At 40.6% G+C, this 1,074,962-nt stretch overlaps 5 protein-coding genes, 3 non-coding genes and 1 pseudogene across 16 annotated transcripts; 6 read left to right on the top strand and 3 right to left on the bottom strand.

The window, feature by feature from the left end:
- The first annotated feature begins 31,709 nt into the window (after positions 1-31,709).
- Positions 31,710-341,314, top strand: Dclk1 (doublecortin like kinase 1). Of its 5 annotated transcripts, none has more exons than XM_029475006.2 (18): positions 31,719-31,923; positions 36,424-36,819; positions 45,304-45,650; positions 181,708-181,807; positions 254,104-254,220; positions 266,158-266,252; positions 281,089-281,221; positions 283,613-283,721; positions 290,543-290,600; positions 291,020-291,139; positions 292,937-293,083; positions 303,345-303,478; positions 305,198-305,275; positions 305,636-305,732; positions 308,988-309,068; positions 319,138-319,251; positions 324,149-324,222; positions 335,837-341,314. In XM_029475006.2, exons 2-18 carry the CDS (start codon positions 36,444-36,446, stop codon positions 335,892-335,894), a joined length of 2,238 nt encoding a protein of 745 aa, XP_029330866.1. In that variant the 5' UTR covers positions 31,719-31,923; positions 36,424-36,443; the 3' UTR covers positions 335,895-341,314. The 5 variants fall into 5 exon arrangements, with proteins under 5 accessions (XP_021013161.1, XP_029330866.1, XP_021013152.1 ...); XM_029475007.2 differs by having other exon boundaries at positions 31,720-31,923; positions 281,089-281,173; XM_021157493.3 differs by lacking the exon at positions 324,149-324,222.
- LOC115030665 (U6 spliceosomal RNA) lies at positions 99,012-99,118 on the top strand. The gene has a single exon (XR_003836271.1). It is a non-coding gene; the product is annotated as a U6 spliceosomal RNA (small nuclear RNA).
- Positions 202,726-204,050, bottom strand: LOC147005638 (uncharacterized). The gene has a single exon (XM_085835887.1). It carries the CDS (start codon positions 203,882-203,884, stop codon positions 202,781-202,783), a length of 1,104 nt encoding a protein of 367 aa, XP_085692013.1. The 5' UTR covers positions 203,885-204,050; the 3' UTR covers positions 202,726-202,780.
- A 9,322-nt stretch (positions 341,315-350,636) lies between the features above and the next one.
- Positions 350,637-350,743, top strand: LOC115030830 (U6 spliceosomal RNA). Its single transcript, XR_003836390.1, has one exon. It is a non-coding gene; the product is annotated as a U6 spliceosomal RNA (small nuclear RNA).
- Positions 350,744-427,255: 76,512 nt separating this feature from the next.
- Positions 427,256-966,322, bottom strand: Nbea (neurobeachin). 5 transcript variants are annotated; one of them, XM_021158784.3, is made up of 57 exons: positions 965,573-966,322; positions 875,311-875,542; positions 870,381-870,481; positions 869,956-870,051; positions 869,159-869,280; positions 868,242-868,368; positions 865,286-865,405; positions 862,762-862,908; positions 847,869-848,066; positions 847,186-847,319; positions 827,176-827,284; positions 821,029-821,181; positions 819,766-819,934; positions 818,234-818,313; positions 817,403-817,465; positions 817,214-817,311; positions 815,639-815,731; positions 810,256-810,364; positions 797,686-797,767; positions 797,348-797,471; positions 796,389-796,581; positions 792,665-793,681; positions 790,822-791,039; positions 788,589-788,742; positions 780,392-780,572; positions 779,094-779,224; positions 776,015-776,122; positions 773,665-773,833; positions 771,792-771,887; positions 758,913-759,351; positions 746,640-746,794; positions 744,336-744,462; positions 726,649-726,776; positions 691,800-691,861; positions 674,495-674,559; positions 659,297-659,405; positions 654,211-654,377; positions 620,712-620,836; positions 606,521-606,664; positions 586,393-586,529; positions 521,380-521,497; positions 520,985-521,087; positions 515,755-515,870; positions 509,064-509,176; positions 494,703-494,843; positions 489,085-489,204; positions 479,298-479,450; positions 463,989-464,156; positions 449,024-449,113; positions 446,574-446,766; positions 445,163-445,234; positions 442,903-443,058; positions 442,003-442,173; positions 434,097-434,198; positions 432,247-432,443; positions 430,531-430,682; positions 427,256-429,079 (listed from the first exon to the last, which is right to left on the bottom strand). In XM_021158784.3, the coding sequence occupies exons 1-57, from the start codon at positions 965,834-965,836 to the stop codon at positions 428,989-428,991; spliced, it is 8,802 nt and encodes a 2,933-aa protein (XP_021014443.1). In that variant the 5' UTR covers positions 965,837-966,322; the 3' UTR covers positions 427,256-428,988. The 5 variants fall into 5 exon arrangements, with proteins under 5 accessions (XP_021014443.1, XP_029331038.1, XP_085692009.1 ...); XM_029475178.2 differs by having other exon boundaries at positions 446,574-446,751; XM_085835883.1 differs by having other exon boundaries at positions 746,658-746,794.
- Positions 581,025-585,233, top strand: Mab21l1 (mab-21 like 1). The gene has a single exon (XM_021158782.3). It carries the CDS (start codon positions 582,947-582,949, stop codon positions 584,024-584,026), a length of 1,080 nt encoding a protein of 359 aa, XP_021014441.1. The 5' UTR covers positions 581,025-582,946; the 3' UTR covers positions 584,027-585,233.
- On the top strand, positions 648,047-649,014 carry LOC110291568 (protein SEC13 homolog pseudogene; annotated as a pseudogene).
- LOC115030711 (small nucleolar RNA SNORA69) lies at positions 748,080-748,211 on the bottom strand. The gene has a single exon (XR_003836309.1). It is a non-coding gene; the product is annotated as a small nucleolar RNA SNORA69 (small nucleolar RNA).
- LOC110291569 (ras-related protein Rab-5B) lies at positions 838,571-839,923 on the top strand. The gene has a single exon (XM_021158783.3). The coding sequence runs from the start codon at positions 838,707-838,709 to the stop codon at positions 839,352-839,354; it is 648 nt and encodes a 215-aa protein (XP_021014442.1). The 5' UTR covers positions 838,571-838,706; the 3' UTR covers positions 839,355-839,923.
- Positions 966,323-1,074,962: the final 108,640 nt, after the last annotated feature.

The following is a 1,074,962-nucleotide window of genomic DNA, read 5'->3' as shown; positions in this document are numbered from 1 at the left end:
CCTCTTACATGGATAATGAGGGTCAATAGTCCCAGCTGCAGTTGCTTTGCTATTGGAAGAGAAGTTGTTGAGATGTGTTGGATTCTGTAAGCAATGTTCCATCCTTGGCTGGCCTCTTTTACTGCTGGACATGCTGCTTGAATGGGGGGGGGGGTATTTCCGGGTCAATACCTGGATTCTGAGAGAGGCGATGGCCGGGGATTCCAGGAGAAAAGACTCACTGGGCATGACTCCAGGAGCCATTTTTCCGCTCATTGCTCTCTCCATCCCCATTTTCCTTGCAATGTGAACAGGAGCCTGCCCGACTCATACTTAAAGTCTTTTTATTCGAGGCTGTTGATGCTAAAATTCCATCCCTGGGGGAAACATGGGAACTACTTCTCCCAAGATCCCAACTACAGACAAAGGTGCAGGTCCCCAAAGTTCTCTCTGAGGAGCCAATGACTTCATTACGCTTCCTTACAAAGCACAGGTAAGAGATCATTTCAGGGGTGTTGGTGTCCCACCAGCAAAGGCTGTACCTAAAACTACTTTATTAGGGATGATGGCTGTCCTGTGGCTACCTATAGGGAGCACCCTTTCTCTGGTCTTCCTCAGCCTATATACTCTAGCCCCTCCGCAAAGCCATGTACGGTCAAGGCAGTGTTGAATTCCCAAGATGGCAGTTGCAGTCAGAGGATAGTCACATACAACAGCCAGTTCCAGACTCCTAAACTTCATGCAAGTGTCCAAAATCTTCTAGGTGAGAATTTTATTTTTAATAAATTATGCTCTTCCAGATAAGCTCATCTCTCAACCAAATCTTAGCCGGCCTCAGCCTGTAGGATTTTATTTTCATTTTGTGCATGGTTATATGTTATCTGTCTGTGGTGCATGCACGTGGATATGCAGGCACATATGCCTGTGTGCACACATGCAGAGGCCAGAGAAGGATGTCCGGTGTCATTCTCCATTGCGGTCTGCCTTATTGCCTTGAGCCAGGGCTGTTCATCGAACCCATAGCTTCTGGTTCATCTAGGCTGGCAGGCAGGCAGGCCAGCTCTTAGATTCCTTTTGTATCCACCCCTCTAAGCAGGTGTTACAGGCACACATAGTCGTGTTCAGTTTTGAACACTTATCCACTGATATCCCACCTCTCCCGCTCCAGGATTTTCTTTTAAAAACCAAGCTGGCAGGTCATGAGACAGTATGGTATTCTTTTCTTAATGAAAAAATGTACAAGGAGATTGCCTAGAGTAAACGATCGCTTCTAGGTTCCAGTTAGTGGTAGAATTAGCAAGATGTGGTAGATATCCAATGTGGAGGAGCAAAGGATGAAGGCAGACCCCTGTGCTTCCATCTTCTGTGGCTAGGAATGAAGTTCATTGAGAAACTAGGAAAGCTATACTTGGCAGAATGTCATGAAAGAGTAACAGCCCTAATTGTTATTTGCAGTGTGGCAGGTTGCTCTTGTGGATGCTACCTAATTGCATCCAGATACATACAGTATGGGCAGGAGACCTGAATGACAGATGATGTCAGCCTTTCCTGTTACTACACAATTCATCCCAAGGAGCCACTTGGTTGGGCTTCTCAGTGTTCTATGGCGACAGCTTCCCAGAGATTTCACGTATATGGGGTAAACCCCTCAAAGACAGCACAAGAGAGAGCAGTGGCTGCTGGGTTTTGTTATTGTTGTTGTTGTTGTTTTGGTTGTTTGAATCATGTGTGTCTAAATTTCTCCTTATTTCTAGCTTCTAGGAGTTTTTAAGCTTCGACAATGCCAGGTCTTTGTCTAGTAAACAAAGGAACAACTAGCTATCTGTTGCACCGTAAATAAACCTTTGAATGGGACTCGCTTCCCTTTGGTCACTCTCCCTTTGGTCACTCTCCCATGTGGTCTGCCTGATTCCTTGGGATGATATGCCTGGTCCATCAGGGATTCCAGTTTGATTTCTAAAAGATCGATAGTTCTCCTGTATGAGTAATCACTTATCCATAGTTGTGGGAGGGAGCTTGTTTGATCAACTTCCAGGCCACAACCTCCAGTGCTGGTACCTAGCACTCTGCACGGACAGATATATTTGTATATATCTGATTACCCCACCTCAACACTCCCTATACACCTAAATGGATGCAGATACCTGTAGCAGACATGGAAAATGAATAGGTAAGCAGTCATTTTTCATTGACCTCAAACCTAGAAACATTTATAGATTTATTAAAAAAACAAAACAAAACATTCTGACTCCACTAAAAGAGAGGAAGCTAGATTTAGGATCTATCGAGAGGGAGTAAAGACTGTAAAGAAGGTGTTATAGCTGTCTCCTGAGAGGCTCTGCCAGTGCCTGACAAATACAGAGGTGGATGCTCGCAGCCAACCATTGGACTGAGCACAGAGTCCCCAATGGAGGAGCTGGAGAAAGGACCCAAGGAGCTGAAGGAGCCTGCAGCCCTATAGGAGGAACAACAATATGAACCAACCAGTACCCCCAGAGCTCCTAGGGACTAAACCACCAACCAAAGAGTACACATGGAAGGACCCGTGACTCCAGCTGCATAGGTAGTAGAGGATGGCCTTGTAGGTCATCAATGGGAGGAGAGGGCCTTGGTCCTGTGAAGGCTCGATGCCCCAGTGTAAGGGAATGCCAGGACAGGGAAGTGGGAGTGGGTGGGTGGGTGAGCAGGGGGAGAGGGTATGGGATACGGGGTTTTCAGAGGGAAAATATTATTATTTCCCCAGGAAAGGGGATAACACTGAAATGTAGATAAAGAAATTATCTAATAAAAAATAAAGTAGACTACCATTGTAAAACAGTGAACACTGGAAACCCTGGCGGACTGATACCAGTCCAGAGCCTCTTGGCAGTTTTCTGTCGAGCTTGCAGGAGTACTGCTGGCCGCTGGCTCTCCTCCGCTTTGTGGGCTCCCTGGTATGTGGTATGAGGAAGCAAAGCAGGAACCATCGGATCACCTTTGTTAATCTGGTATCAAGAGCTGGCTTCATCACCATGGAAACACAGAACCCCCTGTGCAAGACTTGAGAAACTCCTTATCTCTGTTTTTCAAGGTTGGTTTTACATTCCAGGATAATCATCTTTCTGAAAACAATAAAATAATTGGAGAACACGGGCAGCTGTGATTGCTTTAACAACAGATCTTGTATGCTGCTAAGTGTTTCTCAAACTCCTATGAAGCTTTTTAAGAATGCTTTTCTCAACGCGAAGGTTACTAGGAAGCGGGTATACTGTGTGCTAAGTACGATTTCAGAGAAATGGGTTTCTAGAATGTCTAGTCAACTTGTTTTGAAAAGTGGTCTTTGCAAACAAACACTTCTTGCCAGTTTAATTTTTCTCTGAGATGGGCATGAGAGAAGAACTGATAGCATTCTATAAAACATTAAATTCTTATTCCATTTAGCTTGCCCTCAACATAAGAGCCTGATTTAAAAATTCAGGCTTAGGGCTTAGGCAAAACTGCACCATTTTAAAAACACCCGAAACAAGTTTCAACCTTGCAAGTGTTGCAAAGATTATTTTCCCCCACAGTCTCAACTCATGTTTGAACTAGGAACTACTGAAAAGTAAAATACTGAGAATCGGGGTCAGTGCACAGACAGAGCCAAGAAGGTAGTGATCTCTCTCCTGCTTTAGGCTCATCCTGGCACTCCCCTGTGCCATGTTAAAACCCATGTTCAGGAAACAGCAAGGAGTGAGAAGCCTGCTGGATTTAAACTCTGGAGGTCTATTTTATTTTATTTACTATATTCAAAAATGTCAAATTGACATGCTGATTTTATCTCCTAGTGGGATGCTATACTTGAACTATCTTTAATTACTAAATACTGACTTTTAAAAGGGTTTCTATGTGCCTTGCCTGCGTGTATGTATGCACCACTTTCTTATCTGGAGCCTGAAGATGCCAAAAGAGGGCACTGAATCCCCTGGGGCTGCAGGTACAGATCCTTGTGAGCAACCATGTGGGTTCTGGGAATTGAACCTGGGTCCTCTGCAGGAGCAACCCGTTCTCTTAGTCACAGAACCGTCTTCCAGCTCCCAAAATCCTGATTTCTGAACCCGTTGCTAGAAGGTGTTCTGTAACATTCCTTTCCCAATGCAGTAGTAAGCTCGTTTTCAGAGTGGCAGAAGTAAGTCAAATGCTGGGCAAAAATGCCCCAAAGCCTTTGACTGAATTCAAGGAAAGAGACAAGTGGGAGCCCCAAAAAGCTTTTTTATTTTTTAAGAAGCAAAAATATTATTGGGGGAAAAACTGTATACAAACAGATTGTCTTGGCATGACAAAGGGGCGCTTTAAAGGGTTAATGTCAACCCCATGCCTGGGAGAAATTCCTGCAGAATCTACTGAGCTCAAAATCCTTGCCAGTTATCTAGAGACTTGTGGGAAATTGAACATGGAGAAAGGAATTCCTTTCTTGGCCACCAGTTGCCTTCACCCTGTGAATCAAGATGGCTGGATTACAATGTAAATATTATTGCTGGCCACAAGACTTCCCAGAGCTTTTAAAAAACCTACCCTAGGATTTGTCTGGTAGAGAATGTGTTTATATGTTGTATCGCTGTCAATTCTGTCCGAAATGGAAAGTCTACAGATGCACAAAAATGGAGGGATTGTGTCAGCAGAGGGCAGATTCAGAGAGAGCATGCTAAGATATTTTCATATAGAAACTTGACCCTGGTCCAGTCAAGGCTGGAAAAGTATAACCAGTTCTCTACCCCTCCAGCAGTGTGGGTAGGAGTCCACTCTGTGACGAGGCACATCATGTCAAAGCCCTGACAGGCTCAGCAAAGGTGAACACCCATGTGTTTGTGTAAGTGGTCTGGTCACTGAGGACGTATTTAGCTTATGAAAAGATGCCTGGCCAGCAACTCAGTGCAGATTAAGCGCGTTAGAGAAATTGGGTTAAAATGTTAAATCTCTGCTACTAGAATTGGCTCTGTGTCATTTGGGTATTTTCTACAGCTGCTACTGAGAGCTCCGGAATACTAGTCACATCCACACCAGTTGTGGCAAACTTCCAGCTGAAAATTGCTTTTCACTGTCTGCATGACCGGTCTGCTCCCTCTTACACAAAAGCAGGGGAGCCGTCTGCAGTTGTTCCCCCATATCCAGGCCCCACCTCCCCAAGTCCCTAATACCACTCTTTCCCACTTTCCAGCCTCCCCTTCGTCATGAATACAGCCTGTTCTTTCTATCATCCAATAACTGATGCTTGTCTGCTGTTCAGACACACGAGCAAGCCTCTCACAAGAGGCAGCTACACGTCTTGGGAACATGTAGACACCAGAGCGGAAGTCACAATTACATCATAAACTTTATCGGGCCACTCTGAATCTGCCAGGTAACTTCCTTCCCTCCCTTTATTTCTTTCCTTTTACATTAATAACCATATTACTTTCCTTATTAATGTTCAAGATTGAGGCTACAGTTGTTAAGTTCCTGACACCTATCAGACCCTCACAGCACAAGGCATTTCTTGTATCGTCTGCCTGCTAGCAATCTGTGTGCCTTACTAAGACACTGTGCGAGATCTCAGTCCTTAAAGTCGCTTGTTCCTCTCCTCTCAGCTCCACAGGACTCTAAATAGCAAGGGCATTTGGTGGGTTCCATTGAGCCCTTAGGACTCTTTCCCTCTTGTTAAGTCTTAAACTCAGCAGCACTGAGGAGGCAGAAGCAGGAAGACCTTTGTGAGTTCATGGCCAGTCTGACCTACATAGCAAATTTCAGGCCAGCCAAAACTTCATAGTGATGCCCCGTCTCACAGAAACAAAACACACAGACAAACAACACTACAAAAGTAACCACTCATAACATACTGACATGTTTCCTTCTATATTATTACATGAACATGCAGGATGAAAATTATACACGTAGTGGCACATTTTGGTTTCTTACAAAATTGAAACCATGATTTTGCCTTTTTTAATTGCTGAAGAATTTAATTCTATTTTGAGTATCTAAAATAATATTTAGTTTTCCAATGATATGAATACGGTTCCTGGTTTTGTATGTTTTCGCAAACAATATAATAATAGTTAGGTGTTTACTGAATCTTTTTCATTTAGCAGTCAATTTTCTGGCCCCATCTCTCAATGGTCTAGCAGAAAATTCATGAAATGAACATAGCAGTAAATATAAAATGTCAGTTATCTGGCCGTGGATGCTCAGAGGTTACTCCTGAAGTCAAGTTCCAGGCTGTGGGATAGGGCATCATTGGGGCATGTTGAGGAGGAAGGGTTTGGGCACTGGTGGATCCAATAGGAGATCCGGGGGGGATTATAAATAAATGGCTGTAGATGTTAAATGTCTTTTCATTTATTTTTGAGCAGTCTTAAATACCCTAAAGAAAAAGGAAGCAGTGTTGGGGGAGGATGTTATTTGAGTTAGGGAAGTCAGAGGAGATGCTCTGATGAGGTGACATACAGAAAAACAAAACAAAACAAAACAAAAACAAACAAACAAAAAAACCTAATAGGAGACATCAAGCCAGGTAATGGCTCTGGGGAAGAACTTTTTAGATAAAAGAGCAGGGCCTGGAAAGGTTGTCACCTGGCAGTGCCCCTGTAGATGGAGGGAGATCTGCAGGGCTAGAGGGAGGGGGTGGAGATATGAGGACTCAGATGATGTTGGGCTCCAGGTGCCTCCGTCAGGACCTTGGTTTCTTACTAGACAGAAGCCAGTGGAGGAGGAGACGGATGTGATCTGACCGTTGGACAGAATGCAGACTTCAGGGAGCAAGAGCGGAATGATGGGTGAGAAGTTGTCAGTAGTCTGCAACCAGCCAATGCTGGTGCCAGTGTGAACAGTGATGTTGGGCTGGTGAAGTCACGGCCTGATTGGACTGGTTGAGAGACAAAGAGAAGAAATAGCATGCGTAGATATCCTTTACCTGGCACAAATCAGGAGATGCTAAAAAAAAAAATGGAGCATGTAGAGTTGGGATAAGGCGTTTTAGGAAACGAGAAACGTCTGAATGTCTCCCTACTTGTTTGGAATGATGGTGTGGTGAAGGAAGACTTTGGAGTGTAACAGAGGTTAACAGAGCCGTGTTCCTGAGTAGCCAGAGGCTGCTGAGAGACCTCTGAGGTAGTCTGCCCCTGGGGTACAGGAGGAGGCAGCAAACACCAGGTCAGATGCAGACTGGTGATATGAGTGCTGTGGATGGAAAAATTGTAGGAGAGAGAAGAACATCCCAGTTGTTTTGGAGGATTGTGGAACGGTGAATAAACTCTGGGAATGTGGCAGATCCTAGAAGCACGAGCGTGAAGTGAGGCTGCTCAGCTCATCTGCATGCGTTCCCCAGGAACTGAGGCCTGTGAAGTTGTGTAGATGGGTTTGATCAGGGCAGGCTTTTCCAGGAACTGTTGACTGGGAAGAAAACTCACAGGAAGTCAAGCAGAAGGACTTGATTCGGAGAAGCCAGGGGAGGCAAGCTTACAGGGTGGGGGAGGAAGGGCAGGGAGCACCATCAGCAGAGATGGCGCCGGCAGTCAGTCGTCAACAGGTTGAGGCTCATCCCTGTGTGCCTGCACGTTGTTGATATCAGGAGGCTGAGAAGATGACTCGTGGTATTTCCTGCTCTTTGAGAGCACCCAAGTTTGGTTCCGTCACGCATGTCAGATAGTTCACAGCCACCCTATAACTCCAGCTCCAGGATATCAGAAGCCCTCCTCTGGCCTCTGTGAAGACCTATAAACTCACAACACACACACACACGCATAACACACATGTAATACCTTGTTAAAAAAAAAAAACATTGACACCAAAGTGGATAGCAGAATGGAGGAAGAACAGGAGATGAAGGGAAAGCCGAGGGTGGAGGAAGAGCAAGGCCTGAGCAGCAGCAGCAGAAGGAGGAGCAGATGTAGCAGAAGAGCAGATGAATGGCTTGAAGAGTAAACCAGATCATAGTGATGGCTGTGTCATCACTAGGGATGTGTGAATGTTTTAGTTTCTTTGTGGTCACATGGAGAGAACTCATTCACACTGGCCTCTGATGTTGATATTTGTATAAACAGTTCAGAAGACAAATTGGAAAAGCATGGACTTAATTTTAGTGACTGTGATGGCCTTCTTTCTGGTAACCACTTTGCTTGAAGGTTCAGCCACATTACCATGGAGTAGCATGCATGGGCAGTGGAGAAAAACAAACAAACAAATAAACAAACAAGACAGGGAGAGGGCTGTGAGTTTTAAAGGAAGGATGTAACATTATATACAAAGGCCAGCCATTTCCAGGGACGTACAGAGTCTTCCCAGAGTAATCAATCTCCATTTTCACAACAAGTAGTGAGGGACCTAATTAATTATTTGCTGAGCATACATCCACCCCCAGTCAATATTGTCCAAGAAGGACATCAATGCGTTAAAGACCCAGAAGCATAGCAGGAAACTGGGATTGATGTAGTTTCAGACACAGATTTCAGAGCCCCGTGCAAGGGTGAGAATAAAGGGTTCAAGTCATTAGGTAGATGAAGTACAACTGGATCTCAAGGACCCTTGTCCCTCAAGTCAAATTATAAGCACTTTTTAAGACAGGGAGGATAATGTTGACATTTCTAGTATGCTAGGGGAAAGCAGGATAATCTAACCGGGACACTGGGGTCACTGGCTAGCCACTCAGAGGGGGAAAAATCAGGAATAAAGCTGTATTGCACTTTAGCAAAAAACATCAATCCACGATATATAATAGATGTTAGGAATTTAAAAATGAAGGTGTAACGCCCTTAAAACAGACATGCATTTTTATAAATATGAAGTGGCTACTCCTTTCAAAGGGTTACAATGACGCCTAAGTCTACATGTTTGCACATCCCCACCCATGCATGCACACATTTTCAATAAATATGACTGTCAAATGGCTTGTTTCCATAACATGCAAAGCACTCGTCATATTCATACAGCAAAGATAAGTGGCCAGAGAGAAAAATTGGCAGAGGTTGTAGCTAGCTTGCCCTTAAAGAGCAACATAAGGGAAAAATATTTGAAAAGATGTCAACAATGACTGTTGGCTAATGTCATCCCTGTTGGGTCCTGGGAACCTCTTGTTTCCCTGGCATCTGGGACTTTCTACCAGATTCCCCACCCACCACTGTTACATATTTCTGTTCAATTTCCTGATCCTTGTTACGTCTTTCCTGTCTCTTCCCATAGCTGATCCTGTCCCCCTTTTACCTCCCCCTCATCTTTCCCTCCCAGGTGCCTCCCTCCCTTTATCTCTCATGATCATTTTGCTCCCCATTCTAAGTAAAACTGAAACATCCACACTTTTGTCTTCCTTCTTCTTAAACTTCATATGGTCTGTGAATTGTATCATGGGTTTCCTGAGCTTTTGGGTTAATATCCACTTATCAATGAGTACATACCATGCATGTTCTTTTGTGTCTGGGTTACCACACTCAAGATGATATTTTCTAGTTCCATCCATTTGCCTGCAAATTTCATGAAGTCATTGTTTTCAATAGTTGAATAGAACTTCATTGTGTAACTGTACCACATTTTCTGTATCCGTTCTTCTATTGAACAACATCTGGGTTCTTTGCAGCTTTTGGCTATTATAAATAAGGCTGCTGTGAACATAGTGGAGCATGTGTCCTTGTTATATGTTGGAGCATCTTTTGGGTATATGCCCAGGAGTGGTATAGCTGGGTCTTCAGGTAGAACTATTTCCAATTTTCTGAGGATGATTTCCAGAGTGGTTATATCAGCTTGCAGTCCCACCAACAATGGAGGAGTGTTCCTCTTTCTCCACATCTTTCACCAGCATCTGCTGTCACCTGAGTGTTTTATCTTAAGCTTTTTTGATTGGTGTGAGGTAGAATCTCAGGGTCATTTTGATTTGCATTTCCCTGATGACTAAGGATGTCAAACATTTCTTTAGGTGCCTCTTGGCCATTCAAGATTCCTCAGTTGAGAATTTTGTTTAGCTTTGTACCTCATTTTTAAATAGTTATTTGGTTCTCTGGAGTCTAACATCTTGAGTTCTTTGTAAATATTGGATATTAGCCCTCTATCTGATGTAGGGTTGGTAGAGATCTTTTCTCAATCTGTAGGTTATCATTTTGTCCTATTGACAGTGTCCTTTGGCTTACAGGAGCTTTGCAATTTTATGAGGGCCCATTTGTCAATAGTTGATCTTAGAGCTTGAGCCATTGGTGTTCTGTTCAGGAAATGTCCCCCTGTGCCTATGAGTTTGAGGCTCTTTCCTTTTTTCTCTTCTATTAGTTTCAGTGTATCTGGTTTTATGTGAAGGTCCTAGATCCACCTACACTTGAGCTTTGTACAAGGAGATAAGAATAGACCAATTTGCATTATACACGCTGTCCACCAGTTGAACCAGCACCATTTGTTGAATGTACTGTTTTTTTTCCACTGGATGGTTTTAGTTCCTTTGTCAAAGATTAAGTGACCATAGGTATGTTTATTTCTGGGTCTTCAATTCTATTCCATTGACCTGCCTGTCTGTTTCTATACCAATACTATTCATTTTGTTTGCTTGTTGTTATCACTATTGCTCTGTAGTTTGTACAGCTTGGGTCAGGGATGGTGATTTCCCAAGAAGTTCTCTTATTGTTGATGGCGGGGGGGCGGGGGGGGATATGTGGAGGGGAAACCAGGAAGGAAGACGACATTTGAAATGTAAATAAGTAAAATAACAACAACAAAAAAAATAACAATTTAAAAAGAGAGATTGAGCAATTTTCACCTCTTTGACAGTTCATAGATAGAGATGCTGTCCAGGGAAGATGAAATGTTTACTACACATGGACAGGATTTCAGTTACCTTTCTGGTGGCCCTAATTCTGAATTCCATCCACATTTTCATCTCTAGGAATTTGTTGTATTTTGAGGTTCTCCTCCTCCTTCTCCAGAGACAGCCAGGGACTTTTCTATCCACATCATATCATGGTGTTCTCCACCACTGTCGGCTGTCCCCAAAGAGCTGTGACCGGAAATGATCACACAAAAGGCCAACATAACCAGTCCCATCACCATGCCACTTACCAAGCACTGCCCTCTCCACATTGTGGCTCTGTGACTCAGTTGTCCTCCTCTGCACTTCGCTTGAGGACCTTCTAACCACCTCTGTCTCACACTCTCCCAGGTACAAGGGAACACCCCCCCCCCCCAGCAGCTGTGCTATCCTGCTCCTGGATACCATAGGCTTGCTTTATGTAGGATAAGTCTTGCAGCCCAGCAGGTTTGAATCTCTTGTTAAAAGCAAAATAAACACCCTTAAATCCCCCACTTAGTAAATAAAACACAGCTCACTTGTAACACCAGCCTTTCTTTCCCTGAGATCAGCCCCTGGGAAGGGTTGCTTAACACTTGTTTCTTCTCCCATATCCTCCTCTGCATTTCTGCTCCAGTGCAATGACCTTGCTAGAAGTGGTGCATGTCCCAGGACTGTGCCTCTATGAGCTATCACAAAGCAAACACTGCGAGGCAACATCCAGGACAAGAAATCAACTGCTGTTCACAGTCTCCAGGACGGCTCATCCCTATGAAGCTAATGAGCTATTGCCTTGGCTACAGCCATGCTTATGGGAAATTGTCCTGGAGTGTGGTTGTCTTTCTTTCTGTGTGCTTTCTTTTGCTCAGCATTGGTTGTTACACCTAACAGGAGCCACTGGCGCCTAAGCACTTGTTCTTTCTCCTTTTCCTGAGGGAACAGAGGTTTTCACAGAGGAGTGCCAGGCTGTTTTTGACCCCTAGTTGCGACTTTGAGGGCAGACTGGGTTGGAGGATAAGAGTGAAGATGAAGGCCCAGAGGATGGGGACTGTGGTGGTAAATCCATGGTAGGATTGCACTTTCCAGCTTTAAAAAGAGAAGTTTTAGGTCAGTCCCTCAGAGGAGCTGAGTCAGAGCCACAATAAAGCAACCTCAGGCGTGGACCTGTGATAATTAGGTCAGCTGTCAGGATTTAGCCCAGGAAATAATTAACACCTCCACAACAAATATAGCTCTGGGAAACAACTGTAATTCTTAAAATGAGAATGGGATGCTTTACGGCGGAGAATAAACCGAAGCTTCCACGTTCTGAGTCTTTGGATGTTGGAATCAATACTTTTTCAAACACAGAAAGCTCACTCAAGGCCTGAAGACCAGAATAACTTCACTTATAATGGCAAGGACAGGTTGGTGATGACTAGGCTGATTGATCAGCCATGGGAAAAACATGAACCCTTTAGAGATGGTAATTAGGAATGCAGAGGCACAACCTGGCCAGGGCGGTTTGCATGGCTGTTGACAGCCACCTTTTATTTGTTTGAAATTTCATGTGCATGAGTGTTTTGCCCCTCTGTGTTTGTGCATCATATGTGTGCACTGCCCACAATGGCCACAAGAGGGTGGCAGAGCCCACTTGAACTGTAATTACAGACAATTGTGAGACACCATGCAGGGACCAAACCCAGGTTCTCTAGAAACCCTTGAGCCATCTCTCAGCCCCACAGCTCTGCATTCTTAACCCTGGAAACATCACAAAGTTTTTTTTTGGGGGGGGTGCCGAGGGGGGTTGGTGACAGGCGCCGTTACATGACTCACCCAAAGCCAAGTCTAGTTTTTATTTAGGACTGCATATTTTTTCTTGGTGTTGAGAATTCCAAGCTTTTGAAATGTCCATTTAGTATTCTTATTTAGCATTTAGCTTAGATATTGGTCTGTATATTTGAGTCTATGTTGTTTTCAAAGGACTCAGGAAAACTGGGCCCGTAAGTTGATCTACTTGAAATCTAAAACTTTGCCAATATTAGCACACCTTGCTTTGTCCAATTCCCTAACTCGCCCAGGGCAGTGGGACCAGTGGGTGTTTTTGTAGAGACAGCGAGCCACCTCTTAGCATGACAACATCCAAAGACTGATCTCAGGGCCAATGAGATGGCTCAGCAGGTAGAAACATTCCCTGCCCAACCTGGTAGCTTGAGTTCAGTCTCCGGGATCCATTTGTTGGAGGGAGAAAACCAATGCCTATGAGCTGTCGCCTGACATCCACGCATGCCATGGCATTCTGCCGAGATCACCCTTGATAGATTAATGTTTAGCTGATCCCCATGGGATTACTTCTCCTGGGTGACGGGATATAGAAAGTGTCTAGTTGCCTGAGATGGGACACCCACCAGGCCACAAAACCCAATGCTACCCAAGTCAAGCTGGGTGACCTAATGAATTCCATCAGATCACTTAGAGGATTTTGGATGCCTCTGACAGAAAAGCCCTACCCCAGAATGGGAGATGACTCAGGAAAGCCAAATTGCTGGGGCCTCAAACCATAATCAACTTTGTATCTCCCCACAAAAGCACATTAAGCTGGGGGTTGAGAAGGAGTGGTGGCTGGAACCTCGGATGGGAGTCTGATGACTCTCCGAGTCCAGGGCAAGGCAATAGCCATGATCTCATGAATGTCTCCTTCGTGTTGCTCTGACTGAAGTCATGTCATGGTCAGAGGATAGAGGCCCACTACAGTCTCAGAAATGATCTTGCTTATTTACTAACCACAGATCCATGGCTACTGCCTTCACCGGAGCACCCTGACCCACACTTTTGCATTAGCTTGTACACCCTCTAAAAAAGTGCTCTCCATTGGAGCAAGCATTTTCAAGGGGGTTATTTATACTCACCAAAACAGATTTTTGTCTCCACTGTGGTCCCGTCAAGGTAACCCAAGCCCTGCACATGGCTGTTGCTATGTCAACCATTCCGACGAGCTGTTTGCTTTATACCAACCGTCTGTAGAGAATTCCTTTGCCTTCTCTTCTGACTATGACAATAAAATCATTTAAATGAGAATTTTAACCAGGGTTGTACCAGAAGCCAATGGTCAAGAACTTTGGAACCCTACAAACCTAAGCTGGAGTCCAAGACAGGGTCACTTAGACCCCTATGCTCCACATCCTGTTCAGTTAAAACAGAATTAGGAGGACATTCTTGGCAGGGCTGTGGGCAGATTAGAGAATGGGCCAAGTGTGCAGAAACACCGTATGTGTCGGCTTCTGTTGTTATTGGTGTGGCTGATGTTGTCGTTGTTGATTCTATCTGAAGCCAATGAGAGCAAGGTTTGCACCAATGGCTTCCTCCCAGAACTGGTGAAGCAGCTGCTGGGCCAATTCCTGAGGGTTCCAGGCAGAAATCAAAACCTTTGATGATAACTATTGATTCTGGGTTTAGGAGGAGGGGGAGGAGGAGGAAAAGAGGGAGAAGGAGGAAAAAGAAGGGAGGAGGAGGAGGTGAGATAGAGGGAGGGGAGGAAGGGGAGGAGGGAGGATAGAGAGGAGAGGAGGGGGGACAAAACAGGAAAGGATGATGGGAGGAAAGTATTGACAGGTCTGAAAACCAGCAACCCCTGTGGGTAATGATAGAACTAAACCGACCATTGTCCTTCACAGGATGCTGACCTCAGTCTCTTTTCTGTGGGTTTACACAACTGAGTGCCTGGGGAGTTTTAGAGCTGTGGAGAACAAGAGTCTTTGAAACCCACAGCACTGGAGCCTTGAGCCCAGAAGAGGCTCTCTGTGAATGCTCTGGGCCTCTCCCTTTGGCCTGACTGACCCTCCTATGGGTACAGAGATTTCTTGCCTGAAGGGGCTTTGAAGTCTACTATCTTGTTAACAGTTCAGAATCTGCTTGGAAAACAGGAATTGTTGCTCAAGTAAAAATAAAAGGTGACTCTTGGTCTGATGTCGTATGCACAAGATTAAAAAAAAAAAAAGACCCCATTGAAAATACTGTTCAATCAAACATTTTCTGTCCACAGGAATGTGAACAGGATGCAGAAGGTCCATATTCAGTTAAAGGACATGGTGGCTATGGACTTAGGGCTAATTAACATACTGTGTGGGAAGACACTGGCTGGCTTAGAGGCCTTAGAGATAGAGATAAAAGCTGACCCCTTTGCTGTCTGTTCTGCCTTTGCCCTCCATTCCACTCACCAAAAGCAAGTCCATTGTTTGTAAGCCAGGAGGCTTTGGTTCATCCTTGGCTCTTTTTACTCTCCTTGTGATTGCCTGGCAGTCCCATCTTTTCACTTTTAAGCGTTGGATTGCTAAACATGGCAACTTCCTATCCACTCTGTTGTGACCAATGTGATCTAAGCCACAGTCAACGTAGCTGCTCTCACCCAGTCCCCCTGCTACTAAAAGTTTGCTTTTGTTCCCGTACCAGCCATCATGGTCTTTCGATATTTAAATCTGATTATCTATTTATTTAATTACTAGTCTGGCCTCAAAGTCACTGTTTGGGCATGACCTTGAACTTGGGAGTCTCTTGCTTCTAACGCCCAAGTAAGGAGATGACAGGCATGCCCTACCACTCTCAATTCTTGGGATACTGGAGATAGAACCCAAAGCCTCATGCAAGCGACGCAAGCAAGTATTCTGCCAAGTGAGCGATACCCCCAGCCTCCAAATACCCCATTCATCCTGTTGCAGTGGGGTCTCAACCCATTACCCATTCGCAGAAAAACAAAGTCCTGATCACAAGTTAGGAGACCTTTTACATTCCTGATCCTCCCAGGATCACTGTTTCTGGCAGCTTTCTTCCTCCTGTGCTGTGTGCTTCAGCTCCTGGACTTGGCCTACCCAGAGCCACTGTGCTCACAGTTCTCTCTCCGTGAGCCACTTACTTGGAGACATTGCATGGCTAACATTCTATTCAGGCCCTTGCTTAGAGGACTCACTGTGGTAGAAACCTCCCCCTTTGTATGTGTGTCTTCATTTCTGCAGCCAACTCCCACAAGCAAGTTGCAAGGTCAAATATGTTTCATTTCTAGAAGGGCCTAAAGGCTCAAATGGAAAGCTTATGTCTCAGAGACATAGTGAGGTAAATTTTCTTTGTCTGTTCTTCCTTATCTTCAACACATGGTTGCTTTTCCATTTTAAAGCATTTCTTATTTTAAAGAGCTGGTCACGTGAGGACTGTAGGAATTCAATCCAAGCACAAGCGTTAGTCTTTGTAACCATTGTTTTTCACGCTAGTACTGTTTGTCTGGTTGTGTTTCTTAGATCAGGGATTCTCAATTACAGAAAACTGCTCAGGGAAGCACAAAATCCAGCCACTTGTATCGAAGATGTAGCACACTGCAGACTAGTCCTATTGGCCAGGGGTGCAATATCCGCGGTTTCCCAAGCTTCCTCAGAACATAAGTAGGGCTGATGTCAGAGAGAATCTGGGAAGCCATGACTTACTTTGAGCATTCTACCCACAAAGCCATTTCTTTGTGAAGCCGGGTGTTTTACATTCCCTAATCCAGTCGCGCAATTCCTACGTGGAAATATTCATCCCCTTATTATGCGGCTTCAGACCTTGTGGGTCTCACGTGGCCTGAGCAGCTGGTGTGGGTCTAGCCTGGCTCTGAGAAGACTGACAGAGTCCTTAAGAGACTTGGCTGGGCAGGGTTACAGTAAGGAAGCAAGGGTAGGGATTGGGGGGGTGGGGGAGGGCGGGGGGATTGCTATTCGGGAACCAGGAGAATGCAGCGGCGCTTGCGGGCAATGAGCACCCAAGAGCTTCCAGACTGTGCTCTGCACATCCTACAGGCCTCACTGGGTCTGCCCACAACTGCACCTGTCGCCAGCCACTCCCTCCTGACTTCTGCCCTTTCGCTTGACAGCTGAGTGCCTAGGCTCACCCGCCTCTGCTGTCACTCCTAGGATGTAATTAGAGATTAGTCATCTTGATACCACCCACTGGGCGGAGCCTGGCTTAGCTCCCTAATGCTTCTGCATTTGAAATAGGATTGGATTGTGGGGTTCAGCTTTTCCCCTGGCTTGGAGACCACACTATGGCTCAAAAAAGCACTGTTCCCTGAGGAAAAACTGTTTTACCTCTGTCACACGTGTCTTTCAGTTCTTTCCCACTTTCCGACCAGAAAGACGTGTGACAGAATATGACTGTCGCAGCTGGCAATATAACCAGACTATGGGAGTGACCACTGACAGGTGCAAACTCGCGGCCCCCAGCTTCCTCAATTCTAAGATAAGCCTCTAAATTTAAGTGGCTTTCTGGTCATGTGTGGAATTCCAAAATACTCACCTTAATGCCAGTAAAAAAGCCTACCTGTTATTTCTACCACAGGGCAAGGGAAAATGAGCTTTGATTGAATTCCTGTGTACCGGCTTTGTTAACCTTTACTCCATCATGGTAAGGGATTACATCAGAGATCTCCAGGCCACTTCTGCTGAGACAGGGGAGGAAGCTTACAGACAACATGGAAGTGGCTTAAGCCGCCTTGAGCTCTTCATGAGCCCATGTTTAGTCCTCAGTGTCACTGCCTCTGTTCCTGCCCCAGGAGTTAAGCAGCCCTGTAACCATTTAGTACACGTTTGTGTGTGTAAGGGTTGTGTTTCCCCCAGAATTGATAGCCACGTGATAGAACATGGTCGTTTCTTTTATTGATCTGATGCTATTAAGTAAGACATGTTATTGTCATTTACTGCTTAATATTTATTTTAGCATGCTATGTGTGTATATTCAAGTACATGCAAATATATTTATATGTATGCTATTTGTATTTCTTGTGAGGATTGCAGATTCACAGCGTGCCTTATTCCTATAGTAATGTTTGAATTTGCATGATTGACTTTTACGCATGTGTTGATTTTCTTCTTTATAAGACCTACTTACTTTATGTGAGTGAATATTTTCCTGCTCATATGAAAGGTGGCTAGGAGGATGACTCAGATAGATATATTGTCAAAGTCACTGTAAATTTAAAAAAAAATATCAATTTCTGTGCACTAAAACAAGCAAACCAATAAACTGTCAGAGCATGTGAAAATGGCCTTTCTTATCTATAGAATCTTGACATATGGTAGACATAGCCCCTGGTAACAGTTCGGAAAGTGACACTCTTCCAAAGGTGTTCTGTGCATACTGGCTTACCATGGAGTAGAAAGGGGAAAAAAAACCCTATATCTTTATCCATACAAATATCTATCTAGAAAACTTGCCCACTTTGAAATTTAGTAGGACCAGCTCCTTGCAAATGCACAGGCCTTCTTTGGCAAGAAGGCATATGTCCAGAGGAAAGAGAGGTAGGTTTCCCAGTACACAGGAGGCAGAGGCAGGCAGATTTCTGAGTTCGAGACCAGCCTGGTCTACAGAGTGAGTTCCAGGACAGCCAGGGCTACACAGAGAAACCCTGTCTCGAAAAAAACAACAACAAAAAACAGTTAGGATTATATTCTGTTAGAGCCTTGCACCCCGGTAGAACATTTCTCTGTTTCTCAGTGTTCCTGTCTGCAGAATAACACATCAATGAAATCATCAAAATGGCAGCATTGTTTATGGGATAAATAACTCCAGAAGTAAATTAAGGGAAAAGCTTTAAGGGACCAAGTGAGAGTAGAATTAAATGGAAATCCGATAATAAACTTCCAGACAGGAAAACAGCAAAGAAAAGTAAAACAAGAGCAGAAAAGCAGGAAGGATCAGAGGGCAAAAGTGACGTAGCCGCAGCCAAGAAAAGACCAACACATACTAAGAGAGCTCCCCAAGAAACAGGTAACCCACAAAATAATGTTTAAAAAATATAACTGAAGAAATCATTCTACACATAAGAGGTTAACTAGGTCTCAGATGGGCAGGTTGACTGGGAACCTGCAAAGATCAACTCTGATGTATATCCTAAGAAAATGGAAAAGTTCTTTGGACCTCTAAGAAAAAAAAGAAAAAGAAGCCAAGTTACCTGTGTGAGATTCCGGCTGTTATAGTCCCTAAGTGCAACTTGCAGGGACAGTAAAGACAAAACAAGGCTTCCCAGAAACCCAGGGAAATAAAAGACAATGCCAGAATTCCTTAACATAGCTAAGGTGGCCAGCAATTACCGAAAGTATTTAAAAAAACAATTTGTGTGTGCAGTAACTCAAACAAAACCCTTTCTGGGATTTCTATGCAGCTTATTAACAGGCAACCGGGGGAAACTGCAGCACAAGATGGAAGATTAATATATTTGTGTGTAGAATAAATAACACAGAATGGAGAGAGTGGTGCAAAAATACTTGTTAAATAAGAAAAGAAGCTAAGAGTTCCTAAAAAATAGATCTGTAAATGACAAAAATATAAAACATTCACTAAAAATGAAAATCTTCCTGATGCATAAAATAACTCTTAAAGTATTTAAAAATTTTCACGACACATACATAAAGTGAGGTGGATACTCATACACATAAAATTAAAAGTACTTTTTTCATGGGTTGGAGAGATGTCTCAGTGGTTAACAGTGCTTGCTTCTCTTCTAGGGTCCACAGGTTCAAGTTCCCAGCACCCATTTTGGGCAGCTCACATCTGTTTATAACTCTACCTCTAAGGGAACCCGAATCTCTCTTCTTGTCTCTTGGACACTCACATGCACATGGCATATACACATAGACACATAAATAAAAACCAAAACGGAGAATTATTTGTGCACACTTGTGCATGGCACATCGGAGGAGAGAAGAGAGGGGGAAGAGAGAGAATATGTGGAGAATAAATGTGTGTGCACATAAAAGGTCAGAAAACCATCTTCCTCCTTGTTCAAGGCAGCATCTTTCTTGTTCCTTGCCCTCCAGCTTCCCAGACATCCTTTGGTCCCCACTTCCCATCTCCCATGGGAACTCTGGAATGTTTGCCTGTTTATTTATTTATTTGAGACAGGGTCCCACTAAGCAGTCTTGGCCAGTCTTGAACTTACTACATAGATCAGGCTGGCCTTTGAACTCTCAGAGATCTTCTTGCTTCTGCCTTGAGAGTGCTGGGATCAAAGCTGTGTGCTGCCACACCAAGCCTCATTTTCATGTTAGTCACAACGCTGTAATCCCAAACGGAGCTAAGTGCTCATCAGTGAATGAGTGCATGTAGCTGAGGCGCTATAAGTATCCAGCAAGGCCTTGCTTCCTCACAACAGAGAACAAAGTCCTGTCATTTATGGCAACATAGATTGAACTGAAGACCTTAGGCTTAGTGAAATAAGCCAGGCCCAGAAAGCACAAGCCACATGCTTTCACTGGGATGCTACTATGGGTTAGCTAAAACTTATATTTAAAAAAATAAAGGAACAAATTTTAAATTTACCCCCATGACAAAACCTGACCCTGTGCTATCGAAAAGGTGGTCAACTTGACTCACCTGGGAAGAGGACTCTCACTTGAGGACTGCCTGGTCAGATTGACCAGTGGGTACATCTGTGGGTCATTTCTTGGTTAATGACTGAGGCTGGAGGGCCCAGCTCACTGTGGGTGGCGCCACCCCTGGGCAGATGGCACTGGGCTATAAGAAAGCAAACTGAGTATAGCATAGGAAGCAAGCCAGTAAGCAGTGTTCTTCTTAACGGCCTGTGTTCTAGCTCCAGCCTTCAGGATCCTGCCATGAGCTCCCGTCCCCGCTTTTCCCCTTGATGTACTGTAAAGTGTACAGTGAAATAAACCCTTTCCTTCCCAAGTTGTTTCTGGCCATGGTGTTTACCACAGCAGCCGCTAGCAAAGCAGAAGGTGCCTAAAAGCATGGCTGCTTCACCTTGGGATGCAGAGTGTCCTGTGCAGACCCCCGCCTACGCTGCTTCCTCATCAGCTCGCCTGCGATGGGCTGCCAGGTCTCTGTGTATCAATCAGAGCGGAAGGAGTCTTCTGGAGTTTATCGCTGCATCTACTGTGAAGATTTAAGATACTATTTTCTCCCACAGGGCTCTTTTTATAGAGCCTCTTAGGAGAAATCCCTGCCTTGCTTTTATTTTAGAACTATTTCATGTCTTTGGGGTGCTTCGTTCATTTTTGTTCTACACTCAAGCATGTCAAAGAACAACAGAGAGGAGTATGGGAAGGGTCAAGAGCAAAGGGACCCATCCTTACAGTGCACCCACCCACTCAGACAGTCTGGCCTGCAATAGACATTAAGACAACAGCAACCCGAGGGCATATCTCTTTAAGGTTACAGCCCTATGCAGCTCCCTGGTCAGTGTGCCAAGCTACCCATGCTTCACCCTAAAACTGTGAGAGCTGAACCCCGGAGCCTTCGAATTAACCCCAATCCATCTTCTTTCCCATCTCTGTGTATGCTTGCTATTTGAACCGCACCTTCTGAATTAAAAACAACAAAAATTCCCATGATCCTATCAGGAGGCCTCCAATATTACTGGAACCAAGGATGGAATAACTTTTCAGGGTCCTTGTCACACGCATATGTGGGGCATTAGAATCTTGAAAGTGCCCAACAAGAGGAATGGAAGCTGGAAATTCGTTCTGCACCCAGCTCTCAGACCATCTCCTTTCCAGACTCCCAAAGCAGCAAGTCTTCACCGCCACAGGACACACTAGAAGGATGCACAAAGAAAAGGGCGACAACCTATCTCTCCCCGCCTCTCCAAGCAGCTGGGGTTGATAGCTTTAGCTGTATGCTCTTTATCTTTTTAATATTATAAACTCTCAGGATCATACACAAACAGACGCATCATGCAGGTTTTCTCCACTTTCATTGCTAAATAATGCTCACACCATATGCATTTCTGCTTCCCATAGACCAGAATAGCACACTCATTCCTGCAGTACATACAGCCTAACACATGCCCTCAGTTGCCGCATGATATCCTACAGCTCATTATATTCTGTAGCTCTGTAATCAGTCATTTCCCTATTTACAAATTGGGAAAATATAGAAATTAGCATTTTTGTACACGGCCTTCATAGATAGATGCTTTTAACTCTATAGGATGGGGTCTACTGAATCCAAGGCTGTTTACTTATAATTTACTTTCCACAGTGACTATCATGGTTGCACCAGGATCTCTGTTCTTCACATCTTCACCAGAGATTGTTAACAAATCGTTCCTGTAGATGCCAGGTTGATGAGAGAAAACACATTTTGTTTTGGTCTTGTTTACAATGACCTGAACTTTCAGTTAGGAATCAGAAACTTTTGTGGGTCCTATGGCTTTCAAATGTTTTCTCCCAGGCTGTCATTTGCCTTTTGCCTTTGTATCTGCCATGTGGAAAATGATAATCAGCTCTACTGAGCTATCATTTCCATGTGTTTAAAATGACAAATTTGGGGTGTGTAATGTGTTGAGTTTCATGGTAGCCAAAAACCAGTGATGAAGTAGAATATTTTCTTTATTCGTCTAATTTCGTGTGTGTCGTTTATAGTCAATCTTTCCCCAGCTATAGCTCCTGTCAGTACTGGTTTTTCAGTTGGGGCAGACTTCCTTCAATTAATACTTTACTATTCTGCTTTGAGATCTGTGGCATTGTATGCTTTAAGTTCCACTTTGCCCGATGTAAAACTAGCTGAATAGCGTTCATTGTGTGGCTATGTCACAATTTGTTTATCCATTCACTATTAGAGGGACATTTGGATACACTTTCGCTACCATGAATAAAACCTTCCATAATAATTTGCCTGCCAGCCTTTGTGTCCAGGAATGCACTGTTGAGTGACAGGGTCACACTGTTGAGTGACAGGGTGGGTGTATACATACGAAACCAGCAACTTACTTTTAACGTAGTTGTGTTCCTTTCTGTCTTGATGAGTAAGAGTGACAATGTCCAGCAGTGGCAACAGTTTTACCCGGGGGTTCTGTTGGCACTGTACTGGTGTCTCACTATGGCTTTGTTTTGCCTTCTCCTGGTGACTAACGATGTTGAACACTATTTTGTACTTTTGTGTGGTGTATTTATTAAAATATTCCCACTTTAATGTTTTTTATTGTTGACCTATAAGGTATCTTTATTCTGAAGCTGAGACTCTTTTCTCAACATGCTTTGAAAATAATTTCTACTTTGTAATAACCTTTTCTTTTTTCTTTTTTTTAAGAGTTGTATAGGTTTTAAAATTTTGTGGAAGGCAACTTAGTGACTTCTTTATGGTTCATAATTTGCATTTTCTTTAAACAACCTCTGTGGATCAAAGGTCACAAAGGGTTCATTTCCTTCATATTTCATTTGGGAGTTTTTATAGTATATGCCCTTCAGGTTAGATCCAACATGTTTACAGTTAATTACTAAATGAAGAAGAATGCTAAATATTATTATATTCACATTTCACATTTTATTTAAAATTATATTTTTGCTCTATGTACATGTGAAAGAAAATTCTTAGAAAAACATACACATGTTTTGAATATTTTTTAATTTAGAAGTTTATCAGCAGTGGAATTATAGCAAGTGTCCCATTACTTTTTCCCAGGACTGGAGTTTGGACACAGGGCCTTATGGGAGAGTTTTTCCACTGGGCTACATGCCTTTCTTCCTTATAAGATTATCTGATTGGAGGCACACAGACTGCATGTGCCCAGGGTAGGTATTACTGGGGCTCAACACAACACCGGAAAATGGCTTAGACATTATGTGATACTTTTTGAAACTCAACTAAAAAACTCTTGAGAATGAGTTCTCCATGGAGACATGATGCTTTGATGCATTAAGAATCGATTTCAAGGGCTAGAGGATGGCTTAACGGGTAGAGTGCTTGATGCACAAGCACAAGGACATGAGTTCAAATCCCTGGCATCCATGTAGAAATCTAGGTGTGGCAGCATTCTCTTGTACCTTCAGTGCTTGGGGATAGAGACAGGCAGATCTTGGAGACACACTGTCTGATCATGCCTCAAAAGCAAGGAGCAGAAATGATTGGAAACGATATCTTCCACATGTAGCTACACAGGCAAGTGCACCCACACACTAATGTGCTCAACACACACACACACACACACACACAAATCTACTTCTAAAAGTTGAAGTTATACTAAGCAAAATTAAATTTAATTACATTTTATATTTTACTAGACACCTTGGGATTTGTTAAAAATCTGCTCAAGGCTCTTTGACTTTTCTGATAAAGTCCTTCAGCTGGTAGACCTATCCAGTAAAAGGATTTCTGAGCCTCAGGTCCAAATTTCTGTGGTGTTTCTAGAGTGCTGCATTCCCAGAGAATTAACTCAACTTTTACGTCTTCTTCAGTATTATATTTGTGTTCTATAAGATCACCGAGAGTTCACAGGAAATGCTAATTAGCAAAGCAGAAGATTTAATATAAATGTCTTCATGAATACAGTAAGTGAGTTATTTGTCTTTTTAGTAAACTTTTGGCAGAATGTAGTTAAATCAAATTTCACTCAAGTTAGTTTTTATTTTTTTATTTTTAGATTAACGTTAGTATACTTAAATTCTTCATTACTTGAGGGGACCTCTCCTCAAGTAATGTGACTAGGGAGAAAGCGTTGTCAGTGTTCTGTTTTCTGTGTAGATGTGAAGATCAAAGCTCAATCCTTAGCCTCCGCATCCTTTAAAGGGGGGGGGGGCAGGAGTGGCCTCCATTTGTAACACTAACACTGGGACAGGCAGGATAGGCTGGCAAGGTGGCATAGCCTCACTAGTAAGCCCCAAGTTCCAGTGACAAATCCTTGTCTCATGAGACAAGGGACCCAGTATCTTGAGGAGCAACACCTGAGGCTGGCCTCCGGCTTCCACATGCATGCATGCACATAAACACACACAACGTGTACAAAATTAACTTTCAAAATATTTTTTTTCTGAAGCTGTTGCATTAAGAACAGCCTGTTGTCCCTGTCTGAAAGAATTACAGGGATGGAAATGGAGAGGAGCCTGAGGAAAAGAAGGTCCAGTGACAGGCCCAAAGTGGGATCCAGTTCAAGGGGGGTCCCAAGGCCTGACACTATTACTGAGGCTATGGAGTGCTCACAAAAAGGGATCTATCTCATGACTGCCCTCTGAAAGACCCAACAAGCAGCTGAAAGAGTCAGATACAGATATTTGCACCCAACCTATGGACAGAAGCAGCTGACCCCTGTTGTTGGATTAGGGAAGGCTGAAAGAAGATGAGGAGAAGGGCAATCCTGTAGGAGAACCAACAGTCTCAATTAATGTGGACCCCGAGATCTCTCACACACTGGACCACCAAACAGGCAGCATCCACCAGCTGATATGAGTCCCCCAACACATATACAGCAGAGGACTGCTGGTCTGTGTTCATTCAGAGATGATGCACCTAACCCTCAAGAGACTGGAGGCCCCATGGAGTTTAGAGGTCAGGTGGGGTGGGGAGTGGGGTCATCCACGTGGAGTCGGGGGTGGAGAGCAGGTATGGGATGTGGAACTGTTGAAGGGTGGACAGGGTGGGGAGGTAAAATATGGAGTGTAAAATAATAATAATAATAATAATAATAATAATAATAATAATAATAAAAACAGCCTGGAAACCTACATGCTAATAAGAGATGTCATTTTTAACCAATAAGTTTCCAAAGCTGTGTGGATCTGAATACACTTACAAGCTCAGCAGAGACATGACTAAAGGTCCCCTCCCCTCCTCCCTAACCATAGCCTGGACACTAAGATGGCTCCTACACTCTAATCCTTCTCTACTCTACTATAACACAGCCAGGAAAGCTAGCAGCACTTTCAAATGCACACATTGAATTGTAGCAGTTTTTCTACTTAAAATCCTTCAGTATCTTTTTTGTTTTGTAGGATAAAGCCCCTCCTTGCTTGAGTTCCCGAAGGCCCAGTGCCTGCCAGCCCTCTCAGCTGTCTCTCCCCAGTCTTCCTTTCCACCAGACCCCAAAGGCTTTTGTTCCTTCAGTATGCATACACCTTCCTATGAGAACCTTCCTTCACCTTCAGCGTCCTTCTGATGGGAAGAACAGGCTCCGCCTTATTGTGAAGCCAGCTTCAGGTCTTGTTTGTATGTTACTTCTTCATTGGGCAAAGGAAAATCAACCTCTTCTTGTTCTCCTCTTCACAGTAGAACTTAAATGATTATTTGTGTAAGTACAGGTTTAACATCACACTCCTTCTGAGTTCTGCCTCAGCAGGGCACCTATTTCTTATAACTCAGCCTCGTGATTGAGTGACTCTTGCCAAGTTACAGTGCATGGCGTGTTGGAAAGACACAGAACTTATTTATTGGATGGATGATTGCAGAAGCAGGTGCTCTGTAGATAGTCATAACCTCCACATTGAACCAAACATGTAATCCTAGGTGTATAAATGTGAGTTTTAGACACCATTGGCTCTCTCTGTATTTATTTGCAGCAGAAACCATGTCTAGCTATGTAATTACCCAGGTGTATTGCGAGAGTCATTGGGCATCAACCGTTTATCTGCAGAGAGATCATGGGCAATCCACTGTCAGAGCCTGCTGGGATTGTGTTCCTGCTGAAAGCTTTCATTAGCACCTGAGATGAGGGCCTTGGTGCACTGCCCATCAGTCTGATGGGCAGCTGAAGGCCTATTCAGGTGCAAGGTAATACGATCAGAGTCCGAAAGGATCTCACAGCACAGGTCAAGAAGAAGAGCAAAGAACAATGTGTAAGCCAAAGGAAATTTGAGAGAGAACCCTTAGCTCCTCTGAATGTACCCGAGAAGGTACGAAATGAGGAGTCTTAAGACCAACACCTGAATGGCATGAAGATTCTAACTCTCTAGCTGAGTCTCTTTCATGGCATGCTTGTCAGGGACATTGATGTGATGTTGGGGTCCATCAACAAAAACTGTGTCGATGCCTTTTGAAATCCCAGTTCTTCCCTGGGGGGGACCACCCTTGCTCTGTCACATCCAGTTCTCTAGAAACTCATGTGTGTAGGGAGATGGCAAGGGCCAAGTGGCTGCAGGGATTCCAAACTGTAATATGAGAATGTGCAGGAGGCTGAGGCTCCCCACATAACTATAGGGGATTTAGGAGGCTGTAGTGGTGGGGGGTGAGAAATATCACGTGCAAATGAGGGTTATCAGATTTGGTTCCTTTGGTATAAAGGGTGTGAAACACAGCGGGGGTTCCTCTCTGCCCCCCCTCGCACCCCCACCTCTGCGCCAGAATTAGGCACAAACCACACCCAAGCATCTGTTTTCACACAGAGAGAATCTTCATTAAGCATGGAAGAAAAGTTGACAGAAAAACAGCAGCCAGTGACCTTGCAGGGGTCACTTTTAAGAAGAGAAAAGGGTGGGGAGAGGTCTGTGTTAGAATGGGTGAGGATGTGGCGGTGTATTTTGATTGGGCGTGTTCATTGCATGAACCAAGAGGGAGGCTTTTGACTGCTGGACTTCAATATTTTGAGAGCTGGACCTAGTTTCTCTTAGGAAAAAAGCGGGGGGGGGGGGGGGGAGCTTGGGAAACTGAGTTACAGAGGGCTTACTAGTTCATAAGGGGTCCTGGGTTCTTATAAAGATCTAAAACCTTACGTAACCTGGGCCTTAGCATATTTGAACTGCTATACCAGAGATACATGAGTAGTTACAGTAATTATTTGGAAAGGTCTTGTGCGGGTTGGTTTTCTGTCAACTTACCTCAAGCTAGGGCCATCTGGGAAGAGGGAATCTCAACAGAGAAAATTATAGATTGCTTATAGGCAAGTCTGTGGGGGGTGGGGAGTGTTTCTCGATTGTTTATCAGTATATGAGGGCCCAGATCACTGTGTGATGCCAGTGTAGGCAGAGGGGCCTGGACTGTATATGAAAGCTATATTGCAGGTACTGGCTTTTAAAATAACCTTATTGTATGTGTATAGATGTTTTGCCTGCATGTATGTATGTGTACCACTTGTGTGGTTGGTACCCAGGAGGACAGAAGAAGGAACTGGAGCTCCTGTTACTAGGGTTACAAATGGCTGTGACCTGCCATGGAGGTGCTGGGATTCAAACTTGGATCCTCTGTGAGAGCAGTCAGTGCTCTAACCACAACCTCTTCAGCCCTGACAAACAATTTGACTTAAAGGCTGCATTTTCTAGAGGAGATTACACAACACGCTAGAATTCAGGGTTGCCTTATAAACATAATGACCAAGGCAGTGGTAAAACTGTCTTGAATTTTAAAACATGGGTAGTTTTAGAAAGTGGAGCTGGTCTTGGCATTTATTAATACAATAGACTGTATTTCTTGAAACTTTGAGTCAAGAAAAAATCTCCTTCCTTTTAGGTTCCACCTGTTATGTGTCTTGTCAGACTATATACATATACATATACATATACATATACATATACATATACATATACATATACATATACATATACATATACATATACATATACATATACATACATATGGATATAGATACAGATATACACACACAGAGTCAGTTTTTGGATCAATTCCTTCTTATAAAGGGGAATAGTGCCAATTTAAAACATGTTTTGAGCCAGACTTGGTGGCACAATTTGAGGGGTGGTGGTGTCAGGCAGATCTCTGAGTTTGAGGTCATCCTAGTCTGTATGTGAGTTTCAGGTCAGACAAGGTTACATAGTGAGACCCTGCATCAGATACACTTAACACATTTATCTCTCTAAGGCGTAGGAACCATTGATGAAGAGAGGGTAGATTGATGCCGAGAGCCAGAGGTGGTGCTATTACAGGGAAACCGTTCTCTGGACACAAAATGATGGCTGCCCGCATGAACTCACAGTGACCTGTGGGAGAATGCACACGACCCATGAAAAACTCAGGACAGACAAAATCCCAATACAGGGAGGTGGGCACACAAAACCATCCCACTCTGGCTGGGGATCTGGGGCGTCCTCTGCTGGAAAAGGGTCAGTGTTTGGTTTGTTGGTTGTTTAAACTGTGTGTGACCCTGGTAGGTAAATGACATTATAGGGCAGGCCCTAATCCCAAGAGTAGCTGGGTAACACAAAGTGGACTGGTGTTGTGTGACAAGACACCTTTGGGAGACACAACACCCACACCTACTTACCCCAGATTGGGAACCCACAGAAGACCAATGTATGGATACCCCAAAGTCTAACTTGGTGACCCACTGAGTTTTATTGGGTTACTTGCAGGAGTAGAAATGACTCAAAGACAGTTGCATCACCAAGGCTCACCCAGCATGGGTGAAGGCTCAGAAAGTGTAGGAAAACCGAAGTACCTTGCACAGCCTGCAGGCGGCTCAGCTGGGTAGACAATGTTCACTCCAAGTGCCCCTGACCTAAACCTCTTTCTGACAGGGGCTCTGGTCTCAGAGTCCTCTTTGCAGCTTGTCTCATCTGAGAAGGACTCTCAGCTGTTCTAGATTACCCTGGCAGGGAGAAGTTAGTAAATCTGGTTGGTTTCAGGGCTTTCTGCAGCTATTTTGGGTCACTTTACCTACTAGCTTCAGGAGCTTCCTGGAGGATGGGATGTTTCAATCTTGGAGGAAGACGTTACATAACAGCTGAGTGGATTTAAAAGAAAACATGAAGCTGAATAGTAGGGAGGTGAGGGCCAATTTAGAAGAAATTAGGGCAGGGGGCAAATATGATCAAAATACATTGTATGAAATTCTCAGAGAATAAAATATGAATTGTATCCTCTAAAGACTTAAGCTGCCTTGGGAGAACTTTGGACATTTGTCTAGTCAGGTTCCTGGTGCGGTTTACCCAGCATGCTTTTCTGCTATGATACGGCCGTAGCTCGGTGGCCATGGTATTGTTGAGGGCATTCATCCACTTACTTGTTACTTGTAGTTTGGGGAGAAGGTAAAATGTCTAGAGATATTGTTTCTTTTATCACATTATTTTCATTTTCCAAGTAAACACCCTAGTGTTGGGAATTCTCAAAAAACAAACAAACAAAAACCCAACTTGTTCTAAATACTGCCATTTTGTTTTTAGGCTCCCATTTAATCACAGGGGCAAACTAAATTCAAGGTTCTAGGCTCTAGGGGATCTGGGGACTTCCCAATAGCTGAACAGCTTCTATTGAAAGGATGCACTTGTCTGAATCCAAATATCTCAGGGACAACTTGTAAGGAGACAGTTGTCTGAATTCAGATATCTCAAGGACAACACCATCTTGCTATCTGGGTTAACCTAAGGTAATATTCCCAGGCCCAAGAGCCAACTCCTATACTAATTGGTGGAAAACTGTAATAATAACTTGGCGCAAGTGTTTATGAGATGTGAGCTTAAATATCCTGTGATATTCTGGCTCTTTGCTTCAGTTCAGCTCCTGAGTCTTTTCTGAGGTCCTGAACCAGTAACAACTTGATTACAATACATTTTTGTCATCTTCATTGACCTGGTGTTTGAGTTATGTTGGATTTAAGCAGACCCTATAACAATGGTAAGATACGGTTAAGTCATATGAAATGCTTAATAAATTACCTCAAGGAGGCTAGAGAGATGGCTCAGTGGTTGGAGCTCTTATTACATTTGCAGAGGACCTGGGTTCAGTTCCCAGCACCCACACAGCAGCTCACAACCACTTGCAACTCCAGCTCTAGGGGATACCACATTCTCTCCTGGTCTCCAGGAGCACTGCGCACATGTGCTATGCATACATACAGGCAGGCCAACATTCATACACATAAAATTGAGATAAATAAGTCATTTACAAAATGAAATGACCTTGACAGCATGTCCACTGGGGGGAGGTTCAAGGTAGGATCTCTATTAGTCATACACTTGGAAGAAATCACTGGGGATTCCTCACTGGCAAGATAAGCGGAGGTCTTGATTTCTGGTCTCAATGAAACAGACTTGTTTGGTGTCCATCTCTTGGCTTAGCTCCGAGCCTTACTTTTGCACTAGAATTTGAAGAAGCAGAGCATGGTGCTTTGCATCTAGTTAATTTGGTGAGTGCATTCTACACTCATCTCTGGCCTCTTGAGTAGCTCAGAAGTAGATATCTCATCATTTATTGAATATGTAATACATATCCCAGTTGGCTGCATTTTCTAACAAAGGGTAATCAGCATGAACAGAATACTTCGGGAGAGTATTTCAGAATAACTTTTAGTAACAATAAATAGTAAAATACATAACTGGATCCAGTGGGCAGAAAAAATTAATTTTGTGTTTTTTATTGAGCAGCCCAGAGTCAGTAAGACAAACAAATACATATATTGGCATTTGTTTACGTATTGTCTAATGACTTAAAAAATATTTAGGCTGCATACTGAGCCATGCAAATGTTTCAGAGATACCTGGGATGGGGTCCCAGACCCAAGAATTGTATCCAAAGGATACTTTTATCCAGTGGAAGCTGTGAACATCTGGGTTCTGAGAACATTCTTGTTCGGGGAGGGAAGGCTTGTGTAAGCTTATGGGACTTTCCACCCTGACAGACTGCCAGTCTTGCAGCCAAGAGGCCTCCAAGAGCAGTCTAAGTGTGGCCTTAAGTTATCAAAGGCTTATTGTGAAATAAAGCCCTAAGCAGGAGGCCACCATCTCAACAGTGACTCATGTCTTGGGGTCAATCGCGAATGACGAGTGGAACGTGGCCCTCCCCAAGTAGGGAGACGGAGGATTACTTTACAGTGCTTAGTTTGAAGGGTCCAGATCTGGTCTCCCAGGACAGTTCAGAAAAAGCAGTTTTGAGGGGCAATCCCACTGGCTTCCCTATTCCTGGGAAGGGCGTGTCAAACCACAATGCCAAATCAAAAGATGTAGGGGTGTGTGGGTAGGTGGGTGAGTTCCTCTGGTCTCCTTTGATGAAGGCGACCTCAATACTGGACCACCTCTCTGCCCAGCACATGACCTGCTTCAGATCCATCTCTATGGATATTCTTTCTCAGTTCCCCGAGCCACCAACCAATCTGCCCCCATCCTCTGGCAAGTCCTTCTAGGGACTGGGGAGGGTTGGGAGCGGAGGGGTGTCCAGGCAATCCAGATTACCAAGACCATTGCAACCAGAAGCCTGGCTAGAGGAGGGAGGACCCTGGACTCAGCCACGGTGGGCGCGCCCTGCCAAGGAGGGCGGAGGGCGGAGCAGGAGAAGGAGGGAGAAGGGAGGGCATGTGAGCGAGTGAGATACAAGAAAAGCTTGCGCGCCACCGCCCTCCTCGGGAGAGAGGCTGGAGTGAGACTGAGCGGAGAACCGCATTTCAATGAGGACCAGCTCCAGCGCATCGGTGCACTAGCGGTCGCAGCTTCCAGACGCTCGAGCTCGCAGCCCCAGCCGCGCCCAGCCCGGCGAGGACAGCTCCAGCAGCCGGCCACAGACAACCCAGCCTCCACCCGCGACCGGTGCGTGCTTTGCCTGGGCTGGGGAAGGTGCGGGCAGGCCCGGTGGTGCCGTCTGACCACAGCCCTGGAAGCCCTGGCCAGGATGGACCCCACTGGGCGGCAGCCGCCCCGCCCGCCGTTCCTCGAAAGACGGCTGCCCTGGGCTGGCTAGTTTAGTCCAGCCAGGAAGCGTTGTGTGCCCGCGGCCCCAGGGTTGCTGGCTCCTGCCTCTTTTGTCTGGTGCCACCGGCTTTAAATAGGGAGTCTGGAGGGTTGGGCCCTCCAAGGCTTTCCATCCCCTTGTTGTTGGAGATAGAGAGCCGCGGAGGAGCTGGGAGAGGCGCTTGTCATTGTCAGGATTGACTGTGGAGCTAGGACCAAGTGGGCAAGGAAGGAGTGGCTGGGCCTGGCCTCTTATTGTGTGTATGCTTTCCCGAGTGCCCAGGAGGGTGGCATGTGCCTGGTGATGGGGGCTGCAGTGTAGGCGTTGCAAGTACCTTTTTGCATGGTCTCAAGTTCCTCTGGGGACAGCCAGGAAGCCTTGTGTACGAATTAGTACCTGCAGTGCTAAAAGCATGCAGAGAGGAAAAGACATTTTCCTCCTAGGGGGAGCGCACACACAGCGCCGCAATGCCCTACAAAAGAGGCTGCTTTTGAAAATCAGGTTTCTGAGGCATCGCCACTGGATTTGGCAAGGAAATCCTTGTGGGTGAGAGAAGTAACAAGAAGATTTCATTCAAACAGGGCTCCCTCTCTGACTGCACCTGTGAATGTGTGCCCAGGTTACTGTGCACGCGCGCTCGGCTGCCACACTGCAGGGTGTTCCGAAGGGGGGGGGGTAGACCGTGTCATGACTGTTCCTAAATATATCGCCTTTCAATGGGAAAGGAAAGTAGGGCAGCATTTTAGGTATGGAATGTTTCATGAATGCAGGTTAGGAGGGATTTCAAGAGAGGTTATATGTAAGAAAATTTAAAAGATGTTCACACATCCTGTGATGTGCTGGCTTGGGTGGTGCATGCACTCCGGAGATACACATGCATGTCTTTTATTCCATGCCTCTCTATCCACCTGAATCCTAATCCAACTGCTAAAATGTGCCTTGGGATTTCTATGTGTGATGGCGTGGATTTATGCTAGATGTGTGTGTGTGTGTGTTTCTAAAATTGATGAAATGGGAGCTCATTCACAGAAAGGTGAATATAATATTCCTTAGAATGGTGAGAAACCCCACAACGAGCAACACTGCTTCTCTGGCTTTATAATATTTGTAGAGTATGATAAGAGTCCATGCTCTTCCCCACCCACAGTTTGTAGTCTCTGTGGCTGAGGGTTCTGAGCACCTTCTTGGTGCCCACACTTGTATCCAGAGACTTCTAGCCTCCCATGCTCTGCAAATGCTGGCCAAGTGTGTTCTAGCTAGCTTCCTGTATAGGAAGTGTGAAGCTGTGGAAGCCGGGAGAATTTTCTTCTAGAGTTCTTAGTTCACATGTGTGAGTAAGACTCTGAAAGCAGAGCCAGCAGAGGCGAGGGGAGGGCACCTGTTTTCATTCCACACATGATTCCCAGAAGACTGAAGTGTGCGCGGCGGGCCTTGGCTTTCAGTTAGTGGAAGCTGTGGCTTTGGCAGCTATTTCACTTCGAGCATAGCTCTGTCATGCTGGTCCCATCACTGCCTGCTCATGGGTGGGGAGCAGGGAATGTAATGCCTGCCCTGGATGAGCCTGTTACTAAAATGAGCAAACCCTTCTGTTTTAAATAGATTTTCTATCATTTAGTGTGGAATCTTGATCCTAAAAGCATTCCCAGTTTGAATCGCTGCCAAAACATTTTTATTTTTTATTTTTTTTGATTTTGCCAATTGTGAACCACTGAAGACCCTTGGAAGTTGATGTCTGCCATCTCTGGCCACATAACAGTGTCACTCTTTTGCTAGGTTCCTCTTTATTTCCTTTTGCATAAGTCAACTTGGGAGGAAGCCCCTAGGAATGGAAGGATGGCCAGTGCCTTTAAAAAGAAAACAAATGCAACCAAAAGTCACCTTGGCATTTACCATTAAAGTTCTGGTGAGCTTAGTGTGTGGGCATAGCTTTGCAATCTCCTCCATCCCCTTCCTCGATCAACCCACATACCTTTTTGAAGACTGACTACTTAACAAATATATGAACAAAGTAGGAGCAGATACCAATATCAGAGCAGAATTTGGGTTCTGTTATGCAGCTAATACCCAATGGGACTGGTCCCACTGGTGACTATTTTGAAGTTATTTACTTACAAACCCGACAAAACCACTCCATAGCTGGTATAGCTTTTATAAAGATGCAGAATTAGGCTACAATCGCTTATTTATGAGGCACGAGAGACGGTTTTTCTGCTTGAACTGAAGATACTCTGCACTCACACTAAGGGTTTTAATTCCTCTCAGTGGAGTTAACAACAGAAGAGAGATGTCCAGGATAAAGCCCAGACAAGTGTGGTGGCTTTAAAACCCACGTTTCCCATGGGAACAGAACCTAGTGTCACGGGGCTGGAGACCAAGAGCACTAACTTTGGAATCCCGATCAAAAGAACTTGAAAATCCAACTCCTCATTTGTAACTGGGAGACTCTGGGTCAACCCTGTTTCCCAGACCTAGCTTTGATGAGACTACATGCCTTGTTGGAGCTGTGTGAGTTTTAGAAGAGGGTTCTGTTTATGTCTCTTCTCTCATAGAACTGGTCACTGAATCGTCAAGTCATCAATATTGCTTTCTTTTACTTGATTCATTTTTTGGAATGATTTCTACAAATTCTCTCACTATGATTTCATTGTGAATTTTCTTATTACAAGTTTTAGATAATTAACGAGTAAGTATTAAATTAGAGCTTTTTGAGACAGGGTCTCCTGTAGCCCAGGTTGGCCTTGAACTTAGTATTTGTGGCCGAGGATGACCCATAATGCTCTGTTTATACACATTTTAAATTAAATGGACGTTTCAGCTGAGAAGTAAACTCTACTCTCTCTGAGCGGCTCAGGGGCTTCAGTTTGCTGAAGGTGAAGGACAAGTCACAAGAAGAAGCAGAAGTTTTGTTGAGTTTGGGTTGAACTTCACATCAGTGACTTGGGAAGTAGCAGGATCTTTTGTTCTTCCTTCGGAGTTCTACCTCACATATAGCCTATTTCAGTGTGCCTGAAATCTTGTCATGAGAGACGTATTCTTATGATGTAGGCTTTCCGACTTTCTAGATTGTTGTGTTGAAACACAGATATTCCTTCAAGGATGACAATTCTTTATCACTTTGCTTCTAGCAAGAGTGGATTTATCCAATAAGCAGATGCCTGCCTTGCAAACAGAGGTAGTAGATGGTTTTGTTTCCCCTGGTAATCTCTGTACCAAGGTCAGGAATAGAAGGCATGTTTTCCATCAATAAATCAGTACTCATCATATGCAAGATTTATAGGTTTTAACAGTGAATATGAATAATGAAGTAGATACTATTCCTACTCCTGTTTGCAACTGAGTCTTACAGGTGCCAACCAGGTAGATTTCTCAGGCTATACAGGTGGTATGAGGCCAAGTGTGTTCATCAGCCTGAAAGATGTCTTCCTGCCCTTAACCACATTTTCCCCCTCTTCTATCTTCTTTCCCTTTCTTTTTACATCTTACCCTTTCTCTCTCTCTCCTGACCATCTTTTTGTCATCTTCTCTTTTTTTTTTTTTTTTTTGGTTTTTCGAGACAGGGTTTCTCTTTATAGCTCTGGCTGTCCTGGAGCTCACTTTGTAGACCAGGCTGGCCTCGAACTCAGAAATCCGCCTGCCTCTGCCTCCCGAGTGCTGGGATTAACATCTTCTCTTTTTACCCCATTTTATCACTAAGCACAAGCAAAGGGTTGAGATGAAATCACATTTTAGCATATGGGATACATGTTTAAGTCTTTTTTAAAAGTGCATAGAACCTCTGGATTGGTTTAATTTCCTTTCCGCCTGGTCTTAGAAACGCACACGTATGATAGCTTCTACAGTCTGATCCCCCACTTCCCTTCCACCCCCTGCTTAGTACATGAAAGCTCTTCTTTTTTTAAAACCTGCTTCTGGGATTGGCACACTACCTGGGCACAGTTCACAGTGAGCATTATAGTCAGGCAAAGCTAGAGTGTGGGGGTGGGAGAGAGTGTTTTCTGTTGAAATATCTCTCAACTATATTACTTCGGGAAATTTAAGAGAAAATATTCCAGGCATCGGTTTCTCGACCTATAAATAGGGAGGGTGACACCTTGAGAGGATGTGACTGCAGCCTGAGGGATGATAGGCAGGCAATAATGGGGGTTGTTGAATATAACCAAACTGTGGTTGAGTAATAGGCCGTTACCAATGAGATGTGTTTTTTCCATTCCTTTCTTCTTCTTCTTCTCCTCCTCCTCCTCATTCTCTCCCACTCCACAACCCAAATACATCACCAGTGTTTAAGCTCAGCTGCTCTCAGAGTCTCTCAACCCACGATCTTCACATAACCAATCTGAATCTCTTTCTGGCGCTTGCAGGTTCCATAAGCAAGCCAGCCATGTCGTTCGGCAGAGATATGGAGTTGGAGCATTTTGATGAGCGGGACAAGGCGCAGAGGTACAGCAGGGGGTCCCGTGTGAATGGCCTGCCCAGCCCCACACACAGCGCCCACTGCAGCTTCTACCGCACCCGCACCCTGCAGACGCTCAGCTCCGAGAAGAAAGCCAAGAAGGTTCGATTCTACAGAAATGGTGACCGCTACTTCAAAGGAATTGTGTATGCCATCTCCCCAGACCGCTTCAGGTCTTTCGAGGCCCTGCTGGCTGATTTGACCCGAACTCTCTCGGATAATGTGAATTTGCCCCAGGGGGTGAGAACCATCTACACCATCGATGGACTCAAGAAGATCTCCAGCCTGGACCAGCTGGTGGAAGGTAAGCCTTAGAGAACCTCTGGGGACCCTGCTTGCAGCTAAGGGTCACTAAGGGTCACTTGTCTTTTAGCCCATGGCTAGGAGCTTCTACTGTTTAACATGCTTAAATTTCCTGTTCTTTTAAAAAATGAAAAGAAAGTGAATGGCATTCAGCCGGTAGCCCTTAATAATAGCAGGCAGAAGGAAAAGATATCAAATCCCAGAGCGGACTGTTTGCTTTCTCAAACCCACGTCCTTTTGTGTCTTCAGTTGTGTAGCTCAGCGTTCAGGGGTGTTTCTAGGCACCAACTGAGATTTTGGACCACGATGTTCAAAAGGTCCTGAACCAAGGATATGAAATTAATTTTAGAGTAGAGAGGGAATTTGGAGATATATATATATATATATATATATATATATATATATGCATACACATACACACACACACATATATATATGTATATATATATATACATACACATTCATTCATTCATTCATTCATCCATTCATTCATTTTATTACTAGGTACCTGAGACCAGAAAACTCAAATAATGTGTCTATGGTTATATGTTAAGTTAGTGGTGACCACTAAACCAAAAACGGGGTCATTTGACAATGCTTCCCACTGGGCGCCTCTTGGCAGGGTTATTGTCTTCCTGGGGCATTCGAGAACAGGAAGAAATTAGTCTGTTTGTATTATTTTAAAATCCAGTTCATGCTAACAGATAATCTGTTGTGGACATTTAATGTGAAACCAGCATAGTTTTGTTCCAGGGACAAGGCTTGGTTCCTTGTAAATGATACATTGCCCGCCTCTTGTTCATGTTTGCCTTGGCTCGTCATCCTTCGAACACAGCATGAAGTCTTTCACTGCCACAGGAATCATAACTATGTTAATGACTTTGGGTGCAATAACCGGTACTGAGCACCCCTGGGCTTCCGTTGGAAAAGTCTTCCTGAACTTGAGCCTTGAAGGCAAGGACAAAGTAGGTGGCATTCCATCAGAATGCATACAGCCTAATGTCACTCTGTGTTCATCTCTCTTCCTGCAGGATTTGGCCAGGCCCCACTATCCAGCTGTGTCCTGGGCTTGTATAGGTAGCAGGGAGCATCCTATCCTGCTACCTATTGAATTGGAGTCCAGGTTTGCAGTCGCAGGGCTGCACACAGGCAGAGCCCCCCCTGTCTTCCTCTATAGCTGGCTGGAGCTTGTGTGTGATTTCCCCCACCCCATGCTGTCCTCTGGTCCCTTGGCAGGAGTGCCAGTCCAGACACAGTAGGACTGGACTGTAGCTGGTGCCAAGCAGCCTGAGCTGTGTGTGTTTGCTTTTCGGGAATTCACATCTCTTTGGTGGCCTGTCGCCCTGCCAAGATGCCTGTAGCCTTGGCTCTTTTCCTTCTATTCAGAGGTCGGTACTTCCAGCAAATTAAAGAGAAAGAGTGACATGAAGCCTCTTTGTGTCAACTTTGATTTTTTTTTTTTGTGCCACGTCCTTTATACGACCTTGGTAAATACAAGGGAAAGTAAAACATTTGGTGGCATTTTCCAAGGGCTCTGTAGCAAGATCAGATGAGTCAGGTAATCTGACCAGTGAACAAGGCATCCTGTGTGGGGTAATGGTGTTGTAGAAAAGACGTGCTCAGATCACAGCATGTCCTCAGATACCTGGAGATTGATGCCTCATTCTATCCTAGAGTCACATGGGTGGCATCTTGAAGGGAGGGCTTCTTCTGCTTTTTCCACTCAAAATTGATCTGCTCTCGCCATTCCTATTGATCATTGGCCATGGTGAGAAGCTGATGGTGGTATTGCCTTCCTACCTATGGCTGCTCAGCACCACCGATCCTTGATCTCCTGATCATTTTACCATAACACGATGCCTTCTCCGAGCTATTGTTGGCTTGGTCGAAGACAGTTATGACGGCTGAAGTTACTGAGAGTGTGTTCAGCCCTCAGAGAGACCTCTTGAGTGTGATCCTTCTCAGTGCTCCTGGGAGGGCAAAAAAATCACACAGCAGGAAGCAGTAGAGGTAGCATTTGAACCCAGTGAGGCAGGGCTAAGATGCTTATGCTGTGAATTTAGCTCCGACAAATGGCACTTTTGTGCTTGTTTCAATCTGTTCTCTCTCTGCTGGGAAAGCAGACATTCTAATACAAAGTTATCTCAAAAACCACTATTTCCACACCTGGTAGTGAATCTCAATGAAATATTTTTGCTCTACTACTTCCTAAAAAGCAATGTTTTGGTGTTTTTTGTTTGTTTTTACAATTGTATTTATTATTCACTTAATTCTAAAAGTGGAAACTGCTGATCTCAGAAACACAGTCATCTCTTATAAAATATTTATTTTATAGGTATGAATGTTTTGCTTGCATGTATGTGTGTGTACCACGTGTTCAATGCCTGCGGAGGCCAGAAGTGGGTGTTGGATACCCCGAAACTGGAGTGAGAAATGGTGTGAGACACCATGTGGGTGCTGGAAACTGAACTTGGGTTCTCTGGAAGAGCATCTAATTTGAGAGCTAATTTTACAGCTCACAAAGTCATCTTTTGATTTTCTCTCAATACTGCTACCCCCCAACATAAAGTGATTGCTGGTGGAATATTCTCATGTTTGAAATTGTTTTAACTTTTTCTTTTTAATACACTTTTTTTCCCTAGTTGAATGATATCTTTGGTGCATGTGTGAGTCTACACTTTTTTTTTTTAATTTCCAGTTAAAACTTTTTTTTTCTATTTCATAATACAGACAATTACCATGCAGCTGCACTTAGTGTTTAAATAGCTGGAAATTCATTGATATTGGCTTTCTTGTCTATTACATTTTTGCTTATCCCTTTAAAATGCAAGATGTTGCTTCGTCCTCATTAGACACATATCCTTCACTTTACATACTAATTTATGCTAACATCAGTTCATGATATCAGCTTTCCATTTCCCCTCCCGGTACGACAGTGTTGGAGTTTTAATTTAAACCTCTTTAGTCAATGCAATGACAAGTGTGTTTGGCTTGCAATTATTTTTTAAAGTTTGTTCTTTCTCACTTGATCTCGGGCTAAAAATTCCAAGTAACTATGACAAATGTGGGCTTTATTTATAAATGCTTCGGGCACTTTCTGTTTTATTATTAGACTCTGATCATTATGCATAAGCATGCTTGAGGCACCCTGATAGAGCAGTTCTGAGCTCAAATTATATAACAAGTGAGTGTGTATTTGGGCAAACAAGTGAATATATGTCTGTATCGGCATGTATACATATGGTCATGCTAACACATGTGTACTTAAGAGTGTATTGAAGGTGAAATTCCCAAGGATTTGCTTTCAATATGGTCTTGGCAGGTTTTCATAAATCATGATGCTTGCTAAGGACAGCTGTACTGTAACTGTGTCTCTGCAGTGGCTCACCTGGGGTGTGGTCTCCTTCTCCAGTTTTGAGCCATTTCAGTTCTACTTTAGGGATGCAGCTGTTGTGGAGAAATTACAGTACCACACCCAGATCCTTCAAGCTCTTAGAGATGTAGCAGGATCCTGAGCAATGACTGGCCGAGTCCTCCCCTGCCCTCATATCTGTGAGGCGGGTCTTCTCGGGGTACAAATGACACAGATACCTAGTCCCAGGATATCAGTAAATGGGGTGTTTGTCAGGTCAGCTCTGTTAGAAGCGGTGGAATCCGCCTCTTCCTCCCTTCCCACTTGTGTCTTGGCCTCTCATTGGTCTCTTCAGAAGTTGCCTAACTCCAGAGCTATAGAAAGGCTCTGTCCAATGAACTGAATTTCACCCCACAGTTAAGTGATTTCTCGTCTGTCTTGGCTTCCGCTTGCCTGATTCTCAGCATGGATTTCTTTCTAACTTGGTGTCGCTTCTTCTCTTTCTGTAGCTCATTTACTTTCACTGGTGCTCTCTCTGTCTCTGACACGTCAAAAGTTTAAAAATTAATGTCTGTAAATCTCTAAAGCAGGCTTTCCATAAAAGCCCCAGAGGCAAGTTGTTCCTTGGTGTTGCCAAAATATTACAATCTACATGTAATCAACCCGGCATGGTAACTCTGTATGTGTCTGGTTCTGCAGCTTGCTGTCCATGTAACATTATTACCTGAGAGGCCCTTCCTTTCCTATGAGTAAATCCAGGCCAAAGTATGTTCTTTCTGTTTACTCCAGGGCACTCCTCATAGGAATATACCTTAATTCATTTAACCGGCCTGCTCTTGATGAGGTTGCAGGATGTGTGCCACCCCTTGCTGTTATAAATGGGCTTGCAGTGAGCACACTTGGATTTGTTGTCTATTCGTCGTGGTGGAGGTTATTTTCAGGAGGATATGCATAGGAAGTGGTTGGGTGAAGGTAGAAGAGTATTGAAGACTTCCAGGTCATCATGGTGGTTCCAGTTTATACCCCTGCCACCTTCAAGGAAACAATGCTATCATACAGCTTTCCATTGCCAACCCATCAAGAGAACACTTCTACCCTATTGTGGTTTTAGTTTCCATCATTTCATATGTTTAAGGGGCATTTATATATTTTCCTACGCCTTTTGCTTTGTACCTTATGTCTTTTACTGCCACATTGACGGCATCTTTATCGACATAGGATCTAGTTTAAGTATCATTCCTTTGTTTTAATGAATGAGTTTTTTTTTCTATATTCATCTTAACCTAGTAAGTTTGTTGATTATGTTTTTCATCGAGCAAATTTATAGAAAAATTCTGTCATCAAATATGACAGTTTTCAACTTATGACTTTATTTTCATGCCTGCTGGGTTCTATGTGCTGTGTGCTCTGTGGTCAGGAAGTCATTTCTCCTTACTTTCTTGTTATATTTTCATTAAAGCATTTTAATCGAAAGAATACTGACATAATACATGAATTAAGGACTAGATTTTACTTTTTAAAATCAAATCAAATATTTCATGTGGAAATTAACTTGGTCTCACAGAAGTATCACAAGATGGGTGTCTTGTTCTCCCCTTGACCAGCATCTGCCATGGAAGGTCTACAATCTAACACAGCATGCAGAGGACCAGGACACAGCAACACAGCAACTGAGTCCCCTCAGTTTCCCCACAGAGATTGGGGATTTTGTTGCTGTTATGCAACCAGACACTGCATTCAGCTGCCATGTTAGTTATGTCTGTCAAGCACTGGCAGTCCTTGAGAACTTGAATACTGTTCTAGTAGCTTGCAGAATGCCCGTCTGAAGCTCAGCTCGGTACTGAGTGTTTCTAATGCAGGGATTCCCCAGAAGTAACTTCACACCCGCCCAAGGATCTTACTTCAGAGAAATGTTGACACAAGTCTTTCCCAGAGTTGGCTACTTGAGATGATTCTTTATTGCAAAGTGACTGTCTTCCTTTGGGCAACGAGTGAGAGTTGTAGAAGGATCTTGAGTTCTTGTAGATGTATTGTCTCTCCTTGGCTGCTGCTATGTGTCTGGGCATTTATCAATAGATCTACGTAATCATTGCTGTGATACAAGAGTTATGAGTTTCTATTTTGCCTGCCACACTTTAGATATGCTGCCATCCCTCCATTTTCCTGTCTCTGGATCATTTTCTGTGATCTTTCTAGCTCCCATTAATTTAGGCCACTATTAAATAATGACCTGTCTCTTGAAGTCAGCCCTCTCCTTTGCACTCTTAACTGCCTGGGTGCACTCAGCTGAAATGAACACTCAGTGTTTCAAACTCACAAGGGCAAGTGGGGAATCCTCTTCGTCACTGTCTAGAATTTGTTTCTCTTCTCCTGTTAACAGATTTTACTGAATGGTGTCACCACCTGCTAGCTTACTAATATTTATGAATTCCCAAAAGTCCTATGTTGAAACTTAACCACTGACGGGATGGTGTTAAAAGACAGAAACCTTGGTGACTGGCTCATGGGATGGATTCATACATAGGAGCACATGCTAGGTGAAAGAGGCCTAAGAGAAGTGTCTTGCCCAGCCTGTCCCATGAAGACACAGGAGGATGGTACCATCTGCAAGGAAGGGGCCTCCCGAGTCCACAGAGTTTCAATCTGGGACTGCCCACTTTCTAAACCCCCAAAAGAAATGTCTGTATTTGTAAACCACCTGGTCCATCACAGCTTGAATGGAATAAGATGCATCTATTTTAATATCACCTGTGTCTTCTCCCCCTCTTATCTTTTGAAGCCAAAATGACACCAAACCTTGTTAGTTCTGTTTGGGGCATTTCTTCAATGTTTTCTCACCTTTCTTTTGCTACATGAAAAGTTCCAAGACTCCCATACTGTGGAGTAATAATTTCACCCTTATTTAGGAGTGAAAGAGAAATACATCTATAGTAAACATTATAGAAAATTTTGAACAATGGGAAATAAAAGCAAAACTGTCTTATCTTTCTAAACTTAGCTGCAATCCCTGTTTTCTTCTGTCCTGGATTGCTTTTCTGTTATAAACACTATGATAAAAAGCAAACTGAGGAAGAAAGGATTTATATCTGCTCACATCTTGTAGTCCACCATGGAGGGACATCGGGGCAGGAACTCAAGGAAGGAACCTGGAGGCAGGAACTGAGAGCAGAGGCCACAGAGGAGTGCTGCTTACTAGCTTGTTCCTATGGCTTGTTCAGTTTGCTTTCTAATATAACCCGGAGCACCTTCCCAGAGGTGATACCACCCACAGTATGCTGAGCCCTCTCATATCAATATCAATCAGAAAATCCCTCTACAAACTTGTTCATAGGCCACTCTGATGGAGGCATTTTCTCATTCCCAAACAACTCTCATTTGTGTTAGGGTGGAAAACAAACATCTAACAAAGATAGCTTCTTTTTGATCTCAGACTCAAGCAGGTTTCTATCTCAGAGGCACATGTAGATACATGGAATCATGGATAAGAGCACATGCTCTGGAGTCAGACCAATCACTGTTTGGATCTTGGTTTTATCCTTACTAGTCATGTGATCTTGAGCAAGCTACCTAGGTCATTACGCCTCAGTGTGCCCTTCAGAGAGAAGAGTGCTAGGATTGGACTCACAGGTTGTGGTGAGGATTGCAGGTAGATAGCATGCATCAGATGGCTTGTCTGCCATATGGCTGACTTACTGTTTTAAATTGGCTTTTCAAGCTTACTGCATAGTTGCGAGCAAAGTTGCCTCTGGCCACTTGTAGAGCAACTGCACATTTGAGATGCTTTCATCTCCACTGTCTATTGGGGAGATACTAGAGAACAAATCCAGGCCTGTGGGCTATGTACATGCTAGGAACATGTTCTCTCACCAGGCTGCATTTCCAGGCTTCCTAATTGACCTCCACAGGAACTCAAGAGACATTTCATTGAGTAAACCATTACATGGAATCTAAGGGACTGGTCCAAGGTCACAAGCTTACCTAACACAGTCTTGAGCCACATAGATCTTCCCACTGATATGTTCATTCATGATCCACAACAAACCTTGAAAACTACCCTGTTACAGCATCATATATGTATATGTATTTGTATGTATATATGCATATATATGTGATATTTACTTCAATCCTGGTGAAAATATACCTGGAATAAGTCAGACTCTGCTAATGTAAGGGGTTTAATATATTTAAGCTTTATGGTTTCTTATGGAGCATAAGTACATGTTTGAAAGAAGTGTTTAAACCTCTTAGCAAAATAAATGTTGGCACACATTTTGTGCTGGTTACTTTTATTTATTTATTTTTTGTCATTCTTGATACATCCAAGAGAAGGGATTAAGACATGTTTTTAGAATCAGTTATTTCATAATTTGCTGCCTCTCAGCACCTGTGTTGTAGTCTTTTGCATATAATCTATATATTTTCAGACCGAGTGTCTCATTAGCACACTCTCGAGTCATTTATTAATAAACATTTTGTGATATTACAGTGCATTTGTGACACTACAGATTATAGGCTGGTCATTCTCTTTTGTTTTTGCCAATCAGCAAGTTTGAACTGACTTCCTTATTCGCATGGCTTGGTCGGCATGATGTAGACAACAGAAAAGAAGGGTTATTATGTTGGCTGGCTTTCATAATTTTATCTGGTCAAACAGAATCTTTATAGTATACTCTCATTACACTTATATACTACCTATTTAAGAAGCTGTGTACTGATTCATTTTTAGTTTTCAAATTATCTCAGGCACCAAATGAATATGCTTCTAATTTTGAAGTTTGCTTAAAATTTAAATGCCCTTAAGTATCAAAAGATAATGTCAATTTTGAATTCCAGTTCTTTTTCTTTCGGAAACTGATTCACGTCTATCAGTATTTCTATCAGCAGCCAAAGGGAGAGACATATTTTTGTTTTTCCTTTTTTCCCTCTCCCAAGACGCCAGTCTGTATAAGAAGTGAGAAATAGTGGGTTTTGTTTTAACTCAGTCTCAATCATTTTTCCATTGATTTGAAAAGCACAGGCAATTCTTGCCTCTACGTAGAAAATGTGAAATAAATGACTGCATGGGGTGGGGGGGTGGGGGGTGGAAATGGGTTCCCATGGATGTAAATTTGAAATCCTCTTTCTCTTCCTCAGGTGAAAGCTATGTCTGCGGCTCCATCGAGCCCTTTAAGAAGCTGGAGTACACCAAGAATGTGAACCCCAACTGGTCAGTGAACGTCAAGACCACCTCAGCCTCCCGCGCAGTGTCTTCTTTGGCCACTGCCAAGGGTGGGCCTTCGGAGGTTCGGGAGAATAAGGATTTCATTCGACCCAAGCTGGTCACCATCATCAGAAGTGGGGTGAAGCCACGGAAGGCTGTCAGAATCCTGTTGAACAAGAAGACGGCTCATTCCTTCGAGCAGGTTCTCACTGACATTACCGACGCTATCAAGCTGGACTCCGGTGTGGTGAAGCGCCTGTACACCCTGGATGGGAAGCAGGTAAGAGTGTATGGGGCGTGAGGACTAGAATTTTATGGGCAAGAGCCAGGAAATTGGGAGTGGGGACTACACCTGGCACACAGTGTTTTGTTGGTTGTAGAAGTAACTGGGTCATCTACTCATCAACAAACACTTGTTGATCTGAGGCTAGCTGAATATTGATTGGTACAAGATTGAATTAATCATAATAATGAAAAAAACTCAGAGGGGGAACTGTCTTTCAAGATTAATCATTGTTTTTCATTATTCCAGTAGTTATTTGCTTAGCATAATAATACTGCTCTGTCTTCTGTTTTCAAATTTGTGCTCTGTACTTTAAGGCCTCTAAGAGTCTTAAAACCGACTAAGATGTAGAGAGAAAGGAGGGTAATGGGGGAAAAATAGAAATCATTTGTTGAGCTAAATCACAATTTATGATTCTATGTCTCAGAAATGCTCATTAGTCAGCTTCAATGGAATTATAGAGATTTTTTTTTTAAATCTAGCTAAGGAACAAACGGCACAATTCCACCTGGGCTACTTTAAGGTTTGTCAGGACACAGACGGGGAAGTGCAGGAACACCCCACACTGCTCATATGCATGGTGTGTTTGCTGCTCACTCGGAGTTGAATGGTGCCCGTTTGTTGATAGTGATCATTTTCAGTATTACTACCTTTGCTTGAAATGTATGTTTCTGCAATATATTTTAATCAGCATTTAAGAATTTCATGCAATATATTTTCATCATATTCATTCTCTACTACTTCCCTTAACGTCTACCAGACCCACCCCACCTCCTCACATCCTTCCAACTTCATGTGCCTTATTTATTTTTTTAATAACCCACTGGATCCAGTTTGTGCTGCTTATATATTTAAGGGTGTGGGATCACCCACTGTAGCATGGTCAACTTGCCTGTAAACCATCTCACTTCCCCAGAAACCATCCCTGAAAGGTAGTTTTTACTGTGGTTCTTTTTTTATAATTTGAAGGCAATTTGAAGGATTTGCATGATTTAGCTCATCTTAAAATCTAAGCTAGAGCCGGGCGTGGTGGCGCACGCCTTTAATCCCAGCACTCGGGAGGCAGAGGCAGGCGGATTTCTGAGTTCGAGGCCAGCCTGGTCTACAAAGTGAGTTCCAGGACAGCCAGGGCTACACAGAGAAACCCTGTCTCGAAAAACACACAAAAAAAAAAAAAAAAATCTAAGCTAGATTCATAATGAAGAGACCCGTTGTATTAAGTAGAACTCTCATGAAAGTTTCCAAAGGCTAACATAACCAAACTTTATGAATGAGAATAGATGCTAATACTATATAAAATGTGTCAGTCATGAAGAATTGCTACCCCAGGGATCCATTTAAATGTCCTAACTTATTAAAATTCATTAGGAACAAAGGAGCGTGCCGGTCATCTGTGAGTATTGACCGTCTTCTGCTTGTCTCATAAAACTTGCATGTAGATAAGGATGTGTGGGGTAGGTAATATTCTCCATCGTATAGATCCTAGAGGCTTGGATGTCATCTGTGCATCAGTAGCCAGCAAGTCCACCATGGGACTGTGAATTATCCCAAAGGACAGCAAAGAGATGAAGGACATACTTAGACATTTCAACCCATCCCAGGTTGTACAAACATCCCATAGTTCTTCCAATCCCAGGTTGTACAAACATCCCATAGTTCTGCATTTTTTTCTGGGATGATTTTATTTTTTCAAGATAGGCATTTACCTGTTTTCAGAAAAAAAAGTAAAATTCCAAGACAAAAAAAAAGAGACATGTATGTGAAGTGGAATGGGGGGCTACGTGGGTAGAGGAAGGGGACCAGCAATGCCAGGCACAGGGGACACAGGTGGGCAGAGGGGACAGGCATGAGAGAGCAATGAGGCTAGCTAAGAAAGTTGTAACGATGCCTCTTATTTTGTATGTTAATTAATTTAAAAGAATTTCCAATTATTTATGAGTGTCCCTTCCCCTTCCCCCTCCCCTCCACTCCCTCTCCTGCTTTTTCTCATTTACAATTTAGGGTATTCAAAATCGCTATATACTAAGTTACCAAGTCAGGTGCCACTGCTTCAGGTAATCCTTGTAGCACCTAGCCATGTACTTTCTCCTGAGCTGATAGAATGTTCTCAACTGTTTCTTCTTTCCTGGATTCCCCTACTGTCAACACAGTGGCTGTGTTTCCTATGGACGAATGTAAACAATCAGTGTGAATAATTCAGTACGATTGGAAGTAATCCGATGTTTAGCACTCAAAGACTGGGACTCAAATCTTGGTTTTGAACCAGATGATTCTGAAAACATGTGACTGGGCTTCATTATTTCATCAATAAGACGCGGTGATTATTACTCTTGTCTTGTCCAGCGCTTATGGTTGCAGCTCCTGACAGTATATGTGATAGAATTGCAGAAGTATAATTATAACAGGTTTATTGAGCATTGTTCTAAGCATGTGGCATGTACGAGCATGCTTAATCCCTGCAAAAGTTGTATTCTTGTTCTTGCTAAATAGAGAAGTGTACAAAGACGTATTTGTTAAACACGTTAAAAACATACTAAAAGACAACCATAGTGGAGGTGGATTTGAGCTGGTGATACTCAAGGACTTGTGCTGGTAATCATTATATCAGGGCAGGCCAGGTTAAAGCATGGAATAGCTGCAAGACTATTGAGAATGTTTAAATGGAACAGTGGCAGACAGCTTTCCATCATTCCAGGGAGAACTGTGATATCATTAACATAGAAAGAGAAAAGTATTTTGACCCACAGGTTTGCAGGTGTTAATGGCCAGGTTGTCTGTTCCTTTGGGCCAGTAGCACAGCAGGACTCTGTGGTAGGAACTCGGGCAGGTGAGCAAAAACATTCATCACAAATCCAGCAAGTGATGACAACAGAGATCATGAAAGGCCTGAAACCCTCTTCCAGAGTCTATATCTCCAATAACCTAAAGATTTCCAATGAAGGTCTACTTCTTAATGATTCAACCAACTGCCTGTGGGACAAGCCGTTAAGAAACAGGCCTATGGGGGATGTTCAAAATCTAAACTGTAATGGAAGCATTTTCCCAAGGAATCTCATTTGAACTTTTTCGGGATAGGGATGGATGGATGGATGGATGGATGGATGGATGCAGGACAGATAGGTAGACATTTAATCAAGATAGATGATGGTAAATCACCCCCACTGCAGCTATTGAAACTGACTACTGAAGTTGATTGTATTTTTGTGAAGCACAGTTTTCTGTGAAGAAATGACAGAGTCAAAGAGCATGAAGGATGTTTGAATTCCAAGTAGGAAAAAAAAAGTCCTTCATGGACCCCAGCTGTTTTTGAATCATTTTCTTTCTAAAAAGGGAATCTGCCCAATAAATAGTTTGTTCAAGTAGAATGGACAGTTCTGGCAGAGACTGAGGTTGGGTAAGCCTCTGAAAAGCAGCCAGTTTCTCTCAAGCCTTCCTATGCAGTGGCACTCAGTATACAGGAATGGCATCTTAACGCTGTGTCTCAGTTAGGTTTCTATTGCTGTGACGACCATGACCAAACGCAACTTGGGAGGAAAGGATTTATTTTACGTATGACTCAGTTGTCACACTCCACTGCTGAGGGAAGTCAGGGCAGAAACTCAAAGATGTAAGCTGGAGAAAGGGATTGAAGCAGAAGCCATGGAGGGATGCGGCTTACTGACTTGGTCCTTATGGTTCGATCATCTTGCTTTCTAATTCCGCCACTCCAGGACCACCTGCCCAGGGGTGCCACCATACACTGTGGGCTGGGACCTCTCACATCAATTATTAATCATGAAAATGCACTGCAGACTTGCTCACAGGACAGTCTGTTGGAAGAATATTCTCAGTGGAGTTTCCCTTTAAATGACTCTAGATTGTAACAAGTTGACATAAAGTTAGCCAGCACACTCAGTACATGATGGCATGGGTGCCATGTGCTGCCACCAGGAATTAACCTTTTGATGATTTGTGCTAAGTTTTATCAGCAGCACCATCCTCTAACCAACTAAATGACTTCTGCCACTCGTTTATCGATTTTTATTTGCTTAACTAAGGCCTGCATCAAATCCATAAACTGGATGGGAAAAAATTCAATTTGCAATAAAAACTAAAAGATAATACTTTTGTACTGAAGAAATAGAGCCGCTTACAAAATGAATGCTTGAGTGCTTTTGGTAGCTGTGTCGTGAGGAATGAGGGTGATGTACAAGCTGAAATGGTTTCAACATCACCTTCAGGCAGCACACAGATGTGTTATGGATGGAAACAGCTGATGCTGTGGTTTTAGCGGTAACAGTAAAAGCCGTGCCCACTGTTCACTGCTACTCAGAAGAACTGGGCACTGGAGGGCATGGTGCCCACACTGTTCTCACTACTTCTTGCCACCATGTGGCCTCCTAAATTTGCTGCCTCCTAGGGTTGCGTTAAAGCCAAAGCCTCAGAGTTCATTCATCCTCCGGCACTTGTTTCTGAGATATTTTTAGACTGCACTAAGAAAACGAATGTACTGTAAATGTTTCACTGCGTAAAGTATCCACAGGAAGCTGCAGCCGGTTAAGATGACCACAGCAGCTCATGAACACAGGAGTCCAGAATTGTGTGGCTAAAACACTTCTGTGCCCCCCACCCTCTGTACCCCACCAGCTTTCAGGATGATTCTGCCCATCATGGCACCAAGCTATCAACTTCCATGGTTGCCGAATCTGAATTCACACGAATATTTGCCAAGCTCTGTTTTCTGTGATGCTTCATTTTCTTTTCTTTTTTTTTAATATATTTTTATTACATATTTTCCTCAATTACATTTCCAATACTATCCCAAAAGTCCCCCATAGCGCCCCCCACTTCCCTACCCACCCATTCCCATTCTTTTGGCCCTGGCATTCCCCTATATTGGGGCATATAAAGTTGATGCTTCATTTTCTTTGCTCTTGATTTAGGGACTCTAGGAAAGCAAAGGGGACATGTGCAAATCGAAGTCACACCCCATCTCTGCACATCTTACAGAGGTTCTCAGAATCTGAGAGCCTGAGAGTCACTTCCTCTGGCATGTCCCAGTGTTGGCTAGTCTCTTACCCTGCCAAGCTGTCACTCTTGGAGGTCACTGTGTTAACACAAGCTACAGAGATACAAGATTTGATATAAGCATAGCATGTCTCCTGAATCCTTTTATGGAAATGTCAGTCTGGCTCTCTGCGGCTGGTAAATCTCCTAAATTCGTGGTTATTGACACTTCCTTAGAAATATAAAGAATAGAAAGTGCCCAAGGTTATTTGTACAGCGAAGATCATAGGCAAGGCATTTCCATATGACCCCCACCCCCTCTGAAACACAACAATGGTAAACCAGATGGTCTTTAAGTGGAAAACATAGGCACATCTGCATCTTGCCTATTCTTAAATATTGAAGATATAGCGTGCATGCTGTTGCACTACACTCAGAGAACACGGGGTGGGGTGGGGGGGGGCAGGGATGCTACATTGTTATCTGATAGACATTTCATATAAGCAGCACACATTGTAAAATCCATCAGCACTAGCACGCCGGCACGAGAAAACAATGATTGTTTATCCTATGTGAAAAATCTTGAGAGTCATTTGGCTAATGCACAGTATTCCCTCCCTACCAGTCATTTCACTTTTCCTCTTTCCATGACCCAAGAGGCCAGTCATGGCTGGAAAATGTCAAGTGGGAAAATTCTACCATTGCACAGGGAGAGAGAGAGAGGCGCCAATGCTTGCAACTCAATTTCAGAATGTTGTTGAAATTGTCCCACTTTACTGTTTGGTTGCCTAAAGAATTAGTGAAGTACATATCACAAGATGGTCTTTTCTTTTTTTCTCTGGGTTTGAGATATCTAATTTTAATCTGCGGTAGCTTAGGAGCTGGAGAGAGAGATGGCTCAGGCGTTAGGAGCACAAGCTGCTCTTGTAGCAGACCCATGTTTGGCTCACAGCACCCACTTGGTGGCTCACATCCATCTGTACGTCCCGTTCCAGGGGATCCAGTGTTCTCTTCTGGCTCTGTGGGCTCTGCACACATGAGGTGCACATATATACGTGCAGTCAAACAATTTTACATGTAATATAAACATGAATAAATAAAACACAAAGGATCTTTAAAAATAACTGTATTTATAGAATAAGCTACATCTTCCTCTTATTAGTGTAAGAAGAGATAAATGCCACTAAATATCTGATCTTGGTTATGATAGCAAACATTAAAAAATGTGAAAAATGAAAGTTTCCATATAAAAGGTAGGAAATAAAAATTCACTGGCTCTGAAGAGGATGGCTCCCATATCTGTTGATAATCCAGCCTTTCTCTCTTTTTTGAAGAAACTGAAGCTTTTTTTTGTGATAGCTCTTATTCCTATTGTATGTATAAACTTTTTATTCTCATCTATGTAATTTTTACTATTATTATTTATTAGCTATATTGGGAAAATGAACTTAGCCCTTTTCTCGCTTTGTTTGCAATTAGTATAAAAAATAGTTTTACTGTTACTTTAGTTCCCAGCCTCCATTTTAAATGCCAGATTTAAATTTTCAACAAAAGCTTAGAGCACATGTTCAACTCTCCTCCCAACTCACCGGATCTGGGAGTTGATGGAAATATTTTAGCCAATTTCAGTGAAAAGGGAGATTAAAAATAATTATGACATTTTCCTTGGAGAATTAAAGTGTTCAGAATAGGGTGTGCTATTTTAGCTGATGTGTGTTTGGTGGCTAATCAAGGCTTAGCTGCTACAAGTGTCCTCATGTAGATTTTAATTCCTCCAATTTGGGAAGAGTTATATCCTCTGCTGCTTGCTGTAGTCAGCTATGGGTGCCTGCAGTAGTGTGTGCTCTAGAAGTGGTGCTCTTTAACAAAAGTCAGTTTCCTAGGATAGGAAGTACAAGCTCCGAATGTTCTGAAGCAGGACTAAACCCCCATTTTCCAAAGGCCCCTCAGTAGAGTACAGAGGGAGCCTTGGCAGACTGTCTGGGATTGCCTCCTAGTGGTGACTTCTGCTTCACAAAGGCTGGGAGCACATGGCATCCATCACCCCTACTTGGGAACTTGGGGCCCTGTTGGAATGGTGGAAAGGCTCAGAGTCTAAAGTTAGCTGTGAATGGGCTTCATTTCAGTCGGAAAGGCTAGCTTGCAGTTTCTCCTTAAGCCTGAGAAATTGATTTAGATTCCCCACTTGGTTCAAATCTTGGATGTCCCTCTGGAATCTGTGTGTTAGAGGCTCGCTCCTCAAGCTGGAGGCTCTAAGAGGTGGGAACTGGGAACTAGTGCAGTGTCATTACATCATTAGGAAATAGTATCAGAGGGAGCTGTAGGAGTCAAGCCCGTCTTCTCCCCCCCCCACTCCCTCTCCTTCTCCCTCTCCCCCCACCTCTCTCTCTCTCTCTCTCTCTCTCTCTCTCTCTCTGTGTGTGTGTGTGTGTGTGTGTATGTTTGTCTTTATAAATATCTGCTTTGTTTTTGTTGTATGTATAGGTGTGCCCATGTGTGCTGGTGAGTGCACACAAATACAGTTAATTATGGAGGTCAGACATGTCAGATCCCCTGGAGCTGGAGGATGCTGTAAACTAAACTTGGTTTTACACAGATGAGTGCATACCCTTAGCCCCTGAAATACCCCTTCAGTCCCTGCCCAGTCCTTTGACCCCACAACCATGAAGAGGGTGGTTTACCATACCACACGCTTTCTGCCATGATATGCTGCTTTTCCACAGGCCCCAAAGCAATGTGGCCAGTGGGCCATGGATTGGAACTTCTAAAACCATAAACCAAAACAAACCTTCTCTCTTTCAAAACTGATTATTTTGAATATTTGTTAGAGCACCGAAAAGATGACTAATGTACTGGTGCCTTAGCCACTGTGCTATTGCTGTGAGGAGACACCATGCTCAAGGCAAGCTTTAAAAGACATAATTTAATGGGACACTGGCTTACAGTCCACGGTCATCATGGCAGGGAGCAGCGGGAAGCATGGCAGAAGGCAGGCAGGGCTCTCGGGCAATAGCTGAGAGTTTACATCCTCATCTACAGGCAGCAGGCAGAGCTAGAGCTAGAGCAATAGACAAACACATAGACACATAGACAGACAGATGATAAGTAGATAGATAGACTATAGTAGGTAGGTAGATAATAGATAGATAGATAGATTATAGATAGATAGATAGATAGATAGATAGATAGATAGATAGACTGACCCTGGTGTGGATTTTTGAAACCCCAAAGCCCACCACCAGTGATACAGCTCCTCCAACAATGCCACACCTCTGAATCCTTCCTAAACTGCCCACTAACTGGGAAAAAGCATGCAAATATATAAGCATAGGGCCCATTCTTATTCGAATCACCACAACCACCTTACTTATTTAAAAATTCAAAACCTGTATATTGAATTTGCTTAGGATAAGGGATTTTGGATGTATTGTAATTTAAATATAGGTAGGAACAGTTACACGACACAAAAAGAGATACACTGGTTTTGTAGACTGATAGATTTGGGTCAGAAGTCTGTCCTCTACCCAAGAGACAGTGAAAAGCTTCCTCCCAGTGGGAGCAATTAACTGTCGGATAATACTGTTTTATCCCTCTGTCATAAGGATAATAATACCTGCTTTATTGTCATAGTGTTATCCATGTGACATTCAGCATTATGACTGGCTCCTGTTCTAGGTTGTTTCTCTGTTGCTGTGATAAAACACTGACCAAAAGCAACTTGCAGAGGAAAAGGCCTGTTGGGCTTACTGCCCATCACCAAGAAAATGTCAAGCTAGGAACTGAAACCAGAGACCACAAAGGAGCTCTGCTCACAGGCTTGCTTTCCGTCCCTGGCTCAGCTAGCTTTCTCGAATAGACTAGCCCCACCTGCCTAAGGATGGTACAACCCACAGTGGGCTGGGTCCTCCAACACCAAATAATTAAGAGAATGCCCCATAGATGTGCCCACAGACCAATCTCATGGAAGCAACTTCTTAATTGAGATTCCTTTTTCTCAGGTATGAATAGGTTAGTATCAATTTAACTAACTAACTAACTAACTAACTAACTAAATAAATAAATAAATAAATAAATAAATAAAATGAACCATGAAGTTTCTAATTACTGACAGTTGTTACATTGAAATACTAAGAGCTTAGTTGTTTGGTTATTTTTGGTTTATGAAAAATCATGTTTGAAGTATACCATTGGAGCCAACTATTCAGCAATACCCCTTAATGATGACCAATCCCCCGTCTCTCTTTCTCTCATTGTAAATGTGTCTTTCCCCATTGTCTGAGTTAGGGTTTTACTGTTGTGAACAGATACAATGACCATGGCAAACTCTTATAAAGGACATTATTTAATTAGGACTGGCTTACAGGTTCTGAGGTTCAGTCCATTATCATCAAGGCAGGAAACACAACGCTTTCCAGGCAAGCATGGCATGAAGGCCAACAGGAGAAGACTGGCTCCCACGTAGCTAGGAGAAGGGTCTCAAAGCCCATTCCCACAGTGACACACTTCCTCTAACAAGGCCACACCTCCAGCTGACCTACTAAAATGTACTATCAGTGTTCTATCAGCACACTTGTCATTCAGTTGTAAATTCAGCTTGGGTGTTACTTACTTTGCTTGCTTCTTTGAGTGCACAGGACATTCCTTAAGGATATCTACATGTTGGTCATCTACTTAACCTTAAGGCTATGTTAATATTGTTAACATCATTTGTTCAATATCTTCTCATATTAGCCAGTCATTACTCATATTTATACTGAATATTATTACCATGATGATTCGACACATTTCTCTGAATTAGCAGCACTGTTGGGCTCCGCAAAGCAAAATCTCCCTCACTTCCCAAGATCATCTCATCTATAGATCATTTCCTTGTTTCTTGGGAGAACTCACAGTTCCATCTCTTGGTATCCATTCACTGCTATTGTACATAACCTTTAAGTCCTCATTATCTTTGTCTAATGCATGCCTGTTTCTTCTTTAAAATTTATGGCATGTGGCCAAGAAGGTATCCTGCTGGCCTCTGCATCTCCAAGGCCTGACTTTGTAAGAGCTTTGTTCAGTTAATGATTTGAAATCTCAGCAACTGGATGTTTTAGTTTGGGTTTCTATTGTCATGAAGAGACACCATGACCAGTCAATTCTTATAAAGGAAAATATTTAACTGGGGGCTGGCTTACAGTTCAGGGGTTTAAGTTCATTGTCATCATGGTGAGAAGCATGCAGGAAGACATGGTGCTGGAGAAGGAGCTGAGAGCATCTGGATTGGTGGGCAGCAGGAAGAAAGAGTAACACTGGGTCTGGCTTGAGCTTCTGAAACTTCAAAGCCCCACCCCCAGTAACACACTTTCTCCAACAAGACCACACCTACATTCACAAAGCCATACTTCCTAATAATGCCATTCCCTGTGAGCCTGTGGCGGGGGCATTTTTATTAAAACCACCATGCTTGACAACTCTCCAGTTTGTCCCAGACCATGCTTTTAAAATTAGCACATTGCTTCCACTGTCCAACAAAATGCACACCTATGGCCATGGAGGGTCAAAAGTCATATAGGTCATTGGTCACCTCAGGCTCCCGTGGTGTGGAGTGCTAAGCATATTTAATATTTCCCAGCAGTTTAACTAGACTTTGAGATGCCCATCTTGATCATTGCTTCCTGTCTTGAATGCCTACTTATGAAACACTCTTAAGATTATTTATAAAACAAAATTCATCTCCCAATTTGGGAGCACTCTTAGAGCTGCTAGATACAACTTAGTCCTGTGAGGGAGCAATAGATATTCTGTTAGAAAGATCTTATCACCTTAGTCAGACGACCTGACTTCGATCTTCTAGATGCTGCCTTGGTCACCCAGTGACTAAAGGAAGGACTGGCTGATAAGATTTAAAAACTGGTGAAGAATCTCCAGGAGGACTCTTCCCCAATTGTGAAGCTGCAGACCTCCAGAACTGAGGGCGTTAGTGGTGTCAGTAATATGCCGAGACAGATTTCTCCGATTAGCTTAAATTTCTGCAACCAAATTAAGCAAAATACAACAGTTTCAGAAATTAAATGGAACTTTTAAAAACCCAATTTTAAATCTGAACTATGTTGCAAACAGCTTGCCCTCAAAACAAAAGGACAGATGGAAGATTTAAGTTTTAATTGGTGTGTTTCATCACAGGTCATTATGTAATCAATGTAAAGAATTTCCATGTTAATGAGAAAATATTGAGATAAATTAGAATTACCCATCGTCTGATGGACAAGATGTGTCTCAGCCATGTTTTGGTCCATTTTCTTTGCTTTTTCTTTAATAGAAAAAACAGAGTTCTTTAAATAACTTTACTTTGTATAATCTGATTGCCTTTCATAGCTTTTGTCCTTTTTTTTTTGGTCAGGTCTAGGTATAGAACTGAGGGTCAGGTAGACAGTACTGGTCCACTCAGTACTAAACCAACTGAGTGCCATCGATGTCTTGTTTTTTGAGATTTTTCACTAAAGTGGTATAGGAGTTTTTTTAAAGCTACGTATGCAACAGAAACAAATTGCAAACAACTCTATATACTAAAACATGACGGTCTCATATTCTTAAAAGTCCTCTAAGGCAAGTGTCAGTAGACCACAGCAATTTCATCCACATTCCCTCAGTGCCACACTGCAAATCACATGGCAAGAGATAACTGTCAGCGGGGAAAGTCTCCAGGCCTTAATATGAAATGCGTTCCTGCTGAAATCTAGCCTTGATGGGAGATGGATGCTGTCTGATAAGAAGACTTAATGGAGATGAGGGGATGCAGGGAATGGTGAATGCACTGTGCAAATGCCAACATTGAAGACGAGATTGATGCTTGTCGTGACCAGCGAGAGTCCGCCCACACGAGTGCTGCTGGGTGCTGTCTGTCTTCCTCCATACCATACACAGATGAGTGTTTTCCTCATTCATCCTCTGGGCATCTTCAATGGGCATGAGTAAAAGTCAACAAAATTCCCATGAGCTGAATTTAGATCATCTATGGTTGCCAGGTATAGTTCTTACAAGTGAGAAAACTCTCAACATGGAAGATGCCCAAAACACAAGGGCGTCTTTTAATGTTTAATTTTAATGGGAAATGGAAGAGCAAATAACTTTGAAGGTAATTTCTGCCAAGGTGCCTAGGTATTTAGTGCCAAGGATTTCATACCTCACAGACTTGTTTGCTGAGAATAGTGGATGAGGTAAGCCTGTGGAAGTAACATCTTCAAGTGGTTTTCTTACAGTGTAGCCCAGGAAGCTAAAAGGCAAAGGAGGTGTCCCTACTTGGGGCATCTGTGGAATGGGATCGATTCCACAACAGTCAGGACACACAAAGCCAAACAAACACATTTAAAGGCCCAGTAACCCACTCAACATGACCTCTTTTGGATAGGAAAGTCAAAAATAATGACTTCTAGCATCAAGTCAGACCTCTGTGTGGAGAGCCATGTCATTGCCTCATTTCTCCTGCATGCTTGATGCTTTGCCCTGGGACAAATGGATTTGTCTCCATAATTCTCACCCCATTTCTGGACTCGGTGTCCTGTGAAAGAATTGCATGGGAAAATGATCGTGTTGCTTCTTGGCAACGTCACAGGTTTTTTGTTTCCTATAACAAAAGTTCCTTCTCTGTTTTATTTATATTTCATTTCAAATTGATCGCCCTGGTCACTTTATATTTAAAAATAAACACCCTTTTATTAAATTATCATAACATGCGGTGACCCTGATGAGATGGGTAAGAAAGGGAGACCAAAAAAAAAAATCATCTCTTTGACCTCTTTTAGTTGGAAGGAATCAAGCCTCAAATATTATTTCACCATGCAGAATGTTGACAGTGACCATGAGACAGACCTCTTCCCAAGTCAACTATGTGAGCCAACTGCTACAGACAACTCTGTAGTTTAGCCAAACTGGAGCAACAGTTTTATGTGGATTCTGTCAAGAAGATGACACCTTATTCTTTTTACCTAAATGTGTTTTCTTGCAGAGACTATGCCAGTTCTTGCAGCTTTCTTAGGTCAAAAAACACAATGCTGTCTGGGTCGGGCACAGCACAGACGCTGAGAATAGTTGCTCTCCAATGGCATCATCATTCAAGAGAAACCCCGTATCACATTTGCGTATCCTTGTAGGTAGCAGAGGATTGGTGAGAGTTAGTTTTACTTGGAAATGTCCCTGAAGTCTGGACAGTCTGGAAACACTTTTAGGCAAATTTTTGATAAGCACAAGAGTGGTTTTGTTAATGCATTCAGAACTTAAATAATACAAAATGCTTAGCTTTGTGTACCTATGTATCATTAAATGGCTTTTGTTAAAATTAGTCCCTGCTCATAGAGCCTGCGGCCAATTTTAAATGACTTGAGAACAGTTTGTAATTGTCCAGATTTCAGTGTCATTAGCCTCTGCTTTCCCATGAAGGCATGTTGGCAGTCAGAGCAGTGACATCAATTCACTTAAAACTTCCAGATCATCAAAACCAAAAGGTGTGTTTCTGGGGTTGTCACAAGCACATCCGCGGCAGGAGAAGAGAAGGTATAAAGTAGAGGGTCTCAACCTGTGGTTGTGACCCCTTTGACAAACTTCTATTTCCACAGATTTCTATGTTACAATTCATAACAGCAGCAAAAGTATAGTTATGAAGTAACAACAAACACATTTATGGCTGGGGATCACTAGAATGTGAGGAACTGTATTCAAGGTTTGCAGTGCTGGGAAGGTTGGGAGCCACTGGTCTAGAAGAACTGGAAGCTCATTGATAATCAACATTAAAGACACTTTTTCCCCCTCTTTTCTTTGAAACATTAGCCTTTATTTATTTTAAAAACTTTCCCGTTTTATTAAAAATATCCTTTTCTCATACATATACCCTGATTATTTCCCCTCCCTCTGCTCCTCCCAGTTCCTCCCCACCTCCTCTCCCCTTCAGATCCACCCCCTTTCTGTCTCTCACTAGAAACAAACAGGTTTCTAAGAGATGACAACCAAACGTGACAAGACAAAATAAAATAAGATCAAGCAAAAAAAAAAAAAATAGTCACATCAAAGTTAGACAAGGCAAACCAAGAGAAGGAAAAGAGACCCCCAAATCAGAGAGCCACTCGTTCTGTCCTCACACACTCGGGAGCCCCATAAGAACGCCAGATTGGAAGCCATAGTGCATACACAGAGGACCTGGTGCAGCCCTGTGCTTGCTGCTTCAGTCTCTGTGAGCTCATATGAGCTTTGCTCAATGGAATGTGAGGGCCTCCCTCTCCTGGGGTCCCCCATCCCCTCTGGCTCTTACAGTCTTTCTCCCTCCTTTTCCACAGGGTCCCCTGAGCTTTGAGGGGAGGCATTGGTGATGACATCCCATTTAGGGCTGAGTATTTGCTCTCGTTTGCTGCAGGAGGAAGCTTCTCTGATGATGACTGAATTCGGCACTGGTCTGAGTGTAGCTGCTATCACTAGAAGTTATCTTTATCGTTATTTTTTTTAAAGACCAGTTGGATTTGGTTTTACCTTAGACAAAGATAGTTTATTTTTAAGGTCTCAAAATGAGGTTGTTTTTGAAAAAGCAAGCCTTCCTTGTGGTTAGAGTACTCCTTTAAATTATTTAATCCCTTTCTTGGACTTCTTTCACTTGGACAGGCCAGGGAGGTGATCCTGCTGTGTGAGTTCTGTTTGAGCATCCTTTACTCTGTCCTCTTTTGCTATCAGCTGAAGGAGATCCAGACTTAGCAGCATCTGTGTGCCAGGGGATGACAGTAACTCAGTGTGGAATGAATCAACAGCTGAAAGAGATTTTGTTATGCCCAGCTGGCATCAACATGTCTGGTGGACTGGCCTCCCCAGAAAGCAAAGGCTCAGGGATACGTGTGTATTAGTTATGATTCTATGGCTGTGATGAAATACCATGGCCAAAAGCAACATAGTGTAGAACATTTATTTTGTCTTGAGGGTCTAGAGAGTTAAAGTCTATAATGGCCAGGGGAGCATGGCAGCAGGCAGCAGGCAGCAGGCAGCAGGAGCAGAAAGCTGAGAAATGTCATGTAGCTAGTGCATAGGAAGCAGAGGTGAACAGGATGAGGGCCAAGGATGTGGGGAACCCTTAAAGGTCCCTGACTGTGACTGCTCCCTCCAGCAAGGCTCCACCTCCCAAAGGCTCTAGAACCCTCACAAACAGCGCCACCTCACAGGGAACAAAATGTTTAAGTTCTTAGCCTAAAGGGGAAGGGCAGTTGCTTCCAAATCAGCACAAACTTCAGCAAATTAAACCAGATGAGAACAGACCTGCACCTATTCATTATCTGCATGCTTCCCTAGGCCAAGCATTCACAGTTACCATGCCAACCACACTGTGTGGTAGACACCATTGCTGTCTCCACTTCAGAGATGCTGAGACAGAGCAGACGTACGGACCCCTGTGATTCCTATCCAGGGGAGACAGACCCACCCTTGACCATGTCATATGTGATGCCTTGTGGTGGTTTCCAAAAGTTTTAACACATAAAATTTATGTGCATTGTTTTACTCTAGGTTTATTCATGTTTCATTGTGAAGCTGTATGAACCTTACCCCCGAGGGCATCAAAATAGGCTTTTCCCCCCTTAAATTATCAAGTTCTGTACTCTTTTAATATTTATCAAGTTTAAGCCCTTTTATATTTAAGCATGTGAACATGAATGTGCCACTTGATGGAATAGCTGAAATGCCTTTAAATGTTTTCTGCTAAGTATTTGCTGCTACTTTACTGACTTTTGGAGTTGTTATATGAAATCCATCCATTTGGAAAGAATAAAAAAAAAACAAACCCTTAATGATATTTTCTTTTTAGATTGCTGCAAAACTTTACTTTTTCCAATGATGGAAAATTACATTCTTTCTGCAAATGAACATTTATAATGTGAATATTCTCCTAAAACAGCCTCTTTTTTTTGGATCTGGAATATTGTTAAATTAAAAACATATCAGCTTTAAAAAACATAAAGGCTGATTGCAGATTTATTAAGGTATAATTTATGTGCCATACAATTTATGCCTTGTAGTTGTCTTAGACAATGGCCTTAATAAATTCGCAGTCACGCTCTCGGCAGCAGTGAGATGAGACAAAGACCTAGGGCCCTGTTCTCACTTCAGAAGCCCCACGAGTTCTCTGGAAGGAACTCTTGACTTTGCTGCAGAAAAGAATTTCAGGGAAGCAAGTATAATACACAGTAAAAGTGTGTGAGAAGAGGAGATTTTAGCAATGTAGAGAGACTCAGGGGAGATGAGGCATGCCCTTGTGTGGGTCTGGGCTTCTCTGGGAGTCATATTTAAAGGACTTAACAGAATCTGCAAATGACATTTTGAAGGTTTGGGACTTATATTGTTGAAAGGATGAGTTCAAGGCCAGCCTGGTCTACAGAGTGAGTTCCAGGACAGCCAGGGCTACACAGAGAAACCCTGTCTTGGAAAAAAAAAAAAAAAGGAAGAAAGAAAGAAAGAAAGAAAGAAAGAAAGAAAGAAAGAAAGAAAGAAAGAAAGAAAGAAAGAAAGAAAGAAATTATTTCTAAAACCACCCCTTTCCTCTGTTTTATTCTCATCCCCTGTTTCTGCAGATGAGATTATAGTGTGGCCCCTGAGGGACTTTGGGCAAGATTGTACCCTGATAATGCCAGTGAAGTTCTCAAGGTCACCCAAGGGGTGACAATGCACCTTTCTGTAAATGGGGGTGTCCTGGAAAATTCATGTGTACAGTCAGGAAAGGGAAGGGCTCTACCTGCAGGTCACATGTGCCTGCCTCTTACTCATGCTTCACTGTGTGTTAACGTTCTTATTGAGACATTGTCGCTGTGCAGGAGGCACAATCTAATCCTCATAGAAGTCTCTGGTAGTTGTATGGAGTTTTTGATTCTGGTGAGAGGCTTCAGCCAGACTTTGGAGTGTGGAGGTCCTTTCCCATCCTCCGAATGCTTTCTGCCCTAGTTTCCTGTAACTATTAATATACTGCAGAATTAGAAGACTAGCCGTCAGAGAGTCCCCTTATGCCTGTGCCCCATCCCTGCCCCCACCTCTAGCCTAGAAGCCACCAGTCTGCTCTTTACACCCCTCAACTCTTATGTGTTGGCTTCTGATCTAGTTTGCCTTGAGTTGATGTGCTAAACACCATGACTCAAAGCAACCTGGGGAGGGGGAAAGGGTTTTTTTTGGCTTACATGTCTAGGTCATGGAGAGAATTCAGGCAGAAATTCAAGTAGGCACCTGAAGGCCAGAACTGAACCTTCCATCTCGCACATGCTTCATGGAGGAATGCTGCTTACTGGCTTGCTCTCCACAGCTTGCTCAGCTACTTTTCTTATACAGCCCAGCCCACCTGCCTAGGGGTGGTAGAGCTCACAGTGGGTTGGGCCTTCCTATGTAAATTAGCAGTGTAAAATAATGCCCCATAGACACGCCCACATGCCAATCTCATAGAGGCAATGCTTCAATTAAGGTTTCTTCTTCCTGGGTGCTTCCAGTTTGTGTCAGGTTGACAAAGAGGACCTCATTTTCCCACTTGTAACCCCACCTTTTATCTATCATCATGTCGCATTTGCTAAAGTCGTTTCCTGTACTCCTCGCTGTGGCCTCTGCTGTAGGACAGCTTGGGTGGCACTGCCCAAGCACATTGGATGGTTTATAAGTTGTGTTGCATGGAAGATCATGCAGCCAGGTTCTCACTGTGAGCCGCTTACTGTCTTTGCGCCTGTGGTATGGCTGAGCTAAATATAAACTTGGGTATCTAAGAGTTGAAGCACTTGGTGTTAGTGATGGGGTAGCATCCGGATTGCTGTCCTCTGTCATGCTGGTGATGGTTGCCCGCAGGTCCATTTGTCACTCTACCTTCCCTGTCTCCTGTTGGTGAGACTTTATTTGTAACTATCTGAGATACCACCTGCAGGACATGGACATATTTCAAACCCTTTCTCTTTCTGCTTTTTCATGGTTGAAATAAGGCTGCTCTGTGCTTTACTGGATTTTTGAATGAATTCCAATTATTTCATAATGTCTTTTCTACCCTTGCCATTTCTTCCTGTTGCCCCCTATTCAAGATATTCCCCCACCACCACCACTGGGGATTCCTCTCAAGGAATGACACTTAACAGATAATTCTAGTATGTCTGTCCTGGTGCAGCTGTACCTGGGTGATTGTGTTTGTTGAACCACCAGAGAATGCCTTTGAAATTTAGTATCATGATGCTTTTGAATTTCAAAGAAGTTCACAGAATTTCATTCCCCTTTCTTGCCCAAGGTTATCTTTAACCAATGACTGTATTTCCCCAGTGAGGTCTCTCAGGTGGCAGAGAATATGAAGGTAGATTGCTTCCCTGGCATTTTTCACATTCTCTTTCAGTTCTTTACCTCTGAACATAGGACATTGGTGGTAGGCCGGTTATATACATGTGAGGAAATCGAGTAAGGAAGACTGTTCTCAAAGCCAGCAGAACCACTCATCACTAAGGAACTGTCTTTTTGGGTGGTCACATTGTATAGTTTTTATTTGATTCATTTATCACATTTATTGTATGAATTTATTATCATTTTTCTACAACTGACAACAGGGAACAATAACAAAGTGAAAAACAAAACAAACAAACAAACAAAAAAATCCCACTGGTTCCTTCCAATAGTTCAAATACATTAAATTTCTCCCTCCCCACTCGTTTGAGTTCGCCTGTGTGTGTGTGTGTGTGTGTGTCTGTGTGTCTGTGTGTCTGTCTGTCTGTCTGTCTCTGGGGGGTATGGGAGATGTGCTTTCCTGTGCAGACATGTGTAGTAGAGGCCTAAGGCGTTTGGGGGTATCTTCCTGTATCTCACTCTACCTTGTTTTCTGAGACGAGGACACTCACTGAATCTAGGCTTGCTACTTTACCCAGACTGTCTGTCCAGTAAGGCCTGGAATCCAGCTTTGTCTACAGTCTCACCAGCACTGGGATTATAGGCAAGCACCACGATGGCCAGCTTTCAAATGGGTGCTGGGGATCTGAACTCAATAACTCAGGTCCTCATGCCTGTGTTAGCAAGCACTAGATCCACTGAGCCATTACCCCGTCCACTCTGTTATTTATTTATTTATTTATTTATTTATTTATTTATTTATTTATTTATTTAGAAACAGTGTCTCCTTATATAGCCCAGGCAGACTACACACATGCAATTCTCCTGCTACTCAAGTTACTTTTTCTTGGGGGCAATGAGCCAAAGTCTATTCACCCAAGATAGCACACCAAAGACAGGACAACGAAATCACCCCACTCAAGCCCAACCTCAGGCATTTTTCCTGGGTGTGAGCGAGTGGGAAAACAGCTGAGCCACTGAAGAGTCCCGCTGAACTGTGCAAGGACCTCAGAGGAGCTCGATCACAGAGCCCCCTCCCGTACGTGTTAGCGCCTCCACAAGACTACACAGAGAAAAGGGGAAATTGAGAGTTGGGATCCCCACGGAGGGTCTGATGACTCTCCACCTCTCCTTTTAGGGGGAGTCAACAACAAGGTCCTCATCACTAAACTTCCGCACAACTAAGGCTGGGCTGTTCAGTGGGTCTCCACGGCAGTCTGTTCCGTGATGGTCATCAGAAATGCCAGTCCTGGGGAAAGTCACTCACTACCGCCACCGTATTTAGCTGAGATCTTGTTTTATCTATTAGTACCTCCTTAAATTGGCACTCATAATTGGCATAGACCTGACCACTGTGACCTTGTCCTTGGAAAGTTGCCTTTTCCTGGAGAGGTTTCATTGAATGCTTTCTCTTCTGTGCTTATCAATGCTCACACCTGATTCTCTTACCCCTTGGGGAGAATTCATATACACTTGATACTTAACATGTGACAGAAATATCATTTTAGATGATCTTTGATTCCTTTGCCTTTGGATGCTGAGCCTAGACATAAAACCAGGAAGAAAAAAATTAGCCTCCTGTGTAGATTCATGAGTTTCCAACAGAAAATTCTAGATCTTGGCAAAGGTCCTATTCATTCAGGAAGGATTCTGATCCATCAAGCATAGTTTCCTGCCTTTTAATACCTCAGACTCTTTTTTATTTTAAATTTTAACATCTTATATGTGTGTGTATGTGTGCAGATGTGTGTGTGTGTTCACATGTGTGCTGGAGGCCAGAGGTCAACCTTGGTAGTTGTTCCTCAGGAGCCAGCTTACTTGTTTTTCGAGATAGGATTCATTGGGACCCCCATCTTAATGATTCTGCTGCTGACTGGCCAGTGAGGCCGAGGGGTCCTCCTGTCTCCCCCTAAACTTCCAACTCCGGGGTAGCAGGTCTGTACCACCACCACATCAGGCATTAGTAAAAGTATTTATTTATTTTTATGTGAAGGCTGGGCTCAAACTCAGGTCCTAGTGCTTGTTCAACTAGCATTGCCAAAGCCTGCCCCACACTCTTGATCAAGACCAAAGGTCCATGCTTTGCTTGGCAGGTTAGAGAAGGACCATGACCAGTTTGTGTCTCAGCATTCCCACCTGTCTGTCTGTCTGTCTGTCTGTCTGTCTGTCTGTCTGTCTCCTCTTCTGAGTTTCTGATAAGTGTAAGACACTTCACTTTTTCTTCTCATATGTTTTTTCATTTAGAGGGACCACATTCCTGGCTTCAAGTCTCGCAATGGGTGCAGTTTCAAGCAATACATCTTTAAAATGATGAAGTACATCCAGTGTGTGGATACATTCCAGCAATGACATCTAATATCTCTTACACATTGCGGGTATAGTTATTGCTTGGGAATGGAGCCAAGTATCAATGTGTCACAGTTAATGGATTCAAGAGAGACTTGGTCATTTCCATCTTGATTTCTCTAACTTAGTGGAGCATCACACAATTCACAGGCACATGGAACTCCAGTTCCAGGGGACCTGACACCATCTACTGGCCGCTGTGGGAACTGCAGACACATCCGGAACATATGTATACTTGAAGTTCAAACATAAAATAAATAATTCTTTTAAAAACATCAACATTATTTAACATCTTCATAGAGTGTTCTAGATGTTTAATTGTATAAATAAATTAGTTCTAAGCAGAGAAAAAGGGTCTGGGGGACACAAGCACTTGGATTTCAGCGGGGTTACTGACTGATGGCATGTTTGGCTAATAGTTTGCTCTTATTTTGGCTTGGTAAATGCTGGTTTGTTAAAGTAATTTACATATGCTATTTGAGGCTTTGATTGCATGGTGGTTTTTTTTAGAGGTGGGTATTTAGAACTGGTGAGATGACTCAGCAGGTAATGGTGCTTGCTGCCAATCCTGCTGGCCAGACTTTGGTCTCTAGGACCCAAAAGGTAGAAGGCAAGAACCAGTTCCAACAGGTTTTCCTCTGCTCTTGAATGCATGGCATACTCTCGGCCTTTCCCCTGTGTGCATAAACACATGAATACTTGTAACTAAGGTTAAAAGTGGTTTCTTACAGAAAATATCACTTTCGGGTAAGTTATTGTTGATTGTAAAGTAGAAATTGGAAATTGTTCTCAGTTAAAGATGTTAGATTACAATCTTCAAATACTTATGAGTATGCTGTTTCTTTTCAGTATCAACTTGATTTAAATTAAGGCTTCTTTTTTTAATGGGATATTAATATTGTTATTTTTTGGTGGGAGAATATAAGTCTATCCTGGGAATACTTAAAAACTAAATTGGGTGCCTGTACTGGCTGGTTTTGTGTGTCAACTTGACAAAGGCTGGAGTTATCACAGAGAAAGGAGCCTCCCTTGAGGAAATGCCTCCATGAGCTCCAGCTGTAAGGCATTTTCTCAATTTGTGATCAAGGGGGAAGGGCCCATTGTGGGTGGTGCCATCCCTGGGCTGGTATTCTTGGGTTCTATAAGAGAGCAGGCTGAGCAAGCAGGGCAAGCAAGCCAGTAAGGAACATCCTTCCATGACCTCTGCATCAGCTCCTGCTTCCTGACCTGATTGAGTTCCAGTCCTGACTTCCTTTGGTGATGAACAGCAGTGAGGAAGTTTAAGCTGAATAAACCCTTCCCTCCCCAGTTTGCTTCTTTGTCATGATGTTTGTACAGGAATAGAAACCCTGACTAAGACAGGTGCCTGTCACCAGTGTTAGTGAGGACAAATTTGTATTAGCTTATTCTTCTCATGTTAGCTTTTAGCCACGTGTTTTCCCCTCCTCCTTTTTAATATTCTGTACTGATCCTTTGTGGGCCTCCGTCTGGTAGAGTGTTAGTGGGGGCATGTATAATGGGTAACATGACTACAGCCACCACAGGTGTAATTAACTGCTTGTAAAGTACAGCTCTTCAGGACAAATCTCAAAATAGATGAACTATTTCCAGATCTGGGCTTTTAGCCCCCACCCTTAGACTGCTGTTCTTTCTGTGCCTGTGCTGTCTGCTTAGGAATTCTTGAAGGAGGCCTTAAAAACAACCTTCAATTTTGTGTCTTGTCTCTTCTTTTTAGCCATTCCTTTTCAACATACTGTGAATAAACATTTTGGGAAATGGCCTTCAAGGTTTGAGCCCTAGGTGTCCAGTGATGTACAGTCATCATTTGAAAAATAAAACACACTCTGGCTGTCCCTGTGGTCCAGTTCCCTAACCCAGCATCATTAATGGTCTGCGGATAAGCAACAGGCAGAAAGCATCTCTAGCTACTGTCTGCTGGTGATTCTCAGATCCGGCCCTCCTTGCCCTTTCCTTCTGTCAGGCCCACTTTCAAAAATGTTTCCTGACATTTCTGCATCTGTTCTTGAAAGCCTCAGGAACTATCTGACTTATCCTCTCTGATATTCTAATCCCAAGTGTCTGTTTGCCCTAATCCTATTTAGCCAGAAAACAAATAAATTTAGTTTATTTTCCCTTCGATGAAACCAGTTGTCTGAGAAAGAGAAATCTCTGTTTCATCCATTTCTATTATTTTCCGGTCCATTTTAACTGTGTTACAAAAATAATGAAAGATCAGAGAGCAATCTCTCTGCTGACGAGATTTAATTCCGTGCTTAATAGAATAAGCACAGTGTAGTAGAGAACTGTCTTCCAGGACTGCCGCTAGGGAGAGATGGGGCTCTCCCAGACAGATGGTGCATCATGTCTCCCCTCTAAGTTGTTGTTCTATTGGGAAAAAAAAAGCCTATCTAAAACGATCTCAATGGGAAGCTCATTGTCTCAGGCATTCCATGGTCATTTACTTCCTACCACTATACACTCACTATAGACTACAGGAATACCAACCACACCATTGTGTTCTTCCTATGACTGACTCCATGTTTGATCCTACTGAATCTTCCTCTTAAGGCTTAGAGCATTGCATTAGCCAGTTTCCTGTTACTGTTATGAAGTACCCAAGGCACCTGAGGAGAAAAGTGGGGTTTTAATTGGCTCATAATTCTGGAATATCTACTGCACGGTCAAGTGTCCTGCTGTTTTGGGGTTTCCAATAATGTATAACTCATAAGGCAGGATGTACAGCCAAACAAACACTGATATCACCAACCACTCTGCAATAGGGAGGCAATAAAGATCTGGGCTCTCATGAAACACCTTAGAGGAGTGTCCAGTGAGGTAAGGACTTCCTGCCAGCCCCGCACCTAAAGGTTATATGGCTCACCGGAGTGCTACCCTGGGACCCAAACCTTGACACATTGGTTCTTGGAGAACACTGGTCCAAATATATATATATATATATATATATATCAAGTCTCCAAGTTTTGGTGGTTGCATGGACATCAGTAGACAGTTCACTCAACAAATGTTTTATTATGACCATTTAAATTTTATTCTTCATCATCTGGGCTAGCAATCGTCAGTCCATTTGTTGTATGGGCATTAGGCAGCAGCTGATGAAGACAGAGGCACCAGAAGTCTGTCCTTTCTATCTCAGCATTGATATTTTAGCTAGTACTTGGTCTCTCAGACTGAGAACTAAGGCTGAACTGACAAGGGACCTGGCAAAGCCTTAAACTAAAAGATGGAACTGTTACTATAGAGCCCTCAATGCAGGGGCAGCTATGACACGGAATTGTTAGCGAACTGAAGCAGAGGACTTTCTAGCCCTTTACGGTCCTGATGTGGGAATCAAAGCCTCTGATCAGAAATGAACTCCAGAGGCAGTGAGAGGACACTGTTGTGTTCCGTTAATGGCTTGGCATTTTCCTCTGTCAACAGAACACTTTCTTATGGTCTAATAATAACTAGACTCTTCACACCTCCTGACTACTTTCCCCTGAACAGTTTGTAATGGTGGATACACTGACACCAAGCAGGTAGCTGGAAAATTCAACTGAGATTTCGATTCGTATGCATAAAAGATACTGGAAGAAAGAGCTTGTGTAAAGAGAGCCCACTCCTTGTAACCATGGCTTTGACGCATCCGGAGTGGGTTTCTGAGGCAGCTGCTGCCTTTTTCTAAGGACAACCATCTGCTTCTCATATACTCCCTTGGGCCTCAGGGAACAGGGAGGGAGTGAAAGATAGAACAGGGTTTTGGAACCTGGTGCTCATCTTGCTCAGAGATGTGTCTAATTCAAGACAGGACTTCTCCTTTCTCCCTGACTCTCTCTTCCTCCCTTCTTCATTCTCTCTCTTCCTCCCAGACACTTTTCATTCTTCAAGTCAGTCTTAGAACATAATCCAAGCTAGCCTCAAACTCGGAATCGTCCTGTTCCAGCCTCTGTGCTGTTGGGATTATGCCCATGTTTTACCATCTCTCAAATGAAAGTAGCCACTCTTAGAGCATTCTGTGAATGTCATGTGCCTAGTATGGAGGGGCTTGGATCTGGGGCCCCCAGCTAGGGGCTGTGATGGTGGGCAGAAACTACAGACACAGAGACAAGCATAAGGTGAAGCTGGGGGTCTCATTCTCTAGTCTCCAGCAGCAAGCAATGTTGAACCTCAGAGTTCATTACATACAACACAGCAGGGCAGCACAGCAGGGGGGCTTAGCTAGTCTTGGTGGGAGGCCTCTGTAGAAGAGCACACAAGCTGTAAACACCTGGGAGCAGGAAGCTGCCTTTGCTGCTCTCTGCACAGGCCAATCAATGCCAGTTCACAAACACTTAGACTCCCCAGGAAAGCTTTGCCATCCCTTCTGAGTCAGGGACCCATGGAGAGAGTGACTTTGCCAATTTCCCATAGGCTAATTGGTTTTAGAGTCCTCACCTGGCCTTGCTCCTGTCAAAATGCACAGTCACTCAGGCGTCCTCGGGCCCTTATTCATGGACCTCAGTGAGGTTTTGGTGGGCTGGTGAAAGTGTTCATGTTTTACATCAGAATAGAAGGAAAGCAGGCTTCTTAGCACAAAGAGCCTGAGGTGGGCAAGGTGGTGTATGGGGTGGGCTGCAGGGTTCCATGTTAGACAGTCCTCATCTGTTAAGGTGTGTTGCCCGCGCTTTTGTGTGTCCCCCTGGTAAGAACACGCTCAGGGCAACAAGAATCTTCTGCAGTACAAACTTTATTGCTTACCCCATCAGGAGCCAGTGGAGAAAGGAGCCAGAGAGAGAGCGCCAGATGGCGGAGCCCCCTCCCTTTTATGGAGGACTGTCCTCCGCCTCGGAGTGTCACTCCCTGATTGGCTGCAGCCCATCAGCCAGAGTTGTCATCACGGGAAAGGCAGAGCACATGGGGTGGGAAACTACCCCAGCGCATGTGCAGATGGTTTGTTTACTACTTAGAACACAGGTGTCAGTGCCATCTTATAATGGCGAATGTGAGGACGGCTCCTTACATCTCCCCCTTTTCTTTTATTTAAGAGCAATAGGCCACCCATAATAATGAGAGTGGAGATAGAGGTCAAATCCCCAGTGTGCAGGTAAAGGAGCCGTACACAAAACCTCCTCCCAGGCTCATCACCCGGAGGGGTCCTGGTCTGGTCCCGTGTCGTTTTTCCTGGGGGAAGGACATTTGGACACTCAACCTTCTTGAAAGATGACATGTCTCCCTAGAATAGGCTCATAAATGCCACAGAGCCCTTCTACTGCAGTGCTTAGCCGTGCAACTCTCTCGGGCTGCTGAAGCACACTCACTCTATCCCGTGCAATGAGACTAGCCTCGTGGGGTGCAAGAGCTGAGTGGCCAGCGACCTATTGCTTAAGCATAGATAACCATATATCAGGGGAAGCACCATGTTCTAGTGCTGCAAGCGCCTGGGAAATAACCACCATGTCTCTCCTAATTTGGGCCTTAAGCTTACAGACCAATCAAAGAAGCAACACTAATCCACAGCAAAGAACAGCTCCAAATAATTCCACCCCCACCCATTCTTTAAAGAAGGAAAATGTTGAAAAGATAGTCCTTAGGTCAGGGACAGGTCCAAGTGCATGGGGCAAGTCTTAATTTTCAAAGGGTCTGTTCAAATTTAGCCGTCCAATTCTGTATCTCCCAACGCTGCTTTCCCTTTGTTGTTGTCGCACTGGACATCACCAAGACGAGGGACATCAGTATTCCCTTGGTCAGTCTGGATTTTTCGGGTGAGTCTTTCTGGTATGGGTTGTCTTCATTCTGTGGAAAAACACAAACAGCTCCCCTGGATCTTATCAAAATAGGATCCGGGCCTTTCCATTTGTTATTTAAAACATCTTTCCATTTAACCATCTCTTTGGGCCTATCTGGCTCTGAACAATGTCGTTCAGCCGAGGTATGGCCATGAGAATCAAGATTTAAAAAATTGAGTGTAAAAGTGCTGTAGACACAGACACTCTTGGTACTCGGGGTAGAGCCTCCTCTTTCTGTTTTATTAGATGGAAGTCCAGCCAGGTGGGTCACGTCCATCTGACGGCAGAACTGTTGGAATTTTTGAGATGTATAAGCTGGTCCATTATCAGTCTTAAGGAGTTTGGGTTTTCCCCAAGCACTCCATGCCTCAAGACAATGTTGAATCACATGTGAGGCCTTTTCTCCGGTTAAAGGAGAGGCAAACATGATGCCAGAGTATGTGTCAATGGACACATGGAGATATTGAAGTTTTCCAAAGGAAGAAACATGTGTAACATCCATTTGCCAGACCTGTAGAGGTCGAATACCGCGTGGGTTAATTCCCACCTGAGGAACTGGCAAGAACTCATAGCAGCTTTGACATTGAGTAACAATGTCACGGGCTTCTTTTCTCGTCAAGGAGAAACGGCGGCGTAATGTTTCAGCCGTCACATGAAAATTGTTATGAAAATTTCTTGCAGCCTCTATCGGGGATGTTAGGGCAGCAGCCACCACTTTAGTGGCTTTATCTGCCAGATCATTCCCCAGAGCCATGGGGCCAGGTAGGCCTGAATGGGCTCTAACATGAGTAATATAAACAGGAAATCTTCTAGATAACAAAACTAATTGTATCTGCTGAAAAATATTGGCAACTTTACTGGAAGGCTTAATCACTCCAGCCACTTCTAAAAAATTGAGGGGTTCTAAAAAGGTTTTTAAAACTTCTAAAACCACTAAACATTCTACCACTTGAGGTGAATTTTCATTATATTGTTTGGATACTACTTCACCATTAGCCACATAGGCACCTATGCCAGTTTTTGATCCATCAGTATATACCACAACCCCATTTTTAAGTGGGTTTCTTACTGTTATTTGTGGAAACACAACAGATTGATTTTGGGCGAACTGTAAAATTGGATGTTTTGGATAATGGTTATCTATTTGTCCTGAAAAGGAGGTAACTAAAACTGCCCAATCATTAGATGTGGCTGCCAAGGTCTGAACCTGTGCAGCGGTATAAGGTACAATTAAAAGATAGGGATTTCGTCCAAAATGGGTGATCGCTGCTTTTAGGCCTTTAAGGGCGAGCTGTGCAATTGCATCAGGATACCAATTTATTATTTTAGCTGGAGATACATTTGGATGGATCCACAACAATGGCCCATTCTGCCACAAAACTGCGGTTGGCAATTGTGCTGTCTTAAAGACACATAAACTAAAAGGCTGCGAATCCTCAATACGTTGTAATTGTGCATTCTGTAAGGCATCTTCCACCTTTTGTAAGGCCTGGCTAGCAGCTAGAGTAAGAGCCCTAGGGGAGGAGATATGAGAATCTCCTTCTAAAATATCAAACAAAGGCCTTAACTCAGCGGAAGGAATCTTCAAAAAAGGTCTGAGCCAGTTAATATCCCCTAACAGCTTCTGAAAATCATTTAAGGTATGGAGGTGATCTCTTCTTATCTCTACCTTTTGGGGCACAATTTTATTTGGGGACACCACAGAGCCCAAAAATTGTCCTGTATCAGAAATTTGGACCTTTTCTGTGGCTATCTGTAAACCCCACTGACTTAAAGTCTTAAGTAGAAAAGGATATGCCTTTTGTAGTATGGTAAGGTTTTTATGGCATAGAAGGATGTCATCCATGTAAAGAAGCAAAATTAAAGAGGGGAATTGTTCCCTCACTGGCAAAAGAGCTTCCTGCACATAAAGTTGGCACATTGTAGGACTATTGGACATTCCCTGTGGTAAGACCTTCCATTGATACCTCTTATCAGGTTCCATGTGATTAATAGAGGGGATGGTAAAGGCAAATCTGGGCCTATCCCTTGGACACAAAGGTATAGAAAAGAAACAATCTTTAATATCTATAATAATTAAATTCCAGCCACGTGGTAAGGCGGAAAGTACAGGGAGACCTCTCTGTACGGGGCCAAATAAGTTCATTTGCTCATTAATGGCTCTGAGGTCATGGAGCAGTCTCCACTTTCCTGACTTTTTCTTAATTACAAAAATTGGAGTATTCCAAGGTGAGGTAGATGGTTCAATATGGCCCAGTTTTAATTGTTCATTTCCTAACCCTTTTCCCTCTTTATAACCCATCTTTGCCATGATATTTCTTACTTTAACCGAACACCCTCCCGACGGGGCATTCTCATTGGACAAAACAAGGCCCAAATGCTGCATAATATCCCTCCCCCAGAGGTTAACCGGGAGTGGGAGCACATAAGGTATGAATTTCCCTCGCTGCCCCTCGGAAGATTCCCATGTCAAGGCAACAGAGCTTATAGTGGGACATGATTGATATCCTAGGCCCTGTAATGAATGAGATGACTCTGTGGTGGGCCATGCTTTGGGCCACCAATGTGTAGAGATTATACTTTTATCTGCTCCGGTATCAAGGATGCCTTCAAACTCTTTTCCGCTGATCTTAAGGCGGGGCTTAGGTCTATCATTCAAAGATACAGCCAAATAGGCAGAATCATTTTCAGAGGAGCCCATTTTCTTTGTCTCAGGTCCTGCAGATTTCTCCCTGGTATTATCAGGGAGGAGTAGCAGCTGAGCTATCCTATCTCCTTTACTAATAGAAAAAACGCCCTTAGGGCTTGAACACAGGACCTGTATTTCAGGGGAATGTTGACAATCCATAACTCCAGGGTGGACTACTAAGCCCTGCAAGGTGAGTGAACCCCGGCCGAGAATAAGGCCCATGGTTCCAGGGGGCAAAGATGGTATAGGCTCCACCGGCACCGGCTGAATACTCATTTGAGGCATTAGTAGGAAATCGGAGGTGGCGCGCAGGTCCACCCTTGTGGGTCTTCCTGGGTCGCCTCTCTGACTGCTTCCTGGGTCCTGACAAACCGGTTCCCATATCTTTGAGGGCCCTGGGACCGAGGGCCCGATAGCCCGTTTTTTTGACACATCAGCTGATTGATTATCAGGTGGGGGAAGGAATCTGCCCTTTATATCCCTCACAGAGCGACACTGGTCGGCTCTATGATAGCCCTTGCCACACTTAGAGCAAAGAGTGAGGGTCCCCCCCTTTTTGTCTGGAGCTCTACAATCTTTCTTAAAATGCCCAGGCCTCCCACAGTTAAAACATGTCCTCCAATCATTTCTGCCTATGAAGCGTTTTTGGGATTGGAGGATGGCAGCCGCTAAGCCTGCATTGGTGAGAGGTCCCCCGAGCTCTCGACAAACCCTGAGCCAATCCTGTAAGCCTTTATTCTTTCTTGGGGCTATGGCCGTTCGACACTCCTGTGTGGCTTGCTCATAAATGAGCTGTTCTATCAGAGGTGCGGCTTGCTCTGAATCTCCAAAAATACGCTCTGCTGCCTCTGTCATTCTGGCCACAAAGTCTGAGAAGGACTCCTGGGGTCCCTGGATGATCTTGGTTAATTGTCCAGTGGCTTCACCTGTTCGGGAGAGCGCCTTCCAGGCCTTAATAGCCGCGGAGGAAATTTGGGCATAAGCTCCCCAGTGATAATTTGTTTGATCAGCGGTATAAGCTCCCTGACCCGTTAACAGGTCAAAGGTCCAATCTCTCTGCTCTGGAGTCAAAGCGGCAGCATTTGCTCGGGCCTGAGTTTGTGCAGCCTCTTGCCATAGTGCTCTCCATTCCATATATTTGCCCATACTGGGGAGAGCGGCTTTTGCAATCATTTGCCAGTCGGCAGGAGTTAGTGCCATGCCAGCAAGCCTGTCTAACTGCACCAAGGTAAAATTAGCATTGGCTCCATATTTACGGACCGATTCGGCAAGCTCTTTAATCTGTGTATAGTCTACCGGAGCGTGAACACGCCCACCCTCGGCTCCTTCAAAGACCGGAAATGCCTGTTGCATCTTCCTTTGTTCCTCTCTTGGAATGAACGAGTCTGCGCACTGCCTCTCTGCGCAGGGCTGACGCACTACGCAGGGCGGGGGCTCCGCATAGGGCGGAGGTGCACTAAGACCCTGAAGCTGACTGCCCTGAGGCCAAGCAGCAAGCTGGCCTTTGCCAGTCGCTTTTGGCTTTTTTCTTGACCTATAAGCTCGCATTTCTCTCTCATAACAAGCTGCTTCCTCCTCCAAGTCTGTTTCCTCAGAAGGGCTAATTTCTTCATCTGATTCACAGCTATTAAGAACTGGCTCCTTAAACTCATCTCTTTTCTCCTCTTTCCTTCCAATCTCTCCCCAGGTATTCTTCCCTGACATTAACTTTTCCTCGGGTTCAAGACCCGTGGAAAGGCCTGTATACTTATTTGGCGCACCATGTTTCCTCTTTTTTTCTGCTCTCTCTCCCCGCTTTACTTCTGATAGACTGTCTTGAATTTCGTTCAGAATTCTCCACCCCATCTTAACTACTTGTTGACATATGAAAAGAAACAAAAAGGCTTTTAACACTAGAGAAAGTTCAAGACCAGACATACCTTGTAAAGCTGTAACACGCCGTCCCACAGCTGAAGAGTTCTGAACCTACACCGGGTCCTTCTCAACAGTCTGTTTCCGGGAAAACTTCATTAACCACAGTTCCCCAGCTGATGAGTTCTGAACCTACACCGGGTCCTTCTCAACAGTCTGTTTCCGGGAACACTTCATTAACCGCTCCTTCTCCGTGATGCAGTAGCTCGCGGGTTCCGGCACCATTTGTTGCCCGCGCTTTTGTGTGTCCCCCTGGTAAGAACACGCTCAGGGCAACAAGAATCTTCTGCAGTACAAACTTTATTGCTTACCCCATCAGGAGCCAGTGGAGAAAGGAGCCAGAGAGAGAGCGCCAGATGGCGGAGCCCCCTCCCTTTTATGGAGGACTGTCCTCCGCCTCGGAGTGTCACTCCCTGATTGGCTGCAGCCCATCAGCCAGAGTTGTCATCACGGGAAAGGCAGAGCACATGGGGTGGGAAACTACCCCAGCGCATGTGCAGATGGTTTGTTTACTACTTAGAACACAGGTGTCAGTGCCATCTTATAATGGCGAATGTGAGGACGGCTCCTTACAAAGGTGAGCCACTAAGAGGGTCTGCACGTGGGCCCTCCTCTATGGCGTGGGGTTTTGACTGTACAGCACTGGTACTGTGCAGATGTTTCACTGTTTGGGTGGGACAACCTTGTGTGGGATGCTGTTCAGAGAAGGCTTGCCTTGCTCATCAGTTCCTTCTCTGGTCTTTCACAGCCATCTCTTCCCTGTTGGAAGCTGTGCTTACACACACACACACACACATACTCATGCACTCATGAACTCACACACATTCACACACTAACACACTTAAACACACTTGCACACACACATTCACACAGTCATGCACACATACACTCACACACATACATACACACACTCACACAAACACACTCATGCACTCTTACACACACAAACTCACACACATACACACTCACTCATACACTAATACCTACTCACAAACACATTCACACATGCATACACATACTCACACATATTCCCTCATACACTCAAATATACACTCACATACACACTCCCACAAAACCTCACACATTAACACTCATACACATTATACACTCACACACTCATACACGCTCACACACACTTACACACATTCACGCACTCAGACTTATAGTGCACTCAGACACACATACTTTCTCACACACACACTTACACATATACACTCACACTCAGGCACTCATACTCACACAAACTCACACATGCATTCACACACATACACTCACATATATATTCATACACAGAGACTCACAATACAACTATACACACACATGCACACACGCACATACTCACAAACACTCACACACACTCATACATGACTGTAGGTAGTATTCTAGTTATTTCTAAGCCTGCAGCCCTCTTGCAATGCATCGAATAGACTAAGTTAAAAATGACAGTGAAGTCGGCTTCAAGTAAGGAGTAAGAACGCAGAGCACGGGAATGGCTGATGCTGCCCTTTGTATAGCACCGTAAGGACTTCCTGGGCAAGTGATGCAGGGAGGGTTGTGCTCAGGAGGTAGAAAAGGCAATTTCTAAGGCTGAGTACTAGCCTCAAAGGCTGCATTAGGCATGCCTTTTAAAGTGTAACTATTAAAATGCATTTCAGACCCACCGAAACTGCTCCTTTTCCTTTGAGCTGTGGGTGGTCTTCTTCTACAAGATCTAGCAGCTTATTTATTTCTTTAAAAAAATGTAACTTTGGATACATTTTCTGTTTCATTATATTTTATAATGTTTCTACAATCTGATTCGGTAATGCACCAAGCAAGAAGATTGTGTCCTTAAGACTTCCATAGCTTCTAGCCTTCGTGGTACCAGACGATATTTAACAATGTATAAGGAAAAGGGCAACTTAGGAGAAAATGTATTTAAATCACCTTGAATTCTTTTCCTTTTTCAAGAAAGGGTTTCTCTGTGTAGGGTTAGCTATTCTGAAACTCATTCTGTAGATCAGTCTGGCCTAGAACTCACAGAGATCTGCCTGCCTCTGTCTCCTGAGTGCTGGGATTAAAGTGTGTGCCACCACTGCCCGGCTTCACCTTGAATTCTTAATTTCATTGTGTTAAAAATTATCCAACTCTAATTGGTTTCTTTTAAAATTTGCTTTTGGTTTAGTCATTTAATGAATGTTGCATTAAGTTTGGTGTCCATTTAAATACTTGTTTTGTGATATGGGCAATGCAAAACTACCAACCTGTCTGTGTAACTGTATAAAGAGGCTTTTCTCCAGAACTACGTGTCAGTTTTCTTTTGGAAGCAAAAATCACCCCTGGTTGAGAACCCTTGATTTAAAATGAGCATTACTCCCCCACCACCTCTTTTGAAAAATAGGGGAAATGCATGTTGTGGGACTGGAAACTAGAAATAGTGGATATATATACCAACAAAACAGCTAACTATTAGATAAAGTAAGAAGCAAAAACCGTGGGTATTTCTGTACAGAATATTTTCAGACAGGATTAGTATAGCCAGTATGAGTAATGTCTGGGAAAGGTTAGAACATGGTTGACTTTCAGTCTCCTGCAGGAAACAGACCAATCCGCCCCACTCCTGTTGACCTTGATGAGTACTTCCTGAGGGTTTTATTAGCTCCAACCAGTGGAAGAGAACGGCAGATGTCCTGGAAGCTTTCTGCACAATCCCTAACTCCTGCTCTGATGCTTAGGCATGGCCAAATATCCCACCCGGCTTTATCTGTGCCTGGATCTACCATGGCATGGCTTGCATTGGTGCTTGTCCTGTTGCTTCGGCTCAGCCTTCTGCTTTCCTTTCTTCCATTCCTCCACTCTAGTCTTTCTTTCCCAGCAACTCTTCATCACGTTAAACATAAACCATCAGGTCTTCTTCTGCCGTAGCTCATTTCTTGGTAAAACTGACACTGGGTGAGGTGAAGCCTTTGAAGTCATTGTTCTCTCTCATTACTGCAGACATGTGTCTGTGATATTACAGGATTACCAATGGGCTGGCCATGGCCAGTGGTTTAGAGCACATTGTTAGGGACAAGCCACCTTTGATACATAGATTGCATTACTTATTTCTAAAATCTGAAAAAGTCAGGATTCCAATGCAGTTGGCTCTGCCATTACTTAGAGCAAGAACTCTTTTTTTTTTTTTTTTGAGACAGGTAGCCCTGGCTGTCCTGGAATTCACTCTGTAGACCAGGCTGGCCTCAAACTCAGAAATCCGCCTGCCTCTGCCTCCCAAGTGCTGGGATTAAAGGCGTGCGCCATCACTGCCTGGCAGAGCAAGAACTCTTAAAGATAGGACACGTTGTTGATTTCTTGAAACACTCAGGTGTGGCATATGTGTGACTCCCATGTTTAGCCAACCTCATCATTTCCCCCATTTCTGCACAACCATCTATTGCCTCCTCTGTGAGGAAAAATCTGCTGTTCAGAAAGATAGAGTGAAGCATTGTTAGGACCAGCGGAAACATGCTGGCAGAGAGGTCTTATTTTACATAGGAATGAAGAGCATAAAATTCTGTTTGGGATCTGGAAATAATTTTGTACCTTGTAGATGATTCTAAAAACACGTCACCTCCAAGAGCCATTTTTTTTAAACATACAAATACTTGATAGCTTTCATTTGAATCCTGAAAATGTCCACCAAGATGCTAAAGTCAGGGATCAAATGTGGCATGCTTTTAACAATGGTTTATCTCATTTAAACTTTAAAAATAAAACATTTTTACCGCTTTGCTGTCAGGTAGTCAGTAGTGATGATAAGAATAGCCACTTTCTGTGTCTAATGTTGCCTTTACAGTTGCTTTGTTTTATAGCTTTATAAATTGGGCTTTCTGGTTTCCTTGGAAACCCATTTGTGGACATCGGTTGCTAAGGAACAGCCTTTGCTGCACAAAGCTTTAAAAAACTGCATGTTGGCTGCGAGTGACTTCATTCTTGGCAGCGACAGGCAGCAGGAACCTGAGGTTCAGTCAAGGGAGGCCTCCATCTTGATTTTCAGCCTGAGGGAATCCTATAAATTCTGACCTTGTTCTCCTGGTGGTTATAAAAGCTATGGGTATCTGTAAGGATGGAGCCTTTCAGAGCATCTGGCTTTCAGCTCTACTTCATCAGGCACTTGATGGAAATGATTTATTCAACAAAGGGAATCTGTTGCTGTAGTGATGATATTTCAAGTAGACTGTACGATCTTATTCCTTAAATTAACATTGTAAAACAATGAGGAGGAGATCTCAGGGCTTGGGAGGTAAGGGCAGGAGAAAGTTTAGGAGTTGAGTTTAAGGTACACCTGGGAAATGACAAGCAGCAGTTGTGCGTATTTGCGTGGTTTGGAGGAGGGTGATGACCTTGGAGTACATCTGATCTGTATTTGATAATCATTTAGTTTGAAGAATTAAGAACTGTCTTTCATACAATACTATCACCAAGTGGTTACCCAATTAAGCAATTAAAAACTATAACCAATGTTTGCTACACTGGCACAAAAGGGAAATTATAGTTCTTAAAGAAATATATTTCTAACTTTGGCTATATAATGTTTTACAGTGGTCTCATACACTAACCTTGGGCATCAGCTGCAGAGGACATGCCAATCTGTCACTGTGTCCCTATGCTGTTTTTATGGATAAGTGTTGCTCCTTGACATTGAGATAGAAACATTGTCATTCTGGTCCCAAGGTCAAGTGTGTGCATCTTTCCATAGCTCATGTTTGAGCCAGATAAGCCATGTTCTTTGTGAGGGCTCACTTGTACGATGGTGAATGGGGTTGGAATTAAATCTAGTTGATGTACTATTCATCCTCTCTGCTTTGTTTTGGCTAATGGATTTCTGCACATTCCTTGTATTCTGTTCTGGAATTTCATGTGCTTTGATAGGTACGTTATTTTTGCAGATTAAGAATCCCTTGCTTGTCCTTGGACAGGTTGGATGACTTCTCTCCATCTCTTGTAATTGTCTAAAATACATGACTGATGGCTGTGTCCGTGTTAAGATAACATGTGTGAATGTCTGGTGAGGTAAACACTGAGGACCCTTGAACTGCATCAGCTTTCCAAAAGAGCCAAATCTGTAGTGATGAATCAGTAGCTGCCTGGGCTGCAGGTAGTAGCAGAGACTGATGACAAAAGGGGTTTAAAACTATATTGTCGGGCTGGCCATTCACTATTGGTATACTAAAACCCATTCAGCTGAATAATTCTACAGTATATAAATTATACTTCAATAAAGCTGTTTCTGAAAGTGTTTGCTATAGGCAGAAGTAGAATATTAAACCTTGCTTCTTATGTGCTTCCTAATGCCTTTAAAGATATATTTTTATTTTATGCATATGAATATTTTGCCTGCATGTATGACTTGGGCATCACATGTGTACAGTGACTCTAGGCTAGATGAGGTTGTCAAATCCCCTGGAATTGGAGTTTTAGACACTTGTGAGCCACCAGGTAGGTGCTAGGAACCAAACTGGGTCCTTTGGAAGGGCAGCCAGTGCTCTTAACCACTGAGCCATCTCTCCAGCCTATCTTGTGCTAGTTTTGAGGGACTGTTAGATCATTTTAGAAGATGCTATTTAAACCAAAATATCCTAGAACCCACATAGTGACAATTGTGAATTACACATATTTATATACATTATGATACAACAAAATAGTTATAATCATTATTGTCATAATATTATGTAATTTGGATGCGTATGGACAGCTCAACTTTAATGTCTGTGGGGATCGTACAATATTTGTTGTGTTTTGGTAGCTGATTCAGTGTAGGCTACTTTGAGAAAGTTAAGCCAGTCAACCATCAGTACTGTGGTCACTTGAGCATCTGACTGGGCCAACAGCTTTCTTGACTACTTTCTACATGTGAGAAGTGATTTTCCTAGATTTAGGGATAGATGTGTGAGAAATGTACAAGTTCAATATTGAGCACAATGAATTGAGATCTCCATTAGTCATGCAAGTAGAGATGCCACGAAGGGCCGTTGGGTACAGCTTGGAATTCAGCAGACAGGACTGGCCTGGAAGATACAGTTAGGAAGACACTGGTATACAGATTATAGAGGAAAGCCATAAACTAAATGAACTTGGCAAAGAAATTGAGTTATTAGATTCTACTGTGAATTCTCGGAGGGAGGCCCTGGAGAGATGACTCAGTGATAAACAGCACTGGCTTTTCTTCCAGAGGACCTAGGTTGGATTTCCCAGAACCTACATGGTGGCTCATATTATAACTCCAACTCCAGGGGCTCCAATATCTTCTGCCTTCTACAAGTGCTTCCCACACATAGTATACAGAGGTACCTACAAACAAAATACCCACACACATCAAATAAAAATATTTTTAAGAGAGAGAATGGGGAGAATAAGAACATTACTTTAGGGGACTGGGAAAGAGTGACTGGCTCCATGGGGAGAGCCAGCATGGGACATCATGGAAGGCAAGTGTACCCACAAGGACAGAGGGACACCAGGGACCTGCTGCTAATGGCTCAGGTAAGATGATCCTACGAAGAGACAATTAGATAATAAATACAGTCTACAGCCACTGCCAATCTGGGGCAATTTGAGTGAACAGAGGAGTCCAGAGCCTCAGTGTATAGGAGGGATAAGGCTTGTGGAGGTTGGGATGGTAGTTGCCTTGATTTGCTCATTGTTCGTGTGTCTTTGTATGATAGAGCCATCCTACTGTGCTCTGTAATTATGGCTGAGTACTACTTGTGCACTTACTCTATGTATCTAAACCTTATGAAGGCAGACAAGTGGGGCTTAGGAAAAACTAAGGGCGTTAGAACTAGACAAGACCAAACTGGTCTTTGGGGGAAGAATGGAGAAGAAATTTGGTGAATGAAGTATGAATTAAGGATGGCTATAATCTGATATTTGAGTGGATAAATATTCATATTTTTGCCTACCTGTGCTAATTTATATTTTAACATATTCATTATGCTTGGTTTGATCAGCATATAGTTACTGATATTCTTCAGGCATTTTTTATTTGTTTGTGTGGGATTTTGGTTTCTACCTTGTTTGTTTTTAAGATAGGGTCTATTTAGTCCTGCCTGGCCTGGAACTTGCTACATAGACCAAGCTGGCCTGGAACTCACGGTGCTCTGCCTGCTTCTTCCTCCTGAGTGCTGAGATTAAAGGTGTGCACCACCATGCTCTGCAATAGTTTTCAAGTTTTGACGTGTAAGTCTTAATGACAAAATTCAAGTTAAAGTATTTGTGGATGGATTAGTGCAACAAGCTCCCTACAACTACATACAATACAGCCTTATAGTGAAGACCACAGACTCTCTGTCATGCAAATCAAGATGCGACTGTCCTACTCCTGGTAACTACGTGCTGAGAACTTATTTAGATTTTCTTATCCTTAGTTCCTTCATCTATAAACCTGTGGTGGCAGTATTCTTGCCGTGTAGAGTTGGTACAGAGCTTAACTGAGGTGATGCATATAATGAAATAAACAAATGCATTGTATTTCATTTCATGAACTTCTGGCTAAAGACTAGCTGCTATTATAACTTTAATTTATATTTTAAGATGAAATAGCATAGAGAAAATAATCTGGCTTGGGAGTCAGCCATGCTTTGGTTTCCACTACCAGCCACCAGCATATGTTGCTTAATGTTGCAGGACTGTTTCATCATATTTGTAATGTCTGTAATAACAATCTTCTTGTTAAACATTGTAGCTATACAATGAGAGAATTACGGGATATTGTTGACAAAATGTATCATATCTTAAAAACTTCAATATCATATTTTAAGAACATCAATCTTATTTTTTAAAGTAACAATGCCTCTTTTGCATTGCATCTTTTCTTTAGACTTATATAATAAGAAAGAAGAAACCAAAGCTGGGTGTAGTGGTGCATGCCTTTCATCCCAGCACTTGAGAGATAGAAACAAGGGATTTCTGTGAGTTCGAGACCAGCCTGATCTATACAGTAAGTTCCAGGTCAGCCAGTGTGCTATATAATGAGATTTTGTTTTTAAAGAAAAATAAATAAACATGAAAAAGAAAGAAGAAATGATAATATCGTTTTGCAGTTTTAGCTGCTTAGCTGCCGTGAGAAGTCTGGGCTTTAAGTGTGGTGAAGCAATGCCATAGAGGGGAAAGGAAATACATTAGCAAGAATGTAAGAATCTGTCTTTGGGGGGAAATTTGGAGTGTTAAAATGCTCAAAGTAGGAAACAGGAAATGTGCACACTGTTGCACATAAATGAAATTATATAAATCTGATTTTCTACACAAGTGAACTCATTTTACCCTAAGTGAACTAGCCTTCTTGGAGGCAGCCTCTCCGCCTTTGATATCGCTGCCAGAATGCAATGCTCCTTACGTTTCTTTATAAAGTTGGAAAAATGATGTTTGACAGCTGGTAAAAACTGAAGATGAAAGAGAGTATGGTCAATCAACAGTGAACTCTTCCAAGCACAGAAAACAATGGGCTTATCCCGGCTGTGCTGGACGAACCCTGACCTGACGTCATGCAGTCTGGCCAAAACCTCAGTGGCTTGGGTCACTTCTGATCCCTCTTCTCCATTCACCAGAGCAGCAGAACAATAACTATTCATGTTGTCACTACTTAGTATACTTTATGGAGTAATAAATCTTTGCAAATGCTAGCATGATCTTAGGTACCCATGATTTTTAGAACTGCCAATGACTTTGAAACTAGCATTATGTCTGTTGTAGAAAAACAGCAATACTGTTCTCTTTGGAAGGTTGCTATACCCTGTGGGTCAGGGCTGGGTCTGACCATGGTAGGGAATTGTTGGACTAAAGAATTCCCTTAGGCATTATGAAATTATTGTGAATGGTCTCATCCCATCTCTTCCTTGGTTATGTGAAATTTTAGTTTCTTTACCAAATTAAAAACAAAACCATAGCACAAGCCTTTTGTTCTAGTTAGTTTTAACTGTCACCTTCACAGATTCTGCAGTCATCTGAGAAGGGAGTCTCAGTGGAGGGATTGCCCAGATCAGATTAACTCATGAGCATTTCTGTCCTACACCATCTTGATTGACAGGAGAGCCCAGCCTACTGTGGACAGCACCTTTCCCTAAGCAGGCAGTTCTGAGCTGTAAAAGAAGGCTAGCTAGGTCTGAGCCTGCGAGTGGATTAGCAAGCAGCATTCCGCCATGGTTTCTGCCTCAGGTTCCTGCCCCAACTTCTCTTAGCAATGCACTGTAACCAGAAAGTATAAACCAAATAAATGATTTGATCCTCTAAGTTACGTTTGGCTTGCCTTTTATTACAGCCACAGGAAGGTCATTAGAATATCTCTCAAACCAGAGATTACATCTAATCTCACTCTTTTGCTTTGTCACTATTCTATCGCTCTGGAGAGATAGCATGACCAAGGCAACTCTTATAAAAGAAAAATTTCAACGGGGGGGGGGCTTGCTTAGAGTTTCAGAGGCTTCATCCATTATCATCGTGGCAAACAGCAGGGTGGCAGGCAGGTGCGGTGCTGGAAAATTAGTGAAGAGTTATATCCTCGTATGTAAAGGAAGGGGCAGTGGAAGAACACACACACACACACACACACACACACAGAGAGAGAGAGAGAGAGAGAGAGAGAGAGAGAGAGAGAGAGAGAGAGAGAGAGAAACAGAGACAGAGAGAGAGAAACAGAGACAGAGAGAGAGACAGAGAGAGAGAGAGACAGGGAGAGAGAGAGAGAGAGAGAGAGAGAGAGAGAGAGAGAGAGAGAGACTGAGTAAGGGCCTTTGAAACCTTACAGCCCTCCCCTGCTGTGGCATACTTCTTCCAACAATGCCACACCTCCTAATCCCTGTCAAATAGTGCCGCTCCCAGGTGATTAAGGATTCAAATATGTGAGTTTATGGGGCCATTCTTATTTGAGCCACCACACTTCTTTTGTCACTAGATATAAGATGATGTTCAAAGACACCTCTGCTAAGCAGCCAGTGGCAGTGAAGGCAGCCTTGCATTGAAGTTCCTATGATAATTACAATTCCTTTTTACTGCTGACCAGAATGGTTGCTCTCCACTCATTTAATAGGAATGACACTAAAGTCACGGAACTTAAACATTTTAGATTATATGTAAATATACTGTGAAATACACATAAGCTCAATGTCACTTCTGTGAGAGCCAAAAAAAGGCACAAACTAAAGACAGTTGATGATCCAAATCACCACAAAATAGCTTGATGCCATGGCTCAGCCTGGTGGGTGCAAGCAAGGATCAGGGTGGGAAGAGGTTGGTGTGTCAGAGTTAGGTAGATGGACCTGGCTTCTTATGGGAGTCAAGTTTAACTTGTGCGAAAGACCATAGAATAAAGGGAGGTGAGGTGGAACTGAGAAAGAGAGGTACTGCCAACAAGGGGACTACAAATGCAGGCGCCATCCCCTGTCATTTCCTTGGTAATGGTGTCACCTTCTTAGCATTCCTGAATTCACATGGCCTAATCACAGAGCTTGAATCCACTGCAGTAAGTTAACTGCTGGTCTCAGCTGGAGAAAGAGCCCTGATTCCTGATGTGTGCTTTTCCCCTTGTTTCCTGATTTCATTTCTGTTTCATGCTGGCCATGTTGTCTTAACATTTGATGGATGAAAGTCGTGTTCTAAAAGATTCAATGTCCCCTGAAGCTTTCCTTCCAAATTAATTCTGCTCCAGGTAAGATTTTTCAAGCGCTCTTTGCTGGACTTTCCAAACAAAGCTGTCTTGCATCTATCAGAGCAGAATTCTTACTTCAGTTTCTTTTAGGAAAGGTAGAATGGGGCTCAGTATCACACAGAAGTGTTAAGACTCAGCTACTGAAGTGTCATGGGAACACTGTATGCACCAAGGATGCCTTAGGCTACTCCCAAAGTGATACCATACCATTAAATACAAAGCTCCCTCATTTTAATCCCTCTTCTGCATTTGGAAACACAAATAAAATTTTACCTTTTCTCTTTGTCTTGGATTTTTTTTTTTTTTTTTTTTTTTTTGGTTTTTTGAGACAGGGTTTCTCTGTATAGCCCTGGCTGACCTGGAACTCACTTTGTAGACCAGGCTGGCCTCGAACTCAGAACTCATTCAGATTATTTTAGTGTATTTTGAAAGACCATACCTTCTGTAGCTTCTACTGCTCATACTCTTCCCAGAGAGTTTTAAAACTTTGATAAAAGTGAACTATGGACACATCCCCAGCATCTTCTTAGTGTACTCCAGAAGCTGACCACTTAAGACCCGTTTAAATTGAATTCTTGTTCTAAATTATTGGATTCTGGGTCATGAGAAATTGATTAAGGGCTGTCTATGAGGGTCAGCTGAAACAGTCATTAATAAAAAGTGTGTTCTACCAAGATTCAGACAGAGAAAAACAGAGTAAGACTGAAATATGAGGGGGCTGGAGAGACGGCTCAGAGGCTGGGTCGGAGGGGCACTAGCTGCTCTTCCAGAGGACCTTTGAAGCACCCACAGGCTTATGATATGTCTGACAACTGTCAGTTCTAAGGGACCTGAGACCTAGTCTGAGTTCCACATGCCAGGCACACATGTGGTGCACATACATACTTGTAAGTCTTTATACACATAAAAAATAAATCTTAAAATCAGATTAAAAAAAAAACAGCAACAACAACAACGAAGAGTTTAATTTGGGAACTGTAGAAGCTACATTTTTGTGTTCTCCTAGTTCCCCAAAGCCGAGTTAAACTTATTTAGAGACCCAATACTCAAACTGTCTCCATTGTGGCTTTGTGTAAAGAGTTTAGGATTGATTTATATGACCTCTTGTTTAGAACTTGGCACCAAGTCACTGTGGCCGGCTAAGCTATGCACAGCACAGGGGTATTTCAACTAGACAGAGAAATTTATCACGGTTTCCCTGGGTGCAGTCAGCCAGATCATTTACTGCCGGGAAAGTAAGAACAGAATGCTCTTACAGGCTTAGCATATTTGGCTATTTTATAGCCATATATTTTTTTAAAGAATCAGAGTATAGAATTCTGATTTTTTTTCCTCCCAAGGTAGCGGTGTGTGTGTGTTTTATAGACTGTTCATTTGTTTTATTCTATCAACATATTTTTTCTCGATACTTATCCTTCCCTCATTTTAAGAACACACATTTTGTTTCATTTTTCTTTGTTTTATTCAAAACAGGACCTTGCTACTTAGCCCTGGCTAGCCAGGAACTCACTCTGCAGCCCAAATTTGCCTTCAACCTTTGATTCTGTATCCAGAGTGCTAAGATTATAGGCATACACCTCAAACCTGCCATGCAAAGACACACACTTTTATGTAGGTATGTTTCCTGCTTTATTTTTTTTTCCTTTCCCTACTTTACAAACTGGTAACTTTTCCTTTCCATGTAGAATACAGCCCATAATACCAAAGAGAATTCTCAGTCTATAGCACAAAGCAATCTTTTCTTCTCTGGAAAGCCTGTCATTGACGTTGGTGCTTTCAGGAGGGGTAGCAGAGAATTTTCCATGCCTATCATCTTTAGGACAGAGGGATGGAGCTCTGGAACCCTACTGGGGAAAACAGCTCCAGCAGCCTGGTTTGCTCTAGGACTGTCCGCAGGAAGGGCAGCTGCAGCTTGGTACAAAAGCTACCATCCTCCCATCATCCTTGTGCAGCATCATGTTTTCATCAGCCTGCTGTCAGCAGATGCCTTCCGACTCTGTGATGATGGAAGACGCATGTAGTTTGTTTACTTAGCATGATGAATTCTTATAAAAGCTCTGGGCATATCAGAATTAAGTCGAGGAGTGTGCTGCTGCTGGCCTCAATGTCCGGCACAGTGTACCTAATTTCTAATTGTGATGAGACCCGTTTGGGGAAGTGATGCCATGTAGGTGTTTCACAACCCAGGGACAGTTTTCCCAGTGACTCACCAGGTGGGTGTGCATATTTGGTGTCATCTATTCTTTATTTATAATACAGTGAAACTACTATTTTTTTTTTCATTTTCCAGTATAACTTCAGTGAGTGGGCTGTTTAGATTTCGGGAGCATTTTTAAACGTGTCATATTTTTAAATGAGTCTTGACAGTGTCAAATTGTCATGAGTTTTAGAGATGGCTTTTAGAAGCTGAGTCTTTTTCCCAAATATTTCTTCCTTTTCTAACTTCCTCTTCCCCTACACAGGAAGTAACACTGTTTTGTGAGTCACTGCATCAGCAGCCAGCGGTTCTTCTTTGTTTCCCATTAGATTGCTGTTGATGATGCTGATGCTGATAATGATGATGATGATGATGGTGGTGGTGATGGTTGGCTCAGTGCTCAGGATTATGCACATCACCTTGTGCATGGTAGGCACGCAGCCACATCTGCAGCCCTTGGTTTGGACATACGTCCTCACTGTCTAGCTCAGTCAGCCTTGAGCTTGGCTATGTAACCCACAATGCCCTCAAACATGTGATGTTTCAGTTTCATCCGGGATGCTATACTTGGCTGTTTCTCCACCCTGGTTATGAGACCTAATCCATGTAGCGCTCTGACACCTCTGGAGCTGAGAGATGTCAGTGTTGAGTGACAGGACATTTATGGTTACTAGTTCATTCACTGTATCTACTTCCTTCTGGCAATTGGCTCTGTGGTACTGTGTTCAGTGATGCCTAGTCTTTGTTTTCAAAGTAATAGATGAATCACTTTTTTCCTATTGGTTAGATCCAGTGAATGCCTTCACTCAGAGCAAGCACATGCTAAATGAATAGATTCATCAAATACTAAAAATTCTTGCCAAGGTCTTGTCTTCCTACTTAGCTTATTAGCGACTATTTATTAACACTATGACCAGGACAACTCATAAAAGAGTTTATTTGAGCTTCTTGTTTCAGAAGAATGAGTTCATGGTGCACACGCGAAGCAGGGCAGTGAGCAGAGGTTACGCTTGGGGGCGGGAGGGGGAGACTGAGGACTCATCTCACTGCAGGCACAAAGCAGAGGTAATTGGAAGTGGGGTGACACTTTAAACACTCCAAGGCCATCCCCATGATGTACTTCCTGAAGTGAGGCTCCATGGGCTAAACCTCCCTGAGCTGAGTGGTGCTACCGACTGAGGGCCAAATGTTCAAAGCATGTGCCTTTGTGGGGCATTTCTCGTTCAACTGGACACAGCTGGGTTTATCAGACTTTTATTACTCCCTGTTTTAACTGATGATTACAGACTAATTATATGTGCCAAATGCCCAAACCCACCCTGAAGAATTTGTTTTAAAATGAAATGATAGTTTCAATGGGTTGATGAAACACTTTCTGGAAATTCTTTATAACTTCTCATAAGTAGTTTATCCTTGCAAAACTACTATTGCCTTCATTTTAGATGCTCAGCTGTGTGCAAAGGACTTTATGCACACTCATGAGTAGGCTATTTAAAGCCACATGAGGATAAATTCCTAAGTAGTCACTCTCAAAGAAATGACATTATCACTCAACAAGATGTTGGTTGTATGTAGCTCCTTGTGTCTTTTACTCAAAAGAGATGCCAATCATCCTAAGGGACAAAGAAATAAGCTCTGCTACTCTGGGCCCTCCTCTCATTAGAAGGGGCATTCTGGCAGAATAAGTCACTGTGAATAGCGACTACTCCTGTCCTCGTCCTCAGTCCTCCAAAATCACTGACATGCACCCCCCCCCCAAATCAGGCTCTCCCTGTTATCGAGAAGAATTATGTGCAAAGCTTTTTCTTTGTATTTTGAAAATTATAAATCTAGCTGATGCTATGATGTAACACCTTAATGTCCTTGTGAGACGTGAAATCATTGAGAAGGAAAACAGTGTCAAATCCCTCTAGGTCTACAGCTCCTTCCCTTTCTATTCCTTGTAGTATCCCTGGGACTCTGGGAAGCACTAGAAGTACATCTTGAGAAGCGGCCATCCAGAATGTTCCAAGATCTCTAAAATTCAGCTCCTTGTAATGGCACCTTGTAATATGCGTCTGATGCTAGAGGAGCTATTCAAAAGTTATTGAGAGTTAATAATTATTATCATAGCTCAGATGTTGAAAATCATGATCAGTATCAAAACCGTTTCATTTTAGCAGACACGGGGTACTGTACTAGCTCCAGGAAAATCCAGTGAAATAGACACGGCCCTGTTCTCTTCTTACAAACACACAGCCAGAGGACATCAGAAGCAGTCATTGAGCACAAGGGCAGCAAGGCCTTACACGATCAGTGACCTCCTGAAGAAATGACTCATGTAGTTTGTAGGGAACAGTTAGGGTAGGATTGTTGACATCTTGACATTAGGAGACCCTCAGTGGCTAAACATATTTTCAGGTAGGAATATCAAACTGAAATTTTAGCTTCCATATTAGACTTTCACTTAAGGTAGATGAAGTCTAGTCTGGAAAAAGTTTCTACAACCTCTTTGTTTGTGGTCAGTTCTCTTTGTTTTTAAATTTACATCACAAGCAACTGCTTTTATTGTTAATCACTACCAACAGTGTTCTCATACCTATTATGTGGGCATATTTCTATGTGAGGCAGGCACTGTATATAGTTATATTTAACTCACAAAGATTTAGGTAGAGCAGAGCACCCGCTGCTTCTTAGGCTAGTGCACCACTCACGTTGGTCAGAGAAGCCTCTTTTTGACAGTGGGCAGTGATTGATGCAGACTCAGCCAATCAAAGAACTGACAGTGAATGACTTGAGTGCTTCCCCATCACTGGGCATCTTCCCCTCTCCCTTTTGCAGCTCAGGGAACACTGCAGAAAAGATTATGGTTAGGCTGGGAAAGTTAGATGACAGGGAGGAGTGCAGAGAAATACTGCTTTCTAGATGCAACATAGCTGCTGCAGTCATAAACACAGGACATCTGTGATCACTGGTGTACGACATGCACAAGGAGAGGGTAGAGAATGGGGAGAGACTAACTCAGAGAAAGAGGTCATCAGGAGAGATAGGGGGAGGAAGATCATGAAGTGGATATATCAAAGTTCACTGTATACAAGTATGAAATTGTCAAAAGTTGAAAAGTCAATAGAAAACTTTCTGCACCAGAGTACTATAACCTCCATTTTAAGAAGCACTCAACAGGTTTAAATTTGACGGGGACTATTGAATGGAAACCAAGACTCAAAAGAAGCTGTGGTGCCCAGACCCCAGGCTTATTTCTCTCTAGCACACAGGACTTCCTTGTGCTTCTTTCTTCTTTATAGTGCGCCCACTTATAGTGCGCCCCACTTGGCTTATGTTAGGATGAGAAACTTGATTGATTTGTTCTGTTGAGTGGGGACTGAGCTGTTAAAGAAATGAGCAGCGATTTCTTGGATTTTAGGTTTGGTCATAGATTGGTAACAATTGGTTACCCCCTCACTCCACATTCCAGGGGATCCCAAGCAACATCTCTTTAACTGTAGGAAGGACAGGGGAGAAGGGAACTATTCAGTCGCCTGAATCTGTCTATGGGGCTCTTCCTTGGTGACATTTATATAAATCTGCAATCCTGGGCTTGTCAGAGTTGTGCATAATGTTTCCAAAACCTCAAATCCACTGTGTAAGTAAATTCAGATGATCACATTTAAGAGTGACATTTAAAAATGACAGGAGCTCAACTGAAGAGTTCAGATGAATCTCAAGGAAGGTTCAACAGAATTATACCTGGCAGAAATGTTCCACATGTTGACAGCATCCCCAGAAGTCTGATTAACAGTCTGAAGAATAGGCTTTTGAGCTTTGAGGGGGTTGTGGTGACCCAAGTAGTACTTATGCTATGAAAGATGACACGTTGATGGTGGATATTGAAATTTATTGTGCTGTGACTTAGTGCCAGGAAATCTTCAGCTGCCAGTAACTTCTGAGTACATAGAACATTAAGTGTTTGGCTGTTTCAGAGTGTTGATTCGTTGGGCTCTCTGTCAGGAAACTGAGCCAAGCTACATTCACACACCTCACTTGCTGCTGTCCAATAGTCTTTAGACTGAAAACTCTGTCTTCAACCTTCCTTTCACCTGAGGATTGTCTTGATTGTTGCATGAGCTGGCATATACTTTTGGGATTGTTGGAGAATCACTCATTGGGCAGTAGGTAAAACAGAAGAGCCTAAATGGAAAACTGTAGACAATTGGAAAGTGTTTGTCAGCTGTTTTAGTATTCTCTCAGCCATCAGGAGTGAAGCCATCTATGCTCTGTGAACAAGCACATATCAAGTCTTCCCGTCTCAGAGAAAAGGTTTTATATGTCCCCCAAGAGACTTCTTACCTTTCTGTATTACAACAAAAAGGCATGTTAGCAGGCTGGTGCCTTTTTTGAATGCACTGGTGCTGATTTCCAGAAGAGAACATAGGACTGGCCTCAGAGTGGGAAGAAATCCCAGATCTCCCTTTAAAGTCAACAGGATGGGGCCAAGCTGTTGTTCTGAAGTCATAGTTCCTCTTTGTTAATTTCTGACTTATTATGAGTTTCATCTGACATCATCCATCCAACTCCTCCCCAAACACCATATCATTGTCATTGCACCTTCGCCACTGCCTGCACTTTCTCATTCTCTTCTTATAAGACTGTGGGCTCTCCATAATCTGAGATAAAACTACAGTCAGTGCTGTGTGCTTCTTCCTGTGTAAACTTGGGTAGATACAAGGCGTTCCTAGAGAGTTGTTTTATCCATCACTGCAGGCAATGACTGCTCGCAGGTGTTGACTGTGGGCCACTGCTGCAGATCTTGCAGCTGTTCAGTGCTGGGATTGGGATCATAGGACAAATACTCCATGAATTTCTTCTCTGTGTCCTTGCTGTGGCCACACCCACATAGTACTTTGATAGGCATTTTATCTACACTAGTTTAGATTACCATTTTTTCTTAAAATTATTGGTATGATTTAATTAAATTTATTTATTTTATAGAATGTGAATGAGTGTTCTCTCTTCTCTCTCTCTCTCTCTCTCTCTCTCTCTCTCTCTCTCTCTCTCTCTCTCTCTCTGTGTGTGTGCATATGTGCATGCATGCACCACATGCATGCCTGGTGCCTGCAGAGATCAGAAGAAGGCATCAGATCCTCTGAAACTAGAGCTATGTACAGTTGTGAGACACCCTGTGGGTCCTGGAAATGAACCTAGATCCTCTACAAGACTAACAAATGTTTTAGTCACCTAGCCCTCTCTCCTGCCCCTGCAATCTATTTTCTAACCAGGGATAATTTAAGCATCACATTAATAGCTATTTGTTGGTTATTTTACTGATGGAGATATTATATTTTAGTAGAAAATTTAATATGGAAGTTTTTAAAAATCTATGCTACTGCACACACACACACTACATACAGTGTACACGTATGTGTACACATACTATACACACATGTACCACATTACACACACATACTATACTGATATGCCAATCAAGGATAATGATTACACATTGGTCAGATAAATATAATAATGTATGTCATGTCTAGGTTTCATATGAATTATTTGCCCAAGGAGGATTGAATGATTGATTTTCTAATCATAAGGCATAAACAACAGGAACAGTATCAAGTATCATTCCAGCCATTATCCCATGGAAAATGAGAAATGGTGTGTAAGAAGGGAAGACAGTCATCCTGGTTAGCTATAATCAAGTAACCTGATAGAGTGCAGATCATGAATGGTCGAACGAGCTATTGATTAGTAGGCATTTATTACACTAATAAGATGGGATTTGATCACAAAACATGTTTGCATTTAGATTGAGTATTGAGATCTCATTTATAGAAATAATTTTTTAAATTACCCTCTTTACTATAGAAAATATCACATACTAATGTGGACATTTTGTCAGGCTACACTTTGGAAAAGAATACATTGGTTAGGATAATGTAACGGAAAGCATTTCTGTTATTCTGACTGGTTGGGGTTCGTGTATTGACCCTCCATTTTTGGTGTCTGGGATTATATTAACTCTGTTAGAGCCCACCACACACTCCTGTTGTCCAGGTCCTCCTTAGGGAAGAGTAAGGTTGTTGTCCTGAAGGGCTGGGGGTAAGTAAGGATATTGTTGCCCATAATACTGGCTGATGTTAACAATAGGAGGGAGATTGGTATGGAGAACTTCCTGATTGATTGATTGATTGATTGATTACTTGCTTTGTTGATTAACTGTAATTTACAAAGACAAAGTAATAATAATAATAACAGTATACAAAAAATTGCAACTATACCAGCTTTCTGATTTGATCACATTTCACATGTATGTCTGGGTCTGAGAGTTCTTATAACTCCTAGCAGTGACTCCAAAACAATGTAATTTATCTTTGAGGATTTGAAAGATATGTTTCTGTTTAAACATATATACATGTTTGCATATATTAATACATATATGTGACATATGTACATCTACGAGCATATACTTAATAAGCTTTGATGTCTAACAGTTAATTTGTGCCTTATGTTTTAATGTTTTGTGCTTTAAATTTTTATGCAATAAATAAGAACTATTTTAAACTAGAAATAAAATGCTCTGACCAATTTCAACCCAGAGGTATCTTGGAAATTCTGAAGAAAATAGATGTTTTAATAGACAGGCAGTTAATATGATGGATTAATGGAATCTGTGTTTATGGAAGTGTGGCAACTGAATTATTCCAGCAAATGTAAGTAGAAGAGACAAAGCCACACACCATGACACCATCACTATCCAGGAAGTCCTATAAAGTCAGTGTTGGGAAAGCACTGGAACTTTCGAACCTCTGATATCCCCAAGTTCCCCAAAACAAAGTTTGCCCTAAAGTCTGTTTTTTTTTTAAACCTACACATTAAATTCACACCTTAGTGTATGAAAAGACAGGAGCTGGATGATCAGGGACAACTCATGTGGGATGGTTCATTTCTCCAATTGGTTTGTCACTGAGATCAGAGCCTGGGATGCCACCAGAGGTGAAGTCGGGTGAGAGCTGCAGGAGAGCGCAGAGTCAACGCAGATGCTGTTCTCAAAGCCAAGGAAAACTTTCAAAGTATCTCAAAGCCATCAGGCTTGCTAGGTCAGAAACCAAGGCAGTATTTTTCCATTTGCACACTACCCACTCCAGCTGGGCCCCTCCTCTTGAGCGTACTGCCCCTGGCCATCACAGACTTGATCACACTGCCCCCAGCCCTCCAGCCTCACACACTTTTTTGCCTTTCTACTACAGTGGCCAGTTTTGAGAATTTGACTCATTCATCTGTGCCCCTCTCTTTGTTCTTCTGAAACACTGTGGCTTTCTTCTTTATTGCCATGTGGATAAGGAATGCATAGTGTATGCATATGTGGCTGTCAAAATCTCACTGCTGTATCTGTCAATTTCTGACTCATGTCCCCATGCCTGCTACTTATAGATGTGAACAAGCACTCTATTAGACAAATGTTTTCTATGCTTCTACTGCCTCATCTCCTGCACACATAATGGTTCCTCCCCTCTGCTGTTTTTCAGCATGGACCTCTTTGAGAAGTCTCACTTGCCCACTCTGTCTCAGAGTATCCATGCTACTCTGTCCCTTTAACATGCTTTAAGCATTTATGATCATTTAACATCCAATTTGCCAATATTCCATTGATGAATGTTGGAGATTCCCATGGAAGTGTATTGTAGTCACTGTTCTGTTGCTGTGAAGAGATACCTTGGCCAAGGCAACTCTTATAAAAGAAAGCAATTAACTGTGGCCTTACTTACAATGTCAGAGATTAGTCCCTTAGTCCATTATCATCATGGCAGGGATCATGGTGGCACACAGGCATACATGGTGCTGTAGCAGTAGCTTTACACCCTGATCCATAGGAAGAGGAGGGAGAGGGGGAAGTAAGGAGGGAAGGAGAGAGAGGGAAAGGGACAGAGACAAAGACAGACAGACAGAGACAGACAGTCAGACAGACAAACAGGGACAGAGGGATAGGAACAGAGGAGGATACAGGAAGAGAGACAGAGACTTGGCCTTGCATGGGCTTTTGAAACCTCAAAGCCCACCTCCAGTGACACACTTCCTTCAACAAGGCCATTACCTCTTTATCCTTCTAATCTTTTCAAAGAGTTCCACTCCGTGGTGACTAAGCATTCAAATATTGGAGCCTGTGGGGTCCATCCTTATTCAAACCACCATGAGATTGGATCTTCATCTTGCACTCCAATATTCAGAAAGGAGATTTGTATCCCAGATTCTTGAAGAACTCTTGGGCACATGAGGGGTATACTTTCTATATGTTGTCTGAATAAATAAATGCAATCTATAAGATCATGTGTCAAATGCCTATCCACAAAGTGTGAGCTGTCCTCTCTACCACCATTTTCACATCCCAAGTCTCTGTAATCCTTTAATATTATGAAAAAATATTCTGCTTAAAATCTATCACTTGTTTCCCACTGTAGCCATGTCCCACGTGCACCCTTTTTAGCATAGTGTTCTATTGCCCACAGGAAGAAGATTGTCTGATTTTTGTCTCACTTTACCAGATAACGACTTACATTAGAATAGCTCCATAGATTCAGGCCAAGGACATGGGTCTCCTGGGTCACACAAAGAATGTTCTTATGCACAGCTCAGGAAGCAGCATTTAGGATTACACCATTTCTTCTCACCAGGACTATGGGGGAGATGAGAAGAAGCCCATGGGAACCTGAGCTTCCAAGGGGGTGATGTTATCACTGAAAAATTCTACCTCAATCTTAAAAAGGGTCCACTACCTTGACCCTTCAAAGAGTGTATTTATTATCCTAAGAGGAAACAAACGCTCTCTGCATTCAAAAAAAAAAGCATTACCCTTGTATTCTAAAGCTGTTTGCTTCACATATATGCTTAAAAGAAAGAGAGGATAAGAACTGTCCATAGTCATACAGAAGTGTCAAATGCCATTCGGCTCAACTTTTCTATTATTATAATCTGTGATTAATTGCATCCTCTACTACAAAAGCTTTAGCATTGCCTGGCTAACTTTTTATTTCATAGCTTGTTCCTTTTAAGTTTACCTATCTGCCTCTTACTCTAAGATCTCCCAAGTGAAACTCAAGTTTAGCTTCAAGTGCCACCTCTCCCCACAAATATCTGTATATCTTGCTTTTCACTTTCTTAAGGGCAGACTTTCCTTGTCAGAGAGACCTTTCTATTCCTAAAATAGGACCCTAACCTCTTCCAGTAGCACTTTCCTTTTCCCAAAATTGCCCTGTGTTAAGTATGTATGTATATATATTGTCTATTTTATATATATATATACATATATATGATAGATAATTCTATCTATCTATCTATCTATCTATCTATCTATCTATCTATCTATCTTCTATTTACCAATCATTTAAGAGAGCTGTCTGTCTGTCTTATCCTGTCCTGTCCTGTCTGTCTGTCTGACATCTTCTAGCTACCTCTCATTTGTCCTTCCAATTAAGACTTTCAAAAATAAAAACTGGTGTTCGCTTCGGCAGCACATATACTAAAATTGGAATGATACAAAGAAGATTAGCATGGCCCCTGCCCAAGGATGACATGCAAATTCATGAAGCGTTCCATATTAAGGAAAACAAAAAACAAAAACAAACAAACAAACAAAAAAACCTGGTTGTTAATAGCCTGCTACTCAGGCTTCCAAATATCACCTGGCACACATCTCTTGAGTTCACTCTGTGTATTAATCTGTATTTTGCTTTTTCCACGGCTAGTTTCAGGTCTGGAAAGTGGAAAGTGATTTTGCCATCTGCTGAAACTTCATTGTATCCCGCTGTTCACTGTGGTGACAGTTCTGTCCAGCTTTCATTCTAGCTGTGGCTGTCTCCCCTCAGTAGACTGCAAGCTTCCTGAGATCTGAGCCTGTCTGCTATTCCTGCAGCTGCTTGGTGCCTCCCACCGTTCCCGTGCTACAGTGGCCCTTGTTAAAATTGTATTGCATTTCACTGTAAATGAATAGACCAGACACCCTGAACTATGGATTCCTTTTGATATTTACTTAGCTATGCATTTTGGGCAACTGGAATGCATTCTCTAACCAACTTTGGAGGAAGCAGCTGATATCAATTGTTATAAAATGAGGGAGACATACTTTAGCTGAGGGAAAGGAAAATCAACTAGATTTTATGAATGCAACGAGTGCCTGAATGGCATCAAGCTCCAGATCCCCAGAGAAAGTGTGTGAGCACCAGGCAGGAGCTGGTGAAATGCAGACTCCAGTGCAAAATGCGTGGGGAGAGTTCCCCCACATCCAGAGAATAGCAATGTTTTATTCTAAGGGACAATTAAACATTCAGGCATTGTTTTTTTCCCCTATGATATAGCTTTGGGTCTCTTTCTGAACAAATGCAATGTTTTTTGTTTATTTGGTTGTTTCTTTTTTTTTCTTTTTTATTAGATTTTATTTTATTTTTTTTATATTTCAAATGCTATCCCGAAAGTTCCCTATACCCTTCCCCTGCCCTGCTCCCCTACCCACCCACTCCCACTTCTTGGCCCTGGCATTCCCCTGTACTGGGGAATATAAAGTTTGCAAGACCAAGGGGCCTCTCTTCCCAATGATGGCCAACTAGGCCATCTTTTGATACATATGCAGCTAGAGTCAAGAGCTCTGGGGTACTGGTTAGTTCATATTGTTGTTCCACCTATAGGGTTGCAGATCCCTTTAGCTCCTTGGGTACTTTCTCTAGCTCCTCCATTGGGGGCCCTGTGTTCCATATAGCTGACTGTGAGCATCCACTTCTGTGTTTGCTAGGCCCCGGCATTGTCTCATACGAGACAGCCATATCAGGGTCTATTTGGTTGTTTCTTATTAGGATTTTGTGTGTGTGTGTGTGTGTGTGTGTGTGTGTGTGTGTGTATGACATATGAGTGTCTGGTCTGCATGTGTCTAAGTGCACTGTGTGTATCTGATGCCTGAGAAAGCCAGAAGACAGCATCAGATCTCCTGCATGCTACCTTCTGTAACTGCCCTGTGGGTGCTGGGAGTCCACCCAGGTCCTCTGCAAGAGTAGCTGGTGCTCTTAACTGCTGAGTGTCTCTCTATCCAGATTCATTAATTTTCAAGGTTTTAAAATAATTATCCCTAACAGCAAGCAGCTCACTTCGATGGCTATCTCTATAAGGAAAGCATTGAAATTCTGAAGCTGGTCTAAGACACGAGGGACTGTGCTAAGCAGCCCTTTGTTGTCTATCCCCAGCTTTGCTTTGGTTTTCCACTACCATAAAGCCAGTTCTTATTCTGATGAAATCAGGAAACTTCAGAGGGTGAACCATCATGTGTTGGATGAAGTTTAATGAATGAGGAAACAGAAATGAAAAGAGGGTTTCAAAAGTGTAGTGCCTCTCCACAAAGGAGATCACACAGGCAATTTGGGAAGAGAAGCTGAATGACAAACGCAGCGAAAACAAACATAGAGTTGTGTTCTTAAAGGGGAAAAAAAAGGTTTTCCCTTGTCATAAGGGCAAATGGTTCTTTACTATTTAAAGGTGTGAATGTGGTTAAGCAGGAAGGTTATTATTATGGGATGGCTGGGGAGGTTTGGTAATTGAGGAATTCCTGATGCTTTTCATTCTATAGGAAAGTACTGAAGATTCTCTAAATAAGTTTATGACGAGATGGCAAAGATGGAATCTTTAATGATTAGGCAGACATGAGTCGGAGGATTGGTGTTTGAAGAGAGGATGTTAGGGTGCTTTCGATGTGCTCCGAACTCTTCTACTTTAAAAATTCTTAAGTACCTTATTTATTTTATAATAAAATGTGTGGAAGGAAACAAGCTGTGTATCTCCCGTTTGTGATTTTGCTTTTAGCATCACCCATTGTTGTTGATTAAGCCTTAATCATTCCGGATGACTTGGTGGGGGAAGTCACAGAGCTTCCAAAGCCAACTTTAACTTTTCATGTTCTTTTATAGAACTTTCTGGCTCTCCTCACTCTAGCTGGCTCTGACCTGTTCCAGTGGACTATGGGAGAGGTCAAGGAATCCTTCAGGCTCTGTGACTGCTCAGTGCCTGACGTAATTCCTGGCCATTAGAAGACAGTGAGTGGAGAAATGAAGTGACTCACAGTAATCACGGGGGCCAGGGGTTGAGATGGTGTGCGCCAGAGCAAATCCCATCATTTGTGGGAAAACTCAGGTCTCAGGCCTAATAGAAGGAGGACTTAACTTAATCCTTAGCTATAATGGAAATCACATTCAACACAGAAATGACACATTAGGGCCTCATCCTCCTAATTCAGGACTGCCCCAGTGGGTAGATGCTGTGGCAGGATGTGGGAATTGGCATTGGGATTCATAAAGGATGCAACCAAATAATGACTTTGCCACCTTCCAGCCTTGCATGGTGTCTGATGATTTAGAAGCAGTGTTAAGATTAAAGCCAATTCCCAGACTTTCACTGCTGACCGTAATTTCTGCCCAGTACTCAGGGGAGTTACCATCAGATTAGAAAACCACATGTTGTAAGATTCCCACTAGATAATGTACCTGTTATTCAATTCACGTTTATTTTCTTCAGCATTTTATGTCTCGAGATATTTCAAGCTGATGAAGAAATATTGTTTTTCCTCATTTGCTAGCTAGTTCTAATTATTTAAGCAGTAATAAAGATGCTAAAGAACCAAATATGTATCGGTCCAAATTACCTAACGACGCTATGTGTTAACTCAGTTATAAGATATATTTTAACAGTGCTTTAGACAGAGCCGTTACTAAGCTTACAGTAACCACTTGCTTGCTTGAATTGGCTTCTGCATTTGCCATCACTTGTTAAATCAATGGATTTATTAGGAGTCTCCTTAAAAATGAAACTCAACAGTTGATATAAAGTGGGCTTCTTTTCACCCCAAAGCTAGTCTTTGGTTACTTATGAGCTAATAGGTGTGCTTTTTATTGAATGACTTCAAGCATAGTCTGTTAGAATATTTTAATTTATCATCATTGTTACTGGGGAATTTAGAGACCTCATATTGGGTACAATATATTATTGGAGCAAGTAGGGTTTCAGTCTTTTAGTTTTTACTCTTGTTAATGAAAGAATTTTTATTAAAATCTGAGAGGAAAACAATAGGGTAGACGAGCTGTAAATATTGGCAGATGCTTGAAGGTGGTGGATGGAGGAGACAGAAAGCCACGCCTTTTCAGTTAGGGTCTAAGGAAGCCTGCAGGTCTAGCAATGGAGTCTGGCAAGCAGGTACATGGTGGAAGGAGGAGGCTGGTCTCTGGGGAGCCAGTGAGAAAGCTCAGTGGCAGGGAAAGCACATCCAGGCTTTGAGCAGTATCTGATAGGAAAGCATAGGAGGAAAACATTATTCTTCAGCTTTTCTAACGTGGGCAGCCACACCCCCATGCCCAACTCCTACATAACAGAAGCCCTGCCAGCAGCTGCATTGAGGGAGGGGCATTTATAAAAGTGTGCTGGGGAGCTGGAGAGATGGCTCGATGGATAAGAGCATTGACTGCTCTTCCAGAGGTCCTGAGTTCAATTCCCAGCAACTACATGGTGGTTCACAACCATCTGTAATGAGATCTGATGCTTTCTTCTGGTGTGTCTGAAGACAGTGACAGTATACTCACATACATAAAATAAATAAATCTTTTTTAAAGGTGTGATAGATAATTAAGGTGGGGGCATACATTTTCATTTAAATTGTTAAAATTAGCAATCATAAAGGAGTCACCAAGATACCTGAGGAAGCTGGTTTGGAAGATGTGAAGCCTTAAAAAAATAAGATGGGCAAAGGCTTGGAAGATAATATTTTATTGGATCCATATAAATGTCTGCATGTTCACAGTGCAAGTGGTATGAGTGGTGTTTCCAGACAGACATCTACTCTTTGGGGTCATTAGCCTTTGGGGACAGATTGACAAGTTCATAGAACATGTGTTTCTTTTTTATTTTTATTATCGTTCTTTTTTCTTTCCTTATTTCTATTTCTCTTTCTTTCTTTTTTTAATTCTCTCATATATTACATTCCAACTGAGGTTTCCCCTCCCCCCTCTGAGGCCAGTCCTCCCCACACCTTCCCTCTCTCCCAGTTCCACTCCTCCATTTCCCTTCAGGAAAGTCTGGGAACCGTGCAAGTGTTTCTTAAGCTGCTGCCCTTACTTGGAACATTGAGAGATGGCGGCATCTGAAAAAATGCACAGGCCGTCCAGTGGCCGGGTGGCTTATCAGCAGCAGTCCAAACAGCAAAGCCCTCCTCTCTCAAAGAGTTGCCTTTCATTTTCTCAGGCTGGCTGTTGTCTTGGCAAAATCGTATGGGCGTGGCTAAGATGGAAAGTGATGAAAGGGATGAGATTGAATTCAAAGCGAGGACTGAAGAAACACGAGGAGATAGGTTTCAAGCTACACAGGAAATTATACATGAATCCGCTCCCAGACGCCTGCCCCCTCCACGTTCTCTTAAGCAAGCCCATAGAGCTCCACAGAGCCAGCTCTGTGTTCTGAGGAAGGGACAGAGAAATCAAGTCCCGAGGACTCTGAAGTGTGCTCGTATATTCTGAGACCTGGGCTCATAAAGTTTTGAGAACACAGTTGGCTTCTTGAATGCTCTGAGGGAGTTTGAGCGTCTCAGACAAAGACTGGCTTTCCCTAGAGCACACTACTCATTATGGGAAAGCTGGTGGCAAAGCCCTCATTTCCCAACTTAGGGATGTTTTACTGCCGTGTGCTTACAGTTCACTAAATAGAAGACACAACCTTGGTTTACATAAGTGGATTTCCCTGGAAATTGTAACTGAGCTAAGAGACAGTTGCTAGCTGGCTCAGACAGGCTCAGAATTTTACCACTGTAAAGAAAACACGAGTGAGAATATACCATCTTTATCAATCAATCTGATTTCAAAATTAAAACACCAAAACATAAATCTATTTATTATCAGCATGCCAAATACAATATGAATAGACTGACCCTGTGTATCAAAAGGATACCGTGTTGAAGAAAACATTAAGTTATTAGTTATTGATTTCTTAATTAATATAAAAATAAAACTGCATTAGTGTTAATTTATAGCTGTCCCTTGCTTGGGTTAAAGTTTAAATCAATATTAAGAACTTATTAGAAATGCTTTCAGTCTGATTATTGTCCCCAGTTTTATCCCACATACAGTTCTAAGCATCAATTGGTTTCAAGCAGGCACCCACAGATCACTTTTAGCATGATAAAAATTATATAATGTTGTAATAATCACCATGTTATTTTGATGTGTATAGGCTATGATATATTTGAGCCACTATTGATAGTTCAGTCAAGTTGACTAATTCCCATAGAAAACTTTTTAGGATTATTTTATTTGAGGTGAGTGAATGGTTTGTTTGTACACATGTCCATCTCTACACCATCTGGGAACCATGTTCTTAGAGGACAGAAAAGGGTGTTAGATCCCCTGGAACTAGAGTTACAGATAGTTGTGAGCCATAGGTGGGTAGGTGCTCAGAATCAACCTCAGGTTCTCTCAAGAGCAGTAGGTACTCTGAACTTCAAGCCGTCTCTCCAGTCCATTTTCCCACTTTTAATGGCAAGACCTATTATCTAGGCCATTTTTAGGTATATAATACACACTTACTTACAATCACTATGATGTACTTGGTGTGACTTCTCTAACTGAAGTTTTATACCTGTTAGCATATCTACCCAGTCTTTTCCTTACCCCAGTCCCTGAGAACAGCCATTCTATCCTCTGTGCTACTTTTAGTTTATTTAAGAGGGGAACCCACTGTGTAGACCTTTCTGGCCTTGAACTCAGAGATTCACCAGCCTCTGACTCCTGGGTACAGAACTAAAGACATACTTGAAATAGTGTGTGATTGTCCTGGGATACTTATCTTCAATCAGTACATAAAACTGGGTGAGGTAACAAGTGACCCTTGTCCTAGATGCTGCTGTCTCTTTGTAGGTCAAAGATCTAAGCCACAGAAGCAAAGCCTAGCTTCACACTCTGTTCTCAGCACTAACCTGCCCAGACCTCAGTTAGAATTGATCCAACAATAATAGAAAATGGAGTACCCCAGGCAGTATTTCCCTTGATTTTATGTTAAAATGTGGGAAAGATAAGAGGAGAAATAATTCAAATCCTTAGAGGCAGAGTCACCACTGGTAGGCTAACATATATTCTTCTATTCTTTCTGATGCCTGTTCACTAAAAAGTAGTGTATCTTCTCAGAAATTACAATGTGAAATATTACAACATTACATTTATGTAAGATTTGATTACATGAATGGTAATGGGTAGGCATGGTTCACATATGCATATATGTGAATGCACACTGTGAACAAACTCTTTGATTATAGAAATTAATTAAGCTTGGAGCTGAAAGTACTTCAGAATCTGGGGCAAAATGTAATTGCATTTTAAATATTCTGGCACCTGCGATGAAATGAGATAGAGTAATATGCTGGCTTCTGTTTCATCTTAAGGTACAATCTCACTGTATAAGTGATCTCACTGAATAACAAATTATGACACAAACGTTTTGAACCGGTGAAGGGATTTAAAGCTACTAAAGTCAGTAAAATGAAGACAAAGGGAGCTGTATATAACCGTGACCTACAGATGATAAATTATCTGCCATTGGGATGCAGATGGGATATCTGGATACTATTGCACGTGTCTAAGGGACCTGAATAGTTAGTAAATGCAGGCAGCAGGTTTCTCAATGCTGGGGTGAAGTTTCACAGATAAACATGACAGAGGTAAACATAATCCAACTGGTTTAAATTCAAGTGAGAGGCACTGGGTATGAACTCATATATAGTTCTGAGTAGGCACAGATGGCACATACAGAAATATTTATAGATGTGAGCAAATGCAAGGGTTAGAATACACACATATATTTTCTCTATCAGTTGAAAGGCATAGATGCAGTGACATGTTACCAGCAGCAAATGTGTCTGATAACTAGATCCCATTTTTAAAATATCATTCATGAATGAAAGCGGAGCAGGAATGGAGGTGTCATTAGAAGAGTGATTGGTCCTCGTCATGAGACAAGAAATGTACCAGATGACCCTAAACAATATTGCCATGCTGTAAAGTAAGCATCTAGAAGGAAATAAATCAACAAACCCACAACATGAGATATTTCAAAGGACACAGGTGTCACCTGAAGAAGCTCTCCTTGGCCATGTTGGAAGAAATTGAGAAACACGCTAAGTCCAGTGATCTTGGACTGTGATCCAAAGGATGGAATAAGTATCCCCGAGTCTATGACTAGGAAACAGACGGAGAAGAGACAAAGCGACGGCCCTTCAATCAGAAGAATCCTAGGTGCTTCCTGTGCATCTTCTGGTTTTTTTTTTTTAATTTATTTTTTATTAGGTATTTTCCTTGTTTACATTTTCAGTGCTATCCCAAAAGTCCCCCATACCCACCCACCCCCCAATCCCCTACCCACCCACTCCCCCTTTTTGGCCCTGGGGTTCCCCTGTACTGGGGCATATAAAGTTTGCAAGTCCAATGGGCCTCTCTTTGCAGTGATGGCCGACTAGGCCATCTTTTGATACATATGCAGCTAGAGACAAGAGCTCCGGGGTACTGGTTAGATCATCATGTTGTTCCAACGATAGGGTTGCAGATCCCTTTAGCTCCTTGGGTACTTTCTCTAGCTTCTCCATTGGGAGCCCTGTGATACATCCAATAGCTGACTGTGAGCATCCACTTCTGTGTTTACTAGGCCCCAGCATAGTCTCACAAGAGACAGCTATATCTGGGTCCTTTCAGCAAAATCTTGCTAGTGTATGCAATGGTGTCAGCGTTTGGAAGCTGATTATGGGATGGATCCCTGCACATGGCAATCACTAGATGGTCCATCCTTTCGTCACAGCTCCAAATTTTGTCTCTGTAACTCCTTCCATGGGTGTTTTGTTCCCATTTCTAAGAAGGGGCAAAGTGTCCACACTTTGGTCTTCGTTCTTCTTGAATTTCATGCGTTTAGCAAATTGTATCTTTTGTATCCTAAGTTTCTGGGCTAATATCCACTTATCAGTGAGTACATATTGTGTGAGTTCCTTTGTGATTGGGTTACCTCACTCAGGATGATGCCCTCCAGGTCCATCCATTTGCCTAGGAATTTCATAAATTCATTTTTTAAATAGCTGAGTAGTACTCCATTGTGTAAATGTACCACATTTTCTGTATCCTTTCCTCTGTTGAGGGGCATCTGGGTTCTTTCCAGCTTCTGGCTATTATAAATAAGGCTGCTATGAACATAGTGGAGCATGTGTCCTTCTTACCGGTTGGGACATCTTCTGGATATATGCCCAGGAGCATCTTCTGTTTTTGAAGTAGAGCACAACTCCCCACCATTTAAGCATGGGCTGCACATTGTGAGTTTTTCTGAGAGAATATCATGGGTCAAGAAGAGAAATCTCCTGTGCCCTCAAGAAGGCTGAGGAGCAATACCTTCCCACATGTCAAGGATGACTTGAGCAGAGATAAGTTACTGTGTTGGTGAGCTCTCCCCACAACGTGCACTTCCTGGGCTGAGAATTGTAAACATGCTACACCCCTACACCCCTACGGTCCTCCCCCCCCCCACTTAAAAACACTGTGCATTATGAAGAAGACATTAGGCATATACACCAGTGGAAGGCCACTCCACAAATATCTGAACTGAGCTCCTACAACTGCCAGTTGTCACCAAAAAAAAAAAAAAAAAACAAAGAAGCAATGTCTGAGATATAAAGCCAAAATGAACTCAAAGAGACATGTTAGTTAAATGGAATCGTCCAGCAGATATGATCTGATTATACTAAAGAGTACTTAGAATCCAGACAAAGGCTAAGAAAATGTGAATGAAGGATGGATTTTTAATTAATCATGATGCATCAAGATTTGTTCATTTTTTTCTAGTACTTCTACAAATTCAGGCCTTAAGTTTAAATCACTAATCAATTTTGAGTTGCTACATACCCAAAGCACTGTAACAAAGTTAAGAGATAATCTAAAAAGGGGGAAATACTTACAAATAATATATGTAATTAAAGGTTAATAAATAAAATGAATAAGAAACTCTACAATGAAAATAAACTGATTTTATAAACGGACATAGTGACTGAACAGACTTTTCTCTCAAGAAAATACACAAGTAGCCAAGAGGTACAAGGAAATCTGCTCAGTGCTACAACTTATCAAGGAAATCCAAATTCAAGCCTCAGCAACATACACCTTGCCCCTGTGAGGATGGCAGTTATCAAACAAGGATGTGTATCAGGGAGACTGTAGAGGGAGAGAACCTTGTCCACTGTGGAGAAGGAATTTAACTTAAAATGGCTGTTATGAAATAGAATAGAGGTTCCAACTATATCAAACAATTCTCCTAGGGCACACACACACACACACACACACACACACACACATATACATATACATATACACATATGCATAGTAAATAAAATCAGTATATCATGTCAAAGAGATAGCTATATGTATGTTCATTCTGACAGTGACAATTTCCAAGGTTCAGAATTAACCTGCTGCCAACAGATGAATGGATTTAAAAATGAGGTTTATGTTAACAATTGAAAGTTATTCCATCTTTAGCAATAAACAAATCCTGCTCTTGGTGACAATGTAGATTACCAAGAGAGTATTAAATAAAGTGATATAAGTCAGGTACTAGGAGACAATAACTGTGTGATTTGACATATGCATGAATTCTAAAAAGCTGAACTCATTAAACAGTACAGTGATGGGTTTGGGGAAATTTGGGTGGGTGGTGAGGAGCTGTTGGTCCAAGTGAGTATGCCAGTTAGTTTTGTCAACTTAACACAACCGCAATGGTCTAAGAGAAGCCCAACTGAGGAATCACCTCCATTAGTCTTGTCTTTGGACATGTCTATGGGGATGTTTTTTCATTGCTGATTGATGCAGAAGGGCTCAGTCCACCATGGGCAGTACCATCCCTTAGTTAGTGGACATGAACTATATTAAAAAAGCATGTTTCCTTGAAAATTTCCACAGGTAGGGATGATAGGTAGCTGTAGTAATGAATATGCGAATTATTTTGATTGGCTATCAATTCATAATGCATACAATGGTTGTAAGTATCAAGACAGCACAGTGCCTACCATAATTATATACATTCATTATTTGCCAACTCTATTTTAATAAAGATGAGGGAAAAGATTGCAAAGGAACATTGGTTCATTCAAATACAAACACAGTATCTAATAAAATATGATCGGGGACACAATCAATTGGGGGGACAAAAGAAATCTGTCCCAACTGTCCTGTAATTTTTTTCTGTAAATCTTCAAATCTTCTATAGTGATGCTTTTGAAAAAGGAGTTGATTTAAAAATATTAAACAATAATATCCACATTATAATTGCTACTTATAAAGATGTTAAAATGTAAAAAACAAAAAAAAAAATTACAGAGGAAATTCCACTTAGAAATTTACATTCTCAAAAGTGTGTAACTTTCCTGAGAGACTTTTAGGACATTCGATGTAGTTCTAAATATTCTTGTTTAACTGAACCTAGCTTCAAGAGGAGTCTGAGCTTTATAAAATTCACTTCTTTTGCCTTAATCTAATGGACATATTATATGTAAATAAAGGTTATTTATGTTATATTAATGTCTTATACAAAGTAGATTCATCTTAACTTTAAGCATATGCTAAATAACATATGCATTATATACATACTGAGTTCAGAACCATAATGTCACTAGACCTACCCCTTTATGCAGCAACAAATTTGTGTCTATCTTATTTCCTAACTTCACGCTTAAAATAGGTCTTTGCTTAGTTAATGCATAGATTTCTTGTTATCCTGTAGCTTAGTCCTATAATATGGAAGGGCAGTGTATTTGTGATGTGTGTGTATATGCACACATGCTAGCCCTCACTACTCACTGCCATAAACACAATATTTTACCAAGAAAATCGACAGCATTTCAAACTGAAAAGGACTTTTTAAAACATTCGTGCTTGCCTCCTTGGTTTGGGTTCAGAGGAAAGAGATGCTGAAGAGGAAAAAAAAATCAGGACGTTCGCACATTTTGAGGAGTGTGAATTTTATTCGCCAATTTGCTTTTTATACCATGGGCCAGCTGCTGCCTATGGAAGACTGGGACATCACAGCCACAGTCACACTGCAGCTCACTGTATCTCTCGTGGCAGAAGAAATCCTAAAAAATTATGTCCTTTGATTTTTTTCACAGATTTGGTTAGGGAGGCCTGACAAGGGGGCGCAGCTTCACGCTTCAGAAATGCACTGTGGCCAAGGGTTATTTCTGGAGCGCATCCTTTTAAAGTTTCATAAGCGTTGGAAAACCTGAGTTTCTGAATCCATTCTGTAGTTGCTCCTTACCCGAAATGAGATATTTATATCGCCTCTAAAAGTCACTTTTAAAGTAAAGTGAATAAATAAAACACATTTTCGATGAGAACAACAGCTATATGTGCGGATGGCTCTTTGTAAGTTGGTGCCTTTCACGGTGACTGCTTGGTCATGTCAGATGGTCTCACTGGTCACATATTCTAGTGATGAGAATCATAAGTCAGTAGACACTCTGCACATGATGATCACTTCTCAAAAAGAGTGACGGAGACAATGGGCTCTGGAATGAGAGGTCTCAAATCTTCCATCATTGAGGTCTTTAATCTCCCTGGCTACGTGAGCTTGGGCACTCATCTTTATTATGCCTTCCTTTTCTGTAGGTGGAAAGAATAGCACCCAATGAATAGGCACTGAGTTTACTATTAAACACGTAACTTTGGGGTTGCAGAGATGGTGGGTGCTTAGTGTTCTTCCAGAGAACTATTGTTTTGTTCTCAGCACCCATGATGAACAGCCCAAAACTATAGCTCCAGCCCTAGGGGATCCATAGCTCTTGTCTGGTCTTCATGAGAAGTGCATATATATGGCATATACATGCTTGACCACCCAGACACACCCTAAAGTATGACTATTTTAATTAAGACTTTATTATAAATGAATTGCAAATTAGAAAATATTCACACACCAAAATGAACCCAACCCAAAGTCTACACATCTCAATGAACCCCTGTATAATTAGAATAGCCATTCTAACACATCTCAGTGAACTGTCCAGTTAGAGTAGCCACTCCAAAGCTGCGGCACTTCACAGTATGTTTTACCAATTCTCTAGGGAAGACACAAACGGTAGAGATGCATAGCAGCTGACATCAGTAGGCAAGAGTGGGCGGTTGAGAATAGCAGGGCTTTGTGCTGTCCTTGACATCTGGCCAGTATTTTCATGGTCCCAGAGGATGGTTTCCGCAGTGGAGGAATTTGTGGTGGTCTGTTGGCTAGACAGCAGTCTATTGCCTAGATAACTGTTCCTTCCTGCTTCCCTAAGTGGTCCTCTCTTGTCTCCACCATCTTTCATTTTCTCCTTTCTCTCAAATGGTAAGAAATGGCTCATGTTGGAAGTTGCTTCTTACTTAATGGCATATACATAGATGTCTGTGAACCTGTTGTTTGCCTGGTATCAAGCACAGTAGGAGGATTTATAGCTTGGCAGTTATCAAACAAAATCGTTGGTTTCCTTCCATGGTGAGCAAGTTTGCCAGCATGCTTGCCTGGGTGGAATTTGCATGATCTTCTTTATGTTGTTTCTTTGTTCACTCATACTTGTGATTGATGTCACAGCTTTAATTGTTTCAAACATCGAGAATAGAATGGACTCCTGCCCTAACTGTAAAATTTAAAAGTATACATAAGGTCTAAACATCTCTGTGTGGGATGAACACTTCCAAGATTATAAATATAGCTGGGAAATGAAAACCCACATCTGTTATATTTTAATAAAAGATATATGAAAACTACATACAGAGATTTATCCATAGTTATACCAAACTCACAAATATCATTTTATTCAATAATATATTTAAAAATTCTGCATTCAGTTTAGGGTAGAAATGATTACAAAAAGTCCTTCTTACTTTTTATAAATTCATTTTGGTTATAATAATAAAATTATGCCTCCTTTTAGACAGGTGATTCATTTATGTAATGATTAAATTATCTCAACTTTTTTCTTTGTATTGGTGACTTCAATGATAAAATTCCAAGTTAGCTTTGAACTAACCCACTTGTTCATTGATGATGGGCCCTACCCCATGACTTCACTTTCTTTTGACTTCCTGTCCTTGATGTGTTGTCTCACAACCATTTACAGGACAGCCAATGACTCATTTATTCATTAAGCTCATCTTATTTTGGGAAACAGGCAACATGCTTTGTATTTGATGAAGACGTGTGGTTTGGAATGGTACTAATGTTTATTGAGTGCCAACTCTGGAACCGACTCTGGCTGGCACTGTGTCCTTCTGAAATCTCACAGCAATCTCTTTCAGTAGATTTGATGACTCCCTGTTCAGTACAGTTAGATCACTTGGCCAGGGTTACAATGATTAAGCACAAATGCCTTAAATTGCTTGATTCTAATGACTAATCTCTTTATGCCAGACCCTGAGGCCTCTTACAGTATGTGATTTTAATCTTCTCATTACTTCGTGAAAATGCTGAGTAGGATTTACTATTCTTTGACAGCTTAACTTTAAAACAAAACAAAACAGCTTAGGGGCAAGTGGGTGACACAGAATTAGGTAGCTAGGAAGGTCCTATGACTTATACCCCCAGAGTGCAATAACAACATTAAAATAAGGTCATTATATGGGTCTTTAGTGTTGAATTTCAGGAGGACATTATTTCAAGATAAGAGCATCTTCAGGATTGAATACAAGCCTCATATAAATGTCTTTACAGGGATGTAGCACAAGAAGAAGTTGCTGTCCAGCCACCAACCAAAAAGCATACATGGGCTGGTCCAAGGCCCATGCACATATGTAGCAGAGGCCTGCCCTGTCTGGCCTCAGTGGGAGAGGTTGTACCTAATCCTATAGAGACTGAATGTACAAGGATGATGGAATATGAGAGGAGCACCCTCTCAGAGAGGAAGGGGAGGAGGATGGGAGTGGAATTCTGTGAAGAGGAACAGGGAGGGAGGGCAACACTTGGGATGTAAATAAATAAAATTAGGAAGGAGGAGGAGGAGAAAGAAGAGGAGAGGAAGAAGGAGGAGGAGTTGCTGTTGATGTCTCTTCTTCTTTAAGTGTTTAGGTAATCAATCCTGTTGTTTCTGGAGAGGTCATTTCTCACCTTGGCCACTGTTTCTTCTGTTGTGTGGGAAAAGCACCTGCTGCCTAGTGTCTGTCAAAGGAAAGGCCTGACACGAAAGCTTCTTAGTAAAGTCAAAAATAACACTGAACCTAAGGAACTTTAGCCATCCACAGCCTATAGTTTGTATTTGCATAAAATGAAGTTAGAAAGTAGAGAAAACGTAAGATGATTGTGATAGGAGCCTTTGTAGAGAGGTGGCAGGTTAGGGTTCCATAGCAGGTTAGGTAACCATAGCAGATTAGGGTGTCATAGCAGATTAGGGTGTCATAGCAGGTTAGGGTGTCATAGCAGGTTAGGTTGCCATAGCAGGTTAGGGTGGCATAGTCATGCCCCACTGAGAAGCCCCTAGACCACTTCCCTTATATGAGGTATCTCAAAGGGCTATGGCTGAAGGGTGCTTTCCTCTTGGGGGACAGAAAGAGGACAAGCTCAGATCCATTCCTTTTTTCCAAAACTACCCGATGAAAGGAAGTGTTTCATTTGGAAATCAAAGGCCCAGCCGTGAGTCCCATAGTGTAAATCTTCAATCCCCTTCTTCACTGCTGCTGTTGAGAACAGACCTGTAGATATACCACACCAACTTTCCAGTGATCTGGCCACCTGCCATGAAGAATTTGAGCCAGGGAGTACAGTGTGTGTGTGTTTATGTGGGGGTGGGGGTGGGGGGTTGTGGACAACTGTTCCCACACACCACACACTTTCTGCTTCTGCTAAAACATTAGGCTGCACATGTAGCTGGTCTTCCCTTCCGACACCGTTAGTCTAGCAAGCAGGCCCTGGAGGGAGTGTTCTGGGATGTTCTGCCAGGTTTACGGAGCAAAGTAAGGGATTACAGCCTCAGATTCCACAATGAAAGATGACGAAGGGGTCCAAAAGATCATGCTAGATAATTTTTATATTAACAAGTTAACAGCAGCCCAACACTAAATCATCTAGTCATGTCACCAGGAAGAAGGTTCATTGTGACTCTGCTCATCTCTATGACTTAGAAAATGATCATTTTAACTGTCTAGTAACAATAAGACATCGTTGCATCCTCCAGTGTACTACCAGAAAATAACCTGGGGCTGACAGGCAGTAACATCCCAAAGAGACCCCATATTTCTTTCCCTTTCCTTTTCACTCCCCCTTTCACACTTTCTTCCTGGTGCTGGGAATCAAACTAGAGCTTCACACAAGTGCCAGGCAAGCACTTTACCACCAATTACATTCCCAGACTTTGAGAAAACAAATGGACTCCCGCTGGGGCGGGAGCAGTGTCTCAGCGGTCAAGACCAGTTGAGCCTGAAGAAGATCTGGGTTTGGTTCCTAGTACCCACAGGGCTGCTCAAATGGCTGCCTGGTTTTCCAATTTTAACAGCACCGACTGCTCTTCTGGAGGTCCTGAGTTCAATTCCCAGCAAACACATGGTGGCATATAACCATCTGTAATGGTATCTGATGCCCTCTTTTGGTGTGTCTGACAACTACAGACTACTTGTATAAATAAATAAATCTTTTTTAAAAAAAGAAAGAAAGAAGGAAGGGAGGGAGGGAGGGAGGGAGGGGGAGAGAGAGAGAGAGAGAGAGAGAGAGAGAGAGAGAGAGAGAGAACTCTCTCTGGCCTCCTGTGATTCTCTACCCACATGGAACACATATATTCCTGTAGGTACATCCATACGCATACAAAGGAGAACAGAAGAGCTCTGGCCACCTATTAACCCAAAATGTTTGCAAATGACCTTCTCTGGATATTGCATGAGTCACACAGGTACAGTCTCTAGGTCTGCACCAGATGCTGAGTCACAAGAGATACAGTTGTTGAAACTCTGTTTCATTCAGCGTTCTCCAGCTTCGGAGTGGGTAGTTGGTTTTGGAGGTAGGATATGTCTTACAACTCACTGCAGAGGGTTTCTGTTCTCTGTGTTTGTAGATCTGGGCCAGTGCTCTGGCTCCCTGCTGTGCCACTGTGTCTGTGTTGCCTTGAACAAGCTATCCAGTCTTTCTGAAATACACCAATAAAACTAGGCTAATCATTTTGTTTTTTGCCTACTGTGGTTGTTGGGAGGTTACATAAGACAATGATTCGAGCATGAGACAATTCTCGACCTGTTTCTACCCCATAGAAAATGGAATATAGTTATCACAAAAGATATCTGTGCCTAAAATTTTAAAGAGAGACCCAAATGCTATGAAATGTTTAAAAAGAACATTTTATTTGACGATTATTGTTTTCCCTTGTTCTGCCCCGTGCTGTGGAGATAACTTTTAATCCAGATACTAACTCCCAACAGCTGTCTCTCAATTCCCAGGCTTTTTCATTTCCTGTGATTATGTCTTAAAGGGAGGTGTTTGTTGCTATTGTTGTTGTTTCTTGTGTTCACTAGGATTCTATGTATATTTCTAATAAAATGTAATCTTCAGTGGCTTTAGTTAGTAGAGTCTAGTATTTACTGTTAAAAGTGAGTTGGGCTTACCCAGGCCATTGGTAACACAGACCTTGAGGTAACGGAGTGACGGCTGGTTCAAGCACTCATGTTTCCAATATTGCCTAAGGAGCTACAAGAACCCTGGGAAACGTGAGGGAGGGAATAAGACAGAGACGTGTAGGTAATGGTCACTCAGATGCATGTTAGAATAGAAAATACACTGTGACCAGGAAGGTCTGGGAATGGGAATCAGAGTCAAGAGCTGAAGAAAGAGAAGAGGCTAAAGGTCACCTAGAAAGTGTCAGCTAACATCCCCTGCAGATTCCGGTGTGTAAGCGAGGGTTTGAAGGAGGGAGAACAAGGGCCATAGAGGATCAGGAAGCTCAAGGGAAGAGAACCACGAAGAAGACTTCCAGCTGGGGAGGTTAGTAACTGGGAACCTGAAAGGTGCCCTGAGGACTGAGGGAAAGCCATTGCATGTTTAAGCCCGTAAGTGTTGTATTTGGCATAGAATGTGAAAAAAAAATGGCTCTGGGGCTTCATCAGAGCTGTTTGTAGATAATCATAGCAGAATATGTCATCACATTAATCAAAGATCAAATCATAACTTCACAATGTGTTTGGCTTCCAGAAAAAGCAAATCTTACCTGTATGTGGTACATCTTCTACCAACAACCACCAGTCTTCTATTTTTTTTTTTTTATAATCTGTGAATCTACAAGAGATGCAAATTATACATCATAATGACATGAGCAAAACTGAAAGACTAAAAATCCAGTTTTTTAAACGTCAGATTAATTAAGAAGTGAATGGGGGTTTGGAGGGATGGGTGGCTTATTGAATAAAAGCACTTGCTGCTCTCGCAAAGGGCCAAGTTTCAGTTCTAGTACCCATGTATCACAAATGAGAACCACCTGTAACTCCAGCTCCAGGGGATCTGAAACTCTCTTCTGAACTCCACAGATACTTCACTCACATCTGTGCGCACACACACACACACACACTAATCTATTAATAGATCTCCTAAAAAGAATAGGAATAAGTTGATTATCTCAACCAATGTTCTGAACTAGAAAGTAATTATATATATATATATATATATATAATATATATAATATATATACATGTATTTATATATATCTATATATACACATTGGTCGTACTTACCTTAACTCACCTTGCACCTCAGAACAGCAGTCATGATCTTAGAGGGCTGATGCTGTCCAACACAGGCACACATTGAGGCTGTCAGACTTACGCACCAAAAGTCAGTAATTATTCTAAAATTGTGGGCCAGTAAGGCATGGCTAACTTCATCGTGGTTCATGTTGTATAGAGAATAATCCTGCCATGAGAATCTCACTATGTGAGAATAGCTCAAAGCCCTCGATATTGGCCTTGTTATTTGAGTTGGATTTTCAAAGTGAGATTAGAAAACAAATTTTAAGATATCAGTATCTTTTCATTAATTTTCATCGGTAGAGCTAGATCCCTAAGATAGGATGTCTTCATGACAATATAGCTTCTTTTGGGCTGACAGAGGAAGCTAATATTTCACTCTAACACTATATTAATACACTATAATACAGTATATCATTTCTAATCATCAACTGCTTTATCTCCCTTCCTGAGAAGCCGTTGGCAAAAGATATTCCTGCTCAAATTGAATTTGAGGCAATTACATTTCCAGCGAAGCCAGTTCATTGAAAGGAGAAGACACCCCAGGCAGTGCAGAAATGCTGGCTGGAAACATTTAACCTCATTATGAAATGGGAATACTGAAGCCCTTGAAGATTTAATACAACGGACAAAAGCTTAGACTCTATGAAGAACTATTTAATTAATCCATCCTAAGAGGTATTGCAACAATGATTTCCGTGGTACTGAGATGATGGCTTGCTTTCAGCTGAAGGCTGATGTCTTAAATTTAGTGTGGGCCATCCAATGAAGACTTGACTAGATTTTTGCCATCACTGCTTACATATAATTGTATATAGATAGAAAAATCTTATTTGTCCCGAATCCGGGGCAATTATATCTGAATCAGCTTGTGTCTTGGGTTTTCTGCTGCTGTGAGGAAGCACTATGACCAAAAGCAGCTTGGGAAGAAAGGGGTTTATTTGGCTTACCATTTACAGTCCATCACTGAGGGAAACCAAGACTGGAATTTGGTGGCAGAAACTGAAGCAGAGACCACGGAGGAGTTCTGCTTACTGGCTTGGTCTTCCTGGCGCACTCAGTTTATTTTCTTAAACACCCCAGGACCACCTGTCCAGGGGTGGTACCGCACATGGAGAGCTGGGCCCTTCCACGTCAATCACTTCTTACATCAGTCACTAATTAAGAAAATATCCCACAAGCTCGCCTACAGGCCAGTCTTGTGGAAGCATTTTCTCACTGAAGTTACCTGCTCTCAGATGCCTCTAATTTGTGTCAAGTTGAAAAAACAAAACTAGACAAGTTATAAGTTGGTTTCCTGTTATCTGTGACAAAAATCTTTTCAAAGATCTTAATATATTTGGAGCCCATATTTGTGACATGGTCATTCACTCTTCATGGTTATAGGCATATTTGAACGACATAAAATCCTGTAGGTTATCTAAGAGACTTCATTATAATCATGCATATAAGGCCAGTAGATGTGTCAGGGGCATAAGTGTCCTTAATGTACATAAATAGCTAAATTCCCAAAGGGAATTGGTGGGAGTTCAGGAAAAAAAGAGAAAAAGACTACTGACTGATTCATTACCACTTTCTTTGCTCTCCTCCCACCCAAGTGGAAGCTAATGTTCTCCTACTTTGATTTTTAAATGGTTGCAGTTCCAACTATTTACAGTCACCCCACACACACACCTCCTCCCGCCACCCCCCACCTCAGTGTTACTGCTGAGCTGGAAACAGATTAGGCAATGGTGGTTTTCAAAATATAAAACAAAATACTTCAACTCAGTTTTTTTTTTTCTCAAAATACTAAGATCCTTACATGTGAGTTGAGCTGTCTCCCCCTCTGTCTGCCCCAACTCCCTTTGCTGGCCTTAGCAAAAAAAAAAAAAAAAAAAACTCTTTAACCAAGTGTATCTTATACTGTCATTGACTCTCAACATTTGAAGTAAATGGAATTAAATAATATGGTTGTTCGTTGTTCTCTTTATCTTTGAATCTAAAATGTGTCTCTTGCATATAACATATAATCGAATAATATTTTAACCTTTCTATCAATATCTGCCTTTTAAGTGTTTAATACATTTACTAATGTAGTTTCACATCAAGTAAATCTTATACCTGCCACTTTGCTACTTATTTTCTATATTTAAAACATCTGTGTTTCTATTAATGTATGACAAAGTTTCTTTTTTTATTAGATATTTTCTTTATTTACATTTCAAATGTTATCCCCTTTGTTGGTTTCCCCTCTGAAAATCCTCTATCCCCTTTCCCCTGCTCACCAACACACTCACTCCCACTTCCTGGCCCTGGCATTCCCCTATACTGGGGCGTAGAACCTTCACAGAACCAAGGGCCTCTCCTGCCATTGATGACCGACCGACTAGGCCATCCTCTGCTACATATGCAACTAGAGCCATGAGTCCTACAATGTGTTTTGTTGGTGGTTTAGTCCCAGGGAACTCTGGGGCTACTAGTTAGTTCATGTTGTTGTTCCTCCTAGGGGGCTGCAAACTCCTTCAGCTCCTTGGGTACTTTCTCTAACTCCTTCATTGGGGACCCCGTTTTCCAACCAATGGATGGCTGTGAGCATCCACTTCAGTATTTGTTAGGCATTGGCAGAGCTTCTCAGGAGACAGCTTTATCAGGCTCCTGTCAGCAAGCTCTTGTTGGCATCCACAATAGTGTCTGGGTTTGGTGGTTGTATATGGGGTGGATTCCCAGCAGTCTATGGATAGTCACTCCTTCAGTCTCTGTTCCACACTTTGTCTCTGTAACTCCTTCTATGGGTATTTTGTTCCCCCTTCTAAGTTTCTATTGAATCAATAGTTTTAAATTTATTATTTATTTATTTATTTACTTACTTACTTATTGTGTATGTGTTTATCTATATGTCAGTCTGTGCAGTATGTCTGTGTTTGGTGCCCATGGATGCCAGCAGAAGGCATTACATCCTCTGGAACTAGAGTTGCAGGTGTGAGCTACCATGTAGGTGCTGGGAACCAAATCTGGGTTTTTTAGAAGAGCAGTCAGTGTTCTTAACCTCTGAGCCATATGTTCAGCCTCATAAATACAAAATGTTAAACTAATTATTATTTCTCTTACTAGATATTTGGCTATTTTTATAATGACCATCCTGAGGACTACAATTCTCATTAAAAAAAAAAAAAAAAACAGTTCTGGTATCATGCTAACTTAATATCCGTTGTAACTCTTCAAATTATCCCAATACAACTATCTTATCTCTTTCTCCTTTTATGCTATTACTATCACACACTGTTTTTTATAAATTGATGCAATTATCATTGCTGTATGCTGTTGCATTATTAGTCAGGTGAAAGAAAGAAAGAAAATATTTCTATCTATCTATCTATCTATCTATCTATCTATCTATCTATCCATCTATCTATCTATCTATCTACCTTTGTACCTGGTGACCTCTGTCAGCACTCTCGATTTCTCTATGTGGACTACAGTTAAAGTCTAATTTCATCTTTAATTATATCCTGAAAGAATCTTGATATTGCATTTTAGGACATTACTGCTGGTAACCATTTTTCTGTATATCTCCTTTGGGTTTGATTTAAAAGATAGTTGAGCTGGGTATAAAATTTTTAGTTGATGTATTAAAGAGTTGAGTTGAAGCTGGATATAAAATATTGAGTTCATTGTAATGTCCAACAGCTTCAGTGTATGTCACTCCCTCTGGTTCTCATATTCAATGATAATTCTTATTCTACAATTAGGATATGTCATGTGTGGTAAATCATGTTCTCCTTATTGTTTTTATACTTTATAATTTACCCATGATGCATCCAGATAGTGAATCTTTTGTGATTATCTTCCTTGGGCTTCATCGTAGGCTTCTCATATATTCATGTCAAGGATGTTCATCATTTAGGAAAAACTGCAACCATTGTCTCCTCAAGTATTCATCTACCTTCTATTTGCCTGTTCCCTTTCAAAGTCCTGTATGTGTTTCTTTGTGTGTTCTCTGATATCTTGTAGGTCACTGACTCTTCTTCATTTTTTTCCCTCTGCTAATTTTCACTAACTGGGAAAGACATGATCAGGAATATGACAAAGAAAATGCCACAGAGCTCATAGAGGGAATCTGAGGTCAGATGTTTATTTAAATTCTCCCCAGATTGGTCTAAGCTTTTGATGGGCTCTCTGATTCCTAAAATTATCTATTCTAACCACTCTGTCCTTTTTTTTTCTTGGCTTTATGAAGGAAACATCCAAGAAGTATTTCTCCACTATGTGTTTACTTAAAACAAGGCCTCTTTTTATTGTTTCTCTCAACCCAGAGAGTATAGTCATCTCTTAGGAGTTATATATTATTCTTGAGATATTTGTTAGAAACTGAAAATGATGAGGAACATTAGACTAACTTTTGTGCAGCATAAAACAAGATATTAAATATATTAATTAACTTTGTGATTGCTATTGTATATCATCAACAACATTTGGAAGCATTGAATATGGGAGCTGTTGCAAAATAGACATGAAGTAAATCTTCAGCATAATAAAAAACCACTTCATAGATGAAATTTCATTAACAGTCTTTGGAAATGCCAAGTGTTTTGGCACATGAGTGTTTTAGATTTAAGAAGAAGAGGTGTCACATGGAAAGAAGTCACTCCAACATGTATTTAGTTACATAGTTACATATGTTAGTGGTACATATATACTGTATGGCAATAAAAGAAATAAAAAAATACCTTTGGTGAGATTTGGGATAAATAAATTTGTTAATCTGTCAGTTGCATTTCTTCACACTTGACATTTAAGACTAGACATTAGTACATTTAGGTAAAAAGACCTAAAACTTGAGATGATAGCAGCTAAGATATTTTTAAATCTCAAAAATAAAAAACTGGTAGTTCTGTTTTAAAATACCTGAGCTTAGATATTGGGACTATAGAACAGCATGGTTTTGATGATAGGAGCTATCACGTAGGTGCCAACAATAGCTAACTAACTAAATAAATGTCATCCTAACTAAAATGCTGGTGAAAATGACAATAAGAAATTAGTTCAGAAAATGTCTTTGACATTTATCGTGGAGGAAAGGCAACTCATCCTGGTAAAGTACGTAGAAGAAATAAAATGAGAATAAACTTGCATACTGTTTAGACACAAAGATTCCACATACAATTCATGATAATTTTAATCTCCTAACATCAGCAGTTGATTCCATGATGGTGTATAACATACAGCTATCAATATTTTTAGAGGAAGCAAGTATATTCAACTAAAGGCCATGGAAAGAACCAGCAGCAATTTCTAAATATTAAAATGAACGTGGAGAGGAATGTCCATACAAGTTTACTTACACCATGTATGACTTCTATGAAATCATATCAAATGTGAATTAAAGAAACATTCTGATGAGAAAGCATTAAAATGTGAAATATTTAAACATTTATAAAAATTGTTGATAATTTCCTTTTTTTCATCAAAAATTTATAGTAGCCTATAAATAATTTCACATGAGGACAACCTTTATTTATAGCTTTACAAAATGATAGTAGTAAATTAGCACATTTGAAATTAAACTTGTTAGGATCTGGCTGCACATAAAAGAAAAGTGTAAATTTTGATTCATGAAAATTGCTTGATTGAGCAGCCCTGGAAAGAAGAATTGCAAACATTTGGCAGAGTTGTTCTGAGGATGACTAAATGATGATTAAGGATTTTTTTACTACTCAAAAAATATTCTAACCTAATTTCTTAGGTTGAGATAATTATAAACTAGAGCCAGAAACTATAAGAAAATGAAATGATAAATTTTTTCTCATAGATCAAATGTGTTTCCCTTAAGAGAGATTCGTTTTAGTTATTTGATGGCAATATTTATTTATTTATTTATTTATTTATTTATGTGTATATATATACACTATATATATATATATATATATATATATATATAACTTATAGGAAGCTTGTGTTCAAAATTTGATATTTTGTATGACAATACAGGCCTGATCCTGAAATGTAGAAATCACCGGAGTATGGGTGTGGATGGGGAAGGTGGGTGTGTGGGTATATGCATATGAAGTAGGTGCTCACAGAGACCAAAGTGTAGAAAATCAGCTCCTCTGGAACTGTAATGGCAGCTACTGTGAACCATACAAGCTAGGTGCTGAGAATCAAGCTCAGTTCCTCTGCAAGAACAGCGCCTGCTCTAAACAGCAAAGCTGTCTCTTTGACTAGACATTCATCTCATGCAGTTTCTGGCATCTTTTCCCCTGAAAGTTGATGTTGCGGGAAATATTAATAAAACGAACTGTCTCATTCCCACTCTTGAGTCTTGAGGCATCCACAACAAGTTAAAAATAGAACAGCGTGTCTCACTCTGCTGGATTCTGACAAAAACCAACCAGCACATACCCTAGCCATGGGATCCGAATACTGAACTTATATCATCAGGTTTGGTGGCAAGCTCCTCTATCTATAGACCCACCCCTCCCACCCCTCCCACCCCTCCCACCCCTCCCACCCCTCCCACCCCTCCCACCCCTCCCACCCCTCCCACCCCTCCCACCCCTCCCACCCCTCCCACCCCTCCCACCCCTCCCACCCCTCCCACCCCTCCCACCCCTCCCACCCCTCCCACCCCTCCCACCCCAGGGTGTCCTTTTACAGAAGGTACCTTGCAACAGGGCTTTTCCACAGCAGGAACTGCTGGGCTTTTAACTGGTAGGCTTTGAGAATAACTATAATTCCCTATAATGTCACTGTGTCTCTCTAATACTGTGACACTGTGTCATTCTTCCCTGTTTCCTTTATATAGTTTCATATGTAGCTGTGGCTATTGGGTCCCTTTGTTTCAACTTCCATATCAAACCAAGGCTTTCTTCCATGGGATTTCTCAAAACTTTGTTCTTTTTTTTTCATCTTTCTCTCCCTACATTCCTACTTTCTTTTTGCCCTCGATCCTTTGTTCCTTATCCTCCTTCCCTCTCCCCTCCCTCCTTCCCTCTCTCTCCCTTCCACTTTATCTCCCTTACTCATTCCTCTCTCCTCATGATCTCTCCTTTCCCTCTATCATTCTCTCTCTCTCTCTCTCTCTCTCTCTCTCTCTCTGGATTGGAGATATAATTTTGTTCCTTCTAGGCAACAAAGTATAGATATCAGATCCTCTGGAGCTGTAAGGACAGCTGTTGTTAACCATACAATATAGGTGCTGGGAATGGGACTCAGGGCCTCTGCAAGAACAGTGCCTGCTCTAAAGAGCTAAGCTGTCTTTTTGGCTATACTTTTTTGGACAGTACTATGGAGTTCTGTCCCTATTTGAGCAAGGCTTTGGTTTCCCCAACCTTTTCTCTGTATCTCTGTGACCCGCCCCCCAACTCCCTTCCTTTCATTTTCTCCAATGAGAGCATCCTGGCGCTGGTGTAGTGCCCTGCTATTCTCTGCAATGCCCCTCAGATTCCAGCTTAGGCCACTACATGACATCATCATCACCATTAGCATGGTTTATCATTTCCTACATCCTTTTGTGACATTTTTCCATAGATACCTGCAAAGTACCAGTATCTATCATTAAATATTTTCTCCCGCCTTTAGAGGTTTTTAATTGCTTCTGCCTTGACTTAAGGTAGTGGAGGTCTGCAGTGTTCCTTTTATGATGAAAGAGTATGTATTAAATTTTGCATCTCTGAAACCCTCAGTCTCTTCATCTTCCTGCCTACAGCCAGGGAACAAAATGTGTGATAAAGGTTACAAAGGCTTTTCTTTCTGACATACATTTGTGTCTGTCATTCCTCATGTTGAGATTAGATACATGAATATCACCTATGCTTCCCAAATGCTCTCACTGGCCCCTTTAAATTATATTCTGTTTAAAAAAAAAAAAAAGACAGCCTGCACTAAAATCCCTTGTTCATCTTTTATGAAGCATGGGGCAGTTATCTGATTTTGTCTCTACATAAATATGGCTTTTGTAATTTATATTCTGCTCTCCTATTGAAAGAACCCTATATCATAATGTCTCACCCAAGTTCTTTTGTGTTTATCAGGTAGTTTTGTGCTAGGTATTCAAAATTGCAATTCCATTGTTGTAAAGATACCAATACTTTAAAAAGCTGTTGTGAACATTAAATTCAATAAAGGAGGAAGGCAGCTGCACTCAGAAGCAAGTAAATATTCTATAGACAGCGCCCAACATCATGACTAGTTTTTGACTTTTTGATTTGCAAAAGTGGATTCTCACTCCATGGAACCTGAAATTAGAATTTTGAGTTTGGTCCCTGTCTCCTCCATGCAAGACTGCACAGCCTTCTCCTATCTGGCCAGGCTGGGCAGCTGCAGTGACTCCCATGGGAACACCTGGTGCCCAATAGTCGGGCAGCTGAGCAGGAGGCTGGTGAGTATGGTTGAAGCCTTAACTTACAAGGGATATTTGAGCTTGTAGAAAGCACAGGGGCATTTGTGTTGTAGGTTTTAAATGAGCCTCTGTTTTCCTCTGAGGATGGTCCCTGGTCCCCCAAAGATCACTGGAAACTTGTTTTTTCTTGTGTATCCTTTCTTCATTTCCCATCTTCCTCTTATCCCCAATTCTTAGCTCTTGGTTCACTCAATACAGATTTCCTGAGTTCTTACTTCTTGCCATGTTCTCTTTAGGCTGTGGATATTGTGCAGTGAACTGTGAGTCTGTGAATCTTCTACCTTTGTGGAGCAATGTTCGAGAAGAGTGTCTAACCCTTGTTCTAGTCTGTTACTTGGTGTGATGATGGGACCCAGATCATTCACTGCTCTGACCCTTTATTCAAAGTCAAGAGCTATCCGATGTCCAGCCTGTGCAATTTAACTCTTAATAAGTTATCAGAAGGAAATAGTGGACATTTACTATGGGGTTAGAATTCATGGTCAAGATACTTTCATAAAATGGAAAAAAAATGAAAACGAACTATATAGCTACCCACAGGATATTGACAACACAAAGTGATATATATATATATATATATATATATATATATATATATATATATATATGATAAGGCCTACAAAACAATGGTAAAAATATTGATCAATAGTCCTATAGAACATATGAGGTAGAGAGTTTTCAGACAGGGGCTTATGAGATAGCCCAATGGTTCTGAGCTTGTTCTGTTCCAGCAGAGAATCAGGGTTTGATTTCCAGCGCCTACACCAGACAGTTCAAAACTATCTGTATCTCCATTTTGAGGGGATCTAATTCTGTGCCCAGCCTGCTCCCTTGTGCTTTCTCTCCCACCCTTTGGGAGGGGTATCTCCTCTTGGCCAAACCAGAGCACTGGCAGTAGTGGTGGCTGCTGTGGGTGGGTTTCTGGCTTACATGGCTCTCTATATGCCCTTGTTCATGCTAGACAGGTTACTGAGATCCACCCTCAGCCTGCAGATGTCAGGTTGGATGAATTACATGGACACACAGAAAGCAAATTAGAGATAAATTTTTCTCTTGTTAATGTGTGTGGGTGTTTTGCTTGTATGTATGTACATATGTATATATGTATGCTATCTGCAGTACCCATGTAGACCAGAAAAAGGCATGAGATCCCATGGGTCTGGAGCTGCAGATGGTCATGAGCTGCCATGTAGGTTCTGAGAACTGAACCTGGCTCCTCCACAAGAGCAGCCACTGCTCTCATCTGCTCAGCTGTCTCTCCAGGCTCAGAGATGTCGCTTTGATTCTTTCCACATGAGGATCTGGGGGCAAGTGAAAGTCTTCAAGGTCGTTTTCCCTTCTAGAGTCCAAGGTTCTCAGCCCATGTTTTCTCCAGCACCCAGCTGACTGTTATCTGCTTGGCATCAGAGGTTCATTCAGTAGCCGATACCGTTGGCTTTCCATAGTCAGATGAGAACAGATCTTCTCTAACATGTGAACCAAGAGCTGAGCTGAGGACCCAGAAATCACGGACCCTGGTCACATGTGCCAGAGGGGAAGAAGCAAAGGTCAAAGCAGAGCCCAACCTTAATGAACTTCCTCCAGCTCTTCGGGTGCAGTAAAAGCTTCCCCTACTTCAGGAACCCCCACTTACTTTGGTTCCTTTGGTTCTGTTAATTTCCTACAGATTGGTTATACAATCATTTTCATAGATGCCACAAGGATGCCTGTCACAAGTTGAAGTGAACAATAATCTGGAGAAACATGTTTTGTCAGACACACATCCATGCATGTACATGCATGTACATACTTGCAAATGAGCCATGAGGTGGTATTTTCTCATTGACCTCAGTATTCTGTAGTTTCCAATCCTCCAGCAACTATCATCTTACTTCTGTATACTAACAGAACTCTACTCCAACTTTTCTGTGCATGCACCTCAATGCTTTTTAAACCAAACTAAAAGTTTGAGTAAGCATCAGTGCTTTAGTATGTTTGGGACTCTACAAAAAAATTACTTTGTCTACAAGAATATATTTGTACTTCATCGTGGTAGATAACTTGAGAACATGTTTCATACTGGTTTTCTTTCTCCAGCGCATTATGTTAGCTAATATTTCTTGATAGTTTTACTGAAACAAACAAACAAACCCAAAAACTCTTCCAACCGATGTTGAATGACACCACACTAAAATTTGAAACTGCTTAAGAAACCAAGAGTTGCCTTCATTTTAATTTTATTACACTTCTTTTAGAGATATGTTTCCTTTCACTTGGCTAAACAAAGGGAAAATGTTAGAAAGAAAGAAAGAAAGAAAGAAAGAAAGAAAGAAAGAAAGAAAGAAAGAAAGAAAGAAAGGAAGGAAGGAAGGAAGGAAGGAAGAAAAAGAAAGAAAGAAAGAAAGAAAGAAAGAAAGAAAGAAAGAAAGAAAGAAAGAAAAAGAAAGAAAATGTTTGTGGATTTTGGTTCTTGCCTAAACCAAGCCTTAGTTGGCCGTTGCTATATCTGAAAACAGATATCACATCATACCTGACTCTATGAGTACAGTTGTTGTTTTTAAAGAGACTGACCCAAATCTCATTAGACTACCCCCCACTCCACAGAAAAATAAGATGGGTAACGAAAGCTAAACAGTCCTTTGTGTTAGAACCCAAAAGGCAAGAGCACATCTAACCCTCATCCAGCTGATACTGAAAGAGCCAAGCAAAGCTTCCAACGAACTTGATCTGTACAATGATGGCCTTTCATTCCCAGTTAATTAAGAGGCACTTGATAAGATACCATGGCTCTGACCTTTCATTTTGCAATAAGACAAAAAAAAAAATTGTTCCCGTCAATTAAAGAAAACAAAACTGAAAGCAAGCTTTGTTCAGAGATGCTCTGGGGTGATGAGTCATAAAGTTTTTATTTTGTGTTCCCAAAACAGTGCTAGTTTTGTGCCTCCTGGCTTGATCATATCTAGAGTCCACATCCTATTTCATGCCATCTATCCTTCTCATTTCAACCTCAAAACCAGCGAACTGGTCCCCAGTGAACTGGTCCCCAATGAACAAGGACTATGCTACTAGTGGTCCACACTAAAGGAGCCATGGCAACCTCAGATTGCTGGGGTTGGAAAGAAGCTGGCAGGACACCGGGCCCAGCCCCTTATTTTGCAGATGAGACTGAGATGCCAGGAAGGGAAATTATCTCCATGCAGTTACATAAACATTTTCTTTGCTCTCGCCCTCCTGATGCACAAACAGGTGCCTCTTCACATTGGACATGAAAAGAATTATCTAGTCAAAATGCACCAGTCTGCTTTTAGATGCTTCTCTAGATGGTTTGTCAATGTGCCTAAGGAGCCAGTTATGCGGATGTTTGATTATAGCAGCAGGTGTACAACAATGCTCATAATGTCTCCTCGCAGTGAGGATCAGGTACTGTGTGGAAGCTATGTGCTGCCTGTTGCCAGTATAAAATCAATTAGTAGGTGACTCTTAATATTGAAGGAAAGAGATAACACAGGTTTTTGTTGTTTTGCTGTTGTAGTTAATACATAATTCTTTGCGTATAATGTTCCTCAGAACATTGTACATACCTAATGAACTTTTAACAACTCTGATGTTTGGCTACTTCTAGTCACTTCAGTACTGTCATTTAATGACCTGTAAATGACATGCAAAGCAAGTTTATGCAATGATATTTAAGAGTAGATTTATTTTTAGGTAGAAAATTTGACTTCCTTGTCTTTAAGCTGATTTACAAGGTATAGCCAGGTATCTAATGAGAGTTATCCAAATAGAACCAAATAGAGCCGAATAGAGCCAAACCAAATAGAATTGCCATTGAGAAACCAGACTGACTCCATTTTGAGATGAAGAGCCATTTTGAGACTCCAGCTCAGTCAGGTTATCGTTTACTGTAAAACTTAAGTTTCTGTTGCCTGCTCTTGCTTCTGACACCACATTTGCTTGTAAAAGCCTCCATATTGTGTTTTTTTTTCCTGTAAAAGAGGTTTGAGAAATTGGCTCAGGGCTGCTCTCTCTAACTCTATCTTAGGGGAGACAGCTACTGGACTGGCCCAGCTATACACTGAGAATATACACACAAGAATAAAGCTTGATTTAATTTGGCCATAATTCGAGGCTGGTGGTCTCTACTCTCATTCAGTGGGATTAACACTATGAACAGGGACACATCAAAGTGGGCCCTCGGATCCCAAGGTACCTAACTTACTTCTTGTCTTATGTTATGAAACTTGAGAGCTCACGTGAGAAATAAAAGTCCAAAGGAGAATTAGTAATGAGGCCTGGGGGAGAAGGTGGAGCTGCTGAGGGGGAGGGGCATCGCTAAAGCCACCCAGAGCCTGGAGAGAAAGCAGGGGTATGGAGGGAAGAGGACCCACCAGCCAGGAGGAGGAGGTGATGTGAAGGCCAAGTGCAGGAGGGTTAGCTTGAGTTCATTTTCCAGCCATAGTTCAGTGTGATCCTCTTCTCAGCGTGACTGCCCCAGGTACAAGAGTTTTATACCACCAAGTTGAAAACAATAGAGGGCAGTCTGGAAGACTTCAGCCATTATTATTGTATTTCAGTAAAATCTGTAGTTCTGCAAACAGCAATCTGGGACTCAGTTCCAAGGAGAGGACCACAGACACAGACCATTGCCCTTTCAGATGCTCGATGCCAGGCTATTTACCCTTCCCCTAGTTCAGTATTAATTAGAATGTCATAAGACTCTGGATAACAGTAATCAGGGGAGAAAGTTAGTTTGTGTTCAATGCCATTGTGTTTAAATTGCAGTCTCCTTGTTGCTCTCACCAAGGCCAGGGGGAATGAAAGTGAGGGGCCTCCGTGTAGGTTCTGAAGGGAAGGCCTTGCTCTGCTAGGGAAGAAGCTATATTCTCCTGGACCTGAGCCTAAGGACAGGGCTTTTCTATTCTGGAATGTTCTAGAAGGGAAAGAAACTAAGAGAAGGGAAAAGGCTGAGGCTCCTAATGCCAGCACTTGTGTCTTCAGAATTTTAAGAGGCTTTGAGAACAAAGCACTCAGCCCACTCCAGATCTGAGTGTGACCAGCCTCAGCCTAGCCCACCAAACATCCACAAGAAGTTCTACTTCAGAGAGGAGGGATCTAATTTGGTGACTGTGATGATAGCTGCTCATGAAAATGCCTTTTCTCACACTTTCTCTTCAAAGATTACCATCCCATGTCCATATATTCTGGCATACATAGAACATAGTACATGTACATAGTACATAGAAATGAGACAATGTTTGCCGTGAGTTTTTTGTTATTGTTTTTTTTTTTTCTGAAAAGTTTAATGATCGAAGTTGTCATGAACTGCATCTCTCTGTGCAATGTACATTTTCCTTTTATCTGAAACTCTTTCTGGGTGTGTATTGAAACAATAAAGTCTCCTGGCATAACCACAGTGCCAGGCAGCAGACAGGTATGCAGTGGCCGTGAATTGAGGAAGTATTAGCTGGCTAGTGTTCTGTGAGAGATGCAAGCATACCCAAAAGGATGGGAAGCCATCAAGAAGGTTGTAGTCAGAGAACACATCAGAGTTGGCTGTTATATGTGATGATTCTATGTGGCTGAACTGAAGGGGAAATGGGGTGTACCGTGGGGATCCCTAATCTAGAAATCTGAAGTCTAAAGTGCACCTAAATCTGAAATATATGGATCCTGACATAATACAAATGGAAAATGCCACGCCATAAGCCTTCTGTTTCTTGTGAAGCTCATTAGAAACACTGTATAAAATTACCTGTAGCTGTGTGCACAAAGGCGCACATGAACCAGAGGAGAATGGTGTGGGCAAGTTAACAATCTCAGCCCGAGACACTCATTTTGCAAATGAAAATATTCCAAAACTTAAACGTATTCCTTTTTCTAAATACTTTCGGTAAAGGACATCTCTAGAGTTGAGGGGGCTGAAGGATGGTGATAGGAAGAGGTAAAACGTCACCAGTGTGGGGGAGAGGAAGTGAATGAAGCGGAAAGCAACCGTGAACTTAGGGTTGTCTAAATGCCTGTTAGAATGGGAAAAGCCAGACCTGCTCCTCAGCACCTTTTACTCCAACAATCATATTCTACTTTAACACTGCATATCAAATACTTTAATATTTTGTGATAGCAGGTGTGCATTGTGTAAGCTTCATCACAGGGGCCTCTTGTCCGTGATGTCTGTGTGGAGGGCTCATTCTTATGAGTTTCACATTAAAACTATTAACGGTTTCAGAGCAGCTTGAGGGCAGTCGAAGGGACAGGAAGTACAAAGAGTGCCAGTAACTGAACACCCAAGGCAGCCGGGAGAAGAATTTACGAGTAAACCAGCAGATCAATGGTCCACGTCAGCAGTTAGAACACAGCCAGCAGCTGAGTGTGCAAGAAGGCGGCCAGCCTGGCCGGATGTGAGATTAATTCTTAGTAATAAATTTTGAAACAACCATGATAAATGTCAGATCACTGCCCCCAAGCTAGCCAGAACCTTTCAGGGCCCGTGTGTTCTGATGTCTCGGAGTCTTTCCAAACAATGAAACCCATGGCCAGCTGCAATTAGCCCATGAGAACCTTATTTTAGTCTTCTGGGTTTTGTTTTGCTTAGTTTTTCTTAAGGAGAGTCTTCTTTTTTGAAAGACCATGTCTTTGCAAATCATGTGACCTACAACCTCAGTTAGAACTTTCTGGAAGGAAATTCCCCCAAAGTTTTTGTTGCTGGAAAAGGTCATTTTCAGTCTAGTCAAAAAACCTAATCAGGCCAACACCACCTCATGAGCACAGGCATTATAAGAAGTACTGATGGACAAGAGAGAACATGAGATCGGCTCTTTAACTCTTTCCATCATCAGAATGAAATCAACCCTTGAAATCAGAGCTAAGCTTGATTGGTTCACACAGGAAAGTGAACATGTTCTTTGACCTCAAAGCAAATTTCCCACTTTCTGCCCTACTACGGCTCCCCACACCCTCTGAAAACAGAAGATGGGAGGAGAGATTGGAGCTATTCTGACAGGGTAGCTTTCAGCTGGCTTGGAGCCTATCTTCATCAACAATACAGCTCACATTTCCCATCCTTTAGAAGACACGAGCTAGACAATGTGTGTTCGTGCTCAGGGATGAGGTCATCGGAGTGGGCGAGCCTTGCCTTTGCATCTGTGTGTGAACAAGTTTCGTTTTGGAATAAACATCACATCCCAGGATAGAACAGCCGCTCTGGAAACTGTTTGGCCTTTCCCACCCTACCTTAAGCCAGAGCTTCATCTCAGTCGAGGAGTAGACTACTCTCTTTCTCCCAAGTTCAGGGGACTGCTTATGTGGCTTCAAGGATTTACTTCTAACCCAAACAAACAGTACTAAACATGTTTAAAAGTTCTGAGTAAAGAACTATAACGTAACGCTCCATATTAAAGGTGCAAAGTGACCTTTGCTCCCCATATCTAGGTTTAGAGAATGATGCACACAATGGATGGGGAACTTCCAGAGGTCCATCGGGCAGGGTGGGTGTGCCAGGGAAACAGAACCAATAGAATGAATGTATATTGAAAAGTTTATTCTGGAGGATTAGCTCACGGGACTGTGGAAACCAGAGTCTTATACAATGAGGATGAACCAGGAGACCGAGAGCTGGAAGAACTGGCCTTGCCATGTCTGTGTCTGGGGCAATGTGGCTTCTTGCCTGGTTATGTTGGTCTTTGGTGGATTTAGTCCCTCAACTAATAGATAAAGCCCACCCACAATAGGGACAACAACCTGCATTATTCCAGCCACTGACTGAAGTGTTGGTATATTCTGACAAGGCCCTCATAGAAACATGCAGAACCATGCTTGACCACAAATCTGGACTGAATCAATACAAAAAATTAACTGTGTCACAGAGAGTGTTGGCCACAGTACCTTTCACAGCACTCCACATGTGGATAGATGCAGCTCAAATGGACAAATCACGAAGAAGAGAAACTGCTGTCTCTTCCCCCTACTTAACAAATTGCTAAATTTATTTAAAACCAAAATAGATTAAGACAACTTGTCCTTATGAAAAGTCTACCTAGACAGTATTTTGGATCAACTTTTAGTATGATTCACTTGCTTTGGGTTGCTCCCACAGACTAGCGTTGTAAAAGCAGGGTCTGGAGCAATGACTCAGCAGTTAAGAGCACTGGCTGCTCTTCTAGAGGACACAGGTTTGATTTTCAGCACTCACATGTTGACTCGTGACCACTGTAACTCCAGGGTATCTGATGCTCTCTCTTCTGACCACCATGGGCACTGCACACACATGGTACACAAACACAAGTAAGCAAAACACCCAAACATAAATTTTAAAAATAAATTTACATAAAAAGGCCAATGAGTCAACTAAGACTTACCAGTTAAACCGAGTGATTTCAGAAAGCTGATGTCTTTTCTGTTCTTTACCACAGTCTGCCACTAAAATAGGCAATTTTCTTCTTTTATTTCTACACCTGCGATTCAGCCAAAAAAGCCAATGGCTGCTAATGTGTGACTTAGAATAGAGAAAAACTTCATTCAGAATAATTTCCGGTTAATTGTTGGTGAAACTAAGCGCCTTCCAGATTGTCCCTCCACATTCAAATTATCCTCAATAAAAAACAAAGAAAATTACTTCATATAATAGTAAAAAAAATGTTCTTTTTCTTTACTAACAAGACTTCAGGATTGGTCTCTTTCTTATTAAGCTTGTAACTATGTCCACTGCATTTACTGTATTGGTGTAGCACTTTAACATTATGTTTAGGTTTTTTTTTTTTAAGTGAATTTAGCTCATTCAAATATTTCCCCTACTAAAGGCCTATAAACCCAGGCATTTAAATTGTGTCTTTCCAGTAGAGGAGATATAAGGCATCTTGTCAATGTGCTGTTAAAACAAACCCCTATGGCTATAATGACACATAGAAGCTTTTTCTATTTGCTTGGAGCAAAGGTTAAAAATAAAAATAAAAAAAGAAGGAACCCTATTATTATGAAGCAACCTTTGTGAGCACTCAGGGGTAAATTGCTCAGAAAATATGCTATTTGGTGAACATTCACAAATGGCTCCTCATAGCTTTCTGAATCTGCGCTAGCGTTACAACCTAGACGCTACTGAATGGATCTTAATGATAAGATGCTTATTTCTGCCATCCTCTGCTCCCTTCACCATTGATTTATATCAATTGCTGCCCTCAAATACATTGTGGTCTGTGGGCAGCGGATAAGACAGTAATGCAGTCACAAGCTGGCTACTTAATGGTACAATTGCTTGAAAGTTTAAAGCCCATAATAGCTGCAGGTCAGGTTCTGAAGCTTATGGACAATGCCAGACATTGGAAGACTGAGTCAGAGCTCGCATGCTACCAAAATCATGCCACACTCTTCAAGCCTCATTTTGGGGCAGAAGCTACTGGGAACCTCCGGTTCATCTAAGCCAATCATAAAAAAGTAAGCCCGTGAATTATATTTTCTAAATGAACAGCTAACCTCACGAGTAGCTAGCTGACTGCTGTTACCTTTAGTGTGGTTAAAAGAGACAAACTGCCTTACAAAATTGGTGTTGCTTGTTAGCTATATTCTCAAGAGCTGATGTGAAGACGCCTTATTAGGTAAGAGGTGTTTTGAGGTTAGATGGGCATTGTTGTTTGGGACCTGGGGGTTTCAGTGTGATCGAGTATGCTGTGGTGTGAGACACTTCTAGCAAGAAGAGCAGCACCAGAAGCGCTTCCTTGCTCTCATGCTTGCATTTTATCTGACTAACTCACATGACCCCTGCCACGAGCATCCATCAAATTCATCAGTCCAGCCTGGAGCTGATAATATATTCCAAAGTGGCCACACAGCGAATGCCTTTGACTTTTCCTTCCTTCCTTTCCTTTCTTCTTTTACATTTTGAGGCTGTGTGTGATTTCTCTGCCTTCTTCTTTTCAAAGGGCTTGCAACACTGGCTGCAGCATCACCAAAAGATGTTTTGCAGATGAAAGAAAGTTGTGTGAGACACCAGAAGGACCCAAAGCTTTAACTGGTCTCTTGTTCGTGCTCTCTCCCTTTTATGCTCCACAGACAGGTCTTAAAAGGCTTCTATAATGAAAGGGAGACATGAACATGTTATCTTCATGGATGATACATTCCCTAACTTCTTTACTTCATTATTCAATGAAAGCAATTCAATTCCAGCACTGTGGTGCCAACCTAGGAAGGCTCTATGTGGCAGATCTGAAATGAACCATGCCTTTTACTTTTTACTGCCTTTTTGAATTACACACACACACACACACACATATATATATATTGATTGTATGCGAATGAGTGTTGGCCTGCAGGTATGTATGTGCACTATATGCATGCAATGCCTGCCCACAGAGGCCAAAAGAGGGTGTCAGATGCCCTGGAATGAGGTTACAGGTGTGAGTTACCATGTGGGTGCTTTGAACACAACCTTAACCTTCTGCAAGAGCAATTCAGTGTTCTTAGTGTTGAGCCATCTCCCCAACCCTTCCCTTTACTTCTTATTGCTCCTTAACTGTGTGTACAAAACCCACAGATGCTTGTCTCTTACATAAAACAGTCGAGTGTTTGCCAGTCCAAATGCATATTCTTTCTCTGCTATTCAAAGCAGTGTGAGGTTCCCATAATATGAAAACTCTGGGAATGCCATGCATGTGTTGATGGTATTGTTCACAGACAGATGATAAGACAAAGTGTATCTCATGCAGGTTTCCTTGAATAGTTTTTATCTGGTTTTGGTTCACTCCATGGTTGTAGAGCCAACAGATAAAGCAGTCTGACTATAGGAGGGAAGCCTGCTGTTTTTGGCGAGCTCCAGGCATCCCTGGAGATATAGCAGATAAAAGGTGAGCTAAAGTGTCTGAACTGAACACTGGTCAAGCCTGAGAATGCCTGCTGCAGGAGTGCTTCAAGAGGGGTAACAAAAGGCAGGGGTGTTAGAGGAGGCATAAAGGGGAAATGAAGGCTTGAGTTTAGCCTTGAAGGAGGCTGGCTCTGCAGATAGAGCCTCTGGGGTACCCACAGACGAGCTGCAGATGAGCACAGTGGTGCACAAGGCAAAACCAACACATTTGCAGACCCACATGGTAGGTGAAAAAGTGACTGGAAAAGAGCCTGAAGACTCAGCACAAGGACCTCCACTTGAAAGATGTTAAAGGTCCAGACCTTCTCCATCAGATGAGAAGACAGTGAGTGTTAAAGCGGCAGCTTCACAGGTGTGATCAATTAGAGCTTTGATGATTCCCCAGACAAAATAGTGCTGCTGAGTTAGTGTCTTATAAAAATAGAAGAGTTGAAATAAAGGAATGGATGACAGGTAACACAAAGGGATCATCAATGGGACTTTGAGGGGACACTGTGCTCATATGACATCATTCATGCTGGGCCACCCCCAAGGCAAATGCTAAGCTGATCAGGAGAGCAAGCACAGAATGAGACTACCCCAAGCAGCCTGTGCATACAAGCACCCTGACAAAGAACATGAAAGGGTTGAGATTGGGGTGAATAAAGAATAAAATCTAGTGAGGACACATAGCTTGTGCCATTTGACTGTGGATGCCATAGTTTTCCAGAGAGGGACACAAGAAAATTGTCTGTCTGTAGTCGTGTCTTAACTTTCCCTCCTCTGTTGGCCCCAGACTTGAACATGTACTTTCTCTTGAGGGAAGCCAAGAAAGGAATGACAGGGACTCACTGGTAGAGCCAGTATACTGCACATATTAATTCTTCAGTTTGCAACCTTGTGTCTGGCTGGGTCATCAGGAGCTCATGTCCTTTTTGGAGGTTTGGCTTGTCGAAGGAAAGCCTTGCCCTTTCCCTCACATAAATGGAGCTGATTTGTCTCCTAAATTGGTTAGTACTGCCATAGCTTTCAAAACAGCAAAGCTAAATGTGGGCTGTGGAGCTGTTAGCGATTGGGATTTGCAGGAGGAGGAAGTGTGAACCAGAAAGGCAAAAGCGTGGGGACCAAGTTATTATCTGTGATCAAGCTATAGATCAGAAAAGATTTGCCCATTTCTCACCAATCGCCTAGAGACTTCTCAGAGAAGCAATTAAGCCAAAATAGTCTTGGGCCAGTGTAATCATAAAAACAATTTCCATGATTAAAAAAAAAATGTCATGGAAATTTCTACTTGACATTTTAGGTGATGTGTGTTGTCATTTCAAGGCATTTGAAAATAAGCTCCCTCAAAGCCTGCTTATCATCTGCCAAACACCTAAGCCATTTGTTATAAAGATAGAACAGAGCAGGCAGCTTACAGAGTGAACTCCAGCCAGACCTTAGCTTGCCAATGTAGAGGAAGAAGAATGTTTTCTGCTTCCAGTTCTAGGCTCATCCCTGAGGCTACTAAAACAGGGACAAGAACACCTTGACAACAAAACACAATTTTCTTTTATAGTTTTTCTATAACATGAGTGCCTCCGCAAGGAAATGAAGGCTCTGTGCATCACTTGGCCTTGTGTATCTCTCTACGAGGTTTGGTAAAGAAGAAATACCAAGAGGCGACAGTGATGTGCAGGTCATACTTTGCAAGGCCCATCTGTGGATTCTCCGGGGCATCTCTGTGACTTTGCCTCCCTTTCTGTCTCTTTTGTTTTTCAGTTTCTAATATGCCATTTTTTTTTAAATCTTGCTCGCACATATGTATGTGCACCGCATATGTCCAGTGCCCACAGAGGCCAGAAGAAGGTCCCAGGCCTTCTGGAAGTAGAGTTACAGACGGTTGTGAGCTGCCAGGTAGGCTCTGGGAATTGAACCCTGGTCCTCTGCAAAAGCAGGACTCTTAACTTCCAAGCCATCTCTCCAGACCCCAAGGTGCCATATTAGGAAGTAACCTGTATAAAAGCCATGGCCATGGAAAGCATGTGTCTTCTCATTCTGTCATGAATTAACCCCCAGGCAGGCCCAAGGAGATCATTAATTATGACAAAGTTTGCCGGGCGTGGTGGCGCACGCCTTTAATCCTAGCACTTGGGTGGCAGAGGCAGGCGGATTTCTGAGTTCGAGGCTAGCCTGGTCTACAGAGTGAGTTCCAGGACAGCCAGGGCTACACAGAGAAACCCTGTCTCGAAAAACAAAAACAAAACAAAACAAAAATTTAAGACAAAGTTTGAAAACGTTATCCTTCATAGTCAGTTTTAGAGTCTCCAGGGCCTGCTAGGTAAACACTATATGTAAGAGAATCCACTGGACTCTAAAAAAGCAAACAACCAAAACAACAAAAATTTCCAAAATTGAAATATCTGTTTAAAAACGCACAAGACCCAGTAGCAGTCCATACTATCTTCCTTGGATTTCACTGCTTAAAGACCGTCTTCTCTCAGCTCAGTCGGAGTGTTCCCAGAATGTATGCAGGCTTAGTGGTCTGGTGTCTGCTCAGCCACAGGCTCAGCCGCTTGGGAAAGCAGGATGTGGGAGTTTTGACTGCGCTTACCTCATGCCCTCACCAGGCCCGGTGTCAGGCTATAGGGCAGCCCCAGGAACACCCTTCAGAGGTGGCACAGCACAGAACAGCAGGAGCTGGCTCAGGGGTCCCCAGGCCTACAAGGAGGCTGGGGCCATCTGGTTCTCAGGCTCTTGGGCACCCAGTCACCACTGGATGCTGTGGAAGAGCTGAAAACAGAGAGGGAGCTCGTGGGCCGGATCTAGCCCGGGCTGAGGGGCAGAAGAGGGGAGTTCCAGCTGGATCCTGCAGGATGGAATGCTTGGCTTGTCAGTGGCTGGCTTGGGCGTGAGTTCTTCTACAGGATCTTAGACAACGGCTCTGTAGGTGAAGGCCTTTGTGTCTCCCCACAGCAGATCCTGATGAAAAGAGGCAGTCCATGGTTTTAAGGCATTTATTGTCATGACAGAAAGTGGATGAGTAAAACTGTACCCCACTTCTCAGGGAGGGCCTGCTGTTAAATACTTTTGCAGGGAAGAGTGTCTGGGAAGGCCAGTTTATTGGCTAAGCCTCCAGGTCTTTAAGTACCTCATTAAAATAGAGATCTGTCTTTGAGGCTATGTGACCACAGGTCACATCCTCTACCTGTGGAGGGCTTGGGTCATTGCCCTTAGGTGTCTGATGGCCACAGATCTATGGAGGGCTGCGGCCTGGTGCCAAGAGCCTGGTGTCCAGGAGCGAGGCAAAACGCCTTCTGTCCCTTTAGTGTCACTGGGGTTTCTAGCCTTAGCTCAACCAGGAACCAGGCTGCCTTTCGAGGTCCTACAAGTGTACACAATTTGGCCCTTATATTGTGAGGGCTTCTATGATTTCCCAGCCCAAGTTGAGGTAATGCATGCTGCATCTGTGGCCCAAGCACCAAGAGCCACTGTCTCCTCATACAAAGCAAGCTCCGAGGAGTGTTCAGAACCAGCACAGTACTGGGAGAACAGAGTCAGAGATTTAACCACAGAAGATGGAGTGAAGAGCCGATGGGACTCACGTCTGTTGCACCAGAGTGTCCCTTTCATAGGAGGATGTCTTCCAAGGCCCCAGTCATCAATGAGGGTATGCAGGATGCTGGTGACACTTCCATACTCACAGGATGACAAAGTTATTTTATCTCATAATAATTGCCTGCTTTAGCTTCCTGCCTGAAGCTGAGGTTTTCCAGAGAACTTTCAGTTGAGGATCTGTGGGTTCCGAGTCTGTGGATTCTACCTACCAGGATGAAAAAGTAGAAACTATAATATCTGTACCGATCTTACACATACACTCATCATTCTCCAAACAAGGACTTGCACGGCATTTATAGCATATGAAGTCCCAGTCGGTAACGTAGAGACGGTTTAAAGGACACCAGAGGATCCACGTGGATTCTCTTCAGTGATGGAGCATCTGTGGGTGCTGTTAGAATTAGAGGTTCTAGAACCAACAGTCAGGGATCACGGTGCTTTGGAATGTGTCGCTAAGTTTAAACTCCTTCCCTACCCAGACATGGTCCTGGCCTTTAACTTATTAACAGAGCAGCTGAGGTTTGAAGAAACCTTGGGCTGCCTTAAAAGCTGTGCAGCCTTTACGGTTCTTTAGGGCAGGATGGTGTATGGATTGCTTCAGACTGTAAATTGTGAGGACCAAAATACAGGTATCGAATAAAAGCCATATAAAGACTGCTTACCTGCACTGGTTGCTCTCAACATGCGCTGCCCAATGTTCAGGAAGATTGTATAGCTGATGTGCTTAGAGACAATGGACACATTTCTACAGAGGGAAGTGTGGTTGGGAGCCAGTGCCCAGGACTGTGAATGTGTACTCTATATTACAGTTTTCACAGCCATTTATGACGGAGTGTCATGAAGGCTCCCTACCCCTGGAGCTATGCCTTCTTAAAGAAAGTTACATCGACTTCTGGCTTACCTTTTATTTATTTATTTCTATCCTGGAGCAGGAAAAAAAAATGAAAGCCATTTTATTGGACTTTATTTTAAGTAGATGTTCCACAAAGTATGTTTATAAACTACATTAACACCCGTTTAGTAAATTGAGAAGACCTAAGCAATGCGCCGTGTTTCAGATTGTTTCGGGTTTTATTTTGAATTTTTACTTGCCTCTCTTTTTAAATGGCTGTACAAGGTACTAGGTTCCATCATGCTGTTTCCATACGTGATATGCTTTTATTGGTGCTCCTCTGCCCTCCTCTCCCTCATTCCCTGTCCCTTTGCTGCCTTCCATATTTAACCCTTCCCTTTCCACTGTCATAACACGTGTGTTCTACCATAGTCTCCTCTTCCTTTTTCCTCCTTCATGCTTTTTCCTGATCTACTGCCCTACAACCGGAATCACATTCCAGTATAAATGTCTGGGTGTGTCTGTGTGTGCCTGTGTATATCTCTATGTGTGTCTGTCTGCATGTATGTCTGTGTGTGTCTGTGTATGTGTCTGTGTGTCTCTGTGTGTGCCTATGTGTGTTTGTGTGTCTTTATGTGTGTGTGTAAGTCGGTGTGTATGTGTCTGTCTGTCTGTGTCTGTGTCAGTGTCTATGTGTCTGTGTGCCTGTGTATATCTCTGTGTCTTTGTCTGTCTGCGTGTATGTGTTTCTGTATTTGTGTCTGTGTCTGTATATGTGTGTGTGTCTGTGTCTCATTGTGTGTATGTGTGTGTGTGTGTGTGTATGTGCGTACATTACATATGAGAGAAAACTTAGTTCATTATGATTAAATAATTCTTAGGATTTTAAGATACTACAGTTTGGGTTTTTCTTTTCTAAAACACATTGTTTTTAAAAACCACCTTTCCATACGGTCATGGTTTTAAAATCTTTGTACCTCTTACAAAATGGAGCTCACTTGCTTTGGGGGTTATGCATGTATGGTCCCAGAGCTTGCTGGGTGTTGGTGTGAGGCCAGTCAACTCACAGAGGAACACTGCAGCAGGGTGAGGGACAGAAGGATTGTGCCAGGAATTCTTGGCTCTGTGACCCCCTCAATCTCAGGGGAACTTGAATTTTTTCCAAGTCCTCCTTTGTTGAGATTCTGTGTGCCAGAGACTCCCTGCAGGTGAGCTCCCGCCCACTTGTCTTTTCTGAGGGGTGTTTAAATCCTGGGGCAGCCTCCTTGTGGCCCGGGCTGAGCTGATGAAGCCCCCATGAGTGCTCCCAGGGCTGCTCTGATTCACTGATTCAGGTCTCCTGAAATGCTCCGGGTTACTGCCATTTCCTCTTAGCAAATGAATAATGAATGAAGTGTACGTGGAAGCTAATGGCTCGAGATAAAATCAGAAGCCTCTTTACAACACGGGTCTAACGTTCCTCGCCATCTCCATGGAAACGGCTGTTTATCAAGACCCACTAACATTTCAGAAGACTGTGAGGCCCAATCGGTTTCCAAAACTTCAGGTCAGCTGTTGAAAACAGATTTAAGGAGCACAGATTGAGACAGAATGAGTACAGGGAACACCATCTGCATGCAGTGCTGTGCGAGGCCATCCTTCAGAATTAAGACAAAAAAAGCTCATATATGGTGCCGTCAATACTCAGCCGTGAGGTTTGAATTGAAAATTGAATTAATATCCTGCCCACTACCACCATGGGCCCAAACTGTGACTGAGCGACTGCACTGTGAGGAATACAGCTTGCATATTTTCCAGGTGGCTTCCCTGAGGTGCCAGAAGAAGGCTGGCACTGATGCTAAGGAGAGCTGAGAGCAGCTGGCTGGTACAAAATAGGCACTCCAGCCCCACGCAAGCATCGGTGGCACAGCATGGCCAGCAGCCTGGGCATGTGTCCACCCTATAGGTGCCGATGTCAACATAGTAATACACTGGCCAGAACTGGGGATAGTGATGGGGAGAAGTGTGAGGGCCAGCTGTTTAACCCCACAAGACTGAGAATACCTGAAGAGGGACCATCCCCAGCCCAGCATTCTGGAGGCTGTGCTGGGACTGGAGGGTCCTATGCATGGGACATCCCTTGTCTTATTGAAGTAAATGTGGGCAGAAACATGGAAACCTGACAGTAAAACTCTGGAACCATGTAGACCTCAGAAATATATTAGCAAAATAATAGTGTCATCCCTTCATGCGTGTCTATGTCCCGTGTGCATGCCTGGTGCCCTTGGAGACCAGAAGAGGATGTTCAGATCCCTGGTACTACAGTTAAGAGAGTTGCACACTGCCATGTGGGTATGTAGAGCCAAACCTGTGTCTCTTGGAAGAGCAGCCATTGGTCTTAACCACGACACTTAAGCCCCATCTCCAGCCCCAGTTTCAGAGTTTTAATTTTGTTCAATTAGAAGGGAGGAAAAGGTAAGCCAGAAGCCACCTCTGCAGAGCCGAAGCTGTGCTGCAGTTTGGGTAACTGCACCCACAGGATGACCACATGCCCCGGGCTGTTGGCCATGCCGTATCACTGATGCTCGCGTGGGGCTGAAGTGCCCATTTTGTACCAGAGCTCATGGCTAGATCTCATTGCCACTGCAGTGTTGCTAGGGGACGGGATCTTCAGGAGATGAGGTTTATAAGACTTTCTTGTGCTTAATGAGTTAACATTACGGTAGGCATGGCTGCTACCCAGAGACAGGAGAGCTTGTTCTAAAAGCAGTCCCTTTCTGGCTTACTCTTTCCTTTGCTTCTGCTTCCACCATGGAATGACGCAGCAAGAAAGCCTTGGCTGGATGTTCAGTTGGACTTCCCAGGACCATGAGCCAGATTAACTTCTATTGTCTATGCACAGCCAGTTGCAGGTGTTGCACAACAGAAAAAGGAGGCAGGTGGAGCCCATGTTGCCATGCCACGGAAGGGGCAGATGCTGTGTTCTCACTCAGCCCCCCCCCCCCCCGTCATCAGACAGCTACGCCCCCAGGGGCATTTTGAATTTGCAGTGAAGAAAATATACGTAGAAGGAAAGAACATGGTTTCACCATCTATGTATCTCTTGAAGTGGCAATGCTGAGCAGGGTCACAGGAATCCTCTGAGCAGAGCAAGGGTCAATAGTGGCCCCTTTCGGCTTTGGCCAGGTGATGGCTCAGCAGGCAGGCTCTGTTCTCTTGGGTACCCCTGAGACTTTATGGGGATCATGACCCCAATGCAGGCCAAGGGAATAGGGAGGTCTGCATCCTTTGTGATCGTGGGACAGGCCATTTGTTATCTGTATAGGATGTCATCACTTCTGGGATGTCACCACCTTTGAGATGCCACCATCAGCATGCAAGTCTGAGCCAGTGGTCTCTGGCTCTGTCTAACACACTCCTTAACCCTTTCTCTACTCAATTAATGAGAACACTGGAAGAGAGGTTATCTTAATGTTTTTTCTACACAACCTATTTTTAGGAAAATGGAGTGTTTATAAGAACATTACTTAACCTCCCCTAGTACTGACAAGGTTGCCTCTTTAACACCATTGTCCATAGCTCTTATGGCAGCCAGGTTTATCATTCTCCAGTCTTGCCCCTTTTGTAGATGTGGCCTGCCCTCTGTGAATCATCTTCTGTGAATCATCTCTTGTGCTTGGCCTGCTAGCTCTCAGCCTTAAACCCCTAGGGGATGCACTCAGCTGGAAAATACAGCCCTGTGCTTAGGAAAGCATCTTAGGCTTGTCAGGATCCACAGTCCTCCCACGCCAGCCTCCACCCCCACCCCACCCCTTCAACGTCCTCTCTGTGAGATGTAGAAAGCTGACAGTGACCAGCACACACAGCCGGTGACAGACATAGCAAAGTGCTATGTGTGCTTGAAAGAGTCCCCGCCACCCTCTTCTCCTTTTCTACACAGTTTGGCTGGCTAGTCTAATCTGGTTTAAAATATGAGTGCAAAGCAAGTCAAAGATGCTCTGTGAGAAGACTAAGTGCTGTAGCTATGTAGGGTGGGGCTCCCAGGCAGTCAGCCACCTGCTGGGTGGATTCAGGACTGGACACTGCCTCCTGACCCTGCTTGCTTCCCTGGTCTTCTAAAAAGCTCTTGGAATCTTTTCTAGCCATTATGTGGAGTTTTGTTTTTGTTTTATGTGGTTGTTGGCTTTGTTCTGTTTTTGTTTTATCTATCCCAGGCTGGCCCCAGACTGGCTATACCTACCTTGAATACCTTGTAGCTAGCTAAAGTTAGGCAAATCATGAATTCCTGCTTGCCATTTTTTTTCCTGCTCCCTCCTGGGATTACAAGCATAAACCACCATGCCTGCTTTATATGGTATTAGGGATCCAACCCCAGCTTGTGCATGCCAGGGTCAACATTGGAGCCACATCCCGGCTCTGAGTATAGGCTTTCTAAGGAAGGGCAATCCTGTTGTACTATTATGGGTTGCTTGCTAAACTGTTTCTTCCTTGGAATATACTTAAATTTTTCTCTTTTCTTTTTGAGATTGTGATATCTCACAATTACAGAATTTTCCCCTTCCACTCCCTCTCTCTGAACTGTAAACCTTCCAATGTACCCTTCCTTGCTCTCCTTCAAATCCCATACCCTTTTAACTAGTTGTTATTACATGCATATATCTGCATATATTATGCATATATATTCCCAAATATAACCTGTACTGTCTGTATAACATTAATATATATACATACATATATATACATATTCATATACTCATTCCTAAATATAACCTGCACTGTCTGTATAACATTAATTTTTATTTTGAGGCAGGTATTTCTTGTAGAGTGAACACCTAACAGTCTGCCTGTCTACTAGTTAGCACTGTGTGCCTGCCAGAGGTGGGAAAAAGGAGGGTTGAGACCACAAAGACTCCAGGCCCCTTACAGCTGGTGTCTCTCTAGAACACAAGGCCAAAGCCCTCCCTTGCAGTGACATGAAAAAGGACCTGACAGGAAGTTACCAGTGGCCGGTGCCAGGGAGAGTTGTCCCTTTGAGTAACTTCACCTTTGCTAATTGCCAAACGAAGTTTCTACAGGTGGAAGAGGAGGCTTCTTCTGTCGCCCTGTGTGCTTCCCAGCCATTGATGCCTGGAACTCATTTGCCACTTCCTCAACACATGCTCTCTGGTTCACACTTACAGTGCTTCAGTTCTCCATATTTTGTTTTGCACAGAGCACAGGCACCAGTGTCAGCCTTTCTGAGGGCCTTGCCCATGTCACACCTGCTATTGTTGATCCTCCTAACCTGTGAGTCCCAGCTGAGGGCTAATCCCCTTAACAGGGACGCTGTTTCCAGGGAGAAGCTGCTATCTGGTTCTGCACACCTCTAAGAAGAACAGCAATGGAGTGGGATGATGGGAAAGGGAAGCCACTGTCAGCCGGGTGCTGCATATGCACAAAGATGCGCAGGTCTCCCTAATTGCTGTTTTTATTTGCAGAGTTTCTATTTTAAGCACACACACTCACATGTGGGTTGACAGGTACCAGCCAGTAATGGCTGTGTCTGTCTGTAGTGCCTGTGAATGCTTGTTTCCATGGTGACGAGAGGCACTGCAGAGACAGGATTATGGTGCTTCTGGGACCAGGGTGCTGCCACAGGAGGCCTTCTGGGTTCTGGTGTGTGTGTGTGTGTGTGTGTGTGTGTGTGTGTGTGTAGCTTGCAGCTGTAAAAACCAAAGGGACAGGGAATGGGGGAGGTAAGAGAGGAAGGCAAAGCTTGAATGTTAGAGAAGTCTAGGGAGGGAGGAGAGCTGGGTCAGGGTAATTCTAGAAAATAGAAGAAAAGAACTATGAATAGAAACGAGAAAGGCACACAACAAAACACCCTCCTCTCTGCCGGATGTCCCCCACCCTGGGACTCGAACGGCTTCTGGTGGCAGAACACAGATGACAAAGAAAGCGAATTTGGAAAGCAGAGGTAGTTGGACTTCCTAATTTTCTGGAATTCTAGGGTTAATACTGTGCCACCGCCTTGTCCCCCTCATCGTTGCGGCTGGAGAAGAGACAGAGTGTCTCCCATCCACCTCGAGATGCCGAGGTCTTAGGTCATGTGAGGCTCTTGATTATCCCCTGGGGCTCTGTTCAGCTCTGTCCCAGGATGAAGACCACCCAGAGCCGTCTCACAACCATGCCGTCTGGTCTGAGGGGATGACTAAGTGATGGCCCAGTTTCCGCTGCCAACGTCTTTCAGAGGCCGTGAGAGGACGCCAGCCCGGTTCGGTCTATGCTGTTCTTTGTCACACTCTTTGATGGCTAAAGATGTTTCTGAGCTAAAAGTCAGGCACCTCTCCAAGGCCCATGGACAAAGGGAACCTCCCAAGATGGCTCTGTAGTCACTAGTTACAAATGATGTTGGCTCCCTGGTTCCTGCCTGGCACTAGTGACACCCGGTCATTGCACATGGAGTTTTCACACGGAGTAGCTTGTCCTAATGGTGGTGATTGGTGACATTTTATAAACTCAAGGCCCAAGGATGTTGGACAGTAGAGGAGATCAAGTAGGCCAGATGGCTGGAGCCAATGCTGTCTTTTACAGCCCCTAAGTTTCCTCTTGAGTGCAAATCCTTCATCTGAACTCTGCCTGTAAAGAACTGTGAAATGCCCAGGAGGTGCAGCCTGTGTTTGGCTGTACTTGGTCCATGCAGAGCTCTAGTTTCCGGATATTCTGTCTTCTGGCATCCATGAGCACTGCAGACATGCGGTACACTTAGATCCGTATAGGCAAGCAAGCCTATGTGTAAAATAAAAATAAATATTTACCAATAAAAGATAAACCCACACTTTCTTGAGGCAGTGAACTCCCGCATTACACTCTAACAGTGGGTGCACGCCCTATGCTTATGCAGAGCCACAGAATATGCAGTGCTAAAAGAGAACCTGGTGGAAGCCATGGATCATGTGACAGCATGTGGTAATGACACGTCTGTGTGGGTTCTTCATGTGTAGCAAACACACAGCTCTGCTGGAAGTGTCGATAGGAGGCGAGGCTGTGTGTGTGTAGCGAGCATGGAATTGCAACTTCCACTCGAGGTTGCTACAAACGAAAGCTGTCCCAAACAACACAAGCTTACCAACAACAAGATAGTAATAAGATAAAAAAATGAAATTTCATCACAGGTTCCAAATGAATGAATCGTGAGGATATTATAGGAGGACAAGACCAATACTGTATGATTGGTTATGAGATGCCTGAAGCAGTCAAAGTCACAGAGAGAGAAGGTGGCCTGTGTCTGCTGAGGTCAGAGGAGGGAAAGGATGAGGAGGAAGTTGAGAGCTAGTTTCAGTTTCAAAAGATGAAGAAGAGTTCAAGAGATACAGTGGTGGTAGTTGTATAAATATGTCAGTAATAAAAATATTCATGATGGTAGCTTTTATGTGCTGACTCTTTTACCACACTATAAAAATAAACGGTTTTTCCAGCTGACCCCAGACTAGGAGATTCTATTATGTCTCTGATGGCAGACTTTAGGTTGGAACATTCTTTACTTGAGGTTAAAGAGGGGCCAGTGTGCTGGGATCCAGCAGGCCTGACGCCACTGCTGTGCAGAGAATCCTTCATATTTACTGCGAGAGGGACTCAGCGGCCTGCATGTGGTCCCCTCTGCAGAGACAGAGATCACTTTGAGCACTTACCGCATGGTAACACACTGAAAAGGCTTGCTACGCTCCAGCTTCCCAGACTTGAATGAGGTAAACGACCAGGGCTGGCCTGCGGCCACCGGGGTTTGTTCCCCATGAATCAACACCACTTGACATGGAGCCGACTCAGCATCTTTTTCAAAGAAAGAAGTATCCCTTTGGGCTGACATTGCAGTGAGCCAGTCCTTTGGCACTGGAGTTGGAAGCAGGGCGAGACAGGGCCTCAGATGAGGCAGAGCAGCACAGATCTGAGGACCATGCCTTATAGATGCTCTTTGCCTCTCAACCTTTCTGAGTGTTTGCTTTCTGTCTATCCTGACCCTGACTCCCTGAACGGGATGGGCTGGCTGATGTCTCTGTGTCAGGGCTCTGTCATCCATCACTTTATGGTTGTTAGGGAAGCCATTTGGCATCACTTTGCAGCCATTGGCCCCTGCCTCCGCCATGGTCTGACATTTTGAGCCCCCATTTGCCAGGCTTCATTGCTAAGCAGAGCCCTACAAAAGATTGGGGACAGGTTGGCCAGTGACTAAATTCTGGAGGGCTCATGTTCCTTGTCTTTAAAACAACACATATGGATTTCATTTAAGAAGAGAGCTTTTCTGAGGACCCAAGAACCAGAGGAGGCATGGGTGGGGCTTCAAAGTCTCTGGACTCAGCACATGGGGAGTTCTTACTCCGGTTAGATTTTAAGTTGTCAAGATTTAAGCTTATTTTATAACGCTTTAGAATACACACATGATTCCGCTAACAAGTGTCATTTTGCAGTATTTCTTTATGAAATTGAGCTTATAAAAGGTGGTGTGTGTGTGTGTGTGTGTGTGTGTGTGTGTGTGTGTGTGTGTGTGTGTAGAATTCAGCATAATTGCTGCAAGTCTAGCTTGACTTTTCTGGAGTTCTTCTGCCACCCTGTGGACAATTGTGGTATTACACGTTGTTTGTTCAAGCATCTACATTTTCTATTTTGTTATTAAAGTGGGAACGCATTCTACTATGTAGCTTTTCCTCTTAGTTATAATCTAATATTAAGGATTAATAATGAAAACCAGCGCATAATAAAATCATCACACATTGTTTTATCTAGGGTTTCCATTGCTATGAACATTTAATTGGGGCTGGCTTACAGGTTCACAGGTTCAGTCCATTATCATCAAGGTGGGAGCATGGCAGCGTCTAGGCAGGCATGGTGCAGGAGGAGCTGAGAGTTCTACGTCTTGTTCCGAAGGGAACTAGGAGAGACTGGCTTCCAGACAGCTAGGAGAAGGGACTTAAAGCCCACCCCCACAGTGACACACTTTTTCCAACAAGGCCACACCTACTTCAACACCTCCTAATAGTGCCACTCACTCCCTGGGACAAGCATATTCAAACCACCACACACATGGGCTTACTTGTTATATGGAAAAGGACAACGTAAATCATGGAAATTCATTGACATGTTCGAAATTGATGCCAATTTATAATAATTGTAGTAACGAGCCATTAAGGCCTCCTTTGAGGGACAAATGGCCATCCTGGTTCCTGTAATCTACACATCTGAACATGGTTTTGTGCTTGGGGTGTCAGTTGACAGCTCCTGATGGAGAACAGGGCCATCCTCTCACCAAGCACGGCTATAGGACTGCCTCTTCCCACCTTGCATCCACTTGTGGGAAAGAATTAAAAGTCCTTCTGCCACCAGTACACCTCTGAGGTGATATCTAAAGTTGGATCTCTTCCTTGAGAATGGCAGTATATTCCTGGACTTATTTATTGTACCCTTAGTCTCTGTGGTTCAAGCTGATATCACTGATCCGGAATATTCCAGCCCTAGTCATTCCTTGTCCTCAGTCTCCTTGAACAGTCCTAGTAAGGATACCCAGTGGGGTCAGACCAGTCAGAGCCTATGTTGTCAGAACTGATCAGAGGAGTCTGAGGACAAAAGGCGGTTGTTTGGGGCAAGCACCAGGTGGTTGGCACGCCTGTCCCTCTTACCACTCCCAGTAAAGAGGCTCAGATATGAAGGCTGTGAACTGATCATGGTGTCGGCTGCTCTCTGAGGAGCGTCACCCACACACAGGATTTGTGATGTTCATGGCTCTGTGCTTGGTTTCTGAAGGGTCTACTGAGGAATGGCTGACACAATGTGAGTGCATACATACCCAAACTACAGCATGCTATTTTGGCCATTTTATAAGATCTGGTGAGGGCTGTTGAATATTTCCAGTTTATTTCCCTAAATCTGGAGTCCATGAGGCGTAAACCTCCAGGTCACTTCTGAGGCTTTGCCTCTTAGAGCACAGGGTCTCTACCGATAAGCATCTCAGCCCTGCCCACCTGAGTCGCCTGCAAGTGTTACTATTGCTGTGCCCAGCCATGCCTCGCTTCCAACCTCAGAGCAGTTGAAGGCATGGGAGGGTCTTTCTCATGGCCAATGCACTGTTACTGCAGGAGATGCCAGTGATCTCCTGGGCTTCCAGTCTCCATATTTGTGAGAAGGGCTTAGTGTCTGCTGCTTACCACCCACACTTCCCATCTCCAGTACCACTTCCAATCTAGTGTCTATTAACTCTTCATTTGTACACAGATGAGTAAACTTTGTTGAACACCATCTATCTGTGTCTGGTTCTCTCTCTCTCTTCCCCTCCTCATACATGAATGCTCACACAGCTGAGCACTTAGTAGGCCATCAGTATCACATGTCAGGTTGATTGATTTGGCTAATTGAGAACCTACAAGAAGAAAGAATTTGCCAGAAGTGATTTGGAGACTAGATGAGATGAGGAAAGGGCAGTCAGAAGGAGAATAGGGCCAGGCTGTGGCAAGAGGTGTCATTAGACATGTACCGGTGAGAATCAGTTTGAGGTGTGTCTAGGAGAGCCATGGGGACAGCAATGGATGGAAAAGCTGTGGAGTGGAAAGAGGTGGACCTCGGAGTCAGGGGTCACTGCTCATAGCAGAGGATTTTAAGTCTGCAGTTGGAAAAGGAGACTCCCCGGGGCAGTGATGAATGCAGAGTGGGAAGAGCTTGATCAGGCAGAAGTCAGCTTTTCTATGAAGGACTCTCACTAGTGGGCAGCACAGGAGTTTGTCGCATGCTTCTTATCATTGTGCCCAGTGGACCCCAGAACCAGGAATGTAATTTCCCCAGGGTTCTCTTGGCAGCCTTTGGGTCCCAGGCATTGCCTTCAGTCTGGATCCTCGGTCAGATACCTCCTCATTCTCCAGGAACTGCCCTGAGCATCAGATGGACACGTTTTCTTTTAATCCTCTTTTCTCTGTTCCATTGAACTCAGCCATCCTTTTGTGCCCTGATGAGAGTCATAAGAAGGGCTCTGGGTATTCAGACAGGCAGTCCATTGGTCAGCTCTGCTTGGTGGTCTGACCTATGACCTGTGAGGCATTTCAGGCTGAGTTTGGTGTAGTCATGGGAATCATCTGCTCTTACCTAGCACGTGTGCTGCCTGACTGTGTGCAGCTTGTCTTTCTTACTCAGAAGCCATTTTCCTTCAGTGCTGCTCCTCTGCCCTTAGCTGGTCTCAGGCTGTCCTAGTTCCTCCTCTCCTACTGTCCAATGTGTAGGCCATCTCTGTGACTAACATCAAGGACCCTGAACTGAGGCTGTGCCTTCTGCTTCCCCACACTACCAATTCTCCCTCAGTCTGAATTTCAGAAAAGTCAGGGAACGTCATGAAAATACCAGGGTGTTAGATTAATACGTGTTAGTCAAAATAAAATAAAATTTAGATCTTAAAAATATGTGTGGAATTAACTTTAATTCTTTTGGACAAAATATTAGAAATCTGATTGTTAGGGATTTTTTTTTTCGAGACAGAGTTTCTCTGTATAGCCCTGGCTGTCCTGGAACTCACTTTGTAGAGCAGGCTGGCCTCGAACTCAGAAATCCGCCTGCCTCTGCCTCCCAAGTGCTGGGATTAAAGGTGTGCACCACCACTGCCCGGCAGTTAGGGAATTCTTATCATTCACAAAAATAGCATCAAAGCAAGAGAATTGTCTCCAACGTGGGAGAATATACCCTTTTAATCTGCAGGTATACACCAGAATGACTGCTGTCTGAGGAAATCTAGGATTGTCCTGGGAAAGTGGGGTGGCCTAGGCATAAAAAAAAAAAGCTCAAAAATCGTGGTTGTTAAAGGAGAGAGAAAGGTAACTAGAGCCAAAACCTCGAGCCTTAGTCAGAACAACATGTTAGAAGGAAACCCCTGTTCCAGGAGCTGGGTGGTTCATCAACAACAGAGGTGCAGAGCCCATGACTGGTCAAGACGATGGCAGACTCCCTGTCCAGTGAGGGCAATTCTGGATAGCTGGTGGAGGGTGTGGCACCTTCATGGTGTACCCTCACGTGCCATAAAATGCTTCTGTCTAGAGCTTCCTTCACAAGGGCACCAGCTCGTTCATGAGGGACCTATCTATATAATACCCTTCCCCCAATGCCTTATCTCTTATAAAGTGGGCTGAGGACTCAAATTACGCATGTAGGAGCTTGGGAGTACACATCACGCATTAAAGTCATGTTTGACACCTGAGTGTGTGTTGGGAGGGGCATGTGCTGGCCCTACAGTAGGGAGGGCTCCCGAGGAGGAAATGACTCATCCTGGAGAGCCTGCTGCCTGTATTCTCATGACTGCCATGGCAAAGTGCCACCCACTTGGCTGGAAACAACAGAGATATACTTGTGTTCAGTCGTGGGTCCCAGAAGACCCATGCTGGGGTGACGATAAGGGCCCACATCCTCCAGAGCCTTGGAGAGAAGTCTTCCTTCTCTTTTCTAGCTCCTAGTATTGACAGGTGATCGTGAACCGTAGCCACGTCAACATCATGTCAATATTTTTCTTCTGGGAACAACAAATTAGGTATGGACATGCCTAGAGGGGAGACTTGAACCTGAAGGCAGGGTGTAGAAGAGCTTTCGTTTTCTTTATTGGCGCTTATGCTTGAACAATTATTCAGAACATTCAAATATCTGAGCGATCTTTGAATAAAAGTAGATATGACAGAGTCCAGTTTTGTTTTTATGGGCCCCATATGGCAAGATGGAAATACTGGCAAGAATGTGTTGAGCTCTGAAGGAGAAGAAGGAGAGCGAGAGTGACCGTGGGTGGTTAGAGGGATTCAGTGTGGGTTGGTCCCCAGGAGTTTTCAGACGATTCTTCTTTTGGAAGAGGTGTCCTGGTGTGAGTCCAACCAGTGTCAACTGTCCAGCAAAGCAAAGGTTTCACTGTAAGGACTCCAAATTCGAAGTATCACATGGTCTTAGATAGACTCTCAATCCCTCTGAAACTTCACAAGCCAGGCCTGCACCGTCTGAACCTGCTCTGGGCACTGTCTTCCAAGCTCCCGAGAGGAAGTCCACTCAATGGCTTTCCTAGTCCAAAGTTGCAATGACACTGCAATCCTACCCAAAACACACGACCTGGCACCCATTTCTCTGTTAGTTAGGGTTTCTATCACTGCACTAAAACACCATGACCAAAAGCAAGTTGGGGAGGAGAGGACTTATTTCCCCTTATATCATGCAGGGAAGTCAGGGCTGGAAGTCGAGCAGAGGCCATAGAGGATCACTGCTTACTGGCTTGCTACCCCTGTGTCTCTCGGCCTGCTTTCTCATATACCCCAGAACCACCAGGCTAGGGGTAGCACTGCCCACATGGGTTGGTTTCTCCCACATCAATCACTAATTAACAAAATACCTCCAAGGCTTGCCCACAGGCCAGTCTGGTGGAAGCATCTTCTCAGTTGAGGTTCCCTCTTTCCAAATGACTCTAGCTTATGTCAGTTTGACATAAAACTAGCCAGCACGATGTGGCCTCTTGACTGTTCTCGTGGCTGTTAATGAGATTGCTTTGTGTGCATGATGGTGGTGGTGGCCCTCCAGGAGTAGGGTTTTCTGGTGTGCTTGGATAGAACAATGGATAAACTGAAATCCTTAAAGTAAATATTTTTAACTGTGGAAATGCTGTTTACAAAAATGTGAGTGAGACTTGGCTGAGAGAGAGCCCCGCTAACACTAAATGGAATGAAAGCCGTGTGTGTTCAGTACCAAACCGCTAGCAGTTCCTGTTAACTCTGTTAACTGTCAAAGAATCAGTGGAGCCATCCTTTATATCAACTGCTCACACACATACAGGTATCCAGGTATCTGTGCGTGCCCCAGTCTGGCTTATAGGCATTGTGTGTGTGTGTGTGTGTGTGTGTGTGTGTGTGTGTGTGTGTGTATGATTCATCTTCCTGGGGCTGAAGAGATATCTCAGTGATGAAGAGCACTGTTTATAATTCATGAGGACCTGAGTTCAATCCCCAGCATCTACCTGGAGGCTCAAAACCATCTGTAACTCTAGTCCTAGAAGCTCCAACACCATCTTCTGGACTCTTTGAGTACCTGCTATGCACATGGTACACAGAAATATATGCAGGCAAAATGCACATACACATAAAGAATTAAGTAAATAATGTAATAAATAAAATTAAAAAAAATCTAAAGGCAACAAGGCCAGATTTAGCCCACTAATCATTTATGAATTCCTGGGAAGTCATGGCTTTCAAGACATCTTTTGATGGTTTATTCTTTTTCATGCGAAGGAAAACTTGCGTACAAGCAAAATAAAAGGTATATTCTGAGAAGACGTTTGCAAAGATTAGAGTTGTTGGCATGCAAACCCATGTTTCCCCTGCATGCCTTGGCCTGACCTGGTCAGCTGATTAAAGGACCTTACCAAGGCAGAGACTCGGGTAGAAATGAGCCTGTCTAAAGGGAGGCAGGGTGGGAGTGTGTAGGCCTCTGTGCCGACTGTGATTGCTAAAATCATTCATTTGTGTGATCTGCATGTAATTTGCATATTAGGTCTTTTTTTATAAAATGTTTGCTTCTGGAATTCCTATAGTTTCATTGCTAATGGGGTTTTTCCCTACTGTTTTTCTGCCTCACAAGCCCGAATTATAAATTCTCAGTACCTGGCAAGTGCCAGGACATTCCAGCACATTCCTTTTCAATGCATCTAATTCTGTGGTTTTTAGACACCCACTTACCTTCTAAATTTAATTCATTTCTGCAGAGAAGCTAAGTTATAATAATTCTTGATTATCCTCAATTATTATAATTTGATGCAAAATGATCTTACTGCATCTTAAAGAATTTTATCAGGAAAAAGACTATCTTTCCAACATTTAACAGTAAAATTTCGCCAGTATTTCTTGGTGCTAAAGGTATTCTTTCATTGAAAAACACGTCTTTCTAAATTATTGTAATACTGTGGTAAAAGGTTAGCTATTTCACAGTTCTAGAAACAACGAGAACGTTGAAGTTCCATGCTATTAATTAGGACTTGCCTAAAATATCTGATGGAAAGCTTTAGATCTCACAGCATGAAATAAATTCTTGGCAATCTCAGTCTTCAAAGTTCAGGGACATGGCTAAGCTGAGCTGCTGACAGTTTCCTTCCCTCCCAGAATGTTCAAGAAGAGCAGTAACATCATGTGACACGGTGTCCATTAGCTTCTCTGGGTCCCCATGGTATTCACTCCGAAGCTCCACAGCAATGGAAGAAAGCTTCGTTTTCTGTCAGCCAGTGTCTGAGTGTAGGAAGCTAAGAAGCCCTTGCCTCCTAGCCTGCCCTTTGCACGTTCCCTTTGTAAACTGTGAGAGGAAAGCACTCTCCACTCAAGGCAGTCCTCACATCAGAGGAGATGGAACTGGAGTTCAGACGTTCTGGGAACTCTGCACTGGTCCAAAAAAGCCACATGAGGAGAATTGAGTTTTACTGCGTTCCATACTCCAGGGTCCTGTTTACACACACCAAGCCAGTGTGTGTGTGTGTGTGTGTGTATGTGTGTTGAGTTTATGTGCATTGCATGCATGCAAGAGTCTGAAGAGGCCAGAAGAGGGTATCAGATCATCTGTCATTGCAGAGGTTGTGAGCAACCTGACATGGGTGCTGGGATCCTGCAAGAGCAGTGATCGTTCTTAACTATGGAGCCATCTCTCCATCCCCAAGGGGTTGTCTCACAAAGGCTTATTTTCTTAGTTCACTATTCTGCTTATGCAATGGGGAACTGCTAATGAGAAACAATGCAGAGGAGCTAAAGGGGGAAAAGAGAACAAACAACCCTTACCTAGCAGAGGCATGGCTTATGTGGCACACACACACAGCAGATACAAACCATGCCACCTTCCCCTCAGGTCCGCAGAGCAGACAGTGTCTTGGCAGAATGTGCTGGGTTTTAGGGACTGTCTCTAGAACTCTCTAGAACATAAGGCCAATAGAAAAGTGAAGCCACTGCCTGCTGGTATTACGAAAACATCTAGATTTCAGGTGATCAACTCAACAAACCCTGAATCTTTCCTCCTACCATTTAGTCAAAGTGAGATAAGTGTCTTTTGAAGGAAACTTGTTTTTCTATATTTTGTATGCATGAGACACTGTTGGTTTGTCTAAACTACTGCAACAAAGTACTATGAGCTAGGCAGATTAAACAATGGGGATTTGTTGCACCATTTCTGAAAGCCTGAACTCTAAGCTCAAGGTTTTTGTAGGATTTGGTTCCTCTTGGAGGGTGAAAAGCACATTGCTATCCCTGGTACCTGGTGTTTGCTAGCAACTGCTGGTGTTCCTCGGCATCCACCTCTGTCTTCATTCTGTGTACCTGCCTAGGTCTGCCTTTCCTCATCTTGTATGGCCTCCAATCATACTGTATTAGGGGTCCACCCAACTCCCGAATTACTCAATGTTTAGCTACATCAGCAATGACCCCCGTTTCCAAGTACGGCCTGGTTCTTCTTAATTGAACCTCAAGAAAACCTGTTCACAAAGACGTTCGAAACAATGAGACAACCAACTATTTTGTTACCTGTAAAAGTTCACACAAAGCCATCTACTGGCTTCAAGACATTTTGTCAACATTTCATACATTTGTACCCTGAAGGCCATTGTGACAGGGGCAGAGTATGGCAGGGAAGAGCAGGTGGCTCTGTTCCTTCAGAAATGAAGTTATGGTGATTTGACATAATTGTATTTACAGACAGACATAGCTGTTGGGCCTGAGCATTTTAACCTAGCCGGGTTGACTAAGGTGGCATTAGACTCAGGGTTAAAGTCTGTGAATGACACATGTAAGTTGATCCATTGACAAACAGCACAGACCCTCAATTTCCAGTTCCACATTGAATGGACTGGCTTTCTCATGGTTTCAAAGCCTCAGATCGCTGCTCATCCAGTCGCTCCATGCCTTCAGGGAAGTTATGATTGGCATGACAAATGTTTTAGCCTAGAGGGTCTGTTCAGTCGCCTGCTTGTCAGACGCTTGAAAAGAATATGATTTTTCAGGGATCGTACGGCGAGAGCTTTCAGCAGCATAGTTGCTGCTCTGTGCTCATTGTGTGCGAAGGGAAGAGAGATCTTATGCAGGGGAGAGAATGCCATCTTTCATGTCGTGCTGATTGCAGTTCCTGCTCCTTGCAGTTGTCTGCAGTCTGGCAGCTGTTAGAACCATTTATACTGAAAAAAAAAAAAAAAAAAAAAAAACCAATACAATAGCAAGACAAACTGGATGCTGCAGGTTTATTCTGCCTTCTTGTCTCTTGACTCTCCAAGGATGAACCTGAAGGTCTGGGATTCACCAGTGGTAACTTAAGGACTGTTGTTGTCCTCTTCCTGCATATCTGCACGATGTCTGTTACATACCTGCAAATTATCTGATCAAATTCTGAATTCTTTCTATCACCCTAGGAGGGCAATTGCAATGGTTTGAATCGGAATGACCCTCCCCACAAAGACTGTTTGGATGTGTTTGGATGCTTGGCCCATAGGGAGTGGCACTATTAGGAGGTGTGGCCTTGTTGGAGGAAGTATGTCACTGTGGGGGCGGACTTTGAGGTCTCCTGCTCAAACATTGTGACACACAGTCTCCTTCTGCTGCCTGAGATCCAGATATAGAACTCTTAGCAGCTCTTCCAGCACCATGTCTGCCTGGATGCTGCCATGCTTCCCACCATGATGACAATGGACTAAACCTCAGAAACTGTAAGCCAACCCCTGTTAAATGGTTTCCTTTATGAGAGTTGCCATGGTCGTGGTGTGTCTTCACATCAATAGAAACCCTAAGACAGTAGTAACAGGTTGTCTACATGCATCCTGTAAAGAAATGGGCTTTTCTTAGCAGTGAGAAGATGGCCCACTGTACCCATTAATGGAGTTGAATCCAAGTCCTAGGTCAATGTATTGTTGATCACAAATCAGAACATTCACATAGATAAACAGACATGATTCCATCTAGATGTGAACAGCAGTTTTTTTTTTGTTGTTGTTTTTTTGTTTTTTTTCCTGTGAGATGGTTGTTCCTTGTAAAAACCACCTGGGACTCTGGGGACACGCCTAGCATAGCATAACATTGATAGAAGGCCATCAGTGATACAGGGTACTTTTGTGAGAAGTAATAACCTTTTTCACTTACCCCTGACATTTGAGATAACCAATAAATAAGAAACAACCATTAGACACTGTCTGGGTAGGTGGTTTTCTGTCCTCTCACTTTGAAGTCTTAGGCCCAAAGGCTACTTTTCCAAGCCACTGTGTTTCCAATTGCTCCCTTCTTCTCAGCTGGAGCTCATGTTTTGAATGGCTTTCAGTAGGCCTGCAGGGGTTTCCATACTTGAGCAGAGAAGATGGCCATGAGGGAAATTACTGCAGGTGACTGCTTTGTATGGTTAAAGACAGACTTTTTACTACAAAGTCGAAGATGAGAGCTTTGAAACGGTGGCCCATCACTGCAGTCAGAGTGCACTGGGATTCTGAGCTTTTATGGTGAAGGCTAACTATGTTCCATCTTTATTGCGCTGATAATGCTTACGTTGAAATTTTGTGGCAGAGAAAAGAGATGACGGGAGAAGCTAGGTAAAAGAAGAAAAGACACAGAAGACAGTTGTAGTTGACAAATTCACACCAGCATAAGCTTTTGTGGTTTATACATACCACACACATATGTACACATACATATATGCTCATATGTACACATACATACCATAAGCTTTTGTGACTATGCATACCACACACTCACATGTACACATACATATACACACATGAAACCTGACATTGTTTTTTTTAATGGGCTTGAATTTATCCTATTCTCCCTTTAGGAATTACAGCAGGGAGGGTCTGTGGGAAAGCCAGACAGTCTACCTCCAGCCATCTCATCAGCATTAGTGCCTAGTAGCCACAACCAATGATGAGAATGAAATCCCAGTTCCCAATATTGTTCTACAAGTCCATGAGTCCTCTCTAGGTCATAAGTGTGTTTGATTTGGAGTGTGAAATGGTGTGCATAAAAATACATTTGTTGCCTACATTAGAAAAAATCAGGTTTTCAGCCCAGTGAGATGGCTCAGTACAGGTACCTGCTTTCCAACCTGTAGACCTTAATTTGACCCCAGGGACCTCATGGGAGAGGAAGAAAAGAGACGCCTACAAGTTGTCCTCTGACCTTCATGAACACATCATAACACATGGACACATGTGCAAGTATGCACACACACACACACACACACAAGGGGGGGGCGCAGCCAATACAAGCAAAAAACCGATGACTTTGCTTTTCTTTTCTTTTCTTTTTTTTTTTAATTTTTAATATTTTTATTACATATTTTCCTCAGTTACATTTCCAATGCGATCCCAAAAGTCCCCCATAGCGCCCCCCACTTCCCTACCCACCCATTCCCATTCTTTTGGCCCTGGCATTCCCCTATATTGGGGCATATGAAGTTTGCAAGTCCAATGGGCCTCTCTTTCCAGTGATGGCCGACTAGGTCATCTTTCGATACATATGCAGCTAGAGACAAGAGCTCCGGGGTTCTGGTTAGTACATCATGTTGTTCCAACAATAGGGTTACAGATCCTTTTAGCTCCTTGGGTACTTTCTCTAGCTTCTCCATTGGGAGCCCTGTGATACATCCAATAGCTGACTGTGAACATCCACTCCTGTGTTTGCTAGGCCCCGGCATCGTCTCACAAGAGACAGCTATATTTGGGTCCTTTCAGCAAAATCTTGCTAGTGCATGCAATGGTGTCAGCGTTTAGAAGCTGCTTATGGGATGGATCCCTGGATACGGCAGTCTCTAAATGGTCCATCCTTTCATCACAGCTACAAACTTTGTCTCTGTAACTCCTTCCCTGGGTGTTTTGTTCCCAATTCTAAGAAGGTGCACAGTGTCCACACTTTGGTCTTCATTCTTCTTGAGTTTCATGCGTTTAGCAAATTGTATCTTATATCTTGGGTATCCTAAGTTTTGGGCTAATATCCACTTATCAGTGAATACATATTGTGTGAGTTCTTTTGTGATTGTGTTACTTCACTCAAGATGATGCCCTCCAGGTCCATCCATTTGGCTAGGAATTTCATAAATTCATTCTTTTTAATAGCTGAGTAGTACTCCATTGTGTAAATGTACCATAATTTCTGTATCCATTCCTCTGTTGAGGGACATCTGGGTTCTTTCCAGCTTCTGGCTATTATAAATAGGGCTGCTATGAACATAGTGGAGCATGTGTCCTTTTTACCAGTTGGGACATCTTCTGGATATATGCCCAGGAGAGGTATTGCTGGATCCTCCGGTAGTACTATGTCCAATTTTCTGAGGAACCGCCAGACTGATTTCCAGAGTGGTTGTACAAGCTTGCAATCCCACCAACAATGGAGGAGTGTTCCTCTTTCTCCACATCCTCGCCAGCATCTGCTGTCACCTGAATTTTTGATCTTAGCCATTCTGACTGGTGTGAGGTGGAATCTCAGGGTTGTTTTGATTTGCATTTCCCTGATGATTAAGGATGTTGAACCTTTTTTTCAGGTGCTTCTCTGCCATTCGGTATTCCTCAGGTGAGAATTCTTTGTTCAGTTCTGAGCCCCATTTTTAATGGGGTTATTTGACTTTCTGGAGTCCACCTTCTTGAGTTCTTTATATATATTGGATATTAGTCCCTTATCTGATTTAGGATAGGTGAAGATCCTTTCCCAATCTGTTGGTGGTTTTTTTGTCTTATTGATGGTGTCTTTAGCCTTGCAGAAGCTTTGTAGTTTCATGAGGTCCCACTTGTCAATTCTCGATCTTACAGCACAAGCCATTACTGTTCTATTCAGGAATTTTTCCCCTGTGCCCATATCTTCAAGGCTTTTCCCCACTTTCTCCTCTATAAGTTTCAGTGTCTCTGGTTTTATGTGAAGTTCCTTGATCCACTTAGACTTGACCTTAGTACAAGGAGATAGGAATGGATCGATTCGTATTCTTCTACATGTTAACAACCAGTTGTGCCAGCACCATTTGTTGAAAATGCTGTCTTTCTTCCACTGGATGTTTTTAGCTCCCTTGTCGAAGATCAGGTGACCGTAGGTGTGTGGGTTCATTTCTGGGTCTTCAATTCTATTCCATTGGTCTATTTGTCTGTCACTATACCAGTACCATGCAGTTTTTATCACAATTGCTCTGTAGTAGAGCTTTAGGTCCGGCATGGTGATTCCACCAGAGGTTCTTTTATCCTTGAGAAGAGTTTTTGCTATCCTAGGTTTTTTGTTATTCCAGATGAATTTGCAGATTGCACTTTCTAATTCGTTGAAGAATTCATTTGGAATTTTGATGGGGATTGCATTGAATCTGTAGATTGCTTTTGGCAAGATAGCCATTTTTACAATGTTGATCCTGCCAATCCATGAGCATGGGAGATCTTTCCATCTTCTGAGATCTTCTATAATTTCTTTCTTCAGAGACTTGAAGTTTTTATTATACAGATCTTTCACTTCCTTAGTTAGAGTCACGCCAAGATATTTTATATTGTTTGTGACTATTGAGAAGGGTGTTGTTTCCCTAATTTCTTTCTCAGCCTGTTTATTCTTTGTGTAGAGAAAGGCCATTGATTTGTTTGAGTTAATTTTATATCCAGCTACTTCACCGAAGCTGTTTATCAGGCTTAGGAGTTCTCTGGTGGAATTTTTAGGGTCACTTATATATACTATCATATCATCTGCAAAGAGTGATATTTTGAATTCATCTTTTCCAATTTGTATCCCTTTGATCTCCTTTTGTTGTCGAATTGCTCTGGCTAGGACTTCAAGTACAATGTTGAATAGGTATGGAGAAAGTGGACAGCCTTGTCTAGTCCCTGATTTTAGAGGGATTGCTTCAAGCTTCTCACCATTTACTTTGATGTTGGCTACTGGTTTGCTGTAGATTGCTTTTATCATGTTTAGGTATGGGCCTTGAATTCCTGATCTTTCCAAGACTTTTATCATGAATGGGTGTTGGATCTTGTCAAATGCTTTTTCCGCATCTAACGAGATGACCATGTGGTTTTTGTCTTTGAGTTTGTTTATATACTGGATTACGTTGATGGATTTCCGTATATTGAACCATCCCTGCATCCCTGGGATGAAACCTACTTGGTCAGGATGGATGATTGTTTTGATGTGTTCCTGGATTCGGTTAGCAAGAACTTTATTGAGGATTTTTGCATCAATATTCATAAGGGATATTGGTCTGAAGTTTTCTATCTTTGTTGGGTCTTTTTGTGGTTTAGGTATCAGAGTAATTGTGGCTTCATAGAATGAGTTGGGTAGAGTACCTTCTGTTTCTATTTTGTGGAATAGTTTGTGAAGAACTGGGATTAGATCTTCTTTGAAGGTCTGATAGAACTCTGCACTAAATCCATCTGGTCCTGGGCTTTTTTTAGTTGGGAGACTATTAATGACTGCTTCTATTTCTTTGGGGGATATAGGGCTGTTTAGATCATTAACCTGATCTTGATTCAACTTTGGTACCTGGTATCTGTCTAGGAACTTCTCCATTTCATCCAGGTTCTCCAGTTTTGTTGAGTATAGCCTTTGGTAGAAGGATCTGATGGTGTTTTGGATGTCTTCAGGATCTGTTGTTATGTCTCCTTTTTCATTTCTGATTTTGTTAATTAGGATGCTTTCCCTGTGCCCTCTAGTGAGTCTGGCTAAGGGTTTATCTATCTTGTTGATTTTCTCAAAGAACCAGCTCCTTGATTGGTTGATTCTTTGAATAGTTCTTCTTGTTTCCACTTGGTTGATTTCGCCCCTGAGTTTGATTATTTCCTGCTGTCTACGCCTCTTGGGTGAATTTGCTTCCTTTTGTTCTAGTGCTTTTAGGTATGTTGTCAAGCTGCTAATGTGTGCTCTCTCTAGTTTCCTTTTGGAGGCACTCAGAGCTATGAGTTTTCCTCTTAGAAATGCTTTCATTGCGTCCCATAAGTTTGGGTATGTTGTGGCTTCATTTTCATTGAACTCCAGAAAGTCCTTAATTTCTTTCTTTATTCCTTCCTTGACTAAGGTATCATTGAGAAGAGTGTTGTTCAGTTTCCACGTGAAGGTTGGCTTTCTATTATTTATTTTGTTATTGAAGATCAGCCTTAGTCCATGGTGATCTGATAGGATGCATGGGACAATTTCAATATTTTTGTATCTATTGAGGCCTGTTTTGTGACCAATTATGTGGTCAATTTTGGAGAAGGTACCATGAGGTGCTGAGAAGAAGGTATATCCTTTCGTTTTAGGATAGAATGTTCTGTAGATATCTGCCAGATCCATTTGATTCATAATTTCTCTTAGTTTCTCTGTGTCCCTGTTTAGTTTCTGTTTCCATGATCTGTCCATTGGTGAAAGTGGTGTGTTGAAGTCTCCCACTATTATTGTATGAGGTGCAATGTGTGCTTTGAGCTTTACTAAAGTTTCTTTAATGAATGTGGCTGCCTTTGTATTTGGAGCATAGATATTCAGGATTGATAGTTCCTCTTGGAGGATTTTACCTTTGATGAGTATGAAGTGTCCCTCCCTGTCTTTTTTAATGACTTTGGGTTGGAAGTCAATCTTATCAGATATTAGAATGGCTACTCCAGCTTGTTTCTTCATACCATTTGCTTGGAAAATTGTTTTCCAGCCTTTCATTCTGAGGTAGTGTCTATCTTTTTCTCTGAGATGAGTTTCCTGTAAGTAGCAAAATGTTGGGTCTTGTTTGTGTAGCCAGTTTGTTAGTCTATGTCTTTTTATCGGGGAGTTGAGTCCATTGATATTAAGAGATATTAAGGAAAAGTAATTGTTGTTTCCTGTTATTTTTGTTGTTAAAGTTGGCATTCTGTTCTTGTGGCTGTCTTCTTTTAGGTTTGTTGAGGGATTACCTTCTTGTTGTTTCTAGGGCGTGGTTCCTGTCCTTGTATTGGTTTTTTTCTGTTATTATCCTTTGAAGGGCTGGATTCGTGGAGAGATAATGTGTGAATTTGGTTTTTCGTGGAATACTTTGGTTTCTCCATCTATGTTAATTGAGAGTTTGGCTGGGTATAGTAGCCTGGGCTGGAATTTGTGTTCTTTTAGTGTCTGTATAACATCCGTCCAGGATCTTCTGGCTTTCATAGTTTCTGGTGAAAAATCTGGTGTAATTCTGATAGGCTTGCCTTTATATGTTACTTGGCCTTTTTCTCTTACTGCTTTTAGCATTCTATATTTATTTAGAGCATTTCTTGTTCTGATTATTATGTGTCGGGAGGTATTTCTTTTCTGGTCCAGTCTATTTGGAGTTCTGTAGGCTTCTTGTATGTTCATGGGCATCTCTTTCTTTAGATTTGGGAAGTTTTCTTCTATAATTTTGTTGAAGATGTTTGCTGGTCCTTTGAGTTGAAAATCTTCATTCTCATCCACTCCTATTATCCGTAGGTTTGGTCTTCTCATTGTGTCCTGTATTTCTTGGATGTTTTGAGTTAGGATCTTTTTGCATTTTACATTTTCCTTGATTGTTGTGCCGATGTTCTCTATGGAATCTTCTGCACCTGAGATTCTCTCTTCCATCTCTTGTATTCTGTTGCTGATGCTGATATCTATGGTTCCAGATTTCTTTCCTAGGGTTTCTATCTCCAGTGTTGCCTCATTTTGGGTTTTCTTTATTGTGTCTACTTCCCTTTTTAGGTCTAGTATGGTTTTGTTCATTTCCATCATCTGTTTGGATGTGTTTTCCTGTTTTTCTGTAAGGACTTCTACCTGTTTGATTAGGTTATCCTGTTTTTCTTTAAGGATTTGTAACTCTTTAGCAGTGTTCTCCTGCAATTCTTTAAGGGATTTTTGTGCTTCCTCTTTAGTGTCTTCTGCCTGTTTAGCAGTGTTCTCCTGTATTTCTTTAAGTGTGTTATTAAAGTCCTTCTTGAAGTCCTCTACCATCATCAGGAGATATGCTTTTAGATCCGTGTCTAGCTTTTCCGGTGTGTTGGGGTGCCCTGGACTGGGGGAAGTGGGAGTGCTGGGTTCTGATGATGGTGAGTGGTCTTGGTTTCTGTTAGTAAGATTATTACGTTTACCTTTCGCCATCTGGTAATCTCTGGGGTTAGTTGTTGTCGTTGTCACTGTTTAAAGATTGGAGCAGAAGCTGTGTTCCACTCACCAGCAGTCTCAAAATCCTGTGGCGGGGGTCGTGGGTAGCTGGCAGTACCCCGGTACTGGTCCAGCCGGAAGAGGCCTGTGGTCCTACTCAGGCCGGTTTTCTGCTTCCCTAACTAATGCAGTCTCAGGTCCCGCGCGCAATTGGATTGGAGCAGAAGCTGTGTTCCACTCTCCAGAAGTCTTAAGATCCTGTGGCGGGTGTTGTGGGTAGCTGGCGAGTGTCAGCCGACCCTGCGCCCTAGCTACCCCCGGTGCTTTTCTGACTGGAAGAGGCTTGTGGCCCTACGTAGGCCGGATTTCTGCCTCCCCAACCAAAGCAGTCTCACGTCCCGCGTGATTGGATTGGAGCAGAAGCTGTGTTCCACTCACCAGCAGTCTCAAAATCCTGTGGCGGGGGTCGTGGGTAGCTGGCGGGTGTCAGCCGACCCTGCGCTCTAGCTACCCCGGTGCTGATCCGGCCGGATGAGGCCTGTGGCCCTACTCAGGCCGGTTTCTGCTTCCCTAACTAATGCAGTCTCAGGTCCCGCGGGCAATTGGATTGGAGCAGAAGCTGTGTTCCACTCACCAGAAGTCTTAAGATCCTGTGGCGGGTGTTGTGGGTAGCTGGCGAGTGTCAGCCGACCCTGCGCCCTAGCTACCCCAGTGCTTTTCTGACCGGAAGAGTCTTGTGGCCCTATGTAGGCTGGATTTCTCCCTCCCCAATCAAAGCAGTCTCAGGTCCCGAGTGATTGGACTGGAGCAGAAGCTGTGTTACACTCACCAGCAGTCTCAAAATCCTGTGGCGGGGGTCGTGGGTAGCTGGCGGGTGTCAGCCGACCCTGCGCTCTAGCTACCCCGGTGCTGATCCGGTCGGATGAGGCCTGTGGCCCTACTCAGGCCGGTTTCTGCTTCCCTAACTAATGCAGTCTCAGGTCCCGCGGGCAATTGGATTGGAGCAGAAGCTGTGTTCCACTCACCAGCAGTCTCAAAATCCTGCGGCGGGGGTCGTGGGAAGCTGGCAGTACCCCGGTGCTGGTCCAGCCGGAAGAGGCCTGTGGTCCTACTCAGGCCGGTTTTCTGCTTCCCTAACTAATGCAGTCTCTGGTCCCGCATGCAATTGGATTGGAGCAGAAGCTGTGTTCCACTCACCAGAAGTCTTAAGATCCTGTGGCGGGTGTTGTGGGTAGCTGGCAAGTGTCAGTCGACCCTGCGCCCTAGCTACTCCGGTGCTTTTCTGACCGGAAGAGGCTTGTGGCCCTATGTAGGCCGGATTTCTCTCTCCCCAACCAGAGCAGTCTCAGGTCCCGCGTGATTGGCTGCTTTTCTTTTCTTTCTTTTTTTTTTTTTTTGTTTGTTTGTTTGTTTGTTTTGAGACAGGGTTTCTCTGTGTAGCCTTGGCTGTCCTGGAACTCACTTTGTAGACCAGACTGGCTTCGAACTCAGAAATCTGCCTGCCTCTGCCTCCCAAGTGCTGGGATTAAAGGCGTGCACCACCACACCCGGCCGACTTTGCTTTTCTTAATAAAACAATCAATCTGGGCTAGTTTGTTGCAGGCCAGGTCTTGAACCACCTTACTCAGATGGGCGAAGAGTGTCACAGTTTAGTGAAGTCCCCACCCATCTTCTATCTGTGTTAATGGCCACTGATCGGCTCACTGTCTGTGCTTGATTATGCCTGGCCCTCTTTACTGGGCATTTCACTCGGCAGGCTTCTGTAGGCAGGAAGTGTCTCTACTTCAATTCACACTGTGAGGACATGGGGACATGGTAGCCGGCAGCACTGTGTTATTCCTGCGACTTTGAGGTTTAGAGCAGACTCTCATATGCACAGCATAGGAATAGGACAAAAGAAATACTGACAAATTCACTTCGGTGTTTATGAACGTGTGTGTAAGTGTGCATTCACGTGGTGGCCAGAGGACAGTATCAGCTACGGTTCCTCGGAATCCACCCACCTTGCTTCTACCATGGGTTTCTCGCTGGCCTGGAATTCACCGATTATGCTAACTAGGCTGGTGGCCCTTGAGTCCTAGGTCGGCCTGTCTTTATCCCCCCAGAACTGGGCTTACAGGTCCATGTCACTGTGCCCAGCTTTTCACATGGGTTCTAGGGAATCACACACGGGTCCTCATGCATGTGCAGCCGGCACATTACTGACTGAGCCATCTCTTCATGTCTATAATGTTTGAATGCCATTGAGAAAGGATAGCTACAAGCCCGGGTTCATAACTGCACTCTAGATCAGCATTTACTGTAACATCGGAATGTCTTTAAGCCAACCTGTCATTCCAAGCTATTCCTGCTTTTTAAAAATCTTATTGTTGGCATCTCTTTCTCACCTTTTCATCAGCTCTCCTTAGATGCAAATGCAATCATGCAAAATAGCATCATTACTCAAACAAACAGTTCCAGAGAGTGTTTCCATTTGTAGTTTTAAAAGCTGATTGGCTTTTGGATATCTTTTAGTAGAATAAATATTTTTCAATAATATTTTCAGAGTCATATATATGTATATATATGTGTGTGTGTGTATAGATGGATATATGTATAGATGAATATATGTATAGATGTATATATGCCAGCTACACATGAATATAGGTTAAAAATATATAATTAATTTCTAATATCATTTTAGCTTCATTTTGTACTGGCTCCTACTCTGATGATTATGACCAGTTAGAGACTAATAAGTGCCAAGTGAGCAGAACACTAGCTGACTGCCACATAGAATACCCAAGAGACAAAAGGCTGTGCTCTCAGAGCACTGAACAAACGCAATACTGTGCTTCAAAAGTTCATGAGGTGGCTCATTGTATGTAATGATGGCAGTGGTGGTAGTGGTAATGACAGTGGGAGGGAGGTAGTCAGGCTGATAGTGAATGTGGTGGCTATCATACCAGAGGAGGGGATTATGGTATGTTGCGGGTGATAGGAGAGGTGGTGGTGGCAGGAATGATGGGGGAGACTATGGTAGTGTCTGTGGTGGTATAGGCAGTGACTATGATGGTAAGGTAGTGGTGGTGAGGATGGTTATAATGTGGCGGTGGTGATGGTGGTGGCTATGATGGTGGTGATGATAAGGGTTATAATGGTGGTGTGTGGCAGTGGGTGTGAATGTGGTGGTGATGGTGGTAGCTATGACAGTGGTGGCAGTGATAGCAGTGGCGGTGGTGGCTGTGATGATGGTGGTGGTGGCTTTAATAGTGATGATTGTGCTGGTGATGGTAGTGATGACTGTGACAGCAGTGAGGATGGAAATGGTGGTGATGATGGAGACAGTGATGATGGAGACAGTGATGATGGCGACGGTGATGATGGCGACGGTGATGATGGTGGTGGTGGGGATGGTAGCAGGGCTTTGGGGAGTGTTGCTGGTTGTGGGACTGTGAGGCTGGTGGTGATGGTGATGATGGTGGTGTTCACCATCTTTCTGGAAATATCAGCTTCATGGAATAATTGTCACTTGGAACTCATCACTTGAGAAAACTAATTTGAATCGCATAAAAATACCTCTTTTAGTGTCAAGCCATATACGCAGACAAGAAAGTTGGAAATACATATAGACATATTTAAAGCAGTCAGCTCCATGCTTTAATGTCAAGCAGCATTTATAAATATCCCTGGCCGGAACACAGATCTGTGGTTTGGAGGATGTTATTGTTTGAGACCTCAGACAGTAAATCAGTGCACAAACACATACAAGAAAAAAGTGATTATGTTTTTTATCCTTCACACATATATCAATATTTTAGATTATGATTTTCTTGTGAAGCTTTCTAAGAACCTGATTTTTACCTAAGAACATTTTCTGTTGGGCTTGGTGGCCTAACTAGCCTATATTATCAACTCTACAGGAGGCTACGCTCAGGAGACTCATGAGTTCAAGGCCTGCCTTGGCTACAGAGTGAGGCGATCATTGCCAACCATGACTACTCAGTGAAAGGGTGTCTCAAGATAAAACAAAAAGTACTAAAAGAAGTCTTGGAAGGTATCCCCATGGAAGAACACTGCCCAAAGCCCCAGAGGGAAGGGAACAACGGGTTAAAATGGAGGCAGTGGGAAGGGGAAAATGACCAGCGCAGGGTGATGTGCTCACTGCAAACCTGGCACTTGAAGCTGAGGTGAATAGAGTAGGATCATAAATTTCAGGTCAGCCTGGGCAGCATTCTGGGCAACATCATGTGTCAGCAGTTAAAGCAGAGAGACAGAACACACACACACACACACACACACACACAGGCACACACACATAATCTGATAACGCTACCTGAGGATATTGCCACACACAGATTTTGTGGTTAGGTTTTGTTCTCTGGGTCTGACACCTGACCCTTGTGTCCTTACTGTCATGACAAGATCACCAATGAGCACGTTATAATAGCGAACTGGTGACTCCTTTTCTGGGCTTCCTGTCCACTTGGCTCTGAGCCCGTGTGAGTAATGAAACCTTTGAGCTCCTTACGAACTTGTTCGGGTTATTTCAGAGCATCAGTTCTTTGTCCTCGCCTTGCCTTTTACAGGTGACAGCCTCACACCCACAGGATCATAAAACAAGCATTTATAAAAGAATAAACGTTTGAAACTCTCTTCTAAGGCGGTGCTATTTTTGAACTACAGATCAAACACGGCTTGGATGGAATCCAGGCCAGAAAAACCTTTGCATATGGATTTGCATGACTCTAAAGAGATATCTGCCTCATTTGAAGTCAGACCACTGTCTCAGCTACCTGTGCTCATGAATCATTTGAGAGATGTTCTCAGTGTGGGATTATAGATTTAATTCCTCCCTAGCCCTGACTGAATAATCTGAATTCAATCAGATTGTTCAAATATCTGATTGAACAATTCCTGGGTGTGGCTACCATTTTTGAACACCAGCCCTACACAAATGATAAGAGTTTGTTTCTGAGTTCAGATCAAAGATTGATTATGACTTCCCCCAAAAGAAATTGTGAAAGAAACTGTGAAATTGTTTCTACCTTCCTGGTTGTCTTTGTTAGGGTTACAGTTTCAGAGATTCAGTCCGTTATCATCATGGTAGAAGACAAGGCACCATGCAGGCAGACTTGATGATGCAGGAGCTGAGAGTTCTGCATGTTGATCCAAAGGCAGCCAGGAGGAGACTACTCATTCACACTGGGCAGAGCTTGAACACTAGGAGTCCTCAAAGATAGCCTACACAGTGGCACACTTCCTCCAACAAGGCCATGCCCATGCCGACAAGGCCGCCACTTCCCATGGGCCAAGTACATTCAAACCACCACCCTGGTCTATGAGTTATATACTATAATGAGTGTATGAGTCTATACTATAATGGTATAGTATAACCAACCTCTAACAATGTGGCAGACAGCACTAAAGGAGTAGGAGAAACCAAACATGGGAACAGTCTTTGACAAAAGTCAGACTGGAATGTTTTGAAGAGAACCCTAGTTCCTATTGCTTTCATTACTAGCTATTCAAGGGCAGATGATACTGTTCTTTTCTTAAACAATAGATCCCAGAATGATGCCCCAAAGAGATACCCGTCCATTGCTCTCTACTGATGCCAGTACCATGAACAGTAAATATGGTCATACTTTGGGTTCTCTGAAAGCCATTCAATGAGATAAAAGTATTCATTGTCTCATCACATCCCCCAAGAATATGATGGGTAGTTCCGTTTAAAATGCAAGAAAATAGGGCAGGCACGATGTCTCAGCTGGTAAAAGCTCCTGCCATGCAAGCATTGTACTGTGAGTTCTATCCCTGGATCCCACAGTGAAACCAGTTCCTAAAAGTTGTCCTGTGAAACCTGTGGATGCACACAAATACACACATACACAATAACAACATTTAAAATGTGAATTTAATACACGAAGAAAGCAGGGTCTGAAGGGATTAACTAGCCTCCCAGGATCAAGCCTACAGTAGCATCAGAGTCCAGTACTTGTTGCTGGAGGTCACTTTGCACAGTGCTTTAGCTTAGGGAACTCAGGAACTGGAATCCTGACCTCCAACTGAGGCAATGGTTGCGGAATGAAAGACCTTTGAGGGTGCTTATGACTGAGTTAGCATCTTTATACAGGGTCCTAGAGGAGGTGCTAATACCTTCCATCAGGTGAGGCTAATGTGAGGAGAATATACAGTCTGTAAGGAAATGGGGCTCATCAGACCCTGGGTCAGCTTGTACCTTGGTACCTTGTCAATGACACTTTGCTAACTAACCTACATGGACCAAGAAAGACACAAGAAAAGGAGAAATGCCAGTGTGGGTTCCCATTGAATCATGATGGGACTACATCCTGACAATCACATTAAAACCTAAAAGTATGTTAAACCAACCCCTAATACTGCATATGTAGTATACTAACACACCCCACCCCACAGCTTAGCCTGGCACATCTTGTGTGCTCAGGACACTTACACTAGCCTACCTTTGAGAAAAGCCATTTAACAGTCACAAAACCTATGCTATCATAAAGTGTTCAGCACCCCATGTAACTTAATGAATACCTTATTTATTAAAAGTTAAAATCATCAGTCCAACAGGTCTCTGCCATTATCTTGCATGCAGTCGGTGTATGAGTTTTGCATTAAGGCTGTGCAGCTTGGAAAACTGGATGTGACCAGCTCTACCTGATGTCTGCAGCAAGGGCAGCCTCTGAGGACACACTCGATGAATGAGTGAAGACACTTTCAATTCTACAATCCTTTTCTCTCTCTTGAAATTGTTGCCTTGTTGAAACAGGGATGGCGAGGGGACGTGGTCAGGTAGATATCCTTGCTTTACAAAGATGAGGACTTGGGCGAGGAACCTCAGCAGTCATGCAGAAGGCAAGGCAGGGCCCCCGCACATGCCTGGAACCCTCCTGCTACGGCAGGCAGAGACAAGGGGCTGCTCTGGGTTGCTGGCTGCCACCTAGGGTCAGTGAGAGACAGGATCAGGTGAGCAAGGCTAGAAGGGCTAGAACAAGCCATCCCTTCTTTGACCTCTGCCCTTACACACATAAGCACATACACAGTCACATGTAACACATACACACCACGTAACACACCACACATCACACACACAAACACACATACCACACAGCACACACACACTCACACACACCACATACCACACACAATACAAATACATATACACACAAACACACCATACAGCACACACAGAAACACACACCACACACCACATACACACACACACACACACAAACCACACACACACACCATATACACACCGCACACAGAAACACACACCACATACCACACACACTACATACACACTCACACACACCACATACCACACACACTACAAATACATACACACACACATCACACAGCACACACACAAACACACACATACCACACACCACACCACACACACATCATACACACATACACACCATAGACACACCACACCACATACACATATATACACCACACACACACACAACACACACACACACACCACACCACACCACACCACATACCATGCACATCACATAGACAAACAAACACCACTCACCACATACCATGCATACTACATACACACTTACACACACCACACCACACACACATCACACACATGCAGGCCATAGACACACACACCACACCACACCACATCACATACACATAGACATAACACACACACACAGACACACACACACACACACAGAACCACTCTCCACCTTATTTTACGAGCTCATTGAGTCAACTGGACAGACTAACAAAGCTTCAGTCTGCCTCCCCAGCTCTGGGATCCCAGGAGCACGAGAGGCTATGCTGATCTTACTATACACCAGTCCTAAGTTAGATTCCTTCAGGACCTCCTGTTTGTACAGCAAGCATTCTACCAACTGTGCCACCCCCAGTCCAGAAATGAAATGTTTAATTTTATTTTAAGTTGAAAGTTTTGTTAGGAAGAATTATTATAAAATTGTTGCCATTTGCACAAGGTTATCATCAAAGAAATGAGGAGAAAATAAAAATGCAATGATGATTTATTTTATGAAAATAACCTTATAAAGATTTTGTGTGAGTACAGAATGAATTGTAGACACATTTCATAACTGATTATAAAGAGAAAAGTTCATAATAGCTGATTTACAACACCATATTTTATAAGAACACTGAGTGTGAACACAGAATAGAGGCCAAGCGTGGGATGAAATGGAGAGAGACACCCTGGCTCTGTTTTGTTTTGGAGCCTGGAGAGCCTGTTTATGCCACATTTTAACTGACAGATGTATGTAATGGTCACATCATGAATTATGAATCCCTTTTGATGCAGCCTCTTAAGCCACAAGGAGAGAACATTTTTTAACTTCACAAAAAGTGTTTCTCTTCCCTAGTTAGAAGTTCATGTGAGCAGCAGCAGGGTCTGGAGAGATGGCGCAGCAGGTAACAGTGTCTGCAGAGGACTAGAGTTCAATTCCCAGCACCTATGTCAGGCAACTGAGAGCCACCTCAAGCTCCAGCTCCACAGACACTCATACACATCAATAAAACGAAAACAGATCTTTAAAACATGAGTATCAGAACTTTTATGTCGACTCTATCAGGAAACGTGAAAAGAAAGTTAAAGGGTTATACCGGAATCATTGAGTTCAGCAAATGGACTGAATGTCTTGGCTTTCATCTTTATACTGGTTTATGTTTTTATTTTATTTTATTTTACTTTATTTGCAATGATCTCTTACCATTTGAAGTGTCCTCTCCTCAGCATCCAGAAATGTCTAAGGGCTATCCTCCATTTGATGTGTAGAGGGCGCTCTTGTAAAGAAAATCTCCTCTCTAAGGCCCCCTGATAAGAATATAGGCCAGCTTCCTGCTGTCTTTGTTGCCATGGAGACCACACTCCAGTGAGGGGCAATGGATTCCGTGGTCCCGATTTAGAAATGTGTAACCAGCAGATGCCTTTACTGCCTTTGTTTCAATCTTTGCCCTTGCAGAGCGACTCAGGCCGGAAGCAGAGCCGAGGAAGTCTGTGCTTGCCTGCACGGTTTTGTTTCCTCTGTACAACATCTGTCTCCTAAGACGGATGCGCTGGCATGATGAGCCAATGGAGAAGACAAGACATGAATTCATAGCTAGAAAAAGAAATGGGCTCTCCTCCAGCCAAAGAAGCAATTCACATTAGTTTAAAGAAAAAAAATGTTCTTATTAGACACTTGCTTATACTGTTAATATACCATATATGTGATAACTACTTACATAACTGTTAAATCAACTGAAATGTCTGAGACATACATGCCAGGGTACAGGTTTCCGTAGATTTGAAAGGACTTATTTTGCTGTAGATTGGCAGTTAAGAGCCTGCATTTGAATTCTAACTGGATTCAAATTCCTTCTTGTCTTCTATTCCATCCTAGGCTGTCGGCTTCATTTACAAATTGGGGTTCATACCACCATAGTGTAATTTAGTGCTCTCATTACTGTGACTAACACATAATCAACCTCTATAGAGAAAAACGTTGATTTGGGTTCACACTTTGGGAGGATCCAATACATAGGTGATTGCTTTGGGATCTTTGACAAGGCTGGGGGTCAGTCACAGTGGGACCGAGGGAAAGCACGACTGTGACTAGGGACCCAAAGAGAAGATGGGAGGAGCTGAGGGTGCACTGTGCCCTGAGTAACCTAAGGATCTGCCACCAGGTAGCACCTGTACTAACTCCTAACAGCACCATGCTAGGAGAAGAGGGAACCTCAAATAAGTAAGGCTTCCACAAGAGCTACAGGCAAACCTGTAGGGCATTTTCTTATTTGGTGATTGATGTGGAAAGGCACAGTCCATTGTAAATGGTTCTACCCTTGGATTGGTGGTCCTGGGAAGGCACAGTCCATTGTAAATGGTTCTACCCTGGGTTGGTGGTCCTGGGAAGGCACAGTCCACTGTAATGGTTCTACCCCTGGGTTGGTGGTTCTGGGTTTTATAAGAAAGCAGGCTGAGCAAACCATGGGGAGGAAGCCAGTTAGCAACTCCCCTCCATGGCCTCTGCATCAGCTCCTGCCCTGCTCAAGTTCCTGCCTTTAGTACTTTGGATGATGAACTGTCATATGGAACTGTGAGTGAAGTACCCCACACCCCCAAGTTGCTTTTGGTCATGGTATTTCATCACAGCATTAGTAATCATAACTAGGAGAGAGGCAATTTCAGGTCAAGCAGCTATTCAGCACTTGTCAGTCTGTCTCCTTCACTGTGGGGAAGATCAAATGTGGAGCTGGGTGGGCACTTGCCTAACATGCAGGAGTCAGTGGGACAGCCCACAGCACTGTCCCAAACAGAAGCAAGGGCAATGACTCTTGATGTTTCAGCACACACACACACACACACACACACACACACACACACACACACACACACACACAATTATCAGGTACAACATGTTAAAAGCAATGCGGAAACTGATAAGACCATTTAATTAACACCTCCAAGTTTCTTATAGCAAGTGAGCTTAGAACATTGATTTACTTTCTGTTGCTATGGTGAAACACTGGCCAAAGCCAATTTGGAGAGGAAAGGGCTTATTTAATCTTACAAATCCTAGATCATAGTCTATCACCGAGGGAAGCAGAAGGTAGCACTGAAGCAAAGACTATGGAGGAATGACGTTCACTGGCTTGGCCTCATGGCTTGCTCAGCCAGCTCTCTTATACACCCTAGGGTCACCTGGGGCAATAACTACTGGATGCTGAACCCTCCCAACTGATCAATTATCAATCAAGAAAGTGTAGCCCAGACTTACCTACCATCAGACGGGCTAATCGAATGAAGATGTCTCCTTAATTGAGATTCATCTTCCTAGATAACGGTAAGCTGTGCCAAGTAACAAAAACAAACAGGAAATTGGATATTGTGATCCCCGGTCACTAGCTCTCATCAGCACACTCAATGGCTTTTTTCTTTTAACACATTTGACAATCAAGCACCTGTGCATTTGACAGACTTCTGTACTGTCCCGAGCACCATCCAAGAGAAATTCTCTCCATAAACAGGGGACTTTCTTTGGAGTTAAATTCCCATAGAATAACCAAAGCACCAGAAAAGAACCAGATATCCATGGACAGAACTTGAGCAGTGTGCCAGGAACAGATCACGTCCTCTCTGCCTGCATGAAATGCACATGGAATTTTGTTACTAATGAGGGCATTCCAATGGGTGTGCTTTTCTCAAAAGACTACAAATCTGCAGTTTCCACACGTCTGAGAGTTGGTGAAGACACTGGCACCCCTGAGCTTCTGCAACAATGGTTCATGCAACTCTTATTTTAGCCCCAGATGAGAGCAGATTTGTAAATGAGTTTTCAAAGGTTCAAACCAGGGAAGCCAAAGGGAAGTCCGAGCCAGGGTCCACACCCCATACTTGTGTGTAACTTCTAGAAGCTTTGCACTAATTACCCGACTCAAATCTAAAGTATGCTTTTCATCAAAATAGTAATCTTAAAATCCAATATGGTGGAGGCAGAGGCAAGCGGAGTTAGAGGCCAGCCTAGTCAACAGAGTGAGATCCTATTTCAAGACAAAACCAAAACCAAAATAAAACAACAAATGAAACAAAGACAAATTCTTGTTCCATTAGCAATAAGGAACATTCACTTGTTACACCTTGCTCAAATCTACTTCGAAAAGAAGTCTGCAGATGTGGATATCTTGGAGTATTATAACCGTGTTGGGTTCTGCTTTAAAAATTAATTCATTTGAAGTAGGTTTATATTTGATTCATACTTATTTTGAAAATAAAGACAACATTTTTGGCTCAAAATACCTAAAGTGAACTGAGAAGGTTCCTATTTGTGGTTATATTTGGTTTATATTCATGGTCATAAGATATTAAATCCTTAAAATGATTGATGTAATAAACTGAGGTGCAAAGAGGTTCACAGCTGAGTGGCAGATCTGGGTTGACACCTAACCCAGGGGGTCATCAGTGCTATGCTCTTGGGGAATATACCAGAGCATGCATGGATAGAGGGCCAAAGAAGGCACCACCCAGGAGATACTGTTATGCCCTGACTGGATTTGAAATCTTTATATATATATTAACTCATTTCTAGACAGATGAGAGATGGCAGACAAATCCAGACAGCTCCTCTCAGAGTTTGACAAAACTACTAGAAAAATTGTGTGGGTTACTTTGGGCAAGTTATTGATTCATAGCAAACAATGTTGGGAACTGTAGAGATTATAAGTCTATAGACTGGAGAAGAAGAGAGAAAAAACATGGACACATATTCTCCAGGCTATCAAAATAGGTGGTCAGTAAACATTTATTGAGTGATGCCAACAGCTTCAGAACAAGGGTGTGTCCCTTTGGGTTGGAGGGGTTGGAGAAGGTAGGGCTCGAACCTTCAACTGAGTCTTGGTCCACAGGAAGGACTTAGACCAAGTCTTGGTGAGAATCATAATAGGAGGATTTTTATAGAAAAGAAATCACACAAGCATCAAAGGTGTCAGAGAATAAAAACCAGTGGAAACATTTATTTTAGAGCATAATGTCTGTCCAGACATCACTATTTATCACTCATAGACACTGGGTCAACTGGAGACCTGGTAGGTCGAGTTGGAGACAGATGTGAGGGCATCTGGGAAACCAGCTCCGAAAGACAAACCTTAAGTCAATGGCTATAAGCCAGTGGTGATTTCTGAGCTACGGGAAGAGAATTTGAAATTTTAGTAGAGAATGGCAGACCGACAAGATTAAACAGCATGGAGTGCCGGGAAAGGGGCAGGGCTTCAGACTTCTACAAGAGCTAATGCCAAGGTCCCTGGAGGAGGATGGGCTCTGGGCAGACAGGATGATGACAGCTATGAGGAGGAGGGCTGGAGCTGCCTGGCATTTGAAGATGTTGCAGGGAATCAAGCCATAGCCAGAGTGAGGCTATGGATGAGAGGGTGCTTGGAGAGGAGTTATTCACAGGCTGAGTGTATCTTCTTTCTCAAACTTGGTGTTTCTCTTTACATCTGCCCTATGGTCGATGCTTCTGACAGCATCTGAGCAGAGGATTTTTGGTAGATGAGGACCATATTCATGGTCCCCTGTAGCATGGAGCACGTTCTTTACCCATAAACCTAACTTGTATTTTAGAGCTGGTAACCAAGCTGAGTTTTGAGTACATTAAGTTTTCAAATGATTAACACTTCATAGACAAAAGGTCGGAGTGTTATGCAAAACTCGTTTTACATTTCTCTACTTCCTATAACTCCTTGATGTCAAAATGTCCAGAAATACCTCAAGGAAAATTCCCACACCGCATTTTCCAAGAGAAAAATGGGGTAAAACTACCCCCGTTACTCTTTTCTGTTGGATGGACTACATTACAGTGACCTCTCAATTAGTAATAGAGTAAAAGAGTGTGGATAATAGAAACCTACCAATTTTGCCCTAACCTGTCTTTCATCTAAATCCCTTTTGTCCTCCACCCTTTTGTCAGAGCTTCTCACAAGGAATGGCATTTTTAATTTCATCTACAGAGCTTACTGCCATTTTTCAGTGGGCTGTTGTGGGAAGGCAAAGAGGCAAAACGATGCACAGCCGAAACCCCTGGCGCGTCAGACAGCTCAGGGCTTCCACTGATTCCACCCATCGAAGCTTGAGTGGTAAATGAGTACATGTAACTTGACATTGGAATGACTCCTTCCCTTGTCTTCTCTGCTGTGTGATGACAGACAATTTCTTTAGCAACCACTGTGTTCTTTTCATATTCTTGGAATCCTAGTGTTGGAAGGAACATCAAAAGTTCATCACGTTTCATCTCTCACTTGCCAACAGGATTACGCTTAAACTGTCCAAGATGGATCATTTGTTGTCTGCTGTGTTCTTTGAGCTGAGAGCTTGGAGAGCAGTCATCATCAGAATGGTGGGAGCCCATTGGCTACAACCTACTTAGAACACGTTGTGGTCCCGTTGGTTATCTACCCACTTAGCAAGAACATGCACACACGCATACACAGTTGAGTGTGGTTGAGTTGTCACGTGATATCCTGTAACGGAAACGGCAGAGCATGTAGAAAGGAAGATGTATCCCCTTTAGAAAACAACAGTTTTGATTTATATGAAATTTTGTGGATGCGCGTATGAGCATAGTTTGTGCATATTTGTACGCATACAGATACATGTACAGAGAGTAGCTTTGGGTATCATTTCTCTATCTTATTTCCAAGCTTATGAGTTAGGCTCTACATACCTCTGCTTACCCAACATTGGGATTATAAGTGTTCTACTGTAACTGTCCTTTAAACATGGGTCCTTGGCCTGTGGGCAAAACAATGAGGCATTTTCTTGACTGATAATGGGATTATAGGATCCAGCCCACTGTGGGAAGTGCTATCCTTAGGTGGGCCTGGGCTATCTATATAAGAAAGGTAGCCAATGTGAGCCTGGGAGCAGGCATGTAAGCAGTCTTCTTCCACAGTCTCGGTTTCAGTTCCTGCCCCAAGCTTCTGCCTTGCCTTGCCTTGCCTTGCCTTGCCTTGCCTTGCCTTGCCTTGCCTTGCCTTGCCTTGCCTTGCCTTGCCTTGCCTTGCCTTGCCTTGATGATGAGCCACAACCTGCAAGCTAAATAAAGCCTGTGTCCTTCGAGATGTATTTTACAGCTACAGAGAAGCAAACTCGGTTCTTATGATTCTCCCCCATGGTGAAAGGAAATTGGGAATGGATAGAATTCAGCAGCATTCCATCATTAGCATAACCCATATATGAAAAACATTGTAGGAGCGTCTTTAAGCTTGAAAATTAATCATGCTGGCCACAATTCACTGCGAAGAGACATCTACCTTAAAGTTCTCATTTGGCAATACACTGAGTCAAGTCCTTGTATTTGTTTTTGAGATAGAATGTCACTATGGTATTCAGACTGGCCTGGAAGTCAAACTGTTAGTCCTCCATACTCAGCCTCCCTGTGCTTAGAAGACACATGAAACCACATCTAGTTTAAATTTTTCTTTCACCTGACAATGAGAAGTTAAGAGGAAGAATGTCATGTTGGCCCCAGGCTATAATTTCAACACTGGGGAGGCTGAGGCAGGAGGATGGACTGTTCAAGGCTAGTTTGAGCTATATAGTGGAACTCTGGATCAAACAAACAAACAAGGGGCAGAGACATAACTTAGTGGCTGAGTGTTAGTCTAATATGTACACAGTCTTGTACTTGATCCCCAGTACTGAACAGGTGGGGTACTGAGAGATTTAGTGTTTGATACAGTATGACAGAAGAGCACAGAGTTTCTTTAGTGTTCGGATTCAACCCTCACCAAAACCTTTCCCAGCTCTTCCTCTTCTAAGGGTTTCAGTTTATTTCAACGAGAGATGGACTGGGCCTACAAGTTGTAATACTATACCGCTTTTCTCAGTGGTTGTTGTGAACACATAGTGCTGTTACTTACCAACAGCAGCACGTCTGCAGTTAAACCCGTGCACTGGCTCTCCTTGCTTTTGGGACTTACACTCAGAAGCTGGGGGGCTCTGGGGTCCGAGTAGCTGAATCCCCAATGTTATGGAAACAAAGAGCTCTTACCTCATAGCCTGTTGATGTTTCCAGTCATAAATGTGACAGTTACCCGCCCAGTCGCCTTCTCTGCCTTCCTGCAGACCTGAGACTAACTCGTTCCTTACTGATAACAGATGCACAGCCGAGCCTTTGAAATCCCCCTGTTGATTCCATTAGAGGAAAATGGCTTTATGGAGAAGTCTATGCAGGGGGGGGAGGTGGTGTTGTGATCGCTGTTGTGTGGACCCCTGGCTGAGAACTATGCTTTTCTCTTGTAGGTGATGTGCCTTCAGGACTTTTTTGGTGACGATGACATTTTTATTGCATGTGGACCAGAGAAGTTCCGTTACCAGGATGATTTCTTGCTAGATGAAAGTGGTAAGAAAAAAAAAAAAAGTTCAAAACCAGGGGAAATTTGAGGCAGCTTTCCAAAATGAACCGCACCAGGCCAAGATTATGTCAACTCCAAAGTCACCAAATCAGTTTCAGACCCTCTACTGCCTTGTCTCTCCTATATCTTGAATTTCTTTGATTTCTTTTAAATATAGAAAACAGATGAAATGATAATTGAAAAGGTTAATCCATTTGGAAGAATATATCCTAATGGCTAATTTATAGCTATTTAATAACTAAACTGATACTTTGCAGAGAGCCATGGTGTGGATTTCTACACTTTTTATTACATATTTTCTTTAAAAAAATTTATAATGGAAGGATTTGTAATTACAAACTCACTGAGCATGCTTCTAGACTCAGCTTTCATGTGGCTTCCACTGATTTCTGAGAAATGGTTTGGTACCCGTTCTCCCTGACGTAACGCTGGAATTTATGTGCCATAGACATCTCTGAAGTGTCAGGATGGGAGCGTCCTTCCACTAATGAACTAAATGTGACCCTTGGTGGTTGATAAGGAAGAGGGCTTAGTTGATAAAGAGGCAAGGTGCTTATAAATGGGGAAATTAATGTGAAAGTCTATGATTTTTCAGGATGATTTATTTTGGGGGTCCTGGGAATCATTTCAGAATTGCCTAGCATCTGAGGTAAAATAATTGCTAAGGACGTCCTGCTTGATAACTGTACTCTTAATCCAATTAGGGAACTGTTACATAGTCACTGACACCTAAAAGTCCATTTAATTGAAAATTTTGAAGTAAGAAGTGAATTTGTTGTTGCTACAGTAACAGTACTGAAGTGCTTAACATAATGGCAGGCATTACCCTGTCCTGGTCTTACCCTAGAGCCTCAGTTTCATACTCACATTGTGGTATAATGATGGACCACATAGAAACATTGTTTAATGATGGATCACAGCCCAGACACAATGGAGTCCCATGCCAGGGCAGTGCTCAGGCAAAGCCTAGCCACAGCATAGCAAACAGTTCTATTAACTAGATTATATAATGCTCCCACCACATTAACTCACCTAAGTGCGCCCTTTGCAAACCATTGAGCAGCACAGGAGCAGGATATATATATATAGATATATATATATATATAGATATATATATATATATGCATATATGTGTGTGTATGTATGGATATATATATATTTATTTATTTATTTATTTATATATCCATATATAAAAGCAATGATACATAATTAAACATTTACTAATTCATGATGTATGGAAAGAGGTCACCAATAACTGCCCTCCCTCATGAAAACTTACACGTTCAATGGAAGTACCTAGAGATGACATGAAGGGGCCATGTGACACGATTTACTTGGCACGAGGCCCTCACTGGAGGACTACTTTGGCATCTCTTTCCCTCCAAATAAGTTTTCTCCAAATATATTCCATCTTCATAACTGGTACACATGTCCTCTTGGGGCAAGGACTTATGTAAATGTATCACTCACAAGACATGCTCAGGGAAGAGAGATTCCAACCCTGTTTAAGAATAAAGCGGCTTTGCCACTGTGTGGAACAAGCAAATGTTTCCAAGTCAGAACACAGAGCTGACAGCACAAGTTTTGAGAAAAATAAATGGCCTTGACTTTCAATTTAAAGAAAATAGCTGTTTTTGATAGAATGGTCAGGGAAACCAGATGTGCTCTGAAATGAAGCCCACTTAAGGCTCTGATACGAAGAACAGCCTGTCGGGTTTGAACTGGAGTACAGCCTACTTTCTGCTGCTGGGTTTGCAAGGCCTCCGTTCCTTTTATCTGGTTGTCAGGCTGACTTCAGCCCCCTTCTCTCACCTTGCCCATCCTGGGAAGCCGCACAGCTGGCCAGTCTACTGCTGCTGCTTAACTGCTGCTGCTGTGGTAAGGAGATGCTCTCAGCCTTGAGGCTGCAGCCACCCACAGGCAGGTAGATTTTCTGTGAAGCACAATAGAAAGCTGCCATTAAACAACCTTACCAATTCCCCTGATTATCAGGAGACATGTGGGGGTGCAGCTCAGAAGCAGGGTTCTTCCTTAGTTTTAGCCCAGCTTTGCTAAAAAAAAAGACAAGTGGGGTCCGGAGAGGGGAGCCAGGGTTCAAATGCTCTGACTCCCTTTTCAGAGGTCCTGAAGTTTGGCTCCCAGAGTAACATCATAGCCCACTATCATCTGTAACTTCAGTTCCGGGGTTCCCAACACCTTTCTTTCCCTGTCCTCCTGGGGCAACAGGGACATACACAGTGTCTAGACATACATGCAGGCAAAATACCACTGTGCATAAAAAATGTAAGTAAATAAAAGTATTTTAAAAGAAAACACAAGTGTACATGTGCTCACACACATTCACACAGACAGGAACACACGTGTATGCGTGCCCTTACACAAGTGCACACACACTCACGTAGCCTAGCCATCTTTTGACCTGTGAAAGAGCTCTACCAACCACTTTGTTGAGCTCCCCAGTCGCCTTCTCCTGATAAATATACCCTATCCAGTTCTCTCTGTGAGATACGCTTACCGTGCAACCTGTTCTTCCCCATCCCAGGAGGAACACGCAGGCATGGGAGAGGGGAAAGAGAGTGGACTAAAGAAAAGTAAAGATCTAAATGAAGATTTCACTTCCTTAGATGAACTTACCCCGAGTCTAAATTCTCCCGTTGACAACTGCAAATTTCCTGGTGCTTGTACAGTGTGTTCTGGGGCTAATGTATTAAAATTTGAATCTTTCTTTCTTTCTTTTTTTTTTAATAAATGTGCAGAGTGTGATCTAACCCAGTTCATTTGTACTTACTAAATGGTATCTGAACATTGATGCTATATTTGGTCAGCTCTGCAGCCAACTTCCTGAAAGATGTGGGGTGATGGGTGTACACAGCTTCAGAATTATTTTCCTGGTGCAGAACCACGCTTGATTTAATGGCTATCAGGAAGTGGCTGTGCGATGCAAGGCGATGCTTTTACTTTATCTATGGAAATTAATCTAGCTACGAGTATACATGCAATTAGGAAGGATACATCCTCCAAGCACCACTCGCAAGCTCCCAAAGGCATTGCTCAAGGGCTTTCTAAGGACAACGGAGGCCAAAACACATATGTATTTCTCAGGGCCACACGAGAGCAGAATCAATATGAGAAGTGAATAGCCAGAGATGCTCTTTCTTCCCATCTTCACTATGTGGGGTGCTCTCCTGGTTCTGATTCAGAATGTAACCATTTTTAGCAGAGTGTGGTCCATCAAGGGAGCATCAGCAACTTCCAAATGGTGGCCAGAGTGCTATATAGAGAGGCCAGCAGAGGCCCGCAGATCCACCCTTGTGGCAGCTGCTCTCTGATTTAGAATGAGGACACACAGTGAGGGGACATGCCAAGGAAGCTCAACACAGTGTTGCTTAGACATTGATGACGACCCAGTGAGTGTGGCACTTGCTATTCAGAGTTGGCAAGAGTTTGACTCTGTGCTCTGTGATTCAAATGGAAGGGAAAGCTAGGAGAAGCCCGCCCCTTAAGCAGACTATTCCTGTCTGTTTTCTCTGTATTGACTGCAGAGTTAATGTCAGATGTGTGACTGGGTCCATTTCCTGTGTGCACCGTGGGTCTATATTTCACGTCTTCTTATTGAAGTAAGAGAGATGGAACAAAAATTAATTATATTTATGCATATGTGCATATAAATCTGTATACACATAAACAGTCTTAGAACTAAAGAATAGAACAAATATATATACTAATATATATACTACTGTTTTCAAGGCCGTGTAGTATTCTACTTGAAAAAAAAATGTGTATATGTGTTTTGTTGTCCTGAATGTCTGTGCACAACATGCGTGCAGTGCCTGTGGCGGCGGCGAGGAGAGAGCATCAGATCTCCAGGAACTGGAGTTAGAGGTAGTTGTCAGCTGCCTGGTGGGTGCTAAGAACTGAAGCTGTCCTCTTCAAGAGCAGTCAGTCCTCTTAACTGCTGAGCCACTTCTCTAGTCCTCTTAGATTCATCTTGAGACAGTATCTACTATGTAGGCCAGATTGGCCATCAGCTCGCTACGAAGCTCAAGATGGCCTTCAACTTGAGATTCTCATGCCTCAGCCTGTGATTATCTGGTACCAGGTCAGGCTATAAAAGTTGAAGTATTTTTCTAAGAACTCTATAGTGTGTGTGTGTGTGTGTGTGTGTGTGTGTGTGTGTGTGTGTCTGTATGTGTGTGCATACACATACATAGTCTCATATCAGCAGACCATCAGTCCAGCTTTCCCCCAGATATAACCATCTGGAATGCTGTATTTTTCCTGGGTAAGAGAATCTTTCTAGACAGGACATTTCCTTAGCTTCTCATCAAGACTCCCATGGAGTCCGGTACACCATGGCCTGTTGGTACATGTTCCTATAACTATTGCATCATGACCACCACTTTTATGGATTCATGACTGAATGAGATGATAGAAACTGCAATAGCTGACAGTCATCAGGGTGATCTCCATCACTTTTCACATCCCTGGGTGCTAACAGGGCTAAAACTGTCAATATCAGAAACAACATTTGGTTAGCCTCAGAAGGCATCGGTCTTGTCCAAGCTCCAGGTGTGGTGTTTTTGTCTCACATCCTCCTTCCTATGCTGTATCTCCCACCTCCTTCAGGGCTAAAATAAACATTAAATTAAATAATGCCAAAGCATCCCCAAACAGACTTCCCCATTGAAACAAACCCCTAGAATATTGCAGCCAGCAACACATATTTGTTTGTGGGAACTCATTGAATTCAGATGCTACCAAGATTGGCTTTTGTTGTCCTTTAGAACCAGAAGGTAGTTTCTATTCCCCTCTCCTCACTTGGTCCCATGCTAGATGTGAGGCGGGCCTCCGAGGAGCTCTATTGTTCGCTGCTTGGAATCTCTAAAATATTAAAACAAAGCACATTTAGAAAAAAACGGACTTTGAAAGCTAAGAGCCTTCAGGATTCCAGAGTTTGGGAGTAGTGTGTGTGTGTGTGTGTGTGTGTGTGTGTGTGTGTGTGTGTGTAGGTAGATGTGTTGGTTTGTGTTCAAGAGATTTCCAGTGGCCCTACTGCTCCATCCTAGACCTTATGATGACTGGAAATGACAGAGTCATTGAAAATACAGAGAAAAATGAAGTTTAGATAAAGATCAGGCTTCCCTGTAAAGTGACTTGAAGCTCCTGCTCTCAAAATTCACTATTATTTTTCATTCATTTATTCAGCAAACTATTCCATTTATAGATGGATTATGCAGCAGGAAGTGTGCCAGGAACAAATAACAGCAGGTAGTAAGCCGTCAGGCATGATGGCTCAGATTAACCTTGAACGTTGCTCACATTTAAAGGTACCAGAGGCTATTCAGCATTGAACTTTGACCCAGAATATTAAGGATTCCTGCTGCTTCTCCTGGGTTTTATTCCTTTGGGAGAATATAATGTTAAAATGACTAATGGCTCAGAGCAGACCAACGGTTCCTCATAGCTTTAATTGGGTTATGAGGCTGGTTTGCAACGAGTCTTGTGGGCAGATTTCTCCCAGATGTACAATTTTCTGTTTCAGAAGTTATTTCTAGGAATGAATAGGCTAACAAAAATTGTCTTCTTAGAGAAACATGTCAAATCTGGCATGCTCATTCTTCATTTCCCAATGCGTTGGCTTGTAGAATTCAGCTGGATATTTGAAGTGGAGGATTGGGTCATGTGAGTTCTGAATAGAAGACATGGCTGCTGCTGGGCTCTGTTCCCATTTGACTCAGCGATTAAGTTTATTTTATTTTATTTTTAATTAGTTTGTTTTGATTTTATGGGTTTTTTGTTCTCTTTTTTCTTCTTTCATTTTGTTTTTGAGGTATAAAGAGGAAGAAAGAAGGAACATTACATTGGGTGAGTAGAGAGGTAGGGAAGAGTCTGAAAAGAGATGGGGATGGGAAAATTTAATTAAAATATACTGTATAAAATGTTTAAATAAAAATTAAAAGAAAACAGCAAGGTGCTGAAACCTTTCTTGGTCACAGGTAGCTTTATTGTGAATAGAAACAAAAGGTTTCTTGGAGCTTGATGATATTGGGATTTAATTGAGTTCTATGCTGTCATTTGTAGACAGTATGGGATAGAGTGTTGTTCTGGAGACAGAATCTAGATCAGGCATCGACTAGTCCATTTGCTGCCATGAGAACAATTTCTACACCAGAAAACAGGTAACTAGGCAGAACCTGCCGTCACTTCTTTACACTTTTCATTTCTGTCCCCATGGTCGTCTTCTGACCGTATGTAGTAACTGAGAGATGCACTGTAAAGATGGAGAATCTGACAGAGCACAGTACCAAGCATGAAGCCATGAGGGTTGAGTCACCATGATCATCTCCCCCCAAACCTACCAGTGGTATCCCTCTGTGAATGACAGCCACATGTCATACAAGGCAATCAACCTCACTAGGCCCTAGAATAACCACTTCCTTCTTACTGGATGCAAATTGGTCTTTTCCAGCATAGACTCACTCTCCCAGATCCTGCCCTTCCAGGTAAGGACTGCCATGCCTGCCCTTATCCACAGGGATCTTTTCTCCCAGCCCATCAGGAGAATCAAAAGCACTCACTACAAAGTTCCATTCTTCTTTCCTTCATCCCTCCTCCCCACTCTTTCCTTGTCTTGTAGAGGGGAGCCATGACTACATGACTACTCTTCTCTTGTCCTCTGATGTTTTGAGTTCATCTTCCCAGCATCCCTGTCCCACTGGTCTAGTGGACTGGTTATGTCTCCTTTCTTCTGTCAGCCCACAACCATGCCCAGGTCCTCCTGCCCTGCAGGTGCCTTCTCTTCAAGTCATGGGGGCTGATTTCCTCTGTCAATCTGCTAAAAATAATCAATGGATTGTCACCCTCCAAGCTTTTCTCTGACTCACGTTTTCATAACTTTAGGCTACTGCCACAGTAAACACAAAAGATTATGGGATTGTTTGTATCTGCACTTCATTGACCTTTTAGATTTGCCGGCTTGCTCCTCAGATACTAAAAATGGTCTGGACTCTTCTAGCTCAGTGTACTGGATAATTCAGAACTGCAAACAGGTAATTTTGTATGACAAACCTTTACAGCAGAGCTTCTCCCATGTCTGCAGAATACTCAACACAGCAAATCCCTTCTTTGTGGGACAATGGTAGAGTCCATGATTTCTCTGCGTTCTACTTGCTGGCTCTTGCCATGTCTGCTCCCTCCTGTGCTGTGTGAGATGATGACTGGAACAGCCAAAGGGGAGGGACAGGTGCTATGGTTCCTAAAACCCCTAGGCCATCACTGCTCATTAAAAGCCAATTTCCTTTTTGATTGTCTTTAGGGTTTCTTGGGGGACTCACGCTGAGAGATTCCAGCCTTCTTTCCTGATGTGTGACATTAAGTATCTTCCAGCTTTGGTGGTCATTGCCTTAGTTTGTATTTTCTAAACCACTCCTTTCTACATTGGACTCTGATGGTACACAAGGGAAGAATCTAAATGAGCTCCATGCAGACTCAGATCTATCAAGTCACCCATCTGTCCCATGTCCCAACCAACAGGCCACCCAGTACAGCTACAAAATGTCCTTTACTACAAAATGTTCAAGGAAAAGTAAGTCATGTTAAAAAACAAAACAAAACAAACAAACAAAAAACCCCCACAAAACAAACAACAACAACAAAAAAAAAACCCACCCATCCACTTATACCATTACTGCAGTTCCTAGATAATTCCCATCTAGTGCTTTGTGTCTTCTGTGAAAGCCTTATAAGGATGCAGGAGGGGGTGGCCTCTGGTTTAGAATGATGGAGCTCCTGTCACAGCTGTCTGAGAACTTTCCCACATAGGAATAGGTACTAGAGCATTTCCCTAGCACGTGCAAGATTTCATTGCCCATATCACCATTTACATACATTCAAAAGTAAAGTCCTTCTTAAAGATCCTGTTCTCCCCAAGATCTTAAGCCTTTGGCATGCATAATGTGGATAATAAGCCAAAGCCCATATGTGTTGTATGGTACTTTGAAATTTCTGAAAGGTGATCCAATTTGGAGTTCATTCTGGAATCTGTTTTTTACTTTCTTGGAGTCTGAGCGAAACTCCCATTTTACTATTTTTTTCAATGTGTGTGTGTGCGTGTGCGTGTGCGTGTGCGTGTGCGTGTGTGTGTGTGTGTGTGTGTGAGCACATGCATGCAGGTCCCCACAGAGGCTAGAAGAAGATGTCAGATCTCTTGGAGCTGGACTTGCATACAGTTGTGAGCCCCTGACAAGGGTGCTGGAGACTGAACTCAGGTCCTCTGCACATGCACTTGCAATTGCACTTGTACTTGCAACAATGGCTTTGAACCCCTGGGCCATCTCTCCATCCCGGAAGCTTCCGTTTTGAATCTCATTACATTGTGATTGGCTCCCTCAGTCGCCACATAGATAATAATCCAGTAAGTAATGCTGCCTCAACCACTGTGTTGAATGTTCTTTTTTCTCCTTTATCATCCACTTCTTTGTAGCACATGCCATTTCTGACGATCTCCCTGCACACACACCTCCTTGAAATTCTGTCCCCTTGAACTTCGTGGTGTTCTGCAGCCTGGTCTTCTGTTCTCTTGCCTGCTTCTGGGATTCATTCAGCTTTGCTCTTTGCCATATATCCTTGTGACTGTTCCCTGAGACTCATTCTGCATTCCTTTTTTCTACTTAATTACTCTGCTCCTAGCCAAGTTCATCTACTTTAATGGCTTCGGCAATGATGGTGATGGCCCACAATGATGGTGACGAATGGCTGCCAGATGGGAAGCAATAAGCAGAAGCCTTTGAAGTATGTGTAATTTTCCCCATTTGACAATTAAGGAAATTAAGGCTTAGAGATGATAATTTGTCTGAGGCCACACAGCTAGCTAGTATAGAAGGCAGAGTTCAAACTCAAGTCTATCCACAATTGATCATGAATCCTTAGCCTCTAAATTCACCAACCACCTCTCAGTCTACATCTCTAGCCTTGATTCCTCCCAGCAGCAAAAAAACCCATATATCCAACTTTCTAGCTGGCCTCATCCATGATTATTCCACAGCCACAGAAACTTCAGTGCATCCCATGTGAGAGCTAACTACTGGGTGGAAGGCCTATCAGGTTATATCGTTCTCCTGGCTTCCTGGGCAAGTCCCTTGTATCAGAATTCTCTATAGCAAACGTTGAAGAACCAGATCAGGAACTTGGAGCCAACTGTCATTACCTCTGACACCCACTCAATAAAGCCAAGTCTTTGCCCAATCACTAATACACTGTCAGTCTCCTGCTTGGGTTGTTGCAAAGATGTATGAACGATCCCACACCTTATTTAGGCAGAATGACTCTCCTACGTAGTTTTTAAAGATTGCTGGACATCTAGACCTAGTGCTCTAGGGAAGGTGTTTTCTAATCCATCTGTTCTCCCCTGCCTGGCTGCCACCATCACTTTAGACCCCTCTGCTCTCCAGCCAAGGAATAATTGTTGGTATCCTCAGTACGGTCACTTCTCAACCCCTTCACCATAGGCCATATTGTCCCACAAACCTGGGACATTCCTCTCACCCCACCCAAATCCCTTTCATCCTCTGACAAAAGTCACATTCTTTATAAAGCCTTACCTTGTCTCTTTGGTTCATCTCATCCCCTGAGCTCTTATTCTTTGTCCACTTCCCTATGTTATAACGTTTTGATGATCCTGCCTCACATCACAGACCTTTCTAAAAATGGTGACCATGGTTTATATTTAGCACAGCCACTTCTAAGGAAAAAAAAAAACAAAGAAACTATAGTGTTGTTTTCTAAATAAGATCAGATGAGCTGATTGCATAAGGTCATTGCATTGGTGTACTCCAGATACCTAGTTGTCAATACCTTCCTAAGATTGTGTGTGTGTGTGTGTGTGAGAGAGAGAGAGAGAGAGAGAGACAGAGAGAGAGACAGAGAGAGAGAGAGACAGAGACAGAGAGAGAGACAGAGAGAGAGAGAGATTGAGGAGAAAGGGGAAGAAACATGGAGACTCAGGAAGAATTTGAGTGGCATGGTTCAGCCCAAGTGTGACCCCATGAGAACCTCACAGTTGTATAAAGCCCAACCCATGGGCAACAGCAGAGGAAAGGAGCCATATCAAGCTTGAGAGGGTAAGGGATGCATGGATGCTCCCATCCTCTTATTTACAATCTCAGTTCACATGGAGGCAGATAGATGGCTATATTGACTGAGTCCTTCTAAGCAAATAGCAGTCTCATCCAAAAACCCCTTCACATAACATTTACTCTGGATATCCCATGGTCCAGGTGAATTGGCAAAGAAAAAAAATAATAACCATTATGTTCACCTAACTAGTGGCTAACAGAACTGGTAAGAAAACTGGGGATCATAGTTTTCATTTGATTTCACTTAATTATGAGCACCTGCATGTTAGACACAGGCATCTTTAATCTCCATATCCCACCTCGCCTATAGAGTACAATGAATGTAATAAGAGCCTAAGACATGTTATTTAGATTGATGGATATAGAAGCTTGTTTCTCTTGTCATTCTTTCAGATGTCTGAGGATCGTAGTCCAACACTTCCCCAAAACTGGGCTTATTTTATTTTTTGAGATAAGGTCTTGCTATGTAGATCAGGCTGGCCTCAAACTTACAGAGACCCACCTGCCTGCCTCCTGAGTGCTGGATTAGAGGCAGCTATCACCATGAAAGCTGGTTTTTTGTTTTCTGTTTTTTTCAGCTTTAGGCAAACTTCTCATAGTTCCTTCTCTGAACGCCATCTTTCCATTCCTCTGTAAGCCCCTTTGTCAGAAATTATACTTCAAATGCTTTCCCTTCCAGAAATGGTATCCCAAACAGAGTGCATCCCACCATGGGAGCTTTAAACACACTGACAAGGGGCAAAAAACTTACTCTGATGCAGGGAAGACAGATTACATTTTCTTTTATCTGTATACAAATAATTCAGGCCTGTGGGGGAGCTGAGTTCTCTGGAGTTGTCTAATGTGACGTATCCGAATTCTACTTGCTTCAGTGCAGATTTGAACTTCCACCCAATGCTTCAACTGTATTTATACCAGAGAACATCTTGTCAATCTTGGTCTTAATTCTGTTCCTTTGTGGACTTTGGGCATTCACATTATGCCTGGGAATTCCTAACAGCAGAAAAAGGAGTTGAAATAAGATCCGAGTTTCAGGCCCCTTCCTGTATCCACTAAATTATATTTCCTAGAGCCTGTCTAGCTAAACATGGTGACAAGGTTGCTCAAAAGCTTCCAGACAGAAACAACAAGATTAAAAACTGCAGTAATCCTCACAGGTTTCCTGGTAGGCAGCAATGGCAGGTAACATTGAACCTAGAGACTGCCTTTGATTCTGACTCCATCTGAGCAACAAAGACTTATAAGATAAACTTGGTCAGGGTGAATTTTTAAGAAATAGTTTTGATCCAGGAGCAATTCATGAGTCGGACTGTAGCAAGCCAGAGGTGGTGTGGGTACCACAGAGGGACATGGGACTGAGGTGTGCTTTCATAAGGCTTTCCTGGGAGCAATGCGAAGAAAGATTTGACTAATGTGGAGGAATTACTTTATCTGTGTCAATCTGTTGGAAAGTCTCGGGTCAGAGGGTACCCATTTGTGATTAGCTTTAAGTTGTAGGATGTACTGGATATCAACATGCTAGGCAGTTGTCACTTGAATAGTGGTAACTCTGTGTCCCCATCACCTCCACCTTCCAACTCCTCCCAGGTCTGCCTCTCCTCCCAAATGCTCCTTCTCACATTCAAGAGCCGAAATATATAGACACTGAAAAGAATGAAATAAGACCCATAAACATCACCCTTACAAAAATCAACTACAATTTGCAGCTGGAGAGATGGCTCGGTGCCCAAGAGCACTAGCTGCTCTTGCAAAGGACTGAGCTTCAGATCCCAGAACCCACATGGTAGTTAACAGCCATCTGCACCTCCAGTTTCAGGGTATCCAATGTCCTCTTTTGACCTCCACAAGCTGGTGCATACACACACATGCAAGCAAACACTCATACATGTTAAAGTAAAACTAAATAAATCTTATTTAAAAAAAAATAAAACAACTCTGATAGACTTCTCAGCGTGAAGCCTGAAACGGAAGCTGATAGAAGAAAATCTTGGTAGTGCCCTATACAATGCAGATGCTTCTGACTAAAAACATATTTACTCAGGAATTTGTCTCAATAACTGACAAACAGGCGCTCAGACAACTAAAAGTTCCTGTGCAGCAGAGGAGGAAAGAATCTTTGCCAAATGTACATTGTATAGAATTGCTGTTTTGAGTACCTGTAGAGGAAGAAAACAGATCCCTTGCTGTACCTTGACCTGACCCATATATACTCCTGAATGCAGGGGTTGGGGTCGCTCACGCTATAATTCACAGTATCACTCTAAGGGTATATTAGCTTAGTCTTGGCTTCTTTGAAATATCAATTCAGTTCACCATGCCAGACACATGTTAAGAGCCCACTATCCATTGAACCTTTTGGAGACTTAAAATGATTTTTTTTTGAAGTGAAGTATTTAAACTGACAGGAAAGTGCAAACCAATGTGAACAGCACTTTGATTGTAGAAATGATTTTTAAAATTTACTTTCAAAAGTGGGTCATAATTTGGCCCGTGTAAATATGGTATATTTTCATTATTTTAAAGATCCAAATCACTTACACGTAACAAATACCAATTTTCTGTGACTGTTCACTGCCTTGGGCTAGATTTTCTCTCTCAACAAGCCTTGGAAGTGAACAAGTGGATTATCTTTTAGATAGAGCGTGCGTAAGTGACAAGCACATGTTTTCCAAGACTGAACGGAGTGATGGTGAAATTACAAGCCTGTGTTTTCTTGGAGACACAAAAAGATACAAGGAAGAGTTCTGCATTCTCCTAAGCCCTTGGGAGGAATCTGCACAGCTGTCAAAATCACTGGCTGCTCTTGCAGAGGACATGGGGTCAGTTCCCAGCACCAGCACCCACATGGTGGTTCATAACTACCTGTAACTCCCGTTCCCGGGGATCTCATGTCCTCTGTGGGCACTATACTCAAATGGGGCACATATGCACATGTAGGCACACACATACATAACAAAAAAATGACCTTTGACAGAATCTTTAGGTGTTATCACGGAGAAGAAAGCTGGTAAAGGTCAAAGGTCATCTCAGTGGTCACTTATGTATCAGAACCAACCAAGACAATGGCCACTCTATATTTACCTGTAGAGACTGCCTGGAAAGGATAGGTAGAAGATATCACTGATAGCTTCTAAATTGATCTTCTTTGGTGAAAACTTCCAGCTTAGCCAAATGTGTGTCCCAATACTATTATTTGTTTAACACTTGACACCCTGTCAATGGAATTATTCCAAGAATGTCACTCAAGGCAGATTTGCATATTAAGAAGAAAAGCTATGGAACAATGAGCAGTTTCACATTTTTTTCAAGTGAGATATAAAATATTAGCCACATGCATTGAAGTTCCCAAATATGAAACTAAGGGTCATATACATCTCTGTGCATATAAATATGTAACAGTCTGATTTACCTAACATTAAGTGAATGCATGTGGGCATCAGGCCAGTGTGATGAGTACTGGGAATATCACAGTGCCTACAGGAAGAGTCTCACCCATAGAAATCAAACATCTAATCAGAGATTCACTTAATACAAAAAAACCCTAAGTAGATTATATGCTGTGTCACAAATCAAGCTCTCCAAAGAAAAAAAGTAGGGACAGAGAAAAGGAATGTAGGAAGGGTGGGGGTACTTTAGACAGATATTTGAATTGCTTTAAGAGGGTAATGGAACTAATCATGAAGGTCTCTGAAGATGAATGTTCTAGAAGAAACAGTGGGAGTATCTGACATGTCCCCATGCAGAACCCTGATGCGGCAGGCAGGTTGAAGTGTTGTATTATGACTCTGAAGCTAAATACCCAGAGCCCACTCAGGCTTCCCAAGGTTAAGGGCAATGACTTCCAACAAGACTTTTCTCACTATTCCGTTCCAATTTGTGACTCACTGGCTATAAATTCAGGGGTTCCTGTGGACTTAATAAAATGCTGCATATTCACAGAACTCAGAAAAGGGCTATATTTGTGTTCTAAAGGCTACAAATCAGGGCTAGCCAAATGCCAAGACACATAGAACAGGACGATTTAAAGTATAAGAAAGGGTGTTCCACATGCAAAGCCTACTCTGCATATCAGGATATATCATCCTCCCTGCATGCTTCAGTGTTTATCATCCAGGTAGATCAACAAGCTTTGAAGTCCAGAATTTATATTGGGTTTCATTATGTAGCCATGGTTGATTAGCTCAAGGCCATGTGGTTGAACTCACCCTCTAGCTTTCCTTCATCCGTAGAGATTATCAGGCTGCTCACCACGTGTGGTGGTTTGAATATGTTTGGCCCTTGGGAAGGTACTATTTGGAGGTGTGGCCTTATGGGAAGAGCTGTTGCCTTATTAGAGGAAGAATGTCAATGTGGAGGCAGGACTTTGAGGCCTCACATATATGCTCAAGTTTGGCCAGTGTAATCCACACATTCCTCATGGCTGGCTGCAGAAGACAGTGTCCTTTGGATCAAGATGTAGAACTCTTGGCTTCTCCAGTACCATGTCTGCCTGAACACTACCTTGCATGATGATAATGGACTGAACCTCTGGAACTGTAAGCCCAATTAAATGCTATCCTTTAAAAGAATTGCCTAGGTTACTTCTCAGCAATAAAACCCTAACTAAGATACCATGTGACTCAAAGACCCAACCTTCCAATCCTATGGTTAATCTGTGAGAAGTCCATCCTTAGTCACTTCCTCCGTCCAAACTTGGGTGTGTTTCGGGGAAAAGATTGTTTATAGGAAAATTCAAATAGCATAGAAACTTCTTTGAAATGTCAGAACTTTGTTCTTTGTTTCTCTCATTATACACCATGGGCTCTGTCAAGATCTGAGGGAAAGCCTGAAAATTTTGTTACTCATAGTAATAATCAATGTAGCAAAAGCAATGAATGTATCAAAACTGTTGGATCTTGCCTTGTGGTGGCATATGCCTTAAATCACAGCATTCAGGAGATAGAGCAGGCAAATTTCTATGCATTCAAGGACAGTCTGGTCCAGCATCTGAGACAAGCATCTAACTAAGGCAAAGTGGGATAATCAGTCTTCTTTGACATGCTGGTCTCAAAATTTTGATTTCTGCATAAAGGGCCTATGTATGCCATTAGCTTTTAGCTCCCTGTGTAAACAGAGAGGTTTACAGTTGCACTCTCTGAAAATGGGGGTACTGCAGTGCCCTCTGGGGTTGTTGTAGAGCCTTATACTCTAAGCTCAGCTGTGCACCTCCCCACCCTTTAGATAGGGCAACTGTAAACTAGCTACATTTGCCCAACAGCATCGCTTACTGTTGGAGAATCTTAGAGCTGATGTACCTTCACCTATGAGTGAAGTACCTATGAGGCAGTCAGATACTAGGGGAGCTTGATGCTTGTCATACTCAGCTGGCAGGTTAATGTGAGAGCTGAGCCTCAAGGCTCTGACTTCCCGTCCAACCTTGCTTCCATCATTCAGTCAACCAAAGCATCATCACCAAAGGGAAACATAGTCTCAGGAAGTCCTAGAGATGGGTAGGGAGATGGTCATGGTGTGACGGCCCTTGATAAATTGCCCTCTCTGAGCTAATGTCCGCTGGTAAAATGAAGAAAATCCAGATCCAGTCTCCAAGTCTTGTCATGATGATTCTACCAGAGACGTGGGGCAAAATCCGTCCTAGAAGGCTGTAAAGTGATGGGCATATCTTAATGCTTGGCATTACTTCATTTCTTAGAGATACCTTGGTTACACTGAAACAGATTCTAGGTCCTTTCTTTGAGCCACTTAAGAAACATTTATCTGAACATGCTACAAAATGGGGGTAACACTGATGCAGGAGGAAAAATGGTTTCACAAACAACTCCCAGCAAGAGTCCATCCATGTTTGGCAACCCTGCTTAGCAAAGCCAGACTGGAAAGTGAAGCAAGAGTTGCATGGCAACCCAAAGAGGAGGGCCCAGAAATTCTAGCACATGACACACTGTTGAGTAGAATATGACTCATCATGGTCTTCCTGATGCTAAGATTAGAATTGCAAATGTAGCCATTCCACACCCTGCCCGTGCTCACAGCATCTGTATCTGTAGATCCAACCAACAATTGGGGGTGGGGGAGGAGGTGCTGAGTCTCTGACAAACACAATCAATTTTCTTGTCATGGTTTGTTGATCAATACCTCATAACTATTGGCTGTACCTTGGCTCTATATTATAAGCAATCTGGAGATGATTAGACGTATATAAAAGGGTATGTGTGGGGTTGTCCTTTTTTAAGGGATTTGAGCATGTATGGCCTTTGATATGGATAGGGGTCTTGGTACTGGTCCTCCAGGGATCCTGGGAGGGGACTGCATTCCTCCTCTCTACCTAAGAGGCAGTTATTTACATGCAAGTCTTACTCCCAGCTGCAGCAAGGTAGCTTAGCTCCACCATTAACTGCAAGGTCAGTTAAAGCAGGCCATTTTTACATTTCAAGCATGGGTAATCAGAGCAGGATGCAGCACAGGGCATATGTGTATATTGAATGCGCTCTGAAGTCCACATGTTTTCTGCATTGTGGATGTGGAGCTACAGTTCATGCACATGAACTCACCTTCCAATAAATAAGCCATATGAGAGTAATCCAAAATAACAGGGCATACTGTTAAATTAGTGTATGCTTGAAAATGTAAGCAAGCAACTTTAAATGTATTAAAATGGAGTAAAGTCATTTTGTTAACCTAGGTTGTAACACAAGGAAAAGAATGTATGTACTGTGACATACAAAACACACACACAAAACAAAGCAAAGCCAGCCTTCCACCTATCTGACCGATAGATAGCATTATTTTCAAATGCTCTCGGGTTGCTTCTCTATTTGGACAGACGTTGTGTGTTGAGGAGAGGACATCACATTGGTCTGCCACTTTGCTTTAACATGCTGAGAGCATTAGCATATTTCTAACTGTCTTTTAAGTGCACGACTGTTAATTATAACTGCTCATATTTGGCTTGGAGCCAGCAGCTACAAAGCCTATTTGAATTATTTAGAGCAATTCTATCGCCCAAGAACCTCTCTACCAGGCAATTTAAGAAGAAAGCCTGGTCCGGGGAGTCTCTTCACAGTCCTCACATCTTTCTCCCTCTCTCTCCACCCCTCCTTTATTCATGAAGGGTGGGATGAGAGTCAACCATAGCAGGTTGCCTAATCTATGAGTTCACCAACTGGAGCAGGAAAAAAAAATGTATTCTAAAATCATTTGGTCACTTTTAGATATTTCATAAATTATTGTCCAGCAATTGCTCAGCTATGCTGGATGGTTCGAAAAATAGCAAATTCAATTTGAGGTTAGCACTACTTTTCTGTAAGAAAAAAAGACAGTCGGATCTAGGCTTTATGATCTTCATGGCTACTCAGCTATGCTGTAGTGTGAATCAGCCTCAACCGCAGGTACATCCAGCTCTATTTACCAGAAGAGGCAATAGTCTTAGTGTGAGCTGCTGGTTGTAGTCTGATGAGCCCTATTTGGAATCATGGGTTCTGTTTTAGTCTCTGGAGAATATTCTTCTTCACAGTGGCTTAATAAAATGCAACTCAGTTCCAGAATTGAGAATCTTTCTGACAAATTGGCTCACAGTGTAGCTGCTTCATAATTCATACTGCATCCTTACATTTTGCATAGTTGAGAAATTATGTACTTTTGAACACATGTTTTTAGAGTTCTTATCCATAGCCTTAAGGGCTGTCCTGAAGGTCCCAGCATTTATCATTTTGCTGAGACATTAGCTACAACTTTGTCTCCTGGATTTGTGCTGTCTCTGATTATCATGGAGTCTATTAATGTTAACAGGGAGGATGTTCCTTGAAGGAGGACCATAAAATATGTACATTATTATGCAAACAAGCCTTACGCCCACAGTAGTCATTGACACTGGTGGAGTCCCACATCTGCTGGCCCTGACCCAGAGGCAGGAACCATGTCATTCTGTCCCTACAAAGGCCATTCTGGACCTGGCAATAAACTCTTGGTCTTGCAGGAGGTTTGCTTTTCAAGGTTCACTTAGTTTTATTTTATGTGTATGAATGTTAGGCCTGCATATGTGTAAGTTCATCACATGCGTTCAAGCCTGATACCTGTGGAAGCCAGAAGAGGGAATCAGATCTACTGGAATTGGAGTTACAGTTTTAGGCCTCCACGTGGGTGCTGGAAACTTGACAACTGGTTGGTGCAGCAAGAGCTAGCTTCTTTTGCTAATATTTTTAATCATGTGTGCAATGAAGGGCAGTTACCTTAGGTGCCTCCTATACTCACTGTGATTCCTGTCATTTTGTTTCCTGTTGCTGGGATAAAATATCCTAGCAAAAACAACTTAAGAATTTATTTTAGCTCATAATTTCAGGTTCAAGCCCATTGTAGCAGACAAGTCAAGACACCAAGAACATGAAACAGCTAGCCATATATCACAGTCAAGGGTAGTTTTTCTCCACTTCTAAACAGTTCAGGATCCTCTGCCTAGAGAATGATACTGCCCACCGTGAGAAGGCCTTCCTACTTTAATTAAAATAATCAAAAGAATTTCCAAAGACACGCCACCCTGATCCAGATGAATTCCCCATGGAGACTAGATTGTGTCAAATTGACAAAACTAATTATCACCACTCTTTAACCTATTTTTTGATAGATTCTCTCACCAAACCTAGAACTCAACAAATCCACTATACTTGTTGATGTAAGCTCCAAAGGTTTTCTTGTCTCTGATTCTCCAGGGCTGACATTGCAGACATATGGTGTCTTAGGGTTTTATCACTGTGAACACACACCATAACCAAGACAACACTTATAAAGGACAACATTTAATTGGGGTTGGCTTAAAGGATCAACGGTACAGTCCATTATCATCAAGGTGGAAGCATGGCAGTGTCCAGGTAGGCATGGTGCAAGAGGAACTGAGGGTTCTACATCTTCATCTGAAGGATATTAGGAGAAGACTGGTTTCTAGGCAGCTAGGATGAGGGTAATAAAGCCCACACCAACAATGACAGTTCTACTCCAACAGGCTCATCCTACTCCAGCAAGACCATACCTCCTAATAGTATACTCTCTGGATCAAGCATATACAAACCATCACATATGGCTTCTATACCTGGTGATTTTAACATGGGTTCTGGGGAGTAGATTCAAGTTCTCATGCTGGTAAGGGCAAGTATGGCACCAATTGACCTATCTCCCCAGCCTCTTCCCTCCTCTCTCTCTCTCTCTCTCTCTCTCTCTCTCTCTCTCTCTCTCTCTCTCTCTCTCTCTCTCTCTCTCTCCTTCTCTGGCAAAGTTTTACATTTTTCTCCTGAGTTGTCTGAGACAATTATTCTAGAAGGAATAAGAAAGAAAGGAAAGACTAAAGGGAGTGATGAGAAAAAGGAAAAGATAAAAGAGTTCTAACATTTTTCTCCTATCCAAATGACTCCAGACTTTAGATCTGCCATTAAGATGTGGAGATCTTAAGATAAAGGGACCGCACATATCAAGAGCCTTTAAGAACATGTTGGAAACCTAAAGACTAGTATTTGGAGAAGAAATTGAGGTCAGAGCAGTTCAGTTGTGACACATAAATAAAGAGTGGATGTTCCCAGTTGCTATCCTCACTTCCTTACCAGTTAGTTCTCTCAGACTTCCTCCACAGTTCCCTCTCCTTTGCTGGAACAGGTCATGCTAGGCCATGCATTTGTTCTGCCTTTGTCTCTCGGTTGTCTCAAGGGTGTTAGCATCGAAATACCATGGATTTGTTGTAATATCCCCAAAGAATCTTTTCTTCCTTCCTGGGCATTCTTCACAGAATTAGTCACTTTCCAGAACAGGAAGGAGGCTTACATCTAACACCTTGATTTCAGCAATCACAGTAGAAAGAAGTCCACAGCAAGAACATGTTGTTATTCTTATGAAGGTTGCTCTTGTCCTTTCTTGAACATCCACTATGTCCTGAAAACCAGCATGCGTTCCTGCATTTGATACAGAGCTAGCTTTCTCAAGGTGTAGTAAAAAGATAATGTGACCTCCCATATTGCATATGTTGCGCATGGCAGAACCAGAATGTGAACTTTGATCTGCTAGTGAGGCGCCACATTGTCTTTGGCTTGAAGCTGTCTCTTACTGGGGCCAATTATAGCCCCCGGTGATTGACAAATTGGCCAAGCTATATCTTACACGACTTTTAATTAATATGAAAGTTTGGCCTCTGTGTAACTGTTATTGCTGGTGATTGTTCTTTCTGTCGTTGATGGCAGAGGAGAACACAGAGGCTTTTTGGAAATTTATCTTACTGCCCTTTTCCAAAATACAATTGGGCTGTGCAGCCAGCTTACAGATGCTGAGTCACTGATGAATCAGCAGACTGAGCCAGCCTGTGCCCTTTATGTTTGGGCCACCAGCTTTGTCATTTTTCTTGTAGCATCTATACCCCTCACTGATGTCTCATGACATTTCAACACCCACAGGACCCAAGGTCTCCTGCTTCTGACTGCCCCTCCAGCCTAGGGCAGCCCACCAAAGCCCTGGCTTCTCCCTGGTGACTCAGACACCCTTTGCACAGTTTTAGGAACAGTGGCACAATAATGAGGCTGGTTATACCTGAGACTGTTCCAGAGTTCACTGGGTATCCAATTCCTTCTGAACCAGACCAAAATGTGACCTTAACAGGCCATTTTCAGGTATCCTGAAACCTTGAGTTCATTGTCACGGTGCCCTTGAGATAGAAGCAACAAAGCCGAGTCTTTTTCAGGTCTGTCTTCAATGAGATGGGCTCAAGGTTTTCCAGCCCAGCTTTGGCTGCTGCACAGTTCCCAGAAGGCAGCTGTAAAGTGTTTTGCTCACTCGGGTCTAAATGGATTTCCTCTGTTATTCTTACTGCATCTGGTGTTGTGGGGATTGATTCAGAATTATTCTTATCATAGGGTGCTGGGGACTGCTCATTGAGCTCTTGAGCCTTTCCCGTTCTTTGGGGCATCGTTGCTTATGCTCCCGCCATGCCAGCCTTATTGATGTTCCGCGGATCACCGAGTCCCAGCGTTGGTCCTTCAGCTCTTGCTTTTGCCTCAGCATCTGCTTCCTTGTCTCTTCCACTCTATAATAATCTTGAGCAAGTCGTTCTAATTTCTTCCATAACTTCTGGTTCTCTTTGTTGATGGCAGGGTTGAACTTAGACTCACTCTCCTTTGCTACCGACAACTCCCAGGCCTGGGTCTTCTCCGGGGCTGATTTTGGCTTTGTCTCTTCCATCGGCACCCTCGGCAGAACTTCTGGTTCATTTAACTCCATTTGCCCAATCAGTGTCTGCAGAGAATGTTCGGGGTCAATGTGGTCCATTTTGTCCAGGAACTGAAGGTCTTCCTTTATGTATCCTGAGGCTACACAGCCCTTCCTTGGCTTCTTATGTCGGTTATGGTTTTTTATTAGGCATCCTAGGAAGGATTTTTCAGCCTGAGCCAGTACCTTTGGCTCCTGAAGCTGCCTAGTGTCCTCCAGCTGCTCCAGGGCTACCTGAGTTTCTTTCACATTTTTACACAGCTTCTGGGTTGGCCCCACTTCTGACTTGTGGAAGTCCATGAACGTCTGTGACTGAGAATACTTATCTAGGCTAGTTGCATGTGGGGCCGATGGAAAGGAACGTCTACGGTCTTTAGTCATCGTGCTTCTTGAATATGAGCACTCACTACGGCCCCTCCGAAGTGGATGGGGAGCTACTGCTGAAGTATAAATGCTAGGGTTAAGATTTTTTCTCTTCCCAACAATGCTTTGAAGCTTCTGATGTTTAGATGTCTGGTAGTAATCATGAGTGAGGTCATCCCAGCTTGTCTGGTGTTCACTCAACCCTACCAAGCTATCTTGGAAGTTGCAAGGCACCTTAGTTCTGTCTGGGACAGCTAGAAGCCATTTCATTTTCTCCACCATCAAATAAGCACTTACAGCTGGACATACAACTTGGACTCCGGGTCTTTGGGAGTTCATAGTTGCTTCCTGAGTTGTGGAAGTCCTGCCCTCAGGATCTTGCCTCCTCTAATCGTCCTAGGACCATGGCTTTGCCCTTCCCAGAACTCATCCCACATAGGTCAGGTCCCACTGTTTGGCTATCTATTGTTTCTATTTGCATGTGTCCGGTACCCCTAACTTCGTAGCTGGCTCTCTCTAGATTCTGGTTTTTATCCTCTATCATCATTGCTGGAGGTTTGGAACCAAATTAATTCTTTGGAGTCATAATAATACTCTGGAATGATGGCCAGCCAACAATCCATTCTTTACTCTCTAGCCATGCCATCTCTATGGTGTGGTAGGTGTGGCCATCCTCTACTTCCTGTGTAATGATTTTAGACATGGTGTCATTTGGGAAATGCACCTTTGCACAGGTAATATGCATAGCAGGATAGAGACATGGCAACTCCAGCAACAGATGGCTAGTAAACAGAAAGCCAGAGGGAAGGGGATGGTAGTGTCCGGGACAGTGGCTTTCCAGATACCTTGCCGTACACAAAGTCTGAGACCCTAGCTGGAGTCTATTAGATGTGTCGTCTCACATGCTTAGTGCCACTAACCACATTGCACTGAGTTAGTTTTCTGACAAAGTTACACGATTCTTGATGGGCAGGGCTTTCATGTGAGCAGTGGTCCTCAATCTTCCTAATGCCCTGACCCTTTAATACAGTTCCTCATGGTGTGGTGACCCCCCAACCATAAAATTGTTTTCACGCCTACTTCATAACCGTAACTTTGCTACTGTTATGAATTTTAATATAAATGTATGAGTTTTCTGATGGTCTTGGGTGACCCCTGTGAAAAGATCATTTAACCTCCAAAGGGGTTGCCACCCACCAGTTGATAATCACTTATATACACTGTGTTAGGCTGCATGGCCTTCACAGAATTGGTTCAGTGAAAGAGATATAACACAAGTAAAGAAATGCTCTCGTGAGCCAATCTGTTGGTGTTCTCCTCGCAGTGACAGAACACCTGACATTAATGACCTGGAGGAGGGGAAGGGTTTCTTTTGGGTCTTTCTTAAAAGTCAGTACAGGAGTCAGGAGGGGACTAGCTTGGGTTCCTGTGACCAGAAAGCATAAAAAGAATACTGCCTCTGTGTGACTCTGTCTCCTTCATAGCACCCAAGCTAAAAAAAAAAAAACCTCCCAACTAACCCAAGAAAGACTGCAGAGACCAACAGCAAAGCCATGCCAACCTGCTCCAGAGTTGCAGGTCCAGTAGCAAGTTCTATGTCCTAGAACACAGCTTTGACTTCTCTTTTATTTAATTTCCTCCTGTTTATTTATTTTGCGCTTTTACAGTTTTAAATTTTATCGGTATGTATTCACGGTACATAGTGACGGATTTCATAAGGACACTTCTATTCAAGTATATGCCGAACTTCAGCCATATTTACTCCACTATCCCACCACCTCTCTTTCCTCTCCCTTTCCCCAGATTGTCATGCTTGTACATTCATGTTGTATGTTTGTGTGTGTGTGTCTGGGTGTATGTGTGCTACAATTAGAGAACAATACTTGTCTGGGTGGAGTTCATTTCACTTAATGTTTCCACTTCTATCCATTTTCTTGGAAAATGACATTAACCATTGTTTCACTCCTCTTTACAGCTGAATAAAACGCCTGTGTGTGTGTGTATTGTGTTTCTTTGTCCATTCATCTTTTGATAGACACGTAGACTATTTTCACAACTTAAATATAATAAATATCATGGTGATAAACATGCATGAGCAGCTGTCTCTGGTATTTACCTACATAGGTTCCTGTGGGTCTTTTCACCTGTGTGGTATAGACACGTTCCATGATAGTTCTCTGTTTAGTGGTTTTGAGGAATTCATCAGATTGATTTCCATAGTGTCTGAACTAATCCCCATTCCCTAATCGACATTCCCTTCAGCACCATAAGGGTTCCTTTCCTGGCTCTCACCCTTTCCAGCATTTGATATCAGCTTTTAGAAAAGTTCTTATTCATTTATTGAGAACTCTACAGGTTGTAATAGCTTTGGTCACATTTGCCCCTCTCCTAAGCCCTCCCAGATCCATATCCCTTCCATATCCACTCAACTTATTGTCTTCATTTTTAAAAAATACATCAAGTCCAATCTGTGCCATTTTTTCTTGATAGCTACTGGTGTAATGAATTTGTCTTACCCTGGACTTTTTTAGTTGGGAGACTAATTTCTTTATTACTATTTCAATTACATTGTTCATTGTAATCTATTGAAATTGTTTATATTCATTTGATTTAATTTTGTAGATAATATATGTCTGGAAACATACCTGTTTTATCTAGGTTTTAAACTCTTTTTTTTCTATATGAGTTTTCAAAGTATACCATAATGGCCCAAATCCCATGGCATCTGTTGTACTGTCTCCCTTTTCATCTCTAAGTTTATTACTTTGGGTCTTCTCTCTCTCTTCTGCTTGGTTGACTAAGGCTTTGTTGACCTTGTTCATCTTTTCAAAAACCCAAATGTTTCATTGGTTCTGTATTTTATTCTTTCCTGGGTTTTTCAGCATTAGGCATTGAACCCAGGACCTCTTGCATGCTAGGCAAAGACGCTCAATACTTACTTCTCCAGTCCTCCTCCTTCTCTCACTTAAAAACAGAGACAGTAAAAAACATCATTAATGAATTCCCCTGAAAGCTCGATAAGCTGGTCCTTTAACTCAGTATAGTATCCCAAGTACACAGTGACATCCACTGGATGTTGAATAAGAGCACAAATGTGACAAGTTATTTACCTATGCTAAAGTAGTGAATTTATGAATATGAGAAATTTAGAGTATAGCCTGGTGTCACTTAATATAAATTGTTACCATTATCATCTTCATTGTCTTTATTCCCAACCCACTGAACCACCCCAGTGTCCCCTGTCATAGTCTTCCCCAAGCTTAACATCCCTGTTTTATTAGACATACGGTATATCGTAGGATGTAGTTATTTAAATCTCTATCTGCCATCGAGCTATGTGCTGTACGTCAGATCTCATATCTTTGTTACCATGATTCAAAATCTCAGAGTTGTGCCTAACATACTAAGCAACCGTTAAATCTTAGTTAAACAAAAACAAGCAGTTGTAACAATATGAGATTAAAGGTATCCTGTGATGACAAGGTACCCTGTGATGACAATCAGCCTGAGGTCATTTACTCTAGTGCAGCTTGTCCCCTTGACATTCTATGACTTTGTTGAAGTGTCTAACAATTCCAAGCTAAGTTACTCATTAGGGTTACCATGAGGACTGGAAACACACACACACACACACACACAGCATCTGGCAGAGTCCTCTACTCAGATCACTCTACTAGTGAATATGCACTAGCATCCTGACTTCCTCCCTTTACATCCAGTGCTGAAATTCCAGTGCATTACAATTCAGGGTAGGGAGCTTGGGGGAATAAAGGGGGAGTGGGAAAAAAAAACACCCGCCAGAGTTCTGGTGCTCTGGGCCGGTGGATGCAGAAGGACTGCCACATGCTTTCCACATGGCTCTGGGTGGGTGTCTGGCTGTGTGAATCCACTGGCCCCAGCTCAGTGGGTAGTGAACAAGGGGCAGTCTCTAAGTACCATGTTCTCAGCCTCGGGCATCCCAGACATCTCTGAGAACAGAATGGGGACCCCTGGGGGCGGCTTGGTCAGCCCTGGGGCCAAAGGGAGGAGAGGGCAGGGGGAGAGGGAGGCACTGGGAGGTTCCCATGCAGAAGAGAGTCCTTGATCCAGTCCATGGCTGGAGCTTAGGAAGGCCTTCCCTCGGGAAGTTAGACATGGCTCATTAGGGGAAAGACTATCCCATTGTTCAAGCAGAGACAGTCTATGGTTTTAGAGCTTTATTGCAGAAAGGCAGGGAGAAAGAGAGAAGGTAGAAAGAGAGAGAGAGGCTGGCCATGATTACATGGAGGGGGTGAAGAGAGAGAGAGAAGGAGGACTAGAGATGAGAGTTTTTAAAAAGTGAGAGCTTAGAGAGTGAGGAGGGGCCAAGCAGCCCCTTTTATAGTGGGCTGGGCTATCAGGTTACTGTCAGGAGGAGCATGCCTGGCTATAGTCAGGAAATTGTGGGGGTGGAGTCTAGCCAGAATGCCAGATGCTTGGGACATTGTCTGAGTGACTTATAGTCACAGAATTATGGAGTTGGGGGCTCTGTGGTGTCATGCACCTGACTCTGGGAACATGGCTCACTTTTCTGTCCCTTGTAGAGTTTTCTACTGGGTCTTCAGAGCAAGCCTCATTCAACCAAAATAGGCTGTCTATCACAGCCCCACATAAGAATGAGGGGCAGTATGCAGTTGTGTTCTTTACCCGTTGAAAAGACCACCAACAGATTGGGAAAGGATCTTTACCTATCCCAAATCGGATAGGGGACTAATATCCTATATATAAAGAACTCAAGAAGGTGGACTCCAGAAAATCAAATAACCCCATTAAAAAATGGGGCTCAGAACTGAACAAAGAATTCTCACCTGAGGAATACCGAATGGCAGAGAAGCACCTGAAAAAATGTTCAACATCCTTAATCATCAGGGAAATGCAAATCAAAACAACCCTGAGATTCCACCTCACACCAGTCAGAATGGCTAAGATCAAAAATTCAGGTGACAGCAGATGCTGGCGAGGATGTGGAGAAAGAGGAACACTCCTCCATTGTTGGTGGGATTGCAAGCTTGTACAACCACTCTGGAAATCAGTCTGGTGGTTCCTCAGAAAATTGGACATAGTACTACCTGAGGATCCAGCAATACCTCTCCTGGGCATATATCCAGAAGATGTCCCAACCGGTAAGAAGGACACAATGCTCCACTATGTTCATAGCAGCCTTATTTATAATAGCCAGAAACTGGAAAGAACCCAGATGCCCCTCAACAGAGGAATGGATACAGAAAATGTGGTACATTTACACAATGGAGTACTACTCAGCTATTAAAAGGAATGAATTTATGAAATTCCTAGGCAAATGGATGGATCTGGAGGGCATCATTCTGAGTGAGGTAACATATTCACAAAGGAACTCTCACAATATGTACTCACTGATAAGTGGATATTAGCCCAGAAACTTAGGATACCCAAGATATAAGATACAATTTGCTAAACACATTAAACTCAAGAGAATGAAGACCAAAGTGTGGATACTTTGCCCCTTCTTAGAATAGGGAACAAAACACCCATGGAAGGAGTTACAGAGACAAAATTTGGAAGTGTGACAAAAGGATGGACCATCTAGTGATTGCCATATCCAGAGATCCATCCCATGATCAGCTTCCAAACGCTGGCACCATTGTATACACTAGCAAGATTTTGCTGAAAGGACCCAGATATAGCTGTCTCTTGTGAGACTATGCCAGGGCCTAGCAAACACAGAAGTGGATGCTCACAGTCAGCTATTGAATGGATCTCAGGGCCCCCAATGGAGGAGCTAGAGAAAGCACCCAAGGAACTAAAGGGAACTGCAACCCTATAGGTGGAACAACAATATGAACTAACCAGTACCCCAGAGCTCTTGTCTCTAGCTGCATATGTATCAAAAGATGGCCTAATAGGCCATCACTTGAAAGAGAGGCCCACTGGACTTGCAAACTTTATATGCCCCAGTACAGGGGAACACCAGGGCCAAAAAGGGGGAGTGGGTGGGTAGGGGAGTGGGGGGGTATGGGGGACTTTTGGTATAGCATTGGAAATGTAAATGAGCTAAATACCTAATAAAAAAATGAAAAAAAAAAAAAAGAAAAATGACTCTGTGTGTTGTTTCCCACAGTCTTCATGGCCACCTTGCACACAAAGACTTTTAGTTCTGTCGAACAATTGAAGAACAGACTCAGAATCAAGATCTGACCTTCAGCTAGTACATGCTTCTGTATCTATAAGATGGTCAATCAATCTCTAGCCACCACTTGCTGCCCGTTCTGCTCTAAGCTTGGTCCTGTGTGGTGATGTGGGCCCTTTCTTCAAGGTGTCTATGGGTTGAGGGAAGTGGTAGGCAGCAGAGGTCTGAAGCAAGTTGCTTTCACTCTGGAAAATGTCTAGCAGTTATTCACTGTGTCCAAGGCTGTCATATTATAGTACCTAATACTTATTTCATAAAGTGTGATTTATTCTTCCAGTCATTTTTTCTCATACTTATCTTAAGGGAAAATGTTTGAAATTAAAATAGATTCAGTACAAGTCATAATTTAAAGAACCATACCGTATTTGGGTATGTTTCAAGGAGTGAGCAAGTTTTCTGGCTTTGGTTAACTTTTTGGTTGTGCAGGACTCATCATCATCGTTGGTATAGGGAGCATTCTGACCCCTGTATGTCTCCGTCCATTTATACTTAAAATTTAAAAAGTATGTTTCTGGTACAACTATCTGCCTGTGCCTTTGGCAGATGCACTCCTGTTTTCTGGTTGCTTTTTACATTTATCAGTGCCAACTGTGGTTTCTCAAATGTCTCTGTAGGACCCCAACTCTGGGTCAGTGGTACTTACTTCGAGATGCCCCCAAGGGAGACACCTAGATGCAAATCGATGCAAAATCAAGAGGTTTATTTTCTGGTCAACCCTCAATCAGTCCCTTGAGGTGAGTGGTGAGAAGGCAACCCTGAATGGTTATTACAAGGAGTTTTAATACTTTTTAGGGGCACAGGTTACATCAGCAAGGTTACATTTCAAACTTATTGGCTTAGCATATTGACTTTTAAATCTATTGGCTAGCAAGCATGACACATAAATTTGATTGAACTCTATCTGAGACTTTCCAGAGGGTCAGGTGACTATTAGTACATTCTGAGAATATTTTTACTCAAGAATGCTGGAGAATGGAACTTGGCCTAGCCTTGACACCAGGTGGGAAGGGGAAACTGTAAGGAGAAGGATTTGGGACTGGAAAACCCCTCAGGGTCCCTCATCTTCCAGTCCTTCTTTTATTCTCTGAACTACAGGGGGCACTTAAGTGATCTTAATTCCGCTGTTGGTTCATTTTACAGATATTTGTTGAGCATCTACTCTGGCCAATGCCAACTGCTGCACATTTCATACAAAGTAGTCATGGTCATTGCCCGGTGGACCAACTATCAGCTCTAGTGTGAGATGCAGACATTGAAAAACAGCAGTGATCTAGGCCATGAAGAAAGAATTACAGGTGGTTGGGAGACCATGCACTGTGGCTATAAGGTGTGAATGTAGGAAAGGCTTCTCACAGGAAGCTGATTCTAAGCTATAAAACCTACAGGAACAGGAGGTGTTAACCAGGCCACTGAGGTGGGGCAGGATGACTTGGCATGTTTGTGAGTGTAGGTGTGGCATGGTGTCAGGATGGATGTGGGATAAAAGGAAGGTGATTTTAATGAAAGATACACATTCTTGAATACCAGACTGTGAAGGAACTGAGAGGAACCCAGAATGGATAAGGAAGAATGGCATCAAGAGAAGAAGGGAGGTACGGGGGAGGGGGTGGTGGTGGTGACAAGCTGCTATATAGACTTGGAATATCCTGGGGCTATGGGGAATGTTTGACATGATCCCATGAACATTTTTGAAAAGATGTCTTTGAAAAGAGAGCTAAGAATTGGTTGGAGGAACCCAAGGGGTGTGGAAGGTGGTAGTTGAAACTGTCATAGAGGTGCTGAGAACACTCTTTGGATAGCTGGCTGCAGGAGCAGATGTTGGTGAATAGAATTAAACCTTTGCAAGCAGAGATTAGTGTCATGGCGCCTTAGTGAATGTGGTATGGGCAGGGTAGCAATGCCTGAGGGATGACAGGCTGTCTCCTCGCTTGCCTTTCATTGGATGATACTGAAGTACACAAGGGGATCAGGAGGGGGTAGGAGGAAGTGGGAGCAAGATACAGTCAGCTTTTGTGTGGCTGTGGGTACTGGGTGGAGCCCCGGAGCAAATGTCCTGATGTCCCCCCTTCTGACTCTTCCTGTTCCAGTTCTTTCTAAAGCAGACACTAGAATCGCATTCAGGAAACTTTCAGTGAACTGGTGTTGCTTTCTCTGAATTCAGTCTTGTCTCTTACGAACCTTTCTGTAAAGGCCACAGGCTTTCTCCATCATCCCTATCCCAGATATAGAGATTATAGGCCTTTTCCCTCCCACTTCAAGCCTCCTTCCTCAGGAATTCTACCAGCTTTTCCTACTGGTTAATATATTTGTTCTTGCTACTCATGGTATAGTTGGAGCACACATGACTTGGGGTTGTGGGCAATTTCTTCTTTTAGGCATTTTGCCTGTCATATTTATATATTGTCTTAGTTGGGTCTCTGTTGCTGTGACAATGGGTTTATTTCATGTTGCAGGTTACACTCCATCCCTGAAAGATGTTAGGGCAGGAACACGGAGGTAGAAACTGAAACAGGGACCACCACAATGCTGCTTGCTGGCTTGCTCTTCATGGCTTGCGCAGCCTGCTTTCTTATACAACCTGGGACCACCTATCTAGAGATGGAATCGCCCACAGTTGGCTGGGCCCTCCCACATTAATCATCAATCAATAAAATGATCAATAGTCTTGCCTAAAGGACAATCTGATGGGGCATTATTTCAATTAAGGCTCCCCCTCCTCAGACAATTCTACTTTGTGCTAACTGGACAACAATCAACGCATATATCCTCACACACTTTATATAGTTGGTCTTTGTCTCATGCTCTATGCATAGTTATTTTGTATGACAAAAGCCTGGACATGTGACAGCAGGTTAGTGGGGTGCTAAACTCCACTGATGGGCTGGTGGAGTGTGGTGTCATCTGTATAGCTCTAAATATAGTTGCAGTGGTAGTTTGAATATGCTTGGTCTTGAGAGTGGCACTATTAGGAGGAGTGGCCTTGTTGGAGGAAATTTGTCACTGTGGGAGTGAGCTTTGAGAGACCTTCCTCCTAGCTGCCTAGAAGCCAGTCTTCTCCCATTTGCCTTTGGAACAAGATGTAGAACTCTCAGCTCCTCCAGAGCTATGCCTGCTTGCATGCTGCCATGTTTCCTGCCTTGATGATAATGAACTAAACCTCTGAAGCCAATTAAAGGTTATACTTTGTAAGAGATGCCTTGGTCATGGTCTTCACAGCAATGGAAACCCTAACCAAGACACAGACATAATGAAATAGCCACCCATACCCATACCTACAGTCATTCATCCATTACAGGATAAGTGATGTGTCATTTACTTGGCATATAATAGCAAATGTGTTATAAAGCTTGAAATGGGGCAAGGACATGTGGAATGCAATAGTTTATGAAAGCCAATCACATAAGGGTAGAAAAATATTGATGCTAATTAGTAAGTCTGTTCTGTACCTTCCAGGCTGTGTGCTAAGAACTTTCCTTGGGTAAAGTTATGAAGTCCCCACTATACACAGTGCAATGGTACATGAAGTCAGAAAGTGAGGTTGGAAGAAGGGCTTCTAGTGGAATCAAGATGGAAGTCTAGCCTGAGTGGCTCAAAGTAAAAATTCAACCATAGGAATGGAGTGGTTTTCAAAATGACTCAGGCTCCCTAGAGGTCAAACATGAGCTTCAGGGTATGCAACTGGAAAAGCAGCCCTTTCTATCTGTCAGAGCAACCAAATAGCATCTGTCTATGTATTTGGCTCTGAAGATGATTTGAACCAAGAATTCTCTACTTAAGAAAGAACTGAATTGCTAAATCCAAAGATTTTAACTGTGTGGGATGCTGAAGCTGTTAAAATTAGTGCCAGCTCTGTTGTAAATGTTGTGATCCTTCAGAAATCTGCCTAAGACAAAGACAGGGCTACAACTCAAGAGAGATAATTTACTTTTGTTATACATTATCTTAATATACAATATACTGTACATGTGTATGCTTGCATGAATTTATGTGCAGCACATACATGCAGTGCCCACAGATGCCAGCAGAGGGCACAAAGTCCCCTACAACTGGAACTACAGATGCAGTTACTATGACAGTACTGAGAACTGAACCCTGATCATCCCCAAGAGCAGTTAGTGCTCTTAACAGCTGAACCATCCCTCTAGTCCCCATGAGACATGCTCTGCCCTTTGACAAATTAGAAGTAAGCTAATTAGTAGAATGTGAGAATGTGTGGTAGGTTGTCACCATTTTAGAATGCTTTTGTGGATTTCTTCACAAAGCCTTGCAACTGCCTGTGAGAGAAGAAAGGCTTCTCATTGTTGACATTGTTCTCACAGTCTGTCATATGTCAGTCAGTCAGCATGGCAAAGTGTCTGGCTTTGTACTGCTGCCCTATCTTGCTCGGTGCTCTGTCTTCAGTGTCATGTTTACTGTCTCAGTTAAGGGTTTGTATTGCTACAAGGAGACACCATGACCAAGGCAATTCTTATGAAGGCAAACATTTAATTGGGGCTGACTTACAGATTCGGAGTCATGGCAATCCGTTGTCATGGCAGGATGCAGGTAGACGGTGCTAGAGAAGTGGCTAAGAGTTCTACATCTTGATCTAAAGGCAGTCAAAAGGAGGCTCTCTTCTGCAGGCATCCAGGAGGGGACTCTTTTCTGTACTGGGTGGAACTTGATCATAGGAGCCCTCAAAGCCCACCTACACACTTCCTCCAACAAGGCCACGCCTATTTTAACAAGGCCACACCTTCTAATAATACTACTTCACCTGGGCCAAGCATATTCAAACCACCACAGTTACCAAGCAAATATATGTTGATTAAATCAAAAAATTGAACTCAGGAAGTGAAAGCATCAGGATCTTAGCCCTTTAACACCAGGAATGGATTGCAACCCACTCTGCCTTTTTTTAATGACAAAAGAATGAGTTTATTGAAAGCCATTAGAACAAAGCCATTGGAAAATTAAGGTTTTGTGTTTGATCTGACTTCATGTTTGGATGGTTATTCTCCAAATTTCAGCTTTGAATCTATTTTTTAGATGGATTATCTGTTAGCTATTGCCTGTAATACCTGTAGATTCCTTTTATTGCAAACCATGATGCAAATATTTTTACTTACCTTCAACCATTTTGGTTTCCTGAGATAACATCTTGTTATGGGTCTCTTAGTGGCCACAAATTCTTCACCTGCTTGACTCAGCCTCTTGAGTGCTGGGTTAAAAGAGATGAGCCACCATATAGGGCCCTGGATACAAATGATGAATTATAACTTTTTTTTTAAAAGAATATATTTATTTCAAGTTTACTATATAATGCGTTTGCAAAAGAAGAAAAGGGGCCTGTGTTGTACATTAGTTAATGTGGAAATACACAGAATAGATTGTTGTTTTCTCTCCACTTGAAAGGTTCTACCTTCTGGTAAGCTTCTTAAAGGTTAAGCATATCAGTTGTCAGTAGCCATTAAGAGAAGAGAACATGGTTGGCTAGCAGGGGTTGACGACGGTCTCTGCCCATTCTCCCCACATTTGGCTCTTTCCCCTCACTATGCCTGTGTCACCCTCTTAGAACTTCCCTGAATTCTGAATCCAGCATGAGTGTTAGACCAATAGCTAGGTCTTTAGCAGCTGAAGATTGCCTACAATGATGTTTTGATCTCTACTCACACTTTCTCAGGATAAGTAGTGGTTTAAGGAATATCATGTTGTCATGGCATTACATTCATGCAGGTGTTGGCCGTGCAGCTGGGATTCAAATTAAGCCACTATCCAGCTATAAGCGCTCATTTTCTTTTTGTCCTCGAGACTTTTTTCTTCAATTAAAACAAACAATTTCATGACAAGAAAACCACCGAGTCTGCCCCAGGCTGAGCCTGAGTTGCTTTCTGTTTTGCATTGTTTCCCCTCAAAGCTGTGTTTTCCACTTTGTAAGTAAGTCCCCGCCAGGGTCATCTGAAAGCTTCTGCCTCGGGAGGGAACTCTGTGTGGTGCAGATCTGGGTAACAACTTCAACAGTGTCCTGACTGCAGAAAATAAAGATTCAGGGCCCTAACTCAACAGCAAACAACAACTCAAGTCCCATGTCCATCCCATGCAATCTTTTTGTTAATATACACAATTGTAAAGAAGAGAGAAGTTACCAGCCCCCACCCTCAATCCACAAAAGCGGCCTTTGTAGTAAAAGACGGGCTAACAAGAGAAACACAAATATATGCCTTCACATAAGGGCTGGGTGACTGGAGAGTTTTCAAAAAGAAATGAAGATACAAAGAAATGGTTAGACTTTTGTGATGGCTTGTTTGTTTGTTTGTTTTTACGTGAACTGGAGTTATCTAGGAAGAGGAATCTCAATGAAAAAAAAATCCCACTAGATGGCCCACAAGCCAATCAATAGTGTACTTTCTAGATTAATGATTGATGTGGGAGAAACCATCCAACGGGGGACAGTGGGGCATGCCATCCCTGGGTAAGCAGTCCTTGGTTGTACATGAAAGCAGGCTGGGGTGGGAGAGCCATGGGGAGCAGGCCAGAAAGGAGCATTTCTTCAGTTCCTGCCTCTGCATTTCTGCCTTGATTTCTGTCCTGACTTCCCTCAGTGATGGAGCATAACCTGTGAACTGTAAGACAAGACCAGTTCCCCTCCAAGCTTTCTCTTCTCTCTCTCTCTCTCTCTCTCTCTCTCTCTCTCTCTCTCTCTCTCTCTCTCTCTCTGCCCTCCCCCACCTATGAGAGAGAGAGAGAGAGAGAGGAGGCAGCATTTTGATACCACCAAGCCCACTTCCAGTGACACACTTTCTCTAACAAGGCCAGACCTCCTAACTCTTCTGGATTCAGAGACTCTATTGATTTTAGTTGTCGTGTTCAACACCATAGTAATGCATAAAGACAGCCACAGGAGGTACTGACCAGAATCATGTGACCTTCCTCCATTAGCCCTTACCTAGGAGTAGCTGTGACACCAGAGAAAAATCTCAAAGAATTCTACCACCTTCTCTCCAAGGACAGGTCTGCTGTTTGTCACATGTGTGCCCTGCAGTGGTGACATCCCTAAAGAGGCAGGGCCACTTGAGAGCAGATACTTCCTTCTGCGTACGAGTGTCCATTGCAGAAAAGGTAGCTGGTATAAAACTGAGAAGTCTCTACAGACCTAAGATTTGAAGCCACTGACCATTTTTCAGAGCTTTGTAAAATCCTATGTATTCTCACACCCTCTATCAGTCAGTTTTGACCCACATTTTCTCATGCAGGTGAGAGCGACAGATGCATTGCACAAGTGAGTGTGTTTGTGTGACACAGACACATCACCCTATGGAGTTCCCTTCATTCCCATATCTGCACAGTTTCTGAGCTGTCCTCTGGGTGTAAGCTGGTCTTTGTTTCCACTCCGCATCAGTAGAGTCCTGCTGCTGCTGTGGTCCCAGGAGCAGCTATGATGCTAGTTTCCTTAAATCTGAATTGGGCCTGAGGGGTTTGGAAGTCAGTTGACTTTTCAGAAAAAAACTCCTTTTTCATGGAACCCTTTGTTTTAAGAGAAGAAAGTGTGTGCTATCGTTCCCTATTTCCGTCACAGAAAGAATTTTTTTTTTCTTTTCTATTAGGCACAACTGAGTTTCTGACTCAACACAGGACTAAGTGTAAGATACGTCCCTGTTTTTCTCAAATTCGTTTGCCTTCACTGTTCTTTCATCTTCTACAATGAGGCCAGTCTGAGAATAACTCTTAGAAATGCAGCCATGTCCTTGCGGTCTCTGGGAGTAATAGTGGGCTGATGTGTTGGCTCTTAGAGCTTAGCCGCTGGCACCAACTGCGGATGGATTTCCTTTGGAAGTAGGTTATAGCTAAGAGAGCTGCAGGGTGTCAGGCCGGTGTTGTTTCCGTTGTTAATGAAGCTCTGTCAGAGGGACTGGAGAATGTGTGCTTGGGTTTATAATTCTAGCAGCCTTTGCTGGTCCTGATGCTCAGGAAATAGCACCCAGAGGAGACAAAGGAGCCGCACGTGGGTGCAGGCGCCTGTACCCCGCAGAGGAAACACAATGGCAGCTGCCGCAGGGGCTGTGGGGAGGGAGCAGAGGGCGTGGTGCTAGATGCTAGAAGCTTCTGACTGGGGTGCAGTAGGGGTAAGCAAGCTTGTTTCTTGTGGAAATAGCAGTCGCCATAACTCAGTTTACTCTGAGATGATTTTTTTTTTGACCCTACCTAGAAATGTAAAAGACCATTTCTTACTCCTGGTGCTCGCCTGCCCTCTAAATCTGCCTAAATTTCCTTCCTTCCTCACATTTGGCATTTAAAACCCTCATGGATAAATCTCTGTGAAGCCATTGGTGTCCTTTGTCTTGGTATTAGAAACAGAGCAACAGCAATGCAAGGCCAGTATTTATCAAGGGCTTGCCACATACAGAATCACATCCTGCGCACCCCAGGGAGGACCATCCAGTGCACTCCCAGGGAGGACCATCCTGCGCACCCCCAGGGAGGACCATCCAGTGCACCCCCAGGGAGGACCATCCAGTGCACCCCCAGGGAGGACCATCCCGTTCAGAAATGCAGACTTGACTGGCTAAGTGAGCAAAAAGTATGTAATTAGGAGCTGATGCTCCCCACAAAACTGCCTCCCTTCAGGACCACAACTTTAAAATAAGAAGGGATGGTGGAGGGACGCATAAAAAAGGGGGAAGGAGGGCTGGAAAGATGGCTCAGCAGTTATGAGCACTAAGTGCTCTTCCAGAGGTCCTGAGTTCAATTCCAACCACAATCATCTATAATGGGGTCTGATGCCCTCTTCTGGTGTGTGTCTGAAGACAGATACGTAATACTCATATAACTAAAGTAAATAAATAAATCTTTAAAAAGGGGTGGGGGGAGGGAGGAGAGGAGGAGACAGAGAGACAGAGAATAACAATGAATATACACCTGTGTCTTTATTATCTCGCTCTCTGTGTACCTGAGTCTGTGTATTTGAAGGGAGCCTTAATAGATCAGTCTATCTTTCTCTTTCTTTTCCCTTTGTTCCTTTTCTTCTTGTGATACCCAGTACCCCATGGCCAACACTAAATGAAAAATTATATCAGTAGTGAACACATCATTCCTGTATTCTCTGATGGAATCTGTGTCGGCCTATGTCAAAGGGAAGGTCAGTATAACCACACAATACCCAACACCCAACACCGGCTCACTCCTCAGTAGTAACTGCCCAGCTTTCAGCCCAACAGGCGTAGCATTGCAAGCCTATTTATTTAATGTAAGAGTGACTTCCAAAGCAGTTATGTTGACAATTTAAGTGTGGCATGTTTTTATAATTATTATATTTTATTATTAGTTATTATTAATGTCCTAGTAAACCTAACTGATAAACTTCATTGTACATAGGTATGTATAGGAAAAAGAAACATGGCCTATGTGAATATGAATGGGAATTTTGCACTATCTGTGTGGTCCTGGGCAGCCTCTGCAGTTTTGATAGGTATCTGCCTTGAAAGGGCTACTACTCTAGCCATGGAGTACACCCAGGAAGCCCCTCCTATGAGCTCAGTCATGGCCCCAGAACAACCTTGGCCAGCCTCTGGAAGCTCTCTTCTCGTCTTTCTGTCTTACTTCTTCTGCACCACAAAATAGCTGCTACCCATGATATTGGAATTGCTGAACCTAATGTAGTCTGACCCTTCTTAGGCCAGTCAGTGCTCAGAGCTGCTCAGGAGGCCCTGGCTTGAGACAGCGACAGAGAAACTTCTGGAAATATCTTTTCTGTTTCCTGCTACTTTTTTAGGAACATGTATTTTTTTTTTATCACCAAAAAGAAAAAGCTTTATGCTTTTTGCTCAAGACAGTCTGTACATCTGTACACTGTCTCTTTGGCACCGAGTTATGATAAAATTAAAACACAACAATAGGAGTTGATTACCTAACTCGTGTCCCTACAGATGACAGTGCCACAAAAAAGGGCCGAGCACAGAGACCATCTATGGTCTAAAGTAGTTCAGAATTAGCAAAAGCGACTTCCTCTGTTCGTTGTTCTGAAGCCAACATTTCCCACCATTTGATTTGATGAGCAGAATGGTTTGTGAGGAGGGGGCTGGAGAGATGGCTCGGGGTTTAAGCTCACTCGCTGCTGTCCCAGAAGACCCAGGGTTGATTCCCACCAATAATGAGGCAGCTCCCAGTTATCTGTTACTCAGTTCCAGGGAATCTGATGCCACCTTCTGACTTCCAGGGTCACATGGGGCATGGACATACATACACACAAAACACCTATGTACATAAAATGTAGAAAGTAAAATGGCCTTTATATTTGGAGGGGAAATTCTTTATTTGCTGTTGAGAAATGATACATAGCATTGGCTGAGATCTGGTTGCATTTCCAATGCCTATTCATATGCTTTGGATTTTTCAATTAATACCTATAATCAGTTTACATTTTCTTCCATAATTTAATTGTTCTTTATTACCTAACTTATTAAACCTCCTCAGGAGAAAGAGGGAAAAACGGTTATCCAAACCATTACTCCTACCCAAATAATATAATACCATCACAATAATTTTAAGATAAAACATATAGTCTAGACTAAAATCCCATAACAGTAGTAGAATCTAGAGGAAACAGTGTTTATAAAAAAATCTCACTTTTAAGCATAGTGATAATTTATAAAATCTTACTAACTACTTGTTCTGATGTCCCCTGCTTACATGCACGTGTGCTCTAGTCTCTTGTTTTACAGACAATCTTTTAATAAATAAAATATTTTTTCATCACAGTAACGACACTGGAGGTGTTGGGAAGGGTCCTAGGCTGACTCATGGCTCACCTGTTTAACTCACACTGAGCCTGGATCCCTGAGCCATGCCCTTGAATCTGGCTGGTAAGAGGAGATGTACTGATGACGGAGACACTGAAACTTTAATGATAGGGAGTAGCTCTCTTAAAAGTGTCCCAGCCTCTGATGTCACCATCACCTTTCTGTGCTGCTTTAGGTCCCAAGGGCTCCTCCCCACTGTTGTTAAACCAGTGCCAACCTGCCTTTCACACAGCCACGGTTGTGTCCCTCTCTGGATAAGGAATCTTATTTATTAATCTTGTTTATTCCTCAGAGACAACTGAGCAAGGACAGGATATCAGTATCTTTCCCCTGCAGTTTCCAGGTCACATTTTCATTCTTTATTGATAACTCCCCTTATCAGCGTCAAGACCAGTTTGAAGCAAACTGGCACTAGCTGACCTGGGTTGTTCTCAACCTTGGTCAGAGAAGCGTCATTTTAGCAGTGGACAGTTGTCAGTAGGAGAGATACATGACTGATCAAAGTGGGAGAAGAAGGCACTGAGGTCTCAGCCCTAAATGGGACATCTATATTTAACCCACCGCCCTACACCTCTAAGACTCAGGGAACAAGTACAGAAAGAATGAAAATGCTGGAGGATGGGGAGGAGCGCTTTCCTCTGGGCGCAATGAGTCTATCGCCGGCTTGGTTTCACATTGCCTATGGTAGCTAAGATTGAGTCAGCCAAAGCCAGGTGTAGCCAGTTTTGATGATCTCCAGGCCCCTCCCTGTACTGAGATGCTGCTGGCAGTGGACAGTGCAAGGGGTAGGGAGAATCATTCTTTACTAAGGAAGAACACTGGTAGCTTCACCATGCTCCAGTGGATGGCCTCACACCAGGCACATGTGTGCAGCACTAGCTAGGCTAAAGGACATGACATTGGGGGCTGGGAATTATGGGAGAATTGTGGAAGGAGATCAAGTGGGAAAATCGGGATAGGCAAGATTGTATTTCATTGTGTTCATGGATGAAATTTTCAGAAAGAAAAGAACACTTATTATTATTATTATTATTATTTATTATTATTACAAAATGTGCCACCTCACCTCCTCCACCTCGATGTTCATACTCTATTTCCCAGAACACACTTCCTGGCACTTCAAATCCCAGTTCTTTGTCTGACTCTTTTGTTCTGAGAGGCAGGAGGGATGGAAACAGAAGAGCTATAACCACAAGTCTCCACCCAGCCAGCGTTTAACCCTTTGCTAACCCAGCCCTTTCTCTTACCAGAACAACAAAGGCCAATCCTCAATAGAAGCCCCCCTCTTTTGAGACTTAGAAGGTTTCCCTACTAAAACCACTACTTCGTGAAGCCTTGCTGCTACTAAAAATGTCCTGTGGTATTTTGAGCCACTTGAAACGCTGTTTGATGTATATTTAGATTGGAGTATCCTTAGTGATGAAACCCTCTGTTCCTCTGTGGCCTGTATGCATTCAGCTTTGAGCTCCCGAGAAACAAATGAAACTGGGGGGTTTTGTAGGGATTTATACCTACCAGGGAACATATTAAGACATAAGACATATTAAGGCCCCTTTTGATGTCCAGACTAGAAAGAAACCAGCCACATGAATAAGTCCTAAGATCAAATACTCTATCAGATATAATTCACTAACTTTCACAGAACTGTCTGCCTATGAATTTGTGAGCTGTTTGGTTTGGGGCAAATAGATCAGTAATGGACTTATATTTTGAATAGAAATTATGTGTTCTGTGGTGTTTAGTAGTTTGTTATAAAGTACATTTCATTTTTTCTCCTGAGATCTTATTCTAAAACTGCTTTGTGAGGAGTAGAAAGTTTCCATTCTGAAGTCTCTGTGTGTGTGTGTGTGTGTGTGTGTGTGTGTGTGCACATGTGCAGAATGGTTGTTGTTTGTTTGTATGTGTAAATGTATATTATATATATATATATAGTATGTGTGTATGTATATATATAAAGAATGTGTGTTGGATACATGTTGGATGTATGTATATGTATGTGTAAGATCTGTATTGAGTTGTATTGCATGTGTATGTATGTATATGTGAGTTGTATATGTTGTATGTATGTATGTGTTTTTAGGGTGTGTATGTGTTGTGTGCATGTATATAATATGTGTATGAGTTGTATATGTTTGTGTATTGTGTGATATGTGGTATGTGTATGTGTATTTTGTGTGTAGGGTGATATGTGGATTATGTATTTGGTCTGTGTGTGTAACTTCCAGCATTTTAGGTTGAAATCAGTCTGACTGCATTCACTACAATATCCTGTTACTTAGAACATATTAACGACTGTTTGACTGACATGAGCCATATGGCACCAAAATGGCTCTTTATTATTAACTTAGACACTCATGAAGTAGATGGATGAAATAGGAGGAAATGGGGTAAAGATTTTTTAAGGGCCAAGAAGAAACCTATTAAATGCCAAATAACAGAGAAAACAACTGTTTGAGACTAGAGTATTCCCAGGCAAGTTTGCTATGCGGGTTCCTGCACTCAGCACCCCATCCCCTGCCCCCACCATGAGTGACATAGCCAGTGGTGTTCTGTTAAATTTACCACATGTGCCTGGCCTGACAGGATTAAACGAAGATCTTAGATGTGGTAAGAGGCCTCACATTGTTGATCTCACAGTGAAAGCGGCTTAAAACATCTTTTATTGATTAGACATTAAAGGGTTAATATTTCGTGAAATTGCTGTGAGTCTCACGGAGGAATCACTGAGTAAGACCCCCCCACACACACACACATGCGCACGTGTGTGCGCGCGCACACACACACACACACACTGCCCCGTGCACACTGAAATGAAACCAGGATTGGAACTGCGATGTTCATTATTTGGCTCTCATTTTAACTACAAGGTATTTTTGTCACCATGCACAATGATGCTCAGCAGCACCTTTCAAACAGGGCTTTAGCCCCGCCCTGTTCCTCTCTCCCACAAAACTGTTTGGGCAGCAACTTTTGGACATGGGCATGCCTTTAGAGTCAGAAGTCCCTTCCTGGCCTCTCTCTGAGCAGCCCCTGAAGATGTGGTGGCAGAAGCTCCTTGACCCATGTCTAGGGTCACAGTCTCTGAGCCATATATCTGCTTCAGCACCTGTCACAGGACCCTTATACTCAGGGGCGCATCCTTCCCTTGCTTCTAACATACCCAGTAGATGAGAGTGACACTGCTTCTGTCTGCGTGCCGTGGCTCTCTTCCTCCTGATCATTTGAGAGATGGCTGCCACAGAAGAGGAAAGATGACTCGGAGTGACCCCTTGGAGCCTTGTGTCAACTAGCAATGTCAGTTAGCTTTCTGTCACTATAACAAATACCAAAGACAGTCAACGTATAAAGACGAAAGGTTACACTGGCTTGTGATTCTTAAAGCACCTTTTTTTTTAGATTTATATATTTTATATGCATAGGTGTTTGCCTACATGTATGTATGTGTATTGCACGCATGCAGCATGCAGGGCAGAAGAGGCCCCTGGAACAGGAGGTGCAGACTGTATGTCTCCATATGGGCTACCTGAGAACTGAACCTGGCTCCTGTGGAAGAGCACACAGCACTCTTCTCCACTGAGCCATGGCTTCAGCCCATTGCTCAGGATTTTAGAGCAGTGTTTCTTAACCTAGGGATTGCAATATCTTTGGGGGAGGGGGGGAGTGTGTGTCAAATGACCCTTTCACAGAGGTCACGTGTCAGATATCCTGCATATCACATGAACAATACTATTCATAACAGCAGCAAAATTGACAGTTATGAAGTAGCAATGAAATAATTTTTCAGTTGGGGGGTCACCACAGCAGGAGGAACTGTATTAGACGGCCGCAGCATCAGGAAGGTTGAGAGCCACTGTTTTAGCCTCCTCGTTTGGGGTCTGTGGCAGCTGGGGTATATCGTGAAGCAACAGCACTTCCGCACAGAGAGTGGCAAGCAAGTGAGAGAGGAGATCTTAAAGGGGTGACTTCATCCCATCCACACGCAGGGGAAGGGTCCCTCATGGTGAAGCAAAGCGTCTACCTATCCTTTGCTTTACCATATGGCAAAAACCCCAGTGTGGCAGTCACCTCAGCCTCCCTTACCTGTTTCCACTCTCTATCTCCAGATCCCCCTGGAGAGAGGGAGCGAGCATCTGGCTGGGGATCTGGGTGCCAGGGTCGAGGGGGCTGGGTCCAGGGTCTGTGGCACAACACAGAGGAGGGATAGAAGCCTCACTTCTCCCCCAGTCTTCTATATTTCTGTCCCTGTGCCTCTGTGTTCTCCTCTCTGCTGTCTTGCCTGCTCAGTCTTTCCCACTTAGGCCTCCTCTGTTCTGTCTTTCAGTTTTTAATCTCTCTGTTTTGATCATATCATGGACCGAAGTGTATTTTTATAACCAGTTATTTGTGAAATTATGTCCCATGTTCTTCATTTTGTAAACAATACAGAACATGCCCTCTCTCCTTCTTTCTCACACTTTCAATGCCCACTTTTTTTTTTTAATGTCAGCCTTTATTTTGCTGTACATAACTTTCTGGGACCTAATAGTTCTTATCAGAGAAAATGTTCCCTGTGTCTAATACAGTTACTGGGCTTGTATTTCAGTGATGAATACATGGATTTTTGTTTCCAGGTTCTCTGATAATGCAGTCTGTCCCAACAGGGGAGCTTGTGGGTTTGCACGCCCAGGGTAACGGTAGAGACAGTTTTGTTTGAGGCTGCGGGCACTGACATGGAGGGGAGAGGTTGGAGAAACTGGGGCATATCCTTTGGTGACAATCCCCTCCACACTCAACAAGGAACAATCCAATTCCAAATATCAGCAGCATGACGCTGAGAACCCTGTCACAATGTAGGGACAACCCGCGTGTGTCGAAGTCACAGAACCTGAGAAACAATCTGGAGATTGTTTCTTTCAGTAAAGCTGACTCTTCTTTAAGCCACAGGAGTTGGCCTTAGCCTCTGAGCTCATCTCCACGGCCGGGACACTTCTGCCCTGTGTATTCAGTGATCCCTCCTTTCTTTAACGTTCCTTCACTACATTTTCATCCTGGTGACATATTTTCCCCCAAGGTATTGCATGATAATTAATAAAGAAGAAAACCAGAAATGCATTTGCCTCTACTCATTACTGAATAGGTGTGATTTTAGAGAAAGCTGGAATCATTTTTTTTAATTTATTTTACTTGTATTTCTAATCAACACCTTACCGCACATTCCTCAGAAATATAATTACACAATTTTCTAGCTGTCTGTTCTTCGAGAATTTGATAATGAAGTTTGCTAGTATGCCCATGTCTCCAAGCTGTCAATACATCTAAGGTAAATTTAATTTGCAAACAGCTTATAATACAGACCAACAAGCACATCTTCATTTATGTATTCCATTTTTGCAAAATGTATTATTCCTTTACATGGTCATTCTACTTCTTCCTTCCTTTGTCACCGTGGGCAGGGTAGAGGGGTGCTAAGCTGTGAGGACCCACTGTAGTGAGTGGAGTGCAGTGCTGTGTTTAGGGGGGTCAGAGAGAGAGCTCAGAAGTTAAAAAATACCAACCACTTTCCCACGGGATCTGGGCTCCCTTCCCAGCATCCCCAAGTCCGTCACTCTTTTTCCAGGGAAGCTAATGCCCTTCTCTGGCCTCTGGGGGCACCAGGCACATGATGGCACCCCGTCATTGGCAGGTGAGACACCCACACACATAATATAAAAATTTAAAGAACAATGTGCTCAGGTTCATCTGACACTCGCTCGAGGATTTGCATATTCATCACTGCACTGCATGTTAAGTAGTCATATGCTAAGCAGTGCTGAGAAATTCAGTTAGCTGTCCTTCTGCACAGCTGAATTAAACTTTTGCCGGCCCCTCCCGCTTGCTCAGGGAGTTCTCCAGCGCCTGCAGTCAGCATCAGTTTGGCAGTCTCCCTTGGAGAGCACTGTGTGCCCTGCTTTGTTTCCTCTTTCCAGCTTTTCTTAATTCCCTTCTTCCTCTCAACTACCCTGTTCACACGCACTTATACTGAGACATCCTTCAGCAGCCTTTCTTAGGATCCTGGGTAGGAACAATAGTTACAAATATAATAATAATCAGATAATACCAGTACCTTCTGTTTTCATCATCATTTTGAAATTCACAGTTAAAATTCTCACTGTTATTTTAGGAAAGGGAGGGCACAAACTAGCATCCAGGGATACAGTCCCTGTCAGCCCCACACCCCTGTAACCAGATCCTCATTTTCTGCCTATAATTTAAGGAGTTAAACCTAAGCTCGAGAACATGAAGCTGGGCCTGGGGAGACGACTTAGTGGGTAGGAGTGTTTGGTGGACAAGGCATGAAGACCTGAGTTTGAATCTCCAATACCCATCCATGTAAAAGCCAGGCAGGGATACATGTGCTGTGACCCAGCCCTGAGGAACAGGGAGTGGGCCCCAGCAGCTCACTGGACAGGGAGCCTAGCCAAACTACCAGCTCCAGGTCTGATGAAAGACCTTGTCTCAATGGAATGAAGTAGAAATGATATTCTCCTCTGGCCTCTGGCAGGACACATACATGTGGTCTCTCTCTCTCTCTCTCTCTCTCTCTCTCTCTCTCTCTCTCTCTCTCTGTGTGTGTGTTACTCAGTTTTTTTTCCCCACAAAATTAAGCCCTCAAAGGGTAGTCTTTGGCATACAAAAAAAGTATCACTAAATGTCATACCAGCCTTGGGCTTTGTTGTTGAGAACATGAGCATCTGAGGCTAGGGGGATGGCACAGGGTTCAGAGTATGCTGCTCGTCCAGCGGACCCATTTCAGTTTCCACCGCCCACATCGCGTGGCTCACCGGCCATTTGTAACTCCAGCGATAGGGTTACTCAGTACCCCTGACCTCCATGGATATCTGCATTCAACAGGCATATAAACAGATACATACACGCAATTAAAAACAACACAAAGAAAGCTTTAAAAAAGAAAATATGATTGACCATAGCCAAATTTGTTTTAATTTTTAAAATTAACACATAGTGTACCTCTTCATTGGGTACAGTACCATAATTTGTGGAGACTGTGTTTTAGTCAAATCGGGGTGATTAGATTTCCAAGCTCTTGTCCTTCCTTCCTTCTCAGCCTTCAAGTTCCTCTCTTCTGGTTCAATTCCAATTATTTGTAAGCACAGCCTTTGTCGTGTATGGAATGTCTCCTGCTCATGCTTGCTCTTACTCCAAAGAGCAAGGCTTCCAGATGTTTCTTTATACACTTACCCGAAAGATATAAGTAAATTTCTTCCCAAGGACATGTAACAATGAGAAACATACCTCATTTGTCTCCCACAGGCTTTCCTGGAAGAATGTGGCTGTGGCCAGTTTAGTGGTCGAGAATTCATATTGCAGCCCGATTTTCCAGGATAAGAGATTTATAGGTATTTCATAGTTCCACGAGCTCATCTAGTAGGTGTAATTGGGACATACTTAGGCTTTCATAGACTTAAGTGTGAGTTCAAAGTAGACCTTTGTGAACAGTGATGAAGGAAACCCATGAAAAATCTAAAGAAAGGCCTAATCAATAGCACATGCCCTCACTCACACACATCCTGTGTTCTAGTTTAGGTATTTATTGGTTTCACATAGACTTGAAGACCTCTTCCATACTGATATTTCCTGTGACTGTTATGAGTGTATGGCCCCTAAATTCCAAGGGAAGGTTTCTTGTTATAAATACAAAAATTAAGACAGAAATGAAAGTATATAAGAAACACTGATCTGATCTTTTAAGAGTATGCTGGTTACCCACAATGCATCGAGTTCTAGTTTCCAGGGTTTGATGTGTAACTTCCTATGGTATCTAATGAGTAAAGCTCACGGCTATTCTCGATTTTTGTTTTTGTAAGTGAATGACTTAGGTTTCTGGAGACTCCAACATTTCCTTACCATCACCACCAATAAAATCATTTGCAGCTAATGACAGAAGTTGATTGACGTACTGCATTGTCAGAGCGCCTATTTCTTATTCCACCTATGATTGAACAAATAACCTTTGGTAAAGAAAGAGGTATGGACTGTTTGTGACTGCTCACTCACTGTGACTGCTTGTCACAGCCAGACCAGTGTGGTCCAAGTGTCATTCTGCATATTAGTAGGTACACCCTTCAGTCTTCACTGAGCTTGTGAAGTGTCATCTTTAGCTAGCACATCCTATCTGCAACTGCATCCTTACTAGAATTATTGGATCAAGGCACTTTGCATTTCTCATCACGTGATGACCATCCCCTGGCTGCTTTCCTGCCAGGTGTTACACTTCAGTCTATCCTTCAAAGTGCTGCCAATTATTTTCTCTAATATACAATTCTGTTAGCATTATTCTCATTTTTCAAAAAAAAAATAGTAGATTCCATTGTCCACTCTAAAGAGTTTCAAAGACCCTGTCCTCTGGCTGGCTCTTGCCTGTCTGTCTCCACCTGGTAGGGTAAGGCTCTATACTGGGCTGCCTTCTCCCCTTCCCTCTCTTGACTATGCTGTTCTACATCCTGGCATGCTTTTACTTTCCTTAGTTTATGAGGCTGTAGTCTATGTCGCTCAGCTTTCCACTGCTATGCCCGAGAAAAGTCAACTCAAGGATGAGAGGTTTATTCGGCTCAAGTTTCAGCCCATGATCATTTGGCTTTGCCATTTCTGACTTGTAGTGATGAAGATCATCAGTGGGGCCTGTGATGGAGCAAAGGTGCTCACCTCAAAGTGAGAAAAGAGGGTGTGAGAGAGAGACAGACCAGGGGAACCTATACCTAAAAGCATGCTTCAATGACACACCTCTTAGTGAGAAACTTCTATTTACACCCTCTTCCTCCAGTTTCCATCACTCCCCATAAGCCACCAAGACCTGCACCTGTCAGTAATTGACCAGTTTGTGATGTCATTAGTGCCTCCATCATTCAATCACTTTCCAGAGGCTCTACTTCAGTACACTTCCACAGTTGGCACTATCCAAGCCTTCACTATCCAGCATTTGTGAGGCATTTCAGATCCAGATAAAAACATAGGGTTTGAGTTTGGCCTGCTACTGTAGCTTGCTCCATTGGCCTCCCCTGACTCACCTACACCCAGAGGAATGAGGTGTTTCTGGCTTCAGCTTCCACAGGGACCTCTGTATACCTCTTGTCTTCTATCACAGCACACCAACCACAGTGCTGACATGGTCCAAGGATGCATTCATTCTTCCCACACATCTAAAGGTTCACCTAAAGTAAGGACCATATCCTCTCCACCTTCATGTGCTGGTGCTGAGAACATGGCAGATGGGAGAGAGAAATACTTTGTTGAGCCTTGTCAGATTTCTCAACAAGAACACCCATCTCTCCTTTTCACTTTCAATGGAAACAGGTCATCTGCACTTGGCTTGTTCTACTTACCAAGTTGTAACAGCGGGTTTTAAAGGTTTCGCCTGCTCTGTTACTAGTGTGTACAGTCTAATCAAAATTTCTGAAATTTGTGTGCTCTGGGTGCACATTTTTTCTACCTTGTTTTGAAATAAATATTTTAAATATGCTTTCCCCTGGTTGGTGTGGGTGTGTTTGTGAACTTGACATTTTAGCTGAAGTCAAGGTAGATCACTCACCTTAAAGTCTTCTAAGAAACTTTGGGGAGGCACAGAGAAAATTTTGTTGATGAGAATGTTATGTTTATATCAATTAGAAAAAAGAATTCATAGGGACACCAGTGTGGTACTTGTCGACTTTTTTTTTTTTTTTTTTAGATATGTACTTGTGAGAGCAGACACAAGCCTTGTATTTTTCCCATTAAATGATTACTTTTGCTAAGTAATGATAATTATGAAAGTGAGTCTATCTTCAAGTTTATTTATTATGAGCAATTCCTGGTGGGCTTTTGTTTGTTTGTTTGCTTGCTTCCTTTGGGTTTTAAATTTGTCATATATACTGATCTATAAAGATTACTGGAACTTGCTTATGCTTTCACATGAATTGACCCTTTGTTCCTCTCTAAAATCTTGTCATAAAGTAACTCATGGTTTCCCATAGACCACAAGAACAGGAGCCTGACTAAGCAGCTCATTACCAATTAAGGAAGACAAATGGTTCAGACAAAGAGACTTAAGAATCATGTATGTGTAGGCTCCATGGAAGGTCCATCACACTGCGAAATAGACACAATGTAGAAAATATGGTTCTGGGGTTAGCTAGATGACTCAGAGGATAAGAGCACTGGCTGCTCTTGGAGAGGACCTGGGTTCAATTCCCAGCACCTACATGATAGCTCATAACTGGCTGTAACTCCAGTCCTAAGGGATCTGAGGCCCTCCTTTTGCTTCTGTGGGCACCAGACATGTGTTTTATGCATAGACATATATGCAAGCAAAACCCTCAAGCACATACAAAACAATGAAAATAATTTTTAATAAAAAAGAAAACACATCTTCTTAAACAGAACTGATCTAACACTAAGTGTTGTCCAGGAAGACAGTGTAAACTTCTAACCACAATTGGCCTCTTGTTGTTTGTTTTTATAAATGAGTGTTAAGAATGATTCTGAATGGGCAAAACATACTTAAAACTCAATCTGAGGAATTTTCATCTGAGGTTTCATTTCTTTCCTTTAAGAAAAATAGACATTTAAGAGGACTTAAGTATGGACTGCAAATGCTCTCCAATTTGGAGTCACTCTTTCTACTAACCCAAGCGTTTGAAAATGATGGTCATTGTCTATAAGAGTTTTGAGACAAACCTTGGTAAAATCTAAGTCCTTGCTCATCTTCTTCATCCTGTCTATACCTGGAGTTTACACAGCTACAGCAGGCTGGGGAGGAAGGAAGAAGGAAAGGAGGGATGGAGGGAAAGAGAGAGGGAGGGAGGGAGGGAGGGAGGGAGGGAGGGAGGGAGGAAGGGAGGAAGGGAGGGAGGGAGGGAGGGAGGGAGGGAGATTTGGGATGTGTATGTGCAGGGCTTGGCATGGCCTTCCTTCTGCTCTCCCTCTGAGTCCTCCTGGAACACTCTGAATACTTTTGTGGCCTTGTGCCTACTCCTAGATGTAGCTCAAGTAGGGGAAAGTATTATAGCATCATATGCTTAGAACATTCTAGCATTTCTTCCACACCCAGGCTGGAGCAACTCCCTCCTTTCTGTTGCAAAGTCCCTTCCCAGGGCAGCATGCCTAGCTCCACTCTAGGTCTGCCAGCAGAACATACTAAGTTCTAGTCTATCTCAGCCTCCAGAAAGCTCTGTTATCCCAGGTCAGTCATTGCCTTGAATTCTTCATCTTTAAAATGGAGTCACATTGGTGTCTGTCTACTGAGAACAGGAAATAAAATTCTGCATGTTAAAGAACTGGCACAGGGCCTGAAACAGACATATTATAGGGATGGTCGATATTGATGATTTTGCTGGAGTCGTTATCTGTCTGGCTTTCTTTTTTAAAGCTAGAGAGCAAGTAGTGTTTTGTTTTGTTTAATATGTAGTGTCTGGAAAACAACAGCTACTCAGGGAATGTTTGACAAATGGATGGAATAGAGTTGTGAATGAACAGTGGGGACACTTCACATCATTCTGGGAGATCTGCTTCTCTCACCACACACACATACACACACACACACACATACACACACACACACACTTCCCCCTTTTCCTTCACCTGTAGAGGCCCTGTGCCTCCTTTAGTCCAGAAACTGCTGCCATTTCTCATTTCTTCATTCACACTCATGGAGTATCTTAGTTAGGGTTTCCATTGCCATGAAGAGACACCATGACAAAGGCCACTCTTATAAAGGACAGCATTTAATTGGGGCTGGCTTACAAGTTCTGAGGTTCAGTCCATTATCATTATGATGACAGGCATATCAGTGTCTAGGCAGGCAGGGAGCTGGAGGAGCTGAGAGTTCTATATCCTGATTGGAAGGTAGCCAGGAGCAGATTGGCTTCTAGACAGCTAGGATGAGGATCTCAAAGCCCTCCCACACAGTGACATACTTCTTCCAACAAGGCCACACCCACTCCAACAAGGCCACACCCACTCCAACAAGGCCACACCCACTCCAACAAGGCCACACCTACTCCAACAAGGCCACACCCACTCCAACAAGGCCACACCCACTCCAACAAGGCCACACCCACTCCAACAAGGCCACACCCACTCCAACAAGGCCACACCCACTCCAACAAGGCCACACCCACTCCAACAAGGCCACACCCACTCCAACAAGGCCACACCCACTCTAACAAGGCCACACCCACTCCAACAAGGCCATACCTACTCCAACAAGGCCACATCCACTCCAACAAGGCCACACCCATTCCAACAAGGCCATTCCTCCTAATAGTGCCACTCCCTGGGCCAAGCATATTCAAACCACCACATGGAGCAAATAGTCCTGGGCTCCTCCTTCCATATTCAGGTGTAGCTTCCTGTGAAGGACATATCTGTCATTACACTGCTGGAAATAGACTGGGTGCTGAAATGCTACCATACAGGGAGATCTGTTTTTATTCCAGGTTTTAACATATTTCTTTTCTATTTATATACCTCTTTCTTTTCCGGGAAATCCAGACCTTGTGATTCTTCTTTCCAGCCTAAAAAATGTCCTTAAATTATTCAAGGATGTTTATTGGCTTGCTCACACCTGGAGGCAACCAGGTAGAGTGGCTGAGGCTGTTCTGCAGGAGGGGCTGCAGCCAGTCTCCTGCAATAAGACAGGATTGAAGCAGGCGCTGCCTGTGTTTGCATGCATGTTAGCTGCCCAGTGACCATGGAAAATCCCATGAGTGGATGAAAATCTTGTGAAGGTGAACTCTCTAAGGATAATACATCCTGGATCCCTTGCAGGGTTCTGCAGAATGGTCTAGAACATTTGTTTAATTGTCTGATCTTTGCATTTTGAATTTAAACTTGTATCTGACTCACATTGCCCAGAGTCTAAAACACAGAAGCAACTCAAAATATGAGAATTTAATGGATCAAAAAACTTGAACAGCTTTTCCCCAAATGTGTGTGTGAAGGATAGTTCCACTAAATTAAATTAATTATAAAGACATTTGTTCATTAGTGACTCATTTCAGATCTGCAGAGAGAAAATGGTGGGTTACCTTGACTTTGACACATTCTCTGGGAGTTGGGGATGTAGTGACTAATTTAGAAACAATTCAGGAATACCTATAGCTTGCCTTACATTTTAATAGAAGATCTCAAAAAAATAAAAAAATGTAGAAAGCACTACTAGTGAATAATTGGTGCAGGCAATTAGGAGAGAAGAGAACTGTTCTTAGAAATGGTGGTTACATAACACAGCCTGTCACGTATTCTTCGGTAACGTGAGGGCAGACCAAGTAGAAGGCAAGAATCTCTCATCATGACACACAGCTGATCCCAGCCACCATGCAGCCCTTGACTTCTCAGAGACCTTGGGTTGAATCCCACAGTGTAGCTGTTATAGACCATAGAGTGAAATCTTAAAATCTCAAAAATCAAGAATAGCAAACATATAAAAGGAGAGACTGAAAAATATTCCTCCATCAGTTTTGTCCTATACCCAGCCAAGAGAGTAGATGAATTTTAAAAGAGGGAATGGCAGTGGAGAATAGGCAGGGTGGAGACTGTCTCCAGGATAAAACCTCTGCAGCGATGTTTCTCAAGAGTTGTGTCCTGCCTGCCATCGAAAACACCTGGGGCAGCCCAGACACAGAGCAAAATGTACAGACCTTTACTTTTCAGTATCACAATTTATTTACAGTAGCTTTCCTGGGCGATGATTCATGCTCTGCATATTTCACAGAAAGTGAAGGCTTGGGTGGTTGTTAGTATAGTCAGAGGAGAGCATATCCATTACTGTGATCACCTCATAGCTCTTCCTCAGCTGAGAAATAAACCCCACACCTGCTGGGGGTGGCAAGAGTCATTTTGATTCAAACAAACAAACAAACAAACAAACAAAGAGACTAACCTTTTATTTTAAAGCACAATTTGATTCTACAGTTGTTTTAAATAAAAGTAGCTATGACTGGAGATTTTTGTTTTGGTTTTTTTTTTTTGTTTTTTTTTAAATAAACTCTCTGACTTATTCTCACAAGAAGACACCTTGGAAAAGTGAAAGTCTTCAGTATAACAACCCAGCCTGTCTCTGTGTCAATATTTCTGTTCTTTCTATAGGTGCATTTAAAACTTAGAGTCATGTGTTACTTCCTTACGGCAATTCTACGGCAACTCTACGGCAACAACCTCTGGAGTAGCACACATTACTGGCCATTTCTAGGACCATTTGTAATGCCACTCACATACTGAGAACAAGCCCTGAAAATGCGATGTGGCCTTTGTTCAAATGCCATGTGAGATGGTATCCTTACAGCAGTTAGTTCCCAGGACCTGTAAAAGGAAAGGTTAGCCAAAACAACTAAGTCTTTATGGGAAAACACTACAAGAAGTTAAACTTGAGGGCCAAGGAATCCGTCCTTATAAAGGGCTGAATTTCCCAACATACGAACAGTAACTAGTGAGAAGAGAAAAAAATAATGCTTGGAAGTGGCTGTGGGGTATTAAGAGACAGGATACAGGAGAGGGTACAGGTGGCTTATTAAATACACAGGGGAAGTTTTACGTTCACCTTGTAGGAAAGAAATGGGCGCAGACACAACAGTGAGCTCCCATCTCCACTTGAAAGATAAGAGGAAGTGTTTTGAAAACATGGGATCCTCATCCTGGCACTAAGCTGGTGAGATTAACAGTTCTAGACCCATCAGTCCCTAATCGCATCGTTTATTCAGCAACCCTGTCTGTAGAAGACAAGTATCTAGGGCGCAAGGGTACTGACATAGACCACGGGGTCTGCCGTGTTTTCTTAATACTCTCAAAACATGTAGAGAAAACATGTAAAAACCACTAACTGAAACTTGGCTAAACAGACTACAAAATAAATATTTTAAAAAATATATTGTCACCAATACACATTAGGTCAATTTAAATGAGCGAATGTGGTAAGTGGCCAAGTGAGGAACATGAATGAATCCTTTGCACACTGCCTCTTACGACAAGCTACCTAAGAAACTGCAATCGCTTGGTTCCCTGTGGTTGCTGAACTCTGAGTTGGAGGAATTTGGGGAAATGCAGGTTTTACTCTTGTAAGATATTTTCATTGAGACTTAAATCATTTTTAAAAGTTAACGCTATTTCACATTTTTTAAAAGCAGCTATTGCATATTATAGAGTATTGGAAATGTGTGAAGTGTAAAACGAAAGTCAAATTTCTCGGTGGGATGGGAATAGAGAAAAAAACCTGTGCCCAACACCCTTCAGCCATACCATGGATGTGTGCACCGTGTCTGCTCTGTGCATGCGCCGCCTGTCTACTCTGCCTTATAGCTTGCTTTTGTCATTATCAAAGATTGCATGGCATTAAATATCACTTCATAAGCTATAGCCATCTATTGGTGCATTTTCATTTTATTTCCCACTATGAACTGAAAGAAGGTTTGGGAGAGAGTAGAAATCAAAGTAGTTAGAGAGAGGCTTATAAAAGAAAAAGTGCACCAAAGATTTGGACCCTGGGAAAGACAGAGGAGATGCTATGTGACATAGCATGGCCTGGGCCCCAATCGTTATGTTGGTAATTGATCATTTTATCTCCTTAACTTTTTGCATATCTAAACTTCTATAATATCATGGATGCTCTTTATAAAAGTATTAAATCCACTGTGGAACTCTCTTCACTGGTCCTACCCCAGCCCCCACCCCCGCCAAGTGGGAGACCCTCCTAAATTGTTTCCATTCTGTGTAGATGAGTTAAAGTGTTTCCTAAGACCGGTCCTGTAGAACTCACTGGACTCCTGCTGAGCTAAGATCTTCAAGTATCCCACATCTCTCTTGACCTAAATGATGTTTCAGAGTTCTTTTTTTTTTTTTTTTTTGTAAGATACTTGATGTGCCAGGGTGAGACAAAATTGCTTCTTATTTCTTAAATAAGAGGGAAACAAAATTATTTCAATACACTTCAGTTAATATTTTTTTTGGAAAGAAAAGCCAACATTTCCTTTTGAAGTTGTGAACATGGCTTGACACTCTCTGGTTTGGAAATCAAAGACCAAATTTGCTTATTAGAATACAGACTGACCTTGGGATTTGCATACTACTGCAAATAACCCAGCAAATATTTGCAGATGCTAAGTCTGTTCCCAAAACAGGTTATCTACTGAACTCATCTTGTGAATCATTTTGCCAGAGACAACAGCCTTGCAGACTACAGTAATGACTCATTTATTTGGTGGCTGAAGGCCAAACATAAATTGAATATCATTTGATTTCAAGCAGTCTGGCCACAAGTCAACTCTAATGTCTCCCCTCTAGTCAGATTCTTCCACTGAAAGACCACAATCCCTCTCAAATCCTAGGTACAGCCCTTCAGATGGCTGCCATCACATGCTTACAGTATTTATTAGCCTTGAAAAGCTATAACCCAGGGCCTGCCTAAGTACTGCACAGGGAGTTCATTTCAAGCCACATTTGACCCCTGTGTAAAGGTGATCTTCAAGTGGATTTAAAGCAGATAAATCACATTTTCAACCTGAAGCCTGCTTTCTTCTAATAAAAAAGAGGCTTTAGATGTTTCTAACCTCTTCTTCTTTTCTTCACTTCTCAATCGAAGATTAATCACACGTACCCAGAGATGTAATTTCATGTCTGCCGTTTGGAATAGGAGGGGAAAGAGATCAATGGCTTATGAGAAGGCTTCCTTAAAATTAAACAGTACAACCAACCATCTTTTTGGGGCAGCCAGTGGTGAAGACTATGTCTCCTTACATGGAAAGTTAAGTCAAGGGGGCTGAGTATGAGGAGCAGAAAAATATACAGTACACACTGGGCAATAACAGAACACATAGAAAATGCTTAGTTTTCTGAGGAATACACAGAATTATGCCTAAGAATTAGCCTGCTCGTAATGTGCCTCCCTTGCATATACAATGTAAAATAAAGATAATTATTTATAAATCTGTTTTACTTCAGAACTTTGCCATGTATGCATTTAAATTCCACAAATGTGCTGACAGAGTTTCTTCTGAACATGTTTTTATAAGCATAGCTTTGTATTTTTAAAAACAACCTGCTCTCAGGAGTCTGAATGCTGAGATGGGAGACTGGCAAGTTTAAGGTTATCGTAGGTTTGATAATAAGATCCTGTTTCAAGAACAAACAAATAAAACAAACAAACAAACAAAAAATATCTCAAACCCCATGACATACATGAAATCACAGGTAACTGCCATCCTTGGTTTTCCGTTTTACAAAATGAAAACTATCAATTGTAGTGTTTAGAACATTCTTTTTACATTTATCCCCGCTCCCAGTATGTGTATGTGTGTGTGAGTGTGTGTGTGTGAGTGAGTGTGTGTGTGTGTGTGAGTGAGTGTGTATGTGAGTGTGTGTGTGTGTGACTGTGTGTGTGTGACTGTGTGTGTGTGAGTGAGTATGTGTGTGTGTGTATACATGCCATGCATGTAGAGGACAGATGACAACTTGTGGATACTGGCTCTCTCTTTCTACCATGTAAGTCCCAAGGATCAAACTGGGGACATGAGTCTTGGTGGAGGGTACCTACTGAGCCATCTTGCTAGCCCATTCTATCACTGTCTCTAAAGTGATAGAATGCACCTCTCCCCAAGGCAGAATTATAGCCTCCCTCTTCTCTTGTCATCCTCTTTGTACAGTCAGTGCCTCCTTGAAAGGCACTGAGACTCAAGGGCAGAGCTGAGTGGCAGGTTTGTGGCCCACTAGAACATCAGCCAGAAGCCCAGCAAACCAGCCGGTCAGCATCAAAGATGAGCTGGACATGTTACCTGATTGCAAACTGGCTTAAGGGGCTTACTGTGTACTGAGTACACAGTACGGGATTTCAATGAACAAGTCCAGCCTTGGACAGCACTTCAAAGGCCTATTTTGACTTGTTTCAGTCATTTTCAGCAGCTTGCCTAATTAAACTTGCCCCCCTCAACAAGTTTCCTGTGTAGCACTGGACCCCCTGAAATGTTCCCATGCAGACACTAGTCGGTATTTCACGCCAATGATTGCTCTCTGTTTCTCTCTCTCTGCCTCTATATCTCTGTCTGTTTCTGTCTCTGCGCGCGTGCGCACATGGGTGCGTGCATGCGTGCGTGCGTGCGTGCGTGCGTGCGTGCGTGCGTGCGTGCGTGCGTGCGTGCGTGTGTGTGTGTGTGTGTGTGTGTGTGTGTGTGTGTTTGAGTGCACCCATGTGCCATCTCTCCAGGCCCTCGTTTCTGCTTTGGGTTGCTGAGATTTTTTTAGTGCTTTTTATCCAACTTAATCTTTAGGTGAAATAGCTTAGCTTGCCACTCCCTCTGGGACAGAAGTATCTGCATAACTATCTACAGACTCCAAACGCTGCCCAGCCGTGTGGGCACTGTCTGCTTCCTGTACTGAGTTACAGAAAAAGCAAGACTCTCCTCCATCCCTGTTCCCTGAGGTCTTCCGTGCTGCTTCTTCACACAGTAGCCACTCCCGTGATCCCGCCCAGTCACAGAACCCTATTTATGTGCAGCATTCATTTCTCTGGTGGATCGCCCTGGGCCCACTCTCAGAAGTGAGGTTTGGTTTGTGCTTTAGCAACGAGGTTCTTTCACTAATAATCTTTTCTAGGCTTTATTGTTGGGGGTGGAGTATGTACTTCCTCAGCAGCCCTAAGAAGCTATTAATTCTACAGCTTGCTCCTGCTTAGAACAATACCTAGCCCATTGCAGGACCTTAGTTCAGTTCCCAACATGCACCTTAGATACATGACTCACATCTACCTCTAACTTCAGCACTGGGGGAATCTCACATGGGCACCCACACACATGTGCCATACATTCACACAGACACATACACATAAATAAAATTACTAAAACATAAATCTTTAAAAATACATAAACTTTAAAGAGATGCCCAAATTAGATCCTTTTTTTTTATTTTTAGTCTTCTGACAAATATATACATTTACATCATCCATTTCTCCGCAAAGAAAGACAGGTTAACTGGCCTGTTAGTTAAATGAAATTTTACTAAGTGAATTTTCACCAACTTTCACATCACTTGATCCTTTTTCATCGATGTAACAGACTTGTTATCCCTCGCCAATCCTAATGCTGTCTTCTTCCCAGCAATCCGAATGTTTATTCCTGGCTTTGTAGTTGGGGTTTTCATCTTGGCTTCTCAATTGTATTTTTGATGTTGGTGTAGGCTCAAAGACGATTTTAGCTGAAGGATTTTCTTCCCAAGCTTTGGTTTTGCCTTCAGGCAAGAGAGTGATGACCATAAACCCCTTGTTCCCCATTGGAAGTCCTTTGCCCCCTGGGAAGGCCAGGCTGACTTCTCATCAAATATCTTTGTTCTTAATCAAATTTAGTGTCTACTTTCCAGGACATTGAGATGGGGGTAAATTTATTTCTAGAAACTTCTTTAGCTACAAGCTCCTCTTATCATCAAGAACCTGTTCCTTCTGTTGAAATTGACTGGTGAAATCTGAGCAAGATCCTGCATGACACCCTACCTGACTAACCTGTGGAGTTATCTTTGAATGTGAACCTCCTAAATAAAAGGCATTTCCTCTAAACCTCCCTGATAATCTGAGCTCCCCATAGAATTATATAAAAGATAAATTTCCACACACCACAATATCAGAACAATACCTGGGGAGGGGCTTGGAAACTGGGTGTTCAAAATAGCCCAGAAGTGAATAGGTTATCAGAAGAGTGAAGTGAGGCTGTAAAACCCTGCTCTTTAAGTAAGACACAGGGGGGTTGGTGAGATGGCTCAGTGGGTAAGAGCACCCGACTGCTCTTCCAAAGGTCCAGAGTTCAAATCCCAGCAACCACATGGTGGCTTACAACCATCCGTAACGAGATCTGGCGCCCTCTTCTGGAGTGTCTGAAGACAGCTACAGTGTACTTAAATAAGACACAGTCTTTTCTAGAGCTGTAGATTTTTATTTATTGCCATCCATGGTCTAGCTTCTCAAATGATTGCTAGAGTACCAGACTCATGCTCAGTTTGGCTAATATCTTGTTTTTTCACAGGCATCCTCAAACCGTTCACACTGATATTTGGGGTCCACCTTTCCAAGGGCGTCTCTGTGTAGGTATAGATGATTACTTTCCAAGCTTTAATGTGATTGCGAAGGACCAGAAAGAGTGGGTTTTTACAAACATATAACTGTCTGGGATAGGACCTAGGATGTAGCAAGATTCCAGAAGGATCCAGGAGCTGTGAATCCACAGACCACAACAGCAGCAAGGTAGCCGATAGCATCCCAATCCCTGATGCCTTAGCTAATAGACAGCACAGAAAATGGAGTATGTAAATAGAAGACTAGGCCCTACCGATACCCACATATGACACTCCATAAACACACTGAGGGCACGAGGTAATTCAGCAATAGTTCCTTACCCTTTCTGAATGGCACAGGACTTGAGGATTATATATATTGTCACTGTGTGCTGCCCCAAAATCCAATTATGTCTCTATGCTTCCCAGAAAGCTCATCCAGGTCTCCAGATCCCTGACCCACTTGGGCATGAGTTCAAGGCCACCACACTCGGAATGTGCACTTATTTGAATGGGTGGTGCAATGCAAGGCATAAGAGCGCTTCACACAAGGAGAGAGGTGTTAAATTTGATTTCAGTTCACTCTTTCGTATGGTGTCTTTGCTCACAGTTTCCTTTGCTTCCTTTCCTCAAGGAGGGGGAGGTCTTTACTTTCCAGATTTCAGCTTTTAAGTCAGGTGTATCTGTGTGCTTCTCACTGCTCTCAGATCCTTCCCCCTTCAGGGCTAGTGAGAGCCAGGTGGTCATGAGCCACCAATGAGTAAGAAAGGCTGTCGTTCAGTCGTCTTCACTGAAGCCCGATCTCAGGGAGAGAAACGATTGACTTGGGTTGGGGTAGGGCCTGAAGTAGGACAGATATCAATTTTTAAAGACTGATTCATCTTGCTAATACATTTCCTTTTGACTTTGTTCCTTTTGTCTATAAAGCTGTATTATGTAATTATGTCTCATACTGAGCCTTGGGGTTTTCCTCTGTGCTCCTTTTACCCCTTGTACTAGAGGGAAAAAGAGGGCTTCCTGTTCCACGGCTACACATACTGGGCTCATTTGTGGTTTTAATCATAATGTTGCAAGCCTCACTTCCAGTGGTTCTAAAGCAAGAGGTTCAGAGAGAGGCAGGGTTGTGCATTTTCAAGGACTATCTTCTGCTTTTCTTTCTCCTGCAAGAGGGCTATGAGCAGTGATAGATGCTGAGTCTTTCTTGCATGTGGGCACAGGAAGCCTCTGTGCTGCGTATGCCCCACAGCAGGACACACCAGCACAGTGAGAGTGAGCATGTAAGCTAAGATTGTTATGTTGCAAGGCACTCCATTGTGCCCACAGCCCCTTCTCATCCTCTGTGGACTCCACCCTCCCCTTCACAGTCCATGCCCACCTCTCAGATTCATCCATTACTTCCACCCATGGCCAGACCTCCATCTTTCCTACTCACACACCTTTGGAGTCTCACAGCATCTGGATTATCCCTGTGGAGCGTGTGGAATAGTTCCTATCCCTGCCCTTATTTGAGCCTTTTCTTCTATAACTTTCCCTTCTGCTTAGATTAAAATGACCCCAACCTGACCTTCCCTATTGTGGCCTTACTGGCTCCCACTTTTCCCCCTTCCCTCCCACCTGCTCATGGCTGGCATATACCCGTGACCAAAATTCAATTCTTGTCTGTCCACACACCTTCTCTGACCACCAATGTAGAGGACCACCTATTTACTATCCCTTTCATTCTTGGCAAATCCTTTAAAACCCAGCATGTGGTGCTGCCTTTGACAGTTTACAGGTCATTTTTTCCCACTTGGTTCCAAGCAAACAGGTACCTTGTCAGCTAATCAGCAAATCACATCCCAGCACTTAAAATAGCAGAAAATATTTGTAGAATAGATTGAAGTTTAGTAGAGGTTACACAGGAGCAGTCCACAGTAGAGAGGACATGTTCTCTGCATGGGGACACCCAGAAACACTTTTTTTTTTTAAGCACACTTTAAAAACTAAAATCACACACTCAATAGAAATGGCAGTGCACTGAGGTAGGCAGGTTCCCTGGAGGTTATTTGAAGATCATTCTACGGGAGAATGAGGTCATCAAAGGGTTAACCTTTTTCCTGACAAATATTCTTTAAATGACTCTTACCAAAGTGACTTCATGCATATGATGGTAGATAACATAAAAAGCCACTGGAATTTGTAATCAGACACCAATGTGTAAATGTTACCTTATCTGGAAAAGGGGGGTCATTGCTTCTAAAAGTGACTTAAAGGTCTTGAGAGGGAGAGGGAAGATATTCAGAGCTGCACACAATCCATAAACATGGCCAAAGGAATCTAAGCTAAGGAGTGAGAACGTGAGATTCGCCAGGCCTAGGTACCCAGTGCCTTAGCCACGGCTCTGTGACAGCCATGTGTGTGGTAGAAATAGAAGAGGACCAACCGAGTGAGAAAGCTATTTATTATACTGAGCTCACTATAGCAGAGAGTGAGCCTCCACCATCTGCGTTTTGGCAGAAACTCAGAGTCAGGCAGGGGCACAGGAAGCTCTGTAGTGGGAGAAAGGAAAGGCTCAGGTATGCTGAGACATGGGGAGGTGTCTGTGTTGTGAAGCTGCAGGCAGGCTGTCTAGAAGTGGGACATCCTCTGGGAGTGGTCTAGGTAGGGGCGCCTGGGTAGGGCCTTTCAACAGTTAGCCCTAAATTGGAGGTAGCAACAACTTGAAGCTGTCAATTACTCCTGAAACAGCGGCCACTTTGGGCTGGTTGATTCGGAAGCCGCTGGCAGGCTCCCTGGGCTGTGACTACAGACAGTGGTCTGCCATTTTATCATTCGGAGTTCTTGTGTGCTGCCTTCCTGGCTGGTCAGCATGGGGACGAGGCGGGGGGGTGGATTCCTGGGCAGGTAGCTGCAAGTTTTCATATAATCCAGCTATTGTTCCGTGTCTACTCAATCTCAACATGGTCAGGCTTCTAAATGCACTAAGAGGGCATCACAGTTGGGCCAAATGATGTGGAAGCTGTGCCACTTAGGCGGAGGGCGGGGGGGGGGGGGGCGGGGCGGGGTGTGAGGTATCTGTGGGTTATCCTGGCGGCTCACTGAAGATTCTCAGGATGCTTTATAAAAAATAAATTTACAGTCATCAAGGGGGGGCTTCTTGATTTCAGGAACTGCAGCTGCAGTGCTTATTGACAATGATGATACCTGATTGGGGTTCCATGGGTCAGTGAGGAGGTGGCAGATTCTTTGTCACTAGCAGAGGACAGTCACAGATTCTTTTAGGTTTTCTTTTTGGATTGTATTCACTGTCAGTGGACATTGGGTTTCCAAGGGGGATACAGTGTTTATAGGCACATGATCATTGCACACTCAGAAAGGTGAGACCCTGACTTCATTTACAGCCAACGGGTGCCCTAATGTCAGGTCTAATGATTACGTTTACAAACAACCACATCACTGTGGGTAAGGAGAAAACTTTCCCCTTCGTGGAATCACCGACAGAGGCTCAGAACCTCTGCTTGGGAGTTCATTCTTCAAAGGACGATTGTAGATAACACATGCTATCTATCTGGCATGGAACTGTCTTCCTGAGAGTGTGGCTGATCCTGGGCTGTACTGCAAAACTCAGGCTTGCACTCTGCAGGATAGAGATTAAGTTTCTCTACCCTGTGCCTCTGACCTCCCTCACCTCCAAACTCTCAATGGGAAGCCATTAGGGCAAGGTAGCCCACCCAGTAGTAACAGGGCACTGAGAGAATTTGCCTTAGAATGAACTTGTCTTGCTACAGATGCCAGAAGAATACATAACGCACTGTTGAGGATCCAGGCAAGTGATGGTCAAGGCCTTTGTGAATCCCTTCAAGGAAGAACTAACTTAGGGCTGCACCAGAAAATGCTGCCTAATGGGGACAAGTAGTAATGGGTCCCAAACAGAGGGGACAGATTCCCTACCATGGGCTATTTGGCAGTGTGTGGAGATAGTTATGGTCATCACAGCTAGGAAGAAGTTATCTAGTGGTTAGAGGCTGAGGATGAACTGGTAGGTTTCCACTGTGATTGTCTCATGGAGGAAGAAAAGATAGCATCTGTTTCCAAAAATGAAGCTGTGGTGGGAGGAGTTACAGCTTTTCTTGGTGTTTTAAGGCCTTCTTTTCTTTCCTTTCCCACGGGTCTGAAATTGTGACACAGGGAGATGAGCCAGCCACAGGGACTGTGCAGATGAGAATACATGAAGAGATAGAAAAAAAGACTAGGAACCCGAGTTCCCAAGCAGTCTCCTGGAGCCAGATTGTCTCCTCCAGTTAGGACAGCACAACTCTGGACTGTTACACAAGAGAAATCCGCTTCTCTCGGTTGACTTTGAGGGAACAGGCAAGAATTTGGAAAAAGAGCTTCACTGCTGCTATTCAACACTAGATCTGAGTAGCGACTCGCAAAGCTAATGTAGAAAATGCCAGTGCCTTCCAGCCTCACACAGATGTTACATAATGTGTCACCAGGGCCTCTCAAAGTCTCGAGGGGTGCCAGCACGTGGGCACCGACTAAAGTGCTTAGCTGCTGTTCTGAAAACTGTGCAGCACCCTTAGATGCTTCAGCCACACGTGTCTGTATTTTTAGAAGACACTTTTAAGATCTCAGTTGCTGGATCTTTTACTCTCCTGTGAAACCACCAAACTGATGCCTTTGCCTCCACATCAGTTTGCTCCAGACACAGTTTATTAAATAGCAAATTTATGATTTTCTATTATTTTCTTTTCTCTGTGTTAGAATGTCTCAATCTTGATGCATTCACCTTAAACATGATGCATATGGAGCTTGGGGAGTTAGCCTTTGTTCCACCGCAGGCAGCAGTGATGGCGTCTCACTGAAGTGTCAGTGTGGACTCAGAAGCCAAGTGGGCAGAAACATGGGCAGGGACTGGAACATGCATCTGGGAAGATACACATAGCAAGCCCTTTCTTGCAAGGAGCATTCATTTGCCTTCAAAGCTGCCTTGAGGCATGGACATCATTACATTACCATAAGAAGTAAACTCTAGTTGTCCAGGATCCCTGTAATGCTCTGTTTGGCTCACCCACACAGGCAAGCTGTAGACTGAGGGTGGTCAGGCTTCAATATCCAGGAGGCAGACGTGGGTGAATCCTCTAGAGCTTGGGATTGCTGGACAGCCATTTTCAGCTATCTAAGGAGAGAATGTTCCTGAAACCACGGGTCAACTGAGTAATCACTGTTGCCCTTGATATTCGAAGAGGCTTTCTCCAACTCAGAGAACACAAACATCGCAGGGCAACTTTCTGAAGAGTTAGCAGGTAGCCTTGCCAGCTCGCTTTCTCTCTCTCCTCGTCAAGAGTTTATGCCACTTTTTAAAATAAAAATTGCTAGAACCAAATGTGCTTCCTGATTCTTTTGCATATAGGAACAGAGATGGATATTATTCCAGATGGAAGCTCTGTACCTTTGCCAAATGAAGAGGGATCTTGCTTTTGTCATCAGGATAGGGCACAAAGCATCCACTGCTCATAATGGATTCCATGAAATCGAATCATCTCAATAGCTCAGAAAGATGAGATGCAGATGAGATACATGGAGAGGCCTCTGTCCAAGAACGATTTTATTTTGGCTGGTTTTAAAATGAGATAATTGTAATAAAAATCTTTATTTAAAGGGTGCTTGCTCCCCAGGGTACAGCCCATCATCAGGGTTGTCTAGACAACCAGGGATGGTCAACTGTATCTTGGTCAAGATTCTGCAGCAGGTGCATGTGACCCCTTGATGTTGATTCTGTGTACTCACAGGTAAGCTGTTGGCACTGCTGTGCAATTCTGGAACCAGTTCTATCCTTCGGTACCTTCTGTAGCACTTCAGCCTACCTACCAACTGTTTCTGAGCACAGGGAGAGTCTGCCTAAGTGTAGACTCACTTGCCACCAGGAACACTGCCAAAGACTATGTTCCCCTCCCCCCTTACCTCTCTGCCATCTGTGCTGCCTCTCTAAATCTGCCCATTTCTTGATTGTCCTGACTGGATTGAGAGATCCTTTAACTTCTATCTACTCAAATCCTCAGGACATCCACAAAGTGAGTATCAATATGGAGCATGTAGACCACCTGGTGAATGGTGACTGAGGTAGAAACATTCCCAAAGCAGAGGTGATATCGCACCTCACCTGTGGACATATGGCCACCACAGTCCATGCATTCAATGTGATGTTCTATACCTATTAATCAGCTTTCTGTTTCTGTACAGAAGTGTCAGGGACAATTAGCTTAGAAAAGGTTTGGGCTTCTGCTTCTTTGGATTCCAAGGGAAAACTGGGCAAGGCTCTTGCTTTGGGCCTCTGACAAGAGTGGCCCAACAAACTGCTTACCTCTCAAGGCAAAAATGGACAGGAGTAGTGTCCCACATTCCCTTTTAATGGTCTGTCCCCAGTGATCCAAGGAGTTTCTCTAGGTCCCATCTCACAATGGTACCACCATCTCCCAGTAACATCATACTTAGAACCACACCTCAGCACTCTGGTCTTTGGGAGCACCCCTTCACAGCTCTACAGTTGACCTTCTAGATCACATGCTCCACCAAGCAAACCATGAGTTGTGTTTTTTTTTTGTTGTTGTTGTTTTTTTTTTGTTTGTTTGTTTTTAAGTTTCATCTTTGACTAGGGGTGGAGCACAGTTAGAAGGATGTAACCCAACTTTTGGTGACTTCACTGGGTTCTTCTTACCACCCATCCCACCCTTCTCCATTCCACTCCTCCCAACCTCCCAACTCTAGGTAGGTGAGAAAGAAAGTTAGAGGGGAAAGGGGGCATAGATCTTGTTAGACTTCTTTCTGCTGATTAGTGGTGTCGAGTTCTTTGGAGCAATGTTGACCTTCATCATTAGGGTATCCAATTTCTTCTTCATATCTTTCTGCTTATGACCACTTGACAAACCGTAACAGTAGGGGAAGCAACCACAGCCTCTCTGGCCTCTGCCATTTTTATACTAACTCAAGAGTCCTCAGAATTCCAAATGTAAACTCTCTCTAGCTGACAGAATCACACCCCTGCCAGAGCATGAGACAAATCATAGTTAGCTGCCGTGGTCAATCTGAAACAGCCCTATATCACACACCAGGGATTAAAACAAAATTATATTCTCATAACATAACTGGGTTTTTTAAGAAACCAATATTCTCACTACAGCAGGACACTTGTCTAGCATGTTTGCATTCCTTGGTTAAATCCCCAGTACCAGAAACTGAAAATCCATCTGTACTGTATTAGCCTTCCATGGCCATGACTAATGCTTCAGTGGAACAATTGAAAAGGGAATAATTTATGTTCCCTTGTTGTTTTCAGCCAATGATTACTTGACATCATTGCTCTGGGGCCTGAGGTAAAACAGAGCCCCCATGTGGGACACACGAGGCAGAGGAAAAGCTGACTCTTCACTTCACAGCATCCAGGAAGCAAAGTGAAAGAAGAATCCAAAACAAGATAAGCCCAGTAAAGTCACATCCACAGTAGCCTCTTTCTTGTGACCAGGCCCTACATCCTGATAGGCTATCCAGTATTAATGGATATACGCATTGATGAAGTCAGTGCCCTCAAGACCCAATGCCCTCTGAAAAGCACTGCCAACAGGAAACAAGCCATTGGAAACACAGCAGATCCTAACTGTATCGCAAGCTAAACATGTCCTACATTAGCTACTTTTCTGTTGCTGTGACAAAATATCATGGCCAAGGAAACTTATAGAGGAAAGAGATTTTGAGGCTTATGATTCAAGAGGGAGGTATGTTAGCCAGAACCAGGCATGAAGACAGGAGTGGGAAGCTGAGAGCTCACATCTCCAACCACAAGTAGGAAGCAGAGAGAGCAAAGTGGAAGCAAGGCAAGGTTATACACTCTCAAAGCTCACCCCAGTGAGATACTTCTTCTAGCAATGTCATACCTCCTAAACCCCAAACAGCACCACCAATGGAAAGCCAGCTCTGAAAACACCTGACCTTGTGGGGGACATTTTCATTCAAATGTTCGTGTCTGTTTCTCCATTGTTATTATTTAAATAATGGCATAGAGCTACAGTTTGCATTGTAGCTTATTAACCTACAGGTGATTTAAACTGTACATAGACTACAAGTTGGCCTTATTAAATATACCATTTCATAAGAGACTTCAGTGTTCATGGACTTTGGTATATATGGTGTGGGGCTGAAACCAAACCCCACTCATATCAAAGGACAACTGTGCATTCAGTAGACTGTGATATTTGATAGCAACTCTGGCCATTTCTTTTTTTTTTTTTTTTTTTTTTTGGTTTTTTTTCGAGACAGGGTTTCTCTGTGTAGCCCTGGCTGTCCTGGAGCTCACTTTGTAGACCAGGCTGGCCTCGAACTCAGAAATCCGCCTGCCTCTGCCTCCCGAGTGCTGGGATTAAAGGCGTGCGCCACCACGCCCGGCACTCTGGCCATTTCTTATGCGGTTTACAATCATATTTCACAATGTGTTTGAGGAGCATCAGAATTGTCCAGCATCTCCACAAAGGACACACAACCTCTTACAGAACTGATCAATAATGTCCAAAGATGTGATCCAATCACAATAAAAGATGTGATTGTTGAAGGGTGGGTGCCCCCATATATGAGGTACCAATTTCTTCCTTGCAGGAGACGGAGGCAATGTCCTTTTTGTGAACAGAAAGGCATTATATTTACTGGACATTTAGGTCAAATTGTTCCCCATGTTTCAAATTGTGGTTTTAAACTGACAAGGATTTTGACATTCTCTCTAAGGTAATTCATTTGTTTTTGTTTTTTCCCTCCTGACATTTTTTTTTACCATTATAAAATGTAATTCCAACTTAAAAATTAAATTTAAAAATTTAACTGGAAAGCTGTTGGAGGACTCTGTTCCTCGCTCGCTGCCACCTCCCCCAGCCCCAGCCCCACAACACTCTTCAACTGGGTTTATTTTGATGCTGGAGAGAGAACAAAAGAACCCGCTCCTATAATTTTGTGCTGTGTCTCTTTCTGTTGCTCAACCCAAGCCTTCAGAATCTGACAGATCTCCAGCATGGCTTCCCTGGGGGACAGGTGGCATGCCTGTGGTCATCTCTCAGACTCGACGGTCGGTCTTCACAGTGCTCCTTCCACACAGCTTGACATCTCAGAGTGAGCTCAGTCTTTGGACATGTCAGGAGAAAGTTGGGTTTAGTGTCTTGAGTTATTAAGTTGTTTCTTGCCACCGTTCCTACAATCCCCAGGTACTTACTCAGTCATCTTCCTCTGCTCCCCGTCACTGATACAAATTTCCCAGGATTTTGTAACAAATGGAGAAGGAGGATTAAAACCCAATGTCACACACAGAAATGGGGATAAAGTCATCAGTGTAGAGGCTCGGGTTCTGATGTGAGTCACATGTTTCTAGGAGATTCTGCTTCGCTCATTTGTAAAGGTAGCCAGTGGATCGGTTAGGTGAACACTTGGAGTTTACACAAGTTCTCATAGGACAAATGCCAAACCAGGTCTTATTTGCTGAGCAGCTACCCAGTGTTCTTTAGAAATCCACAGGCTAGTTAGCACTCAACAGAGTAACAGAATGAAGCAGAGTAATACATGGATAGATTTGACTGATTAATAATTTGGTATGGACTAAATTTACAAAACTTACCAACATGCCTTCATTTGCTCTGCACAGACCAGACTGTGTGAGTAAACTAGCTAGTATATTTCTATATACTATAAACTGTCTGCATAAACTATCTTGTAGCTGGAAGAATCCCAACTTACTGTGTCAAGACTGGTGCTGTGGTGCTGCTAGCCGGAGTCCCATCAAGAAATTCTGGTCCCCGTAACAAACAGCACAAGGAAAACCCTGAAACCAACATTTGAATTCATAGCTAAAGCTCAGAGATGGATATTATTAACACTGTGTGCCATCTGGTAACTTTCTGTTTTGAGCGCTCATTCCTGCTTAACTGAACTCCCAAAATAATTATTTTAAATTTATGCGGCCTCCAGAAGCCCATGACCTTAATGAAGAGCCTGGTCATCCTGACCTCATTACAGCCTTGATGTTGATTTAAAATTGGAAGAATTGAGAGACAGAGACAGAGAGAGAGAGAGAGAGAGAGAGAGAGAGAGAGGCTGTGCTGCCAGTTGGTGTTGCAAACTCCAGTTTTGTGTTGTTCATCACTCTGCCTGCAGCCCTCAGTGCCTGGCACATAGTGGGCACTTGATAAAAATGTAACTGGAGGCATGCCCATAGAGCAGCCACACTGTGCTGATTCAGTTTAACTGCTAATGTACTGCCAGAAGACAGGGCAGATGTCCAAAATCTAGGACAAACTCCAGAATACATTTTCAGTTGTGAGGACAGCTAATTTGAGGGTTTCTTCTCTGGTTCCAAGGCTTTGCTTTGTGAATTAAAACCTCTTGGGACACATACTAAGCCACTGCGGTCCCATGGCACGTGAATGAACTCACTGTTTCTGGCTGTATGTCAGTGTTACACTGCTAGGTTTTCTTGATCGTTCCTTTGGCTTTGTGTTGATAAGCCTACAGGAAGAGCTTGGTTTTTGGTTTTTGGTTTGTTTGTTTGTTTTTAATCTTCTTTCTTGTTTCTAGCCTTGTAGCATTGATGTTTCTGTTTCTCCTTTACTAGGCAATGGCGACCACCTTATTCAAAGCAGATAAGGGAAAAAACATAACTTAGAAAATGGTAAATTGCATGGATAGGGATGTATATTACCAACATGAAGCCAGGTACCAGTATTAGATCTGGTAGCGTTTAACTGTTAATTTAGAAGGTATAATGAAAAAATTAACAGATTAGAGGCATGACTGTGTGTGTGTGTGTCTGTGTGTGTGTGTGTGTGTGTGTGTGCTCTTCTGAGGATTAAATTCAAGACCTTGAGAGTACCAGGCATTCCCCAGACCCTTTCTTTAATTTTTAATACTGCACTTGAAGATTCAAGAGGTTAACATATTTCAACAACTGCCAACAAAGAGAAATATGTTACTAATATCATTTTATGCATGATAGACTAAAGAATAAAAGTTTAATATAAAACATGTATTCTTACAAGCCACCAATAAAAGAAAGGTTTACTCAACCTCAAGCCAGCAAAGCCCAGTAAGTAATAGGTCACTGGAAAAGAAGAAATATACATCCAATGGAGAAACTAGAGAAAGTACCCAAGGAGCTAAAGGGATCTGCAACCCTATAGTTGGAACAACATGATGAACTAACCAGTACCCCGGAGCTCTTGTCTCTAGCTGCATATGTATCGAAAGATGGCCTAGTCGGCCATCACTGGAAAGAGAGGCCCGTTGGACTTGCAAACTTTATATGCCCCAATATAGGGGAATGCCAGGGCCAAAAGAATGGGAATGGGTGGGTAGGGAAGTGGGGAGCGCTATGGGGGACTTTTGGGATAGCATTGGAAATGTAATTGAGGAAAATATGTAATGAAAAATATTAAAAATTAAAAAAAAATAAAACGTCTTACTTTAGCCCAGATATGCAACTCCACTGACTCCTCCTGTGAGATCATCAAACCCATCCGGAGCTGCCTCCTAATAAACCTGCCTTTATCTACCTTTAAAAAAAAAAAAAGAAATATACATAATGACTATGTGTGTAAGAAAACAAAAGCAAAAACAAAAACAAAAGCTGCAACATTGTTGGCAACAAACCCACTTCAGACCTTAAGCAATGATATCTTAATTTTGCTTAGAAAAATTCCAAAAATAAATTAGAACAATAATGCTAAAGCACAGAGATCAGGAAAAAAACGATCACATGCTAATGAAAGCATGATTTGAGTGAGACACCAAATAGAGGACAAGGGCTTTTTAAGGATTTATGGGAGCTGAAGGGATGGCTTAGCAGTTAATGGTTGAATTCCCAGCAGACCACATGGCAGATAACAACCGTTGGTCACTCCAGATCCAGGAGATCCAGTGCCCTCTTCTGGTCTCCATGGACACTGCATGCATGTGGTGGGCATACAGGCAAGCAGGTACTCATTCACAAACACATAATGGTAAATTTTTAAGAGATAATTTAAGGGGAGAATTCCTTATCTTCCAACCCACTCATTCAGCAAATATTTTGAGCACTGACAATGTATTCTTCTAGTTACTAAAATTTGAATTTCAAGTTCCAAGGACTAAATGCATATGAGGGAAATAACCAGGTGACTAAATGCTCATTTATGGGGATGCAATTGAGTTATTACCGTAACTAAATGCTGCAAGCAGTTTAAAGTTTAAATGCTTAAGTGAACTACAATTCTCCGTGTGGCAAAATGCTTGACAGCTACCAAATGCCAGTGTGTAAAGGCCCATGAGTTAGTTTGCTTTTCTGTTGCTGTGACAGAGACCATGCAACCTGGGGATCAAAGGTTTATTTGGAGTATTCATCCCCCAATGCCACTTCCATCACTGAGGGAAGCCAAGGGAATAACTCAAGTGGGGCAGAAACCTGGAGGCAGGAACTGAAGCTGAGACTGTGGAGGAGTGCTGGTCATTGATTTGTTCCTTGGGTTGTGCTCAGCTTGCTTTTTTTTATACCACCCAAAACCACCTTGTCCAGAGGTGGCACTAGCTATAGTGGGCTGGACTATACCACATCAATCATCAGTCAAGGAGATGTGCCACAGACATGCTCTCGGGCCAGTTCGAGGCAGGCATTTCTCAACTGAAGTTCCCTCTTCCCATATGATTCTAGCTTATGTCAAGTTGAGAAAAACAAATTTAACTAGCACTCCCAAGAGCTACTTGAAGCGAAAGAGGGCTAGCCACAGAACACTAGGTAGCTCAACTTCCTTGTTACTTAAAAATACAAATGATTAGAAAAATATTCTAGAACTTTAAAAGGAAGGCATAATTTGATCATGGGCTATCAGGGAATCTTAGTATACATATTTTCAATCTAATTGATTATCATTTCAAAAAATGTTTTCATTATAAACTATGGATTATTGGAAGCAAGACGTTATGCATTTTACATGTCATAATTAATCCAGACCTTTCACGAAGACAAAAATAGGGATTTTTTTTTATTATTTACAGTACTTAGCACTGAATTTAATGAACATGAGAACTGAGAGTTTAAGTATAGAGGAGACTGTTTTTCATCTTCACAGAAAGGCACTGTTATAGATGCAAAGCCAGCTTCCTTGCAGCTTCCTGATGGTATATTGAAGGTCACCATGTCCTTGTAAGCAGGACCATTACACCTGATTTCCAGTGTTACCCACCTCCAGCTCCCACATATCACACTGATGCAATTATCCCAATAAGGGCCCAGGACAATACACTGGGGCCTGTCAAAGTGGGCGGGATCTTCCCTCACATGTCTTTCTTTGTAAAGTTGAACGTTCTAACGTTTTATTTTGAAAAAGGAATTCATGGGTAAAGTCACAAGAACATAGATCATTGAAGGGGCCCATGGCTAGAAAGCCAACGAAAGTACCCCTCTATCAGCCTATTCCAAATTAATCGCAATACTATTGTAAAGTAATGTAAATTTGGAGGCTTGGGGTGTCCCCGACTTGGCTGTCCCCCAACCCTCATGTGTCTTCTCATTCTTTCCCCAGAATGTCGAGTGGTGAAGTCAACTTCTTACACCAAAATAGCATCAGCGTCCCGCAGAGGCACAACCAAGAGCCCAGGGCCTTCCCGGAGAAGCAAGTCCCCAGCCTCCACCAGCTCAGGTAAAGCCGCTAAGTAACCTCCCAAGCAACTGCCTGGTTTCTGACGCAGCCGCAGCCGAGGCTGTGTGGAGCTTAGAGCATGAGGTTCTCAAGCAGGCGTCGGTTCTGGTTTATAATTTTAGAATGTGTTCAAGCGGATGAACAGATTTGCCCAAGTCTAGCATGTTGGCTGTAGGGGGAAAAAATCAAACTTAGAAAAACACGCTTACTGAGACTCAGGAAATATGGAGTTGCTCCAAATGGAAGGCTTCACCAGCTGCTACACCTTGCACCTGGCTCATCTCTCTTTGGGTCTAGAAATTTCCACTGGGAAACTGATTCTACTTGGGGCTGGCTTACGGAGGGGTTCCAGTTTGTCTTTGCTGAATCTGATTTTCATTCTTGTGACACTGGCCTGGGTTACCTCATTTGGATGTGGGGCTAAAAGTAATGAGATGATGGGACCTGGGGAGGCCTGCCATTGCAAGACCTGGGCTAGGTTAGTTTCTGAATGGGCTCAGATGCTGCTGTTGGAAGTGTCTGCGTCCTGGGATAGAGAATATCTCAGCCTCATTAGCATCTCTTTTGATCTCTTTAATTAATTAACCTGTGTATCCATTTATGTTATTTTATATATTCATATATGCTGTTTTGCAGTTATCATAACTTTTTACTGTTGTTTATAGTACTATTCACCTATATATGAATTTAATTCATTTTCACTTCTCACTTTCTCCGGTCTTAAGATAAACACAAGTCAGTTACCAGATATTGACTTTTGATCTCAAGTATAAAATCTGTTTTGTTATGGTTAAAAGACATATATGTTGAGATAGAAATTATCAATGCTAAGCACAACAACATGGCTGTCACCTGATTTCATGATGAGGAGCTCTGCAAAATAGCTCAAAAGATCTTTGGATCTAAGGGAGGCTGTTCCTGGCTTCACACTAGCCCAGAGGAAGTTACATAAGGGACCTGACTTGGCTGCCTCCAAGGCATCATTAATGGGCTGGTTCTCTGTGACTCATCCCCCTTATGAGATTCTTCCTCTTCCTGCTTCTCCATGGTCAATCATCAGAGGCTCGACACTTACTCTAATGCTGAAAGAAGACGCTGCCCCTTTCCCACGTAGCCAGTCAGAACTGTGGGCTGGCCAAAACATGGCTGGCCCTTGAGACAAGCTCATAGTTCATTATTGCTGAGTTTAAGTATAAGCAGAGAGAGAGAGAGAGAGAGAGAGAGAGAGAGATCCTTGCTCGGCACCATACATGGAGAGAGGATAAAACATGAAATAAGACTTTGCTGAAGCTCAAGACTTGATGTTTACAGCTCATGAGAGTTGCTTGGGGAGAGGTAGTGTGCATGATGACCTCCATCCTCTCGGGTGCTAAGGCTAGGAATCTCTGCTTGAACAGTCTTTCAGGGGAGTTCGTTCAAAGAGTTGCTTGTCACAATTCAAGCAACAGTGCCAGAGTAGTTCTCAGCCTCTTCACCATCACCTGAGAACATGCCAGGCATATAAAGCCTTGAGCACCACTTCAGATCCACTGACTCAGAAACTCTGGAATGGGGCCACTCAGGCTGAAGTCTCTAGAACAACCCAGGTAATTCTGATGCACGCCTAAGTCTAAGTACCACTGGATTCTGGTAACGGAAAGGAAACAAGCAGAAAGAGCTCCTTTCACTCTGGTTAACTGGGGAGGAGAGACATGGTTTGCTGGTCTTTCTCTCTTGGCCTCACAGAGGTGGATTCCTGTCTTCATCTTTCTTGTCTACAAGCTGCTAGAACCATTCTTAGTCCTAGCTACCATATAGATAGATCTCTAAGTGACTCAATATATGGACAGCCTCTTGTCTGTTGTACAGCCTAATTATAGACATGGAAATGGCAGTGTGACTCGGAACCTGCTGTATTGCAAATTCCAATGGAAGAATTTAGCTTCTCCACTGTTTGGTGACAAGCACAAGGGCCTAAGTCTGAATACCTAGTACCCATATAATAAAGCCAGGCATACTCACAGATGCCTGTGATCCCAACATAAGGGACAGATATGAGCAGAATACCCAAGCCTGGTGGGTAACCAGCATTGTTGAAACAGACTAAGTTTAGGTTCAGTGAGAGTAAGACACCTAACAGTCTTCTGGTCTCAACATACCTGCACACACCATGCTCATTCACATGTACAACATACACACAGCATGTAAGCATGCACGCCTGCATACATATATGTAGCAGTGATTTACAGTATTCCACTTTAGTCTCCCAGTGGGTCCTGCTTCCAGCTACCTGCCCAGAGAATCTTTGGATCTGCAAATAAAAGACACATACACACACACACACACACACACACACACACACACACACACACATTAGCTCATTTTTAATATACCATCTAGCTCAAGTCTCCCAGTGGATCCTGCTTCCAGCTACCTGCCCAAAGAATCTTTGGATCTGAAAATAAAACACATACACACACACACACACACACACACACACACACTAGCTCATTTTTAATATGCCATCTAGCTCAATGGCTGGGTACTTCTAATCCTCTGCCTGCTACCCTAGGCCCAATCGGGGAACTGGCCAGTGGCCACAGCCAAAATCTTGCATGGCTGGTTGGATTTAACTTCTGCAGTTCCTATGTCCACCTGTATCCCACCACTTCATGGTGATTTCTCCTTCTCCTCCCCACTGTGTCCTAGCCCATACAACTCTAAGGGTCCCACCCTATCTCCATTTCCCAGCCATTAGCTGCTGGCATCTTTATTAATTGATCAAAAATCAATTGGGGACAAGGACCTTTAGCACTTGATTCCCAATTGAATCCAAACATTAGAACCAATCTCTAACACATATACATACATGCACACCATGCCCCCCCCCACACACACACAGAGGGGGGGGAGAGAGAGAGAGAGAGAGAGAGAGAGAGAGAGAGAGAGAGAGAGAGAGAGAGAGAGAGAGAGAGACTATAATATGAACTGAATGGATTTAAAGATCCAGAGAGTTTACTTTACCTTCATATTGTTTCATAATATGGAAGGTATGAGGAAACCAGAGTGGTCTAACTTAAAACTGGATTATTGCCATCTTCCTAAAACTTAGATATTTCAAAATGTAGGCCTTGCCTTGGATATCTTACAAGAACATTGGCACTAGGGCAGATTTGTTTTAGAGTTTCTATTCCATTGAAGCTGTGTAGACAACTTTTCGTCAAGTTACATCTTCTACTTTGAATCTCTGTCTTCATAGATTGTTATGGCAAACATACTTAACACCTCAAGTTAACAATGAAGGAATGCATCACCCCTACCTTCAGAAGCATATATTCTTAAGGACAGTTCTCTCTGTGTCTGTAGCTTCTCCATTGCCAGTTCAACCAACCATGGGTCAAAAGTACTCAGGAAAAAAAAATTGCATCTGTACAGAATATGTAGCTTATTTGGGGGTTGTTATTCCCTAAGTAATGAGATATAATCACTGTTTGTGTTGTATTTATGTTTTTACGGTTATTGTAGATAATCTAGAGATTACTACATAAGCATCTATGCATAGGTTATAGGGAGATACTATGCTAGTTTGCACAAGACTTGAATATTTGTAGATTGCAATGTTCACGGGAGGAAACAACCAACCACACAAGCCTATGGAGGGACAGCTACATTGTCTGTGATGGACAGAAACACTCGTGGCAACAAGTATTCAATTGTGAACAGAGACGTTCTGTGGAGGTTGGTGCTGAGAGCTAGAGATGTGGGGGAGAACATTCAGAAGAGAAAAGCCTTAGACCCTGACCTTCTCCTATGATTCAAACACTGTTCTGTATAGCCCAGGCATAAAACTTACTTATCTGTGACTCCAGAAATCTTGGTCTTTTTAATTTATGCTGTTTAAATTTTACATTTTTTACAGATATATACAATATTTTATGCAACATATGCAGATAAGAGCAGAATCAAAGCTGGAGAAGTGTAGAAAATTTTAATGAGCTCACTAGACTAATTTGGCATATTCTATTGATTTCTATCAGATACCTTCAAAGGCAAACTGCTAGCTATTAATCTTAGCTCCATCCTTTCTTTCAGTACAAAGACTCAGCTGTCTGTACTGTATGAAGGAATGTTTCTGCTTTGGGGCTCCAGCAGAATTATTGAAGATAAAATTCACCAAGAGCTTAGTGGTTCATCTCTTGTGTTTCCAATTTTTCAAGTATCTAAAACCTATTCCCACAACTATTTTCTCCTCACCCATTCAGCACTTGCTCCAAATGGGGTTCACAGCTCTGAACCATTATCATGGCGTAATATTTACTTGAGGACAGCATCTTGTACCAACTGACTTGTATAGCTCCTCATTGTTAATACCAGGTTAATTAGACACTTTCTGAGCATCTGCCTCATCCAGCATGCCTTAGGCCCCAAGAAGACAACAACAATTAAACCATGGTCCTTGCTGAGAAATTAATTTGTATTCTAGTTGAGGGGGGGAGCTACTAGTATGCTGTACTAAGTGTCATGATGGCCCTGAGGATGGAGAGAGCAAGCAAGCATCATTAACCCAGTCAGAGTAGCTTCCGGGAGATTAGGATTTATAAATGGGTCCTGGAAGAGTCTTGCTAGAATACTAGCAAGGGCCAGAAGGATACTATCTCCAATTTAAATGAAGGCATAAAGCATGAAAGTATAACGACTAGTTATCAGTACAGTAAGGAACTGAGCTTGGTTACACATGCCTATAATCCCAACACTCAAAAGGCTTGAGGAGTAGGAGTTTGCAGTGATCCTGGGCTTCACAATGAGAATCCCTGGAATGGAATTCTGGAAAGGTCTGGAAAACATGACATAGCTGAGTTACATGTCAGATTACACAGGACCACAAAGCCATGTTTCCTGTTATAGCTGTTAGAAGGTGAAAGAGGACTTTAGAATGGTTGTCAAGGGCTACTCCTGAGTCTCAGCAACAGGGCACCACCCTAGACAGAACAAATCTATGTGCAGGGAGGGATGCTCTGGGGGCTCCTATGGTCCCCCCTGGAAAGAAATTAGCAAGAGGGAACTGAAACCTTGTTGGAAATGGAGGAAAATTTCCAAGGGTTGTAAACCAATGGATTTAACCAAATATGAGGATGAGAGCAACAGAGATAGATTCTGTTTGTCCAGGGCAGGGGTAAGGGCAGTTCTTCCTTTAGGCATGAGAAACGTGTGGTGCCACAGAAAAGTCAGGAAACATAAGTGACTGTTTTAGTAAGGAGATTTGAGCTGACAGCATAGACCCTGGCAGAAAGTAATTTTTTTAAACAACATAAGTGTATGACTCCTCTGCCCTATCCAGAGATTTGCAAAGATGAAAATAGAACCCTCAGGGTTGTCTGCCTTTCTGAGAGCAGTTTAGAGGGATCTAGAAAACTGTGAGTGAGAAGTAATAGCCTCAAAAGCAAGAAGATGGAGGTGGTGGGAGAGACAGAGATACTTCATTCTGGAAGCCACAATGCAAGGAGTTCATAGAGCCACCAAAGTGAGAACGCAGCTAAGAAGTTCAAGCAGGCGAGACCCCATGGCTTTGGGGTCTTGCCTGGGAATGTTCTCCATGATTTCATGATTAGGTTGCCCCAGCCTGGCTCCCAGGCAGAGGTGGGAGAAGGATATGCTGTCTCAAATGGTGGGTAGAGGCTCAAAGGGGTTTCTTGCCCGTAGCTGTGCTGACCCATGATGCTTCTGCTCCTCACTATAACCACAGCCTTGAACCAACTGTTAGAAACTCGAAACTTCTGTCATTTAACCTATTTGGATCATGGTTCCTTCTGGGTGGTTGCTGACTGCATGAATGAACTGGAAAATACCAGGAAGTGTGTCTTTCTATCCTTTACCGCTGCTGTTGCTGGTGGCCACTCCTCTCCATCGCTCCCACCCAGCATATGGGCTCTTCAGAGTCATCAAAGCTCTAATATCAACCCACCAGATGCCCCCAGAGCTCCCAGGGACTAAGCCACCAACCAAAGAGTACACATGGAGGGATCCATGGCTCCAGCTGCATATGTAGCAGAGGATGGACACTGATGGTCTCATCAGTGGGAGGATAGGCCCTTGGTCTTGTAAAGGCTCGATGCCCCAGTGTAGGGGAATGCCAGGATGGGGAAGTTGGAGAGGGTGGATGGGTGGGGCAATATCCTCATAGAAGCAGGGGGAGGTGGGATGGGATAGGGGATTTTCAGAGAAGAAACCAAGAAAGGGGATAACATTTGAAATGTAAATAAAGAAAATATCTAATAAAGAAGAAAAAGAAAAAAAATTAGGAAAAAGAACCGTTCCCTTCACCTACTATGCTACCATCTTGTGTTCTTGTGGGTATTTTGTTTGTTTGTGTTGGTTTGGTTTTGCTGAGTCCATATGCTTTCTCATTCTCCTTCTACCTACATCATCCTGATAGTGTGGCAAGCCAAGAACACAGGGCTCTGAAAGAAATTCTAGGCCATTAACAGTCTCCTCTGTGTGTAGGAAATCAAGGGTAGTCTAAGGCAGGGTCCAGAGCCTCACCCTGGGACCTACAGATACACACACATTTGCCTCCACTTTCTTTCCTGGTCTTGTATATTTCAATGCCAAAGATAAACAAACTTTGCATGTTAGACAATGACAGGGAAATGGCAAGTGGATTTCATTCCAAAAAGTGACCATGTAACGCTTAATTAAATTTTAAAAATAATTTTAAAATAATTAAATTAAGAAATACAAAAAAAGGTAAAGGACAAATCAGAACTTTCAGTCATAGCAAGCAGCTTGGAACTTATACACGCAGTCCAAAAGAGTAAAGGAGACAATGACCACTGAAGATATCACTTGGACATTTATTTTTACTTATAAAAATTCTTTTGTAAAATCTAGACATGGGGGCTCATGCTATAGTCAGCCCTCAACAGGCTGAAAAGACCAAGATCACATTCCAGTCTAGCCTGAGATACTTAGCCAGACCTTGTCTCCAAAAACCAAAGTAATAGTAATAATTTGAATGTGTTCATTACAATTCATGAAATTATATTCTATGAATTATATTCTCAACCCTAAACATTTTCCTAGGCTTTTTTTTTTTTTGTAATATATTTCTTTTTGTATTCTGGTAGGATGTTGATAAAATTTCCTAATTGACTTTTTGTTTGAAGGTAAGACACAATTTACAAATGCAAATTCTTTGTAAAATCTCTTCCTTCCTTCCTTCCTTCCTTCCTTCCTTCCTTCCTTCCTTCCTTCCTTCCTTCCTTCCTTCCTTCCTTCCTTCCTTTTCTCTTCCTTCCTTTCTTCCTTTCTCTCTCTTTTTTTAACAAAAGTCCTGAAGGCCAAATGGAGTTCTGGGCTCTTTGCCTTTTATAGCACAAACATCCTCAGATGTGCAGAAAGCCTTGAGAAACCATGCAGCCATTTGCTCCTGAGGAAGCTTAGTTACTCAAGCAAGCAAGGGGTGGGGACTTCCAGCTGAGGTGGTAGTAAGTATGAAGCAGGCTTGGTGTGTAGCTTCTCTTAACATCTTTTACATCCTAGAGGCCCCACAGTGGTTCTCCTTCCTTCCTCTCTTTGTGTCTACCTTTTACAGCAGACTTTAGGTCTGTGCTTCCAGAAAAGGAAAAGACAGATCAAAAGTCCATGTGCATTTTGATTCTTTTACAAAGAACTGTCTGGGGTAAGATGGGGAACATCTAGCCATTGATGTTACCTCAAGAGACCTTTGTATTTTAAAATTGTCACAGGCAAGTCTGTCCATCCCTCTGTGCCCTGTTTCTCCCAGAAAGACACAGATACCCTTAATCGTTTCCTGAAGACATTTCCTGGCCATTTTTTTTTCACTTAGGAGAGCCCCTACTTCAGCAGAAGTTGTGGGTTTTTCTCTCCCTAATGCTCATTTTAATTCCTAGTGATATGCAAACTCTAGCATGGAGTGATTCTACCTGATTACCCACACACCCTTTTGCCTCCTCTGGGTCTTCTCATATGACCCAGAGTCCCTTGATATGATTGTGTATCCTGGGATGAATCAAATACTATCCCCCTATGTCCATTTCATGATTGCAAAAGTTGATAGACTTCTACCACCATACCTGACTTTCCAAAATTTTTATTTATTTGTCTATTTATTTTAGTCTTTAACAGTTTCGTGTATGTATATGATAAACTTTAGTCGTTTTCACCCCATTAGTCTCTGTCGTCCCCCTCCCTCTCTGCTAAAATTCTTACTCTCCCTAGTGCTTCCCACCTACTTTCCTATCTTTCTATGTCTGCACAACCCATTACATTAACTAGAGGTGTTTGCATGAGTGGAGATGAGAGGCTGTTTACAGAAGCATGGAAAATGTATCAAGGCTATGTGACTGGAGAAAGTGACACCCCTTTCCCTAGCAACCGTTAGTCGTCAGTAGACCTTCAGGAAGGCTGGGACTTCTTGCACGATGAAATGTTGATGGGTGTAATCTTGTGTAGGTTTTGTCTGTATAACAACAGATTAGGGGAGTTCATGGTTACAACGGCCATGTCATGCCCCAAAGATATCTTTCTTGGCTCTCCTTCCCATTCTCCATGTGTCTCCTCTTCCAGAATGTTCCTGAAGCTTGGCATTTTAACCAGTTATGAGTCTCTGCACTAAGTACTACCAGCCGAAATAAGTAGTTTCTCTGAGTAAGATTGATAGCATTGCCAATCTATGGATATAAACATGTCTACTTAGAATACGGTTTGGGCCATGTGTCCATGTAGCAAAATTATAGTAGTGGGTTCCCTGCATGGCCTACAGTTTCTTGGCCATCAGCTCTTGACCAGGTTAATGGTACAGGCATGAGTTCCTTCCTGAGATAAGGCCTCTATCCCATTAAAATAGTAGTTGGTTATCAACCATACATTCATGCCACTATTACACAGTATGTGCATCTTGCCAGGACTGATCTTCCTGTAGCTCAAAAGGTTCACAGCTAGGTGATAACTTTTCTTCCCCAGCATTCTGCATAGCACCTTCCAACACCTTGAAAACCAGTGTTATAGTTACTTTCCTATTGCTGTGAAAAGGCACTATGGCCAGTGCGGCATATAGAGATAGCATTTAATTGGGAACTTGCTCATAGTTTTAGAGGGTTAGTCCATGATCATCATGGCAAGAGGCATGGTGGTAGACAGGCAGGCATGGCACTGGAGCAGTAGCTGAAAGCACAACTACTTTAGAAAAATAGAGACAGCGGCGTGGAGATTGGGCCTGGGGCAGGCTTCTGAAACCTCACAGCCCAAACTCAGTGGCACGGTCCTTCCTTAATAGTTCACCAACCTGGAGCTAAAAGTTCAACTGCGTAAGCCTATGGAAACCACTCACACTCAAACCACTACAGCCTGCTGGAAAGAAGCTTCTAGATCTCCTCCGGCTTGATTTACCTTCATTCAGTGCCCATAGTGTGTGGCATCAGCAACAGGGTTGAGCATCAGTTCTGGTGGACAGCCAGGTCAATGGCAGTAAGCTGAATTCTTTCGGGCATCAGTGGCATTCCCTTGACCAACAGCTCCTGGGGAAGACTCTATCAGCAGTACTTTTGTAGCTTCTGGAAGGAGCACTCTCCCCTCCCATGACCTTTTAATCTTAGCTTGTTAAAAATTATATTTTAAATAACTTATAAAACAGGTTTCCATATGATTTTTTCACACGTCCTTAGCGATGTTTATCCCTCCCTGTAGGCTTTCTCAAATCCTTCCTCACTGTAAACTTTCTCCCTCTTGGATCCACTCCCCACCCCCTTTCGTGGTCTACTCCCTTCTTTCTTCCTTTAAACATAGTATCTGGTCATGTCAGGGACATAGTGAAATATTTACTCAGTGAAAATGAGAAGCACTTTATCTCTCAGTTAGTCTTGCTTTAAGATGTGTCTAGTATCTTTTCCAGCTTCACAGGTGAAAATATTTACATGGTACCTGGCATCTGAGATATATATATATATATATATATATATATATATATATATATATATACACACACACACACACACACACACACACATATATATATATATATATATATATATATATATATATGCATTCTTCATTGTGCATACAGAATCTAAGGTCATTTAGAAGCAATGAATTAGTGGGTGCTTTGATGATAATTTAATCAAAGGTGCCCTTTAGCCAACGACTAGGTGCAGCAACTCTTCCCTTGGTAGGTATGGATTCTGCATCTACAACAGTGCTGAAATCTTCTGTTTCCTAGTCTAGCCCTTCCCTTAGAGATCACTGGCTGGCAAGTCCAGTGCAGTAAGCCATGAACATGAGACCCATCAAATAAAGACAGTCCAGTAGCATGCAAGCAAATTAAAACGCTCAAAGCTTGCTGTTGTGCCACGCAAAAACAACAGTAAATAAGCCCCCTCCCAAGTTTTTAAAGAAATAGTTATCACTATACTTCAAAGGAAAAACTACCAATTAGTACAGTATGTGGCATTTTAAAGATCTTTGGAGTAGAGACAAAAAGTGTCAAGGAGCCTTCCCCTCCGCTGGCTCCTTACGTTTTTTTATGAAAAATAAAATCAACAAACACACAAACTTTTGTGTGTCCCTATCACCTGAAACTTGCCAGGCTTTGGGAGAGTTATTGTCATTTTGATTCTTGTGTGAGTCACTGAGTTGCCTGCCCCCAGAGGCGCTTCATTATGATTCAGTGCAAAGGGATTGAGCCGGCTGGGGCTTCCGGAGTGAGGAGTGAGTGTGTGTCTGGTGGGGGTTGCGGTGGCAACGCGTTGGCAGGAGGCTTAATTGACACCTTTGATGTAGCCTAAGACAGAACCCGCACCTCCCACTGCCGCTGGGAAGACGTCAGCCTTACGCAGGAAAAGGCATCTGCTGATGAATCCTGCATCTCATTCAGCCCGCTCCCCGAGCAGCCTTAGCCGTCCCTAGCTAATCCAACTGCTTCCCAGTCTGCGGGTGCTGGGCTTGGTGCTGAGAAGAGGCTCTGGCTCTTGGCTATTTTCAGGTCAAACACTAAGACTGTGTCCATGTTAGAGCTCATAGAAGGTAAGTGGAATGCACTGCCGTCTCTTTCCCCCCAGGGCACTTTCCAGAATGTATGTGTCTCCTGTCTGATTCTTCTCTCCCTGTGCATCTGCAACGTTGCCAAGTTAGAGGTGCAGGCAGCCTTTGATATCTTTATACAGTCCTGTCTTCGGGGGTATGTGTTCCCAAAGGTGGCACTAGCTAGAGAAAAGGATAGCCTGGCTCCGTGGTTTCATCTCAGCTTGCTGACAATGTTTTCCACAACTTGAGTGTTGGGTAGAATTCCAGAGTTTGAGACCTGTTGGCAGCTTTTTTTTTTTTATCAGTTCAATTGCAACAAAGACAAACTGTGTGGGGTTTCTCAGCATCTGCGGGCAATTATTTTGTCCTGTTTGAGGCAGACACATCAGAATCAGGCTGGGGGGGATAGACAGGACATAAATGAATGTAGAAATGTCTAGAAGTGAGTTATTAAATTATAAAAACACAATGGTCCATTTTTTTAAGTCTCTGGGAATGCCACCTGTGAGTGATTTCAACATTTTCTCCCACTGGGTAACTAAAGACACACACACACACACACACACACACACACATGCGTGTGTCTCAAGGCCTTGAACATACTCATGAAAATCTCTCTTGGCTTAAATAAAGCCACCAAAATAAATGAATAAATAAATAAATAATAAATAAATAAATAAAACTTGTGCAAAGTACATTTTTAAAAATTATATAACCTGCTGTTGTATTAAACACAAGATTGACAGAACAGTGAGTGTCTGAAGATGGCTATTCCCTAGGCTTTTCTGCCTGAGTCATATTATGGGGCTAATTTTTAGCTGATGTCCCTCCTCTGACTGTCTATTTCCTTGGGAAGATGAATTGCTACGAAAATTCTTTAATGTGCTGTTTTTCTCTCTGTGTGATTCCTCTTATTTCTAGTTAATGGAACCCCTGGTAGTCAGCTCTCTACTCCACGCTCGGGCAAGTCACCAAGTCCATCACCCACCAGCCCAGGAAGCCTGCGGAAGCAGAGGGTAAGGACAAAAGCAAGTCATCTATTGAAAAATCTGTCTAGGTTTTGTTGCAAAGTGGCATGGGTGTCAGCAAAAAGTGCTGCTTTTCTTGGGGAATGACCAAGCCAGGGCAAGGGTAACCTGCTGTGGATCACCCACCATTGCTATGGTCCAGCTATGACCCAGGTCTTTCAATTTTCACAAATATGGCCAGTCTTAATTCTGAATAGAATATGCAATTGCTGCTTCAGTTTTAAATACCCTCTTGTTTGTTCATAGTACACATACTTTATTATGTATGCAAGTGTCCTTAGTCATAATTGGTTTTATTTGAAACAGCCATGGATAGTCTCTCAAGGAGAAGGAAAAGCCAGTGGAGGTAGCATCCTGGTGGAGATTGCTCAGTGGTAAGCAGGGTGGTCCAGAGCAGCTGTGGAGCCCATGAGGCAGGCCATGGGAACATAGGATGCCAGTTTTGTCAATGGACCCACACTGAGCACATTCTCTTACATTTATTTTGAGTCTCTTGTATAACAGCAGAGAAATACACTGAGCTTAGAGACAGATGTGTCAAAGTTACTGGAAGCAGTGTCAGCTTCTCCAAAGCTAAGCAAGGGGGTGACTGTTAGCTCTTCATCTGGAAAGAAAAGACTTCTTAAATCCCCTCACTGCTTACACTGCTCATCCACTCCAGTTATACCAAGGCCAGAAGGGGAGAACTGGGGATGGGAAAAAGAAAAGGGCATGCTGGAAAACGAAGATGCCCCTCAGGGTGCTGATTTCAGAGAAGGGGGGATTATGCTTTCTTAAGTGACTTATCTGACGGTGCCTACTGAATAATTTAATCAACAGGGACTCCTCAGAGGCTATTGCATGTAAATATCAGAATGTCTAAGTTTAATTTCTTTTATTGTGCATTTAATTAACACTTCTAAAAATTGATGAATTAAGCTCATCAAGTATAAAGTCCCTCTAGGTCAAGCTTCCTCTTTCAAACTGGATCTTCAGGCTGCTAAAACCATCAATTGTTTTTTTAAGTGGGTAGCCAAAAAGAAATCAGTCAGTCTGCAGTTACTTTCAACCTCTTGCCCCAGATTTCTTTCTCTGCTGATTCGTCTAGTATTGAGTTGAGCTTGTTTTGTCTGTTAAAGCCTGTGATTTTGTATCTGTTTTTCTATTCGATGGTGGGATCGTTTTTATTAGAGAAGTCTGTTGTCGGTCTTCAGTGATTTTTAGGAATCATTAACGAGCTACAGAATTGGTCACATTCATTCACTCTCTTAAAGGATTATCCTCAGGTGAGGGAAGAGCTGGTGTGGCCATCCTGTACTCACAAATACTAGCCAGCAAAGGCTCCCCTCTGTAGAACAGCCAGAGATCTAGCACAGAGGATGTCTCCGGAGCATCCTTTCTCTTGAAGTGTAGATGTGCTTCAGAGCTAGTGCAGGAACAAAATTACCTTCTGATCCACTGAACTCAGTCTCAGACTTTGCAATATCTCATGTTAGCTGTTGAGACTAAATTTAGAATGACTGAGAATACAGGCCAGGTTCTCTCCCTAGGTGTTTCTGGTAGGGACTCCTCCATCTCCGGAGTATACAATTTTTCTCAGTTATCCTTTATTAACAGAGCAAAGCTAGAATTTGCATCCCTTTCTTCTCAGCTGCCATGGGATTTTTCGTTCAACTGAGGCAGAAAATTTTCATCCAGTATTGTAGTCATTGACTTACACAATTAACACTTTTTAGCCCTTTGGAAATTATTAACAGGTATGGCTCGCTGACAGGTTTTTCATCTTGCCATTTAAGCCACCAGTATAGCACTATCACTGAGGGAACCAAAATTTTTCTCATTTACTTTTAGAGGGACAAAGAGTTTAGCACCATCTGAAAACATTTATTAAACACATGTTGTAAGCAGGATACCGAATGCTTTCAAAGACGGGTTAGTCTCTAGGCTTTTGAGTTTGGCTACACATATTCAAAGATGGGTCTTTTCTCAAGCCTTTGAATTTATGAACACCCTCCATCTATGTACCATGGAGGCATTTCCAGCTGCTCTACCGAGAGAAGCTTTCATCCTTTTGTGTAGACAACTGCATCAAATAACCTCTCCCTGTTATAATAGGACCAGAATATCCCTCAAAATTGTCCCTGTTTCAAATTTGGTTAATATTCTTTCCAAACGGTTGGCTATACTTCTATGCAGGAAATATTGAAATAAGGGAAAGATGGTGTGTGCTAAAAGAAGACACTTCAAAGAATGAATTAATTCCTTTTATTGCAAATTAGAAAACAGTAGCCACTTCTATTTTTTCTGTGTTGCCTAGTAACATACCCAGAAAATGAGTTGGCAAACACACACACACAGTCACACGCACACTCACACACACACTCACACACACACACACACACACACACACACACACACATTCCCCTTAAGATATAGTAGGAGAAGGTAATTTTTAGAAGGAGTATTAAGATATATAACTGATTTTTTTACAAGTAAAAAAATCTGCATTTTACTTATGTTAACTATGATTTAATAAGCTGTTTGTCTCCCCTTAAGGTCAAGTTTCTAAATTACTTCCTTTGACATTTTAGAATAGTCATCTGAGAGACAAGTCTGCATGTCGGATTCATTTCTTCATTAAACACACTGGAGACAGTGAACCAAGTAGCTTCCCTATTTATACAAAGGACAATTGCTTAAGTGGCTTCTAGAAGCATCTTCCTGGCCTCAGAAGTCAAATTTTTAGGCCCTCTTCCTATCCATAAAGCTTTTTGGGGGGAGGTTCCATTTCTTAAAACATTAAGAAAAAAATGTGTTGTACTGAGTAGGTTGAATGAAGCCCCCCATTACACTCCCACGCCACTGACTTTTGTAGAATAACTGAGCCCTCAGATGACGTAGGAGTGGGCGGCACAAAACTGAAAATAAGCCAGCTGTAGACACTGGGTGGAAGTGAGCAGGCTGCTTGGCTACCAGCACTGAGAGATAGTAGCAGACAGGGTGGCAGAAAGAAGGGAAGAGATGGGTAAGAGGTGAGGAACTAGATGGAGATTTGGGATTGGATGTGGGCGTGCGTAACTGAGAATTTTTCAAGTCACCCAAGCATAAAACGGAAAGGGCAGTGTGTGTTTGGTTTACGCTGTGTGCAGCTGCACGCTGGAGTTACTGTCCCGAATATCCTGAGTGCCAGCTGCTGCATCTGACAAATTATTTTTGTGAGGTAAGCACATTCTTCTCCCCAGAATGGGAAGAAAATGTCCATGGAAGAGTTGCATAGACACTGAATAGCAGAGGTGGTCTTGGCAGGCAACAGGGGCCATAACTCACCTGGACTCAAAGGGAGGCAGGAGCCCATCATAGCCCAAGAAGCGTTTTCTTGCTGATGAAATGAAATCATCGCTTTGCCTGTTGTTATCTTTTCTCTTATGCAAAGTTGGTGCCTTGAGTAGTTGTAATGATGTTAGGAGCCAAGGACCCATCCCTTTCCAAGTTGCTCCACAGCGAGGAGCAGGGAACCCAAGAAAGGAAAGTAAACGAATCTGTCCTGCCCTTCATCTTACAGGACCTGTACCGCCCCCTCTCGTCGGATGATTTGGACTCAGTAGGAGACTCAGTGTAAAAGACACAATGGAGCGATGTGTATGGTTTGTGATGGGATCAAGGTTTCCCATTTCCTAAGCAAGCATCTAACAGCAAAATACACAAAAGAGTTTTGCATAAGTAATTAAGTTATACAAAAGCAAGGGTGCAGACATTTTCTACTCGCGATATTCTTTGAAAGAAAAAAAAATTTTTTAAAGTATCTCCTCCATTTGATGTAACCGAGGAGAGTTTGAATACAATATTTGTTAGTCGCTGAGGATTTTATGACTAAGGTCTTGTTCTAGATAAATTTCATATATGACTCCAATATTAACTACAAGAACCACCCTAATGGTCCAGCATTACAGAGTCACCATTTCTGTAAATGAGTCTTCTTTTTAATCAGTAAGTAGATAGATATATAAATACGATTTTTTTCTGTACTTAGTATAAGGGAAATTTAGTAAAGTAACAGACACGGTTTTTCTAAAAGGTGAAAATCTTCTACCTTTTTAGTTTAAAAGTTAAAAATAATCAGACAGCTGACTAGCTTTTTCATTGCAAAATAATACAAAAACTCTTGAGGGTTTTTTTTTTTTTTGAGAGACTATGTCTGGAAGGGAGTTGAGGGACTCCTGTAGGAGACGTCTCACAAAGACTAACATTAAACAGGAAGAACATTCTCTGGGGTTTTGTTTTTGCTGTTGTTGTCGCCATGCGGATTTTTTTCCAGATTATCTTTTGTAAAAATAATTTCAGCTACATAGAAACACGAACAACTTGACATTATTATTAATTGTATAATGTTTCCCTACAACAACAGTATACTTATTTTTTTCAAGTGTGTAAAGTTTTTGACCTAAAAAAAAAGTGGGATTCGTACTGTTTTTTAAAAAAAATAAACTCAGTTTGAGAATTGAAATTCTTCTAAACAGAGCTTGTACATTGATGGGCTCTCTGTTCTGATCATCCTGCATCTTGTTGTTTGGGATATCTTCATATGCAAAACTCCTTTTGTGTCAAACCTAGTGTGTCTATGATTATAACCCACTGTTAAAACATTAACCTACTAATTCTTCTCCTCTAGTCCTCTATTTTCAAAAGTGTAAGTCAGCTTTGCTTAAATGTAAAACAGTTATTTTTAAATCTAGATGTTAGAAATCAATGTGTATGATGTATTGTATTTAGACCATACCCGTGACCGTTTCTTTTTACTAGCTCAAACACTAACAATTTAAGACTTACAAAGCATGGATTTTATATTCTCTAGGCTTGACATATCTCAGTAGGGTGACAGATTTAAAATGTATGGTGCCATTTGGAGCCTTTTACTTGAGATTTCTTTCAAATTTCTCTTGAAAACATTTTGAAAATGCCTGATTCAAGATGGAGAGGAGTCCCCCTTGTCATATGGTTTCAAATGTTATTGATTCCTTTCTCTCAGTAGACTGTTCAACTCGCATATTTCCCCATCTGGTTTATAGTTACCTATGCTAGCATCTCACTTGACAAGTGAATAAAATATTCCAACTAAAAAAGAAAAATAAGACGTCCAGGCCTCCTACCAGCATTTGAAAAGTTAGCCAAGTGATAATTAGTGCCTCACTACCCTGCCTGTTAGAGAGGAGAGGGAACTCCTTTGGCGTGTTATTTGAGAACTGCAGACTGATCCCTCCATCTTGAAAGGACAGAAAATGATCATACCTGTTCCAGACTTCGGATTTTAAAACTGTTTCCAGTAGACATGAACAGAGACTCCTGCTGAGATCAAAGGGCTGCCTTGTCTTTAGCGGAAACAGTAAACATCTGTGAGGAGGCCGTGCTGGTGCTGTCTGTTGCGATGTTATGTCTTTGTAAAAATGCATTGCTTAATATAGGTCAGCCCATAAAAGATTAGTATGCATTTGACTAACCTGTCAAAAAGGCATCGAAAGCAGTGGGTCTGATGGTCCAGAACAAAACATAAATTCCAGTAATTTCAACTCCCCTGTGTCATCAATCTTATAGAAATCCAATAAATGCTATCTGCTCTGGGTAAGTAGCAGATATTGCCAATGGCTATAAAGATCGTGGCTTTGTTTAGACACAGCATAAAGAGAGTAGAGTTTTGGACTAATTGCCAGTAGGTATTGTGGCCAACTTTCCATTCAAGTAGTTCCAGAGAGATGCTATCCCATGGCATTTCATCTTTGAACATATGACTTTTATTAAAGGATTGTTCAAGGGCCATATATCTCATTGACTTTTGAAACTAAAGTTCCTCTTAGATTGAAATACACACTCTGAGATCTCTTCCTATGCAGGGGAATAACTCTGTTATCCAAAAGCAGAATTTTTTAAACATCCAAGCAGCACACCAGGTCATTGGTAAATACCCAATGGGTAATTAACAGCGACTTAAGACCTGGCTGCTTTTAGAATCCTTCTAACATCATTAGTTGCTGAATTTTAAAAAGGACCTTCTGAGAAGGGGAGAACTCCAGCCAACAAAAGCCACATACTTTTCTCTTGCTGATAAACCCCTAAACGTAGACTATGCTGTGTCCACCTTTTCAGGCTTTTGTATTTGTGGTTACATTTTTTTTTTTAGATATACCTAGAAAGAAAGATGTTACAAAGAGTCCCCTGCTTTCAGCATTTTATAAGCTAAAAACTTAGTGATACACAAAACGTGGTGTTTTGTGTAAACTCAGAAGCCATGTGGAAAAGTCATTGTCTTGATTCATCCTTTTAGCAGAAGGTCTATACTCTTCTAGGTTTCTAAACTGGAAGTTTGGGCTCTACCCATCTGTACACGTGCCTGCAATGCACATATGAGGTCACCTTAGCATTTCAAGATCCGATCCCATCGTCTGCAAACCCCAGAGCAGCTCTGGCACCTGCCCGTGCTCCCTACACTAAGCAGCAAGGGTGTTCACCTCCTCCTTTGCAGCCATACCTGACTGTACTTTTGTTTCTATTTAAAAACACTAAATTCCAAAAGCCTCATTTTAAAAAAAAGTAATTGTGAATGACAATACATAAGGATAATCCTAAAAGATAAATCCATATATTTTACCTGTTGAACTACTAGGGTTTTTTTTTTAATAGTGGCCATATATCTATACAGGTTGTGGGTGTTTATGTGCATTTGCAAGGCTCAGTGTGCATGTGGGTGTGCCTACATCAATATCTGTGTATGTATATAGAACATGAAGAATAAAGGATGATATTTGTGATGTGGTCTTATAAGTTACTGGCTCCCGTAGAATTAAATATAAAACTTTATGTGAAAGTTGTGACATATGTATTAGTTGGCACATATTTAAGCTCCAAACCAGTTTGCTGAATTAGCATGATGAAGCATTACCAAATATTCACATGTACTGATCTATCCAAGACCAATTGAAATCCAGACAAACAGAAAAAAAAAAAACTGAAGTCCAAGTAATCCAATCTTACATTGATTGAAAAATGTAAATACTCATTAATGTTTTTATTGTAAATTCTTGATTCTCAGTCAGTAATCTGATTGAATGCGGTGACATTTTCCTGTTGTGTGTGTATTGATGACACAGTGATTATCAATCAGTATTCACAAAACAAACTGATTTCTAGACTTGTGGGTACTGGAGTGTTATGCTGAAATAAAAGTAGAAAAATTCAAAGTAAATTTGATTTGAAGTTTTGTTATGAAGCCAGACAACATGTAAGGCCATGCTGTGTGTTCTTTTTATGCTTATAAACTGTTAAAATGTTTTGAATACAACTTACTGTGTGTGTGTTTATGTGTGTCTACATGAGTGTATACACACTTGAAAATGCTTATTGGCTGAAGTTTACTGTCTGTGTACATTTGTGCATTTGTGCCTATCTGCATTGGCCTTGCCAGCGCCTCTAATTGTGCATGTTAGTGACAAACATGTTTGGTTGAAAAAACACACAGAGAAATAGTGTGGAAATCAGAGATATGTCAAATTCATTATAGTGATTGCCTGATACAGCATATTAAACTGTCAGCTGAAAAACATTTGTAATTTTGTGCTTGTAACATGTGTAGGGAAAAAATGGGAAAAATCTGAGGCCCTCACTATAATTTTAAGGGTGCATGACATGTGCTGTCTTTAAAAATGTATCTTATTGTAATAAAAGGTGATGGATAAATTCTGAGATCGCGTAAGTGAAGCATGAAACACTAGGTGTTTGTATTATATATGGCCACACAATATTTTTGAAGCCAGGGTAGTAAATATTAGAAGGTTAATAGGCAAAGAATATGGAAGTTAATTTTACTGTGATGTGTTTTTGAGGTGTTTTTACACATTGCCAGACAAGGAACTTAGTTCCTTTTGTTTTTCTCCTGTGGACTCTTTGAAACACTATGAGTGTTATAAAGTCGAATTTTCTTTATAAAGGTTGCATACCATTTGCAGTTGGAGTTGCTTGGATGTATAGTCTTTCCTTTGGGGGGGAAAAAGCATTTGGTTTAAGCAGCAATATATTAGGAAATACATCATTCAAGGCAATCTGCAGAAACCTGTAGAGATGAGGGCTAATGAAATGTTATTGAACTACTGAGTTTGAAAGCTTCCATGCCCTTCTGCTGTCATTTCCTTGGAAAATGCTGTACCTTGTGTTTCACATGCAACCATGTTACCCTTTCCTGAACTTACCTTTGTGACACTTAGCAGCTTAGTCAAACCATGTAATAAACAGGAAGAACTGCCTACGTTGTTCAGTGAGTTTCTTTGGTTAGAGGCTGGAATTGAAATAACCGTGGGACAAGGGTTACCTTTATCGCCTTGGACACCGCCCTCTTGTGCTCAATGTATCAGTAGGTAATACTAGACAGGCTACAGAAAAGCAGACATTGCCTATGAAATACTGACAGGAGACACACAGCAAGATTATCTGATGGGAAACTCTGTTTCAGATGGCTCCATTGCATTGGAATATACCTCCCTCTCAGGGTTGCCTTAAGGGTGAATTTGCCAGACAAATTAGCAACTTGATGGGAAAAAATTAAAATGCATTTAAAAAAATCATATTATCTCCTGGGACTAATGGCCTTTTTCCTAAACTTGTTGAATTTTTCGTGAGATGTATGTGGGTATGTGGATATGTACACAGGCTACTTGGTTTTTGTTTTTAATACTAGACAAATATATTCAATAAATTATAATTAAATAATGATAATACCTTTCATACCTCAACTTTATCTTAGGAAAAATAATCTATTTCATTCACAGTACCATTTAGAGAATATAAAACTCCACCATTCAAGTTAGAAGAAATCCTATACATTAAGTTTATAAAAGACCATCATTACAGTTTTAAATCTAACATTTTTTTTCTGGGTTTCTGTTGACCTTTATATTAATTGGCTGTAATTTTCTTTCCTTCTTGTTTCCATGATAAATTCAATCAGTAACCATAACTATAATGATAAACCTAGAGGGAATTTCCCAAACTTATGATTCCAAAGTGCGTTCATACTTTCTTTATGTAGCAGCGATTAAATGAAGTAGGTTCCTGGGAGAGCCACAAGCTCTCCTTCTTAAAGACTAAAAACTTGGCCTAAGGAGTAACTTTCTAAAAGAATGACTCTAACCCTTGGGGTACAAAGTTGACTCCCTTAACCCCCTTCAAACTATGAGTTTGTATGAGTAGCTCCTGGACAGAGGCTTTGGCTGCACAGTGTAATGGGCTCTGGACAGGGGTAGAGATCTTTGCGTAAGCATTTTAAGCAGAGGCAAAGGAGATGATTTGGTGCATCCAAGATTGAACTGTAAACACATTCTTTCACTTTTGAAATCTTAGCTCCCATGGTCTTTCTAGCAAATATATAATCTAAGATCTACATTTTCATGTGTTCCTCCTATCAGCAGACCAATTCCCGAGTAATAATTCCCCAGCCTTTTAAACAACTTGACTGAATCTTTATGGATTTTAAAATATCCTTAGTCATTAATTTGATTGTGTATTTCATAGTTTATTTAAGCTGAACCCCACTATCAAGAATGTAGACCGAGCCTGTCTTATTTCCAAGAGTGTGCCACTATTAATCTTTGCCAATTGGTGCCTCAGCCTTCTCTCTTTAACCACTCAGGGAGTAAATAAATGCATGGTTTTTCTATATCTCATGAACTCATACTAGTCTCCAATGTCCCACATGGACAGTAATGTTTTAAACATCAATCCATTGGGTTGTCTTCAAATTCTCTGTAGACCTAACATCAAGACTCTCCAGACAGTGGTTAGTCTGTGAAGCATTTATTTCATATATTTCCTTTACAAAGATAATTCAGAAATCAAACAAGGGTGAGCACACTTGGTTTCTTGGTTCTATTTAGCCCCTTTCACATCAAAGAATCATAACTGTCCGTCAAGGCAGATTGTGGCGATGGTACCATTACCCAGCCAAAGCTTGGTTATGTGACAGATTTGTCTACACTGCTTGAGTCAATTGTATTGATTGGATATTTTCCAAATCTCGATGCAGTATGGACTCCAGCTGAGTGACAACATTCATTCAGATGGTATCAGTAACTCATAACATTTAAAAATGGACTGTTTCTTTGACCGCATGGCCGTCAGCTACATCTTGGTAAAATGTGGTCAGAGCTGTTAGCTCAGTTTTCTCACTTACTTCAAAAAGTATGCACCGTCTGTCCCCATCTGTTATGTGATCCCAGGCTAAATCACTGTGCATGCGGTGTGTTCTTGCTCTGCAGGGCAGTGCTTTTAGGAAGGTGTTCTGTAAAAGCCTCCAGGTGTCAGCAACCTGCCCAAATGGTTCCCATTAAATCTGCTGGGAGGTGACGACATCTCAAATGTCACGGCACCTCTCTGAGCAGCTAATTGTGTTAAATTCTAAAATAACCACGTGTTTGGCTCTTATAGGCCCAGATGCGTTCCAGTTAGCAAACTAACTGAAATCACCATAAAGTCTCACCAGTGTGGACCTTCTACAGAGATTTGTCTGCTTACAATGAAAATAGGCATAGCAACTTCATTTAGAAGCAATCTCATGAATGCCTGTCAGTCAGTATGAAGGACTGGCTGATCTCATTAGATCAGTTCTAAAGTGCTTGTTACTGTTTTCAAGCCAGACATGCAAATCAGAATCAAAATCTTCCAAGGGAGATTAAGTGTGTAAGTATACCTGATCAGGTTATAACAACTACCACAGGGACCCATGCTGATTACTGTAGTGTAACCAGCTTAAACTTACCCACCCCACCCCCACTAGCTTCTACTCTTCTAACTGCTGGCCTGGCTACCTCCTCACCAGTGTACCCCAGATACTTGCTGTTTCTCCTGGCCACATGTTCACGGTCTATCCTCCCTCATGGCTGCTTCCTCTTCTCCTCTCCTTCTTTCTTCTTCTCCTCCTGCCTTCTTTCCTCCCTTTTTTCTTTGTCTCTCTGTCTCTGTCTCTGTGTGTCTCTGTCTCTCTCTCTCTCTCTCTCTCTCTCTCTCTCTCTCTCTCTCTCTCTCTCTCTCTCTCCCTCCCTCTCTCCTACCAGGTAACTCAAAACCCACCTACCTCTAATCCCTCCAGTAATTGGCTGTAGCCAATTTTATCTAACCAATAGTATTAAATTAAGGAACAAGGTTTGCACAAACAAAAGCTTATAAAAGTGAGAACTCACTTGTAGGCCTAGGCCTTCTGGTAAAGGATTTAGCATTGCAATACACAGCAACAGACCAAACCTCAGCAAATTACTGGAGTAGAGGAAGCAAAAGAAAAGGAGTGGATAATCAAAATCCAAAAAGTAAGAGTATAGTAGAAAAATGAATATAAAATAAACAATACCATTGAGGATGGCATTTAACACAAAGAGTCAGTGTTTGGTTGATAAAAATCAACCTATCAAACAGGAAGACGGGTTAACCTCTCAGGCTGGTAAAAGGTTAAAACTTGGCACCGCAGAGAAGCCACTGTGATCTTGAAGTGAATCAATTCTTTACTGGGCACAAAGCAGGTTCAGAGCCGATCAGAACACACTCAGCCAGTTGACTTAGTTTTGAGTAACAGGGTTAAAGAGAAAGATTGACAGCTTAGCTGTATCCCCAGGAGGGGGAAGAATCCCAGATCTTTGTCACATAATGAACAAGAGAATATAGGCATGTGCAAATTGAGAAAGCAGACCCGTTTGTCTCCACAAACCTAAAGTTCTGTCTTGTGGCAATGGATTCCACTGGTTACCTACAGAGATGGGCAATAAGAACAGTGAATAGAAATGTCCAGAAACATGATTTAGACACAAAGAAAAGCCCTTGACTACTTTGCCTTGTTAACAATTAAGCTGGGGCCTAAGGGAGGGATGTGCTTTGTACTGGCTGCATTTGGACATGGGTCACCTGACCATCTCTCTGTAGTGGGGAGTCTGATATCTGAGTGGAAATGGGGTGGAAGAGGCATTTAAGGTCCAGTCCTGTTCCTGAAGTTCTTTGAGTCCGTGAAAGACCATTGCCTTTGAAAGGTGTGCAATGTTCGGCATCTTACGTCTTTGGGAAAAAAAGAAGAGATGGTGCCCTTAGAAGGCCAGTAGGTTTATTTTACCGCACGTGAGCACAATAAAGAAAACTATAACTTTCCATTTTCAGAGTACCCTATTGATACTTAAATAAGCTTTTCATTTAAAATCTTGGGTCATCTACTAGTCTTAACCAACAAAGAATCTGAAATGGCATGGGTTACATTTTCAAAACACAAACTTAAGAGTTGAAAAAAGCCAAAGCAATTGTATATATCAATACACTTGCATTGACCTTACTCTTTAAAGATGCGAAATAAACTGAGCTTAGAAACCCTAGGGGACTTTTATTTATGAGGTAAAGCCACACAGCTGGGGCACTGTGGCAGATGTTCATGGCAGCAGACATTTGCCGCTCTGCTGAAAATTCAAGTTATTAGTCAACAAGATAGTTTACTGGATAGCATACAGCAAGTTCATGGAATGCTACATTTTAAGAGATGTTACCATGCACTCGGGTCAAGGTTTCGGGGCAAAGCACCTGATGTTCTTATTAACAGAAGCATCTCTCTCTCTCTCTCTCTCTCTCTCTCTCTCTCTCTCTCTCTCTCTCTCTCTCTCTCTCTCTTTGTTTCTCTCTCTCTGTCTCTCTCTGTCTCTCACTGTCTCTCTGTCTCTGTCTCTCTCTCTCTCTCACACACACACACACTTGAGTATATAATCTGTGAGCATCTTTGCAAACACACTATTGTCTATTAACTTGAGTGCTTGATGAAAGAATGTCTTTGGATTGTAAACTATGGAATACAACATAAGGTAACACCTGCCACCTACAACCCATGACATATCTACACTATGCAACCCCATTTGCAATGCCAAGAGAAACAAACAAACAAACAACGACAAACCCCACAAAACCCAGGACTAGAAAGCCCAGAAGAGACGTCCTCCAGCTTACCCATTTTATTTAGTGCTTTTCTGTCTGGATTGCCATTGCACTTTGAACGATGCAGGAGACCAAGAATCTTGCTGTTCTGAAAAGTACACACCTCTTCCAGTGCAACCATGTTAAAGTTTATTTTCTCCAGCCTGTGATGTAATAAACCTGCCGTGGCCCAGCCTTCTGCACAGATATGATAAGTATAACATTTTCACAAACAGGAATTCTTGAGAGTCAGGCGAGTGTGACTTTGAAGCTGATACATTTACAGTGCCTCCGACATGGTGGGTTGTGATTCTGTACTGTAGTGCTTTTGAAAAGAAAAAGAAAAGGGAACCCTCTGTTTGGGAGTTAGGATCTTTGCTGTGGGATGTGACATACCTTTGTTCCTAGTCAGTCAGAGGCTAGATCAGAGCAGATGAGTTCAGGCCACCAGGCATATGGAGGGAATATTTTTGTGATATGTGGAGGCTCAGGGCACATTATGTAGACTGTATTACATTCGGGAGTATACAACAGTAACATCAAAACTTCTAGAATGTTCTATAAGAAAGAAGTATTGTTAATAGTATAATTTCCATTTTAATCTTGTAAACTGTCAACAGTAATGAACTCATCAATGGGATATATCCGTCTTTGTCCCTTCATCACTCAGGAAATGTTCTGTGGTGTTTGCCTCAGGTGGCCTTGGAGTGGTTACACGGTATATCTTCAACCACCACATAGATCTGTCTTAGGAAGACAAAGGTATTTGGGTTTTCTGTGCAGGAGGCTGTTGGGTATGAGCCACGTACAACTTCTCTGCCCTTTTTGTGCTCAGTTATAGCTGGATGGAGCGGGGTGGAGGTTGAATGGGAGACGGGTAAGCAGAGGAAATGTAGGTCAAGTTTGCTTCTCGTCACCACTTCGTGATAAATGCAACTACAGCCGCTCTCCCTTCTCTCTGCTCCACAGACAGCCAGCATCATGAGCCAATGCCGCCCCCTCACCGCCTCCTGCTCCCATCAGGCCAACCAAGTGGATAAACCCAGGGAACAGAAGGAAGAACTTTTAGGATGAGCTGTGTTCACTATTTAGAAATAGCATAACTGTGTGCAAAACTGTTTTCTCAAGAAGTAGGGGTGGAGACGGAAGCATTCCATTGTTAAATATTGTTCCCAGTCAGTTCTAATATTAAATATTTTCCCTCCCACTGTAATCAAAGCCCTGTTTGCTTACATGGGTCTTCAGTCAAAGCTGCCTGAATTGCAGGAGACTCTTCTCACCTAGGCTTTAATTTTGCCTTTCTCTCAGATGTATTAAGGAACATGTCAAGTTGGCCTCAGGTTTACTGTGTATCTTTATCTCAAAGCAGAGAGTGGCAAACCCACTCTTCTACTTTTCTCTTAAAGTTTTGCTAAAGCTGAGTTGTTTGCTGGGTTTTTGTTTTGTAGAATATTTATAACTAACTTAAGAGACATTTTTGATCTTGTAAAAATAATAATAATAAAAAAAAAGAGTAGATAAAGCCAGAATGGTACCACATTTGACTCTTAGGATAGACTAGAAGACAGAGTGAGACATCTAAAATCTGGCAAACGGGAGCTCAAGGGTGCTGATTTTGAGAAAAGCAGTCACGGGTGTCCAGTGTTCAAACGATTAGCCTCGCCTAGTTGCTCATCTTATTGGCTACTCGTGAGGGTGGGAATTGTGGCACTCATTAGATATTCTGAAGACCTCCTTTTCCAAGTTTAAAGACCAATTTCTCCCTGGGATGGGGCAACACTAGCTCCTGAGATTCCGGGCTGGGTATGGTGTGTCGAGGCTCCCTCATTCTGACCCAGGTTTTTTTTTTTCTTCTTCTGCTTCTGTTCCTTTCCAGATCTCTCAGCATGGCGGCTCCTCTACTTCACTTTCATCCACAAAAGTCTGCAGCTCAATGGATGAGAATGATGGCCCTGGGGAAGGTGATGAGCTTGGGAGAAGGCACAGCTTGCAGAGGGGATGGAGGAGGGGTTAGCTGAATTTACTTTGCAAACTATAATATCTGAAATACAAAGAGCAGTCAAGCCTCAGCAGCTCCCGTGGGACTGACTCTCACTGGGGACAGGAGTGGGTGATTCCTACAGGTGCTAGCACCCACTGTCTGGGAGTGGGAAGGAAGAGTTGGCCCAACTGAATCCTTTCACATCCTCTGTGGGTGTGTGATGCTTAAGAACACCAGCAATTGTCTGCCTTTGTGCTCCCCTGCTCTACTCACCTTCCATAAATGAAAAGACAACTGTGTCTTGGATGTGAGCACGCATAGGTGGGCTCCAACCTAAGGGAGTTTAATCCATCAAACTACATATACTTCTTTTCATTGCTGGTAACACCAAAGAAATACTATTTGGCCCTCCAACTAATTAGCATTAGAATTTCTCCATGACAGAAGAAAAGGACCTGGATTGCTGAGTTGACTTTTTGCTAACTTGCTGTGTGGTTTGGGATAAGCCTCTAGTTTTCCAGAGCGTAACTCCTTTTTAATAGAAATGCGGAATATTAATGTCATTATTCCCACCCCTGGGGATGGAAGCCCGTGCAAATCAATTAATGGGAGCCATTTGCAAAAGTAAAAGTGTGTGAGGGTTAACCACTGTTAAGAATAAGCCCCTCTTGCTTCGATAGGTATGACTTGATACTTTCCCAAAGATACATCCTGTGAGGGCTGCTCTTCCATTAAGCAAGACATGGGACTCATGTGTGACTTGTTTGCATGTGTCCAAGTTTATAGTTCAGCCATCTAGAAGCCTTTTTCACTCTAGTGTGCCACACTTACCCAGTGAATTGTGACAGTCCTGGACTAAACCTGAGTCCAAAGGGACCAGCTCCTTTATCAATAGTTAGTAGAAAAACCCCAGATGCTGTGCCTTGGATGGGTGTCTTGGTGAATGTCTCCACTGGAGGAGAAGACAGATGACCTCTCTCTATTCCCCATCTATAAGATCACAAATACCTGAAGAGCCACAGACAACTACTTTATTACACGTGAACAGAGTCTAAGACCCTGTTATCTGAGAGACGGTTTGCAAATTCAGATAAGCCAAAACCATGTCCTCACCTCCTCATAGAGAAGGTGAAAATCCCTAGGTCGAGTCTTTCAAACACAGGCAAAATCATGACTCTTTCCTGGATGGGCTAAGGGAGGGGCTTTGACAACATCCCTCACTTTATTCCAGGAAATGCCAAGGTAGCTTCCCGTGACCCAGGAGGGAAATGCCGTCCACAGTGTGGAGGCTGTGACGATGCATTGTGAACATAGTAGAGATAGTCACCCTGCATTTTCCCTACACTTTCTAGCAAAGCCACCCAGGCATGCAGTCTGAGCACTGTGAAGCAGCCCAAGAAACTGCAGATGAATTTCCATTCACTCCTTCCTAGTACCACATGTGAAATAGGAACCACAAAACTTACCAGAGCCACAACCCCCAAAACACCCAATTTTATTTTGAGGGGAAAAACTCAGTTTATGAGGACGTGCTATGAGAAGCACGCAGTTAGGAATCTTGCTAGGATCCTATCCCATTTTGCACACAGGTTGCCTGGGGGAGAGCTGGGATTTATAACTTTAAAGCTCACACATTTTACAGCCCAGCTTTAAAGGGCGTTTTATATCCTTGACATGGTAAAGGTGATGCATCATATTTATGTGACCCAAGCATGGCTTATTTAATTTTATAGCCTTGGATATTTAAGGTATTATTAGCCATTTGTAAAATATTCCAGAGTACATTTTCAGAGGTATAACATGTTATGTTATTATAAAAACTGTTCTGCCCACAGACATAATAGATATCAGGGTTTAAACTCGACATCTGTCATGCAGGTTGCTTGGTGAGAACATTTGTCTAAAATCTGCTCGCTGATACGAGGGAGCGGAGCAGCGGCACTTAGTGCAGAAAGAATTCTGCAGAGATTTCCATTTTAGGTTAGACTAAAACTCGGTGTCTAAACAACAGGACTTGTCCACACTTTTCTAATCTACAACTGCCCAGAATCTCTCCAGAACTGCCTTTTCCTCTGCTCCATACACAAAAAAGTCATTTCTCTGAACACAATGGTTATTCAGTGGGGGCTATTGATCAAATTATCATGAAGTTCAAATGCAGGATTTCCTCCTGAGTCCCTCTGAAGCAAAAACATACGTGGCAGTGATATGGGTCCAGGTGGACACAACAGGTTTTCTTTTAATTTATCGTTTGCCTTGGTAAAAACCATTGAGTCCGTCTGAGCCTGCCAGGGAGGGGGGCTGCCTGCCATACTTCTGAATCAGTTCTAATCTGCGAGAAGATGGTTAGAAATGTATCTTAAACACAACATCTGTGGCCCCTTCTCCATCAATAAAGACACACTCATGATTCTTTCAGAAGAGTCTGAGGAAGGCTTCCAGATTCCTGCCACAATAACAGAGAGATACAAAGTCGGGAGAACAATAGGAGACGGAAATTTTGCTGTTGTCAAGGAATGTATAGAGAGGTAAGTGGGGGCTTGTCCTCGTGGTAAGTTAAAGAAACATTTGTCTTTCATGCTTTCAGACAGAAACACATATGGCTTAACTTAATGTCTCAACCCCAGAGACAAAAGAGTAAAAAGTAATAAGAAAAAGCCACCTAAGGATAGACTTTAAAAATGGGATGATGTCTAAAAGACTTCATGTAAAGACTTTGATTTTTAGTTAGTGTATTTAGAAAAGCTTTCCAGTTCTGTCAGGATAAGGTTTTATATTATTTCCTGGAGAAGTCATTTTGAAGACCTCCTCATGCACATCTCTTTAGGAATGTTCATTTATAGGATCTGATCTCTAATATGTACCGTCATAAAACGTAGAGCACAATAACCTTGAGAGGTTTTAAAATGCATGTGTGCTGAGTCTACAGAACTGGTATTTGATCTGTGAAAATGTCTTCACGTGGATAAACTACAGACCCCGTGGGTTTAGCGTCAAGGTCATTTCAAGCTGTCCTCAGACTTGGTATCCTCCTCCTTCTCTCTGCCTTCTGAGTGTTAGGAATACAGACCTGCTCCATACCCCGTTTATCCACAAGTTCTTGATAACTGCTCAAGGATGGTAGCTGGTGGCTACCAAGAAGAAAAGTGACCACAAATACCATGCCAGCCCAAATGGAAGTGACCTCAAACCTCAGCTCAGTGTCAGACTCTGAGTTCTTTTCTGGGCAGTTGCTTATATTCAGAACTGGACAGCTGGCATCTTCTCATACCTGTGCTGGAGGCCTTTAGCTCTTTTGAGGGGATCCCTCTGGTTCTCTAAAGGCTGGACTGAATGAAGCATCTAGGTTTTACTGCTCCCAGTGGGTGGACCTTCCTCGAGTTTTTGCTGCCCGTATCTGTCCTATCTCATACCACTACCTGGAGAGGGCACCCCAGGTCAGGAGACAGATGAGGACACTGTGGCACAGAAGAGTCAGGCTTTGGTCTTCTCAAGAAGAATAGATCTGAGCCACTGAGAACTGGAAGCCTGCCTAGGGTGGCATGCATCACCAGGATTCTTAGTTGAACCAACATCCACTAAGTGCTCCCTGTACCCCAGCTCAGCTCATTCCATAGAGCAAAGCCTCCACTAAGTGTCCCTCATACAGCAGCTCTCAGATTTCACTCCTGTCATTATTCCAGCTGGGCTAGGATGCTCACAGCAGCATAGCAACCTACTGTTGCTATGTTACTCTGCATGAGGTAGGTAGAGTCATGAGTAATGGTGGCCTGAAAATCTCCCCTCCTCCCCCTTAGTCTGCAGCCCCTGTCCATGGAATATCACCTTCAATTGCCTGACTGCCAGACACAGAGAACATTCCATTATCATCTTGGGCTTCACCCTTCCTGAAGCAGGACTAACCAATGTTTACTGAACATCTATCTATTCATGGTCCTTAAATTATAGTATCCCACTGAATTACATTGATCCAATTGGGTCAATAATGCTACTCCCATTTTATAAAAATAGACTGAAGAAATTAAATATTGAAGTTCCCTCGTCTACTAAACATTTGGATCAGAGCTTTGCTTCCCAAAACACATCTAAGTCTGTCTACCCCTCTGCTTCTAATAAAGGATTCCCCACAAGATTCTAATAAGGAACTTACCTCTCCCAAAGTCACTATTTCACTGTAAAATAAAGCAGAAATTAAATCAGGAAAGGCATTCCTAAGGTGAAAGGCATATAATATAATATATATTACATATATATCCTACATGTATATAGGATACATAATATTTGTATGTATTGAATTACTTCCACATGTACATATCTACATATATATGCAGTTACACACACACATACATGCACACTCGCACGCATGCACACACACACACACACACACACACACACATACACACATCTTTCTACTAAGCAGAATGTCTCTTTTTTGGCAGACAGGCATGGCCTTTCTTTGTGAGCTTCCTAATTGTTTGCTATACTCATCATCTGTAGTCTGACCTAGTGATTAGCATTGTCATTAATATTTAATCTCAATCAGGGGCTTCTACCCCACTATTGATTATTCTGTTCCCAGATAAAAGACACAGGACCTTTACATTTATAAGAAGCCCCAATCAGCACTAGAGCTGGGCAGATATCTACCCTCTATGCAAATTAGAATTTACTTTCCCATCAGCAACCCCAAGTTATAAAGTTGTAACTTTTCATGTTTCATCTAGGTAGCTCTTAACTCCAATTGGCTAGCTCTCATGGCTATGGTTTTTTAAGATTCACCTACTCTGTGTCAGCTTCCTCCTCTCTCCACCATTTTGCTCCCTCCTTGTGATTCTCCCTCCGCCCAAGCCCAGGAACCCCACCACCCCACCTATGTCTCCTCTGCCCAACTATTAGTTGTTAGCATCTTTATTTAACCAAAAGTTTTAAATTAAGGAGCAAGGTCACATTGTACAGTGTGGATTCCCCGGGATCAACCAGGCTCCGAGGGCCAGTAGTTAACATTACAATACACTACATAGCAAAAGACCAAACCTCAACGGATCAGTTACTGTTTGCTCTAGCTGGTCCTGGACCAGGATGGTATTTCAGTCCTAGGATCCTAGCCTTCTCATGCCGGACAGTTCCTACTTCTCCATTCAGAATTCTCTTTTTCTTCTCTTCTCTTCTCTTCTCTTCTCTTCTCTTCTCTTCTCTTCTCTTCTCTTCTCTTCTCTTCTCTTCTCTTCTCTTCTCTTCTCTTCTCTTTTCCTTTCTATTCTTTTCTTTCTTTTGTTCCCTCCCTCCCTCCCTCCCTCCCTCCCTCCCTTCTTCCTTCCTTCCTTCCTTCCTTCCTTCCTTCCTTCCTTCCTTCCTTCCTTCCTTTCTTCCCTTCCTTTCTTTTTTCTCTCTTCTTTTCCTTCTCACTTGGCTTGTGTTCATTCTGCATGAGTTCACATCTTGGGCTCCCTGCGTGAAACTTCAGAGTCTAAATGCCAGATTGCTCTGAAAGTGTCAGCATCCAGCTCCCGCTGAGCAAGGACATATGGCTGCTGCCCTCTCTCCCCATAGATATTGGGAAACATTCTCTTAATATTTTACAGAGATCCAAGAAAATAAACGCAAGCTAAGGATGGCATGGATGGCACATGCTGCTTGTGGGTACAGTCTGCTTTGTTTTGGGAGATGAATGTGTATCAACAAGGGTAAAGATGTTCCTCTTCTATAATAATACACCACCACAGGCCAGTTTTCCACAGTGGGCACAGTCATTGATTGACATGGATCTTTTCTGAGTGCCTTCTAACATAGTCTTTGCTAGCATACCACTGTTTGAGCAATTGAAATTTTTTTAAATATTGTTATAAATTCTTTGATATTTCCACACATTGTTTTTGGTTATATTTCTTCTCTCCTGTGTCCTGCCAGATCCCTCTGACATCTAATGTGGTGTTCTCAATTTGTTTTTAAGTCCATTGAGTCCCATTAATGCCGTGTATTAACTCTTAGGTATGTGGCTATTCCCTGGACTGTGTTAGAGTTACCAGGAGCCACGCCCTTAAAGAAAACTCACTCTCCTTTTCTCAGAAGCTATCATTTACCAAAGCTCCTCAGCCAGGAGAGGAACATCCTGCACTTACCCCTTCTTTATGCTGGGATCTTGTCTGGCTTGAACTTGTGCAGATCTTGTGAGCACTTTCTCGGTTACTGTAAACTCATACTTCCTTCTGATCATTCACTGCCTCTGGCTCTTCCGGTCTTCCTAACGCCTCTTCCACAGTGATCCCTGGCCCTTGGGAGGAGAGAGTGATGTGTGATATCTCATTTAGGGCTGAGCATCTGATGTCACTCTGGACACCTTGACCAATGGTGGATCTCAGTATCAGTCACCTACAACAGTAAATATCTTCTCAGATCTTCAAATGTGCACTAATCTATAAGTATGATGAAAACCATTAGAAGTCAAGTTAATACTATTTAATACTCATTAACAGAATAATAGTGGCAGGTTCTCCCCTAGCTACTCTCTAGTCACATATTCTTGACCCTGAGAGCTGTCAGGAATAGGCTCCCATCTTGTGGAGTGGCTTTAATTACAATCAGAAAACTTGTACTTGGGCTTCAACCTGAGGGTGTATTTAATGGGAAGGTGCCCTTACCAATTTATTTGCCCTAGATGAGGACAAAGACAGAATTCGCTGGTACTGATGCTCTTGCTAGGGCCTAGAGAGTTCCATGAAAGGTCAAGAATGTAATGCCAGGAATAGACAAACAAATGGCCTGTGTTGTTACCAGCAAGCCAGACATCCATTGTTTTCCCAAATTTATATGCCTTAAATCAAGTTGGTTATTTTGGGTAAAGTATTCCTTGGCATTGCTATCATTATGTATTTAGTACTAATACATGCTTTGGGGTTCAGTTTTAAATACCAGCTACTCCTAGAAACACACACTGGAAGTAATTAATGGTTATTATTAAGTAACTACAGTTCTGCTTCTAAAAATCAAGAAAAATTGTTGAGATATTAAACTTAGTGGTCCTCTGTGTGTTTCTGATAGAAGATATGAGTAGATTTGGAAGAATATTTGACTGTGTTATAAAATGTTCTAGCTAGAGAGGTGACATACTTCTTAATAAACCCTGAGGCCACCCAACCCCCACTTACCTCAGTGGTAGACTTGGGACAGAATAGAAGATCCTGGCTTCCTGGGAGACAACCCTGTCTGCAGCTCAAGGATGTCTTCCTGCCTGTAGAGATAAATTCCACCTTCTCAGATTGCATACCAGCCATGGGTCTAGAAGACTTTAGCATTGCTCTTTTGAGAGCATCCTACAGCCAAGGAACCTACTTCTCACCAATATGGCAGTCTTTCCATTGTTTTATGGAAAGTGAGGTGGGGTGGGTACTCAGCCTTGGTGTTGGAGCCTTGCATAGCTCCATCCTTGCTACCTAACCCTAAACAAGATTGCTGTAAGTATGGAATCCATAGGTCCAAGACTAAATCTTGAAAGAAAGGAGATTTGCTCAGAGATTCGGGTCAGAGACATGTTTTATCTAAAGCTTTTAGTTTTCCTCTTGATGATCTATCTTCAAACTTACCAAGTCTTCAGCAGTTTCTCGAGGAGTCCTTTGAAAGGGTCTTGTGATCCTCCTCAACCAAAGCTCCTAAGGAATGGTCTATGTAGGTGGGAGAAGCACTTTATCACTCATGTTTGGGGCTGCCTCTTCACTGTCTAATGCCAAGTAGCCTGCCTTACACCTTTCCAAGATATGTCCTCTCTGTCTCAACCATGCATCGTTGCTGATGGTCTGGGGTTTCTCTGGGGACACAGAGCATCCAAATCCTACATTTCCCGGAGATGTGATTTGCTCCTCCCCCATCCTGGCATACTGTAAGAGTCAGTAATGCAGTGCAAGAAAGAAGGGAACCTTTAGACTTCTGCATCCATGTTCTCACAGAGTGAAGGCAGTGTGGATTCCCCTGAGCACCCACATTTCAACAGGACAAGCACCTTGAAACAAAGAGGCTTACCTCACCCCATCCAAAGATCAAAGTTCTAGTAAAGACAGGAGCTTCAGAGGCCTTACCTTCTTTTGGTTTCACTCCCCAGACTTAACCATACAATGTAAGGTTTATTGAGTGTTTCCAGTGCTGGGGCCTGCAAGTAACAGAAGCAGTTTTTGAAATAATATGTTACTAATTTCTAAAATGCCCATGAAAGAGTTTTTTTTTAATACTTGGTCTCTTAATTTGTCTATTAAAAAAATCATCTTTTTGCTCTTTGACTTTAAAATTCCCTTTTTTAAATGTGTCCTTCATCCGACTCATTCCAACCACAACCATTTGGATCCAGATAGGTGACTTTATCTGTAAGTAAAAGGCTAGGCCCTATTAGTACCAGAAAGGAAAGCTTGTATCTTCAGAAGTCATGGTTTAGTGCAATCTCCTATGTGCTGTGTCGTCTGACAATAGCCATGCCCTTAGTTTTAGTGCTAGAATTTCATCTTAGATAAACTGGTCCATATTAGCACATGTTACAGGGTGACAGCTCTCCCACACCCATCAGGGCAGAAGATACCATTTGGCTGGGCTGTATGGGAAGCTCAGGCTCCGAGAAACAAGATATGATCCTTGCCATGTGGCTATGGGAAAGTGAGTTGACATTAAGCAGCCCTTCCATTTTCCCCTGAGTGACAGCCACAAAGTGACTTCCAGGAAGCTCCAGAAACAGTTTCATCCTTCTCTGTCCTCTGTGAGCCTCCTCACTCTTGGGTTCTTCAGCAATTCACTCTCAGGCTCTGACACTGAACGGGCATCTACAACTTCCCAGGAGTCTTCAGGGTGACCGTAAGAGCTGTTCAGACTACTGTCGTAGCCTCCCTAGTGGAGAGAGAACCCCAGGGAAAACCGAGGTGCTGGACACAACAGATCACACTTATATTCCCAACACTTGGGTAGTGGATGCAGGAGGATTACCAGTTTGAGACCTGCCTGGGCTATGTAGGGAGATCCTGTGTGTGGCGGAGGTGAGGGGAATAAGTAAATAAGTGGCAAGGAGGATGAAAGCAGGCATGTGATGTGAATCCAGCACAGCAGCTTAGCACGGCTTAAGGAGCCACAATGGTTGTGTTTTCTGTATAATATGGCTGCATAACTCTAGGTCGGTCTGTGCTAACACATCCTTTGCCCTTAGATGGGGTAAGCCCATAACCATCCATGTATGTCTGTACAGAAAGAAAGGAGCCCTTTCAAAAATAGAAACACTGAAACCTACAAGCAAGAAAATAACTCCCAGTCAAAGAAATTAATTGATTCAAAATTGGTTTTGTTTTTGTTTTTTAAAAAAAGCAAAACTTCTTTTTTGCAGGTCGACTGCTCGGGAATATGCCCTGAAAATCATCAAGAAAAGCAAATGCCGAGGCAAAGTGCGTACCAAGTTTACTCTTGTGATGCTTGCGTCCCAAGGGTAGATAAACAGAAACCGGTTTCTTAACACAGTGCAGCTCAAGAGGCACATTTTGATAGAACAAAATGTAACAAGTTTAGAAGAATATATAATTTTATAGCTATTCCTGGATTCAATGTAATGGGGATGATTTGATTCCCTCCCCCTTATCTTTGCTTGCTTTATTGTCTTCTCTTATTTTTGTTATCTGAGATTCATTCTGTCATTTTCCTAGGAAATTTTAGTTATCATAGCGGATCTGGAGTTAAATATCTTAGGGTTTTCAGAATACTGTCACATTTCACCAAAATATAGCTCCCTGTCTTCAGGTTGTTGCCCTCTCTTGAGTTAGTCCCTCGGAAACTTGTTGTCTACCGAAATGATCTCTCCCCTGAACAGGAGCACATGATCCAGAACGAGGTCTCCATCCTAAGGAGGGTGAAGCATCCCAACATTGTCCTCCTGATTGAAGAGATGGATGTGCCGACTGAACTGTATCTTGTAATGGAATTAGTGAAGGTGTGGAGTTCATTTTTCTTTTCTTTTTTTTTTTCCCAAAGAAAAACTACTGTTGTCATATTTGAGGCTAGGGATGACTGAACAAGTCAATGAATGTTGTTGTGGTCAAAACTGTTAAACTATCATTCTATCAAAGAGAAGTCCTTTAATTTGTTCCAATTTTTATATACACATTTTATTATAAAAATCACTATTTTAATCCCTTGGTAAATTATGTTGTCTCTAGCTCACAGAATAGAATTTCACCATGGCATTGCTCTTTAAACCAACAGCTTCAGTGCCTTCCTGTTGCCCTGCTGTGCGCTATTAAAAATATGATTAATCCCCGTATTTTCATTGGACAATTCCCCATAGGCTGATTTTTGTGGGGAAGGTGTGAATAAGTTAAATTTAGGAATGGGAAACAGGCATTTGGTGACGGATCTCAGTCTGATTGTCAACTGTATGCTGATCAGATGACTACACAAAGTCGTCATCTCACTGAGTAGCCTCCGAGAATTCTCTATGTATAACTAAAATGTCTCAACTACGGGAGAGAGTGAGTGTCATGTCTGAGCCAGAAAGAACTGACCTGAGGCCTGAGCCCACAGGACCAGGACACCACCCAGGTCTTGTCTTGCTGTATAACTAAGGGGGGGGGGGTCCAGGAGACCACAGATAATATTCCACCTCCTCCTGTGACTCAGAAACAAACTTCATACCTGGTGTGACACCCTGGTCTTTGAGAAAAACAGGAAAGAGAGGAGAAAACATTTTGTTTAAGTTTGTTTGTGGAGGAACCATTGCTTATCCGATAGTGAGAGAAGTTTTCAGGGAGGAAATTGCACAGGGGAACAGAGACCCAGCACGATTTGGGAAACCAGAAACCTGACAGCCTACAGGACTATGTTTTGAAAGGGGAAATTAAGTTGGTCACTATATAGTGACATAGGAATGCATTTGGGCTCTGGGCTCAACTGTCGCTTGGTCAGTATTCAAGAAAGATGCTTTTAGTAAAGCACACCCAAGCTCTGCAAGGACTTCAAATGCAAACGTAGAAGTTGAGCCCCAAATCACTGTTTGATCAAGTAGTAATAAGTTATAAAGAAACCAGGGAAACAGAAGATCAGAGGAGTAATAGACTCAGAAGACTGTCTTTGGCATTCTCTGCCATCATCCCCTTCCTCTCTCCCTGTCTCTCTTGTCTTTAGAATGAGTTGTGGGTCCCGTTTTTCCATTTCTTACAGAGAAATACATTATTGAAAAAGAAAGCTGAACACCCACTTCAAGGTAGCTAAATGTAGCAAATCAAAGAGAGAGAGAGAGAGAGAGAGAGAGAGAGAGTGTTCCACACATGTCTTACTAATTTCACAGGCACGAGAACATTCTGTTAAAGATGGGAACGCAGCGTTACCTGAGGGGGTTTTAGGACTATGAATTTGCATCTCAGCTAGCAGTTGGTGTGTGGCAGGTAGCACATGTCACCCGTATCCCCCACAGGAGGCTTCTCAGCTGGGGCACTGATCCACCTCCTCTTCCCTGAAAAGGGGGCCATGGAGAGAAGCACATGTCTGCTGTCAGGTCCCGTTGCTCTGCTCTTTTTTAAGCTCAGGAGAAAAATGTCAATAGCTTTCATACTGAAGAGAGAAATCACCAACAAGTCTTTTGGTCTTTTGAAAGATAGTAGCAGAAAAAAGTCCTTAGAAAGCCCCAAATTCTGATCCACTCTTTATAGCCTCTCTGGTTTGTCAGTCCCCTCCATGGGCAGCCTACAGGTCCATCTGTCACTATCCCACTCACCCAGCTGCTCTCTTCCAGGGTGGAGACCTTTTTGATGCCATCACCTCCACTAGCAAATACACAGAGAGAGATGCCAGCGGGATGCTGTACAACCTGGCCAGCGCCATCAAATACCTGCACAGCCTGAACATCGTCCACCGTGACATCAAGCCAGAGAATCTGCTGGTAAGAGGAAAGCCATCCTCAGGCACCTTAACTCCCAAGCCCTCCCTAATGAATGAACATTATGAACATTTCTGCCCTTTTTCTTTTCTTTTCTTTTCTTTTCTTTTCTTTTCTTTTCTTTTCTTTTCTTTTCTTTTCTTTTCTTTCCCTTTCTTCTCCTCCCTTCCTTCCATCCTCTCTCTCTCTCTCTCTCTCTCTCTTTCTCTCTCTCTCTCTTCCTTCCTCTCCTCTCCTTCCTCCCTCCCTCCCTTCTTTCTTTCTTTCTTTCTTTCTTTCTTTCTTTCTTTCTTTCTTTCTTTCTTTCTTTCTCTTTCTTCTTTCTTTCTCTCTCTCTCTTTCTTCCTCTCCTCTCCTCCCTCCCTCCCTCCCTCCCTCCCTCCCTCCCTCCCTCCCTCCCTTCTTTCTTTCTTTCTTTCTTTCTTTCTTTCTTTCTTTCTTTCTTTCAACTGTTTGCCTTTCGGGCTCATTTCTGCTATTCTCAGATCTCTTTAAGGTGATCTATGATAGTTTCCATACCCTCAAGAACACTAGACTTCTTAGCAAATACATTACAGGCACAGGAATGGGAACAAAGTTCTGAAAAGCAATCAAAAGCTGGCTAGTGACTTCCACAGCTGCACTTTTATTCTTCTTCTATAAGAGAAGGAGACCCTTATAGAGAGGGGAGGAGGGTGCTCATGTGTATGCCCACACGTGTGAACAGACATGGGTGTGTTTGAACAATGACCTGAGGTCCAGATATTGAAAGATATTGAGGTCCATTCTAGTGGTACATCCAGTGTCTTCCTTTCTAGATTCCACCTTACTTTTTGTGGCAGTCTCTCAATGAAACCAGAACCCACCTTTACCAATTCATCAAGTCTAGTTGAGCTACCAGCAGCAAATCCCAGGTATCTGCCTGTCTTTGCCTCCCCTGTTCTGGGATTGCAGGCATGTTCAACCATCCCTAGGTTTCATGTAGGTGCTGAAGACCCAGGAAGTAAAGGGCACAGCAAGCCATGACCTCATCCACCAGTATTTCTTTTACTATCCTAATTTTGCATGTTAATGATACTATCTAAAACCAAAGGGAACTGAACCAGAAGAAATAGATGTTATCACATCAGCACAAAAGCAATCATGGAAAAGCCAGATCTTAGAAACTAGCTAGTGACTGGCCCATGGCTCAGTTAGTAAAGTATTTGCCTAGCATTCATGAATTCAAGAGTTCTGGTCCAGCCTTGCATAAAACTTACATAAAATTCTTGGCACAAGCCAGTAACAACAGCACTTGGTAGATAGAAAAACAAGACAACCAGATATTGAAAGACATCCTTGGCTACACGAGGAGTTCAAGGCCAGCCTGGGCTACTTGATCCTGTCTAAACAAAACCAAGCAGAGAAAAGCCCTAAAGTCCTGGTGTCTTTCTTTTCTTTAAACCTATTTGCTTTGCCGTCTGGGTTTTCCATGCCAACAAATGAGGGTCCTTCCCAGGCCTACTTGCTGTACAGGTAGTCCACATAGAAGCAGAAACGAGGCAAGAGGAGCTATTCTGGGAAACACAGAGTAGCCTACATTTTACTGATTCTTCAGGCTAGAAACTTAATTATAAATAAAAATGATTTTTCTCCTATCTACCCCAAAATGGTCTTTTTTCTCTTTTTTGTTTTTCGTTTCTGGGAATATTTAAAACCCAGATTTCTGGGCCTTAATGTATCAGAAATTGCTGTCTGGTGGCCAGATACTGAAATCCATACCACAGGACAGCCAGCTGCCTGGGGCAATCAGAATGAATGTGAGTGCCAGACAGATAACCCACACCTTTAATGCCAGCACTGGGGAGCAGAGGCAGGGGCAGGTGGATCTCTGTGGGTTGGAGGCCAGCCTGGTCTACTTTGTGAGTTCCAGGACAGCCAAGGAAATATAGTGAGACCCTGTCTCAAAAAAAATGTTTAAATAAAATAAAATATCTTAGCTCCCACTTCACAAATAAAAGGTGGTGAGGCCTGCTACTGTAGAGAATCACTTACACATTCAGCCTCACATGCGGGGCCTTTAAAAATACCCAGTATCCTGTTTAAAACCCACTGCCATCATATGGAGTGAATTCCTTAACTCCTCCAATTGATTGGTCAAGACACTGGGTACCTAGAATTTAAATGACTTGCCCAAGGTTATAAAATACTATACATGTAGAAAACTCCGGCTCTCCACTGAGTTCCAACTCACAATGCCCCTAGACTTCAGTGGGCTCTGAGTTAGGGGGAGACTAATCAAGAGCCACTGTGGGTCAGGTCCCATGCCAGGGAACTAGACACATTCCTTCATGGAGTTGACATTCAATCATCAAAGACGGGCATTCAAGAAGTAAATACGCACACAATTAGCTCACTGCAATTACATTGGTAATCTTGTAGCCGCTGAGGTCAAATGGCAGGGGTCTGACTTAATTGCACCTCAAATTCCAAATCTCTGTAGCAGCCTAAACATTCTCTTCTGCGTAGCTGCCTCCGTGAACTGCAGCAATTTTCCGTCATCCACAGTCATTACTCCTGTATCCTGCTTCATGTAGCAGTGCCTCATGGGAACAGGTTTACAAGTGGGTCTTTGTTAAGTAACTTCTCTATGCTCCAAACCTCAGTGATTAGACAATAAGGCTTCATTTTCCTTCCCTGTACACTTTTGAGGCATCCATTGTTTATCGGTTCTACACCAGACCATTATCTAGTTCTGTAAATAACTTCTATGTTATAACTGTATACAGCAGTGTGCTTTCTTTCAAAGCTATAATTTGTAGGATATTTTAAAACACCCTGCTCATTGGAACATACTTTAACTTAAATGAAACAGAATATATATATATATATATATATATATATATATATATATATATATATATTCTCTCCTCTTTTTCTCCCCCTTTTCTGATTTGATTTGAAGTATATAAAACTATTGCAGCCATTCATAATAGTTTTTTTTTACATCTACACAAGAAACTAATATATTCGCTTCCCTATTGTGATGTTTGTGAGTCGGTACATTTATGAGGGATAAACCTGTTGCAGAATAAATATAAAAACAGAACACATTTAGCAGGATGAAGGTGACATTTCTAATTACCCAAAAGATCCCTCTTGATTGGAAATGCTATTGAGTTTTCCATAGGCATAGGAAAGACCATTATAGGGGCACAACTTTATCTGCACTCTACAGGGTCCTGATGCTGTCTCATTTTGTAAACTTGAACAGCTCTTTAATTTCCCCAAGCCTCCTCCACAGGAATTTCACGAAGACGAAGAGATACATAACTGTCAAGCCCTTTGCTTTTTATATCCCTTTTACATGTAGCCAAAAAATTAAAACCACCTCACAGTAACATTATACACAGGAAAATGCCGTATTTTCTTATCTTTTATTGTCGATGTTTTAACATTTTTACTAATCACACAGATACTTTTTTTTTCTGCTTTTTGACAAAACATAGATCTATGAGATTTTAGAAAAGTGTCTCAGTAAAGTTAGTATAACATTTTGAATGTGTTAACTCGCTACAAGGAAACTTAACAAATTCATACAAATGCCTCCTTCTCCATTCCGCTCTCCTCTTTCACAGAGAGCCCTCCAATCTGTCTGAATTGTTACATTGCTAACAAGGCCTTGGCTGGTTAAATGTTCGATTGAGAGTTTTTAGTTAGCACGGTGATGTTTTTGTTTTTCTATAAATGTCAAATACAGACTTCATTCTATGTAGTCTAACTGGGTATACAGAATTCTGGGTCTACTTTACTTTTAAGTCTCACAGCACAAACATTAAAATGTAGCATCGCTTTAAAGATCTGTACTGATTATGCAAATGACTCGTTTAACTGTGTCTGATAAGGTCACAGTATTTTAATGAGAAAACATGGCCTCCCCTGTTGCAGTGGGTTCTGATACACTTTAGGTGAGAACTGACAGCTGCCGACTTATAGATTTATTTTTCATCAACTTTAACATTTTTCCCTCTATGTCCTTCATGTGTTGGTTTGCTTTACTTGGCATCAAACCCTGTGCCTAATCATCAAGTGGATGGGTACAGAGTGGGCGAGACAAGCGTGAGAATGTGCGGTGCTTCATTAAAGTACGGAGGACAGAGGGGCTCAGGCCATTTCTCAACCCCTCAGTTACATGGTTTGCTCCAGTACAAATTTGTCTGAGAGGAGAGAAGGTACAATAATTCCCCAACCTCACTCCTGCATCAAGACTAGTATGCATGCATGCTGCAAGACAGATTGTGACTAAAGGGACTATTTTAAAATCCAAAGCTATGAAACCTATTTGTTGGACTTGGTAAGTAGGGCCATTGCATGCCTGCACATACAGTGGCTGGGACTCTATGCGCAAGATCTGCACCTGACCAAGCCAGCCAAAATCCCAGCATGCAATGGGCTCCTGAAATCTCACCCCTACCTGAGGAGATTTTGGCGGTTGATGACCGCTGGAGTAGGCAGTCAGTTTTATTCAGTGATGCAGGTCCTGGGAAGCCAAACGCACCAATACATTATACCCTATACCCATGCAGGTATCAGCAAGTGAACTCAGTAGCTTTTCTGAAAAGAACACATGGAGTTGGCAGGGGAAAGTAGGGGTTAGGTAGGGGAAGAACTTAAAGGAGAGATAATAGGAGGTAGGCTTGATCAAAACACATCTTGTACATTGCATGAAATCGTCAAACAATTAAAAAAAATAACATTTTTAAATGGCAAAGAACCTAATGCATGAAGTTCTTAGAGGAGACCAGCAGATGGCAAAATACCGCGGCAACAGAGCACATCGTCACACCTACTGCTTCTTCCAGACCTGATGGGTCTTTAAAAAAAACTACATACAGACAAAATTTAGTCTTTATTGGCAAAAATATAACTAAGTCAATGTTTTTATTAGGCTATAAAGTAAACAGATTGTTTTCATTTTTATTTTTAAAATGTATATGCTTAGACCATTTTTTTCTCCCTAACTCCAGAGTACCCTGAAGATAAAGATAGTTTTCCTGAGACTCTAACTCTCTTGGTGGGGAACTCTCTCTCTCAGAAGCCCCTGCCCAAACGCTTGCTTTCACAGCTTCACATTGTTCTGTCTTGCAGCATGTGTGTGCCCTTCTCATTGTTCTCAGTAGATGGCTCACCCTCCGTCAGGGTCCTTTTGTATTAGGTGACCCCATAGTTTCCATGCAAGACAGCACTAGACTCAAGAGATAAGGGATGTCCTTCTGTCTCAAACCCAAGACTCCCAACCCCCAGATAAATCCATTTAGGTGTGAGATCAGTAGCATTGCTAGAGACAGTGAATACAGTGAGAGACACTCTAGAGGCCATGGATAGAAGGACACCAGGTGCAATGTATTTGGTCCCCAGGCAACACACATAAGAAGTAGAAGAAAAGCCAGAAAGCTCTGGAAGTCTATAACCCATACTGTTTACAACAGTCATCTCCGCATGAGGACTCTAGATGGGTTCAATTCCTTTTCATTCGTAGTAATCTGACTTTCCTAATATTTTTTTCCCTGCAATATATGAGCTATTAATTGTGTGACCAAAACGTAATGAAAATTTTTTAGAATTGCTGTAATATTAAGTTCCCTTGGTCTGGGCAAAAATCCTATTCCTAGGATGTGGAATGTGCCGCTGCAGCTGCATGGACGCTGTGTCAGATAACTTCATGACGATTTTAAATTGGGAGTAAGAATCAGGTTTCCTGGGGTTTCCGTTCACATCTTTCTCTTCCTGGGTATCACCCGTGACATGCTTGGACAAGAGATTTTATTTCTCTTAATATTGAAACTTCTCCCATTGCTTACTTCTGTCTGGCCTGTATCAAGTTCTTATCAACTTCATTATTTTGCTTAACTTGTGGTTTCTGAGATATTTGACATGTGGAAATAATTTTTTTTTAATTTGCTTTAGTTTCTTTTCTCCCAAGGAGTTTAATGTAATACTGGTCATAAACTACATTTTGCAAAATAATTCCCCACTTAAGTGTTGCTCTCCTTTGCTTCTTAAGAATTAAAGACTTAAATTCAACCCATTTCTTAAGCATTGCAAGGGCTTTATCCCCTTCCCCCAATTGCCATGGCTTGGGGGGAGGGGGATTATCCTCTTTTAAAAGTGACTCCATATATAATAAAAGGTAAACTGACCCCTTCACACAGCCTTGCCCATTTCACGCCACTTTGTCAAGTCTATTTTGTGAAATCATTGTTAGCTCCCACTGTGTCCCTCTGGGAAAGCTATTTCCGTGGTTACTAACAATTCCTAGGCCATTGCTTCAGCAGGACTAGCCTTGAATTTGCAGTAACTCTGAGAACTGGGCGGATTCTAACACATCTGTTTTACCAGTCAGCTCTTCCTCTCCCCAGAAGAAAATCTCAGAAACCACTTGACCAGGCTCAGGTTATCTGAGAATTTTCATATTTTATGGTCCCTGCTGCAGTTTTATGAGTATATATATTTTTTTTCAAAAAGAAACTTTTCCAAATGGTCTCAGTTTCCTATCCAAGGGACGTTAGCAAATGTGCAAGCATCTCCTGTTTAACTAGATACAGCCAACACAAAAACAAATACCAGCAACCCCAAATCTATATCCTGAACTTTCAGTATATTGATCCCCAATAGGGCATGCCCTCAGCTTCTAATTGAAACCTTTTTCATAATCGTTGTCATTTGACACATTTAGTCTGTCAAGTCATGAGATGTCTTTATGGCCGTATAATAAACCCAAGAGAACAACTTCTCTGACTGGGGCCATCTGCAATGATCACAAGGCTAGCTTACAAAACACTGACAGTCTTTACGGTAATAGGATACATATGGCAGCCCACAATTATGTGTAGCTGCATTCAATTAGTGTTGTACAATCACACAGTTTTATTGCTTAGTTAAAGCAGGGAGAGCACTACATGTTGGGTAATTTGCACTAATCCCCGTCTTTTTAATAGCCCCTCGGTGTTTAAAATGTGGGGGAACAGCTATGGTATTTAAGGGGCCTGGGATGAACGTTAAATTATACCTCATGTTGCGAACTCCTTGACTGACAATTAATGTGCTCCCACTAAACGTGTGGGTCATGTTTTATAGAGGCTTTAACATACAGTAGTGGCAAAACGCTCTCCCTCGACCAGAACCTGGCTCAGTGAGTTAGGGTGTCAGGGTCTGTACTTGCAGCCTGCTAACACCCTACCCAAACATAACCTCATAATCCATTCTGAGATTTGCCGATTCTTTAATAAGTTTGTATTTTATTTTTGTGCAACTTTAACATTCTGCTTTTAAGTATGTGTGTTCAGACAAGCCATGGGGACCAGAAGAGGGTGTCAGTTCCCTGGGAACTGGAGTTACAAGTTGTGAGCCACAAGATACATACGTGTGCTAGGAACTGAACTTGGGTCCTCTGGAAAAACAGAAAGTGCTTTTAATGACTGAGCCATTTCTCCAACCCTGGGGTTTAGTATCTCAAATGAGAATTTGTGAGCAACCTTCATGCTTTCTGATTTTTAGTTAAAACCTTGGTTCCACGTGAATTTAGAACTGCCCTGGGAAGAAAGAGTGTGTAGAGATAGTTTTGGAAATGTATGTTGTACACACATGCACCACAAACAAACAAACAAAACGCAAAGTTCTGATTACATATGCACGTGGTCTCACTGGCGCACAGGCCTGTCCACAACATCTGCAATGGGAGATGAGGGTGAATGTCCCATGGTTAACACCAGCACTCCTGATGAGCCCCATTTGTGAGAGGGCTCAGTATGCCATGTAAGAAAGGGGCGCTCCCATTGGAAGAGAACACTGGTGTATCCCCTTCCTTCCACCACAGTGTTGACAGAGAAAAGCCCCAAAGTAGTCTTGTTTCCTGCCCTGCCCGACAATAAGTTAAACAGAATTCCATCTAGAGGCCTGGTCATATATTCGCTCACCTGCAAAAACGTTCTGTTGAAACGTTTGCACAGGACCAGTGTCTTGAACGGTTTTCAATTACATGGATGTGGCCTTTGTCTATAAGCTCTTTTGTATATGACTGCCTTCATACAACTTGAGTCTCTTTCTACTCATGGAAATTCTATTAAACCATTTTTAAAGACTGAAAAAAGTTAGGGAGGGTGTTGCACATATATGTGACTAAAGAAGTAAAAAAAGGAATACACAATTATAGCTTCAAAATATTTAACTGCTATTTTGGGAAGTGTTATTAATATTTTAAAGGATGCCTTAATTATTTTGTGTAGTGTTTTGTATTTTGTATTTTTTTTTTTTGTCTATTGCCTATTGGCCTTTTGCCATGCTGGGGGTTGAACCCTGGTCCTTACATTTTCCTTACCTTGGACAATATTATTCATCCACATTAAATATAATTTATATGTGGCTAGGCAGAATTCCTATTAAAATGGCAATCATTAGTAACTCCCTTCTCGTGAGGAAGTTATAGGGTCATATTTAGAACCACAAGAGGCCTCTGGTGACTGGGCACTCTAACATCTGGTTTTGTCAAACTTTTGAATAACGTTAGGTGATACAGATACTGTGTTTAGGGGTGGGAAGCTTCCTGTATAAATGGGGTTGGATATATCAAAATCTGCTCAGCCTCACAAAGTACACATCGTGAATGCTCAGACCCCACAGAACATCAAAGCAAGAAGGCATTTTGCAATTTAGAAAAGTTATTGATACCAAAGAGGAATTCAGGGGGTAAACAGCTCTGGTCTATATGGGAAGTGAACTAGACAGCCAATCTCGACATTCCCATCTCGAATTTCCTTTCATGAAAAACATTTGCTTATTGTTTGCATGACCAGAACGGCGGGCACAATACAGTTTAAGCTGGCTTGAGAGCATTTAGTCTGAGAATACTACAGTGTTTCACAGCTAGTGCCTCAAAGTGCTAACTTCACCTTGCACAGTTGCTTCATTAAGTAGAGAAGATAGTGTCCACCCCAGAGGACAACTGGACACATGGCTGCTTTTGCCCTGGCAGTCCCACTGCAAGGCTAAGACTTTGGATGCCTACCCAAGGGCAACCCAAACTTGATCAGGATCCAGAACCCTAGAGACAAAGAGTCCACAATATGAGTGTGCACAGATGTAGACAAATCATTTCCACGCAGGAAAAAAAAAACAAAAACAAAAAACAAGACAAACAAACAAAAAAAAACAGTCTCTCTATCAAAGTAGATCTGCCTCTGCCAAAACAGTCAGCTCAATTGGTCATTGCTGATGCTGCAGTGGAGCTAGCCAAACATCTGCCCAGATGCTTCAGTGGGATGCAAAAGCAGAAAGATGTAGCATGCACACAGTACTGATGCTCCTGATACTTGGAGATGCGTCTTGCTGTGCAAGAGGCCCATTCAGTTTCAGCAAGTTACGATGATCGCAGACTGATAACAGGGGCCATGCAAGCCTCAACTTGATGGGTAAACTATTTTGATGAATGTGGAAAACTTGACTATTTCTTTGGAGGATCTCTTGAAATCTGGAAACAAGGTTGTATTGTGACTGTCTTCAGCTTGCTGATTTCAGGAGAAAGCATCTTCTGCCTGCCCTTTTGTCCTTTGAAATCAATGAAGTTGTTTGGGCTGCTTTTCAGAGCATATCCTCCTGGGTTGGTCTCGGGCTAGCATTAATGGAGCTTACATATTTGCCTAAGGGTCATGAGAACGCTTGTTTGGCTTGTTGGTAGGAAGACTGGAGACTCACTGCCTTAATAAGGAAAGCTGACCGAGTGCTAACGCTACACCCAATAAACCTTTCCAAATTGCCACAGGTGACATGAAATATGAACATGCTTTTCAATTATTAATAGGAATATAAATAGATCTCGTTGGAAATGCAGGGCACTAAAAATAAAGGATTTTAATATCCGCGTGAATGTTGTGTTCTATTACTGAAGGGTGGCATGCTTAAATAGTCTCACATGTGGAAATGAAGTAACTATTTTCATGACTGGTAGATTCGAAGCTTTCTGAGCTGCCTTTTGTGGAAAACATCAAATACAGATAATCAAAGGGAGAAATGCCAGCACTATGTTATTTCAGAGTTTGGTCTTCATGTGTATTTTTAATGGACTTGTTATACAAACCACCATGAAGCCCTTCACTTCCCAAGTATAATAAATATGACCCCACATTCCCATTTCCATTTGTTCTATATTTAGTTTGTGTGTGTGCGCGTGCGTTTGTTACTTCATTTACATCAAACATAAACTGCAGTGCTCTTGACTTTATGACACTTAGCTTTGTAACTTTCCCTTCAGGTGTATGAGCACCAGGATGGCAGTAAATCACTCAAGTTGGGTGACTTTGGCCTGGCCACAATTGTCGACGGCCCCCTGTACACAGTCTGTGGCACCCCAACATATGTGGCTCCAGAAATCATTGCAGAGACTGGGTGAGTGTTCCCCCATACTTTAGAGCTTGCAAAAGAATACAAGTCATTAAAGAACTGTCCCACTTGGACAGAATGAGCTCTCTCTCTCTCTCTCTCTCTCTCTCTCTCTCTCTCTCTCTCTCTCTCTCTCTCTCTCCACCACCCCCCTCTCTCACTTGTTCAGCAAATTTCCTTTGTCTTCCCAATGCCAATGACTGCCATTTTGTTTAAAGCTTACATTTGGTCTCTGCTAAAGGGCTAAAGGTAAAACAGCTATTAACCATAAAATTTCTAATAAATGTCCAGATAAGTGGACAAACATACAGCAATAGTAATTAAATCACTTTTAAATATAAAAGAACTGGATACCGTTGTATCCTGTAATAAAGTCATCTTGGTCATTTTTCTCACCTAGCTCTATGTCCTGACCCTATTTTAGTCATCTTAGAGAGCTCCTACTCCTCTAAGGAAAACAAATGTCCTGAGCCTCTGGATATTTGCTGGTGCAGAATGAAATGAATGGGGTTGGAAGGGGAGTGAGCTGTCGTGCAGGCGCTGGGAAGAGAACCTGGAGACCTCTGCAAAGCAGCCAGAGCTTTCAGTATCAGTTTGCTTTGTTTCCCTTTTGCAGATAATAACATGTATGTGATGTCACTTTCACTTAACTTTTAACTTAAGTTAAAGTACGTGATGTTCCCCCTCCCCCTTCTTACCCCCAGACTGTCTCATTCCTCCATCCCCTCTGTAATTCATGGCCTCTATTTTGTTATTATTACACACACACATAATATACATAATATACATACACAACCTCTGATGGGTCAGTTTATTGTTGCTTGTATGTATATGATTTCAGGGACGCCCATTTGCTATTGGATAACCAAAGGATACTCATTCCTTGGAAAGACCAGTTCTCTTTTCTCAGATTTCAGTATTTCTTATTTGCCTATGGCTCTTTGTCTAGAGCTGGGGCCACATACGATTTGTCTCTTCCTCATTACCCAGGTCTTGTGTAAGTAGCCATATTGTTGAGGGATCATGGGTGAAGCTTCCTGATCAAACTCTAGGAGACTCACATAGCAGATTTCCTAGACCTCTGGCTCTTACAATTTCTCTTCTCCCCCTTTTCATGGTGTTATGGGAGCTTTGGATGCATGGTTTGTATAAGAATCCATTAGGTCGGCTTATCCCATGATCTGTTGTTCTGTTCATTTTGGCTGGTTGTGGTTTTCTGCAATGGTCTCTGTTTCCTTTGCAAGGAGAAGTGTCTTTGATGAGAGGTAGACATAAGGACAAGTAATTAGAATGCAGTTAGGAATTGTTCTGATTTAGTTAAGTGGCAGTAATGGGTTCTCTCCTAGAGACATGGCCTCACTAGCCCTGGGTAGCTGGCATGATTTCCATCCTGTTGATCAGGCCTTAAATCCAATTAAAGAGCTGTTGGTTACCACTAAGATGGGTGTGCTACTGCTGCACCCTTAGGCTCTCTGGACAAGTGGATCATTGCTGTGCTTCACAGCCAGGTAGCGCTGTTGGTTGCTTCCCTCCCTTGGCAGCTTGTAGAGCATACTCTCCAACCATTAAAGCACTCTTTGTTAGGGAAAATGAGTCTTAGTCTAGTTGTCAGATGTTTTAAAAGTTTGTTTGGTCTCTTTGGACTTGCAGCAGAAGTCATGCATTTTAGCTGCATAATTTGTCCTGGCTGACTTTGCTAACTCCAACATCACTTTTTTTTTCCAGATATGGCCTCAAGGTGGACATCTGGGCAGCTGGCGTGATCACTTATATCCTGCTGTGTGGCTTCCCTCCGTTCCGTGGGTATGGGCAGCAATGTTTTATTGGGCACCAACAAATCAGGTCTCTATTCTCTGAGTGATCTATCTGCCTTTCTCACACAACGGAGCCTGCAACAGCAGGCAACACAAGAGCCCCACTTGGGATTCCCATTCCTTTTTCCCGTGATGTTTGCTAATTGACAAACTTTCCATAAATCTTCCTCACGTGGGTTTTAACCTCATTCTTTGTTAATTTACCAAAACAGTTTCATACTCTCATTTTCAGTGGCTTAAAAAAACAGTACCCTGTGCATTTTAAAGGTCCAAGAGCGCTTTGGTGCACGAGGATGGCAGGGGTGGCTAAGCAGGCACTCACCCACGCTTCTCTTGTTCGTCTGCACAGAAGTGGGGATGAGCAGGAGGTGCTTTTCGACCAGATCTTGATGGGCCAAGTGGACTTTCCATCTCCATACTGGGACAATGTGTCAGACTCTGCTAAGGTAAGGGTCTACCGCTGCCCTGTCCCTTGGAGCCGGGTGCCTTAATGGAAGTGTTGCCTCTAATTGGAGTATAATATACGAAGAGACTAATATTAAGAGTGTGACATCGGGACACAGGCAGGTACAATTACTGGCTTCCCAAGATTTCACAGACATAAGGGCTCAATCATTCAAACAGGACAAACTGCTTGTCCTGGAGTCTCCACCCTTTTGCCAGTCGTTAGCATCTCCGGTTTTTACACGGGATCATTGTTTGCTTACAGGGGTTTTGATTGAATGTCACCCTCTCAGTGAAGCCACTTCTGGCCACTTTTTTTCAACTGCAGCCCTTAACTTTTACCTGGCTCACCTAATCCTTTTCACCTTGTCCCCCTGGCCTTGTCCTTCTCCTCTACTTTTCTGTGTTATGTACAACGTGTGCTCTTAGTATCAACAAACAAACAAGCAAACAATCAAACCAGATCGCACACCCTCATGTCCCTCCTTCATATCACATAACTGTCCATCTATATCCATATACCTAAATAAACATATGTAGGTAGGAAATCAAGTCTTGCTTATGCAATTAATTTCCAAACTCTCCCACTAGAATGCAAATTCTCTGAGGGCTAGAATTTTTGTCCATTTTTACAAATCTTTTTTATACAAATGTGCGTTTGCCTGGAATTGGACTTGTGGTTGCTGGGAACTGAACCCAGGTCCTCTGCAAGAGCAGCCCATGCTCTTAACCACTGAGCCATCTCTCCAAGTCACTGACTTCTGCCCACTTAGTTGCCATGTCATCAATTCCCACATCGTGTGATGTACTGGGTACATCAGTACACATCCAGTGGTCCAATGCGTTCAGTAAATGAGCAGTGTATAAATAAGTGAATTAAGTGACTGATTAATCAGAGGGAGGAGAGCTCAGCCTCAGTCTCTCTTGCAATGACCAAAACGGACGCCATGGAGAGGCCATTGGTCAAGTCCAACCTTAGAGGAAGCCTAGGACTCAGAGGCAGGAGGAATGGCGCTTGTGCTTCTCCATCCTGAGAAACCAAGATCAGCTTCTGTATGGATAGTGGGCAGCGTTGCACAGCAGATGAGCTAAAGAACAGCGTGGACCTGGACATGAAAGTTGAACAAAGTGGTAACTTTGTACACATACATCATATTTTTTAAAAGTATCTCTGCATCTAAAAATGAATAATTTTAGCTGGCATGGTTAGTAGACCTGGGGTGAGCTGGGGGCAGATATTTTCATCTCCAAATTTCAGATGTTGATAGATTGAACTGTCCTAATTTGAAAACTTCCAAAGCCAAGTGCAATAAAATCTGAAATTTGAGTGTCAACACATGTCATCCTTAATAGAAAATTCTGCACCTGTGACAGATTGGAGTCAAATACAGGCATGCTAAAAATACCATGGACAGGTATTTTCAGGCTATTTACATAAGGTGCATATGAAACAGTTCAATTTTGTGTTTTGATTTATGTTCCATCCTCAAGATACCGTTATGTGCCCGAAAATACTGAAAAATTGAAACAAAGATCCAAACCCAAAAGGCATTTTGAGAAAGAGATGGTTAGCCTGACTCAAGGTGCTGACTTAAAATTCTTGAAAATTCAGTGTTGAAAACTTGGTCACTTTCTGGTCATTCGGTGCATATGCCTTCTCTCTCTCTCTCTCTCTCTCTCTCTCTCTCTCTCTCTCTCTCTTTCCTTGGACTTTCAATTAAAACTCCTCTCCTTAGACATTAGCTCTGTGTACTTAAAATGATGCTTGCTGGACACAGGCCTCTCATCTTCTTCCACCATGCCCCCTTGGACTTAGGGAAATATCAGTGACAGATTGGATTGACAAGCAAAGGCGTTCTCATGTATAAATATACACTCACTATATAGTTCAAGCTGGCTCAGTCTAGACTACTCCTAGCTCAGACTTCTGAATGCAGGGATCCAGATATATAGCAACACCCCAACATAGCCCTTCAAGAATACACTCAACTCTTCCAGCCAGTACTCCATAGACTGAGAGAGCGACAAGACCAACTCTAAGTCCTGTATAGAATCCAGAAAAAAGGCATCACACACATGTGCACGCGTGCACACACAAACACTACACACACACACACACACACACACACACACACACTCATCGTACAGGTTAGGAAATGATTGAGGAAAGTAAAGGCAGACCTACCTCAGCAGGCATCCCACGTGAACAAAGGGGATCGTATAATATTTATGTATCCCCATTTGTAATCCAAAGTGGACAGATGTACAACAAACTTATTGCTCCACCCGAAACTGTGTCTCCAGAAAATATTTTTCCTACTTTACTAAGTAGCTTTTGGCAATCCCCCCTCCATTCTTTTTCTTTAATCCTGAATTCGCTGCCTGGAAATTGCGGCGAGGCTCCATTTATCCTTTAGTCTGTCAAAGAAGAATCTTAACGTGTTTTTTGAAATATTTTATTTATTTTTATTTCATATGTATGGTTTGTCTGCGTGCAAGCATAAACATCTGATGTGTGCAGTGCTTATAGAGGTCAGAAGAGGGCATCAGGATTTGTAAGCCATCCTGTGGTTGCTGGGAACTGAACCCTGGGTCCTTTGGATGCACAGCCAGTTCTCTTAACCATTGAACCATCTCTCCAGCTCCGAATTCATTATTTATTTTTAATGTGACTTCTAAGCAACTAAAGAATCTGACTTTATGGGTGTGGTGGCACACTCCTTTAATCCCAGCACTCTGGAGGCAGAGGCAGGCGGATTTCTGAGTTTGAGGCCAGCCTGGTCTACAAAGTGAATTCCAGGACAGCCAGGGCTACACAGAGAAACCCTGTCTCGAAAAAAAAACACAAACAAACAAACAAACAAACAAACAAACAAACAAAGTATCTGGCTTTAAACTAAAACATTCTAGTAAAAAGCTGGAACACTTATTATTTAACATGAGTAATTTCTTTGCATCTAGAAGTATTTTGTGAAATTTACTTAACTATTTAGCAATATAAATATATCAAATAATTTTTCTAACCTGCATAAAAATATATCAAGTAGATACCAATATAAACAAGAAGTATATTTGTGTTCCAAATTTGAAGGTGTGATCCAGCTAGTGATGGGTAAGTAGAGTGACGTGATTTAGGTTGTGAAATTTCCCTAATGCTTTGACACACTTAGATAGCAAGCCTGAATTAGCCAATCCCCAGCTTCTCCCTCTGAGCTTGGATAAAAAAATATAAACGGAGTCTAATGTTTCCCTCACAGGAGCTCATCAACATGATGCTGTTGGTTAATGTGGACCAGAGATTTTCAGCCGTGCAGGTCCTTGAGCATCCCTGGGTTAATGTAAGTGAACTTCTTTCCTGTATTCACTGCCAACATTCCTTTAAAAATATATCTGCAGATGTCCTGATGGTACTGCCTCTTTCTTGAAGTGTTGTGTTTGGCTTGGTTCCCCTCTCTAAGTGTGCCAGGTCAGTTACAAACTCACCCATGTGTTCCATGAAGGCTTCTGATATGTCCATCTTACTCGCTTCCTGAAGAACTGCCTTCCAACTGGGAGGCAGACATGGCTGTGGTCCTGATCCTCCTGCCTCACAACGACTTTCTGTGGTAAGACAGCGCAGATATTCTCAGTCAGTCTCGATACCAGAATACAAGTAGCCCAAGGTTCTCTGCTCGCATCTGAGAGCTCGTCTCAGCACTGCTCAATCTCGAGAATGCTCACACACCTAGGGTCCCTCTGATTTTCAAAGTCCCTCTGATTTTTCGAGGCTCTGTGTTCCAAAGCTCTTGAACAGTGCTTATAGTAGCCTTTTAAGGGTCTGATGGTACTTTAGCAGTGGGACTGTCCTCGAGAACAACCACAAATTTTTAACCTCGTATCTCTCTCCCAATGATTAGTAAGACCATCCTGGTAAGTCCTAATGATTAGTATTCATGAAGGGCACAAGTTCAAGACTCTGTAGCACTGTTTAAGCATCCTGTGTATATTAACCCATCATGTCCGTCATCACCACTTGGTGATTTTCTAACCCAGTTACCATGGCGTCCCCAATCATAAATGGGGAAGCTCCATAAATAAGCTGGATGTTTCTTAGCTCCAACATTGAAAACAGATACCAATTTGTTCATAGAAACAGGCATGATGCTAACAGAATCATTTGGTCACAAACACAGATTCTGCCAACCTCCTTACGGCCAGATGCAGCTCTAGGTTGAAGGCCACAAAACATTCCCATTGCTTTCTCTGATGTGTCACCTAGGTGACATGCCACTTCCTTCTAAAATAGTTACAGAGAACAAAGGCTTGATGGGAAATACACGCAGCAGGTGAGGTGGTCGTGCATGCTCGTACACACTTGAGATCTCACATATGCTGGAGCAGTTGATAGTCATGGGCCAACAGTCCAGTACTTCCCATGTCTGGATGTAATTGTTCATACTCTGTGATAATGTTATCTTTATAGAACAGGAGAATTTGAGTGAATGTAAGCATGTAAGGATCCGAGCCAAGGTTTCTTCTAGGCCTTTTCATGTATCAAAGTCTCCAAAATATTTTGCAGATGTGAAGGTGCTCAACTCCTCAGACCCAAAACAGTGAGGCAGGGCAGCTCCCACTCGCAAATCCTCAATCCTCACACTCACAAACCCGAGCTACACTAACCTTTGTGCTTGCATCAGGATGCTAAACCAAACTTATTTCTTCCTACCAAGCAGGAAGGATGCGACGGCATCTTACTTGAGCCTGGTCACAAGCCTGCAAGATAGTGTTGTTGTTATGTGACCTGATACACAAATGAGAAGACTGAGCCCATGTTATATGATTTTTCCCAATGTAGCCCCACTTGGAGTTGAGACAGAATTAATAGCTAAGCATCCCACACTTAAAACTCAAAGTCTGGAAAGTTCAGTATATCATGCTGTGTCTGCCCTCGCCATGTAATAACTGAAAACACAGGGAATATAGCAGAGGAGTGCCATATGGCACTGACCTCATAGTAATGTTACCTCAGGTCGTTTAGACCAGACAGGCGTGTGAGAGGGAAGAGCTACAGGGCGGCTACAGGCTGTCTTGATGGTAGTAATTGATTTAGAATGATCTTTGTGGATTCATTTAATACCCTGATGCACCCATGATGCACCCAACTTACCAAATTATGTGGAAGACTTAGAAAAACTGACCTTGCTGACTACAGAGACTCAACAGTAAGATTCGAAGCATTACCTTCTAAAGGAAGGAGGTTTCAGATGACAGGAGTCCTTTTAGATACCTAAACATGTTTTCACTGTCTCTCAGACGTGCCCTCCAAGAACTTCGTCTAACCCAACCAAACAGCTTTAGGCAGTGAGCAGGGCCGGGCCAGAAGATGGAGAAGCCTCTATGGAGAAGGCTGGAGAGCTCAGTCCCTCAGATGGGTCAGCGGTGGCAGACCGTGGGTATGGCCCACAAAATAACCTTCCTTGTGAATGGGTCTGATTCTATGAGGGACTCGAGACACTGCTGGAAACAAGAGTCCTTACATTCTGATTCCAAAGCACACACTAATAATAGTCCTAACCCTTCCAGGTAGATGCACAAAATCAAGACACCACTGGCTTTATCCTCTGCAGGAGGCAAAAAGCCCACTGCAGCACAGGCGGTCCCCTCAGCCACCGGGCTCACAGTTTCACACAAGCCCTGTGTCTGACCAGTCCCTTCCTCAGTTCTGAACCTCTGGACATCTGGGTTTCTGCTTCATTTCAATTTTTTTCTCTAAGATTCTGAAAACACATAAAACCTTTTTAAAGGCAAATATGACATCTAGATATAAAATAAGACACACTATCCCTCTATGCCATTCAAGTAAACTTGACATTCTAATGGGGCAAAATGCATATGGGTTTTAGAGAAACCTTTTTAAAGTTTGGTGTAAAAAAAAAAATCGGCTTCACACTGAAATTATCTTTATAGGACAACTTAGTCAGAAGCTACTTGTTTTCTTTGCTTCCAAACAATAAATTTTAACAGTGAGCTTTGGTAACCAGTGCTTAGCCTTGTTAAGGTCAACACACAAAAGACCAAGCCATCAAAATAAATGAATTAGGGATTTAAAGGGATATAAATTTAACAAGACATTTTGGATTTGGCAATCAGATTATATCTGGCCACCACGGAAAGTCTCTCCCCGAGGGGGCTAAAAGTAATAATAGTTATGTAAACCCTTTGGATGTCTGCAGAAAACATTTCCTGTGCTCTCATTAGTCTCGATTTTCTGTATTGCTTATGTGATGACCTTCCACCTGGCTCACTTGGAATTGAAAAGGCAATTTCTAATGAAACAGAAACTAGAGCAAAAGGGCAGTTTATATGTATGTGTGTGTGTGTGTATATATATGTCACATATTTTAACCTTCATCCTGGAGTGTCCTTTAAGCAAGTTCATGTTTATTTTTTTTTAATACAACCTAGATGCCAGCACTACCTTGCTCCTTAGTTTCTTGGGCCTGGAAAGTGTCATGGGTGATGGATGGCTTATCACGGGGATCCACTGAGCCACAGGGACAAAGGCATCCTTGATATAAAACCTCTTGTGAGAAAGGAATGAAGGGAGCCTCGTCCACCCTGGTGACTTCAGGCAAATTTGTTCCTCTTCCCAAATCTCTTTTCTGCCAGAGAAAATAGATTGAGAGGAAATAAAATCACTCTGTCTACTCTTCTGGAGTCTAGGAAGAGAAGGTTTGGAACTGACGGTCTGAAGTCCAGCCCTTAGGTACTTAGTTATTTTTACTGGATATGGTCTAGGTAGACCCAACAACTAAGTCATCTGTTGTCACGCAATGGTAAAATGAAAAGGATGGTATGTGTTGGTACATGGGTAGCCCCAAGCTCCTGAATGATTCCATTTATATGCCACAAGCTCCTTCTCAGTGATGTGTGTATTAGCAGCCCGGTGGATGCTGGCTTTGAAACAGCTGCAAAACGCCAACAGGAACTGTCACGGCCAAGTTCATCACCTCCTTGGACCCTCTATGACAGAGCCGCAGGACTCTCAGGCAGGCTTCCTATGTGACTAACAGGAATAGCTGATAACATGTCGTGATCAGTTTAGGGATATGGAGCAGTCCCTTTCACTGAAATGAGGCTTTATTGACAAGTGGTGCACCTTGGGGGAAAGTTCAGACGACCAGAGACTTCCAAAGCAAAAATCTCTTATTTGTAACTAGGATCTAATGAGTCCTATGTTTAAATTTTGCATTGCTTTCTTTGTCTTGTTGTTGTCTAATTTGCTAAGCCACCTTAGTCCATGCCATTTACCAAGCACTCTTGGGCGCTGTAATTTTCTTAATTTACATTCTTCATTATTTTCTTGAGTTTAGTGATGAAGAAACAAAGACAGAGAGACGTCAAAGCATGAAGCTCCATGGAGCCTGATGCAGGGTCTGATGACTGGCCATGCCTGTAGGCACCCATTGCTCTGTCACGGCCACTATGGAGGCCTTTCACAGCTCCCTGGTGATAGCACCAGACCAGCTTCCAGTCTGGACTCTAATGAAAGGACTGGCTTAAATAAGATAAGCTAGTGCTAGCACCAAGTGGAGACTTCTTGTTTCTTCCTTAGCCTTTAAATTTAGTATTGCTTCCATTATCGTACCTAATTATTCCTTTAGAAAGGTAGTGCTGAGACAAGGTGCTCTAAAAACAAAAAGAACACGAGAAAGAAGGAAAAAGAAGTCTAGATGATATCTTAGGAAAGCCCAGGAGGACTAATAGGATTCCACCCTAGGCACACAGCAGTACAGATGCACTCCCCCTATGGTGCTGGTAGAATGGGTGATAAGAAGTAAGCTCCAGCGACATTGTAATTAAATGGGGAATAACTTATCTATATTCATAAATTACAAATGATGGCATGAAACTTCACTTCCACTTGGGCGTTTTCTGTTCTTACACCAAGTGTGGTGAGAATCTCATACTCAGAGGATGCTGAATGCTGGAAGTCCTGGGGTCACGTGGGGCTGGGGACATTGACAAGAACAGTGGGCAATGTGCCGGGAGGTGAAATGCATCGGTTCTTAAAGATCACGCTAATGAACCTGGGATTGTTTTACGTTAAATCAGAATATCCTCATAGTAAACTATGCAAGGCTTCGCTGCTTCTCATAAATCTACAGATATTTTTAATAATAGAGTCTGGCAATAAATGGACTGGAAACCAGATCTCTGACTCAAACCCAAAAGCCATGGGGAAGGCAGTTTTCTAACGCATGACCCTGACAAGCTTCCCCAAGGAAAGAGTGACTTCACATCCGAGCCCCCACCCCCTCCCCGCAGCTCTTCCTCCGCAACCCTGAGAGAATGCCGACCAGGAGGTTAGCTCTCCTGCAGACAGCTGGGAGAGTTCATTTTCCATTTTGCAAACTAATTTTGTTCTTGTCAGTTGCAATGTTCTGCCAAGTGGTGGATGGGAGTTTCTAAATCAAAAACCACTAGCCTTAAACCACAACCAGCCTGAGTCAAACTTCAGAAATGATTCCCAAACCAGAGGGTATGGTAATAATACTACAGCTATTTGTAAAATACTGCCAGGTTTGTCACATCTAGAAAATTCATAGCACATTTTTTGGCACATAATCTATTCTAAGTAATAGTGATAAAGATGTATATATAAAAATGCATGTTTTTTAGTGAGTTCTATTTATTGCATTGATGCAAAGCAGTAAGTTAGCTAACTCCTACCATCAATCTATATGGCTCAGGTACATACCAGAGGCCTGGAAATCTGCTTCTTTGTGTCTTGTAATCCTGTTATACTCAAGGCCTTCAAAAATTTTTATCAAGAAATGAGACAAACCTGTTGTCTGCAGTGTGTGTGTGTGTGTGTGTGTGTGTGTGTGTGTGTGTGTGTGAGAGAGAGAGAGAGAGAGACAGAGACAGAGACAGAGACAGAGACAGAGACATACAGAGAATGTGTGGGAATCTGTGTGTGGAAGTGTGGTGTGTGAATGTGTGGTGTGTGAATGTGCGATGTATGACTATGTGTGTGACTGTGTGTTTGTGTGCATGGTGTATGACTACGTGAGCGTGTGTAAGTCCGAGTGTTTGCTATATGACTATGTGTGAGTATGTGAGTGTGGTGTATGTGTTTGTGTATGTCTGTATGTCGGTATGAGTATGTAGTTTGCATGAAGATGTGTGTGAGAGAATGGATGTGTGTGTGGTGTGAGTGTGTATGTGCCTCCTGTAGCTGAGAGACTTTATTCATTGAAGAAATGTGCTAAGATCTACGAGATCCAGATTGTCCCTGACAACCTGTGAGAATCTGGTGCCTGTCGCTGCCTCCACGTGAACTAATATGATAGTCCCAGTGAAGCTCAAACCTTCACTGAAATTTAAGGCTGGAAGCCCAAATCTCCAGCATCAGAAAAAGAGTCACTAGGCGATCTGCCCAGAGATGAGAACCAGCACCAGCCTGGAGAGTGATAAAGGAGTGCTTTCCTCAAGTCCCTGCCTGGAGGTGGGGGTGGGAGGTGGGGGGTCCTCATGAAGGAAAACCGGCAAAGCTGCTGGTAGCCCAGGGCATGGGCTGGATCTGTCTAGAGTCACATGATGGATGCATTTATTGAATCACTTTGGTCTTTCTTGTACTTAAACTATTAAACACAACCCATGCCCGTGGGATCCGCACTGTCGGCAAGGCCCAGCTTCCATTTCATGCAGGGTCAGCCAAGTCCTTCTGGCTCTATCCAGTGTGTCCTTCGATCCTGGAGCCCTGGCCCTAATAGGCGAATATCCCATGCCATAGGTGAAGGGATGCCCATTCTCCACTTAACATAGAAGTTTCTAATGATGCCCTAAAAGACCATTCCCCTGATGTGCTCACCACCCCTCTTATTGACCTCAAAACTCCTCCTCGGGCTTGCTTTTGGCCTGCCCAAGTATCCTCTGGTTTCTTCTGCCCCTAAGTGAACTCACATTTTACCTCACTACTATGTGACTTTCATCTTGGAAAATGCAACTCATTGGATATTTGCAGTAAACTAACTTGGCATCTAGGTACAAAGGACCCCATGCAAAGGATGTCCTCTATTGATGGAGTGTGGTCTGGTAGAAAGAAGACTCCAGACATGGCTCAGTGTTGACTTAACCCTGAGCAAATGATGTCCCCACTATGAGCCTCAGTGTGTTCATCTTCAGACGGCACTGATAATGCCTATAGTCTGGGGATAAAGGAAATCAAGTCTGTGTTGTCAGCCTAGAGCCACTGGTAATTAACCCTTCCTTTACCGTCCTCTGCCTGCCTTTTCCTGGTAACCAAACCCCCTACATCTCAACCGTGTGCATTCTGCCCTTGTCTCAGCTTTCCTGAGAGAACAATATTGTCCTTATTTGGAAGTTCCTCTTACCTTCTACCTTCTACCTTCCACCCATGTTCCTTCCCTCTGTCTGCCTCCTCTCCTTTCTCCTCTAGCTTATACTACGACTACAAGTTTCTTTGGCCTAAATTTGCTTCCTCAACATAGTTTCTCAACCTGTCTCATAGTGGAAAGGTCATTATCAAATGCTTTGCCTGAGGTGGCCTGGAACTGTAGCAAGACACAGGTAGCATATATGCACACTATTACAAGAAATGTGACAGAACCTCACTAAACGTCATGTGTGAGAGCGGTCCCTTTAATTCAAGAAGAAAGAAGCTCCAGTTAGGCCAGAGACATGATGCTAATATTGGTAAGACTTTCCATTTCATTCCATGCCTTGTGAGATGTGTAAAGAATTTCTCAAAAATTCTAACCTAGGCTCCAAGGATGATTCACTGCCTTACATTTCAGCCACCATTTTCATAATACAGTGTTGGAAGTGGCATTTATCCACACCACTGAATTTGTTTAAGGTAAAACGTGTTTAAGAGTCCAGGCCACGTATTTGTTAACATCATCCAACCACATTGTAGAGTCAAAAAACTAGAAAGTGAACTACCGAGATATCCGAGTGGGAGGCAGCTCAGTGCTCACACGTCTTACACTACACCAGTCTCATGAAGAGCATGGCTGGGGGCTAGAGATTTGACTCAGTGGTTCAGACCACGTTCCCCTCTTGCAGAATGCCTGCGTTTATTTCCCTGCTATCACACTGCAGCTAACAACCATCTATAACTCCAGTTCCAGGGAACTCTGACACCCTCTTCTGGCCTCCACAGGCTCTGCACACATTCGGTGCACATAGGTACACACAGATAAAAGACCCACACACATAAAATAAAAATACACCTTTAACAAACGGGAGGCACTGCTCTTTTGTATTTTGAGACTATGCTCCTACATGCTTTGGATAAGGTTCTTCTATTTTCTCTTTCCTACGCCACTATCCTTCTGAATAAATTCTTATCTAGAGATAACCCAAGTGACTCATTGACTTGGCAGGCAATAGCTTACCACTTGGACACACTGTACACCAAAATAACACCTTCTCTCCTTCCTGCATGCTGTCTTAAAGACCAGCTCAGATACATTCCCTATGAGCAATTTTCTAAGCCTGTTCACAGTGAGGCCATATAATCTCATTCCTCTCTACCACGTTGGGATTTCCCATCCAGCCTTGGAGCTAGTTGCCTTGTGACCATACTTCCTTATCTTGTTGATTTGTTCCCTGTTTTGTCACAGCATGCATTTCTCCCCGCTCCACCCCTCCATTAGCACACAGGCTTCAAGCAGACAGAGGTCATTCCTCTCTCCCACAGCCTGGCATCCCCAACATAGCTCTCAACCTAGTAGGGATTTCACCCATCCCTCTTTCTGCCACTTCCCCAAGAATTCTGCCATTTCAGCATTTATTTCTGGCTCATGCCATAAAATGGGATCACCTTTCCCTCTGCAGTGTTGGAAACTCTTCCTCCAGATTTGGTCCCAATTAAAAATAGACATATTCGTTAATTCCTTCTTCCGGCCATTAATGTTCATTGTAACATGAATGCCTACTGTGCATAGGTCAAGAGAACCAAGTGCTTGCATTAACAATTACAGAATACTTGGAAAGGTGATACAGCACAGTAATAATGAATAGGAGAATACATAGATAATAGATAGGTCATAGATAGATATACTATGGTGGACTAATAAGATAGCTTGATGCCAGAAAACACAAGATAAAAGATACTGGAGACCTAATGAAAAGCCATGGATTATGCTTAAGTGGGGGAAATGTCTTACAACAGATCATTTGGACTTAGGTCTTCGGGAAAATGAGGGTCCAGAGTCTCAAAGAACCAGATCCATGCATATTTCTACTTGGTATCATTTCCTACACTAACCAGTAAAACCTTGGTCCTATCTGGACATGTAGTGAATATCCACTAGATAAATGAATGACAGATGCTGAAAGGGGGAGCAGACCCCATGTGGAGACAGTGGTTCACGCAGAAAGCATGCATGTCATGCTTGGAGAACAGCGGGGGAGATAGCAGGGGACAAAGGGGGACAGTGGGTTTCTTTTTCTGGACAGAAACAAGAAATGATGTGTAAAGTAAGGAGGGGAAAGAAAAAATAACACCAGGGAATGAAAGCAGACATCTTCTCAGGTTTGGGTTTTTCCAGATAATAAGACACACCCTATTGTCTGTCCATTCATCTACTGATATAATTATGTATTAACTGTGTGGTATGTGCTCAGGTACTGTGCTAAGACCCAAGGATCCAATGGGGAGTAAAGCACAGTGTCCGCTTTCAAAGGTCACGCAGCCTTTTGCCAGTCATGAACTAGTAAGTGGTGAGGCATACTTACATCCCTGGCCTCCGTTCCCAAGACAGCAGAAGTTTTAGCTGAAAGGAGCTTTAACATGGACTGTGTCATAATGGCAGAGTCATAATTGCAGATGATCTGAAGGCAGTAAAGAGGATTTAAAACTTAGGGAAGAACTTTTTGCCCAGAGGGTTGTCTGGGATTTTAGAATGGCCAATTAAGCAGCTGGTGTGTGTGTGTGGGGGGGGGGGTAGTTTATTTATGACCATGCATGAAACCAGGTCTGCTGGTCTCCTTAGCTTTGGATCTAAATCATGGACTAGGAGGAAGAGGAAGGCATGCTGACTTTTGGGGATTTGGGATTGGCCATATTATCTTTTCCTTAAACGTATGTCCACAGAGCCAAGGTTGAAAATAGATTTTATTAGTAACCTGAAGAGTTTATGTTTGGAGACAAACCTCCAAGGGTTTGATGGTACAGGGTCAGCAATTAAAATGCAGACAGAAAAAGGAAGGTAGTGAATGGGGTGGGGGGAGGGGTTGCCGTTGATGACAGCTTCCTGAGGAAAATCTTGGTTGATTGGTCTCTGACCTCTTCCAATTCTAAGATCCCGACCTGATTCAGAGATTCTGACCTCACTTCCCAGGATCTCACTTTCACCTCTTTTTTCTTTCTTTCTCACCCTTTTTATCCTCTAGGATGACGGTCTCCCAGAAAATGAGCATCAGCTGTCAGTAGCTGGCAAGATCAAGAAGCATTTCAACACAGGTCCCAAGCCGAGCAGCACTGCAGCAGGAGTTTCTGTAATAGCAGTAAGCATCTGAAATATCCACCTCTAACTTTTAAAAGCAGCCCTCCCCCTCGAGACAGGCATTCTCGGGAGATTCTTCCCAGAGACAGCCTAGTGGGTCATTTCTTCAGACAGCAGTGGAGGGTGTGTGTGTGAGGGTTGTTTCCCTGGGTGCCTCATTATCCAATACCTCCAGGGTATCTAGCAGCATATATTAATTTCATGATTTATTATTTTAAAGAAAAAAAAAACCCTCTCTCCCCAAACTGGACTCTATGCCAGTGTAAACTTCTTGACTCCCAGGTAAAGCGTCCACCGTCCTTTTGCTAGAACTTGGAAGGACACGTAGCAGAGGGAGGCTGTGGAGCAATGTAGACATGTACGCCAAATCTAGAGGAAAGCCAAAACAGAACAGAAAGCAAACACTGATTTTCAGAGAGAGAGCGAATCGCAGGAACGCCCAGCGAAGTCACAAGGTTTTGCTCCTTAGAAATTCGTTTAGTTGACAACGTTTATCATTTACCATTTTATTTGATGAGGGTGCCCTGAATTTTTTTTCCTGCTCTACACAGGCAGGCATACACTATGCGTAATCTGATACCTTCTCTAACAGAGATTAAATTGGTCTGAGAAACACTAAAACCTCAAACTTCCTGGTGTTAAATTCTAGAGTGCACATATATCAACGTCTCACGTAACTTGAGTTTTGAACAATTTCCTCTTTAGCCAGAGTATGTATGCCTTAGCAGCACACTCAGTGTGAGACCCACTTGGGCTGTTTCCCTTTTTCTCAACAAAGAACTTGAGGCAGAATGATAAGGGGATCCTGGGAGAGCATTCATGCTGCGGACAGCCGTGCTGCTCCGCTCATGCACAGTGTGCAATTGGTCAATCCTTGATACCAGTGTCTCGGTGTTCTGATTTTCTTCCTGGTTTTGATCTCGCTAGAGTGCCAAAGCTAAGACTCACGTAAGGGACCACTTTGACAGTTATGAAGCAGGTCTCCATCAGTAACTGTCTGGCAGGGGCTTCCTCACTTTGCAAGAGGCACGGAGTCGTGCTTGCTCTTGCTGTTGGAATCTCACAGTCCTCCAGGGACCTTTTTCAGTACATTGTGGGTGATGACACAAGGGTAAACTGATGGTTATCCATAGAATGTAAACTCTTTGGGATGTTCCTCAGCAATGCTGAGGTTTTACACACTCATGTTGTTCTCTTAGCCTCTCTTTATCTCTTTCCAAAACTCAGTGGGGAAAAATATCAACTGTCCTCCATGTTTTCCAGGATGTCGGCATTCTTTGTTATCAGCTAACATTCACCACAAATTTTTGCAAGCCTCTATCTCTCGGGAAAATACAGCTAAAACAAAGTTCTATTTTCTTAGGTCTGGATATTCCAAAAGATTTAGCCTCAGTTGGCCACCATTTTGGAATGAGTGGTCAACACCAAATGCCCACAAAAAGGAATGTTTCTCTGCTCCTGTTTGGAGCTCATGGCTGCTACAGAGAATGTTTTTCCCACCTGGGCCATTTTTTCCCCCATAATTTCATTTTAATTGGTCTTTGGTTAGGTTTGCTTTAGCTGTTCAGTAACGGTTTGTTTAAAGTGTTCTGAGAGTCCTGTAATGACTATGGACAGAGACTTCTGTGTGATTTTCCAGTTAGCACAGGATACATCTTTGAGGGCAAATCTTATTTTAATTAGACACTGATAAATTCTGAAACCAAATATTTACAAATTTCTTTTAACATCAACAAAACATCTCAACAGAATATCAATGGTCATTGATAGGTTTTCTAAGCATCAGGACTTTACCATTTTGAATGCAATCGTTTTCCTTTTGTTTTTGTTTGTTTTGCTCCTGGCCCTGTACACTCTACTGGCCTAGAACTCACTATGTAGTCCCTGCTGGCTTCATTCAAACTTGAAGCAACCTTTCTGTCTCAGTCTCCTGCGTGTGGGTCACTGTGCCCAGCATGAATGCTGTTTTGGATACAGAGGTCTCAGTTTGTCTCTGACATTATTTTCCACGGCAGTCAAACCCCCCCTGTAACTCTGAATTGCACATGAGTTCAGTGAGTCTTTAAGTCGCTTTAGGCATTACACAGCACTTCGGTATAATCTTATGTTAACCCCTGTCATTCAAATCTCAAGTATGAAAAATATCAATGTCAAAAGAAAGGGGCTGCAATGCCCCTTCTCCAGGATGCGTTTCCCACACCAGCATCTCTGCTTTCTATGAGGATCCCTGGGAAGCTTCCAGGCGTGGAGCGGAGCTGGGAATTAGAAGTTGACCAATATGACTGCCTTGCTTTCAGTTTTCAGAATCACACTGGCAAATTCCATAAACTTGTTTCTGATCCTAAGTATAAAGACTATTAGTAGCAGTTTTATCCCAAGGAAAAAAAACCCTATCATTAAATTATCTTCCCTTCCAAACTCTTGAGTATAACTACAAAGCAATACTCTTTTGTGAGACAGGACTTTAGTGGAAGGTGAAATAAATACCTTTTAGGAATGATATAGTCTACAGAGGCCACTTGACAATTTAATAATACTGGTTTTATTCCCCCATGATAAGAATGTCTTCAACAAATATAACATGGTGACTATTTCTGTTTGATAAATTAAAGTAAAAAATAAATTTCCTTCAAGCAGATTTTTCCCCCCTGAGCAAATATATGTTTCTGGGAGGCTGAGGCTATGAAATTGACTTTAAATTGTCTTTATCTTACATAGTTTTTTTTTTTAATTATGTGCACTCCTGGAATTTTTTTAAAATTAGATTGGAGTATCAGTTTGTAGATTTTTTTTTCCTTTTCCTTTTCTGGAAACAAATAGGTATGCCACTGGTCTCTATGTGGGATTTGTCTTTCTTTAGTGAGAAACCTACCTGGCACAAAGTAGCAATGGTTATAAAGGAGTTATGGCATACTCCGTTTCTTGAGAGACACAAGAACAAAGGTGCCTATGGGCTCAGCAAGCACCCTCTGCTCACAAGTGCCATTTCTGAAACACAGGAGAACTCCTGATCTGAACCATATGATCTTGTTCGTGTTGCCCCCTCTGTTGCCTTCTTTCTCATTCCAAACATTATTGAGACCAAAAGAAGGCTACACGATGGCTTCATACAAAGGCTCCACAAGGGTCCCAAGTTGGCTGGGAGAGTAATTATCAACTGGAGCTCTTGGGAGTCATCGGGCTGTTCTAAAAGGAGGGAGGTTGATGGAGCATCATTGAGTCGGGTAGTGTGGTCAGTGGAGCATCCGAGGCTGTGCATGAAACTGAAATATTCTGTCTCTAAGGATTCCATTGTCCTGCCAGCTTTCATAGCAGTTGGGCAAGTGGAGGGGAGAAAGAGAGAGAGAGAGAGAGAGAGAGAGAGAGAGAGAGGAAACAAAAGGTTATTAAAATACAGTGTATAGACATGAAGTGGAATTAGAGATGACATTCTAAGGGTGGCCTCTCTGAGAGCAGAGGGGGGAGGGGCATGATTAGATTTGTGCAGCTTGATGAAAAACCCATGACTAAGATGCCACTTCCAATTTTTTTCCCCATTTAATGCTGTTTATTGTTTTAGTTGATAATTTTCCTAATGCTTTAACATTGTCCTTTTGAATTTTGCTCATGCAAGTAGAGCATTTCAGTCTAATTGAACAAATCCATACTAATCAGCTAGTAATTGTGGTACTGGAAAGCTGGGTTCAATAGCCCTTGCTTCCTGCTCTCTGGCAGTCTGCCTGTAGATGGCACTAGAGAACTAGTAACTGGTCGCCCTCTCAGTGCCCAACCTACCACCTTCCAGAGAGCAAGTGTGCTACAATTTTCTTTTCATAAAAGAAAAGAAATGATACATTTTTGAAGATTAAAACCTCATGTTGCTTTCTCCAAACACTAGGATAGCCTAGTTTCCAATCAGAACACCGAATCTCAGAGTGGTTCCTAGTTTAAATGCCTAGGACCCTGGCAACGTGTTTTTGAAATGCCTTTTGTGCATTAGAAGTAGAATCTGTCAGGAGCATCAAATCAGTGAGACACTTGAAAAGACTCCAGAATCTCTCTTCCGAAGCAAGGTACATCCTGGGTGGGCAGAACAGGGCTCAGGCAAGCAGCAGGGCTTGGGAGTTGAGGCTTTTATTCCCAGGTAGCCAAAAGCTAACATCTTATTCCAGAATGGACAGTAGTGGGAACTTACCCTGTGTAGTATTTACTGTGTCTTTTGTTAACGCTAAGCACTGTACATATGTGCTTTTTAATGTACACGGAAAGCTTTTCTGTTTTTCTATTTCATTTTATTTTCCCAGGGAAACTATACCATCTCATCTTCTTTAGTTCAGGAGATTTAGATAGATAGATAGATAGATAGATAGATAGATAGATAGATAGATAGATAGATAGACAGACAGACAGACAGATAGATGTAGATATAGATCAACTCTCTCTTAAATCTAAATGCTTATGATTTTGCCTCATTCCTTTTCTCTTTTATTTCATAATTATAAAGCTGTGAGTTTAAGCCTACTGGATCTTACTGGGAGGGTGTCCAATCTCTGCATTCACAGTGACTAACAGTGATTTCAGTTTAACCGTATATTTTCTACTGTATAACAGAAGGAGAGGTGTTTACATATCTTTTGAAATTGAGGGCATGGTTAAATGTGTAAATATTCAAAAACCTGATTGACAGACAAATCTACCCTATGAAACTGGCATCCAGGATACTCGTAAGGGATCTGTGTTTCTTTATTTTTATTTTACTTTCAATGTGCAGATTATGTTATTAGCTAGCTGCTCTGCAGGAAAGGCCCCATCACTGTGTGTGCGTGCGTATGTACGTAGTTAATGAAGAGCGTGGACTGGAGTCTTAATTCTGGAACACAATGTTGAGCCACTGAGTTGCCCCATTTCTCTCTGCTCAGCTGGACCACGGGTTTACCATCAAGAGATCAGGGTCTTTGGACTACTACCAACAACCAGGAATGTATTGGATAAGGTATGAGATGGTGCAGCTCAACAGTCAGTGTTTCCATGGCAACGTGCTGGCAGTCTCCATTTACCAGTTCCTTCAGTGGATAAACATGTTTTTGATTTGTTACCCAGTCCATATGCTGCTTTATCGGTTTCATTTTAATCTTGATTGAGATGCCACACCCCCTCATTCCTTTTTTTCACCCATTCTTCACACTGACATTTGCCGGCTTTCTTTCCATCGCACATGCTCAGTATCGATTTCCCCTTACGGTTAAAAGGACAGTATATTCCGTGCTGATGCCAAAGCCTTTGCCTGTTGTTGCTGATTGCAGCAATGATGTTTCCAGTGCTCTCCTGCCCTGTAACAAATGGAACTACAGCAGCACTTCAGTGTGTGTTCTATAGAAGTATATACTGTCATTTTAAAGTTACCCAGCCCAGCCTTAACCTTCTCAGACGATGAGACAATGCATTTACACCTTAGCAGTAGAAATGCCTCCCAGTACAGCGGGCTACAGAATGCATTGTGTGTGTTGGTAAGCTTGTGTTTTCAAGTTCTCCACCTTTTCGTTTTGTTTCTGTTTTACCGTTCCCTTCCCCCCTCCCACTCCCCAGCTCCCTCTATGTACTAGCTCCTGCATGAATTTACTTTCTGAATTTTGTAACTGTCAGATTCTTTAGTTGGCTTCTCTGCTTGAGCAAGGGGGTCTATGGGAAGTGTGACTTTGTTTAACCAGCTTATGAATTCTGTCCCCTCGTTTCCGATTCCAGTCAATGGCGCTGGCGTCTCCTGCCAGGGGCATTGTGTGTGTATCTCTCTAGAGTTACCCACAAGCGAGATGGCTTGCGATGGTTTGAGACATGAACTCTGAGAAGTTCTAGGGAACTTCTCTTCACCTTAATGTCTCCAAAATGATCTCCAGGTAAAAGCTCCATGATATAGCACTCGCCAAGAAAAAGCACCCCCAGCTTTGGCATTTGTTTTTCAAATAATAGAGTCTGTTGGTTGGCGCAGCACAGTATCTGCCTGACACCATTTCATGGTCAGACTGCCAAGTTTTACCACAAAAAAATTATATATATATGTTCATGTGTATATAGATACATATATACTTTATATATAATACATATACATTTCCCTTTTGATTATTTCTCCTAATTATTTTTTATTATTAGGGTCTCAGAACAAAGGGCCTAGAAAAGCAGAACATTCAGACAAATAACTAAAACGTAATAAGGTCATGATCATTTCTAGGTCTGCTTATAATAGGAAAACACCCTGGCTCGGCGAAAGGATTTCCCAGAAAGGGATCTTTGTGCCTTCAGGATTGGTCCAAGGGAGGGAATCCCACATCTAGTGTTTCATTTACCTAAGCAAATTAGCTCTGGGGGAGGGGGAGTTAATTATGATTTGCCTGCACACAGACCCAGCTTTTGACTTTCCAACACTGAAGAGAGTGCAGAAGAGTACACAGCTCACACATGCTGATCTCCCCGTAGACTGTGCATGCTGTGCACACTCGGGAGATGCTCAGAGCCTTTCCAGTGCCCTTTCAGGGCCTTTCCGGAGCGTGGCTTTGTGCCGGGGGCAGAGGCTAAGCAGAAGTCTACCTGTGGTGATTAGCCTTGCTCCCTTTCATACTTTATGCAAATTGAGCCGTAGCGTGGTGATGCAGCCTTTCTTATCCTGTGTGTCCTGTCCTGGGGCGGATCAGCCAGACGTCTACATGGAGAATTGATAGATGGTGAAAAACAGGCCTCAAGTGTGTCTAATTACATCTGGACTTATTTGTATTCTTTTTTTTTTTAAAGCATCCATAAATTCATCTAATCTCAGAAAAAGGGACATTCTGAGGAATTACAAAACTTATAGAATTAAGGGTAGAAGCAAAGTGTCAAGTAAACACAATAATTAATACATGTGACCCAGTATTAAAAAGACTAACTGCAAGCCTCGCGACAGTCCCCGTCGGCAGACAAAATGACACATCCCTGAGTAACGGGCGGGAGCAGATGGGAGATTATCTCTTTCTTCTTCCACACATAAACCGCTCTGCTTTCCAGCTGGGGGCAGTAACAACAATGTTTATAGTTACTGCTGCACTAAACAGCGTACACAGTATGTAAAGCTAAACTGGAGACATGACACTAAAATCTCATTGCCGTCTATGCTTAATTAGGAAGTTTTATAATGCCATTTAGCCCCAGAATGAACACGCTCTCCTCGCTGATCACAAATGCTTCCCTTTTATCTCCACGGAAGTGGGAGCATTCATTTACCCACAGTGGCAGGCCAACTCCTTGATATAAACAATCATTGCTGGCAAAGGACCCCAGTCCCAGCGCTTGTGTTTGTAAGTGCTTGTGGCTGTTCACACTGTTCTGGGCAGAGTACTCCTGGGTCCCACTTGCACTTACAAAGTATCTCACATGAGGGTGTCACCTGCTAAAACCAGCTCCTTGCAATGCCCCAAATCAGTGAGGACTTCTTAATTGACATTTTATCAATCATGGAGACATGATGGGATGGAGGGGAGGGGTCCATTTTCTTCTTTCTCTCTTGCATGCCCCTGACTCTTTCTCAGCAACTCTGCTTTCTACCTACAGCCAGGGCTGCATTTTCTGGCTGGCCCATTTATCCAGGAGGCCTTACCACCCAAAGCCCAAGCCCACAAGCTCACTGGGCTATTCCACGCCCCCTGAGGCCTGAAATATTGCTTCTCCCTGCTGCAAGTCAAAGGAAAACACACCCTGCTCTATACCTCCCTCCCCGCTGCCAAAGTGGGTCTAGTTGCATCATTTCTACATCTCTCAAGTGCAAATGTCCCTGTGGCCCATATCGTGGCTGAGAACACGCAGAAGAGACTTCTGCGTCTGAAGTATATGCAGACCATCAGGACCATGGCCAAAATGAACTAACTTGGTTAAATAAAAACAGAACCAGCCAAACAAACAAGCAAACAAACAAACACAGTAGGCCAGCCCTTTGAAAATGCTAAATAGGATGAAGCATGGAGGTGAAACAGGACAAAACTGGTTGGGTTCCCAGGCATGACATGACTAAAATGTGCATACTGGTTTCAAGCCCCTCCCGAAACAGTGAGTAATGAGGCCAACCCTGGCAGTCAGGCGCTGGCTTTGGGAGGCTATTAAATGCCGTCATGCTTGGCTGTTAAAAGGAACGGGGTCTATTAAGTGTATCTTGCTGGGTGCAGTTTGAAAGAGGTGTCCCTATTGATGCCAGATAGCGCCCTCAGCACACTGAGAGCAAAGCAGATCTCTGCCCAAGGAGGCCTGCTTTGTGGCCAGTTGTTTTGACCTTGTGCTGAGTGCCAGAGGCTGCCAGAGGCAAGCAGATAGCATGGGATTGACCGCTCCTTCTAGCTCCCACCCCAACCCCTGGCTTCTTCTGTCACAGGGGAGTGAATTTAAAGCATCCAGCAAGTCATAGACAAATTTCAAAACCAATCAAACTTTGGTGACACTTTTGGCTTCCAGAGAACAGTGAGCATTGGATCCAGCAGTTGTTCCTTTATAGCCCCTGAGTGATGGCTCGGGCCAGGTTCAGAAACTCCAGAGCACTCGATAGCTATTGCTGTGGCAGAGAAGTCAGGAATAGCTGAGAGGGGTAGGTAGTACATGCCTTTGATCCCAGCACGTGAGAGGCAGAGGCGGGTGGATCTCTATGAGTTTGGGGCCAGTTTGGTCTAGGTAGCAAAATCCAGACCAGCCAGGACTCTACAGTAAACCTTGCCTCAAGAAAAATAAAAAAAAAAAAAGTTAAAAAATATATAAACGCAGCACAGGAGAACCACCCGGGCATATTTCACCAAGCCACACCGCTGGCTGTTTACTTTCGATTTTGTTTCATTTGGTTTTCAGAAGCCTCTTGTGAGAGAATTTCAACAACATATATATGTCTTTCTGTAACTTCACTTGTATCTAGAAATGAGAGAAAACCACGAAGTCTAAGTCCTCTCCCAAGTGGTATGAATTGAAGAGAGAGTCTATTCCTTTCTCTGGGGTCCTGGACAATTCAGTATCTGCTAAATACTCTTTGGTATCCACTTGTACTTCACTGTCCTTCTTTTAAACTTTTTAAAAAAGCCTCAGTGACATTTAAAATGCTGTCCTTGAGAAGAGAATTTGCATGCTGCAACAAATGAGTGGTGCCTAGCCTTCTTCCTGTTTTATTTTTAAAGTTTTATTAGAATACAGCTACAGCCACTCATTGACATGTTATCTGTGGCTACTTACGCCCTATTGTGATAAGCTGTATCAGAGAACCATAGCCTGAAACCCAAACTTGCCTATTTGGCCTGTTGCAAGGTTTCCTGACCCCTGTGTTTAACGGTGAAGGCTAGTTCTAAATTAAGAGCACCATCTATTAAAAATGCAAATTTCATGAGAACAAGGATGGGACTTATTTAAAGTGGTATTTCTGCCAAAGTAAAAATGAATACTTGAACTCAAAAGAAGAAATTTTGAGGTTGAATGTGTGTGGTTTTTTTTCATGGTTATATAAAAGGAAGAGTTGGGTAACCAGACATCATCTAAGATAGTCTGTAGGTTTTCATTTTTAACAACCCAGGAATAAATAAGCCTTTTGGCTCAGCTAAAATTGTACTTGCAATAAAACCACCCAGCCTGTGACACAGCTGTGAGACTTAGTTTATGTTTTTAAATTTTTACAGATTTGCCTAGGCTAAGCCCTGCCTGTGGTGATTGACTGGCTCACTATTACGATGAGGGGCAGCCACGTGGATGTTCAGTTTCTCTTCCATAAGGAAACTAGGGCTGCAGAGCAGATGAAGGAAGTATATTCAGCCTCTGGAAGCCTGATACCAACACCCTGCAAGGGCCACCACTGTAACTCCCCTGGAGGCTAGGAAGGTGACAGAGCCAGGCTGGTTGAGACTCTTTTAAACACCTAATCTCAAAGTCCTGTGTCTGATCAAGATAGCTAGCATAGAAGCACACAGTCACCCTTCCCAGGAAAGCAGGCCATGATGTCTCAGAGAGTCACCTTGAGGAAGTCACATGGAAGACTGGTTCTATCCTGGTGCAAGCCTCTTTTTGCCATTTTAAGGGTGACTTTTACTCTCGTGAAAATCCACACTGTGTCTCCAGGAACTCTGGCAAGGCCCCCAAAGGACACAACAGCCAAACAAAATAGAACTGCACTAACCATGACAATAAACACAATGAAACGAGGAGGGATACCAGGATCGATTTGTTAGTTTAATTTTAATGGCAAGCAAATTATAACTTAGTCCCTACAGAGTGAGGGTTAGCAAGGAGCGGGTTCCTGAGATTAATGCCCCAGCCTCCTAGGTAGCATGAATAATGGATGGACTAAAAGGCAAAACGCACAATAATGTTCTTTTATTAATGAAATGAAGACTCGTTGTGATGGCTGGCAATAAATTAGGAAAAGCCAAAGAGGGAAAGTCATCAACACTTGCGCCTTTGAAAAATGTAGTTTCTTAAATCCAATAATTACTGCCATGACAGAAAACATCGCTGCACAACAGAAATGAAGTACATCCCTTGCGAATCCTGCCTGTATTGCAGAGAAATATTTTTGATCCATAGACTGTAAGGTCTATTATTTGCTAAGAGAAAACACAGTCCATTACAGTGGATTGATGGCGATATTAAGCATTCTGGTGGCATTCCATAGGTGAACACAATATTTTTCTGGGGCTCAGGCATTGGAAGACCTTCTTTAGTGCATGCTCATGGAATCTAGAAGACAGTAGGGTAGACAGCATGTCCAAGGTCACATTATTAGCTGGGCTAGGACAAAAGCTAATTCTCCCAACTTCTACCCACTGCTGCTTCCAAGAGGATTAAGCTAAAGCTGCCAGACAAGACAGGCTTTACAGAGCTATGTGGTGCCTACAAATAGCAAAGACAAAGCCGATTCTATAATCCATACTCCTGGATCTTGCCAGGGCTTCCCCTGATAGTGTGGTATTTCCCTGTTTAACCCTGCACAAGGACCAGATGCAGTCCAAGTTCATTTGTACATCCTTCAAGTTTAAATCCTTGTCAGAAACAAGGATTTAAAACATCTGAGTAGAAGGTAGAATGTAGACGTACTTCATCAATAGAAGAGGTCATTGGCCAGGTAATTCTTCTGGTAAGGATCTCCTTACATGTCAGTGTGCCTGGTACTGTGGTAGGCTCAGAGACAAGATAGATGTTAATTCCTTTATATTCCCAGCTATATATGCTGTGTGCAGGGCCCGGAGTTGCTGGGCTAACTGACATCTTACAACCATCTGTCACCTGCTACAGTAGCAGCTAGAGGCTTTGTCAGAGTCAAAAAGCTAAGAGTTTGTGGTGGGTATTTGTGGTGGTTCTTTTTATAGAGGACGGGCTTACATTAGTCTGTTTCTCTACATCATTTCATTCTCCAAGGATAATGTTTTTTTCAGCCAAGCACCCCGTACAGAGAGTGGGGACAGAGACATACATAGAGGCACCTGAAGTAAGTCACACTTGGTTACCACTGATCTGCCTTGGAATCCTAAGGGCTCCTAGCTCACCTCTAACCTGTGGTAATTAACATCAAAATGTGATACTACAGTCTTGTGATTCTCTTAGGGGCTCTTAACCAGGTGGAGACTCTCTGAGGAGACATTTGGGATTTCAATAGCAGGTCTATACATGCTGGATCCAACAAAACCACAAACACTGAGCAGAATAAATTACAAAATAAATCTGTCAGGAAGTCTTATGTGTTAATGGGACATTCAGCCCACACCTTAAGACACATCCACTTTGCAAAGGTAGGCAGTGAGGAGGAGACACTGAGAATATCTTTGATATCTGATATCTGAATCTTGTATGGGTGATAAAAAATAAATGAATAAGTAAAGCCACCTCTCAGCCATTCAGAAATGGCCTGGAGTTCAGATACAGCATTTCAGAGCACAAATCACGATTCAAATGCTTTTTTTGGGGGGGGGGGTCTAGTTTGTTCACATTTGCATGACAATCTGCTATGAATACATCACTAGGAGTAGTTCTGTTTTCTTGCTGAATCCATAAGTTATGAAATGCACAAGGGGGCTACAGAATCCAGTTGTAAAAAGTAAACGGTACATGTCTGAGAGGTGTACCAATTGTGATAACCTTAATTAAAATTCTAAAGAAATCACAAAAGGCAATACTAACTGTGATCAGACACTGCAATGGGCAAATGCATGAGTAACTGAGAAATAATTTTATAAGATACAGGGATAATTTTTCTCATATTTGAAATGTATTAGATTCTGAAGTAGTAACTCAAGTCATTCCTTGCTATTTTATATTATTAGAAAGTAAATAATCGCCTAAAATAATTTTAGATTAGATGAGAAGTATGTGGTACATGCACAGTCAATATGCCACAGTCTGATAAATATTCTGAAGCTTCCGATTGTAGCATGGAGAAATTTACATTAATATTTACATTAACTTTGAGAAATCTGCACGTGAAAGGTGGTAGGAGAACAGTGTGCAATTAATAACAAAAGCCTTGGTCAGAAGGTTCTTGCCAGAGTGAGTTGAGTGGGTGATATGTTACAGTAGGTTAATTGTGATTAGGTCTTGGCTAGATACATTGGGCTGGGCAGAGAAGAGGTCATGTCAGGTGGTGAGCAACTTGAGCCAGGATGCAGATCTGAGGACAACCAAGAGAAGTTCAAGACATGTCAGTGACTGCTTTGGTATTTTGGGAAGAAAGCCCAGACTAGATTGGTTTAACCACAAACACAGCCATGTCTGTGGGTGAGTTCTAGTTTTAGTATTAGGTAGACTGAGCACTTACTCAAAGCCCACTTTCCTTCTGGTCCCCACACTTGCCTCACTGAGCTATCTCTGACTTCAAAATCATGTGGTATATAAGATTAGAAAAACCATCATCTGGAAAACTGGAATTCATTGTGAAGATAAATTTCCAGAGGGAGAGTGTCAGGGTGTCCTGTTGACAGGGTAGGTGTCTATCCTAAACCTGTCAGCTTAGGCTTGCTTCTAACATAGATGCTCTCTCAAGCCTACTGCTTCACCTCTCATAGATAGTGTTAGGACCCTCTTCCCTGGAGTCAGTGTGGGGATGGAAAGGCTTCCAAAAGGAAACAAATGCAGAACAAAGGGGTGTTATTCTAGAAGAGCCACTGTCTGATAAAGATTCACAGTGGATCTACTGATGTTACCAGTCAGTTTTGAGTAATACCAGGAACTAGACACTGGAAAATTTTTACTGTCAACCCTTTGCCAAGACTGGGACAAGGATTGAGACTTTATGAGGAATTGTAAATAAGCTGGACTTTGTGGAAATTGACCTGTCAGCTGCTTGCAGGATGTACTGGAGACTGGGTACCCCAGAGGGAAGTAGGTGACCTCTGTTAGAACTCTTCATATTTCAGTAGCCACAGAGTTCATAATGTATCTATTGCGTGCTGTGAACTGTGGAGGACTCAGAGGAGGTCTAAGACTTGACCGTGGCCCTTCGCAGACTCTAGCAGATGCAGAGGAGAACAGTCACGATTTATGTTAGACACACAGTGAACACACTACATACCACCCTGGAAATGGGTATGGACGAGCATCTAAAATGAACCACAGTTCACAGAGCTCGAAATAGAATGTGCAGGGGCTCAGGGAGCAGAGGTTTATGGAAACAGGTAGTTTTTGGTAGTCTTTGGTTACAGTTGCTGATGACTACTGCAGTGGCTCAGATGGCAGAAAACCCTTGTTTCCGTGGTGCACTACACCTAGAAGGTCACAGTTCCCCAGATTTACAGTGGGTTGAACTCGCTCGGTCATGATTTACTGTTCCCCGTGATTTTCTCCAATGGGCAGCATGCAGTCTTGGAAACTGTCTGTGGCCCGGGGTCTTCTCCCTGCTACTGGGGATGAGAAGAGGGTTGAAGTGAACTGTGCAAGTGTGGGGACTCTGTTTTATCCTGTTACAATAGATTACAGAGTAAATGCTTTGCTTGGGCCTTGTGTAAGACAGGCATCCTATTCTTAGTGTAGTATATGGGCAAAGCCCTCCACTTTTACTGAGCCTCAATATCAGTCCTATAAAGACAGAGCACTGGTCAGAGATGCCCTGTACAGCCTTTTTTCATTCTTAAGCAGCTGTAAATCCAACTGCCATGTGACCCTTAGTCCAGCATATGTGATCATAACACACCTTTCTAAGAAGTGCTGTGAAATTAAGGAGCGTACAAGCACACAAAGGCTCATCTAGGAAGGTGAACATTTAGAAAGCTACTCATTAGGGAGGGAGATTGGCAAGTGGACCTGAGCACCTGACGGCAGAGCAGGGCTTCTCTAGGCAGAGGGGCAAGGAAGGAAGATAGTGAGGAAAGGAAGTTGAAAGTGAGGGACCGACTGTGCACAGCTGTGCTCAACCTGAATGCCGCCGGCCTCTGAGTGAACTGCATTCTGTGTTTGTGGAGAGGTGGCTCACTTCAGTGGCACGTGACTTAGAGCAGCCGAACAGACAGGCAATCATAGACATCTAAGGGAGACCAAGGGCTGACTACTTGAAGGTCCTTGAGAATTCAACAAGGAGAATCACAGAGTCTATTTCAACAAGTCTGCTGCTGAATTGTTGCCTGGGGAGATGCAAGAGCGCAGAGGAAAGGGAGGGGGAGTTGGCTTGTTGCAGGAGCCTTCTGCTGCCACTGCTTAATTTTAGAACACTATCTTGCATCAAGTTACAAAAGAGAAAAGAAAGAGTGCCCCAGACCTCTGTAAGCCTTGGCTTTTAAAACTTTTCAGAATATCCATTTTTATCTACAGCAATTCTGTAAGTGTGAGAAGAGGCCACGCCTGCTCCTTGTGTTTAACACTGAGGGAGCTGAATGAATGGCCAAGTCAGCCACAGCCAGAGCGGTGCACACTCCCCGTGCATCCTTTCCATGTCTGACCGCCTGTGTTCCTCCATCAGCATATTCTATCCAAAGCCAGGGCGTTTTCCAGCCCCAGAAAGGTAGAAATACAACTGTATTTTTTTTATGACCGGGAGACGAGTTTATATTACCCTTGGATTAACTACAGAATGCTTTTTATGTTAGACAGACTAAATAGACATCTGTTTTCTACAAACATCCAACTCCACACAAACAGACCGTTCTCAGTTTGCTTTGAAAAGCAAAATACCATGTGTTGTGACTTTACAACGTTTTAAATAAAGTTAGGAATTTAGGTTTGTGAGGCTGAGGCTTTCATGAAATCGGTGGGTTGAAGACCAAAACCTACACAGAGAAGGGCCTTTAAAATTCAATGAGGGGCAGAATCAGAGCAGACATTTCAACAGAGCAGCCATTGGATGGTTGTTTTAGCCGTTCTGTGAAGCGAGAAGTGAATTATTAAAGTTTATCGCCCTCATTGGCTTCTAACACTGTTACTCAGCGCGTGCATCGTTTTTAAAGTGGGAACGGCTCGGCCTAAGTAAGCCATTTACTGCCCGGTTCTACACGCTGTCGCTATCTCGCTCTTTATTACTTCATTTTGGAACTTTGATTGCTTTCTTTTAGATCTAAGACTGTTCTAACGCTATTCTGCCATCACATGAGCAGCTTAGTTTTTACTTTGTTCTCAGAACTAAGCTGGCTATAAATTTATCTCAGTTCTTTGAAGAAGCCAACAGTAAAATTTCAAGAGGAGAAAATGGTGGCAAATATCCTCGAAGAGGGAAAATAATCTCCTAAAAGCAGACTAGCCTCCGAGCTATGTCCCTTTAAACTGGGGCTTGCAGGCAAGGAGATTTTGCCTTTCTACTGTAACCCATGTTCAGTACTTTTCCCCCTCTTTGAGCTTTGTACCTGCTTTTCTGCTTTCTGTCAAAGTTTTTCTATAATAGACCAGTCCCTCCCCTCACCCATTAAATCTGAAATGAAGTCACGCTGTCCCTATACTACTGATGTTGTAATAACTGCTGGGGCTGAAGCCAGGTAGCACATCTCAGAGATATTTCCTTGGGAAAATTAGGCATAGAGACAAGAAGTTGGAATTCTCAGAGAAGAAGAAGATTAAAAATCAACAAAACAAAAAACCAACAAAACAAAACACAACTCAGTTTTATGAAAATTGACTTTGTAAAGCAAAACCCATAAAATGTGGTCCCTGGGCTTAGTTTTATTCCAATCCAGGTTCCCTTGCAGGCTTTGGCTTCATTAAAATTCACCCAACCCCTCCCAAGGTTCTGCCTTGTCCCTTCATCAGCAGACAATAAGATCATTTAGAGTGAAAATCGCTAATGCAGGCAGAGCTTGTGACTCTGTCTCCACCTCTGACAACTTTATCACCCTTTGGCTCTATTATCCCTGTGCCCTAAGCTGCTTGTTGGCCAACATGACCCAAGGAGCTTTCTTACCTGTCACACACAAAAGACTGAAGCTCCGTTTAATGTGGGGTGAGAGATAACTGGTGGCACTGGGTAGGTTGCTGACTGCGACATTGCCTGCACCTGCTGGCTTCATGGGCAAGGATGATGACTGTCGACCTAAGCAAGTCATGAGGGGCAGGTTAACCTGGCCAGCCAGAATACTTTCCAACTGCATACTGTCTAGAGTCTCTCTGCCATGTCCCCTGGCCTAATTGTCCTCTTTCTCATTTTATGCCCCTGCTAGACCACCGCTCTTGATAAGGAGAGGCAGGTTTTCCGACGAAGACGCAACCAGGATGTGAGGAGCCGGTACAAGGCGCAACCAGCTCCACCGGAATTGAACTCGGAATCGGAAGACTACTCCCCCAGCTCCTCTGAGACTGTTCGCTCCCCCAATTCGCCCTTTTAATAAGACCCTTTTACTCGAAGTCCTAGCTTAACCCTTTAAGACTCTGAGATTTCCCCCTCCCCCCAAACTTCTGTAAAACAGGTTCATCTGATCTATCTAGCACTCAGTGCTGAACGGCAGAACAGAAAGTGTGTTTTGGGTACCTTTGTAGCAAGTTCCCTTTACTGAATGAGAAGGCATGTGGTGTTTGTGACAATGGTAATTTGCTGCTAATTGGGGTCCTTAAAGGGTTAAGGCTAATTTGCGAATTTTTTTTTTTAACATAGAAGTAATGAATGTTTTCATCGGTCAAACTAGAATCTGCAGTATGGAACATAGCACATGTTAGCCCTCTGAGTGCATAGAATTTTCTTGAGAATCCTTGCTGGGGAATTTTTCAGGCCCTTGAATATCTTCACACATATTTCTTGATTTTACTGCAGACCAAGGGGCACCATAAGACCCAAAAAATGTCCACACAAGAAGAGTATAGAGAATGACACACTGCCAATCCTTCTCTGTGGGTTTAGAAAATGACAGGTTTTATAGCATCAGCAGATGCATCCATCTTTTCTTAACCATCTTAGGAAGAAGGGAAGTCCCTGTCCCTAAGTAGTAAGCTGGTTAGCTGCAGAGTCTTCTCTGCTTTGATTGGAGAGAACTGGGTCTGTTGCAGCCTAACCCTAGTGATTGACAGTGTCTCTCCCTGTCTCCATACAAAGATATGCTGAAGACGCCCCTGCCACGCTGCTTCCCCATTACCTGCTGCTACTGCCAGGCAGACCCTCGGGGAACCACCTAGCCTTGGCTTGTGCTTGGTGAGTTGGGATCTGTCTGCTCAGGATCAGAAGAGCTCAAGAAACCACTGGTAAAAAGAGCAATAAATTACCAGGTGCTCTACAGGGCTGGGAATCCAACCAGCAAGGGAAAGCAAGGCTCTGTGTTGTTTTTGTTTTGTTTTGTTTTTCTCAGCTGCTTTTACACAGGACCGTAGCCACCAGTGTGAAACCAACACAGAATGGAAAAGATCTGGGGCAAGAGGCTAGTGCTTTGCAAAGAGGCAGAAGGGAAAGTTCAGAGGAAACACAATCCAAAAGGTTCTAAAATGGGATTCATAGAAACAAACCGATTCCATGGTAACTCTAGGTACCAGGAAGTCAGTACCAGCAAGTCTCCCAGAAGATACCTTGGCGGCTGAAGCCGCCACTCCCGTTCATGATTTTCTTTACTTTAGTGTGGTCTCCAGTCCTCCAGAGGGGATGTGTTGCTTTTCTGGTCTGGGGCCAAAGCCTGCCTGGGGTTGGTTTTTCACTCCTGTTACACAGTCCGTCTCCCAGGCCTGAGTTTCTTAGGGAGCCGATTGTGTTTCAGAAGGTGGGCTTGTGCTTCTTCACTATATCCGCGCTCCAGAGGGATGCAGGAGGCAAGACCCAACTCAAACATTGCCCTAATGTTTTCTCAGTTTTGACTCAGGAGAGAACAATTTTACACTCCAGGATGACAACAGGCCCCTTACTTGCTCATTCTTGCTTTGAATGTATTTTAATGTCTTGAAAGTTATGAACAATCTTCCCAGAGTCAGGTCTTTATTTTCGAACTCTACACTGATCTGCAGCTGCTATGTTTATAAATAGTCATAGGTTCTGCACATTCATAGATTTTTAAATGACAGAATCCTACATTTCCTGCTCTTTCACATTTAAATATAACATTTATTTAGTTTTTCTTTTCCTTTTTGGGAGTCCAGAAATGATACACATAAAATCACAAAATGGTAAATCTGTATATTATTTGAATTGGGTGTTGGGGCTAAGGACAGGGCACAGACCACCAGAAAGGGTGTCGATTTGAAGACAGAGTTCATATCGGTAAGAGACTAGAATTGGTCTGAAATCGCTACTTTCTGTGGGACAGAAAAGCAAAGCGCTATCCTAATCAGCAAGTGATGGCATCGCTGAGCCTCAACTCCACGTGTGTGACTATAAAACACCCTGTGGCCAAGAGCAGATTGCCACTTCCCTTTCTCTGAATTACTGCTTTCCCTGGTCATTAACGTATGGCCACAGCATCCTGGGGTACAGGCCCACAGTGCAGGGCTCTGGAACATTTCCATCAACATTTTCTCATCAGGTTGCAGAAGAGCAGCTCAGAATTCAGAGCCCAGGCAGAAGGACGATCACAGCACATCCCTATAGAATTTCAGTGATCTACGCTGAATAAATAGTGGAATGTAACCTGTCAAGTAGAAATATTGAGCAATCAGATGGAATGCAGTAATTCAGTAATCTTGCCAGCGTCAAGCTACCAAGATCTTAGATGTCAGAGTTGTAACTCAGAGGGTGAACAGACAAGCACAGGCTGCTGACTTGGTGCATCCAGACCGCTTTGCTGTATTCTACCCAGTACAAATATCCTCCCTTCAACATTCTCAGAATAGCTCCAGTTTGAAATAATTAAGTGGTGGTGTTCTTTGAATTTCTATAACCAAATCAATCTTATTTTTTGTTTGGTGTATCATAGAACAACTATGTGCCATCATGGCTGTGTATCGCTGTAATTATCCACTGAACCATCATGACTGTTTCCATATTTTTGCATATTGAATATAACTCTTACGGTGGTAGTCTGGTGATGGGAACTGCCTTTCCTTTATTAGCAAGACCAGTCTTATGGTATTGAAAGGATTCTTTCGGTCTGAGAGTAGAGTAGTTGAACACTCCTTCATTACTTGCTTCCTGTAAATCAATTCTGTAGATGAGACCCATTTAATGAACACATTTCCCCCTCCACATTGTAGAAGGAACCACTTTATTTGTCATGATCAATAAATATGTGAATTGTTCCAAACCATTAGAAGGAAAAGGTAAGGTCTTCAGTCCCTGGAAATGTTCTGGCTGTAGTCTTCACCTGACTCCCACGTGGTATGTATTAACTTAAGTCGAGGGGAATTAAGAATAAACAACGGAAAACACTTGATGCTTTGCGTTCGCTGAGACTTCCCTGCATGCAGTCGGCTGAGCCCGCTTATGAGTGGTGGTTAACAGACCTGTCACATAGCGTTGAGAGAGAACAGTATATCTGTGAATGAAGGCTAAAATTGCAATCCTTTACCCTTTGAGGCATATTTCAGTTGAAAAAAACAACAGGAAAGAAAAATTGTCTCAGAGGGCCACAGAGCTACCGAATCACCAGGACTCAAGCACGTTAAATCATGGTTGTTTGCTGGCCAAAGGCATGGGCTAGACAACTCTATCCCCCGTGCTGAAGTGCAGTTGTGCTGAGGGGGAATCGTCTCCACATTACTGCACTGCCTCTAGTCCTTCTCTGGGTAAAGCCCTGTCAGCGTTTCCATGATAAACTTCTATTCTGGAAGGTTTTTAATTTGACCATAAAAATGTGCCTCAGGCTGAAGTTTGCTAGTCAGGGCCTGTGCTGAAGAGTGAGGGGGGGCACATCTCACCCTTCTCAACTCCCGAGGAAAAGTCAACACAGAGACGGCTGGTACATTGTCTTCATTGTGATCCCAGAGTCTTGGAATACACCAAGATCCAAGATGGTAATTGTAACATAACTATTCATTTGGATATGTTCTTTTCAAATTGACTCACCTAACACATATCATAAAATAATTTTTATTATTTTAACTTGTTAATTACTATATGATTTTCTCTCACTCTGTCTGTCTCTCTCTCTTTCTCTGTCCCTCCCCCTGCCCACACACACACACTTCTCCCTCTGTCCAAAGATTTTAAGAACTTGACCTTGATCAGCTCAAAGGTCCACTTTCCCCATGAGCTACCTGCTACTTCCATTGGAAATTTGCACAAAGAACTCTCTGACCCAGGGGAGCCCGGGGTTGTACGCTGTGTGGAGGGTCAGATACATGCTTCTTTTGGAAATCTGGGTTTCCGGGGTTTTAATCATCAGATTTCATGAAGCCACCCTAGTCTGTTGGGAGAATAGCGGTCCAAAGAGCCCCCAGAATTAACACTTTTGTCAACTCAGATTTGAAGCCAGCGTAAAATAATACACTTCCTACTCTCCTGTTTAAAGGCAAATAAATCAGAGAAACTTGAGGACATAGGAAACATTGGATGACTACAAACGTGCTTTACACTTGGGCTCTGCGGGGCTTACACATGGAGCAAGTAAGAGCTGGGACCCTGGGACGTCAGATGGAATCTTTAGTTTGTATGTAATTACATACAGATGGGGGAGGTGCTTTAAGGGGCTCTTTTGTTTTTTAATCATCCCAAATATGCAGCCAGCCAGCCAGCCAGTAGCACTAAGGGTCATAAACTGCCGGGAAACAGGAAATCCAAGGTAGAGGTTTCGAGTGCCTCGGCTCAGGCATTTTTGTTTGTTTGTTTCTGTTGCTGGCTCTAACATGGGGGCCTCTGTGGTCAGTTTTCGGTAAGTGAGCATCTAACTGGCAGGTGTTGTGATCATGCAGTTTGCCCATAGAGACAAACAAGGGGTGTGGATTTATTGCTTTCTGTCAAGAAAAGGCAATCTCATACATACCTGTAAATTTCCTCAACATTTTTTTTTGGTCAATTAAACTGAGACCCTTAATGTTACTTTAATGTAAAATTGTATATTTTTGACTGTGACATACTTTATTAATTTTAAGTAATTAGTGCTTAAGCCTTCAGAACTGTTGGTATCAAGAGTAGGACTTTAAAGTGGTGTTAACTTAACAATGCTAATTCATTCCAAGTCACTCAGCTGCAGTCAGGGACAGAGTAGAATAGTTAGCTCTCTTACATGCCCCTGACATTAAACCCTTGGTGTGTTCAAAGAGTAAATAAAGAGAAATTGAAGCTGGCTCAAGGTTAGAGTCATATCCTTGACAACTTTTTTTAAAAAATTTTATTAGGAAATTAATATTAGCCTTTTTCATTCTGGCTGAAAGAAAATTATTAGAGGATTACTTGAGTGTGAAATTGAATAGTACTTTGCCCCTGCATACTAAAGAGGTGGGCTGGGGACTTGACACATTTAACAAGTTTCCCTCAAGGTTTCGATTTGGAGAAAACAAATTCAACATTTCCTTTGGAGAGTCTGCCCTTGTCACTTGCTGCATGGATCGGATGACGTAGGTTAGTGTCTGATTTTGGAATCCCAATGAAATAACTTCCAAACAATTTGTCCCCATGATTAAAGGTGGAATGGTATCCAATTTCCCCCTAATCCTTCAGTTTAAGCTCATAAATTGTAGGTGAATGTGGAATGAAATCATCTGTGATATATTATGTTCATTTACCAAACGAGCTCTTTTGATGTTGCCTGTTTTTATGTAAAACATGTTCTTAAACTAATAAAGTCATATCTCTTGGTGTACAAATGATTCACAAAGCCCTTCGCTGCTGGGCCAGCTCTTTGGTTTACATTGCCATGATGGTAAAAATCTCATACCGGTTCAACTTGGAATTGCCACATTCAGTCCAGAGAGGAATAACCCAGCTGTGTTCCGGGTTGGGGGTGGGGTACTCCGTATACGAGGCTTTAAAAATTAGTCATGCGGTCAAAATGTAGCTTTCCCACATGTCCTCCACAGCACAGTATATATTTCATGAACATAATTCAAAAGCAACTATTCCAAAAATGTCCCTTTTCATATATTACCTCCCTGGCCTGGCCAGTGACTTGGACAAACACAGAGAAATCAAATGCTATTCAGTCTTATTTTATCCATCCACCTACATGCACAAGCTCTCCAGAGGAGACTGCTATTTTAGATGCTAACCTGTAATTAGCTGCTATTTTGTTGACCCCCATTAGGCATTCCAAGCTCAGTTTTGACCTTAGAGAAAATTGCAGCACCGTATGATGGAAGAAAGTTCTTTCCTGTTGGGGTTTCAGTGCCAGGAGATTGAAAAGTCAGCCAGCAAGAGTGATCATAGGCTCCCTGGTGTCACCTTTATGAAGGTGCCAGAATATCTCCCAAGCTCGTGTAAAATTAACTGTCACCTTCCCGGCCACCCATGGGCTGTTGAAGCCCCTGTTTCCCCCTTTGCTCTCCATAGAGAAGAATCTTCTAGATTCTTCTGGCAATTTCCTTGAAACAATGGCCAAGGCAATTGCTGCCTCAGGACCGTTATCTTGTTTTATGAAACTGATGGGCTTGCCAAAAATCTGCCATTCAAAACTTCCGGTGGGGGGAGTCTCGGTTACAACTCTGGTGCTGGAGAGGATAGAGCTGCCACACATGGGGGCTGGGAAGGAGCAGCCTTCCCTGACCTGACCGCAGGCCACTTAGACTAGGGAGCTAGATAGGTGGTTCGTGATGTACACAAAGCGGGCAGTTAGGAAGGCAGAGGTCAATGGGCTGTGAGAAACAGGTACAGAAGCATCGTGGGAATTTTTCAGAACACATCTCCTGAACAAACTAAGAAAGCCTTTTCTCTTAAGTCTTAAGTGGTAGCCAGGTCTGGTCTCCCCAAAGAGGGGCAAATAAGACAAGACACACCCAGCCAGCTGGAACAGCCAGATCCACGCTGGCCATCAGCATGGCGACAGATGTCCAAGCCAGCTTGCCTGCACTTCAGATCATTCATTCAAGTGTTTTTTGAGTGAGAGCCAGAAGCATGGATGGCACTTCATTTGGGCTTAGGAAAAATATTGCCCATTTTATTTTATTTTATTTTATTTTATTTTATTTTATTTTATTTTATTTTTTTATTGCTCTGGTCTAGAAGACTCACAAAACAAGAAACTATACTTGAGCTGTCAAAGATGCCATTTATTGGGATTCTTGGTTCAACATTCAGGTGACTTGTGTCTACACCTAGCTTAGCCTCATATGTTCATAGCAACTTTGATTCTTGAAAAGGTGTGTCTGCCATCTGCTCTTATGATGGCACACACACCCCATGGTGCTTTTGGCTTAGCTCCTGGGCTCTGAGGTAGAAGGCATCCCAAAGTTCTCTCTGCCATCTGGAATTAGCATAATATTTTAAACATTTTATCCTACATTAATACTGGGATATGTCCATCAGTTCAACATGCTTAACCAAGACCCACTATGAGCAAGAGATGCATAGTTTAGGCTAAAGGAAACCATATTATTTCTGTACAAAAGACCCTCATTCTAGCAAGAAATAATCTTCTACTCTTTGGTCATCGTCTGGAGCTACTGATTTATCGTTCACAGATGGCCAAACACCAGTCTGTCAGGGGCACATCCTTACCAGCTTGTGACTAGCTCCCAGCATGTGTAGACAGCGTTGGCTGCCTGCAGTCTAGACATCAGTCACTTGTAACTAGACCTGTGGTCCACCCACTCCATTAGAAAGAAGAAAAGAAAGGGAGATGGTGAGGGAAGAGAGAGCTGATGAAACTAAAGGCAGAGGAGACACAGCCTTATCTTCTGTGAGGTGTCTTATGGATTGTTGAAAAGGAAAGGAAGTATTGATCGCTTGTTGCACTCTTTAAAAGCAATTCCAAAGGGATGCTCTGGGTGAGTGTGTGGACTTAGCAAAGTTCTTAGTCCCATACACATTCTTCACTCAAGACTACTGTGCCCTTCTGACAGAGTAAACACAAATAAGACGCCATAAATAGCTCTATCAGCACACCCCTCTCAAGCTACACGTCTTTGTCCGTTCTTCTTGGACTTTCCAGATCCCCTTGAAGGACTTTTTATCAAACACCCACAGCAGAACTTCAGCCTGGAACCCCACATTCACACCCAGTGTGAGTTATATATTCTTACCTTTTCTCTGTCTTGTGTGTGTGAGGGGGGGGGGGAGAAGTTAATATTAGTATTTGATATGGGAATAAAAGAACCCATATTTGCCTTGGCTAGGCTGCCTAGTCAGATGGGTTTTATGACAGACTGCTGTCATTAAACATATGAAGCCTCATGAATTTATTGTTATGCAATCAGTTCTGACATTGTAGGATGACACTGCATCTTTGTCAATGTTTCTGGCATAGCATCTTCAGGACTCCTGGGCTGGCTTCCTTAAGCAGCATCTTGCTCCACTTCTTCCTGGGCCAGGCCTGAGATGGGAGTTGTCTTGTTTCTATTCAGACATGTAACTGTGAGAGAGAAAAAGAGGGGAGGATGGATGGATGGATGGATGGGTGGATATGGATACAGGTTAAAGCAGCTGCAACTGGGTTCAAGAAGCATCAGAAGTTTCGGGAAAGGCTGTATAGATAAACTAATGAAGCAGACCAAGAAAGGCTGCCTGGGTCTGGAGCAGGAACTAGGTCAGGTCTAGGTACAAACAGATGGATTGGCAGGCACAGTCGGCTGCTCTAACCTGCAAGGGGATGGCATGGGGGAGGGAGGATAATTAATCCAAGTAGGTGAGTCTGTGGTACTTGAGGCATGCAGATATTAGATGGTAGGTTGGGATGTAGTCAGGGCATTGCAGTGTTTGGTGTTCATCTCTTTATAGAGTCCAGGTGGAAGAGGTACACTCTTTCTTCAGTCTGGCATGTCTGCTCAGGGGCTGCTTTCCTTCTATAATCTTAATGCACCAGTGTGCCTCTATAATTTCAATTCACTCAATTCAATAAATTTACAGGGCACCTCCCTTTCTATTCCCGTGAATAAGCCATTTATCCATGTGTGCTGGATGGGTGGTGCCTGGCAGAAGGTGCAGTTTCTGGGTCCACCCAGAGGCTGCAGTCTTCCTCTGCCTTCAAAACGGAGGAAAAAAACTGCTTGTAAAATGCAGTTTCCCAAGGCAAAGCACAGTCTGAAAAAACAAGGCTTAATACAACACAGAGTAACGGAGGGTAGTGCACAGCCTGATCTCAATGCAAACTGCTTTCTCAGCGACAGCAGAGGGCGGCTGGCCTCTCAGGCAAACAAAAGACCCAGCCACATGCAATTCCTACCCAAGAAGAATGTCCTTCTTGCAAAGCTCGTGGCTCTCTACCCAGGGGGAAAAAAAACGTTCTTCTCTCCTGGGTTGTTTCTCTTTGCTTTGGGAAAAAAAAAAGAAGCTAAGAGGGAGAGGAGGAGAAAGAGGGAGGGAAGAAGGAGGGAGGGAGAAGGGGAGACCCACTGACCCTGAAAATCGCTCTCTACTACCTTCTTCCTAGACAAATCCACATTGTCACCTTTCCTTGAGAACAGGGTGATAATTAATGTTCTCCCCAAGAGAGGTTTCATTTTTCCATCAGAATCACCTATTAATTTGCTGAGTTCTTCTGATTAAGCGGCGAGCCTGTCGGTCGGCGTGGGCTCATCATTCTTCACATCCTTTCATTTTCAACAACTAACTCGAGGCCCCAACCAACCCAGACATTTTCAATTTCCTCCCTCACCATGTGGATGTTCCCACGTCTTTTAATAATATTCTGAAGTCAGCTCCTGTCTCCCGAGCAAGCTGATTTTGCTTCATAAAAGCCTCCCTTGCTTCCTCCTACTTACTCTCTAGAGGAGAGTAAGGGTTTGCATTGGTCCCTGGAAGCGGAACCCGAAGATTCCCTGCATGAGAGGGCGGCCCCACACTGCCATGGGTATCTACCCACTGATTCAAAGTCTCTCTGTTTCCAGGTGTTTTTTTGTGGGTTCTCCTAGAATGCCCACACGTTGGCACGCTTTTCCCCACTAACGCTGCTGACAGATAGGTGTGGCTTCACCACACTGCCACACAGAGCCATCTGACAATAGAACCTTCCCTTCTCAGTATATTTGCACAGAAAACATCAGCTGAAAACCCAAGGATACGGAAGCAACTCTCACCTGTATTCCCAATTCCTGAATGCCCAGAAATACATTCGGGTGAGCTGGGAAGAACTGAGCAAGCCTCCAGACCTCAGCAAGTGCCAGGACTGTATCTGTCTACAGACAGGTTTTAGGTAGGCTCAGTGTCAGTTGCCTATAGCTTTTGTGACCATTCCACCCCACCCCTGCCCCATACCCTGAACCAAAGTCCAACAGGCAATGGGTGCCCTTGGGCTCAAGAAATGAGTCCCGGCTTTGCCCTCAATTTGTCAGCAGGACTTTCTGGACAAGATGGAACTTTCCAGGTGAGACCGGGTCCAGATTATCATGGAATCAAGTCAAGAATTCTGTCAGTCTGTATCCCCTCCCTGGGCCTACTTCCTCTCATCTGGGTTCCCTCTGCCCAAATTTTTACTGCCTAAAAATTACTTGGCTTATAAGTATTTGTGTAGATGGGTAGAGTTGTGTAGGCGTATAAGTCCGCATATATGCACATGTGTGTTATGTGCTGTGATGAGCAACGGCATGGACCAGCATCCCACAGTGTTGCCAGTCTGCTGCTGTCAGTCAGCATCACCCTGGACGTTACTACTGTATCTTGCAGTGCCTCTTAACAGACTGTGGGAACTTGGGATGGAGCTGCTGGATGGAGCTGGCCCCTAGTGCTCTGTTTACCCGATGCCTCGTCATTCACACCAGCACACAGGCAGCTGCAGTAACTTCAGATCTGAGCACCCAGCCTGCTGTAAATCAGGAGGGTAGAGTCTGTGGCTGGAAAGGAAAACTCGGCTCCTTTCTTCTTGTTTCTTCCAAGCAAGCTGTGGGGTTTTCTGGGTGGGGGGAGGTCTGTGTCTCCAGCCTTCTTCCACACGGTCATGCTTTTCACAGATATCTGATGTGAATGGCTGCCTGCTGGCTATTGGCATCTTAAAAATGTTTATATGTGCAATCCCCAGACCGTTATCTCTCTTCCACATGGGGCCCACTTGAGCAGTCAGCCAGTTACCCTCGTATTGACTTTCTTTCTTCCTGTTGATATGACTGACAGGAGAGTCTCTGCTGGTAAGTGCATCCCCCACCTCCATCTCTGGAGAGCAGAGGGGTCTTGCCATATCCTGCATCTGTGAGGCAGGGAACATCAGTGGGGCCCAGGTGGGAAAAGACCACACGTGGAAGTGTAAGCAAGGACTGGCTTTGTGCAACAGATGCAGACCCAAGGCAAGCTTTGGAAATTCCATGGGCAGACGTGGCTTTCCAGGGTGGTTTTTTTTTTTCCAAGCCACAAATAAAAGAATAGCTTCAAATATACTTCTTGGGTTCATAAATCACAATAAATTTGGTCCCACATGGTCATCCTGCTGGCTAGACACCTGAGCAGAGATCTCACTTGGCCATCAGACAGGTAGAAAACTAGGTAGAGACCATGTGATACTCCAGAGACAGTGAGGTTGGGGGCTTTATTGCTGTGGTGGTTTGAAGGAAATGTCCCGGACAGAATTGAGGATTTGTACACTTGGTCCCTGGTTGGTATCCCTGTTTGGGGAGGTTAGGAGGGACAGCCTTGCTGGAGGAAGTCCATCACTGGGGGGCAGGCTTTGAGGGCTTATAGCCTCACTCCACTTCCCAGAATCCTGCTTTGGTCACTCGCTGCCCTGCCACAGGCCATTATGGATTCTCACCCAGAAGTAAACTCTTGTCTCCCTGGGTTGCTTTTGGTCATGGTGTTTTCTCAGAGCAACAAAAAATAACTCTCAAAACTATCTGACACAAACAAACAAACAAACAAACAAACAAAGCAACTCAGGGGAGGCAAGGGTTATTTGGGATCATGATTCCAAAAGGGCTCATTCCTTTTGCTGAGGAAGGCATAGCAAAGTACATGACAACAAAAGCTTATGGTGGTGGTGCCTCACATGACAGAGGACCAGAAAACAGGGAGATGCTAAAACCAGGGCAGGCTTATCTTCAAAGGCCCAGTCCTAAAGGCCTACTTCCAGCAGTTAGACCCTACCTCCTACAGGTTCCCACAGGCTCCCAAACAATGCCACCAGATGGGGACCATATGTTCAAAATATGAGTTTATGGGGTACGAGTCAGACCAATCAGACCAAACAGAGGTCGTCAAAGAGGCAGCATCGATAAGGCAGAGAGAAGTGAATGCCCTCAGGCACTACAAAGGAGGCAAAAGTGATCACCAGCAGTTAGCAATATTACCTGGGGAGTTGGGCAATTGTGCTGTGATTAAAAGTGTGTGTGTGTGTGTGTGTGTGTGTGTGTGTGTGTGCATCTCTGCCCATGTATGAGATTCAAGCCTAAAGCAAGTTCAGAGAAGAAAGAGTTTCTTTGGAATATGGTTAATATGGTATCAAGGGAAGCTGAGGCAGGACCTGAAGCCAGGACCATGGAAGAATGCTACTTACTGGCTTGCTCACAGGCTCACATTCAGCTCCCTTTTCAGCCCAGACACATCTGCCTGAGAAGGATGCTGCCCTCAATAAGTCTGGAGGCTCCTATGTCAGTTAGTCAAGGAAATGCACAGTGACCAATTTGATGGAGACAAATCTTTCAGGTTCCCTCTTTCCAACAAGTTGGTAGCTGAAGCTAGCTCTAACTGGGGTGTGGCTTTTGAACACATTGATCTAGGTGCTTTTGGAGTGCCTGGAAGGAGAAAGTACCAACAAGTTAGGCTGGATGTGGTGATTCAGGAATGGAACCCAGCAGTGGTCGTGGAAACCTTGAAGACTTGAGACCATCCCCATTGGAGATGCACATATATGGTAGAGAAAAGATTCAACCCCTCTGGTGTTTCCTAGCAGGAGGAGACCCTGAAGACAGAAAAGACATCACATACATCAAAAACCATAAATCCAAACAAAACATGGGGGCTCATCAGAGGGCATTTCACAGGATCTAATTGTTAGTCGAGTCAGCTGAGTTATTTTGGAAGGTAGAAAATGAGGTTGCAGAAATAAATACCACTCAAGAGGGAAATGTCAAAGCTATTTACTGAGCTCGTCGTGTGAGGGAATGAGCCACCAGCACTGTATTGGAACAGAGATTCAAAGGCAGGCAGGAGCGGGAAGCTTTGCAGTGGTGTTTTAGTCCACTGTAAAGAGGTATTCCCACGCAGGCTGCCTACAGTGTGGGAGATATGGGGGGCTCAGGGGGGTCCTGGAGATGGGCTAGCTGGAAGTGAGTCATCCCTTGGGACTCATTAAGGGACACAGTTGGCTTTCTCTGGTGGTTCCCAAGTTAGAGATAGGGATGAAAATGAAAGAAGTTTCCAGTATTATTCAAATTAGCTGCCAAGGCATGGACATTTGGTTGACTGTTCTAGAAATTACTCTTGCGCTTCCAGGATTGTGACCAGAGAAAGCAACCTGGCTTCCTATAGACCTGGCTTTATAGCAAGCTGGCTTCCTGGGCAATTTATTATAGTTACGTATTAATGTAGTTTCCTTGACATGAAGCTATGGGTCATGTGTCAGAGTCCTGTTTTTCCAATACGTCCTAGCCATTATCCATTTAATCTTTCAGGATGCACTCGATTAGTCTCCTGGGGACTTGGTAAAAGTTGCAGGCATGCTGTCGGGGGCGAAAGGGAGACAATCCTGCAGCAAAACGTAGGTTAGTAGGAGAGAGCATAACAATCACAAAATCTCTTCGGCACTAAGCTCTGGGGAGTTTGGAGAGGGAATGGGCAGATGAGTGGGTTTGGTGAGCTGAGAAGTTATTTATCTTTATCCCTGGGGAGAGGGAAGCCACTGATAGGCTTTAAGCAGGAGGTAGGGCTGATGAGGCAACATTCCCTTCTCAAAGAACACTCTGGCTGCATTCTAGGAAGGTCGGAAGCAGATGCTGGGAAAGCAGGACTAACTGTGATGCCAACAAAAAAGCGTCACCAGTGGGTGAAGGCTGGGGAAGTCAGACAGATAGACAGACCGACGGACAGAAACACAGAGAAAGACACAGAGTTAGAAAGACAGAGGGAAGACAGAAAGACAGACACAGAGAGACAAACAGAGAGAGAAAGACAGAGAAACAGAGTCAGAAGCAGAGGGACAGAGAGAAAGACAGAAAGACAGACACAGAAAGGCAGAGAGACATAAACACAAAGACACAGAGAGTAAGACAGAGAGACAGAGAAACACAGGGAGAGACATAAACAGAGAGACAGAGAGAGACAGAGACAGAGAGTCAGAGACAGAGAGACAGAGAAAGACAGAGACAGAGAGACTGAGACCCAGAGAGATAGAGAGACAGAGAGAGATACAGAGAGACAGAGACAGAGAGAGACAGAGAGAGACAGAGCCTGAGACTCAGAGAGATAGAGAAATAGAGAAACAGAGAGCAGACTGAGACCTTTGCTCAGAGTTTCCATGCTCTTATCTTCATCAAAGCAAGCGTTCAGACGTGAGCTCAGGAGGAATGGAGGAAGTTAGTCACAGCACAGCACACTAGAGGAGTGAAGGGGAGGAGGGGTCTCCAGGAGTTGAACCTGTCTGAACAATAGCTACCGTGACATTTCAAGTCATGTTCTTCAAAGGAATTTAAAAGATTAAGTTTGGGTATGCCTATTTTTATCTAAAAAAGTTTTTCTTTAATAGGTGGGATTATAGGTGGCTTATGGAATGAACTATACAGGTTTACAGGATGATAAGATTTTAAAAAGACTTGTCAAAAAAGAATTCTTATTACACTAGGTCACTTGGAGTGTGTTTTTATTATAAATGTGATTTGTAATCCTATTTGTGCTTTTTTTTTTCAAAAAGAAATTATATAGTCTTTTGCAGGCAGCTTTTCTTTTCTTTTGCAGTTTATGAGATGAGAGTTTCTCTTCTGATGTCCCCTTAATTTCCAGTTTTCCCATTCTGTCTCAAGATGAAAGGCACTACTCCTAGTTAGTGCCAGTGGAAGATGAGGAAAATGGAGGTTTAGAAGCTATTGTTAAAAATGACTTGAACAGTGCTCACTTCGGCAGCACATATTCTAAAACTGGAAAGATACAGAGAAGATTAGCATGGCCCCTGCACAAGGATGACACGCAAGTTCGTGAAGCATTCCATATTTTTACAAAGTTTGGAGCTGAGATGAAAGGATGGACCATACAGAGACTGCCACACCCGGGAATCCATTCCATAATCAGCCACCAAACCCAGACACTATTGCATATGCCAGCAAGATTTTGCTGAAAGGATCCTGATATAGCTGTCTCTTGTGAGGCTATGCCAGTGCCTGGCAAACACAAAAGTGAATGCTCACAGCTATTGGATGGAACACAGGGCCCCCAATGGAGGAGTTAGAGAAAGTACCCAGGGATCTGCAACCCTATAGGTGGAACAACAACATGATCATATACCCCCAGAGCTCGTGTCTCTAGCTGCATTTGTAGCAGAAGATGGCCTAGTTGGCCATCATTGGGAAGAGAGGCCCCTTGGTCTTGCAAACTTTATATGCCCCAGTACAGGGGAACACCAGGGCCAAGAAGTGAGAATGGGTGGGTAGGGGAGCAGAGGGCAGGGAAGGTATAGGGGACTTTCGGGATATCATTTGAAATGTAAATGAAGAAAATACCTAATAAAATTGGAAAAAATGACTTGAACAAGCTGGGCATGGTGGTACACAATTTTAGTACTAGAAGCAGGAGGCAGAGGCAGGGGACCCTCTGGATCTCTGAGTCTGGTCTACAAAGCAAGTGTCAGGATGGCCCCAGCTACACAGAGAAACCTTATGTGGAAAAATAAAAACAAAACCAAAGCGAAGACATGAACCTAAGGGTTTTGGGTTTTGTTCGTTTGTTTTTGAAGACAGACTTTCTCTGTGTAGCCTTGGCTGTCCTGAACTCAAGCTGTAGACCAGGCTGGCCTTGAACTCAGTATTCCACCTCCCTCTGCCTCTGCAATGCTGGGATTTAAGCCTGAGCCACCACCACGCCCTGCAGATATAAAGGGTTTTGATCAACAGTGAGCAGAGTTTCTCCTACCTACAGAAGTGGGTGTGCCCCATCGCCAAGACTGGGTGGTTGGGGCAATGGAAGTACATGCTGACCTTAACTTCAATTACATTATTCATTTATGTGGTGTTGAAATACCCAAGAGACTCAAATATGCAGTAGGATGTGGGCAGGCCAGAAGGGCTTCAAATGTAGAGGTGGTGGTATTAATCATCTTGTTGCTGTGCGAAATACCTGAAAAGGTAACTTCAGGAGGAAAGGGTTTACATTAGCTCAGAGCTCAAAAGCATGCTCGTCACGGGAGAGGGGTCGCAACGGCACTCGTGTGAGCCAGTTGGTTACACAAGAAAAAACAAGCAGAGATTTAGTAATGTATATGCCTCGTGTACACATAGGTACTGTCCAAAGGAACATGGGTGAGTTTCAAAGTGGCTTGGAGTTCGGGTTCAAATCCCATTTCCTCCCATGATGAAGGAAGGGGTCGGTAAAGAAGGGGCAGTGCTGGCAGCACCTGTTCAATGGTACACAAGCGCATGGTGTTGCGGACTTCTTTGTGGATGAAGTGGATGAGACCTGGGCTCAGTCTTCACAGTGATAAGCAGATGGATGCTTTCTTCCCATCTAGCATAGTGCTAGGCTTACAAATGGCTCTTTGGGTTTGTTTGTTTTTAGGAGAACATTTTTGTTTGTTTTATCCTGCTTATGTTTTTTTTTTGTTTGTTTGTTTTTTGTTTTGTTTGGTTGGTTGGTTTTTTGGTTTCTTTTGTTTTTGTTTTTGTTTTTTTTTTTTTGTTTTTTTTTTTTTTTTTAATATTTTTATTACATAATTTCCTCAATTACATTTCCAATACTATCCCAAAAGTCCCCCATAGCGCCCCCCACTTCCCTACCCACCCATTCCCATTCTTTTGGCCCTGGCATTCCCCTATATTGGGGCATATAAAGTTTGCAAGTCCAATGGGCCTCTCTTTCCATTGATGGCCGACTAGGCCATCTTTCGATACATATGCAGCTAGAGACAAGAGCTCCAGGGTTCCGGTTAGTACATCATGTTGTTCCAACAATAGGGTTGCAGATCCCTTTAGCTCCTTGGGTACTTTCTCTAGCTTCTCCATTGGGAGCCCTGTGATACATCCAATAGCTGACTGTGAACATCCACTCCTGTGTTTGCTAGGCCCCGGCATCGTCTCACAAGAGACAGCTATATTTGGGTCCTTTCAGCAAGATCTTGCTAGTGTATGCAATGGTGTCAGCGTTTAGAAGCTGATTATGGGACGGATCCCTGGATACAGCAGTCTCTAAATGGTCCATCCTTTCATCACAGCTACGAACTTTGTCTCTGTAGCTCCTTCCCTGGGTGTTTTGTTCCCAATTCTAAGAAGGTGCACAGTGTCCACACTTTGGTCTTCATTCTTCTTGAGTTTCATGCGTTTAGCAAATTGTATCTTATATCTTGGGTATCCTAAGTTTTGGGCTAATATCCACTTATCAATGAATACATATTGTGTGAGTTCTTTTGTGATTGTGTTACTTCACTCAGGATGATGCCCTCCAGGTCCATCCATTTGGCTAGGAATTTCATAAATTCATTCTTTTTAATAGCTGAGTAGTACTCCATTGTGTAAATGTACCATAATTTCTGTATCCATTCCTCTGTTGAGGGACATCTGGGTTCTTTCCAGCTTCTGGCTATTATAAATAGGGCTGCTATGAACATAGTGGAGCATGTGTCCTTTTTACCGGTTGGGACATCTTCTGGATATATGCCCAGGAGAGGTATTGCTGGATCCTCCGGTAGTACTATGTCCAATTTTCTGAGGAACCGCCAGACTGATTTCCAGAGTGGTTGTACAAGCTTGCAATCCCACCAACAATGGAGGAGTGTTCCTCTTTCTCCACATCCTCGCCAGCATCTGCTGTCACCTGAATTTTTGATCTTAGCCATTCTGACTGGTGTGAGGTGGAATCTCAGGGTTGTTTTGATTTGCATTTCCCTGATGATTAAGGATGTTGAACATTTTTTCAGGTGCTTCTCTGCCATTCGGTATTCCTCAGGTGAGAATTCTTTGTTCAGTTCTGAGCCCCATTTTTTAATGGGGTTATTTGACTTTCTGGAGTCCACCTTCTTGAGTTCTTTATATATATTGGATATTAGTCCCTTATCTGATTTAGGATAGGTGAAGATCCTTTCCCAATCTGTTGGTGGTTTTTTTGTCTTATTGATGGTGTCTTTAGCCTTGCAGAAGCTTTGTAGTTTCATGAGGTCCCACTTGTCAATTCTCGATCTTACAGCACAAGCCATTACTGTTCTATTCAGGAATTTTTCCCCTGTGCCCATATCTTCAAGGCTTTTCCCCACTTTCTCCTCTATAAGTTTCAGTGTCTCTGGTTTTATGTGAAGTTCCTTGATCCACTTAGACTTGACCTTAGTACAAGGAGATAGGAATGGATCGATTCGCATTCTTCTACATGTTAACAACCAGTTGTGCCAGCACCATTTGTTGAAAATGCTGTCTTTCTTCCACTGGATGTTTTTAGCTCCCTTGTCGAAGATCAAGTGACCATAGGTGTGTGGGTTCATTTCTGGGTCTTCAATTCTATTCCATTGGTCTATTTGTCTGTCACTATACCAGTACCATGCAGTTTTTATCACAATTGCTCTGTAGTAGAGCTTTAGGTCCGGCATGGTGATTCCACCAGAGGTTCTTTTATCCTTGAGAAGAGTTTTTGCTATCCTAGGTTTTTTGTTATTCCAGATGAATTTGCAGATTGCACTTTCTAATTCGTTGAAGAATTGATTTGGAATTTTGATGGGGATTGCATTGAATCTGTAGATTGCTTTTGGCAAGATAGCCATTTTTACAATGTTGATCCTGCCAATCCATGAGCATGGGAGATCTTTCCATCTTCTGAGATCTTCTATAATTTCTTTCTTCAGAGACTTGCAGTTTTTATTATACAGATCTTTCACTTCCTTAGTTAGAGTCACGCCAAGATATTTTATATTATTTGTGACTATTGAGAAGGGTGTTGTTTCCCTAATTTCTTTCTCAGCCTGTTTATTCTTTGTGTAGAGAAAGGCCATTGATTTGTTTGAGTTAATTTTATATCCAGCTACTTCACCGAAGCTGTTTATCAGGCTTAGGAGTTCTCTGGTGGAATTTTTAGGGTCACTTATATATACTATCATATCATCTGCAAAAAGTGATATTTTGACTTCCTCTTTTCCAATTTGTATCCCTTTGATCTCCTTTTGTTGTCGAATTGCTCTGGCTAGGACTTCAAGTACAATGTTGAATAGGTATGGAGAAAGTGGACAGCCTTGTCTAGTCCCTGATTTTAGAGGGATTGCTTCAAGCTTCTCACCATTTACTTTGATGTTGGCTACTGGTTTGCTGTAGATTGCTTTTATCATGTTTAGGTATGGGCCTTGAATTCCTGATCTTTCCAAGACTTTTATCATGAATGGGTGTTGGATCTTGTCAAATGCTTTTTCCGCATCTAACGAGATGACCATGTGGTTTTTATCTTTGAGTTTGTTTATATACTGGATTATGTTGATGGATTTCCGTATATTGAACCATCCCTGCATCCCTGGGATGAAACCTACTTGGTCAGGATGGATGATTGTTTTGATGTGTTCTTGGATTCGGTTAGCAAGAACTTTATTGAGGATTTTTGCATCAATATTCATAAGGGATATTGGTCTGAAGTTTTCTATCTTTGTTGGGTCTTTTTGTGGTTTAGGTATCAGAGTAATTGTGGCTTCATAGAATGAGTTGGGTAGAGTACCTTCTGTTTCTATTTTGTGGAATAGTTTGTGAAGAACTGGGATTAGATCTTCTTTGAAGGTCTGATAGAACTCTGCACTAAACCCATCTGGTCCTGGGCTTTTTTTAGTTGGGAGACTATTAATGACTGCTTCTATTTCTTTGGGGGATATAGGGCTGTTTAGATCATTAACCTGATCTTGATTCAACTTTGGTACCTGGTATCTGTCTAGGAACTTGTCCGTTTCATCCAGGTTCTCCACTTTTGTTGAGTATAGCCTTTGGTAGAAGGATCTGATGGTGTTTTGGATGTCTTCAGGATCTGTTGTTATGTCTCCTTTTTCATTTCTGATTTTGTTAATTAGGATGCTTTCCCTGTGCCCTCTAGTGAGTCTGGCTAAGGGTTTATCTATCTTGTTGATTTTCTCAAAGAACCAGCTCCTTGATTGGTTGATTCTTTGAATAGTTTTTTTTGTTTCCACTTGGTTGATTTCACCCCTGAGTTTGATTATTTCCTGCCGTCTACTCCTCTTGGGTGAATTTGCTTCCTTTTGTTCTAGTGCTTTTAGGTGTGTTGTCAAGCTGCTAATGTGTGCTCTCTCTAGTTTCCTTTTGGAGGCACTCAGAGCTATGAGTTTTCCTCTTAAAAATGCTTTCATTGCGTCCCATAAGTTTGGGTATGTTGTGGCTTCATTTTCATTGAACTCTAAAAAGTCCTTAATTTCTTTCCTTATTCCTTCCTTGACCAAGGTATCATTGAGAAGAGTGTTGTTCAGTTTCCACGTGAAGGTGGGCTTTCTATTATTTATTTTGTTATTGAAGATCAGCCTTAGTCCATGGTGATCTGATAGGATGCATGGGACAATTTCAATATTTTTATATCTGTTGAGGCCTGTTTTGTGACCAATTATGTGGTCAATTTTGGAGAAGGTACCATGAGGTGCTGAGAAGAAGGTATATCCTTTTGTTTTAGGATAGAATGTTCTGTAGATATCTGCCAGATCCATTTGATTCATAATTTGTCTTAGTTTCACTGTGTCCCTGTTTAGTTTCTGTTTCCATGATCTGTCCATTGGTGAAAGTGGTGTGTTGAAGTCTCCCACTATTATTGTATGAGGTGCAATGTGTGCTTTGAGATTTACTAAAGTTTCTTTAATGAATGTGGCTGCCTTTGTATTTGGAGCATAGATATTCAGGATTGATAGTTCCTCTTGGAGGATTTTACCTTTGATGAGTATGAAGTGTCCCTCCCTTTCTTTTTTAATGACTTTGGGTTGGAAGTCAATCTTATCAGATATTAGAATGGCTACTCCAGCTTGTTTCTTCATGCCATTTGCTTGGAGAATTGTTTTCCAGCCTTTCATTCTGAGGTAGTGTCTATCCTTTTCTCTGAGATGAGTTTCCTGTAAGCAGCAAAATGTTGGGTCTTGTTTGTGTAGCCAGTTTGTTAGTCTATGTCTTTTTATCGGGGAGTTGAGTCCATTGATATTAAGAGATATTAAGGAAAAGAAATTGGTGTTTCCTGTTATTTTTGATGTTAAAGTTGGCATTTTGTTCTTGTGGCTGTCTTCTTTTAGGTTTGTTGAGGGATTACCTTCTTGTTGTTTCTAGGGCGTGGTTCCTGTCCTTGTATTGGTTTTTTTCTGTTATTATCCTTTGAAGGGCTGGATTCGTGGAGAGATAATGTGTGAATTTGGTTTTGTCGTGGAATACTTTGGTTTCTCCATCTATGTTAATTGAGAGTTTGGCTGGGTATAGTAGCCTGGGCTGGAATTTGTGTTCTTTTAGTGTCTGTATAACATCTGTCCAGGATCTTCTGGCTTTCATAGTCTCTGGTGAAAAATCTGGTGTAATTCTGATAGGCTTGCCTTTATATGTTACTTGGCCTTTTTCTCTTACTGCTTTTAGTATTCTATCTTTATTTAGAGCATTTGTTGCTCTGATTATTATGTGTCGGGAGGTATTTCTTTTCTGATCCAGTCTATTTGGAGTTCTGTAGGCTTCTTGTATGTTCATGGGCATCTCTTTCTTTAGATTTGGGAAGTTTTCTTCTATAATTTTGTTGAAGATGTTCGCTGGTCCTTTGAGTTGAAAATCTTCATTCTCATCCACTCCTATTATCCGTAGGTTTGGTCTTCTCATTGCGTCCTGGATTTCTTGGATGTTTTGAGTTAGGATCTTTTTGCATTTTACATTTTCCTTGATTGTTGTGCCGATGTTCTCTATGGAATCTTCTGCACCTGAGATTCTCTCTTCCATCTCTTGTATTCTGTTGCTGATGCTTGCATCTATGGTTCCAGATTTCTTTCCTAGGGTTTCTATCTCCAGTGTTGCCTCATTTTGGGTTTTCTTTATTGTGTCTACTTCCCTTTTTAGGTCCAGTATGGTTTTGTTCATTTCCATCATCTGTTTGGATGTGTTTTCCTGTTTTTCTGTAAGGACTTCTACCTGTTTGATTATGTTATCATGTTTTTCTTTAAGGATTTGTAACTCTTTAGCAGTGTTCTCCTGCAATTCTTTAAGGGATTTTTGTGCTTCCTCTTTATTGTCTTCTTCCTTTTTAGCAGTGTTCTCCTGCATTTCTTTAAGTGTGTTATTAACGTCCTTCTTGAAGTCCTCTATCATCATCAGGAGATATGCTTTTAAATCCGTGTCTAGCTTTTCCGGTGTGTTGGGGTGCCCTGGACTGGGTGAAGTGGGGGTGCTGGGTTCTGATGATGGTGAGTGGTCTTGGTTTCTGTTAGTAAGATTATTACGTTTACCTTTCGCCATCTGGTAATCTCTGGGGTTAGTTGTTATCGTTGTCACTATTTAAAGATTGGAGCAGAAGCTGTGTTCCACTCACCAGCAGTCCCAAAATCCTGTGGCGGGGGTCGTGGGTAGCTGGCGGGTGTCAGGCAACCCTGCGCTCCCGCTACCCTGGCGCTGATCCGGCCGGGTGAGGCCTGTGGCCCTACTCAGGCTGGTTTCTGCTTCCCTAACTAATGCAGTCTCAGGTCCCGCGCAATTGGATTGGAGCAGAAGCTGTGCTCCCCTCACTAGAAGTCTTAAGATCCTGTGGCGGGTGTTGTGGGCAGTTGGCGAGTGTCAGCAGACCCTGCGCCCCAGCTGCTCAGGTGCTTTTCTGACCGGAAGAGGCTTGTGGCCCTGTGTGGGCCGGATTTCTCTCTCCCCAACCAGAGCAGTCTCAGGTCCCGCGTGATTGGACTGGAGCAGAAGCTGTGTTCCACTCACCAGCAGTCCCAAAATCCTGCGGCGGGGGTCGTGGGTAGCTGGCGGGTGTCAGGCAACCCTGCGCTCCCGCTACCCTGGCGCTGATCCGGCCGGGTGAGGCCTGTGGCCCTACTCAGGCTGGTTTCTGCTTCCCTAACTAATGCAGTCTCAGGTCCCGCGCAATTGGATTGGAGCAGAAGCTGTGTTCCACTCACCAGCAGTCCCAAAATCCTGCGGCGGGGGTCGTGGGTAGCTGGCGGGTGTCAGGCAACCCTGCGCTCCCGCTACCCAGGCGCTGATCCAGCCGGATGAGGCCTGTGGCCCTACTCAGGCTGGTTTCTGCTTCCCTAACTAATGCAGTCTCAGGTCCCGCGCAATTGGATTGGAGCAGAAGCTGTGCTCCCCTCACCAGAAGTCTTAAGATCCTGTGGCGGGTGTTGTGGGCAGTTGGCGAGTGTCAGCAGACCCTGCGCCCCAGCTGCTCAGGTGCTTTTCTGACCGGAAGAGCTTGTTTTTGTTTTTTTAGTGAAGGGTAATAATGCTAGAAAAAGGATATTGTGGGAAATTGGTCCCTTGTGGCACACAAAAGGAAGGCACAAGTCAGCTATACTTTTCTTAATAGGAGTACAAAGTTACCCACAAAATACAAACCATACTAAAAATGACATAAAGGGCAAAAATCCTGTCCCTCCTAAGGTTTATAAGTTAGGACTCAAGACACAGTATCCCCAAATACAGAAGCTTGACATACTGAATATTTTAAGCTTAAGGAAATGGAGAAAGTCAGAGGAGCAGAAAGTTCACTCTCTGATCTGCCTTTCTCCCCTGAAGCAGTTCATAAAATAGGTCATAAGATCACAGAGAGGGTGCCTCCTTCTGCTTGGAAGTCAGTGAGAGTGGAAACCAACTCGCTTTAGTCAGCACCGTTATATCAAACCCTCTCGCCTGCCTGTCACACCCCTGCACAGCGCCCCATGAAAGTCACTCTCCCTGAATCTTTGGGTCTTAGTTTCTGAAGTCTTCTATGCCGGCATAAATGTTTTTATTCAATACACATTTATGCTTTTCTTTAGTTAATCTGACTTTTGTTATCCACCATAAATGGGTGAAGAGCATGCTTTTATCTGTTTTAAAGAGCATCTTTGTATCTGTTTTAAAGTAAATATACTGTAAACACAACAAGTATCCGTTGTTCTCATTGTGTTTTGGATACCATCAATAGTTGTTATTTCTTATACTTTGATAGACCACCTCAAAATAATAATTGTGATTTAGGTCACTCTGCCGTGGGCTCCCCATTTTCTAGGGTGCATCTGAGAGGTGCACGTGGTCATTGGCCTGTCAGTGAGCCAGCTGCACCTCTTATAATGGAGCGAGCAGGGCTGACCGTCCCTCCTCATTTACCAGGCTCCCTCCCATGGCAGATTTCCAAGGCGGAGAGAGGAAGTGCACCAGTCTCTGGAGGTCCAGGCTCAGAACCTGATCGTCATTCCTGCCATCATAGTTGATCAAAGCAAGCTGTGATGCCAGGCAAGATTTAAGGGCTAGGGAAAGAGAAGACCTACAGAACTCCATTGGAAACAGATGTGACTACAAGGAAGAGAATAATTGCAAACAATCTACCACGTCATCAGTTTTAAGACGTACCATTGTTAGATGATCTGTAACTCTGAGGTGACTGTATGTGGGGGAAAAGCTGTCCGAGGACAAGAGACACCAGTGATTGTCAGATACATTTCAATACTAGAGATATTCAAGTGCAGAAAATATATACATCATAAATCAGTGAAATACACCAGTTAGAAAGTCATAACTTCTGGAAGAAAAGATATATAACTGGGCGAGGTGGTCAGATGTGCTGGGAACAGGAGAGCTGAGGGCAGTACGGTACCCAGGGCAGACTTCACTGACAAGAGCAGAGCCAAGGCTTCGAACACCTGATGGGGGGTTGCAGAGGGCTTGGAATACCCAATAGGAAAATCCAGAAAGAGTCTGCCTGTCTGTTCACAAAATGGAAACTGTACTGAGGGAAGAGGGAGAAGAAAGAGATGATATCCCTGATAAAACCCAGAACCAGATGGCAAAAGCACTTCAGTTGAGATCTCAGAAATTGTAGTCTTAGAGACTTGGGTTCAAACAGCTCTGGTTCAAGTGCCCCCAAAGCTGCAGAGAAAGTGGGGCCTTAGGGAGAAACCAAAACGAAGGTTGCTAATGAAGAAGGGCAAGTGTGATCAGGACCCTGTGATCAAGACAAAACAAAAGAAAAAAATACCTAGACTCAGTCAGTATGTCCATTTAACAAGCCTCCAGTAACTCCTGGGTAGATACCTGGAATCTCTGGGCATAATGTAATTATTCCTTCAAGCTGACCGGAGTCAGAGGACCACCTACTGAGGGAGCAGCTGCAGTCATAGTGCTGGGGGAGTCCCTTGCCCTTACTGCCTCCAGATACCACTGCCAAAGACCTTCAGTGTTGTTCGCTTTAAAAATTGCTTCTTTCAGAGTTAGAGCGATGATGGCTCAGTGGTTAAGAGCACTAACTGCTCTCCCAGAGCTTCTGAGTTCCTAGCAACCACATGGTTGCTCACACTCATCTGTAATGGGTCCCTCTTCTGATGTCTGAAGACAGCAATAGTGTACTTACATACAGAAAATAAATAAATATATATATATTTTTAAATTTTTGCTTTTTTCCCTCTTCTCACAGAGGCGATGCAGAGGGAGATTGAGAAGACTTTGAGTTGGGAAAGTGTTAGCAAAGCAAACTCCACGCAAAGCTTCCAGGCTGGGATGGGGTCACTCTGCTGCTGCGAAACCGGCGGGAGACTGTTGCAGTGGTCCAGAAATGTGTGAGCTGTGACAAAGCAGGATGACCCCACAGCAGTCTTGTCCTAGGATAAGGGAGAAACTCTTCACTGTATAGGTCTCAGTGCAAGTATTCGCACTGTGGTGTGAATACTCATACAGGGCATGCGATCAGGTCTTACATTTCCTAAGTGGAAAGTTTGATTTTTGCCTATTAAATATTTAAGTGTGTTTGTTTAACACTCCTTTCTCAAATGAACACGCATCCACAGATTCCTGCTGCTCTCACCTTTATAGCAGATGCAGATTATCTCAGAGAACAACAGCTGGTCATGGTGCAGAAAGCAAGTGGATCGTCTATCCCCACACAGGGGATCTATAGCACAATTCCCATACCCAAGGCTGAGAAAACATTGCAGAAGAAGGGGCAGAAGGTTTGTAAGAGCCATGGCAGAGAAGAAGTCTGATGGAAGGAGGATCTTCTGGATGGGGCAGGGTTGATACTCCCAGAAATGCTCAGCAATGTGGCTGCCTGCACAAGACTGGTGAGTCAACTTCTAGGATGGAAGGGGGAAGATCCCTAAGACCCCACCCTTAGCTGAGGAGCTCAGGCAGTCACAGCCTCTGAAGGAGAGAGAGCCATACTTTCTTCAGGAGAGAGTCCCCTATGGGTTTTCCATGCCACGGCTGTCGGCCCTGCACCTGTATGCACACAGGCAACGCCAGAAGACTGTAGGACAATCGCAACAGTAACAGAAAAAGAAGGACATGAGTTTGGGAGGGAGTTTGGGGGACTCTCCGTGTGGTTTCAGTGAAGAGTCTCTGTAATCTTTTTTATCTCTACCGTTACCCTTTTCTGCCCAGAGTTCCAATTCCATGGCAATAGGACATTTCTTTTCTTTTCTTTTCTTTTTTATTAAGGCAACTCTTGATGAACTCCCAGAGAAGAGCAGATCAGAATCAAGGGCTCCTGATGGCTTTCAGGCAGACAGACACAGGATTGGTTACTTTCTTACCTCTGTAACAAAAAACGCCTGAATCTAGAAACGAGGTGCTAGGGATGGGGGTGGGGTATTTTGGCTCACAGATTCTTAGAATCTGCCCACCACCATGATGAAGCCATTGAGAGGCTCAGAGCAGCACAAGTGTGTGAAAGGCCCCTAACTCTCAGATGAATCCAAAAGTTGAGAGGGCACAGACCAGAACAAAGAAACAAGCTTCCAGTGACCTCTTTCTAGACAGGCCCTATTCCTCAAAGTATCTACAACCTTCTAAACAGTGCCACTGTGTAGGGACCAGGTGTTCACACACATAAGCCTGGGGGAGGGGCATTTCTCTTTCAAACCTTTGCAGTGTCTGTGTTCTTGGAAGTCTGCATAGCCCTGAGTCTAAGGGACCGAGTGCCTGATTGAGACCCCACCAATACATCCCTTCATCTGCTTCATCTGTGTCCTTTCTAATATCCTGTACAAGAAATGGGCTAACCTAAGTAAATTGCCCTCTGGGTGCTATGATCCATCCCAGCAAATAACTAAGCCTGAGGAAAGGGTCATAGGAGCTTTTCATAGGTTGATCTGGACCACAAGTCACTGCTGGACCCATAAGGTGCAGAATCTAATGCCACTTCCAGGTAGAATGTCTAAAAATTTAATTGAATTTGTGGGCAGCCCCTTATGTTCCCTAGACAGTCACTTGGTAGGGCAGGGAGGGTGATCCACACACAGTATTGTCACAGAAGTACCCTGTGCTAAGAGTGAAAGTAACAAAAACAGCTTGATTTTCCACACCCTTTAAGTTCTCATAGCAAATATTTTGATGACAATCAAGTATTTCCTTAGTATAGATGCCTGGATTAGAACTTGTAGGACAGCTCGTAGGTGTGTTTATTTATGTGTGTGGATGTTTATGACATGTGGAGGCCAGAGGTTAACCTCATGCTGTTCCTCACAACGGCCAGCTAGCCTGATTTTTCAGACTAGATCATTCACTGAGACTGGGAGCTTATCAGTTAGGCTGGGTAGAGGGCCCCAGGAATCTTCCTGTCTGCCTCTTGAGACCTGGGGTTAAGTGTGTGCACCGATATGCCTGGGTTTTCACATGGGTTTGGCGGATTGACTCAAGTCCTTGTGCCTGTTTGGAAATCCCTTACTCGGCTGAGCTTCCCCTTTTCCCAGTGAAGCCTGTGTATTTTAAATATGATTGATACATGTGGTAAAAATATTGTTCCAAGACATACTTCATTTCACATTTTCATCTCAATGAACATCTATTTTCTTGCACCCTTGGTTAAGGTCATGCTCAGTCAGGGACTGAGATTAGGGCAAATATTTCTTGAGCTGAAAATAATATTACTCTCCAAACAACAGAAATTGAAGGGACGGCCACTATTCCCTCTACCATTATACTGTTTGCCTTCTTAGGGGATCTGATTACATTCTCAAAATTATGCCAGATAGGTGCTAAGAAATGAACCCAGGATCAAAAGGTTAGTAGCAACATAGAGGTATAAATCCTGGACCCAATAGTTTGGATACCTAGGACAAACACACATAACTAAATATATTTGAATTCTCAGAGTCACAAAACACCCTTGGGTGTCAGGAGTGGCCAAGAACAAAGATTTAAAACAAACAAACAAACAAAAAATAATCTCACAAAAATCTAACAACAGTCCTGTTCCCCTGGGGGATGCAAATGGAACTTGCAGAGCATTCCAGGTTGAAGAGTGACCAGGAAGGGACACGCAAGAAGGAGCCACTAAGGGGTTTTGTTCAACCAGAACCAAGAAAGCTTGAAAAGAAAGAAGAGATTAGAGGCTCTGTAGTATGCACACACATACATCCTTAAGGCAGTAGACAACCATATTTTGCTACAAAGTCCCAAGACTTTTTTCAGTTCTCGTGTTCTGGGAATGGAGAGGAAGAAACTAACCCTCTGTGATGAGGCCTCCACTTAAAAGTCAGCTCATCTGACTTCCTAAAGACCCTATCTTCAAATAAAGCCAAACCGAGAATCACAGCTTCTCCATGAACTTGTAGAGCAGAGTGCAGGCAAAACACACCTGCAAACCCAGCACTGGGGAGGCTGAGGCAGGAGGATCACAAGTTCCAGGCCAACCTGGCCTACACATTGGGATCCTGTCTTAAGGAAACCTGGAAAAATAAATAAACAAGCAAACAATAACAAAACTAAGCCAAAGCAAGCAACGGAGACCCATGAACTTGTAGACAAAGGGAAATGCAATGCTACGCTGGTAGGGCACTCAAAGGTGCTTTCAAACGCAATCAGGAACCCACAGTTTACAGCACAAAATGAGTTCTTTTCAATGGAACCTGTTCTGTAGTGTCAGTTTACCACACACACAGGAATCTAACAGGCTGTGTCCCTGTAGCTTTGAGTTTTATGTTTGCCTGTGTTATTTACCAGTAGCAAGCCCATCTATATGTGCCAGGTGGGCTCCCAGTGCTTGATCCTGGTGTGGCTGCAGAATCAAAGAGAATCCATGTCTCAACAAGGCCTCCATGCACCCAAATGCCCAGATGCTCAGCCCAAACATGAAAATGTCATAGTATGACAAGTCTTCTTACGCCAAACACTGTTGCTGGGTTTTAGCAAGGAGATGTCTGCACAGCTGGGAACTGTGCCTCGGGGTCAGGGAAACGTGGGCCCCTTAAGAAGGACCAGAAGCAATGGACATGTTGCCCTCACACAAGACCATTTGGCAGAAGGTTGGTGGCAGGCTTACAGGTAGCTAAGTGACATTCCTGAGCTGACCTGAGATTGCTATCTCTCCTTATCATAGTGGTGGGGACCCTGCAGCACTGGGAGCAGCTTGGCTTGTTCTCGCTTCAGTTAAAACCTAGTGAGAGACGGTGGCAGATCATAATGACAGTTGTACACCCTCCCACCTTCATTCAGAGAAAGAAACCATGAGTCCTACTTACAGGCCAACTCCCTATAAGCACAACTATCCAGAATCTGCTTTCAAGTTGCCATATTAGTTTCTGTCCATTAAATCCCAAAATGAAATCTCTGGTGGGAAGGTTTACTCCCTCAGAATTCTGAGGTGACCTCATTACACTGTTTACAAGACCCCAACTTCCAAGGAAACATATGCTCTGCTGAATCCACAGTCTGGTTTTGCTCCAAGGTTCAATGCTGGGTTTTTTGTTTGTTTTTGGTTTTTGGTTTTGTTGTTGTTGTTTTTCCTTTTCTTTTTTATGGGATATTTTCTTTATTTACATTTCAAATGTTATCCTCTTTTCCATCCAGTTTTCCCCCTCCCGGAAACACCCTATCCCATCCTCCCCAGCTTCTATGAGGGTGTTCCTCCACCCACCCACCCACTCCCACCTCCCTGCCCTCAATTCCTCTACACTGGGACATCAGTTAAGCCTTCATAGGACCAAGGACCTTTCCTCCCATTGATGCCTGACAAGCCCATCCTTTGCAACATATGTAGGCCCCCTTGTCTAGTCCCTGATTTTAGTGGGATTACTTCAAGTTTCTCCCCGTTTTGTTTGACATTGGCTACTGTATTGGTCTTACTATCTTTAGGTATGGGCCTTGAATTTCTGATCTTTCTAAGACTTTTAACATGAAGGGAAGCTGAATTTTGTCAAATGTTTTTTCAGTATCTAATGAAATGATCATGCCGGTTTTTTTTCTTTGAGTTTGTTTACGTAGTAGATTATGCTGATGAGTTTTTGTATATTGAACCAACCCCGCATCCCTGGGATGAAGCCTACTTGATTGTGGTGAGTGATCATTTTGATGTGATCTTGGATTCGGTTGGCAAGAATTTTTTTTAAAGATTTATTTATTTATTATATGTAAGTACACTGTAGCTGTCTTCAAACACACCAGAAGAGGGCATCCAATCTCATTACTGATGGTCGTGAGCCACCATGTGGTTGCTGGGATTTGAACTCAGGACCTCCAGAAGAGCAGTCAATGCTTTTAACTGCTGAGCCATCTCTCCAGCCCAGCAAGAATTTTATTGAGTATTTTTGCATCCATGTTCATAAGGGGGATTGGTCTGAAGTTCTCTTTTTTTGTTTGGTCTTTGTGTGATTTAGGTATAAGTGTAATTGTGGCTTCATAGAATGAACTGGGTAGTTTTCCTTCTGTTTCTATTTTGTGGAATAGTTTGAAGAGTATTTATATTAGGTCTGCTTTAAAAGTGTGATAGAATTCTCCACTAAACACATCTGGTCCTGGGCTTTTTTAGGGGGAGACTATTAATGACTGCTTCTATTTCTTTAGGGGTTATAAGATGTTTAGATGGTTTATCTGATCCTATTTTAACTTTGGCACCTGGTATGTATCTAGAAAATTCTCCATTTCATCCAGATTTTCCAATTTTGTTGAGTATAACCTTTTGTAGTATGGTCTGATGATTTTTTGATAACGGATTCTGTTGTTATGTCTCTCTTTTTATTTCTGATTTTATTAATTTGGATACTATCTCTTTGCCCTCTGCTTAGTCTGGCTAAGGTTTGATTTTCTTGTTGATTTTCTCAAAGAACCAGCTCCTGATTTTGTTGATTCCCTGTATAGTTCTTTTTGTTTCTATTTGGCTGATTTCAGCCCTGAGTTTGATTATTTCCTGCCATCTATTCCTCTTGGGTGTATTTGCTGCTGCTGCTTCTTCTTCTTCTTCTTCTTCTTCTTCTTCTTCTTCTTCTTCTTCTTCTTCTTCTTCTTCTTCTTCTTCTTCTTCTTCTTCTTCTTTCTAGAGCTTTCGGGTGTGCTGTCAAGCTACTAGTGTAAGCTCTCTCCAGTTTCTTTTTGGAGGCACTTAGAGCTATAAGTTTTCGTCTTACCACTGCTTTCATTGTGTCCCATAAGTTTTGGTATGATGTGTCTTCATTTTCACTAAATTCTAAAAAGTCTTTATTTTTTTCTTTATTTCTTCCTTGACCAACTTATCACTGAGTAGAGTGTTCTTCCATGTGTATGTGTGTTTTCCATTGTTTTTGTTGGAATTTAAGACCAGCCATAGTCGGTGGTGATCTGATAGGGTACATTGGATTATTTCAATATTTTTGTATCTGTTGAGACCTGTTTTGTGACCAATTATATAGTCAATTTTGGAGTAGGTATTATGAGGTGCTGAGAATAAGGTATATCTTTTGCTTTAGGGTGAAATGTTTATAAATAGACCCATTTGGTTCATAACTTCTGTTAGTTTCATTGTCTCTCTGTTTAGTTTCTGTTTCCATGTTCTGTCCATTGGTGAGAGTGGAGTGTTGAAGTCTCCCACTATTATTGTGTAGGGTGTGATGTATGCTTTGAGCTTAAGTAAAATTTCTTTAATGAATGTGGGTGCCTTTGCATTTGGAGCATAGAAGTTCAGAATTGAGTGTTCATCTTGGTAGATTTTTCCTTTGACCAGTATGAAGTGTCTATCCTTATCCTTTTTGATAACTTTTGGTAGTGTCTATCTTTGTCACTGAGGTTCACTTCCTGTATGCAGTAAAATGCTGGGTCCTGTTTACATATCCAGTCTGTTAGTCTACGTCTTTTCATTGGAGAATTGAGTCCATTGATGGTTAGAGATATTAAGGAAAAGTGATTGTTACTTCCTGTTATTTTTGTGTTAGAGGTGGAATTATGTTTGTGTGGCTATCTTCTTTTAGGTTTGTTGAAAGAAGATTACTTTCTTGCTTTTTCTAGGGTGTAGTTTCTCCTTGTGTTGGTGTTTTTCCATCTATTATCCTTTGTAGAGCTGGATTTGTGGAAAGATATTGTGTAAATTTGTTTTTGTCATGGAATATCTGGGTTTCTCTGTCTACAGTAATTGAGAGTTTTGCTTGTTATTGTCACCTGGGCTGACATTTATGTTTTCTTAGGTTCTGTATGACATTTGCCCAGGATCTTCTAGCTTTCATAGTCTCTGGTGAAGATTCTGGTGTAATTCTGATAGGTCTGACTTTATATGTTACTTGACCTTTTTCCTTTACTGCTTTTAATATTCTATCTTTGTTTAGTGCATTTGGTGTTTTGATTATTATGTGACAGGAAGAATTTCTTTTCTGGTCTAGTCTATATGGAGTTTCATAGGCTTCTCGTATGTTCGTGGGCATTTCTTTCTTTAGGTTAAGGAAGTTTTCTTCTATAATTGTGTTGAAGATATTTACTGGCCCTTTAAGTTGGGAATCTTCACTCTCTTTTCTACCTATTATCCTTAGGTTTGTTCTTCTCATTGTGTTCTGAATTTCCTGGATGTTTTGGGTTAGGAGCTTTTTGCATTTTACATTTTCTTTGACTATTGTGTCAATGTTTTCTATGGTATTTTCTGCCCCTGAGATTCTCTCTTCTGTCTCTTGTATTTTGTGATGCTTGCATCTATGACTCCTGATCTCTTTCCTAGGTTTTCTAAGTCCAGGGTTGTCTCCCTTTGTGATTTCTTTATTGTTTCTATTTCCATTTATAGATCTTGGATAATTTTGTTCATTTCCTTTACATGTTTGATTGTGTTTTCCTGTAATTCTTCAAGGGATTTTTGTGTTTCCTCTTTAAAGGGCCTCTACCTGTTTACCTGTCTTCTCCTGTATTTCTTTAAGGGAGTTATTTATGTCCTTCTTGAAGTCCTCTATCATCATCATGAGAAGTTATTTTAGCTCCGAGGCTTGCTTTTCCAGTGTGATGGTATATCCAGGACTTGCTATGGTGGGAGAATTGGGTTCTGATGATGCCAAGTAACCTTGGTTTCTGTTGCTTATGTTCTTACACTTGCCTCCTGCCCTCTGATTATCTCTAGTCCTTCCTGTCCTTGATATGTCTGACTGGAGCTTGTCCTTCCTGTGACACTGGTTGTGTCAGAACTCATATTCCAGCTTTTTCTGTGATCCTGTGATTCTGGGATCCTGGGACCCTGAGATTCTGGGTGTATTAGAGTTCTTAGGAGTCAAGCTGCCTCTGGGACCCTGAGAACCTGGTGTGACCAAGCTCCTGGGATCCTGAGATCCTGTGATCCTGTGATCCTGGGTGTATTGGAGCGCCTGGGATTTGAGCCTCCTCTGGGTGTTGTGGGACTGGCTGCAGAATTTGAGCCCAAGGCAAACTGGCACAGATTGAAAGGAACCTGAGCCACTGGTTGTGCCGGGTTCTTGTGTCCCTGGATCTTGCTGGTCCCATTTACTCCTGGTTGTGTTGAAACAGATGTTGTATCCTACTCATCCCTGATCCTACAATCCTGGGTGTACTAGAGTGCCTAGGAGAGGAGGCACCTCTGGGTGCTGTGGGACTCGATGCTGGTTTTAAAAGAGTGATTCCCATGCCTTACTGAGCCCGGTTTCTTCTTCCATGATCCCCTCTTTTCAGTATGCTTCCAAGATACCTATCCCAGAGACACTAGCACATCAATGATCATCGTAGCCCTAGTCACAATAGCTAAGTCACAGAAATAATCTAGGTATCTATCAACAAAGAAATGGATAAGGAAAACAGTGTGTGTGTGTGTGTGTGTGTGTGTGTGTGTGTGTGCGCGCGCGCGCACACGTGTGCACACACATACAATTACACAGTTGTCTTAGTTACTTTTCAGTTTCTGTGATAAAACACCATGACCAAAGCAACTTACAAAAGACAGAGTATGCTAGCTTACCGTTTCAGAGGGTATGTGCATGCCCATCATGGTGGCAAACACAGTGTCAGGTAGGCAGGCAGTAGCTGAAAGCCTCTATCCTGATCCACAGACATGAGGCAGAGAGAGACAACTGGTAATGCAATGAGCTTTTAAAACATCAAAGCCAACCCCCAGTGACACACCTCCTCCAACAACTGCACATCTTCCAATTCATCCCAAACACTTCCACCAACCAGAACCCAAACATTCAAATATATGAGTCTATGGAAGCCATTTCGGTTCAAAACACCACAATAATGGAGTTTCTTTCAACCATAACGAGTGAGGTGATGTCATTTGAAGGCAAAGAAATGTACCTGAAAAGCATCATACTAAGCAAATTAAATCAATCTCAGAAAGAAAAATATATGTTTTCTTTCATTTGTGGAGCCTAGACTCTATGTGCATACACAAAACTATGTGCGTACATATGGTATCAGAGTAGATACAGAACAGAACAGCTTAGGGAGAATAGCAGGGGTGGGGGTGACATAGGAGGTAGAGGGTGTGTGTGTGTGGGGGGGGGTGTATGTACAAAGTACCTTATATACCCGTGGCCTTACAGGACATAATATAATAAAGGAAAAAAGCTTACTATGAAAGAACCCCCTTCTTATCTCTTGGGAAAGATGTACAGATAAGTTATCCTGCTTACACTATGTCCGGAAGCTACAAATTCACCCACTGGGCATACTAAACAGGAGACAAGGAGATATTCCCACCAAGAACATTTATGCCGTTCAACTAGTAGAAACACACAGGCCATGAAAAAGGAGCAAGAGGTAAATACAGGTTGCTCAAGCATGGATTTAAGAACCACACAGAACCGGCTGAGTTCAAGTCCTGGCACCAGCTTCAAAACTTGGACCATTTACCATCTTACTGGAATTCACAGCAAGTTAGGGTGCTTGTCACCGAGCCTGATGACCTAAGTTCGATCCCTTAAAAGCACATGGTGGAAGGAGAGAACTGACTCCTGTCAGTTGCCCTCTGACCTCCGTTCACCTGCTCTGGTGGGCTTCCCTACCCAGAAATAACTTAATAAATGTAAACTGGATGTGCAAGGTTTTAAAAGCCCCAAATTGTAGAGTTAATGTGTAAGTATAATTCTAACAATTTCACTCCAGAATTTATCTCCAAAGGTTGGGTTAGCCTCGATAAATTCTGAGGTTGTTCTAAGGTAATCATGTCACCTATAAATATTAACAGTTTAACTCCTCCTTTGTTACTAGGGTTGACTTTGTCTATAAGTTTTACTTGCTAATTTTCCTGGCTACAAGTCCCAGCAGTTCCTGTATATTTGCTCCTTCCAGGCCCTGGACTGATGTCTCCTTTGCTTTGTCCCCTTAGATCTTCCCAGTAGCCACATGAGTAAGTGGTGATAGTGGCCAGGTTTTGTGATTGTTAATTTGACCTTAAAGATGTTAAATGACCCAAAGTGGACACACTTTGGCTTGAATCTTTGTCTGTCTGGTTTCACAGCCCAAGTGTAAAAGTATGTTTGTCCTACTGTAGTTGAAAAGGCTCTTAGTTTAGCAGAGTGCCTCTTGCCACTTCAAATGTGGAGAGGGTATAAGGCCCCATACACTTTTCTAGATAACTGGAGATCCAAATCATTTGTTCCCTTAGGCTTAGATAAATAAACTTTTATTATACAGCAACCCTAAACATCTCGACAAAGTCCTACCCTCCACCTAAGCTCTTCCCCCACCCCATGCTGCCTCAAGAAGAACCTACAAGAAAGAAGAACACCCCATGCTGGGGCTGGCCCTCAGCACTGGGTAGCTTGTCTTTTATTTTCCTCCATGGTGTCTTTGATCCACATTTTCTCCCAAATTTGAACATTTTGATGGCAGGCACAATATCTTGCATTTTCTTTTGCAGTTTGTAGGATGCAGGCCATTGGGCAATGACTAAGAATTCTCTGACATTGGCTCTTTATCTGTAAACCTCAAATGTTAGACACTTAACCATTTCTTTAAAAGGTATATGTTCAAATCATTTGTATAGTAATAATTTGTACATATATTTTTATATAGTAATCCAAATAGTAGTTGGCTTGCCATGAAAATAGATGGTTTGTCAAATATGATGTCAAGTCGTTCGTGCATGTTGCACCTCCTCCCTCTATTGCCTCAAGTGGGATTCATCCAAAACAGAGAAGGGAGACGCTGAGCACCAGCACTAAGTGGAGGGTGCTGAGGACAGGACTGGCTCCTCTGTGACATCCAACATAGAGACAGGAGGGAACCAAGACACAGATCACTATCCTCAGAAAACAGTAGTGGAGAGCCATTTTCAGGTGTTTGCCTTGAGAACTGACAAGAGTATAATTGATATATCCTTAGCCACAAAGAAAACTAGTAAGCACAGAGCATCCACTTTCCACATCCATACTGATGTCCATCAGCATCACCAGCATCCTCAGCACCATCAGCATCCCTATCAGGACATGGTAGATCCCTGTAAGCAGAGCAACCAGCAGGGCTCATCACGTTCAGTCATATCGTTATCAAGTCCAAGGTTGACTAACCCTGTAGGACCGTGGATGGTCTCTGTGGCTCTGAGGAGGAGAAGCTCTGAGCTGCACTACAGTCCCAAATCAAAGTCTCCCTTCAACACTTCCAACCAAGTCTTTCCCACACAATGGGACCTGCATGCAGATAAAGGGACTTGGTCAGCCCCTTCATGCCTAGGAGCCCTATCTCCTAAACAAAGGGTTTAAGAGACCCTTTGTTGATGGTATTTCTCCCTTGTCGCCTCATTCACTTTTTAAAACTCAATTAGCAAAACAAACAAAAACAAAACAAACAAATCCTTACTTTGCAGCAAATGTCCCAAGCACCAAAAACATGTGGACAAAAGCAGGCATGGTGTGTACACCTGTAATGCTAGCACTCAAGAGGAGGCAGAAGGGTTGCTGTGAGGTCAAAAGCAAAAAGCCCTTCCCCTTCATTCATGAAGACCTGTAAGAGTTTTAGTTTATATGCTAAGGTTGGATCTTAGAGCTAAAGTGCTTGCCTTGCATGTATTGGCCCTGGGATTGAATCCCAGCATGATAAAAAAAAAAAAAAAAGAAAAAGAAAAAAGAAAGAAAGAAATTAAGAAATTAAGAAAGAAGAAGAAAAAAGAAAAAGAAAGAGAAAAACTAAAGTCTTAGATTTATGCATTTTATTAGAAAATTCCAATAAAGAATAAAATATAGCTGGTATAATAATATGTACCTGCGATCCCATCACTGAGGTCTATTGTATTCAAGACTAGCCTGGGTTGCATAGCAAGTTCTAGAATGGCTTAGGTTATACAGTGAAATCTATTTTATTTTGTCTTTTGTTTTGTTTTCCAAAACAAGTTTTTTCTGTGTCACTGCTCTGGCCTTTTTGGAACTCCCTTTGCAGACCAGGCTGGCCTCAAACTCAGAGATCTGCTTTCTTCTGCCTCTTGAGTGCTGGAGTTAAAGGCATGTACTAGCATGCCCAGCTGAAACCTTGTCTTAAAATACAAAATAACTTAAACATTTTAAGCTCATCATTTCTTTCAGTGCTAATATCATCAATACCCAAACCTACACATCTAAGTATACACATGGACATAGATGAGTCTATTACAGAAACATGCTAACATGCGGTAGCACAGTCAGAACAGTAAGCACAAAGCACGTATGAAACAAAACACAAACATGTTTTTAGACAAGAGCATGAAATAGCTATGGAACAGGCATCACTGTCAAGGACAATAAGAAATGACATGTGGTTCCCTTATATTAAAGTAGATTTGTTCTTATATTCTTAAAGCAGATGATGGTAGGTGGTAAATTATTTAATTGGATCCATTTAAAAACATTAATGACTTGTACATCTAATTATGGAATTCTTACAATAAATATACCAGAATTATGTGCTTTGCATTTTGTTTTTTAAATGCAGTTACAAACAAAACTTTAGTGGTTGCGTGAGTTACTGTTCTGTTGCTGTGATAAAATACCACGACCAAAGGCAACTCAAGGAAGAGTTTGGCTCATAGTTCCAGAGGGTTGCTGTCCATAGTGACAGAGAAGGCATGAGAGTAGATGCAGAAAGTCAAAATACAAGTAAACAAAAAATCCAAACAAACAAACAAAAAAATCCATAAAACTCAAAACAATAAACAAAACAAACACCCACATCTCAGACACACACAGGAAGCTGAGAGAACAACTGGAAGTAGTGTAACACTATAGAGCCCACCCTCAGGGACACATTCAGCCAAGTTTCCACTTCCAAAAGGTTCCATAATTTCCCCCAAACAGTGCCATCTACTGGGTACCAAGTGTTCCAACACCTGAGCCTGTGAGGGACATGCATCACTCATACCACTACAGAGGTCAACTGAAAATGTCTGGTACACACTTTTTCAACATTATTTTAGAGAGCATCTAAGAAAAATTGTCACTCTAATCTCACTCTATGAAAAACAACTGAAAATCTGTAAAAAAGATTCCAGCACTCCATTTGTCATGATAAGTGTCAGACTGTTGATCTCATCCATGTGTTTGATTACCAGTATGAGTGTGCAAGACAAGAACAGTAAACTTAGATTTCAAGAGACCACCTCAAAAATGCTCCAGCAAATGGCAAAAAAAAAAAAAACCACCAAAAACAAAAAACAAAAAAACAAACCAGCACTCGGGCAGGGGAGCCCTGGACATATCTACACTGCTTTCTTCCCAGGTATTAGCTTTGGATACTAATCCCTTCAAGGCCAAGAATGCAAGCATCATGGTTTTGATACTATCCTACTGTTGTCAGGGGCCAGATTCACCACACAGAGCAACCTGCAAATAACAATGCCCCACAGGTGTATGGCCATGGATTCCCCTGGACCATTTTCAAGGATCACTGAAGGAGCCAAGGCCCTCTGAATGTGTTCCCTGCGTTATTCTCTTCCACCAGGCATATACTCTTTTGTTTTCTACAAGCATGGGTCCTAACTCCTGGAATATTGAGTTTCATTTCTTCTTCTCTCCTTCCCCCAGCTACTGAGAATCGGTTGCTATTCTCGTCTACTGGCCCCACCCCCCTGTTCATCTCCTGGTCATGGTGAATTTGCCTCTGCAAAAGCCTCGTATCAATTTCAATTTCTCTAATAAAAGATAATATTGATCTTAGCACTACGGCTTGTCAGAAATGCTCCCCTTTGCTCTCCCCCAATGAACTTGATGCCCCTATTACACACTCCTCTTTCCCAGCTCCCTCTGCCCAAGTGCAATGTGATATGAGAACTTCTACCTTGCCTTCTCTGGATGAGATCTAGCTATTATTCAGATTGACCACATTCTCTTTCAAGGTTTCTCACTACATTCTGATAGATCCTTGGAAATACCCGTTTTGTTCAACATATAGAGTTTGCCCTTCCTTTCTTCTATATTGCTGGAATGGAGCAACCAGATACCTGATCAGCTTAGGTTTCTCATAGACCCCAGCTTTTCCCTGGCACTGGCACCTGAGTTAAATACTGTTTTTATTAGTACTCTCTTTCTTTCCCATCTCCCTTAGAAGAAGGGCCTTGATCTGTCAGAGTGAGGTCTTCCAGGAGGCCTCTGCTCTCATTAATAGGAGCACAGGTCTGGGCTTGAATCTTGGCTATGCCTGATACCAGATGAATGAACTAGGGGTCAATTCATTACTTCTTTTACCCCTAATTTCCCTCATAATAACAATAATACCTCCACTTTGTGTGCTTGCCCTAAGGATTAATAAAAATCATTCTTATAGCCGGGCATGGTGGCCCACGCCTTTAATCCCAGCACTCGGGAGGCAGAGGCAGGCAGAGTTCTGAGTTCGAGGCCAGCCTGGTCTACAGAGTGAGTTCCAGGACAGTCAGGGCTATACAAAGAAACTCTGTCTCAAAACAACAAAAACCAACCAACCAAACAAACAAAAAATCATTCTTATAAAGTGCTTTCTATAGCATCTAACATATAGGAAGTGCACAACACCCAAACAGCCATCATTCTGACTCCATCGGAACCATCAGGACATAAAAGGTTTTATCCCATTTAGTGGCAGGTATTTGTGCAACTCTTGCTTCATTGAACTTAGATCTTACAAGCGTTATTTTTGTCATATTAATATGCCCTCTGGAAACCCACCAGGCATAAGCAGGTCTGCAAACTCAGAACTCTAAGTAGCATTCACTTTCTTCTGACCAGGCTAAACAAAATCATTCGTTTTATCCCTGAAATCTGAGTCTCTGTTTCAAAGGCTACGTTTTGTCAACTGCCCCTGAGATTTCTTTTCATCAGAACATTCCCAGAGTCCCCAGCCTTTAGAAATCATGGGAGGCTCTGGACATTGTGCGTGTACTCAGTTTTCACAAAGCATTTGAGAACGCTCAGCTTCGGGATGGATAGTTCTCAGCTTTCAGCTTCGGTTTCTTTAGGCCTGAGGACAGTTTGGATCTGGGCCTAAGAACATAGTCACACGATGTCAGAGTATTAGTATTAAATAGGCGATGGCTCTCTTCCTGCCTCTCGACCTCACTTACAAAAAAACACAGGAAAATAAATTTAATCTCCTCATGGTTCCCTGTGCTTTCTTGCAGCAGGAATGTTTTATGACTTCAAATTACATATTAGATGTGTTCCTATGGGGATCATATTGAAGATTTCTTTCCCAAAGTTCATTTAATATCTGAATCATTAGGAAAGGGCTACAATCCTACTTCTTATCTCACCTAAAAGGTTTTTTTCTACATTTGCACAAAAGCAGCGTCCACATTCAGGGTGAGGACATTTGTGTTCCACTTTCTGCCATGTGTGGGGAGATGAGCTGACATAAGGTTGCTGGGTGGATGGAGTCACTTCCTCAAACCCTTTGCTTCTCGAGATAAACTAGAGACTCAGGTTGGCTTTCAAGAGAGGCAATGTAGTCACCCAAAGGGGCCCAGGATTTGAAACTGCTACCCTTAAGAATGAGCTGTAGGTTGGGCCAGAGAGATGGCTCAGTGGTTAAGAACACTGACTGCTTTCCCAGAGGTCCTGAGTTCAATTCCCAGCAACCACATGGTGGCTCACAACCATCTGTAATGGAATCTGATGCCCTCTTCTGGGGTGTCTGAAGACAGCTACAGTGTACTCATAGAAATAAAATAAATAAATCTTTTTTCAAAATGGGCTGTAGGTTTGGGGGTGTACTTTGATGCTATAGTGCTTGCTTTGCTTATCATTTAGGGGTCAATGCATTTGATTCCAAGCACTCCCTACCCCATGTCCGCTTTAAAAATCATTAAAGTTTCATGTTTCCGTGGATGAACAGAAAACAAGAAAAGAATGTTTGGCAAGTTCAGTTGTACACAACAAAGAGACCGGAGAGACCGATTGCCAAGCAGCAGCAATGTCTCTTCCCTTCTCTGTGCCAAAACACCTTCCTCCATTGACTATGTGTGCGTGTGCATGTGCGTGTGTGCGTGTGTGTGTGTGTGTGTGTGTGTGTGTGTGTGTGTGTATGTGCGCTTGAGCAGCACTTATCTGGACCTAAGGCAAATCTTTCCAGTCAATGAACAGCACTTACTGTTTGCTTTGAGTTGACAGCTCCCTCCTTCTGCAACAAATACATTTTAAATCCTGCCTTTATTAACGTATACTATTCTGTCCCGTATGCTTTTGTGTGCTTGCACGAGTGTATGGGTATGCACGCATGTGTGGAGGCCAGAGGTCAAAGTCTGGGTGTCTCATCCTGTGACTTACGATCTAATGCAGCTTCTCCTATAGACTGGGAGGCTCACAGATTTGCCAGGCTGGCCAGTGAGCTCAGCAGACTGATCCTTCTGCCTCTGCTCCAGTAGTGCTGGGGTTGGAGAATCACACTTCCATTCCTTGGCTTTTGGGGGTGGGGGGTCCTGGGGATCAGAACCCAGATCCCAGGCCTCTATGATAAACACTTTAATGGTCTAACCTTCTTCCCAGCCCCTTGGCTTGCTTTTCTGTAGCATCCATTGTAGGGAGCTGGGGAGCCTGTCACAATGTGTTATAGTTCCAGTTGTTCTCTAGAGAAATTGAAAGAGATTTTCTCTCTTAGCATTGCAGAGTGCATGAAGAAGCCTTGTCCCTCCAACACCGCCCAAGCCTCATTGAAGAGCAAACAGGTACAGAGATAGGAAATCTTGATGTTCTTTCCAAGTCTTCAAGGCAAGAGCCCTTCCTTTACCAAAGGTGAATATTCACAGACTCTAGCATATTGGAAGAGATTAAAAGCATAAATCCATTTTCCAAAATAAAAAAAGGAGTTACTTTATTTTTTAAAGCAGCTTTCTCTTCCTCCAGAACAGAAAATTGAGGAGTGACTTCACACTTTTTTTTTTTGTCCTTGGAATTCAAAAGACATAATTGCTTTCCAACTATGCAAACGTGGCTCATTTTGACCTATCCAAAAATAATAATTCAGCCCTTGAAAAGCTTTTGAAAAAAAAAACTTGAAGAAAGCTGCATTTGTTCGATTCTCATGACTAAGTGTCCTCAGCTAAAACAAAGTGAGAACATTATGCAATTATTTAGAGGAAACTTGGGACCTTGGGGACAGTCAATCATATTGCTCAGGCAAAACTGGACTTGGGGACCTGACATTTGCAGATAATTGTGCAACCCTCAGCTGTGTGAGCCAGTTCTAAAGAAGCCCCCACCTTCCACCCCCCTCCCTCCACTCGGCTTCATTCTGTGCCTTCTGATTAATAAGAAGAATAAATCAACCTGACTCTAGCTTGGCGCTCAGGAGATACAATCAGGGAAACGAGTGTGAACGCTGAGCCACAGAACTGGAGGCACCCTCTGCAGGGTTCTTTCTCATTCAGAAAACAAAGTAGAGCCAGACCATTCAGCAAACATGAGCTCAGATACGAAAGCTCGGGCCCAGATGTTATTGCATATAAATATTTATAAGGCCGTAAGAATCCTGGCAAAGCTCAATTTTGCTTCAGTTCGGCAAATGTTTCAAATTCGGCTCTTTTGCCCTACTAAGATGAGGTCTGGTAGAAGACAGTTATTTAGGGGAGACGATGGGAGCCCTTCTCTTATGTCTTATGACCTGCTTTTCATAGTTGGTACCCTTGTCTGCAAGAATCATGTCTCAAGGCCTTTTTCCAAGAAGCCAGGAGGAAGTGTGCTGGGTGAAACTGAATTTCAGGGTCACCATGGAAGCACACCCATGGGCACACACACACACACACACACACACCATGGTGGGAGGAGGTGTGGACAGAAGCCAGCCTCCTTTTGTTCGTTCTCCATTTCAGTTGGGAAACAGTTCCAAATTATAAAGGTCAAGCCATGTAGTGGGTGTGCGCTTAGTAAAACACAGATTTGCTAGTTTGTTTGTTTGTTTGTTTGTTCGTTCATCAATTGGTACCGGCAACTGAACCCAGAGTGCCACATCCTTCGCATCGTTGACACTTTAAAGTTTTCAGTTCAGCTAACCAGCATGCACTTCTGAAAAAAAAATGAAAATTGAAATATATGTTTCAAAGTTTGGGGTGGTTGTTTGTGTGTAGCATAAGTGTATAAACCTGTGAGGGGGTCAGAAGACAATTTGTGTGAACCAGTTTTCTCCTTCCACCATGTGAGTCCTCCTCCTCTGCCTCCTTCTCTTCCTCCTCCTCCTCCTCATCATCACTGAGGTTTTTTGGTTTTGTTTGATTGGTTTTTGTTTGGTTTTTCAAGACAGGGTTTCTCTGTGCAGCCCTGGCTGTCCTGGAACTCTGTAGAGCAGGCTGGCCTTGAACTCATAGAGATCTGCTTACCTCTGCCCCCTAAGTGCTGGAATTAAAGGTGTGTGCCACCACCACCTGACCATCATTGTGTTTTTACAGTGGTGGGAGGGATTGAACCTTGAACCCCGAGCATGTTAAGCACACAGTCCCCCATCAAACTACACCTCTCAGTGAGATCACATCTATTTTTTTTTCTTTTTGAAGTTCACCATCTTGGCCTCCCTCCTTATCTGCCTTATCAGGGATGTTATCTCTTTCCTAACCCTTATCACCTCTCTCACAGGTCATCCATTCTAACTGTTGTTAGGGGTTTAAGGACACAGAAGGATCAGCCATTAGAGCACCTCAGAGGAGAATCAATGTAAGGAAACACAACCAACTTGGCAGGCGGCAAAGATCCCCAGTATAAGGCAGCCACTTTGAAATTATTTTAAGCAATGTATTTTATGATATAAGAAATCATGAACTTATAAGCCTTAGCCACCCTGTAATTTAAGATGTCTTATGATGTATTAAATTAGCGCATACATACCTGGGGACATTTATGAGAGTGAGAAGTAGCTTGGTTTTCTCCATTGGTTAAGTCCTAATTTGCCTGACTGGGAGAGTGCTGATGGCTTCAGTACCACGTGGCCATGGTCTGCGTATGAAGAAGCTCTCCTCACCATGGGACAAGTCTTCTCATTGCTACGAGCTCAGGGATGGAAGGTCCGCGGCCTTCCACAGCTCCTGGCCTGTGGAACATCTCCATGGAGAAGGCCTGTGACTGTTTCATTATCACTGCTCAGCCCTCTGGCTGCTGAAGATGACAATCCCAGTGGACCCTGAAAGTGTAGCTCTTCTCCGTGGAGGCTTTCATCTGCTGGAACATCTGGCCAGCTCTCTGAGGGGCCTCCCTGGTTTCTACACTTAATGTATATGTGAAGATTATATCAAGGCTCTTGGCCGATGGACTTCAAGATGTAATCACAAACTCCATCTAATGTAGACTCACTAATAAGACATCCCACAAGGTCAGGCACTTAAGGTGCTGCTCACCCCCAACCCCTTGCCAGCTTCCATTGATCCCTAACAGATGTCACTATTCTTGTGGACAAGCCACTCCCCACCAACACCATTTTCAGAGTTTTGACATTTAGTAGGAAACCCAGCAGGGGGCACTTGTGTGCTATCCCAATCCCTAGGGAATGGCCCAGAAAAGGCCTTCATCCAACCCCAGGGAGGCAGCTAACTCACCCTGTACAATCAGTCTTCTTGGCTGTGCATTGCTTGCTAAGCTTTGAGATTCCCCTTAAGCTCTGAGCATCTCATGAGATAACCGGAGACTCATCTCTTTCCCACATCTCTCCTTAGTGAACAACAGAATCATGGACTCCACACTCCTGGGCTAGGCCTAGGAGCTCTTTTTGTTGGGAAGGGATGTTTCTACTGGGAAACTTCTAGCACCAGAGGCTTTGAACTTGTAAACTTGTAAGCACCTTATGAAAAATAACTCCAGCCGGAAATCGCCAACCCGACCACCACTCAGTGAGATGGAGCTTTGCACAGCTGTTGACCAACCTTGATAAGTCAGGATCATCTTTGATGGGGGCCTCTCAAGTCATCAGGCACTGCTGTGTCATTCATGTGCCAGGCTTCGAAGTGGAGACACATTCACTATGAAGAAAGAACTAAGTAGGCAGGACACTGCGGAGCAGGAAGTTTGTGCATAGCTAAGGAGGCTTCCAAACTAAGGCCAGGCATCAGACACGGCCCTGAGAGATACGCATCTGAGTGGAGGTAGGTCAGACCATGAACTACAGCTTGAATGTCTGAGATCCTCTATACCAAAGGACAGTTCTACCCAACTCTCAAGAACAAAAAGAGCTTTCAGAGAAGCTCAGGCTTTGTTTATTGAGTGCCTACTATGCACAAGACAAAGAAATGCATCTAAAATACAGGTTGTAGCAGCACTCACCTGGTATGTTGAGCATGAACCTTACAGTTTAACAATGGAGTGAGATCTATCTACTCTTGGCCATTACAGACTAAGCACAGTTGGAGCACCTGTCCAAATTAGGTTTTTACAAACGGCTAAGGGGATGGTTTGGTAACCCAGTACACAATTGGAATACCAAGGACATGGATATTATTTTTGCCTGTAGTGTTTTCAAGTTAATTTTGCTCCCAAGAAAGGAGGGCTAACCAAGTTTGACATAAAATATGGTCTTTGGAAGAAATGCTTGGTTCTCTCTAGACCTTTCCTATCCTGGGAGATTGTCTCAGGTAGAGCTGAGGCTTCAGACAAGTTCCTTGCCACTGTACACACAGTGTGCATCATCTACAAACTCAGTGAGAAAAGAAACAGGAGTTTATTTTAAAAAAAATTATACAAGTCTGTGTCTTAGCACATGCCCACAAAGTTCAAAATAGTCCCCTAGAGTTAGAGTTATCAGCAGTTTTGAGCTGCCCAGTACAGGTCCCAGGATTCAAACGTAGATCCTCTGCAAGAGCAGTGTACACTCTAAAGTCCTGAACCATATCTCTAACCATGATTTTTTTTTTCTCAATTCATCTTCTAACCTATATTGATCACCTGACTGACTGCGAGGAACATGTTTTACCTGATCATCAGAAACATCCCTTTTTTCCCTCTCTGATTTTCCCAGGATGGTGTTAAACTTGACTGTTTTTACGGGGATGTTGAAGGGACTGCCACCCTGGAGTGCTGTGTGCATTAAGGTCACAAAGCCCCTCAGATGAGAGACTGCCTAAAGGATGAAATGAGTTCTTGGGTTCAGCGTCATTTGTAAGTCCTCTCTGGGGTCTTCACTTTGTAAGACGCTGTCTAGCAAGATTCTAAGACCTCCTTTCAGGCAGTCACCCTGGGATCTTCATTTCGCCCCCTGAGGAGTATCTTATCCACTTAGATGCAGAAGGATTGTCCTGGTTGGCTTTAACTGTCAACTTGATAAAGCCTAGAGTCCCCTGGGAGGAGCATCCTGATTATTAATGAGCTTAGGAGGGCCCAGCCCACTGTGGGAGGCAGCATTTCCTTAGCAGGGAGTTTTGTACTGCAGGAGAAAGCAAGCTAAGTATAAACAGGTCTGTGCGCCCACAAGCAAAGTCCTCTGTGGTGTCTTCTGTTTGCATTCCCAGAATGAGTTCCTTGGTCAGAGGAGCTCACTTATACTACATAGAATAACAAACAGGCCTGCCTTCAGGGTCCTGCCTGAACTCCCATCCTGACTTCCCTCTCCAATGAACTGTCATCTATAAGCTTAAGTGAGTCCTTGCTTCCCCTAAATTGCCTTTGTTCCTGGTATTTGTTAACTGCAACAGAGATGAAACCAGGACAGTGAAAGCCTTTGCTAATCTTTCCTGCAGGGGAGCATCCTTGGTAGGGGTGCTTCACTTGATGCAAAGACTCCTTCCTGGATGAAGGCTGATGAAATCCACAAGAAATCTAACAAGCATAAGAGGCCCCTCTCTCAGGCTATATAAGCAGCAAACAGTTGCCGGGTAAGAGTGAACTCTTCACTGAGATATGACGCCCAAAGGCCACACAGGGAGCTGCAGTCATGCATCCCTGTGAACTATCAGCAATGGTGACATCAACCTCCTCGGTGACACAACTACCAGAGAAGTTGCTTCTGCTCCTGTAACTAACCCCTCACCTGGGGTTCTGTGACTAACCTCAGTCAACTGGTTGGTTTTCCAAATTGGATTTGATGAAGTCATTCTGTGATCTGTCCGGATGACAGGCTCAACCTGGCTTGTCAAATGCTTTCCCAGGGAAAAGGAAAGAGGGATGGAGAAACAACAGAGACTAGCTTCCAGCAGAAGCCATGAAGGTGATATACAAGATGCAATAGCAGCTCAGCCTGCAGCAGGCTAGATGTGGGGGCCACAGAGCCATTAGGTGGGCCAGGCTGAGTGTGGAACCCAGCAGGGGTGGGAGGGGGGCTGCAAATGGTTCTATTTTCTCTTAAAATCAAAGGAAATCATGAACATAGCAATGAACTTAACCTGTATATTTGTCTTACATCATCATGTTCATTAAGAAAATATGATCAGCTGATTTTTATGAAGGAAGCAACCCACGCAAACAAACTCCCGAAGGCCGATGAAAGTCAAGTGGCCAATGACTAGGTGGCTGTGGTATTTAGGATTTTACACAACACAAAATACATTCCAGCTCTGAAGTCCATGTACTGAAACCCAAACACAGGAATCTAACATCACAATGTTTAGGCTTCGAAGGAAAATGATAAACATCATTTATCTTTAGAAGAGAAAGGGAAAAAGAAAGACCCACATGCCAGTCTCCCCTTCAAAGACCTGGTGGCTCCACCCCCACCTCTGTGCTCACCTGTTGGGGATTGCTCCTCCTTCAGTGCAGGAGAATTCCTCAGTGAGGACCCCTAGGGGTTCCTTCCTTTCCAGCGAGCTAATCCACTGACTTCATGGCCTCATGGGAGCCGACAGAAACTTTTAGAAAGGCCTAGATGGAAGGGGCATGTGGCTCAGGAGTCCTTAAGGAGAGGAGTGTATCTTGTCCCCAACGCTACCCTCTCTAGCTCTGTCTGAGCCAGTCACCATGCCCATTCGGCTTTTATGTCATGTGTTCCTACAATCCTGTTCTGCCTCAAACACCATGGAACCAGTCAACCACACACTAAAACCATGATCACAAAGCCAAGTCTTTTCTTCTTGTAAGTTGTTGTATCAGGCATTTTACCTCAGCAATGGGAAATGAACTAACACAAACTCCAAATAGTATCCCTTTCGGTTCCCCAGCTTGGAAATCATTAAGAATCTCATGTCAAGAAAGAAGCCTGTGTATGTGTGTGCCTGCTGTGTTCTTTCTCTCTCCCTCTCTGTCTCTCTGCATCATGTAGACACACAGAGCCAAGAGCAGTCAGGGCATGGGTACCAGCACCCCTGAGCAACCTTGAAGACCCCAGAAAAAAAATGTCAGCCACATTCCTCTCCAGGAGGTACCAGCAGCGTGGGCCACAAACCCCAGCGCTGCAGGAACAGAGGGGTCAGGCCAGTCTGTGGAGCCCAGAGGGTACCTGCTCTCAAAGCACTTGGAAAACAGTCTTGGATTTAATGCCTTTCAAAGCCACCACAAGGACTCATTAGAAAGAGATGAGGGCAGTCCAGACAACACAGGTAAAAAGGCCAGGGCCCTTCCTAATAAGGACCAACTCCTACCTGGTATCCTTGGTAGGGGTTCAAAGTGGCATTTCTCACCCCACTCCACATGAACCTTCCCTGAGCAGTATTCTCTGAAGACCTCAGGGTCCATCCAGGACTTGGCCCTGAGCTCATCAAAGCCACACTAGATTGCCAAGTTTTGCAGATGTTGGCACTGACCACTGTGCTCTGCTGCAGTTCCCCAGAGGGCTTCTCGGGGACATTCCTCCTTTCTCCAAGTTCATGCTTAAGAAAAAGTGTCCGCAAAGATGAGGGGAGACAGAAGATGAGCGAAGGAAAGGCATCCTGCCTCTAAAGAAAGGGTAAATGTGTAACCAACCACTCCTTCAGGACATACCTCAGCTCTCTCCTGTTAGAGAAAAGGTTCAGAAAAGAGAAGCTGTGCGTTAGACCCCAAGGGCAATGGAAGGACCACAGGGCTTATTTGTGGACTCAGATGTTTACATTTTTCAGCAGAGCTGTGAGACCCCCTCAAGGACTCAGGAATGCTCTTGCTGACCTTCAAGCTGAGATGAAGGCATAGATGGGTCAACTCATCTATGAGCTCTTAGAGAAAGGCCTGCCCATTCCAAGAAAAGTTTGACGATTGGAAAGACACCATGACCCCAAAACTGAAAAAAAAAAAAAGTAACAAACGTTCACAAAAAATCACAAGGGTACAAGAATAAGTTTTTTTGTTTGTTTTTTGTTTTGTTTTGTTTTGGTTTTTGGTTTTTGTTGTTATTTTAAGGTTAAAGGATTAAAGATCTTTCTGATGTTCAACCAATGTAGTTTCAGATCTGGACTCAAAGGCAAGGCTCTATTTCTTCCCAGGGTTACAACATATTGTATGCTTTATGTGTCTGATTGTCACCTGGATCCTGCGAGAGTGTTTTATTGTCTTCATTTAAAGGTAGAAAAAAAAATTAAGACCCAAGGCGAGGCTGAGCAACAGATTAGAAGCCACAGTGTTGGGCCTCACCTGGTGCTGAGCGCTCAGTGACTTGGCTGTAAGCGGGATTCACAGGAAGGAACACACCTGAAAGTCTTAGCCAGAACGATTCCTATTTTAAGGGGGGTGGGTGGAGCAGAAACAGTTCAGTGAACCGTTGGGGTTTTTTGTGTGTGCTAACAGGCGGAATTCCAAGTAGAAGAGGGAGTGGTTAGTAATAACGTGGACCGACTACAGATGTTCAGAGACTTGTTTTATTAATTAAGCGACCCTGAATGCTATGTTAGTTGTGGGGGCCGGGAAATGCATTAGATTTATGCGTAATATCGCCAGAAAAACCCAGAAGACGGGATATGGAATGCACTGTCTGTCTTTGTGACTTGGCCTGGAATCCAGTTACTTAGAAGTGATTTTTATAACCAGGACTATCCCCTGCCACACACCAGCTGGGTGATGTGGGAGGGGCATGGAGAGTCATTATAATGAAAAACTCTGAACCTACTCTGCAAAAACCTGCCTTAGCAATGCTCTCCCTACCTCCCGCCTTAAGGTTCAGGGGCCAGGCAGGCTTGCCAGCTCGCTGTTTGCACCAAGTCCCTGCCTGCCCCAGCTGCTGCAGCCGTCACCTCTCCCAGCTGAGCTGCTGATGCTGCTGAGGCCTGAAGTCCCCCTCCAGCTGGAAGCTGCCCTGGCTGACCCTCGGCTGCCCTGTCCGTGTCTGTTCTAGAGACTAGCCTCAGGGGCAATCCTGTCTTTAACACCCCCACCTCTTCTCTTCCAGAGGTCACAGGAGACTGAGCCCTGAGTCCACCGCATCTTAGAGGGATTTTAATGAAACAGCTTCTCTATTTATTTGTGTTGCAGCCTCTGTTGCCTGGGGCCAAGGCACGGGTCCCCAGGAGGGGAGGCTGAGGGTTGGGGGAGGGGACCCTTGCAGACCACATGCTCTCTTGCCAATCACCGAGCCTGAATGCTGACCCTGGCCTGCACCAATCTAGTACAGGTTCCCGGTTGTTTTAGACCCTTCAGAATCCTGCAGCTAGAGGGTGGGTGGGAGTTGGGGAGATAATAAAGAGTTTGTCCCCCCTTAAGACTCTCTGATACTTACCAGAAGAGAAACAAAGGGTCTTATGGGATCTGATTAGTACAGCACCATTGGACACACCCTAGGCTTTCCCCCCACCCTGGCCCTCAGACTGCAGCAGCTGTAATAGCAGATGAGACCAGGCTTCCTCTGGCCCCAGAGAGGCAGCTCTCACCTGGTTTGTCAGTCTTCTCACCTACTAATGTGTTTAAATCATGCACATTATATATATATATATATATATATATATATATATATATATATATTTACTTTTGTGTATGGGTGTTTGGCCTGCCTGTATGTGTGTGCACCACATGTGTGAGCCTGGTGCCCAGAAGAGAGGATCTTACATATGAATGGCTTAGCTTGAATTTAAAAGGAGAGAAAGCCAGATATGACAGCACACATGGATGATCCCAGCATGGGGGGGTTGATGCAGACAGGGAGATGGAGAATTCCAGACCTACCTATCAGGAGTCTGAGGCTATCCTCAGTCACATAGTGAGATTCTGTCTAAAAATAAACCGAAAATGAGCTGACTAAATAAATAAACGAATAGAAAGATTACATCAGGGTAAAAGAGAAATGTTATGTTTTAAAAGGTTTGCTGGGCTGGGGATGTGTCTACCGATTGGATGTTTTCCCAACAGCTAGGAGACCATGCGTTCCTTCCCCCAGATTGAGGAAAGGAGGTCTGGGGGAAGGGAGACATTTGCTGAGATATAACTTACGTCTAACTCTGCACCCATTTCAGTGTGCGACACGGAAGCAGATGCCCATCTATGCAACACCCTCAGTCAAGCTTCCAGCTCCTTCCTCTCAAAGTTTCCTGTGTCCCCTTGTCATGAACTTCTTTTCTCTCTCCTGCCCCCTCCCCCCGGGAGCCTCTAAGCTGTCCGCTGCCTGGCTTTCTGTGGACCATCACCAGTGTATGCTTTGGTAGCTGGTGGTTTCAGCCTTGAGAGCCATCCCTGCCTGTACTGTTGCCTGCCCCTGCTTCAGTATTGCCATATGGGATGGGGATGTAGCTTTCATAGCCTTTCACCAGGAGGTGGTTTCTTGATTGTTCCCAGGGTTTAGCTGTCAAGAGCACCGTTGGTATGAGCTTTTGTGAGGGCACGCGGTTTTTTATTTCTTTGTGTGAATGTTCCGAAATGGAATGGCTGGCTCCCTTGACAGGTATATGAGGCGCAGGGTTTTGAGGAGAAACATTCAGGAAGGCCGCTGGGCAGTTTAAACAGGAAGTTGAATATTAGGGTACTGAGTTTAATTAAGGAAGAAATTTCTAAGCTCCAGGCTCCCCAAAGGCTTGCCGTCTCTAACCAGGTTTTGCAGCTAGCAGTGCATGTTAATGTCTTGGTTGGTCTAGAGACAAGGGATAGGGCAAGACATCCACTAGCTTACCAAGTAGCTCTATGGTTGCTCACCAGGCTTGTGTTTCTTGGCTGTAAATACCTCATAGAAGCGCGGTGGAGGATTTTATTTACTTATTTAATGTGGATTAGTGTTTTATCTGCATGTGTATATGTGCCACATGTATACAGCTTCCTCAGAGGCCAGAAGAGGACATTTAGCATCTAACTCCTCAGAACTGGAGTTACAGGGGTTTGTGAGACACCATATGGATGCTGAGAACAGAGCCTGAGTCTTCGAGATCTTTCCAGTCTCCTGGTGTGGGGTTTTGAAAAGTACATTAGGATGTAGGGCACAGCCCAGCACACAGGAAGCACCCAGCAAGCATAGCCTGTGTGTATCCTGGTTCAGAGTCAGACCTGGGACTTCAGGGGAAAGAATGCGGGCCAACTTCATTTGTCTTCCTAGGAAGCTTACCAAATGACACAAAGAACCTCCCTCCTCAGATGTCACTTGGTTGTTGTGTGCCTGCTGTGTGCCAGGTGAGAAGGGCCCATCTCTCCTCCCACAGAGCTCCTGGCAGGAGTCAGAGAAATGGTTCAGGAAGTATCCTTTTGAATATCCTGCAACTAGCTCTCCAAACCTACCATGCATTACCAGTGTACTAGGACTGCCCTTCAGTGTGTCTAACTCTAGCCCTGTTATTGATTCTGATTACAGGGAAGCGAAGGCCAGGCCCCTCCTGACCTCTTTCAGTGGCAGAAAATCATTCTGTCTCGTACTTTCCTTTCAGCTGCAAACATTTGCCTGGTGCCATTTAAAAATCACACTGCCATCTTAGGCACTGAAGATATCCACAGGTCAGCAGCAGCAACAGCTTGTGTCACCCCAGAGCAAGATTGGGATAAGCACAGTGACAGCTCTGCTTCCTGCCAGAACCTTCCAATGTGAAGAGCGTGAAGTAGCTAGGCACCATTTCTGCTAACACAGTGGTGTTGGTGTCAGGGGAGGCGCATGGCTTGAGCTGGATGCTTTGTTCAATGGTGCCAACAGCCTTGGGGGTGCTGCTAGCTTGGGGGGTTGGTATAAACTATGTTAAAGACCACTGAGGTAGAGGGAGGAGAGTAGCCAAAGAGCCATGGCCAGTCTCTCGCTGAAGCCACATGGTTCCTGCCAGAGATTTGCAGAGGAAGCAGCCTGTGAATGAGCAGAGCATTCTGGGAGACACGTAACAGGTCTTGGAAAATAGCAAACGCTCCTGAAAATTAAAAAGCCAGCACTGAGGTGCTGGATGCAAGGCCCATGCCAGGAGCACAGGACTGACATCTCAGACTTCTTATATGAGTCTCAGTTAGCGCGAGGGTACAGGCAAAGGCAGTGTGGTCCTTGGTTCCATGTTGGGTCTTATTTCAACTTCAGCTTGTTCTTATTGTACAACTTCTGAATGTTGACCACACTGCTCTGTCCTGTGGGCTAACAAACGAAGATTACTGGCTTTGCTTGGCTTTTGCTCCCGAATTTCTTTGGGGATCAAGTTTTTCCCATTTTTGTAAGGTCACACAATGGGCTCTCACCATGGTTCCTACCTTCTTAGCTGAGAGAAGTCTTGTCTGGTACAACCATTTAACCTCTTCCCTTCCATGGAGACTGGTCTTGAAATGGTCATGTGACCTGGGTTGAATCAACAAAAGACTTACTTAGATTTTTAATTGGGGATGCTAGGTGTGGTGGCATTGTGGGGGCTATGATGCTGGGTTGAATTTCTCAGTGTAAAACATGCTTTCTGGCATATTTTCAGAAAGATCTTTTCTCTCTGAAAGCCTGGAGGGAAGACGGGAGGAAGGAGCCCTCTATAACATGTACTTCCTTGGTTGACTTTAGGTTAGAGTCTAGCATGGCTGAGCCTAACTTTGTTAGCTGGAAGGGTTTAAAGTGGGTTAGTCCCATTTAAACCAAAGCTCTTAGGAATTGTCTGGAACCTCTTCCCTCTGGAAGGCCCATCTGCCTACATATTTGACTTGCTCAGCCAGGCAGCTCCTCATGATAAATTCTCAGGGGTGGAACATGGGCGTGTGCGTGTGTGTGTGTGTGTGCAAGTGTGTGTGTCCTGTTTTCTGGCTGAATCATGACTCATTATGACAGACAGGGTTTTAGCTCTGGAATATCACAACAGTCTATTCTTTTCTCATGTTATACTACAACTTCGAGACTCCAACCAGGCTCATTACCAACCCAGAGTTTCAAAAGGAAACAATGCATGCATCCACAAAAAGATTTGTGCATGGATATTCACAGCTGATTTATTAATTATTTACATCTTACAATTCAATATAAAGATATGTGAATTAACAAAGCTTCTAGGCAATGAACTAGATAGACATTTCTCTAAAGAAGGCACACAAATGACCAATGAGCACTTGGCTTGGGTTTTATTCCTATAAAGAGACACCATGACCACATGACCACAACTCTTATCAAGGCAAACATTGAATTGGGGCTGGCTTATAGTTTCAGAGTCCATTGTCATGGCAGGAAGCATGGCAGCGTGCGGGCAGACATGGTCCTGGAGAGGCCTAGATCTTGATCCGCAGGCAGAAAACAGGGACTTTCCCACTGGGCATGGCTTGAGCATATATGAGATTTCAAGTCCTGTCTCCACATTTTCTTCACCAAGGCCACACCTCCTAACAATGCCACTCCCTTTGAGTATCCGGGGTTCAATTCAAAATACCACAAGCACCTAAAAAAAAAAAAAAAACACTCAATATAAAGTCAGAACCAAACTCCATCTCAGATGCTCCCTGGCTCTGCAAGGCGCTATAGGTAATCTGTAAAGATCAAATTTGTGACACCCTTCCAAGATCAGCTGCCTAGAGTTCCACAGACTGGGGTTACTTTATTTGAATCTCCTTCACATAAACAAAAGGTGCCCATATGAGCTTGCATACTCTGCCCCTGGTGAAGAGTTTACATACAAGGGTTGTTTTCAGCATGTGGTGTGTGTGTGTGTGTGTGTGTATGTGTGTGTGTGTGTGTGCCATAAAAGCTGCCAAGTTCATATGTTTAATGTAAGACTGCCTCTTCCTAATTAGATTGGTCCAAATTCCATCAGCCCTCACCCAACCCCCACCATAGCATTTTACACTCTCTCTCTCTCTCTCTCTCTCTCTCTCTCTCTCTCTCTCTCTCTCTCTCTCTCTTTCTCTCTCATTTTGCTCCCTCTCTCCTTTGCCTACCCTGAATACAGTGTCAAGGATGTAGGCGTTCAGGAGGGAAATTCCCTTCAGCCCCAAACCTCCAAGCAATACAATGCATAGAAGGGGGGTGCTCTCCAGGGTGTGGCTCTGACACATAGTGAAATGCCTTCAGCTCAGCTGTCAGCCCAAGGTTCCCTCCAATTGGCCTCAGGGACCCCAAGCACATTATTTAATCTCTCTAAAGCTCACCAGAACACCTGAAATTCAGATGTAACAGCACCCATCTCTGAGGTTAAGGGCCAAGTAATATAGTGCCTGCAGCATACACGTGTAACCTAGTGAGCAGGTGTCCTGAGTCTTTGTTAAGTCACCATGTGGAGGCTGGTATCTGCTTGTGCCCTGCACATAACAGAGAGACCCAGTGTCTTTGTGTCTTCTAAGGAGGATTTTGACATATGAGAAAGTGTATATCTGAGGTACTACATAATTCTAAAGGGACACTGGCAGCAAGGTAACACAGTAAGGACAGGGGCTGGAAGTGTGCCTGCCACTTGACACTAGAACTATGTCCCCTCACCATCCTGAGAAATCTTGGTGTGGACGTTGTACCATGCTCATTTAGTTCCAACACTCTGGATGTCATCACGTTCTGACAGAAGGATGAGAGCCATGCTAATGGAGCCCTACTGTAGCCTCCCTTCCCCAGCCTTAAGGGTTCCACTGTTTACACCTGGATGGAGCTTGCCGGCTCAATCGTTCTGCCATGCCCACTGCTGGAGCCTCACCGCTTTGCTGTTCCAAAGCCATCACGTGCTCACCTGCAACCTTACTCTAAGATTATTTGGAGGGAATCGGGTCCCTCCCCCTCCTTCATAACTGAGTGTCGGAAATAAAAAATTGAGCTTTGATCAGAATCTGCCTGTCTTAGCTACATTTCTTTCTCCCGTCGCCTAGTCCCTCTTCTCTTCCAGGTTTCCAAAATGCCTTTCCAGGCTAGAACCCAGGCTGTGATCTGCTGGCCGGACACAACACCCTACAAGGACATTAGCCTGCTCACTTCACAAGTGGGCCAGCCCAAGACCATGAACAAAAGAGGGAGAGCCAGGCTATGAATCCAGGCCACATGAAACCATAGCATGTGACTTAACCTTTCTATAGCTGGTCATATTTTAAAATTAAGTATCCATTGAATGGATAAAGAAAATGTAACACATATATACAATAAAATATCATTTGGTCCCAAAGAGGGAGGAGATTCTGTTTTGTACACCATGGATGGCGTTGGAGGATATTATATCAAGTGACACAAAAGAGTCATAAAAGGAAAAATGCCACATAATTCACTGATGCCAATTGCCTTCAGTATTGCATTTATGGGGAAGAAAGTAAAAGGCTGTTTACCAGGGCCTGAAGGGAGGGACAGATGAGAAGTTAGTGTTCAATGGGTAGGGATTTCACTCTCATAAGGTGAAAAGAGTTTCGGTGTAAATGGAGCCCTTATAGGGCAGAGACAGGGTATCCACAGGGCAAGCTCACCCCAACATGGGTGAGCTCTGGGTTTATCAAGAGACCTTGTCTTAGTAAAGCAGAGAAGCAACCCAGGAAGACACCCAACGTCAATTCCAGGTCTTCACGTGCACATGTTCCTTTTCATACAGCCAAACCAGTACACACACACACACACACACACACACACACACACACACACACACATGTACACCCACACACGCACAAAAGAAGGAAGGAGGAAAGAAGGAGAGAAGAAGTGAGTGGGTTCTGGAGTGAGTGTGAGCATGCTTGCACAACAGTATGGATATCCTGAGCATTATCCAACACACAGTTGGTTAAGGTTCCAGGGTGTCAGTAGTTCTGTACCCTCATCCCCAAGGTGGTGCCACTGAGAGATGGCCTGGTCATGAGGTCAGAGGCTATATGAACAGAAGCCATTCCCTAGGTCCTGGGGAAGCATTCTCCAGTGCCTTCTTTGGAGAGAGACTATGAGAAGCCGACAGCCTACAAGCCAAATGAGAGGTCACACCAGAGCCCGACCATGCCAGCACCACTTCTCAGACTGCAGCCACCATGACTTGTGAGGAATGTGTTTTTAGTACTTATGAGATACCCGGGTGTATTAGTTGGGGTCCTCTAGAGTCACAGAACGTATGGACAGTCTCTATATAGTAAAGGAGTTTATTGATGACTTACAGTCCGTAGTCCAACTCCCAACAATGGCCAGCAGCAGCTCAGCTGTGAATGGAAGTCCAAGGATCTAGCAGATGCTCAGTCCCACAGGGCAAGCAGGCGAAGGAACGAGAGAAAGCCTTCCTTCTTCCAATGTCCTTATATGGTCTCCAGCAGAAGGTGTAGCCCAGACTAAAGGTGTGTGCCACCACACCTTTAATCCCAGATTAACCTTTAACCTTAAACTCGGAGATCTCCCTGTCTTAATCTTCTGGAATCCATAGCCACTATGCCTCAAGATCTCCATACCAAGATCCAAGTCAGAAACTTCTATCTCCCAGCCTCCAGATTAGGGTCACTGGTGAACCTTCCAATTCTGGATTGTAGTTCATTCCAGATATAGTCAAGTTGACAACCAGGAATAGCCATTACACCGGGCTATTGGTCATTTGTTGTGATAGCCTGAACAAATTGGACAGTAGTAAATTTGGCTTATTAATTTTTTTAACCACACTTAAAACTAATTGTCTATGAGAGAATGACAAAGAAGCAAGTCTTAAGCCACAAGAGACACCACTTTACTTCCATGAGTCTAAGCTCAAAGCACATATACAATGTGAAAACAGTGAAGCTCGAGGGGTCTGTGCAACCGTCACGGAAACTAGGTCAGAGTTCTCCCAAATGATCAAGCTGAGTTCCCATGTGAGCCAAGACATCTGCTCCTGGGCATGGACCAAGAGAATAGACACATTCTCTGGGACTTCCAGAGAACTCTGACACGGGCTTCATTCTTCTTACCTGAGACGTCTATATTAGGCAAGCACACATGCACAGAACATATGGAGCTGAGGGTTGCCTTGGGAGCTGATGAAAATATTCCAGAGTTGACCGTGGGTGTGTAGTTGTCTCACTAAATCCATTGAAATCTGAACTTTAAATGTGTCTAAACATCATAATTTAAGACATTTCCCCCTTAAATATCAGTGGGTTGACATCATATTCACTAAGCATGTATTGGGTTTGGGCTGGATAGATTTGGCCAGAGCTGAAAAGGTCTGATAGGAAGGAATACTGAGGATTAAAAAGAAAGGAAAAATTGTGCACAGGGATTAATCAGGAAAGGGGTGTGGCAGGATAATGCTTGGTGAAGATGCCTTGACACCAGGAAGATGTTGAGTCACTCAAGATCTAAGAGACTGGCAATACTGGTGAGAGACAGTGGGGGGTTGAACTTGGGGCCTGCTTGGTGAGGTGGGACCCTGGGGTCATGAGCATCGAGTCAAGCAGCATTCTGGGATTGGATTGGAGAGACAGAAGGAAGAGGGTGTCTTTAGGAACTGGGATCCAAAGGAAAAGGCAGCTTTGGAAGTCCTCAGAAGCAGAGCCAATCCCTCCTGCCAGGAGGTGTGGAGACTGCCTTCTCCTTCTCTGCTTTCAAGGAGGAACTCTTGCAGAGTGGATGAGTTTCTTGTTGCTGCTGTAACAGATTGCCACAAACGTGGGCTTTGAAACAAACTACGTTTGTTTTCTTGCATATCTGGACGCCAAAGATCCAAACTTGGTCTCACTTAGCTGAAGTCAACGTGTTAGCAGGCCTGGTTCCTTCTGGATCTCTTGTAGGACAATTTGTCCCCTTGCCTTTTAGTCTGCTGGCATTCCCTGGCTCATGGTGTCATCATTCCAAACTTCAGGGCACATTGCTTTTCCTCTGTTGTGCTGTAATTTCCTAGAGTCTCAGTGTCACCTGGTGTCTGTCTGTCTGTGTCTCTGTCTTGTCTGTCTGTCTGTCTTTCTCTGTCTCTCTCTCTGTGGGTGTGTGTGTGTTTGTGCATGTGTGTCTGTCTATGACTGTGTGTGTGTGTCTGTGTCTGAGTTTATGGTATGGTTATGTATGTGTGTGTGTGTGTTTGTGTGTCTGTGTGGTGTGATATGTATGTGTGGCTGTCTTTTGTGTATCTCTGTGTGAATGCATGTGTCTGTGTGTGTTGCGGCCCGCCCGCGGTCCACAACACGAACGGTTCAACTGAAAATGGCAGTTCAGGCTGAAAAGAGAGGAAACTAGACGGGGCGGAAGAAAAGAATGGAGCCAGGACAACAAGTTCTGATCTAGGCTCAATTTTACTAATTCCAGACACTCAGTTTATAAAGGAAGGGGGAGGGAACCCAATTTCCCGCCAAGTAACTCAGGGTCCAGTAGCAGGACGAACACGTGTGTGACTCCAGGCAGCAAAGGCAGGTTCCAGCAGTGGGCGTGGCAGGACGAATGAGCCGGTAGCTCCACCCTTGAGCAGGCAGGTTCCAGGCTGGGGGGAAGGGAGGCCACATTTCCCCCCATTAGATAACAAAACAAAAATAAAAAAGGGGGTGGCCTGTGGCAGAAAAATTATCTATGTTCAATAATTCTGCCTGAGTTCCTAGGGCTAAAGAAAAAACTTATTTCCGTGGGATTCCCTAACTTTTCTAATGGTAAACTGTATCTGGCTAAGACTGTCTTTAAAGCACTGACTGAATAGCAGCGCTGGGCTGTAGGCTCTGACTTTATAATGCTAATTAGTGCTGAATAGGTAGCTACCTGTTTACATTTTAAGTAGGGCGTTGAAACCCTGGCTGAGTTTAACTAAACGATTTTTGGAATAACACTGAGCTGATAATTATCCGCAATTTTGGGTGAAAGGCAGGGGGACAGGGAGAAGGGGTTAAGACTGGCTGGCTCCTAGTACAAGGCCAATTGGCTTTTTTATTTTTTGGGTGGGAGGCAGTGAAGGGCCTGCTCTTACAACAGCAAGGTCTCCAATCTCTCTCCCCCCTATTAATTAAGTTTAAATAGGCAATGCTTAACAGAGGTGATCAAATGATTTTATCATCCGTAGATGAGTGGGCCTTTAACCTTGACTTGGGTGGACATTGACCCGATTCCTCCCGTGGGCGTTATAACAACCCACATCTGTGGCTCTTGGTATCTTTTGGGGAGGGGAGGCAGAGCCTTAAGTATTTTTGGTTTTTAGCTGGAGTCAGATACCAACCTCCTTCAAATCAGGTGTGTCACACAGGGAACTCAGAAACGGTCAAGCTGGACCTTCCCTCCGCAGTAATCTCCTGCGCCAAGCGGTACCCATACCGTATTCATATGATTATGAATCAGTAGCGCAATTCTGAGTTATTGCGAGGTCTCTATATGAGACTTGTCAACCTCAGATTTAGCAAGGCCAAGATAAGAATTATGTCAGTATTAACACCATTAATTTTGGTTAAAATAGGAGCTGAAAGTCTTTCCTCTTCATCCCTGTTATTCCCAGTAGCCTGAGGAACTAAGGACACCTTGCAGTAACAGCAAGGGTGAAAAGCCAGAGGCCAGCTAAGGGACTAAGCCTATATCTATCAAAATAAGAACTAATCTTTGTAAATATATATGAAATTTCTACTTCCCTAGCTCTCCTGGTAAATCTAAATCTTATCTAGACTGAAAAGCCACATGCTGGGATGTCTTTGGAAGGGAGATTAGCAATACCACCTGTTTGCTCGTAGGGGTGGAGAACCGGAGAATGTAGATTGACCTGCTTGAGAGAAGGAAGAATTCTAAACAATGAGAGTGTAGCAATGTAAATTTTCTGTTCGGAGAAGTCAAGGTACTTTATTTAGATGCAAATTGTAAAGCTAAAGTTAATCTCCGGCCTCTTGTAGGGGAATTGGCTCAGAGGAAAACAATTTTTTCTGAGAGCTTCCACTCCCAGCACAAGAGGAATTTTAGTCTTTAGAATGATACTTACGAGGAGAGACAGAATCTGTGTTTACCTGACGAATTAATCTCTCTGGTAGCCACCGTGCTTCATCTTCATCTCGTGAAAAAACACAAACCGAGCCTCTTCCCCAGATTAGAACTGGATCTGGACCCTTCCATTTATTAGTCAGGGCGTCCTTCCATTTTACCAATGCATAAGAATTAGAAGTAACTGGGTGCCAGTGGCGTTCCGCTGCAGACTGACCTTTAATGTCAGTTTGCAAAAAGTTTAGGACAAATAAGGTAAAGGCAAGGTGAGCCTTTGGTGAACTTGGGGGATATTCTCTGAATTAACTTTGTTAGGTAATTTAGAATATAGGAATCTCTAATAATTGAACTGAATATTAGACCAGTCTAAGATTGAGTTAGAATGGCTGGTCACACTGAAGAAGAGTGAAAAATCATTATGACTCTATTAAATGACTAATTTTACTAAGTCTGAATATACAGTCTCTGATGTACTATTGCCATAAAGTTAAAAGGCTAGAAGCTAGTCTAAACTGGAAAAATGACAAGCAAGGATTTAAGGTAAACTTCCCTTGAGAAGCATTAGTTAATAAAATACTTTCCACTTAGGAAACAATATATACTGAAAGATTAAAACTTTTGGCTTCTTGTAAAGAAGCAGAAACAATAAACATTTTTCTTACATAATGTAAAGCTATATTAGCCATACGTAGAGGCAAAATTTTCTAGTGATTACCAGTTTACTAGAAGCAAAAATCTTTGAATTTAAGCATTATTTTAAACATCTGAATAAATCTGTAACACTGTTAAAAAGAAATTTTCTTGAACACAGGGAAAAACTTTTTTAGGCATTGTTTGCAAAACAAAAGAAAGGGCCACAAGCTGCTCTGGGACTGCCCAGAGCCCTGTATTGACTCAAAGTTAAAATACTTTTTAATCTGAGCATTAATCTTAAATTTGTAATCAAACTGCAAGCTGCAGTTAATGGAACAATGGCAGATTTAACCGTAATTTTTAAGTTTTTGTGCAAGGTTAGGATAATACCTACAACTTTGGGAAAGCAAAACCTATGTTTAAAACAATTTATCACTGTTAAAATCAATATTATAAGCATTACTATCATATTACGAAGTTTGGATATCAATTAATACCTATGAATACCTATTAAAGCAAGCTTTAACGCTTTAATAAAGAGGCATTGCTTTATATCTTATCTTAAATTTTACTATTTAGGATAGGAACCACATTAATCATTATCTAAACTAGAAATACCTTAAGAGACTCAGCCTCTGAAGCTTAATCTCAAACTCTAACTCGCTTCAGGGCCTCACCAACTTTCTCCCAGGTTCCACAATCTATCGTTTCTTCTTCTTTGAACCATGGACAACAGCTATCTATCTTATCTAAAAAATTTCTTACTAATTGTACTTCAAGCCTTACTCCTTTTTCCTTAAGCAACTCCTGAAAACTAAAAACAACCGCCTGATCCATGATTTTGAACCCTTCCTTCTTCCACCTAAGCAGTTTTCTAAAAAACTGCGGCACACCGCCTGTCTCCGTATCTAGTTCCGATTAACGAACTGCTGACCCCAAGCAGAAACAGTGTTGGGTCAGCACTGCTTCAAACTTGATTCGTATCCTACCGCATCCTCAGCAACACTTTACAAAACTGAAATTTTTTTAGGCTAGCGCTAGCATGTGTACCTGTCCGTTGCTCCGATGCTCCTCCGATACGAAGATCCTTTCCTTTTTTTGTGGAGCTCCACACAGCAGTCGTTTCTCTTAGCATCCCTCTGCCATTCTTCAGGTCCCAGTTCTGGCGCCAACTGTTGCGGCCCGCCCGCGGTCCACAACACGAACGGTTCAACTGAAAATGGCAGTTCAGGCTGAAAAGAGAGGAAACTAGACGGGGCGGAAGAAAAGAATGGAGCCAGGACAACAAGTTCTGATCTAGGCTCAATTTTACTAATTCCAGACACTCAGTTTATAAAGGAAGGGGGAGGGAACCCAATTTCCCGCCAAGTAACTCAGGGTCCAGTAGCAGGACGAACACGTGTGTGACTCCAGGCAGCAAAGGCAGGTTCCAGCAGTGGGCGTGGCAGGACGAATGAGCCGGTAGCTCCACCCTTGAGCAGGCAGGTTCCAGGCTGGGGGGAAGGGAGGCCACATGTGTGTATCTGTGTGTGTATTTCCTGGGACCACTGAGATAAGCAGCTACTCGCTGCCCCCTGCCCCTGCCCCAGGTGAGCCTCCCCACAAGCCCCAGAACAAGAGTCAACTAACCTTGCCCTGACACCTGAAACACTCAGCCAATATCATTTCTCCTTTTAAGTTGTTCGCTTCAAGCATTCTGTCACAGCAAAGGGAGGCTAACCCAGTTTATGTCAAGTCTCCTGGCCTTCTTTTAAGAACACTGTGCTCATATTTAGGATTCAGACATGTTGTCATTGAAATAAAGTTCCAAGGGTTGCCTTGCTGATAGACTGGGAGCCACTGCAGGGATTTGAATTGGGTAGGGTTTTTGCTTGTTTTTGTTTTTTTGTTTTGTTTTGTTTTTTGTTGTTGTCATTGTTTTGTGTTTTTGTTTGTTTGTTTGTTTGTAAACTTGGCATAGGATAGACTTATCTGAAAAGAGGAACCTCACGTGAAAATGCCTCCCTCAGATTGGCTTGTTGGCAAGTAAGTCTGTGGGCATTTTCTTCATTGAAGATTGATGTAGATGGGGTCAGTCCACCGTGGGCCTGGACACATGGTCCTGGGCTAAGGAAGCAGGCTGAGCAACCCATGGAGAGCAAGCCAGTGAGCAGTATTTCTCTGTGGCCTTTGCTTTAGTTCCTGCCTTGAATTCCTCCTCTCACTTTGCTCAGTGGTGGACTGTGATTGGACTGTGTGAGCCAATAAACCCTTCCTTCTCGTGTTGCTTTCCACCATGGTCTTCATTGCAGCAGTATGAGCAAACTGAGACTGTGAGAGAGATTTAGGCATAGAAGCTAACACATTAGAATTCTCGAGAAGCAGACTCAGCAGAAGATAGGTACTTAGAAACATAGATTTACAATAAAGAACTGCTCCGGGCTGGTGAGATGGCTCAAAACCAAGATGTTTGGAACCAAGCTTGATATCCTGAGCTCGATTCCTACTCTCACATGTTAGAAGAAGAGAACCATCTCCTTCATGTTGTCCTCTGACCTTCACCGTGTGCTGAATGCTGTGTGCACATAGACTCTCACACACAGACTCACACATGATGTAAGTACATGTCACAAAAGAAGAATTTGCTCTGGTTAGGTCTGTTTTATATGTTTTGCTTATATGTGCCCCTGAGTTCTGTCCTAAACAGGAGAGAAGGAACAAAAAGATTGCCTTGAGTTGATGGAGACCAAAAAATCTCAAGGACTTATACTCTGAGGCCTGAGGACCAAGGTGGAACATTGACATTTCAGGGCAATGCAAAAACAGAGAAGACTGGTGTGTCTGTCTGAAGACCACCAGGCAGACAGAAAAGATTTTCTTTTTATCTAGCCTTTAGTTCTGTTAGGCCTTTCAAAGGATGGGGTGACATCCACATGCAGGGGACAGGGGGTGGCACCCACATACAGGGGACAGGGCCTGCTCCTGGCCCCATCATGTAGATTCTAGAGTTCGTCCCACACAGACCCTTGGACACACATCGGAATGATTTATAACCAAATATCTTGGCACTATGTCGCCCCCGTCTGTCAAGTTACCACATGAAAATCAATTGTCATGGGACCAGAGAGCAGGAATTTGCAAGGGAGATGAAGAATTAATAGAAAAAGAGTGGTGTTGGGAAACTCAGAGACTAGGGGGCTTCAAAGTGAGAAGGGTCAAGATTAAAGTCTTATGGTCCAGGAGAGTCTAATGGGAAATTGCCCTTGCACAAGCAAACACACACACACACACACACACACACACACACACACACACACTGGTGTACAAAGAGAGCCTAAATGAATGGGCTTCAGGTCTTTATCAGACAATCTCATCAAACCAGGAGGCTGGAGCCACTCTCAGAGTTGGGGACTTTATCCTGGAAGTAGAGTTGTGGGAGAAATACTCCAAGAACATGGTTCCACTATGTGGGCACAAGTCCTGAGTCTTCTCTCCATTGGTGAGGACAGAGTGGATAATGAGAGCCAGCTGTCCAACCTCTTAACAAGGTGAAGTCACATTAGTTCAGCCATTCCTTCCAGAGTTAGCTTGCTTCTTCCTTTCTTCCTTTCTTCCTTCCTTCCGTTCTTTCTGTCTTTCTTTTCTTTCTTTCTTTCTTTCTTTCTTTCTTTCTTTCTTTCTTTCTTTCTTTCTTTCTTTCTTTTCATTTTCTTCCTTCCTTCCTTCTTTCTCTCTCTCTTTCTTTTCCTTCTCTCTCTCTCTTTCTTTTCCTTCTCTCTCTCTCTTTCTTTTCTCTCTCTCTCTCTCTCTCTCTCTCTCTCTCTCTCTCTCTCTCTCTCTCTCTCTCTTTCTTTCCAGTTAGTTTTGGTTCAATGTTTTTCACCCATTTACATTATGTGACCTTTCATCTTTCATGGGCTTTGGTAGCTTGTGTTGTCCCCCCCATGCATCTTACTTCTCTATGTCACACTCTTCCAGTTTCTTTCCAGTTACTTTTGGTTCAATGTTTTTCACCCATTTACATTATGTGACCTTTCATCTTTCATGGGCTTTGGTAGCTTGTGTTGTCCCCCCATGCATCTTACTTCTCTATGTCACACTCTTCCAGGCTTTTCAATTACCCACACACCCTCCTGTATGATAGCGTTTTGATGGGAGGGAATGAGATGGATAATCTTCTGAGCACTAGGCCAAGGCACCCGCGTGCCAAACAGCATTCCTGCCTCTTTGGAAAGGAGACCAGGAGGCCCAGAGAAGCCATAGCCCAAAACCAGTTCCTGCAGAGAGACAGTCTTCATGAGCCCGGAGGCCAGCATCTCAGAGACATATTAGAGTCTGTCTTTATGAAAGAAAATGATCTTTGTGCAGGCAGGTGGTATAGTTTAGGAGAACATTTTTATGTGCAATTTAGAGTGTGCTGTCTACACACGGCTCAGACTGAAATAATCAGTTTAATGTGTGTCTGCACCGTCATGTGGTCAAGCTTTAGGTGAGAGCAGATTTACACACGGAAATCAAAACGAACTAGCAGGAGCCGTCTTCTGCAACATTCCATGACAATAAACGGCCACACGATGGACGCCAGCCAACCCTACTCTCCTCTCCTTTCATTTCTTCCCGGAAAGCTCTTGCGATAGAAAGAAAATGAGTTTCTGAGGTGCTTGAGTGCATCTGTTAAGTAGAGATTTTTATCAGCTTGGGCATACATAAACAAAAGCCACATAAACAGAGGGTCGCCTGGCAGCAAGGGCCGAGTGTAGCTCTCCTTTCAGGCGGTTTTCCTTGGGTTGAAGTGTAAGGATGTTTATAGGGATTCTGGGGTATGCCTTTCCGTTCAAGGAGGCATCCTGCTTCAGATGCCAGCTACAGGGGATGCTCAGAACAAAGGTGAACTTTCTGCAGAGCTTGTCAGTGTGGGTTGCTCTTAAAAGAGTTAAGTTTGTTTACCCAGAAACCAAGACAGTAAAGACCAATGACAAACTCACATTCAAACATTTGAAATGTCATTTTTGGGCAATGCAGTCTTCGCATGAAGGAACTAGACAGAGGACCAGTTTTTTAAGGGAAGGTGTCCACATATGAATCTATCAGGAAGCAGAAGGGCCTAGGTCAGGCCTGGATGAGATCTTCACATAGGGTGATGTTCCAAATATGCATGTGTCACCCTTTGGCTCCCACACTGATGAGTCAGCACTGACTTGGCAAAAGAAGCTCTGTTGAGCCTGCTGCATACCCCACCCCACCCCCACCCCCGCCAGAGAACTTGGAGCTGGAGAAAGGAAACATTTAGATTAAAGGGCGCTGCTGCAGCTCTAAATTAGAGTGATAGGGGACTACCCCCTAAAAAAAGTTTTACAGTAAAAGCAATGTTCTTCCTCTTGTGATAAATTTAATTAAGAATTTTTGAATGGAACCCACCCCATACTCACCCAGTGGTGGAGAAGGAGGAGGAGGGGGAGGAGGGGGAGGAGGAGGAGGAGGAGGAGGAGGAGGAGGAGGAAGAGGAGGATTGAGTCCGGCGAGTGGAGGATAGATTCCAACACATGTGTTCTCATTTATCAAGGGGCGGTGCTCGGTGTGAAGGGGGAGAATATCAGGGGTGAGCAGAATCAAGGAGATCGAATTATTTTTCCATTTGTCTCAGAAGCAAAGGGGGACAAAAGGAAATACAGAGGGGAGGAAAATCATTTCATGATGTGGTGATCCTGCGGAACCTGGAAGAACCAGCCAGGGGGACTTCATGTTTCAGTGACACCCATGCTAGGGGGTCCCTCAGCTTCCCCGAGTGCAGGGAGGAGCTGTAGATTTTGGAAGCATCAGAGATGACAAGGATCTGCATGGATGTCTCTAGCTGTCATTCCTCTGATGCCCTCCCAAGATCCCAGCACAGCCACCTGTGTGAATCTGAGGACAGAGAAGACAAAGTCAAGCATTTAACTGACTATCGCTTGCAGGCCAGGCATTTTATTTTCACAGTCTACCATTCTCAATGCATCTGCAAAGTGGCTAGCCCACTTCATTCTAGTTACTAGCAGAGTGTTCTAAATATCCCATGGCTCTCGTTCAAGATGTGCAGCCGGTGATAGAGCCGAGGAGGCAAGAGGCTCTGACATCAAGCTTCGCCTTCCAGACGGCTCTGTGGCACAGGAGCTGTGAAGGCTAAAACGGTTTCACTATTAAACAGGACGGGAGAATGTACTTAAACGGGGATGGGGGTGGGGGGAGTATAAGGTGAAGTAGAATGAGCTCTGCTACAGCAGATGGGAGGGTATGTACTCGCTGTCTACTGCTGAGTGGTGGAGGCTGCTCTTGTAGGTTTGGCTGTAGGGTGAAATGGACATCGGCTGGCCAATGGTTTCAAAGTTTCAACACACACCTGAGCCAGAAAGCCCTGCAGTCGCTTGGTTTCACAAGCACTGGCCCAATCTCATCCCTTTATGGTGGGGGCAGTACTTTTTGTGCCAGATCTCAGTCCCACCTTGCTTTACAAATCTTGACTCCAGTTCATCTACAGAGCAGGAAGACTCATGCAGCCCCATCAGTCCAGAGTCATTCCAGATTTCCACACACAGGATCGCATCTTAACACCCGCCCCCCCCCCCCCCCCATTCCCAAAGCTCAATGGAGCCAGAGGGACGGAACTACCCTAGCACAGAGGCCTCTGAAGTTTTGAAACAGAAGCCTCTTGCTGCTCTTTGAAGTTACATGTGGCCCCGTTGTTTCCCCCCACCCCCCATAACAAACAGGGTAAGAGAGAGGAAGGCAGATGGGGAAATCGGAGAGCAGAGAGGACAAGAGGTGGTCAGAAGGAAAGTAATTCCAGCCCTGCCTCGGAAGGGGTAAAGTCAGGTTGTCATGGGCATCACAGGCCAATCTGGTGGGGGTGTTTCCTCAACTGAGTCTCCCTCTTCTCAAATGATTCTAGCTTGTGTCAAGTTGACACAAAACTAGCCAACAAAGAATGGTCTATGGGGAAGAGTGGGTATCTACAAGGACATTCTTGGTTGCTAGGGTAACAGTATCCTGCAATCTCCAGAGGTCCCCTACCTGTGGGGACCAGGCCAGGGACAGGCCAAGAAGGTGGTATCTAGGGTGAAAAGTAGCAATGGAGCAGGAGAGGCAGATGCCATCATTCCTTCTTAACCAAGATCTTAAAATGAGAAATGGCCCAGGTGGTCACAGCAGGCAGTGTGACTTCAGAACCCCAGAGCTTAACCCTTCTTGTTCTCTTGAGCAAGCAACAGTGGAGTAGCTTCTGCTGTGTCCATTCCTCTGCTGCCTCTGGGAGCCACCTTGTGAATGCTTCCTTTATTGACAGCATTTGACCCAGCGAGAAATTGGCACATCTAATTTCTTAACCTATGCCAGGATCTGCTCACAGCTCTGAAGACTTTCCACATGATATTTCCCAATAAGATTGCTTTTCATCCTCCAGTTTATATTCAGACCAGGCCAGTGTGGAGAAATATAAAGCACCTCTCTTAATGTCCATGGATCAACCCTCCCGGGGGGGGGGGCACAGTCCTGAGGGAGCCTTTGATGATGAAGCCCTTTCTGTCTCGATCTCCCTCTCTGCAGACCCTCTGGAGATTTTGCCAACATAGGTGTCGGGACCTGTATCTTCTTCTCCCTGATTAGCAACTATGAAGCGAGTGGAGATCCTATTGAGAATATTTATCCTATGAGACTCTTTAGCGGCTTTAATTCCTAATAAGCATGATATTTCTAGAGAACATGGAATGTTCTTTTTTCCACAGCCTGTTAATGTCATAGCAACTGGAAAGCTGGGAGGGGGTGTGTGTCCCCAGGGTACCACAGGGCAGAAACAAAAGCAGGCAAGCAGACAAGGACAGAACACTAAGGGAAAAGACTTAGAAGTGGGAAACAGAAAGAGTAGAGGTTAAGACCCAGTGGAGTCCTTCTTTCCAGCCTCCCCCCGCAGGCAAGTTGGTCCTTCTTGGCCTCTAGCTGTTTCTGGCACCTGAACAGCTGACTCTGAGGCAAAACCCTGTCTCTCTATGGACAGGCCTAGAAGTGCTGGGGCTGGAACCCAGGGCCTTTTGCACGTTCAGAGAGGCCCTCTATGGTCTCACCCCCAGCCTCACAGCCAGCAAGCTCACACCCTGCTGCTCCCCATCATTTGAGGGCCTGTAAAGGCCAAAGTATGAAAGCCTGGGCTAGGGAAGGTGTGTGAAGGAAGCATTTGCCTTGCCACGTGGGCTCTGGACAAAGAGCTAAAGCTCTTCATGGCTCCACTTCCTAACCAGAGTTTTGCCTGCATGCTAGGATGGTTTAAGAAACAGAGGAAGAAACAAGGTAGGGGTGGGTGCAGTGTGGTTGTCTTCCCTTTCCTCATACAGCCTATCCCAGGTCCCAGGTGACTACTGTCGTGGCTTATCAAAAGGAAGAATCAGGAATATGTTTGGTAGAAGTGTGGAATGGTGCAGGATGGGGTGGGGGTGCCCATGCTGAAGTATCCCTTCCCCCTGAAATACTAGTCACATGAACAGTATAGTATAGAGTTGAATTAGGGCATGGGGAGGGGAGTTGAGGGAGTAGAGACAGAGAAAGGCAGAGAGAGAGAGAGAGAGAGAGAGAGAGAGAGAGAGAGAGAGAGAGAGAGAGAAAGAGAGAGAGAGAGAAAGAGAGAGAGAGAGAGAAAAGAAGAAGAAGAAGAAGAAGAAGAAGAAGAAGAAGAAGAAGAAGAAGAAGAAGAAGAAGAAAGGAAGAGGAAGGAGGAGGAGGAGAAGAAGAAGGAGGAGGAAGAAAGAAAGAAAGAAAGAAAGAAAGAAAGAAAGGAAGGAAGGAAGGAAGGGAGAGAGAGAGAGAGAGAGAGAGAGAGAGAGAGAGAGAGAGGAGGAGAGGACTGCCATTAACAGGTGGAGAGAGTGGGGAGGGGAATGGGGAGAGAAGAGACAGAGGAGGGAGAGAAGAGAGCGAGAGTAAGAGAGAGCAGAAGGGGCAAGCAGCCCCTTTTATAGTGAGTCAGGCATACCTGACTGTTGCCAGGTAACTGTGGGGGCAGAGCCTGGAAGGACTCTTAACAACTTCTCTTAGCTATTCACAGTTCCAAGGCCCAGAAGCCAGGGTTCAGCTGATGAAGCTGTAGAGCAGGGACTTGGCTGTATCAGTGGTGCTTCTCCGCGTGTGCAGAGTGAGGAGTCTGCCATCTTCCAGCCCTGCTCCTCTAGGGATAATGAGCAGTTCTACAGGGTCTACATTTGTTTAGTAACTTGACTTAGGAGCCTGGCCTAAGCCCCCGCTCTGGTCCCTCTGAGAAAATCCTCCTTCCGGCCATGAAAGATGGAAGTACCTCTCTGCCCCTTGGAGGCTGAGGAAAGACAGGAAACCAAGAGCCAGAGAGAAAGTCACGTCTTAATCCCTCCAGAATGGCACGGGCCTGAGGCTGGGCCCCTGGAGTTCCCCTTACCCCTACTGATCCTGTTTAGATGCCTGCCTCCATACCTTCCTGAAGTTTCTCATTACAGTGTCTTCTGGAAACGGAGCTGCCATCGTCAGGGAGCCCATTTTTTTTGCTTCCCTTGTCTACCTGCCTCCCTCCAGCTTCCTTTTACTCTAGTGACCCTAGAGTTGAACCCAGTGAGTCTCTGAAGGGCTCGATCTCCGAATGCAGCTGTTCTCTGGAGCATCAGAGAGTGGAACTTGAATATGGTAGGGTGTGGTGGGTACAATTGATTGACAAGTGGCTACACATGGCTACCTGTTTTCACTAGGTAGCAGTCTGTTCTTTAAGGTGGGCTGTGGGAAGACTCCGAGTTGGTTCTGTCTTGGCCATCTGAGGAAACCCCATGTGCTTTAAGGTCCTGTCTCAGCACCCGGCCTCTGTGTGCAGTCTTCCCCAGGGGCAGCTCTTCCATCCATGTTCAGATGGCAGGCAGGTCTGAGGAGGCAGCCTTCTCCTGGCAGTTCTAGTCTGAATGGCTCCCCTCACCCCCCACACCACAGCAAAGAGGACTTCTGTTTTGATTCTCGATTTTCTCACATTTCCCCTTTAAAGAGCCTGCCTTCTATCTCTCTTCTTTTCATTTCTAGCCCCCCTCTGTTCCTCATCAATGTAATTTTAAAGTGAAAGCACATGGCCTCAGAGCCAGGTCTCTCGGTTTACTCAGCTGCACCTACTTATTCAATTTAAATGGGAAGGCTAGTTTACAAACTCAAAAACTAAGTCCTGGCCAATGAGAAGAGCTGTGTAAACACAGGTCTAATTTCATCTCTAGCCCTTCCCCTCCCCTCCCAAAAGACCCTCCTAGAACAAAAGCCAGGACACAGGACATAAAGTGTGTGTGTGTGTGTGTATAGTGGATGTATGAACACACACACACACACACACACATACACACACTTTCTTGTCCTGGTAGTTTCTTGATTTCTAATTGTGAACCAGGATAATCAAGTTGAACAGGGTCGGAGTTTCAACATGCAATGATTTCCAGCAAAGTGTCAGTTGGCATTTTGGATCCCATTTGATGCCGTCTTGGCTGGAAAAGGATAAGGCTGGTGTGTCTAGAGTCTAGCTGGGTAAGGAAATTCTGCTCTCCTTCCATGAAAGAGATATATTCGTTTTGCAATCTTAATCCTTTTTGTTTTCTTTTAGGAGCAAAGGGATAGGAAAAAGATGAATTTCTGGCATTCTAGCCGTTCTGGGGAAGCAGAATGAGAAAACAAACCAATCTGAGAAACTAAGAATAGAGCAAGGCTCTGCTAAAACAACTAGACCTGCAGTCACCTCATCCTTTCCTGAGCCCACTCAGCCACACCGCTCGGATTTTATCTTCCTGGGACTGTGAAATGATCAAGAATCATTTTGAACTGTGAGTTGTCTATTACAAGGCGGTCCAGAATTAGCCATTTTCATTCAGTGTTCTGCACAATCAGCTTAGATACTCTGTGACTTGGATATGAAGGCTGATTGGCACAGCTTGGTTGCCAGTTCATGGATTCAGGAATGGATAGCTGCCTGGCAGATCACAAGGCCTCTGATCCATTGATGGACAGTCCAAACTAGGTGGCATGTCTGGACAGTGAAAGAACTTCTTCTTCTTCTTCTTCTTCTTCTTCTTCTTCTTCTTCTTCTTCTTCCTCTTCCCCTCTTCCTCTTCCTGTTCTTCCTCTTCCTCTTCCTCTTCCTGTTCTTCCTCTTCCTGTTCTTCCTCTTCCTCTTCTTCTTCTTCTCTTCTTCTTCTTCTTCTTCTTCTTCTTCTTCTTCTTCTTCTTCTTCTTCTTCTTCTTCCTCTTCCTCTTCCCCTCTTCCTCTTCCTGTTCTTCCTCTTCCTGTTCTTCCTCTTCCTCTTCCTGTTCTTCCTCTTCCTCTTCTTCTTCTTCTTCTTCTTCTTCTTCTTCTTCTTCTTCTTCTTCTTCTTCTTCTTCTTTTTCTTCTTCTTCTTCTTCTTCCTCTTCCCCTCTTCCTCTTCCTGTTCTTCCTCTTCCTGTTCTTCCTCTTCCTCTTCCTGTTCTTCCTCTTCCTCTTCCTCTTCTTCTTCTTCTTCTTCTTCTTCTTCTTCTTCTTCTTCTTCTTCTTCTTCTTCTTCTTCTTCTTCTTAGATATTTTGCCATATTGATGACAATTGACTAAGATAGTGCCCAAGGTTACCACTTAAAAGAGGGAATACTTACTTTGTCTCTAGTTGTAGAGGTCTTAGTCCATGGATATGCAGCCCTGTTGTTTCTGGCTCTCCGTCATGGTCATGGGACTTCTCCTGGTTCCCCAGAGAGGGAGACAGTGACACATCAAAGGAACTGTTCTGCCCAAGTTCAACCAATAAGTGTTTTGGGGTTGCTTACAGGAATATGGGGAAAGGGTTACTTATAGGTGCCCAGGCACCTCAGAGGCAGCTGCATCAGGGAACAGCCCACCCCTGCCTAGGCGAGGACCCTTCTAGAGAGTAGATTTGAACTGCCCTCCAAAGGTACATTGGTGAATGCTTGAATGATAGACAGTCGTGTCAATAAAACCATCTCATACTCAAAAATAAAGAATACAAAAGATCCTTAGAGAGAACCCATCATCCATCATCCTCCAACCCCCATCAGACATCTGGCTGATGTTGCTCCCATGGTGTCCCTGGGAGTATATGGAACCTTTAGGAGGCAGGCCTCAATTGAAGGTCTTAGGCCATTCACAGCATCCTTGAAGAGGGTTACAGTACCCTGGTCTCGTCTTTCACACTCTACTGTGAGGTACACAGGCTTCCTCTACCATAGGCTCCTCTCAAAATCTTCTGTGTGCTGCCTGGAGCATTGTGGGATGGAGTGTCCAGTCATGAGTGAAAATAAATGTTTCCCCTTAGAAGTTCTCTCAGGTAGTTTGTAACAAAATGTGAGGCAGCCGTCTCCCTTAACCACCTTCCAGAAGACAGGCAAGGTTCCCAGAAGTTTTGTCACAGGACACATTTCCTTTCTGTGGTGGGTACCACTGCCCAGAATTTCGTCTGCATTCGCCTTTCCTTCCTGTATTAGAGAATAGTGTTGTGACTGTCCGACTGGTCAGCAAGCAGCTTTCCTCTGTACCTGGTTCCTACTCAGTTTCAGGTTCCCACCTCATGTTCAGCTGTCTTCTGCCTGGAGAGGTGAAGTCCCTTTGTGAAGAGCAACTTAGATTTTTTTTTTTGATTACCTACAAACATCTTTAGTGTGTTTCTATTCTTGAAAATCTTTTGCTCTGTTAATGCAGACCACAAGACATTGGTTGTTGTTTTTCTTTCAAGAGCCCTGAAAAACGCTGCCCCTTCATCTTGCTGGTTTTTATATTCTTCTTATTGAGAATCAGCCAGATGTCTGATGGGGGCTGGAGGATGATGGATGATGGATTCTCTCTAAGGATCTTTTTTTCTTTCTTTTGAGTATGAGATGGTTTTATTGACATGATTTTTATTGAAGCGTTTATACATGCATATAATGTGCTTTAATCAATGCCATCCTATCCCCTCCCTTCCAGACTTCCCTTGTTCCCATCCTAAACTATTATCTCCCAACTTCACCTATTCTCTTGTTTTGTTTTTCTCAAATAGGGTCTGCTTAGTGGTGTTAGAGCAAGCATGGGTGTAGGGACATCTACCAGAGCATGCTATCCCTGAGAAAAACCTCTCTCAGTGGCCACTTATTTACCCTCTTTGGTTTTGGTGGTGCATGCTGTTACACATGCAAGCATATATTAATTTTGCTTATAAATCTTTCAGCTCTGAAGACCTAAACATTTCATGCATCATCTCTGAATACGGGAATGCTGCTTTTCATCTATTTTTGAACCCAATCTGAACATATATAGAATATTCTTTCTTCTCTCACTTTCCTGCTCTCATGGCTTTGCTTTCTAGCTTACATTCTAGACAATTCCCTAAGTCTAAATTTCCTTTCACCAATTCCTTCTCCAGCTGAGTCAGACCTGCGGTGTAACCTACAATACCTCAAGTCTTACTAACAGCTCTCTTTATTTCATGAAATTTAATTTGGCTACTTTTAAGTTTTGTTTTATCTTTTCAAAATAAAACACTGTCCCGACACATTCATGCTTCTTTTTCCTTTGAAATTCCTTAGAGTAACCAATAATACTCTAGAATATGCAAATATATTCAGATTTCCAATATATGAAACACAGTTGGCTTTTGGTAGTTCTGACATCTTTGATGATTGTGGCTGCTGTTGATCCCAGCTCTCCTTGAACAAAAAGGGGGGGGGGAGAAGATTTATGCAAATTTGACGAGGAGAAATTGTTGAGGATTTGGAGTCTATTTCTCTCATCCATAAATTTGTGTTTATTTTATTTTATTTTTTGCAAGTGTCCAAGAAAGAACTGAACTTGGAACCCTTTCAGCTGAAGCCTGGCCTGGGGCTTTTGACATCACACAAGTGGGGATAAAGCTGTGACAATAATTTTTCAGTGAGAGCTTTTCTCCTTCTGCATATAAAGCCAGCCTGAAGGAATTTTCTTCTCTCTGCTTCTGTTTACACTTTCTTGTCTGTGGCACCCCTGGCTTAGCGGAGGCCATTGCTCCGCAGACTTTGTTTTGATAGATGTTCACCTCAGTACTCTGGAGACCACAGTTGGTGAAGCATGTTTGGGAAATTGTGGGCTTTTTCGAATATTCCTCAATAACTCTGCCTTGGCTTTGGCCTCTCCTCTGCCTTCCCTCCCCTCCATCTCCAGTATTTTTGGTATTCTGCAGTGGGGGCTTTATAGCCTATCTAAGCTGCCCTCCATGTATTTTTTTTCCTGTCTGTGTTGTCTTTCTTTATAAACTTAAAATGCAGAGCTACCTAATTCTCTCAGAGTCACCCCAATATCTCCAGGTCAGTATCCCACATGCCTGCTCACTTATGTCAATGGCTCCCCACCCCCCAATTTTCTCCTTACAACTGGCTCCTTCTTCCAGGTCCAGTATCTGTTGAGGACTCCACATGCTCCCATTGCCAATTACTCTGCCATACCTTTCTTCCCAGGTCCTTCATCCTCTGAAAATGTGATCCACAATAGTTTTCCTTTCTTAGGCTTCTTTTGTGACAGCCACACAACCCTAGCTAACACAGCACTGCTCCCCAACCCTCCACCATTCAGACACCTGGAAAGACTGAATGAGAACACAGAGCAGCCACACCCAACACTCCTGAGAGACAACACTGTCTCAGTTTTCCATAGTTAGGATTTTAGTCATGACCTGGGTTGTTTCCAACACCAGTGTGGTAGACAGGTTGCTTCAGGTACTTGTTGGGGAAGACTACACAGTAGTCTCCTTCAAGCCAATCAGGCATTTGCCATCTTCAGTTCTGCTGGGCCTGCTTGTTGACAGTTGACCCTTCTCATGGGACCCTCACCTGAGTATTCAACCACCCCTTCCAACCATTTGTATACACATTTGCCTTGATGTACAGGCCTTGGGGAGATGGTAGAGAATATAGGGTGAGGAAGGATGAGGGTGGGGGACTTATGTACCTAGTCTTGGGGGAGTCACTATCTATGCTGCATACAGACCTTCCAGGATGGCAGCTTTAAGGTCATCTACATTCCTGCCTGTAACCCTTCACCTGTGCTTGCAAGGAAGCCTAATAAACTCACTGTTTCCCCAAAGTGAACCTAATGGGTTCAATCAAGCCTTGGTTTGTTTTTGGGACCTGAGGAGGAAGGGTAGGTGTTGTTCACACCTCCCCTAAGGATGGAATTTTAACAGCATGGGAGACTCTCTTTCCAAATGCTCTGTAATGAGCTGGTCAAGAGGTAACAATGCACAAAGCTAAGTTTCCTGAAAGCTACACCTGGTCCCTTTTGATCTCTATGCCCAAGGTATAACTTTATTTAGTTGTATTCATGTGTATCTTTGAATTTCACCTAATATCTTTGTGAAAAAAGTTATGTAAAACCAAGATTGGGTTTTGTGGTTTATGCCTGTAATCCTGGCAATCAGGAGACAGAAACAGAAGGGTCTTCTTAAGTTTGAAGGTAGCTTGGATATAGCTCATGCTAGGCCATCTGTGCATATGAGAACCTGTATCACAACCAAGCAACAACAACAACAACAACAACCCAAAAATATCTGTCCATACTGGGCATTTCTCAATGGACTCTTGAGTGCTTCATATATAGTGATACTTTCTGATGTGTCATTGGAGGAGACACTCGACCTCTCTGAATCTCAGGTCTTCTGTAAGGATGATTGGAATGATAATGTCAACTATGTGCACTGCTGGGAAGATAGAATGATAATCTTACAAGCTGTGAAGGACCCATGGGGCCTTCAATAGCCTCTCCGTATCACCACGGTTATGCTCAATGTTCATCACCAGATGAACAGCACCAGATGAACAGTTCATAGGCAGCAGTGACACCATATTGTGTCTCTCTTTTGGTGTAGCTGTTTTCCTCTGCTCCTCCTGCTCTCTGAAAATCCCTGCATGGGGGTATGTTGTGTGTGTTATGTCTAAGTTGCAGGTACCCCAAAGACCACCAAGCAGCCAATTCCAATGCAAAGACATAAGGGTCTTTATTGTGTCTTTATTGCAAGGACTCTCACCATTGCATTGAGTCAGAGTGAGAGCCTCAAGTCTAGAGGTGCAGGGCATTTGCTGTAGTTATAGCAAGCATGGGGAATTTCCATGTAGGTCAGCAAATTAATATTTTAAAAAACTGCATTTCTATCGTAATCTGCAAGATCCAAACACAGGTCAAAAACCACTTAACAAACAGGCTGGCTAGGTTACCTATTTTCTGCAGAATAGTTTAAGTTATCTATTTATACCTTGACCCTGCTGTTGTTGCCTGACTGAGTGTTACTGGAGGGCAGGGGTTGCCATAGCATATTTGCTCAAGTAGGCTTTGTGGTTTTCTTCCTAAAATTACTTGGGCTTTTCAGTGTGAAATCTACACGCTTGCCCAAAAGCCCCATGTTATTAGATCTCATCTCTACTGAGTGAGCTAATGCTATCCCATTCTTCAAACAAAACAGAAGAACACACAAAGCCCTGCTCACAATGCTGGCTAATACTTGCTAAAGCATCTAACCTTCTTTGCTGCCTGCCAGAGACTCAGGTTTTTTTTTTTTCTGTTTGTTTGTTTGTTTGTTTTGCTTGTCTTGAATTAGCTGTGTGAGCATAGTTGGTGGAACTAACTTTTGATCTCATGTCACAGAGATTGAGAAAAGGCAGGCAGGCTTATCTGTGGCTTTTCTGAGCCTCTCAAGTGTAGGACTTCTTCCCTTTAGGCCATGGCACAGAACCCATTCTGGAATTAGAGTCTTAAAGGTCAGAGAAAATAGCCAGAGTATTTCTTTATGGCCATTGTAGTGGTTTGAATGAGAATGGCTCCATAAGCTCATGCATTGAAATGCTTAGTGGTACTATTTTAAAAGGATTAAGAGGTGTGGCCCCACTGGAGGAAGTGTGTTAACGAGGGGTGGGCTTTGAGGTTCCAAAGCCCAAGCCAAACTCAGACCCTTGGGCTGAGCACTGGGATGTAGTTCTCAGTTATTCCAGCACGATGCTTGCCTGCTGCCATGCTCCCTGCCATGATGATAGTGAACTAAACTTCTGAACTGTAAGCAAGCCCCCAATTAAATGCTTTCATTTTTTTAGAGTTGCCTTGGTCATGGTATCTCTTTACAGCAATAAAACAGTGACTAAGACAGCTTACACAGAATACTAGGGTGAAGATAAGTTTCAAGATAAGTAGCCTGCTCTGTGAAAGGGTTCTAGTTTCTAGGACCTGCCATGAGAAAGAGAATCCAGGTATCTATGACAAGCTTCAGAGGGGAGACAGGAGCTTAGGAGAAGATCAGAGACACATTGGTTCTCTGTTTGCTTCTCCAACCTTCTTCTGGTGGCCTTGAGTTCCAAGCTCTCAGCAGGCTGAAGTTCTACATTTTGGTGATGTTAATTTTTAGTCCTGACAAATGAGTAGGTAAATGCTTGGCCAACCTGGGATCCTGCAGACGAGGCTTGAACAATGTCTCCCTTCTCATTGCCTCTGGGCTTTGGATCCACTTCTCCCCTCTTCCTGAGGCATCATTACCTGTGTGCAGTTGACAGAGCTCTGGAAGGCGGCACAGGGTTTGCAAACACAAGGGGCTGTATAACTCTAGGTTATCATATGAACATTGAGTTCTCAGGGCTGGTTCAAGGGCTTTGGGCAAGTTCAGACCACACTGGAGAATCTGGGGCTTTAAACTTTATTTTAGGGATGTTCAGAGGTGTGTGTATGTGTGTGTGTGTAGATATTATTCTAGGCAGGCTTTCTCACAGAACCTGGATCTTATTAAGCGGCTAGCCTAACCTGGCAGTGAACTCAGGGGGTCTTTACCTCCCCTAGCACTAGGGTAAGAGATGGGTACCACCACAGACCCTGTTGGCATTAAGCTGGGGATCCCAGATCAAGCCCTAATGCTTGCATGCCATTAATGGAGTCCGTGCTCTATTTGAGCATGGCTGAGCCAATGCCTGTGCTTCCCACATGGTGGCAGAGATTTGGATTTCACTTCAGTTTGGCATCTTGTAAGAAAGACTTTTGTTGACTTCCGGCCGGACCAGCACCAGGGTAGCTAGAGCGCAGGGTCGGCTGACACCCGCCAGCTACCCAGGACCCCCGCCACAGGATTTTGAGACTGCCTGTGAGTGGAACACAGCTTCTGCTCCAGTCCAATCACGCGGGACCTGAGACTGCTTTGGTTGGGGAGGCAGAAATCCGGCCTCAGTAGGGCCACAAGCCTCTCCGGTCAGAAAAGCGCCAGGGTAGCTAGAGCACAGGGTCGGCTGACACTCGCCAGCTACCCACAACACCCGCCACAGGATCTTAAGACTTCTGGTGAGTGGAACACAGCTTCTGCTCCAATCCAATTGCGCGCGGGACCTGAGACTGCATTAGTTAGGGAAGCAGAAAAACGGCCTGAGTAGGACCACAGGCCACTTCCGGCCGGACCAGCACCAGGGTAGCTAGAGCCAGGGTCGGCTGACACCTGCCAGCTACCCACGACCCCCGCCACAGGATTTTGAGACTGCTGGTGAGTGGAACACAGCTTCTGCTCCAGTCCAATCACGCGGGACCTGAGACTGCTTTGGTTGGGGAGGCAGAAATCCGGCCTCAGTAGGGCCACAAGCCTCTCCGGTCAGAAAAGCACCGGGGTAGCTAGGGCGCAGGGTCGGCTGACACTCGCCAGCTACCCACAACACCCGCCACAGGATCTTAAGACTTCTGGTGAGTGGAACACAGCTTCTGCTCCAATCCAATTGCGCGGGACCTGAGACTGCTTTGGTTGGGGAGGCAGAAATCCGGCCTCAGTAGGGCCACAAGCCTCTCCGGTCAGAAAAACGCCAGGGTAGCTAGGGCGCAGGGTCGGCTGACACTCGCCAGCTACCCACAACACCCGCCACAGGATCTTAAGACTTCTGGTGAGTGGAACACAGCTTCTGCTCCAATCCAATTGCGCGCGGGACCTGAGACTGCATTAGTTAGGGAAGCAGAAAAACCGCCTGAGTAGGACAATAGGCCACTTCCGGCCGGACCAGCACCAGGGTAGCTAGAGCGCAGGGTCAGCTGACACGAGCCAGCTACCCAGGACCCCCGCCACAGGATTTTGAGACTGCTGGTGAGTGGAACACAGCTTCTGCTCCAATCTTTAAACAGTGACAACGACAACAACTAACCCCAGAGATTACCAGATGGCGAAAGGTAAACGTAATAATCTTACTAACAGAAACCAAGACCACTCACCATCATCAGAACCCAGCACTCCCACTTCGCCCAGTCCAGGGCACCCCAACACACTGGAAAAGCTAGACACGGATCTAAAAGCATATCTCATGATGATGGTAGAGGACTTCAAGAAGGACTTTAATAACACACTTAAAGAAATACAAAGGAACACTGGTAAGCAGGTAGAAGACAGTAAAGAGGAAGCACAAAAATCCCTTAAAGAATTGCAGGAGAACACTGCTAAAGAGTTACAAATCCTTAAAGAAAAACAGGATAACATAATCAAACGGGTAGAAGTCCTTACAGAAAAACAGGAAAACACATCCAAACAGATGATGGAATTGAACAAAACCATACTAGACCTAAAAAGGGAAGTAGACACAATAAAGAAAACCCAAAATGAGGCAACACTGGAGATAGAAACCCTAGGAAAGAAATCTGGAACCATAGATACGAGCATCAGCAACAGAATACAAGAGATGGAAGAGAGAATCTCAGGTGCAGAAGATTCCATAGAGAACATCGGCACAACAATCAAGGAAAATGTAAAATGCAAAAAGATCCTAACTCAAAACATCCAAGAAATACAGGACACAATGAGAAGACCAAACCTACGGATAATAGGAGTGGATGAGAATGAAGATTTTCAACTCAAAGGACAAGCAAATATCTTCAACAAAATTATAGAAGAAAACTTCCCAAATCTAAAGAAAGAGATGCCCATGAACATACAAGAAGCCTACAGAACTCCAAATAGACTGGACCAGAAAAGAAATACCTCCCGACACATAATAATCAGAACAACAAATGCTCTAAATAAAGACAGAATACTAAAAGCAGTAAGAGAAAAAGGCCAAGTAACATATAAAGGCAAGCCTATCAGAATTACACCAGATTTCTCACCAGAAACTATGAAAGCCAGAAGATCCTGGACGGATGTTATACAGACACTAAAAGAACACAAACTCCAGCCCAGGCTACTATACCCAGCCAAACTCTCAATTAACATAGATGGAGAAACCAAAGTATTCCATGACAAAACCAAATTCACACATTATCTCTCCACGAATCCAGCCCTTCAAAGGATAATAACAGAAAAAAACCAATACAAGGACAGGAACCACGCCCTAGAAACAACAAGAAGGTAATCCCTCAACAAACCTAAAAGAAGACAGCCACAAGAACAGAATGCCAACTTTAACAACAAAAATAACAGGAAACAACAATTACTTTTCCTTAATATCTCTTAATATCAATGGACTCAACTCCCCGATAAAAAGACATAGACTAACAAACTGGCTACACAAACAAGACCCAACATTTTGCTGCTTACAGGAAACTCATCTCAGAGAAAAAGATAGACACTACCTCAGAATGAAAGGCTGGAAAACAATTTTCCAAGCAAATGGTATGAAGAAACAAGCTGGAGTAGCCATTCTAATATCTGATCAGATTGACTTCCAACCCAAAGTCATTAAAAAAGACAGGGAGGGACACTTCATACTCATCAAAGGTAAAATCCTCCAAGAGGAACTATCAATCCTGAATATCTATGCTCCAAATACAAAGGCAGCCACATTCATTAAAGAAACTTTAGTAAATCTCAAAGCACACACTGCACCTCATACAATAATAGTGGGAGACTTCAACACACCACTTTCACCAATGGACAGATCATGGAAACAGAAACTAAACAGGGACACAGTGAAACTAACAGAAATTATGAATCAAATGGATCTGGCAGATATCTACAGAACATTTTATCCTAAAACAAAAGGATATATCTTCTTTTCAGCACCTCATGGTACCTTCTCCAAAATTGATCACATAATTGGTCACAAAACAGGCCTCAACAGATACAAAAATATTGAAATTGTCCTATGCATCCTATCAGATCACCATGGACTAAGGCTGATCTTCAATAACAAAATAAATAATAGAAAGCCAACCTTCACGTGGAAACTGTACAACACTCTTCTCAATGATACCTTGGTCAAGGAAGGAATGAAGAAAGAAATTAAGGACTTTTTAGAGTTCAATGAAAATGAAGCCACAACATACCCAAACTTATGGGACGCAATGAAAGCATTTCTAAGAGGAAAACTCATAGCTCTGAGTGCCTCCAAAAGGAAACTAGAGAGAGCACACATTAGCAGCTTGACAACATACCTAAAAGCACTAGAACAAAAGGAAGCAAATTCACCCAAGAGGAGTAGACGGCAGGAAATAATCAAACTCAGGGGCGAAATCAACCAAGTGGAAACAAGAAGAGCTATTCAAAGAATCAACCAATCAAGGAGCTGGTACTTTGAGAAAATCAACAAGATATATAAACCCTTAGCCAGACTCACTAGAGGGCACAGGGAAAGCATCCTAATTAACAAAATCAGAAATGAAAAAGGAGACATAACAACAGATCCTGAAGACATCCAAAACACCATCAGATCCTTCTACCAAAGGCTATACTCAACAAAACTGGAGAACATGGATGAAATGGAGAAGTTCCTAGACAGATACCAGGTACCAAAGTTGAATCAAGATCAGGTTAATGATCTAAACAGCCCTATATCCCCCAAAGAAATAGAAGCAGTCATTGATAGTCTCCCAACTAAAAAAAGCCCAGGACCAGACGGGTTTAGTGCAGAGAGTTCTATCAGACCTTCAAAGAAGATCTAATCCCAGTTCTTCACAAACTATTCCACAAAATAGAAACAGAAGGTACTCTACCCAACTCATTCTATGAAGCCACAATTACTCTGATACCTAAACCACAAAAAGACCCAACAAAGATAGAGAACTTCAGACCAATTTCCCTTATGAATATCGATGTAAAAATCCTCAATAAAGATCTTGCTAACCGAATCCAAGAACACATCAAAACAATCATCCATCCTGTCCAAGTAGGTTTCATCCCAGGGATGCAGGGATGGTTCAATATACAGAAATCCATCAACGTAATCCAGTACATAAACAAACTCAAAGACAAAAACCACATGGTCATCTCATTAGATGCGGAAAAAGCATTTGACAAGATCCAACACCCATTCATGATAAAAGTCTTGGAACGATCAGGAATTCAAGGCCCATACCTAAACATGATAAAAGCAATCTACAGCAAACCAGTAGCCAACATCAAAGTAAATGGTGAGAAGCTTGAAGCAATCCCTCTAAAATCAGGGACTAGACAAGGCTGTCCACTTTCTCCATACCTATTCAACATTGTACTTGAAGTCCTAGCCAGAGCAATTCGACAACAAAAGGAGATCAAAGGGATACAAATTGGAAAAGATGAAGTCAAAATATCACTTTTTGCAGATGATATGATAGTATATATAAGTGACCCTAAAAATTCCACCAGAGAACTCCTAAGCCTGATAAACAGCTTCGGTGAAGTAGCTGGATATAAAATTAACTCAAACAAATCAATGGCCTTTCTCTACACAAAGAATAAACAGGCTGAGAAAGAAATTAGGGAAACAACACCCTTCTCAATAGTCACAAATAATATAAAATATCTTGGCGTGACTCTAACTAAGGAAGTGAAAGATCTGTATAATAAAAACTTCAAGTCTCTGAAGAAAGAAATTATAGAAGATCTCAGAAGATGGAAAGATCTCCCATGCTCATGGATTGGCAGGATCAACATTGTAAAAATGGCTATCTTGCCAAAAGCAATCTACAGATTCAATGCAATCCCCATCAAAATTCCAACTCAATTCTTCAACGAATTAGAAAGTGCAATCTGCAAATTCATCTGGAATAACAAAAAACCTAGGATAGCAAAAACTCTTCTCAAGGATAAAAGAACCTCTGGTGGAATCACCATGCCGGACCTAAAGCTTTACTACAGAGCAATTGTGATAAAAACTGCATGGTACTGGTATAGTGACAGACAAATAGACCAATGGAATAGAATTGAAGACCCAGAAATGAACCCACACACTTACGGTCACTTGATCTTCGACAAGGGAACTAAAACCACCCAGTGGAAGAAAGACAGCATTTTCAACAAATGGTGCTGGCACAACTGGTTGTTAACATGTAGAAGAATGCGAATCGATCCATTCCTATCTCCTTGTACTAAGGTCAAGTCTAAGTGGATCAAGGAACTTCACATAAAACCAGAGACACTGAAACTTATAGAGGAGAAAGTGGGGAAAAGCCTTGAAGATATGGGCACATGTGAAAAATTCTTGAATAGAACAGTAATGGCTTGTGCTGTAAGATCGAGAATTGACAAGTGGGACCTCATGAAACTGCAAAGCTTCTGCAAGGCTAAAGACACCATCAATAAGACAAAAAATCCACCAACAGATTGGGAAAGGATCTTCACCTATCCTAAATCAGATAAGGGACTAATATCCAATATATATAAAGAACTCAAGAAGGTGGACTCCAGAAAATCAAATAACCCCATTAAAAAATGGGGCTCAGAACTGAACAAAGAATTCTCACCTGAGGAATACAGAATGGCAGAGAAGCACCTGAAAAAATGTTCAACATCCTTAGTCATCAGGGAAATGCAAATCAAAACAACCCTGAGATTCCACCTCACACCAGTCAGAATGGCTAAGATCAAAAATTCAGGTGACAGCAGATGCTGGCGAGGATGTGGAGAAAGAGGAACACTCCTCCATTGTTGGTGGGATTGCAAGCTTGTACAACCACTCTGGAAATCAGTCTGGTGGTTCCTCAGAAAATTGGACATAGTACTACCGGAGGATCCAGCAATACCTCTCCTGGGCATATATCCAGAAGATGTCCCAACCGGTAAAAAGGACACATGCTCCACTATGTTCATAGCAGCCCTATTTATAATAGCCAGAAGCTGTAAAGAACCCAGATGTCCCTCAACAGAGGAATGGATACAGAAATTATGGTACATTTACACAATGGAGTACTACTCAGCTATTAAAAAGAATGAATTTATGAAATTCCTAGCCAAATGAATGGACCTGGAGGGCATCATCTTGAGTGAAGTAACACAATCACAAAAGAACTCACACAATATGTATTCACTGATAAGTGGATATTAGCCCAAAACCTAGGATACCTAAGATATAAGATACAATTTACTAAACGCATGAAACTCAAGAAGAATGAAGACCAAAGTGTGGACACTGTGCCCCTTCTTAGAATTGGGAACAAAACACCCAGGGAAGGAGTTACAGAGACAAAGTTCGTAGCTGTGATGAAAGGATGGACCATTTAGAGACTGCCGTATCCAGGAATCCTTCCCATAAGCAGCTTCTAAACGCTGACACCATTGCATACTCTAGCAAGATTTTGCTGAAAGGACCCAAATATAGCTGTCTCTTGTGAGACGATGCCGGGGCCTAGCAAACACAGGAGTGGATGTTCACAGTCAGCTATTGGATGTATCACAGGGCTCCCTATGCAGAAGCTAGAGAAAGTACCCAAGGAGCTAAAGGGATCTGCAACCCTATTGTTGGAACAACATAATGTACTAACCAGAACCCCGGAGCTCTTGTCTCTAGCTGCATATGTATCGAAAGATGGCCTAGTCGGCCATCAATGGAAAGAGAGGCCCATTGGACTTGCAAACTTTATATGCCCCAATATAGGGGAATGCCAGGGCCAAAAGAATGGGAATGGGTGGGTAGGGAAGTGGGGGGCGCTATGGGGGACTTTTGGGATAGCATTGGAAATGTAACTGAGGAAAATATGTAATAAAAATATTAAAAAAAAAAAAGAAAGACTTTTGTTAGGTTTAGTATAGTTTTGGTTTTGTTAAGCTCTTGTCATTCATCACCAAACAAAATCAGCATCATTGGGAAAGCAGGCGTGCAGACTAGAGAAGCTGCAGACTAGAGAGTAGCAGGCTAGGGAGTGTCCCTGTTCAAGCCCATCTAGGGTTGCCTTCTATGGTGAAGAGGAGTTAGTTACTAAGGGATGTAGGGTGGGTAGTTGTGTTTTGATTGACAAGCTTGGGTTATGTAAGCCTTCTGTTGTTTTTTTGTACATGTCTTCCCTCTGCAGCTAACTTACCCAGACTGAAAAGGAGACTCCCATTGAAAAGCAGTGGGAATTTAGGGAGGAATGCTGCTAAGACATCGGTGTTCATCTCCTTTCAAATCCATGTGTGCATCTTACCCTTCCATAGAATTTGGATAATACTGAGGCGAGGCTTTGGGGGAGATAGTGAGGTTGGGAAGACAGAGCCCTTGTGGATGGAGTTGGTCCCCTTATATGAAAGGACTAAGAATTTGCTACCCTTTCCAGTATGGGAGAACAGAGAAGGTATCACCTACACACAGTCCATAGTTCACCAAGTCTGCTGGCACTCAAGCTTGCACTTCCTAACCTTGAAAGCTGTAAGCAGTAGATTTCTATTGCTCATGATTTGGTATTGCCCAGTCTTTGGTATTGGGTTAGAGCTGCTCACATGAACAAACGGGCACTAATCAAGCAGTGCACACAAATGCCACGCACATAAATCCAGTGAGCAAAGTCCCCACTCAGGGGGTAGAGGGTTGTCTTTCCTGGAAGTGGAAGCATTAAAGCCAGGCAGTCAATATGCTGACCCCTGCAGAGGATAGGAATGAGAGAGGGCCATGGAGCCAGTGGGTGAAACCTGTACACTCAGTGTTCATGAGCTGGGGTGATGGAGTGTATTTTTTAACTTTTCAAAGTGTGCATTCTTGTTGAACTGTAATGTGACATACAGAGACAAGAAAGTCACCACAAGGCTGTCAGTGAGCTCTCTCCTTGATGAACGGAATTCCTGTGTCCTAATGGTCCCTTCAGGGCCCGATTGCTTCCTGTGTCCCAGAGTAGCCATATTTTGTTATCCTACTCAAACACACCTGCAGTGGATGGGCCTTCCTCCATCAATTAGTAATCAGAAAAATGTCCCATGGCAATACCCATAGGCCAGGCAGACCCAGGCCATCCCCCAACTGAAACTCCTTCCAATAACTCTGGGCTATGTCAAGAAGACAGCTGATGCTAACTAGAAATGTGAACATCCAGAACTGTGAAGTCTGTATGTCTGGGAGCATCTTGTACCCCACTAGACTCCTAGCTAGTATTTCCTGTTGTGTCACTCTCCCATGCTGCACGTGGCCTTCTCTGGCAGCACAGACAAGGTTGCTAAAAAACTGACCACCTAGTGACAGGTTAGAGACTCTAGAGGAGAAAGATAAGTTTGCCTCCTCACTTCAGGATACAATTAAGAAAGTAAGAACCAGTTCTGACGAGTCCCTCTCAGGCTACATGCTACCTAGAGATGGCATCATCAAAGTAGCATAAATGGAAGTGTCCTGGTTGGCAGGGCTGAGTCCAAGAGGTCGATTCAAGGGATTAAATGCTATGCCTGGCAGTCTCCATAGATATCATGATAGGAAGATCGGTTGATTTGCCCAATGAACACAGCAGTTAAAATAGGAAAGGGATGTTAGGTAGTGAAAATACATTTTCATTCGAGTGTGGCCAGTAGGGGCAGTGTGGAGCTCCTGAGAGCCAGGGGCTCTACCAGGAACACACACTTTTTGATGTTTAAAGTAATCCTTGTCAGAGCTATCATTATACCCTCATCTTAACTGATTAGGGAAGTAAAGGGCTATTTACAAAGGAAGGTCCCCAGTTTCAAGATTCTGGTTTTACATTCCAATCAAAGAAGCTCTCATCCAAATCATCCACCACCTATCTTCTTTCAACAACTGTGTGAACTTGGGTTAAGAGCAGTAATCAAAATACTTCCACAGCCTCTCTTGTGTAGCGGGGATTTGGTATATCTGAGATAGTGTAAGCATCCAGGATCTATCTGTATGACAGCAGCAGGAGGGTCTTGAGTACCATGGTGCAGGGTGGGAGAAGGCAGTGGGAGGCTGGTGTGCTGGGCTAGAGCAAGTTTCTGGGGCCCTGACCATCGCAGGGAACTTTGTCATGTTTGCCTGGAGATCTGAAATCACCTGTTTCTCTGAGTATTCAGCCATCACGTGTCTATAAGTATATTGCTGAGAATCTTGTCTGAATCCCAATACCTTGCCCCAGAAGCGTATGATCCCAGAAAGGAGAAAGGTGCCAGTGTGCTGTAACAGTCCCCTGTGCAGTGCTATGACCACAGGGGCCACTTCACCCCAGTGAGCACGACCAAGAGTCACCATGCAATTTCTAGTACAGTGTGCCGGCTTATAATGCATCCTAGGGACAGTCAATCCTCACATTCCAGGTCATTTGTGAGTCAGAGCTGTCATCCCAAGCTCAACTCCAGGAAGTGCTGATACTTCAGGGTAAGGATATCATAATCCCGAGAATGGCTTTTGGGGGGTGGGGCAATGATTGGTTTGCAAATTAGCATAAAAGACAATAGAAATGGTGACATTCAGAGTATTGATTATAAAGCAATTCATGGCTCTCTTCTTAACCAGGGCATGAGCCTCTTCTGAGGCCTTTAGCTGGCTCTTACAAGGGAGGTGCCTGAACAAGTGTGTTATAAGGCTTAGAGAATCCAGTTTCTAGAACATGTGGGCATCTGTTTTTGCTGTCTCTTCAGTGCAAATGGTTATACATCACCTAAACCAGCACCCTGACTTCACTGACCTAAGAGAAGAGCTGTATGAGTTTGTTAAAGTTTAATTTACAAGTTGTCTTTATTATGATGTTGCTTGGGAATGGGTTCTGGGGCACTTCTATCTACCAAACAAGAGTGTGCATGGCCCAGTGACTTTTAATCAATTTTGATGGGGTGTTCAATGCAGTGATGTGAGTAGCCTGTGCACTCTGGGGAGGAAGAGCCCTGGAGAGAGGGGTGCATCGGTTCTGAGAGATTGCAAATGCCATGGTTGTTTTTGTTCTAAGATGAAGTTTCAGGCAGCAGTGCAGCCTGCTCTTGAACTTGCTGTGCAGCTGACAAGGACCCTGAACTGCTCCTCCTGCCAATACCTCCTGAGAACAGGAACTGCAGATGACCTGGAATTAATTGCACCTGGTCTATTCCGTGCTGGGGATTGAACCCAGCATTTTGTGCATGAACACAAGGCTCTCTGCTACATCCCCAGGTCTGCAAATGGACATCCTTGGCCACATATACTCACGGGGGGTGGGGGTGGGGTGGGGGGAGGGCACACACGTGAGTGACTGAGCCAACTGTGTCCTCCATGAAGGACTTGTGTGCTCAGAGCCTGGGCATTAGTTCTCCAATCAGGGTTGTTGAAAAGTAATCAAGGGACAATGTGTCTAATGGGGTGGGGGTTGGGTCCCTAGGTTATGCTCTTTAAAGACCCCAGAAAGTTTTCTTAAGTTCCCAAGCTGTCAGTTGAGTCTGCAGGACGATGAGCGGGGTACAGCATGGAGGGGGATCAGATTAGAGACTAGTCCTGATTAGCAGGTCTGGGGGCAGTGTAGGTGATGGTGTCTTGGAAGGAGGGCCCAGTTTGCAAATGTTTTAGGCAGTGACTAGCTTTTTGGAATAACTGACAGGTAGAACATGGGCTGGGCTGAAGGTGCTATGGGGGGCCTGGGGAACCTGACAAGTTTCTGGCTTTTGGGGTAGCATGGGGAGAGGGCCAGTCTTTCTTGGGGTTCTACTGGCCCTTTCCATTACAGGAATACAGATGGCAGCCTTACCTGCCTGTCATCTACCTTGCTGTGGCCAGCAGCTGTTCGGTTCCTCTGGGCCTCAGTCCTTGCCTAAGTCACTCATGCTTGATGAGGAACACTGCAAAGTGTGGTTTTCAGATAAAAATGCTATTATCTGATAATCCTCACCTAGGGAGGTATTTCCTTTATCACCTTCTCTTGTCCCCTGTGGCCCCTGTTGCCCACATTCCTAGCAGTGGACAAGAAGACTGCTGGCTTTACTACAGTTCTGTTCGTGGTTTTGCATGTGAGGCCCTCACAGGAAACAATGCTGATCTTTCAAATTCAAGGGGCAGCAGCGTAAGGAATGTGTGTCACCGAGGCATCCAGTGACGTGTGAGACAATCAGTGAATTCTTTGCATATTTTATTTTTCTTTTTTTGATTTCCAACTCACACACATCTGGCATATTTTACATCTTTGCAATAAAACATGGTTACAATAGCTTAAGGAATTTATATATCCAAAATATTTCACCATGATCTCAAGATGAAATGACCTTGTCTTCCAGATGTTCAGTGCCTTCCCAATTCTAAGCTACAAACTCAAGATATTGCTCACAGCCTGGTGATGAAAACATAATCAGTACACTGATTCCCCATAATTTCAGAATTTCATAAATACAAACAACAATGAAGAAGGAATAATTCAGTGCTAAAACTTTCTAGTACAAGGTGGATGACAGATGAGTAACCACAGCAATAAATAATGATCTGCTTCTGGTGCAAAGTGCCAATACAAAGAACCCATTATTCTGTTTTATCTTTTGAAATAAATGACTGCAAATGAGTGTAAATTCTGAGAAAATTACATTCCTGTAACATGCCTCATAGCCCTACCGACACGATATGTACATCTATGACAATACAGTCACCAAATATACAAAGAAGAAACATGAAGAAAATGTATGGACCCCTGGGTGATAGCTGGATCGGGACAATGGATGGAAAAATCATTTGAGAGCCATCGTTTTATATTGTAAAGATGAAGTGCCTTAGGCTAGGAGTGTGGCTTTAGATGAAAATCTCACAAGGAACGAAAGGGATGTTTGTTTTTGTTGTAATACGGTCTGACTCATTAAACTATGCTATTTGAGAACCAAACAGGGGGAAACATTAGCATCCTGATCCTCCCACCATGTAGACCCGGAGCCAGTGGGCTGACACCAGGGGAGATGTCCAGGTGCTGGAAGTCAATGCAATGGGACTAATGATAGCGACTCCCATTTACACACAGTAGAAACCAGGCCCTCATACCCACGCTCCCTTTCTGTTGCATTTTCAGGTCCTAAAGGGCAGGGCTGAATTTTCTTTGTATAAGTACCAACAGCGGCAAATAATGGCTTAGTATCCGAATGCTATATGAGCAAACCTCACTTAGAAGGGATGGATTTAGATTAAAAAGTGCAAACCATATTTTAGTGAAAATGTCAAAAATTATGGATTGAGCCCAAATTCAACCCTTTTGAACAAGCTGTGTTCTCTCCGTTTCCTAGCTTGAATGCACCTGTTCCATCAAGACTGGGGGAGTAGGGAGCATGCAGGTTGTAACTCCACAGTAAATTAACAAAGGCTGCTCTTTCTTTATACAAGGTTTCACTTTTACAAAAGTATCCCTTTAAATAAGATGCATATGATGTACAAAGTATCAAACGTGTTTTTTTTTTTGTTTTGTTTTGTTTTGTTTTTGTTTTTTTCTCAGCTTGAAAAGAGGCTGGAAATGGGATGCAGGTTAGGTTCAAAGCTTAAACTTTGTAACAACTGGGCACAAGGTTCCTCAGAATTGTCAAAAGTCTCTTGTGAGGCTTCCTACAACCTTTTCTCAATAAACGGCGATATATGAAATAATTACCAAAACGGCTCCTAATTCAGATAATTTACATGATATAAGCTTGCTTGACAGCAGCTGGTGTTCAGTCCTGGAAAAACAGGGTGAAATGGCTCCCGACTATGATGTTCGGCGACTGCTGGGTGGGATGGATGTACAAACAGAGGCCGATGTGGACCAGCGTCCCCACCAGAGATACTGCCTTTCCACAGAGCACTTGTGCTCTCACTTGAATGTGGCTTCTGCTGCTTCTCTTCAGTACCTGTTCTGATGCTCATAATGCCACCGATTAAAATCTATATTAAAAGCTACAATGCTGCCGGAAGCCATGCCAGTGATCAGAGTCCTGGAAAAGCAGAGATGGTGAAAAGAGACAGGAAAACAGTATGAACTTGCCACTTTATGCTGACACCAGCCTTATCTCAGATGGTCCAGAGTCTTAACTGAGAGAGGTTCACTATTTCCTCTTACTTCTGCTAAGAACTGCTGAGCTAGTGGAGAGTCCTGCTGGGGAGCGCAAGTCAAGTCCATCAAACCACACACTCTAGACTTTCTTGCCTGTGTTTCCTAAACCAACCAGAAGCTCCTTTCTCTGGGGTGGCTCACTACTAATGACGAGGAGTTCAGGTCTTATGACATTCTTAAACGTGCTTAGCCGTTAATCCAGCCCTTCATCAGACAAATGTGTCCGGCACATACTTCCCCATTGTATGTTTATAAGTTATACTTCCTGTGCATGAACTGCCCCAATACAGCACTGCTCTGCACAGCACACATAATCAAAATTAATAATGGCACTAAAATGGAAGTAGGAAGTTACTTAGCACCTTTCCTACTCTACTATGGCTCTCTCTGATGCAGCCTACAAATGCCTCCTTCTCAGCCTCCCACATGGCCAATCACCTCTTCCAGGGGTTCTGGTCCTGCTCCCTTGGCATGCAATTAGGTTAGAATCACGTGCTGGGTTACTTCATTATGTACCCTTAGCACTCTGTAGGATACTTCAGCTATAATATTGGTAACATATTTGCAAAAAGCATGTGAATGAATTGAAGGAAGAATGTTTAATCTACTCAAGAGGGCATTTTAAACATATTTAAAAGACACTCATGTGCATACAAATAGTTAGGAAGTAAGCCACACCTACTTACTGGTCCACTCTAATGATAACCATAAGCTTTTCTTCAGAACGTTTATTCCTCAGAGTGCATGAAGCCATATTGTCTTTCTCTTTCCTTCTTGTGTGTGTGTGTGTGTACAAGTGTGTGCGCCATGTGTAGGCCAAAAAATGACTTCAGGTTTCATTCCTCAGATATTCTGTTGTTCTTAAGATGAGGTCTCTTTCTGTCCTGGAGGCTGTACACTAGGCTAGACTAGGTCCACAAGCCCTAGGGATCAGCATGTCTTTCCTCTTCTTACCTCTATGGGGCCGAGGTTACAACTGTGAACACTATGACTGGCATCTTTATGTGGATTCTGAGAGTTGAACTTGGTTCTTCATACTCACACAGTAAGCACTTTACTGACTGGACCTGCATGCTGTTTTTCCTGATGTCCTCTGTACCATTCTTTTATACTATAAAAGTGCTTTATTGTTAAGCATTATATGTGTTAATGCTTAAAATATTTCAAAGCCAAACTTCTTCTAAGAAACACTTCTGATAGTTGAAAAACTGGGATTCCTACTCGTCTCCAGCTTGGCCTGCCTGTGCTGTCTTTCCTCCATCTGGGTGAGATCAGGAAAATGCTAAGCTTGTGACCTGTTCCTGTAATCACATTGCCCTTGACATGGCTCACCTTTGGTCATGGGATAAATCCATCGCTCTAATGCCAGCATCACATCCTGGGTAAATGTACAGCTGCTTAAAGTCACAGGCCTGCCAGACCTCCACCACACCATTGTCCCCTCCAGTCACCAGGTTCTGTCCATCGCTGCTCAGGAGAATAGCCTACAGGGGAAAAAAAGACAGACAAACCATCTCTTCATTTGTTTCATGTCAATGGTCATGGCTGATCAGTCAAACATTTGCCCTAGTGTATGTAAGCTTAATCAGGCAACCAAACAACCACCAATGCTCAACCAACTTCTGGCCAACCACCACCTACCTACCAACCCTCCAAGCTTCAGGTAAGCAACCATGAAACGAGCAACCACCAAGTAATCACCAATCAACCAACCATTAGCCAAGCAAATGTCAACCAACTAAACAACTACCAACCATCAATCAACCAACAATATTCAACCAACTAACCACCAAATAACCAGGCCTCAGTTCTCCAACCAACAAGCAGCAACCCAACAGTCAACCACCCATCTACCATGAAACCAACAGACTACCAACCAATGACCTGGAAAGTACTGTGAATAAAGTCCAATCTGGAGAGCTTTCAATATGGAATCTATCAAAGTTTTGTTTTGTTTTGTTTTACAAAGACATAGGATTTTATTAAAGCCAACTGAAAAGAATAAGATGAAAATAAAATATTTAAGGTGCTAGAGAGAGATGGCTTAGTGGTTGAGTGTGCTTACTGCTGTTCTAGAGGTCACAAGTTTGGTTTCCAGTACCCATGGCTCACAATTAACTGCAACTCCCGATCGAGGGGATCTGATGCCCCTTTCTGGTCTCTGAATTCAAGTGTGCTCACTCCTTGTTCCTCCAAAATAGCATAATTAAAAATTATAATAAAATCTTTAAAATTAATTTAGTTATAAAATTATGAAAGTTATAATGAGAATATTGCCAATCTAACCCAGGAAGAACTAGTGAGAACACTGCATTTTGTGAAATTGCAGGTGTTAATGGAGACTACGTATAACGAACAGAAGCATATTTCCCAACAGTTCCTAGAACTGAGGCACCAGCCATTGTATTTCATTAGTGAATGAGGGCAATAGGGAACTTGAAGCTGTAGTCAGGTTCTCAGGACAGGCATCTGTGTTCTGTAGTGCTCAGTGTCTTGGTCATTTTTCTGTTAACTTGTCAGAAACCTAGAATATCTGGGAAGAAGGGATCTTAATTGAAGAAGTGGCTCCAGGAGATTGGGCTGTAGAAACCTGGTAGGACATTTTCTTAATTAGTGATTGAGGTCAGAGGGTCCAGACCATTGTGGGTAGAGCCACCTCTGGGCAGATGGTCCTGAAAAGAGTACATGCCAGTAAGCAGTGTTCCTCTTTGTTTTGAGTTCCTGACCTCCCTTCATGGTATACCATGATCAAGCTATAAACCCTCTCCTTTCCAACTTGTTTTAGGCATGGTGTTTTATCCTAACCAGGTTGCCCAGAGAGCATAGTCCTGGGATGGCTGCTTGGGCAGGGCACTGCTTAGGCAGGGCCATGGATGCTCTCCTCTAGGCCAACAGCTGTGGTCTCTAAGAGAGGCTAACTTGCTGAGGAGTCTTGGTTTTGTCCCGGCAATGTTTAAGTGGATGCTGGGAAGGCTCTACACCGAGCCATTTGATGTCAAGCAAGTTTGACTCCTATGGCTTCCTGTTGCTTGGCACGGAGGTACTCACCCTAGTCGAATCATTGATCTCCATTTGAGCCAAAAGTTTCCCATTGATGCTGAAGTTGCTAAACCGTCCTCGCTCATAATATATGATGCAGTGGCCTTCACTGGATACCGAAATTAGGCGTGGAAATAAGCAGTTTTCTGGTCCTTCCAGGGCCCTCAGCAGATCTCCAGTGATGGTATGAACGAGGCAAGGACCCTCTGCAGTGGGGAACCGAGATGCCAGGCAGTTAGAGACAACAGCAGCCCAAAACCACACCTGAGGAGGCACTCAGGAGTGTTACAGGAGATGAAGACAACAGAGGTGTGCTATAGCACTCATGCACACATGCATACATGCACACACCCCCACTACACCCACCCACACACACACACACACACACACACAAACACACACACACTTCTCTGGCACCCCACAGTAGTGCAGCACCCAAGTGCTCCAAAGTTTTAACGACTCCCCCACCTCAGGTAGCAGTCCTCACACTAGGCTTTAACTCCAGGACAGGTGAGTAGAGACCATGCCCAGGAAGTCTGAGCTACTGTGGCTTTGGAAGGTTCTCATTAAGAGAGTGATGCGAATGGAAGCTGAATGTCTCCACTTGGATCAGATTTCAGCATCACAGTCTAGACATGTCACTGCCAAGCAAGTTTGCCTTTGCCTGTAGTGTATGTGTAAGATGTACATGTGCAATTATGAAGTTAATCAAGCAATTCTGACTACAGAAAACTTTTTTGCCTTTTAAAATTAAGAGTGGGGCAAAAGTGTGAAGGGGTGCACAGAAAAACGTATGTTGTTCAGGGCAAAATTATGGCCGTGAAAAATAGATTGAGAAGATAAAAGTTCCACTAGCCTAGTGGAAATAAATCCCTACTGTGTGCTTGCCTCCTTGCTCACTCAAGAGCCAAAGCCTGCATAAAGTGTGGATGCCTTTTTACCTGACAGCTGTCAATTGGTTTCAACAACTTCATTTTTACACGCAGAAAGGTGTCAGTGCTTAGTCTGTCCCCCTGACTGATAAGGGGAGGCTCTGGAGACTGGCGGGAAGGGCACAGTCGCTTGGCTGTCAACACCTGCAGTGCTAGGCTCACTTTCTTACTCAAAAGGCAAAGCACATGGTCTCTTCTCCTCAGACTCCTCATTCTCTGTGAAGCTACAGAACAATTCTTGACAACAAAATCTAATCACCCGGAGTCTTAGACTTTGATAAAAAATGAAAATAAAACAGCATTCCCCCAAGAAGAAACTTTAAAGAATTCCCACTGAAATTAATTAATTAGTTAATTCCCACTTTCACTCTTGGGCTCCAGGTCTCTGCTCAGCTCTGGCTAGCCGCCTACACTCCAGCCATCCTGGGCTTTCTGCCTAAAGAGTTCCCACAGAATTGGGATCCCCGTCAGAAGAGCCATCTAAGTTTTCTTTCCAGATGACAATTCTTCCATAAAGGCAAAAAAAAAACCAGGGTCTGTCCCTTTCTCTCCATCCCTGCAGTCAGCTCTGCATAGAAAGGACCTGTCCTAAGGCCAGACTAGTGAAATAACCTAATCCAAATTCCCAAAGCATTGGCTGTATGCCTCCTTTGCCTTTCAAACGGCCCCTTTCATGGCTGGATCATAGGGATTCACTGAAGGTTTAATTTACCAGTGTTTGGGTTAGAATGCAGGTGACTACATCATAAAGTTTTCATCATATTTTTTGTCAGTGTTGGAAAAATATTACGAATATTTGATAAAACTAAGCAACGGGAGAGAACCCAGAGATGACATCTGTGTTGAATCTCTGGGAGAAACCAACAAGAATCCCAGCTAGAAAATGCTCAGCTGCCTAGGGAGAGTATGAAAGACAGGGCTTCTGACCTTTAGCACCACTGATAACGAGTCCGAGTTCTGCACAGACGGACACACAGACAACTTCATGGTCATGGCCTGTGAGGACAGCTCTGGGCGCAGGATAGTCACCTACAAGGAGAGAGTAGCAGGGTGTCACTGGAGACCAGTACAGACCTGATGACATAGTCAGCATTGATGAGGACACGGTCAAGCCACTCACTTTACCTCTGTGCCCGTCCTTCCTGTGTGACATGGTCTAACCCTGTCCCTACTACAGGGCAGCCGGGGCAAGGCAAGTTAATCTGTGAGTGCTCAGAGTCTGGCTTTCCTCTCACCTAGGCAGGTACATGGAATCATGTAGTCACTGCAACATTGTGTGATGCCAGGCCATCTCCCTGCCTCTAGTTCCACTTACATATGAACACAGGGGACACAGCACTGGGCAACAGGAAACGTTTTCTGAATGTACAGTGACCAAAAATTAACTCAGGATCCAATGACAACTTGCACATGGTGTTTCTGGCAGTCGGCAGCTCACCTCACTGTGGGTATGGTTCTGAAAACGTGTTCTTTTAGTGTGTGTGCCTTCAAGCCACATAACATTAGTGAATACTTCCTACAATACCTGACATGGAGTCTAGGCAAGCACAGGTTCGGACTGTAGTTCTGTGAGCACAGATATATTTTCCGCTACTGTAGACACATGATGGTTCTGTGACTTGTTCCTACTGTCATCCTTAGCATGTATCAACTTAGTAAATGTTTACATTAGCTTGTATCAGACTGTGTGGCCTGAAGTTGCTGACAGGACTTTTATAAGGATTCATTAAGCATACTCTGAGTTAGGATTAAGACAGAATTTCCAACCATTTATGAAAGTGACTACACATACGCCTGCCATTTTGTAATATGCACTTGTACGAAGTGGCATTTCAGCATTGAGAACAATACAATCAGAATGTCTATTGACTTTGAAAAATGTCTACAATATTCTATATCCTCAAACATACAGTATTCAAGCAAGACTTAATTCCTCATGTTAAAACAAACACGCCCATCTCATTAGTATGAAAACTTGCTTCTTCTTTTAACAAATGGTGAAATTGCAAGTAAACTGCCTGGTTGCCTTCTACTGGGGAGGAGCTGAGCCAGAGCTGTCAAAAGCAAGGACATGTAGCATTTAGTAGCAATATCAATGATGGCTTGTGATACCAGGTTTCCAGGAACAACACACTTGTTCCTATGTGGTTTCTCTCTACTCATGCTTCTTGTTTTTAAAGTAGTTATACTGAACTCGTATGTCTGTAGCACCATCTTAGCAAAGGGTGCAAAATATACAGGAAGCCGCCTTTCTGCATATATCTGAACACACTGACTTCATTTTATGTCTCTAGCTTTATAAGCCATTGTTCTTGCACCTGAAAGAACCACGTTGTAGCCTGGATCTTATAACTGCAACTAACTCTTTCCGAATTCTAGAAAACGTGTGTTAAGGTCAGGAGATAGTTCCTGGAGGATAGGAAATTCAATGATACGTTTTAACAAATCTCATTTATTCCAGTGGGACTAAAACAGTTGGAATCCCTTTGTGGTCATAATTATGCTGTGAATTTTTTTCCTGTGGAACTTTGCTTTAAGATTTCAAGTAAGACTGTTTTTCTCTGGCTAGGGTGCAGGGGCCTAAGAACACATTGGCAAGGTGTGAGGACTACCCTCTCTCTTCCTTTCTTTGGGATGCTGATGACAATTTTGCTCTCTTTAAAAAAGAACCAAGTGGATTCTTCCACATAGCAGCCAGATTTGCCTTTGTTTCTGGAATTGGGAAAATTTTAAAATATTTATTACACATTAAGTATTTATATGTTTAAGATTAAAGAAATAAAACGAATTCCTTTGTTCTCAACTCTGCATAAGAAATGTAGAACCGTGAATTCGCCCTTCACACAGCTAGAGTATCACATCTTTGTAAAGTTCCCTGTTTGCTGTTTCTTGTTTGTTTCTATGGAGTAGACTGCTCAGCTTAGGAACTTGTTGCATTCCTTGTCTGCCTTTTATCTGTGAACTTCTACATGGGTAGTGCCTACACAGTCCCATCATGTCTGCATGGGTACCCCACAGTCCCATCATGTCTACATGGGTATCCCTACAGTTCCATCATGTCTGCATGGGTATCCCACAGTCCCATTGTGTCTTCATGGGTATCCCCACAGTCCCATCATGTCTGCATGGGTACCCCACAGTCCCATCATGTCTGCATGGGTATCCCCACAGTCCCATCATGTCTGCATGGGTATCCCACAGTCCCATTGTGTCTGCATGGGTATCCCCAAGTCCTGTCTTTCAGAAAACTACCCTGTGTTTTGGTCTTAGATCCTGGCACACCTCCTTCTAAGAACTGTCCTGACCTGACACCCTGGCACTCACTGTACAGGGGCAGGTGCAGAGACATGAAGGCTCAAGGGCCAGCATGTGCACCTGCTGCCTGGATGCCCCTTTGGCACTGATGTAACAACGGGGGGGGGGTACTATTTTCTGCATCTCTAGAGATTATTCATGTTGGGTGAATTTCCTTAGATCTATCAAAAGGCATTCTCCTTTTGAAGCATTTCTGAAATGCAGACTAGGAGGATGGGCACAGCAGCACACAATACTTTGCTATCAGCTCTAAATCTATGCACTACTATAATGGGCTTTGAATAATGGTAAAGTTTCTCTTACAGTATTGAGTTTGCCTGAAATTCACACAACTGAAAAACTGTGTTTCTAAGATATTCTGAGTTTCTGGTTAAGGTGAAAATTCTATATTACGAAGACGATGTATGTGCACACTTGTATGCCAAAGGTTGACACCCAGCATCTTCTATTGTTTTCAACCTCAGTTGTGAGACAGGGCGTTTCTGTGAATCTGGATCTTGATGCTTTGGCTAGACTGCCTGGCTAGTGAGCACCCAGGGCTGGAGCATAGATGTGCAGAGTCACTCCTGGCCACCCTAGTGCGGGCTGGGGAATCCAAACCCAGACCCCTCATACTCGGTCACCACTTACACACTGAGCCTTCTCTTCCACACCTATTTTTAGTCTCTCTCATTATTCTGGAGATATTTGTATATTGAAAATTCCTGAATATAAATCTTTAATAAACTGTTAAAATAGTTATTTCCCTTATATGGAAAAAAAAGCAATCCTTCAATGGTAAAGAATTGAGAAAAAAGAACAAAAAACATTTTTAATTTCTTATGCAATATATTTTCCACAAGGAAGTAAGCTCTTTGACAACCCATCTTCAAAGGCCCATTTTACACTGATCTCCTCAGAGCATGGAGGGGTGGAGCCTAGACATTAAGCGGTGCTGTTTAAGGGCACTGCTGCTTTCAAATGGTTTCAGCTTCAGCTGTGAGAGTAAAGAAATGTTCCTCAAAGCTTTTTGAGTCTGGAAATGTGCAGCGAGGACAAGAGCTTTTCTTATATTTCATTACCGGGAACAGATGTCACACTCCCCAACAGTCACCCGAGATCTTGGTAATACCCTGTCACTGTCATGTCCCAGCTGATGGATGGAGCTGAGGGTTAAAGGCCTGGCATGGAGGGAGGGGCAGGTGAGATGTCCCCTCTGAGGACCATGCACTTCAGCCCTTCCCCACTCATTTCCTCAAGGATGAGGGAGCTTGCCTCACTCTAGTGCTATGGGTGATAAGGAACAAATCCATCTGGTCCTCACAGGCAAGCACTGGAAATGCTAAACAGAAAAGGCTTTAAATAAATAGAGTCCATCTCACCTTTATCAAGTCATTTCAGTATCCTTGAAACAGATGGGGGAAAACTACAAAGGTTGTCCCTGCTGCACACAGATGTGACAGGCGAGCTCTTGTTAAGATGGTGTGCAGCCTTGTGACATGGTTAGCACAAAGACTGAGACTCTGGGAGCCACAGTGTGAGCGCCAGAGGATGAACCTCAGTGACACACAACACTCAGACTTTATCTCTGGCCTGGGTAATATCACTACACAATCATGATACAAACCATTTTCCTTCATGCTTACACTTATAAAAAACATGATGGTGTTTAATTTAAAGTTCTAAAGTAAAGCATCAAATGTTACAGTAATTTCATTGACTCTGTGATTTCAAATATTTACCAGAAGCTTCCTGGGATAGCTGAGACTGATAGGGTGAATCATGCCACAATGGGATGTCTCTGGCCACACATGCACAGTGGTCTAAGACTTGGTATCTTTCTAGTCCTGCCCTCTTCTACAAAACAGCTGTAAGAATGACTCTGCTTGCTGCCCTGAGGACTCTACATGATGTTCAGATACCCAAGTCTGTGAATTGAAGGTATCTGGTTCGAGAAAAAATTAGTCACTCTTGGTTTTCCTGTTACATCCAATACAAGCTAACACCTTTCTTAAAGTCTCAGGCCTATAAAGGGAAAAGACAGACAGAAAAGATAAAATCAGTCCTACCACTGTCACTAGCCCCACTGTCACATCTCATACCCAAATGTCTTCAGGTATGAGATGGGACACTATGGAGAATGGCTTCAACCCTTCCTGCCCTGAGCTAGGATGGTCCAATATGGCCAGGTCCATGTGGCTTCACAATGTCCTGTGACTGAGAGTTTTCACAAACTGGCCATGCTTCATGCTTCATCTAACACCTAATTAAAATACTTTAATGTTACTACATCCTTCATAAGATCCCTGGGTTTTAGAAAGGGGCCAACTAGCTTTGAGTGTGTGTATGTATGTATGTATATATATATATAATATATATATATATATATATATATATATATATATATATTATATATATATATATATTCACACACACACACATTGCCTCTAGTCAGTCTCTGTTCATATCCCAGCTCTTATTACACTGTTGTTGGTTAATGGAGGCTGAGGAATGTCTTTAGGTAAGAGACTGGTGGCAAACAAAGAGCTCAAGTCAGACTGGAAGATGTTTGGCTAAAGGCTGCAGCTGATAGAAGAGTCAGTGTCCAAAGCTGAGTCCAAAACAATAGGTGCCCAGAGAAGGTGCATGTGCACAGCTAGGAATGTCTTTTCAGCCTTCTCCTTTCCCAGTCTGTATAGTGTCTATACATGAGCATAGAGATCTGGGTTTAAAACTGAAGGAGAACAGCATATAACCATCTCAGTGGATACTGGTAGATTCAATTTGAAAGATGAGCACTAAGTCCCCTTCCAGGATTTTATATTGCTATGGTTTTTAAATTTTCATATGTATGTATCACTCAAAATAAACATTTAAATCACATTCTTTAAAGCAGATTTGGTCTTGAGCTGAGTTCCTAATGCATTTTCGGGGTCTACTGAAGACACAACGATGTTAACTCGCTCCTCTTGTGACTATCTTGTTGGAAGCTACAGCACGTAATGAGAGCTGTCAAGTCCCAAGATCAATGAAACTTGTGCCCTGGGGATTCCACAGGAATAGCATTGATCTGGTTAAAGCTCACCAGTCAGAGATGGGCTGTAATATATTGCAAAGAAGGGCTCTAGAGGATAAGCGGCCAAGTCCAAGACACCTACCTGACAAAAAATTCAATCAGCTCCTAGCACAGATTGCCTGCTCTGCTCTGCGTTCTTTCATGCAGGAGCTGCTTCCAATTAAAGTGCGCAAATTAATTTTTATCACTTCCAAATTAGTTTCAGAATTTGTGTAAGGCTGTTTCAGATGAAAGCACCTGTCCCTCATGTCCCTGCAAGTCTGGTATCTAGCCAGGGACCTAGTGTAAACCTCCAGGATGATTTCCTATGTTCAGTGCCATGAGAAAGAATAACAATGGTATCAGCAATATAAAATGCACTAACGAACAGAACCATTCAACCTGAAGCATGAGCAGGTACCCTGTTCCTTTAGAGTCTGGAATTCTGTGTCTTAATCTATTTTTCACAAATTTCTACTGTCTTTGTGATGCAGTCAGAAATGGCAAAAAAAAGAAGACACTCTAAGATTTTCTGAGATGTTTAAATTAATCACAACAATATATTTGACACAATGAAACTACTCTTTCTATACACACGCCTAAAAATCTACAAACATTACTTCTTTTTCATTGTAGAATAAGGCATCCATTATTATATAATACTGGTAGTACAAAGGAAACAAGTATATATATATATCAAGGCTCTTTGACTTCATGGTTAAACTTCAGCAATGGTTATGTAAAGTCAGACACAAGACTTTATTCAAACCCAACAAGCAGCTGAAAGAGTCAGATGCAGTTATTTGCACCCAACCAATGGACTGAAGCAGCTGACCCCTGTTGTTGAATTAGGGAAGGCTGAAAGAAGCAGAGGAGAAGGGCAATCCTGTAGGAGGACCAGCAGTCCCAACTAATCTGGATCCCCAAGATCTCTCACACACTGGACCACCACACAGGCAGCATACACCAGCTGTTATGAGGCCCCCAACACACATACAGTAGAGGACTTCCAGGTCTGTGTTCATTCAGAGATGCACCTAACAACCCTCACGAGACTTCCATTTTTAACTGTCTTCATCCCTAACTGACTTCATCCTAGCCACTTCTACCCCCAGTCACCTCAGTTCCCATCTCTGGCCCAGCTGGTCCTGTCCCCTGTACATGTGCCAGTCATAGATATGCCGTTGTTATTATTCCCCAACCCATGCTTTGGATACATTTAAGGCATGACTGATATATGGACTGCAGCTTGGATTACGAGCCTGGCCTAGGTAGGCATTTGACACTTTGAATACTTCACAGAAATTATGTCATATTATACAGGAAACACAGACATTCAAACTGCTGATGCTCGGTAATTAAAAGTGGTCATTATTTCTTGGTCAGATTCTGTCTAACATGTTAATCATTTAACAATTTGTGCTGGAAACCTTTCATGTATACTACAATGCCGGGACTCCGAGTTACTCAGGATCTCCCAACGATGGCGTCACCTAACTAAGATGAGTCTCTGGAAACATAACTCTGACAAGTGCTGGTGGAAGTCCTGGCCTGTGTGACCCTTCCAGGCAGGGTACCCTTGTAGGATGCACTGTTTTCTCCTCACACAGAGCTTCTTCAGAGGCAATCAGACTTGAGAGATCATCCTATGCATGACCACCAACATGGAAGAAAACTGAACCACTCGACTGAGGCACAAATAAAAGCTTACTGGCATTGGGCCCCATTCTGGCCCTCACTTGGGCCTTGAGGACAAACCTGAGCCTGCCTGGAGTTTCTGCAGCCTGATAGGAGAGCCTAATCCTGAAGTGACCTGTCTCAGTCACTTCCATATGGTATTGGGATGACTCAGCAAGACCTGCTTGGCTCTGCCTCTGCCCCTCCATTGCTGATGTAGAGCTTTGCCATTGGCTCTGTCAGTCACTCCATATCCTCCGTCACCCTTCCCCACCTCCTGTCATTTTACCCCACCAAAAATCCCCCTCCCTATGTTCTGAATTTGTATAAGTGAGAGGTTGATGCCATAGAGTTGAGTTCCTGCTTCGACAAGACTCCTGGCTCGGTATGTTTCTTTTGGGTTGTAGACACTCGCCATCCCGCTCAGCCCTGGAGAGACTCTGGCGGGACCGGGACCTCTCTCCTCTTGCCTGGACCTGCCAGCAAGGAGCTGGCTTACTGGATTTTCAAGAAGGCATAGGTTATACTTAGCATATAGAAAGTCTGAGCTTTTTCTAGGCATCACTGCTAGAGCAAGGGGGCATCTGGGTGTTGGGGACAGCAGCTGAGGGGATCAGTCAGAGGTCATCATGAGAAGACTGGGGACTCTCCCCAGGCCAGAGGGCTTAGTAATGATTCATTTTTACTTTTTTTTCCCACTTAAGCTTTCATATTTTTAAGTTCTTTACAGATTCTGTAAAAATGAAGGAAATAAAATAGCAAAAAACTTATGTATTGTCTGAAAGAACCCTTGTGGGAGACACTTACTGCTATTGGGGTTGTCTCCAATGATGTGGTGACGCCCACTCCAGTACCAGAGAAGCAAGGTGGCGTCCCGAGATCCAGACACTATGTAGCAGTCTCCACCAATGTAGGACTCCGACCTGGCCAGGCATGTGACAACATCCCAGTGGCCAAATACAATCTGTGTCAGTTTCCCTGCAGCACAGATGACAATCATATCACTTGGACTCATTGTCTTTACAGAAATAGAATTAATTTTATTTTATTAATTTGTGAAAAGAATTCACACACCCTCACAGTTTTGGAGATAATTCAAATCCACTCAGGTGATTTTTAGGTCATCTTACGAGATGGCCATGATTTTTCTCTTCAGAGTTTGGGCCTGACAGTGGAGAGTTTTACTTTTTATTCTGGAAATGAATGTGAATGTGGAAATAAAGGCTGACAGAGTCACTGAGGTATAAACTCAGATCAGTACTAAGTGAAAGCGGTAGTTCATTTCTGCAGCAGAGCTAGCTGGTTATCTTACAACGTGGTCACCAAGTCTTGACCACGTGGAGCTGGCCCAGCATGGACTCTCTATACTATCATGGCTTCACATCGGAGAGGATGCACTCTCTGTGAGTGCTTGTGTGGTACATACATGTGTTTGTGTGGACATGTGTGTGCACATATGAGGGGAGGCCAGAGGCTGGTATCAGCTGTCTCCTTAGTTATTATCCATCTTGTTTTGGAGAAAGTCCTTTCACAGAATCTAAAGCTTGCCACTTCAACTAGACTAGATGGTTAGGGAGCCTCAGGGATCTTCCTGCGTCTGACCCGTCAGTGCTAGGATCATAGGTGTGTATAGGCTTTTATGTGGTTGCTGGGTTGCAGTTTGGGTTCTCTTGAACACTGAAAATAAACCGTCGTTGTGAAGATTACCTGTTTCTGTTGAGTAAACTCTGAAACTCTTATCCCAAAACCCACAGATGAGGATGTAGCGATTATCAGCTGTGACCACAAAGCAGTGGGCATTGATCTGGATGCTCTGATCTACAAGGTCTGTGATCTGCCGCTTGTTCACACCAGAGTTATTTGCTAAAAACAAACAGAACAGTTTCGTTATGCCCTAATGGAAGGAAAATAGACTGTATTTCACTGATGTAGCAATGGGCTTCTGCTGATGCACAACAGTTAAGATTTAGACATCTTTTCCCACCAAGGATTATACACATTTCCTTAGTAGCAATGATTATTCACAGGCTATATCATATACTTAAAAACTATGCCAGAAACTTCAGTTCTTCCATCGTCAATAAGAACAGATAGGGAATCCACGATAATGAATTTAAAGCATCAAAAGGCTTCAGTTCTATTCATGTATGTATGGTGCAGTTCATTAGTGTCCACGACGAACCAGGCGGAGGTGAACCTCACACACAATGCAACACTGTCTCAGCGCTTGCTCCATCTGTCACTTCCCGCACACATTTCAATCCATGTGGAACGCTGGCAGAGAGCTGCTGCGTGACGTGGGAAGCCCACAGGGAGCTTCAGGTCAGTAGCTTTAAAGACCTGGGTTGTCAACAAACACAAGGCCTTTGCAGCACGGCTGGCAGGGGAGGAGACCAATAAAAGAGATGGGAAAGCGATTGGGGGAGAGAGACAGGCAAAGGATCAGTGTGCAGCCCTGGGAGCACATCTGAATATAGCCAAGAACTCAGAGACATCTATGATTTCCCCAGTGCCTGTCTGGATGCCAGCCTGTCCCTTACTCTGTACCATCCTTTCAGGCAAAATCCCTTCCTGAATTCTTAAACAGGAAGTGCAGATGTGGAAGGTCATTGCCACCAGGCCCTGAAGCCAACTAAATCACAGCAGTGCTATGTGTAGGTATCTACTAAAGCTAGGAAATAATTTCCTAGTTAAGGTAAGCAGTAAGAGGGAACTGATAGTTAGAAACATTGTTAAGGGGAGAGCAAACCAAAGGTGCTGGACTGCTGGAAAGCTGTTGAAAACCCGCCGACCTGTGCCTGGTCACAGAGAACACAGCCAGCCTGGTGCCTGGACACCAAGAGCAGAGACGACTGTCCCCCTGTCACACACTAGCTACTATTTCATTGTCAAGAGTCTGGTGGACAGAGGAACAACAAGTATAGACTCAGAAATATTCTTAATCCCAAACCTTATATCCTTGCAAGGTATGTAAATGCTATCTTGTTGGGGGTGAGAAAAAGTCAATACCAGTCTGTTAGATCAAAATAAAACCTGGATCAAGTGAAGAACAGAATTATCACTGCTTATACATAACTGAACCACTTTTTTAATAGTGTTTCAAAGTTTCTTTTAGTTTACTTTCCTAAGTGATTCCACAAGCTAGGAGAATAAGCATCATCAAAGACCACCTCACAAATACTAAAACAAGGGGCAAAGAATGCCGTGGACCACATGAACCTAAGTGGTTGTAGCTTAGACGTTTGCAATTCAGGTGTCTTTACTTTAAAAAACAAGTTCAGCCCATTTTATAGAAGGTGCTTTTCAGTATTAATTTCCATCATCAATTTCTTTGAATCACTTTTACCTTAAATAATATGGAATTATTAAGAATATTTTAGGCCCAAAGGACACTGTAGATATTTGTTTAATTTTCAACTTACAGGACCCCCTAAAACATCCAGAAAATGCCGTTTGATAGCAAAGCATTCCTGGATGCATGTGGAAGTTGGCAAAGACCTTTGTGGCAATTTGATGTCATTTTTATGTTGCTGTTGTAATGTATCACTCCACTGTACTCTGAGACAAACGAAGAAATGAGAACTCAGAGACAGCTGAGGTTTTAAAACGCATCTTTGTTAGCTGCAGTGGTTTCGATGAACAATGAATGCCATAGGCTCAGTCATTTGAATACCTGGTCCCCAGTTGGTGGCACTGTTTGTGAAGGTTAGGGAACCTCTAGGAACCTTGGTGGAGGAAGCACATTAGTGGACACTGGCTTTGAGGATTAATAGCCTTTCTTCATTTCCTGTCTGCCCTCTCTGCTTTGCGTCTGACTGAAGGCGCGACTCCTCGGCTTGTCTGGCTGCCTGCTACTATGCTTCCGAGTCATGAGGGGCTCTCCCTCTAGAAGCATAGGACAAAACAGGCTCTTTCTTCTCTTGTTCATGGTGTTTCATCACAGAAAATAGTGGATATATTAGCATACCGATTAATGGGTCCATCTCAATGGGAAGATGGTGTGCTTGGTCCAAGGAGTATCCCGGGGCTCCTCTGAGGCCTGAAGAAGTAAGCATAGAATACTGCTATGAGATTATTTGAGAAGCAGTTCCTAACAAGGGGTGTTTTATGATGCTTACATAAAATGTGCATTTGTTTAAAATCCAGGCTGCCGTAATTCCATCGTGTGACTTGGAATGAAGTTTTAATAGAGTCCTAAAGAGTCGCAATAGCAGGGACTTGAGGTTTTTCCTTGAGACGTAACAAGCAAGCAGAGTGGTGAGAGTGGATGAGCAGAGCCTCCCAGCGTTTCTTACAAAGCAACCAGTGGGCCTGGAGTGCAAGACAGGGCTGGCCTCCTATGGCAGGGGGCCAGATAAGAGCTGGACTCTCCTACATGAAGCCTTTCCCAATGACTAGTCAACTCAAGATATAAGTTGAAGCATACCTAAACTTTCACCCACTAAAGCTGCTTCCAGGACTGACATCTGGGGTCTGACCGAGCTCATCTGTCATATCTTCACATGTGGTTATAACATAAGTGTACATAATATTTTTTAACAATTTAATAATTGAGCCCTTTATAGTTCTTTTTCTTAATGAAAAACATTCCTAGAGGCCAAGGCCCCATGAACAATGAAGTCTTATTTTCCCATAAGATGTCTGCTGTACACTCCTGGCCAGCAGAAGCTGCGCCACCCCCTGTTGATAATATCACCAATAACCATAAACTAGGGCCAGCCGCATAAAACTCATGGAGGGAAAGTGGGTATAAATCACTGCCCCTTTCAGGGTGAGGTAGGTATTAGTGGAATACAAGATCCAGGTTAAATCAGCAGGGCTCATCTTTTCAGTCCTGGAGACAGTGCAAGTCCTGGGGCTTTGCAGGAAGCCTGAAGTGGTGAACCAGGCCAACTAAATCATTTGGGTACATGCACGTCTGTTCTGGTTAAATAAGGATCAGTATGTCTAAATGTTTGTGATGACATTATATCACTTCAAGATGTTTGGGCTGGAGTTCTCAGGGATGAGTGTGGAACAAACACATGTGAAATCACTGGACAATTTAGTGTTTGCCTTTTCTCACAGACCAGGCCCCACAAAGCTAGGGATGCTATTTGTCTGTATCCTGCTGAGTTCCAAAAGACGACTTGACACATAATGGGCATTCAAATATTTGCTAAACAAACTAATGGTGGTAAAGGGGGATGGCTTGAAGTTCTTGTTTACAAAATCCAGACAAACTTGCTCTGTTTGGAAACCTGCAGAGGTGCAGTGGAAGGCCAGTGCTGAGCCCAAGGCACTGCCTGGGCTGTAGAAGTGGGCAGGCTGCACCGACACAAGAGCTCCCCAACACTGTCTTTGCCTTAGCTCTGTAGCTAGTGCTGAGACCCACGTACCGACTGTGTTGTGCCACCTGTTCACTGCAAACAGTCGGCTGCAGGTCACTGTCACCACTGCAGGGATGGTCAGGTGGGGCAGGGTGTTGGCAGCCACGTGAGTCACAGGAGAGTTGGATGGAAACTTCAGCACCATGATCACATCCTGCTGCATCTGATCTTTGAACATGAGTGGGCTCTGTGGAAGGAAACACTGTTGAGTAGAAAGGGAAGAGACAGAAGGAAACAGAAAGGACAACTTGGTTAGTGGAAGGTCTGGGGCTAGGAGGTGCAGACAGACAAGGCTAGTGCGATAACAGGCAGGGGCTCCATGCCATTGGAACTGTCTCGCTGGCCAGGCACCCCAGAGAGAGCAGCTTCACCTGAAGAAGGCATAGAGAAAAGAGAACAGAGACTCTGAAGTCACTGAGGCAGTATGCTCTGTTGCTAAGAGTCAGTCTCAGTTTGTATATATGGTCAGACTGCCACGTGTACAGTTAGCTCACAGAAATAGCCACAAGATGCATCATAATTGCTATGGGAAGTTAAAAAAAATCAGTTTGAGGGAAAATTAGTTAATCTGTGGCTGATGTTGTTAGCATGAAATATAAAGTGATTTGGCTGGTAACTGTCATCTTTATTGGGCTAACCTAGAGCCACAGTATAAACAATCAAAGCACAACCTCGGCAGAGTACCTGGTACTCTGGCCAGTGTCTGGGCTCCGGAGCTGACTTACTATTTAGGGCTTGTGCCTTCTCTCTCTTATAGGTTCAGTTTACTGAGGGCCAGCGCCTTTTTGGGCTTTTCTTCTTAAACGTCTAGCAGATGAGGTGATAGCAGATACTACAAGCAGTACAGAGCACTATAAACTCATTATACAAAACATAAAATAAGGATGCTGGAAATAATTACCACTTCCCTTCCCTACACATCTGAGCATTTTTCCTATGGATCATTTTCTTTTTGCCAGCTCCATGTCAATTTGGTGTCTGATAATTCCTTGTAGGAAGACAATGAGTTCTAACTGGGCATTCCCCCAAGACAGTCATCATCATCATCATCATCATCATCATCATCATCATTGTCATCATCATTGTCATCATCAAAAGCAGAGAAAAGTAAGTAAAGCGGATTAAACCTCCCCCACTAGGCCATTTCATACAAGAAGGGGTAAGAACCTGGCCCTCTAAGACCATATATCTGTTTGCACCATAGCTGGAAGCCATCTGGGGACTTTTTTCTACTTTGTTACACAGAATGACCAAGTGCAATCAAGGACAGCCACTGTGCCTACAGGGATGAAACTATGTGGTTGGTTGCTGCAGAGGGGTTTAAAGCAAGTGTGTAGCTCTGTTTCCCCGGGTGTGGGTTGCCTGCTTCTTGGTGGTATGGAGAACACACCTGACACTGTACCTCATGCCTTAGTCATCTGACACATGGAGGGATCAGAGATATGTTAAGTAAATGAAAAACATAAACATTCTTTCTGTCAGAGAAATGTACGCTTACAGGGTTGCCACACACCCACTGCCATCCTATCTCAGAGCTCTTCACCCCACTGAGGGGACAGACAGGCATGTCTTCAAGATGGTGGATACACATAGATCATCTGAGAATTCATTTGCAACTGTTTCTGTCTTGAAACATTTGTTGAAGTATTATAAAAAACAAACAAACAAACTAGGGAGACATCATTAAAAAATACATTAAAAGTATATCAGCCTTCATAGAATTAAATACAAAGAGGGAATGCTTGCTATGTGCTGATAAACTAAAAAGGGACTGCTTTGTTATGAGAATGGACCTTTAAATTTTAGAATAAAGCATGCAATTCTTTCCTTGAAAAGTAGGTCTAAAGGTCTAACTTGATCAGCTCTTGATGAGACCAGCTAGCATCGACTGGAGGCTTACATCATAGGGCTGGCCTAACGAAGGTTCAGACGCAGGCCTTGGGATCTCAGTGCAGGGATGAGTAAACCCCACAACTCACAGCTATAGAGTGCTCATCCCCAGTCACTTACTAACTAGTGGCAGAAACAGAGTTTGGCCCATATCTGACTTTGGAGCCCTTACTTGAGACTAGTTTGTTTTGTCCCACAGCCTCTGCAGGAGCCACAAACTGCCTTTGGAATCTATCACGTGTTTCTCTGAAAATGAACTGCTCTTCTGTTGGCTTGTGTTTATACTTCCTGCTTTACAGATCTAATTTAACTGGGGGGGGGCAGTGTGTACCCTTAAAGGCTTATGGAGAAGTAAACGCTGCTTTTGTAAGCCCAAGACTGGGCTCGCTTAATAAGCAGGACTGAAGAGTAGAAATCACACTTCCTTCTAGCATACCCTTGAGCTTCCAAGTCAACAGATAAACTGGGAAGCCTCTGAAAACAGTCCTGAAATACCCTGAAATACCATTTTGTTTGATTTATACCTGGACACAAAGGAAAGAAAAACCCCTCCAAGGTTGCTGCCTTACCAGATGCATGGCTGAACTCCTAGGCGGATGCGGCTCAATGAGCAACTGAGATGGCGTCTGTCCAAAGTTCTGTATCTGTGCTTCCATGGCCTGTAGGGCAAGGAGGGTGACTGTCATAATCAATACGTGTCAAAAGAGAGGTCAGCACACTTTTGACAATGCAAGTGGAGCTCAAGTTAGCCATAAAAAGAGTCCAGAAAATTCCAGGAGTGCTCTTTTCTCAGGGCCCAGAACTCTGCAAGTGTTTGTTAGTATTTGTGGACAAGCTTCACTTCTTCTAACCATGCTTCAGTTAAGCACAGCACTGCTGTCATCGTCAGAAGCTGGGGTTAAACACAGAAATGATAATCTGTGCATCCATGCATGCAGTTAAAAACCAAAGAACACCTTAGCACTAAATACCACACAGGTACCTTAATAAAGTCCTTTGTAAGAAGGAACGTATGGGGGTCTCTAATGAAATAAGCTTCTGGAATCTTCATGGGAAAGAGAATTAGACACAATGACTACCACTGACATAAAAATGAAAATTATGCATTTCAGTCAACACAGAGGGCAACCCGAGGTCTGAACACCAAGGCTTTGTTGTTGCAATAAAAGAGAGCAACACTTTCAATACAAAAACACAGTTCAGCTTGCTATGTGCTTTAAGAGGGATTCTGGGATATTACTTTAAGCTATGAATGAATTTCTCTCAGTTTCCCTCATGTAAACTTTCACAAAGATTCACTAAAAATGAAAGAATTCTTTGAGTATCCTGAGACATATAAATATTTTTAGAAAAGCCTGTGCAGACATGAATGCTAAAATGGTATGGGTCCCATTGAATAGAACTAATTTCTATCTCAAACTGTCTGGATTATACAATATAACATGTGCATGCCCGTATGCCTGTATATGTGCATCTGTGTGTTTAGAGACCTAAGTATTTCTTCAATTCATAAGTTTTATAGGTAAAATATTTCAACATATTAAATTAGACTAATAAGATTTTTTTCCTGAGATATTGTAAATGTGTAATTTAAGTCAACAAGGAGAAGCACAATATTTACTACCATCATTACTCTATTACCATGCTAGTTTCCCCTACAATCATGTGCAATTTGGTGCACATAAAAGTGAAATAGGAAGCCTACTGCTGAGCATGGAAGGAGCGCAGGTATGCTGTAGATGGCTCTTGACACAGCGCTACGGCTAGTTGCATCTCCATCTACAATTCTCATTTACAAAGTACTTCAATTTAACCATCTGTCCTCCTATACCGCATTTCAACAAAGTGTTTATCAGTAAAAAATGTGAACTTACAAATTTATTAGCAATATTAAACATGAATGGATCATTATCCACCATATTTTAACAAGTGCATAAAAGGGGCTTTGGTTCATTTATTTGCAGTGACAATGAGATGAATTATTAAATCTCCTTAAGTGCTGTCCAGTTTTAATGTAACATTTATTTTCATGATGTCCATTCAAATGCAAAGTGTGACTATTTAGCTAAATTGTATTCATGTAGGTACCACCACACTGTGTCTGCCCATTGCAAGATTTATGGTTATAAAAGCGGAGAAGAGACCATTTCTAGTTGGCTTCACATTATTACAATAACTCTTGAGAATTATTTGTGAAGAAAAGCAGTGCTTTTGCTGTTTAAAGCTGCCTTGGCCAGCAAACGCCCACTATCAGCTAAGGTCTTTCTAGATGGGGCCTGTACTTCTATTCCCCCAGGAAAAAGGACTGCATGGGGGCGAGAGGCTGGGGCTACCATCACACATACCTGAACATCAGTCACTGTCCTGAACTTAAGGAACCCAACACTCACTGAACTAAGAGACAGCAAGAATTTCCCACTTACTCTAACCTTGTTTCTCAAACAGAAATATTAAAGTTATAGTAAAAAATGTCAGGATACTGGCATAATTTCCAGAAATTTCTTGTCTAGTGCTCTTTGGTAATCCCTTTGGGCTGAGACAGAGTGTTCAAGCGCCATGTTTCTCTTTGGGGACGATGCTTTCTTTCTTGTGAATTGTATCAGATGGTCTTGTGCAGCAAAGGATTGTGTTCTAGAATTTATCTATAATGGAATGGACCTGTGTCTGTGCTTTCAAAACATTCCTTCCCTTCTGAATTAAAAAATTTCAGCACTTACTGATGTCAGAAAGGCAGGCCTGCCTCCTCTAGGTTCCAGCTTTGGTCACTGCCAGACAATGGCCAGCGAGCCTGCTGCCCCTCCTTCTTCTTCTGCACCTCTTCCCCAAGCCCTTTTAAGGGAGTCATTGGTGTCTCCTTGCTGAACAGACAGGTACTGGACTAGGAGACCAGCCTACTGTGATGGAGGGCCCATCACACAACTTAGGAATCTGTGATTGAGGCGCTGCCCTGAGAGATCCACTCCATGCAGGAGGAAGTCCTCCACTGATGTTGTCCTTGGGCTGGGACTTGACACATCATCACCAGCTTTCCCCATACTTTCAGAGTACAGTTTCTCCCTTTGCCATGGAAGTGCATCCATGACTATGTCTGTTTGCTCAGACTAACTCTGTAGGTCAGGACTGTGGCTCAGTCTTCCCAACATCTGCTGACTATAACAGTGGAGCACTAGTGGAGTAATCTGGGCCAAGCTGAAAAGAGAAAGTGCACGGACATGGGTAGAGAAGACACAGGGGCCCATTATTTACAAGAGTTCAGTGCCACTGCAGCAATTAGGCTGACAAACATATAAATGCTTAGTCAACACCCACACTGCCCTCAGGAAGTCCTCAGGAAATCAGAAATGCACATGAGTGCACACAGCAGGGAGGACTGTGGTGGAAACAAGGCCAGACTGCATGTTTCACTTCCTTCATTTCTGTCTGGTTGTTCTAGATGCTGGGATTTGTGAATGAATGTCTTCAGTCTTGGCAGTATTAATATTCAGGAAGATGAGTCAGAGAGATGGCATAAAACTAACCTTTGGAAATGAGCCTGTCAACCCCACTTCCTTTACTAAGAAGCTATCCAGAATTAGAAGGTGTTAGGAAATGAGTTTGTCAACTCAGTTTCCTTCACTGAGAAGTTACCCATTATTAGAAGCTGTACACCTGAGAGTCAAGGAAGTCTAGCAAGTGTCCCTGTGAGAAGCACGGTCCACACAGGGAAAAGGTGCAGCACTTGATTCTTTTAAAAAACAAAGGAGCTTATCAAGCCTTCTTGTTCTACAAACTTCAAAGGACACAGGGTGTGAGCCTCTTCAGGCATCTGAATGGCCAGGCCCCAGACTACCCTGAGACCCTCCAACCACCAGGCTCCACCTACACTCTAATAGTCTAAAAGCCCAAACTCACCCCCTTCTCCAGATGCAGGTGACCAAGCTCCGCTCCAAAACTCAAGCTCAGGACTTGAAAACCCAACAATCCCTGATCTTGAAATTGCACCAATTCCTGGGCTCATCCCACGCTCAGGATTTGTAATCCCACCAATCCCCACCCTAGAAAACTGTGTCCCTAAGAAACCCTGTATAGTCTCCCTCCCAGGTCTTCGTTGCTTTGTGCCCAAGCAAAGGCAGCCACCCTCTGTGTTTTCCCCAGTAAATCTCTTGTATGAAGTTTGTTGTCCCATGTGACTTTGTGGTATTCTTTGGCTCCTGACTGCCAGGATTCCTTTCCCCTCGGTGCTGTAACACTTGCAGTGGGAAACCTGTACTCTCAAAGCTATAACACTTACACAGGATCCTTGGTGGACAATGGTTTTGTTGGTGATATCAAAACGGGTTGGTTGGCTTGGTCTTAGAAAGCAGCACTGCTTAATCAGGTTTGTGATCTCTAAATTGGAATCCTAGATTTTGAAATGATATTAGTTATTGTTATATCAGTTATGCACTGATATGAGTAGGCCACACTTGCATTGATGTGCATGTTGAAATCAGAGGATGACTTGAGATGGATCTTTCTAGCACGTGGGACCTGGGGAGTCAAGCTTAGCGCATCAGGCTCAGTGGCTGTCTCCTTTATCTGCTGAGTCTTCTTGCTGGCCCAGAGCTCGGAGATCTCAGCACACTTATGCAAATCACATTCAGGGCTCCAGCAAGACAAAGACAGAGTAAACACAGGTTTTCTCCTTATCTAGATGAAGACTTGGGAATGGAACCTGACGTTTTCTTATCTCGACCTTTGGTGACAGTAATGTGAGCACGTGCATGAGCAACTTTCTATCTCTCCTTAGCTAACTGTCTCAAATCACACCTCATCCATAAAGCTAATCACTATTTCTATGCTTATTAGTATCAATATCTTCTTCTCTGACATTTCTAGAAACTGAATGATAAGGAGAACATTTTACTTGTGTGCCCTATGTGGATCGACACAGTGTCTGTGATATCCATTCCTCTTTCAGTCAGTATTCATTTCAATGTCCGGCAGTGTCCCATTATCAGCTCAGCACAACTTAGAGACCTGTTAGCTTCTGGTTTTAGAACTAGTTGCACATTTGTGATGGAGGGAGGCAGGTACCACTGGATTAACATGTTGATATGGTGGTAGGCAGCATTATCATCGGATGTGCATCACTATATGGTGGTAAGCAACTATTACCGTTGAATGTGCACCTGGATATGGGGCAGTTGCTATGGACAGAATGCACACATGTGCTCCAAACTGTGGTATTGACTTGTGTATTTATGTTTATGAACCTAGAATGTAATGGTCACTGCTATAAATGAGGAAGGCATTTGGATTTGTGTGGTCGGTAGGGTATTTACGTACTATAGCTACTACATGCCAGAGCTCATTCTCTTACCAGCTGATTACAAGTAGGAAGACCACTTCGGTTTTCTACTGTGAACTCTTTAGATAGAAATACAAGTTCAAGATGGCTTCTAACAACCTACAATTTTTCTATAGTGATTCTGAACCAGTTTTGTATTATTACCCTGCAGAATATTCACTAGTCAATCATGAAATGCTTAGCACCTGTCTCTCTCTAGAGTCTGTCACAATGCAGGTGTGTTCAACCCCACAGGGAGATTTGAGACTTAAGATTCTGCAGAGGTAGGCAGGCAAGGGCACAGAAATGTGCTGTGTGCTGTGCAAGGTGTGCAACAAATAAGATGGCCACAGGTGACTTTTGAATTTCACACACAGATGACCTCTGGTCTTACCTGCTTAGCTGGACTATAAAACTCCCCATAGAGAGAGAACTCAGAAGAGCCACTTTCTCAGTTGTCCTCTGTCTTGCCAGGCTCTTATCTGTAAACCACCCTGGCACCCACCAATCATATTACAGTTAGTCACATCTTCAACCAGGCCCCCTTTCTTACTGGTTTTCAAGGCTCTCTCTAAATGTGTCTTCCCCATTAGTCAAGGCTGTTGCCCATTTAGAGGCAAGTGAGAGAGAATCGGCCTCAGTTCCCAAGAAGCATCACACTGTAGAATTCCTGAGTTAAGGAGCTGTCCTGCATGCATGCAGAGGCCCCTGTATGGCAGCTATGGTGCAGCACAGTCCTCTCACAGTCTGTGGGCACCTTGCTTAACTGCTTTCTTCCCTCTCTGCCTCCCTTCTAACAGAGTTCCTCCTCTGTGAATACCCTGATACTAACTCATCAGAAGAGGAGATACACACATAGGTTGAATAAGTTTGTGTGTTACACGTGTGTGTTGAACCTGAGCCTGGCCAGAGGAAAGACTTCACAGACAGGATCAAAGTCAAAACCTAGGAGGCTTGTAGCAGACCCTTGCTGTGCAATGGATGATAACAGGTTAACTTTGTTCTACTCATAATGTAGGTAAATTTAACATGGATATTCTTTCCTAGAATCCTTAAAACTAGTTTTTTCTTCCTCCTTCCTTTCTTATTCTTTTTTCTCCTACCTTTCTGTGGTTGACCTGGTCCTCCCATTAAACAAACTGCTATCTTCTTCATCAGATCAGCTATTCCTGCTAGCAAGCATCAACCAGGCTCTCTGACTATGAATAGTGACATTCTCTTAAGGAAGGAGAGGAGTGGGAAAGGTCACTGGATCAACACCTGAGTCGCCAGCTTCTCCTCCCCAGCCATTTATATGTAATTCTAGCCGATTTTATGCAGCCCACTGGAGGTGTGTACACCTTGAAGTACAAGAGTGTATAGTCTGAGGGAAGGTTAATGACAGGGGTTCCTTCTGTGTGGCCATGGATGAACCTATCATCTATGATGGACATGGACACTCCAATGCGGCTGCTTCAGGGCCACCAACTCTATTCAGTTTTCAAAAAGATTTAAAAAAATAGTAAATGTGGTTGTTAGAGAACACAGAAAAACCTCTGACCATTGTATCTAGTATCGTGCTAGCCTCACTGCTACAGTGGCTCTAACACTGAAGAGCTGCTGCGGCGGCAACTTCAATGTTTATGGACATGGCAAATATGACAGCTGCATCACTTGTCCCTTCTGCCTGTAATTCTGCCTACATCCCATAGAACATTAGGAAACAATGCGCCTGTGAGGAGCGATAGAAAGAAAGATGACGTGATGGTGGGGTGCATGGTACCTGACAAGCTTTGCTTCTGCTTTATTGCTGTGATAAACAAGACCACATAAAGCATTACTTTTTAATGCTAGAAAACCAAGAACGAAGTAAATCAAGAAAATAATATATGTACTCTATCATTTATTGCTTTTAAACATTAAACTATATAAAAAATTAAAATGCTGTTTTATTGTCAACTGTTTCTAGTTCCTCAGAGAAACCACAAGCAGAAATATGTTTTTTTTAATATTGATTTAATAATCACTTACATTAAGACTAAAAAAAACTCTATTCTGGCAAAATTATTGAATATATAAGCAACCTATCTTCTAGCTCCAGTTAACAAAACCTATTTCCATTGGCTTGGAAGGCCGGGCTATCCCAGGCTTGCGGGAGCAGCTTGGGTTTATTGTTACCTGTCTCAGTTTTTAGTTCACATCTCTGAGTGTGGGAGAGGACTCCAGAGCACCACCCCTCCCTGGAATGATCAACTGTAATGATGTTACATAAGTGACTTAATAGATGTCTATTCTGACAGAAAATCTTTCATCCGGAATATTTCCTTTTTTATAATTAGTCCAGTTCTACTGCTGGCAAGCTCTCCCAGATTCTGTACTTGAAGTGTACATGTTTGTGACTCCAAGGAACAAAGCAAGGATTTTAATGAAGCCGGTAGTGGCTGACCTGCCTTGGATGTCTAAAATATAGTTTTAGCTGGTAGTAACATTTCCTAGGGGATGTGCTGTGTTAGACCCCTTTCTTCTCTGGCTCTGTCCCACAGGCCTCTGCAGATCTAGTACTAAGGTCCTTGCTCTTAGTCTCCCTGACTCTCCGCTACAGTGGAGAGCCTAGCTCAGTACCGGAGACAGGAGGCTGAGGTGCTTCCTATGGGCCAATCCTTGCCTTGCCGGGTGTTGGATTCCACAGTGGCTAGGCTAGGCAATTCTGCCTCAGATCACAGTCCATGCTGGAGAACACATCTCTTGCCATCTTTCTTCTAACATTTAGCCCTCTTCCCCTGGGCCTGCCTGGGTATGGCAGCCTCCCTTCAAGTGTTTTCCTTTCTCTTCCTGGTCCTCTATATCCTGCCCACTCCTCTGTAACAAGGACTGTTACTAAACTCTATTACTTCTTAAGGCAATTTTAGATGCAAATAAAACTTGGTTTATTATTTTAGCCATTTTACGTGAAATTGTGCAGTCTTCAATGCAATCAATGCCCAGAGATCCTTAAGTCTGTATCCGCTGACAAGACCCCACCCCTCCCCTCTGGCAAATGCTGGTTTGCTTTCTCCTCTGTGACAGTGACTGCTCCAGACCTCTCTTCTAAGTGGAGTATTTGTATGTGGGGGTGAGGGTGGAGGTGGTGTGTCTGTTAGTTTTGGTTCTGTTTTGCTCTGCATTGTTGACCAAATTATTTTACTTAGCATAGTGTCCCCAAGGTCCATCCATGTGGCTGAGTGTGGCACATTTAAAGGAGTTTTCGGTGCTCCTTTGACAGGCCATGTGCTGAGATGGAGGAGCCTGAGACAGAGATGCAAGAGAGATTACTATGAAGGTGTAACAGATGAGTGCTGCTCACCGATGCCGATCACCGTTCACAACATGCCGGGGTAGGAAAGACTGCAATCAAAGTGTACTCAACCAAGATCCATTTTATTGAGGGTGTGGAAGACCTTCCGGGATAGGGGTGCGGGGCCTGGTATGAGCTGTGGGAGTTCGGGGTCTCCTGCAGCCTGTACCCACTGACTCCAGAAAGAGGCCATCTTCTAAGAAGGCACTTTGCTCACGTTAGTACTTGTTTCTCAAAGACAACTGAACCCACTAGGGCACAACCCAATGCAGCCAGGGCTAAATCCTATCATACCTGCCCTGGCTGAACTGCTTTCTGTGAAACGCCTTCCAGGAGACAGTGGGAAGGAGAGAAAGAAGCAGTGAGAGGGGACAGGTATGCAGGTGGCAGTCTTGTAAAGTAGAATGTCTGACCAGGGAAGAAAGTTACTGAAAAATAGATAACCTGCTCCAGGTTTGTCTTGATGTAGAGCTGTGACACAACATTCCAAAATGAAGCAAGTATCATTATCAAGCCAAAGGCAGATTCAAAATATCACAGCATTAATTCAGCAGGATAAAATGTCCTCTGATATTTACATAAATGAAAACAATAATTTAGAAAGACTACATTGAGACTTCAAACGACTTTAAATCTGGCCATTATCAATGTGTCTGAGACTGTGAGTCCTGAACACACAACTGAGACAACTGAGTGAGATCCACCTTCACAAAGGGAGGCAGATGACAGTGTAACACCACCAAGCTCTCTGCTGATGGGAGACGGGGAGGCAAGTGCCTTCCAGACAGTTCCTTTACAAACAGCAGGGTGCCATCTTCACTGTTCTGAATGTGGATATTATGAAAGCCTTTGCTGATAATTTCTGAATCAGTAATTAGCATTTCCCAATAGCACACAATGAAAATAACACAAAGAGGGAAGAAAGATCTAATTGACATATCTGAGGCTGATTGGCTGTACCACGTGTTTTTGTGGGGGAAGATAAACAAACAAACAAACAAACAAACCAAAACAGACTAGCTAAGTATACCATAAAGATACAACAAGAAAAGAGGAGCCCGAATTAAAAGTTAGCTAAGCACAAGTCAATATGTGCTGTTAATTTCTTTGATAGTAACATCTACATTCAAAGTTTATTAAACAAATCTGCCAGGTCAGCCTCACTGCTGTAGATATGGAACACAGGGTTTGGGGGGTCATGGTATTTTTCTTCCTCTCGCCCTAACTCTGAAGAACACCTAACGTCTACTTGCTCTTCACTAGTCAAAATGTAAGCGTGTTCTTGTGTTTAATTTGGATTTTGAACTTGTTAAATATTTCATCAACGTAAAGACGCATATCAAGGTGGTTTTGGAGATTGCTACCAGCCATCGAGCTTCTTGCTCATTTCCCTGAAAAGCTGTTTAGGAGAGCAACCCTAACAATGAGGCACCATGGCTCTGTGCTCTAGCTCACTGAGGTAGCTCGTTCATGGATCACCAACAGGAGACTGAACCGACTAACATCCTAGGGGATCAAAGCAACACCCCTCATTGACACCCCGGTTATATCAAAGGAAGACATCAGGGTGCAGGGAGGAAAGGGCTGATAGGCAGGCGCACAGCAAGGTGAGCAGAGGAGCCAGGGCCATCCCGTGCTGGCAAGGTCTTTCATTTACATGAGCAGGAAATGAAAAGTGAGTTGATTTTTTTCCCTTATGAACTTTACAAGCTCATCTCTCTGGGAAAGTCAGCAGCAGCTGTTTTGGATACAGACACATCTGTCTTGCTGGTTCTTGACAGCCCTATCATGTTCGTGCTCTGTAGTAGCAAGGAACATTTCAGCAAGAAAATGAAGTGATGCTGAAGTGATGTAGCCTACCTCCTGTGGGCATGCTCTCCTCAGAGTGCATGCAGAGAGCAGCTCTGTTACCCGTGGCAGATCAAAGGAGAGATCAAAGCAGAGCTTGCCTAAGTAAAGGCAGCTAGAAAATGGCAAGTTCTTGTGATTGCTGGTAAATATTAAAATGTATTGAATATTTTAAAATGCAGAATTGATGAGCATATCTGTAAATATATAAACCCTGCATGGTCCATACGTTCTAGGTGCCAGCCACACAGCACTACTTGGCAGGCTTAGGTGTCTACCTCTCATCACGGGGAGGTCATTTAAATCATTTTTCTTTTTGGTGAAGTTTGGAATAGGTATGATGACACGTTTTATGTCAGTTCAGAGCTTAGCACTCTTAGTCATTTGTCTGGCATGAGTGAGCTTAAAGCTTCTACTGATTGGACTTCCTCTTCTCGCTCAGGCGCAACTTCAACACCAGTGCAGTACCAAGGCTAACTTACTTCTTGAAATGCAATGACAGTGAGCACGTGGCTGGAGAGACACTCAGCAGTTAAGAGCACTGGCTACTCTAGCAGAGGACCTGGGTTTGTTTTGCAGCTCCTACAGGGAGGCTCACAACTTCCTATAACTCCAGGTTCAGGGAAATCGCATTCCCTCTGCTGGTCTCCATGGGCACTGCAGGCTTGCAGTGCACATATCAACAATGCAGAAACATAAATTCGAATAATATTTTAAGAAAACTAAATTATTGACATCAAAAATTATAAGTACAAATAATACTTAAGGACAAATATTAGCTTAGAACAAGACATACAGTGTTATTCTTGATCTTCCTAATATCCATACGACAGGGAAAACACAGTGGCTGTAGCTGAGATGGCTGTATGGGAATGGAATGTAGGTTTGAAACAGTGGAGGATCCAGGGCAGGAGGCACAGATGTTATTATATACGATTGTGATATGATGATAACTACCCCATTTTACTATATGTACAGAAAAGCAGAACTTCCTCTCAAGTAGCTCTAGCATATCTAATGTAGAACAAACCTTCTCCAACTTTATCCTTTGGAGCTGGTGAGATGGCTCAGTGGGTAAAGGCCTCTACGCCTGACAATCTAAGTTCAGTCCTGGAACTCATATGGTAGAGAGAACTGACTACCGCAGATTGTCCTCTGATCTCCACAGCCACAGTGTGGTACCTATGCACAAACATATACATAGCACACACACACACACACACACACACACACACACACACACACACACACACACGCCTGCATATACACATGCACACACTAAGTATCTAAGATCTCCAACAAATCCATGGGCTCAGAAATGCTCTCCAGAGCCATGTAAGGGACGCTTATGTTTCCTGCCAGAAGTTCCAACAAGCTCCCAGGAGGTGCTGGGATTCTGCTGGGCTCTGCTCACATTTGAGGAGCAGGAAGGAAGAGAGCCCTAGCACGCTGCGGCTTCTAACCAGAACCCTCTTCCTACGCAGGTCACAGGTCACTTGGTAGGGACAAATATGAAGAAAATGATAACTTTTATTAATGTGAAAGAGGGGGAAGAAAGCCTATTCATTGTCATGCTTTAAAGCCACTGCCCAAATAGTTGAGCCATCATGAGAAAGAGCCCAGGAGATAATGATGTAAAACAAGACTTAAGACAGTTTAAATAAGTCTCTGCTCTCCAGCAGACCCAGTGTTTACATAGTAAGGAGCTTTGTACCAGAATTGTGCTGTCATGTTTCTGCCCAGAAGCTGTCAGGATAAAGTTTACTATCAATTACTGCTTTACACGTATAAAATGAGTTAAGCTGTCATCATTTTCTCAGCCAGAGATCCTAAACTGTCAAAGAATGCCAATTTTTAATCTGACACAGAGAAGAAAATTATCTGTTATTCTGACCTCTAATTTCTTGACATTTTAATGCCATAATTGCTGTGGTTAGCGCTGGTTCATGGCTTCACCTGTCAGGGAAGAATGAGTCAATAACCTTAAGCTATTTCACAAATTTTAGTACTGACTTCAAAGCTCAGAATTCTAGGCAGATCATAGAATTTTTAAACAAATGGGACATGCTAGTATTTTAAGGTGGTGCTTAGCATTTTGTAATAAAATTATCTTAATCAGGCAAACTGGCATTATGAAACAACAAAACCTAGCTTTCCCGTGGTTTTAGCTATTAATGATCTTTATATTAAAAAAACACCAAGATAATCATTATAAGTAAAATGAGTGAAGACATCATAAATGGGCTAATATTTGAGCTTTTTTTCTTCTTTTTTCTTTTTTTTTTCTTTTTTTTTTTTTGTAGGAGTCTGTTCAGTCTTTTGGGCTGAGAGCAACGCTCTTCAGGGTTCCAAGAGGAATGCTTTGAAACCAGGTATTGTATCTCCCTGGGGTTTTTCACCGTGATAATGTGCAGGGAGGAGTATGAACCTTAAACCATTAAACCTTAGCTTCACTATCTACAGAGCTCTGCCTCATGGCTGTGGGGGCTGAGTGCCCCTGCGTCGGGTGGTGTGCTATTTCTCCCTTCCCGGAGCAACTGAGATTGTGAGTGAGATTCAGCACTCTGGCTGTCTTGAGCTGGCTTGTGGCTCTTGAGTGCTTCTTAGCCTTTGGAGAGCATTGCTCTTTAAGCTGCAAAGGACTTTGTGGGAATATGTTTTGTTTTAACTTATTCACTGAAATTAACAGGAATGCATGAGAGAGAATGATGGCGAGGACTAGGAGATGAAAATTAACTACTTTCCTTAACAGCCCTCAGTCTGCACTACGCTAATGGTCTCTTGCTGCCCTCAGGAAGATGAAGCAGCTTCCTCAGAAATCTTGAGTTGCCAGAGATCGTCGAAGCTACCTGCCGACTTGTCGCAGGGCCTGTGCTAGCTGGAGGGAGGGGCACTGCCAGAGTGTGCATCCTCACAGGTGACAGGGGTCGGGGATGAGGAGATGCATATCCTGGCTTGACTTTGAGGATGGCAGACCTTCATCATCTAGTGAGTGTTTATTCTGAATGACCCTCAAAGGAGCAGAGCGTGGAACAAAGACATCCTGCCTAACACTAGACAGTCTTCATTGCTGGGGTTATATAAAGATCTAGAATGTAATAGATTCTGTTCAGAACATCTACATAATAAGTGAACATGAAGCTGGACCCACTCCCATCCAGCAAATCAGTGAAAAGCCCATGCGCCGTGCTACGCTTCCTACAGTGTGATGAGTAAAGCTTACGAAAAATTAATTGGCTTTGCCACTGCCCAGAATGGTGGTTTGCCGGCTAAGGAAGCAGACACTGTCAGTGAGGTTCAAATGTGCCCTCTAATCACAGAAGGAACATCTCAATTCTAATTCTGGTGTCTTCCGGCTGGCTCATTTGTCTCCTTTTCAATTCACATTTAAATAAGGAAAACCTGCTATTTCCCTATCAATCTGAATGCTACCCATGGTTTTCCTCATATTCAATATGCTCAAATTTGTATTTTGTCCAAAACAATCAGCCTGTACTTTCCCTTTTACATACAGAACTTTGTTGTAGAGGGAAAAAGCACAACAAAATACCCAGGACCAGAGATGCCCATGAAAACTATGACCTAAGTCTAACTGGACTTGGAGTATAAGAATGAGCTATTCCAGTTTCCCTTTTCTGATCCTAAAAGTATTCATTGTGGCTGGGAAGATAGTGAACACCCTTGATCCCAGCATCAGGAGGCAGAGGCAGAGGCAGAGGCAGATGGATTTCTATGAGTTCCAGGTCAGAATGGTCTCTACATATAAAGTTCTGGGTCATTCAGAATTACAGAGTGAGACCTTATCTCAAAAGGCAAAAACCAAACCAAACCAAAACAACAACAAAAAAACCCCAGTTGGTTGGTTGAAAAAGATGAATTTTATTTGTAAAGAATTTATAAAATGGGCCCATGTTGAGCAAAGGGGTATAAGAATTTCCTCATATCAAATAAGCTGATTAAATTTTATATACAACTGAAAGCACTAAATTAGGCAAGTGTAGTGATCTCTGGAGGGTATTTCTCACTTCACCAAATGATTTCACAATACCTGGGTTCTTCCTGGACCACCAGCCCCTGTCTGCTCCCATTCCCTTGTGCATATGTTACTGTGCAACACTGCCTTTAATAACATGTGGGATGTGTTCTCCAAGTGCTCTGCCCTAAGCGACCAATGAGCAATGATCATGTATTCTCTCCTCCCTTTCTTCTCTGCTTGGAGCCATGCAAATGGAGTCTTTATTTTATGGCACATGTAAGAAATGGAAACAAGATTTTTTAAGAGAGCTTCATTGCCAATCTGTACATTTTCTATCTCTGAAATGAAAACTGAAAGAGCAATCCAGTGCCTGGAGATGTAGCCACAATGTTTTGTTTTGCATACAGCAGATGGCAGATTGTGGGTAGGATGGAGGGCAGGGATATAGTTTCCTTGGAGCAACACTTACCTAGCAGCTGCTGCATCTTTATCCTGCCTACCTAGCCGAAGTCATTGTATGCCTGGGAAGCTATTTAAATGCTACTTAATATGACTTTTTCACTTAAAATACTTGTAATCCCCAACTGTTAGCTATAGACAGTTCAGGCTGAGGACAGCACTATCAACAGCATCCATTACACTGGTATATCTCTTTGAATGTTCCTCCTAGAAATTTGCAAAGCTGCTTTTGTTTTTAAAAACTTATGCTGTTGATTATTTTAGTGAATTCCTCATAGTTACATATTTGCCTAAGTCTCACCCATTAACAACATGTAATGCATTTTAATGGAGAGCTGAAGTAAAATTACAGTTCTGCATTAAAATGTCTGTATTTCAAACCAAACCAAACCAAACCAAACCAAAAAAAAAAAAAAAAAAAAAAAAAAAAAAAAAAAAAAACAACCCTCAACATATTGGTCTCATTGTTTCCCTTTGATATATCTCCATTTTTTTATATTTGTCAAACCATGAAATCTATGTGTAGTAAAGAGTCAGGCTGAAAGGAGACTTACACGGAAAAAGATGGGGAGCCAGATGTGTGTTTGAGAGATTAAGTTCAACACTTTGGGAGCAGCTCAGGACACCTACCTCCCGGAGCACAGGGTCTGTGATGCTGTCCAGGTTTACAGAGCCTTCGTAGGTCAAGTAGTGGAAAACATTGAGAGCACGGACTGCCTCTGGCCCTCGCTGTTTGTAGCCAAATATAAGGTCAATCCATTGATGGAGTTGGCAAGAAACAAATTCACTTTCCAGGGCCTGAAATGAATGAGGGAATAATAAGACCATACATTTAGCAAAGGTTCCAAATTACTTTCTCACTGTGAAACATTCAGTATAAACAAAGACATTATGCCTTTACGTTGTCTTTGATTTTATATATAATATCTTCAGTCCCCAGAAATGGCAAAAGACTACCTTTAATAAGACACAGGGCTAAATAAAAGTCTCTTCACAAAAATGCTTTCCATTCTCTTGGCTCCATTATATACACAAAAATGTTCATAGGGAGGAATGCCTTCTTCATGCCTGGAATTGGCTCAGTCAATACAGACTTTGGGAAGTACCAGGGGACTATGGAGGTTTGATGTTGAGTGGTGTGTGTGTGGCGGGGAAGTATATCTGGGAGTCAACAAACACAGGCTTCTGTGGAGAGTCGGGGGAGACAAAGGCCCTTTGTATTTAGTTCACTGATAGGTACTGACTGAGCTTGGAAATGGGCAAGCTGTGCAACTGTGTGAGTCACTTTTTTAAACCAGCTATGTGATGTTTTTATTTGTGAGTTAGAAGACTTTACAAGACGACGAAGAAGGAGAAAGTGGTGTTACTGGTGAAGGAGGAGAAGGAAGAGAAGGATAATGGAGACACCCAGACAGATGGGCTGGAGTTCACTTCATCCCTGAATAAAATTCATAGTGGGTACTTTGCTACTGGGGAGTAACCAACCCACTCACTCCCTTCACCTCTGATACGGTCAAAGCAGGCAGGATGCTTTGCAACCATATGCAAAGGAGGTTCGGTATCCAGCTTCAGAAATTCTCTGTGTACAGCTATATATCATAGAGTGCAGCTGTCAGTAAATGTGTGAATCCGCTCACTCTCTGGTTGTTTGTCCCAGTTACTAAGGGGTTAACCCACTTTGTCATCCTTTCAATTAACAAACAATAACTTTCAAAGGAATCCTCTCAAAACTGTACTCTCTGCAGTGCCTTTCCACTTTCCCACACCTAATACTTCATTCCCTTGCATCCCTTTCCTGATTCGGTCCTTCACGTTTTACTGATATTAAAATAACCATTCAGACCAGAATATGAGAAATGAGACAAAAAGTAAAGTGATTGGTTAACTCTTTGCAGATTATATTTGTTACAGTTTGTGTGATTTAGTAAATTTTAGAAGTCAGTACACTTGTTAGTGATCACTTCAGCACTAGTCCAGTGGATGAAAGGATAAAACAGTTGACCATTATGCAGGGGGATTATTGAGTGGCCACATTCCGATCTCGCCCCAGGAACTGAGAATAGCTGTGAATTAATACTTAAAGAAAGTTTGTTTTTCTAACTATGTGAAATAAGTCTTAGAGTTGTCACTGAAAAATTTACCAATTTACTATTATTTTGCTAGGATAAAGCTATTATTGAATGATATGGCTAATGCGATCACAGGGGGACAGAAGAGAATGATGGCTTTCCAGGACTTTTGAGTTTAAAATGTGTTTATTCATCTCAGTACCCTTCTTTCACTTCCTTTCTCACCACATGCAACAAGCATGAAACAGTTAATATTCCTTCTGTTCTGAGTATTTGCTCTACAACCATGGCCTAGGAACACATTTTGTCCCTTGTACGGTTCTAAGATCTGCCTGTGGGAGCCTGTGCTCCTCCTCCTCACACTGCAAAGGCATTGCCTGGGGCACGGGCAGCCCTTGGGGCTCTTGGATGTTGGTTACATTTCTTCTGGAGTAGGACCTGAGCCTCACCTCACACTCATGTTGTCTGTTTCCTCCTCCCAGTCACTGCCTGCTGCTCTTCAGAATGACTGTCCTGTCCCCAGTTCTTTCCATGTGTTGTGACTCTATATGCCCCTGCCACCTTGGTGTTACCTCGGTTTCTAATTTGGGCTACTATGACAGCTACAAAATAATAACTAGTTGTTTTGGTTTGTAGTCCTTTGATTGGTAACAAATTAGATATTTTAAAGACATCTTTGTCTTTTGGGTCTCCCAAAAATGTCCTATTCATACCCTTTGCTCACTTTATTTTTAAATTTTACATGTGTGTGTACATACACAAAGTTGTTGCTCTGTGCCTATGTTTGTGCATGTGCCCTCTGATGCCAGAAGACCATATTCCACTTCTTGGAACTGGAATTAAAGTGGTTGTGTGCAGCCTCATGTGGGTGCTGGGACCTGAATCTGGATCCTCTGCTAGAGCAGCAGTGCTCTTAGCATCTTCACCATCTCGCCCGCCCCCACTCACTTTTGCATGGCAGTTTCTGTCTTTATGTTGCTGAATGCAGACTTTGACAATTTCAGAAGTGATTCCTTGCAGGTTTAATCCGTGCACATGCATCCTCTTACAGATACTGTCTGTTAGGTGTCTCTGCATCCATTTTGCATTTTGAGACCACCAACTCATTTAGCAGTTCATGCCTGGGAAGAGGAGTTCTGCTGTTGGAGGTAGCTTTCCGTATCTCTGCCCATCAGACTCATATGATGGCTGACTCCTCACATATAAGTTTTTAGTTCATCTAGAGTCTACTTTCATTCACAGTAGACCAGAATCCATTATTATTTTATGTAGCAACTAGAAATCCTTTCCTCAAAAATGTGTGCTGTGAGTTTTGTGTGCAAATATGTATTTGTGGTGATATTCAGACCTACCGTTATTAAATAATATGATCCTCTATCTGGAAAAAGACCAGTTCTGTTCATCTGTGTTCCCTTTCTTTGTTCCCTTACCATGCATGCCCTCCCTTTCTTTTTTCCCTCCTCTCTCCTTTTTTTTGACAAAATATTTTTATTAATTATTTGGGGATTTCATACAACACATGCAGGTCACAATCCTTTCCCATTCCTCCAGAGTCTACCCTCTCACCCTTGTGCCCTCCACCACTCCCAGAAAACACACCAAGTACAATTTGCATTGCCCTGTACTCACTGGAGCATGGTCAAATTCCCAGTGGCTATCCTGCTAAAGATAACTGCGTCTTTCTCCACTCACATCCCTCCTGCCAGAAGCCATTAACTGTGAAGAGCTACATTTCAGCATCTTTGTCACATTTTTTGTCACAGAAGCAATGGCTTCCTGTCTGGAATTATTGGAGGTGAGTATGTGTGTGTGGGGTGGGTGTTGTCATAGAAGCTTTAAATGTCTCTCATTCTCTGTTAAGAGCCTACAGTCATTTATACCACTGCAAAAGACACAGCCTTGCTCATTCCTTGCACAGATCATAGTTTTCCACATGGTTTCTGGTGGCAGCACAGACCACAAACATCTACATGGTTTCTAAAACCACCTCGTCTCTAGTTCTGTTTGTCTGCTGCTCGTGCACCACCCACTCCACCATCTTTCCCAACTCTCTATCTCACATCGAGTTACTGAAGTGGTGTTGCAAACATGCTTTATTTGCATGTAAAGCTGTTTGGGTCTTACATGCAAGTATTTATTACAGTGAGTCATAAGAGGATTCTGAAGCCCAATAAATACTGGACCATCTCTGAGACTCATCTCAGACATCCTATTGTTGGCGAGTCTGGGACAGGGTCTGCTTGATTTCTAGGCTGCTGCACACTCCTTTGTTTCTTGCCCCCTTCCTTTCTTTTACTCTTTCATGTATGTATGTATGTATGTATGTATGTATGTGTCTAGCCAGTTATGTGTACCCAGACATTTACATAATTATCCTTGTTTCTCTTAAGTTGTAAACATGGACATTAGTTTCATTCATTGACACTTCCAAAAATCTTCTTCTATACAGATCAGTTCCTATGACTTATGTTAAGAGATAAAAATTAAAATTTTCTCCATAACATTTTTTTGGTGTTCTTGGTCAAGTTTTATTTCCCCCTAAATAAGTTCATAAAATTTTGATGTATTTATAAGATCTGTAGATTCAAATCAAAATCCTAGTACTGGGAAGGGAAGTGGGCACAAAGTCCTAACCCTAACCAAGAAGCTATCTGTAACTGATGTCTGTTAGGAGAGAGGAAGTCAGTTTTCACTAATGGAGTATTAACTAGGTATTATCAACCATCCCCAGAATAAGCACCCATGACAGGGAGTAGCTGGCCAATATAAAACAGACCTATTTGTATGTTTCTTGGGTTTTATTTTGTTTTATCCTTTTGGATTTTGTTTGTTTAGATTCAGCGGGCTGGGGGTGGGGGTGGAGAGAGAGAGAGAGTATGAACAAAATTGGGTGGGCAAGTGGGTAGGGATCTTGGGAGAGGGAAAGAATATAATCTAAATATATGAAAAAATTAAAAGCCAATAAATACTAAAGAAATTGGTACATGTAAAAAGATACACTCAATATATGGTTATTTATTATGTAGAAAAAATGCTATTGATTTCTCTAAGCTAATTTTGTTTCTGACAACTATTGATTATCTGCAAGTATAGCTTCTTCATCTTTTTTTTTCATGCACAACTGTTCTCAAGTTTAGCAGCTATAGATAACAGAAGTAATGAGATGGAGCACCCACATCTGTTCCTGATGTTAAAGGGTTAAAATTCACTTAGGCACAATGCACACACATGCATGCATGCACACAGGCAGAGAGAGAGAGAGAGAGAGAGAGAGAGAGAGAGAGAGAGAGAGAGAGAGAGAGAGAGAGAAGCATTCAAACATACATCTGCCACCTCCCATGCTAATTTGCTTGGTATTTTTGCATTGTAGTTGTTTATGAGGTTGGCACTTGTTCTTTATTTAATTCTCCCCTTAATTATTGTTGGAATAATAATCCTATGGCTTTCCATGGTTTCTGAGGCATCTTGCATAAGAACTGAGTTCATTATTTCCTGAAAAATTGGTAGAATTCAACTAAAAATAGAGGCCTTGGATTTTTCTGAGAGTGCAGAGAAATTTCATTGAATTTCTATAAGACTTCTAGTTATCCATTTATGCATTTTATTATCTTGCTTGCTATTAATACATTTTCCCTCAGCTCTAAACCTTATTATTATTAGTTCATGGTTTTCATAATAATATTTAATTAAACTCAGAATCTTTGTGATATCTACTGTTATTTGCTCCAGTCTAGTCTACACAGAGAGGCAGCATGGTGAATCAGGTGACAGTGGCAGTTAAGTGTTCTGGATAGCTTTGCCTTTTCATTCATAAAATTAAAATTAAATGAGGCAGGAATGAAGAGAACAAAACCCTATTATAATGTGCCTTGCTTATCACTATGCAAGAGAAAAAAAAACCCCAAGTTTAGAACACTTTAAAGCTAAATCTAGTTCAAAGTCAAATGTGTCTGTATGTAGGAACTTAATATTAGCTATAACCTCACCCAGAAAAGAGGTCCTCACTGCAGGGCTGCTCACTGCACAAATGGTATTTACCCTGCTACTGAACACAGGGCTGTGCTTATTTGGTTTTCTCAGAGCTGTGTTTGCATGCACAGACTCACTCTGCACTTTGAAATAAGATCTTAGTATGGTGCTTACACTGGAAAATATGAAAAAAATACTCGATTACTAAGCTATTAGTGTTATAATGGCCCTAATAGCTTCTTGAACATCTCCTTCACATCTCCAGGCAGAGGCAATCGCTTTAAGCCTAGGTAACCTAATTTCCCATCCATAACTCTACCCCTGGGATGTGAGAGGAAGGAAGTGAAGAGAGATGTGAAGTGGAATGGTATCTTTCAGATGGACTGCACCCACCTACATCTCATCCCCATCTTTGCCCATGGGTATTAGATGGGAGAGAATTCTTTCACTTATGTACTTGGGATAAAGCCTCTCTAAAATTCATGAGAAAGAACAAAGGAAACTGAAATGAGCTGTGAGAATCCTTTTATATATGGGAATGCAATTTCTATCTCTTCTATACTAAATAAAAATACTTCCATCTTCCTATGCTATCAATGATCTCCTTTCAGTAACAAAATACTCCCTGAATAGTGATGTGTGTATTCAAGCAGATAATCGGAAAAACATTTTAGTTTTTGTAAATGTCTAGGCTAGCTCTTCTCTCCCATGATTACATTAAAATTTTAATAACTGAAACTTTATTACTCAATTATTGTTTTAAATAAACATAATTATATATAGCTGTACTACGTGGCTCAGGACAGCTTTGAACTTGCCATGTGTACCAATCTGGACTTGATCTCATAGTGACCTGAGTACTGGGATTATATACAAAGCTCAGTAAAGCTCTTTTAAATGACTGTGGTGGGGGATGTGTGTTAAATTATCCTATTACTTGATTGATGGCTAGATGCACCATAACCCAAGATGACATCCTAGATCTCACTGCTCTTCAAATGGCCTACTACAATCTACCTTGCCTCTTTCTCTAACCATTGCACGGTAGCCTGTTACAGAGCAGACTTCTGAAGCCACCATGCCCTGCGCCTTCTCTTACAACCATCACCATTAGGCTCTTCCCTGCATAACTTAGCCAGCAAGCCCTGCATATAACAGGCTTTCAAAAACTCTATCCCAGCTCTGCTGCTGGAGGTTTTCATGGTTTTTGGATATAGATCAAGGTGCTTGGAGATAAAGCTTGGGTGTGACCCCCATGTATAACTGTTCCTTTCTCACTGGCCTGAGAGCGAGCACTTCATCTTGTGTGTTTCTGAGTTGAGCCCATCCTTCGTCTGGAGTTAATTCTCTCACTGGTCTTTTTTATTGAGAAAAGTGGTGTGCATGCTCTACACAAATGCCCTCCTGTCACCAAGCAGTAGCTGCAGCACACAGTTACTTGTGAAATCAATTTACATTCAAATTGGAAAGTGCGATTAAAAATTACCAGCCTAGCACTCCATTGTTTCCAAAGTATAGAGTATATCTTCAGTTAGAGACTATGCCTTGAGACAGACAGTGTTCTAGACTTTATGAACAGGGTAACACAAAAGACAAAACCTGATTTCCCAAGCGGAAGAACAAGGTGAAAACAGTCTGACTTCTCTCCTGTCCTAAATGACTGCCCACCTACTACACGCCACACACTGTCCTTGGAGGGTTCACGGAAAAGAGGCTCTCTATGTACTGAACAGATCAGAGCCGATTGAGGTAAGCATGCTGACTTTAGCCTGTCCTGTGATTTAGAATCCCTGCCCCCATGCCATGGTAATGACGAGCACTAACCCTCACCTTAGCAGAACAAACTGAAATATTATAATTCTCTGATATGCGTAAGCAGCCGCTATGCAACTTAGTCTGACCTTACAACTGCTCCTGCATGAAGGAACTGAGAGAAAATGCCTCTAGTAGAAGTCATGGAGGTCACTGCAGGGTGTAGCATTCGATCACAGAGGACAGAGAAACAACTTCTCACTACCTTCACTCTCCCTTCCATGTCCCCAGCACCTCTAGAAATGCTTCCGGATGGATTCCAGCTCTACCCTGGCAGCCCCAGCACTCTCAGTGCAGCCAGAAGACAGCATTTAGAATGTGAGACCATGCCACACTGTGCTCAGTCAACTGGTCAGTGCTTATGGAGCCCACAGGCCCTGGGTGCTAGGTCCTTTTGCTGCTCAGTTCTCCTTCACTATGCACCACTGTTCACTGTTCACTGTCCCAACTCTGGCCGCTGGCCTCCTGGCCAAGCATGCCTGGCACTGGTCTTTGTCCAGATGTTCCTCTGCCTGAAGAGGTCTTTCTCTAGAGAGTCAAATGGCTTACTTCTTCACCCCAGCCCTGTTGTCTCAAGCTCGCCTGTGAATGGAGACACCAACCTCTTCCCTGAGTCATCTCCTCTCTGACTTCTCTTTAACTTAGAACTGGCCATCTCATACACCAAGCTATTCTCCCTCCCTCCTTTTCCCTTCCTCCCTCCTTCCCTTCCTCCCCCTCCCTCCCTCCATAAGGAAGTTGGCCTGTCTTAATTGAAAGGAAGCTAAATAAGGGCAGATATTCTTACCTAGTGAGCAATGTCCTACAAATTAGTAGAACTGTCTGGAGTACTCACTAGCTATTTGTTAAGTGAAGTGGACACCATCAATGTTCTTTCATATATACAGTGTTGATTCACGTACTGGTAAGATATTTCAAATTCAAGTTACTACCTACTATAAGAGAGACCTTGTCTTCAAAATATGAAAAATTTGCAAAGGACATGAAACAATAAGAGAAAACACACAGGGCCTCAGTGCTCCTTTCCTGGCTGGGTGACATGGCCTGTGATCTGCATTTGGCCCAGCAGTGCTAGGACTCAGCAGGGCTGAGGGCTGGGTGAGATTTTCACTTGCCATCCTGAAAGGTCTTTTTGAAAAACAAATTATAAATGGGTAGATTATGATTGATGAAGCCAGCATTAGGGTAATACTATCAGAAAGACTTTCTATTTCTGTCCTTTGTCAAGAGGTCAGATGCTAACCAAGTTAGAACCAAATACAAGGCTTTATCAATGCTTCCTGAGGAAGCTGGCTGAGATTATCTTATGCTGTGTGTAGATAAATTAAGCCAGTGTATGTTCACTGTGCAAACAAAGCTTTTAGTATTTACTGATATGTCTACAAAAAGCGATGGCATTATAGTCCAAGTTATTTTCTAAAGAGACCCAATTTTGAATTCTACAGCTCATCAGTGAGAGAATTTTGTCACTGCGTTCATATCTTGATCACTGTGTCACAGCATATAAGCCCACAACACCAGCGACAGCACCAAGTGTGGGTAGGATGAGGAGAGCCTCAGAACGGGCCAAAGCACAGGGACAGGGGTGGCCGTGACTGAAGAGCAGAATGACAGGTGTGGACTATATGAACTTGTGCAGTCACCACAGACAAATGACAATGCATCAAGTGTTCAAAGTTAGAACACGATCTATGGAAAATCAAAAGCCACTTCATCAGACACCAGCTTAGCTCCACACGCTGTGGTGAAGCCCACATTTAAAAACTAGTGATGCCTTCCTTTTCATGTAATTATTTTTCTCTTCATTACCTTGAATTTTGTAATGACAGCTTGAAAGGAGGAGGAGCAGGGATACAGAATATGGTCATGGATATAGAATCTTAATCCACAGAGAGAGGAAGGACTTTTACCACAGTGAATGCTATTTCTCTGAGATATATGCCATTCTCATTTTCTCATTTTGCACATGAGGCTCATTAAAAAGAACTCATGTGAATAACTGGAGATAATCCTGGTGTCCACTACAAATAGAGCAGAAAGCTCATGCATGCACAACGATAAACCTATTTCGGAGGAACTAAAGCCTACAGAAACTACCCAATAAGTACACAGAAAATCCAACAAAACACTGAATGACTAGTAGTTGTCCTCACAGAATTTAGAGAAGATGTAAGTACTTCCACAGCTCACTGTATAGGCTCCTTATATTAAAGAAACACATACCAAATAAATGTACCTTTGGCAAAACTTAGAACCTTGCAGCAAGGTGGTGATGTTGAGTGCTAACTCTTTGTTTGCCAGGTTTCTACAGATCCGCATGATCACCCTGTATCAGCAGCTGCGGAACCTGGCCAGAGCAGAGAATCTGTGCTGTGGAGGTAGGCTTCAAGATGGAGAAATTCAGGAGGGTGACCCTCAGAGTGGCAGCTGTGGGTGTAGCCACACTTGGTGACATGTCCCTTTACATCTTTGCTTCTTAGGAATTCCTAGAGTCAGCACTAACATGGAAGCAAAGCTGGCGGCCTCAGACACGCCACAGACCTATCACCCAGCTGATGCACAAGAGAGTTCTTTTTTTAAGCCTCCCAAAGTTGCTTCAAGGAAGACCAGAAGAGGAGACTTCTGAAACTATCCACTGCCTGCTGGATCTGTGTGCAAACTGTCTATTTATCCTGGCATTTCTCCTGAGAGGCAGACAGCAGAGACTGGGACAATAGAAGGTCCCCAAATATCCATCAGACAGCAAAAGATTAGTTTACAAGTCTTCCTAGACTAATTAGTAAGATGGCAGGAATTTGGTTTAGAATTGAGGACGAGACCTAGGCAGGAGTACCTCAGTTGGTAAAGTGTTTGCCTGAGTTAGATCCTTAGGATACCAAATGAAAATTGCCAGTGACACAGCTGGGTTGTTTGGGCTCCTGTGCTCATAAATAGCTGCAGATTCAAAGGGCACAAGGCTTATGTCACTGATCCTGGGTGAGTGGAGCATGCATCCTGGTTAGACATATTATTCTAACTTGGGTTGGTTCTTATCAATCCAGAAAGCTCACTGACTTCTAAATGTGGGAGAAGGTTTAAAGGCTATTCTCAGGGGGAGAGAGGGAAGGAATACAAGTGGCAATATATATTAGAAAAACAACCATAACAATCTCTCACGGAATGCCATTTACAGGAAATCTAGATATGAGCCAGGGAGGCCAATCCACTGGCCTGGATGCACTGCTACCGAATATACTAAATGACTCACGCATATTTTTCTACAGATTCAATTAAGAATCTATCATCTTGCTTAATTAGTTTCTACAAATTGTAATTACCTAGTGGTTTCTTGCCCAGATAATTATTAGCTTTTACTAGGCCCCAAATCCTTAAGCAGGATATTGCTTGCCTTGGGAATTTGTCTCCAAAAGCAGGACCCACATTTCTATTCATTAGGCATATTTGAAATAAGATGACTAACTTGGGGAGCAGATAAACTACTCCAGTGAAGAACTGCCAAGGTTATATCTATAATGTCAGTACTCATTATCTTTTAAAAATATATAAAAATGTTTTAGCATCTAATAAACATACAAAGAGGTATTCAATGCCATTATACTGGATAACTTAAAATTATAAAAATATTTTACTTCATGTCCAGTAAAGTGACTGTAATCAAAAACAACAATAGGAGGTCATGCGTGGGTGAAGGCACAAGGGACATGAGCTGCGGCACTTTGTGTGTGGGGATAGAAGATGACAAAGTCACTACAGAAGACATTTCAGTAGAATGCTAAAATGTTAAGTAGAATTTACTCTGTGTGCAAGCCCATTCCTAGGTATCTCCTGTAAAGAAATAAAGCCTGTCCTCTACTGGAAACTTGCATGATAGAAAAATGGTATTATATCAATGTCCATAGCAGCCTTACCAATACAGCCAAGACATGGACACAACTCCAGGGTCACCAACTGCCACATGGACTAATAGCACTGACTGGCATCACTTATAGTGTGATGTCACTGCACACACAGAGCACAGCAGGGACTCGGGCAGGATGGCTCTCATGGACTGTGATAAGAAAGCCAAATGCTAAGAAGGCAATTGTAAGGGGCTAAAAGCTGATCATGGCTGCCTACCCAGCAAGCTATACTGTTCAGGGGGAAGATGCTATCTGTGTGTGGGTTTCAGGGGGCTCAGGAAATTATTTTGTCTTTACTTTTTAAGAAATACTTTTAAGTTATTGTGGGGTTTTTTTTTTTTTTACTATTTTCTTCAAATTTCAGGCCCCAGTATTTCATTAGATTCTTATTTTACATTCATTTATACATGTGTATGTGTATGCACACATGTGCATGTGATTCGCCAAGTGTGTGAATAGACAAAGGAGAACTTGTGTGGGTTGGTTGTCTCTTTTCATCTTGTGGGTTCTGGAGAGAAAACTTAGGGTGTCTGGCATGTGTAGCCTTTCACCCATTGAGCTCTGTGTTCATTACTCGAACCACTTGTGATTTTCTTTTCTGTTTTTTATTGGTTATTTATTTCATTTACATTTCCAATGCTATCCTAAAAGTCCCCCCCCCCACACTCCTCCACCCACTCCCACTCCCACTTCTTGGCCCTAGTGTTCCCCTGTACTGAGACATATAAAGTTTGCACGACCAATGGGCCTCTCTTTCCACTGATGGCCGACTAGGCCATCTTCTGATTCACATGCAGCTAGAGACACGAGCTCAGGGGGGGTACTGGTTAGTTCATATTGTTGTTCCACCTATAGGATTGCAGATCCCTTCAGCTCCTTGGGTACTTTCTCTAGCTCCTCCATTGGGGGCCCTGTGATTTTCTTAACACTGTTCAAAACAAAGAAGTTTGCTGATACCCTGACCATCAGTGTTTGTATTCTGGTTTTTGTTGTTCTTTGGGGTTTTGGGTTTTTTGAGATAGGGTATGCTGGCTGGCTGTGCTCCAATTTCTGAAGAGTATCATGCACAGGCTTTCTCTACGTTTTACAACAATGAATTGACTACACCAGAGCTCTCTTTCTTTCTGGGATCTGCTGGTGATGATCCAAGACAAAGCTTTGTGAAAACTGAAGGAGTTGCCCACACACTGCCTTTCTCTCTACTGACTTCTTTACTTTTTATGAAGTTTGACCAAATCATTGCAATGAAAAGGCATTCTTGGATAGATGATTGCTTTTCTGAATGCTAAATCTAGATGTCTCTACACTTTTCACAATCTACCACAGTCAAGGAGCCTTCCTAAAGAGACATCAGGCCAATAGGGTGGATGATACAATGGAGGCCACCTTCCTGTCTTTAGTGTTTAGACCTTTTCCTTCCTGTAGGAGAATGCTCACTTTTACTAACTTGTCTACTCAAAGTTTTTTTTTTTTTTTTTTTGGTTTTTGAGACAGGGTTTCTCTGTGTAGCCCTGGCTGTCCTGGAACTCACTCTGTAGACCAGGCTGGTCTCGAACTCAGAAATCCGCCTGCCTCTGCCTCCCGAGTGCTGGGATTAAAGGTGTGCGCCACCACGCCCAGCCTCTACTCAAAGTTTTACTTTTTAAAAAAATGTTGTACATTTTAATTAAGAATATAAACCCCTTTTCTGAAGTACCTTCTCAGCTCATGAAACCTGTGGCACAGAGAAAGACGCGTTGCCAGTAGGAAATGCGGCTCTGTCTGGAACTTGGGAACAGCCATGGCCTCTATTGAGCTGTCTACAACGTCACATGTCAAGAGTACCGTATGCATTTCCTAGTACTGAGTCAGTTTGCTTTGTGGAAACACTGCTGCTTTGGGGAATGTGGAATTCAGTAGCCATGCAGGTGACTAACCGCTTTCCTCGGCCCACGCTAAGCCAGTGTGCTCGCTGTCCTTATCAGGGAATGCCTTGCATCAAAAAGAAAAAAAGATCCTAACAATGAAAAGGGACATGCATAATAAAAATCACCAACCTAGAAGTAGAGCTGTGGTAATCTCAGCACTTCAGAAGGGAGGTGACACAGAGGTAGTGGGAGAGGTGACACAAAAGTGCTGGTATTTTGGCTACAGTGAGACCAGTTAGTTACTTTTTTTTTCCTGTTCTTGAATCTTGGCTCTGCCATTTGCCAGCTCCATTGCCCTATATAAGTTAGTGAACACTGCTGGTCCTCATGTTTCATGTATGCAATGGGGACAGTTTATAAATGTTCAAAAGAAAAATCAAATCAGGGGCACTGCCTGACACAGCAAGGGCACTTACTGATCATGCCACACAAGGACCTCTGTTCCACAGCAAGTACAGTGAAGGCTCTGGCCCAACAACTTTCTGCTCCATTTCTGGATTCATTGATTTTGGGTAATTTAGACTAAACCAGTCTGCACATGGTTACAGAAATAAAACTACATTCATTCACTCAGTAAGTGTTTACCAGCCATCAGTAGGTATGGTCTGCACCGAATCTTGCAATGATATTGGGGAATGATGTGACGTGCACAAGCTGAGAAGTATACACCACTTAAGTATAAACTTAATACTCACCTACTGTTCAAGGAGAAGTGGGGGAATATGGACAAAACTTACAGAATGCACAACTTCTGTTCAAAAATCAGATAATAAAATAAATAAAAGCACCATATCACAGAATGGTCTGAAGCAGGGTTTCACTATGTAGCCTTTGCTAGCTTGGAACTCACAGGAATTGGCCTGCCTCTGCCTGCTAGGATGAAAAGGCATGTGTCACCATGCCCAGTCCTAGTGTGGTGCTTTTAGGTGTAGGATTATTATAACAGCAATGATTCCTAAAAGTGCAGTATATCAAAAGACTGGATATTTCTTAAAGACAGAAAATACAGCTGTAAGATAAGACCGTTGTTACCAAGAGTGAGCTATAAGGCAGAGTGTGGGAAGGGCCCAGAAAGCTGGGCCTTAGGACTGTGTGGGTGAAGTGTCTACAGCAGGCAGAGAGGCTGGAGGGCAGAAGGTTAGAAACACAGTGGAGGCAGGAAGTCAGTTTGCTGGGCAGGCTGGGTGGGGTGGGAAGCTGAGCAAACAGGATAAAATACTAACAGTTTGGGGGGGTTCTTTAGGTAGTGACAGAATACTACCAAATTGACTAAGGTGAGGATTGAATAGGTCTGAACAGGCCCAAACCCACTAGTGTTAAATTGTTCAATGTATGAATTATACAATATGCCAATTATGTATCAGTAACACTCATTTCAAAAGGGGACTGCATGATAAATGACTCCTATTGTGCTGTGTGGAAATTATGTGGATTCTGACTCCAAATCAACTACCAAATGAGGAAACAGATGTATGAGACAGGTGAAGAGACTCAGGAGTGAGCAGACAGGGCTAAAGATGTACTTGTCAAGCCTTGGTCTTCATGGTCACTATTCTGTAGTGTATCAGCACACTACAGTACACCTCTTCTGCCATGATAAAAACACCGAGATGAAAATCTCCTTAACTGGGGACAATATCTATCTATCTATCTATCTATCTATCTATCTATCTATCTATCTATCTATCTATCTATATCTATCTATCCATATATATATATATTTCCCACCCACATACATTATTTAGATATGCACGTGAACACCAGGACTCTGTCATGTGTCTGTTTAAGATGCTGTAGGATGATGCTTGCTTCCAGGGTAGGTACACTACAGCCTGAGGGATGTGTTTTACAGCACAAACTTCCCATGTATAGAAACACTCCACGTTTTCTCCTCTCTTATTTCCATGAGTGAGAAAAGTACGGAGGTGCACTTGTTACCGTAGAAAAGAATAAGGAAAGGACATTTATTTCAAACCGTTCCGAATGTGTGACATTAGTCAGCACACACTTGTCCAGCTGTCTCTGCCTGCAGGACCACACAGAACTGGATTATCACCCCATCAACCCTCTTCAAAGAAGCCTGCTTTACAACAAAGGATTCGAGCAGAACCATACAGGAGAATTCTGTCACTGCTTCTTAGGTTTTAACCTTGCATTTACAGATGTTAAAGACCCTTGGCAATAGATAAAAACAAACAAACAAACAAACAACCCTCCCTCCCCGAACCCCACAAGAGATGGAAACTTCTTCATTCCTGTTCTAGTAGAAACCAATTTTCTTACCATCCTGTTGATCCGCACAAAGTCTTCTGGCTTCTTGGCCCAGGGGGGCAGGTCCACATCATTCACCAGCACTTCGTCCTCCCTCACACCAAGATGGTATCCATTGCTGTTGACAAACATCTCCGGTAGGTAGTAGAACTCTGGAATTAGTTCCTGCGCAGAGAAAAAAAGATGTAGCTCATTAGCCAGTTGAACAAAATGATTAACTTTTTCCAACCATAAAAGGAGACAAATCTCTGACCTAATTTTAGTCCTTATATTCTCCATTTAAAAACAATTAGGAGTCCGAGAAGATGAGCCATTTCTTTTACACAGTTCACTTTATTATCTTTTTCTTACTGTGAATTCTAAGAAATAGGTACACAGGGCTGAGGGCCTGTGTGGCTCAGGAGTAGAAAAAGTTCTTAGAATGCTGGGGAGGCAAGCAAATGAACAAACAGAGAGAAGTGAGCACAAAGCAACAGCAGTTTCCAGCAGCGCCAGCAGATGCATGTATGAAGCTGTACAAGTCTATGTTGCTTAGGGACCCTTTATGGATATTAACAAACTACCCCAGCTAAAATTTCACTACCAGGCTTTGTTAAAAAAATCACAATATTTTCTACTTTTGATTTTTATTATTGTGCCAATTATAATACATGATATTTGTGAAATTCATTATTTTACTTTTAAATTACAAAATAACTTTTGTATCCAGTGCTGAAGTTAGAACCTTGAACTTGGCATCTGCCAGGCCAGCACTCACCAGTGACACCCAACTCCAACCACCACTTCGTCCTGAATACCCACCACTGAATACAACAGGACCCATACTTACATTATAGCCACATTTCAATATAACTGTGGATAAGCTGGATATAAAGATGAGTTATTTACTATGTGTGCGTGGCATAAATACCTGGATTCAAGATGAACCCAAGTATCAATGTTAGGTTTATGCCTCACTAGAATAGATCTGAGTAGAGAAAAAATGTTTTTGAAGATCTTAAAAGTCTTATTTTTGGAATATTTTTAAGTAACCAGAGAAGTCAAAAAATAAATAAACTACAGTGTGTAATATATATCTCCTAAAGTTTCAAGATGAGGGTTTAGAGAAGTCAAAAAATAAATAAACTACAGTGTGTAATATATATATGTGTATATATATATGTGTATATATATATACATACACATATATATATCCTAAAGTTTCAAGATGAGGGTTATATTAGCATTATAATGCATCATAAAAAGCATGACAGTAATTCATATTGTAGGATCCATGCTTACAGAATACTGCCTAAAATAGGAATCTTAATGTGGTCCCCTGCAGAGATGCATAGGGAAAGTGTCAAAGCAGCAGATAAGAAGTTCTCCAATAGACGGGGCCTCAGCTTTCTAAACCATAGACACGGGGCTTTTCCTTCATGCGTTTTCCATAAAGGTGAAGCAACTCCTGCGTCCAGTGTCTACCTTAGCAAGACTCTGTATGAAGCTCATTGAGACTGAGTCTGCTGATTTGTAAATGACAAGGAGGGAATAACTATATTCATTTTCTCTGGAATTACAGAAACATAGTAAGGTGTACATAAATGAATTTTCTAGATAAATGGAGCTATCTTTATTAAGACACGGTTTTCTTATATGAAACCACTTAGATAGAACTCTTTCTGAAATCCATCACATACTTCTCAGACATTTACTTTTTCATGGAGCAAAGTTTGAGTTCCAGGCAGTGTGATGACAAGTCATGGCTCAAGTATCCAGTAAGTCAGTCAGGTCTAAGGGCTGAGATGTAAACAGTGGCTATAGTGCAAGATCACACATGCTCTGGAAGGAGAGGGCAGAAAAGAGAGCAGGGCCCTTTGCATGGGTCCAGAAACACTTCACTGGTAATCACAGGGGAAGGGGTAGGAGACCATCAGAAAGTTTTGTTAAAGAGGGTAAGAAACTTGAGTAAGAAGGGAGGGTAGAGGGTACTGGGGTAGATCAGAGGACAGGTGCCATGTGGGGCCATTCTGCATAAGTTGGGTTGTTCGTCAACTAATTTTCAGGAACAATGGTCATGACTGAACACAGAAAGATTTGGGTAACAAAGCCAAATTGGGGCTTGGAAGTGGGGGACAGGAGTGCAAGTGTGCCTAAACACCAGCAGGAGGAACAAAGGCAGGGCAGCAGCAAGGCACAGAGCAGGGCCAGTGCTGAGCAAGGCCACACTGAGCTGCTGAGAAAGGGAGAATTCCAGTTAAGTTATATATGTGACATGAAATTTCAAAGAAAGACCTAAACATAGAAGGAGAAAGAGAGAAGGGGCTGAGTGGAAAGCTGTAAGTTGAGCAAACATGCTGACTGTCAGCCAGGATAGTACTGTAGTCTGGGTACAGAGAAAGGGTGGCATCACAAGCTGGCCATTCTCAACAACAAACACAGCCCACTGGCAAGGGGCTGCAGTTCAATAGTCCTGAGCTGGGATGGGAGCGAGCCACATGAAGTCTGTGATACCAGGGCTTGGGGGATAACCCTGTAGCAAGGACCGTCCCTGCTCGTCCTCACACAGCCTAGTAGGATGTGCTCGTGAAGCCGACTGTAACCTACACTGCTGGAAGGAACAGCAAGAGTTTTAAATCTGAAGGAACTGCTCACATTTCCAACAGTGGCGACAGTCCCAAGACAGAGGCGTTTTAAAGTAGTTATCATGAAATGTCTGACTTTGAACAGCTAATTGGCAAGGTCACAGAGGATTTAAAACACTAGAGTAATTGTAATAGAGTCGTCTGGACAAGAAATTGGGGGCAGTTTAGTGGTTCTGATGGAGGAGGGATAAAACCACAGAAGTAGCTGATCCAGCAGATAAAGTTTGAAGTTTTATTTCTGTTCACTGCTTTAAAATATCATTTGAATTAGCCAATTTCAGTGAAAGGTAGTATGTAAATGTAGGTCACTGGTATCATCTCCTTATATTAATACCAATATTATTTAAGGTTTGTTTATTTTAATGATAATATAAAGACAAAGAGAGCATCACCACTGAGATCTAGCTGGTTTTGTACAAGGACATCTTTATCTCTTGTCCCAGACTAGGAATCAAGGGCCACTCAGTCTTAAAGTAGAAGGCCTTACTGTATCCTGCCATGATTCTAAGCACCCTATATGTGCTTCCATGTTTCTCACTGTTGACAAACACTTCATGGGGTGAAAGTCTTACCAACCCATTTTATAGATGTGAACATAGATGCCACGAAGGTGAAAATTTGCCCAGCCAAGCTCTCCAGGTGTCCGGTAGCATGGAGTCCAGCTATCCTGGTTGAGCCTGTATTCTGATTGCATACTGTGAAGGAAATGCTTTACATTTGTAAACTTGGGGGTGGTCCTTTACATAGAAATTAGTGAAACAGAAACAGAATTAAAAGAGTACTGAACTAGCAAAGACTTGAAATGTGAGGTCCTGGGTTTGGACTAGGGAACAGGCTGGGTTGGGGAGGGTGAGGTGTTACTGTGTGTGTGTGGGAAGTCTACAGATTACGGAGAGAGCAGGAGATGAGCTTCCTGAGTGATGCAGTGGAGGGGAGGGAGGTTAACAAGGCTGCAGCCTCAATCCCTTTAGAGGAACGCGTGTCCAAGGAACTTTCTAGGCAGATTGCTTAAAGTGACCAGGGGTGTATGGACAAGATGGTATGAAGGAGAAGGATGAACCTGCCCTGGCTTAAGACAGGGTTTTTACAAACACAAAGGTCTACATTAAGATGGCAAAACATTCTTAAAATAAGATGCAGGCTGTTCAAGTTGAGGGTCAGCTCCAGAGTAACCAACAAAATGTAGCCACAGGGTGAAGCTTTATCAGGGGTGTAGTCGGTCTCCTGGGAGCTATGTGAAGAATATTGAAGGTGGTGCCCGCAGATCTGTACAGCTACACAGTGAAGTCTAAGGATGCTGTAGACACTGCCTCTGTCTCAAAAGATTTGAGGAAGCTTTTTTTTTCTTTTAATACTGAACTATGATTAAAATATACAGAGTGGATGCATGATTTTATAGCTGCTGGACCAACAGGCAAAGGGACCTTGGCCCCACTTCCTACAAGCAAGCAGGCAGAAAAGCATTCGACTGCAAGGAGAGGCAATGAATGAAAAAGACTGACTCACAGGGCAAAGCCAAGGCCCCAGAGGATTGAAAGAGTCACAGGGCACAAGGAGCAGTGAGCCTCGTACAGACAGCAGCTGAGCAGACCCCACTGGCTTTGGTCTCCTTTCTACCTGCCTGTGTGAGGGCTTTTGAAAATCGCCTGGTGTCTGGGGAACTCCTTTCCAAAACAAGCTGCTTCGAGCACTTAGGGAGCCAACCAAAACCAGGGCACAGCTGCTTGGCTTCCATACAGAAACGCTAGACAAAGCTCACCAACGAGGGTAACTGGCCTGCTCCCTGCACTACTGTTAAACAGCATCTATTTAAGGAAAAATCCAAGGAGTTTAAATTTTGCTAAATAAAAAACAGTACAGAAAGACAAAGAATATTATTAAAGAAATGGCAAAGCGGGTATTATAACAGGCATTTTGTGTCTGCAAATGTGATTTCTAGTTTATTTTAACAGCTATACTAAAACCCCATGGTACAGTTAATAGTAGTATATGCGTTCTGTCAAAAATAGGAAAATATCCTCAAAACACAATTTCTAATTTACAAGCTTATGACAAGTTCAAGCTGCTGAGAAATTGAACTGGAAAGTATGTCTTAGGATGATAGAAGACCACTATTAACACTATCATAATTGTGTACCTATTGCATCAAACCTGACATTTCAGTTTAATATATTTTGCTGAGAGCTGTACCATTTTATGGCTTCCTGGTGAAATCAAATCTAACCCAGACGTTTTCACTTTCCTAATATAATTCACTGTGAGGTTTTAAAGCTGCCAGCGCTTTTCTATCCTTTTCCCAAAAGATTGATGCCTGGGCATCTGCTAATTCCACGAGAGCTCATAATGGGTCACTGAGGCAGTGTGAGCACCTCCATTAACTGCATTAATTTACACTATGTCACCTTAATGACACTGTGTCACAGTCACCTCTTCTAACATCTACATAGCCATTCAGAAAGTAACCTAACAACTTCGGGAGGTATTAGGGAAAATAAGTGAAAGGACATCTCTAAGTGGAATATCTCTGCTAGCAGGGCAGGGCTGAAGGAAAGAAATGTAAAATCAAAATACAATTTGACTCCACTCCTGGGGCCTCTCCTCAGAAGTCACTTGGGCAGCTTCCCTTCCTACCCAGCTTGGGTTCATTAGCACAGGAAGACACTGACATTAATGGAGAGAGACAGAATAAAACCATCTACCGCATTCTCAATCTTTCCTGCCAGGTTGTCTAAGTTAGTAGATAGTGCAGAGGTAGTTTTCTTCTTTGGAAACAAAACCACATTTCCCTAAAAACAAATCAGCTGCTACATACAGAGTAGAGACAAGAAATAAATATCGATGCTCCAGCAGTTAGTGGGATTATTATTCTTAGTAACTCACTCTTCCCTGCTAAGTCTGTCATTATTTTAGAGTGAAAAATGCCTTAATCAATGTATGGAATCAACTTTAAAAAGTTTCAACTCACCACTAATTATTTTTAAAGACGCCATATATCCTAACATTTTATCATAAGACCCACATTCTGGTGCTGTAACAGAAAACATCAGGCCATGTGTGCACATTATGTGATTGGCAACACCCATACACACATGCACACACAGGACAGGAACCTAATGCATTCTTAATATGCACACACACAATACAAACTCATAGATGTTACACACACACATGGAATAGAAGCCACACTGCCTGCTATTTCTTCTTTTTAATTTCTTGAGACAGGGTTTCTATGTATAGCCATGGCTATCTTGGAATTTACTCTGTAGATCAGTCTGGCATCAAACTCAAGAGATCTACCAGTCTCTGTTTCCTGAGTGCTGGGATTAAAGGTCTAGTATGCCTGGATTCTGTCTGCAATTTCAAAGATTGTTTTCAACCATTCAGAAGGCACAAAACCAAACCCCCAAAGGAGGCAAACAACATGTGTCACCTTTTGGTCAGTAAGTGCAGCAAAGTGTTGTGCGGCTGTGGAAAGGCAGGAGCCTGGGAGGCAGTGCTGCCCACTCCCGGGTGGGAACTCAGAGGCAGTGCTGCCCACTCCCGGGTGCACTGTCTAGAGCAGCAGCAGCCACACTACTTCTTCCGACAAGATGACTTGCGGGTGGGGAAGGACAGTGTAACATATGGCTTTAGGGAGGGAACTGTCATCACTGGGGATGATGGTTTGATAATATGTTTAAAAATTAAACACGCAGATGGCCTTGAGCCACTGGCCCTGTTATTAAGAGTCACCCTTTGCAAATACATACAAGGTACACAGAGCTCCATTCCAGGATGCTCTCTTCAGCTTTGACCTTCACAAGTGTAATAGAAGACTCTCCAGGACGCAGAAGTGCATTTCTATGTGTGTGTGAACATTCAGGCTTCCTGAAGAAAGAGACCCTGGAATATAAACACACAGTATGCAAGGGAAAGGGTGCTGGTCAGGGAGAACTGACAAAGCAGTCTACATAATGCCAAGGCAGCAAAATGCACTGCTTATAAACCAATTAAGTGTGTGGTAGAGAATGGGGGCTGGGTTCAGTATGGTTGCCCGGGGAAGGGGGAGGTGTTTAGTGACTGAAATGCAATTTGCTGAGGTGTCTGGTAGTTAAAGCACTGATCCAGTTCTTAGAATGGAAAGGGAAGTTGAGAAGTGTGTTTACATCAATAAATTACAAACGACTGTCTTCATACATGTGTGGGCATGTTAGAGTGAGCCTCTGAGTTAAGTAAAATGCTAATTCTTTGTTGTTATGATGCTAGGAATAGAGAGGATAAATTTTCACTTGAAATAGTTTGATAAAATAAGCATACAGCTCTGGCTTAAGATGGTAGATTTTAATTATATAAAAGAATATTTAACTTCCATGCAAACTGCTCATCAGGTGATTTTCTAAACAGGAGGTTGAGATACTGCGCATGGAATGCCTTCCAGCTCCCAGTTTTTGTCTTGTTCTCCAAGTACATTAAACAAGAGTGGGCCTCCCTGATTTCCTCAGCAGTCGGTGTGAATGATGGCGTATGCCTATTTTAGATTAATTTTTTAGAGAACTTAAGGCTGTTAGATGGGTGTGGCTACCACACATAATTCAGCAGGGCTTCAGGTGAAACCTCCTTTTTCTAAATGTAAATGCTCTGCATAAGTTAAGACTGGCTCTCATACACTGTCATAGCACAGATAACATGTGGATGTGCTACAATCTGCTTCCACTTCCTTTGTGATTTGCTGGGTAAGAGAAGTGTATTGCTCTGTACACATGTTTTGGGCAGCCACAGATATGCAAATCAAACAGATGAGTTTAACTGGCTCCTTTCTGAAGGACTAAGCCCTAAACTCAGTGACACCTGACAGTTTTGCACTGAGTGGCAATGGAGGGAAAAGCTCTATAAAGAAAAAGGGCTTAAAATGAGAAACTTTAGCTATGCAATAATCCATCATGTGATCTCACTATCAGAAAGGGAGAGAAAAGAGAAAGCACACTTTCCTCATGTGTCACTCGAGACCACGCAATCCTTTTCTTTTTCTTAAGAAAAAAGAACACATATAAACAATGAACAAGTGTTTGCATTTAATAATAGCTAAGGTGTACCAACTGTAAGGTTGCCCTGCTCTCTTTGTGAGCATTGTGTGTGCTGGTTTAATCTAATATGTATTGTTGCACAGTATCCCCAGGCAGTCAAGTAAAGGGTAAGGCTGTACTGAAAGCCTGCATTTTAAATGGGTCTTGTCATTAATGCTTTATTAATTGCCCCGGGCTACATGAACCCAAAGCTGGGCCAGATATAACACTATGACACATTAAGGTCAGACCCAATTCCCACTGTGTTTTATGCAATGGGCCAAATATTGAGTGAACAGCAGGAAAGGTAAGTTATGGGATTCTTCGCTCCATCTCCAGCTTATGCCATCTGGAATAGATAGGGATTTTTGAATTAATGAAAACACCTTAATGAACTGACACTAAAAGTCCTGAGTTACTTTTTGATGGTTATTAATTGAAGTTACTGGTTATTAACAAAAACTCCAGTGCCAGGTGTGGTGGAGTACCACTTACTAGTTATTGGTTAGGGAAAGCCTAGATGCCCCTAAAATAATGCTTTGCCTTCCTCTTAGTTGGGCACTGGAACTAGATAATAAGATCCAATAGCTAGAGGCACCATGCACCTTGAATGTATGCTATAGAGAAAGCAAGCGGCAACTGGGCTGGAAGCCTCCTCCACCTAGCTTTCAAAGTGCTAGAAGATGCTATATGGGCTGCTGGGGAAGAAATCTGGCTGTGAACCCTGCAAGTTACGATGCCAACCTCATCCATTGTAAGGTCCAGCTCATTCGGACAATGGTGGTTAGGACACTAGTCTGATTGTGTTTAAACTTTTGCTTATTCGTGTAATTTTATGGGTGGTTTCTGTCCCACCCCCCAAACCACAACAGAACCCTGGTAATCTTTATTAATAAGCTGTAGGCACTAGGCTAGGCAGGTTCTGAGCTAGTCTAACCTACATCCCAGCCATAGGCTTCCTTGTCACTTGACAACTGAGTCTTCCTCTGTTTGCTCTTCTGCATGTGTGTTCTCTGTACCATTTTCTCTTGGCCATGTGCTCATGGTCCATCCTGCCTCATGGAGACCTCCTTCTCCTACCTCATTCCCTCTCCTCATTCATGGTCCCTGCCTAAGAACCCGTACTTGACTTCAAGTCACCCCTTCCTCTCTCTCCTGTCCAGTTCCAGGCTCTGGCCTTTTACTATCCAATCAGGGATTACTGAGGAGCATTTTTTACAGAACATTGGTCAATACAATGCCCATGTCCAGACTGCAACATGATCTTGGGCCACAGAGCTCAGCATCTGAATACACAGCATACAAGACCAACCCTAACACTCAACACAAGAAGGAGTCCATGTGAACCTTCCCCAAGCCTCCAGTGAGGAGCTTAACTCTGTTGTTTAGCTAGTGTGTGCCAAACCACCTTCTAAATGCATGTTTATATCCAAAGTCAATTACCATTCCCACCTTTAATCAGAGAAACTTCTCTTTCCAGTAAGCTTCCAGGAGGCAAAGACTGCTGGTACAAGATGGTGAGAAAAAGTGAGTTATGCTCAGCCTTAAATAAGGCATTTCTACCACTCACTAAGGCTCAGGGAACACCGTGGAAGGGGACATAGAAAGATAGGGAAAACCAGAAGGAAGGGGGAAAGACAGCAAAATACCACCTTCTAGGTAAAAACAGTCATGAACTTTCAAAAATAACCAATGGCTACACCATGTTTGCACATGAATGCCCATCAACAGTCAGGGTGGAGGAGGGTCCCAGTGAACCCTACCCTCACTGCTGAATCATTGCCTGTGGGTTCAAGAAAAGAGGAAAAATAATTTCTTTCCATTATGTACCCACTGTTGACCACCCTACCAGGCTCCAGTGGATATTCCCAATATACCAGTCACACAGATGGTCCTGGTTAAACTAAATGGATCCTACAACAACAACAACAACAGCAGCAACAACAACAACAAAAACAACAACAACAGATTTTTTTTTTAAGATTTGATGTAGTACACAATTTTAGTATGAGCAAAAGCTGTAATGATATATATACATATATACGTATATATATATACATATACATAAAACTTTAAAAATAAAAATTTCAACAAATTTTAGAGTTCTGTGACTATAAATGATAAATTATATACCTTTACATCGGATGTATCTCTCTGACTGGTTCTCCATGACCTTGCAATGGATGAGAAGGTTCGGTCTGGATGGTCAAATTTCCCATCATTTGCATTGAGGAAGAAGGTTGTGAATGGCTCCTAAATAAAGAAAAGAATCAGTCACTGGATCATTTGAAATATAGCTACAGTCATTTCTTTGTTAAAACAAAACAAAATAAAACAAACAAACAAAAACCACCAGCATCTTGAGGTCCTCTATGGGAAGAAGAAATACAGAGCCCTGGGTAAAGGCCTAGACCAAGGTATCAGATGTAGGTCTGAGCTGACTCTCATTGACATTGCAGACCACTGTTGCACAGCCTGCAGTGTCCTCCAGTCTTATAGGCATGTTTTTCATCTGCAAAGTGATGAAGTGCCTTACTATCTGTTAATGGTTCTCACAGCATTTATAAGGGAGATTTTCTTTCTTTCTAGTAGTTCAGCTTGAAGGGCTCTCTAACAGGCCCAAACATTGCAAACACAGCACTGCACTGCCAGGTCTTGCCCACCCCTCTTCCCTCCCCCTTTCTAAAATGTTAGATCAAATTCCTAATGCTAGCTACAAAGGTCTATTCCCTTATTGGCCACCTCCTTAAGCCCGCCTAAAACTCTAAGGTACAACTATTGAAACGCCAAGTTCCAGCAATCAAAATTCATTATTTGGCTATTCTGGCTAACTTGTTCAAATCAGGACTTACCAACTCACCGTAGCAGAGATCCCCTTTTCTCCTTAAAACCACTTCTGGATCAATGCCTGCTGCTACCTGTACTGCATTCCCCACTATGAAAGCGCCTCTCTTTCTCATTAACTCCTGGTACGTAAAGATTCTTCATGACCCAATCCATTGAATAGGAATAGACTAAAGTGATTGTAATTAAGACTGGACAATTCTAGTAGACGGTGACTGGTGCCTTTGATTAGCACTGTTAGCCCTGGGTCTATCAGTCAGGACATCTCCCATGGCAGGAGCCCTTGGGATGATGCCATCACAACAGCTGCTCTGTAGTTTTTAGGTTGAGCAGGAGATATTACTTTTGACATCATTAAATTTGCCTTCAGATCAGGTAAGTGGTATTCATTCTCACTGAGGAATCCTTAGGAACCTAAAGTAGAACACAGGCAGATGTGTGTTTCTGTTGGCATATTTACCCTTTACTCTGAAGCTGATGATGGGAAGGATCAATGACAAAACTCATTCCCAAGTTTCATGATGCTAGTCTGCAGGGCATTTTCCTAATTGTCTGTTTTCTTTAATACACATCTCCATTTGCTTCTTAATGTATTAGACATCATTTTTGTTCTTTTATATTCCTTTCCTTGCCACTGGGCAGCAACCAGAAATATAAACCCTTTACAGTATTTTTCTGAAATTTAGCGTGAATACGTGTTATCAATTTTCTAAGTCTGTAATATGTCATCTTTAATTTTGGATGACAGAAAAGTCAGATGGAAGAGACAAGATCATGAATGATAAACAAAATGCAAGAAAACGGAAGCAATAAATACAGAACCTGAAAATCACATACATAGGCTGGAAGTCTACTCTGTAAAGACTTTAGGTTATGTGAGAGACAAGTGGATATCACTAAAATTAGGAATAAAAATTGTCTGAGGTGTCTCTTCTGATTGACTTGCTTTGTAGACTTTTAATTTACTAATAAAAGTCACATAATAAATGTAGCATATGTGATCATGAAATTAATCAAAATTGAAATATTAAAATAAAAAATAATAGTGATAAATTGAGCAAAATATGCCTAATTAATTTTAAGATTCGATTGCACAATTTACCTATTTTGGGAAATTCCTTTACATAACTCTGTCATGTAACTGCGTCGGTCACTTCTTTCTACAAACTGACAATAATCTTGGGATAACTATATGAATTAGCTAAGATTAAATGAAAAAACAAAGAGAAAGCTTCATATATCTTACCTGACACAAAGTTATCAAACAACCACCAGCCTTGTGTACCCAGACTGCAGTTACTGGATACCTCCAAGGACACTGGCCACCTTCCCTGCCTTGTAATCACTTCCAACCAGTTAATTCCAACCTAGAAACACTTTTTTACTTTTTCCTTTTCCTTTCCTTTCCCTTCCCCCCCCTTCCCCTTTTCCCTTTCCCCTTTCCTTTCCTTTTTCCTTTCCTTTCCTTTTTCCTTTCCTCTTTCCTCTTTCCTTTCCTTCTTCCCCGTTCCCTTTCCCCTTCCTTTCCTTTCTTCCTCTTTCCCCTTTCCTTCATTCCATTTAAAAGCCAAAATCAAACCCTGACTGTAGGTAATCACAACAAAGGGAAGATGCAGATCTGCAGTGATGTGGAACCTTGTAGAGAGGAGGAAGCAGGTGCATGCTGAGAGCTTCCTGTGCTATAGCCTGCTGTCCTTCTGGGCTGGCACCCTTCACACTGCCTCCCTGGCAGGTGTGTGCCTCCCTCCCTTTAGCACATGAGCATGTTCAAGGCCACACTTTCACAAATGGAGGCCTGACTATCTGAGGCCTGAGATCTAGCTTCCTCTTAGTTCTTTGGAAAGAATCCAACAGTAACTCGACACTCAGTCCACATTTCCTATTAATTACCCTGCACACTTTCTGCGTGACACACTTCTGATTAAACATCATCTGCCATCCCCTAAGTGAATATGCTCTGCCCTTATGTGTCAGTATTCAAAATGAACAGTGAAAAGTTTTATTCAGGTTGGTTTAACGATGATAATCCTAAAAGTACTACTGGCATTTTTACTAGAAACAGGTTATTTTTAATGACATTTCAGTTTGTAGGTAGAATTTCTAAATAATCTGCAATTATAAAGAAAGTTCTGAATTATAAATAACACATGTAGAAATTAAAATTTTGAATGTTATCTATTAGGCTCTCTAAGAATCATTGTTACTAAATGTCTAAAGAATTAGCTTAGCACAAAAGGGCTAAAAATACTATGTGTACCAGGGAAATTGGTCCCTGAGGGCTGCAGTGGTCAGTGAGCACTGTGTGATTTCTCTGGGGTGATGTCTCCAGTCTAGAAAGGACAAAAGTCCAAGCACACTGTGCCTTATGTGTTAGCTGTGGTAAGAATCCCACCTTGGAATGAGGGCTCCTTCAGCATTTGTCTGGCAGACATTAATGAAACAGTCTTTCTAGAGTCTGGCAGTTCAGACAAGTGACTTCACTGGCAGTTTGCATAAAACAATGTTCTTAATTTAAAGTAATGAGGTATGCAGATAATTACCATTTTTATGCAATTATCATCATTGACATACTACATATATTGACTGATAACCAATTTAATGACTTTAGGTCTAAAAGGTTTCAAAGGTAGGGGACAGATACTTATTTTAATATGTATTATATTTTATGAACAGATTCTTAGTGACACAAATTGTAATGCATTTTTTACTTCATAAACTCCTTAGGGTAAGAGTGAAGAAAGCAGGTTTCCCTGGGCCATTAGTTGAACGCGCCCTAAGCTGTTCGACCACAGAACTCCAGGACCTTGCCTCTGACAGCTTGCCATAAGGCATTGGAGCTAAATGAGTATTCATAAAAGCGACTCCAGCCACACTGTCTGATACAGCAGCCAACAGATGCTATATTGTGCTAGAAAATAGCATATTCTTTGAATTTCAAGACAAGTAAAAAAGTATTAAACATTACATAAATAATTTTTTATTGGTTATATGATCAAAAAGTAACATTTTGGGTATGGCAGGTTTAAATTGATGAGACAAATTCCACTTGTTTCTTCCCCTTCCCGAGGCCACTGGAAGCTGTGAAACAGTCAGTGTAGGGGTTTGCTGTGAGGCTGCACTGCTCTGTGTACAGCAGACAGGGAAGCTCACTCTCAGGCCCTTACATAGTCTTGTGTTTTATCCACTGGAACAACAAGTCAGCCAGAGGATTGTGCTTTGTGATTGGAGGAGAGAATTAGCTTATTTGGAAGATATGTGTGTGTGTATATATATGTATACACACACATACACACACACACATATGTATATGTATGTGTATGTGTATGTGTATGTGTATGTGTATGTGTATGTGTATGTGTATATGTATATGTATGTGTATATGTATCAGGTGGTTGAGGAGAAGTGTTTTTCATTTAATACATTTTGCCAGTCTGGCACCGGAATTGACTAAATGGCATTCACGGAAAACACATAGCATCATTGTAACTATTTAAAGATGCAATCAAATATTATTCTTACTTAAGTCTCAAGACAACACAATTGATATATTTATTATTATTATTGTTTTCACACATGTTCTGGGCTTTTTTCCATCTCTAAGAGAACTAAGTGAGCCCCACCCCCAACTCCTAAGCAGTGGCTCAACAAGGAGGTGGCATCACAGACTCTGATGAGGTATGAAAAGGCCTCTCACGAGTGAAAACTTCTGGTTTCAGTGTTTTTGAAAATGTTTCTGTTTCTGTGTGCTTCTTGTGGACTGTAGGTGGTCTACCCTGATGGTGTGTGGAGGGCAGTTCTTGGCCTGCTTAGGTGCAGCCACATTTTATTCTTAGCTCCCACAGCAATCAGCAAGTAGAAATGTAGAGACACTCTATCCCCCTCCATTTTAAGTCTATGCTTCCTGTACTGATTTCTGTCTGCTTGCAGTTCACTCATGGCTAGGTCCTTCCCACTAGTGTCAATAATGACTGGAAATTTAGCTTTATGGCCTAATCACTGGTGACCTGAGAAATGAATTCCCCAGTCATTTTATTTTCTTCTCTGTTTCCCCATTTCTGAATATAAATCAATTAAGACCACCTTTTACGGCTGTGCCAATCAAAAATCAGCTATCTTAAATCTTGACTGGTCCTTCTGTGGCTGGAGCCCCAGGATGGATCCCAGGATTCCGTGGGGGAGCTCAGAGGAATCTTCTCTCACCTGAATGAGAAGGGCACTCTGCAGGAGTACAGTATCTGACTAGTAAGGCTTGGCCACTAATTATTAGAGTATAAAATACAGTTAAGATTTTTCTTAACTTCAAACTTAATACACTTAAGCTGAATCTTGGACAGATGAGATTAACTTAAAAGCCTTGGTCTAAAAAAAAAAAAAAGAGCATATCTTTATATTTTTACTTCTGTATGGAGTTAGTTCCTCTTAAGTAAGGTTTGTGTTTGTTTTATCAATACATTAGCTGATCTAAAATTAAAGCTGTGTATCAGAGAGTCCTTCATGACTGACTCAGGAGTCCTGGGTGGGACAGGATTAGGATGTAACAGAGTGTCTGCTCAGTTTGTGCTAATCCCCAGCTCAAAAGTAAGTCCACGGATTTAAGTAACGTGCTTCCTAACCCAATTCTGCAAAGAAGATCAGACACAAACAAAACAAAACAAAACAAAACAAAACAAAACAAAACAAAACAAAAAACCAAAGCCATGTGTGGTCGTGCATATCTGTAATCCCAGCATTTGGGAGGCTGAACAGGAAGACCACGGGCTTGATGCTATCTGGGCTACATGGCGTTCATTTTCTGCTCACCGGTCTCTCTAGCTGTTAAAATGCACCACAAATGTACTTGATTTCCATTTAGTTTACTTACACTGCAACCCTGGAGGTAGAGGCAGCTGAGTTAAGATGATACTTACAATCCGAACAAGCCATGACAGGGCGGAAGTGGCCGTTGAGTAGTGTGTGTTGTAGTGGTAGGGTGGGCTTTGATCATCCTCCCATGTCTCATAGCGCTCTGCGTAAAACACTGCTCTCTTCGGGTTCAAAGCACCGATTGGCTGTAAAAAGATAAAAGAAATGTTCTGTTCCATGCAGCAACAGCAAACATTCTAGATGTCCAGGCTTTATCCTGAAAGTAACCCAGCACTAATGGACTGCTCTGTACGGCTTTTTCAGTGAGTAGGTTCATATTAATTGCTAATCAGTGTACTTGCTAAAGACACACAGGCACTATGCACATGAGCAAAGTCCCCAGACTTGGCTGTCATTTTAGAAAACGAGATTCCCAGGGTGATTCGGGGGTTTTATTTAAAAATTTCTTACACTTTTATCATGTTCTTGTACCTTTCCCAGCCTCTCCCAGAGCCTGGTCAATTTTATGTTCCTTCTTGTTCTCTCTCTTCTCAAAATAAACCAAAACGAAAACAAAACAAAAAATAAAAAACAAAACAAGCAAGGAAACAAAACCAACAAGCCAAAAGTGACCAAAACAGGATGAAAGTGATTATATTTTAACTGTTCAGGTCAAATCAGTATTTTCATGGCTCTTTTCTATTTCCTTGGCTTCTTAGCATCCATGATGGAGACTGAGCTTGGCAACATTATTTTTTTAAATTTTTATTAGATATCTTATTTACATTTCAAATGTTATTCCCTTTCCTCATTTCCCCTCCGAAAACCTCCCTATCCCATTCCCTCTCCCCCTGCTCACCAGCCCACCCACTCTAGCTTCCCTGTCCTGGCATTTCCCTACACTGGGGCATCAGGCCTTCACTGGACCAAGGGCCTCTCCTCTCACTGATGTCCGTCCCACAAGGCCATCCTCTGCTACATATGTGGCTTGAGCCATTGATCCCTCCCATGTGTACTCTTACCACCAACCAAAGAGTGCACATGGAGGGACTCATGGCAACCACTATTAAGACAGCTTTCTATACTGTTGTCTTTGCTGAGTTAGGAACTTTCTCACCTTTGCACTGCCTTCCGTGTTTGCCAAGGTCAGTCTCTAGTACGCTAAGGAGTCAAAGTCCTTCATAGAAAGCACAGTTGGAACACTGGCCTGGTCTGCTACTGTCAAATTGGAGCTCCAGTCTTTTTTATGAATTTAAACAGTCAGTCAAGTAACGAGAGGCGGATCCAGAGGACTCAAGTTCCCAAGTAGGTACTTTGTGAAGCCACTATGACCTGCTCTATCTAGACTTTGGAGGACAACATGGGATATTTTCTTCCCTTGAAAAGCACATGTTAACTATTAGACAATGCCTACAAACTTCTTCACACATCTAAACTTTAATGATTCCTAGAAGAACCTCACTGTATAAAATGAGGGTATGACTGCTCCAGGTTATGGTTGAGGGGAAGGTCTTTATTGTAGATATGGGGGAGAGTATAGCCATTGGCATCTGTAAGAATCCAGAGCAGGGCAGGAAGGAATAGACTAAATATGGCCAGCAGAGTGAACAGGGCCTTAGGGGAGAAGGGATGGGATCGGAGGGGTGGCTGGAGTGTGGGTGAGGGTATAGAAGAGAAGAAGAGAAGAGAGGATGAGGGAGGAGAAAGGGGTGACGGGAGAGGGGAGAAGGGAGAGGGGAGAGAGATCTTCAGAACTAAAATGGCAGGATTATATGGGAATAAGAAGCTGGGGTAAAGAAAGCCCTTGAGCTGGAGAAGTTGTGAGTAGGGGCTAGGGCTGGGTGAGAAGAGCCATTGGTACTGAGTGAGCCTGAAGGCCAGCCTGTGCTTTGAAAAGCTAAAAAGCACCATAGGCAACCTTTGTCCCCAGTTTCTTTGGGACTTGATACTGGAGTGCAAATAACATAAATAACCTTAGTTCAATTTTCTGTCTGGTTTTGGTTTCTTCATCAGTTGCATACTGCACAAATAAGTGTTTACATTGAGAGTGAAAATGTTAAGTATATCAAGCTTTACTCCAAAATTTAATACTACTGCTTAAATATGAAGTCCCCCAAAGGCTTAATCTTAACAGAAGTTATAGAAAATTAGTGTTTCAATGGGACATATAATGTTACACAAGAGAGAAAAATTCGTTTGTAAATTGCTGTGAGCCTTTTCTTTTGGTCCCAGAAGACTAATTTAAACTACACAATGATGTCAGCAGTTAGAGCTGCTAGAATTTCCATAATAAGCTCTTATTTGTAAGGATGCTTAGCCTGAATATTGAAATTACTTGTACAGCATGCTCCTTTTATGTTAGTCTTTATTATGTGATGACCAAAATTAAGCCACTTATTTTTTTAAAAGGAATGTTTCTTGGTTATGAGAATATTAATATTTTAAAGTTCCAAAACCATTAATCCTCATTTCTATGAATCTTAGAATTAAAGTATAAAATTTCCGCTTAAGTACTTCAACCCAATTTTGTGCTAAATTTCAGCAGTTACCTATATCTCCTTTTACACAGATATAAAAAAGGGAGATATTTTGTCAAACATTATGTAAAATTCTCAATATTTAAAGGAAATGTAACTTTTATGTCTGATGAAAGGACAAGTACTCCCAAGCAGAACATACAAAGGCTGCTTAGTGACTTGGACCAGTCTCTCCTAGACGTGCGCGTGTAGAAGTCTTCCTAACTCAGGGAGCTGTCTGAAAAGAGTGGAGCCTTCTGTCTTGAAAGTGCTGGTGGATCTTTCAGTTGTAGAACATCTGCCCATACAGGAGGACCAACCTTATACTGATATGTTTGTTCTCTAAGACCTCACAAAACATCATGAAAGAAGAAAATGGCCAGTCCCCTAATCTCTTCCAGCCATCCCCCTCAACTACCCCCAAAGGTAAAATAAATATTTAAATTTTCTATTTTGCTCATTTCGCTGATGTTTGAATTGGTATGAAACAGCTGCACTGTATTAAAGTCTGCAAACCTTTACTACTTAAAATATATTTCTGATTAGAAATTTTGCCTAGTGAAGCTATAAATTTTGCCTATAAAGTTTTCTGAAATGAAAAATAAACAATTTCATTTCTATTTACTACTTTAAAAACCATTTCGTTTCTAGTAGTTAAGGAACAAACTTTTTAAAGAGAAAAATGCTTCCAGTTGTTTCTTACTCAATCCAGAAAGGCATCAGATATTCTCATGACCCTGTTAATATCTGTCTACCTCTCTATTGATAAGGCTGAAAGTCTGGCGTCTGTCTAAAACTTAAGTGAGTATCACCCATGAATCCACATGAATCTGGTAGATGACTGTGGCTAAAATTTTGGTGAAAACACACAGCTCTATTTACCGAGGCTGACGCACTTAGTTGGCAGCAGGAACTAGTCTTCTTCCCGGCAGCAGTGGCATTTAGATACAGCATGGCTGTGCGTTCCACGTCCAGAGTTTAACACTTGATGCTGGATCTGCTGCTGTTTGGTGCTATACACGCAACATAAAACCATGCACAAGCAGCAGGTAGAGACTAAAAATTGGATCTCTATACTCAGAAAACCCTGTTGTTTTCAGAAGGGCTAGTAAGCTTACATAACTTGCTATAGTTATTGATATCTTGAGAAAATTAACTGACATGTGTCCAGACATTCATATTCCTGGTGAAATTGGGCAGCGATTGTTTATGTTGCAATGAAGCACTGTTGTAGCTATTGAACAAATGATGTTCTATCCTCCACTTCTATTCCTTATCATCCACTCCTCAAAGATCCAGGAGAAAAATCTGCCTCAAACCGGAGTGCCACAAAAAAGCTTCTTTTCTTAAACAAATCTGTGACTTTATTGTATGGAATAAATATCCTAATAGATACATGCATAGAGATTTACATCATTTAAGGTATTTATCTACTATCTTTTATTTAATTATCATCTATCTTCTTATCTATCTATCTCTCTCTCTCTATCTCTTTATCTAAATATATATATATATATATATATATATATATATATAACTGCTGCAAACACAGAGTAGAACAGGCTCTACTTAGACATTTTTTTGCAATAAGCATCTATAAGATAAGAAAAAATGACTAACAAAAATTGTAGTTAGGGAAATATTTATGATAAACTAGAGCATTGAAAGAAAACTCTGGCAATGCGGGCATGGTGGCGCATGCCTTTAATCCTAGCACTTGGAGGGCAGAGGCAGGTGGATTTATGAGTTTGAGGCCAGCCTGGTCTACAGAGTGAGTTCCAGAACAGCCAGGGATACACAGAGAAACCCTGTCTTGAAAAGCAAAAATAAATACATACATACATACATACATACATACATACATACATACATACAAATAAATAAAAATAAAAGAAAGAAAGAAGGAAAGAAAGAGAGAGAGAGAGAGAGAGAGAGAGAGAGAGAGAGAGAGAGAGAGAGAGAGAGAGAGAAAACTCTGGATACATGCTGATCTTGTCTGAGTAAGTACTAAATGTAAACTCAAAGAATGGTCTTCAAAGTAGATTATAAATTTGAGGAATTTGAGGCATTCAAGGAGAAACATGTCCACTACAGTATCTCAGCACTTTATTCTGGCACATCACTAAAACCTGGAAATGTGCGTGTCAGTGCTCAAAGTACTGAAATTCTATGTATCACTTAAGTGATGCTGTGGGCCACTACTTGGCACTGGAGCTGCCAAGGACACTGTATATTTGCATACCGTAGCTTTCTCATCCACTTCCTAGTGTGATTTACACAAGTGTCTGGGGTCTACAAGGCATCCCTTCACCTCACTTCACCAGGAGGAAACAGGGACCTCATGACCCCTCTGTCTGCCCTTCCCCCCCTCCCACTGTGCAGCTTCATAGCTTACTCTAAAATTAGGATCTCTGCCATTCTTTTTTATTCTTCTTCTTCACAATTGCCTGTTTGCTTCCTCTCCACCAAAAAACCTCAGAAACAGACGGAACCAGCTAGGCATGATGGTACACACCTATAATCTTAGCATGTGAGAGGTGGAAGGAAACCTTTTAAGATCAGACCCAAAGGAGGAAGGATGGAAGGAGGAAAAGACGGAAGGAGGAAGGGAGGGAGGCAAAAAGGGGGAGGGAGAAAGAAATGAAGGAAAGTAGTAAGGAAGGAAGGGGGGAAGGATGGAAGAAGGGAGGGAGTCAAGAGGGAAGGAAGCAGAAGGGAAGAAAGAAAGGGAGAGAAGGGTTAGAACCTTGACCTGGTCCTATGCCTGGGTTACAGATCTCAAACCTATCGAGCAGCTCTCCATTTCAGAGATCCAATTGCTGTGCTGTGCTAGAAACAGCTTGAAGCTGATTCAATGTGTTTGGTTTCTATGGAGAACCTTCTGGGTGTTTCCACATCCTTATCACATCAGAACTTGTGATATATCTAAGTTATCTCCTCTTTCACTAGAAAGAGGTCTAGAAAATCTATAAAAGAGGCCTCCCAAATTCTTATCTTTTCCATTTTTCCGGTCATGAACCATATGACATCATCTTGAAAACCATCTCATGACAATGCACGACTCGCTCCTACAGACCCCTTCACCCACCCTTTATATCTATCTCTCTTATCTGACTCATGCTTTTGGAAGGGGTTCAGACTTCACAGACAGTGCCTAGTTCTAGTGAGCTGAGCTTGTAACTCATTTTGCCCAGTAGACTGTACCTTAAATGAAACAGCTAATCTACTCATGTCTGAATTATCAGCACCCAGGACACTGCCTGGCTCTTCTTAGTCAAGTGATAGACCCTGAATGAATAAAGACCCACTAGAATAGAGTTCCATGTCAAACTTCCATGTGGGCATTTTAGACAAAACATTCAGTCATAAAATAAGGTAGACAATGAAGTGGATACATTTAGAGGACATGATCAAGGGACTAAGAGCTCTGAGGACCTAGAGAACAGGGGATGCACATGCCAGTGCAGTGACTGAGCATCTGTAAAAAGCTCACAGTGAATGGGGCAGGGATTCCCAGTGCGTGTGGTTATACCTAGGTCCAACTCTCACAAATGAGCAACAGATCCTCTGCCCAGTCCTCCTTCTTTTATGAACTGTTCCTTCTTCATTTTTAGAATAGCTGGTGCATGTGAGCTGATCCCTGAGAACACCAAAGTGTCCATCAGTCTATCCTATGTCACCACTATGATTGGTGCAGAAATTAGCCCATGATAAGATTTGCAGAAAGAAACTTGGCTGCTAGTATATGGCAAGAAAGTCCTCTCTGGTGGGGCTACAAAAGCCTCCTTGCTATACTACTGAGGGCTGGTCAGATCAACACTAGAGCAGGGTGCAATAGCAATGGTCTCAGAGCAGGGTCTCTCAACACTGACCCAATCTGGATTCTTCAGAAATACCAGGTCTGCAAAATGTATTTTTTAAATTGAAACCCGTTTAACTTAACAAACTTGTCCAATTCGTTACTATATTAATTACTATATTAATGTCAGCCATTTTATAATTAATAAATATAATTAGTATAGTTATTATATGTGTGTATATATATATATATACATATATATATATATAATTAGTAATGTTAATACAGTTACCTCCTCCCCCGTCTCCACAAGGATGTCCCTCCCCCATTTAATACTTTTCCATTGAAACTTCATCATCAGGCAGGTTATATACTAATCTAATAAAATTTTCACTTTGGATATTTTTATTTCTGGTGGTAAAGAAGGATAAAAACAACTAGGAAGTTGTTACAGATTTCTGGGCTGCTTATCCTCCGGCTTAATCACCTGTACTCCCTGTGCACAGGCATTCAGCAGCATTCACACCTCGGCACATGCATTTGCACTGCCACATCTTAAAGCCTCAGGCATTATCACTTCCTCTCTAAGTGGCATAATAATGTGGGAATCGGTTAAGCCCATCCTCATCTGCCAGTCAAACGACTCCTGTGTTAACAAAATAGATTTTTTTCCACTCGGGTGATTAAGTAAGTGTGTTTGTGCATGTGTCCGTGTACATAAATGTGTGTTTGCGTGCGTGTGTAATGTCTTCCGTTCATGTCAGTGTTTGCTTTTGTAATAAAATTATTTCATTTGTCAGAAGAAATGGCTGGAAAGTGGAAAAGCCCACTTATACTTTAATGAGCAGTTACTGTGATTCATGTCAAAATCATGCAATCACTAGAACCTGGAGGTCAAATTCACACGAGTGTATAAAAATAACGGAGGCACTAAGATGTATCCTGTTTCAAGACAAATTTTACAAAAATTTCATTATTTCCATAAGGAATATTTGTATAAATTGAAGGAAAAAAAAACTCCACCTGCTGATGGCTGGTACTGAAAAGACTGGCCAATGACCAACCATTTTATTTATTGTTTGTTAAGCATTTAATAGAATTTATAATGAGTGAGATGTGCAGTATAATTAAAAATCTAAATAAAACCCCTTTCCTATGTTCCTCATTGGTTTCATAAAAATAGCTAGGGAAAAAATAAGATTATAAATTAAAAAGACCCATTTCACTCTGAGTAAATGTTCAAGTTTTAATAAACACTCAGGGTTAGTGTTTTGGCATTTAAGAAGATAATTTGTGGCATGAAAATGAATTATTCAATGATTTTTAACCTTACTTGAATTAAGAATGATTTAGTTGAATCATTTATACTGATTTTGGACTTTGTAACCAATCACACCTCAAACAGAGAAGCTCTGGGGTGATCCACCACTCTGAACCCCGCTTTCGCACAAGGTGTTTCAGGAGAGGCTGTTCTAGTTAGCGTTTCTCCTGCTGTGAGAACGTTTATGACAGAAGCCACTTGAGGAGGAGAGGGTTTAGTTCATCTTCCAGCTGGTAGTCTATCACTGAGGGAAGTCAGGGCAGGAATGTAAGGTAGAAACCTGGAGGCAGGAACTGAAGTAGAGGCCACACAGTTGAGACACTTACTGGGTGGCTCTTCAGGCTCCTTGTCAGCTATCTTTTTTTCTAGGACCTACCATGGTCTGGGTCCTCCTACATCAGCCATTAATCATGCAAATGATCCACAAACTTGCCTACAGGCCAAGCTGATGGAGGCATTTTCTCAATTCAGGTTCCCTCTTGCCAAATGACCCAGTTTATGTTGTTGACAAACAAAACAGCAATAAAGTCCAAACCAGCACAGAGGCCTTCAATGCTACTATCAAATATGCATACTATGGCCCTTTTTAAAGGGGAAGGAAGCAAGGTGGAGAAGTTCAGAAGCAAGCCCACTCTGTAAGAGTTTGGGCAGAGATATTCTGATGCTCAGGTCTGTTATTCTTAGTTTTAAGACTAATAGAAGAAAATAGCTTCATAATTCTAGGGCTACTTTTCTAAGAATTTAGTGAAAAGAACACACCCCAAAGATTCAGTTCCCTGTGAACTTAGAACCCAATGCTATGTTCCTGACTGTGTAAGAGCAAGCCAGGAGGCTCCAGCTCATGCCATGGACCAGTCCCTGAATGAGGGACCAGGGCAAGAGGCATTGTGTTTACTTACTGCGCTTCTTATTTGTTGGTGCTGGAAAAACAGTAGCTAATTGTTTGTTTGCCTGCATGCTTTTGTTAAATATTAGATGCTGCTTTACAGTATCCAATAGGAAACTAGTATTTTGTTGTGAAGACTTCTGGGAGATATGGCAGACTGGAAGCCTCACCATGGAAACCCAGGGAAGGAAAGAAGTGAACGCAGAGTTCACACTGCTTTTGGCACTGGCCAGTAAAACTTCTTTTTGTGTGGTTAATTCAGAGACATTTAATTGGTCAAAGCATTGGGAAAGTGAGTGCTCAGCTTTCTATGGCACATTTATGTTAACCACCTCCTACCAAACAACAGGAATGTCACAGGAAAAAGGACATGTAAGAACTAGAGAATGATGATCAATGCTGTGAAAAGATGTCTTCTGGATGTGACACGCCATGTCGCTTACCAACCTACAGTGGCTGTGTTTACCCTTACAAGATCAAACCATGCAATGTTGTGGTGTGGGTGAAGGAGGGATTTCTGAGATCCCACTCCTAGCTGAGGAGCTGTTAGCAGGTGATGGCTGTTGAAGAGACAGCAGTTTCTCTTTGAGCATGTGACACTGGGTAGGTTGCCCATGCTCCAGTGGATTGCCCACGCTCATGTAACACTAATTGGATTCAGTAGCTTATGATAAAAATAAAAAGAAAAGAAGACATTGAGAGATGTGGTTGGGAGTTCATGAGGTACTGGGGGAGGGAAGAAGGGTGGAAAAATACACTGATATATGTATTCAAACTCTCAAAAATAAATGGATAACACTAATTAATATGCAATAGTAATATAATAATATAATTTACAAATATATAAAGCAAACACTATATATGATATAAAATATTTATTTGGAAAACAGAGTGAGAGAGACAGATAGTTTAGCAGACGAAGGTGCTTGCTGCTAAGCCTGAAGACCTGAGTTCAGACCTGGGGACGCACATAGTGGAAAGGGAAAACCAACTCTTGGAGGTGTCCACACACATGCAGTGGTATGTACATAGATCACACACACACATACATTCACATACATTAATGTGAAGTAAGACTTGAGGAAAGAGGGAGAGTGAGCAAGAGAGTGCAAAAACTTTTGTTTCATCAATACTGTTCGACTGACGAAGATGTGGAAAAAGTAGAGGACTAGTGAGTAAGATCTCGGTGGGTAAACACACCTGCTGCCAAGTCTGACAACCTAAGCCCCACATGGTAGAATGAGAAAAATCAACTGCCCCAAATTCTTCTCTGACCTTTATGCATGTACCATGACATGCACACATGTGCACATCCACACAAAATAATTAAACCAAATGTATCCCAAAACTATAGCTACTGAATTACAGGTCTGGATCACGTATGGGAGACTATCCATGAAGAGGTGGGTTTCAATGTTTACAAGCCCTGTGATCCTCTGCCCTGCCTCCCGTGTGAGGCTCCCATTGTTACTGTGGAGATATCCTTTCCCTTGAACTCTCGGTGGCTCCAGGGTTCATAGGACTTGAGAGTTAAACAACTTGTCTGTCATACCTTGAATTCAAAGTGCCCCTCCCAAAGGCTCCAGGGGTGTTGCTGAGAGGGGTTGCTCTGGCAGAGCCAGAGGAAGGAAGACATCTGGAGGCATGACTTTGTAGAACCCCTTCTCTATGCTTTCTGGCCTGCAGGAGGTGCACAGGTCCCTCTAACTCTCTGTTATGTCCTGCTATACTGCAACAGGGCCCACAGGAGGGCCAGTGACCGAATACTGAAGGCAAGACCAAAAATAAGCCCTTTCCTTCATTATGTTGATCTTAGCTATTTTACCTCAGTGAAAGACATGTGACTAACACATGCTCTGCTCTTACAGAGACTCAACTTAACACTAGGTTCCTAAAATTGAAGGAAAGTGTAAAAAGAGAAGTGAGGTGTCTTTCAGCTTAAGCTTCATTTGTTTCCTGGTAAATGTAGCTATCGTATCTTAAACTGATCTGTGTGCATGGTGTGGCTGCCTAAACAATGGCAATATCCCGAGGTCAATGTTATAAGTTAAGTCTTTCTGACATCAAAAATGCGAAATTTCTCTATGAATCTGCCAGGTGTGAACAGTTCAATCTGCTACTCCCTTCACTTAAGCATAAAGATCCAAGGCTCAGGTGTACTTCAGTTCACTCTTTGTAACAGAAAGTGACTTTCTTTCCTTCAGGAACAAGAGTCTCTCCTTGACTCCTTCCCCTAACACCCAGGGGAGGCAATGGTCCTTAGCTCACCCTGGCCTGACCTCCAGGTCCATCTGCAAGTGGCTGTCCCACCTCTCACAAGCAGCATCAGTGACATCTGCTGAGAAACAAGTCTCTATTTCTTCCACTGAAGCTGTGCTGGGATTCTTTTGAGTGAAAGTATGAGACAGGGACTAATGCAGCCATTCTAGTACTAGAGAGAGGTGAGAGAATGTCTGAAATACATTCCACTGTGGAGCAGAAGATGAGTCTGAAGTCTACACTGCCAAAAGATACACAGTGGCACTATCTGAGTCACAGTACATCTTGCTCAAAAGCCAGACCCTTCTCTGAATCTTTTAGTTATAAGCACCAATGATGCTGATGTGTTGCTTGAATAAATTTGAGCTGAGTTCTCCAAACCTTTTTAAAAGCAAAAGTTGGTGGTATAAAGAAAAACAATCTTTCAATGTTTGTTTATTTCATAGTTTCTCTAATATTATAAGCAGTAAAGAATAGGGAAGTTATTTGGGACTTTAAATGTTAGCATAAACAAATTCTAGAACTATGGATTGCTAATTCTAGAATTGTCAATTAGATCAAGACTCCTAATCTTTGCTTTAAAGATCACTTTTCTTGTTAAAGTAGTCCCAGTTATTAACATTGAATAGTCTCAGTTCTTTGGTAAGTTTTGGGGGAACAGATTTGGCACAGACACCTTCTTTTGGTCTATCCATCTGCAGGAAGGCCACACGCTCCTTGGTGGCGCCTCTTCATGAAGGACTGCTGCTACCCACTGTAATCTCTCCTCCCAGGTATGTTACACTTCTAAAATCACTCTCCTATTTTCATACATTAAACTGTTGTGTATTAGTGGGCTTTGTAAAGGGTAGTCCTAGGCTATCTGGGCAGAAGTTCCCATTAAGAACTTCAGTGAAGCAAGGCAACAATGCAAGGGTGATTTATCAACCTATCAAGAGGTTTAATCTGCTAACATTTTCCCATCCCGTCAGTCAGTGTGACAGTCTTCGACACGGGTCTGGGCAATGGGAGAAATGAAATGGAAAGCTACCTCTCTTGGCTTACACAGTCAACCAGCCCAGCACCAAGGGACAGCTCCGTGCTTGCAAAAGGACAGTTCCTGTTCCCTGATTTACTCAGGCTTGCCTCTGCTGTTTATTTCACACTTTGTACATTTGAAGAAGTGTATGTGTGTCACAAAGGAGGCACACACCGAATAGACAGCTTTTCTGGTTACCTGACAGGCACAGACTGTCACCCCAGCCAGTCAGGAGGCTGAGGCAGAAGAATTTCAAGTTTGAGTGCGTGTAAGGTCACATGGGTAACTTACTGAAACCCTGTCTTAATATGCAAAAGGAAGGCTTGGGATGTGTCTAGGTGTAGACACTTGTCTAGCAGGCCCAAGGCCTTCAGTTTACCCATCAGCACCACACACCTTCAAACCAATGATTTCCCTTTAACATGGGTTAATTACAAGTGTGTTATTACTAGCAAACACTCTAGCAGTATCTCCTATAATCCACAGAACCAGCACTGCTTTCTCTGGACAAATTAGTATTTCAAGAAGGTATGAGCGTAACAACTGGGAATATCTGAGCAAGCTCTCCAGTAGTTCTCACGCTCCTTTACCTACCCCACTTCTGCAAGAGCCTAATCTGACTCATTCTGCTGGGCTCTTTTTATGCACACATATGAGCACACAGTAAGTACTTGCTGACAGAGTAAGTGGAGAAAAGGAAAAAAACTTGGTGTGTAAGTTTCTTTTGACTATAACATTAAAGTTGGATTTCAGATCAAAAGGACTGTTCTGCCTTTTAAAAAAATTAATCTTAGATAACTATAGTAGTAGTTAGAATATGAAGTGTCCTAATTTGCATTTTGTTACTATGATAAAACATTATAATAAACAAAAACAAATAAACACACACACACACACACACGCACACACAAATACAACTTGGAGTTGGAGAGGTTTTACTTCAATTACAGGTCACAGTCCATCATCTTGGGAAGCCAAGGCAGGAAGCCAAGGCAGGAACTCAAGGCAGGGACCAGGCAGCAGGAACTGAAGCAGAGGCCATGGAGGAGTGCTGCTTACTGGCTTGCTCAGCCTACTTTCTTATATAGCCCAGGCAGGCCCATTTGCCTAGCAGTGGCACACAATGGGCTCAACCCTCCTACATCAATTAGCAATCAAGAAAATGTACCACGGACAATGTCATAGACAGGTCTCATAGAGATAATTCCTCAACTGAGGTTCCCTCTTCCTAGGAGATTTGTTTTTATATTAAGTTGATAAAAACTAATCTGTATATGAAATTTGCATACAATGTGCCATGGTCCTTAAAAACCTACACTATAAAATTTCATTTTCATACACACATACATACTCATACATGTAGTATCTACTAAATACTATCTACTCAATGTTAAAAAGACATGATTTAAATCTGTTTTATTTAAAAATTACATTTACTTGTGTATGTGTGTTTGGGAGTGTACATGTGTTTATACATGTATGTGTGTGGAGCCAGAGACTACTCTCTCTTGAGGAATGAGTGTAGGTCGGCTTGATGGCAAGTACCTTTACTATCAGAGGCTAAGACATGTCTCTCTGGCCTGCACAGCCAAGACTTTAAAACTACCTTTGTATCAAGTAGGTTTTGTGTTAGTGCCCAATGAGTACCTTTCTACACTGGTAATGCTCAGTTGAGTACCCTTCTATACTGCAATGCCCATTGTGTACCCCTCTACACTGGCAAGCATGTAAACAGTTTGTACAGCATATCTTTTACAATAGGAGTATACTATTAGCATCACTGCACCTGAAAGACATTTCAGAGCACATGGCTTATGGCAATGACTGGGAATTCTAACCAACATAGATAGCACGACCCAAATGTGTCAGGCCACACATCCACACCAACTCATCAGAACTCATCACTATGACCTGCTTATCACAGTTAAGATTTCAGTTCTTAGATAAAGATAGTGAGGCAAAGAAAAAGTGAATAGCTTTGCCTAATGCCCTGCACTGTAAGTGTGAGTGACAGGCTAGCATAACCGAGCATGCCCAGTTTAATGACAGGGAGCAATAACTCATAGTGCTCAATGCGAGCTCAGGCTGCTGAGCTGCTCTGGGGACACTTCTATGTCTTAGCTGCACTTCAGTGTGTCATCTCATTTAATGTTTCTCTTGAAAATTAGGTTAACTTACCCCAAATCTTCTTTGCATTCCTTATTCTCATAAGTCTTTTTGGGGGTAACATGTTCTCCATCAGAACAGATCCCTGCTAATATCCTCCCTTCCTCCTTAGTGCTAAAGCCCTACACACTGGATCCTATTGCTGTGGTCAGGCAGCATCCCCTTCTCACCAGGAACACAGCACAGGAGTGAATGTGAACTTCTACCTACATCTTATCTTTCCCACTACTAACCCCAAGCAGCTTCCTCCTGAACCTGCTTTCTCAAACACTCATGCTTCCTCTGGTGGTGCTGAGAATGTCAGTGACAGCTGTGTAATGTCTGTGGAGTGGGTTGATAAGACTTAGAGACTGACCCTCAGAAAAGGCTTTCTCACAGACTTCCACTGAGCATATGCACTGACAGAACCCTTTCTGTTGCAGCTCCTGTACAGTAGAGATCTCCATAGAGTTAACTGTTACCTTTGACAGATCCCTGAAGTTTCCTGGGAGAGTCAGGTCCAACTCCTCTGATTCATAGTTTGTTAACACCCATGGAAACACAGGATACTGGTTCAGATCATTATACGTCCGACCTGGTGAAGAGAAGAGAACGAGTGAAAATGAGTTTACCTCACTGTTCAGAAAGCACCTTCTGAGATTATTATAAGTAAGGCAGCCATTGTATTTTAGGAGGAAAGTACCTCTCTCATTGGTCTAAGACTTTGATAATTCTTGGACAAATGGAGGTACCTGGAGGATATCATCCTTAATGAGGTAACCCAATTGCAAAAGAAGTCATTAGATATGCACTCACTCATAAGTGGATATTAGCCCAGAAACATAGAACACCCAAGATACAATTTGCAAAACACAAGAAAATCAAGAAGAGGGAAGACCAATGGGTGGATACATCATTCCTCCTTAGAATAGGGAACAAAATACCCATTAAGGAGTTAAGAGACACAGATAACATTTGACCTTAGAAGCAGAACTCTGCCAGCCTAGGACTTTGTAAGTGTCATGGAGGGTGCCAGGCTTTGGAACTGCTTGTTTGTAGCTTATTATCAGATGGTATTCTGCTGTAAGGAAGATAGATGTAGAAACTACATCACCAGTAAACAGATGCTATATTAAACATGCATCAAGATGCAGTGGAGGGGTTGGGTATGAACCTTTTGCACAGTGCTTGCCTGGAATGAGTTAGGCTCTGGGTTCTGAAAATCCATGGGAAGAACCTGCCACAGCAGGGAAGCACTAGAAGGCAGGAGGAAGGAAGGAGACAGATGTGGAACACACTCTTCTCTCCTTCTAGTCCATGTCTTTCTTTCTGTGCTATTCTGTTGTGCTTGGGTGGAGAGCTATGGAACTACTGGGCTACTGTGCTTAGTTTGAGAAGAACAGTTCAGTATTTCCAGTGGGAATCAAAGCATGGTGGGAATATGGAAACTTCCTGGAAGGCTGCTCCCCTAATTAGCTGTAGCAGTGTCCTATCAGATGGAAAGTGGCAACACATGCCTGTAATTCCTGTCATCTGAGAGACTGAGTAGGAGAATCTTGATTTTTCAGCAATCCAGAGTTACATAGTGAGATCCTGTCTCAAAATGAGACCAGGTTGCGAAGGAGACAGAAACAAAGTAAGGAAGACAGACTACAGCCAATGGTCTCCTCCCCAGGTTGGACAGGGAGGGAGGGGTCCCACATCGGTTATTATTCTTTTTAAAAACCTTTGTGTCTTGGCAGATACTCTCTGGCCAGTAAGTGTTCTTGATGGAAAGAACACATATGTGATAGAAACAATAAAATGAGCCAAATCCTAAAAGATGAACAAACACAAGCCAAGTGAGAGCTGTAGATGGTTCTTGGAGTAAAGACACAGGAGCAGAGATGGGCGAGCAGCACCATGTGTGGAGCATGGGACAGAGGGACAGTCGCAGGCAGGAACACCAGTCAATGAACAGGTACAGATTCTGAGTGGATTTAAGCCGTATGCACATGAAAATGTTCTAGTATAAAAAAGCTGCCAACGTCTAAAGTTCAGAAGGTGCCAGTGATCTTGCCTACATGTGGTGACTTGGGCGCCTGTCTGCTCTCAGCATTGACTCTCAGGCACACAGCCGGAGGGTATTGACTGGCCAGGCGGGGCAGCTCCCCATTTTTTCAGTTGACCCATGAAAATTTCACTCCACCATTTTCTGGGAAACTGTTCTGCTTAAAGCTCTGTAAAGAAAAAGTAGGTCTTCCTATCTGTGCGTCATTTTCTAGAACACCCCCCTCTATAACACTGGTTACGTATAAAAACAAATTATGAATGAAAATAGATTGTACAATAGATTTTTTTTAATTTTAAAGATTATTTTATATGTGTTAGTATTTTGGCTGCAAGCATGTCTGTGTACCATGTATATGCTGGGTGCCCTTAGAGGACAAAGAAAGCATCTATACCCCTGGAACTGGAGTTATACATTATTGTGAGCTGCTATGTGGGCGCTTGGAGTCCAACCTCGGTCCTTAGGAAGAGCAGCCCGCGTCCGTAACCACTGAGCTATTTCTTCATTACCCGCCATCAATTTTTTTGATGCTAGTTATTATTTGTAGCAAAGGAAAGTCTGTCAAAATAAATAAAAAGCCAATATATGTTAACTCTGGATTTAAATGTCCCTATAAATGAAGACAGTATAAGAAAGAGGATGCTTATTGAGAAAATTATTCTTTTACTATACATGTATTCATAATAAAGGAGAAGATATTAAGCTACTTTCAGAAACACTCTAAAGAAAAGAAGCATTATGTTAAAAATGCAGACAAACACACAGACGAAATGAATGATGCTCAGGACAGTTTCTCTGATCCTCAAGTTTTTGTAAGCTATTTTTAATAATCCCAAAAGTTTCTATAAAAAGAAATGATAAGAAAAATTTAGTATTTTTATGTCACTATAGCTTTACAACATTGCTTTGATTGAAAAAATACAATACACTTTTTTGGTGAAATTTTCTACTTTTGTCTTGCATCAGACAATATATTTTTACTTGAACTAAAAATTCAGTGTGCCAAAGGTCAGAAAGAAGAACAAGAATGATGAAGCAGTTCTCTGGGTGTCCATACCCCACAGATTCACTGAATTAGCACTCTTTATTTTAGTGAACATGACACAAGAAAAAAATAAGAATTCTAAATTCCTCAAATGGAGATATTTCAAAAGTAGTATCTGTTCACCTCTGGTCACCTGGAGTTTATACGTTGGCTATTTTTGTTTTTCTCTTGAGCCCAGCCCACATATAACAAATCCACCTGTGCTGTCCTGGTAGGCCCTTGCCTTCTCTGGTGGTGGTGAGAGCCCACCATGCTACACATTCTGCTAACGGTGCTTCTGAGGATGTATCTCAGAAGATGCATATTAATATTGGAAGCCCATGGCACTAATCTACTCAAACAATAAAAGTGAAGCAGAGTAAATGAGATCTCAGAAACACTGGATATGTTTCTTCATTAAACACACACACACACACAATTTTAATTAAACCATCCAATTTAATGTTTTTATATGGCACTTTAGTTTTGAAGGTAAAGTGATCTAGAGACAGCTGACAAGGAAATTATAACTGCAATTCCTTGGTGAAAATGTTAATGACAGCAAAATATCGTTTAATGAGATGGCGGCGGCACCTGGATTAGCATGCTGTAAGAATGCTGTTCCTGTGTCGTTGGCGTCTTCACACTTTACAGACATTTTGTCATCTCTAGGTCATTAGGAAAGAATTTTTAATGATTTTTCTAGAAGCAAGCGGTTCAAGTTACATCTAATTAGATGACAATAATAAGCCCAACACATGCAGTAGCTAAATATATACATAATTAACCAGGGAGAGCTTGTTCATCACAAAGTAAGAACCTGGAAAGTGCTAACCAGAACAGGGCCGGGGTTGGGAAAGTTGTGCTGAATTCATTAGCTGATCATATGAAAAACAATCCAAAAGCCTTAAAAAAAAAACCCTCAAGTCTAACGGGATCATTTACACAGACCCATGTTAGCAATCACTCGCTGGTTTGTTGTTGTTGCTTGCTTGTTATAATGCAAGAAAGCCAGCTCTTAACATCTTTTTCCTAGCGTTACCTCCAAGTGTGTAAAGTTAGGCTGTACCTCTCAGAATATGATGAGCAGAAAGCAGGTCAACTCTGAGAGCCAGAGGCCAAACTAGGTGAACTCCAAAAAGCATTAAGATTATTTTACATAATCTACTATAGTATTTTTGAAAACGAACTCAAATGTTTTAAAAATTAAATATATTATGCCATAATTCTAAGCTGGATTCCCATTTATTTTGAGAGCTAAGCCTTCAAGGAACATTTAACTAAATAAAGTTGGGCATGGAGACATGTGTTTGCAGTCCTGGCACTTGAAGAACGTAGTAGACGTAGTAGGAGGGTTAGGGCAGAGATAGTGTCCCAAGAACACCTAGTGAGGCAGGGAAGGTACTGAAGAACCTGTGAGTGCTGCAGGCTCCCAATGACACAGTATGTGGGATGACAGGAGACTGAATTACCAAGACTGCAGCTAGGATACTGCTAGGCTTAGGCACACTTTGATTTTAATTAACATTTCAACTCTTGGTGAATATTTGTTAAATTTATATACAGGACAAAGACTGAACACATTATTGGGCTTTAGGCAATTTCTTTGAAAACAATGTTTTCTGAGTATTTGGCAACTTCTTTAGTAAATATGCACCTGCGTGTATGTATATATGACATTTATCATATTAGGGTAAAAAGTCCATAAGGGACATAGCAAAGGGTATGTCTTACTACTATGCACTGCTCTATAATGTAGCTGTTACATATTTCTAATCTCATTGTTTTCAAGCACCTAGAAATGAGAAAATGGGTCAAGTCAAATAGACATTAAGAAGTAGCCACCACAGAACAGGCCATGCAATAGATTGTATAATTCAGGCAAGCTATTTTAGCAATGAAGATAAACCCGAGTGAAACATTACAACCAAAATGAATAAAGTCTGAAATTTATGAATCCACCCATGTACTTTTATCAAGAGTACCAAACTTGAAAAGTCATTCTCCATTAGACTCTGATTCTGCAACTTAGCTTAGCTCTGGTTGCAGGAACCCCATGTCCATAATCCCAGTGAATCAGTAAAATGGATCATACACACAAAGATACCCAAAGCATAATGACCAAGTCTATTTACTACGACTGCCCAGAGCACCAGTGCAGGTTCTCAGTACAGACTGGCACTCACTTAGAACTTCAGTGTTGATGGCAAGAGAAGAATGATAAGCGTCTGTCCAGGACAGTGTCTGGGGATAGCTACATTCATAAACCCCTCCCACTGGTGTTGTACTTTTAAGCATTCATTTTGTCATCTACCTAAATCCTTTAATAGTTCATTTAAACCTTCTTTGAGTAGTCTGAACCTCCCTCCAGTCTTTAATTACACTCACCGCTGTAAATTGCTTGCTTTTTCTGTGAGCTCTATCCTTTTATTTGTTTTTAAAAGAAGATGGGCTTTCCACTGCAGCCCAGGTTGTCCTAGAACTTTAAATCTTCTTGCCAGAGCACCCCAAATACTTCTGGGTCTGGAAAGTACCCCATTTGGTAAAGCACTAAATACTTAAGCATGACATCCTCAGCTCCGTACCTAGCAACCATATAAGGAAAAGCTGGGTGTGGGCTGTGTAGTTGTAATCACATGGCTAGAGCGATGGTGAAGGTGGATTCATAGAGCTCCTTGGCCAAGAATGACACTCTGAGGTTGACCTCTAGATTCCACATGTGTGTACTCATCGAAAGAACACATACACACACCTGTACTTGTGTATGAGCACACACAAAGAGATGTACAGAACCATTCCTGGCATCTTTCAAACATCAGGCAAATGATTATATATATGTATATATATGTATATGTATATGTATATATATGTATATATATGTATGTATATGTATATATATGTATATATATATATGAGTTAGACGGTAAATTATACATACAAAAATGAAAAATGACTGTAAAACTGAGTAAACTCTTTTATATCATGTAAGAGTGATTAAAACTGATTCATTTTTTTGAGTTTAAAATGAGTGGAACAGGGCTGGGGAGGTGACTTAGTGATTAAGAGCTTTTGTTGCTCAAACACAAGGGCCTTACATCCCTAGACTCCATGTGAAAGCTAAGGTGGGCACTCCTACCTGTGGGGGAGGCTGGGGAAGGAAGGAAGGAAGGAAGGAAGGAAGGAAGGAAGGAAGGAAGGAAGGAAGGAAGGAAGGAAGGAAGGGCTTACTGGCTTCCAGTCTAGTTTCAGTTTAAGCAAGAGACCTGTCTCAAATTAGTAATGTGGAGAGTGATGCTGCAACACCATGTGCACACACCTGCACAGACAGCAGACATACGTGCATAACATAAAACAACATAAAGAAATACAGCATAGGAGGCTGCTAAAAATGTAACTAATATCTCTAGAACTACCAAAAAGACACCTACATTCTAGATCACTAAACACATAAGAGGCTATCTCTGTGGTCAAAGATATGCAGAATATTAAAACCAGCAAACATTAAAACAATATGACACAGAACCAAACATGCCAAGTGCCACAAAAAGCTACTGAGTTACACATTTCTTCTGAAAGACTAAACCTGTGAAGGCGGGAAGCCTCTAAGCTCAGCTTCTTTTTGGGACACACAGGTAGCCTATCTGGGGTTCTGGTCTTCTTCTTTTTGGGCCACACACATGACTGGTACAGAAGCTCTGGCTCTCCTTTCTTTGGTGGGAGTTTATGCTTTTGCTGTGAAGTCATGTATTTATCTAAGAAATTGGCTCTCTGCAATCACAGCCTAACTCAGGTGACATCCACCCTAGGCAGGACTATGTTATTCTCCTGTGTGGCTGCTTCTGCTGGGAATGACCAAGTAATGAAGCCATATTTTTCCATAGTTATTTTTAGACACTCTAGCAATAGTCTGCCGACTCCAATAAACCTGGACATGGGGAAACATCTACAACCTTGGTATCAGCTGCACAGCTCACAATACAGTCAATTATAAATGCATGCATGTTCACCCTACTACTGCATCTGAGCCCCTGGGAAAACAAGACATCCCATGAGACTATATCACCTACAACTCAATGGTCTGAAAAACTCGAGACCTTACCTGCTATAGTGTTGAGAAACATCAAATACTCAAAGTTGGAGATTTCCCTTCTTTGCCAGCGCTGAGTCATATTGGAAGATTTATACAGCTGTCGAGGAGTGGCCAGTGATATCCTCCTGGAAGGTAAGCAGACCAGAAAAACACTTTGAGTCACAGCTGTCAAAAGTCCAGTTGCAATTAACATCACTGTTTGACATCAGTCAGTAATTTGTGCCTTGGCCTTCTTGGGTGGATTATAAAATATTTAGTTGTAGAGATCAACTCTATTTGAGAACTCTATTTATAGAGAAAGATAAGTCTGGAAACAGCTCTACCCATGAAAATATAGTTGTAAATTGGTAACTAGAGTACACAGGCACAAAAATGGTAATTACTGTGATCAAAATAAATCAAGGAAGACTAAACCCCACAGGAAATCTACTGTATAACAACAAACTCAGTTACACGGGTGCCTGGCTGCCTTACTTCTCCGTGGCAACATGGCTGTCATTGAACAAAGGCAGCACACAGCACACAGTCTCTACCTGCATGATAAACACCCACTTCTAATGGAAACCAAACCAAACCAAAACAATGAGAACTTTGAAAAAATGCACAGGCCCAGGAACATAAACATAGCTTTGTTGAATAGGTCACCATCATGGTGTACGTCCAGGCTCAAAGTATTTATCTGAAAATTAGGGGATTCCTCTAATATTTAGAAAAGAATGATAAAGACACTTGGCTCCTGAGGCTGTTAAAATTCATGCTGCCCTTAACACTGCAGTGCTTTCCCCTCAGTGCTCCTTGGCCAGGAGAAACACCTAGCAGTTCTGTCCACTGCTGGTTCATGCACTGGGAGATGGTGGTGTGGAGGTGGTAGGATTGTCAAGAATAGGGGCCTTAGGAAAGCCCTAGGCCATAGGGGCACTGTCCTCAGGAAGAATTAATACTGGTCTTATAGAGTGAGTACATTCTCAAGACAACAGGCTGCTATAATAAGGCAGCTCTGCATGTTTGGCCCATCTCACAGCCATTTTTCTTTCTTGCCCCAAGGAACCCTCATTACAGGCTGAGTAGATAAGGCCTGATCTTGCATGATCAGCTTCTGAAACTGAAGTAAATGAATCTGCTTTTTCTGTATTACCCAGCACCAGGTTCTCTTACAACCGAAGCAAGGTGACTAAGGCAACATCTTAAAAGTAGCCACCTAGACTGTAACACTCATGAAGAGAGACGGAGAAGCCCTTCTCGAGGTTTCTGAAAGGGCAGGCACCTCTCAGGCACTTCACAGCTTCTCAGGCACTGGAACCAAAACTGACCCTAACACCTTCACTTCCCTGGACCCAAAATAACACTTCACAGAGTTCTTTTTGTTTTTTGAGCCTGGTAAACACCAAACATACACCCCAGTCTTCTCAAAAACGTAGGGAAAATAAGGGCTAATGTCAAAGCTGAGAAATAAAGTGTTAAGTAACATAGCAAGGCCATGAACTCTAAATACAACCAGAGTTTCTTTTGGACCCTGAAGAAAACATCAGAGTTAGTTAGTGTCACATGTGGGATGTCAGCATTTGACAGTAATTTTTTTGTCCAGTGTGAAAGACTGTTTTTTTAGACTAACATGAGTCTCCTTGGCAGAAGATGAAAAATGGGAATTAAGAAAGGGGGGGGGCGGGTGTGGTGGCGCGCGCCTTTAATCCCAGCACTTGGGAGGCAGAGGCAGACGGATTTCTGAGTTTCAGGCCAGCCTGGTCTACAAAGTGAGTTCCAGGACAGCCAGGGCTACACAGAGAAACCCTGTCTCGAAAAACAAAAAACAAACAAACAAACAAAAAAAAAAACCCAAAAACAAACAAACAAAAAAAAACAAAAAAAAACAAAAAAAAGGAGGGGAGCGATGACACAGTGCTCTAAAATTTATTTATGTAATTTATATATTTTTTTATAAACCATGAGTCCTTTAAGGTTTAAGAGAAATAGTTGTGTCATAATTAAGACACAAATTGTCCCTTACAATGGGAAGTACTCAGTGAACCACACTGTGAATATTAATTAATCAGAGAGGCATTCATGAGGCTATGGTACCTTAATGGAAATCATCTCTTTGTCCTGAACTTGCTTATTAAGCAACAATCTGATTTGCAATGTGACCTCCTTGGTGAGCTTGCCTTGGTCTAGGCTAAGGGATGCTGAAGTCAGTTGTTTGGGGAAGGTAGCTGCCTTTGAATTTAATAATGCTTTGTTGTTTAAAATTAAGTGTCTGAAGGCTGTAGCTGAAAATCCCTGAGAGCTGACTTAATTTTGCATATTCTGACAGAAGCAGGGGTCAAGAAAGCACAGCACGGATTCGTGGAGTCTTTGCTATCCTACTGGGACACACCAAAGCATTTCTGCTTGGAAGAACAGGGCACTACCTTCTGACCTCCCCATCAGGCACATGCAACCTACGGGAGTGTGAAGGGGTCTGTGTGCACATGTTTTACTCAACTATGCACCCTCATCTATGGGTGTGTGCATGCATGTACACATATATATTACATGCACACAATCACATTTTATGAAGTGCCTTTACAATTTTGAAAACCTCCACACAGATAATTTCCCTTTTTATGGTAGATGAGAAGGTCATTACTATCGCCTGCTATCATTCATTCTTTTAACCACTAAGTACTGAGTTCTTTCTAGATGTAGACATTCTTATTATTACCCTGCTTGTAGGCGGCAGGTCTAGGCGAACTGCTTGGTTTCAGACCTCAGGACCAGGGGCTGAGATGCATATTTTACATGCCAAAGCAGACCTGGCCTCCAGGTTCTCCTATCACCCCTCAGTCCCTACCTGGTGTACCTGGACCTAACCCTGAACTTTTTCAGCCCAGGGACTGCCCTTCCCAAGAAGCTCTTTGCTATATAATCTAGACATTTCAGTTTCTCCTTCCCTCTTCTTCTTATCCCCTTTCCTTCACACTGCCTGCTCCTCCTGCTTTCTCTCTTTCTCATCCCCCTCCCCCTCCCTTCCCCATGGTGACTTCTCTGGCCTTTCTTGGAGCCAGTGAACTCATCTGCCTGGAGCAGCTTCCCAACAAACCTGCGCATATATATAATAGCATATATATATGCATATATATATTATATGCAGGAGAATATAACTTATCACCTACACATAGTTCTCCTAGCCTCTTTTGTTACTTCAAGGACTACATGTCTCAGAAATATGAAAACTGGGCCTGCAAGAATTTTGCTAGGAAAGCAAGAATGAGTTGAAAGTTTAAGGAGAAAACAAGCCAAGACACCAACCTGGTGTTTCAAGACTGTGGCTTTAAGAAGTGACAGAAAAGGTAAATCTGAGTATTTTTCTACCCAAAAAAGTAGTCTCTCAGAAGTCAAAAGAATCAATATCTACAAGAGGTAAGGCATATAGTAAGTAGGAGAGGTGTTGTTTATTTTAAATAAATCATATTCAGGCAGGTTCAAAAGCACTGCAGGAACTCCCACACGCCCTAAGTAAGCCCGTAGGCAGTCTCTCCTGAATCACGGTCACTGAGTAAAATTCTAGGGGGGTGTACTGGGGGATGGGGGCTTACTTTTAACCAGGAAGAAATTCTTGATGATTAAATGTCTAATGTGTGAGCACTTGGGAAGGAAGTAGTGATAACCGTGAGTCAGCTTAGATTTAATCAATGAGAACAAGTCTTACAAACCACTCTCATTGTTTCTGATAGATTAAATGCAGTTTTCTTTGACTTGTATATTTTATACATGCTCTATTATTTACTAATGCCTTGGTTTAATCTTGTCAGTCTCCTCATGAATATCCTGAGCATGTCTACACATGCCCACAGATTGCTCTTTTACCGGAAGCTGACCGAGACCATCACGCACGAGAACTCTCACTGGAGAGCACTTAGGAAAGCGTTTTGCTATTATGCACTGAGCTGTGAGCTACAAGGTGAAGGGTAAATAAAACACAAACACTATCTTTAGATGCCTGATAGCTATTTAGGGAAGATGGAGAAAGACTGGCCTTTCCACACAGGAGTGCTCTGTGCTCAACTATGGGGATTTAACGGTTTGTGATGCACAATGCTGGTCGGCTTTCTATGCAGAGACTGTGACTATACTCTTTTTCTTCAGGGAGGAGGTGACAAGAAAACAGAGGCGTGTCTTCCAAAAGCTCTAGAATGCAGAGGATCCCCGAGCAAACACTACCACTGCTTTAGAGGTGATCTCTTCTAGTCAAAGTGACCTGAGATAAAGATTCTCAGAATCGTCTGAGAAATATGTTCCTTCTTAAAATACAAACATTTAAAGAGAAATCAGTTGTGTCTTCTCTCTATTGGTTGTGTGAAGTGGGGTGCCAGGGACAACAACACTGATTTTGTGATCAGGATGCTAATCCAGAGCTGATATCACTAAATATCTGAACCAGAACCAGTAGTGTTTTAACTCTTAGTTACTCTCTCTCTCTCTCTCTCTCTCTCTCTCTCTCTCTCTCTCTCTCTCTCTCTCTCTCACACACACACACACACACACACACACAAACACACAGACAGACTTCAGGCACTCAATTTCACGGAACAAAGCACAACAATATACATAATTAGTAACTGTATTTTCTGTTTCGATTTGTGCCTTTTAATAACACGAGGTTTTCAATGGTTCTTCAAATATTACAAATGAAAGATTTAAGTAAAAGTTAAAAGTATACTATAATGAATAATCACTGCTCTCAGTAAATCAAAAAATCTTTTATTAACTTAATAAAGTAATTTATATCTAGCATTTAAAACCATAATCTATATGCTACTACCTAGTACTTAACAAAAATACCATGAGAGGCCTTTGTTATGCTAGTACTATAAGGCTTTAACTAGAAAGATGCCTCCTCCTTCCTCCTCTTCCTCTTCCTCCTCTTCCTTTTGGTTTTCTGAGACAGGGTTTCTAGGTTTAGCCCTGGTTGTCCTGGAACTCACAAAGACCTGCCTGCCTTTGCTTCTAGAGTGCAGTGGATTTGAGTGATGTGTGCCACCACTGCCTGGCAAAAGATGTCTTCTTTGCATATTAACTTTGTAATCACTGCAGTCATTGGAGACATGTGAGTAAGTCTGCCCTAGCCATTCTCTAAAGTTCAGTGCAGTGGTATCCATAATGTCCTTCCCTACAGATAATCCACAGAGCAAGGAAAGTCCTTATCCTTAGAAATTACTGTATGTAAACAAACCACAGATAATGTGTACTGTGATATAATTACCTGGCTTGTGGCAAACCATAGCTGGTACCCACTCCAACCCGAGGCAAGCTGTAGACAACTTTTTTAACTGTTGCTTGGTCAGGAAAATTAAACATCACAGAGGCTGCAGTAGAAGAAAAGAAAAGGCTTTAGCAAACGACAGGAGAAATGACCACTTAGGACACAATATTCAAGGGTCTACACAGTGGCTTGTCTGCAATGGTAATGAGTCTTCATGGAAGATCAGCCTGTTCTACAGCTTTGTCCACATGAGATGGAAACCAACATCTTCAAACACACTTGGCTTTGGTGACAGCACACAAACAGGAATACAGACAATAATCAGTCAGTATTTGACATGCAAATGAATTGTATCAAGGGTAAGCACGTTATTTCTGGCTCCTTCAGAGACTTACTTCGGTTCGCCATGAATACTTCCAGTGCAGTGTTCTGCAGAAGGTACCGTCTGGAAAACACAGCTCGGATCTCACTGAACATCCATTTCCCATGAAGTCCCTCAGTGTATGCAAGAACCTAAGAGAAAGAGGTGAAAGGGAGAGTAACCAATACAGCAGGAATTTGACATCTGGAGGACACTTTATACAGAGTGCTGTATAAATCCTAAAGGAGTTAGCTTCTGCTTTCATGATATATCATGACGCTGAAAGCACCCGATTCTGTATATTTATGTCATTTCCAACTTTCTAAACTCTCTTAACTCAAGAGGAAACAAAGGACTAAAAACAATTATATATTAAAAATGACCCTGTGACTTAAACAGAAAATATCCTGTTGGTACTACCAAATCTTTGTCCTTTTTCTTTCTTTCTCCCTTCACAGAAACCAGTTACCACTGTGTTCAGCTTTTCCTGACTGGTCTAAGCAAGTTTTTGTTTGTTTGTTTGTTTGTTTGTTTTGTTTTGTTTTTTGTTGTTTTGTAAAAGGCAATGTAGCAGATGTCCCTAGGTTTGCAGGTTACATGTTCTGTGCTGTTACTGTTCAATTTCTCCCTGATAACCTGTCAGCAGACAAGACAATGCAGAAGTTAAGGGCTGTGTCCCAGTAAGACTTTATTTACACTGAAGTGGCTGCAGTTGGAATACAGATGGAATTTGGTTTAACCCATGGTCTAGGGCAACCATAACATTATTCCACTTTTCCATATTGCCTTGTGACTTTGGTAGGACACTTGATTTAAAACTGTCTAATGAGGATAGACCTATAGGCAAGTGAGGATGCTTTAGAATTGCTAATAAAACACATCGCAGGAGGCTGACACTCTCCTGCCCTTCTTCTTTGAATGCAGATGTAACAGCTTTCATCAGAGCAGTACTGGAGAATCATGCAGAACATTCCACAGAGCACGGAACATTCCATTGAACTGCCTGTTCTTTCCTCCACCCAGGTTAGTGCTGAGCTGATGAAGCTACATTTTCAAAGTATATAAAGCACATTCTGTCTGATGCACCAACGCTGCTATCAACGCATGAACATTTTCTCCCTGGACCTCTATCTGAACTTAAACTTTGGTGAAAACAGAAAGTACTCACACACATTAGGTTTCTGTTGCTTTGAAAATAAGCTATGAAACTCTTTAATGGTTCTTTTAAAAACCAAATTCAATATCTGTTCTTAATTTTGTTTTGGTATGTGTGTGTACATATATATTGGGCATATATGGGCATGTATATCCATATGTGGATATATATATATATAAATATATGTCTTAATATATGGATATGTATCCACATATATGGACATACATATGCTGATTATCTTCCTTAATTGTTTTCCACCATTTTGGGAAGTAATTGTGTATATGAATGTTTTGTTTGCATATATGTCTGTGTACCACCATGAGCATGCCTGGAACCTGTGGAAGTCAGAAAAGGCAGTCAGATTATCTGAAGCTGCAGTTATTTGAACTCTTGTGAACCACCATGAATGTGCTGGGTCCTCTGAAAAAGTGGCCAGTGCTCTTAACTACTGAGTCATCTCTCAGCCCCTCCACCTAACATTTTGAGGTGTGGTTTTTCACTGAATCTGGAGCTTAGCAATTCATCTATTCTGCATGGATAGCAAAGAACATCCATTCTCTATTGCCCTAGCACTGTGACTTTTGCAATATACTACCATGTAGAGCGCCTGCGTTTAGTAGCTACAAGGGGCCTAAGTCAGGTCCTTGTGCTCCTGTGACAAGCACATTATGATCAAGCAGCCTCCAGGACCCATTTCCAGTTTTGTTTTGTTTTTTTTTTAAGATTTATTTATTATATATAAGTACAGTGTAGCTATCTTCAGACACACCAGAAGAGGGCATCAGATCTCATCATAGATGGTTGTGAGCCACCATGTGTTTGCTGGGATTTGAACTCAGGACCCCCAAAAGAGCAGTCAGTGCTCTTAACCATTCCATTTCCAGTTCTTTTTTTTAATAATATTTTTAATTAGGTATTTTTCTCATTTACATTTCCAATGCTATCCCAAAAGTCCCCCCATACCATCCCCCCCGACTCCCCTACCCTCCCACTCCCACTTTTTGGCCCTAGCGTTCCCCTGTACTGAGGCATATAAAGTTTGCAAGTCCAATGGGCCTCTCTTTCCAGTGATGGTCTACTAGGCCATCTTTTGATACATATGCAGCTAGAGTCAAGAACTCTGGGGTACTGGTTAGTTCATAATGTTGTTCCACCTATAGGGTTGCAGTTCCCTTTAGCTCCTTGGGTACTTTCTCTAGCTTCTCCATTGGGAGCCCTGTGATCCATCCAATAGCTGACTGTGAGCATCCACTCCTGTGTTTGCTAGGCCCCGGCATCGTCTCACAAGAGACAGCTATATCTGGGTTCTTTCAGCAAAATCTTGCTAGTGTATGCAATGGTGTCAGCGTTTGGAAGCTGATTATGGGATGGATCCCCGGATATGGCAGTCTCTAGATGGTTCGTTTCCAGTTCTAATTTGGTGGGAGTCATCCTAAGGCCAGAAGGTCTTCAGAGGTGGTTGCATGTGCTTGAGGTCTGAGACATTCTGAATTACTCTTGCTAAATCTTGGCTCTGCCATTTGCTAATTTTAGATCTTAGGAAATTTACTGACTTCTTTTGACTTTTGTCCTCTGAAAGGTGGTGACAATAATAGCTGTCACTGGTTACTTTAAGAACCAGTGAACATGAAGGGCCAGCTCTATGAAGTTTTTCCCATGTGACAACTCCTCTCAGTTTATAATGCAAAACTTCTTCCCATGTATTTTAGAAAATGGTAACTATGGTGACTCACTGCGATCCATATTTACTTAGATAATATAACCAGCTGCACTTCTGAATTTTGTACACTAGTATAGTTTTTTTTTGCAGAATGTAGAAATAGAAGAATACAAGTTTGCCAACATCATTTGTGTTAAGTAACAAATATCTTAAAACAAATAGTTGAAAACTGCTTATGATTATTTAATATCTGCATACAATTATTCCATTAAGAAAAAATAATTAAGAGCACTGCAATTCAAACAGCCCACTGCGTAAGCCATGGCAGTTTCCTGGGAAGCCTCTGCTGGGCCCCTCATACTAATCCTGGTGTGCCATGGTGACAGTTCCATTTGTGCTTGGGGATACATCTTGCACACCCAGACATAGGTACGTTTTCACTCATGTCTATCCATAGGAACTGTGTTATAAAGAACATTTGCTCAAATACGTAACTGAGAAAACAAACCGGACTGAATTTATAGTCTTTTGGGTCCACCTTGCTCCTTCACTACTTGCTGTTAAGATGAATTTATGCCTCTGAAATATGTTCCCTCTATCAGCTTGCATGATGTAAGGCCAATCAGAAGCCACCAAGGGGTTACATGGAGAAAGGGCTTGCTTCCTGTGCTGCACTCCTTCAGAACTGCCTCGTCTCTGTGCCAGCTCCTGAGGTACACAATGGCCAACTGACCCCACAGGCCAGCAGTTTGCAAGGACTTCTAACCAGTTCTGGAGCAGCGTCTCTGGTGAGGATGCACCAGGAACAGTTTTACTGACTCCTTGGAGGGAAATTCCTGGAAAGAAGAATGCTAGCTAGAGGGCTGCTCCAGCAGGACCCTGTGTCTGTGCATTCAAGAAGCTACCTCATGGCAGAAAGGCCTCATCTCAGACTCCAAAACCAGCCCAACATACTCCTTCTCCTTATATGCAGAATTTCCATAGTTCTTGGAATTTTCTTTATTTCTTATTAGCCATTCCGTCATGGCTTTACTCTCGTTTTAATTACATTAAATTATTTACATTGTTCTTCAGCCATATACATTGTTAAGTGGTTTCTCTCCACTGCCTGGATTCAAAGGCTTCCTGAAAGGCAGCAAGAAAGGTTACACAGTGAGATTTTAGACACCATGGGGAAATTGTGAGATGGAGAATAGAAGGCTCTGCACATGGAGGCAGAGTGGCCAGATGGGATACTATAGGCATGTGATGAGGAGTTTAAATCTATTGGTGTGCATTTCAGAAATATAAAGGAAAATTACTTATAGTCAAATAAATGCCGATTTTATGGTATGTTTCTATAAAAATCTGGGCACCAAGCCCAGGTCTGAAATATGGACCGATACAATAAAGTTGTCCATGTATACCTACAATTGTTACATAATGCTACCTAACTTTTAGGACCTTCCATTGCAGTGCTTCAGCTTGCTCTCTTCCTAGTCTGAGATAGTCTCCTACATTACTCAAGTATTTTTATCAGCACTTGAGGTTTCTGGTTTTGTTTTCTTCAAGTCAACTTTCCTACATGCCCTGGTTGTGTCGTCCTGCTTCTGCAAAGTAGCTAATATATTACAAAATCTGATCACTACTACTTCATTTGCTTTCATTTCCTCAGCACGGAATAAATATGAAGTTCTTTACATTCTAAATCTTATGGAATCCTGTCACTTTTTAAAGTAGCCACTAACTGTTTTAAGTGTTTGGTAAACAAAAGTAAAGAGGAAAAGACCATGGTAACCTGTGCCCTAATGTCATCCTCATTCACCTGTGAGCTGAAGCACACGGGAAGCAGGAGGGAACACCGACTTGCAAACCACCTACCCAAATGTAAGCTTAACACACATTATCTGTGATCATGTTGAAGAAAAATAGGGCCGATGTGCACTCATGTGGATCAGACATGGACAACATTGTCAGAAACATGAACAGGGCTGTCAAATCAGTTTTGTCTTTTCTTTTCCTTCAGAGGCGGCTAATACTGTGTAAACTAAAAGTTCTCGTATAGTGATGGCCTGGCTGACCTTAGGTCACCTAACACACACACTAGAATAAGCAGCACATATACTTCCTCTGGGGATAGGGAAAGTGCAAGTCACGAGTAGGGTAGGAGCTGCTGTTAAGAACGACTGAGATGCCGCCGCCGCAGAGGTTGGATGTGTCGTCCTCGGTGCCCGTGTTCTATGAACATTTCCAGTTTCAACAATGTAGTCAAAGGGCTGGCACTCAACGTTAAGTTACAGGTTACTATTACTTTCATAATTCCATGTAAGTTACAAACGGCTCAGGACTGTAGTAAATATACTCAAGAAAGAACAGGTCCAAAGAAATCTCAGGTATTTATCCACACATGAATATATGTGTTTTTCCTACATCTGCCAGCAGAACTGGGAAGACTCCCCCACCTGGAAGAAAAGCAGAAGTGGGGATGGGAGGAGCTGCCCTATGCTGCTGGCTGACATCCTCTCCAGCCTGTCACTCCTGCTCTGTCGATGGAGAAATAAGAGATGCAGGTTCTTTTCTCCTTCATTTTCATAGCATCCGTCTCTTGCTAGAAATACAGAGGCACCCGCTCCTCCTGGGGAGTAAGATCTGCTGAGGGCGAAGACCCTCAAACACAGGCCCACGAGGTGGTGATGGAGAGATGAAGAGTGGGCACTCTGATAGGGGATTTAAAAACCCTCTTTCAAGACAAGGTATTCTCAATTGTTTATTTTCAAAACAAACTGGATCTATTTGGACTGCCAACTTAAAGATACTTACAATTAATCTTTGATGGTAGATTAGTAGGTGCTTTTAGCATATAGCTTGTAAGAACATTGAGTAACATTTAAGAGTGAATCTGACATTTCCTCTAACAATGTGAACATGATGTTCATCACATTTTATTCAATGCTATTTTAATGGTTGCCCAAATACTTTATTCAGATATTGTGTTAATTGTACATAATGAGATTCAACTTGGAATATAAATTATTGAAATATATTTTCTACCAAGTACCCAACAGAAATCATGTATATGTCATTATATCTCTTTTTTTACAATGAAAATTAATTTTTCTCTCATACAAATTATCCCAACCACAGTCTCCCCTCCCTCAACTCCTCCCAACTCCTCTCTCCCTTTATAAATTTTTAGCACATTTTTAAGAGAGGTAAATTATATTTTTTATAACTATTTCTGTATTTTTTGCAATCAGTAATATTCTCTAATGCCAGTAATAAGCTGGCAGGCAACAGAGTTAGTCATCTTACTGAGATGGAATTCTAATATTATTTCCCATTTTATGTTTAGTAATTAAAAATACATCCTAACCTAAATTAAGCAATGTTGTTGTAATTCTGATTACTAAACATCTGCTATCATGTCCTTTACTGATATATGCTATGAGATAGTTAGGGGTCAAACACTCTGTAGTTGAGAGTTTATGTAGCCCACCCATAGATGGCTTTTTATATATTAATCTTTAATTGCCGTATTTTACCAGCTTTGTACATGCTTACCATAGACTTAAGTCTTCCAAGGATCTGCCCTCTTTCTAGTGATGAGCCTCAGGTAGTTAACCTTTTCTTTTTTTTTTTTTTTTGATTCTTAAGTTTGCTTACGATAAGGAAAATATGAGCGAATCTCACAGAATGCTTGTGAGGTCAGATAATATCACTCTTTTTAGAGAAAAAGACACACACACATACACACACACATAGACAAGATCTCTGGTCCTAATCACTAGAAATGACATTATCAACAAATGCATAAAGCCTCATACAATCCTTCACTGAACTAAAAGCCATTGCCTGTTTTCTTGGCTGTAACTTGTATCATAGATATTAGCCAAATTAACACCTCTGACCTCAGGGCCCAGGTCTAGAGCAACAGCCACCGTTGCTCTGTCATCTGCAGTGAAGACTGTAAGGACACTTCCTTGTCTTAAAATAGAGTACAGTTAGTCCTCCTTTGTTCTATCCGACTTCTCTTAGTGCTTTCCCTATTTCATTGTCTTATGGTTACACAAACTAACCTCCATGAGTGACTGGTGAACAGCAGAGGCCCATGAGAAAGCAAGGCCATGGATATCAATGAGGCACAGTGGACTATGGATCCAGGGTGTCAATGCATGTGTTGTGAGGAGGGAAGGTGAAAGATGAGAACAGTAAGGGAGGGGTGGGAGCCAGATTACAAGGCTAGGTCAGACAAATTATATGGCTTTTGGGCCCTGGTCTGGGAACAATGACATGCCATTTGAGGGTTTTCTACGAAGATGCGAAGATGCCAGATCATTAAATTAGCACTTCAGAAATCATTGCTGTGACTACAGTGAAGAAAGGATCTTAACAAGGAAACAGGGGGTTTGTCACAATAATATACATAAACAGTAAGTCATTACTAGCTAAAAATTATAAACTCATCCAAGAGTGCCACTTGTGTCCTTTGCATTGTCTTACACTGCGGCAAGTACTTTGAAGCTGGTCTATTTTATTACCTGCATCCTTCAGAACTGGTAGAGCATGAGGGTGGAGACCTGACCAGATTCTATCTAGTCTATTATTCCTTAAGAAGGGCACTTCAATCACTTTGGTGGATCAAACACTTAGCAGTTTGAATTTACAAAAATGTTCAGAGCTGCGGATGGAGTCCTTTGCAAAAGCACTCTCCAAGGTGTGGACTGAGGAAGGGGAGCTGGGAAAGCTGTTTTGGTTTTGCCTGCAGCATGAATGTCTCCAGGTGTAAGCACTGTATTTTTTGGCTGCCTTTACCAATTTCTCAAGCTTGGCAAACTCTAAAAATCTTACATTTTTCTCTTTGCTGGTTTTTGTTTGTTTGTTTGTTTTTTAATGGGGGCTGGGCAAAAAAGTTATAATGACACGTTTGTAGAAACTAGAATATTAACTTCTTTTGCAACATTCTGCACTGTGACAATTTTGTAACTGGTCACATTTATACTTTCTTTTATCTTTAGACATTTTCCTTCAATTTCAGATCTGAGTTCTCATGCTTTCTTTGAACAAATGTGGTAAAAGTGCTATTTAGATATTACAAATTGTCAGGAAAGTTGTGTGGACTTTTGAAGATCTGTCAGGTGAGATGCTAATGTAATTATTCTAACATCCAAACTAGTCAGTGTTTATCAAGCAGACAGAAAAGAGAATTGCTTTTTTTCTGGCAATCTAGTTATGCTATGATAGAATTCTCACAATTTACAAGTTTTTACTGTGAAGTATTTAAATACACAAAAAAGTGAAAAGTGTCTAATGTTGTGAGAAATCTTAATATTTTTAAAATTAGACTCAAGCATCTCCTCCCAGGTTAGCTTATATTCAAGGGGACTCGCAGAAACTGCACAAAACAGAAGCTCCAATGTCTTTACAGCTCTGACCCACAAAGCTCCGAGCATTAAACACCTTGCAACAAACACTTTGTCGACAGACAGCAGGCTTCTCTGCAGCACAGGGCACACACACAAAGTGGGAGCTATGGATGCTAACAGCACTGCGAAATCCACATTTCATTTATCCACCCTGCACCTCTCCCCAGCTTGGAAGCCAACCATTCCGAATAATTTTCAGGTCCCCAATGTGCCATGTTCTGTCACTCTTCAGTGACCCTGCACATAATGTTTCTTCTGCCTGCCAATCCCTCACTGTTGTGTTCTGTTCATCAACTGCCATTATCGATTAAGCTCAAAGAATCTACTGCCCCTTCTGGGAGCCCTGCACTCACCTCTTCATAACAAAGCTCACCACCGTAACTCTTGGCTTACTTGGTGTGTCTTCAACACCTGTGACGCTACCACTCACCGAGGACAGAAATTCTCAATGTATCTCATTATTTACTGGTATTTGATGGTCATGTTAAAGCAGAAGCTATCCAACACATAAGTTATTTAACATCACTAAGAAATCATGACTATTTTAGCTGATCTGAATTTAATAATACATACGTTCAGAAAAGTAACTTTTAACAAACTTTATTAGACTTATTCAGTTTGTTTTATGTGTGAGTGCTTTGTTTACATGCATGTTTGTGTACCACGCGTTTGCTGGGTATCAGTGTGAGTCATAAAGAGGGCACTGGATCCCTTGGAACTGGAATTAGGGATGTTTGTAAGCTCCTGTGTGGGTGGTGGGAATTCAATCTGCACAGGTTGCAAGAACAACAAATGCTTTTAATTGCTAAATCGTCTCTTCTGCTCCTAAAAAAGTTCTTTTAATTAATTAATTTTTGTTTTTTCTAAAAAAGTTCTTAATAAATATGGCCTATAACAATTTAAACCACTCACTAGGGGGTCTCAAGTTGAGCTGCATATGGTGGCTGTAATTTCAGTACTTGGAAGACAAGGGTAGCAACTCACAGGATTGTAACTCCTAAGCTAGTCTGAGCTACACAGGGGAAGTCTTTCATGAACAGACAAACGAACAAGAATTGGCTTGGAGATTTAGGGCAGTAACAGAGGACTTTACTAACACCCTCAAGGCCTTGAGTATGATCCGTAGCACTGTGAAAAGGAGCAAACACACAAGCAAGCATCCAAAGGCCCCGACTGATTCCAAGTTTATTTCAGACTGGACTGGGCAGGACATGAGTGTTTCTCCTCTCTAGGGTTGTGGTGGCTATTCTTGGTTTTCTACTTGACTATATCTGCAATTAACTAAAACCAAGTGTCTGGGCACAACTGTGAAGGATTTTTTCTTAATTAAACCATTTGAATTGGGAAGATCACCTTTAATCTGGGCTATACCTTCTAATGGCAGCCTATGTAAAAACTATGAAAGAAGAAAGCATTTGATCTTTGCCCATTGCTATCTGTGGCAAGTTCATTCCTTCACTGACATTAAAGTCTACTTCTTTGGGATTCTAATGTAGTCTAAAGAGCAGTGGAGACATCCAGCCTCATGGGCTGAACAAAATACTGGGTTTTAGTCATTGCTGGACTAGCTGGACCACAGCCTGAGTCTATGTTTTGTTCCTTTAGAGATCCCCGACTAATACAGATGTTCCTCTGTACTGGGTTTACATAGCAGCAAACCCACAATCATGGCTACAGTAGAATGAACTGGGATGGACAATTCATATAAAGGCAGTTATCTCAATAGGAAACTTAGGATTCATGTCTGTGAAAACCCTGCCTAGAGTCACACTATCATGAATATTAGCTGTCTGGCCCAACCAGATAGTCTATCTTGACCATCTGAAGGTGAGGTATTCAAAGACACATACACACAAGAGAGAATGGGAAAGAGCCAAAAGCAGCAAGAAGACAGTCAGCAGGAACCACAGAGCCACGGGGATTCAGAGGAGCAGAAGCCAGGACAGATGAGATGGGTCTTGGTGCAGGCATTCTGTCTCTGGCTCTAGGTGTATCTGGTGACACTTAGCCCCCCCTGGCTCTAGCCACATGGGCTTGTTTTCAGCCTCTCTGACATACCAGGCTGCCTCCTAAGATTAAAAAATAAAAAAAATGCATGTCCCTCCCCTCCTGGAGGCATCTTCCCTCCCTTCTTTGCATGGTTCATTTCTCATTTGCCTATTGTAGTTTTTTTCAGCAGACTTGTCTGGCTAATTGTAATTTCTCTACTGCGTGATATCAAAGCAATATGCATGAGTTCTCCCCACAGCATGTACCCAAAGGAAATGTTGTGAACTGATTACATATTGTACCAATGGCATCTCTTCCAAACTTAAGACCATGTATTCCTCCTTATTACTGCATTGCTATTACTTAGTACAGTGCTGAAAACCCAGTAAAAATGTTTTTGTTGGATTATTAAGTATATATGGAGTCAGTATGTGGCTGGAAAAGGACAGAGTGCACATATCATTTTAATCTCACTTGACATCTATGATTGTATGAACAAAATATTTCACAATTTAGCTAATAGCTATTAATTATTGTTTTATACTATTTTTAATATTTCTCTGAAAATAAAGTGACATTTCAGTTTTAAGAAAGCCCCACAGAATTTTCCATTTGTAGGCTAGTGAGATGACTCAGTGGGTAAAGGTGCTTGCAGCCAAGCCCTTTGACCCGAGTTTGATTCCCAGGAGTCACATGGGAGAAGTAGAAAACCAACTCCTGCAAGTCGTTCTCAGACTTCAACACACACACACACACACACACACACACACACTAACACACACACAAACACACATACAACATACACACAAACACACACACACACTAACACACATACACATACACACACACTAACACACATACACACACACTAACACACACACATACACACAAACACACATTAACACACACACACTAACACACATACACATACACACACTAACACACATACACACACACACTAACACACACACGCACTAACACACACTAACACACACACTAACACACACATACACACACTAACACACACACACTAACACACATACACACACACTAACACACACACTAACACACGCACACAGAACACACACACACACTAACACACACACACACACAGAACACACACACACATACACACACCAAATATGTATGTGTAATTTACAAAAAGGAATTTTCTACTTGAATCTTTCTGTGTTTCCTCAGAGGAAACTGACCCAGAACCCACTTCTGCTCCCTGCTCCACCATTGCCATTAGACGACTATTGTAAGTAATCATGTCAGATGTGTCCTCTCTTCTTCCCACACCTGAGTCAAGGCACTCATCCCAGAGACAGAGTAGATGAGGAAAATGTCATTCTGAAGAAGGAACTAATGCACAGGTCATTCCCTCCTCTGGATATCCCTGAGATGATGCTAAGTTCAGAAGTGCTGATGACCTCAGTATGAGAAACAAGGAAGCCCAGCGTAGCCCACCATGGCAGAATGGAGAAAGACAGTGAGGCCGAGAAAAGTAGCCAGCTCAACCAGACCGGGAGACCTCCTAGTTCTAGGACTTACTCACTCAGCTTGCTGTCATCTACAAATGTCTCAGTATGTGTTTCTATGTCCTACATCCAAATTATCTTTCTCTAATATACACTTTTGAATTAGGAAATCTGTACACAGAGAGGACACCAAGTCTGTTGTTTTTGCCCCAGGCTTCATGCTTTGCTCTTTACCGAAAGAAAAGAGTCTCTGTGTATCAGTTTAATTCTCCATAAAGATAAAACTGCCCAAGACAATGAAATCTACACAAACTTTAAAATAAGCAGGTATTAAATGTTTTCAATGCATCGTGTTCTATAATAGCTCTCCCTGTTTGCTTGGAACATTCCTATTAGTAATATCTGCTGCTCAAAGCAGCATTTATCTAATCTACCATCTACTAAGTGCCTACCATATAGGCACCTGGCTCACCAGGAACCAGGACCACAAAATGATTATGAATAATTTTCTAATGAAAAGACTTTCCTGTGTGTGTGTGTGTGTATGTGTGTGTGTGTGTATGTGTGTGTGTGTATGTGTGTGTGTATGTGTGTGTGTGTATGTGTGTGTGTATGTGTGTGTATGTGTGTGTGTGTATGTGTGTGTATGTGTGTGTGTGTATGTGTGTGTGTGTATGTGTGTGTATGTGTGTGTATGTGTGTATGTGTGTATGTGTGTGTGTTTATGTGTGTGTGTGTGTATGTGTGTGTGTGTATGTGTGTGTTTATGTGTGTGTGTGTTTATGTGTGTGTGTATGTGTGTGTATATGTGTGTGTGTATGTGTGTGTGTGTGTATGTGTGTGTGTGTGTGTATGTGTGTGTGTGTGTATGTGTGTGTGTATGTGTGTGTGTATGTGTGTGTGTATGTGTGTGTGTATGTGTGTATGTGTGTGTGTTTATGTGTGTGTGTATGTGTGTTTATGTGTGTGTGTGTATGTGTGTGTGTATGTGTGTGTGTTTATGTGTGTGTGTGTATGTGTGTGTGTGTGTGTATGTGTGTGTGTGTGTGTATGTGTGTGTGTGTATGTGTGTGTATGTATGTGTGTGTGTGTGTGTGTGTGTGTAGAAGTAATTAGCAGAAGAAGGATGCTTTAGTAAAAATTGAGTTCAGAGTTTGTGAAGAGTATTTGCTCATAAAAACCTGACTCTTGGGCCTTGAGAGTGCATGTAAGGGGTTCCCAGGTGGATTCTTTCTCTTACCACTGGTGGTATGCTGGCTCTACTCTTCGGGCAAGAGAAGCTACTGTGAGAACCAACCTGGAAGTGAGGGAACTCACATCCCATCCATAAAGTCTCATTTTCTCATGTTGGTGTGCTAATGCAGTTCTTTTCCTGAGATAGGGGCTGTAGGTAAGAACCTGGGTTTTATCAAGTACTTGTAACAATGTTCTACCAACAGCTTTTCCTCATACAGCATGAGAATGCTGTGGGTACTAAACCAGTAACTGGTCTTCTTATGGTGTAACTAGCTCTGGTTATCTCTTGAACTGTTTTTCTCATATATTACTTAGTACATGATACTCAGTACTACGTCTGTCATATGTGAAGATTAATCTTTAAAAGCATATTGTGCTTCAACTAGAGACAATTTGGCTCCTGAATTTCCCATGAGCTTTATACTTCTGCTCCCAGTTCTCTAGATGGAAAGGTGACTGGCTGTTTAGGAAACACCCTTTGGGGCTAGAGGGATGGCTCACTGGTTAAGAGCACTGATTGCTGTTCTTCCAGAGGTTCTGAGCTCCATTCCCAGCAACCACATAGTGCCTCACAACCATCTCTAATGGGATCCAATGCTCTCTTCTGGTGACTTCTAACTGAAGACAGCAACAGTGTACTCACATATACAAAATAAATAAATCTTTAAAAAGAAAAGAAACATCTGTTGCTCTTTGCTGGGCATGGATGTCATCAGGAGGATACTTGTAGCATGAGGAAACAGAATTGTAACTTGGAGGTGAAGAGTCGGCCTGACTCTGCTTACTCTGCAAACTGTACCTCACTAAGGACTGGCTCATGCATCCCAGGAATACGTCCTCTGTCCATAGGCAATGTCTTCTAGCATCACACATGAGTTGTGCATCAAATATAATCTACTATAATCATAATCTACTAAGTTCCAGTAATTTAGTTTGATTCTGGGGGTGATGGTAAACAAGACAGAGAGGTCCCTCCTTTCACTCTGCCTGTGCCTGGGTCTACAACGCAGGACAGACATACCTTACTGTCTTGCTGAAGGAATGGAATGAGTCTTTATGTAGTGTTCTTATAATGGGCTTGTCTGCTGTAAGGCAGTGCTTCCAGAGGTATAAGGCCTTCCAGAGCACTCACTGCAGAAAAGACACTTAGAAAGTGCCATGACTTCAGACTTGGCGTCCAGGGAGTGTGATCTCTGGGGAGTTCTGGGATCCTGCTGAGGCAGAAAAAGAACAAAGCCCAGGATTCCATCTGTATTCTGGAAAGAATGCTGTGAGAGCTGTCTACCCAGTGACTTTCTGAGGATAAACCTGAGATCTCAATTAAGGAGAAGCAAGGATGGGAGTTTCACTTCTGACGGGCACAGAAGGAAAGGAGAGGAAAAGTGGCCCAACTGCTTTAGACAAAGTGGGAAAGTCTCTGAAGTCACTGATGACCTAGAGGTGCTGCAGGCATGGAGGAAGTGAAGCCATCCGCCATCTCTCTACAGATCGTGGCACACATCAATGATGTGAGTAAGATAAGTGTTCAGTCACACAGACATTGGATGGGACCATCACTCTGCTACTACTGTCAGAGGCAGGAGTTTCTGCAAAGGAAATGTGGTAATAAAATCAATTATCCTATCCACACATGGACAGACGGCCAGTAAATAAAATTAAACTGATTAAAGTTGTGTTCTCCATTGATATGACCAAGCCCCCTCTACAGCCCTGTTTTCTTCCCACATAAAGCTGTTTTTATGTCTTACTTTGACACCATGCATATGTAGACTAGCTTCTTTCTGAACGGCCTGGCGTGTGGCACACAGCACAGCAAGGGCACTGAATGTGCGGCTTTACGGTACACATGTACTTTAATAAATGCTTTAGAAGATAAGTCAAAATGTATACCAGAGACACTCACATCATGAGTTCATTTATGAAAAATGAGGCTAATTTGGCACAGATTTCTGTGGAGTACGTACACATGTGTTAATACATTTAACTAATCATATTTCAGTATGGTTGTGTCAGAATTTTGTACTAAAAAAAAAATCACTGACATTCCTTTATGTCAGAGCAAAATGATTCTCATTGGGTAGATGGGTACATTTTAAATGATGCTCAAGCTTTGAGATGATGCTACTACAATTTAGGTGGGCATTCTGTCGAGAAATATCAAAGTTGGTATGAAAAAGGATGATACATGTATATGTATAAAAGTGTCCATTTTACTGTATTACATGATATATTAATATAGTGACTTCTAATGCACATAAGTGTGTGTGTACATGATTATTAGACTATTTATAAATTACTTATGGTCAATTAGCAAGTAAAAGGTGGCCTGAAAGGAGAACCCACGGGAAGGCACTACAGGACAGATGGCTTCTACCTAGGTAAAGTATCCTCTGCCCCATCTTCACAGGAAGACCACCACTGATTTACAACTCCTTTACTGAATCACAACGCCCCACAAGCTTACACACACTGAGCTTGCTGTGTAGAAAACAACAAGAACGGTGTCCTTCATGGCTGGGGAGTGTGAATGATACTACACACAAGAAACACTGGCGTGATCTATCCAAAGCCTGTGATACACAGGCAAGTGCTGTGACCCACAAGCTTCCGATCTTGGTGTGTCTGTCATGTGGGTTTGTATCTTCCCCTGATAGGTTAACTTAGTACCTGAGGGAGTACTTAGTACCTGAGGGAGTACTCAGAGTAGTTTTGTTTACCACAGCATCGTGTAGGCTGGCAGTCACCCCTGGGAGAGTGAGAATGCATGTAATTACCTTATGCTATGAAGTCTAAGGCATTTTTTTTTAAGAGAAAAGGAATACAAAGTTACAAAAAACAAAACAAAACTGAGTATGTGCCTGTTTACTTATAAGAAGAAAAGTTATAGAGGAGGCCCACTTAGGGTGAGTTTGGAAGCTCACACTAGCCTGCAGTTCTTGGCACCCCTCAGTTCTCACCAGGCCCTTGTGGGTGTGGCCTGAGCTGGGCTGCCCAGCTTAAATGATCGTCATCATCATCCTACCTCATTCCTCACCACTTTACCATGACTTCTCTAACTTGGTGATGAAGATGACAGGCTGGGGATGTTGTCACTAAGTAACACTTCCTTCAGCTCTTTGCACAGTATTCTGCTTCATGCTTTTTAAATTTAGTTCATAGTGTGATCTTATGTCACTTGTAGGAATTCTGAACAAAATATATTTAAAATATTTTAGAATTCACTGAATATACATGAAATGTACCAATTTTCCTCCCCATTAAAAAAAATTCCTAGTCTCTGGATTAGGGGCTGATAGGCCTATGTGAGAATTTATAGCTGGCTCTCTTTGTGAGCCCCTTCACCTGGTAAGAAAAAGATACTTTAATGCACTGTGAAATAAGAACCTTTGTTTGATCTGCAACCCTATTGTTGGAACAACATGATGTACTAACCAGAACCCCGGAGCTCTTGTCTCTAGCTGCATATGTATCGAAAGATGGCCTAGTCGGCCATCAATGGAAAGAGAGGCCCATTGGACTTGCAAACTTTATATGCCCCAATATAGGGGAATGCCAGGGCCAAAAGAATGGGAATGGGTGGGTAGGGAAGTGGGGGGCGCTATGGGGGACTTTTGGGATAGCATTGGAAATGTAATTGAGGAAAATATGTAATAAAAATATTAAAAATCAAAAAAAAAACCCAGATTTTGAATCCAAATAAAGGTTAGGGTATAGTCAGTCAATCCTGGAGCAAGATGACACATACCCAAAATTACTCTTTCTTAAATAAAGTACAGTTAAAGAAAGAAAGAAAAAAAAAAAAAAAGAACCTTTGTTTGCTTTGATAAATGCCCAAGTATCTAGGCACTGAAGGGTACCACAACAGTAAATCGATGCTAAAGAAAAATACTTCCTTCAACTTTTTACCTTTAAGATTGGCTCTCACGCAGCAATATTAAAAAGAAAGTTTAATATGTGATAGCTGACAATTTCACCCTAATCCCTGCTCTGCTCTCCCCCAATCCCATCCCCCCCTTTTCCCCTGAACTGAAGTCCAATAGACAGCGGGGATGAGTCTCCGGCATGCTACAAGCCATTCAAGCCTAATCGAATGGGTGTAAAAACATATATAAAAAGATGAAAGCGCTCTGCTTTACATATGGCAAAACACATCAGGGGGACTCTGAAAAGAGAAGTCAGACGTTCCATAGGGGCAGGTTAGGTCTGATGCTAATGCCGGCTTAAGATGGTGACAGTCTGGAGCGGGGAGCCTGGCCAGGCTGCTTTAATTTCTCCCTGGAATAGCTCTTGCCCAACCTTCTGCAGCACATCAAAGTCTCTGGAGCTCAATTAAAATTGGATTATATTGAAATGCTCCATCTATGGGAGCTGTGTGCTCACTAACACTTTTCTCTCAGTAATACTCCAGATGACAGTTGCCCATCCCAATTTACACAGTTGTCATAGAGACGGGAGGAGAGCGGTGGAGAAGCAACACAAAGGAAAGGTAAGGGCTGGGCTTCCTGTGTTTCCTGGATCCCGTTTATTACACCAGCGACATTATTGCACTCTGTGTTTGTGCATGATGTGAAGACAAAGACAGCTGATGCTGGCGCTGGGATGCAGGAGCTGTGGTCAAGTGTTTGTAGCTTACTTTGAGAATCATCCTCATTGTCCCTGCAGGCCAAATGACAGTGTGGCTGGCAAGACTAGAAAGTGCCAATACCTACTTTTTAGTTACAGGTATGACCTACAGAGAACAATCCTTTTCTTTTCCAAATCTGCCATTTAAAATGGTTAAGTGTGTGGTGAAGAGAGTGAACCATTACTGTCATACTACTATGTTTTAAAATCACACTGGATTTGGTCAAATCTAATGAACAGTAATGGGTCCCACCCCTGACACAGAAATAGATTTCCAAATTTGGACTTGGAATTTATTTCTGGTTTTAATGACCAGGTAGGTGTTTTATAATCCTTGCTAATTTCTCTTCTCACACAAAAACCTATCAGCCCAGGAAGAACACTGTCAGCTTCCTCCTAGCCTAGCGTTGAAGACAGCTCAAGTGCCTGGCAGTTCTAGAGAAGGTTGTGCTCTGCGGTGTAGATGGCTAGTAGTGATCAGACATTCTCGTGTCTGTAGACTGTTGCTGGCGCTGTGGAAACTCTAAGCTTTCCTGTAATTGGCTTACTGCACTACTAAGACTATTCTCTTCCCCCTGTGGAGTCACCATGGGAATTGACCAGCCACTGCTATTTTATGGTGTGGTACACTATTTTTCGTGTGGTAGACCCTCCATAACTGTAGGTCTTTTTCTCCTGGGAAGGTGTGTTAGGATTGTGAAGCTTCAACAAGGCAGAAAGCACAGTGCAGGCCAAGGGGGAAAGAAACAAGGATGTGTCAGAAAATCTAAATTTGTCAAAACAAGCCCTGGTTTACACCAACAAGAAAGGTTCTATAGCTTGGGTCCTGACAATGCACAGGGTATTTATTTATTTATTTATTTATTTATTTATTTATTTATTTGCCCAGCTGTAGAAAACACCATCTAATGAACCTATCTGGGGCGGCTGTCCCCATCCTGTCAGGCATGTCAGGAAATGACAAGCACTGGGGACAGGCTGCCGCCAGTCATAGACAGGCCTGCCAGCTGGAGAGTTCAGCCCCAATCTAATCACATCACCAGAAAATAACTTTCATGCTTTCAGCCTGACAGGATGGACTTGAGGGAAAAACTAGGATTGAAAACAATGCTTTTGTTTCGATTACCCTCAGTTTTGCACAGTAATTAAAAGTGTCCACTAACAGGCCCAATGAATGTTACTTTATAATAATGCAAAAGAAAAAGCCATACCATAGAAAAAGAAATAAAATGATCACGTGGAGAATGTGGGCACAGAAAAAAAGGAATTTCAAACCATCCTGGTCTCCTCCAATGCACCAGCCACATCACCTCAGAAACTCAACTCTATGTTCAGTTCAGTTTATTGATACTCAAATTGCTTGTCTTCAAAACAAAGCTTTCAAGGCTGATTTCATCCTCACACATGAAGAGAGTAATGAGATAAAACTAGAATTTACACAAGACTGTGATAAATGCCTTGCTTTGGTGCTGTTGGGGAAAAGTGTCATTATGAACGAGGACACGACAAGCTGGACCACCTTTAGCAGGGACTGGAAGAAGAGGTGATGAAGACCTCATTTCAACTAGACAACTTGCTATCTCAGCATCCTGTGGACATTGTTCAGCTCTACTATGGTCACATGTCCAAAGCTGTCCATAACTTGTGTGTGCTCTCATACAAACAAATGGAATAAGGTGTGTCACATACAATTTAGCATTTTTGCTGACAAAACCATTTCCATAGGGTAACTTCTGGTGCTGTCATCAAATCCCTAAGAGTGAAATACAATGCTCCAAGCATATGCATGTTGTGTTATAAGGTATTATAAAGTCTCATGACTGAAGACCTTTATATTCTGATTATGAAAAATAGTTTCCAACTCACATTTTCACTGCATTTCAAAAGCCCACACTAAACCAAGCATTAGTTAGTGACACTCTTGAAATATCACCAGTACAGACATGGAGTTGTCACGTAGTGACTGTCACTCACAAGCACTGTCAGCTCAGTCATGCGTTTGATCATTTTCTAGCTATAAAGTGGTGGTAACCAAGTCAGCCTCAAAGGGCGGCTGTAGTTTAGATGGTGGATCTAGAGGTGATCCCAACTCCTTGGGATTACAGAAGAGTATCTACCCCAGACAGCAGTAAGTGGTGTGGAGTATTTTTAAATGAAAGAATAATTCTTACTTATCACATGGAAATCAGTCTGTAGAGAGAAGGAAATAGAGGTGAACAGCCGCTTCCTGGGCATGATCTATGGTGGGCGTGACCATGAGCACAGGAGGACTGGGCCTTGACTTCTGTATTGAGGTGATGAAGGTGAACATTTCATATTTCCTTATCCAAGTGTTTCCAATGTATGATGATTTTATTCGAGCATCAATGTATAATTTTGTCATTAGCTTGCTCAGTGTGGCTTTTCTGCAGCATTATTTAATTCGTTTCAGTCATGTAGGAGCATGGAGAGCTCTGACCTACTGACCCCAATTTTCACTTAAAGAAACAAATATCCTTTTTGCAAACTAAGACAATTTTTCTCTTGTCAACCTTGTTTTAAAATATTAACCTTATTTCCAATATGGTAAATATCCATGTTTGTCACTGAGATCTGCTCAGCACAGAAGCTTTAATCAAGTTATGAAATTGCTTCTGGTCTTTATCCATTTTGAGAAATGATTAAATATGCTGAGTGAATGAGCTCACACTGGGGATGCAGGGTGCGCTTTGGTTTTGCTTGCCATCAACTAACTCTTAGAAAGAAAACCAAAGGCAAGCAGGCTGGTTGCACCTTCACTTCAAGATTTTTGGAAGACCATGTAAATGGCCTGCTCCGATGCTGGGGATCACCACAGAAGCTGAGCAGATGGCTCAGTGGGTACAGTGGATGCTGCAAAAGCATTCAGACTTGAGTCTGGATTCCCAGTAACCACACAAAAGCCAAGTATAGCTGCACCAGCCTGAAGCCTCAGCGCTGAGGAGATGCTGATGGTGGGTTTCTGAGGATTGCTGGGTAGCCAATCTAGCCAACCAGACAGCTTTGGGCTGTCTGGAAACACAAGGTGGAGAGCAATAAAGGAAGGCAGCAAAATCAACCCCATTCTCCACACATGTCTAACATGCATGTGTACAGGACATGAGCACACATAACAGATATATGCTCATGGACATCATAATGAACGTGCTTATTCTTGAATTTATGAGAAGTGGAAAATTGAATATAAATTCTAAATTGAACATGATAAAATTGTATAATGCGCCCCTAAGAACTTTCTAGAGAAAGAGAGATCAGGGTAGAACCATGGTAAGATACCATTTGTATTCATAAGATTTCATTCTTTAAAAAAAGTCAATGTGAAAATATTTTGGATGTGCTAAAATTGGGTAGTTGATAATTTGTTGTTGGTCACTTTTACCTAACATTTTTTCTATTCACATACAGTCACCATCTGAAAAATGAGGCAGTGTCTTTTACCCTATTTTACAGGAAGGAAGAAAGGATAGGTAGATCCTCATTTGCCTCATCAAAGTCGCAGAGCCTCAGAAGGCTGACAAAGCCGAGCCGAGGAGAAAGGTCCAGTCTACATGCTCTGGTTCTCCTATAGCACACACTGAAACCTGCCTCCCACGATGAGAGCATTAGGAGGTGGTCATTGGTGGCTGCACATTCGAGAACAGAATTCTACTCCATAGAAAAGAGACTTGAGGACTCCACTTTTCCTCCAAATATGGGGGACACAGAAGGAGATGACATTTAGGGAGTAGAGAAGAGCCTTTACCAGGCACCAATCTTACAGGGGACCACTAAGCAGTGAACTCCGTTTATGAGTTTGTTAGAAAAATCCTGATGAACTGTGACAACAATTATCCTACCTTAGACATTATATAGAGAACATTTCCCCAGAGATATGGACAAGTTTTCTCAGTTAATTATTTCTTCTTCAAAAAATACATGTAATTTACTAACTTTTCCAATTCTCATTAAGCTCTTAGAAGTAGTTACAATGAAATTTTCATTAAAGGGCTTATGAAAATGTTTCCCAATATCTCAGCCTTTTCCCCGGAACGACGTTAGTGGTTCTAAGCATAGCATCACTACTAAATTTTTCTAAATTGTTACAGGAACAGATACAGATAAGCAAATTAACTGCCTGGGTTTCAAATTCATTTCATAATATAGTGTTTGCTCCCAATCTCTGCAGTCATATAATGCATACCTTGATAAACAGTCAAATTTCTGATTAACAAGGCACTATGGCAAAGTTCATGTTTTAAGCAATTGCATGTAATAGGCTTGGGTGCTAGGTAAATGCTGGTACTTATGGGAGCAGATGAAAGTGAGCAAGAAGGAGGAGGGGGTGCTGAGGAGTCTCTTTAACCCCCTTTCCTCAACCAGACCTTGCAGCTCAAAGATGAGCTGACCACTGAACCCATATAAAAGATCTTTTCTCTCTTTCGAGTCTACAACATAGCTCTTCCTTGTGGGTTCCATGTGGCCTAGGCAGTGAGGTACAGGATCCGGAAATGAGGAGCAGAGTCAGGCTCCATATTTTACCCTTTCTAGGGTTCCAAAGAAAGATTTTGGCATCAAAGACTCTCCAGCCATTGGATTCAACTGGAGTCATGTCACTCTCTGAGGCAAAACATAACAAGATAGCTTTAAAAGTGATATGTCTAAGTAAAGAAGGATAAAAGTAAAATGCTAATACAAACTCTTGGTTTTGAATATTTCAACTATAATAAGAAGACAAATACATTAATGTAACACAAGTGAAATACTAAAGTCAAAAGGAACATAACAAAAAACAGAATAGAGAAGAAAATGCAGCTAAACAAAAGCACAAACCTTAGTGAATGAAAATGGAGAAGTCTAACTACTAGTTCTGTGAAAAGACAAAACAGATAAATCTAAAAGAAGAGCTAGAGCGCTGCTGGGGAGGAAGTCTTACAGTTACCAGGTGATTGCTATCTATCAGCTAACAAGGCTTCTGGGAAACTTACACCAGTATATTAGAAACTGATAAATCATTTATAACATCAACACCTCTCCCCTGCCCCAAAGGCAAGCACCTGCTCTACAAGGTAACTCTTAGTGCATCCTCTTGGCCCTGATGACTTCTCTCTTAATTCCTCGCCTGCCTGTGATATCTTAATCCAGTGGGGTCCACGCCCACAGTACAGTGAGTGCCTCTGGACTTCTTCTAAACTTCTCAGGAATCTCAAGGAAGCAAGTTCAAAAGGAAGCCTTATTATTTCAAGAAAAGGCAACCTAAGTGCAGGGTGAGTCTTCCGGACCCGCTATGAACTCTGTACTCTGAGGAACCTAAGATGTTTAAGGCTTGTTCTAGAAAAATGAGAGTAGCAATTCCTGTCCCACAAGGAGAACAACGAAAGTCCATTCGGTCATTTCTTCTCTAGGGACAAAGCACAGATCGTGAGGAATGAACAAAAGGCCTTCCCCTTAACTTGAGTTTCCTTACCTGAAAAATGTTTATCAGAAAAGCTGGTTTGTGACATCCCACAATGGACAAACTAATTGGAGCAAAACAAAAACTTAGAAACTTTTTATGGAGTTATCAGAGAGATGAGATGGAAGAAAGTAGAGCATTGTGGTCTTTCCCCAGAAAAGAAATGACCAGAACCGCCACAGAAAGTTGAGGTAATGATAACATGTAATAGCACTGGAAAAGAGAGATGAACAATCAATTCCTAGAGCTGATGCGGGGGAGGGGAAGAGGGGGAAGGGGCAGATGAAGAGATGGAGAAGGGAGGGGGAGGGAGAGGGAGAAGAAAGGGAGAGGAGGAGAGGGGGAATGGGAGAAGGGAGAGGAGGAGAGGGAGGAGGAGAGGAGGAGAGAGAGAAGGGGAGAAGGGAGAGAAGGAGAGGGAGAAGAGGGGGAGAGGGGGAAAGGGAGAGAGGGGGAGAGGACCATTTCTGGATGTTCCATGGCAAATGCCCCAGCTCTCATACTTATCCTGCCCCTCCCTACCTAGGTACCACCACTGGTGAGTCTTCCCTTCCCAATCTCCACTGCTGGTTACTGTCTAGGGATGTTCATCCCCAGTGCTCATGCAAGCAGTATCTCAATCACCTCACCCACAGTCCAGCGTGACACAGCTTCCTCACTGAGCTAGTATTATACCCATTGACTGTGCGGATGGAACAGTTGGCACCTAACTGTCACCAAAACAATTTCAAGCTGATTAGATTACTCCTTCCCGTTCATTTTCCTTGTGACAGTGCATACTCCCTCAGTGGGCTGTCACCTGGATGCTGCTTGTCTGCAGCAGAGCGCATGCTGAGGCTGAGTACCCAGTACTGAGGTGGTGAGAGGCTTAGTACCCAGTACTGAGTGGTGGGTTTTTAAGGAATGTGGCCTAGTGAAAGGTCACGGTGAGGTGACTGAGTCCTGTGGAGTACCCTGAAGAGTCTGCACTCTCTCGGTGTTATGCCTCATGGGAGTAAATTCACAGACAGCACACCAGCATGAAGAGCCAGCTTGGCCCTTTTCTAGTCTGTAAGCCTCCTGGATGCATGCAGTCACTTCCATTTCCACCTGTTTGCCTAAATAATTCAATGTAAAAACTAAAAATAAAGATGTCCTCTCTACAAGATGTCTACCAGTGGCCGCTCCTCATGCTCCTGCTTCCTATGGCAAACAGGGGTCTCGTGACTATGTCTGCCTGTGCTCACTCTGCTGCCACTTGCATACTGCTAATGTCTCCTGTCTCTAACCTTTAGCCCTTGGGAAAGCACAGGTACCAGAGTTGAGAGTGAGTGCAGGGTAACCTTTGGTTAGCTGGGACAGAGATGGGTGGAGTCATGTGTTGCTGTGAAAAGGCAAGAATTCTGGCACCTAGTGAGCTTCTGGTTCCACCTCTGCATCCCTCATTCCATTGCATCTGTGATTTAGAGCAAGTTCCTTTGACTCCATTTCTATATTTCTGAAATGGGGATTTTAAGATGCATACATTACATGGTTGTTGTAAGGATTGAAACAAAGGACTGGTGAGTGGGCTGGTGGGTAAGGGTGCTTGTTGCCAAGTGTGACAATCTGAGTTTGATCCCAGTAGAAGGAAGGCACTGAGTCCCATAAGTTGTTCTCCGACCTCTATATAAACACGTTCAAAAACCAATGAAAAACTTTAAGATAGTCATTATCTCTAAGTATATAGTAACATATCCTATATTCTTTTTCATTATCCCCAAATCATAAACACGAAGGGGTTGGTGTTTAATAAATTTGAGTCAAATGTCATACAAAAAGACAGGTCTTTCCAATGAAGCAGCAGACTTCCCTGAGCCATAGGATAGACAGGTACAAGACAGATGTAAAAGCACAGTATAATTTTGACTGCGTATGTAAAACAAAATATAGACAGACATGTAGGGCTAGGCAGTGTTGGAGCATGAAGTGGCCAGGCTGGTACTGTCTCTTTGCAATCCTAATACTTAGGTGTGGAGACAGAAAGAAGGTGAATTTAAGGCCAATATGGGCTATACAGCAAGGATACTGTATAAACAAACATATAAATAAAACCAAAATAACAACATTATGAAAAAAATCAAATAACCACCCCCACATACACACACACAAAAGTCCGGAATCAAATTCCACAAGCTTTGGAGGCAAGAAAATCTAGGGTTAAATTTCTTCCACTTCAAGCTGTGGGCTCAGACAAATGACACCGAGCTCTGCATTTTGGATCCCTCCTTTATGATGTCATAATGCTGATATTCCAAGTGTAGAACATGGGAGTCTTCCCCCCCCCAAGATAGGGCTTTTTTCTGTATATCCCTGGCTGTCCTGAAATTCACTCTGTACTTCAGGCTGGCCTCCAACTCAGAAATCCACCTGCCTCTGCCTCCCAAGAGCTGGGATTAAAGGCATGTGCCACCACGGCCGGCAGAACACGGAGTCTTAACCACCTACAAATGCTAGTTTCTTTTCCTTTACACCATACCAAACCCAAGGATGCTTCTTTAGTGAGGAGTTTCAAGATAATTAAAAACACATCTGCAACCAATCATAACATATTTAAAAAGAACATGGCATTAAATGTATGTTGGGTGAGGGGTCTGGAGATGGACTTACTCTTAGAAGCACCACTCACTGTGAAATTTATTGGAAAACCTATTTCATCTTCTGTTCCATAGTTTTACTACAACTGAAATAGGAATCCTCTCTGCTCACTGCAGGTGGCTGCTAAGGATTACATGTGGTAAGTTATATAGAGAGCTAATGTGCTCATTAGTACATAGTCAGACAGTTTAGAGGCTGGGCTGCTGCTCAGTGGAGAACAGAGTACTTAGCCTGCATGAGAGGTCCCAGGTTCAATCCACAGCAAGGAAACCAAAACATAACCACAACAAAACAACCAAACTAAAGACTATTCCTCCAGGGTTTACTTGTTGTTATTACAATGCCTCATAAATGGGATACACAGTTACAATACAGTCAAGACTGATGACAAATTTTGCTTTACTGTTTATGACCTCAAGATAGTCAAATATAGTTGCAGATTTTCAAATACTTTATAAACAAATTTGAATTTCAAAATTTAAAAGAGCATGCTTGACAAAGCATGGAAATTGTATAATTTCTGAGTTTAGAAGCATGACTAACAATGAAAGGTGGCGTGCGTGCACACACACACACACACACACACACACACACACACAGAGACACTGCTCGGCAGATTGCAGTGGGGCCTTCAGAACATTTAAATGTGCTTTTTCAGACAGAAAGAGAGGTGACTAAAAAGCGCCTTGTCAGCCTGCAGTCCTTATTGCCAGCCACATCCAGTACAGCTCTGGGCACCTTTTCTCTGGTCTGGAATTTCAGAAGCAGGGAGCACAAAGGAGCTGATGAGCAATGAACGCTTCGGCCTTCCTCAATTAATCTTGTCTCTCTACCTTTGCTTTTGCTTTTCCACTACATGAAGGTAATAATGACACCCTCATCCATTATCCTTTTATCCCTGTTATTCTCATGAAATTGCTTAATAATATGTTACAGATTCGTCTCCACTCACATAATTCTTCCTGTCATTTGCAGTATATCATCCTACAAACACACAGCCCACTCTCACTGGCCGCTCTTTGAAGATTATTGTCAGTGACATCTTCAGGATGCGTTTGGAATCTAGAGCATCATTTGTGTTGCAATGGGGAATTACGCTGACTTATCTGTCATTGCCAAAAGCACAACAAGCGAGTCAATGTTAATGCAAAGGTAACACTGGTTTTTATCATGCCTCCAGAACAAGAGCTCTTGTAAATTTATGTTAATGTGGACCTTTTAGAGTTTAATAACCTCTCACCCTACTGGAAAATAACCCACACATACACAAACATACACAAACACATTCCTGCAGCATTGGAACAGATCTGGTCAACTGGCAATGATTCATTTAAGTTCTCTTTGGGTACTAACGTGAATTACTGTTAACTTACATAGATGAGCTTCAGAAACATGCCTGTAAATTTAACAGGCTTCTATTTCAACCACCAAAACCTAAATTATTTTGCTGAAAAAGTAATTGAACTTTAAGAATTAGCTAAGTTTCCCTCTGACCACTGCATAGGGGCTTTTCTCTCCAGAGTTCAAGACCACTACAAATGAGCAGTTTTCCTTGATTGAGGGTGGCATTCCAGAGGGACCCAGGCAATCTAGTGTGTATGCCAAGTCTGACAACACATGACAAGCTGGTCGGCGTGCAGTAATTTGACTAATTATACCGGATTAGAGCATATTAATGCAAGCTGTTTTCTCCAGAGTTAATGACCTGCTGACTAGGTTCTGTTAGGCCTCAGTAGGTCCACAAGCAGCTAAAAAACAAAACCTTGTTTTGTAAGCCCTCGTCATTTCACATCAGCAAACAAGCTTATCAAACTACTGACCAGCAAAATGCAAGCGACATTTTGTCTGCTATAAAATCCTGCAGCCTTCTCTCACTGTCTACCCCTAAGGGTGCTTTTATATAAAGCTCATGTCAGTTTCTTTCTCTTTTAAAGAAGAGGTAATAAGCCAAGCCTCGGGAAAGAGAAATACTTCCTGAGCAGTTAGGGTGTAGACTGCTGTTTCAGGAAGAGGGTAAGGCCAAAGGGTTTAAAACAAGTATTAACTTCATTATGCAAACCTTTCTCAGAACAAGAATCTGTTACAAAGTTATGTCAAAATGATTTTTGTATAATGAAATTTGTCCAAATGTCAAAACTTATTTGAAAGGTATTTCTAAGCCCTGTAGGAATTTTATATTTTTTTAAAAATAGCTGGATGACTTTTATTACATAAACACAGAATGATTTAAGGGTTTGATACTTTAAAATCACTGTTCAATGTTTTAAAAAGACTCCATTTAACTAAAAACAAGCTGAGAACTTTAATGTGTCCCTGAATGTGTTAGAATTTTTATATAATTTATATCTACTTTTTGATTATATAAAAATACATAAAATGTAAGTTCTGTTACAAATACTAACAGAGCTCAAAATGAATCAATGTATGAGTCTGGTAATAAACAGAAAAAACAACACAGCACTGTAGAGTTACTCAAAGTCCCTATGTGTGTGGCACAGATGTATAAACCCCAATGGGCAGGTAGGAAGAGAACCAATAACTTCAGCACAAAGTTAAAAAGACAAAAACAAGACAGTTCAGGATAATTATTCCCAAGACTAAAGCTAGAAATGTATGTAGGCCAGGGATTTTCCAGAGAGAACACTATTCTAGGATAAGGACTGATGTCTTGCATGGCATTCTGACACTGAGTTTCAAGGCTTACTTACTGAAACACTATGTACAAAAATCAGTCCTACAAGGAGACAGCAGTAGCAAGCTCACAGCTGCCTTCCCACAGACCCTGGTCTTCAGAGCAACTGAAGGAGAGGCCTGTCTAAGGGGAGACAATGGCTGTGATCAAGAGCTCTGCTCCAGCTTGACTGTGAGCTCTGTAAGCAGATGGAAGTAGAAAATGCCAAGAGGTGGAATGTGCCTGGGAGCAGAGGTAAAGCTGAGATGTCACCACATACGTGAGAGCCCAGGAGAACCAAGACAGGGGCCAGCCAGCTAGACACTCCGAAGACCAAGGCTATGAATAAACAAGAAAATCACTTTTGGGGAGGGATGGAAAAGCAACTCCAAAATGAGAGATTTGGGTTTATGAACCAACTGTGGTGAGCAGGTGACCTCTAGAGCTGACAGCCCTGTGAGTCAATCAATCTCTCTCTCTCTCTCTCTCTCTCACACACACACACACCCCTCCCTGCTCCTTCTTCCCTATCCTCTTCTTTCTTCCCTTGTCTTCTCACTTCCTAGGTGCTGGGATTATGGGGCTGTGCTTCTTGTCTGTGTGGCCTACTCCACGTAACCTAAAACACAGCGCCATCTCAGAGGCCACAGTGCCTGCTATCAAGGATCCAGAGTATTTAGCAATGAATGTTCTCCTTAACCTTTAGGAAGTCCTCTGTAAATAACAGTCAACCCAGCCAAGAGTTTAATTGCTACTGGGCAACTGTGTGCTCTATTTTTCACTTGTTGTAGAGTACTTGGCATGAAACTAGTACACTGGAAAGTAAAGCAAAATCCTACGTTTTCACTGACAATTCAATTCAGAGTGAGGCTGGCAGCATTGTGTGGGAAACTGAGGCTTGTTTAGAAAGTCTGCCTACATCTAGGACCATCTCATTTCTATTATGGATAAACAGGGGCTAAGATCTTTCTGGAGAGTAAGTCGAAGTGAGTCCTCTCTAATGCAGTCCTACAGAAAAGTCTAACTTGGTATTTTTACTCCACTAATTACAGTTACAAAGATTTTATACAAAGACACAAAGGCCATATAAATATCAAGTGTCTGCATGGGTAGGAAAAACAAAAACAAAGAAAAAAACTGATTCGGGTTTGGGCTACAACTTCCTGCTAGACTGTGTTCTTAGATGGAAGAGATCCCAAATTTAATCTCTATCATCAATCCCAGTCACAACAAGAACTTTAGTAAGGGTATCCATGTCGGAGACATTTCAAATTGGGTGCTTGTAGTTGTTTGCATTACATTTTAATACCACTTATGTGTATGTTTGTGTGTGATGTTCATGCACATGGCATTTGTGTGTATTCACCAATATAGACACATGTTTACACATGTCAGGGCCAGTGTTCATGCCTTTCTCTTGTGTTTTTCATCTTATCTTACCAGATGAAACAGGAGGACCAGTCTTTAAGGGTTGTGCTGCTGGTAAGACAAAATTGGGTACGTAGGTGCTTGGCCAGAGATAGTCACTGAGTTACTTCAGATGAGAATACCCATGGATCAACAACAACAAAAATAACGAAGTTTTTGAAGACTCTTTAAAATGGTCCTAATACAACATATCAAGATGAATGGCTATGATGGGAAAAGAACACAGCAATGCCATGGCATATTTAATAAAGTCATTCCTGAATGTTATCACATTATAGGGCATCTATCTGCAAGTAAGCAAAGCCCATGTGGTATCTGCAGATGGAGAGAGATGGTAAAACCTTGATACCTTTAGGGTCAAGACAATATGATTTGCTAAAAGACTACACATGGTAAGAAAGGACTAACCATAATTACTAAGTTTCCATTTAAAAACTGGATTCATGGAATTGCAGAAAACTTTATAAAAAAAAAAGACTTTGATGGAGGGAAAAAGCATGAACAACAAGAGAAAAGGAAACTAGGAGTCTAGAGCTGGGTAAGTTTGGTTTATCCATTGGATGTATAAGTAGAAATGTCAGAGATCAAAAGGGATAATATTTTGCTCCTTGACCTCCAAAGTCAACTGGGTCCCAGGGATTGTGGGAAGCTCTTAAAATATCCTGTTGCTCTTGCCAGTCTCATGTCCTCCATAAGGAGGGTATGGATGGGCCTAGCAAACACAGGAGTGGATGTTCACAGTCAGCTATTGGATGTATCACAGGGCTCCCAATGGAGAAGCTAGAGAAAGTACCCAAGGAGCTAAAGGGATCTGCAACCCTATTGTTGGAACAACATGATGTACTAACCGGAACCCTGGAGCTCTTGTCTCTAGCTGCATATGTATCGAAAGATGGCCTAGTCGGCCATCAATGGAAAGAGAGGCCCATTGGACTTGCAAACTTTATATGCCCCAATATAGGGGAATGCCAGGGCCAAAAGAATGGGAATGGGTGGGTAGGGAAGTGGGGGGCGCTATGGGGGACTTTTGGGATAGTATTGGAAATGTAATTGAGGAAATTATGTAATAAAAATATTAAAAAAAAAAAAAAAAAAAAAAAAAAAAAAAAAAAAGGGTATAGAATTGCTAGGATGAGAAAACAATATTAGAGAATTAAAAGATGATGTAGAAGCATAAAAAAAAAAAAAAAAAAAAAAAAAAAAAAAAAAAAGGAGGGTATGGATACCTTCCAAGTGGATTCTAACCCGTGTCCATTCAACTAAGAGGAGAGTTAACACAAAAATAAGTGTCATTAATGCTTCCAAATAAAGCCATGGTCAAGCAAGGTCTTTGACTCATTCTCCACAGATAGAGCAACACACACACACGCACATACACACACACACTCGTCTAAGTGACCTCTGAGAACCTTACATTTAACTGATGAAAAGAAAAGGTGAATTTTGGTCACGTGCATGGTTTTAAACACCTCGCAGAAAAGTCTGGTCAAAGATTTAACTGACTGGTATAATATAGCCACAACATTAAAATAAGGTTTCCTCTTCTCCTGTGGCCCTATATGTATTCCTGCTAACAATACAGCTAATAAGCTAATACTATGCACACTTGTGAAAACACCCAGTGGATGGGCTATAAAATAATCACTGTCACCTATACAAGCATGTCTACCTTCCTATGGATACAGACTCCAAGAGAATAAGCCAGTAATTTTTAATTGAGTCCAATTGATTTATTTTCATTTTATACTATTGTGGGTTAGCTACATTTTATTTTTGTTGTTGTTGCTTTGAGAAAAGTCTCATTATGCAGCCCTGGCTGACCTGGAACTCAGCATGTAGATCAGACTGGCCCAAACTCACCAAAATTAGTCTGTACCTGATTCCTGAGTGTTGGGGGTTAAAGATGGGTGCCACCATACCAGGCCCTACTGGCTACATTTTCACAGTTAAAAAGTACCATATTTCCAAGAGTGCTGGCAGATGCCTTTAATCCCAGCACTCAGAAGGCAGAGGCAGAAGGATCTAGGCCAGCCTGGTCTACATAGCAAGCTCTAGGACAGCCAGAACTACACAGATATATAGCCAGGAAAAATAAGAAATGTATTGAGTTTTGAAAGTAATGCAGAATTTTATGCATTATGAAGTGGAAAAAGACTTACATAGAAGTAATCAAAGTGTAGTCAAAAATATATCTTCAATATGTACTGTCTAGAGTAGCAATGAAACATCTACCAGGAAGTCCAGGTTTCTATGCAGAAAACAATCATTTACAGAAGGGGAACAACAGGCCAGGTGGTGGCGCCACTGGAGAGACAGAGGCAGGTGGATCTCTGAATTCAAGGCCAGCCTGGTTTACAGAATGAGGTACACTGAGAAATTATGCACCCCTCCTCCCCAAGCCACTACTGACCCATCTCAAAAAAATGCAAAGGTGGTGGTGGGGGGGGAGGGACGACGACAACAGGGCATCACTTAAATCATGGGAAGAGTTGTTACTGTTATCTCAAAGGTAACTGACATAAAGAGCTAAGGGTTATACACCCAGAAACCAAATATTATAGCATTAGATGCCCATAACACTTAATTACAAAAGTTTGACTTCGAGTTTTCCAGTCTTCATTCTTAGATCCCTCAGAGGAATGAAGAGAACCTATGAGAATTCATAAATGTCCTCCAACTCTATTTTTAAGCACAAGTCTCTGGTTATAGTAAGGTGTGAAATGCCCTTGGGTGGGGCAGATGGCACATCTATGGAGCATTTATAGGTTTCTAATCCTAAGTTTCCCTCCACAGTAGACAGCAGTGAATGTGTAACTCTCACCAGTCTAAGGGGAACTGACTCCAGCATGTCATTGAGTCAAGACTAAATGATTCCTATCTACTTCCAACACAGTACACAGGTCAATTATGGAATAAACCCCAGAGAAATTGTAAGCAATGGGGAAGAAGTTCTGGAATTCATGATTCTTTTGGCTTGTCTGTGAAGACCACTTGCAACATCCATGAGTTTCCTTCCCATTGGAACTATGTATAGTCTTGCAGATGCCTTCTGTTATCCTCCTCTGTTAATGTACTATCAGGGCTGTAAGTGTCAAAAAAAAAAAAACCCTATGCAATTATTTAGAAAGAAATCAGACTTTTTAATAGTGAGGTGCCTTTAGCAGGTGAGCTCACAGCAGGTTCTTCAGGTAAGGCATCCCTGGGCGGTTGCTCTGGGCAACTGTGTTCTTCCTCTAAGTCGCACATGAACACCAAGTTGTGTGCTTACTTGACTTTGTTTCTGACCCTGAACTCCACTGTTCTGGAGGGAAGGATACAAATTCTCCTCATTACTAGCTTGGTCCTTAGCTTCATAACAGAAATGTTCAAGGTATTTGTTAAAAACAGACTACCTTTTCTGCCCGTAGAAAGACGTCTATATGCATGTACACACATACACACCCACCCACAGAGCTATCCATTCTTATGGAGAAAACAAATACTAACAATTGATGATGGAGTGTAGAATCCAAAGAAGTAATAGGGTTTCATTCCCACTCTGGAGGCAAGGTTGATGATAACACAGCAAGGAAGTAGAATTAGGCATGGAATGCACAGAGCCATAATTTAATTATTTGTAGATAGTAAGGCTTATGTTTGCCAGATAATAGCGCATCAGAAGGCAGATGTGTATGTAAAGCAACAAAACCAAGAGACAAGGTTGTAGGAAGCACAGCTTAGAGTAAGCACCGAAGATACCAGCACTGCCAATCTTGGGACCTACTTTCGTCAAAAGAAGGAAATGAATAACACCAGTCACCTAGAATGCCAGAGTGAAAGTGGTCAACCAACTTGGTGATACTGTTCTACTCTGTCAGAAGCCAGCTTCCACCTGTCCCTGGCTCCCCACACCCCAATATCCTAAACATTGTTTAGGCTTAATACTGAGCTTCGTCTCACAGCAAACAGAACCCATCCTTATTGAAGAGGTACTGTGTACTTTGCACGCTCTACAGATAGATTCTATCCATATGCTTATTACAAATCCTTCCTCTCTAGGCCCTAGCCCTGAATTCTGCTTATCAGCCAATGGAACTCACCCTTTTTGTCAAGGTCACAGGTACTTTGCTATTTTGCTAGGAAGTTTCTATGTAGCTAGACCGAAAGCTTTGTTGCGATAACTGTCGCGTGGAAACCTTTCCCCAATCTTTTACTATGCTAAATCATGAGGTCAGACTCTGGAAGTTTGGACCTGGTGCCTACGAAGACAGTAGCGACTGGACTCGAGTTTCACTTTTCCCCTCACTCAGATTAGCTTCCTGCTGGCCATGAAGTTCCTGAAGGCCTTAGTGAGATGCCAGCACTGGCAGCTCCTGGGTGTGCTGCTGCTGGGTACAAAGATGTGCAGGCATCACATCAGGACACCCAATTGCTTTGTGCCACACAGACTTCATCAAGCCTCTTTAATTCTTGGCAAATGCAAGACTCGCGTGATAGCTTTGAAAAATATCAACATTAAGAATACATTTTAAAATGTACTACCAAAATAACACTTTTGAGGAGTAACAGTCATATCACAGAGACAATCCTTCCTTTTAAGCCAGGAAACAAAGTAAGGAAGCAACAAAATGATTCACATTCAAGACTCCATTCCGCAAATGGTAGCTTGCGTTTTTCCACACTCCGCTACACTGAAAAGGGGTAAGCAGTAAAAACGTGCTTCTGAGAGCTTGAAATCACATTGTACAGAAGTCACATCAAATTAATACTGAGGACCATTTAGGGCTTTTATTCTGAAAAGCTTCTGAAAGGGGATTAGACGATGAAAACTCTCATGATACTAAAGCACCTGTTAATGGGCTGAGGAGGTAAGAAAGGAACAATGGAAGTGTTATTTTTAGATAAGTCTTTACTTTGTATTCTGGCACAAAGCATTGCTCATGGGCATGCCAGCATCCCCAGCAATATCCCACGCATGCAGGCACTGGTGAGAGCAGAATCCCGTTGTCTTTTCTGTTTTAGAAACAGGTCGTTTTCTCTGCATAGTCTCAAAATGTGGCTGATGCACATTAACAACTACAAACATAATTTGATGAAATAGTCAGAAAATGGGGGCAGGAAATGCTATCCTCAATAATGCAAAGTTTGAAAATACCCTTATGAACTCTGCTTTCAAGTGGCAAAGAAGTGATTTTCACAAGACTGCTACGACACTAACTCTAAAATCTTGCATTTTCATGTCCTATGATAATGTTTTACAGAACCAAAAATTATGTTTCAAAAAAAAAAGGTAGGAAGGAGCAGGTAGAAAGAGAAAGGAGCCTAGATAGTTGTCAGCTCATCAAAAATAATGAGTGCTCAAGAGGTTTCAATGTCCTGCCTTCCCAGCAGCCTGTCCAATCACAACAGGCTGCCAGGGTGGAAGAGAGCCTGCAGAAAACACAGTCTTCATCAGCCCAGCTAGGCCTGTTCTCCCAACAACTGCACACCAGCCCCTGACAAGGAACACTATTGCTAGCCTGCTGAGCTCCATCAGCCCAGGGGCACAGCACACACTGGATGACAGCCTTAGTCTGTCCAACACTACAGCCTTTCTCCCGGTCCCTGACACACAGTCACATGCTCACCTAGCAGTCTTATGACTAATGATGCAAACATGGAGTGTAAAGTCTCCTTAATTTGACCCTTGTTAAACTCCTAATTGGATTGGAGCAGGCTCAAGTGGAAAGCAACCCTTGGTTATTCAAGGGTTCTTAAGAATGAAGCCCAAATTATAAAAGGCGGCCGGGCTGCAGGACAGCACCAAGAACGGAAAATGAATTGCAGCTGTCACTTAAGTTAAACATCCAATCAATTGCCTTTTTAAAACAGGTAACTTTTACAACAGTTTCTTCATTGTGATGCTCTTCAGAGTGCGCCTGACCCAAATTTAATCAGCTGTTATTAAAGCGGAGGGTGGCCACAGCGCACGCACTGCAGGGCAAGTCACTGTATTCAGAGCCTTAATGATTCTAAAATGACTACAACCATCGCTTCATTCACGAGGACAAAGCTCAACCTCTCTGCTCCACAACATCTTAACACAAGCTGTCTGAACAGACAGCGTCCATTTGTCCTTCATGAACTGTGGAGGTCAGCCATGCTGCAGATGAAGGCAGAGCAACAGTTCCATTGTGTTTCTTCTCTACGCTGTCTGAGGGGGGAAACCGACGGGTTCCTCTATATATAAAAAAAAAAATCAAGGCATTCTGCAAAGAAATCTATAGCATAAGTGCAGAGGAAGGGGGTGCCTGATATGCAGACAGGTGTAAAACATGAAGTAATTATAGAAGCTCAAATTAGTTCGTAGGCCCGAGGCGAGAAAGGAGCAGTGCCTCGACAAAAGGGAATAGCAAATCAGGGCAGCAAACAAAAAATGGCTTGAATGTGTAAATTAGCAAGAAAAATGAGACAGAAAAGCAGCTTTATTCTACTATTATTCCCCACATGAGAACAGAGCAGCTGAACATGATCAAGAGAGCTTTGGAGAAGAGAGGCAGGTGTCAACAAGGCCCTCCAGAGTGTCAGCTCTGCCCTCCCTGCCAGCTACTCATTATGCGCAAGCTCTTGAGAAGTGCCTCCTAGACCTGACCTCTCATATTACTTCTTCTGTAAACACATAATCCCTGCTTGTTAGGTGGTGTCAACACCAGCATTCATCCACTGAGGGAGTGAACAGACACTTCAGAAGTGCTGCCAAAACCAAAGAACCGACACCGAAATACAGCAACCTGAATTTCAACAAGGTAAACAGATCTAGTGCTTTTCTGTAAAATGCAATGTCAAGAGCCTCTTCTCTCATTAGCAAAGAAAAAAAAAGGCCCAAACTGCTTGCTATAGCAAGACTACTTTCTTGTACAAGTAATTATTGGGTTACATACTCAAGGCCTGGAATAACACCTATTTATCAATTGCCTTCTGTGGTTATACACATTCACTAAATAAATCTTTCTTTAAATCACACAAACACATAAATCCCAACCAACAGGTCATGAACAATCCATCAATAATATAAAACTCAGCTGAGCACAGTGGCACATGCCTTTAATCCTAGCATTCAGAAGACAGAGGTAGGTAGATCTCTGGGTTCAAGTCTGGCCTCGTTTACAGAGTAAGTTCCAGGACAGCCAGGGCTACATAGAGAAACACTGTCTTGAAAAACAACAAAAGAAAACAAAACAAGGCAAAAAAAAAATCATAAAACCTGATGTATGTTACATGGACCAAGCATGGTCAACTGTAATGTCAGGGTGTTAAAACTTCATGGAGAATTTAATACCCTACATCTGCATTGGCAAGGGTAGTTACCATTGTCTTAAAGTATAATGAGAGCTAAACATTTAATATATAGGATTGAACATATAATCTCATATTTTTAGGATCAATTTTACTGATATTCAGATTTATGCAAAAATAGTTCTGGGTGCATTCGAGAAGTAAAACAGGCCAGGGGCAAGATCACCCTGAGAGGGAGGTGGACCCCTGATGTGTATCTTTCTTCAGTTTTCCCTGGAGAGGATTTTATCAAATGCCAAGTGTCATCTATGCTTCCTGGATCTTTAGGATACTATATTGCCTGACTTTGACTTGATGTTGACCACATTTTGGAAGTGATGCATCTCCAACAAGGTGTCAGTAATTCCAGACTGCTGTCTCTGGCTCCCTTGCTCTGGGTGCTAGGAGTCAGCCTGCTTGTGGAGGAAGAAGCTGACCATAACGATCTGTATGTAACTCTGACAGCAATTAAGAGTTTCCACAGGAAGGAAGGCTTCTTCAAGAGGCAGAGGGGCAAAGGCTACATACTAGACTCAGGGCACAGCACTGAATGATGCTTCCACTGTGTGCAAACAGAAGACGGCCCTGAAAGACATGAGCCTATGCCAAATCTGCTGTGCTGGCTCCTTCTCATGTCAGTTTGACACAAGCTAGGGTCATGTGGGAAGAAGGAGTCGTAATCCAGAAAATGATTCCATAGTAATGGCCTTTATGAAAGTCTGCAGGGCATTTTCTTGGCTGGTGATTGATGCGAGAGGTTCCATCTTTCTATTTGTAGTGCCACCTACAGGATGGTGGTCTTGACTGTTGTAAGAAAGGAGGCTGAGCCAACCAAGAGCTGGCAAACCAGGAAGCCGCATCCTCCACGGGCTTCCCTCATCAGTTTTTGCATCCAGGTTTTGGGCTTGAATTCCTGCTTCGACTTTTTTCAGTGATGGATTGTGATGTGGAAATGCTGAGCTGGCATAAACCCTTTCCTCTCACAAGTTGTTTTTGGTCATTTTTTTTTTATCACAACAATAGAAACTGTAAATAACACACACTCTGAACTTCTTTTCCTTAGCATTAAGACACCATTTTTATTACAAAAAAAAAATGGAAATTCCAAAAACTTATTTTAGAAATAGAACTATTTTGTTTGCATATTTCTCCAGCTGTACTGCTCATGTAATTTCAACTCTGTACCCTGGAAGTTCGCTTCTAATATTGTTCTTCCAACCAACTAATTGTGGTGTCTTCACACACTAAAGAAGATAACATTAAGAGTCTTTGATTTGGGGCTGGAGAAATGGCTCAGCAGTTAGGAGCACTGGATGTTCCTCTAGGGGACCTGGGTTCAATTCCTAGTACCCACATGGCAGCTCACAATCATCTGTAACTCCAGTTCCAGGGAATCCATGGCACCAAGCATGCAGGTGGTGCACACGTATACACGCACAGGCAAAATATCCATGCATGTAAAATAAGCAAATCTTTTAAAAGAAGGTTCTTTGATTTATCTATGAGAGATTAATTTGCATATCAGAAAGATTGATATAATCCTAGGCACAGCATCTTTCACTCATCTTTCTGTGACTACTCACCCATCTCATTTCAAAACACCATTCTCAGCTACAAAAAGGAAGAAGATGGGAAAAAACCCCAGTGCGTAAATCCTTGCCATATAAGCTAGAGCACCTGAGTTTGAATCTCCAGAACCCATATAAAACCAGAGAGCACGGGTCTACAACCTCAGTGCTTCTACTGCAAGACGGGAGGTGGAGACAGTGGAACCTGGAAGGGTGCAAGTCAGCTGGCCTGGTCAGCAATGCAGTGAACAATGTCTCAAATGAGGAAGCAAGTAAGGGTAGTCACACACAGACACACACAGACACAGACACACAGACACACACACAGACACACGCACACTGAGGCTGGGATGATACATCATCTCGTCATTGTTTTAATGCATAGATTATTTTACTTTATGTGAATGTTTTATCTTCATGTGTACACATGCACCACAAATATGTCTGGTGAGCTCAAATATCAGAAAAAGATATCCAGTTCCCTAGACCTGGAGTTATAGACGGTTTGAAGTACCATGTGGTTCTGCAAGAGTAGCCAGTGTTCTGAACTGCAGAGCTTCTCTCCAGCCCACAGCATCTCTTTTAATGATAGACAAAAATGAGAACTCTAAGATCTTAGTGGTACCAAAAGAAACTTGAAATTACTTATAGTCTTACCTAATAAAACATATCTGAATGTTCCCATTGATTTTTCTATCAAATATCTGAAGAAGGCCCTGTGTGTAATACTATCCACTTGATTTAGAAGTTTGTTTAGTTTGGGATGGTCTGACATAAATCCTAAGTCCTACAGGGCATGCTGATATCTAAGGCTTCTCCATTTTGAGGGAAGAAGTATTTTGCAGGAATTATGTATTTCACATATTTGTAGTTTCCTGATAATGAAACCGATCTTTAAAACATCTCTTGTACATTGCTATTTGCCATTCCTCCACAGACCTGTAATTACAAATTTTAAGGGACATACTATAAGAAGAAACGATGGTGACTCTGTCTCTCAGAAAATAAGTCTTGGGATACTCTGTTCGCACTAACTTGTACCTGTTGGTCAGATGTGTATGCTGTGGGAAACTAATATACACACCTAACCTAATCCCACCACACCTACCACAATAGCCTCAGTTGGACAAACTAAACTCAGCCTTTTCAGAACCACTGAAGGAACTCCTACAACGTTTGGGAATCATACTTGTTTTCCAAACTTTACTAACTCACTAGTTTGGTTTGTGTAAACTGTAGATTTTTTAAAAACTTATTTTTATTGTACCACAGAAAATTCTTTATAACATATTATTACTCCTTAAATTTACTAAAGGTTGTCTATGGCCTGATAGATGGTCTTTCTAGAGGATGTTCCAAACACTACAGAAGAACACCACTATTTGTTCAGTGTTCTCTAGATGTGTATTAGGTCAGGTTAGTTTCAGGTGTGTACAGCCTTTCTGCATTGCACAAGTCAATGAGGTTGTGATCTACACTCAGACGTTCATGCTCCAAAACATTGTGACACACACACACAGACACATACACACACAGACACACACAGACACACACACACAGAGACACACACACACCACATTGAAATCAAGTCCCACACTGCAGTGGTGTAATTAACAATATCTCCAACAGGCTCATATATTTGAAGGCTTAGTCCAAGACCCTACACTATTGGAAAGCATTACATGTGCCCTTGTTGGAGGATGTGTGTCACTAGTGGATGGGAGTTAGGGTCTCAAAAACCCATGCTAGGCCCAGAGTCTCTCCTTCCTGTGGCCTGCAGGTAAGAATGTAGCTCTCAGCTACATGTGTGCCCCCATGCTCCCTACCATGAGAATAATGGACTAAGCTTCTGAGACTGTAATTAAGGCCTTAATTAAATGCTCTTTTTTTTTTTTTTGAAGAGTACCCTTGGTCACGGTGTCTCTTTGCAGCAATAAAACAGACAGACAGACAGACACACATACACACACACACAAACACACATCATTTCACAGTGCCATCAAGTCAGGCACATTATTTTATAGTGCTACAAGTGTATGATTCTGTATTCTGTACCTGGGCTACATCCTACATCCAAAGCTCTTCCTGGGATCATACCTGACTGAGTTGTCAATCTTTCTTTAGGTATTTTATATACTATTAAAGTGGTACACTATTGATGTTTCCAATGGCTACTGAAGAACTGTGTATTTCAGTTTTCAATTCTGTGTCTTTGCTTTATATTTACTGGGATTTATTGCCAGTACTAGATACTAGATAGAATTCTTTCTCATTACAAAATGTTCAGTGTAGCTACTTTTTTTTTTTTTTTGAGATAAGTTTTTCTGTGTAGCCCTGGCTGTCCTAGAACTTACCTTGTAGACAGGCTAGTCTCTAACTCTTATAGATTCGTCTGCCTCTGTTTGCCAAGTGCTAGGACTAACTACTCTTTTGGAAGTTTGTTTTGTCTGTTATAAGTATAGCCACTCTAACACTTTGTGATTGTTATTTGTATGTCATATCTCTTTGTATCATTTAATTTCTAACTTGTCTGCATCTTTGTGAATTTTGTGTTTGATTACTTTTGTCTGAGGTAGTGAGGGTTGGGCTGAAGACACTGTGCATCCTAGGAAAGTGCTCTATAATACCAATCTACACCCCTGGAATTCACAGAGATTCTCCTGTCTCAGTCTCCTGAGTGCTAAGACAAAAGGCTTGTCACACCACACCTAGCCCCTTCATTACCTATTTTTTAAGACAGAGTTGCTCTGTGTAGCCTTGGCTGTCTTGGACCCATTCTTAGACCAGGCTGGCCTTGAGCTTACAGAGATCCACCAGCCTCTGCCTAGCAAGTGATGGAATTAAAGGCCACTACTACCACCCAGACATTATTTTTTATACTACTCTGTTGGTATTCTGTATTTGCACCTACAGGACTCACATTCATGAATTCCACCTATAATCAAAACATTTCAGCAAAAAAATCATCTGTGCTAAACATGAGCATACTCCTTCTTGGCATTATACCTTTAACTCTGCATACAATGCTCACATCCTATTAGGGGTCATGAGTAATTTAGAGATGACTGATAGGAATACAGATGTAGTTTTATGCAAGTCCTGTGCTTTTCTATCTATCTGTGTGCTGGCAGCTACAGGAAATCATGGAGCCCTTTCCCAGTGGGAATACGAATGCCCACATGGGTTTTATTTTCTCAGAGACTGAGCTAGACCTTATGGGATGCTCAATTTATCAGAATATGGGTTTTTGTTTTTAAAGCTTCCTATTTTCTTCTCTAAGGAAATGAGGCTACTCTGTGTCTCTTTCCTTGTGTCCTTTGCACAGAAAAGGTGAACTAGACCTACCCAACACCAACACTGTGTGAAACAGAGACTCCTCAACATGAGTTCTGATCATGGCAAATGACATGCAACTTAATTTGTCCTACAAATACTAAAAAACCTAAAGATCTCCATAACAAATGATATGCTATAAAGAAAACATAAATATTATAAAATACAATTAGATATTTAATATATTTTAAATTGCAGTGTGGTTTACTATTGTACATGAGGAAGGAAGAAATCCATCTATATAAAAGTCAAAGGGCTGTTGTACCTCAAAGTTAAATAAAATATAAACAATGAAAGGAGAAAACCTTAGCAATCATCTCCCTCAAAACTCAGATGGGTTAAGAAACAGCTAGTGAAAAAGACCATATAGTTCACCCAAAAGCTCAAGTCTCACTCAGGCCCAAGCTTTCTGAATGCAAGGCAAGAGCACCTTTCTCTGAAAGGAGTTACCTGGGAAGCAGAGACAAAGGGAAAGCATTTGTCAGTTTTGCATATCTCAGATGTATAGGCCAGCACAGCAGGCTCCTTCCTCCTTCAGAAAGGCTGGATTCTAGCCAGGGCTGAACCCCCAAGGTGCTTTCCAGAGTAATGTTACCTTCAGCAGAAAGTGGGGACAGGGTGTACAGCGCGAGGGGAGGAGGGTCCTAACTGCCCTATGGAGGAGTTTGATGGTCATTCAGGTTGCAGGGGTATCTGTATTAATTCTCCTATTCTGAACTATTGGGATAGAACTACTTAATTAAGTATCTTAGAGGTATTCAGAGTACTAAATTACACGGGGTCTGTGAAGCTTTGGCTCCCACTATCCCAGCCAGCCACTGTGCTGAGCATCCTTTCCTGCAGACTCTGCTGACTCAGCCTGGCCTTCTGCAGTCACAAAGCAGAGCTCGTTCTATTCTTTCTGGCTTCCTTTCTTTTTTCATTCCAATTGTTATTACCATTCTTACAGAGGTTAGTTTCCAAATAGATAATCTATTACTTTAATATCAAAGCCATGGACTTTGGATTTTAGCTGACTGTGTTCAAGTGCAGCCATGTTCTACCTCATTGTGCCTCCTAGATATCTTACATGCCCACCTGCTCAAGAACTCATCATATAGAGATCTTACCCCCAATCCACAACTGCCAGGTAAGCTGCCCAACTGGATTCCTACTTAAACTTGGGTTTACCAATGAAATGCCTGAAATTTAAGTTAAACTAGACAGCCTAAGTCTTTTATACATCTGATAGATAACCTGCTCTTAACAAGACCAGCAGTGTTTGTCACCGTTGTTCCATTTTCTTCCAGCTTATTACTGTGAGTACCGCTGATTCCCATCAGTTTGGACTCAGCAGCCTAGCAGTTGTGACTCACAGAGGTACAACACCCATGTCCTTGTGCCAAACTCTCTCCATGAGTCCTCATCTCGGGGTATCAGTCATTTTGTTTCTCCCGGCTTACACACATCACAGCTGCAGCTGTGTGATAGGAGTAATTCTGACTTTATGTGAACTGATGGAGTTACAAATTCACAGTCTGCAGATGGTAATCTCTACTCCTTGGTCACTCTTTTTTTTTTTTAAATCAGCCTTCTGGTCCTATTCGTGTTGGTTGGAAACAGCCCAGTCCTTCCACAGCCCTCATCTGGGTTCCAAGGCTTTTATAAACATGAGAACAGGAACTCTTCAAGGAACAGCTATAGTATCTCTTCTCTAACCTTAATTACTTCCCACAATGCAACATGCTTTCTTGCTACCCTTTGAAACCTCTGGCTGAGTTTCCAAAACCAGTATCTCACCCCTCACTTTATTAATACATATGATAAGGATAAATGCTAAGGTAATAACTGTATCGATTTCCTCACAAAAAACATCCCATGTGTCAATTATTTGTGGGTGTAAGAAAATTGTGGCATTTCCTTCTGTTAGTGTGAAAACAACCAGCTCTTTTCTGTCCATTTTCACACACATAGCTTCCTTTTCTGTGACACAGGTATGCTCAATCAGCTCTTAAAATTTGTCCTGCATCCACATTTGACAAAATCTCATATCTATTATATCCAGGTTTATTGGAAGATTATCCCATAATTCACTTTCTATCTCCTATTTCAACTTCAGTCTGGCTGTCTCTGGTTCTGCCTTTAACAATCTAACACAGATGTGGAGAGGCAAGGGACCCCTCATGTCCTCTAAACTCTGTTGTGATGGCTAAAATTGATCTGAGTTCTTTACTACACTCTCTTGCATTTGGCTTTACAACAACCCTGTTCCTTTTCCCTATGTGAACATTGCTTCCCATTCACTCCTCCTGGCCCATCTTCCTCTGCTGATTCTCCTCACAAACATATCCTCTCATTGTACTGGTCTTAATACATCCTGCAGACTTACAAATGTTCTCATTCTAGGACACTTATCTACAGGAAACTTTTCTTGTCTTTCTTCTAAGCCTCAGAATCAGTTGCCTGTTTCACATTTTTCACCTGGATAATCCCTTGATCAGTGGTTAAAACTTACCTTTGTGTAGTTAAAAAAAAAAATGTGGATATATTCGTACACTAACTGGGAGAGTTTCTGTACCCAAGTATGAAAATCAACTCAGGTGCAGCCAAATACTTCTCCTGCTTTTGTGAATTTTCTACAGTGTTGCCTTTAGCACAGTTATGAGCTGTGTGCTATAGTTGAATTAGTTGTCCTGAGTCTTGAGAACAGGATGGAAAGAGAAAATTATACTCTAAAATGCTTGCTGTTAGGATGACACACCTATTTTTCAGGCTTTTGCTCAGAAGGCATTCATTCCTGGACTGGGTTCAGATGTCCCTCCTTCACAGCTCTGCAGTATCTTCTGCACTCACTGGGTTCTTGGCTTGCAACTGTGTAGTCTGTGGGTCATAGCCCTACTGGCCTGTCAGTTTTGTGAAGCAGGGATGGTCTCACAGGGAATAGTGGGCAGCTTTAAGAGAATCTCAATAAATGTCTGATAACTGAATGACTTATGCTACCTTCTTTAGTCCACACAAGGGATTTCAGTTCTGCTTTTCATATTCCCAAGCTTGTGTTAACAAAGCACTACAAATACTATAAACTTGTATATCGGTAGCTACAGTAATTTAACATCTCTACTTCCCATGAGCAGCCTAAAGACTACATTTTAAATAATGTTTACGTAGAGATAAATGTCAGAAAGTTCATAACTTATGAATGATGAAAAAACAAAATATGTATCTTCAAGCCATTAGATTCCTGTAAATGAAGGACTTATCTGAACTTTGCTGCAGAGTGGCATAAGAGAAGACTGATGACAAAGGACTTTCTCAGAAGGATCACTTGTCAGGAAGGAAAGTGTCTTAGGGTTTTTATTGCTGCTATGAAAACACCATGAGCAAAAAGCAAGTTAGGGAGGAAAGGGTTTATTCAGCTCACTCCTCCACATTGCTGTTCATCACCATAGTGAGTCAGGACAGGAACTCAAGCAGGGCAGGAACGTGGAGGCAGGAGCTGATGCAGAGGCCATGGAGTAATGCTTCTCATGGCTTGCTCAGCTTGCATTCTTATAATCCAGGACCACCAGCCCAAGGATGGCATCATTCACCGTGGGCTGGACTTCCTTCATTGGTCATTCATTGAGAATGCCTTACATCTGGATCTCATGGAGGCATTTCTTCAACTGTGGTTCCTTGCTCTTTGATGACTCTAGCCTATATCAAGCTGACACAAAAGATAGCCAGTACAAACTCCAAACTTGCTTCATGATCTAGTTTAGCAGGAAGTTCACAGTAACAGCTCAGAATGCCTGAGCAGATTCTCAGTTTACTTATAAAATTTTGATTTTTAATGTGTATCAGAAGAGAAAATTGATACCCATTGTGTAGAATGAGTTACAGCATATAATTGCTATTTCACTAATTGAAAGCTAAATTTGAAACATAAATAGCTACTAATCCTCACTTAATGGCCATTCCTTTAACTACTTCCATGCCCTAATCTGTCCCCTCAACTTCTCACCCGAGGTTTGCACATAGACCCACTTATGTGGGCAGTTCTGTGCCAGTGTTTGAGAGTAAGGGACAAAAAAAGGTCACCCAGGAAAGGAAGTCATCTGCAGTTTAAGAACTCAGCTTTCAACAGTGCTCAACTCCACCAAACTAACTCCAGGGGAGTCAAGTGAGACCTAAAAAGCATTCCTGTGAGGAAGAAATGCAGTTCTTCTCAGTGAAAAGTCAAGGGTAAGATGTCAGGGAGGGTGTGGGGGCTTGAACGAGACTGCCCCCACAGGCTCATGTATTTGAATACTTGGTCCCAAGTCCATGGAACTGCTGGGGAAGCATTAGGAGGTGTGGCCTTGTTGGAGCAGGCATGTCACTGCGACTGAATTTTGAGGTTTCAAGACTCATCACATTCCCAGTTAGCTCTCACTGCCTTGTGCCTGTGGAGGGAGAAGTAACCTCTCAGCTGCTCTGCTGCCATGCCACCACGCCTCTGTTCTAGTTATGTTGAGAGATGGGCGGGAAGGGTACTGCAGACAGGAGAAAGGGTGACTGATGATGGCATGACAACTGGCACTGAAGTGAGGGATGCCAACAGACAATCTTGAGCTCTTGCAGGCCATCCAACATAGCTGAAAAAATCCACTCTGGTTCAGTGAGAGACCCTGTCTCAAGGAAATAAGGCAGTGAACCAGAGGAAGACACCAACACCGTGGTCTAGTGTTTGCCCTGTGTGTAAGAATTTGAGTGCCGGGCTGGAGAGATGGCTCAGTGGTTAAGAGCACCGACTGCTCTCCCAGAGGTCCTGAGTTCAAATCCCAGCAACCACATGGTGGCTCACAACCATCCATAATGAGATCTGATGCCCTCTTCTGGTGCTAATGAAGACAGCTACAGTGTACTTAGATATAATAATAAATAAATCTTTAAAAAAAAAACAACAAAAAAAAAGAATTTGAGTGCCTACACACTCATGTTCATGTAACATACATACACACACACACACACACACACACACACACAGAGTAGTAATTTAACCTGTGCAACAATCCCACAATGTAAATATTCTTATCTTTATTTTGCATATGAGAAAACAAACTTAGACAGGTTCAGTAATATGGACCAGAAAGTAAGGCCTGCGCTGTGGAACCAGTAGACATGGACAAAAATCACAATTACCCAGATACCTAGCTTTGAAAGTGGATAGGTGTTATTGGACTGCCCTGTGTCTCAGGGTCTTACCAAGAAGATGCAGTCACCAGTGTCTACTCTACATTGCTTTTGAGAGGACAAAAGTACAAGTAGCTTGTAGGATACCTACAATACAGGGGAAAGTCATTAATGGTAATTCCTCTTTAACTAGCCTGCTTGGTGATCTTTACTGATGCAGGTATTTCAGTGCATGCAATAAACTGGTCTTTGCCCTTAAGCTGCTTATTATCTCAAGTTCAGAGTATGGAGAATATCAAGTACTGGGATCAATATATACAAGTGCCAACTCTTAGTAAAGTCTGTTCTGGTCCTTTGGCAAGAGAAGTGTCTAAGCAGGACACAGCTTACAGAAGCTACCTGCAGAGATCTGGGCATTTTACTACTATAGCACAGCCTTAATATATTTATAGCCTTCTTCTTCTGTTGGTAACTGTGTCTGTCCTCATTCTAGTATGCCCTCAGTAAGCCACCAAGATCTTAACCTTCATAACTCAAGTGCCACTCACTGATGCAGTTGTAACAGGAAAGGAAAGCTAGCTGATGGGATTTAAAGTGTTACAGGCCACTGAAACACTGGCTACGTGGTAAGGGCATGTGAAGAAATGTCACTCAAGTCTTGCCAGCACAGGAAAGTCTTGCTAATGAAACAGACCTCTGGGACATGAAGGCCATCCCAACAGTTTCTAAATCCCCAAGACTTCCTCAAGAAACCTGTATCAGAAACAGAAATGCTTCATTAACAATTTCCACTTATTTCCCTTGCAGGTTTCCCTTCGCAGCAGCTGTCTTGAAAGAGATTCACCACTCCAGGCTTCCTACCTTGTTAATCTACTCAAAGGTGCTACAAACATCTTGAAGTTTAAACACAAACAAAAGGCAGCAAAGTTCTGGCAGTCCTCTAACATTGTGGATGAAAAAGTGATATCAAATCTACTTAGCAATCTCTCTCTCTCTCTCTCTCTCTCTCTCTCTCTCTCTCTCTCTCTCTGTCTCTGTCTCTCTGTCTGTCTGTCTGTCTCTCTCTGTCTCTCTCTCTCTCCTCTTCGTCTCTCTTCCCCCCACCCCCAGGCGTATGATGTATTTTTAATGTCTGTTAAAACAAACAAACAAACACATACATACATACAAACTTAACAACTGTGCCAACACAAAGCTAGACCATGATCTGGAGAATTCTTGGGCATCAGGCAAGAGCATGGGAATAAATCACATAGAGAATTAGCTCTGTTCCAGGCTTCATTAGTTCTAATTATCCCCCAAATATGCTCAGCAGAATGTGCGTGGGTCTGCTGGGACTGATGCACAATAGAGCAGGCACCATATAAACTCCTCTGAGCACAGAGAGAGTTCATAAAACAACTGAGACACTCCTTACTCCAGAAGCCACCAGATGAGACAGACAGGGCAGCTCCAAGACACACAGCAACAAGACAAAGCTCAGGCAGACTGTCTTTATGTTCTGTTACCCGAACATCACAGCAATGATCAGGGCAACCCCCCACCCCCCATAACAAGATACCTATTTCACTTGACTCAAGTTTGGTGGTACACACAGCAATCTCAGCACTAGTGAAGCAGAGACAGGCAGATCTCTTGTGAGTTCAAGGCAAACCTAGTCTACATAACGAGTTTCAGGACAGCCAGGGCTACACAGTGAGACTGTTTCAAAAATAAATAAAAAGAAATAACAGTAATTTCATTTTATTATTGGGGGGGGGTTGGCAAATAAAAAGGTGAACTTTCTCTTAATAGAAAATTAGGATTTAAAATTAAGTAATAGTCATAGAAAGTGAGTATAAATTTCTTCCTTTAAAAAACACACACAAAAACCTAGAGACATGGATTATATTTTGCATTTTATTACAATGCTTACTTAATTGTTTCCTACTACTTAATCATCCAGCCGGGCATGGTAGTACACGCCTTTAATCTCAGCACTTGGGAGGCAGAGGCAGGCAGATTTCTGAGTTCGAGGCCAGCCTGGTCTACAAAGTGAGTTCCAGGACAGCCAGAGCTATACAGAGAAACCCTGTCCCGAAAAAAACAAAAAACAAAACAAAAAACCAAAACAAAACAAAAAACCCCAAACAAACAAAAAAGAAAGCTATTTAATCATCCAATGTTTTTTCTTTCAAACAACTCAGCCCACTGGGGCCCTCTGGCTCTCTTTCTCTTTACCATCTGACTCTGGCATGGTGGGTAGCCAACTCAAGCATTGCACTTCCAAGAAAATAATTCAGTTCAAGAGTCCTGACTGGAGACTAAATTGGCAGTTTTGCTCACCCCAAACCTGATGACTGACATAGACAATTTACATAGTAGACGATGAATCCACTGTGACTCTTACGTTGTCATCTGACCTACGTATGTGTGACTTGGTGTACATGTAAGCCCATCCCAACAGATAAATAAACAAATAAAAGTTAATAAAACTAACGTTTCCCGGGCTCACTTTGACAGTAGATACACAAGATTAGAGGGCCACTGGAAAACGATGACAGTGAAGTGTCCCATAGTTTAATGTTGTCCCTAATTCAGTACATATATCACTTTTTACAAGCATTTACTCCACTCATGTTAAATGTTTTCAAAACTGTTATTTCTGTTTCAAAATGAATCCAGGACCAAGCCAACACCCACAGGGTGTTTATAGTAGTCTGTGTGCCTTGGGTGCTCTTCATTTGCATTTAAAGTTGCTTTGCTTTTCTGGGCATCAGTGTAAAATTTGGTGATTCTCTTTACAGACACTGAAGCTACTGGCAAAAAAGGTGATTCATGACTCGCTCCAAATGGAGCCCGAGTTCTGATGAAGTCATGGAAAACACTAGGTTACAATTGTAAGCACCTATGTGTGTATGTTCATGTGTGGTGCCATATGTATATGAGAAGAGCAGAGAGGTCAACCTTAGGTACCATTCCTCATGATCTGTCCACTGTTATTTTGAGGCTAGCCTGACTCTCTGGCAGTCTACCTACCCATTAAGCCCAGGGCTCACCAGTCTCAGCACCCCAGTGCCAGCACTATAGGCTTATTCCACTTGCCTGGCTTTATTATGTGTGTTCTCAAGCTTCACCAGGTCTTCAGGGATTATTTCCACAGGCCAAAATGTAAACAAATTTGGCAGAGTATTTAGTGTCCTTAACCTGTCCAATATAGAGTTCTTTCTACATGTAGGATATGTTAATACATTCAATTTATTTTAGCTAAATCCTTTTTTTCTATGGTCACTGTATTTGTAGACTTACATTAATTTTTAGAAATAATGGTTATGCTGGTTCTTACTCAAAATAATACTATAAAATTTATTCTAAGTCAAACATTGAAAAATAGCAAAGAAAAGTAGCAAGATAAACTAAGTTGCAAAACCACAAAATTTATATATTAAAATTCTAGTTACAGCCTGTAGGATGTTGCATACCTTTAATCCCAGCACTCAGGAGATCAGGGCAGGCAGATCTTTGGGGGTTTGAGGCCAGCCTGGTATACATAGCAAGCTCTAAGACAGTCAGAATTATGTAAACAGAGAGACACTGTCTCACAAAATATTCTAGTAGCATGTGTTTAAACCAGTAAGATATTAATACTTTGCAGTAGGGAATAAGAAAAAGCTCCTGTCTCTAATATGGTAGGTGTTTGAGGACTGGCACCTGGGGTCATCCTCTGACTTTGACATTAGTGCCACGGAACATTGTGTCTCTGTATTCAGATGAACACACACACACACACACACACACACACACACACACACACTCACAGAGATATTTATGTACAGCATTTAGGAACCGGATTTTGGTAGTACTCAATGGTGATGTAACTGTCTCTTACTGAAAGCTGCTCTACAGTGTCTAGTTCATTTGGAGAGTAATATATTTCAGTCATCATATTTGCCAAAAGCCATACGGCAAAGCATAGGTTCTGAACAGGGCAGCGAGTATCATGAAACATGGCATCAATATAAGGACTGAAGGGTGCAGGTCTAGTCAATCCCATATCTGGTGATTTATAGATACTATTGACAGACAACAGAACTGCATCCTAATATACCGACATAAACTGAAAACACCACCAGGAGAGAATACATTTACTACAACTAACTTGCCAGACCTCACAGCTTAGTGGCACAGTGAACTGCAGAGGATGGGTCTGTCTCCAAGACTGATGCTCGGTGGCTCTGCTGCTACTGTCGAGCATCTGCCCCAGGAAGACATCATTATCAAGAGCAGTTCCTAGCAGAGACTACTATAGAGTAAAAACATTGTAATGTGGTGACTGACCATGTTTACTTTAAAGGTTTTTTTCTGTTAAAAGAATAAAATTGTGTGTGGGTGGGGTGTGGTGGGAATCACATCTATAAGGTAAGAGTTTCAGGGAGGAACTTTGGTCCTGTATCAGGAAGAGCTTTAACAATTCCCTTTTGTTGGTGGACTCCCTTTTGTTCTGGGCTCCTCCTCAGTAGAGGGGCTGGAGAGCCATTCTGGATAACAGAGGAGACCCACAGCCAAGGGAGGGGCCCTAGAAATCCCTAGATTTCTTTTCTGCCCTTATAGAAATTGTTCAAGTAATGAGGCAAAAGTTTACTTAATTCTTCCTTATACTAATTGGTATAACAAGATGGTCACTTAAAGCTTTACAAACAGTTACATATACTAAACATTAGTATTGCTGAAAATTATGTCATAATTAAAATGTATATGGAAAATTTATAACACAATAGACGGACATTTATCGTTGAAAAAGCTCCTCCTATTTGATAGGGAAAAAGCACCCAGGGCAAAGCTTTCTCGCTCTGATCTGACTACAGTTTTGAGAGAGGAGTTGAGGTAGCCCAGGCTGGCCTGGTTTTTGCTATGTATTCCAGGCTGAACTCAAACTTACTTCTTCCTGCTTCAATCTACTCTGTGCTGGGATGGTAGGCAGCCCCATGCCAGGGTACCTGGCCACAGAGTGTTCTGAGAGAGGTTCCACTTTATAATTAACGATCAAAAGTAGTTTCAGTGAGGCTTGAAAATAAGCAATCTATTATTTTTGCTTTTATACACTGATATCACAGAGTGACACAATATAGATAAAATAACCTTATAGAAGTACATAGATATTTATCCAAATAATTTTTGAAATAATTATGTCTAAACTTTTCATTTTATAATGCTATAGCCCACCTACTTTTTTTTTTTTTACTTTTGTTTATTTTTCAGTTATGTATTTTGTGTGTATGGGACAGGATATGTGCTTTACAGAGCACCCATGGAAATATACAGTACAATTATAGCAGTTAGCTTGCTTCCACTGTTTGGTCTTGAAAACCACACGCTTGTCATGAAGTCTGGGACCCGGTGCCTTCAGCTGCTGAGCCAGTGCACTAGCCCTACCTATGAAAATCCTGGCTTTAGACGGAAACAGTACAAGTTTATATTCATCGGATAGTACATATCCTTCTTAAATATTTTCCCTGTGTAAAAGATCAACAAGTTATATAATTAAAACTTATAACATAACATTAAGATCTCTATAGTAAGTTTTTACTCCATTGATCATATTCTCAGAATATGTACCCACAGCAGCTGCTGCTACAAAGAATCCCAGGAAACTCAAGAACCCACATATACTGACCTTTGTAATGTAGTCCACAAATTGTGGACGACACCAGCCATTTTCAGACCAACCTGGCTCTGAAATTATTTTTGCATTCCTAATCCTGTCTCTCCATTTTTGAGGCCTACCATTTCTTTTGCAGACTAAATGAAATCATATACTTATTACATATTTACCTCCACTCTATTTCAGCTCCCTTCTTAAGCCATATATCCCACACAGGTCTCATTAAGAACATTATAGCATCCAAGGCATAAGCTGCCAATCTTACAGGAAAACAAATTTCATGGCATCAGATGACACAGTTTTGATTTGAGTTTTTTAAAGATCCAATCGTATGATTTTGACGTGAGCCTCAAAGGTTAAGTTACTGTCTAAGAAAGGTAATCTGGTTGCTTTTCCCAGCAGCCTACAAGCTCGGCAATCTGCATAGAGAGGGGCATTTGTCATCATTAGCTGAGCTGTGACAGCTGGCACCCAGGGTGGCCTGGAATCAAGAAGTGGCAGAGATACTCTGGCTCTTGGTTGCCATTCAGTATAGTCAAGTGTCCTGTATGAAAAGCTTTGTGGTGTAACTAACAGCACTGAACATACTTGAATTTTCCACAACATGGATAATACAACGCTGGCATGTAATTAGCAGGCTGCCTCTGGACAACAAGATGCCGCTTACTTGCTTCCTGCCTCCTCTTACAGGGGCTCTCCTTTCAGAATCTAGACAGCCCCAGCACAGTGCTTTTTTTCATTTATATTTTACTGCAGTTGTTTTTAATTCTACGTTAAGACTGTGTTAGGGTGATCGATTAAATACATTGAGGAAACAGAACACGGTAGAGAGGCTGGTTCTCAGAGACATTAGATTTCCATAATGTTTCTTGGGAGAATATTAATGTCAAAATTAGACCATTTCCACAACATGTCCTCCAATTGTTTGAAGTGTATGTAGTCCATAATGAATATTTTAAAAAATTCCTTGGCAAAGCTTAAGTAAGTATCTTTTCTCCAAATGATTGCTACTACGTGTCTGAAATAGCTGTGGTTAATATGTTTTAAAGATAGGTGTTAAATCTGAAAAATTTTATATCTAGTTAAAACAAAGAAAGTTTAAATTAAGGAACAGGTTGACCAACCTTAGAAAACTTAGAATCTTACATACAGTCTCTCTATAGTCCTCAATGCTTAAAAATGTAATCAATAACACTGGCTTTATATTATTATGTAAACTAGTTTTTCACAAATAAAACTAATTTTTGTGTTAATGTAAAATCTATGCAAATACATGCAGTCATTTATCAGGAGAGCTGACAAGCATTCCATATTGGAGAGGGAAATGAAACTGCCTCAAGAATAGAGGCAATTAATTATTTCTGTATTTTTTCTTCTTCTGTCTTGAGGCACAAAAGTTATCCATCCAGTTAAAACAGCAAATGAAATAAAGAGATTATTTTTTTATTTAAACACATATGGCTTTTGCCTGCAATACTGATCACCACAAGGTCTACAGATGCCCGTGGCTAAATTGTGTGCCGGCAGATGCACACAAGGGAAAACGCGCTAATGCAGCGTGGAGAGAAAAACAAATGAAGAACTGCGCTGCCTACTCGGAAACCCAACCCAGAAACAAACCCACACCCACCCTTCCCCAATGAATTATGCATTCTGCTTATCAACTACAGGTGAGGGTTACGAACATTAACCTTGGTCTGTTGCAGAAGTATAAAATGCTTTTAAATTAGTAAAGACACTTTTGTGTGCATGGGTAGTTATTAATGTAGGTGGGTGTCTGAGAAATACATGGATATTTCTATGGATATAACAGCTAGTGAGATTTAAAGTTCTTGGTCTTACAACAGAAAGTGTATCACTCTAAAATGGGTATGATGAGTAGAAATTGTTCAATTTCTAGTCAGCAGCTTTTAAATCCATTTGCCAGCAATCTTGGAAAGTATTACTGAAAACTGGTTAAGAACTGGACTGGAGAGGCCGGAGAGAGGCTCTCTGGATGAATGCTTGCTGTTCCTCAGTTCTGTTCCAAGTTCCACACCATGCATCTCACAGTTGCCTGTCCAAGGTATCCACTAACCTCTTCAGACTCCATAGACACTCACACTCATGGGCCATACATCCACATTCACTGCCCCCCCCAACAGTCACATAAACAAAAATAAATCTTAAAAAATGAAACAAAACAAAACAACAAGCAACTGGATCATTATAGAATGTTTCCTTTCATCTGAAATACTATGGATGCATGTATGCATATGCAGGCTATTTTATCAACATTAAAAAGAGTGTTTCCTAAAAATGGTTTAAGATTAATTATTAAGAACACAATACTTTCTTTCTTAATAGGCCTATAAGTTTGCATAACATTAAACTTTCTATTTAATTGCAAATAAAGATATAAAACAGAAAGCATTTAAATAATTTGCATATACGGAGAGATTAAAGACTAAATGTGTTCTTCCCTGAGCTGCCTGGGAGAGCAGCAGCACCTACTTGAACACTTTACTAATTCTTTATTTGTACTCTTGACCATCTAAATTTAAATGACAATGCGTATTTATATGAAACTTGGATTAGAACCATGTGTTCCAAGAATATGAACACATTATTTAGTATTAGCTATAATTACTCCACAGGCTCATCTTATACCATGTAAAAGAAGGATTAGAGCAACTTCAAAGTAAAATACAAAGACTGATCGTCTGTGAGATTTCTTTTTCTTGCCATAAAAATACTAAATAACAAATATGCCTCAAATATTGCTAGTTCATTTGAGAATTCACAGAATAGTACATTCATACGGAAATCTCACAGACTGGAATAGTACTGCTTACAAATTACAGATCAATATACTCACTCAACTGAATTTTTAAAATTGTTTTATATTATTTTTATGTGTATGGGTGGGTTGCCTGCATGTATATATGTGCGTCAAGTGCCTTAGGAGGCCAGTAAAGGCCAATCCTCTGGAGCTGGAGTTATAAAAGGCTTTGATCCACCATGTGAGTGCTGGGAATTGAACCCAGGCCCTGAAAAAGAGCACAGTCATCTCTCTAGCCCGACACCCACCTTTATAAAGCAGATTTCACATAAAAGTAAATCTAATGTTTTTATTTAACAGGATTCTCAACTTTTATTTTAAAAACACTACATTTAAATTATGCTCTTAATTTTGACTTTAATTTTTTATTCAGATAAAAAGGTTCTGTAGATTTAAAGGTACTATTTATCAATTCTACTTTCCATTTGATACTTTTAACACACCACTATATGAAAAAAATATGCTTTTTAGGAAATAGTACACACTGATAAACTAAAATTGACATACTTAGTATACGGAGTATAGCTGGAAGGGAAAACAAGATATTATACAGGAGGTCTGTTAGCAAACATTTACAGTCTATACCTATATATAAAAGACAATTCCTATTTGTATATTAACTTCTTTTTCTATAAAATATTTGCCGCTGCATAAATGTGGTAAAAGGTGATCATTTTATGCAATATAATTATTTTCAACTAGCACTTTAGTTAATAATTCTTAAAATTTGCAATAAAGCCCAATTTATAGGAATTTTTTTTCATTAAAAAACAAAAAACAAAACAAAATAAAACAAAAACCCCTCCAAACACTAAATAGGAAAAGAGGGTGATTACTTTAGGCAAGCACTCACTGGAAGTTCACTAGTTAGAACCTGTATGCTCGTCTCAAGGTCACACTGTATGTTTTCAGTGGCTTAATCATGCACAGTATGGCGTGATGATAACGGCAACAGAGCAGTCCTAGATTAACAAGCTAATCACACCTGCTTCCACTGCTTTCTCTAAGTACAATAAAAATGCAGCTTACTCAAGGGCACTGGGGCTGCAGTCACACTCACACACACACACACACACACACACACACACACACACACCCCCCATACAAACTGCCTGGAAACTCTTGTTTACTAGTTGGGAGGAGCTTTCCCCTCAACCTTTCTTCTTCCTCTTCCTCCTCCTCCTCTTCTTCCTCCTCCTCACTGACTCTCCTCCCTCTTTCTTCTCCAATTTACAGAAGCAATGTGAAATACCCTGCACCTCTAGGCACACATTCAAATGAGGGAGAGTAACCTGCGATAATTACATATACAAGCTGGGGTTTTTACTCCCTTATCTATAAAAAGAAACATTTAGCTACCATCAAGGAGGGGGTGGTGATTCTTAAAAGCTCCACTTCTAACTGCATCTTTAATCTCTAAGTTACTTTTCTTTTCAACACTTAGAATGGCAACACTAAGCAATAATGTAGAAAAAAAATATTTGACATGACAAAATGTGACCATGGGACTGCCCACTAGGGTGACAAAAGAACACTGAGGCAATGGACTCCATTACTCAACTTAAGAAGAAGCACTTTTTAAAAAGTAACCTCCATTCTTAGGGTGCTCAGGTTGAAGGAAGAGAACAGGAGTGTGTCATAACCACTGATCTTAATCCTCGGCCTGACTTTGTAATGAACCTGGCATCCAAACATGGAATAATGACTTTAAGAAATCCCTGAAACTTTCAAGTTAATTTTAAAAGTGTTTTTAAACCATAACTCACAACAGAAAGGTATAAATATATGCCATCAAATTACCACAAACTCTCTCTATTTTACTTTATTTAATAAGACACATAAAAAAACCCTACACAAATATCTGTCTTTAATTTCTCTAGTGTAAAAAAAGGGGAATACATTATGTCTGCCAGAAAGAAACAGTTAAACAGTTAAAGTAACATGGGTACATTTTTAGAAAAGAGGGAAGGGGAAGAAATCAGATGCACACAATGAGCCTTCAAAGCCACTCCAGCAGTAGAGATAAATAATTTAATAAAATCAACTTCATATTCTTTAGTCCCTAGTGTAATAAGCACATATTAAAAAAACTTAAATTCACGAACACTTGTGAATAAACTAGCTGCTGGCAGATAATGAGAGCATGGAGAACAGTGAGAGAGAGAGAGAGAGAGAGAGAGAGAGAGAGAGAGAGAGAGAGAGAGAGAGAGAGAGAGAAAGAGATGGAGCTCTGGAAGGGCTCAGATCCCTGCTGATCTTCCAGAAGGTTGCCACTGGAAGTCAGTGAAGGTGCAATTCAAGTGTAAACAGTCACTGAGAAACGAACAACAATACACAACCCTTAGGCCCTACACATCTGAGCACACCAATTTTTTCTTTATCCCCTTGTAGATGGTGTGGACATGGCTTTGCACAGGCCAAGGAAGTGCACCCCCACTGGGACAGTCACTCAGGAAGCTGCACTTCAGAAATGCTTGTTTTGTCCTTGTTATTTGGGATGTTCCAAGTGTTAAAGTTCACATTTGCTTTATGTTCATAGCTATGGCTAGATGTTATGATACTAGGCTGTGTCTTCACTGGATTTGTTCTCCCTAATTGAGCATTTTTAAATCCAAGCTGTTCTAGCTAAATCCTAAAAGCCATTCCAATGCAAGCATCTCAGTGGTGACATCATGAGATTCTTGGCTATTTCTTTTCCCTCCAATTAGGTCACTTTTCTTCAATTATCGGTCTATTATTAGCTTATGTCAAGGATGTCTACATGCATACCACTGAAAACAATTAACCATTTATGTCTTAAAATACAAGGCGCACAGAAGCTTTTCTTCTGGTACTCGATAAGACTGTATTTTAAAAATTGTCTAGCGTCAATTCAGTTTTTACATATAATAAAAAAGACTTTTCATATAATAAAACAGACTTTATATTACGCTGTGTATCACATCAGCAGTTCAAACAATCCAATAGGTCAATTTTTTTTAATTAAAATTACTATCAAGTAGTTAAATAATTTACCGGTATACGAGATATCTAACGCCAAAACTTCGATTAAAATCAGGTGAATTACACCAAAATACATCATTAATTTTAATTCCTCTCCGTGGACAATTCAATTAAAGCAAGCACGGAAGGAAGCAGTCATCAGTGCGGTTTAGTTTTTCTTCAACAAGGAGAGGTGCTGAGATTATGGAAAGGATTCAGCTACAGGCACAATTCATTTCTCGGACTATGGGTAGCGGGTAGCGGACGATCTGGGTAGCAGCAGCTAGAGAGACAATCTAGCGTTATTCTAAGCCTCCCGGTCAACCCACAGGGACAGCAGCCGCCCAGTGTCCGGTTTTATGTAAATCACTGTCGGCTGCGGGCGTGGTGGGTGCTTCAGGACGCTGGCCGGCCTGGCCTTCCAGAATCCGCCGCCTCACTAGCCCGCAACACTCCAGTTTCTTAGTCCTCTTGCTCCAAGCGAAAATCGTTCGGAAAAGGCCTCAGTTGCATCAATTAGTTTGCGCAGAATGCTTCGGTGTTTAGCTTCGCTTTAACCCAATTAAGCCGCACAGCGAGCCCAGAAAGATGCGCCACCTGCGCCTGGCTGCAGTCGGCGGCCGCGGGATCCTGAGTCCTTCTGTTGGACTCAGGGAACCAAGGCCTCGGTGTCGAAGCTACATCGAGTCCCATAGTCGGGGTGAGGCACGGGGGCGCGCGCTCACCCGGGAAGGTGAGGGCCAAGTATTCCTGGGTGTTCTGAGTACAGCACACGCATTGCTGGGGCCATTCGAGGGCGGGGAGGCGATGAGATCGGAGGGCACCGAGAGTGTTTTGCTGCGATGGATGTGAGTGGGGACATCCAGACACCCAGAAAGCTTTACAATTAGCCTGGGAGCAGATGAGCCAAGGAAGACAGCTGGGTGGGGTAGGGTATACGCAAGGGTCAGGGTCGTGGGGAGAGCGCTTGCCAGTCGCACCCCATCCTGGGGAACTGAGCGTCCCCAGCGGCTGCTCCCTGCCGGCCGCAAAGCTCTTTCTTGTTGGTCTGGCGCTCTGGGTTGCCTCTTCCAGCCCCTCTTCAGCTGCCAAAAGGTAGCTGTGCATTCACCCGCGATGCCTGCAAACTGGGGAGGGGCTTTGCAGGTCCCCAGTTCCCTCTCCCAAGGGAATGGTCTTGGGGAATGGAGTAGAAGGCCATCTAAGCGCCAAATGTGATGTACTATTTTAATCTAATTCGGAATCTATCACTCTTGGGTAACAAGAAACGAAATTAGAGCTGGCCCTGTGATGCTTAAAAGGTGGGAGTCTTCAGCAGGAGCCCATTAACAGTGCGTACACAGGTGCTACCATACCCGGGCACTGAAAATTCTCTTAATTTGAAATTAACAGAACTTTGTACTAAAGGCAGAGAACTGAAAACTACGACATAAGCCCTAACTACCCTATCTTCAGTTCATGTGCACTGAGGACTCAACTGGTCATGGTACTGGAAGGAAGAGCGACCTATAAATCCTCCTTAGGGTTCCAAAAAGAAAAGCCCATTTCTTTGAAATTTCCAAGATGAAACTTAAATAAATAATAAAAACCCTAACCTGAATGGTTACAAATTATTTTTTTGGAAGCCATTAGCCATTTTCTCAAAGTCAAATTATTACATCCCATAAGATTAGGAATCTACTGTTGGTCACCACTGAGGGTTTCTGAGATGGAAGATCTATCTTTAAGCCTGCAGGGACAAACAAACTGTAATGGCTACACCTTCCAGTGCCCAGCAAGCCCATCTCTGTGAATTCTCTAGATCCTTCTCTACAAGACAGCTCACTATGAGATGGCACTCAAGCTTTCTCTAAATCTCAGAGAACACCTTCGGGAAGTGTTCCCACTACAGCATACAGCCCTATCTGCTGTCTGGTATTTCAGCACTGGCCAATCTAGCTACAGACAAGGGAAACTGCAAACAGGTGAACTTGTTTTAAAGGCTCCATTTCTAGTTGGGTAGATATCATCTACTCCATTGAGCAATACTTCTTAAATTCCTCTCAGCAAATGCAAACGGGGAAAACCTAGGTTAAAAAGAGAACAGACTCTGCCTAAGGTTTGGAAACGTATTCTGAACACCCAAGTGAAGACTAAAGAACTCCTCCATCTGTAGCCAGCCGTCAGTTAGTAAGCAAAGTTCTAACTTGCATTAAAAAGACCCCAGGGATTAACGGGCATTAATTACCTTACTCTAAATGCAAGTTAGTGACTTTGTTCTAGAAGCCCCTTTGACTTCACTAATTGGTGGATGACCATTAGTACAACTGGATAGCTCATCAGAGGTGAACAGACAAGTGGGCTTTTCAGCAAAGAGAACCACTTGTCTTCACCAAGTCTTTTCCAAATGTCAATATGCTTCAAGTTATACCAAAGCTGGGAGATTTCATCTTGCTTTTCAACCTGTCTAGGTGGCCTGGGTGGGTTTCTGCCGGCAGCAGCTTCCTACCTTTGGTTTCTATGCTTCTATCCACGAGGGGGGATTAATTAGCCGGGCTGAAGCTGGAGGAGGCTGTCGTGACGAGCCCAGTGGCGATTGGCCGCCCGCCTGCCTGGCCCTGCCTTTATAATTTCCACACGAGTGCATCTGGGCTCTTACACAAACCAACAGCAGCTTCTTCTGACAGACACACACTCACCCCCGACGCACACTCTGCACACTTTTCCTCTACCTGATTAACAGTCCTGCACACACCATGATTACGGGAAAACGTAAATAAATACGGAAAGGGGTGATTATTTTGACTACTGGAAGAGCTTTGCTGGGTCTCAGCATAACTTTTGTTTTTATTACCGAGAAGGTGCTCTCTCCACGCGTCTCTCTCAGACACGGATTCTTTAGCGGAGGGGAGAGAAGGGGAGAGCTCAGCCTTTCACTTTAAGACCCGCTAGGCTCGAGCAGGGGAAAAAAAGGCCAGCCGGGCAGGGCGGCCCCCTGCTGCAGCTAGTCCGAGAGAGGCTCGGTGCCTTTTGAGCGTGGTCCCCTTTCTCCACCGAAGTTGGCTCCAGCGCTAGCAGCCGCATTGGATCCCACAGCCTATTGCGAGACTCCGGTGTACAATCCGGATCTCTGCCCCAACATGATCGCGGCCCAGGCCAAGCTTGTCTACCACCTGAATAAGTACTACAACGAGAAATGCCAGGCCAGGAAAGCTGCCATCGCCAAAACCATCCGGGAAGTCTGCAAAGTGGTCTCGGACGTCCTGAAGGAGGTCGAAGTGCAGGAACCGCGGTTCATCAGCTCCCTCAATGAGATGGACAACCGCTACGAGGGCCTGGAGGTTATCTCTCCCACCGAGTTCGAGGTGGTACTCTATCTGAACCAGATGGGGGTGTTCAACTTCGTGGATGACGGCTCCCTGCCTGGCTGTGCGGTGCTGAAACTGAGCGATGGGCGCAAGAGGAGCATGTCCCTCTGGGTGGAATTCATCACCGCCTCTGGCTACCTCTCCGCACGCAAAATCCGTTCCAGGTTTCAGACACTGGTGGCTCAGGCGGTGGACAAGTGTAGCTACAGAGATGTAGTAAAGATGGTGGCTGACACGAGCGAAGTGAAACTGAGAATCCGAGATAGGTATGTGGTGCAGATCACCCCGGCCTTTAAATGCACCGGGATTTGGCCGCGGAGTGCTGCCCACTGGCCGCTTCCCCACATCCCCTGGCCAGGACCCAACCGGGTGGCAGAGGTTAAGGCTGAAGGGTTCAATTTGTTGTCCAAGGAGTGCCACTCCCTGGCTGGCAAGCAGAGTTCGGCTGAGAGCGATGCTTGGGTGCTGCAGTTTGCAGAGGCTGAGAACAGACTGCAGATGGGGGGCTGCAGGAAGAAATGCCTCTCTATCCTGAAAACCCTGCGTGATCGCCACCTGGAGTTGCCAGGCCAGCCCCTGAACAACTACCACATGAAGACTCTGGTGTCCTACGAGTGCGAGAAGCATCCCCGAGAGTCGGACTGGGACGAATCTTGCCTGGGCGATCGGCTGAACGGAATTCTGCTGCAGCTCATCTCATGCCTGCAGTGCCGGCGGTGTCCCCATTACTTCTTACCGAACTTAGATCTGTTTCAAGGCAAACCCCACTCGGCCTTGGAAAACGCTGCTAAACAAACGTGGCGACTGGCAAGAGAGATCCTGACCAACCCAAAAAGTTTGGAAAAACTTTAAGAGGATGATCTAATCCAGGGCCGACAAGAAAGAGCATTCTTCTCAAAGTCCCGACGAAATGAAAACTTCCTGGTCGATTCCTATGTACTATTTCTCGAGACAGTGCAAACAATCTCTTCCTTTAAAAGGAGTAACAACACATCATTTAACCATCATCTCACACAGGGGAAAAACCACACCGCAAGCATCTTTATGGAGGCATCCCCCAGCTCCCCTGAAAAGTGCACAACACCCAAAACAGCTGGCTGCAATGCAAGACCATGGCCAACTCCAGCAAAGGATTATAGTAATCTTGAGACTTAGGTGCGCCTGCTTTCCAGCAAACAGGACCCGGATGTACCATCGGAAGCAAAGTGTAATGTATATTTTGATCTGTAACAAAAGTTGTGATCTCATGTTGTCTTTGAAAGTGTGGATATTGGTGTTTTGTGATTTGGTGATCAGAACTGAAATTGCCATTTTGGAAACTTCCAGACATTTCCCACAGAACAGAGATGCATTTAAAGGTAGATTTCCTCCTGGTACTTTACCTGTCTTTGAAGTGTCTGAACTTAAAACAAAAGTTTACATTTTGTTTCAAATATATTGCTTGTTCTAACATTCCGTAAGTATACTTGAAATGTTATTTAAATATATTCAAAAAATTGAATTCAGCTTATATAATAACGCTTGAATATCTGAATTATATATATATTTGAAAATGCACTTGAAAATACACTGGATAATTACTTTTGTGATTTAGAATTTAATTTCTGTTGCTGATTTTTATTTAATTAGAAGATAATAAATGAAGTAAGATACCAAATTTCTGTTTCTTTTTAAATTGTTTTGTTGTTGTTAAATGAGGTAATTCCATTTAAAAGTCAACTTGAGAATTTTAAACATTTCGACAAACAGGTTAATAAAATCACTAAAATTAAATATTAAAAGGGCTCTTTTTAGAACAGCTATAGAAAATATCCACTTCCCCAGTTTCTAATTTACTCGATGGTTCTTTTCTACAATGAATATATTTATAATTTACTTCTTAGACTTTGATTCTGGTTAGTATTTCTGTAGTTGTTTGACAATATAAGGGAAAAAATTACCACAGCAATAGAGAAGACTGAGTTTAAAAGCAGCAAAATCTGAGAAAATTTACTTAAACCATAATGCAAAACTCTGAAGTTTTTATATGAAATATAAGCAATAAAATGGAGATATACTTTAACACAATAAGTGTTATTAGAATAAATTAACCAGAAACCCACAACTCATTCTTACTATACAGGGAAAGCTAATGGCAAAACCTAAAGACAAGCCCTTACTTATTTAAACACAGCACATTCATTCTCTCACTACAGAAGCCTTGGTAGTGTCTCACCGATCAACAAGTGCTGAGAGGATCCAGACCGAGGCTTTACATTAGTTAATTCGGGTAGCAGTAAAGTTTAGAATTATCTTTGCCCACTTACAAATAATGTTCTATATAATGTGTCATTTCTGCATATAGCTTAAGTATAAATAATAAAATTCAAGTCTGACTATTTTAGATCTGCTTTTGAAACGGTTTAAAGGAAGATCTTTGAAAATGATTGTAAAATATCCAGTATTACATCCCATATGTCAACCAAGACCGCAGAAGAAATTTACAGACACTACAGTTACATAAATAAGAAAACAATGGAGCACATCTCAAGTGGCTGCTGAGCCAGTGGGGCTTCTTTGATGGTCAAGGTTAGAATCCACAAGATAAGATTTAGTCAACATGTTTGCCATTCCACTGCTCCAAATGTGCCTGCCCCTTTTAGAATGGTATAGAGTGCTAGTGTATGCTGTGTGTATACATTTAAATCAAAGCTTATAAAGAACCTGCTTCTTTGCCTTTTAAATCCATATGTAAAGTCAATTTAATTCAGGAGATGAAAAATGGATGTAATAATGGAAATGAAATTATATGTAAATGGCTCCTGCCCCAGTTTCCTTACAACCTTTCAATAAATAATAATTCATATTGCAGTATATACTTTTGAAAATTAAAAGTGATATTAACACAAAATTTCACAAGTTCAGTCCTAGTCTTCCCAGGTACTGAGGCACTGCACCCCAGGGATCTGGAAACAACTGGCTTAACCACCAAATCTGCCCAAGTGTACACAAAGGCACCTAAGACAACTAACTACTCATTTGCACATGCTCTCTTACTACAGGATTTAAGCTCACTAACATAGTCTTCAATTCTGAAAGAAATCGTGTGCTATTTCATTCATTTTATTTTCTGTAAGATGAGAATGTGTGTACCTCTCCAGTCATTTAAAACCAAGCAAAAATGAAAACCACATCCTGCCATCAAAGCTACCAATGCTGTGCAGAATACTCCGACTCACTTTTGTGTCGATCTTCTTGAAGGCAGCATCATCCTCATCTACCTCGAAGTAGATTTCGGTTGTAGTGATGGAGAGGGTTCCTTTGGCCACCACCACAGGAGCAATGAGCTGGGCAGGGGTGCTGAGAACCACAGGGCCTGTAAGATAGGGGCACTGGGTCAGGCTGGTCCTTTCTGACACTTCCAAACAATCTCTCAGAGGGTATGGCCTGATTTTATTTTGTAAAAACTTGCTAGGAAAAATGGTGCCTACATTATGCAAAGTATTTTCATATTAGGTAAAGTCTGTTTAGCATTTATACCGTACCTTAAAATGAGACTAGATTAATTCTATAAAAACTCAAGAGGTCAGGGTTTTGAATGAAAGACCCATAACATGCAAGTCTGCAACTTCTGCCTAGAAATCTGCATGGGTGGTAAGGCGCTGCCATTATCCGACTTACAAATACAGAGCAGAATGGATGCTTAGGTGCCTCGCTATTCCATGGAACATCATCAGCTCTCCAAGAGACCCTAGGCAGTGGATCCCAAATACCAACCATCCCTTAAGTATTCCCTTTTGGCAGCCGCTCTACCCAAAAGAGAGGCAAGGGGGGAAAGCGGCTAAATATACAAATCCCATGTTATGTAAGGACTGTTTTAATTTTCGCGTTCTCAGGTGGGATGCATTCACTGTCGGCAGTACACTGCCACTGTGTTTCTTGTGAAGAAAATAACGAAAATCCCGTGCGTCATTTTCTCACTACAGCACACTAAAGATGAACATGTAAGAAAAACATTGAAACAAAACTATTCTTGGAAATGGGGGCGGAAAGTGCAATTTCATAGGTTTTTGACCCAGATAAATTAGGACTCAAAAGATTTTTTAGAAAGTGTTCGTATTTCGAATTTCCTCAATTACAATACTGATTCGAAGGGGCATTACTTGAAATCCCTCTTCCCGATAATTGTCTTAACACACAAGGCATTCAGAAATAATGCGGGCTTTTTTGATGGTTTTTAGGTTCTAGTGAGCAAAACAACCCCAGCCATTAAAACCATCCTCTGCTGCACACAGCAGGAGGCAGGCGCCCGGGGAGTCTTGCCGGCGCAGGCCTGACCCAAGCCGGGAAAGCCCGAGGAGCCCGCAGTCCAGCTCGCGGTTTCTAAGGGGAGACCGGCAAGGCCTAGGCCGGCTTCGGTAGGGCTAACGGAGTCTGGTCCAAAGCCGACAGTGTGGGTCGCTTCAGGGACCCGACCGCCCTGCAGGAGCGACAGGGCTCGGGCCCCGGCTGCGGACAGTGGAGTTGGCTCCTGCACGGCTTTCCGGAGGGTTTTTTTTTTTTTTTTTTTTTTCCCTTTTCCTTCCAAGGGGCGAAAGCGGTCGGTCTGGAGCACCACTTTAAAGGCTCATCAATCTTAATCTAGGTTGCTCAAGTAATTATGCCCGAATCTCTTGTACGATTACAAGTGGATTTGGGTTTCTATTCCCCAGGCCCTCCTTTGTGTTTATTGGAGGGTCCGCGCTAGCCGGCGCCTCCAGCCTCCCGGGCCCTCCTTGGAACTCCCGCGCCCTCCCGCCCGCCCGCGGGTTCGAACCGCTCCCTTAACCCTTGCGCCACCGCGGCGCAGTTGTGAGGCTATGGTTTCCTGGTTCCGCTGCCAAAAAAGGTCACTGTATTCGCATCTGAAACAAGGTGTCTTAAACAATTTGGGCTTGGGAAAAATCTCTAGGAAAGTTCAGCATGACGACCACGCTTTAGGTTTTTAGATTCTGACATTTGGAGAACAACAATGATCAAAAATATTAAAAAATGGCGAGCCGCTTTCTTCTCTTAAAAAGAAATTTAACAATTGAAACAATAAATTGGGGAAGTTGAAAAAAAAGATTACGAGTCTAGTTATCCAAACTATACTCTCTGATTTACTCAAATACAGCACGAATTACACACACACACACCAGGAGCTTTTTAGCTGGGAACACATTTCTCAAAGAAGACAGCACTTCCTTTTGACTCTACTCCATTTTTTCACACACACACACACACACACACACATATATATATATATATATATATATATATATATATATCACACACACACACACACACACACACACACACATATATATATATATATATATTGAGTTGAAATTTTCTGGGAGTTTATAAAAGAATTTCTTTAAGAAAGACACATCATGAAATATTCAACCTTAGAAGTAGGTCTCCCCCAATCCCACCCCCCACAAATCTCTAATTACAACTCCCAATTCTGTAGATTGTTGGAGGAGCTCGGAGTTGTTTTTTTGTTGTTGTTGTAGCCTCCAGGGAGCAGAGCAGCCACTGAGGGCACACAGTTAATCCACTGCAGCAATAGAGAAAGGGGATTAGCTTTAATCCCCTTAGGGAACCCACTGGATTTTAGGGATCCTATATTAAAATGTTTACATAAAGCACAATCACAAGCCAGCATGTTTTCCACATGGCCTGGAGTGACTTAGAAACGTGGGATCTTTTCCCAAACAGAGTGTTTTGAAGAGAAGCATCCCTGGAGTCAGGAGATGCTCATCCAGTGGGTTAATTTCTGGCTGCCCCCCTCCTCATCCAGCCCCCTCATCCTAGCACTAGGAGTTTAACCTCCTGAACTTTGCTCGGTACAGTGAACTGGGAACTGGTGGTAAATGTATCTATTCCAATAGCTACCCTAATAATGAAAGAATAAATTACAATAATGTCCTCAGCACACACAGAGCAGTTTTACAGGATGGAAAAGGCCTATTCCTGTAGTATTGGCACATATAATAATTTAAAACTCTACCATAAATAGTAATAATTAATAGGAAAAGAAACAAATGTTCTTTACTTCTTCCATTGGCTGTGGACGCATGGTCGCTTTCAAAGAAAGGCTAGGAGTGTTACTCGCTATTATTCTAGAGTGCATGCCATCAGACACCAGGGAGGAGCCAAGAAGGGGCTTCTCTTTGGAGCTATGGCTCTCCATAGGCGATGCAAGCCTCACTGTGTGCTGATGTGTGGGAAGTACATATTGGCCATGACTGTATTTTATTTTATTCTGAGACAGGGCTTCTCTGTGTAACAGTGCTGGCTGTCCTGCCTTTCTGCTTCTGCTTCCCGTGTGTATGCTGGGAAGAAAGGTGTGCAACCCCATGCCCAGCCCTGGAATATATTTTAAAAGAATGCTAAATACCCATGGGTTTGTATTATGTTACTGAAAAACCAAAACTCCAAGCCTAGGCATTTTAACAAAACCACATTAGCATCTTAATCCAACCTTACACTTTACAAAAGTCTTTTCTACCTCCATTTAGCTGCAGCCCACTATTAGAAGAAACTGGGTTTTAGATGTCATCATTGTGTGCACCTGCAACAGACCCACTCACTGGCTGACTGCTCACTCTAAGGGGAGAAGAGTGGCAACTCTGGGGGCCTGGGTGACAAAGAACAAATTGTAGGATGGGGCCTTGATAAAGGATTTGAAAACTCTCATGACTCAAGAAGGCAGACTGCTGTGCAGCAGACTCTGCTGGAAACGGACTACTTGGAGATTGGGTACATTAACTGCTTTAGAAGCACGCTGAGGCTGTACCTGGAAAGCAGCATTACCCACTCCAGCCAGGAGAGGGGGTGCTTAGTGTTTCACGAGCTTGCTTTTGTCTGAGCTCAGACGGAATTACTAAGTTGTCTATTGTGACATCATGGATGATGGTGCTCTGTGGTGGTTATGTTCAGCTCAGGAGCCCTCTGGCTTAGCTTCCACCTCCAGACCAGCTCCCAGAAACAACAAGGCCAGCTTCCACAAGTCAAAACTGGTCCTTCTCTGCTCTGATGCAGAATTTAATCATGTTATGCCAGAGTCCTAGCTATCAAAGGGCAATTGTGACAAACTATATTTGCAGACAGCACTAAACTTCATTTACCAGTTTTAACAGCACAAAGAATATGGAGTCAATTAAAATTGTTGAAGTACAATTAAAATTGGCACTGTTAGAATTATTTGATAAGATACATGGCTAGTGAATACCTTATTTAGGGTATGTGATATTGCAATGTATGCTGGAATCAATTGATATTTTTCCTCCTCCTCCTCCTCTTCCTCCTCCTCCTCCCCCACTCCTCTTTGCATCAGGGTTTCTGCTCTGTATCCCCGGCTGTCATGGAAAGTGCTCTTGTAGACCAAGCCAGCCTCAAAGACCTGCCTGGTGCTGTGTCCCGCGTGGTGAGACCCAGCTGGCATTTCTTACATTTAGCTAATCTAAAAGTTTTGAATTTAGGGTGATTAAAAAATTAAGACTAAAATATGAACACAGAATAAATCTTCACAGTTGGTTCTGTAATGCAACAAAATTTCTGAGGAAATGAAAATATGGGTAACAATGTGGCCAATCCACTGACCACAATGACTATGAAATTTTTATTTGTTGTAAGTACGTTGCTAGGAAAACTAGGGGGGGAATCTAAGAAAAAAAAGATTGAAAGGCTTTAATTTCAAAATAAATTAAATTTCAGAGGCACATGGGGAGATTGGAACTTCGTTTTGAAATCCCAGGAAAGTTTTAAGCATTCAAAAGCAGAGGTGAGCCCAGAACTCCAGGCAGAGGCACTCAGATGTCTGAGTTTGAGGCCAGCCTGAGTTCCAGGACAGCCATGGATACACAGAGAAACCCTGTCTCAAAACCACCACCACTACCACTACCACCACCACCACAAAGAGGTAGAAGTGGGCTGGAGAGATGGCTTCTGGTTAAGAGTGCACCCTGAGTTTGGCTTCCAGCATTCCCATCAGGTGATCCACAATCACCTGTAACCCCAGTATCAGGAGATCCAACAATGCCTTCTGGCCTCCAAGTGCACTTGAACTCAGGGACACATACCAATCACAGCCATGTCATTTAGAACATAAAAAATAAAACAATAAAATAAAGTAAGATAAAATAAAGGGGAAAGTAGAAATGTTTGCTATTTGACTGAGAGAGGACTCAGAATAATCCCGAGAGAATCTTAGATTTCTATCATTTAAGACAGTTCCGTTTGCTTCAGGTATTTTCAGTGTCTCAAGGCAAGATGCTGAAGGCTTTATAGTGAACACTGATACCTGTCCAACAGAAGTGGACATTTTGAACCTTCTCATAGGGTATTTCTGCTTAAATTAGAAAACGATGACTTCAACATCCCACAGAATGCTTTTTAAGGGTTGTGCACTTCAGTCTTAGACTAATTTCCTCCAACATGCTCATTACACAGTGTCCTCAAACTGTCCCACTACAGGCATACGGCCTGTACTCAGAAAGTGACCTCTGATGTTCCTTGGTAACTTCTTGAGTTTTGTTGTAAAGATTGAGACTAACAATAACAGATCATCCCCACATACCCTAGTTTCCTGAGATCACTATTTGATGCTTAAGAGCACATATTAATTTCTGGAAAATCTGCCTCTGGAAAGAGGTAACTTATCTGAAAGAGGTGGGGAAAAAACAAAAAGCCTCCTTGATAATAAGCAATTCAAGATTGCACTTTAGCATAAGGATTTTCAACATGGCAGAGAACGGACTTAACACTAATGCTGCCTAAAGCTCTATCTTATTAAATTGAATGTGCCTGCACTGGATAATCTTAGGTACCAAGACTAACCTCATGTCACCTACCTCCCCCTGTTCACTCAGGTAAATACTTGTACTGAAAAGAAGAGTATATCGTCTGCAACAATTATCACAGCCTGCAGAAGAAACCCTTCACAAAGCACGTCGTCGAGGTAACACAGGACTGGGACGTCCAGGACACAAACTTTACTGAAGCAGTGGCTGTTGAGCTTGTGTGGGACTTGGCTCTCCCAGGTGATCTGTATGAGATCTGTGTTTCCAGTTATGTTACAATTCATTGGACATATGGGAAACATCTTTCACCTTCTAAAATTAGGCTCGTTTATGGCACCAGGATGTCATGCTGTATCCGGGAAGAGTAGAGAATAAGCCTGAGGATGTGCCTGAGCTCCTTGGGAGCAGGAGGCTTAGAGGGTCTGTGGACTCTAGCTTGGGCTCCTGCTAGCCTTGCTGTGCCCAGGGCTTCAGGCACATTGCCACTGCAGCTCGTGTAAGTCACTGAACATGTTACTGATCTCTTCCTCCTGTTCACATGAGCAACTTGAAGGTGGGCATATTTTCTTCACTGAACCCAGAACTTTCTCATAGAATGCACTGTGCATTTACACAGAAAGTGATACATACCACAGTTTCATTTGTATGCCACAGTAAAAGTTACTTAAAATATCAAATACTATTTTCTATGTTTTATTTCAAATTGTCCTTTAAAAGCATAGGAGAGACTGAATCCTGGAGAAAATAAAAATCTAAAACTATACTAAAATCCAATTGGGAATTATACTTAATTATTCTATTACACCCAATATATATTATTCACCAACACGGCATAATTTTATAACTGCCACAGTATTTTCAGCATGCAGTTTGTACTTTCTTAACAAATTAGGTACAGAGGCATTTAACCAGCATCCCTCCATTCGTGCAGCAAGTAATGGCTGTGTTTTGTATTCTTTTGGGAACTACATGGAATACAATAATTTATAAAGCATGAATTTCATAACGAAGGACCTTACAGTATGGGGTATGAATAATTATGCCATAGAGAGAAGAGCTCATCTGAACACCGTATAAAGCACAACACATGAATTAATCTTGATTATTCCTTTCAACAACACCGTCTGTCAGCTACTGCTGTTGTCCCATTTTACAGATGAGAAAATAAAAAAGCTAATTTAGAAAAGTCCTTCAACAAGTACATAGCAGTCCAAAGTTAAATTATAAACCCTTATGTGTACTACCTTCTAACAAAGAAGAGGAAGAGAAGAACTCTGCAGACATTCTTTGAAGTATACCATTCTTAGTCAGGTGGAGGAAGCTGGCATGGAATTGTAGAAGCGCAACTCCAAGAGCTGTGATGAATGGGTATGACAGGCAGGCAATGTGAGGAAGAATGGTGGGCATGAACGCACAGATGCAAATGGCATGAGCCTGAAGCATGTTTGGCTGGAGAGCAGGAGGAGGAAAGGAGAGCAGGGAGAGAGGGCACTGAGGAAGCATACTAGGCTTCCGAGATCAGCTCTGTTTAGAGGATGGCAGCAGAGCTCAGATAATGTGAGGTACAACAGTGGTATGGATCATTTTTGTGGCCAGGGTGCACACACCCTGTTGAGAAGACTGGTAAGCACAGGCCTCTTCAGAAAGGTCATTCTCTACCCCAGCGCTCCTCAGCCTTCCGAATGCCTTGGCCCTGTAACACAGGGCATGTGTAATACACATGCGGTGGTGATCCCAACTGAGAAATTATTTTATTGCTACTTCATACCTGTAATTTTGTTATCGTTATGAATCATAATTAAATGTCTGATATGTGACCCCAAAGGGGTTGTGACCCACTGGTTGAGAAACCCTGCTCTACAAGCATCTATCCTGCCTTGTAGTATTCGTATTTTGAAAAAAAATTAAACACTGCACTTGTCCTGATGTTGTCCCCTCTCTGAAGGCTTTCTGCACCCGACTTATCCCCATCTAGTTTGTCCATTTTCTGGAACTGATTTCTTCCTTCCTGTGCGAGCCAGCTGCTCTCTCTGCCTGTGAGCTTGGTGTCTCTGTGCCCTCGCCAGGCCTGCCAAGGTTAAACATCAGTTTTTTTCTCTCCTGATCAGTTTTTTGGCTACAGTCCCACCTGGCCTGTTGCCAGGGTGTTTGGGACATGTACTATGATTAATAAGAGCAAGTTACTAAACAAAAACGTGTTACCTTTTGATTTTAGCAGAATCTTTCAGACACACTTTCCTAGAGGATTGCTTGTGCAGTGGCTTTAAAATAGCTGTGTTCCAAGGAACATCAGGTTGAAGTTACTGGACCAGTGCTTTGATGCCCATGACAGAGGACTGTCCTGCTGTCTGCTGCCCTGGCCTCTGCAGTGCTACTGACAGCTTTCTTCACTGTCCGGAAGCCTGCTGTTTCTTGGAGCTCTGCAGCTGGTCTGAAGCTCTTTGCTCTCTACATTATCCATTTCCTTGGTGACCTCAGAGGTTTAAACATCAAACCTAACTCTGCTCTCTAACTTTAGATAGGTAATATATCCCTTTGAAAATGTTGTAAATCCAATAAATCTGGCCTTCAGATCTGGCTCAACTGACATGTCCTCGAAAACAGGGATGCTACTGTTTATCTTTTTATTCCATGTATTGTCATGGCTTACATATAAGAAATGATCAATATTTATTATATTGATTTGGTTGGATAACCACATACAACTGGAATATGAAGTATGAATCAGAACTTGGAAAATGGTAGCTAATGGCCTACACATCCTTCCAGCTCTTGCCTTTTCTACGGTTTTCCTGGCATTTCCTATTGTAAACTAATTTTTTACATAATTACATAATCATGTGTGTGAGTGTTCTGTCTCTCTGTCTCTCTGTCTCTGTCTCTGTTTCTCTCTGTCTCTGTCTCTCTCTGTCTCTCTCTCTCTCTGTCTCTCTCTCTCTCTCTCTCTCTCTCACACACACACACACACACACACACACACACACTTGCACCGCATGGTTCATTTGTAGAGGACAGTTTGCCAGAATTGGTTCTTGTCTGTCTTGATGCCAGGTTTAGAGACTGAACTCAGGCTGTCAGGATTGGTGGCAAGTGTCTTAATTCACTGAGTCATCTTGCTGGCCCATTATTTCTTTGTTTTTTGTTTGTTTGTTTTTGTTTTTTAAAGCTATGTAATAACATAGATAGCAATGATCCACTTAACTCTTGTTAACCAATTGAAAGTTTCAAAAACCACCACCACCACCACCACCACCACCACCACCACCACCACCACCACCACCAGTGATGTGAGGACATGGATGACAGTATCTGAAAAGAAAGAAAAGTTGATTTAAGTTTTGACTCCAAGTCAAAACTTAATGACTGAGCTGGTGGGTCGTCATTTCCAATGCTGCAACATAACTTCTAATGTTCATTCTCCATTCTAAGCCACAGACTGTCCCTTCTCAGCTTCTGCTGCAGTCTCCTCTCAATGTTAATCCTGTCTCCCACCTGCACACACTCCCCACTTGTCTACACCATTCTTCTTCCTCGGAAAATATTGCTTGATAAGTGGAGATCCTCCCAAATCCAAAATTTAAGTATAGAATTTATGTTCGCTTTTTAGTTTCTCTTTGAATTCCTGATCCACAAACATGCTGAACAAGAGCAGCACCTTGGCTGTTCTTAGCTGGTAGATGAGCTAGTAGTGTAAAATGAGAGAAAAACTTAATTCTGAATGAAAGAACAAAGAATACTGCAATCACTATAAAACTTCCTGGATATTTTGTCTGATAATATTTAGCAATATTTAGACAGCAAATTCAACCAAACTCTCCTCTCTTTTAAAGATTAAAAGATCTAGATTTGGGGGCTGGAGAGATGGCTCAGCAGTTAAGAGCACTGACTGCTCTTCCAGAGGTCCAAAGTTCAAATCCCAGCTCACAACCATCTGTAATGAGATCTGATGCCCTCTTCTGATGTGTCTGAAGACAGCTACAGTGTACTTAGATATAATAAATAAACCATTTTTTAAAAATCTAGATTTTCCTTATTTTTATTTATAAATCAATAAAAAACGGCCTGTGTAGGACCACAGGCCTCTTCCGGCTGGACCAGGACCGGGGTACCGTCAGCTACCCACGACCCCCGCCGCAGGATTTAGAGACTGCTGGTGAGTGGAACACAGCTTCTGCTCCAATCTTTAAACAGTGACAATGATAACAACTAACCCCAGAGATTACCAGATGGCGAAAGGTAAACGTAATAATCTTACTAACAGAAACCAAGACCACTCACCATCATCAGAACCCAGCACCCCCACTTCGCCCAGTCCAGGGCACCCCAACACACCGGAAAAGCTAGACACGGATTTAAAAGCATATCTCCTGATGATGATAGAGAACTTCAAGAAGGACTTTAATAACACACTTAAAGAAATGCAGGAGAACACTGCTAAACAGGCAGAAGACAATAAAGAGAAAGCACAAAAATCCCTTAAAGAATTGCAGGAGAACACTGCTAAAGAGTTACAAATCCTTAAAGAAAAACAGGATAACATAATCAAACAGGTAGAAGTCCTTACAGAAAAACAGGAAAACACATCCAAACAGATGATGGAAATGAACAAAACCATCCTAGACCTAAAAAGGGAAGTAGACACAATAAAGAAAACCCAAAATGAGGCAACACTGGAGATAGAAACCCTAGGAAAGAAATCTGGAACCATAGATACGAGCATCAGCAACAGAATACAAGAGATGGAAGAGAGAATCTCAGGTGCAGAAGATTCCATAGAGAACATCGGCACAACAATCAAGGAAAATGTAAAATGCAAAAAGATCCTAACTCAAAACATCCAAGAAATACAGGACGCAATGAGAAGACCAAACCTACGGATAATAGGAGTGGATGAGAATGAAGATTTTCAACTCAAAGGACCAGCAAACATCTTCAACAAAATTATAGAAGAAAACTTCCCAAATCTAAAGAAAGAGATGCCCATGAACATACAAGAAGCCTACAGAACTCCAAATAGACTGGACCAGAAAAGAAATACCTCCCGACACATAATAATCAGAGCAACAAATGCTCTAAATAAAGATAGAATACTAAAAGCAGTAAGAGAAAAAGGCCAAGTAACATATAAAGGCAAGCCTATCAGAATTACACCAGATTTTTCACCAGAGACAATCTTTTTTCTTTAAGACAGCCCTGGCTGTCCTGGAACTCACTCTGTAGACCAGGCTGGCTCCAAACTCAGAAATCTGCCTGCCTCTGCCTCCCAAGAGCTGGGATTAAAGGCATGCGCCACCACAGCCAGGCTCAATCAAATCTTTATTCAGTTAAAAATTATGCATACGGTGCTGGAGAGATGGTTCAGGGGTTAAAAGTACTGGCTGCTTTTTCAAAGTTCTGAGTTCAATTCCTAGAACCACATGTGGCTCATAACCATCTATAACAAGATCAGATGCCCTCTTCTGGCAGGCAGGTGTGCATACAGATAGAGCACACATAGACATAAAACAAATCTTTTAAAAAAATGCATTTGTGTGTGTGTCTGTGAGTATATGCAATATTCCTCTAGGAAGACCAAAAGAAAGCATTGGGTCTTTTTTGGGCTGAAGTTAACAGGCCACAGTGAGCCACCTAATATGGCTGCTGGGAACCAAACTTAGGTTCTCTGGAGAGGCATAAGACTCTTAACCTTTGAGCATGTTCCTAGTCCCCATGTCCCTGGCCTTGTTGTCTATCTGAACCAACAGAGGATATTCTGCTGCAGTGTTTGTAATCTGTTAGTCATACAAATTCTTGTACTGAAGGCTAAGTGATTATGGCAATGGACTTTCTGCAGGCTCTGGCTTCTGTATGCAGCATTAAGGTACAGGGATAAATGGTTCAAAGCACCATCAACATGCAGAAAACCTTGCTTACCCTTTGTACAGTGCAGGGGAAAGAGGTCTTTCACCCAAGCTTTGCAACATTGCTAATGTCTTTCAAAGAAAGGACCAGGGCACCTGTGGGTGTGGCAGTGCAGACCAATCCTCCTCCTCTGCTCCAAGATGCTAGTGTGAGCATTGTGTTCACTGCAAAGCAGTTCTTTTACCTCACATTTTCCTCCAGGTGTACCAAGGAACATAAGTCATGTACCTCTCTTAGGCAATGAGTATCTCCATTCGTGTTCTGTCTAAAGTCAGTATCGTGTGAAAGCTTGGTGCTTATGTACCGAGAGCCACAGTACCAATGAGTTAGTCAGTACCGTGTGAAAGCTTGGTGCCTATGTACCGAGAGCCACAGTACCAATGAGTTAGTCAGTACCGTGTGAAAGCTTGGTGCCTATGTACCGAGAGCCACAGTACCAATGAGTTAGGTGATCACTGTCCTGTCTTTTCAGATTAGTGCTATGACGATAAATTCTTAGAAAATTTGTATCTAGAGAAAGATGTGAAGACAAAATTATGTTTCAACCAAAACAATTTATTAGGAAAGATCTTAATATTGGGGTTTATAAAACACTTGAACCAACAAAGGATGGCTTATTCTTAAAATAAAAAAGATGTGGAAATGTTACATATGATTTTAGGCATGGCTAATGTCTAAGGGACACAGTTGAACTGTGTTGTTATTATAGTTTAAAATTTACAGTCAGGTTAGCAGGACTGTTATTGCTATAAAGAGTACTTTAATATATTTTATAGACTACAGAACTCATGGTTGAAGAGGACATATATTTTTGGAAACATAGGACTATAGCACAATAAAATGCCCACAGGTCTACCCTGGCTTGGTGGCTTTGTGAGAATAATGATGAGAATCAAAGAACACTAGGAATTAACGATGGGGCTTTTATTTTACAACTCTGTAATGAACATTTAAAAAGTTATAAAGTTAAATATTTTAGCTTTTTATAAGAAATGGGCATGTGAATGTCATCTCAGAGTGGCTAGTGAAATCTGTTTAAGGCTAATTGTGAATCCCTTCTTTGGGTATGGCATTTATGGCTGGCAAAGCAACTTCTAAATTCAAAGAGAAAGAAGAAAAGACTTACGAAGTCTCTTAAGGCTTTCCCAACATCAAATAGCTTTTACTAAACAACATTTTGATGAGTTAAGTGTGAGCGAGTCAGAAACATATGGATTAAATTTCCCCTGAAATACACATGCGTTTCAAAATGGGGTCAAGGCTGGGGGGTGGTGGTGGTGGTCCTGAGTCAAATACATTTTGGAGAATCCAGAATGTTTAAGAGACATCTTTCTCTGAATACAAATATCTGAAAATGAATTTTAGTTAAAATCTATAACTAAGATTACATAAAAATAAGTGGAAGAATCTTACATAAATACATGTGTGCTGGTAAGACAGGCAAGTGCCTTTTGTTCCTTATGCTAGAACTACATAGGGAGGGGCGGACCAGGGCAGGGGCACCTGCACTCGAGTGTGAAACAATAGTGTCTTCTTTTCCCTACTCCATGCAACAGTTAAATCTGTGCCTCCAACCCTCCAACTCGTTTTATATAACCAAGTCCTATTAACTCTTAGCTCGGAGCAGTATGTTGTCTCCTTTTGTTTTTCTAGAGTTTTAGTTTCCACTTTTTCCATGTGTTGCATATCCACCCTGCAGTCCACCTCTGTAGTTCAGTGGTCATCTGGAACACCGAGTAAGCCCCACAGAGCTTGTTTCTAGGGAGCAGGAGAAAGGTCCTGGAATCCAGTGTGTATCTAGGTGCATTCTTAGTCTTGTACTTCCCTCTGAATTTGAGTTATCTTAAGAGCGTGTATGAAAATGTACTTGTATGAGGATTATAAGCCTCTTACTTGAAAAACAAAATCCATGTAAAAAGCCTGGCTTACACTGCAACATTCTTTTCCCAGCACTGCTATTTAAAAATCGTGACTACCCTTTTAAAAAAGTATTCAAGGTACCACTCTGGTCTGTTGGGTATAGAACACACTTTTCTATGCGATAAAGAGACCTTTCTTAATTGAGAGCAGCACTGCTATCTTGGCCTTATAATTATGAGAACCTTCAGAGACATTCAGTTAATAAGGACATAATTAGCAGAAGTCAGAATGGAGACATGAGATCAGCTTTAAGTTTTGCTCTCACAGATTCTTGCCAGGGAAGCAGGTAGGCTGACTGAAGATCTTCCTCTTCTCCCCCCCCCCCTCCTCCAGATGCAACCCCTCAGTCTCATCTGCAGCTCTGAAGCAGAGCACTCTTTGTGGCCTCCCTTTCTCCCCAACCCCATCCGTGCCAAACTGATCACAAAGATCTCCTCCAAGCTTCCTTACTCCAGCTCAGCTCAGGATTCCTGCCTCTAACAGCAGCAGGCATTCCCTGTGAACACAGCAGCTGAGCAGGCCAGGAGCCAGTGAGCTAGCTAAGACCTTCACCACTCCCTCCTCTCCTCCAAATCCAATTGCTTTGTGAAAAGTCATGGCTCTCCTATTTACTAAACTTTACCAAAGGCTCAGTAAGGGCCTTGTAAGTAAGAGTTAGAAAATTTCCTCCTGGTTCAGAGAAAGACATTGCACAGTCTTTAAGGACTGCAGTGTGAGAGGAAAGGCAATAGGTTCGTTTTGGAGTCTTCCACAGCCTCCAGATAACAAATTGTGAAAAGGCCAAACTGAACCCGCAAAGGCAATCAGTGCACAGCCTCTGTGGTGAGCATCTGGTAGGCTGAACATTAAGTTATTGTCTTAGGCAGAAATTCCCTCAAATAAGATATCATGTACATGAAACCTTATGCACAACTATTCAGAGCATTATCATTCCAAACAGCCCAAAGGTGAAAGGACATAAATGTCCATTAGCCAGCAAATAGACAAAATAAAGCAGTCTATATACAAGAGAATAGTCCTTACAGAAAGAACAGATACACTCCACCACAGGCCATCCCCAATAACCCCGAGCTTAGTGAAAGAAGACAGACACAAAACGTCCCCAGATACAATGCACAGACGCACAAAATATGAAGGCAGAAAACAGACAGGTGTTTGCCTAGGAAGGCAGGGTAGAATAGACCAACAGAGAGGATGGCCAAGGGGCACAAACATCATTTAGAGGCAATGGAATATTCTGCTTGTGGGTATGGTTATCTAATTGGGAATATACTAAAAATCATGATTTTTATATTGCATCTGTATCAATTTCTTACTGGTATGTGATGTATCTAAATAACATTTCCCAAGAACTGAAAAAAGTTTCCAAGGAATTAAAAGCTTAGCCAGTCAATAGTACTTTAAACAAACCTAAAATTGAGATGGGTTTTATCTAAGAGGAAACAGAAGTGTATGAAATAGACTTTGATGGTTCATTTTCAAAGGCGGATCATGCCAGCTTATATAAATCTAGCTGCAAATGTGCAGAAACACTTGACCTTGTGAATGTATCCTAGTCTACCTATTTGCTACACTCCCAATACTGCCAAGGTATCCCCTTACTCAAACTCAAAGTTTAGAGTAGAAAATTATAACAGCTAGCTTGCTTGCAAGGTCATATATCTGACAAGCTTTGAAATAAACAGAATGTAAAATGTGGAGATTAACCCACATGTGACTTGGTGAATAAAATACAAAGTTTTAATTGATGAAGGAAGGGTAAGACCTAGATGACAAGACGGTTCTTTCTGGCTATTTAAAGGAGGGAGGAAGGGGCATGTGCTAGGTTTACAAACTGTTCTTTGCAGTTAAGCAGTATGCCTGCCATGGTAGCCTGAGCCTAACTTTGCAAGTTCAGAAAATAAATTGCCTCGCTTTTGCTACTGTGAATTTTTAGTTCTCTTATTGTGAAGTAAGAACCTTGGTTTCTCAGAGACAGGTTGTAGAATGGAGAGAGAGAAAAAGAATATTTCTGGTGAAAAATGTTTGAACATCAGGCTTATGAAAAAATCTTTTTAGATACTGGATATCGAATGGATGGCAATAAAAGTTTATTATGCAAAAAGCAATATGTAAAACTATTGCAACTTATAGAACTGATAATAAAACATCATTACTGTCATTAACTCAGTAGAATTCCCTAAATTTGTAATACTAAATTCTGAAAATAGCAATAATGGAATTTGGCTATGTAAAATATTTCTACTGTCAGATATTTGAGTGTCTTTTTAAAGTTTTATTTTTATTTTATGTGTATATGTACAAGTTACAGATGGTTGTGAGCTGGTATGTGGGTGCCAGGAACTGAACTCAGGTCCTGTGCAAAAACAGCCAGTGCTCTCAACTGCTGAGCATATCTCCAGCTTCCTTCCCACCTCCCTCTTTTTTAAAAGGCTTATTATTTTATTTGATGTTTATATGTATGTGGTGCTTTGAATGAAACTGGGCCCCACAGACTCATAGAGAATGGCACTCTTAGGCGATGTGCTGGATCTTAGGATCTGTGCTGTTGGGGGTGGGTTTTGAGGTTTCAGATGCTTCAGTCAGGCCCAGTGCTCTCTCTCTTTCCGCTGCCTGCTGGTATGGATGCAGAACTCTCAGCTCTTTCTCTAGCACCATATCTGCATTCATGCTTCCATGCTTCCTGCCACAAGGATAGCACACTGTACACTTCTGAACTATAAGCCAGCCCCAATTAAATGTTTTTCTTTTCAAAAGTTGCTGTGGTCATGGGATATCTTCACAGCAATGGGACATTAACTAAGACAACATGTGCCTACACATACATTTATGAACCTCATGTTATGCAGGTACCTGAGCTAGAAGATGGTTTTAGATTTCATGAAACTGGAGTTACAGATGGTTGTGAGCCACCTAATGTGGGTGCTGAAAATCAAACCAAGGACTTTCTTAAAGCAGAAAGTGCTTTTAAACATCTTTCCAGTTCTGTGCAATAATTAAAAAAATAAAAAAGTACACTGCTACACTGTACCAGTGGGTTGGCTTTTATCAGTTGAGTGCATTATAAATTTGAGTAATTCTTCAATTTCATTTCTTGAAACATTTGAAGAAACAACTTACTAAGTCTCAAATAAAATAACTGGCATTTTAGATTAAATTCAGTTAGCCTATACTAATTTATTTCAGTATTTCAAGAACAAATATAATTAGTAAGATAAAGTTTTTAGGCATATATGGAATCTTAGGGCTAATTCATTTTGGTGGGTCACTGTAAACTAAAATAGCAATTAAAGTAAATTAGGTAATGTGTTAATAATATAATAATTAGTTGATTGGCATACTTGTATATTAAAATCCTATTAGCCACTTGCTAGAAACACAGTAAGCTGCATGATTAGTAGCCACACACATTTAACTTGCCTCTTGAGATGAACAGCTTGGGAAGAAAGGAAACTAAAAATGAAAAGGAAAATCATGTGATATTGAAACTATAGAACTTTATGAACACGTTATTTCTTTAAAAGCTGGAAGTACCAAACAATAAAGAAAATATGACAGTCAACATCCAAGTAAAGTCTTGCTGTTTAAATGTATTCTTGAAAAAAAAAAGATTAAAACCCTTTAACAGAATGGGGTTAGGTTACATGTAGAGTAACATTACTGTTACTCTACATGCTAACATTACTGTTTTTAGTTGTTGTACATCGTCACAGACCTCGAAGTGCTATGTGCTGGAGCATGGTGAGTGGATGACAGGAAAGAAGACTCAGTTTGTAGTTCCAGGAGAAGACTATGACACTGTCTCCTCAGCTGTGTCTCCTTTAACCAAGCAGGGTTTGTGAAGACAGGACACTGGACTGTGCCCAGAAGAAGGCTAAGGTTAACTAGTTACCTGTTTATGTATGTATGTATTTATTTATTTATTCATTCATTTATTTATTTTTGATGCTATAGTTCTTTTACTTTTTCAAACATTTATTGATTTTAATTTCATGTGCATTGGTATTTTGCCTGCATATATGTCTGTGAGGTACTAGATTTTTTTTTCAGGAAATAAAAGTTAGAGACATTTGTGAGCTAGCATGAGAGTGCTGGGAACTGAATCTGGGTCCTCTGGTTAACTGCTGAGTCATCTCTCGAGCCCCAGTGCTATACTTCTTATATAAATAATCTGTGGATATATCTCTGAAATTAAGAAATAAAACACTGTAATTTTGATTTTTGAGCTGTTAGTAGATGATGATGACTTCACAGAATGCTTTCTGAGACACCAAATGAACATGAGATTATATCAACACTATACACAGATCTTAGGATCTTTTACATTTTAATTTAGAGCTATCTCCTGTAACGGTGAAGTTCTTTTTAGGCAGTATACAGCACTATCAGGAAATTTACGATAAGTTATGAATAAGAATACATTATTATTATTTTAAAAATTAACTGTCTGAGACAGAAATAACTATGATAATGACAATTATTTCTTAGAAAAAATACCCATTTATATCATTAATAGTTGATTTCATTAAAATTTGGAATCCAGGTCTGCAGTTAACTTTTAGAAGTGACTTAGCATTTACAAATTCACTCATACACATACACACACTCTCTCTCTGTTTCTCTGTCTCTGTCTGTCTGTCTGTCTCTCTCTCACACACACACACACACACACACACACACACACACTCACTCCGGTGAATTCTGTATACTATTTCTTTGTCTCTTTTTCTGTCTTTTCTGGCACATTCACCTCTCACTGTCTTTCTCCTTTACTCGAGGCTCCAAGCAACACTCTGAGTTTCTGTTTTAAAGATGAGCACTGTGGACTATGCAAGGAATCATCACTAAGTTAGGAAAGCAATCTAAGCTTTGCAGATAGACTTAAGGATCCCACAGGAAGGATCTGAGTTAGGACCCAGTGGATATAAATAAGTGCAGACACATTCAAAGAAAATCTGCTGAAGGGATGGAGCCAAAGGACTGAGTGACAGATGGCCTGAAATTATCAATCTGATTTTAAGTGACTTAGGAAATGCCACTATTATTTATAATATACAATAATAATTTATTTCAAGGAACTTTTATTTCTCTAATGTGTCTTATCTTAATGTTTTCACTGTTTTGCTTATGAACAAAAATTAAAAATTAGCTACCATTTTAGGGCAGAAATACAGAAGAGTTACTATTATTTGGTAGGTTGTGATACTGGTAAATTAATATTAGGACTGAGCAGATTTAATATAAGCTTCAAGAGACCAAGGAGACCTGAGTTAGCCATTTGTCAGTGGATCAAAGCACCAGGTAAAGTAAACCACACGGTGGTGAAGCATGCATGTGAGGACGGGGGAAGGAGGGAAGGCGAGGTCAGACATCACAACGCCGAGTTTCCTACCACCTCCAAAGGAAAAGAGTCGCACTTGCTGTCAAATGAAGCAACAGCCTTGGTCTGCCTTCATTTCCAAAAGTAAGATCTGAATGTTTACTTCAGAATTTGAGACAAACATTTGGTGTTAGGTTCAGGAAACAGGAAATAGATTTTAGAAATAGGAAACAGTTTTCATGAAATAGAGATAACAGGCATTTCCGGGACCTGGCACTAGGATAGTCTTCTTGCTTAGTGTGTTCTTCATTCAGAAGTGGGAGAATGAGAGTCCTACTCTTCTGTGCTATGAATAATAAGATCTCCACTGTAGGAATGAATCACTGCAGGCTTTTATATAGCTACAGCAGATTATTCTCAGTAAGCAAGCTCCTGGAAACACAGTAATATTACAGATAGAGAGATAAACAGAAGCATCCACTGCCACTTTCTACTCCAATACTATATGGGCTGAAAACGAATTGAGGTTACAGCTCAACTGGAGTCTGAGACTACGAGGCAGGTGTTTCTGTGGTCCTTTGTTTGAAATCCAATTTCAGTACACAGGCCAAGCTGCTCTTTAACTCAAGGTCCTCTTGCCAAGTGCTGAGATGGCAGTATATCACCATATTCAGTTAACATAGGAGCTTTAACCTGGCTCTAGGTAGGATATAACCTCCCAATCTGGTTATTGGGCTCAAGGCATGCTCCAAGCCTGTACCCAATTTCTATTGGTTGCTTTCTGACCTGCTTTTTGTCAGACCTCAAAGGCTATTGGCTGATCCTCTAAGATGTCCATCACACACAATCAGGCCACGGCAATCCTGTTCTCCATGACCTCAGACTGGCACCAGGACAAAGAGAAGTTGAGGATAAAACAGGAAAGGTTAGTTGTTTGTAAGAGGGGTTTAGAACTGTGAAGGCAGAGCAAAGCAAGAGTGAGACCTTTCAAATGATTCAGCCTGGAGGGGCTGGCAAATTCCATGCTCACCTTGCTAAAGTGCCCATTTCCTAAGGTTGTTGGGAGGTTAGAGAGAGAGAGAAAAACCAAGGGATCCATCATCCTACCCCACCTCCCAGTGGTAGTAGCAGATTTACTTGAGGATGTGTACTCAGGATGACTGTCCTTTCTAAAGCACCATTCCTCATTACATAGTGTGCTACTGCTTACTGTCAGTGAAGCACATTTGCTTGAAGTCCTAGCTTCAGTGTCGGAGACTGAGGCACACTAAATTATCAGCACTCACATGACTGAGCATCATGACGAACACTGACATACATTCCTTCACCAGGTGACACAATTTGAGTTCTGTGGCTTTATGTATTCCTCATAACAAGCAGAAACATATTAACAAGTACCTGCAAGGTTGTCAATTTCTTTCTCCTGGAGCAGGCTGACCGCATCATCATCTCCTTCCAACATCAGCTCAGTCTCTGAGTTCTGGTTCACAATTGCTTGGCTTCTGAAAGCTTTCTTGGACTTCACCACATCTTCTTCAGTGCCTACATTCAAGCAAAACAGCAGTTTAGGTTAGTGGAGATGGACCTCCACTTAGTGGGTGTTACAAACAACATTTTCTTTATTATATCCTGTGTTTGCTATTTCTTTACAACTACAGAGCACTTTAAAATACTTCTTTATTTTGCTTGCTTAGATATCTGTGAGGAAAGTTGGAGATTTATCCCTTACTTTACAGATGAGGAAGTAGGCACAGTAAGCTATTGGCCCACTGTGGCCCTACAATCCATCCTTCTACTTTCTTTACAGTGCTCTGTCTCTTGCCGGCTTTATTCGGAGCCTTTCTCTGACTCGCCAAGGCTGGTCTTGAACTTGTAATTCTCCTAAGCATTTCTGAGTGGCAGGGGTTTTACAGGATTGCTCTATCAGGCCCAGTTTATAACCCATTCCTTGTGACTTTATAATCATGTATTCTTTACAAAATATCTGTAACTCCACCACTTCAAATTCAGCTTTCTGACCCATACAATTTGAGAACTTGATTTATATAATTATAATGTAAAGTGAAGGAACTAATCAATAGTTTTTGAAAGGAGGTAAGATAGATACAAAGAAAACAGGAAAGTATTCACTTCTGAGTGAAGAAATTGGTTATTTGGGGAGCTACAAGGAGGTAACCATAGAATGATGCTTAATAAGTCTACTGCACATCAAGTTTAATTAATTTACCAATTTAATTAATTTACCAATTAATTAATTTACCAATTAATTAAATACATTTTCTGAAGTTATATCCTTCTTTGGTGTATAAAATAATATAAAACCATAGCAAAATACATAAAATTAGAAGAAAAATGGAAATTTAAGAAATTATATGTCAACAGATGAATGCCTAGAGACTAGTACATCAAGTTCCTCTTGGATCGGACAGCTTGACAAACATTTCCATACTTACTCTCAAACACAGGCTGTGGGTGATGACTATCTAAAATTGTCAAAAGCTCTATGTCATACCATTGCAGTCATGCCATGCCAAACCTACACCAAGTATCTGTGTCCCTTGAAGTTCGAATTGGAGGAAAATACAGTGTGGCACTCACAGCATCTGGTATAGGCTTACAGCACTAACTAGTAAACTGCAGCACACTGGTGCAGCTGTGCTTAGTGTCCAGTTCTGTGACAGTGTTGCTCCCAGGACATGCCACAACTCTGGCTGAATGCTTATAGGCTCAATTGACCAGTACTCCTAGACTCATTCCAGAGGCCTTCCAACAGTCCATCATGGGTTACATGAGGTACTTCTTTCACTGGCTCATGGGTGATTCTTATTTCTGCAATACCAGATGAAGGATAGAATGTTTCAGACTCATCCCAATTACAGATCCCACACAGTAGAAATGTCTGCGGAGGGGTTGTATAATTTTAGTCCCTTTGCTTGTTGGGAGGTAACTTAACCAGAGGAACTTGGAGCTTGTTTGCTTTATCAAAGGATGTGAATGCAATGAAAAATACTGCAGGCATCTTTTCACCAGCATAACACTCTCCATGCATTTATTCCCCAGCCGAGCTAAGTAACTTGTTTCTCCTCCACTGCAGTTTAGGTCAGAGGCTCAAGTTTCATCTTGACTGGTGCTGACCACTGCACCACTTTCAGTCATTACCTAGTATGGAGGTTTTCACAGGTGCATGGCTCACATGACCCTCAACACTTTTTCAGAATGGTTATCATGCAATACAAGCATGTTGAGTATTCCTGTGTCGTTTTATTTGTTAACCTCCTGTAATGAACACTCACAACAAGACATACAATGTAGGGTAAAACATAGACTCCTTGGCATACCTGAGCAAGTTCTCTTACCAGCCTTATGTGAGCTCGCCCACTGATCCACGGCAGCTTCTGGAATATGCTATGCTCCTACAGCCCTCTTGATATGTGCTCATGTTATGCTCAATGTAAGGGGTAGGTATTCCTTTTAATTTTTTTTCTCTGCTTTTTTTCTAATTGCCCTTCACAATTCTCTTCCTCCAGACATCTGTTCTAAGTAATCCCTGTGTGATGTCACAGCTGATATCTTTGGCTACATATTGGAGGTGGGATCTCTTGTGTGTCTGCCCTCTACACTATGTTACTATGACATCTCTGCAGCATTAGGGTCTGGCATTTGGTAGGTACACAGGACCTGCTGAAGTTTAGATGTCAACCAAGTCCCTTCTCATGATTCTCTGTCTTGTCAACTCTTTCCCGTATGCTCTCCCCATTCCTCACGAATCTTCCAGGGCACCAGGTACCCATTCCTCACGAATCTTCCAGGGCACCAGGTACTGCAGCTGCCTGAATGTTTTATCTCCACAGACGCCTGGAGGCACTTTGATGACTGGAATTCCATATCTGTCTCTGTATTTCTAGCACTCAGCACACTGCCTGGTAAGGAGCAAACATTGGTAAGCCCTGAATGAGTGAACTGAGACATAGGAGTCATCTCTGGATAGCTCTCAGTAAAAATTTCCTCAAATGTTTCAGAATCTCACTCATTTGTGTTAATTTGTATGAAATGGAGCCCAGTTTTTTGCATTAAAGTAACAAAGTTCTTTAAGTTTCAGTCAGCCAAATAATCAGGTTTTCCCTTATATCATTACCATGTTTTTTTTTTTAAAGAATGGATCTATGTGACTATGTTATCACAATAAAAATCTACCCATAAAGAATGTGAGATAGAAGGAAGGTGAGCTTGGAAATGTATCCTGCCTAGCATCTGTTTTCTTCTAGCTTTGAAGCAGCAAACATTTGAGTCTTTCCGATATTTGCTACAGGAATTGGTGCCTTCACACAGAGCTGATTATCAGCCCGCTCATAACCCAGTAAACTTACCAGTTTTGTGGAGCTGAAACAAACATTTGTCTAGATTAGAGTATATGAGATTTAAAGGTGCTTTTCAATCACAATATCCTTTATGAATTAGAGTTTCATCCATCAACATTACAGCAAAAGGAGGTAAGGTCTCAGAGGGCTGTCTCATTACAAGGCTTGTAAACACTGTCCTTAGAAAGAATTGGTTTATCACCTAACAAATCAAAATCTGATTGAGAGGAGAATTTATTTGAGATCATCTGTCTTAGAAGACACGTTGAACCAAATGCACTTCTTGGCCTCTTTAGCCATTCATCAAGAAATTAACGAGCGGGTGCCACAAACTGCCAGGGCACCTTAGACTGAAATGGGAATAAGGAAAACAAGCAGAGCTAGACAAAGGAGGCAGGGACGCTTATTTCCTAGGGAAATATGGCAATGTGAAAGTTTACAAGGAAAAGTACCATGGACTTGTGGAAGAGCAAAGTGCAATGTAAAATTATGGCTTCATTTCTTCTCAGGTTTTACATAGGGAAAGCACTTTCTGTAGACGTATTCACAGAATTACAGAGACACAGTGCAGCCCTGAAGACACTTTTCCTTTATAAATTTCTCCTAATAGCCAGGAAACTAGTGAATCCAAGTATATTGTAGTTAAGGTAATTAATTATCTAATTACTTTGCTGTTGATGTTGCCATGCTGGGGATTGAATGTGGGGCCATGCATGTTAGCAAGCCCTCCATCACTTGAGCTAAGGCCTCTGCTCTGACAATGTGTAATTTAGAAGAGACAGAACTAGAATGTCTTCCACATTGCTATTATGTGCCAGCATCACAGAGCTTTGTTACTACTGCTTTGGTTTTCATTGTCTTAAGTACCCCAAAGTTAAAATACATACTTGCTTCTGCTGATACTACAAATGTCTTTAAAAAAATTATCAGGATCTAGCAATAGTTTGTTGTCACTATATTATTTTATATTGATAAGCAAATGCCATAAAGGGAAATATAACATGGTTAATTTTGATTTAAGGGATTATTCTACAGTTAACTGTGGATACTAAAAAGGAGCAGCAGTCACTGGGGGGGGTGAAGACCCATTTATTTTGAAATAAATATCATTTATTTTGAAATGTTTTACTTGGAGATTTTCCTAGTGGCACTTGTCTCCCTTTTGCTTAATTCTGGTGCAGTCCTTGGGATGGGACCCAGGTCCGTGGATGCTCAAGGCCAGTACGTGCTCTACAAGTGTTCTACATTCTCATTAGCTCAGAGCAAGTTCATTTCTCCTTCAGGCACTGAGTAAGGTGGGAACACACATTTGTTGAGAAAACACCTAGAAATAATACTGCTATATCTCACCAACTAATTATGTATACACCATTGATTAAGTCACTTTCCTTGCATGGCCTTCAGCCTTCCCACAATGTGGAAATTGTACTTTATTATTTATTGTGTTTTTTTCTTTATACCCATTATAAACATTAAACAAATCCTCACCAATTTCTTAAGTTTAGTTTCCAATCTGTGAAAGAGGAATAATGAGCACTTTCCCAACCTAAGTCTCAAGGGATTACTGCAAACTTGAAACGAGAGTGGATGCTTACACATTTTGAACTTCCTTAAACTTAAAGCTTTATCACTCACGATACTGCTGGACAAGATTTATAAAAAGAAAGAAAAAAAAGTGAGCAAAAGTGAGGTTCATAAACCTGAAATGAGACCAGCCTGATCCTCAAGTCCTAGTCACAGCCACTGACAGACAGTGCTCTGCGCTCTGTGGAGACTTCCTTCCACTGTGCTATGTCAGTAGTCTGCTCATAATCATTACAAAGCTCAATGCACCCCTGCCTTGACTAGAGTAGATTGAACAAAGAAGAATAGGCAGCTCATGTGCTGCTAAGTTCTTGTGAAACAGAACATAGTGAGACAGCTGGCATTTAAATACTTTGCCCATACCGTTTTATTCACTGCATTCATTGAGTTATTATTAAACAAGTTACATGAGAATCCACTTTATCTTTAATTTATTGTCATTGTCGTCGCCATCATCATCTTGGGGTCTCTAGGGCTCTAACCTAGGACCTCATGTATGCTAGGGAAACACTCTAAAATTGAACTAGGTTCCTAGATCCTGCTTCTGCTTTTTGAAAAAATTTGATACAGGATCTCACAAAGTTGCCCAGGCTAACCTTGAGGTTACAGGGAAGGCCTGCACAGCCCTGAAATAGTGAGACTCCAAGCACTGCCTCTGGCCTCGCTGGCATCACAGGCAGGTGCCACCAGGTAGTTAGTCCAGCATCAACAATTCTGATGCTTTAGAAGTTTTTGACTGAGCTACGTTAACAATGTGAATACTTAAAATCTTGGTTATCTGAAGGAGAATTCCTTATGGTTTCTCAGTAAAAACAAGGTTAGGATAACATTTTCCCATCTTTGGAAGAAGGTCTTTGTAGGGAGGTTGGCAGAGTCAAGTTTTCGCCTCATTCTAATTTGGCCTAAATGTATGCTTGCAAAATTCCAATGTGGGTAGACATCTGAAAATTAGCTTCACAAGGGGGCATTCTTTTCAAAAGAGAAATCTTCAAATAGCCATCATTTAATAATATATTTTTCTTGTTCAATATGTCAATATATAAAAAATTCTGCAATGAATCTTCAAACTTAAATATCTTTTTTTTAAAAAAGCACCAATGATATGGATACTTTGGGGAGTGTTAAGACAAAGATGTTTTTTCTCATTAAAATTCAAGTCAGAGAAACAAATGCCTTTACAGAATGGTGCTTTCATTGTTTCTTTGTTTTTTATTTTGTTTTGGTTTTTGTTTTAGCTCTGTACAATATTATTTAACTGCTACCCAAAGAAAAAGAGTTGAAGGTAAATGTACCTTAGAGCTTCATTTTAAACACAGAGCACATATTATCTCTGGATGGAAATATAAAATGAAAGATTCTTTTTAACTGTAACATTTTCTGAATAGAATACAGAGATGGGAGGGAGGGAAGGAAAGAGAGAGAGAGAGAGAGAGCGCAGGAGAGAAGAGAAGAAAGGGATAGAAAGAAGAAAGAAGGGAAATGACGAAAGAACAGAACAAAAACACCCTAGGGAAATCGCAATGGTGAAAACTTATAACACCACATTAAAGAGCCTGGAAACGTGAAACATATTACTCTCCTTTTATATGTGATCAATCCCTCAAGAAGCTCCATCCCATCTGCATAAACTTTACTGAAAAAAAAAAAAAACATCCCACACATGAAACAAACTGCTCACACCCAGACAGACAATTTCTGTGTGTTAAGGACACGCCTTCATGTAAAAGCAGAGTGGTCACTGGGTAAGTTTAATAAGTCAGATGTAAAAGCTGATTAATCTTTTAGCTGTGCTAGTTCATCCAGATGAAGAGTATCCAAACACCACTCCCACTACAACTCATTACTGTTGACATGGAGTTCAGTGAGTGATCACAAGCAGATACTGTAAGATTTGGAAATGGCACTCGGACTTGAAGGCACATCTTTACTTTGCATGCAATGGGAGCAGTGCATCCTTTGTGTTTCTACCAAGGAAGGATATGCAGACATCCCTCATTCCTCCAGGTAGGCTGCCCTCTGAACAGTTGGAGGAAAATGTTGCTGATGTGTAGTGCACATTCAGTATTAGCAATCTAGGTATTAATTATGATTCAGTGTTCACAGATTATTCTGAGTGTTAAATTCTTATACAGTTACCTTTGTAATGACGGACTGGAATTTAAGAAAGAGAGAAGAAAATGGCTACCTAGTGCCCACAGTTATTGCTCAGAGGAAAAGGACACCAAGGACACTTGCAAGTAAAAGAATTGGATCAATATTAACGCGATTTTCATTTCATGCTTCCCCAACCCCAGTAAGCTGACAATATACTCTGATTATGTGAACTGCCTGAGAGTAACACAGGTTATTAGAGCAGGAGGTGGAAATGGGAGGCACTTTTTATATTGACAGGCCTGCTAATAGAGTATACTGATTTTCCAAGACATGTAATACATTTTCACAATTTGGTTCTGACAGCAAAACCAGAATTTCATTTATTCCTAATTCAAAATATTCATATGTAAGCAATATTTCTTATAGCAGACCAACAAAGGGGATACTCAAAAACAGAATTTTAAGCACAAAAGTGCAATTAAAAAGGTATAAGAAATTTAAGTGAATTTAAGTACAATATAATGAGGAAGTGTTATATAATAATCTAAAAGAGTCAATGCGGAAAAACTGTAGCCTATGCTTTTTAAAGAAAAATTGGTAATACATATCATATCAGCTCTCTACGAATTTTAGGATGGATAGCGTTCACTAGAATTGTGACTAGGCATGAAGTTAGGGTGATGCCTAATTATTTAGCATAGGAGTTTGTTGTATTGAAAGACACATGGTGCATTTTACTTGAGGAAAAACAAACATTGCTCTTGGATGGATCTGGCATCTGGTATCATACAGGTCAGGGCAATGTGTCCTTAGCTGTGTGTCTGACTTCCCTGCAGGAGTCTGGTCCCTGTGATACAGTGCAGACAAGAGTGATGGGAGGTGAGAGTACTGAGATGAAAGAACTACCTTTCCCTCCTCCTTTAAGTACTGTTTTCCCCTAGAAGGAAAGAAGCCTAATTCTTGTGCCCACCGGGGCAGCAGAACATAAGCCTGGAATCCTAGGGAGTCTTGTAAAGGAATAAACATGAAAGCTCACTGAGAGGGTGTAGCAACCCCTACAACAACACAGAATGTTTGCTCTAAGTACCTCAGACTAAAGAACAGAGGTAAAGTCCTGGGGAAAGGGTAGAAGATGCTCTGGGGAGGTAAGCAGCCCATTCAGAAGGAGGGAAGAAATGGTAACTAGCTTCCTCTTTATTACTGAAACAAAGCCTAGCTAGGGTGCTGATGATATTCGGGCTATCTTAACAGTACTTTATAAAAGCTAAGAAGTGCTGGGGATGTAGCTTGGTTGCAGAATGTTTTCTAACATGCATGGGCCTGGGACCAACCCAAGTATCTCAAAAAAACAACAACAACAACAACAAAAAAAAAACACAACACACACACACACACACACACACAAAACCAAAAAAAAAAAAACAAACAAAAAACCTAAAACAAAATAAATGAATAAAAAACAAATAAAATCAAAACCAGTATAACAAGTAAAGTAAATTGAAAAATACCTCACAAAAAAAATTATGTCTTCATAAGTGTCACAATATACACAGCCCATGAAAGACACTAAGGCGTTCTGTACTAGAACATCTTTATAGGCGACATCCAGTGAGAGTTACCAGACATTACAAGGTAAATTCCATGTAAAGAAACATTCCACAGTGCCCAAGAGCACAGAGAGCACGGTGTGGTGTTTGGGGTGAGCTTTAGCTTTGCCCACCAGATCTAGGTCGCCTTATTTTCTTGATTTGATCTTTCCCGAACATAAACCTTCCAGCTCATCTTTATGGCGTCTGTCGTCCCTTGTCCCCACTTGGGTTCATCACTCTGTGGACTTCTGCCCTTTCCTTCTCGTGCCCACTCTATCTACTCACTGATTAGAGGAACTGGGCTGGCTCATGTGTTCAATTGCCATCAGGCACATGGTCTTCATGGAGCTCACAACACTAGGAATACACTGGAAGACAAGTATTTAGAATACTATGTGTATGACTTACACATGAGCATGCAGCCAGAAATTGGAATAAACTAAGCAAACTTATGAAGCACCTTTGTTTCCCCTTGCCACTTGGCAGCAAGCCCATCACTAAAATTTTACCATAGCTTTCTCTCTCTTGCATCAAGATGCTCCGAGTAGTACAAAGCATAAACACAAACAACCCATTTCAGATGTTTTAAATGACACATTTGTAGATATGTCTTTAGAAAACTCATCCATCAATTGGGTTTCTAAAACTGATCAAAGATGTGGTTAAACATTGTGCAAAGACCTCATCAAATACACACACACACACACACACACACACACACACACACACACACACACACACACAGCTGGATTTTATTAAGCACATAGCTCTACAAAGCCTGGGTGCTCCAATGGAATATACAGAAAAAAATCTGAGTTTGGTTTGTAAGTGTCTTTTATGTTATCTGAGAACATTAAGTATCTAAAATAAAAATAATGTCATATCCAGAGCTAGAGACTGATCCCAAAGATTTGCTCAGAGCTGTCAGTTTCTTTCCTACTGAGTCATATTTCGTCTTACATACAAATACTCTCTGAATTTCTGTCATTAACATAATTACTGACTCCATCTCGTTAGATCCTTAAGCCTTCCCATCTTGGTGAATTCTACTCTATTCTATTCTATTCTATTCTATTCTATTCTATTCTATTCTATTCTATTCTCTATTCTGTTCCCTCCCCATATTGGTGATTTTTAATCTTTCCACCCTTACTTTCCTGGTCAGCTGGTAAATTCAGAATCTTCTCTTGAGGCAGGGTATAATCATAGCTACTATATGATATCTTTGGACATCCAGTCTCCCGTGTTCCTGCAATGTAGAAATGCTCAGTTCCAAAACCCAGTGCCTAGAACATATATGGCACACAGAAACTGAACTTCTGAATCTACTTACAGAGTGTCTGACTCTTCAACATAAGAAGCTTGTTGGGACAGTTTTTGATATGAGAAATAACATAAATGTCTGAATGGGCACTATAACATATTTGTAGATTTTCTGAACCCATTTTAGGAAATCTCATAAGTCACATTAGTAGTCCATAAAACCATCGGGTGAAGACAAGGGTAGGAGACTAAGCTTATGAGGTGCTATCAAGAAGAGCTGGCAGATACTGCCTGCAAGTCTTCCTTTCCTTCTCTGAAAACAACTGTATCATTACTTTTTTAGGAAGTTACTGGAACCTAATTCAAACCACTAAGTTTTATTCTAAACATGGAGATCCAATTAATAATGCACCCACCGAGGAAAGCACGAGGCTGCTCATGTTTCTACGTGGTAAAGAAGTAGGCTCTAAAATGCTGCAAGGATGGCAAACTCTTAGAAGAATAAAGACAGGTAATTTCATAGTTTTTCTTGATTGCTGCATTGCTGCACAACGTGGTTTCCACTCTCAGTGCCTTCCTATTTCCTGACGACTGCATGTAACACATTACAGTGGCCATGCTTGCAGCAGCAGGCTAATTTAACTCCAGCTCATTACAGAGCTGCTTTTTGTGTATCAAGGTCATAACTTGATGGCTTCACAAGCTTAGATAAATCAGGTGTTAAGCAGACACATCTCTGAGGAGCCTAAGAACATTCTCATTTGCAATTCTCAGCATATCTTATTATTTATTGCCAAAGAAATGACTGATTGACTTTGTCATCTTTGCTCTGTGTTTTTTTTTTCCCTCCCTGAGGCTGAGGCAGCCTGCCCTCTTTGGCAGTGCCAGATCAGACCTATTTAAGATGATGTCTTTGATCACAAGACGTGAAGCACTTGTGATTTTAGGCTTTGATGAAATGTAGCGCCACTGTAATTTTATGGAAGGAAAACAGAAGCCCAAATGATGACTGACAGTCAACAAAGAGGACCAAGCTTACTCGGAGTTTACCCTATTCTTTGTCAGGCAGTATCTTCACTAGAATACACCAGGATTTGATGAGTCTAGGTTTTACTTTGATATGTGACACTTAAAACCTACTATTTCAATTGCTTAGCTATTAGATAATTTTGCCCCAAGAGTAAGCCATGCAAATGTGAAAATGAGTTTTAAAAGATTTTTCTTATGTATTTCTACTGATATAGTTTGTAAAACTACTGTTAATAAAATTTTCACCTCACAGAGGCTTTACCATTAAAAACCACCTAAATCACACTTTCAGTTCATGCAAAATTAGCACATTAAACAGCAAGAAAAAGAAAAAGGAATGCCTCCAGGTTTTTATTAATCACACTCCAACACCAGAGACTGAGACTGTGTCAAATCATACTGAATCTTCTGCACATGACAACCTCATAAATTATTCAACTCATTAGTGTTACTAAAATGCAGGAAAAACTCCATCACTGCAGAGTGTATTTTCCAACTGAAAAGGTCAACTAGAAGTTTTAATAATAAAATCAGAGAGAAAAACTTTCAAAATTATTATGAAATAGCATCATTGTCTTTTGTTTCCTTAAAATTATATCCAGCTGATTATTTACTTATTTAAAGTAAGAATTCAGATTTTTGTTTGAGACTCCAAATAAACTGGAAATAATACCAAGAAATCCGAACTACAGCCAAATGTCCCTTTCCATCATGGAAATACAGCTCCATTATAATCGAAACCGTGTGTCTGGACTTAGGATATAAGGAATGATCAAGTGACACAAGACATTTCCACTAAACATGAAGTGCACTGCCCCTCCTTCACTTCTGTTCTCCCCCCAGGAGGCTTCCAGTCTCCAAAGTCACAACGTACACTAACACACATGACTCAAGCTGGGCTTCACAGTCCAGGTATGTTTTACCACTAAGAAAACACTGCCTATTTAAGAAACGGAACGAGGATTTCTCAGTTTGCAAGTCTCCAGCAATTATGACTAAAGCATTACTTGGTTCCTGAGACACTTGTTTCTACTACATAGATAAATGAAAAATAGTTTCTATCAAAATCCATGGCAGAGATTGTTCATACTCAAAGCCTAATGGCAAGACAGGATTTAAAACAGGATTTAATCATAGGGAGGTAGAAATGTTGCAATTATTTGACAAAGAAAGAAGGAATGCATTTTTTTTCGATTTGTCCTAGGTAGTGTTTAGGAATTTGCAGCTTTATCCTATGAGGGCACCCTAGCCTACTGACCTACATCACAAGCCTACAAGGTGGCTGTTGGTCTGCACCCTGCTAGACTTCAGATGCAGACACATCAGTGTTAAATGAAGGGTATTCAGACAATAGGTTGAGTTTTACATATTTTTGGTTTACGCTTTGGTTTTATATCAATGTTCTGAATATAAAACTTTAAAAACAGAATCTGCTTTCAATTAGGTTTCCCAGCGTCTATTTTTATTGAAGGAAGTGCTCTGTAATCACTACTGGCAGTTACTTCCTTCTTCTGAGCAAGTGCTTCATGTGCAGTTAGAGGGCAAGCAGGGCTGGAGGAAGTGGGGATCCTGGTTGTTTGCAACCTGCCTTTTACTTGTCTGTAGACATCCCTCCCTGGAGTCTTTCCAACTTTCTTACCCTGGGCTCCTTTTCTGGCTGCCAACCCTCTCCTCAGCTCCTGAGGTCCACAGATGACAAGGCCTGATGAAAGCCTGAAAAGGTGAACAATGGGAGGGTCCAGGGAGGGAGAGCTGTAGATGTCATCATTGGTCTTCCACACCATGACCTGAACCCTGGAGAGGGACCATCATGTGACTCTACCATAAGAATTGTACAGATGTTTTGAATATTTGTGGCCCAGCTATGATGTTTGTTCCTAACAATTGACAAAGAAAAACACCTTTCTTTTCATTAAGGACCCTAACACAAGAGGGACAACAGGTCCTGAATACTGTTCATAATCTAGCAATTAAATGAATGAAAAGAACATATTTTAAACTCCCATGGATGACACAGCTCATCCATTTCAAGCAATACAGGAGTACTCTTTATTTTAGTTCAGGTTTATCAACAAAACTTTCTATGTGACTAGAATTTGAACCTCTATGTCAAAGGGATTTTTAAGGGAAAAGATACAAAGCAAACACAAAGAGAACCATTTTTTAAAGCAGAAACAAAATGGCTGTTTTCATACCAAGATCTTTTCAAGTAGCCTGTAGAGTACAGAAGGCAGCCTCTACAGAATTAAAGCTTCTGTCACTAGTACTAATGTCACCTAGGTTAACCTCTCTTACAAAGCATTTGTAGACCATTCTACTTCCAGATGAGACACATTGAGAATAAATAAAGAGCACAACTTTAATCCCAACACTGCAGAGACTGAGGCAGGAAGAACTCTTGTGAGTTACAGGTCAGGGCCATCCACATTCTGAGCTGCAGGCCAGTTCAAGGTACTATGAAGAATAAATACCTTGCCAGAGAGGCAGTACACAGTATATCCATGAATCCTGACTATAACAACTCACTTTAAGTTGGCTTCAAATCCTTAGGGTGCTAAAATCCTTAGGGAGTCTTTAGAGTTCACTCAAGAATTCCTTACAGTAAGGATTCCAATGATTTATTGAAACATCTTTCATATTCCTTCCACTGTGTAGTTAATATGTAACTTTTCTTAGGGTAACAGCTGCACTGAAACCCTTAACTACAGTGTTTATTTGCTAATGATCTGTACTACTTTACACTTACCTCATTATGAACAAGAATGGTGTGACAGGATATGAATTATACAAAGCTGCAAAAGTATTTACCAAATGTGGTCAACTTTAAAATAGCTCACTGAAGTCCTCTCGGATTAGTGAAAATGAGTGTAGCTATCACTCTAGGATTTTGGCTGTGTGTGACTGTGTCCATGTACTTGGGGATGCCATGGATGGCATCCTTGATTATTTTCCAGCTGATTTTGTAGGCTCCTCTTTGACTGGCTGGCCAGTGAGCCTCAGGACTCTGCCTGTTTCTGCAATGCTGCAGTTACAGGTATAACTTTTAAATGGGTGCTGGTAATCTGAACTCAGAAAGACTTTTACTGACTGACCTATCTCCACAGCCTGATAATGTTGGGAGCTTATAAGAAAAGGGTAGGAAGATTATGTAAGTAGGTTACTAATAGATAATTTAAGTTATATATTCATTATTTATATACACACATCATCTATGTCTATGTATGTATATACAGGCACACACACACATACTTATGCATAAATACACAGATCTTTCAGTAGGGCCTGTGCAGTGTTTCCAGTAGAAAAATACATAAAATAAACAGAACATACACACATACACACATGCACACACCCCACCCTGGCACAGGATTGTAATGTATTTTTACATGGCTTGTGGTCATTAAAATTTGAAAGACACTAAAAAGAAATTCATTTTAATACAGGTTTATGTTATCCTAAGAGTGTTAGGTTTCTACAGTAAAATGAAATATTTTAAATAAATCTAATTTAAGAAATATAGAGATGAATTTGACCCAGATAGTGCTGAAGGGTGAGGCAGAATATAATATTTCTGAGTTTAACAGAGTGAACATTACAGATGACTGCAAAAACAAATTCCTATCACAAAGGACCCTCACCGGGATAGTCTGCTACTCAGGAGGTGGCACTCACCATATTCTACTGCAGATTTGAGCAGTGCTTCAGCATGTGTAGAGCCAAAGGCATTTCGAACAAATCTTCTCCTTCGACGAAGATCATCCTCCCAGTAATCCAGGCGCCAGAAGTCATGCAATTGACTAGATGTGGGAAATAAATGACATTAACGTTAGCAACAAAAGGCAAAATGAGAAATTTATTTGTTCCCAAAATGTAAAATGTTATTTCATTAGTATCTGGAAAATTAGGAGCACTGTGTTTGTATGAGTATTTCTATTAAAATCAGACAGAAGTTAAAATAGCTGCATTATTCTCTTATATTGTAAATGCTTGGTTCTTTTCTTTTTCTTTTTTTTTTTTTACAGTGTTCTTTTTCTCTAATAAAAGATTGATCATGAGGAGTTTAGTAATAAACAAAATATCACATTGCAAGCATTAATGGCAGTTTTCTTTCTTATACAGTTTATTACAAGGTTGTAAATCACAGAATAGACCTTACTACAAATAGTCTGCAGTTTAATGACTGTGGCTTAGTAGACTGAATTAAGAAGAATAAAATATTGCCCATGTGGATTTGGTGGAGAAATGATTAAAATAATGTGCTGAAATATTCATTGAAGTAAGTCCCTGCTGCCCACAGCAACCTGAGAAAAGTGCAATTTTATCCATTATTAATAATACCAAATTAGTTGCAAAAATTTCCAATATGTGGTAATTGTCTTTGTAAATTATTATTCTAATGTTAACAGTTCTCAAATGATTTTTACAGCTTTCATCTAATATAAACCATTAACAACCATGGTTATCACAAGATAACATTGTCTTCTACATGCTGAACCATTATTAAAACCCACAGTGCATTTCGGAAACTCTGAAACATGCTTGCTACATGTCTAATGCAGCATGTTTTGATGGAACTTGGCTTTCAATTTAACCCAATAAGCACTGGTGATAATACTTTGGCTTAAAAAGTTAGGTTTTCTGTTTATAAAATGTAGCCTGATACAGTAAAAAAAAAATGATATTGTAACTTTTGTGAGCAGTACTATACATAAAAATATGCAGAAAGCTTTCATTGCAGATTGCATATAGTTTTTATGTCTCACTGCAGGGGAACACAGTAGGGGCTGCTTTTATTTTGCTTATTACTTGCATTTCTAATACCATGTCTGGGATAAGTATAATTTCAACAAGGAGTCAATGGATTAATTTCAACTTCAGAACATCTCTACCTTGGGGCTAAAGAGATGGCTTAGGGGTTTAGAGCACTTGATGTCTCTAATTCTAGTTTCAGAGTAGTCACTGTTCTATCAACATATGGAGACACCATAATTAACACAACTCTTATAAAGGAAAGCTGGGAGTGTGCATATGGTTTCAGAGGCATAGTCCATCCCTTCATGGTGGGGAGCATGGCAGCATGTGAGTGGGTGCTGGAGTAGTAGCCAGGCTACATCACAGGCAGAAAGGAAGACAGCAAACACAGTGCCTGACATGGGCTTTTGAACCTCAAATCCCACCCCTGGTGCCACACTTCCAACTTCAAAAGTACCCATTTTCTTTCATGGTCTCAATAACGTTTAAAAGTCCAAAGCTTCTTCTGAGACTCACGCCATTTTCTAATAACTGTACGCTGCTATAAAATCAAAATAAAAAGGCAGATCACATGCTCCACCATACAAAGGCACAGAACATACTTTACTATTCCAAAATGGAGGAAAGGAAACATAGTAAGGAAATACTGGACTAAAGCAGAAACCCAGCTGGTCAAGCTCCAAACTCCGCATTTCCATGTCTGATGTCAAACACCAAATTTTCAGTTCTCCAACTCCTTCCAGTTTTGTTGACTGAAACACACTTTTGGGATAGTTCCACTAGCTGTTAGAAAACTTTCCTCAACAGGTATCCTGTGACTTGGACATTTCCAACATCTTGGGGTCTCTAAGGCAATCCAGGCTTCACTTTCACAGCATCACACAAGGGTCTTGGTCTCACAGAGCCTCCATTCAAGGATAGCTCTACCACATGCCTAGCCTCAGCAACTTTCCTTAGTCATAAGAGGGACTTTTTTGTATCCTTGACCCTAAAGTTGAAAACACATGGTAGAAGCTCCCAAGTTTTGCTGTTTGATGAGGCTGGAACTTGGCTTCTTGTTCAAATAAATCTGCATCAGCTTTCTGTTGGTGGTGGTTTCCTTCACAACTTAAACTTTTCTTTAATTCCTTTCCACAAGTTGGAAGCTTAGCTGAGTGAAGCATTGCCCAAGATCACCACTCCCTTTATTCCATTCCAATAGGCTTTTCTTTAAACTTTATACCTCATTGAGCATTGGAATTAGCTACATTATATTTCCTGATGTTCCTCCCCTGCTCAAACTTCATTTTGTATTTTTCCTTGCTCAGATTGCTCCTTATAATGATGCAACACAGACAACATTAGCCTGTCTTGAATCCTCCTCTGCCAACACATTAATCCCAAACTCTTTAATCTAGCTTCAGGAATACTTTTTTAGGGCAAGGACAAAATGCAGCCACATATTTGGCCACTATCTCAAGAATGGCCTCTCAGTCACTTACTAATGTATTCCTCTCTGAAATTCCCTGAGCGTTCCTTTAGCACCGTTTTCCATGATCCTACTAGGATGGCCTTTTAAGTCTTGCCTAATGTGTACTATTGCTTTTCTAGTCCAAAGTCCCAAAGTCTTCCATATCCCTCCATATAACAACATGGTCAGGCTTGCCACAGAAATATCCCACTCTTGGTATCAACTTCTGTCTTAGTCACTCTTCTACTGCTGTGAAGAGATACCATGACCATGCTAACTCTTAAAAAAGAAAATATTTAATTGGAACCTTGCTTACAGTTTCAAATTCGTTTGTTTGTTTGTTTATTTATTTATTTATTTATTTATTTTTGCTTGAGTTTCTTTAAAGGGGTAGGTTTCATAAACTAGACTGAAGACTGAATTTACACGTTAAAGCAAAATTGTTGTATATTTAGCAATAAAAATTACTCAAGAGAACAGATAAAAGATTAGCGTCAGAACAAAGAGATACTTTACTAAATATACACATGATCACCTGGTCTTCCACTTGTGTGATAATTAAGATTATCAAGTATCATGGTAATCATGATTACCTTTTTTGTTTGTTTGTTTTTTTCGAGACAGGGTTTCTCTGTGTAACCCTGGCTGTCCTGGAACTCACTCTGTAGACCTGGCTGGCCTCAAACTCAGAAATTCGGCTGTCTCTGCCTCCCAAGTGCCAGGATTAAAGGCGTGTGCCACCATGCCCAACGGTAATCATGATTATCAAGAATTCAGTGTGAGTCATCTAATCCTGCCCAGATCAAACAAAAACATGTATCTAACAGACTGGTAATTAAAAATTGTCTACACTTGAAGAGGCATAATTTATATAATGTATTTTTATGAAGCCCATGTCTTCATATGGTGAATATATGCCAATTAAAGATTGCATATTAAAAAATGGAACATGCATGGCAAATGGATGGAACTTCAGAATATCATCCTGAGTGAGGTAACTCAGTCCCCAAAGGAAATACATGGCAGGTACTCACTTATAGTGGATATTAATCATAAAGTACAGGATACCTATGCAACACTCCATAAACCCAAAGAAGATAAACATGAATGACAGCACAAGCAAGGATGCTTGACTCACTTAGAAGAGAGAATAAAATGGTCACAAGAGGCAGATGGAGGAAGGGAACTAGGTGGGAGAGGGCATGGGGGAGGGGAAATGGGTGTGTGTAGGGGGTTCAGGATTAGGTATGGGGAAGAACAGGAGAGATTGCCAGAGGGCCATGATAATGAATGGAAATCTGCAACTGACTTGGGGATGGGGAGGTGGGGGACATCTTTCATGGTCTCAATAATGTCATGTCTCAGGACATGAGAGACCTGGGATAAGGGAGGCACCCAAGAATCAATGGGGTAACCTCAGTTGCAACTCACAGCACTGGGTATATGGAACCTGAAGAGGCCACCTCCTATAGCCAGACAACAACCTCAGTGAAGTGATAGGGACACTAACCTATCCACAAAACTTTCAACCCAAAACTTATCCTATCTACAAGGAATGCAGGAATGTGGGATGGAGCAGAAATGGGGGACAAATTAAGGGAGCTGAAGGGGATAGGAGCTCCACAGGAAGACCAACAGAGTCAGCTAACCTCAACCCTTTGGGGCTGAGACTGAACCACCAACCAAAGACCGGTCATAGGCTGGACCTAGGCCTCCCTGTACATATGTAGCAGATGTGTAGCTTGGTCTTCATGTAGATCCCAAACAAGTGGAGAAGGGGATAACTCAAAAGCTGTTGCCTGTATGTGGGATATGTTCTTCTAGCTAGGCTGCCTTGTCTGGCCTCAGTTGGAGAGGATGTGTAAAACCCCACAGAGAATTGATTTGCCAGGGTTGGGGAATTTTCACATCTTCTCAGAGAAGGGGAGGGGGTATAATGGGAGGGGGAGTGACTGGTAAGGGGCAGTGAGCAGAATGTAAAGTTAATAAATTAAAAAAGAAGTGACCAGCACAACTGAGACAAAAGAAAACAAAAAAGAACAACAACAAAAATCCCCAAACCAAAGAACAACAAAACCAAACTACTGGAGTGTGCATCATTTATTAGTTGGTCTTTCCATTCCTCCCCTGTCCCTTTTCTTCCTTCCCTCCCTCCGTTTTTTTTTTTTTCTTTTTGTTGGTTGTACCTAAGGATTAAAGCCAGGTCTTTGCATATGCTAGGCAAGTGCTCTATTACTGAGCTATATCTCAGGCCCTAAACTATACACTTCAGTAATGTACACTGAGAATTTGAGTACCTGAACTATATAAGTTAAATGGGTAGCTTGTAATGGTATATACACTATATTTTAATAAAATTATTAAGATAAACATGTCATAGTTTTCTCCTTTTGGGTACACTATAGATTGTACTTCTCCCACCCACTTTTCTTTTTCCATTTTCTTTTTTTAAAGGAGACATGATCTTGTTATGTTCCTCAAGTTTGATTGTTGTTGTAGCAATTCCCCACCTCAGTGTGTCCAATGCTGGGAGACAGAGTTGGCCAACATGCTTAACTCTATGTGCACATAGAAAAGCATGATGTGGGGGCTGGCAAGATGGCTCAGCAGGTAAGAGCACTGACTGCTCTTCCAAAGGTCCTGAGTTCAAATCCCAGCAACGACATGGTGGCTCACAACCATCCGTAATGAAATCTGACGCCCTCTTCTGGAATGTCTGAAGACAGCGTACTTATATATGATAAATAAATAAATCTTAAAAAAAAAAAGAAAAGCATGATGTGACTTCTTGGCCAGTTACTTGTGAGTAACAGCAAGTTATTTCCAGACAAGAGTCTCAGAAACAATGGGTGGAGTGCCATAAACCTTTCCCACCATATGCCATCTTGTATTTAAGATGTTAGAGTGACTTCTGTGAGCAGAGCCTTCCTGGAGGCCTGCTGGACATGGGTGCAAATCAGTATAATCCAATAGTTCTTAGAACAGTAATTGCATCAGGCCAATGAGCAGGACTCTATTCACTACATATGCTAGCTTATTTAGTCCTCATCAACTCCAAATGAGAAAAGCACCACTACTGACCAACCCTTTAAGAAAGGAAATTGAGGCCAGGAGGGGTTGATGTTCTCCAGAGTAAGCAACCACTTAGTGGCAGCACATGTGTGTGTGTGCCATGGTAGTCTCACTTCCTAGCTATACTCACTGCAAAGGCAATTGAGAAAATGAATTCTCCTGAGGGTATGATATTGCAGGCAGCTGTTTCCTGCCTCATTTCAAGCACAGACAGCCATCCTGGATGAACACTGGTAATTATGGAAGAGAAACAGTGAACTTTGAAAACTCATATTAATGTCATCTAGTAATTTTTAGGAGAGATATATTTATTTTCTTTTAAAAACTCTTATTAGCATGCTATTCATTGTCACCGGATAAGCTAGATCTTATTTCTACTATCAATGTGAAGGGGAAGCATGTCTATTTGATAAGAGGAAGGAAAATCTCTTAAGAGAAAAATCTTTATACTTTCCTTAAAGTAATTATTTCAAAGACCTCAAGGATTTATGCTTGGATCTGTGCCAAAAGAAAGGCCTTTGTCTGGGTTTGATATGTTTGTTTTTTTTTTTATTTGCTTTTAATTTTCCTTTTGTTTTCCTCAGAGAAGTCAGGTGCTTTTATTTGTTTGTTTGTGTTCTTTGTTTTTTTTTTTTGTGTGTGTGTGTGTGTGCTTTTTTTGAGACAAGGTTTCTCTGTGTATCCCTGGATGTCCTGGAACTTGATTTGTAGTCCAGGCTGGCCCTATTACAGGGTGATCTAAGGAAGGAGTCCCTCAAGATGCCAGTCACACCTTAGGGGGAGCTGAAAGTTTCATTTATCACATGGCACCCCTCTTCATGTTTCACAAGAGCTCTGGGTTGCTATCTGCACAGCTGAGTTTGTATGTGAAATCCTCAGGTTCAGGTTTTGCATCAGGACCATTTTGGTTAGTGTTCAGTAGTCACACAAACTAGTATTTCTACAAAGCAATGTGCAATGAAGATGCCATGCATCACACAGATAACAAAGAAGCAAAAGACATACATCTAATTTTGTCTATAAGACATATACATCCCCTACACAAAACAAAAGAATATTGCTTTTAGAACTTAGAAAAGGAGTGAGTCTCTAAGACAATTCCTAGAGATGAAACTATTTCCCTCCTCTCCCTCCTCCTTCTTCTATTTTGCTTGAGTTGGTTCTTTTCTGACTCAAATTTCAGTGCATTGGTGTGTGCCTACCAAGTAACCATAAACCTTGTTGGTGTCTTCAGATCCCTATGTAAAGTCTCAATGTATTAGTCTCCTTGCATTACTATAGAAAGTCAGTGATATCATACAGAATACAAATATGAGCAATTTTAGGTAAGTTTGTAACTGTTGACTTATAAATGGAAAACCGAAGCAGAAGGTTGCTTGTGATTGTTCCTACCGAACCACTGCTATTGTCCTTCTTGCACACAGGCCCTAGTCCACTCTCACTCAATCCCCATCAATGAAAGCACCATTACATAGAATTATACAAAAAAATGCAATTAAGTCATGTGAATAAGCATTGTGAAAAATTCATATTCATAAATATATCTAAGCGGTGTGTAGCAAAAACCAACAGATTTTTAATGACCTAGTTTGGTACTCAGGGACACAGATGAAATCTTTACCTATTATAAACCTATTATAAAATATAAATAATTTATTATTATAAATTTCACTTTTCTATGGTTTACAATGGGGAAGCCAGAAGTTACCTTTTAAAAATATTTCAGTGTTACATGACCCCACCTCATCTAAGGCAGTCTTACTTTGTAGTCCTGGATAGCCTATGAATCACTTTGTGGCTGAGGCTAGCCCTGATATCCTGGTGATCTTTCTCCTTTAGCTTCACAAGTGTTAGGATTAGTCCTGAACCACCCTGGTGGGATTGATATGTTCTGTATGCTATTTGTTTGTTTGTTTTTTTGTTTGAGACAGGGTTTCTCTGTCCTAGAACTCACTCTGTAGACCAGGCTGGCCTTGAACTCACCTAGATTTGCCTGCTTCTGCCTCACAAGTGCTAGGATTAAAGGCACGCAGCCAGGAGTTTTGTTATTTTTTATTTATATACACTTCATAAAGTGCCTATATTAAATATACTCTGTATGATATAGTGCAACAGTGTATAAATACACACTATATAGTATATATACGTTATGTATGCAGTACAGCATACAAACCTGACCCACTATTTTAAAGACAAGGCTTATCATGGTGTGAGAAGGCAGGTGACTAACACATCTGAAGGGGCTTATGGAGTGTTGTCTCTGCCTTTGAGTTGTCATTCTGAATCCCTCCTTCCCTGCTCTGGGTGTTAGTGAAGCTGGGTCTGTAACTACATGTCCAGTCCTTTTCAGTGTACAAGAAGGAAGTGAGCAACAAAGACAACTCTGTTGTGGAGCCTCTCGAAGGCTGGAATGGCAGCCAAAGCCTGTGGTACATGCTTAGTGGTTTAAGAACTTTCAGCAAAGTTTAAGGAACCACTACTCCTGCTAACTTTACACACTTGTTTAGCGATAACAACAACCAAATAACACTATGTATGTTGATAATATGATTCAGAAAAAGTAGAGATAATGCAGATTTGAAATGCTTCAAGGAAATACTATTTAGGCTAGGAGTAGCAGGGCAGGCCTGTGAGTCCAGCTATTCAGGAGGTTCAGGCAGGGAGAGTTAAAGTTCAAAGCCTGTACTACAGAGTGTGACACTGTTGATGGGGGAGGGGTAAGGGAGGGAGAGAGAGGGAGGAAGGGAGAGGGGAGGGCTACCCCCACAAAATACCCAGCAGAAAATATAAACATTTAAATAAAAGTAATTTTCTTTATGACTTTGATAAAAACAAAGTAATTTTCAAACAAACAAACAATACAAAACAACAAAAACAAAATAAAATCAACTAATGAACCAAACCCTTCAGAAGGCTTATTTTTCACAGGATGCTAGGCAAGGATGATGGCCAGTGATCATTTATTTTCAGGACATCCAAAATCACTAGCATAGCCTCCCTAGTATCTCACTGCGTGAGAACGGCCTTTTCTGAACTTGAGTTTCTTCCTACAACAGGCACTGCTGACAGACAGCATGGTCCCTTCTCTGTACAGACATCAATTCTCTAATTGTTCTCTTATACTTCTGCACATACTGAAATTCTGCTAGTTACAGATTCAGGGAACTCTCATCCACTGAATTCAGCAACCCCCATCTTATATCTTCCATGTGGGTGTCTCTAAATGAATTGAAATATTAAAAAAAAAACCTGTTAGGTCCACATTTTTCATTTATGCAGAACTAACTGGGCATCAACTGTACTGATTTTTATAGCAAAGATATTAACAGTGAAAAGTCAACACATACACATATGTGTGGTTTACAAAAGATAAAAAGCATAGAAAGGCCAAAGGTCAGGTCACATATTAGAGAACATGACCCCCCCCCCCCCCACGCCACCAAAACCTACCACAGGGAAAGGACAGAGATGAAATAATAAAATGAGTATCCTCAGCCAGGAGTGGAGCCAGGCACAAAACAGATCACTCTATGTGTACACTCGTTTCCTTTGCAGAATGCAATAAACTGCCATTATATCCCTTCTAAATGGTCCCATTACTAGGATTCTATAACCACGGCCTAATCTCTTGATAATTATAATAAATGCTTATAATCAAAGCAGGGACCATTTAGAAACGGAAGGAGAAAAGCTGTTTTCTATCAAGCTCACTATAGCTCCCTGACCCCTAAGCTTTCAGTGCAGCTTCCCATCCTATTCTGCTCAAATAAATATTTAAGAAAACCCCAGCTCAATGAGACTTTGACCTGAGGCATTTTAGCATAACTTTTTGTTTCATTTAAAATATGTTAACAATTAAAATAAAGAGACATGTTTACTTTAGCGCACACATTCTAGAATTTAAGTGATAAATGACTTGATCAGAGACAGTATTTCCTCAGGGAGCAAACATAATAGTCACTTTAGAAAATGACAGTGTGGTGATGAGCTACCCTCTCGAGGTGGCTTTAAGGAAGTATCATTTTCCTGGAGCACGGCACAGTTCAATGCAGAAGTTGGGTCTGGGCTTTCTTGATAAGCAGTGCTAGGCCATGGAAGTAATTTAAGGCTGGTAACGTGACAGGAAATGACTACATGTGATCAGGGTGTCTTTCATCTGCATGGATCTCACTTGTTAGCTGTGAACAGCAAGAAGCCAGCTGTGATGATGGTAGGACAAAACTATCAACCTGGGCTGCAGCCAAGGGGGAACTTTTCAGTCTTTGTTGTTGTTGTTTGTTTTGTTTATTTATTTATTTACACTCAATATTTTATTCCCCTCCTGGTCCATCCTCCAACTGTTTAGTCTTTTTTTTTTTTTTTTAACTAGTGATTTTTAATAAGACGTAGCGTTTCCACCAACTGTCAAAAGTGATGGATCTGATTTATAATCAAAACTTTTGTGCTCAGTTGTGAGAATAAACAGAATTATGAGGAGAAAATTAACAAAGAGAAGGAAAATATAAAATACAGAGCTTTCAAGGCAGAGGCAGCTATGCTTTACATGGTATTCCCAGAGGCTCTGAGGGAGCTTATAACAGCACACTGAAAAGATGGATCCTTTGTGAAAACTTGTACATTTATTTAACTAAGTACAATCTCTGAAAATGACCTTGATCCAACCCTTCACCATGGTCTTAAAATGATCTAAAATGACTGCCACACACCCTTTAAATAGCATTACTTAAATAAAAGTCATTACGGGGGGGGGCAGTATTAAGGCAGGGGCATGAAGGACAGGTCTTTGGTAACACACTCTGCATCTTTGTCATAAGAATGACGAGCAATAGAAAGCATCTTAGTCTTTCGAACGGCTAGGGACAGTGTGATCTTTACATTCACAGGGGCGTATTCGCTGCTTGATGAAAGTAACCATCAAAGAGAAAGAATTTACAAAACAGAAATGCTGCTTAAGACTTAAAATTTTATATGCAAGAATTTTAAGTGGTGGTTTGCTCAAAACAAGTGTCACCTAAATAAAATATTTAATATTTACAAAATTTAGTCATTTTGTAACCTTAATAGGCTAATTTTCATAAATCACTGCCCCACTGCAAACCAAGCATTTGACCATGTCTACATCTCCTGTACATCTCCTGTACAAAATCTCCCAGTGACCAGGAGTGAATAAACAGGAAAAGCATAGATAAGAACAACTGAGAAGTGGTAAAAATGCAGCACACTGTGCAGTCTTTTAACTCATTCATTACTTTAAAAGATGTTTCTGTTTCAGTTAGCCAACACAGGTCATACTCTAGGAGAGACGGATTGTGCCCTATTAAGAGGATGATTAGTCCAGTAAATTACGGCTTTCAGATGAAGCCGGCTGTTATATCGCTGTGCTGGGAAGGGGATAGGAGGTTCATTTCAGCACAAGGTAATTATGTGGGGCCAGTGTGTTACCATTTATCATGGCTGAAAGATGACACTCACTGCTAGCCAAGGGAAGCTGCTGCTCAGAGGCCCCCATCTAGATCAATACACCATGAATTTTTTTCCTGGCAAAAAAGTAATTATACAACAGAAACTTCCCAATCAATACCTTCCCAGGCGAACACAGATTCTACTATGTCAGCCATCACCTAAGTCCACCCATTAAATACAAATTAAGCTGCTTTTTTCATGATGTTAGTCATATTTTTCAGTGTTATTTTAAATCTTAACTACTTGTTCCTGATACATAAGAGAGTGCCATTGGCTTATGTTTATTGTTTTCATGGTAATAAAGCACGCCAGGTTTCTCGTGAGTGTATAGTAAGGTATGAAAGTGGTCATAGACCAACTAAGGACTATTGTTTGTTTGTTTGTTTTTAAGAAATGACAATTCCTGTGAAACCCTGTCCACACAGAACACAATGGAGAGCAGTACAGGAGCAGGAGCAACTGTCCAGTCAGGACTATGATCTTCTCTAGCGACTAAGAGCTACAAACAGCATGCTGAATGTTTTGAAATACACATTGTAATTTTTCAATATAAAAACCTATCTTTAGACAGGGCATTAGAAAATGTATAGTTATACACAGGCATTACGTATATACACATATACACACATACACACATGTGGATGAAAACAGATGTTAAAATCATCTAAAAATCCATCAAATTGTCAATTTGACAACTGCTTTCTCTGAGATAGAGTTTAGTCTTATAAACTAATCTAATATATCAGAAAAGGTTAAAGGGCAAGAAAAAAATCACTACTTCGGTGAAAAAAATTTTGACATCCAATTTTCAAGCTGATTTATCAGTGGAAAGCTAAAATGGATAGGCTGCCATTACTGGGGAGCAGCCCGTCTAAGAAAGCTGTTACAAAACCTCCCATTTTGATTTAGCCACATTAATCAATACAAACCTATACTGTTTCAATTTTTAAAACATCGATCTGCTGTAAGCTTAGTTCAGCCACATCTATCAACAATCATAAAATACTCAATATATTTTTAAATACTGGCACAGAAATAAAATGATAAAATGAAATTCAGGTTCGTGATGGTTCATAATTGCTACAAAATAACAGTTTAATCTAGTTAACTAAGAAACCAAGTTACTATTTTCATATGCTAGAAAATTAACTAAGAAACTGAGTTACTATTTTCACATGTTTTCACTCTGTCTGTTCCTCCTTTAATACTAAAAACACCTCCAGTTGTTAAAGATAAGAGCAGAACACTGAAAGAAATTCAGACTTTGCAGTGAAGATATCTGAGGATCAAGGAAGTCTTTTTTTTTGGGGGGGGGGAGGGCGTCCAGACAGGGTTTCTCTGTGTAGTTTTGGCTGTCCTGGAACCCTCTTTGTAGACCAGGCTGGCCTTGAACTCACAGAGATCAGCCTCCCTCTGCCTCCTGAGTGCTGGAACTGAAAGATTGCACCACAGACAGCTTTTTTTGTTTTTATTTTCCCCAGAAGGAAGATTATTTTAAATTTACATATTACATTCAAAATATATGGATTAAATGGTTAATATAATAAGTGTTTTGTTCAAGTCATATGCAATGTTCTTAAAGATAAACGTAGAAAAAAATCAGAATGCTTTATCCCTAAGGTATATCAGTGCATTACAAGTGCTGTATATGAAATGCTATTAAGGGAATGATGACAGTTCTAATATGAAATAATCTTGCCTTGAAAACCGTCCCAATTTATAGCATTCAATTTCATAATCTATAGTGTTTATAAGTGCATTTTATACTACATATTCCTAAAGCATTCTCATTAAAATCTAGCATGTCAATATTATATGATGCTATTACATTTACTGGGTATTTCTACAAAAACTCAGATCAAACAATAGGAAATGACACTGAAAAGCTGAGGGACGTGTGTAAGTGAGGAAGAATGATGCTGCTAACGAAGTCTCTTTTGCCAAAGTGTACATGGCACTGATGAGCCTTGTGTGAAGCCAGCTCAGTGGACACAGCAACATCAAGTGAGTTTTTGGTGTACCAGGCACACATCAAAGAATAAAACATTTCCTGCATACGTGTTAGGTAGAGAAAATATAACTTTCCTTAGAAGCTTTCAATGGATAGGTGGTACGTGTTCCTTAAGGCTCACCTTGATAACGTGATGCATGCAGATAACGCGCAGAGATCAATCAGAGTGAGCATGGGCCCTTCCTAGACTACTTTCATTTCCTTATATGGACAAGCTCCTGGAACTTTAAGGCATATACCATAAACTCTAAACAAGGCCATCTGCCCATTCTGGGTAGCACTGAAATGTACTCCTTGTACCTCAACTTATTTAAAAAAAAATCACACTAATTTTTAATGTTTAACCCAGAAACTTATCATTTATAATTGTTGTCTGGGTAGAAGTTAACACTTACACAAAAGAAATACAATGCTAAAAACTAATATAAATTTATAACAAAATTTTTAATGTTTATCTTTCAGAATAATGAAAAGAAATCCTTAAGATAGGAGATATGTGAACTCAAAGTGACTCTAATTTCCAAAGTCTAAATTTATAACCCCAACTGACCGAAAACTTACTGAAGGTCTTACTATAGCAAAGACTCAAAAAAGGTCTACCTACTCAAAGAACAAAAGTAACTTCACTAGGAGGAGAAAGTGACACAATTTAGGGTTTCAGACAGGGACCAGTGTTAAGAGTGTCATGGGACACTTCTGAGAAACAATGGTATTGATGAGGACAGTGGGTAAGACCTGGTAATGGGTTTAAAGTCTCTGGAATGTGAACTAGCGCAGCCCACGATGTCTCAAGCACTCTGAACTGCGCTCTCCTACATAGTGCCTTGGGAGTAACGTGCTGTTTACTGCAAGTGTGCAACGCCCCCCAAGAGTTCATTAGCGAGGGGCTAATTTACATCAGTATATTACAATCCTGTTTACTTTTCTTTCTAAATTCTGGCCTTTTCTTTGATTTCTTAGCCAGTGGATTCTTTTTTTTTTTTTTTTTAAACAAAGCCCAATTCTAGGTTCCTCTGATATGTATAGTCTTTTAATTCTAAGTCCTCTGAATGATTAAGTTACCAGTATTCATATTAATATAGACTAACACTGTGGTTTGGACCCGAACCCTTTGGTCTGAAAGGTAACGTCTGCTCTGAGTACTGTTCACAGGAGAGTTGAATGTGCATTTTTCCTGGCAAAACTTAAAATTTGAAGTATTTTACAAAAGGAACAAAACTTTCTTTGTTACTTAAATTAACCAGTTTCATTTTTAGTGCAATGTAGAACCTTATACATTTTTTAGTATTATAAACATAATTATTAACCAGATAACAAATAATTACAATACTAAAATTAATTTGTTAAAACCTATCCCTTACAATCAGTCAATTAGAACAAATTCTGATTCTCATTATCTGCTTCCAGGATTTGGGAGAAATGACAAGAAAAATAAATTTCAAGAATTCATTCACTTTACAATCATTTATTGACAACTTTTATGTGTAACCAGTGCTATCTGAAAGACAGTATTTCCTACCCCAGAGGTATTATGCTACGTAAAAGAGTAAGAGAACTACTAACCAGCCTTTCACTCACGAAGCATGTGTTCATCCCTTTAGCTTCCTCACACATAAACATACAAGATCACCCATGCTACTTTGATACATGATGGAGGGCTGGGCATGATGGCAGGCACCTGGGATCCAGTGCTTGTGAGGCTGAGCCAGGACAGGGGTGAGCTTAAAGGCTGTCTGTCGGAGTTTTGTACTGGATCTTGCCTGCCCGCCACACACACACACACACACACACACACACACACGACATATAAAAATGTGTTCTGAATATTACGGTAATGAGTACAGCACAGTGAGGCACAACACAAATAAAAAATCATGAGGAAAAGAACCCACTAGAAACAGGCAATATGTCATCAGGATTTCAAAACTAATATGAATATTAGCTAAGCCTCACATTAATCACCCATAGGTAGGTACTATGTGCTTGTTTCTCTTTCTCTAGGCTCCCATGACCTTGCCTGAACATCCAGTATCATAGAGAAGAATGGCTATCACCTCTGTCATGGCTAAAGAAATATTTTTTTCTGCTTGAGTCCCCATCAATTTAATTTTACAATTGAAGAATAGTAAGAGAAAGATGAACAAAAACTCCCCAATTTTATAAATATAAGAAAATACAAGTAAAATAATTAACATACAAAATAAAAACAGTACAGGGCAGGCTATTTTATGGAGGACTAGTATGTTTACATTCTCTTTATTATGAACTTGCAATTCTGGTTTGGAAGTACCAGAGGCAGGTCGTGACCTCTCAGGATGCATTTTCTTATCTGTAAAATTGAGTTGCAACAGTACAGAGCCAGGCCTAATCGTTGGCTGGGCAATCAAGAGCCTCTTTGATTGAATTTAAACTCTGCTTTCAGTCTTATCTTTTGTTATGATCATTCTCATACTCTGTCCCGGTAAATGGTTAATTTAACGTATCTCAAATATCCCCCATGTTTGAATCCTAGGTCATTCCTGGAACTAGAAATCTGAACTGTTTTTGTTTTTTTTTTAAACTAACACTGCAGGCTAGTTAATAACTCATCCCAATAATAAGCACTGCTTTATAGTAATGTTACCAAAACTAAGGACTGGCATGCTCTCATAGATTAGAGGACAGAACGCTCCATTGAGCTAGGAGCTACTGTCCACAGAGCAGTGGCCTGCTGCATCCTATTGGGGGCAGTGACTGTTAACTAAACTACAGTTAGCTAACAGGACTCTAATAGAGGGTTGGCAAAGTGTACAGTCTAAAAAGCCAATGTACCTCAATCATCAATCTTTGAGAATTAATGTTATAACTCCTCTCCATTCAATTACTGTACCACCACCAGAAAAAAGGGTAGAGAAAAAAACCATGAATGCTTTTGATAAGACATGACAAAATTCTACACATACTCAGTATAAAAGCTTTTTTTTAAACAAAAATTTCATTAGATATTTTCTTCATTTACATTTCAAATGCTATCCCGAAAGTCCCCTATACCCTCCCCCTGCCCTGCTCCCCAACCCACCCACTCCCAAATGACATAAAACAAGGCATGACTTATCCTTAGTCTGATAAAGATAAAAACAAATGTAACAAAGCCTCATAAAATAGCTAAATTATGGTAAACTACTGAAACTTCCCTTGCTATCAGGACACAGAAAGAACCTCCCTGTGCATTCCATGAAACAATACTGTGAGATCTTAGCACAGCAGAACTCAGAGGGCCGGCCGGCCAGTTGGAGAAGAAGCAATGCCGCCAGTGTCTCAGGTGACACTGTGCTCTGTGCTCTTGAGCAGCCAAGAAAATGCCCAGTGCTATGATCCATGAGTGTCTGGCAGGATTACTGCATAAAGATCTACATATGACAACAGCCACATTCTGCTCATCAGTCTCAAACTCACTCTTAAATTAAACACACACACACACATAACTACTACAGCTTCAAAAACAGCAGCAAATCCCTAACGGCAAAACTTATGAAGAGATGTACAGGATCTTCATGCTGGAATCTCCCTACCATCCCCAAGACAACTGAGAGACAACTTCCATGAGCAGAGGAGTTTCAGACACATACACTTGCATACCATTTTTATGAAGCTGCCAATATTCTATAGAGTCAATGAAATTTCAACACTTTTCCCCAGAAGTGCAAAGGTCAGGAAAACACATGACTGAAAATAAGCCAGTTGTCAGGCTTATTTAAAAAATTAGAGCAGGAGTGAGAGAGATGGCTCAGCAGTTAAGAGCACTGACTGCTCTTGCAGAGGTCCTGAGTTCAAATCCCAGCAACCACATGGTGGCTCACAACCATCTGTAATGGGATCTGCTGCCGTCTTTTGGTGTTTCTGAAGAGAATGACAGTGTATTCATATACATAAAATAAGTAAATAAATATTAAAAAGAAAAAAAAGAAGAAAAAGGAGAGAGTCCCTTTTCTTTTCATTAAAAAAAAAAAAAGTTATAGCAATCAAAAGAGCTGGGTTCAAAAGTAGACCAAAGAGGGCTGGAAAGTGACTCAGCAGTTAAGAACACTTGCCGCACTTGCTGAATGGAGTAAGGTTCCCAGTACCGACATATGGTGGCTTATAACAACCCATAACTTCAGCAACAGGGCATCTGATGACCTCTTCTGGCCTCTGTGGACACCCACACTTATTAGCACATGTTCCCACAAAGACATGATTAAAATAAAATAGGCAACTGGGTCAGGGTCCTGAAAAGTAGGTCCAAAACTGATCTTCTTTACACAGGATATACAGTATAACAAAGATGGCCCTTTTAATATATAAGACTGGGACTTACTAGCTGGCAGAAGCACCAACACTGACCTCGCCTCCTGGGCACAGTTCCAAATAGGTCTCAGGTGCAAAGTCAGTGTAAAAAGTGCTACGCTTTGAAAAGAACACTTAGAACATCTTCACAGTTTCCAAGACATTTCCAGAAGCAAAGCAAACTCACTCCAATAAAAGAAGAGGAGACATGGACTGGAAAACCAGCTCAAAACGAAAGGGAAGGTGAGTGGTGGGGAGCAGAATTATGATTGCACTCTTCCATGGAAAGCTCGGCTTCAGAACACTATGACTTGCTACAGAGGTATCAGAATAACAATGGATCAACAGAAGACCCAGTAAGGGGCTGGAGAAGACAACTCAGTGGTTAGGAATGCAGATTGTTTGCAGAGGATCCAAGCTCACAAAACCACATCAGATGGCTCATGATCATCTTTAACTTCTGCTGCCAGGGGCATGCAATTCTTCCAGTCTCCACATGGGTACTTACACCCACAAACACATACAGCACCACAGACATACACACAATTAAACAACAACAAAATAATCTTTTTACAACGGCTGAGCAGAAGACATAAACAACCACCAGACAAATGACACCACTGGTCATTAAAAGCAATACTTGAAGTGTTTAAGTTATAAGAAAATTGTAATTGATAGTATAATGCAAAGTATTATACTGACTGCCAAATGGTTGTGTGGAAAAAGATAGAAGTACAGGGATGGAGAGAAACAGTTTGGAAACTTCAGTAGAAAAACTACGGATGTTTATACTATGGCACAACGATTGCTATCCTAGCTGTTCTTTATATGATAAAATAATAGGAAACATGTACATGAATCATCAGAGCAAACTTATTCATAATATTAAAAATCTGGGCAACAGATAAATTCAGATACACTCATGTAATGTATTTCTAAATATCAATTAATATTAATTGTTCTAAAAAACTTATGCTATCTGGGCTAATGTCTCAAATATTGGACAAAAAACCCCTGGAGAAACAAGTTCATGTTAAGAGATTTTATACATGAATACAAAAGTAGGTAATAAGTATGTACTCTTTAAATTTAGGAAATCGGTTTCAATGCTTAGGTTCCCTCAAGTACAAACAGTTCCTTGTATTTGGCTACCTTTGATGGAACAAGAGAATGGTGGGGGTGTGGTCGTAGAGTTTTGGTAGCCCCATTTCTTCACCTAGGATATCATACAGAAAGTGTCCACTTTTCAATTTCACTATTTATAATGTGTATTTCTTCTGCTCTAGACCACACTTCCACATAAAAGGGGAAGTCCATGTGAAGCCTTCTTCCACTCTGGTCATCTGTAGTGCATTTCACTGCATACTGTAAGCCACCAGAACTCTTAATTTCACTCCCATTATGTGTGTGTGTGTGTGTGTATGTATGTATGTCTAAGAATATGTGCTTGTTGTACATATGTGCATGCGTGTGTGGATGGTGCATTCCTTTGTGCTGGGAGTATGTAGGCCAGATGTCACAATACCTTCCTCAATTACTACTCTTCTTTCTTTCTTTCTTTCTTTCTTTCTTTCTTTCTTTCTTTCTTTCTTTCTTTCTTTCTTTCTTTCTTTCTCTCTCTCTCTCTCTCTCTCTCTCTCTCTCTCTCTCTCTCTCTCTCTTTCTCTCTTTCTTTCCTTCTCTCTCTCTTAATTGGATATTTTCTTTATTTAGATTTCAAATGTTAACCTCTTTCCTGGTTTCCCCTCCAAAGAACACCATCCCCTCATCCCTTCCACCCTCTCCCTGATCACCAACCCACCCACTCCTGCTTCCTGGCATTCCCAAACACCAAAGCATACAGCCTTCATAGGACAAAGGGCCTCTCCTCCCATTGATGTTCGACTAGCTGGATATGTGGCTGGAGCCATGAGTTCCACCATGTGTGTGTACTCTTTGGTTGGTGATTTAGTCCTTGAACACCAATGACTTGTGATATAAGATCAAGAATCGACAAATAGGACCTCATAAAATTGCAAAGCTTCTGCAAGGCAAAGGACACTGTCAAGAAGACAAAAAGGCCACCAACAGATTGGGAAAGGATCTTCACCAATCCTAAATCTGATAGAGGGCTAATATCCAATATATACAAAGAGCTCAAGAAGTTAGACTCTAGAGAAACAAATTACCCTATTAAAAATGGGGTACAGAGCTAAACAAAGAATTCTCAACTGAGGAATACTGAATGGCTGAGAAGCACCTAAAAAATGTTCAACATCCTTAATCATCAGGGAAATGCAAATCAAAACAATCCTGAGATTCCACCTCACACTAGTCAGAATGGCTAAGATCAAAAACTCAGATGACATCAAATGCTGGTGAGGATGTGGAGAAAGAGGAACACTCCTCCATTGCTGGTGGTTTTGCAAGCTGGTACAACCACTCTGGAAATCAGTTTGGTGGTTCCTCAGAAAATTGGACATAGTTCTACCTGAGGACCCAGCTATAACACTCCTGGGCATATACCCAGAAGATGTTCCAACATGTAATATGGACACATGCTCCACTATGTTCATAGCAATCTTATTTATAATAGCCAGAAGCTGGAAAAAACCCCGATGTCCCTCAACAGAGGAACAGATACAGAAAATGTGGTACATTTACACAATGGAGTACTACTCAGCTATTAAAAACAACGAATTTATGAAATTCGTAGGCAGATGGATGGATCTGGAGTATATCATCCTAAGTGAGGTAACCCAATCACTTTTTTTTTGAGAAAGAGTTTCTGGCATTCCCCATGGCTAGACTGATTGGACAGCAAGACCCCAGGGTTACTTCATACCACATGTGACACTTTGGTGTTGGGGATCCAGACACAGGCCCTGATGTTTGCACAGAATGTACTTTACCCATGGAGCCATGTCATCAGCTCTCTGGATCGTATTCTTTATCAGTACACGAACTTTTAAGAAGTTTAAAGCTTAGGCCAAAAAATACCCAAGACTTTTGCAACAAAATCTGTAACCTACATTTCATTTAAAAAAAAAATCTGACCACCCTGAGCCTAGTTTTCAACCCTGAGCCATTTCTCCAGCCCAGATCACATCTTATGCATCAAGAATTTTTATCTTCAGATTTCCCTAGCAAAGTCTTACATCTCTGAAAGCAGGGAACCCCTGAGCTGTAAGGTCAGCTGTAAGATGAAGCAAAACTATACTGACTTCACACAGGCCTTTCCCCAGATACAGTAACACATATATCTGCATGCTCGTTCCAATGATGGGTATATAAATTCCCTTGTCTCTCCAAATATAAACATCTGATCAGCATGTTTTTCTGATCCTAAAGCTATCCTGTAATGGAAATGACTTTAGTTTTTTTGAATAATGCTGTGACATGACTGTCTTTTCAGGTTGCTTCTCTCCACATGGTTAGTGATTTATAAAGTGGTTTAGAATGGCAGACAGCACACAAGAGCTGATGGAGTTCCAAACTTTAGAAGATGCTGAGTTTTCATACCCTACAGTGCCCTGTCCTGCCCTGTTGTGAATGGAGAGGTCAAAGATGGGCATCAGAGTGGCCCTGGAGAGAACTGGACTAGTGAGAGCATCAGAACGTAAGGTTACGTTTCTGTGATGGCAGGAATAAACATTTATTTCAACATAGCACGGTACAGAAAAGCACTGTGTCACGAAAGAAATGTAAAATGACCCTGATAGGACTGGAGGACTGAATAGCTAGAATGCCCAGGCATGGGCCACTAGGATCGGAGGACAGCACATTAAGAGGACAGAGACAGCAAGCTTTACTAATGTCCGGTAATTCAGATATAAAGGACTGAAGAGTTGGACATGTTTCAGATGTCAAAGTTGCACGCTGTAATATACACGGGTAATTAGCAATGATAAAAGTCAGTGCTGTAGTGTTTAGAGATTACTACCATATTTCCAAAGGCGAGGTTCTTCCACTTCCAGCCTTAGCATTTTAAGTGGACCCTGTCATCCTCCCTGGCTTCTGTTTTTGCTAGTCTTCATTCCTCATGGCTGCTGCTGGTTCTCGCTGCTCACTAGATTCATGCTGTGGATCACCAGTAAGCTGCCTCAACTGCAGCTCACTTCCAGAGTTTCCTCAATTCTCCTCAGTCAGAATGCAAAAAAAGTTACAATTTGTTATCTGAGTAGATGCTTGACAATTTTTTTTCTCTTTGAGGAAGCATGGAAACAAAGGGCATGTCTTTGTCACAATCCAACCTATAATTTGTTTTCTTTTAAAAAAAATTGGTTATTTTGTTTATTTACATTTCAAATGTTATCCCCCTTCCCAGTTTCAGTTTCCCCTCCACAAACCCTCTATCTCATCCCTTCTCCCCCCTGCTTCTAAGAGGGTGCTCCCCCACCCACCCACCCACTCCCGCCTCAGCATTCTAGCATTCTCCTACACTGGGGTATCGAGCCTCCACAGGACCAAGGGCCTCCTCTCCCACTGATGACTGACAAGGCCATCCTCTGCTACATATGCAGCTTGGAATCCTCAGCTCTTCTAGTTCAAACTAGAGTAATTTATAAAAGGATTAAAAGAAAAACTAATTAAAACACACTCATAGCACCACAGAATTGGCCTTTTTTTCCCCTGACCAAATCATGTTATTTGGGTTTTGTGCATAGTTACTTGAAATGTCAAAAGCTCTAAATAAGCAAGAATTAAGCTCACAAAAATGTTTATAGATCTATAAATCCTGACTGTGCAGTTAAATTCCAAGTAGTTTACACTGAAGGAAAAAAAAACAACTTTCTCCAAAATGTTTTCATTCCACAAAGACTGAAGTATTCAAGGGCAGTCACACAAATAGGCAATCATTAGACAGCAACTTGATGATGCTTAAGGACTCTGTACTTTACAGCAGGGCCCACAAAGGAAAGATAACGCGGCATTAAGTAAAAGTGATCTGCTCAGCTGCTGCTACAGAACCATTAGATAATGGGAATAGTGGAGAATTCTTCTTTCCCTGTTGCATAGTTAACCAAAGGCAAATGTAACAATGAAAGTGATGAAAATAAAAGTTTGTGATTTATAATATCCAATAAATCCCAGACAAACCAAATCCTGTTTCTTATACCTGTACCCAAGGAGAAAAAGAAATCTAACATTTCAACTTCTCAAGGAACAACTTCCATTGAACTGTAAATGACAGAGAAGCAGACTAAGTAGGGTAAGTATAAACCAAGAAAGATAGGCAAGGGAGTGAAATGGATGCTAGATTTGCTATTTTTCTAACAACACATTCAAGGCAACTTGTTTTAACAAATCTCAACTTCTGTCCCTTCTTACAAGTTCCAAGCTTACAAGCATGGATTTCATGGGTGTAGCACCTGAGCGCAGACATTTACCTGCCACTCTGCTCATACCTGCAGATGGCAAAACGCTGATGCATAGACCTTATTGTTACACATGTATTTGGGGAAAGTAAGGAGTAAAACATGTAAATGTCTGTTTAACCATGATGAGCTCAAATTCAGGGAGAAAAATAAAGTCAAAGTCAAGAGAATGACATGACAGCAGATTTTTACACATTTTCTAAGACTGGCTTTGACTGGCTTTTGTAAAACAACTGCACAGAAATATTAGCCTTCAAACTTTGACAAATTTCTCAAAAATTAGTTGAGCAAGTTAACAAGATATGAATGTTGTCTATGTGGTGCCTGCAGGTGAGATGCCTCAGGCAAAGAGACCAGACTGAGGGGCTTGGACTTGAGACAACCTAGAACCAATAGGAGATATGAGATGGAATCCCAGAGCTTCCTGAATCTAAAATTCTGCTGGAGGCTCTAACTCAGAACTTGGAAGGACTAAACACAGACTATGATTGCTAAAGAAGATATTAATTAGGCTGATAGGCACATTATTCAGTGGAGAGATTTAAAAAATTTGTACCATTTTCTTTGTTTTTAAATTATTTTATTTTTTACACTCCATATTCCATTCCCGCCCCCCTCCACTGACTGCTTCCGCTTCCTCCCCACAAACCCTGTTTCCACGTGGATGTCCCCACTCCCTACCCCACCTGACCTCTAAACTCCCTTGGGCCTCCAGTCTCTTGAGGGTTAAGTGCATCATCTCTGAATGAACACAGTCGCGGAAGTCCTCTACTGTATGGGTGTTGAGTGCCTCTTATCAGCTGGTGTACGGAAATCAACCTGGAGGTTCCTCAGAAAACTGGAAATAGATCTACCTGAAGACAGAGCTATACCACTCTTGGGAATATACCCAAAAGATGTCCCACCATGCCACAGGAGCACGTATTCTATGTTCATAGCAGTCTTATTTATGATAGCCAGAAGCTGGAGACAACCTAGATGTCCCACGACAGAAGAATGGATACAGAAAATGTGGTTCATTTACACAGTGGAATATTACTCAGCTATTAAGAATGAGGAAATCCTGCGTTTTGCAGGCAAATGGATGGAACTAGAAAATATCATCCTGAGTGAGGTAACTCAGACCCAAAAGGACATGCATGGATTACAGGGATGGAAATGGAGAGGAGCCTGAGGAAAAGAAGGTCCAGTGACAGGCCCAAAGGGGGATCCAGCTCAAGGGGAAGTCCAAGGCCTGACACTATTACTGAGGCTATGGAGCACTCACAAAAAGGGATCTATCAAATCTGCTCTCTCAAAGATCCAACAAGCAGCTGAAAGAGTCAGATGTAGATATTTGCACCCAACCAATGAACAGAAGCAGCTGATCCCTTTTGTTGAATTAGAGAAGGCTGAAAGAAGCTGAGGAGAAGGGTGGTCCTGTAGAAGGACCAGCAGTCTCAATCTGGACCCCTGATATATCTCAACACTGGACTACCACTTTCTTTAAAAACAAAAACTGGAATATGTTCCTACAGTGATTAACACTTACAGATGAACACCTAACTACTGAAAAAAAAGTTTTTTTTTTGTTTGTTTTTGTTTTACCTTTAACAATAGTAATAGTAATGATAACAAAAGAGTAGTCAGAGAAGTTTTACAAGTTGTGGTTGAATTTATTCTTTTCTGGCCCCAAGGCTGATACTGTTTTTCTTGGAAAGCTTTTTAAAAATTATTTATTTAATTATTTCTATTTTATGTGCATTGATGTTTTGCCTGCATGAATGTATGTGTGAAAATGTCAGATATTCTAGAACTGGAGTTATTGACAGTTGTGAGCTGCCATGTAGGTGCTGGGAATGAGCACTTCTGGGAGAGTCCTCTAGAAGAGGACCTCGGGAAGACCAGATGGTTCTCTTAACCACTGAGTCATCTCTTCAGTCCCCAGAAAACTTCTACAAATGGAAAAAACTCAGGAAAATTATGGCTACTAGGTACTCTAACCATGCATCCATAAATACTTACAAAAGATCCAAGTTAATACATGTAATTTTTTTAATGACAGTAATAAGTATGTAAACCATAAATCAAATAACTAGAACTCAGAATAGTATATATACCATTACATCTTGTGTAAAATTTTGGGGCTAGACACATGGTGAGGAATTTTGGGATGAGTGTGTGTGTGTGTGTGCAGTTGTTTTGTTTTAGTGATAGGGTCTCATTCATGGTAGCCCTGGCTGGCTTAGAACTTATTTTATAGACCAGTATAGCCTTCTGCCTGCCTTTGTATCCAGTGTGCTGAAATTGAAGATGAATGTCACCATTCCAGTTGGTGGAGAGTATTTTTTGATTAAAAAAAAAAAAAGAAACCAAACATATTTACACTAAAAAATAAAACAGTAAAAATGCTGACATGTTAATTTCCTTTTAAATTTATTATCATTTTGTAAAGGCCATTTATTTTGTGAAGAACTGAAAAAAATTAAGCCAATATGCTGGGTACAAAATTAACTCAAGGAAATCAGGAATGCTCTTCTATACAGGTAATAAATGGGCTGAAAAAGAAGTGAGGGAGACAGTTCACTTTACAATAGCCACAGTAATATAAAATATCTTGGGGTAACTCTAGCTAAACAAGTCAAAGATCTATATGATAAGAACTTCAAGTCTCTGAAGAAAGAAATTGAGGACCATATCAGAGGATGAAAAGATCTCCCACGCTCATGGGTTGGTGGGAATAACATAGTAAAAATGGCCATCTTACCATAAGCAATCTACAGATCCAATGCAATCCTCATCAACATTCCAACACAATTAGTTAAAGATCTTGAAAGAACAATTCTCAACTTCATATGGAAAAACAAAAAACAAACAAACAAGCACAATACAGAATAACTAAAACAATCCTGAACAATAAAGAATTTCTGGAGGTCTCACTATCCTTGATTTCAATTTGTATTATAGAGCAATAGTAATAAAAACTTCATGGTACTGGTATAGAAATAGACAATGGAATGGATGTGAAGACCCAGAAATAAATCCACATGCCTATGGACACTTAATTTTTTGATGAAGAAGTCAGAACCATACAATGGAAAAGGGACAATATCTTCAACAAATGGTGCTAGTCTAGCTATATGTCTGCACGTAAAAGAATGCAAACCTGTACAAAACTGAAGTCCAAGTGGATCAAATACCTCAACATAAAACAAGATACAGTGAATTTAATATATCAGAAAGTGGGGAATAGCCTTGAACTCATTGGTGCAAGAGACAACTTCCTGAACAGAACACTAATGGCTCAGGCTCTAAGGTCAACAATTAATAAATGGGGCCTCATGAAACAGAAAACCTTCTGTAAGATAAAGGACATCATTAATAGGACAAAATGACAGCCTACAGATTGGGAAAAGCTTTTTACCAATCCTACATCTGACCCAGGGCTAATATCCAAAATATATAAAGAACTCAAGAAGCTAGACAGCAACAATCCAAATAACCCAATTGAAAAATGGCCTAAACAGAGCTAAATAGAAAATTCTCAACAGAGGAATCTCAAATGGCCAAGAAGCACTTAAAAGAAATGTTCAATGTCCTTAGTCATCAGCAAAATGCAAATGCAAATGATTCTGAGTTTCTACTTTACACTCATCAGAATGTCTAATATCAAAAACTCAAGGGAAAGCACATGCTGGTAAAGTCGTGGAGCAAGAGGAAAACTCCTCCACTGCTGGTGTGAGTGAAAACTTGTAAACTACTCTGAAAATCCTCTAGTCAGGCAAGACTTCCAGTAGAGGGATCAGAACAGTATTTCACCCAGAAAACTCTTGACACAAAATGTGTCCTGCCTACAAGAAGTACATGGACAAAGAGAGAGCAGAGATGGAGGTATATCCAACCAAGACTGTCCAAAACTGAGACCCATCCCATGGACAAGAACCAATCCCTGACAATATTCATGATACTCTGTTAATACCTGAAGACAGGACCCCACTATAACTGTCCTCTGACAGGCCCTACCCAACAGCCAATGGAATGAGATGCAGAGACCCACAGCCAAACAACAGATAGAACTTGGGGAGTCTTATGGAATAGTTGGGTGAAGGAGTGAGGAATCCAAAGAGGAGAGGGATTCCATTTAAAGACCAATAGAATAAACTAACATGAATACTTGGAGGTTCCCAGAGCCTGAATCACCAGTCAAAGGGCAGGCATGGAGCTGGACCTAGGTCTCCTGCACACACATGGCATATGAGCTGTTTCGTCTTCATGTTATTCTTCCTAGAACTGGAGGAAGGGCTGTCCCTGAGTCTGTTGCCTGCCTACCTGTGGACCACATATCCCTGAATGGGCCTTGTCTGAAGACTATGTGCCTAGTCCTGCAGTGACATGATGTGTCATGAGGGTGGAATGGGGAGATTTTCATGAAGGGGGAATGGGAGGTGAGCTGAACTAATACTCAGATGCAGAGTGAATAATTAAATAAGTTTAATATAAAACCCCCAAAACAACAACAACAACAAAAACCTTTACTTCATGACTTTGAGAAGACCAAAACTGGAAGCTTTCTCAGCTGCCACATCCAAGGCCATGAGTTGCTGCTGCTACAGCAGCTATGGTGTCAATAATTAACACTGTGGACACCTCTCATGAGGACATGATTCCTGATGCACAGATGGACTATTATGACACCTGCCTAGCAACCTGCTCCTAGGATAGATCCGTCAAAATTTTTGATGTGCAAATTAGAGGGCAGATCCTCATCATAGACCTCAGAGGACTAGAAGGGCCAGTGTGGCAAGTGGCCTGGGCCCACCCCATGTATGGCAATATCCTGGCTTCCCGTTCCTTTTACCAGAAATGAGAAAATGAGGAATGAGGAAAACAGCCCTTGGGAGAAGACCCATGAGCACTCAGGACAGGACTCCTCAGTGGACTCTGTTTGCTGGGCCCCTCATTACAATGGCCTGATCCTGGTCTATGGGAGTTAAGATGGGGCCACCTCACTGCTGACCTACATAGGAGAAGGCCAGTGGGAAGTGAAGAAGATTAACAATGCTCACATGATTGGCTGTAATGCTGTCAGTTGGGCTCCAGCTCCTGTGCCTGGAAGCCTTATAGACTAACATCAGGACAGAAACCTAATAACATCAAGAAATTTGCATCAAGTGGCCGTGACAACCTCATCAAGCTGTGGAGGGAAGAGGAGAATGGCCAGTGGAAGGAGGAACAAAAGCTAGAGGCACACGGAGTCTGGGTTTGAGACTTTGCCTGGGCCCCTCCATTGGCTTGCCCACCAGCACCACTGCCAGCTGCTCTCAGGACAATCGAGTGTTTATTTGAATCTGCCATGGTGCCTCAGGCAATATGTGGTAACCTAAACTCCTACACAAGTTCAATGATGTGGTGTGGAATGTGAGCTAGTCCATCACAGTGAACATCCTGGCTATGTCAGGTGGAGGCAATAAGGTGACCCTGTGGAAAGAATCTGTGGATGGACAGTGGGTGTGCACCAGTGATGTTAACAAAGGCCAGGGTTCTGGGTCAGCCTCCATCACAGAGGCCCAACATAACGAGCAGTGACAACATAGGCAGCCAGGCCTTCCTGTTACCTATTCTGGAACAACCTCTAAACAACTGGGAAGAAGAGTCCCAGTGCTACCAAGATTCCAGACCCAGGAGTGCCCACACAGGCAACACTGGCTGTCCATCTGCCTTACTGGGATTCCACATGTTTAGTAATTTAATGTCCAGCTGAAAGTATTCATGGAAGGAACAAATAACTATTATTTTTAAATATTTTTGGCCATTTTTAACTATCTTTTGGTTCAGGCTATTTGCAAGCTAATAAAATCATATTGAAAAGAAAAAAAAAAAACAAAAAAAGAAGGCCAAAATGTAAATCTGTCTTAAAACAGTAATACACATTATTTATTTAAAATTTACCTCTTAATGACAGACTGCTAAATGCAGCAAATGCTGTCAGAAAGTAGGTTACAAATCAAAACAACAGGTTTGTAGTGAGTAGTAGGTGTGGGTAAGTGCTTTGGGAATACTTCCTGTCCAGCCAGCTTATCACACTGCTAATTCCTAAGGCTGAAACAATCATTACTGAACTCCTCCAATAGAGAAGTCTATGGGAATGCTACCCTGTCAAGGTTGCAGAATTAAGTGAACAGCAATAACAATAAACAAAGACTTTTTCTTGTATTCCAAAGGGTTCTGCCCAGTTATTTAAAATGCCATAAGCACAAATAGTCTTCTCTCTACAACGTTTTCAGGACAAATGACTTCAAATACAGCACTTTAATGCAAAGACACTGTTCAAGTAGCAGGCAAAGCTGAGTTACTGACAAATAACAACTGTTCACAAGCAGAATATTAAAACACATGTCACAATCTAACAAGGGGGTTTAGTGTACCTACAACATCACACTACTGCAAACTAACTTATTCAATTTATTTGTTTATTTTTCCTTTCATTCATAAGTAAAAATATGCATAGTTACAAAATAGTATAATATTTATACAGAAAAAAACCCGCCACTGAAATTCAGATTCTTAAATCTTTAATATAGCTTTCATATTAGATTGTAAAGGGTTGAGCACACCGTTCCAAGGAATTTAGGTATGTAATTGAAACTATCCATACCCAAAAGTAAGAGTATGAAAGTCTTAAAATAGTCAACATATCATGCAAATCTTTAATGACTCCAAAAACCACAGAATCCAGGGTCTGCTGGCTATATTCCTTGACAGCATTGCTTTAGAGCTCTGTGAATGTTTACTTTCTAACTGCATTAAGGACTAGAGGTTGGGATAGACTCATTCCTTTTTAAAGACGCTCCTCTTACATTAAAAGGAGACCTAGCACAGAAAACAACATTTGGACTCAATGCAGAGATCAGTGGACCGTGGAGATTCCAGATGAAATGGATACACCACAGCTCCTGTGTCTATGGCTGAAAGGACATCATGTATGAGGGGACAGAAAACCTCTATGAGCTGGGATACCAGAAAGTAGAAATGGCTGTAGGAACAAGACAGGAAAGATGGCAGTATCAGTATATGCTAATGGGGAGGGGGGGAATCTCACCGAGTCCCTGTAGAAAGAATTGCAGGCAACTAATAACTGCTGAGGGGGTGGGGGAGGGAGAGAAGGGAGAGAGAGAGAGAGAGAGAGAGAGAGAGAGAGAGAGAGAGAGAGAGAGAGAGAGAGAGGAACAGGAGAGAGAGAGAATGAATATTCACCTCTGGAAGGCTTGAGCCCCCTGTTATCCAATGCAATATGGTCATTCCTGAAGCCAGATATACACTAACAACTAAAAAGGACTCAGTAGATTGCATTTTTATATTCATCCATATTTATTTAATCAAAGAATAAGAGGCTATCAATTTGAGAGGGACATAGAGGGAGTTAAAGGGGGGGCACTAGGGGAGGGTCTGGAGGGAGGAAAGGAAGGGTTTTTTTTATTAGATATTTTCTTTATTTACATTTCAAATGTTATTCCCCTTTCCTAGTTTCCCCTTCTGAAAATCCCCTATCCTGCCCCGCCCCCAACCCATCCACTCCCTCTTCCTGGTCCTGGCATTCCCCTATACTGGGGCATAGAACCTGGGAGACGACCAAGGGCCTCTCCTCCCATTGATGATGAATTAAGTCATCCTCTGCTACACATGCATCTGTAGCCACAAGTGCCTCCATTTCTTTTCCTTTCCTTTCCTTTCCTTTCCTTTCCTTTCCTTTCCTTTCCTTTCCTTTCCTTTCCTTTCCTTTCCTTTCTTTTACAATTTTGTATTAGATATTTTCTTCATTTACATTCTTTTCTTTTTTTTTTTTTTTTTTTTTTTTTTTTCGAGACAGGGTTTCTCTGTATAGCCCTGGCTGTCCTGGAACTCACTTTGTAGACCAGGCTGGCCTCGAACTCAGAAATCCACCTGCCTCTGCCTCCCGAGTGCTGGGATTAAAGGCGTGCGCCACCACGCCCGGCTCTTTTCTTTTCTTTTACAATTTTTTATTAGATATTTTCTTCATTTACATTTCAAATGCTATCCTGAAAGCCCCTATACCCTCCCCTCGCCCTGCTCCCTGACCCACCCACTCCTGTTTCCTGGCCCTGGCATTCCCCTGTACTGGGGCATATAATCTTTGCAAGACCAAGGGCCTCTGGAAGGAAGTTCTATAATTCTATTTTGATTAAAATATGTAAATGAATAAATGTAAAGAACATATATTGAGCATCTGTTCTATGTAGAGTACTATGCCTTGGGTACAGAGTTAAAAGTAAAATCCACAATCCAGGTAAAAGAAATTATATGACATAAGGGTCATGAAGCTCAAAGGTGACAAATTCAGAGACTGATAAAGGACAAAGAGTGTTAATTTGATAAAATTGATCAGAGGATGGTGGTCTGGGGAGACACTTGAGTCTGAAGAGACTAGAAGAGGAGACAACACACAAAACAACGTTAGCCTGCTCACAGTGCAGGTAGTATGGCTGCACTAGGGCTAAGTTGTGAACTAAGAAGTTACACATTATGACAAGAGGTCAGACAGACAGGAGGGGAACCAGAGTAATGAAGGAAGCACGGAGTTGTGCTAAGCAGTCCAGAAAAATGAACTTTAATAAAACACAGCCACTCCACTGGCAAACATGCTTTTCACTGTCCCCAGTGATGACACAAACCTTTTAATGTACAATTAATTATATTTCTTGATGAATTAAAATGGTAAATGTAAGAACCATTTTTCTTGCATTTATAAAGTGTCTCTGATTTACAGTATGTACAATATTTATATCCAATGTACAAAATGTTAAAGCTGACAATTATATGAAAAGTCAAATCTCTGTAAAACATTCATTTGTTTGTTCATATTTGTTTGTGTGTGGGGTGTGCACGTGTATGCGTGTGCATGTGCACATGTAGAGGTCAGTTGTGTGTTAGTTGTTTCTTTGCACCACATGGGCTCCAGGGGTCAAATGCAAGTGGGAGCATTTCTCATTGAGCCATCTCATCTCATTGACCCCAAAAGCTACATCTGTAACAACACAAGGTAGCATTCAAAAGCAAGGTTTTCTTCATAATATTTTACTACATAATGATGAATTTGTGATTTTCACTGGAAGACAGGTTAAGTGCCACTGGGTTTGCACACAACAGTTTAATGAAAACTTTGATGGCCAGTCTCATTTCGGCACAATGGTTTTGGCTTTTGTTGGATGAAGTTTCTTCTTCATTGGTATATTCCCTTCTGGAGGGAGGCCCTTGGAACTCAGGAAGTAGACAAAACATACCACGGATAGGAAGCTCCTGAAGTATAGAGGGCTCACAGGCCCTTCTCAACAGTTTTATGTATAGTGACTGACAGTTACTGGGAAGAGAAAGCCTCAGATCTGCACTCTGTTTCCAGTTGTATAGGGAGCTGCAAGAACACAGCTTGCAGGAGTCACTGGCCTCAGCTAAAAAGGCCTCACCTAGGCTCCTGTTAACACCCCTAATTAACTCACAGCCAGCCACTAAGCTAGATTTGGCACAACTGTTTCTTTAGTGTGCCGTTGGTGCCTTATCTGGGGCGAATAGGCATGTGTTCTCGGCACTCGAGAAGGAATTGCTTGGCATGTGGAACAGGTGATGAGACATGTAACTGAGACTCATCTGTCTGAGGGAGGAACACTGCACAGTTCTGATATGGCCTCATGTGGCATGATGTGCAGATCGCCGACACAGTAGCAGCTGCATGTTCTCCTCTTGAAAGGTGATAGGATATGCAGTCAAGTGTGAGCTGACTGAGAGTGGAGCATCCTTAGGGGCAACACCAGAGTGGTAGATCTCACTGATTAATGGAGACTGCCTTGAAAACACAGAGCCTTTAGTATGGGAGAGCCATAGTATGGCTACCATAGTATGGTTATCATGAATGTCAAGTACTTGGCTTTCATTTTTAAAGATGTTACCCTACAGTATTACCTTAAATACAAAAGCACTACTGTTTTCTCATCTCTGTCTTGTAATTATAAGGTCAGGACAGACTTCCAAGACTCCTCCAACAGAATCCCTTATCCCAGAATGTTTCACAGTAGCATCCTATCTACAGTCCACAGATTGCCATACTGCTGGAAATTTAATGAAAACATGGGATGGGCTCAAGGAAAGAGAGGTATGTGAAAAGTGACACCAGCAATCTAAACACAGGAACCTTTTCATTAATTACTTTTTAGATCACTGTGTACACAGAAAACCCAACCAAACCACAACATCTTATATGTCCATACACTTCAGAAAACAGAGAATTTATTTGTTATAAAAGACTAAATTTGTTTAGATTGTGCTAAGGCAACATATAATTTGAGATGAAAAATCCCTAAATTTGAATGGAGAGTGAAAGAAACAATTCCAAAGTAGCAAAACACTTCTCTACTTAACTCTGAAGTAGCATATTACTCTTTGTTAAGTGATTATATTTATTACCATATAAAATAAAAGTAATATTTGCATAAACTTAAGGCTGTCCTTTAAACCGAGCGGCTCATCTTACACCTAACTCTTCTGTATTAGTAAATATTATATTACTACATATTACTCAAAATGTAAACTGGCAGCATCAGAGAAAAGTTTAAAACAGTAAGTTTTCATAAAAATTAATGAAGTGAAGAGTAAAGCTAGTAAGTTAAAGCACGTTTTAATATTTTGAGTGGTGTTTACATAGTAGCTATGCAGTCACTGTGACTTGAATCCACGAGCTAGCCACCCTTTCCCTACCCCGTCCTAGTCACTCACCTGTGTGACACGGCCCCCCAGGCACCATGCTTGTTGGTGAGGATGTTGAGTATCTTCTGTTTCAGCTGGTTGGCTGTCACGTGGTCCCGGTGCTTGGCAGCACTGATGAGGTGGTCACACATCTTCTCCTCCTCTCTCCTGTCAGCAGCATACTGTGCACACTGCGACTATGAAGGAGGAAACCAGTAAGAATACACTTACCAGGTAGAATGAGAAAATGATTCCCACCCTTAAGGTACAGGGCAAGAACAACTAGATTAAAAATCCTCATCTGACAAACCTAAAACTTTGTTCTAAGGAAGGCAGAATCCGTGTTCAAATTGAAAAAAATGCACTCTTTTGAAAAGTGCATGTAAAATTTTTGAAAAGCACTAACGTAATTAATTACTTTTATACTTTGGTTATCTTCTCTAAATCTGATTTCAGTAGTAAAATTAATCATTAAGCAGAAATAGTTTACTAAAAATGTAAGCCCACTTTAAAAAAACAACTTAGCATGCCTAGCTTGAATAAAGATACATAATTTCAATAATTACTTTGAAAACAATAATTTTGTCACTGCCAAATGATTTTTTGCTTCCTGAAAGACAATGTAGTCAAAAAGAAAAAAATACTTAGAAATTTAGCACGCTGGTAGCTGGTATTTTATTTGACATTCTAAGTGGACTCTGTTTTCTTTCTGCACTCACCTTCCTATCTGTACAATGAGAAGCTAAGACAAGGCTTCACAATGTCAACTCCAACTCTAATATTTACTGCTATAAAAGGTCTCACAAGAATCATTGCCTTATTCTTCATCTTCCTGACCCCACAGCCAGCAGCTGTCATATCTTAGTCTTGTTTCCCGACATGGACATGAGCATCACAGATGATCAACAAACCCTGTTCTGAACATCTCTGAGGGACTGTGTGGACTGGCTCAGTCTGTGACTTCCCTGGTACACCTCAAACATCTAAGACAACACATGTATCCGGCTCCATTGTCATCACTGGGCAGAGCCATGCTGCACAGGAGAAATAGGGACACAGCTCTGTCTGCTGACACTCTCTGCAAGCCTTCTGGAGAAAAAACCCATAATAATCTAAGAAGGATTAATTCATTTTCCAATTTATCATTTTGTACAGGGAACCACCAATTAGTACAAAGATCTGCTGTAATAATGAGGTTAATATTTCATTAGCTTATTGGAGGGTAAAATTAAATTTTCATTTTTCTCCCTTAACAATTACAGTATTAACTAAGATAAAAAGTCTTTAATGCAGAAGTACCCACTCAAATTAAATATGTCTCCCTCCTAATTGCAGGCTTCCATGGGGGTTGCAGAGAACTGTCCAGTCTAGTCAAACATCATAACTTCTGCAATTTTTTTCAGGTGAAAACTGATATATTTAGTACACACATACACATTCATAGACGCACACCCATGTACATATATACACAGATATATACATGCCAATGAGTTTATTTTGTCTTTTTTTTTTTCCACAGCTGAGGACCGAACCCAGGGCCTTGCACTTGTTAGGCAAGCGTTCTACCACTGAGGTAAATCCCCAACCTCCCAATGAGTTTAATTTAATATAAAATATAAGCATTTCAGTTTAAAAACCAGTGGGTATCTATTAAGTAAAAGTGATTATTATCTCAAAATTCCTTCTACTGGCTGTATACACAGTGAGTCCTAGAAACATCCAGGCTTCATATTCTCTACCTTCAGAAGCTTCCAGCACCCTTGCTGCACACCCTCAGGTTCTAAATTCACTGCTACCTCAGGAAAGAGCAAGAGGTGAGTCTGAGAAAATCTTCCTTCTCTTCTAGGGAAGCCAGAGATGCACACAGAATGCACAGACAGAATGTCAGGAGTGTTTAACATTCATTATGGTCAGGAGAGCAATTATAAAACAGTGCCTAAATATTCCCTATATGGACAGTAATGAACAGGGGAGAAAGAAACACTGTACTTATCGTAATGCCCTTTGGTTTAAATATATGCTAAAGGTTAGAGCTAATATCTGCATGCCTAAAAACATATATGGAATGTTTCATAAGATAAACAATGGTCTGCTATATCCCCTCAAAACATCCTCATTTTTTTAGTAGAAATATGATTGTCTCAAAATTGATCCTGCAGAGAATTCAGTTAAAATTCTAAAATCTTATTTAGTTGACATGTAAATAAAGATTTTTTTGAGTTCTGATATTTTATATATAAATATATTTTCAAAAAAGAGATAATTCAATTTTTCTAGCAATCAAAAGTACTGCACAATACCTTGATAAATATCTAATATTATTGTTCATATTATATGAAACTTGACTTTGGTAAACCATTTGTCACTCTGTCTGTCGGCCCATCCATCCATCCATCCATCCATACATCCATCTATCCATCTTTATCTATCTATCCATCCATCAGACTATATCAAAAACTCTTACTGATACTTTAAGCAGTGTTTAAAAACAGTATCTAACATGCCACACATCAAGCACCTGCTGTCCATTAGGCCAATGGAGTGGTGTCTGTGCATATGAAAGCAACAATCGCTATTTTTCTATTCCATGTTGCTCAGCTGTAGAACTCAGAGATCACCACACTTAGTCCACCACTGTGCATGATGCAGAGGGCTACTCCCCTGAGAGAAATACCTACTGAAGCTCCAATGGCAGACTCTCTTCTCTAGCTGCATGTATTGTCATGATGCACCAGAAAAATGAAATGTTGTAGTTATTACCTCTCAGACCACTAGGAGCTTGTGCAAGTCAAATATTACAGCACGTATGTATTCCTTTTTAAAAAATTTTTAATATTTTTTATTACATATTTTCCTCAATTACATTTCCAATGCTATCCCAAAAGTCCCCCATACCGCCCCCCACTTCCCTACCCACCCATTCCCATTCTTTTGGCCCTGGCATTCCCCTATATTGGGGCATATAAAGTTTGCAAGTCCAATGGGCCTCTCTTTCCAGTGATGGCCGACTAGGCCATCTTTCGATACATATGCAGCTAGAGACAAGACGTATGTATTTCTGAAATACGCTGTTTTATAAACTGAGTGACCTGAAATTCTGAACAACGGTTCTTTTTTTTGATTTTATGCCTTTTTCTTTTTTTATCCCTTAATATCTCTTTTTTAAATTGTTTTATTAGGTATTTTCCTCATTTGCATTTCCAATGCTATCCCAAAGTCTCCCATACCCTTCCCCCCACTGCCCCCCCTCTCCCACTTTTTGGCCCTGGCGTTCCCCTGTACTGAGGCATATAAAGTTTGCACGACCAATGGGCCTCTTTCCACTGATGGCCAACTAGGCCATCTTCTGATACATATGCAGCAAGAGACATGAGCTCCAGGGGGTACTGGTTAGTTCATATTGTTGTTCCACCTATAGGGCTGCAGATCCCTTTAGCTCCTTGGGTACTTTCTCTAGATCTTCCATTGGGGGCCCTGTGATCCATCCAATAGCTGACTGTGAGCATCCACTTCTATGTTTGCTAGGCCCCAGCATTGTCTCACAAGAAACAGCTATATCAGGGTCCTTTCAGCAAAATCTTCCTTGTGTATGCAAAGGTGTCAGCGTTTGGAGGCTGATTATGGGATGGATCCCCAGATATGACAGTCTCTAGATGGTCCATCCTTTTGTCTTAGCTCCAAACTTTGTCTCTGTAACTCCTTACATGGGTGTTTTGTTCCCAATACTAAGAAGGGGGAAAGTGTCCACACTTTGGTCTTCGTTCTTCTTGAGTTTCCTGTGTTTCTCAAATTGTATCTTATATCTTGGGTATTCTAAGTTTCTGGGCTAATATCGACTTATCAGTGAGTACAGATCATGTGAGTTCTTTTGTGATTGGGTTACCTCACTCATGATGATGCCCTACAGGTCCATCCATTTGCCTAGAAATTTCACAAATTCATTCTTTTTAATAGCTGAGTAGTACTCCATTGTGTAAATGTACCACATTTTCTGTATCCATTCCTCTGTTGAGGGGCATCTGGGTTCTTTCCAGCTTCTGGCTATTATAAATAAGGCTGCTATGAACATAGTGGAGCATGTGTCTTTCTTACCCGTTGGAACATCTTCTGGATATATGCCCAGGAGAGGTATTGCGGGACCCTCCAGTAGTACTATGTCCAATTTTCTGAGGAACTGCCAGACTGATTTCCAGAGTGGTTGTACAAGCTTGCAATCCCACCAACAATGGAGGAGTGTTCCTCTTTCTCCACATCCTCGCCAGCATCTGCTATCACTTGAATTTTTGATCTTAGCCATTCTGACTGGTGTGAGATGGAATCTCAGGGTTATTTTGATTTGCATTTCCCTGATGATTAAGGATGCTGAACAGTTTTTCAGGTGTTTCTCAGCCATTCAGTATTCCTCAGGTGAGAATTCTTTGTTTAGCTCTGAGCCCCATTTTTTAAGGGGGTTATTTGATTTTCTGGAGTCCACCTTCTTGAGCTCTTTATATATATTGGATATTAGTCCCCTATCTGATTTAGGATAGGTAAAGATCCTTTCCCAATCTGTTGGTGGCCTTTTTGTCTTATTGACAATGTCTTTTGCCTTACAGAAGCTTTGCAATTTCATGAGGTCCCATTTGTCAATTCTCAATCTTACAGCACAAGTCATTGCTGTTCTATTCAGGAATTTTTCCCCGTGCCCATCTCTTCAAGGCTTTTCCCCACTTTCTCCTCTATAAGTTTCAGTGTCTCTGGTTTTATGTGGAGTTCCTTAATCCACTTAGATTTGACCTTACAATGGCTCTTTTTAAATAGTGAAATTAGGAGATCTATTGAATACTTTGAGTCCATAAAACCCCACAAAGCATCAACATTCACCAAGATGTTATGTAAAACACTATCAGCTTAAAAACAATAGCATCCTGGTTTTGTCTTTATAGTAACTGAAAATAGTGTCAGCCCACCCTTCCCCCATGGCGAAGAACATGACAGAGTGACAAGGCATAAATGAATCAGTCTGACACTGGGAAAATCCTTTAAAGCAGGGCCTGAAATGCCTTCAGTGGTATTTTCTTCTTTGTATGTTTTATGCCAGGCAACAAATGAGTGATGCTTGAAGATACAAACTTACCTCAAACTCTGCATGCTTATGCACATCCTCTGCTCTCTGTCTGTTCAAAATAAACTCAGCTTCATTTGCAACGCGGACTATGTGGTCCTTCATAGCATGGCACAACAACCTGGAAAGATAAATGTCGTGGGAATTACCACTCCTGATAGTTTCTTTCTTGGGGAGGTAACCTGTTATTTTACAACAATATAATTTTACTATTTCAAAATTTATACATAAAGTTTATGTAAAGCTAGATTATGAGGTAGGGGATATATCTTAATTATAATTGTAGCACATTTAGGAAGGCAGATGATAGGCCTGAGGTACTTCTAAAGTTCCCAAGTGATAAATTCGTGTAACTAAAATGAAACTAAGTTTTAAATAAATGAAACAGTAGGGCACATTACTAGGCAACTTATTGAAAATTCAAGCCTTTCAAATGTAATGGACAGTCAAATGCTACTTCTTGCATTCCTGCTTCCCAGCTTCTGATCTTAACAGGCAGCTACTGCTGTTTCCAGTGTGTGTCTTGGACCATAGACTACCCACAGAATTATCAGCCTCCTGAGTGTGCTTTCATGTGGAGCTAGCATGTTCAGTAGACAGCTTTCTACCTTCTTTCCTCAGAGTGACCTGTTTTAGAGATCTTGTGATGCTGACAGCCCTCAGTCTTTGGCAACCTTGCTCTTTCTCTGAGGAAGTTCTTCCCAGGAATGCCAGCACTCCTTTGCAGCACTGCTTTGACAAGGCAACTTTCCCCACTTTCTTAGTGTCCTGCTCTGTGGCTTCCTGTGCTCCACAGAATAAAGAAAAGATGCATGTGGTTCTTGTGTTATTGGCAGCTTTGGACATACAGACACAAACACACATATGCAGAGGAGTCGGGAGAACTATAAACTTCAAACACTAACTCGATGAAATTGTTGGTTCACAGTTTGTAGACAGACAAGGACAAAAGAAAGGAGAGAGAAGGAGAGTGGGAGCGAGAGGGGGAGGTGTAAAGTTTGTGAGCATTTGACTCTGCATCTTTATTGAGCACATGTTGAAGGCTGAAACATGGTGAAAGAAATCTATTATATGCATATTACTGTAGGTCACACATAAATATGTGAAGAGGAGACAGCAGAAAGGAAGGGCTCCTGGTCCAGCTGTCTAATAGAACTCATTCCCATGAGCAGAGCAGAGAACTAGCAAAGCCCAGAGATGGGGTGGGTACTGCACTTTAAGACTGACCTCAGACATAACAGAGAAAAATGTCAATGATCTAGCAGTCTGTCCAGTCCCGAACCTGCTTCTTACTCATGCTGAAAACATGAAACACCGTCCACCACAGTAGTTCACAACTTTATACCCCACTTCCTACAGGAAGCAGGCCTAAGAAGCTTCACCACATAAAGAAACGGGTGCCAACACTTGCCAACACTTTCAACATGAAGGCTGCTGTTGAATTTTGTCAAATGCTTTCTCAGCATCTAATGAGATGATCGTGTCACTTTTTTCTTTGAGTTTGTTTATAAAGTGGGTTACGTTAATGGATTCGTGTATACTGAACCAACCTAGTGTCCCTGGGAAAGAAGCCTACTTGACTGTGGTGAATGGTGGTTTTGATATGTTCTTGGATTCGGTTTGCAAAATTTTATTGAGTATTTTTACACGAAATTCATAAGTGAAATTGGTATGAAGTTCTCTTTTTTAATTGAGTCCTTGTATGGTTTAGGTATCAGAGTAATTGTGGCTTCACAGAATGAATTAGTGTTCCTTCTGGAATATTGGTATAGCTCATCTTTGAAGGTCTGGTAGAATCCTGTACTAAAGCCATTTTTTTTTTTTGGCTTGGGAGGTTTTTTTTTTTTTTTTAAATAACTTCTTCTATTTCCAAAGGATATAGGGGCCTATTTACCTGCTCTTGATTTAACTTTGGTATGTGGTATCTGTTTAGAAAATCATCATTTTCATTCAATTCCAGGAATGTGTTCCACTATGTTAATAGCGACCTTATTTGTGATGTTCAGAAGCTGGAAACAACCCAGATGTCTCACAATGGAAGAATGGATATAAAAAATGTGGTCCATCTAGATTTTCCAGTTTGGTTGAGTATAGGCTTTTGTAGCAGGATATGATGATTTTTTTTTTGAATGCTCTCAGTTTCTGTTGCTATGTTTCCCTTTTCATTTCTGACTTTGTTGATTTGGATACTGTTTCTCGGCCCTTTAGATAGTTTGGCTAGAGGTTTATCTATCTTGTTGATTTTCTCAAAAACAAAACAAAACAAAACAGTTTTTGATTTTGTTGATTCTTTGTGCTTTTCTTTGTTTTTACATGATTGATTTCGGCCTTGAGTTTATTTCTTGCCTTATTTGTGATATCCAGAAGACAGAAACAACCCAGATGTCCTACAACAGAAGAATGAATACAGAAAATGTGGATCATTTATATAATGCTATTAATAATGAGGACATCATGAGTTTTGCAGGCAAATGGATGGAACTAGAAAATATCATCCTTAGTGAGGTAACTTATATCCAAAAGGACATGCATGGTATGTACTCATTAATAAGTGGATATTAGCCAAAAAAGTACTGAATGCCCAGGACATAATCCACAGACTCAAAGTTAACAAGTCAAAGGTCCAAGTGAAGATTCCTCAATCCCACTTGGGAGGGAAAAGAAAGCAATTATGGGGGGGGGGGGGAGGAGGGGAAGGGACCTGGATGGGAGACAGGACAGGGAGGGGAAGGGTGGGGACATGATCAGGTACTGGGGGTGGACAGGACTGAAGAAGCTCTCAGGGCCAGCAGAAAGAATGGAAACAGGCAACCTCTGGAGGTGGGGGTGGGGAACTCTAGAATGTACTAGAGACCTGGGAGGTGAGAGACTCTTAGGACTCAAAGGGAGGGACCTTGTATGAAGTGCTCTATAGTGGAAAAGAGGAACTTGTAGAGTCCACCTCTAGTGGAGGGACAGAGCATCAAGTGGATGGATGGGGTTGCCATCCCACAGTCAAAAGCTCTGACCCAGAATTGTTCCTTCTTGAAGGAACTACAGGGACAAAAATGGTGAAGAGCATGAGAGAAAGGAGGTCTAGTGACAGGCTCAAATTGGGATTCAGCTTAAGGAGAGGCCCCAGGGCCTGACACTGTTACTGATGCTATGGTATGCTTACAGACAGAAGCCTAGAATGGCTGCCCTCTGAGAGATCCAACAAGCAGCTGAAAGAGTCAGATGTAGACACTAGCTAGCACCCAACCAATGGACAGAAGTTGGGGACACCTGTGGTTGGATTAGGGGAAAGCTGGAAGAAGCTGAGGAGGAAGGCCGCCCCATGGGAAGACCAGCAGTCTCAACTGTCCTAAAACCTAGAGATCTCTCAGACACTGAGCCACCAACCAGGCAGGATACAGCAGCTGACATGAGGCCCCCCAACACATATACAGCAAAGGACTGTCTGGTCTGGCCTCAGTGAGAAAAGATGCACCTAACCCTTGGGAGACTTGAGGCCCCAGGGAGTGAGGAGGTCTGGTGAGGTGGGGGTGAGGTGGGGATATACTCTTACAGTTGGGGGGCTGGGGGAGGAGGTATGGATGGGGAGTGGGGGGGACAGACCAGGAGTGGGATGAAGACTGAACTGTAAAAAAGGATTAAAGAAAAAGAAAGAGAGAGAGAGAGAGAGAGAGAGAGAGAGAGAGAGAGAGAGAGAGAGAGAGAGAGAGAGAAAGGAAGAAAGAAAGAAAGAAAGGGATAGAATCAAGTTTTCTTGATGATAAAATTAGTCTGTTTTATTTAACAGTCAATTTGTTTTGACCAAAGATTTGACAGACATGCTCACCATTAACTTTTAACACCATCTAAAAACTGAGTGCAAACATAGACCCATTAGCAGTTAGTGTTTGTTCTGTTTCTCTATGAGGACTAACATAAACTTTTCTCTTTGAAGTTTCCTATTCAACATTGTATTGAAATGGAACCACATAAATGGAACCCCTACTTTCTGTCTCTGTTCAGAGAGTGTATTTCTAGGTCCATTCACATGTAGTGTATCAGCACTTCACACAGTACACACTCTCCTTATATATTCAATGGGGCTGACATTTTGGGTTGCTCCCATTTCGAGCTATTGTGAACATTTATTTGCCTTCTATTCTCATAAAGATATACGTAAAGGTGAAAATTCTTGTTTACAATAGTCTATGTTTAACTTCTGAGGAGTTGGTCAATTTCCTGCACAGTGGGCGATCTTTTTGCCTTCTGAGTCCCTACTGGTATTTGAGTGATCACTCGCACTATTGCAGTGGATATGTAGTGGAACCTCAGCACATCCTGTCCCGTATTTCTACAATGATTTATGATGCTGACCATCTTTTGATTTTCTCACCAATCATTTTCATTATCTTCTTTGGAAAAAAAAAGTGTATCAAATCCTTTGCCCATTGTTAAGTTGAAACCATTAGACTTTTTTAGACTTTTTACACTTGAGTTACAGATTCTTCACATCTACTATTACTAAGCTCCTTCAGTACTTTCTCTAGCTCCTTCATTGGGGACCCTGTGCTCTGTCTAATGGAAGGAAGACTGTGAGCATCCACTTCTGTATTAGTCAAGCACTGGGAAAGCCTCTCAGGAGACAGCTATATCAGGCTCCTGTCAGCAAGCTCTTGCTGGCATCTGCAATAGTGTCTGGGTTTGGTGGTTGTTTATGGGATGGAACCCTAGGTGGGACAGTCTCTGGATGGTCGTGCCTTCAGTCTCTGCTCCAAACTTTGTCTCTGTAACTCCTTCCAAGGGTATTTTGTTCCCCCTTCTAAGAAGGATAGAAGCATTCACACTTTGCTCTTCCTTCTTCTTGAGTTTCATGTGCTTTGCAAATTGTATATTGCGTATTCTGAGCTTCTGGGCTAATATCCACTTATCAGTGAGTGCATATCATGTGTGTTCTTTTGTGATTGGGTTACTTCACTTAGGATGATATCCTCCAGATCCACCCATTTGTCTAAAAATTTCAGGAATTCATTGTTTTCAGTAGCTGAGTAGTACTCCATTGTGTAAGTGTACCACATTTACTGTATCCATTCCTCTGTGGAGGGACATCTGGGTTCTTTCCAGCTTCTGGCTATTATAAATAAGGCTGCTATGAACATAATGGAGCATGTGTCCTTATTACGTGTTGGAACATCTTCTGGGTATATTCCCAGAAGCGGTATTGCTGGATCTTCTGGTAGAACTATATCCAGTTTTCTGAGGAACTGCCAAACTGATTTCCAGAGTGGTTGTACCAGCTTGCAATCCCACAAGCTATGGAGGAGTGTTCCTCTTTCTGCACATTCTCGCCAGCATCTGCTGTCCTCTGAATTTTTTATCTTAGCCATTCTGACTGGTGTAAGGTAGAATCTCAGGGTCGTTTTGATTTGCATTTCCCTGATAATTAAGGATGCTGAACGTTTTTTAGGTGCTTCTCAGCCATTCAGTATTCCTCAGTTGAGAATTCTTTGTTTAGCACTGTATCCACTTTTTAATAGGAACATTTGGCTTTCTGGAGTCTAGCTATTTGAGTTCTTTGTATATATTGGATATTAGTCGCCTATCAGATTTAGGATTGGTATAGATCCTTTCCCAATCTGTTGGCTGCTGTTTTGTCTTATTGAAAGTGTTATTTGCCTTAGAGAAGCTTTGCTTTTTTTTATGAGGTGCCATTTGTCGATTCTTGATCTTACAGCACAAGCCATTGCTGTTCTATTCAAGAATTTTTCCCCTGTGCCCGTATCTTTAAGCACTTCACCACTTTCTCCTGTATACGTTTTAGTGTCTCTGGTTTTATATAGAATTCCTTGATCCACTTAGATTTAACCTTAGTACAAGGAGATAGGAATAGATCAATTCGCATTCTTCTACATGATAACTGCCAGTTGAGCCAGCACCATTTGTTGAAAATGCTGTTTTCCTTCTACTGGATGGTTTTAGCTCCTTTGTCAAAGATCAAGTGACCATAGGTGTGTGGGTTCATTTCTGGGTCTTCAATTCTATTCCATTGATCTACCTGCCTGTCACTGTACCAGTACCATGCAGTTTTTATCACAATTGCTCTCTAGTGCAGCTTGAGGTCAGGGATGGTGATTCCACCAGAGGTTCTTTTACTGTTGAGAAGAGTTTTTGCTATCCTAGGTTTTTTGTTATTCCAGATGAATTTGCAAATTGCCTTTTCTAACTGAGTGAAGAATTGAGTTGGAATTTTGATGGGGATTGCATTGAATATGTAGTTTGCTTTCAGCAAGATAGCCATTTTTACTATTAGTCCTGCCACTCCATGAGCATGGGAGATCTTTCCATCTTATGAGATCTTTTTGATTTCTTTCTTCAGAGACTTGAAGTTCTTATCATGCAGATCTTTCACTTCCTTAGAGTCCCCCCACGGTATTTTATCCTATTTGTGACTATTTTGAAGGGTATTTTTTCCTTAAGTTCTCTCTCAGCAGGCTTATCCTTTGTGTATAGGAAGGCTGCTGATTTGTTTGATTTAATTTTATATCCAGCTACTTCACTAAAGCTGTTTATCAGGCTAAGGAGTTCTCTGGTGGAACTTTTGGGGTCACTTATATATACTATCATATCATCTGCAAATAGTGATTCTTTGACTTCTTCCTTTACAATTTGTATTCCTTTGATCTCCTTTTGTCATCTAATTGCTCTGCCTAGGAGTTCAAGTACTATATTGAATAGGTAGGGAGAGAGTGGGCAGCCTTGTCTAGTCCCTTATTTTAGTGGGATTGCTTCAAGTTTCTCTCCATTTAGTTTGATGTTGGCTACTGGTTTGCTGTACATTGTTTTTATTATGTTTAGATTATGTTTTGAATTTCTGATCTTGCCAAGACTTTTATAATGAAGGGGTGTTGTATTTTGCAAATGGTTTCATCATCTCATGAGATGATTATGTGGTTTTTGTTCTTTTCATATTATTATGATGCTAGCATGAACAAGAGATTCAATTAAAGGATATGTACATAGTATTATTTTTTGATAACTTAAAATCATCTTTAATGAACTATTTATTGTTTATTAATTTGTATATATCCAACTTTTATAAAATATGTGATATCTTACAGTCATTTTCTTTTTGTTCACTCACTATTGATCTGCATACAAACATATTCTTATGTATGCACACTTATACATAGATATACGCATGTACACATATCATCATCCTCATTTTCCCTTTTCATGGTACATCCTGACCTTTTTTTTTTTTTTTTTAGATGAAAGGTGCTCTTCATCAAATTAGTTGCTCTTTTAGTTTATGTAGTCATCTGTAAAATGTGGAAAATTCCATGTGAGAGAATTAACTAGAAAAATGAATGTGAGCAGCTCAGAACAGGTCTAGACAGAATGAAGTGGTGGTATAATACATGCTACCTCTACACTGTATCTAGAAGCCTTATTTCCACTTCTGCTGATGAGATGTTGTAGCCCACATCAAACAAATGCCTCAGCAAACTGAAGGTTAGCATATTGCAAAATTTTGGAATCTTTCCCTCTGACTTGGCCAGTCTGAGATTGGCCAACTGAGGGAACATTGCAGTTCTTATAGGTTGTATTTGTGTAACTGGCATAGAGAACTGAAGCCATGGACTTCTAAAGGCACTGGAGATAAATTTTACAAGCCCAAGAAATATGCAGGTTGTATACATTATGCTTCAAGCATGAAGCACTGAACAATCTCCCATCCGCTTGCCCAATCCAAGGAACGAAGTGGCATTGGGTCTGCACAGGGAAGTGTTGGTGTACGCTGAAAATCCAGGGCCTGACTTCCTTACTGACTTGTAAGATACAAATCTCTCCTTTCTTTCACTAAGCTTTCTACTTTTACTGCACCACTTGGCATTTTGCCTTTTCATTGCAATACGACACTGCCATCTACAAACTTCCCACTCAGACATCCTCAGTTCAGTTAGGGAACAACAACTAAAGGGAACAATAACTTAGAATATTTTAAATACATTTATGATTATGACTTAGGCTGCAATCTTTTCAGACTTTGCCTACAAAAAGTCTTAAAATCAAATAGGGTAAATGAGTCATCCAACCTAGTTATGTTCTATCATAGTTCTTTATAATTTCATAGCATTTTAAATCTGTTTATTAACCTCTACAAAATCAAATATAAACCAACATCATCATCACCAACTAAAAAACCCTTCAGGGATTTTAGGCATGAGTAATCAGTTTAGAAAATTTAGAAATCCATGGGCAGAGCAGAGTTGTATATTTATTGATTTTTTTGTTTTTTAAAAAATTTTAGAAAAGATTTATTTATTTGCTTATTTTATGTATGTGAGTATACTGTTACTCTCTCAGTCACACCAGAAGATGGCATCAGATCCTATTACAGATGGTTGTGAGCCAACATGTGGTTGCTGGGAACTGAACTCAGGAAGTCTGGAAGAGCAGTCAGTGCTCTGAACCACCTACCATCTCTCTAGTCCCTGATTTTTATAAAATGCCTTGTAATTTTTATTGTAAAACTCTTGCATATATTCAGAGGATATTCCTTAATATTATTTTGGCTTTGATTGGACTCTTTGATAAGTATGTTATTATAACATTCCTATTGTATTTGAATACTGATCTTGTATCCTATCTTTGTTCTTGATTCATTTAGTAGTTCTAGTACCTTGTTTTGCTTCCTTGGGATTGCCTCTCTAAATGAACCGAGTCCTCTGGCCAACAGCCCAATATATGCGCCAACTGATACAAGCACCTCTGTCTTGCCGTGGATCCCAGGAGGAGTATTTAGTCTGTCCCAACTAAGCAAGGTGTCGATTGTGCTTCTGCAGCCATCAGTACTCAGGCCGCTCACTGTGAGTCTCGTTCAAGAGGTGAGCATCATGGCTGCACACCTTACTGCATCTGCAGAACGCTCACACATAGGTGTTGTCTTTCAGTCTGTGCATGTGGAGCATCACAGAAGTAACAGTTTTGAATGTCACACCAGCTCTACATTTTTGAGTAAAAGCTTTCTTGTAGAATTCCTTTCATAGGCAGTTGCATATGGTATATGAGTCTATGTGTAGATTATGCACAGGTTGATATTGGCTACCAATAGGAAGCTTCTTTTCTTGAAATGCCTTTGGTGCTAATGTAAAGGGCAGGAATCTCATAAAATGAGCTGAGAAGCACATATTTCTGGAAGGTTGGGAGTATAAAATTGCTATTTTTTATTCCTTAATTACTTAAGACCCTTGTTAACATCAACTTTTTTCTTTTTAAGTGAATTTCATTGCTTTTCTTCCATTATGCTACAAATACAGAAGTCTAGATAATGGCATAATATATTGTTTTGCTGACTTTTTTTTATATAAATAATGACCTTAAGGAAAAATTGTAAAAGTCAAACATGCTTAAAGATATACAAATAAACATTATGAACTCCCATCAGCACCAAGCAGTAAGTAAATTAATGGTCGGCACTCACGTCATGAAAACATGCATGGGTAACTAATATAGACTACACAGAGACCAGCTACGACCTTGATCCTCCGCAGTGCTGCTTACAGTGAGGAAGGTGGGGTGCTAGCTGTGCTCACGGTAAGCACCAGTGCCACTTATCTTACCACAACCCTAACTTGTGCCTGTATGGTCTGAGTCCCTCTTGTGAAAGAAGTGCTCCGTAGTCACCACTATGGACACCAGGGGAGCTTGTACTTGACTAGCTTGCACTTAGCAATGTCCTGCTTAAGCTATCTTTGAGTGGGGTAACTTTTCTTCAGGTTAAATCTAAATTGCTCAATTATTGAACAGAAAAAAAAAACTATGTGTAAAAGTAATTTTTTTCCATGCTGTAATTAAACAAGTGAGCTGTGCTTTGTAAGGCTTTGTTGAGAGTATGTTATTTCATTGCTGTGTAGCTAAAAGGTGCTTTTGAGACTTTCAGGGTTACCTGTGTGTTATGCTGTATTAACAGTTAAAAATCAATAAAACCCCTTTCTTAAGTATTTTCCCAGATGGCTTTGGGGAGTGTTACAAAATAGTAATGCGGGCTTTTAAAATAGTGTATACAACAGAGAAAAACATATGAACTTCTCCTCTTAGAACTTGTTGATTCTATTTCCTTGGTGTCTGGAGGCAAGCTCAGAATGTAGGCCTAGACTAAGGCTAGTTAAGACTAACATTTTTCTTAAAAGTTAGAAGTATCTAAATACATGAGTATCTGAAGAAGTTTTTAAAAATATGGTTAAAATACAATTCAAACAAGATTGAAGATTAGTGTGGTATGAATGTGTAAATTTATGCACTTGAGTCTCCACCCCAATCAACCCTGTTAAAAGTAGGACATCAGAGCTCTGGCCTCCTCAACCGATTGATGTTACAGAAACAAGTCCACACCCATTTTGCTCTCTCTCATCCTATGTTTAATCTTGGAAGCATGTGGTAAAAAGACCCTTGCCAGATGCTAGCACCTGGATCTTGGACTTCCAGCACTGAGAACCATGGAACAAAAAGTTTTTGTTTATAAACTATAGCTCCCAGTGTTCTGTTGATAACAACATATAGCAGATTAAAACAAGTAAATGTGAACGTTATTTCCCTAGTATGTGAAACCTAACCTTTATTAAATGGGACTTATTTCAGCTTTGAATAAACATATTTTGTCATCAGTGACTAATATGTACAATTCAAAAACATTGTTAGAAGTACACAGTAATTTTAGAAAGCACAAGACAGATTTTACTCATTTATTTACAAAAATCATCACTTAATAATTTATTGCACAAAATAAGCAAAAGAATTGTAAGAAAAAGATCTTATTGGGGCTACAGATGAAACAATGCAGAGAAACAACTTCTGTTTTCAAGTTTTCAGGATTTACTGTTAAAACTAAACTGAAACATCTGCTCCACTGACATAGTTTCAGAGCTCAGCTTTGGAAAGTGTGTGTGTGTGTGTGTGTGTGTGTGTGTGTGTGCCAGCAGGTCTGTTGGAGAAACAAACTCAAACAAAGCCTTAACAGTTTAAATGTTAACTGACATTCAAACAGTTGGCCACGTAATTATTAATGAATCTCACTTGGATCAAGTTCCTCCTCTTAAAATCCTACAGAATTAAAAGTTTATCTTTTATCCTTTATAATGAAATGAAATAAAATGAAAACTAGATCCTTGTGAGCCCAGGTTATATTAGCACTAACATAAGCATTTCATAGTGAATTCATTAATTATGCTTGATATTTCTTTCCAAAGGGTGATAGAAGTTTATTTAGGAAAAAGATTAATTCATTTAAAAGGATTATACACATCCCATATTTTAAATAATGTCTCTCTTATATGCCTCCTCTTCAATTCATATTTTAGTAGCTTAAATTCCAATTATTACTGCCAAGATATTATAGCAATTTTACATCCCATTACCCTTGCTTTGCTATAATAATAACGACCCTTTGTTAGATTCCTTTAAACGATCTAGTATATAATTGCAGGCTGTCCTGCGTGTGCTTCAGTTCAGTTACACATTCATCAGTGTGTTTGTCCTGTTACTTGTAGATGACTCCTACATATTTCCTCTGGCTCTGATTGATGGACTATATTCATGGGTGTAGTTGTTATGGAGGATAAACATTTATAACAATTTCTACTTGGAGGTTTTAATTTCCATTCCTATAAGGAAAAAAAAAATAAACAAACAGCCCAACAGCCAAGCTAAGTCAGATGTAGGAACAATGTTCTATGTCCACACAAATGAGGTAACATGTAGTAAGTGCTGAGTTTGTATGTAGCACATAGTAGGTGCTCACAGTAGAAGATAATCAGATAGATGTGCTTTTACTCTAAGAAAGAAATGGTGATCTACATACTGGAAACTAGTAGTAACATTTTGAATTTGCAAAAAAAAAGAAAATGTCTAAATTGAAGAATGACCCAAAGTCCAGCTAGGAACCAGACAGCGTCTAATAGGTAGCAACACAAAAGGAGCCTCCCATCCTAAGTGTCTGTATACCGGAAGCTCTTAGAAGTGTCACATACACTATTCTCAGCCTTCAGAGAAATACATGCTACCACATTTTGGATCATTCTCTAAAATAATGTCCGAGTACATATGGTTATGTTAAACAGAGTAAAAGCATTTTCCAGTGGAAGACCTGATATTTGAACTTGGCATAAATAACACATGTGTGCCACATCTGACTAGGTACTGTGAAAACACTCATAAACAAAAGTACACACTGCCAGTGAGCAAGTCCTAGCACTAAGCCATGGTGAGTATGGCCCAAAGGGAAGAGGTGAGACTGGGTAGCAGAGAAAGTATCTACTTTATAGGCTCAGTGAAAAGACAAGCAAGTATATGCAAGCCTTCTTCCCACCTGCCTTGGACTATAGGGGAAAATACTAAGAGTATAGAAACAGCCCCTAATATAGGCTCACCCAAACCATCCCATAAGTTCTGGGGTTTCTTCATTTATTTCTCTACTGTCTTTCAACACTGAATATTTTAATAATCTACTCACTCCTCTTCTTAAATACTTCTAATTTCTAATACCACTAGTCCAGGTTCCAGAGATGTGGTAGTCTATAAGACAGCAAATGAAATATGTTTTAAGGAAAAAAATTTAAGGTGGACATCTGTGTCCTGGTAACAAAGATGACTGGAGATTATGTCATGAGTGGGATTGTTCATAGGAATGTCTGTGATAGGGCCGGATCTAAGCTAACTCCAGAAGATACACAGAGGCAAACATGTGGAGATGTGGTGAAGAGGGCCTCACATATTGCAAGCTTGCCTTTGAGATTCCACTCACATAAAACCCTTTCAGCTTGCTGTCCCAAGACCCCAAGACCCAAGTACTTTGATACCTATTGAATTTGTAATTTGGTATTGCACAGCTCTGTTGTAACCTAAAGCAAAAAACACCTCTCATCAAACCCATGCTCCTTCTGCACTGCTCTCCCTGCTCGCCCATTTATCAAAGCTAGAAAACTGGTTTACTTGTTTTTGCTGTTTATTTGTTTTCCCTTCTCTCTTTCATCACAGTCTTGTTTTTCTTCATTTCTGAATGACACCTTATAGTGACATCAGCCTCAAGCAGATGACTGAAGCCTCACAGGGCCTCACAGGGCAGTCTGGTTTCTGATGAGCCCTTGAATATGTACATCACACTGCATACTAGCCTAAGCCTCAGTGATTACTTCCCAGTACCACAAGTTCTCTCATGACAGGACCCTGGGCTGCTGGAATCTGTTGCACTAGAAAGAAAGCTGTGGAATGACTGGAAAGACCTCAGCAGTATACCTTGTCTCTGGGTTTCTGCTTTCCATCATTACCATTGTCTACAAGTTCTTGTTTGTTTTTTAAGATCAAGTCTGTATTCTACACTCACTGTATGGCTGAGCAGAACCTTGAACTTCTAATCCTCCTGTCTCCACCTCTAAAACAGAAGCATATTCCACCACACCTAGTTTATGTGCTGCTGGAGTTCAAACACTAGATGTTGTAAATACTAGGCCAGAAGGGTCTGCTGAGCTCCATCTCCAAGTGTGGATGTCTTTTAACTGTGTCCCAGATCAAATTTAAGGTGGCATTCCCATACCACTGGCATGGTTCCTTCAACCTTAAACATACTGTCATGATAAGAGCCATTTTAGAATAAAGGACATTATGAAACACTGTAGCCCCCTTACAAAAACAAATTCTCTTCTCATTCATGTTCTGTGTGTGCTTTTAAATGTTCAGTTTTCATTCTGAAAAGTATCTTTATAGTTGTCAAGACTAAGATCACCTTCAACTATGATCATAATACCCCATCAGTAAGCTCTTGATGGGAATTTCTGATATTTTTTAAATGATCCGTATATTCTCTATTTTCAACTTTTCTCAGTACAAGGCAAACCTTATGCTTCTGGAAAATAAAACTTCTCCAAGCTTTCCATATTTGATACTAGCAAATTTTCTAGCATCATTCTTTTTCTGTCAATAAATATAATCTAATTAAAAGCACAAGAATTTCGGCTCCCTTATCTCTTACAATGTTATTGACAGAAAACCAACTTTTCATTTCTGATGCCTGGGAAGAGGGCATAATCCCCAGTAACTGGAGTCACAGATGCTTGTGAGCCAAGCCATCATGTGCGTGCTGAGAGTTTAGTCTGGATTCTCTGGATGGTGATGAGCCAGTGCTCTTAACCCCTGAGCCAGCTCTCTTTCCCCATTGCCATTTCTTGTCATTTCGTTCACTCTTTGCTCTTCACTCTTCAGCAAGCATAAAACTTAGTTTAATTTTGGAACTGTATTATGATAAAAACATTGTTTACTGACATCAAAGGAAGGAATGTACAATGAGATACTGTATAAACAAAGGTAGTTTCTCAGGATACAGAGCAAGCACAGCCACACTAAAGACTGAGTTTTGATGCCCCATACAAACTATTTTTGAAGGATCATTATTTCTTCATGAAAAAGTAAGTTTAAATACTATAGCCATTACTACTGTATTAATTTATGTAAAGCTTGTTTCGTAAAATCAAGCATCATACCAAATATATGATAATTATTTTCCATAGAATTCACTATATAATATAGAAAATTCAACTTATAATGGCTGCCTGTCTCAGGCTGATAGAACTACACATATCAAAGGGTGACATAAATAGCAACCTTAATGTGTAAACCACCCATAGAGCACTGCAAAAATCATAGTAAGCAACCACTCACAAGCGTGATAAATACAGCAATGGTTTCAAATAAAATTTCTCTCATAGCATCATTAACAATGGTAGCAGCCACTCCTAGCTAAGGCTGTTACACCGTCTGTATTGAACATCTCTTATACTTCCAGTCAGGTACCAATTACATGATAGGATCAGATGAAGTCACTTCATGTGAACTGATGAGGGGCTCAAGTGTAAACACTGAGCTTAGCCTGAAAACAGATGGGGTGGCAGATGGGAATGCAGACTGGTTTCACTTGATCTGCTTAACACAATCTCACTACTCAGTAAGAGGTGGCTCAAATCTCACAAAACTAAATCTAGTATCATTATTTCATATATGCTTTGTCTCCATAACTAAATACTTAACATCTAAAATTTGTTAATTTAAAATTCAAGTGCCTACATGTTAAATTATTGAATTCAAAGCTTTTTTTCTAACAAATTTTAGAACAGATGGTATGAGAGCACAATTGTCTGGTGAAATTAAATGCTGACTGTCTAGTTGCCCAGAAAGTGTAAAATTAATTACCTTCCTTCATTGATGAGTTCAATAAATGCAAGGCCTGCATTCTTCTGGATAGAGTTCTGCCATTCCTAAAGGAATAAACCAAAGCAAGTGTAAGAAAAATAAACATGCAAATGCAAACGAAATAGCAACTAGCTAAGGACCATGGTGACACTGTTACTAACATAGCTAAGGACCATGGTGACACTGTTACTAACATACACCACACTTTGTTTTCAATATGGTTTTTATAAGAAGTGTCATTTAAGAAGGAAAAAAATTGAGTTTTCCTGATTCAGAGTTTAGAAGGTGGCTTTTGGTTGATAGAAAGCTGAAATTTGCTGGAAAGTAAGACAGTAAGTAACATGTCTGCTTAGCACCAAGCTTCCTTCCAGGAAAGAACCAATGACCAACAAAGGCCTGAAGCTATGCACAAGAAGGAGGTATATTAGACTGCTGAAGACTTTAATCAATGATACAGAGTGTTCATTAGAACTGGAAGCAAAATTATGCCTTTATGCATTTATGCTTTTATGCACCTATATGTTTTTAGATCTATAACTTTACGTATCTATACACTTATGCACATATATTTTATGCAACCATGCCTTTATGCAGCTATACATTTATGTTGCTAAGCATTTAGGCATTCTATACATTTATGTGCCTATGCTTCTCCATAATCCACATCTTTACTTTGCCTTGGGCATAAACTGCTCTAGTCAGATTCACATTCTAAAAGACTGAAACAGCACAAAGTTACAAATACAATCGTTTCAGATGTGAATCACAAAACTTAATAGTAAAAATATTACTCTAATGTATTCTCTATTTGCTAATTGGAGATTAGCTAAATTTGCTAAATGCCTGAATCTAGCAGATCCAGTGAGAAAAAGCCACAACAATGAACACCAACAACTCTAATACACTGTTTTGGATTAGAAAAGAATGCTGTTTGTTTTGTATTCTTACCATGAAAAATTCGGAATATAATTTAAAAAGCTAGTTTTGGCTTTGGGTTTATTCAAATTACTTTCTCATTTGGCCAGTAAGTTTTTTTTTTATTGAAAATTCTATTTCTTTCAGTAGTTTAACAAATATTCTCACTAGTCCTATTAATATATACACATATATAGTCTCTATTAATTACTCATGTCACTTGTCTACAAATCTTATGACATGACTTGCATTTTTCTTGCACATGGAAAAGTATTTTATATAATATTTTTGACAGCATAAATGATATGGTGGTATAAGAGTGTACATTTTATCATAATAAAATGCCAATTAAGTTTTAAATCAAGTTGATATTATGTTATAAGTAAACTAAATGCACATCTTTTCTGAATGATTATGATAGTTAATATTAATAATGTTAACAATTATTAACTCAGCATTGAAACAAAATTTTATTTAGATCATCATATAGAAATCTATGCTTCTCTTTATATATGAAATACTAGCTACCCACGGGTATTCAATTAGCCTGACCATGAATTCAGGTTCACAAAATTTAAAAAAAAAAAAAAAAAAGTTGTGCTCTGTCCACAAGATGAACAGAGTAAATCCTTTGAAAACTATGTAAAAAGTCAGAGTTAAGATAAGGATGCTGATGTTTAAATATAAGCAAGCCAGTGGAATAACAAAAGCATAAGACTTTAAGAAATATGTATCTTACACAAATGTTTTACACACACACACACACACACACACACACACACACACACATTTTAAATAGAATGTTAAGATCAGGATGTAGCCTGCTCTACACTACTCTGTAGTATGTGAAATGGAAGGTTTCTCAGGTTATATTTCACCTCCAGGAAGTCCTGCCCAACATCAATTCACTTTTTGTCGAGGAGCAGCATGGGTGTATCAGGCTGGGTGCATGAGCACCATACATCACATCCCTGTCTTTGTGGGAAACAGTTAATTTCAAGTTGAAATGCTTGCAGAGGACCACCAAGTCTTTAGAACAGCTTCATCAGCCTTTTAAAACTTTTCATTGTTCTCTGAGATGACCGCTAGACACCTCAGGCCAAGAACATCATTTTTTCTATCAGTTTCTCCTCATGAGTATGTCAGCTCAACGCATATACTCATTCCTCCTCCTCTGTATAAAATTAAACATGCCAGCTTATTCCTTAGATATTTAATCCATCTTAAACTTAAAAAAAAACATCATAACTAGAAGGTTAAGAGTAGATTTAAAGTATACTGAAAATTGATTTTAAATTTTCTGTATCTATCCTTAAGATCTACTTAAAATTAACTATCACTAAAAGTGGTGGTAGCCCTTAAAATCTTCAAAGTAAATGCTCATTGTAACTGATATGATGACACTAAAAAATCTGAGCAATAAGTTACTAAAGCTAATAACAAGAACTGTAGCAAAGAATACTGTGTAAAATTTAAAAAACAAAAAACTAGGCATTCCAGTTTCCACTCCCACCTGTAGCAGATCCTCTGCCACAGGGCTCCATAACCAAATAGCTCCAGGAGGGAGACAGCCTCTCAGAGTGTGGACAGGCCTGTGAACGCGGGTAGGATCACCACTGCTGCCCAGAGGAGCACATCCAGAACCTTCAGGACACAGGAACCAAGGAGCTGCCTAGGAGAGGAGTCTTCTGGTCTCTATCTGCACCCCAGAGATGATCCTGCACCCCAGCTATCCATAACCAAATTCCTCCCAGAGATAATTGGTTTCCCAGGAGTACTGAGACACAGGCTTGCAGGAGGGACAAGCCACAGTCAGAGACAGCAAGACCAGCTAACACCAGAGATAACCAGACAGCAAAAGGCAAGCACAAGAATATATGCATAAGAAACCAAGACTACATGGCATCATCAGAACCCAGTTCTCCCAACACAACAAACTCCCAACACAACAAACTTTTGTTTTTTATAATAAACCATAAAAGCAAGACTCTGATTTAAAAATCACATCTCATTATGATGATAGAGGACCTTAAGAAGGACATAAATAACTCCGTTAAAGAAAGAGAACACAGGTAAACAGATAGAAGCCCTTAAAGCGGAAACACAAAAATCCCTTAAAGAATTGCAGCAAAACACAACCAAACAGGTAAAGGAACTGAATAAAACCTTCCAGGATCTAAAAATAGAAATATAAACAATAAAGAAATCACAAAGAGAGACAACACTGGAGACAGAAAACCTAGGAAAGAGATAAGGAGTCATAGATGCAAGCATCACCAACAGAATACAAGAGATACAAGAGAGAATCTGAGGTGCAGAAGATACCATAAAAAACACTGACACAACAGTCAAAGAAAATGCAAAATGCAAAAATATCCTAACCCAAAACATCCAGGAAATTCAGGACACAGAAGACCAAACCTAAGGATAATAGGTATAAAAGAGAGTGACGATTCCTATCTTTAATTAAAGGGCTAGTAAATATCTTCAACAAAATTATAGAAGAAAACTTCCCTAACTTAAAGAAAGAGATGCCCACGAACATAAAAGAAGCCTACAGAACTCCAAATAGATTGGACCAGAAAAGAAATTCCTCCCATCATATAATAGTCAAACCACCAAGTGCACTACACAAAGAAAGAATATTACAAGCAGTAAGGGAAAAAGGTCAAGCAATGTATAAAGGCAGACCTATCAGAATTCCACCAGACTTCCCACCAGCGACTATGAAAGCCAGAAGATCCTGGGCAGATGTCATACAGACCCTAAGAGACCACAAATGCCAACCCAGACTACTGCCAGAGAAACTCTCAATTACCATACATGGAGAAACCAAGATAGTCCATGACAAAACCAAATTTACACAATATCTTTCCATAAATCCAGTCCTAAAATGGAAAATAGATGAAAAACACCATCACAAGGAGGGAAACTAAACCTAAGAAAAAGCAAGAAAGTAATCTTTCAACAAACCCAAAAGAAGATAACCACACAAACATAAAAAGAACATCAATAATAAGAGGGAGCAGTGATTACTATTCCTTATTATCTCTTAACATCAATGGACTCAATTCCCCAAGAAAAAGTCAAAGACTAACAAACTGGATATGTAAACAGGAGCCAACATTTTGCTGCATAGAGGAAACACACCTCAGTGTCAAAGACAAAGACTACCTCAGAGTAAAGGGCTGGAAAATAAGCTAACATTTTCCAAGCTAATGGTCCCAAGAAACAAGCTGGATTAGCCATTTTAATATTGAATAAAATCAACTTTCAAACAAAAGTCATCAAAAAAGATAAAAAAGGATAATTCATACACATCAAAGGAAAAATCCACCAAGAAAAACTCCCAATTCTGAAATTCTATGCTCCAAATGCAAGGACACTCACGTAAAAGAAACTTTAGTAAAGCTAAAAACACACATTGAACCAAACACAATAATTGTGGTGGACTTCAACACCCGACTCTCATCAATGGACAGAGCAGGGCAACAAAACTAAACAGAGGCACAGTGAAACTAAAAGAAGTTTTGGACTAAAGGAACTTAACAGATATCTATAGAACATTTCATCTTGAATCAAAAGAATGTACCTTCTTCTCAGCACCTCATGGTTTTTCCAAAATTGACCTAACAAATCAGACTTCAACAGATGTAAGAAGACTGAAATAATCCCATGCCTCCTATCTGATTACTACGAATTAAGGCTGGTATTCAAAGCCCACATACACATGGAAGCTGAACAATGCTCTACTCAATGATAACTTGGTTAAGGAAGAAATAAAGAAAGAAATTAAAGAGTTTTTAGAATTTTTTTCAATTTTTTAAAATAGATATTTTCTTTATATACATTTCAAATGCTATACTGAAAGTTCCCTATACCTCCCCCTCCCCACCCTGCTCCCCTACCCACCCAACTCCTGCTTCTTGGCCCTGGCATTCCCCTGTACTGGGGCATATAAAGTTTGCAAGACCAAGGGGCTTCTCTTCCCAGTGATGGCTGACTAGGCCATCTTCTGCTACATATGCAGCTAGAGACACAAACTCTGGGGGTACTGGTTAGTTCATATTGTTCCACCTATAGGGTTGCAGACCCCTTTGGCTCCTTGGGTACTTTCTCTAGCTCCTCCATTGGGGGCCCTGTGTTCCATCTTATAGATGACTGTAAGCATCCACTTCTGTATTTGCCAGGCACTGGCATAGCCTCATATGAGCCAGCTATAATAAGGTCCCTTCAGCAAAATCTGGCATATGCAAGAGTGTCTGGGTTTGGTGGCTGATTATGGGATGGATCCCCAGATGGGGTAGTCTCTGGATAGTCCATCCTTTCGTCTTAGCTCCAAACTTTGTCTCTATAACTCCTTCATGGGTATTTTGTTCCCTATTCTAAGGAGGAATGAAGTATCCACCCATTGATCTTCCCTCTTCTTGATTTTCTTGTATTTTGCAAATTGTATATTGGGTGTTCTATGTTTCTGGGCTAATATCCACTTATCAGTGAGTGCATATCTAATGACTTCTTTGTGATTCGGTTACCTCACTAAGGCTGATATCCTCCAGATACATCCATTTGTTCAAGAATTTCATAAATCCATTGTTTTTAATAGCTGAGTAGTACTCCATTGTGTAAATGTACCACATTTTCTATATCCATTCTTCTGTTGAGGGACATCTGGGTTCTTTCCAGCTTCTGGCTATTATAAATAAGGCTGCTATGAACATAATGGAGCATGAGTTCTTATTACCAGTTGGAACTTCTTCTGGGTACATGCCCAGGAGAGGTATGATCTTTCTGTAGTATTATGTTCAATTTTCTGAGGAACCTCCACAATGACTTCCAGAGTGGTTGTATAAGCTTGCAATCCCACCAACAATGGAGGAGTGTTCCTCTTTCTCCACATCCTCACCAGAATCTACTGTCACCTGGATTTTTGATCTTAGCCATTCTGACTGGTGTGAGGTGGAATCTCAAGGTTGTTTTGATTTACATTTCCCTGATGATTAAGGATGTTGAACATTTTTTCAGATGCTTCTCAGCCATTCTGAATTCCTCAGTTGAGAATTCTTTGTTTAGCTCTGAGCCCCATTTTTAATGGAGTTATTTGAATTTCTGGAGTCCAGATTCTTGAGCTCTTTGTATATATTGGATATTAGCCCCCTATCAGATTTAGGATTGGTAAAAATCTTTTCCCAATCTGTTGGTGGCCTTTTTGTCTTATTGACAGTGTCTTTTGCCTTACAGAAGTTTTGCAATTTTATGAGGTCTATGAAGCCACAATTACTCTGATACCTAAACCACACAGAGACCCAACAAAGAAAGAGAACTTCACCAATTTCCCTTATGAATATTGATGCAAAAATACACAATAAAATTCTCTCAAACCAAATCCAAGAACACATCAAAATGATCATAGATCATGATCAAGTAGGCTTAATCCCAGGGATGCAGGGATGGTTCAATATACAGAAATCTATCAATGTAATCCACTATATAAACAAACTCAAAGGAAAAAAAAACATATAATCATTTCATTAGATGCTCAGAAAGCATTTGACAAAATCCAACATCATTTCATGATAAAAGTCATGGAATGAGCAGAAATTCAAGGCCCATGCCTAAACATAATAAAAGCAATATACAGCAAACCAGTAGCTAACATTCAACGAAATGGAGAGAAACTGGAAGCAATTTCACTAAAATCAGGGGACTAGACAAGGCTGCCCACTCTCTCCCTACCTATTCAATATGGCACTTGAAGTGCTAGCCAGAGTAATTAGACAACAAAAGGATGTAAATAGTAAAGGAAGAAGCTAAAGTATCACTATTTGCAGATGATATGATAGTATACTTAAGTGACCCTAAAAATTCCACCAGAGAAATAAACCTGATAAACAACTTCAGTAACTTAGCTAGATATAAAATTAACTTAAACAAATCAGTGCCCTTCTTCTACTCAAATGATAAACAGGTTATAAAGAAATTAGGGAAACAAAACCCTTCCAAATAGTCACAAATAATATTAAATGCCTTGGTGTGACTCTAATTAAGCAAGTGCAAGACCTGCATGAGCATAATTTCAAGTCTTCAAGAAATCAAAAAAGATCTCAGAAGATGGAAAGATCTCCCATGCTCACAGATTGGCAGGATTAATATAGTAAAAATGGCCACCTTGACGAAAGCAACCTAAAGATTCAATGCAATCCTGATCAAAATTCCAACTAAATTCTTTACAGAGTTAGAAAGAACAATCTGCAAATTCATCTGGAATAACAAAAAACCTAGGATAGCAAAAACTATTCTCAACAATAAAGAACTTCTGGTGGAGTCACCATTGCTGACATCAAGCTGTACTACACAGCAATTGTGATAAGAACTGCATGCAGGAAGGTAGATCAATGGAATAGAATTGAAGACCCAGAAATAAATCCACACACCTATGGTCACTTGATCTTTGACAAAGGAGCTAAAACCATCCAATGGAAAAAAGACAGCATTTTCAACAAATGGTGCTGGCTCAACTGGTGGTTATCATGTAGAAGAATGCAAAATGATCCATTCTTATCTCCTTGTACAAAGCCCAAGTCCAAGTGGATCAAGAACTTCCACCCCCACCCCCAAAAAAGGATACACTGATAGAAAAGAAAATGGGGAAGAGCCTTGAAGATATAGGTACAGGGGAAAAATTACTGAACAGAACAGCAATGGCTTGTGCTATAAGATCAAGAATTGACAAATGGGATCTCATAAAATTGCAAAGGACACTGTGATTAGGATAAAATGGCAAACAACAGATTGGGATAAGATCTTTACCAATCCTCCATCTGATAGAGGGCTAATATCCAATATATACAAAGAGCTCAAGAAGATGGACTCCAGAGAACCAAATAACCATTAAAAATGGGGTACTGAGCTAAACAAGGAATTCTCAACTAAGAAATACCAAATGGCTAAGAAGCACCTAAAGAAATGTTCAACATCCTTAGTCATCAGGGAAATGCAAATCAAAACCACCCTGAGACTCCACCTCACACCAGTCAGAACGGTTAAGATCAAAAACTTGGGTGACAGCTGATGAAAGAGGAACACTCCTCCATTGCTGGTGGGATTGCAAGCTGGTACAACCAGTCTGGAAATTTGGCATTTACTCAGATAACTGGACATAGTACTACCTGAGGACCCAGCTATAACCACTCCTGGGCATATACCCAGAAGATGTTCCAATATGTAATAAGAACACATGCTCCACTATGTTCATAGCAGCCTTATTTATAATAGCCAGAACCTAGAAAAAACCCAGATGCCCCTCAACAGAGGAATGGATACAGAAAATGTGGTACATTTATACAAGGAAGTACTACTCAGCTATTAAAAACAATGAATTTATGAAATTCTTAGACAAATGGATGGAATTAGAAAATATCATCCTGAGTGAGGTAACCCAATCACAAAAGAACACACATGGTACGTACTCACTGATAAGTGTATATTAGCCCAGGATCTCTGAATACCCAAGATACAAGTCATAGACAACATTAATCTCAAGAAGAAGGAAGACGAAAGTGTGGGTACTTCTTATAAGTGGGAACAAAATACCCATGGAAGGAGTTACAGAGACAAAGTGTTGAGCAGAGACTGAAGGAAATGCCATCCAGTGACTGCCCCATGTGGGGATTCATCCTACATACAGTCACCAAAGCCAGATACTATTGTGGATGCCAACAAGGGCTTGCTGACAGGAGCCTGATATAGCTGTCTTCTGAGGGGCTTTACCAGTGCCTGACAAATACAAAGGTGGATGCTCACAGCCACACATTGGACTGAGCACACAGTCCCAATGGAGTAGCTAAAGAAAGGACCCAAGGAGTTGAAGGGGTTTGCACCCTCATAGGAGGAACAACAAAATGAATCAACCAGTACCCCTCAGAGCTCCCAGGGACTAACTACCAACTAAAGAGGATACATGGAGGGTCCCATGGCTCCAGCTGTATATATAATAGAGGATGGCCTTGTGGAACATCAATGTGAGGAGAGGCCCTTGGTCCTGTGAAAGCTCTATGTCCCAGTGTAGAGGAATGTCAGGGCCAATAAGCGGGAGTGGGTGGGTTGGTGAGTATGGGAAAGTGGAAGGGTGTTTTGGGAGGGGAAACCAGGAAAGGGGATAACATTTGAAATGTAAATAAAGAAAATATCTAATGTACAAAAAAAGCCAGAAAATACTACAGTAGAGGACACCTGGGGTGGGGGGAAGTAGAGCCCAACTCACTTTCTATGAGTGTGGAAGTATGCTGGTCACTTTTTACTGCCCACTCTACACTAGTGAAAGTGACCTGGGAAGAGTCTCAACTGTGCTATACTCTCATTCAGACTGGGCTATGGGCATGTCTGTGTGCACCATCCTAAATGCTGGTAGATAATGGAGAGCCCAGCCTCAAGTTGGCAATGCTACCACTAGGCAGTGGCCTCCACTTAAAGAAAGGCTAATCACAAGTCAGAGAGAGCAAGACAGCTTTCTCCCATGGGTCTTACTGCTTTGAGTTCTGTCCTGGCTTCCCTAGTAATGAAGTGTGACCCAGATCTGTGAGAGGAAATGAACCCTTTTCACCTCAAGATGCTTTTGGTCATGATAAACAAACTAATGAATATCTGCATATATGTACAAAGTATGTTAAGCATTTTTTCTTTTTTGCCTTTTCATGGTTTACTTACATGAACATTGTACTAAAATCTTATGGGAAAAGATAATGTAAAAATCCCCCTCTCCCAAATCACTTGGAAATATAACTAACATTAAAACAAGTAGGCAACATAAAATTATATTATAATCACTTGAAAATAAACATGAGGTCACCTAGAATTTTAGATGATCTCTGTTAAAATAAAGCATATAATTATTAATCATCGATATATGTATAATTCATTTGTACTTACAATAAAAAGTCTAGATTTTTAAATAATGTTTTAAAGCAATGATATTCCCACCTATTAATATGTATAACACACATGCTGTTATCACCTGGTATCTATGGCAGGTTGTTCTAGAATCCCACAGGAGTACTAATATTCAGGGATGCTCAAGTTCCTCATCTAAAATGATGCAGTATTAGCATATAACTTGCACACATCCCTGGGTAAGTACCAGCAGATTTATAGTATTTAGTATACAGCGATATAAATGCTATATAGATATTGTCATACTATATTTCTTACATAATAACAACCCAAAATTTGAACACGTTCAACACAAGGGCACATGCTATTAAAGGAAAAAAATCTATCAAGAGGATAATACAATTCTAGACATTTACTCACAAGCCAAAAGGACATCCAATATCACTGAACCTAACAGAGTGATAATGGGAAACTACAATACCCGACTCTTGCCAATTGACAGGGCATCCAGACAAAAATTAAGTACACTCTGGAGTTAAATAATAACATAAATCAAATGGACCTAAAAGATATCTACAAAACATTCTAACAAACACTGGAGAATGTTTTTTGTTGTTATTGTTTTAGTTTGTATCTTTTTCTCAGAAGACTACAGAAGTTTCTCCAAAATTCCATAGTAGGATACAAAGCAAGTTTCAACAAAAACTAGAAAACAACTAACATCCTATATCCTACTTGACTTCCGTGGTGTAGAGCTCACTATCCATACAGCAGAAACAGTACAAACAGCAGAAAGCACACAAAACTGACTCTGAACAATGTATCACTGCATGAAAAGTACGTTAAGGCAGAAATAAAAAAGGAAGTTAAAAGCCTTTTAAAAATTGAATGAAAATGAAAACATAACACATTAAAATATGTAGGGCATAATAAGAGAAAAATATGAAACATTTAAAAAATTGTTTGTCACACTCAAATATATACCTTAAGGTTTATTAGGACACATGCTCCACTATGTTCATAGCAGCCTTATTTATAATAGCCAGAAGCTGGAAAGAACCCAGATGCCCCTCAACAGAGGAATGGATACAGAAAATGTGGTACATTTACACAATGGAGTACTACTCAGTTATTAAAAAGAATGAATTTATGAAATTCCTAGTAAAATGGATGGATCTGGAGGGTATCATCCTGAGTGAGGTAACCCAATCACAAAAGAACTCACATGATATGTACTCACTGATAAGTGGATATTATCTTAGAAACTTAGAATACCCCAGATACAATTTGCAAAACACATGAAACTCAAGAAGATTGAAGACCAAAGTGTGGACACTTCGCCCCTTCTTAGAATTGGGAACAAAACACCCATGGAAGAAGTTACAGAGACAAAGTTTGGGGCTGAGACGAAAGGATGTACCATCTAGAGACTGCTGCACCCAGGGATCCATCCCATAATCAGCCTCCAAATGCTGACACCATTGCATACTCCAGCAAGATTTTGCTGAAAGGACCATGATATAGGTGTCTCTTGTGAGGCTATGCAGGTGACTGGCAAACACAGAAGTGGATGCTAACAGTCAGCTATTGGATGGAACATAGGGCCCCCAATGGAGGAGCTAGAGAAAGTACCCAAGGAGCTAAAGGGATCTGCAACCCTATAGGTAGAACAACAATATGAACTAACCAGTACCCCCAGAGCTCATATCTCTAGCTGCATATGTAGCAGAAGATGGCCTAGTCGGCCATCACTGGGAAGAGAGGCCCCTTGGTCTTGCAAACTTTATATGCCCCAGTACAGGGGAATGCCAGGGCCAAGAAGTGGGAGGGATGGGTAGGGGAGTTGGGGGGGAGGGTTTGGGGGACTTTCAGGATAGCATTTGAAATGTAAATGAAGAAAATACTGAATAAAAAATTGGAAAAAAAGATTTCTTTACAGATGTAGTTTTGAATTTGTTCAAGTCTTGAAGTTAAAATTTGTTATAACAAGAACTTCTATAAGTCAAAAGCTAAACATGTAGAGTCTAAGTCTTCCAAGCGTAATTTATCATGAGACTATGAAGACCCTTTTCATAGCACAAGAAGTAAAATGAGACAAGGGACAGGACTTCCTGCTCATTGATCTTTCTCTGTGGAGAATGGCCATTTTCCTTTCCTTAACTGCCCCAGTGGGGCTTCCTTGTTTTGGGTGAGCATCCACATATTTTTAGATAAACTAATCTGAATATGAGGAGAGGGAGCTTACAGAAAGAACATAGAAAAAGGATCCATTGTTAACTATGTATTAAATAGATTGTGTAAACTTCATTTGAAAAATATCTAGGAAGATGTGAATTACTATACACAACCCAAAAATATATTGTCTGATTTTTAAAAATAAATTTACTATCATCATCATCAATGTATTTGTGATACCAGCAGTGTTCATTGGCATGCTGTGCCATGGAGTATTTGTGGAAGTGGTGTCAAAGGACTGAGATACTTATTGACAGATAAGCAGATTCTGGTTAACAGGTTCTCCCTGTGTCCCTCAATCTCACCAGTTACAGGGTCCTCCTGTACCCTGGGCTCTTATCTGACCTCTCCAGCATAGTGGCTGGACTAACTGCCATTCCCCAGTATGCTCATCCCTATAGAATCCAGCCATTTCAGCTACACCACTATTTTGGCTTTGTGGGCCTCTTGCCCTCTTGGCTGATGCTCATGGGAGTCCCCGCTCCCATGCCCACTCACATGGCCCAGCTCAGATGTGTTCACTCTGGATCCTTCCAAACATCTCTGGCTACGCTCACCCTCATACCTATGGTGCTTTCCCTTTTGTCTACAATAAACCTTCTCCTCTATCATACTTAGCCACATTCATGCCCCCTTTCTTTTCTCTTCTCCTTTCTTTTCTTTTCTTTTCTTTTCTTTTCTTTTCTTTTCTTTTCTTTTCTTTTCTTTTCTTTTCTTTCCTTTTTCTTTCATTCAGAAGTCAGATTGCAGTTTTAGGGCTTTGGTTCTCTCATTTCACCATGGTTATGGGAATAAGCACTGTCTATCATGCTTGTGGTCAAGCACTGTTACCCACAGATCCACCTAGCTAACCCTAGTTATTTAACTTTTTATGTGCTATAAAAAAATAAGCTGGCCCCTAGCCTGAGAACAGATATAAGAGAGGACAGACAAACAGACCCACAGATGTGTTGGAACTGCCTCCAAGGACTGTGTCTCCTTCCCTGCTAATACTGCAGTGGAAGCTTACCAGCTTCAGGGACCATTTCCAAAGAGCATTCCACAACCATTCAGTCTTTAGAGCCACACATAATTGTGCGTGATTATATCAGTTAGACATCTCAGGCCATGTGTCTTTTCATTCTGCCTCAGTGCCTTCAAATTTAAATGTGATATCTGCAATGCCGTAGATAACCCTAACCTCCTGGGGACTAGAAGTATGTCACTAAGGCTTCAGTAACCACTGCAATTCTAAAAGACAGTTGCAGGGTGCCTAAGCACTGATCACATGTGACAGAACTGCACAACAGTTCTCTAAAGGCCCAGAGAAAAGCGCACGCTCCATCCCTGGTTTTCTCATCTTTATCATCTTATTACACAGTCTAATGTCCTTACAAAACTGAATATATACGAACGAAGACATTTATCAGGGTTCTGCATGTTAGCCTCACCATGGCCTCAGAACCTCATCTTGGCTTTATTACATCTAGAAAAAAATCTTTTTCTTTTGTACCATCTGACTAAACTGTAACAAATTGGAGAAAAAAAAAGTTTTTCAAAAATTAAATGTTCAAAGGCCGAATCACTTGAAAGGAAAAGGATTTTCCTCAGTTGTGGCTCCTTTGTGAGTGCTGCTTTTTAAAGCCCTGAGTCACACCCTGACCACACCAGTCACCAAATCCTTTTAGTTAAATATATGAAGTATTTAGAAAAGAACAAAGTCATACAAACCACAAAATAATTCATGCTGAGCACATCATACATAGATCCAAGGAGTCATTATTTTAACTTATGTAGTTTCAACTTTTAATGAGAACTGGAATGATTTATTAAGCAGGCATTTGCTTAATCAGTGCTTTAACTCAGAAAGCACTTAAATACTGATAACATGATTTTTTTCATGAGGTCCCTCAATTTATCTCTTGACACACAAAGCAAAGAGCAGTGCACGTGCATCTGCTGAGTTTTACTGATAGAAACTTAAAGAAATCCTGTGGTAACACCACTCACTTTTTCTTAGAGTTCTTCTCATGGAGACTTCCTAAAGAGAAATCTGGAAATAATTAGAAACTATTAAAGTACGTAAAAAGTCTGCTTGGAAAAAGTCAATCTGCTATTCATCAAAGAATGTAGTACATGGAGGATAACCTAGGAGGATGTAAGTGTTGTAGGAGCGGCAGCCACAGCACAGCAAATGCAGATGCATGCTCTGACACCAGCTTCCTGCAACCAGGAGCCTGGGCAGGACACTGACTGTGGGTTCCTTTGCCAAACAGAGCAAAGGATAACCACCTTATACAATTCCTTACACTTCAAAACTATAAGAATACATGTTGGTAAAAAGATGCTAGTAACTAAATTAATACAAACCATAAGAGAAGAGTACAGAACTAATTCTTAAAGTTTAAGATATACATGGAAAGAAAAGTATCAAAATATAATAAAAATTGTTCTGTGGTTTTGGAACAATAAACAAATTACAACAGAAAATGGTGATATCTTCTTGAAACTAAAAGTATGTTTTTGAAGAAATGCAAAATTCCACTGGGGGTAGACTGGACGCCATGTCCCTTAGAGTTTAGAGGGTGCCATATGAACTGAATTACCCTTGACAAGTACCGTCAGACATCTGTAATGTGATCTCATGTGAATTTACAACACATTTTGGACACATACTATTGGCAAGAGTTTTTTTTTCAGATAAGGAGGGAAGAAAACCAAATATTCTTAATAATATGTAGTAGTTAACATGGAACTTCCAATAAGAAATGAAAAGTGTAAAAGTAAAAGCATTTAATGAGCTACAACAAAGAGAAATATAAGGCACCCAAAATAAAGTTCACTTCCTTTTTCTTTCAATCCCTGTTGCATATTCTAATCTCAGTTTTCAATATCTTGTCTAAGTTTGGAGATAAATTTTATGCAAACAAACTACAAAATGATACTTGCATTGAAAACTTATTTTGGCAGGAATTAAATCACAGCCTGGATGCTATTTTATGGCTCTATCTCACTGTGAGGTAAAGTGCATATAATATATATAGACAGTAAGAATGCATACCCTGAGCTACTTCTGTTAATCTCTCACTGCTGCTCATCATCTGTGGTAACTGACAGTAAAACAAAGCAAACGAGCTCTGTGGGCCATGGTTTTAAAGATTCATCGTGATTGCCTGCCTTGGCAGGAAGACAGCCCGCAGACTGGTGCTAATTCTATGGGGATCAGCTCCAATGGAAGAAACGCATTAAGGCCTGCAGAAAAGAACATGCTTTGTAGAGAGCTAGGCCCAATAATTCTACAGCACGGTTAACTTTTTTCATCAGAGGCCTGCCACTTCTATGGTCATCCCGCTAAGAGATGAAAATCATGATTTCATCAGTAGTGAAAAAATGACATTTTATTTTAAGAACCTTTTGAAATGTGTCCATCTTTCTTAGTGACCTCAAAACCAAAGTCTGAAAACATCTGTGGATCAACAATGATCTTCAATGCTGGACTGATAGGCTTAGCTTCACACTGAAATAGTTAACTACCCAACTGCATTTGACAGAATGGAAAGCACTCTCTGGCTTTCTTAAAAGTGCTTTGTAGAAAGTAACATAACAGATTAACAGAAAATAATAAGACAGTTGTTTTTAATGTGCAGACCTTTCAAGTTACTTATATGATGCTATTTAACCTCATATAAAACATTTAAAATTTTGAAACATTTAAAATTTTCAGTATTCAAAGACTGAATTATTTTTAAAATTCAATTTGAAAATCAATCTATGAGGCCTGTCTCCTTGGCTGTCCTGCTGACACACAGGAAAGTGTACTACAGAGACAGCTTACATTTCCCACTCTTCCTTCCAATCAATATCTGAGGCAAAGTTTCATCTCTAGGGCCCCTAATGGCAGGAATTTCTGGAGCCAGCAAATGGGTAATGTTAAACCTACAATTAGAAAAAGAGGCCATCAAAGACACCAGATCCTAATGCAACATTGCTCTTTATTCTCTGAACTGCAGCGATAGACAGGGCTAAGGGAAAGGGTATTCTAAACCATGCCTTGCCACAAAAGCTGCTAAATATCTGGATTCTCCTCCACCTAACATAGCCACAGAGCTCCCATCTCCCTTGAACTCAGGCCCTCTGCACTGGGTACAATCTTCAGAAGCTCTGCAGACGAGCTTCTCCCAGGGCTGGTGCTCCCTGTGTTTTCCTCTCGACTGTATTCCTGCGTTCTCACGAACATACCCCTGAAGAAAGTAAACTGGAAATCCAAAGGTAAGCGTTTGCTGTTTGCTCTAGAATAAAGACCACTGAAGTCATGCTCGGCTTATCTGGGCTGGCTGTGGTGTTTTAGGTGGACTTCAAGCGGGTTAGGACTAAGTTGTGATCATCCTTCTACTGAGGAGACCGGGGATAAGTCAATAAGTAAGCATTTGCTGTTTGCCCTGGGATGGTTAAAAACCACTGTCTTATATGGGTTGGCTGTGGCATTAGGTGGACCTCAGGACAGTTATGGACATCAGGAGTGTTCACCCTTCCATTGAGTATACCTGGGATGAATAGAATACAATGGCTACGGATTACAAGCATGTATCTACTACTCAAATATTATGGAATATTTCATATTCATATAATGACAGCAGACATGAATTCCTGGTGACAGGAAAGTGCATTAATTTTCTATTTTAGTTATCTAAAAAGACTAATACATGGTTCTTCTTCAAGTTCTAGATCAATTTTTTGTTTAATTGTAAAAAAGAATATCCAACAATTTATCTTTAATTCTTGTTAATAAAGATAATTACCATTCAGTAGTCTTTTAGATTTATAAATATATAGCAATTCTACATAAAATGGGAAAGCAGCCTGTCAAAGATGACTCACTAATGGCTGTGTCGCATGTATTTAGTACTGACAAAGAGGGCTTGACTTTCTACCACTTCTAATCTAACAAAGGAGAAAACAACAATGACTACTAGTTATGTTCTAAAGTTGTAACGTGTGCTGCAGAAATAGTATAAACAATATTAAAAAACCGTAAGAACACAGAACAAAGGCAGGCTCCAACAGAATACAGCAATGGGAGGTCATGGAGGACAGAGACCAGAGGACACAGAGGAGAGAAGGACAATAAGGCAGTGCTTCCATGGGATGTGCATCTAGGCACGAGTGCACCATAATGCATCAAACCATCTCCTGCATCTCCATAGCGAGAGATAACTTTTCATTATAATTACTATTATACGCACGTAAGAAATCTCATGGAGATAGACCAAGAGAATAAAACTCTTACCTGAGAGCAAAGCAGCATGACCAGTTCCACCACGGATGTGCTGGACTTCATACAAACAAGGCCTGTGCAGGGAAAGGGCAACGCAAAGAGTTACCACAGGGCAGGCACAGAACTACCTGGTTTTAAAGTATAAAAGATTCTATGAGATGAGACTTCAGAAATTAACTTTATCCATATACTCTTCCACATTATTTAAAATATTCAGATGTTTCAAATTTTATGAAAATTTCTAAAATTTTGATTTTATGTTTCAGTTATTAGGTCGAGAAATTTTAAAATGTTTATGTAATGTAAGGGATGACTATTGAAATCGGGCTAGTCAGAGCTGCATTAATCCAAAGGTGTTGCTATATGACTGTTTCCTGGAGTAGAGTACAAGGACGAAAGACCTGCTGGCATTTTCTACTTGGAGGATCAAAATTAAACAATGTACGCATAGGTCATTTACCACAGCTTATTAAATGGTCCAAACTCACAGACCAGGTACAACAAGGATTGAAAACAATGCACGCAATAGGTATATAGTCATATGGATCACCAACTCTACATCTGCAGGGGACTGTGCTAAGTTCCCTACATCATCATCTCATATAGGTCTCATCAGTTCTAAGGCCATGCCTACTCTACAGAAAAAAAGATCCTGGAAGTGGGCAGTGGTGGTACGTGCCTTCAATCCTAGTACTTGGTTTTGAAAAACCCAAAAAGAAAAAAATCTATAAACACTTAGACATAATTATTCAATTTTTCTAAATAAAGGATAATTTGCAAAGCATTATATCATAATAGCTACTTCTAAAAGTACCAAAATAAAGAGATGCAAATTAGATTTAATAATAATAATAATTATCTCTCTCTGAGAATATTAATTATAGTGGTTGCTATCTTAAAATACCAATCACTGATGATCACATAAGTTATAATGGCTGTTACTTCAAAATAAATGTCCAAGTCATAACAAAGATAGCTTAAGAATAGATTTATTTTTTAACTCCTAAGTACAAATGAAATAAAAAAATATCTTTTAAATGAATTTTATTTTGAGAATGTACATGATGTATGTTGGGGGCATGTGTGCAACAACAATGGGAGTCATAAGGACAGGTGTGTGGGTTCTGTGCTAGAACTCAGGTCTCTGGGCCTGTGGGGCAAAGGTACTTACTGTTGAGCCCACCTGCTGGCCCAGTAAATTATCTTATAGAAAGACATGCTTTTCTCTTACATAAAAATGCTAAGAAATACAACATTAAAGTAACAGTTATAGTTTCTTGTTTTCCTAAGTTGTTTCAACTAGCAGTCTCAAGTGCCTTGCAGACAAAAGCATGTGCAATTATTAGAGGGGTTTGCTAAAGAGTTTATCTATGTCATACAGACAGACAGAACAAGCTTTAAAACGTCACTGGTACTCCATCTTATCAGATCCTAGGCAGGCAGCTAATGAAATAAGAGACTGATGTGAAAACTTGTTTAAAAGATGTGCGGTGTAACTGGTCAGAAATCCTCGCACTCAGGAGCTACAGAGTCAGAGAGATTGATAGTCCATGTATCGCTTGTTGGCTGATCAAGTACTTGGATTCTGACAAAGAAAACCTTAAGGAAAACCCCACAGGATCGTAATTAAGATGTGGGTATATTAACACAGACAATACTACTCTGCAGTAAGAAATTGTCCGTCTTTATTCTGTGTTGATTTTGAATAGATAATACTTTAAAGTAAAATCTTAGAAAAATGGAATCATTATTGATTATTTTAAAAACAACTCTTATATAGTAGTTTATAACTCATAGCAATATAATTGCATCATAAGAAAAATATAAAAGCTTATACCAAAAATGCATTTTTTTCCAAGAATTATGAACAAGCCAGCAGGATAGCAAGAAGGTGTTTGTAAACACCTCCCTTCTCATGTGTGTACAAGAAGATGGACTCGGGTCTGGAAAGCATTACTCTTTACCAGTTAGTTTTCACTAATTAGTTTTGGTCAGAGCTACCTGTTCTGAAAGGACAAACTAGGAAGCAAAACCAGGCCTAATATTGATGATGAGAACATAAGCTAAGGCAATTCTGGAAACTTACCAAAATTATGGTTCATTATAAACTATTCCTAAGGGTTAGAAGGAATATAAACAAGAGAAATAGGTACTATGCAGTGGTGAATGTAATAATGAAATGCACACACAGGTAATATTTTATTCTAATGAAATCATCATATTGCAAATTTAAGAAACATCATACTTCATACTGAGGAACTTTAATCAGAAGCAGGAGAAAGTAAAATTTATCTGGTGATGCTATGAACTACTCTAAATTGTTTAGACAATGGCAAGTCGTTTACGCAGGTCTTAGTGCACTGAATTCATCTGTAACTGAATCAATGCATCTGGTAGCAACTCCAAGGAAGGTCGTGATGGCTTTGTGACTAAGGTGACTTGGCCAGCATGCTTTGGTCAGATGTGGATCAGATGTGGGATGGGGAAGTTTATTCTGAAACAGGAGTCTTTGACAGACATCTACGACAAAGAATCTTAATATGTATTTAGAAACTATCATTAGTTGACAGGAAACAAACAAACAAAACACAACTTAGTAAGATGGGGAGGGGTAAAAAATTGGAGGATCAAGAGGCCAATTCATGTAGAAAACACATAGTGAGCAATGTCCTGGAGGGTTGAATAAGAGCGAGGAGTGCAGTGTTGGTGCTGTTGTTAGTGGGTAACTGGAATGTGTGTGATCCAGAGGATCGGGGAGGATGTACAGGACAGCAAGGTTAGCAGCCTCGTGTGGGAAAGTCTGTAGGGGTGGCAGTGGTCTGGTTGGTGCTGACCCTATGTTGGTCAAAGGGGGAAAATAAATGTCTGAGATATGAAAAATCAGACAGATAGACAAACACACAAACCACCAACAATAACATCAAACCAGAACAATGGTACTGGGATGTAATACTGCGAGCAGTGGTTCTCAACCTTCCTAATGCTGTGACCCGTTAACACAGTTCCTCATGTTGTGGTGACCCCAAACCATAAAATTAATTCGTTGCTACATCATAGCTGTAATTTTGCTACTATTATGAACAGTAATGGAGACATCTACTATGCAGGATATCTGGTATGCCACCCCACGGCGGTTGTGACCCACAGTTTGAGAACTGCTGTTGTAGACTGTGAAGGATAGAAGAAAGTGCCTACGGTGCTTTTTGTGCCTTATGCTTCTCATGCTGAAAGAAAAGAACACTACCAGGGAGTGGCTTTAGGATGCAGCAAACTCTCTCTATCTCTCTGGCTCAATAACCATTTCCTGCTTTTCTCTATACTTGTTTACTTTTGTATTTGAAAGATGCCATTTATTGCTTCTTCTAATACCAGTAGGGTCCTCTCCATAAAAGTTACTTTCAAAACCTACCAGATAGTTTCAACAATCACCAGAGTAAGTAACTGATGTGGATTCCCAAATTTAAAACCATGAAAATAAGACTTCAAGAACAGTGTTATAAAACTACTGGAAATATCAATGATGAGTTAGAATTCCATTATAACTGTGAATAATACTAGAATAATGAACCTGCGTAGAAGAGTATGAGCTAATACTTCACTAGCCATCTCAAGTTCTTCGTATATTTTTTTACTGACAGTTTGATAGCATCAGCTGTAATATAAGTTAAAGAAGCTAGATTATTAAATACATTTAAACATTAAATTTGATTCATTCAATTTGTTTTATATTAAAATAATAAATTTTATCTTTAAAGAAAGCCCATCCAAATACTGTAGAGGCAGTGAGAGCTGTTTTGTACAGTGTACTAACAACTCAGTTATTACAGAATGGCAGCCTGGCTGTATTAGAATAACACTGTTCAGTCTCATACTCTCTAGAGGTCTAGGTAGTAAATGTCTTACAGTGAGTGTCTGCTACAGCCATTCATTACTGTTTTTGTGCCACTACACTGCAAAAGTAGTCTTAAAACAGACATGGCTCTATGCTAACAGGGATGCCTACCAAATGCTCACACACAAATTTATCTATAGATTTTTTTTGAACTTCAGGGGAAATAATTTAGTATACACATAGGTGTTTACCAAATAAGAATTCCAAAAACTAAAAGAAAAAAATTGAAAACTTTCTTTTAAACACCAATGGCTCAGGCTCTAAGATCAAGAATTGGTAATTGGGAACCTCATTTTTTGTAAGGCAAAGAAAACTGTCAGTATCTCAAAACAGCAGCCTATACTACATATGATATAGGGCTAATATCCAAAATATATAAGGAACTCAAGAAGTTAGAAACCGATTATCCAAATAAGGTATAACATTCTTGGGCATAGACCCAAAGGATGTTCCACCACATGTAAGGACACGGAGAAAGAGGACCTCTCCTCCATTGTTGGTGGGAGAGCAAACTTGTACAATCATTCTGGAAATCAATCTGGCGGTTTCTGAGAAGGTTGGAAATAATCCTGTCTGAAGACCCAGCTATAGCACTCCTGGGTATAGTCCCAAAAGACGCACCCCAAAGCTGTTGCCGGTATATGGAATCTGTTTCCCAACTGAACTGCCTTGTCTGGACTCTGTGGGACAGCATAAGCCTAACCCTGCAGAGACTATGTGCCACAGTACGGGTGGGAGTGGGGGGGCACCCTCTCAGAAAGAAGGGGAGGGCGCATGGGAGAGGGTCTCTTTGAAGGGGGACTAGTAAGGGGTAGTGATCAGGATGAAAAACAAATGAATGAATGAATAAATAAATAAATAAACGGGAAAAATAAAAAAAGGTTTCCAAAAAACTGGACTAGCAGTAACACTTCACCAAGGGTTTTCTATTTATTTATTTATTTATTTATTTATTCATTTATTTGGTTTTTTGAGACAGGGTTTCTCTTTGTAGTCCTGCTTGTCCAGAAACTTACTCTGTAGACCAGGGTGGCCTCGAACGCAGAAATGCGCCTGCCTGTGCCTCCCAAGTGCTGGGATTAAAGTCGTGCAGCACCACTGCCCAGCTCAAATATTTATTTTAAAAAATTTCATGTGACTTAACTTCTTCATGTTCATAGAAATGGTACTCATTTACATGAAATATGTTAAAAATTTTCATGAAAAAATAAGCATTAGTAAAATAAATACACTTCCTCATGGAAATTCTACTAGGTTAAATGAAGGAAAAGTCCATTTCTCAATGGGAATGGCTGAGTAAGGACCTTTAATATGTACATTTAGGATGCCCATGTTGGCCAGAAACAAAAGTAGCTGTTAGGTGAGTGACACAGCACACACATAATCATTTCGACTCTTATTAACATAATCTTTCTAACTTCTTGTCATTCTGTTGATAGGTCATTGGAATTATTATGAAGTAATAATTCAGAGGTATGTGTGTGTTTGCCTGGCTTGAAGTTTGTAATACATACAGCAAATTGTTCTATAAAACTAGAGATGACAAGCCTATGATAACAGGTCTGACATAGGTTCATCCTGCCCAAGCCGACTTCTCCTTTAAACACTTGCCGATTTGTGTTATCTCATCAAAAATGCCATAATTCATAAATATTTTGGTAATTGTTGATGGTGAATGCCACTTCTCATGTGTTTTTCACTGCTATTTATTGACCTGATTCATTGTATCTTAAAAAATGGGTGAAATGTCTAAATTATTCAGTAGTAATCACTTTGGACAAGGCTGAGCTTAAACACATTTTATGTTAATTTATTTACTTCCGAGTCCACAACTAAGCAAATGCTAGTGGTGCTGCACTGAGGAAGTGCTTGTAATACAAGGAAGCCAACACACTCTGGCTTGGAAAAACTATCAGCTCAATTACAGAGAAAAGGCATTCACTTTTATGTTTCTGAAATAATCTACATAGCACTAAAAACAGAATTACAGCTAAATACTATTTTTATAAATGCAAAAAATGTATTTTTGATGTTTCTTAGGGTCATTAAACTTTTTTTTATACCAATGATGAATGACTGGAATGTCTTGCCCTTTTCTTGACCTCTTGATTTAGTTAAGACTGCAATGAAGGGAATGAAAAAGGGAAAGAAGAGACATATTCACTGTCACAAACATCTGGCCTTTCTAGTTCTCTGGGTTAAATCTCATTACAAGCGACTGTTAGCTCTATGCTAGTGCAAACGTGTTCCTCTTCTCCCCACGAAACTTCAGAAGCTAAAACCCTCACATCAACGCAAATACTGAGAAATATGTCTGTTTCAAGTTCAGTACTGTAAAAAACACAACGGGGTTAAATATTCATCAAAAGGTATACATGTAGTTTGCCTATGCATGTCATTAAGTGAAATATCAGTAATCAAAGAGGAGAAATATACCAAAATCATGTGATATGACATAAATAGCAACATAAATAGCTTAAATAGGATACAGAAATGTCTTTATTTTAAAATGACATCATATTTTTAAATGATGGAATTTTTTTAGCAGTAACATATAAAAATGAACAATTTATAGTTGTAATTTTAAACTACTTATATTCTAACTCTCATCAATTTTAAAACTCAAATAACTATATGTAAGTCCTGAAATTTAAGAAAGTTTAAATATGCTCTAATAGTCATATAAACTCTTTATATTTGTATTAAAAATGCAGGTTCTTTTTCTTTCAAGTACTTAGCACTAATAAGCCATGATAAATATAAATGCCAGGTATCACTTTCTTTTCATCAGAAAGCTTTCATAAACTTACAGATAAAAGGCTAAGACAATTTCCAAAAGGAAACTACTTGATAATTATTGTGATGAAAGCACAAAGGGAAATGCTTTCAAGTGGAGGCAGCTCAAGTGGAGGCTGGTCAGGGCTATTCTCAAGACTCTCATCCTTGCCCAACAATTACAAACTTGAATTGTGGAAGCAATCTGAGAAAATATGTCCTTCAACAGCTGTGTGCTCAAGAATTCTAAGTTCTTAGACTCGTCCTAGATTGAGCTTCTGTCATAAGTGTAGCATTTAAAGCAAAACACTAAAGGTGAGTAATGAGTCATCTGTTTTTATTTAATATTAGCAATGAAATGTGGCCTTGAAGATTAAGTAATATAATAAATATTCTTAAGGTTGCAGAAATTATAAGCTCATATTTTACTGAAAAGAATAATTCATTGCTATGATATTTCTCAAACTGTGTAAACAAATTACATATTATGCTGTTATTAATTTAATTTTGAACTAAAATTATTTTGTGTAATTGTGGGCCTGTGAAACAGATCATCAGGAAAAAGCACAAACCTGATGACCAGAGCTTCATCCTTGGAACCCAAATAAAGGCCTAAATAAAGAATCAACGTCATACCTCGTACATGTGCTCAATGACACATGCGCATGCCCACACATCATCACATATACACAACAATAATGTAAAAAATGTAAACATTATCTTGGCTAACCAAATACCCCAAATCTAATTCAAGTCTAGTTATAATTCAGAGTAAGATTTTAGGGACAAATTATATACCAGTGATCCAATACTGACACATAGAAGTTTGTATGAAAGTGTCTATGTAGACATAAAGACACAGCATAAAATATTAGAACTTATCACTAAAAGTGAATAGTTCTTTCTAATTCATAGAACAAGAGAGACTTCTCCTTTGAAACTGAATGTAGATGAAGCATATTGATCAGAAAGGCAGGAACAAGTGCTTCCCAGTAATTAAGTTGAGTTCTAAAGTAATATTGTAAATAGTCACAATGTGCCAGGGCACAAATGAGACAGGTGAGTCCTACTTCCTAGTGAAGCCTCGATTCTAGTGGGAAAACCCAGGCAAACACACTGAACAGTTTTCAGTGAGGGCAGCAAGGCCTATCTCAGCAGCATTTGAGGACAGTGGCTTGGTGATCTAGACAGTGTTTTAATTAATTTTTAAAACAGAAATAGAAAATTGTAGCACTAACAGGAATCAACAGGAAATATGAAACCTGCATAACATGGATGGTCTTATTTGTAGGGAGAGGGACATGGAGATTATTCTTAAGGCCAGTAATCAAAAATATTTGAATTTGCTAAATAGGGTGTTTAAATGATAAAAGTATCTTCTTCTGAAAGTGCACTTAGCCTTAATCATTCTTTCCATAAAAAAAACAAGCATGTAAATAGACAGAACACCATGTTAGAAATAACTTTCCAATTAGACACTTTGCTGTTATGTTACCTAAATACCTCTGTAAGCTTTTAAGTAAATAGTTTTAAAGTAAATAATCACATGCTTCATGAGAAAACTATCTTGAGTTGGATGTAGTAGAACTAGAATAACCACATGAAGTAGAGAAAAGAATCTGCCAGAGTTAAAGACAATGCCATGCACATGCGCCACCAAGCACAAGTCCTATTTCCACATGCAGAGGGCAAGAATAACCTAAATGCTAAAGCCCACTGCAAATATAAATTGCAGCTTTTAACAATCTGTTCTCTAAACCTCCTGAGCAATTCATTTTAGTGTAATAGTGAATTACATCAGCTGCATCAGAAAGCAAAATTAGAGATTAGGAGCCAACTCTGCAGGAAGAGGTGATGTGCACACAGCAAACACAGGAGGAGAACCTAGAGCAGTGTCACGGGAGCATTCACAGTGGCCATAGCATCACACAGCACTAACCTGAAACATCAGTAGAATAGAACAGAAAGATGCTTGTTAATCAACTTCTTATTGTGCACAGAAAACAAAATAATACAAACCCCAGCACATCATGGTTTACATTGTCTTGTTAGTACACAAACAGAAAAACAAAGATGTAATCATGACCTTATCATCGTCAGGACAAATAGGAAGCGTATGAAGAACAGCAGTGTCTGGAACACAAGTGAAACAGTCTATCTACGGAGAGTATCAGAAAAGGATTTGTTCTAGCAAATGGATACAGGCTACCAAAGACTCTGCTAAAGTGAACCTTTCTAGAGCATGGATTACTGCAGAGAACGAAGCACAAAGCTAGAGTGGTGACGGAGGAACGAATGGAGGAGTCTTCTTTCCAACCTAGAAGGGTTAGTCTAACAACAACTAAAGCTTCCATTTCCTAAAACTCTACCATTAGGAATTTGGAGACAGAGAAACGAAACAAGGGTACTCATGCAGAAGGTGATATGTAAAAAAGAACTCAATGTACAGGGTTTTGAACACCAGATATGTATATAGAAAAGCAAAATATTTGAAGAATTATGGGAAAAATTCAAATAAAAATTGTAACATACTATATTTGTATGGCATTTCAATTTTTTTTTACATCTAGAGTTCTCAATCTAGTTCATAATTTAGAAAATTTGAAAGCTGTTCCATAAACTATTGAAATATAAGCACCTATGATCGACGGTCATTTGAATTTAAATGTACCTGATCCTGCCAAGGTCAACTAGTCAATCACTTTTGATAAAGAAAACATACATATATATTTTTATGTTTATAAAATTATATATTTATATGCTGGTTATATAATTTAATATACAAAATATAATAAATAAAACATGTAATTATATATAAAACATACATATATATAATATAAATATATATAAAATATATACCATACAAGATGTGTTGTAAGGAACACATTTGAAAAATGCTTTTTATATATTAAGACTGTCAACTCTCCATGCACAATATAAAGTTATGAAAAATATGAATATAAAGTTATGAACAATGTGAATATAAAAAGTCAGGGGTAGAAGTCCTAGCAAATGTTTAGTTATTGCCTAACTTCTTTTCCCAGGCTTCTTTTGTGAGAATTAGTCCTTAATGACTTGTTTTTTCTTGTTACCCAGAGTTTCCATAGCTGTGGCAACCCACCTAATTAAGAAGTATGTGTACGTGGAGAGTTTTGACACCTGAGAAGGACTGATGGGGAACTAATGGTCAGAACTGACTTGCCCTGGGCTTGACCTCAAAGAGAAAAAGGGAGATATGTTTGACAGCCCAGGAAAAAGTCTATATATGGATGCATGTAAAAAGTTGCACTGGTATTTAAAATTCAATTTGGGTAGAAGTCACTGACATTCAGAATGTTACTGGTGAATGGTAGACAGTCCTTGCATTTTCTTTGCAATCTTTTACTATTAGAGCTTCCCCTGAGCTCTCAGAACTGAGCAATTTTATTGACATTATCAAAATTTTATGTTTGTATCTATTTTTTAACCAATTCCAAAAAGTTCATGTTTATTGGCACATCTTTTAAGAATTGTCTGGTCATTTCATTATGCTATTGCTGATCATATTCCATATGATGCCTCTTTGTTTGATAAACTGTTTCATGAGATCACATCCATTTACTGTTGGCTGAAACAGGGATAACATTGAAAAAATCCTTTCCTATGCCTACTTCTAAAGGAGTTTCCCACATTTTCCTTTATTTCAGGTCCTACATTAAGGTATTAATTGATTTTGAATTTTCTTTTTTGCATGGAAAAGGGATCCAGTTTCATACTGGTACACACAGATTTCAAGTAGAGGCTGTTTTTCTATGTATGTTTCGGTGTTTCTCAAAAGTAATGTGGCTGGAACTAGATAGATTTCTTTTTGGATATTCTATTGCATTCAACTGAGTTACGTGTATGTTTTGTGTCACTACCATGCTGTTTGGGTTAATAAAAATTTTTGTTACTTCTGCTTTGAAATTTGAAAGAATTCTGTAGTGAATCCATCTGGACCAACGGTAATTTTTTTCCACTGGGGAGGTATTTTCTACTATTGCATCAGTCTCCTTGCTTGTTATAGATGGATCTTTTAATGATCATATTAATATAATTTTATTAAGTTGATATGCATCTAAAATTCATTTACCCTATACTCTGAAATTTAACAGAATATAAAATTTCAAGGAAGTTCCTATTAATAATTGTCTGAATTTCATTAGTATCTATCATAATGGCTCTTTTCACCTCCGATTTAATTAGTTTGAGATTGTTCTCTGTTTATTTTGGATATTTTACATAAAGATTTGCTGATTTTTTTCCTTCAAAGAACTCTATTTTGAGGAAAGACTTAGAGTATTATGCTTTTTATTAATTTCTTTGTGAGAATTTTATACATTACTATTTTTTTATTTGCACTATGCATGCCCTTTCCTACTTCCACATCTCCATGTCACCTGCAATTTCTTTCAAATTATTGGCCTATCCTTCAATTATTAATGTTTCTCACATACACACACTCATCCACCCCCACACACCCACCGACACCCACACACACAATACCACTTGTGGAGCCAGTCCCTTTAGTGTTGCTCAGATGTGTTTAGAGTAGATCACTTGAGACCGGATAGCCTATCAGGATGTTAACTCCTGAAGAAGACCAATTCTCCATTTTTTTCAGGAGTAATTAGTTGTCTGTCACTCTTCACTAGGAGTGAAATCCTGTGAGATTTCCCACATCCGCACTGGCATGTCAACACTCTGATGTTTCTTATTATGCAGGCCCTGTTTAGGTGATAGAATTTCTAGAGTTTTCATGGTTTCAGCTGCCCTGATATATATAGAGGACATTCTCTTCTACCAGATGTCTTGATCTTCTGGCTCTTATAAATTTTCCATGCTCTCTTTAATGCTATTCCCAGTGTTAGGTATAAAGGGTGCATTATAAAGGTATCTACAGGGGTTGAGTATTCAGTCTGTAGTCCTCTGCATTTATACTGCTCCTGGATTTCTGTAATACTTTCCATCTACTGTAAAAGAAATGTCGTTGATGAGGGCTGAGCGTCACACTCATATGTGGATACAACAGTAAGTCTTTAAGGTACAGTTGGGAATTGCACTGGTTTAGAAAGGTTGCACTAGTAGTTTCTCCTCTCGCGTGCATGACCTCGTAAGTTATAGGTAGTTAGCAAGGTTTACAGTTCCGGGTAAGCATTCTGTCACTGAGTGATCAGTGCCTTCATTGCAATTAGGTAGCTACTAGTACAAAAATAGACATTTAGATCAATGGAATAAAATAGAAAATCCACATATAAATTCATACAGATACAGCCATCTGATTTTGACATAAATGCTAAAATTACACACTGGAGGTAAGACAGCATTTTCAACAAACACTTCTTGGAAACCTGAATATTCAAATGCAAAAAAATAAAATCAGGTCCACATCTATCATGCTGTACAAAACAACATCAAAAAGACCTCACTATGAAACCTGAAATGCTAAAACTACTAAAAGAAATACACTGACAATATCCTAAGAGATATAGATAATATCCTAAGAGATATAGATTTTATTTTCTCAGGAATTAAGACCAAAAATTAACAAATGAGACCTCCAAAGACCAAAAAGCTTGTGGGCAATAAGGAAACAATCAACTGGCTAAAGAGGAAACTCACAGAGAGGGATCATCTATGCCAAGCATATATCTGATTAAGGCTTAACATCCAATTATTCAAACAACTAAGAAAATAAAAATAAAAAACAAAAAATAAAAACAACAAAAAAGCAAATGATTCAAATTTAAAAATAAGCTATAGATCTGAAGAAAGTATCTTCAAAAGAAGAAATAGTTATTTCTTCTATCTTTACAAGTATTCAACATAATTAGCAATTAAAGAAATATAACTAACTTAAAAGTAGTTTGCGATTTTATACCTGGTCAGAATGGCTAACAAGAAAGAAATTACAATTTTTGGTGGGATTGTAAGCTGGTGAAGCCATTATGAACATCTGTGAGGAATATCCTTTTAAAAAGCTGAAAGTAGATCTCCCACATGGTCCGGCTATATTCCTTGGATTATGCCCACAGAACCTGACACTGCTCCAGCCATACTTGCTCAGTCATGTTCACTGCTACTCTATTCACAATAGCTAGGAAACGGAAACAACTTAAATGTCCTTCAACTGAAGAATGGATCATGAAAATGTAGTTCATACAACAATGGAATTATATTCAGATGTAAAGAACAATGAAATCATAAAATTTGTAGATGGATAAAACTAGAAAACATTACACAGAGGTATCCTTGGAGCCAGGCTTTGTTTCCATGATTCTTTTTACTCTGACTGATGCACAACTTTACCAGTTCTGCCTTGATCTTAATTATTGTTTTCTGTCAAGCACTTGGTGTTTGGCTTGGTCTTGCTTTCCTAAGATATTAAAGTGTATTATCATGTTGTTTACTTAAGATCTCAATGTAGGCACTTAGTGCAATATGCTTCTATCTTATAACTGTTTTCACTGTATCTTACTGGACTTGGTATGTTATGTTTTCCTTTTAATTTCATTTTTTTTTGTTTCTTACAAATTTGTTCAGTGACCAACTCATCAAATAATAACATTGTTTAAACTCCATTGTCGAGGAATTTTAATCCAGTAACATGGCTGCTTTGATAAGGGACCCCATCCAAAGATATGATGTGACCAGAATTCAGGCATACCCTGGATTACACTACGATCTGTCTAGAACACAGACACACCCTTAGTACACACTTTTAATCCATAATGATTAACGTAAGGTTAGTTTGGAGAAGGAAATAGCCATACTTGAAAGTGATGTCTATTTGATGGGCAGATAATGTGACTAATCAGAGAAAGATTTGACAGAATGAGTCAGAGAATAGATACCCTCAACTCACAGTAGAACAGCAGAGGAAGAGAAGCTACATGAAAGCATGGAGAGAGTATTTTTTAAAAGTGTGTGGTGTGTTGGAGTATGTGTGTGTGTGTATGTGTGTGTGTGTGTGTACACACACATGCACGTTTTACAATGACAGTTTTACAGAGACAGGTTACAGAAAGAACAAGCTAGACACAGGTGAAGGCAGAATGAGCCAGAACATTAGAACATATAGTATGGGGTCAGGCAGAACAATTCAGGCAGAAGCTGAGAGAAGCCAGATTGAGTCAGTCAGCTTTGAAGATGGTATGGAGCCTAGGAGCTTCCAGACCTAGGCCTAGGGATAGTTAGAACAGAGAAAGGAACTCTCTTGGCTCAGCCCAAGCCATGCATATGCACAATTTGGGTACCGCTTTCATCTATCACCTCCTCTGAGGATATGCAAGCAGCATTTATACTCCACGAGTTTATGTAGTTCTATAGTTTCTCTTGAGATTGCTTACTGCATTCTACTATGATCAGACAGAAGAAATTTAATTTTCCTTTTTGCTAAGCTTTACTTTGTGCCTTAAATACAATCTACCTGGCAGAAAGTTCTTTGAACTGCAGAGATAAATGTGTATTCTGTGGTGTTTGGATAAATACTTTTCAGGTGTCTGAAATTTACCCACCAGGATTGTGTTAGGGTTCATCTGTATCTTTACTACTAGTGATAGTTGTTTTATATATTTATAAATATATGGTGTGCATATATTTATAATTATAATAGCCTCTTCATGGATTGTTTTCTTAATCATTATGGAATAACCTTTAAAAAAATTCTCTTCTGGCCAGTTTTAGTTTGAAACTGTTTTTATCAGATATAGAGGAGTGAGAGACACTCTTGTTCCATAGGTACATTTTATTTGATACCTTTTCTACTTTTTCACCTCTGAGGGATTCGTTCTTATGGCAAGATGCGTTTCTTGAAAGCAACTTAAAGACGTGCCCCTAGTTTTCAATTATACTTAGTTTGTTACTTTCGATTTGAGGAATTGAGACCATTAACACTCACAGTTATCACTGATGGGTAATAATTCCTGCCATTTTCTTGACTTTATAGTTTGATTTTATCCTATTTCTTGCTTAGCTATTATTACAGCAGTTCATTCTCCCTTTAATCTCATGGAAATATTTGTATTTCTCATCAGTCTGAGGCTTTCTACCAGTGTATTTCATAGAGATGACTTGGTAGCATTGACTTTCCTGGCTTGTTTGTTAAGGAACAGAGTTTTCCTTTTTCTTTTAGTTGTGATGGGTAGCTTTGCCAGCACAAGAGCCTGGGCTGCCAGATTTTGTCTTTCAGAACTTGATACATTACCCCAAGCCTTCATGGCTTTTAAATTTCTTGAGAAATCTGCTTTTATATATGGTGCTTCTCCTTTGCTATTTTCAATATACTTCCTTTGTTCTGTGTATTTAGGATTTATATTATGACATGATGGGGTGCTCTTATTTGGTGTTGTCTAATGTCCTAAATGCTTTTTACATTTGGATTTGCATTTCTTTCTCTACTTGTGGGAAATTTTCTACTATAATTTTGGAGAAAAATATATTCTATGCCTTGAGAAATTCTTCCATGATTCTTAAATTTGGTCTTTCTTTACATTGTGTCTTTTTTTATCTTGAGTATTGTTAAAATTGCTCTATTAATTAATCATCTGTCTTTGTTGAAATGCTCCAACTCCTCCACTTTGTCTTCAAAGCCAGATAATGTATCCTTTCCTTGATCTAGTCTATTGGTATAGCTTTCCACAGAACTGTCTTTACTGAAGAAGTCACTAAAGAGTTACTTCGTATATTGCACTTTTTATTTTAGTCAGCATTTTGTGTGTTTTTAGATTACTTCAAAAATTATCTTAAGTCATTTGAATAGTGTTGGTTATTCTTCTTGAATTCTTTTTCTGGGCTGTCATGTAATTCAGTCTCACTGGGGGCCTCATTCTATGAAGTCAATATTGGTTTTCAGGAATTGTTTTGTGCTGTGGCTTGATTTTCTGAAGTGAGGAACCTGATTGTATTTATATTTAATTTAGGTATATTAAATCATTTTTCCTTTGGAAGGCATATTTGCCCTTTTCAAGAAGGCTGGTTCTTACAAGGTTCTAGTGCTGTTTTCTCTGATACACTCTCTGATGGTTATGTGGTGAGGCTTGATCACCAGCTCTCCCAAGTGATTATGATATTATTTGCAAAAGCAATCACTTTCAAAGGGTAGTGGCCCAATAAAAGAACAGTCAACTACAATTTAATCACATTATACATGCCAATGATTTTATCAAGGGAAGGCTAACTGACAGAGTGTGTATACTAATATATTATTTTGAATATGAATGGAAAGGAAAAGAACATTTATGGTAATACTAGTGGTTAGTACTGGGTTGACAACATGGAAATTGGGGAGATGGAAACATAGAGAAGTCGGAGTGGTAGGAACAAAGTACATTAGGGTGATGCAGTCTTCAGAGAAGACTGACTGGAAAGGGAGAAAAATATAAACCACATACATGCATGACTCACATGAGGCATGCTGTTCTCAGCTTATGGGAGATTGGAGGTACAGACATCTGTAATCACAAATCTGAGCCGCCTACTATGTCCTTTGGGAGAGGAAAATGAAAAAAGAATGGGAAAAGGAGACAAAGAAAAGAGACAGAGAGGATGTATAGGGTACAGAAAAAATTATAACCTGATTGTCATATGACTTTCAGATGTATGTCCTGACTCTGAGCCTTTCTTTTGGAAATCTGGTTACAGATGTGGACTGGTCAGGAGACTTGCTTCACAGGTAGAGTGCCAGATCCTCTAGAAAGTCCTTCAGGCTTCTGCTTGCGATGGAGTTCAAGTTCCCATGTAGATTCTCAGCTGGATCCACATCTCCCTCCATGGATACAGAATCCGAATCCTTGAGTCTGGCAGAAGGTTGCTGAAGCTGAGTCAGTGTGTGGTCTCCATGTCTCTGTTGAGTTTGCTATATGCAAACTTATCAGCAAGCCCAACTAAAATCTTTCTGAAATGGAGTCTCATAGCTGTTCCAGGCTGAGTCTGCTACTTTTCCAACTATGCCTGCTGGGCACAGTGAAGTCCTACTTGTAGTAGTCAGCTACAAGATGGCTGCTTCAATCTCAGATCTACATCCATGTATGTATTACTGGTCTCTGGGCCATCAGTTCTCCATGCCTCTCGGTCTTAAGCCAATTATTTCATCTTAATAAGGTCTTTTTTTATAGCTATATAAAATAAAATGCCCTATTACTTCACAAAGGGATTTTACATGCTTACATTTTTCATTCTTCTGAATGTTCTGCCCCTTACAAGATTAACACTTCTGTCCATATTTTCTACCGTTTTTAAAATTTGTATTCCATTTACTTTTAATAATAAAATTTTTATTTTATCAGATGAGCTTTTTAAAATTTTGTTTCATCATGGTTTAGCAGGTTGCCTAAGCTACCCCACCTTTTGAATGTAGTTAAATTTCTTTTAAACCTCCTCTTTGCAGTGTCCAGTAAGTTTTCAAACATTGCAATCTCTAATTCTTGTCCTCTCAAGCAAATTTAAAATATCCTCTGTAATGTCCTTAATTGATGCCCTGGTTGTCAGGAACATGTTGATGAGTGAAGTGGCAACTTAAGGGTTCTTTGGAGAGCCAGTTGTATTAGGTGTTGTTTTGCTGGGGCAAACATGTGAAGGAGTGTTTTCTTGACGTGGACACAAGTGAAAGTCTCATTGAAGCAGACACAAGAGAAAGGATGTTCGGCTAAAGTAAGCACGTGATTAAAGATTCTTCACTAACAACACACACATAATGCTCCACCTTAAATTGTGTAGCTGAGCTACATTTGTCAGGACTCTGTAGAAAGAAATGTACCCAAAACTTCTGGTGGTGTGCTGCAGTTTCTTGCTGCTTCCATGGACTTGGGTTGATTGGCAGAGTGATGTCAGCTGAGACAGACTCACATGCTGAGGCAAAACCCATCAAAAAAACACATGATGTTTGGAGGGAGTATATAAAGGACTCACAGGACAGTGACAGAGCTTATAGAACTAGCTGTGCAATGCTTTTGTTGGTCTCACATCTTTGCTGATCTTCATTTCACTGAGAGGCTTAGCCAAGAACTTTTCCTTGCCTTCCTGTTGGCCCTGATACCTCCTGCTGACTTGTGCCAAGGCTAAGGCCTGGCTATTTCTGTTAGATTGTATCACCACTGTTGCTGCTAACCCAACTTCCCTGAACTGGACTACTGGTGTATTCATAAAATGTTTGAGAGTGGATGAAGTTGCTGCTGCTGCTGACTCCTGTGAACTAAATTACTGATTTCCTGACAATGCATTTAGGATTTACTCCAAAGAGCACTTTCTAAATAGGTCTATTTTTCCATTTGCTTTCTTTTCCACTATTTCTGGTGGGTGGTGGGCTAAAAGAGAGGTTAAGGCATTAGAGAACAATCATTAAAAATAAAGTTTGAAAAAATTAAAGTTACAGATGAGTTTCAGTGTTCATAAAATTCCCTTTAGTTTGTTTTTATACATTGCAGGCCAAAGTGATCATCTTCTGAGGCTTTTTATATTTGTTAAGACTTGCCTTCTGACTGACTGTGATCTAGCTTGGACTATCTTCCCTAGTCTGTGGAGACTTACGTATATTCTGCACCTACTACATCAATTTGTTTTTGCTTTACCCTCTGCCTCCCATGCGTATGTGTGTGTGTATGTGTGTGTGTGTTCATGTGTGTGTGAGATGTCCATTTGGTGCAGTGAGGAGCATATATGCAAACATCTTTCTATCTTAAAATGCATTTTTTAATCTCAATATACAATGTGTTGGTTAAAGTGGTGTGTCACAGTCCTCTGTTATTATTATCTTCTTATAGCATACCTTTCTTGTATATGGCATTATGTAGGGATCCTACTTTGCCTAATCTTGAGAAATCAATTTTTTTTTGAGACAAGTTTTCTCTGTATAGCCAGAGCTTTCCAGGACTTTGCTCTGTAGACCAGGCTGGCCTCCAACTCAGAAATTTCCTCCAGCTGCTTCCTGAGTGCAGGGAGTTAAGCCATGTGCCACCATGACTGAGAGAGAATTCAATTTTTACATAAAACACTGAGATTTTAGTGAGGATAGCAAGATTGTGGGTTACTTTGGGTAGTACTGATGCTATAACAGCAGCAAACTTTTCAATCATTTTAAGTTTTAGACAATAACTTCTTCCAAGAATGACTCTTGGTTTTCATTATACAAGTCTCATATTTTTATACTGTGAAACTTAACATGTATACTAACTTATGTTATAGATAATGATAATTGTGTCATCATTATCAGGGCACAGAATAATTTTTCCCACCCAAGAAATTTCCCAGTGAGGGCATTTCTTCACTGCTAGCATCTAGAAAACACTGTCACTGAGTTTCTGTTGTTGTTGCTTTATTACTTTTTGTTTTTGTGAGAATATAAAATATGTAAATAAATAGAATTCTTGTTGTGCTTAGCTTTCTTCATATTCATCTAAATATTGTTAAAGACATTCTCATTTTTCTAGCTAGTATCACAATCACAATTGCTACGAACATGCACTTGCATGACTTTGTATTTTTCCCTTGGGAAAGATTGGGATTACTGGATTATACAGCAAGTGTTTAACTAAGAAAACCGCCTTAATTGTTTTCCTCTGGGGTTATTTTGCATCCCCAAAACCATAGTGAGAGCCTTAGATGGCTGTTGGTGGCATCTTACTTTTTCTTGCTATGGTCCACATCTTAACAACTTCCATGTGTTTGTATTGGTGGCTGAGTGTTATATGCACCTACATGCTAATGCTGCTGACCTTTCCGGGTATCTTTGGGTCTTGGATATCATCAGCTGAGCATTGTATCCAAGTCAGTTTTAAATGGATTGGTGCCTGCCTTTCATCAGTCAGTTGTTTTGAAATTTCCTCTTTAACATGTTCTGTGGTATGTTCCTTAGTCTTCATCCAGCTGGTGGTTGGTTGGTTTTCATAAATCCTAGGATTTATACCTTTAAAGACACTGTGATATTATTCTATCACACCCTTTCCCTCTCATGCCTGGACCACACAAACATTGCATAAAATACAGAATATTCTTCCTTTTTAGGGACAGGCAGTCAGGCAAGCTTGGAACTTACTGTGTAGCTGAGGATGATATTCATTTCCTGATTTCTGTTCTTTTACCACCCCATGCCTGGTGTTCTTTCTCATGAAACCCAGGCTCATGTACACTAGTCTGATTCAGCTCCTTCATTTCTATATGTTGCTCTCAAAACTTCTTTTTCTTCTGTTTCATCTATTTATTATCTTTAAGAGCACTCATATGTTCTTATTCAGAGTAAAAGGTTGCCACACATTAGTTGACATTTCAGATTTTCTTTTCAATTCTCAGATTTTTATCTCTCCTTTTACTGTATGTTGTTTCTTTCTTTCTACTGTCTCATGATTACTCTTCCTTTTTTTTTTTTATTAAAGAGCTCTTTCTGTCTTTTCTAACAAAATCCTGAATGGAATGATCTAAGTTTCACTGCTACTTCATCTCATCTAACAATTTCATCTGTATAAAGGCATTGTGGATACCACACCAACAAATGCTTGCATTTTGCTATATTCTTAATATGTGTTGGGCTGCTATGTTTTACAATTAAACTGTACATTATACAATTTAATCCTGTGGAGTCCATTAATGAAAGTTCGTTTTGTTTGCTTTGGAGTTAATATAGATTAGAATGTATATAGAGTAAACTTGGCTATAGAAGGCATTAAGCTGATTTTTACCTAGCTTTGTGAATATTGTATTAATTGCTTCAATGATTCAAAGTGCCATACATAACTTCAAGAGTTAGTTGAAAGGGTAGGTCCCTTGTCTACAAAAGTTGTTACAGCTTCCTTAATTCTAATAACTCTCTCAACTCAGCAAGGTTATTACAAATAACCTGAGAACATCTTTTCTGTACCCTAATGCAGAATATGCCAGCAGAAAAGGCAGGACAGAAACCACAGAGTACATTCAATTATTGCTATGTACCCCCAGGGCTTACAGGGATCTAAGGCCTGCTGTTCAATGCATAAAATATGTAGAGTTACAGAGTGTGTCAAGTATTCTAGTGGTACTGAGAGGAAAGCAAGTTCACACCCTGTTATTCTGTCATGAGAAAAAGGAAACCCAGTGCAAATCATTTAATCAACTATGTATAATGGTTTACCCCTGCTATCCCAGCAGTCAAAAGTCTGAGACTAAAAGATGGTCGAGTTCTTCAATCTAAAACACCAAAGCTAAACAGAAAAGCTCATTGTGATATTACCTCTGATTACCTATTCTAGTCAATATTGATTGTGATTACTAAAAGCAATGTAGTTTTTAAATCAGTACACTGCCTCAGCAATCAAATTTCCACTTTATTTTTTAATATTCTGAGGCCCTTGAGAGTGCATATAAATTTTATAATAGACTATGTTTCCATTTTTATAAAAGCTGTCATTGTGAATTTTTATAAGAATTGTAATACTGACATCCTAATTTTAACTCTATGAATCCATGAGCATATAGAATGTCTTTAATTTCAGCAATGTTTTGTAATCTGCATAATATAAAGCTTACAATATTAGTTACATTTTCGCCTAAGCAATCTAGTCTTCTAAATGCTATTATAACTGCAACATATTTTAGTTTCTTTGGCAGACTACTCAATGTCAATGCATAAAAAGACTAACGATATGTGGAGGGTGTTAGTTTTGTGTCCTGCAAGTTGATTAAATCCATTCATTACTGCAAAGTGGTATTCTACTCAGGAATCCTATGAGAACACAGACAGATTTTTCTTCTTCCTGTCCAATGTAAATCTTTATCTTGTGAAACTTTGTCTTGCACAGACAGCTAGATGAACTCTTTGTATTATTCCAAACAGAAGTTAGATCACAATAACGCACCAGAATGCACAGAAAAAGGATGCAGCACAGCCCCATTGCCTAGGAGTGTGGCTCTGGGCATTTTGTGAGACCTCAATTATGTTGAGATAGCTTCCCTTGTTATCTAACTTTCTTCTGAGTATTCCTTATAATGAAAGTATCAAAAAAGATCAAAGACTTTTCTTTATAAATGAGAAAGGTATAAAGGACTGAAATGATCAATTTTTGCATGCAGAACATAACCCTCACTCATGATCTTTCATGCATGCCTACTTTAGGAACTATTTCTCGTGGTTGAAGGGCAAACATTTCTATCATCTAAAGCCTCTAAAGTTGTGTTTCTCAGATTTCCTGATTATGTTATTATGGACTTAATGAGGAGAGGATATAATTACACTTCTGCTTCCTTATAGGCTTCTACTGCATTACCTGTCACTGTCACACAATGTGATCACATGCTGGTGGGGAGCTACTACAATATTTACAGGTAGAAATCTGTGTTTTAATTCCTACATGAGTTTCAGTTTTATAACTATCTTGGTTATTTTTAATTCCTTATTTGACTACAAAAGTTAAAATATGGCTTGTTAAATTCTGTGACAATAATTTTAGATGATTAAATGAAAACTTCCTAACACTTACTGAAATAACTTCATGGTAAGTATCCCTTCCAGAAAGATTATCTAGTTCATCATTAACTAGGTTCTAAAAGTCACAGCAAGCTTACTTTATACCTTACAAAACAGAGAACATTAAACTACTTTACTGTGATATAAGGGTATAGTTCAATGGAAGGATAGGCATTCGGCATATTCCAGGATACACACAATTCATAGCACGAGATAGTTTCTTTTCTTTTGTTTTCTTTTGTTTTGTTTTGGTTTTTGTTTCTGTTTTGGAGAGGAAAGAGTTTATTTCATCTTATATCTACATTACATTATGAATGGTAGTCAGGACGGGAAATCAAACATGAACTTGGAGGCAGGCACTGAAGAAAATGTCATGAAAGAATAGAAGTAATATCTTGTGCAGACTGATTTCTTGTTCCGCCTGCTCAGAGATGGCACTTGCAATGTAAATCATCAGTCAAGAAAATACTCAATGATCTTTTGCCTACTAGACAATCAGATGGAGACATTTTCTCAACTGAAGTTTCGTTTTTCAGTTTGACTCCTGTTAAGACGATATTTGATAAAAACCACAGAAAAAAAGAATGAAAGAACAAAGGAAGGAAGGAAGGAGGAAAAGAAGGAAAGAATTTCTCAAAGAGCCAGCTCCTGGTTTGGTTGAATCTTTGCATAGTTCTTTTTGTTTCTACTTGGTTGATTTTAGCCCTGAGCTTGATTATTTCCTGCCCTCTACTCCTCTTAGGTGTATTTGCTTCTTTATGTTCTAGAGCTTTCAGGTGTGCTGTTAAGCTGCTAGTGTAGGCTCTCTCCAATTTCTTTTTGGAGGCACTCAGAGATATGAGTTTTCCCCTTAGCACTGCTTTCATTGTGTTGCATACGCTTGGGTTTTTTGTGCCATCATTTCCATTAAACTCTTAAACATCTTTAATGTCTTTATTTCTTCCTCGACCAAGTTATCATTGAGTAGAGTGTTGCTCTGCTTCCATGTGTATGTGGGCTTTCTGTTCTTTTTGTTGTTTCTGAACACCAGCCTTAGTCCATGGTGATCTGATATTATGCATAGGATTATTTCAGTCTACTTGTATCAGCTGATAACAGTTTTGCGACTGATTATATGGTCAATTTTGGAGAAGATACCATGGGGTGCTGAGAAGAAGGAATATTATTTTGTTATATTCTTTTGTTTCAGGATGAAATGTTCTACAGATATCTGTTAAAACCGTTTGGTTCTTCGTAACTGTTAGCTTTTCTGTGTCTCTGTTTAGTTTCTGTTTCCATGACCTGTCCATTGATGAGATTGGGGTGTTGAAGTCTCCCACTATTATTGTGTGCAGTGCAATGTGTGCTTTGAGCTTTAGTAAAGTTTATTTTATGAATGTGGGTGCCCTTGCATCTGGAGCACAGAAGTTCAGAATTGACAGTTCTTGGTAGATTATTCCTTTGATGAGTATGACATGTCCTTCCTTATCTTTTTTGATAAATTTTGGTGGAAAGTTGATTTTATTTGCTATTAGAATGGCTACTCCAGTTTGTTTCTTGGGACTATTTCCTTGGAGAATTGTTTTCTAGTCTTTTATTCTGAGGTAGTGTCTGTCTTTGACACTGAGGTGGGTTTCCTGTATGCAGCAAAATGCTGGGTCCTGTTTAGATATCCAGTCGGTTAGTCTTTGTCTTTTTCTTGGGGAATCGAGTCCATTGATGTTAAGAGATAATAAGAAACAGTGATTGTTGGTTCTTGTTATTTCTATGGTCAGAGGTGGAATTATGTTTCTATGGCTATTTTCTTTTAGGTTTGTTGAAAGAAGATTACTTTCTTGCTTTTTCTAGGGCCTACTTTCCCTCCTTGAGTTTTCTGTCTATTAATCTTTGTATGGCTGGATTTGTGGAAAGATATTGTTTAAATTTGGTTTTACCATGGAAAAATATCTTGGTTTCTCCATCTATGGTAATTGAGAGATTTGCTGGGTATACTAGCGTGGGCAGGCATTTGTGTTCTCTTAGGGTCTGTATGACATCTGCCCAGGATCTTCTAGCTTTCATACTCTCTGGTGAAGTCTGATGTAATTCTGATAGGTATCCATCTACATATTATTTGACCATTTTTTATTACTGCTTTTAATATTCTTTCTTTGTTTTGTGCATTTGGTGTTTTGATTATTATGTGATGGGAGGAATTTCTTTTCTGTTCCAATCTAATTGGAGTTCTATAGGCTTCTTGTATGTTCATGGGCATCTTTCTTTAGGTTAGGGAAGTTTTCTTCTATAATCTTTTTGAAGATACTGACTGGCCCTTTAAGTTGGGAATCTTCACTCTCTTTTATACTTATTATCCTTAGGTCTGGTCTTCTCATTGTGTCCTGGAATTCCTGGATGTTTTGGGTTACGATCTTTTTGCATTTTGCATTTTCATTGACTGTTGTGGCAAGGTTTTTTATGGTATCTTCTGCACCTGAGATTCTCTTTTATTTCTTTTATTCTGTTGATGATGCTTGCATCTATGATTCCTGATCTCTTTCCTAGGTTTCTATCTCCAAGGTTGTCTCCCTTTGTGATTTCTTTATTGATACTCTTTCCATTTTTAGATCCTGGATGGTTTTGTTCAATTCCTTCACATGTTTTGGTTGTGTTCTCCTGTATTTCTTTAAGGGAGTTTTTTAATGTCCTTCTTAAAGTCCTCAATTATCATCTTGAAATGTGACTTTAAATCAGATTCTTGCTTTTCTGGTGTGTTGGGTATCAAGGGCTAGTCATGATGGGAGAACTGGGTTTTGATGATGCCAAGTAGCCTGGTTTCTATTGTTTATGTTCTTAGCCCTTGTCTCTGGCCATCTGGATATCTCTGGTGTTAGCTGGTCTTGCTGTCTCTGACTCTGGCTTGTCCCTTCTGCAAGCCTGTGTGTCAGTACTTCTGTGAGACTAGTTCTCTCCAGGATGAATCTGGGTAAGGAGAGTTGTGCCACAGGGTCAGCTCTGAGGTGCAGATGGAAACCTGAAGGATCCTGTCCCCAGCTGTTCCTTGGTTCCTGTGACCTGTTGACTCTGGGCTGGTCCCTCTTAGGCCAGAAATTTTAGCAGAAGTGGTGGTGTTATCTGTGTTAACAGGTATGGCAGCATTCCTGAGACACCAGCTCTCTTCAGGCTATATTTGGGTATGGAGCGCTGTGGCACAGTATCAGCTCTGGGTGCAGACAGAAACTGGAAGAATCCTGACCCAGGGTGCTCCTTGGTTCCTATGTCCTGAGGTCTCTGGGTGGGTCCCTTAGAGCAGAAGTGATAGACTTACCTGTGCTCACTGGTGTGCCTGTACTCCTGGGAGACCAGCTCTCTCCTGGAATTATTTGGGTCTGGAGCACTGAGGGACAGGATCAGCTCCAAGAAAGACATTTTTTAATTTAATTTAAATTTAACACAACTTTATCAAAAATAGGTTAAACTGTACATAAGAAGCAAATGATTTCATAATCACAACAAAGCTAAAGGAACTGACTTTTGCCAAGTATCTTAAATGTCCCCATGAGTATTGTCTTAATGAAAACCCTCTCCATCTAAAATACTAAACTATTTTCCTTTTATGATAATAATTTTCTTCTCTTTATAGCTTCACAACCTACATTATATAGTTCCATGTACGAATAACCTAATTTTACTAATTATTTCTAACATCTTTTAAATCTCTATGACTCCATTTCCTCCCCCCCCCACACACCCATTGTTTATTTAGAGAACACTTAGGTATTTGGACAGCAGAAATTCTGATGATTAAACTCTCATGGTATAATCCAACATTTTGTTTATGTAGGCATTTATATTTTTTATTCACTCAGTGTTGGTTTGAGATAGTTTTATGCCCATTTGTCAAGTTGTTTCTCCATCTTTGTGAAGTTGAAAGCCTTGTTTAGATCTATTAATTCTTTTGAGAATATCAAATACTATCCCAATGTCCTATCACTGTATCATTTACAAGATGATAAACTTTATAAAGAAAACGATAACCCTACCTGACATACTCTCTTGTTACAAAGGATGGAGACCGAGTGCGTTTCTCTTTGCCAGTTTTCAGATTAAAGTCTTTTAGTTGCACATTTATATCTGAGTCTTTGGATTAAGATTTCTCAAATCAGTGTTCTCTAAATGCTACTGTAAACTTTTCAGGGAGAGAGATGGAAAGACTATTTCCTCATTTCTTAAATGTTAACTGTTTGTAGTTGTTTCAGACAAAGCCAGTTTATCTTTTATTCTTTTCCTGGAGAAAAAAAAATGATGTTAAAAAACATCATGACAATCATATTCTCCTTCATTTGTCAATTACTCTATATTTTATGTACATCGAAAGTATTTTTCTTTTAATTTTTTGAATTATCTAAAAATATATATCAATACTGTTTATCTTGGGTTAATTTACACAGGGCTTCAATATGTCCTTATATACTTTCCAATCTCTTCATTAAAATATTCCAAGACAATTTGAATTTTTTATTCTAATTTTGTTTTCCTCATTGTAAATTATGTATTTTTAGAAATTTAGATATTCTAAATGTGTCCTGTTCATTTTCATCTTTTCTTGTCTCTTTGAAACTTTGGTCTTTGTATTACTCCTTCCTTTATTTGCATTTAAGCCCTTATTTATGGATTTTATTGTTTCTTGTAAGTCCATGTCAAAAATTATTTTTCTCTGTATTTATAATTACATTCTAATTTCTTTCTCTAAAATTATAATTGCTTAATTCTGATTTAAATAGCTCTTCCATCTCCTTCAACCTTTTATAAATTCTTTTAGCTTTTAAACATGATTCTCATATGTTAATTTTTTCTTCCCGGTATAATTATTTTTACTATAATGCATAAAACTAATATCCTTTATCTTTATGTAATATGTGCTTTTTAAATTTCAGGTCATTTTTTTAAAATAATGTTTTACCTTTATCTTCAGCTTTGAAGATGTTACCTTGAATTTTTATTCTTACTGCTGTATATGGCTCTTCTGTGTCTTCCATATGAGGTTACTATCCTTTGACACTATAGGAAGTGACGCAATCTTTAGTATTTGTTATCCAGTAAAAGGATGTTAGGATGCTAGCCTTTAATAGGCTATGGTACCACTGCCTACAAATCTTTAGCTTAGCTTCTTCTTCTTTCCATGAGGTATGTAATTCCCAAATGGAACAGGGCCAAATGACTATAGACTAAAATATTTAAAAGCATGATCAATGAAACAAAACAGTAACAATTGAAAACAAAACAAGAATAAAATGAAAGCAAAACCTGTTTTTTTACAGGCTTCTTTTTACAAATTTAATAATTTCGTAACCAGCTGTTTGTCTCTAACAGTTTTGTTTGGATTTTTCTCTTTTTTACTTTGGCCCTTCTGCTGCTCAGTGTAGATTCTATCCACAGATGTTGCTCCTCGGTGTGCACCCTTATTCTGCCAGAGAACTGTGGTTCATATCTCATGATGTCTGGATAACTCTAGCCATTCTGACGTGACCACAGTAGCCTTGAAGTCAGCTTTTATAGTGCGGTGATATTTTCTTTTAACTCATATTTTCAAGTTCACCTTCAGGATTTTCCACTGAGGATCTGCAGATTCTTTTTTCTTTCTGAAATGCTCATTTGCTTCCTATGGCCTGCTCCAGACACAGATATACCGCATGTTCTACAGCTGACTGGATGACTTGCAGAGCCCGATATGGGGCCAATGGGATCACTGTCAGCTAGCCCACTTGTTACTTTATAGCTATTACTTTATCTTCTACACATCTTTTTAATTAATGATACTAATAACATAATATGTTCCCATTTGCAACACAGTTGAATTAATTATTTCCACATGGCAATTTAAAATGCTAATTAAAAAACATTTTAGCAGTAGGGAGATGGCTCAATGGTTAAACGGCTTGCCCTGAAAATAAAGGGACCAGAGTTCGGATCCCCAGAACCCACAAAATGCTGAGTAGGCATGTCAGCCAGATCTGAGGAGACAGAGACAGAAGGTTGCTCAGAGAAAACTGGACAGGTAGACTTGATAGATGTTGACTCTGAATTAGACTGAAAGGCCTACCTCAGTGAGTAAGGTGGTAGAGCAATGGAGGATGAGCCCCAACACCCAGTTCTCTAGCACTCCATGTACAAGCCCCCACACATACGAAAGCTAAATATGCAACACATGCATATCACACTCAAGAAGAAAGAGAAAGAAATCACAGTTTAGCACATAGTTTTTCTATAAAATAAAAATATAGATACCATTTTTTCATACTGTGGCCATAGTGCTGTGGATCCCACATACCTTTGCAACAAGGCTCATTCCTCTAACAGTTCACTGATACCCTCCTTTGGAGGAGGTGGTAGCTTCATGGCATAGCATCACAGTTTTAAGAATAGTGCTCCTGGGAACACTAAGAACGTAAGCACTAAATTGTAATCAACAATTATTGATGTCATTCAAGTTAGACTTTCTATATTATTGTATTTCTTTCCAAATGTTTTCATTTATGTGAGCTCTTTAAAAATGTCAGCTTTGTATATCCTAAACCATGGTTATCCTACCCCTGTCCAGAATTAAGTTCATTTCAGTGGAAACAAAAAACTAAGCCAAAAAGAGCAAAATCATCTGAGCCATTCAGATTCTCTGTTATGCCTCCAGTCAAATGATGAAAGACATTCCATTCAAAGAAAACAGAGTTGGGGCTGTGGGGGCCCCATTTTGATGACTATGCCACAGAAGCTAGTTGGGTGAGAAGACAGAGAGATGCAGAAACCAGAGACTATGAAGTTGTTTTGAGTCAAAAGGGGGAGGTGGTCTTCATTACTGACCTCCCTGTCTTATTTCTAGGCTACCTAAAATCAGACTACATCCCCTCCTCTCCTAGGAAACTAAAGTGTTTCATCTAAATCCTCATAGCAATTATGTTACTCGGGATACTTCTTTTTAAGTTCTCAAGTGAATATAAATAATGCTAAAAGTTATGAACAGTGCTTTCTCATGGTTAATTTGCACCACAGCACACACACACACACACACACACACACACACACACACACACACTTTAAATATCCCCTCCCCTCCCCTCCTCTCCTCTCTCTTCCTTCCTCTCCATCTCTCCATTTTCCCTGTTTCTCTCCCTTCCCAACCTTTGGATGATAACCTGGTTCTGTATTATTTATAAAGTGTCCAAATTACAAATGTGTTCAAGGTGTGTGTGTGCATGTGTGTGTGTGTGTGCATGTGTGCGTGTCTGTGTGCAAGTCTGAGGATAGAGAGTCTTCCTGGGTTATTTTCCATTTATTCATTGGAAACATTTTACTGTTGTAAAGTAACAGCCACTGTTAAGCTAGCAATCAACAATGATCTGGATATTATTACAATTAAAACCATATGGTAACATAAGTTTTCATTTTAAAACTGGATCGTTCAAGGTCATGGACTTGTAACTGTTCAGGTTCAGGTAAATTTAATAAGGATTGGATTTTCTAAGTGGCCCTCAGTATAGCATAGGCGATGGGAAGAGACAAGGTTGAGAGTATTTTCAGAGTGAAGTGATATAAAAAAATTAAAAGTGTCCCCAAGGAGTAGACAACAAGCTGTCACTGGACCTGTAACAACTCTATAAATTTGTGAGAGCTAAGGACAGATAACAGAGGATGAACACTAAGTGAGAGCCCTTATTCACTGAGGCAGAGTCTCTCAACTGATTCCAGAGCTCACCCACATGGCTAGTTTAGCTAGCTAGTTTGCTCCTGGAATTCCCTGCCTCTACCTCCTAGCACTATATTCACAAGAAGGATGCCACACCCACCTGGAGTTTATACAGGCCTAGGGATGCACATTCTATTCCTCATGCTTGTGTGGACACAATGAGCCATCTCCCTAGCTCCTTGGATATGTGAGAAAAGCTTCCTGGTTTCATTGGCATGTAGTTTCCATTGCTATGGAGAACCAAAAAGATCTAACAATTTTGATCCCTCAATTTTTTTCATCTTTGCTGTGGAGTTTGAACTTAGATCCATACCTACTCTAAGTGACTTTTACCCTAAAGAATTTGAACAATTTTAAAGGAATCCACATAGGCTTTGAATAGCTACAGTCTTGTCCACTGAAGGCAAAATACAAACAGCATCAGTGCTTGCTCTGGAGTCACACAATAAGAGTAATAAAGCCTGTGAATAACAGTGATAGATATGAAAATGAATCTTGTTTTAGTTTGCATGTAAAGAACAAACACAGCTAAAAGTATCCATCATCAGCTGCTGTAGAGAAAAACTGAGCAACTACATGTGTAGGAAAAAAAAAAACTAAACACAAGACATCCAACTGAATACAATTCAAATATATTTTATTATATGGACAATTTTCTTCACTTAAAACATAAAATTGACTCCAGAAACAAAAATTCAGGTTTGCTTCTGTAAGATATATATGCATGATGAAGTCAAAAGTCACAGGATTTACTCATGGTAAGCAATGTTTCAAACAGAAATAATCAATGGCTAAGCAGATGAAGAGTTGACTGTGTAATTTCCCTGGCTTCTTCACAACCATCTCACAATTTTCTTTCTTAAGATGGAGGGATGTCATGCTAAGGTGGAGGGCAATGGAGGGATGAGTGAGTGAGTGGGAGGGAGGCAGCTGGACATGAACTCAGTGCTACAGCACTCACCAGGCACGCCGCAGATCCTGGGTTTAATTCCCCAAGTGAAAAGCAAGTGAGACCAGGAGCCACCACACAGCTCTGTCTGTTAGAGCAGAGCGCAGTCAAGGAGGAAACAGAAAGCTCATAGGTATAGTGAGCCCCAGATCAACAGCAGGGGAATAAAATTTATTCGAGACAACAGCAACACAAGTTTTAAGATATGTTCCATTCTTGAATGAAAATATTTCTATTAATAGAAATATAAAGTCCTACACAACACTGAAGAGAGTGCCTTAATGTTGCTTATCTTACACACTGCCATGGGGTCACAGGATGAGTATAACTCAAGGGAAGGAAGAGGACTCTGTGAAATGAAGAGAGGTCTATTTATATAAAAGGTAGAGAACCCTATGCAAAAGAAAACCATTCTACATACAGTAAAGAAAACAAAAACAAAGATACATGATGCATTACGTGCTTACACGCTTACCAGCTGCCCAAATCAAGAGAAAGATGACTAGGTAAATCTGGACATTAACAACCAAATTCTGGCAGATATGAACTTCATTCTGTGACAGAAGAGTAATTCCTAGATACATGGATTGGATAGGTCATTTGCAGGATCATGGATTAAGGTTATCAACATTTCATTTTCCTTAATAATGACATTTAAAAAATAAAATGTACAACTTAAAGATTTACCACTTTCTATCATTCTGTTGTAAAGAAATGCTATTTTCATATTAACAAGGAAGGTCCTGATTATTATTTAAAATTTTAAGAACTGTACATTTGTATTTTGACAAGAGAAAAACTATAGGGTGAAATTATATTCAGTCTGAAAAAAAAAGAAAACAAATGTCTGATTTCTAACTCCTGGCAGTATTTCAGTTCTAGAATACTCACTTGTACACCAACAGTACATCACTGACATTAACATAGGCCACAGAGACTCAGTCTTCCAATTTAATCAAGAATATTTGAGGGGTACTTAAGAGTGCACCAAGCCATTTCTCTTGCCTTTCATCTACCGATGAAAGGGTGTTTAAAAAAAAATAAAAAAACAAAAAAACCCAGGCATCAGGAAGTGAAAATTCTGGGAAAAGGCTGCACAAGAAAGTAATTTTATACAAATTACAGTAGTTAAAATATTAACTGGGAATAACTTTTTAGATTGCCTTTATAGATTCAGTAATGTGAGCTTTAAAAAAAAGCCAGATTCATTTAAATTATGATCACAGAGGGAAAAAAATCCTAGAAACCATACCAGGGTTCGGGTTAAGTTCCTAGAAGATAAACTGGGTAAAATGTTTGTCAGCTAGGCAGCTGGAAGAAGTGTAAGTCCTCACATATGTGCTTATTGTGTAATTTTTAGTCTGATGCTCTTCTTTCAGCTGATGAAACTTATCCCCTATTTTGATAATTGGCAACAGTCCTTTTACAGAGCTCCTACATGACAGTTATTTCTGAAGATACACTTCCTGGCATGGTCAGTTACCTATCTTTAGGATGCTCCGTACATCAATATACCCACAATCCTTTTGATCTACCATGCATCTTGTCTGTAAAATAAAGAAGGCCTCGGGGGATTGAGCCTGCAGGAGTAGCCAGTCAATATCTTATTTGAATTAAGGTCCACTCTACAAGATTGAACCCCATACACGAGCCTTATAATTTTTAATATTCTAGTTTTACTGATACTCTGGCTCCTTGATACCTTATATAAAATTTGTAGTTAGATTTGAACAACAAATGCCCATTACATAGCATTATTAAATAACTAATTTCACTCCCTTTACTGTATCTTCAATCAATATTTCTAATTTCTGTAAACTTTAGAAGGTACATATAAGCAGAGAAAAATACTCTCAATGTTTACAGGATGTAAAAAAAGATTTACATTCATCTTCAATTAATATTTATTGAGATTTTAAAGTAAAATTATCATGTTACAAAAATATGAACGTATAAATTACCAGCTGTCTTGCTCCTCAGGAGAATGTACTCCAACGAAATCAAAAGAATTAAGGAAGTGAAAAGAACCCACCATCAGGCAGCAGCCCCCCTGAAACATCTGTATCTTACCTAATATAACATTCACACCATCTCTTAGTAGTGTTTTTTGTTTTGTTTTGATTTGGTTTGGTTTTCGAGACAGGGTTTCTCTGTGCAGCCCTGGCTGTCCTGGAACTCACTTTGTAGACCAGGCTGGCCTCAAACTCAGAAATCGGCCTGCCTCGGCCTCCCGAGTGCTGGGATTAAAGGCGTACGCCACCATGCCCGGGTTAGTAGGTTTTATACAGCTTGATACAGTATTTGGAGTACTGTTTGAAGAACTAGGTTTCAAATTAGTATTTTCGGGAAATATCACTTCTTAACAAATTTCTATAAATATGAAGTAAAAGAGAAAAAAAACTTAAAGAACAATTAGATATTTTTCAAATGTTTACACATTAATAGTGATATTAGTAGTAAAGCAATTTAATGATTTCATAAGAAAATCTAAGGAAAAAGTTTTGAAAGTGAGTTTGGAGTATCTGGGGTATCCAGTTAGCGATATCTAACATCTAATGGGTTATCTGGCTCAAACTATGTCCCGAAGTTATAGGACAGTAGTGTGCTGTCGTGGAAGTAAATAGAAGCAAGGAACACTTGAAACTTCTGTGAAGATGAGAGAAGGCTCCGAGAGCAGGCAGGACTTAGCCTAGTAACACACCTGCTTCTGTCCCCAGCAGAAAGGTAAGTGGCCATACAGCCACCTGGCCGCACTGTACTCCACTGTGTGTATGCTTTAAATGATTGGCTTTGAATACTAGACTGTTAGCTCCGTGAAGGATGCATCTGGTCCTTCCATCATGGTACTCAGGAAGGGGGCATCAGTGCATCCATGAGGCAATTGTTCGAAGGATCACACACATATCAAACAGTGCATTTAGAGCAAGCATAATCTGTGGACAAGGTGAGGTGTTCAAGTCTCCAAGGGCATGAATTTCATTAAGGCGCAGCTTATAGTTAGATGCACACTTGTGATCCCCGTGACATTTCAACTTTACTTTGTGGGTGGAAGTAATGATAGCAACAGTGACCTTCCCACTTTTCCCATGACTGTGACACTTCGCTAATCAATCACTCAAGGTAATGCAAAGATTTTTTACCTCTCTCTGGTAATTTCTAATCCATGCTGCTCCAGTCAAGAGACAGGGATAGTTTACTGTTCTCCTAAGCTATCCCTTTGTTTGGAAACTTTCTATGCATTATGCAGTTTCATTCTCATCCAAGTAAGGCATCTTATAGTAACTCAGCAATTCCCCAAGGCCACAAATAAACAGGACATCGACTATCGCCATTTTGCCTCAAAGAAACACTCCTGAAACAGAGAACAATGCCAGAGCAAACAGGAAAATGCCCATATTTCTGGAAGTGGAAGCCACAAGTAACTAAGTCCAAGGGCCAATAAAAGGGCATGAAAGAACCTCTTTTACTTGCAGGGCCACCTTGACGCTGATCTCTGAAGCTCATAAACAGTCATGAACTGAAACTACAAAATGAAGTAAAGCTTCATTTAGCTGTAGTTTTCAAAGCTCCTCTCCTACTACAGGGGTACAAATTAAAATTCCACCATTCATTACTTAAGCCACTGTTGAGGAGGAGATAACTGCTTCATCAAGAGCCCATTCAGTATTTCTCAACATTTTTACTGACTTGCTGGTTACAGCTTCTTACATTAAGAGCATCATATGGATAAGAAAAGTCACCTGAAAAACTCTTGGCTCTCTGCACAGCAAGGAGTGTTACAAAACCTACACTTTATAAATGCTGTCCCAGAGAAAGGATGCGCAGGGTTGGTAATAAGACTGGGATTGAAGAGCCGCTGTTGCCCATTCTAAGACCTTTCAAAGTCCCTCATCTGGATCTCTGTCACTGATATCGACTTTGCAAAATGGCACTTTAAAATGAGTGAAGAGAAGAAAACACATACAAAGTCTCATGAGAATCTGCAACTATTGTATCTTTAACTTCTTTTGGCAATATATATCTTTTAAAATGCACAGGATATGCCATGATTAATAGGTACATTGCATGAAAGTAAATATGTAGAATATAGAGAGATCATACCTTCTATCAATAGCTCTTGTCCATGACTGCCCAGAAGTGTACGAGATAGGAATGGGGCAAAGTCTACAAAAATTTCACGAAGAAGAGGAGCAACTTTTTCTAAAGCTCTTTCAAGTTTTGCAGTGATGCTGTTGAAATTAAGACATAAAGACTAGTAAATATAATTCAATATAAATTCCAAATAAACTTTAGTTCTAAATTAAAATATTTATAAAACACAGTCAAAGTCCAGTCCTAGCCCACGGAAAACAGGAAGTTTCATATGGAAGGGATACAGTTTTGCACAGAGAGGTGTCTACTCTGCAGACTGAAGCAGAATGAGAACAACTATACTATGAAAAGGGGCCGAAGATACTGCCACAGATCTAAGAATGTCAGGATAAATGAATTCTTCTGTCTCTGTGCATCATCAATGAAAATAGCCTACTGTGTGATCACTAGACCACTTACAAAGAATTTAAACTCCCATTCTCAAGAAACATTTCCTGTAAGTTGGACAACAAAGGAAGTTACTAGAAGCCAGGTGATTTGCATTAGAATAAAATTTTTCTTTTCCTAAGTCCATTTACCTTCTCAATCTCTGAAATAGTATTTATATTGCTCAGTATTGTAGCTTAAGTAGTTGCTATGCAGGTGCATGTTATAAGTAAAAGAAAATAATGGAAGAGAAAAGTATGTTTCCATTAGGCAGGTTAATATTTTGACTATAGATCTATTTCTCCTAGAAGTAAGTAGTAAGAAAGACCGTGCAACCGTGAGTCCTGGCTGCGCCACAGACTAAGCCACGTGATGTTACGCACAGCAGCTCTGCTCTTCTGAGGAATGATCATCTGCCCACTGCGGATTAGTCAGGTAAGCCACAAAAGCTGAGCAGAAGAACACCCACCACACAGTGAGAGGTACGTAATGTTAGTTTTGTAAGTGATTTTGTGCATAAAACTCGCTCATATGTATTGTGAAATCCGGCTCTGATACATTAAACAAAATAAAGTTCAATATAACACTAGATGAATACATTGCTGCACAGATAAAGAGTGAGGAGTTAATAGTAGTGTGTCTATTTCAGACAAGCCCTCCAGCTATGGGGGAGGCAGAGTCACTGCAGAGCCTGCTGACAGACTGTTTAGTCACTCGTTTCAGAATGAGCATATAGTTATGAGAATGTACATCTAAGTCTCAGGTGACGGTGATACTGATCAGGGACCCCTCTGACACTTCTAAAGAGAAAGTGACACCAAGGAAGGATGAATAAAAAGCGAAAGAGTTAAGAGTACTTCAAGACTCTGAATTCTCACCATATCTGTAAATTTTCTTTGACCTTTTTTTTTTTTTTTTTTTAAACAACTGGTAATACGGCCCTTTTTTTGCATCTCCTATTTCACCAAATCCTTTTCTTCTGCAGAGTCATTTCCTATAGCTTCCCACTAAGGTGACTGCATCTACTATGGAAGCATATGTAGGAATTACAATTGTAGAAATGAGATAGATCTAGATATTAATATTTTCTAAAGCCAATATCGCAAAAAAGCACTGATATTGAGTTGTATTTAAGATTAACAGGAGTGAGCACACAGAAATGGGAAAACTCAAGATTCTGGAGATTCTATCTATCATCAAACCATATTACTAGATTTTCTTATCACACATCACAAAACATTCTAAGTGAAAAACTTTTAGTATCCCTTTCTACACTGAAGAAACTGATAGGTTACTATTGATATTGTATTTATAGATTACCCCAAGTGTGTCTTCAGAGGAGGGTAAAATATGTGTTTATCCATACATAAGTATTAAAGTAAGTTATACAGACATAGACTTCATCTTTAGAGCTCCCTCATTGTTCAGTAGATAAAGACTGAAATCCCCCCACATAAAAAGACAGGTGCTGGGCCTGCACTGCTCTTCTAATGTTTCCTTTTCTTCTTGGAGAAAAGCACAGTATAACCAGCTCAGATTCCTTGGTATGCATAAAAAAATCATCTGTTAACATGTAACAATGACATGGAAACTTAGGGGAACTCTATGGAACTATTTTCAGATCTGTAAATAGTTTCTCTCAAAGACAAAATAAATGAAATTGCTGGGCAAAGGACAGAAGATGGCAATTTCTAGGTCAGACTGAGCTATAGCCTAGGGCGACAACCAAGCAAGCAAGCAACCAACCACTATCTACCAAAGAGAAAAACAAAACAAAGCAAAGAGTACCTTGGAGCACAACACAGCATACTATAGCATACTCTATTTACTTTAGGGGGAATCGTAGCAATTTTTCAGTTTGCTAAAGAGGTTACTTCATTGACAAAAAACCATTCATTTGGTGCACAGAATATAAAAGGGCAGTGACTAGAAAACTGGCCCCATAGTCTTTCATTTACACTTTAGTACAGTTTTGGCCTGAATACAGAAGTTACCTGTGGATTAGAACCAAAACTGTTTGAGCCTCTGACTTCACTCTCTACTCTTTACTTGACCTAAACTAATGATACACACACATCATCATGCAGCAATAATGTAATGATACCAGGCTAGATCAGTGCCTTCTTTGAACTTGGCTATTTTTATGGACAGTAAGCATAAACCCTTTAAGAAAGTGCATCATCGATTTCAAAACAGAAAATAATACTCAAAACTGAAGCGATTTAACAACTATTTTAACAAAATTACTAAAGAGAGGAAAATAAACCCCTAAAATGAGGTATGAGGTAATGATGCTTCAGATGAGCGTTTATAGATGTAATCTAATAACAAAACATTGAGGCCGGAATTACAAGTACCTAATAATGTATTTTTAACCCCAAATTAGATTCTTGCTTGCTTGCTTACTTACTTTTTTGTTTGTTTTGAGACACAGTCTCACAATGCACCTCTAGGCTGTCCTAGAAGTCACTATGTTTAAGGCTGGCCTTGAACAAACAGAGATCTTCCTGCCTCTATCTCCCAAGTACTGGGATCAAGGGTGTGTGGCAATACACCCAGATGGTATTTTATTTTTTATCTATTTAAAATGACTCAGTAAATTCTAAGAATTTTATATAAATGAAACACAATTAGGCCATGAGGCTACAGGAGAAAACAGCATCTAAAAACTGTCACTACTATATTTATTAAATGTTTCCAAACAAGATTTGACCTCAAGCTACATCCAAAGTCATGATGACTGTAAGAAGAATGCCAGCAGAATACCCAAGATACAACTTCCAAAACACAAGAAAATCAAAAAGAAGGAAGACCATTATGTGGATACTTCACTCCTCCCTAGAATAGGGAATAAAATATCCATGGAAGGAGTTGCAGAGACAAAGTTTGGAGCTAAGACGAAAGAATGGACCATCCAGAGACTGCCCCACCCGGCGGTCCATCCCATAATCACCCACCAAACACAGACACTATTGCATATGCCAGCAGGATTTTGCTGAAAGGATCCTGATATAGCTGTCTCCTGTGAGGCTTTGCCAGTGCCTGGCAAATACAGAAGTGGATGCTCACAGTCAGCTATAGGATGGAACACAGGGCCCCCAATGTAGGAGCTAGAGAAAGTACCCAAGAGCTGAAGGGGTCTGCAACCCTATAGGTGGAACAACAATATGAACTAATCAGTACCCCCAAAGCTCGTGGCTCTAGCTGCATATGTATCAGAAGATGGCCTAGTTGGCCATCATTGGGAAGAAAGGCCCCTTGGTCTAGCAAACTTTATATGTCCCAGTACAGGAGAACGCCAGGGCTAAGAAGTGGGAGTGAGTGGGTAAGGGAGCAGGGCGGGGGGAGGGTATAGGGGACTTTTGGGATAGCATTTGAAATGTAAATGAAGAAAATATCAAATTAAAATTTTTTTTTTAAAAAAAGAAGATATTTAAACAGATAAAAAGCATAGTTCCAGCTGGGCAGTGGTGGTGCACGCCTTTAATCCCAGCACTTGGGAGGCAGAGGCAGGCAGATTTCTGAGTTTGAGGCCAGCCTGGTCTACAGAGTGAGTTCCAGGACAGTCCAGGCTACATAGAAAAACCCTGTCTCAGAAACAAAACAAAACAAAACAAAAAACCCCAAAACAAAAAACCATACTTCCTCCAGGCTGTGTTCCTAGAAACTTGTGATTATAATTCATTTTGGACATTATACACATTATCAGTTTTTAAAATAAACTCCACTATTATAATTGTGCTACTTCATAAAATCATAATGTTGATTTACTCCCAATGTCAAATTCTTTTGTAATGTCTTAGTTTCTTAGCATAATTATATAAATACAGAAAAGTTAAAATTTTAATTTGTACAGTTCTTCAATGTATTCATTATATCAGAAAGGAATGGGTAGTTATAACAACAGAATGTAAAGCTAAAGTAAGCAACTTTACTATGTAAAGTAATGTACTCAAGAGATACAGCAGATAGGAAATAATTCAATTAGGGAACTCACTGGTACAAACACTTTACCAATTAATGTTCCTATATAAATTAGGAAATGTAGGCATAGGTAAATAAATGGTTTGTTTTTAAAAATGCATAGAAAGGGGGTATTATAGTAGAAAAGCCATATAAGGTTGTTTAATCAACTACATGTTATGACTAGGAACTGACAAGCACTGGTTTTAAACATTTTATCAGGCTTTCATTCAATTACTGTATGAAACACGAGGACGCATAATGGAGCTGATGGATAAACAGATGAGAGATTTCCGAGTCAGTAGCATAGAGTTCAACGGTGTTTGAGCTGTAAGTCTCTAGGATTGCCACCACTGAGCAAAACATGGTGCTGGGGGGAAAGTGCTTATCTTATTTTTCCATGACCTTATGAAATAAAAAAAATCTAACATTTCTCCCAATTTCTTCTAATTAAAATAATACATACTTTAAGAGCACAATGTATACATTAAGAAAACAGAGTTACACAAGATTAAAAACCTGAGGCTCAACAGAATTTTACTGTATAAGGTTTATTACTTTATGATATAAACTAAATTTCAAGTAAATATTTTTCATGTGTTAAGAAACTTGATGCTTTTAGGATGTCTTTACGTAATTTTGCAAGCTTTTGGAGTACACTTTTGGAAACTGTTATTTGGATGTTTAATAGGTGGAAAGGAAACAAATGAACATGCAAACACAACATTTATTTTCAGGTCAACTAGTTGACAAAGTGTCACCAAACTTCCCTATAGGGCAGAACTAAAGGCAAGAAAATAAACTTTTAATGAGACTCAAGCCCAGTGACATAAAGGGCCAGAATTGTGTTTTAGATCTCTGATATAGAAATAACATCCTAAAAACCTAGTTACTCATAGAGAATAATGCCATAACAGCTGTTTCAGTGACTCCCCTCCCCTGCCTGCAGAGCTGAGCAGGGCTGTGAAGTGTCCCAGAAGGGAGGCTGCTTCACTCAATGTCACACTCAAAACTGGTCAGTGAATAGGTCAAGTGAGGCAGTAGCCATTTGACTGTAGATGTAACTTCCTCAAGGTACTACAATTATGGCTCTTTCCCCGGCAATGTCCTGGGTCTTCCCTTCAAATTGTGTTACCTTTCTTTTTTATGTGTGTGTGTGTGTGTGTGTGTGTGTGTGTATATATATATATATATATATATATATATATATATATATATATATATATACATTTTTTCTTTATTTACATTTCAAATGTTATCCCCTTTCCTGGTTTCCCCTCCCCAAATCCCCTATTCCCTCCCCTTACCCCTGATCCCCAACCTACCCACTCCCATTCCCAGTCCTGGCATTTGGGCATAGAGCCTTCACAGGACCTAGGGCCTCTCCTCCCACTGATGACTGACTAAACTATCCTCTGCTACATATACAGCGAGATCCACAAGTTCTACCATGTGTTTTCTTTGATTGGTAGTTTAATTCCAAGGAGTTCTGGGGGTACTGGCTAGTTCATATTAATGTTCCTCCTATGGGCCTTCAGACCCCTCAAGCTCCTTGGGTACTTTCTCTAACTCCTTGACTAGGGACCTTGTGCTCCATCAAATGGATGATTGTGAGCATCCACTTCTGTATTTGCCAGGCACTGGCTGTGAGAAGCTTGAAGCAATCCCACTAAAATCAGGGGCTAGACAAGGCTGCTCACTCTCTCCCTACCTATTCAACATAGTACTTGAAGTCTGAGCCAGAGCAATTAGACAACAACAGGAGGTCAAAGGAATACAAATTGGAAAGGAAGAAGTCAAAATATCACTATTTACAGATGATATGATAGTACATATCAAGGTGAACTTTGTCACCTTGTACAAAGTTCAAGTCCAAGTGGATCAAAGAACTCCACATAAAACCAGAGACACTGAAACTTACAGAGGAGAAAGTGGGGGAAGAGCCTTGAAGACATGGGCACAGGGGAAAGATTCCTGAAAAGAACAGCAATGGCTTGTGCTGTAAGGTCAAGAATGTTACCTTTCTTTCAGACTAATTCTCAGTTCCAAGTCTTTATAAGTAGTCTTACCTAGAACCTTGCCCAGAAACCAGTCATACCATCTGCTTTTCTTACAAAACTGCTTCCCAAGGCAGTATTGCAGGAAGAGTTTAGACGAGCATTCAGTTCACATGGTATTTTTGGAAAACAAGGAGAAATAAAGGACATCTACTTGTGAGGAAGAAATCTCAAGTTGGACACAAAAAATAACCACATGGGGAGCCACACAATGGATACAATCCTACTAGAGCATGCAAATATGCCAAGTAGCTACTAACCTTGAACCTAAAAGCAACAACAAAACTTCTCATCAGGGAGAGGATGCAGGAACTAGCTTCCCTAGTGAAGCAGATGAAGAAATACAAGGTTAAAACTTTCTGAAGTTGAAGTGAGAGCATTATAATATGGGAGACTACAATTCTCAGACTGGTAACCATAGGAGGATAGTGGAATTACTCTTAAACTACTTTCTATAAGCCTCACCAATAGGTGAAAAAAGACTGGACAAAATAGATGAGGTGAGGAAAACTTCCTTTGCTTCTTCTGCAAGCTGAGATGTTACAAGAACTACAGCAAGAAAGCATACACCATAGTCTAGACCCTTTTCCTGTCTCCTGCAGAGAACAGGGTCAACAGCTTTATGAAGGCTGTGGCAAAGCCAGCAATCCTGCCAATTTAGGACAGAAAAGAAAGCCTATACATTGCTAGTGCAGGAACAGAAACATCCTGAGACCTAGTATTTCAAGATTCCATCACTTACAAGTAGTTAGAATCCATGTGAGGCTCTCTATCAGACTGGCAGGGCAGCCAGCCCATGACTGAGAATGCATCTGAACTAGAATAGCAAGGAGCCAGGACCCCTGAACACTGGACACAAGTACTCCATAAAAGAATAGCAGTCTATTACTGCAGAAGGCATAACTGAGTATTGAGCCTCTCTGAAACATAGCACTCAAGCAGCCTACGAAGAGAGGACACCACTGACCATGGATGACTCCTGCTCAAGTAAAAAGTAAAGGACTGGGAGGCTCAGAGCTGCAGTTCATTAGGATTAACCAAAACAGTAGAAAATATAAAATTCAGCTAAAACTAGGATGGCTTGGCCTCTGACATGAAAAGTGGAGCCTAAGTAGAAAAGGGCTCATTACAGGCATCAATGATACCAAGATATCCACAACTTCATCTCAACCAAAAATTACAATGCAGCCAAAGCAGCAGGGAAAATGACAATGACAATAGAAATAAATGAATACAATCAAGATCATAAGTATCTCTGATGCTGGAATTTCCTAGAAATATAAAGCAAGTACTATTAACATCTGTAAGAATTAAAAGACATGGCAAGGCAGCCAGCATGCACAAACAAAGGGGTATTACAAGAGAAGGAAGACTCTCTAAATCTCAAGCAATTGTCTAATGAAGAATACAGTTAAAAAAGATAAAATACTTTCAATTGATGAATCAACAGAGTTAAGAAAGCCAGATGATAAATCAGTGACTTTAAAGACTTTCATGCTTCCTGTAGTACTGTTGACAAAAGTCAGCATATGAAACTAACCCAAGTGTCTACCAATAGGTGAATGTATACAGAAGAGGTGGCATATAGACCATGCCCAGATTATTTACTATTTCATTACTACTTGTCTTCTGCAACAAATATGGCTAGGCTTGGAAAACTATATGCACACAAGATGAATCATCTATAGAAAAACAAATACTGCATGATCTCACATGCTTAGAATCTAGAAAAACTCAATCTTATTGAAATTGTGAATGGAATATGGTTACATAGGCTGGAGGTAGGGAGAAAGTGGGAGGATGGGAGTTTTTGCTCAAGGGATAAAAGCATTACAAGTAGAAAGCAGAAATTCTAATGTCACACTGGCGATTTTAGTTAATAAAAATAATGTGCCACACACATGCGTGCGCACACGCACACACACACACACACACACTTTTAATAGCTAAAAGATAGGATTTTTAAGCATTTTATCATTCAGGAATTCAAGAACTCTTGGATGGGTATTATAAGTATTAACTAAATCCCAAAGGGCAATATACTAAGTATTAAGTGTCCAAAGATACCTGAACCACAGCCTCTAGAACCTATAGATAGATCATGTTTCATGTCAAATTTATCTTTTCAAGTCAAATTAATTGTATGTCCATTGAGGCAGGGAGATTTCCCTGTAGGCGTGCTCTGTCTAAACACATGCACTATAAAAGGTGGACACTTCTGTGGTTCCAGGAAGCAGGAAGGAAGAAGACAGGAAAGAGGAGTCAGAACAGGAACAGTAACAACCTCAGAAGGAGAAGCACCTGACACACTACTGGCTCAGAGTATAGCAAGTTAAATGCAGGGAAACAGGAGAGAATGCCGAGTGCTAAGGTCGCCCCTAATGGCCAACAAGGAAAGCAACAGGTCCACAAGTCCTCTATGATGAGATGCTGAATGTGTTCAGAGCCTTAAATAGTCTGAAAGTAGATCCCAGTCTCCATAAGAAAGTGGTCCAGCTATGAGGTCAGTCTGAATGTGTTAGACTTGCAGCCTGCAGAACTAAGGGAATTAATAAAAAGATGTTATGGAATACTTGATTTCTGTGAATTTGATGTGGTCATAACACAAAACTAAGAAAATGAAAGAGACAACAAAAGAAATATATGGTTATCAGTTAAGAACTTTCCACAAAGACTAAAAGTAACCAAAAGCACATAACCCAAGAGACATAAAGCACCAAGAAGAACTTTAATAGTAAGTAACCCAAATTTGTCATAATAAACTATTATAGTAGTTTATGGTTTTATTGGTTATTTTATTTATTTACATTTCAAATGTTATCCCCCTTCCCAGTTACCCCCCCACAACCCCCTTTTCCACTCCCCCTCCCTCTGCTTCTATGAGGGTGTTCCCCCCAACTACCCACCCACCCACCCCCACCTCTCCGCCCTCGCATTCCCCTACACTGGGGCATCTAGCTTTCACAGGACCTAGAGCTCCTCCTCCCATTGATGCTAGATAAGGCCATCCTCTTCTACATATGCAATGGAGTCATGGGTCTCTCCATCTGTATATTTTGGCTGGTGGTTTGAGAACAAAGAAAAACTTTGCAATTCTCCTCAGAAAAACAATGTTAGCTCGAACACAAGAAATAAAGTATATTTCAAATCTATTTCCAAAAAACAGAGGCCCACAACTTTCTAACTGTTCAGAGTCATTATGACATGATAGCAAAACTAGGGGCTAGGACAAGAAATATTGGAAAATATTTGTAACTACTTGAACTGTGTTAAGAAGTTCTTCCAGTATAGAGAATGATTCCTGACAAAAACCCTAGATTTACATAAATTAAGAGTGCTGGACAATATATACACGTAAAGACAGTCATTGGCAGAGATATAGTTATATTGTTACTTTTGATTTATTTATCTATTTTTATTTGATTTGACATTCTGGGGAGATGAAATCCCACAGCACAATGCATGATTTGATAAGTAATAACCAGGCTCTATCCAACTATTAGAACGAAGATGCATGATGAATTAGCATCAAGGTTTAAAAGAGCAACCATTATAAGCAAAGAATACTACACAACTGTGCTATTTTAGAACATTGACATAAAAGCCTTCCATATTAAAGGTGAAGGAAGGAAGAGAAGCTGAGAGAAAGGGCAAGGAAACTCCATGAACCCAACACAGGTACTAGAGGGAAGATAATCAAGACAGAAAGATAATACCACAAAAGTGATAGTTACCAAGTCATTCCTTACATTAAAGTGAAACCATTCAGATTTGGTGATTAAAATATGATGACTGTCAAATTGATTTTTATATAGGATCTACTGATACCATGTATAAGGAATCCCAGTTTGAATATGAAAATAATAGACATGTTTTTAAAAGGAAGGAAAGGGATTGCCATTTGTGATGACCATATAAGGAAAAAGAAGACCATATAAGGAGCTGAACTGCCTTCACATGATGAGCTAGTAGAGTTCAATCCATGCTAATATGCTAGAACTCGAGAATTATATAAATATTACATCTTTCATGATAAAAGACTGAATGGATATAATTCAGCTGAGATCAGTGAGTCTTTGTTGTTGTTTGTTTTTTCAAAAACTAATTAATTTCTAACAACCCTCTTTCAATTATGGGATGACAACTAGTTAGAAAAAATTGACTTAGATCCCTGTCCTTTGTGAAGTAGCAGCTCCTCCTGCAGCCTTGAGGAAAAAAAGTAAAGAGCTGAACAAAACCAAACCATGTCATGCTTGGTGACAACACAAAACAAAATAATATTTGGCACTAAATAAAATAAGGAAAGAGACGAGCGAATCAATAATCAGTAAGTCAAGTGGGAGGAAGCTGACAAAAACTAGTGCATATGGTTGGATCCAGTCCACTTGAAATCTTTAAACAAAATGTAGGCATTGAACCATGACGGGATAAAGAAACCTAAGAAAGTGGCTGTGGGCTCTATGTCACTCGCCTCCCAAAGATATGTTCTGAAGAATTACTTCAGAAATTGAGTAAAAGTTTTTACTGATGTTCAGAGGTGTGAAGCCAGGAAATGATTGATGTCCTCTATACAATAGCACTGGGCCATAAAAATAGCTTCAATCTTTACTGAATAAAAGTCACCTAGTATTGGTACTATCTCCACTGGTTGTCAAAAAAAAAAAAAAAAAAAAAAAAAGCCTGAATTACTTTTCTAGAAAGATAACTATCATTTCCTACTTTCATATTACTTTATACCTTTAACCATTTGCTATGGTTCCTTCACATCTTCCTAGCACTAAAACTACCAATGGTGTAATTTTTTTTTTTAAACTGGATTTCAAATGTTATCTCATTTTCTGGTTTCCCCTCCAGATTCCCCTCTCCTATTCCCCCTCGCCCTACATCTATGAGGAGGGTCCCCCTCCCAACAACCCATTCCCACCTCACCACCCTGGCATACCCCTACACTGGGGAATTGAGCCTTCAGAGGACCTAGGGATTCTCCTCCTATTGATGTCTGACAAGGCCATCCTCTGCTACATATGTGGCTGGAGCCATGTGTACTCTTTGGTTGGTGGTTTAGTCCCTGGGAGCTCTGGGGAGTCTAGTTGGTTGATATTGTTGTTCTTCCTATGGGGTTGCAAATCTCTTAAGCTATTTCAGTCCATTCTCTAACTCCTCCATTGGAGACCTCATGCTAAGTCCAATGATTGGTTGTAAGCATCTGCCTCTGTATATGTCAGGCTCTGGCAGAGCCTCTCAGGAGACAGCTATATCAGGCTCTTGTCAACAAGTACTTCTTGGCATCCACAATAGTGTCTGGGTTTGGTGTCTGTATATAGGATGGATCCCCCAGGTGGGGCAGTCTCTGGATGGCCTTTTCTGCACTCTCTGATCCACACTTTGTCCCCATATTATCTTTAGACAGGAGCCCTTCTGGGTCAAGAATTTGGAGGTAAGTGGGTGGCCCCATCCCCCAACCAAGGGCCTTGACTAACCTCTGGATATGGTCCCTAAAGGCTCTCCCTCCCCTTTGTTAGACATTTCAGCTAATCTCATGCCTGTTGGGTCCTAGGAGCCTCTTGCTTTCCTGGCATCTGGGACTTATTGGTGGCTACACCCAGTTTCCTATCCCACCCCCATTGCTACACGCTTCTGTTCAAATTCCTGACCCTCTATAAATCATCTTATCTCTCATAACTGATCCTGCTCCCCATTTTCCTCCTTCTTCCTGTCCTCTCTTGCCCCAAGGCTCTCTAATCCTCTACCTTCCATAAGTATTTTGTTCTCCTTTCTTTTTATATCTGTTTTTTTTAATTTTTATTAGATATTTTCTTCATTTACATTTCAAATTTTATCCCGAAAGTCCCCTATAACCTTCCCCCATTGTTCCCCCTTCTAAGAAGAACTGAGGCATCCACATTTTGGTATTCCTTCTTCCTAAGCTTGATATGGTCTGTGATTTGTAACTTGGGTATTCTGAGCTTTGGAGCTAATATTCACTTACCAGTGAGTGCATACCATGTGTGTTCTTTTGTGACAGGGTGACCTCACTCAGGATGATATTTTCTAGTTCCATCCATTTGCCTACGAATTTCAGGAAGTCACTGTTTTTAATAGCTGAGTAGTACTCCATTGTGTAATGTACCACATTTTCTGTATCCATTCCTTTGTTGAAAGACATCTGGCTATTATAAAAAAGGCTGCTATGAACATACTGGAGATATGTCCTTGTTATATGTTGGAGCATCTTTTGGGTATATGCCCAGGAGTGGTATAGCTGGGTCAAAGATCTCAGAAGATGGAAAATTCTCCCATGCTCATGCATTGGCAGGATTAAAATAGTAAAAATGGCTATCTTGCCAAAAGCTATCTACAGATTCAATGCAATCCCAATCAAAATTCCCTCTGAGTTCTTCATAGAGTTAGAAAGAGCAATTTTCAAATTCATTTGCAAAAATCCAAGGTAGCAAAAATAAAAGAACTTCTGGGGTATTCACAATATCTGACCTCAAGCTGTATTACAGAGAAACTGTAATAAAAACTGCATGGTATTGGTACAGTGACAAACAGATAAGTCAATGGAATAGAACTGAAGTCCCAGAAGTGAAGCCACACACCTGTGGCCACTTGAACTTTGACAAAGGAGCTAAAACCATCCAGTGGAAAAATGGACAGCATTTTAAATAAATGGTGCTGTTTCAACTGGCAGTTAGCATGTAAAAGAATGCAATTTGAATAATTTTTATCTCCTTGTAGAAAGTTCAAGTCCAAATGGATCAAGGACCTCCACATAAAACCAGATACACTGAATCTAATAAAAGAGCAAGTGGGGAAAATCCTTGAACACATGGGCACAGGGGAAAATTTCCTGAAGAGAATATCAATGGCTTGTGCTCTAAGATCAACAATAGACAAATGGGCCCTCATAAAATTGCAAATCTTCTATAAGGCAAAGGACACTGTCAATAGGATAAAACGGCAAACAACAGATAAGGAAAAGATCTTTATCAACCCTACATCTGACAGAAGGCTAATATCCAATATAATCAAAGAACTCAAGAAGTTAGACTGCAAAGAACCAAATGACCCTATTAAATATGGGATATAGAACTAAGCAAAGAATACTGAATGGCTGAGAAGCACCTAAAGAAAAGTTCAACATCCTTAGTCATCAGGGAAATGCAAATCAAAACAACACTGAGATTTCACCTCACACCAGTCAGAATGGCTAAGATCAAAACCTCAGATGACAGCGAGGATATAGAAAAAGAGGAGCACTCCTCTATTGCTGGTGGGATTGAAAGCTGGTACAACCACTCTGGAAATCAGTTCCTCAGAAAATTGGACACAGTACTACCAATGGTATACTCTTATCCCATGAAAAATAACAATGAATCTATAGAAAGTATAGATCAACTAGGTAATATTTTAAAATTCTAAATAATTTATTATAATTAATAAAAATAAATTATTATAAATTATTATAAATAACTAAAGAAAGGTTATTATAATTAATGGGAATATAAAAGCTTAGAAAACAAGAATAGACAAAACCCAACTGCTTATCTCCATGTCACAAATGCACAAGCAAATGTCCTTCCTGTTTTATTGGCATATACCATGACTGGCAAAGGATTTGCCCTCCACTTGCATAATTTACTTTCATTTCTTGTAATTCTATATAATGGAACTTGCTTGAACAGTTCAACCTACCTGTTCGCTGCCTGTTTGCCTTATAATTCACAAATTTTGAAAGGAATATCAAAGAGAAATCCTAATTCAGAACACCATGAAAGAAATGGAAGGTATTTTAAAGGCACATAAAAAGTACAAGAAAAAGGTACATAAAAAGTTACAATAAGCTGGGCAGTGGTGGCGCACGTCTTTAATCCCAACACTTGGGAGGCAAAGGCAGGCGGATCTCTGAGTTCAAGGCCAGCCTGGTCTACAGAGTGAGTTCCAGGACAGCCAGGGCTACACAGAGAAACCCTGTCTCAAAAAAAAAACAAAAAAACAAAAAAACAAAAAAACAAAAAACAAACACCCATAAAACAAAAGTACAATAAAAGCTATAAGGTCTGAGTTTCCCACAGCACTAATGATGAACAGAAATAGTAGTAAATACTAATGCTCCACAAACCTAAAGGATCAAAATAGCACAATGAAATATCACCAATTTTGTTTGTTACAGAAACAAACAAAACAAATTTTGAACTAATGTACTTAAGAGCAAACCTCAATATTTGTCCAGTTGTTTACCTAAAATTGTCTCAAACAGACCAGGATCTACCCACCAATGGGGAAACTACAGGAAAAAAATAAAGATAATTTAGGAATTTTAGAAATCATAACTCACAAAGGAAAGAATTATTTGAGACAGTGAATTTTATGGGAATTAGAAAGCTCTTGCTGTACAGAGTGAGGCAATGACAAGCATGTAGCTAACAAGGGACATCTACGCAGAGTATACTGATAACGCCCACATGCTATAAGAAAAACGCTATTGTAAGACAGCAGAGTTCAATGACCCATCAACACAGGCAAAAGCACTAAGAAGCAATAAAACCAAATGAGATATAATTATCCCACTATTATAAATACTCGCTGTGACAGCAGCAAGCACTGACAAATGTGAAGTAAGGGATGCTTTATGCATTGCCCCTGAGAGCACAAAGACAGCCACTCTGTAAAATGGCTTAGCATTTTCTCGTGATTTTAAACATTTGCTTAATATTCATCCAGCAATTTTATTCTTAGTTGTTTACTGAACAGAAAGAAATAAAACGTGTTGGGAAGCCTAAGACTTAGTCATTCTAAATCCTTATTTGTAATATGCCAATTGGAATAACTCCAATGTCTCTAAATGAGTAAATAGATACACTCATTATGAGTCACAAAATGGAATAATACTTGAATCTAAGTAAGAATAGAATAGTCATAAAGAAAGAGATAAGGGAATCAACAAATCAGTAAGCCAAGTGAAAGAAGACAGACAAAAATCAGTACACATTGTATGATCCACCCTTTTAAAACACTTGACTGTAAAATCTCAAAGGAAAAGCTGAAAAGCACACACTGCTGGCAGGGATGGGTAAATTATGTATAATAATTTGAAATTTTCTCAGGGAACTAATAAATTTTCTTTCATCTTAACTTGCAGTGTGGTTTTACCAGTATACTAGAAAAATTCATTAAAATGTACATTCTAGTCATTTTTATTGAGTTTCAGCAATATATACAAATAATCCCAATAGAATTGAAATAAAAACTAACTTGAGAAAGAACTGCAGGGACAAAAATAGAGAAGGAAAGTTTGACAGGTGATCGATCCAACTTGGGATCCATCTCAAGGGGAGGCTCTAAGGCCTGACACTATTACAGATGCTATGGTGTATGTATGTAGAGCATGGCTGTCCTCTGAGAGGCCCAACTAGTAGCCAACTAAGACTGAAGCAGATACAGGTAAAGGCTGGAAGAAGCTGAGGAGGAGGACGGCAGCCCCATAGGAAGACCAGCAGTCTCAACTAACCTGGATCCCTGAGCTCTCTCAGACACTGAGCCACCAACCAGTAGCATACACTAGCGGGTAAGAGGTCCCCAACACATATATAGCAGAGGACTGGCTGGTCTGGCATCAGCGGGGGAAGATGTGCCTGATCCTGGAAAGGCTTGAGGGTCCAGGGAGTGGGAAGCCTGGAGCGGGGTCGGGGATAGGGGAGGGAACCTCCTCTTGAAGACAGTGGGGGTAGGAATGGGATGAGAAACTGTGGAAGAGCTAACTAGAGGAGGGTAAAGACTGGTCTGTGAAAATAATAAAAGTAACAAAACATGAGTAAAATCAGAAACAGTAATAATTATACAAAGCAAAATAAGTATCACTGCTAAGAACTATTAGTTTAAGAAAAACTAAATTCTGGAAGGATTGTACAATGCTCACATTTGGAAAGAAATCCACGAAAGGGGATGTAAAGGTCCAGTCTGCTGCAGAAACAGTCTCTGAGACGCCTTTCTGTGCAAAAACAACACTTGTTCTCAACAGGGATTTCTGAGCTCCGATTCAGAAGTTCTAAGAGAATATGAAGCATTGAGAACAATTGCGACTCTCTCATGAGAAAGGGGCAAAGATCTCCCTCAAGGCCCTTACTGTCATTATTAAACCTGAAGCTAATTTTGTCGGCTTAGTAGGTGTACAGACAGAGCAGAGCTGATTGTGAACCTCAAGTCAAGAATACAGGGGCATGATTTATGACAGACATGGAAGACCATAGTGTAAAGAGGTCTTCAAATGAGGGCTGGCAGACTTCCTACCCCTGTTCTTCTTACACACTTGTCACAAAAGTCATTCCTGCTGATTATGCACCTCAATAGAAAGATCTGGAGAAAGGGCTTTTACAATACAAAAGGAAATCAAATGCCAGAAAAAAGAGAAAGAAAGAAAAAAAACCTGATAAAGTGAAAATTTCCAAATACATATATTCTATTGATCAAGATAGGCCATTTTGATAATAATAATATAAAAATTGCAAAAATGGCCGAAGATGAGAGTGAAATGGCATTCTGTTGTTAGCTGCCAAGTCAGTAAACTCATATAAATGCACAGAAAAAAAATAACTTGGCATAGTGTATTCATAGTAGATGCAAAAACTGGGCAGGAATTCCACTCTAGTAGTTTATTTGCTTTGTTAAGCACACTACGACAAAGTACACCCAGACAATAATAGATGCCCATAATATCACTTATATAATACCACTACTTGGAATAGGTTAAAAACTAGAAAATTCTAAATGTATATAAACTTTAAAATGTGGGGCAGTCCATTTAGCGAGTCAACACTCATAACCATAAACAAAATAGTCTTCAGTATTCATGGTCCAATAGTACAGATTACATAAAATTATACAGATTTATTTTCAAAGCTTATGGTTTAAACTGTTATTAATCAGAGATGAGTGGTTCCTACCATGCTGCCTTTGCACATATGAAGAATAGTTGAAATGACAGTATGTACTATTCAACAAAGAACTAAAAGCTCTGTGAGCAGTCTTAATCGAGACCCACCAGTTTGTATTTGTATATATAACAGTGGCTTTTAGTAATTTCCCCAAGTACCATGGTTAGGCTGAGTTATGAATATATTAAGAGTACGTAGCTGATATCCCCACCAGGAAGGTTTTTTTTTAATCTCGTGTGAACCTACCACGGAGTATTTCACTGTGTCTTCAAGGACAATAAAACTGCTAAAAGAAACAAATCACTATGCATACCTCATGTTCTCAGCTGAATCTTCTGGCATTGGGGCTACGGTTTGTACAGCTGGAAGATTTTTGCTGGTAGCACCATTAACAAAACTAGAAGAGGAGGAAGAGGAGGAGGACCCTGAATCCACAGCACCTGTACCCAAAATAACAATTTTAGTTTTCAATATAAATTTATTTAACAAAATAATTTTATTATTTCATTTCTATTTGATTTTCAAAAATCAACTCATCAAAATTTCTAACAAGAATTTGATAATTAAAATTATTTGATCATTCGTATACTAATAAATTTCATGGATGTTACATTAAAAGTCAGTTGATTTACTTATGTTAATTGAACAAAATTACATGTTACAAATGGGTATAAACAAAAGACATCAACACATGAAAAATTCTACAGTAAGTGAGGCTGATAAAACGATGCAAATTTAAATGTGAAAAATTTCCCCCCTTTGCCTGCTTTGTTGCAATATTCTTAAACCTCATGTTCTAAGGCATAATTTATAGAGTACTGGGAGCATAATTTTATCATTTTGCAGCATTAAATTCTGACTTTGATGAAATGATTGCTTCAGAGCAATCATGAGTTCAACTGTGCCTGATTTTAAAATAATGAGTTCTCCTCAATAATATGAAAATGCCATGTGAGTATATCAAAATCTTTTTAGTGAAGATTTTTCTAAAATATGCCATGTGAGTATATCAAAGAGCTGTGGAGTTGAGGGACATCTAGTGTTCCTAAATATTATATGTTATTCTATTTCCAACAAAGTGAGTTGCTCATTGGACTTCTGTTGTAACAGCAGTATAGTGCCATGTGCCAACATCTAAACTGTACACTAGAGCTCACACTTCTATCTATCTATATATGATCCAGTATTAAGGAGGAAGGTTATTTAAAAAAAGTTTTAATTTTTACTTAGTATATATTTTGTACCATCAAAAAACTTAATACTGTTACACTTAAAAAAATGCTAATTTTTAAAATAGAAACTATAAGTATAATGTCTTATACAAAGACAAAAAGTAATTTAATCTTTTCATTTTACTGCAGTCATAAGAAAAATGAGGACTTAATTACTAGACATCACTAAGTATAGATTCTACTATACTGTAATAATTTTAAAACTAAAAAATAAAAAACCTTACAAATTTTACAATGCTATAATGCTGCTCATTGATTGAGACAAGTACACATGCGTAAGAGAGTGTTCTACTTACTACACCCCATAAATGTGTGGTTCATGATATGTCAGACTCAGGTGGCATGATAAACAAGATAGATACAGAAAGCACACAAAAAAAGAAGCTACAAAATCAATAGAAATGGGAAGAATCTAAGTAATGATAATAAATGGAAAAGTTCGAGGCTATACAGTTTGGAGAACAGAAGACTACTAGAGTCAGGGTCATCTTGCGTTGTCTAAATACCTAAAATGGAATCACAAAGATTTGGGTAAGGATTTATTTAGCTAATAATAAACAGGAACATTTCTGTAAATGAGAGAGCCAGAGAGACAGACAGACAGACAGAGAGAGGAGACAGAGTGACAGAGACAGTGAGAGAAAGACACAGAGAGACAGAGAAACAGAAAGAGAGACAGAGACAATAGAGAACACAGAGAGACAGTGAGAGAGAGAAAGAGAGAGACAGAGAGACAGAGACAGTCAGAAAGACAAGAGACAGACAGATTTTAGTCAGGCTTTAAATTTTTATAGTGATCTGGAATTTGTGGTTTCTAGAATCATAGAAAATAGCTGGCCAATGAATTAATTTATATTCTTAGGTTATAACTGTATCAAATTAATTCAGAGTAAGGTAAAAGTCCTGAGTCATATGCTCTTTTAATAAAGTTGGGGCTCTTCAATTCCTCAAGGTCCTTAGGGCATTCTGCCTTTCCTTGAAGGATTTAGCAAAGGATACATGTTAGGGTTCAGTCAGAAACTCTATGTGCTAGCACATGCCCCCTGACATGCTGAGATGTTGTTTACCTGTCACTCTCCAGTGTCTAAATCACCTTTTGCTCCCCAAATGTATTCCAATAATTTGATTTGCCCTGAAAATAGAGTATGATGTTTTGAGACAACTCAAAACAAAAACCAGTACTGTCTCCTGAAATGAGCACTGTGTCTGTGTCCTAGAGCCAGCAACAGACTCTGAGAATTTGTTAGATAGGGTACAGCACACTGAAGACTAAACTAACCATTAATGTTCTGGGTTTTTACTTGTTAAAAATCAAATGGGAAAATGAAGATACAGCAAACGGAGAAAAAAGGATGAAGCTTCACAAAAGTCTATAAGGACGATACCTGTCGTGTTAATCATACTTTTTGGTGTAGCTCCAGGGGCAGCAAATATACTTGAGGTACTGCCTGTTGGCAGCCCACTTCCTGCAGCAGTGGCTCCCACAGTGGTGACGGCTAGACTACCTGGAGGCGGCTTCTTTACAGGTACCACCACACTCCTACAGAGAAAGATAGAAAACAACACCAAAACTTGAGATAAAGCCTGTCCCCATGATGGAACACCAGAAACCAAACGCCAACCTGGAGCTCAGCCCAGGTCCCTCTCAACACTCTTTGCTTCCCTTTCCTGACCCTCCACACTGTTAACCTGCAAACCCAAGTTCACTGGTGAAGGAGAGGCAGATTTTAAACAAAGACTGAGACGTTTCTATTGTGGAAATGTATTTGGTAAACACTAGTGTAGAATCTGGAGTTTGCAAATCTTTTAAAATGGCAAATGAAAAATAATCACATATCAGAGAAACAGATGCTGTCATACAAGTAAAAAAGGCCATAAAACTGCACTACTAATGGTTTATTGGGCTAAAGTGCTTGCCTCATGTACTGGAGAACCTGAGCCCTGGAACCCAAGTAAAGAAGCAGATGGTGGTGGCAAGCATCTGTAATTCCAACACTTGTGACACAAGATGGGAGTTGGAGACAGAAATATCACCCAGAAGCTCATGTGTTATGTGGCACAGCATAAACAAGACCCTCTCTTTCTAACAAGGTGAAAGGAGACATGACTCCCTAAAGTCCACAGAACTAAGTGTGTGTATGCTAGAATTTGTCATAACATTGTGTGTGTATGTGTGTCTGAATATTATATATATAATCATATATATATATGTATATATATATATGTATGAAATGTTGACAGCTAAAGTGGCAAATATGATGTTGAAAAATGAAGTGAGGGAGCAAAACACACCTAGGGAGTGAAGAGCTTGTAATTTTAGTTTTTTCATCAAAACAGTTCTCTACAATACAAGAAAACTCAGAGGACAGCATGCATATATAGCTAAAATGCCACTTACCTTTTGTGACTTAAATTTAGAGACATAGAAATTCATTTTTTCTCATTTATTTAACAATTTCAAATGAATTTAACTTAAGAAATCTTCTGGACATTTTACTGTCTTAAAACTCCAAAGATGAACATATGCGGATAACGCACAATTTTAAAATCTGAATTCCTAAAATATAATTAGCATCAGTATTTCTGTGCTATAAAGGCTTATTTCTCAAAATTTATATCACTTCAAATTTCAATTCATAAATATCTCCAAAGCACTACTCAACTCTGATTGACTTTACAGAATGATTCATGAGACGATTTAAGTTCTAATGGAAAGCATCAAAAATAATCATTGACAATGTAAACATCTTCAGTGAAGTCATTTAATGCCCATTTAGTCCACTGTTAATATGTCCATTTTTATTATGTTTTCATTTGTTTTTCTGGACTGTCTTTGTCAGGCTGTTACTTTTACTTTCATAAAGGTAAAATCAGAGGCATCAACATGGCTGCTCTTTAGCAGGGTAGTAAGTAGCAATAATTCCACAAAATGAAGAGCTATACTTGCAACCTGCTTTCTAGTTTTGATGAAAATTAAATCCACTAGAGAAACTATAATAACACAACATTCTAAAGGCCAAACTTCTCATCTTTCTTTATCACAAACCCTTCTTTTTCAAAGAAAAGGGGTGATTTCATTAATTTCTTCAGTAACTATTTCAATGTTGAAAATTTATTTTTGATGATGATTATTATTATTATTGTTCTTAATGGGCTCATATAAATTTTTGAAACTAATGGTAATATTAAATGATATTAATTGTGTCATAACACTTTCTTTACTCTCTTCTGATACTGTTTTCCTCATCTGTAGTAATGATGACAAAATTAAATGAGCATCTTGAACACATACTGTCTTTAATCTACCCTGGTGTGCCCTCATCTACTGTCTCCATTTACCTTTCCAAGATGAAGCATGACATTGTAGATTGAATACACAAGACACCATAGAATTGAAAGATGAATCCAGTCATCTTTCAGTTGTGTAATTCTAATTCCAGTTTCTCACTATTGGAGATAGTACTCACTCCCATATGACTTGGAAGGTTAAGGAAGGAAGGATGTATTCAGAATGGCTTGACTATGAGGTACCTTAGAGCTATTAATAATAATTATCACTCTCTAAACTCAGGAAACTCCCTACCTAAAGTGTCTAAGGTATGTTCTAATTCCCAAAGTACAGAGGTAAGAAAAAGAGAAATACTGATACATTTGGTGTATCTTCAAAACTTCTCTCTAGCCTGCTATTTTATTGGAATTCTATCAAGAAAACATAAACAACAATTCTTAAATTAAAAATAATTAGTAAAATTCTTTCATGTTTTTCTGCTTCTCTAAAATTTTTTTGGCTCAGTTGATAAAACATTTGCTGTCAGGAAGACTTGAGCTGGGATCCCCTGCAGCTGTATACCATTCCTGGCTCAATAAGGTGCAGGTAATCCCAACACTCAGCACTGGGAAGGTTGAGATAGGAGGGCTCCTGAGGCTAGTTAGCCAGCTAGTTCAACCAAATGGATGAGCGCACACACAGAACCACATGCGCAAACACACACACACACACACACACACACACACAGTTGGTTGGCAGTGCTGTTAGGTGAATCTATAAATGGCAAGAGAAATAACATCACAGATTTCTGACTAACACATCATTGTCATCATTATCAATTCAAACTTTCATGTAACATACTCTCTATAGCATCCAGGAGCATCCATCTAAAATATCTTACCCTATGCAAAACCTACAAGAAATATCATGAAAACTAAGTATGAAAATTTTGTGATGAAAGTTTACAAACAGCATAAATCTCAAACATCTGCAGCATTTTGAAGTCAGCCAGTGATCTCATTGGGTTAAAGGACGGAACTTAGAGTACATCGTCTAGTGTCTCAACCTGGGTTAGAGGTGTAGATCTGACAACCACTAGCTGTGTGGGATGGAGCATGTGAGTCTCTGTCAACTCACTTCTCTTCACTGTTACAGTGAAATTTCCAGTCATTGGTACTGCATAAAACTGCGGTCAAAGGGCTTGGCACAGCCCTTGTAATACTGATATTACTGTGGAACCTTGGAAAGCGCTGATGCAGTCTGGGTCTGATGCATCCTGAAAGGAGCTATAATCGTGGGACATTCTGACCTTGCTGTCCACACAAGTGAAAAAACCTACGAGGAGTTTGAGGCTTTGTATTTCAGCAGTAACAAGAAAGAATATTATTTTTTATTGGATATTTTCTTTATTTACATTTCAAGTGTTATCCCCTTTCCTAGTTCCAACCCATCTCCCCTCTCCCTGCTTCTATGAGGGTGTTCTGCCACCCACTCACTCAATCCTGCCTCCCAGCCTCCCATTCCCCTACACTGGGGCATTGAGCCTTCACAGAACCAAAGACCTTTTATCCCACTGATGGCTCCCTACAAGACCATCCACTGCTATGTGTCCCTCCACATGTACTCTTTGTTTCGTGGTTTAGACCCTAGGAGCTGGGGGGGGGGGGGTGGTTGACAGTGTTGTTCTTCCTATGGGGCTACAAACCCCTTCAGCTCCTTCAGTCCTTTCTCTAGCTCCTCCATTGGGTACCCTGTGCTCAGCTCAATGGTTTGCTGCAAGCCATCGCCTTCTGTATTGGTTAGTCTCTGGCAGAACCTCTCAGGGGACAGCAATATCAGGCTCCTGTCGGCATTCACTTCTTGGCATCCACAATAGTGTCTGGGTTTGGTGACTATATATGGGATGGATCCTCAGGTAGGACCATCTCTGGATGGTCTTTCCTTCAGTCTCTGGTCCACCCTTTGTCTCTGTATCTACTCCTGTGGGTATTGTTCCCCCTTCTAAGAACTGAAGTATCCACACTTTGGTCTTCCTACTTGAGCTTCATGTGGTCTGTGAATTGTATCTTGGGTATTCCGATTTTCTGGGCTAATATCTACTTATCAGTGAATGCATACCATGTGTATTCTTTTGTGATTGGGTTACCTCACTCAGGATGATATTTTCTAGTTCCATCCATTTGCCTACGAATTTCATGAATTCATTGTCTTTAATAGCTGAGTATTTGTGTAAATGTACCACATTTTCTGTATCCATTCCTCTGTTGAGGGACATCTGGGTTCTTTCCAGCTTCTGGCTATTACAAATAAGGCTGCTAAGAACATAATGGAGCATGTGTCCTTGTTTATATGTTAGAGCATCTTCTGAGTATATGCCCAGGAGTGGTATAGCTGGGTCCTCAGTTAAAACTATGTCCAATTTTCTGAGGAAGCGGTACAACCACTTTAAAAAGAATATATCTTAACGGAACACTTTCAATTGAATATAAAGAAAACAGTCTTCTGAAGATTGAAAAGACTAAAAAAATATATAGAAAATACGGTAACCTTTAAAACATCTAAAGACATATAATAAGATAAAACTTCCATGTATGTGAAAATATCGACTTAGGACCAGCATCCCCAAGAAAGCTCTGTAATATGTACCAACTAATTTGCAATGGAAGGTATGCTCAAATCGCTGGGATGACAATGTGACAAGGCCTCAACTCATTTTAACAAAAAGCTGAGTTTGACTGATTTTACAGATAATTGTCTTCACCAGTAACTTTATATATCTTTGAAGACATTGTTTTAGTTAATATGATCAAACTGTTTGCCAAGGATCAGAAAACTGAATATTCTTGTGCCTTAGACCCCTAATAGTCCTGTTCCAACCCCAAAGCTGGATTAGAAGCTTTCCTAATAGCCTTCTCACCTTTCCTAGGATGCTATGCCAACCTTGCCCGCAGCAATGCCTTTCTCACTTTTTTGGAGACTGGCTAATACCCACCTGCTTTCTTTTCCCAGGAGCATATATCATTTCTCCTCTCTAGGCCACTTAGGTCCTGGTATGCTTTTTCTTATATTAGATTCCATGATGAACATACTTCTGTTTAGGGCACTCTCCCTTTTTCTCCCATAGGAAACCTAAGACACACCCCAGGCCTTCACCATGACCCCTTAATCAACCCCAGTTTTATGGATGGCCCTGCAGAAAGTCACCAGCCTCAGCTTCAATATAGCAATCAAAGTCTTGGTTAGAATAATAAAACAGGAGAAAACAACAGAAGAGATACAAATAGGAAAAGAATTAAGAGAATTCTTGTTTGTTGATGCAATTCTATATATGAGACTATATAAATTTACCCATACCACTCTTAGAACTAAATTAACATTTTTAATAAATGTGAGGAAACAAAATTAACACAGAGAAATCAATGTTCACTCTATAGACCAATTACAAAGATGATGAGAAAGAAATTAGGGTAAACAATTCCATTTCACAATAGCCAACAATAATAACAACAACAACACCACCCTGGAGTAAGACTAAGCAAGGACATGAAAGTTTTCTACAATAATAACTTTAAATCTCTGAAAAAAATTGCTGGAGCCACTAGAAGACAAAAAAGATCTCTCTCTCTTTTTTTTTTATTGGTAGAACTATTACTGTAAAAAAGATCCAATTAATGAGATCCAATGAAAACCTATACAGCAAATGAAACAGTCAACCAAATGAAAAGGCAGCTGACTGAATGGGAATGACCCAGCTAGTTTTGTGTCAAGTTAACACAAGCAAAAATCATCGGAGAGGACACCTCAACTGAGAAGATTGATCCCTCCCTAAGATATGTCTATAGGCAAGCCTGTGGGGCATTTTACTAATTAGTGATTGATGTGGGTGGGGTGCATTATAGGAGGGGCAACCCTTGGGCAAGTGGTACGGGTTCTATAAGAAAGCAGGTTGAGTAAGCCATGAGCAGTAAGCAGCACCCCTCCATGGTCTCTGCATCAGCTCTTGCACCCTGACTTTCTTCAATCATGGGCCATGATATGGAATTACAAGCCCATTAAACACTTTCCTTTCTAATATGCTTCTTGGTCATGGTAGCAATAGAAAGCCCAAATAAGACAAGGTGATGCCAGGAGTTGGGAACTGCTGCGACATGGCCCGTACCATGCTGTTTGTTGGGAGACAAGAGTTGCTGTGGTGATCATGTCTCTTCATCACAATAGAGCATAAAGATAAAAGCTGGTACCAGGATTGTGGGGTATTACTGTCACAGACCTGACAATGTTTTGGGAAAGACTGTGGTACATATTGGAACTTTAAATAGAAAATCCAGTGAGTGTTGAGAGTTCAGTGGGATGTTCTTTAGGAGCTTGAAAGATAAGAGTATTGATGGCAATGCAGATGATGTTGGCCTGACTTGTAAAGTTTCAGAGGGAGGTTTAAAGATTCTACTGGGACCAACTGTTATCTTGAATTAACAGAAAAACACTCTTGGCCGGTTATACAGCAATCAGAAGACTAAAAATAGAACACACAATTAAAAAATATTAAGAAAACTGACCAACCCGTCCCCCATAAAGGTGTACAGATAAAAACAAGGAATTCTAAAAATGAATTACAAATGATGAAAAAAGTTTTTTTTAAAAGTGTTCCACATCTGGGAATGCAGAATAAAACTACCTTGAGATTCCATCTCATAATCAGAATGACTATTATCAAGAAATCAAATGACAATAAACATTGTTGGTGTGAGGGTAAAGAAATCCTTATTAACTGTCAGTAGAAGTGCAGACTGGTACACTGACTATGGAAATCAGTGTGATGATTTCTCAGAAACCTACAAATACAAGGGTTGTATATCTCCACTATTTGACTCCTGGGAATATATGCCAAAGGCTCAAAGTTGTCCTACGGGGGTATTTACTTCTCAGTATTCACTGCCACTTGATTCACAATGGCTAGGAAATGGAATCAGATTATATGTCCATCAACTGATGGATAATGAAAATACGGTTCATATACACATTGGAATTTTGTTTAGCTGGAAAGAAATGAAATTCACAGGGAAATGGATAAGACTGGAAAATAATGAAGTAACTGACACTCACAAAACATGGACCAATCGTCTCCCTCAATGGTTTAGCCAAGCTTCAAAGGATTTAGAAATCAATATAGGCTCTTGCCATTTCTCTTGGCTGCTTATAAGAGCTAGATGATAAGACCACATCACATGGTATATCCCCCTACACTGGCTGCATGGTGGAACTGAGCTAGAAGCTTCCTCTTTGCTGGCTACCTTTCACAGTATTGGTAAGTGCTAGCCAAACTGCTGGGTGAGAAAACATGTTGATGGTCTTACCTGCTTGTGAACTCTACCAACCACAAGATGAACCAGCCAAGCAAGATATGCTCACTAGTGAAACAATAGCATTGCTGCTGGAAGAATAAATAATTTCAGTCTAATTAAAATTGATGTTCTCTCCACACTAGGAGATCTATGTCTGGTCCTGTCAAACCTACTAAAGACCCATAGGAAGTAATGGGCTCTGGAGGAGAATGAAATACAGTTGTTTATCTAAGTTGGAACAATGTCAAAGGGCCATTTAAAGAGTTAGGTTTATATGCAAACAAATACTCCTTTCAGCTTTAATGGAGAAGGCTTTTCAGTGACTGAGAATAAATACAGAGATTCATAGATGGACAGGGTGCTAAGAATAAATGTCAGATGAGTACTGACCCCTAACTAAGACATACACATCACCCGCTCCGAGGCTCAGGGGGAAATGGAGACAATGGGGTGGAAATGAACACAGAAGCAGAAGACAGGCAGAAAGGCTGTGACAAAGCCATTGCAACCCCAAATTCTGAGCAAGTATGACGAGTACATGAAATGGGATCATGAACAGTGGCTCCGGTGGAGGGCGGGGCCAGAGGCACACTCTCCACTGCTGGATTATGTGCCACTGTCAGACCGTACACACCGGGAACCCACCAGGCTCCACTGGATAGTGCCAGCACCCTCACAGATGGTCTGCTTGAACTAAATAGGTCACAAACAAAATCAAAAGTCATGTATCCCGGAAAGGGACTGATAAGGAGAGAGTGGTTGACAGGGATGGTAGGGAGATGAAGGTGGAGAGGCTGTGAGAGTATCAGAATGCATTCCATAAGTCTATGAACCTGGCAAAGAAAAATTAATAAAATGGAACTATGTCTCTGGCACAAATACACAGAGATTTAACTGCAGCGGAGGATGCCCAAGGCATGGAGACAGCAGTGGGAAGGAACAGCAAGAGCAGATTATACAGAGGTCATAGAATAGCCACATTATTAATTCCCGCATTATCACATTTTGTCCAAAAAGGCTTGTGTGAAAAACGAAACTATGTGAAAAAATAATGTGCTAAATAGTTTAGGAATTGTAGCTGCTTACTGATTCTCATAAGATAGCACTGGGTTAATGATGGAATACTTCATCTATTATGCTTATATACTTGATAAAGTACTGGAGAAAACCAGAAATAAAAATGTATAAATAGTATTTCATCAATGCACCACCGAAAAGAGAGTATTTAATTCACTTAAACTCTGCAGATGCCAGGAAAGACAAAGGGGACAAAGAGAAGAGCCACATAGTCAAATCCATCATACCCTGTCCACTTCAGGCAGAATGAAATGAGACATAACAATAGAATATTTGACTGGTAAAAGCTGGCAGGTTTATAAATAATTTTCAATATATTTATTTTTGTCTTTCAAATGATATAATCAACATAGATCCTGCAACAAACATAAAGAAGTAGGAACACACCACCAGCAAAATAACTGTATGTTTTAAAAACAACCTTAGTTCTGTGGCTAAAGAAGTAAGATCTACTTGTGTACATTTATTTATTACATACATGGTTTATATTTTTATTTTGAGCACTAAAGCCAATGTTAAAAATCTAATGAAGTGAAAATACACATACACTAAGCTTATACTTTGTTCCAACTAGAAAATTTTAAGTAAACAGTTTATTTGGTCTTACTTATTTTAGCCACAGATTTTATTTTAGGGGTATTCAGTTTTTAGACTAGAAAACAAGTTAGAGGCAAAATATTAAAAAGCAAGGAAAAATACATTATTAGTTTGCTTGGCTACATTGATTTGAACACGAAACACGTTTGTAAAACAAGAAAAGATGACATATATTATATAATATTGACTGTAATGACTTCTGTTAGTCAAGGAAGTCATAAAATTGCAAGTTTTCTAAAATAGACTAAATTTACAATTTTTAAAGAAGAATAACAATAAAAATATATCAACAATCACATTTTTTCATTTATTATCTATCTTCTCGAGCTAAATGTGTGTAATACAGAGTTTAGTTTTAGCTAATAGTGGGGTCAAAGCTCTGGCAGATTTGGAGAAAAGCTAACAGTGGTGCAGTTAGTGGCAGCTTGACTAGAACAATTAACAAGCCACAGTCTGCTAGTAAATCTACCAGAGATGCAGTGCTGCTGGAGAATTCTGTAACTTGCTATATCCATTTCCAGATGGCTGTTAGAAACAAAACCAACAGATATATTTTCATTCGATAATAAAAATTTTGTGCAGTCTCTACACACACTGAATTGAAGAGTGGTTTGGGAGATATACCTTTTGGTAATTCAGTGTAATCAAAAACAGGTTTTTAAATCTTCACTGATACTATGAAAAAGTAAAAAGAACCAGCACTTACTATACAAGTAGATAAAAATATCTATATAAAGAATACCATAAAAATTTTGAAGAAATATCAAATTCTAAAAATAAGTTTGTTTTATTATACCTAAGCATTTCTAAAATTTGAGGTTGCTATTTACATATTACAATTATAAACTTTAAAACATCAAAATTCTCCATGGCTCTACTGTAAATAGGAAGAGACAATAGTGTACTCGAGTGAAGAGTACTCCAGTCTCTACAGTTCCTTATGCACGTCATTTTCAAACTTACAGTCTAAGCCTAAGAACACATTGCTCCAATGACTGCAACAGACCAATAAGTAGTTGGATAACAAAAGGAATATCACAAGTAATTTCCAGTACAGTTACACAGTGCTAGTTAAAGAACTGAGAAACTGAGTTTACAGTTACTTCAACGAAAAGTAAAACCAAATACTTTATGTACAGAGGACGCCTTCTGTTTGTCACTGGGAGCTTTTTGGACTTTCATTCTAAAGGCTGTCTGTCATCTTGGATCCCATTTTTCAAGGAATGCAATCTATTGTTAAAAGATATGTCACAACTTGGATTTCAGACTTTAGTGTTTCAGAAATATGTTTATATATCTCATAATGCAATTATAGCTAGCTACCTTAGGACAGATAAGGTAAATGTCAGCAATGTACAAGGAATAGAATGGAAAATGAAGCAGTCCACGAGTTCTTGTGGGGATGATGTCTCTGCAAAGCTGCTCAAGGCTTCAGAGTTTGAAGTTACATTTTTGATGTTGTCACTCTCAATCTATTGAATGGCTGACAGACAATCAAACCCGTCTGGCTGGCTGGCAGCTCATTTTGCTGGCAGGTGGCAAACAATTAGACACACCAATTTGTGCCTCCTGATGACATTAAAGCATGAAACTAAGTTGTATGCAGGGCCTAGTGATTTGTGTGAAAGCATTTCAAAAATAATACTCCTCGCCGTGGCAACTCATTTCAGACTGCCACCTCCCATTACGGCTTTGAGTAGTGAAGACGACAGACTTGAGTTACGTGCAGCGCAAGGCCGCTTCTGTTCAATCCGTCATCAGTGCCCCTGAGACCTCAATCCCCTCCTTTCATCAATATCACCTCATCATTTACATTTGCTAGGACTTGAGCTACTGCATATATTAACTACATGGAGACTCTTCCTCAGAAGAATAAAAACATGAAAAGCATGCTTTGTGCTCTTCCATTTCATCCTAACTTGTTAACAATTTCGAGTAATGATTTCACTCCTATTGCATTTTGCACAAGTGCAACCAGGAACACAGGAAAAGTCCCAGTGTTCCAAAATAACATTCTGAAAAGTATAAATGCTATGTAACTAAGAGTAGTGACCATTAAGGTGGCAGCTGTAAGTTTTAATAAAGAAATACAAATCCAAATCAACACAAAAATATGTTCCTTAATTATCCTGAATCCTCTCTCCTATAAATCTCAATAATTACCTGGGTTTATTCATTTGTGTTTTCACAAAAAGTAAAGATATAATTTAAAATTAAATCAGACAGCTTCAATTAGCTTATTAATTTGTGTTATTTAATATATAGACTGATAGTCTTATGTGCACATAGAAAAAGGCATAGATTGGCACAAAGTGATAGGCATAAACATACTCATATCCTATAAACATAAATTGGACATGTGAAATAGAGATGTAATGTGAAATCCAGAAGGAACAAACACCATTTGAATAAACATGAGAAAACAGAGTTAACAACTATTTAATCAACACTTTTCAGAACAGAAAGGCAATTTCTACACTTCATAATATTATAATTTGCCACTACTTAGAAACTTTTAATAATCATTTTTATGACTATTTGTGAAAGTGACATTACTTAACTATTTAGTAATGCCTTAATAATGCTTATTTAAACTATATAGCAAAACCAATAAGCAAGTACTCTTGTTGGTAATCAGTGAATACCTGCAGTATTTTTCTGAGGCTGCATTTGGTTTAAATTGTAAGATATATTAAATGCAATGATTCATTGTGTCTATATCACTTTATTTTGAATCTCTGAGCTACTTTAATTGCATATATAATGAGTTAAAAAGGAATCAGTTGCTTCCAAATTTTTTGAATGATTTTATATTTAAATGTAGATATATGGGACAGGTTCTAAGTTATGTTTGAAATGCCTTTCAAGAATATTTATTTTCAACTATCTAAATCTTTTATACTGATGAAGGAATTGCAATCTTTTTTTAACAACCAAAAATACAAACCTCTTTTTTTATTTTTCAATAAAGATTAACTCAGAATTAAAATTAACTGTGGCTACTTAAAGGAAGTTACTTAATCTATAATAACAATTATAATATTTTCTAACAGTATAATAGAATTTGAGAATCAGAGTTGATTTGGGAGAGTTATCATTTCCATTTCATATGGAGAAAAGTAAAGCAAAGAGGAAAATAGACTCCTCAATGTGTGATCATTCTTGAGGAGTAGGTTCTAACTCTACGCTATGCTCACCAGTTCCAGTGTGATATGCCTCATGCCAGACTCAATCCTGCAGACCAGCACTTAGACAGTCTTTGAAGTAAGAATCAACATTGATAAATGAGATGTTCTTGAGACCCTCCTACCGTTTTGCAAGTTCACAGAGCTTACGATGCATAGGACCCTGAGGATTAGAAGGTCAGTACATACCTGTCAAAGGAATGGAACTGCATAGGAAGAACAGCGTGTGCTTCTCTCTTCAGTGCCGGATCTGGGTATGGAATAGGCTCCGGGCCACATTCAGCAATCTCAACTGGGGCAGCCACAAGACTTTTTAGTATCTCCTTGACATTAATACCTTTGGTTTGACTAATGCTAGATATGGATGGTGCAGGCTTCAGCATTTCACTGGGATGTTCAGTTAAGCTCTCCTGTGATTTCTTTACTTCTGATGACAAAGTGGATAAAAGTTCACTCATTGCATCAGGACCTGCAGCAGTCTCCAGCTCTGCCCCATCTAGGATGCTAGCCACTTGCTCCTCTCCCATTCCAGTATCTGTGTGAGGAACTGAACTTTCTAGCTGAATATCTTCACCAGGGGTTGGTGTTTCCTTCTCCTTTACAGTGTCTGGAAATGTAGCAGGTGTTTCTGTAATGAAAGACATTGGTCTAATTAAAGGGTTTCATGTGCACGTAAGAAGCAAATGAAACTTTCATGGTTATCACTGAACATGCACAGCACAACTTGGCTCAAATACAACATCCATATGCACCTGCCGGTTTGTTCTGGACACATAAAAACAATCCCATTTCTTTAAAAAAAATTGTCTGATGTTATCTACATTATGTCTTTAAGAGCATAACTCAACCCATTCCTAAAGCAATCAAAACACGCCTCATCACCTCCGCCCACTATCTATTCACTGTTAGTTCTCAAGCAACATACAAGAAAAACAATCCTGTTATTTCCTTAAAATATATTATTGTCCTTAAAAAAAGAAATTTTAAATACCTTTGGTGTTTTAATAAAGAAATGTCCAAAATACTTAAATTACCTCAAGACACATTTCTCAAATCACATATAAAATTGTGAATTTGTAAATGTAGACTTTGTCAAGTGTTTACTTCAAAAAGATATACTTATTAATTATACCACAGTGTGCCATGAGAAATTAGCAATTTTTTATCTTTATTTTTAATTATTTTAGAAATTTTTGGTAATTTTTAATGGATGAATATCAATCTCTACTTTTAAGAACATAATCAGAAACATATATTTATTTTTATACAGGAATTGGGCATATGCTTCTAATCAAAATGAGTGAAAAGAAAAAGATCTTTAAACTGTTACCTCTGGGCCCATAATGGTACAGAGACCGGCAGGAAGATCAATGGAATAGAACTGAAGACCCAGAAATGAACCCATACACCTACAGTCACTTGATACTTGACAAAGAATCTAAAACCATCCAGTGGAAAAACAGACAGCATTTTCAACAAATGGTGCTGGTTCAACTGGAGGTTAGTATGTAGAAGAATGCAAATCAATCCATTCCTATCTCCTTGTAGAAAGCTCAAGTCCAGTGGATCAAGGAACTCCACATAAAACCAGATACACTGAAACTAAAAGAGGAGAAAGTGGGGAAGGGCCTCAAACACATGGGCACAGGGGAAAAATTTCCTGAGCAGAACACTAATGGCATATGCTCTAAGGTCAAAAATAGACAAATGGGACCTCATAAAATTTCAAAGCTTCTGTAAGGCAAAGGACACTGTCAATAGGACAAAATGGCAACCAACAGATTGGAAAAAGATCTTTACCAATCCTACATCTGATAGAGGGTTAATATTCAATATTTACAAAGAACTCAAGAAATTAGACTCCAGACAATCAAATAACCCTATTAAAAATGGGGTGCAGCGCTAAACAAAGAACTTTCAACTGAGGAATATTGAATGGCTGAGAAGCGCCTAAAGAAATATTCAATATCCTTAGTCATCAGAGAACTGCAAACCATATGATGATTCAATGTACAAAAGTGCTTGACAACAAGTCTGATAACCTGAATTTGATCCCTGGAACTCATATAAGAGAATGAGGTAACCAACTGTCCTCTTACCTGTACACCTACAATGTGTCAATCATAAGAGTGTACATATAGGTGAAGAAATAGAAAACACACAGGGTGAGTGGGATATAAGTAAATAGTTTTCTAAAGGTCCAATTCCAATTGAACAAAAGTTAAAATAAAGTCCTTTTTGGAATTAAAATTTATCAAATTCTAAATAGAACTGGAAAATGTACTTGACCTTAGTTACACACACACACATACACACAATCTTTAACTTAAAATCTTTTCCTTTTTTTTTTTTTTTTTCTTTTTTGGTAGTCCTGGCTGTATATCAGGCTAGCCTTGAACTCAGAGATACACTTGCCTCTGCCTCCTAAGTGCTGGGATTAAATGTTTGTACCATCACATCCTGGAATAACTTAAAATCATTTTGAAGATGAAAAATAAGGTGTTAAAAGGATATACATGGATTATTTACAGTATAGGTATTTGTTGAAATTGTTGATGCTTGTTTCTGTTTCTTTAAAAGGTTATGTTGGTAAGAAATTAAACAGAGAACTGCAGTCCAGATATGAGCACCTGGCTTAGGAGACCTCCCTTAAAACCAGCTAATGAAAATCACAGAGGAATGCTACTTCAGTGATATTGTCATGCACACAAATCAAGTCTGTTGCAAGTTTGTCCACACATGAGGGTAACAATCATGTAAGGTTTCCAGTGATAGGCTCAGCTCTTGGGTTTGTAGTTAAATAGTTGCTGATCTCGTGAATGCAGAAGATTACCGTAGCATAAACATGTGATCCTATTAATTTTTCCAGATTAATTTCAGAATTATTTTGCCATACTCCACGAGACAAAGGAACTATTATCTCCTTTTACTTTGATTGGATTTAAACTGAAGGTTATGTTTCAAATCAGAAAAACTTAACATCTTTTTATTCAAACTTTGAACGGTACAATATTCATTTAAATAGGCAAAATATACATATATAACAATGTAATATTACAGTATAATCATTACTATATTTATTAAATAGATTTAGTTTTGCTTGTTTATTTGCCAAGTTTTCTCAAGAATCAAAAAAAAATTAATCTGAAAACTAGGGAAAGAATATTCATTCAAACACAGAATAATCGAAACTAAAATATATTCTTATACTGTCCAAAGATTAAAAATGAAAAGAATTATATTAGGTTTGAGAATGCAATCTCAACAGCACCACAAGAAACACCAGGGAAAAATCAGTTCAAATCATAGCTAAAGCTTTAACAAAAATACAACCCTATAAGAAAAGGGTAAGACTCAAATTGAAAATCATAGCATTAGAAATAAGGAAGATATAAACCAAGATATTATTTTTGGAATATAGATTATAAGAAGAATAAAGCATAATAAGCCTCTGATCAAACAATGTGAATAGAGAGTGGTTCATAAGATACAAACTCATTTTGATCATTTGTGTCTACAGAATTTCTTAATACTTATGTCTAGAAACCATGAAAATAGCCATAAATTTTGGTGATATTAACACCAACTTGATAGTAGATTTTGGGAGCTGATATGTAACTTCAGGATACAGAGTTAGGAGAGAAGGAGGCTAAGGCCATTCAACTGCAGCAAAATACCAAGAGAACATTGAAAAGCTGTTATGACATTTTCATACAAACAGCAGGCAATAAGTGAATGTCCAAAACCAACCACCACAGCACTACAATGCCAGTGACAGTTACTGACATCTCAAAGTTTAACCATCATAAAAGGGTGTGGAGTATCCTCCAGTACTTGACCTGAATGTACAGACTTAACAGATGTGGTTCAGAGTTTTGACCTTACACTATATGATATTCAACCATTTTATGGTACGCTTTGCATTTAGGCTACACATATATTTTAAACTTATAATTTATATTAGATCAACAGATAAGTACTTCTCCAGTAAAAATACCCACAAATCAACACCTTCAATTTGTGGTTCCTAAATTACCACCCCCAAAGAGTTTTCAAGATTTATTTATTTACTAATTAATTTATTCATGCTTGTGTGAGTATAAAATTTTGATTTGGAACTATTAGAAAAGGGATATGTTTTAGTTAAGTTTAATACTACTGTGGTGAAACAATATGTCCAAAAGCAACTCAGAGGAAAAAGGGTTTATTTGATGTGTACCTGTATATGCTAAGGTGGTCAGAAAGGAAGTCAGATTGCACAGCTGGGGTTACAGACCTTTCGGGAAGGTCTTCCTTGTGGGTGCTGGAGTTTGAATCTGTTCCTCACAAACTGCAGAAAGTACACTTATACTTGCTGAGCTGTCCATCACTCCGCTTCCGCAGCTACATGTTGTTTACACTAACTATTGCTCCCTCATCTGGTCTGCTAACTGACATTCAATAAGCATTAGAAATCTACAACTCGGGCTGGTGAGATGGCTCTGTGGGTAAGAGCACCCGACTGCTCTTCTGAAGGTCTAGAGTTCAAATCCCAGCAACCACAAGATGGCTCACAACCATCCATAACGAGATCTGACTCCCTCCTCTGGAGTGTCTGAAGACAGCTACAGTGTACTTACATAGAATAAATAAATAAATCTTTAAAAAAAAAAAAGAAAGAAAGAAAGAAATCTACAACTCCTAAGATATTTAGAGCTCAATATAAGTGCTGACTTCCAAGTTAAGGTGAAATTTTATGAATTTTCAATTAAAACCCCATCAACCTTTAATACTAAAATATTTTTAAAAGCTCATAAAATATTTACACGTCAATAAAAAGTTCTAACTTTATTTGCTGAATCTAAATGATTTTAAAAACTGGAATAGTGATTTTGAACTTTTAATAAAAATTCTACACAAGTATTTTAAAACACACCTGATTGTATTACATAGAAGAAAAAAAATGCTCTATGGAAGGAGTAATGATTAATTGGAGTAATGATTAATTGAAACAACAAGACAAGAAAACAAGGTTACTACCCCAAATCCTTAATTTCTCATTGTACTTTAACATCCCTTACAAAACATGTTTTGAATTCACCTAAAGTATACTCAATATATACATGTATATATATTCAACAAATGACATGAGATTTACAAGTTTACCTCATTCATCACAGCTGTCCCTCTAAATTACCATTTCAAAATGATCGCAATGTATCTGACATATTAAAGTACTAAACTTGCTATTTTCCAATTTCTCCTATTAGCGAGAGTTTCTAAACCCTCTACTTGCAATCTGAATGAAGTAAGACTACAAAGTAATTACCCAGAATTGTTTCCTATAGTGGCGACATCAAAAGAATCAACGTTGGGAATCCAATTTATTAATAAGCAATAGACCCATGAGAGACAAAATGAGAAAGAATCACGAATTAAGAAAATTTCTCAGTGCTGTGACCACACTGCCTAGGTATGGGTCACAATGATTTTATTCTACTTAGAGTACACTGGAGATTTTTATACACACCATTATTTCTTCCCAACCCCTTTTCACTGTTTTTTAACTGTCCCTTTCTTTCTCATTGCTCTCTTGTCTCTTGTTACACACTCATCAGTTCACTTCATATTATTTGAAGCCCGTAAGACTTCACTTGATCTGGACAGTCAGTAGTGGCCTAGCATCAACTGTGCTGACCCTTCCTGCTCTCACCTCAAACCTTCTGAACTCCTCCAGTGAGCTTCTAATCCCAGTTACTATAATTTCCACTCCAGAATTTCCGTATGTTCCTAAATAAACACTTTCATGTCTGATTCTCTCAATTGCCTAACACACTGTTGAGACATTCTCATACCTTCAATTTTTCAGAAGATATTCCTTTTAATTATTTGCACAAACCCATAATTGCCTATTTAAAACATATGAGTAATATCTGGGCTGGATTAGTAGAATTTTCTGTCAACTACTTTCTGCACTGTCTATACTGATAATATTTTTCTGTTATTTGTATATCTCAGCGTTTTTTAATTTCAAAAGAGACATTTTAAATAGCATGGAGATCTGGATAACCAAACCCCTTCCACAAAGTCTGATGTTACTTTGTTTACTGGCTTTTTGGAATTAATTTTGTAAAATGTATTTACAATCAGCAGTTTAAAAAGGTTCTGCTCAACTATATTAGTAGTAATTTACTGGCAGCAAACACTGCCAGTCTGGTTTAAGGTTTTGAAGCCTTAAATCACCTTACTCTTCTCTGTAGGCTCTGGTTGTGGGCTTGGATGGTCTGCTTGCACTCCTAAGTGAGCAATGCAATTAAGGCCATCAGAGAAGAGACTGGTGCTTCCTAGGTCCTGCTGAGCCAGGTATATAGACCTCATTCCTAAATATTCTTTTTAAGATGTTAGCTATGTAATTTTGTTGTTGGTGGTGATGATAATGTTGTTGTTGTTGCTGCCGCTTCTGCTGTTACAAATTGTAGCTTTCAGTAGTAACAATGCAAACTAATTATTACTAGTGATGTTTCCAACAAATGTAGTAACACAGAGCTGTTTCCTCCACCCAGACAATACACCAAGTCAAATCATATGAGTGGAGAAATTCAGGTTATTCTCAGCATCCCAGAATCATCAATGTTCTCTCTAAGAACTACAAACCTTACCTTTTTGCAGAGGCTACTCACAGCTGCTTTTCACAACCTCCATCAATCATAATGGCTGCCTGACCCCTACTTTCCAAGGCTACTACACAACTGGGGAAAGCAGACAGCAGAAGTGTAAGGCAAATCATTATTCAGTCTGCTCTCTTGTAAGAACTCCCTACATTCTCTCTTTGGGTTGCTTTCCATCGATTATTAGTTTTCAGGACACTTGGGGAGTTGATTTTAGCCATTACTTTTAGCCATTACTGTCAGTGCTCAAACAGCCTCTTCTGGAAAAGCAGTGTTTCACAGAGTCAAGGTTCACCTCCAAGTTACCTTTAAAACTTTTAATGTAGTTTCAATTTCTACATCTTAACTCAATTATCAAAGAGTACTTATTACAAATTTCCTTTTCCCTTTTTTTGTCTTCCCTTGAATCTTGTTCTTTAAACATTTTTTACTGTTTAGGAAGCAACCATATTGTATCAATTATGTAAAGAGTGCAGCCTTGGAAATTAGGACTGTCTTCTACTTTCACTCCAGACTTATATATCACTTCCTACCGCTGGGAAGAAGAATGAGTCATTTCCATTTCTTTAGCCTGTTCCTTTATCTACAACACAGACACAGAATCACACATATAGTATAGAGGCTTTTAACCTAACTATACCTAACAATGTACATATAAGAGTATACAGCAAAGCACAGGAGCACTACTACAGCATGTTGTGCTTGCTGCTGCCATCATCACCATCAGACACTATATCTATATCTATCTATAATCTCATCCTGTCTTCCCTACCTTAGGCCCTTTGTCCTGAGAACACATGTTCTCCCCTTCCCCTCTGCTCCCCACCCAGGGCATCTTTCCAGGCCTTAAACAAGAACTTGGAGGTATTTCTTTCTGTTGGAGGTGACTTGGAAGTCAAAATAGGAAAGTAATGGGAATTTAATCAAACTGACCAAATTACAATTCTGGCTTCACGACCAACTAGTTTCCCATGTTACCTCGTACAAATCAGCTACCCTCTAAAATCTGCAGAAAAGAAATCCATCAGGGATCCCTGGGATTGTCCTCACAACCGCTTGTCTTTTCTACTCCATCAAATGGTTCTTTAATCACCTCAGTGCTCCTCACCAAACAGCCAGAGGTCATCTCTGAAACATCACATTTCTTCAAAACCTATATTGAACCTGTTACCAAATTCCATCCATTTGACCTGCAATGTATCTCCCTAGGTTACTTCCCTCTTTATCTCTACAACCCCACCATGCTTCTCTTAGGCAATAACAGCTCAAGTTGAAGCAAGAGGCTTCCTAATAGTTTAACCACTTCCCCTGCATGTCCCTATAATAAATTCTCCACTGTACCTACAATTGCTTTTTAAAATTACCCTATGTAGCAGCATACCTACTTCTACAGCATCAAAAACCTAATTCCCATGACTTGAAACTATTTGCCTTACATGGAAACATTAAACTTAAGAGCCCTGAAAAGGAAGATTGCCTTAGGTTACTCAAGTGAGGTAATTCCAATCTAATGAGTCCTGCGAACAGAAAATCTTTCCTATTTTTGTTCAGAAGAAAGTGAGACAATGAAAGAATGCTTTGACAATGCACCAATTACTGGTCGGTAGAGGGAGAGACTTTGAGTCAGGGAGTACAGATGCCTCTAAAAAATGAAAAGGGGAGGAAAAATCGACACTCCGGAAAATAAACAAGGAAACAAAAACACACTATTGCTGATGTACTGATGCTAGCCCAATTACTTGTATTATATAAAACTCATATTATACTTTTTAAAAATTTTTATTAGATATTTTCTTTATTTACATTTCAAATGCTATCCCAAAAGTTCCCTATACTCCCACCCCTGCACCCCTACCTACCCACTCCCACTTCTTGGCCCCCGAGTTCCCCTGTACTGGGACATATAAAGTTTGCAAGACCAAGGGGCCTCTCTTCCCAGTGATGGCCGACTAGGCCATCTTCTGCTACATATGCAGCTAGAAACACGAGCTCTGGGGGTACTGGTTAGTTCATATTGTTGTTCCACCTATAGGGTTGCAGACCTCTTCAGCTCCTTGGGTACTTTCTCTAGCGCCTCCATTGGGGGCCCTGTGTTCCATCCAATAGGTGACTGTGAGCATCCACTTCTGTATCTGCCAGGCACTGGTATAGCCTCATACGAGACAGCTATATCAGGGTCCCTTCAGCAAAATCTTGCTGGCATATGCAATAGTGTCTGGGTTTGGTGGCTGATTATGGGATGGATCATTTTATACTTTTAACGAAAAAGGGCTATAAGAGATACATACTGATTGATTTAAGTCTCTAAATCTGTGTTAACGTTTTGACAAAAGTAGAAACCAACAGTATGCCCCTTAGTTTAGAATCAGTTCCTTAATGTAGCTTTTCAAAGGTACTAAGGAACTGGGTCCTGCCTATCTACTGAAACAACTCAAACAGCTGCTTTCCAACTGATTATTATATTAAATCAACAGGTAATTCAAATTTTCTCAACATTAGGCTCTCTTCTCAGCCTACCTCTTGCTGTATAGCAAGATTCTATCTCAAAAGAAAGAAAATACACACAAAAAAGGGAAACCATCATAGTTTCCTTCTTAAGGCTGTATTATGTACCCTTTTATCAAGCAATGCTTCCACTTGACTAGCAAACATAATTATAATATATAGAATGTTCATTTATTAACAAACAGAATTATTTAGCCTATTTAGACTTTTAATGCATGTGTCTTTACTTATAAAACTATATTATTTCATTTGTTTCCTGTCTTAACTATTTACCCTGATAATAAATTAGAGGAAAACTAATATGACATATCTGTTACAATTACCTAAACTTATTTGCTTTGCTTATAATGGTAACATAGAGCTTTATCATAGGACAAGTTACCAGTAAGATTCTTGTTTTAAAGGCATATTAATTATATTTCTAGGCTAACAGCCGAAGGGGGGCGGTTCTGATGCTAAGGTCTTCTTCCCCAGTTGGTACTTGATTTGTCAGTAAAGAAAGCAGGCGATCAGTTGCTGGGCGAAAGGTACAGACAGGATTCCCAGGTCCCAGGAGAAAAAGGATTGATAAGGAAAAGAGTTTCTGCCATGATTTAGGGAGAGAAGAACACAGCAACCATGTGAGGTCTGGGAGTTTGGGGGAGGGGGGGAGCTGGGGCCTGTGGCCATTATTACAGGTGGGACACCAGGGATGTTTGACAGGGGCTAGGTGGGACTAGCCAAGGAAGTTTAGGGCGGGTGAAGAGATACATAATAAATTGGTAAGGGCACACTTTTCCAAGGCAGGAGATATCAGCACCCAGAAATTCTGCCAAGAAGGCAAGTTTTAAAGGAACAAACTGTGTGCTTATGTTTTGTCCGAGGATTCAAGGGAAGTCAGGTAGGGTCTGGTAGCTTAGCCCACTTCCTAGAGCAAATGTGAGTAGAGCAAAAGGGAAGCCAGGCAGGGGCTAGTAGCATGGCCAGTCCTGAAGCAAAAGGTGGGAGTGTAGAACTACAAGCAACAAACACCAATATTCAAAATAATACTAAAATTTTCAAATAATACTAATTTATTGAAGAACTATTTCCTGCATATGGTAACTACAGTTAATAGTGAGATGCTACTGTCATGAAAATTATGAAAAAAATTAAAATATCCATCCAATTCTAATGTTTCTCATAAAAGTATGACCCACATATCAAGTGAGTGGCATGTTAGTAAGTTTGAGGCAATCATCCTACTTCACATATAAATCTTAAAATATTACACTTCGCATCATCTAGTAAGAAATCAAATAAACTGGATGTTCATTACTACCCTCTGGAAGTACATATCCTAATAAAGCATACGAGGAAAGGAAGTAAACAAGAAGAGGATGGCAGTGGGCATGGATGGCTGCAATTACATCTGCAACTTCCCTTTATTACATCAGAGTCAAAGGCAATGGCTGAAACAGAAGAATTCAGTAAAAGACACACAAATATGGTTGTTAAAAAAGATTTATGAATTCATTGTTTTATTAGTGTGTGTTACTGAGCAAAATGTATGGTGCACCACATGCCATGTTGGTACTTGCAGAGCATGAAAAATGACCAGACTCATTAAACTGGGGTTACAGGCAGCTGTGAGCTCCTTATGTGGGTCCTGAGAACACAACTCAGGCCAGCTGACAGAACAGGCAGTGAGAGCTCTTCATTGCTGACCTTCCTCTCCAGCTCTACTAACCCAAATACTAGGAATATCAATATTTAAAGCTTATGACATAACATTTTTCCTTTTACTAATAATCTAATCCAAGTTACTCTAACAATGATACCACTCCTTAAAACATAATGTATTAGTATGATTTGTTTATATATAAGTGTCATAGAGGTATACTGGAATGACAACTCAGAGTTGGGGATGCATATATTAAACTTATATTCAAACTAGAAATATATTCTCAGGGAAAGAGATATAGCCATAAAATAGACATTTAACTTCTTTGATATACAATCTAAAAATAATTACAAATGATGTATATTGATGGTTGGTAATAAATGGATGACACTCATCTTCTAGAAGTTAAATGTCTATTTTATGGCTTTAATAGAATATTTTAATTTGTATCACAAAGCAAACTCCATACAATGTTTACGTTACTAATTTCACAAAGAAATTTTCATTTACCACTGTTCAAAAGTCTGTTACTTCCTGCTTAAGCCTCAAAATATGAAAGTTCATCGGGTATAATAAAAAATACTCTGCTAGCATTAGTTGCTCTAAGGCTGTCCTTGGACATCATAAGTTATGGAAGATATCAACTACTGTTTTTTTTTTAATTAGATATTTTCTTTATTTACATTTCAAATGTTATCCCTTTCCTGGATTCCCCTCCAAAAATGCCCTATCCCATCTTCCCTCCCCCTGCTCACCAACCCACCCACTCCCGCTTCCTTGTCATGGCATTCCCCTTCACTGGGGCACTGAGTCTTCTGAGAACCAAGGGCCTCTCCTCCCACTGATGTCCAACAAGGCCATCCTCTGCTACATATGCATCTGGAGCCACGGGTTCCTCCATGTGTAACTCTTTGGCTAGTGGTTTAGTCCCTAGGGGTTCTGGGGTTACTGGTTGGTTCATATTGTTGTTCCTCCTATGGGGCTGCAAACCCCTTTAGCTCCTTCGGTGCTTTCTCTAACTCCTCCATTGGGGACCCTGTGCTCAGTCCCATGGTTGGCTGAGAGCATCCACCTCTGTATAGGTCAGGCATTGTCAGAGATTCTCAAGAGACAGCATCTATCAGGCTCCTGTCAGCAAGGCATCCACAATAGTGTCTGGGTTTGGTGACTGTATGTGGGATGGATCCCCAGGTGGGGCCATCTCTGGATGGCCTTTCCTTCAGTCTCTTTTCCACACTTTGTCTCTGTATCTTCTTCCATGGGTATTTTCCCCCCTTCTAAGAAAGACCGAAGTCTCCAAACTTTGGTCTTCCTTAATCTTGAGCTTCATGTGGTCTGTGAATTTTATCTTGGTATCAGTGAGTGCATATCATGTGTGATCATTTGTGATTGGGTTAACTCACTCAGGATGATAGTCCCATCCATCTGTCTAAGAATTTCAGGAAGTCATTGTTTTTAATAGCTGAGTAGTGCTCCATTGTGTAAATGTACCACATTTTCTGTATCCATTCCTCTGTTGAGGGACATCTGGGTTGTTTCCAGCTCCTGGCTATTATAAATAAGGCTGCTATGAACATAGTGGAGCATGTGTCCTTCTTGGAGGATCTTCTGGGTATATGCCCAGGAGTGGTATAGCTGGGTCCTCCGATAGTCCTAAGTCCAATTTTCTGAGGAACGGCCAAGCTGATTTTCAGAGTGGTTGTACCAGCTTGCAGTCTCACCAGCAGTCCATGGTGGCTGTTGTAATGACTTTATTTGTACCATTTTTTGTTGCTTACAAATCTATTTCTGCTCAATGATTTTTTTTCTCCTTATGCTCATGCTTTCTAAGCATATTTAGGGAAGTATTACTGAATGCTTAACATTTAATTTTGTATTTTTTTATGAAAGACTTATTTTAAATTCCTTTTAATAGTATTTTGACTATGTTCTAACTAGATATCAAATAACCAATAGGTCAGTTTTTCCAGACTTATGTTCAATCTTTTTCCCTAGTTAATCTACAGTATGCTGCACTTTAGACTAATTTAATTGCACTACTGTAGCATGACTGTTAAGAGCTAGTGTATGCCAGCATAGTAAATAGTAATACAGTATCTTAGGTCCCCATAATTTGAAGATGTTAACCCAAGAAATGGAATGGAATGCAAGAACAAAACTATAACTGGTTCTCAGAAGCCACGTTGTAGAAATACAACACACCCTCTTTATAAGTGATTATCTATATTAAAATGAGTATGGAAACATGGGGCATTTTGATAACGTCAGTATTACCTTTATAAAATGAGTGGGCAAAACTCTGCTCAGGCATCAGCTTGGCAAGGAGTCCATGGTTCAAACTTGGATGAGGGATAGATGGAATGACCACAACTGTGGAGAGAATCATGGAGATAAAGTTGAGAAGGAAAGTGGCAGTGTGAATATAGTGCACACGAAAGACTCATGACATTTCTATGCTACTGCATCAGGCAAACAATACTAAAGAACACATAGCTACGGAGGAAAAGAGGTTTCAAAAGCAGAGTATTTGTAGCAACATACATACTTGAAGACACACAAGCAAACTAGAAAACTAGATCTAATAGATTCACTATAATAGTGCTCATCTCATACATATATGACACACACATGCTTTAAAAGGACATCAACATGGATGTCAATCTAATGCTTAAATATCAAGAGAAAATTAAAATACTAGTATTATAGTGAAATAGTATGATTGGCCATGAGAAAATCCTAGGGCTAACATATGATCTTTTATTTCACAATAGCAGTAAAAAGGAAATGAGGTGTGTTACATGTAACAAGATACAGTGGTTGGAGCACAAATCTCTATTGACTTTTAAACCATCCATTTAGAAAGCATATGTGTTTACTTAGTAAAGAATTTCACCTATAAATTAATCTAATAGAACAAGAGAGAGCCATTGAGTTACAGTGCAAACAACAGAAAATCATCTTGATACAAACACTTGGTAGGAAATGCAAATGATTAATTTCCCCAAAACATTTTCAAGCACATTAGGAAAGACCAATTGTCAGAATATAGACCAAAAATGGATTGTGTGAGAATTTTGAATAACTATAAGAACACTCCAAGAAAAAAAAAAAGTCTTGTGATGTCATTTCTTCAAAACACAAAATTGTTCTTGGAATGTGTTTCTGTTCTACTTCTAGTTACAGTGGATAGGAGAATGTTTACTTCTGATCACTCATTATTGCTTGCTGCTGCTAGTCAATTAAATGTTTAAACTATTCTTTAAATGTCTCTATGAAAAAGCATGTTTTTGACATGTGTAGCTTGTCCTTGTGATTGCACACAGCTTGAACTCATGAGAACTTTACTCACGTGACCTTTCCTTAACCCTTGGGAGGTAAAAAGTTGTCTGAAGCTATGGCTAAAGTAGCTATTGCATGAGACTTTACCGTCTCATTATCCGGCTCCATTCTCACAGGCCTCACTGTCCTGGGATCAGTGATGGTCAATCATGCAAAGTCTCCTGCAACATTAGTGTAGTGCAAATGAGGCCAATGAACCCAATGTGGGGTACTACTGTCTATTAGCTTACTTCTCCAAAATTCTTTCAGTGAAAACTACTTTGTATAGACCTTTTACAACTTGTACAAAATTTAAAATGTTTGTTTGCATGTTATATAATTTGTATAATATTTAGATATTAAATGCTTAATAGCAAAAAGGCAAGGAGGAGAAAGAGCAAAGAAGGGAAGAAGGTAATGTTTAACTTAGGCAGTAAAAGTTGGCTATTTTACCTTATTTTTATTTTCAACAACTCTACGAGGACATCCTATTTTTCATGCTCACAAAAGTTTCATGAGAAATTCGTTGAAAGTCCTAAGTTCCTTGCATATTAAGTAACAACATAGCCAAATAATTTGCATTCATAAACGGGAAACAGTAACCTCAAGGCTTCACTGACACATGAGAATAATTACAAGTATCTACAGACTTAACCCGCACATTGGTATGGAACTACAGTGGACTGAGTCAGTATCTTTAACAATTCTGTAAATGTCTGAAATGTCTATGAGTAAGCACAGTTCAAACATGTCTGCAACAAAAGTGTTAGCAGGAAAAAAGAATTGATGATGGTGAAATGCCAAATAATGAAAAGAAAATATTAAATACCTGTACTTGTTGGTGAATTTATTTCTTGTCTGATATTTCTACCTGGTTGGCTTCCAGTTCTTGCAGTCTCTCTCTGGGGTTCTAATATGTCCCGATACTTAGATACCATCAGAACAGAAATAAAGTAAACAACAGCCAGCGCTAAGAATTGTGCCTGCTTGCTATCATCCTGTGGAAAATGAAAAGGCAGTTTGAGACTCAGAATGTTTACAATATAAATTCACAATGTATAAGAAACTATTCTTGTTTTATTAGACATTAAACTTTGATTTAAAAGTTGCTGGAAGGAAGCATAAGGAGACAGCCAGGACTTAGAAGTACCTGCTGCTCTTACTGAGGGCCAGAGTTCGGGTCCTAGCACCTACTATAGGTGGTTCCCAGTAATCTCAAACCCATCCATCAATGATTGTGACACCCTCTTCTAACTTCCTTGGGCACCAAAACATACACATTTACACCATAAATCAAAATGAATTAAATCTTTGGATCCGGCCCAGTTGGTTTAGGGAGTAAAGTCTCCTGCATTTGATCCTAGGCACCAACACACATGGTAGAACAAGACTCCATAACATGTCATCTGACCTTTACCCATGCGCTGTGGCAAGTGAGCACGTGTAAAGGCATTCTACACACACACACACACACACACACACAAAGGTAATATGCATATGTAAATTTCATAAAACCTAATCTGAGGTCTGATATATTTCAGAAATTAAATGAAGTAAATGTGACTGCTGTTTTACAAAAAATTTGAAAATAAAGTACAGTTCTTACCATTAATTAATACAACTAACTAATATACTAAAATTATAAAACACTTCTAAGGCCCCAGCTTACACAATATGAGATATGCACTTGGGATCTACAAGCATACTGACAGAAAGGCAAAGCTCTCACTCTACACATCTGCCTGGGGCTCACCACTCACGCACACTGCTACAACTCTCCAAGTACATCTGTTGGGATTTCAGACATTGGTATTATAAAGAGCTTTTTTTTTTTCTAAAATATTAATGAACTATAAAAAAGCTTGTCCAATTTATCCTTATGTAACAATGATTACATAAAAGAGCCTGATTCCTTCACTTCTGCAATGCTAAGCATTATCATTTAAGTTTTTACTTCATTTAATATTGAAAGTATCTCCCTTTAATTTTCATCATCATTTACTGTACCTTTAATCATATTGCTGATTTATATTACATAACAAACTTAAGCAATAAATATAAAATATGTAATATAAATCAACAATATGATTAAAGGTACAATTCATAAAAAGGTCAATTGCCTTAATAAGCAGTCAGAGATTAAAGAGTTCCATTAAACCCTCCTTAAGTGATCTGTTTCTTTGAATGTTGTTAAGCCACCACTCTAATTCAGATTCCTGAAGATCCCATAATTCCTGAAAGTAGGGGCCAGTGGGACGGTTCACTGGGTAAAGGCTTCTACTGCCCAAGCCTGGATATCTGAGTCCAATCCCTGGAGTCCTCATAAAGGTGGAAAGTGAGAACAGGCTACAAGAAGCTGTTCTCTGACCTCTTCATGTACGCTGTGGTATGAACTACTCCGACATATGCATCATGAGTACACATATGCACAATAATAATTAAAATTTTTTAAATGAAAGAAATGTTTTCCCACACCCAAAGGTGGCATCCATTAAAACCTGATCAGGTAACTTTTTATGCCCAATAAGAAACACTGAGAATAAACAAATATTCATTATGTGGATATGTAGTAAAGAATGTAAAAGGCAGGACCAGTTAACCTAAGACAAAGTCAACTTAGTGTTTCAAGGCTCTATCCAATCTTGGAATACAAACTAAGTTTCAAAATGTTTTATCAGTGTGTGAGTAACAGTATGCGCGTGTGTGTCTGTGCTTACCTGAGAGTGTGCATGGGGAGGACAGAGGTTGACACTGAGTGTCTTCTTCACTCTGAATTGTTTAACTGAGACTGAGAAGTTTCCTCTACACCACTAGCTGTGGAATTATAGATGTGCAGCCCCATGCCCGACTTTCATGTAGGTGCCGGGGATCTGAACTCAGGTCTTTATGTTTATACAGCAGGCAGGCACTTAGTCCACGGAGCCTTTCCCCAGCCCTGTACACATACATATCATTTTTCAAAAGCAAACTATTAATAATCCTTTGGGAAAAAACTAAGCCTCAACCATTTTACCATCAATTATATCCTGGTATGCAATATATCCAGGTGACAGGACATTGGGAAATGATTGCAACAAACATTACAGCTTAACACAAATGACAGTGTCAGTGCTATTGCTGCTGCTGCTGTTTGACTTTTGTTTGCTTTTTTAAGGAAGTCAAGCAGATATGTAACTTACCACATCTCGAAAGACAACAGCACGAAGGCGATTGATATCAACATCCTGAAGAAGCCTATCGGGATCCTTGATGGGAGAAAGGTTACCTGGAACATTTTCTAAAGGAGTCTTGAAAACAAAAGAGAATTACTGAGCAACAGTATATTCTAGAAAATTATTTAGGAGCATCACAGGCTGAGCTTCCCAAACCATTCCCTGCCTCCTCAGAGGAGTAGGAATCACTGACATCAAAGCTAGCACGGGGCTTATTCCCTGTCCTTCTCTGCTTGTGATGCTTTCTCTTCTCTATGTTGATTTGCTATCAACATAGATGCCTCTGTGGTCTCATAAAGGCAGGTAAGGCTGTACAAGAAAAAAAAAATGATCTCGCCTTTCAGAAGAACTGAGTGCAAATCTCCCTTACCTGGATTAATGTTTGTTTCTAACATAACCACTTAATAAATATATTTAATTCCCTTAATTTATCCATCATATATATTTTTGAGAGTAAAATATTACTAGTTACCATTATTCAATTACACATGTAGTCACTTCATGCATGGTCCATTTTTAAAAGGCAAGCTCTAAAACTACCTGAGTGATAGCTCACTATAGTTGTCAGACATTAGAGAATATACCATTGAAATGATTTTCTATAGTTGGAAAAACAAAAATCTGAGGATTTTAGATAATATATTCATAACATATATTATCAACTGCACCAAGTTATTTTGGCTCACTCTAGCACTTTTATGGTTATTGAATATGCCAGCAGATTAATTCTGACAATGTATACATATGAAACGTAAATACAAGTTTTGTACATAACAGGCGTGTGCTTGTCTGATTCCTACTTCCTTACAGACAGCATTGTGGGGTTTCACTCCTAAAGGAGGTTGTGAAGCTCCTGTGGAACATGGTACAGGAGAAAGGTCAGTACTTGATGGCTGATACTTATATGTTCGCCTCACCCCAGGTACCACCATGTACTTTAATACATTTTTTTTTTTGCAAATGGTTTCTACTAAAATCACCTAGTTTACCCAGTCTATGTGAAACTTTAACTGCTCCAAAGTTCAACTAGATCATTTAAATAGCCTAATACTTTTAGCATAGGATAATTATGGAAAGTTGTGTATAATTTATATAATATATAAATCTATAGTGCACATGAAAAAACTTGACATAATTTAATATATGTACCAGTTTATATTTTACAAAGATTCCCCTAATCCCATTTGACCCTGTAAAGATTATGCAAAGACATGTTTAAATTTCTGCTCCAGAATGAAAATGATGCTCTGTGAAGATACACCACTCATGGAAGTGTGTCCAGATTCATACCAGAAAGCTATTAGGCTGGACCAAAAATCAACTATGGCTTACTGCCTAAAGTGCCACTTTTGAAATGCAGGAACAAAATATCCACCACTCACTTTTATTCTCTATACTGAATGTGCTTTGCTATCAAGTGAAATCTTTTCCAAATGCCTGAGTGTCACCACTTACCCGTTTCTCACTGCCAAACCTCTTACTAGAGACACACTCACTAACTCAGCAATACAAATTTCTGTCAGTGGGTATGCTTTCTGTATTCTACAAGAAGAAACACACTTGCTTTAGGGATTCTGAAAGACTTCCTGTCACCCACTGATGTTTCTCTGGTTTAAAAAAACAGGCATAGTTAAGAGCTAATGCTGTCCTAAGCAGTGGCTTAGTTACACATCTCCTAAGTAATAAAAGAGAAGCGGAAGGCACCTCACTCCAGGAGCCACTCTCCTTTAATACATTCCTTTTGCATTTTAATTAAACAACATCATTTAAGTTAAGAGTCTGATTCACTTTTAAATTCTGGATATCTGAGATGTGGGAGACAAAGAAATCTGTTTCAAGATCCTCTATGCTAACTGGCAGAGAGAATATAACTCAGAAACATTTCTTTACAACTTAAGAACTCCAAGTGCTCTGAAGGTCCAGAGATGTACAGTTTACATGAGAATCCTGTAGCAACTAGCCCTTTAATATGCCTACTATATGAGCCTGACCGCTGACACACCAATACTTAACTTCCCAAGCAATGCACATCGCTCTGGTGTCTATTCAGCAGTAAACTAGTATGTGGGTGATATTGTCTCAAGGCTGTTTCCCTGACAGCAGAGAAGCAAAGAGGCTGCAGTACTTGATAACCAACAGACTTGGTGCACCTTCAGTTGCTTAGCACAAACTACAGCAATGCAGAGGGAGGGAACGTAGAAAACTAAGTAAGTGTCTGTGTTAAGTCTTTGATGGTTGAGTACAAATTACCATGTCAATGCTGGACATTTAATTACGAGTGCAGTGAGGAACAGTCGTGCTGGCTTTACTGAAACCATCACAAGAACTGTCCATAGACTAGGGCATGGTAATGGTACTGAAAACCTTCATTTTGTGGAAGCAGTATCTAAGAGGACCCTACATGAATGTATGTAAGACAGATCAAATATAAGGAAAAGTACTTCAAGATAGGAAAATTATATAGAAGTTTAAGAAGTTAAAATCTATTTTCGAGGTAAATGGGGTCTACTGCATGTCTGAAAGGTCACAATCAAGAAAAAGTCTACACACACGGTACAGCTGCAGAAATTAAGTGCAGAGCAGTCATGTAAATCTTCAAAGTCATGAAGCTGCATGTAATATCGTGTCAGTTAAACACAAGAAGACAACTCATTTGTAATGAAAATTGCCAGCATATTCCAAACTATTATATAAAATTCATTCATTTGATGGGCAGCCAATAACTAGTCTTTTACTCAAAGTTCATCCATTTAAAAATGTGCTTTGTTTATAGGCTGACTTCTGAAAATAGATGTAACTGTTTACAGTAGAAACACCAGGAATACCTAGTTCTGTGTGCCAATGTAATTTTTAAAAACCCTATCAGAAGAAATAACTAGTATCTTCTTCATTTACATACGAGTGAAGAGGTGAGCTAACCTTTCAGATACAGCCAAGAAGCAGAGAAGCCAGAACTAGAGCCTCAGGCCTCTGTCATTCCATAGACCATAAAGCACTGCTCTCACTATAAGAAGGACTGCATAATTCAGAGAAAGCGGGTGATTACCTTGGATGCTGCTGTGGCAGTCACACTTTGGGGAGCTTCCTGAGGTTTACCGCTTCCATGGGAAGTTTTGCTTCCCCTGTCTCTCTGTCTCTGTCGGCATTCTAAACAGTTTCTCACAGCTACACAACAAACTAAGAAATCAGAAAGATATTAACATAAATTGTTGACATGGCCCTATAGGAAAATGTTTTAAGTCAATTTTCCTGTGTGTTTCCTTTTCTGTCATAGGATATTATTACAGTTTATTAGATAAATCTTATGTTATGAAATTCAACAATGAAGATACAACATATATAGAATATACATTAAATAAAATACTCATGTACTTTGAGTCAGAAGAGACAGATCATCAGGGACTTTCAAACTCCCAAAATAAGTCTTTCTAACTCTATAATCCTCCAATAGTCACCATTACACAAATCTCCTGTACCAATAAAAATTTTAGTATAGCATAAAATGTCTATGGAGAAGGAGATGGTTCAGTAGGTAAAAGAATTTGCTGTACAGGCATGGGGACCTAAAGTCACATCCCGTGTACCTATATTCATATCTGTAATATGATAGGACAGCCTACCTCCAGGGTTAGTGAGACTCCCAAATGAATAAATTCGAGAACGATAGGAAGGTTACTAGGTATCACCTTCTGACTTCCACATGTGCCTGCATTGGCAGGCATACCCACACATCTATACAAACATACATATGTACACATAAGCTATATCCTTTAAAAGGTTAATAAGGCTGTGTCCTTGCCTCACCTATGTGGGTGACCCTACAGAGGACACCTTCCCCTTTCAGGCACCCTTCATTCTAAGGGTTATACTAGCTATCTTCACAGCAGAGCAATTTATACTCCTTGTCACTAGCATTTAGTCATTATTTTAGAAACATATAGGTTTAGGGCCAGTGTTTCTCTCACTTCCTCAGTAATACTGGCCATTAGACTCAGGTCTCTTCTACTCTAGCTAAGGGTTCTGATGTGTGCTATATCCTTAGTTGTTGGCCTGCCAAGGATATAAACACAGTTCACACAGGGATCTGCATTAAAATCATTTCAATGATATGCATCAGCTTTATTGATTTTTAAATAATTCTAAGTGTTTGACTATATTTGAAGCAATAAATGATGATTCCATACAATCTCCAATGTGAAAATACAAGGTTTTAAACTGAGAAATCTTAAGGATTACAAGACAGTTACTAAGCTTCCGAATCTCCAATCTGAATCATGCGTTCTGTACCCCAGAGCTGCACAAGTCATTGCGATTACAGTGAGCATCGCTGCCTAGTGTACTTACCTAGCCGCAGGCACTGTCTCATTAGCCCTCCAGAGGACATGTTTTTTTCAGCTTCAATCTCACTAAAATTTAGAGAGCTGGCAAACACAAGGACATCAACCATTGCCATGAGTCGGCTGAGAAACGTCACTGCTGTCTCTGCTGACATGCCTTGTGTCACTTCAATGTTTTCCAATTCAGTCTTTAAAAAAGGAGAATCACTCTTGTTTAAAATTGGGAACTGTGGTGCATAGCATATACTACAGGAGAACAGTCATTTAAAAACCTCAGGTAAGAATATAAAGAATATATTACTACGTGTCACAAGACCTTGCAAAATATTGTTTCTCTACACACTATTCATAAATGAAATGCATATTTAAAAATTAGTATTAGTTTAAAATACTGTATCAGTTGAATTAGAAGGATCACTCCTTTAGATACTTAACCAGTAAGCTATGAATCCCTAGCTGTAGGAGAAGAAGTAGCATTGTTCAGCTTAAAGTTAAATTTTCAGTAAAATATTTCTATGATAAAAAGTTACTTCCTACTTCCTGCTTTTAGAAGGAATATTAAAATTCATTCTGTTTCTTAGAATGTGTAAGTCCATAAGATACAAACAATCCAACATGTCTTTAACTTTCATCCTGCAAATAACACTGTAATGATTTTGATAATTTTCTAACTCGAATTAACTTTCTTAGTGCCAAAAACAGCAAAGAAAAGAGATGCTGTGTAAATAAAAATACTGTTCAAAGTTTCTGAAAATGGGCACACTGTCCAAACTTTCTGATCTTACTTTTAACCAAATGGTAAAGTCAAGTACAGAATGGGTGCAGGAAATCGATTCCTGTTCCGACTGACTTTCACACTGTCCCTGGGAATGCAGGCTGCTTAAATATTTGGACTTTGTTCCTGACACAGCATCAAATTTAAACAGCTGTGACCATAGCTTAACAATTATAAGAAAAATAATCATTATATTTCTATTTTCAGCTGTTTTAAGATGAAACACTGGCCATTGCTTAGATCAATAAACATTCCTAATAACTTCTTAATAAATTAGAATTTAGTATATCTGCAGTCATGGTCTCAAATGCTTCATCATTTCAAATTATTGAAATTATGAGAACACTACCTTACTATATTAGTTATTGCTTTATTTTGTAGTTAGAATCTACAAATACAACCAGTGAAATAATAGTGTAATTTTACAATAGTGAATTAGAAACAAATACTAAATACAGAATTACTATATTGTCCACATAATTTAACAAAGTTCCTGTACTAAAATATCAAAGATGAAAGAAAAAGTTATTCTTAACATGAACAATAACCTACCAAATTATTCTTATTGCATTCTATTATATATTTTACAAATATGATATGTAAGCATCCTATGATGAAGTTTACTTAATATAATTCTCACTAAATCTTAATATATATCTCATCCAGTTCCTGTAATTGGAAGTCAAGTCTGATTGCACAAAGGACTCTATCGATTGTTTTAACTGTCTTACAGTATTTATTGCTATGATTAATAATTTATTGCTATGATTAAAACTAATTCATCAAAATATTGGATAAATTTTACTCTGAATGAATTTTAAATATACAAAAATATACCTGATTAAAAGATGATATGAAAACTCAAAATATAACCAAGTAAAAATTTTTCTAAGTAAAAATAAAATTTTAAAATAAAAGCCTAAAAATTACTGCAAAAGTAATACTAACCTTAGAACCCTGGACATGCATTAGACAAAACAGACAACAGACCAAAAAAGTACAAGAAAAGGAAAATTATTAAAATTAAATGAAAATACATGTAAAATTGAAACACAAAATAATATTTTAAATTATATTTGATTATTTTATTAAAAACAAGGTTCTCAGAATAGTCATTTTATAAAGTACATGATTATGATTAAGATTAAATATGAAACATTGAAATTTATTTTGTTTGAGTAACTGACCCCAAATATCCATATGTAAGTACAGCAAATATAGAAGAAAGAATGCAAACTCTACTTTGTGAAGCAAGTATCTTTCCTGTGTGGGTAATTAATGAGACATTTTAAAGAGTGACCATAGACTGCCCCTGTTCAAATCCTAACTCTGTACTAACTTGAGCAGAAACAACTAAGGGAAGTTAATTATACTTACAGACTATCTAGACCTTTTCTCTGAGGAAATAATATTATAATTTATTTCCTCAAATATTCAGAACCCCTGTTATACAAACATAAAATATTTGTCATCACAATTTAAAATTCACTTTTTGTGTCAGAAAATAACTCACTGATACAACTATATATGACCTATAGTATAAAGACAAGTAACTGTATACTATCTAAGAGTTCGGAGCTTTAAGAATCATGTACATATAACATAACATTATAGATATTTTATAATCATTATAAAATTCCAATTATCTGAGTTTTTACAACATAAATATTAATATAAATTTCAAAATATGCTATTTCATGGATCTTCACTGGGATGATATATTAAAAAATCCTGAGATAACCAATAAGACCACTGTTACAAAAACATAACATAAAAAACAAAGATCTCCTATCTTTCAATTCTATACCCTGCTAACAAACAGGTCACACCACCCTCATGCTTGGCACAGAAGAAAACGCTGCTTTCCTACTTTATGATGATGAAATTATTTGAAAATCCAGAAATGTCAGTTTCTATTTTTTCCAGGGACAGAAAAAATTAAACCACATCTGACACAAATGGTTGACCAATATGAACAACTTAAAATCTTAAGTGAGTTCAATAAACCCTGAAGGAATGAATGACTCAGTGGTCTCTGCTTCTTCTCAATGTTTCCTTCCAAATCTCTGCCTTCATTCATAACAAACAAGAGTGTGGTAGAAAATAAATGGAATACTTCAACTGACTAGCTCTGGAAAACTTAACTCTAAAACTCAACAAAATAATATCCCTTTCACAAAGCAAACACTGATCAAACTTCATAGTAAGTGATCTAAACTCATTCATTCATTCATTCATTCATTCATTCATACTCCTTGAGTATCTCCATGTGTAGCCATTCATCAAAGATTGATAGAGTACCACTGTGTAGTCTTGTGGTCTGGAACTCATTCTGTAGATCAAAGTTGCCTCAAACTCCCCAAGAATTCTAATGACATCTGCTTTACCTCCCCAGTGCTGGGACTGAGGTAGGCATCACCATCCCAGGCCAATTGTTTTAATTTTATCCTGAATATTAAAGTTAAAACTATTATTTTATTTGTATTTAAAACAAATTTGTGATTCATTTACCATAACATACAGTTTTAAATAAATAATACAGGTATTCAAAATCACAATACAGTACAGCTCATTTAGATTACTTACTATAATAAATGCTATGTACATCTCCAGTCTTCTTAAAGTCTATCTTACACCATTCCCTTACAGGTATGACTAGTCTAAAGAATTCAAAGCTTTCTTCCAGAACAATGACACTATAAGAGCAAATTCAGAAATGTTATTCCTACAACACATAGACTTTGGAGCTCATTTATGGTTTCAGGGAGGAAACAGGCCACTTCAAATGGCCAGTTCCCTAGAAATAGTAAACAAATATCTTGCTATCAAAATTGATTATCTATAATAACTAAATTATCTAGAATGGTCTATACTTTAGAGTGTTATAAACAAAATGCTTTTAAGGAGGGAATGACAGAAGTCATTGGAGAGCTAAAGGCTTCCCCATCACATAGTACACAAGCCATCTATCACCACACTTGACTTTTCTCATGCGCTTTCTGATGGGTAAGTATCATTTAAACGAATGCAGAGGCCATGCCCAGCAAATGCTACAGCCCAGGCTAAAACACTGATCGATCTCACATTGAGGTTCCCACCATTTCCATTGAATCTAAACTTCACAGTATGTTGCATCTGAGTCTCACTAGAAATCAGTCTGAGCAGCACGCAATCAACAGAGTGCAGCACTTGCGGTGAGAAATGACAAAGCCTTACTTCTGGGTTAAGCTTTAGGTTGTTATTTTTAAAATAGGAGACCACAAAACAAAAACAAGCCGCACATTCTTCTTATGTTTTTGAGTTTAATAAAGGTAGTTGTACATTAAAATGTCTATAAACAGTAAAAAGATGTCTCTCTCTTTTCTTTTTTTTTTTGTTTTTGTTTTTGTTTTTTTTGAGATAGGGTTCCTCTGTGTAGCCCTGGCTGTCCTGGAACTCACTCTGTAGACCAGGCTGGCCTTGAACTCAGAAATTTACCTGCCTCTGCCTCCCAAGTGCTGAGATTAAAGGCATGTGCCACCACCACCTGGCTAAGATGTCTCTTCTAAGAAAGAATTATATTTGTTAAAAACTGTTATATTTAATAGTCAATGAGTCAATTTCAAATTATATCATAAAAAGAGTTAATTTACCTAACGACTGTTCTATAGTAATAAGACTTCTTTGTGTCAGTCTTATTTTATACCCAACAAACACAATGTTAGTGTCTTGTACCACATAGCTGTTATGATAAGCCTTTCCTTTCTCACAGCAGGGCAGGTAAGCAGCTGAGACAAACAGCAGACAGATGTGAGGCCTACCGTATTTACTACCTGGCTCCACACAGAAGAAGGTTGCTAACTACTACCATCTAAGTCTTCATTACTCCCAGGTATATATGTATATATGTATGAATAGATGTATATATGTATTTATTTTAAATAAGACAGAACTTTATTATCTAAAGTGAAGGTCAGAAAATTCTAGGCTGAATATGGTCTTGAAAAAAAGCCTATCAGACCAAGACCATGAAATATAAAAAGTTAAGTAAACTAATATACATTTGTTGGAAAATGCCGTTTTCCAGAGAATCGATACCAATCATTACTCTTCATTTTGGTTCTTCTGTTAAATACCAAAACAACAACAACAATAACAACAACAACAACAAAACCACCTCTCACATGTAACAAACAGATATTTCATGACATACATGGAATTTAAAATATGGAGTAAGTGGCTTCCCAACCATTTCCAGACATGTAAACTGTGATCTTAAAACAACCGATAGGTGTGGGTTTTTGAAGAGCCTAAGAATTTCCTAGATGCTTCATTTAGCATGATGTTACAAGCACTCTACAATGCGATTTTAAATTATATTACAGAAACATTAACTTTTTGGAGAAATTAATACTGTGATTCTAAGAATGTTGAAAATAATATCTGCATTATGATCTTAATTTTTAATTTTTATAACTTAGTTTTTCTTTTTCACTGTCACAATGACACTATTGTGTCAAAATAATGTCATATTCATAAATGCATTTAAAATATATGTTAAAAGTTCTTAGAGGCATATAATGATATCCCTTGATAATTATAAATTCAATTACAATAAATTGTTGGCTTAAGTTGACAGAACCTTCTAAAATAAAATAACCTAAAGTTAACAACAGGTGAACATAATATAAGAATTTGCAGGACGGAGATGTGAAGAATTTGTCTGGTATGGAGGAGTGCCTGCCTGCCTCAGCCTCCCGGCCAAGTGCTAGAGGTAAAGGTGTGTGAGTTCACAGTGTGCACACAACACGCTTCCTCCCAGTCCTCTCCAGTTCTTAAGGAGGCTCCACTCTAATAACCACCTGTCCATGATTCTTCCAGTCTAAGATCTTTGTCATACTCTTTCCTTTTCTATCTATGTCAAATTAGTAAATTTTAATTGTCCTTCAACAAATGGTCATCTTTGGACTTGGTGCTTCTGAAACTCATATCTTTGTGTGGCACAATTACGATGTGTGTCTGTTACTTTCGGATGTATTTTACTGTTGTCTAAATGCAACAAAATACAACTGTGTAGATATTGAGACATTTAACCTCACTTGGAGGTTCTATTAGATGAGATCATGGAATTTGTATTTGTTTGAAAATGTTTTACAAAATTGACGAGTTATGGGGAAGGATATTTTTCTTATGCTGAAATATCTGCGGCAAAATATTAAAAATTATTCCAGGTATTTAAAAAAAGTCAGACTTCAAAGACGTGAAACTCTAAATGAAAAATGTATCACTGAAATCCCCAGGACAATCAAACTGAGCAGTGTCACGTGCTTCTGCTTCATGCACCTGGAGTTGATACTCTGATGTCCTTATAAAGTTGCACGGCCTGTTGGCACACCAGAGAGCATCCCTAGTGTCTCCTATCTCACCTGGTCCAGAATTCTTAAATTTTTACACTTGCAGGTTTTCAGCTGAAAAGCTCCTATTTTCAATGTGAGCTTTGTTCTTTGAGCTTCCCTCTTCTTTCTCCCACTAAGCCTGAATAGAACACTGAAAGACTCCAGCAACACTAAGCAGTACTTAATAAAGCATGAGAACAATTTTTGAAAGAAACAATGTAATATAAATAAAATCAAGTGTGTTGCAAAACCAAGTACATATGTAATCATTTAATAGACCAATTAAGAGAAATATAGAGACAAAATCAACAAAAATTTCTGAACTCTGCTAAGAACACTGCTAGGTAATTTAAAATCCCAAACAGTAGTGTTCAAAACAGTATATGTAAATATTCTTGGGAGTTAAACTTTAAAATGCCAATATATTCCACAGTATATCCATTCGTTTAAAAATAAGCTAAATTGAGAGTTAAAATAGTGTATATATAACATTTATGAGCTATTGAATTTATTTAATACTTTATTAATAGAAATATTTGATGCTAAAATTTGGAAAATATTTAGTAATGTGGATATTTCAAACCTTTGCAAATTTTAATAACTTATTACTATGCTACTTTACAGAAAGACCATTTATGTTCTGTACAAAAGTGTAAAAATATTCAATATTTATATTAGAGTAAATGCAGTCTCTTAAAATCTCCTGACAGCAAATGACGATATATATTATGTTACACAGAAAGCATTGTATTTAGCCTTTGATGTATAGAAAAAGAGGAACCCTCCCTACCTTAAAATAAGACTGCAGTTACTATTCATTGCTAGAGGAAGGGGTGACAGACAAAGGGGCACCAGCCTTCTTCACAGACCATGCACTCTGTGCTGTAATGCCCAGGCTCCTTCCTTGGTTTGCTTACTCAGTAGTGCACAAGACCCCAGGGCTGAGATGCCCTTTGCACTGTTCCAAAGGAGCCTGCTTGCCTGTACAAGGAGGTGTGTGTGTGCCTGGAGGAGGTGTAGTAGTAACAGTCTGTTGTAGCTAACATTGTAAACTTCAATGCTGTCCCAATGGATGGAGTGAGAAGAAGAGCCACATAGGAAACTAATGTTACTGATGAAATAAAGCCTGAAACCAATTCACAAGCATTCCCTCACTAATAGAAATGTTAACAATACACAAACATAAGGCAAAGGTGTGTTCTGGGTCTTACAAACAAGTTTCCTATGAAAAGGAGCAAGAAAAGCCCTAGGGCACACAGAGCTCTATATTCCTTCCCATCTACTCAAGTGACACCTAAATAGACTCATTTTTACCTAAGTCAGGCATTTTTATCTGTGACTCTGTGGATCAAACCCAAGACCCACAAATTCTAGACAGGAGTACTGCTCCTCAGCCACACACACCCTAGCCCTGAACTAAAGGTGTCTGCTAGGTAAAAATTACATATAACAAAGGACATTCAAGTTCAATATTAAATGCTTTCCTGCTGCAGACCCTCTGGGTCCCTGTGTCTGCGACTTTTAAGCCTCTCGGCTTGTCCAGCTGACTCGACCAGAGAGCGTAGCACTTTCCAAATTGACAATATTAGTATTTTTCAATATTTTATAAAGAGAAATAAATATTTTAATAGCAAATTGGTAAATAAGGTCACACTATGCTACAAATGTATTTTAACAGCTTACTACTACATAAGATCTAAAGATACATATAGCATATAATATACATACAGTTGTAGTTCTTCTTAAAAGAACCTGAGAAATACTCTAATAAAAATACATAGGAAGATGGCCGTTGTGATTGATTCTGAGCAATTCAGGAATGAAGAATTCTTCCCCAAAGCCCCAAATCATTGAGCCGGCTCTGTTTTAAAATAAGGGAAGCGAGCCCCATACTGGTATATAAAAGAGACTGGAATATAAATCTAATTAATGACTTTAAAGTACCTGTAGGAGAAACGGTTGAAAATCTGCCTGTTCCCTGTATCTGAAAGGACCGGAATGCTCAACTCGTGTCATTACAAAATATAGCCACTAGGTGGAGGTAAAGAACTTACAGTTGGCGATGTAGCTGCTGAGAGCAAAGGTAAAATTCCTCCACAGGCAATGATGATGTTGTCTACCATTTGGGAAATGAGGTGAATTGTGTTATGTACAAATATAATGTTTTCATTGCTGTTGACAAAATCCATCACAGACTTTGTAGAATGGCTGTAACAGAAAAAACACAATTAATTCTTTTGTGTAACTGTAAGAGGCTTAGATATCTTATTCAAAATAAAAATTTTAAAGTGAAAACAATTACAAAATATAGAAGTTCTAGACAAATTTAAAAAGCAATGATCAGAAAAACCAACTCAAAATTCATGCATTTTAGCAAAAAATTATTATGGCTGCCAGGTTTGTTTGCGTGCGTGTGTGTGTGTGTGTGTGTGTGTGTGTGTGTGTGTGTATGTATGTGTCCATGTGTATTAAACAAATAACAATATTCTTGTTCTTTCTTAATTTTTATAAGAATATTCATCATTACTCCAAGGTTGGCCTAAACTTGCTACACATGTAGCCAGGATAATAATCCTCCATTTCACATTTCTGATTATTAAGAGTGGCTCTATGAATTTAGTAAAACTAATTTGGCTTCATTCTGCTGCTTCTGTGTTAGGAGGCAAACCAGCTAACTGGAGCCAGTGCAGAGGGAGTTCCAATGTGATTCTAAGTGCACCTTTTACTACCAGGGGAAGTATGTGGTATGAAGTGTGTCTGAAGAGAACTGGCAGAAGCTCAAGAATTACTGAGAAGGAAAAGGAAGACCAAAGGGTAGGTTAGCAGCAGGGTTTTTCATATAAAATATGTACTGAAGTTGCCAAAGAAATACACTGCTTTATGTGGTTAGATGTCCTACTCTATACTGAAAATAGTCTTTTAAAAAACTTAGTATGTACCGATCTTTGGAAACCCCCAGGGACATCAATACAGAAAGCAGAGACACACAGTTTGTTGTTCAAAGAAAAATTGGGCAAATCCCCCTTTTCATCAACAACCACACTTTTCATGCCTCTGACTTTCCTTCGCCATCTCAAGGTACATAGCATGCAACAACAAAATCAGCAATGAGTCTGTGCTAGCTTATGAGCAAAGTGATCAAGTCATGCCCAGGACCCCCCTTGGCAGACAGACTGACAGCTTGCTTCCACGCAGCATGGCATCTCCCCACAAGAACATTCAGGTTTTGTCTCATGCCCCAGTTGGCCTCACCAGTTTCTGGATATTAATCAGAATTGGTCACATAGCCTAATCATTAGAAATCCATTTCTTTTTGGAGGGAAGATGTCTCACATATGGAAGTACAACTCAACAGACAGTATGGGACAAATTTATTAAGGGGCTTCATTCAAGAGAAGAAAAATGTGGAAAAAAATAGAGCAGGGAGAAGAAAAAAAAGTGAGAAGATGGAGGGAGAAGGGAAGGAGAGTCTGCCTTTTGACATAGACAACCTCAGGTCGCCCGCCACCTTTAATCCTCAAGGAAAATAAGGAGAAGTAGGGAAGACAGCTCCAGTCTGAGGCTGTGAAGTAAACCAACACCCACTATTTATTTATACATATAGGTCCCAGTGACATACATGTTAGAGGTTACTTTAGGATTTTATTTTGGTACTGTTATCATGCTGTTAGCAAACAATAATATAGTGCATAGTAGTGACGTCAGCAAAAGGTGGGATTACAGAAGTATAGACCAAAACTGGTCTTTCTTTTCTGTACCAGTGTAAACAATGCCAGATTTTAAAATTCTGCTTTAACTCTCTTAAGTGGAACTGTTATATAGCTAGAGACCTGTGCTCTAGATGCATAAAAGTATACTTTATATAAATATTTGTCTGTCCAAAACTTAAATATTTAATTTTTAAACAAATTTAGTTTTTAAACTTTATTTGATGACATAAGCCATTTAGTTAGTTGATACAGTAAATAAAAATGTTCATTTTCATAGGTTGGGAATCGGTTCAGTGGTAAAGAGTACTTTTTGTCCTTTCTAAGGATCTGGGTTCATTTCAATTCCCAACACCTACATGGTGGTGGCTCACAACTCTCTGTAACTCCCAATTCCAAGAGATCCAAGTCTCTCTCTGACCCTAGCAGGTAGCAGGCCATGAACATGGTACACAGACTTACATACAAAGCAAAGCACCCATAGAGGTAAAATAATTTTTTAAAATAAGTTATATTCATTTTCTCAACTGAAGGTCATCAAAATGTAGAAAAACAAAACACTACAAAAAGACAGTTGTACCTTCTCCACACATGCACATCTGTCTCTAATGCAAACAACAGATCAGTGAGAAGTCTCTGGTGCATTGGAGACCACTTAAACTCAGGAATCCGAAACATGGTAGTCCGGGGACCAGGGCTGAACTGGCGCCGCTGTTCCTCAGTCATTGGCATTCCTCGAAATCCTAAATCAACTCTGAGATCTCGGTCTTGCTGGGTGGAAGACCGGCCCTGAACAGCCTAAACAAAGGGAAGGTGGAGCAGGAAAGAACTGTTAGATTCAAACCACAGTGTGTGTAACACAGTGAGAAGGAGCTCACAGTGAGTGCCTTCAAACCCCTCACTGAATCCCTGCCCATCTGAAGGCTACTAGTTGGACTTTGGGTTTGAAACTCTAGGCACTATAAAGTTCTTACTAAAACACAGATCTTCTTTTCCTAGTCACAGAATCTTCATGCTAGTAAAAAATGCCCTTCATGCAAGAAAGTACAGATGCAATAAGGCAATAGATACATATCATCAGTGAACTATAACTGAAAACACATGGTGAGAAGATATATTACTGAAAGGGATTCAAATTAACTTCAAAGTGCATTTCATTCACAATACATCAATAAAAAATAAACACACTGTATGATGTAAGAAAAGAAGCTAGAAAAATGCCTGTACATTCTCAATGTAAAACAGGAAAGCCTAGTGATTATGCAGTAAGTGATGCTCTGTTTTCCTTCATTTGAAACCTGTACCTTATTCAATATTCTTCTCCATGACAATTATCTGTAGTCTACGTGAGTGTAGTCTAACAGCCACCAAAATGGAAACTGACTGTTAACAAATAAAAAATAAACACACCTTTCACACAAACAGAATATACCATCCAGTATTCTTAATGGAGTACAAAGACAATTGTAAGTCATGGCTAAGTCTTTCCAATATAGGAGGAATGGAAACATAAACTTACCTTCAATGAGATTAAAAGGGCAGGCAGGAAGTTCATAGGGCTAACAAAACTCAAGTCCTCAAGGGTCAAAATCTCATTAACACTTAATCACAAAGTATTGCTTTAGTTAGTCTAAAAATTAAGTACCCATAACTCAAATTTGTCCTAGAAGACATAGTACTTATACTTACAGCTTTACTAAAATGGCCCAAACCACAGCAATAACATTTGTCTAAGCAGCTTCCTTTTCAAAATTTAATAAATTCTATCCCAGTATTTGTTTTAGAAAAAGCTCATTGGTAATCATTCCAAATTTTCTCAGCTACATTACCTGACTCAAAGGGTACTATGAGGGTTGAAAGTGAAAAATCTACCCCAATGCTGAGAGCTCAGTCGGCATTTGACAGATAACCATCCCCTGCTCTCATTCATGGATCTGTTTGAGCTGGAGCTCTTCTATAATCCCCAGAACAAGACAGGCCTGGAGCACAAGGTTAGCATGAATACCTCAAGAACAGAGGTGGAAATGGAGTCAGTTTTAAACTGCAAGCATGGGCAAGACCTTAATGGTTCTATTTTAATTTACTACAATGTCTAATATGACAGAAGGATCTGGGCCAGAGGTGGAATAAAATTAGAGAAATGTGGCCGAATTGGGAATATAATTCAGATCACTTGAATTTCATATATATATATATATGAAATATATATATATATATATCTGTGTGTGTGTATGTGTGTGTGTATATATATATATACATATGTATGTATGTGTGTGTGTGTATATATATATACACACATATCTCACATCACTCCGTTCTGTAAGTTCTATATTACACGGTTTAAGTGTAGTATCATCCTAAGGACCACTTTGCAGCTAACAGCTCTCTGTGATTACTTCCAGAACTCCCAGAGGAGGGCTTACTTGTGTTGTAGCAGTGGTCTGGATTTTTCGGATTTCCTTTCCCGATTCTTTGCCATCATCAGATCGCTCAGTGTCTGAAATTATACTTCCTGCATCGACATTTGGTACAGTTTTGCTATTGGAAGACTCTGTTTCCAAAGTTGTGGCAGTCATTTCCGCATAGTCTAACCCCTTAGTTGACGATGCTAACTCTCGTTCAGAGACACTGCTCACTCCATCTGATGTCGTATGGATTCTGAAGTCTTTCTCTTCCATTATGCTTGATGTGCACGTTAACTCTACACTCGCGGTCATGTGAGCAAGCAATCCAAGATCATCACTGACACCAAGATGCACTTGGGTATCCTGAATATTTGGGATGATGTGATTGCTAGAAAGTTCTGGAAGTAATTTCTCTTCCTGTCTGGGTATTTTATCAAAGAGGAAGGGTGGGCTGCTGTTTGGAAGCTCCTCCTTCTCATCTGCTAGTGTGATCAACGGGCCGTTGTCTTTCTCTTCGTTTTTTTTAATGATGCCCACACTTCCATGCACGTTGTTCTGGAGTTTCTCTACAGCAGCACTATACACATTATCCAACAAGGACTCCACTTCCACAAGGGCACCATTCTCTCCACCCACCAATGTCTCTGGTGACAAGTCCATATCATCAAGCTTTACTTCTGTGGCTTCCACTTTCTCTGCTTTTATGTCAACTAGAAGATCATGCACTTCTACGTGCACTCCACTGCCAGGCCTATCTGAACTTCCAAGAATATCATCTGATACTTTGGTTGACATGAGCAAGTCTCGTGTATCTGTGCTGACTGGGTAGTCTGTCTCACTCTCTGGGCTCTGGCTTTGGGAAAGGTCTTCTATCTCCCGGATTTCCATTCCTCCTTTTGCTCCTGCTGTCTGTGATGAAAGACCAGAGATGGTGCTCACATTTCCTTTCTTTCCTTTCTTAATGTTCTCCTCCTCTTGTCGCTGGTACTCCTCATACATTCTGGCCAGGTATTCTTTGTGTGCTTCATAAGTAACCTAGGAAATAAGTGAGAGCACACTGAGGGATCATGCATATGCCAAGAGAAAGGGAGAAATAAGAGCAATAAAGTTACCATAATATAAGCTAAATGGTATAAGAAAGTTTAAGATTTAGTTTTATTAAATAATAAAAGATTTAGTTTTATTACATAATTGGAAACAATGATGAAATACAGTAATACACTGTTTCTTGACTTGTCTCTATCCACATGTGTAACTGCAATATCAAGACTCCTTTGTAGAGGTGAAATATTCTAATGCTACCCAATATCCTATGATATCTCATCTGTGAATGTTTAGATGTTAGACTTAAGGACTAGTCAGATGATAATATTCAGCATTAAAACTACTATTACGATGACAGTTTTCACACAGCTACTGCAGTATTCTCACCGAGCCCAACCACTCCTGAAGCCCCTCAGATGGACCAGTAAACGTAAGACATTGTTAAGGCACTGCATCAGTTTTAAGTGTAAACGGGTGACTGAATTAGAAACAGCACAATATGTTCTGTACAAGAACTTACAATGTCTTTTTCTTTGTTACATTAAAACTTACTAAAGCAATGGCAAATACAAAGTGTGTATGTTGAAAAATGTAGGACTATAACAGGCATAAATTGTCCTAAATTTTTCTAATATTAAAAAATCTCTCCTTATAGGCACACAAATTAATTTATATTAACAAGGTATTTTGGTTGACTTTTCTTTAAAGAGTGCCATCATATGAAATCTGTTTCCTACAGAAAAATCTCCTCAATCACGGGACCTGGCAACTGTTACCCATGGCCATAATCAGCTTGTCATCTATTCTGATAAATAATTTTTTTGTAATACAACTATGTACCTGTTATACTTTTCCTCTCTGTCTGCTCTCACACTACACAAATGAGTTGAGCAGCTTCATCAGAGGCAGACCAGAAAGCCTAAAATATATATTATTTGGTCTCTAAAATAATTTTTCTAATTCCTATTAAAATTACTATATGAACTTTCTAAATCGCAAAACTTAATTGCAACCTAACCCAGCAACCTAATTCTGTATGTTCATGTTTCTTCTGTGATGTTACAGGGTGAAGAATCACAGCTTTGACTTAGTAGAACATAAGATGCACATACATCATTTAATATGTAGAAATATAATTTAGAATTAAATGTTCACTGTTAAAACATGTTTTCACATTTAAGTGTTAAAAATGTTAAATTAAATGTTAAAACATGCTATATATGTACTGGTTTGAATAAGAATGATCCCTATGGGGACATATATTTGAAGTATTTGGAGTATTTGAAACAGATTAAAAGGATCAGGAGGTGTGGCCTTGTTGATGAAAGTGTGACACTGGGAGAGGGCTTTGACGTTTCCAAAGTCCACAACAGGCTCAGTGCTAAAGCCTGTGGATCAGGATATAGCTCTCAGCTCCTCCTCCAGCACCATGCCTTCCTGCCTGCCACCATGCTCCCCTCCATGACAATGAACTCACCTCTGAAACTGTAAGCAAGCCTCAAATTAAATGCTTTATTTTATAAGTGTTGCCTTGGTCATGGTGTATCTTCATAGCAAGAGTGCACTAACTACAACAACACAATTAAAAATATTACTAAAGGTGCATGCCTTTAATGCCAATACTAGGAAGACAGAAGCAGACAGACCTCTGTGAGTGAAAGCAGTCTTAAATGTTAGTGTACACAGCAAATTCCAGGCCACGCAGAACTAAATAAACATGGAATCAAAGAAAACTATGTATCTATCATGGTCACTGACCCTGAGATGCCTTCCTCAATTTCATGTGGCATCTCATTTTTTGACACAGCATTTTGTACTGACCTGGGCTCTATGGTTTTAGCTAGACTGACTGGCTGGCTTGAGAGTCCTTGGGATCTACCCATCGGGCTCTCTAGCACTTGGGGCGAATGAAGTGTGTGCAGCCATGATGGGGATCCAAATTCAAGTCAACCAAGCCCCTTTTGAATGTATATATTACTTATTTTAGAATGAAAAGAAATCTGATTACTTCAAAAACATCTTTAAAAGTACTATTCAGCTACTATTTCATGAAATATACTTGTAAGAATTGAATATGGTTTAGTTAAAAAGCAACTGCTTCTCATGCTGGCTACAAACATATGTAGTAAATTTTCAAATTGACATGAAACGGCTCATTAAGGAAAGGCATTTGCCTCCAAGCCTGGAACCTGTAAGTGTAAGGAGAGAACCAACTCCTGAAAACTATCTTCTGTCTTCCAGACTCAGCAAGTGCATGCATGCACTCACACACCTACACACGAACACCCCCCTCTCGCCCCCCGACACAAACAGACACACTTACTTAAAGTGCTATTAAAACAATATTTGTAATTACAGACTTTATAAGTTAAGTGATTTTTTTGTTTGTTTTTGTTTTGTTTTGTTTTGTTTTTTTTGAGTCAGGGTTTCTCTGTATAGCCCTGGCTGTCCTGGAACTCACTTTGTAGACCAGGCTAGCCTCGAACTCAGAAATCCACCTGCCTTTGCCTTCCGAGTAAGTTAAGTGATCTTAAATCACCTTCAGGCTCACCAAAGGGCAAAGAAAGTACAAAGTCAAAATTAGGATCAAGGACTGAGCCATGACTGAGAATGTCCACTAGGTGGCACCAGATGAGAGTTTATAGCCATTTACTTCCTTGCTGAAACTTCAATGACAGAAGATGCCAAGTCCCTTTACCTTGGAATGGGCTATTGAGAGTGTGTCCACCCAGACTCTCCAGCCTCCCCACTCATATTTTATTGCATGATACAAAAGAATCCGGAAGATGTTGTAGACCATCTCGGTAATCTTCTGCTCCTCAGAGCTTTTCGGATTGATATAGCCCAGAGAAAACATCCAATCCTGCCATACTGAACACTGCAGCAAGCATCTAAAAGAAAAAGGAAAAAGAACTCATTAAAATATCAAAATTATAATCTACTACTTTGAAACTTAAAGTGATGAGAATATAAGCTAAGTACACAATTATTCTCTCTATATTCTGCATTCTATAACCTCTATCAATTTCTTTCTATCTTAGAAAATTTGAATTATAAATCAAAATCCCTTCCTAACTCTCGAGACAGTTTTTGTTTCTGAATGTTCTCAGTACCAATTCACTACTAACACTCACAACACTCTCGACTGGCTCTATTGGCACCCCCAACACAACTGTGCTAGTGTGGGCACCAAAATGCTTCACACACAATACAAAAAAATGTGTTAGAAACTTAAGAAATGACCAGACACATATTCAAGGACTCAGGCTGTACATCATGTCTGAGCTAGGATATCTTAAGTGCATGGCAGGAAAACATCAGTGAATATGGACACACCCAACATAATGAGAATTAAAGGCACTGTTGCTGATAGGGAGATGTGAGGGATAGTGGCTACAGCCTAAGTACAAAAGTGTTCGTCTATATATTCGTGTGTGTGTGTGTGTGTGTGTGTGTGTGTGTGTGTGTTAGGACAACTAAATAAAAGCATATACAACTGATAAAGTAGGATGAAATAAATTGCTTCTAAGAAACGCATGCCTTTTTAAAATGATTTAAGAGAATTTAACAAAATATTTGAATTTTTCATTCAAAAGTGATGGAAAATCAAGAACATAAAAAATATTAATCTAGAATAAAAATCAGACTTTTTTTTACCTTCTATTTTCACGGCTGTTACTGAAAAGCTTAATCATGTCAGATAAAAACAGCCGACGAACTTCCATCAATTCTGCACTTGGTGTTGAGTTCTTTAACAAAGTTGCCACCACCTTAAGAATCACTACATACAAACAAATTCTGAATTAAAATTTGAAAACGTAACCAAGACATAGCATCACATTGACTAATTCTCAACTCAATACTTTGCTCTGAGTGGAGCTGTCACTGTCATAAAATGGGGACAGCAGAAGGAATCCAGTTAAGAGAAGTTTTGATTTAGTCTCGCATGTCACCGTGTAACCACCACGTTGCCCTGAAGAGCGGCATCTGCTTACTTGGATTCTGAATTTTCACTGTGGAGTCTGGCTCCGGATGTGGCTTATGTACAACTTGAGTGCAGACTTGCTCTGTCAAGATCTGAAAGATGAAGAATTTGAACTTTGTTTAGAGAAAAAATTTAAAACAACTGCATAATATATATAGCTTTAGTAAAGAATCTGTCAAAGATTTTGAATAATTATAAATCAAAAGAAATATCCCTCACAAAAGAACTTTCTAAAATTACATATGTCCTTAAATTCTGAAGTCTATATACCTCAAATTTTACTTGCTTTGGATAAAGACAAAATCCAGACACCTTATATAGAGAAGGAAAGAATGGTTAGCTAATATAAAATTTGCTCTGTTTGAAATATGCTTTTGGTATGCAATTTTAAGACCGCTGTGTTTTGAATTATAAATATTTGATGTTTTGTGTCATGCTAATTATAAAAGTCAGTAACTGTTAACAAACCTATGCCTCATACAGAAAAGAAATCTAAAACTTATATTTCTAATTTTGACTAGAATGTAGGCTTAAAACCCTCAAGCAAAACCAGACATTTTGGTTATTGTCCATGCTTAGCACCAAGAGCTGACACATATCAGGAGTCATTATGTGACAGAATGGATAACTCTGTCACACACAGATAGTCAATGTGTGGTTGCTCATGTAGCCCAGGTTTAACCATACTTGTCTCATCATTACATCTAGCTCACTATCTGTCTGTCTGTCTACATGCACAAAATTTCAGTGGAGATGAACTCCACTTAGAGCTAATGCTAAACTCTGAATACTCTTTTAAAAACACAGTTCAACTCAAAATCAATACAAAAAAGTCAGCAGCCCAAGTACAGTCGCCCATAGTTGTTGGAAGCTCTTGATTGCAATGAATGTACATGGCCTATAAGGTGGAATTTCTCAACCCTTTCCCCTATCTTTTGACTCTTAAATTCTTTTCTTTCTTTCTTTCTTTCTTTTTTTTTTAAAAAAAAAGGAAAGAAAAGGAATCAGTGTTAATTTTGAGACTGGCTATGCAGAGTGCTAAGGTGAAGAGCACAGTGGGAAGAGCAAGGTTAGACACAGGGAGGACGGCTTCTGAGAAGGAGAGCACCATGCCATCCAGAAAGAAGAGACACACTCTCTTTTTTTTTTTCAGACTAAACAGAGGACAGAAAATTTACATAAATAAATGAGGTATATAGACCAAAAATATATCGACTTGGAATAAGACATTGCTCTATTATTACTTCAGTGATAAATACTGGTTAAAATCATCTATACCCCTCTTCCGGTCAGAAAAGCACCAGGGTAGCTAGGGCGCAGGGTCGGCTGACACTCGCCAGCTACCCACAACACCCGCCACAGGATCTTAAGACTTCTGGTGAGTGGAAAACAGCTTCTGCTCCAATCCAATTGCGCGCGGGACCTGAGACTGCATTAGTTAGGGAAGCAGAAAACCGGCCTGAGTAGGACCACAGGCCTCTTCCGGCTGGACCAACACCGGGGTAGCTACACCCCAGTGTACACCCGCCAGCTACCCACGACCCCCGCCACAGGATTTTGAGACTGCTGGTGAGTGGAACACAGCTTCTGCTCCAATCTTTAAACAGTGACAACGACAACAACTAACCCCAGAGATTACCAGATGGCGAAAGGTAAACATAATAATCTTACTAACAGAAACCAAGACCACTCACCATCATCAGAACCCAACACTCCCACTTCGCCCAGTCCAGGGCACCCCAACACACCGGAAAAGCTAGACACGGATCTAAAAGCATATCTCATGATGATGGTAGAGGACTTCAAGAAGGACTTTAATAACACACTTAAAGAAATACAAAGGAACACTGGAAAACAGGTAGAAGACAGTAAAGAGGAAGCACAAAAATCCCTTAAAGAATTGCAGGAGAACACTGCTAAAGAGTTACAAATCCTTAAAGAAAAGTACTACCGGAGGATCCAGCAATACCTCTCCTGGGCATATATCCAGAAGATGTCCCAACCGGTAAGAAGGACACATGCTCCACTATGTTCATAGCAGCCCTATTTATAATAGCCAGAAGCTGGAAAGAACCCAGATGTCCCTCAACAGAGGAATGGATACAGAAATTATGGTACATTTACACAATGGAGTACTACTCGGCTATTAAAAAGAATGAATTTATGAAATTCCTAGCCAAATGGATGGACCTGGAGGGCATCATCTTGAGTGAGGTAACACAATCACAAAGGAACTCACACAATATGTATTCACTGATAAGTGGATATTAGCCCAAAACTTAGGATACCCAAGATATAAGATACAATTTGCTAAGCACATGAAACTCAAGAAGAATGAAGACCAAAATGTGGACACTGTGCCCCTTCTTAGAATTGGGAACAAAACACCCATGGAAGGAGTTACAGAGACAAAGTTTGGAGCTGTGATGAAAGGATGGACCATCTAGAGACTGCCGTATCCAGGGATCCATCCCATAATCAGCTTCTAAACGCTGACACCATTGCATACACTAGCAAGATTTTGCTGAAAGGACCCAAATATAGCTGTCTCTTGTGAGACTATGCCGGGGCCTAGCAAACACAGGAGTGGATGCTCACAGTCAGCTATTGGATGTATCACAGGGCTCCCAATGGAGAAGCTAGAGAAAGTACCCAAGGAGCTAAAGGGATCTACAACCCTATAGGTGGAACAACATGATGAACTAACCAGTACCCCAGAGCTCTTGTCTCTAGCTGCATATGTATCGAAAGATGGCTCAGTCGGCCATCAATGGAAAGAGAGGCCCATTGGACTTGTAAACTTTATATGCCCCAATATAGGGGAATGCCAGGGCCAAAAGAATGGGAATGGGTGGGTAGGGAAGTGGGGGGCGCTATGGGGGACTTTTGGGATAGCATTGGAAATGTAATTGAGGAAAATATGTAATAAAACATATTAAAAATTAAAAAAAATCATCTATACCCATTCTTAAAAATGAACAATGTTAAACTAAATAGTCTCAGAATGCTTTTTTAATAGTGTACTCTAAACATGACTGACTACACAGAGCTGCCATGTGAGATAAAAAAATCTCTTGAGATAACATATACCAAAAAACAGTGGCTGGTATATACCTAAAAAGAGTTTCTATACCTATTTTTCCCCAAAGCCCAAAATGTAAGACTTGAGGTCATCGTTATAAATATGATGATACTCAAAATAGTTGCATACTTGCAGGGAAAACATCAGACCATGTTCCCTTCTGATAGAGTTTTCAAACCTTTCTCAAGCACAAAAGAGCAAGTCACATTTTGCAGAAAACAGAATTTGTTTCAAAGCACCACTGATTTTACTGTGTCTATGTAAAGCTTTGCTGTATCATGTGACACTGAGGACACTCATGGTAGTGCATATCCATAAACCTGCTATAAAGATTACAGGGTTCCTGTGTGAAAGCTGAAAAGTTTCTACGAGTTACACGGATGTACTTAGGAGCTGCCTCCAGCATGTATCTGTGAAGATGCAGTTATGTGCCCACACACTACACTGCCTGATGTTTGCAGAATGAAAAAGAGTTGGTAAGTGGAGCTACATTTCTAGCATCAATTTACTTAATTAATGTTCTGGAGATAGGCATAAATGCATGCCTCTAATAAGCAATAAAACATAGTAAACTGTCATTAAGAACCTACGTGAGATTTTAAAAGAGGGAAGGAAATAATGTGTATAAATAGAGAGAGATGAATATAGGTATAAACCTTTTAATCGCAGTTTAAGATTCAAAGTGGTCCCTGAAGATTTTACTGACTTTATGTGAGGGATATACAGAAGTAGATGGAGGAGCCGCCATGATTTCTATATGCTGTCAACATTTTCAATGAAGCCACATGTGACAGGTGGCAGTTGTGTTGGAAAGAGTAGGCAAAGACTGAACTTTAAGCACAGAGGTAACTTTATAAATCTGGTTTTTAATAGATAGACATAAAAGTGCAATGTTAAGCATTAAATTTTATTTTATTTCATAATTATTTTGTATTCCTTGTTTTATGAGAAGATGCTAGTCTAATGTGCTAGCTATGACAGTTTCCTTTGTGGCTTACTGACTCCCAGTGCTCACTGAAGACCCTATATCTTTGTCATTTTTGTTTTGGTTTGCTTTTAGAAGAGGTTAAGATATTTTCACTGCCTCATAACTTACGTGATGTTGACTAGAACTCCTGTACAATAGTACGAGGATTGTTCTGAGGACAATTACCCACAAGGACCATAAGAGAGAATCCAGAGTTGGTTCTTTGAACCTGTTCAAAAACCCATGGCAAGGGATTTCATGGGAGTAGGGGGTTATTTAATTCTGCTGATTAACTAAACTGGCATAGCATCCAACTGCCCATTTAATTATGTTTGCATCTATAGGCAATTAACACTCTCAGCTTTAATCAGAGAAGCTCTTTCCAGTGAATGGTGGTAAATACAGAGACTCACTGACATTCAAGGTGCTGCGAATAGGAGACAGACAAGTAGTCAAACCTAAACAAGACATTCACAGCCTCTTCTCCGAGGCTCATGAAACACTGTGGCACAGGACACTGAAAGAATTTAAGAAGCAGAAGACAGGGGAAAGGGTTGAGAAATTCCACCTTTTAGGCAATGTACATTCATTGCAATCAAGAGCTTCCAATAACTATGAGTGACTGTACTTGGGCTGCAGACAGATGCGTCAACAGCCAGGCAAGGATGGAGCAAGTACTCGGGATGCTCACTAAGGAACTATTTCCTTTGGTGGTGGCTTAAATAAGAGTGGCTCCTGCAGGCTCCTATGTTTGGATATCTGGTCAGTAGTTGGTGAAGCAGTGTGGAGGAATTAGGAGGTGTGGTCTTATTAGAGGTGTGTTCCTAGAAGTGGGCTTTGACTTTTCAAAAACTCATGCCATTCCCAATTATGTTTACTGCCTACTTCTGGATAAGCATGTAAGTTTTTAGCTACTGATCCAGCACTATGCCCACCTTCATGCCTGATGCCACAAGGTACCATACTGGCCATGGACTCACCCTCTGAAATTGCAAGCCCACAATAAACTCTTCTATAAGTTGCCTTAGCCATGAAAGATACCTACTGATAAATTCAGAGAAGGAATGTGTGTGTGTATATGTGTGTGTGACTGCTTTCAGTTATGTCCTACCACTGTGACCCATTAAGGCTGCAATATAAAATCCTAATCCTGAGGTAACAAGCATGGCCCTCGTTAAGCTAAATGGGCCACAAAATAAAGGCAAAAGTCACAAATCTGGGAAAAGAACAGGTAATGTAAAGGCACTGAAAAAGAATGGAGGGAAGAGAATGGGAGAAGAGAGTAAGCCAGAATGCATTATATACATGTATGAAAATTCAAAGAGCTAAACTAATAATAAAAAAAAAAAAACCACTGGGTAAAAAAGCCTGATTTTATAGTTTAATAGTCACTGTTTGATGTACAAATCATCTCAAATATAAGAGTTTTAAAGTCAACATGAAATAATTTTTATCCTAATAGAATTTTTAGAATATTGACTTAAATATCATAAAATTGATATAACTAAATTAAATCTATCATGAGTTTAGCTTGTTTGTAACACATGACAGCAGCACCAAATGATGCAATCTTCAAACTGTGATGACCTAGAAACAGCAACTCATTCAAACACAACTGCACAGTTCAACATTCTTGTTGGTAGTGCTGACTAAGGCCTAAGAGAATAGACTTACACTGCTGAGTACAATCAGCAGGGCAAACCACCAGACAGTCTTCCTAACTTTTAGTGTATTTACAGTAATTCTGCCTTTATAAATGAGCTTATTAATAACTCAGAGTCCTTCAAAACTCATTTCTACTCATTAGGTATGTTAAAAACCATACACAGTGACTAACTGATGTTCTCTTTCCCATTTCAGGTCTCTGGATCACGAACACTGTCAGAGGATCTAATTCTCAGTAACAGCTTGGATTTGCTTAGTGAAGACTCAAACAGACCCAAACCTGAATACAAGGAGGAAAACCTGTACAGAGGTTTGGTAAGAAGCAACTGTGTTCACCACTGAGCCATTCTATGGAAGTCTAACAGAAATCCAAGTATGCACATGAACATGGTATGTTCTAATTTTAGGAGTAGAGGCATTAACTTCCAAAATTTATTATGCTACATTGCACCATTACTTCCATATAAGGGTTCACTGGCTATATTGACCTTCGATTCTACTGTCAATAATAACTGAAAACAAGAAGAGGGACAGAAATCCATATAAAGTAAATGTGGAAAAAACCAGATAAGCATCATAAGCCAAAGCAACAAATAAGTTACAAGATGAAGACACAAACAAAATACATCACTATCACAGCGCAGATTTGACATTGAAGCAAGGGTCTGATTAAAGAGAACTTTCATGACACAGAATGGAGGCAATTTTGCTTTTTTCCCCTTTTAGGTACATGTGACCTACCTATTTCATGAGCATATGTTAGTGGTATTTCCTGTAACAAGTTATTTAATCTGAGTCTCAGTATGTCTGCTTTTTTCTAACTAGATATTTTCTTTATTTACATTTCAAATGTTATCCCCTTCCCTAGTTTCCCCTCCGAAAATCCCCTATCCTTTTCTCCCTCCCTCTGCTCCCCAACACACCCACTCCCATTCTTGGCCCTGGCATTCCCCTATACTGGGTATGGAGCCTTCACAGGACCAAGGGCCTCTCCTCCCACTGATGACCAACTAGGCCATCCTCTGCTACCTATATAGCTAGAGCCATGAGTTCCACCATGTGTTTTCTTTGATTGGTGGTATAGTTCCAAGGAGCTCTGGGAGTACTGCTTAGTTCATATTGATGTTCCTCCTATGGGGCTTCAGTCTCCTTCAGCTCCCTGGGTATTTCTCTGGCTCCTTCCTTGGGGACCTTGTGATCTGTCCAATGGATGACTGTGAGCATCCACTTCTGTATTTGCCAGGCACTGGCAGAGCCTCACAAAAGACAAGATATATCAGGCTCCTGTCAGCAGGCTCTTGTTGTCTTTTTCTTAATGATTTCAATATTTTATCTTTCCTTTCTTTCTTTTTTATTAGATATTTTCTTTATTTACATTTCAAATTTATCCCCTTTCCTAGTTTCCACTGTGAATCCCTCCCCCCCAACCCCTGCCCCGATCACCAACCTACCCACTCCCGCTTACTGGCCCTGGAATTCCCCTACACCGGGGCATAGAACCTTCACAGGACCAAGGGCCTCTTCTCCCATTGATGTCGGTATGTCTGTTTTAAGAGGCAATAAAAGTATCAGTAACCATATGCTGGTTTTAAGGCCTGAACTAATAAACACATACCATTCACAAGGGATCAGGTCCTAAGAAGTACCCCAAAAAAGGAAGTTGCTGTTATGAAGAAATACAGTAACAGACAGTATCTCAAAACACAAATGAGACTACAAGGAAACAACCTCACCATACTGCACAGTGCATTTCACTCAACATGTTTTTATTCAGTTCTATATGTATAACTTAAAAACAGAAACTTTTATAAATCAAAATTGGTAGTTGATAGAGACTACCCATCAAGCAATCTGTAGAACAACTAACAAAAGTTTGCATGTTAAATTCAGAAACAATAAAACAGACAGACCAAGATCTTACCCACTTCTGCATTTGCAAATGAGAGCAGGTGAGAAATGATGGCAGGGACTAGCAATCAGGAATGCCACAGACCAAGGCTCAGCAGACTTCACTGTCATGCAGCCTTACTGGGATACAGTCCGTCTGAGACATACTATCCAGGGCTCCTTCTGAAAGTCATATAACCCACGAACCCTAAATATTTTTACTGTCTCATTACCAGAAATGGATACCTTTGCTACCTATAAATCAATATACTATAATAAAAAGATGCATTAGCAATATATATTATTAAATATTTAAAAAGCCTGAGGGCTATTCATAAGATATAGTCTATAAAATTTGCATTGTGAGAGGGAATATACTTTTGAGTAGTAATAGAGGCTCAGGGATACATTTTATTTTATGTGTTTATAATGCATGCATGTGAGCTCTCTTCATAAATCACAATGAATAAAACAATATTGTTTGATAACAGCAGAGAGGAGTTACATTTCTCTGTTGCAGAAATACAAAGGTCAGCAAAACTTAGAATGATATAGGTGATGTTCTCATAATACCTACTTGCTAGGATCACAAAAATGCCAAGTTATTCAATACTATATTCACATACATTTAGATTCCCAGACAATTTATCTATGATACTAAACAAACTTAAACTATTCCACTTGAGAACTTTACAAAACCTGGAATGGAACCAAATAAGGACCATAGTTTATATGAAAAAGAGAATCGCAACTTGCCCCATATTATATTGGAATCTACAAAAATATCTACAGTGATAATATATTGTCATTTCTATTTCCCAAAAGCTGTTTTTCTCAGCTTACAAATGTTGATGAGCTTTTTTGGCATAACTACAGACAGCTTCCACATAAGAGACACAAGGTCTTGCCATCTATAGCTACAAAAAAGAATCAACAATCCAGTGTTTTCTGCAACTGTGAGTTTAGAAATAATGTTTTCTATTTGGAAATGACAGGAACACACTATTATTTTTAAAAGAAATAAAATTAAAGTAAGACTTATTAAATCAAGTGTCATGAGAATCACTGTATTCCCGCCCCACCCCCCAAGACAGGGTTTCTCTGTGTAGCCCTGGCTGTCCTGGAACTCACTCTGTAGACCAGGCTGGCCTCAAACTCAGAAATCCGCCTGCCTCTGCCTCCCAAGTATGTGCCCCCACTGTCTGGCTTTCCTGTGAATCACTGTTACATTTTGCAGTATGGTATACCATGCAGCAGTGCAAAGTCTGCTGCAGGCTGTGTCAAAACAAATCAGCATCCAGTCAGTAAAACTATACATGGACCCTGAAATTTGCATTGCATCTAAATTTTACATGTCATATATTAGTTTTCTTTTGACTATTTTCAACCCTAATAATAATAATAATAATAATAATAACAATAACAATAATAAATACCCTTCACTTATATGTATTTGCCAACACATTACAGATACCAAGAAAGGATCACTGAAGACAAGGTGAAAAGTAGAATTAAGAATAATATACACCTTATATATAATAGCCAGAAGCTGGAAAGAACCCAGATGCCCCTCAACAGAGGAATGGATACAGAAAATGTGGTACATTTACACAATGGAGTACTACTCAGCTATTAAAAGGAATGAATTTATGAAATTCCTAGGCAAATGGATGGATCTGGAGGGCATCATCCTGAGTGAGGTAACATATTCACAAAGGAACTCGCACAATATGTACTCACTGATAAGTGGATATTAGCCCCAAAACTTAGGATACCCAAGATATAAGATACAATTTGTTAAACGCATGAAACTCAAGAAGAACGAAGACCAAAGTGTGGACACTGTGCCCCTTCTTGGAATTGGGAACAAAACACCTATGGAAAGAGTTACAGAGATAAAGTTTGGAGCTGTGAAGAAAGGATGGACCATCTAAAGACTGCCATATCCAGGGATCCATCCCATAATCAGCTTCCAAACGCTGACACCATTGCATACACTAGCAAGATTTTGCTGAAAGGACCCAGATATAGCTCTCTCTTGTGAGACAATGCCGGGGCCTAGCAAACACAGAAGTGGATGCTCACAGTCAGCTATTGGATGGATCACAGGGCCCCCAATGGAGGAGCTAGAGAAAGTACCCAAGGAGCTAAAGGGAACTGCAACCCCATAGGTGGAACATTATTATGAACTAACCAGTACCCCAGAGCTCTTGACTCTAGCTGCATTTGTATCAAAAGATGGCCTAGTCGGCCATCACTGGAAAGAGAAGCCCATTGGACTTGCCAACTTTATACGCCCCAGTACAGGGGAATGCCAGGGCCAAGGGGTGGGGGTGGGTGGGGGGAGGAGTGGGGGGGGGAGTGTATTGGGGACTTTTTGGATAGCATTGGAAATGTAATTGAGGAAAATACCTAATTAAAAAAAAAAAAAAGAAAAAAATTTAAAAATAAATAAATAGAGAGAAGAGGGCATAAAATTAGAAGGGAGACATGAGTAATGTCTGTGAGAAGTTGGAGGCAAAGCAGTTCTTTGATATGATTAAACTATATTGTACAAATGTATGAAAATTGAATACAATAAATAACATAATTTTTGTAAAAAAAAAAAAAAGAATAATATACAGAGCTGGGCGTGGTGGCCCACACCTTTAATCCCAGCACTTGGGAGGCAGAGGCAGGCGGATTTCTGAGATAGAGGCCAGCCTGGTCTACAGAGTGAGTTCCAGGACAGCCAGGGCTACACAGAGAAACTCTGTCTCCAAAAAAAAAAAAAAAAAAAAAAAAAAAGTTTAAGAATAATATACAGAAATTGTCTTGACACTTTACTGCTTTTGTAAGGCAGTATATATGCAGATTACTTTGTGTGGCAATTTGAATTGTTCCCATAAGCTAATATATTTGCATGCTTAGTGCCCAGCTGGTAAACTGTTTGCAAAGACTGGGAGGTGTGGCCTGGTTAGGATAGATGTGTCCTTGTTAAATAAGGTATGTCACTAGGGGAGGACACTGAGAAGCTTCAAAAGCCACCAGGCAGTGTCACCCTCTCTGCCTACAAGATTCTCAGCTACTCCTCTGGCACCTGCCAGCATGCAGCCAAGCTCCTGACCAGGATGATAATGGAGTAATCCTCTGAAACTCTAGACAAGCCGACAATTAAAAGCTTATTTTTAAAGAGTTGCCTTGGTCATGGTGTCTCTTCCCAATAGAATTGTGACTCAGACACTTTGTTACAAGGGCTGAGAAGGGTTTGTTTTTTGTTTTTGTTTTTTTTTTTTTAGTGGAAATGATGAGATTTTTTAACACAATTCAAGACATCACTTTTACAAATGGTTCTTACACTTCATCTCAGTGTCACCTCTAACTTAAGGTGGGTAATTATTGCATAGTAGAAGAGGAAAAACAAATAGGATGTGGGGGTAAAGCTAATATTCACAATATATGTGAATACTGTCTGTGTGAAGACTATGGACGCACACAAGAAAACCAATACTCATAAAAGTTCTTAGACCAGCATAGGACATTTCAAAACAATTACAGGTAGAAGTGTTTCCAAAAGAAGGAAAATATAAACTATAAATTTGTTTTAGTTAGGGTTTCTATTGTATAACAAAAATCATGACCAAAAGCAATTTGGGGAAGAAAGTGTATATTTCATCTTACAACTCTCAGGTAGCCCTCCACCTTTGAGGGAAGGCAGGGGAAGAACTCAACACAGGAATTGAAGCGAAGGCCATGGAGGAAAGCTGTGTACTGGCTTGCTTTGGTTTTACACAACCTAGTACTTTAACCAGACTTTGGCTACTCTGTGGGTTCTTCTTTTTTCCACCCTTCTCCACCCCTTTTCTTCCACCCTTTCAACCTCCTAACTCTAGATAGAAGAGAAAAAGGATAGAAAGGAAAGGGGGCGATTTTATCATTAGATGTAGCCTCCCCACCCCCAGCCTGGAACCTGCTGGCTCAGGGGTGGAGTTTCCTGCTCATTCGTTCTGCCACGCCTACTGCTGGACCTTGCCGCTTGGAGCCACACACGTGCCCACCCTGTTACTTGATCCCGAGATTGTTTGGCGGGAAATCGGGTTCCCTCCCCCTTCCTTTAGAACTGGATGTCGGTACTAGTAAAATTGGGCTTTGAACAGGATGAACTTGTCTTGGCCTCGTTTCTTCTTCCTCCCCGTCGAGCTTCCTCTCTTTCCAGCTCAGAGCTGCCATCTCAGTGGAACCGTTCATGTTGTGGGCTGCTGGCCGGCCCCCAACAATTAGACTTCTTCCTGCTGATTAGGAGTGTCAAGTTCCTTGGGTTAAGTTTGATCTTCATTGTCAGGATATCGAATTTCTTCTTTTTTTCTTCTTTGTGCATGGTTACTTAACAAACCCTGGCAAGCAACAACCAACAGCCTACCAACCAACAGCCCACCAACCAACAGCCCGCCAACCAACAGCCTCCCATGCTACTCAGGAGCCTAGCATTTACACACCCCCTGAAAGTCTCCAGAATTCTAAACTTACATAATCACACAAACTATCTGCCATTGCCAGTACCATGCCCTGCTCCAGGGAAATCAGTCGGCGGCTGTGGACAGTCTGAAATAGCCCCATATCCTCCACCTGGGGTTAAATAACACAGTCTTATAAAATTTCTGTGTTTTTTTAAGATACTAAAATTCCCAAATTGTCATTACACAGAACTATCTGGCCAGGGGGTGGCACTGCCCACAGTGGCCTAGAAACTTCCATATCAAACATCAATGAAGAATGCTCCCACAGCCCAATCTCAGGCGTGTTTTCTCAGTAAGAGTCTCTTTCCCCAGATATGTCTAGGTTTGTGTCATGCTGACAGAAGCTAACCAGCTCAGTATTCATCCTTATCTGTAGTGACAGGGATACTAACTGGTGTAGGAGGTGATGCCCATCATGTAAAAGGGAGGTTTCCAGCACATACACTAAGAATTTCTGTCAGGTTGTTGTTGTTGTTACTTTACCTCATAAAGTGTGTTGTATGTAGTGACAGTCACAGTGTTTGTATGCAGCATCAACCTTTCTCCAAGAAGAGTGAAGAGACTATGGGTATGCATAATTTCAACCTTTCGCCTGGAATGGAGATAAACACTATCAGATACAGTGGAGTCTATGACCACATGACTCTGCGCTAAAAAAAAAAAAAAAAAAAAAAAAACCACACAAACAGATGCAGAATCATACAATTAATAGCTTTATCAATATCTACAAAAAGAAGCAACAGTTTATAACACAGCTATCTGCTAATATCCTACAACTTCATTTAAACAGTTCTCAAGGAAATTCTCCATTCAATTAAAATAAGAGACACATTCAAGTTACATAACCATATGTAATGACTGGGAGTTGTTATTTCCAGATTCTAGTAATTGCCTAAAAGGATTTTAGATTTTCAACCCTAACACACAGAATACATAATTCCAAGTCTGTAATATGGTCTGTAACAAATCTTAACATAAAAACAATCGAAAAGATGGTGAAAAAGGAAAAGGAAAAGGAAAAGGAAAAGAAAAAGAAAAAGAAACCATAAAGTGAGCCCATGGACTTGATATTGAAGTCACAGAGAAGAATCCTGCATCTCTTCAGCGCTTATGTCTGCAAGGGCCCACAGATTAAAATAACACTGCTCTATGTTCTCCAACTGATCGATGGGTTTCCCTGATGTTTTGGTACGAATGTGACATGTCCCTTGTAGGCTCTTGTATGTGAACATTTGGTCCCTGCCCAACATCACTACTTCCCAAGACAACAGAACCTTCAGGACATAGTCATGTCTCTGTCCCTCTCCTACAACACTGGAGTTACACACATGTTTTTAGTCGGGTGCTAGAAGTCTGACCCCAAGTCCTCAAGCTTGTGGAACAGGTACATTACTGCCTGAGTCACCTCCCCAGTCTAAGTTGTTGTTGTTGTTTTTTAAAAGAAGGAATTGGGTAGCAGTAGGCAATCAGAAAATGGTGTTTCTGATTTCCATGGCTGTGTTCATAATTCTATTAGAGGGGCATATATTTCTAGATTTATAATTTTGTTTCTAAATTTTTCAGTTCTTAAATAAATAGTTTTGTATTCTGTCTCCATTTACAACTTTGTAAATTATATTAAGATTTCAAAGGTAATTTAAAGTCATTAAATTATTCTCCTAAAAACCAGTAAGTGACTGAGTTTCATGTCAGTGCATGAATATATATTAATTTTATTATCTTTTCTCCTGCTTATATTCTATCTGGTATTTATTAGCAGCAATGTTGTATGCACATATGTATGCCTAAGTAATAGTCTCCTTCATTAAGAAGAGCATAGACTTACAGCGTAAGTCATTTTTAAGAATTGTTGTCTCCCAACATCAGTATACCAGTATGTTATTTCCTTAATAACTTTAAAATTTCCAATGATGCACAATCTTGCCAACATCTTATTAAGTCAAGCTTTTAAGGTGGTCACACTGATAAGTAATAAAGGAACTTTTTACATTCCTCCAGTGTATTATTAAATCTGGTTTCCTCTGCAATGACTTTTCCTTGGATATTTGTCTTCACAACTGCACAATCACAAATTTATATTTATGAATTCATAATTTACATATATAAAATATATCTTTATCCTTCATTCTGAGTCTTCTTTTAAGAAATATGGTATCGTATAAAGCACCTTTATTTCAATCACCAAATTTATTTACTTGGCTGCGGTTTAGATTTGAATATTAAACTATAATTTCTAAGAGTTTTAAAACTTTCTTTTCAAATGTTTTACTAGCTCTGCTGTCATAATACACATAGTATAAAATTCACTTTGCAAGTATCTAACGAAATGAGTGCTCTCCACAACTCGACAGTGTCTTATGACTAGCCCTACAACCCAGTCTTAAAGCATGTTCACCATTGGTGCATTCCATTGGTTCCATTTACACTCAATTATCATTCCCACTGCTACTCCCAAGCAACCATAAATCTTCATGTAGACATTGCACTAAAGGTGAACCCTAAATTATGTAGCTTTTTGCATATGTATTTTTCTGAGGATCGTATTTAGGGGGCCCATTATGTCATATCACAAAGTAGCTTGTGTGTGAACTCACATTTATTTACTCTCCAGCTGATGGACTTTGGATTGCTTTCATTACTTAGCCATAACTAACAGTATGAGAACACTCAAGGCAATGAGTGGTAAGCAGAAGAACGTTCTTCCTCTGCTCAAGTAGACATCTGAGTACGGAAATACCAGGCTGAAGTCTAGGTTACTTGTTTTCTTCTTAAGAACTACAAAAACTTAGAACATGGCTGGAGACTTTCCCCTACAATAGGAATCCATAAGAATTCAATTGTCAAGCTGGGCAGTGGTGCCACACACCTTTAATCCCAAGACTTGGGATGCAGAGGCAGGCAGATTTCTGAGTTCCAGGCCAGCCTGTTCTACAGAGTGATTTCCAGGACAGCCAGGGCTACACAGAGAAACCCTGCCTCAAAACCAAAAACAACAAAACAAAACAAAAAACAAAAAAACAAAAACAAAAAACAAAAAAAATTCAATTGTCAACTTTTGTTCTGGTTTTATTTTCACATGGTTTGATTATCTTCAGATTTTGTGATAGGCTCTTCAGCCAGAGGATATTTATAAGGCTCTCTCTTCAAGTATCTTGCAAGTTTCTCAATCTCAGTTACTGCTGCTGATTAATCTGATTTAATTTTGTTTTTTGTCTCAGACATAGTTTGTTTAATCCAAGACTTTCTTAATACCTTTACAGTTTTAAAGTCCAAGATATGGCCTACCCTAAACCATGATGCCCAGCATAAATCATCCTGCTGTGTTTATGAGTGCTACACAGATGCCAGCAATTACCCTACAGGATGCCAGGCACAGGTGGCAACATGGTGTTTTCCACAAGTATTAGTTATTGGAGGGAAAATCTTTTCATATATATTTGCATTTTTCCATTTTCTAGAAATTTAAATTATAATTTGTATTGTTTGTTACTTAAAAATCAGCCTTCATAATCTTTGCTGTTTTGGAATTATTAATTACTAGTTCCCTCTTTCTGTAGTCATTAAATTCACTATGAGATTGTTTTGTTTTGGTCTAAAGTCTAAAGTTCTAAGTTCTAAAGTATCACTATTCTTTCCTGAAGCTCTGTTTTGTGCATTGACAGCTATGTATATTAATCTAACCATTTATTTTATGTATGTAGGTGTTTTGCCTACATTTATGTTTGAGCATCATGCAAAACTAGTGTTCATGAGGCCAGAAGCAAGCACTGGAACCTCTGGAACTGCAGTTACATATGGTGGTGAGCCAGTGTGTGAGTGCTGGAAAGGAACTGGGTCCTCAGGAGAGCAGCAGTGCCCGTGACTGATGAGCCATTGCTGTTAAATATTTAGATAGCATTACTATCTGATTTGTGGGTTTTATTCTCACTTCAAGCTATTTCATGTCCGTAAGAAAAATGTCAGTATAGATCAGTATTTTAGAACTTTTCATTGATATCTACTACAGCACTAACAATCTCAGAGTCTTCATGGGTATCTGAAGGTGTATCATGGCCAGCTTACTCAGACACTTTTCGTTTTAACTCTGGCAGATGGAAATACATCAATCAGTCTATCTGAAAGCCTTAAAGTACCAGTGCTTCTAGATTCTATTTTATTAGCAATTCCATGTTATCTGCTTAACCTTCAACATTATAAAATATACTTCATCCATACACAACTACTGCTCTTTTGGCTTGCATATTACTAGGTCAAAACTAAAGGTCATGGATCTTACTATTTTTTGCATTAACATAGTCTTCCCTGTGTATTCTTTTGATCTCTATTTGTCTCAGTCATCTAAACTTTATATTTAAAAACACAACCAAGTTTTAATTCTGCAATTAACAGTAACTTTTTTCTAAGAAGGGTGAATTTAAAATGCTTTATATTTATTTTTACAAGTGATGTCTGTTGTTATATACATCTCATTTTACATTACATTTCACTTTTAAGAGTTCCTCTCTGTGTGTGTGTACATTATTCTTGGTTTTATCCGCACAGATACTCATTTTTTGAAAGCTTTCTAATTTCATAAAACTACTTACCTTTCTAAATTCAGAATGGTAAATAAGGCTCCATTTTTAATCAGCACTTCACAGTTATAAATTTAACTTCTCTCTTTCAAAATCCAATTTTTAGGGCATATTTCTAATACTTCATATGCTGGCTTCTGCATATGTATCGAAAGATGACCTAGTCGGCCATCAATGGAAAGAGAGGCCCATTGGACTTGCAAACTTTATATGCCCCAATATAGGGGAATGCCAGGGCCAAAAGAATGGGAATGGGTGGGTAGGGAAGTGGGGGGCTCTATGGGGGACTTTTGGGATAGCATTGGAAATGTAATTGAGGAAAATATGTAATAAAAATATTAAAAATTAAAAAAAAAAGAAGAAAATCCTTTTAAACTCTGTACTTGCTCCACACTCCTGCTTCTCTCAGTCTTCCTTCCTCAATTCACCAACTTATCTCATTCTGTATTATTAGGTCATGAAAAGGATGAACATTTTGGTCTTCCTACTAACTTATACTTGTTTTCTTCTTATTCCTTTCTGTTAAATGTATCCACTGTTTTTCAGCAGTAATTAGTATTTCCACTTATTCTGATTTGCCTGAACTCTGTTCTTATCAATTTCCCCAAGATTTACTCACAGAAACAACTTCATGCGCACTCACAAAGTTTGTGCCAGCATCCTTTTTGCTTTTGGTCTACAGTTGCGCTTTAGACAACATATAGCCAGGGTCACTTCTTTACTTAGGCAAAATGGACAGCACTAGGATTTGGGGAAGGACCAGGCACCAACAGTTAGGACAGTACCAGTCATGTTCACATGCACAGAATACCATCTTACAAAAGAATAAATACGTTCTGGACAACATGGTCAGCAGCTGCTACTTATGGAAAACAAATTTGGGGAAATGTGTTGGTGTAGGATACACAATCACAAAATATCAACGGGGATCACTTTTAGAAAAGAAATACTTTAAACTATTGTGTCAGTGAACAGGCTGTGTTTCCTGGAGAACTAATTGTTCTCTCTTTCAATTAACTCATGTAGATGTGTACTTCATTTTAACAAATATATTTCACTATATTCTTAAAATACAAAAGGTATCTACACTAGACTGAAGAAATTAACTATATTACTCAATTGTGATCTTGCTCTATAATCTATTATTGAAATATTACTTTAGAAAGACACATTTATCATTTCTACATTTTCCATAGTACACTGTAAATTTTTCATATGCTAAAAATGAAATGCAAATCTCATAAAAATTTCAATAGTTATATCTGTAATTCATTATGAAAACATCAACTTACTTATGGCCTAAATGCTTCAAAAAATATCCCAGAACTTTCAGCGCTTGGACCCAGATACTTTCACTTTTAGAAGCCAATAATTTGTAGATCACCCTAAAAAGACAAATGATCTTATGAGCACCTAACTAATATTACAAATGAAAAAGTACTTTACAAATACAAGTCTTACTTTCCAGCGCATTGAACAAAATTCCTGGATACATACTTAGACCATATCTCCACTTCTCTTAGGACATTTTACACTTGAACATGTTGACTTTATCCCATTTGTGATTGCTAAGTGAAACACAGGTGGACACCTACCTTGTTATTTCTCTGTTCTAAAAATTTAGAGATTATTGTTAATATTAGAATAAGACAAGGTTACAAGACAGAGATAATACATCAGAAGGAAAAAAATCACATAAAAACCCATTGCTGAAAGCTATTATGGGATGTAAGTATTAACAATCCTAACTTAGCTCTTCAAGTTTACCGTAGTCATGAGAAACACTTGTTTCCTGCCTTACAGACACAAATATATCATATTACTAGCCTCACAGTTCAGGGATGCATTATCACCAGAGTTTCTGATGTGCAATTAAAACAACAGTAAAGCCAGGCGTGGTGGCACATGCACGCCTTTAGTCCCAACACTTGGGAGGCAGAGGCAGGCAGATTTCTGAGTTCCAGGACAGCCTGGTCTACAAAGTGAGTTCCAGGACAGCCAGGGCTATACAGAGAAACCCTGTCTCAAAAAAACAAAAAACAAAAAACAAAAAACAACAACAATAACAACAACAACAACAACAGTAAAATTAGTTGTTGAGTGTACCACAGTGGTAAGCTTTGCCTCCCATGTGTAATGCTGGGGCTATGAGCCCCAGTGCCACAAGTAAAACAAAATAATAATTAAATGAAATTTATTCTATTTTTTGTTCATTCTGCTGAGAGAGCAAAAAATTTTGAAAGAAATTTCTTAAGAGTTAAATTATATGTTTAAGGTCATGAGCATTCTAATAAAGAAACTATGCTTCCCCTATCAACAATTCACAATTGCCACAACTACAGTAACTTTTCAAATTATTTTAATTTTGGTCTTTGGTTCTAAACTACCTTTCGAATATGTAATTCTCATGGCTACAGCACCACCCCTGCCTCAGTGCATCATATCTAACAGCAGCAAATAAGATCATTTCTGACGATCTTACTACCTTAGATTTTTCCTTTCTCATTCATATTGTTAACTATAAATCTTTAATACATATATAATAACCAAGATATGGATCACTGAATCTGGTGGGTCTCTGTGTGTCTCAGTGTCTGCCTCTCTCTATAGTTCTCTTACATCTTCAATTTGTGAAATGCACCCAATTCTTTATTGTCCTCCTACATAAAAAAATAAATCTGTTTTTCCTCCTATGCAAGGTCTGCACTGGAGAAATTACAATCATTTAGCTTCATCCTTCAGAGTATTTGCATGCAGTTCTCTAGCTCCTCAAGAATATGAGAGCTCGCCACTTTTCCTTTGTTCCCTTCTTACATATATAGAATAGTCTAGGGTGCACACTAATACCACTGCACTTAGGGTCATACCTTATTCCATTTCTTTGATCAAATGCTGGTATCATTGAGGCTGGGTGTTCTGACATTAGAGCCACTAACAACTGTAAGACATCATGAATATTTTCATCCTGCGTAATAAGAAATACAAATATTTAGATAAAATTTGCTCAAAATCTTTTAATAAAATAATTTAAATGAAAGATAAAAAATATGTTATACCTCATGCATTGTAAGTAAATAATTTAATATACTCTGAAGTTCATCTTCTTTCACACCTCGATCCTATGTAAAAATAGTTCATTAGTTAAAGAAAATCAGAAATTGAGACTTTGAAGAAAGGTATCAAAATCATAAAAGTAAACAGAAACGTAAAAGCAAAGTGTTCATTGAAATTTCCCCTGGTTGATAACTTAAATACTATTTTATTTCAAGTCTAAAAAGTAACTATTTAGAAATGTTAACTGAAAAAACTTAGGGTTAGGGGTGCTAGCACGAGCCTTTAGACTCAGACCTCAGGATGCAGAGGTAGGTAGACAGACCTCTGTTAGCTCAAGGCCAGCTAGAAAATAAATAAGACCTTGCTTGTCCCAACAAAAGTAGTTAGAATATTATGATGATTTCATGTTACTATGGACTTGTTATGTATTGCTTCCCTAAAACAATGGGAATTTAAGGAGTTGTGGGATCACATTTGTGTAGTATTTGTACAACTTTGCCTGCATATTCCCTGTAAACCACCTTAGTTTCACAAACCCTCCATGACAGAACACTTCAACCTTAGATAAAATGGAACACATTCCATTTAATTAGGTATTTCTGCTCTACTCTTTTTCGCATGTTCCTTGTTTTATCTGGGACATCTCATTTAGCACATGAGCCATCTTAAAACAAATGTTACCAAAATTTAAGTGCAAAAAATCCCAGTACATTTATATTTTGTAGAGCAACATGAAAAGCCATTCTTAGTAATTTAATGAGAATGATTTTTAAATTCTGGCAACAGTACCTTTTCACTCAATATACTGCAATTGCAAAATAAAGTTATTTTACCTTTAATATGAGCTGTTTCAGAAAAAGCAGCATAAAAGCCCGAAGTGATATGATTTCTTTTTGTGATGGCCGGGGACCATCTAGAAAGAAAATAAGCCATACCATTAAAAAAGTTTAATGCAATTACATTTAAATTCTGTAAATTAAGTGTTTTTAAAAACCGTAATTGTTGATGCTGATGTTTTATGATTTCAAACATAAGAATAAAACTGAATTTCAGGTTTTGGGCAATTCCACATTACTTCCAGAAATCTTTAGATTTAGGAGAGAGAGCTGCTTTAAGATTCCAATATATCAGAATTCACTTGTGTGGAACAAATTTTAGGGAAAGCTAAAGAAAGAGAAAACTAAAGTTACTACAGGGCCCTTTAAGGGAAAGCTACCAGCTGATAATACACTGAATAAAAGAGGAGCTCATGAGCCCACACTGATATAAAAACTGAAAATAAGAAAACCACAATATCTCTGATATCAGGGTGATATTATGTTGGGAAGCATCACTCTGGGCACCTGACAGAGGGAGATACATTCTATCTAGATCCATCTTGAAATAAGTAGGTGAAGCATTGCTGCAGACAGAGGGAGATACATTCTATCTAGATCCATCTTGAAATAAGTAGGTGAAGCATTGCTGCAGAATAGGATATGGACACAGTCTGAACAGGAATTTAGACCCTGTACAAGCATTCATAATTACCAGTAGACACAGGCAGCTGAACATTGTTTATTGAGAGATTAGCATGATTAATGTGATATTCCTGTCTAAAACAAAACAAAACAAACAAACAAACAGAAACACCGGTGTTAACCCTGAAAAAAATGCATACAAAACAGTTAACTTTTACCTTTGGGGAAATATACAGAGAAGCATTGGTAAGAAAACATGTTTTCTATACGTTATTTTCAACTGATACAAAGAATAATGTACATAACTTGAGTGTTTCACACAAAGAGACAGGGAAAAATGACAAAGTTTCTGAGTCAGCAATTCAGCCATCAGGTGATCTACTGGTTGTCGGTGATTTTTTTAGAATTGGCAAGAAAGGTCCAATTAAAAATATTTTAGGGACTGGAGAGATAGCTCATTGGTTAAGAACACTGACTGTTCTTCCAGAGGTCCTGAGTTCAATTCCCAGCAACCACATGGTGTCTCGCAACCATCTGTAAATGGATCTGATGCCTTCTTCCTGTGTGTTTAAAGATAGCTACAGTGTACTCACATAAATAAATAAATAAATAAATAAATAAATAAATAAACTTTAATTTTTTCCAGAAATGTCCTACGAGTGTAGTTTCACCAGCAGTGTATGATGGGAATTATTTTTATAATCTTCACAGTAGTATTGGCTTAATACAGTTATATTTTCCCTTTAAAAAGAGATCTCATTGTCCCAAAATTTAAAAAAATCATATGCAACTTGTAAAATGATATTGTACCTCACAAGAAATCAAAGAGCTAAAGGAATAACTTAGCACATGTGTGCACTGTACCCAGGATCTAAACACAGAAATGAGGTGGTAGAGGTGCTTACCCAGTCCTTTAGGTGTAATGCCGCTGCTGTCAGCAGGGTTAATAACCCAGTAGTAATATTTTAATGTGTGCATTAGCTGCAATACTGTCCCAACTCTGCGTATGGTGGTATAGATGGTAGCAGTTCCAATAAACTCAGCAGACAAGTAGGTATATAGGGAAAGTTGAACCTAATACATAATTAAAGCAAGTTTAGAGTATTTATTAAATATAAATGCCATTTTAATTCAAATACAAATCAGCAAAGGACAAACTATTATAATTTATTTTTGTGGTTTAAAATAATGTTCCGTAATAAACATTTATATTTTGAAAAGTAATAAACACAAACATCCCAATAAAACTGATTTCAATAAAGATAATGCACATGACCCAATTAGGAAAGAAGGTTCTATATCTAAGGATAAAATAGCACTGTCAATTATAAATAAATCTTTTTAAGTTAATTTGGGCTAATCTTATGAGAAATACAATGATGTGGTAGTGGCTGGTGTCTAGGCCAGCTCCTCTGGGAAGGATCTGACAGCAGCCCCCTAAGCACATGCTTCTCCAGAGGAAGAGCTGCAGCTAGCTGCTCAGAGGCAATATGCACATGTGCCCAAGTGCAAGACTCCACTCGCTTCACCTGCTGCCACCATACAGAGTTTCCATTAGATTGTGACCATGCGAATATGACAAGTACATTGATTAGAAGAGGGAACAATCATTAGCTGTGGATTCATGCCATAAACAGTGAGATGAGCTACAGTGAAATCAGGAACACTACTCACTCAGCTATATAAGGAATTTAAAGCTGTAAAAGGACAACCCCAAATCAATATATCCCCATATAGATTGATAGGAATAAATCAAATATCTGGTATACCGCATTATGCAAACTTATAGAAAAATAATGTGGCGTAAACATATGCTTATTTCAAAATATTTATGTCATGATAAAACATCTAAGTTCAAACTGACAGTAATTTGACCGTTTAAATGGTCACAGTGTTCTGTTGTCTTTTCCTGGTCTTTCAATAATATACCGGATTCTTTTTGTTGACAAGGTATGAATCATACCTAATAATATCAAAACTTAGTCCTACGGCAGGCTTAATGTTTAACTGTAGTTTTATTTATTATATTTACATACTGCCTTATAGTGACTAGAAGAAAAAAAAATGCTGAATGTTTTCTACTGGATACATTAAATCTAATAACTACACACTGTATCATTAACTTTTATTTTAACCTAAAATTAAATGAGTGAACCTGAAATACAGACCTTTGCAGGTGTGTGTATCCAGATGGCAGGATTGAACAAAATGTGGTCACAAAGCTGCTTCAGCAATGGTGCTCCATGAGATAAGCCATCGAGGTATTTTGCAAATGATAAAAACTGCTCCAAGACAGCTCTAGTTATATGAACTCTTGATGACTAAAGACAGAAACAGAAATTCTAGCTAAAAATGTCTGTGACATCAAATTACAAAATGTTTATAGGAATAATTCAAATTGTCCCTAAAAGTTTAAATTAAAAGCACAAAATCATATATTGTCTGATAGTAAAAATGTAGTTACATGAAATTTTAAGATATTCCTTTGAGAGCTAAAGGGGTTTGAAGCCCCACAGGAGGAACATCAATATGATGAACTATCCAGTACCCCCAGAGCTCCTTGGAACTATACCACCAATCAAAGAAAACACATGGTGGAAATTTTGGCTCTAGCTGTATATGTAACAGAGGATGGCCTAGTCAGTCATCAATGGGAGGAGAGGTCCTGTGAAGGTTCTATGCCCCAGTACAGGGGGATGGCAGGATGAGGAATGGAAGTGGATAGGTTGGGGAGCAGGGATGGGGAGGGGATAGGGGATTTTCAGAAGGGAAACTAGGAAAGGGGATAATATTTGAAATTAAATAAAGAAAATATCTAATAAAAAAAGACATTCCTTTGAGTGAAAGCTTGTTATGAAAAGCCCAGTCTATTTACAGTTAAGACACTCTTGTCAATATAAAGAAGTAAAGTAATTTATGCATAAGAATCGCAAAAAAAGGACAAAGGATCTTACAGAACTTAGAGTTAAATAATTATGATAATTCAAAAATTAAAGATAACAAAAGTGCTTTTATTTAAAACAGTCCCAAAGCAAGCATAGCAGAAGCTGCTGTTTTATTCCTTTAGGGCATTTCAAAACCAACAAATGCAATTAACTTGCCTCAGCAAAACTCTGCCTGGCCTGGCCTGGCCATGGTGAAGCAAGCCTGACTCATGTGGACACAATGCTCTCATTGGCTTTCAGGATCTCAGACTACTCCAGAGACTGCTGCTCAAATATGGCTTTCTTGGCCCTCTTTCACTACAAATAAAACGTTTCCTTTGACAACACTCTGAACTTCTTCACACAACATTGTTTTGATCTACCATAGTCCTATCACAAATGCTCACCTGTTATCCACAGTGCATGACTAAACACGAGAGACCTGAAACTCAGACCAGTTCTTCAAGATTATAAAGTAGACAGTATCCTATTTGTAACTGCTGAACATTTGAAATGCAGCCTGTCCAAAGTGAGGTGTAAGTTATAATGCTCTAAAAAGCATTCTTAAAAGAATAATTAATAAAATACTAAAATGATGTTTTGGAAATACCAGGCTAAATAAAATTTATTAATATCACCGGTAACTTTTTACTAAACATTTTAATTTGCATTTGATTCTTACATTGTATTTCATTTGGGCAATGCTATTTTATAATTTCAGACAAAAATGTGGTAACATAGAATACATATTGCTCTTCAGCAAAGCTTACAATCTAAACTCACATGCTAAAAGCTTGCCACTGTCAGCAAGTACTCCAATCATATTCCTCTGATAGTAATTCAATTTAGACATGTTTTGAAATTTCTGAGTGCCAGGAAAGGCATCCTCAAAAACATCACGTGGGGCCTCTACAATGCTAAAGAAAGAGAGACACTTGTCTTTTTAATGCTCATTTATGCCACCACCAGAGAGTAATTTTAGATCTATACTTCATCTTTAGAAACACTTTTTTCAAAACTGTGTTTCACTGGCCACTTAAAGTTTTACCATGTGTATGTACAATGAACTTTCTCTACAACAGCATTTGGTTTTCCTGTGAATGGTACTTACTACTTATCTCAGATCATCTATTTAATCCATGTACTTTTCTTTCCTTGGGAAAGAGAGCACACTATGTTATTGATCTTCTCTAGTTCCTTTGTAACTCCTTGGTAAATGTTTTAACTACATTCATACGAAATTCAAAAAGGGAATAAGAACAGAAAAGATACACTGGGAGATTAGAGAGATAAAAAGACAACCAATCGTTCATAAAGTGCTTACTTCGATTAACTGCTTTAATTTTTTCTATTTTGCAATTTGTTTTCACTTTAATGGGTGAAATAATCTTTTAAATGAGACCCAGGGATAGAGACATAGCTCACTGGTAGAGTGTACCCACGGCTTGTGGGAAGCTTTCAAGAAAGCACACACACGACATTTATACCTAGACACTTAATAGGAATAAATCTTAAGCACAATCATCAGAATGTCAGCATCTAAGAAATGTCACTTCTGGGTCTGTGCTGCATGACAGGAAAATGTCATAACCTACTCATTTTATTTTTGACAATTTCATATGTTTTACAATGGGTTTTAGTCCTTGTTGCCCCTGTCACCATGTCTCATTCTTCACCTTCTTTCTTACACAAGATCAAGTAAGACTTCTGTGAAACTGTCTTCTAGATATGATATGCCTACCTACTCATGAACCCATACTTACAAAGAATTGTTTGAAGCCAAGTGCTATGCACACATATAATCTCAGCTGAAAGCTAAGAATATGATGGTGTGTTTTGGAACAGCTTGGCAAGAGAGGTATCTAAAGAGAAGAGAAAAGAGGAGGGGAGGGGAGAGGAAGGGAGGGGAGGGGAGGGGAGAGGAGGGGAAGGGAGGGGAGGGGAGGAGAGCAGAGCAGAGCAAGAGCAAGAGCAAAAGAGCAAGAGCAAAAGAGCAAAAGAGCAAAAGAGCAAAAGAGCAAAAGAGCAAAAGAGCAAAAGAGCAAAAGAGCAAGAGCAAAAGAGCAAGAGCAAGAAAGAGCAAGAGCAAGAGCAAGAGAGCAAGAGAGCAAGAGAGCAAGAGAGCAAAAGAGCAAAAGAGCAAGAGCAAGAGCAAGAGCAAGAGCAAGAGCAAGAGCAAGAGCAAGAGCAAGAGCAAGAGCAAGAGCAAGAGCAAGAGCAAGAGCAAGAGCAGAGAAGAGAAGAGAAGAGAAGAGAAGAGAAGAGAAGAGAAGAGAAGAGAAGAGAAGAGAAGAGCCTAGAGCCTTGAGAGAGAGTTTGCTGGTTGTTTATCTGCAGATCCCAGGATTCAATTCCCAGCACATAGATGGTAGTTCAAAATTGTTTGTAACACCAGTTCCAAAGAATCTCTTTTTGCCTCTGCGCACCAAAAACACAACTGATACACACACACACACACACACACACACACACACACACACACGCATGCAGAGGACTCATATGCATATATTCATACATACTGAATGAATGAATGAACAAATCTATTAAAAAGGGGGCGGGAAGGGAAAGGAAGGAGGGCGCTGTGTAACACACTAACTGTATAGATAAATTTACTTGGAAACAGAATATGAAATGTTAGAAAAAAATAATTACAGTGTCAACTTGAAAATAACTAAACAGCAAATAGCACTAGATGCTATAATGAAAAACTTAAGTTGAATTAAGGGATATGTGCCCAGTAAGTACAAGATGTAATAGCTTAGCAGAAATGTTTGCTTTATTGCAAAAACCATCCAATATATAAAACATGTATGGTTATATGCTACATTAACTGCATAAAATATTTAAATTGGTAAATATGTATCATGAAATAACTTAACCTTAATATCAACTTCACTTTTCCTAGATACCAAAATGAAATCCACCAACCTAACCTAACTAAATTATATTAACTATCTGAATAGTTAATATAATTATTAACTATTCAGGAGGAACAGTGACAACATTAATTCCAGGGAGCCTGCATCAAACTATAACATTTCAACAAATATACATGCACAGAAAAGCAAGACCTAGGCTAACTGATCAAATAAGAGGGAAGAACCATGTATGGATATAAAGAAGGAAATCTGTCTCTCTACCTGGATGTAAGGGTGAACATGTGAGGGTACAGACCAAAAGGACTGTACACACGAAGATGAAGAGCTGTGGAATAAACAGACCCCAAAAGACAGGACAAAAGAGACACAAATCCTAAGATGGATACACTGTTTACATTGCTCTGTAACTTATTATCACTCTGTTTGGGAAATTTTTTTGCCTGTGGGTTTTCAATGAAAAGGTTGACTACTTTGATCCATCAGCAGGTAGTTAATAGACAAAAAGAAAATAAGGCGTGGACATTGTACAAATCAGTCCACCATTACTTTGTAGAAGACATGTGACTTACACTAAATAATCATTCTCCTCACCCTGTAGGTCTAGCCAAACTCTCTTAACAATGCTTGCAACTTAGTTTTAAATAATAAGACCTTAAATTCTTGTTATTAGCTCAAGTTGAATGTGCTGTCAGCTTCCTGCTAAGATGAACTGAGAGGCTACTGTTATCATTTGGATGTGAAGTACTGTCCAGATAGGAATACTGAGAGCTTTGTCCCTGGCTGAGAGCACTATTATAAAGGTCATAGAAAATGCAAGAAGCACTAACTAACTAGAAGTGATCACTTCAGATATGCCCTAGAAAGATGCAAAGGATTTAGGTGCATAAAGAAGAAAGTTTATAGAAGAGTTGAGCAAGGTTCTGCAAAAGACCACATGTGTATGTGCAAAGTGAAGAAAGGCTAAACAGGGAAACAACAAGCAAGGTCGGAGGAGCAAAGGCCCCGGCAGTGTGAGTGCGAGCATGGTGATTATCAGAAAGCCTCATTGGAGAAAGGTCATATTTATGAGTAATCAGAAGTTTTATATTTGAAAATTAATGAATGTGGTTCACAAAATAAGAAAAGAAAATTAGAACTCATGATCAAATAATAAAAATATAAAAATTAATATGATGACAAAAAATTTTAAAATGAGAAAACTTTTGAAATTTGTTTGAAAAAATTGTTTTAAAAAATACTCTAAAATCTAATCTATTTCAATAGACTGTATTTTAGATTATAATTATTAAATACACTGTCATGAGATTAGTAATAAGAGGTATCCATTATACAACTTCTGGTCAACTGCACCAGTTATCTCAGATGATAGGGCAAGAAAGCCACAAGAGAAACAGACAGTTATCAAAAAAGACATGTCATTAGTTTTAGATGATACTACTTCTACAAAGTTCTAAAGCAGCTACAGGCCCATAGTTAAAGAAGGAGTGGAAACAGCAATACAAAAGGTTTACACTAATCATCAATAATTCTATTTCTATGTACCTGAGAAGCCAAAACCTAAAAAAAAAAAAAAAAAAAAAAAAAAGCCCAAAACTCTTAAAACATGAAATAACATTTTTGATAAAAATAAATAAATAAATCCATCGAAAATTGGGTAAATTTTCTGTACTTAAAAAAAAAAAGACATCCTAAATAATTAAAAAGGTGAAACCTGTAAATTGAAGGGCTTAATAAGAATGTCAATGTAACAAGGGCAACTTCTGTGGAAAACTGGTGAGTGAATACATAGGAACAAAGAAAGTGAAAAGCAGCAAGGCAATCTTATATTAAATGAATGAGACAGATGACTATATCATCAGCTATCAAGATGTACCAAAGATCTTGCTTAGCGCCTGAAAACAGAAACAAAATCTTAATGTTGTAAGGTCCAAGTTTACCAACAAAAATGAGATTTTGGTGCAGCAGAAACTATCTTTTCAAACAAATGGATTAGCTACACACAGGGGAGTGCACTCAACAACAGGGTTCTATTCCAGTAAATCCACTGGAGACAAAGGTATAAGGTGAGGATGCAACGAATGTACCTAATCTACTGGAACCTTGGTGTAGTGGCACAGCACATTTCCTCCTTCCCTAATAACTGTGCTCACTGCAAGTGGTAGCTCATGTCTAGTCAATGTAGCAACAGCATGGGTCATGACTTTTTAAATTGAGTTTTCTTGAGACAGAATCTTACAGTGTAGTCCAGACTACTCTTAAACTTGTACCTCTCCTCACTCAGTCGCCCTAGGCCTGCAAGAGAATTTTTCTAAATTTTCTAGTTTAATTCAAATTTCTTCACACTATGCCAGTACTTACATTCACAGCATAATATAAAATGTTCTTTAATTATCAAATGATATTACCACTGAACAATCATCAGTTTATCATGAACTGAAGATAACTTAAGAAAATACAATTAGGGATTTTCAACTATCCAGTGACAAAAGCCACCAATATGTGTATCACTTACCTTTTCAAGTAAGTAGCCAATGACTAAAAAGCCTTTTCCACCCAGCATCTGTTCTTGCATGGCTACTGAACTTTTAAGTAGTTCAACCAGGAATGCCAAAAGAGTAGCACTGTGTGTAAAGTACAGATAATTCATTTTGTAGTCATTAAATATTTATTATAAACATAGTATTCCATTTCAGTAATTTGTTTGCCAAACAGTAACAACAAACAAATTAATCTATATCCTTTTTAAAAATGGTATCTGGCTTTTATTATACAAGCATGTATCTTCCCACAAGCAAGAGAAGATATAATTAGTTTTATCCTTCAAGTTAAAAAAACAAAAAATTAAAAAATAATTATGTATAACTCATATTTGAGTTAAGCATAAAATGTATCTATACATACACAGAAATATATTTCACTTTTTAAATCAACCTGACATAAGAAACATACGACTATTCTATAATATATACAGTATCATAATATTTAAAAACAGGTTATCAAAATTTTTTCAATATGTACAGGACATTTTTTGTGAAGAACAAAGCTGTTTTTTTAGCTATTGTTCATATGGTTTATAAAAGTCAACCAAAGAAATGTCACATACCACGTATGTCCACTCATACCCTCAGAAAAGTTCATGAGAGCAAAGTAAAGATATGACTCATGTATTATAGAAATGAGAAGTTGTTAAAATTAATTACATAATGTACACAAACACATAAAATCAGATAACAGTAGATAACAGACAAAGTTAAGCAATTGGTATGTACACTGAATGAATGAGGAAACAAAAGGAAATTGATTGCAATGAATTAGTCTTTGATAATGTTTTTCTTCACAAGTTATATATTTTCAACCAGCACAATGACACAAGAATGAAAATAATACACCCTTCATTATGAGTACTTAATACAATTACAATAAATTACCGTATACTAGACTTTATCATGAACTGAAATAATATCTATCTGAAGTATTTTATAATATACCTTAAATCACCTATTTATACTAAACAGAACAGTAATTATACTTGAAAGTATTGCAGAAAATTTAATGAGGAATGCTCAAAAATCATTAAAGAAACCTAGCTAACTGGAATTTTACTTACTTTAGCTCTCCTGGTTTCAAAACGAATGATAACAGACTTCTCCAATAATTTGGAAATTTTATGTGTTTATTTGTTTTTTGTTTATTTATTTATTTTACTTAAATCAAACATTTTCTCATGACAAGAACCAATAGCTAAATGATCACTAACATTATTATGAAAAATGAACAAACTACTTGATATTCTAAAAGACATACTACCCAGAAATAAGGTACTTTATCACAGGAAATTCAAGCTCGGTCACATTAGCTAGCCCTACATACTTAAACCACACACAGAAAAATAAAAATTGCTATTACTAATCAGAGATACTACTTTTACTTTGTCCTCAAACTTAGGTATTTTTAAGAAAAACACAACTAGCAAGGAATCCCTTGGGATTCGGTAAAGAAGCTATTAAGCAATCTAGCATATTTTAAATGAATTGAGTCAACCGTCAAGTCCACTTCACAAATACCTGCTTAAATCCTCTACTACATATAGCACCGTGTTTAAATGGTTGAAAATAAAGAGAGCTACTGCATAGATATTCCACAATTTCCCACCTATACATAATTAGGGGAGTGGGTTCTTAAGCATCAGAACTGTCAACAGGAAGAATCAAGTCTGCCTCACAATGTCTCTCTGATACATTAAGAAAAAAGCAGGAAGTATTCTCTGAGAAAAATCACACATATATGCAGAACCATATGAAATTACAAGGACTTTTATAAATCTTTTATATCACAAGACTATCCATTTGCAGTCATGTCATGTGTGAACTCAGACCTCTAAATACAGTGGCACTCCAATGCAAAAGCAGGATACATTTGGTATAATTCCAAAATCTGAACACAAGACCATGCTGTCTGTGAAAAATTGACTCCACTCTGGTATTACAACAGAAACTCAAGTTCATTTACTCACCAAAGTGTTTTCAATTTATACCTAAGATCAAATGCAATAATAATACCAAATCTTTTCAAAAAAATCTTAAAAATAAGGTATTTTTTGACATGGTGGACTTAATAGTATACAGATGGCCATCTTCGAAGAGGTACAATTTCAAACATAATTTAACAAACTTACCAGTAACTAAAATGCATCGGATTGCTGCAGGGCTCACAATTAACTTGCAAAATTCTTTGTACTGCCATACAAAATTTCTCTCCATTCTTGCCTATTTCCAACTCCCCTAGATACAAAGGCAAATATAAAGGATACTTCAGCCCATTCCTATATCTCCTGCATTCCACTTCCTGTCTAGAACACATCAGTTCATGTGTAGAAGGTCTAAACATATAGGCTAAGCCAAAAGGCAAGCAGTTCTATCAGCCAAAACTAACACAACATAGAACATGCCTGTGCAAAGTACAGCCTCAGCCAGGGACAGAATGTCAACAGAGTTCCTTGGCAGATGAGACAGCATTAATTATTATGCAGTGATATAAAATTGTTAACCCTTCTGATTAAAAGTATTGTAATTTTTTTGTAAGTAAAAATTTTACTTTAAGAAGGATTGAGGATTTTAAATCCTGTCTCCTTGAAGAAAAATGACATTGATAAAACTATTTTGAAAAACTTTCCCTTGAAAACTTAATTATCATCTTCCAATTTTAATAAGATTCTTGAATAAGTTAGCAAGCAATATTCACTTATAGTTATTTATGAGGGCTAAAGTCCAGGGGTAGAAGAGGTGGAATAACAACAACGATATTGTTTTGCCTGGGCCTGCTCACCATCTTAGTAGAGAACAATCAACCATCTTGATCAACATAGAAGAATATTTAGATACTATATATAATGATAATTTCGAATGAAAATACATACACTATATTTTCATTCCACTAAGATGTATGTGAATACAGACTGACTTAGTTCCACTGTCTTTTCCAATTATTATTATGAAATAAGTAATATGCACTATTCTTTGATAGAATTAATAAAGTTTTATTATCTTTGGGTACTTTTAGAATTCAAACACAAAAGATATTGCAAAGATCTGCCTTCTTATAATTGAAGTTAGGAGAAATGAATAATCTATGAACATTTCTAAAGCAATCTCATATAAAATAAATTATAAATATTTAATTTTATATTAAAACAAAAAAGATAAGGTGGATTTCAAAATAAACATCTTTTTATTAAGAAGAATGTAACTAGCCTATACAAAACTTAAAGATTTTTGCTGAGACCCAACACCTCTTCTTCCCCTTTAAGATGGTATATTTAATATTTTAAAAACCTACAGGCAAAATGAGTGTCAAAATAAAGTCAGGAGTAGGTTAAGTCCCAAGTAAGATTTAAGATTTATCCTTAGTGGTAAATTCTTTTGAAATTCTCTTTTCACCTCTTTAAGCAGCCAAATATTAAAATATACTAAAATCTTTCTAAGATTATTAAAATTACATAAAATACTTACTATAACATAGATTCCAGGCCATGCCTGTCACCCTAGTATATAGAAACTTCGCTACTTGGGAGGCCAAGGCAAGAGGATCATAGAGTATGGGGTATAAAAATAGTTCAATGATGTCCCAAGAAACTTTGTGAGACACTGTCACAAATGTAAAAGAAGGTTGTGTTCCAGGGACATAAGTAACAGAGAAATGCTTGCCTAGCATACGTGAGGCCATGGTTCTAATTCCCAGCACCTAAGAAATTGATTTTAATAAAAGAAACAATATACTAGAAGAGTTAAACCCTTACACAGTTCAAATGAAAAAGGTCTACACCAAAGGTTTTGAAGTACAAGTACAGTTAGCAGTTTTTGAACATGGTACTCTTAAAGACATCACTTCAAAGGCCACTGGATATGCTAGGAAACACTGACAACTTCTTTAGTGCACACAATGCGACCTGACTCAGTGTGCACAGCAGCTTCACACCAAAGGAAACGACTTAAAGGAAAGAGCAAATGCAACACTAGTAAGAGAGAATACAGACAGAAGGTATGGGTGATACCACACGGTATTCTTTGCTATCAAGTCTCTGTCTCACGTGATTTAAACATGCAACTGCTACCAATGCTGCACACACCTAAGAGATTCAGGAGAGGCTTTCTAACACTCGAATCACTAGGCATTTATATCTTCCTTTGTTATAGACGGTGGCTTTATATTTCAACATCCTATATTTGAATTTCAAAAAAACTTCGAAGACTAAAATTTTACTACTTTGATGTACCAATGAAATAAACAAAAATGTTAAATGTATACATTGCCTGGAGAGATGGCTCATCAGTGAAGAGCACTGGCTGCTCTGGCAGAAGACCAGGGTTTGGTTCCCAGCACCGATATGGTGGCTTATTTGTGTCTCCAGTTCCAGGGGATCTGGTACTTTCTTCTGGCCTCCAATGGGCACCCACAAATTAAAATGTCCTTGTGCTCACCCTTCCGCTTTGGACTCACAGCACCTCAACATCTGTAATGTAGCAAGAATGCTTCTCTGTCACTACAGCTCTGACTTTTTAAGAAAGTCATGTAAGTGAAGAATGTCTGTGATCTTTCAAGGTTCTTTTCCAGACTTCCATATATTACCCAAATTTGAGATTCATTGCTGTAAATACATATATTCTGATTATTTTTAATTGATAAATGTTTCATGGTAGAAACTGAAGAGTCATTTTGGACATCCATTCATCTCATGAAGTTTCTAGTATGGCAGTGTGAATAAAACGACTATAAAGATATATAGAAATGTTTGTTCATGAGCAGTTTGTACTCTCTTCTCATAAATAAAACCAAGGAGTAAGAAGCTCAATTATACATGTATATGGCTGACTTTATACAGAACTGTAAAACTATATTCCAAAAGTGTTGTATTATTTGGTAATCCCACTGATTCTCGGTTCCAGTGTCACATCTTTACCAGCATTGGCAGCATAAGCCAAAAAAAAAAAAAAAAAAAAAAGAAAGAAAAGAAAAGAAAAAAAAGAAAAAAAAACCAACTCTAGTCATTCTACTAAGTACACAGTGCTATCAAATAATGATGGCCACTAACGCTAGTCATGTTGAAAACCTTGAGAACTCTGACATGAATGTTACTAAACACATCTTTATTGGATTGGTTTTATATTTGAGGGTTGACAGTGCTTGTGAACACTTGAAATAAACCCTTCTTCAAATAAGCAATTGGCTGTTATCTTTTTGCAATCTGTATCAGGCCTAAGACCTACTTAGCTCCAGTTCTTGGCCCCATAAACCCTGCCGTGCATGAGCTCAATCTTTTGGAGTAGATCCAACCAGGAAGTGGTTGGCTATTCACCTCTGTGCCACTGCTGAAGCAATAGCATATCTTGCCCGGTCAGGCGAAAATGTTAAGTTGAAGGATTCGCAGCTGGGTAGAGTGACTGTTACTTTTTCCGTCCTGTAGAGTAGAGTACACTTCAGCATCATGAGAGCGAGCAAGTAGGGATAAAGCTGCTGAATGAGTACTAGCTTGATTTGTCCATGTATTATGCCCCAGATAGTTATGGTGTCGGGAAGAGGCGCTGTTCCCTATATGAATGCATTTTAGGAAGCTTTATAAAAGTAAAAGTAAAGTTTTCAAACTGGGACAGCCAGTATGTAAATAAGTGAGGAGGCTCATCAAAAACTAGTGGTAGACTCAGCACACTGTCCATCGATCCACCACTGTGGTGCTTTGTATGAGAATGGGCCCCATAGGTTAACAATTTGAATGCTTAGTCATGAGAGAGTGGTACTACTTGAAAGGATTAGGAACTGTAGCTTTGTTGGATAAAGTGTGTCACTGGGGGTAGGATTCAAATGCTAGAACCTGGCACAGTATCAGCCTCTTCTTGCTGCTTGTAGATCACGATGTAGAACTCTTAGCTACTTCTCCAGCACCATAACTGCCTGTGTGCTGCCATGATCGCTGTCTAGATGATAATGAACCAACTTTCTGAAACTTTAAAGCAGGCTAATTAAATGCATTCTTTTATAAGAACTGCCATGGCCATAGCATCTATCTACAGCAACAGATCTCTAAGGCAACCACCTTGGGAATATACCTAAAAGACACTATATACAACCACAGAGATACTAGTTCATCTATGTTTACTGTTGCTCAATCGCAATAGCTTGGAAATGGAAATACTCTAGGCTTCTATCAACTAATGAGTGGAAAATGAAAATGCTGTGCATTTCCACTGGAATATTATCCAGCTGGTTAAGAAAAATAGTACTATGACAATTTCAGGTAAGTGGATGGATCTGGAAAACATGATATTGAGTGAAGAAAACCAGATACAGAAAGAAAAATGTGTGTTCTTTCTTATATGTGGAGGCTTGCTGATTGACACCAAGAGTATTCCATCAACTACTGAATAGATAATGAAAATGTGGTTCACTATGACAGTAGTTTTTACTAATTCTGATGTTAACCTCCTTGACCTCATATAGGCAGGCTGCTTTTCCAAATTCCATTATACTCAGTCATCAACAAAATGAGAGCAGAAGTCTATACTGGGATACAAAGGTAAACAGTCTTTGTGTAATTCTCTAATCTTTTTCTTCTCCAAATAAAATAAATACTGGATCAAAAACTTAAACTAAATCCTCAAGTAAACTGTATTTTTCCATATTAACAATATACCTTTCTTAAAGAAAGCCACCAAATTTCATATGTAATTTGACACAGCATTTTTTATCCTAACAGAAGCTAAGTGAATCTAAGAAAAATCAAACACTATACTCTACTTCAAAGTTTTGTCCCACTAGTCTCTCCTTACTTAATTCTAGTTCTTCTTTATCTGGACATTATATGTTCCAGTATACTTGGCTTAGAAAACCACAGCAACACCAAACTTGGCTTAGTTCTTACAACACTTTGCAGAAGTTACTCGTAATATTTGATGCCAAACACTTAACAAACATACACACTGATTTGTGGAGGACAGCAAACTAGATTTTTTTATTAATATGAACACTATATTAATGCTGACTCATGAGAACAATGTTCAATAACTATTATTTTCACATATAACTCCAAAACAGCGTTTCCCTTCTACAACTTCTCTCAATAGGTTCCTAAAAATTAGGAAGTGCAATTTAAGTACAAATCCTAAAACTCCTTCTATGCCCAGCCAATATGAACTGATTTTCCTCTATGGATTACATTATCCTAACTCAAGTTACTCCAGCTGTGGACAAGAAAACAGAATCAAATCAAAACCAAACCAAACTTGACCACTTGAAAAAAGTAAAGGCAGAACAAACATCCCATTTTCAAGAACCTCATGCATCCTTATGTAAATTGACTAAAGTCTGTAAGAGTCACTGGACAAGTATTTCCTATATGCATCATCTGTTCTTAAATGAAACAATCAAAAGTTTAATTTTGAGAAACCTGTGCAAGTCATGGAGTTGAGCCTGTGAGCACATATTTATTTCTATACTTCTCATGAATATCTAGATCTTGGCTGTAATACCAATGGATGTCATGACTACTTTGGGGGCTCCAAAGTCATTCACAATTTTACAAAATCAAGATTAGCAAGAATTTGTACTTCTACTGAAATAAATATTTCACTGCATGTTACTCTGATGGCATGTTAATCAATTTACATAACTAACAGCTTCTCCCTCCTGTAATTTTTAAGGATATTTACGTAGACTATGATCCTCGAAGGCATTCACTGAAAATCACATTTTGTTCTAGGTATTAATAGCTCCTGGTTCCAAATAGTTTTCTATAAAAAGAGTAACTGCACATATTAATGTCGTGACATGCTATCTTTCTGTTGTATACAACTGAGTGGTGCTTAAATTAGCTTAAGTTATCTACATCCTCATGTATCACTTACACTATGGTAAGGACATCCACAGCCTACTCTCTTAGCTGGCCTATCTAGAGACATAATACCATGCAATAGCACATCACAGCCTCTCACTCTCGGCCAGTTGTAACTCAGTACCTACTGATTCTGTTTTCACTGCTCTTTCCTACTTTTGAGTTCTAAAGTTTAAGTTTTACTTATGTCAAATCAGACACCAACTTAATAGAAATATTTTAACTAATATTTATGTTTTGGATGTTCCTACAAACAAAGTTTACCTCGAACACTCCACCAACTGCTACTAATAGTTTTTAGATCCCTTTTATTTTATACATGAGTTGGCACATATAGAATACTGGTACACTCCAGAATTTCTTTTGTATCCCTCAGGGATGTCTGTCATTTCTGCTGTATTTTCCAGATACTCAACAGAGGCAAGCATATGAGAAACAACCAAAATCATCCCATTCATTCTTTGGAAGCTGATGAATATTCACAATTAATTTCTCTCCATGAAGAACTGCTCAAAAACACAACTTTTTAAAAGATGCGTTGAGTCTCTCCATTCAAAAAAAGATGTTAATAAAAATCAGCAATGTTTTCCAGTTTCATGAGGTTCAATGTATCTATTCTTGATCTTAGAGCCTGAGCCATTGGAGTTCTGTTTAGGAAATTTCCCCCTGTGACAATGAGTTCAAGGCTCTTTCTCACTTTCTCTTCTATTAGATTCAGTGTATCTGGTTTTATGTTGAGGTCCTCGATCCACTTGGACTTGAACTTTGTACAAGGTGACAAATATGGGTCTATTTTCATTCTTCTACATACAGACAGCCAGTTAGACCAACACCATTTATTGAAGATGCTTTCTTTTTTCCATTGTATATTTTTGTCATCTTGTCAAAGATCAAGTGACCCTAAGTGTGTGGTTTTATTTCTGGGTCTTCAATTCTATTTCACTTATCAATGTGTCTGTCTCTGTACCAATACCATGCAGGCTTTATCACTGTTGCTCTGTAGTAAAGCTTGAGGTCAGGGATGGTGATTCCCCCAGCTGTTCTTTTATTGTTAAGTATTGTTTTCAGTATTCTGGGTTTTTTGCCTTTCCAGATGAATTTGAGAATTGCTCTTTCCATGTCTTTGAGGAATTGTGTTGGGATTTTGACAGGGATTGCATTGAATCTATGGCCATTTTTACTATGTTAATTCTGCCAATCCATGAGCATGGGAGATCTCTCTATTTTCTGAGATCTTCTTCAATTTCTTTCTTGAGAGACTTAAAATTATTGCCATACAGGTCTTTCACTTGTCTGGTTAGAGTTACCCCAAGATATTTTATATTATTTGTGGCTATTGTGAAGGGTGTTGTTTCCCTAATTTCTTTCCCAGTCTGTTTATCATTTGTATAAAGGAAGGCTACTGATTTATTTGAGTGAATAAGAACGGATACAGAAAATATGGTTCGTTTACACAATGGAATACAACTCAACTATTAAGAACAAGGACATCATGAGTTTTGCAGGCAAATGGATGGAACTAAAAAATATCATCCTGAGTAAAGTAACTCAGGCCCAAAAGGACATGCATGGTATGGACTCACTATAATAAGTGGATATTACCCCCCCAAAAGTATATTGTACCCAAGACAGAGTCCACAGAACTCAAAAAAGTCAACAAGCTGAAGTGCCCAAGTGATGACACCTCAGTACCATTTGAGACAGAGAAAGAAGAAAGCAATCACAAGTGGGGAAGGAGGAAGGGACTTGAGAGGGAAAGTTGATGGGGCAGGGGGAGTGAGGGGGAGAGGAGAACCTGATCTGTTATTGGGTGAGGGAAAAGGACTGAAGCCCTGAGGGCCAGCAGAAAGAATAGAAACAGGCAACCTCAGGAAATAGGAGGTTGGGGGGACCCTCCAGAATGTATCAGAGACCTGGGAGGTGAGAGACTCTCCGGACTCATAGGGAGGGACCTTAGATGAAATGTCTGACAGTAGGGAGAAGGAACTTATAGAGCTCACCTCCAGCAGGAAGACAGAGCAACAAGTAAGGGATGGGGTTGCCATCCTACAGTAAAAACTCTGACCCATAATTCTTCCTATCTGAAAGAATTACAGGGATGGAAATGGAGAAAACCTGAGGAAAAGAAGATCCAGTGACAGGCCCCAAGTGGAATCCAGCTCAAGGGGCGGTCCCAAGGCCTGACACTATTACTAAGGCTATGAGGGGCTCACAAAAAGGGATCTATCATGACCACACTCTGAAAGACACAAAGAGCAGCTGGAAGAATCAGATGCAGATATTTGCACCCAACCAAAGGACAGAAGTTGCTGACCTCTGTTGTTGAATTAGGGGAGGGTGAAAGAAGCTGAGGAGAAGGGCAATCCTATAGGAGGACCTGCAGTAGTCTTAATTAACTTGGACCCCCGAGATCTCTCAGTCACTGGTCCACCACACAGGCAGCATACACCAGGTGATATGAGGCCCCCAACACACATACAATAGAGGACTGCCTGCCAGGTCTGTGTTCATTCAGAGATGATGCACCTAAACCTCAAGAGACTGGAGGCCCCAGGGAGTTTAGAGGTCAGGTAGGGGGTGGGGACAATCATGTGGAGACAGGGGTGTGGGGAGGAGGTATGGAATATGGAACAGTTGGAGGGCAGACAGCGGGGGGAGGGGAGGTAAGAATAAAATATGGAGTGTAAAAAATTAATTATTTATTTAAAAAAAGAAAAATATATAAGCACTATGACTGAAAAAAAAAAAGCTCAGATTCACAGGAACATTAATGAAGGTGAACTGCAAAGGAAATATCTAAAGTGAAACAAATGTAATATGTTTTCATCAGTCTGTGTTAGATATGTCAAAAATAGAGGTCAAAAAACAAAAATGTGTCTAGGATTTATACAGAAATTAAATAGACAGATATTCTAAATATCTGTGAGATAGAAAATTGCCACAAAAATAAACTTCTATTATTATTCTATGAACTATTGGGGGCTAAGCATATACTTTTTTCTGTGTTGTTGGCAGCAATCTATCTGCAAGTCTGTGGTTTTTGTTTTTTTTTTTTTTCATTTGCATTAAACCATAGATTAATGCTGTCAAGACAGACCTTTTACAAGGAGTCCTTTATAAATTCAGATGACCAGTACCAGGATCAACACTCTAGCAGTGGATCCTCATCAAAGTTCTACTGTGAGGGCCATATGTGCCCTACTCACAACCACACAAAAAGTCATGGTAGAATAACCAGGCAGAACCTGGAACCATGAATATCTGCACATGACCCTTGTGCAAGACATTCTTTTCTCAGGAACTTAGCAGTACAAACATTATCCTTGATTTCTGATCACTAGCTAGTCCACTAGAAATCCTTGAATGGTCATATTTATTTCAGCATTCCCTTGGCTTTCTGAGTTAGAAAGGGCCTGTGTCACATCTGCCACTGCTTTGAGCACACTGTAAGCTCAAAGAAGACAGCACCTCCAAACCTTAAGATTTTCTTCCGAGTTTGGTTGAGCTGCGGCTGTTTGTCTGTTCCACACAGGCTTGGGCCCAACGCGGGAGATGGAGCCCCAGGACTGTTGAGGCCTGGAAGTCCCTCCCCTCCCCCTTCCCACTTTGCTGCTTTGTGGCATTCCCCTCCCTCTACCTTCTCCTACTTTGATAACCTGGCTATGACTAGCAGAAGTACAGCCAGGCCCAATGGGCAACCCCAGGCCAGCAAAATATGCCAGTTCAAATTGGTCCTGCTGGGAGAGTCTGCGGTGGGGAAGTCTAGCCTGGTGTTACGTTTTGTCAAAGGACAGTTCCATGAATACCAGGAAAGCACCATTGGAGCGGCCTTCCTCACCCAATCCGTGTGTCTAGATGACACAACAGTCAAGTTTGAGATCTGGGACACTGCTGGGCAGGAGCGATACCACAGTTTAGCCCCTATGTACTACAGGGGTGCCCAGGCTGCAATCGTGGTCTATGATATTACTAATCAGGAAACGTTTGCTCGGGCAAAGACATGGGTAAAGGAACTACAGCGGCAAGCCAGCCCTAGCATTGTTATTGCCTTGGCAGGGAACAAAGCTGACCTTGCCAACAAGCGCATGGTGGAGTATGAAGAGGCTCAGGCATATGCAGATGACAACAGCTTATTATTTATGGAGACTTCAGCTAAGACTGCTATGAACGTGAATGATCTCTTCCTGGCAATAGCAAAGAAGTTGCCAAAGAGTGAACCCCAGAATCTTGGGGGTGCGGCAGGCCGAAGTCGGGGTGTGGATCTTCATGAGCAGTCCCAGCAAAACAAGAGCCAGTGTTGTAGCAACTGAGGGGTGGCTCGCAGCAAATATGTATGGAGTTAGCAGGAGAGCTAAGAAATAACCTCCATCCCCACCCCTCAGCACACAGCCCCTACGGTAACAGCACACTGAGCCCTGGCTCCCAAGGGCTGCCTCCTGACAGCTCCATCATGACACTTTTTAATGCTTCAGCAACCAACACCAGGCAGCTGTTGCCACTACTATGCCCTACCTGGGGCTTTGGGTCACATCTCCCCAGGACCTTCCTTCCAAAACAAACTTCTTCACTTCGTGTTCTAGGTGCAAGACAGTGACCTCCTCATTGTCCCCCACCCCCGTGTTTTTCCAGTGTTTCAGAGAAGACTTCTGTCTCCTGCCTCCCATCCCACCTCTCATCATTACTCCCTCTTCTCGATCCTGTTTCTCCTCTTTACAAGATGATGAAGGGTAATCCCAGGGACTGAGAAGGGAGGGATATACTTTTAGTTACATTAAAGACCTTGTGGGGAGAGTAAGGCTCACAGCAGGAGGGAGTGAGGAAACATTGCTTTCCCATTTTATTTATCTGGTAAGAGTTTCTTGTCTATGAAACACTGCGGCACCAATGAGTAGGACTTGTGGAGGGCGTTCCTAGGTAGGAGTGAGAACAGGGAGTCAAGCTCATAGGCACTGAATGGGAGTTTATTAGTTAGTAGGACAAAGGTCGAGGTGCAATGTCACCGTGGCTCTGGAACTTGCCCAGAGGCTGGTTTCCCTTTTGTCCCCATCCACTCACCCCACTCGAGTGTGGGGATTGGACCTCAGAGTGCTCCAAAGAATCTTCACTGGTTGCCTGCACCTTTAGCTCTGCTGTGATCTAATTGGAGGAGGTATTCTGATACCGTCCTCTGAGGCCTATGTATACATAGGCATTTCCCCTACCCTGGCCTTGAGATGGCCTTAACCCCAGACACCATGCCCCTGCAGTTTGCACTTTATTTGATGGTAGTTCAGTCAAGATACGGGGTTTTTTTTTTGGGGGGGGGGGGGTTGATTGATTTACCTATCCTTCAACCGTTTTAATTAAATGGAATCTACAATGAATGAGGTTTGGCCCTATAGAAGACAGTAACAGTGGCAGCTACTCACACCCAGTCTCCACTGCTAGCTTCCTCTGACTGATTCATACCTCTATTCTTGGGTATAGGTTTTTCTGAGCAACTGGGAAGTGGCCTCAGAATAGCATGGGCCATGGTAGTGGAGTAAAGAAAGGTCAGGCAAAAGGAGTGTTCCATCTTCCCAGGGTTCACATTCAGTTTGCTATGTCTTACCATGTCTTTTCTACTTCCCTGTAAATATGTATAAGTCTTTATTCTCTGTACAGTCTGCTCTGCCTCCTGGTTCCCATTAGCCCTCTTTTCTTCTCCTTTTGTTAATATCTTGGATTTAGTTCCTCCTTCATTCCCCCACTTACTCTTACTTAATCCATGTACCACGAGGGGCTCCTACCACAAAGGCTGCTTGTCCAATGACAGGGCAGCTAGAACTGAAGGTGCCTCACAACTGCCTTGTATCATCAGAGGGCTTTGGTCCTTCCTAAGTCTCTGGCCTCTCTCCGTCCTATATTAGGTGTTTGAGGGTGTCTGTGGGAAGCTATCAAAGCAAGAGGAAACTTGGTATTTTAGCCAGAGTTTGGGAGAAACATGCAGAAGAAAGGAAGGACCACGGTAACCTCAAGTTGAGCCTTTCTGCCCCTTGGGCTCAGAGATTGACTTGTGTTCCAGAGCAGCTGAGGAATCCATGAGGCCAAGATTCTCAAGGACCCAACTTAGGTTCCTCCACTTAGGACTCAATTCTCTTCCTTTTCCAGGGGCAGCCTTAGTTCTCATGGCCCTGAAACATATATTTACTTCCCTAAAATCTGTTCATCTGCAAAATATCCAGGCACATCCATTTTACAAGTGGAGACTCGAGGGAAGCTCTCCAAGTCTCTTAGAAACTTAATTCCTTCTCTGCAAAAGTGAAGATGTTTTATTGCCTTGGGGCTGGGAAACCATTTCCCTAGGCTTTACCTCCCTCCCTCCCCCCTCTCATAGGAACAGTATTGGCCTTAGTTCCTGGCCTACCTGCTGCCTTCCCTCTCCTGCCAGCTCTCCTGCCTTTGCTGGAGCTCTGTTGGGCTTGAGGGGTTTTGTTCGCTCCCTCCCCTCCCCTGTTACCTTTTTTCTTTTGATCAGTTTTTAGGGGGAGGGCTCATCTTTTTTGCCTATATATTTCTTTCCTAAGGAAGCATTTGCCTTTCTTTCACTCTCCTAACATAACAATCGTGGTAACAGAATGCAACTGCTGATTTATCAATGTATTTAATGTAAGGAAAAAAGGAAAAAAGAAAGTGAAAAAAAAAAAGATTTTTCTTCCATGCTCACCTTAATTATCTTTCAATTTCAGACTGAGTTACCATATTATAGTAAGAGAAGACTTAAAGGCATACCATATAATAGTAAGAGATGATATTTTTACTGTCTCTGCCAGCAGGTATGACCTCCATGTAAGCCCCTAAATGATACCCCCCCAAAAAATAATATCAAAGCAATTCTTCAAAGGCCTTCTATGCTTCTAAATGTTAGGTTATCAAGGGAGCAATTCTCAATGTTGTTACCTGATATTACATGTATGATAGATGAACCACAAAGGAAAATATAACACATCTGAATTTGAAAATAACCCATCTATATTTAACCTTATGTATCTGACCCTTGACTCTCAAAAACATTAGTTGAAATTGGCTTCTCTGGAATAGTTTGAAAATTGCACTCTACAGAGAGATGACGAGTTTGCTCGCACATACTGAAAGACCTAAGGTACTGGCAAAGGGTATGTGCCACTGATGCTCACAACTAAGACAATCAGTTTCTCAGTCTTCCTGAAGAAAAACTGAAAAGCAACCAAGTATTAAATGAGAAATGAAAGCCAGATGTGGTGGCGCAGGCCTTTAATCCCAGCACTTGGGAGGCAGAGGCAGGCAGATTTCTGAGTTCAGGGCCAGCCTGGTCTACAAAGTGAGTTCCAGGACAGCCAGGGCTATACAGAGAAACCCTGTCTCAAAAAGAGAGAGAGAGAGAGAGAGAGAGAGAGAGAGAGAGAGAGAGAGAGAGAGAGAGAGAGAGAGAGAGATGAAATAAAAGGATTTATAGGGCCCCTAAAATCCATGAAGGACTTTAGGGAACATTTTAGAATGAGTTAATAATGACAGTCTTGATAAATATAACAAAAGAGATTGCCCACCATCTATTATTTCCATGCACTGTACCCTAAGTAGTTTCACTTCAAAGATAAGTTTTCCTTACCAATTCAGTAATTCTTTTAAATAAAGGCAAACAAGCAAATGTGACTATTAGCTGTAGCAATATGTTCTTCCATAAATATATATAAAAAACAAGGAAATAAAATTGAATAAGTTACTTCTGTAAATATTTAGCCAAGTATTTAAATAAAATTGCTAATTATAGTTGGTATTTGCTCCACTAGGAAAAACATCTTATACAAATACTGGCTTAGCACACACAACCACAAGCTATGTTTTGGCTAGTTGAATTTAAAGCCCATGATACAAATCTAACAATTTATGTATTGTAGTATATTTTCCTGAATTAAAAATCATAAAAAGTTATGTCACATTTAAAAATACAGTAAAATAAGATTAAGGTAGTTAGACAATGAAACATCTAAGTTTAAAGATAATTTTGATGCTTTATATATTAATTAGCTCTTGTGCTAATTAAGACTAATTATGCTAAAAGAACATAAAAATCAACTTAATTACAGTAATAATTGTGCTAAGTCAAGATAGAATGATTTAAAATAGAAGAGAATTATTTAACTTTACTAAACAAACTCGCAAGTCCCAATTTTCACCTTGTAAGAAGCCCTTTGAAGCACGTGATCACTGATGCAATGTTCTGTGAAATTCTCTAAGTGTAAATTTTCTGAGACAAGCTTCAGTTATAATTAAAGGTAAAAGACCACTTTATTTAGGAAAAACAGACCTACACAATTTCATTGAAATTATTGCTTGATATTAATTTTTAACTTATAAAATATTGTGGTTTAAGGTACAGCTAAAAATGGGATTCTGGAAGCATTCATAGGGTTCTGCATGCAGCTCTGAACTCAGAGCACTGCAATGGGAAGGCTTACATCCACTCACTAAGCTTGTATGGCTCTGTGAATGCTCACTTTCATTCATTCTCATCATCAGGAGATTCTGGCTACATCACATAACACGTGTATAATGCCAAAAATATTGTATTGGGTTATAGTTTACAAGGTTAGTAGATTATTTTCTTTATGTTGTACAGGAAGAATGTATTGCTGGCATATTTGGTTATTTGCCTTTGAAAAGTCTTCAATAAACTAACAATGAAAGTGTCTTTCAGATGGAACTTACATGACACAAGAATAAGTACTCAAAGAATATCACATACTACGTCTATCAACTCATGACCAACACTATGATCTGCAATCAGAAAGTACAGGAGAGAGTGCAAACCAAAAGAACATTTACCTTTGCAGCATATAATTTCTGATAAGAACTTCCAATGTATATTTGCTTCATAAGAAAAAAACATCAGCTTAAAGTACTGGGCTTAAAAAATATTTACACTAACTCACAGTAAAGCAAGAATGTTTTAAATGTATTGCCTAACATTTTAAACAGCTCATTCTTATTTCAAAATGTCTAATTTTATCTGAACCAAGATGAGATCAAAAATACTTGTAGGATTTGTTTTCCATGGGAATGAATAATTACTCAAGGTAGTTAATAATTGTAACAGATAGAAAGTTCTATCAATACAACAGTGGTCTACTTTCCTTCCTGAAAACAGATCCCTGAACAATTCCTACAACTACTGCAACAAGCTACTTGTCTCTGATCAGTATCATTCATCTACTAATCTATTACTAACAGCTTTACACGCTCAGGAAGGTTACACCTATGTGTTTGCTTTCAAGGCAATCAAGACACGTATTCTGGAGACTAAGTAATTCAGTAAAAGGCAGGTCCAATGGCCGATTTAAGAAAATTAATCTCAAAATGTTCTTAAAAAGAACTTCTTTATCTTACAAAGAAAGATGACTTGTAGAATCACTTAGTTCATTCACCCTAATAACAAACCCAGAAGGCACAAGTGATCTACAGACATGTTTCTTGTACTTATCTTGAGTAATTCTAAATCCCTTTTACTCCATGGTTATAGTGGTACAAATTGTGGTGTGAAAGCACTAATAACACACTATAAAGTGCACTTTTTGGGATAGCATTGGAAATGTAATTGAGGAAAATACGTAATAAAAAAAAATCAGTATCAAGGTCAGGATTTGAATTCTAGACTTAGTTACCTGATAGTTCAGGAAGTGAGCAATGACATAATAATACAACATTCAGAATAAAATAAAAATAGGAAATTCATCCTGCACAATTAAGTTACACTGCTAGACATCAGAAATCAACCTATATTCAGTAAGTTTAACTTTGCATCCGCCTACACTGAACACAAACTCAGGCCACAGAACAGTAAAAAGTTTTATTATAAGGCACTGTTTTGTACATGGAAAATAAAGTACTTCTGAATGATAGAAACCAGAGCAAAACTTTACTGCAGCTTAGCTCGATTTCTTTTAAAAGCCACTGAAAATGAAAAATTATTGTACTTTTGTCATATATTTATTAAACGAACTTTTTCAAAAGTATACTGCAGTTTCATTGGAAAATTAAAAAGTTTTAGGATGATTCTTATTTGAAACAAGTTAATACTAGCTAAAATAAGATAATACATCCAACTTTAAGATTCCAGTCATCTTTATAAGCATTCATCATAAAATGGGATTCTATACACCCTCACATAGCTAAATATCTGTATTCATCATTGAGGAAGAAATCCTGCTGCCTTTATCATCTTATGAATAAATGGTTCTCTTGCTGACACACTGTATTATATCCTGGTCCCTGTGAAAAGTGAACTTTAAAAGCCTGGACAGCTGAAAGCAGATGTTTATAAACAGCATGCTTCAGAAATCAAGGACTTTGAAATATTTAATGAAATAATAATAGGTAGGAATCCAAGGGAGCACACAATGGAATCTCAGTGTCTTAGACACAGATATGCATTGTTATTAAAAAGGACTACAATATTTTTCCTATGACATATTTTCTATCAGTTATAAACTAAGAACAAAATGCACATCTTTATAAGTTGGAAAAACTGAAGTGGATGATAAAATCAGCGAATAAAATCTAAAAGCAGAATACTGACTTTTCCACTTTCATCTCCTTGATGAAATAAATAAAACTTAAATATTAAAATAAATATAAGCACTAAAATGAGTTCTGAAAAAAAATTCCATAGTTGCTTAAAAGCCCCAACCAACTACTACATGTGGTATTAGCACTAAGGTTTTATAAAAGCTATTCATAAAAAATATATTATTATAATAATTTTATTTATAATACTCCAAACTATTCTTTCTAAACCTTCACTGAAAAATACAATCTCTTCTAGGTAATAAAATTATAAATGCCAAGTAATTCTTAAGGACTGTTTAAATAGCAAGGCATTTTCTTTTTCTTCATAGTATTTATTTTAAGAATAGGCCATAATGTATTACACTCCCCTTAGATGATAAACAAAATATTTTTTTATTTAAATTCAGGGTCATGAAGCATGGTTTTTGTTTGTTTGTTTGTTTCTCTGTTTTCCCTAAACTGATCTATTTTGATTTACTGGATCAAAATAAGCAAGCATTCAGTGCAAAGTAACTGCCCAAATGACACAACCTCAGTTTTCATTTCACTTCAAAGCTCTTGACGTTCAAATCTCCAACCTTTATATTACATTGAAATAAAATAAAGGATAACCCATAAATGGGCAGTGAATACCATAAATATTAGATTTACATTTAAATATGTTTTAGGAAATGAGTCTCAATACAGAAACAATAACACTATCCACACTAATGCAGAAGACTTCAAAGTCAACTCAGCTAATTTGAGAAAATCATGCCTTACAGTTTACTAGATCTTAAACTTTTCCCACAACTTTAAAATGCAACAACCCATTAAAAAGCTAGTATGTATGTGTATATATTCATGAAGTCTTTCTTTATTATTTTGGACTGAAAAAATAATGTTTGTCTATATAACTCAAGCTTAAAATCCAAAGCAAAGCGGCTATATAATTCTCAATACCTTAGAAAATACATGAAACAGAGCTTGATATATAAGATATTTTTAATAAGGGAAGTAATAAGAAGTAAACACAAATTCAACCTCATAAACGACATTTCATTTTTACCTGAACATGAACAAACCACCATTTTTGTGTCTCTCAAAAATGAAGTATATTTAAAGAAAAGCTCATGTTAACCTAATATTGTTCTAATCTTAGATCATGGCGTTGCATTATAAAATGAGTAACTTTAAGCTATAAATATATAACTTATTGAATATACCTCATCTTAGTTGTGTAATATAATCTTATCTTATAAGACCTTGAACATTTGCTATGGCTAAGTTTGAAGGTAAAGAAGTCTTTTCCTTAGCTGTATATCATACTCACTTTATTACATCTAGAATTATTTCTTTCACTTTACAGAAAAAGATTTTTTATGATAACTGTTTTTTTATTATGCAGGAGCATTATATATATATATATACATACATGTATATACATATATATGTATATATATGCGCCTCAGTTCTAAAAACATTCTTATTAGCACTTCAGAAAAGACCAAAAGCTGTAATATATTACATGGTATGGAATACGCCATGAAGAACCTAGGAGTGCAAACAGTAGGATACGGTACAGCAAAGAAAACTTACCAGACAGTTGTTTCTACTTGACTGTCATTAAGCTGTCGATTGTCCAGCTGGGCAAAAAGTGGAAAAAGTACTTGAATCCCTCCAATTGAATGGATTGCACTATGAATTGAATGTGTTACTATAGCTTTCACATCCTACAACAAAGACAAAAATATTTGTCAAACTTCCATGACAAGATTTTTATCACTATTTCTAACCCTAGGTATCATTATATGGCTAGTGTATCCTGATACTATAAGAGTTCTCAATCATGTACTTATTGATAGGCACACATGTATACAGTAAAAATGACGTATCTTTGACTAGTCACTTTTAAAGCCTGAATAAGCTAAGCCATTATCCTAATCTATGAAGGCATTCTAAGTTATTCTAGAAGAAAGTATTATTATTGGATTTAAGGACATTCAAGTAATTTTCAAGTTGATAGATAAGACCTCCTCAAATCAGAATATTTTTTATACCTAGCAACATCATGTTCAGGAAGACAACAGACTTTTATTTCAAAGGACATAGAAACACATGATAACAGATGGGGTAAATTTCCAAGGCAGTCAAAAAGTTGAAGACAGAAACTTGGTTTACAAAAGCAGAAGCAGCAGTAGCATTTGCAGGTGAACAGTGCTTGCTGTGGGAAGGAACACAGGCTGGGTGCTGGCAGCATGGGTCCAGCCCCGCCCACCCACCTGGAGCATCAGTGCATGTGGGGAGTGCACAAAGATGGATGCATTTTCTTTTGGTGAGGACTCCAGGCAAAGCTGAGCATCGGTGGCCTTGGCGTTGTAGGAAAAGGCAATACTACTGGCAAGCTTCCCGTCATACAGAACCTGTTTGTGATGTTCTGCCAAATGAATATCACTCTCAGACTTAAACTTGAAGGTACTCTGTAAAAATAAAGTTTCATTAATACTCTTTTCAAAGAATCTTTAAGGACTCTAAATCTTTAAAGCAGAGAAACAATGGCAGGAATGATTTCCTGTATTCCCTCCAGTATCTCACCCTGCATCCCAGTGTTGCATACCCTGCTACTCTCACTTCAGATACGAGAGTTGTTTGATCTATGAACATTAAATTTTTAACTCAAACACTTAAGAATGCCGCAGATCAAGTATATCTGGCCAAAATTCAAACAGTTTTCTACCTCTGGCCTGACAACTCTCTGTAGTGGTTTTTTTGTTTTGTTTTTGTTTTTTGTTTGGTTTGGTTTGGTTTGATTTGGTTTGGTTTAGTTTGGTTGGTTTTTCGAGATAGGGTTTCTCTGTGTAGCCCTGGCTGTTCTGGAACTCACTCTGTAGACCGGTCTGGCCTCAAACTCAGAAATGCTCCTGCCCCTCTCTCTGTAGTGTTTTCAACTCCAATCTGGATGAAAACCTCTAATTACCAGATGTAAATCAAGACAAAGGCAAAATGAGCAATTAATCACATGTATACAAACTTATAGATGGTACTTTTAAATTAAAATGTTCAGTTATTTCAATATTAAAAATAACCAATGCTGCCCTATTTGGATAAGATATTTTACTCTACTTAAGTGGAATAAAGAACATTACTTCTCACCTCAAGTTTTCCAATTTTAATTACTTTTTTAAAGCTCACTGCTTCTCACTTCTCAAGATAAAAGTAACAGTTTCAAAATATGCCATTTTAAAATTAAATTTTTATTTTCTTCCCTATTATATACAAAATAAAACTGCAGCCAGAATTACTAAAAAAAAATTAGTAAAATTATAATTGAGGCATGTAGTGATGCTGTCAAAATGAAGGAGCAGCAGCCTAAAGAATGGCACAAGTTTCTAACAACTCCACATCTGACAGAGGAATACCATCCAAAACTATATAAAGAAGTCAATTAACTAGATATTAAAAAGTCAAATAATTCAATTAAAAACTAGGATACAGATCTAAACTAAATTCTCAAGAGGAAACTCAAATGGCTCAGAAACACTTTACAAAATGTTCAACATCTTTAGTCATCAGGGAAATGTAAATCAAAACTACTAGATTCCATATCATACCCACCAGAATGGTTAAGATCAATTAAACAAGTGACAGCTTTATGCTGACAAGGATGTAGAATGGGGGAACACATCCATCCCTGGAGGGTGGGCAAACAAAAAGAGTCACTATGAAAATTAGTGTGATGGTTCCTCAGGAAGATGGAAATGAATCTCTCTTAAGATCTAGCTATACTGCTCTTGGACATATACTCAAAGGATGCTTTATTCTGCCACAAGGACACCTGCTCAACCATGTTCACTGCTGGTCTATTCATGATAAACAGAGACTGGAAATAACCTAGATGTCTTTCAACATGAGAATGAATAAAGAAAATGTGATATATTTATATAGTAAGAGTGTTACTCAGATGTTTAAAAAATGACATCAGGAAATTTACAGACAAATAGATGAAATGAGAAAAAACTCAGACTAAATGAGATAACCCACACCCAGAAAGATACATATTGTATTTTCTATTTACTTATATGTAGATACAAGCAGTTAAATAAATGATAACCAAGGTACAATTTGTAGACCCAGAGAGGTTAGGTATACTAGGGGAGCACGGACCTCCCAACAAGGGGGACGTTTATATGTATTTATAGATTTTATAGTTCATAGAGTTTATGGGTGGCCTTGGGTCAAAACAGAGAGGAACAGGAATAGGAAGATAAAGTGAGGAGGAGAAGGGGTAATGGGGTTGAGGAAGGGAATAGAGAGAGATAGCTGGAACTGAGGAGATTTTGGGGGTGGTATGGAAACCTAAAAGAGTGGAAATTTCTTAAAATATACAAAGACAATCCTAATGGAGTCTCCAAATAATGAGGGCAATAGAGTCCCAACTAGCTTTCACTTATCACCAAACAAAGCTTCCAGTACTGAACTGGGTTATATCCAATTGAGTTGTCGGCTAAAGCTGTTGCCAAGATACATAGGTTGCACTCCACAAACTGAGAGTAAGGTCCCAATGTTAAAGAAAACATCCACACATGAACATGGAGAGGTCAAGCTGGTGCCTACATAGAGCCTTTTCTACTCCACTTATTGTCTTTGTTATGGGAACATACCCCAGAGGCTAACAAAATAAAACATGAACACTAACCCAAACACAAAACATTTGATCTACAGTCTATCTTGCCTACAAAATGTTAGGGCAATGGTGGCACAAAGTTTGTGGGAGTAACCAACCAATATCTGATTTGACTGAAGGCCCCTCCACAAGATGGAACCAGTATCTAACACTGGTAAACCATGAGAAAAGCGTCCTCCTACAACAGACAGGAACTAACACAAACCCACAGCCCTGGGAATATATGACTCTAAATGGGATATCTCTCAAAGATCAGAGAACCCCAAAGAAGAGGAGGAGGCAGAAAAACTTTAAAAGCCAAAGGAGGTAGAGGACACCAGAAGAACAATCAATTCTCAATCAACCGAGCAAAGCTCACATGAACTCACAGAGACGAAAGCAGCAAGCAAGCACAGAGCCTCCATGGGTGTGCATCAGTTCCTCTGGGCATAGATTACAGCTTTTAGTTTAGCATTTTTATGGGACTCCTGAGTGTGTGCATGAGTGGGTCTCTCATTCTTGGGTCCCTTTTTCCTTCTGTTGGTTTGCCTTGTCCAAGTTCTATGTAATGGTTTCTTATTTATATTATAAGGTAAAATGTATAAGAATTATACAGGATATAATGTATAAGAAAAGAATATATTTTAATAAAAATAAAATAAAAAGATAAAAATTTCTCTCTCAAGAACTTTCAAAATAGATTTGTATTTTAAGAAATGTTTGTAAATAAATGATGGTAGGAATTTTATAAAGTTAGAACTTAATTTTAGTCTCAAATTTCCTGGAAAAATACAAAAATATATCAAAATATAAATAAATGTAGAAAATTTCTGCACAGACAACATACAATATGTATTGTGGCTATACATTATTATTCCTATGAGACCTCATACCATCTGTTAACATGCCACAATGAGAAGACCTGAAATAGAGCAGTGGGTTCCTATTCCAATATATATTGGCTTTATGGAGAATAACAGAAACATGACTGGAGAATATAGGAGTTAATAGAGGGTACAAACAAACTAAAAGAAACAGGTAAACAGTGTAAAAGATCACATACATTTCTAGCATACTAAATTCAAACCTGACTTCTTTTCTAGAACTTAGATGCTTCAAAGACTCCTCTGAGAACCTGAATTCAAATCAGGAGAAATCAGATTTAATTGGTGCCTTCAGTTAGACAGCTTTCCAGTTCATAAATGCTAAGCGGAATTGTGGGAGCACCTTAAATGTTTTCTTATTCTCCTACTGCTTTCTATGCTAAACTAGTGACACTGTTTCTATGTTCTGGTAAATAACTCTTCAAAAGGAAGAACTGGTATATGCATCTTTGGGAACCTGCATACACACTCTCACACACACCACATTACAGTATGTAAAACCTGCAGGATCAATAGCCAAGAAAATGAACCATACCACACAGAAAGGTAGAGTAAATAGAAGGATATTTTTTTGTACAAAACTAGTTTATATTTATTCATACATTCATGCACAAAGATATAAATATATTTTATATAAACACATTATTATTCATCATGTAACATACATCATCCATCTTAATCAATTTTAAATTATATAATAATCTTTCCAAAAATAATACTGGCAGCTACCCTAACTGAAGATTGACTGTGATGTGTTGGAAATACTTCCTCAGTGAATCACTTTACAGAAGCATAGAAAACGTCTAGCCACTTACACCCTCTGAATGACCCACAGGATCTTTAGCTTTAGTTTTGTTAACACATGACATTAAAATCACATCAGTATTGAATCCCATAACGAACCCAGAAAGCACTGTATTAATATGAAATATCAAAAGTATCCTGTCTTACTTTTCATGGACTTTGAAACATGAATAAGCAGAGTGAGTGCATGGGCAATTCCAGTAGAGTTCTGAGAGTATCCAGTGAACTCTAACCCACAACTGCAGATCATTAAACACATGAAGACAGTTTTACTTGTAGTGTCTTCTTATACACTAGTATAAATTCTTGCTACAGAAATAAATCTTTGAAAGAAATATTTTTATTTTTATAAAACTAGCCTTTATGTTTAAAAATTATTGGTAATACATTCATTCATCAGTTAGAAATTAATATCTACAAATTAACCATTTTTTACTTGTAAAACATTGAGATCACACAGAAATTTTAATAACACTTTATATATAAAATGGATCTTTTTCTATATAAAATGGATCTTTTTACTAAAGAAAAGTATAAAGAACTAATATCTAAAACCTTGCAAATATAAAAGCATATTACATTAAGTAGTTGAATGTGTTGGGTAGTACTTAAACAGACTGAGGCAACAGAACAGGATCATAATTTTGAGGCCAGATGGTATACTCATACAATGTATATACAAGAGAAAATAACACTATATACAGGTAGCACATATATCGAGATTAAGTTGCAAATTAGGCAGTGCCTCATTTAGTAGAACCATAAACATCTAAGTCAGATCACTTACATAATACAAATATGAGAATATTTACTAAAAAGCTCTTAAAATGCTAAGTCTAACTGCCACAAAAGTAGCAGCATGGTATTTTGTAATATTCACCTCCAGAAAGCATTAGTGACATAAGTGAATGTCAAAAATATAGACATTTTGTTAGTTAGTTTGCTTGCTTTGAAGACAAACTGGCCTCAAACGTGCAGCAATTCACCTGGCAGTCTCCTGAGCACTGTGTTTGGAGTTGTAAGCCACCATGCCTGGGCTGCCACATTTATATAAAGGACAAAAATATTTCCCTCCCCATAAGACATAATGAATGCTGCTCAAAGAATGCTGTGATGATTGTGCAATACTCAGTAAGTGTGTCTTGAGGCTAGCTCTATATTTTACATTTTCCCATTTATAGCATAATTTATAATTCATCCTGGGCTATTAAAAAAAATAACACAAAAAAAACGAGAATCTACATCTCTAACCCTATCTTGAAAAATATGTAAGATGATCAGTTCATTTCCTTGCTGCAATTTCTTGATAATTCTACTTGAGCAGAAAATATGGTCCAAATTTTGTACTTTAATATTCAAAGCCTTCAACAACTTAAGCTTACCAAAAGCATCTCAAAGCTTCATTATAAAACAGATCTTACAACTAAGAGTTCTACCATCAAATTATGCTGAATGATGAGTCCATCCACCCATAATCCTGCACACCTTAGTTTCCTTCCTGCAGAACACATCCTCTGCTCAACTACTTCTGAAACTGACTTATATTCTAAGAACTCTTTAAAATTCTTCCTTGTCTATAAGATTTCCTAAATTCTCTAGTCTGAAATTAATCATCCTAGCACAAAACTTTGATCATATTTGCATTATACTGCCTTTCTAATACACATAACAACCTTTAATTATAAATGATTAGGTATCTAATTATATTCTCATAAAAGAGTATAAGCTTAATCATTTAAATTCCCAAAGCTTAGAATACTTCCTTGAAATTTTCAATATATTAATTTTTTCAATTGAATCCCCTATAATCAGCATTGCTACCCTGAAACATATAAGATTATTGGAAAGAATAAGGATTATATTCACAATCTTGACAAAAATGTCAAAATAGGTAAAATAATTGTAATGCTTGTAATGAAATCAGTACTTCAACATAGCAGAAAATGGCTAAACCAATAAAATGCAAAGATAATGACATCTATCAATTTACCTATTATACCAAGTTCTGGCCCCATGATTACTGTAACATTTCATAAATTAATAAAGAGAGGACATCACTGACATAATGTCTAGTAGACATGCAATCAATACAATGACCCTGTTACTACAAAAGACTTTTCAAATATTTCACTTGCAAATACCAAGCAATTTCTGAAATGGATTCTTTTGCTATCTGCCTATAGTGCCCTGGTAGACTTGGTATTTCAGTAGACTGGAACTTTAAAAAAATCAGACTGAATAATCATTCAGTATTATAACAAGGTAAGAGACATAACTTACAGAAATGCCTGGAACAGAAAGAAGTGTAGATATATATTTTTTCAGAAGGTATACATTACACACACACGCACACACATACACACAGACACACACACACACACATTAAATGTACACACATACAGATGAAAGCACTGCAATTTCTTTCCCAAGTCCTTTCATTCATATTTTTTGCAGTAAATACAGAATGTCTGAGGTTGTGGCATAATTCTACTCTCACTGGATCAAGACAACAAAGAGTCCATCTCCTGGCATCTAGTCTGCCAGTGATAATAGCTGCATTTTTCTTAAGTCTCCTAGAGCTACACCCTGCTTATCTCTACAAAGAACCCTCAAAAAGCCCTCTTCTGCCTCAGCAGAGAGCTCCTCAAATGCACCCTGTACTGGCAAAGCCCAGCTGTGTTGATTGGTTGTCTTGACTTCTGACCACCTTAGGTCAGGTATTCCATCCCCTGGGCTTCACTAAAAATACTGCAGATTCAGAATCTTTATGACGTATGTATAATAAACTAATTCTATACTATACAATTATACATAAGTTTCATTTCATATATAATACACTATAAAGATATATGACAAACTTGCAAACTTTATATGCCCCAGTACAGGAGAATGCCAGGGCCAAGAAGTGGGAGTGGGTGGGTAGGGGAGCAGGGTGGGGGGAGGGTATAAGGGACTTTCGGTATAGCATTTGAAATGTAAATGAAGAAAATATCTAATAAAAAAATTGGAAAAAAAGATATATGACAAAGATTTGTACTCACAGAGATTTTAGTTAATTTCATCTACATAATTTCCATTAGTATCTTCAGACCATGCCCTGACTGCAGGTGACTGAAGCCAGAAAAGTCAAAAACATAGACGAGGGGTAGTGACATGTCAATAATAACATTCAAGGTAAATGGAGTAAACAAATCAGCATTCAGAAGTTGTCAAGAGGAAAAATAAACCAAGTTCCTACAGTGCACTCTCAGTAGGAGCCACATTTTAAAACCAAAGAAAAACTAAAAGGCTTTTCTATGCATAGAAACAGAATTAAGAAACAGTCTACAGAATGAGAGAACATACTGGGAAACTCAAGCTGATTGAGAGTTACATATATAATAAAAAACACTAAAGTTAACAACAAAATACAATTAAAATAGACCAATTAAAAGTATGCAATAGACCCAAATAAACATTTCTCACAAGAAGAAATATGTATATGGCCACCTAATCTAATCTCAAAGGAAATGCATATTAAAATCACAAGACAATACTGCCTCACTCCAATAACAAAAAGATCAAAGAATACAAACAAAATTTCCCTATGGAGCAGCAATCTCACTATAGGTATATCAGTGCAGCACCTTTCTCTTCCTGTGCCAATTCCCCTTGTAAAAGTTTGCAAAGCTACCGGTAGGGCTAAGTAAGGTCAAAGCATTCAGGAGTGGGGGAGGCAAGTGCTGCTGTTGGCAGGAGAGGCAGCAGCCTCCTGATCTGAATGAGGACTGTTAAGACATAGGCCATTAGTAGGGTGAAAGGGGTGGCTGGCCCTCTTATGCAAAAGCTGACTAGGTGAAGAAGAAATTCTGGAAAGGGAAGTTAGACCTTGTATCCATTATTTTCCTCCTGCTGTGAGAAGATACGATAAACAAAAGCAACTTAAGAAAGTATTTACTCTGTCTTATGGATCCAGAGGGTTACTGTCCACAGTGGCAAGGGAGATAAAGAGCAGGAAGTTTGCTCATTACATTTTATCCACACAGGAAGCAGACTTTATCAACTTCTACCTCATTCCTCAAAGTTCTATACCCTCCCCAGTAGTGGGATTAACTGAGAACCAAGTGTTCAAGGCTACAAGCCTACAGGAAGCATTGTTTTGTTCATTCAAACTATCACGGACCCCACATCAAAGTTATCCAGAAACAAGAGGTCCTAGATGGTGACCAACCTGAATTAGGGTGTTGACTAGACCCACACCAACACAGAGAGACAGAGATGAGGCAATACACTATAGTATAAAGGCAAGGAGGGAAGGCACCTGGTCTCCATAGGAGATCATCAGTTCTGGATATCATCAGTATAAATGGTTAGCATCAATTCAAAAGGTCAAGCATAAGAAGAGTATGCTGGCGTCTAGTGAACTAGCCAAATTTATGAATGGTAAAAATGGTACACACACAGTCACACATAGACACACACACACACAGTCACACATAGACACACACACACAGATGCACACACACAGACGCACACACACATACATACATACACACACACACATACACCAATAGCCAAGCAAAGGATGACCAAGATAGGAACCACATGTGCCTAAGGGAGACAGCTAGAATGGATGTCAGATTTCCAAAGAAATCTGGGAAACAAGGCTGTCCAGCAAATCAAAGGCAACCTTGGGGTCAGATGGATAAGAAAAGGTTTCTTAGAGGCTGGCCCAATGTAGAGAGGGCTGAAGAAGAGTTAAGACTTATCCTTGAGAAAACAGAAAAAGGTTCAAAAAGTATGCAAGCGTGTGCCTTGAGAATATTCATATAGGTATTTTATGAAAATCTGAGAAACTGTTCTGTTCAGTCAGGCTAAAGATACTATACAATATACATACAACAAACTACATGGCTTTCTTGCAAGGAACATTATGGGAAAATTACATTCCTGATAATCAGACTTAAAGCAACACAGTAATTTGGCAGAGGAGTGTTCAGAAGCCAGAGTGAGTGCAGCACTGGACATAGTATTTGGTGCTGATGGGATAAGTCCCAACGACAGCTCCTAAGCATTTCTAGATCCTCCCTCGACATTCTTCTGGAGTTCTGGGAGGGACTGGTATACTTCCACAGCACCCCAGCTACTACTTTTTTCCCTCTTGGCCTTATGGAGAAGCAGCTTGGCCTGACTCTAGACTCTTGGCAAGCTCCCAGATGAACTGCATCAATATGAGCTGGGAGGCCACTTGATAAAAGAGCATTGCTATTCCCTGTCCAGGATGAAGCACAAGGTGTCCATTTCCTCATACACCTGGTGGACACCGTCCAACTCCTTCTGGCTGATGTCCCAGTGGTGAAGGATGAGGAAATGCCTAACCGGTCTTTCACACATCTCCACAAAGGTCTTGTGTTTCTGTTCCCTCACCTCTTCTTCCTTCTCAGGCTTGGCACAGATCATATACTTGCTGGAGCCATCACACGAAAACTAAGCAAACCCGTCTTACAATTTCCTTAAGCACACGAGCACTAAGATCATAGGCACAGCCCAGAGTGAGCTTGTGCATCTCATCCAGCTCTCGTCTAGCCACACTCCTCTCTCGTCTAGCCACACTCCTCTCTCGTCTAGCCACACTCCTCTCTCGTCTAGCCACACTCCTCTCTCATCTAGCCACACTCCTCACAAGGTGCTGTGCTCCTCAAACAGCGGTGTGCCTCAGCCATACCAGCTCCTTCAACTGGAGTTGGCACTTGGGTTCAAATGCATTTGGAGCAGCCCCAGGCAAGCTGTGCCATCTCGATCTGAAACTGGTCCAAGTGCTCAACCCTCTCTCAACTGATTTTAAGTGCTGTTACTAAGGTCTTACAATCTATAACACCTAAAATATATTTACATAAGTACTTTAGATATACTTTTCTGTCACTTTCATTTATGGTTGATGTGTTAGACATTCCAACACACAAAAAATCCTGGATAATCAAAGCAGACTTAGAGAAAAAGAATAATATACACATCTATATCAATTTTTAAAACAGAGTCACAGTAAGAAAAATAGCATGATTTTGTAACAAAAGCTTAGTCCAACTATTGTGGAAATCAACATGAACATTACTTAGCCAATGAAAAACAGATTTATCCTATGACCCAGCTATACTACTCCTGGGTATTTTCCAAGAGGACTGCAGGTCAGCATATCACAGAGAAACATTAAGACTACCGGTGTTCACTGTAGATCTAGCCACAATAGCTAAGTTATGGAACCAATGCAGAATTCCTACAAAAAAAAAAAAAAAAAAAAAAAAAACTGGATAGGAAATGTAACACATATACCTAATAGAATCCTTTATTTAGCCATAGAAAAGAAAAAAATGGTATCATTAACAGGAAAGTGATACAACTGCAGATAATCATATTAGTAAATTTGAGCCAGTGTCATATAAAATAGTACGATTGCTCTCACTTGTGGTTTGTGCATTTTACAGAGATTAAGGAAGTCATACTTGCATGTGTGGCACAGAAGTAGAAGCAGAGCTGTGCAAACACAAAGACATATCCTCAGTTACATCCAACACTGTCCAAATATTTATTTTGCCAATTTTTTCCCACAATGACAATGTGGTTCTTAAACATGAACTCTATAGGTGACAATGGTGGGTCACACTGGAAAAGAAGCAGCAAAGTCATCTTAGGGGTATAGGGCTAAGGTTACAAAAGTAATGGGAATGGGAGGTACAGGCCTCACCATACGATGTGCTCCATATGACCATGCATGTTGAATAACTGTTACATACTATATACTCTGTACAATCTAACCTCAGCTCTCCTGCAGTTACTTTGCTCACTACCAAGAGATTGGGGTGAAGTACTTGAATGTTCCTGTCAGAATGTGGCTGGCTCTCGTTTCTTTCTTTATGTTATCTAAATTTCTAGTAAAAACCTGTTAATATCAAAGAGTTTTGAATATACAAACAGTTGAGTAATAGGTGTACTTTGTATTTTGAATTGAGACAATTCATTTGTACTCATACATTTATAATCTCCATTTGAAAAGGCTCATATGTATACAGACTTTCATAACTCAGTATGATACTTTCTCATTCCTTGCCCACAATTAGAGATATTTCTTGTATAAATGTCAGACTTTGGTGTAGGTACTCCACACCCTATATTAGGACACTACTTGTAGAGGAATTCAGTGGCTTGGGATTTCTACTTATTTTTACCTCTGTTATATATTTAAAGAAAATGTCAAGAAAGAACAAACTGATAAATTTCTAATTTACAAAGCTGCTCAACACAATGCTGGCTCCTTTCTTAGAGGAAGAACTACTTAATAGTTAGATCTCGCTCTTTCTCTTATGTGTTGTGAGGGTGTTCCTATTAATTCTGAAATTATTAATACTAGGCTTATACTTATTGTGTAGTATAAAAATAATGTAATTTATCATCTTCTCACTTTCATTTATATTTTTTTGTTACTGTTATTTAATATCATTTAATTGGTGCTTAAAAAAAAGGTACTTCACAGTGTGGCAAGATGATTCAGCACTGAGGAGCATTTGTTTACGGGGTCCTGGTTTTGGTTCCCAGAACCCAAACAGCAGCTCAGAAACATCTGCAATTCCATTTCCAAGGGATTCAGTGACCTCTTTGGGCCTCCTTGGGCACCAGGTACGTACATGGTATACATATGTACATGCAGAGAGAGAGAGAGAGAGAGAGAAAGAGAGAAGAGAGACAGAGAGATAGAGAGAGATTTTAAAAAGGAAAAGTTAACAAATATTTTATGGTCATGGCAAAGAAAGACAGAAGGTTAGATACATATAAGTCAAAAATATTAAGATTCCAATGAAAAGTTAATACATGGCAGAGCAAGAGTTGAAGGAAAAACGGGGATTTGCAGGTAAGTGGATGAAAATAATCATCCAGTGTAAGATGTTCCAGACAAAGAAAGACAAATATGGGATGTATTTGGTTTTATATGGATATTAGCTGTTAAGTCAATGATAACCAAGCTACAATCTGTAGAACTATAAAGGTTAGGTATAGAGAAAGGGGCAAGGAGGAGTCAGGTAGATCTGGTTAGGAAAGAGAAATACAATGAATACTTGTGGGAGGATCAGTGGGAGGGCAGGGGAATGGGAGGGAGGGGTTATGTAAAGAGGCAGCTAAAATTAAAGGCCACTTGAGGGGTATTATGAAAACCTAATGTAATAGAAGCTTCCTAAGATATATACATGAAGGTGAGCTACATAAAATCTCCAAGTAATGGGGGAGACAGAGTCCCAACAGGCATCTCTTGTCACCAAATAGAGCTTCAGCTACCAGGATTGGTTTACATCTAATTGAGTTCTTAGCCAATGGAATCCTATGGAAATTCCCAAACAACACAGGCTGTTGCCAAACTTTATGTTGCCACAAACAAACATCAAGACCCATTGCTGAAGCCAACACCCACAAAACTCATGGACCACGGTGAAGGTAAACTGCTGCATACACAGAGCTTTCACCCCGGTGTTCTACCATCGCTGGTACAAGTAGGTACTCTGTATACTACCAAAAGATAAATGTAAATGCCAAACCATCTACAAAATCACCCATCAACAATGGTGTGCTGCCTGAAAGATACGCTGGAGCAATTGTGTCACAAAGTATGCTCTATCATATAGAATCTATCATGCCCAACACTGCTTGGGTGACTGAAAACCTGAGCATATAAAGAGACCAGCATCCTAGGGGAAAACCAAATATTAATCTTCTTCAAAAAAAGTAGCAATAAAATAACTGCTAATGACAATCTGCTATACTCATAGATCAGCCACCATTAGAGAAATTTCCTTCTACAGAGAATGGAAAGAAATAGAGTGTTCCACAGCCAGGCATTATGCAGAGTGTGAGATACCTTAGAACACTTAGTCCTAAATAGACTATCTCCATCAAATCCTTCCTCTCAGAGCTCAGGGAACCCTGCAGGAGAGGTGGAGGAAAGAATACAAGACCCAGAGTGGATGGAAGACACCAAGAAAACAAGAGCCTATCAATCAACAAGATCAAAGCTCCTATGAACTCAAAAGGACTGAGCCAGCATGAATAGTGCCCAGACACCATATTCTTTGTGCTTATCTTAAGGCTTCCAATTTAGTGGTTTTATGGAATTCCTGAGTATGGAAGCAAGTCGTTCTCTGAGACTTATGCCTTCTCTTGGGCTCTTTTCCTTGTTTGTCTTCTCCATCTTATTTCATTTTATTAGTATCTCTCAGAAGCCTGTTTTCTAGTGTGAGAAAGGGAGTGAATCCAGAAGGGAGGGGAGGTGGGAGGAACTGGGAGGAGTAGAGGGACAGGAAGCAGTATTCAGAATATATTATGTGAGAAAGGAATTTATTTTCAATAAAAGGAAGGTGATGGGGGTGTGGTATAAGGGGTAAAATGACTATACTAAAACCAGATTTTACCTAGGCCTAGTGAAACAAATAAAACTAAATGGATATAAGACAGCAACATGTAATGTCACTGTGACACAAAACAGAAAGACTGTTGTAAGTATTTTGGTTATTAAAATCACTTGGAACACTAAGATCTTTTAAAAGAATAATTTTGTTATTTCTATGCCTAAACTAAAATAATAAAACAGAAATATGAATATAAAAAGGCTTTAAAAGTATATTTTAATATTTATTGCTACTCCTCCTTTATTTAACAAACTTCCCATTAATTTAAACATTAAACTTTTTAAAAAGCAGCAACACTTTAAATTATGGCATGTGCTCCTCAAACATTGTCAACTTTGATTTGCTTGATTGTTCCTTTGTTGTTTTTTGAGACAGGGTTTCTCTGTGTAGTAGTGGCTATACTGGAACTCACTCTGTAGACCAGGCTTGCCTGGACCTCAGGGATCCACCTGCCTCTACCTCACAGGTTCAGGGATTAAAGGCATGCGCCACCAATGCCTGGCTCAGCTTGGATTTATACTGTATAATATTGTCTCACCTCCAAATAGTCTGAAACTGTACAACTCCAAATATGATTTAAAAAAATCTACCCATACTTACCAAGTGTGTTCACTAAAAACTAATTCACAGGAGTCAATGCTGTATCTTGCCTAAAATGTATCTATTTCAAAGCAAAATAGAAATCAGAATCATATCAGTCAGTGTCCCTGGCTTTGTGACATGAGCACCCTTATTACCCCATTCTTACCCACTGCAAGGGACAATTAAATGCAAATGTATGAAATGAATTCCCTCAGTCTGACACAGCATTTGACAGTTTCTTTTTCCAAATCTCTGATCCATAGATAGCATCCCTTTCGACAAGTCATTTTATGAAAGGTTTATTTGTTTGTGTATTTTATGTGTAGGTGTAAGCATACCAAAAGAGGGCAGCAGATACCACTATAGATGATTGTGAGCCACTATCTGTTTGCTGAGAAATGAGCACAGGACCTTGGGAAAAACAGTAAGTGTTCTTAACAGTTGATTCCTGGACAAGGCATTTTGAATGATCATAATACAATGTACATATTTCAAAATCTGAGATTTCAAATACCACTTAAATAAGCAATGTATTCAGAAAATTTTTTTCAGAATTGATAACTAAAAGCATGTCTAAAAATAAAAAGGTTTTCAGAATTGATAACTAAAGGCATGCCCTAAAAATGAAAAGTTCATGAAAAAATAATAATTAAAAAGTGAAGAGCAGATGAAAAGGAACATCACAGTAAGTATCAAAAAGTTGGTATGACAATTACCAACACTGAACAAAGATTCTCACTAAATACAGTAGTGTGAAAGCAGGTTATCCAACGAGACCTTTGCTGAGAACTTATAGCAACACAGTCATTCCTACCTTATAACCAGGTCCTAATTGATGAACTGCAAATATCTGTGCTGGGTTAAGAGCTTCACTGAACACATACACAGCCCCAAGCTGGCCACAGAACACCCTATTGGCATCAGCAGTTTCTGAAGATCCAAGAAAGCACTTGTCATAGCTCTATTTTTAAAAGTCACAAAAAAGAAGTTATTATTTTGTAGTGACAGAATATTTAAAAATGCATTTCTTCATTAACAGAAACATTTAAGATACTAACAATAGTGAAAATGCTATTTTGGGTATTTTTCAAATGTTTCAATAATAAAAGTAAATAAACACGTTTTAGAAAAATAAAATCAGCTAAATAGAAGTTAAGTGCACAACCATCCATCACATCCTCAGACTTGACCACTTTTTCAAATTGTACCAATAACGACAAAGATTTTGTAATTGTTTATAATTGAATTTTGTAATTCAGAAACAAAATTTGTTTACTGAAGCAAAGCTAATTTTACATTGCTAATAATTCACAACTGATCAAATTTAGAGAGAAAGTAAATCAAAAGAATGACTTTGCCAAATCTTAACTATAAAACCATAGGAATAGATTTTTTTAATTCTACTTCATTTCTCAATATGGATGAATAGGCAACCCCCATTTTCTGCACTAAATAAGGAAAAAATGAAGAAAATCAGTTTGTTCTGCATAGGGATTATATAGAAGCAAAAACAATGATTCACTATCTCGTGAATATTATTCACCTAAAGGATCTTCCATCTAGAAAGCCTGGCACACCTACATCCTTTCAACACCAGCCAAGGAAGGCAAAGACAGTAGGTACTAACCACTATCCTCTCTTGTCACCACAGGATATCCCACACTTTAATTCGAATAAGCACACTAATATTCAGCTATCAAACTAGACAGAGTCATAGAGAAATTGATCACTACATAGGTCTGTCAAATATGAGATCCCATTTGTGCTTCATACAACAGCCAAAAAAAAAAAAAAAAGTAATAAGGTGAATGGAAGAGAAAACAAGAACTTATCATTAAACATGTGTAATTTAAACTGTGGAAACTAAAAATTACTATTACATAAAGAATGTGTACAAGACCAGGCTTCTCTGTTTCTTGAAATACTATCACAGAGAATTTTAAATCTTGGTTTTGTTTTGTTTTGTTTTGTTTTGTTTTGTTTTAAATACTGTCTTTTCAGCTAATGTCAGCAACAAAACTCTAGGGGCTTCCTTCCTTCGTATATTAGAATAAACTACAGCCTCCTGCATTATCAGAGAACAGAGAGGAAGCCAAATTTCATTTCTGTGTTTTCAGTTGCCTTTGAGTCTGTTGGACAGTAAAGCAAGTTTGTCCTATACAGGCACAGGCAGGAACTTTCTAGAGTTCTGTGTGCTCCATGCAGCTTCTGTGCATATTTGTATTTGATTTGATTTGTTGTTGTTGTTGTGTCTTTTAAAAAATGATCTTAGTGAAAATCCAAGACTCTTGGCTTTCAGATCATGCAAACAACAAGGTAAAGTCAACTTGGCTGGGCAGGACAGCTTGTCACCCACAGATCTACAAAGAGATTCGAGACGATGTAAAATGTCCTATTCATTTAAAAGAAAACAGAAAAAGAGAATACATTATAACCTCTGCTCTGTGAAAGTGATTAAGATTAGAGAAGTTGCAGACAGAATTTATAAGTAGATTGTTTGTTTTTCATGACCCTCATAAGCAGGTATGCTGGAAGAACAATCTATCACCGGCCCTAGCGAATCTTTAGGCTCTACAAACCACATTTTGCCAGGAGGAAGGAAAGGGAAAATGCAAACTATAAAAATGCAAGCATTCTTTAGATTTCAACCCTATGTCTTCTCTATCTAGAATCCAGTGTCACCTGCTCCAACACAGACATACAAAGTGAGGAAATTATTTCATTCACCATTGACAAAGCGTCCTGTATGTGATCTGCCTTCGCTTTCAGAGCCCTTTAATGTCATGAAATTATCAGCACTGCAGCCAGATTGAGGGTTTGTTTTTTGTTTTTGTTTTTGTTTTTGTTTTTTGCTTTTGTTTTGATTTTTAGACATGGTTAGCTCTGACTGTCCTGAATCCCACTTTGTAGACCAGGCAAGTATTGAACTCAGATATGCACCTGCCTCTGCCTCCCTGATTGCTGGGATTAAGTGTCCACCACCATAGCAGACATACTGAGATTTTTACAATATAATCTTGAGAGGCTTTTTATCCTGGGTCAGAATGCAAGCCCAGACCTGTGTTTGCATATGAGGCACTTACATGACTTGACCCTTGTGTATCACATAACCACATTCTATTTTAACTTTATCCAGATCATTAAATCATGTGTCTGAAACAGTCTACACACTATATTAAATAATTAAATATAAATTATATAAATATAAATTAACTTAAGAATTTTATGTAAACTAATAAAACCTCAAACAAAATTTTGGATGTTTCTACCAAATGGTCATTATTTATATTACAGTGAGAGATCATACTATAAAATATGTTTAAAAAATTTAAACTTACATCATTTGTGTTAACATGCCAAGCCATGTCACCATAGGATACCAGCTGTCCATTAACATAACAACGGATCTCACTGTTCCTCCATCGATTGTAGATGTGGACGATGCTGATCATGTACCACTGCAATGCAACAACTAAGATGTCAAAGGTCAAGCGCAGTTACTACTGTATAAAATGCAGTCAAACCTTTGCACATCCCTCTAAGAGATCTCGAGTACTTCATGCCTCATGTCCCTTCCTCCCATTTCTTATGACCCAGTAAAAGAACAGGTCAAGGAGCACCCATCCCCCAATACCTAGACAGAGATGTAAGAACAGCAACTGCTTATGAGCTGCTTATGAACACAACATTTGAAGGCAATCATAGAAGATTCACTATGAGTGAATAAACTTTTTATCAAACATTCAGGACTAATAGGAAATACTGAATGAACAAGAGGAAAAGAATGTTGCAATGTAATTTTTTACATTCATGTATTCATATATATTTTTGGATTTACTGGATAAGTTAATCTTAGGTTAAATTTAGTTTTCTGTCTCTTGGATCCATCAAAATGTAATAGGTGTACAAGAGCTTTCAGCATTTCCGAGGATCCCAGTGTCTGACTTGATGTTTTTAAGTTAAAGACATAACTGATCTGGAGAGTGCATACGCGTACTGACACTAATCATACATAAGGTGCCCCACACTCAGTCTGAGAGCCAAATATTGATGTATAATAAATCTGGACAACAAGAAATAAGAACAATACATATACTGATACTAAATATTCCTGAGAAATGTATTACAAGTTAAACAAAATAAATGAGAAATAAGAAAAAAACACGGGATAATATTTATAGAAATATCACTAGGTGCTATGCACTAAACATTTTCTATAAATGAGGTAAAATATTAATGGTTACATTCATTTTTACAAGGTCAGACACCTCTTAGTAGTAGTTCAGCCAGGCAAACAAAAGTTTTAGTGTTGCATATCTTTTTAGGAAAGGCCAGTAACCTATTTACTAAGGTAAAGTTTCCCCTAATTCAAGCACAATAGCAAGTCAACTACCACATGTCCTGGAAAATTGAAGAAAGAAAAAAATTTAATGATATTTTAAATGATATTTCTGTATAATGATAAAGAGGAGTAAGGCAAAATTATTATAATTTTCAAATTTTATTAAAATCTTTTCAGAAAAACTGTTTTGTATCTGTTTCATTCCCTGGGCCTCACTCTTACAAGACTCTCTGCAATTACTATATTTAAAATGCAAAAAACACAGGAATGCATTTTCATAAGCAAATAAGAAAGAATAAATAAAATGAGAACAAACAGATTAAACTTCTTGCTTTTATGTGACCACAAGTTAAGAACCACTGATCTAAGCTGGGCGTGGTGCTGTCGCCTTTAATCCCAGCACTTGGGAGGCAGAGGCAGGTGGATTTCTGAGTTCGAGGCCAGCCTGGTCTACAAAGTGAGTTCCAGGACAGCTAGGGCTATACAGAGAAACCCTGTCTCAAAAAAACAAAAAACACTGATCTAAATTCATGAAACTTATGTGTTGAGAAAGTAAAAGACTTTATTATTTGTTAAACTTTTATTTTTTTGTTGTGGTTGTTTTGCCTGCATATGTGTCAGTGTGAGGGTGTCAGATCTCCTGGAACTGGAGTTAATAACAGTTGTGAGTAGCCATGTAAATACTGAAAATTAAACCCAGGTCCTCTGGAAGAATATCCAGTTCTCTTAGTCTCTGAGCAATCTACCCAGCCCTTGTTTAAGTCATATTTTTATATAGCTACTCAAAATATTGGCAGTCTACTGAATTCAATACTCTGTCAGGCATCTGAGAAAATAAAAAATTAAATCCATCACATATTTTTGTCTCAATAATCACTAAATGGACATATAAATGAATAATGAAGCTGTGGATAAAGTAATTATGAAAAGAGGCATTATTTATATTGGAAAATAATATCTATCAAGGAGGATGGGTAGTAGCACAACTTTGATGCAACACTTGCCTACCACATGCCTCTTTGGTTGGATCCCCAATGACAAAGGCAGAAAGGGGAGTAGGTGATGGGGGAGGAAGATGAGGGGACAACAATAAAAGACTACACAGAAATGTTGCAGAAAGGTTCTGATAAAATGTGCTCTGAAGACTGAGATAAAAGTCATTCATTCATTCATAAAGCACATGGGTACATTTTCAATTTATTTTGTTGTTACTAAAAATCAAATCATTAGCTTAAGCAAATGCATATCTTCAGGAAAATAAGTTTAACATTAGCGAATAAAATAGTTTAGAAAAGAAACAAAACATGAAGATGAAAACAATATGAAGTTAAACAGCAACTAATGAAATTTTAGAAGAAAATAGATGTATTTCAGAGATATAATACATAGCAAAAAGCAGATGAAGAACATGCCCCCATGATCAAAAGATGGCAGATCTCTAAACCAGAAGAGTTGAGTGCTTGTGTGGATGTGGACTTGGAGAGAGAAAGTACAGTAGTTTAGATTCTGAGATCTCACAGTTGTTGAAAAGCCAAGGAACACAGCACTGATGAGTAGAATTATGAAACTGAATAAAAATTTATGAAACTGAATAAAAATTTCAGTTATGAAACTGAATAAAAATTTCCCTGTAAGACTAAGTGGTACGAAAGTGAGATCTTTCCTGTGTCGTCTTCTGTCCCATTCCTAGTTCCTACAGGTCTCCTGCATGTATTTCCAGGAACACCACAAATTAGATCAGACTGAGAGAATGAACGTGTGACAAAAACAACACAAGGTGTTAAAAGACATCCCACAGAAGTCAGACATGAAGATAAGAAATTACAGGAAAGAAAAAGGCACAGGAAGTCAGGAGAAGGTGAAAGAACATTACAGAAGTCACACTGCACAGCCGCGGAAAAGGAGAACAGCTACTGACGTGATTTCCAGGGGAAGCATCTACTCTGCCCTACCTTGCGAGGCTGGAAGTCATACTTCACACAGTGCTGGAAACCTTTTCCTTTGGACTTCAGAGATGTGACTATCAAACAGTTGCCAACAAAATGAGCAGAATAGCCCACGCCTTTGCTAGTACGAAAACTGTATTAATAAAATAATACAAAAACTCTGGTTAAAAGAAATATACCAACACGTACTAAAACCTTATACAATAAACTGAATTTTCAGTATAGTCATAGTTAACACCTTGGCCAAATAGAAACGAAAACATAAGTTTTATAATATCAAAAAAAAAAGTAAGGGATTTAACTCAAGAAATAGTAGGCTTTAGAAACTCTTTATATTTAAATTTAAGATACAACAGACATTAAACAAAATAATGATCAAAATGTCTACTAGGCAGGCTGCATATGAAGGACCATCTCCACTTTGCCGGTTCAAAACTCATTTCAACAAAGTTCATGGTGTCAATACAACTTGGTCTCTAAGTTTACAATACCTATAAAAAGAAAACCTTACCAAAAAGAGCTAATTTTTGTAATAATGTGATTGATCAAATAAGAACATATATTTCAATCTAAATAAGAACATGCTTACTAAACAATATCATATAGTTATAATGTTTTATATGGCTATTGTTATTTTTACCCGTGTGAATTATACTTATAGAAATAAAGGTGAAATAGACAAACTCTAGTAAGAATTGGTGTCTTATCTCCAACATCAGATACTAGTAACCCTGTTCTCCCTCTAACAGACTTATCTTTCCTTCTTATATTGTAAGTAGAAAAAAATAAAAATGTGAATACACAAACCTAAAATTATTAGTAAATAAATAAATATTAGCTATATGAACTTTATGGTACAATGTTTAATTTCAAAAAGTCAAATACATAAAGACCAAAGTAGTATACTTTTGAATATTACTTACCAATACAGATAAGGTTTATCCTTATCAACATTAATGTTATTTAATGGATCCATGCGAAACCAAGTGTTTAGAGTGAAGCCATTCTGATAAGGCCACTTTGCAATGGGAGGCAATGCAATTGCCTAAAAGACAATACAAAAGGTAAATTAGATGAAATACAAAGTTATTCTGGTCAAATTTCCCTCCCCCTAAAAATCAAGTACAGAAATAAACTATTACTGCAGTCAAAGAATTTCTACAGGCTGTTTTTTGAAACATAGAGTGGGCTAAGTGTCATGTCTACCTTGCTCAGCATGCTCCAGACTGTTCTCCAACCCTCCCTACTAACTCCCACAATATAGACACATGTGACTGACACACAGCCACAGAAGTCTCTGATTCTAATGCCTTATGCTAGTGTTTAGTAAGACTTTATTTTCTTAATAGAGCATGAATAGTTACAGCCAAGATAGCCTGTCCTAGAAAGTGTCATTGGAGTCAGAAGAAAGATCTAATTCACTGTGAAGCCAAACATAATGAGTAAACATGGCATAGTGATGCAAATCCCTAATCCCAGCATCAGGAAAGCTGAGGCAGGAAGACTGTGAGGTAGAGGTCAGTCAGGGCTACATAGCAAGATTATTCCCAAACCCCTCCCCAACAGGAACAGCAGCAGCAGCACAAGAACCATGAGCACATACCATATGGTTTTATTGTTTTATTCCTAGGCAATCTAGAAAAGACAAACGAATGGAGCACCAAGTAAACTCAGATAAAATAGAGATAGTTAAGTATAAACACATATATTTAAAGCTTACCGCAGCACTACACCCAGGAAAATTGAAAAATGTATCAGGACCATGTCTTTGTGGCATCTGATTAAGAACTGATAATAATTTTACTGCATGCCTTGGCTGAAGAAAAAAACAATCAAAGAAATAGTTATTATATAAAGTTATTAGCGATAATATGAAATATTTCACTTTTTTTGTAAGGAACACTCAAGAAAGAATCTCCTTATTGCATAACACTTGGGTCCATGACAACTATATAATATCATATTTTAATCAATGTACTGTTTGGTAACTAGTAAGAAAATTATATTTAAATGATTTGCTAAATGGATTAAAAAGGAAATAATTATCATTACCAATTCAAATCTATGGCTCTCCAGTGACAATCTCTTGACCATTAAGTATGAATGGATTAGTATTAAAGGCTGCTCCCTCTGACCACGACTTACCCAGATTCCACTTTCTCCTCGCAGCATGCTGAATAAAAGCTTTAGCTCCTTGACAGTAATGCTGTAGCTTGCCAGAACCCCCAGCATATCCACTAGAAGATCTACAGAGGAGATTGCAGTTACTCTCTACTCCAGGCATTAACTCAGCTGCCAAGCACTATATTTTTAAAGGTGCGGAAAGTTACTAAATGTTACCTCTACTTACAAATCTAATATAGCTCAGTGTCTTCATGAATGCAAACATAGAATTCATTACATGTAGAAAAAGGGAGAAAACATATTCAAAGACAGCACTGCACACTGGTTATGTTCAAATGAAACCTCACAGTTGATCAGTAAAACATGATAGTGAAACATTTAGTTCTTGGGTAATTTACACTTTTGAGCATTTACTCCATCCACAATGGGATGCTATTCCAAGTGCTATATTATGTACTACTATCAGCAAGCCTCAAAATCAGACTATGAGTTTTACAATGCTATCATCATCTCCTTTAAAACTGGATAAACTATGGACCCAGTAACTTAGTCACATTGTCCAAAAACGCATTCACAGCAAACAGGGGAGTCAGTATTCCAAACCACACAGCATGAATGATTCCAGAGCTCTCATTGCCACTCACTAATCTCAAATGGGTCTAATTTAAACATTTAGATATTAAAAATAGCTACTGATAGTCATTATGCTAATGTGAATGTGTTTATGAATGTGTAGAGCACTAACTCACCAATGAGAAAAAAATGTCTGTAAACAACTAAATATTTATATATCTTTTCAGATTCTAAAGTGCTTATATCATATACAAGTTACTATAAATACATATACATACTCACAAATATGTATATATTTATGTATGTGTGTGTGTATATATATAAAATACACAAACACACACACACACCCATCACCAGTTAATATAAGAGGATAGGATAGAGTAGACAGAAATAATTAACTATCACCTTGTCACCAATTAGTATGAGGGAAGATTGGGAAGACAGAAATGATTCATTTTTGTTGTAAAATTAATGTTATTAAATACCACAGGTTATTGACTAGAATATGGAAAATTAAATTATTTATCTATTTCAATTTTTGAATAAGGTTATCATAAGCAACAAGTAATTCATTATATTTTACTTATTAGCCCAATGAGTAAGCAAACTCAATGGGAAAAATTTTGACAGGTGTGTATAACATTTTTGTGAGATCTTTAAATGACACAAATGTCTCATTATTAAAATAATAAAAATCTTAGTGCATAAAATCAAGCTGCTTCTTAACTGAAAATTCTATATTAAAATAAAGAAAATCTTTTAGTTGAAATTTCTATCACTGAAGATTTCTTAAATATTTACATAAGAATATTTTTTTTAAAAAAATCAACTTTGAATTTACAATGATCTGGATAATTGGGACAAAATTTATATCAAGTTATTCTTCAACTTTACAAGTACATAAACACCAAATAATAATTTATATATGACCCATAACTAAGCAGGTCGATTTAATTTTCTTATTGCAATAATTTTTCAACAAAAATTTTAAAGAGGAAAAAACTACTAATGCTATAAACTTTTTCTCAATTCATCAGAAATATTCAACCATATTTTAGTGATAAAATTATTAACTTTAGAGTACCTCTATGTTTTTAACACATTATAACACCCAAAGATGGGAATTAAGTACTTTGCTGGTACTCATTCCAACTTTCAGTTAAGTATTTAGATTTTAACTTCTCTATTGTAAGTAGTTAAGCAGCATTTTCTTTTTTTTAATTGGGTATTTATTTCAATTACATTTCCAGTGCTATCCCAAAAGTCCCCCACACGCTCCCCCACCCACTCCCCTACCCACCCACTCCCACTTCTTGGCCCTGGCGTTCCCCTGTACTCAGGCATATGAAGTTTACACAACCAATGGGCCTCTCTTTCCACTGATGGCCGACTACACCATCTTCTGATTCATATGCAGCTAGAGACACGAGCTCCGGGGTATTGGATAGTTCATATTGTTGTTCCATCTATAGGATTGCAGATCCCTTCAGCTCCTTGAGTACTTTCCCTAGCTCCTCCATTGGGGGCCCGGTGATCCATCCAATAGCTGCCTGTGAGCATCCACTTCTGTGTTTGCCAGGCCCCAGCATAGCCTCACAAGAGACAGCCATATCTGGGTCCTTTCAGCAAAATCTTGCTAGTGTATGCAATGGTGTCAGCGTTTGGAAGCTGATTATAAGATGGATCCCCGGATATGGCAGTTTCTAGATGGTCCATCTTTTCATCTCAGCTCCAAACTTTGTCTCTGTAACTCCTTCCATGGGAGTTTTGTTCCCAATTCTAAGAAGGAGCAAAGTGTCCACACTTTGGTCTTCGTTCTTCTTGAGTTTCATGCATTTAGCAAATTGTATCTTATATCTTGGGTATTCTAAATTTAAAGGATCTTTACCTATCCTAAATCAGATATGGGACTAATATCCAATATATATAAAGAACTCAAGAAGGTGGACTCCAGAAAATCAAATAACCCCATTAAAAAATGGGGCTCAGAACTGAACAAAGAATTCTCACCTGTGGAATACTGAATGGTTGAGAAGCACCTGAAAAATGTTCAACATCCCTAATCATCAGGGAAATGCAAATCAAAACAACCCTGAGATTCCACCTCACACCAGTCAGAATGGCTAAGATCAAAAATTCAGGTTACAGCAAATGCTGGCGAGGATGTGAAGAAAGAGGAACACTCCTCCATTGTTGGTGGGATTGCAAGCTTGTACAACCACTCTGAAAATCAGTCTGGCAGTTCCTCAGAAAACTGGACATAGTACTACAGGAGGATCCCGCAATACCTCCCCTGGGCATATATCCAGAAGATGTCCCAACCGTTAAGAAGGACACATGCTCCACTATGTTCATAGCAGCCTTATTTATAATAGCCAGAAGCTGGAAAGAAGTCAAATGCCCCTCAACAGAGGAATGGATACAGAAAATATGGTACATTTACACAATGGAGTACTACTCAGCTATTAAAAAGAATGAATTTATGAAATTCCTAGGCAAATGGATGGACCTGGAGGGCATCATCCTGAGTGAGGTAACCCAATCACAAAAGAACTCACACAATATGTACTCACTGATAAGTGGATATTAGCCCAGAAATTTAGAATACCCAAGATATAAGCATTTTCTTTAGGACATTCCCTTCTCTCATATCATCAGCTATAAGGTCCTCTGGGAAATAAGTGCTACTGAGAAGAAAAGAGAACTAAAAAACTTCACATTTGACAGAAAATGCTTAACATGCCCTCACTGCTGCCTTCTCTCAGGAACTACTATAAAGCACTATGCATCTTCAGGGCACTCCTCTAAAACTATTCTGTAAAGTAGTAAGTGCATTATATTAGAAAAACAAACAACAAACAAAAACCAAGACCTACTCAGCTGATAGGATTCAAAGATCATATGAGAGCCCACACAATATACAACCATATTGATACACACATAAATACTTAAGACACTTATACTAACCCCAACATTGATAGTCATGCAAGTTTAATCTCATTTTTAATCATGTTAGTTATTATTCATCCATAAACATGCTCAACACAAATGCAGACTACTTTGGAAGCAACCAGACATGATCTCAAAGTAGTAAGGAACATAATTTTAAATTTTTAATTTAAATTTAAAATCTATACTTGTTAACCCCGCTGTTTATCTCCTTCTTTCTTGATATTGTACTCTGAAAATTTTAAAATTAAAGTCTTTATATGAAATTATTAAAAAATTCTATAGGTTCTGACTCTTTGTAAAAAGTACATACAATATTGTACAGTCAAATTAGCACTTTGATAATTGTAGAAATATTTTTATGTCAGAATAAATTTAGACTATACATGTATTTGTGAAAAAGAAAAAACAAATTTGAAACTGCACTTATTTTCTAGAAATAACTGCTGCTCTGGGGTCATTAGCCAAAACATTTTTCCTGAAACATACCTAACCACAGAGAATAGTTAGTCACCTTGCCAAGAGGTCAGAGTTGATAATACATGAAATACCAAGATTTCAATACCACTATTTCAAATAATAGATAATGAGCAAAAAATTAATACTTTATATACATTTTATGTACTATTCCACAATGTGTATTACACTGGTTTGAATGAGACTGGTTCCCATAAGCTCCCGTATTTGAATATTTGGCCTCTAGCTGGGAAAATGGATTAGGAGGCCTGGCCTGGCTGGAGGAGGTATGTGAGTTGGGACAATTTTGAGATATCAAAGGGAAGAGGCCAAGAGAGTGCCTCTCTCTGCCTCTTAACTTGACAATACAGATGGCAGCTCTCAGTTGTTCCTGCTGCGTCCTGTGCTCTCCCATCATGGACTCGAACTCTAAGTCCAATTAAACACTTTTTTTCAGTAAGCAGCCTTGGTTGTAGTGTCTTATTCACAACAATAAAAACTGAGACTAAAAACATAAAGGCCAACAAAATATGTAGGCCAAAGAGGTCCTCTGCGAAGACTTATCCTGCTGATGCTGCAGGATCCAGGTGCAGCAGACTGGGAGGCTTGGAGCTGGAGGAACTTGGTGAATGGCTCTGAACTACATATTGTAATATTTTAAATGAGTTGTAGTTCAGTTATATGTAACATAAAAGATACTGTTAGTTTTTCTGATAATTTCCTATTGTAATTTTTACTCTACAGTACTAAGAATTTTCTAAAACTTGGGGGGGGGGTCTAGTATTTATGTTTGCACAGCACAATTTTGTTTTCTCTTCTTGTCTACACATCTACATTAATATAAAAATGTCATATATTCTTATTTATTTATACAAATCAAGGCAATTTCTACAAATCTGTTTTCATGTAGACTATCAAGAAGTCCCTGAAACCCTGTAACCATAAAGCACTTTGTTTATCAGGCCACACTTACCTGCTATCATGTCATCTACCGCACTCATTTTCAGCAACACTTGCTCAATCAGCCCCACTTCTGTGCTGGTCTGTAAATTCCGAACACTCTTCCGTAGGATGGCTGTAAACATGCTCCATATTTCTGCTTGGCATGTCACATCACAGTGCTCCAAAAGCTCTGTCATACATGTTATGCTCTCAGCATCCTGGATAATAAAGTTCATCTCCAAATCAAATTCCCCACCAACCAGCTGGAAGTAAACAGGGAAGAAAAAAAAGAAAAGTAAGCAGAACTGACATGGGAGGCCATGTCCAACACCAGCAGAGAATAATGCCAAGGAAGCACGGACACGAATAATTGTCTAAGTCATTTTCATAAAGCAAATTTTGGTCAAAGTTTAAGAGTTAAAGATAAAAGGAATGAAAGAGGTTTAATTTTTACAACGGTGGAAGGAAAATAGTAAATTCAAGTCTAGAGAAACACACACACCATCAAATAATTGTGGGAGTGAGGAGGGGAATCAGGACAAATTCCCTTTTTAAAAGATCAGAGGAAGAGATACAATATCTAAGGATAAATATTAAAACAAAATTCACTTTTACTTTTATCTTATTGAACTTATAGGGGGGAAAAAGAGATGTAATAAAGAGGAGCTTGGTTCAATTTTCACATGAAAAATGAAGAAATATGAAACTGATGCAAGAACAACTTAAAATAAGTGTTGAAAAATTAAAAAGAATGATTTGTACAGAGAAATATGTAAGGCCTTATAATTGCCTAAACCATAAAGTTAAAAAGGAAAGAAGTAGATTTACTGTCAATATTATGACTTGTGGCAAATAATTCAAGTTATCACTGTTTCCATCAACGTGCTACTTTGAAACCATTACCAGCCCCACTAAATGCATAGTACTAGAAACACACAGAGAATAAAATATTATGACATGTTTATTCTCTGTTGATCAAATCACATGAATTATTACTGTGGTGTTTGAATAAGAATAGCCCCCATAGGCTCATATATTTGAAGGCTTAGGAGTGGTAATCATTGAAAGGATTAGGAGATGTGGCCTTGTTGGAGAAAGTATGTCACTGGGGGTGGCCTTTGAGGTTTCAAATGCCTGCTGCCTTGTCTGACCACAGTAGGAGAGGGTATACTTAGTCCTAATGAGACTTGATAAGCCAAAGTGTGTTGGCACCTAAGAGAGGTCTTGAGTAAGGAAAGAAGGGTGGGAGGGTGTGACTGGGAGAAGAGGAAGTGGGCTGTGATTGGGATATAACATGAATTAATTAATTAATGGGAGGGAAAAAAAGCCCAAGCCAGGTTCAGTGGTTCTGTTTTCCTGCTACCTGTAGATACAGATGTAGAACTCTCAATTTACTTGTCCAGTCCATGTCTGCCTACATGTTGTCATGCTCCCTACCATGATGACAATGAACTAACCTTCTGAAAGTGTAAGCCAGCCCCAACTAAATCATCTAAGAGTCTATTATTGTATTTACTTTAATGAAAAAGAATCTTAGGAACAGAGTTAAAAATCTTGAAGATATTCATTGGGTGGTGGCTCCAAGGTCCAACTGTGAGAAGACTGTCTGTGAAAGTTTATATAAAAAATATCATTTAGGAATATCTAAGTCTTATAAAATTAAACATACTTCTCAAATTTTAAAATTTTATGTTCAAGGAACATTTTTAACTTACAATAAAAAATTTAATTTCAAGTAGCCAGCCTAAATTTTGACCTGTGATTGAACTATTCTCCAGTTTTGCCTTTGCATCTGAAATCACATTGACTCTATTATTTCTGGTTTATTTCTGAAAATTGCTGCAATAGTGGATTTTTTTGAGTCTGGGGCAACCTTGAAGACACAGAAATATCCAATGAGCTTAAGGCCAGCAAGAGGGTACATAATAAGCCCCATTGAAAAAGAAAAAGGAAAGAAAAAAGTATAGATACAGATACCCAGCATTAACATCTGGCCTCAGCATCTACACACAAGTGCACAAACATCATTATGTTCACAGTCACACACTCACCCACAGTCAGCATTAGGTTATTAGGAAAGTAGAACAACCCTAACTCTCCATCTAAAACATGGACTCGTCTGACCCAATACAGCTGAAGACCCACAAAACTGAGCCAGCGAGTTTTCAGACAATGCAATGTATACTATGACATGACATTATCTTCTTATGTTTCCAACACAGTGTCCTGTGCCATGTCACTCTATTTTCTTGAAAATCTTAGCAAACTCAACTATTATTTTATCATTCCATATAAGTAAAGTGCAAATATCTATTCATTATTATATGTCTAATTAACCCGAGCCAAAACTATATTAAGCTATTCTCGAGTCCTTATCAACCCAGAAGAGGTTTTCCATCTCACTAAGATAAATATTCACTGTGAAACTAGTAGCAGGTCTGAAGCCGGACCTATGACCCAGTGTCTAAATCTGTAGAAGCTCCAGTAATAAGAACAAAAAATGAAAAAGACATCACTGAATGTTTTCAGACAAATTTGTTAAACAAGTTTCAAATATTATAGCAGTGCCTGGTATAAATTCCCCAAATGTATAAATATATGAAGTAATTAACTATGAGAAGGTCTCAGAAAACGAGAAATGATTTGCTTTATACAGAAGAAATATCCACAATTCTAGCAATTAGGCTCTGCTATATAAAGTCTAATTTTCCATCTTTCATAGTTGATAACATAACATCCTTCTATGTATCATTTAATCACAAAAACTACAGTCAAGGTCCCATAATTTTGTGATCCAAATACCAAAAACCAGCCTCAGAGATATTGCAGAATATGTCTGCTTCATCTAGAGAAAGCTATCTTTCTAACTTGTATGGTGGTTTTTAGCACAGTTGTGTTAAAGAGACTATAGTAGGAAACTATCTTCCAAAATTCGCAAAATCCCTCTATTTAACAAGTAGTCTATTAGTTATCAGCAGTTAAACCATAGAAGCAAAAGCAGTGCTGGGATTACAGGCATGAGCCACCACACCCACCTAGAAAGTAGATTTCAAACATTCAATTACAAGAGAACCCACAGCTCTTTAAAAAAAAAAAAAATCATAGAAAACATCCTGAAAGTCACAATATGTGACACAAGATAGTCTAAGCGCTTTGTCATGTCCCCAACATTGGTAAATAAACAAAACAAAAAAGGTGCAGTAAATCCCAGTCCCATATAATGAAACTGGCTGGCAAGCTCCTGAGACTTTGGATTCTCAATGTATGGCTTTGGCACTCTGTTGTTACAATAAAGTATGTTGTTTTCCTACAGACCTTAACCCCCTCAAAACTAAATATCAGAGCTGAACTTTTTAATGACAAAACCTTATTTACATAAGAAAGTTTACTGATAAAGCATCTAGGATATAAAATGACTAGAAAATGCATTGTATTATGTAAGAATTAAGAATTATAATTACTAATATTTAAAATATTTTATAAAACTTTTAGAATCACAAAGTATTGGGATAATACAAAATAAATCAGTATTACTTTGGTCAAAAGGAACAATTATAAACCAGTTAAGAGTTTTTTGCCATTCATTTATTATAACAAATTCTAAAATTACATGACATCATTCATTAAACCTCTATTTACTACTTACATTCAGTTACCTTTCTATTCATAGATGCTGATATTTTAAAAAGTATTCAAAGTCACTATTCATCTAAAACTCTGCTTACATTTACTTCCTATAAACTACTGAGATTTTTCATCACTATTTTAAATTTTATTATGTCTCCAAGTATCTCCAAAGTAAATCTCCAAATACCAATGGCTAGAGTCCCAAAAACCTTTCCCAGAAAGACTGTCTTTCTCTAAATTTCCATTATAATCCATCCACATGTCAGTCATTAAATAATATTAGGGACTAAACATGTGCTTTCTCCAACATCCACTGAATGAGGTCTTAATCTCCAGTTAGATAGCTGAGGTCTTTAGAACCCAATTAGTTGAGATCTAAATCATGAAAGCAGATCTCTCAACATGAGATTACTGATTATATAGACAGAAGAGACACCAGACCTTCGTCTCTCTGCCACAAGATGAGAGACAGGTATCTGTAAGCCAGAAATAGCTCTTTATCCATTATGGTAGCAACTAAACTGTAAAAATTCCCAGCTTCTTCTAAAACTATATGGATTTATTGGCTGCACATCATTTAGGGCCCATGGGAAACCTATGGAATGTTTTTTCTAGTCTGATAAAAACATGACTATATTTTATGGAATTGTTTTACATCTCACATAACAAGTTTTAAAGAACAAGCTTTTAAAGAACAAGGACCTTTTTCTGTTTTTATTATCAACTATATATTATACCACAACCACACAGCCAAGCACATAAGTTATTCAGTAATTAACAGAGAATGAAAAGGCACAGAATGGGAGGCGGAAGAAAGCAGCAGGCTTTATTATGCAGGTCAGTTCTGAAGTCTTCCAGGCTTTGCACTCAGTGTTTCCTCGTTCTTTCAATAATGAATTACTCAAAAACTTTCTACGGCTTCAGAGATCATTACAGAACCAAAGATATTTTTTTCAAATCTCTGTATCTGCGTTGCCTCACTCTTTCTTGTGTTACTGAACAAGACTGAAGGGACCTCTTCCTCACTTAGGACGTGTATTAGTTATGAGGAGGACTATGGTAATGATACACCAGAGCCAGAAGCAACGTGGAGAGGAGAGACTACTTCACTCAGTTCCAGATAACTGCTCATCATCAAAAGGAGTAAGGCAGACACTGAAGCAGGGGGAAACCTGGAGACAAGAACTGATGCACAGACAATGGAGGGGCGCTGCTTACTGGCTTACTTATGGCTCAGCATGCTTTCTCATAGAACCCAGGACCACCAGCCCAGGGGTGGCCTCACTCACAATACCCACCCCACCCTGCCCATCCCTAATTAAGAAAATGCCCTATTACAGGCTTACTTACTACCTGATCTTATGGAGACATTTCCTTACCTGAGGCTCCCTCCTCTCTGATGATTCTAGTTTATGCCAACTTGACATAAAACTAGCCAGCAGAGGAGTAGAAACTTCTCCATTTAATTTGCTAAGTATATTCAATATGTTGTGCACCATGGTCAGTTGTTGGAATCACACTTAGAGTTTCCACTTTTAGTTCATATTTTCTAGTTAAATAAATTTGTAAGGCATTCCTTTGGAAAAACTAGCTAGGGAGTGAAAACACACACACACACACACACACAGGGCGGGGGTTAATAATCAGCACTGTACTACTCCCCAAACAAAGCTGGTAAAAATAAGAATCAATTTTCAAAGACTTCTGGACTCTAGCCACAACCAAATCAAGAAGCTACTACTCTTGTTAACAACACTGTAGATTATTAAATAATTTGCCTACTATCTCACCATCCCTTGTACCCTTAACTGACAACAATATATCATAAAGACTGGGGTGTAAGGACTGCTAATTCCAGAGGCAGCAATGTCACCCCTATTCACAAAGACATTCATGGATTTCCATCTGTTTGACAACTCCAAGAAAAGGCACAGAGAATTCCCTTTTGTTTCCACTACAACAGCTTTCCAGGGCTAGCTGACTGCTAATGGCATCTGGAGGTAGAAGAACTGGCTGTAGCAGCCTGAAGCAAGAGGTAACATTGTGTCAAGAAAGAAAATATTCATGTGGAGAAAGGAGACTTGTAAGGTTGTGAAGTCTCTTTAATGTTCCCAAGTACTGAAGGGAATTAGGTAAGTCATAAACCTGCCTGAGCAAGAGCACATTCAGAACAGGAGCAGTGGGGCTCGGGCTCTGACCTCCAGTCAGCCCTGAGGCTACAGGATGCAGAACCAGTCCCCAGGACTGAGCAGTTTCATTTCCTTCCTGTTTCCTTTTTCTTTTTTCTTCTTTTCTAATTCTAAGCATTACAATAACTGCCAACATGGGAGCCAAAGAAACAGAAACAGAATTTAAGGGTTCGCATGCAAGAGAGAATACAAACCTTTAAAATGCTTAGGAGAATCACTGTAAAAACAAAACCAAAAAGAAAAAGAAAAAGAAAGAAAGAAAGAAATGAAAAGAAAAAAATCATATCAAACATTTCTACATTAAACTTTTTTAAAAAACATTAAACTTTTTTAAAAAAAAACCAATTCCCAAGGCTTGAAATAACTAAATACAAGAATAGCTGTTTAGTGTTGATGTGAGGCCCTGGGTCTAAGTCCCAGCAGTGTAAAACGATTTAAAAGTAAAGTAAAAAAACAAAACAAAACTCTAAAACCTACAAATAAAAGTATGGTTCATCTAGAAAGAAGAAGAAAGGATAAAGGAGAAACTAGGAGAAAACTAAAACACAGGCATGGCTTAGACTCATTAGACAAAAATCTGAAACTAGTTACCTTAAATGGCTCTAATAAAGCAAATCCTGGAGAAGGATGGGTAGACTAGAAGACTAAATTTCCACAAACAGGAATCATATGAAGACAAATTATCTAAAAGGACAAACTAGAAGTTTATGTACTGACCAACACTGAAATGCAAACTAACCAGTAGGTCTGAACAGACAACAAGAACTTAGATTTTGATAATGTAGTAGTTTGAATAGTTTTGCCCCCCCCCCCATAGACTCATGTTTTTAAATGCTTGGCCCACAGAAGTGTGGCCTTGTTAGAGGAAGTTTGTCACTGTGGAAGCTGGACTTTGACATTTTCAATGTTCAAGCTAAGCCCAGTGTGAAACAAATTCAGTCTCCCTCCTAGCTGTCTTTGGATCAAGATGTAGAGCTCTCAGCTCCTCCAAAGCTATATCTGCCTGCAAGCTGCCATACTTCCTGCTTGATAATAACAGGCTAAAACTCTGAAACTGTTAGCCAGCCCCAATTAAATGTTAGTCTTTATAAGAGCTGCCTTGTTCATAATTCCTTCACAGCAATAAAACCCAAAATAACACAGATAGTGTCCTTTTACTTTTCTCAAAGTGAAACTACAAAAATGTGCTTGTTTTAATTTTTTTAAGATTTATTTAATTTTATGGGTACAGTGTAACTGTCTTCAGACACACCAGCAGAGGGACGCATTACAGATGGTTGTGAGCCACCATGTGGTTGCTAGAAATTGAACTCCGCACCTCCGGAAAAGCAGTATCCAAAAGTTTTCTGAGTGTGCTCCCCTCATTTAAACAAGCAAAAAAACAAGTATTTTTTAAAGGTCTGTATTATGCTACCTGACTTGTTAGAATTTCACATCATTTTTGTCTCTTGAAAATTAGCATACAGAGTGTGATGGTTTAAATAGTAATAGCCCATATAGACTCATGTGTTTGAATGCATGGCCCATTAGGAGATTTGACCTTGTTGGAGTAGGTGTGGCCTTGTGGTAAGAAGTGTGTCATTGTGGAGGCAGGCTTTGAGGTCATATATGTTCAAGCTATGCCCAGTTTTGTACACGGTGTCCTGCTACCTGCAGATCATGATGTAGAACTCTCAGCTCTTTCTCAAGCACCATGTCTGCCTGGACTTTGCCATGCTTCCTGCCATGTTGATAATGGACTAACTAAACCTCTGAAATTGTAAGCCGGCCCCAATTTATAAGAGTTGCCATGGTCATGGTATCTCTTTACAGCCATAAAATCCTAAAAGTAATGAGTTTAATTTTGGTATTTTCATATATACCTTGTCCTTTTGTTGGGATCTCTTAAAATTATATATTTTTAATAATTTCACACATAAATACAACATATTCAGCTCATATTCACTCCTCTTTTCCCACCTTCAGCTCTTCCCAAAACTCCCCCAACTATGTCCTACATCCAACTTGCTGTCCTCATACTTTTCTAATATTTCACTGAGAACAATCAGTGACAGCTGTATGAGTATCAGTGTAGAACCATCAATGGGAGCTTAGCACCTACCCTGACTCCCAACCTCAGCAGCTATCAACTTCCAAATACTCTTCTGTTAGGGGTAGGGCAGTGTTCTATCTGTGCTTGGAGTCTTGACTGCTCTGATTTTATAGAGGAAAACAACACCTCTTTGAGTTCATGAGTATAATTGTGCTGTCATGTCTAACTTCAAACTGTCCTCTTGTCTCTTATAATTTTTCCAGCCCTCTTTGATCATATTCCCTGAGCCTTGTGTGATAAGAATATGATACAACCTCCTTATTCACTTGTCTGTTTCATCAGACTCCCCCAAAGGTCATTCTCTTCCTACAAGGAGCCTCCTTTCTACTGGTCTGCCATATAGGCTCTATTGCAATCTTCAGTACTACGTCAAGGTCTCCCCTTCCCCTCTGATTGACCATATCTAGTTCCATAACAGTAAATACACATGTGTGCATACTGCAATACATACATGAACACACACACCTAAATCTAAAATCCTAAATATATATGAGATAAAACATTGTATCTGTTTTAATGACTCAGGCTTACTTTACTTAACATCAGGATCTCCAGTTCAGCATTATGATCTCTATTTCCTTTTTTTTTTATTCACAAATGTCATGAATATATTTTTGTCTATGGCTCAACAAAATTCCATTATGAGAAGAATGCTTTCTTTCTTTTTTTCTCTCATCTATTTCTGGATATCTAAGTTGGTTCCATTTCTTAGCTACTCTGCATAATGTGGCTATAAATGTGAATGTGCAAATATCGCTATGGTAGAGCATAGTATCCTTTGAGTAGTATAGCTGGATCCTATCGTAAGTAGTTTTATTCTCAGTGGATTTTAGAGGCCATATTGATTTCCACAGTTACTGTACCAGTTTACATTCCCATCATCAGTAAATAAGAATCCCTTTCCTCCACATTTGTTGTTCTTTGTTTTCTTCATCTTAGCCATTGTTACTGGAGTGGAGATGTGTAGATTGTTATCTGTAAGAAGGTGAAGGCAGGTGAAAGATAAGGCTAGAGCCTGGGATTGGGCAATGGAAAAAGAAGTCAGGCTGAGAATTTTAGAGGAGTACAGAGAGACAGAGGGACAGAGGGGAAGACAGAGAGTAGAAGACAAGATGGAACCTATATGAGAGGAAGAGGAGCCAGAACCACACAGTCCTGGGAACTTTAAGTATTGGGGATTTCTTAGATAGATGATTAAATAATAAGTAGGTAGTTGGCCCTATCTAGGGGCAAGTGAGTTTTGAGCTCATTGTGTGGGTGTTTTATGGGTTGAGACTTTACTGACAGAAATCTGACTGATACATTACAAACTCCCCCCCCCCAGGAATGTTCTTTACTGTATACAATAAACACTTTAAAAGTTAATAAAAAGAAAGAAAAAATTAGCTGGTAAAAACTTGCCACACAAGCCTAACAACCTGAGTTTAGTCCTTAGAATTCATGTGGAGTGAGCTCACTTTTTTTAAAATTAAATTTAATTAATTAATTAATTAATTTTTTATTTTTATTTTTTTTAGTTAGGTATTTTCCTAGTTTACATTTCCAATGCTATCCCAAAAGTCCCCCATACCCACCCCCCCAATCCCCTACCCACCCACTCCCCCTTTTTGCCCTGGCGTTCCCATGTACTGGGGCATATAAAGTTTGCAAGTCCAAAGGGCCTCTCTTTCCAGTGATGGCAAACTAGGCCATCTTTTGATACATATGCAGCTAGAGACAAGAGCTCTGGGGTACTGGTTAGTTCATAATGTTGTTCCACCTATAGGGTTGCAGTTCCCTTTAGCTCCTTGGGTAATTTCTCTAGCTCCTCCATTGGGGGCTGTGTGACCCATCCAATAGCTGACTGTGAGCATCCACTTCTGTGTTTGCTAGGTCCCCGACATAGTCTCACAAGAGACAGCTATATCTGGGTCCTTACAGCAAAATCTTGCTAGTGTATGCAATGGTGACAGCGTTTGGAAGCTGATTATGGGATGGATCCCTGGATATGGCAATCACTAGATGGTCCATCCTTTCGTCACAGCTCCAAATTTTGTCTCTGTAACTCCTTCCATGGGTGTTTTGTTCCCATTTCTAGGAAGGGGTAAAGTGTCCACACTTTGGTCTTCATTCTCCTTGAGTTTCATGCGTTTAGCAAATTGTATCTTATATCTTGTGTATCCTAAGTTTCTGGGCTAATATCCACTTATCAGTGAGTACATATTGTGCGAGTTCCTTTGTGATTGGGTAACCTCACTCAGGATGATGCCCTCCAGGTCCATCCATTTGCCTAGGAATTTCATAAATTCATTCTTTTTAATAGCTGAGTAGTACTCCATTGTGTAAATGTACCACATTTTCTGTATCCATTCCTCTGTTGAGGGGCATCTGGGTTCTTTCCAGCTTCTGGCTATTATAAATAAGGCTGCTATGAACATAGTGGAGCATGTGTCCTTCTTACCAGTTGGAACATCTTCTGGATATATGCCCAGGAGAGGTATTGCTGGATCCTCCGGTAGTACTATGTCCAATTTTCTGAGGAACCGCCAGACTGATTTCCAGAGTGGTTGTACAAGCTTGCAATCCCACCAACAATGTAGGAGTGTTCCTCTTTCTCCAAATCATCGCCAGCATCTGCTGTCACCTGAATTTGTGATTTTAGCCATTCTGACTGGTGTGAGGTGGAATCTCAGGGTTTTGATTTGCATTTCCCTGATGATTAAGGATGTTGAACATTTTTTCAGGTGCTTCTCTGCCATTCGGTATTCCTCAGGTGAGAATTCTTTGTTCAGCTCTGAGCCCCATTTTTAATAGGGTTATTTGTTTTTATGGAGTCCATCTTCTTGAGTTCTTTATATATATTGGATATTAGTCCCCTATCTGATTTAGGATAGGTAAAGACCCTTTCCCAATCTGTTGGTGGTCTTTTTGTCTTATTGACGGTCTCTTTTGCCTTGCAGAAGCTTTGCAATTTTATGAGGTCCCATTTATTGATTCTCGATCTTACAGCACAAACCATTGCTGTTCTATTCAGGAATTTTTCCCCTGTACCCATATCTTCGAGGCTTTTCCCTACTTTCTCCTCTATAAGTTTCAGTGTCTCTGGTTTTATGTGGAGTTCCTTAATCCACTTAGATTTGACCTTAGTACAAGGAGATAGGAATGGATCGATTCTCATTCTTCTACATGATAACCGCCAGTTGTGCCAGCACCATTTGTTGAAAATGCTGTCTTTTTTCCACTGGATGATTTTAGCTCCCTTGTCAAAGATCATGTGACCATAGGTGTGTGGGTTCATTTCTGGGTCTTCAATTCTATTCCATTGGTCTACTTGTCTGTCACTATACCAGTACCATGCAGTTTTTATCACAATTGCTCTGTAGTAGAGCTTTAGGTCAGGCATGGTGATTCCACCAGAGGTTCTTTTATCCTTGAGAAGAGTTTTTGCTATCCTAGGTTTTTTGTTATTCCAGATGAATCTGCTGATTGCCCTTTCTAATTCGTTGAAGAATTGAGTTGGAATTTTGATGGGGATTGCATTGAATCTGTAGATTGCTTTTGGCAAGATAGCCATTTTTACAATGTTGATCCTGCCAATCCATGAGCATGGGAGATCTTTCCAACTTCTGAGATCTTCTTTGATTTCTTTCTTCAGAGACTTGAAGTTCTTATCATACAGATCTTTCACTTCCTTAGTTAGAGTCACGCCAAGGTATTTTATATTATTTGTGATTATTGAGAAGGGTGTTGTTTCCCTAATTTCTTTCTCAGCCTGTTTATCCTTTGTGTACAGAAAGGCCATTGATTTGTTTGAGTTAATTTTATATCCAGCTACGTGATTGAAACTGTTTATCAGGTTTAGGAGTTCTCTGGTGGAATTTTTAGGGTCACTTATATAAACTATCATATCATCTGCAAAAAGTGATATTTTGACTTCTTCCTTTCCAATTTGTATCCCCTTGATCTCCTTTTGTTGTCGAATTGCTCTGGCTAGGACTTCAAGTACAATGTTGAATAGGTAATAGAAAGCCAACATTCACGTGGAAACTGAACAACACTCTTCTCATTGATACCTCAGTCAAGGAAGGAATAAAGAAAGAAATTAAGGACTTTTTGGAGTTTAATGAAAATGAAGCCACAATATACCCAAACTTATGGGACACAATGAAAGCATTTCTAAGAGGAAAACTCATAGCCCTGAATGCCTCCAAAAAGAAACTAGAGAGAGCACACATTAGCAGCCTCACAACACACCTAAAAGCTCTAGAACAAAAGGAAGCAAATTCACCCAAGAGGAGTAAAAGGCAGGAAATAATCAAACTCAGGGGTGAAATCAACCAAGTGGAAACAAGAAGAACTATTCAAAGAATCAACCAATCAAGGAGCTGGTTCTTTGAGAAAATCAACAAGATAGATAAACCCTTAGCCAGACTCACTGGAGGGCACAGGGAAAGCATCCTAATTAACAAAATCAGAAATGAAAAGAAAAACATAACAACAGATCCTGAAGAAATCCATAACACCATCAGATCCTTCTACAAAAGGCTATACTTGACAAAACTGGAAAACCTGGATGAAATGGATAAGTTTCTAGAAAGATACCAGGTACCAAAGTTAAATCAAGATCAGGTTAATAATCTAAACAGTCCTATATCCACTAAAGAAATAGAAGCAGTCATTAATAGTCTCCCAACCAAAAAAAGCCCAGGACCAGATGGGTTTAGTGCAGAGTTCTATAAGACCTTCAAAGAAGATCTAATCCCAGTTCTTCACAAATTACTCCACAAAATAGAAACAGAAGGTACTCTACCCAACTCATTCTATGAAGCCACAATTACTCTGATACCTAAACCACAAAAAGACCCAACAAAGATAGAGAACTTCAGACCAATTTCCCTTATGAATATTGATGCAAAAACCCTCAATAAAGTTCTTGCTAACCGAATCCAAGAACACATCAAAACAATCATCCATCCCGACCAAGTAGGTTTCATCCCAGGGATGCAGGGATGGTTCAATATATGGAAATCCATCAACGTAATCCAGTATATAAACAAACTCAAAGACAAAAACCGCATGATCATCTCGTTAGATGCAGAAAAAGCATTTGACAAAGTCCAACACCCATTCATGATAAAAGTCTTGGAAAGATCAGGAATTCAAGGCCCATACCTAAACATGATAAAAGCAATCTACAGCAAACCAGTAGCCAACATCAAAGTAAATGGTGAGAAGCTGGAAGCAATCCCACTAAAATCAGGGACTAGACAAGGCTGTCCACTCTCTCCCTACCTATTCAACATTACAAACTTCTGAAGTTTTGATTTTACCAGGTTACAGAGATTTGTGACAGCTAACCATGGAGGCAGATGGCTGGGAATGTGAGCAGGAGAATGGAAAATTGATCACTACTGCATGGAGACCCTGTATGTGGGAAACCATGTAATTAGAAATTAGCTGGCGCTAGCATGGGTGCCTTTTTTTTTTTTTTTTACATATTTCAAGCAACAGAGATCAATTCTCAGTGTGGTGTTTATACTTATTTCCTGATGTTGATAAGGATGGTGAACATACTTTTAAATATGTATTAGCCATTCAGTTTCCTTCTTTTGGAAACTTCTTCAGTCAATTTGCCCATTTACCGGCATCCATTTAGAAGATCTGGATGGCTTTGTTTTGTGGTGCTTTTTTGTTGTTTGCCTTTTAAGTTTTGTAGTTATTTAATGAAGTCTAAAAATTAACACCCTCTTTATGTATAGTTGATGAAGATTCTCTCTCTTTCTGAGAGCTACCTCTTCATTCTGGGAATTGTTTCCTTTGCTCATTTCCTGTAATCTTATTTCCAATCCCATTTGCAAAGTCTTGGTTGTATATTTTTGCTACTCCAGTTCTTTTCAGAAAAGCTATAAATACCTAAATCTACATATTTCCCTATCAGTTATATCAACATCTTTTATCCACTTTGAACTGATTGCTATGTTGGGTGAGAGACAGGAGAAATCTGTCTTCTATGTGGATATCCAGTTTTTCAGCACCAATTGTTAAAGAGGCTGTTCTTTTCTAGATGTATGCATTTTATATCTTTGTAAAATAACTAAATGGCTATGGAATATAGTTTTATTTCTGAGTCTTTTATTATATTCCATTGATCTATATATCCCTTTTTCTGTCAATACCATGCTGTTTTATCACTTAGGGATCTATAATATAATTTCATGCCAGGTATTGTTATAACCCTACATTGATCTTTCTGCTTAACCATGCCTTGGTGGTTGTTTGTTTGTAGTGGGTCTTCTGTACTTCCATGTGAATTTCAGTACTGTTTTCTCATTCTCTGAAGAACATCAAAGGAACCTTGAAGGAGATTATATAAAATCTGTAGACTCCTTTTAATAACATGATCATTTTTACAATAGTAACTTTGCCATAAGCACAAAAAGTCATTCCATCTTTAGTAACTTACTCAAATTCTTTATTTGGTGTCTTAGACATTTTAATATATAGGAATTTCACCTCTCTAGTTAGGTAGAATCCTGAGTTTTGTTGATATGTGTAGGGGTGTTTTGTTTGTTTTTGTTTTGGGTTGGTTTTTTTTTTTTTGGTTGTAAGCTGTTGTGTAATACATTTTTTACTAATTCTTAGTACATTCATTACTGTTTCAGAAAAAAAGCTTATTTTTAAAAATTATTTTGTAGCATGTCACTGTGTGGGAAGTTTCAGTTTTAAGCATTTAATGGTTCGAGTTTGTAGGGTCTTAAGTAAAAGATCATAATAGATATACAGATAACTTTATTTCTCCCTTTCCTATTGTTCCCTTTTTTTTTCTTATTGTTCAAGCTATGATTTTGAGCTCATTTATCTGGTTTTGATAATAGGTATATTGATATTAGCTGTTATCTATAATAAGGGAATTCTTATTTGCTGATGATGGGAATGTAAACTAGTACAGTAACTATGAAAATCAGTATGGCCTCTAAATTCACTGAAAACAGAACTACTTACTACAGAACACAGCTATACTTCTCAAAGGATTCCACACCCTATCATAGATATGACTGGCTCCATGATTAATCTGGAAGACATACATAAAACTGAGAATCAGGACTGCTGACCCCTGATATTATTATTTATAAAAAAAACACATGACATTTTTTGCCTTTTTGGTGTTTTGGGGATTTGGGTATCTCAATGCCCTGTACATATGTCTTTATAGCTATTTATTTTTTCTTTATCATGAATTGTAGCATTCTTCTGTCTTCTATTTATGGTTTGAAGTCAATCAGATAACATAACAGATTTGCAGTTTGTTTTAGCTTTCAGCAGGTTGTGTCACAGTGGCTGCCTCACTCACTTTTTATAATTTTGTTTTGGTGCTTTATACATCTGATCGATTAATGATGAATATTTCCTCCAATTTTTATTTTGTCTCTTTCTTACCCCTTTTCTTTATTTGTTTCATTCTATGTAAGTCGTCCTGGTAAGTTGCCTTCACTTGGATTTACGATCCTCCCTACCATAAGGGGAAAGCCAACTCCAGTAACAAAATGACTTGACAGCAGTCCCAAGCTTAACCTACAGAAGACACTTGCATACTATATTTGTGTCCTCAGCTAAGGTTTAGAAACAATGGTACGAGGGTTCTAGTGTGATAAATGTAATTTATAGTTTTTAGAGCCTAAGCGTATTATGTTAGTTTCTTTTTCCAGGATAGCTAAGATAAGCTACCCTGACAAAAGCAACTTACAGGAGAAAGGGTTTATTTCGGTTTACAGCTAAAGGGCACAGTCCATTATAGCAAGAAAGACAAATAACAGGAACTTAGACTGGCTGTTCACATTGCAACCATAGTCAAGAAGTAGTGAGCATTAAGGTTTCAGTTCAAACCACTCTCCTTCGTATACAGCCTACAATCTCAGTCACTCTTATGGTGTATCTGTTCACCTATACTGAAACACTCAAGGTAATCTCCCCCAGGCATGTGCTGAGACAGTTATCTCTTGTCAACTTGACACACAGCACATCACTTTAAGTCATAAACTTTCCTCTCCTGTTCCCAACATGTCATGTTCATCTCAAAATGAAAATCACAATCCAACTTCAAAAATCTTCACATTCTAATATTTCTAAGAGTTTAAAACTTCAAACTCTACATTTCATCTGAGACCCAGGTCAGTCTCTAGACTGCTACTAGAATATCAAAAATAAGTTATAGACTTCTACCACACAATGGCACAAAACAAACATTCTCATTGCAAAATGGAAGGATCAGAGCATAATAAGAAAAGCAAGACCAAAAATACAGCAGGACAAACATGAAATCCTGCAGATGCATGTCTATCATCTCAAGCTCATAATGCAATTATATGGGTTCCAAAAGGCTCTTGTCACCTCACTGTTCCATCTCTGCTACCTGCAGCATACACATAGCCTTTTCCTAGGTCAGCTGCACTCCACATCTGCTGCTTTCATTGGGAATCATCCAATAATCCCAGTATCTCTAATATTTAGGGTTTCTCAATTGCAACTTAAGCTTTGCCTTCATGCAATGGCATCTCAAGAACTCTTTGTCCACACAGGCAGAAGTCAGGAGAATATGTGCAGAAGCCAGCTCCCTCTTTCCAACATGCAGGTTCTGTGGCTCAAACTTAGATCATCAGACTTGATGGCAAGGGTACTGAGCTACCTTACCAATATATACATTTTTAGATAAAGATCGTTTACATAAAATAGTGTGTTATTTGTCTCTCTAGGTCTAGCTCATTCTACTAAAATGATTATGAGTCTAGTCATTTTTTTTTTACTTCCTTCCCTTAGGGCATCAAAGATGTCTCCAAATTTTGATTATTGTGAATAGTACAGCACTAAAAACATAAATGCGTACCTCTGAAGTATGCTCACTTAAATTTCTTAGGTATATGAAGAGGAATAGTCAATCTTCAGTTTTTTGAGGAACTTACCCACAAATGTCCACAGTGTTTGCTCTGGTTTGCATACCTACCACCAGTGCATAAGTTTCTTTTTAATAGTATTTGTTTAACAGTTCTTTTTCAAGTGAAGGAGCACAAATGACAAATAATTGCAAGAAATAATGGTCAAGATCTTTAGATACTGTAGAAATAAAAATCAAAACTACATTTGGCTATCATCAACAAAACTACAAGTTCAAGTGTTGGCAAGGACGCCAGGGAAAGGGAATGTTTAAACACTGTTCATGGCAAAGTAAACTAGACCACTCACCTAGATAATAAGAACATGGTTGCTACAAAAAAGAAATTAAAACTAAAGCAACTATATGATCAAATTACACCCTTCTGGGATATAAAAAGCATCCAAAAGTATCAAAGTCAGATTGCTATAACCCTATCATGTAGCTATCATCTATGTCCATCCTAGCACTGTTCACAATAGCAAAATTACTGAACCAGCAGCCAAGGTAACCAAGAATGGATTAGGAGAATGAAAACTTGATACATGTACATGATGAAACTATATTCAGACACTGAAAAGGAGTAAGATGGAACTGTGGTGAGGGCTCAGGAGATAAAGCCATAGTACAGATCCCCAGATCCCATATAAATGCCAGGCAAGCAAGAGACTACTGAAACAGAACTTAAGAGAATAGATAGACACAAGACTCGTAGGCAAGCTGTGTAGCTAAACCAGCAGGAATCAATAAGCTCTGGGTTCAGCAAGAAACCCCGCCTCAGTAAATAAAGTGGAGAGCAATAAAGTCTTCAATAACACTATGTCCTCTAAAAGGACAAGCACATGTATACATGTAATTGAATGTGCATGCATGGACACACACACACACACACACACACTCACTCTGCTAAAAAAAAAAAAAGTAGGATAAAGTTATTTTCAGGAACTGAAGGATTATGCTCTGGAATGTGGATTTTAGAGTAGAGGACAGGGAGAAAAGGGATACAAAAATAAAAGAATGATTAAAGAGTGTACGAACAGAGAAGAATGAGAGGGGAAGGAGAATGCAAAAGGGTTATTAGAACACGACTATATGCCTTATCTAGATACACAAATGTAATAATAAACCTACATACTAAGGGAAAACACTTACAAAGGACATGTTTAGCAAAGAAGCCGTATCTATACTTTGTACAGTACTCTCAAAACTCAATAGTAAAATTCAACTAAATCACAGAAAGGACGGTGAACATTATATATGGCATAAAATCCATATACTTTTTCCTATTGCAAGTAATCTTTGAAGGAACAATTTAATTTCACTTCCTAAGAAGGTTTTCTTAAATATTTCTTTTTAAAATTAAAAGTATTTCCTTCTCTGATTCTATGACACTTTCACAAAACCTCTAGTAACTCTACTATATGTGACATTTAATATGATTTGAGATACAAGAAGAAGAAAGATATATAAAATTCCTTTAAAATACTAGCAACTTAAAGGTGAGGTAAAAGACAATAGTATACTTTCTCATATTTTATGCTTGATTCCAGGCAAAAGACCAAAAAGTAATTCAGGTCCTTCAACATCTAAATTATGGGTGGCTTTCATCATCTACCACAATGAAAAAAATTCTCTAGAAAGAAGGAAATAATTTACAGAATTTGGAAAGAATGTGAAGAACAAGCAGAAATTAGATTTTTAAATAGTCAGAATATTAAGCAGTCAGAATATTACAAACCATCATCTTATCTTTTTAGGATTATCTTGTTTCCCCTTTGGACATCAGGAAGTAAAAGAATAATTTAGTGAACAAAATTAGGACTCTATGATATTCTTAATAATCTTCCACCCTTTTAGTCTTTAGCTATCTAATACTGCATGAGTCAATTCAAGTCAATCATAGAAACATGGACAATATAAAATATAAGACTCTGCCATTATTAACTTGTGATTAAGGATATTTTTCAATCTGAAAGCATAACTACATGATTTGAGAGAGATATAAAAATGCAAACAGAAGCAGGATAGTTTAAAAGTATCATTTTTTGAACTGACTGTATATTAAGTATTATGAATGCAATATCTTCTAATTCTAAAATGTCTGGGTGATATGGATCTCAATGATGTTAGCATAAGTGAAATAACCTGCTCAAGATCCAATGCTAGCATCAAATCAGAATTTAAACTCATACATTCTCTGCATCTTGATGTGTAAAGACAATTTCTTGTGCACTGTATAAAAGCATTCACTTGTCAATATAAGCTGATTGGCCAAGGAGTTGAGGCAGGATAAGAAGATGAGACATCTGGTAGACAGAAAGGAATTCTGAGATTGAGTGAAGAAGTGAAGGGAGATTTGTCCAGACACAGAGAAAGAAAGTCACCTGAAGCTGAGGACTAGGTAACCAGCCACCTTTAACTCAAGACTACTTTAAATGGGTAAATGAGGTACAAGGTAGCAGAAATGAGCCAAGGCTATTAGCCTAGATATTTACTCATATATAAGAAGTCTCAGAGTCTTTATTTTGTGAATCCAGGCATGAATGTAAAGACCGGAGGTTAGAGATGGTTCCTACGACATTGAAGGGTAAGTACCAGAGAAACCATACCTCAGAACACACACAAATACCTCCACTAGTCCTTTAACTCTCAAGCTTTGTCACTAATCACTGGTGTACATGGTTAATAACTTTTAGATGATTATTTATTACAAAGAAAAACCTTTGTAATTTTGGCATAAACATAATAAAAATTTATGACTCATATAACAAAGACAAAGTTTAAAAAATCTGCTTGTTTTTCCAACCTGCTTTCTACTGGTGTTCTCTAGAAGCAGCTAACTAGCAATCTTTCTGTGGCATAGGAATGGCTCTACCCAAGTGTATAACAAGTGCTGCAACCAAGGCTCCACAGAAACTCTAGAGAAGAAAGAAAATATAAAGGAACAACTCCCGAACAGTAAATGTCTACTTCAGATAGTGCTTTAAAATATGTTAAACCACATGTGGCTTACCAAAAGTATTGTGACCACATTTATGTATTTTACAAAAATGGATTATAACAACAGATCCAAGTACTATCTACAGCACAGATCCAAGAGTGACCATAGCAGCAGATATAAGTATACATTTGTTCTCATAACCAACCTAACAACTACAATGAAGTAATAATGTACAGTACTGGCTGCAAAATAACCATCCCTTTTCATCCTAACTCCTATTCCATCAGGAAAAATACTATTCCACTTTATAAGTAACAAAAGAGCAAATAAGACTTTCACAGATTCAAAACTAAGACTATTCATAGCCTTTCACTACTAAAACTATGTCATTCAATCAGAAAAAATGATGAAAAGTTGAATATACACAGTCATAAAAGAAAATAACTGAAGAATAATTGAAAACAATCAAATAATGAAAACAGTAAGAATGCTATTAATTCTAAAGACTTCTTTAAACACAGGCGCGTGCCCCCGGACACACACACACACACACACACACACACATACACACACACATCTAGGCAAGAGATCTAGGTCTTACAGCAAGAACTTTTCAGATTGTAAGAAACCATGTCTCTTTTTTAGCCTAAACACTTCAATGGTTTTTCAAAGTTCTTGGTGCTGAAAACAAACTTGTCCTCACCGTCTACTAAATCAGAGTAATTTATACCTAATTGTACCATTTATATACTCTTACCAATTTACAAATTCATGTTTCTCTCCTCTTTGCTTAGTTAAGTTCCCCTTACATATATCTGGGTCATTTCCAAAATAGGTCACTTCTAAAGAAGTTCATCGATCCTCCCTCCAGCACCTAGGTCTGTGCACTTCTCTATGTGCCTGCCATGTTTTTCACTGCCTTTTTTGTATGACTGAGTTCCTTATTCTGTTATTACTGTTCTCTATTCAATAGTGGATTTGATGCTGTGCAACTATTTTCCTCAAATTAAAATACTCCTTGGCAGAAGGAGGGCAGCTAGAGGCCCCAAGAAGCTGATGAAACAACTCAAAAGGTTAAAGAAGCTCAGAAACTTGCAAAAGTCAGGAAGCTCACCACGTTAGAAATCACCAGGATTCCTCTAGAGATTTGAAAGTACTAAGGACTTTTCAGTGGAGCCGCCTGCAAACATTGGGCAGCAAGCAAACAAGGATGCTGAGTACATGAGCTATCATGCACACTTGAGCAAGCAGCTGGTCAAAGTCATTCACGTTCCAGTAATTAACCTTGATAAAGTAGTGTTTCAATGACTTAACACTTCAGTAAAATTGTTTCTTTAGTTTGTGGTCACCACACTATCTGGGCTGAATAAATATTTGTTCACATCTTCCTATGACAGCCTACACAATAGGTTTTCTTTATATCAAAACATGTTATTTCATGTTTGGTGACATAGTTCAAAGGGCAGCACTTACCTAGTACTACAACAAAGAAGCATTAATTCATTCATCGCACTATGTATAATCTATACTTAATATAGACACACATTAAATGCTTCCCATAAGAAGGCCATAAGTTCTGAAAGGTCAGGGTTTTAATTTTGCTTTCTAATAGAGACTCTTAGTTTCTACATTTGTACCAGATTCATAAATTTCAAATGCCATGACAAAAAAAAAAAAAAAGACAAAAGGAAGAAGGGAGGGAGGAAGGGAGGGGGAAAGGAGGGAAGGAGAAAAGGAGGGAGTGAGAGAGAGAGAAAGAGAAAGAGAGCGAGAGCAAGAGCAAGAGAGAGAGAGAAAGAGAGAGAGTATGTGTGTGTTACTCCTTAGACAGTGATGCAGTTGAAGGATCAGTGCTTGCCTAGCCCTGTAAGTCCCTAGATTCAATCCCCAGAATGAGGGGTTGGAGATGATGATGAGAATTTCCATTTAAAGGCCAAAGAAATAAAATTACAACCTTACAACAAAACCAAGCAGCTGACGAATGAATTATGAAAACTATATTCTCTAATCATATGAAAATTAAGGTTCTTATAAAAAATTTAAAAGTCCATTCCTTTACCATAACACTTAAAAAACTTTTAACAAATATTGATCCAAATGCACCCTTCACTGCCTGGAAAGCCCTCTTGTAGATTCTTAACTAGAGTTAAACAACATGTAAACTTTTTTAAATATAATTTTATTATATTAGCATTTTCCCTGCATATATGTATTTGCACCATCAATGTGCCTATTGTGAGCAACTGCCAGAATAATGCATTGAATATCCTGGAACAGGGATTACAGCAGTTGTAAGACAGATCTACAGACAGAAAGACAAATGGAATAGAAAAGAAGACCCAGAAATGAACCCACACACCTATGGTCACTTGATCTTTGGCAAAGGAGCTAAATCCATCCAGTGGAAAAAAGACAGCATTTTCAACAAATGGTGCTAGCTCAACTGGCAGCTAGCATGCAGAAGAAAGCAAATTGATCTATTGTACAAAGCTCAAGTCTAAGTGGATCAAGGACCTCCACTTAAAACCAGAGACACTGAAAATTATAGAAGAAAAAGTGGGGAAAAGCCTCGAACATATGGGCACAGGGGGAAAATTTCTGAACAGAACACCAATGGCTTGTGATGTAAGATCAAGAATTGACAAATGGGACCTCATAAAATTTCAAAGCTTCTGTAAGGTAAAGGACATTGTCAAAAAGAAAGAAAGGCCTCCAACAGATAGGAAAAAGATTTTCACCACTCCTCCATCCAATAGAGGGCTAATATCCAATATATACCAAAAACTCAAGAAGTCAGACTCCAGAGAAACAAATTACCCTATTAAAAAAATGGGGTACAGAGCTAAACAAAGAATTCACAACTGAGGAATACAAAATGGCTGAGAAGCACCTAAAAAAAATGTTCAACATCCTTAATCATCAGGGAAATGCAAATCAAAACAACCCTGAGATTCCACCTCACACTAGTCAGAATGGCTAAGATCAAAAACTCAGGTGACAGCAGATGCTGGTGACATTGTGGAGGAGGAACACGCCTCCATTGCTGGCGGGATTGCAAGCTGGTACAACCACTCTGGAAATCAGTTTAGTGATTCCTCAGAAAATTGGACATAGTACTACCTGAGGACCCAGCAATACCACTCCTGGGTATATACTCAGAAGATGCTCTAACATGTAATAAGGACACATGTTCCACTATGTTCAAAGCACCCTTATTTATAATAGCCAGAAGCTGGAAAGAACCCAGACGTCCCTCAACAGAGGAATGGATACAGAAAATGTGGTACATTTACACAATGGAGTACTACTCAGCAATTAAAAACAATGAATTTATGAAATTTGTAGGCAAATGGATGGATCTGGTATATATCATCCTGGGTGAGGTAACCCAGTCACAAAAGAACACACATGATATGCACTCACTGATAAGTGGATATTAGCCCAGAAGCTCGGAATACGCAACATACAATTCACAAACCACATGAAACTCAAGAAGAAGGAAGACCATAGTGTGGATACATTTATCCATCTTAGAAGGGGGAACAAAACACCCATGGAAGGAGTTAGACAAAGTATGGAGTAGAGACAGCAGAAATGGCCATCTAGAGACTGACTCACCTGGGGGTCCATCCCATTTAAAATCACCAAACCCAGACACTGCTGTGGATACCAACAAGTGCTTGCTGACAGAAACCTGTTATAGCTCTCTCCTGAGAGGCTCTGCCAGTACCTAATAAATACAGAGGTGTACACTCACAGTCATCCATTGGACTGAGCATTGGATCCCCAATGAAGAAGCTAGAGAAAGAACCCAAGGAGCTGATGAGGTTTGCAGCCCCATAGGAAGAACAACAATATGAACTAACCAGTACCACCCAGAGCTCCCAGAAACTAAACCACCAACCAAAGAGTACAGTTGGTGGGACTCATGGCTCCAGCTGCATATGTAGCAGAGGATGGCCTAGTGGGACATTAATGGGAGGAGAGGCCCTTTGTCCTATGAAGGCTCTATGCTCCAGTGAGGGGGGAATACCAGGGCCAGGAAGCAGGAGTGGGTGGGATGGTGAGCAGGGCGAGAGGAGAGGAAATAGGGGGAGGGTGTTTTATGGAGGGGAAACTGGGAAAGGGGATAACATTTGAAATGTAAATAAAGATATCCAATAAAAATTTAATATAATAATTCCTGGGCACTAGCCTCACCCTATTGATCAGATTTCCTGCATATCAACATAAAGATGAACTTTCATGAATTAATGCTGTTTAGAAGAATTAATGATTTAGAGTTCCTGATTTTATTCAAATAATTGTAGCAACAAAGTTTTAAGAGACAGTCCTAGTTGTTTTGCTATAAAGATGTAATCAAGAATAGAATATGCCTAGTACTCATAATAGTAAGTAAAGGCTACATAATAATAAGTACACTTATCTTTTATAATCACACTAAAAAGAGAAATAGGTGTGGGATAAATTTGTGTTCAAGGAAAAACATTTAGGTTCAAAGATAAAGCCACAAATGTGCACTATGACAAGGCAAAGCTATGTAAAAATGTTGCTTTGACTTATAATGAGCATATTAAAATGAAACAGTGCTTTGAACTTAATACTAATATCGTCTATAACACCCATTTGATGTAACATTTTATCTCTGAGGTAACTTTCTAGAGAATGTTTTGTCTAAGAAGTTATAAAAAGACCAGAGAAAAAAATAAAGTTGTTGGTTAGTTGGATGGTTTGTCTTGGGGAGCTCTGTCCTATCATCCATCCATTATCCATCCATCTATCCACGAATTCATCCGTCCATCCAAATGTATACATCTGTTTGTCTATATGTATGTGTATAGGAATATGTATGTATGTAAGCATGCATAAATACTTGTGGAGTTGATTGTGACAGACAGTTGGGCCCAGCCAGAATGTGGATGTATGAATGCATGTGTTTGTGCATACTTGCCTGAATAAAGCATTTTAATTCCTTTCCTTTCCTTCCTTGATGGTCCACAAAGAGTCAATGAGTCTAGCCAGAGAGGCTCTGGCTGCCTGGACAGAGAAGGGAGTGATAGCAATAAATCCTTTCCCTAATCACCCCCCTGCTAGCAACATGTGTCAAACGATCCAGAGGACTGCAGCTTCTGGCCTCAGAGTAACTTAAAGTCAAGATAGGCATACAATATCACAGAAAGTAGCCCTGCTCTCTCATAAGACCAAGACTTGCCCCTCCAATGTTTTTCCCTTTAGCTGCTTCAGAGAGGGCCTAACATGGGGAGATAAGCTCCTGGCACAAAGTATGTTAAAAGAAATTAGAGGAACAAATAATCTGTTTAACAATATTAAAAGAAGACAAAGAAAATCTGAACAAGGTAAACATACACACACACACACACACACATGCACGAGCACATACAGGCACATAACAGAGGATATGAAAGTAGAATTTCAGCACTAGAAGACAACTCAGGTAAAGCATTTGACATACAACATGAAGGCCTACAATCAGATTATCAACATACACGTGAAAAGATGGGCACAGAAGCAGGTGCCTTTAATCCTACAGCAGAAGGCAGAGACACTAGGATACCAGGAGCATACTAGACTAACAAATTCATAAGCTCTAACATCAATGGAAGATACTGTCGAAAAGAAAGCCAGGTAGAGATAAACAGAGGAATAGACCCAATGTTGACTTATAGCTTTTATATGTGTGCATGTACACACAAACACACACACACACACCCCTCACAAGACAAAATACTGAAAAGTGGAATCAACAAAAAGGGGAATCAAATCATACTGGAAATGAAAAATTCATTCAGGCAGGTCATTCAAGTGGCTCAGTAGATAGAGGTACTAGCAGGCAGGCCTGACTTCATTTGAAAGGAAAGAACTGACTCCTGAATGTCATCCTCTGACCTCCATGGTCACACAATAAGACCAACAAAATACACTCACACATACAAAACAATAAATATAGGTTTTTTTTAAAAATAAGACTGAAAGCTTCACTAATACAATGAATAAAGAGGAAAAGCAAAAAGTCAGGACTTTACAACAGGTAGAAAAATTTAAACAGAAAATAAAGGAATAAGAAGGTACAAATATAACATTCAAGGTCAATAAGACACTACGAAAAATTAAACCTGTTCATCAATAACAAAGAAGAAACATAATGAAGACATAGAAAATACTTCAATAAAATTATAACAGAAGGTTCCCAAAACTGAAATAAGAATGGCCACAGAGTTAGAATTGGGAACAAAACACCCAGGGAAGGAGTTACAGAGACAAAGTTCGTAGCTGTGATGAAAGGATGGACCATTCATATACCCATGTTGGGGAACAGTTGACTGTTAGCTAAAATCAGTGTGTGCAGCATATAACAACTGCAGCTTCCTCACCAAGGATCAGTGTGTAATAAGCAGCTTGAGTTATGATGCAGCTTATTTCCTCCAGAGTGTGTTTCCTTCAGAGTGCAAATCTCATCTGACCTTTATTTGGTTTGTAGGACTTTAAATTTCTTCATTCCCTTATAGCCCAGTTAGGACAATCCCGCACCCTGCAGGTGTGACAAGTTCTTTTGTCTATATGTGAGACAGACATTTCAATTAATTAATATCTCCTGGCTACAAAGATTGTAACACACTTGATCACAAAATAAAGCATGTGTATATGTACTACTTTGAAGGGAATGGACTTCTAAAACTCAAGAAAATATAGAACATTCCATTTTTTTCAAAAAAAAAAAAAAAAAAAGAATGGCCACAGAGAAGGTCAAGTCTCCATGTCATTATTATATGCAAAAGCATATACAGAACCAAGAAACTACATGAAATGCTGCAAAAGAGAAGTGCAAAGTCACTCATAAAGGCAGGTTTATTTGAATAACAGTTCTCAACAGAAACTTTGAAAGCCAGGAGAACTTGGAATGATGTATTTCAAACTCAAATATAACTGCCAATCAAACACTATCCTCAGCAAAGTTATGTATCATTACTGAGGAGGAAAGAAGCTCTCCAGAATACTAAAGAGTTTAAAGGATTTATAACCACCAAGCCAGGTCTCCTAAAAATACCTGAAAGAATGCTTTAAACCAAAGGCAAAGATAAATGCACTCATAAGACTACAGGAAAGGATAAAGCATATCAGGAAATGAGGAAAGGGAAAAAACAAAAACAAAATCAACAAGATGACAAGAATAAACACACTCATTTTAATAATACTGTGAATGCTCTAAATTCACCAATCAAAAGAAACCGACAATCTGGCTGGAAAGAAAAAAGGAAGGAAGGAAGGAAGGAAAGGAGGGAGGAAGGGAGAGAGAAAGAAGAGAGGGACAGAGGAAGAAGGGAGGGAGGGCGGGCTGGCAGGCAGGCAGGTCAACCATGATGTCTATTTGTTCCCTGAAATAAATTTACTCTAGAATCCAAAGCAGAGGCAACCTTACAACAAATGAACAGAAAAATGGGGTTAGAAAGATGGCTCCGAACTTAATAGTACCTCCTATTCTTTTGGGATTTTTTGTTTTGTTTTGCATTTTAAGATTTTTAAAATTTATTTATTTTTTAAACTCCAGATTTTATCCCCCAGCCACCCTCCTGTCCACCCTGTGACTGTTCCACATCCCACACCTCCTCCCCACCCTCAACCCTACCCGACTTCTAAACTCCCAGGGACCTCCACTCTCTTGATGGTTAGGTGCTTCATCTATGAATGAACATGAACACAGACCCTGAAGTCCTCTGCTGTATGTGTATTGGGGGCCTCATATCAACTAGTGATGCTGTCTCTTTGGTCCTATCTTTGAGAGATCTCGAGGGTCCACATTGAGACTGTTGGTTCTCCTACTGGGTTGCCTATCTCCTCAGCTTCTTTCAGCCTTTCCCTAATTCAACAACAGGGGTCAGCTGCTTCTTCTGTCCATTGGTTAGGTGCAAATATCTGCATCTGACTCATTCAGATGCTTGTTGGGTCTTTTGGAGGACAATCATGATAGGTCCCTTTTTGTGAGCACTCCATAGCCTCAGTAATAGTGTCAGGCCTTGGGCCCTCCCCTTGAGCTGGATCCCACTTTGGGCCAGAGGTTTCTCAGAAAATTGGAAATAGATCTACCTGAAGACCCAGCAATACCACTCATGGGAATATACCCAAAAGATATCCCACTCTGCCACAGAGGCACATGTTCCACTATGTTCACAGTGGCCTTATCTTGGCATAAGGTTTCTCCTTACCTAAGGTTTACTCAGGCTAACACAGGCTGACTTAAGAGTGTATGTCTATCCTCATTGTTTCTGCTAACATTTTAAAGCTGAAGCTACTTTGGTAAACTAAGTATTGCAAGAAACTGTTATATTCTATTATAGTACACTATGCAAGGACCAGGAAAATTCCAATCTCTGTATGGACTGTATTCATGAAAAGAGCTTCAATTCAGAAATTGCTACTTTTATTATAAACTGTTAAAGATTATTAAGGTTTAACATATTCAGAACTATAACTGTAGAACTGCTAAGTACTAATGTAATGAATTAAGGAAAAAACTGTATTTATGATCTTGTATATGTTTTCAAGGTATAGCCTAAAGCAAGTAACAAAAAAAGTAGTTGTTGTTTAGATCAGATATACTTAATAGATAATGGTCCTTTAACATGTCAGAGATTTGCTGTATATAGCATTTAAGATGTTATGTTTAATGGAAAAGTTGATTATGACAGACAAAGACACCTCAGCTCCTACCAGTGATGACTCCCAAAGTCTCCGAGATGATAATGGGTCACAACAAAAACTCCACCTGGATTATGGTAATATTAACCACTTGGCAAGACTTCTCCAATGTCTGCCCTGCCTCCAGAACCAAAGTGGTGCCAAGCCTAGACAAAGTAAAGTCAATCACCCCCATTCATTGTGCATAGAAAAGCTTCTCCTCATGTGGGCCTGGCAGCTGAAAGCAACCCTGGTACCTCTGCCCCCAGAACAAAGCCAAGGAGACCAGAGGAACCTGAGATGACTATCTAGATAATTAACTGGTCTCTTGTTTTAATTAATATAGACCACCTGAATTATACTTCCTGCTATAATTTATCCATCTCAGATCTCTAAAGGTGCTAATACCTTAGGATGACTGCAGCTCTGTCAACTTGGCAGCAGCAGGGAGCCAGCTCCTTTGCTCAGGGCTGCAGTCACCTTGTTAGTCCATCTGAAGTTATTAGGTCTTTTAAGAAAAGGCAGACAGGATTACTTTGCTAACAGGCTTCATATTAAAAGATAAATTGGTTTCAGCTGTAACTTTCACTAAAGGAAATACCTTACAATGACTGTTTTCAATAATAACTATTCATGTCTCGAATAAATGATCAGATGGAAAGAAAATGTTCTAAGATACATATGGTGTAAAGATATGAAAAATTAAGTAAGTTCTGATGGTACAAAAATGATTTAAGATATATAAAGATGGGAAATGTTTTAGAATTCTCCCCCTTCTGTGCTGTTGTTATATTATGATGTCAAAGGTTCAGAGTTTTATTGTTGATCAATGGAGTGCTGATAAGCTGGTAAAACAATGAATATTGCTATATTTAGTCATATGCTCAAGATTCCTTTGGTTATCTTCTAAATAAAGACTTGCAGACATTTCTCATTAGCATAAAAACATATATTCGGTTGTAGTGGCTTGAATAGGTTTCACCCCCATAGATTCATGTGTTTCAATGTTTGGCCATAAGGATGAAGTAACACTATTAGACAATGAGGCCTCACTGGAGTATGTGTGGCCTTGTTGGAGGAAGTAGATCACTGGGTAGATGGGCTTTGAAGTCTCCCATACTCAAGCTCTTCCCAGTGTGAAATCAGAACTTCCTCCTGGCTGCCAGTAGGAGACAGTCCCCTTCTGTTGCTTGGGAATCAAGATGTGGAAATCTTGGTTCCTCCAGCACCATGTCTGCCTGTCCATTGTCATGCTTCCCATGAGAATAATGGACTGAAATACTAAAATAGTAAGTCAGTCCAAATCAAATGTTTTCCTTGATAAGAGTCCCCATGGTCATTGTTTCATCAAGGCAATGAAACCATGATAGAATTTGGCACCAGGGCCTAAGGTATTGCTGTGAAATAACTAACTATGCTTTTGTTTGAAGGAATGTGGATTACAGAACTTTGGAAAGCAGTGGAATTGTAAGTGGGGCTTAGTGTGACATACTAGTAGAAGCATGTTAAACTGAAGTGCTGAGGGTGATTTGAACTGTTGCAGAGAAGAATTTTAGTATGTAGCCTGGAGACTGTTGTGATATTTTGCTGAAGAATGTAACTGTTTTTTACCTTTGTCTGAAGAGTCTGCCTGAAGCAAAACTGAAGAGATTTAGATTAATTTCATTGGCAGAACCTAGAACGGGCTCTGTGCTGTGGTTTGCTCTTAGGAAGAGTCTTTTGATCAAGCATAGCAAAATTAAAAACAAAAACACAAAATATATGGCTCAATGATTAAAAGTGCATCAGGAAGTGGAATGGAGCTAAACCATGTGTTTAAGGATATTAAATAGAATTAAGGGAGTGGTGACACCAGGGCAAGATCCCAGTCAGCTAAGCTTATTGTTGATGTGTTTTCAGTCGTACAAGTAATAGTTAAATCATGTTAGGTACTACTATGACCTGGATATTGTTTTCATTTGGACATAAGGAGATATGATTGTATGTCAAATTGACAAAGGATGGATTGTGATAGCAATTTAGTTGTCATCTTGACTATATCTGGAAAGAACTACAAGTCAGAACTTATAAAGATCTTGTAAAAAGGAATTAAAGAAAAGCTTAGGTCCAGGAATGATGGTACATGCCTGTAATCCCAGCATTCAAGAGAAGATAAAGGCAAGGTCAATCTACAGAACAAGTCTCAGGACAGCCAAGGTTAGGCAGTAAATGAAACCACTGAAAACAGAAAGGTGGTGAAGATGTAGTGGAACAAGGAGGCTATGTTCCAGCCCTAGCAAGCAGCAGAACTCAGCAGCTTGAGCCACATGGGACAATTGATGCTGGAGCTAAGAAATTAGTGGTGATTAAGATGAGACCAGCATCACTGAGGTTAAATCTTTTGGGAAGTGTTTTCTAAGAGTACAAGAACCTGTGTTCCTGAGATAGCCAAGGCTGTACCTTGTGTTTAAGCTGGACTGGTAATATGTAAGAATCACCCAGGTGGTACTGGTTTTAAAGGCATGAAGGTGGCATCAAGAGCAGCTGAGGCTTGGCACTGTGAGAATCCAGGAAACACTATTGGCAAAGCCTCAGTGGCAGTGAAGGCCCAGGACTGAAGGGGAAATGCAAAGAAATTGAGGCTTGGCACCTTGTAGAGAATCTATGACAGGCTATTTGTGAAAGTGCAGCCTACTTACAGCAGAAAACCCCAACATATTGGAGATGACAGAACTATGGGATGACCACCAAAAAGCAGCAGCAGCAGTAGAGTGTAGTCAGCCAGAGTCTAGAGTGCTACAGAGGGAAGAGCTGGAGAAGTGACCCAAGACCTTTGGAGGAACCCAGAAGATCATGTGTGGATCCCAGATATTGAAACAGGAAGCTGTGAAACTGAAGTTGCCTTAGAGACCCCAAGATGTTAGAGATGTCAGACCAAAGGAATCTGCCAAGGAAAGCTGCTAAAAGGAAGTCAAACCAGCCCAAGTGAAATAATTTTGTTGCAGTCAACAAAGTTGAAAGGAGTTGGACATCAGACATATTGGTGCAGTTCCGAGTTTTCATGGACCGGCTTTGGTCCAGTATTCCTCACTATAACGTTTTAAAATGGTAATGTATATCATGTGATGTTGGAAGTATGTGAACAGCATGCTTTAACATTTTGATTTTATAGGTGGTTACAGTTCAGAGATTGCATGAATCTCAGAAGAGACTTTGAACTTTGGACTTTTAAACATTATTTGTACTATGATAGGCCATGGGGAATTTTGAGGTTGGATAATTACATTTTACATTATGTTATAGCTAACAAGCTTATGGGTGACAAGGAGTGGAATGTGGTCATTTAAATAGGTTAGGCCCCATAGTTTGAAGTATTTCTATGCTTGGCCATAAGGAGTGGCACTATTAGGTGTGACTTTATTGGAATAGATGTGCCTTTGTTGGAGGAAGTGGGTCATTGGGCAGATGGACTTTGAAGTTTCCTATGCTCAAGCTCTGCCCAGTGTAGAATTCAAGTCTCTTTCTGGCTGCCCTTGGAACAAGATCTAGAACTCTCAGCTCCTCTGGCATCACATCTACCCACATGCTGGCAATGTTTCCTGCCATAATGGTAATAGACTAAAGCTCTGAAACAGTAAGCTATCCCCAGTTAAATATTATTTTCCTTTAAAGTGTTGCCTTGTTCACGTTATTCCTCCACCGAAATAAAACCCTAAGACACCAGTTTCCTAAACAGAGAAAAGATGTGCATGCTTTTAACCCAAAGCTATAGTTTTTGCTAGGACTCAAAGGCAAAAGTCTATTCCAGCTATTTTACAATGTGGTTTCCGTAGAGATTAAAACTAATATATCTACAACTATTATCTCCTTTTGTAAACTACAAATTCATGTGAGCTTCAAGGAGTCAAAGCAATCCTAAGATCCTGATTTCTCACGGATCAAATGGACTCCAGATAAGTACAGCCTGAGTTTCCCCATCTGTGTTCCTGAGGATGGAATCTCTCCTAGTCTTGGAACGCCTCTGATCCCAGTATTACCAGCACTATGGACATACAAGTTCCAAATGTAAGATTTTTACCTTCAAGTTCCTGGACTTTAACTTCTGTCCCTAATCTCTATTTGTCTCAGCAGATTTTCACTTGTCCAAAAGATACCACCTAGGAATCAGCTATGGACTACACACCGATGAGCTCTGAGCTTGTTGAAAGCTGTTATAAATTAACCCAATCAATAGGATTGCTTCTTGTCCCTTCAGCTGGGTCAGCTAACCAGGTGTTTCTGATAAACATCATATTGCCCAGCTTTTGAATAGCCTTAGAGCCTTCCCAGGGCCCTCACTATGATACCCTAATTTCAGCTAGAAGTAGGTGAAGAAGAGAACACATCATCACTTAACCCAGCTCAGACATAAACACTAAGTCAAAGGAAAAACTCCCTGGTACAGGGGACAAATAGTTACCTATAATGCCAATTATTATAATGGTAAGTGGGGCCAGATTTATCAACAAGTAGATTGATTAAGTGAAGTTGTTCCACAATATGACAAGGTACATGGCCTCTTTTTTGCTGAACAAAGAGGAATTGTATGGCTTGAAAAGAAAATTATTATGTCAATACAAACCATTCAGGATTATAATCTGGATGAACTCAAAAGGAACATTAAAAAGGATGACCTGAGATGAAATAAATGACTGATATTCCATCCATTACCAATACCAGCTCTAATGTCAGCCATCACAGGGCCTTTGGCTCTTTTGACTCTGCTAATTACTGTTGGCTTTTGTGTCACTGATTCCTTAACTAGATCATAATTCCTATCTGGGTAACATAAGGTTGATGGTTATTAGATTCCAATATTCCGATATAAAAAGCACCCATCACAGACTCAAGATTTGACTCAGCCCCAATTAAATAGTTTTTTTGTAAGAGTAGCCATGGTGACAGCATCTCTTCACAGCAATAAAACCTTAACTAAGAGAGAAGTTGGTACCAGAGGCTGGATTATTGCTGATAGAACTGACCATGCTTTTGTTTGGAGGAATGTGCATTCTGGGACTTTATTTGGAAAGCAGTGGATTGCTTTAGGCAAGGCTGAATTCATGATACTAGTAGGAACATTGAAGACAGTGATACTGACAGTGGTTTGAATTGTGGGGGCCCATCTTGGGAAGTTTCAGAGAAGAATTTTAGTGTTTGGCCTGGAGAGTGTTCTTAAGATTTTTTGGCAAAGAATGTGGTTGGGGTTTGCCTTTTTTCCAAAAATCTGCCTGAGGCTAAAATAAAGAGTTTTGAATTAATTCTGTTGGCAGAGGAAATCTCAAAATAGCCTAGATTGACTCTATTGTGTAGTTATTAGTGTTCACTCTTAGGCAGATCTATAATGAAAAGGATCAAACTAAACAAGGAAAAATAGAAAATATAAAATCCGTAAAGAAAGGGAGCACCTGGAAATGGAATAGAACTAAATCCTATGTTCAAGAAAATAAACAGATTAAAGAAATGGCTAATATTAAATGGAATAAGGGGGATGGTGCCTTCAGGGCAAGACTCCACCCACTTAAGCTTCCAACTTTTGAAAAGAAATTAAAGCAAAGGTTAGAGCCAAGTATAGTGGTACATGCCTATAATCTCAGCATTCCAGAGACAGAGGCAGGCAGATCTAGCTTTATATACAGCCTGATTTATAGATCACGAAAGCAAAGCTTAGACAGTGTAGGAAACCACTGAAAACAGAAAGTTGGCAAAAATGTAATTGAAGGAAGAGGTCATGTTCCGGCCCCAGCAAGTAGAATAACTTGGCAGCTTCAGCAATTTGGTTCTGCTGGTTTAGAGTCAAGGATCTCCTCCACAACTAAGGGAAGTCACTGAGGGCATTTGTGTGCCAAAGGTGCCCCTGAATGGAGGAGGCCTAGAGAGGCCACTGAATGAAACTGAAGGTGAAGTTTATATTGCCTTAGAACCCATCTCAAAGATTTTTGAGATGCCAAAGCCATGGGATATCTACCAAGGAACGCTGCTAACAGGGAATGAAAACAGCCTAAGAGAGTGCATTGCACTCAAAAAAGCTGAAAGAAGTTGGAGATCTGCAGAGTATCTTGACAATGCCCCCCATAGGACTATAGGTACTATTAAGAGGTATGGCCTTGTTAGAGTAGGCCTGTCCTTATTGGATAAAGCGTGCCACTGTGGGGATGGGCTTGATGGGATATGCGCAAGCCACACTCACTATCTGGCACAGTCTCCTTCTGTTCCCTGCAGATCGAGATAGAACTTTCAGCTCCTTCTCCAGTACTATGTCTGCCTACATGTCGACATGTTTCCGGCTATTCATGCTAACAGACTAAACCTCTGAAACTGTAAACCAGCCTCAATTAAATGTTTTCTTTAATTAGAGTAACCATGATAATGGTGTCTCTTCACAGCAATAGAACCCTAACTAAGACAGCTATAGATTCTAGAATCACTTCTATCATTCATTTCACCAATATAAAGAAAAATCAAAACTACACATATGGTTAAAACAGACTAAAAGCCAGGCATGGTGACACATAAATTCAATCTGAGCATTTGAGGGAGGATATCAAGTACAAACCCTACCAAGACTACAGATAAAAACTCTCCCTAGGGAGAAAAACATGAATAAAGAATCAATTTCACAGGTTATGGGGATGCAATCCTTTAATCCCAGAATTTATGAGGCAGAGGCAAGCCCATCTCTGTGAGTTCAAGGCCAGCCTTCTTACAGCGCAAGCTCTAGGACAGCCAGTGCTACAGGGAGAAACCATTTGGTGGGGGTCATTTTCAAATTAGAAATACATCCCTGAGACCTGCTCAGCCATGTAATGGATGGAATGACTTGGTTCCTGACCCTGGGACAGAGTCAGCAGGATATGGGCCCCCATGAGTGTTGATGGCTGCTGTGAATGTAAGGCTAGTTTGTATAATAATATACATGTTTTCTTGTTCCCCATTCAAGGAATGTCCTCTCAGCCAAGGTTAATGACTCCAAGATAAACAGAGACAGCATGAGTCCAGGAGGGTGTGTCTAATGTCTCAGCAAAATGGTAAAATGCTATAAAACCTTCAGGACAGCCCTTGAGGCTGTGGGAAATAATGCTGAAAACGTGAGTTCAAAAATATAATTTCTCAGCTATGCAAAATACTAGGATGAAATACGAGTTGTATAAGGAGCTTTCCAGATCTAACAGAATAGAAGCAACTGCACTATGAGCCAGCTTGTCAGCAGGAGAATAAGGAAGAAAATAAAGAGATTTATAAATAAAGTGAAGATCACAGGGCAAGATCCCACCCAGCAGAGGTTTTGGTTTATGCTTACAATGGGGACAGATTCCTGAGTTCAAAGTTATCCTGAGACAAAGGGAGTTTAGGTCCAGGCCCAGGGAGGCAGAATAGGAATGGTAATTTCAGGGCAGGGTGCCACCCAGCAATCTTATTATCTGTGATTATTCTTACAGTCTCTTTCTAAGAATGAGGGGTTGTCATGGGACAATCAAAAAGGAACCTGAAGTAATGACTGAATTGGTATGTAAATAAAAGACTGGACTGCAAGTGATGAGCTATCTAGAGAGTTCTTAGGATTGCAAAAAAAAAAAAAAAAAAAAAAAACCTTCTCAGGCAGACAGCATTCTGGAGATCTCCAGAGAAAGCAGAACATAGAACAGTCTGGAAAGCAGCTTCAGAAAACTGCTGTAGTGGCTATTTCTGGTTGTCAATTTGACTATATTTGGAATGAACTACAATCCAGAATTGGAAGGCTCACCCTTATCTGGAGGCTTGGAGATAGAAGATTCTGATCTGGATCTTGGTATGGAGATCTTGAGGCATAGTGGCTATGGATTCCAGAAGATTAAATCTTTGAGTTCAAGGTCATCCAGGATTAAAGGTATGGTGGAACACACCTTTAATCTGGGCTACACCTTTCTTCTGGGATTAAGGGTGTGGTGGAACACACCTTTAATCTGGCTACACCTTCTACTGGAGACAATATAAGGACATTGGAAGAAGGGAGTCTTGCTCTTGCTCCTTTGCCTGCTTGCAGTGTGAGACTGAGTAACTGCTAGATCCTTGGACTTCCATTCACAGCAATACCCCAGTCCTGGTACCAACTTCTGTCTTAGTTAGGGTTTTACTGCTGTGAACAGACACCATGACCAAGGCAAGTCTTATAAAAAACAACATTTAATTGGGGCTGGCTTACAGGTTCAGAGGTTCAGTCCATTATCATCAAAGAGGGAGCATGGCAGTATCCAGGCAGGCATGGAGCAGGAGGAGCTGAGAATTCTATGTCTTCCACTAGCAGCCTTTGGATGAAGACATCATCTTTGACCCATGATTTGACTTCATTCACCTGTTCTGCCAGCCCCCAGACACACTTTACTCAAAACCCCTCTCCAAGCTAAGGCTGAACCTTGGAAGTACATCACCTACTAAGAAATTAACGATTATTTTAGAACTGAAAAAACAGCAGTCATCTTTTTATGATCAATAAAGACAGTAACAACTTACTCTGTAAGATCGATCCCAAAATAAAAGTGGTTCGGGAAAAAATTCAAACAATACTAATGACAATATGGCATATTTAGGGCTGATGAAGCAGCTCAATGTGGGGTATAAATGAAACAATGGGTATAATTCCCAGTCCTGCATATACATACATATATATATATATATATATATATATATATATGTGTGTGTGTGTGTGTTTGAGTGTATGTGTGTATGTGCCTGTCTTAGAGTGACTGTGTATGTCTTAGAGTTCTACTGCTGTGAAGAGACACCATGACCACAGCAATTCTTAAAAAGGAAAACATTTACTTAAAGCTGGCTTACAATTTTTCAAAACCTACTTTTAATATGGGTTCTTAAATGCTTTAACCTCCCTTCTAGCCACCAGAAGGAGTGGAAAAGCAAGGTTAACAGGAAGTAGACCTGTTTAGGTTTCAGAGGTTTAGTGCATTATCTTCATGGTGGGAAGCATTGCAGCACTTAGGCAGACAAGGTGCTGAAGAAAAAGCTGAGAGTTCTAGATCTTCATCTGAAAGTAGAAGGAGAAAGTGTCACAGGGGACATAGCTTCGGCATATGAGACCTTAAAGCCCACATCCACGGAGACACACATCCTCCAACAAGGCCACACCTAATGGTGCCACTCCCTATGGACCAAACATTAATACATTGAGTCTTTGGAGTCCATTCCTATTCAAACCACCACAGTTTAGGAATTTAAAAGTTCTATATGTAATATATAGTAATACGTTATCAAGTAATAATGCAAAGACTCAACTATATGCATATAAGCAATGAAGAAGACATACCTTGAACATGATGGAACAGCATGGAACATAACATTTCTTAACAAATGTGACAGGATCTTTGCTAGCATTAACAAATCAAATTCATCAAGAAACCATAATGCTTGTGAGGGGTAAGTGGCACACCAGCCCAATTGCCCAGAACCATTTTTCCTTTCATTTCATTTTAAGCAGAGAAACCTAAAGTGGAAACTTCTGGTTTCTTTGGAAAGTCAGTTATGTCAAAGAAGGTTTCACTGAAGCAAATGTTTCACTGAAGCAGACACAGGTGAAAGGATGTTTTGACAAAGCAAGCATGTGAAAGGACTTGTGAAGGATTCTTCACTAACAACATGCATGTATTGATTCACCTTACATTGAGTTTCTGAGCTCTGTTTGTCATGACTCCATAGTAAAGCACCAAAAAACTTCTGGTGGTGTCCTGGTAGTTTCTTACCGCTTCCTCAGACTTGGACCAACCGGCAGAGTGATGCCAGCTGATACAGACTCACAGGAAGTTTTGCTAAGATATCACATGTGAGGCAAGACCTGTGGGAGGACATGTGATGTTTGGAGGGAGTATAAACAGGACTGAACGGACAATGACAGGGGTAGGGGGGTTGCACAGCTAGATTTGCAAGGCTTCTTGGTCTAGCTTCTTAGTCTCTTGTCTTCCTCTTTGATGATCTTTACTTCATTGAGAGTTACTGCAAAGAACTTCTAGCATTCCCTGCTGGTCTTAATCACTCCAGTGACTCATGACGATTCAGCTGAGGTCTGGCTGTTTGTGGCAGGTGGTGCTACCACTGCTAATTTGTGTGTGCTATCCTGACACTACCAAACTGGACTGCTGGTATATTCATGAAGTGTTTACTAGTGGATGAGCTGCTGTTGCTGATTCATGTAAACTGAACTGCTGATTTCCTGACAAAGCAAATTGAATTTGCTCCAAAGAACAATTCCTAAACAGGTCTACTTCCTGTTAACCTTGCTTTTCCACTCCCTCTGGTGGCTAGAAGGGAGGTTAAAGCATTTAAGAACCCATATTAAAAGTAGGTTTTGAAATATTGAAGCCTACAGAAACCTATGTCAAACATTTTGCAATGTGAAAATACTTGAATGCAACCTACATGACTTATATTAAAAGATCAAGCATCTCACAATTCTAAGTCAGACCCAAATTCAATGTAAGAAAGAAAATGAGTGGCTAAAAATATCCGTATGTAACAGACCCTTACAAGGAAGTACAGACAACTATAAAGCTAATAAACATTCACTCCACATAAATTACCAACATATGGATGGCCTTCAGTGTAACTTTAATTTATTGGTCTCTTTATTCTTTTAGCATTAAGACAAATTTCTGTGATTTTTAAAATAAAGTTCTTAGCTGCTTAAAGGGGAAGGGCTGGATTGTTGTTTGCCTAGCTCTTACTTTTTTTTTTTTTTTTTTTTTAGTTACTGCATATGTGTATCCTGCAAATTGCATAAACTGTAGTTTTTTCTTTCCCACACAACAATCTCAGTCATTTAATGTTAGATGCTCATGATAAGTGGAGAAAATATTTGTATTCTCAGTCTTCAAAATATACAAGAATTTTGTTAACCTATGGTTCATTTAATGTTCATTAATGTCAAAAAGTACATTAAAAAAAACATTATAGTCCCCAAAGTAAGAGTTTATAGTTTGATGTAACTTAAGTCAACCTTTCTACATGTTTTATGACCCTGAAAAATCTGGACCAAGAATGTTTAAGCCTCCTGTTACCAATGTCTCATTATTCTTTCATATTCTGCAGTTTCTCCTTTTTGAGAGCTATACAAGGTACAAGAAGAATTCTCATTATCTTTGGAGTAGATTATTGCCTGTTGTCTTACTTGGGGTTTTACTGCTGTGAACAGACACCATGACCAAGGTAACTCTTATAAGGACAACACTTAATTGGGGCTGGCTTACTGGTTAAGAGATTCAGTCCATTATCATCAAGGCAGGAATATGGCAGCATCCAGGTAGGCATGGTGTAGGAGTGGCTGAGAGTTCTCCATCTTCATCTGAAGGCTGATATCAGATTACTGACTTCCAGGCAGCTAGATTGAGGATCTTAAGCCCATGCCCACAGTGACACACCTACTCCAACTAGGCCACATCAACTCCAACAGGGCCACACCTTCTAATGGTGCCACTCCATAGGCTGAGCATATACAAATCATCTATCACCTATCGATTTTCCTTTAACATTTTATAATGTTAAAAGCCCATCTTGTTCAATAACAAATCCTGTTTCCCTTTCACTTTATTCACATTTCCTGTGACTATGTTTCTATTATGAGCCTAAGTCATTGCATATCCACTGTACACATCTGACACATAGGATGCAGATTTGCAATCTATCCTATTTACCAACGTGAAATTTTTAACAGATAAAATGAGCTTGTTTTCACTAGTATGAGTAATACTCCCTCTCAGTTAAGCTAAGTCATTTCACATTAACACCTCCAGAACAATATCAAGCTCAAGTTCATTCATTATCTGTATTGTTTTTGTTTTTTTCTTGTGGAACTCAAAAAGACTTATATTTCTGTTGTAGCAAACCCTTTTATTCCATACTGTCAATCCTCTCCCTCAATATTCCTTAAGGATGCAACTGTGGGCATTGTTACGTTAGGTAGTAGCTCCATTTACTGTCCTCTACCTTCCCAAAACACTATGTTAAGACATCATTCTATCTCAAATATCACTTTAATAATTAAGTTTAGATCCTTTCCCTGTACTTTTTTCCCCCTTTGTTAGAACACATATTGTGTCTCAAAGTTAATCTTAGATTTCAGTTTAGTATGTTCAATGTTCACCACCAATTTTTAAGCTGTAGTTTACCAAGTCTTTGGTTTTGTAAACATGTTGAAGATTCCTTTTCCCTGCCCCCCAAAACAATCAAGGGCTATATTCTCTGACATTTTCCTTTTTTTTCTTTCTTTCTTTCTTTCTTTCTTTCTTTCTTTCTTTCTTTCTTTCTTTTTTTGATTACCTCCACCCCATGCCATGTGTTTGCTTAATTTAGTCATTATTTATTACTGGAGATTTCATCATTGTTGATTTTGGTATAGTTTGGATATGAAGTATCCTCTAAAAGGTTCAAGTGCTGAGCTGAAGTCTTAGTTCCTAATTAAATGCTGAATCAGTTTTCAAAGGCAAGCCTTTGGGAAGTGATTGCATCAGGACAGCTCAATTCAATACACTGTTGAGAGGTGGGGCAAACTCTGAAAGGTGTTCCTAGCTAAAGGTAGGTTACTTCCATTGTTTCTTGTTATAGCCTTTCTCTTCTCTTCCCTTCCCTTCCCTTCCCTTCCCTTCCCTTCCCTTCCCTTCCCTTCCCTTCCCTTCCCTTCCCTTCTCTTCTCTTCTTTCTCTTCTCTTCCTCCCTCCCTCCCTCCCTTAACTCCTCTCTCCCCCTTATGGATGCTCTGAGTGAAATCATACCTCTCCTCTGCCATGACTTTATTCCTGTCACCATCTAGAAAACAAACAAGAACTGAAACTCTGAAACCATGAGCCAAAATTAACCTTTTCCACTTAAGCTCATTTCAGGAATTTTGCTATAACAAAATAATAACACAGATACACTTTCAGTGGAATTTCTTATAGCCAAAAAAATATCCAAGTAATATAGGAAAGCATGTTTATTTAAAAGGATTTATATTGTGTTATAAAGATAAAGCTCAAATTCCGCCCCCCCCCCCCTTGATTTTTATACTTCGTCATTTCAATCCATATTCTTGCATTTCCCAAAAATAAATAAATAAATAAATAAAATAAAAAATAAAAATGCATAAATTACATATTTAATTCTTTAACTTTGTTTTACAAAGTTTCTAGTATGCATTAAGTGCTAGGTTTCGAGCAGTATATTAATAATTTACACTTGTGTATTTTTTCTAGCAGCTATAACTTCAGCAAGCATATTTACAATCCTGCAACCAAGAGCATAGCTAAGCTTGCTTTTGCTCCTTTACTCCCCAAATTAAAAAAAAATATTAATTTTATTTAAACTTAACAGAATGTTTCATCCCTTTCTTTGTGCATTATTACATCTTGTAGCTCACTATTTTATCTTGGTTCACTGCCCTTCTTGCTAGAGTAAATTTGTTAGTAATCCATTCAACAATGATCTCTGGCCAGGATACTTTCTGAGTTCCTGTGTGCCTGAAATTGTCAGGATTTATATTGTGTTATAAAACATTAATTTGTTTCAAAGTATATTACTAGATTCAGATTTATTTCCCCCTAACCCTTTAAAAATGTTAATGCAGTGTTCTGAATCTAATATTGCTGCAGAAAATTTGCTGGTATTTCTAAATATAGATAGGAAGGAAGGAAGGAAGGAAGGAAGGAAGGAAGGAAGGAAGGAAGGAAGGAAAGGAGGGAAGAAAGGAGGGAGGGAAGGAAGGAGGAAAGGAGGGAGGGAAGGAAGGAAGGAAGGAAGGAGGAAAGGAGGGAAGGAAGGGAAGGAGGGAAGGAAGGAGGAAAGGAAGGAAGGGAAGGAGGGAAGGAAGGAAGGAAGGAAGGAAGGAAGGAAGGAAGGAAGGAAGGAAGGAAGGAAGGAAAGGGAAGGAAGGGAAGGAAGGGAAGGAAGGGAAGGAGGGAAGGAAGGAAGGGAAGGAGGGAAGGAAGGAAGGAAGGAAGGAAGGAAGGAAGGAAGGAAGGAAGGAAGGAAGGGAGGAAGGAGGGAGGGAAGGAGGGAAGGAGGGAAGGAGGGAGGGAGGGAGGGAGGGAGGGAGGGAGGGAGGGAGGGAGGGAGGGAGGGAGGGAGGGAGGGAGGGAGGGAAGTACAGACAGTCACATGTGGCAAGCACCAGTTTGGTTTACATTACCTTTATTACTATGAAAGCGAGTTCTGTTAAGAGTTAAGAATCTGGACATTGAAATGATTGCCTAGGTTAAAAAATTACCTAATAGAGAAAGGTTATTTGAAAGACTTGTAATACCACAAAGTAAGCCTCTACCAGTACTAGAGTTCTTTGTATATTTCTGACAACTGGGGCAATATGCTCTAAGATTTACATATATCCAAATTAAATCTGTCAGTCTCTGCCTTTAGTTTGACTTATCTACTAACATAGTTATCAGGCAGCTTATGGTTAAAAGGCCCTTGCTACTTTTGGTACTAATCTTAACCATAATATTCTAGTATACACTTTATTGTTTCTATATGCTTTGATGTCTTAAATAATATCCTCTCTTCCAGATTTTCTTCAAATAATGACCTTCCAACATGCAAGCTCCAACTTTCCCATGCCCACCAGATCAGGCAATGCTGAAACCTTGATTCCTGTTTAGGTAGATCCCACATGCCTATTCAGGGTAGAAAAATTGGAAAACAGAACTTAGGACTTCAGTCATTTGTAAGATTAAGGAATCAAAATCTAAGGAAAAAAAAATGAGCTGGATAAAAAGACACAGGAAAGTGTGGAGACTTGAAAAGAGAAAGGAGCTTCTCACCAGTTTAAGAGAAAAAAGAAAAAAATTCCAACACAATTAATGTCTTCTGTGAATGCTGACAATATATACATAATATTCCTTCCATAGAGAGATAGTTTATTTTCAAATACAAATAAACCAGGCTTAAGACCTGAATGTATTATGTAATGCCATAGGCAAGGCATCATTCCTGTCTTTCCTCAGACATTTTCTAGGAATTTCAAACAAGATCATTAACTTTGTTTACAGTAAAAATATCTTACCTTTCTGAATCCATGTGACCTTATCAATTGTAAGCCTGTCAAGTACCCAACGGGAGCCTTGAAATTTCATTCAGGTTTTTTACCAACAGTTAGAAGATAATACATTCAAAATCCTATTGACAAGAAGGCTCAGGAGGAAAAATGTACTTGTTGAAAGGCTGACAACCTGACTTTGATCTCCAGAACCAACATAAGAGGAGGAGAGAGCCACAATTCCTGAGAGATGTTCTCTTCTCCTCCCATGCGCACACACACACACACACACACACTCAGATAAATGCACATGCGCAAACACGTTTAGGTATGCTCCCTTTTGCTCTAGAGCATTTGGTGTGCTGTTGATTTGCTAGTATGAGATCTCTACGGCTTCTTTATGAAGGCAATTACTGCTATGAACTTTCCTCTTCGTGCTCCTTTCACAATATTCCAGTAAGTTTGAGTATGTTGTGCATTCACTGTCACAGAATTCTAGAAAATTTTTAATTTCTTTATTTCTGACTTGACCCAGCAGTCATTCAGTAGAGAGTTGTTCAGTTTCAATGAGTACATAGGCTTTCTACTGTTCTGTTGTTGTTGAAAACAGTTTTAATCTGTGGTGCTCTGATAGGATGCAGGAGATTATTTCAGTTTTCTTTATATCTGTTGAAATTTCTATTGTGATGTATGTGGTCAATTTTCAAGAAAGTTCCATGAGGTGCTGCAAAGGTGCATTCTTTTGTGTTTGGGTAAGATGGTCTGTGGACACCTGCTGGTTCATAATGTCTCTTAGCTCCAGTATAACTCACACACATATTTAATTACACTTCATTTTTTAATAAAAAAAATGACATGTCACTACTACAAAAACAGTGAAATAAGATTCTCACAAAGACCAAATTCACATTCTCAGATGTCTTTCTCTTTTTTTTTCACTAATACCTCTTTCCTACCCTTAACTCATTTGTTTAAAATGTATATTAAAATATTTTATTAAACTCAAACAAAAAATACATACTATGAGAGGCAATTTTGAGAGAATTATAAATTCATTGGTCCATAATAAACTGCTATTTACATGTTTTTGAAAACATTGCAAAGTTACTGAAACTAATAATCTATGTAATATTGAGATTATAATAATCAATCAATTGAGATCAACCATAATTATGTAAGATCCAGATAATTATAATATCACACATTATAAAAATAATCTTGTAAATTTTTAATACAATGTATATTCCGACTGCTATAATGGCATGAAAATACAAATTGTTGGGCTAAAGAAACCCTGATAAACCTTGTACAGGAGAGAATATATATCTCATAAATAAATTTACCTACGATGTTCATAGGAAAGATAAGCAACAAAAGAAAACTGTACACCAAGCATCAAAACTATGAAAGAGATCCCAAAGGATAAAGAGCAAAAGCAATAAAATAGTAGCTGGCAAGCACAGCAAATTACATATACAACAGATCTGGGAGTAAAAACAACAGCAACAACAAACAAAAACCACTGTTCTCCTGAACTGCTTGCTGCCCCCACCCCCAGCTCCCCTGGCCAATCACCACTCTACCTTCACCAGACCTGCTGCACCAGGAACATCAGTGGAGACCTTTCTCATTCCCCATTCCCTGCTAGCTGAATCCTCCCCTTCAGTATACCCATCTGCCCTGAGATGTTGCTGCAACAACCCCAACCCCCTTCACCCCTGGGCTCCAATGCCCAACTACCACTGCTCCAACTGCCTCCACCAGGCCTACTGCATCAGAAACATCCATGATAGACACCCCACCTCAATTCCTTGCATTCCAGGTCCTCTGGGGAACTCCCAGATGCTCTAAGACATGCTGAGTGGCATTGTCCAACCCAAAACTGCCCACCTGAATGGTGAATCAAAAGCACCCAGGACAGACCTTCGCCTTCTGGAAGACCTGCTACATCAGGAATATCCAGGGATAACCAGATGGCTAGAAGATAACTTAAGAACACAAACAAGAGCTAGGGCAACATGGCAACTGCAGAGGAAAGCTATTCTACTACAGCAATCCCTGAATATCCTAACACAACCGAAGCACATGAAAATGACCTTAAATCAAGCCTTATAAAGATGACAGAAGCCTGGAAAGATTAAAAATGAATAAATTCCTCAAAGAAATATAGGAAAATTCAAAAAAAAAAAAAAACCCCACATGGAGAGGCCTTTAAAAATGAAACTAATAAGCCCATCAGAAATACACCTAAATTCAATTAAACTGGTGAAGGAAATGAATAAAAATGTTCAGGACTTGACAATGGAAATAGAAGCAATAAAGAAAACAAAGTCTGAGAGAATCCTAGAGATGGGAGACCTAGAAAAATAACAGGAACAACAGACACAAGCATCACCAATAGAATACAAGAGATGGAAGAATCTCAGGCATAGAGGATACACAGACAAAATTGATATATCTGTCAAAGAAAATGTCAAATCTAAAAAATTCCTAACACAAAACAACCATAAAATCTGGGATACTATGAAAAGACCTAACCTAAGAATAATGGGAATATAAAAAGGTAGAAAGTTCCAGCTCCAAGGATCACAAAATATTTTCAACAAAATCATAGAAGAAAAATCTCCCAACCTAAAGAAAGATAGGCCTATATTCATAGGAGAATTTACAGAATACCAAATAGATTGGACCAGAAAAGAGAATCCTCCCACTACATAATCACCAAAACACTAAATGTAAAGAACAAAGGAAGAATATTAAAAGCTGCAAACGAAAAAGGCTAAGTAATATATAAAGGTAGATCTATACGAATTACACCCTACTTTTCAGCAGAGACTAAAAGCAGGTCCTGAGCAGTTATCTTGCACTCTCTTAGAGACCACAGATGTCTTTCTAGACTACTACACCCAGAAAAACTTTCAATCACCATAGATGGAGAAAACAAGATATTTCATTTCAAAACCAAACTTAAATAATATTTATCCAAAAATCCAACCCTACAGAAGATTCTAAAGGAAAAACTCCAACTCAACAAGTTAACTTCACTGAAGAAAACATAGGAAATAAATAATTCTATACCAAAAGAAACACAAACACACACTAACACCATCAACATCAAAATAACATGAATTAATAACAATTGGTCATAAATATCTCTCAACAACAATGTACTCAATTCCCCAATAAAAGGACACAGGCTAACAGAATGGATATGAAAACAGAATCTATCATTCTGCTGCATATAAGAAACATACCAGGTTCCGGGACTCCACGGAACTTAGGAACTTAGTCTGCACAGGTGAGAGTGTGCACCACAGAGGCAGACAGCTTCTGAGACAGGCGGGAGTAACTGAGCCGCTGAGGCAGCACCCTTTTGGGGCCACAGACATCCTGCACCCTCCCAGCCGGAGGACAGTGGTCCCACCCTGCACAGGAGCCCTCTGCCTCAGGAGCAGGGAGCGCAATCTTGGATCCGGGACTCCTCCAAACTTAGGAACTTAGTCTGCACAGGTGAGAGTGTGCACCACAGAAGCTGACAGCTTCTGTGACCTGCCAAAGCAAGACAGCATCTGGGAAAGGTCCTGTTTTGGGCCTTCTTCTTCGGCCAGGAGGAGGTCCAAACACCAGATATCTGTGCACCTTCCCTGTAAGAGGAGAGCTTGTCAGCAGAGAGTGCTATAACCACTGAAACTCAGAGGAGAGAGCCTGTCTCCCAGGTCTGCTGACAGACAGTAATCAGAATCACCAGAAGAACAATCACTAAACAGAGAAAACTATAACAACTAACTCCAGAGATTACCAGATGGCGAAAGGTAAACGTAAGAATCTTACTAACAGAAACCAAGACCACTCACCGTCATCAGAACCCAGCACTCCCACTTCGCCCAGTCCAGGGCACCCCAACACACCTGAAAAGCTAGACCTGGATTTAAAAGCATATCTCATGATGATGGTATAGGACATCAAGAAGGACTTTAATAACTCACTTAAAGAAATACAGGAGAACACTGCTAAACAAGTAGAAGACATTAAAGAGGAAGCACAAAAATCCCTTAAAGAATTGCAGGAAAACACAACCAAACAGGTGATGGAATTGAATAAAACCATCCAAGACCTAAAAAGGGAAGTAGACACAATAAAGAAAACCCAAAGTGAGGCAAAGCTGGAGATAGAAACCCTAGGAAAGAAATCTGGAACCATAGATGCAAGCATCAGCAACAGAATACAAGAGATGGAAGAGAGAATCTCAGGTGCAGAAGATTGCATAGAGAACATCGGCACAACAATCAAAGAAAATGGAAAATGCAAAAAGATCCTAACTCAAAACATCCAGGAAATCCAGGACACAATGAGAAGACCAAACCTACTGATAATAGGAGTGGATGAGAATGAAGATTTTCAACTCAAAGGACCAGCAAACACCTTCAACAAAATTATAGAAGAAAACTTCCCAAATCTAAAGAAAGAGATGCCCATGAACATACAAGAAGCCTACAGAACTCCAAATAGACTGGACCAGAAAAGAAATACCTCCCGACACATAATAATCAGAACAACAAATGCACTAAATAAAGATAGAATACTAAAAGCAGTAAGAGAAAAAGGCCAAGTAACATATAAGGGCAAGCCTATAAGAATTACACCAGATTTTTCACCAGAGACTATGAAAGCCAGAAGATCCTGGACAGATGTTATACAGACACTAAAAGAACACAAATTCCAGCCCAGGCTACTATACCCAGCCAAACTCTCAATTAACATAGATGGAGAAAGCAAAGTATTCCACGACAAAACCAAATTCACACATTATCTCTCCACGAATCCAGCCCTTCAAAGGATAATAACAGAAAAAAACCAATACAAGAACGGGAACCACACCCTGGAAAAAATAAGAAAGTAATCCTTCAACAAACATGAAAGAAGACAGCCACAAGAACAGAATGCCAACTTCAACAACAAAAATAACAGGAAGCAACAATTACTTTTAATTAATATCTCTTAATATCAATGGACTCACCTCCCCAATAAAAAGACATGGACTAACAAACTGGCTACACAAACAGGACCCAACATTTTGCTGCTTACAGGAAACTCATCTCAGAGAAAAAGATAGACACTACCTCAGAATGAAAGGCTGGAAAACAATTTTCCAAGCAAATGGTATGAAGAAACAAGCTGGAGTAGCCATTCTAATATCTGATAAGATTGACATCCAACCCAAAGTCATCAAAAAAGACAAGGAGGTGCACTTCATACTCATCAAAGGTAAAATCCTCCAAGAGGAACTATCAATTCTGAATATCTATGCTCCAAATACAAAGGCAGCCACATTCATTAAAGAAACTTTAATAAATCTCAAAGCACACATTGCACCTCATAAAATAATAATGGGAGATTTCAACACACCACTTTCACCAATGGACAGATCATGGAAACAGAAACTAAACAGGGACACAGTGAAATTAACAGAAGTTATGAATCACATGGATCTGGCAGATATCTTCAGAACATTCGATCCTAAAACAAAAGGATATACCTTCTTCTCAGCACCTCATGGTACCTTCTTCAAAATTGACCACATATTTGGTCACAAAACAGGCCTCAACAGATACAAAAATATTGAAATTGTCCCATGCATCCTATCAGATCACCATGGACTAAGGCTGATCTTCAATAACAAAATAAATAATAGAAAGCCAACATTCACGTGGAAACTGAACAACACTCTTCTCAATGATACCTTGGTCAAGGAAGGAATAAAGAAAGAAATTAAAGACTTTTTAGAGTTCAATGAAAATGAAGCCACAACATACCCAAACTTATGGTACCCAATGAAAGCATTTCTAAGAGGAAAACTCATAGCTCTGAGTGCCTCCAAAAAGAAACTAGAGAGAGCACACATTAGCAGCTTGACAACACACCTAAAAGCACTAGAACAAAAGGAAGCAAATTCACCCAAGAGGAGTAGACGGCAGGAAATAATCAAACTCAGGGGCGAAATCAATCAAGTGGAAACAAGAAGAACTATTCAAAGAATCAACCAATCAAGGAGCTGGTTCTTTGAAAAAATCAACTTGATAGATAAACCCTTAGCCAGACTCACTAGAGGGCACAGGGAAAGCATTCTAATTAACAAAATCAGAAATGAAAGAGGAGACATAAAAACAGATCCTGAAAACATTCAAAACACCATCAGATCCTTCTACCAAAGGCTATACTCAAAAAAACTGGAAAACCTGGATGAAATGGAGAAGTTCCTAGACAGATACCAGGTACCAAAGTTGAATCAAGATCAGGTTAATGATCTAAACAGCCCTATATCCCCCAAAGAAATAGAAGCAGTCATTAATAGTCTCCCAACTAAAAAAAGCCCAGGACCAGATGGGTTTAGTGCAGAGTTCTATCAGACCTTCAAAGAAGATCTAATCCCAGTTCTTCACAAACTATTCCACAAAATAGAAACAGAAGGTACTCTACCCAACTCATTCTATGAAGCCACAATTACTCTGATACCTAAACCACAAAAAGATCCAACAAAGATAGAAAACTTCAGACCAATATCCCTTATGAATATTGATGCAAAAATCCTCAATAAAGTTCTTGCTAACCGAATCCAAGAACACATCACAACAATCATCCATCCTGACCAAGTAGGTTTCATCCCAGGGATGCAGGGATGGTTCAATATATGGAAATCCATCAACGTAATCCAGTATATAAACAAACTCAAAGACAAAAACCACATTGTCATCTTGTTAGATGTGGAAAAAGCATTTGACAAGATCCAACACCCATTCATGATAAAAGTCTTGGGAAGATCAGGAATTCAAGGCCGATACCTAAACATGATAAAAGCAATCTACAGCAAACCAGTAGCCAACATCAAAGTAAATGGTGAGAAGCTTGAAGCAATCCCTCTAAAATCAGGGACTAGACAAGGCTGTCCACTTTCTCAATACCTATTCAACATTGTACTTGAAGTCCTAGCCAGAGCAATTCGACAACAAAAGGAGATCAAAGGGATAAAAATTGGAAAAGATGAAGTCAAAATATCACTCTTTGCAGATGATATGATAGTATATATAAGTGACCCTAAAAATTCCACCAGAGAACTCCTAAGCCTGATAAACAGCTTCGGTGAAGTAGCTGGATATAAAATTAACTCAAAGAAATCAATGGCCTTTCTCTACACAAAGAATAAACAGGCTGAGAAAGAAATTAGGGAAACAACACCCTTCTCAATAGTCACAAATAATATAAAATATCTTGGCGTGACTCTAACTAAGGAAGTGAAAGATCTGTATAATAAAAACTTCAAGTCTCTGAAGAAAGAAATTCTAGAAGATCTCAGAAGGTGGAAAGATCTCCCATGCTCATGGATTGGCAGGATCAACATTGTAAAAATGGCTATCTGGCCCAAAGCAATCTACAGATTCAATGCAATCCCCATCAAAATTCCAAATCAATTATTCAACGAATTAGAAAGTGCAATCTGCAAATTCATCTGGAATAACAAAAAACCTAGGATAGCAAAAACTCTTCTCAAGGATAAAAGAACCTCTGGTGTAATCACCATGCCGGACCTAAAGCTTTACTACAGAGCAATTGTGATAAAAACTGCGTGGTACTGGTATAGTGACAGACAAATAGAACAATGGAATAGAATTGAAGACCCAGAAATGAACCCACACACCTATGGTCACTTGATCTTCGACAAGGGAGCTAAAAACATCCAGTGGAAGAAAGACAGCATTTTCAACAAATGGTGCTGGCACAACTGGTTGTTAACATGTAGAAGAATGCGAATCGATCCATTCCTATCTCCTTGTACTAAGGTCAAGTCTAAGTGGATCAATGATCTTCACATAAAACCAGAGACACTGAAACTTATAGAGGAGAAAGTGGGGAAAAGCCTTGAAGATATGGGCACAGGGAAAAAATTCTTGAATAGAACAGCAATGGCTTGTGCTGTAAGATTGAGAATTGACAAGTGGGACCTCATGAAACTGCAAAGCTTCTGCAAGGCAAAAGACACCATCAATAAGACAAAAAAGCACCAACAGATTGGGAAAGGATCTTTACCTATCCTAAATCAGATAAGGGACTAATATCCAATATATATAAAGAACTCAAGAAGGTGGACTCCAGAAAATCAAATAACCCCATTAAAAAATGGGGCTCAGAACTGAACAAAGAATTCTCACCTGAGGAATACGGAATGGCAGAGAAGCACCTGAAAAAATGTTCAACATCCTTAATCATCAGGGAAATGCAAATCAAAACAACCCTGAGATTCCACCTCACACCAGTCAGAATGGCTAAGATCAAAAATTCAGGTGACAGCCAATGCTGGCGAGGATGTGGAGAAAGAGGAACACTCCTCCATTCTTGGTGGGATTGCAAGCTTGTACAACCACTCTGGAAATCAGTCTGGCGGTTTCTCAGAAAATTGGACATAGTACTACCAGAGGATCCAGCAATACCTCTCCTGGGCATATATCCAGAAGATGTCCCAACTGGTAAGAAGGACACATGCTCCACTATGTTCATAGCAGCCCTATTTATAATAGCCAGAAGCTAGAAAGAACCCAGATGCCCCTAAACAGAGGAATGGATACAGAAATTATAATACATTTACACAATCGAGTACTACTCAGCTATTAAAAAGAATGAATTTATGAAATTCCTAGCCAAATGGATGGACCTGGAGGGCATCATCTTGAGTGAGGTAACACAATCACAAAGGAACTCACACAATATGTATTCACTGATAAGTGGATATTAGCCCAAAACTTAGGATACCCAAGATATAAGATACAATTTGCTAAACGCATGAAACTCAAGAAGAATGAAGACCAAAGTGTGGACAATATGCCCCTTCTTAGAATTGGGAACAAAACACCCATGGAAGGAGTTACAGAGACAATGTTTCAAGCTGTGATGAAAGGATGGACCATCTAGAGACTGCCGTATCCAGGTATCCATCCCATAATCAGCTTCCAAACTCTGGCACCATTGCATACACTAGCAAGATTTTGCTGAAAGGACCCAAATATAGCTGTCTCTTGTGAGACTATGCAGGGGCCTAGCAAACACAGGAGTGGATGCTCACAGTCAGCTATTGGATGTATCACAGGGCTCCCAATGGAGAAGCTAGAGAAAGTACCCAAGGAGCTAAAGGGATCTGCAACCCTATAGTTGGAACAACATGATGAACTAACCAGTAACCCGGAGCTCTTGTCTCTAGCTGCATATGTATCGAAAGATAGCCTAGTCGGCCAGCACTGGAAAGAGAGGCCTATTGGACTTGCAAACTTTATATGCCCCAATATAGGGGAATGCCAGGGCCAAAAGAATGGGAATGGGTGGGTAGGGAAGTGGGGGGCGGTATGGGGGACTTTTCGGATAGCATTAGAAATGTAATTGAGGAAAATATATAATAAAAAATATTAAAAATTTTATAAAAATTTAAAAAAAAAATCAAGCTTTAATTTGTATATTAATAGTCAATATTGTATCTCAGGCAGATTACAGGCCTTAACAAAAATAATTGGCCACATAATCTTGTTCTTTATATAATCAAAACAGTAATGACTTAAGATAATATTGTGGTATTTTTAGAGAATGTGCATGTCAAATTTTAAAAAATTTGTTCTTAGTGCTCTCAGATTCTAACTGTTTCCACATAATGGTGTCAATTCTTGAGAACTTATACTTAATCAATTCCTGCAAATGGATGTAAACTCATCATATGGAATTTGGAAAATTAAAATATATACATGCTTGTATTGAAAAAAAATAAATAAAAGTAATAATTTTACAAAATTAAAAAAAAAAAAGTCTTGGAAAGATCAGGAATTTAAGGCCCATACCTAAACATGATAAAAACAATCTACAGCAAACCAGTAGCCAACATCAAAGTAAATGGTGAGAAGCTTGAAGCAATCCCTCTAATATCAGGGACTAGACAAGGCTGTCCACTTTCTCCATACCTATTCAACATTGTACTTGAAGTCCTAGCCAGAGCAATTCGACAACAAAATGAGATCAAAGGGATATAAATTGGAAAAGATGAAGTCAAAATATCACTTTTTGCGGATGATATGATAGTATATATAAGTGACCCTAAAAATTCCACCAGAGAACTCCTAAACCTGATAAGCAGTTTCGGTCAAGTAGCTGGATATAAAATTAACTCAAACAAATCAATGGCCTTTCTCTACACAAAGAATAAACAGGCTGAGAAAGAAATTAGGGAAACAACACCCTTCTCAATAATCACAAATAATATAAAATATCTGGGCGTGACTCTAACTAAGGAAGTGAAAGATCTGTATAATAAAAACTTCAAGTCTCTGAAGAAAGAAATTAAAGAAGATCTCAGAAGATGGAAAGATCTCCCATGCTCATGGATTGGCAGGATCAACATTGTAAAAATGGTAATCTTGCCAAAAGCAATCTACAGATTCAATGCAATCCCCATCAAAATTCCAACTCAATTCTTCAACGAATTAGAAAGTGCAATCTGCAAATTCATCTGGAATAACAAAAAACCTAGGATAGCAAAAACTCTTCTCAAGGATAAAAGAACCTCTGGTGGAATCACCATGCCGGACCTAAAGCTTTACTACAGAGCAATTGTGATAAAAACTGCATGGTACTGGTATAGTGACAGACAAATAGACCAATGGAATAGAATTGAAGACCCAGATATGAACCCACACACCTATGGTCACTTGATCTTCGACAAGGGAGCTAAAACCATCCAGTGGAAGAAAGACAGCATTTTCAACAAATAGTGCTGGCACAACTGGTTGTTTTCATGTAGAAGAATGGGAATCAATCCATTCCTATCTCCTTGTACTAAGGTCAAGTCTAAGTGGATCAAGGAACTTCACATAAAACCAGAGACACTGAAACTTATAGAGGAGAAAGTGGGGAAAAGCCTTGAAGATATGGGCACAGGGAAAAAATTCTTGAATAGAACAGCAATGGCTTGTGCTGTAAGATTGAGAATTGACAAGTGGGACCTCATGAAACTGCAAAGCTTCTGCAAGGCAAAAGACACCATCAATAAGACAAAAAAACCACCAACAGATTGGGAAAGGATCTTTACCTATCCTAAATCAGATAAGGGACTAATATCCAATATATATAAAGAACTCAAGAAGGTGGACTCCAGAAAATCAAATAACCCCATTAAAAAATGGGGCTCAGAACTGAACAAAGAATTCTCACCTGAGGAATACGGAATGGCAGAAAAGCACCTGAAAAAATGTTCAACATCCTTAATCATCAGGGAAATGCAAATAAAAACAACCCTGAGATTCCACCTCACACCAGTCAGAATGGCTAAGATCAAAAATTCAGGTGACAGCAGATGCTGGCAAGGATGTGGAGAAAGAGGAACACTCCTCCATTGTTGGTGGGATTGCAAGCTTGTACAACCACTCTGGAAATCAGTCTGGCGGTTCCTCAGAAAATTGGACATAGTACTACTGGAGGATCCAGCAATACCTCTCCTGGGCATATATCCAGAAGATGTCCCAACTGGTAAGAAGGACACATGCTCCACTATGTTCATAGCAGTCTTATTTATAATAGCCAGAAGCTGGAAAGAACCCAGATGCCCCTCAACAGAGGAATGGATACAGAAATTATGGTACATTTACACAATCGAGTACTACTCAGCTATTAAAAAGAATGAATTTATGAAATTCCTAGCCAAATGGATGGACCTGGAGGGCATCATCTTGAGTGAGGTAACACAATCACAAAGGAACTCACACAATATGTATTCACTGATAAGTGGATATTAGCACAAAACTTAGGATACCCAAGATATAAGATACAATTTGCTAAACGCATGAAACTCAAGAAGAATGAAGACCAAAGTGTGGACAATATGCCCCTTCTTAGAATTGGGAACAAAACACCCATGGAAGTAGTTACATAGACAAAGTTTGGAGCTGTGATGAAAGTATGGACCATCTAGAGACTGCCATATCCAGGGATCCATCCCATAATCAGCTTCCAAACGCTGACACCATTGCATACACTAGCAAGATTTTGCTGAAAGGACCCAGATATAGCTGTCTCTTGTGAGACTATGCCAGGGCCTAGCAAACACAGAAGTGGATGCTCACAGTCAGCTATTGGATGTATCACAGGGCTCCCAATGGAGAAGCTAGAGAAAGTACCCAAGGAGCTAAAGGGATCTGCAACCCTATAGGTAGAACAACATAATGAACTAACCAGTACCCTGGAGCTCTTGTCTCTAGCTGAATATGTATAGAAAGATGGCCTAGTTGGCCATCACTTGAAAGAGAGGCCCATTGGACTTGCAAACTTTATATGCCCCAATACAGGGGAATGCCAGGGCCAAAAGATTGGGAATGGATGGGTAGGGAATTGGGGGGGGGGTATGGGGGACTTTTGGGATAGCATTGGAAATGTAATTGCGGAAAATACGTAATAAAAAAATATTAAAAATTTTAAAAAAACAGAAATAAACATACCACGGCAACAAAGATATAAATTACCTCAGAGTAAAGGGCTGGAAGAAAAGTTTTCCAACCAAACAAAACCAAGAAGTAAACTGGGGTTGCCATTATAATAGCTAATAAAATAGACTTTTAACCAAAATTAATCTCGGGAAGGATACTTCCTACACAGCAAAGGAAAACTCCAGCAAGATGACATTTCAATTCTGAATATAAGAAATATTACTAAAGCTTAAATCACACTTCGAACTCCACACATTAATAGTGGTAGACTCAACACGCTGCTTTCACTAAAGGACAGATAATTGAGACAGAAACGAAAAAGAGAAATAATGAAACTAAGGGACAAATTGAACTAAAATATCTATAGAACATTTAGACCAAACACAAGAGAATCCTCATTGGCACTTCACAGAACCTTCCCCAAACTGACCCTATCAGCAGTCACAAATTAGCCTGAACAACTACAAAAAATTGAAATAACTCCTTGTATCCTATTACACCATCATGCATTAAAGCTGGACTTCAACAATAGAAACAAACTCATGGAACTAAAAGCATACAAACTCATGGAAACCGAAGAACTCTCTACTCACTGGTCATTGAGTGAGGAAAAAAATCTAAAGACTTTCTACAATTCAATGAAAATGAAGGCATAACGTATACAAACTAATGGGACACAATGAAAGCAATGCTAAGAGGAAAGTATTAAGTGCCTTCTTTGCTTTTTGGGTTTTTGTTTGTTTGTTTGTTTGTTTGTTTGTTTGTTTTTTCGAGACAGGGTTTCTCTGTGTAACCTTGGCTTTCCTGGAACTCACTCTGTAGACAAGGCTGGCCTCGATCTCAGAAATCCGCCTGCCTCTGCCTCCCAAGTGCTGGGATTAAAAGCGTGTGCCACCACGTCCTATTAAGTGCCTTCTTAAAGAAATAGAACCCAACATCAAATTAAATGGAGAGAAACATAAAGCAATTCCACTCAAATTAGGGACAAGACAAGACTGTCTTCCTATTCAACATAGTATGTAAAGTTCTAGCTAGAGCAATAAAACAACTAAAGGATATCAAGAGGATAAAATTGGAAAGAAAGAAGTTAAAGTATTGCTATTTGCAGATGATATAACATAAATAAGTGGCCCCAAAATTTCAGCCAGAGAACACCTACAAAAACATAAACATAAACATATAAACATCTTCAACAAAGTGGCTGGATACAAAATCAACTCAAAAAACATCAGTTGCCCTCCTTAATACAAATAATACAATAAACCACATCCTAGAACAAAGACACAATTGCACCACGGAGATTACAGCAGTTAGCCACAACAAAAGGTTATCATAACAAGATAGTCATAGATGGTCATATAACCTTTTGAAACAAGGTAGGGTTTCAAGATGGTTAAAAGCAACATTTCAAACAAAGACATGACTCCCATTCCTGGAACAGGGTGTATAGAACCACTTGTAGTTAAGGTTACAGGTGGGGCATAACCAATATTTGAGAAACAGATTTAATCATAAACAGGAACGAACCTGTAAAATGTCCTTACTATGTCTTTTAAGCCTAAAATGGAGGCAGGCTTCAGTTTCTGGTATCTCTATGAAGAATCGGATTACTGTAGCTGCATGAGGATTATCTTAAGGTTCTTCAACAATGTTTTTGGGCTGATACCATAGTGCTTTTTAAGTTCAAAGTATACTTTGAAGTTAAGTTTTGTAATACTTCCAGCACTGAACTAAAATACCAAATTTCAAGAGTACTTGGCTCTTTGGGCTTTTTATGTCTCCATATGATTACTGAGACTATTTTCCCTATATCTATGAAGAATATCACTGGGATTAAACTAAGAGATTATATTCAATCTGTACACCACTTATGTAATGCTGTTTCAACAGTATTAATTTTGCTAATCCATGAACATTAGAGACTTCATTGTAATGCCTTCCATAATTTCTTTCGTTTCTACATTATAGTATTCACTGTAAAGGGATTTTTGATCTTTAAGTTTATACATAGGCTTTTTATTTTGTTTTGATTTGATTTGGTTTGGTTTGGGGTGTTTGTTTTTAAGGCTATGAAATGAATCATTTCCCTTTTTTATAGCAAGTTTGTTATTGGCATATAAAAAACTACTTGCTTTTATAAGTAGATTTTATATCTTCAAACTATGCAATAAAACCTGACTATACATCCATCAGGATGGGGAAACATATGAAATCCTGGACAAACTGGAATTTCTCACATACTATTAGAAGCACAAAATGTTTTAATCACTTTGGAAGAACATATGACAATTTCTATGAGCAAATAATTACCTTTGTTGATACTACTTGAAATAGTTTTTAAATCCTAAAATTATTTATACATAAACATTCAAGGAATTTTCATTCATCATAGGCAAAACCTGGAAACAGCCCAGAGTTCCATCAACAGGAGAAAGAATAAGTTAAATAGGCAATTCATTCTACAGTCTGAGGCTTATTAAAAAAGAAAGAAAGAAAGAAAGAAAGAAAGAAAGAAAGAAAGAAAGAAAGAAAGAAAGAAAGAAAGAAAATGAAGAAGAGGAAGAGAAGAAGAAAAAGAACCAGCAGCAGCAGCTGTTGGGGCTGGGAAATGGTACAGAGGTTAAGGGTGTTTGATGGCCCACCCCCAGAGGACCATAGTTTACTACCTAGGATCCACACAGAGCTGCTCACAACCACTTATAACAACCAGTTCCAGAGATGTGATACCCTCTTCTGACCTTTTGACATTCTGACCTTAAGAGTTCACCTGTTGCATACATGTGTGCATACATATATACTCATATACATATAATACATAAATAAAAATAAAAACCTTAAGAGAAACAAGGAAAATGTTGAAAGGCTCAGGAGTTGGCTCACAAGGTAAGGTCAAGCACAAGGTGCATAGCCAGAACCCCTAGAACCTATATAAAAGCCAAGTGAGAACAGCACCGCTCCAGTAAGCCTGATGTGGGCAAGGCAGGTGCAGGAATTCCCTAGAGCATGGTGGCTAGTCAGACCCCCCCAAAAAAAACATAGCTTTGTGTTCAGTTAGAAGTAGCACCTCAGTATGTAAGGTGAAACCAATCAAAAGGACACCCAACATCAATTTCAGGCCTCTGTACATGTAAATTCACATGTGTGTTCACACACATGCAAACACATACATACAAGCATATCACACATTCATACACAATCACAACTGATAAAAAAATGAGGAAATTGAAAATTTGCTCATTAAGTGAAATAAAGTTTACTTAGTCTAATTATGACTGAGGACATACTGCAGATGGAAGAGTGCCTACCTAGCATGACTAAGCACTAGGGTAGATCCCAGCAACACATAAACTGAATGTGGTAATGCATGTCTGTTATGTCAGCATTTGGAAGGTGGATGATCATAAGTTCAAAGTCATCTTCCTCTAAGAAGATCAGAGCCGTTCATGGTTATCCTCCTCCATTACACAGCATGTAGCTATAAAATGAGTTCAATTGTTACACTAGAAAAGTGCTTATGGTCAAGAGTGTGGGAAAATGAACTGGCAAATGAGGAATATGAAGGACTCTCTAGACAAGAGTAGCATATTGTTTACTGCTATAGTTGGCAGTGTGAACCTGGGAGAGTGGAGCCTAAAAATGAGGTAGACTGAAGTCTCATGCAATAGCCAACTTTATTCAGATCATCAGACACTTTATTCCCTGAGGGTTAAAAGTCACATGAGTGAAGTAATCAATCATAAGGGTAAAATGTATGTGGTGGACAAACCACACATGGTAGACAAGTTGCACATGGCAAAAACATGTTTTTTTCACATAGGCATATAAACAAATAACAATATCCAGTTGTAATGAATAAACTGAGGTAAACTCACTCCTATCTGCTACAGCTGGGAGGAACATGAAAAGCAAAATCCAAGAAAAATTCTGTGGTTTTGAAGAAACTAAGGTAACACGACTCTTGTCTGTTTTCTTGGATTTTCTCACAAGCACTCAGAATGCCCATCAGACAACATTCTTGGCCCATGTTCTGTTGGCGTACTATATTTTAACAGGGGTTTAACTGACACATGCATATGCATTTGTCAAGACTGTGGATTTTATACTCATGACTTATGTTTTCACAATATATTATTAGAAAGTGTTTGCCTAGCATACACAAGGCTCTGGGTTCAGTCATCAAGGACGAAGGGGCCTGGGTGGTAGAGGGTACAGAGAAGGGAAAAAGGGAACATGACAGATATTGGGGGGCAGATGGGGAACAGGAGTGAAGCCCTGAGGGCCAGCAAAATGAATGAAAACAACCTCAGGAGGTAGGAGGTGGGAGACCCTCTAGAATGTACCAGAGACCTGGAAGGTAAGAGACTCTAGGGACTCAAAGGGAAGGACCTTAGATGAAATTTCCTACAGAGTACCTATTGAGGTAACTTGTAGAGTTCACCTCCAGTAGAAAGACAGTGCATCAAGTGGAGGGATGGGGTTGCCACCCCACAGTCAAAAACTCTGACCCAAAATTGTCCCTGTCTAAAAGAACTGCAAGGATGGAAACGGAGAAGACACTGACGAAAAGGAGGTCCAGTGACCAGCCCAAATTGGGATACAGCTTAAAGGGAGGAACCAAGGCCTGACACTATTACTGATGATATGATGTGCTTGGAGCCTAGCACTGCTGTCCTCCGAGAGGCCTAACAAGCAGCTGTCAGATACAGATACTTAAACCCAACCAAAGGACAGAAGCCAGGGGACTCTATGGTTGAATTAGGGAAAGGCTGGAAGAAGCCTGAGGACAAGGGCAACCCTCCTCCAGCAGTCTCAACTAACCTGGAACCCCAAGATCTCTTAGACACTGAACCACCAACCAGGCAGCATACAGCAACTGATATGAAGCCCCCAACACATATATAGCAGCGGACTACCTGGTCTGGCCTCAGTGAGAGAAGATGCACCTAGTCCTCAAGAGACTTGAGGCCCCAGGAAGTGGGAAGGTGTGGTGGAGTGGAGTGGGGATGGGATGGGGACATCCTCTTGGAGATGGGGGAGGAAGAACGGGATGAGGAACTGTTGGAAGGTGGACCAGGAGGGGGATAACAACTGTACAGTAGAAAGAAAGAAAGAAAGAAAGAAAGAAAGAAAGAAAGAAAGAAAGAAAGAAAGAAAGAAAGAAAGAAAGAAAAAGAATGTTCTACATTCTCTCAATAAATATTACTAAAGCCTTGGAAATCAGTACTAAATTGTGCTGTTAACAAACATGGCCAACTTAAGTCTTTCAAAATAATCCTCAAAGTTACTTTTTGACCAGCATTGCTTAGAATATGTCCATTGTACTTAAGAGTTGCAATGTAGGAAAAAAGGTTAATTCTGGGTTACATTTCAAGGGAACACATTCCATCATGGCCGAGAACACATGGCGATAGGATTTAGCCCTACTGCATTCACAGTCAGGAAGTAGAACTATGGGCATGAAGTGAAGTCAGGCTACAAAACCTCAAGGCTTGCTCTGAGTAGCCCACTTCTTATAAAGCTCTACTTCCTAAAATCCATCACAAATAGTGCGACCAGGAAGGAAAACGTGTTCAAACACATAAGCCTATAAGAGACACTCTTATATCCAAACCACAAGCCCATTTAAAGAGTTTAAAATGACCTTTTAGAATCTTTTAGTAGATGAAGACATGACTCGGCAGTTAAAAGTACTGGTTTCTTTTTCAAAAGACTGGGAGTTTGGATGCTAGCATCTACATAGCAGCTTACAACCATCTGTAACTCCAGTTCCAGAGTATCAGATGTCCTCATCTAATGTCTATGGGCATTGCACACATGCAAACATATACATGCAGATAAATACACATAAAATAACAAAAATAAATCTATTTTTTTTAAAGTTACATTCATTTCTTCCCACCTTCCATCAGTGAATGTATATTGCGTATGCATAAGATACATGAAATAAAATCCTTAACACTAACCACTTCATCCAGAAAGGAATGTATGACTCTGACATGTCTAGACTCCACATGTCATAGCTTCTATATACTGTTTAGGGTCAGCATTCACTATATTTACAACATTTATTCACAGCCTTTGTCCATTTGTTCTGCCATCAAAGAACAGGAGTGTAGGCAAGCAGGAACCTGAAATGGTTTGCTTTAGACCACAATGGAAAATCAGCATCTTTATGACTTTAATAATGCTATAGTGTAACTAATTCATTCACCCTTAGATGCGTGCTTCATCTTCCACATCTCTTCTGTTTTCCCTGAAAATCAACTCCTGAAAATAGGCTTGAGTCAGAAGCAACCCTTAGTAAAAGTTTAGCCTAGGCAACTAAGTTATTTATTGCTTCTTCATGTGTAAGCTATGAGTGAACTGCAATTACAGAATTTGACTTCCAGGGTTTATCATGAGGGTTAGAGGCTTGGCCTCATGAATAAACTAGAGGCTAAAAACTGATAGGACTATTTTCTCTTTTCTCCTAGTGGACCAAACAGTACCAAAAACAATAGCTATTTAAATTCATTCAGTTTATGTTGAAATACATTTCTTTTATGATTAAAGATAATATTATTAACTCACTGTGGTCACTAGCTGAAAGAATAAACAAAAGTTGTTTTCCTTTGCTCAAACACTACTAAAAGTATTAAGTTTTTTCAATACTTTCATTTCACATTCATTTCTACATATCCTCATAAGAAATTCTTTTACACCTCATTTTCTGGTTATGGGAAAGTGAACAGCAGTTAAACCTAACCCTTCCTTATCTCAGTTAAAATAATTCATTCTGGCCCACTACAATGTTTCACTTTATTAGGGATAATCTAAATGTTTGTCTCTGTGACTACTGGAAATCTCTTAATACTAAGAAACATTAAAAAAAGAAATTGATAAAGCAGGATTATCCATTCCATTGTGAAAACTCTAGGCAAGAATAGATAATCACTTTATCCAAAAAGAACACAAAGGAGGAAGAAAAGAAAGGCAGCCAAAAAAAAAAAAAAAACCTTCAAATGCTTTGACTTCCATTAGTGGGGAAGTGTAACGCTACTTTACCAAATTTCTGATCCCTACCAGTTATGCGCATATGGAACTTTTCTAATCACAAGCTTCCTTGTAACCCACCATCAGCCAGAGGTAGTGGAAAAGAAAGGATACAGGGGAAGTGGACCTGTTTAGAAAGGTTCTTTGGAGCAACTTCTGTTTGTGTTGTGTGGAAATCAGAAGTTCAGTTTACAGGTTAACAGGCAGCAGCAGCTCCATCCACTTGCTAACACCTCACTGATACACCAGCAGTCCGGTTCGGTAGAGTAGGTTTACCAACAGTGATGATAGGACCTAGCAGAGTCAGCCAGGCTTCAGGCTCAAGTCAGCAGGAAAGACCAACAGGAACATCAGGGAGGGTTAGCTGTGCCTTCTCAGAGGGATGACAATGAGGGAAGGGAAGATCAGCAAAGACACGAGACCCACAAGCATTATACAACTAGGGGTACCAGTAAGCCGAACTCTATCTCTGACTCAGTGGAGACCTATTTAGAGCCTCCAAACATCACGTGTCCTCCACGTGCCTGGCCTCAGCATGTGCATCCAATCGGCCCGAGTCCTTGGAAGCATCAACAAACTGCAGTACACCACCAGAAGTGTTTTGGTTGTGTTTCTCTCTACACTGTCCCAACGAATGCAGCTAAATTACACAACGTAAGGTTTCATCACGTGTCCTTTCACATGCTTGCTTTAGAACACCCTCTCTCCTGTCTCTGTTCCACTGAAACATTCCTTCACAAGTCCGCTTTAGCCTTTCACATCCATGTCCACTTTAACAAAACGTTCCTTCACATGTTTGCCCCAGCAAAACACCATTCAACCAATTTTCCAAAGAACCCTTAAGTTTCCACTTCATATCCCCCTTTCTAAGAATTGTTTCTAACATTAACATTTTTCTCTAACATTAACAATCTATATACAGAATAGAAATAATAAGAGCCATCACATTTTTCAATAAATGGTTATATACAATATAGTCAAACAATAGTCTAACAAAACAACCGTAAGTTTCTATCAGCTGCTTCATATTGTTGCTGTAATATGCCTGCTAGTCATTGACACAGAAAAATAACTCAGAGCAGGGTCATTCTGACCACAATCCCTCTTATGTTCTCTATGTTATAAGGTTTCTTAAACTTAAGAAATTCCACAACTATAAGCTTCATATAGGGCCCATCAAATTAAAGGCCAAGGTGAACTGTTACGTCTAAAATGGTTTGAGTCAGGGCGAACACTGGCAACAGTTCCAGCACTTGCGTATGAGTTTTTTGTTTGATTGCTTGTTTGTTTTTTCCCTCTTTCGGTTTTAGCCTTTATAAGATGGCCCTGAGAAATGTCCAAGGCACAGGTTTGAGCTCTTAAGCCTGAGCTGTTGCTCTATCTGTCTTGAGGTGTGTGTTCAATAAACCATCCCTGGCTGGCTGATCAGTGTTCATGTGGTTTGTGGGGCAACTTCTGGACTCTAACACAGACTGCCTGTGATGAACCCTGTGTGCATAAGAACACAACACTCCTGAGGCCACTACTGAGAAGAGGAGCAAGTAAGTAGTGGAGAAATGGAAGAAAAAGAGAAACGGAAGGATGTGGACACAATAAAGAGAAACGGAACTGGAGACTGAAGGGTATAGTGAGGAGCAACCTGATGTGAATAACCAGTGATGCCACCTAGAACCAAGGTGGGGTCCTGGCCTGTGCTACCACTGTGGGCCATGCCTGGGTCTCTTGCAATAGCAGGGGTCTCTTACTACAAATACCAGGAGGATGTCCCTGGTCTGGGCTGTCACCCGGAGACATGTCAATGACTAAAGGTTGTGCAGAACTGGCCCCAGCCCACACTTGAGCATCCTGGGAGAGCTCTGGCTCTGGGGGCATGAGAGCAGGAGAGCTGACCCCACATCTAGTCCATTGCAATTTCCTAGAGATTAGGCTCCACACATTGCAGGAGTTGCAGGTGAGTTGGCCTATAGGATAGGGGCATGGGAGAGTTGGCTCTACCATTCATCTAACATGTAGAGGTATGAGGGAGAGATAGCCTCCTCCCCATTCACTCACTACCACCTGTGGCAGGCAGGAGACCTGGTCCCATGGGTCATGAGAGCAGGAGATGGCACCTATCCCTAACTATAACACTCCAAAGAGCATGCTCTGTACCTTACCTGGGCAGAATAGTAAAGATAGCCATAGATGTGGGGCTTGCAGGTGAGCAACTCTAAAGGCCTGAGTATGGGAAAGCTGGTCCCACCTTTGTCTTCACCACCCTAACCCCTTTCCACCTATGGCAGGCATGAGAGCTGGTCATCAGCAAGGGAGAGCTGTCCCTGACCCTCACCTGGACAGCACAGCAGAGCCAGCCATAGGTGTGGGGTTTGCCAGTAAGCTGACCCTGAGGGCCTGAGTGTGGGAGAGCCAGCACTGCTATTTGTCTGCTGTGCAGTGGCATCAGTGAGGGGTAAATCCCCATCCCTCCCTTTTTGCCCTCTCCACCTGCTGGAAGCAGGAGAGCTGGCCCTAGTCGTGAGGGCAGGGGAGCTGGCTCTTCCTTTCACCAACTGCAGCACTCATGAGAGGAAGCTCTTCACCTAACTTGGGCAGCACAGTAGAGCTGATCTTGATGATGAAGGGAGTGAATAAGCCAGCCCTGAGGTGTGAGCAAGGGACCGCTGGCCCAGCAACCTGTCTGCCATGAAGCAGAGTGGGTAAGGGAGAGACTCCCTCCCCATCCTCACCCCTTGCCACCTATGGCAGGTGGGGAAGCTGACCCAGGCATCAGGTTATGAGAACAGGAGAGCTTACCCTGCCCTTCATTTGCTTCAGCACTAGAGAAAGCGGGCTCTGCACCTCACCTGAGGAGGAGCAGGGTAGAGCTGGTCCAGGTTGCAGGGACTGCTGGTGAGCCAGCCCAGAAGGCATGAGAGAGGAAGAGCCAGGGGTGATCTACTCAGATACCTCTCAGGCTAAGATCCAGGACTTTGCATTGGCCCAGCCCAATATCTACCCCGTTGATGAACTGCTAGAGTGTATAAATGGGTCGACTCCACAGAATCAAAACTGCAGGATCTCCATAACATAAGGCAACAACAGGATATCCAGAGGAGTCTCAGTGGGGATACAGTATTGATAGAGTAGCAGAAGCCAGAGTCCTGTACCAGCCCAATGACTCACTGCAATGAACATTTGCAAGCAAAGAAGTATGAACAAAAATGATATACTGTAGGACACACTGTGAATTTTTTCTCACTGTTGGTGAAGGGAGGTTGCAAGGGTGGAGGGCAGGTACAAGTAGAATATGAGAGAAGTAGAATTGGGGTACGTAGAACCAATGAAAAGTTTTTTTAAATGCTATTTCAAAATCAGATAATTAGCATATTAAAGTCATAGCAAAGACCACAACTATCACCTAGCCCAGCTTCATTTCCAGTCAGGGAAAATAAAATAAGGCCTACAATGCAATAGCGTATCCAATGAATTAGCAGCAGATTAGAATACAGATCTAAATCTATCATATGACTAAGGACAGCAAACTTTTCAAATATTACAATCAAAAGGAAAATAATACAAATAAAACTAAAGCGCTATTTAAATGCTATCCAAAGTATACTCTAAATGTATGCTACTTGGAGCGCCGTCCAATGGGAAGGCTGTAGTGAAGCCACACACTACCTCCTACATCACGGGAGTCCTGAGAGGTGGGGTTGAGCACCTCAGAAAGGCAGTATGCTTAGTCACAAAGCTGACTTGAATTCTAACCCAATCTTCCTATCTCCTTTAGGACAACAAACACCTCATGAATATTCAAACCTTATGAGGACCACATTTTGAATAGCACTACACTATGTGTGCATTCTGTACAGAAACTGTTAGAGATAAGCTATAGCTCACATGCACACAGTTTCCATTGGAGAGAGGGAATAAAGAAAGTAGGATACTTCTTTTACTGTCTTCAAATGAATGAAAATATGTATGTATGGAAGAATGTATTGATGGACACACATATTCATATTTGCATAGATCTACAAAGGGAGTGAGAGATATAAAGGCTTAGAGAGGTATAATATTTGGCCCAAGGGTATAAGGCAAAGTAAAGACAGAGCCAGGATTTGAATTCAAATTGGTCAAACCAGGAAGGCCAAACTATTTATAGAAAACCAGGACACAAAAAATACTTTGACTCAAAACATATTTACATAATGATTTATAAATCTAAATATAGAGCGTCAAGTACATAGGTTGCTTGTTTTAAAGGAGCGAATAGCAAATGCAAAACCAAGCCATAAAAGGCACCTGTTTAATTACAGAAGTCAACACAGAACTGTCTCCTTAGGAAAGAAAGTCTAGAGCAGAGTGAAAGCTTAAACTCAGACCTAAGGCTAGACTGGGATTTGCTGAGAGACAAAACACTTACAAAAAGACAGTACAAGTAATCTTTATGAAAAACCTGAACCCAGAAATGAGTCAGACTTTGGGGCAATTTTCATTGAATAGTATTTTATTTGTTTGTTTGTTTTGTTGCTTGTTATTGTTATTTTGTAATATTTACAAAAACTTAGGAGTTGAACATCCCTAATCCAAGAACTACATATGTTCTTAAGAAGTTTTACATAGTGACACATTTCTTTCCCCAGATTAAAGATGTTCAACCTGTAGATGAACTACACTATTCACTGTGTGAATGGAAATGTCCTTCTTTACAATGCCTTTACCTTTACTCCACTCAGTCTACTCAGCAAAGTCAAACTCCTCCTCCTCCCAAGCCAACTGCAAGGAGCTCCTCCATCTTCACATCTGTCCTTACTCCTCTCAATATAACTCTCTGTGATGTTGCAGTATCCAACACCTACATCCAATCAAGGTCACAAGCAAGGAGAAAAGGCAGAACCAGGAGATGATTTCTGAGTTTGGATTAGTTATATCAAAAAGCCCTAGCATGATTTAGTATTCTTTTTTCATGTACATATTAGTCTCACTGGAATTCAAGGCCAGTCTGGTCTACAGAGCAAGATCCAGGAGAGCCAAGGCTACTCAGAGAAACCCTGTATGTGAAAGGGAGTATGGAGTGACGGACAGAGACACCTCAGAATCTGCTGGTATATCTACAATGTTAATGGGAGACTAAAGCATGAATAACGAGTTCAAGAGGGCAGGAGGAGACAGTACCCAAATTACACTGACAGCATCCTATACCAGATGGGCAAGGAGGACCAGCTCTCCCTAGCACTGCTAAGAAGCATTCAGATGCCGCACATCACAGTGGTTTGCCTGGGCTTAACTCCTCTTTAGTACTAACTTGATCATTCTGGAATCAAGAATTTACCTATAAAAAGCCCAGTAATCTAAATGCTCTCAATTTCTTCCTTCACAACCTTGCTTCATTCTGTTTCACTTCATCCAAAATACAACTGGCTCAATACAAATAAAGGTTTGCAAATTCTCTTCAAAGCAACCCACACCTGCCTGTAGATGACTCCTATTTTGTACTTATAATTTTCTTTAGGAGATGAAAAGCACTCTCAAATGTGCAGAAACAAAGTAGACACACACCTTCGTCAGGTCCAAAGTGAATGGAGGGGCAGAGGGTTTATGAACAGAGCTAAAGGGCATATGCATCCCAGGATATGCATCCCAAGGAGATACAAACATATTCAACCCTAGGAAGTAAGAGTAGAATTTTCATACAGCTAAAATATGCAGAATCTATGGGAAATAACTGTCACTAGAGACAGATGAGGCATATCAATACATGTCATCCATATACATATATAGATATATATAGATATATTACTGACCTTGGTGCTTATAAACTAAGTAAAGAGTAGACACTGAATGATTTTGCACCAGGATATACAGACAGATTCTTGAGGACTTAAAAAAAAAATCAAAATTTTAATTTAAACTTCTGTAGCTAAGTATATTGATTGTTGCTTTAGAAAGATACTACAGTAGCCTAAAGTTACACTTGTAGAATTTAAAACAGCAACAAATCAAATTGGAAAGAATTTTGTTTAATTTAAAAGCAGTAAGGAACTGGGGAGCTGGATTGACAGTTAAGAGTGCTTGTTGCTCTTGTAGAGAACACAAGTTCAATTCCCAGTGCCCACAAAGAAGATCACATTCTTCTGTAACTCTAGTCCCAAGGGGACTGATATTTTTTTATCTCAGTGGGCACCAGGCACATACATGCAGACAAAATACACATAAACATAACATAAATATAAATATATACATATATTTATATAATTATATGTACCCTAACCCTATGCCATATATATACACAACATATATGCTGCATATAGTATATATACTATATATAATGTGTGCATATGTAATTTTAAAGCATCAAACAGTAAATGCTACCCGCTGTATAAAATATAAAAAGGGGGAGGGGACTAGTTGTTCCTCTTTTATCCTTAGTTTTCTTACCTATAAGCTTCAAGCTTCAAGGCTAACATATAGAGAATGTAACACAGTGGCTCTTATTATGAGCTTAATGGAGATTTAGTAGTAGTCGTAGTCATGGTAGTTGTAGTCGTAGTAGTAACATGAAACAAAAGAAGTCTCCATTTTCTGGGATATTACAGCAGATATTTAAGAAGACAGAATAATGCTGAAGTAAAAAAAAAATCAAAATCAAATCAAAAAGTCAAAACTCAAGGTGATACCAGTGAATAATGCCTTTGAGTACATGGATAAATGCACACAAGAACAAAAATTTGAGGAAGAAAAGAGAGCTGAACAGAAGGATGGAAAAGGATGGAGGAGTCAGACTAAGACATTTTTAAATGACAGCTATTAAAGCAGTACAGACATAAAATAATCTAATGCAAAGTATGTTATTTTTGACAGCCAAATAAAACTTCAGAAAAATATTCCATTTTCCAGGTAAACTTAGATTTTTTTTCCTTGGCTTGTGGGTTTTGATAACAGCAAATACATGGACATCTATGAAAATGAACATAAAACTTTTTACAGTAGCTGAAAAGAGCAGGTTTTTATTATTATTATTTCATTAAGAAACACATTCTGGCAGCATAAAGAATATATGTTGGAAAAAACTGTCATCTCACTGGAAAAAAAAAGCCTCCTACACTTAATTCTACCAATTGCTTTTCATCAACATTTACAATTTGCCCACCACAGTATCTGCTGACAATAAAATGCATTTTAATTTGTTGCCATATTGATTTCCATGAATTATTTAGGCAATTTTTACCAGAGCAAGGAGAACAAGCTTTTCCCTTGTGACATGTGGGCTTTAAATTGTGCTATTAAGTCAATGCCATTAGTTAGGATGAGGTTTACAGACACATAACAGGAAAACCCAAAATATGAATGGTCTGAACAACATAAAAACATTGTATACATGTCTACAGTCATGTATGTAGGCATATATAGAAATACAGCATTCTAGAGTATGTTTCTACATTTGGAATAGTTGGTTAATTTTCAAAATCTTGAAAATTTCAGCAACTTCCTCTCCAAACAAATGATATCTAATAAAAATATAGCATGTCACAAATGCAACTCACATGCATCTATTTAAATTTTCTTCAACCTTGTTGAGAGAAAATATAAATAAATAAAACAAGTGAAGTTAAATATTTATTTTAAAACTCTAAATTGCCCAAATATTTCAATATGTAATTACTGAAATACCTTACTTTTTGTATCTAGTCTTCAAAGTCCTCGTACTCACAAAGGCTTTTCTTAACTCCCTTTGAAGACATCTTTCTTCATTATGAGGAGCTATCTCATTCAAAACCTGCAACCCAAGGGGTCATATGTACCCAGGATACCTATTAATGTGGCCCAATACAAAATTAGAAGCTTGCTTAAGAAGCTGGAGAGATGGCTCGGCATTTAAGAGCACTGAGTGCTCTTCTGAAAGTCCTGAGTTCAATTCCCAGCAACCACATGGTGGCTCACAAACATCCGTAATGAGATCTGATACCCTCTTCTGGAGTGTCTGAAGACAGCTACAGTGTACTTACATATAATAATAAATGAATAAATGGAAGAAGAAGAAGAAGAAGAAGAAGAAGAAGAAGAAGGAGGAGGAGGAGGAGGAGGAGGAGGAGGAGGAGGAGGAGGAGGAGGAGAAGGAGAAGGAGAAGGAGAAGGAGAAGGAGAAGGAGAAGGAGAAGGAGAAGGAGAAGGAGAAGGAGAAGGAGAAGGAGAAGGAGAAGGAGAAGGAGAAGAAGAAGAAGAAGAAGAAGAAGAAGAAGAAGAAGAAGAAGAAGAAGAAGAAGCAGAAGCAGCAGCAGCTTGCTTAAAACATATGAAATTTTGGGGGGTTAATTTTTAACTTTGCAGAATTCTTGAGCATGAGCTTTGTAAATGACATCATATCACAACATAAAAAGGTTGGGCATGACTATTTGGTTAATTTCTGTCAAATAATTTACATATTTCATTGCCTTTATCTGTCAATCCTACAGCATTATAAACTCCAAAGCAGAAATTTTAATGTAATCACATATTTACAATTTCTACCAATCCATACAGTAAGTATTCAATAAGTACCTGTGTAGTAATAATAATATCAAACATATGTACATTTTTACAAATATGAGCACATTTATTGCACACATTTATTGCATATAAATGTGCAGATATTTACACATTTATATAAAGATATATAAACCTGAGGTCTTACTGGAAATATATATATATACATACATACACACATACACTCACACCCAACAGAGTGCTATTAAACTGAAGAAGGGATGAGGGCTACAGAACAGTAAGTAGGAACATAAGAACTAGATAATCTATAATATAGTAATACATCCCAAATAACCCAACAGAAAAATTATGTAACTGAGTAATAACTTACTCATGTATAATATCTGCCTGTGTACTACTAATAAAGAAAAGCTTTTTTTAAGAATTCTGACCTTTTTCAAAACAAGGATCTACTTATGGTTCCCTCTTTAACAACTAATATCATCTCACAAGTACAACAAGGCTGATTTTTACATTTTTGTGTTTTTTTATTTTTACACTTTATTCCCATAAAGTTTTATCCCTCTACATATATAGATATTAGGTTAACACTGTAAAGTATATAATTCATTATTGTATAGATTCAAGCCCCATTAATTTTTACTCTGAAATCAAAACCTCCACTGTAGATGTCTGTATTCCATATTTTCTAAGTAGGTCATTTCCATTTTTTTCAGAGTTCAGTAGCATAATTTTCAATGTATTTGGTTCAGTTGTCATTCTGAATGACAATTTGTCATGCAGTAACTAAAATATATTAATTTATCTTTCAGAGTGAACATCAGTAATCAAGGTAGGCATAATTTCCAGTATACATACATGTTCTCTTTTAATGAAAAAACTCAACAAACCTGACTAAAATTTGTTCAACATACCCTCTATACATGTATTTATCAGTACTCTCATTAAGAAAAAAGTCTTTACAGCTACTCATCCTGATGAATACCAGCACTCACAAACAAGGACAAATACAGGCAAGCATGGTAGGACACAGCTTTAATCCCAGCACTCAAGAGGCAGTGGCAGGAAGATCTCTGTGAGTAAAAAGCCAGTCTGGTAACAAACAACAATGAGGAGGAGGAGGAGGAAGAAGAGGAGAGGAGGAGGAGGAGGAGGAAGGCAGTGACAAATAACTGAAAGAGTGCAATTTGAAGAAAAAAAATCTGTCCCTGAAGAGAGGATGAGGGGACAAGATTTTCTTATAGAAAAAAAAAAGTGACTGACAAAATAGTGATCTCACCAAACCAGCTAAATAAATAAATAGACATATTATTGTACTTCAGAAATTAGAAATAATTTTTAAGTTCTCAGCTCATTTACTCTTTTCTCTGACTTTTCACAAATGTTCAAGGTTCTACTCCTACTTTCACAATCAGTTAAGGGGCAGGCACTAACAACAACAAAAAACTTAATTCCAATCCTATATACTTCAACCAAAACTGTACTCATCATGGCTATCTCTGTCTTATAAGCTGGCAGTTAGCAAGTGTTTACTATGTACCATGCCTATATCAGTACATGGCTCAGCAAGGATCTCTTCGCTCACTACTTCCTCCAATCAAAACTTGAATGTTCAGTCTGCCACCCGCCTCTTACTGATGAGCATCCTTTAATTCATTTTGAGAGGAAAACTCTTCTGCACCAACGTTAAAGGTGGCTCTATGATAGTGTGACCTATGACTCATGAAGATAGATTTGTCTCTCCAAGTGCCCAACTATAAGGCCTACCAATGTAATTAGCTGCAGACCAATAGGGGAAGGAGAGAAAACACAGGTTTCTGAAAGCTGTCCTCGGATTTTCATGTGCTCATTGCAATGCTCAAGTGCACACATTTGTGTGTGTGTGCACACACACACATTTTAAGATGTACTTTTTAAAAGAATGATCCATCTTCAAAAATTGTCTTATATAAAAATAAGTTCAAATGTGTACAGACCATGCTTTCTAGAAGCTTGCAAAATAAACTTAATCTTTTAATAATATTTTTCTCGTTTAATTTTAAAGTATAAACTGTTGAATGTAAGTATACTATCAGTTTCTAACTCACACAATGAATTGCAGGGCTTTTAGTTCAGAAGAATGACGAGTTGAATATTCAATAAAGGACTAAAATCACTATGTGTAACAACTTATGAGAAATTAACTGCTGTTACCCTTATAGTGTTTAGACAACAAGATAAAAATAATTAATCTGAAAAGGTTCCTGGTCTTTCTTCCCTCTGTGCCTACTCAGGAGAATCATGGCTTTCTTGCTCAGTCTTCACCTCCCCCACCCTTTGGGAATACCTTGTCACTCTAATTATTTTAGGCTTTGTGAGATAGACAAAGGAATACTATGAATACAAAGGTTAGGGCTGGTATGGGTTATATGAAGAAGTTCCAAAATAATACAGTCAAAAACATCTATATGAGGAAGAAAACTGAAGGAAAATAATTTTAAAGAAAGATTACTATAGTCCATGTATCTATTACACATAATATTTACAAAACAAAAGAACCAGCATCTATAGAATTTAATTTTTTCTTACTGACAGCCCATTTCTGTCTCTTTTAAAACACTGAATAGATCATGAGTCTCAGACTCAACACACACAAATATGGACATAGTATCTCATCTGTACTGCTAATAGACACTGGTGGGGATCACAACCTCTGTCTGACTCACTGGAGACATTATGATAAAGGAAATAAGGCAGACACAAAATAACAAACATCACGTCTTTCCTCTTAATATGAGACAGTCAAATTCACTTTGAGAGAAAGTAGAATGCAGCTGCCAGGGAATTGGGGGGCATAAAATGTGCTAATTTTTATCTATTCATTTTAATCTCCTCAGGATTATGACATACATAAATTATAGTCATTATTTTTCCCACTGTATCATACCTTTATTTTATACATCATTTACTGAGTATTTATTGAATGCTTGTTCAGTACAAGAGCATGTAATTATTCTGAAAGAGTATAACAGAATATACCTTTCAACAACCACTGCAAAAAGAGGAGGAGGAAAGAGTGCAAAGGCTATTCCACGGAGAGGAAAAACATGCATTCCCTGTGAGGATTAGTTTATCTGTCAACTAGACTGAACCACGGAATGTTCAGAAAGTATGTCTGCAAGTAAGCTTCCAGGTGAGATTAACGTAAGAATCAAAAGACTGAGCCAAGAACATTATTCTCCCCAAAATAGGTAACTAATGGGTGAGCTAAAAGCCTAAATATAACAAAAAGTCTGGCCCTCTCCCTAGTTGACTCCCAAGTATTTGAGCTAGGTTCTGGGGTCTGCCCTTTGTATAGAACTAACACTGACAGTTTAGTTGGTCATCAAGTCTTTAGATTTAGACAAGCACATCATCAGCTGTTCTCACTTCAAGTTCACCCAATACGCAGTTAGGTCTTCATCTCTGTAACTATAGGAACTGATTTTTTTTTTCTGAAAATCTCTCTTAACATACATAAAATCTTCTACTGGCTTGAGTCCGTATGTCAGAGATAGCCTACAAAATTAGAGCTCCTGAAAAATGTAGTAAACTGGGCCAAAAAAAAAAAAAATGCCACCTCCTGTGAGCAAGATCAAAAAACTAATACTAGAATGATGAAATATTATTTCTTCAAAAACAAACAAACAAACAAACAAACAACAAAAAACTCTAGTTAGCATTAGAGGCCCCTGTGCAAACTTTCCTGTTTGGGGAGCTGTTCTTTCCATATTCTTGACTTTATTTCTGGGGAACACTTAATAGCTAAAAAAAAAAAATTGACAAGTCACCCACCGAGTAAAGACTGCTCCAAATAAAATCTCCACATTTCATTTATATTTCCGCAATTTTACTTTTCATTGTTCTAATGTTTCTTTTTGTCCCTCTATTACCTCTGCTGAGCTCTGAGTTATTTAAAGGCAGAGATTACAAAACTGTTTTTATACAGCCAATGAACGTCTTAACTCTGCCACTAGAACACGAGCATGATTATTCAGTAATTTAATGATCATTTTTAGTATTTTAATCAAATATTTAAAAAAAATGCTTGCTTGTAATTGAAAGTTATAAACCAGAGCCACAAATAAGCTAAAGCAAAGGTAACTATAATCATTAAGACAAAGGAAGAGAATGCTGGACTGGGTAAAGTCAAGAAACTGGTTAATTCCGACAATGAAAGACAGTATACTGACCAACATTGTCATCTAATCAAGTGACAGAGCAGTCAGACTATTCACCACACCTGGAGACATCATGGCTCCTTGCCTACCTTAAATTTTCAGATAACTTTCTTTTAAACATAAACCACGCTTATATAAACCTACATGTCCCTATCATCCTTCTACTTGTAAAAGTCAACACAGACATGCTAAAACAAATGGCCAATAAAGATATCAAAAGAATCAGCAGTACAACAAAGAAAATATTCATTACCAAATAGAACATGACCGAAACAAGCCAACTTACTGCATTATAACAAAGATGAAAAATTACTCAAGAACAAAAAAGGGAAGGATCATCAGACACCACAAAATGTCAGGTTCTGTATTAAGTACTTAGAATAGCAAGGTGAGAAAGATAATACTTTGATCCTCATGGGAGGGATTCTAATTCTCTAGGTAGTTCAACTAGTAAACAAATAATTACAATGTGCAGGTGCTGCAGCTGAAGTATAAACAAAACACGGGAGAAGGCGGAATGGGAGAAACAGGTTTTAGGGGAACACCGGGGAAGAATTTGCTTAAATAGCTAAAAATTTATAGCTGAGTCTTAAAAACACAAGCGGGAATTTTTTTAGGCAAAAATAAAAGAAAGAATACGAGAGCTGAACAATAGTGATAATTTCACAGGTCATAAGCAACACAGTAAACACTTAAAAATAGAGGAGGTATTCTTACATTGGTTCATGTTGCTTAAACAATAACTAATAAATTCTAGAACTATGAAAAAACTATTTCCCAGTAATAGAACTCATTCTCTGTGAACACAGAGAAATGTGTTTTACTTGGAAAAACAAAGATGTTTTTGATGAACCTTCTATCTCAAGTGAAGATGATTCAATTGAGATATAAAGATCCAATAGATGCTGCTAGCACACAGCAATATCATCACCACTATCAAAGAAATTACAGATTTTAAGCAACAGCAAACATAGAAGTGGAAGATCTAGTTTTGGAGATCATTCCCTGAAGCTAAGCAGCTCTGTGCCCTTAGACACCCCTTTCCCCTTAACCTCAGCCAGGCGGTGTGTGACAATACATCCCCCACCACTCCAAGAGCTGCAAGAGTGCATTAAGAACAGTATGAAAGAAGCCCAACTTATAAAGGCCAGTTCCTCCCCCAAATTTGAAAAGCTCAGCATTACAGTAGAAATGCTATACATCAACTCTAAGCACAAGTTATTTTTCTAGACAAAGGAAAGACACATCTAAACAATTATAGTCCCATTAAAATTTTATATCAGTGATTGTTTTATATTAGCAAGCTGAGAGAGAAATAATAAGAATTAGAAGTTACATTATTTGTTTCATTCAAGTAAGTATGGTGGTTCAATGCATATTCAAGCGCAAGTATGTGATAGTTCTTAAACTACCTCTAATATTCAACAAGAATGGCACCAAGCCTACTTTTTCTCTGTATTTCTCTGTATTAATCTGTACCATTAATTCTGGTTCCAAATACTATCCAAATGATCCAGTTTGCCTAGTAAAAAGGTAAAAAAAAAAAATTAAAGACACTTATATACTGCATAATACATAATTTTCAAACTCAAAAATATCTTACAATATAGTTTTTGCTGAGCAAAATTTTGTATGTAAATCCATCCAATAATCCTGCGAGCATTTTTATTTCTCTTCAGCGTGTCCTGAGTCATCAACAGGAAGCACTGCCATGCAATATCATCTCCTCACACAATGGTGCTTTGGGGATAATCTCCAGGTAGCATGTTTAATGATGAGCAAGAACCTTTATTTTAGAATCCAAGGATTTGAGTCTAGAAAAGCGATTTAGTTTCTAAATAATCTTGTCTAACTCCTTCCCATTTTTGCAGTCTTTGAGAATTTACAGAACTATTCTTTCTGGACAGGATAGTGTCTACAAAAGAAAGAGTATTCTATGGATTAGACTTCGCAGTTCGATTTCACAACTGCACTGTAAAATGTCAGTCAAGATATTCACTGAAATTATTTTCTAAAAATACATGATCATAAAATGGCATTTAATCCTGTAACTTGCCCCTTAGGCTTGTTACCCAAGTAATCTTCTAACTCCATGGAGGTATTATCTGCCTGGGATTACCATCCATGCTTACTGTGACTCCTGGCAGACACACCACGAGATGAGGGAGTAGATGCAGCAGGTTCCAGAGTGGAAAAGTGTACTGCTTTGTGCCTATTCTGCTCCATGTTTCTACCCTCCTCAAAGTAGAATAGTAGAAAAGAAGGGAAAGAGGAAAGGAGGTAAGGGGGGAGGGAGAGGCAGAAGGGAGAGTGCCAGGGGCAGCAATGGGAATGATTATAGGATTCAGGAGGACTTGAGAGGTGGGTGGGTACCTGAGATCTTCCTGATAGGTTCCCAGACTCAAGTATTTTTAATCTGTTTTAGCTGTTACTCTTTTTTTAGACTAAGAATATGGACAACAAGTAGTAACTACAATTATTATATATGTCCTAAACTTTTTGCATATAATAATTTCATTTTATATGCACAATAGTCTAATCAGGCAGATAACCACTTCAGAAAAACATAACATAAAAAAAGAGGAGCAGAAAATTTATGATTGTAAACTGTATAATAATTATAGCATGGCTACAAAATTATTTAAATTTTTTCCCTACTACTGAACCATTAGATTGCTGTTAATTATTTTATAGCACTGAACTACATTTACATTCTAACCTCTCCAAGGGTAAATTTCCTAAGCTAAAGAAGCCTTGGGCTGAGGATTTAGCTCAATTGGAACAATGTTTGCTTAGAATGGAAAGACCCTTGTTTCAGTTCCCAGCACCATATAAACAGGGTATGGTGAATTACACTTGTAATCCCAACACTCAAAGATGCAGGCAGGAGGGCTAGAAATTCAAGATCGTATAGCAAACTCTAGGCCAGCTTATATCAAAAATAATTTTTATAATCAAAAACAAAAAACTAAGAATTAAACACAGGAATCTCAAATTCTTGATAACTATTGCCAAAAGGAAGTATAACATTTTCATGCTCAACCACTGTACTTGATTGTTTTTATTTTATTCCCTCCCGAACGATAATCATTTTGTTCTTGCTACTACCTCATGTTCTTGTTTAGTTGAACTGAATGCTGATAGCAATTAACAATGTTTATTTGTCCTTTTTGAAACATACCAAAACCTGTGACAAATCCATACTTCTATTGTTTGTCCTGTAATACTTAATGCCCTAGAGGATTTTTTTCAATTTATAATTTTAAGTATTAAGATTCTTTTGACATGAAATCATTAGAAACAGGACTCAAAAAAGCACAAGCAAAATAGAAAATGGATTAGTTTAATTCGGTGAAACACCTATCTGAACTTATAACCAATGAGTTGAAGTGTTCCAAAGATTCCCTCTGCAGTCCACCTCTTAGTTCAAATATCTTTGTGCCACCTCCATTATCAAGGAGATTTCACCTTCTGCTGTGGTGGACTGCCAGTCAACTCCCCACTTTCTAACATTTTAACAGCTCCACTGAAAATTTCTGCATATGAATAAAAATAAGTTATTAAACTGTTTAAGTACAACTGCATTTTGTAAACAGTATCTGTTGCTGAAGAATCATTTGCCAGTTTTTGTATATGGTCCAAGGAAACCCCAAAATACAAAATGAGAAAATATGATTCCTAAAATGAGTATCAGGAAATCTTAAACTGTTAACAGCAAAAAGACCAGATGCTGAGCAGTCAAAACCTGAAAAAATGTGTAATAATCAGGTCTTATTATTCACATATAGACAAACAGACATTTTTGATGCCAATAGTTTTACTGTTTTTATCAGAAACAGACAATGTGCTGCTCACCACCTTTTCACTATTAAGTGGAAAATAAATTTTTAAAATAGGCAATGCCAAGTTACTGCATTCAGTCTAACTTTAATATTATAAGCATTACTCTTGGTCCCCTCAAGATATACATCCTTCTTAGTCGTAACTTCATAAGCTGACAATATATAGCTACATAAGAAATTAAAAACTCAAACATTCCCCCACATAACTAATAAACAATAGTTTAAACATACATACATGCACCACACACACACACGTACGTATGTGCGTCCTCTACACAAATACAGACAAAAATCTGATTGTTGTCACTTAACCAAAAAAACTGTAAATCGGTCCCTAATTCTAGGGGTATTCATGACCATAAGACTCATAATTCCACATCCTGGCAAATGGAATTCTTTAGCCAACTAATTTTGGAAGCTTCTATTCATTTCCTCAGAAAACTTCACTTTTCCATTTTCTTCCCTAAAAGATTTTCCATCTATCAGGTCACCTACTTCTTTGAGATGTCTCAGAGGCTGAGAATGAGAACTGCCTAAAGAAAACTCTGCACACTTAAAAGTATCCTAAATGATGAAAGAACTGCAAAAGGTATCGCCACATCCAACTTCAAGATGCACTACAGAGTTACAATAATAAAAATGCATGGTATTGGTACCAAAAACAGACACATTGATCAACGGAACAGAACTGAAGACCCAGATATAAATCCACACACCAGTGGACACCTGGTTTTTATAAAGAGGCCAGAAATTGCCCTGGAAAAAGGAATCATCTTCAACAAATGATTGACATCAAACTGTAGAGTTGCATATAGAATTGTGCAAATATATCCATATTTATCATGCTGTACAAAACACAACTCCAAATGGATCAAAGACCTCATCACAAAGTCAGATACACTGGGCCTGAGAGAAGAGAACGTGGGGAACAGTCTTGAAGCATTTGGTGCAGGAAAAGACTTTCTGACGAGAACATCATTAGCACAGGCACTAAGATTAACAATTAATAAATGGGACCTCATGAAACTGAAAGGCTTCTGCACTGCAAAAGGATATCATCATTCAGACAAAGCGGCAGCCTATAAAGTGGGAGATGTTTACCAATTCCACATCCAATAGAGGGCTAATGTTCAAAATATATAAAAAACTAGATATCAATAAAACAAATAACCCAATTTAAAAATGTATACAGGTCTAAACAGAAAATTCTCATTAGGGAAAATCAAATGGCTGAGAAACACTATATTCAACATTCTTAGCCATCAGGGAAATGCAAATCAAAACTATTTTGAGATTTCATCTTACACCTGTCAGAATGGCTACAATCAATAAAACAAGTGACAGTTCATACTGTCAAGGACTAAAGGGAACACTTATCTATTGCTGGTGGGAGTGCAAACTCATACAGCCACTATAGAATCAATGTGGTGGTTTCTTGGGAAAATGTGAATCAATCTACCTAAAGGTTCGGTAATACCATTCTTGTGCATATAGCCAAAGAACACTGCATCCCACCAAAGACACCTGTCCAATCATGTTCACTGCTGATCCACTTAACCAGAATTTGGAAACAACCTAAATGTCCTTCAACAGAAGAATGAATAAAGAAAATATCGTGCATTTGCACAATGAATTGTGTAATGTAGATAATAAGGAACTAGGGTGAATAGATAGATCTCAATAGGAAATGGAAATATAGATAGTTATATAAATGGAGAAGGAGCTAGAATAAGAAAATGAAGTAGGGAGGGAGAGGGAGGACAAGAGAGGGAGTGAGAGAAGAGACAGTTAAAATTAGGGGCCATTTGAAGAGTAATAGAGAAACCAATTAGGGTAGAAGCTTCATATATACATTATATGCAATATGACTGATATTGCCGAATTATGGGCAAGATAAGAGGCCCAACTGGCCACCTCATGTCACCAAATGAAACTTCCAGTACAAGGACTGGGTTATATCTAATTGAGCTGTTGGTCAAAGAGGTCTAGTGGAAATCCTTATTAAAAAAAAAACAAAAAAAACAAAAACAAACAAAAAAAAAAACGCTGTTACCAATACTATAGGTTGCTTTCCACAAACTGACACCAAGACAACACCTATACAGTCATTGAACAGAAATGGAGCAGGTGCCTATATAGAGTTTTATAGGATTGTTTCCATTTTCACCTTATGTGCTAGTATCTTTGGTATAGGAAGGTACTGTGCATGCTACCAAGAGAGAACCATAAACACCAACCCAGCCACAAACCCTTAGATTGACAAACCTGCAAAATATGCTGGGGCAATGGTGGCTCAAAGCTTGTGAGAGTCACCAACCAATATCTGATTTGACTAAGGACCACTCCACTCATACTCAACACTGCTTGGGTGACCAAGAACCTGAGACTTCATAACCCAGAGACCTAGGAAAAAACTAAATACTAATGTTCTAGAAAAAAAGGAAGAGAGGAAGGAAGGGAGGGAGGGAGGAAGGAAGGAAGGAAGGAAGGAAGGAAGGAAGGAAGGAAGGAAGGAAGGAAGATGCACGCAGGCATGCAGGCTCCTACTGACATTCTGATACACTCATAGATCAGTGCCTTGCTCAGCCATCATCAAAGAAGCTTCCTCCTGAAGCAGATGAGAACAAGTACAGAGACTCACAGACAGACATAATGCAGAAAGTGAGAGACCTTGGAACATTCAGTCCTAAAAGGAATATCTCAATTCTATCCTTCCTCTTGAGGTTCAGGGAATCTTGAAGAAGAGAAAGAGTATGAGAATCAGAAGGGATAGAGGACACCTAGGAAACAAGGCCCTCCAAATCAACATGATTAAGACACATACGAACTCTCAAGAGACCAAGGAAGCATGCACAAGGCCTGTATGGATCTACAGCAGGTTCTCTGAGTATATTCCAGTTTAGTGGTCTTTTGTTTTGTTTTGTTTTGTTTTGTTTTGTTTTGTTTTGTTTTGTTTTGTTTTGCTGGATTCCTGACTGTAGGAATGAGTGGGTCTCTCGTTCTCGTTCTTGCACCTTCTCTTGGGATCACCTCCTTCTGTTTGTTTGTTTTGTCCAATCCCAACATGTTAGTTTTATCTTTTATTTTATTTTATTATTATACCTTAGAAGTCTGTTTTCTAATGAGAGATAGAAAGGGAGTGGATCCAGAAGGGAGGGGAGATGGGGAAGACATGGGAGGAGAAAGCATAATTAGGATATATTATGTAAGAAAACAATCTGTTTTCAATAAAAGGAAAAAAATATAATCATTAAAATATAACCCATTCAGCTTCTGAATATTGTAAAGAATATTCTGAATATTCTAAATTAAAAGAATTAAAGATAGAATATTTTCTATCTTCAATTGCTCTTTCCTGTATGAATGGCCAATTATTTCTGCTCCATCAGTCATCCTGGACTTATTTCTACTGTTTGATCAGATACAATTTCAGCTACTACACTAAAGTATGAAATTAAAGTTTGCTTTTATGTGCAGATGTGTTCTAAGAGAAACATGAATAATAAAGAGCTGACTGGCAAAAAAGAAAGAAACAAAGACAAACAGACAGAAAGATAGAAAGACAGATGGACATAGGCTTTTCGATCAGGCTGAGAATTTTCTGGAAGTACAGCTTGAATTAGTAATCAAAACAACAGGTCTTGCTGAGATAGAGGACACTAACTAAAGTTCAGCTTTTACGTTTTTGTTTTACAGAAATAGACTTTGCTTTAACCCTCATCTTAGTATCTTCCCTGCCGCACAATAACCAAACGCTAAGGCTGAGGGGACACAGCTACTCTACCACTCTGGCTGCATCCTCATTTAAAGTTCTTTAAACTGCATTCACTGACTTGTGTCTAGAAGCTAGAAGTACCCTGCATGAGGTACTTTGATGAAACTTTCTTCTTTGCGATTTAGCATAAGGTAAAAATGATGCTTTGTAACCTACAACCTTCTTGATATTTTGATGCTCTTCTCTATCTTGGGTGACAGCTACTGCAGAAGAGATCTCTCTTTCTTGAAAAGACTACATTTTCTTTTCTTCAAGCACAAAGTTTAGACCAAAGCAAGTATAAGACACTGTAAGGTATCCCTAGGTATCCAAAGACTTCACCATCCCTCAATTCCAGCCTAAAGAGTTGCATAGGCAAGGTAGCTTGGTGACAACGTAAAACAGCTACTTTATAATCATTAAAAAAAGTTGCAAAGGAAGGCAGTGCCTTCACTGCCTCACACTCCACTTCATTTTGAAAATTCTGTTATCTTACAAGGTCTCATTTTAAATACTAATTCTGTGCTAGCAGAGGATTTCTTTTCATTCCCAATTGACAAAAACCCAACTTCAACTGATTCAAAACTAGTAACAATGGTAATATATTTTAAAAGAGCATTAAAAATGTTCTAGTTACATTCTGTTGCTGGTAAACACCAAGACCAAAAACAACTTAAGGGAGGAAAGGTTTATTCCATTTTACAGATTACAGGTCATCCTTGAGAGAAGTCAGAGCAGGAACTTGTTTCGGTAAATCTCCATTGCCCAAATAAGTCTGGGCAATGAAAACACAACTCAATTACTATGAATATATGCTATGTGCCTAGATTGGGCAGATCTACCACTACACTACCATCTTCCCCATATAAGAGACCCCTTATAACTTGCGGTTTCCCCAGGCCAGGTGCTTCTGCTCCACCTTCCTTCTTCCTCCTCCTCAGTTGTTCTCTCTCTCTCTCTCTCTCTCTCTCTCTCTCTCTCTCTCTCTCTCTCTCTCTCTCTCTCTCTCTCTCTCTCTCTCTCTCTCTCTCTTTTTCTCCTGAAACCTTCAGCTCCACTTTCCTCTCTGGCTCTAGCCTTTTTTTATAAACTAAGGTGAGAAGAAGGTTCACTGGAAATCACATGAGTGCTGACTCATTGCTTGTTCACAGCCCCTCACAGAAGGAATTAACATCAAATATAATTAGCCCCAGGGCTATCCGCAACAGGAACTGAAGCAGAGTCTTGAATCAAAGACCATGAAGGAATTTTTGTTTGGTTGGTTGATAGGATTTGAGTGTGTGCATGCGTTCCCAGACAGGATTTCACTATGTGGCCCTGGCTGTCCTGGAATTTATTCTGTAGACCAGACTGGCCTTGAACTCACAGAGATCCATATATGTGTCTCTACCTCCTGAGTGCTGGGATTAAAGGCATTCACCACCACCATCCATCGACCGTGAGAAAATCTTTCTTACTGGCTTGCTATCAAAGCCCATATTTAGCTAGCCAAGGACATTTTATCCAAGGAATGGTGGTGTCACCAAGTGTGGATGGGGCCCTTTTACATCAATTAACAATCCCCCAGAGCTATGCCCACAAACCAATCCGTTCGATCTACGTAATTCCTCTATCAAGGCTTTCCTTTTATGATAATTCTAGGCTGTGTCAAGTTGACAACTAAAGCTAACTAACACAAGAGACAATCATGGCAGGTACAGAGGCACTGATATCAAACAAGAAGACATTTAGCTCTTTTGGAGTCACATTTAGTCGAATCTGAAAGCAGGCAATATAGTCATATACTAAAGACTTTGTTCAGTATCTTGACAATAATGGTCCAAGAAGTCCTGGTACCAACTATGTGACTCCCCTTAGATAAATGTTCAACCTAACTAATCATGTGTGTTAGCCAACCCTTCCTAATATCAACCTACCTCAACAAGATGACTGAGAATGGGGGTGAATGTCAATGAATGGTCCATTAGAAAAAAACTGAGCTTCCATTAAAAGAAACATAAGTGAAGATAAATTCTTAATACTTCAATGACTATATATTTTCTTTCTTAATAACAGAAAAATACAATTAACATGAAACTATTTTACCACATTCTTAACTATGCCTACAATGTCGTTAAGAAATTATGAAAGTACTAAGGAGGCAGAGGCAGGATGATCCCTCTGAACTACAGGCTAGCCTAGTCTACATAATGAGTTCTGTGAGACCCTGTAAAAAAAATTCCTTAGATTTAAATACAACATTTATGCATGTAATAATGCCTAACAGCTAACATACATACTCAACATACTTGTAGTTTTAGGAATAAGCAATATATATATATATATATATATATATATATATGTATATATATGTATATACATATATATGTGTGTGTGTATATATATGTACATATATATATATACATACATATATACATATACATACATACATACATACATGGGTTATAATCTAGATTACACTGGTTTTTTTGTTTGCTTTGCATTTTACAACAAAGTCACTTAGACTATATGGGACACTAACTCATATGTAACTTTCAGAGCTGGTCCTAATTACTATTGCCTTCTAATAGTATCCTGCATATTCAAAATGCATTTAACTACCAAGGGGCAAGAAACACTAAAAATAAATATGTAAAAGATTATGTTCAGCTGTTATGAAGTTCAAAGCTAGAAAGTGCAACACAAATAATTAATTATAATACAGAGAGTGACTGGTATGTGGTACAAAAGAATAGGCCAACAGTACAGAGAGTATTTGAAGTACAATCGTAATATGTGAAAAAGCTGCAATGGACACACAACATTCTCAATGAACAAAAAGTACATATGAGTCAATGTGATACCACTACCCTGGGAAACAAAATGGAGCTGGGCTGTGAAATCTACTATTTAGCAAGAGTCAAGAAAGAACATTGTGACATTTTCAATCAATGGCATAACTGGTACCAAAGAAAATGTATAAACTAAGTATTTACTTAAAATCACAAAACTTGATCACAGAAAGCTACATATTTGTTGCTTTAGTGTCATTAAATGACTATTTTTAGTGTTATTATGATAAATATATCCTTAAGTTCCTTAGGATACCAAAACTTATACTATGTATTTAGCTTTCCATACTAAATAGCAATAATAAATATATAGGCTACTTTAGAAAGCTCATGTGTCAATATATATTAACATCCAAGAAATCCTTTTAATATAAATAAATATGGTTTTATTACAATTAAATACTCCCATGAGTCTACCTAAGATATAATTGTGATTTGTCATTTGTTTTTGAGATTGTAAATTAACTTCACTGTTCTTTCCTCCCCTTTACTCCCTCCAAACCGTCCCATATATCCCTGCCTGCTCCCATTCATACTTTTTTTCAGTAACAATTGTATATTTTTAATAAATTCAATTTATATATATTTGGCTTATGAAACTATGCCAGTAAAAATAAATTATTCTGATTATCAACTTGTAGTCAAATAGAGTCTCAAGGAAAAATTATAATCACAATTTAGGACAAAAAAATAACAAAATTCCCCCTCCTCACAAAACTGTCATGACCCACATACCAAAAAAAATTAATAGTTTAAATGCTCTCATATACTTAATTGCATCTTTTAATATACTAAATAATTGTATCACTTGTATTTTTAAAAGAATTAGAGAATTATTCTCATAACTAAAGACAAAAATGATACATCTCATAGTAATTAATTAAAATAATCTATATGCTCCTGACAAAAATTGAATTCAAATATCCATGAAACAAATCTGCAAGACTATAGGTGAATTCTACAATTATAATTAAAAATTATAGTACCTAAGGCAGATTTAAAAGCACTATTGTAATTATTTCATTAAATATTGATTCTCCATTTATCTTTTCTAAAAATTTGTTAAAAAGAAACTTCCACATTCTAAACTAAGATAAGACTTAATGTGTACATAGAATTTATCTGGAGGAAGTAGACTTTCTATAAATACATGTCAAGTATGTTTACAATGGAAACAATAGACCAAGTATGCCTGCTTTACAAGAGAAAGCTAACCATAAAAACTCTTCAACATAAGCTCTCTTAATCACATTTACGCCTTCCTCCTGAAGCTAAAGCTTCTTCACAAACTAGTTTCTATCACTGGTAGATCCTCAAGGAAAATTCTTGGCCACATACTCTCCTTGTAACCTTATTTTCAAACTAGCACAGTCATCTTCTGATAGCTCTGCCTCATCGTTGAATGTTTGCAGTCATCTCCAATACCATGAGAAACAATGTGATCACATATAACAACATCATTCACTTTATCTATTCCACTCTGATTCTTCACTACAACTGGCCTGACCAGGAGAATAGACAGACCTCTGCCTTTGATAAAGAGCAAAAAATTCTAAGCAGAGCTATGATGAAGTTCTGTATTTTACTACATACTTAAACTTTAATTTGGCAATTTTTTTTTAGATAAGGCAAATATGAGACAGCATCTGAGGATCAAATATCAGTATTTCATATTTTCTCATTAAACAGAAAGAATGAATGAACAGGAAAACAAATATTTTGTCAAAGGTGACTGCACCAAGGGTACTGTCTAAACTCTCAGTTGCTTTAGTTCCCCTCCTTTCTTTTCTGTCACAGGGCAATGTAAGATATTTCACTGTTCCCACCTAACATTATTCTTTCACATTTTAAATTAAAACTGAAAGTAAAGAAAATTCATTTTAGAAATAGTAAAGGCTTCCAACTTCTAACAAGTCACTCAAGTACTCTAAATGAATTTTGGCTATGTTTATTCTTAAATACAAATGAAGCTTTGATAATGATTGTAATGACAAATATTCTTTTAAGAACCAACTTGAAACTCCATAATTTCAATTATGACTACCTTTGAACAATAAAGTTTAAACCTATAATTCAAAACCTACACTTCATAGGGCTAATTCAGGAACTACAATACAGCCAACAACACATTTTGTCATCTACTCTATATACCAAGTTCCCATCTAAAAATAAATTGTTTCCCTTAAATCCATACAGGGAGAATTTACACCTACTATTTCTATTCCAAAAATCAATCTTGGGAATTAAGGTGTATATGATTTGGTATCACACTATTTCTAAAGTCTATAAGCTAAGAGTAAATATCTAAATAGAAAAAGACAAATGTTTGCATCTGTCATGGCAGATTTCATTGCACTGAAGAGTTAAATTTCTTTTTAGCACAAGAGAAATACTTCACTTCCTTTTTTTAGTCTACTGTGTATCTAAAGAACCCCCATCTGTTAAGAACTGATGCAGCAGGCATGGCTGTTGCTTCAGAGTCCACACTGGTTCCACATTCAAATCAGTTTCTAGCTCCTGAGAGACCTACTGCCTCATATCAGGCTACATAGTGCATACAAGTAAGCACGTAAGCACAGAAATGCCGTTACCACAGCATCTAAAGTAACAAATCCTATTGGCCACAGAAAAATGGAAACACTTAAAATGTGTGTGTCCTTTAAATATACATAAATTGAGTAGCAGCTAATATGTTAATATTGTTCCTTGGGATTGCCTAGCTTTTCTTCTATAAAAAAAGAAGAAGCAATAAAAATAATTACCTTTAAGCAAGGTAAAACTACCGCTCACCGCTGCCACCACCACCCCAGAAAATCCCATTAGTGTTTTGTAAAGAACTGGTTACACCTATAGGATGACAATCTCACAAACTTACACTGATTTTTGTGGTGACTTATTTGAAGGGTACACAAAAGTAAACCAAGGAGTTTTGCATTCAAGCTGCAATACATACAGAGAAGCAATGGCAGGTGAGCTAGCTTTGAGTTGACACACTAGCAAAGAGAAATCAAAAAGTACTCCAACTTTCCCACCAATTTCAAAGGTGCAGAAACAACAGACATTATCTAATCCACGTCTCAGGGCACCACTGCCACAGCAGCAGTTTTCTTTCAATTTTCCAACGCACCAAACAGAAATAATTGCTTCTCTGAAAAGTCAGACCTCATGAGTGTTATAAAAATCCCCAGCAAGCAATTTTCTTTATATTCCTGCGACTTCACACCAAATACAATGGTCAACTGACTGTTACTGACTCACACCTTGCCTTCCCAAACCCAACCTAACTGAATGTCAAAGGCTAGATAATGCAGAGGAAGCCGGGTTTTTAAGAAGCTTTGCTGAAGAAAGGCAAAACCAAAAACAAAAGAAATGCATTTGCAAAGCGCAAAAGCCATGACCTAGCCTTAATTATGCTCTATTTCGGCTCTTCCTCTCCTTCTGCTGGACCAAGTCATCTTCAACACTGTTTAGGTTCTCTGTAGCTAGCGCAGAACATTAAGTCATACACACTTCTGCAGTAACTCTCTTACATGGAAAGAGCCAAAACCTAGGCTGCCTTTCAAATCTTTCTTCTGGTCTTTATCCTCAAGCCACCGCAACCATAGAAACCAACCTGTAAGATCCGGTGCCCCCCTTACATTTTAACACCTTCTGCGCCCCACACCCGCAAAGGTAAGAGATCAGCATAACTGGAGAGATACTACAAAGAGGTGAAGGTTGCCTAGAGATGGAGGTAGGGGTGAGTACAGGCACAACACTCTCCATCACTGCCACGGAATGTATTTAAAGACAGATGCAAAATCTGCATCATTCGTCGTCCTCCCTGGAAAACCCAGCACCCCAGCTGCTCAAGTTGGAACCAGTGCGCTTCTCCCATTTCAGGAGCACGGGAGCGGGGTGGGGGCTGGGGCGCTTGGGGGGACTCGGGCTCTAGGGGCCGGGCTGTCACCCTCTCAGAGCCACAACACGGACAATTAAGAGATGGGGAGAAGAAACTCCCAAAGGACCTGAGGGCCGCTTCACACCTCCACCCACGGCCCAGGCCCTAAGGACCGACCACTCGTCGGAAGTGCCGGGTTGAGTTGGGCACCGCGCGGGTGACAGGAGGGAGGTGGCGCGGCCGTGGCTGCGCGCGGGCGGGCGGGCGGGCGGACGGGAGGCTGAGGGACGCGGGGAGGCAGGGCGCGGACGCCCGGGGCTGGGGGGGGAGGGCTTACCAGGTTGAGCACGGTCTCCACGATGTCCCTGTTGCTGACCTCGCCGACCTGTATGAGTCCGATCAGAACGGCGAATTTCATACGGATGTTGCGGATCGGCACCGAAGGGTTGATCATGCCCGCTGGCAGCACCACCGGGCCGGAGCCGGCCGCCCCCCGAGGCTCCCCCATGGCGCCTCCGCCGCCTGCACCGCCGCCGGCCCCGACGGCCAGGAGCGCGACGGGCTGCGGCTCGAGCCCCGGGCCCGGCTTGTCGCTCGCCATCCGCCCCGCTGCTGAGGAGCTGTGCAGCGCCGCCGCGCCGCCTCCGCCGGTTCCGTTATCCCCGCCGCGGCCCCCGCCCCCCGGCCGGCGCCTCGCAGCCCCAGCATCCACCAGCGCCGCGGCGCCGGGCCCGCTCCCGTCCGCGCCTCAGCCGGGCCCGGCAGCCGTGCGCGGCGCCTCGCCGATCGCCTCCGGGGACAGCCTCAAGGGTCGCTTCCGAGGTCTCCTCACGGGCTTGCCGCAGCTGTCTCCCCAGCGAGCTCACGGTCCGCCTCAGCGCTCGCCTCACGGAGCTCCTCGCAGATCGCCTCGGCGCTCTTTGCACCGATCTCCCCGGCTCGCTGCCGCCGGCCCGGCCCCCCGCGAGGATGCCGCCTCGTCTCGCACGGCCCTCCGCCCTCCGCCGGGGGCCAAAGCTCGGGCCGCTGCCACCGGCGCCGCTGTTGTTGTGAAGCCCCGACGCCGCCGCTCACTCCGCCATGTTGCCGCCCCCTGCCTGCGGTAGCGGCCAGTGCGCCTGCGCGCAGCTTCGGGGGGGGCGGAGTCCTCGCTGCACCCCCTCTTTCTCCCGGCGCTCCTCCTCCGCATCCCTCACCCCTCGTCCCTCCCCCACGCGCTGGGACCGGGCGGACAGGTGAGCAGGTGCGCGGGGAGGAGTCGCGAGGGGAAGGACACGGCTCGCCCGTCCGCTCTCCTTCCCCCTCGGCCTCGCCGTGCGGGCCACGTGCGGGGAGTGGAGGGCCACCTGCTCCGGGCCGCCTTTCCCCCCTCCTGGTCCACCTTGGGTCCGCGGCCCCACCTCGCTGCGGGGGTCTGGAGACAGGCGCAATGTCGCCGGGCTCTTGCCACAGCCCGGGGAGAGGCTGACACCTGCTCACACGGGCGAGGCTTAAAATAGATGCTGTCAAACCGGGAGCCTCTCTGCCAAGCTAGTTCTTGAACTCGCCTCCCTGACTACCCTCATGAGGTGGTTGGGTAGGTGCAGCAAATCCCCTGCTAGAAATTCCCAAAGATCCTCAGGTATGATGCCAGTGGGTAGGTGATCTCCCTTTTACATAGGCGTATGCGGTTTACAAGATTTGTATGAATTATCAAAATACATTGGAGGTCCTCACGACCAGCCTTAGTCCGTGAGAAATTTTCAATTGAAAACATAACACTCACATGGTAATATCTCTGATGGCACTGAGTTAAAACCACGTAACTGGTGGTTTCTTCATTGACATCAAGGATATAGTTTCTTTAATATTTCAAGTGGTCAGCCCTTTTCAATAAAGACATATTGCCAGTCACCAGAAACATTAGAAATCCTAAGGTGTATTCAAATCATTTAAATTGTCATCCCAAACCAAAAAAAAAAAAAAAAAAAGTCAGTATACAAATGAATCATAATGCATAATTTATTACTATTCATCTTCTTTGACTGATAACTCCCATGATACAGGATCTTGTAAACATTTCAAAAGTACCATAGGGCAAACTTTCTTAATACCTGTATTTTCAATTAGTTCTTGGTTATATGTTTATTAGTGGTACAAACTCCCACTGAATGGATGAATTTTGTAAAGTAGTTGCACAAAAGTAACTGAAAAAAGTGGTAAATTGGTATGTCTATTTAAACTAAATAGTAATGGAATTATAACATGCTTACATCATTAAAACTGCTTGAGGAATTTTCATAGCCTTAAGACTTCGGAGTTTGGCAATTAAGAATTCCAGTGATACTGGATGGTTGTGGAGCAAGCCTTTAACCCCAGCACTAAGGAGGTAGAGGCAAGCAGATCTTTAAATTCCAGGACAGCGCTGTCTACAGATTTAGTTCCAGGACATCCAGGGCTACACAGAGAAACTCTGTATTGGAAAACAAAAACAATAAAAAGAACTGTGACTTTTAGAACTGCCAACAATTTCTGTGCCTGACTCAGATAAGCATCATCTAGTTCTATAAGAACTACTTCAGTTGCAAATTTAAAATGCCATATCTCTCTTAAGTTATAAAATTCCAGCTGAAAGGTTATCTTAATCTATATACACACACACACATATATATATGATGTGTACATATATGAAGTACATATGAGTAGATATACAGTAAGTTGGACTTCTTGCTTTATTTTAGACATCTTGAATGAGAGCTTTGAGAGACACTGACAACCTGATCGTCCCTTTTCCTTTTTTAGTGCATAGCTTGACACCCTTTTGGCTGCTCTTAATTTTCTGTTTTGTGTCTCAGGCAATAGGTGTGTTCATTTCAGTTTTGTTTTCCTTGTTCGTTTTCATTTACTGGAGATGAGGAATAGGTAAAGAAAATAATCCCTGCTCAAAGTAGGAAAAGCACACTTTATTAAATTTCAGAAATATTTTTAAGCTTGCTAATAATGCATTCTGTAGATTATCAGCTCCTTGCCCTCTTAAAAAAAATGGGGCATGGTTCTGAATCATCCTTTAACTATCCGTGCAATCTACTCAGGCTATGTGAACTTCAGTACCCTCATTCCTTTAACAGACATGATTAGACCTATCCTACCAGGGAAATGATGTCAGGTCAGCAGCAACTAGTATATAGTAAAATACATCTTTGTATCCCTCATACAGGAACTATGTGTGTAGAGTGACCTATAGACACACACATGAAAGACCAATTACAACCTGTTTACAATGCATTCGTCCCATTTAAACTTTAGTTTTCTTCAACATTTGGACCCTTACACCCCATTTTTTAACCACTAATTTTACTCTTAAGCACAGAACACAAACACAACCCAGAAATTCAGCATTTTCACCTCATTTGACACAGGCTAATCATTACCAGCTAACAGACATTTGCATGTCTATTACAAATTCGCAAATTACTAGCTGAAATAGGTGGCTTTCGTATTTCCTATTTAAAGAAATACGATTTTAAACATTAAAAGCTAACCAGGAAGTCAATACATTAAAAAAAATAAGTCAATGGTATAAAAATACGTATTCTAGAATGGACAAAATTGAAGACTATTACAGGTGCCTCAATGCAAACAGAAAATGCACTAAATGCAGAGGCACCTTTGCGCCATGCAGCCAGCGGTAGCTTGCCCATCCTTCCAGGAGGTACAGTCTAGCTGATACGCCATTCTTTGCATTCTCACTGCTGTCGTCTTGTTAGAAACGTTATACCTGGGTTCCACTACCCTTACTCATTTCCAATCCAGTATCCCATAATAATCTTAAGTCTGCTTTTGATGCACAGATAGTGGTCTAGAATGCATGCTGTATTAATCACTGTAAATTCTACTTACCTCCACATCATCTGTTTAAAACATGGCATGACTAGAATGTTCCTCTGAGTGCCAAAGGCCCTCCGTGCTTTGGCTTTTCCTCAAGCTTTACCTCATTCTGTGTCTGACAGGAAACTTTCTATCTATGTCTCCCAACACTTTGGAGTATGCACCACTTTTCTCATTACTTAAAAATGTTTAGCCAACTCCTAGATTCTTAACCTAGAGATTTATGCTTTTAATTTCCGTAGATTGAAAAAAATAGTGAGCTGCTTTCAGGTTTTAATTTAATAAAAATTTTAATTAAATAACCTTTTTCTTTTAATTTTATGGTGTGATGTGTGTGCATTTGTGTTTATGTGTGTGTGTCACTCACAGGCACACAGGTGTATGAAGATCAAAGAACAAGTTTTCTCTCCTTCCATTGTGGCATCTAAGGGATAAACTCAGGTGGTCAGTCTTCCTTGGTAAGCACTTTTATCCACTGAGCCATGTCACTAGTCCAAACTTTTGTTTTCTAAAGCACACACTTCATGTATTTGAAACACATGCTCATGGAAACACATGCATGTAGTGAGTTGTATTATTATGTCCTCCGGTGGGAAAAAAAAAAAAAAAAGCCCAAGTCCTAATTGCCAGTACTTGCTATTTGTATCTTATTTAGGAAATAAAAGAAAAAAAAAGGATGGCTGTAGATGTAAATTCAGATTCAAGTATACCAAATGAAGTAGGACTTAGAGTCCATCTAAGAAGGAAAGAGACAAATAAGCAGAGAGAAGAGGAAGTGAGGCAGAAACAGAGGACACTGTGAATACCCAGCTAGACCTTGGAGTGTTGCCACAGGAGGCCAAGGAAGACAGGGCTGCGGACAACCACCAGAAGCAAGGAAATGCTCTCCTGTAGTACCTTCAAAGAGAGATGGCCTGAGTAGCACCTTTATTTGACTTCTGGTCTCCAGAGCTGTAAGAGAATCTTTGCTGTTTAAAGCCACTCCTACTCTCATTCCAACACTAGCTTATGCTTTGTCACACAGCAGCTCTGAGAAACTAACACACACACACACAAGATAAATGGGATTCTGTTACCTCTGTAAACAATGACTAATGTAGATAAGAATCTATGGGTCACTTTGAATAACTCTGAGGTCCCAAGATTAAAAAAGAAAGCTTTTGCCAACCCGAATTCCTTTCCGCCCAGTAACTGACTGTACTGTGCTCTTACCTGAGCACCTTACCCAGTCAGTCTTCCTTCTGCCCACCTTCCTCATCAATCCAACCAAAATTTCTGTCAGTGCAATGCCATCTTCATGAATACATTTATGATCCCATTTGGTAAAGAGAATGCTATACCCATTTTCAGCTTTAAGAGGAATTTCCTTGCTTTTCCAGTAAGCTAGGTTGACAAATTTTCACTTAAATAAAACAAGCTGCTTCTATTTTCTCTGTTTCATTTGCTAGGAGTAAGAAAATCACAGGCCAATACATGTAGTCACATATATAATCCCTTCACTGAAATGCAAAAAAAAAAAAAAAAAAAAACCCACCATATCTATTGTGTGTCTGAATGTGTATCTATATTATATATAATGGTTTCACACTAACAAGTGTTGAGTAGATTGATTCTTCAGAGTGATACCAAATGTATTTTCCCATCAGGTTAGGTATACATGTGCTAGAGAAAGAAAAGTATGTAAAGTACACATAGAAAGATTTTCCTGGCTGATTACTCTTAACAGTTACACCTGTCAGACCCCAATCCTCTCTTATCCGCCCTGTACTTTTAGATGTGTCAATTCTAACTCATTACAGTACTTTGAGTAAAATAGTATTCTCCCATATCTCAAATGAAAAACCTAATATAAACTAAGGTCTTGTCAGTTATGTGGGTCATACTTGAGGAAGTTATCAGTTTAGGATATGATCTAGTTATGGTTAGGCTGAGAGCCCAGTCTCCCGCAGGTCTCACAGTATAACCAACACCAAAGCTACTATTTAATTTCTACTACCAGATAAAAGACACTGGTGAGATTAGGAAAAGGTCCCTTACAAAAGAAAAACATGTGTTTATGTGTTTGGTCTCTGTGATAAAGGTTCACAATAAAAGGCTGGCTGTATAAATCAATGACAGAGTGCTTGTCCAGTATGCAAAAGATCCTGGGTTCCATCTCCAGAAATTGGAGTCAGAATATTTCATTAGTCCTTTTGCTTCCTAGGAATAATTTTAGTTTGACAAAAATCATATGGGGTAAATAAATTGCTTTTAATTATATTAAGATTAATCAGAATTTTGTTTTATAGCCACATTAGTATACCACTCCTTATATGTGCAAAGAATCTATCTTTGACTGACCATTGATCTCCTAGTCCTTGTTGAAAAGTATTACTGTTATATTTCTCCATAATTATGATTTCTATCCCCACCCATGGGGTCACAGGGACTCACTCCTTTAATTCTGGCACTCAGGAGGCAGAATCAGGCAAATCTCTAAGAGTTTAAGGTGAGCCTGGTTGACATAACAAGATTCAGACCAGCTGAGACTACACACCCAGACTTACTCTCAGGAACAAAACAGGAGAAAAATAAATATGTAGCCTGGGTAGAGGGAAAACAAGAAGTACTAGGAGGAGTTATCCAGGGATCTTTTGAAATGGAGATCAGACTATTTGAAATTTCTAGATAAGAAGCACATTTACAGGAACTCCAGCACAATGGATTAGCAGTGCATAGAATCAGTCATAGCCAAAGACTGGATTAATGACGTGAGACAACTTACCAACTGACATATAAGCACTGTATTGTAACACACGTGAAAGCATTTAGACTAGAAGAAAAAGGAAAGGATCTGGGCTGTCCTTTCCACCTGACAAGTTAAGACAAGGGAGACTTCAGTTATACAGAGCTGCTTTGGAGTTGATGTCAACCAATGCAAGCCCCAATCACACCCACAATCATACAACTAAAGGACTTCTCCAGGAACAAAGTGCTTAATTATATGTTGTATGTTATGTATACAAAGTGGTGTATACAAAGCTTTCAGTTTTGTTTGATCTAATCTCACAAGAGGTAAATGGAATATCATATGTTGGCCACCATTATATCATCAGCTTCTTTGTTGACATTAAAACAAGCTCCACCAATACTTGTTTGCAGTAACAACACAAAACTAGCATGTCTCCAGATACTTGCTGTTATCAAAGTCTAGGAAGGTAATGGTTTATCCTGAGAACTTGCCATTCATAAACATCACAGACAACTCACGTGGTTGTGTCATGAAGTCCGACAATTTCCCTAAGCATATCATTTTTTCTTTTTACCGTACTATTCCTGACCTTAATAATCTGTAAAGAGTGCCATAATGACTGAAAAAAAGAGGGTTCAAAATGAGATGATGTAGATTGACTCCAAATTCTGGCAAATTATCCTTGACCCTATACTTCTGATCCAATCCTAAGCAACTACCTCATGTATATTACTTAAAAAAACTTAAAGGGATAAACCATATAAAGTTTCATTAAGTTTTATATAGATGGTAAGGACTGTAATCATAAATTGACAGAAATACAGAGTGTGTTGAGCTTTCAAGTCTTATCATTTTCACTTACTTTCTCTTTATCCATTGACTTCCTGCTTTAAAACCCAAATAGAACATGCATCGTCTTTCAGTTTTGTGTTGTTTTTTAATGAATGGCTAAGATGCATATGTTTGTATATAAGACTCAGCACTTAAAGCTCATGCCTGAATTGTCCCTGGTTTCCTTTCTAAAGAGAAATGTGGATTTTATGGAATCATTATTAATTAGTATTCCATATCCTCCCTAGCCATATAGTTTCCAGTTTTTAAAATGTGAGTTTGCTGTATTTCTGTATCTGTGCTTTCTGATTCTATTAATACCCCCTGTAGTTTTTCTACCTGTGTCTTTGGTTGTCTCAGTATCTCTTACTAATTCCTAAACTTAAAATAACTTATATCAAATCACCATAAGATATATCTGAATTTTTACACATAAGTGATAGTAATAAGTACTTTAAAAGGTAGCTGTGAAGATGTGATCTCATCTCTGGAATTGTACAATATAATCTATCAGCCTTAAATAAGAAAAATGCCAGAGGAAATACAACAGCCAAAATTCAGAGAACAGAGAATGTAGCAACTGTGTAAGTATAAAACAGTCAATATAATTGAACTAGCAAACCATGGAGTTTTTTGACCACCTACCACTCAACAAGCATTAATCTGAAATTAAATGTACTGATATTAATATTTTACACAATAGGAACTATACACCATCCAATACAGGTTTATTTTAGACCATCCTAAAAATTGTCACCTGTGAATAGAACAACTTCAAAGAAGCATTGTATTGCCAGGCCTAGAGACACATATTTTTAATCCCAGTACTTCAGAAACAGAGGCAGACATCTCTATGAGTTCGAGGGCAGACCTTCCTGGTCTACATAGCAAGCTTTATAATAGACATGGTGGATAGAGACCCTGCCTCCAAAGCAAAACAAAAGAAATATAGGTACCTAACTATGTACACAGTATTTAAAAGATCATATACTATTTGAATAATATAAACTGCTTGATTTTGATAAGTGTTCATTTAAAAAGAACCAAAAATTTTGGTGAAATATATTCATTGTGAAAAACATCATATGACTAAAGTATAAAAACAACAGTCATTCAGTATTGTGCAGATCTATTGAGTATTGTATTAGTTACTTCTCCATTGTTGTGATAAAATATCATGAACAAAGGAGTTTGTCTTTGTTCCAGAGCAAAAGCCCATGATGGCAGAGAAGGCATGCTGGCATACATCCAAAGAAGAAAGATAAGAGAGCCACAGTTTTATCCATACATAGGACACAAGACAGAACTGTAAGTGTAGCAAGGCTATAAAGCCTGAAGGTCCAACTTCAGCAGTGCATTTCCTCCTCCATGGCTCCACCTCCTGTGATTCCCATAACCTCTCCAAACAACACCAGCAGCTAAGGACCAAGTAATCAAATGCTTAACCCTGTGGGGACATAGCTCATTCAAACTCCACAAGTATATTCTGCCAACCATGGACGGTTCTAAAGTAAAGGAGATGCAGCAGGGAATACAGAGTCCCCATGCTTATGGGAAAAGTCACCAAGTTGTAGAGTTCAGCACCTTGCAGACAGTGAACTGATAAAATCTACATGAATACTATTTCAGAGGATGATAACTTTGTGTGCATTCATGGATAGAAACTGACAGTGGTGGTGTAGTCACTTGTTAGACATTTTACACTTGGTTGACTACACCTTTCTAACAAGTAAAGTTTTTAACAGTATCTTAAGCTCAGACTCTAACATACAAGCTTGAATCTCTGAAGGAGATAAACAGCTCTATTGAAGAATAAAGGTGAAAGAAGGTAAAAAGTAGAAATGTCAAAACTCTCAACATAAGGATATAAATTCCTTGCATTACAGGTGAGATGAACTATTTAAAAAAATAGTTCTAATATGAGAATAAAAACCATTCTGTCCCTTTACACATGCATATTAAGGATTGAAATCCTCAAAGTTGGCAGAGTAACCATAACTCTGTGGTTGGTATCTTTAGATCTCAGCTTTCTTATTCATGAAGAGTGGAGTATAATAAACTTAGATACGATCACACTTTGTAAAGCACAAAGTGTCACAGAGAGCAGTGACTAACTCTGGCACTCCTGAAGGGAAGCAGTGACCCCAATCACCTAGAATGGAAGGCAGGGTCAAAAATTCAGGGCTATAGACTCCAAACTGGTTTTGAAATATGGGTACATGATGTCAGGGCAGTGAAAAGGGAAAATGGCAAGTTCAATGCTCAGATGCAGTGGTTGGGAAGAGAAGGTCAAAAATCTGAACTGCTAAGACAAAAAGTTAAGGAAACCCCAGAAAAAATATAGTTGAGGCAAACAGAAATCCCCAGAGCAGACCAGAAAGGCAGACTCAGGCTGGGCAAACACCTGGAAACATAATAAACAAAGTGAAAGATAAACAAGTGGCCAAGTTTGACAGCTTCTAAAGGCTGCCTGGGAATTTTGTACCTTATTTCCAGTGCACTCATACTACTCTTTGGGAATCCAAGCCTAAAATCTCTGAAGGATAGATGCCCTAGATCATCTTCTAGGAAAAGCCTAGTATAGTGGACAGCAAGACAAGGCTTTGTCTGGTCTACAGACAAATGTCCCTTGGCTTAATGCTGTGTTTTTATGATTATGGAAACTGTTTTGAAAGTAACGAGCCTAAATCAGGTGTTTATGCACTCATTAGATACTCCATATGTATGATTTCAGATGGGAATGAAAACATTTTCTCTGTTCTTGTGTCTTATGACCTAAATTTACTAACTTACTCCCTCAAGTTAGTTGACAGATAAACTCAAGAAATGTATGTGTAAATGTTTCATGTAGGTGCTTGGCAAAACAAACACTCCTTTGTATGGGAACAAATTCCTCTCATTAGGTAGCTGTTTGATTTCTATTTCTAAATTTAAGACTGACTACCAGATGTGCAAGCCAGTTGTTTGAAGGGATCACCCATGAAACCCAGTCTAAGCTTTCTTGATGGAGAAGTGGTAAGCTGGTAAGCTCAGGATCAAATTGGTTTGGGGCATTGGCTTTGGTTTCCTGCATTTTGTACTTCTTTTCCAAAAACCTCCGTTCCCCTCGTTCATGAGAACAGTTACAGGCTATTATGCTAATGGACCATTGGGAATATGTGCCTGCATATTTCCTAAATTTTGGCCATTTGACAGAGCATTTCTGGTAATTGGGTTTACAAATGTTAGCTTTCCAAGTTTTTATTGCATTTAGACATCTGTTAAATTTAAATTGGCATAATAACTAAGTTGTGTTGATATAAAGATACTGCCATTAAAAATGTCATAGGGATTGGTTGCTTCAAAATGTTTTAGATTTGTTATTGGCATATTAATAAGTAAATGACCAAATGCAATATTAATTGTGCAGTATCAGAATTTATTACAAATGAAGGATAGGTATTAATTAATTAATACATGTTTATTTAAATGTGACAGTTGTTTCACATGGCCAACTGTGTCAAAATAATTACACTTAAAAGGTTAAGATGAAGAAATTCTAGTGCATAGATTTTCAGTCATTCAGGGTAGACAATTAACCAAGTAATCCTATTTGGTAATTTCTTTGTGCTAATAATCCTACAAGCTTAACTCCCTAAAGGTTTTAGTCTCTGCCCATTTAGAAACATGTACAACATGTAACATAATTAGTTAACAGGCCACTGTTTTATTCTTAAGGCATATAAAAAGTCTAACTGAAAACTCACACGAAAACTTTTAATTCACAGGAATCCTATAGCTATGTTCAGGAAGACAATTTATTATTCTTTAAAGTGCTATTTTTACATTTGTAAGCATTACTGAATTTTGAAGAATATCAATTCATACTTTTCTTCATCCCAAGGACTGAACATGGGGCCTCACATGGGCCATATTCCCAGCCTCCTTAAAATTTCTTTTATATGTTTTGTACTCTTCTAATATTGAGAAATGCTAGTCCAACCTTATGTTATATTTAAGCTTAGAATGTAAAGCCTAGACATATTTAACTGATCATTAATTTTCCACATATATTGAGTATCTGTGCATATCTTTTTGTTACACCATCTTTCCATATAACATGAAGAGCAGAATATTTCTCCTGTGACTGTGCCCTTAATAATGTTATACTCATTCATATGAACCTAGCAATTAATTCGAAGTTAGACACCCACCACTTACTCATATGTATTGTGATATTCACTATTAGCCAGGAATATTACTCTCCCTGGTGCTGAAAATGGAAATGGAAAACTGAATCAGTTTCTATAAGATGTAACCTGCCATTGAAACTACTCAGTGGGTAAATATTCATACCTCAAGTAAAGTCTCAAGGGCTGACAAGATGGCTCCACAGGTAAAGGTGCCTGCTGCTAAGCGTGGCAGCCTGAGTTCAGTCCTCAGGACCCAAATGATAAGAAGAGAGAAATATCTCTCACAAGTTGTCCTAACACTTCCACAGGCATGTGGTTCATGCACACACACACACACACACAAACATGCACACACAAACATAGGCACACACACACACAAATATGAATTTTTAAGTGTAACAAAATTTAAGAAAAATAGCCAAAACATTTTAAAGTAATGACTTTCACATGTTAGTATATTTATGTACGTATGTTAGTATATGTTGTTAGTATATTTATGTAGTATATTTATTAAATACTCTGCTTATTTTTATTATTATAATATTTTATTGGAAAATTGTTTATAAGACATAGAAGTTTAAAACAAATTAGTATACTGGACATCAAGAAATGTTTAAATGTTCAAGATGTCTGAAAACAAATTACCAGCCCCAAACAGTTGACTCTGTTCATGTTCAGCAATATTTATGTAAGTGTGAGAATTAAAGGATTTGTTTTAAATGTAGATACCTTCAATCTTATTTTAGTTCCACTGAAGCATACTTGATTACAAGTAGTTATAATGACTTAGAATACGACGAAATCGTTTTTTTCCCTGGAGAATGGTTTCATTGATCCTGAATTGGGGTCCTATCCAGGGAACAGCTATACTTCTCTCTATCCCATAAACAATCATTCTCGTGGCCATATGGCTATCCCTGCTGTTTTTCCCCCACATCTGAGTTCTCCCCCTTCCTCTCCACATTCCCTCTCCCACCAGTTCTCTCTCCACCTGCCTCTTAAGACTATTGTATTCTCCTCCTAAGTGAAATTCAAGCATACTTGCTGGGGTCTTTCTTCTTGTTTAGCTTCTTCATAGGTATCCTGTATTTTATGGCTAATATCCATGTACTTATCAGTGAGTACATATACCATGCTTGTCCTTTGGGGACTAAGCAGGATGATATTCTTGAGATCCATCCATTTGCCCGCAAAATTTATGGTGTCTTTGTTTTTTTTGTTTTGTTTTGGTTTGGTGTTTTGGTTTTTTTTTTTAAAGATATTTTCTTTATTTGCATTTCAAATGTTGTCCCCTTTCTTAGTTTCCCCTCCGAAAATTCCCTATCCCCTCCCCCACTCCCCCTGCTTCCCAACCCACCCATTCCCACTTTCTGTCCCTGGCATTCCCCTTTACTGGGGCATAGAATGTCAAGTGAAGGCTTTTCTAGATGCCTGGTCACATTAGCATAGTGCCCGAGGAACACAGAGCTTGGATGGCTTGGTAAAGTCCGGAGAAGGTGACTATAATGTAGGACAAACCTGATTTGTCTTCCTGGCTCTATTGCATATCAGTCTGTGATTTGAAGAAAATCAATCACTCTAAATGTTTCTCCAGAGATTACCAGCACCACTTTCAATGAATTGTTGTCATAATGAACTGAGTTCGTTTCATCTGCCTGGGTATCTAGGACATAACAAGAAATTGTGACCCTTCTCTCCACCTGCTTCCACTGAAATCCTGGACACTTGAGAGACACCTACTCTCAATGCTCACGTTGGCCCTGGAAGTGCTTGGTAGGCACTAGGGAGCCTGTGAAGTGAGTGAGTCAATGAATGCTTAACATCTAAGGACATAACTGAAACAATCTTTTTGTCCATTTTATATCCAGAAGGAATAAAAAATAGCAGTTGGAGGTTGGAGAGTCAGCTCAATGGTTAAAAGCACTTACTGATGCCCTAAAGGATCAAAGTTCAATTCCCAGCACCCATGCTGGTAGACTCATGATCACCTATAACTCTGGTTCTAGGGGGTATGACCCTCTCTTCTGGACACACACACAAGCACTAAGAAATAACTTTGGCCAAAAAAAAAAAACCCTAAAAGCCAAACAAACAAACCTCTGATATTTTAATTTTCTTATATAACATCTAAAACGTTTACCTAGTATATAAACATTATATCTAAATTATCTCTTTGAACATCTCAAAGTTTAGGTAGAAAGCAGGTTACTTCAGAGTGATATACACAAAAAATGATATTTTTTCAATCATTGATTTATAGTCTTGTATATCTATCTACCTGCAAATGTATCTAATACATTAAGCCAAATTTTGAAGGCTTTTCTGTTGTTTTTTTTTTTTTCAAAATATTGTGTGACCTATGACCTTTTGTGCTGGTTCTGGGTACATAAAGCTGGAAATAACACACCAGGGACAGCTAACTCTCCAGGATATTTTTGTTTGTTTGATTGATTAATTTGTTGGGTTTTATTTTGCTTTTGTTTTTTGTTTGTTTGTTCGTTTGTTTGGTTAGTTGGCTAAGTTTGCTTTTTGAAACAAGGTTTTTCTGTGTAGCCCTGGCTGTCCTGGAACTCACTTTGTATACCAGGCTGGCCTCGAATTCAGAAATCTGCCTGCCTCTGCCTCCCGAGTGCTGAGATTAAAGGCATGTGACATCCCTGCCAGACCAGGATATTGAATTCTTATGAAATATGAGACTAGAAAGAAGAGGCAGTTAGATAGTGTATTTGACCGTATTGTGTCTTATTGCTTCTTGTGTAAACTCAGAACTTTCTCTTCTCATCTCTGCTTTAGACTTTAAACATTATCACTATCCACTATCAATGGACATGTAAAACCCACTCACCGGTCACTAGAAGAAACCATTGTTGGAAAGATGTCAGAGGTCATTCTAAATGTGTCAAGTTAGAAATCCACAAAATTAGAGGTAATAGCCATGGTCAAAACCGCTTGATTGTTTTTCATAGGAATTAAACTACACTTCTACATATAAGCATATGTCAAGTTCAGATGCTATAACTTCCAAAATTATGCTATATAAATTTAGTGCATTAATAGATGAATTATTTTTAAAATGAGTACCAGATTCATAGAATAACCATACATATTAATATATAGTAAAAATATGAATTCTGAAACAGAAAAACACTGCCGAGATTTCTTCAACAAGAGTATTGAAATATATATTATTTCCCCACTATAATGTTTAAAAATAAACCTCATTTTTTTCCCTCTTCCCCCCTTGGTTGTTTTGGTTTTAGTTTTAGGGGAAAAAAAGATATAATCCAGGCTGGCCTCAAATTCACTGTGTACCTGCTGCTGGCCTTAAACGGCTGCTCCTCCTGCTTCCCAAATGCTGGGGTCATAGGCCCCTGTGCCTAGGTTTTGATGTTCTTGTTGTTCTCCTTATTCTCTATTCCCTGCTCTCTAGTCATGGAAGTTGCAATGATAAGAGAGTCCCATCTTCACTTCTCTGACGTCTGGAGCCAAGACAGATTGATTATGAAGTGCTGAACGCCTCATTGTTGGTAGTAGAGTCCTACTCTCCTTTCTAAGATATCAGAACTGACAAAAGCTGAAGATGGGAAAATGCGCACTCAAGAGACTCTCGAGGAACACAAGGAGTCATTAAACTAAAAGAACTGCACATTGTCTACTGAAACAAAAATGCAAATCTCACTTCTAAAAGTGTTTATATACTAGCATTATGCTAATTTCATATATAGTTTCCTTTTCATGAAGCCAATCAAGGGATTCATTTCCAGGACAGAAAGTCTGAGGACTTGATAATCACCAAGATTTTATAACTAATAAAAGCTAAAGAATTCTGTATGCTTCTTAGTTTTTCTTCCTCCAAATAGAACATTATAGATATGTTGTTCTTATTTTATGATATAATACAGAGAAAGTTTATAACTTTCCTTTAATTCTTAAAGTGTCATTTCTGGACTTCATAGACATACTCTGAGAGGCACAAACATATCCCATGTGTGGGAAAAAGGATAAGTGAGTGTGGGCTTTTGAAAAGGCGATGGGAAAGGAAAGGAAGAGTCAGTCTCTTTCTACTCTTTCGAGAGATGGGATATAGTAAATGGCCTTCTAACTGTTCAGAGTTACACCAGCTAACCTTCTCAAAGTGACCGTGGCCAGAGTACAACCAGGAAAGCAGAAGCAAAGCCTTCACCATCTAAGGAATCATGTACAGCAGCCCATTCCTCTCCCCATTGTTCAGTGAGGGTGCTAGCAAGCTACTTGATGCCACCCAAGTTAGAGCACCACCCTATTCAAAGCAAGTACAAGAAGCCTAGCTGTTGGGTGACTGTGGAACAGAACCAGAATGCCACCTAGGATGGCAAAGTGAGAAAGAAAGAGAATTCCGCCTTAGAAACTTTCTGTTAATTTAGACAGTTAACATATCAGCCAAAGCTACATCTTAACTAATAAAACTGGCTTAATTAAACATTCTATTAGAAGTGGGAGAAATCACTGGGAAGACTGCTGTGAAAGACTCATTGTCATACTGTTTCCCTTTCTTTGCAATGAGTATAAAACCTAGGAAAGTGAGAACACCATCATTCACTTCCATTTAAACTTTCACAACTTCTTTCAAAGGAAAGTGGTTATAATATTGTACATGCCTGCACACAAGGAAATTTACTGAACTTGATAATGTTTCAGTCTTAACCTCACATAAGTGGAGCAATGAAGAGCTCAGTATATAGAAGCAGCCTGTATTTTTTTTGTGCCCTCTATTTTTGTACTCTTTTTATAAGATGACCGCGGGATTTGTAGAAAATAGGGATGTTTTCTTTTTCTTTCTTTCTTTCTTTCTTTCTTTCTTTCTTTCTTTCTTTCTTTCTTTCTTTCTTCCTTCCTTCCTTCCTTCCTTTCTTCCTTTCTTTCTTTCTCCCTTCCCCTTCTTCCCTTTCCCCTTCTTCCCCTTCCCCTTCTTCCCCTTCCCTTTCTTCCCCTTCCCTTTCTTCCTTCCTTCCTTCCTTCCTTTCTTCCTTCCTTCCTTCCTTCCTTTCCTCCTCCCCCTCCTCCTCCTCTCCTCCTCCTTCTTTTAGTTTTCTTTACCTGTATTTAAATTTTTTTATTATTTTGTTTATTTACATTTCAAATGTTATAACCTTTACAGGTTTCTTCACTGGAACCCTCCATCCCACCCCCACCCCTGCCTCCACAAGGATGTTCCTACACCCACCAGCCCACTCCCACCCCACCACCCTAGCATTCCCCTACACTGGGGCATCAAGCCTTCACAAGACCAAGGGCCTCTCCTCCCATTTATGCCCAACAAGGCCATCCTCTGCTACGTATGCTGCTAAAGCCATGGGTCCCACCATGTGTACTCTTTGGTTGGTGGTTTAGCCCTTGGGAGTTCTGGGGGTTCTGGTTGGTTGGTATTGTTGTTCTTCCTATGGGTTGTTTTCTATAAGAAAAATCAGAATGCTTCAAAATACTTCAGACTTTTCTTAATTTCTTACCATAATTCTATTTAAACTTCTTGTGTAATATGTTACTTTCTCAGAAATGAGAAGATAGTTCGATTAATAAAGTAGTTGAAACACAAACATATGTGGAGCTGAAAACCATGTGACCTCAGAACCCATGGGAAAAGCTGAGATTGCTGCACGTTTGTAATCCCAACCCAGAAAAGGCAGAAATAGAAAAGTCCCTAGGGCTCATTGGCCAGCCAAACCTAAGGCAGTGAGCCCTGGTATCTTAATTACTTTTCTGTTGCCATGACAAAACACCACAGTCAATACAACTTATAAAAAAAAGTATTTAATTTGATGCTTAGGCTTCTAGGAAGTTAGGGTCCATGACAATCATGGCTGGGACCATGGCAGTAGGCAGGTGCACAAGGCACTGAAGAAACAGCTGAAAGCTTATATCTAATCAATAAGCATAAGGGAGGGGGGAAAGAGGGAGGGAAGGTGGGAGGGAGAGGGAAAGGGGAGAGAGAGAGAGAGAGAGAGAGAGAGAGAGAGAGAGAGAGAGAGAGAGAGAGAACTAACTGGCAGTGATATGAGCTTTTAAAACATCATCTCCAAGACAAACCTCCTGCAAAAGCCAACACCTCCCAATTCTTCCACTGACTAGGGACCAAGCATGAGCTTTGAGCTTATGGAGGCCATTTTCATTCAAACTAAAATATCTAGTGAAAGACCTTGTCTTAAAAACAAGGCAAATGACTCCTAAATAACAATGCCCAAGGCATCCACAATCATACGCGTGCACACTCACCCAAGATGCAAACATATACACCCCCACCCCATCCCATCCCCACACATATATTTAAAAAAACATTGCTAGTTTCTAAACAATGGTCATAAATACTGTTTCTAATTCACTGATGGGCAACAAGAAGCTAAAAAATGATTTATTCAATCTGTGCCATCCTCTCACCCCCACCCCATCCAAGATGTTCAACATTAATCTCATGGTAGAGGATTTGGTCTGATGAGAATAAAGAACTTGTGGTAGAATAGGGGGTAGTTAGTGCTGTTAACTGTGAACCAATGATAAAGACTAGGAGAGGAAATATTGCATCATTAGTCTCATGCAAGGACGATTGGGGACTCATCTGCGTAGAGATTACAAAGGTGCAGAGCCACATTCTCTTGCTCACTGGGTCTTCTCCTGCATTGTCCTTGAAAACAGAGAACCTGACCGTAGTTGATCCATTGTTAGGAATTTTCTGAGAATTCATATCATCATGACAAAAGGTATTAAAGACATTATGTGGGTGTAGTTAGTTTTTTATGCTATATATAATGTAAAATAGTGTGATTATCATTGAGGAGCACTGAACTGAAATAGGGAAGACTGAGCTAAAGATAGGTTAACATACTTCTACATCCTATAACATTCCAGTTTTGGGAGATGACCAACTGAATGCTTTTCAAGGGAAGCCACATGCCGTAGGAAATGATTGATTATTTAATTAAAGCACATGAATGGAGCAAATGTCCTAAAATAAAGTTTCTAGAAGTTAAAGTGGAAACATTTCTGAGGGAAAGAAATCTGGTTAACAAAGCACAAGGCAAATACAGATAGGCTAGATGACCTGAATTTAATGCAAACAAAATAAAATTACTTTGAAGTTAGTTGTGTATGGTTTATCTCATTGTTCTTAAGGAGATGTAACTAAAGGTCCTCCAAGGAAGTATTTATAGACCCAAACCCACAAAAATTCTAGCTTCTTTTTTTTTTTCCTCCAAAGTATATAGTACACTGTCAGTATTCCCATTTCTTGGAGTTAATTACTTGATGGAATGTAGAATAATAGCAAAACTGCCTTTGATGTTATCAGAAGGAATAAAATAAGTTCCCTTTGTTAGTAAAATCATAGAGAATTTATTGTCAGTTAACCTCACAGTTCAGAAACACCTTTCCCATATCACTTAGCTGTGCCTTTTCCCATTAGAATCAAGTGCTGCCTTCAAGAAGTGCGCCCGTCAAGGGATCTCTAAAACCAACGAGAAATCCAATGCCAATTTCTAGAGACAGACATGTGAAGTGGGATAGGCCTCTAGGGGGTTAGATCACTTCTAAAAAACTACACCAAAATTAAATGGCACATAGATGGCCCAAATCCCAAGAGATCTTTGAAGAATACAACATAAAAGATGGAGACCAATTTAGAGAATTTTTGGCATGGATCTCAACTTCCAGAGGAGTATAGAACTAAGATATTATAGAAAGAAAAAACTGACACTAAAGGAATTTGGCACGGTCTTGAAAGAGAGACTGGAAAAAAATACTTAAGGATGTAACTCTCAAATGAATTAATGCAGTTTGAAGAAGTCTATCCTTTTACTATTAATTTTTAAATTAAAAAAATATTATATATATATATAAATGTTTGTTTGTCTGTTTTTGGACACAAGGTTTCTCTGTGTAGTCCTGGCTGTCCTGGAACCCCTCTGTAGACCAAGTTGGCCTTGAAGTTAGAGATCTGCTTGCCTCTGCCTCCCTAATGTTGGGATTAAAGGCGTGTGCCACCACGGCCCAGCCCTTTCACTATTAATTTTTAAAACATTAGTCTTTAATAGCTATTGGTATGCTTGCCAAAAATTTTGATGAGTACTAATTTCAAATCTATTATTATATTAATAAAATGTTAACTAGTTACACTTATGTCTATCAGGAGAAAATATTTTCAAAATTTCAATTTAAGGTCATATAATATAATCTGTTTTGAATATATAACTATAACCCAGGTTGATTTTTCCAGAATAATACCAATTTAATTTAAACAATTTCCAATGTCTACCATGTGCCAAAACATATGTCTGCAGCTGGTCCTCTGTGTTCACAGGGTTTATGTCTATGGACTTAACCAGCTTTGGATCAAACATTTTATACTTCTATCTGATAGAAATAGTCCCAGCATCTTTCTCTTTGCTTCCTAACTGGTGCAGTATAGAAGCTATCTACTCAACATTTTCATTGCATTAGTTATAAACAATGGAGGGATAATTTAAGGAGTACAGTAAGATGTATATAATTTGTATGCAAATCTGTGCTGTCTTCTAAAAGGACTCATACATTCATGTATTTTATTTTTGGAGAACTTACAGTCAACCCCCAACGGATGCTAAAAGTTGATTTTATTTGTGGTAGTAGAATTCGATGTACTTCAGAGACTTATTTAATCTTACCCACAGGTAATAAACTATAGACCTCTTTCTTAGACTCATTAAAGGAAAATAATTGCTTATAATAAAGCATCAACTTAAAGGTAATCCTTTTGTCACAGTAAATGGGCTCAGCCTATCAGCTCTAGAAAGTACTAAGAAGTCTAACCGAGTTTAAAAGTGGGTAACACAGTTTGAGACTAGACTTAACTAGGCAATTTACAAACTGTGCAGTTGGGGTGTTTTAGAGTCCTGGTCACATCTTTCTTCAGGCAGCAACAATTGTGCCACATATGGGTTCTTCAGATGTTGTAAGCTTCTCCTGCAATTGTTTAGGGGATTCTCAAGCCTAAAATGATGACATACTTGTATTTTGTTCTAAATACTCATGGGCCACACTTAATAACATGTCCAACAAAGAGATCCCAGGAAAAGGAAAAGGGAGGTGAATATGCATCCATTCATACATACATCTATACATACACACATACATACATACACACATACCCATTCCTAAAGTTAGAATCACAGCAACTCATCTGTAAAATAAAAGGCAGCAAGATCATGATGTATGCCCCAGGATTCACCTGAGAGAAAGATCAGGAGCATGAGGCGAGTCATCAGATTAGTCTATGTTTCTGCCATTTAGAATAAATGCTGAGATTTCCTTACAAATGCTCAGAGCAATACCTTCTCTTCCCCTTGGGGATGACCTGCTTAGTTTATTCAGTTAACGGAGATTTATAGAAGGCACTTGTTCTAAGTACTAGAGACCCCACAGGGTAGGAGACAGGGGCCAAACAGATAATAAACAAGCAGTCAAATCCAGTGATGACTCAATGAATTATTGAGAAATAGGCAAATAGAAGGGAATAGTAGCTCTAAAAGCAAGACTAACATCCAGCAAGAGAGATGTTAAATCCTGATGCTCTAAGACAGCATCTTGTGCACAGTGCAGCACAGGCTGGGCTTCAGAGCTTGCATGGGTCTGACCCCAGTACCCATGGCTGTTCTGTAGAGCTGCACATCCAGGACTGGCCTTTCATTTCGTTAATAGGGCCACCTTCTGAGATGGAGCCTGTATTTACAGGCAAAGTCTCATTAAGTTTCTCCTGCAGAGGTTCCAACTATAGTAGGTTTCTGCCATATTCCTATGACTTCTGTAATGCCTGAACTTATATACCATAAAAGGTTACCACCCAGAGAAGCCGCATCTGGGCCCACGTGAGTCAAGCCTGCAGAGGTCCTGTGGTGCTTTGTCAGAATCCTTGAGCAACAATGATCTCCAGTAGAAAGCCCTTTCTTGGGGCAGGAAAGACGACTTAGTGGTTAAGGGCTCTTGCTGCTCTTGCCCAGTTTGGTTCCCAGCACCCATAATCCTCTGTAACTCCAGCTCTAGGGCATCTGACACACACCCTAGTCTAGCTTCTGTGGGTACTTACACACAGAGATAGGTAACTGAAATAAACTATATTAAAATCCCTTCTGAGTGCCTTACAATTTCACGGGATAAATCTCCAGATGGTCTGTGCCTGTGAAGAGAGGTGCGAGTATGGAGATGCCCTCAGTGCCTTTTTCCTTGTTGTGATGCAAAACACTGGCTCTCTTTTTATGCAGCTAATCTCTTTAGCAAGCAGCTTCTCTGTGGCAACCCTCACTTTTTTTCTTCCTTCCTTCCCAGGCCAAGCGGTGACTTTTCCAAATCTTTCCACCCTGCTTTCTTTTAATTACATATTCTGCCCGAGTCCTGACATGGTTCCCTAATCCTACTATAACCAAGCAAAGACCTCCGAATGCTTTTGTTTACCTGTTGGCTCCGTCAGACATATTACAGCATCAGAATAGAGTCAGCCTTACTTAAAGCTCTAGGGCATGGATAGGGTTCAGGCAGAGCATTTTGTGAGACTGTGACAAGGGTGGTTTTTACTCCAGTTTCTAACAGCTGCATCTGAGAATGTGTTAGCATGACATTTTCAAGAGCTGAGGAGGAGCGTGTCCCAGTCTCTTGCATAGATTTCTCATCCTCTGACTTTCACCAGAATGATATACAGTGTTCTCATTTCAACACTTTAGGCCTTTTCTAACTGATCCTCTAAAGTCACCCAACCTCTGCCAGGATACCCAGTTCCCAATCCTGCCCCACATTTTTAGATTATGGTAATACTCTCTTCTTTGTCATCAAGTTTTTATTATTTTTTATCACTTCAATGAAATACCCGAGGCAGTTTAACATTATAAACATGGCTTTTTTTTTTCTTACAGTCACATTGTGACACATGGCATTATGTGGCAATAGAGAGAAGGTATACATATCTGTTTATTCTCTCTTGTTCTTGAAGAGCTTCCATGATTCAGTGTTGAGGCTCCACTATAAAGACCTAATCTAACCCCAATCATCCCCCAAACCACACATCTAAGCATTATGACTACATTAAATTTCCATGTTAGTAATGTCTTTCAACAGGGGTCGAAAGACATGAACACAGGCATTCAACAGGCTCGCAAAGCCTTATGAGACACTCAAATCTGCTGTCACAGGATGTTGATGGTTTAGGATGTCTATTTTGTGTAACCTCAGTCAGGTTTTTCTTTCTCTCTACTCTGTATCCATCTAGAATTGTCTACCTGCTGATAGAAGGATCATCTTGATAATAACTACCTCACCAACTACTTATTCTTTCCTCCTCTCTCTGTCTCTCTCTCTGTGTATCTCTGCACCACACTGACTACTTAATGTTCACTCGGGACTGTCTCTCTCTCTCTCTCTCTCTCTCTCTCTCTCTCTCTCTCTCTCTCTCTCTGCTTTCTTCTCTGTGACACTCTCTATTTCTGTCTCTGTCTGTCTCTGCCCCCCTCCCCCCCACACACACATTCTAGACACTCAGAAATCTATATCCATGAGGGTATGAAGACTTATATAGGAGGTAAGGGTATAGATTGAGTCAGATGGAAAACTCAGAATAGGCTGCCTAATATAAACCTGTCTTCAATCCAGACTTCTTAAAAAGACTGTCCTTGCTTTATCAGGCATTTTTCCAGCCATTCATGGAATGATATTTTTGCTCTCATTTTGCTATAATTTGTTCTCTGTAGAACTTTTTTTGCAACCTTATGAGAAGGGAAACAGGGTCAGAAGCTGATGACAGAGAACAGTGATTTGTGGAATGCTTGTGAAGCCCTAGTGAGGTAAATAGCTCGCAGAGTAGGCAGTTGATTAACCTGGGGATCTAGGTCTGGATTCCTGAGTGTCCTGCTTTGATGTGTCCCCCAGAAGCTTCTATTTTGTAAACTAAATTCAAGTTCCTAGTTGGTGGTATTTGGAGTGGGTAACTAGGGCTGAATGAGGTCATAAGGATGGTGTCTCCATGAAGGCATACTGATAGTTGCATAAGAAAAAAAAATGAAAGAATGATGACCTAGCATTCTTGCTCTGTCTTGCATTGTGATGCCCCTTTCTCCTGGCATCCTTATAGACTCCCCAGACTTTAGAACTCTGAGAAATAAATCTGTGTTCTTCAAAGATTACTTAGACATAGTTATTCGTCACAGCAGCAGGAAACAGCCTAAAACATTAGACCACAAATTGATTGTTATATCAGCAAGGTCCTTTTTGTTCCTAATCCAAAACTGTAAGTGTAAAACACCATGCAATACTGTGGAGAGAAATAATTTTGTTTCATTCTACTGTAATGCTTGAGTTTGTTTATTAAGTCCATAAAGATATCAAAGAGGGATATTGTTATTATTTTGGATGTGGCAATCTTTTGCTAGAATATCCCAAGACTATGCTCCTAGCAACACTAAACACTGGTTGCATCATTTAACCACTATGGTAACCAAAGCAAGCACCCCCTTCCTGTGTGCCAATGCCTTGTATATTGGGACTGCCTTGTGGCTGAGATCTGCTGAAAGAGGGTAGAATTTAGAATCTAATTGAGGCTTTTTGACTACTTTGGAAACATGGATATTAGGACATGAAAGAAACCAAACTATCAAATACATAAAAAAAGAAGCAGAGTTCAGTTAACCAGTTTTAGGAGGATCATAACTCAGTGATGGAAGTTGGAAAAGACTTACATAGTGACACACACCTTTAATCCTAGCACTGGGGAGGCAGAGGCAGCCATATCTCTGTGAGTTTGAAGTCAGCCTGATCAACAGTGAGTTCCTGAACAGCCAACGTTACATAGTGAGACCCTGTCTCAAATAACCAAACCGACCAACAGAAAGACATAGTGAAGCATCTGAAACATCTCTAGGATGTCCCTAGTTACCCTGTCCACTTCAGCATCCCATTCCTCCCATAGGGCTTCCACCGGTATTTCACAAGTGTAATCTCCATCCCCTCAAAGCCTGTGGGTTTTATATTACATCCCATATATGTGAAACTTGTGTAAAAGAACAAAGCCATGCATCTATAGTCCTGATTCATTTTTATCACTATAGTCGCGATTGTGAATGCTATTAAAAGTTATATAAAAGCGGGAGTAAAGAAGCCATTCAGTTTAAAACCAAACCAAACCAAACCAAACAAAACAAACCAAAAACCAAAAACAAAAACCAAAATAACCCAACCCTTTCTGATATAGCTACTCAACTTGCAGCCACAATCTTCTCTGACACCACCTCTTATGCCTCACTTCCATGCCTCTCTTTTCGTACCTCTCATTGCCTGCCCTAAGCCATCTTCCAGATGTCAGCTCTACAACCACTTTCTACAAAAACCCTTCCCAAACATTTGTGGTACCCACTTTTGTGGACCCTGAAGAACTTCATGTTATTTTACATATTTTATATGTAAGTCTCATTCCCCTGTTATGAATTCCTTGAAACTAAGTGCCGTTACCTTCTTCACTGTACTTAATGCCATCCTTACAACGATCGGCTTCTCGGGGTTCTCAATGAGTGTGGTAAAAGTCCTCATGTGCTTCCTACGCATGTCCCAATGATGTATAGATGTATCCTGTCACATAATGAAGGATTCACCTTGCCACTACAATGTCTGCAGGTGAAACAAAGTTGCATGCATGGTCCTATGCAGTATAGAGCAAGTTGTCATTTTCTACTTGATGGTCTCAAAAATTGCATTAAAGAAGGACCTTAAAAACACCTATGAGAGAAAAAAATGATAATTTAAGACAAAAATGGACCACAGCTGTGTCTATCATCCAGCACAATGGCAAGATTCACTTGTGGCATGGTGGTATTGATTTTGAAAATAGTGTTGCCCTAGGGAAATAGCACTGCCGCAAGTGCTTCTGGTCCAGGAGCCTCAGCAGCATAGGGGCATAGACATCTAAAACCATTTCCCACTTTGTATATCTGTCCCGTATTTCTTCTATCGGGCCTGTTAGCATTTTGTGACCCACCTGTCATGTTATGTACCCTGAAAGTAAGATGGTAAATTTTATCTGTCGACATGGCTAGGTCACACTCTACCCAGATATTTAGTCAGACTTTACTCTGTGACTGTAAGAATTGGCATTAATGTTCGAACTTGTAGCCTGAGTATAGTAGCAGCCTTCTCTAATGTGAATGGCCCTCATCCAACCAGCTGAAAGCCCAAACAGAACAAGGGGACCACCCTTCTGAAGCACAGCTGGAACGCCAGCTTTCTATCTAAGCTGAATATTAGTTCTTGGGTCTTGAACTAGATTTCAGATGAGAGCTTTCACCATGGGTTCTTCTATAAATGGAACCACACTGTCAGATCTCTTGGATCTCATAGTCTCCAGAGCTGAGATTTCTTGTAACTATGTGCACCAATTTCTCATAAATTTCTTCACATAACTATACAAATATATGCAAATGTAAAACTTGAAGTATATACATGAACATATATGTACATAAAAATGAAGTGGGTTTTACTTCTTTGGAAAACCTTCATTATTACAGATTTGGTATTGAAAAGTGGGGTACTGCTATCGACTGAAGCCACTTGGACAATGGGTAAAGATTAAGGAATCTGCTTCTCTCCAAACATCATGTTGGTGAAATGTAGCTATGAAATGTAACAAGAACTCACTTGCATAGTGCCCAGAAGAGAACAAGAAGCCTGCCTGTAGAATTTGGAATGGTGGTGGTCCTTATTATAATGGGACAAAGTACTTGGCTGTATTGTATTCTAATACATTGTGGGGGATAGAGTGGTAAGTCATGAAATTATACACTTATTTACCTGAGACATTTCCTCATAAAAGTGCTGAAGATAAGCCTGACTCCTGTTAACTATAGTGAAACGTAGAAGAACAAGAATGAGGTTGTGAGGAACCAGAACGTAAAGCCACAGGAAATCCTCATCGTGTTCAAACTGCATGAAGTGAAAGACTATTCAAAAGAGAATGGCAAAGGCATGTCAGGACTATCAGTTGGCTACTGTGATGGTTTGAATAAGCTTGGCCCATGGGAAGTAGCACTATTAGAAGGTGGGGCCATATTAGAGGAGGTGTAGTCTTGTTATAGGAAGTGTGTCACTGTGGAGGTGGGGCTTTGAGGTCTCACATATATGATCTAGTCTGGCCAATATGATCCAGAGTCTCCTCCTGGCTGCCTGTGGAAGAGAGCCTCCTCCTTACTGTCTGTGGAAGACAGTCTCCTCCTGCTGACTTTGGATCAAGATGTAGAATCTCTCAGCTCCTCCAGCACCAAGTCTGTCTGTACAACACCATGCTTCCCACCATGACAATAATGAACTAAACCTCTGAAACTGTAAACCAACACCAAATCAAATGTTTTCCTTTATAAGAGTTGCCTTGGTCATGGTGTCTCCTCACATCAATAAAACCCTATTTAAGACAGACACTGAGAAGATGTTAAGGAGGACTGTCAGGCTTCTTAGGTCTTATGGGTCAGATGATAAAACCCATTTGATTGTGAACCTACTTTATCCTTCTGAAGAAAGAACCCTGAAGGTCAACAGAAGGTCATTCCCACCACAACCCTGTAGGACAAGACTGAATCCTCTTTGTTTTTTTTCTTTTGCATCTGTAGGTAAGTGTGCCTCCATCTAGAGCCTCAGGGGTGAGCCACCTTCACAGGCCTCATAGATGGAAATTTTAATCAAGGAGAACTATTCCCAAGCCTTAAGAACTAATTGCACTTTCCTTGCTAGCTTTAGGACTTGATGTTATGCTGAGAATTCACTGTGTCTCCCTGACCCCCTAGTTCCTACCTGGTTTTCAGTTGTTATTACTACTTTTAGAGATTGTGGAGCCTCAAAGAGGTGGAGCCTGGCTAGGAAAAGTAAGTCATTAGGGACAGTCTTTTGGCTGTAATAAATAGCCCAGCCCAGTTTCTGGCTGTTAGAGTTGTAACCCTCTGATAGTTTTGCTTCCCTTGCCATGATAGACTATACTGGTGAAAACTATGAGCCCAAATACACTTTTCCTTTCAGTTGCTTCTGTCTTTTGTTACAGTGATGAGAAAGATGACTAATGCACTTGAAATCTTGCATTCTTTTCCTTGTATAGCTTCTCCCGTTGAGAATGCAAGTACTTATCTTACTCTGTCTACAGTTATAATGTTGTAGATGATGCCTTGTTTGGATTCATGGGCTCAAACCTCGAAAGGAATTTTACTTTAAGATAAACTGTATCTCTAGTCTCATTCATGTCTGACTTATATACTATGGGCTATAGACTTAAGAGATGATGATGGTATGAGCTAAGATCTTTGAAGCTTTGGGGCTGAAACTGGCATATTTTGCATGTGAGTAGGAAATGAATTTTGAGGTCCAGGAATAAAATGCTATAGATTAAACTGTGCCTTCTCCTCACATTTCACAATGCTGGAAGCCCTACTCTCAGTGTATGTGCATGACAACATGACAAAGGTTAAATAATGTCACAAAGATAAGGCCTTGATTTTAATAGGGTTGGTGGCCTTATAAAGACAGGAGGGACACCAGAGCTTTTCCTGCTATGTGATGTCATAGACAAAAGCACTATGTGAAAGCCAGGAAGTCTTGCCACTTTGAGTCTGCCTGGGCCCCAAAACTGTCAGAAAATAAGGGTCTCTTGTTTAAGTCATGCAATCTGTGCTATTCTGGTATGGCCGTTCAGGTTGACTGATACACAATCCTGGGTTGGTTTCTGGGTTGTTGTTTTTTTTTTTTTTTTTTTTTTTTTTTGAGTGGGGCAGGATACAGAGGTTTCGAGACAGGATTTCTCTGTGTAGCCCTGGCTGTCCTGGAACTTACTTTGTAGACCAGGCTGGCCTCAAACTCAGAAATCCACCTGCCTCTGCCTCCCAAGTGCTGGGATTAAAGGCATGTGCCACCACTGCTTGGTGGTTCCTGGTTTTTAGAAACTAATAGAGAATCCACATATATAGTCAAGTCTATCATCTGAGGCAATGAGGAGAATATGTACCTTCTGGAAGTTAAAGAAATAGCTATAGAGGAGGTTGGTGATGTAATCTAAGGGTTGCAGAAGAACTATGATGGACATTAACAGAAACACAATAGAAACATTTTAGAACATTTGGATTATGAGAGTTTACTCCAATGTAGTATAGCCCTTGTCTTTAAATATGCAAAAGAGAACAGCCAAGGAAATCCCGAGTCTCCTCCCCAGGCTTCTGTGCAAGAGTGCAACCAACTGAACTTAACTGACACTGTGAGATGTTAGATAGTTGGACTAAAGTATAATTACTGCTGCCCTATGTATTAAAGCTCTTCAACTCTGTGGCTTAGAATAGCTGTATTTCAAAACACACTGAAGCACAGAAAGTTGAGAGCTGTAGCCTACACATGACCTCTCAGTTTTGGTTATCTTTGAGAAAGAGATTAAAGGGAAAACACCACTACATTTTTTTCTTATCTACAGAATGTCTTAGTTTATTCTTCTTTCCAACTGACATTTATAATGATCATTACTAGGATGTTATATGAGAATGGTAAATACAAATAAGCAGGAAATATTGCCAACAATATCACATGTGTAGCATCAGCATAGTTATAAACATCTATCTTAAAAGTAAAGTTAATGGTCAAAGGAATGTTTGAAATTAGTTAAAAATAACATAAGTTTTAATGTCTTAATGAATTAACTAAATTGGGACCATAATAAAACCAAAAGAAATTATTTAAAGAAATTTGAGAGCTTAAAACAAAAGCAAAATATCAGCTGACAGTTGTAGTCATTGGAGCCCATGAATGAGAGCAACGATGCAGCGATGACTTCTGGGAAGCTGGAGGAAAAGAAATATAAAAATGCTTTATAGATGCCATTAAGTGGCTGGTGATATAATCCTTCATACTTTGAAAATGTAATTTTATTTGTGGGTCCTTTAATAGCAATGATAAATGACATGTGTTGTTTTCCCCCATTCCTGATAATTATTTTTGGTGTATCACTTTTGGGTTTTTTTTTACATATTTTTATTGTGACATAATTCAACATCCCATAAATATGACCCATATAAAATGTACAGTGCAGTGATGTTAATATATTCACAAGGTTGTACAGCCACAACACCCTCTAATTCTAGCACTTTTTTTATCAGCCACCAAAGAAACTCATTGGAAATCCCTCTCTGTTTCCATGGCTCCAACATACTTTCCATCTGCACATATTTGTCTATAGTAGACATTCCATAAAAGTGAATTAATATAATATATGGCTTTTTGTCTGTCATCTTTCATTGGACATGTAGCATGCATCAACATTTTATTTCTTTTTATAGCTATGCTGCGTTTTTGTTATTGATTTTACTCCAGTGTTCCAGCTTAATTATGAAACGTTTCTAGATGCTTTCCCAGTTGAAATACCTCTCGTAATAAAAATTGGTCCAGAGGTATGAAACTTGACATCCACTATGATAGCTGGTTTTAATGTCAAACCGACACAAATTCTCATCTGGGTAGAGATTCTCAACTGCAGGACTGTTAGTTGATGTTGGAGATCAACCTCAAGTGTGTGTGTGTGTGTGTGTGTGTGTGTGTGTGAAATTCTGCTAGTAGCTCAGATAAGGAAGCACATATCAGGAGGAAGATGGTTCACCTTTTGCTTGGTTGATCTTCCCTCTTGATGCTGAGCTGATTCATCTTGCTGCTGCTGCTGCTGCGCTGGTGATAATGGTGATGATGGTGATGATGATGGTGGTAATGACGATGACTGTGGTGATTATTATGGTGATGATGATTCCTTCACTAATATCAGGAAAAGTGTTTTCCAGGCCTCTATAATTGCCTAAGGACCCAGGGTTCTCCAGGAAACTTCCTAATCTTTTGATGACAGATTGGGGCTGCTGAGGCACCAACTCCCATGTTTTCAACCTGGTATGAGACAACTGTTGTTACTATTTCCCTGTTAGCTGATTTAATAAATATAATGTATGTATGTAATACACACACACACACACACACTATCTGTTTTGTTCTTCTAGAGCAATGACTCAACCTTCCTAACACTGCCACTCTTTAATACAGTCCCTCATGTTGTGGTAACCCTGACCATAAAGTTATTTTCTTTGCTATTTCATAACTGTAACTTTGCTACTTTTCTGAGTTGTAATGTAAGTCTCTGTGTTTTCTGATGGCCTTTGGCAACCCCTGTGACAAGGTTGCTTAGCTTCCAAAGGGGTTGTGACCCACAGCTTGAAAGCTGTTGCTGAAGAGGACCCTGACTAATATTTCACTTAAGGTTATTTGAAGAATTTTAAGAAACTCTGACATAGAATGAATACCATGCCTCATTGTACTATATCACATTACTGCTATCCTTTCTAAAACATTGAGCTTGCAAGAGATGGATCAGTGGGCAAATACTTACTGTAGAGGCCTTGAAACCCGAGTTTGACCACTGGAGCACGTGTAGAAATAGAAGCTAATCAATATCATAAAATTGATCTCTGACCCCCCCCAATTAAAATTAAAATAAAATGTGTAGTGGTAACTTAAATATGATGTCCACCATAGTCTCAGACATCTGAATCCTTGGTCACCAGTTAGTAGCACTGTTTAGGAAGAAGGTGCAGCCTTGTGAGATGAAAGGGATGCTGGTTATGGTAGCTTTGTGTTACCTATGTGCTTGTCACTGCTTAAGTATTTTATATTCCTAGTGTCATCCAATGTTCACAACAACCACATACTGATGTGCTATTTGTATATCTGTTTTACAAGAGATAGGAACTAAGGCACAGAATGGCTAAGTAGCTCGTCTCTAGTTCTGTAATTAGATAGTGGACTTGGATGGGCCTTGTGAGCTAAGTGGAAAAAATTTCATCCTGAAAGGGACGGAACCTTAAAGATTATAAACAAGAAAATGCCTGATCCTTTTAGAAACGCCACTCCAGTGGAAGTTGAGCGAGAAAGGGTTGTGCAGCAAAGGCTGAGAGAACAACCAAACAGGCATCTAAACCACAGTGGTGGCTATGGAACAGAAGAAGAGAACCAAATCTGTTATTTATTTAGACTCTTAGAGACTGAGGGGGAAAAGGCACAGAGTACATGACCACATATTGACACACATATATTGGGGGAGACAAAGAAAGCCAGCACAGAGCAATCCCCTGCTTTGCTGCCAAAGGAAGACTTCAAGAGAGGGCAAAAGAGGCCATCTGCATAAGTAGAAGATCTTCTCTGACCACAGGTTCACAGGGGGGAAACATTGTTATCCAGCATTTTTAGTTTTGCAGCTGGAGGCAATTGAGTAAGGCCCTAACACAACATTTCTAGTTTGCTGAGCAACAGAATCTGCAAAGTCCTTGACTGCTTTCGGAACATATGAAGGACCTTGATGAGAAGATAAAGAGAGTAAAGGACCAAGATCACTTCCAGCTTATAGTCAAGCTAAGCCTGGGAAATTGGGAGGATTCTGTCAGGTATAGACCCCAGTAGGGCAGTGGTTCTCAACCTTTCTATTTCTGTGTCCATTTAACATGTACCTAATAGACCCCCAACCATAAAATTAATTTGGTTGCTACTTAATAACTGTAATCTTGTTACTGTTATCAATTGCAATGTAAATATCTGTGATGTCCGATGGTCTTAGGTGACCCCTGTGAAAGGGTTTGGCCCCCAAAGGGGTTGTAACACACAAGTTGAGAAACACTGCTCTAGAGGGAGAGAGATAACTGAGGTCCAGGCTGTCTTGTCAGCTATCTCAAATAAGTGACCTTCCAGGAGGAACACTGAGCCCAAGGAATGGGTAGATTTTATACTGCTTATCACATAGGGTTTCTGTCATATGATTACTCAACCCAAGAGGCTTCCCAAGGCCTTCCAGAGCTATTGGATGCAACATTCTAAAGAGATGGCAGGGATTAAACCCAGAGCCCAGGATCAGACTAGGTTAGGAATCCAGACAGCAGCCAGATGGAATAAAGAAACCTACCTCCTTCAGCCCTCAATGCATCAGCTGGGTCACTGAAACTGCAATACCTGCTCTACTGTGGTGGCCAGGTATTTGATGAAGAAGCAGTCCCTCCTTACGCGTTTTGAGGATGTCCAGGAACATGACTGACCTTCAGCACTGGACAGAATGGGTGACAAGAAATTATCAGCTGAGTAATTCAGAGGAAGAGAACATAGTACACTACACACGGTCTACAAAGGTTGGATTTGGCAGCAGAACTGTGTTTTGTAGCAACAATAATACTCCCAGGGAACTGAAGGCATGGAACCTACATAATGGAATGAGAAGTGACTCCAGCAGGTTGTCTACTGACTTCCACACATGCACCATCATCTATCACTAAATGCTCATATATAATTTCTCCCCTTCCTTCCCCTCAGACATTCTCTTCAGCCTCTGGTAATAATTTCTATGATATTACCTTTTAAAGTCCCACACAGGAGTGATATCTGGTCCTTCACTTTTTGAGCTTGGCTTATTTCACTTACTGTAATGATCGATCTCCAGTTTTCTCAATGGTGTCACAAGTGACAGGACTTTACTCCTTTTCAGTGGCTTTAAAGTATTCGATGCTGTAACATATTCTCTTTTATCCAGTCACCAGTTAAAGGACACATGTGTTGTTCTCCCTCTTCCCGATTGTGAATGGTACTTGAATGAACACAAATGTGCATCTCTCTCTCTCTTTTCCATTTATTTATTTATTTATTTATTTATTTATTTATTTATCTGTTCCCTCACTTTCTATCCAGATCACAACCCCCCGTCCTCCCAGTACTCTGCTCATATAGTCCCTCCCCTTCTCCTCCCTGGGTACTGACCCACTCTGGCATATCAAGTCACTGCAGGACTAGGAATATCCTCTCCCACTGAGACTAGATGAGACAGCCCAGTTAGGAGATCCACAAGCAGCAAGAGAGTCAGGGACAGCCCCTGCTCCAGTTGTTGGGGGGGCCTGTATGAAGACCAAGCTAGTGCAGATATCATTTTGACACACTGATTGTATTTTAATTTTTAGATATGTATCCAGAAGTGGTATCACTGGATCACTGGTAGTTCTATTTTTAATTTTTTGAGGAATCTTCATTTATATTGCTTCCCATACAGCTATATTAATTTATATTCCCACCAACATTGTACAAACATCCCTTCCCATCATCCTTACTAGACTATTTTTTCTTCTTCCAAAATCAAAGTGATAAACAGTATTCTCTAATCACCACACACACATACACACATACACATACACACACACACACTGCAGTAATAATTAGATCTGAGAATGGACTCTCCTAAAAATTCTGGAATTTACTATGACTCTCACTTACTTCCTTATTTTAGTTGATGGACAAAGTCTATGCAGGCACTGACACACCATCGCTTCCACTTCTCTACCTTCCTTATGAGGCCCTGCTTTGAGGGCTGAATCTCTGTCCTCACTTTGGGGTCCTAAGGCATCATCAGAGATGAGAAATATCCAATAGGAATTCCTGTAATTCAGCATCTTCCCATAGGAGCTGGGTCATAAAAGTAGGGCACAGATGAACATAGACTGAAAAATACAGAGTCCAGAAGGGCAGGAAAGATCCCTTCAGATGCCAGCCTGTTTCATTTTAGTGAGACTGGTGTGATCTCAGCAGCTTTGCAGCTGTCAATGAGATGCCATCGTTAAGCAATTAAGAACACAGCCAGGAGTAAGGAAAACCAAAATAGATGCCCACTGCCTTTCATTAGAGCAGCACACTTAGAAGAAATAGATATATAGTAGCTGCTTTTGGAATCAACTGCCTCAAGCTTAGGGACTGTGGAGAAAGTGTCCAATGCCAGGTGTGTGCTAAAGTGTCCCCTGGACAGTTCAGAGATGTCAAATACAGGAAGGGTTGAGAAAACTTGAAGAAAATGAATAATCTTTATTCAATCTTCTATCTTTTTTTCCTCTTGGATTTTAAGGAACTGCTAGTCACACAAGACTGCTATAGCCTTAGTTTCTGACCTTGGCCTCCTTGTAATATTTGGGCACACTCCAGCCCTACTCTGTGCCTGCTGTTCACATTTGTCTGTTGTTCTAGTTAGCTTTCCATGACTAAGGAAAGGGTTGATTTTAGCTCCAGGGGATCCAGGGCAAAACTGAAGGCAGAAACTGAAGCAGAAACCTTGGTGTGTGTGTGTGGGGGGGGGTGCTGCTGCTGCTGCTGCTTATTGGCCTGCTCCATCTTACAGTCAGGCATCCTTCTTAGACAGTCCAGGGCTAGCCACCTGCTTAGTAGTAGCATCACCCATAGTGGATTGGACCTCTTTAAATCATTTAGCAGTCAAGACAGCCCCCTCCCCGAACCCCCCCCTCCCCGCATGCCCACAAGCTGATCTGACAAAGCCAATACTTCTATTGAGGGCCCTTCTTTTCAGGTGTCTCATACCTGTGACGGTTCCCTTGGAGAATGGCTCAGTAATTTCAGAATAATTTTTTTTTTGATTCCTCTTTTCCTTAATGGCACTGATGGCTATCTCACGTACATTTAACCTCATCCAGTGTTCATCTCGAGTGACCTTTCTAATAGCTGGAGGAGGGACTTTTCCTCTGTCTTGATGAGTCCCAGATGGCAGCAGTTATACAGGTGACACAGAACAAATCTGTGTTGGAACTACTTGAGAACAGTCAATGCCTAAGATCAGACGTCGCAGACTATGAGAAGTAGTTTCAGTGTTCACAGAACCCACCTCCCCATGGGGAAACCCCTGAAGTAGGGAGGGCAGAGAAAGTTCCTCTCTCCATTTTCATTGTTTAAAAACTGCAGAAAACTGTTGTCAAGGAAGAGTGGGAACTCTAATCTACCTACCTTCTGGGAAATGCTTTCTTCATCACGCACATGAACACATTTAAGTTATACAAAACAATGAACGGTCACTTGAAAACAGAGCTTCAGGTCAGTTCTAGAGAGGGAACCGTGAGAGGGCACTGTGATTCCAGGCTCGGGACCACTCTTTGATACTTGAAGGAAGATGAAACAGGAATTCATTTTTACTTTTTCAAAGTTTACTTTTTATAAAGATCAGAATGATATGTTACAAATAAATCATAGCATGGGAACGGCCTACTGTAACCTTGTGAACGGTCTTGATATTTTAGTTACACCAACTGTTCTCTGTAGTCTTTGAACAGAGGAGCAAGTAATGAAATGAGATCTCTTGCTTACACGATGGGTAGGTGAGAATTGTGTTGGACCCACTCACTGTAAAGGTTAAAAGCTGACCCCTAACTTGTTTGGGAATGCTTTCTCTTCTGCGACTTCCAGCCTTTTGATGAGGTATATTTTCTATCTTGAGCTCTAGAAAGGAAAAAAAAATGTCTCTAATGTACTAAGAATTTTCACTCAGAGAGAACCATGAACATAAAATATTTTATTGTATAGGTCATTACCACTTAGATTTTAAGCCTTAAGCAGCAGACACAGCCTGTAGAAGGCTGGGAAAATAAGTTAAAGATGATACGCTCATCTATTTTAATGCACTGTGCAATGATCATCACAGAAGTTACCTAGAATAAAACCAAGCATGACTAGACAGAGAAATGGATGCTCTGGTGGCACTGGTCTTACTCTGGAAAGACACAGCAGAGAAAGGAACGCAATCGCATCAGGCTGTCCACATTTCTACATCCTTTAAAACAAGACAAAATGACAGCAACCAAGCCCCACTAAGTTAAGCACCCTAACCGTGTTTGGTGAAAGGGTATCACAACCAGAAAGAAGAAACCAGGTATTCAAATGGGTGAGAGGGGGTTCTCACCTGTTAATGCTGCAGATGAGTGAGGACAAAGTGAAGGAGAACAACTTTGCAACTGAAACAAAGCTGAGCAGGCCACAGTACTTTGTCATGTGAAAGCCATTAACATATTTAACTCCCTTAGCACCAGATAGCTAAGGGAGTTTGGGGAGAAATTTACTTAACACCCACCATAAAAGGTAAGATTTTAATATTTCAGTTTTGTAGAAAGTCTCATTTGAAGACTATAAGACCTTCTCATCAAGTGTATCTCAAGTTATTAGAAATGACGTCAAAGCCGATAGAGACATGTCTGATGGTGTTTGCTGAGATATACTAAAATGCAGAAGATCGCCAGCATCTGACACTGTGCCTCATAGCAAGCATTGTCTTATGATAATTGAAAAAGCTTATTGACTTAGAAATAACTATTTGCTAATTGCCCATGATGTTGTGAATACCCAGATGCCAAATGAGAAATGGTCAAGAACCTACATAAGGGGAAAAATTATCTTGGCACTGCACAAAGAAACACACAAACAAATTCCTCAAGGTGGGTGGTTTTTTGGTTTGTTTGTTTGTTTTAAGCAAAAAGGGTGCTAAGAAACAAAACTGAACACCTTCCCTAAAATGGTATCTGGTTTTTATCCCAAACATTTATGGTGACTATCTCATCTCACTGGTGGAATCTCAACTTTACAATTTGATGTTATTTACTGACTCTAGTTTTCTTTCTTGTATAACATTACCAGAAAACTAAAGTAGGAGGAAAAAAATAAAGTAGGGAACTTAATTTCCCCCAGTTTGAAAATTTGTTTACAATGACAAAAAACAATAATGAATTAGGTTTTCCTTTAATTTTAAAAAAATGTCTATTTGTTGTGTGGGGCAGGGGCTGAGATGGAGGTGGCATGTATATGTGCTGGCATACATACATCTTACTACCGTGTGGGGTTTGAGGTCATTATGATTGGTAATAAGAGCCTTTATCTGTTGAACAATCTCATTGGCTCCAAATTGGGTTATTTAATGATGTGCAACTAAGAGGAAGGAAGGAAGGAAGGAAGGAAGGAAGGAAGGAAGGAAGGAAGGAAGGAAGGAAGGTAGAGAGAGGAGTGAGGAGAGGTTATTTGGTGTAAATCAGGGTGTAAATCAGAAGGAAAGAATAAAAGGAAGGAAGAGGGATGACAGCAATCTGGTTTTAGAGTAAGCAAAAGTAAGCAGTGATTATCAAAAGTATATACTTACTGTCATGCAATAGTGTTTTATTATGCAAATTGTTTTAAGGCACAATAAAATTGCTAAGAATAAATAGGATTTATGATTTAAAAGGTGTATATATACAGAACAATAATTAGAAGTATAATGCAACACAAAACTAGAGTAACACAGAGTCTTTTAATTCATGGGTTCATGGAGTGAATAAATGAGTGTGATTTCAATACTGACAAATGCAGTAGACCAGGTAGCCAAAGACCAAGAATGAGAATCTCAAGAGCTCTAACACAGCTTGTGTGGGCTGTGCCCTACAGGCTGGACTTCAGAACTGCCCTCTTGAGGCACATGGTGCTCTGGGAAGAATTTCTGATAGGGCTGAAAATTCACACCCTTGAAACCAACCCTAAGGACAAAGGGACACTAGAAATAATAACATATTTAAACTTTCAAAGGAGAAAGCAATAATATAAATCGTAGCTTTTACTGAATACTTAATAGCAACAAATTTGAGAAGAGAATTGGAAAAAAATATAGAATTAAATAATTTTTCATTTTAAATCTCATAATAAAAGATCTAATAAATGGAAGGGATGAAAGCTATTCATTGTTATTACTGATCACACCTCCAACTGAATCTGCTAGAAGTTTACAAATCTTAGCTCACTAATAGTTTGAGGAGTTTGAGGGTTTAATCCTTGCAAAATGTCTTCCAGAAATTTAGACTTTGACTAAATGAACTATTTCTATTACCCCATCATGGCATAAATATTTATTACCTTTTGTTATATTACTTGTTATTTTTTTCTAACAGAGAAAAACCAAGGACAAATAACAAAAAATAATATAATGAGACAGGAGGATCAATCAAAGGTCTTACTCTGCTCTACAATGAGTCAGATGCCAGTCTCTGATACATTAGACACTATTTCAAAACAAACAGACAAGTAAATAGTGCACATATCTAACTAAATAAAGCACTAACTAATAATGATTCTTATTTATTCTTTGTTATCCTAAGCTCCGGCTGAACTCACATTATGCAGCTGAAGATGGCCTTGAACTCTTGATCCACCAGTTTCTATCTTCAAGTGCTGAAATTACAGGTATGTGCCTCCTATTCCACTAATCATGATTCTTAAACTATAGCTGCAATACTCTTGTAGCTGCAAAGCCTTTGGTCTTGTTCACCATCTTTCCTTGAGCTTGGTTGAGTTTGCTAGGTCAATGGCACAGGTACATAGAGTGATAAAAAAGACATAGAAGACTTACAGAAGACAGTTTGGGATGGAGATGCTGACACAGGAAAGCAGCTGACAAAGAACATCAGAGTCTACTTGCCATGTTGAGGAAGAGATGTATAATTGTAATTTCCATTTTTGAATCTAAAAGAAATAACCAGATTTTGCTGGAAAAGATAGAAATACTGGTGCAAAGGGTTTTCAAAGGAAACCTTGAGTCATAAAAAAACACTGAGGAAAATTAGAAAAACATGTAGTAACAAGTCTTAAAATGACATTATGTCTTTACTGATAACACATACTCAATAAAGTTGCCTTGGGAACTTTATAGAATATTCAAGTTATGAAGGAATTTCAAAACTAAAAAGTGTTCAAGGTGAATAATTTAGACAGGGAGGGGGAAATGAAAATGTGAATTGTGAAGTTGCCTTAATCTTTCCTATTGCTGTGATAAAATACCCTGGAAAAAGCAACTGAAGGGCGAAAGAGTCTCTTTGGTTTCCAGTTACAGTCCATCATTTGTGAGGATGACTGAATGGCAGGAACTTGGAGCAGCTAGTCAAGTTGCATCTAAAGTCAAGACAGAGGGTAATGCATGAACATAGTCATGCTTACTAGGATTCAGCCTGCATTCTCCACTTTATACAATCTAGAATTCCTTGCTTAGGGAATATTCTTTCCCATAGTGGACAGGGCTGTTATTTCAGTCCAATTAGCATAATCAAGATAATTCCCCAACAGTCAGGCCAACTTAACTAGATAAATGCCTCATGAGACTCCTTTCTCAAAAGATTCTACATTCTGCCAAGTTGACAACAAAACTGTCACAGGGAGAGCATGAAGAGTTGTCTGTTGGATCTTTGTTTTTATAGCAGAAAGAGCTTCATATCTATTGAAGCAGCATATGCCATGCTTTTCTGACTGAACAGGGAACCTGTAAAGCCTCAGCTCTGGGGAACTGAAGTGGATGGATATCCAGGGTTTTGTTAACAAAGCCAATTTTATCCCCACTCTATGCCCCTCCCTCCAAAAAGGAAAAAGCTTTTTGTTTGTTTGTTTGTTTTTGTGGGTTTTTTTTTTGTTTTTTGTTTTTTTTTTTTTTTTTGAGACAGGGTTCTCTGTATAGCCCTGGCTGTCCTGGAACTCATTTTGTAGACCAGGCTGGCCTCGACTCAGAAATCTGCCTACTTCTGCATCCTGAGTGCTGGGATTAAAGGCGTGCACCACCACGCCCAACTAAGAAAAAGCTTTTTGTAATGGGTTCTTCAGCGTTAAATTCAAGTGATTTTTTTTTCTCTTTAAAACAAGGTCTTTGGTTAATCTAGAATCACAGATAAGCTCTGGGTAATCTGCATGATATAGGATTTCACATAACCATCTAGACCAGTGGTTCTCAACCTGTGGGTCAAGACCCCTTGGGCAAACCTCTATCACTAAAAATATTTACATTATGATTCATATGGTAGCAAAATTACAATTATAAAATAACATTGAAAATAATTTTATGGTTGGGGTTGCAGCATTAAGAAGGTTGAAAACCACTGGTCTAGATTGTTTAGTTGCAAACCATTTTACATCCCACTGGTAAAACATGTAAGCTATATCCTTAACCACACTTAGTTTCTTCTGGTGGGGGGAGGAGGGAGGGCAGGACAAGGTTCAATTACTTAGTGCTCTTCAAGTCAAAGGATATACTTGGCAACAACCTGATTGTGAACTGAGTTCTTATATAAGGAATTTTAAGTTATAAAACAAAAATATTTATTTCATTCATAGATCTTTTATATATATTTTTTTTTCTTTGCTTGCATTTCAAATGTTATCCCCTTTCCTAGTTTCCCCTCTGAAAACCCCCTTCCGCATTTATGCCCCCTCCCCCTGCTCACCAACCCACCCACTCCTGCTCTTTGGCCCTGGCATTCCCTACACTGGGGCATAGAGCCTTTAAGTTGGATTTTTACAAGAAGCATGGAAAGCAGGGTCCTCCCCAGAAGGTGGAGAGCAGAGGAAGACGGACCGGAAAGTTGAAGATGCTAGCCTTTTGGAAAGGAGAAGAATGGCTACATGAATTCCATCTGTTGTTCATTTTTACTCATACACACACAATCTCTGCTAACTTTTAGAATAATTATTTTTGTAGCAGTTGCTGTTTTTCCTATCTGCAAGAAAGGAAATAAGTCCAAAGAGTTTGTGAATTTTGTTCAATGACTCACAGAGGATAAATGGCTCAGCTGAAAGTGTGAATCCTACTTTAGGAAGAACGTAGAAGACAAGTTCTCTATGTGACAGGTCAAGGAGAAATCTTTGTCCTCTGAAGGTCAGATGAAACCAGGATAGTTTTGATATCATCTTACCACAGCACAGGGACATGAAGTTACCAGAATCTCAGCTTGTTTCTCACTACTTCCTCCTGCTTGTCAAAAACGGGAGGCAAGAACTGGTAAAGGAAATTGTTACATTTATTATAATTTTGTCCAGAACAGGAAAGAGAAAAGTTCTCAGGTTCTCTCTGCTTTCCCTGTATTCAATGTTGCAGTTTGTAAGAAAGCTGAAATAAAAACCAAAGTCTGGTGTCCATAACTTCAGTTGTATAACAAGGCATCCGAGTTGTGAAATAGTAAGTTGTTTCCTAGGAGTAGATCCATCTTTGGGGGAACTACTGAGACACCAGGGCAACTGCGATTCAACCCATTTTTCCTACCTTCATAGGAATTTCTGGAGATTTTTTTTAAAGGACCCACTTACCCTGTTATAGGCTCTCACCCATCCCAGTGGTTTGCACACTACGAATGAGCTTGGGAGATAATCACATGGGTGTTGTTCCTAGACTAACAGCAAATGGACAGCAGAGCAGGGAACACTCATTTCGTGTGTGTGTGTGTGTGTGTGTGAGTGTGTGTGTTCAATAGTGAAGTCATCAATTTCACGCTTAAATTTTCCATCAATGTATGTTTGATAAAATCCTGTTTTAATGGTCCTCATAACTTCAGTTTCAATGACTTGCCACAAAATTCAGAAAAACTCTTACACTGACAATTGCAACTCATTCCAACAAAATTACACCTATTAAAATCAAGGGCAAAAGGCTCACTGGGCAGAAATCAGGGAACTTCAGATGTGGTTCCAGATGTTCTTTCTCTCTGGGATTTGTCCATGTCTGCTTTTGTGTGACAGTGGCAAAGTTGCATTGCATAAAGCTGCAAGAGCCCATGTGACCTGCAAAGTCTGAAGCATTATCTTGCTCTTTACAGGAAAAGGTCTGTCAACCCTCACTCAGACAGTAGGCGTGAAATAGCATAAATAGCAGTGATGTGGGGTTTGGTATTAAGGCATAAGTTTTCCTATTAGGTAGGTCTGTGCCCTTGAACCAAACCCTTAACTTCCTGTTTCAGTTTCTCTTACAGAAGAAAAAACTCTTGTCTTTTGGCTTGTCTGTCTAAATTAATTATAGCCAGATACTAGACCTATGATGACTGGAAAACATATTCATGTACTCGTTATTAACAAACCTTGTCTGTAGAAAAATAGAACTCTCCTCCATGGACATCCATCTATTATTTTAAAAAATAGAAATTATACACACCACTGAACTGACAGTCTTACTTATCACAGACTTGGATGCCATATAAGGTCCTTTCTTTCAAATCTATGAAATAAAACAGGAAGGGATGAAGAGAGAAGAAAACTTCACTCTTAAAAATAGCATGATTTTAAGTACCTACTCATGCACACCCCACTCAGAAAAGCAAGCTCTTAAGGTGGTTTTCAGAGAGGCCTCACCTAGTCTTGCTAACTGGCATCTACTAATTGAAAAATCTTAATTTGGGATTTAACAACCCAAAGGTGGGAATATGTTAATCAAGACTATACAGACTCCCAGTAGTAGTGGTAGATTGAAAAACACAACACCATCAGTTGCAGAACCTACTTCCAAGGGGTGGAGTCTCTTTCTTTACTTCCTAAGTCTTACTTTGACTCACAGTGTGTACCTGAAATGTTTTGTGTAATGTGTAACTTCTAGATCCCAAAGGCTTTGTAGCCTTGAGCTTTGTTCTCTCAGAATGTATAGACCACCTTACCAAGGAAAACTGTCTATCACATAAAAGGATGAGACATCAAGTGATAGAGACAGATCGCCAGTGACAACCAGTATCACTATCAGTCAGGAGAGTTTGGCTGAAGAGAAAGCTCTTGAATTAGTTATTTTTATGTTTCTGTGATAAAACACTGCAAGACAACTTACAGAAGAGTTTATTTGGCTGCATGGTTTCACAGGGATAGAATCCATTGTGGTAGGGATGCAAGACAGCAGGTGGCAGGCATGGTGTCAGAGGCAGAAAGCTCAGAGTTCACATCTTGAATCATAAATGTGAAGCAGAAAGAGTCAACAGGAAATAGCGTAAGTCTTTAAATTGTCAAAAGCTGTGTCCAGTGACATATTTCTTTCATCAAGGCACACCTTTTAAATCTCCCGACACAGCAACATCAACTAGGAACCAAGTGTTCAAATGTCCAAGACTATGAAGGAACATTTCATTCAAACAACCACAGAATTGGTCCAATTTAGATAATATTTTATGGGCTTCATATCTTAGACCCTGAGTAGCAAAACCTTAAAATCTCTGTTTCAGGGTTTATTTTTAGATATTGTGGAAAAATTCTGACTATTTCATTTTTAATAAGCTCAAAGTACATTTTTTTAGCTGTAACGTTTTTATCTGTTGATTGGAGAATCTACCTTCTTCTAGATGTGCTGTACAAAGCTGACTGCCTGCTTTGGCCCATCCTCTGAATCTCTAATATGAGGATGTGGCTCCTTCTACCTCTTCGGAGATCAGCATACTCATCACTGTGGTGATGGAGCCACACTTAGACCCATGGAGAGTGGAATAACTCTCTGCTTGCTCTTGAGCTGGAAATATTTCTTTATTATTCTAAGGTACATAAGTTTCACCCTTTCTGCTGTGTGTGTGTGTGTGTGTTTCTGCCTGGAGCCACATTAAGAAATATTGTGAGATATATTTGAGCAAAGTTATTAGTAGTGCATTTTCTACAGAAGAGAAGGGCCCTGTATATGCCTAGTGTGTAGATATTTTATATTTTGGTTATCGACTTGACTACATCTGGCATTAACTAAGACCCCCAAGTGGCTGTGCATACCTGTGAGAAAGTTATGCTCAGTTAAATCATTTGAAGTGGGAAGATCCACTTCTAACCTGGATCTTTCAGATGGGAAGACACACCTTTAATCTGGCCTATACCTTCTGCTTGAAGTCTATATAAAATACATGCAAGAAGGAAGTCTTAATTTTTGCCTGCTTGCTCTTGCCCTAAATAGCAAGTCTATTTCTTCACTGGCATTAGAGCCAGTATTTTAGTTCTTGAGTAGCAACTCCTCCTATCTTAGTCCCTGAGTAGCCACCTGAAAATCTCTGCTTCAGGCTTTATTTTAGATATTGTAGAAAAATTCTGAGTATTTCCTTTTGAATAAGCTCAAAACACAGTTTTCAGCTAGAACGTTTCTATCTGTTGATTGGAGGATCTACATCTTCAGTGTTCCAGCATATACTGAAGACCATCTGAGACATCCAGCTTTGTGGACAGAGCAACTACTGGATTCTTGGACCTTCTGTTCATAGGCAGCCATTGTTGCATTAGCTGGACCACAGCCTGTAACGAATCCCCTGTATGTATATATGTGTACACACACATACACACACACACACACACACACACACACACACACACACACATATGGAGAGAGAGAGAGATTCATTCTGTAGGCTCTGTTACTCTAGAGAACCTTAATATACCCAGTGTCGTGATTTTAATAAGAATGCCCCCCACAGGCTTATATATTTCAATGCTTGATCATTAGGGCCTGGCACTACTTGAGAGGGATTAAAAGGGTTTGTTTGTTTGTTTGTTTGTTTGTTTGTGTGTCACTGGAGATAGGCTTTGGGGTTTCATCAGCTCAATTTAGGCCCAGTGTCACTCTCTTCCTGCTGCCTATGGATCTGGACGTAGAACTCTCAGCTCCTTCTCCAGCACCATGTCTGCTTGCATACTCCCTGCCACGATTACAATGGACTAAACCTCTAAAACTTTAAGCAAGCCTAAAGCAAATGTTTTTCTTTATAAGAGTTGCCATAGACATGGTGTCCCTTCACAGCAATAGAACATGACAAAGATACCCTGTATGTCCAGCATGCCCTACTGATAACTGTGATATTTTCTATGAAACAATTAAATAGTTCTTGTATTCTAACATTGAACACTAGGGAATTTTTATTTAATCACTTTGTACTTGCAAGGCACAATTTATAAAGTTATATTAGCTAGCTTACATACAATTTAATGAAATTCCCTAATAGCCAATCTTTAGAAATGATAATCTCATCAAAAGCACAAAGGTTAATATTTTGGTCATTGTTATTTATGTAATTTCTTTAATATTCATGTACTATAGCTACTTAGCTGGCTAATATATTGCAGTAGTTTTTGAAATAAGTAATATTTGAAGCTATAAAACAAAGCTATCATGATAAAACTGCAACTGAGAAGGTTGCAGGGGTTGGGGCCAGCAGAGAAGTGGTGCACTACAGGGGCTGTCAACAAGCTGCCTGTTTAAGTAAGTCAATGTATTAGAATGCATCCAGGTCTTTTAGTCTTCCACTATTTGTAGCTGCTTCTTCTTTTCCTCCTCCTCTTCCTCCTCTTCCTCCTCTTCCTCCTGCTTCTCCTCCTCCCCCTCCTCCCCCTCCCCCCTCCTTCTCCTTTCCTTCTTTTCCATACTGATGTGATGGAGTATTTGTACCAAAGATCAGCACACAGAGTAGAGCACTGGCAATAAAGACCAAACACCTGCAATGCATGGCATATTTATTTTCTGATATGTTAAGAAAAAACCCTGCTAATTCTTGACATATTTAAAATATGAACAATACAACATTTTGCTTATTTACCACAGTCAGGGGGCTGTGATTGATAGGGTCTGTATTACTCAGTGTTCTCTAGAGGAACAAAACTAATAGAATGTACAAGTGTGTGTGCGTGTGTGTGTGTGTGTGTGTGTGTGTGTGTGTACACGTACATACACATACATATACTGTATGCTTTTGAACACTAAAAAGCCAAATTGCATGTGTATGAGGCTTGGCCAGCATTGAGCGAGATCATTATTTTGTATTTGAGTCGTGTGCTCTTCTAGAGGTTGGATGGCATAACCGCACAGTGACTCAACTATCACATATCAGATCAATAAGTGATGTTTAACCAAGCAAAATGATAGTGCATTAACTCAAATGGGTTAAACATCTCGAAGTCTCAAGCCAATAGAACTATCATTGACAGGAATTAAACAGTTTTATTTATAGAATATATTCTTCATCAAATATCTAGATTCAAAACAAACTGTCCAGTTAATGAAGTTTTTTTTTTCTTTTCTTTCCTTTTTTTTCTTTTTTTTTCTTTCTTTCTTTTTTTTTGGACAGTTGATATCTTTCTCTCTCCTCTTCCTCTTCCTCCTCCTCTTCTTCTTCCTCTTCCTTCTCCTCCTTCTCTTCCTTCTCCTCCTCCTCCTCTTCCTCCTCCTCCTCCTCTTCTTTAACTACTTTTCTATTTTCTGTTAAAACACCATGATCAAGGACAATTTACGAAAGAAAGAGTTTATTTTAGCTTCTGGTTCCAGAGGGTGAGACCCATTGTGGAAGAGACAGCCCAACAGCAGGCAGCAGGCATGGCAGAAGGAGCAAGAGGGGAGCACTCAAAGCCCAAACATAAATCAGGAAGCAGAGGGAGCAAACTAAAAGTGTGCTGAGGCTTTTAATCTCAAAGCTCATCCTTAGTGATATACTTTCTCTGGCAGTGCTGTGCATGCAAACAACTAGAGACAAAGAGTTCAAATTCCTGAGTCTACAGAGAGTTCACACCACTAATATATCTTTAACACTCTTGAATATCTACTTTGGAAAATATGAAAGTCCCTAAAAACTTGCTATTTAAAAAGCTTGTTCACATAGTTGGGCATGGTGGCACATGACTTTAATTCCAGAACCTGGGAAGTAGTTGCAGATGGATCTCTGGGTTTGGGGCCAGCATGGTCTACAGAGTGAGTTTTAGGACAGCCAAGGCTACACAAAGAGACCCTTTCCTCAGAAATCAAAACAAAAACAAAACAAAACAAAAAAATCAAACTAGAACAATGGAAAAAAATTTGTTCATATCCTAGTACTGAAAAAATATTTGGAAAATAAAAGTAATTTGGATAAGTTAAGATTAATCATTTTAATTTTCTAGTTCCATGTGTAATAAATTATAATGCATATCTCAAAAACATGGACCGGGAAGTTCCCCAACACTGATTTTTCAGGAACATAAAATAACATATTTTCCTTGTCTCATATAGTTTGCCTTTTTATGGACTTCAATAATAATTTTAACAGATCACATACTAACATTTTGCATAGATAACTATAAGCAAGACTTATGTGAATCATTAGAAGTCAGTCTTGATCCCAACTCTTACACTAGTGCCAATTACTGCCATAAAGTGTTCTGTATTATCAACTAAGGCTTGGAATTACATATTTATTTGTTTTGTGAGGGGAGGGGTATGGTGTGCTGTGGCATGCATGTGGAGTATGGGGACAACTTGTAAAAGTCAGCTTTCTTCTTTCACCATGCAGGTCCTGGGAAGGAACTCCAGTCATCAGGCTTGGCAGCAATGTCTTTCCTCACTGAGCCTTCTCATTGGCTGAGAAATCATTACTCTGACCTCATGGTTTTGCTCTTGTTGCTTTTGGTTTTTTTTGTTTTGCTGACCTGACACAAACCAAGGCCATTTAGGAAGAGGGGATTTTAATTGAGAAATGCTGTGGGAGGATTCTCTTGATTAATGTGTGATGTGGAAGGGACTAGCCCACTGTGGGTGATATCACCCTTGGGTTTTATATGAAAGTAAACTAGGAAAACCATGATGAGTAAGCCAGTAAGCAGCACTCATCCATGGCCTCAGCTTCAATTCCTGCCTCTAGATTCCCACCTTGAGTTCCTAAGCAAGCCAATTAAACTCTTGACTCCCTAAGTTGTTTTTGGTTGTGGTATTTATCACTGCAATAGAATCTGAACTAAGACACTTGACAAAACTTCCATGGAAGCCTCTCTGCTCACTTTGGCCCATGAACATGTTTTCAGCCCAGACTGTGTTTTCTCTGAGTTAGGTCCATTTCCCACGATCATGCTGCTAGTGAACAACCCATCTTTTTAAATTCTAGTTCTGTATGGCTAACTAGTAATGTTTATGGATTCTAAATTAATCAACTTTGGCTGAACAGAGAAATCCCTTTCAATTTTCACACTCCGTATTTGAGCATATCCACCTCAGGAATTCAAGTAACTTTCTAAAAATAATCTGCATACTGAGTAACTTCCTGCTACTGCTGAGAGTAACTCTGGTGTCTCTATGCTGTCAGCTATCTGAAGCTAAGCCTTCTTTCTTTAGTGGAAAGGCACAGGTCTGAAAATTGCTGCAGTTTACTATCTAACAACTTATTGCAGCTCTCTGCAAGTTCAGACATTTTCTGCATCACACAGAGAACAAATGTAGCTAAGTGTTAATTAAAAAGAACATCTTGAGTGTAAACATTAAAAATTGATCACCTTCTGTGAGCAATTTAATTTATGAACATTAACATATTCTAAGCTGATGTCTTGAATTTCAGTGGAACATCTTCACTGAGTATGAAGGGGAGGAAGGAACTGTGACATGGGCATGTTCAAACCTCTGCCTTGTCATCACATGCGTGCAAACACTGGGGCCTGAACAGCCCCTTCAGCAAGGCTCTGACAGCAGCAGCTGCAAAAGCAGCAGCCTCCCCAGCATCCAGACCTCCTGGATTCACATAATCAACCCTGACACCACTGTAATCATTTTTGGCAAAATGGGAGACCTGTGGTGTGGCTCTGGCAGCCTGTCTTTCCTTTTGCATTCTACTAAATCATTTACAAATGCATTTATTTATTGAATTTTCAGCTCGTTCAGTAAGCTGTAGCAGAGCGTGCATATGAGAAAATGGGAAAATAAAAAAAAGAAATTTCACTGCCAGAGTCAGCCAACTATGTTTGATAATTAATTAAGAAGAAATTAATTAATTAATTAATTAAGTTGTGAGAAAAAGTCCCGTAATTTCAAAGTCTGCTGTCAATGCCATGAACCCAGTAACACATTTAGAAAATGTTATAAAATATAGTAGAATTAATTTTATCTAAAATGTAAAAATGATGATGTCAGTCCTTTAGAATTCTGTTCCTTTCACTGGGTGCCTTACCTGTTTTCCTGGAGCCTGGTGGTTCAGGGCCTCTCTGATGCTCCCTGGCTTCTCAGAGATCATGCTGGAGCTTTCTTTCCTGTTTCCCTTCTACTCTACTAGTCTGCATCTCCACCATGTTCTGCTCTAGTCCCTTAGCATACCACACTTAAAACAATGATGCTGACTTGTTCATCTGTGGTCAGATGTTTGTGGTTGACCACAATAATGCAAGGGGGTAACTAGGTCTTTACTGTCAGACAGCTTTAAGTGTTACCAATATTGAGAGATGGAGATTATCCACAATCATAATGCCTATGTAGTTACCCCACAGAATTGTGTCTGCTTGGTTTGTGTGCAGTGCCATGTATAAGCTTCATGAAGATAAAATGGAGATAAGTTCAGATACATTCTTAAATATATTTATCTTGAAAAAGCTAAGAGAAGGTTTCTTACTGATTTGGTTGTGAGCCTAACCTTTAATAGCTGAGCCATCTCTCCATCTCAAGAGAGGGTTTCTTAATGGGCTTGGGGAAAATGATTTATCATTCCCTTTTATTTCATATATGAAATAAGATAATATTTTGTCTTAGTTTGGGTTTTATTGCAGTGAAGGGACAGAATGGCCCATAGACTCATGTGTATGAATGCTTGGCCCATAGGGAGTGACATTATTAGGAGGTGTGGCCTTGCTGGAGTGGGTGTGGCCTTGTTGGAGGAAGTGTGTCACTGTAGGTCATCTATCCACAAGCTATGCCAGTATGTCACATGGTCTCCTGCTGCTGCTTGAGAATTGAGATGTAGAACTCTCGGCATCTACAGAGCCTTTTCTGCCTGCATATTGCCATACTTCCATCATGACTAAACCACTGAAACAGTAAGCCAGTCCTAATTAAATGTTCTCTTTTATAAGGATTGCTGTGTCCATAGGGTCGCTTCACAGCAATAAAACCCAAACTAAGACATATTTTAAAGAAAATATAACTTACAAACACAAATATGAATGCTCTATGTTTGTGTATAAATATAGCAATGTTTATATTTTAAAACAAGACTCTAGGAACCAGCAAGATGACTTAGTGGGTAAAGGTACTTGCCAATTAGCCTTACCTGCATTTGATCTTTGCAAGTACCACAGTGAAAAGAAAGAACACACACCTACGAGTTGTCCTCTGACCTCCATACAAGTGCTATGACATGTTCATATACACTCTCTCTTTTTCGTTCCCTTTTACACACACACACACACACACACACACACACGGGGGGGGGGTAGGGATTGCTTCCAAAGAACTGGTATGATTACTAGAGTATACCTGTCTACGTCATTCTTCAATGGCAAAAAATAACAATATTGTCCTAGTCTGCCTCTCAGTTGCTGTGACAGAACACTTTTTGACCAAAAGCAGCTTGGAAAGGAAAAAGTTTGTTTGGCTTACAGGTCACAGTCTACTATTGAGGGAAGCCAAGGCAGGAATGAGGCAGGAACTGAAGCAGAAACCATGGAGGAACGCTACTTCCTGGCTTGCTCTCGATGCCTTGCTCAGCTACCTATCTTACATAAGTCAGGACTGACTGCCCAGGAATGGCACTGCCTGCAGCAACAAGCAATAAAACACCCCACAGACATGCCCACAGGCCAGTCTGATGGAGGCACTTCCTCAGTTGTGATTTCCTCTTCCCTGGTGTGTGTAGGTTGTGTTGTGTGGACAAAAACTAGGACAAACATAATATCCAAATGAGTTTCTAAACTCCTAAAATTACAGCAGAGTTTAGTTTTATTATATTGTCTAGACACAAAAGTGTGGTAATTCATTTTAATATTATTTTAATATCTGTAAGAATTTTAGAAATAAGTGGTCTTTTAAATGTTCCAACACAGACTTAACATTTCTTTGGAATATTTTTAAGTCATAGAATAGAACCCTTTTTTGTTTCCCTATTGCAGTTTTAAGTGCAGATCTCATAGCAGTTCAGGGAAATTAAAAAAAAAAAAAAGAAAACAGAAAAGAAAGCTGCAGTTTTCCTATTTTTAGCTCAGAACTGCTGTGTATTAAAGAGAGGAAGGAATCTGGACAAAAGTGATTTTTCTTTCATATGATGGATACCTGCGTCTGATTGTTGCTGTAACTATTTCTGTATTATTTTTACCAAGCTTTGAAAAATGCATTTGTCCTCTGCATTAAAATATATACTGGCACGATTTAAGTGCCTTGGAAATCTGATTATACTATTAATGTATTGAAATCTGCATATAAAAATTAGACTCTAGCTGGGTAATAAAATTTATGTTATGATTTTAATTTTTCAAAAGGATAATTAAATAGATTCATAATGTTCCAGTTGGCATGTTTTAGTTTGCACACCAAGGGAGCAGAGCCAAAGCAGAAGACTAAATACACAAGACTTGGCATAAAGGGGTAAGACTCAGGCAGAGCAGTTAACTGGGAGCATGGCAGACTTTGGTGCCAGAACACATTAAAGATACCAAACCAGCCACTTTGTAACTAATTAACTTTAGAAAAGTACCACAGGCTAGGGATAGCTGCATCACTATCGCACCAATGCTGACATAGGGAGTTGTTTGAAGAACTGTTGAGTATTATACAGTGAGCTTTTACAATCTGAGAAAGAGAAAAAGAGAGAGAGAGAGAGAGAGAGAGAGAGAGAGAGAGAGAGAGAGAGAGAGAGAGTCAGTTTTGCCCTTGCTGTGCTCAGCCCCATTACATCCTCCTGGTTACACATTATATGGGCATAGATCTTAAATATATCTAAGGCAGGTATATTACTGAGAATACTTCTAGTTATGAGTAAAAGCAACTCAAATCTGTTGCGGGAAAGGGAACTGATTGGCTCATAGAACTAAAACGTTTAAGAGATGTTTAAAGAGTTGTCCCTATCGCTCAGCTCTGTTGTCCTCATACACAGGAGAGTGTTCCTTAATGGAAGCAATAAGGGTATCAATAGCTCTGAACTCAGAAAGACCTTGCACTTGCAATTTCAGAAGGGCAGACAGGTCTTTCAATTTTCCCATGAGTCCTCACAAAAAGTGCTGAGTCATCCACTGTAGTCTGAGCCAGCCACTTCAGTCAGAATACAGAGAGTGTGATTGAAAGGGCAAGAGAAATGCTCTCTTGTGATCAACAGCCCCACCGGGCAGAGAAGACCAGTTCCTGATATGACCGCATGAAAAAAAAGATGCTGAAGAGATGAAATCAGACATCTATTACACTAATTCAAAGGAAGAAACAACCTGTGATAAAAGCAATGAGGAATGTCACAGGCACTAAAAGACAGAAAGTGGAATACAATGAGGCTATGTGGTGTAGAAACTGAGAGGCCTGCCCAGACGCCACAGGAAGTTTGGTGCTCATGTTTTACGCTCCCCTAGCATGCTGAACTTCTGTCATACTATTTATGACTCTGTCATAGCAGCTTTCATAGTGCTTCAAGCCTGTGACAGCATGGCCTTTGATGATTCTATTCAGTCGTGAATCCTCAGAACTGGTAGAGCAGTAGTGTTGCTAGCAAATGCACCAAGTATCTGAATGGACAAATGGATAGGCACATAAGTGAGGTTGCTCTCCTCATGGCTCTTGGTACTGGATAATCAGTCTTCCCTGCTGGCATTTTCCATTTATCTGCTTTTCTTTGCTATGCACAGGTGCCTTTCCTCTCCTCCGTGATGCTACCTTGGTTTGTGTAGATCTGGCCCCAATTTTGTGTATTCTTTAACCCTAGAGTCTCTCAGTTTTCCACTTTGATATAGAGGAAAAAGGTAGAGATTTTGGGCCACATGCCCAGGGTTTACATAAGTAACTGCTGATGATGTGGTAGGCACGTGACCACAAGGAGTGTAGGCCTATAGAAACTATCCATTTAGTAAGACTTCTATGTGTAGTTCTATCCCATAATAGTCAAATTATTGGCAAAGGAAAAGTGAGTCATTCTGCCTCAAGCCAGACTTATACCAGTAAGATATGCGCTAGTCCCTAAAGGGAGAGTTGCTGCCATCCTCTCAAATGCCTTCCAATATCTTGCTTCTTGAATATCATTTATGTCAACTATTGGACATAGTCATATTTTCCATGTATCATGATTATAATACTTACTGTTATCTGTGTGTAAATTTGTTCAGTAAGTAAGATCTAGTAGATTCCAGAACACTTTTTAGGAGTGGAGTAAGACATCTATAAAGTGAGGTCACCAATGTCCTTGAGATGCTTAAGGATTCTTGCTCCCTGGACACTCTATTTCTTTTAGACGGTGTATTAGTCAGGGTTTTACTGCTGTGGACAGACACCATGACCAAAGCAAGTCTTATAAAAAACAACATTTAATTGGGGCTGGCTTACAGGTTCAGAGTTCAGTCCATTATCATCAAGGTGGGAGCATGACAGTATCCAGGCAGGCATGGCACAGGCAGAGCTGAGCTGAGAGTTCTATGTCTTCATCCAAAGGCTGCTAGTGGAAGACTGACTTCCAGCCAACTAGGGTGAGAGTCTTATGCCCACACCCACATTGACACACCTACTCCAACCAGGTCACACCTATTCCAACAAGGCCACACCTCCAAATGGTGCCACTCCCTGGTCCAAGAATATACAAACCATCACAGATGGGTTCATGGTTTCCTTGTCCACTCACTGGGACTCTTGAGTCAACCTTTTTTCCTCAGGTCTTCTTAGAATCAAACTTTACAGTGGAGAGGCTAAAACTTGGCCAGGTTCAGGGCAAGAAGGATGCAATGCCAGTGAAGTAGTTACTCTGGGGGTAAATTGGTTAAGCTGTGGTTGAAAGAAATCTGAATTGATGTGCTGTATTTCCCTCTGAGAAATTCAAGTGCGAGAAGTAATGCATTTCCCACACACCTCTGTTCCGTGCACTGTTGATGCTGAAAGAGGTCATGACCCGTGTATTGCAAAATGCAAAGAGAGCCCTGGCTCTAGAGGCTGGTCCTGGCTGGTCCATCACTGAACAGCTGAGGCTGGACTCTTGAGGCTTGGCTCCTTCACCTCAGCTCGCCCCAGTTTCTTTATCTGTAACAAGGAAGAATAACACCTGCCCTACTTGCTTCTCAGAGCTGTGGAGAGATAAAATTGAAGTAAAAGACTGGGTTTTAAAGTGGTGTAAAATAAACATTGAGCATGACAATATCGTACCACACAGCACATTTCAACAGGACAAGGTGCCACGTGTGATGGTAACACCTTCAACCCCAGCACTAGAGGCAGAGGCAGAGGCAGAGGCAGAGGAGGCAGAGGAGGCAGAGGCAGAGGCAGAGGCAGAGGCAGAGGCAGAGGCAGAGGCAGAGGCAGAGGCAGAGGCAGAGGCAGAGGCAGAGGCAGAGGCAGAGGCAGAGGCAGAGGCAGAGGCAGAGGCAGAGGCAGAGGCAGAGGCAGAGGCAGAGGCAGAGGCAGAGGCAGAGGCAGAGGCAGAGGCAGAGGCAGAGGCAGAGGAGGCAGAGGCAGAGGCAGAGGAGGCAGAGGCAGAGGCAGAGGAGGCAGAGGCAGAGGCAGAGGAGGCAGAGGCAGAGGCAGAGGCAGAGGCAGAGGCAGAGGCAGAGGCAGAGGCAGAGGCAGAGGCAGAGGCAGAGGCAGAGGCAGAGGAGGCAGAGGCAGAGGCAGAGGCAGAGGCAGAGGCAGAGGCAGAGGCAGAGGCAGAGGCAGAGGCAGAGGCAGAGGCAGAGGCAGAGGCAGAGGCAGAGGCAGAGGCAGAGGCAGAGGCAGAGGCAGAGGCAGAGGCAGAGGCAGAGGCAGAGGCAGAGGCAGAGGCAGAGGCAGAGGCAGAGGCAGAGGCAGAGGCAGAGGCAGAGGCAGAGGCAGAGGCAGAGGCAGAGGCAGAGGCAGAGAGGCAGAGGCAGAGGCAGAGGCAGAGGCAGAGGCAGAGGCAGAGGCAGAGGCAGAGGCAGAGGCAGAGGCAGAGAGGCAGATCTCTTGTGAATTTGAGGCCACTGTGTTCTATACAGCAAAGGCTCTCATTGCATTTTGTAATACACAGGTTAGGATCCCTTTCAGGATCGTCAGTGCATAGGACACTCAGAGCAACATAGTGAGACCTGTCTAAAAAAAAGGGAAAACAACAAACCAATCAACTCTGACAATGTTAAAATTCATATATGAAGATGTGTTACATATCTATGTTATTGTATTAAATTCTTCTTGATTACTTGTTTTGACATACAGAAAGAGAAAGTATGCATATATATATTTTTGGTGTGTTATACATGTTTAATTGGATCGAAAGGTGTATTTTTAAAATTGGATATCTGGAATAAATAAAAAGATTATCCCTATTTCAAAGTTGAAGGAAACTAATAAATGCCAAAACAAGAATTTGAACTTGGAGCTGCAAAGATATCTCAGCAGATAAGAGCACTGGGTGCTTATCTTATCTGGCAGAGGACTCAGGTTCAATTCCCTTCACCTACATGGCAGCTCACAACCATGTGTAGCTCCAGTTCTAGGGAATCTGATGCCGTATTCTGGCCTCTTCAAGCATCAGGCACTCACATGGTACACAGACACACCTGCAGGCAAAACACTCATGTACATAAAAGAAAAAACTTTGAACCCCACTGTGCCTCCAACTCTGATCCTAAGATGCCTTTGAATCTGGCCTATAGACAGTGAAATGCTCATCAGGTGCTCTCTTGCACAGACTCCCCTCTTCCCTGTTGTGATGGGTCTGGTTCACATCTGTGTGCTTGTTAGCTCAGCTCTACTGTTTCACTATTGATATTCTGTCTCCCTAGTCACATATCATGTCCATTATGTGTATTGTTCCATCTACTCTTTCTTTCTCTTCTTCAAATGCATACTTAGCAAATCCACTGTGCATACTTGGTGTCTGTATTTCAAGTTCTTTCTCCACAAGGCACTCTAATTTGTTTTCTGTTCTTATTACTTCATTAACACTGATCTTTGCAAAACCACCAATGGCCTCTGCATCCCTAAAGCTAATGAACATTCTCCATAATTATCTTATTTGATTCCTCAGCAGCATTTTATAGTATTAACAATGTTTTTCTTGTACATTTCTGTGAACTTCACTTTCTTGCTTTGTCTCCTAATACCCAGTAGAGTATTCTTCTGCAAGGACTTCTTTTTTTTTTTTTCAGCTTTTTGTGTTATTGGATTTGAATAAGAATGGCACCCATAGGCACCCATTTGAATGCTTGGTCATTAGGGATTGGCATCACTTGAGAAGCTTTAGGAGATGTGGCCGTGTTGAAATACATAAGGCTTTTTTGGAGGAAGTGTGTCACTGGTGGGGTGTTCAAAAGCTCAGTCTAGGCTCAATGTCTCTCTTCCTGCTGCCTGTGGATCCAGATGTATAACTCTCAACTTTTATAGTACCATGTTGTCTTACTTAGGGTTTTTTTTTGTTTTTTTTTTTTGGTTTTTCGAGACAGGGTTTCTCTGTGTAGCCCTGGCTGTCCTGGCACTCACTTTGTAGACCAGGCTGGCCTCGAACTCAGAAATCCGCCTGCCTCTGCCTCCCGAGTGCTGGGACTAAAGGCGTGCGCCACCACGCCCGGCTCTTACTTAGGGTTTTACTGCTATGAAGAGACACCATGACCAAGGCAACTCCTATAAGGACAACATTTAATTGGGTTTGGCTTACAGGTTCAGAGGTTCAGTTCAGTATCATCAAGGTAGGAGCATGGCAGTGTCCAGGCAGGCATGGTGCAGGAGGAGCTGAAAGTTCTACATCTTCATCTGAAGGCTTTTACGAAAAGACTAACTTCCAGGCAGTTAGAATGAGGGTCTTAAAGCCCACAGCCACAGTGCCACACCTATTCCAACAAGGCTACACCTCCTAATAGTGCCACTCAATGTGCCGAACATATACAAACCATCACACATGTCTACCTAAATCCTACCATGCTCTCTGCTGTGACAATAGGGGGCTAACCTTCTGAAACTGTAAGTAAGCCCCAATTAAATGCTTTCCTTTGTAAGAGTTGCTGTGTCTCCTCACAGTGATAGAACTCTGACTAAGATAGCATTTCTCCCCAGTCTGGTTACTCACCTTCTATCCACTCTGCTGTGGAGATGTAGACATTGCTGGTCCATGAAAACTAACAAGGGGGTTAGTGTTTCCAGTCCAGATTACTAACTGGCTTCTAAACACTTTATGACCTTCAGAATTTCTCTCCTTAGTGGTCCCATAGGTAATGTAACTTCAAAAAGACTAGACAGAAACTTTGTGTGTGCTAAGTCTCCTGGCTCGGTAAATGGAACCAACTTGGGACCAGTTGCTTGAGTTGAAAAATCTCAGAGTTTTCCTGGATGCACTGTCTTCCTGAACTCAAATTCTATACACACATCTCATTTGTCTCCATCACTGTAGCCTTTATCTAATTTAGTGACTGCTGCTCGATTACTGCTTTTGTTTCTTTCCAGTTCGTTTCCTGTTTAGCATCCAGAATGAACTTCCTGACCTACAGATTGGAGAGAGGGCTGGCAAACAGAGAAGGAGCTGGGCTGCTGCTTCTGGGTCTAAGCAGAGAATTTACACCACTGCTTGCCTTCTTTCCATTCTGGACCTGAAGGCTTGAGTCAAGTGGGAAGACTAGAACATGGAGACTTGGGCACAGACTATTGCTGGAAGATAAAAGTGAATCACTGAAGGGAAGGATAGGCTAGAACTCACTAGTACTTCTAAAGTGAATCTAGTTTGTGTTCTGATTCGCAGTCTTTCTTGCTTCTGAGGTGGTTTAAGGAGACCTGGGCAGCAGAATCTGAGCTCCAGCTATGGGTTAGTTTATATAAAGAGGTTTTTATACCTCTCTATTTCTCTTTAACTCTTGAGTGTGATACTACATATTATATGTATTTCCAGCTCCATTTGTGGTAACAGACTGGAACCCAGTTCCAAGTAAAGAACATTATTTCTGGTCAGTTTCAGAGCAGTAAAGATCTTTCTGTGTCCACTGTCCCATGATCTCCTCTCATCTCTCCATAATGAAAGTATTCCAGGCCTCCATTTCATGCTTCTCTCTCTGAACAGCATATAGCTCTCAGTTTTGGTATAGTTAATTTTCAGACTTAGTGTTCCAATAATTTTCTCTTCCAAACCAGTCTTTCGAATAGTTTAGTCATCTAAAGATTCCAACATCTCCTGGAGCAGTTTAAAGAATCATCATCTTTTTATTTTTTTAATATTTTCTTTATTTACATTTCAAATGTTATCCCCTTTCCTAGTTTCTCCTCCGAAAATCCCCTATTCCCTTCCCCTTCCCCCTGTTCTCCAACCCACCCACTCCTGCTTCCTGGTCCTGGCATTCCTCTATACTGGAACATAGAGCCTTCAAAGGACCAAGGGCCTCTCCTCCCATTGATAACCCACTAGGCCATCCACAGAGCCACAAGTTCCACCATGTGTTTTCTTTGATTGATGGTATAGTTCCAAGGAGCTTTGGAGGTATTGGTTAGTTCATATTGTTGTTCCTTCAGATCCCTTCAGATCCCTGGGTACTTTCTCTAGCTCCTTCATTGGGGACCTTGTGCTCCGTCCAATGGATGACTGTGAGCATCCACTTATATATTTGCCAGGCACTGGCAGAGCCTCACAGGAGACAGCTATATCAGGCTCCTGTCAGCAGGCTCTTGTTGTCATCTGCCTAGTGTCTGGGTTTGGTGGTTTTTTATGGGATGGATCACCATCTTAACTAAGCATAACCCTTCCAACCTACCTCTTTGCCTCCACAATGTTCATATTTACATGTAAGTTGGATCCATATTGAAATCATCCCACCCTTATCCTGAGAACAAGGAGAAGTCCAAAGACTGGAGTGGCTGATATAGTCTTCCATTTCCTCTCCTCATTACACTGCATGTGGAATCCATCTTGAGCTATGGGGAGGATGAATGCAGTACTTGCTTCACTGCACTTTTGAACTGGACACTTTGATGTGAGTAATCTCTCCACTTTTGTCTGCAAAGAAGCACCTTACTCAACCAAGTGACTCATGTCAATGAAAAGCAAGAAACCTCCTCACAGCTCTGGGCTAGTTCTGACTATTGCTATTCTGGTGCCTTGCTATCATCTCCAAGACCTCCCTCACTTACCATAGACTTTGGGATTGAAGTTTTACTGTCATGTTTACTTTTCTTCTCAACCAAATAACTTTTGTGTCTTGTATAGGCCTTGCTTATACTATAGATGATGAATAAATACTTGTTTTGAACAGAATGTGTATGTATATGATATGTTTTTCCTTCTTTTTGCATATGTATTTGTGTATAGTTTCTATACATGTTCACATGTGTGTATCGGTGAGCACATTCATATGTGTGCATGTCGTTCTTGATTGTTCTCTACCTTTTTTAATTGGGACCAGGTTTCTCAATTGAACCCAGAGCTCACCGACTGTTTAGCTACACACACTGCTTTAAGGATTCTCTTTCTCTATGGATTCCTCTGTCTTAATCTTCCTAGTGTTGAATTTACAGGTGCACCACTATGCCCACTTATAATTTACCTTGGTTCCAAGGATCTAGATCAAGTGTGGTGAGTGCATATCTGCTGATTCATCTTCCCATTCCCATGGAATACTTTTCAATACTGCCTTGTTCTTTGTTTTTACATAGCGATGATAAATGTGACAATAATGTATGACAAATTTCTGTAGTGTTCTACAAGACTCACATTAAATGAGTCCTAATAAATTGGATAAAAAATTTCCTCCATAGATCCAGGTATTTGAACACTGGGTCCCTAGTAGCTGGTGCTATTTGGGGAGTAGACACAGTATTGCTGGAGAAAGGATGTCACTGGGGCAACTTTGAAAGTTTATAGCATCACCCCACTTCTAGCTGTTTTTCTGTTTCATGTTTGTGGTTGAAGACTCTTTCTCTCAGCTTCCTGATCCAGCTACCAGCTGCCACTCCTCTCCCACCTTCATGGATTTACCCTCTGCAACCATAAGTCTGAAATAAACTGTTAAGTTGCTTCTGGTGTTTTAGCACAGCAATAGAAAAGTCATGAATACAACCCCCAAATTTGTTAGCCTTAAATTTAGAATGGTATTTCTAACAGTGCTTAATTAAAGCTGTCTTTGTATTTACTCTGGCCAGGGTAGAAACAGAATAGAGAGGAAAGGGAACATACCAACAAGTGAGAGAGCATTTGCCTTTGAGTTGTCCAGGAAATTACCTTAAACCCGTCTTTCTGGTGTCTCAAGTCTATTACAAAGGAAGGCTTTCATAAGGAATGGACATGGTCCATGGACAAAAAGAATGTCTTCTCTGTAGCTTTACGCCCAATATCAGGGTGTTGCATTTGACCTGAGAAACTGTTCAAGGTGAGCTGAATATTCACACCACATCAAACCATTCATGAATAGGACACATACACAGAGAAGTCCAAAAGCAGCCTTACCCATGTCTGAACTTTCCTCTTGTGACATATTTCATTTGTGTCCCTGCTACTAGTTTGTTCCCTAGAACTGCTAATTATGGTCATTCACCTGTCTTAAAGGAGCCCCTGCTGTTGCAGGAGTCTAATTGGCTCCTCCTTGGCAGCAATTTCATGGCAGCCTGGGGTGGGGTTTGCCTCATGGCTTGGCTGACCTGATTCAGGATCATGGAACTTGTTGTAAGTGTAGAGACACACCCTAGGAATAAATACAGTGTGGCAGAACACAGAAAACTATTCCACAGTTACTTGGTCTCTTCTAGATTTGGATTGTTGTTGTTGTTGTTGTGCTGATTACTCTTCTTGTTCTTTTCTAGGACATGAGTACAGTAATAACCTTATGGTTGTGAATATATCTGTTCTATTAAACCAACCATCAGATAAATTTTTTCTCTCTAGTCACTTTTATAGGAAATAACCACTTTAAAAAAAGACATATACATAGGCAGGAGGAGTGGTGCATGACTTTAATCCCAGCACTCAGGGAAGCAGAGGCTGGCAGAACTCTATGAGTTTGAGGCCAACCTAGTCTACATAGTGAGCTTCCAACCAGAAAATGCTACACAATGAGACTCTGTCTCAAAAATTAAAAAAAAAAAAAACAAAAACAAAAACTTAAGACCAGAAGATAACTTAAAATCTCTGAGAAGCTCCTTTACTTTGGAGGTGTTTTGGTTCTTTTCACCATTTATGCTAATATTGAACTTGAGTTGTAAGTAGCTAGTTACCCATGCGACAGAATGAAGTTTCAGCAGTGTCTTTAACTTGCATGTGTAAGAGTGGTGCCCACTGTGACTGGGCAGGTGCATGTGTGTATCACTCTGTCTTATTGCCTGAGACAGTGTCTCTCACTAACGCAGCTGCTCACCATTCTTGCTAGGCTGTCTGGCCAGTGACTTCCAGGATCTGGCTGTCTGTGCCTCCCAGTGCTGGGCTACAAGCCTAGACTGTTCAGGTGGGTGTTTGAGTTTTGAACTTTGAGAGCAAAATATGCTTTTACAGCAACATTTGTATCAATAATCCATTTTCCAAGCCTCCTCTTAGTTTTCTATAAACATTATCATATGCTCTATTGCCACACATTCATTCTGTTTTTTTTAATTTAAATTTTTAGGTTCATATTTTATTTTATTATTTATTATTATATTAATTTTATTTTATTTTATTTGTGTTTCAGTGGTTTGCATGTATCTGCATGTGTGTGTCACATGCATGCCTGGCACCTACTGAGATCACAAGTGGTTATTAGAGTCCCTGGAACTGGAGTTACAGGTGTTTGTGGGTCACCATGTGGTTGTTGGGAACTGAACCTGTGTCTTCTAGGAGAGCTGACAAGGCTGGTGGTCTTAACCTCTGAACTCTCCCTCTGGCCTTTTTGGTTGGTCTTTATAGTCCAAAGATTGTACCGCCTTTCTCTCTGAGACGTAGAAGTAGAAACCTCTTTGCCTTTGTATTTAGTTTTTTAATCTTGAATTTGCATTCTGTATCTTCTTGCCTCAGCCCTCCAAGTGCTGGGCTTGTAGGCCTTTGTCACCATATCTGGCTTGAAACACAGTTTTAATATAATTAATTTTTTTAACATAAAAACTAAAATCACCTAGCATATATATTCATTAAATTTTTTGTAGGTCAAGAGCAAGTTCCTTCATGCTTTGGGTAGTTTGGATTTAGATAACTAAAATATCAAAGTCTGCAATGTAGAAATAGAAGCTATGTCAAGAGAAGTAAGACAGTCTATAAGAAAGATGGTGATGTTGCCCTTTGTCTACATATGTATCTGCCACATGTCTTGTGGCTGTTGTGTTTTGTGAAAAGATAGAGACCAGAGATATGTTTGGTGAAGGTGAGGTATGGTGTGGGGGATGGGGTGACTCTATGGGCACAAGCTGAGGCATCCCTTTCCCCTGAAAGACCAGCCACAGACATATAGTATAGAATTGAGTTTATTCAGGGCATGGGGACATGGGGAGGGGAGTTGAGAGAAAGGAAGAGAGAGAGAGAGAGAGAGAGAGAGAGAGAGAGAGAGAGAGAGAGAGAGAGCAAGCAGGTAGGTCCTGTTCAGTACCTAGATTTTAAACTGTGGTTAGTATTTCTAGGACTTTAGGACCCAGGCTGAATGAACAACAGAAGTCGCATACCCAGGGAGACCAAAGTAAGAAAGTCACTTAACCCTGGTCAGTATGACTTCATAGGGTAGCACATAGTGATCCCCTTGGACTTTTTTCTTTCACAAGACTGAGGGGAAGCCTCTGAGAAGCTGTTGCTAGCTTCCCCCACTGAGCCCCCAGGGGTTCACACTGGACACCTTGGTTATACTGCCCAATCCTGGTATTTGGGAAAAAGGCACCTCATTCTGCCTTAGAAGCACAAATCTCCCGGAGCTGCTTGGGTGAGGGTTAACATCCTAATTATCAGCAAGCACCTTAGAAGAGATTTGCATGTAGTCATCTGGGAATCAGACCCACAGGGAAGGTGACTGCCTGCTGACTTCTGCCTCTCATATCTCTTCCTCAGTCCATGCTCATACATAATGCTCCGGAGGGAAGTAGCAGTATATTTTCATATTACAGATATGGAAAATCTGAACAAAACCGGAGAAATTGGCTTGTCAGGTCACAGAGCTAATTGAGGAGAAGCTACACGTGAGTTTTAATGACCCTCTTTCCCCAAAGCTGGTGGTTTCCAGTCTGAGGCTGCCTCACAAGCAGAAGACATTATAAGAAATCATGCTTGCTTGCTGCTTCTCCTGGCTGATGCTTTCCGCACAGAAGTCTCAACTCTGAAAAATATCAAAATTAGCTTCCAGTGTGGGGAATGACACAGCAGTTTACAAATAATTAAGAAAACCTGAAAATGTCATTCATCACTTTAAATTTTTTACTTCTCATCATAAGACCAATGCCTTCCAATGTAGAGCTCATTAGTTTCAGGCCCTTTGGCTATTTATGCTGACCAAAAAAAAAAAAAAAAAAAAAAGAAAAAAACTGCATTTTCCTTTTAGCTCGTTCACAGAAATCTTCTTTTAAGTGCTTGGATATCTATAGGAGACAAAAGGTCACATTCATATTCATAACCAAATTTGAAGAGATTTAGAGCTAACCTGTGCAAGGAAAGACATTTCTAATGCTAATAATAATTTATTCTGGAAGAAGAAAGAAAAGCATGTACAGAATCTCTCTGAAATTCACTTGCAGTTGTCTTTTATTTCCTGAGCTTTGCAGCTTGCCCTAGACGGAATGTGACATCCTGGTTAAAACATCACTTGGACAATTTGAAGATTAAAAACAAAATGGGAAAAAAAAAAAAACAGTATGTGCTCAGTGTTGAAGCAGCAGAGGGAATTGTTTCTTCTTCTACCTATTTTAACTTTGTTTATTTGGGTGAAACCTTTGTAGAAAAAAGTCGGATTAATAAGAGAGAAGCATACGTAGTATTAAACCTAAGTGGTGGGCACAGGAAGTAGAAACTGGCCAGGTGATAGGAGGAGAAGGACTCATTGGCTGGAAGCTGAATTCATTCTTGGCCCTTCTCCAAGTTTGCTTTCCATTGCTGTGATAAACAGCATCACCAAAAGTGACTTGTGGAGAAAAGCATTTATTTGGCTTACATGTCTCCATCACAGATGGCCACTGAGAGATGTCAGGCCAGTAACTCAAACAGAAACTGAGGCGGGAATCATGGAGGGACACTGCTTGCCTCCCCTCTCCCTCCCTCTTCCCTCCTTCCTTCCCTGTCTTTTTGACACAAAGTTTCTTTATGTACCCCTGGCTGTTCTGGAACTTACTTGGTAGACCAGGCTGGCCTTGAACTCAGAGATCCTCTTGCTTCTGCCTCCCAAGTGTTGGAATTAAAGGCAAACACCACCAATGCACAGCTTCAGCCTGCTTTATAATATCTGGGACTACCTGCCTTGGGGTAGTACTACCCACAGTGGGCTGGGCCCTCCTACATTAGTCACCGAAAACATCCAACAGACTGCCTGTCTGGTGGCAATCTGATGGAAGCAATTCCTCAATTATGATTCCCCTTTCTCAGATGACTGTGTCTTGTGTCAAATTGGCAACAACAACAACAACAACAACAACAACAACAACAACAACAAGTCTAACCAGCACAGTCCTGTCAGGATTCTGCAATTCTGTCCTTGCCAAAGGCCAGGACTGCCAGAGGGAGGTCTCATTTGTTATTACTTTTGCCCTAAGTGTGTATCTGTGACTGGAGACTCTATTTCAGTGTTTCTCAACCTTCCTGATGCTGAGACCCTTTAATGCAGTTCTTCATGTTATGGTGACCCCAAACCATAAAATTATTCATTGCTACTTCATCACTGTGATTTTGGTACTGTCATGATTTGTAACGACCTCTGTGAAAGGGGTCATCACCCACAGAGTGAGAGCACCCATTGCTCTATCTGAAGATGAGATCAAAACTTAGAGGCATGCAGACATCATTGATGGGGCAACTAAACAAACCAGGTTACTCTTCCCCATGCTTCATCCCAGTTTCTGCCTTAAGGCGTGTAAAAATTCTCCGAACTAAGGGCTTGGTGGTATTGCATTTCTGGGGACCTCTTCCTGCCTTCTCTTACTTAAATTCCCATTCACAATCCTAGAGTAAAATTTTCTTCTGAAATACATCCTTCTGTGTGATGAATTTTATTATTTGAATTCACTAGGTAAGAACCTGGAAGATACTGGCCCATAGTGGCTTTGGGTACTTTTGATTTTCCAGGGCCACAGGTCCCCAAATCTACCTGGGGCTCCACAGTCTCTGATAGTCTCAAGACAGTGTACTTTCCCAAATCCTAATTTTTCTGTGATACAGGAAACACTGTAAGAGCCGAAGTCAAACCTGAGCAGAACGTTCCACAGGACTAGGACAGGTCCCAATGGTGTATGAGTGGAGCAGTGTAAGAGGGGGCAGACCTGTTCAGGATTCTGTGTCTCTTAGCTTCAGAGCTTAGTTAGAGAACTCTTTTATTCTCTCAAGAGAGGTAGCGCTTCTCACTTGAATGTTTCATGGACCTGTATCAGAGGACCACCAAGAGTCCTGCCCAGATATGTGCTTTCTCAAATTCCTTTATCTTAAATAAGTCGGTATGCCAAGGAACCATGTTTCAGGTGGCTACGCCCTGAATCTCATCACAGAAGCACTGGAAAACATTTAAAAGCTTAAAGAAAAACGAAATCAAACTAATTCCACAATCTGAGATTATAGTGCAGTGATTTTGCATATGCATGTATTACTGTATGAACCTCCAGGGGTACCACGGACAGTGAACGTGTGCACTGCTTTCCCCTTCATGTCTCAGGCAGTTTGTGAGCACAGCCTTTCTTCCTGGATCCAAACAGTGTTGCAGAAAACATTCCTTGCAGCCCTCCACATCCTGACTCCAGACACTCTCGGAAGCTATATGTGGAATATCCTGGTTTGTGTCTTGACATCATTCCGCCCCCCACCCCCCCCCCCCCCCCGCCTCCACTCCACCCATCTACCCCCACTGGGCTTTTGGCATGTTTGTTTTCTCAGCTCACTTTAAAAGTTTGAAATATAAAACTATGCAATACTCACATACATATACAAATGTCAATTTACCTTGATGGTTGAGAATGTGGTTATTTATTTATTTATAACTAAGTTTCCTTAGATGAAGGCTTATGGATCAGGATTGAAAAAATTTTTATAACTTCTAATTTATGCAACAATCTTACTTACTGGGAAATTAGACCAATCTCATGAAAGGAAGATGAACCTGGGTCTTAATGAAATTTTACCAATATAAAATAGCTGTTTGCCTGCAAAGCTTCTGCAAGGCAAAAGACACCATCAATAAGACAAAAAAAACACCAACAGATTGGGAAAGGATCTTTACCTATCCTAAATCAGATAAGGGTCTAATATCCAATATATATAAGGAACTCAAGAAGGTGGACTCCAGAAAGTCAAATAACCCCATTAAAAATGGGGCTCAGAATTGAACAAAGAATTCTCACCTGAAGAATACCAAATGGCAGAGAAGCACCTGAAAAAATGTTCAACATCATTAATCATCAGGGAAATGCAAATCAAAACAACCCTGAGATTCCACCTCACACCAGTCAGAATGGCTAAGATCAAAAATTCAGGTGACAGCAGATGCTGGCAGGGATGTGGAGAAAGAGGAACACTCCTCCATTGTTGGTGGGATTGCAAGCTTGTACAACCACTCTGGAAATCAGTCTGGCGGTTCCTCAGAAAATTGGACATAGTACTACCGGAGGATCCAGCAATACCTCTTCTGGGCATATATCCAGAAGATGTCCCAACCGGTAAGAAGGGCACATGCTCCACTATGTTCATAGCAGCCCTATTTATAATAGCCAGAAGCTGGAAAGAACCCAGATGTCCCTCAATAGAGGAATGGATACAGAAATTATGGTACATTTACACAATGGAGTACTACTCAGCTATTAAAAAGAATGAATTTATGAAATTCCTAGCCAAATGGATGGACCTGGAGGGCATCATCTTGAGTGAGGTAACACAATCACAAAGGAACTCACACAATATGTATTCACTGATAAGTGGATATTAGCCCAAAACTTAGGATACCCAAGATATAAGATACAATTTGCTAAACGCATGAAACTCAAGAAGAATGAAGACCAAAATGTGGACACTGTGCCCCTTCTTAGAATTGGGAACAAAACACCCAGGGAAGGAGTTACAGAGACAAAGTTTGGAGCTGTGATGAAAGGATGGACCATCTAGAGACTGCCGTATCCAGGGATCCATCCCATAATCAGCTTCTAAACGTTGACACCATTGCATACACTAGCAAGATTTTGCTGAAAGGACCCAAAGATAGCTGTCTCTTGTGAGACTATGCAGGGGCCTAGCAAACACAGGAGTGGATGCTCACAGTCAGCTATTGGATGTATCACAGGGCTCCCAATCGAGAAGCTAGAGAAAGTACCCAAGGAGCTAAAGGGATCTGCAACCCTATTGTTGGAACAACATTATGAACTAACCAGTACCCCGGAGCTCTTGTCTCTAGCTGCATATGTATCGAAAGATGGCCTAGTCGGCCATCACTGGAAAGAGAGGCCCATTGGACTTGCAAACTTTATATGCCCCAATATAGGGGAATGCCAGGGCCAAAAGAATGGGAATGGGAGGGTAGGGAAGTGGGGGGCGCTATGGGGGACTTTTGGGATAGCATTGGAAATGTAATTGAGGAAAATATGTAATAAAAAAAAATAGCTGTTTGCTAATTTGCTAGGACAGAAACAGTATATAATTTAAATTTGCAATGATTTCTTTGACTAATGTGGTAAATTATCTGTTTATATTTTAGTTCATATTTATATCGGAATTAGAGTTTCATTAATGATTTGTATGAATTATTTACATAATGGCTAGAAAGATTTTGTAGATTATGTCATTTCTCACTTTTAATTTAACTAATTTGGTTCTTCCTAACATAAGGAAGGTTTCAATATTTGTAAAGTCAAATATATCTGTCTTTTACTTTGTAGTTTCTTTTATATTTTGTATTTAAAGAGTTTTGCCCATCCAGATACACACACAGACACACACAGACACACAGACACACAGACACACACACACACACACATATATATCTTTTATTCCAACATTCTTCAACTATAAGAAGAATAAAAGATAATGAGAAAAATGTTAAAGTATATGCCTAGTATAACTTCTTGCTGATCAGAGAAAGAACAGAGGAGATATGTTCTAATGTTCAAACAGATAAAATAAGAACAGAATGAGGCTGTACACAGTGTGTAACATTTATGACACCTCACAGCCAGATGCTGTGTTAAGGGCATTATTTCCTAGACTCTCCACAACCATTTCTCTTAGGAGATTTTAAAGATGGAGAGATGAAGGCATAGAAAGGTTAGGTATGTTGCTTTAGGTTAGATGCAGCTACATGGTGATGAAAAATACTTTGCTTTCAGACTGCCAGCCTCTTCAACCACCATGATGTCACTGTAGAACCATTTTCCTGGAGCCCTGAAGGTTTTTTTTTCCAGTTATATTTGTTTATTTTTATTTTATATGTATAAGTATTTTGCCTGCATACATCTATGTGTAACATGTGGGTACCTAGTGCCCTGTGAGGCCAGAAGAGGGCATCAATTCCCTGGAACTGCAGTTACAGGTGATTTCATGCCATCATGTGGGTGCTGGGAACTGAATCTGAGTCCTTGCAGGAACAAAAAGTGCTTTAACCATGGAGGCATCCTTCCAGGTTCTTTGCCTTGTGAAAATCCTGTTCATTACAGAACCCTGGCTTTAGCTAACACATTTGTTGCAGTTAAATCTTGGGCTGAGATCTAGCATTGTATAAAAAGAAGAGAGATAGTGAAGAACCAAAATTCAACTCTCTCACCTTCGAGATTGTAAGTGTAATGTGAACAGCTATTTCATGCTCCTGCCGCCATGTCTGTCGGGTTGTGATGGACTGTGCTCCACAATGTCAATCCAGATAAACCATTTCTCCCTTACATTGCATTTGTCTGGAATTCTGTAACAAAATGAGAGAAGTAAATAATACAGTATTCATTAATAATAGCACAAAAGATTTGATACATATCTGCCAATCGATCGTCACATTTTCTTCTAGGAATGCCACTTGGAACCTGTACCTTGAGAGGAAAGAGAAAAAAGAGCAGCAGATGTTAAGTAATGAGTAATGGTATATGCTGTTTCATTGGCAGCTGCTTGTAACTGACACTGCCAGGACCGTTATGTGATCTGTGAAAGTTCAGCACACAGATGATTCTGTTTACATCATACATGTGAGCAGAATTGCGGGCATTCTTTAGATCCTTCCATGAAACTGGTTTTTGTTGTTGTTTTGTTTTGTTTTGTTTTGTTTTGTTTTTACCTAAGCCCTCATTGTTAGGTCAATGCTTGGCTAAGACACTCTGTGCATTGTGTCATCTTGTGTTGAGATGCACTATGTGAAAGTTGTGTCTGTATATTCAATTGTTGATTGCTCATCAGAGAGCTGAGTACTGGCCTGATTTTAGTATTATTTTTCTTATGGTTCATCACCTACCTTGCTGTTTTATAAACACTCTTCCTTCCTTACCTGTTGATTGGCTTAATAAAAATCTGACGGCTGAGAGCTAGGCAGGAAAGGGAAGGTAGGACCTCTGGGCTGAGAGAGGGTCTCTGGGAAAAGAATCAGAGGGAGAGGATTCACCAGTGGGAACTGGGAGCAGAAGGCTGTGAACATCAGCAAAAAAGTAGAGCTGGCCATGTGGCAAGACATAAGGCCAGAATTAGTTGGTTTAGAGTAGCTGTGAGGGACCCCAAGTTAAAGGCCTAAGCTGCTATAAACATTAATAAGTCTCAGAGTCATTATTTAAGCATTGGCGAGTCCCTGAAAGTCCTGCTATACTCTTCTCCCCAACTTCCCACTACAGCTCTATTTTATTGGAGCAAAAGTTGTTGGCTTTTTTGTATCAAGAAATGTGTCTATTTCACAGCAACCATTATAATGACAACTACCACTCATGGAATATATTTTATTTAATCCTTACCATTGAAATATAGACATATATTTGTCTTGCTTTTGCAGGTATGTTCTAAAGCTCAAACAGAAAACAACAACAACAAAACAAAAAAAAGCCCACGACTAAATAAGGGCACACACAGTTGCATGACATTTAAGGAACTCCCACTGGCAGATGCTGCCTTGAGGGCATTGCTTCCCATACTGACCACGGCAAGTTTTTTCAGGCTCTTGTAGGGAGCAATTGAGGCTTTAAAAGGTTAAGTATCACGCTTTAGGTTTGACCCAGCTAGAAGGCGGTAGACCTGGAGTTTTAACCCCTATGACATAAACCCCAAAGGCTCATCTGTAACTTCATTGATTGGTCTGCTGACTTTTGATGGTATAGGTAAAATTCAAACCTGACTCTGGCCTCAGAGCCCCTATTCTGAAACTTTACTGGGAATGCACTCCTGGGCTTAATGAATTAGCATCTGGCAGTCCCTGAGGTATGTTCTGAGTCTCATCATGAAAGCAGACAAGTTTGTGACTCTTATACTTTTAGAATCAAATATAATGATTTAACACTTCCTATGATGCCCCTCAGTCATTTTCATAGTAATAAACCTTGCTGAATAGAAGATGGGTATTGTGGACCAGAACTGTGGACAGAGCAAAATGGTTCAGTTCTGTATCAAGATGCTAGAATCTCACCATCAGTTCCTATAGAACACTGTTTCTATGAGTGTGGCCTCCAGACTCCTTGGGAAATTACAAATGTTAATTATCTGGGCCTGTCTCAGCATGACTGAGTCAGAAACTATAGCAGTGGGTGTCAGTTATCTACTTTGTCACAAATCATCTGTTGAACTCTGGTGTGTGTTAAAATTTGAAAGTCACTGATACAAACACTTCTCTCATGTCTACCATGTGTTCCAGGTTGTCTTAGGGTTTTACTGCTGTGAACAGACACCATGACCAAGGCAATTCTTATAAGGGACAACATTTAATTGGGGACTGACTTACAGGTTCAGAGGTTCAGTCCATTATTATCAAGGCAGGAGTATGGCAGCATCTAGGCAGGCATGGTGCTGGAGAAGCTGAGAGATCTACATCTTCATCCAAAGGAACCCAGGAGCATACTAACTCCCACATGTCTAGGAGGAAGAGGAAGAGGAGGAAGAGGAGGAGGAAAGTCTCAAAGTTCACCTTCATAGTCATACACTTTGTCCAACAAGGCCACACTTCCTAATAGTGTCACTCCCTGGGCCAAGCATATTCAAACCACCACATAGGTGCAATGGCCAGGAAGAGGAAGACAGTGTCAACCATACTATCTATGTAGGACTTCTTCATGTGTGCCTTAATTAGGGTTCCTATTGCTGTGATAAAATACCATGATCAAAAGCAACTTGGGGAAGAATGGTTTTACTTCACTGTGGAGAGCTTTGGGGGCTGCTTGGCAGTAATCTGATATTTACCAAGAACAAGGCAATGGGCTTCAGGCAGGAATCTGAAATTAGGCCTTGACAAGGAAGTAAGCTCAGGCAGGAATCTAATTTTAGGCTAGAACAAAGAAGTAGGCTTCAGGCATGAATATGACTTTGGGTTAGGACAGGGAAGTAGGCTCAGATATCTTGGTCATCCTGATAAGCCCTTAGAAACAGTGATCAGGGGACTTTGTTTTTTGCCTTGCTTGTTCCTTGACTATTTGTGTTTATTGTCTTGCTTGTTCCTTAACCTAGAACTGACCTTATTACTTGCATGTAATTAAAATGGTAGAAAAGCAGATTGGAAAAAAAATAAACCTGCCTCAGCCTCAGAACTGGCTGGGGTCATGCTACAATGTTGTCTAATTGTCTTTTTTCTTTTTAATCCTCACTCCTGGGCTAGAGAACCTGTTGACTGACTGAACTGGCTTGGTCACTTCACTTTACATGTATAGGTAATAGTCTAGTCCATCATTGAGGAAAGTCAAGGCAGGAATTCAAGCAAAAACCTAAAGGCAGGAACCCAAGCAAGGATGGCATCATCCACTGTGGGATAGGCCCTCTCACATCAACATTAATCATGAAAATGCCCCACAGGCCAATCTGGTAAAGGCATTTTCTCAGTGGTGGTACCCTCTTCTCAGATAGTTGTAGTTTGTGTTAAGTTGACAGACAAACAAAACCAACCAGGACACTGTGGCTTTGGTTTCTTATGTGCACAGGAATTCCAAAGGGAATTTCTTTAAAAGAAGCATTTGGAGAACCAGATTGAGGTGAGAAATATATGTCTATGTTTGACATAGACTCACATACCCTACCATTGTTCTGACTTCACTTGATGAACTTACACTGTCCAAAGCCACCCAACTTCATAGAATAGGCAATAAATGCCATACTGCACAGGGAAAATGTCAAATAATTTAGAGTTGTATTTTGAAGCCTTTGGAATCTGTGTGTGGGGCCAGACTCTCATTTGCAGACTCCACTTCCAGGATCCCCAGAATTCTTAGCACGGCATTTGGCTACAGGCTCAGGCCCACAGTCCACAGGAATGTGATGTGATATTGAACATTTTGTGGTAGAAAATAAGTTGAGAACTATTTCTCTTAACTATTCAATTATGCTTCCCTTAAGAGGATATTATCAGATTATTGTGTACATGCCTGACAAATACAGCTTTTTAAAAAATCAATATGTGGTATATAGTATGCAACAACACAGAGTTAGCTCAGTGAGTCCTTATTAAATAAAGTTTTAAAATTTAATATTTGAGACTTCCATTATATCCCATTACATAGTTGTGTGTAATGTTTTTGTAATGTTAATTCTTCCCTGTACTGCATTGAGCACGCTTTCAGAAATCACAAGACTCCTGTGAGTCACAGAAAATGCAACATAGAAAACCTATTGTCCTAGATACCTCCAAACACTACATTTCTTGGAAACAATTCTCACTCAGTAACTACTTCAGTGGAAGAATAGAGGCTGGTGACCTCATGGCTTGATCATTTTAATTTGGACAGAAAGTGATTTATAGTCACCTTTTCTGGCTCTAAGTAAATTTGTCTTTTCTTAGGTATATATATGAATGATAAATGTTTAGCCATTTAAACTCATGCTAGTTCTTGGCTTAATATTTAACACACTCTATATAAGATAGTTCTAAATAAGATCATGACCCCAAGAGCTTATTCCATGTATAGCAGTTAGCTTAGAACATCACGCCTATAATAAATAAAATTATGTTATGGTTTTTGTTATTCAGTGAACAGATTTAGTAGTCTGCTTTTATTTCTAATGAATGAGTCTTTGACTTGAAACAAAGCATTCATTTCTGTGACTCCATTCTCTGAAAACAATACTTCTGTATTTTTCCTCTGAAATTAGCTGGTCAGATTTCTTTAATTCTTAAGAATGTAAAGCATTGTTATAATAGATAATTATTAGGAAACATATAGTTGAATTTGATTATACAGAGTTAACACAGCCTAGTTTATACAGGATTAACACAGCCTAAATCCCCCATTTGAGGTTTTCACATGGTCCTGTGGAGGAGCAATAGAAGATATTGGAAAATGAAATATTTTACAGTCTCCAGAAATAAGAGGAGTGGACAGGGGTTACATTCCACAATGCTACCACAAGGAAGAGGTCTTTGCAGAAACACTGAATGCCCAAGTTACTCTGTCCAGGATACCAGGTGATTTCATAGAAATGTACATGCATAATAATTGGTATTTAAAGCATAACATGGGTTACACAACACTTTGTCAAGGGCTGTGAGACATGGGGACCATTCACAATATTCTGTTGTCCATGCATGAATCAGAAGATCAGCAGCTGAGATATTCTTTAATCTTCTATTTTTGGATATGAATTCACAATCTTCCTGGTCTCTATTTTTTCTACTTCATTTTGAAAATTTGATTTTAAATACTTAATTCTTTGAGAATTTTGTGCAGTATATTTTGATCATATTCACCTGTCCCAGTTCACTCCCACCTCCTTTCCCTATCCCTAAATTTATGCCCTTCTTTTTTCTTTCCGTTTCTTTCTTTAACTATGGAGTCCAATTTGTGATGCCCAAATACCCTTGGGCATGGGATTATCTTCCAGAGTGTGAATGAGTAACAGGAATCGAAGCCTTAAAACAAGCAAACAAACCCAACTTTTCCTCTCCCCAAAGCTATCAATAGCTATTCAACCAGGAGTTGGACATTGCACTCATCCCTCTCCTCTCCAATATCTCCATTGAACTTGTATAGGTCTGGTGCGTGATATCTCAACTGCTCTGAGACAATGATGTTGCAACTGCCCTGCTATGTCTGGAAATCACTTTTTGTTCTAGTTATCACTGCCTCTAGTTCTAACCATCATTCTGACCTCTCTTCAAAAATGATCTCTGAAAGCGGGGATAAAGGGTGATACAGATGTCCCGTTAAGGGGTAAACAGGGTCTCCTATTCTCTGCTTATTGACCAGTTATGGGTCTCTGTATTAATCACTGTATTAGCTAGGGTTTTAGAGAGGAACAGAACAGATATATTGTCTTACATATAGATTCATACATGCATTACATACACACATATATGTAATATATGCATTTTACACATATATGTAGTTTGTGATTATATGTATTATATATGTGTGTATATATATACACATATATGTATATATGTATGTATGTATGTATATATATATATATATATATATATATATATATATATATATTATTGGCTGTCTACCAATTAAAGTTCTAAGAGTTCAGTAGTTGTGCAGTCCATGAGGCTCGATATCTCAGATAGTCTTTAAGATATGCAGAATTTGAAGAAATAGTCTCTAATGAAAGAGTAAACTTGCCAGTGTGAGGGAAAGCAGGCAAAAAGCAAAAGCTTCCTTCTTCCATGTCCTTTATATAGGCTGTCATCAAAAGGAGGATTCCACCTCAGAACATCTGGATTAAAGGCAGGTCTTCTCAGTTCAAATGATTTTATTGATTAAAAAATCCCTCACAAGGTGTATCTGGCCACTTTTTAGTTAATTCCAGATATAGTAGAGTTGACAACCAAGAATAAGCATCACACTCACCATCTACTGCAAGAGGAAACTTCATTAAAGGGGGTTGAGAGGTGTACTAATTTGTGGGTATAGAAAAATATCTTTAGGACCTGGTTTAGATTTATGTCTACTTAGCAGAATGGTAGTAATGGTTTATTCCCTCAATCCTCTGACTTATCTAGCCATAGGTTCTTTGACCTGATAATGGTTCAACACCATGTCTTTCATTCTTATGTTTTCGGTCCAAACTGATAGATTCAGTACTTAAAATTAATATGCTCACTTATTCATTTACTCACCTGTAGCATCAAACTGGGGTTAGTAGTATAAAATAAAGTAGTCATCGTTGATGTTTCGCAAAAGCTCCAAGTCAGCAAACAAATGAATACAGGGTGTAGCAAATGCTATCTATGATGGTGAGCTATACAAATATTGGGAGTCATAAGCTAAAATACAATGAGCTTCAATTCTACTACTGCAAGGGTCCATGATTCCCCCGAAAGAATGATACCCTAGATTCAAATAGTATGCAACAGCAAAGAGCATTTACTCTGCAGAGATCTAGGATGCAGGGGAAGATAGAGGTAAGTGCTTTGCAGGGTCAGTTTAAAGCCTATGTGGATAGAAGTGGGTGACCTCTACCTTTCTTCCCCTTGATTGGTTGGCTCTGTTTCCATAGGGTATGGGTGCCTTTGTGATTGGTTCAGGCTCTGTGTAATTTGGGGACTTGGTTGATTAACTGTACTTGGCTCAGGCTAGGTGGTGGGGCAGCTCCTCACAGCTGCTGGTTGGCTGCCTATAAGGGGTAGTTTTTCCTGGAATTGACTTGTTTTGGATTTCTCCAATTCTGAGAAACAGAAACGTAGGCCTCGTCTCCCAAACTGCCAGTTTGCAGCCTGTCATGGAGTCACCTGGCTCCGGCTAAACTTTGTCTTCTCACTACCTAGTACATTATTTATCCCTCTTTGCTAAGTTGTTTTTGTGTTTTTATGGGATCCATCTGAATACAGTGTCCCCAGAGTCCAGAAAACAGATTCAGATTCCCTGTAATTCAAGTTGCAGCTGATTGTGAGCCTCTGTATGGGCATTGGGAACCAAACCTAGGACTTCTGGAAGAGCAGCCAGTGCTCTTGATCACAGAGCCATCTCTCCAGCCCCTTGTTTACATGCTTTGTGCTGCTTATATCTCCATTAGCTATTGATGACAATATGGTCTATGAAAAGCTGAGGACCAAACTACTTCAGAGACAAATTGTTAAGGACTTGTCCCAAATATGGAATCCTTAATTTAGCATTCAAGCTAAATTATCTGTCAATCTATGTTTCTCCATCAAATCTGAAGTGATGTGAGACACTTTTCAAATACATTGCTCTGATCAATATGTTCTGTATACAGTCCTGCTTCAAATTATTGAGAAATCCTAACTTAGATGGGGTATGCTGTATTATCTTAACATGAAGTATTATCTTATATAATAAGAGGTCCATGAGTAGTGCTGCCTTAAAATGAAATTAGTTAACTAAGAGCAGTGATCTGAGTTGTTTTCGTCTTGTGCCTGACATGTCTTCTAGAAGAGTATTCTTTTGTTTGTTTCTGTGTCTCTTTTTGTTTTAAGTCAGTGAATAAGGTTTGCTAGAGGATGCCATCTATGGCTCACTGATCAGAACTATACCTCACATCCATCTGTAAATTGGTTACTAGCAAGGAGTCATCGTGATTGGCATAGACTAGTCATGGCTGCCTCGACTTTAGTAGTAATAGATACTAGTTCTGTTACTTGCATATCTCTGAATAGTTTCTTGGGTTTTGTTTTTTATACTGTAATTCTTAGAGTTGACCAGAATTTAATGGGATTGAAGGATTTATTCATAGGGTACAAGGTTAGAATACTTGTATTAAAATTTTTTTGTTAAACATTAAGAACTAACAAAACCTTTTGCCTGAGTTTCTTTTTATGTTGCTGAAATAAAATACTCCAAACCATACAACACAATGGAGCAAGACCTTATTTCCTCTATAGTTCAACGGCGTAGTCTACCATGTCACAGAAGTCAAGGCATCAGGAGCTTGGAACAGCTGGTCACATTGTGTCCACAATCAGCAAGAAATGAGCAATGCAGTCCAGAGCTCAGCTCACCTTCTCTGTATTGTGCAGTTTAGGAATCCCACTGGGAATGGTTAAGATGAGACTTCCTGCAACAATTCCCCTAACTGAGGTAATCCCTCACAGGTATGCCTGGGGGCTGCCTCCTAGTGATTCCAGGTCCTGTCAAGTTGACAAGAAAAGCATCACAACTCTGGACAACCAACCCCAAAGACCCTTGGCAAGTGTAAACTTTCAGAATCAATGGTCTGATATGAGGATGGCCATGTTTGTTCACAGTTCCTGCCGTGCGGGCTCCTTCTTGTTCATTCTTCAGGTAAAAATGATCTTGTTGAGGACTATTTCATGCTGGTAAGAAGGTTCCTCTTGGGCTTCTAACTTCTGTTAAGAGCACTGGCTGCTCTTTCAGAGGACCAAGGTTCAGTTACCAGCACCACCCAAATGAGAGCTCACAACCATCTGTAACTCTAGTTCCAGAGGGCCCAATGCCCTCTTCTCTGGTTTGCATGGGCACCAGGCACAAACATGATACACAGATACACATGTAGGCAAAACACCATTCACATAAAATAAAATAAAAATAATAAAATAGAAGGGTCATTAGGTGACACTAAGGCCATATATCAATGTCTTCTCTACATTTTAAAAGAAGAATTTGATATTTAGAAAGTCAACTTAAATTTATTTTGCATTTTGTGATAGAAATGAAGAAACACACACACACACACACACCATCACAAACACAAACACAAACACAAACACAAACACAAACAAAAACAAAAACAAAAACAAAAACAACCATTCCCATCATTTTACACTCAGGCTAAATTCTATTTTATGTACCGAGTGTTACTGCTGTTCCTAGGGAACATTGAACCACAGCTTAGCATTACACTGTGAAAAATGAAATAGTCAATTATTGCCTACATGTCTTGATGTGTGGTTTAGGCTTTATGCTGTCTTAAATGTTTGTAATGAATTTGGTGACATATTTAATTTCTTTTCAAAATGATTTAGGTCTTTCCAAAGCTGTTTTACCTTTTAGACAGTTTATCTGTTACTTTAAACATGTTTATGAATTCATTCTGGAACCAAGAAATTTCTCCAGTGGGTCCCCTCACTGCTTCTAAGGTCATAGCCTTGCCACTTTCCTCTTGCTACTGTCACATTAGTTGTTTATGAGTCCCAACTGAATAGTTCTAAAGAAAACCTACATGATTCCCTCATCATTCACTGTGTTAAGTGTAAATTATCTGTTATAACTGACTTGCAGTGATTTATCATTTTTACGAAATAGGGCACTATTTGGATGTGTTAATATTCATATGACTTTTGAAATTTCCTATAACATATGTTTGTATGACTATCCTGTAAACCAAGTAAAGTCATCTTGGGGAGTTCATCTGTGCACCCTTATACAAGGATTATACCAGTTGGACCTATTGGCTATTTACACCCCATTGCTCACTACCACTCATTGTATGCAACTCTGCCTTAATTACCAGTGGCCTTGGGGGGGGGGCAGGAATATAGAACTTGGGGAACATGGTGGAAGTGTTTCCATTTAATCAGCTCTGAGAAGCCTTTCTCTCTGCTGAGTAAAGACTATCTAAGCACAGCAAGTTTGCTGGGGGAACACCCACAACTCTGTAGATAACCCCTCACATGTACTCTGTAGGAAAGCACAATAAGCCCACTGGCTCCCCAGAAAGAACTCTGGTTAAATGGAGCATGAGGTTCCCATTGGAACCTACAAGAAATGGTAGACATTGATTACGCCTCTCCTTGGGAAGGACTTTTAGCAACACTATTACAGATGACTGTTTTTGTTTTGTTTATTTGTTTTGTTTTTTTCCCAAAAAACTGTTCAATGTGTGGCAGGTAAAGTCATAGTGATAAGGTGATGATAATGTTTGGGGTGTTTTAGGTGTGGGTAGCTCTATTTGATGAATTATCTCATTTGATTTTATGCTCACATTAGCCATCAAATTATGCTGTACAGTACTATTATTCCCATTCTTATAAGCATATGGGTGTTTGAAAAATTTAAGTGAAATTTGCAACCTCAGACAGCTGGTAAGTAGATGAACTTGGATTTGGATGGAGTTGGTCTCATTCAGTCTGTACAAGTCTGATGTCCTTACCAATGCTTTCCTGTTTCCTATACACACTTGCTCATCTGTGCTCTTTGAATGACACTGACATGGAAGAATGTTTCCTTCTGCTGACATCTTATGTTAGTATCCATTTCTAATACATGACAACCAAACAGATCCAGTCAAAAATAATTACTCCCGACCTACAACAATCTTCATTTGTAGTCTTTCAGTCAGTTGTCTTAAGGGGCTTCCCATTTCAATCCTGGGAGCCTAAATCTTTTAGTATCTTGTATCGTACATGCATACATTTTGTGGAAGTGTTACTTTTTCTAGATGATGTTGTGTTTTGATTTTTGTTTCCTTGGTTTAAACTTCCAGTTGTAAAATTCATCACTTAAATAACCTTTTTGAAGAATCCTACAGTTTATATATTTGCTATATTTCTGTAATCTTATATTCACAGTCCCTCTATTCCTGGCACTTAGTTTCTTCATTTGGAATTGCTTTGGGCATTTAAAAACATTTTGTTTTGCAACAGAAGCTACAACAATGCTAAACCTTTCAGTCCTATGAATCAAGGTTTACAATTAGACTCGGATTTGGTGATCTGCCCTTTGTTTACTATATTTATATTTAAAAGGTATTCTTTTAAAAAAAAGAACTGGTAATTTTTTTCCAGATTGCTAATATGACTAAGAATCCTTTGAAGCTCATCATGTTAAGTTGGTCATACAGAAACTCCAATAGCTGATAGACACATTTCAATTTGAATTGGTTTCCTTGCTACCCTACTACACAAGCATTTAGAAAGAACCAAGACTGTCCACACGTATAGTTTCATAATCTTGGCCAACCAAGACATGAAACAGAGAAAGGGGAGTGGTATATCAAAATTTCAAAAATCATGCTGTGTTTATCCAGGAAATGGGTCAGAGAAGTCTTCAATGCATAATTGCAAAACACTTGACATATGTTTCATTAATTCTACAGATAATAAAAAAACAAACCAAACAAATAGGAAACACCAATTGCTGACAGAATCCACATTTACCTTCAGCTTTTGCAGAGTAGTTCTTAGTTTTTCAGTGCAGTTTCTCGTGAATGATCCTACCCCGTATCTTCATTAGTCTCTTGATCAGGTATCAGAGGTCACTTAAGTGTCCAGACAGAGATTAAATAACACAGTGGATACCACAGTGCTTGCCTATAATCTACAGTACCCTGGAAATTGAAATAGGAGGATGGAAAGTTTGAGTCTAGTGTAGGCTTCATGAAGATACCCTGTTAAAAGCAGTAAGAGGAAATTGTCTTTTTCCAGCCTTCCCAGATTCTACTCATCTGTCAGAGTAGTGTGTGGTCTTAGCTGCTGAACCATCTCTATAAGCAGTCATTTCCGTGCTTTACTTTAGTACATAGATGATGCTTCTATGTACTCCTGACTTAGTGAGCATCTCTGTCTTCTGTGTTTTTCTTTAGAGGCTTTGCTTTTTCAGAACCTCTCCCTACTCCCATCTGTGTACTTGTTAAATTTTGAATTTGGCCAAAGTCCTGTGGAATCAGTCTGACAGGACTGACCTATCACTCACTGACCAACAGTCACCTTTGACCTATGATCCATCTTCCACCATCCAACAACACGAGGAGCCTGATTTCCTCCTCGTGTATTCTCAAATAATCTTTTACCCTATGCGTTCTAACTCCTGCTCCTGCTTCCTATAAAGTCCACTTGCTCATTCTGGGGTCAGCCTTGGTTCGTTCTCTATGTTCTAGAATCCCACCCCTAGACTGGTCCTGTCCTGATGGTCCTGATTGAAGTCTGCCTTACCATGCCACAACACGGGATAATTTTTTTCTTATTGGCGAGCCAACATTTGCAATTGTCTGTGGTGTTATTTTTATCATTTTAAAAATGAAAGCATGAGTCACACATCCTGCAGCTTCCTGTCTTGAAGACAACTCACCAGTACACCCAGGGCCCAGCTGAACAGAGAGCTCTGGCCTCAGGGCAACTGAGATTCAGCAGAAATAAAAACACAAGGCCTTGAAAAACAAGTATGTGTGCTGTGCCTACCACAGCCATCAAGACTGTCACAGGGAATGGTGATGTCAACGCTACAGTTCTTTTTAAGTTATAAATGCTTTACAAAAGTCATTAAAGTAACTTATCTCAGTAAAGCTCAGGAAGTCAGGCAAGATCTCTATGCTTTGGACTCAAGTCTACACATGCCAATATTGAAAATGTTTATTAAATGTGAAGGCAATCACCACTGTGATGTCGATTATATTAAATGAATCAAGTCAATGGCATTTGCTGAAAAAGCACTGAAGGATAATATTCCATTCTAAGTTAAAGTAGAAAGTCAACAAAATACCTTGATCCTAAAGAAAATGTGTGGGAAAGATTATTTGTCTATATTTTAGAGATAAGTAAGTGAGACTAAGAAAGTATATTAGAGACACAGGTGCTCCTGTGTAACTTTAATTTTTTTTCAAATCCTATTTTTAATGATATTCTTAAATGATTTAACTTCCCTTGTAACTCATCACCCACCAGAGGTAATGGGAAATAAAGGATATGGGGTTTGGCGAGGAGCAGTCCTGTTTAGAAAGGTTCTTTGGAGCAACTCCCATCTGTGTTGTCTGGAAATCGGCAGTTCAGTTCACAGGTCATCAATGGCAGCTCTTGATTTCCTCGAAAACACTTCATGGATACACCAGCAGACCAGTTCAGTAGAGTCAGGATAGCAAACATGAATCAGCAGTAGTGGTACTACCTAGCAGAGACAGCCAGGCCTCATCTTAGGCATGAGGAACCAGGGCCAATAGAAACACCAGAAGTTCTTGGCTGTGCCTCTCTCAGTGAAGACATGAGACCAACAAGCCTTGCATAGCAAGCTCTACAAGCAAGCGTAGCTCGGGCTCTTTCACTGTCGAGTTCTATTTATACTCCCTCCAAACATCACATGTCCTCCACGTGTCTTGCCTCAGCATGTACATGACATCAGCTGTCTCAGCTGACCTCACTCTGCCAATCAGCCCAAGTCTGTGGAAGTGGCAAGAAGATGAGGCACAGCGCCAGAAGTTTTTTGATGCATTTCTCTCTGTGGAGTCCTCACAAATGCAGCTCAACTACACAGGGTAGGGAGGATTATACATGTGTGTTCTTAACAAAGAATCCTTCATCATGTGTCCTTTCACATGCTTGCTTTAGCAGAACATCCTTTCTCCTGTGTCTGCTTCAGTGAAGCATTCTTTCATGAGTCTGCCTTTGCCTTTCACTTGTGTCCACTTCAGGAAAACACTCCTTCACAGGTTTGCCCCAGCAAACCACCATCCAACACAACCAACTCTCCAAAGAACTCTTAAGTTTCCACTTTACTCCTGCCTTACTGCTGTCTGACCCCTTCAACAGCACATACTGCTGTGTGGTCATATTTCTCCTTAGGGGCTATAGGTGTTAGGCCGTGGCCAATAGAAACAACAGGCTCAGGACTATTGCACTGCTTGCTAGTGATCAATCCAAGACTTGAGTGAATGCCGTAGTCTCGAAATATAAGCAAACATAACCTTACTCTTTACCTTCTGGACCTGATACAGAGAATCTTGTAATGTATAGCCCTACCTTCATAGCTACGTCATTCACAATAGGTAAGACAGTAGATAACCCCACATGTTGGCTGATGGACAACTGGATATGTGTCTCCATGTGGATCCCTATCTCTCTATATACAGTCTAAATATTATTCAGCCACAAAAATAACAACATCTTCTAATTTGTGACAATATGGATGATCCCAAAGGATCTTATGCGGCATGAAATAAACCAGGCATAGAGAATCCTGTACGATCTCACTTCTTTTGGAATCTTCAAAAATCATACTCAGGAACAGAACAGAGAAATGATTGCACCAGCCTGGGGGGAGAAGGATGTAGGAAGATGTTAGTCAAACAGCACAAGTTCTGAGGCCCCAACGTATAGCCTGGGGTAGTGTGACTTGTGTGCTAGTTAATTTGATTGAGGTCATCATTACAAAATACTTATGTAGGTCAAATCATTGTGTGCTATATTTTGGCAATATTTATTTGTGAACCAAGTACCTTGGCAGGGGTGGAGTATAGAGCAGCAGCAAGAAGTAGCTTTAGTAAAAATTTGAGGGCCCAATGAGAAGGTTGCCATGTATAGTTGTATTTAAGATGGGTAAGCAGAAAACCTGATTGACCAATGTGCCCCGAAGCATGAACACGTAAGAGATGGAGAGATGGCAACTCTCCCTCATGTTTGTCTTGACTCTTTCCATCCTTTGACTCAGAATTTTCTTCCTTTGTTTCTAATAATCATATACTGGATTTAAAACAAGTTCTTCTCTAAGAGAGTCAAGGTTTTACACTAATTTACATTAGTTTTAAATGAAACAGAAAAGTTATGGATGCTGGGCAGTGGTGGCACAGGCCTTTAATACCAGCACTTGGGAGGCAGAGGCAGGCAGGTTTCTGAGTTCGAGGCTAGCCTGGTCTACAAAGTGAGTTCCAGGACAGCCAGGGCTATACAGAGAAACCCTGTCTTGAAAAGAACCAAAAGAAAAACGAAAAAGAAAAAGAAAAGCTATGGATGCACTGTGGCCTGTCTCTCACAGCTGGGGGTAAATTCAGGCATGCCTGATCATTATGCTCCCTCCTGTACTGAGTTCTACTTTTTAGCTAAGACATTTTCAGTACAGGAGCCTCCTGAAGGCCCCAGAGAATGGTCCCCAGATCCTGAATTTTGAAGTAATGACACTGCACGCACAGGAAGGGCTTGGAGGCACTTTCAAATCAAGCCATGCCGACAGTCACCTGCTTTGTTATTGGACGTTGCTGTTTCCTAGGTTTTGAGGTAAGACTTTAAATCAGTGCCTGAAGCGACATTTTGTATGTCACCATGCAGAGAGTTTTATAGTTTTATCAAGAGCAGACTCTACCTCCATTGGAGAAACCTACATGTGTCTTAGGCAGACTGTACCTGCCATAAAGCATTCGTGTGGAAAACCATAAGCCCCCCCACCCCCATGTCACTTTTACTGTAATGCAATCCAGTTCATAGTTACTCTATTTTACAATTAACTTGGGGAAAATAAGGAGTAGTCGCACCACTGGAATGAATTAAATCTATAAGGAAATTTTTATTTTCCAGAAATTAATTCTGCAGTGTGTTTCTTTAGAATTCTCACATATTTGAGTCAAAGATTTTAGAATACCAGAGGCACTGTCAGTTATCACTGGGGAGTGCATTTAGAAATATTTTCCAATTCTGTGATCACAAAAGGAATTTGACATACATTTAAAAACTGCCAGCTTAACGTTTTGCGGTTATTGCCGGAGATAAAATACATCATATTTTAAAACGATGGGAGTTTGTTATAAAATCAATTTTGCCATTGACTTTTGGGTATTGTGAATACAAAGATGGTATTAAACTAGAGGATTTATGTAATCTTTATAAAGAATTCTACAGTCGCCAGATAGGTGATTTTTGTATGACAAGCATGTCAAGTGTGTGTCTACAGAGCTTTGAAAGTGGATGGCAGAGTCATTCTGTGGCTGAATCATATCTCACCCATTCTTCTACACTGTTCTCAAGGTGATGAGGCTGGTGACTATGATCTATGGAGCAAGAGTGGTTTGGGAATCACTGCGACTACATCTTTCAGTGTGTGTATAGCATCACCTTCTTGGATGTTTCACACTTTAAATCAGTGCTGGCTCTCACATGTAATCCCAGCATTTGGGAGGTAAAAGCAGGATGAACAAGAGTTCAAGGTCATTCCTAGCCACATCCTGAGTCTGAGGTCAGCCCTGACTACATGAAAATTTGTCTCAAACAATGCCATACCTATTAAGTTAAAGTTCATTATATTATATAGAACATCACATCAATTTTTTTGGGGGTGGAGGGTGGGTGAACCCTGAAGAGAAACTTCACAGTTTTATGTACTTCAAATAAAGTACTTTCTTTGTAAATAATAGCGCCACCATTTCCTCAGAGAATTGTCTGGTACAAGAGGAGAACAGCATTCTTATTTCAGCCTGCTTGCTGCTTGCTGCATCCCATGGTATACTTGTTAAGCCACAGAATGGGGGCGGGGTGGGGGCAACTCATTATAAGCAGAAGATAGCAATATAGAATGCAGCCGCGGCAGCAACTGAGCATTTGACAGAAAAGTTCTAGAAGAATGAAAACAGGATAATACTGAGGAACACACTAGAGTGGTAGGCACTTTATCTCAAACTTGTACAGACATCTGAAGTGGAGAACCGTCTCTTCACAAGAATGCTTTTCGCTCAGAGGACAAGATTGCCTATAGAAACAAGAAGTGTTGCCAGGAGTTACTAACTGGAATCTATCATTTCAAGGAAAATTCTAGAAAGAGATTCCTGGTCTTATCTCTTCTATCTTACTGTTGTTTATCCTTCTGTTAACAACCAAATGTCCCTGACCTTCATGTGTGTTCAACCTTCACTCGACACTCAGAGAAATGATTTGCTCTCTGGAGACTGGCACTGATGCAGTCACACCAGGATCTGGTTCTTTCCATGCTGGCCTAAAGACCTGTACTGGACAGGCTGTAGGGTCATTTGGATATGGCTCCTTGTCTACCCTTCTCTGAGTGCACAGATAAAAGCTTGTCCACCCTAAAATGGAAACAGACAATCTGTACTTACAGAGAAAATCTACCTCAGCTGCCTTCATTCACAAATATGAATGGTTACCACAGAATTGGCATATATACAGCATAAAGAATAATCTAAAAAACATCTTTGTTTGAGACAGTTTCTTGGTGCATATACCTAGGATGGCTTCAGACTAGCTGTGTAGAAAAGACTGGTCTATAATTCATGATTGGTCATTTTGCCTAGCCGCTGAGTGCTGGAATTAAGGTGTGAGGCCACCACAGCTGGCTACAGGTCACTTATTCAGCATTCATTTTTAAAATGTGTGGTAAGCAATCAATGTGTTCTAGATTCTGTTCCTGTCACTTGGAGCATAGGAAGAAAACAAAGTTCCCCATCTCATTAACTTACATTTCAGGCAGTGAATCAGACAACATGTACATAATAAGTATAAAATCTGCATTTTAGGTAGGGTGATAAAGATGAAAGAGGACGTGGTGACTTGAGGGAGGAGGTCAGACCTTAGTAACTGGAGCAGGTGGTACCAGGGTGAGCAGCTAATGGAAGGTCAAAACAGGAAAGAATATAATGGCCCTCAAGGAGATACAAGGTCAATGGATGGCTTTCTGGATATAAAGAAGACACCTGCAGTTTTCTGAACTAAAAATTCACAGGTGAATTGAGTAGAGACTACCTACTACATTGCTGAGAATTCTGCAAGATCAATGGAGAAAATACCTTAGAATGTCATGTAAAGATGCACTCACTGATAAGTGGATATTAGCCCAGAAACTTAGAATACCCAAGATACAATTTGCAAAACACATGAAACTCAACAAGAAGGAAGACCGAGCTGGAGAGATGGCTCAGTGGTTAGGAGCACTGATGGCTCTTCCAGAGGTTCTGAGTTCAATTCCCAGCAACCACATGATAGCTCAAGAAGGAAGACCAAAGTGTGGATACTTTATTTATCCTTAGAATGGGGAACAAAATACCCATGGAGGGAGTTATAGAGACAAAGTTTGAAGCTGAGACAGAAGGAAGGACCATCCAGAGACTGCCCCACTTGGGATCCACCCCATAAACAACCACCAAACCCAGTCACTAGGCAGATGCCAGCAAGAGCCTGCTGACAGGAGCCTGATATAGCTGTCTCCTGCGAGGCTTTGCCACAGAAGTAGATGCTCACAGTCATCCATTGGACGAGCACAAGGTCCCCACTGAAGGAGCCAGAGAAATACCCAGGGAGCTGAAGGGGACTGAAGCCCCTTAGGAGGTTCATCAATATGAACTATCCAGTACCCCCAGAGCTCCTTGGAACTATACCACCAATCAAAGAAAACACATGGTGGAACTTATGGCTCTAGCTATATATGTAGCAGAGGATGACCTAGACGGTCACCAATGGGAGGAGAGACCCTTGGTCCTGTGAAGGTTCTATGCCCCAGTATAGGGGAATGCCAGGACCAGGAATGGGAGTGGGTTGGGGAGCAGGGGGAGGGGATAGAGGATTTTCAGAGGGAAAACTAGGAAAGGGGATAACATTTGAAATGTAAATAAAGAAAATATCTAATAAAAAATATAAAAAGATAAGACATCTTGCTAACTAACATTGACCAGGAAGGTATTTTAGAGAGGTTAACTTGTGTAACAGTAGGATTTCCAAGTCTGGGGGCAAAGGGAGCAGAGAGAAAGAGTAAGAGTGAGAGCAAGAAAGATGGAATGGGGTGGGGGGAGGGGAAGGGAAACAAAAGAAGTCACAAGCAATGATCATGAGAAGGACGTCACTTATCAAGACACCTGTGGACATCTATAAATTGTATAAATCAGTAATTGGGGTGACAAGATAAACCTGTTACTTATTTTTTTAAAAAGTAGTCATACCCAAAGTCACAAAAATGAGTCACAAATATAAAATCATTGTCTTGTAGGGTGTGATTCTTTTCTTGTCCCTTTAGCTCCACGTGGCTTGCCCATTTGTGTATTACAGAATTCCAACTAAAGGTTTATCAAAGCAATTTATACTTGGAGAGAGAAGGTTGTTATGGTTGCTGCAGGTGGGTAAACAAAGGCAAGTTAGCCTGTTCTGGGGAGGGTGCTGCTTTGGTTGAGGATTCCACTTTGGGAAACCTCAGCCTTCTCCATGTTCACAGACTTGTCAGTAACACCTCAGGTGGATAAAGGCTGAGAACTTCTCACTTTCATCTGTTCCCTGGTAACTTAGAGCTGAGGCCGACCTGAGAGGCAATTCCTCTTGGTTCAGCTGCAGTGTGTGAGTGTATCTGGATAGATACAGGAAGGATAGAGTAGATCAGTGCTGCCTGCATCGGACCAGAATCCCGACTCTCTTAGAACTCACCTTTCAGCTGAAGATGCACAGTGGACATCCCTGGAGCACTGTTTCAGGTGGGATCCCAAGCGCGCCTCCACCTTATCAGTTGAGGATGGATGGTACCAAGGCTGTATCATTGTTATCCTACCACACCTGAGCTTAGAAAGGTATCCTTCTTTTTCTAAAACTGGCAGCCAACATATAGAAGGTAACTGTTATTGGCAGGTTGACAGCCTCTACAATCTGTTGATTAAGTTCACATTTGAGTACTCCCTAATAAAGTAATCGAGGGATTGAAAATTTATGTTACACGTTAATTTTGCAGTCTGTTCCTAGCGAGGTGAGGGTATAAATAGTTTTCTGTATTCATGGAACCATTAACAAACCATGTAAAATGTGTTCTAGTTGCTTCTCTTTTTGGTCTTTGCTCTCCCAGGCTTCTTATAAACTAAACAAATGAACACATATTCAAAAGGCACAGAAGGAATCTTTACACATTCTTGATCTTAATTAGGAAGACAAAACTCAAGAATTAGTTATTGAGTATTCTAAGTTTCTGGGCTAATATCCACTTATCAGTGAATACATATTGTGTGAGTTCTTTTGTGATTGTGTTACTTCACTCAAGATGATGCCCTCCAGGTCCATCCATTTGGCTAGGAATTTCATAAATTCATTCTTTTTAATAGCTGAGTAGTACTCCATTGTGTAAATGTACCATAATTTCTGTATCCATTCCTCTGTTGAGGGACACCAAGATATACGATACAATTTGTGAAACACATGAAATTCAAGAAGAATGAAGACCAAAGTGTGGGCACTTTGCTCCTTCTTAGAATTGGGAATAAAACACCCATGGAAAAAGTTACAGTGACAGAGTTGGGATCTGAGACGAAAGAATGGACTATTTCGAGACTACTGCATCTGGCAATCTGTCCCATAATCTGCCTCCAAACGCAGACACCACTGCATATGCCAGCAAGCTTTTGTTGTAAGGACCCTGATATAGCTGTCTCTTGTGAGGCTATGCCGTTGCCTGGCAAACACAGAAGTGGATGCTCACAGTCAGCTATTGGATGGAACACAGGGCCCCCAATGGAGGAGCTAGAGAAAGTGCCCAAGGAGCTAAAGGGGTCTGCAACCCTATTGGTGGAACAACAATATGAACTAACCATTACCTCCAGAGCTCGTGTCTCTAGCTGCATATGTAGCAGAACATGGCTTAATATGCCATCATTGGGAAGAGAGATCCCTTGGTCTTGTAAACTTTATATGCCTCAGTGTAGGGGAACACCAGGGCCAAGAAGTGGGAGTGGGTGGGTAGGGGAGTGGGGGGGGGGAAGGTATGGGGGACTTTTGGGATAGCATTTGAAATGTAAATAAAGAAAATACCTAATTAAAAAAAAGAATTAGTTATTGAGGCAGTGTATAGATAGATTTAATATACTTAGCCTGACTCATGGATTTGAAAGTTTTTCTTTTTTCCCATGAAGGATCTGTATTTTAGCTATCACTTAGCTGCAGGCTTAGAGTAATAATGGAGGGGCATAAAATAACAGATGATATTCTCTTGGTCTTTATAATTTTCTTATGTGGAGGTCTCACTCATGTACTAACCATGACTATAAATTTGCCTCTGGTGAATGGATTCTTTAATGTCAAAATCTTCTGGACCTTCTTCTTGAATCTCCAGTGTTTGTTTCATACTTTGGCTTCCTAGAACTTACTTACTTGTGTTTTGAATAAAATTAGAGGCTCACATTTTCAGAGCAGGACCTTTGCAGTGTGTTACCCTGCTTGCTTATTGTGTTCATAAGGATAAGTCTTAGAGTTGAATCAGGGAGACAAACAGAGCTTCTGTGGTCCCGATGTGAGGCAATAATAGATTCACAGCATCATCTATCAGTTATTCTGGCCAGAAATGCTCAGCTGAAACTAATCCAGCTGTTTTTAAATTTTTTTTTAAATTCTGACTTCCAGCTTTCAGAAAATATCATGGAAAGGGGAAAAAAAAAGATTTAAATGCTACCATGAAGAACATTATACCCAAGGCAGGCCCTTTGGTAGGAGGCCTGGCTGGAAATGTACATGTAACAATTCAATGTCATAAAAAGTTCTTTATGTATTGAGGGGAGAAATTATCATTTTTATAAAGATGCTTAAGAGACAGAGCAGATGAATGTTATGTTTAATTCTCAATTGCAATACACTTAGAACAAATATATTGTTCAAGGTACTTTGGAATAATTAGAGAGATTTGAGTATCAAAATGGTATCTCTAAAGGAAATATAATCAGACATCTACTCACGCCCAGACAGGGCACCCATGGCAGTCTGGGTCTCCCCTAGTCTAGCTTAGTGAACCAGTGAATTTCTTGGGCGTATATATATAGGCATAATAGTGAAGGGAAAACTTAGAGGAACTTTGGAGGTGCAAAGGCAGCTGCATCTCTAAGGAGCCCAGCCTGCTGTGGGTAGCAACTCATATAAAATGCATCCCTAGAGCTTCCTGCACAAGTTACAGACCGCGCTCTCAGTCACAGTCTCCTTTACCAGAAGTTGTTATGACTCACATAAACTTGGAGAGGCCTTGTGAATGTTCTGAGTTCCAAGACCCTTTCTGAGACTTAGTTATTTACTTCCCGAGGCTTAAAAATGTGTTATTGTTTACTTCTATTACTGGGTATGTGCATCACACCTATGAAGTGGTGTGTATGTGCAGGTGTGTGTGTGTTTGTGTGTTATAGTGCATAAGTTGAGGGCAGACATAAACTTTTAGGAGTTGAGCAGCTCATAACCACATGTGACGCCAGTTCCAGGAGATCTAACACTCTCATATGGTCTCAGCAGGTGCTGTCCTCATGACACACACAATTTAAAGTAATGCAAAATTTAAAGATATTCAAGGAATAATTCACAGGCATTCTCAAATAAGACAATAAACAAAACAAAACACAAAAGCAACAAACGTACTCAAATAAAAACATTTTACCCTTGCCAATATATCCTACTTCTGCACCTTTTTGGTTCAAGTTTTCTAGTTCTAGTTTCTAGCTCTTTTAATCACTTTCACCCATTCACTGAGAATGAGGGTCAGCATTTTCTTCATCCTTGTAACTATCATGAGATGAAGTGACTTCAAAAGCCAATCAAACAAATGCCCACTACACTGGTCTCTGGGCCTCTTCTTTGACATGTGACAGTCAGTTCTCCCTGTCCACCCAAACACTAGCTTCCTTTGAATGCCACCACCTCCAGTTTTACAGTTTTCAGCAGCACATACTTGACTGGTATTTCCTAGTTGTGTAACTGATCCCTCTTCCTTGACCCAGTGCCAGTGATGCACAGCCCCTTTTCTTCCTGTTGACTTTCCTCTTCCCACCGTTGCTATACGATTCCTCTATTCTCTGGACACTGCCTTTCCTGCCGCTCAAGTCTTCTTCCCTTCATATCTGAATTACACAAGTCTCATCCATCCCTGGCTCACTATGGCTGAGGGAGCAGCCAGCCTGCCAACTGGTATTTTAAATCTCTAACCGCAAACCTCAAGTGAGCCCTGGGGAGTGCCTAGCAAGTCTACTCTCTTCCAACCTCCAAAACCACTTCCCTCTTTGCTCTTAGCCAAGCAGTTTGCCTCTCAATTTACTGAGAAAATAACCATCATTAGAAAGTTTACTTGTCTTCCATTGTAAGTCTGCTCTTCTCTCGCTCCCTTTCCTCTTGAGGATAATGTTGTCTGCTCTCTTATTTCTCCTCCCCTTTGAGCATTGGGATGTATTCCCTAAGGACACTGAAAGCTTTAGTACTGAGACTTTTCCTTCTTTGCTATGTGTCAATATTTCCCAAGAAAGTAGATCAGCAACTGAAAGCCATAGTTGGTAGGTAGCTCTTCATCCTTAGTCCTGTTTCTGGGTTCTATGAAAGTCTTGTTTTGACTTTTTAAACTCCTATTTGTAATTCAATCAATCAATCAATCAATCAATCAATCAACCAATCAACCAATTAGAGAACATGGTAATATTTTGTCTCTCCTACCCAGGTACAGAATAAAAGAAAAATACCACAAATTGACTTAGTGTTCCTTTTTCTTTCTCCTGTGTTATTCCCACATCCTGACACCCTTAAACTTTACTGTGGCTATAACAGGATCCCTGGGCAATGTATTACGGCAAGAGGTTTATTTTGTGGCTCTAGAAGTTGGATACATAAGAGGATGAATCTGGATTCTGCTTGGCTTCTGGTGGGTATTATGGCGTTTCAACTTGAGGTAGGTGCTAGTGAGCTCATACAGTGAGGGGAGGGTCTGGATTCCTGATACAGTTCACACATTTCTTCTTGAAAGACTTTAATCCTTTCGTGAAGGCCCGGCCCGAAGATCCTAATGCACCTGACTGGGTCTCAGTTCATAACAGGACTACTTGGTACCGGTTCAGTGAATTTGGGGAATACAGTCAAACCGTAGCTGTGATTCCGACTGAAAAACTCCTCACTAGCTCAACCACAACTTCCTCAGAGGTTGCTGCAGTCTGTGCCACGCCCCCATTCTTGCTTCTTCCCTTTCTTGGGAGGAACAAGCTGGTAGATTTCTGTGAGTTCTAGGCCAGTTTGACTACCCACCCCCCAAAAGAAAGAAAGAAAGAAAGAAAGAAAGAAAGAAAGAAAGAAAGAAAGAAAGAAAGAAAGAAAGGAAGGAAGGAAGGAAGGAAGGAAGGAAGGAAGGAAGGAAGGAAGGAAGAAAAAGAAACCTTTTAGCTTTATGATAAACCGCCCTGCTGGTTCCTCCTACTTCTCCCCTCTGTTCTTCACAGCCATTGTTACTGACAAATTTCTTTTCTTAATGTTATTTATTCTTTAAGAGTTACATACAATATATTTTGATAATAGTTTTTTTCCCTCCTCCAACTCCTCCCATAACTTCCCCCACTTCTTACCTACTCAACTTCATGTTCTTTCTTTCTCTTAAGAGAAAAACAAAACAAAACAAAACACAAAAAAGCATGGAGTCCAAGTTGTGTTGGACAGATACTCCTGAGTGGCCAGCTATGCCTGAGGATAGGGTCTATTCTGGAGTATGGTTGATAATACCCAGTGTCAGTCCATTGAAGAAAACTGATTTTCTCCCTCCTTGCAGTTACCAGCTATGTATAGCTTCTTTAGTAGAGGTGGGATTTGTTACCTCTTTCCCTCCTCTGTGCTGAGACTTTGAGAAATTTTTTACCTTCTAATTCCATCTTGGTTCCATCATTCCTTTGTAGGGTCCTTTCATCACAAGATTACTTAACCCTTTCACCCATCTACCTATGAGGCTGCTTTTCCTACAGATTCTGGATATCACCATGTCAGTTATGTTCATTGTAAGCATATTGTTGGGTATGCTATTTCAGTATGTGATGTGTCTTTTTATTTTGCTTGCCAGAAAGTTAAAAGCCTTCATGTAGTCAAATCAGGCCGATTTCATATAAATCAGGCTGGCCTGAAACTCACAGAAATCCACCTGCCTCTGCTTCACACGCGCTGGGATTAATAATGTGTGATGTCACACCTGGCAAACTCTATTCTCTTTTCTTCAATAGTTGACACCTTCCCTTGGATGTCTACTGGGCACCTCCAACAGAACAAACCACAAGCTTTTCCTTGTATTCTCATGACCAGATCTTTCCTGGATGTTTTTAGTTTTAGAGACTCATACTACTGTGTATCTGTGTATCTGGAAAATCCTGAGGTCACTTAGGCTTTTTCTCCAACATCCAACATCATTTTAGTTTCAAGCTTTGATGGTTCAGTCTCAGCAGTGTGTTACACGTATCACCCCTCTCTTGCCCCTACCTTTTTCTGAATGGCAGTTATCCAATAACCTTGTGTCCACTTGTATCATTACAATCTATTTTCTATATAGCAGTTGGAGACTTATAGAAATTTAATTTTTAATTACATATATCTGTCTGTGTATGGGTATGTGGGTAAAGGTAACTGTGGAGATCAGAAGATGGCACTAGATACCCTGGAGCTGGAAATAAAGGTGACTGTGAGCTGCCTGATGTAGTTGCTGGAACTGTGTTGCAGGTAGTATTAAAATGGACCGGCAGGCTTCCCACACTACTGCAAGTAACTCTCTGCCCCTGCGGCCACCTCACCACCACCTCTGTCTCTAGCTAGCCCCCTTAGTGACCGGTCAATGGTATTCCCATTGCTTGTCTCTGGAACCACTAGTTCCTTCTCTACCATAAACCCCCTGTAGAAAGCAGCCCCATATTCCAGTAACCCAGTAAAACAAATCTCTAGAAGCTTATAATTCAACAGTCAGATTTATATATCAATAAATTCTCAATTCACAAGATGCCCACACAATAATTTCAGGGCCATTGACAGTGGTACATGCTGCCCACCTAGATTAAACAAGTTACCCCAATTACTATATTCTCTATATGATAATGTATCTACCTGTGGCTATTTAAAGCCATGCTGGTTCTGAATCATCCTGTTCATCGCCTTCCATCTTTTCTCCTTCTCCTGAGTTGCTCTCTGTCCCTGCAACTCTTAGCTCCACCTCCCTTTTCCTTGTCTAATCACAGGCCTCCTGCTGCACTAATGATCAAATAGATTGGACAGGGAAAATCCTGCCACAGAACTGAACTCAGGTCTTTCTCCAGCCGTATACTTTTAACCACCAAACTGTGTCTCTAGCCCTGTATTAATACTTTTTAACAAGGAAAAAAAATAACTAGGTCATCTGTTTTTCAAAGCCTTCTGAAAATTTGGCCTCATCACCCAATGCCTTGCCTCTTCAAATGAGTTCTCACCTAGTCTGATGCTTGGGGACATTTTCCCTTTTGACCTCTACCACTGCATTACTTCAGATAACACTGCCTTGTGAGCATCCTTCAAACATACTAAAGTCATGCCCCTGTACTTACCATCCCTTTACCCGAGATCTTCCTTTTTCTCTTTACGTGGTCTCCATTTTGCCATGATACAAGATTATATGAGCATACAAACTCATACCACTAGCAGTAATGATAAAAATTCAAAGATACATTTGTTGACATTTTAATACAATATGGAGCCAGATGTTTGCAATTTTCAGCCTCTCTTTGTAAAGAGGAGTTACTACAACTATCAGAGTGCTATGTGGAAATTCTGAAGGATACAGTCGACAGGGCCTGGGGGAAGGTCTGACGCCTACAGCACGGCTCAGGACAAGCCTGTTACCTCCATGGTCCTTTGGAAAGGGTTAAAATATTTCATCTACATATAAAGCACTGGTTCTCACCTTGGGGGTTATGATCCCTTTGAGGGGGTCAAGCAACCCTTTCACAGGGGCCATCTATGATATTTACATTACTATCCATAACAGTAGCAAAATTATAGTTATGAATTAGGAACAAAAATACTTTTATGGTTGGAGGTCACCACTATGTGAGGAACTGTATTAAAGCGTACAGAATTAGGAAGCTTGAAAACCACTGACGTACAACACAGATTATTTTGATTATGGCAGTTAAAATGTTTACTGTTATTAATTCCTCTCTATGAATTATTTAAGAGGCTTCCTCCCTTTCTCCTAGTGCACACAGTTGAAAGCTTTTTCTTCTGCTAGGCACTATCAAACAAAACATTTGAAGGAAGCATAAGAAATGACAAGTAGCCTTCTTGGTCAAATAATCAGACAATGATGTTAAGATTCACCTGAGCTTGAGACCAGAACCTCCAGAGGCATCAGAGGCAGGGAGCTGTGATAAGTTACATTGTTGCCTGCCCTGGGGATCCAGTTGCATGGAGCATCAGAACTTCATTCACTAATACACAATCCATCCTTCTGTTTTCCTTCTCTGGGAAGAATATTAAATTTGATTCATATCTGAACTAAATAGGGAAATGGATCATTTTGATTATCTCACAGATTAAGACTAAGCAATGTTTAGTGAAATTCTGACATTTAACAAAGAGGAGATTCTCTGTAAGGGTTACTGAGATGCAGTGTGAGACAGTTTCCAGGGCCCAACTGCTTTCCCAGGGACTTAGTTAAAACCATTCAGATTTAATGTAAGTTTAATGTAAGTACTTCACACACACACACACACACACAGAAGAAAATCATGTAAAGCTGTCAGTGAGGAACTAGATGTAGGAAAATTGATGCTTTTGAGAAGCAGTGGATGTGTTTTCTCTTCTCTGTGCTGGAAATAGTCAGTACTAGACACTGAGATTCCCCAAGAGCTTGAGTTGGTTTTTGTCTATGTTTTCTTCTGTTTACTGGGAATAAGTTGGAATAGACCAGTTGTGATGACTGACTTCTTCTTTGGGAAAAATACTTACTACCATATTTCAAAAGCAGGGCAAACATTGAGATTTCCCTTTCACTGATAGCACAGAGCAGGCATCAGAATCCAATGAACCAGACTGTGTTACTGTTAGGAGAATGAATAGTTATTCTTAAGTGGATCATTTGTTCATTTCTTCTTTTGAAAAGAAAATATTTTTATTATTTCATGTGTATCTGTTCATGCATACAAGTACCCTCAGAGGCCAGAAGAGAGCAACAGAGTCTGGAGACTGGAGTAGCAGGTGGTTGTGAACAACCATTGTAGATGCTGATAACCAAATTTAGATCCTTTACAAGAGTAGCTAGTGAACTTAACCACTGAGCCATCTCTCCATCCTCCATTTGTTAATTTCTTTAACACATGCTATGAAAAGTGTTGAATTATCAAATAAGAAAACTCTGGATTCAAAGGTCTCATCATTTGCATCTGCTTAGATTTAATCCCAGTGGTTGTCCCTTCTCCTGTTTCTGTTCCCCATATGAACCTTTGCTACTAGGTCATTTCCACTGGCATAGAAGCATTGTGCACACAAAATGCCATGGTCAGTACCTGTGTAGTAGGTTTTTATAGCTGTTGACTATTGACATCATTGGCATCATCACTGTCTTCTTCCTTAGGATTCTCTGTACTGAGCTTTGCCACAGTGTCAAGTATCAGGCCTTGTATATTCAGGTATTGAAAAACAACAACAATGACAACAACAACAACAATAAAACAACAACAATAACAGCAGCAGCAGCATCCCAAAACCCCACTGTCACAGTCAGTAAGACAATAGATGTGATACAATGATTTGAATAGCTTCCTTATAAAATGGTGTTTGTTTTCTGTGGATTCAGTTTGAGTATCTGATAAGACTAAGGGCAATAATTAAGACTCCAGACTGAGTTTATCTGGCATCTGCCCCACGAAAAGACTATCAGGAACAGGAAGTCCTCAGACCAGTGGTTCTCAACCTACGGGCTGGGACATCGTTGGGGATCACATGTCAGATATCCTGCGTATCAGATACGCATAAATTTACATTAAAATTAATAGAAGTAGCAACATTACACTTATAAAGTAGCAGCTAAATAATTTTATGGCTGGGGGGTGTCACCACAGCATGAAGAAATGTATTAAAGGGTCACAGCATTAGGAAGGTAGAGAACCACTTCCTTAGATGGTTGGGAAGAATAGAGAGAATCCAAGAATTTGGCCAGAGCCATGCAGTGGATCAGGGAACCAGATAAACAGCTATGTCCCACTTTGTCTGGAAAACTGTCCCACTTCTGGTCTGAGCCTGCACCAGTAGCAGGCACAGAGCAGCACAGTGTGTGCCCCAAACCATAGCTGCACCTGCCTTCCAAGAAATCCAAAACACAAGTGAGATACCCACATCTTTCTCCCCCGATACCCTCTGCATCCACTCCACAGCTCTCCCTGCCTCCCAGGAGGCCTGTTTGGTGAGGGAGGAACTGGGAGGGCAAGCAGTGTTTTGGATGTAAAAAGAAATTAATTAATTAATAAAAAAGAGAAGACTGTACCATTCTCAGTAAAAATTGGAATTCACTGCTAAAGCTAAGAAAAGAAAACATGGAGAGTAAGAACACAACACTGCAAGCCGGGCATGATGGCACACACCTTTAATCCCAGAACTCGGGAGGCAGAGGCAGGCGGATTTCTGAGTTCAAGGCCAGCCTGCTGGTCTACAAAGTGAGTTCCAGGACAGCCAGGGCTATACAGAGAGACTCTGTCTCCAAAAATCAAAAAAAAAACAAAAAGAACACAACACTGCAGCCTCCCTGTCAACCTGCCCTGCACCTGTCTCAAATTCCTCAAGCAACAGATTTGGAGACTCAAGACCAGGAATGAACCAGTCTAAGTAGCAGTTGTGTGGTATTCCCCAGTAGGTTTTACAGGAGTTTAGTAGATTTATATACAAACCCTAGGTACAAAATCTGAGTCTTCCGCTCCTCATGATGAGACTTTGAAATTTTTGAGGAATGAGTTCCATGTGTCTTTGTATATTTAATGTCAAGCACAGTGTTTACCAATCAGTAAGCATGTGCTGACTGTTGATTAACTATAAAGAAGACAGAAGCGTTACCAGAGAGGCAGGGGCTTACTCTTTGAGATGCAAAGCAGTCAGAGTCCATTTTTTCTTTCTTTCTATAATATTTTATTAAGAGTATAGTTGGGAGCTTCTGTTTTGGGGGTCAACGGTCAATATATGTAAGAGCTGCGCTGGTAGTAATTATGGGATCTTTAAGAAGGTAATGCTTTTCTAAAACATGTTAAATATTTCCACATATGGCATTTTAAAATGTATTCAAAAGCAATCTGCTAATGCACGTGGGCAAATGCTTAACTTCACAATGTTAGTAGCTCCTAGTGTTCTTTTCATGTAGACGTTCAGCTACTGTTTGTTGATGGAGTAAATACACTAAGGAAAACTGGCCACTTTTTAATAAATACTTTAAAGGCTAAGAGTATTGACTCACTATTCACTTCAACAGCCACTTATAGTAAAAGAGTAAGTGAGAATTTAACAAAACAGAAAAGAATCTTATCATTCCCGCTAATAAAAACTCTGTGACATCACTTATTCTTGCTCATGCAACAATAAGTATGCATTTTAAGCTAGATCATGACAGATGTTGTCACTTAAACATTCTTTCATTGAAAACCTTTGATAGATCTTTACATAGGAATGGTGTCAAACTCTCAGTCCTACATGCAAGGATGTGTCCACTCACTTAGTGGGAAAAAGTCATCTTCTTGTTAAAAAAAAAAATCAGAGCTTGTGCTATTTGAACAGGAAGACTTTAGCAGTGGAAGTGTATCTTTGTTGTATACAGTTATTCATTGTCAATAGTTTTCAACCATATTTACCTAAGCTGCACAAGGTCTTAGGTCAGAGGCAGCAATGTTCTTTTTTTTTTAATTTTTAATATTTTTTATTACATATTTTCCTCAATTACATTTCCAATGCTATCCCAAAAGTCCCCCATAGCGCCCCTCCACTTCCCTACCCACCCATTCCCATTCTTTTGGCCCTGGCATTCCCCTATATTGGGGCATATAAAGTTTGCAAGTCCAATGGGCCTCTCTTTCCAGTGATGGCCGAATAGGCCATCTTTCGATACATATGCAGCTAGAGACAAGAGCTCCGGGGTACTGGTTAGTTCATAATGTTGTTCCAACTATAGGGTTGCAGATCCCTTTAGCTCCTTGGGTACTTTCGCTAGCTTCTCGATTGGGAGCCCTGTGATACATCCAATAGCTGACTGTGAGCATCCACTCCTGTGTTTGCTAGGCCCCTGCATAGTCTCACAAGAGACAGCTATCTTTGGGTCCTTTCAGCAAAATCTTGCTAGTGTATGCAATGGTGTCCGCGTTTAGAAGCTGATAATGGGATGGATCCCTGGATAGGGCAGTCTCTAGATGGTCCATCCTTTCATCACAGCTCCAAACTTTGTCTCTGTAACTCCTTCCCAGGCTGTTTTGTTCCCAATTCTAAGAAGGGGCACAGTGTCCACACTTTGGTCTTCATTCTTCTTGAGTTTCATGCGTTTAGCAAATTGTATCTTATATCTTGGGTATCCTAAGTTTTGGGCTAATATCCACTTATCAGTGAATAAATATTGTGTGAGTTCCTTTGTGATTGTGTTACCTCACTCAAGATGATGCCCTCCAGGTCCATCCATTTGGCTAGGAATTTCATAAATTCATTCTTTTTAATAGCTGAGTAGTACTCCATTGTGTAGATGTACCATAATTTCTGTATCCATTCCTCTGTTGAGGGACATCTGGGTTCTTTCCAGCTTCTGGCTATTATAAATAGGGCTGCTATGAACATAGTGGAGCATGTGTCCTTTTTACCGGTTGGGACATCTTCTGGATATATGCCCAGGAGAGGTATTGCTGGATCCTCCGGTAGTACTATGTCCAATTTTCTGAGGAACCGCCAGACTGATTTCCAGAGTGGTTGTACAAGCTTGCAATCCCACCAACAATGGAGGAGTGTTCCTCTTTCTCCACATCCTCGCCAGCATCTGCTGTCACCTGAATTTTTGATCTTAGCCATTCTGACTGGTGTGAGGTGGAATCTCAGGGTTGTTTTGATTTGCATTTCCCTGATGATTAAGGATGTTGAACATTTTTTCAGGTGCTTCTCTGCCATTTGGTATTCTTCAGGTGAGAATTCTTTGTTCAGTTCTGAGCCCCATTTTTTAATGGGGTTATTTGACTTTCTGGAGTCCACCTTCTTGAGTTCCTTATATATATTGGATATTAGTCCCCTATCTGATTTAGGATAGGTAAAGATCCTTTCCCAATCTGTTGGTGGTTTTTTTGTCTTATTGATGGTGTCTTTTGCCTTGCAGAAGCTTTGCAGTTTCATGAGGTCCCACTTGTCAATTCTCGATCTTACAGCACAAGCCATTGCTGTTCTATTCAAGAATTTTTCCCCTGTGCCCATATCTTCAAGGCTTTTCCCCACTTTCTCCTCTATAAGTTTCAGTGTCTCTGGTTTTATGTGAAGTTCCTTGATCCACTTAGACTTGACCTTAGTACAAGGAGATAGGAATGGATCGAATCGCATTCTTCTACATGAAAACAACCAGTTGTGCCAGCACCATTTGTTGAAAATGCTGTCTTTCTTCCACTGGATGGTTTTTGCTCCCTTGTTGAAGATCAAGTGACCGTAGGTGTGTGGGTTCATATCTGGGTCTTCAATTCTATTCCATTGATCTATTTATCTGTCACTATACCAGTACCATGCAGTTTTTATCACAATTGCTCTGTAGTAGAGTTTAGGTCCGGCATGGTGATTCCACCAGAGGTTCTTTTATCCTTGAGAAGAGTTTTTGCTATCCTAGGTTTTTTGTTATTCCAGATGAATCTGCTGATTGCCCTTTCTAATTTGTTGAAGAATTGAGTTGGAATTTTGATGGGGATTGCATTGAATCTGTAGATTGCTTTTGGCAAGATAGCCATTTTTACAATGTTGATCCTACCAATCCATGAGCATGGGAGATCTTTCCATCTTCTGAGTTCTTTTTTAATTTCTTTCTTCAGAGACTTGAAGTTCTTATCATACAGATCTTTCACTTCCTTAGTTAGAGTCACGCCAAGGTATTTTATATTATTTGTGACTATTGAGAAGGGTGTTGTTTCCCTAATTTCTTTCTCAGCCTTTTTATTCTTTGTGTAGAGAAAGGCCATTGATTTGTTTGAGTTAATTTTATATCCAGCTACTTCACCGAAGCTGTTTATCACGCTTAGGAGTTCTCTGGTGGAATTTTTAGGGTCACTTATATATACTATCATATCATCTGCAAAAAGTGATATTTTGACTTCATCTTTTCCAATTTGTATCCCTTTGATCTCCTTTTGTTGTCGAATTGCTCTGGCTAGGACTTCAAGTACTATGTTGAATAGGTATGGAGAAAGTGGACAGCCTTATCTAGTCCCTGATTTTAGAGGGATTGCTTCAAGCTTCTCACCATTTACTTTGATGTTGGCTACTGGTTTGCTGTAGATTGCTTTTATCATGTTTAGGTATGGGCCTTGAATTCCTGATCTTTCCAAGACTTTTATCATGAATGGGTGTTGGATCTTGTCAAATGCTTTTTCCGCATGTAACGAGATGACCATGTGGTTTTTGTCTTTGAGTTTGTTTATATACTGGATTACGTTGATGGATTTCCGTATATTGAAACATCCCTGCATCCCTGGGATGAAACCTACTTGGTCAGGATGGATGATTGTTTTGATGTGTTCTTGGATTCGGTTAGCAAGAACTTTATTGAGGATTTTTGCATCAATATTCATAAGGGATATTGGTCTGAAGTTTTCTATCTTTGTTGGGTCTTTCTGTGGTTTAGGTATCAGAGTAATTGTGGCTTCATAGAATGAGTTGGGTAGAGTACCTTCTGTTTCTATTTTGTGGAATAGTTTGTGAAGAACTGGGATTAGATCTTCTTTGAAGGTCTGATAGAACTCTGCACTAAACCCATCTGGTCCTGGGCTTTTTTTGGTTGGGAGACTATTAATGACTGCTTATATTTCTTTGGGGGATATAGGGCTGTTTAGATCATTAACCTGATCTTGGTTCAACTTTGGTACCTAGTACCTGTCTAGGAACTTCTCCATTTTATCCAGGTTCTCCAGTTTTGTTGAGTATAGCCTTTGGTAGAAGGATCTGATGGTGTTTTGGATGTCTTCAGGATCTGTTGTTATGTCTCCTTTTTCATTTCTGATTTTGTTAATTAGGATGCTTTCCCTGTGCCCTCTAGTGAGTCTGGCTAAGGGTTTATCTATCTTGTTGATTTTCTCAAAGAACCAGCTCCTTGATTGGTTGATTCTTTGAATAGTTCTTCTTGTTTCCACTTGATTGATTTCGCCCCTGAGTTTGATTATTTCCTGCCGTCTACTCCTCTTGGGTGAATTTGCTTCCTTTTGTTCTAGTGCTTTTAGGTGTGTTGTCAAGCTGCTAATGTGTGCTCTTTCTAGTTTCTTTTTGGAGGCACTCAGAGCTATGAGTTTTCCTCTTAGAAGTGCTTTCATTGCGTCCCATAAGTTTGGGTATGTTGTGGCTTCATTTTCATTGAACTCTAAAAAGTCCTTAATTTCTTTCTTTATTCCTTCCTTGACCAAGGTATCATTGAGAAGAGTGTTGTTCAGTTTCCACGTGAAGGTTGGCTTTCTATTATTTATTTTGTTATTGAAGATCAGCCTTAGTCCATGGTGATCTGATAGGATGCATGGGACAATTTCAATATTTTTGTATCCGTTGAGTCCTGTTTTGTGCCCAATTACGTGGTCAATTTTGGAGAAGGTACCATGAGGTGCTGAGAAGAAGTTATATCCTTTTGTTTTAGGGTAAAATGTTCTGTAGATATCTGCCAGATCCATTTGATCCATAACTTCTGTTAGTTTCACTGTGTCCCTGTTTAGTTTCTGTTTCCATGATCTGTCCATTGGTGAAAGTGGTGTGTTGAAGTCTCCCACTATTATTGTATGAGGTGCAATGTGTGCTTTGAGATTTACTAAAGTTTCTTTAATGAATGTGGCTGCCTTTGTATTTGGAGCATAGATATTCAGAATTGATAGTTCCTCTTGGAGGATTTTACCTTTGATGAGTATGAAGTGCCCCTCCCTGTCTTTTTTGATGACTTTGGGTTGGAAGTCAATCTTATCAGATATTAGAATGGCTACTCCCGCTTGTTTCTTCATACCATTTGCTTGGAAAATTGTTTTCCAGCCTTTCATTCTGAGGTAGTGTCTATCTTTTTCTCTGAGCTGAGTTTCCTGTAAGCAGCAAAATGTTGGGTCTTGTTTGTGTAGCCAGTTTGTTAGTCTATGTCTTTTTATCGGGGAGTTGAGACCATTGATATCAAGAGATATTAAGGAAAAGTAATTGTTGTTTCCTGTTATTTTTGTTGTTAAAGTTGGCATTCTGTTCTTGTGGCTGTCTTCTTTTAGGTTTGTTGAGGGATTACCTTCTTGTTGTTTCTAGGGCGTGGTTCCCGTCCTTGTATGGTTTTTTCCTGTTATTATCCTTTGAAGGGCTGGATTCGTGGAGAGATAATGTGTGAATTTGGTTTTGTCGTGGAATACTTTGGTTTCTCCATCTATGGTAATTGAGAGTTTGGCTGGGTATAGTAGCCTGGGCTGGAATTTGTGTTCTTTTAGTGTCTGTATAACATCTGTCCAGGATCTTCTGGCTTTCATAGTCTCTGGTGAAAAATCTGGTGTAATTCTGATAGGCTTGCCTTTATATGTTACTTGGCCTTTTTCTCTTACTGCTTTTAGTATTCAATCTTTATTTAGTGCATTTGTTGTTCTGATTATTATGTGTCGCGAGGTATTTTTTTTCTGGTCCAGCCTATTTGGAGTTCTGTAGGCTTCTTGTATGTTCATGAGCATCTCTTTCTTTAGATTTGGGAATTTTTCTTCTATAATTTTGTTGAAGATGTTTACTGGTCCTTTGAGTTGAAAATCTTCATTCTCATCCACTCCTATTATCCGTAGGTTTGGTCTTCTCATTGTGTCCTGTATTTCCTGGATGTTTTGAGTTAGGATCTTTTTGCATTTTCCATTTTCCTTGATTGTTGTGCCGATGTTCTCTATGCAATCTTCTGCACCTGAGATTCTCTCTTCCATCTCTTGTATTCTGTTGCTGATGCTCGCATCTATGGTCCCAGATTTCTTTCCTAGGGTTTCTATCTCCAGTGTTGCCTCATTTTGGGTTTTCTTTATTGTGTCTACTTCCCTTTTTAGGTCTAGTATGGTTTTGTTCATTTCCATCATCTGATTGGATGTGTTTTCCTGTTTCTCTTTAAGGACTTCTACCAGTTTGGTTGTGTTTTCCTGTTTTTCTTTAAGGACTTGTAACTCTTTAGCCATGTTCTCCTGTAGTTCTTTAAAGTCCTTCTTGATGTCCTCTATCATCATCATGAGATATGCTTTTAAATCCAGGTCTAGCTTTTCCGGTGTGTTGGGGTGCCCTGGACTGGGCGAAGTGGGAGTGCTGGGTTCTGATGATGGTGAGTGGTCTTGGTTTCTGTTAGTAAGATTCTTACGTTTACCTCTCGCCATCTGGTAATCTCTGGAGTTGTTATAATTGTCTCTGTTTATAGATTGTTCTTCTGGTGATTCTGAGTATCGTCTGTCAGCAGACCTGGGAGACAGGTTCTCTCCTCTGAGTTTCAGTGGTTAGAGCACTCCCTGCTGATAAGCTTTCCTCTTAAAGGGAAGGTGTACAGATATCTGGCGTTTGGACCTTCTCCTGGCCGAAGAAGAAGGCCGAAAACAGGACCTTTCCCAGATGCTGTGTTGCTTTGGCAGGTCACAGAAGCTGTCAGCTTCTGTGGTGCACACTCTCAGCTGTGCAGACTACATTCCTAAGTTCAGAGAAGTCCTGGATCCAAGATGTGCTCCCTGCTCCTGAGGCAGAGGGCTCCTGTGCAGGGCAGAATACAGTCTTCCAGCTGGGAGGGTGCCGGATGTCTGCAGACCCAAAAGGGTGCTGCCTCAGAGGCTCTGTGGCTCCCGCCTGTCCCAGAAGCTGTCTGCCTCTGTGGTCCTCACTCTCACCTCTGCAGACTAAGTTCGGCGGAGTCCTGGATCCAAGATGGCGCTCCCTGCAGGGTGGCGGCAGCAATGTTCTTATTGTTTGACAGGGTCCGTTCTGTCAGATACTGTGTACTCAGGTCATATGAGATTCTTGCTTTGTTTTGATCAGAGTAGAATTTTTTTTTTTATCTCAAAGCTAGGCTATAGTGAGGTAGGTCATTTCATCTTAAAATAGATAGTATTTTATCTTGAATCTGTAGAAAAATCCCTTTAAGCAAACAAAAACACTGGGAGTAGATCTGGGTATAAAAAGGTGTGGTTAGTTGGAGCTTAAAGAGTCCTCTTGCCCTTCATAGAGATGATTCTGGAAGAAATCAGATGTCCAAAAGGTTGGGCATAGATTACTATATCCAATAAACATATACTGAGGGCAACCTTTCACCTCAGCAAAGACTATCTACAAAATAACAGTGATACAAGATTCTAGTCTGTTCTGTAGAATTCATTGTGACCTTGGAAATGTATTTAACATCTCTCCGCCCCCGCCCCCCCCCCTGCCCTCTCTCTCTCTCAGAAACTGAAATATGGCACTATGACTTTGGCTGGCCTTGTTTGAAGTTCAAGGTTTCTGCCATCTTTGCTACTTGCCTTACCATTCAAAGTATTCCCATCCTTCTTAGGTTCACTCCACTGCACTTGTGCTTATATTCTTTACAAAGCTCCATTAAGTGGCCTTGTTTGTCTGTTTTGTTTTCCTCCACAATTCATTGGTTCCATGGCAAAGCCATCATAGGTATCATCTACCACGTATAAAGTGATGGCATAATGCCAGGAAATGGTTTCTGGATATGTTCTTCAAAAACCTGGAAACAGGGATTCCATCATATACATGGACATAGCAGCCTTATTCCAAGTAGTAAAAATGTATTATCTACCAATGGAGGAACAGTGGATAAAATCATGTTAGAATTTGATTATTTTTAGCCTTAAAAAAAGAAGTTTTTGTCATATACATACATATATGTATGAAATTTGAAAACATTTTCTATATGAAATAAATCAGACACAAAAGGAAAATAATTAAAGTATCACATTGTATGAAGTTCTCAGAGAAGTTCAGTTCAAAGAGAGAGAGATGGATGGTGTTTCCTAGGTTCTGAGAGGGTTGACTTGGGAGTTAGTGTTTAATGGGCACAGAATCTAGAGGGGAGATGGAAGGCTTGCAGACAGATGCTTGTGACAGATTTGAATGTATTTAACATTACAAATCTAAACAGTTAAAGATGGTCAAAACAATCAATTTTATATTGTGTGTATTTTACCATAAAACATTGGCGAGTGAATGAATTATCAAGCATCTCCTGCACATGAACCTCTCTAGAGTACAGCTGAACAAGAGCTAGGTCTTGTTAATCATGGTGGGCGCAGTCTTTATGCTGTAAACATTTTGGGGGAGAAAGCAATGATGGATATTCTCTGCATACACAATCAAAATCCACATGTGGAGTAGAAGAGACCCTTTTCATTTCCCCATGAATCTTACACGAGGTAGGGAAGACTTTGCCATTTCTCCATGGGTCTGAGAATCTGGGGTCTTTGAAATGGTGATGTCTGTATCAACAGCACACATCCTCTTAGGACTTCACTCACTTGTGGCTTTATCCACACCCTCCAGAATCCAAATAAATCCTTCCTCACTTAAGTTGTTTGTGTCAGATATGTTTGTTACAGTGACCACAGAGTATTGACCTCAGAGAAGTGGGTTGTTTCTAGGACTAAAGCTAATCATATGGTTCTTAAGCCTTTGGCTTCTAGTAGGATTTGAAAGACTTTAGAGATGTGCAGTAGAGGAGCCACAGGATGCTGTGAACAAAGCTTACCAGTATGTCTGTTGGGAGTGCAGCAGACTAGAATGTCAATATAAACACAAACAGTAGAGATTCAGGAGATCTCAGATGGAAACACGGACTCCTGGAGGAACAGGACAAGAAGTCATGGTGTTACATTCGAGCAAAGAATTTGTTCCTGACTCAAGACTGGGAGAGACTGAGTTTGAAGATGAAGAACTAATTAACTAGGTGCAGAAATTTTCAAGGTGGAACAGAATTCAGACTGTGGCAGGGCTTTTGCTGGTTGCTTTCAGCCTGATTCATATTAGAATAGAGGACAAGAGGCTGGACAGATGGCTCAGTGGTTATGAGCACTGGCTGCTCTTCCAGAGGATGCTGGTTCAATTCCTAGCACCTGCATGGTGGCTCATAAACATCTTTAACTCCAGTTCCAGGGGATCTGATGCCCCCTTTTTTTTAGCCTCCACAGCACCAGGCATGCACATGGTACACAAACATAGATACAGACAAAGCATTCATACATATAAAATTTAAATAAGAAAAGAGTTGAGAGTTAAAATCAGAGATCTAAAAATCTTGGGGTTTGACCCAAAATAGCCAATATGGGGTAGGAGCCAAACAAGTCATGGTTTCTAAAATGATCCGTGCTATTAAAAAGCCATGTGATAGCAACAGGATATCTCAGAACTCAATGGAGATTACCCATCTTAGTCCCAGGATATGAAATAATAAATCCATCTGAGAGACTACCTTGAGAAGAGAGTGCATGCAGAGCCCCTGCTTGCCCAGGCTCTCAGGAGATCTGTTTGCTAGGATCCACTCTACTATGTTCAGTGGTCCAGGCTTGCAGAGACCACTATGGCTGTACATCAAAGGGGCCTGCTATTGGTCCAGCCAGCAGCAGACAGTGGCATCATCAACATGAAGTGACTAGCACAGTGTCTTCATTGGAATTGAGTCCTAGTACTGTGCATCGTCCTATCTTGGGAACTTGATCTGGGTCTTTAAATTGACATGTGTTGTAACTGTGAAAGAAAGTTGTGAATTGGGGGTTTAAGCCATAGGAAAACTGAAATTATGAAAATATGAGTTAAAAGAAAATTATTGGGGCTTTTGGGGATTTTACAAGAGAGTTCTGTACTTCCTAAATCTAAAATATTATACTTGTTATGTCTAAAATAGGCAGATTAATTGTTATCAATGTACTGCATAGGTCCCAAGTGCAAAGGGAGAAATATAAAATGTTATTTTATCTGTTCTCACAGAAATAATTGCTCTGACCTTATATTTGAAGCTGTCTTTTAATATCAGAATCAATATGTGTTATAATTGAAGGGCTCATGTCTTTATACAAATAAATAATGCAGTATGTTTTAACTAGTAAGTTGAAATAGAAGAAACACAAAAGAAGAGAATTAGAAAATATTTGAAGCAGTAGATACATTAAAGACCATGGGAAAATAATTGTTTTGATATATTGCCAAGCAATACTTTGAAAAGGCAATGGCCTGCCTTTTTAATTTAAGGTTGAATAAAAAATACTTATTAAAATTATTTTAAGCAACACAACATACTGAGTTAAATTGGTAACTGTGATCTCTATAGTTCATCTATTTTTTAAAAATTATATTTAATGTGTATGAGTATTCATACACATCTATCTATGTATGTGTACCATTCATGCCTATAGAGGCCAGAAGCGTCAGATCCCCTGGAACTGCAGGTATAGGAGGTAATGAGCCTCTGTGTGAATTCTGGGAACCAAGCCTGTGTATTCTGTGAGAGTAGCCATGTCTCCAGCCCCTAGTTCATCTTTCTAGCTCATCATTTAATAAACACTTGCATGAGAGGAATTTCAAAGTGTCTGTATAATTCCTCCAGTTTAGTTTGCTTCTAGCATAGCTCCCATAGGGGAGCTATACAAAATACATTTCCCAGAACACATTGTAATGAGGAATCTACATGGGAAAATGTAACACAGCCTTACATTATCATGGACTGACCTTTTCCGGGTGGGGGTGGGGAGTTGTACAGATCAGCATGACAGTCTTTCTGTGGGTAACATTTAGAAGGAAGAAATATGGATGGTACAGAATCTTCTGGCCAATTTGATGATAAAATATTTGACTCTTCATGGGTAGAACTGATTAAGGACATGCAGATGATAACATCATCAATCCAAGGCAATGGAACTGAAATT

Source organism: Mus caroli, unplaced genomic scaffold, assembly GCF_978045245.1.
Source record: "Mus caroli unplaced genomic scaffold, Mus_caroli_1 scaffold_3, whole genome shotgun sequence".
Lineage (NCBI taxonomy): Eukaryota > Metazoa > Chordata > Mammalia > Rodentia > Muridae > Mus > Mus caroli.
This window is presented reverse-complemented; position numbering and strand designations above follow the sequence as displayed.

Coding starts and splice junctions, on each gene's coding strand:
- Dclk1 (XM_021157493.3), top strand. CDS start 36,444: ATGTCGTTCGGCAGAGATATGGAGTTGGAGCATTTTGATGAGCGGGAC. Junction 45,651..181,707: donor ACACCCTGGATGGGAAGCAG/GTAAGAGTGTAT, acceptor TTTCTCTTGTAG/GTGATGTGCCTTCAGGACTT. Junction 305,276..305,635: donor GGCTTCCCTCCGTTCCGTGG/GTATGGGCAGCA, acceptor TCGTCTGCACAG/AAGTGGGGATGAGCAGGAGG.
- LOC147005638 (XM_085835887.1), bottom strand. CDS start 203,884: ATGAACTCCCAAAGACCCGGAGTCCAAGTTGTATGTCCAGCTGTAAGT.
- Mab21l1 (XM_021158782.3), top strand. CDS start 582,947: ATGATCGCGGCCCAGGCCAAGCTTGTCTACCACCTGAATAAGTACTAC.
- LOC110291569 (XM_021158783.3), top strand. CDS start 838,707: ATGACTAGCAGAAGTACAGCCAGGCCCAATGGGCAACCCCAGGCCAGC.
- Nbea (XM_021158784.3), bottom strand. CDS start 965,836: ATGGCGAGCGACAAGCCGGGCCCGGGGCTCGAGCCGCAGCCCGTCGCG. Junction 464,157..479,297: donor TTGTGCGGATCAACAGGATG/GTAAGAAAATTG, acceptor CATTCATTTCAG/GCCCTGGAAAGTGAATTTGT. Junction 434,199..442,002: donor TGGAGACAACCCCAATAGCA/GTAAGTGTCTCC, acceptor CTCTCCTTGTAG/GTGACTATCCTGCGCCCAGA.